At 48.1% G+C, this 1,153,433-nt stretch overlaps 2 protein-coding genes, 2 long non-coding RNA genes, 4 other non-coding genes and 1 pseudogene across 8 annotated transcripts; 5 read left to right on the forward strand and 4 right to left on the reverse strand.

Moving 5' to 3' along the window:
* Positions 1–3,240: 3,240 nt before the first annotated feature.
* On the reverse strand, positions 3,241–946,118 carry LOC144135085 (uncharacterized). Its single transcript, XM_077667844.1, has 10 exons — positions 946,015–946,118; positions 924,384–924,495; positions 877,973–878,097; positions 810,736–810,949; positions 643,891–644,062; positions 485,499–485,605; positions 391,712–391,856; positions 160,835–161,014; positions 109,104–109,223; positions 3,241–3,598 (listed from the first exon to the last, which is right to left on the reverse strand). The coding sequence occupies exons 1-10, from the start codon at positions 946,016–946,018 to the stop codon at positions 3,359–3,361; spliced, it is 1,419 nt and encodes a 472-aa protein (XP_077523970.1). The 5' UTR covers positions 946,019–946,118; the 3' UTR covers positions 3,241–3,358.
* Positions 45,254–79,958, forward strand: LOC144133662 (uncharacterized; annotated as a pseudogene).
* LOC144133663 (uncharacterized) lies at positions 315,025–318,827 on the reverse strand. The gene is made up of 4 exons (XR_013315087.1): positions 318,632–318,827; positions 317,778–317,871; positions 317,172–317,247; positions 315,025–315,111 (listed from the first exon to the last, which is right to left on the reverse strand). It is a non-coding gene; the product is annotated as an uncharacterized LOC144133663 (long non-coding RNA).
* On the forward strand, positions 879,500–879,573 carry TRNAR-GCG (transfer RNA arginine (anticodon GCG)). The gene has a single exon. It is a non-coding gene; the product is annotated as a tRNA-Arg (tRNA).
* A 38,571-nt stretch (positions 946,119–984,689) lies between the features above and the next one.
* On the reverse strand, positions 984,690–1,045,389 carry LOC144135086 (uncharacterized). Its single transcript, XR_013315369.1, has 3 exons — positions 1,045,251–1,045,389; positions 987,530–987,559; positions 984,690–984,710 (listed from the first exon to the last, which is right to left on the reverse strand). It is a non-coding gene; the product is annotated as an uncharacterized LOC144135086 (long non-coding RNA).
* A 10,893-nt stretch (positions 1,045,390–1,056,282) lies between these two features.
* LOC144135087 (uncharacterized) lies at positions 1,056,283–1,063,680 on the reverse strand. The gene is made up of 4 exons (XM_077667845.1): positions 1,063,570–1,063,680; positions 1,061,400–1,061,570; positions 1,059,405–1,059,518; positions 1,056,283–1,056,475 (listed from the first exon to the last, which is right to left on the reverse strand). Exons 1-4 carry the CDS (start codon positions 1,063,678–1,063,680, stop codon positions 1,056,335–1,056,337), a joined length of 537 nt encoding a protein of 178 aa, XP_077523971.1. The 3' UTR covers positions 1,056,283–1,056,334.
* Positions 1,063,681–1,110,928: 47,248 nt separating this feature from the next.
* TRNAS-UGA (transfer RNA serine (anticodon UGA)) lies at positions 1,110,929–1,111,002 on the forward strand. Its single transcript has one exon. It is a non-coding gene; the product is annotated as a tRNA-Ser (tRNA).
* Positions 1,111,003–1,115,167: 4,165 nt separating this feature from the next.
* TRNAS-GGA (transfer RNA serine (anticodon GGA)) lies at positions 1,115,168–1,115,241 on the forward strand. The gene has a single exon. It is a non-coding gene; the product is annotated as a tRNA-Ser (tRNA).
* A 402-nt stretch (positions 1,115,242–1,115,643) lies between these two features.
* On the forward strand, positions 1,115,644–1,115,717 carry TRNAL-CAA (transfer RNA leucine (anticodon CAA)). Its single transcript has one exon. It is a non-coding gene; the product is annotated as a tRNA-Leu (tRNA).
* Positions 1,115,718–1,153,433: the final 37,716 nt, after the last annotated feature.

Consider the following 1,153,433-nt stretch of genomic DNA (forward strand, 5'->3'; position numbering starts at 1 on the left):
ACATCGCAGGGCTTTATCTGAGGTTCTTGCTAGAGCACTGTTGCCTAGAATGTAGGTCGGTATTGCCGTCCAGATCGTACTGAGGACACAATGCATAATATCGAACTATAGACCATACGGTAGTCGCTGTGTAGTATATCCAGCTTCTTACACCAAATATACATACGCGTGCTCCCAGCAAGCCGCGCAATGACATCCCTTCCGAGCTTTCAATGGCATAGCCACTCCGCCGCAAGTCGCCAACTTATGCATCACACCAGGGTAAGAAAAGCAAGAGTATTACCAATGGCGACGCGTGAAGTCGAGAGAATAATCGGTGAACGAATACTAAAATAACCTTTCCAGGCGTTCGCATTATTCCAGGAATTAAAGACCTGAACCGCGCAATGTGTGCGGTCGCGTGGAATTCTTGATTATTGCCTGTGAGGCTATTCTAACGCTGGAAAAACGAGGTTTCAGGCACTTTGATACGTCATGCCTCAGTGGAAAACGAGCGCACAGCACGCGACTATGGTCACATAACACTGGTGCGGCGACATGTGCCGGCAAACCTTCAGTCTCCCTGTTTCCCCACGATTTGTTGTACTTAAATTCCTGAATGAGAAGCCCTAATGTCTATCCTTTTGCTGAAGTTTTCTTTTAATTTCTTGTCATTTTTCTTTCTTTTTGTGCTTCTGATCGAGCCCTCTTACCATGTATTTCTTTACGCCAGCAATAAATGCATACAAGTGCTTCTCAGTGCTCCAGTGTCTCAGATCTTTTCTGTTTCTTTCATTACGAGCTGTATTCCCTCACATTATTCAGTCACCAACTCGTCTAGCGACGTGCCTTAATGGTAGTGAAGCCTTGTGAGTTCAACAGAATAGCCAAAAAGAGCACCAAAAGTATTTTGGAGTCATGGCAATCATGCCGCAAAAGGAGAGTGCACTTTTCTTGGGTGAAGTCACATGGTGCAAAGTACCACTGATTAGATGATGCGGTTTCTATATTTTGACAACCAAGTAGCGATCAGAAAGCCGTTTCGTTTGATGTGCATCACGCCTGGGTACAAAAAGAGTACACTATGCTCGAACATTGTCGCTTGACAGTAATCGCTAGTTATTTGATCATGCGAGCCCGTCATGCTGATAGCCGAACAGAGCTTTAAGACCTGAGTCGTTTGGTATGCAACATGCCTAGATGTAAAAGTAATGCACCGTGCTCGAACGTGGTCACGTGACTATAGTCACTAGTGACTTGGTCATGCGGTCTTCTCAAAGTGATATCCGAGAAGGGCTTCGAAAAACCCTTCATTTGGTATGCATCATGCCTGGGTACAAAAAGAGTTCACTATGCTCGAACATTGTCACGTGAACAAACTTACTAGTGATTTGATCATTCGAGCTCGTCGTGCTGATAGCCAAACAGAGCTTTCAGATCTCAGAAGTGGCAACATGGCCGAATATGCAACATGCCAGAACGTAAAACTAATGTAACGTGCTCGAACGTGGTCACGTGACTAGGGTCAGTAGTGACTTGGTCATACAGTCTTCTCACAGTAACACATAAAAAGGGCTTCGAAAAACCTTTCGTTTGATATGCATCACGCCTGGATGCAAAAAGATTTCACTATGCTCAAACATTGTCACATGACCGCAATTTCTAGTGATTTGATCATGCGAGCTCGTCTTGCTGATAGCCCAGCAGAGCTTTAAGACCTGAGTAGTTTGATATGCAACATGCGCGGATGTAAAACTAAAGCACCGTGCTAGAACGTGGTCACGTAACTATAGTGACTAATGAGTTGGTCATGCGGTTTTCTCATAGTGACGGCTGAGAAGGGCATCGAAAATTCTTTCGTTTGATATGCATCACGCCTGGGTAAAAAAGATTTCACTATGCTCGAACATTCTCACGTGACTGCAATCACTAGTGATTTGCTCATGCGAGCTCGTCATGCTGATAGCCGAATAGAGCTTTAAGACCTGAGTCATTTGATATGTAACATTCCAGGGTAGCAAAATAATTCTCCGTGCTAGAACGTGGTCACGACACTATAGCCACCAGTGACATAGTCATGCGGTCTTCTCATAGCGACATCCGAGAAGGGCTTCGAAAAACCTTTCATTTGATATGCATCATGCGTGGGTGCAAAAACAGTTCACTAAGCTCGAACATTGTCACGTGGCCAAAGTCGTTCACCTTCGTCATCCGCGCAGGCGCCTGGAACTGGGGCTCTACGGCTACAAATGTACGACTACATCGCCGCCTACAAAAGTGGCCGACTGCACGCTGACCTGGACTGTCTTTCGTGGCTGCTCCTAATTGGGACGGAGTCTCGCATTTAAAATTTCGACCGCTGCGTCGCATCGTTTCTGAATTGGCTCTGTTGACAAAGGCCGCGGCGCAGCTCCGTTGGTGGCTTGCCAAGAGTTCCCGGAATGTAAATTGTTCTTGTTTCTGGGCCGACAGAAAATAGATAACGATAGCAGACCACGCTAAATAGAAATAATCTGCCTTGAAGGCGCGGCCGGCCGCAGCGTATGCTAGCATTCAAACTGCGCGCACCTGAAACCGGAAGTTCCCTCACCCAACCGCTTGGTGCGCTACGGACAAATGAGGCGCCAGGCCCAATGGGAGTGTCCGCTCTTTATGAATCCCTTTGTCTATTAATTGGTGCGGAATCCCGCTTCGCCGACATGCCGCCCGAGCGTAAAGCAGCATGTAGAGCCCGGCGGAAGTCAGACGCTGCCGTGCCTTGACTGGTCCGCACTGAGCGGCTGAGTGCCCGCCGAGATATCGAGTCCGGCTTGATCGGCAATGGACAGCTGCCGGCCGCCGGACGGGTTCTACCGGGGCCCGTTCGACAGGTTTTCGCAGGATAATCGCTCTTTCTTGGTAGGACTTTACTCTGTCTGGAAAAACGGTTGTACAGTGGTCGTCTCGGGAGTGTGTGACAAGAGCTTACCTGTACGAGCCACTGCCTTGCCTACGCAGCCTCCGCTTTCGTTGCAAGAATGTCAGACGTTTCAGCCCTTGTATGTTTATTGTAATGCAGTATATATCACGAATTGCATTATTAATATTAATCAAATAAAATTCTCATCCGCCACCATTTCTCTCACGTGGCATTTGGGTACCAAGGGTCCCTTCTGCCCTGGTGACGGCATTTTTTGTTTCAGCTTTTCTCTTACCTGTTTTATCAGAGACTATATTCAAAGTGATAACTTCGCGTTCACCATAGTGATTACATATCCTGGCTATAGTTTATGCAGGTGCTGAAGATACCAAGGACAGAAGGGTGGCTTCGATGATGAGAAGGTTGCAGTTCACGGGTGCCATGGCCGCCTTTTTTAATACTCCATGAGCGAGGCTGTCGCTATGGAATCTGCATGCAGCGATCCAGAAATCCCGGAGGGCGACCGTCGGTGGTGTTTTTCTCCACGTTGAGAAATTCATTGAAGTCTCGCAGGAACTTAAGGTTAACCCAGTTTCCACGATATATTTTTTCTGGTAGCTCCACCTTTTGACATCCACGCCGAATTGTGTCGTCGCCAATAACAGAATAAAGAGCCAAGCCGTAATCCAGGGTGGACGCGTCGTTCCAAGTGTTGCAAACCTGCACGAGAGGCATCAGAATTTTTGGCATCAAAGAGCAAATTGTATTGCTGCAAATGAGAAGAAATATGTTAATGGGCTGAAAGAATCCTTACCACCTGAAACAACGTCTAACAAAGAGTATGTCTGTCCCAGCCCCATTTTCATGATAGTTTCTCAGGACAAAAGTGAAATTCATGATACCAAGGCCCCTTATATATATTTGATCCGGTATTAACTGATGTTTTTAGAGCGACGGCTCAACTCCTTGGGGCACAACTTCCCGTTTCGATTTGGTTGATACAGAAACCTTCAACACCTCGCAAGGTGAAAGCTACCTAAAGTGCTTGGTGGTATGGCCCAAACTATGGTAGTATGACGACGTGATCATATGACTATGATCTTCGGGAACTTGATCTTTACATTATATTTGAGACAGTGGGCACTAGATCGACAACGGCATTCAATGCCTCACAAGGTCAAACTGAACTTAACTGCGTAGAAATATGGCGCAAGCTATGATAGCATGACCACGTGATCTTGTGGCTATGTCCACATTGAGTACCTGACCTTGACCTTTGACCGTAACCCTGCCTTGATCCCTGACATTTGTATTCAGGCAGTGGTGACCATGATTAACAGAGCTTTCGTTCGTATAAGTTCACCCACGTAGAACTCCAGTAATTTTTTTTTTACTTTTCGTTAGCAGACAAAACGACAAAGCTGACGCACGACAAAAATCTATGATGTCAAGGGTCGTGCATATTAATACAGTACTTGTTCCCAATTTTCTGCTCTGAACAAGTTGGGGGCTTCTTAAACTTTCTTTTCCTCGATGTTTAAGGAAGAAAATAGCCACACCTTAGGGCCAACCTGTCAACATTAATTAGTACAGCTCGTCTCCGTTCTCATATCCTCAAGCAAGCACATCAAGGTTGAATGAATATCGTTCCGGGTATGTGAGGCCAGAAGCGGCTAGTTTCTAACATTATTAAGCCTCAAGTGCTGTTAGCTATAGCTTCCATACTGGGCAAATTCAAGTCAAAATAAGTCGAACGTGAAGAACATGCGGCCCAAATTTTTTGAAATATTTAAAAAATATTTCAGAGCGGCAGGCAACAAAAATAAAACTGCGATATACTTCCGCACGTGCGCTGTTAATACAAGTTCCGCACGAACAGCAAAGGTCCTAATTCGACACATTTAGAGCATTCGGTCATATCCGCAGGGTCTGGCGTGTTTTGAGTTGCGTGTTGTTTGTCGTCTCTGGCATCTCTGCCACGTTCGTTCTGCGCTTCCAAATTTCGCTGCCAGGTTGCCGTCTTGTCCGTGCGATGGAGCGACTTTAGATAAGCGTTGGGGTTCCTATGGCGCCAAGGATAGTAGCATGGAACCTCAAATAAAGGTGAGAAGACAGCGAAACGTGTTGCCATGGCAAATGCATAGAGGTTGAGAGCTATGCCGCCGCCGTCTCTATGCGCTGCTTTCAATCATTAGCTTCTGCAGTGTGGTTGCTCTCTGCACCTCTTCCCATTTACCACCCGTGCCGCTTGCCGGCAGACACGCGGACGCTCTATGTTGGCTGAGTGACTGGGCGGCTGCCATGTGGAAGCGTGGCTATAAGATAATCGCTGTAACACACAACAAAAGCTTCGGTTGCACTATATCAAGTGAACCGATCCTAACGTTGCTCACACAGTTTTTGACGCTATGTAATATAGAAATTGCAGTATGCTTGCATTAGTTCGATGTTGGGGGCGTTCGTCGGAAATAAAACATTTTCTTGGAGCAGTTGGGTAAATAGGAATGATGGATCACTGAAAATCTTCATTTATTACAAAATCGATGTACAAATAATTTTCCTGGCAAAACGCGGGCAGAGTAACTGTGCTAACCAGTTGAGAGTATCGAAAATCTGGCAAATACGAGCAACAATAGAATACAAAATTTAAGAAGCTTTCGGCAAGAACATTGTACATTGCAGTGCGCAAATTAAACATTACATTTATTGAGAAGAATAAAATCGGTCGGTCCCATGGTGCGGAGCATATGCCGGCGGCGCGGCGCCGTGGCTGGTCGCGTGGTTCGTCACGCGGTTGGTCACGTGACCAGTCTCGTGGTTGGTCACGTGGTGCGGTTTCCAGAGGATGCGCAGACCGACGAGGCGCACGCGGCAGCTCTGGCGCGCCAGCAGTGCGCCGAGTGACGTCACTGCTACTCGCGCACGCGCAGCACGGCTCTGCAGGAGCCACGCGAAACTGCTCAACCTCGGCCAGTGTAGCTCACGCTACAAAAAGAGCGTAGCGCCTTAGTCTCACCTAGCAAATGAACTGACATTGTCGTTAAGCCTGCCAACAAAGCTGGAGGTATAGTTGTTTTACGCATAGAAGACTACATTGAGAAGGGAAACCGCGAGCTTTACAAGCGAAATTTGTTAACAAACTCTCAACAGATCTCATTACTAAACACAAGAACATCATAACAAAAACTCTGAAGAAGCTTCCCGATCAAGGGGAATTACCACAGCGAGTAAGTGACGCGCTCACGCCAAGACATGCCTCAGCGGGGCGCTTCTACATGCTCCCACAAATACACACAGAGAATCATTCATTCCTCGCACATTATAAATGCCAATATCAGAATCATTTCTGTTACCGGCAGGCTCATAGAACCGATTTCAGATTACATCGATTCTTTGATTAGACATTTAATTTCGAAAGATCCGTCTTGCATACGCGACACTAATCCTTTCCTGAAAGAATTGCCGAATGTAACATTAGCATCCCACGTGACGACGGATATCAGGGCATGGTCGGAGTATATAAGGAATACAAAATACTACCCCCCAGTCCACGTGCCATCTAGACACTTGCCAATTTTATCCCTCAACTTAGCACTTTTGAATTCAAGAACTCAGGTTATCCTCGAACTAGCAGTACAACTATGACCCCAAAAATAGCGCCAAATTGAGCGACCATATTCATGAACATTATTCAAGAAGACTTTTTTCATATCAAACAGAATAAACGTTTTAACAAACGCTTTCTAGATGACATATTCATATTTTGTACAGAAACAGACGACGAAATCATTTGGTTTATGACCTCATTTAACCACATATATCGAAATACCTTTTACATAGACACTTAGGCAATATATTAACTTCCTAGATGTTTTGGTTCGAGTTGAGGGAACTACATTAATCACCAGCGTCTACAAAAAACCCCCAGACAGGCAACAGTATCTTTATTTCAACAGTTACAACCCACGCCACGGCAGAACTTCAATCCCATACAAAGAGGCTATCAGATTTAAACAAGATTGCTCACAATCGGAAGATTTTCACGAAAATGCTAATCGCGTGCGGGACACTCTAAAGAAACATTACCCGCCCTATAGAATCAACGATGCCAGGGTGGGAGCAACTATTCATAATCATGTCTTTGGGGAATCCCGGCCAACATCAAAGCGATGTAACCGCATACTAAGCTTCAAAAACAACCTTCCAAACAGAAACAAAATCGTAATAAACACTTCATTATCATAGAACGTAGCGACCGGCTTTTCAAAATTTTCTCAACGGTCCCCAAGGTAACATACAGAAGACCAAACAATTTACAAAACCATGATGTCCATCCAACAGTGAATATGCCGAGGGCAATGGGTTACACACCATGGGGAAAAATCGATTCCAATTTTGCAAACACATCCACACTACATCAGTGGCTAAAACACAAATTCAAATTTCAAACTCTCCATCCGGGAAGATTTAGACTGCAATTCCAGCAACGCTGTTTACATGCTACATGTTTTCGAAACACCCCTCCGAGAAAGGTCACGAGAATGACAAATTTAAAGTAAAAATATTAGAGTGGCTTGAAAAACAGTTTTGAGCGCGAACAACGACAATCATATTTATTTTTAAATTTAACAGTGTGCAAAGGCGCATTAAAGAAAGCAACGGCACTCTTGTCTCTCTTACAAGGTCAGAGACCTACGAAAATACAGAAAGCACTAATGACTGCGTCATCTAAGGTCATACCTCTTTTTGTATGCTACATTTATGTTGTTATTTCCACCCCCCGTTTGGCTAATCTTCAGGTCTGGCGAACGCACCATAGCTGTCTTTTCTCCTATTTTTCTCTTTTTCTCTGGCCACCGCAGTGACTCAGTGGTTATGGCGCTCAGCTGCTGGCCCGAAAAACGCGGGTCCGATCCCGGCCGTGGCGGTGGAATTTCCATGGAGACAAAATTCTAGAGGCCCGTGTACTGTGCGGTGTCAAAGCACGTAAAGAACCCCAGGTGGTAGAAATTTCCGGAGCTCTTTACTGCGGCGTCTCTCATAGCCTGAGTCGCTTTGGGACGTGCACTGGAGGGGATGCATTGCTTGAATACTTTCGAAAGCGCATGCATTTTCACACGACACAGCCAAATTTTGTCGAGCCACAGCGGCGACGGTAATTGCATTTTGGAAATTTTAAAAACTTATATGGCTATTACCCGCGAGCGGCTACAAATCTCTAATTGCAACTAGGCTCCTAACTCTGCTAGTTAAAAAGGTAATAAAAATCAGTTAACTAGCTTACAACTTAAGACAATTGACCACTTTCCCGTGTCCACCAACATAGGTAATATACTATGCTGCAAAACCATATTTTTAACCCAAAATGCCTATTTTAGACAATTTTTGAAAGTGTTCCTTGAAATACCCAGCATATTGAATGGGAGTTCGTGCACCAGTGAACCCGGTGATACAGTTCACAAAGAGCTGAGTGGCCGGCAGCAAAAGTCTAGTTAGTCCACAATGGCAGCAATATGGAGCCGCGCGCCGGCACTTCGTCTTTAACTTCGTATGCCATGGGGGCACATCAGGCGCGTTTATCATAGTTCACAGCAATGGCCCCGGTAATGAAGAGGAGCCATGCTGTCGACCTAAGGCGATGGCAAGGGGAGTGGGTCGTAATAAGTCTTGAGGCGACAGGCATGGACAAGTTCACGGCCGCAATGACTGAAGTCCAAATAGGGTGTGAGCGGCTCCGCGATATAATTGACAAGGGACACTGACTCAACGACGCGGTAAGTGCGATGATATTCTGTGAGAAATTTCGTAGATTTTCCCGGTGTAGTGGAAGGGACCGAAAGCCAAACTAAAGATCCAGGAGAGATAATGTGCGGGGTTTGATGTGCATCGTGTTCATGGTTTCGGCGATCTTCAGATTCCGAGGTGGAAGAACGGGTCAGTTGGCGACATTCCTCGCCGTGCTTGGCGAGCTCGGAAAGGGGCGTGTATTTGGCGCCGTCCGGAGTGTAAGGCAAGATGGTATCCATCGTGGACGACGGCTCACGCCCACACAACCGGTAGAAAGGGGAAAATTCGGTGGTTGACCGGGCGGCGGTATTGCATGCGTACGTCACAAAAGGAAGGACAGCGTGCCAGTTATACTAATGTGACGAAAGTACAAGATGAGAATATTGGCGAGAGTGCGATTAAAGCGCTCAGACAGCTCGTTAGTTTGAGGGCGGAAGGCAGTGGTGGTCGATGAATGATGCGGCACTCCTTGAGGAGGGCGTCCACCACGTGCGAAAGAAAGACACGACCTCGGCCACTAAGAAACTCGCGCGGCGCACCGTGGCGAAGAACAAAATTGTGCAGAAGGAAGAGAGCGACGTCGCGAGCAGTGGCAGTGGGTAGGGCGGCGGTCTCTGCATATCGGGTTAGGTGGTGGACACCAGCCATTGTAGAGCGGTTCCCACAGAACGTGCAGGAGAGCGGGCCATAGAGGTCGACGCCAACACGATTGAATGGGCAGGCCGGGCACGGTAATGGCTGGAAGGGGTCGCTGTTGGCAGTCGATGCAGGAGCGGACGTATTTGCGAATGTACCCGTCCATTCCCCGCCATTATTAACGTTTAGAGATTTTTTGGAACGTCTTCAACACACCAGCATGTGCGCACTGTGGGTCAACGTTACAAGAAGCACAACTCTCAGAACGTAAAAGGCGAGGAATCGCGAGGAGCCACCGTCGGCCATGTGGAGTGTATTTAGTTGAGGCGGTAGAGCGAAGGGTAGAATGCGGTGCTTGGCGGCGGAGAGGGCGCGAAGGCACAGCGGTGTGGGCGTTGGTCACGACGTCGATGATCGATGCGAGCCGTGGGTCTTTTCGCTGTACCGCAAGCATATCAGAGGCGGTAGAAGGCGGGAGGACGGGATCTGCTACCGATGAGCAAGCAGCGGCGCTGGGAAGAGGGTATCGAGATAGAGCGTCGGCGTCCATGTGGTTGCGGCCAGAGCGAATACAACGCGGATGTCGAACTCCCGAAGGCGGGGAGCCCATCAAGCGAGGCGGTCGGCCGGGTCTTTAAAGGGGCAGTGAAGGTTGTGGCATTTCTGGGATATTAAAGCACTCCATTTCACAATTAGTGTCCAGCAAAAAATTTTTAAATGCGCTTGTAGAAGCTGAGTTATCTGTAGTCAAAATTTGAATTTTAGCGTCTTCGCGCCTTTATCTCTCTTCTCGTCGCTGTTGGCACGCTGGAAGGTAGGCGCTCCTCCGCCCCCCTCCCCCCCCCCCCCTTCCCTTGAAGCGGAGCTTCCCGACCCACCGGAGCTAAGCGGCTTATTGGCCGCGGCCACGCTAGCTGCCTGACGTCTGAAAAAAATCCAACCAAAGGCCACCTCTTACCCTGTATACGCAGGCACGAGCGACGGATGAGGGTGCGAGCATGAAAAAATCGCCGGAAGGGCTCGCCAACTTTCGCGCGTTATTGCGAGTCGTCTGCTGCGTGTAGAAGAGAATTATTTGGCTCTGGTTTTCATGAAAACACAGCGCAGTGATTAAGTGATCTAATGTGCTCTTCTCGAAAGGCGTTTCCGAACCCCTTTAAGAGACGACAAGACAAGCGCGTGATCGTCTGTGACGACATCAAACTGGCGGCTGTACAGATAGGGTTGAAATTTCGTGAGTGCCCACACGATCGCTAAACATTCCTTCTCCGGAACGGAACAGTTGCATTCAGCCTTGCTGAGCACCCGACTCGCGTACGCAACTATGTATTCTTTAAAACCATCCTTCCGCTGAGGCAGGACCGCTCCGAGGGCGACGCCACTTTCATCCGTATGTACCTTGGTAGGGACTTTCGGGTCCTAGTAGCGAAGTTTGGGATGCGCGGTGAGAAGACGGCGCAACGTGGTGAACGCATCTTCTGATTCGGGTGACGAAGCGAACAGGTGGTTTTCTGTTCTAAGCAGTTTCGTGAGTGGCGCAATTATCGACGCAAAATTGTGGTGAAAGCGCCGAAATTAGGAGCACAGACCAATAATGCTCCAAAGCTGCTTGACTGATGTCGGTTTAGGAAAGCTCTGCAACAACGCGAAGTTTGGCCTGAAGAGAGAGAACGCCTTCCTCAGTGACAATGTGACTCAAGATGGTTAGCTGCCGGGTGCCGAAGTGGCACTTCTTCAGATTCAACTGCAGGCCTGCGTCGGTGAGGTAAGTCAGAACCAGCTGCAGGAGCGTGAAATGCGCGGAGAAATTGACCGAAAAGACAATGGTGTTGTCCTAGAAGCATATTCACGCGTGCACACGTGCGCCTTTAGCTTGCGTAAGTCGTTATTCATCATTCTTTTGAATGTGGCTGGAGCAATGCACAGGCCGAATGGCAAAACGGTGAACTCGTAAAGGCCGTCGGGTTTAACGAACGCGGTCTTCTCTCGGTCAGCGGCGGCCAACCTGCCAGTAGCCCGAACGCAAGTCAAGGGAGACGTACTCTGCGCCTTGGAGACAATCAAGAGCGTCGCCGATGCGAGGGAGCGGATAATTGTCTTTGTGGGTAATTCTGTTGAATTGCCGGTAATCGACGCAAAATCTGATAAAAACGTCCTTCTTCTTGGCCAGCACCAGCGGAGCAGACCAAGGGTTGTGATAGGGACAGATGGCGCCACGGTGCAGCATGTCCGCAACTTGCTCACTTATCACTTGACGCTCAGCCGCACACAAGCGATAGGGTCGCTGCCGAAAAGGCGTGCGGGAGCCGGTCTCACTGCGATGAGCCACGGTTGATGTTCGGCCTAAAGGCTGATGGGCTGCATCGAATGCGGTGCAGAACGTGTGGAAAAGGACTGAGAGCTGCTCACGGTAGGTGGACGGAAGATTGTCGTCGATAGCGGCACGGAAAATTTCGTCAGGGTCAAGTTCACTAGCGGGCTCGGAATGCATGGAGTTTACTGAGGGACTGCTGGTATCTCGTGGACACTGAGGCCAGAGAGAAGCCAGGCAGGTTGAATGCATCCAGGGGACTTCCCATGAAACAGGCTAAGGGGACACGGGGACGGATTCTAGAGCAGCATCTTCGTTACAACCTGGCCGACATCGAGGACAGTATCAAGTAGTGGCAGGTTCTTGTGGCATGAAAAGGAAGCAGATGGCGTAAACAGAGTGGTGTCATCCGATGTGGCATGGCACTACAGGGAAACAAGGGCATATGCTTCCCGCGCATCTTCGACGTCTTCAACGACGGTGACCTTGAGTGGCCAGGGGGCAGAGGTTTCAGTAGTAAACTCGTCAGACAAACAAAATATTCAACTTCTGCGCAGGCGCAATCGATGACAACCATGTTGTTTTGTGACAGGAAGTTCCGCCCGGGAATTGCGTACTATGAGCATGATGACACCACCAAGAATTGGAGCGTATAAACCCCGTTGTGTCTCAAGACAGTGCGGGCAGGGCAATTGTTTTTTTTAGCCTGATCTAACCTCTATATAATATATCATCAATGATGACCCACGCTGTGCATGACGCCAGAAGGGCAATGCGCTGTTCACTAGAGGTGCGGAGTGAGATACCAGGGAATGATGTCTTCACTTTGCGCGAACGGCGGCTGTTTTTCGTGACTCACTGATGCCGAGGCACCCGTGTGGATAAGCGCATGTACCGGCAGTCCGTCCACGATGACATCAATGGCGTTGCGTGGGGAGCGCGAAGGCCTTGAACTGTTCTAACAGCTTGCAGTTCTTGCCTCTGGAACTGCGGAACTTACGTTCCCTCTTCAAAAGAGGGAGGGCGACGGCGCATCGGTGACAGTGAGCGGCGACGTGCTGATGGAGAACGTCGGGTTTCATAAGGGCGGTGGCGGTCATTGGTGTGCCCGTCAAGAGGCGAGGAAGGAGGAGGCGAACAAAGCATCTGACATGGATGCAGAGTGATTGAGATGGTTGGCGAGGCCATGCAATGGCGACAGTGGCGGGCGATATGCACTGGGGACCCATTCGAGTAAAATATTGTGCAATTATCCGATGTGCGCCACGGGGTGTAAAGCCGCGGCGGAGACGGAGGAGAAACCGGTGCAGATCGCACCGGCGGGGCTGGGGCGCTGGACGGTTTGACGGTCTGGAATAGCTACGGGCAAGGAGCGTGCCACCATTTCTGCGCAGGTCATCCGGGCGGGTATCGGAGGTGGCTAGTGATACTGAGCCTCGGCGTAGGCTAATGGAGTAACCAAAGGAACTTGATGTGCAGTAAGAAGAGATTCGGCGACTTCATGGCGGATGACCTCCTGCAATGGCGCCACCAGAGGAGATGCACCGTGGTATTGAAGAGCATCAATGAGAGCTGACGTTCGACTTCCTCCCAAACAAAGCGCTTGATCTGCTTTTACAGTGGCGCCGGGTCAGTGTCAGACGCGAGAGCAGCAAGAGATTCCTAAGTAGAACGTTCAGTTGGGCAAGTTGGTGCAGATGCATACTTTGTGTGTGTTTTTTCTTTTATTAGCACGAGACGTTGCTAATAAAACCTTAGTTGAGAGTCAGCGCTCGTCCCGTGTCCGTCTTGTTCTTGTCCGACGTTGTTCGCGCTGTTTTACAGACGAAGAGATTCCTGCTGCGAGAGCAGAGAACAGGTGAGAATACGTCGCTTCGCAAGTTCGTCCTGGCCTCGAGGACGGCCACGGGGTGCGGAGCAAATGCCGGCGGAGCGGCGCTAAGGCTGATCACGTGATCAGTCACGTGGTTGGTCACGTGGGGCGGCTCCCAGAGGATGCGCCCGCCGGCGAGGCACGCGCGGCGGCTTCTTCACACCAGCTGTGCGCCTTGTGACGTCAATGGTCCTCGCGCATGCGCAGCACAGCTCTCCAGGGGCCACGCGAGACTGCTCAACTACAGCCAGTGTAGCTTACGGCAAAAAATTGGCTGTAGTCTAGCTCTGTTTAAACCTGGTAGGTATGGTAGGTAGCGAGAGCTACAGGTCTTGACTACGCTTAGGCTTCGCTGTGGTTAAGCGACGTAAAGTTCCTGATGATTTACTTGCCTAATCTCTGTCTATGCTTGCTTCGTTCCAACGCTGAAGTATGGCTTCCATCAGAGACGCCAAAGTCGCCTCGTCGTCTACAACCGTCGTAGATTCACTGTCGGAGGCTAAGCGAGCTTGTCTAGCCACGTCGTCATTACGACGCTTATCGAGACGTTCGACATGCTCTTTTTCGGTCTCTTTGGCACGCTGTCTCGTCCTTGTTTTGTTTTGACGCCGATGTCTCGTTTCTTTCAGCCTAGCCGACTCATCGTTCTCCATAACGACCGAAGCACTTGGCAGCGTTTCTTGGTCGCCGCGTCAGCATGGGGGCTACTGGCGTCGCCGGAGGCGACAATTCGGCGCTTGGAGCCAGGCGACGCAGAGAGACGCAGATATCTGGCGAACCCAGATCTCAGCGTCGGCGCCGGAAATACCTCGTAGGTGGGGATCGGTCGAGCCAAAAGCCGCGGCTCGTTCTTGCGAATGCAGCAGCGCCCCTTCTGTACCCTTGCTATTGTCCCCTTTGCCCTGCATAAGGTTCTCGTCGCCACTGAATGGGACGATTAGCTACGGACGGGATAATTGAGAGACTTTACCCACGATGTCTCGCCACCCACCTCTGGAGACGCCAGCTCGTATGCCCTCATGTGTTTGGTAGCCCTCAACTAAGGGCTGCGAGAGACGACGCCGGTAGGCGCTACGCTGACGTGACGCCGAACAAACGCTGCGGGTCGCCTAACTCTATGCCGAACCGTATGTATTTGCACACTGCGGCAGTCCCGCTCCCTCTACTACGCATGCGCACAACTGGCGAGGCGAGCAGCGTCTGCGCCACGACGAGCGCAACGGCGGAGTGACGTGATGCCAGCTGGCGCGCCGAGCGGCGCGACCATGCTGAAGAGGCGAAGCGGCTACAGTAATGTATCTCTCGCTACAAAAATGGACAAAAAGGCCGACACGTGGTAATGTCGGCTTCGTGGCTTCGTAACCATAGGTTCGCAACGTACGAACGATGGAATATAACGTTGTTGAGTTTCAGTGCATCATGCCACTTGTTATGGATGCTCACCCGCTCTTAGCATGCCAACCAATCCTCGACGAAATTGTCCCCTGTGCCGCTGAAGAGAGAGGGATCACGCTGGCGCAAAGCTCCAGCCCAGAGAACGGTCGAGGCAGGTGGGGCTGGACTGGGCACGGAGTCGTCAGGCATGGCGGTCGGCGGGAGAATACGGCTGCAAAACTTCAGGACATCAGATGATCGCTGTCTACATCAAATGAAAGGTGGTTCGTGCACCAGTGAACCCGGCGAGACAGTTCACAAACAGCTCGGCGGCCATATATATATATATATATATATATATATATATATATATATATATATATATATATATATATATATATATATATATATATATCGCGTCCAGTGCTCTACCAACTACGGCGGCTGTCCAATCTGCTGCTTTCCTGCGTATTTATGTTTTACGTGTAAGCGAACCTTGAGAGGGTCCACCAGCGCCACCCTTGTCCATGTGTATGAGAACTACATAATTAAACAGCGCCACCCTTGTTCATGTGTATGTAAAATAAATATATTTATTTTACATGCACATGGACAAGGTTGGCGCTATTTAGAAATAAACGTATTTATTTTACATAGACATGGACAAGGGCGGCGCTGGTGAACTCTCTCAAATTTCTGTTTATTGGGTTTTGATTTATGGGGGTTTAATGTCCTAAAGCGACTCAGGCTATGAGAGACGCCTTAGTGAAAGGCTCCAGAAATTTCGACCACCTGGGGTTCTTTAACGTGCAGACATCGCACAGCACACGGGCGTCTAGAATTTTGTCTCAGCGAAATTCGACCCCCACGGCCGGGGTCCAACCCGCGTCTTTTGGTCCAGCAGCCGAGTGGAACAGTCCTACGAGTAGCTGCATCCAAAGCTTGAGATTCTCCATGTGCACAGCAAGAACGCTAGGTTTTTGCACCCGTAAGAATGTCCTCCCGCCCGGAGACTTGGTTTTGTTGGGTGGTGTTCAGCTTTCTTCCGGCCACGGAAGAAGACTGTGCAAGTTGCTCAGAGCGGAATGGCAGCAACGGGTGTGAGTGTACAGGGAGCATCTCAAGCTTCGGATGCAGCAATCCGTAGGGCCGGTCCACTCGATCAACCAATGGCATCAGCTGTCAAGGTGTATCGACCGCACCACAGAGTTCCTTCGGCAGCAAACGCTCTTTCCTGCATTCGTGCGTTGCTGCCGAAGAAGGATGCACCTACCGCACAACAGATCCACACCACTGAGAGCGTCCCGTTTCCTGGGTACGTCAGGAAAGTCCTGAGCTTGGGGCCCAAGTTTGCAGTGAGTGCTCTGTGTTGTGTCCTCTATTCTCTGTCCAGTCTGTCGCGCTGTTACGCATTATTTCTGTGTGCCTTATTTCTTTTTTGGATTCATGTAAACATGCCTTTGCACGTGGTCCCCGTGTGGGAACCTCATCTCGTTTTAGCGGCTCGCTTGTCGCTATGTGGAACCACTTTAGGCAGTTGGAACCTGTGCCTCTTTTGGAGTCGCACGGGGCCAGAAATACGCGGCTAGAGGAGTACTGACACCAACAATTCGGAGACACTTCCCTTCTTTTAAGCCCCCACCATATTTTTTTCTTTCTTGGTTTTTCTATCTCTTTTTTCTGATCGAAGTAGCCGCGTGCCGGGGCACAGCCCGGCCTGCCTCTTTCACCTCGTGGTGTGTGTTTGTGTGCAGTGAGTTCATGCCTACGCGACTCGCCGCCTTGCTTCCCTATCAAGTGGTAGGTGTCTTTGCTGTGTTGCGCTCTCTCTCCCCCTTTTTCATTATTTTTCTTTATTTTTCTTCTTTTCTAAGCCCTCTGTGTGCCAAGTCCTATGCTATAAGAAGATAAGAAGACGTGTCCATGTACTGTATGATCATTCTTGAAAAAGGTCGGTCCTCCGATCGAAACGTAGAGTAAAATAAGTTTCCTTAAACGAAGTGTATATTTTGCTACGCATTATATTAAGCAGTCAAGTACGTCATGTTTTCGCATCTCTCTCTCTCTCTATTAAGGAAGCCAGCAGTCCCCAAAAGCAAGGTGCACAAGAGGATGTATCTATTTATCTTGATTTATTTTTTAATTTCTAGTGCTGATCAATAAGATAATACATATATTAATCCTGCGCTTAAAGAAAATAACTGATAAAGCAATCGAAAAAACAACCATGCCGCCGGTGTGGGATCCGAACCCACGACTTCAAATATCGCGTCCCACCGGCGGCATGGTTGTTTGTTCTGCAGCTTTATAAGTAATATTCCTTAAGCGACAGATTAATTTATGCAAGATTCTCCCATTGATCAGCACTACAAACTAAAATATAGATACAGTCCCTCGTGCACCTTGGTCCTTGATTTGAGTGACTATTAGCTTCTTTAATATGTTTATCAAATGAGCACTTCATTTCCTTATATATATATATATATATATATATATATATATATATATATATATATATATATATATATATATTCAAGGTAATGAAGGACTCGTTTCATAAACTTCTGAAGGGACCCAACAGTCACCGATATCAAGGTGCATAGGGGAGTGTTTTAATTTTTTTAATGTGTAGTACTGATCAATGGGATAATAATACTTCGATTAATATATCGCTTAAAAAATTACTTCTAAAGCACCAGAAAAACCAACCATGCCGCTGGTGGGATCCAAACCCACGACCTCCGAATATCGCGTCCGGTGCTCTACCAACTGAGCTACGGCGACGGCTGTCCAATCTGCTGCTCTCGTGGGTATTTATGTTTATTGAGTGTAAGCGAACGAGGGTGGCGCTGGTGAACACTCTCAAGGTTCGCTTACACCCAATAAAAATAAATACCCAGGAGAGCAGCAGACTGAATAGCCGTTGGCGTAGCTCAGTTGGTTGAGCACCGAACTCGGTATTCGGAGGTCGTGGGTTTGGATCCCGCCAGCGTCATGGTTGTTTTTTCTGCTGCTTTATGTCAATTTATTTAAGCGATAGATAAGTCGAAGTATTATTATCCCACTGATCAGCACTACACCTTAAAAAAATAATTAAAACACTCCCTTATGCACCTTGATTTCGGTGACTGTTCGCTCCCTTTATAAGTTTATCAAACGAGCCCCCTATTTCCTTAACTTTGCCTCCTAATAGCTTAACGAGGGTCTCGGTACTGGCAGTCTTGATGCCATAGGTAGCATAAGAGGGCTCTCGCACAGTGTCCGCCCTCGCCGTTAGATGACGTTCCACGTCACACTCGCGGTAAAACAGGATGTGCTACGTATGCCGCTATGGACGAGGGTGGCGCTGGTGAACACTCTCAAGGTTCGCTTACACCTAATAAACACAAATACCCACGAGAGCAGCAGATTGGACAGCCGTCGCCGTAGCTCAGTTGGTAGAGCACCGGACGCGATATTCGGAGGTTGTGGGTTCGGATCCCACCAGCGGCATGGTTGTTTTTTCTTCTGCTTTGTAAGTAATTTTCTTTAAGCGATAGAATAATCAAAGTAATATTATCCCACTGATCAGCACTACATATTAAAAAAAATTTAGAACACTCCCCTATGCACCTTGATTACGGTGACTGTTTACTTCCTTCATAAGTATATATATATTGTAAGGAAGACGACGAGCATATGCGCGAGCGGCATGGTCATCGCCTTGTGCACGCTCTTGGTTGGACTAGCTGACCTCGGACTGCAGTTTGCCCTGCTTCCGTTAAGAAGTTTTTCAGAAAAAAACCTCACCTTACTTTTTGTGGAGGTGCGGGGTGACATCCTCTCGCCCTGCAACTCCGCAACCGAACGCTACCCCCTACCGCGATGCCTAACCACCAAGCCGTCCGTGAGCCCGGCCGCCGTCGTCTGTGCTGGTTCTCTCCGCCAGCGAGACCAAGCCATCTTCAGTGGCATGGACGACCATGATTTTCAGTATTGGCTCGCAGCGTATGAGTGGGTGAGCGCATAGAACAAGTGGGACGCGGAATGGAAACTGAACAATTTGATTTTATATCTGACGGGCGCTGCGTGTGTTTTTTGCGCGAGACCTGCGCACCGTCAAGGAAGTCGTCACCTTGTGTTAAAGCTTCAAAGAACTACGCAAGCAGAGGGCTCTGACACGCAACCACACCACGAACGTCGATACGCTTGCTGGCCTGAACGATGCAAAAGAGCAGTCATCGCTCCTGCCGCACATCAAGAGCTTCATCCGAGAAGCTGCTCGCCAGCTCTCGCATATTTCGCGCCATCAAGAGCCCTCGCCACACCTAACTCCGAATTTGCGGCACATGATTCAAGAACAAGTCGATGAGGCTCTCCCGCAAGCCCCTCAGCCCACACCTCTTGCGGCCTCACTTACATATGCGGACGTTGTTGCGCGACCTCGTCCACCTACCTTTGCTCCGCCTCCTGGTCCCGTTCGAGAGCCCGCTTCTTGTATTCCGCCGCCGGCTCATCTGCGAACCTCCTGGGGCACGCCTGATAATAATCGACCGCCTGCGCAACTGGTAAACTCCTGGCGCACGCCTGACAAACTCCCGATCTGCTTTGCCGTCGACGCATGAACGTCTCACGAACATCTCCTGAAGTTTCCAGTTACTGGTCCCAGTGTCAGTACTTACCTCCTGCTGAGCCGACCCTACGCCACCCTCTGTCTCCTGAGCGCACCTCCTTCGCTGGACGCCGTTCGCCTTCTCCACGCCGGCGCTCCATCTCTCCGATGCGAAGGCGTCCCTCGACTACTCAAGAGAAAAACTAGGTGCCGCAGTTCCTGAGGCGAGAACTGCGCAGTAGTCGAAATTTGAAAGGCCTCGTCTTTCTGCCGCCAACTTAATTAAGTTTCTGTAGAGGGCATATCGGTGATGGCGCTTGTTGACATCGGTGCTGCTGTTTCTGCCATGGATGCAGCGCTTTGCCGATCTTTGAGGAAAGTGAAGACGCCCCTTTCTGGCCTGTTGTTATGAACTGCAAGTGTGCACCTCATCCAGCCGTTAGCAGCGTGTACTGCTGGAGTATTCATGGAAGACATTCTACATTTGGTTGAGTTCATCGTTCTGCCATCATTTTCGCATTCGATCATCTTGGGCTGGGACTTCCTATCGCTTCATGACGCGGTCATCGTCTGTACTCGGGCTCAAGCAGCGCTCTCCGCGTTGCCGAATCCCGTGCCAGATACTGATATTTGCGGAGCCCCTGTTCCTGCCAAAGCTTTTGTCACCGACAGTACCGATTTTCCTGCGTGCTCTTCCGTGATATTGCATCTCTCCTGTGCTTGTGATGGCGATGCCAGTGTCCTTTTTACGCCGTCCCCTACTTTTCTGCGTCGCCATTCCCTGGCGCTACCTTACGCCCTGCTCACCGTCTCCGCCGGCCTCACCGCACTGTCGGTCTTCAATACGTTTTCAAGCCCCTTCACTTTGCGCCGTGGAGAATGCGTCGGCACCGTGTAGCTCTTTGACACTCTTTTCAGCCATCCCGACGCTGCCGCAGAATCACCGCCGGTATGCCCATGGACGCCCTCAGCTCACATACTCCTGCACCCGCCCGTTTGTTGACCGATGTATTCCTTTGCTCTATCGACGCCACTCTACCTCCAACTCAGCGAACCTAGCTTCTTGCGCTTCTTGAGGAGTTTCACTCCTCCTTCGATTGCCACCAACGCGGTTTGGGGCGCACGTCGACTGTCGAGCATCGCATTTACAGCGGCGCCCATGCCCCTCTGCGACTGCACCCACATCGTGTTGCCGCCACTAAACGACGAGTTATTGAAGAACAGGTAGACACCATGCTTCAGAGCGGCGTTATTCAGCCTTCCACCAGCCCCTGGGTCTCCCCGGTTGTCCTGGTCAAGAAGAAGGATGGCTCCGTTCTGTTTTGCGTCGATTACCGCCGCATTAATAAGATCACCCCCATAGATGTCTGCTCTCTGCCGCGTATTGATGATGCCCTGGACTGTCTACAAGGCGCGGAGTTCTTTTTTTCTCTTGATTTGTGGTCTGGTTATTGGCAGGTCCCAATGTAAGCTGAAGATCTACCAAAACCGCGTTCGTGATCCCTGATTGCCTCTAGGAGTTTACCGTCATGCCTTTCGGTCTGTGTAACGCTCCAGCTACTTTCGAGAGAATGACGGTTATCGTTTTGCGTGGCCTCAAGTTGAAGACGTGCCTGTGCTACCTGGACGATATCGTTATCTTTTCACCCGACTTCGAAACGCATCTATCTCGCCTGCTTGACGTCTTGACATGCCTCACAAACGCAGACCTGCAGCTCATCTAAAAAAAAGCACCTTTGCAGCCCAAGTACTGTCAATTTTAGGTCACGTTGTGTCGAAAGAAGGTGTACGCCCTGACCCAGTGAAACTTCGTTCCGTGGCTGAAGTTCCCAAACATTTCACCACTAAGGAACTTCGAAGCTTCCTGGGGTTCTGCTTTTATTTTAGGGGTCTCATTCGCAGCTTTGCCTCAATTGCTGCCCCTTTGACTCAGCTGCTCGGCGCCAATGTCAATTTTTCGGCTTCGGCACCCACCTACGACGACGCCTACAACACCTTACGTCGTCTCCACACGGCACCTCCTTGCGCCATTTCGACCCGGCGACCCCGACTGAAGTTCACACGTGTGCCAGTGGTATTGGTCTCGGTGCAGTGCTCGCTCAGCGAAAATATGGATACAACGAATATGTCGTTGCCTATGGCAGCCGCACACTCACAAAGGCTGAGTCTCACTACTCTGTGACTGAAAGAGAGTGCCTCGTCATTGTGTGGGCGTTATTCAAGTTTCGTCCTTCCGTGTACGGCAGTCTTTTCGACGTGGTTACGGATCATCACGGACTTTGTTGGCTTTCCTCTTTGAAAGATCTTTCCGGCCGCCTGGCGCGATGGGCTCTGCGTCTTCAAGAATACAACATCCGAGTCGTGTACCGGTCGGACTGCAAGCATCAGGACGCCGACGTATTGTCTCGCTCCCCGCTGAACTTGCCAGCCTCTGCGAAATCGGAGCCGCTGCGCCATCTCCCACCGTCAGTGACATGCCTTCTGAGCAAGGCAAGGAACCCTGGATTCGTGCTCTTCTGGACTTTTTCTCCGACCCATCGGCGGTTAAAACATCCAGCGCGCTGCGCCGTCAAGCTTCCGATTGTGGGATCCGAGATAACCTGCTTTATCGCCGTAATTATCATTCTGATGGACGAAAGTGACTCCTTGTCATTCCTCGCCACCTACGGCCCTATATCTGCTCGTTTTCACACTGAATTGCAATGCGGTCACGCAGGCCTTTTCAAGAATTACACGCGCCTCCGCCTCGGCTACTACTGGCGTGGCATGTACAATTTCGTTTTGAAATACGTACGGTCGTGTCTCGACTGCCAACGCCGCAAGACACCCACTACTCGTACTGCTGGCGAGTTGCAGCCGCTCTCTTGTCTGCCTCACCCTTTACACCGCGTTTGCATTGATTTATATGAGCCCCTCCCGTTACCGCTTCTGACAAATGATGGATCATTGTTGCCGTCGATCACCTCACGCGTTATGCTGAAACCGCCGCGTTCTCTGCTGCCACGGCGCAGGATGTGGCATCCTTTCTTCTGCGTCGGTTTATCCTTCGACACGGTGCCCCTCGAGAACTCCTCAGCGACAGAGGCCGTGTCTTCCTATCTGATGTCATCAAATCTCTGCTCCGTGAATGCAACGTCATCCATCGAACTTCCACCCCTTACCAACCTCAGACCAACGGCCTCACGGAACGCTTTAACCGCACTCTGGGGGACATTCTGGCTGTGTATGTCGGTTCGAACCACACGACCTGAGACCTTATTCTCCCGTATATTACTTTCGCGTACAATACTGCTACGCAGTCTACGACAAGATTTTTTCCTTTCTTCCTCCTTTAAGGCCGCCATCCCTCAGTTCTCATTGATACTGTTCTCCCCTACCACCCTGACGCATCTGTGTGCATCACCGTTTCCGAAGCCGCCAGGCACGCCGAAGACTGGCGCCAGATCGCCCGGTCGCTCACGGCAGCTACCCAGTCCCTTCAAAAAACGCGCCACGATGAACATCAACGTCCCCAGCATTTCTCGTCCGGCTCTCTTGTCTGGCTATGGATACCTCTCAGTACACCAGGCCTCTCCCGGAAACTTCTGGCTAAATATCAAGGGCCCTATTGCATCTTGGGACAAACATCTCCAGTCAACTATATTGTTGAGCCCTTCACGCCGTCACCCGATCTCAGACGCCGCGGTCGTGAGACTGTACATATCTAGCGCCTCAACAGATAATACGACCCCGCGGTCTTGTCCGCCCCTTAAGTCACCAGGATGGCTCTTCGTCTGTCCGGGGGCCATTGTAAGGAAGATTGTATATGCGCAAGCCGCATGGTCATCGCCTGGTGCACGCTCCTGGCAGGATTAGCTGACCTCGGACTGCTGTTGGCCCTGCTTCCGTTAAGAAATTTCTCAGAATAAACCCCACCTTACAATCTCTCTCTCTCTCTCTCTCTCTATATATATATATATATATATATATATATATATATATATATATATATATATATATATATATATATATATATTATGAGACAAAGTTAAGGAAATGAGGGACTCGATTGACAAACTTATGAAGGGAGCCAACAGTCACCGAAACCAAGGTGCACAGGGGAATGTTAATTTTTTTATTGTGTATTGCTGATCAGTGGGATAATAATACTTGGATTAATCTATCGCATAAAAAAATTACTTGTAAAGCAGCAGGAAAAGCAACCTTGCCGTCGGTGGGATCCGAACCCACGACCTCGGAATATATATATATAAATTTAAGAGAAGTGGGCACTTCTACAAAGACACTTTTATTTATCAACGTTTCGACCGCGGTGCGGTCTTCTTCAGGTCTTGACAGTCCTGAAAAAGACCGCACCGCGGTCGAAACGTTGATAAATAAAAGTGTCTTTGTAGAAGTGCCCATTTCTCTTAAATCTTTATTCTGCGGAGCCAACGCAACCTACGTTCGCAACATTATATATATATATATATATATATATATATATATATATATATATATATAGCTCAGTTGGTGGAGCACCGGACGCGATATTTGGAAGTAGTGGGTTCGGATTCCAGCGGGGGCATGGTTGTTTTTTCTGCTGGGATATAAGTCACTTTCTTTAAAACCAATTGATTGGCACCACATATGAATAAACATAGTAACATTCCAATTTGCACCTTGGCTTCGGTGGCTGTTGGTTTCCTTCATATATTTGCCGAACGAGCCCCCATTTCTTTTGCCTTGTCTGCTAATAGCTTAACGAGGGTCTCGGTTCTGGCAGTCTTGATGCCATAGATAGCATTAGAGGGCTCTCGCACAGTTTCCGCCCTCGCGTTAGATGACGTTCTACGTCACGCTCGCGGTATTACAGGACGTGCTACATCCGCCGCTATGGTCGAGGATGGCGCTGGTGAAAACTCTCAAGGCTCGCTTACACCCAGTAAACATAAATACCCACGAGAGGAGCAGATTGGACAGCCGTCGCCGTAGCTCAGTTGGTAAGAGCACCGGACGCGATATTCGGACGTCGTGGGTTCGGATCCCACCGGCGGCATGGTTGTTTTTTCTGCTGCTTTATAAGTAATTTTCTTTAAGCTATTTATTAATCTAAGTATTATTATCCCACTGATAAGCATAACACATTAAAAAAATTAACGTTCCCTTATGCACCTTGGTTACAGTGACTGTTGGCTCCCTTCATAAATTTGTCAAACGGGCCCCTCATTTCCTTTAACTTGTCTATATAAATATATATATATATATATATATATATATATATATAGAATTATCTTACCCTGATGAAGGACGGTCGATCGTTCGAAACCTTTGGTAAATATAAGTTTTCAATCAAGTGTACTTCAACTCTAACACACACACACACACACACACACACACACACACACACACACACACACACACACACACACACACACACACACACACACACACACACACACACACACACACACACACACACACACACACACACACACACACACACACACACACACACACACACACACACACACACACACACACACACACACACACACACACACACACACACACACACACACACACACACACACACACACACACACACACACACACACACACACACACACACACACACACACACACACACACACACACACACACACACACACACACACACACACACACACACACACACACACACACACACACACACACACACACATATACAGGTTAAGTAAAGTGGGCTTTTTCTACAGCCACATATATTGTCAACGTTTCGACCGTGGTGCGGGCTGGTTGAGGACTGCTGCCGTATCGCGTCAGATTGGCGTTCTTATTGACTCGCCGCGGTGGTACGGTGGTTAGAGCGCTTGGCAACTGATCCGGAGATCCCGGTTTCGAACCCGTCCGCGGTGGCTGCGTTTTTATGGATGAAAATTGCTAAGGCGCCCGTGTTCTGCGCGATGTCAGGGCACGTTAAAGATCCCCATGTGGTCGAAATTATTCCGGAAGCCTCGACTACGTGTATCTCTTTATTTTTCGCTCTCTCTTTTACCCCTTCGCTTACGGCGCAGTTCAGGTTTCTAACGACATATGAGACAGATACTGCGCCAATTGTTTTATTCATAATTCAATTATTATGAAGTTTGTGAGCTGCAGAGGACACCAAAAAAGGGATGGAACACGCAAATCGCGGCAACAGATGAAAAAAAAAGAAATAAAAATGGGGGTAAGGGGAGCTGACAAGCACAAGATTGGAGGAGGAAGGAAAAAAGTTTTCAGAAAAAAAACAATAAAGGAAAAACTAGCAAGGAAGGAGTGTTGAAAAAGGGATGGCGAAACAGGAGAAAGGGAGAAGACGTTGCGGGGGACATGGGCAGCGCGGTGGTGACAGGCGTACGAAAGCAAAACACACAAACAAAATAAACAAACAATATACGAAGTTGGGCGCCGCTGTAGATGCGGGGCAAAAGAGGCGCAACTGCGGAAATGACACTGGCTGCGACGAACAGGCCAAACCAGGCGCCTTTTGGGGTTTGGGGGAGGGAGACTAATTTTCCATGAGTCGAAAGTTGGAATTTTAGGGAAGGAATGTCCTAGTTGTCACGAGCACGTGGGTAAGAACGTGCACGAGGGGTCTGAGTTTCAGTGAACAATGTATCCTCGCCGCGGCTCAGGTTTATTTTTCCTGGGCAGCTCGTGGAAACGACTTCGTCGGGAACACCTGTTTGTAGCAGCGGAGGTCAAGGTTGTGTAGAAAGCTTTCGTTATTCTAAGGGATAAAGAAATAAAAAACACCAAGGAAGGAAGGTAAGTTCAATAGTGCACAGCGCAGGATAATGTAAGGAGGGGTATGAAGGCCTGGAATGTATATTAGGAGTTATAAAGGGTATATAAAAGCTATTCAATTAACCAGAATTGTAGGGTCGTTGTGGCTGTATGGCTTGGATAAAAGAAATAGTACTAGGCTTATCCTTAAGACCATCTTGAGTAGTATTAAACTTCAGGATAAAATAGTAATCACGTTGCTCACGTGCTCGCATGTTTTTGAAGCCCCTTGGAGAATTGTTAGTTTTAGTTGATTAAATGAGTTCTTCTGGGTTTACATGCTTGTATAAGGTGGATATTTGGAAGAGACTTGGTGTGTGCACGGTGATTGTTAAATCGAATGCAGAATGCAGTGTCTGTCTGTCATATATATTGCTTGTTACACAGAGTGCATTCAAGAAGACAAATGATGTTTGATGAGGTGCAGTCAAAGTTGCCGTTGATAGAATGCCGGAAACCTGACCTCGTGCTCGTTGCGGAGCACGCAGTCTGCATGCCTTTGGAAACTCTGCAGTGACCTTTACCACAGGGGCGACATTCATATTTGGAGGTTTTGTGTTGCTTAGAGTGGACTAGATAGTTCTGAATGTTTTTACCACGTCTATAAATCATGCGGGCTGCGCATGTATATATATTAGATAGTCGTTGTCTTTCCTGGAGGATATACGGTGCTTACTAAGAATTCTCTTTATGTTCGGTGCGTAACTGTTAAACGTGAGGATGAGATTTGTAGTGTAATATAAGTTAGCTTTTCGGTGCCCCTGGAGTACTTGATTACAGTTGAAATTTGAAGCTCTGCTTATGGTGTAATCTATAAGCAGGGTGGATAGCGCTATGTTAAGAACACTTTTCGCTTGTGTTCGGAGTTGTCATGAAAGTCAAGGTTGTTTGTGCACATTCTTCTAAAACGATGGGCATTGGAAAAGGGGATGCTGGTTTTGCAGTGACAGGGACAGGAGCTTTGAAAATGTAGATATTTTTGGGAGTCGGTTGGCTTTGCTGTAAACTGTTCTGCGAACTGGCCCCTCGTCCACGAGAATGTCAATATCAAGAGAATTGATTTGAATGGTTGAGTGGGTGTGTGTTAACTTGATGTTTGGGTGTACGGAGTTGAAAATGTCAATGAGATGGAGAAGTTGTTCTGTGTTTGTCCATACAAGAAACATAATACAAATAGGGCTTGTAAAAGGAGGACCGAATTCAATAACACGAAAGAAATTTTGGCTTTAAGTGATGTATGAAGATGGCATAATTTGAAGCCATTCTTGTGCCCATGGCAGTGCCACTTATTTGTAGATAATATTGAAGTTGAAATTCGAAGCTATTATATCGTAACACAAGTTTGGCTAATGTTTCTAACACGTTTTGGCTTAGAGATCTATGAGGTCTGTGCTGTTCATTACATTCTAAAAGGGCTGCAATACAGTCGATGTCGGATATGTTTGTCTATAAGGACGTTACATCCATGATCACAAGAAAGGCTCCGTCATGTTATTTCATGTTGTCTATTAGGCCGAGAATGTGGTTTGTATCTTTGATGTAGGATGGATGTGTGGCCGAAATTTTACTAATTATTGTGTCAATATATTTTGGTATTGGTTCTGTGGTGGTGCCGCTTTCTAAAATTATTGGGTGTCTATGAATACCGGCTTAATGTAAATTAGAGAGCATGTAAAAACGCGCAGGAAAAGGATGGGTAGCTGTTGAGTGCCTTGCATATTTTTGGGGAGATTTCATTGCATTTTGTGAGGTGATGGAGGATATCACAAATAGCTTGTGTGCTCTTTGGTGGGGTCGCCACGAATCTGTTTACAAAAATTATTGTGAGAGAGCAGTTGGATGGCTTTTGGTATGTAGTCATCCCGGTTCAAGATAATAAAGCCTCCCCTTATCAGCTGGATTTATGACGATGTCCGTACGGTTGCTCAGTGCCTCTAGAGCAATGCATAATGTGCATAAGGGAACGTTTCTATTTTTTGTAATTTGTATTGCTGATCAGTGGAAGAACATTGATTGGATTAACGAATGTCCCGTGCGGACGTGATATTCGAGTTAAATACCTGCTCACCTCTGAACGTCCAACTTCCTCATGCGTTCCTCATAGAGTATGTTATTCTGAGCTTCCAGGACTCCGAACGATGCTCAGCCCATATCCACTGTACTGCCCCGTTTGTGGTTTTGCATTGGGCACCTAGTGCTAATCTTCCAACAGATGTCTGATCTACTTCTAATCCCGACAGAACTTACGGCCTTAAGCACAGAAATAATAATAATATTAATTGGTTTTTGGGAAAGGAAATGGCGCAGTATGTCTCATATATCGTTGAACACCTGAACCGCGCCATAAGAGAAGGGATAAAGGAGGGAATGAAAGAAGGAAGGAAGAAAGAGGTGCCATAGTGGAGGACTCCGGAATAATTTCATCTACCTGGGGATCTTTAACGTGCACTGACATCGCACAGCACACGGGCGCCTTACCGTTTTTCTTCCATAAAAACGCAGCCGCCGCTTTTTGGTTCCAACCCGGGAACTTAAGGACAGAACCGATTTCCGAAAATAGGCTACGGCACCATTGTTCCTTTCAAAACACCTCTCAATAGTACATACTGTTGTACCCCCCCCAATGCCCTATGATTCATTACCCTGGCATCTCTCTGCCCTTCTGCTTGAAGAGACTGTTCATACTTTTCCGTTTACATCGGACCTTTGTTTACCCATGCCCCGAGATATTTGTATTTTTCCACTCGGGTAATTCATGGCCTTGTATCTAAGCACCTGATAAGTTGTGGCATTGAAAATCACACCTGAATTAGTTGCGCTAAAACTGAAATTAGTCTCCTCCATCTCCGCAGCAATTAATCAAAGTTTGCGAATACTCAGGGCTATCTGCTAACAGTACAATATCTCCCGCATACATTAAACCCGGTAGACGTTGCTCAACATCCTTTTCTCCTGATATGTACGTTAGATCATAACCTAGATAGCTTCCTTGTAGCCTTCTTTCCATACTTATCATATAAAGCATGAACAGAAGCGGTGACAGAGGACAACCTTGCCTTAATCTTTTGTTTACCTCGACAGTTGTCGTACCTTTAATCCCTTCCCACGTTATTTCAACTTTATTTTCCCGATATATTTCTTGTGGAAAATAAATTATGACGTGACCCATACATTTTTCATTTAATATGTTCTACAGCGGTTCTCTATTCACGTGGTCGTATGCACCGCTTATGACCAGGAAGGCTATATACAGATGTCTGTTTTCTGCCTTAGCTATTTATATGCATTTGGTGAGCACGAAGCACGAACTGGCAATCATCTAAGCGCCTACCCCTTCTGAGCCCGTTGTGAAGATCTCCGAATACTCTAATTCTACCCAAGACTGCCTCTTAATTTCACAGCCTGCATCGCCAGACTGTATAGAACGCATTTTATCGTAATCGCTCGGAAGGATTTTATATTCATCTTATCGCCTTTCGCTTTATAAACTAAATTAAATTTACTCTGTTCCCCACTTTGCGGAATTTGCTTATTTGTTATGGCAGCCTCCAATGCTTATATCAACGTTTCCTTGCCACATGGACCATTTTCAATAATGAGTTTGATTGGAATTAGGCCTATCCCCGTGGATGTGCATTGTGGAATATTTTCTTCCATCTTTTTGTCAGTTCTAAGCTTTTTTCTATTGTGCTGTCCTGTGTTGCTGCCCCATTTGGGGAGACTAGCCTATCACCGTTCCTGAATAACTCAGCTATAACTGATGCAATGTACTTCGAATGTCTCCCTCTAAACAGTTTCGCTGGGTATCTTGAATCTGTTCTTGCTTTCTTTGATTCGTTTTACCCAGCGAGATAATATGGGTCCAGAATTTTCTTGGCCCCCCTTTAGTTGCATCGCGAACTTCAGCCAGCCAGAGATCTGAGGACTGCTTCATTTTAGCCTGGATGAGGACCTGCACTTGCTGTTTCTTTTGACGATAACTTTACCATTTTCGGACTATTTCCTCTTCAGATAACTGCTCCCTCTTTGCACCTAGGTGTTACCTTCAAGTCAACCGTCGTTGTTCGATGGCCTCCCTAATTTCCTTATTTAACCAACTTCGTGGCTTCCTTTTTCCCTTCCAGCGGTTTCCTCCTTTTACTTTTTTTATTTTTGTACTAACGAGAAGTTCAAACTGATTATAATCCCACTTTTGCATGGAAAATGTTTTTATTGAGGCCTCTATGCCGGTCACTATTCTATTTGTTCGTAATTTAATTTGGCAATCTCTTTTTGACTTCTCTGGGTTTCTCTTTTGATAAGGGCTGCCAAGTGTAGACTGATGCGCTTATGATCGCTTCCCAGGCTGTACCTCCTCTCTTCGTCGATTTCCGTTATCGCAAGCTTGCAATACTCACCTGCGACATTAAGCGGCCGTCAATGGTCGGCTGCCTGCTACGGGATTCCCACGTGATTTTTCTGCACACTTAGTTTCTCTATTTGCAGTAACTAAGTTGGGTCGCTCACAGAAGTCTAGCTTTAACTCCCCGTTACAGTCTGTGTAAGCATCCAGATCCTCGACGTGGACATTCATAACACCAGCAGAGTAATATCGGCTGCTTCTCCAAACTGCTGTATATCGTCATTGAGACACCTAAGTAGATCCTTGTTTTCTTGGCAGCATTTGTCCCCTGTCCCTAAATAAACTACCCGTAGCCATTTGCTTTTACCGGGATTTTGTACCTGATACCCACACGTGTTCTTTGCAGGTTGACATTATTCTTCGCCAATTTGTTCCTTGATGCCCAGACGTGTTCTTTGCAGATTGATTTATTCTTCGCCAGTTTGTTCCTTGATGTATCAGCCTACACACCCTTCATCCCTTTCTCTCCGCTGTTGTTCTATTGCTCCCTTCCGTGACGTTGCCATCAAAAAACGGTCAATTTTCTTGATTCCTGAGATGCGCATTGCATAGCGCGTATCTTCTCCTAAGTAAGCATGGCACAATCCCCCCACAAGGTTCACCAGATAATCCTAATGAGGTGTTTGCGCGGAGAAAAATAGACGTGAGAATACTGAATCAAGATGAAAATTAGAAAAGTCAAATGAATTAAAGAAAATGAATTACCAGAAATAGAAGCGAACATTTTTGGACATGCGATAAAATTTTTTATACAGCTAACAAGGTAATCGATGAGTTGCACTTATGTAATCATGGAGATAGCCGCAAACACTGCTTAAATGGAATCTCTTTTCGCTTGCACCGAACAAAAAATAACGGGAAGACACAGAGGGAGTTCTAACCTCGGAAGGGGGACCTCCAAATACTGCTTTCTCTGAACTGCGAACCGCTAGGAAGAGAGGAGAAAATGATCTATTGTTTGAACTTGCCTAAATGATACTTAACGGTGTGTAGCAGCGAGACCACATACAAATTTAAGTGAGGAATTCTGCATCGCAGAAGCGTCATAGACACCTCAAAAAGCCTTGATTTACACCACCAGATATTCCATGGGAACTTTAAGCGGTTAAAATCCACGGTATTTAGCAATGGATCACTCAGGCTGGCTGAAATATGTCGGAAGCATTGGAAACGTGAAGTGTCTAGCAGAATGAGAAGAGGGGCGGGATAGATTACGGGAGAGCAAAAAACTGACCTAGCCAATACATCAGCCAACTCGTTAAAATAGACGCCCGAATGCCCAGGTACCCAGACAAAGTGGATCTCACGCACTGTACGCGGAACAAAAATCTAAGCGAACGATTCAATAAAGATTTTCCCAAATTTTGGAGAGAGACTAGAACTGAAAGGCAGTCTGAAAGACTAAAAACCCGTCCTACATGCCTAAGAAGTTTGAGAACAGCCAAACTAGTGGCTAGAAACTCTGTTAAGAATATAGGAGCATAATCTGGGATACGAACGGAATAGCTCCAAGCCAGCTACTGCGAATATATCTCAACTGCCGCCTTCTCACAGCTGCCGGAGGTATCAGTGGAGATAAAATTATGAAGGGGAAAATTCTGTAGGTGTTCAGAAAGGAGACCATTTATGATATTTGGGGGCATATGTTTCTTATGGGACGGAAAAATGTGGTCATAAAAGAAGACGGGGTCAGCCTGCGTATCTGCAACTTCTTGCAAGGAGATCAGATCAAAGTGAAGCAGGACTAACAGATTCTGAGTGAACCTAACTTGCGGAAGCTGATAGCGTGGCCAATGATTAGTGGAAAAGAGGTTTGGTTGGGATAGTAAAATGGGACTACTAACGCCGGGGTCCGGGTCAAAGGACATGAGGAAAGTACGCACTGTTAGAATTTGGAAGCGGGAAAAGTGATCGTGGATACGGGCTTCAGATAAAAGGCAGTGTTTGAAGCTGATTTTAGGAGCCCGAGGCATAGCCGTAGGGCATGCCTTTCCAGTAAAGCTAATGGCTGCAGCTTGTAGTTTGCGCTACCAAAGAACAAGACACAAGCAAATTCCAGGATCGGTCTCATATAAGCCTTATAGAGCAACAGTAACGTGTCACGACGCATGCCAAACTTTTTATTGCCAACTCGTGTCAACCGGCCCAGAGCACGTTCTCCTTTAATAACATTATTCTTAATAAGGTGTCGCCAGTCCAAAGTTTGATCATAAGAAACGCCAAAGTATTTAACCGACTCCATCTGCTGAATTGGAGTGGAGCGGTATACCAGCGAAATGTACAAAGGAGTGTCGGGCGGAAATACCAGCACGCACATTTGCTGACATTAAGTGATAAATTATTTTTGTTCAAACAGACTTCAATAGCATTCAGGTATGCCTGAAAACACTCGTATAGTGCATGAATATCTTTTGCTGATGCGAAAAAAGCTATATCATCTGCGTATACATAAACTGTAATGTTTGGATGAATGGGTATGTCCCGAACCAATATGTTGAAAGGCAGTGGAGACAAAACAGATCCTTGCGGCACACCTCTTGATTGAACGTAGGTATTAGAACAGAAAGATCCTTCTGTACAGAAGAAAAATCTATCTTTTAAAAGCTCACAGGTCCATGAATAGATGCAATGTGGTGGATGTAGCTGAGCAAGATTGTTAATAAGGACCTTGTGTTCAACGCCGTCATAAGCTTTAGCAACATCAAGTGTCACCAAAGCCGCAACTTCTCTTGCCCATTGAGAGCCGTATACGGCTCTCGAGATCCACATGCGCGGACCATATAGAACAACAGCGACGAAAGCCAATCAGTGCGGAGCTGAGGCCGTTAACGTGATGAACATGCTCTGTAAGGCGACCGTTGTTACGTATTCGACGGCTACACGCCGAGGGGGGCAGAACGACCGACCGTCCCCAAGGAACAGACGACCCACGCAGCGCCAGGAAGACAATGACCTTTATTCGTTCGGCGACGCGCTCTTTGAGCGCTAAGCAGCCAATGAGGGAGTGGCAAAAGAAATGAATATATCGTGGCAAGCGGGGCAATCTTATCTGTAGATTACAATGGAGAGTGCGACCAGCACCGCGAATGTTACACCGTGTACTACACTTACTATTAGCTTTACTAAATTTGAGGTTAAAGCTATTGGCCGAATATTGTCTAAATGAAATTCATTCTCTGCATTTTTCAAAAGTAAAATTATTTTCGCAATTTGCCAACTGTAAGCAAACCAAGAGTTTTTCAATGACGCATTTACAATATCCAGAAGGTGAGTCGGAAAGTCTAGCGCTAAAATCGTTAACATGCCCACAGTAACCCCATAAGATCCAGGGGCAGCAGACTGCATAGCGGAAACAATTGGGAGGAGTTCCGACATGTCCACCTCAGGATAGTCCGAGCTGAGGGTGAGAGTGTGTCAAGGTTTCGTTTTCTGCACTTGGAAACGTAAAGCCAGCCCCTGAGCGATATGTTCAAGATGTTGCTTAGCTTCCTGCGGAAACAATACCATTGAATTTATGCGGTAGGAGGCCGGAGAGTTGTTATTCTGCGCCATGAATCTATATAGAGCCTTCTTATTCTGACTTTTAGAGACATACGTGTTTAAATTTCGGTTATAATCCTCCTTTGCTTTGTTAACAGTTCTTTTGAAAGATGGAGAGTAGAATTTATAATTGATCCAATTAGCTGTGCTCTGATTATAGGAAAGGCATTTCCATACTGCTTTTCTAAGGCGATAAGCTTTCTCACACTCATCCGTGCATCAAGGAGAAAGCTATCTAGCAGGGGCAGTAGCGCACAAAGAGAATGTGCAGCTGTCAACAGTACCTTACAGAAAGGAAATTGCCCACTGAGCTCTTTCTGCTCGACCTGAGCAAACTATGGAGGGAAGCGAAACAGATATCAATTGTTTATATGTAATGTGATCTACAAAGTTCATGGTTGCAGCTCCTTTTCTAGTAGGACAGGACAAAATAATAAAGGTTATTGGAAAGTGGTCACTATATGTACCTGAGTCTACTGTTGACCATGCAGATACTCCAACATCACGAGATGCTAATGTCAAATCTATGAACGAGAAACTTCAGGAATAAAGGTTACTGCTCCGGAATTGCAGTAGCGCACTGCATTCATAGATATCCATGACCAGAGAAGCTGGCCGCAGGAGTCAAAGCGACTACCCCAGACACTGTGGTGGGAATTAAAATCCCCTGCGATGAGTGTGTTGTTTGCTCTGCTCAGTAAAGTATCCAAACAGTCTGTCCTGTGAACACCTACATTAATGTAGACGTTAGCAATAGTTACTTTGGCGTACTGTGGAAGGGAGATTTCAAGCGCCAACTCAGTCAGGGAGAATAACTTTCTGCGAGAGTGATCCCCGGTGACATATTTTTGTAGAGGTCATAGTTATTAACCCACCACCCCTGTCAATAATTCGGTCTACCTTGAAAACACGGATTTTTTTCATTGAAAACGATTTAAGTGGAGAGAGCTACGTTTCTTGCAAAATCACAATATCTGGATTATGTTTCTGAAGTATTTCAAGATTCGTGAGAGAAGAAAGTACGGAACGACAATTCCATTGCTGGACTGTTAGACCCGCCATGATTACTGACAGATGGAAGAGGCAGCAACAGCCTCCGTTAGCACATCACTCTGGGGGATTACTTTGGAGGTCCTTTCTTTGCTTTGATTTGCGGAACTGCTGACTTCGAGGGCGAGGAAGAAGCTCGACGCATCTGGGAAGGACAGAGCATTTCAACGTCCGTGTTACAGATATCTGCGCGAGAGACACTGCTAGGAGCGCTGTTGACAGACGGGACTTGGGGTGTGTCAGGAGGGGTCATGGAGTCCCTCTTACTAGCAGCACAATTTGGGAGCGATGCAGGTGTCACCGCCGAAATTGATGATTGAGAAGGCAGATAGAGGCCTGCAACAAGGTGAGATAAAGCCTCGGTGAAGTTGCAGAGGATTCGCTCGACCAGCACAGAAAGAGCCTGTTCTACTGAGGACAATATCGAAGTAGTCAAACTTGACTCTATATTTGCAGCAGAGCTTCGCGCACGGCTAGAATATGTATTATTCTTCCGATCCAGAAGTTCATACGCATCTGCTCTCGAGAATCGCTTCGCTTGAATGATATCTAGCAGGCTTTGTTCGTCAGCTCGCTTCGAGCAGTTGGCATCATCAGCTGAGTGGTAGTTACACTTGCAGACGCAACACTGGGGCTGATCAGAGGAGCAGCTGTCATCCGAATGCCCTTCTCCACAAAAACGGCAGTGGGTCGCCGGTTTACACGCATTACCACTGTGATCGAACCGTCAGCAGTTGGTGCATTGAAGTGGACGAGGTTGCAGAGGATCCACACGATACACTACTGCCTAGACCATGAGCTCAGAAGGACAGGAGGTGCCAGAAAAAGTATTTATAACCGATTCTGTCGCTACACGCACACCATTTAATTCTCTACAGCACCGTTAGACAGAAAGAGCCCCACACCTGCATCCTGAAACTCGTCCAGTATTTCCTGTGGGGAAGATGCTGGGTCCACACCACGAACAATATCTTTGGAGCATGCGAGCTTTTCAGGAATGAATGCTTACACCGCTAATGACTGAAACAGTTTGCACTGGAGCAGGTCTGTGACGCAAGAAATGTCAGAGAACTGAAAACAATGCCTCTACGGCCGAACGATCGCACCTCAGAGATTTGGATGTAGTGGGTAGTCAGAGACCTTAGCTCCTGCTTAAGAACCTTAGAGTATTTCATCTTGATCATTCCTTCACCGATCGGTACGAGCGCCACAGGGATGACAATTCCATTTTTCCTAAAAAGCTCCAGTGGCAAGCTTTGGGTGGGCAAGCTGGTGAACCAGGCTGCCGACCCTCCGCCCGGGGAGGTCAGCGACATACCTGAGCCAAACGCTCCCTCAATTTCGCATTAACCGCGCCTACAAACTTAGCCTTAGACCTGGCCAAATCCGCCAAGCAGAACAGCCTCACCAGAGATTCGCACGCCGGCACCACCAGGAAACCACAGGCACCACAGGAAACACCCGTTCAGAGCCGTTCAGAACACCATTCGCAGTCGCACCGTCCACTGTCCTAGTCATAGCGCGTATACACGAGCTGCTTCTTTGTCGTTTAACCCCTGTTCTATTTTTAGCCATTTCGCTCTGTTTCTGCCGCCATGCATGTTTATGTACCTTACATGGGTGTTAAATTTGCTTTTATCAGTTTTCTTCTCCGACATCTGTGAGGTGCAGACCAAGTCGTTGGGCGATTTTTGAGTGCTTTGCGTTGACAGTAGTGTGTCAACAGCGGAGCGCTGCAAGTGCCAGCCCAGACTTGCGCGTGTGCTCGTGCGAATGGTATTGGCGAGGAGACACCTGTGAAGAGCGTGGCGAGGACGAGGAGCGGAGAGCTGACTTGTCAGAAAACCTAGGTGTGAAGGAAGACACTGGAGATCGTGTCATTTAACCATGGAGGTTGCAGCTGTCGGACGTTGGGTCTGTGCTGCCGTGGACATCCCTTGGATCAGCGACGTGAACCTCCTGCGTTCCTTTCAAGCGTGGAGGTGGCAGCTCATGGACTGAGGGTCCGTGCTGCCGAGAGGCTTCCTTGGATAGCCTATAGTTTGGCCAATGGCATTTTGGTACTCCGTCGATGAGTCTTAGCCACGCTTCTCCTGCTGATGTCAAGTTCTTGGGAACGGGAGTCCACCGGCGTCTTCCGGTGGTCCTTTTCGCTCCTACTACCACCTGGCTCTCTTCCGCCGCTTCCTCCAACGAACCGCCAACGATGCGTCGCAATTCATCCATCGGCGTCTGCCCTGTCTACAAGACATCCCCGCCTAACATGGGATGCTCAATAGCTGGTGAAATCTTTCCTTTAACCAGTAGTCTTGTACGCGTGTTGAGTGTGCGTTATTTCTGTTTGTTTCTTATCGGCTCTTTTCGTTTAAATTATAAATACGGCTTCCTTTTGCTTTCTCTGATCTGTTTCTTCTCTTGCTCGAACCGGCACGCGGTAGTGCTCTCCTATGGCAGTCGGGGACGCGTTAACGATTCGCGACACCCTCCTAGTGGTCATTTTGTAGGGCTCAGCCGCCATTGTTACGCGTTATACCTCGCTTGTACCTACCCCTACGCCCTGTTTCGAACGGCGACAGCCAGTCTTTATTAGCAACGGCGATAGCAAGTCTCGCCTGCTGGCAGCCGACGCTTACGCTTCTACTCGGGGGCTCCGAGTAACTCGATGGTGATCGCTCCCCGGCTTGCCGTCAAGGACCACGCGAACTGGACCGAGGTGTCAGCTGGTTCCTATTAGCAAGCTTCGCCCGGTCGGAGTATGGCATCCGAAAGAGCGGAGGCCTGAAGGACGCCGCCGCAGCGAGCAAGCGGCTGTTATTTTTCCCAATCGCCGTGACTTTATCGGGGAACAAAAGGGGATCATTTCCAGTAGCTCTTCGGCGTTGTACCACCGCGACGGGCTGGCGGGCGTCAGCCCCAATCATCACACGCATCGTACGACAAACAGCTACTTTCGGCCTCTCTTCCCGACCTTGCGTTCTGGCTTTGCGCGTTGGCTGTCATCTGGTGAAGAGCAGGTGTCCTCATCGCGTCCGAGTCCTCATGTGGCCAGATAAAATCACCTTTCGCAGTCGACGTGAACCCGACGGCATCCTCCTCTCTCCAAGGCTCAACATTTGATGGGGGCTTGTTCATACGTGCGGTGGTGTGAGATTGTGCGTAGAAGTGAAAGTTTCAGGCCGCTCCCACCCGGGCGAGGGCGTCCTCAGCCTGGGCAATCTAGGGAAGATGAACATTATAAAACCTGACCGCGTGCATCCGGATAGATCCCCACTTTTGATCCTCGTGCTTGTAAAAATTTAAATAAACCTACTGTAGAGTTTTGATCTTCAAGAGAGTCTGACAACGTCCTTCGGAGACGGGACCAGCGGTCCTGAACGAGTCAGACTACTCAAGGGCCCGTTCGTCTCCAACTCTGGTGGCACCGGTGACGTTGAAGCGCAATCCCCAGCAGGGGTGGCCCGCGGTGGGGCTGAAGCCCCATTCCCAGCAACTGGTGGCACTGATGGGATGAACCGTGTGACATGGTTCTCCATTTACAGGTGAGTGTTTGGTTTTTTCTTTGGATCCTCCATGCTTCAAATTCTGGATTAACAATTTGAACTGCTGGTTGATCGGACGTTTGTATGTAGCACAAGGGTAGTTGCTTAGAATCACCATGAGCTATCAAAGCCAATATTTAAAAGCAGTGATCACAGATCTAATAAAATTGCCAAAGTCGGACTTGCTGTTGTTATGCGAGTAACTGTAAATTATACAGTTGCAGGGCAAAGTAACAAAACTTGAGCTATGTGGGTCCATTTGTAAGCATGTCGAGAATAGTGATCAACTTGAAGCGATAAGAGCGTACACTCGAAGATGAGAAAAGGCGGCTCGCAATGCTGTCACATATATTAAGGAGCCTAAAAAATTTTAAAGGAAAAAGGTGTGAAGAAGACGACGCGAATTAACCGAAGAATAAAGAAGAGGAAGAAGAAGCATTCGTTGAAGTGGAGAGAGATGATTGGTGGAGAAGCATACCGTGACGTGGAGAGAGATGATTGGTGGAGAAGAGAAGACGACGACAAGGCTTACGTGGACTAACACCCAGGCTATAAAAGGGCGAGCGAGAGCGAGGGACAGGGGAAGCAGCAGAGAAGCGGAGGCTCCAGCAGATCAGGGCCACATCGGCTGGAAGAGAGCGACGCCGGCTACTGCTCCGGTGAGCTCGCGTTCTACGACATCGCATCGTGGGCTTTCTGCCGCGCCTGAGCCCGTTCCGAGGAGTCAACGGAAGACGCTGCCACCTGCTACGGCCAGGGGTATCTCCAGCGCTGTTGCCATCCATCCGGGGGGTGCCCCCAACGCCAGCAACACCATCATCACCTCCACGGGCGCTTGGACCTGGAGCTTATACGACGCAGCCAGCGACGCCGCCACCAAAGCCAACAACACCGGCATCACCTCCACGTGCGCTTGGACCGGGAGCTTGTACGACGCAGCCCGCGACGCCAGCGCGACCACGTTGAACACCGCCAGCGACGCCAGCCCAAGCACTGCGAACGCCGCCTCGACGCCGCTTACTGGATCCAAACAACGCCGCATCCACACCGAACGAACCGTGAGCACGAACGCCGTCCGCTAATAGTAGAACACTAGTAGTAGACGCTAGTAGCAGTGTGCCCGGGTCGTGTGTATTTATAGTCTTTATGTTTTGTGTTAGTTTTGTTAGTTTTAATCTAGTGTGTGTGCCACGTAGGGTGTAATAAATGTGCGTTTGTGTGAGTACACCCGTCGCCTAGTCTATTCTTTCAGTCGGAGCGTTCTCCGGAGAGGTTCGTCACAAAGATAAGTGGCGAGCCTGTGCCAGGATACATTTCCTTTTTCTTTTTTGCTTTGTCTCAGATTTTTCCGATCTCTCGACGGCAGAAAGTATGGACTTGGCAAAAACGTTAGAGCTGCCGCTCAAGCTAGGGTTAAGCAAGGAAGAGGCGATTCGTTTCTGTGACGAGGAGAAAGAAGAGGCAACAAGGCAGAGAGAGGAAATGGCGCAGGCACGCGCAGACGCTCGTGAAGCAGAAGAGCGCGAGGCGAAAAGAGCTCGCGAGGCGGAAGAGCGAGAAGAGAAAAGAGCTCGCGAGGCGGAAAAGCGAGAAGAGAAAAGAGCTCGCGAGGCAGAGAGAAGAGCTCGTGAGGCAGAAGAACAGGAGAAAAGAAGGATAGAACGGGAGGAGTTTATTTTGTGGAAACAGGCGCATGTCGGGGGAGGATATGAGGAGATCACGGACAATGATCAGCGTTTCTTAGCGGGTACAGAATCTCCTAGACCAGCCAGAGTTTGCCCAAGGAAGCTGATGGCTTCTTTTGATGACAAGAGAGATGATTTGGATGCATATCTGCAACGATTCGAGCGGACAGCTTTGGGGCAAGGCTGGGAGTGCAGTGAATGGGCCACGGCATTAAGCATGTGTTTAGTTGGAGAGGCGCTGAATGTGTTTGGAAGGATGCCCGCTGCTGATTCCATGGACTACAAGAAAGTAAAAAAGGCACTCCTCCAAAGATTCAGGCTTATGGCAGAGGGTTTTCGTGAGAGATTTCGCTCCACGAAACCTGAGGATTCGGAAATCGTGGAGCAGTTCTCCTGCAGGCTGACCAGCTATTTTGATAGGTGGCTTGATATGTCAAACACAGAAAAGAGTTTTGAAGGTGTGCGTGACAAGCTGGTCACAGAGCAATTTTTAGCGCGTTGCAGCTCAAAGCTGGCGCTATTCCTGAAGGAAAGAAAGTTGTGTTCGATGGAAGAGTTCGCCGACACTGCTGACCAATTCCTCGAGGCTCAAGGGCTAAGAAATTCGAGTAAGGCAAAGGAGGAAACCCAAAAGACCTTAGAGACAGATGCCGCAAAACCAAGATCATATGGCGGTGCGTCTAAGCCGCCAGTAAGGTGTTTTCTCTGCGGCAAGGTGGGACACCGTGCAGCTGACTGTCGGACTAGTAGCGCTGCCCAGAAAACACAGGTTGTGTGTCAAGGTTGAAAGAGGAGGGGTCATACTCTGGATGAGTGCCCTATACAGAACGCAGGACCGAGCTGCATGCGTTGTCGACTCAAGAGTAGAACTTGTCACGCCACCCGAAGTTCTACAGCTGAAAGGAGAGCAAACGCTGCTGGAAAATGAGGCAGTGAGTGAAACACCCAAGTCGAAAGCAGCAATGCCATGGAGGTTGGGCAAATAGGGAACCGTCCTATATTGGTGCTTAGAGACAGCGGAGCTAACACAGTCTTTTTCGTAGAAACCTGGTGAAGGACGAGGATCTTACAGGGAAGCGTCGGCCGTCACTCTTGTAGATAGCACAGTAAGGTACCTTCCTGAAGCCAGGATCCTAGTGTCCACGCCATATTATACTGGGCAGGTAGTGGCAAAATGCGTAGATTAACCCATCTACGATCTCAACTTGGGGAACATTACGGGTGCAAAAAGTGTCGAAGACCCCGATCCCGAGTGGAAGATGCTCGACGTTGAAGAACATCCAAAGGAGGAAAGGCCTGCGACAGCTTAGACGGGTGCAGTCAGTTTCTCGTCGGCAGTGGAGACAAGAGCTCAAGCGACAGCCCGAGCAACGCAGCGTCCGCTCTCTACTCCTGGTGCGATGTGCTTGAGCGTAACACGGGGAGAAATTGCAATTAGGCAAAATGAAGACCCGAGCCTGAAGACCTGCTTCGAAAGAGTCGGGGAAAAAGTGAAAAGAAAGAAGTGTCGTTCGTCATTCGAATATCAATTGGTAAATGGTCTTCTGCACAGGGAATGTATATTTAGTTCAGGAAGGCGTGTCCAACAGCTGGTGTTACCGAGAGATATGAGAGAGACCGTGCTACGCTTAGGACATGACGCCATTATGGCCGGACACCAGGGTGTTCAAAAAACGGTGTCTAGGATCACCGAGAAGTTCTTTTGGCCGGGGGTTGAGAGTGACGTTAAGCGCTTTGTTCGCTCACGTGATGTGTGCCAGCGCACAGTTCCGAAGGGAAGAGTTGGTCCCGTACCTCTCGGAAAGATGCCAACCATCGACCTACCGTTTCAGTGAGTTGCAACTGACATTGTGGGGCCAATCTCTCCAGTATCCGCCAAAGGCAATAGATATGTGCTTACTGTCGTTGACGTGGCCACTCGTTATCCTGACGCTATTCCACTGAGAACTGTTGACAGTATCCAAGTGGCGGAGGGTCTTGTGGAAATGTTTTCACGTTATGGGTTCCCGAGGGAAATTTTGAGTGACCGGGGCTCGAAATTCACATCGGAACTAATGAAGGAGGTTTACCGCTTTTGTCAGTAAGGCAGTTACTGACGACGCCTTACCATCCCATGTGTAATGGGCTTGTAGAGCGTTTCAACGGCACCCTCAAAAATATGATAAAGAAAATGTGCCAGGAGAGACCTACTGATTGGGATAGGTATCTCCCAGCTCTTTTGTTCGCTTACCGCGAAGTACCACAAACGAGTCTTGGTTTCTCACCCTTTGAGATGTTGTAGGGGAGAACCGTTAGAAGTCCACTTGCAATACTCAAGGAAATGTGGGCTAATAAAGAGATTTCTTCAGATATTAAGACAACATACACATACGTGTTGAAGTTGCGGAATAGATTGAAGGAAACATGCAGGCTTGCACATCAAAGGCTGGAAAACGCGCGTGAACGCCACGAGAGATGTTATGAAAAGAAAGCCATTAACAGAAATCTGAATCCGGGCGACAGGGTTCTTGTGTTGCTACCCATGGATCATGATAAGTTCATGATGCATTGGAAGACCCGCACCTTGTGACGCGGAAGAAAAAGGAGATGGATTATGAGGTAGTGATAGATGGCACAAAGAGGGTTTTCTAATGTTAATATGTTGAAGAAATATGGAGAACGAGGTCCCGTACGGCGGTACGCCCCCAGGGCAAGTTCTTCGGTAGTGACTGAGGAGACAGGTGATGCTGCCGAGGTGTCCATGTTCAGTGGGAAGAAAAACGCAGGAGGGGATGAGGTACTGAAGAAGTCCAATTTGAATGCAGACAGAGGATTACAGCCCTACTCCAAATCAAGAAGGAGACGTTGTGGGATGGGCCAAGCCAAATAGAGGTCATATGTCACAAATTAGACTTGTATAGAGATAGAGCTAACTGGTCAGCTTTGGGTGTCTATGGGATATATCATGTTGCTGTGTTAATGTCTCTCTTGGATTTACCTTGTTGTTGTTGCTATTGTTGGTGTTATGTGATCATACAAAGGAGTGTGTTGTGGACACGAACATGTTTATTAAGGACTCTGTACAGACAGCGGCAGTGGTGTGTTAGTGTTCTGAACACGCCATTTGGTGTGCTGTGTTCGTGGTGTGCGTTTTGTGTGTGCTGGACCTCTGCGGTGTACTGTGTGCTGAACCAGAATCGCCACAGAAGATAATCGGCTGGCTGGTTGGCTTGAAGATGAGGATGACTTGAGCAGTTTTTCATGGAAAAACTCTTGAGAGAGGGGGCCCTTGTCACATATATTAAGGAGCCTAAATTAAATTTTAAAGGAAAAAGGTGCGAAGAAGACGACGCGAATTAACCGAAGAATAAAGAAGAGGATGAAGCATTCGTTGAGGTGGAGAGAGATGATTGGTGGAGAAGCATACGGTGACGTGGAGAGAGATGATTGGTGGTGAAGAGAAGACGACAACAAGCCTTACGTGGACTAACACCGAGGCTATAAAAGGGCGAGCGAAAGCGAGACACAGGGGAAACAGCAGAGAAGCGGAGGCTCCAGCAGGTCAGGGTCCCATCGGCTGGAAGAGAGCGACGCCGGCTACTGCTCCGGTGAGCTCGCGCTCTACGACATCGCATCGTGGACTTCCTGCCGTGTCTGAGCCCGTTCCGGGGAGTCAACGGAGGACGCTACCACCTGCTAAGGCCAGGGGTATCTCCAGCGCTGTTGCCATCCATCCGGGGGGTGCCCCCAACGCCAACAACACCGGCATCACCTCCACGGGCGCTTGAACCTGGAGCTTATACGACGCAGTCAGCGACGCCGCCACCAAAGCCAACAACACCGGCATCATCTCCACGGGCGCTTGGACCGGGAGCTTGTACGACGCAGCCAGCGACGCCAGCCCGAGCACGTCGAACACCGCCAGCGACGCCAGCCCAAGCACGGCGAACACCGCCTCGACGCCGCCTACTGGATCCATACAACGCCGCAGCCACACCGAGCGAACCGTGAGCACGAACGCCGTCCGCTAATAGTAGAACACTATTAGTAGACGCTAGTAGCAGTGTGCCCGTGTCGTGCGTAGTTATAGTCTTTGCGTTTTGTGTTAGTTTTGTTAGTTGTACTCTAGTGTGTGTGCCACGTAGGGTGTATTAAATGTGCGTTTGTGTGGGTACACCCGTCACCTAGTCCATTCTTTCAGTCGGAGTGTTCTCCGGAGAGGTCCGCGACAGATGCTCATTGGGTTTAATGCGGACGAAGCAGCGAAAAGGGAGGTTACCTCCATCCAGAGAGAGCCCTCAACGTTCAAGTTCATCGCCGAGTTGGATAGGCATGGCTCCGGAATACAGGATTGCGAAATGGCGCACAACCGGCATGGATGACACACGACAAACCGAGGCCAAAAGGAAGTGGTTACACTGCCGTCAGAGAGTCAGCTAGGTGTGCCTCGGCGACAGCTCATTCAGAAAACGCGAGAAAAGGTCACGGACGGCATCGGACCAAGCCGACCTAAGGAAGAGTGCCCAAAGTAAATAAACAGTTCGTAGTCCAATTAGGTACTCGCAAGCCTGCAATTAAGGGCCTAGAAGTGTAGTCTAGCCGGCACGGACAGGTTAGAAAAAGAGAGCTCTGTACACACGCTGTGCAGTGAAAACAGAAAACGTAGCCGAGTTGGTTAAGCGCGGGAATCCTAGAAAGGGGCCTGTAAAGACGACTAAACCGGCACGGGTGGAAAAGGGACAATGTCCCTAAAGCTAAAGGTTCGAAAAGGGTAACAAAGCGGAGCCCTTTAAGGATCATGAATCGTGGCAACTGCGAGATGGCTACCTCAGCGAAGCTGGCGCACGAAGATTGCGGACCTGTAGGTGTATTGAAATGCAGCATTGAAAGCCACGCTGAGAAAGAGGACAAGAGCCCGATTCTAGACAAGCAGTGCGTTTCTGATGAAAGCACTCGGAGCGATAGGCAGGCTGCGGAAGACTACCTTCAGGGGAGCGAACGGCCCAACTCGGGGGCAGCTGAAGGTCCGTTTGTCAGCTGTGTGGAGCTGACACTCTGCTGCGAAGGCAAAGATGCCAGCTTTGAATTGGATGAAGGTTTCCGAGGTGCGACTGAATACCTAAAGGAAGCGAGTTTTAATCAGGAGACGCGCATGGAACAGTCAAGGCTGGAGAAAAGAAAAAAAGCAAGAACCCAGACGAAGCGGTTGAAATATCAGGCCCTAAATTCAGGTGCGCAGACAGGTCCCCATGTTAGCACAGATGAAAGTGAGAAAGAAGGGAAAGAAAAACCTTCCCGCGTTCAACCTCGTAAATTTGCGGCTAAGGCTACTGGTCCCGCGAAATGCACGGATTCTTCTAAACATGACCGCAGTAACAGAAATTGACGACCGCACCTTGAAATCTGAACAGGAGCCAGGTTTTTTAAAGGGCAATGGCCTGCGGGAAGTCCAAGACCACCTCGAGCTGACAGAAAGGTGGAAAAGAAAAAAAGGAAAGCGGAAAGCAAGATCAGCGGGCGCTAGGTTGCGCGACACTCAGCGCATGGGATCAAAGGGATCGCGCAAAAGATACCACGCATACAGGCGTGTCTGGCGTGTACTTAAGTAGAAGAATGGGCCCTTTACTTTCGGCGCTGTATTCCAGGAAGCGGGCAGGGCGAAAGGGTTGCCGAACTTCGGGCTTGGGGCGAGAACAAAGAGCAGCTTCTCGCGCTGGTCAGAGCACATTACCCAGTGTCGGTTCTCGCCTTTGCATGCGCTACCAAGGCCTTCGGAGGGCGTCGAGGCTATGTGGAGAGGGCAGTAGCGATCAGGGTCCGTATTCCGAGCTTGTGTCATATTAAAAAGCGTCATAATATGCCGTAACGGGCACATCTGATTGGTCGAAACACCGGAAGCGGATGTGGTGGTTCGGATGCAGCGAAAAGGGTCGAAGAAACCGGACGGTGACGTCAAACACATAGCGTAAGCAGCATATGCTCGACAGCCCAACATGGCGGCGCGCTCTGATGTGGAGCCTCTTGCTTCAAAGTGGACTCGTCGATGTTACTGCGTATTTCGGCCCGTGAACTGGATATAAACTGGGTACGGAACTTTCGCTTCGCCTTGTCTTGCCTATAACAAATTAGAGGGACGATTAATTCGGCCTGTTTTCTGTTTCGTTGGATGATTCGGTAGCTCCTAGGCCTAAGGAGCACCGGTTTGTTGCAGAAACTGTTCTCTTCATTCAAACTGGATGGCGCCACTAACAGCGAGTTAGCTCGTCTGCGCATGGTGTATGGTTTATGAGGGTTTAACGTCTCAAAGCGACTCAGGCTATGAGAGATGCCGTAGTGAAGGGCCCGGGAAATTTCGACCACCGGGAGTTTTTTAAAGTGCAGTGACATCGCACAGTACACGGGCCACTAGAATTTCGCCTCCATCGAAATTCGACGGCCGCAGCCATGATCAAACAAGCGTCTTTCGGGCCAGCAGCCGAGCGCCGTAACCACTCAGCCACCGCGGCGGCTCTTCTCCGTATGTTGAATGACGTAACATAAAGCCGAGTGACCCGCAAAATTCGTGTGTTTACTGCGCGCAAACATCCATTTCCTATTCTGGAGCTCTCTATTAGCCCTTGAAGCGTCCTGCATCATGATCGCGTGTAATGTCTGTCCGCGTAAAATCATTCAGGTGCACGGATGGTCCATCGCCAGCGTTTGACAAGCTAGAGGTGATTTCTTGGGGTCCCTTACGGTTTTCGATAGCTGCAGTGGTGGGGCTCTGCATCACTGAGGTCGCGAGTTGTCTTGTAAGTTAGTTTTAAGGCGTCAATAGGCATGCGCGCGCTTCGTACCATGGCGAACCTTTGAAAACTTGGCCTGCGAAGTCTCCCAACGCATATACCATGATAAACAGTAAGGAGATTTTTTTAGCTCATTCCTTTTATTTATTTGCAGTGTCTGCTTAAAATGAATGAAAAAACGTAAATTACCGCCTGCACGTCAGTCCGATCACAGCACCAATTTACATTCAGTAAATAGTGTATATATGACCTCTCCCTATGTCCTTTCTTGCTGTCCCCTCACCTCTTTCATTTCCCTTCTTCATACTGCCTTCTATCCTTTATTTCCGCTGCCCCAGCTCAGGTGCCGCCGATACAGTGATGGCAGATGCCGGGGTGAGCCAAAATCTTTTAACTTCCTTTTTATTATATTTTTGATTAAACACTTACTACTACTACATGTTGCAAACGGCAAGTCGTCATGGCTTCTTGGTTCAGACCGGCACGAAGCGCGCATTGTGCAGCGAGTGAGTGCATGCTACAAATTTTCCTCTCCGTTCCCTTTTCCTCAAAATAAATGTAAAACGCCGTTTTTGCGAACAAGCTAGCTGCCTTTTATTTATCATCAGCGATCGACGGCTGTAGGTGCTGCCTTCTGTCACTGAAAACCATGCGTTGTTGCGTACAATATTTTCTTGTTTAATTACAGCTCCGGCCTTTACGGTGCAGAAGGAGTGCCTTAATTATATTGTTTGTAGATGATGAAGTAAATTAGGTAAAGCTGCTTTGATATTACTCTTTTTTTATGGAATCCTATGCGCAACCAAACTTCTTTCTGAATGTTTCTTCTGTCGCATTGGTCGCGTTCTTTTTCTCGGAAAAGAGAAAAAGCATCGCTGGACGTTTCGCTGCGGCAACCGCACCGCAGTGACATCCTGCCGCCGCTCACGGTCGCAACCGAACCGATATCCACTTCCGGTTTTTTTTACCAATAAGGTGTGGCAGCTACGGCTGATTATGACGCTTTTTATTATGACACAAACTCGGAACGCGGCCCCAGGAATGGTTTTTAAAGCGAAAGCTTTACTAGCCGCGATCTTGCGATTTTGCCGTGGTGGCGCTCCGAGGAGGCACATGACGTCACAACGCGCGCCTCGCCGCGGATATTTTTCTCTCTCTCGCTTTCTAGTCACTACTGCGCATGCGCAACTATTAGCACCAAGCCACAGGTGTTCCACTACTGCGCCGCGCCTTTCCTCAAAGTCCAACTTTCAATATTCAGTTTTCTCTTTCATCACGCGCAGAACCAGGACAAATTTCTTATTCTGTAAATAGTTTGTGTATATTACTTATCCCCTATCCTCTCTTCCGGTCACCTCACCTCTTTCATTTCATTTCTACATCCTGCCTGGTATTCCTTATTTCCCCTGCCCCAGCCCAAGTCCTTCAGTATCCATGACAGATGCCGGGGCTAGCAAAAATCTCTTCTGTATTTTCTATTATTAATTTTAATTAAAACAGCTTACTACTACTACTATTTCTTCTTTTTTCCCTCCTTCTTTTATTCTTTCTTTTACGGCGTGGTTCTGGTGTCCACCGATATATGTGAGACGGTAACTGTGCCATTTCCTCTCCTCAAAAACCAAACAAAACAAACTGAAGAAGTTGGCACGGAACAACGAGGACAAGCGAGGCAAACAAAGACGAGCGCTATTCACAACTGATGATTTATTCCAGACAATGCTCGAATAAATAGAGAAACCAACAATAACAAAAACAAACAAACGTCATGAACACCACATGTTACCCCGTGAATCCCAATGATTTGGTTAGGAACAGATACTCCCTATCAGAGAAGCGGACGGAAGTCTGACTAATGCACATATCGCCGCTGATGCGCATATGTCTGGAATAAACCTAAAACCTTCAGTTGTGAGTAGCGCTCGCCTTTGTTTGTCTCGCTTGTCCTCGTTGTTCCGCGCCAACTTCTTCAGTATGCATATCAACCAACTAGCCCAACTTTCTTCTCTCCAAACAAAACAAGCCAACGGCGTTCATAGAGTTCATTGGCGTTGACAGCTTTGCAAAGGCAGTTCATTTTCACGAAAGGAAACGCGCACAACCGGCTCCATCGGTCAGTGGAGGCCTCAATCTCGCTTTCATGTACAATGGCTTTGTGTCAAAAGCCTGCTTTGATTGCGCTCCGCACACAGGATAGGCATCGCACCCTCCCTGCCACCCTGGTAAGGTGGCATGCAGTTAATGGTTGATCGTGAGAGATTGATCACCAAATGAACGCTGCGGCCTAGCTATTGCTGCATTTTCCCATGTCAACCACAACGCTGTCAGCGCTAATGCATTCAGGCCCCATCTCTCTCTCAACACCGCCATTTGCGCCAAAGCACGAATGAGGAGGCATCCGCATATCTAGGGAGCCAGTTATGCGCCCTTCCTTTCCTCAAAGCAATCGCCGTCTAGAACATTGTCAACGCCAACGACAATGAACACAGTGAACGCCGACATCTTACGCTTTGTATATCCTGGATTAGCTGTGAGCTAATCCACATTACTTTTTTTAGTTGCCTTTTGTCACTAGTTGACAGCAGTAATATCAGTCAGAGCGCAACCCCGGCGGGCTGGTCTGAAAGGTTAATGCTTTTAACGCGAGGGTGTGAGTCCGCTTTCGCCCAGCGTACCCACTTTAAGTCGGTGTTTTTTTTATTCCTATTTTTATATTTTGTGTTGTGTATCCGGAGAAGGAAAGAATACTTTTTCTTAGGCTAACGATTCGGAGTTGATTGAATATGGTAGTCTTTTCTTATAACTTCGATAAAAGTTATTGTGCCAATGACTTAGCAATGAAGAGTGTCAAGTTGGGGTACTACCAAATGACAAGGGCACTCACAAGAATGCAGCTAGAGTCGTGTAGACAAGACGTTGATTCCTTAATTGAAATTGTTCGCTACAGACGGTTTTTATCTGTGCATTTTGGCGCATGTTTGCTTTTGTGCGTTCAGTAGATTCGTGCGTGTCAAACTTGGATGAGATACCAAACATTTGTTGCTACATTAACGACAGTGTAGCTAATGCATTGCAGGCGGAATGAAACTACGTTCATTTGTTCGCATTTGTGCACTCGTGTTTTGCGGCGCGTGGTTAGCTAGCCGTTTGTGTTTTTCGAAGATTAACCGAATGAAGTGAGATTGCAAAATTTGGCGAACAACAGGTGTACCAGCTTTGGGTACAGGTTATGGTGACGAGGTGCAGCATTGACTCAATGAGTTTAACAGAGGCCTTTCGCCAGTACGGGAATGAGTAATAATAGTGATGCGAAGCTGTATATTTGAGAGTTCAACTGGGAGCATTGATTCTCAGTCTCGAGCGTTCAAGCTTTTTTGGGACGAACCTGTAGATTAATCTGAGCTTGGCTCAAATTTTAATCAGACTTTAGATATTCGGGTGGTATAGGGGGATCAGAGCTTTGACACTCCACCTCTCATCGTACAACATGGCAGTCTGTCTTCGGCGATCTCAAATGGGACGCGAACGCTTGCGTTCACCCTAATCTGGAGTAAAATTGAGAGGTCAGTATTCTGTAGCAGGATTTTGTATGGCACTAGAGAGAAGCCTGGTGGGTCCTGATTGAATTTCGTGTGCTTACATTTCGAGAAGTGCTTTGTTTGGAGCGTTCCACCTATGATTTCCTGAATTCGTGGTTTGGTGCTTTGGGTTTGCTTTGGGAGTTGATGGTGCAAGCCAGGAAAAGAACGTGGCGTATGTTCATCTCTTCCTGCCCAGCGGTCGTCAACGCTGGCCAGACGAGATTTTTCGGACCACGGAGGAGCTGATCTAAACGGCGACAGCCAATCTGGGTTAGCAATGGCGGCAGCAAGTCTCGTCTGCTGGCAGCCGACACTTATGCTTACTGGGGGGCTTCGAGGAACTCGATGGTGATCGCTCTCCGGCTTGCCGTCAAGGACCACGCGAACTGGCCCGAGGTGTCAGCTGGTTCCAATTAGCAAGCTTTGCCTGGTAGGAGTATGGAATCCGAAAGAGCGGAGGCCTGAAGGACGCCGCCGCAGCGAGCAAGCGGCCGTTAGCTTCCTCAATCGCAGTGGCTGTGTCGGGGAACAAAAGGGGCTCATTTTCGGTGGCTCTTCGACGTTGTAGTACCACGACGGGCTGGCGAGCGTCGTCCCCAACCATCACACGCATTGTACGACAAACGGCCACTTTTGGTCTCTCTTCCCGACCTTGCGTTCTGGCCTTGCGCGTTCGCTGTCATCTGGTGAAGAACAGGTGTCATCATCGCGTCGGAATCTTCAGCTAGCCAGATAACATCACTTTTCGCAGTAGACGTGAACCCGACGGCATCCTCCTCTCTTCCAGGCTCAACGTGTGATGGGGGCTTGTCCAGACGTGCGGTGGTGTGAGATTGTGCGTACAAGTGAAAGTTTCAGGCCGCTCCCACCCCGGCGAGGGCGTCCTACACCTGGGCACTCTAGGGAAGATGAACGTTATAAAATTCGACCGCGAGTGCATTCGGATATATCCCCACTTTTGATCCTCGTGCTTGTAGAAATGTTAATAAACCTACTGTACAGTTCCCTCTTTAAGAGAGTCTGACAACGTCCTTGGGAGACGGGACCTGCGGTCCTGAACGAGTCAGACTACTCAAGGGCCCGTCCGTCTCCAAGTCTGGTGGCACTAGTGGCGTCGAAGCACAATCCCCAGAAGTGATGTCCTGCGGTGGGCTTGAACCTCCATCTCTAACTGCCCTGAGCCGCAGTGGAACGCCAAAATAGCTACTGCCCGGACTGCCAGGCGCCAGCCGATCTCTCCTCCTAGCTTTCCAATAAAATAGATGGTATTTCATGTATAGCCTCTGCGAAGCCTTCCCAATGCAGTTCCCTGTTTATGACTGCCACTTCAAAGTCCTTCTCTTGGCTTTAATTTTTATCCACGACTAAATGCCAAAACGTCGTTTGCAACTTCTTTGTTCCTGTGTGCACCACTGTGCGCACCGCTGGTGCAAACCACACCAACTGTGCACATCACGATCTGCACTTGCTGTGCTATCGCCCTTATATCGTACTCCGTCCCCTAATGTTTCTACTACTTTAGAGGCTTGACCATGCAGGACATCATTTAGCCCCGTCGCTACCACTACCAAATTGCGCCCTGCCACTTTCTCAGAAAGTTCACTTTTTGTCTCTCTGAGTACAGCGTCCATTGTCCTGCCTGGGAACTCCCCGACTGCTATCTGCTTATCACCCTTCATACGCGCAATTACAGTTCTTTTGCACCTCTTCATGTTTGAGTCACCAGCAATATGCACTAGGGTATTCCCTTCCTCTCTCCGAACTTCCACATTATGTTGCCTCGTATCATTGACTGGGACCTCATGCCTAATGGTTAGCTTGTTCCGCTTTTCTCCATCGCCTCCAGACTTCCTAGCTGCCACCTGTGCGTAGCTGTTGCTCTCTGAACCTCCACAACTTACTTTCCTATTGCTCTTCATGTCAGCGCAGGCCCCATCTATGTGGCTGGCGCTGCAATTTTGCATCCAACAATTGACTAAGCTGTTCTTGAAGTTTGCGCTTCTCTGCCCTCTCTACGTGTAGATCTCTTTCTAGAGCATTCATGGGTATTGCGAGGTTGGCATTCGCTTGGTAAGCCCTGCCCAGGCGTGCGCTTATTACGCAGCATTCGCACATAAAATCCGCGCATACGGTCTCCTCTACCGATTAGAACCGCGCTTCCTTAAAAATCACCGACGTCTCACACTCCTTTCATTTAAAATTCAGTTGTTTGACAATCTTACTAGCACTCGATTACTGCTACCACAAAACGTTAGAATATCTACTTGCTCGAAAAACACTTGCAAGCACGCGCTGAAATAAAATTCTGACTACCGCAAAAGCCGATCACCTACAAAAAGAACAACTACCTCTTGAAACTAATTAACTCACAAAGGAACGCTGCAAATCTATATATAACTGCCGGCTAGAAAAAACCCGGCCGTTAAATCACTGACCCGCTCTTTCGTGAGAACTTCACCCAATTACCCTCAATATAAGAACTACCCTAACTAAAACAAGCTTAAATCTAAGGTCTCAAAATATAAAGGGAAAGAAATCTATTTCACGTAGTCACGGCGCTCTCGAACTCATTAGTGCGTCCGGTCCCTGTTCCCACGCTCAATCCGTCGGTCACTAGAATCAGTGCAAAATTTTAAGAGCACCGCAAAACTGTTTTCTGATGGCAACAGCCGCAGTCAGGCGCCATTTCCCTTTCAGGCCGCCGGACCGTCGCCGTCGGAACTGCGAGAGACCACCGCCGTTGGCTTGCAACAGTAGCCCGGCGCAAAGTGAGAAAGTGTGTTGGTGAAACAGCGAAAATTGCAAGCGCCTACGGTCGCTTATCAATGTTTCGATCGCCTCGACTTCTGCGTGGTATGGTGTTTAGAGTGACTGGATGTGAAAAAACTTGTGAAGCGCCAGAAACCCAGAAATGAAGAAAAGACTTCGAAGCGACAGAGCTCCCTGAAACGATGACTTGCTTTGCATTAGCGACGCTAAGTGAAGCAGAAGGCTCGTGGGAACAGCATAAAGAAGACTAATATACTGCGCAGTAACCACGTTCACAGTGTCATTTAATGTCGTTTGAATCACCATCGCTGCGCAAGGGACGCCGAGTAGGTTGTCTTGACAAAGCGCATTTGTTTGCGTAAACTTCGCCTTCAGTGCTGTCATTACACAAGTAAGAGTATCGCAATACTTGGTGCTCATAAATTTTTAATCAAGTAAGGTGCTTGCAAAGGATGCAAAGTCGCGAACACAAAACAAATATAGTTGGCCAGTTATTCTAGTCAAACACGGCAGCCACCACGCTTTAGGAAATCTGCTAGCAACTGCAAGAGCAGTTAACTAGAAATAAATATTACTTTAATTGTGCACGTAAGTTTCAGGTATCTGCACATTCACAATAAAAACTTAACAAGGAAGCAGAGCGGTCGCACACTCGCGCACAGACTAAATGTGGTGATGATGAATATTGTAAAATTTATGGCGCAAGGGCATCTAAGGCCAAAGAATGCCAAGGCAAAAGGCATACGCACTATATGTATTTTTGTATAACTGAATACAGACGGACCTGTTATCGACTAAATACATAGTTCACTTATTTTGTGGGTAGCTTTTACAAGATCCCACAAGCACAATGAACGCGGAATGTTCCCAATCGCGTGCGCCATACTGCGTTACATTTCAATACCTGTTTAAATTATGTAAACTGTGCGCATTTTGCGTATTTCCTGCCGTTATTTTACGACTAACGAAACAGAATGTGTAACAAATAGATGAACCAATTTAACTCGCAAAAGCGGATGTTCTTTAATGGCACGAAGTTTTCCTGCCCGATTCTATGCAGCCACATTGATCATAGTTGCAGAAAATTTTTTCTCTCAGGAATACAGAAAATCGGTTTTCTCGACTCAGTCCTGTTGCTGCACCCAAAGGTACAGCAGCCAGGCATGATGTCGTGAAATTGATCGCGTTTTCGCGTCCACGAGCAGCTGTAAGAGAGCAACTCCAGCAGAAGACATCTATTCCGCCTGCTCGTTTGGAAGGGTGACCCGCATCAGCCATTCGGCTCGACGGCGGCACGTGGAAAAGGAAGCCGATATACTAAATAACTTCTAGTGACTCTATCGGATGCTAATCGATGGTTAGACGGATGGATGGATGGATGGATGGATGGATGGATGGACGGACGGACGGACGGACGGACGGACGGACGGACGGACGGACGGACGGACGGACGGACGGACGGACGGACGGACGGCCGGATGGATGGATGGATGGATGAATACGACAGAAAGCTTTAAATCGGGCGGTGGCTCAAGCCAGCTAGACATCACTTATGAAATTTTACTCTTGCCTTGATTTTAGCCACCAATCACACAACCTTCGCTTGGTTACTTCTACAAGCTTAAAATCTACTTTCCCTTCACTGTATATAAACCCCAATGCCTTGGATAAATCAACCCCGCTGCTTTCCACTGCAAGGTGAGGCCATTTAAAGAAAAGTATCAAGTATTCAGCCGTTTCCTCCTCTCCGCACGCAACGCACAACGTGTCTATCTCGTGGTACATGACTCTGTCTTCGTCCGCAAAACTCCCGTCCTGACCTCAAACAAACAGCTTCCACTACAGTTATCAAAGATATTCTTTTTGGAAATTTCCTGCTTAAAAATCCTGTATGTTCCCAATGCTTATTTCGTCAGCATCGCCGTTTTCCACAGAGCTCTCTGTGTTTCTTTAACCTTTTCTTATCCGGTAATTGCTGCTTTGCCCCCCTACTGCTGTCAAGATATTTGCTTGTCAATTTTCTAGTTCGATTTCTCCATTTCGTGTCAACATTCCTTATATAGAGGTATCTGAAATCTTTCCTAGCCCACTGCTTTTCCCTCATTTTTCTCAATCGCTCCTCAAATGCTATCTTACTGCTAGCTTCTCTGCTTTCTAACGACGCCCATCCCATATCACCTTGTACCCCCTGATTTGGTGTATTGCCATATGGTCCCAAAGCTAGCCACACTACGCCAAGTTGATTAATTTCTAACCTTCCTTGAACATCTGGTTTCACGCACAGGACCGCATTACCAAAAGTTAGGCTAGGAACAATCGCCCTGTTCCAGATCCCTCTTACTACTTCACACATATTGTAATTCCACCGTGCCCTTTTTTATGACAGCTGTGCTCCTACTAGCTCTATTCATTACATATTTTTCATGCTCTGTCATACACTCAGCACCGTTATTTATCCACACGCCAAGATGCTTGTACTCATTCTCTAGTTCTTAAGTGAACTCCTGTATGCTATGCTCGCCGCCCTGATCATTTAATATCTTGACTGCCGATTTTTTCTTACTAAATTTAAAACCTAATCTATCTCCCTCTGAACCGCATGTCTATCAACTTCTGTAAATCTTCATAGTTGTCGGCCATTAGCACTATACCATCTGTGTAGATTAGTCCCGGTAATGACTGTTCAATCAATTCCTCTTGCTTGAAAAAGAAAAGATGCAGCCTAGTCCGCTCCTCTCTAGCTAGGTCTCCAACCCTTGCAGGTACAACAAGAATAACAAAGGAGACAGAGGAGATCTTTGCCTAAGCCCCCGCTGTATCTCTACAAACTCTGATACGTTTTTCCCCATTTTATAAGCACTCTGTTACCTTCATATATATCTTTTAAATATATTTATATATGAGCCACTTGGTTGGACGGCAACTAGTGGCAAGAGACGGAAATGCGCTGGTGACAATAGGGACTATACAAAATAGATCGCGCCATCTAGTGAAAGCGAATGTGACCAAGTCGGCCATATTGCATAGGCGATGAGCGCAGACGACGGTACCGACGCTACAACGGCACAACATTGTGGCTCGCTCGGCACGCAGGTGTATATTGCAGCTTTTGTTCCCTTTTTGTCGCAAAGATGCCGTTTCACTGCTTGGATGCACTGTGTAAACAGCGTGGAGTCACCACTCGTGGAGTCACAGCAACGGAAACAAGGTATGTACTATCGAGACATAAGTGCCCAGGACGTGGCGCTGACGGCCGGAGCAAGTCGGCCTAAAGTCAGACTCCATCGGTGCGCTCTATTGCGATTTGTCACCTGGTTCGATATAAAGCTTGCGCCCTAGCTTCGACGCTAGCCTCTACTTGCTGGCGCGTTCGCGCGAGTCGCATTTTTTTATTCGGAACATACTGCTAGCCTCTCTCGAGGCTGTTGCTGGAATGGGGACAGATTGGTTTTCTTTTTTAGGTACGTCCCAAAGGAAAAAAATCACGAAGGAGGTTCACAGGACTGAAATAATAGTGTAAAGGGACAATCAGGGGACACAGTTTCAAAATACATGACGCAAGTGAACTCCTGTATGCTATGCTCGCCGCCCTGATCATTTAATATCTTGACTGCCGATTTTTTCTTACTAAATTTAAAACCTAATCTATCTCCCTCTGAACCGCATGTCTATCAACTTCTGTAAATCTTCATAGTTGTCGGCCATTAGCACTATACCATCTGTGTAGATTAGTCCCGGTAATGACTGTTCAATCAATTCCTCTTGCTTGAAAAAGAAAAGATGCAGCCTAGTCCGCTCCTCTCTAGCTAGGTCTCCAACCCTTGCAGGTACAACAAGAATAACAAAGGAGACAGAGGAGATCTTTGCCTAAGCCCCCGCTGTATCTCTACAAACTCTGATACGTTTTTCCCCATTTTATAAGCACTCTGTTACCTTCATATATATCTTTTAAATATATTTATATATGAGCCACTTGGTTGGACGGCAACTAGTGGCAAGAGACGGAAATGCGCTGGTGACAATAGGGACTATACAAAATAGATCGCGCCATCTAGTGAAAGCGAATGTGACCAAGTCGGCCATATTGCATAGGCGATGAGCGCAGACGACGGTACCGACGCTACAACGGCACAACATTGTGGCTCGCTCGGCACGCAGGTGTATATTGCAGCTTTTGTTCCCTTTTTGTCGCAAAGATGCCGTTTCACTGCTTGGATGCACTGTGTAAACAGCGTGGAGTCACCACTCGTGGAGTCACAGCAACGGAAACAAGGTATGTACTATCGAGACATAAGTGCCCAGGACGTGGCGCTGACGGCCGGAGCAAGTCGGCCTAAAGTCAGACTCCATCGGTGCGCTCTATTGCGATTTGTCACCTGGTTCGATATAAAGCTTGCGCCCTAGCTTCGACGCTAGCCTCTACTTGCTGGCGCGTTCGCGCGAGTCGCATTTTTTTATTCGGAACATACTGCTAGCCTCTCTCGAGGCTGTTGCTGGAATGGGGACAGATTGGTTTTCTTTTTTAGGTACGTCCCAAAGGAAAAAAATCACGAAGGAGGTTCACAGGACTGAAATAATAGTGTAAAGGGACAATCAGGGGACACAGTTTCAAAATACATGACGCAAGTGAACTCCTGTATGCTATGCTCGCCGCCCTGATCATTTAATATCTTGACTGCCGATTTTTTCTTACTAAATTTAAAACCTAATCTATCTCCCTCTGAACCGCATGTCTATCAACTTCTGTAAATCTTCATAGTTGTCGGCCATTAGCACTATACCATCTGTGTAGATTAGTCCCGGTAATGACTGTTCAATCAATTCCTCTTGCTTGAAAAAGAAAAGATGCAGCCTAGTCCGCTCCTCTCTAGCTAGGTCTCCAACCCTTGCAGGTACAACAAGAATAACAAAGGAGACAGAGGAGATCTTTGCCTAAGCCCCCGCTGTATCTCTACAAACTCTGATACGTTTTTCCCCATTTTATAAGCACTCTGTTACCTTCATATATATCTTTTAAATATATTTATATATGAGCCACTTGGTTGGACGGCAACTAGTGGCAAGAGACGGAAATGCGCTGGTGACAATAGGGACTATACAAAATAGATCGCGCCATCTAGTGAAAGCGAATGTGACCAAGTCGGCCATATTGCATAGGCGATGAGCGCAGACGACGGTACCGACGCTACAACGGCACAACATTGTGGCTCGCTCGGCACGCAGGTGTATATTGCAGCTTTTGTTCCCTTTTTGTCGCAAAGATGCCGTTTCACTGCTTGGATGCACTGTGTAAACAGCGTGGAGTCACCACTCGTGGAGTCACAGCAACGGAAACAAGGTATGTACTATCGAGACATAAGTGCCCAGGACGTGGCGCTGACGGCCGGAGCAAGTCGGCCTAAAGTCAGACTCCATCGGTGCGCTCTATTGCGATTTGTCACCTGGTTCGATATAAAGCTTGCGCCCTAGCTTCGATGCTAGCCTGTACTTGCTGGCTCGTTCGCGCGAGTCGCTTTTTTTTATTCGGAACATACTGCTACCCTCTCTCGAGGCTGTTGCAGGAATGGGTACAGATTGGTTTTCTCTTCTAGGTACGTCCCAAAGGAAAAAAATCACGAAGGAGGTTCACAGGACTGAAATAATAGTGTAAAGGGACAATCAGGGGACACAGTTTCAAAATACATGACGCAATATTAGGCAACATAATATGAAGCGCAGTGTGGAAAAAGATTTTTTTCAGAAAAAAAAAGCACGTGCAGTGCTAGGCTAAAAATTTTTAATGAACAATTATGCCAGGATACAAAGCAAACTGCTCAGAGATTGAGAGTAAACATTTACAGGGAAAATATTCCTTTCCCTAATCGCTTACTGAAGAAACTGAATAAAGAAAGTTGTGAGCATTAAATTTATATTCCGTCAAGGGCTGTGAGTGTTTCGCTCTGGAATTGTATTTTGTTGAATAAACTAACTGGAGGTCAGAATCTATCTTTAGAGCACCGTTTAGAGGAGAAAGACGAATTTAAGGCACGAGGTCTGTGCACGGTTACTAATAGTGGAGATATTTGCTTCCTTTAAGAGTTCAGTTGGGAGTCGTTACGTTGATATTTGTTAAAGGTAAAGGTTACTGCTTTCCGCTGAGCGTTTTATATCTTATTTTTACATTCTTGTGTGTGCAGGAACCAACACAGGATGTTGTACACGAGCACAGGTAGGACGAGATAACGGTATGCCAGTAGATTGTTGCGGAAAAGGCAGACGGTATTGATCGCTTAGAGAAAGGTGTGCGGAAAGTGTTTTTGACGATATATATTCTACGTGATATCCCATTTTAGGTCAGTGAAGATGACAACACTGAGGAATATATATTTCTGGATTGATATAAAGTGTTATTTTCGACTTCATACGAGAAAACGAGCAGGTGTTTTTTTCTTCATACAGTCATGCACAATGATTTTTCGAGATTCAGTGTCATCTGCCATCCTCGACGCCATTTTACTATTCGACCAATTGCATTGTTTAATGTGACTTGATCGTCGTGTGGCTTAAATTAATGCAACCGACTGTGAACATTCGGACTGTTGCGTTGAGATGGTACGTTAGATCGTTTATGTGAAGCAGAAATAATATGGGTGCTAACACGGTTCCAATAATAATGTTCCATTTCGCCCAGGAGCCTTCCGCGAGATGCCGCTATGTGGCCATTGGCTAATTTCGTGACTTGCTTGGAATCGAGATTTAAATGCAAGGCACATGCGGCATTCTTGGCAGCGTCATTGTTTGCGGTTGCGTGTGGTCGCCACGTGCTCATTCATTTCACTGTTTCGTGCCCGGGTAGCAAAATAGGCGACCGTTGAAGAAAGGCGAAAGCGGGTTTAGGACTGATTCGCCACGAACTATTTTTATTTTGATTCCTCGTTTCTCTGCGCTTACTGGAAACCCACGGAGCCGCTGCTGATGCTTGTGTTCCCTTTGCTTACAAAAGCCATACTATAACTTCAATGGCGTCTGTTATTCTGTAGTGAGGTGTGCTCTTTTCAGCGCTTGTCACGAAGTAGGCAGAACCGGGTGTGGGGAAAAAGTATTCCGTGCCAATAAATGCTTTTTTGACTCGTTTGACGCATTGCCTGCAAGTCACAAACGTAGTGTGTTCGGAAGCCAATTTCGTAACATTTGTAACGATGTTACGTGCTTTGTTTGCTAACCATATATTACCATCGCGATTAGATACAGCAAAAAAAGTCTGCAACTCATGTCTCTTAAACCTTATACAACAGACAATCAGGCGCAAGAAAATTATTTATTCGCCTATAATAAAAAAACAGGCTGTCGTGTTCAGCAAGGCCATGAGTAGTACATTGGCTCTGGTACTAGCTTGTAAACATTCCCTCCAGGGCAATAGCATGCCGCATTCTCCGAGGCATGCGTAAAGTCGGACTACGCATTCAGGATGCTCACGCAGCTTCTCCCACTCTTGGCTGACTGCTCCGCACAAAGTCTGCTGTCATGCGAACGATGTTTTGTGACGCCAAGTTACTTTCAGGGCGCCCCAGATTTTTTCAATGGGGTTCATATTGTTACGTGGTTGAAGGCGGGAACGACGGAAGAACGCCCAGGGCACAGCACATAGCCAGAGAGCACAGGGCCCGCACACTGCACAGAACACTCAAGCCCGCAACACGCGCACATCTGAGACACTTATCTTCACAAAGAATGTCCGTTGTACGACTCACGGTCGCGAAAACATCATCTCGGTGTAGATCAGGGCATGCCAAGGGATGGCGAAATTTAGGGCTTGAGGAGTGAGACGTGGACAACGTCACGCTGAGGTGCACGCAAGGTGGTCTTCGAGAGGCCTGGGCGATCTCGTAGGTGACATCAGTGACCTGGTGGAGCACACGGTATGGGCCAACATACCAGGACAGAAGTTTTTCGCAAAGCCCTACGCGGCGTTATAGCCACCAAAGCTAGAAGAGGGCTCCATGGGAGAAACTTAGTGACCATGATTGGCGGCGGTCATAGTAGTCCTGCGGTGAGGCCTGCGATGATTATAGTCGGGATCGCGCCAGCTGGCCGGCGTGGTCGGCCCGGACAATTGCGTCGTGTGCGTATTCAGAAGGCTGTGAACTAGTTGTCAGAAGCAGAGTGTCCAAAAGTAATTGGGGCTTTCAGCCGTACAAAAGATAGAACTGTGAGTAACCGGCAGGTTCATGACGGGAAGTGTTGAACGCGAAAGTCACGAATAGAAGGACGATATCCCAGTCCAGATGGCCCGGGGAAACGTAAAATAGGAGCATATTCATGAGAGGGCAGTTGAGGCGCTCTGTGAGGCCGTTGGTTTGGTGGTGGTAGCCGGTGGTCAGCTTGTGCTTAGTCCAGCAGGAACGGAGAATGTCGCCGATAACTTTAGGCAGAAAGCAACGGCTCCTGTCGGTGAGAAGTTGGTGGGGTGCATCATGACAGGGGATGAGGTCGTTCGCATAGGAGAATGTCGGCAGCGTCAGTGGCGGTACTGGTGGGTAGGGCCTGCGTGATTGCGTAGCCAGTGGCATAGTCTTTGGCACTGGCAATCATTTGTTTACGGAGGTGGAGTCAGGAAACGGACCCAAAAGATCCAAGCCAACATGATAGAAAGGTTCAGGGGCACATCAACTGCTTGGAGCATACCCGCTGAGAGAGTGGCAAGACGTTTCTGGCGCTGGCAGTGGTCGCAGGCACGAATATAGCGACGTACACGTGCAGCGGTAAAAAAGCAACTCCAGCAGAAGACATGTATTCCGCCTGCTCGTTTGGAAGGGTGACCCGCATCAGTCATTCGGGGCGACGGCGGCACGTGGAAAAGGAAGCCGATACACTAAAAAACTTCTAGTGACTATCGGCCACTAATCGATGGATAGATGGATGGATGGATGGATGGATGGATGGATGGATGGATGGATGGATGGATGGATGGATGGATGGATGGATGGATGGATGGATGAATGGATGGATGGATGGATGGATGGATGGATGGATGGATGGATGGATGGATGGATGGATGGATGGGCGGACGGACGGACGGACGGACGGACGAACGGATGGATGGAAGAATACGACTGAAACCTTTAAATAGGGCGGTGGCTCAAGCCAGTTAGCCATCACTTATGAAATCTTACTTTTGTGTTGATTTTCGCCACCAATCAGACAACCTTCGCTTGGTTACTTCTACCAGCTTAAAATATACTTTCCCTTCACTGTCCTTAAACCCCAATGATTTGGATAAATCAGCCCCGCTGCTTTCCACTGCAAGGTGAAGCCATTTACAGAAAAGTCTCAAGTGTTCAGCCGTTTCCTCCTCTCCGCACGCAACGCACAACGTGTCTATCTCGTGGTACCTGACTCTATATGTCTTATTCCGGAAACCTCCCGTCCTGACTTCAATGAGCTTCTCCTACAAAGATCATAGATAATCTTTTTGGCAATTTCCTGCTTATAAATCCTTTATGTTCCCGGAGCTGATTTCGTCAGCATCCAAGTTTTCCACAGAGCTCTCTTTGTTTCTTTAACGTTTTTCTTATCCGATAATTGCTTGTTTGCCCCCTACTGCTGTCAAGATATTTGCTTGTCAATTTTCTAGTTCGCTTTCTCCATTTCGTTTCAACATTCCTTATATACAGGTATCTGAAAACTTTCCTAGCCCACTGCTTTTCCCCCATTTTTATCAATCGCTCCTCAAATGCTATCTTACTGCTAGCTTCTCTGCTCTCGAATGACGCCTACCCCATATCACCTTGTACCCCCTGGTTTGGTGTATTGCTATGTGCCCACAAAGCTAGCCACCCTACACCAAGTTGTTTAATTTTTAACCTTGCTTGAACATTTGGTCTTATGCACAGGACCGCATTACCAAAAGTCAGGCTAGGAACCATCGCCCCTTTCCAGATCCCTCTTACCACTTCACACATATTGTGATTCCACAATGCCCTACTTTTTATGACAGCTGTATTCCTACTACCTTTATTCATTACATATTTTTCATGCTTTGTCATATACTCAGCAGCGTTATTTATCCACACCCCAAGATACTTGTACTCATTCTCTAGTTCTAACGTGAACTCCGGTATTCTATGCTCGCCGCCCTCATCACTTAATATCATGACTGCAGATTTTTCCTTACTAAACTTAAAACCTAATCTATCTCCCTCTGAACCGCATATGTCTATCAACTTCTGTAAATCTTCCTTGTCCGCCATTAGCACTATACCATCTGTGTAGATAAGTCCCGGTAATGACAGTTTAATCCATTCCTCTTGCTTGAAAAAAGAAAGGTTGAAGCCTAGTCCACTCTTCTTTAGCTAGGTCTCCAACCCTTGCAGATACAAGAAAAACAAAGGAGATAGAGCAGATCTTTGCCTAAGCCCCCGCTGTATCTCTACAAACTCTGATACGTTTTTCCCCATTTTATAAGCACTCTGTTACCTTCATATATATCTTTTAAATATATTTATATATGAGCCACTTGGTTGGACGGCAACTAGTGGCAAGAGACGGAAATGCGCTGGTGACAATAGGGACTATACAAAATAGATCGCGCCATCTAGTGAAAGCGAATGTGACCAAGTCGGCCATATTGCATAGGCGATGAGCGCAGACGACGGTACCGACGCTACAACGGCACAACATTGTGGCTCGCTCGGCACGCAGGTGTATATTGCAGCTTTTGTTCCCTTTTTGTCGCAAAGATGCCGTTTCACTGCTTGGATGCACTGTGTAAACAGCGTGGAGTCACCACTCGTGGAGTCACAGCAACGGAAACAAGGTATGTACTATCGAGACATAAATGCCCAGGACGTGGCGCTGACGGCCGGAGCAAGTCGGCCTAAAGTCAGACTGCATCGGTGCGCTCTATTGCGATTTGTCACCTGGTTCGATATAAAGCTTGCGCCCTATCTTCGACGCTAGCCTGTACTTGCTGGCGCGTTCGCGCGAGTCGCATTTTTTTATTCGGAACATACTGCTAGCCTCTCTCGAGGCTGTTGCAGGAATGGGGACAGATTGGTTTTCTCTTCTAGGTACGTCCCAAAGGAAAAAAATCACGAAGGAGGTTCACAGAACTGAAATAATAGTGTAAAGGGACAATCAGGGGACACAGTTTCAAAATACATGACGCAATATTAAGCAACACAATATGAAAATTAGTGTGGAAAAAGATTTTTTCAGAAAAAAAAAGCACGTGCAGTGCTAGGCTAAAAATTTTTAATGAACAATTATGCCAGGATACAAAGCAAACTGCTCAGAGATTGAGAGTAAACATTTACAGGGAAAATATTCCTTTCCCTAATTGCTTACTGAAGAAACTGAATAAAGAAAGTTGTGAGCATTAAATTTATATTCCGTCAAGGGCTGTGAGTGTTTCGCTCTGGAATTGTATTTTGTTGAATAAACTAACTGGAGGTCAGAATCTATCTTTAGAGCACCGTTTAGAGGAGAAAGACGAATTTAAGGCACGAGGTCTGGGCACGGTTACTAATAGTGGAGAGATTTGCCTCCTTTAAGAGATCAGTTGGGGAGTCGTTACGTTGATATTTGTTAAAGGTAAAGGTTACTGCTTTCCGCTGAGCGTTTTATATCTTATTTTTACATTCTTGTGTGTGCAGGAACCAACACAGGATGTTGTACACGAGCACAGGTAGGACGAGATAACGGTATGCCAGTAGATTGTTGCGGAAAAGGCAGACGGTATTGATCGCTTAGAGAAAATTGTGCGGAAAGTGTTTTTGACGATATATATTCTACGTGATTATCACATTTTAGGTCAGCGAAGATGACAACACTGAGGAATATATATTTCTGGATTGATTTAAAGTGTTATTTTCGACTTCATACGAGAAAACGAGCAGGTGTTTTTTTCTTCATACAGTCATGCACAATGATTTTTCGAGATTCAGTGTCATCTGCCATCCTCGACGCCATTTTACTATTCGACCAATTGCATTGTTTAATGTGACTTGATCGTCGTGTGGCTTAAATTAATGCAACCGACTGTGAACATTCGGACTGTTGCGTTGAGATGGTACGTTAGATCGTTTATGTGAAGCAGAAATAATATGGGTGCTAACACGGTTCCAATAATAATGTTCCTTTTCGCCCAGGAGCCTTCCGCGAGATGCCGCTATGTGGGCATTGGCTAATTTCGTGACTTGCTTGGAATCGAGATTTAAACGCAAGGCATATGCGGCATTCTTGGCAGCGTCATTGTTTGCGGTTGCGTGTGGTCGCCACGTGCTCATTCGTGTCACCCTTTCGTGCCCGGGTAGCAAAATAGGCGACCGTGGAGGAAATGCGAAAGCGAGTTTAGGACTGATTCGCCACGAACTATTTTTATTTTGATTCCACGTTTCTATGCGCTTACTGGAAACCCACAGAGCCGCTGCTGATGCTTGTGTTCCCTTTGCTTACAAAAGCCAAACTATAACTTCAATGGCGTCTGTTATTCTGTAGTGAGGTATGCTCTTTTCAGAGCTTCTCACCAAGTGGGCAGAACCGGGTGTGGAAAAAAATTATTCCGTACCAATAAATGCTTTTTTTTGCCTCGTTTGAGGCATTGCCTGCAAGTCACAAACGTAGTGCGTTTGGAAGCCAATTTCGTAACATTTCTAAAGATGCGACGTGCTTTGTTTGCTAACCATATATTACCATCGCGATTAGATGCAGCCAGAAATGTCTGCAACTCATGTCTCTGAAACCTCATACAACAGAGAATCTGGCGCAAGAAAACTATTTATTCGCCTATAATGAAAAAAACAGGCTGTCGTGTTCAGCAAGGCTATGAATAGTACAGTGGCTCGGTCTAGTAGCTTGTAAACATTCCCTCCAGAGCAATAGCATGCCGCATTCTCCGAGGCATGCGTAAAGTCGGACTACGCATTCAGGATGCTCACGCAGCTTCTCCCACTCTTGGCTGACTGCTCCGCACAAAGTCTGCTGTCGTGCGAACGATGTTTTGTGACGCCAAGTTACTTTCAGTGCGCCCCAAATCTTTTCAATGGGGTTCATATTGTTACGTGGTCGAAGGCGGGAACGATGCAAGAACGCCCAGTGCACAGCACACAGGCAGAGAGCACAGGGTCCGCACAGAGCACAGAACACCCAAGCCCACAACACGCGCACATCCGAGAGACTTACCTTCACCAGGAATATCTGTTGTACGACTCACGGTCGCGAAAACATCATCTCGGTGTAGATCAGGGCATGCCAAGGGATGGCGAAATTTAGGGCTTGAGGAGTGAGACGTGGACAACGTCACGCTGAGGTGCACGCAAGGTGGTCTTCGAGAAGGCCTGGGCGATCTCGTAGGTGACATCGGTGACCTGGTGGAGCACACGGTATGGGCCAACATACCAGGACCGAAGTTTTTCGCAAAGCCCTACGCGGCGTTATAGCCACCAAAGCTAGAAGAGGGCTCCATGGGAGAAACTTAGCGACCATGATTGGCGGCAGTCATAGTAGTCCTGCTGTGAGGCCTGCGATGCTTATAGTCGGGATCGCGCCAGCTGGCGGGCGTGGTCGGCCCGGGCAATTGCGTCATGTGCGTATTCAGAAGGCTGTGAACTAGTTGTCAGAAACAGAGTGTCCAAAAGTAATTGGGGCTTTCAGCCGTACAAAAGATAGAACTGTGAGTAACGGGCAGGATCATGACGGGAAGTGTTGAACGCGAAAGTCACGAATAGAAGGACGATATCCCAGTCCCGATGGTCCGGGGAAACGTAAAATAGGCGCATATTCATTCGTGAGAGTGCAGTTGAGGCGCTCTGTGAGGCCGTTGGTTTGGTGGTGATAGCCGGTGGTCAGCTTGTGCTTAGTCCAGCAGGAACGGAGAATGTCGCCGACAACTTTAGGCAGAAAACAACGGCTGCGTGGGTGAGAAGTTGGTGGGGTGGACCATGACGGCGGATCAAGGCGTTCGCATAGGAGAATGTCGGCAACGTCAGTAGCGGTACTAGTGGGGAGGGCCTGCGTGATTGCGTAGGAAGTGGCATAGTCTTTGGCAAGGAAAATCATTTGTTTACGGCGGTGGACTCAGTAAACGGACCTAAAAGATCCAAGCCAACATGATAGAAAGGTTCAGGGGCACATCAACAGCATACCCGCTGAGAGAGTGGCAAGACGTTTCTGCCGCTTGCAGTGGTCGCAGGCACTACAACGGCGGCGTACAGACTTGTAGAGGTGGTTCCAAAAGGAGCGACGACACACGCGGGCGTTAATACGCGAGACACCCAGATGTCCAGCAGGGGGGAGGGTGTCAGTGAGCGCGTGGAAGACATCGGTGCGCAGGTGCATCGGTACAACCAGCAGGAGGTGGGTCCGCCGTTTTGCGGCTTCTGCAGTATAGAGTGTCATGATGCAGTGCAAAGCGGCGCAGAGCATGGTCAGATCGGGAGGAGCTGAGGCAATCAACAATAGAGTGCAGCTCGATATCCCGGAGATTCTCATCACCAACGTGAGCAATAGCAGAGAGCGAGAACATGTAGGCAGAACAGGCACTGCCAGAATGGTCAGCAGTGTCCATGGGATATCGGTAGAGGCAATCAGCATCGGTGTGTAGCCGACCGGACTTACAAATCACGGCGTAGTCGTAGTCTTGCAGGTGTCAATCCCAGCCACCCGGCTGACCTGCAAGATCTTTCAGTGAGGAGAGCCAGCAGAGCGCATGGTGTCGGTGACAACCGTAAAAGGGCGGCCGTATAAATACAGGAGAAATTTTCCAACGGCCGCCACGAGGGCCAAGCACTCGCGGTCCGGGAAGAAGCAATTGCACTCTGATGTAGAGCGGAGGCGGCTGGCGTAGGCAGTGACACGGTTGGACCCAGAAGGAAAGCGCCGACTCCATGACCGCAGGCGTCAGGGTGGTCTTCAGTGGGAGCGGCCAAATCTAAAAGAGGGGTGTGGCGGTGAGCTTCGGGATCTGAGCGACAAATATGTTTTTATTGCAGGGGACCCCAGGTGAAAATTATGTCCTTTTTTAGCAGATCATTGAGGGGGCGAGCGATGTCAGCAAAGCCGGACACGAATTGGCGGAAGTAGGAGTCCAGCCCCAAGAAGCTGCGTATGTCGTTGCAGGAACGCAGCACTGGTAAGTCTTTCATGGCTCGGATATTGGCTGGATCAGGGTGAACACCTATGGAATCAGAGACATGGCCCAAGATTGTGATCTGCCGACGAGCGAAACGGCATTTGGATTATTCGAGCTGCAGGCCGGCATGACGGAGAAGTGAAAGATTCTTGGAAAGGTCATCGAGGTGAGGGGAAAAGTTGGGGGAGAAGACAATGACGTCGTCGAGATAGCAGAGGCACGTGGGCCATTTGAATCCCAGCAAAAGGGCGTCAATCATACGCACGAAGGTGGCCGGCGCGTTGCGTAAGCCAAAAGGCATAACTTTGAACTGATACAGCCCATCAGGTGTCACTAACGCCATCTTCTCACAGTCCTCGTCTTCTACTGCTGTATGCCAATAGCCAGAGCGAAGTTTTATGGAGGAGAAGAATTTGGCACCAAAAGGTAATCAAGGGCGTCGTCGATGCATGGGAGAGGGTACACGTCATTTTTGGTTAAGCTGCTCAGGTGGCGATAGTCAACACATAAACGCCATGCGCCATCTTTTTTCTTCACAAGGACAACTGGCGAGGCCCTGGGGCTGTAGGAGGGTTCGACAATATTCTTATTAAGCGTCTTCGTAACCTCGACGCTAATGACCTGGAGCCCATAGTGGGAGACTTGGTATGGTCGACGACGGATAGGAAAGGCATCCCCGGTGTCGATGCGGTGCTTCAGAGAGAGCTTGACCCAGCGGGATGTTATTCAGATCAAAAATACCCTAAAAAGAATCGATAAGGGCTCGAATATGTGCAGTTTGGGCGGGACGCAGGTCGGAGGGCATCATGGTCATGAACGCGTCTGTAGAAAGAGAGGTAGGCTGGGGATGGCCTGCGTGATCTTGAGAAGGGGCGGTATCGAGTGTAGCGATTTGGCACAGTGCGAGGGGAGAGATCATAGCAACGCAAATGCCGGATGGAACAACTTGAGGAAAGAAGTCCAAGTTGAGGAATGTCAGAGACACTGTGTTCGCCTTGATCGAGGCGATGGTATAGGGCACAGCAACGTTTCGGGTCAGCAGGAGATCGATACTAGGTGCAACGGGGTAGTCGCCATCGGGAACGGACGGAGAGGGTGTCAGTGCAACGAAGGAGGATGTTTGAGATGGCAGGCGAGCATAATCTGCATTGAACAGGCGGAAAGAGGGATCGGCGTGCTCGGAACGGAGTTGTGCGAGCTCGAGTTGTAGAACACCCTGCGAGCAGTCAATCAGAGCTGAATGGTCTGAGACGAAATCCATGCCGAGAATGAGGTCGGGCGCACAGGTGCGCAAAACGGTCAACTGAACCGGGGCACTGTGGCCGGCAACAGTGATGCGAGCAGTACATAGTCCGTCCACAGCAGGTGTTCCTCCATCTGCCACGTGCCCAAGGGACGTTGCAAGCGTGATCACTTTGCGGAGGCGACGGCGAAGTGCAGAAGTCATCACAGATGCGTGTGAACCGGTGTCAATGAGGGCGCGCAAGGGAAAACTGTCAACTGTGATGTCCGGCAAGTTTCGTCGGATGGTCAGTGCAGGCTTTCTGGTCGGGGTCATTGATGCAGTGTCACTCCCGGGAGCTACAACAACTAGTTTTCCAGAGTGGAGCAGACGTAGGGGGCAGTGACCGAAAGGCGGGGCGTCTGTAGAAAGAGAGGTGCGCTGGGGATGGCCTGCGCGATCTTGAGAAGAGGCGGTATCGAATGAGCGACGGCCTTGGGGCGCCGGAGAGCGGGAATACATTGAGGGAGCAGACTCTCAGGCTGGGAGCGGGGCGAGAAGCGACGCTGAATGTCAGGACGGTAGTTGGAGAAGCCACCGCGAGAAGGCGACGACCAAGGGCTACAGCAATGTCTAGAGATTTGTTGAATGCGGGAGCAGAGAAAGCAGATGGGTCTGTCGTCAGCCGTGCGCCATTCCGCCGAATCGCGGTAACTGGTCGTGGAGTAGCATGCGGGGCGGAAAGCAGTGGAGGGAGGCTGGCGGACGGCTGGGCGGCCAATGAAACACACCTTGGGAGAAATATCCAGGATTGCAATTTCTTGCTTGACAACAGCATGAATAAGCGGCGTGACGGGAGGGGTCCTATCAGGGACGTATGGTGGAGATATGACAGGGGTGAGGGCCTCCATTTCACGTCGGACGATCCGGGAGACCGAATCGATGACGACAGGGGCGTCCGAGGGCGCGCGGGATGGATACCGCTGGTATTCACAAGAAGATGTCGCGGCTTTGTTAGGAAGGCGGAAAAACGACTGCGGAATGCGGCGCCCTTTCACTTGCTCAAATCTACGGCACTCTTTATTGATGCAGTGAATAGCGGCACAGTCTTTACCAACAAGCAAGTTGAAAGCATCGTCTTCAATGCCTTTGAGCACTTAGCCCATCTTGTCGGTCTAACTCATGGCAGCGTGGACCCTGTGGCAGAGAGCCAAGATGTCTTGAATGTAGGCGACGTAGCTTTATTTCGAAGATTGGGCTCAAGACGCTTCTTTAAATCGGTTTTGCTTTCCCAAAAAAATGAGCCGCACGGCAGCAAGAATGTGGCTACATGTTTCACTAGTTCCAGCAGCGATTTGCATGCCGCCTCAGTGACTAAACCACTGTTAAAAATGCCAAAAAGAGCTTGCACGGCCGGCCCATATTTTTCTGTCCCTTGCAAAGATGATGCCGAGTCTGTTATAGAAACTAGAATAAGAGTTTTTAAGTACACGAAATGACGTAACTTATTCATTATACAGCAGCACATCTAATTTCACTTAAAGCCTTTTTGCCTAGGGAATGTTATGAATAAATCATGATTTGATTACTGTAGTGAATGCATATGCACTACATGCATATCTTGCTCTGAAGAATTTATGAAAATTTTGGCTCAACTACAGCTCAGCAGTAGTCATACTCATGTATGACTGGTGTGTGTACTGTAAGTATGCAAATGACAGGAAAGAGCCCATGTAAGCTATGGCGATGCAATGCATTGCTATCACATTTATTACTTAAGCATGCCTCTATCAGTGCACGGGGTACCACACGAGAACGTGTTTATCATCATATAATGTGTATAGCAGGCACAAAGATCATATGTAGAAGGTAACACAAACGTTTCCATGCAGAATGATTACACTGTGAAGTGCGGTGTAAAATTGATCATTTCATGCCTTCAAACCATACAAAAAAATATTGAAAGCAGCACCTCATAGGCAGCGGCCAAGGCGCGAGAATGTCACGCCGGGTTTCGTGTGTAGCTGTGAGCATGGCGCGCCACTAGCCATGGGATTATGCAAGCCCTGTGCTACGCAGCGCTCTGCTCACAACTACTGCATAACCAACAATTATAGTCGCATGTTCTGTTCTAATCGGGAGTGAGCAGTATGTTTTTGTCGGCAGTTTTTTAATCTTGTAAGATACCGCTGACTGTCTACGCTCGCGAGTAGCCCACGCTACATTAAAAAAGCTCGGCAAGTGGCCTCTGCCTAGATGCAGTGTTCGCACAGAATAGTAGAAATCACGCATACGCGCCGTGAGCCATAGGCGTTAGTAGATACCGATAAAGGAGGCGTATACGCTTCGACAGAAAAGGTGTATGACTTCTGCTGCCGACACGACGGCCCTGCTAGGGTGGCTAGCCCTGCCGACGCACATAAGTCTGCTAGTGCATCCTCTGACAAATGCGGAAGGACTTCTATATAGTTTTTCCAGATCTCGTGGTCAGAGTTCAAAACTCGCCGATGTTCCACCGTGTCAACACCGCACGTTACACAAAAAACTTAGGCACGCAATTACTATACGGCCGCTCCGGCTGCATAGAGCATGTACAGTACTCACGGATTGAAATAGGACATTCGGAGCGCTAGCCTTGCAGTGCCACGCAGGCATGTGGTAAGCCACAGGCCGGCTCATTGGCTACTGGAAGGAACAATTCTGCTTTGTAGATGTTCTCCCTCTCGCGCCATACCACAATGCACCACCTTGGTTCCATGAGCGTCTACGGGCGGCGCTCCATGAAGCGACGGCCACGCGCTCCGAATGTCCTATTTCAATCCGTGAGTACTGTACATTGTGCTCCGTGCTTCTCGACGTAACCAGGGTAGCTGCCCAAATTTTACACCCAGGGTTGGCCAACGTCCATGTAATTTTGCATATCCCGTATTGCCTGCTTTAAGCTGTGCGACACTAAATAAATGCCTAACTATTCAAAATATTCTATTCACTTTGAGCTTTGCGGCTTCAAATAGAGGTCTTTCACTTCGTGAACTTTTCTGGAGTCCAAGAGCCCAGCGTGACAATACATGATCAAGGGCTATATATTATAAACAAATTACGGAAAATTAAATAAATTTCTGCATGTCACTAATCTGTATGGAAATATAATATTACATAACGTTCATTTTAACAATACCACCGCAGCGGTGGCCGAGTGCTTGAGCATCCGCCTCGCATGCGGGAGGTGCAGGGTTCGACCCCCATTGTCGTCGGGTGCCCACCGGTGATACAATAGGTACAAGCTTTCCCCTGGTCTGGTGCTCAGCTTATTTAGGGTGAAATCCTTGGGAAGTGGGTCTTTGACCCAACCTCGAGAAATCAAAAATACCTTGTGTCGTGGTGCTCTTTGGCCTCAGCTGTCCTTGCGCCATAAAAATTTATTATCATCATCATATTTCAACTAAACATGAAAAAAGAAACCTGTCACTAATGAGGTTCAATAACGACACGAATATTTCGCACTGGCCACCAACTTTCAAGCAGCCGTTACGACAAATTTTTGGGACATCGGCAGCTTGGTCTGAAGCAGACAAGAAGCTTGATGACAGCACTCCGCGCCCTACTGAGACGTGCACTTCCTACGTTGAGAATGTACGAGCCCTTTGTAGGCGCGTCAATACCACTATGACCAACGCTGACCGTGTTCGCCACGTACTCACGAGTGCCGGCTATTTTGCTTTCAAAGCCCTCGCCGTTCAAAACCTTGCTTCAGTCGATGCCATCGCCAAAACCTGTGAACGCTTCGACCAACTGCTATCCATGCGTTTGCAACCTGACCCGGCTGCCTCCTTTTTCCCGCCGTCTCTGACCTCCGAAGCGGATCGAACACCTTACCGCCGCTGTTCTTTTCTGCTTTGGCCGACTTCTCCGGCGGTGACTTCTGCTCGGAAAACTAGATGGTTCAGTCTTTGGAGGAAAAACTGCACACTTTGGACACAGACAAATTCCTCCACAACACCCATCAAATATGGTTTTAGTGTGGGTTAAAGGTTTACGAATTGAGGCTATGACACGGGCGCTGCTGTTGCTGTAGTTTACATTGACTTAAGTTCTCGCCTAGTGGAGGTGAAAACGGCGCACGATGAACCCACCCTGCGTAGACCTAACACAACCGCACCGTCCACATGACCGAGTGACCCGTCCTCTGATGCTCTCGAGCCATGTCATCGCCTGATTACCGCTGCTGATTTGGTAAGGCCCGCTGGGTGCCAAGGGCTCATCACGCTTACTTCGGATGCCCGTTTTAATGGCGATGTACTCATCACGCCTTCTGATCGGCACCTAACCTGGGGTGTGACCTTCCTCTCCGTTGTCAGGTTGGGAAAAGGGGTGAGCCGTCTTCGCTGCCTGAAAACCTCTCCTGAACTTCTTGCGCTGCCTAAACGGCCCGCTTTTTCATGCGTCTTAGACATTCCACTGATCTCTCTCGTCGCGTTGTAACCTCCTCTCATCGCCTCCTTCAGCGGACGTTTCTGTCTCGGCCCTCTCCTCCACCATAACTTCGGACCTCCCTTCTTCAGAACGCAGAGTTACTAGACTTGCTGCGCAAGCAGCGAGGCTCTTTTAATGTGACTTCTGCTATCCTGGTAATCAAAAAAGCTCAACAGACGGGACAAAGAGAGGACACAACACAGAGCGCAGAATCACAGCTGAAACGTTTATTGGCCGCCAGCCAGTATAAATACGGTCCTGGTGGCCGGGAAGGAAACAAGCACGCTTGACTTGCATGACATTCAAAAATGCCAGTACTTCAGGCACATGTCAGCAGGTGAGAGTCACGTGGGAAATATCACCGATACAGCAGGCACGAAATTTGCATTCACTAGTTAGCATTCACAAACAAGGTAACGGTTTTCCTTATCTGACAGCGCTACAGAGGGAGTACTGATACATTGTTCTGAGGACCTTGCTGTCAGGTGGGCTTCTATTATTTCTCTAGCTAGCGAGTCGCGGTTCTTTGCTATCACAGAGCATTCATTGTAGAGTGGAATACAGGCTTTTGAGTTGTCATCCTCTTCCATGTCTTCGTCATTTTTGCAGTGTCTGCATTGTTTTTCTACGTGGCCTGTGGTGGCGACATGAGAGACATTGTGTTTGTTCTCCTTCAATCTTTCTTTAACACATCGGCCAGTTTGGCTGATGTAACACTTGCCACATGACAAAGGCAGAGAATAAACAACTCCTTCCTGGCAAGGCACGAATTGTTTCGCTTGTCTTATCAAGCAGCTGCCTGGTATCCTTTCGACTGCATTTACTTTTCTGACCAGACTAAACAGTCCCTTAGGCGCCGAGAAGACCACTTCAACGCCAGTATGTCCTTTCTTCTCTGTCCCGTCTGTCGCGCTATTATGGATTATCGTGAGCATTAACTCGCCCAACAAATGGTATTGCTATCCTGGGAAAGACCTCTTTTGCCGAGCACCGCATTGTCACTGAAGGTATCTCTGCTTTTAACCGCCGCCCATATATCCATATTATTCGGCCGTCAGCCAGTGCTTGGTCTTCCCCGGTGCTCTAGGCAAAGAAAGGCGGACCCCTTTTAATTACCCTGCCCCCCACCAAATCACTCCAAAGATGTTTACCTTGTGCCTAGGATTGATAACTCCCTCGACTCTATCCAAAGATATGAATACTTGTCCACTCTAGATCTTCGTTAGGGCAAGTGGCAGATTCCCATGGATAAAGCAGATAAGGCAAAAACTGCATTCGGTACTCCCGACGGGCATTACAATTTCAAAGTTATGAAGTTCAATGCTATGTCAATTGGAGACTGTAATGTTGCCGCTGCTTTTGAATGCGTGATTGCCCATTCCTCCGCAGCCTGAAATGGTAAGCCTGCTTATGCTACCTCGACGACATTGTTATTATCTCTGACTCTTTATGTGCACATACGCCACCTGGATGAAGTGTTCACGTGCTTTGCTTCCACTGGCGCACAGCTGAAAAAGTAGCTATTCGCCACAAAGGAAATCAAAATTCTCGACCACCTCGACAGCCCAGCCAGCATTCGACCCTACCTTGGCCAGTTTTTCGCTGTATTGACCTTTCCTCGTTCTCAGCGGCCTAAAGAACTGCGCAGTTTTCTTGGTCTGTGCTTCTGTATTGCGTCACTTTAAAAGAAATTTCGATAACCTTCCGCGCCACTGCAACAGCTTCTCACCGCTTGCAGTGCTTTTATCTGGTCTAAGCAATATGAAGGTGCTTTTAAAACTCCATACAAGTTCTCCTCTCAGACCCTGTCATTGGCCACTTCCCCGATGCTGCTCCCTCCATTCAACAGACTGTTGCTAGTGGCCATGACCTTGGCGCTGTTGTTCTGCAGCGTGATAGCGCTTGTCGTGAGAAATAAATTATGTTCGCCAGCCGCAGTCTGACACCTTCCGAACATACCTACAACATTAGTGAGCAAGAATGTCTACCATTCTATTGGGAAGTTCATAAATTCCACTCTTACCTTTACGGCCGCCACTTCATGCTCGTCAGAGACCACCATGCTTTATTCTAGTTCTCTGGCCTGAAAAAGTTCACTAGATGCTTTGGCCATTGTCTTCGTCTCCAAGAACACACTTTCGACGACATGTAGAAGTTGCCCCGACGCCGATGGCCTTTCTCGCTGCGCATTTCTGGAACCTTCGTGTCCCTGCTCTTCTGCGCCACCGCTTTCCTGTCACCACGACGTTGCATCGTCGTTAGCTGTTGTGCACATTGGCGCTCTCCCGCCGTCGCCGTCATTTATAACTTGTGTTATTTCGACGCCCTTCCATCACATATGCGTGTCGATGCGTATTGTCGCTCCCTTATATACCACCTCACCGGTGCTTCTAACCTTCCTAATACTAAGCTGCATAGACAGCTTCAAAAGTTCAAGCTTTCGAAAGTTCACACTTTCAAAAGTTCAAACTAGAGAATGCTGTGCTGTGCCGCTGCGTTTACAGCCACGACGGCACCTGCTGCGTTCTTGCGGTGCCACGTTCGCATTGCTGTCGTATTTTGCAGGCCCTGCAGGATCACGCTACGGCCAGTCACTTAGGTTTTCACAAAACCTTTGACCGCGCGACATACAGTTTCTTATGGACTGAATTTTCCTCAAGCGCGCCTAAATACGTCGCCTCTAGGGACCTGGAAAATGCCACTCACCTCCCGCCGAACATTTGCAGTCTCTGCTATGCCCCGCCACGCCGTTCGCCATCGTCGGCATCAAATTGTTTGGCCCGCTTCCTATTTCTACGCGCAGTAATCGTTAGAAGGTCAGTCCCATCGGCCGTCTGAGATGCTACGCTGAGACTGCAGCCTGGCCTGATGGCTCGGCGACCGAAGTTGCCACCTTTCATTTTGGAATCAATCGAACTGCACCATGAACACCTCAACTCATTCTCACTGGCCCCGGCCGGACGGTCTTGTGAACAGCTCACTCCGAAGTTCTTCGCGCTTCCTCTACAGTCGACAAGATCACCTCCATGTACCATCCCCAATCAAAGTCTCATTCCCAGTTAAATGGAGGAAAGCAATGTCAAAACTGAAGTGGAAATGAGAAACTGAAGAGATCTGAGGTGCCACGCCGCACCCAGGCACTCTCTGTCGCAGAACACTAATTGGCGCCTTCCCGCTCCTCTGTGCGAAGGAAGACGTCACTTGACACCGCCACGCCAAATATCCACGGCTCCGCTCGGGCGGGCCAACCTGGCCAGCATTTGCCACCGGCAGCTGGGATTTGAAGCGGGACTGCATTTCTTCTCCTCCGCGCACACCTCTCTCGCCGACCACCAACAGCCGACCGGACAGTGTGCAGAGCTTCGGCCGTCGGGTGACAGCTGCGACCAACCGGGGTCGCATTCACGCTCCGCAGCCGTGGCCTCGTGGTAGAGCACCCGCCTCGGCTTCGGGAGGTGGTGGGTTCGACTCCCGCTGCCGGCCGGGCACCCACCGGTTTCCTCAAAATGGGTACAAGCTGTTACCCGGCCTGGTGCTCGGCTTAGTTGGGTTACATGGCTTGTAAAAGGAGCCTGCGGCTTCAAATCCCGTCGTTGTGAGCTTCGTTCTAATCTAAATAATATTGTCACACTGATAAGCACAACACATTAAAAAAATAATTAACATTCCCCTATGCACTTTGGTTTCGGTGACATTTGGCTCCCTTAATAAGTTTGTCAAACGGGCCCCTCATTTTTCCTTTACCTTGTCTGCTAATAATAGCTTAACGACGGTCTCGGTTCTGGCAGTCTTGATTCCATAAGTAGCATAAGAGGGCTCTAACACAGTTTCCGCACTCGCCGTTAGATTACGTTCTGCGTCACACTCACGGTATTACAGGACGTGCTACTTCCGTCGCTATGGGCGAGGGTGGAGCTGGTGACCGCTCACAAAGTTCGCTTACACCCAGTAAACATAAATCCCCACTAGAGCAGCAGATTGGACAGCCGTCGCCGTAGCTCAGGGATTCCACTTCCGGCCGCCGCAGCGTACGGACGTGTGATGACGGGCTCCGTAGGAGAGGCTATAGCGGCCATGTCTGGCCGCGGAAACAGGTTTTTTGAAACTGACAATGAGTACGAGGTCATCCTACCAAGTCTGCTTACAGGCCGTATAGTTTTTAATACAGTTTTTCTTCACGCTGACGTCCGTGCACGACCGTATCGCGTCGAAGATTTACGTGACGCGTTGGCTCACCTCAAGTTGCTCCCTGACGTAACCGCCTTGGGGGCGTATCGGATGAGTCACGTCTGGGCGGTGACTTTCGACAGTGCTCACGCTGTCAAGAAGATCCTCGCCGCTGGTGAAATGCAAGTGAAGGAACGTCGGTGTTTGACAATTGACCCAGCAAACCAAGATTTCCGAATGAAAATTTATTTCAAAATGTTGAGTGGTCAGACGTGCCTACAAAGTATCTAGGCGTACCAATTCAGCACTACAAGGACACGACACAGTATTGGCGAGAACAAACTGAGCATGTGCGTTCGAAAACAACTAAATGTGGTGGCAGAGATTTTTCCATTTTTGCTCGCGCAACAATGTGTACCCTTTCCTTGTCGCGAAAGTATGGTACGTGCTGCAGGCGATGTTCATGACAAGAATGTGTGTTCGGAAGCTGCGCAGAGTGTTAGCTGTGTATGTGCGGGGATCAACATGGGAGCGCACGAGCCAGACAAACTTGTTTCGCTCAGTACAGAATGGTGGTTTGGGTCTTGTACATTTGTTTTTAAGGCGAGTTGTGTCGAGATTCATTTTCTTGCGAGACCAAAAGGATCCCTTTTTGAGGACAGTGATGCAAGTGCGGCTGCAAAACTTTCTACCCGAATTTCTGGTTTGTAGGCAAGGGTTTCATCGTCGAGGGTGTGCAGGGGTATTTGCGTGAAGTGGTTGGGGCCTTTCAAATTAGAAAGTGCGATTTTCGATGCAGTACCTTGGCGGCGTAAAACGTAGGCGGCTCTATACGGACCTGTCAGATTTGATGTTACCAGTGCCAATTTATGGAATACTGAATGGTGATGGTAAGGGTGGTGATGTTCTTAAAAGAGTGAAGAAGATGGCCGTGCGGCCGTCGGTGAAAACTTTCTTTTTCCACTTACATAGTGGCACACTGCCCGTGAAGCCATGGGTGGAAGAGAAGGGGATATATGTCCCATGGGGCACAAACTGTTTAATATGCCGCAAGCCAGAAACTGTAGACCATATATTCCTGGACTGTTGGGATACAATTTTTCTTTGGGACATCCTGCAAAGGACGCTAAAGAAAGACGTTCCAATAACGCCGTATGGCATCCTTTTTTTCCCTTTGATAACGAAGACGGTGCACCATATGATTTGTTCATGCTGTTGGTACTGCATGGTGTATGGAAGGCAGGAATGGGTGTCCATCATGCAGATCAAAATGTGCGAACCGCTAGAGAGTATTTGTTGAGAGTAATGCTTACATAAGAAATGTGTATAAGGAAAAAGTTGATAAACCAGAATTGTACACTCTGTTGAATGACCTTGTTGCCCTGAAACGATTTTAACCTACGAGTGCTGTCTTTGTTCAGATGTTCAGATAGCACCTTTTAATGGGTTGTATTTGTTTTTCCTGCCTAATCGGCAATAAAGAAAAAGAAAGTCGCCGTAGCTCAGTTGGTAGAGCACCGGACGCGATATTCAGAGGTCGTGGGTTCGTATCCCACCGCAGGCATTCTTTTTTTGTTGCTTTATATGTAATTTTCGTTAAGCGATAGATTAATCTAAATATTATTATCCCACTGATAAGCACAACACATTAAGAAAGAATTACCATTCCCGTATGCACCTTCGTTTTGGTGACTGTTGGCTCACTTAAGAAGTTTGTCAAACGGGCCCCTAATTTTTGCTTTATATATATATATATATATATATATATATATATATATATATATATATATATATATATATATATATATATATAGGAGAGATGCTTTCCAAAGGCATCAGTCCTGTGATTGAAACGTGGAGTGAAATTAAATTATTTCCTCCAGCGAAGCGTTAAGTTCTCTCTGTATATGTGTGAGTGTGGTGTTTGTGTGACGTTACCATTATGAACTGAAGGGCAGGGCAGCACTGAGACACGTGAGACACAGAAAGACCACGATATAGAAAACACAAAACATTAACACGAAAGACCTAGGCGAGATAGATGCACTTGTTCAGTGTCGCATGGCGAAGTTCTCACACAATCCGCAAATCTCCACTCGCGAAATGCAGTCAGACACAAATGCATGGTTCCTCGTAATCGCACACGTTTGGGAAGTCTGAAGAGGCCGGTATGTGCACCGTGTAGTCTGTCGGAGGTGTACATGACACCACGTCAAACACCAAGCTGCTCTCAGCGGTCCATCGCTTCACAACCGCATTGTCGCCCCCGAAGTGATCGGCCGTCGGTAGTACTAGATCACCTTATCGGGGCTGCATCTCGCGGTTGCATCTGCTATATATATATATATATATATATATATATATATATATATATATATATATATATATATATATATATATATATATATATATATATATATATATATATATATATATATATATTAGCAGACAAGGTAAATGGGATGAGGAGCTCGTTCGGCAATTCGACAAACTTATGAAGGGAGCTAGCAGTCACCGAGAGGAAGTTCAATAGGGAAATGTTTAATTTTTCTTTTAATGCGCATTGCTGATCAGTGGGATAACAGTACTTAAATTAATCTATCACTGAAAGAAAATTACTTATGAAGTGCAGAAAAAATCATGTCACCGGTGAGATCCGAACCCACGACCTCCGAATATCGCGTCCGGTGATTTACCAACTGAGCTACGGCGACGGCTGCCCAATCTGCTGCTCTCGTGGGTATTTATGTAATACAGGAAGTTAATACATGACGTGCTACGTCCGCCGCTATGGACGAGTGGGGCGCTGGTGAACACTCTCAAGGTTCGCTTACACCCAATAAACATGAATACCCACGAGAGCAGCAGATTGCAGAGCCGTCGCCGTAGCTCAGTTGGCAAGAGCACCGGAAGCAATATACGGAGGTCGTGGGTTCGGATTCCACCGGTAGCATAGTTGTTTTTTCTGCTGCTTTATATGTAAATTTCTTCAAGCGATAGATTAATTTAAGTATTATTAACCCACTGATCAGCAATACATAATAAAAAAAATTATACATTCCCCTATGCACCTTGGTTTCAGTGACTAAGATCCCTTCACACACACACACACACACACACACACACACACACACACACACACACACACACACACACACACACACACACACACACACACACACACACACACACACACACACACACACACACACACACACACACACACACACACACACACACACACACACACACACACACACACACACATGTATATATATATATATATATATATATATATATATATATATATATATATATATATATATATATATATATATATATGTACTGGTGACTGGCCCGGTGTTTCTAGGAATGTACGAATATATATATATATATATATATATATATATATATAGCAGACAAGTTAAAGGAAATGAGGGGCCCGTTTGACAAATTTATGAAGGGAGCCAGCAGTCACCGAAACCAAGGTGCATAGGGGAACGTTAATTTTTTTTTTTAATGTGTTATGCCTATCAGTGCGAGAATAATACTTAGATTAATAAATTGCTTACAGAAAATTACTTATAAAGCAGCAGAAAAAACAACCATGCCGCCGGTGGGATCCGAACCCACGACCTCCGAATATCGCGTCCGGTGCTCTTACCAACTGAGCTACAGCGACGGCTGTCCAATCTGCTGCTCTCGTGGGTATTTATGTTTACTGGGTGTAAGGGTGGGGGTGGCGCTGGTGAACACTCTCAAGGCTCGCTTACACCCAGTAAACATAAATACCCACGAGAGCAGCAGATTGGACAGCCGTCGCTGTAGCTCAGTTGGTAAGAGCACCGGACGCGATATTCGGAGGTCGTGGGTTCGGATCCCACCGGCGGCATGGTTGTTTTTTCTGCTGCTTTATAAGTAATTTTCTTTAAGCAATTTATTAATCTAAGTATTATTCTCGCACTGATAGGCATAACACATTAAAAAAAAAATTAACGTTCCCCTATGCACCTTGGTTTCGGTGACTGCTGGCTCCCTTCATAAATAAATATATATATATATATATATATATATATATATATATATATATATATATATATGTGTGTGTGTGTGTGTGTGCGTGTGCGTGTGTGTGTGTGTGTTGTATTTAGTAGGATGTCCAATGCGCCAGTTTACTAGTGTAAGTACAGCATTACGACAAACGCGGCTGTTCGTTCTAAAGGTTTATTTTGCCAACAGTCACGGGAATGGTATTCCCATTGTCAGGGCAGGTTTCAGAATGTAGCAGTTTTCTTAATATAAGAACACAGAACGAGCGAGGAAGCATAATCTCCGCTCTCAAAGGAAACTTGAAAATGAGGGAAAGAGACCGTATAATGGACCGCCACAGCTCCTCTCACAGGGGCGTGGCTGAATAAAAAGGGACAAAAAAATGCGCAGAAAAACCGGGAGGTTGAAATAGTAAAGAAGCATTAAAGAGAACGAATTGGAAGAGCAATAGAAAAGGAAAAGAAGCATAAAGAAGGGCTCGAAGTGCACCGGAAGGCGGCACCTCCCTCCCCACCACCGCAAAACGCCACCGGGCAGACGCGCTCGAGAGACACTTGCTAAGCGCAGCAATGGCAACCTGAGGCCGTGTTGAATGCGTATCTTTGCTTTTTTTCTTCGTTAGGCTTTTCTGTCGGGCTTTTCTACCAGAATCCTGGCGCCCTTCTTCCCATAAATATACTAGGCTGTTTCCATCCGTGTCCGGCAGTGCGCATTCCGTCAAATAGTGGCGGCCGTCGGGGAACAAATGAAAAATACTGAGCTAAGTCCGAGCGCGTAATGAGAAGGCAGGAAGGAATCTAGGAGAAAAACCGAAAGGGAGGAAGCGCGAAAAAATTTAACACAAAAAAAACTTTAAAAGAATAAAAATATGAACACACACTCACAAACGCAAATTAAAAGTAGTATTGATAAAATGTGGCATCAAACAATTATGAAATAGTTACAGTAATTAGAAGAATCTTAGTGCAGTGCTTCTGGTTTCAAGACCTGCATGCATGCTCAGGTTTAATCATTGAGATTTTCGTGTTAAGCCGATGTTACTGTAAGTAAACAACAAATGACAACGAATATATAGAAATATGAAAAAGCAAAAATGCGCGGAAGACATATTACACATTACGAAAAAATTATAATGCAAAAATTAAAAATAAGAATGACACACGTGAGCGGAAACCGCGAAAATTCGTCTGCCCGCGGGGCGGCCGCGTGGTTCCAGTGGACTAGGTCAAAGAGAGTATAGAAATTTATTTCAGATAGAACATGGATGCTAGCTGTAGATTGGTCAAAGGAGATTACAGAGAAAATAAAGAGCTAGATTCGATGCCCTTGCTCCATAAAAATTCATAATCAGCAGAATAACTGAGGCAATTTTAAAATCAATGTCGCCGAGCATTCCAGCTCCCGGTCGGCTTAATGTCCTCCCTAAAATACATTAAGATAAACATCCTGGCCATACAATCGTGTCCAGGAATAGGGCTGAGACGGTGAAAATATCTAATTGTATTAATTGTCTCATCGAGCAGATCCCTCTCGGTTTCCCTTCTTACATGAAGGACACAAGCCACTTCCTTCGGGAGCTTTCCAACTGGACCGTCTGCACAGGAGGCCTTCTAGCGACTATGGATGTTTGCTCTCTCTATACAAATATCCCGCACGAAGACCGCATAGCCGCAACGCTAACAGCCTTCGAAAGCTCAATCTCTTCTGTAGATTTGGACAATGGAACTCTTTTCGCCCTTCTTAAACAGGTCCTGAGTTCAAACAATTTTGAGGTTCATGGTGAGCCCTATCTTCAGAGAAGAGCCATGGGACAACCGAGAAGTCGGAGTCGCAACCGAAGATCAAAACTGTTCAGCTCGGAAAGAGAAGACCACAACGAAAGCAGCTCCGACGAAAGATCCAGAAGCAGAAGCAGAAGCAAGGGCCATAGGAAAGAACCAAGGGCGAACCCCGAGGAGAGAAGAGAGATGACTCATATCCACCCCTAGAGAAGCAGCCGGAAAAACAAGGCGCAGCACCACAGCAAAAAAGAACAGCGGAACCAACGTGAGCTGGGAAGCGGGTCCTCCTAAATCACTGTCTCCGCAGGCGAGAAAAGATAGAGAACTAGAAATGATTAACAGGCAGCTACTAAGAGAGATAGAAGGGCTTAGAAGGGAGGTACAGATGCTAAGAGAAGGCAGCACCCCCAAATCACCCCCGGTCCCAGAACATAGACCCCAACAATCCAAAGAACCCAGCATAGCAGAACAGCTAAAGCCGCTAATACAGGCTATGCAGCAATTCAAGCAGATACAAGAACAACAGAGCAAACAAATAGAGCAGCTAATGCTAAAACAGGCAGCTCACGATCAGGATTTACAATACATCAGGAGCTACATAAAAATCAAAACACACAGAAAATAAGAAGTGAAGCCAGGGATAGGCAATAAAACGAAAGAAGATTCAGCACCGAAAACTCAAGCAACACCCCAACGAACTATCCTGGCTGGACAAAGCCAATTAAACGTTTGGCAGTGGAACTGTAGAGGCTTCAAAAAGAAACAAGGACTCCTGTCACAATTCATTTATACACAGGGAACGCCGCCAGATTTAATCCTACTGCAGGAAATAAAAACTACACCGGCACTGAAGGGTTACACATGCCAAGAGAACGGCAGTGTAGCAACCCTCATTAATAAGAAGCTAATTACAATAGATTACAGACAGATTCCGGACACAAAAATCGAACACATGATAACAGAAGTAATACCGAAGCGCAAGCTGAGGGCAAAGGGCACCTTCATCATCAACTTATAGAGCCCCCAAGCCAGAAGGATGGAGATTTCAGCAAACTCTTCAAAGGAATAAGCAAGATGCCTAAGGATAACATCCTCATCATAGCTGGATACTTCAATGCGAGGGATCCAAAGTGGGGGTAAAATTGGAGAAAAGAAAGGTGTAAGAGTAAATGAAGCGGCGGAGCTCATAGGGTGCATCCTCCTCACAGACGAAAATCAACCCACCCGCATCGGAAATAGCGTCAGTGTAGGCACATGCCCAGACTTGACCTTCGTCCGAGGAACGGCGGCTGAGTGGACAAATCTCTTCGAGAACCTGGTCAGCGATCACAACGTAATCAAGACCCCGATAGAGGCCAAGAAATTCAAAAGAAAAATTGGCGCGACAAAAATTACGGATTGGGATAATTTCCGCAAGAAATGTAAAAAGATCAAAGGGGAGGTCATTTCAATCAAGGAATGAACCCAACAGTTAAGTCAAGCGCAAGAGCTGTATACAAAGGAAATAGATAGATCAGAGACTACACCAGAGATAGATTCGAGACTAATTAAGATGTGGGAGGCAAGACGAGGCCTCATGAAAAGATGGATAAAGCAAAAGTGGTATAGGAAGTTAAAGAAGAGGATCACCGAAATTAAAGCAAAGGCGGAGGAATACGCGATGCAGCTAGCAAGAAAAAATTGGACGCAATTCAGCAACTCAAATAAAGGCACGTTGAGCGCGGCTATAACATGAAGGATTCTAAAGAGCCTAATGGATCCCACGAAAACAAACACGGAATGCAGCAAAGCCATTCCCTGGCTTGTCCACCAGCACGACGGAACAGATGAAGAGCTGCCTAAAGCAGTCAGCACCAAGTGTTACGGTCAAGACAAACCCGCGGCCTATCAAGAGAGCTATAATGGCAGAGAAAACCCGGAGCTAGACAGGCCAATCACCAGAGAAGGGGTCTACGCTGCAATTAGGTCCATCAAAAGAAACACGGCAGCTGGAGAAGACAAAGTTAAGAACGCTCTAATCCGCAACCTGGGTGATGAGGCAATCGAGCAGCTCACTACCTACCTAAACAAGCAATGGGTGGCAGGACTGGTGCCCAAGGAATGGAAGCGCTCAATGGTTGTATTTATTCCCAAGCCTGGGAAGAAATTACAAATAGAGAACTTGAGGCACATCTCACTCACATCTTGCCTCGGGAAGCTCTGCGAACGAATTGTGACTAAAAGAATTCAAAACTACCTAGAGGATAACGAGCTGTATCCTCATAGCATGTTTGGGTTCAGGGCAAACCTGTGAACGCAGGACATTCTGCTACAACTGAAACACGAGGTAATTGGCAATGCCCCGCACCAAGGAGAAAATCTAATTATGGCACTCGACATCAAAGGGGCTTTCGAAAATGTCAGCCATGCAGCTATAATGGAAGGCATCAACAACACCAACTGCGGGAAGAGAGTCCACAACTACATAAAATCTTTCTTGACAGGAAGAAGGGCCGCAGTGGGCTTGGGAGATATAAAAAGCGAGACCATAGACACTCCAAATAAAGGCACGCCGCAGGGCTCGGTCATATCGCCAATCCTTTTCAACCTAACCATGATCGGCCTGGCAAGAAAATTGGAAAGCATCCCAGGCATAAGACATGCCATATATGCGGACGACATAACTGTATGGTCGAACCAGGGATCTCTTGGGCAGATGGAACAACAAATGCAAGAAGCAGCGGCTTGTGTTGAGCAATAAATCAAGAAAAAGGGTTTAGCCTGCTCAACTGAAAAATCGGAAATCCTTAGGATAGGAAAGAAGCCGACGGATGCAAGAATAGAGATAAAGCTCGAGGGCAAGATGATCCCGGAAAGGGAGATCATTCGAGTTTTGGGCATGTGGCTGCAGAGCAACGGCGAATGCAACCACACGATTGGCCTCCTTAAAAAGTCAACAGAACAAGTTTGCCGTATGGTAACCAGACTATCATCCAGAAGATACGGCATGAAGGAAGGCGACATTCTAAAGCTGGTGAACAGCCTAGTCATCAGCAGAATTACTTACTCACTTCCATATCACAGCATGCTGAAAAGTGAAGAAAATCAGGCAGAGGTCCTAATCAAAGGAGCCTACAAGACAGATTTGGGCTTACCCAGAAACACGTCGAGCGACAAGCTGGCAGAACTGGGGCTGCACAACACGCTCTTCAAGTTAAGCAGGGCACAAGACATGTCACGGATAGAAACGCTAAGGAACTCGGCAACTGGGAGGGCCCTCCTAAGAAGGCTGAACTATAGATGGGTCCTGGACATAGAGGATAGATCGGCAAAAATCCCAGACAAAATATGTCGAACCTACCAGGTTAGCCCTATACTCAGGAATTTGGATCCAAATCTACACGAAGCCAGAAGACAGGCAAGGGCTGAATATGTAGAGGCAAAGATAGCCACACAAGATCAGGTAGTCTACACTGACGCCACTCTGTACCAGTGGACTCGTAGTCAAAGCATCAAGAAAACGGTATCGGATATCACAACAAAGGAGGGTGGCCTCATCAGCGGTGCATCCATGAGAGATGGGACGATAACCGAGGCAGAGGAGATTGCCGTAGCTCTAGCGGCAGCCGAGGGTTATCGCACCAACAGACCTCTCACAATCATAAATTATTCCCAAGAAGCGTGCAGACGCTTCATGGTAGGAAGAACCAACAAGAAAGCACTAAGGATTCTCTTGAAGACGCAGGGAACCAACGAAAAGATCCAACATAGGATCTACTGGGTACCAGGACACGCCGGAGTCGAAGGCAATCTGAAGGCGGACAAGCTAGATCGCGAGCTTGCTATCAGAGCTGGTGCGTCAAACGCCACGTACGGCCCGGAGATAACGGCAGAGCTCACGTACGCAGCTGTCCTCAACCTCATCAATGGCAGAAGATGCACATATCTCAAGCCACATCCTCTGCTAACACAGTATGAAGCGACATGTTGGAGAAGAGTCCAAACAGGAGCCTTCCACAACCTTCACATTCTACATAAGATGTATCCGGAGCAGTATAGGGATACATGTCCGTGGTGCTGGGCAACCCCCACGCTGTATCATATCACTTGGGAATGCATAACCAATGTAGCTTTCTGAGGTAACAAAGAGCCAAATGCGGAGCCGTGGGAGGACCGGCTAACCAGCAGCCAGCTCAAGGTCCAAAGAGACCTAGTGAGCCACGCATGGCGGATGGCAGGGACATTCGTGCCTTGGACTAGGGGCGCCAATCACGCTCAGCGTGGAAGACCGGCAATCTTCTGGCAAGCAGCAAGACTCCTTTATTATAGCAATAAAGTTTATTTACTCACTCACTCACTCACTCACTCACTCAGATAAGCGGTACTGCGATGGGCACAAAAATGGCACCTAACTACGCTGGAATCTTCATGGCATCACTAGAAATTAAATTCTTGAGGAACAGCCGGAAAAACCTTTCTACAAGCGTTTTCTAGACTTTGTTTTTGTATGGGAACCTAATGAGACAAGCCTGTTGTAACTCACCCCGCAATACCCTGTATTCATCAATCAGGTTTACCCACAGTATCTACAAATCGAGAATTAATTTGCTCGACGAGGAGAAATCGGTAGACGGTAACTGCCTTTCGACTACCCCACACAAAAAGCTCACGGAGAGACAGCATAATCTTCATTTCCAGAGTAGCCACCCGAAACACTGCAAAACAAGCATTCCATGTTCTCAGGCGCACAGACACCGAAGATTATGTTCTACCACAGAGGTGTTTGACCAATATACGGGGACTCTCAAAGCCGCTCTGTCACGACAGAAATACCCCGAGGGAATAGTGGATGACGCGATTGAACGCGCTGGCAACCTAGACCGAACGTCGATCCTGGCAGAGAACAAAGTGAAAGAGGACACTAAAACAAACTTAATCCTTATCTACTCCTCAACGGCTCCCATAGCAAGCAACATACTAAGCTGTCATTTTAATATAAACAGACAGAGTAATAGTTGTCACTAATAATCAAGGAACCGCCCCGAGTACTGTACCGCAGGGACAAGAACTTGAAAGACTTGCTCGTCAATGCGATATCAAAAAACTCTACCCAGATTGATACCGCCCATGCGGAAAACACCGGTTGAAAGTCTGTCTGCATATTTTAGACACCAAACTGGCAAAATCCAAGTTCCATAATTTTGTGTCTCACATAAGCGAAGACGTCGAATGTGACAAAAGCAATTTGATTTGCTAAATTCATAGTGAGGTATGTAGGCAAGAGTATATTGGTCAAACCAAGGGATCACTTCGCTTCTTTTTTGACAACCACAAAGCCTACGTGTCATCCTTAAGCGGCTTACTCCTTTCTTGCTCCGTGCCCGTTTCCAACCACCTACGTCTGCAACACCACAGTTTCGAAATCATGCATGTCATCCTTCCCCAGTCCGGATTCCCTAGAACCTATTACAGGGAACAAAAAGAATCATATTTCATCGCAGGTTTGGCACGCTCTCCCATGCCATGAACGCTACTGCCGGGAGACTATTCTGCTTGAACGAGGCAACGTAGGAAATTTCACCCGTCGTAGGCTTTGGACAGCATTATAAGTGAGTACACACCGGTTGTTCTTGAGAACTTCAAGCACGCTCTGAAATGACTGGAAACCTACGCGTCTCTTTTCTCAGTAATCTGGCTTGTCCAACCTAGAGCCAGCATCCAAGTTCTGTCCAAATGGACACCTATTACCTCGACATCACCTATTCCACTGGGACCACGCGGCAGCCCTGCGGGTCGCAGGCCTTTCGCGATTTCCGCACTCATGTATTATTATTGTATTTACTTTTTAATTTGTGTATTATAAATTTTGTACTGTGTAATATGTCTTCCGCACCTTTTTTCTTTTTCATTTTTCTATATATTTGTTGTCACTTGTTGTTTCCATACACTAACACTAGCTTAACACGATAATCTCAATGATTTAACCTGCGCGTGCATGCAGGCCTCGAAACTACAAGCACTGCACTGAGATTCTTCTAATTACTGTAACCATTTCATAATTGTTTGATGCCACATTTTATCAATACTTTTTATTTGTGTTTGTGAGTGTGTGTTCATATTTTTCTTCTTTGAAAGATTTTTTGTGTTTGTAATTTTTTCTGCTCTTTCTCCCATTCGGTTTTCCTCCCAAGTTCTTTTCTGCTTCTTATTACGCGCTCAGGCTTCGTTCAATATTTTTCCTGTTTTTACCCCATGGCTGCCGCTTTTTCACGGGAAGCGCACTGCCGAACAAGGGTTGAAAAGACGTACTATATTTATGGAAAGAAGGACGCCAGGATGTCTGGTAGAAAGGGTTGTGTTGTGTTGTGTTGAGTTTTATGGCGCATAGGCAACTATAGGGCCATTATGCGCGAAGCTCAAGGTATAGGAGATATTTCTGTATATTTTTATTGAAATTTGAAAATCGTCGGTAGTGCAGCGCGCTTAAATACTTTGAAATACCTCATAATGATGAAGGAAAAAGACTAGAGATGGGTACTATTAAAAACTATTAAAGGGGGTCGGGTAACCTCAGCGGCCATCCTTGTCAGGGCAAGGATCTCGAGGCTCCCAACCAATAAAACAAAGATCTCAACGCAGGACACGTCCACAATTGCATTATTACTCAAGAGCATTGCTGGATGAAAATGGATGCATTGGTTATAAACCGGAGAAAAACACTTATTCCGTAGCTTTTCCAGTTATAACATGAAACTAAGATGTGACTGTAAGTTCATCTCCGCAGGTACAAACTGGTTCGTCTTCTTCCTTTAGCAAAAAGTTGTTTGTAATGTGTCTGTGACCTATCTGGAGACGGCAGATAATGACTTCCTTGAAACGATTCTGGTGCCCACGTGACTTCCAATCACCTAGGACTGGTTTTAGTACCTGTAGTTTGTTATTTATTTCGTTGTTCTAAGTGGACTGCCATTTTTTCTTGCATTTTTATGTGGTAAGTTTGTGCAAAATCTACAGGGCATATTTACGTTTTTAAGTTGCTTGTCGCAAACTTGAGCAGTGCACAAATCTGTTCTTTCATTTCCCTTCATGCCGACATGACTTGGTACCCAGCAGTCTTATGTTTTGTCCTTAAGCTATGGCTTTTGTAATGTTGTGTATCAGGTCGCCAAGCAGCGGGGTTATTGCATTTCTAGAATGAAGGGATGTGAGCACAGTTAGCAAGTATGTGTAAATAATACTATTGGCGAGGTTCCCATTTACTATTTTTTCTGTGGCTACACATATGGCGTAAGATTCCGCGGTGAAGTTGGAAGTGCACTGAGGAAGTCTTACTATTTGATTCCAAACTCACTGTACAAATTCGCTTCCAAAGTATGCATCTGTTTTTGAACCGTAAGTATAAAAAGCTGCGAAAGTACTGTACTTTTACTCAAGTGTGAGGAATTCTTGTACTATATGTTGTTGCGGAATTTGTTGCTTACGGAACTGTGTAAGAGTGAAATCACAGATCACAGAGAAATTGTGCCATGGCGGCAGTGGACCTCGAATTCGGGCAATGTTTCGCAATATGTTTAAAATGCCGAGGTTCCGGCACATCTGTTCAAATCGCAAAAGGACTGGCCGAGTAGCTTGCGGCTTGTTGTTGAAGAGTGTTCTAGACAGGCGCTTTGTAGCGATAGGGTAACATAGATGCTTATGCAATCAACAGATTTTAGAATATACGAGCATGAGAGCATGGCTCTTCTATCTGGAAGCGATGGTTCATTGCTTTCTACACAGAGACTGTTTATGGGCGATGTCCTGCATGCACCAGTGGAGAGACGTAATCTTAAATTATTTATTTGATTTAGCCGTTTAAGGTACGATGATCTCGCTGACCGATATACTATACATCCATAATGCAGGATAGAGCGTACTACAGAGCGGTATATTTGTAAGAGACATGTCCTATCGGCTCCCCAGTGTTTTCTCGACAGCACTTGAGTATTTTCAGAGATCGAGAAGCTTTATTTTTCAACTAATTTATGTTATACCTAAAAAATGTTATACCTACAAATTTTTGTCCTTTTTTCAAGAGTAAGTCTATTTCGTTCAGGTGTAAGGTGGGACCTATCTGCATGCCTCGTCTGAGTGAGAAAAGAATGGCCACCGATTTCTGTGGAGAAAAACAGAAGTCGTTTCGGTCTGTCCATGTTGCCACTTTATTTATTGTCAGCTGTATCTGTCAATCGCATGTTGGTATATTCGAGGATCTGCAAGCTATCTGGAGATCATATACATAGACAATACATACCGGACCTTGGGATTATTTTCCTGATAGAATTCATTTTTACAATAAAAAGTGTTGAGCTCAAAATACATCTTTTAGGTTCTTCGTTTTCTTGGATAAAATTCCTTGAAATGGTCTAGCGTAGGCGGACATGAAAGGTACGAATAGTCAAAATGTCTAAGGCAGTTCAACATCCTGCCGCGGATTCCCAGTTCAGACAGGGCCTGAATAATCTGAAACCTCTACGTTGGGTCATATGCCTTCTCTGAATCGAAGAAGACAGCTAGACAGGGCTGTCTGTGTATAAAAGCCTCCCGAACAGTATTTTCAAGAAGATCCGGGTGGTCAGTGGTAGAGCTAGCCTTTTTAAAACCGCATTGATCGGCATCCAGAAGCTCTTGGTATTCTAACACGAATGATAGTCTGATATTCAATACATTTTCAAAGGATTTCCTTAGACAGCTAGTCACAGCTATGGGCCTATAGCTGCTAGGAAAGGTAGACGGTTTTTTCGGTTTTATTAATGGAACAATAATAGCCATCTTCCAGGCTTCGAGAAGTTTCCCCGATACCCAAAGTTTGTTAAAAAATTTAAACTGCCTCCACAGCCGGTTCAGAGAGATGAGCTAACATTTGATAATGTATTTCATCTGGACCAGGTGCAGTTTGCTTAAGAGCGGACAGTACTTTATTAATTTCTTGAATTGTGAGTTTTTATAGGTTTCAGTTGTAGCGCCACTTCTCGGCAGTCTGTGTATTTCAGTGTGTTTTGTATTTGAGAAATGATTCTGTGTATTGAGATGAACTTGAAATTGCAGACATATATTAACACAAAATATCTACCTGTTCTTCTAAATTTGTATTCAGGAGTTGAGAGAACCGCAACTGTGAATGAGGAGTAGGTGCTATTTATCTTTTTTACCATCTCCCACATTTGTTTTGACGTAATTGAGTTATTTATTGAGTACACGTAACCTTGCCATGAAGTTTTTCTGCATTACGGCGAATATACAGAGTGTCATCCGTAACCGCTTTTTTTTTTTGTGCATTCGACATAATCGTGCTGACGGAAATTTGGCTGCTCAGGTTTGTACGCGACAAAGAGCTTTTTTCATCGCAGAAAAATTACGTGGTATTTCGCTGTGATCAAAGTGATTGCTTGAGGCCGTGAAGGTGGCGTATTATTAGCAGTCTCTGAATGCATAGAACGTTATTCATGTGAATGTTGCCACCTCCTTAGAATTTGTTCGCGTGCAGATAACAATCATGCAATCATCAAAAGTTTATAATCTGCGCCTGCTACTGCGCACCCTCTACACCGATCGGATTTCGTCCTGATCTTCATGACATTTTAAATATTATTTATACCAGATTTCGTAATCTACCAGTGTTTCTGTTCGGTGACATCAGTTTTCCTTATATTGACAGGTCCTGTTCGACTATTAAAAGTAATAGGCCATCTGAGTCGTCAACTTTCGCAATGCTTTGTTCGAATTTTTCGTTCGTCCAAGTAATTACAGAATCAACCAGGGTGACATGTTCCAGCTCCAACATATTGGATCTGTTACCGCGGTTCCTGATCTAGTTTCTTGTACCAGGTATGTGCCTGGAATAAGTGAACGTATATTATTGCACATTACATTGAACCTCCCAGCAGCTACCTAGGGAAACAAAAAGAAGACAATTTGGAACTATTCTGAGGCAAATTTTTTTGCAATTAACAATGCTCTCGAGGTTTTTCTTGCCAATTTTATTGAAAAATTTGAAGAGCGATCAGTTAATGAGAACTGGATTATATTCAAAAATATGCTTCTAGACCTAATAAATTTCAACATTCCTCGTAAAACTATAGTTACTAATCGGCATGCCCCGTGGTACAACCCGACGCTGAAACCTCTCTAAAACAGAAAGGGAAGGCTTTTCTCGAAAAGAAAATATTTCAAAAGACTGAAGCTGTGGTCAGCTCTAAAGACAGCCGTTTGTACTTATAAGAAAGCACTGAAGGAGGCGAAACATAAAAGTGTTAACGTAACACTGCCATCGATTCTATCAAACAATCCCCCAAAAAATTTGGAGCATCATCAAGGAACCACACAACTCGGTAATATCACTTATATCGACTTATATCGGCAATATCGACTTACAGTCCAAAATTGTGTCTGCCAATGAATTCACCAACATTCTAAATGAGACCTTCTATGAAGCCTTTTCTTGCGACACTAATTCCCTTCTTCCCATCTACAACGGCGCTTCTAAAGTTCCGATGAATCCAATACTTGACTATGATGGTTTGTTGAACATAATAGATCGCTTACAATTGTCTTCTTCCTGTGGCCCAGAAATATTAGTTGCAAAGTGCTAAAAAGCACAAAGACATATTCCGGGAACGCATTATCCAAGATAGTTGAACAGCCACTTCTTGGGATGTTGCCTGACGACTGGAGGATTGGCAGCGTCGTTCTGCTTCATAAATATGGTGAAAAACACGTCACAACTATCGACCAATATCTTTAACCAACTTCTATTTCATGAAAATTCATGGAACGCGTCATCTTCTCTCATTTAGCAAGCTTTATAGAATCAACGTCATTCTTCTTTTCCTGTCAACTCGGTTTAAGGAAAGATTTCTCATGCGAAACTCAATTAGTAGCGTTTACTATTAACTATTACTACAAACTACATTATTACAGTATTACTACAAACGGGATTCAATATTTACTTGATAAGGGGTTCGAATTTTATTGTATATAATTGGATTTTCGGTGAGGTTTTGATAAAGTGTCCCACAGACTTCTATATAAATTGAGTAAACTAAATATTGATCAGTATGTACTAGCCTGGATTGAATGCTTTTTAACAAACCGCTCCCAGTTCGTGCGCGCTAATGGTTACATGTCATCGTCACTCCCTGTAACATCAGGTGTCCCACAAGGTCCGTGCTCGGCCTTCTTTTATTTGTAATCTACATTAACGATCTACCAAACAATCTTAAATCCTCAGTCAGACTTTTTGCTCATGATTGGGTTGTCTACCGGGCAATAAGGACTACTAACGATATACTGTGCTTCAAGGTGATCTTAATCTTATTTAGGATTGGTGCTCGACATGGAATAAGACACTTAACACGACAAAATGTGAACTAATGCATTTTTCACGCCGCCGAATTATATGCCCTCCCTCTTACTGCCTTAATCATGAACCACTAACATCAGTAAGGTCTTATTAGTACCTCGGTATTATTCTTTACATTGACACTGACCTAGAATGAACACATTATTTTTATTATCACAAACTCGAACCGGAGGCAAGGCTATAATAAACGCAACGTTTCTATCGCACCGTTATCTGTGAAACTAATTCTTTATTAAAGACTTGTTCGCTCTTAACTCGAATACGCCTCATCAGTATGGGACCCACATAACGACGAAAAAACGAATGCCCTTGAAGCAGTCCAAAATCGCTCCGCACGTTTTATTCTTGGTGACTATGGTCGTCTATCAAGCGTCACACTCATGAAATAAACTTTATCAATAGCACCCTTGTCGATGCGCAGAAAAATTTTTTGTGTGTACCTTTTCCTTAAAATCTACCGCAACAATACAATCCTAAAAAAAATGAACTGATCACGTCATACAAATATGTATTGTCGCGCATCGATAATCCGAGCAAAGTAGGCATCCCCCACTTCCGCACTACATTTTATCAATATTCAATCAATCCTAAAACAGCAACAGAGTGGAATCGTCTGCCTGCCACGCTAGTGCTTAATAACAATATCGAAGTATTAAGGAAAAACCTATTCTTGCATTATAATGCATAGAAGTTTCTTTCTTCTAACTCGTTCAGTTTCATAGTTTTCAGTAATATTGTCGTGCCGTTTATGTAGTTTCTTGTTGTGTTCTACTCTCTTCGTTTTTAACGACAAACATTGACGAGTGTTGCCAATTAGTAGCTATGTTTCCCTTGCGATGTTAGTACTTTTTGTTAACCCGCGTCAACGTGTGCTTTTGAGACGAGATTAATCCCAAGTCCACTCCTGTATTCCAATTTGCCTGTTCCTTTCTTCTTTTTTGTTGCTTTGAACTGTATCGCTCCCTTTTATCATGCCCTCTGGGCCAAGAGGGTAACTGAAATAAATAAATAAATAAATAAATAAATAAATAAATAAATAAATAAATAAATAAATAAATAAATAAATAAATAAATAAATATGAGCTTTTCCTCTTAACTTTTTTAACTTTATGAAATTCTCCAGCATTGGGTACCTACGCGAAATTCCCCAAGCTTGGTTTTGTCTCTCTTTTGCCTCTCGGCATTCTTGTGTATACCATATTTTGTGATTCTGCTTTACTACTTCAGATGACCTAGGCATGCAGCGGCGAGGCGTGCTAGGCATGCTACGGTTAAAATACACTTTGTGATAGCTTCATTGAGTTCGTCTATGCTGAGATCATCTGAAACTACTTTATCTATGCTGGCCCTTTTTCTAAATGCCAAGTCAGCTAACTATAACTTCAACTGCTGTCATGGTTTCGTTGGGGTGACTTGAGGTGGGGATGTTAGGCTTATTAATACATGAAGGTGATCTCTGCCGTATGGGTTATCGATGAAATCGAATATAAAATCACAAAAGCGAGAGGGTGAACTAAATGAATAATCTATGTAACTCATTTTTTCCTTGCTCAGAGAGCAGTATGTATCTTTGTCGGTGTGTAGGAGGCAAACTTTCTCGATGACAATAGCTAACCTCCAGACAGTTTGCTTGCTTGCTCTCGGTCACACCGAAAGGCATAATACTTGTTTAAAATGTTTTTTTTTTGTTTTGTACCTAAGTTGGTCTCCTGTAAGCATAAAGTCACCGGGGATATTGTGTTTAAAAGTTCTTTTAAGTCACTGTAGTTATTCGTAAGTTCTCGGCTGTTCCACTGTATAAGGAACGCGATGTTTGACGAGTGTAGTTAAAACTTAGGATACCTGTTTTGGGGGTGCCAATACTGGGGTCTTAAGGATACCTGTTTTGGGGGTGCCAATACTGGGGTCTTTTTTCTTTTTCGCTCCAGACAGCTGTGCTTCTGCTGGAGAAAAGGCGAGTTCTGTGTTATGTCCATCGCCTCACCAGAGGCTCTGGATTTCCGCAGTGAACCCGCGGGTGTACGGTTTGCGGGCTTCTCCCGACTGCGGGAAGCCATGCGGGCGGCCGACTGAGGGGCCGGCGGGCCCTTCTTCGCAGGGTAGCCTTCGCTGCGTCTGCCGGGGGCGGGGTGGCCCTGCCTTAGGCTTTCCCTGATCAGTGGCCGAAGCCAGGAGTGGTGTGCCGCCCCTGCGCACCACATCGGCGAAATTTGTTTTTGCTGTGAACTGGAAGGCTGAGAGGGTCCTTTCCGTGCTTTTTGATAAGTTATGTTTTCCTTTGTCTTTATTTTTATTTCCTTCTCTCTCTTCCAGGTCAGACGCGACCTCGAGTACGCGGGGTAATCCCCTTCGCAGTTCGCGCATAGTGGTGAAGCATTGCAGTCCACGGATTCATGATTGTTTGAAGAAGATTTGGCACATGTTTGGCGGCCACGACAGCTCTGTGAGCCATGGCCAACCTTTGACATTTGAAACAGCGTCTGGGATATAGGATGTATGGCCTTATATTTATTTTAAGATATCCTACTTCTCCTTTACCCGCCGCGGTGGCTCAGTGGTTAGGGCGCTCGCCTACTGATCCGGAGTACACGGGTTGGAACCCGACCGCGGTGGCTGCGTTTTTATGGAGGAAAAACGCTAAGGCGCCCGTATGCTGTGCGATGTCAGTGCATGTTAAAGATCCCCAGGAGGTCAAAATTATTCCGGAGCCCTCCACTACTGCACCTCTTCTCTCCTTTCTTCTTTCACTCTCTCCTTTATCCCTTCCGTTACGGCGCAGTTCAGGTGTCCAACGATACATGAAACAGATACTGTGCCATTTACTTTCCCAAAAAACGATTATTATTATTATTATTACTTCTTTCACTGCGTTCAGTGATGGATGTGTAGTAATGAATACAGGAATGTCTCCAAAGAACACTATGCTTGGGGGTATGGAGTATTGCACTTTGTCTTGGATTTGGAAGTAGGCCGCCAGTGGCTAGCTTCGTCACCTTGTAGCCAAGGCCCAGGGCATCAGTCAGAGATTTTGATACTATGTATGGGGACATTTTCCTAGCTGGCTGATCTGGATCTTCACTATGTAGGATATGGTGCCCAGGGAAAACTTTTGTTTTTTGTAGGAACTGCGTACTGGCATCGGTCCGACCTCGTTTATAAGGGCGATCCTTTGTTCAAGGAAAGAAATGCATAAAAAAATGTTTTTTTCGGCTGCGGTTGCAGCCGCCCACCACGGAGCCCAACACGGGGACGGGACAGGAAGTTGCAAGCAAGTCCTGCCTGCGTCAGCTGTACTCCGCAACTATAACCGAATATGACGCAACTCAGGGTAGTTCGTCACACAAGGTAATTTCACGCCGACAGGAAAAAAGAAAAGACCAAGAAGCGAGTAGGAGATTAGATAGTTGTGAGAAAGAAGGTGGGAAAGTGAAATATGAAGGGGAGGATAGGCCGGAGGTGCCGTCTACAGGAAGCTGGGGCCACTGTGGTGTGTGCCTCCACCGAGGGGCCTTAAAGGTTCAAACTCTCGGCATCGACTCAACCACTAGGATCCCCTTTTCCTCGGACACGGCGATGCCACGCACGGCTAGGCGTTGGTGCTCGGGCCCGTGGTGATGCAGTGTTCACCATCATCCCCCTGCGGATGCTCGAAAACCCGTGGTGTCGCCACTCACCAACGTCTGCAAGCTGTAGACGGCCCCCTGCGGGGATCTAATATAAAGGCTCAACAGAAGAGCGAAACGAAGAAATGAAACAAAAATACGCATATGGCACGGTCGAAGGTCGTCGTTGCGGCGCTTAACAAGTGTCTCTCGAGCGCGTCTGCAGCAAGTGTTTGTGGATACTAGACACGGGCCGCACAAACGGACCCGGCGGCGTCTTACGGAGGTGTAAGGGGAGGGGAGGGAATTGCGGCCTCCCGGTGCGCCGAGAGCCGCGCTTAACGCTCCTTTCCCTTTTCTATCGCTCAAGATCGTTCCTTTTTGTACTCTAATATTTCCGCCTCCTTGTTTTTCTGTGTTTGTTTTATTCAGCCGTGGCCCCTGTGGGTGCTGTTGTGCAGTGTATTATACGGTAAAGCTGAGATTTGGGCAAGTTGTTAAACATTTATGTGGGTGAACAGCTCAACGAAGGCGGGAAAAAGGCAGGACAACCGCTGACTAGCAACCGAGTTTATTGAATAACGAAAAGTGGTAATATATAGTGAACGTAAAAAATAAAATATAGAAACAGAAAAACGACAAAAGGGAAAACTACTTGTGCCACGTGCAAGTCAACATAGTGAATTTCTTTTTCACTTAAAGTGATCGCTGATGCACTTTTCTCCAAGATTATTGATGTGATATGCTTCCATGATTTCTCACGTCACCTTGTTCGTATGATAGAACAGCACTGATGTCTTCTTGTACTGCGGTTGGCATTTGCATTTTTTGCACCGAAACTTTGTCCCATGAGCAGGGCCATCTTTTTCTGGTTTTCTTTAATGTTCTTTTTCTTTTTCGTGTTTTCCATGTTGCCGCTCATTGCGCTAGGTGCAAGTGCAAATGCAAGTGCTAGGTGCACCAGCGACGGGCCGATATGTCGGCGGTGGCATCTCGCACCGTCACGTGTTGCAACTGGCTGACGCAGACTAGAAACCATTACCAACAAATCGGCCTGCTGCTAGTGCGGGGCCGTCGAGTCAAGGCTGCAGGAAATTTCGTTGGATTAAACCACGTTATAGAACAGCACGATCGTGGCGTTCAAAGGCGGTAGTCACGTGCTTAATTTTTGTATTTCACGGGCTTTCTTTGGAGCTGGGAAAGAAAGACACACGGGAGGGTTTCCTTAGAGTAAATGATAGAATCTGGGTCTCTGAAGATGCTCGACAACTCTTCAAATGCCATTTTTTGTCTAAACTCAAGATTTATTTAGATACTTAAACTTAATAAACTATTAATTGATTGCGAACCAAAAAATTGCATCTGGTGCGCAAGATGGCTGTCACCAATATGCAACTGGTTTCGCTCGGCTGTCTCAAATAATTTATTTTTTAACCCTTGGCTCAAGTTAGCAGGGACACCAGGTTTATATAGTATATATGAAGCTAGCGAGAATATAATATACTTTGCTCCAAAACAAGTGTACTATGCGTTTCAGGAAAGTAGATACTAATATTCAAAAATTGGGTTTTCGATGTGGAGAAAAGCTCCTTGCGGAATACAGGTACCAGTGTCAGCAGATCAAAAAACAGACGAATCATGGTAACTAGTAAAATGACACTCTAAATTCTAATGCTAACCTGTTTAACTATTACCAATAACCACCTGACTTGCAATCAGCCGTTAGTAATAGCCACCTCTGTTTTTGAAATTTCGAAAATCAGATTACCCTTGCATTTTTGGGTCGAGAAAATGTGGCTGCATAGGGCCAAAATACATGAACTTTAAAATAACATGCAGGCAGGGCAACGCCTCCAGTGTACGTAACTAGTCGAAATAGCCAAATTTTTTCGAGTCACCAAACACCAATATGGCTATTGCTAATGGCAGGCTACATATCTCTAGAAATAATCAGCTGCTATTTGTAATAGTTAAAAGTTAATTATTAAAAATTTTAGTATCACTTTACTAGCTAACTTTATTCGGCCTTTTTTGACGTCCGCCAACACTGGCCTTCATATGCAGCAGAGAGGTTATTACCTCAAATACCCTATTTTAAATACTTTGTGTTCACCTCCCCTAGAACACCTGACGTAGCGAAGCTTATGCTAGTTGTCGGAAAAAGTTTTGTTTAACACGACGTTTAGATTGGAGGACCGATCTTTTTCAAGAGTTACGTACTGATCGAAAGGTTAAGTGAGATAAAAATTTTCCTTTACCGAAGCGTACACTTTGCTATATACAGGGTGTCCAGGCTAACTTTAGCCGAGGGTTAAAAAAGAAGATATTTGAGGTAGGCCAGGGAAACCAGTTACGTACACCTACCAATTGGCTTGCGCATCATAGGCAATTTTTTTTGCAAATATTATTAGCAATTAAGATAATTTTTCTAAATGCGTAAATATTGACTTTAGAGAGAAAATGTGAATAGCCAAGTTGGAGAGCACTTTCAGAAACTCTCATTTTATTTATTTGTGATGAAAGAAACCTCACGTGTATCTTTTTCTCTGAGCTCCAAAGGAAGCCCCCGAAATACAAACAAAAAATCACATGACTAGCGCACTTCGCCGCCACAATTTTGCTGCTCTCAATCCTAGCTTGAGTAGAAGAAATCAGCGCAGGCAAGGCGCGACAACCCCGTTGCTCCGTCCGGCCGATATGTCGACAAGCCCGCGCGAGCCAGTCTGCAATCGTGACGGTGCAACCACCGTCTACATATCGGTCCGCATGGGGTCGTCGTGCCATGTCAGCAGTGGATTTCATTCACTAAAGACAGGATTGAGAGCAGACAATCGTGGCGCGCGGATGCACTTGTCACGTGATTTTTTTTTGTATTTTGCGGGCTTTCTTTGGAGCTCGGAAAAAAGATGCACGCGCGGCTTCCTTTATCACAAATAAATAGGAAGGGGTTTCTGAAGGTGCTCTCCAACTTTGCTGTTCACATCTGCTGTCTGAAATCAATATTTACGCATTTAGAAAATTATCTCATTACTACTTTTTTTTAAAGCGAAATTTATTGCCCCAGGGCATCAATGATGGGTGAAGGTGTAATGAATAATGTAGTAGAGATTAAATAAATGCAAAAAAGTTAGGTGATTTGACGATGTCTAGTAGAGAATGATGGTACGGCCCTTGCGTCCAGGCAATGTATGAGGCAGGGTTGCTTGGTGAAAGACCTGCTACCATCAGGTGCCGGATCCTTTTATGCTTGAGAGTTGGGCAGTCACACAGTAAGTGATGAATGTTGGCCTAAATGTCCTCGTCTTACATATTGAACACTCTGGCCGAGGAAACTATTCTCGGTATTGAGGCAACTTTCGAGTGACGGCTGGTGTGAGGGCAACCCACATCCGGATCCTCCTAAGCGCAACCTCCTCTGCACGGGTAAGACAGCGGGGGAGGGTTACCGCACACGAAGGGATGAGAGCACGTGTGCGGCACCGGAGGAGTTCCTTTCTTAATGAAAGGAGGGTAAAATTGTCCAAATGAAGGAGCCGAGGCGGTGATGAGTTTGTACTCGCAAGGCGGGTCGCTAAATCAGCCTGGCATTGATAGGTCAGCAGATCCCGTTGGACCCACTCAATACGTACTGGCTGCAGGATGCGTGCCGCGGGCCGGTGGGTGTCCTGATATATCGTTGGACAATGGCTAATACGTCGTAGGAACCGGACAACTTGAAGGGCGTGAGTGCGGATGATAACGCTGGCCGCCGGGAGCATAGTTATGTCAGCCATGAAGCATAGTGCTTCTTGAATTGCAACAAGCTCAGCACAAAAGGAAGAAGAGGGTTCCGTAAGCTGAAACCAAGAGGTTTGATTCAGAGCAGGTCTGCACGGGCAGTACATAGCTGTTTTTGCTTTGCAGTTTTGTATGCTTGCGTCTACGTAGACAACAATGGATCCTGCAGAAAGGCAAGCATCTTGTTCCTTAGATTTATGGCGAAGCAACGATGCCGAATGAGCATATGTTGGCCGGCGATTACATGTTGGCTCGTTGTCGCTGGGCTGTACAAACTTCCATGGGGGAAGAACTGGCGTTGGTGGCTGAAGAATGGAGTGTGCTTTTGCATAAGTCTTCAGTGCGTGCGTGGAGTGCGATAGACTGGCCTTAAGGCTGCGCGCTTCACGGCGCTGCTGAACCAGCCTATCAATGGTATTGAGCTGCGCATTCTATTGTAAAGCTATGATCGGTGTAATGCGTGGAAGGCCCGTAATGGTCCTCATAGCCTCTCAGTTTACGGCTTCAAGGCGATCCCATCGAGCTCTTGTAAGATGTTGAATGTGGACTTGATAAAAAATACGTGGCTGCAAAACTGCCCTCACCAATTGCCGTGCAACGAACGAGCCTGCGCCACCAGATTTAGGGGCAATTCTTCTAATCAAACCCAAAGCCTGAGTAGCTTGCCTTTTAGCCTGAGAAAGCCATGCAGTCGCTGATCCTGATTGGTGAATCATTGATCCAAGGATTTTTACACTCGAGCTTTCCTGTAGTGGGGCGCCTGATAGAAAAAGACGGATTTGTACTTGCAGGAAGTTTACGGCGTCCCAAGCGCTTGGCGACTGACGTGTATGTTCTTTTATGCACAGATAGCTGAAGTCCAATGGATGATGCGTAATTACAGGTAAACACAAGGCAGATTGAAGGGCAGCCTCCCGAGTACGGAGGTCTTGGTGAGTACTCCACACCGTGATGTCGTCAGCGTACTGAAAAAATTTTGTTACAGATGTCATGTAAGCGCCAAGCCAGCGGGATGAAAGCAATATTTAATAACGTCGGCGACAACACTGATCCCTGGGGCACGCCGCAGAGAGGAACAAAAGAGCCGACCGCTTCACCGCTGAGGCATATTGCAAATTTTCTACCTTCCAAAAATGATTGAACAAAACTATGCACTCTAAGAGGGAGACGAAACATGTCAATGGAGTTCAGAATGTCTGCAAGACTGACGTTTTTATATGGCTTTTGAACATCAATTGCTAAAACATTACGCTCATAGCGGCTGCGGTTAGATGAGAAAACTGCAGATGCTAAGAGAGCAAACCCGACCTCTGTACCAATATATTGACGAAAGCCGATTTCTACTGGGTGATAAAAACCGTGCTGCTATAGCCGCCATGACAATCGTGTGGCTAGCATTTTCTCCGCCAGCTTGCACACCGTAGGAGCTAAGGAGATAGGTCGCAAGTTGGCAAGGTCCGTCGGAGGCTTTCCTGGTTTCGGGATAGGAATCACGACAGCGGATTTCCAGCTCTCGGGCACTACGCCATCCAACCATACTTTGTTTATGGTGTCTAGTAGTTGTGGGAGTGCAGCGTAACTCAAGTTCTTGTACACCTCGTACTGAATATTGTCCGGGCCGGGCGCTGTTTTCCGTTTCGCATCATCTATTGCAGCCAGCATCTCAGACAGAGAATGGACACGAAATTCCATCTACGTTGACATCAGATGGCCTTTGTTATACATGCGCTGCGATGCCTGCCATATTTAAATTAGCGGATGAAGAAGGCACATCATCGTATTTTGAGAAAAAGTTTCGCGCTGCTTCTTTGGCGAAATTATTTGGCGACAAGTTAGCCGCGAAGCATGCGCTGGCCGCTGCGCCAGTCGAACGGCAACCGGGTTCCATTTTACGGAATGTTTGCCAGAGAGAGGCATTCGAGGACTTTGCAGAAAATTGTTCGCGCCACGCATGCCACTGCCGCCGAGAGAGGTCGCGTTAATATTTTCGTGCCTTAGCTGTAAGATAGTACAATCGCGTATGTGCCTGCGACGAAGTAGGGTCTCGTGTAGCAGCCAGCTCGGCTTGACGGCGTGCCGCCCACAAGTTAAAAAGGCCGAGGTCTGGTGCCGGTCGACCAACAACAGTCCAGGTGGTAGTTGTAGCACTGTCGAGCGTTGTTTGTATGCGCTCAGCAAGGATTCGCGAAGAATTTGAGGAGAGATTGTCCATACAGGAGCGAAAACTGTCCCAGTTGATCACAGAAAATTTGTAGCGTAAATGTCGGAAATGTGAGGTGTGAACACCGATGATGAAAGGATGATGATCACTTCCCTAGCAGTCTGGCTCCATGTGCCAGGAGGGAGTACCCGGACGCGACCACCACGTCAAGTCTGGAGCATAGGAAGCACTGCGAGTTTGATGCACTGGCCGTGTTGCTGTCCCAGGATGGTTCAGCAGCACAAATTGGGCATCCGTGAATGCGTCCCGCACACGGTTGCCCCGAGGGGTTGAAGTGGGGTACTCCTAATCCTGGTGAGGGGCGTTAAAGTCGCCTCCGACTAAAATCGAACACCCGGAATACTGCCGACGGGCTATAGTTAACTAGCCAACATTAATACGGCAGGAAGCACCACCAGTTGGTCTAACTTAAAATGAAACGACCAAAACGGTTCCCTTAAATTTCGCAGCCACTGCCACTAACTTTTGATACGACGTGCACCAGTTTTCTAGAGCAAGGCGTACATACGAAAAACGTGACTCCACATACACCGCCGCCTTTCCTGGTGGAGCAGCAGATTTTACACGACGGTCTATCATTGCAGGAGACATGTAGGCACTGAAGCCTGAAATCGATGTCAAGGCGTTTGTTTCCTGTAGCAGCATGGCTCATACCTGGAGCTTGTGAATTTGTAGTCGTGTCTTGAGCTCCCCCACCTTCGTGGAAATTCCTCTGCACTTCCACTGCAGCACACCAGCACGAGTGGAAGTTGCCATTTCTAGTTACTAGCCCAAGCGCTGTAGAATCACGGACGTCTGGTTAGACAACTGGTTGACCATAAACCGGAGTAAAGAAGTCGCAGAGTTGTCCAGTGGCATTGCGGTAATCTGGGAAGAGGCGGCAGGAAAGCGATGTTGCTGCGCCATTGATAAATGTGGCGGATGATTCCGCTGCCCGTCTACGTCGAGCGAGCAGTTCACGGTGTTGCCGGAGCTTGGTGACCTCCGCTAAAAGACGTGCGATTTGTTCGTCGGCAGCGGCCATATCGTCCTACGGTAGTTCAGGCACAATGCACTGCTTTGTTGGCTGTTTTCGGAGGTGTTCTTTTCGCACAGTATCATTAGAGGGCTGCTGAGCTGAAGGATCATGCGAGGTGTGCTCAGGGAGCTCCGGCCACTCGTCGTCATCCCACTGGAGAGCTGCGAACCGATTGATTGTCTGCAATGAAGTTCTACTGCCTTGTATTGGCCAATGCTTAGTCATTCGACGACGAGCCTGTTGTGATGCCTTTTGTTTTGTCGGACAGCTTGGAGATGCTATCTCGTGGTCGTCGGATTTGCAAAGGCCGCATAGATAAGCCACTTTCCCTTCCGATGTACTTTCACCGTCAGCAGTGAAGGGGCAGAATTTGCGCATATGTCCAGTACGGAAGCAGTTATAGCAATATACCGCACTCGGTTTATATGGCCGAGGCCGTAAAATACAGCCATAATAGTACAGAGAGGTTGGTAGTGTCAGAAGGCCTTGCAAGGTGACCATACAAGAGCGCCTCTTTCCCATGCGTCGGGTCTGAATGACACGGTGCGTGTGACAATACAGCTCACGCTGGAGTGCAGTTTGATCCTCAGTGATATCGAAGTAGTGGACGACGCAGCGCTGCAAGTCGCTGCCTTCAACTAAATACGCTTGTACTCACACTGAGATTTCGCTTGTCAGTGAAAGACTGGTGAGTGTTTTCAGCCATTCTACGGAAGTCAGAGTCGGAAGCCATACTGTAATGATGTTTGACTTTGTCTTGGCTGTGAAGCCCCGAAAACATTTGGTTCCGAGGCACGCGTCCAAGTTAGCTTGTAAAATCTTGTTCGGTATATCCGTTAGGCTTTTGTTGGCCAGTGATTTAATGGTCACTTTGTAAGACGATCACGGTGCAGGCTCCACCGAGTTATCGATCGCTGACAAGTGCGCTTACCTAGGCAGCCATCACTTTCCGAAGATGGAATCGGTTGGCCGTCGTTTGAGGGACGCTTGTGAGTTGCGCGAGGGCACTTTTGCACGGGTAGAGAGGTGCCGATAAGTCCATTGGAATGCCCTGTTCATCATGCCATGAGGCTTGAGGCCCATCCGGTGGTATGGAGTTGATGACCATGTGCCCTGGTGGCAGATCACTCACGAGCAGTCCGGAATTTCTGGAAGGCAGGAGGGGGGCTTCTGCCGATGAACCGGGAACACAAAGCTGGACCTGGCGCCGTGGATCAAGTGTCGACTGCGTGGCTGGTGCTGTGGCGAAAGACGCCGGCAGTGCTACCTACGCCAGCGTGGCAGTGGAGGCACTAAGCCTAGCGTCAGTGCCCAGCTCAGCTTGCACTAATGCATGGTTACCAGGAGGCCTCATATGGTGGAAATACGTCCGGAAGTTCTTGAGAAGGCGAGGATGCAGTTCTCTTCAAATAGGGCACGTATTTACGTGGGTGGCAAGGTTTTTCTAAAGACAGATGTGCAGCCACTTTAGCAGGGACACACTTCTTCTTATCTTATTACTACTTAATTAATAGCAAAACAAAAATTGCATAGATGTTCAAGCCGGCTGGTAGCTGTATGTAAGCGGTTTCCTTGGCCAACCTCAAACATCTTCTTTTTTAATCCTTGGCTATGTTTGTGTGCGTGTATCCTAGCACCAACTTTTATATTGCTGCAATAAGACACCAAGAAATCTATGTATAACAGTTCGTAGGCAGACTAGTAGGTGAGTCTGATTATATATCCTGCAAAACACGGTAACGTACAGTAAATGAAAGAAACTTGCAAGAAGCACATAATGCCGAAATAATGAAATCTGTCTATTTCTTTAGACGCCAAATGTTTACGCTGTACTGAGTTTTTGATATTGTATCAATAAGTACATATTACCGGCCAACGTTCAAAGAACATTAGTGGAAACACAAAGCTGTCCTATTCCTGAAGCGTAAAAAAGATTTTGGAAAGAATTAGAAATTACTACGTACAGCATTTTTCAACAACTACGCAACGAATACATGACTTTTAACATGATGATTATGCTTTTTTATGGAGCAAGGGCGTCTATGGTCAAAGAGCGCCATGGAAGAAGGTATTTTTCGAATACTCAAGGTGGGGTCAAAGACCCATTTCCCAAGAATTTCACCAATTACTAGCCGAGCACCAGGCCAGGGGAATACATGAAATTTAGAAGGATCAAAGAGTTGCTACTGACTTCCACCCTTCTTGCATAAAATGTATTTGAGGTAAAACCCGGAATATTTTTCCTCCTTCGAATTGAAAATGAACTCCTTAGTCAAGGCTATGCAGGTCCACATTGCCCTGATTTATTTCCTTTGTGTGTTGGACACTAGCGTTGTAAGGCTTCCTTTGTGTTTTTCGTCTGTTGCTGCTTTACTTTTATTGTAAATGTGCTCAAATCATGTTTCAGACTCGCACTTGTCCTATGGTTCTGATAATGTCTGTGTAATATCTTTAACCAGTACGCCCGTGCTTACCTGTCTACCCGGTAACAAGCACTGAATGCTTATGTGTGAAATAAGTTGTGCGCATGAAAATGAAAAGGATAATAAGGAATATTATCAATAATGTTATAATATTGTTGATCGCGCCGGCAAACATCATATAAACGCGTTATCGTCCGCTAATGATCCCGTATCTGCCCGCTGTTTTTCGCGTTATGCACTACCGAAGTATGAAGAAAAACGAGACAGAGAAAATAAGTGATCACACTGACCTTGTACTGAAGCGTATTCTTATTGTCGAATGTATATATTGCATTCTTCTCTTGAGAAAAGAAGCACGAGTGGTATACTTCATCACAACCCATTATATCTATTTTTCCGGTATGGCAGATCTGGAAATCAATACAAAATATTTAGAGAGAAACATTTACAATCCCAGTATAGACAGCGATGCTCTGTCGCAGTTTAGGGCTCTGTGTTTTTTATGGAGCAGAATGTTAAGTTCGGGCGAGGAAGAACTTCCTAAAGAAAACGGCATATTGGCGCTCGCGAATATCCTCTGCCATTTACTAGCTTATCATTCCTTTCACAACACTGCGAATACGTGAAGATGGGGTAGAAGCAGTTTACCATGAAGCACTTCTCCAACACTTGGTGGGTTGTTTCGAAGACCAGAATTTGTGCGCAAGTTTTGCGAGCTGCTGTTAAGCTTCACAGCCTGTGTATCGCAGAAAGTTGGAGGTTTATCAAACCTTGGGACAGAGGTGGCATTTTTACTGACGGCGTTGTAAAAAATTCTGTGCGTGCCGCTACAGTCAGGGTGAGGTTTTCTGTCGTGCTCACTGTGATAACAAAGTAGCGAGAATGCTTCTGGTCATTGCGCTGTTTTTTGCAATTTGTGTCCCCTTATTAAGGGCTCCCGGCATATTTATAACCAAAAATTTGACGTACACCTATGTGGGAAATTTAAAGTTAGAAAGGAATGGGTTCACGCTGAAGACGGTACCTAAGATAAACAAATTTCGCAGATGTGAAGGCTCTTTCCTGATGTTTGTCGATAAATGTCAATAAGCACACTTTATTTTATTCCAGCATATAGTAGAACCTTACGAATTGCCTTTATTAAAACTTAATGCCATATTTTAGACAAGTGAGTTGGAACAGCTGAAGTCTGAAACGTGGGACACCTGATGCGCCAGTTATTTGGTCTGTGTACTTTCCAGCCTTATTGGCGCCATGTTGCTCCCTGGACTGCTTTTATGCGAAGCATATTATCAGCGTTTCACTTCGGCGCTCGCGACGGTTACAAGCCGGCTTGGACCTTGAGCTATACCACGTGACACCATGACGTCACGACCGAGTAGAGGCAGGCCGCATCTTGCGCCGTCGCGACGGTTGCGCGCCGGGTGACCACGTGACACCATAACGTCACGACCGAGGAGAGGCAGGCCGCATCTTGCGCCGTCGCGACGGTTGCGCGCCGGGCGCAACGTGACACCATGACGTCACGACCGAGGAGAGCCAGAGCCGCATCTTGCGCCGTCGCGACGGTTGCGCGCCGGTTGACCACGTGGTACCACGTGACGCTACGGCGACGGTATATAAGGGAGGCTGCGCTTGCCTCCGATAGACACTCGTTGCGATGGCTCCTGGAGGCGCGGCTCCGCTCCTCCCGCTAGGGCCGCTGCAGCTGAGCACATGGTCTGACGTCACGCCAGCTGAGCAGAGACGGGGCTCAACTCGCGCGGTCGCCGCGCGGCCACGACCACCAAGGCTAACTCCCGCTTCTCCAGGAGATTGCTAAACAACGAAGAGACTAGATTGACTTACGGGCAGGCGATACCGAATCCCTTTAACAAATCTATTATGCTTTGCATCCTAGGCTTCACCTTAGCTAAGCCAGGCCATTTTTTTCACATTGCACTACCAAACGCCATCAGGGTACCGCTTTATTCCTCATTAAGCTGCCGCGCGTTCCTGTCGGAGAGGTGGCGGAATCAGCGCCAGCTTTAAAAAGGAGTGCAGCCAGCAATACGGGGACAAAAAATATCTGCAAGTCGTAACCACGGCGGAAGAATATAGAGGTGTGCCAAGGGCGCCACCTGTCCTGCGCTTGAAACGTTGCAGAATAACTTTCGCAGTTTCGCTCTCAGTCCACAGATGGCGGCCAAAAGAAGCGGGTACGTGCTCTGGTCGTTCGGATAGTTGCCCTTTGCTTGGATTGAACACGTCGTTCAACGTGAGTTGTGGTCGGCACGAACTTTGTGCTGTCTACAGGGTTGTGCTTTTAATAAAACGTCACTTTGTTTTCATTTTGTATGTGTAATGTGCTGTCGCCTGAGCTTTGATGCCTTGACAGTCGCGCGAATTCACTTTGTAGCGCGATTCGAGACAGGTTACATGTCTTGCAAAGAAAAGTGCTCGCTGTTTTTCTGCAACGACGGGCAAAAAACGTCTAAAAGTGAGGTGAGATGCGACCAGTTTTATAAAGAATTACCGCACCTATAAGCAACTGCTTATGTATAAGTTCGACGTTGCTGCAACTTCTTTTGGAGGTTTATCCCGAAAATTCTTTGTCAGTTTTCAATCAAGCACTGTGAAAGCGTGGTGATTCTATACTTCAATGATCGCGGAGCACAATTTTTTTTTGTGGTCGGCGCCACTGAAGTGTTGACTTATTTGCGCGCAGAAGGCAACCTGCCCAGTAAAGAGTTCATCAAAAAACAACTTCAGCTTGCTCATCCATCGCCTACAGTGGTGACCATCACGTGCCATCTAGTCGAGGTACTGGGTGTGGATGTCAGTCGTCCTCAGCCCCTGGCAGCTGCTGAACAAGCCCGAGGAAGCAGGCATTGGTAAAATCACAGAAGCTGTCTAAGCCAACGAGCAACTGCGAAGCAGCTGCTCTCTTCAGAGGTGCCACCTCAACTCGGACTACCGAACCGCAGGCGAATGCAGAACGGCCCTCAATGCCAACATCAACCACAACGAGAAATCGAGCATCCATTGCTTTGCAAAGCCCCGACTGCTACCCATGCTCAATTGTTCAACAGGCGAAGATCTTTTGGTCTGACGAGACCAATTGGCATTTGTCTCCGTATTCAAATATTTTGACGACGAGAAGAATGTAAGGCATGCTTTATTCGTCCTGGAAGACCCAGACAGAATTCGTTATTAAAAAAACCAAAAAGCTTCTCTGGAGCAAGAAAATACTTCAGCATAGAGTTTCACAGGACATTCAGAAGCATCGTCAGTGAAGAGAGCGGCTGCTTCTGCAGTCACGCATCTAGCACCTGAGTGAGACAGCGAATAAATACGCAGAACAAATGAAGCGCCTTTTTCGACGCCCTTATCTTGGTATGAAAGAAGAGAGGGTGGGGCTTTTGATGTGAGGTGCTGAGGAGGAAGTTGTGGCCATTGTGACTGGAAATCCACCGAAGGATGGAGCTCGATTCACTAGAAAAGCGGCCACTATAGGAAACGCCGTGGAAGCACGAGCCCTCCAATGCTCTCGGCCGCTCCAACTGACCTAAGCAGCCTCCTCGGATAGCACAGCACGCCGAGACAACGTGCGAGATCTCTTCCGCGGCATTGTACAGGAAGAGGTGCGTCGCGTGGTATCGTATTCCAACCAGACACAGGCAACGTCGCTCGCACAAATGGTCCACGAAGTGGCGCATGCGCTTGGCTCCTCGTCGTCGGTGCCTTCAGCGGAAGCTCAAGCCATGACCTACCGCGCTGCAGTATGCCTTAATCGATCTCGACGATACCTTCTAAGTCTTCTTTGATGTCAACCAGTTGTTCGAGAACGACGCACTGCATCCCCTGCCCTCCCAGCGTATGAACGACACCGAAGCCCCATGCAATAGGACGCGTGGTGGACTGCCGACAACAGGCCCACCGTGCTTCCATTGCAATGGAACTAGCCATATTCTTCGTCACTGCCTGTACCGACACATCGCCTCCGTCGTTTTACCATGGACGCACCACGACCACGCTCCGGCCAAGGCTCGCAAGAAATCGACTGTCTGCGTCGAGAATAGTAGGTGCCAAATCGCCTTTCTGCTCACCATCGCCGTCAGCCTCGCGTTTCGCATCGCCATGCGGCAACTGCGGAGCTAAGTAGTGAGGATGGAGCAACTAACTTTTAGGAGAAACTAAAGATAGAAAACTTAGGTGGTGAAGCTGCTAACGAGTGAAAGGCCGAAGATCCTGCATTGAGCACGCCGCATGAAGACGCCGCACCCGCGTTGCTCGACGCCATGGTCCCAAACGTCCCTGATCAAGACAAAATCAACGTCGCCTTCTATATTCAACAAGTAGAAAAAGGCTGATGACTTGGGCGGCTGCGCATCAAAGGCCAGCAGCGCACCCACGGCCGTCGCTACAATCTAAGCCGATTCCTCAGGGAGTACTAGCCCGGTGAGCGTTTGTGGGTGTGGACGCCCATTCGCCGCCGCGCACTCTGTGAAAAGCTTTAGCGCCCCTACTTCGGCTCATACAAGGCATTACATCGAAAATTACGAGGGCACTGAAGTCTGTTTCAGTGGAGAAATGCAAAAGCGTTGCATTTGTTACTGCTGCTGCGTGTGACTGCTGCACTACTTCGGATATTACTGGTTACGGCACATTGCGGCACCTAATAATATATGATTTTCTTCGTTATATCTGATTTGTAGTAACATGCTATGAAAAGAAAAAGCGTTACGTCACAATTGTAATACGAAAATGGGTTTTTGGGGAAAGGGAAGGGTGCACCAGCTCTCACATCTCAGCATCTCGCTATATACATGAAAGGCGCCTTAAGGGCACAGGGTAAGGTAAAATTAGAAAAAAAACGTTTTTTTTCTTTTGGATTTTTAGAAGTTCAATTCTTTCTACCCATGTTCCATGATCGTACTTTCCTCAGAAAGCCATATTTATGGGTGAAAAAAAGCGGCCACGCCCCCTTTCAGGATTAACGTCAATTTTTTCAACCAAAAAGTCCACCACCTGATTTCAAAACTTGTTTAAAATCAACTACATATAAAAAATTGTCTGGAAACTATTGTACAGCTCCTCTTTTTTAGCCAAGACAATCCTGAGACGCTTTGCACGTTTTTTCCACGTTTCGGCAACCTTCATGCAGCTGCGTCCGAGTGCTATCCCTTTCGATCAGTATTGTAAATTGTGCCGGTGTTGGTTGCTGCTAATAAGTTGAGATGCCCAGGGCAAAGAAGGCCTTCGTCAGGCGTGAATTTCACGGCAACCGCTACGCTCATCGTGAAAAAGCAAAAGGATGTCCACGACCGAATGAGATCCCGAACGCCGAACGCGCCAGCTCCTCGACATCGAAGCTTTCAAGATTTTCTCTGTGCTTCCAGGAAGAGGATGTGCTACAGAGCAGCAGCCAATATGCCTTAATGGACATGGACGGCATTTGTGCCGCAATTACACAGATTTGTGTGTGCACAGAGTGCGGTGGAAGTGTTGAGTTCATCGAAATTGTGACAAAACGGGTAGCTGTTGCAAGCGTTTACAGTTTGAACTGTGAAGTGTGTAGTGCCGCACAACGATTTGAGACGCCGAAGAAAACTACTTCTGGCCTCTATGAAGCCAACCTCAGGTTAGTGTATGCCTTGAGGTCCATTGGTAAGGGAATGGCTGCAGGAAATATACTCTGTGCTATGCTAAACCTTCCTAAGCCGCCGACAAAGTTTGCGAAATACAATCAAGAGAGTCTAGGTCACATCGAAGCTGCTGCTCAGGAGTCGATGAAAAGGGCAGCTGACGAAGCTGTGCAGCTGAATGAGGGGGATAAAGACATCGCAGTTGCTTTTGATGGAAGCTGGCAGAAGCGAGGCCATACTACCAATAACGGCATAGTCTCTGCGACCAGTGTAGACTCTGGGAAAGTGCTGGATGTGGAGGTTTTGTCTAAACGTTGTCCAAAGTGCAGCATCAAGGGTACAAACAGTGACCCCCTTCATAGAGAGGTGTGCCAAAGCAACTACCAAGGCACCAGCGGTGGAATGGAAGTCGCAGGAGCACTGAAATTTTTCGGCAGGAGTGAGGAGCTTCACGGCGTTCGATACGTCAAATACCTTGGGGATGGTGACAGCAAGGCTTTTATGGCGGTGAAGGCACAAATGCCATATGGTGATTACGTTGAAATATCCAAGGTTGAGTGCATAGGGCACGTGCAAAAAAGGATGGGCACAAGGTTACGAAGGCTAAAAAAAGGAAACAAAGCAGGAAAACTCTCTGATGGAAAGAGCCTCTCGGGCCGAGGCCGACTGACTGATGCAGTAATAGACAAGCTCCAGACGTACTATGGTTTGGCCATCAGAAGAAATGTAGGAAACATGGATGAAATGCGAAAGGCCGTTTGGGCAACCTTATTCCACTTATCGGCCACAGACGATGACCCATGCCATAGACTTTGCCCAAAGGGACCTGATACGTGGTGTGCCTTCAACAGAAGTCAGTCAGAGGGCAAGCCATTTTTCCACAATGAGAGTTTGCCTGCATCTGTCTTGGAGGCTATCAAACCCATTTATAGGGAGCTATCAAAGGCTGAGCTCCTAGAGAAGTGCCTGCATGGGCGAACTCAAAATGCAAATGAGTCGTTCAACCATGTTGTTTGGGAACGGCGCCAAAGAATGTGTTTGTTAGGCTTCGGACCCTACGGATGGCAACACTGGATGCTGTTCTTTCATTTAATGATGGTAGCATCGCACGGGCCAACGTTTTGAAGGCGTGTGGATTGAACCCAGGGAGCAACAAAATCAAGTGGCTGAGAGAAGCTGACCATAAGCGCATGTACTTTGCGGACCGAGCAACACGACAGCTTACAAAAGAGGCCCGACAGTTAAAACGACAAGCCGAAAAGCGAAAAAATGACGGCGACAGTGACTACGAAGCAGGGGGCTATTAAACCAATTACTATGGAGGCGTTTCTGCGAATAAAAAAAGGTTTTTCACATATTTTTTCTCTTTACGCTATATTATCTCAAAACAGTGTTTTTTCTTACAAAGGTACCATTATTTCCAATGCCTTTCAAGACAGACGGCTGATTTTTTTTGCAATCATCTAAATAAGTGTTGCCAACTACTAAACTAGAATTAAGCAATTTCACTGAGCAGTTATTCTGTTATGAATTTTGAAATGCGCAAAGAAAGGCCAGATTTGTGTACTACCGGAAAAAATTTAATTAAAAATCGAATTTTCAACACATTTCAAATATTCTAGTTCAGTAAAAAGAGCACAACATTTGGCAGACAATGATATATGTATTATTAGGCTACTGTTATTAGTTAGTGAGAAACATGTACCTCAACATGGCCTAAAATGCATGGGAAGTATAGGGCTTATCCTGTGCCCTTAAGGGAATGGATGGAGCGAAAAACTTTACTTCTGAGTCAGTCAATCGGAGGGCCGCAGGAATTTGTCCTCTTCCCTCTCACTAAGTGTTGGCCGTAACGCTATGTGACTCGGTGGCGCCCAAACGAAAAATGTAGTCTCAAAAAGCCTGCAATTCAACGTGCATAATTCATTCGTTCGAACCCCTGTCGCAAATATACAAAGAGAAATCCTATGACCCCACCGTGAATTCTGTACGACGAACGGTTGCTCAAAATTTTGCTGAACGTGTTCGGTGACACTGCCACGACATTAAGGCCAACCAGTGATGCCATCGCTGGGATTGCGTCTGTATCTGGGATACCTCTTGCTCAAACCAGCCTCGTCGCTTCGGCGGACGCAGTTTGCCCCGCCGCGCGTCTCTTTCCATCATTTCAACTATCTGCACTTGGTAGCGATTGTGACTCAGCTGGGGTGGGACTTCAAGAGTAGAAATTTTGCAAGTCATTCTGTCACGTGACTTTGCTCCGACGTCATCACTTGGTCATCAATGTTAAACAACTCATCGACCAATCTTTTCATAATTACCAGTAATTATGTTGCTAAATAATAATTATTATTAACACTAACCCCTTAAGGGGCTGGGTCCACATTCCCGTGACTTTGCTCTGACGTCATCACTTAGACATCAATGTGAAACAACTCATCGACTAATCTTTTCATAATTACCACTTATTATGTTGTTAAATAGAATTAATTACCACTAACACCATTAGGCGCTGGGTCCACATACGTGGACCGAGCTATAGCTTTCCTTTTGGCATTCGGCTTCCCGCGTCAGCTCAAATGGCGCCAATCGATCTATCCCAGCAAAATCGCCACTCCTAAAACCATAACAATTTCGCAGTGACACTGCAGGTCTATGCGCAACAAAAAAGCGGATCTGCAGTTACACATTCAATCGCAATCCGAAAAACCTGATGTAATAGCCATCCCAGAACGCAGAATGTCTCGACTAAAACTGTCAGGATACCGTGCAATTCTGCCATGTCACAGCGCAGAAGAGCCTTTAACAACTACGGTGGTAGACAGGAATATTACCGTGGTTAGCCACGAGATTGAAAACGTAGAGCTTCATTGTATATTAATCAAAATTATACCGAGCAACAGAAAATCCTCTTCTCTGTTCATATTCAACGCATACAGCCACCCTAGGGCGCGGGCTGGACCAGCGAAAACCGCTATACTCAAAGCCCCACAAATCGCAGGCCAAAACCCATCCCTAATTGTGGGCAAATTCAACGCTCAACACGTGCAATGAGGACACGCAACAATATCCAGGAAAGGCACGTTCCTATTGAATTTTGTCCAGGAAAGGGGGCTAACCCAATACGAGAACCCCATGCAACCTACCAGGATAGGCAACAGCGTGAACAGGGACACGTGCCCGGACCTCACGATAGGCAAAAATCTCCCAGACTTAAGATGGAGCAACACCAGAGAAAATCTGTGAACTGACCATTATATCAGAGTGAAGAAATTTTGATTAATATACAATCTAGCTTTACATTTTCAGTCTCGTACTTAACCGAGGTAAGGTTTCTATGTACCATCGTAGTGGTTTAAGGCCGTTCTGCGATTTGACATTGGAGAACTGCCCGGTACCCTGGCAGTTTTAGTCTAGACATTCTGGGTTCTTGGATCACTATTACGGCAGGTTGTTTGGATTGCGATTGAATGTGTAATTGCAGATCTGCTTTTTTTGCGCATATACCTGCATTGGCGATCTCAAACCCCAATCCAGAAAAAACAGAATCACCGACTGAAAGCAACTTAGGACGATCCGTGACCAAAATCAGGAGCCGATCACAGACCTAGTCCTATCGAATGCGGTAACTGCCACTGAAGAACTAGTGATCTAGGCGTAAATACGATTGACGGCCGACTTACACATATGTGTGTGGAAGAGCAAAACCTAGAAAAAAGATGACTTAAACAAAAATTCAACAAAAATCTTAAAAACAGCATAGTCACGCCCAAGAATAAACTTCAGAACCACTCAGCAGAACTCGCCAGAGAGCATAGGAACGATATCTATGAAAATGTAAATGGCAATTTAGGCACGAGATTGACGTGGAATCTTCTGCGGCATCTCGTTAATCCGGAATCGAACAAAGCTACGACTCAAAAGCAAATCACCAAAATTTTAAATCTAGACCCAGGCACGGATCAAGATGTTATAAACACGCTCAGCACATATACTTCTGCACAACTCGAGAGACGAAGTCCCTACCTGATTATAAAGGACACAATAAACTCATCCTAGATGCTGACATAACAATGGCGGAAGCAAGAGCAGCCCTCTTTAATATACGCACGCCATCGGCTCCGGGAGAGGACGGCATTAACAATACGACACTCAGAAGCCTGGACGAAGCTTCCATTACAGTACTCAAGGGACTTTGCGAAAGAGTGTTGGAGAGGGAAAAACTCCCAGCGTCTTGGAAACATGCCATCGTTTATTTCATCCCTAACCCGGGAAAAAGCTCGCGCTTGATAACCTCAGACCAATGTCGCTTACTTCTTCCATGCAAAAACTGATAGAGGACGTCATACTAGACAGTCTGCAGTCCCACATGCACAAGGAGATTTTAGGTCCAAACTCTAAGGTCGGTTTTAGACCACATCTCTCAACACAGGATACGGTGCTCAGACTAGCAAACGAAGTCCCATTTCAGGAGCAAGAAAGAAGCACCAGCGCAATCCTGGCTCCAGACTTAACCAAAGCACTTGATAACGTCAAACACAAAGCAATCCTAAATTCTCTTTCACCCTTGAATGTAGGCGAAAGAAAGTTTAACTGCATCAATGACTTTCTCTTCGATGAAACGAATAAAATTCAATTTTCCGAAATCAAATCCGACACCATCAGATTAGGAGACAGAGGAACGCCGCAAAGATCACTCCTCTTCCCCTTCTTATTCAATATAACTCCCGTCAAAATGGCACATTGACTCTCCAGAATCCCAGACCTAGAACACTGTGTACGCGGACGATATCACCCCTTGGACCACCAAAGAGAGTATCGACACGATACAAGATACGCTACAACGAGCGGCAGATGTATTAGTAGAAGAGGCACAAGCCGCGGGACTTGCGTCTTCCCCCAAAAATCTGAAGTCTCCATCCAACACCCAAAGCGTCAAATGAAGATTAAAGCGCCTGAGATCAAAATCTAGGTGGAAGAGGCAGCCATCCCAGAAGTGGAAACACTAAGGTCCTTCGGAATGCTAACACAGTCAAACCAAAAGAACGACACACTGATTAAGAAACTGAGAAACACCGTCAACTAAATCTCAACCCTCATCAGACGCATCACGAATAGGCGAGGAGGAGTTAAAAAAACTAGGAAACTAATTCAAGCTTTCATTCTTAGCAGAGTCATCTACTCTACACAATACGTCACCCTCATAGTCAGAAAGAGACGACCTGGATTCTACAATCCTACAAAATTGCGCTTGACTTCTCTCGTCATACGCCAAATGAAAGACTACTGCAGTTAAGAATTGATATCACCTTAGCGAAAATGATGGGAGCGCGGCTCACCGCACAAAACTGAAAGGCTAGCAGGCACTGAAACGAGACGTTTCATCCTAAGGAAGGCAGGAATACAATATGCCGGAATCTGTTCACACACCTTGTCAATTCCAAGACACGTGCACGAACACTTAATAGTCATCCGCTTCCCAAAAACATGCATCCACACTACGATACGGACAGAAGAAAGGATAGGGTACTAAAACTTCACGAAAGATTTTCAGTTCAGATACACACGGCGCTTGTGGACGTGGCAGAACATGCGGACAGAGACGCCTTTTCCCTGGCAGTTGTCGATCATCGAGGTTCTCTCCTCGCATTGACGAGAATCGATAAAACAAAACTTACGAAGGAGGCCGTCTTAAGAAGCTGCCATAGGTTTAGCCATTACCTCCACCACTGCCAAATACATCATCAGCGACTCCAAAAGCGCAATTTGAAATTTTTCTAAAGGGCCCACTGCGCAAGCATTAAAATTACAAAAATCTCCAATACCCACCAGATCACATTGATCTGGGTACGCTCCCATTCAGGCCATCCTGGAAACAAGGCAGCGCACCAATTTCCTCGAGGATTTGTAGTCAACCTGGAGCTGCGCTATCTCGAGCTCAGGTCGACCAAGGAGCGAGTGACGACCTACAAAAAATCACTGCCCACTTCAAGAAAGAAACGAAACTCTTCCCAGAAACAAATATATCTCTACATAAAACACAAGCCAGTTGGCGGCCGCTCCAAACGTACACTTTCTTTAATCCGTACATGTACTCCATAGGGTTCCCAGTGCAGTAAAGCCCCATCTGTTCTCTCTGTGGGCATCATAAGACAGACACACCACACATCCTATACTCATGTAATCAAGACAAGCCGTCGAACAGTCTGCAGATTAGTACCCAATCGCAGTGGGAGGCCGCGCTCCTCAGCTCGGAGCCGGAGGTTCAACTTCAAGTCACAGAGCGGGCCGACGAGGTCACCGAACGACATCGTCGTTGGGCCACCTGGCGTCCGGCCGAGAAGAGGATCCCACCGCGGGGAGGGGAACGTAACCCCGACCCGCGCCTAAGGCTTACTCCTTACGGGCGTTGAAAACTTTGCTTGTACAATGGGAACGTTGGGCGACTCCAGTGCTGAAGTGTTTTTCATGAAGATAGCCGATGAAGAAGCACTTCCAAAAAGTGCGGCCGATCGAGCAATGAATACCCGCATATGGCAGAAAAGAACCGCCACATAGCTGAGCCGCTGCCGGCAAACACAGCCCGTTATGACTAGTGCTTAACGTCAGAGAGGTCTGGGAAGGTGTTAGGCCCTTACCAATATTTAAAACTCGATCTGAAACCATTTGTGCTAGATTGTAGAACGCATGAATCTGACGGAAGCAACCATTTTCATTGACAGTCAGAACATTTTTTCTTTATCGTTTCAAAAATTTCGCTGCGGTTTTTAGCAAGAATTATTACATTAGGGAGGAAACTCAAGAACTAGAAAAATACAAATTGGCAGCACTACACAAGCGAGGATGAGAAACGGGAACCCGTGCCCTCTGACCATAGTCAGTTCAGAGCTGGTCGCTAAGCTACAAGGCTACAAAACAATAATCAGCACATTCTTAGAGCGAGGGGACGGTTTGCTTCATGTCTCTGACATAAACTGATCAAACAGCGACATTTAAAAATAACTTCTCATTTTTGCAAATTCCATGTGCATAGAAGGCCGCAAGATGTTCTCTCTCTCCCTCTCTACCTGTGCTCAGATCACTCAAGACCTCTTCAATGCAAACAGACTTGAAGCATTACTTATGATCGAAGCAACTATTGGCCCCAGCTTCTGAACACGTAAATTACACAACGGTGCCGATGTGAAGGCTGCACATTGTCATATATATTAAGGAGCCTAAATTAAATTTTAAATGAAAGAGGTGCGAAGAAGACGAAGTGGATTAACCGAAGAATAAAGAAGGGAAGAAGAATTCGGCGAGGTGGAGAGAGATGATTGGTGGAGAAGCATTCGGCGACGTGGAGAGAGATGTTTGGTGGAGAAGAGAAGACGACGACAAGGCTTATATGGACTAACACCGAGGCTGTAAAAGGGCGAGTGAGAGCGAGGCACGGGGGCAACAGCAGAGAAGCCGAGGCTCTGGCGGGTCAGGGACACTTTGGCAGGAAGAGAGCGACGCCGGCTACTGCTCCAGTGAGCTCGCATTCTATGGCTTCGCATCGTGGGCTTCCTGGTGTGCCTGAGGCCGTTCCGGGGAGTCAACGGAGGACGCTACCACCTGCTATGGCCAGGTGTGTCTCCAGCGATGTTGCCACCCACCCGGGTGGTGCCCCCAACGCCAACAACACCGGAATCGGTCACCTCCACGGGAGCTTAGACCGGGAGCTTGTACAACACAGCCAGCCTCGGCGCCAGCAACGCCAGCCCAAGCATGCTGAATGCCGCCTCGACGCCAGATACTGGATTCATACAACGCCGCAGCCGCACCGAACCAACCGTGAGCACGAACGCCGACCACAAATAGTAGAACGCTAGTAGTAGACGCTCGTAGCAGTGTGCCCTGGTCGTGTGTATTTATAGTCTTTGTGTTTTGTGTTCTAGCGTGTGCGTCACGTAGGGTGTATTAAATGTGCATTTGTGTGGGTACACCCGTCGCCTAGTCCATTCTTTCAGTCCGAGTGTTCTCCAGAGAGATCTGTGACAAAGATAAGTGGCGAGGCTGTGCCAGGATTCATTTGCTTTTTTCTTTTTGCTTTGCCTCGGATCTTTCCATTCTCTCGACTTCAGAAAATATGGATTTGGCAAAAACGTTACAACTGGCGGTCAAGCTGGGGTTAAGCAAAGAGGCGATGCGTCTCTATGACGAGGAGGCAAAGATGCAGAGAGAGAGCAGGCAGATAGGCAGAGAGAGGAAAGGACGCCAGCACACGCAGACGCTCGCGAAGCAGAAGAGCGCGAGGCGAAAATAGCTCACGAGGCAGAAGAGCGAGAAGCTAGAAGAGCCCGCGAGGCAGAACAGGAGAAAAATATAGAACGGGAGAAGGAGTTTATATTGTGGAAACAGGCGCATGTCGCGGGGGATATGAGGAGATCACGGACAATGATCAGCGTTCCTTAGCGGTTACAGAATCTCCTAGACCGGCCAGAGCTTGTCCAAGGAAGTTGGCTTGTATTGATGACAAGAGAGATGCTTTGGATGCATATCTGCAACGATTCGAGCGGATAGCTTTGGGGCAAGGCTGGGAGCGCAGTTAATGGGCCACGGCATTGAGCATGTGCTTAGTCGGAGAGGCGTTGAATGTGTTTAGAAGGATGCGTGCTACTGATTTAATGGACTACGAGAAAGTCAAAAAAGCACTTCTCCAAAGATGCTGGCTAAGGGTAGAGAGTTTTCGTGAGAGATTTCGCACCGCGAAACCTGAGGATTCAGAAACCGCTAAGCAGTTTTCCTCCAGGCTGACCAATTATTTTGATAGGTGGCTTGATATGTCAAACACAGAAAAAAGTTTTGAAGGGGTGCGCGACAAGCTGGTCACAGAACAATTTTTAGCATGTTGCAGCTGAAAACTAGCGCAATTCTTGAAAGAAATTTGTGTTCATTAGAAGAGTTCGCCGACACTGCAGACCAAATCCTCGAGGCTCAAGGGCTAATAAATTTGAGTAAGGCAAAGTAGAAAACCCAAAAGACCCTAGAGACAGATGCGGCAAAACCAATAGCATATGGCGGTGATTCTAAGGCCCCAATAAGGTTTCTCTGCGGTAAGGTGGGACACCGTGTAGCTGACTGTCGAACCAGTAGCACTGCCCAAAAAAAACGGGTGTCAAGGTTGTAAGAGGAGAGGCACACTGTGGATGAGTGCCGATGCAGAACGCAGGACTCAAGTCGAAAGCACCCATGCCGGTAGTGGTTGGGCAAATAGGGGATCGACCTATATTGGTGTTAGAGACAGCGGAGCCTACACAATTTTGGTTCGGAGAAGCCTGGTGAAAGACGAGGATCTTACTGGGGAAGCCCGGCGTCACTCTTGCAGATAGCACAGTAAGATACCTTCCTGAAACAAGAATTCTAGTGTCCACGCCATATTATACTGGGCAGGTAGTGGCAATATGCGTAGACCAACCCTTCTACGATCTCATCTTGGGAAACATTACGGGTGCAAGAAGTGTCGAAACACCGATCCCGAGTGGAGGATGCTCGACGTTGAAGAACATCCAAAGGAGGAAAGGCCTGCGACAGGTCAGACGGGTGCAGTCAGTTTCTCATCGGCAGTGGAGACAAGAGCTCAAGCGACAGCCAGAGAAACGCAACGTCCTCTCTCTACTCCTGTTACCATGTGCCTGAGCGTAACACCGGGCGAAATTGCAATTAGGCAAAAAGAAGACCCGAGCTTGAAGGCTTGCTTCGAAAGAGTCGGGGAAAGAGTGAAAAGAAAGAAGAGTCGGACGTCATTCGAGTATCAATTAGTAAATGGTCTTCTGCACAGGGAATGCATATTTAGTTCAGGAAGGCGGATCCAACAGCTGGTGTTACCGAGAGATATGCGAAAGACCGTGCTACGCTTAGGACATGACGCCATTTTGGCCAGACACCAGGGTGTTCAAAAAACGGTGTCTAGGATCGCCGAGGAGTTCTTTTGGACGGGTGTTCAGAATGACGTTAAGCGCTTTGTTCGCTCATGTGACGTGTGCCAGCGCACAGTCCCGAAGGGAAGTGTTGGTCCTGTACCTCTGGGCAAGATTCCAGCCATCGAAACACCGTTTCAAAGTGTGGCTATTGGCATTGGATAAAGAATTTGTTCTTCTCACTGATGTATCAGATAGAGCATTAGGAACCGTACTTTTGCAAGAAGAGAATAAAACAGCTGAAGCTATCTATGCCAATGTATCTTTTTGGTGTTGTTGTTTTGTTGTTGCTGTTATTGGTGTTATGTGATCATAAAAGGGAATGTGTTGTGGACACGAACATGTCTATTAAAGACTGTGCGGACAGCGGCAGTGGTGTGTTAGTGTTCTGAAAACGCAATTTTGTGTGCTGTGTTAGTCGACTACTGATCCGGAGTTCCCGGGTTCAAACCCGACCGCGGCGGCTGCGTTTTTATGGAGGAAAAACGCTAAGGCGCCCGTGTGCTGTGCGATGTCAGTGCACGTTAAAGATTCCCAGGTGGTCGAAATTATTCCGGAGCCCTCCACTACGGACCTATTCGTTCCTATCTTCTTTCACTCCCTCCTTTATCCCTTCCCTTACGGCGCGGTTCAGGTGTCCAACGATATATGAGACAGATACTGCGCCATTTCCATTCCACCAAAAAACCAATTATTATTATGCTGTGTTAGTGTTGTGCGTTCGGTGTGTACTGGACATCTGCGGTTTGGTGTGTGCTGGGTCCAGAATCGCCACAGAAGTTAGTCGGTTGGCTGGATGGCTTGAAAATGAGGATGACGTGAGCAGTTTTTCATGAAAAAACTCTTGAGAGAGGGGGCCCTTGTCACATATATTAGGGAGCCTAAATTAACTTTTAAAGGAAATAGGTGTGAGGAAGACGAAGTGGATTAACCGAAGAATAAAGCGGAGGAAGAAGAATTCGGTGAGGTGGAGAGAGATCATTCTTGGAGAAGAGAAGAAGACGACGACAAAGCTTATGTGAACTAACACTGACGCTATAAAAGGGCCAGTGAGAGCGAGGCACGGGGGAACAGCAGAGAAGCCGAGGCTCCGGCGGGTCGAGGACACTTAGGCTGGAAGAGAGCGACGCCGGCTTCTGCTCCGGTGAGCGCTCATTCTATGGCTTCGCATCGTGTACTCCCTGCCGTGCCTGAGCCCGTTCCTGGGTGTCAGCCGAGGGCGCTACCACCTGCTACGGCCAGGTGTGTCTCCAGCGCTGTTGCCACCCATCCGGGTGGTGCCCCCAACGCCAACAACACCGGCATCGATCACCTCCACGGGCGCCTGGACAGGGAGCTTGTACGACACAGCCAGCGACGCCAGCCCAAGCGCATTGAACGCCGCCAGCAACGCCAGTCCAAGCACGCCGAACGCCCCCTCGACACCGGATACTGGATCTATACAACGCCGCAGCCGCACCGAACCAACCGTGAGCACGAACGCCGACCACAAATAGTAGAACGCTAGTAGTAGACGCTGGTAGCAGTGTGCCCGGGTGGTGTGTATTTATAATCTGTGCTTTGTGTTAGTTTTGTTTTGTGTTCTAGTGTGTGCGTCACGTAGGGTGTATTAAATGGGCGTTTGTTTGGGTACAGCCATCGCCGAGTTCATTCTTTCGGTCCGAGTGGTCTCCGGAGAGATCCATGACACACATCTAAAAGCCACGTTCGCGGCCAGATATACAGAATATTCCTCTGCCTGCTGTCGCAGAATGACTGCTCTTATCTGTTTTACAAGTAATGAACTGCACAATAATTCCTTGAAGGGCATATTTCCAGCGCTAAACATTTTCTTATTCCTAACGATCAGTTAGAAAAGGCAAGCAAATTTAGTAGTGTTTATGTTCATGTATCAGGTTTAAGACGTATGTTCATTAATGTGGACGCGAATAAAATATGCTTAAATATGAATATTCTCGCGTAATTTTTTACTTCTACTTAGTCTACTGATAGTCATTTATTCAAAGAAAGATTTTCCTTTCAGCATATTTAATTGGCGCCAGAAGGAGCTAGTTACTGTATAATTTGAACTCATAGACAATGACTTTTCTGGTGCAACGTCATCGTGCGGACACATTTTACAGACAGGTTTTTCCGACATGACCTTAGCATTGAGCTATATAAATGCTTTCGAATTAATAAGAGAGCTGCGAGATTTTCTCGGATAAAGTTACTGCATTTTTGGGCACTTTGTTCGCTTCATGGTAGCGGCGATGACTACTGGACAACGCCTGAACGCCGTTCTGTTCTTTGCCACAGATTACGACTGATGCAGCGTTACTGACGCCAACATGAGGACACTGCATGTGCCTGCTCTGCTGACCAGTCAACTCAGCTTATGCACCGGCAGAAGCAGCGTATCTAGCTCGCAGAACATCAAGTGGCCTGGATTTCGAAGAGCTTGTCTTATACGGAGCCATTATATGTGGGCCGATCTCACTTGGTAGTGGCGACGACGACTGGAACAAGGCATGATCGCTGTTCTGCCCTTTGCGGCAGGTCGATATCCTGTGCGCAGTTTTCAAATTGCTATATTCTTGTCTTCGCTGCTACCAAGATTGTCCTGCACTTTTGTGTTTTTTGATAGCTCTGCCTTTAACTGTAGTTAAAATTCCAGGCATCTATAACGAGACTTTCGTACTGACTGCGAGGGGCGAAATGAAAATAGAAATCTAGCCCATCGAATGCGCGCATTGCACAACTGAAGACCCGAAAAAGATGTTAAATGCTGAAGTTTCAATAACCACAGTAATGGAAAATGAAAATGAAGCAATTCCTGCAGAGTGATATCATCATGAGTGTAAGAGATCAATATGAGCAGAAAATCGTACTCTAGAACAACACTCCTGGAACGGAAAGATTGAGTAGGAGGAGGATAAACTTTATTTTCTTCGACAAAATTAGCAGATGGTGTGGGGGTTTAGCCCCACCAGGTGTCCATGAGCCTGTGGCACTAGGTGACATCTGGGACTCTTGTAGCAGCCCGGATCTGTGTGTCCGAGTCGGAGCTAAGCAATGCGGCTTCCCACTGGTCTCGATTAGAGATCTGGGAATTTCGAGAACGGGAGTCTGGAGAGGAAGCGCAAATTATGTGAGAGGAGCAACGATGTGGTTACTGTGCATTTGGAGGAGAAGCTGAGCTTTGGCGGCGGTCGTTCGAAGGCTTATGCAAAGCTTGTCGAATATGTGACGTCCCATGAGGATGAGTTGAGAGTTGAGATGAGCTTCAGGGAGGTCCGTCACAGTGTTATGCACCCTAATGCCCGTAGTTTACAGGTGGAAGGGTAAAGAGCCGCCTTGCATGCCTGTCTAATAAGGTAGTCAACATAGTGCCTTCCAAGCATCTAAGATAGAAGTAAGGGAGGGCATACGTAAAGAGACGATAACAAACGCCTGAACAAGACGTCAGGGGTCAGCCTCCCGCATGCCTCTATGTTTGTTAGCATTGCGACAAAGTAGCCGAATGGTGTGGGAGACAGAGACGTTAGGCTTAACTAATGTCGATGTTTTTCTAATTCGTTGGAATGAGAAGCCCCATTACCCTAACGGTGGATACTTCGCCTATGGGTTGGCCACTAGCAGTAACGGAGATGGGAGGATGACCGGAAAGGCCGGGTTGACCTCAGATAAACCCTCGGACCTCGGAGCAGCTGCTCGGACTTCTCAGGGGAGCAAGACAGGTTGGCTTCGGCTACGGGTTGTTCAGTGACATGCACCACTTGTTGAAGTGCTGATTGAAATTCAGCATCGTTGCATGTTGAAAACCAGAGGGTGATGTCGTCCGCGTATAGCGTATCGGATAGCCTGGGAATAGTGTCTTAAGGAGTAGAGTGAGCAAGGCGAAATTGAAAAGATAGGGGAGAGAACAGATCCTTGGGGGGTGCTATTACTGCCGATGGTTACAGGGTCTGACAGGCGAGAGACAAAGCTAAGTTCAGCCGTACAACCAGAGAGGAAAGGGTGTATATACACGTATGAGTGGTGACAATTCAGGGAGAGGTTAGCGAGAATAGCTCCGAAGGAGACGCTGGGAAGGGCTTTCGTTAAATCAACCACTCCGACAGCCTTTTTGCCCGCTGTGGTAGAGGGCAACAATATCTCCCGAGAGAGCTGGAGCATAATGCCTTGCGTGGAGAGATTTCAGCTCAATACAATCATGGTGTGAAGCAGGAGATGGTTATCTTCAACATAAACGTTAAAACGGTTGAGAATGAAATGCTCCATCACTTTCTGTGTACAGGAGGTGAGGGAGATGTGGCCAATGTGCTCTAGAGCTTGTCGTTTGCCGGGCTTCGGTATGAAAGTCACGCGTGCATACTTCCATGCTGCGGGGATTTCACCCTCTGTTCAGCAATCGCTCACAAAGGCGGTGAGGGCGTCAGTGGACGGGTCACCTAAATTACAGAGAATTTTGTTGGAAATGCCGTCCGATCGCGGGGCAGAGTTAGGTCGCAGCATAGTGAGAGTGAATCTTTCCTCAGCTTCCAAAATCTCCGCATCGAGGTCCGGGTTCGTTCCACCCATATAAGTGGGGAGAGGGTCGCAGGTAGCGATACTGACATACTGGACAAGAAATTTATCGAGAACATACTGGTCTGAGCCGGGGTGTTGATGGAGTATGCGGCAAATGCTGTCTCGTTGAGCTGTTTCGCAACCATCCGGTTTAACAGGTAGCGGAGAAGGTATCAGGTGTGGTTTAGCCCGAGCTGGCCACGCAAGTTGTCGCAAACCTGGCGCCACTGCTGAATAGCCAGTGTGAGAGTGTCGCAATCTCTGTCTAACCGAGCTATTCGAATCCTTAGCGTTATATTGTGGCATTGTGTTTTCAAGCAGTTTTACATGCTTTCGCGGGCCTGCCATAGATTTAGGAGAAGGCTGTCTGTATTGGATTAACCTGCCGTGGCAGGTGATTCCTTAGTAGTAGCAGAGAGGTCTGCCGGCAGGGTGGAGATCCATTCCTCCAGGTTATTAATCCAGGTAGGAATGTTCTGAGGACGAAGGGAACGAAACATGACTCAATCCGCGATTAGGACCAGGCGACCTTTCCGACGGTATAGGCACGTAGTGAGGGTAGTTGCGAGGAGATAGTTAAGTTTGTTTAGGGCTTTCAACATCCCAGATCTTCTTAAGCTATGAGGGGCGCAGTAGTAAAGAGCCGGTTCCTGCCGAGGGGATCCCCGCTGTTCAGTCACGGATCGATCCGCACGTTTTTGCAGCATGTTAGATCAGGTGAAGTGTCAACAGAGCCACTGCTTCCTACACGTGTGGGAGTGTCACAATCAGGAAGAGTGGTGAAGCACAAATCTTGTGTTCGTATCCACAGAATTGTTAACCTTTCAGTTTACGGTGTGGACATTTTGGCGGTAAATTCAGCGCGGAGGGACGAAAGACAATGGAAGAGGGACAAAACAAGCGCTGTCTCGCAACTAATTTTATTATGAAGGAGCGCAAACATATGCACACAGACCAACGGCATAGACATAGACCTCTAGCAGGGTGGTAGGAATTGCACTCTCCTGCAATTAGCAGGCCTTAATGGTGCCCTAGCTTGTTGACACGAGAAACAAGACAGGTGAAGTCTCGTATATTGTCTTTTGGGGAACTATACAGATTCAGAATGAGGAGGCTTTAGTCGGCCCTTTTATAAGGGTAGGTACGTAGGTAGAAACACTTGAATGAAACAGGAGAGTTCTGCCTTATTTTTGGCCTGGTATGCTACTCCAGATGAGGGTGAAAGAAGAGAGGATTAGAGAAGCGAAGGTTTAAAGAGAGAGGTAAAGAGATAAAGAAACGGTGAATTGTGAAGTCAGCCATAATGAACACTCAAACACTCAAAAACACGACATGATTGTCAAAAGGTACCCACCAAACTTGTGCCTCTAAGGAAACCTAATAATGCTTTTGTCCCACGCGCGCACCCAAGCCCGCATCTCCCAGGGTCCAAGGACATGCTCCAGGTGCACGGTGCCGTCCTGTCTGAGTCGTAAAGCACATAACAGTGGCTTGCAATGATTTCTAAAGATTTGGCAGCGGCAGATCAAGTGTGGAAGATCCTCGCGCGCACCACATATGGGGCACAGAGGGCGTAGTTGATCCACCAATTTTAGTTAGATTTGATTTAGTGAAGGCAACATCAAGGCGAATTCGGTGGAGGACGCAGTTCTACTCCAATGTTATCTAAGAAGCATTGAACGACCGGCAGGTTTCGTTGAATAGGGATAGCGGTGTTGGGAGTGATGACATGTAGGGGGTGGTATGATATACAGCCAGGCCATTTCAGGCGGCCATAAGTTTCCAGGAGGGCGATGATATCAGGGGGGATGTCCAAATTTTGGACGCACTGCTGCAGGTTTCCTCTCTTGGGGCGGTACCCCTTGCAGTTCCACAGCCACACACTAAGGAGGTGGCGCTGCGCAGTGGTGAAGCATTGCCTCCTGAAGAACATGCCTGAAGAGTCAGGGGTTTTTCCGCCCGCCGTAGAGCGCGCGTGTGCAGTAAGGCGGCGCTGTCAGATGACCCCCTAGCAGACGACAAGCAGGCAGCACAGAGTTTTCTTGTGACAGCCGTTGCAGCAAAAAGTTATATCTTCCGGTGCGGTTTTTCTTATATTGCTTGTGTAGTTTGTTTAGTGTTACCGTTTGACAAGTGCCGCGTCGATGACTGCCGTTTCAGGAGAGAGTAGCGAGTGATACTGAATTTATGTTGCATTCCCGTTTGAATCTCCAGTCAGCGAAACAACAAGCCCGGCGTTTTACTCCATAAAATTCCTGCCGACCTAAAACTCCGGGAAAGATGGCTCAAGGTAATTCAAAGAAAAAACTGGCAACCAAGCACTACATCACATTATTTTGTAGTTAGTAGCTTGCATTTCCACCCAAGGAAATGCTACAGTAGACAGTTTGGCTGCCCACCAAGAAAGGGGTGGACACTTTTAACCGACGCCAGCGCACCTAAAACTGATACAGGGCCTCAAGAAGTTCGTTGATATCATGCTCAGAAACAGAACGCATCATAAAAGGCCACTGGACACATGCTTGCTCTACAGTGTGAATAAAATCGCGGGTTTGCCTATTTTGACCTGTGAGAACAAAGCTAACGGCATATATATATGCAAGAAGCTCATCAAACCGTTGCTAACAAACGATGCACTTGAGATTACAGACAAGAACTCATTTGCGAAGATGTAAAACAAGAAAAAATTTCCCGCAAATTTTGAAACTGCAGTAACAAATGAATTCCGCAGCCTTCATCGCACCGACGCATGTCATTTATCCTTGTAAGTGTGCCCGTTTTTGTTCCTTCAAGCGCAATTTTTGTAATATTCACACGTCGCTCGCCAATTCTGACACACCCTTGTTCAAGTTGTAATTATATCAACGCACGTGCTTGTCATTTGGAGAAATCTGGTAAGTCAGGCCTAGCTGCTGTGTTACTCCTTAAGTCACTGTGCACAAGTTTATCACATAGGAATCTAGTGAGCTGCGTTTCTAGCGAAAAGAAAAGAGAAGAGGGGCATGGGCTTATTTGAAATTGGTCAACGTTATTCAAGGAGGTACCGTTCGGCGAAAGCTCGTCGAAAAAATGACCAAAGACAGCGCAGCTAGGCTGCCCTCCAAGCTCTGCTTCACCCGATCGAAACATCTCTCGCAATACTCCGCAGCAAGGCTGTAACATACGCGCGCTTCGCAAATTTCGAAGAACATTAGATATGAGATTCTCGACGGTATTGTGAGCGCTATCAAAATACGGAAATGAACGAACACACAGAACACCTTTCCGTATTTTGACAGCGCTCACCAATACCTTCAAGAATGCATTTACAACTAGCCCCAGTAGTAGCTCTTTCAATATTAATAATAATAATTGGTTTGGGGGAAAGTAAATGGCGCAATATTTGCCTCATATGTCGTTGGATACTTTAACTGCGCCGTAAGCGAAGGGGTGAAGGAGGGCGTGAAAAAAGAATGGAAGAAAGAGGTGCCGTAGTAGACGGCTCCGGAATAATTTCGAGCACCTGGGGATCTCTGACGTGCACTGACATCGCACAGCACACGGGCGCCTTAGCGTTTTGCCTCCATAAAAACGCAGCCGCCGCGGTCTGGTTCAAATCCGGGAACTCCGGATCAGTAGCCGAGCGCCCTAACCACTGAGCCACCACGGCTTGTCCAGTAGAATTATTGGCTCTTTTGACTTTAGACATGAGATATGTGCCCCTGCGGGCCTGCGACTCCTCAGGCAAGTTGCCGTGACGTCTCCGGCTTCCATCCATTGAGCGCCATGTGCAGTCCTCATTTGCCACGGACCACCTGACTACAGCTGAGAGCTCAGGTAATTCCGGGCTTCCTATTGTCCTTATTCTATTTCATGGAATATTTTTTCCTTTTTGCTTGCCCGAAGCAGTTTTCTTGCCACTGGCAAGAGTAGATTATATGCAACCATGCATCATGCCTGTAAATACTGATTTTGTGGCATTTATAGCCAATTCAAGCACTTGCTGCAATACCGGTGTTTTGAACATGTTCATTTTGTTGTATACCGTCTAAGAATTACTGGTCATGCAGCAGACAAAATGTCCCAACGCTATGCCAGAATTGGGTGCACACAATTTTAGATTTGGAAAACGAAACTGATGATCCTCTTTGAGTTATATGTAGAAAAAAGCTTAGACTTTTTAGATTTTCTGCACTCTAAGACATCCAAAAACATTCTTTTTTCATTAACGGACTAAAAGTTGTTCAAAACCCAGGAAAAGGATGAAACAGCATGAACGGGCGCCGCGCATCACAATCGCCCAGCCATTGAAACCAAAATTGAGGGTAATCTTTAAGCGCCGCCTAGCGGCCACTCTGCGCAATGTCGAGGCGATCTAGGGGCCCATTGAAATTGAGGAGATGCTTCAGCCATGTTCTTGAGAAGGCAATGGGTGAAGTACGGGTGAAGCTAGGGTGGATCTGGGGGTTGGAGCGGGCGGCAAGCGATCGTATTGTTTAACCCTCGTAGTGGGGAGGGCTGCCGTATTGTCCCTCTAACTTCAAGTCCTGTGACGCGTGTTTGGATTTCCTGCGCGAGGGCGTTAAATTGTTGTTAGATTTGCTCCTTCATTTGTTATTACAACTTGTGCATTTCCTGTTTGGTTTGTCGGGAAAACTCAGCAAATTTTGCGTCAAGCTTAGCATAAATTTTAGCCTCTAACTGTTCTTCTAGGTGATCCTGAAATTCCTCGAGATCGACAAAATTATTGTAGCGTTCTCAACGGGAGGTAGCTTTCCGCTTAGAGGGAGAACAAGAGGTAATATTTTTGGGTTTCGGGGGAGTGGACGTGGGCGCCCGAGGTGAGGTAGTGGGAGGACGTCGGGGTGGTAACGTAGGACGTTTTTAGATGATGGTGCAGGTTTTAGGCGTGGACACTCTAAGGAAGCGTTTTATTGTCTATGGTTGGTAGCTTGAAGGGCTGTTATCTCGTAGTGCAGGGCTTGTTGTTCTGAATCGCGAGATTGATAAGCCGAAACTACTAAGCGAAAAGTACTGGCTGCGGTTCCGGCTAGAGAGCCTGTAGGAGGAGGAGGAGCGGCCGTAATTCACTTTGGCCGAGGTGTTGTCAGCTCGGCAACGATGCTAGGTGTAGGCACTGTCTGAGTTCTCAGCGTGTAGTTAGCGTGGTAGGACGACAGGAGGAAGATTGTAGCGGCGCTTGCAGTTGGAGGAACCGGTCCACCTTATTCTTGAAGATGTGGCAGCGCACAGCACTGCCAACATAAACGACTTGGCGGGGCACTTTGGTTCCTGCGAAAGTGATGAAAATAGATTGAGTCTTGCCTAAACGGCAGGCGTAGAGAATGCAGTGTTCTAGATTCTGGGGTACAAAGTACTCCATGATTTCCTCCTGCGTCTCATCGACGTATTGGTGGTGAATGATACCTCGGGCGTATGCGCCTGGTGGGGCCAAACAGGAGGCTACTCGGTAGCTTGCTGGACCCCGAATGATTGCCTGGATCTTCGTACACGTGATGGCACGGTCCTGGCTTGGGGCGAGCGAAATTCAGCCCAAGGTGGTCCGTTGTGGTCTCGGAGTCGGTCAGACCAAGGCTTGAGATGGTGGCTCTGCGAAGAGCATTCTCACCCCAAGCACATAAACTGAGCCCCCCCGCGAGGGCGAATGATGTCTTTAATGTCTTGGATTGGGATACGTGGCAGCAATGGACCGCGGTGAGGTAGCTTGCGTCACGTGGAGGGAGATAGCTTTTGGGACGCGGCGTGCTGTTTAGATGGGGAAGGCGACGCTGTCAACATTGGCTTGTGTATACGTTTCGAAGATTATGAAGTCGTCGAGTCGCCTTCGTAGCAGTGGGCTACGTAGGTCCAGTCAACGGATACATACTCTTCCGGGGATAGATCCTACCCAACCATGGTGACCGCGTTCATTCTTGGTGAAGCACGGGGTCCGGCTTCAAACCGGACTCTATCCCTTGCGGTGGTAGTATAGCAAGGCTGGCGCTGGGCTCGGTGGAAACCAGTGAAAACGAGCTTACAAGAACAAAACGCCGGTCCCGAAAATGATCTGGGTAAGTGCCTGGCACCTTCGTGAACTTCGGGAGAAACAAACAATTCGGCGCAAGGTCAAAAGCCGGTCAAAATAGGATAAATGACCGGAGCCTGTACGCACACGCGTCTGCACAACAGGCCAGGAATGCTGTCCCTCCCGGAAACATCGAATTTCAAGGCATCGAAAGAGAGGAAGATGAGAATGTTCTGGACATCGTTTCCAATGTAGGAAACGCCGCGAAACTCAAAATACACCCGTGTACTGTGCCATGTCAGTGCACGTTAAGGATCCACGTGTGGTCGAAATTATTCCGGCGTTCTCCACTACGGCGACTCCTCTTTCTCTCCCACCTTCCTTCCTTCCCGTATGGCTCGGTTCCGCTGTCAACCAAGATATGTGAGACAATTACTGTGCTAATTATTTTCCTCAAAAACAATTTTCATCAGAATATCAATCACTCCCGCTGAGATTGATGTTTTCCACCTAGTGCGAACTGCCAACCTAGATAAGCCTAACTTACGTGCAACAGTGCATTTGTAAAAACACGCACATGTTTCTACCACCTAGGCTTGAGCTGCAGTGAAACGGCTGTCACAAGTTGTATTTACCTTGAAGAGAAGCGCACGTCATAAAAAGACGCTGGCTGGTCAACGCACTGCTGTCACCTTTCCTTACGCCCTAGACAATGCTATAGGGGCATGCTTTTCTGTACACAGGTGTCACCTTTGTTCGCTCATGTGACGTGTGCCAGCACACAGTCCCGAAGGGAAGTGTTGGTCCTGTGCCTCTGGGCAAGATTGCAGCCATCGAAACACCGTTTCAAAGAGTGGCTATTGGCATTGGATAAAGAATTTGTTCTTCGCACTGATGTATCAGATAGAGCATTAGCAACCGTACTTTTGCAAGAAGAGAATCAAACAGCTGAAGCTATCTATGCCAATGTATCTTTTTGGTGTTGTTGTTTTGTTGTTGCTGTTGTTGGTGTTATGTGATCATAAAAGGGAATGTGTTGTGGACACGAACATGTCTATTAAAGACTGTACGGACAGCGGCAGTGGTGTGTTAGTGTTCTGAAAACGCAATTTTGTGTGCTGTGTTAGTGTTGTGCGTTCGGTGTGTACTGGACATCTGCGGTTTGGTGTGTGCTGGGTCCAGAATCGCCACAGAAGTTAGTCGGTTGGCTGGATGGCTTGAAAATGAGGATGACGTGAGCAGTTTTCCAACTCTTGAAAGAGGGGGCCCTTGTCACATATATTAGGGAGCCTAAATTAAATTTTAAAGGAAAGAGGTGTGAAGCAGACGAAGTGGATTAACCGAAGAATAAAGAAGAGGAAGAAGCATTTGGTGAGGTGGTGAGAAATCATTGGTGAAAAAAGAGAAGACGACGACAAGGCTTAGGTGGATTAACACCAAGACAATAAAAGGGCAAGTGAGAGTGAGGCACGGGGGGAACAGCAGAGAAGCGAAGGCTGCGGTGGGTCAGGGACACTTTGGGTAGTAGAGAGTAACGCCGGCTACTGCTCCGGTGAGCTCGAATTATACGGCTTCGCATCGTGGACTTCCTACCGTGCCTGAGCCCGTTCTGGGGAGTCAACGGAGGCCGCTACCGCCTGCTACGGACAGGGGTGTCTCAAGCGCTGTTGCCATCCATCCGGGTGGTGCCCCCAACGCCAACAACACCGGTATCACCTCCACGGGCGCTTGGACCGGGAGCTTATACGACGCAGCCAGCGACGCCGCCACCGACGCCAGCTCAAGCACGTCGAACGCCGCCTCGACGCCGGCTACGGGATTCATACAGCGCTGCACCCGAAACGAACCAACGGTGAGCACGAACGCTGACCGCTAATAGTAGAACGCTAGTAGTAGACGCTAGCAGTGTGCCCGGGTCGTGTGTATTTATAGTCTGTGTTAGTTTTGTGATCTAGTGTGTGTGTTACGTAGAGTGTAATAAATGTGCGTTTGTGTGGGTACACCCGTCGCCTAGTCCATTCTTTCGGTCCAAGTGTTCTTCGAAGAGATCCGTGACAAAGATAGTGGCGTGTCTGTGCCAGGATTCGTTTCCTTTTCTCTTGTTGTTTTGTCTCTGCTCTTTCCAATCTCTCGATGGCAGAGAATGTGAATATGGCAGGAACGTTAGAACTGGCGCTTAAGCTTGGGTTAAGCAGAAAGAGGAGGCAGATAGGCAGAGAGAGGGAAGGACGCAAGCACACCAAGACGCTCGCGAAGCAGAAGAGCGCGAGGATAAAAGAGCTCGCGAGGCAGAAGAGCGAGAGGATAGAAGTATAGAACGGGAGGAGTTTCTTTTGTGGAAACAGGCAAATGTCGTGGGAGTATATGAGGAGACCACAGACAGTGATCAACGTTCCTTCGCAGGTAGAGGATCTCCTAGACCGGTCAGATTTTGTCCAAGGAAGCTGATGGCTCCCTTCGATGACAAAAGAGGTGATCTGGACGCATATCTGCAACGACTCGAGCGGATAGCTTTGGGGCAAGGCTGAGAGCGCAGTGAATGGGCCACGGCATTGAGCATGTGTTTAGTCGGAGAGGCGCTGATTGTGTTTGGAAGGATGCCCACTGCTGATTCCATGGACTACGAGAAAGACAAAAAGGCACTAATCCTAAGATTCAGGCTTACAGAAGAGGGTTGCCGTGATATTTCGCACCGCGAAACCTGAGGATTCTGAAATCGCTAAGCTGTTTTCCTGCAGGCTGACCAAATATTTTGACAGGTGGCTTGATATGTCAAACACAGAAAAGAGTTTTGAAGGTGTGCGTGACAAGCTGGTCACAGAGCACTTTTTATCGTGTTGCCGCCTAAAGCTGGCGCTATTCCTGAAAGTTGTGTTCGTTGGAAGAGTTCGCCGACACTGCAGACCAATTCCTCGAAGATGAAGGGTTAAGAAATTTGAGTAAGGCAAAGAAGGAAACCCAAAAGACCCTAGAGACCGATGCGGCACAATCAAGAGCTCATGGCGGTGCAACTAAGGCTACAGTAAGGTGTTTTCTCTGCGGCAAGGTGGGACACTGTGCAGCTGACTGTCGAACTAGTAGCGCTGACCGAAAAACTCTGGTTGTGTGTCAAGGTTGTAAGAGGAGGGGTCGTCGTACTCTGGATGAGTGCCGATACAGAACGCACGACCGAGCTGCATGCGTTGTCGACACTAGGGTAGAACTTCTCACGCCACCCGAAGTTCCACAGCTGAAAGGGGAGCAAACGCCGCTGGAAAATGAGGCAGTGTGTGGAACACCCAAGTCGAAAGCAGCAATGCCGGTGGTGGTTGAGCAAATAGGGGACAGTCCTATATTTGTGCTTAAAGAGCGCGGAGCCAACACAGTTTTGGTTCGAAGCCTGGTGAAGTAAAAGAATCTTACAGGGGAAGCGTCGGCGTCACTCTTGTAGATAGCACAGTAAGATACCTTCCTGAAGCAAGAATTCTAGTGTCCACGCTATATTATACTGGGCAGGTAGTGTCAAAATGCGTAGACCAACCCATCTACGATCTCATCTTGGGAAACATTACGGGTGCAAGAAGTGTCGAAGACCCCGATTTCGAGTGGAGGATGCTCGACGGTGAAGAACATCCAAAGGAGGAAAGGCCTACGACAGCTCAGACGGCTGCAGTCAGTTTCTCGTCGGCAGTGGAGACAAGAGCTGAAGCGACATTCCGAGTAACGCAGCGTCCGCTCTCTACTCCTGTTACGATGTGCCTGAGCGTAACACCAGGCGAAAATGCAATTAGACAGAGAGAAGACCCGAGATTGATGGCCTGCCTCGAAACAGTCGGGGAAAAGGTAAAAAGAAATACGAGTCGGACGTCATTCGAGTATCAATTGCTAAATGTTCTTTTGCACAGGGAATACATATTTAGTTAAGGAAGGCGGGTCCAACAGGTCGTGTTACAAAGAGATATGCGAGAGACCATGCTACGGTTAGGACATGACACCATTATGGCTGGACACCAGGGTGTCCGAAAAACGGTGTCTAGGATCGCCGAGGAGTTCTTTTGGCCGGGTGTTCAGAGTGACGTTAAGCGCTTTGTTCGCTCATGTGACGTGTGCCAGTGCACAGTTCCGAAGGGAAGAGTTGGTCCTGTACCTCTGGGCAAGATGCCAGCCATCGACCTACCGTTTCAGCGAGTGGGGATTGACACTATGGGGCCAATCTATCCAGTATTCGCCAAAGGTAATAGATATGTGCTTAATCTGGCTGATGCGGCCACTCGTTATCCTGAAGCTATTCCACTGAGAACTATTGGCGGTATCCAAGTGGCGGAAGGTCTCGTGGAAATGTTTTCGCGTTATGGTTTTCCGAAAGAAGTTTTGAGTGATCGGGGCTCGAACTTCACATCCGAACTAATGAAGGAGGTTAACCGCCTGTTGTGAGTAACGCAGTTACTGACGACGCCTTACCATCTCGCGTGTAATGGGCTTGTAGAGCGGTTCAACGGCGCCCTCAATACTATGATCAAGAAAATGTGCAAAGAGAGTCCTGCTGATTGGGATAGATATCTCCCAGTTCTTTTGTTGGCTTACTGAGAAGTACCACAAACGAGTCTTGGTTTCTCGCCCTTTGAGTTGCTCTATGGTAAAGCCGTTAGAGGTCCACTTACAATACTCAAGGAGCTGTGGGCTAATGAGGAGATTGCATCAGATCTCAAGACAACATACACATACGTTATTGAGTTGCGGGAAAAGTTAGAAGAAACATGAGGGCTTGCACATCAAGGCCTTTAACAGGCGCGCGAACGCTATAAGGGTTACTATGACAAGAAAGACACTGACAGGAATCTTAATCCAGGCGACAAAGTTCTCATCTTGCTACCCACGGATCATAAGTTACTGATGCAGTGGAAGGGCCCTTACCTTGTGACGTGAAGAAAAAGGATATAGGTTATTAATTATTGATAGATGACAATAAGGAGGTTTTTATGTAAATATGCTGAAGAAATACGAAGAAAGAGGTCCCATACGGCGGTACGCCCCCAGGGCCGCTTGCTCAGTAGTGGCCGAGGAGACAGGCGATGTTGCAGGATGCCCACGTGCAGTGGAAAGGAAAAAAATGTAGGAGGGGATGAATTACTAAAGAAGCCAAATTGGAATGAAGACAGAGGATTACAGCTCTACTCCAAATCAAGGGGGAGATGTTTTCGGATGGGCCAGAAAAAGCGGAGGTCATATGTTACAAATTAAACTTGTATAGAGATAGAGCTAACTGAACATCTTCAGGTATCTCTGGGATGTATCTTGTTGTTGTTGCAGTGTTAATGTATCTATGGAATTTATCTTGTTGTTGCTATTCGTGTTATGTGATTATACAAGGGAGTGTGTTGTGGACACGGATATGTTTATTAAATACTTAGTACGGACAGCGGCAGTGGTGCGTTAGTGTTCTAAAAACGCAATTTGGTGTGCTGTGTTAGTGGTGTGCGTTTGGTGTGTGCTGGACCTCTGTGGTGTGTTGTGTGCTGGGGTCAAGAATCGCCACAGAATATAGCCGGTTGGCTGGATGGTTTGAAGATCAGGATGACGTGAGCAGTTTTTTATGGAAAAACTCTGGAGAGAGGGGGCCCTTGCCACATATATAAAGGAGCCTAAATTAAATTTTAAAGGAGAGTGGTGTGAAGAAGAAGTTGATCAACCGAAGAATAAAGAAGAGGAAGAAGCATTCGGTGATGTGGAGAGAGATGAATGGTGGAGAAGCATTCTGTGAGGCGGAGAGAGATGATTAGTGGAGAAGAGAAGACGACGACAAGGCTTGCGTGGACTAACACCGATGCTATAAAAGGGCGAGTGAGAGCGAGGCACGGGGGGAACGGCAGAGAAGCGGATGCTCCAACGGGTCAGGGACACTGTGGCTGGAAGAAAGCGACGCCGGCTACTGGTCCGGTGAGCTCGCATTCTACGGCTTCGCATCGTGGACTTCGTGTCGTGCCTGACCCCGTTCCGGGGAGTCAACGGAGGACGCTACCACCTGCTATGCTCAGGGGTGTCTCCAGCGCGGTTGCCATCCATCCGGTTGGTGCCCCCAACGCCAACAACACCGGCATCACCTCCGCGGGCGCTTCGACCGGGATCTTATACGACGCAGCCAGCGACGCTGACAGCGATGCCATCCCAAGCACGTCGAACGCCGCCTTAACGCCGGCTACGGGATCCATACAACGCCGTACCCGCAAAGAACCAACCGTGAGCACGAACGCCGACCGCTAATAGTAGAACGCTAGTAGTAGACGCTGGTAGAGGTGTGCCCGGGTCGTGTGTATTTATAGTCTTTGTGTTTTGTGTTGTTTTTGTTAGTTTTGTGATCTAGTGTGTGTGTGACGTAGGGTGTATTAAATGTGCGTTTGTGTGGGTACACCCGTCGTCTAGTCCATCTTTTAGTTCCGAGTGTTCTCCGGAGAGATCCGTGACAAAGTGCAGGGTGCTTATTCCCAAGTGTCATGACATGTATGTGCCAACATAACTGTATTGATGTGTGTATCGTCGCATTGGTCGCTCGAATTTGTGAACGCCTGCATGTGCGCGCAAATTTTGTGTTTTGTGCATATTGTTGTTGCACAATATCCTTAAGAAAGGGGCAGTGTCACAAAATTTGGCGCATAAGGAGGATTCGGCACAAGGAGGATTCGAGCCGGCATGCACGTTCGAATAAGACATTCGATAGGTTCCAGGGCACATGCATCAAAATACACAGTCTCACAACAATAGGCGTTGTGAACATACACTTGGTTCCATTCTATAATTTGCCAGTGCGGCCGCAAGACAGTTCAAGCAATGTGCACAGCAGCACTATGGACATGTCTACAACCTGGCCTAGGTTGAAGTTGACAGAAATTCCTGACACCTTCATCTCTTGTGCTGACTTTCTTTCGCTTTCTGCTGCTTCCTTTGGTGCTTGCGCTTCGCTGTCACCACTGCCTGGCCTTTTGTTCGGCTTCTCGCAACTTTCCACATGAGTGCCGCACCTTTCTTGCCAAAAGGTTTTCTCTTCCGCGGAGCGTTCATCCTCGGCACACTTCCGTTCTTCCTTATTAGATGTCTCCCTTAATGCTTAGTTGCTTGATCGAGCATTTTTTTATTGAATAACTTTTATTTCCATCAGAAAACATGCTTCTTCACGCCATCGGTACGCGGGCCTGGGAGACGGGTGGTTGCTCGTCCGTGGTTAGAGGCTGGCTGGCAAACCTTGACTGGTAGCGGCCTCTTCCTCTAGGTGGATCGTGGTGCGCTGAATCTCATGTTTTGGCTTCATAGCAGGGTCTCCCAGGCTCTTTATCAGTATTTTTGCCCACACGGGGAGAACTTTGGCACTCCAAATTATGCGGTCGAAGTTCTCTCTCCACCCACAGTGTGTGCATCGATCATGTGACCTCAGCTGTGGGTACACGTGGTAAGCTCATACCGGGTTCATATTTGTATTGGTTTGTAGCCGCCTCCATGCGACATCTCTTTTATTTAGTTCTGAGTTTGGTGGGGGTACCAGTCTACGTTACGATTTGTTATGGTCAACAATTTACCCGTAATTTTGCAGGCGCTCTTCTTTCCCCAAGTTCTCGGGGGGGGGGGGGGCTCTACGGCTACCCGGAAATAGAAAACTCGGGTAAGCTCGTGAGCCACCTCCCAACCTCGGACGGCGGCGTGTGCGGGCGTCCAAATTAAATGAATTTTCCTACCCAGTGGTTGTTGGCTAAGTATTCTGGCCGCTTCCGGTGAGATCCTGTCTCTTACAAAATTTTGAATGGCAGTTTTACTGTCGTTTACTACGAATTTTGCTTTTGTTCACGCCCAGGCGAGCGCAATAGCAACTTACTCCCCAGTGTTCATGCTGCGCCTCCGGATGGCTGCTCCGGAGACTGCAGCCTCTTGGCCGCTAATGACCGAAGCTATTGCCGCTCCCGTCGAGCCACCCGCCGCATCAGCCTACGCTGCGTTTCTTTTCTCCGTATTACCTAACCTCAGCTCTAGAGCCTCTGCCCTGTTCGGTCTGCGTTCTAGGTTGAACTCCAACTCCGTGTGCATATTTTTGGGACGGTGGAATACCCAGGATTTCCTTCGTTCCCTGTGAATTTCAACTTTCATTTTGATCCTTCCTTAGGGATTTATTCCTACTTTTGCTAGTGTTACCATGCCTGTTGTCGTTGTGCTGAGAAGCAGAAAACAGATTATACGACGGTTCATTTTGGTTTGATTAAAAATAGATATTTGAGATAGTAATTTCAGGGCTGGCGCAAAGACATGTGCTTTGCTCTTTGAAGTAGTCTACTTAAGCAATATGTGTTCAACGTCATGAAAGTTTGCCGTAACGGCTGCAGCACTTCCAAAGTCCAATAAAATACGTGTTGTATTCATCAGTGAAGTTTAACTGTGCTGCCATAGGGGCCCCGCGGTTGTAAACCAAATAACTGAGCGTGAAAGCACTGATCACATGGGCGAGAAAAACAGCGTGCAAGCTAGCTAGATTCAAACTCCTTTCAACTGGCTGGAGTCCAATTTTATTTTTTCGATTCTCTTTTTATTTCGCATTTTAGGGTGCCTTAAGCTTCGAAAATCAAATATTCCTTAGGTTATCTCTGTTCCCCGGTCAAAATAGCGCAAATTTATTTTATATAGTGGCGATCGTTTGAATTAAAGGAAGTTCGGTTCTATATCTGAATTCTCTGGCATGAAACTAAACTTAGATGTTCATTTTTCTTTGCACACATTAAAGGGCCCCAGAAAGAGGCTCTCAATAAAGTGGCGATATGTCAGGGATGCTAATAGATGCCTCTTCATAATTATCCTCCAGCAAGAATTTTTATTGTGTTTTGTGGAAGCCGACTTATATGCAGGCAAAATTTGAACTCCCACGTCTTCGCGCCTTTTCCATCTAAAGTCCCACGCCAAAACGGCGGCGCTGCTCTGCCGGCCCCACACATTCGGCCTTCCTTCCTGCGCTGGATGCGACGCATGCAGAGTGATCGCAGCCGTGGCAGCGCGAGACGTCTGAAAGAATTTGGCGCGTTGAACCAATGACAACAGCTGGCTGCCGACGTCACTTGCACGACGTGTCGTCGTATGCAATGTACTGTGCAAAAACCCGGCACTGCATGTCGCCGCGAGGTGCGAAAGCGGCAATTTAAAAAAAGCGTTGTAAATTTTTCGCTCGCTTTTGAGGTCCGGTACGCGGTATGGACGCTCAGTGGCCTATACTCTACATAGTGCAACCATTTTAAAGCCAATGTCACTCTTTTCTGTGGCCCTTCAACAACATCCTATTTGAAATCAAGGCGAAGAAATAGGCTTGGGTAGGGCATGCAATCCGAAGCCAAGATAATCGCTGGTCCTTAAGGATAACGGAGTGGATTCATGAGAAGGCGATCGTAGCAGGGGCGGCAGAACGTTAGCTAGGCGGATTAGATTAAGAAACTAGCGGGCATATGATGGCCGCAGCTGCCAAAGGGCAGGGTTATTGGAGACATGGGAGAGGCCTTTGACCTCCAGTGGGCTTAATCAGGCTAATGACGATGATGATGATGATGATGATGAATTTTTAAACGGGAGACGATATTAATCGCATTCTACTCTATAAAGCTTTTGAATGGATTGCCATGATCTCTGGCAAAGCAGCGCTATCTATGTTGTAGATATGAAAGTAGTTTCTAATAGCTTTTGCTGAGGCGCGAAGTGGTGTTTCGACCGTGTTCGGTTTCAGTTTGAGAATATGGAGTTTACGTTCTGAATCGTCTCGGAATATGAGGGGCGCCATAATGAAGGACTTCCGTAATTACGATGACCTGGGATTTTTTAACGCGCACTGACTCTGCACAGAAGTTGTGAATTTTGAATTTGGAGAACCGGCAACGAAACCTTTCAAGACGTCAACAGGTTCGAACAAGGAGCCCGGTGTTAACACTGCAGTTTCGCCCCTGTGGGCGGCAGCGTGGGTGTAATCCTTGAGCGACCTCTTCAGGCTTTCGACGGGCAGGCAGCGGTGACCGGACATGTGCGTGTCGTGTTTTGTGCAGGTGTCAGCCATTCTGATGTCATATACTCGGCACCGCCCGAGCGCCTGTGATGTACGCGGCTGAACGCGGCAGCGGCGGTAGGGTTCCAACCTTGGTACTCCGCCTCAGTAGACGAGCGCACTGAACCAATGCAGCGGGTCCTGTTGTGGTCAACGAATGCGACGCCAACGGAGCCGCAGACTTCCATCACGGCCTCTGTTTCCGTCTTTTTTCTTTCACTCTAAACTTCATTCCTTTCCTCATGTCGTGGTTGGTTGATGTGTCCACCGATATGTGAGACAGTTACTGCGCCTGCCCTATCGTCTAAAACTGCAATTACAGCAGCCAGTTCAGGGAGCAGCGTCACTGCAGCCCTGCCCGCTAGCTTTTGTGACCTCTTCAGGCGGTGGATGGGCTGTTTTCAGAGGCCTCCTAGAGACTTTACCTCCCGTCGATGCCACATGCGTTGTGATTTACTGTTTGCTGTCAAAGGCATGACAGTTCATCCCTCCGGGAGCGCTGCACTGTACTCGGTTGTGCTGTTTTGTCGTCGCGCTGTTTTTGTAGCGAGAGCTACACTGGGCTACCAGTCGAGCATTTTCAGCATTTTCAGTACAAGCGAGGGGAAAGTTGTGCGCATGCGCCGTTGCCATGGCAACCGAAGAGGAGCAAAGTGCCGCGTGCGTTTCGCCATCGTCGCGCGCCCGCTTCGCCGTCAAATTCAAGCTTGACGTCACGCGGATGAGCAGTTGCACGCATGCGCCGATACCATGGTAACCAGAGAGACCCACAGCTGCGCTGCGTTCTTCGTTGCCACCTCGCCGCACGCCATTCTCTCCCCCGAACCCCGAGTCGCATGCGCAGGATTGCGCATAAAATGTGCAGATGTAGTGGGCGTGTATATCACAATGTCTGAAATGCATGCAGAGAAGAAGAGTCCAGCCGCTGCTCAACGGCGGCTTAGGCAAGCGAAGATTAACTCTTCCGATTCTGAGGTTGTACCCTGGCAGTTGGCTTGAACCAAATAAAAACGCCGGCGTCTGTGTGTACGTGAAAAAAGCTATCATCGCTGCGCTCTCAGACATCTCCCTTCGATCGCAGTGAATAATGGTGAAGCCAGCAGTGTTCGGCTTCAGGAAAGCGGCATTATCATCCAAGGAGTCTGCGTGGCACTGGGAACATCTGTCAAGCAGACGATTGATGTGGTTGCCATGTGTATACCAGCCTATGGCACGGTTTCAAAGCTGTGTGTCGCTTTGAGAAATTTCAAAAGGAAACAGTACTCTCTCATTCAGTGTATGAAGTAAAAGTTTTACTTTAATTTAGCTTCGGACCCTCACGTCCAGACTACACAATGTGAACTACTATAGAGCTTTTATACCAAAGAGGCTCTACCAAATCGAAATACTGTATTGACCAAATTAAGACCGCTGCATAAAACTTTACAGATCATCGGGCAGTCTTCGTCTCGTCTCTGTCAAGCAAGATGAATAATAGATGTGTATACACATTGTCTCTCACTGCTAAACATACAGTGAACACAAGCTCAGAAAAGAAAACATACTTCTCGCTACGTATATCATGGCGTAGCCTAGCTAAGCCACTGCCATTTCTTTCCCTGCGCTCTTCTTTCGTCGTGCTGTTTTTTCGCTGTGCTGTTTTGTCAGCATGCTGTTTTGTCACCGCGCTGTTATTTTGCTGCGCTGTTTTTTGCCTGTGCGGTTTTGTCGCTGTGTTGTTTTTTTGTGCACTTTTTTGACGTGTGCTGTTCTTTCGAGCCCCCCGTACGCCATCCGCGGCGTTGAACCTCTCGGGGGCCCATGAAGTCAGCGTTAAAGAGCGTCCGTCCGTGTGTTTGCGTGTTTCTTGTCTTGTGTTTTTGCTCCTTCGCTGCCGTTACGAATCAAGAACTGCTGCTTGAGGCATTCCTCGGGTTCCTATCTTCATGGGCCGGAATTTTTCATTCCAAAATCTGACCTAAGCCTCTCCGATTTTGTAAAAAGTTTTTTATATATCTCAATGTTGTCTCGGCGCAATCTGTGGCGTTCAAATTCTTCATTATTTTACTATATTTTACATTTTCAAAAGCCGCCTTCAGATCCCGGGCCAAAATAGCCCTGTCTGCCGGAATCCCGAAGGGGGGGGGTTGCTGATTTCCCTAATTTGGAGCAACACGTCCTGCTCTGACAAATGTGGCTAGAAGCCGAACATGCAGGGCGGCAGTATTTCGCGCTGTTCGAAATATTTGGACAGCCTTTGCCAAACTGCCGCCTCTATGAGCTGGACGCAGGAGATAACAGATATTGGTCTCAACTTTTCTTTGTTTATCTTTCTACAGAGCTTGGCGATAAACGACACTACGGATGTTTTCCAGTTGTTCGGTAAGTCCCCCAAGTTCCAGCATTCGTTGATGTAGTGCGTAAAATCTAGAGCTAGATGTTGCGGTTGGCCAGAAGGCCGACCGTTATCTTCGAATCTTCCGGTTCCGTCCCCAGCCTCATGTTCATAAGTGAGGCTTTGACTTCCTCCATAATAAACTGTGTTGATGCAGACTTTGGTGGCCTTTGTGCCAAATGGGAATCATAAACGCTTGACTAGCAGTGCAGCAGGCCAGTCAGGTTATGTGTAATATTTCATACCATTTCTCTTTGGCTTCTCCACTTGCAGGCGTACCAGAAAATATTCAATTTCTCATTGCAGCGCATTTTGATCATATTTGTATTTCGATTAAAAGCAATAGACGGAGTGACATTGTTTTTGTATGGTTTCCAAGAGTTCCATTTTTCGTATTACCTGCATGCGAAGCGAGGTAGATGACTTGTTTACTCTTTTTCAAAACAAAGGCTTCGTCAGTGTCCTGCGTTCATAGCATTTTGCGAAACTGTGCAAACCGTTTGTGCTAGATGTTTTGACGTCCATAGGGCCGAGATGCTGCCACCTGTGCCGTAACTGTGCTGTAAAAAGAAGCAAAATAGCAGCTCCTGATGTTTCCCGTCGCTCGGCGGTCCTCAGATATTTTTTCTTAATTCCGCTTAATTACTTATTTAGCCAATTTTATTTACGCAGATTGTCTGATATCCATCTGAAATCCACGTGCGGTTCGCTCAATGCAGAGGGGGTCAATAAAGAACCGATCGAGTTTGTTGTAGTAACGCGCCTCCTACGTGGTATTTTTTGCGCGAAACACATTAGAGCGCAAAATGGCACCACGGACGAGTAAGGGAACAGGACGAGTGTCCCGCTTATACAATAAAAATGCAATAGAAGCATTCAAGACGAATTTGAGGTCCGTGAAAACGACGCAATTGAAAAAAGGTGCAGTGTCGTTTTGCGAGCAACTGCAACTGCATAACCTGTCTAGTGCTATCAGGAAGTCTGAAAAGTACAGCCTTTCTGTTTTTTCGCCGCGCAAACACACAAGCGGGATATTCCTTTCCGTACATAGCGAGCGAAAAGAAAGTTGCCAACGGCAAATCATTCAATATTTGCTCAAGCACCTGAAGACTGTGGAAGTAGGAGACCCCTTTGGAACAAAGAACTCTGATGATGTGATAGCCTTCCTTCAGACAAATAAGAATAAAGTATGGTGTTTCAATTGAGGTAGAGGACCTTTTCTTCTCTGTTTCACACCAATATCTTTTTCCGCTGTGCCTGATTGCATAGATAGAAATGGAGCCTTGGCTTTTCAAAACGCTACCGGTTTGAATATAGACAACTTCATGTCATTCTTAGTGTTTTATCTCAAGGCCACTTTTATTGATTTTAAGGACCAAACGTATCTGCAAAAAAATGGAAGTTGCATTGGATCGTGTGTGGCTCCGGTACATTAGTAACAATGCAAACACTTCTATATAAGAAGCGGCACTTCCTCTACCACTGAATCGTAGAATGGTACGGAAGGGTCATTCTTAACACTCAAATACCTATATGCGCCATTGCAGGTGATCAGAAGGATTTGCACTAAGCATACAGGTGCATAGTTCACGGTAAAGAGCTATCACAAAGCATCGTCGAGCACCTTGTTTCATGGTTTTCTGTCGATCATCCTGCATTCACTGAAAGATGAGGGTGCTTGTCAGTAAATTTAAAACAGCAGCAAAATACCAACCTATTTGATGGAGCGGAGTACTGTAACCCATCATAATTCATACTTGGTCTCGATGTATACATGCGGCAGTTTAGATACTGCGTAGGAAACCGGGTCATCATGTCAAAGCGGTGCAATTGTATCGAAACCGTCTTTTATTATTCTCGCAGGTGACCTAAAAAAACTGCAGTAAGCTGATAAGATATTGCGTTGAAGCAAATTTGCATTCAGCTGTAGCCCTCGCAAGACTGATAACAGGTGTTACTGGCCACGACTGCAGCAAGTTTTGATATTGTCCGAAGGCCTCATTATACCAACAATCGAGCTTAACATGCAAGAGCGTGTAATCAGCACGTGATAATTGGCATTTACGGAGAAGGCTGCCTGAAAAATTCTTCTCTTTTGCAAAACAAGCATCAAGAAGAGCTATGCTTGCAACATTACAAATGACCGCCTCATTGAGAGCATGAATAAGGCGATCGGAGAAAAACCTCGTTTCGTGTACTATCTTCGAACTTGAAGCGCGGGAGGCTATCATTTCGCTCTGGGCTATCTGTCAAACTGGTGCAAAACAACGAATTAAATGTCAATGAATCTAGCAGACCCAGGTAATTGGGCACTGTTTCAGGGAGACACTGTGAAACATCAGCGATAAAGACATCCAGCACATCATCAAGTAAATGCATAGCGTAAAAGAAGCCCGAGAGGTCAAGTGCGCCTGTACACAGAATGGCAGCACTTTTCGACGCTAGAACCTGCACTTGGAAAACAGATTTGTGTATCGGCGCCAATTCGCCTTCAACCATTCAGTTAAAAACACCCGCCAAAATATCATCGTACTATCAAAGTGCTATCCGCGAGTAAATATTTCAGCTTTTCTGTCATCATAGTAGCGGTTTAAGTTCTTCTGTGCTGCCCTGTTCCAAGTAGATGTTTCTTTAAAGGGATATACTGCCGTACGAAAGTGGCTTTCCAAATGAACGTCCTATGTCGCCGCCATCGTAAAACACAAATAATGCGTGAATAAAAAGCCCAAATCACTCCCCGCAAGCCACTACATTTAACCAATAATCTGAGTTAACAGATATGATTGTGAAGTGCGGTGCTGCAGAGAGATGCGTGACTGCGTCTAATGTAACAGGGTTGAATAAATATTGTGCAGTCAGCAGCGCTACACTGCTTCATAAAACAACTGTTCACTGCGCGTGCCACAATTGCGGTGGCGCATTTGGCTTCTTTTTTTTCAGAGACGGTAAAATTTGTGGCCCATCAGAAAACTTAGCCTGTGAAAAATTGTTTATGGCTACGAGTTCTTCCTTCCCTCCCACTCGCTTGTAATCATCGATAAAAAAAAATGTTGCTGCTTTAGTAGAAAAGTCCTTTTCGATGAGGAAGGCTCCTTTTTTCTGCGTCTTTCTGGGCGCGAGTTTGCGTAAAGGCGTAAAGAGCCCACGCTTCAGCAACCGTAAAAGAACAAAGCGCTTTAGAGCACATGCCTCCTCCAGAAGGCAAACACCCAGTGGAAAATATTGTTACCTGCTTGGTACGTACGGCGTTTATTTACAGAGGAATTGATCGAAGCATGACCGCGACGAAGTCTACAAGCATCCTTGTCCCTTTCCTCTCCTTTTTCTTGTTGTTGTTGCCATGGTGAAATGGCACATACCCACCAGTAATTTCATAGTAATTTAAAAGAAAAGGAAGAAACAAAATATCGGGAGAGAATATCTGAGAATTAAACAATTGAATATATAAAAATACCCAAACGCTTTCTTTAAACGGGGAAATTTTCGAAACAATTAGCAAGGGAATCTGCCGGTAGCTGTTATATAAATGTGGAGGTATTCGCAAACTTGGTGCAAAGCAAAAACTCTGGTGCTCGCGCCGAAAGAGAGGAGGAGGGGAACCGACATAGTAAGACCCAATTTGTAATGGGAATTTCTAGGTGTGCTCTCCTCTGATGTGCAAACTACCGGCAAGAGAGTAGGAAATGCGCTATTGTCTCGATTTCACCACAAGCCGCACAAAAGTTTGTGGGGCTGAACCCGCATATACATAAGTAAAGATTTAAACGGGGAATATTGCACCACATGAGTGTCATCGCTGCCTCACACTGCCGGGTTTTACACGCACGAGCATTCCATTGGTACATGAGATGTTGGTAGTCAACAGTAGAGAGTAAGGAATCGTTGCACGTGGCGGTTATAAATTGAAAACTGAAATCGAATCATACCGAAAGGAACGCTACAAGCAACAGGTGCATTTCGAACTGGTTTTGTCAAAAACTCTGCTGCTTCATTCTGTAAAATACCGCAGTGACCTGGTATCCAAACGAAGGGGACCTCTTTCACTCATCCAGGAATCAAAAAGTTTAGTGAGCGTCCCAAAAAGCATCTTGTGTGGACTCCATTGCCAGCAAAACTGAGAGACAATCTGAGAGGAAAATCACCTGAGAAACAGTTGTGAGAATTATCAAAATGGCCTGCCCAAGAGCCAGAAAATCTGCTAGAAGTACGGTTGTGTAATCCGGGACTCTAACCGAAAAGCACCACGAGAGAGACTGTGAAAAATACAAACCGCTGCCTTCCGGCTGGCCCCAGACGAATCTGCAGCAATCACAGTATATTGCGGGAAATGGGCAAGTCGTCAAAGAGGAGTCCAGTTAATGTCCTTGCAGGCAGATGGTTCGTATTTGGTGGGAAAATATAATCAAAAGCAATATCTACAAGGGACGCTGCCCAACTAACTGTGCATACAAAATTTAGATCCGCATCAATGTTGGATAAAAGATTTTGAGTAAAAACAACTTGAGGGAGCTGGAATCTAGACCAATGAGGAGTGAGAGAGAGGCCTGGGTGTGAGACGAAAATAGGCGTAGCAACACCGGGAGCCGACTCAAATGCCCGCAAAAACATCCTGCCAGTTAAAAGATGAAAACAGGAGTTAAGGTCGGAAATACGGGCCTCCAGGCACAAAACTGCGGTGGAAACTGATTGAGGAGACCTAGGCAGAGGCACAGTCCGCGCCTTTCTAACAGCAGCAACGGATGAAGCTCATATTTAGGGGAGCCAGAAAAAAAGTATTCAGCCAAATTCTAAAATGGGTCTGACATAGGCTTTGTAGAGCGGTACAAGCATGTCCCGGCGGATGCCAAATTTCCTATTACTTATTCGGAGTAGACTACCTAGTGTACGTTCACATTTCTCAACGTTAGTCTTGATGTGAATCTGCCAATCCATACTGGCATCATAATGAAGCCTAGATACCTCAACGGTTCCACCCGAGGTTAGCTGTCAGAGCGATAGTGTAGCGATATATATAGAGTCATGTTGGTTTTAAAAACTAGCACGCTGCTTTTATGCACATTTAGTGCCAAATTTGATCTATCCAGTAAATCCTCGAGTGCATTGAGGTAATCCTGGAGAGAACGATATAGGGCATGAATGTCTGCTGCAGAAGGAAAGAAGGCTGTCATCTGCATAAACATATACTGTAAGATCAGGGTGTACTGGAATGTCGCACATCAGCAGATAGAAGCGGCGAAAGTACAGAACGTTGTGGCTCGCCTCTGCTCTTGGCCAAAGTGTCGGAGGTGAAGGAACCGTCGGAGCAAAAAAACTGCAGTGCTGTAAAAGTTCGCGGAACCATGCATAAATGTAGTACGGCGGGTGTAATAATGCCGATTTAGAGAGAAGGATCGAATATTCAACGCTGTCTTACGCTTTAGCAATGTCAAGCGTCACTAAAGCTGATACTTCATTCTTGTGCTTAGCAAGGCCGACTCTGGTCTCTAAATGAACATGGGCAGACAAAATGAAGAATCCGCGGCGAAAACCAATCTGGACAGAGCTCAATGCGCTGACTTCTGAAACATGCGCTGGTAGGCGGCTGTGCACAATTCTTTCTATGAGCTCTTCAAAATTTGATGTTAGAGTTATCGGCGGAATGTTATCAATATAGAAGCCTTTCTTTGTATCTTTTAGAGCAACATTATTTTGCCACCTGCCAGGAATGCCGCAATCATGCAGTTTCAAATGATGAATTGACCAGATCGAGGAGGTCTTGAGTGAAGTCTTGCGCTAAGATTTTCGCATACCGATCGTAAGAACATCCCAACCCGGAGTTGAGGATTCCAATAAAAAAACTGCCGTTGTTAACTCTGAATTTTTAACCACAACATAGTCTGAGCAGGGGTATTGGCCGAACAAAGGTAGTCTACGCTGCTCCTGAAAACGTGAAGTAAGCCCTTGAGCAATTCGCTCTAACTCATCTTTCGCCTCATGTGGAGAGAGCCCCACCGAGCTGGTTAACTGCATGGCTAAGGAGTTCACATTCTGTTCCATAAAACAATACAAAGCCTTCCTATTTCTTGGGCTTGACAAATATGTGTTCAAATTTTGATTGTAGTCATTGTTTGCCTTTGCTATGGTTCGTTTAAACGAGGCCGAGAAAAATTTGTAGTTGATCCAATTTTCCGGGCGCTTATTATGCGAAAGGGCTCTCCACGCTGCTTTTATACGACGGAAAGCTGTCTCACACGTGTCATTCCACCATGGGAATGGAGATTTGTTGTAAACAGCAGAGCTCACAGTAAACTGGGAGCCCTCCGTAGCCTTCAAAACTGAAGAAAACACTCGCTGAGCCCTGACGGTTCTAGATGAATAAGGATCAGATCTAAGGGAGGCGAGCAAAGATGATTTCTACGCTGTAAGAGCAACTAATTTTCGGGCAGAACCATGATATCGGAGGGGCTCACCCACATGGTGAAAGTAATTGGCAGGCGGTCACTAGATGGGCGGCAGTCAATCGTAGACCATGTTCCTATATCTACTCTTGATGCCAAGGACAAATCGAGAACTGAGGGCGAGTGTTTGCGAATGAAGGTTATGACCCGAGAATGGCAACGCCCAGCATCATTTGCTGACATCAATGCCCATAACATATGTCCACGCGAATCGATATAGGAACCTCACACGACGTGATGTGAGTTGAAAGCCCCTGCAATGATTGCCCGGCTAGAGTTTGCAAGTACGCTGTCTAGGTGGTCTGTTCTGCATACACCGTTCGGAAAATAGAGTTTTGCGACTGTGACAGTAGCGCATTGCGGCAAAGTGAGATCTATAGCTTGAAGCTCGAAATCAGGATCCATTACTATTTTAGTTATTAGTGCCCGGTGACACAATTTTGTCAAAATCAGGGTCGCCAGCCCGTCGCCCCTACTATTTAGGGGTCTGCACGGAAAACACAAAACCTGTCTAAAGAAAACGATTTAAAAGGAGAGAGCCAATTTTCTTGCAAGAGCACAATATCTAAGTTTTTAGATGATAGATGAATTTGTAAATCAGAAAGAAAAGATGCAAAAGATGCAATAGATGCAAAAGATGCAAAAGTTGCACTTGCAAAAGATGCAATTATATTGGATAACATTTGCACCCGCCATGATGCGTAATTGAGAATAGAGGCTGAAACTGCCTCTTGAAGCATATCTGACTTGGAAGACACTCTAGAAAGCCCGTTTTTTGTCTTGACCTGGGGAACGGAGGTCTAAGAAGGAGAGGTTGAAGCACGACGCTTCTGCGCAGGACAAGCCATTTTTACATCATTAGTGCAAACAGTATGGCGAGAAATACTTACAGGGACGGTGTCGAGAGGCAGCACGTGAGACGGCGCCTTAAGTAATGACGTGGCAACGAAACGTTGAGCACAGGCTTGCTGTGATCTTGATGCTGGTGGAAGTACAAGCTGAGGTTGAGAAACAGCCTAATTTGCAACATCAGACAATGCCTGCGTGAAGCTGCTGAGCATGCGCTCGACCCCAACTGAGAGTGCTTTTTCAACGGTTGACACTATTGAGGCAGACAAGGTGGCCTCGAGGTAAGGAGTAGAGGAACGCGCTAGGCTGACATATGAACGCTCTTGTGGTTAAGGACTGCATAAGCGTCTTTCCGAGAGCAGCGGTTCTGCTCAAATAATTGCAATAAACTTTGCTCCTGTGACCGACTTTCACAAGTGGCATCATGGGCGCTGTGACTGTTACTGCATAGAAAATAGCCTGGATGCTCAGCGGTGCAGCTGTCGGAAGAGTGGCCTTCGCCGCACACCTGGCATCTGGTCGCCGTCTTGCAGGCTCTACCACTATGACCAAATCTCCAACCGTTCGTACATTGCAGAGGTCGTGGATGCAGCGGGTACACGGGGTAGACAATTGGACAAATTATCAACTCCAAAGGGCATGTGCGACCAGCAAATGTTGTTATGACTGACTGAGTTGAAACACGCACTCTATCCATCTCGCGAGAGCAGCGGTATACAGAAATAAATCCCGCCCCGGCTTCCTAGAATTCCTCCAAAATTTCTTGAATTGAAGATGACGGGTCCACTCCACGTACAATGCCCTTAGTGCACGCAAGATACTCAGGAATGAAGGCTTTAACCGGCAGAGAAGTGAAGGTATTACACCGGAGAAGATCCGACACACACTCAATGTTTGCCGACTTACAAACAATGCCACGCCTCCCAAAAGGTCGCACTTCAGAGATGCCGAGATAGTGACTGGTTAGATGCTGTTGATGCTGTATTGCTTTCGGATTCTTCATTTTGAGAATTGCATCTCCTATCGATACAAGCGTCACTAGAATTACACTATAACCATCTTTTAGAAATGGATTCAAAGGCAAGCTTTCGGCTAGCAGGCTGGCAAGCCAGGCTGCCGAGCCTCCTCCCCGGGAGGTGAAAGACATGCCTATACACAGTGCGCCGACAACCTTACATCACCCGAGTCAGCAGAGCTACCTTGAACCCTGGCAATAACCCCAAGAACCTGGAACGGCCTCACCAAAAGAAACGCCCGGCACCAACAGGAAACATAGGAGGCGGGCGGTGACGAAGCAGCAGCAGCCACGAACTAACCGGCGCACACCTTTTTCCTCTACCGATCCGTCCGACCGTTGATACCTCCTTCTTCTTCAGTCGATGTTCAACGAAGGCGCGTGACATTTCTCTCCTCGCAGACGAAGCCCATCGGCCGAGTTAAATAGAGCCCCTCGGATGAAATTGATTGAGGCGGGCTACATGCACCACCTGAGACCAGTGTGACAGTCGACCACTTGCACGTAGGTGTGCTATAACGTAATTCAGGTCCCTTATGCACTCTAACCCAACAAACGGACCAGTGCAGCATGAGATCAGTTTGACAAAGACCATGCATGTGTAGAGGTGTCCACAGCCACACAGTGTCACAACGAACATAAAAACTTGTTGGTGGCGGGCGTCGTAGCGGTTCATGGAACGCTCTTGCGTAGAAAAAATCCGAACGCGGGAAAACTGGCGAGCTTCTTCAGCTCTGCAGAGTGTGATTGTAAGAGAAGGTTCATCATGAATGAAAATGGCATTATGATGTTGAGGCCATAGCGAGGTGAACGAGCATAGAGGAGGCAGAAGGGGCTGTAGCCAGTTGTCTCAAGTTGCGCTGTGTTCTATGCTTGAGTAATGAACGGGAGGGCGCTTTTGCAGTCCTTATGATCTGCAGCGACGTACATAGCCAGCATGGTTGTGAGCATCTGATTAGTGCGGTCTACCACACCTTTCGATTAGGAATGATATCGCGTCGAATGGCGAAAACTGCAGGCGCTGAGGCGGAGATGTTCTTCGACATCTGCTGTGAACTGGCGTCCACGGTCACTAATGAGCACTGCAGGAGGGCCGTGTCAGAGAATGACGAATCAAAGTAGGAAATGAGATACTTACGACACAGCAATGGCTGGTATCGCGGCTGTCTCACAATAACGGATCAAATAATCTACGCACACAAGAATGCATCGGCTTCCTTGAGAGGACACTGGGAAACCTCGAAGAAGGTCAGCGCCAAGTTGCTCAAACGGGGCTGTAGGAGCTGTGACTGGCCGCAGTTTTTCCGGTGGACTTGAAGTCGGCAGGTCCAAACGCAGGTATTGCACACAGCTGGCTTCATAACGCTGTATAATTGAATGCATACTAGGCCAGTAAAATCGTGGCTGTGTGCGGTGAAGTGTTCGGGCCGCTCCCAAGTGCCCAGACGTGCCATCGTTGCGCATGATTTCAAGAACTGTGATGCGTAGGCTTTCTGGCACGACATGAAGCATGCGAGCTCCCCTGAAGCGAAATTCTTCTTATTTATAAGACCACGCGAATGCGAAAAGTATTCCTTACAGAATATTTGGCGGCATCACACAAAGCGGTGAATTGTTGGTCTTTGCGTTGCGCAGTTCGGAAAACATGAAGATCAGTGAAGGCTTGCGAAAGTCAAGCAAAGTATTCATCGAAGTTTTCTGCGTCGTCATCAGTCGTTTGAAGCCGCAAATGCGAAAGAAAATCAGCATAGGAGAGTTTACGGCTGCTTTTGTGCACCATAGAAAAATTAAACTCTTGTAGACTCAAAGCCCACCGAGCGAACCGTCCACAGGGGTCACGAAGACCCACCTGCCAGCAAAGCGACTTGTGGTCGGCCACGACGGTGAAAGCTTTCCCATACAGATAGGTGCGGAAGCGCTGTACATTGAATACAACGGCGAGACTTTCTTGCTCGGTAACCGTGTAATTCCTTTCGCACACACTGAACGAGGGGCTGGCATATGCTACCACGTGCTGATCGTGGCCATGGTGTTGTATAATTACAGCGTCGATACCGATACCACTTGCGTCGGTGTGTACTCCAATTGGTTTAGATGGGCAGAAGTGGCGTTGGATGGGTACGGAGTTCAAAAGAAATTTCAGATGTCGAAAAGCTCCGCCACATTAGCTGGTCCACTTGAATGGTGCATCTTTATGCAGCCGACACGTGAGTGGGTAAGCGATGTCCGCAAACCTTGGCTTAGACTATCGAAAATACTAGCAGAGCCCTAAAAACTCTGCAGTTCTTTTACTCATTGGGGCACCGCAAAACTTTGACAGCTTTAATTTTCTTGGGATTTGGTTGAACACCTTCTTTATCAACTAAGTGACCAAGAACAATTGTTTTACGGTTCCCAAAATGACATTTCTTTCAATTCAGGACAAGACCAGCGCGTTCCATGCAATCAAGCAGGATATACAGACGCCCGTTGTGCTCATTTAATGTTTGCCAAAAATTACAACATCGTCCAGATATCCTAAAAACTTCGCCATTTTAGTCCACGCAGGATTGTATCCGTGAAGCGCTCGAATGCAGCAGGCGCATTACATAATCCAAAACGCGTAACTTTAAATTCATAAGTCCGTCTGGTGTTATGAATACCTTTTTTATCTGCAGTGTGTATGGGGATCTGCCAGTAGCCTGATCTCAAATGAAGAGAAGACAAGTATGAAGCTGAGTGCAGACTGTCAATTGCGTCATCTATACGTGGAAGCTGGCCGACGTCTTTCTTCGTGGCTGTATTTAGGCGACGGTTGTCAACACAAAACCGCCAGGTGCCATCTTTTTCCTCACAAGGATGACTGAAGCTGCCCAAGGAGTAGAAGGTTCTCGAATAATGCCGCGCTTTAGCATCTCTTGAACTTAGCCATTTATTACCTTACGTTCAGTTGCTGAGACTCCATAGGGCTTCTGGAGTATCGGAGGAGCGGACCCGGTGTTGTTCGTGTGATCAATAAGACTTGTAGGCAGCGGTATTGAGTCGTCCTTGGCAAAGTCGAACACGATCATGTGCTTCAAAAATAGTTACACTAGAATGCGACGCTCGGTTGTGGAAGGAGAATTACAAATTATAGCCTTAACTCGGGTCTCCATATCTCGTTGCACGTAGTGATCAATGACAGAGCTGGTTAACGGTTCCACAGAGCCTGACGCGTCTTCCTCAAAACGGGCGACTTCCAGGCCCCGAAGACACACAGCTGGCTCTTCAGAGTGGTTGACTGTCGATAGCTCGGTGCAGCCTCTGACCACGGGAACAACGCAGCCAGGCACGAGGATACTCTTCTTAGAGCAGGCGAGTGTCGTCGGTTCCACTACCGCTTCAAAAGATTCGCACTGATTGCGAATAAAGAAAACCCGCAAGAATGCTGGAGATAAAACTGCTACAGTACTGTCTTCTTCCGCCCCAAATCATCCAAAATCAGGTGTCGAGTCATCCACACGAGCCGTAAGTATTTAGGAATTCAAAGCAATCCATCCCGTATGAGAGTCTAAAGTTGCACTGCACTCTTGCAGAAAATCAGTCCCAAGAATCATTTCATGCGTTGACCGAGGAAGCGCTGTGAATTATGTTTGGAACGTTGGGCCACCAATAACAACATCCGAAACACACACACCAAGTGGAACCAAAGGGTCGCCACCGACACCACGGAATAAGGCTGCACGGTCACCAGTAAACATCCCTTTCCTGCCTATAGGGTTCTTAAACCTCAAACTCATAGCAGATTCTGTAGCTGCAGTGTCTACAAGAGCCATTGTTTTCACACCATCAATAAACACTTCCAATTTGTTCAACATAAACACGGCTAGAGGAATGGACGTCATTGACTCGCCGGCGGCCTCACCTCCATCGGCCGCGCCTCCTAGTTTCCCAGAGGTGGAGGGGAAGCTCGACGTCGAGGGGAAGATGACCGCCGTGGGCGATGAGGTGACGGCGTCACACGGCGGTCAGACGCAGGTGATAAACTCTGCAAATGTGTCGAATGGTACGTGTCCCAAGCGGAGATAGTCGGGGATTGCTGCGGCTCGGTGTGCAGTTGTTCGCGAACATTCGCCGGGGGTTTCTAGACTAGAGCAGTTGGGAAACGGCATAGGCAATATCTAGCGACATGCCCTGCAATGCCACACCGGTAACACAAAGGTTGAGAGCGCCAGTGATCGCCGTAAGAGTCCTTGAGAACAAATTCGCGACGTTGGTTTTAGCCAGGCTCTCGCTGCTACGTGCTGAGTACGCACGGGGTTTATTTACATTGGGGTCGATAGATGCAGGACCGCGACGAAGCCTACAAGGGTCCTTCTCCCCTTCCTCTCCTTTTTCCTCTACCTATCCGTCCGACACTTGACCTTCTTCCCCCGATGTTCTACGAAGGCGCGTGACAATATGCATCTCCTACCTGCAGGACTCCAGCATTCAAAGGCATCCAACCACTAAAAACATTCACCCAACAGAACCTCCTGCCGCAGTGAATGAAAAACGACTTCGAAATCAACAAGTAATGCGAAGTTTATGTTTGTAAAAGTTATGGTTTAAGGGGTTTAACGTCTCAAACTTACTCAATCATTGTGGGACGCCGGAAATTTCGACCCTCTAGGGTTATTTACCGTGCACAGACAACGCACAGTACGCGGGACTCTAGGATTTCTCCTCCATCGCAATTTAACCGCACCGGCCGGCATCGAGCCCGCCTCTTTCGGGTCATTAGCCGAGCACCATAACCACTAAGCCACCGCGGCGGCCCTTCATGAAAGTGTAAACGTGAAAGCGCAGCGTCCAACCAACACCCCTAAGGCACCTTTATCACATCGCATCATAAGAGCACCGGTAAACTTTTTTACACATTGAAGGAGTTAATACGTGGCCTCAGCTCACAACATGCACGCAAGAGCTTTTGTTTAAGGCTTCGAATATTTTGTCTGTAAAAATACTCCTATTTGATTTGTGCTTTAAAGCTGATGTGATATCGGGAGTATTTATTTGGGCATTATAAATTTTTTGTTGGCTGAGACCAACAAGGAAGCGTTGTTATATCTTAACCGTTGCAATGTACGAGCGCTCTATTCTCCAGAGCGCGTTGCGTGCAGGCTGAAAAGAAAAGGGGTCAATTTTCGATAGCTTCCGCGCTGGGAGAAATACGAAGATGCCACTTACACGATAAGGGCTGGCATAATCTAAAACACAACTGTCCACACTCATATCCTGGAACATAATTACGGATGTCGTGGCTTGCTTTTTTGTTTTACATTTCCAAGCTCCATACGCAATTGACAGGAGAAAAGTAGCATTTATTTCATTATTATCGAGGTATTGGGCGGATTCGAGGCCAAACACCTGAAACAAACAGACCTTTTGCAGTACTGTTATGTTGCCGTGGAACAGATCAACGTGCTGATATATGCGGGAAGTGCAGCCAAAAACTGGCCTTAAAACGAGGCAGTGCAGACTATTTACGCGTTAGTATTTCAGGATAAGCGGGTGAGTTTTCATTAGCTGAAAAAAAAGGATAGAAAATACAAGCGCATCGTTTCCCCTGCTTCGCTTGCAGCTTTATCGCGCCTTTCCACATTGTTAACGCAAAGAAACCAAGCGCGCCTGAGCTTTTTGTTGCATTTATTACATGGCAACTACTAAGTAATTTGTCAAACAAAAACACACTACTCGCAACGAGGATCATCTCGGTACAAACACCCGTGCGCTCGAACCGAGTATATGTGCTATAATGACACTTTCAACCATCATTTCTCCCAAATTTCTATTAGTGAATGAAATCGTTTGGACCATTGCTTTACTATTCTTCAATACCTTTCTTATTTAGCGTCACAGGTAAAGCTTTTCTTGGACACAAAGTAGGATGGTTTTATTGAAAACTCTTGAAAAGGTGGTTTTCACAGCTTTCCCAAGTATGTGATTTTTAGTGCGTAGTGAATTTGGTCCTGCCAATGTCGCTGACGTGTTTGGATATATCTTCTTGCCGCGGCCAATTTGTCTCCTTTTTTCTTCCTGTACTTTCGATAATTTGCGCTGGCATTGAAGGATACGCGTGTTTTTTTCTCTACTTCCAATCTAGTAGACGTTTCTTCTATGCTTGCGCAGTAAGACTGGCAATATTGTAAAAAAATTATATTAAACCAAACAATCAATCCTCTCATTCGCAGTTGCGCCATGCCTTTACCTTATTATGTAGCGCTCTTGAGTGCCCTCTAGTTTGAAATCAGTGTTTTTTCTGGTTTGACATTTTATTAGCATTGAGCTTACGGCGATTTTCTGGAACGAAAATGAGCCGGAATCCAACTTTAGCGGAATTTTCGCCCGTTCATGAGAGACAACTACTGTTTCTCTTCGAAGTCAATGTTTGGTCAGCAAAAAGACTACCGAACCGGTGAGGCAGCTCTGTGCAGATTTGACGGGCTAAATGTTTTGCTCCCCGTAATAATGAAACCAACTGAGAGAAGAAACAAAACCTTACAACCCGTTATTCGGTTCCTTCCTGCTGTCTCGATTGCGCTGCAAGGCACTAACATTGTTGTCATATTTTCTGACAGTAGAGACAGTTCGGCCATTCCAGAGATACGCATCGCCCCTGAGCTCCCATTCCCCTCCTCTTTTCTCCTGCAGTCAAACGCTGCCTTCATCTTCTAGCAAAAAATTAAACGAAACGAATGGCATAGGCGATGTGCTATCAGAAACTATAGATGCGTCGCGAGCAAGGTATGAGAATGGTGCAGCACAGAGTTCGCAGCGCTCGTGAAGAGATGTTACTTTTTGTAAAAAGCAAAGAATATAAAATGCGCGTTTTGTTAACCTCATAGGGCGCTCTGCACACAAATGTGTTCAAATTTGAACTCGGAGCTTTCTTGGTGGAATGTTTGGTTCATTATCATACAAAACGTCTGCTGCAATTCGTTTGCTTCAATTTTAGGTAGCGAAAAAATGAAATCAATTTTCACGAAGAGGGGAGTAGCAGAGGGGAGAGCGAACGGGTGACCTGGCATCAGTAGAATGCATCGCTGCCTCAATGTGGGCGCAGCGGAGGCGGTGGCGCGATAGTACGCGAAACCGGTACACGTCTCTGATAGCACGTCTGTGCTGGGCTAAATCTTCCTAGTGTACATGTGCCCTTTTTTGAACGAAGTACGTTTGAGTAAGGAAAGTGTGCAAAAAACAAAATAGGACAAAGTCATTGATGAAAAACGTGATGGAGGCTTATCGCAGTTACACCGAGAAGACATGCGAAAGCATGTATTTAGCCTGGCTGGATCATGGTTTTGTTTTGATAGTTTGTCGGTACGTCTACGAGATTAAGCAAGGTTAAGCTGTGATAGAAGTTAAGGTGATCTGATAAGTTCGCGCCGCAGATGGAAGTTGATGAAGACGACGACATGCAATGCAAAACGTGAGTATGTGCTGCAGTTTAAGACGAGGCATTATCGGTTGCTCGTGCAGTGAGCAGCAAAGCTGATCTCCGCTCCGCCGAAGATTCGAAACCACGTCGCGGCAATTATTATTTGCTTACTTTGCTTCTGCATGAGCCAAGGTCATCCTCAAGGTCAAGCTTCACACAAACTCGAGGAGCCGGTTACAGCTCGTGAATCAGTGTTTTCGCACAAAACGCTTAGCGTTGCTCTCTGAGTGGAAGGCAAAAGCTGCTGCAAGAAATGCTAGTTCGAATGCGAGTGATCAGCAGCTTGGCGTGTAATAAATATGTGACGCTTTTCAGTACATGCGAAGGCGGAGGGCGTCAGTGTGCATAATGACATTTCAAAATTCCTTCCTTTGCTGTAGCTTTACTAGTCGTTCAAGCAGTTCGCCTGACAGAGGCAAGCCTCGAGAAGTGCTTGGCGCAAAATTCTCAGAAAACCGTATTCAGAGGCCAGCAATTGACATTGGCTTGCATGATGCGGACGTAGTTTTATTGGCGTCAGCTCAACGCGTATGGTCGATTTACCGGAGTAAAAGTGAAGAAAACGCCGGAGGCCAGCAATTGACTCTGGCCTGCATAAGGATGACCTCTTTTATTGGCGTCAACTGAACGCGTCTGGCCGATTTACCGGCGTAAAAGGGAAAAAAACTGCCGACATACACTGTAGGTCAAACTGCATATTTTTTTATCGGGCCGACACCATTCAAGGATAGTATGCTAGCAGGAAATGAAGTAAGAACCAATTCGTTCACCGAGTTCTTCCATACCATCGGTTGATGTTGCCCGGATCACCGACAGCATTACCGAGCCGGCCACGAGGCAGTTACGGGCTTTGCACGCAAGCTTTTCTATTTCTCTTGCAAACTGCCTATAGTAGCCCTGAAACGGAACATTTGGCTTCAATAAATTCGGAATTGAAGTGAAACGAAATTGCACAGCAAGACAAGCGCCTAAGTAACCTCAAAATGTTATTGCGCTATAATTACATCACCAATGTGCACTGATTTTATTTATATATGTAATGGACATAATAGAGGAGTGATGCTGATACATCTCGCTCTTCACGCACTTGACGCAAGATGAGGATTGGAATGCTTTTTGGCTATCAAAAAGCAGCGTGAAATATGATGCGGGAGCCTCGGCACAAAGATACCTGAATCTTCGAAAGCTTTTCTGTGATTTTGCACACGCTATGCGCAGTTAACGAGATGAGACCAGTGTGGCTAGACTTCTAAATCTCTGTTCCACATCAACTTTGGGGGTTCCACAAAAGTTCTAGTTGAAGCCTCTGTTCCAATTACTCGAACTGTACCGAGGCGCGGCCCTACTGTTTGGACATTATAAACACTTTAAACATTAAATATTAAGAACACTTTTGTAGCACTGTTTTTTCTCTTTATATGTGGAGGATACGTGCATCACGTTCGCAGAACTAGAACAGCCGTCGCGTCGCTTTTCCTCGCAACTGTTATGTGGAACGTAGGTTCCAGTTACTTGATGACGCGTTCCTGGCCGAACGAGGTCACTGCTCACGACATAAAAAGCAGCAAGGGGAGCCTTGTATTTTCCTCCTCCATCGGGCACGTGACCAGTCGGCGCGTGATATCTGATAGCCACTAGTCTGAAATTTTCGCCGAAAAGCTCACTTCGCCTCAGCCGCCGGCAGCGACCCTGCTTCGTTCACTGTACGTTTTTTGCGCTTAGAAGTTTTGAAGTTCTCAAGTTCCGCGCCCTTTTATACCACCACAAGGAGTGCCTTCAACTTGTTCGTCGTTGCGCTCCGGATACACACCCCGCGCCGTCGACCGCAAGCCACTGTTCCGCATCCGCTTCCATCAAGTCCCAGACGGTTTTGCCGCTGTTCGGTAGCCATCTGCTGATTCCTCTTCACGCCGCTGCTTCTGCAGTAGTCTCCCGAGAACTCTTTGACGCTAGTACGTATCTTCGTCCCTGTGGTGGCCTCCACGTCCTCTAATCGCGCTTCTGTCCTATTTCCCGGCCCTTAATTTAACCAGCGCACCCCTAGGTGAGCGCTTCCCGTCGTAAAGGTTGCCCCGGCAGCGGATCGCTCCCGCCAGGCTTCCTGGGTGGTTGTGGTAAAGGTGGCAGTGGCGTCTGCACAGATTGGCGGTGGTTTCTGAAAGGGCTGCAGCTTCTCCTCGTCCCTCAGAGAATTATAGAACCATAGAGGTAGATGTATTCGTTTCTGCCTGCAGCTGTTAACGGACCTGCCAACTGCTGCTATGTTAGAGCAGCACAGTAAAATAGCTCTTCTACGACGTCAGCAGTAAACTGCCTCCCACAGCCCATGATGATAACACGGGGACACAATGACGAAATGTAATAGATTGCAGCAGCAAAGATGACGCATTACTTTCGTTTGCTGACACAAGTGCTGCAGTTTCCACTTATCTTGTCAAACAGTCGAACACACTATAACCCAGTGGCGTCCTGCTGAAGATATGGGAAAGAGATCAACTTGGTCGACACCATGTTTTCCAAAAGGCAGCAATGGTGGCTTCACCGGCTGTAGAAAGCCTACAGTAAGGGCTGTAATGGTTTTAGAACTTGACATTGGGGACAGCTTGCGACGTGTTGTTTAGTTGTCTGATACAGGTAGGTCCCGAAGAACTGTTGACAGGTCTATGCAGTGTATGAGAGAATCCAATGTAACCCGACGTGATGCCGAGTGCATATCGTGCAGAACATCATTGCTAATATTTTCTGGGGCAGCCAAAGTTGTGGTGGAACAATTAAGCGAGTGGTTCCTCGTGTACAAGATTCCGTCTTCAAGGCTGAACAGCGTAGGCTGTGCTCCCGTGTGAGCCGCAGCAAAAAAGGTTCCAATGCGAGGTCGTTCGATTGATCTCGCTAAACAGATTGTCTTTCTCAGAACTGTTGGGAAAGCTAATACAAATGCCCCTCGAAGTCTTCCTCCCCGCTGGGTGTAGGTGGCAACGTAAGGCGCGACATGCAATCTTCAATAGTGTGGCAGTTATTAGTTTTGTAGGTGAAAGGTATTCGTGCGGGCGCGGAGTCCAACGCGCCAGACGAAGAGACGGAAGTCACAGGCCTATGACCGTGCATAGGGAATGATGATCGGCGACAATCGTAAACGGAGGTTCATAAAGGTAGGGGTGGAAATGGCGGAATTGAAAGACAAGATTTTCGTCGCATTTTAGTTGCTCTCTGACTTTGTTAATGGGCTACTGGTATACGCAATAACTTGTTTGTTTGGCAACGCTCTGAATTTGAACAAGCACCACCCAAGGCCGACACAAATGGCATCAGTATTTATATCTGTGGCAGCGGTAGGATCCAAGTGGCGCAAAAGGGATGCCGAAGGTACAGGAAATATGGGCTGGTGGAAAGACAAATCACATTTGGTGTCCCACAAAACTGCAAGTCCTTTGCAGAAGAGAAGTGAGGGGGTGTGAAAGGTGAGCAGAAACAGGAATAAAGTACCGGAAATAGATGACAGGCCCAGGAAACTCCGAAGACCCTTCAGGGTTAGCTGTTTTCAAAATTTCAAATCTCATAAAGCTTCTACGGATCGGGATGAATGCTTTCCTAATCCAGGAGTCCGTTGCGTTCACGCAACGAGAGCGGACGTGTTTTCCGACTGCTCTGGGACCGCTCGTAGCGAACCTCGACCCGCCGACCCAAGAGGGGCTGCCTTTTGCCGGAAACGCCTAAGGCCTACCTCGCACTGCCGCGGCCGTCTCCTTTACCCGGCGGCTAACGCCGGCTGCGAGCCCCGCACTTCAGTGCCTGTCCTGGTTTTAGCGATGACGACTCCCTCAGTCTGCGCGGCTGGCAGCCGCTGCCTCCTGCTTCACCTCGTTCATCGTTGCCTAAGACCACCTGACCCGACCCCGCCTCCGCATACGACTCCGAAAGGGACATTGACGACGACGATGTTGTGTTCGATTCGGCAGGAGCTCCCTCGTCCGCACCTGACAACCCTAACGCTGTCACTCCACCGGACGGCGGTTGGTTCACCGCCCAGTACGCTGGTTCCCACTTCCGTATAGTACCGAGCACAGCCGCACCCCCTTTCCTACCACCATGACGCCAGCCTTGGCCACCACAACCTCTCCCTCCTTTCCGGCGTCGGATTTTAAAGTGATCTTCGGACCCAGCGACGGCCTGAACCTCGCCCGCCTTGCAGCGCACGAGTTTGCCTGTGACATTACCACCGCTTGCGAGCTACGGATGCCCGAATTTTACTCGCAAGCTGTGTGCCGCTTTCGTCACTGCACCAACACTGCTTTCATCGGCACTCCCTCTGCTCCTCTCGCAGACTGGTTCCACCAGATTACCTCGATTACCTTGGGTCACAAAACCTTCGGCATGACGACATACGTCGCCGTTCCCGACGACTCGTGCAAAGGCGTCATTCACAATGTGCCATCTAACATCCCACCGACCGAACTACTGGAATTCCTCCATTCCCCCGGCTACCAGATCCCGTATGCTCGCTGCATGGGCTCTTCCAACACGGGAATTATAATCTTTTTTGTCCGCTGGGTCCCCTATTACATCTACTGGTACAGCGGCGAAACCCTCTGGCGTGCCTTTAAAACGCTGCACCAAGTATGCACACTGTGCCACCGGCAGGGCCATCGTCGTGACGCGTGCCCGGGCCTAGGCAATGCCGCACGAATGCCCTGCCAGGACCTCCCTGCCAGCCCCGCTGCGCCCTGTGCGACGACGCACACAAGATGGGGAGCGTACCTGCCCCCGCCGCTTTGTTAAACTGTGCTCTCGCTCAGTAACTGCACTAGGACCGCCTTGCCAGCTGCCTACCTCCACCTCGCCAGCTGTTCCTTTGCCCACGACTCAACTTACCCCCAACTCCGGTCCCGCCCAGGAACATAGAGGAGTTTTGCTCCAGCCGGATTTCCCGCAGGACAATCAGCAACCCAGCTCGTCATCCCATCCTACTAAGGTCAGTTAGTCGAATTGTGCAGCGGCCCCATCCCATCCAAACGCGCTCTCACACTCCCGGCAAACACCCAGCGTGGCCCCTCAAGGCGCTCAGACAGCAATTCAAAAGCTAAGCCTCGACATTGTCGATCTTCGGTACCAATTAAACTTGCTTCGCCAACCCCCTCCCACTTCTCTCTCCGCTCCGGTCTCCCCTGTCGCGCCCTCCAACCCCTCCATCATGCACGCCATTCAGACCCTTACCGCTGGCCAACAGGAATAAGCTACTACTGTTGTCCAGCTACCCAAACCCTTCAACACTATGCAGCCATCCCCTGCAGCTTACCACGGCAAAGCTATTCAACTTGAATGCTGTACCTCAGCTGCCGCACGATGTGACCGCAACACATCATCTTCTTCGGTGACCACAGTGCCGCTTCAACCATCTACGCCGGGGCTCTCGCCCCTTGATCTATGGCCTCCGACGCTCCAGTACCCGCATGGCGGCTGTACCCAATAACCATTCCCGTCCAGCCCCCTGCCATGGCCTGAGCCCCTGGTGGTATGGCAATGTAACTGCCGCGGCTATCGCCACAAACGCTTCTCTCTGATGCAGCTTGAAACCTCTGCTCCGTGTCCACTAGCCATCATCGCTCTTCAGGACTCTGGCTGTTCACCTACCCTCCCCTGATATGTGTTGCATGTCGACAGGTGCTGGGCGTTGTACGGTGCTTGTGTCCAATCATCTTGTGCCCGTGACTCCCGCCATCGACGGAACCACCACCGACCATGTCCTGCTAAAACCGCTCCCATCATCTAGACAGACACCTAGTGTGCTTGCGCTCACACTGTACAGCCCTCCCGGTTCTCGCTTTGAACGTTTCTCTTACCTCTTTTGCCACGCCTATCACCCCGCACGTCACCCTGCCCTCTTATTTGCCAGTGACTTTAACGCGGCCCAACCTTCTTGGGTTTATCCCTTGTCCATGGCCAAAGCCACGCGACTCTATACGCTGATGCAATCGCATGGCTTCTCCTTACTTGCTGATCCTTTGTCACTCACCCACCTCGGTAACTCCGACACCCGCGATACCTCCCCGGATCTTACCGTACTTCTCTACGCTCCCCACCACGACTGGTGGAACCTCCTTGAGACCTTTGGTAGCGACCACAATATTATTGACACCGCGATCCACATGGTCCCGCTGCGCGTCGCGCTTGGGCAACACGCTTAGTTTATTGACTAGACCATTCGCACCACCCGGGAGGAATTCGCACCCTCAGACACCAATGCTGATATCGCACTCTTGGTCCGCGCCCTTCATTCTGGCGCGAATCGCTACGCGAAGGCCCTCCAGCTCACAACCTAACACCTTGACGCCGATCCCCACCTTGTCCATCTGTGGGAGGCCCACAGGGGCCTCGCGCGCCGCTGGTGCCGCCAACGCCATAACCGACGCCTTAAGCAACGAATCGCCAGAATCAGAGCAGGCGGAACGCCATGCGGCCCTCTTGGCGCAGCAACAGTGGCACGGTATTTGCGACTCACTAAAAGGTCGCCTGGGTACCGCGCGCACTTAGCACCTCCTACACCATCTCCTAGATCCCGAAAATACCACAGAATCACCTCGTAATCTCTCCGTCGCTTACTCCAGACGTTCCCGGGCTCCGATACTGTACTCCTTGCCCAACTTCGCCATTAAATAGCTCCTCCTACCGCCCCACTTGCTCTCACTCTGACCCCATCAACCGGCCAGCCAAATCCTGACTTAGGCACCCCTGTCACGGTTGAGGATATTTCTGCAATGCATCAATCTCTTGAGCGTAAATGCGCTCCTGGGGCAAGCCGGGTCATGTATACCATATTCCGCAACCTTGATACCTCGTCAATCAACGCCCTTACGGCCTTTTGAGATTCACACTGGTCAGCGGGCACCTGGGCTATCGAATGCCGCCACGCCGACGTTATTTTCATACCGAAACCCGGAAAACCCCTCGACCTGTCCAACCTCCCCCCATCTTCCTTACTTCGTGCCTTGGCAAGTGCGTTGGCTTCCGCACTCATCGCTCCACCCACGATGTCCTCCTCCAACTTCACGATATTCTTGAACACCTCACTCCAGCGTCTAGTAGGGCTTTCCTGCCACTGGATCTCCAAGCTGCCTCTGACAACGTGTCCCACGCCGCTAGTTTGGACGGTCTAGCTTCTACCCACTTCGGTCTCCCTACCTTCGTATGCGTGAGTGCCTTCCTCGCCGACCTCGCCGCTACACTCAGCGTCGGACAACTTAGGTCCTCGCCCTTCCCCCTACCCGCCCGCAGCACCCCACTGGGCTCCGTTTTATCTCCGCTATTCTTCAACATTGCTATGTCCGGTCTCCCTGTGGCCCTCTCCGCCATTTCTGACCTTTGTCGCACGATTTACGCGGATGATGCCACTCTCTAGGTGAATGCCAGTTCGGCAGGCCACATTCAATCCACCCTAGAGGATGGCTTGGATACTGTAACATCCTACGCGACCTCCTGCGGCCAGACCCTTTCCCCATCCAATCCGAACTACTCGTTGTGCGCGGCCGGTCTTGCTCACCTCCCGACCCTGCCACATCTCCAGCTTTGTTCGCCCATGGCACCACTATTCCAACAGTCACTTCGCTTTGAGTCCTCGGTCTACACATCCAAGCCGAGGGGCGGGCCGGTTCCTCTCTAAACAGCCTCTCTACACAGACTGCGCAGCTTCTCGGCTTTTGTCCCGTATCCTACACAGTTGAGGGGGCCTCGCGGAAGCTGATGCTATTCGCTTATTCCAAGAGCCTTCCTAAGCCGCCTCCAACATGTTCCTTATCTTGTTCTTACTCCTTCAGACCACGACCGACTCGATATCCTCATTCGCCGAATCTACAAGACTGTCTTAGTCCTCCCACCATCCACCTCTACCTCGGCACTTCTTGCACTCGACCTTCACAACACTTCGCGAGAGTTGGTTGACGCCCATACCCACGTGCAGCTACAACGCTTGAGTTTGTCACCCTCTGGACTTGCCCTCCTGGCCCGCCTCGACATTCACCCATCATCTGTTCATTCCGTACAACCAACCTATCTCTCTCGGTCAGTCCAAACTTTCTGTAAATTAAGTCCTGTCCCACGCCACGTGCGCCACACTATTCACACTGCGCGCAACTCCGCCCGGACGGACTATCTCCGCCGCCGCTTTGGCTTGTCTTCGTCTGCCCTCTACGTGGACGCAGCGAATTATGTGTCGCTACTGGCCTTCACGGTAATCGTGGTCGACCACACGGGTCGCATTCTCGCGGCTGCCTTGCTTTGAACCCACAATGCTCAGTCGGCAGAGGAGTTGGACATTGCCTTGGCTCTCGCTATCCCAGGCCCTTCCCTATTGCGTGTTGCTATTACCGACTCGGCCTCCGCCTGTCGTGGTTACCGCGACCTGGTTGTTGACCTCACCACCTCCATTCTCTTTCAGCATCTCCCCACTCTCGCTCCACTGACCACTCTCGTCTGTACTCCGGAACACGGCGTGCTCGACGGCAATCAACAGGCACATGCCTGGGCTCGGGCTTTCCCACCGAGCTGATTGGCCGCCGAATTCGCCGGGCCTGCCTCCTACAGCTTTCGTTCCTGTACTCCTTGTGTATCGGGACATCCTCGAACTACTACCGCGCGACTCGTGCTTTTCCCCCGCCTCACCGCCCCTTCTCACGGGCCGAGACGGTCTCTTTCCGAATGCTCCAAAATCAGACTTCCCCTGCATCTCTCGTCTCCACCGTATTCACCCAGGCCGCTACCGTCCTGAATGTCTACTTTGTGGTGCTCTAGAAACTCTACCACACAGTCTGGGCTTGCCAAACTATTCAAGCGGTCCTTCGTATACCAGTGCCAACCGAAGCGGACAGGGAGCGCATTCTCCATGTGCCCGACCTGGAGGACCAGCGCCTGCTCGTGTGCCGGGCCGAAGCAGCCTCGAGGGCTGTTGGGGCCCTGAACTCAGGGCCCCACTCCTACTCCCGCAGCATGTACCTCCGTTTCCTCCACTTCAGTAATACGTGTTTCTGTCTCCCTCTTTTGATCTACGAGAAATCCAAGAACGATTGTTTGCCGCTCTCAGAAGTGCCGCTATTTGGAATTTAAGATGAGTCAAGTCTTGCTGATGTATTTAGAACGATACTGGGGAAATCATTGTACTCTTGAAAGGTATTTGCAAAGATAACGATGTCAACCATATAGCACATGCCTATATCCAATGTTAACTCTTGGAAGACCGCATTCATGATACGCTCGAACGTCGAAAGCGGATTACACAATTACACAAGCCGAACAACAATATATCAGACACAACAAAACGAAACCTTGATTATCTGCACCCTCTGCAAGAGCGCTCAATACGTGCGGTTGGAAAAATTCCAAAAAAAGGAAATTGCTTGCGATACTTTAAATTTTATAGTATACGTGGGATCAGTAAGCTATTGTAATATATTTCTTGAAATCGGGCGTCAGTATATATTACACCGTTCAAATCTTGAGGTGCATTGCCAATAGAAACACTTCACATCTCGTTAGAGAAGATAAAATACAGGTGCCCCGACTATGGAGATGAGAGATTATTTACACAAATGACAAATGTATCCCATCAATATCCAGACATCATTGAATTATTATTAACTTACTCACCACTGCCCAAGATAAAGAAAACACCCAAAAATATATACAAAATGAAGTAAAAAGTGAAACAATTTTTTTTATGTCGTGGATGATATTTCGATGTGTCGCACTGGTGTACTTAGAAAAATTATCCAGGAATCTGCGAACTTTTTCTATATTTGCTCTTTTATTCTCTCTCATATGCAGAGCCATGTACAGAGTTCTCATGATTTCTCTATTTGTTTTGTGTGCTTGCATACATATTGTTATACGATGTATGTATTGCAAATGTGGTCAGATATCCCTATAGTGGTTGCCACTGCTGTCAAGGGTGGAATGGCCTCGTCAGGGAAAAAATTGGTGGGTGGTTTAGCTCTGGTTAAACCTGAAGTGCCGCGATAGCTAGAGCTGCCCGAGTGGAACTTGCTCAAGTGAATTGCAAAGTCTTTCGCCACTACGTTTCGTTGTGCGTTCCTTCTTCGTCTTCGTCCCACTTGACACAGCGCATGCGCACAGCTGTGGCAGCTGGGTTTCGCCAGCGCGTCGCACCGCCTGCAGAAGCAGCTGCTCCGCATCACGTGGCTGGTCACGTGATCAAACAGGTGACAAAAGCATGATCAGCCACGCTGCCGCGCCGCCGGCAGCTGCTACACCCCACGTGACCAACCACGTGACAGCGTTGCGGCGCTGCCAAGTTGTGGCTGCACAGCCACAGGGTGGCGGCGCCGCCACCGCCACGGTACCGCCACATTGAAAGCTCGAAATGCTACCGTAATGTAGCTATCGCTACAAATTGTATTTTGTCTTCTCCCCAAAATAAATTCTTCTACTACTGCATTGAATCCTAAGAGGTCCTCGGGAGTCACGAAGGTGGTTTTTTTAGGTCTGGTGGATATATCGGTATTTGTCAATACTTTGGTCGTATACAGCAGACGAGAAGTATGACGACGAGTGAAGACAGTCTACAACCTCATCAATGCGTGGTAAAGGGTACGCGTTTTCCTTTGTGACCGCATTCAAGGGACGATAATCGACATAAATTCGCCATGAAATATTCGCCACAAGTGATACGGGCGCGGCCCACTGACTGGAAGACTCACAAATGACTCCATCCTGCAACAGCTTTGAGACCTGCTCATGAATGATTTCGCACTCGTGCACAGAAATTCGATTGAAGTTCTGACGAATGAGACTGGCATTCTCCGTGTTTATTTTATGGTGTAGGTGAGCGGCTGGCAGAGTCGAAAGAGATCTCGTCCGGGTGAAGTCGAACACATCACCATGAAGCGCGAGAACGTCCGGCAATGCATGCCGTTAAGGAGAAGGGAGCGTTTGTTGATCTTCTATAGTCACCGACTTGAAAGCAACTGTTCTGATATTGTTCACACTAACAGACACATTGTTCTTCAGCAAGAGACTGAGAAGTATGGGGAAGGTGGCTGTCCGGTGACCTTACCTCCATCTGTCGTACCAGCTAGTTTCCCTGTAGCGGCGGAACATCGACGGGGAACGCCCGGGTCACATTGGGGACAGAATGATGCTTCCCTAGGAGATGAGAGACTCAGCACGTTCGGCAATAGGAGGCTGGGGAACAAAAGCAGACGGCTGTCACGGTGCTCGTCTAGGAAGCGGGAAGGCATCGCTCGGAAGGACGCGCAGATCTACGGCGTGGGCAATAGAGGGATATGTGGCCGCTGCGGTTGTAACTGTACCATACAAGCGGGGCTCTTGTCATAAGAGTAGACAGGAGGCCGCATAGACCAAAAACAACTTGCAGGTGTGCTTTGAGGTGTTTCAAAAGGCATGGTTTCGGGAAGGTCACCGGGTAGTTAAAAGCCAGGGCCATTTCGGGGTTTGGAATAGAGTGCCCGACCACCTATGCAGTAACTGTTGCACGGCTCATTATAGGCGCGTCGAGTCCAAGGAGAGGGCTGTTACATATGTGGCAGAAGCAGGAAGCACGGGTGGCATGTGTTATCGCGAGCGGCACCTAGAAGCTTAGAAGTCAGCACTTCACGCTGATCCGCCGAACCATTGAGGCGATATGCTCGGATTTAAGAAGGTCGATACTCAACACAAGTATGACCTCCGATAGCTGAATAAATTTGGGCACCTGAGGAATCGGACTAGTTCGTGACATTCTTAGGCATACTGGGCGATTTCAGAAACAGGCGAGCAGCAGAGCCACCAGGATGGTAGTGGAGACTGGTGCCGGTGCCAAGCAGTCAGGTAGGTTTGCGCCCGTAAACGAGGAAGAATGGCGATAACCCAGCAGTAGACTGGACGGCGGTGTTATAGGCGTATGTGACAAATGGGAGTACGAGGTCCCAGGTAGAGTGGTCGGGAGTGACATACATCGCGAGCATGTCACCGTGCGTCCGATTAAACCTTTCGGTCAGCCAGTTCGTTTGAGGATGTTATGCCATGTTTGTTCCTCCTCCTATGCGGCATTCTTGTAGGAGCGCCTGGACAACATCGGATAAGAACACGCGGCCGCGGTCGCTAAGAAGATCGTGGGGAGCGCCGTGGCGAAGAACGAGGTGACGAAGAATGAAGAAAGCTTCTTTTCTGGTTGTAGCCGCCGAAGGAGCGGACGTACCGGTATAACGCGTAAGATGGTCGACAGCGACGACAATCGAGCGGTGACCAGAACTAGAAGGCGGCAGAGGCCCATAAAGGACGATGCCCACACAATCAAACGGATGGGAAGGGCAAGGAAAGGATGCAATGGACCGGAAAGGCGCTGCAGTGATGAATTGCGGCGTTGACAGTATCGGCATGAGCGAATGTACTTTCATAGAAATGTGTACATGCCACGCCACTAGTAGCGGTGCCGAAGTCTCATATATGTTTTTAAGAGACCAGCATGAGTTTTTAGGGTTCGGCATGAAAAGATGCGAAGACATCAGTGCATAAGTGGCGAGGTATGACAAGTAGCTATCTTGGACGACGTGGGATATAATTCCGGCGATACAGAAGACCATCTTGCAGAGAGAAGTGGCCGGCTTGACGACGAAGCGAGCGGGAGGGCGATGGCTTAGTTCGGCCGGAACAGAAGCACGTTTGGAGGGCGTAGTGAAGAGTGCATGGGGTCAATGCTCAAGAGATTCGGATCGTCGGCAAGTAGCGGTGACCGGGAGAGGGCGTCGGCGACGAAGTGCTTGCGTCCAGAATGGTATATGACTCGAATTTCGTACACATGAAGTCGCAGAGCCCAACGACCAAGTCCGCTAGATGGATCCCTCAAGGACGACAGCCAGCATAAAACATGGTGGTCGGTGACTGCGTCGAACAGTCGGCCCTAGAGGTATGGTCTAAATTTGGTTATTTCTCACAAAATGGCCAAACATTCTTTTCCAGACACGGAGTAATTTATCTCGGCATTAGACAGCGTGCGGTTGGCATAGGCGACAGCATAATCACGAAATACAGGCTTTCGTTGTGCAAGCACAGCACCAATGCCGGTGCCAGTAGCTTCCGTGTGGATCGCTGTTGGAGCGTTCGGGTGGTAATGGCGAAGTATGGGTGGTGAGAGCTCTCATTATGAGTTCCGCAGTGCTTTCTGTGTGCGTTTCGCGAACTTTTGTCGTTTAACTTCACAGATCGCTGCCGCGTTAATTTTCGTAGCTCAGTAAAAGATGAAACGGTCCAGACAACAGTTGCGTGCCACGGATAATCTTTGCTTGGAACCAATTTTATGGAGCACGGCACACTGAAGACTCGCCTCTCGTGAACAAGATAACTGCTCTCTTGTTCCATAATTCTTTTGCATTAAAAAAGCTGTGAAGCTTCACTTGAACCCGCGTCGAGCATTCGCATCGTATCATCACTACGATACGAAGTATTTAGAGCGATGTTTCGCGGCGAATCGAGAAGGTTTACAGAATCTGAAAGAAAAGTTTTCCTTGAAATGAATTCGTTTCTGCAAAGTGTTTTTCCTCGGAAGGTCGCTATTTTGAAGCAGGTGTGTCAAAATGTGAACTGCAGCTCTGGGGGGCGTGAAATACTTAGCGAGAGCGCTGTTTCTCGGATAAATTGCGATAATTACAAGACAGTCACCTCTCATATAAATACGTAAAGGCATGTTTTCGCTGAATAGTACTTATTAGTAAATTTTGCTCAGGCATATTGCTTCTTTTCTGCAGCTCAAAACGAGAGCTCTTCATTTACATTAAGTGCAGTGAAGGGTGGACCTGGTTTGTGTGATATGGGTTGTAGGTGACTGTCCCGGATCTCTCTGGAGAACACTCGGACTGAAAGAATGGACTAGGCGACGGGTGTACCCACACAAACGCACATTTAATACACCCTACGTGACACACACACTATAACACAAAACTAGCAAAACCAACATAACACTCAAAGGCTATAAATACACATGACCAAGGTACACTATTACCAGCGTCTACTACTAGCGTTCTACTATTCGTGGTTCGGAGTTCGTGCTCACGGGTGGTACGGTGCGGCTGCGGCGCTGTATGGATCCCGTAGCCGGCGTCGAGGCGGCGTTCGGCGTGCTTGGGCTGGCGTTGCTGGCGGCGTCACTGGCTGTGTCGTACAAGCTCCCGGTCCAAGCGCCCATGGAGGTGATACCAGTGTTGTTGGCGTTGGGGCACCACCCGGATGGGTGGCAACAGCGCTGGAGACACCTCTGGCAGAAGCAGTTGGTAGCGTCCTCCGTTGACTCCCCCAAACGGGCTCAGGCACGGCAGGAATCCACGATGCGGAGTCGTTGAACGCGAGCTCACCGAAGCAGCACCGGCGTCGCTCTCTTCCAGCCGATGTGTCCCTGACCTGCTGGAGCCTCCGCTTCTTTGCTGTTCCCCACAGTGCCTCGCTCTCACTTGCCCTTTAATAGCCTCGGTGTTAATCCATGTAAGCCTTGTCGTCGTCTTCATCTCTTCTCCACCAATCATCTCTCTTCACCTCACCGAATGCTTCTCCATCAATCATCTCTCTCCACCTCAACGAATGCTTCTTCTTCCCCTTCTTTATTCTTCGGTTAATTGGCGTCGTCTTCTTCGCACCTTTTTCCTTTAAACTTTAATTTAGGCTCCTTAATATATGTGACAAGGACCCCTTCTCTCAAGTGTTTTTCCATGAAAAACTGCTCACGTCCTCCTCATCTTCAAGCCATCAAGCCAACCGACTATATTCCGTGGCGATTCTGGACCCAGCACACACCACACTGCAGATGTCCAGCACACAACAAACGAACACCACTGACACAGCACACAAAATTGCATTTGCAGAACACTAACACTCCACTGCCGTTGTCCATACAGTCTTAATAATCAAGTTAGTGTCCACAACACGCACTCTTGTCTGATCACATAACACTAACAGCAGCAACAGCAAGATAAATCTCGGAGATACATTATCACAGCAACAACAAGATACATCCCAGAGATACCTAAGAGCTGTTCAGTTGGCTCTACTCATGAAGTCCGCTCCAACGTTATCTCTGCCTTTAATATATTCCACCTGAAATGAGTATTCTTGCAAGGCCAAACTCAATCTCATAACTTTACTATTGTTCATTTTGGCCTTGGTTAAGTATTCAAGCGCTGATGATCTGTTTGAATCTTAAAATATCTCCCACAAAGATAAATGTGAAATTTCTTTACCATCCACACCACCGCCATACATTCCTTTCACTAGTTGCGTTCACTAGCCGATAATCTCCTGCTTGCAAAAAATACCGGATGTAGCACGCGATTCTCTTCTTGCAGGAGTACGGCTCCTAAAGCTCGGTGTTAAGCATCAGTGCGAAGCACAAACTCTTTACTTAGATTCGGAGCAAGCAGAACGGGCGGTTTTCCATATACCCTTTTAACATCACGAAAGCATTTTCATGTTCAGCAGTCCAATTCAGCTTATTGCTTTCCCCCTCTTTAGTGAGTTCGACAAGCGGGTCGGCTATGTGGGCGTAATAGGGAATAAAGTCTCTGTAGTATCCAGTTAACCCCAGGAACGACTCTACCTCCTTCTTGGTCGTCGGTGTCTGGGCCTGCTGTATTTTGCCCAAGATGTCGTCTTTCGTCGCGATGCGGCCCATCCCCAGCTTGTGTCCGAGAAAAGAAATGGCTTCAAAGCCCACCTCAAAGTTTGCCAGTTTTATGGTCAACCTGGGTTGCTGAATTCTATCAAATAGCTTTTCCAGTGTAATTACATGCTCTTCCCACGTATCTGTTGCCACCAGAATGTCATCAATATAGTGTTCAACATTTTGGAGCCCATCCAAAACCTTCCTCATGAGCTTCGTGAATGTTGCAGATGCTGTCTTCAAACCAAAAGGCATGAATTTAAGCTGGAATAAACTAGCCAAGCACAAAAAGGCAGTCTTCTCTTTAGACGAATCTTCCATTGGTATTTGCCAATACTTTTTACCTAAGTCAAATTTAGAAAAACACCTTTTGTGAGCCGCTTTGGCGAACACCATGTTCACTCTTGGTATAGGTTCTGCATCGGGTACTATGATGTCATTTAGCCGACGAAAATCTACACACAGTCGGTTAGTACCAACGGGTTTTTATACAACCACGAGAGACGCATTGTATGCTGACCACGACCTCTCAATCACACCAACCTCCAACATATCCCGCACCTCCTTTGTATTGATTCTTCAGCTGCTAAAGGTAGTGGGTATTGCTTCACACTGATTGGTCTGTTTGTAGAGAGATCTAGTCTGCAACATATGACATTCGTGTTGCCTGGAACATCCGAAAACACATCCCCTTTGCTTTGGAGTAGGGCCTTTATTTGTGAACTTCGGTATTCATTCAAATTGGGGTTTATTAGCACCTTAACCCAACCTACAGTTTTCTTCCCACTGCATGTGGGCATCTTGGCAACATCATCTGTCTCCTCGGCTACTACCGAGCATGCTACCTTGGGGGCGCACTGTACGGCAACTCTTTCTTCGTACTTTTCTAACATGTTTGCATGGAAAACCTTCTTGGTGTTATTTACCAATAACTCACAATCCATGTCATTTTTCTTCTGCATCACAAGGTAAGGGCTCTTCCACTGCATCAGTAACTTATGATCCGTGGGTAGCAAGATGAGAACCTGATCGCCTGGATTCAGATTGCTGTGAGTGGCTTTCTTGTCATAGCAGCCCTTATAGCGTTCGCGCGCCCGTTCCAGACCTTGATGTGCAAGCCTGCATGTTTCTTTCAACTTGTCCCTCAACTCAAGAACGAATGTATGTTCTCTTGAGATCTGATGCAATCTCCTTATTAGCCCTCAGCTCCTTGAGTATTGTAAGTGGACCTCTAACGGTTCTCCCATACAACATCTCAAAGGATGAGAAACCAAGACTCGTTTGTGGTACTTCGCGGTAAGCGAACAAAAGAGCTTCGAGATATCTATCTCAATCAGTAGGTCTCTCCTGGCACATTCTCATGATCATATTTCTGAGGATGCCATTGAACCGCTCTACAAGCCCATAACACATAGGATGGTAAGGCGTTGTCAGTAAGTGCCTCACTGACAAAAGGCGGTTAACCTCCTTCATTAGTTCTGATGTGAAGTTCGAGCCCCGGTCACTCAAAACTTCCCTCGGGAACCTATAACGCGAAAACATTTCCACAAGACCCTCCGCCACTTGGATACTTTCAATAGTTTTCAGTGGAACAGCGTCAGGATAGCGAGTGACCACGTCAACTAGAGTAAGCACATATATATTGCCTTTGACGGCTACTGGAGAGATTGGCCCCACAATGTCAATAGCCACTCGCTGAAACGGTAGGTCGATGGCTGGCATCTTCACCAGAGGTACGGTACCAACTCTTCCCTTCGGAACTGTGCGCTGGCACACATCACATTAGCGAACAAAGAGCTTAACGTCACTCTGAATACCCGGCCAAAAGAACTCCTCTGTGATCCTAGACACTGTTTTTTTAACACCCTGGTGTCCGGCCATAATGGCGTCATGTCCTAAGCGTTGCACAGTCTCTCGCATATCTCTCCGTAGCGCCAGCTGTTGGACACGCCTTCCTGAACTAAATATGCATTCCCTGTGCAGAAGACCATTTACGAATTGATATTCGAAGGACGTGCGACTTCTTACTTTTCACTCTTTCCCTGAGTCTTTCGACGCAGGTCTTCAGGCTTGGGTCCTCTTTTTGCCTAATTGCAATTTTGCCCGGTGTTACGCTCAGGCACATCGCAACAGGACTAGAGAGCGGACGCTGTGTTGCTCGGGCTATCGCTTGAGCTCTTGTCTCCACTGGCGACGAGAAACTGACTGCACCCATCTGAGCTGTCGCGGGCCTTTCCTCCTATGGATGTTCTTCAACGTCGAGCATCCTCCACTCGGGATCGGGGTCTTCGACACTTCTTGCACCCGTAATGTTTCCCAAGATGACATCGTAAATGGTTTGATCTACGCATTTTGCCACTACCTGTCCAGTATAATATGGCGTGGACACTATAATCCTTGCTTCAGGAAGGTACCTCACTTTGCTATCTACAAGAGTGACGGCGGACGCTTCCCCTGTAAGATCCTCGTCCTTCACCAGTCTTCTACGAACCGAGACTGTGTTGGCTCCGCTGTCTCTAAGCACCAATATAGGACGGTCTCCTATTTGCCCAACCACTACTGGCATTGCTGCTTTCGACTGGGTGTTCCACTCACTGCCTCATTTTTCAGCGGCGTTTGCTCTCCTTTCAGCTGTGGAACTTCGGATGGCGTGACAAGTTCTACCCTAGAGTCGACAACGCATGCAGCTCGGTCCTGACTTCTGTATCGGCACTCATCCAGAGTATGACCCGTCCTCTTACAACCGTGACACACAGACTGTATTTTCTGGGCAGCGCTACTATTCCAACAGCCAGCTGCACGGTGTCCCACCTTGCCGCAGAGAAAACACCTTAGTGGCGCCATAGATGCACCGCCATATTCTCTTGGTTTTGCCGCATTATTTTATAGGATTTTTTGAGTTTCCTCCTTTGTCTTGCTCAAATTTCGCAGCCCTTGAGCCTCGAGGAATTGGTCTGCAGTGTCGGCGAACTCTTCCAATGAACACAACTTTCTTTCTTTCATAAATAGCGCTAGCTTTGAGCTGCAGCACGCAAAACATTGCTCTGTGACAAGCTTGTCACGCATACCTTCAAAACTCTTTTCTCTGTTTGACATAGCAAGCCTCTTATCAAAATAGTTGGATAGCCTGCAGGAAAACTGCTTAGCGGTTTCCGAATCCTCCGGTTTCGCGGAGCGAAATCTCTCTCGAAAACCCTCTGCCGTAAGCCGGAATCTTCGGAGGAGTGCCTTTTTGACTTTCTCGTAGTTCATGGAATCAGCAGCAAGCATCCTTCCAAAAGATTCAGCGGCTCTTCGACTAAACATATGGGCAATGCCGTGGCCCATTCGCTGCGCTCCCAGCCTTGCCCCAAAGCTATCCGCTCGAATCGTTGCTGATATGAATCCAAATCATCTCTCTTGTCATCAAAAGGAACCATCAGCTTCCTTGGGCAAACTCTGGCCGGTCTAAGAGATCCTTTTCCCGTTAAGGAACGCTGATCATTGTCCGTGATCTCCTCATATCCTCCCGCGACATGCGCCTGTTTCCACAAAATAAACTACTTTTCCCCTTCTTTCCTTCTTTCCTCCTGTTCTTATGCCTCGCGAGCTCTTCTCTCTGCCTCGCGAGCTCTTTTCTCTTCTCCCTCTTCCGCCTCGCGAGCTCTTTTCGCCTCGCGTTCTTCTGCTTCACGAGCGTCTGCGCGTGCTTGCGCCCTTTCCTCTCTCTGCCTTTTTGCCTCTTCTTTCTCCTGGTCACAGAGACGCATCGCCTCTTCCTTGCTTAACCCTAGCTTGAGCGCCAGCTCTAACATTTTTGCCAAGTCCATACTTTCTGCCGCCGTGAGATCGGAAAAATCTGAGACAAAGCAAAAAGAAAAAGGAAATGTATCCTGGCACAGGCTCGCCACTTATCTTTGTCACGGATCTCTCTGGAGAACACTCGGACTGAAAGAATGAACTAGGCGACGGGTGTACCCCCACAAACGCACAATTATTACACCCTACGTGACACACACACTATAACACAAAACCAACAAAACCAACACAACACACAAAGGCTATAAATACACACGACGTGAGCCCACTACTACCAGCGTCTACTACTAACGTTCTAGTATTCGCGGTCGGCGTTCGTGCTCACGGTTGGCTCGGTGCACCTGCGGCGTTGTATGGATCCCGTGGCCGGCGTCCAGGCGGCGTTCGGCGTGCTTGGGCTGGCATCGCTGGCGGCGTCGCTGGCTGTGCCGTACAAGCTCCCGGTCCAAGCGCCCGTCGAGGTGATGCCGGTGTTGTTGGCGTTGGGGGCACCACCCGGATGGGCGGCAACAGTGCCGGAGATACACCTGGCCGTAGCAGGTGGTAGCGTCCTCCGTTGACTCCCCGGAACGGGCTCAGGCACGGCAGGTAGTCCACGATACGAAACCAATAAATGCGAACTCACCGGAGCAGTAGCCGGCGTCGCTCTCTTTCAGCCGATGTGTCACTGACCTGCCGGAGCCGCCGCTTTTCTGCTGCTCCCCCAGTGCCTCGCTCTCAATCGCCCTTTTATAGCCTTGGTGTTAGTCCACGTAAGCCTTGCCGTCATTTATTTCTCTTCTCCACCAATCATCTCTCTCCACCTTACCGAATGCCTCTCCACCAATCATCTCTCTCCGCCACAGCGAATGCTTCTTCTTCCTCTTCTTTATTCGTCGGTCAATTCGTGTCGTCTTCTTCACCCCTTTTTCCTTTAAAATTTAATTTAGGCTCCTTAATATATGTGACAGTGACTATATTGCTCTGCTGCGTTACAAAACCGAAACAAAAAAACATCGCCCAACTGCTCCTGGCCGTAGATAGAGTACAGTAGGAGTTGTGCTCTTTGCCGAAGGAGGCGTTTCACTCCTTAGACAATTTGGAAGAGTAGAATTCTGGTATAGATAGTATAATAGCCGGTATACACTACCATAGAGAGTACCGGTTATTTGAGTGAAATGTAATTGTGCATACAATAGGTATTTTACAGGTGCTGGCTGGGCGAGCTATGGGAAATAGAGCAGGCCGCCAAGCGAAAGTTTTTCGCGTGGATTTAGCTTCGTGTACTTTTCACACGATGGCCGCGTGGCTTCGTTCCCTACCAACGTGGCGGCTGCGTGGAACATGATAAGATTGTTACGCCAACTTGAAGGGCAGTGCAAAGATGACGGACTCTCTGGGCTCGAGACTTCGCTGTGGGGCCCTCATAACACTTACCGTTCCCCCACATCCCGAATTCCGACTTGTAAATAAACCTGTTCCATTCCTCGCATCTTTCACTTGTTGGAGATAGGGTTTTCACGTCCTGAACCATCCCTTTGTTCGCAGTATCCGACACACGCGGCGCTCCCCCAAATTTCACATTATGCTCACCTGGGGCGGCAATAATCAGCCTTCCACCACGTCTGAGACGGGTCCTCCACCCAGCCGGGACAGCTCCGATCAGTTCAGGTTCTGGTCGCCTCAGCACGATCAGTGCATATTTTCTTCCGCGGCGGACGATGGCGTGGAGGAGTGGCTCAAACTCTACCAGCGAGTGAGCAAATATAACTCTAGGACGAGGCGATGCACCGCATGAACGTTGTTTTCCTGCTGCACGCGCTTACTACCTGGGACATTTTTGTGGAGGAACTCAGACGGTCCTTCGCTGACGCAATGTAGAAAAAACAGGCTGAGCAGACATCTGCTTAATGAGCGGAGCGACTTAATGAGACTTGCACAATGTACGGGGATGGAAAGAAACGTGAACAGAGAGGAGTCTACGCCCTCCTCTGCTTGCTTTTCTTTTCATCATAGATTTACCTTGGACAGTAGAAAAAAGGACGCTAGAGTCATGCTTGATGCGTTTTAGACGGTAACGTCTTCTTGTCACTCCCCAGGTCTCCCAGATCAAAGCGAGCTCAAAAAAAATTCGAGCATCGCAGTGCGTAGGCGCCGCGTTGTTCGCGTTTCTTTCCATCGCGGTAGTACACTGAAGAAGTGCTAAATCTGTGCTCCAAGACGACAAAGTCGGCAATCTGCTAAAGGGACTCGCCGCAGATGTGTAACATTTCTTGATCACTAAGGAGAACCTGGACGCTTCATCTGACGTCATCTGTTTTGCCGTATATTTGAGGCACTAAAGACCCACCGCGTTTGCCCCAAGTTTGGCCGCATTTGCAACGAACGCATTGTCGGCAGTGTGGACTTTGCTGGCAGCGACCACCTTGCCTCCTCCGTGCATCGCCCGCGAAGAGCTGTCCCGGTAATTTCAGCGCCGCACCGATGCTCCCGTCTACCAAGAATGCTAGATCCAGGTTCCGCTCCCAGAACCAAACGTCTCCTGGGTCAAACAGGCTCAACTTGGCCCAGGCACTCGTTCTGGTCTCTGACCTTCCGGCGCACCGGTGATCCCATCGGAGCTAAAATGGCTCGATTTCATGGTTACGACAATTTTACTGTCCGATTCGTGTCTAATTGCGAGCATTCTAGTCGAGCCACAGAGTTCTCTGTCAGTTTCAATCGCATGATCAGCAAGTCGCTTCCGTCTTCCAAACGGCTGGCATTGCAAACTGGTCTTGCCCACTATATGTCGGTGTTAGAATTCGCTCAGCCAGTCACTCCCCCTCGCTGCCTGTTTCGCGCACGCAACACAAGTTTGACACTGTTACCGCTCCAGCGATCAGACAGAAGCCTGATCGCATGTTCCTGCCCTAAAGGAAGGTGATCAACGCGCAAGTGCAAGATATGTTACAGAAAGGCATGATACGGGAGTCGTCGAGTCTGTGGGCTCCTCTTGTGCTGGCGCGGAAGAAGGATAACTCCTGGCGTCTTTGCACAGGTTGCCGTAGGTTAAATGCTGCCACGAATAAGGACTTCTAAACACTCCTGCGTATTGATAATGCCGTCGACTGTCTCTAATCTGCGTCGTACCTCTCATCCGCTGAACTTCGTACAGAATATTGGCATATTACCAAACACCAATCGGCCCGGGCGAAGACAGGCTTGTTACGCCCGATGGACTGTATGAATTTAGTGTCATGCCCTTTGGGTTATGATATTGCCCTGCTAGATTCGAGCGATTCATGCACAATGTATAGGGTGGCCTAAGTGGGAATATGTATGTTACCTAGATGATGTGACTACTTGTGGAAAGACCTTTCGCCAGCATAACGAAAGTCTGGGCATGGTGCTTGCCTGCGGCGCACCAGCTGGACTGGTCTAGAACTCCAAGATATGCCACTTTAGGGAACGGCGAGACTTGTCCTTGGGGTACTGCTGACAAGGACGGTATCCGGCTCGGCCAGAGAAGACAGCTGCCGTATAGAAGTTTCTACTACCACGCTCTTTGAAACACCTTAGAAGAATATTAGCCCACGGCTCCTATTAATGACGCTTCATCCAAAGCTCCCGCCAACTCTATCATTCCGTGGCCTATAGCTACTTCATAAAATCTCCCCGTTTTCATGGTCGTGAGCATAGGAGTCTGCTTTCCAGCAGCATAAAGCTTTGAAGTCGAGAGTTGGACGAAAACTCGTCTGCTAGGGGATGATCATAGTAAAACCTAAAAGGAGGACGCCGAACAAAAGTAAAAAACAAAAACAACAAAATGACGTTTCTGCTCCCGTATTTGTTGTTTTTGTTTTTTACTTTTGGTCGGCGTCCTCCTTTTAAGTTTTATTTTTAGCATAAGGCTTTGTTTACCTTTAGACCTGTTTTCTGCCACTTTGTGCCGGCGCCGACTGAAACCTACGCCGACACCAGCGACGCTTGTGTGGGCGCGGTGCTTATCCAACTGGACAAAGGCGCCCAACACTTGGTCGCATGCTCAAGTCGCACATTCAACATAGAAGCATCGTGCCAAAATATAAGCGCTTTCGAGAGGAATGCATGCAAAGCAACCTTTCCAGTGCATGTGATTAAGCCAAATTTTGTCGAGGCATAGCGCCAAGGGCAATAGCGTTTGCTTCATTCTAAAAAAAAGGATGTGGCTATTACTAACAATCAGCGACATATCTCTAATTGTAACTGGCAGCTAACTCTAATAGTCAGAAAGCTGCTATTAAAAATTAGTTAAATAGCTTGCTATTTAAAACAATTCATGGGTTTTCTGTTTTCCCACAAAATATTATAGGATGCTGTAAAAGTTATATTTTTACCTCAATATAATTGATTTTTGGGGAAAGGAAATGGCGCAGTATCTGTCTCATATATCGTTGGACACCAGAAACGCACCGTAAAAGATTGGATAAAGGAGGGAGTGAAAGAAGAAACGAAGAGAGAGGTGCCATAGTGGACGGCTGCAGAATAATTTTGAACACCTGGGATCTTCAACGTGCACTGACATCGCTCAGCACACAGACGCCTCAGCGTTTTGCCTCCATAAAAACGCAGCCGCCGTGGTCGAGTTCGAAACCGGGAACTCCGGATCAGTAGCCGAGCGCCCTAACCACTGAGCCACCACGCTTATTTTTACCTGAAGAAAGCTATTTTGGAGATTTACTTAGACCTTCCTGAAACACCTGGGGTAAGTGTCACCGACATTCAATATATACAACGTCATGTGAAGGAACGTGCCAGTTAAATAGGGAGGGTTTGAAATGGAACAGAAACGCCCCGATACATAATATGGAAGACATTCTCCAGACAAACAGCTCGTGAGTCTCGCTGTAATTGATGGCTTCACTGCCAGACGTCGCTGCATGGTAAGGACGAGCAACCCAGCTGGCTGTCCGGCTTCCTCGCGGCGTGTTTTGGACACTGTACACTCATTCGAGGGCATGTTATGCATCAATAAACTGCATCACAACAAGCATATGCACGAAATGCACATTACTGTGAATGAGATTACATGGCTATAGATATTCTGAGCAAAGGCAGTGGTCAAAGATAATGCTGTTTTATGACATGGTACTGTAGCTTTTACATGATCATAACCTGCTCTCATTTGCATAGAGTGTTACCTGTGATTTATGTTGGGAGGAAATCCATTTGTCCCTTCATCTATTAGTGCAGTGAAGCACTAACGGCAACCAAAGGAAAGAACTATAAGGGTTAGATGAATCACCATATGATATAATCAGCATTTTACTGTTTATCAGTGGTATAGAAAAGTTAGATCCCAGAAAAGTAAGGCAACGTTCGGGAAAAATTGCTTTGAATGGTTTATCCTTCAGGCAATACTTGCCTAAAACGTCTGCTAAAATTATGGTCGCTCGTGAGCAGCGTGAGTGGCTGAAGGGGCACTGAAATCAACGGTGGAGCCAAGAATAAACCAGCTATACGAGTGTTTTTTCAGTAATCTGTTTTTGAAATCGTTCTTCGACCGAAGGAACCTTTTTGTATTCCCAGACGGTCCACAAGATACGGAAAGCGAGTAAGAGATTATTACGATCCCTTTTACTTTAACAGGTTACCTAAATGTTCGCCGGGCAAAAACTAAATATAAACTGAAAAGATGCTGCGATACACTAATTAGTGGTTTTAGTCGTTGTAGATATGCATTACCACCTGTCAAGTAAATCATAATTTCACTTGCAACTGCTGTATTTTTTGTATGAATTTCAGTTATTTTATGCCATTTTGGTTTCCTGTCTATTTTTATTTTGCCTCTGTACTGATTTGATATTCCCTAATATTTAATGTGCCTTTATGCCTGTGGGTATGTTTGCGCGGCTCCGCTGCCTGTCCGGTTCTGCCACTCAAGCCCTATGAGGCTTTGGCAGGCCGAATTTTCTGTACTTTTTTAAACATTTGGCACAATAAAGTGTTGTAAAGTGCTATAAAATATGCACAAAACGTTCTTATGGCATCATAGGTATACACCGTGCCGCTCCGTTTTATCTCCGGTTACTTTTGCGATGTGAGTGTACATCAGTGGATATCGCGTTAAAAGTGCAAGTACATACAATAACAGAAGGAGGCTGACTAGTCTTGATTTCTATTTGCCGAAGAGCGCCAAAAATTGTTCAGCGGAACTGACTAATACTTGTTGCGGGGCAAGGGGGTGCATGTTTCCAGAAAAGGGTTATAGTGCGGCGCTACAATCCTTTTCTGGGTTCAGCGGAAAGTTGAGCAAAAGCTCACTCGGATCGTCGTCAAGTATTAAATGTAGAGACCGTGACGTGACCAGGAATCCAAGAGCGAAAAAATAATTCAAATACAATAGCTTCGCCCCACGAGCATACCGAGCATACCCTGAAGAATCCAATGTGGTTCAACAGATCCAATATGTTTTGTAAATTATCAACTGTCTTTTTCTCTACCCTGTAATTGTGCTTAGTCACACTCCGATATGAAGAACTCCACAGAAGGGAGTGTCGAGGTGTGCATGTAACATGAGTCTATTGTTGCACTGAAACTTTATTCTGTTTGTTCATTTCTCAAAGCTGCCGGCACTCGGCTTTATCTCTGTTTGAAGACGCGACAAGATTTATATAGGGTGATCAGCCCTATGTGGAGCTGATTCTACGTTGATCCAGAATATGTTGGTAACTGCAAGCCACATCTCGAAAGTCGGCTTTCAGTTAAAAATTGAGCACGGCCGCGGGCGGAGGGCATTCTCTTGGACGACTGCCGCACACACTTATCGCTGCGCCGCCAGCGAGTCACTAATGTCTTCTCGGGCGCAAGTTAGCGCAAATAACCATATCACCATCTCACTTTTGGCCAAAGCCATTTAAAGCAACCTAACGAGAATCAATGTACCCTTCTATATTTTGGAAGAGCGAGTGACCTAGAATTGTCTAAAGCCATCTTGAATGACCAGATGAAACAAGAAGCAATGCATCTTTTCCCCCTGGTTCTTTCAGGAGGGCGACTATTTCCGCTTTGGCCGAAGCCATTCAAAACAACTTTACGAAAATCAATGTAATCTCAACCCCTAGATCTTTCGGAAGGGTGAGTCTCCTAGAACTGTTCAACCACATAAGAAATCACCAGATCAAATTATAACCAATGCATATTTTCAACCTTGTTCTTTCGGAAAGCGACTATCTCCCTTTTGGCCGAAGCTGTTCAAACCATCCAAACGAGAAACAATATAATTTCCTACCCTCGATCTTTTGGAAGGGCGAGTCTCCAAAAACTGTCCTAGGTCATATGAAACAAATAGATCAAACGAGAAGCAATGCATCTTTTCCCCGCAGTTTTTTCGGAAGAGCGACCATCTCACTTTTGGTCGAAGCCTTAGAAAGCAACGTAAAGAGGATCAATGTAATCTCCCCCTCAACACCCCCCCCCCCGCAATCTTTTAGACAGGTGAATATCATAGAACTGTCCATAACCATCTGAAATAAAGAGACCAAACGAGGAGCAATGCATCCTTTCCCCCTTGTTTTCTCAGAAGGACGACCATCTCAATTTTGGCCGAAGCCCTTGAAAGTAACGTACATGGAATCACTGTAATCTCTCCCCCGCGATGTTTCGGAAGGGGAGACTTCTAGTCTCCTAGAACGGTCAAAAGCCATCAGGAATAACCAGACAAAATGAGACACAATGCATTCTTTCCCCCTGGTTATTTCGGAGGGGCGAACATATCACTTTTGGCCGATCCATTAAAAACAATGTAACAAGACTCAATTTAATCTCCCTCCGCCCCCCGCGATCTTTCGGTAGGTCGAGCCGTCACCAACTGCCCAAAGCCATCTGAAATAACCCGATCAAACGAGAAGCAATGCGTCCGTTCAACATGGTTCTTTCCGAAGGGTGACCAACTCACTTTTGGCCCAAGCCATTCAAAACAACGCGACGGAAATCAATGTAATGTCTACCCATCGATTTTTTGGAAGGAGAGTCCTCGAACTGCGCAAAGCCATCTTAAATAAACAGATCAAACGAGAAGCGAAGCATTCTTTACCCTGTTCCTTTCAGAAAGGCGACCATTAGGATTATGGCCGACGGTATTGAAACAACTTAAAAAAAGTAACAACCCTCCGCCCACTGCGACATTTCGGTAGGGCGAGTCTCCTCGAACGGTCCAAAGTCATCTGAATTATTCAGATAAAATGAGAAGCAATGCATGCTTTCGCACAGCGCATTCCGGGTAGCGACCATCTCACTTTTGGCCGAAGTCATTTGAAACAAACTAACTGGAATCAATGTTATCTCCTCCCGCCCCCGTGTTCTTTTGGTAGGGCGAGTCTCATAGAACTGTCCAAAAAACCAGATCAAACGAGAAGCAATGCATCCTTTCCGCATGGTTCTTTCGGACGGGCGACCATCACGCATTTGGGCGAAGCCATTCAAATCAATGTGACGAAAATCAATGTAATCTCCACCCCCGGTCTTTCGGTAGGGCGAGTCTCCTGGAACTGTCTGAGCCATATGAAATAACGAGATGAACCGAGAACCAATGCATCCTTTCGCCATGGGTTTTCCGGGAGAGCGAACATCACACTATTGTCCGCGGCAATTGAAAATATCGTAAAGAAAATCAATGTTATCTCTCTCCGCCCCCCGCGAACTTTCCGTAGGGCGAGTCTTCTAGAACTGTCCGAATAACCAGATCAAACGAGAAGCAATGCATCCTCTCCTCCTGGTTCTTTCGGAAAGGCGACCATGTGACATTTGGTCGAAGCCATTGAAACAAACTTAATGAGAAACAGTTATCTCTTCCCCCCCCCCCCCGCGCTCTTACGAAAGGACCAGTCTCCTAGAACAGCCCAGAGTCATCTGAAATAACCAGCTCAAAACGAGAAGCAATGCATCCTTTCCCCCCGGTTCTTTCGGAAATGCGGCCATCTCACTTTTGGCCGAAGCCATTGAAAACAACCTAACGAGAATCAATGTTATCTCCTGCCTGACTCCCGCGCAATCTTAGGGAAGGGTATGTCTCCCAGGACTGTCCAAAGTCATCTGAAATAACCAGATGAAACGAGAAGCGATACATCCTTTCCCCCAACGTATTTCGCGAGAGCGACCATCTCACTTTTGGCCGATGTCATTCAAAACAACCTAAAGATAATGTTACCCCCCCCCCCGCCCGCCGTGATCTTTCGGTAAGGAGAGTCCCCTAGAACTGTCCAAAGTCCTCTTAAATAACCGGATCAAACAAGGATCAGTGCATCTCTTCCATATGGCTCTTTGGAAGGGCGACCTTCTCACTTTTGGCCGAAGCCATTGAAAACAACGTGACGAAAATCAATGTAATATCCAGCCCTTGATTTTTGGAAGGGCGAGTCTCCTCGAACTGTCCGAGCCATCTTAGATAACAAGATCAAACGAGAATCAATGCATCTTTTCTATACGATTTCTTTGGAAGGGCGACAATTTCACTTTTGGCCGAATTCATTGAAAACAACCTAACGAGTATTAATGTAATATCTCTTGTCCATGTTTCGGTAGGGCAAGTCTCCTTGAACTGTCCAAACTGTCTGAATTAACCAGATAAAAAGAGAAGCGATGCATCTTTTCCACGTGGTTCTTTCGAACGGGTGACGATCTCACTTTTGGCAAAAGCTTTTCAAAACAACCTGATGAAAATCAATAGAAACTCTACCCAGCGATATGTCGGAAAGGGACTCTCCTCGAACTGCCTAAACCATTTGATATAATCAGATAAACGAGAAGAGATGCATCCTTTCCACTGCTGTTTTGGAAGGGCGACCGCCTCACGTTTGGCCGAAGCCATTGAAAACAACGTGACGAAAGTCAATGTAATCTCCAACCCTCGTTCTTTCGGAACGGCGAGTCTCCTCGAAGAGTTCGAAGCCATATAAATTATCCGGATCAAATGAGAAGCAATCCATCCTTTCCCCTTGGTTCTTTCAGAAGGGCGACCATCTCACTTTTTGCCGACGCTATTAGGAACAACTCAACTTAAATCAATGTAATCACCCTCTGCCTCTGCGATCTTTCGATAGGGCGAGTCTCTTTGAACTGTCTAAAGCCACCTGATATAACCAGATTAAACGAGAAGCAACGCATCCTTTCAAAATTGTTCTTTCGGAAGGGCGACCATCTCATATTTGGCCGAAGCCATTTAACACAACGTGACGAAAACCAATGTAATCTCCACCTCCCGGTCTTTCGGTAGGGTGTCTCCTAGAAATGTCCAAAGCCATCTGAAATAACCAGATGGTACGAGAAGCAATCCATCCTTCCCCTAGCGTATTCCAGGAGAGCGACCATCTCACTTTTGGCCGAGGCCATTGAAAACAACCTAAAGAGAATCAACGTTATCTCCTACCGCCTCCGCGATCTTTCGGCAGGGCGAGTCTCCTAGCACTGTCCACACAACCAGATCAAACGACAAGGAATGCATCCCTTCCCCTTGAATCTGTCGGAATGGCGATCATCTTAATTTTAGCTGAAGCTATTAAAACAACCTATCAAGGGTCAAAGAAATCTCCAACCTTCCTCCGCGATCTTTCAGTAGGGCGAGTCTCCTAGAACTGTCCAAAGCCATATAAATAACAAGATAAAACGAGAATCAATGCATCTTTTCCATATGGTTCTTTTGGAAGAGCTACCATCTCATTTTTGGCCGAATTCGTTGAAAACAACCTAACGAGTATCAATGTAATCTCTCCATCTTTCGGTAGGGCGAGTCTCCTAGAACTGTCCAAACCCTCTGAACTAACTGGATGAAACGAAAAGCGATGCATCCTTTCCACATTGTTCTTTCTGAAGGGTGAGGATCTCACGTTTGGCACAAGCCATTGAAAACAATCTGAAGAAAATCAATACAATCCCCGCACCTCGACTTGTTGGAAAGGAAATCTCCTCGAACTGTCAAAAAAATTTGATATAAACACATCAAACGGGAAAGGATGCCTCTTCTTTGCACTCCTCTTTCGGAAGGGCGACCGTATAACTTTTTGCCGAAGCAATGTAATCTCCACACCTCGATCTTTCGAAAGGGCGAGTTCCTCGAACTGTCCGAAGCCATCTGAATTATCCAGATCAAATGAGAAGCAATGTATCCTTTCTCTTTTTTCACAATGGCGACCCTCTCACTTTTGGCCGACGCTATTACGAACAACTCAACTTAAATCATAAAGTTGAATGGCGCAAGAGAACCAACACAGGAAAACACAGATACAGAAATAGCGCCTAACACCAACTAAGTTGGTAGTAGGCGCTCCTAACGAGAATCAATTATCTCTTCACACCACCCGCAATATTTCGAAAGTTCCAGTCTCCTAGAACAGTCCAAATTTCGCAGTATTAACCAGATCAAACGAGCAGCAATGCATCCTTTTCCACTGATTCTTTCTTAAGTGCGACCATCTCACTTTTGGCCGACGCAAATTAAAACAACCTAACAATATCCAATGTAATTTCCCTCCACCCCCCGCGAACTTATGGTAGGGCGAGTCTTTTAGAACTGACCGAACCGTCTCAAATAACCAGATTAAACAAAAAGCAATGCATTCTTTCCCCATGGTTCTTTCGGGAGGGCGGCCATCTAACATTCTGTAGAAGCCATTGAAAGCAACCTAACGAAAATCAATTATCGCTTCACGCCACCCGCGACCATACGGAAGGTCCAGTCTGCTAGAACAGTTCAAAGCCCACTGAAATAACCAGATCAAACGAGAAGCAATGCATACTTTCTTCCTGGTTCTTTCGTAAGTGCGACCAACTAAGTTTTGGTCGACGCTATTAAAAACTACCTAAAAATATTCAATACAATCTTTCTCCGCAATCCGCGATCTTTCGATAGGGCGAGTCGCCTCCAACTGTACAAAGCCATCGGAAATAACCAGATCAAACGAGAAGCAATGCATCCGTTCCACATAGTTCTTTCGAAAGGGTGACCATCTCACTTTTGTCCCAAGCCATTCAAAACGACGTGACAAAAATAAATGCAATCTCCACGACCTAAGATTCTGGGAAGAGGAGTCTCCTGGAACTGTCCAAAGCCATGTGAAATAACCAGATCAAACGAGACGCAATGCATGTTTTCTCCCTCGTTCATTCGGACGGGCGACCATCTCACTTCTGGCCACAGCCATTGAAAGCAACCTAACTAGTATCATTGTTACCTGCCCCCCGTCATCCTCCCCGCGGCCTTTTGGAAGGGCAAGTCTCTTAGAACTGTCCAAAAAGTTCTGAAATAACCAGATGAAACGAGGAGCAATGCATCCTTCCTCCTGGGTCTTTCGGGGAGGGGGGGGGCGGCTTTCTCACATTCGCTCTCCTCACGGCGCCCGCGATATTACGGAACGGCCGGTCTCCTGGAAGAGTCAAAAGACCACTGAAAAAACCAGTGAAACGAGAAGCAATGTATCCTTTCTCCAGGTTTTTTTTCGGAAGGGCAACGATCTCACTTTTGGCCGAAGCCATAGAAAACAACCTAAAAAGAACCGATGTAATCTCCACCCTCGATATTTCGGAAGGGGAGTTTCCACGAACGGTCCAAAGCCATCTGAAAAACAGATAAATCGAGAAGCGATGCACCCTTTCCCCTTTGTTTTTTCATAAGGGCGACCATCTCACTTTTGGCCGACGCTATTAAAAACAACATGAATCAATCTAATCGTGCTCCGCCCTCCGCAATCTTTCGGTAGGGCGACTCTCCTTAAACTGTCCAAAGCCATCTGATACAACCAAATCAAGCGAGAAGCAATGCATCCGTTTAACATAGTGTGAAGACGAAGAAGGACATCATTCTATATTTATTGAGGAAAAGTTGAAGAAGAAGAGGTAGGCGCACTGCCATCGCTCAGACCGAGCGCCTGCTGAACTCAACAGACGTGGGACTCGGTCGCCACCGTGGTTTCGCCGCCGCCTCAGCATTAACTTATGCCCCCGTTTCATTTAGTGGAGGTTCGATTTTGCATCCTCGTACCACTCTGGACCTGCGCAACCGCACCCTACCTACCCCCGCTATGCCTGCTATGCCTGAAGCCGCCCACCACCAAGCCGTGCAGGTTGGCTCACCAGTCCTCTGTTCCGGCTCCCTTCGGCAGCGGGACCCGGTACTTTTCAGGGGTAATGACGATCATGACGCTGAAGACTGGCTCACATCATACGAGCGGGTGAGCACATTAAACAAATGGGACGATACCACCAAGTTCAACAATGTCATCTTTTATTTGACCCGCGTTGCCAACCTGTGGTTTAGAAACCACGAAGCAGACTTCTCCACGTGAACTGCTTTTAAGGCAAACCTCACAGTAGTGTTCGGACGTCCTGCTGTGCGCAAGCTACGCGCCGAACATCGCTTGCGCGAGCGATCTCAGCAGTCGGGTCAGATGTTCATCAGCTAGATTGAAGATGTGGTCAAGCTATGCTCACGCGTCAACGCCCAGATGTCCGAGGCGGACAAGATCAAGCATATTCTGAATGTCATCAAGGATGATGCCTTTCAGATGCTGCTGTCGCGAGATCTCCGCACCGTTGCCGATGTCGTCAGTCTGTGCCAGAGGTATGACGAGCTGCGCAAGCAGAGGGTCATTACTCGATAGCACATAGCAGCGCCTGTCGAGTCGCTTGCCATCCTGTCGGCTGCACCCGACCAATCGCAACTGTTGGCGCACATCAAAGATTTTGTGCGTGAGGAAGTTGCTCGTCAGCTGTCACTTCTGCCATCCCCCTCCGTGCAATCTGCATTCCTGGCGCCCGACCTTCGAACTGCCCTCAGCGAACAAGTGGCTGGGGCCCTTCCACCGGTCCCTCCACCTAAACCAGCACAGCCGCCCGCACCTGTCGCTGCACACCTGACCTACGCTGCTGCCGTCGCACGGCCGTGGCCGCCTAACTACCGCCCAACCTACTCTCCACCTCAAGCGTCTGTGCCTCAAGTTCCTCACGCTCCGACGCCTTTTTTGCGACTGCTTCGACAATTCGGCAATCCCTGGCGTATTAGTGACAATCCGCCTCTTTGTTGCTATTGCGGGCTGCCTGGTCATGTGGCCAGGCTTTGCTGTCGTCGTGCGCCAATCTCCTCAGTTGCCGGTTACTGGCCTCCTCCCAGTTCTACCCACCGCTAGCCGAGCCGCCACAGAGTCGCCCGCTTTCCCCTGATCGCACCACCTTCTCCACCCGGCGCTCACCTTCTCCTCGTCGCCGCTCCCTTTCTTCCATGCGTCGGCACCCGAATCTTTCGCAAGAGGAAAATTAGACGCCGCAGTTTCGGAGGCGAGAACTGCGCCACAAGCGAAAAGTCCGAGGCCTCAGTTATGTCTCACCAGTCTGATCGCTGTTTCCGTAGTGGGTGTTTCTGTTCTGGCGCTTGTCGACACCGGTGCTGCTGTTTCTACCGTGGCCTCCTCCTTTTGCCTCACCTTGCGAAAAGTGACGACCCCACTTTCTGGATTCTCACTGCGCACCGCAAGCGCGCAGGCTATTGCGCCGTTAGCAGCGTGTACGGCTCACGTCGTTATTCAGGAAATCCCCTACGTGAATGAATTCGTCACTTTAGCAACCTGTTCTCATGAGATCATCTTGGGTTGGGACTTCGTGTCGCGCCGTAATGCAGTCATCGATTGTGCTCGTGCTGAACGTGAGTTCTTTGCGCTCAGCGGTTCCCCGCCTCCCGATGCCCCTTCTGCTGCTCCTGCCAAAACCGTCGTTGCCGAAGACAGTGAACTGCCTTCCTGTTCTTCTGTTCTTGTACCCCTCACTTCTGACCTTATTCGCGATGGCAACGTACTTTTTACACCATCGCCCCTCTTTCTGTGCCGCAAGTACCTCTCCATACCTTACGCGGTCCTCACTCTGTCAGCTGGCCTGAGCGCGCTGTTCGTGACGAATCCGTTTACATATGCTTCCGCTGTGCGTTGCGGTAAGTGCCTTGGTACCATGCAAATAACTGACATCATTCCCTACCGCGATGAAAATGACAATTCCCCGTCCCTTGACGTCGATGCCCTCAGCCCGCCGGTTCCTGCACTCGACACTTCGTCTCCAGACGTTTTCTTTTCCTCCATCGACGCCTCTCTTCCTGCACCTCAATGAACTCAACTTCTCGCTCTGCTTCATAAATTTCGTTCCTCCTTCGATTGACACCAACCCGCTTTGACCCGCACGTCGACTGTCGCCCACCATATCGACACCGGTGACCACGCCCCTTTGCGTCAGCGCCCATATCGTGTCTCAGCCAGTGAGCGCCAAGTTATTCAAGACCATGTTGATACCATGCTTCGGAGCGGAGTGATCCAGGCTTCACACAGTACTTGGGCTTCGCCCGTGGTCCTCGTGAAAAAGAAAGATGGCTCTATTAGTTTCTGCGTTGATTACCGCCGCCTGAATAAGGTCACACGAAAGGATGCTTACCCGCTTCCGCGCATTGATCATGCTCTGGACAGCCTTCAAGGAGCGGAACTCTTCTCTTCTCTCGACTTACGCTTTGGGTACTGGCAGGTCCCCATGGCAGCCGACGACCGCCCTAAAACAGCATTTGTGACTCCTTATGGCCTGCATGAATTTACCGTCATGCCTTTTGGCCTCTGTAATGCTCCGGCTACTTTTGAGCGCATGCTGGACAGCATTCTGCGTGGCCTGAATTGGAAGTCGTGGCTGTGTTATCTCGACGACATCGTGATAATTTCACCCGACTTTGCCACTCATCTATCCCTATCCCGGCTGAAGCACGTATAACTTTCTTAAGTTCAGTTGAAGGCCAGCGTCCTTGCGGACGCCGGCCTTCAACTGAACTTCAAAAAGTGTCGATTTGCTGCTCGTGAGCTGACAATTTTAGGCCACGTTGTGTCTAAAGAGGGCGTCCGCCCCGACACCACCGAACTTCGTGCTGTGACTGTGTTTCCAAAATCTACTTGCAATAAGGAACTGCGCAGCTTCCTAGGCCTCTGTTCCTATTTTCAACGTTTTATTCGCTACTTTGCGGCCATTGCTGCCCCTTTAACTCAGCTTCTTGGCAGCAATGGAGTTTTTCGAGTTGGTCGCCTGCCTGCGACGACGCCTACAACACCTTGCGCAGTCTTCTGACGGCACCACCCATCTTGCGTCCCTTCGACCCGCAAGCTCCAACTGAAGTACACACGGACGCCAGTGGCATTGGCCTCAGGGCTGTGCTCGCTCAACGCATGTCTGGATTCGAGGAATATGTGGTTGCTTACGCCAGCAGCACTCTCACGAAATCTGAATACAACTACTCCTTGACAAAAAAAGAGTGCTTGGTCATTGTCCGGGGCCTTGGAAAGTTTGGATCTTATCTCTATAGCCGTCCGTTTGACGTGGTCATCGACCACCATGTCCTATGTCGGCTTTCTTCGCTCAAAGATCCGTCCGGTCGCCTGGCTCGATGGGCTCTCCTTCTCCAAGAGTAAAATATACGTGTCTTATATCAGGACGCTGATGCCCTGTCCCGCTCACCGATACCGGCCGAGCTTGCCAGCCTCTACGCCATCGAATCCTCAGCGCCTTCGCTCACCACCTGCGGCATGCCTTTTGAGCAGCGTAAAGATGAATGGATTGCCTCTCTTCTTGAAATTCTCTCCGACCCATCTAAGCATCCAGCATCCCGCGCCCTTCCCGCGCAACTATACGTCTGACGGACAGAAATGGCTTCTCGTCATCCCCCGACATCTCCGGTCCCACATCTACACCTGTTTCCACGCTGACCCGCAATGCGGCCACGCTGGAGTCTTCAAGACAAACAATCGCATCTGTCTCCGGTGCTACTGGAGAGGCATGTGTAATTTCAACCTCAAGTACGTCCGCTCCTGCCCGTCCTGCCAACGCCGTAAGCAACTGCCTCATCACTCTGCTGGACAGTTGCAGCCACTGAAGTGTCCTCCTCTCCCCTTCGACCGTGTTGGCATCGATATATACGGCCCTCTGCCATACACCGCTGCTGGCAACCACTGGGTCATTGTTGTCATTGATCACCTGACCCGGTATGCACAAACCACCGCGCTCCCAGCTGCTACAGCTCGTGAAGTGGCGTTCTTCATTTTACAGCGCTTTATACTTCGCCACGGTGCTCCTCGTTAACTCTTCAGTGACAGAGGACGCGTATTATCTGATGTAGTTAAAGCTCTACTCGCCGAGTGCAATGTCATTCATCGGATTTGTACAGCCTACCATCCGCAAACAAACGGTCTCACTGAACGATTTAATTGCACTCTGAGCGAAATGCTGGCGATGTAAGTTGCTGCCAACCACACGAACTGGGACGTCGTTCTACACTATATTACGTACGCCTACAACACTGCTACTCAGTCCCCCACCGGATTCTCCCCATTTTTTCTGCTCTACGGCCGACATCCATCCGGTCCCATCAACACAGTTCTGCCATACCTCCCTGCCTCATCTGAGTGTACAACTATTTCTGAAGCTGCCCAGCACACCAAAGACTGCGGCCAGATTGCACGGTCGCTCACGGCAGACTCTCAGGGGCGCCAGAAACACCGCCATGACGACGGTCAGCTTGATCCGGATTTCCCATCTGGTTGACTTGTCTGGCCGTGGATTCCTTCCACTGCTCCCGGCTTCTCAAAGAAACTTCTTTCGTTACACCATGGCCCTTACCGCGTCCTCGAGCGCACATCCTCCATGAACTACCTTGTTCAGCCCCTCACACCGTCTTCCGATCTTCACCGACGTGGTCGCGAGACTGTGCATGTGCAACCACTCAAGCCATACCATTGCCCGGTTGATTGTCGGCACCCTGAGTCGCCAGGATGGCTCCTTTTCTCCCCGGGGCCATTGTGAAGAAGAAGAAAGGAATCATTCTATATTTACTGAGGAAAAGAAGAAGATGTAGCCGCACTGCCATCGCTCAGACCGAGCGCCTGCTGACCTGAACAGACGCAATACTCGGTCGCCGCAGTGGTTTCGCCGCCGCCTCAGCTTTAACCTAAGCCCCCGTTACATCCGGAAGGGCGACCGTCTCACATTTGGCCGAAGTCATTGAAAACAACGTCATGAAAATCAATGTAATTTCCACCTCTCAATCTTTCGGAAAGGATGTCTCCTAAAACAGTTCAAATGCACATAAATTATCCTGATCAACTGAGAAGCAATGCACCATTTCCACATGATACTTTCAGAAGTGCGACCATCTCACTTTTGCCGAAGTCATTCAAAACAACGTGATGAAAATCAATGTAATCTAAACCACTCAATTTTTTTGGAAGGGCGTGTCTCCTAAAACTGTCCAAAGCCAGCTGAAATAACTAGATGAAACGAGCAGCAATGCATCCTTTCCCCAGCGTATTCCGGGAGAGCGGCGATCTTTACTTTTGGCCGAAGCCATTGAAAACAACCTAACGAGAATCAATGTTATCTCCCTCGCCCCCCGCGATCTTTCGGTAGGACCAGTCTTCAAGAACTCCAAATAACCAAATCAAACGAGAAGCAATGCATCCTTTCCCCCTTGTCCTTTCGAAATGGCGACCACCTCATGTTTGGACGAGGCTAATAAAACAACCTAACATGAATCAATGTAATCTCCCTCTGCCCTCCTCGATTTTTTGATAAGGCGAGTCTTCTAAAACGACCCAAAGCCATCTGAAATTATTAGATAAACGAGAAGCAATGGATCCTTTAAACCTGGGGCTTTCTGAAGAGCGAAGATCTCTTTTTTGGCCAAATTCATTGAAAACAACGTAACGAGTATCAATGTATTCTCTTTTCTAGGACACTCGGTAGGGCAAGTGTCTTAGCACAGTCCAAACCGTCTGAAATAAGCAGATCGAACGAAAAGCAATACGTCCCTTTCCAATGGTTCTTTCGGAAAGGCGACCTTCTCACTTTTGGTTCAAGCCATTCAAAACGACGTGACGAAAATCAATGTACTCTCCACCCCTCGATTTTCCGGAACGAGAGTCTCCTCAAACTGTGTAAAGCCATCTGAAATAAACTGATCAATCGGGAAGCGATGCATCCTTTCCACATGGCTCTTTCGGAAGGGTGACCGTCTAATTTTCGGCCTAATCCATTCAAAACAACGCGACGAAAATCATTCACCACTCGACCGTTAGGAAGGGCGAGTCTCCTGGAACTGTCCAAAGCCGTATGAAATAACGAGATGAAATGAAAAGCTATGCATCCTTTCCTCATGGGTTTTCCGGGAGAGCGACCATCACACATTTGGCCGAAGCCATTGAAAATATGCTAAGTAGAAGCAATGCTATCTCTCACCGCCCTCCGTCATCTTTCGGTAGGGCGAGTCACTTGGAAATAATCAGATCAAAAGAGAAGCAACGCATCTTTACTCTTGGTTCTATCGGGTGGGCGACCCTCTCAATTTTGGCCGAATAAATTAAAAATAACCTAACAAGAATCAATGTATATTTCTTTGACCTCAAGATTTATTGGTAGGGCGGGTCTCCTAGAACTGTCGAAACCCATCTGAAATAACCAGATGAAACGAAAAGTAATGCAGCCTTTCCCCTCAGGTTTTCCGGGAGAGAGACCGTCTCACTTCTGGAACAAGCCATTGTAAATTTTTTAAAGAGAATCACTGTTATGTCCCCCCGCCCCCGCGATCTTTCGGTAGGGCGAGTCTCCTAGCACTGTCCAAACAACGAGATCAAACGACAAGGAATGCATCCCTTCTCCATGTGTCTGTCGGAAGGGTGACCATCTCATTTTTGGCCGAAGCTAGTGAAAACGACCTATTAGGAATCAATGTCGTCTCCCTCCGCCCTCCGCGACCTTTCGGTAGGGCGAGTCCCCTAAAACTGTTCATAGCCATCTGAAATAATCAGGTCCAACTAGAAGCAATGCATCCTTTCCACATGGTTCTTTCGGAAGGGCTACCACCTCACTTCTGGCCCAAGCCATTCAAACCAACGTGACGAAAATCAACGTAATCTCCACAAATCAATTTTTCGGAAGTGGAGTCTCCTCGAGCTGTTCAAAGCTATCTGAAATAACCAGACGAAACGAGAAGCAATGCATCATTCTCCCTAGGTTTCCAGGGGAGTGACCATCTCACTTTTGGCCGAAGCCATTGAAAATAACCTAACGAGAATCAATGTTATCTCCCCACGCTCCCTGAATCTTTCGGTAAGGCGAATCTTTTGGAACAGTACAAACAAGCAGATCAAACGAGAAACGCAATGCATCCTTTTTTCTTGGTTCTTTCAGAAGGAGAGCATCTCACTTTTGGCTGAAGCCATTGAAAACTACCTAACGAGAATCAATGTTACCTGCCCCCGCCTCCCCCCGTGATCATTCAGTAACGCGACTCTTTTCGAACTGTCCAAAGCCACCTTATATAACCAGATCAAATGAGAAGCTATGCATCCTTTCCATATGGTTCTTTCGGAAAGGGGACCATCTCACTTTTGGCTGAAGACATTCAGAAACCCCTAACCAGAACCAACGTAATCTCAACTCGCTATATGTGAAGGGCGTGGCTCCTAAAACCATCCAAGACCACCTCAAATAACTTGATCGAACAAGAAGCAATGCATGCCTTCCTCGTAGATCGTTCGGAAGGGTGACCATCTCACGTTTGGCCGAGTTCATTGAAAACAACCTAACGCGAATCAATGTAGTCTCCCCTGTCGATCTTTCAAAAACCGAATCTCATAGAACTGTGCTAATCAAGGTGAAATAACCAGATCAAACGAGAAGCAACGCATCCTATGCCTCTGGTTCTTTCGGGAGAGCGACCATCTCACTTTTTGCGGAAGTCAATTAGCACAACCTAACGAGAGTCAATGTTATCTCCCCCCGCCCCCTTGCGCAATCTCACGGAAGGGCATTTCTCCTAGGACTGTCCAAAGCCATTCGAAATAACCAGAAGAAAGGATAAGCATTGCATCCTTTCTACGTGGTTCTTTTGGGAGGGAGACCTCTCATTTTCGATCGAAGCCATTGAAAGCAACCTAACTAGAATCAATTATCTCATCCCCCTCTCGCGATCTTTTGGAAGGGTGTCTCCTAGAACTGTCCAAACCATGTAAAATACCCAGATGAAGCAAGAAGCGATGCATCCTTTCCCCCTTGTTCTTTCCGAAGTGCGACTTTGCCACTTTTGGCCGACGCTTTAAAAACAACCTAAAAACTACCGATACAATTTCCCTCCGCCCCCCGCAATCTTTCCGTACGGCGAGTCTCCTAGAACTATTAAAACCGTCTGAAATAACCAGATCAAATGAGAAGCCATTCACCCTTTCCACATGGTTCCTTCAGAAGGGAGATCATCTGAATTTTGGCCCAAGCCATTCAAAACAACGTGGCGAAAATCAACGTAATCTCCACCCCTAAAGTTTTCGGAAGGGGAGTCTCCTCGAACTGTCCAGAGCCACCTGAAACAAAGAGCGAGAAGCGATGCATCCTTTCCCCCTAGTTCTTACAGACAACTTAACATAAATCAATGTAATCTCGCTCCGCCCCCCTCCCCGATCTTTCGATAGGGCGACTCTCCTCAAACTGTCAGAAGGGCGACCATCTCATTTTTGGCAAATGTTCAAAACAACGTGACGAAAATCAATGTAATCTCCACCGCTCGATTTTCTGGAACTAGAGTCTCCACAAACTGTCCAAACCCACCTGAAATAACCAGATCAAACGAGAAGCAATGTATCCTTTCTACATGGTTCTTTCGGAAGGGCGACCGTCTTAATTTTGGCTCAAAGCATTCAAATTAACGTGACGAAAATGAACCTAATCTCCACCTCTCGATCGTTAGAAAGGGCGAGTCTCCTGGAACTGTCCAACGCCATATGAAATAACGAGATGAAACGAGAAGCAATGCATTCTTTCCCCCTGGGTTCTTTCGGATGGGCGACCATCTCACTTTTGGACCAAACCATTCAAAACAACGTGACGAAAATCAATGTAATCTCCACCTCTCGATCGTTAGAAAGGGCGAGTCTCCAGGAACTGTCCAAATTCATATGAAATAAGGAGATTAAACGAGAAGCAATGCATTCTTTCCCCCTGGGTTTTCCGGGAGAACGACCATCAACTTTTTGCCGAAGCCATTGGAAGTAACCTAACGGGAATCAGTTTTATCTGCCCCCACCCCCCGCAATCTTTCGGTAGGGAGAGTATACTGGACTGTCCTAAGAAGCGGATCAAACGAGAAGCAAAGCATCCTTTCCCCGTGTGTTTTTTCGTATGGGTGACCAGCTCACTTTTGGCCGTATATATTAAAAACATCCTAAAGAGAATCAATGTAACCTCCCTCCAGCCCCCGCAATTTTTCGGTAGGAAGGGCCTCCTAGAACTGTCCAAAGTCTTATGAATTAACCAGATCAAATGAGAAGTGCATCCTTCCCACGTGGTTCTTTCGGAAGGGCGACTATGTCCCTTTTGGTCAAAGCCATACAAAACAACGCGTCGAAAAGGAATGTAACCTCCACCACTCCATTTTTCGGAGAAGCGAGTATCCTAGAACTGTCCAAAGCCATCTGAAATAACTAGATGAAACGAGAAGCAATGCATGCTTTTCATATGGTTCTTTCGGAAGGACGACCATCTCAATTTTGGCTGAAGCCATTCACACGCCTCTTACCAGAATCAATTTAGCCTCACCTCCTCGATAGTTCTGAAGGGCATGTCTCCTAAAACCATCTTAGCGCATCTGAAATCACCATATCAAACGAGAACTAGTGGATCCCTTCCACCTGGTTCTTTCGGAAGGGCGACGATCTCACTTTTGGCCGAATTCATTGAAAACAACCTCACAAGTATCAATGTAATCTTTCTTGTCGATCTTTCGTTAGCGCGAGTCTTCAGGAACTGTCCAAACCGTCTGAAATAACCAGATCTAACGAGAAGCATTGCATCCTGTCAACATGGTTCTTTCGGACGGGCGACCCTCTCACATTTGGCCAAAGCCATTGAAAACAATGTGACGAAAATCAATAATTTCCAGCCTTCGATCTTTCGGAAAGGTAGTCTGGAACTGTCCAAAGCCTTCTGAATTAACCAGATCTAATGAGAAGCAATGCATCCTTCCCACACGATTCTTTCGGAAGGGCAACCATCTCACTGTTGGCCGAAGCATTTCAAAACAACGTGACGAAAATGAATGCAGTCTCCACCATACGATTTTTCGGAAGGGCGTTTCCTAGAATTGTCCAAAGCCAACTGAAATAACCAGTTAAAACGAGAAACAATGCGTCCTTTCTATATGGTGCTTTTGGAAGGGCGACGCTCTCATGTATGGCCTAAGCCATTCAAAACAACACGACGAAAACCTATGTAGTCTAAACCCCTCGATTTTTCGGAAAGGAATTCTCTTTTAACTGTACAAAGGCATCTCAAATAAACCAATCAAACGAGAAGCGTCGCATCCTTTCCTCATGGCTGTTTCGGAAGGGCGACCGTCTCACTTTTGGCCGAAGCCATTGAAAATAACTAAAGAGAATCTATGGAATCTCTCCAGCGGAATCTTTAGGAAGGGTGAGTCTCCTACAACTGTCCAAAGCCATCTGAAATCACCAGTAAAACGAGAAGCAATGCATCCTTTCTCCCTGGTTCTTTCGGGAGTGCGACCATTTCAATTTTGGCCGAAGCCATTGAAAACAACCTAACGAGAATCAATGTTATCTCACCCTTCCCCTCTTCGCGATCTTTCGGAAGGCCCAGTCACTAAGAACAGTCCAAAGCGAACTGAAATAACCAGCTCAAACGAGAAATTCATCCGCTCCCCCTGATTCTTTCGGAAGTGCGACCATCTAACTTTTGGCCGATGCTATTTAAAACTACTAACAAAAAAGATGGAAATTTCTCTTGCCCCCCGCAATCTTTCGGTAAGGTGAGTCGCCTAGAACTGACCGAACCGCCTGAAATATCCAGATCAAACGAAGAGCAATGCATCCTTTCAATATGAGTCTTTCGTAAGGGCGAACATCTCATATTTGGCCGAAGCCATTCAAATCAACGTGACGAAAATCAATTTTTCCCCCCCCCTTACTTTTCGGAAGAGGAGTCTCCTAGAACTGTACAAAGCCGTCTGAAATTAACAGATAAAGCTAGAAGCGATGTATCCTGTCCCCCTGGTTCTTTCAGAAGGGCGACAATCTCACATTTGGCCGACGCTATTAAAAACAACATGAATCAATCTCATCTCTCTCCGGCCTCCGCGATTTTTGAGCAGGGTGAGTCTCCTCGAACTGTCCAAATCCATCTGATACAACCTGATCCGGTTAGAAGCGAGAAGCAATGCACCGTTTATCATGGTTCTTTCGGAAGGGCGACCATCTCAAATTTGGCTGAAATCATACAAAACAACGTGACAAAAATCAGCGTAATCTCCCGCCCTCGAACTTTCGGTAAGGTAGTCTCCTCGAACTGTTCGAAGCGTTATGAATTAACGAGATCAAGTGAGAAGCAATGCATCCTTCCCACGCTGTTTTTTCGGAAGGGCGGCCATCTCGCTTTTGACCAAAGCCATTCAAAATAGCAAGAAGAATAGGAATGTGATCTCCACCACTCGATTTTTCGGATGGGCGAGTATCCTATAACTTTCCAAAGCCATCTGAAATAACTAGATGAAACGAGAAGCAATGCATGCTTTTCATATGGTTCTTTCGGAAGGACGACCATCTCAATTTTGGCTGAAGCCATTCACACGCCTCTTACCAGAATCAATTTCAGAAGAATCAGATGAAGTGAGAAGCAATGAACCATTTTCATATGGTTCTTTCGAAAGGGTGACCATCTCACTTTTGGTCTAAGCCATTGAAAACAATGTGACGAAAATCAATGCAATGTCCACCCCCCGGTCTTTCCGTAGGGCGAATCTCCTAGAACTGTCCAAATACATCCGAAATAACCAGATGAAACGAGAAGTAAAGTATACTTTCCCCCAGCGTATTCCGGGAGAGGGATTAACTCACTTTTCGCATAAAACATTCAAAAGCCCCTAACAAGAATGAATGTAATCTCACCTCCTCAATATTTCTGAAGGGCGTGTCTCTTAAAATCATCAAACGAAAACTAATGAATTCCTTCCACCTGGTTCTTTCGGAAAAACAGCCATCTCACTTTTGGGAGAATTGATTGAAAACAACTTAATGAGTATCAATGTAATATCTCTGCTCCATCTTTCGGTAAGGCGAATCTCCTAAAACTGTCCAAACCGTCTGAAATAACCAGATCAAACGAGAAGCAATGCATTCTTTCCACAAAGTTCTTTCGGAAGGGCGACCACCTCAGTTTTGGCCCAAGCCATTCAAAACAACGTGACGAAAATCAATGTAGTCTCCACCCATCGATTTCTCGGAAGGGGAGTCTCCTCAATCTGTCTCAAATGCATCCGAAATAAACAGATCAAACGACAAGCGATGCATCCTTTCCACGTGGCTCTTTCGGAAGGGCGACCGTCTCCCTTTTGACCGAAGCCATTGAAAACAACCTAAAGAGAATGAATGGAATCCCTCCAGCGGGATCCTTCGTAATGGCGAGTCTCCTAGACCTGTCAAAAGCCATCTAAATTTACCACTTGAAACGATAAGCAATGTATTCTTCCCTCTGGTTTTTTCGGGAGGGCGACCATCTCACTTATGGCTGAAGCACTTGGAAACGACCTAACAAGAATCGGTGTTATCTTCCCTTCCCCCTGCGGTCTTTCGGAATGGCGAGTTTCCTAGAACAGTCCAAAAATATCTGAAATAACCAGATCAAGTGAGAAGCAGTGTGTGCTTTCCGCCTGGCACTTTCGGAAGGGCGACCATATCACTTTTGGCCGAATTCATTCAAAAGCAGCCTAACCACTGGGCATGGTAGCATCGACAGAATGCGGAGCACTAATCCGTTTATCTTCCTTGTGCAGCTATGTGGCCTTCTTGGATATTTCATCGTTGGCTGTCCGGACATCAGCGTGCTAAACCTCTTTGCGCATGTCCATCTTTCAACGCATCAAGACATCGATCAAGAAATACGCCCACCAGCATTGGAATCTTGGCATCCGTATCATCATTCTTCGGCAACACGTTCTGATCGCCAGGAACCTGGACTGCAGGGGGCATCACTGTACACTCAAGCTATAAAAGGGACTCACGCTCATTTTGCAACCACTGGGCATGGTAGCATCGACAGAATGCGGAGCACTAATCCGTTTGTCTTCCTTGTGCAGCTATGTGGCCTTCTTGGATATTTCATCGTTGGCTCTCCGGACATCAGCGTGCTGAACCTCTCTGCGCATGTCCATCTTTCAACGCATCAAGACATCGATCAAGAAATACGCCCACCAGCATTGGAATCTTGGCATCCGTATCATCATTCTTCGGCAACACGTTCTGATTGCCAGGAACCTGGACTGCAGGGGGCATCACTGTGCACTCAAGCTATAAAAGGGACTCACGCTCGTTTTTCAACCACTGGGCATGGTAGCATCGACAGAATGCGGAGCACTAATCCGTTTGTCTTCCTTGTGCAGGTGAGCAAAAAGTATGGAAAATGTTTTCGTTCTAATGACCTATTCCTGTTGGTGCTGCCGTGCCCTCGGCTTTGTTGCTTCCTACAGGTTTTCACATTTTGTCTGAGGAAATTATTATTGTTAGCCGGTGACATTAATTCGAACCCAGGCCCTGACATGACCCGAATTTTACAACAGCTTAATGATATTGCAGTTGACATAAAATACATGAAAGAGAACAGATTAGTGAACATAGAGAACAAATTAGATGCCCTGTCCAGGCTTGAGAACCGAGTAATGTCCTGCCATGAACAGGTTAGTTGTATGAGTGCAACGATTGAAACGCTTGAAGCAAGACTTGAGCAGCTTGAAAATTATAGCAGGAGGTCAAATTTGATCATATATGGCATCCCAGAAACTGAAGAGGAAACAAATGAAACGCTTGAAGAAACCGTAAGCAAAGATATTTTTCATGATATTTTAGGACTCGACCCTATCCCTATTGAGCGGATACATAGGTTAGGTAAACCGGCAATTGACAAAACACGTCCTGTAATCCTAAAACTTTTAGACAGTAGGCATAAAACTGTGATACTCAAGAACGGAAAGAAACAAAAGTGAAAAGATTATTCAATTGGCGAAGACTATTCAAAGAACGTTCGTGAACTAAGAAAGAAACTATGGGATAGCGCGAAGCCGAACCGAGATAAAAAAGAAAGGGTTTCCTTGGTGTTTGATAAGTTATATATCAATAATATTCCTTACGTTTGGGACTACGAAAAAAATGATAAAGTGAAGGTTCAAAAAAACGACGGTATCGGCGCAAGTCGGCCCGTGACGCGAAGTTGTACGCAGTTGCGAAACCGCTCACCGATAAAGTGAGTGGTTCATATACCTCAGCTTCTTTCTTCACTAAGACAGATAGCTTGTCTTGCCATAGTAACACGGGCCAATCTAGTATAAAAAGCTTGAGAATAGTTAACATTAACGCACGCAGCGTTGCAAACAAGAAAGGCTCGCTTGAACTTAAACTGCTGGAGTTCGACCCACACATATCAGTCCTGACGGAAACTTGGTTACATGACGACTTAGCAGATGACCTGGTATTTCCTCCTCATTATAAAGTCGTTCGCAAGGACAGGACCTCAAGGGGTGGCGGCGTAGCCATTCTCTTAAAAGACTCTGTAGAATGCGACCTTGTATATGAAGTTCCAGACCTTGAATGCCTTTGCATAAAAATTTCTTGCTGGGGTAATTCTTTCATCCTGTATGCTTGCTACAGGCCACCAGATGCCACACCCGACTATCTTATTAAGCTACAACATCACCTGTCTCATTTCCAAAAAAAGAAAATACTGTTAATAGGTGACTTCAATCTGCCAGATGTGTGCTGGGACCGCTTACAAGGCGGTGCTAAATCTGGGAGCAGTGCAGACGTTCTGTTTGATGTCATGCTTACTCATGATTTAGCTCAAATTGTAAATCAACCTACTCGTGTACAAGGTACATCTTCCTCTATACTAGACCTAGTTTTTGCTAACCGTCAATACTCTATGCATACTGTATCGGTCGAAACAGGCATTTCAGACCATCACCTCGTAAGCGTATCGATAGATTTAGTTAAGTCCCCATACCACAACAAAAAAGCCAGTCACGTACGATGTTTCAAGGATTATTCTAGGGCTGATGATGCCGCAGTGATTGAACATATGGAAACTTGTTTATCGAGCTTCGATGATAATGATGATGTCTGCAAGCTGTGGGAGCGATTCGTCGAAATGTGTCAATATTGTCTAAATGCCTTCGTTTCAAATAAACGCAAAAAATTTCACAAACTCACACCTTGGATGACGTGGAAGATTATTCAACTGAAGCGAAAACTAAAAAGATCTAAGAAAAAAACACCAGTTAAGTCAGATTGAAAAGCTTAAAAATAATCTTGAACGTGCGGTTCGTGAGTCAAAAGACTTGTACTTTAACACAACGTTACCCAGTTTTGTTAAAAATGACCCAAGTAAATATTGGAACTTCCTGAGTGACAGCAAAAAACATATCTCAAAAATAACAGCGGAGGGAGAGACATTGACTGATCCGATTGACATTGCACGCCATTTTAATTCTTTTTTTCACAGCGTATTCTCTGAAGCAGGTGTTCAAACTGTACAAAGCGCGTCATATTTTTCTGTATCGGAGGTTGACTTTGTTAGCCTCCCTGGTGTATTTGCTTTGCTTTTAGAACTGAAACCTAAAACTTCTTCTGGTCCCGATAATTTACCAAAAGTATTTTTGCGACGCTATGCCGAAATAATTGCGAAGTTTCTTTTTGTGTTGTTTAAAAAATCTCTGCTGTCATTAAAACTTCCGGTTGAATGGAAGACTGCTCGAGTTATTCCCATCTTTAAAAAAAGAGACTGCACATTACTACAAAATTACCGTCCTATTTCTTTAACTACCGCATGCTGTAAAATGCTCGAACATATTATTGCTAAACATATTAACAAATTTCTTGAAGAACACTCCATATTAAGCGACTTTCAGCATTGGTTTAGAAATGGCTAATCTACAATAACACAATTAGTTACAATAGTACACACTTTTGCTAACACACTGGATATGAATGGTCAAATAGACACCATATTTATGGATTTTGGCAAAGCATTTGATAAAGTTCACCACGGAAAACTCATTCAAAAACTAAAAAAACATTATTCTTCCAGACATTTTAATATCCTGGATTCAAGATTACCTCACGAATAGAGTGCAATTTGTTTCAGTCGATGGGTGCAGCTCCAGTTGTCTCCCAGTCACCTCTGGGGTGCCCCAAGGAAGCGTCTTGGGGCCTTTGCTTTTTCAGATTTACATCAATGATATTGTTAATGTGGTTACTCCAGGAACTCATATTCGCTTGTTTGCTGATGATTGTGTCGTTTTCCGTCAAATTACGTGTACTAACGATCAAAACGAACTTGACCAGTGTCTTCGAAATGTTCTTGATTGGTGCAGTGAGTTTTCCATGGTTCTTAGCACTGAAAAAACAGTTTCGATGCAAATAACACATAAAAAGAACCCAATTAACCACGTGTATACACTCGGATCATCAACACTAAAGCAGGTTAATAGCTACAAATATCTAGGTGTAACAATCACAAGCAGTCTTTCCTGGAACTCACATATAGATAACATATGCTCCTCTGCATTTAAAAAGCTTTGTTTTCTGAGGCATAAACTAAGAAATTCACCTTCTCACGTAAACCTGCTAACGTATAACGCTTACATCAGGCCAAAGCTTGAGTATGCTTCGGTTGTTTGAGACCCATTCACTAAACTTAACATATATAAATTAGAAAGGGTTCAAAGAAAAGCTGTTAGGTTTATCTATTCCAAATTTAAAATCACCGACTCCCCCACTGACCTCAAGGCGGCTAACAATATTAAAATACTTGAAACGCGAAGAGGAAAATATCGCCTTGAGTTTCTTTATTCTTTACTTAACCATTAGTTTGCTTTGGATCCTTCACAGTACATATCCCCCTTAACCACACGTTATACCCGACATCATCACATTCACTCATTGACACCGTATTTTGCGAAAACTGACTGTTTTAAATATTCGTTTTTTCCGCGGACAATATCCGATTGGAACCATGTTATGACATCGTAATATTTTGCAAAATTTGTCTCCTCATTTTTATGTATATTTCTTTTCATTGTGTTCTGTATCTTTTGAGTTTTAAGAATATATGCCTGTCCTGCTTGGACCCTGAAAAGGGTCTGCAGTATGTACTAAATAAATAAATAAATAAATCCAATCTCTTCCCCTCGATCTTTCGGAAGGGCGATTCTCCTAAAACCATCCAAGGCCATCTGAAATAACCAGATCAAGCAAAAAGCAATGCATATTTTCTGCCAGGTTCTTACAGAAAGGCGATCATTATACTTTTGGCTGAAGCCATTCAACACAACCTAACGAGAATCAATGTAATCTCCCCCTCTACATTTTGGAAGGGCAAGCCTCCTAGAACTGTCGAAAGTCTTCTGAATAACCGGATCATACAATAAGCAAAGCATCTTTTCCCCCTGGTTCTTTCGAGAGGGCGACCATCTCACATGCGGTCAAAGCCTTTGAAAACAACCTGACGTGTATCAGTTATATCCCCGCCCCACGCAATCTTTCGGATTGGGAAGTCTCCTAGAACTGTCTAAAGCCATCTGAAATAACTAGATGAAACGAGAAGTCCTCCATCCTTCCCGTGGTTCTTTCGGGAGGGCGACCATCTCACCTGTGGTCGAAGCTATTGAAAACAACCTAACGAGAATCAGTGTTATCTCCACCTCCCTCCTGCATCTTTCAGAATGAAAAGTCACCTAGAAGTGTCTAAAGCCATAAGAAATAAGTAGATGAAAAGAAAAGCACCCTCACCCTTCCCATGCTTCTTTCGGAGAAGCGACTATCTCACTTTTGGTTGAAGTCATTGAAAACAACCTAAAGAAAATCAGCGCTACCTTCCCCAGTTCACCGCGATCTTTCGGATGGGTGATTCTCCTAGAACTGTCTAAACCCATAATAAATAACCAGATCAAACAACACGCGTGTTGTGTTCGGTTTTACGGCACATATGCGGGTAAGGCCCTCATGCGCTAAACGCAAGGTATAGAAATTTGTCTTGTGCCGGATTTTATATGACAAAAATGAAACGGTGGTGTAAAGGACCTAATGTTATTTCATACCATCTAGTGAAGGTAAAAGGCAGAATTATTCAGAATGGCTAATGATAAAAGCTTTAACAGAGGTGAGGTAACCTAAGTGGCTTTGCTTAGCATAGGAAGGATGTAGAGGCCGTTAACCACTGAAGTAGACACCTTAACTTTCTTTTCAGGGATGAAAAAGTGGCCGATGTGTATCAATAAAAAGCGAGGCGTTCACAGTTTCTTAAGATAGCCAGCCTCTCGTAAAAATATGAAAACATTAGAAATGTCAACAATTGCATTATCGCTCAAGAGTGGCGCTCGATGAAATAGAATACATTGATTAAAAAATTGACTAAACTGATTTTTGCTTAGCTTTGCTAGGTTTGAACATGTGAATAAGATATGGTTTAGTGTGAGCTGGCATCGGCATCTTTCACAAACAGGCTTGTCTTCTTTTGTAAGTAGTTAGGTGTCAGGAGTGTGTGTCCTATGGAAGGACGTCATAAGATGACTTCAGTGAAACGTTCCTGCCCAAGCAGCACAGGTCATCGGCCCAATATTGCCACAGGATGGTCCCATCCTGGTCCATTGTAGGGCCAGGTTTGCCAATACAGTTCCAATGTTGGGCCAATTACTTTTGCTGCTTGGGTGGTGACTTCTAGACCTCCAAGGTGGACTTTATTTAGTGTAGTTTGTTGAGTTCATTATCTTTCTGCCGTTTGTTCTATAAATCTGTAATCTTTTCCTCCTGGTTCTTTCGGAAAGCGAAAGTCTCAATAATGGCCAAAGCCATTTAAAGCAACCTATAAGATTGAGTGTAATCTCTCCTCGGCGATCATTTGGCAGGGCGATCTCCTTGTACTGTGCAAAGATATCTGACATAAAGAGATCAAATAAGAAGCAATGCATCCTTTCCCTGTTGTTTTTTTAAGGGCGACCATCTCACTTTTGGCCGAAGCCATTTAAAACAGCCTAACGAGAATCAATGTAATCTCCCCCTCTATATTTTGGAAAGGCGGGTCTTCTAGAACTGTTGAAAGTCATCTGAAATAACCAGATCATAGAATACGCAACGCATCTTTTACCCCTGGTTCTTTCGGAGGGATGACCACCTCACTTTTGACCGAAGCTATTCAAAACAACCTATCGAGAATCAACGTAATCTCTCTGCAGCGATCTTTCGGAAGGACGAGTCGCATAGAAATGACCAAAGCTATCTAAAATAACAAGATGAAACGAGAAAAAACGTATCCTTTCCCCATTGTTCTTGCGCTAGAGTGACCATCAAGCTTTTGGCTGAAGCCATTGAAAACAACCTAACAAAAATCAGTGTTACCTCCCCCGCCCCCAGCGATCTTTCGGAAGGGGTGACCCTTAGAACTGTCCAAAGCCATCTGAAATAACCAGATCAAACGAGAAGCAATGCATCCATTCCCCCTGGTTCTTTCGGAAAGGCTACAATGTCACTTCTCGCCGAAGCTATTCAAAACAACATATTTAGAACTAATGCAATCGCCCCCTCAATCTTTCGAAAGAGCGAGTGTCCTAAAACCATGCAAAGCCATCTGAAATAACCAGAACAAACGAGAAGCACTGCAAACGTTCCCCCTGGTTATTTGGAAGGGCGACAATCTCGCTTTTGGTGAAAGCCATTCAAAAGAACCTAACTAGAATCAATGTAATATCTCTCCGCGATCATTCCGAAGGGCGAGTGTCCCAGAACTGCCCAAAGACTACTAAAGTAACGATATGAAACGAGAAGCAATGGATTAATTACACGTGGTTCTTGCGGAAGGGTGATCATATCACTTTTAGTAGAAGCCTTTCAAGAAAACCTAACCAGATCCAAAGTAATCTCCCCCTCTATCTTTCGGAAGGGCGAGTCTTAAGAACTGTCCAAAGGTATACAAAATATCGAGGTCAAATAAACGCTTTGATTCCTCTCCCCATCGTATATTCAGAAGTGCGACCGTCTTATCACTGGCCGAAGTGATTGGAAAAAACCTAACGAGAATCAACGTCATCTCTCCCCCGCGATCTTTTCGAAGGGCAAGTCTCCTAGAACTGCAGAAATCCATCTGAAATAACCAAATAAAACGAGACGCAATGCATTCTTTCGCCCTGCTTCTTTCGGAAGGGAGGCCATCTCACTTTTGGCCGAAGCTATTAAAAACAACTTGACAAGAATGAATCTAATCTCCCTCCGCCCCCCGGGATCTTTCGGTAGGGCGAGTCTCCTAGGCTCTCCAAATCCGTCTAAAATAAACAGATCAATGGAGAAGCAATTCATCATTTCTCGCTGGTTTTTTCGCCAGGGCGAACATCTCACTTTTGGCCGAAGCCATTGAAAAACCCCTCAGTAGAATTTATGAAATCTCCTCCCGCGATCTTTCGGAAGGTTCACTCCCCTAGAACTGTCCAAAGCGATCAGGAATAGCCAGATTAAGTGAGAAACAATGCAACCATTCCCCCTGTTTTTTTTTTAGTGTGACGAACACACTTTTGATCGAAGCCATTGAATACAATCTAACGAGAATCAATGTAATCTCCCCCTCTATTTTTTGGAAGGGCGAGTCAGCTAGAACTGTCGAAATCCATCTGAAATAACGAGATCAAACAATACGCAATGCATCCTTTTCCTTTGGTTCTTTCGGAGGGTTGACTACCTCACTTTTGAGCGAAGCTACCCAAATAACCTATCGAGAATCAAGTAATCCCTCTGCAGCGATCTTTCGAAAGGGCGAGTCGACTAGAAATGACGAAAGCCATCTGAAATAACAAGATGAAATGAGACGCAATACATGAACAGAAAGGGTATAAACTGCGCGAACAAGACAGGACGAGAGGCACACAAATTGATAGACAAAACGCAGCCTCTCGTCCCGTCTTGTTCGTGCAGTTTATACCCTTTCTGTTTATCATGAAGCAACTAGCCCGCCAGAACGCCCTTCTACGCAATGCATCCTTTCCCTTTGGGTCATTCCGGAGAGTGACCATTTCACTTTTGGCCGAAGCCGTTGAAAACAACCTTATTAGTTATTGTTATCTTCCCCCGTCGCCCGCAATTTTCTGGAAGGGCGAGTCACCTAGAACTCTTCAAAGCCATCTGAATTAAATAGATCAAACGAGAAGGAATGCATCCTTTCCCCATAGTTTTTTCTTATGGGCAACAATCTCACTTCCTGTAGAAGCCATTTAAAACAACCTAACGAGAATCAATGTAATCTCTCTACAGCGACCTTTCTGAAGTGCGAGTCTCCTAGAAATGACCAGTCATCTGATATAACCAGATCAAAGGAGAAGCAATGCACCTTTACCCTCTGGTTCTTTCGGAAGGGCGACCATCTCACTTTTGGCCAAAGCCATTCAAAAGAGCGTGACGAAAATCAATGTAATCTCGAACCCTCAATCTTTAGTAACGGCGAGTCCTCCATAACTGTCCAAAGCCATCTGAAATATTCACATGAAACGATAAGCAATGCATTCTTTCCTGCGGTTCTTTCGGCAGGACGGCAATCTCACTTACGGCCGAAGCCTTTGAAAAAGACCTAACCAGAAGTTGTGTTATCTCCCCAGCCCTCCACGAGTTTCCGGAATGGCGAGTCTCCTAGATCTGTCCAAATCTATTCGAAATAACCAGATCAGGTGAGAAGCAAAGTGTTCTTTTCCCCTTGCCCTTTTGGTAGGGCGACCATATCACTTTAGGCCGAATCTATTCAAAACAGCCTTACCAGAATCAATGTAATCTCTTCCCCTCGATCTTCCTTAAGGGCGATTCTCCTAAAACTATCCAAGGCCATCTGAAATAACCAGCTCAAGCAAAATGCAATGTATCTTTTCCGCCAGGTTCTTACAGAAAAGCGACCATTTCCGTTTTGGCTGAAGCCATTCAACACAACCTAACGAGAATCAATGTAATCTCGCCCTCTATATTGAAGCGGGAAGACGACGACGAGACTGAGCGAGTGAACGGGTGGACGAAGACGAAGACGACAACGAAGTTCTGAGTGTGTTCCGAGTGCCGCTCGTAGCTGTTCCTTCGCTGGTGTACATAGCTGTAAATATATTCTTTCCCGCAACATATTTGGTGGAGGTGCTCCTTTCCCCTACGTATACCAACGACGGAGCTCCGCAGCGGCCGACAGCTGCCTTCGCTCATCATGACCCTGGACGCCTGCCAGCAAACATCACCATCGGCCATGCCATCACTCGTTCTTCCTGCTCCTCGTGACCCTGGGACATTTTCTGGCACCGACAACGTTGACGTGTACGACTGAATCCAGATGTATGAACGCGTGAGTACATACAACCGCTGGGATCCAACCCTTATGCTTGCCAATGTCATTTTCTACCTAAAAGACACCGCCCGAGTTTGGTACGAGACTCACGACGATGACTTGACCAGCTGGGACGTCTGCAAGCAGAAACTGCCCGACCTGTTTGGACGGCCGCTCGGCCGAACACTCGCCGCTAAGAGGGACCTTGCATCCCGTGCTCAAACTTCTACGGAATCCTATGTTTCGTACATTCAGGACGTGTCGGCCTTCTGCAACAAAGTTGACAATTACATGCCCGAATCTGAAAAAGTGGGTCACGTGTTGAACGGGATCGGCGACGATGCCTTCAACCTGCTCGTCTACAAGAATTGCACTACAGTCGACGACATTATTAAGGAATGTTGCCGCTTCGAGGAAGCTAAAAGCAGGCGTGTTAGCCAGCCGTACACACGCCTCCCTAACACGGCTGCACTTCCTCATGTGAAGACCTGCTGCACCGGCAAACTCCTGCGCCTCCAGAAAATGCGACCCGCATCATTCGACGCGAACTCGAAGCCATGTCTACTGCCTCCCTGCACCTACGTGATGGCGACAACACCTTTCCCACCATCGCTATGGTACAAGCCGTCGTCCGTCAAGACCTTGCAAATCTTGGCCTCCAACCCGTCAGCCCCGTTACGTCCTTCATCCCCAGCCGACATCACTGCGATTGCTCCTGACCGACTTTCCTACTTCGCTCCACGTCTACATAACCCTAACGACTGGCGGACACCCGACGACAAGCCCATTTGTTTCCTCTGCCACCGTACTGGACACATCTCCCGTCACTGTCGCAATTATTGGTGCCGTCGTAGCGCATAGAATCCTCTAAGCTCTCAACGCAACGACGAACAGCCAGCCACTTCACGCCCCCTCCAGCCCGGCAGAGTGCGACAGTCGACGGCCAGTTTTCCCGCCCTAGTCACTCCCCGTCCCCCCTGCGTCGGAAGTCTCGTTCGCCCCTACGCCGTCGCTCCTCTCCTGGCCCCTACGTACGCTCGCAAGCGGAAAACTAGACACTGCAGTGTCTGGAGGTGATGCTGCAGGACAGCCCCAGTCCCAACATCCTCGCTTAGCCCTCCGCGCACACCAAAATTTGCTCGCTATTCATGTCGATGGAGTCCCTGCGAGAGCCCTGATCGATACGGGCGCGCACGTGTCGGTCATGAGTTCAACCCTTCGACGCCGCCTCTGAAAAGTACTGACCCCTGCACCCACAGCCGTTCTCCGCGTTGCTGACGGCAGAACGCCTCCTGTGGTTGAACCATGCGCAGCCCGTGTGACCATTTCCGGCCGCCATTCATCCATTCAATTCTCTGTTCTAGACCAGTGCCCTCATGACGTCATTCTTGGCCTCGACTTCCTGTCTGAGCATTCAGCCCTCATCACTGCGCCACCAGTGTTATCCAGCTTGACCTTCCCCTTTCTGCTGAGTCACCGTCCCCAGTTGTACCTCGCCTCTGTGCTGTCGACTTTGTCCGTCTAACACCTAAAGCCGCCACTTACATTTCTTTCTTATCTGTTCCTCCTGTCCCTGATGGTCCATACGTAGTCACTTCGGACCTTGACGTCGCCCTCTCGCGAAGTATTGCGCTTGCGCACACTGTCTGTACAATGTCGGCAAACCGAGCGTACCTTCCGGTTCTGAACTTTGGCTCGTCTATCCAGCTGCCCCCGCAAGGCATGTCAACCGCCACGCTCTGCCCGGCTGCCGAATGTGTCATATCAGTCGTGGACACCTCCTTACCTTCTACTCATCAAAGCCTGTTGCCTGCGGCCACATTCACTCAGAAACCAACGGACGACTACGCCGACATGATCTCTTCTGACATACCGCCGATACAAGCTCACGATCTTAGGTGCCTCTTATCATCTTTTCGCGACATCTTCGACTTTGATGCCCATGTTTTGACTCGTACCTCTGTGGTGACGCATCGGATAAACACCGGTGATGCCGCTCCTCTCCACAGACGTCCGTACCGCGTGTCCAGCGCTGAACGCACCCTCATAAATTAAGAGGTCGATAAGATGCTCGCAAAAGACATCATCGAGCCCTCGTCAAGCCCTTGGGCTTCTCCAGTTGTCCTGGTAAAAAAGAAGGACGGCAGCTGGCGCTTCTGCGTTGATTACCGGCACCTAAACCGCATCACAAAAAAAGACATATATACTCTCCCGAGGATCGATGATGCATTAGATTGCCTCCACGGCGCCAAATATTTCTCTTCAATTGATCTTCGATCGGGGTACTGGCAAATTGCCGTAGATGAAAAGGACCGCGAAAAGACCGCCTTCGTCACGCCTGATGGCTTATGCCAATTTAAAGTCATGCCATTCGGACTCTGTAACGCGCCGGCTACCTTTGAACGAATGATGGACTCCCTTCTTCGCGGCTTTAAATGGTCGACCTGCCTCTGCTACCTTGACGATGTTGTGGTTTTCTCGCCTACTTTTTCCACGCACCTGCAACGCCTCTCCAGTATTCTGAGTGTTCCGTAACGCCGGACTCCAGCTGAACTCATTGAAGGGCAAATTCGGACGCCTCCAACTCACTTTTCTCGGACGCCTGGTTGATGATTCTGGTGTCTGCCCATCCAGTCAAAATTCAAGCCGTCAAGGACTTTCCTCTTCTTAGGTCGTCAAAAGATATGCGCAGCTTTGTCGGCTTGTGCTCGTATTTTCGCCGTTTATCAAAGATTTCTCCGGCATCGCTCGCCCGCTCAACGACCTTCTTAAGAACGACACCCCGTTTAACTGGGGCCCTGCTCAAGAGCACTCATTTTCTTCCCTCGTTCAATTGTTAACCTCTCCGCCCATCTGAGCCCATTTTGACTCGTCTCCCACAGAGGTTCGCACAGACGCCTCCGGATATGAGATCGGTGCCGTGCTAGCCCAACGTCAACAGGGACAAGATCGCGTCATCGCTTATGCCAGCCGCCTACTTTCTGTCGCAGAGCAAAATTACTCTATTACTGAGCGCGAGTGTCTCGCCCGTGTCTGGGCTGTAGCGAAATTCCGCCCGTACCTGTTCGACCGCTCATTCGCTGTTGTCACTGATCACCACGCTCTCTGTTGGCTGTCTGCACTAAAAAATACCACCGGTCGCCTTGGTCGCCGGGATTTGCGCCTCCAAGTATATTCATACTCTGTAGTGTACAAGTCCGGTCGTCGCCACCAGGACGCTGACTGTTTATCCCGGTACCCTGTGGAGTCACCTGACCTAGAAGACGCTGAGACCCGGCCCTTCCTCTTAGCTATCACTGCTCTCACTGAAATCGCCAACGAACAGCGCCTCTACTCATCTTTACGCCCTTTCTTTGATGGCCTCCGCTCTGCAAATCGATCTCCGTCTCTGCAACTTTATGTCCTCCAGAATGGTATTCTATATTGCCGCAATCTACGCTCCGATGGTCCTCCATTGCTCCTCGTCATACCCCAACATCTACGCTCTTCTGTCCTTGAAGAATTGCACGATCTGCCGACAGCCGGCCACCTTGGCGTGCTCGCACGTACGCTCGAGTGCTGCACAGCTGTTGGCCTGGCCTGTATCGTTCTGTCAAGCATTAGGTTGCCGCTTGCGACCTGTGTCAACGTCGGAAAAGGCCCTCTACTTTGCCTGCCGGACTCCTACAACCCATCGATGTACCTCCGGAACCTTTTCACCGTGTTGGCTTCGACCTTCTTGGCCCTTTTCCCTCGTCCCTCTCCGGCAACCAGTGGATCGCTGTCGCAACTGATTATACGACTCGGTACGCCATCACGCGTGCTTTGCCTACCAGCCGCGCTACCGATGTCGCCGATTTTCTTCTCCAAAACATCATTCTTCACCATGGCGCCCCTCGTCAACTGCTCACTGACCGTGGGCGTTATTTTCTGTCCCGAGTGATCACTGACATTCTTCGTTCGTGTGCCACGCAGCACCCGCTCACGGCACCTTACCATCCACAAACCAACGGGCTTACGGAACGGGTGAACCGCACACTCACCGGCATGTTAGCAATGTACGTCTCGCCAGACCACCGAGATTTGCACGCTGCCTTGCCTTATGTGACTTTTGCATATAACTCTTCACGGCATGACACAACCGGCTATTCCCCTTTATACCTTTTGTTTGGTCGGCACCCCATCTTGCCTTTGGACACACTCATGCAGTCTTCTTCAGTCGCCACCGCTGCTTACGCTCAGGACGCCATCGCCCAGGCCTCGATGGCGCACCAAATAGCCTGTAGTCGGCTCCGTGCCTCACAAGCTTCCCAGAAGTCTGCCTACGACCGCCATCACCGGGCGGTCGAATATGAACCCGGATCACTCGTCCTTCTCTGGATGCCGTCACGCAGCGTCGGTCTCTCCGAGAAGCTCCTTTCTCACTACCGGGGCCTTTGCCTTGTGGTGCGCCGTGTCACCGACGTGAACTATGAAATTGCACCCCTTGCGTGCTCGCCATCGTCCTCCGGCCCCTCCACCAACGTCGTCTATGTCTGCCGCCTAAAACCTGATCACGACGTTCAGACGCCGCCATTCTAATGCCGAGACGGCGTCTCATCACCCGGGGGTCCTGTAGCGGAAAGACGACGACTAGACTGAGCGAATGAACGGGTGGACGAAGACGGAGACGACAACGAAGTTCTGACTGTGTTCTGAGTGCCGCTCGTATCTGTTCCTTCGCTGATGTACATAGCTGTAAATATATTCTTTCCCGCAAATATATTTCGGAAGGGCAAGTATTCTTGAACTGTCGAAAGTGAACTGAAATAAACAGATCATACATTAAGCAAAGCATCTTTTCCCCTGGTTCTTTCGGAGGGGTGACCACCTCGCTTTTGACCAAGGCTATTTAAAACAACCTATCAAGAATCAATGTAATCTCTCTGCAGCAAACTTTCGGAAAAGCGAGTTGCCTAGAAATAACTAAAGCCATCTGTAATAACAAGATGAAACGAGAATAAATGCGTCCTTTCCCCCTGGTTCTTGCGGGAGACTTACCGACTCACTTTTGGCCGAAGCCGTTGAAAACAACCTAACGAGAATCAATGTTATCTCCCCCGCCCTCCGCGATGTTTCGGAAGGGGAAGTCTCCTAGAGATGTCCTAAGCCATCTGAAAAAACCAGATCAAACGACAAGCAATGCATCCTTTCCCTATGGTTATTTCGGAAGGGCGACCATCTCACTTTTGGCCGAAGCCGTTAGAAAACTCCTAAGGAGAATCAATATGATCTCCCCCCGCAATCTTTCAGATGGGCGAGTTTTCTTGAACTGTCCAAATCCATCAGGAATAACCACATGAAATGAGAAGCAATGCATTCTTTCCCCCTGGTACTTATGGAAGGCCAACCGAGTCACTTTTGGCTGAAGCGATTGAAAACAATGTAACGAGAATCACTGTTATCTCCCCGCCCCCCGCGTTCTTTCGTAAAAGGGGGTCCCGTAGAAGTGTTCAATGCCATCTGAAATAACCAGATTCGACTAGAAGAATGCAGCCTTTTCACCTGGTTATTTCGAAAGGGCGACCATCTCTCTTTTGGTGAAAGCCATTCAAAAGAACCTAAGGAGAATCAATGTAATCTTTCCCCGGCAATCATTCCGAAGAGCGAGTGTCTCAGAACTGTACAAAGGCTAATAAATAACGAGATCAAACGAGAAGCAATAGATTAATTCCCCGTAGATCTTTCGAAAGGGTTATCATGTCACTTTTAGAAGAAGCCTTTGAAGACAACCTAACCAGAACTAAAGTAATCTCCCCCTCGATATTTCATAAAGGCGAGTCTCCAAAAACTGCCCAAAGCTATCCAAATAACCATTTAAAAGTAGAAGCATTGATTTCTCTCCCCCTGATACTTCACGAAATGCGACCGTCTTACCACAGGGGGAAGCGATCGAAAACAACCTATCGAGAATCAACGCGATCTCTCCCCAGCGAACTTTCGGAAGGGCAAGTCTTGAAATGTCTCAGAAAAAAACATGAAACGAAAAGTACTGCAACCTTCCCGGTGGTTATTTCGGAAGAGCGACCGCCTCATTTTTGGCCGAAGCCATTGCAAACAATCTAAGGAGAATCGATGTAATCTCTCCCCAGCGATCATTTGGAAGAGCGAGTCTGATAGAACTGTCCAAAAGTCATCTGAAATAACCGGAACAAATCAGAAGCAATGCATACTTTCTGCCTGGTTCTTTTGGAAGGGATCATATTCACTTTTTCCGAAGCCATTAAAAAATACCCATTGAGAATCAATATAATATATCTCTCTCCATCTTTACGAAGGGCGAGTGTCCTAAAACTGTCCAAACCCATATGAAATAACCAGATCAAATGAGAAGTGATGAATCTCTTCCCCAGGTTCTTTCGGAAAGCAAAAATCTCACTATTGGTCGAAGCCATTTAAAACAACCTAATGGGATTCAGTGTAATCTCCTCGGCGATCATTCGAAAGGGCGAGTCTCCTAGATCTGTTCAAAGCCCTCTGAAATAGCCAGATCAAACGAGAAGCAGTGCATCCTTCCCCTGCTTCTTTCAGAAGGGCGACTATTTCACTTTTGGCGGAAGCTGTAAAAACAACATAACAGTAATCACTGTAATCACCCTCCGCCCCGTGGGATCTTTCTGTAGGTCGAGTCTCCTACAACTCTCAAAATCCATCTGAAATAAACAGAACAAATGAGAAGCAATGCACCCTTTCTCCCTGGTTCTTTCGCATGGGCGACCATCTCACTTTTGGCCGAAGCCATTGAAAACAACCTAAGAAGAATCTATGTAATCTCCTCCCGCGATCTTTGGGAAGGGCGAGTTCCCTAAAACTGTCCAAAGTCATCAGGAATAACATGCTGAAATGAGAAACAATGCATCCTTTCCCCTTCTTTTTTTTTGGAGAACGACTATCTCACATATGGCCGAAGCCATTGAAAACAAAATATTATAAATCAATGTTATCTTCCCCCGCCCCGACGCGATCTTTCGAAAGGGCAAGTGTCATTGACTTGTCTAAAACCATCTGAAATAACCAGATCAAAGGAGAAGCAATGCATCCTTTCCACATGGTTCTTCTGGGAGGGCGACCATCTCGCTTTCGATCGAAGTCATTGAAAACAACTTAACGAGAATCAATTCTCTCCCCCGCGATCTTAACGAAGGGCCAGTCTTCCAGAGTAGTCAAAAGCCATCTTGAATTACGAGATCAAACCATAAGCAATGCATTTTTTTCTCTGGTACTTTCTTAAGGGCGACCATCTCATTTTTTGGCTGAAGCCATTGAAAACAACCTAAAGAGAATCCATGTTATCTCCCCCTGCACCCCTGGATATTTCGGAAGGGCGACCATCTCAATTTTAGCCAAATCCATTCAAAATACCCTAATCAGAATCAATGTATTCTCTCCCCCTCGATCTTTCGGGAGAGCCAATCATTTAAAACCGTCTTAGGCCGTTTGAAATAACTAGATCAAGCAAGAAGCAATGCATCCTTTCCGCCAGGGTCTTACAGAAGTCGACCATCTCACTTTTGGCTGAAGCTATTCGACACAACCTAACGGCGATCAATATAATCTCCCCGTTGTCGATCTTTCTGACGGGCGAGTACCCTGGAACTGTTCATACATATATGAAATACGAGACGAAGCGTGAAGCATTACATCTTTTCCCCCCTGTTCCTTTGCAAGGGCGGCCATCTCAGTTTTGGCCGCAGCCAATCAAAGGAACGTGAACAAAATTAATATAACTCCCCTTCTATCTTTCGGAAGGGCGAGTCTCCTAGAACTGTCAAAAGCCATCTGAAATAACCTCATGAAACTATAAGCAATGCATTCTTTCCCTCTGGCTCCTTCTGGATGGCGACCACCTCACGTATGGCATAAGCCATCGAAAACAACCTAAAGAGATTCATTGTTATCTGCCTCGCCCACCGCGATCATTCAGAATGGCGAGCCTCCTAGAACTGTCCAAAGCCATCTGAAATAATCAGATCAAGCGAGAAGCAAAGAATCGTTTCCACCTGGTTCTTTCGGAAGGGCGACCATCTGATATTTAGCCGAAGCCATTGAAAACAACCTAAAGAGAATCAACGTTATCTCCCTTCACCCACCGCGATCTTTTGGAGGAGCGAGGGTTATAGAACTGTCCAGAAATGTCTGAAATAACATAAAACGAGAATCAATGCTTCCATTACACCTGGTACTTTGGGAAGGGCGACCATCTCAGTTTTAGCCGAAGCCTTAAAAACAACCCAACGAGAATTAATGTAATCTCTTCTCAATCTTTCAGAAGGGCGACTCTCCTTGAACTGTCCAAACACATATGATATAACCAGGTCAAATGAGAAGCAATAAATATTTACTCCCTGGTTCTTTCGTAAACGAAAATCTCACTATTGGTCGAAGTCATTTAAAACAACCTAACGAGAATGGGTGTAATATCTCCGCGGCGGTCATCCGAAAGGGCGAGTCTCCTCGAACTGTCCAAAGATATATGAAGTAAAGGGATCAAATGAGAAGCAATGCATCCTTCCCCCTTGTTGTTTTCAAAGGGCGACCATCTCAGTTATGGCCGATGCTGGTAAATACAACCAAGCAAGAATCAATGTAATTTCCCTCCGCCGGCAGCGATCTTTCAGTAATGCGAGTCTATTAGAACTGTCCGAGCTATCTAAAGTAAATAGATCACACAAGAAGCAAAGCATCTTTTCCGCCAGGTTCTTACAAAAGGGCGACCATCTCATTCTTGGCTGAAGCCATTCAACAAAACCCAACGAGGACCAATGTAATCTTCCCCCGCTATCTTTCTTACGGGCGAGTATCCTAGGATTGTCCATAGCCACCTGAAACAACGAGACCAAACGAGAAGCAATGCACATGTTCCCCTTGTTTTTTCGGCAGAGCGACCATCTCAATTTTGGCCGAAGGCATTCATAGAACGTGACGAAAATTAAAGAAATCTTCACCCCTCGATCTTTAGGAAGGGGGATTCTCTGTGAACTGTCGAAAGTCATCTGAAAGAACCAGATCAAGCGAGAAGCAATTCATCCTTTACCCTGGTTCTTTTGCAAGGGCGACCATCTGATGTATAGCCGAAGCCATCTGAAATAACGAGATCAAAAGAGAAGCAATGCATCCTTTCCCATGGTTCTTTCGCAAGGGCGACCACCTGATATTTAGTGAAGCCATTGAAAACAACACAAATAAAATCAATGTAATCTCTCCACCCCCCTCGCGATCTTTTGGAATGGCAAGTCTCCTAGAACTGTCTAAAGCCATCTGAAATAACTAGATGAAACGAGAAGTACTGCATCCTTCCCATGCTTATTTCGGAGGAATTACTATCTCACTTTTGGTCGAGGTGATTGAAAACAACCTAACGAGAATCAAAGTTATCTGCCCCAGCCCACCGCGATCTTTCGGAAGTGCGAGCCTCCTAGAACTGTCCAAACTCGTTGTGAATGAATTTTAGTTTGCGTAATAGTTTAGGGTGAATGATTGTGTCATAAGCTTTTGAGAAATCGATGAATATGGCGTCGAGTTCGTTTCCGGCAGTTATGCTGAGAAGAATATCATGTGCAAATTCGGTTAACTCAGTCACTGTACTAAATCTCTTCCGAAACCCGTGCTGAGCCCTTGATAGTAGATTAAGTGCTTCAAGAAATTTCATAATTTGTTTATAAATATAGTGCTCCAGTATGTTACATGAATGTGCAGTTAAAGAGATCGGCTTATAGTTAGAAAGAAGCTGTTTGTTGCCGAATTTATAGAGCGGGAGTACACTGGCAAGTTTCCATGAGGAACGGACGACCCCAGTAGAAAGAGATTTTTGAACAATAACTTAGATTTCGACATGACCAAAGTGAATAACGTGCAAGGAATGTGTTTGGGATACTGTCCCCTCCAGCGCATTTTTTTGAGTCATGGTGCAAGATAAAGATTTAAAATGCCCTGAGTGCTAACTGTGATATCAGAGATCGAACGATGATGATTTGGAAGACTGAAAGATGAAATCAAGTTATTATCACGCGCAAAGAGAGAATGAAAGTAAACATTAAATGCGTCCGATATTTGAGCAGGGTAAATGATAATTCCATCATTAATAACGAATAAGGTGGATAAATTGCCGGAGCATAGAACAGAGCGCAAAAATTTACGAGGGTTATCTCTAAGCAGCCCTTGGAGCTGAAAGCGAAAATAGAAATCTTTAGCAGAGTGCATTTTATTACGAAGTTCATTTTTCGCAGCTTGATGAAATCGAGCAAGAGCATCAGGGTTATTGTTACGTGTCATGTGCCTCAGCCGAGACACTCGACGTGACATCTGCAAAACATCGTGGTTAATCCAAGGAAGAGTAGGATTTCTTTCTTCGTTTTGATGGGAGCAAACAGTTTAATTCACAGTCTAACAATCTTTTCAAAATATTTAACAAGGTCATTAGTATCACCGTCACGGCTGAGCGCGCAGGAGTCGAAGCACTCGGCCAGTTTGTCGATTACGGCGTTTTCGTCAGCATGACGGATAACCAGAAATGACGTGAACGTGCACTGTGGGTTAATAGTGAAGCGGACTAGGTAACAAGAACTGCTTTATGGTCGGAAACACAATCGACAACCGTACACTGAAGGCCGGTCTCTATCAGATTGGGGCTTAGGAAGATTATGTCTAGCAGCGAAATTAGTCTGGTAGGAAACAACCTTTTTTGCCCGTACTAAGGCTTTCAAATACAGCTTTTGTCCGCGTACAGTGGAGAGCTGGAACTCCGCATGGCAATATTCGTGCCTTACCATTATCAGATTTTGCGTCGGCAATTGAAACGGAGCATTGTGTGGTGTTGTGTTTAGTGCTTATATTTGTAAATTCTTGTCGTGTACCCTTTTATGCGTGGAGTTGTACCACATCATATGTAACCACTTCTGATATAGCCCCTAGAAGAGGGCTGCAGTATTTTCAATTAATAAATAATAAATAACCAGATTAAACAAGACGCAGTGAATGTTCTCCCCATTGCTCTTTCGGAAAGCGAAAATTTCACTATTGGCCGAAGCCATTTAAAAGAACCTAACGAGATTAAGTGCAATTTCTACTCGGCGATCATTCGGAAGAGCGACTTTCCTAGAACTGTCCAAAGATATCTGAAATAAAGAGATGAAATGAAAAGCAATGAATCCTTTCCTGTTGATTTTTTTGAGGGAAATCATCTCACTTTTGGCCGACGCCATTCAAAACAACCTAACGAGAATCAATGTAATCTCCTCCCTCTATATTTTGGAAGGGCGAGTCACCTAGAACGGTCGAAAGACATCTGAAATAACCAGATCAAACAATAAGCAATGCGTCCTTTCCCCTGGTTCTTTCGGAGGGCCGGCCACCTCACTTTTGACCGAAGCTACCCAAACAACCTATCGAGAATCAAAGTAGTCTTCCTGCAGCGATCTTTCAGAAGGGCGATTCACCTAGAAATAACCAAAGCCATCTGAAATATCGAGATGAAAATAGGCGCAAAGCATCCTTTCCCCTTGGTTCTTTCGGGAGAGTGACCATATCACTTTTGACAGAAGCCATTGAAAACAACCTAACGAGAATCAATGTTATCTCCCGTCGTCCCCGGTGGTGTTCAGGATCGGCGAGTCTCCTAGAACTGTTCAAAGCAGTCTGAAATAATGAGGTCGAACGAGAAACAATGCATCCTTTTCACCTTTAAAACAGCCTAACAAGAATCAATGTAATCTCCCCCTCGATATTTTGGAATGATGATCCTCCTAGAGCTGTCGAAAGCCATCTGAAATAGCGAGATCAAACAATAGGCAATGCATACTTGCCCCTGTTTTTTTTGGAAGGGCGACCATCTCACTTTTGACCAAAGCTATTCAAAACAACATAAGAATAATCAGTGCAATCTCTTCGCAGCGATCTTTTGGAAGGTCGAGTCTTCTAGAACTGACCAAAGCTATCTGAAATAACTAGAAGAAAAGAGAAGCAATGCATCTTTTCTCTCCGGTTCTATCGGAAGGGCGACCATCTAACTTTTTTTCGAAGGCATTCAGAACAATTTAAGAATAATAAATGTAATCTCTACGCAGTGATCATTCGGAAGGGCGAGCCTCCTAGAACTGACCAAAGCCATCTGAAATAACCAGATGAAACGAGAAGCGACGCGCCCTTTTCCCCTGGTTCTTTCGGAAGGGCGACTATATCACTTTTGGTTGAAGTCATTCAAAAGAACGTGACGGAAATTAATGTAAACCCAACACTCGATTTTTCGGAAGGCCAAGTCTCCCAGAACTGTCCAAAGCCATCTGTAAAAACAACACGAAACGATAAGCAATGCATTATTTCCTCTGGCCCTTTCGGGAGGGCGACCACCTCACTTTTGTCCGAAGCCATTGAAAACGTACTAACGTGGATTGGTGCTATGTCCCCCGCCTCCGCGATCTTTCGGAATGGCGAGTGTCCTAGAACTGTCCAAATCTATCTTAAATAACCCGGTCAAGTGAGAAGGAGTGTTTACTTTCCTGCTGGCATTTTCGGAAGGGCGACCATCTCACTTTTGGCCTAATACATTCAAAGTAGCCTAAACAGGATCAATGTAATCTCCTTCCCTCGATCTTTCGGAAGAGCGATTCTCCTAAAATTGTCCAAGGCCATCTGAAATAACCAGAAAAAAGCAAGAAGCAATGCATCTTTTCCGCCAGGTTTTCACAAAAAGGCGACCATTTCACTTTTGGTTGAAGTCATTCAACACAACCTATGGAGAATCAATGTAACCTGTTCCTCTATAATTTGGAAGGGCAAGTTTTCTTGAACTGTCGAAAATCATCTGAAATATTCAAATCATACATTAATCAAAGCATCTTTTCCCCCTGGTTCTTTCGGAGGGGCGACCACCTCAGTTTTGACCAAAGCTATTCAAAACAACCTATCGAGAATCAATGTAATCTCTCTGCAGCGATCTTTCGGAAGGCGAGTCACTTAGAGATGACCAAAGCGATTTGAAATAAGCACATGAAACGATATGCAATGCATTTTTACCCCCTGGTTTTTTCGGGAGGGCGACCATCTCACCTATGGTCAAAGCCATTGAAAACAACCTAACGAGAATCAACGTTATCTTCCCCAACCGACCGCGATCATTCAGATGGGCGAGTCTCCTAGAGCTGTGTAAACCCATATAAAATAATCAGATCAAACACGACGCGTGTTGTGTTGGGTGTTAAGGCACATATGCGGCTAAGTCCCTCATGCGCCAAACGCAATGTATAGGAAATTGTCTTGTGCCGGATTTTATATGACAAAAATAGAATGGTGGTGTAAAGGACCCAATATGTTATTTCATACCATCTAGTGAAGGTGAAATGCAGAATTGTTCTAAATGGCTAATGGTAACAGATTTAAAAGAGGCCAGTTAACTTCAGCGGCTATCCTTTGCATAGGAAGGATGTCGAGGCCCTTAACCGATGAACTAGACATCTAAGCTTTCTTCTCAGAAGTGAGAAATTGGCTTAAGTGTATCAAAGAAAAGTGAGGCTTTCAAAGTTTTTTGAGACAGCCAGGCTTTCTTAAAAATTTGAAAATATCAGGAATAACAACAATTGCATTATCACTCAAGACTAGCGCTGGGTGAAAAAGAATACATTGATTATGAAATTTACTAAAATACATTTTGCTTAGTTTGCCTACGTTTGAACAAATGAATAAGATGTGGATTAGTGTGCGCTCGTCTCCGCATCTTTCACAAACAGGCTTGTCTTCTTTGTAAGTAGTTAAGTGTCAGGTGTGTTTGTCCTATGCGAAGACGAAATTACTTCAGTGAAACATTCCTTGTGTCTGCATGACTTCCGTACCTCGAAGGTGGGCTTTATGAAGTGTAGATTGTTGTTGAGTTCATTTTTCCATTCTTTCTGCCACTTGTTCTTTAATTTCTTAATCTTTTCACCGGTTCTTTCGGAAAGCGAAAACCTCACTATTGGCCGAAACCATTTAAAACAACCTAACGAGATTCAGTGTAATCTCTCCTCGGAGAACATTCGGAAGGGCTATATCCTTGAACTGTGCAAAGATATCTGAAATAAAGAGATCAAATAAGAAGCAATGCACACTTTCTCCGTGGTTTTTTTAAGAGCGACCATGTCACTTTTGGCTGAAGGTATTTAAAATAACCTAACGAGAATCAATGTAATCTCCCCCTCTATCTTTTCAAAGGGCGAGCCTCCTAGAACTGTCAAAAGCCATCTGAAATAATGAGGTCATACAATAAGCAAACCATCCTTTTCCTCCGATTCTTTCGGAGGGGCGACCAATTCACTTTAGACCGAAGGTATTCAAAACAACCTGTCGGGAATCAATGTAATCGCTCTGCAGCGATCTTTCGGAAGGGCGAGTCGCTAAAAATGACCAACTCCATTTGAAATAACAAGATGAAAAGTGAAGCAATGCATCCTTTCCCCCTGCTTCTTGCGGGAGAGTGACCATCTGACTTTTGGCCGAAGCAATTGAAAACAACCTAACGAGAATCAGTGTTATCTCCACCGCCCCCGCGATCTTTCGGAAAAAGGGAGTCCCGTAAAACCATCTAAAGCCACCTGAAATAACTAAATCAAATAAGAAGCAATGCATCCCTTTCCCCTGGATCTTTCGGAAAGGTGACCATGTAACTTTTGGTCGAAGCTATTCAGAACAGCCTAACCACAATGAATATAATCGCCTCCTCCATGTATCAGAAGAGCGAGTGCCCTAAAACCCTCCTAACGATGTTCAAAGTAATCTCTACCCCGCGATCATTCCAAAGGACGAGTGTCCCAGAACTGACCAAAGAGAATTAAAATAACGAGATTGAACGATAAGCAATGAAGTAATTCTCCGTGGGTCTTTCGGAAGGGTGATATCACTTTTTGACGAAGCTTTTAAAGACATCCTAACCAGTACCAAGGTAATCTTCCGCTCGATCTTTCGAAAGGGCGAGTCTCCAAAAACAGTCCAAAACTATTCGAAATAACTAGATCAATCTAGAAGCATTAATTCGTTTCCTCCTCGAACTTTCGGAAGTGCGACTGTCTTACCACTGGCCGAAGCGATTGAAAACGGCCTAACGAGAATCAACGTCATCTCCTCCCCGCGATCTTTCAGAAGGGCAAGTCTCCTAGATCTGTCTAAAGCCATCAGAAATAACGAGATGAAACGAAAAGCACTGCATCCTTTCCCGTGGTACTTTCGGAATAGCGATTGACTCACTTTTGGCCGAAGCCAATGAAAACAACCTAGCGAGAAGTAACGTAATCTCTCTCCCGCGATCATTCAAAAGGGCTTGTCTCCCAGAACTGTCGAAAACATCTGAAATAACCAGATAAACCGAAAAACAATGCAACCTTTCCACCTGGTCCTTTCAAAAGGGCGACCATCTCACTCCTGGCCGAAGCCATTGAAAACAAACAAACAAGAATCAATGTAATCTCACCCACGATCTTTCTGTAGGGTGACTCTCCTAGAACTGTACGAGGCCATCTGAAATGACCAGATCAGACGAGAAGCAATGCGTCCTTTCCCCCTGGTTATTTCGGGTGCGCGGCCATCTAACGTTTCGCCAAAAGCCATAACAGTCAAAAGGAAATCAATGTAATCACTCTCACTCGATATTTCGGAAGGGCGAGTCTGCTAGAACTGTCCAAATCCATCTGAAATAACCAGAACAAAAGAAAAGTAATGCATCCTGTCCACCTGGTTCTTTTGGAAGGGCGACCATGTGGCTATTGGCAGAAGCCATTGAATACAATCTAGCAAGCCAACGAGAATCAATATAATCTCTCTCTCTCGTGATTTTTCGGAAGTCGGAGCGTCCTAAAACTGTCCAAAAACATCTTAAATAACCAGACCAAAAATGTAAGCTGTCCATTTTCTTCTTTTTGGAGGGTGATCTGGATGGCTCTTTCGATGCTGTTAAGATGTGCTGTGAAATTAAGTAGAGCACCCTTATTGATAATTAAAAAGAGGTCACCGACGTACAGCACAAAAATCTTTAATTGTCTGATGAATGAATCTAGTGCGCGGTTCTCCAGCCATCATTGTTAGGTTTGCGGCCGTAACAGAAACAAAAGCACCCATGGCTCTTTAGTGAACCTGTCCGTGAACTGTGAACCTGGTCAAAAGCAAAAAAGGTGTTACTCAGGCAGAAATGTAGGAGTCGCCTGAGATTTGACAAACTGATAGGCGACATGCCAGGCAAAGTGCATTAAGATTCCAAGGCTGCCGCGCAAACCTCCCCTGGTAACGCTCGTAAAGAGCGACTTGACATCAAAAGAGACCATGTCGCAGTCGCCAAGACACACGCTTCGAACTTTTCCTATAAAATAAGCAGAATGACGCCTATTGGTAGGGGTTCTGACGAGCGGAGCCAGTACGCGGTGAAGGAAGCCAGAGAGCTTGTAGGGGCGGCAATGGGTGAAATCTAGAATAGGTCTCATTGGAACAACGGTTTTGCGTAGCTGAGAAAGGCCATACAGGGCCAGTGCTGGGCCATTGCGACATCGTAGCTCGAAGTATAGGGACTTGTGCTGGGGTGGCTTCATGCAAAGACGTCCGATAGAAGCTTTTGCATCTGTGTCTGTATCTTTGTCGTTATGTCAAATGCTTCGTCAAATGCACTGGCCGAACATTCTGAAAGCAGGCAGCATGGCATAGGTTGGAGCAACGCGCTCATATTAAATTCAGAAAAAATTTCAAAGCCATTTAAATCTAGATTCTTAATCATTCAGACAACTGAACACACTCTTAATCGCACAGACGGGACACTTTCTAGCGAATACGCCCGCTCCCTAGTGCAAAAGTTCAAGCTAACATAGCCAGCCTTTCACGTCTAGAACTATGAACAAGGCTCCCGTGTGGGAGCCGAAACGTCATTTAAGTGTTCATTTTATTTTGGTCGGTGTTCTGCCTGCTTCTTCATATAGCGAGAATCAATGTTATCTCTTGGCAATCCTTCGGAAGGGCGAGCCTTCTAGAACTGTCCCAATCCATTTGAAATAACCAGATCAAACGAGAAGCAATGAATCCTTTCCACGTGGTTCTTTAGAAGGGGCAATCATCTCGCTTTTGCCAGAAGCCATTGAAAAACATAACGAGAACAAGTATAATCCCGCCCCTCGGTTTTTCAGAAGGGCTAGTGTCTTAGAATTGTCCGAAACTACCTACAATAAACAGATTAAACACGAAACCGTGGCCCCTCTCGGCCACATACTTTCGGAAGCGCGACCGTCTTACCACTGGCCAAAGACACTGAAAAAAACCTAACGACAATTCATTCATTCATTTATTCTTTCATTCATTCACTCATTCATCTTTATTCGACATCTGTGCAGAGGTCTGGAACACTTACAAAAATATTTAGAAGACAGCTTGATGGGGTCTGTGCCCCTTTACAATTCATGTTTGTACGGACATGTATAATGATAGTTGGCAACGTCAGTTGCAAATTTGTAATTGAGAAAATAAAGAGTCATGACTGAAAACTAAATGAACAGGTCTCTTATTATTATCTGCGGACAAACAATTCACAGTATACTAGTAAAAAACATTCTGGGTAATGATACAAGGTAGACACAAGGATAATAGCTGAGTAAAACAAAGGACGACAGCAAGGAAGCACAGAAAGACAACAATCGGAACGTCAGGAAAAACAGTTGAAGTTGACACGTTGATGAAAGTTGTAAAAATTGTAGGAAAAGACATAGTCTTTTTTCAATCTTTTCTTTTTGCTTCAAGATTTTTTTCATGGATTACGAATATTTAGTAGGGACGGTAATCTCACGCGTAATAACCGAGTCCCGTAGTTGGTGCGCAATGATGGAATATGCGATATTTCATGCTGACGTGTTTGATAAACATTATCATTTCTCACCATGTTCGATAAAGTTGCAATGATATTATTTCCTTGGTTTCTTGATTTAAAGTATCGCTTCAGTAATGTGTCATTGTACAGAAAGCGGACTGGACGGATTTTCAGTTTCTCAAAGGGGGTTTGTATGAGCATCTTATGAGGAGTCGGAAATGATGCGCACTGCCTTTTTCTGCAGTAAAAGAAATTGTTTATGTTAGAGGCAGTGGTATTCAGATGACAGTAGCTAATGTTCGAAAGAATGAGTGAGTTATAAATAACTAATTTTATTTTGGTCGGTAAAAACGAACGTAATTTGGTTATTACTCCAACTATTTTGGCAATTTTGTTAGCCACCATGTCGACATGTGAGTTCCAAGACAAACGTTCCTCGAATATGACCCCAAGATTTTTGCAAGAAGGGACTATGTCAATGACTGAAGTTCCGTTCATTAGATTGTCAGTAAGGGACACGTCGTGATTTTTTGCCCTGAAGAGAATGGCTTTAGTTTTAGTAGTGTCGATTTTTAATGAGTTTACAGAGCTTCATTTGTACATTTTTGACAATGTAAGGTTTGCCCGGTCGAAAAAATCTACTGGTGTAGGTGAAGTAAAAATATGGTAGTATCATCGGCGTAAATAAGGACTGTAGCTGAATGATCAATAGATGTTACGTCGTTAATATAAATATTAAACAGCAATGGGCCGAGGATACTTCCTTGAGGCACCTCGCTGTTAATTTGCCGGAATTAAGATATGAGTATTAATGTGCACTCTTTGTTGACGGTACTAGAGATAAGATTTCACTAAACTTAGGAATACCCCTCGAAATATGTAGAGTGCAAGTTTATTTAGTAATGCAGCATTATTTATGTGGTCGAAGGCCTTCGAGAAATCAATAAATACGCCTAGAGTTAGTATTTCGTTTTCTATTGCATGCAATATGAGTTATTTTTGAGTTAGAAGTGCTTCAGTTGAAAATTCCTTTCTAAATCCGAATTGAGATTTAGCTAGTATGTTATGCTTTTTACAAAATTCAGTCCTCCTGTTGTTAATTAACATTTATATTACCTTTGAAAAAACTGGACGAATAGAAATCGGTCTGTAATTGGTTAGGCTATGTTTATCGCCGCCATTGAAAAGAACGCTGCAAGATTCACTTTAGTGTGTAGTGGTTTGTGTGAAGTTCTACTGGCGGTTAACATAACCAAATCTAGTTTTTGCAGCAACGTCTCCTATGTGGTAGTTTCTTCAGGCCCTTAATGTCCGCAAATTATAAAACAATCACGTGACTGTTCTCATGCGCTACCATAATGAAAAAAGGGGGCGTAATGTTAACAAACTCCACGTTCGCTTGAACCGTGCCCCAGTGTGCGGCCGCTGCTCAGTTCGCCGGGCTGAAAAATGACGAAAATATAGAAGGTGACTACATTGAAATATGCGACTTTACTGCTATCTTTACATTGTTGTTTTCTCTGCGATATTGCATATCGCAGATCACTGCACGAGCTTTTTATGTTCAGGAAGATTGTGCTAACGCTCTTTGAAGACTTTGAGACAATGAGCGCGCAAGCATCTTTCGATCACAACGTGCTTTATAGTGCTAAAATACAGTAACAAGGTAAGTAATCACGTGTTTTTTTCATAATTCGCGGGCTGTAAATGCTGGAAAAAGGAAGACGTCGAAGATACCTTGCTACAAAAACCGGATCGGCTCTTTCGTGACGCAGGTGTTCGTAAAGCGAATATTCAGTTTTTCATAATTAATATTAGCTAATCTATTAAGTGGAATTTAAAAATTTCTCTAAGGAGTGCCACACGATGGATTTTTAATCGTAAGGAGAGAGAGAGAGAGGGTTTATTGAATGGAAAGGCAGAGAGGTTGGCCTGAAAAATAAGTATCTGGCCTGCCACTCTTCACTGGGGAACGGGAAGAGAAGAAAAAAGAGGGTTAGGTTGAGGGATGATGATGATGGAAGGAAGCAGATGAAAAATAACTTTAAAAAATTTTAAAAACAAGGCACACTTTCTAACATACAAACGCGAGGCAAGGCCCGTGTCGCTTAAGGAGCGTGAGAACGCTCGCGTTGACTGTACAGTTCTTAAACTATCTGGCCGAGCGCCGAGGATCATATCCTACGAGAGGGGCCTTGTGTCCATAGATTTCAAATGAGATGTGAGCACGAGTCGTTCACGTGCTCCTGCGGGACTCGCCACTAAAACATGTGGTACAGTCCGGGGAGTCCGCTTGTCCTGTTAAGTGTAAGTATTTGCGCGTGAAGGCAACGTTTAAAGGTAATTTATCGATAATGCATGCAATAGGGCGTGGTATTCCGCGAGGAAGTCAAGGTCATTGCCGAATCTAGCCGTCTAAGGCGGATGTGTCGAGTGTCTGGCAGGGCCCAGTACATAGCTGTCGCACTCCTCATTGATTCCGAAAGGCGACAAGTGGTATCCGGTCAAGAGAACGGCACAGCTCTACGCAGGCCACTGCTGAAGGCGCTCGTTGCTTTAACGTCGGTGGTCTCATTTTCATTGAGTCCGCAGCGTCCAGGGATCCACTCGAACACTATACGGTGGCCTTTTATGCGAAGCATAATAGGGACACTACTTAACTCAACCATAGCCCAGCCTGGCGCGGCCGCGACCACCAAGGCTAACTCCTGCTCCTCCCGCTAAGGGCCCTGCAGCCGAGCACGTGGTCTGACGTCACGACAGATGAGGAGAGACGGGGCTCAACTCGCGCGGTCCCCGCGCTGCCGCGACCACCAAGGCTAACTCCCGCTCCTCCCGCTAGGGGCGCTGCAGCCGAGCACGTGCAGCATAGACACTTTGTGCATTGCGTGCGGAGAGGAGGAGGAAACAGCTGAACACTTGATACTTTTCTGTAAAGGGCTTCACCCTACAGTGGAAGGCAGCGGGGCTGACTTACCCAAGGCATTGGGGTTTAGGGATAGTGAAGGGAAAGTGGATTTTAAGAGGTTAGAAGTAACCAAGCGAAGGTTATCTGATTGGTGGCTAAAAGCAAGACAGGAGTAAAATTTCACAAGACATGGCTAGGTGGCTTGAGCCACCGCCCGATGTAAAGGGTTCAGCCGTATCCATCCATGGTCTGACGTCACGCCAGCTGTGGAGAAACGGGGCCAACTCGCGCGGTAGCGGCGCGGCCGCGACCACCAAGGCTAACTCCCGCTCCTCCCGCTAGGGGCGCTGCAGCCGAGCACGTGGTCTGACGTCACGCCAGCTGAGGAGAGACGGGGCTCAACTCGCGCGGTCGCCGCGCGGCCACGACCACCAAGGCTAACTCCCGCTCCTCCAGGAGACTGCTAAACAACGAAGAGACTAGCCTGACTTACGGGCAGGCGATACCGAATCCCTTTCACAAATCTATTATGCTTCGCGTCCTAGGCTTAATCTTAGCTAAGCCAGGCCATTTTTTTTTCCTGAGTAAATGAGAAGAGACTAATGATATCAAGAGCGGGAGCTTGATAGGCAGTGTGGCGTAGGAGGCATTCCAAAATTTGTAGCGGAGGCTTACAGTGAGTGAAAATGCACCAGTCCTGAGGCAGATGTTGCGAATCCTCTGATGTGGTGAATCGCTTTCCGAAGGCCCGCCAGCTCCGCAGCAGTTGAAGTAGACTTGTATCCTAATATAAATCTATGGGTCGTCTGCTGAGCGGGGATTACGAAAGCTGCTGTTGATGCTTTTGGTGACGCAGATCTATTCGTATATACGTGCACACAGTTTTGGTATTCTGACCACATGTAGGCAAGAGCAAGTTGCTTCAGTCCGCTAACCGGCATCACAGATTTCAGGATTATGCCAGGGACATGCAAAGATACTGAATGCTGAACCGTCACCCATGGTGGCAGCGAGAGATGATACGGCAGGGCTTAGTCTGATGGCAGTTCTAATCGATGGAAGGGCAGTGCACGTGCAACACTGCCGAACGGTCGCTCATCAAAGATCTTCGTCAGTGGGTGACAGCGGTGCCGTGTAAGCGCGAAAATATATACAAAGTGGTTCGTGTGACAGGTAGATCGTTATTGGGCACGCACATCTGCCAACGCAATGTGAAACACCCATTTCGATAAAATCGGCTTTGTAATTAAAGTGAGATGGAGGTTTTATCGCAACTGAACAAAAGTGGACAGGATCACTTGCTGTTCATAGGCTGCGGGAAGAAGCAGGTTACGAGAATGAAAAGAGGTGCAGCCTAGATTTAAAAAAAGAAAAAAACTCATTTGCCTTCTCATTTCGTTGAGCTGAAGTGGCTAGGTTTTTTTTGTGGTTGTAATTTTGTTGTCATTTTACCGTGCATTCGAGTACTTTGTGCTTTGGATTTTGCATACGTTTTTTCTTGTAATCTTCGACTTTATTTTATAAAAGTTTTGGAGGCTGTTACCAGCCGCAATTGCACTCGTTTTCTTTTTTCTTGGCTACCTCTCACACACGTGGTTAGGCCGCATGACGATTGCTGAGGCCGACCTGTCTACCTTGTGCATATACGTTCAGGATTCTTTGTGCTGCTAGCCAATTATTGTATTTATTAATTTAGTTGCTTGGACATGTGTTATCCTTTTTTGTTTTCGTAATGTGTCATATATGAAACAATCCAACACACACTGTGCATGCTATTTTTCGTTATTCTTGCACATATTAGTGTTTTCATAGCAACGCTGTTATCCCGTCTTGAACCAATGAGGCTAGAGCACAAGAACACAAGCCTTACGCTAGTATTAGGAGCTTTTATATGTGAAATCGATGAACAAGCTCAAAGTTTTCTGCGTCAAAAATTTCCGCAGCCGAATATGAGGCTCGTTCTTCATTCTTGCTTTTCCTTTTGCACTTGGGCAGTAGCAGACACCTTTGCGTCGTCTTTCCTTTCTTTTTATCGCCTTGTCAACTGCCTATGACGCATCCTACAAGCATTCCGGAATCGTGATGATCGTTTCACCCCCGCCCCATTCCTCCAAGTCTCATATAGTCGGCTTTTGTCTCGACCGACCACTTTTCTCGGAAGAGCGCTGGTCCCTACTGCGCTAAGTGCTATTCATTGTGGTTTTGGGTACTCACAACCTGTTTTCCCCTCACGCGCATCTACACGCGGCACCGCGCATTAGCCCTGTCTGGAATTTCCGCTTGCCATTTTTCAGCTGCCGTTTCTCTTACTACAGCAAAATAAAAAAAAACAATAAGAGAATGAGCCTTTCCCCTCGCTGTCTCCTCGTCGCCCTGGCACTCGCTATGGCTAGCGCCATCCACTGCAATGCCGCAGCTTCGACTAGACGTGCTTGGCCTGTGGATGGCATCGCGGCGAATAGCCACACAACCAGTGCGCTGAGAAAGAATCTACAGTACACTCCCGGTGACGCCGTTTCACTCTGCGCAAGTCCACCCTTTATGAGAACTCTGACGTAATTCAGTAGCCTTGTCTGAAGATCCTATTTGCGAGTAGCACTGTCCTTTCATCTTTAAATGCGTTCGAAAATGAATGTTTCTGGGCGTAATTGCTGCTTCGAGTACACACCGAGTTTTTTTCCGGCAGGAAAAAAATATACTGCAAAGCGCTAGGACGACTTATAGATGCGCGCTAACTCTGCGAAATGTCTAGCTTGACGGCGTGCGCAAAGGAATGCAACCGCAATGGTGAGAACTATTTTCATCTTTTGTGGAATGAATTCACGAACATTGAGCGCCTTTTAATTAAGCGGGATGGGGTGTCATATGTGTCCCGGCACATGCTGCGTTCATGAAGACGTTTGTCGTCTGTCGTTAGTGCATGATGGGCATAAGACGCGCTTCTTCTTTCACATCAGCAGGCCAGTCAGAATATGTGTAACAGCTCCATACTATTTCTCTGTCGCTCGCCCACTGGAAGGTGTTCCAGAAAATACTGATATCCTGCTTCCAGCTGATTTTGCCCAAGTTGCCTCTGAATTAAACAGCCATGAACTCTCAGAAAAGTGTTATGTATTTTCAAGTAAGAGTTCTGTCTTCCATGTTACATGCACGCGAAGCGACATAAACTGGTTACATTTTTTTCGAATCAAAGGTGCCCTCAGTCTCCGGCGTTCAACGAATATCGCTGAACTGTGCAAGTCGTTTTTGCATGGAATAAAAAATCCTATAGAGACAAAAATATTCGTTCAAATTTGTTGTTTTACATCCATTGATGGGAGATGTTCCCACCTGTGGCATAGCATTGCTAGAATAAAAAAGAACAAAAATAGCTCGGTATTTAATGATACGTAAATATAATAATACAGATAAATATACGTTTATTTGTATTCAGTGATATCTTCTTTTTGAATTTTATTCTGTATTTGGAGTGTGAAGTGGAACAGTAAATGACTTTAGACACCTAATTTTATTGCGCATTTCATTCTGCCAAACGACGCTTTAGACATTATAATACATAGACTGCCAGGTGGTATTAGCGTACAATCGCTAAATAATGAATAATTGAATTCTTCTCTCGTGCTGTTATGGTTTCGAGTACATCAATGAACCAGCCAATGACTGTGACGCCAAATGATTGTTTTGGTCACGTGATCCACTAGAAAACTAATATACTCGCTGATATGTATATTTAATTCACTACTACATTTATTCTAGCCCCTTCCAACACTAGGAATGAAAAGTGATTTTTCAGTGATCAGTGTTTCTAGTAGATAACGAGGCCAAAACAACTTGACGTCACAGTCTTCGTTCAAATGATTAAAAGAAAACAGCATAAAGCAGAAATTCAAGTATAAATTATTTAACGGTTGTATACGAATTCCGCAGGGTGCTTCATGTCTACAAATGTCCAACGCATCATTTGAAAGAAGAAAACATGCAACCAAAAATTTGTTGCCTTTTTTCATTTAGGGCTAAAAATCGGCGATTCAGTGCAAGACAAATATGATAACTTCGATCACACATTTTGCAATTATTGCGGCGATAGTTCGTGAGCATATTTGACGAGTGCCTTTTTTCGTACTGTGCGCCGCAAAAATTGATGTGTAAATAATACTCGCCTTTTCCTGCTAGGGCATACTTATGCTGATAATTACAACGCACATCTTTTACATAGACGTATTTCGAGGTCATCGTGCAAAATCTAGACGAGGAATTTGTTTCGAGGCATTGCAAAAGTTATCTTGCAATACAAGTGTCATGGGTAGTGCCGATACGAATAGACAGTGCACTGGAGGATAGCGCCACGAATCATTTTATTGATCTCTTACCTATGCCACATCAGCTTGCCAAGCTACGTACTTCAGCCTGAATAATCAGAACGGCACTAAGCTAGATAATAAATTGTGGTTCAATAAAATATGACTGTTAAAATTTCGTGCATCAGTTAATTTGTGTCGAGTGATACATTGCATCAATACAGAATGCAGTATTACTTGAAGGTCTCATAAGTTACAATAAATCACACATTACATTGAAAACAATCTCACGCTATTAAATAGCACAACGGGGACCTCTAATTGCATGCGATAATTCTCCGCTGGTGTTTCTGGAAATGACAACTGTTTGCCATGTTTGTAATGCCTGCCGGCAGCCACGCTATGCAAGACTGGAAAGCCACTATCATTGCATACTAGGCTCTACAATGGCAGTTATCTAAGGGCCATTGTTGGCAGTGAGAGTAGCTGAACAGCAGCCCCTTGTTGGCGGAAACGACGGGTCATGCACGGAAAGGGCTGCAATTTGTCTAAACGTCAATGGAGAACCCATGTTCACTCCATTTTTCTCCAAAGATATACCACCGGAGGGCTTTTATTGGCCTGCTGCTGTGGTCTTCCTCTCTATTTTTCAGAATGATCCGTCTCCAGGAACTATCGGAAGCCATTTGATATAACCAGATCAAAGGAAAAGAAATAGATCCTCTTCCCTCGTTCTTTCGGAAGGCCGACAGTTTTACCAGTGGCCGAGGCCATTGAAAACAACATAACGAGAATCACTGAAATCCCCCGTCTCAATGTTTTTGAGGGGTGAGCCTTCTAGAATTGTCCAAAGCCACATGAAATAAGCAGATGAAAAGAAAAGCAACGGATCCTCTCCCATCGTTCATCGGCAAGGGCGAGCCCCTACTACTGATAGAAACCGTTTAAGAAACCCTAACAGGAATCACTGTTGTCTCTCTCTCTCTCGATCTCTTGGAAGGGTGACCCTCCTAGAATTCTACAAAGCCATTTGAAATAGCCAGATCAAACGAACTGCAGTGGATCTTCTTGCCTTCGTTATTTGGGAATGGCGACCAGCTTACTACTGGCCAAAGGCATTAAAAACCACCTAAAAAAATCAATCCAATCTCTCCCCTCAGTTTTTCGGCATTGTCCTAACATTGTGAATCACCATAAGAAATAACCAGATAAAACGAGAAGGAATGGATACCCTCCCACTTGTACTTTAGGAAGGGCGACCTTCTTACCACTGACCGAAGCCTTTCAGAGCTACCTAACGAGAATCAATGCAGTTCCCCCTTGCTGTTTTTACAGAAAGTCGAGCCACCTAGAATTGTCCAAAAGCACCCGAAATATCCAGAATCAAACGAAAAGCAATGAACAATCTCCCACGTGTTCTTTCACATCGATGACCATGTCACTACTGGCCGAAAGCATTGAAAATCCAGCGCAAATCAAGGCAATCTCTCCCCCTCAATTTTTCGGAAGGACGAACCTCCTAGAATTGTCCAGAACCGCCTTAAATAACCAAATAAAACAAAAAGCAATGGATCCTTTCCCCCTCGTTCCTCCGGAAGGGCGAGCCCCTAGATTTGTCCGAAGCAGTTGAAATAAGCAGATCAAACGGGAACCAATTTACCCACCGCAGTAGCTCAGTTGTCAGGGCGCTCGGCTACTGATACTCGGTACCGGGGTGGGAACCCGACTGCGGCGATAGCGTTTTCATGGAGGCGAAACGCAAAGGCGCCTGTGTGCTGTGCAATGTCAGTGTACGCTAAACATCCCCAGGTGGTCAAAATTATTCCGCAGCCCTCTAGTACGGGCACCTATTCCTTTCTTTTCACAGTTCCTCCTTTATTTCTTCCCTTACGGCGCGGTTCAGGTGTCCGGCTATATGTGCGACAGATAATAACGTTTCCCCAAAAACCAATTTTGAATTTTTCTAGCAACTGATTCTCGCCCCCTCATCCTTCCAGAAAAGCGAGCCTACTAGAATTCTCCAAGGGCAACTGAAGTAAACAGATCAAAAGGGAACCAACGGATCCTCTCATCCTCGTTCTTTCGGAAAGGCACACATCTTTGTATTGGCTGACGCCACCCAAACCAACCTAACGAGAATCAATGCAATCTCTCCTCTTAGAGCCGCCGCGGTGGCTTAGTGGTTATGGCGCTCGGCTGCTGACCCGAAAGACGCGGGTTCGATCCCGGCGGCGGCGGTCGAATTTCGATTGAGGAGAAATTCTAGAGGTCCTGGTACTGTGCGATGTCAGTGCACGTTAAAGAACCCCAGGCGGTCGAAATTATTCCAGAGCCCTTCACTACGGCGTCCCTCATAGCCTGAGTCGCTTTGGGACGTTAAACACCCATAAACCATAAACAAAACAAATCTCACCCTCTCGATCTCTGGGAAGGACGAGTATGCTAGAATGTCCAAAGCCATTTTAAATAACTAGATCAAACGAGACGCAAGTGATTCTTTTCCCCTCGTTCATCCGGAAGGGCGGCCATAAAACTACTTGCTGAAGCCATTCAAGAAACCCTGAAGAGAATCAGTGCATTCTCTCCCTCCGATGTTTAAAAATGCGAGCCTACCACAATTGTCAAATGCCATCTGAAAGAACGTGATGAAACGAGAAGCAATATATCGTCTTCCCCTCATGCTTTCGAAGGGCGACAATCTTACCACTCGCCGAAGCCATTCAAAACAACCTGACGCGATTCAGTGCCATTCTCCTCTGAGGTCTTTTGAAAGGGCGACGCTCCTAGAATGGTCAAAAGCCATTCGAAATAACTACGTCAAGAGAGAAGCAATCTCTCCGTTCCTCCTCTATCATTCAGAACGGTGACCACCTCAATTCAGACCGAAAATATTTAAAATAAGTTAAGAAGGATCAATGCATCATCTTTCACTCGATCGTTCGCAAGGGCCACCCTTCCTGAAAGATCGAAAGCCATCTGAAAGAACGAGATTAATTGAGGAGCAATGAATCGCGCCCCTCTCGCTCTTTCGCTAGGGCCACTATCTTAGTTCTCGCCGAAGCTATTTTAAGCAGCATAACAAGAATCAAAGCAAATCTCCTCCCCTTGATCTGTCGGAAGGGCGAGCTCCTAGATTTATACCAATGCCTTCTTAAAGAACCAGATGAAACAAAAAGCAATTAACCCTCTTCCACTCGTTCTTTCGGAAGGGCGATCATCTTACTACTGGCGGAAGTCATTCAAAACAACCAAACGAGAATCAAAGCATTGTCCCCCCTCGATCTTTCGGAAGGGTGAGCTTATGTGCGTCTCTGGGCGTCGTGCGGGGACGGTGAATCGTTAGATAATTTTATCCTCTCCTGCCAGTGTCTGCATGGCAGAGAATAAAGTTTGTGTGAATTCTCGCTCATTTCGGGCTGCCGTCTACTCTTCCCGTCATCCTCTCCTTCGGTGCGACCGTCAAAGGGCATGCCATTAGGTGGGTGCGTGAGCCTCTTCACAGGTAATTTATCGACACCGGGATATTTTTATGTTAAGTTTTGCGTGCCTGTAATTTTCAGTCAAATAATTTTTTGATGAATATTTCTTTAAAATTTATTTTTTTCAACCTTGAGCACTTTGTTTCCTAGATTTTGATTCTGATTTCTTCAAGATCTCACAGAATGCGTTATTTGTTTTCGCGGATTTATATTTACGAGGCGCTTGAGATAAACCTGGAGGAATTTTCTCCTGTTTGGATATGTACCACACCCTGGATAAATCCCCACTGTGGGTATGTGCCAGCACTTTTGAGGCAAGTACAAAAGTTTGGCCTCGGCCGGACGCTGCCGCCACCTGCGGTCCCCTCTGCTGCAGCTCTCTAATAAATGTGGTCGCGGTCGCCTTACTGGGCGACCTCCACATTGTGGTGACCCGTGGAGGCACACATTCTCCCTCAGCTGCGGTCCTGGATAATCGGCTGGCAAGACCCAGCCTTCGACCATATTTTTCGGCGCTCCCGCTTCAAGGCGTCGGCGGGTGGTTCGCTACGTTCAAGGCTGCGCTGTACTTGAATAGCATCACCATCCAGCCATTCAAACCCGCAGTCTTCTGCGATATCCTCCTGTCCGACCTTCTGCGGCGACTCGTCTGCCCTGCCTCGGGCTGCGGGTGGTACGGTGAGCTACGCGCAGCCGTCTTGGTGCACTTCGGCGCCTGCTACGTCCCGCTGCCGCTCCACGACGCTCCAGACCAGCTTTTGCTATCGACAGCATCTGGCCCCGCACCGCCCTCGCTCTATCCACCGCAGCCTTTGTCAGAGCTCTGCCAGCCTCGGCAGCCCCTGGCCGCCTCCACGGCACTCTGTCCAGCATTTCCAGCCCGGCCGTACCTCTCAACGTCACACCAGGTAGACTCAACAAGAGCTTGGCCGCACGACCTGCTCCCACCACTTCCATCTGCTTTTTTCAGCCCGGAACCCTGTCGAATAATTCTCCTGCTACGCATCACTGCAATATTTCCCACCCACAGACAAATTCTGCCCAGTCCCCACCACATCGCCCCACACTGATGTAGTCTCCACAGCGTCCTGCCAACAAGGAGCCCTCTGCTGCAGAATACGTGTCGCGGTTTTCGGCATACCAGTCTTGCTCGTCACAGCAGCCAACATCTCAACAGACCTCTGCAGAGACGTTGATGCCGTGGCCATGGAGCTGACGCTAATGACCTCTTGGCAAAGCACAAGCCTGTTAGCCACACTCCGAGCCCCGGGAAAGGTCCGCAACATACTAAGCGTCACACGAAGCAGGTTGAGAAGGCCAAGCTGGTGAGAGTGGTACCAAGCATAGCGATTGTCACCCGCTCTTCTTTACCTGACAAGGCCCCGGAACCAGTGGCTTCGCCTGTATTCAAGCCAAACTAGGCCATTGATGTCGGCCCTTCTTGCTCCTCACTGAAATTCGAATTTTTCAAAGAAGCCCGACGCCAGTGACTCGGCCGCCGCCAAACGCAGGTTCAACGGGAGCCCACTGCACGCAAATTCTCCCCCAGAGCAGATTCCGGTTCCAACAAGGCATCACCCTCATCAGTCGGTGTCTGGCAAGATGCCTAGGCTGACCAGGCCCCTGGCCGTGCCTCCTGTTGCTACCACGGTGCAGAGGCTGCCTCTGATTGCCGGGACCTCGCTGCACCTCCCGTAGCCGCGTCCTTTTGTACCGGGTAGCTTGGCCCGGCAGTAGTTGCACTAATCTCGCGACCTTAAGACACCGAGGTCTCTCTGCTGCGCCGCCCATCAAGCGCCAGCCGATAATTGCAGCACCTGAAATACCGGCACCCGGTCCATGCACATGGTAGGCCGACCCACACCCCTAACTTGCCACTACGCGTCCCTCTACGCACACCGAAAGCTCGGCCGCAACGCCACAGCCAGAGTCGCCCGCCTGAGCATCGTCTTAAGACCCCGCACCCACTGCATGCCAGCGTCTTCAGATACCAGAGTCTCGTACTGACTTATCGTCTTACGGTCTAGGGGGCGAGCCCTGTAGCGACCCGCGCGAGCCACAGTGACGAGGAAGACGAAGACGTTGTTCGATCTCCTGTCGCTTCAGCTCTGTTGATTTAACTAATTTCCCTAATTTACCTAGTTTTGTTTGAATATTCGAGGACGGCAGCATCTTCAAGGCAGTATTGTCCCTTTGGGAAGAGTACAGCTGCTCCGGCGCCGGCAAGTCTAAAGGGACCACCCCATTCAAACGAGGCTGGCTCAGAAGAGGCGGCCATGGCTTCCAAGGCTGTGGAGCGACCAAAACATGGACATGACCACCCGTCCAGCGAGACCTCATCGCTAACTGGGGATGAGTCAACAATCGTGGACGGTGACGAGTCGGCCGATATGGCTGACGTGGACAACGAGGGCTTCAAGTTGGTGAGTCATCGCATGCAACGAACGGTAGGGATCCCGGTAGTTTTTGAGCCCACAGGAAAGGGGGTTGATTTAAGAGAGAAGAATCCCATCTTACTTTTCGCGGCCATTCAATCCCTGCTGGGTTCAGCTCCAATTCGAATTCGGTTCACCACGCACGGGGCTCTTCAGCTGGATGTCTCGACGGGAGAGCAGGTTGACAAGCTCCTGCAGAGCTCTCAGATTTTTGGCATCAAATTCAACGTGCGGTTGCCTCATTCCTAAATGAAGAACACCTGTGTTATTAACGGTGTACCAAAGTGGTATTCAGAACGCGACCTACTTGATTATCTGAAACCACAAGGTCTACTGCACGTGAAACGACTTGTGTGTAGTGTGGAGTCTCCAGGAATAGAATGGACTGCTTAACCTACCAACTCTATCGTGTTGACATTCGCTCCCAACTCAGAGCACCCCGAAAAAATCGATCTGTAAACACGCAGTTGCAGGTTTCACTGAAGCTCGATCCTCCACGGTGTTTTAGATGCCAACGGTTTTGGCACGTGGCCAACGTTTCACCAAGGATCGATGCTGTAAGCGGTGCGCAGGCGACCACAACTTCAAAATCTGCAAGGCAGATTTGGCTTGCGCCAATTGCAGTGGTGATCATCCAGCGAGTTTTGGAGGCTGCAATTTCCGTGTAAGCGCTCTACACCATCGGATATCCTTTATTGCTGGTCCAAAGACCCCACCGACTGAGACGCCTGTCCCAGGATTAGACGAGTTCCCAGTGTTGGAGTCTGATGTTGTTGCGTTGTCCAACAATGTCCCTAAGAGGCCTGAGGCCAGCAGGACGCCATGTCCCAGTGCGCGCGTGTCGGCTGTTGGGCCTCCAGCAAAAAGTGTCCATGTTCCTGAGTGGCCGGATCACAGCCAAACTCCACAGCCAGGGTACCCTCATATGCACAAGTGACAAAAAACCAGCTACTGCAGCCAAGAGTGTGTTGCGTTGTCCAACAATGTCCCTAAGAGGCCTGAGGCCAGCAAGACGCCATGTCCCAGTGCGCGCGTGTCGGCTGTTGGGCCTCCAGCAAAAAGTGTCCATGTTCCTGAGTGGCCGGATCACAGCCAAACTCCACGGCCAGGGCACCCTCATATGCACAAGTGACAAAAAACCAGCTACTGCAGCCAAGAGTGTGTTCCCGTCAGCATCTTTTGTCGATGTTGTAAGTGAGTGCGTTGCGCAAAATAAGGAGCTCAAAAATCAAGGTATGTCTGACCTTCTTCATGTTTTGTTCTGGGCCCTGCGTTCACATGTTCCAGCGATGGCGCCTGGTAACCTGAAGAACTCTCTACAGATGGTGCTTTCATTTGAGTCCCTAATTACCACCTTCGCAGCAAACTTCCTTGCGAACTAAAATGGATAGGGTTAAACCTCGTGGATCTCATATGCACCGAAAAGTTCCGTTTATATTTCAGTGGAACTGCGCTGGGATTTTAAGTCGGTTAGCTGAACTAAAACTATTCTTGAAAGAGACTTGTGTTCCAGCATTTTTTTTTAGCATTGGCCCCGTCAGGAGCTGGCCTTCCAAGCGGGAGATGCTTGACTGGATATGTCGCCCATAAAAACTGCAACATGAAGTCATTTCCTGCAGGAAGTGCTGCGCATTACATAAGAAGGAAAATTCCACATGCTTCTCTAAGCGTTGCCGATCTTTGCACGGATGACATTGAGGTAGCGGCTGTGAGAATACAGCTCGGCTCTCGAGCCCTTTCTATTGCAGCCGTGTACGTGCCTCCGCGGAAGAAGGTAGCATTGGATTTGTTTCTACACCACCTATGCGACCACTGCCCAGCTCCTAGAATCCTCTGAGGTGATTTCAACGCCCATCATGCCGTTTGGGGTGAGAGGAACACGGATTCTCGTTGGCGCAAACTCGTAGATGTTATTGACAGTTTGCACCTGTGTGTTGCAAATGACAGAAGCCCCACTTTCTTCCGGCCTTCAGCCTCAGCGACAGCTATAGACCTGACACTGCATTCACCTGACGTCCGCGCGAGTTGGTCAAAAGCGCCTGACCGCATGGGAAGTGATCAATATCCGATTTTTGTGTTTGCTGCCGACTTTCGTATGCATGATCCTAAAACTAGCAATGTTGTGAACTGGGACAAGAACAGAGAGTACCTAGAACGTGTTTCTGGTGATGTTGACAAAATGACTTTTAGTAAGCTAGCAGCAACTACGGCGGTCAAGTTACCTGATTATTTTCTAGCCCAGGATTTAAAACTCAGGAACCTTTGCGCAGCGAGAAGAAGGGCGGAGTGCCAACTCGTGCGGAAGAAGGACGACAGGCAACTGAAGATGATCTTCAGTAGGCTGAATTCTGCTATTAGACGGCACACGAACAAGCTGTACAGGTCGCAATGGGCCTCATTCTGCGATAGTTTGACTTTGTTCTCACCGATGACGAGAATATGGCGAGTTATTGGCAGCCTTGCTGGAGAATCTCGCCTATCGAAGCCTTTTTGAAGCTCCTGCAATATGCAAGAAAAAACCTTTTGCGTGCTTGGCAGATAAATTTGCAGACGCACTCGTACGCGCTGATTCTGTAAGGTCAATCATGGATGTCCAGTTAACGCTTCGTGAGCTTCAGACTGCGCTCAGTGGCCTGCGGCGCCATCGTGCACCAGGTCCCGACAGCATCACCAATCAAATGCTGAATAATCTGCCCTTGCAACTGAGAAAGAAGCTCCTCAACTTCATCAATCGAGTTTGGGAGACTGGCGATGTTCCTCAGTCATGGAAGGTGGCACATGTAGTTTCAGTACTGAAGCCTAGCAAAGACATGACAGACATTGCCTCGTATCGCCCTGTGTCATTGACCTCCTGTGTAGCTAAGTTGATGGAGAAGCTGGTAAATGAACGCTTATCGTGGTGGCTTGAAGACCGAAAGGCACTGCCAACATGTATGACAGGATTCCGCAGAGGTCTTAGTGCCGAAGATAGCGTCTTAGACTTGGTCAGTCACATTGAACATCAGAAAGCTTTCGGCCTCTTCACCTTAGCCATTTTCCTCTACGTTGCAAAAGCTCAGGACAGCGTGCTTCAGAGCTCAATTCTAAACAGTTTGCAAGGCATGGGCATACAGGGCCATATGTTTAGATTCTTTTAGAAGTTTATAAAAGATCGCGCGGTTCGTGTACGGTTAGGGAGTACGTTAAGCACCGAAAGTGTTCTATCACGAGGTGTGCCTCAAGGAAGTGTTCTTTCCGCCACTCTCTTTAACGCCGTAATGGCTGGCCTTCCCGATACGTTGAAAAAAAGTCGCAGGCAAGCGCGTATGTCGCTTTATGCTGACGACATTTTTATTTGGATTACTGGCTACCAACAGAAGCGATTAGCCCTGATAGCTCGACAGGCTCTACGTTCGGCACACGCTAACCTTCAAGGTGTAGGGTTGTCTCTGTCAGTTAAAAAATTCGGCTTTGTTCCGTTGCCAGGCGTAAGAAGACGTCCAGCGCGGTTGAAGATAGACTTCGGTCACTCTTGCATCCGTCAATTCAACCTGGGCGTTTCCTGGGCGTCTTTATTGACGCGATTGTTTCAACTATATCTTCTCGTCTCAATGTGATCCGTAGAATTGCACGTGAGCAATGGGAAAACCATCCTTCTTCAATGGTCAAACTTCATGAAGCGCTGGTGGTCAGTCGCATAATGTATCAATTACCTTTAATTTACCCCTCGGCATCACAACTTCAATGTCTCGAAGTTGTCCACAGAAAGAGCCTAAGAAGAGCCATTGGAGTTCCCAAGTCGGCTGCGAATAAGGCAGTACTTCATGAGTTCTATCGAAACCTCTTAGCCTTATCGCTTCTCAGAGACTACTAATGCATCTTGACCGCCTAGGAGAGACGGTAGCTGGGCGATCCCTTCTCCAGCGGCTCTGCAAGAGAAATGAGTCGAAGGCTTACTTGGCACTCAATACTCTTAATTCTTTAGGCATTATTGTCCGAAGTCAAAGGAAACGGTTGAAACACCGCCCCTGGTCTTTTCCGACCCTCGACTGTAAGGTCACAATTCCCCATGTGAGCGCAAACGAAGCTCTCCTTTGGAAGCAACGCGTTCGCTTGTACTCGAACACTTGGAAGCAGAGTATGCCTGCCATCTCCAAATTTTCACGGATGGTTCTGTGGACTAGGTCAAACAAGCTAGCGCGGCGGGTTTTTATATTCCTTCTTTAAACTGTAAGTGGTCAGTACCCTGTACTGCTGTCGTATCCTCCACAACGGCTGAAAGTGTTGCTATTGAGGCGGCGTTACGGAAGTTAGGGTCTTGTTCGGCTCAACCTGTTGTCATCCTAACTGATTCAAAATCTGCCCTTCAGAGGTTAGAGCGCGGATTCCCTACTAACGCCTTATCTATAAGCTCTCGGCGCATGGTCAGAATCTTCACAGCAGAGGCTTTACTCCACATTTCTAATGAGTGCCCTCTCACATAGGAGTCAACGGTAATGAGGTGGCACCAATCTCGCCCATAAAGCTCTGTCAAGGAATCCATCAAAAAAAGTACCTCAAGATGAAAAAGTCTCTGCACGAAAACGGTGCTCGATCACTTCAGTACCCTGTGGAGTGCGTCCCACAAGCCATGTACGACCAAGGGACTGAGAAGATCTCAGGCGACCCTTCTACGTCGAATTCGCACGGCCTCTGCTCGCACTACTGCATGGATGCATAAGACCGACATAGCAGCGTCTCTGCTCTGCTCTTTATATGGTCTGTGCAGGGATATCGAACATTAAATTATGTACTGCCCAGAGTACAACGCGGAAAGGCATGTGATGTTCGCTTCCTTCAAGAAGACAGGAACCCGACACAGCACACTTCAGGACATTGTCTACCCGAGTGGAAACCAGACATGCAGAAGGGAGGCTGAACGCCTTCTTTTAACATTTCAGCAGGAACGGCCTATGGCCTACTGTGATTGAATGTGGGCGTAGATGGTGTCTTCCAGATTGATCTACGTTATACTGAGAGTGAATGTGTGTATGGATTGTGGCACTACAATGGCCTATGTTTTATTGTGACTGAATATTTGCATAGATGGTGACTTCTGGAGTGGAGTGTGATGTGGACTGTGTGGATTGATTGTGTCCATAGATGGTTACTGCGGGAGAGAATGTGTGCTATTATAAGAGACTGTGCGCATAGCGGGGTAGATGCGACATGCTTTAGGACATTGTTAATATAGAAGGGACGCTACGGTAGAGCAATTTCCGGCAGATAAACCAAGGCTAACCCCACCTTTAGCATTCAACACCTTAACTCACTCAACGGCAGTGGAATCATGCTGAGGGTGACAAACTGTCGCTAGCACGCGCTGGATAGAACGCTTGAAACCTTGGCCTCGGCCAGACGCGGCCACCGCCGCCCCGCTGTTGCCTCTATTCCGGCAATAAATGTGGCGGCGGTCGACCTGGTGGGCGACGTTCATGCATATATAAGTGCATTCGTCATTGCTTAATTTACATACATACAACCCTGGGAGCCTTCGTACCACTACCTGAGCAGTGGTGGAACAGTTTAGCGCTGTGCCAGAAACAACAATAAAATTATATGGTTTAAGTATTACTGTTTTCTAGTTGGGGTGGGAAGGCATGATGTGCGAAATCCAGCTTTCTTCATGAGTAAAAGCACTTGCCGGCAAAAGGAGTTATGCTGGACCTGCTCCCTTCCTGGCGAAGATTCCGCCTTCTTGAAGCGTACAAACAACGTCGTCTTGAGTGCCCCTAATTAGTCTACACTCAGGGCATTTAACCTCGCTTTTCATCGCTAGAAAATTATCTGGGGTGTTGCAAACCAACTGGAAGGAGGCACTTCGTCGTAAACACTTTGCCATTCTATGCCCGCACTCACTGATTTTAAGTACAGCTTTCTCGCTCATATCACTGAAGCATGGAAATTCTGAGCTGGCAACAGCCGTTCTTTGCCATTCGAAGAATTCTTATACGCATTTTTTTAAGGTTGTATGTTTGCTTACTTTGTTTCTTTGTATTGTAGGCCACTTCTTTAACAGGCTCGCCGAGGCTGCATATTGCATGAGAATAAAAAAATGGCTGCCGCTTAGCGCGGCTAAGCACAGGTATGAAAGCGAAAGCTAATTTATGTGTGATTGTGCTGTGCTGCTAAAGCAGGTTAGACTCAACCTCTTCATGACCGAAACCGAAATCGTGGCGGAGGCACAAGCAGTAGCGGCAGGCTCAAAATCCAATCGCTGCCACCTCCCCCCCCCCCCTTTCGACCACCGTTGAGCCAGTCAGCGCACCATTTGTTCGCCGGTGGCTCCCGCTAGCTTAGCTCGTTTATTCCCTACCTCCAGCTAAATCTTTTGCATTATTGGCAACTTCAGCCAGATGAACAAACTCAGCCCATCGTTTTTTGTGACCCCCCCGACGGCTTACACGGTCCCAGACGATTTGGTTCATCCACATCGAGAAACTGTGACAGCGGCGGCGTCTCCCTTTCAAGCGAACGGGCCACATGCTCAGTAACGTGGACAGAGCTGGAAAGGAGGTGGTCGGCGCGGCGGCGGCGAGTCACGTGGTAATTCACGTGGCTGACACACCACTCATTCACTTTAAGGTCAAATTTACCCCTCCGATGACCTTGGCTCCAGGAGGCTAGTAAAGGTTTCACTTTAAATGGACGATGCCAGCCCGACGCCCTACAAGGGTTGAAGAGACACGCCTCCACACTGTGGTCAGAAAAGAAAGTGTGGGTGTGGCTTCCCTTGGCTTGGAGAAAAAAACTAACAAATACTTGCTCGGCCCTGTGTAATCTTCGAAGAACGAGCAAAGCCACGTTTTTAGCCTCCCATAACTTTTTTTAATCTCCTCAGTAAAAATGGTTCAGTTTTTTGCTCTAGAGACCCATTAAAAATGTTTTCAGTTTTTTGCTCTAGAGACGTTCTCTTTAGCTCTTTGGTATTTTTGAGCATTTTGAGTATTTTTGATATTCTTAAGCATAGTTAAAATACAAGATGCTTAATGAATTTATTTCTGACACTGACTCATTGATGCTTTTGTTTTTGCCACGCGACCCCTGATTCAGGTACACAACATGTATCGAAAGATAGCATCGAAGATACCTGTATTGCCTATCTCCCATGCCTGGGTGCGCCGGTAATTTTCTGTTTTTTTTTTTACAGGAGAAGAGCATTCTTTCATCTCCCCATATATGTTTCTGGAAGTTAGCTTTTACCAGAGACACAGCAAATCATTATATTTACACATGAAGTTCCTACTGAAATAGACTGCACTTATTACATTTACAAATCATTGCCATGAAAGATCAAGTATGCTACATTTACATTTCCAGCACCAGGAAGGAATTGCTGTGGTTAAGCTGCGCGCTTTGCCTCCAGGCTTGCCTCAGAAATTCATGTTTGTCCAAAATAAGTGCTGATATACTGCTGGTCACACTGAAACCAGTTCGATATCCTAATTTTGTACCAAAGGCCAGTGTATGGCATCACCATGTCGCACAAAATCAGAAAATTGCTTTTTGAGAACAGAAAAAGGCGCAGTAACTGTCTCAATTATCGCGCTGGACACCCAAACCGCGCTGTAAGGAAGAGATAAAGATTTAAGTAAAAGAAAAAAGGAAGGAAGAGGTGCAACACAGGGCTCCGGAATAATTTGGAAATTACATTTGCCAAGTATGGGTTAACACGACACAGGCCGGGGATTAAAACGATTCTAAATGTAAAAATTAAGGTGAAAGGGTACTCGTGATCACACAATTTGGGAATGCGCTGATTCCCTGGGCCCCCGCTTAAACATAAGCAGTAAAAAAGCTTTCGAAGTTTCGAAGCCGAGTGAGTGTCACAAAATTCAGCGCATGCTCGAAAAAACGGGGCAGTGCGGAAGCAACCGTGCCGGCGCACAGCGTAAATAAAACTAAAACAGGGAAGAAAGAACCCTGCAGAGCGCGTAACGTTGCGTGTGCCGATGCCCTTTCCACACTGATCGCCGGCGCGGCGCCGAACGGAACATGGCCAAATGCACCGTCGAATGTTCAAGAACATCAGAGTGATTTCTACTCATTGTCGACGGTGAGGGCGCAGCTTTGACCGTTCTAAGTGATGCCCTCTCTCCTTTGCTCTCACGTCAGCGGCTTCGCATCGCCAGAAGAATCCAGATTGTCCTGGAGCCCGGTTGCTGCACTTGACCAATGGTGTCGCGCACGCAGCGCAAGAGAAGGAAATTGCGCAGTTGATACTGCGTATATGTGCGCGCCTGACTTGGTTCGGAGAACCATGAGACGCGGACCGTGCCTATAAACGAGGGGCGTCGACCGCTGGCTGTCAGCCCGAGCCGCCGTTTAAGTTCCAGAGAAGCGCGCCCGCTCGATTCCCGGGGGCAGGGGGGGGGGACACTACTCGACCAGCCACGGACCAGCGAAGGCAACGTGCACTAACCTGTGGTACGGCTCCGTCGTGCTCCTCGAGTCGTTGGACTGTCGCAGTGCCCGGTGAACAAATTGTGTTTTGTTTCTCTCTGTCTTTATTAGTGCACTTTAGGTACAATGATTTTGTTGTATTGTAATCTGTTTCTTAAGTGTTACTTTGCACGCATTTCATCGTATTGTAAATCACTTTGTATGGGCTCTTACGAGTGTTTGTGAAATCCTCTGCACCATCTCTTGTCTGTATAAACTTTGTTTTGTGTGTGAACCTTTGGCTCCAACCCATTCTCTGGCTTGCTATCGGCGAATTCATTGCACCAAACGAAAACCCCTCTTGTCACTTGGTAGCTGGTCTCCCGCTGAGCTAGCCACGCCAAGTCGACGGCTCCTTTTTATGACGGACACCGCTACCTCCGCACGCTCTAAGGGAGTCTGGGAGTGCACGCCAGAGTGCGCGAAAGGGTGACAGCGAGGACCCCACCATCCAACAGCAAGCCACCCGCCTGGAGGGTAAGGCCGTGAAGAAAAGTGTGCTTTCACTCGTCCTTAGTCTGCGGTGTATCCCCTACCCGCGTCCCAGACCTGCGTGCCGGGACCGGGGATTTAGGGGCTCCTTCTCGGGGGAAAAAAAAGTTTCCATTCATTCATTCATTCATTCATTCATTCATTCATTCATTCATTCATTCATTCATTCATTCATCCATTCATTCAGTCATTCCTGAATAATTTCGACCGCCTGGGGATATTTAACTTGCAGAGATATCGCGCAGCACCGGGAGAATTTTTGCGTTTCAATTCTACCGAAACGAGCCCGCTGCGGTGGGGTTGGAAGGCGTGTAGGCGAAATTTATTTTGGCTGTGAATGATAATGTGGTTGTGTGGAGGTGAATTTTGCTCGTGCATGTTTGATCAGAGAAATTGCGTATGTGCTTTGGCCACTGTGCTAGCCTACCTAAAAAGACTGCAACGATGGGAACCTAAAGAGGAAGTCCTGCACTCACGATCTCTTTAATAGTGACGAAATAAGGCTTAACGAAGGGCGATTAGCCACAAAAGATTAACCAAAAAGTCACGAAAAAAGTGAAGGAGGGCGCAGAAAAGAGTTAAAGCGGACAAACAAGAAAGGGAAATGAGGCATGAAGACAACCACATGAATAAATTAAGAGCACACGTTAACCCGTCGTAAGGCAGATTAAACGACGCCTGTTAAGGTGCCTCCATTTCGCGATATCATCATGCAAATACTTTTACAACATGTATATATGTGGAGTTATTACATCCACACATACTGAACCTCTTTCCTAGTCTGCCGCTGTAATGCGTCGCCGCCGCTAAGCCTATCCTAGGATGGCGCGTTTAGCTACAGGCGCCGTGGCAAGAGCCTCATATATACCTCTGGTGTCGCCATACTTCCACGCCCCCCCAAAGCAGTAAACACCATCCGGGTTCTTCCGGAACCAACCACACTATTGTTGCATATTCCCTCTATTGCCGTAACCTCCTCTGGATAGGTGACATGGCGCCCTTCCACCATTGACGCATACCATCACACTTGCCAAATTCACGCTCCAAGGTAAACCCTCCTCTCCCTTCTTGCATATTAACCGCCCTGGAAGTGATTGTCAAAGCAACTGCCCTCTAGTCACACGATTACCCGACCTCACCTTACCCTCCTCGTACCTTGACAACACTTCTCAGCATCATTCTAGGTTAACCACACTCCAGAAATATTTGTTATGGGCCAAGGCGCTAAAGTCGCGGCCGCATCTGTTCTAGGAGAACGCCGCTAATCAAGGATAGTTGCCAGCTGCGACTGCAATGCAGAAAATTGCAGAGCGTTCTGAGACCTACGAGGAGCGCAGGCTCTGTGTCATCGCCAATGCATGTACCAGGAGCGCCACGCGGGTCACTGCACGTAGTCAGCCCTCAGTGGCATTGTCTGCTAATGCCCCGTATGTTTAACTACACGCGTTGAAGATACACAAAAGCAGGGGCACAGAAGCCGATGGTGACAAGCGGATCCTAAACAGTCAAGTTCGGCAGGGAGGTGTTGGATGTAGAAAAAGTCTCCGAAGGCTGAGGCGGGCTGTGCGGTTTTGGACAAGGACAAGCCATCGGCGGCGAGGCAAAGGGAGCGCTCAGTGCTCTGTAGCACATATAGCCCACTCAAGCGAAAGAGCCGAGGGAAACGGTGGCAGTGCATGTGCTGTCGGCGCGGGGGGAGGGGGGGAGGCGTCAGTGCATGATCTGGTTTCAGACGCTAAGGATCTCGGCTTGCGCCTTCCTGGGCATGAGCACCTCCCTGGATACCGTAGTGCGAGACACAAGGAAGAGAGGTACGATAACTTAGCGGTAGCTTTCTTCGTTGCGGGAATAGATCAAGAAGCATGGTTCAAATTAACGAGAGGGCTGTGGGCGATTTTATTGACGAAGGTCAGTTAGCTTTTCCGACCTGAGGTCATCTGAGCTAGCTAGAAAGTCTTCAGTAGGCTGTATTCGGGCAACCTTCAGTAGCCAGTGGCTTGTGTTGAGAGCGAATCCACTAATGGTTGTATGCGGAAGGCCTCTTGCACTGTAGTTGAACTTCTGAAGCACGCAATTATTTGTAGTAAGAGACCGGAAAGAATGCCTTGAGCCCAAACGGGAATAGGCACACAGACATTACCGTAATTCGGGTCTCATGTGGAAGGTCGTCATTGCAGGGCAAGACATTCTTTTCGGTGCTACAGAATTCCAAGTCGTGACGCGATATACACAGCTAGGCAGAGCGATATTCGCTCAAGTGGGAGACTGCGGCGGGCCAGACATCTCAGTGAGCGGGACAGAGAATGGCAGCTCACCTGGGGCTCGAGACCGTGCGCAAGGGCTAGGAGGCCGCGGGCATTAAGAATAAGCTGGGAGTGACGCCGAGACGTCGAAGATGACTTCGGGAAGCGGATGATACATAACTTTGAAGTGACCAAGCGTAGCCACTAGTCATAGGGGCGAGTACCAGGCTACGCAGGACCGAGGCATTGCCGGTCTGGAGGAAGAGAATAGTAGGTTTTTGTACTTGAGTTATTTAATTGTTCGGTAGCTCAGTGTCAGTGTAGCCTTGAAATGGCACAAAGCTAGATTGTGGCCAGCGGCGAATTGGAATACGGTTTTTCCGAGAAGGCAATTGTTACGCAGGGCCGGGGAAACGTGTGGATGTACCAGTCATCAGATTATACAGCCAGCCAAGTGAGAATCGTCGCGGCCACATTTATTGTACACGAAAACCCCGGCGACGAAGTAGCGTTGACGGCTGCGGTTGCATTGCTGAAACTGCAAGAGAATTTTGAAACGCAGGAGACCATTCGCTGCTCTTCCGTCGTCGACGCCCGTACCAGGAACACCATGCTCTCGACAACATACCTGTCTGTACAAGGTGACTTTTTCCGCATCCTTCCATGGCAACCACGTTGTGACCACGCGAGATGGTTGCCACTACATAACTCTGTGCACGCTCGTAAATGCACAGAAGGTATGCAGGCTGGCTGGTCTTTATCCCAGCGTTATCATATTCACAATCTAAACCCTCAGTCGAATTTGAGGAAAGTAAAGACGCATAATCGCTGACTGTATCAGTGGATAGCCCAATCACGCTTTAAGGTGGCACTTGTGTCCACCTACATATTGAGACAATTGTGCGGCTGTCCTTTTTCAAAGTCGGCTGTAGTCAAACGACTAACGAAAATTCTGAAGCAGGGTGACGACGTGATCACGTTGGGTAGGAGAAAGGTAACCCTCGATGGCCGTCGAATACAGTGTATGGTAGTCAGGGGCAGGCGTAGGATATCTAGGGCTGATGGTGTAGACGTGAAACGAATGTGTCGTCGGTAACCAGATAAGTAAAGACGGGGTCGAATGATACAATACGGGCAAGATATTCATCATGGAGTACGGAACACAGGCAAGAAAACGGGTTTGACACGTAAATCGCTATACAGCAACTAAGGATTTTCAGAACTGCAAACAGAAGCAGTAGGCTCTTGCGATGCATTTCAAGTTTCATCAGATTGAAGAGAGAGGTGCCATCATGAGTAGCAGAAAATCGGCACGAGAGCATAAGACAACAGAGGAATTTCGACTTCGGCAGGGACGAACAGTTTGGCTGAGCGCAGGAGGACGTCGAAGAGGTTAAGAGGGTGATTCACAGAGTGGATACAAAAGGATGGAAGCACAGACTCAGTCTAGCACTGCCTGGTGGGTCGAATGCAAGTCGCAGTCTAAAATGGCATCGTGAGAAACTGCGGAAGAGTGGTAAACGCAGTAAGGTATAAATTATTGTGAGCAGTCACTGAAGCAGTGCATGCGGAGATGGGTCAAAGCGGTGCGAAGTTTCGGTGCGGAGAGAAAAGCTGGTGACGGGCACAGTTACCATCGGAAGCCCGCGACGGTGCTTCGCTTAGATTCGACACGAGAGCTCCGATGTCAACGACTGCAAAAACGGCGATACCTTCGACTTGAGCAGACCGCATATTGCCAGGGGAAAACGAAGGACTTTTAAAGTTCAGCGAAAGCGCAGTGCTTGTCTCCGGCACTGCGGCTCTGTTTTCGTCAGCAGCTGGCGGGGGACGACTGATCAAGGGAGAAAGTGATCGGCGGCGAAACGAATGTGACCGGCCGGTTGCGTAAGCCTAGACTCGAGGACAGAAACGCTGGAGGAAGGTCAGAGAAAACTGGCGCAGGTGTATCGTAGCCATATGGTCGTGCAGGACTCCAAAATTAAGGCGTCGGCAGCCACTAGCGATAGAGCCCGGCCACGTGTCCGGGCAGACCACATGCGTAGCAGTTAGGGCAGTTATCCGATCTGCGACACGGGTTAAGAGTGAGACAGCGGAACAGAGGCAACAGTCGAGCAGATGGCGGCGGTAGTGCAGTTAAGGCTGAGGAACGAGAAGAATAGGATTTCACAGAAGCGTAGGCAACAGGGACGGTAGGGCCACGTGGTTGTGCCAGAACTTTAGCGTACGTGAGCGGCGCGCTCACCTGCGTGACAGGTGAAGAAGAGGGAATCGTGTCAGTGATCTGCTCCTAGATGACTCGACGCATTGGCGAAGCGACCGGAGGTGAGGTATTGGAGAGGCAATATTTCATGGAAGCTCGAAGAACATTAGGTAAGGAATGATGACCGAGACAGGGAGCAAGGTGTGATGACCGCCATAATGCGCAGGTCCACACGGGACGGAGAGGCAAAGAGACACCGTATGGCTCAGTTTAAACAAACAGGTATATTCAATAATTACACATGATGAAGATTATACATCAGAGGCTGGGGCGTCCGAGCTTACGTGCCGACGACTTCATGGGGGCGATGGAGTGGCTCCGGAGTTGGGCTCGAGCGGTTGCTGGCAGAAGCTGCACGCCGTCGGGGCTTCGGCGCTGAAGGCCCTCTTGGCGAATGATGTCGTCCTGAGCGTGTATGCAGTAGAATTTCAATAGTCGTCCGTTTCTTCGAGGATGGTTCCCAAACCCTTCCTCTAGTGTCGTTCGGCTTGGAAGATGAACAGGAGGCGAGCTTGTAGATGATGACAGCAGAGCATAATTTTACAACAGAACAAACTTTGCACTACTTTACTCATCGACCGGGCAGGTTAGTGCCTAAGTAGCATCACATTTCATACTAAGCATGGAGCCCCAGCTCAGACTGAACTGCATCCGTTTACATGCGCTTTTAAGCACTTGATTAACAAAGGACTAAGGGCGGTCATTTCCAGTGGCCCGCCCAAAGCATCAATTCTCCAATCCAAAATAACATGCGAGATGGGGACCACCCCTTGGGCTGGGCTTAGCCTCGACCCCAGAGTCTGTTAACAATACAAACTAAATAAACAACAAAAACGCCACCACTCTCTCTCAAGTGAGAGTATACACAGGCTCTCTCTTCGGAGCTAATTCACTAGCGCCTGTCTTTCCACATTCTTGGCGAGTACTGCCTGTCCGCCATGACAGGTGTCCGTCGCGGCCCTTCTGGGAAGCTGTGGGTGCCTTCCCGGCGATAGCCCACGACAAAGGGGGGGAGGGAAAGAATGTCGTCCTCGCGGTTTCGCATAGCGTCGGCTGTGGTACGGCGCGCTCTGGCCCGCTGACAGCTCCCCTGTCCTGGAATGCAACCGGAAATTGGGGAGGACAAAGCCTGTTTCCCCGGGGCGGCGGCGGGACCGGTTTTTCCGGTCGTCACTCAAAGAGCATGGCTGGGCAATTGATGATGCCGCTGTCACGGTTCCCCGTCTACGCCGCGCCGTCGAACGTGGATCCTCGTATCACACACGGAATGTCACACTCGCTCACCCTCCAGAAGAATGTTCTCCGAACATTTGAGTCCACGCAGCTCCCCTTGTCTTTCTGAATCGCCTCGCACAGTGCGTCCGACAAAACACTTTTCGCTGCACTCAACACCACTGCACAACACCATATGCCTCCGCTGTCAATACTGGCGTCTCCAGGGGCAGCACTGATCTTCTTTTACAGATAAACATAAAACTCAGCACCCAAGCCTCTCCTTTCTAGTCCAAACTGGACGAAAATAAATTTACCACAGTTACAAAGGAGCTCCCACTTCTAGCACGATCACGGCACAGACAAAAATATAGATAACGAAAGGAAGTAGGGCAGGTTCTGCATGCGCTCCGCATGCTCTCCTGTGCAGGTGTTACTTAATGACAGAAAGGTTTAACTACCAACTCCGATAACTTAACACATAAGCACATAGCAATGTTATGAGCTGCGGCATTACACAATTCTAACCAGTTCACAACTCCGCTCTGTTTACGCCATTAGTCCGACTTAGCTTTCCGATTTCGCAGCGGATATCGGCCTTCATGAGTCATACTAAATAAGTCTGTGCCCCTTTGTCTGCTTTGGGACTTGCGAGGGCTCGTGGCAGGAGCCTCTCCTGGCGTTATCTGCGCGGCAACCTCGCGCGCTTCTTCTTCTAGCAATGCATGAAGTAAATCCGGTGGCATTCCGGCCGTCATCTCGGGCGCCTGCCGAACAAATGCAGGAGAGGGCGTTTCTTGCGAACTATCTGCGCGCTCCGCTTCACTTCTGTCCCCATCAAAATCCGCGCTTTCCCTTTCCTCATTTCGTGAATACTGAACCGGTGCCGACTTGAGGCGATTTGCGTGTATCCTTATCAAACGCCGGTTCACGTCTCGGACTCTGAAGTTTACCGGAGAAAGCTTCTCGACAACCTCGCACGGTCCTCTCCACTTCGTCTGGAACTTACGAGCTAGCCCAATCTGCCTTTGGCAGTTTTCAATGTACACGCTGTCCCCCACATCAAACGGCGCGTCTCTAGCACTGCGATCGTGCACCTCCTTCCTGCGCTTCGCCGCTTTCTTTAAGGACTCCTTTGCGATGTCCCTCGCCACTTGCAAGCGCGATTCTAGCTCAACCTTATAGTCGTCCAGTGAAGCGTATGGGACACGACGGGGGCCCTCTGGCACTTCACTAGGCTGGTCCGGGTCTCGGCCGTAGAGAAGAAAGAATGGCGATTCGCCCGTGCTCTCGTGTGCTGCGGAATTGTAGGCAAACATTGCATACGGGAGCCACAAGTCCCAGTCCCGCTGGTCGCGCGAAACAAAATGCGACAGGAACCCGGCCACGGTTTGGTTCAGTCGCTCCACCGCGCCGTTGCAAGCCGGATGGTACGGTGTTGTCTGCTTCTTAGCGATCTTAAGCAGCTCGCAAACTCTCCTCATTAGCTGCGACACGAAGTTCGTTCCCCGATCTGTCAAGAGTTGCCTCGGGGGTCCATGTCGGAGCACGATCTGTTCGACAAATGCTCTTGCAACCGTGTCTGCCTTCTGATCTGGGAGTGCTACCGCTTCCGCGTATTTTGAAAGGTGGTCGACAAATACTAAAATGTACTTGTTTCCGGAAGTGGTCGTGGGCAATGGGCCCATTATGTCCATACCTGTCCGCTCGAAGGGAGCCGAAACCTCAGGGAACGGCTGAATTGGAGCTGGTCTTCGTCCCTTGGGTGTTTTTCTTTCGAGACAGGAATGACACTTCGCACAGTAGTCTCTAACATCCTGTCGCATGCCACTCCAAAAGTACAAACGCTCCACACGCCTGCGTGTCTTCGCTACGCCAAAATGACCGGCGCATGGCGCATCGTGAAACGCGCGAAGAACCCTTTCTGTCCACGACCGAGGTATGACGACTCTCTCCCAAGCGGTTTTCTCTGGTCTCCCTTTCCTGGTTGGCCTCGTGCGCCGACACAGGGTGCCGTCTTTGTCAATGAAATAACCTAGCTGTTCGGGATGAGACGGTGCGCCCTCTAAGCTTTCGATTATTCGCTTCAGGTCAGGATCTTTGCACTGCTCTGTGCGTAATTCGGCGGGGTCGACTACGGGGACAAACTCTTCTATAGCTGCCACGGCAGCTGTGCGGCTGAGTGCATCAGCGTTCAGATGTGTCTTTCCTGACTTGTGCTCAACTTCAAAGCAGTATTCCTGCAGGTGTAGATTCCATCTAGCGAGTCGCGAGCTAGTGTCCCTGACACTCATCACCCATTTCAGAGGATGGCAGTCTGTGACTAGCTTGAATTTGCGGCCGTAAAGGTAGCATCTGAAGTGCTTTACTGCCCAGACAACGGCGAGGCACTCCCTTTCCGTAGCTCCGTACTTTTGCTCTGTGGGGCTCAACTGTCGGCTAGCAAAAGCAACGGGATGTTCTTTGCCCTCGATAACCTGAGATAGCACGGCACCCACTGCGAACTTTGACGCATCTGTGGCCATAACGAAGGGCAAACTAAAATCCGGGTGGCGTAACAGCGGTGCACTCATTAGCTTCCTTTTCAGGGCCCCAAAAGCATTCTCCGCGTTTTCGTCCCAACGAAAGGCGACATTTTTGGCTGTTAAGGCGGTGAGCGGCTTAGCGAGCTTGGCGAACTCCTCTATGTGCCTTCGGTAGTAACCGATCAGGCCGAGAAACTGCCGGACCTGGCGGACGCTAGTCGGGGATGGAAAATCCGAGACACACCTTAGTTTCTCAGGGTCCGGTCGCACGCCGTCAGCTGAAACAACGTGCCCGAGGTATTTCACCTCGTTTTTGAGGAATTGGCACTTAGAGGGCTTCAGTTTGAGACCCGCTGCTCTTAGTCGCACCAAAACCTGCTCAATATCGCGCAAATGGTTATCAAAACTGCCACTGTATATGATAATGTCATCCATATACACGAAGCACAGCCTCCCCAGAAGACCTGCCAGGATAACATCAGCGGTTCTCTGCCAGACAGCAGGGCTGTTGGCCAGACCCATCGGCATTCTTTTCCATTCGTAGTGCCCTGAGGGCGTGTTGAATGCCGTTTTCTCGGCATCTGCCGGATCCATTGCTATCTGCCAGAATCCCGCCGCCATGTCCACTACCGTGAAGTACCTGGCAGAGCCCAGCTGAGAAAGCGTCTCCTGTATATTGGGGATGGGGTATGGATCGATGCGAGTTACGGCATTTAGTTTGCGGTAGTCCACTACCAATCGATACGAGCCATCTGGCTTTTCCACCAATAGTGCTGGTGCTCCCCAGGGTGACTTTGAGTGTTCGACAATGCCGCGATCAATCAGGTCCTGCACCTGCCGCTCCATCTCCTCACGTTGGGAGTAAGGAATCCTGTACGCACGCTGGTAAACGGGCGATGAAGTGCCGGTTTCTATCCTGTGCTTTATAACGCCACAGCAGCCCAAATCCAGGTTGGACGCGGCGAATACCTCCGAGTAGTCGTTCAGCAAACCAGCCAGAGCCTCCCTCTCCCTGGATTTTACGTGAGAAAGATCGAACGACACCTTTGGAGCAGCCGAAGGACTAGCATGCTCTACAGTTGCGAGTACAGTATCGGTGGGCTCACGTTGCTCTATCGCAGAGGTGAAGAAAGCCAATGTTTTGTTCTTGGGAAGGCTCAGTGGCTGCTGGCTACAGTTAACCACCCGTAGGGGCACTCTGTGGGCGTCATTAACTGTCACGAGGCACGCGGCTGCCTTCAGGCCATTGCTGAGAGAGTCGACCGGCTCAAGCACTCCCACGGCGCCGCTCTCTACATCTGAAGGCACAAACGCGTACAAAATGTGCTCCGACCAAGGAAGGACGACCGCCTCCTCGACCAGCCGGACGGCAACCCGCGAATATACCTTCTCCAATGATCCCACTGTTTGACGGGTGTCAATATCGGTAATGCGAATCTCAGCCCCTCTCCTGTTCAAAAACGGAACTTTTGAGCCGCCCGCATTAACCTCTTCCTCAGAGAATGAGACTACTACCTTCCCTTTTCTCAAAAAATCCTGCCCTAATATACCTGACACTCCGTTTGGCAGAGACACCGTGTCCGGGCATACGTAGCAGGGGTGCTCCAATGCAATTCCGCCGAGAGAGAAGTGTAACCGGTAGAGTCCACTTATGCCAAGAGGATCCCCCGTTATGCCTACAAATTTGGTTGCCATACCACCAGACGCTTCCAACACCTCGCGGTCCCCCTTCCTTCGAAGCGTGTTAAAACTGCTCTCCTTAAGCAATGTCACCTTTGACCCCGTATCTATCAACAATTCCATGCAACAACCATTTAACTTGCAACGCACAACAGGGCATGCCTCGTCGGCCACACAAACTACCACCACCTCATCATCTACTGCTCCCTCCCCACGCTCCTCAGGCTGGGGAGGACTAACTAGTTTTTTGACTCGGTATCTGGAGCCCCGCTGTAGGCTTGCTTAGGGCATGTCTCGCCTGCTTCTCTTTGTGGCTCCCCACGGCGCACGTTTTGGCAGAACCTGGCGATGTGTCCGCGACCCTGGCAAGCGAAGCATACGATTTCTTCAAAATCTCGCATACCGCGCCTGTAGCTTTGTGGCGGTCTCCGGTTTCCAGCGAATGAGCGCTGTTGAGCGCGCGCTTCAACCTGGTGTTCTACCTGCTGAGATAGCAGCTGTTCTAAGCGATCTAATCGCTCTGTCAAGAGAGCAACCTCAGGGTTGAGCACCGCTCTCTCTATGACGCGTACTCTCGCTGCGGCTGTCGTTAACGCCTCATTTCGTTCCTCATCCAATGCGGCCTCCACGGCTTGGTCGAAATTGCTCGGCTTGCGCGAGAGCACGAACCGGCACACGGGGTCTTGCAGACCAGCCACGAACAAAGCGGTCATTTCCTCTTTAAGTAGTTCCTCCGCGTATTTCTTCCTTAGCTGGTCTCCTTCCTCCTCCCTGCTTAACGTATCGCGTGCTAGGCGCTGAAGCCGCGACGCAAATGTTCGCACGTCCTCCCCTACCTTCTGTTCGGCGTCACGGAACCTCTGTACCCGCACGTGACGTGGTTCAGTGTCGAAATGCTCAAACGCGAGCTTCTTAAATTCCGCAAATGATTTTGTGGATTTTACTTTTTCGTCTCGCCATGCAAAATCATGAGCAGCTCCTGCCATCTTACACCTCGCCATTCCCAGCATTTGAGCATCGGACCATCCCCCCATTTTCCCAATCTCTTCTAGCATGGAAAAGAAATCGCAGATTGGAACCCCTGTCTTATCTCCCGTAAACGTCGGAATGACGCTTCCTAATGCCAGCATGCTTGCTCCGAGCGACGGCTGTGCGAAATCGCAGATTGGAACCCCTGTCTTATCTCCCGTAAACGTCGGAATGACGCTTCCTAATGCCAGCATGCTTGCTCCGAGCGACGGCTGTGGAGTGGGAGCTCCCTCAGATACAGTCATTTTTTTTTTCAAGCCCTCCAGTGCCTCAAGCCTCTCAAATGGGGGTAAAAGTCCCACAATCAGTCCCGTGATTCCATTTTGATTACAATTTTGAAGTCATGAATGTCACAGCATTCAGAGGACATTTGCTTTTGAGACCCCACTTCTGACACCAGTGTGATGACCCCCATAATGCGCAGGTCCACACGGGACGGAGAGGCAAAGAGACACCGTATGGCTCAGTTTAAACAAACAGGTATATTCAATAATTACACATGATGAAGAATATACATCAGAGGCTGGGGCGTCCGAGCTTACGTGCCGACGACTTCATGGGGGCGATGGAGTGGCTCCGGAGTTGGGCTCGAGCGGTTGCTGGCAGAAGCTGCACGCCGTCGGGGCTTCGGCGCTGAAGGCCCTCTTGGCGAATGATGTCGTCCTGAGCGTGTATGCAGTAGAATTTCAATAGTCGTCCGTTTCTTCGAGGATGGTTCCCAAACCCTTCCTCTAGTGTCGTTCGGCTTGGAAGATGAACAGGAGGCGAGCTTGTAGATGATGACAGCAGAGCATAATTTTACAACAGAACAAACTTTGCACTACTTTACTCATCGACCGGGCAGGTTAGTGCCTAAGTAGCATCACATTTCATACTAAGCATGGAGCCCCAGCTCAGACTGAACTGCATCCGTTTACATGCGCTTTTAAGCACTTGATTAACAAAGGACTAAGGGCGGTCATTTCCAGTGGCCCGCCCAAAGCATCAATTCTCCAATCCAAAATAACATGCGAGATGGGGACCACCCCTTGGGCTGGGCTTAGCCTCGACCCCAGAGTCTGTTAACAATACAAACTAAATAAACAACAAAAACGCCACCACTCTCTCTCAAGTGAGAGTATACACAGGCTCTCTCTTCGGAGCTAATTCACTAGCGCCTGTCTTTCCACATTCTTGGCGAGTACTGCCTGTCCGCCATGACAGGTGTCCGTCGCGGCCCTTCTGGGAAGCTGTGGGTGCCTTCCCGGCGATAGCCCACGACAAAGGGGGGGAGGGAAAGAATGTCGTCTTCGCGGTTTCGCATAGCGTCGGCTGTGGTACGGCGCGCTCTGGCCCGCTGACAGCTCCCCTGTCCTGGAATGCAACCGGAAATTGGGGAGGACAAAGCCTGTTTCCCCGGGGCGGCGGCGGGACCGGTTTTTCCGGTCGTCACTCAAAGAGCATGGCTGGGCAATTGATGATGCCGCTGTCACGGTTCCCCGTCTACGCCGCGCCGTCGAACGTGGATCCTCGTATCACACACGGAATGTCACAAAGGAACGTCGGCTTTCAACTGCTTATTCCGCTGAAGATGTCAGGCATATGTACAAATACGAAGAGCCAGCGGAAAAGAAAAAGAAGTTGAGAAAAACGAAAGAAAGGATTACCACCAACAAGTATGGCACATGGTGATAGCACCAGAGTCCTAATAACCAGACATCGATAAACCTTGCCTCTTTTGTGGCCAATGTAAGTGATGGCGTGCTTACATACCCCTCTCACGCACAAGCAATCTTAAGCGCCTCGATTATCTCTCTGACATGCCGATCTTGGCGCCAAGCAAAAATCCCGCTTCTCTTTAACGCAGATACGCATGGCTTGGCACGACGACGCGAATATTCCTCCCACATTTATGGCAGTGCAAGCTGAGTTGGCCCTGGTTACTATCCTTTACATCATTGTGTGCTTTGAGTCTGGTGTTTATGCATCTGCCTGTCTCGCCAATATATTCGCGCCAGGAAGACAACGGCACGCCACATACAAAACCCTTATCGTAGGTGACAAATTGATTTTGGTGTGTAATCGTGCGCATTTTTTCTCTTTGCTTTTGCACGTTTTTTTAAGAGTTGATAATTTTAGTTGGAGCATAAACTACATCAATTCCTACAAGATTTCTAATCTTCTTCAGATTATGGGAAGCCTGATGGATGTATGGAATAACAGCTAATTTCTTGCGTGCATTCTGACCTGTTGAATCTTAAATCTTAGATTGCCGGACTTTCGTAATTTTTTTAAAACAAGCTCTCGGTCACAGAAATCACAGGAGTGTCCGGGTATCCCACTTCAGACAGCAGTCTACTTCGCAGTGCTTGATATTCTTGGAGCATGTTTTCGCAGGATTTTGTTAGTGTTTTTTTCTTAAACAGTACCTGTGGATGCTTTGATTCACGAGCTTAGAATGAGCAGGTCCAGCGGTTAATAAACCTTTTTTCGCTCGGGTTTCATAACCTCAGCATATCTGATCACTGAATAATTGAAGTCTTAGCTGATAGATATAATTGAAGTCTTAGCTGCTTAGATAAAAAAACACCTTTTTTACTCCTTACCGCAAGATTCTCTGCTATCATGTGTTGAACAGGACATTGACAGATTGGGGGCCATTTCCTTTCGGAACAGTTGTGGAATGCCCGTTCATGATTTTTTGGAATTGCCTGCTGTGTACCTGAGATGCACCTTTCCCACCTGAAACAAACGCATTTGCCTGCAAAAACGCGAACTTTTCATAAGGTCAAGCATTGTTCCTGCACTTAGTGACCTCTTTTTAGCCGCGCATGACAGGAAGATAAACAAATGTCCTGAAGGAAAAAGGGTAGCAAATGTGTTTAGGTTTGCAGAAGACAACCATAAATGACAAACCTACGCGGAAATTCATCAAACAGCTGATGATGTGCTTCACATATTCATGCGAAGTTTGGCACCATTAACATTGACCCATGAAATGTTTGAGAAGAACTTTATTAGGATTTAGAGCTGAGGCCTATTTTTTAATGATCACGCATGCTGGTATTACGAACCCCGAGCGAAAAAAAGCATTATTACCCGCTGTATCAACCCATTCCAATCTCTTGAACCGAAACGTCATTCAGTACTGTTAAACAAACGCTCTAACAAAATCCTGCTGACACAAGCTCCAAGAAAGTCTAGTAGGCGACTGTCTAAGGCAGGATACCAAGAACCTCTTGTGGTTTCTACGGCCGAACGCTTGTTTCTAAAAATATAAAGATGTTCTGCAATCGAAGATAACCGCATCTGGAAGGCGTCGTCCTCGATGCACTTCGTGATGCTGTGAATTTTGTATGCTTCGGACATCGACGGGTTGAGGCGCTGGCGAAGGTCTACAACGTCTCCACGTAGCGAATGAATGTCTCTCCGGTTTGCTGGATGCGGCTACGGAGCCGTTGTTCAGTGCGAAGCGTGTGAACGGGAGGCCAGACGAATCCGTCCGCAAAGGCAGTCTCAAATGCTGATCAAGTCGGGAAGACCGCTTCATGGTTCCTTACCCACTGCTGCCCAACATCCACCAGGTAGAAGACGACAGTAGGCAGTTTAACGTTGTCGTCCCAGTTATTATAGCGGCTCACTGGCTCATACATGGAAAGCAAATCGTCGACGTCTTCATCGGAGTGGCCGCGGAAGAGAGGGGGATCGCGTTGCTGAGAGGTACTGGAACATTGATGGTAGCGGGGAGGACGAGTGGCATGTGGGCGGGTTCGCCGAGCATAGCAAACGCCAGCGAAAAGATTCTAATACGAAGTTCCAGAATGGGAATCCAGTCACCTACACCAGTTGTAAAGGGGGGGGTAAGGAGTTCTGGGCGAAGAATAGAAGAGAGCGGCAAGGAAGCGATCAAGGCGGCGTCTGCGCGGCGTCAAATTAGCTCAAAAAGGCGGTTCGGCAGGCAGGCCCTGTGCATTGGCGACCACCGCCTTTATATTCTTCGGCGGTTGCCTGCACAGGGCCCGCGCTGGCCTGCTACATTACAGTATCAAGAAAAAACTGCAATCAATGCATTTGACGGATTGAAAAATAACTTGAATATCGATGCAAATAACAAAACACCAAGGACGTGAAACATAATGGCTCTAGCCAATGAAGAAACGAACAAATGTCAATTACCAATTGTTGAAACAAGATAAAGCCTAACAGCGCGCTTGAATAAAAGAACCGTTCTAAATAATTGAGAGAAGGTGTAGATGATAGGCACTATTGTCAGGACAGTATATGGGACGTTTTGGAATGTCTCACGTTTTTCTTCTACGTAGTTACCAATTTTCTTTCCGCTATAAATTATTTACATTTATAATATTCCGTTGATGACACCAAAGAATTGAGAAGAACATTTCGTTATGCTTTTCTTGGTTTCGGTGACTGTTGGTGTTATAAATATATACACAGATGCCCAGGGACGCCGGAAGTATATTTTCAGTGGGGGCGGGGGGGGGGGGGGGGGGCGAACAAGTTTTTCTCACTCCTTTCTTGGTTATGTACCTAGGTTTTTCAGATATTACAATCCAAGTTCGATTCGAGAGAAAACAGTTAACTTCGTCAACAAGAAAAGTGTTCCTTATGCACTGTTTCTTTGATCGCTACATAGTGCACATTATACAAGCATTAACAAGAAAAACATTACAAAATGAATTTTCAGTACGTGCATATTTATTGACATTTGACAAATTTACATAATTAGGCATTCAGGCATGAACAAAATCATAACATAAAACAACAGTTAATTACCACAATACAAGCAAACGCGCTACGGTACATAATGTTACCAATAATGCACGCAAGTAGCAGACAATTCGGACTGTGCTGCTCTTTCTAGGTGCTTAGGCGGGACCAAAGGTTGCTGCTCGCTTGGCTGTTCGGTTCACAAACTTCCTCATGTGTGGAGAACCTGTTTGCCCCCTCCAATTCGACGCGGCCCACCTTCACCACCGTGCGCCAGGACAGCTTCGGCTGGGCGAGGAGGGAAGTCTCCCTCATGGGGGAAGAGGAAACAGCGATGGGAGCGCCACCTCATAGGTTACGCGAAATTCTGCGGAACTGGACAGAGTCTCGTCAGGATCCGGCAGCGTCGCGAGCGGTTGGAGCCGCACGCTCTCGTCACCTTCCGCGGCAGGCGCACGGGGATCCGTTGTGCCTTGCCGCTGGACTTCTGGTTCCAGGCAGCGAAGCGAGTGCAGCAAACGCGCGCTCTGGTCGCCTTCCCCCGCAAATGCTAGGGAGTGGCTCTGCCCCAAGAATGTGGCGCGCATGGGAAAACCCGGCGGCTATTGTCGGCGCATACAAACGTTCACCGCCGATACTTCCGAAGTCGCGCCCCTGCCCTAGCTGGTAAGTCTGAAGTCCTTCTTACGTAGCCTTCTATTTACGAGGAATGCCACGTTGATATTTTGTAGCTAGCTGGCCCGCTCTGTGCATTAATTGCAAGTGTAATAAATAGCATATGAGTGTTCATGCTGTGTCGTCCTTTCCCTTTGTCCCCCGAGCACGAACCCTATCCGCGGTTAGCGAGCGGGAACGCTGCATCCGCGGAGTGGGAGTGCGGGCGGGGCGAAAGGCTTTGTCACCGATATTTCCACAATAGCGTCCCAACGTGTGGCAAGCTCTTGGGACGAGGGACGTCAGTCAGTTCGGTTCGTGGAATGCCCGCCCGGATTTGGAAAAGCGTTAGGCCTTACCCGAATTTGGAGTTGCTAGCAAAGGCTAAGATGCTTTCTTGACAGCGAGATTAGCGTAATAGCAGCAGGGGAGAATTGCCGTGCATGCTACGCTTCTGATGAGCACTTCACTGGTACACCTTTTGAAGGTGAACCAACGAGGCCGCACATGGAGAGCGAGACCGAGCCGTCCGCGGAGAACAGCAAGCCAGAAGCGAGTGACTGCGGAAGCTTGAAGGGTGGTCCGATTTTTCTTGTACATAGTTGTAAATATTCTCTGTTCTGTCTCTTTGACTCTGGGAGCCGGGTGCCGTAGTCAGCTGATTTGGACTGCAGTAGTGATTACAGGAAAAGCACCAGGGCGCTGCGACACCGCGAGAAGCAGTAGGCGCCGTTCGCGTTAGGGTCACCTTGGCAGAAACGTATCTCCTCGTGGCGTTGTGTTCTAGCTGTTGTCCTTGGCCCTTTGTTGGCACCAGCAAGTGTCAGAGCGAGTAGGCCTAAGGCTCTTCGGGAGCTGCCTTTCGCTTTTGGGAGGACACAGTCATACCGTGGCACAAGCACGCGCAAACGGGTTTGCTTGTTTTATATTTAACCTCGCTAGAGCCAAGAGGTCTCGCTCAACTACAGAAAGCTGACTTTGTTCGATCAAACTTAGTATTTTTTTGGGCTGCGAAGCGAGTTTTTAAATTCGCGGAACCCGAGACGCTAACGCAGCTCAAGTGAGCTTAACGTCACCATGCCGGAAAGCGAACCGCGAATGTGCTTCGACCGAAGAGAGCCAGCTGCGTTCAAATGAACCGAGTGTTTGGGCGGTGCCGGATAGGATTGTTTGGCACTTGCATTGCTCCGCATTTTACCAAATGGTGAGCTTGCGCGGTCTCCATTGTTTTTGATTCCAACTTTTGGAGATCCTAGGAGCGATATGCAGAGTTCAAGAGAAGCTGCCCCGGCATGCTGTTCATTGTATGGGTCCCTGCCTGCTGCCTTGCGGCCATGAGTCATCGAGGTGCAGAGTCTCCGGCGAGCAGTTTGCAGCGGCTACGAGAGCGGGGGGGGGGGGGGGGGCAGCCCCCCTACCTTCCAACAAAGGCGCGTCGACGTGAACAACACCCTCTCGACACGCTAATTTTGGATGCCTGCCGCGGCACAAGGACGGGTGCCCTGTGACCTTGCTGCTCGTCGGATGACCCCGGCACCCCGCCTGTATGAGTTGTCTTGCAGTCATCACCGCAACGCTCGTGGCCCCTTCGTCGTTGGCCTCCATGGATGAGTTCAACCGTAGGCCAACATTTAAGGAGAGAGGGGTGTGGAGAACCTGTTTGCCCCTTCCAATTCGACGCGGCCCATCTTCACCACCGTGCGTCAGGACAGCATCGGCTGGGCGAGGAGGGAAGTCTCCGTCTTGGGGGAAGAGGAATTAGCGACGGGAGCGCCACCTCGTAGGTTACGCGCAATTCGGCTTCGGCCAGCGGGATTCGGAATCTTCGGGATTCGGCCAGCGTCACGAGCGGTTGGAGCCGTACGCTCTCGGCACCTTCCGCGGCAGGCGCACGGTGATCCGTTGTGCCTTGCCGCTGGACTTCTGGTTCCAGGCAGCGAAGCGAGCGCAGCAAACGCGTGCTCTGGTCGCCTTCCCACGCAAATGCTAGGGAGTGACTCTGCCCCAATATTGCGGCGCGCATGGGAAAACCCTGCCGCCATTGTCGGCGCATACAAATGTTTGGCGCCGATACTTCCGAAGTCGCGCTCCTGCCCCAGCCGGTAAGTCGGCCGAGGAATACCTCGTTGATGTTTTGTAGCTAGCTGGCCCGCTCTGTGCATTAATTGCAAGTGTAATAAATACGATATGAGTGTTCACGCTGTGTCGTCTCTTCCCTTTGTCCCTCGAGCATGAACCCCATCCGCGGAGTGGGAGTGCGGGCGGGGCGAAAGGCTTTGTCCCCGATATTTCCACAGATGACATAGTCTAAACTTAGAAGCACCGTTCTTTCTTTGTGCATATGCAGAATCAAAAGATGCGATAACCTCTTTTGAGTCGCAAGGTTGCGCAAATATGTTTTGATTCTGCGCAGAGCACTAAAAGAGCGTTCCCCAGAAGGGACAGACGCTGTTATGGAAAGCAGAACCTGAACATACTTCACAACCTGATCTATCAACTCGCGAATGTTTTGCGATTCCCTTCGTAGGATCTCCAAAATGCCCAGAATTGTGGTAGAATCAGCACCGTTTAGAAGAGTTGATGATAGCATAAAGTGCGCCGAGAGTCGCCACAGGTCAAAATCAGCTGCATGCACTCCCAAAGCCGCCTCTAGTTAATATGCTGTATACCAACTACCTCCAGCGGCGCTGGTTAAGATGTCTGAGTTTTACGAGTTGTTCCATGCCAGGCTGCTCAAAGCGCTTTGTTTCAGTTATGATTCGATCGGCAGTAGCGAAATACTCTTTGCGCAGTGCGGCCTTAGCGTGAAGTGCAACTGGCTGGACAGGTCTATCAGTCATCTCATACCTCGCTGGAGGTTTTGTCGGCCTTGACATACGAGGTTCCTTCATACCTAGGCGCACTGCTGTAGTGCTCGTTTGCTGCCACAGCGTCTCAAACGCAGTTTCGGAGCAGAACTGGGAGATCGCCTCGCAGAGAGCCTCTGCTGCCTTTTTTGCACCTGCGGCGCAATATTTTGGGCTCTGGAGAGCCCTTGCTAATTATTCAGAAGGCCTAAAGAAGGCTACGGAAATGTGCATACCTATCAAGGTTTCAATTTTCTGCAAAAGCCGATCGTAACCTCTAAAAATAGCCTTGCTGCTTTCGGTCACGAAACCTTGTGTCTGCAAGAGCTCCTTGACTGTATCCTGGAATCCGGCGTAATTCGGAATGAATATTTGCATCGACTTAACTCTAACGGTTCATCACGTCGGGCAAAACGGAAGTAAGGTATTTCAGAATCAGAATCAGAATAATGTTTATTTAACATCATGACGATGTCGGGTGCGCCGACAAAAAGCCATTAGGAAAGCTTGACGAGGCCGACGCACCCCACAAAAACATTGCAGTGGTACACAACATGATAGCACTTCCAGAAAAAGATGAACAAAAATGAACAAAAATATAACAAAACTTGGCATTAGCTGCACGTTATCTCGGACTCCTCACTGAATTGATGAGGGAGAGTGTTGCTCAACATTTGATAACCATAATTTGTTCGCAACCTACGCACATACCATTTGGGTGTCGCTCGTGTAGGGTACTTTGGCTCTTTGCATCGTAATTCTGACAGCTTTAGTATATTGCAATTTTTGTGATTAACACTGGCTTTATACTGCTGTAGAAGTAAAGCTTCGTACAGCTGTGGCAAGCGGAGGATTCGAAGTTCGTTGAAAATTGGTTCAGTGTGTCCTAGTCGAGGAGAATTCATAATATTTCGAACAGCTTTCTTTTGAAGAAGATACAAGCGGTAAATATTTGTAAAAGACGTGGTACCCCGCACCAAAAAGTAATAATTTACAACAGAGTAAAACAGTGCACTACACAGCATTTCCTTGACACTCTTCGGCATGAAATATGTCAGTCAGCACAATATATCGACAACCTTTGACAGCTTGTTCATCACCACGTCGACGTGATCACTCCAATTAAAATGCTCATTAAAAATAACACCTAAACTTTTTACCGCAGGAACCGTTTAGATGAGTGACGTACCGATCCTTAAACAGAGTGGTGGCCTATTTGTCAACTTGTTATGAGGCATGAAAAGCACGGCCTTCGTTTTTGCAGCGTTTATGTTTAATAAATTATTTTGAGACCATTCTTGGAGTAACTGTAAACATTTTGTGGCTTGTTTCTTGAGATCTGGCCGCTGTGCAGCTCTAAACAATAAAGTGGTGTCGTCAGCGTAAATCACAAAGTTTGGAAGATTACTAATACAGAAGATGTCATTAACATGAAGAAGAAACTGCAATGGTCCCAAGATGCTGCCTTGCGGAAAACTGAAGCGATGTGTCTAATATGAGATAAATCATTGTTCATTTTTACCTGTTGCGATCGAGAATATAAGGAAGACTGAATTATGTCAAGAAACTGTCCGCAGAAGCCGTAATGCTCGTGCTTAGTTAACATTATTTTGTGGTTAATGCGGTCAAACGCTTTTGAAAAATCGATGAATATGCCAAGAGTGAGAAGTTTCGGCTCGAAGGACTCTGGAATTAGCTCTTTTTGTGTCAGCAGCGCGGTTTCTGTCGAAAGGTTCTTCCTAAACACATGCTCACTGGGCGTTATTATGTCATATTAATCACGAAAACTTGGTATCTGTTTGAACAAGATCTTATCAAAACACTTTGAAAAAACAGGTAGAATAGACATTGGACAATAATTGGACAGACTGTATTTGTCTCCACCTTTGTGAATAACTGTGACTTTGGCAAACTGAATTTTCGTAGGGAACACTGCGTGGTCAATACAGCTATTGAAAACTTCTAACACAAGACTCATTACATCAGCGACATATTTTACTGGTGAAATTTTGAGGTCATCAATGTCACACGACTTGCTGTTACGCAAAGCTAGGAGACAATTTTTGATTTCGTTCGCATCAGTTGGAGACAAGAAAGCACTGCCAATAACCCGCGAGTCAAGACACTTCATATTCATAAAATTGTAGCACACGTGTGCCTGTGACACAAAATAAATATTGAAATCATCTCCTAGTCATTTCCCACTCTCTATTTTATTGTTGACTAGAATTTCAAGAGCACTGGGTACAGTTGTACCTCGATTTAAAATTTGGTTAATGTTTTGCAATACAAGATCGCTCCTTTTTAATAAGTCTTGGTTGAAGAGATTTTCCATGTACTCTTTTTTCGCCTGTCGAAGAACAGACGTAACTTTGTTCCGGTATGTTTTAAATTGTTTAAGGTTATCTAGTGACCGGGTTTGGATAAAACGGTTGTAAAGGTCTGTTTTTGTTTTTAGCATTTTGAGGCGTTCGGCGGTTATCCACGGTTTGCGAGCTTTGCGGGTTTCTTTGAAGTTACAAGAGGAAAGCTTTGTTCATATATGGATTTAAATATGGTAATAAAAACATTGTAAGCATCTTCTGGGTCCTTATTTTGCACAACACTCCAGTCAAAATTTGATATGGTTGCCCTAAAGTGATTCAATGTGTCATGATTAATGCGTCGGTGTGTAATACTTGGAAGCATACAATCTTTAGGAGAGGGGGACTCTCGATAACCAGGTATATTGAAAGAGGGTCACTTATGTGGCTATTAATTACTCCAGAGTTCAGGCAATTTGTTGGGGAGTTAGTAAAAAAAGACGTTGATTGCTGTCACTGCTTGTAATCGTATGGGGACATTTATAACGTTAATAATGCCATTGCATTGAAATATCGACTCAACCTCTAACTTATAAGAAGATCTAAGAAGATCTAAATTTATGATGAGTTTTTGATTGAAGATCTAAGCTTATGTGACCCCCTAAAACAAGGTTAAGGTTGTTCTCTGTGACCCATTGGAGGTATTCATCAAGGAAGCAGGCTAAATTCGATAAGCTGGTTTTTGGAGGTCGGTAAAATACAGAAAAGACGTTTCTACCACTTTTTAAGGAGAGTATTTCTTAGTCACCATGAGTTAACGTGTAATCGTCAAGAAGGTTGCATTTAAATTTGTTTTCTACCGCTATCATCACGACCCCACCTTGTTTATCAATACGATTTTGCACATATGTGTTGTAGTTTGGCAAGAGTAAGTCTTCACCGCTATTTTGGTACCACGTTTCAGTAACCATTATCATGTTGAAGTGGAAATTAGGTGAAAAGGAAAGATTCGAACTCGTCACCTTTATTGTGCAGGGACTGTGAGTTGACGTGAAAAAAAGAAATGCGGCTCTTTTTCAGAGAAGACGCAGTGTTTAGAGCAGATGGCAGGAAGAACTGAGACTTTGTTTGGTTTAAAAGGGGAGGCGCCATGTCTATTAGGGGTGCGAAAGGTGCATTTCTGAGCAAGGGCCTAGCCCCTAGAGCAGTTCATCAAGAGTACGTTCCTTTGAAATGACAATTGCTGACATGCCATCAGATTTCCTCACCAGTAGTTTTCCATTTGTGTGCCAGACATATATGAAGCCCTGTTGTTTTCCCATTCCTTCTTTTTTTCAGCAGTTCACGGCACTTTTTTGTCAGGTTCTCAAGCACGTGCACTTTTCTATATTCATTTGTTATTTTTTCCTGTTTGCCCTCCACAGGTCCCAGGTTGTGTGTCTTGTAAACCGGCAACAAGGAAATTATCTGAGGCATTTCATATTCACAAAAACTCCGACATGTGCGGCAGCACACCATCTGTTGTCATCCACGATTGTGAAATTCGGTATCTTAATTCAACACAGTGATTCGTTTTGTCATTCTGAGGGTAGGCGCATGCGCTGCTGGCTGCCTTGTGTGAGCTATATAACCTTACGTGTTTTTTCCAATAAACTTCAGTTGATAGTAGCGCTTGTCCTTCGTTTTCTTTCTCTTGGTGTCCCGTAGCCGCGCTTCCGAAAGTTTTAAAACCGGCTGGAATCTTATCTGATTTCGAGGGCAGCCGATGTATGGCGTCCACGTAATCAGAGGATAGTTCTTGGAGCTCAATCATAGCAGCGATGGCATTAATTTTTGCCAACAAGTCTTCCTTTTCAGATTGAGGTATTCCATGAAACTGGGTTTGCTCGCCTATTCCGCCATTCCAACTCGTCAAGCTGAGTTATGAGGAATTCAGTAGGTTTTCTTCCTCCTAGTTTTTCAACTCTCTTTCTGATTTCCATTATATCTTCGTCGTTATTTTTTTATACGCGGTCAACTAAACCAGCCAGTTGATCAGACATAAATTGCACAGCGGTTTCCATATCGTCAACGGTACGTTTCAGCGGCAATAACACTTCAAGTTTTTTGTCAATGGCTTGCAGCATGTACCATACGTTCTGTATGTTTGGCTCTACTGCAGCTTTTTCAGGTGCACACGCACTGCCTTTTGAACCTCTGCATTTAGGACACCTCCAGGTTTTCCGATAGCATTTTTTGGATTTCAGCGTCGCTTCAGACACACCTGCACATTTGGCTACGTGGAACCTAGTGTGGCATACACTGCAAGACACGCTATTTTGATCTTCTACCACTGACTGACACTCCTGATATTCTTTATCATCACTAGCAATTGTAACCCAAGCAGCACAGGTCATCGGCGCAATATTACAACAGGATGGTCAAATACTGGTCCTTTGTAGGGCCAGCTTTGCCAATACAGTTCCAATGATCGGCCTATTACTTGTGCTGCTCGGGAACACACTTGCCAGCAGCAGCAGTCAGGCAGCTGACTAAGAAATAGGTATGCAACGAAAAATAAAAGGGGCGCACCAACCTGCAACAGTAGAGGAAAAATGTATTAAACCGATGTCAGCGTGACAACCGCTGCTGCCAATGTGTCCCGAGATACAACCGCGAAGCTTTTTATCCCAGGTCTGTCGATATCGATGGTAACGCCGCCAAACGGGTCACTGATTTCTGGCCGTATTGAACAAGTTTGGGCGTTGTGATGGGCACGTGCACCGGGTATTTTTCGTCCCAGATGGTGATGCACCTTGCGTCGGCCGAATTCAGCGTGGCATGGGCACGCACACTTCAAGGCTCTTTTCTTTCGTAGACAATTCAGTATCTTGCCTCGGCGGAATTCTGCAATAGTACAGGAAAAATGTAATAAACAGATGTCGCCGTGACCACCGTTGCTGCCAATGTGTCCCGAGATGCAACAGCGGCGCTTTTTATCCCAGGTCTGTCGATGTCGATGGTAACGCCGCCAAACGGGTCACTGATTTCTGGCCGTAATGAACAAGTTGGGGCGTGTGATGCGCACGTGCACCGGCTCTTTTTCGTCACAGACGGTGATGCACCTTGCGCTGGACGAAATCAGCGTGGCATGGGCACGCACACTTCAAGGCTCTCTTCATTCGTAGACGAATCAGTAAGTTGCTTCGGTGGAATTCTGCAATAGTACAGGAAACAAGTATTAAACAGATGTCGCCGTGACCACCGCTCCTGCCAATGTGTCCCGAGATAAAACAGCGCAGCTTTTTATCCCAGGTCTGTCGATGGTAACGCCGCCAAACGGGTCACTGATTTCTGGCCCTAATGAACAAGTTGGGGCGTGTGATGGGCACGTGCACCAGCTCTTTTTCGTCGCAGACGGTGATGGACCTCGCGTCGGCCGTAATCAGCTTAACACGGGCACGCACACTTCAAGGCTCTCTTCATTCGTAGACAATTCAGTAACTTGCTTCGGTGGAATTCTGCGATAGTATAGGAAAAATGAAATAAACCGATGTCGCCGTGACCACCGCTGCTGCCAATGTGTCGCGAGATGCAACAGCCCCGCTTTTTATCCCAGGTCTGTCGATGGTAACGCCACCATACGGGTCACTGATTTCTGGCCGTAATGAACAAGTTGGGGCGTTGTGATGGGCACGTGCGCAATTCTTTTTCGTCACAGACGGTGATGCACCTTGCGTCGGACGAAATCAGCGTGGCATGGGCACGCACACTTCAAGGCTCTTTTCTTCCGTAGACGTTTCAGTAACTTGCTTCGGCGGAATTCTGCGATAGTACAGGAAAAATGTATTAAAGAGATGTCGTCGTGACCACCGCTGATGCCAATGTGTCCGGAGATACAACCGCGCAACTTTTTATTCCACGTCTGTCGATGGTAACGCCGCCAAACGGGTCACTGATTTCTGGCCCTAATGAACAAGTTGGGGCGTTGTGATGGGCACGTGCACCCGCTCTTTTTCGGCGCAGACAGTGATGGACCTCGCGTCGGCCGTAATCAGCGTAACATGGGCACGCACACTTCAAGGCTCTTTTCTTCCGTAGACGTTTCAGTAACTTGCTTCGGCGGAATTCTGCGATAGTACAGGAAAAATGTATTAAACAGATGTCGCCGTGACCACCGCTGCTGCCAATGTGTCCCGAGATACAACAGCGCAGCTTTTTATCCCAGGTCTGTCGATTTTAACGCCGCCAAACGGATCACTGATTTTTGGCCGTAATGAACAAGTTGGGGCGTTGTGATGGGCACGTGCACCGGCTCTTTTTCGTCGCAGACAGTGATGGACCTCGCGTCAGCCGTAATCAGCGTAACATGGGCACGCACACTTCAAGGCTCGCTTCATTCGTAGACGATTCAGTAACATGCTTCAGTGGAATTCTGCAATAGTACAGGAAAAATGTATTAAACAGATGTCGCCGTGACCACCGCTCCTGCCAATGTGTCCCGAGATACAACAGCGCAGCTTTTTATCCCAGGTCTGTCGATGGTAACGCCGCCAAACGGGTCACTGATTTCTGGCCCTAATGAACAAGTTGGGGCGTGTGATGGGCACGTGCACCAGATCTTTTTCGTCGCAGACGGTGATGGACCTCGCGTCGGCCGTAATCAGCTTAACACGGGCACGCACACTTCAAGGCTCTCTTCATTCGTAGACAATTCAGTAACTTGCTTCGGTGGAATTCTGCGATAGTATAGGAAAAATGAAATAAACCGATGTCGCCGTGACCACCGCTGCTGCCAATGTGTCCCGAGATGCAACAGCCCCGCTTTTTATCCCAGGTCTGTCGATGGTAACGCCACCATACGGGTCACTGATTTCTGGCCGTAATGAACAAGTTGGGGCGTTGTGATGGGCACGTGCGCAATTCTTTTTCGTCACAGACGGTGATGCACCTTGCGTCGGACGAAATCAGCGTGGCATGGGCACGCACACTTCAAGGCTCTTTTCTTCCGTAGACGTTTCAGTAACTTGCTTCGGCGGAATTCTGCGATAGTACAGGAAAAATGTATTAAAGAGATGTCGTCGTGACCACCGCTGATGCCAATGTGTCCGGAGATACAACCGCGCAACTTTTTATTCCACGTCTGTCGATGGTAACGCCGCCAAACGGGTCACTGATTTCTGGCCCTAATGAACAAGTTGGGGCGTTGTGATGGGCACGTGCACCCGCTCTTTTTCGGCGCAGACAGTGATGGACCTCGCGTCGGCCGTAATCAGCGTAACATGGGCACGCACACTTCAAGGCTCTTTTCTTCCGTAGACGTTTCAGTAACTTGCTTCGGCGGAATTCTGCGATAGTACAGGAAAAATGTATTAAACAGATGTCGCCGTGACCACCGCTGCTGCCAATGTGTCCCGAAATACAACAGCGCAGCTTTTTATCCCAGGTCTGTCGATTTTAACGCCGCCAAACGGATCACTGATTTTTGGCCGTAATGAACAAGTTGGGGCGTTGTGATGGGCACGTGCACCGGCTCTTTTTCGTCGCTGACAGTGATGGACCTCGCGTCAGCCGTAATCAGCGTAACATGGGCACGCACACTTCAAGGCTCGCTTCATTCGTAGACGATTCAGTAACATGCTTCAGTGGAATTCTGCAAGAGTACAGGAAAAATGTATTAAACAGATGTCGCCGTGACCACCGCTGCTGCCAATGTGTCCGGAGATACAACAGCGCAACTTTTTATTCCACGTCGATGGTAACGCCGCGAAACGGGTCACTGATTTCTGGCCCTAATGAACAAGTTGGGGCGTTGTGATGCGCACGTGCACCGGCTCTTTTTCGGCGCAGACGGTGATGCACCTTGCGCTGGACGAAATCAGCGTGGCATGGGCACGCACACATCAAGGCTCTCTTCATTAGTAGACGATTCAGTAACTTGCTTCGGTGATACTGCAATAGTACAGGAAATATATTAAACAGATGTCGCCGTGACCACCGCTGATGCCAATGTGTCCCGAGATACAACAGCGCAGCTTTTTATCCCAGGTCTGTCGATCGTATCACCGCCAAACGGGTCACTGATTTCTGGCCGTAATGAACAAGTTGGGGCGTTGTGATGCGCACGTGCGCCGGCTCTTTTTCGTCACAGACGGTGATGCACCTTGCGCTGGACGAAATCAGCGTGGCATGGGCACGCACACATCAAGGCTCTCTTCATTAGTAGACGATTCAGTAACTTGCTTCGGTGATACTGCAATAGTACAGGAAATATATTAAACAGATGTCGCCGTGACCACCGCTGATGCCAATGTGTCCCGAGATACAACAGCGCAGCTTTTTATCCCAGGTCTGTCGATCGTAACACCGCCAAACGGGTCACTGATTTCTGGCCGTAATGAACAAGTTGGGGCGTTGTGATGCGCACGTGCGCCGGCTCTTTTTCGTCACAGACGGTGACGCACCTTGCGTCGGACGAAATCAGCGTGGCATGGGCACGCACACTTCAAGGCTCTTTTCTTCCGTAGACGTTTCAGTAACTTGATTCGGCGGAATTATGCGATAGTATAGGAAAAATGAAATAAACCGATGTCGCCGTGACCACCGCTGCTGCCAATGTGTCCCGATATGCAACAGCCCCGTGTTTTATCCCAGGTCTGTCGATGTTAACGCCGCCTAACGGGTCACTGATTTCTGGCGGTAATGAACAAGTTGGGGCGTTGTGCTAGGCACGTGCGCCGACTCTTTTTCGTCACAGACGGTGATGCACCTTGCGTCGGACGAAATCAGCGTGGCATGGGCACGCACACTTCAAGGCTCTTTTCTTCCGTAGACGTTTCAGTAACTTGCTTCGGCGGAATTCTGCGATAGTACAGGAAAAATGTATTAAAGAGATGTCGTCGTGACCACCGCTGATGCCAATGTGTCCGGAGATACAACCGCGCAACTTTTTATTCCACGTCTGTCGATGGTAACGCCGCCAAACGGGTCACTGATTTCTGGCCCTAATGAACAAGTTTGGGCGTTGTGATGGGAACGTGCACCCGCTCTTTTACGGCGCAGACAGTGATGGACCTCGCGTCGGCCGTAATCAGCGTAACATGGGCACGCACACTTCAAGGCTCGCTTCATTCGTAGGCGATTCAGTAACATGCTTCAGTGGAATTCTGCAATAGTACAGGAAAAATGTATTAAACAGATGCCGCCGTGACCACCGCTGCTGCCAATGTGTCCCGAGATACAACAGCGCAGCTTTTTATCCCAGGTATGTCGATGGTAACGCCGCCAAACGGGTCACTGATTTCTGGCCCTAATGAACAAGTTGGGGCGTGTGATGAGCACGTGCACCAGCTCTTTTTCGTCGCAGACGGTGATGGACCTCGCGTCGGCCGTAATCAGCGTAACACCGGCACGCACACTTCAAGGCTCTCTTCATTCGTAGACAATTCAGTAACTTGCTTCGGTGGAATTCTGCGATAGTATAGGAAAAATGAAATAAACCGATGTCGCCGTGACCACCGCTGCTGCCAATGTGTCCCGAGATGCAACAGCCCCGCTTTTTATCCCAGGTCTGTCGATGGTAACGCCACCATACGGGTCACTGATTTCTGGCCGTAATGAACAAGTTGGGGCGTTGTGATGGGCACGTGCGCCGGCTCTTTTTCGTCACAGACGGTGATGCACCTTGCGTCGGACGAAATCAGCGTGGCATGGGCACGCACACTTCAAGGCTCTTTTCTTCCGTAGACGTTTCAGTAACTTTCTTCGGCGGAATTCTGCGATTGTACAGGAAAAATGTATTAAAGAGATGTCGTCGTGACCACCGCTGATGCCAATGTGTCCGGAGATACAACAGCGCAACTTTTTATTCCACGTCGATGGTAACGCCGCCAAACGGGTCACTGATTTCTGGCCCTAATGAACAAGTTGGGGCGTTGTGATGGGCACGTGCACCCGCTCTTTTTCGGCGCAGACAGTGATGGACCTCGCGTCGGCCGTAATCAGCGTAACATGGGCACGCACACTTCAAGGCTCGCTTCATTCGTAGACGATTCAGTAACATGCTTCAGTGGAATTCTGCAATAGTACAGGAAAAATGTATTAAACAGATGTCGCCGTGACCACCGCTGCTGCCAATGTGTCCGGAGATACAACAGCGCAACTTTTTATTCCACGTCGATGGTAACGCCGCCAAACGGGTCACTGATTTCTGGCCCTAATGAACAAGTTGGGGCGTGTGATGAGCACGTGCACCAGCTCTTTTTCGTCGCAGACGGTGATGGACCTCGCGTCGGCCGTAATCAGCGTAACACCGGCACGAACACTTCAAGGCTCTCTTCATTCGTAGACAATTCAGTAACTTGCTTCGGTGGAATTCTGCGATAGTATAGGAAAAATGAAATAAACCGATGTCGCCCTGACCACCGCTGCTGCCAATGTGTCCCGAGATGCAACAGCCCCGCTTTTTATCCCAGGTCTGTCGATGGTAACGCCACCATACGGGTCACTGATTTCTGGCCGTAATGAACAAGTTGGGGCGTTGTGATGGGCACGTGCGCCGGCTCTTTTTCGTCACAGACGGTGACGCACCTTGCGTCGGACGAAATCAGCGTGTCATGGGCACGCACACTTCAAGGCTCTTTTCTTCCGTAGACGTTTCAGTTATTTGCTTCGGCGGAATTCTGCGATAGTACAGGAAAAATGTATTAAAGAGATGTCGTCGTGACCACCGCTGATGCCAATGTGTCCGGAGATACAACCGCGCAACTTTTTATTCCACGTCTGTCGATGGTAACGCCGCCAAACGGGTCACTGATTTCTGGCCGTAATGAAAAAGTTGGGGCGTTGTGATGGGCACGTGCGCCGGCTCTTTTTCTTCACAGATGGTGATGCACATTGCGTCGGCCGAAATCAGCGTGGCATGGGCACGCACACTTCAAGGCTCTCTTCATTCGTAGACGATTCAGTAACTTGCTTCGGTGGAATTCTGCAATAGTACAGGAAAAATGTATTAAACAGATGTCGCCGTGACCACCGCTGCTGCCAATGTGTCCCGAGATACAACAGCGCAGCTTTTTATCCCAGGCCTGTCGATGGTAACGCCACCATACGGGTCACTAATTTCTGGCCGTAATGAACAATTTGGGGCGTTGTGATGGGCTCTTGCACCAGCTCTTTTTCGTCGCAGACAGTGATGCACCTTGCGTCGGCCGAAATCAGCGTGGCATGGGCACGCACACTTCAAGGCTCTTTTCTTTCGTAGACGATTCAGTAACTTGCTTCAGTGGAATTCTGCAATAGTACAGGAAAAATGTATTAAACAGATGTCGCCGTGACCACCGCTGCTGCCAATGTGTCCGGAGATACAACCGCGCAACTTTTTATTCCACGTCTGTCGATGGTAACGCCGCCAAACGGGTCACTGATTTCTGGCCCTAATGAACAAGTTGGGGCGTTGTGATGGGCACGTGCACCCGCTCTTTTTCGGCGCAGACAGTGATGGACCTCGCGTCGGCCGTAATCAGCGTAACATGGGCACGCACACTTCAAGGCTGTCTTCATTCGTAGACGATTCAGTAACTTGCTTCGGTGGAATTCTGCAATAGTACAGGAAAAATGTATTAAACAGATGTATCCGTGACCACCGCTGCTGCCAATGTGTCCCGAGATGCAACAGCCCCGCTTTTTATCCCAGGTCTGTCGATGGTAACGCCACCAAACGGGTCACATTGATTTGTGGCCGTAATGAACAAGTTGGGGCGTTGTGATGGGCACGTGCGCCGGCTCTTTTTCGTCACAGACGGTGACGCACCTTGCGTCGGCCGAAATCAGCGTGGCATGGGCACGCACACTTCAAGGCTCTCTTCATTCGTAGACGATTCAGTAACTTGCTTCGGTGGAATTCTGCAATAGTACAGGAAAATTGTATTAAACAGATGTCGCCGTGACCACCGCTGCTGCCAATGTGTCCGGAGATACAACCGCGCAACTTTTTATTTCACGTCTGTCGATGGTAACGCCGCCAAACGGGTCACTGATTTCTGGCCCTAATGAACAAGTTGGGGCGTTGTGATGGGCACGTGCACCCGCTCTTTTTCGGCGCAGACAGTGATGGACCTCGCGTCGCCCGTAATCAGCGTAACATGGGCACGCACACTTCAAGGCTGTCTTCATTCGTAGACGATTCAGTAACTTGCTTCGGTGGAATTCTGCAATAGTACTACAAAAATGTAACAAACAGATGTCGCCGTGACCACCGCCGCTGCCAATGTGTCCCGAGATGCAACAGCCCCGCTTTTTATCCCAGGTCTGTCGATGGTAACGCCACCATACGGGTCACTGATTTCTGGCCGTAATGAAAAAGTTGGGGCGTTGTGATGGGCACGTGCGCCGGCTCTTTTTCTTCACAGACGGTGATGCACATTGCGTCGGCCGAAATCAGCGTGGCATGGGCACGCACACTTCAAGGCTCTTTTCTTTCGTAGACGATTCAGTAACTTGCTTCGGCGGAATTCTACAATAGTACAGGAAAAATTTATTAAAAAGATGTCGCCGTGACCACCGCTGCTGCCAATGTGTCCCGAGATACAACAGCGCAGCTTTTTATCCCAGGTCTGTCGATGGTAACGCCACCATACGGGCCACTAATTTCTGGCCGTAATGAACAATTTGGGGCGTTGTGATGGGCTCTTGCACCAGCTCTTTTTCGTCGCAGACAGTGATGCACCTTGCGTCGGCCGAAATCAGCGTGGCATGGGCACGCACACTTCAAGGCTCTTTTCTTTCGTAGACGATTCAGTAACTTGCTTCGGCGGAATACTACAATAGTACAGGAAAAATTTATTAAAAAGATGTCGCCGTGACCACCGCTGATGCCAATGTGTCCGGAGATACAACCGCGCAACTTTTTATTCCACGTCTGTCGATGGTAACGCCGCCAAACGGGTCACTAATTTCTGGCCCTAATGAACAAGTTGGGGCGTTGTGATGGGCACGTGCACCCGCTCTTTTTCGGCGCAGACAGTGATGGACCTCGCGTCGGCCGTAATCAGCGTAACATGGGCACGCACACTTCAAGGCTGTCTTCATTCGTAGACGATTCAGTAACTTGCTTCGGTGGAATTCTGCAATAGTACTACAAAAATGTAATAAACAGATGTCGCCGTGACCACCGCCGCTGCCAATGTGTCCCGAGATGCAACAGCCCCGCTTTTTATCCCAGGTCTGTCGATGGTAACGCCACCATACGGGTCACTGATTTCTGGCCGTAATGAAAAAGTTGGGGCGTTGTGATGGGCACGTGCGCCGGCTCTTTTTCTTCACAGACGGTGATGCACATTGCGTCGGCCGAAATCAGCGTGGCATGGGCACGCACACTTCAAGGCTCTCTTCATTCGTAGACGATTCAGTAACTTGCTTCGGTGGAATTCTGCAATAGTACAGGAAAAATGTATTAAACAGATGTCGCCGTGGCCACCGCTGCTGCCAATGTGTCCCGAGATACAACAGCGCAGCTTTTTTTCCCAGGTCTGTCGATGGTAACGCCACCATACGGGTCACTAATTTCTGGCCGTAATGAACAATTTGGGGCGTTGTGATGGGCTCTTGCACCAGCTCTTTTTCGTCGCAGACAGTGATGCACCTTGCGTCGGCCGAAATCAGCGTGGCATGGGCACGCACACTTCAAGGCTCTTTTCTTTCGTAGACGATTCAGTAACTTGCTTCAGTGGAATTCTGCAATAGTACAGGAAAAATGTATTAAACAGATGTCGCCATGACCACCGCTGCTGCCAATGTGTCCGGAGATACAACCGCGCAACTTTTTATTCCACGTCTGTCGATGGTAACGCCGCCAAACGGGTCACTGATTTCTGGCCCTAATGAACAAGTTGGGGCGTTGTGATGGGCACGTGCACCCGCTCTTTTTCGGCGCAGACAGTGATGGACCTCGCGTCGGCCGTAATCAGCGTAACATGGGCACGCACACTTCAAGGCTGTCTTCATTCGTAGACGATTCAGTAACTTGCTTCGGTGGAATTCTGCAATAGTACAGGAAAAATGTATTAAACAGATGTATCCGTGACCACCGCTGCTGCCAATGTGTCCCGAGATGCAACAGCCCCGCTTTTTATCCCAGGTCTGTCGATGGTAACGCCACCAAACAGGTCACTGATTTCTGGCCGTAATGAACAAGTTGGGGCGTTGTGATGGGCACGTGCGCCGGCTCTTTTTCATCACAGACGGTGACGCACCTTGCGTCGGCCGAAATCAGCGTGGCATGGGCACGCACACTTCAAGGCTCTCTTCATTCGTAGACGATTCAGTAACTTGCTTCGGTGGAATTCTGCAATAGTACAGGAAAATTGTATTAAACAGATGTCGCCGTGACCACCGCTGCTGCCAATGTGTCCGGAGATACAACCGCGCAACTTTTTATTTCACGTCTGTCGATGGTAACGCCGCCAAACGGGTCACTGATTTCTGGCCCTAATGAACAAGTTGGGGCGTTGTGATGGGCACGTGCACCCGCTCTTTTTCGGCGCAGACAGTGATGGACCTCGCGTCGCCCGTAATCAGCGTAACATGGGCACGCACACTTCAAGGCTGTCTTCATTCGTAGACGATTCAGTAACTTGCTTCGGAGGAATTCTGCAATAGTACTACAAAAATGTAATAAACAGATGTCGCCGTGACCACCGCCGCTGCCAATGTGTCCCGAGATGCAACAGCCCCGCTTTTTATCCCAGGTCTGTCGATGGTAACGCCACCATACGGGTCACTGATTTCTGGCCGTAATGAAAAAGTTTGGGCGTTGTGATGGGCACGTGCGCCGGCTCTTTTTCTTCACAGACGGTGATGCACATTGCGTCGGCCGAAATCAGCGTGGCATGGGCACGCACACTTCAAGGCTCTTTTCTTTCGTAGACGATTCAGTAACTTGCTTCGGCGGAATTCTACAATAGTACAGGAAAAATTTATTAAAAAGATGTCGCCGTGACCACCGCTGCTGCCAATGTGTCCCGAGATACAACAGCGCAGCTTTTTATCCCAGGTCTGTCGATGGTAACGCCACCTTACGGGCCACTAATTTCTGGCCGTAATGAACAATTTGGGGCGTTGTGATGGGCTCTTGCACCAGCTCTTTTTCGTCGCAGACAGTGATGCACCTTGCGTCGGCCGAAATCAGCGTGGCATGGGCACGCACACTTCAAGGCTCTTTTCTTTCGTAGACGATTCAGTAACTTGCTTCGGCGGAATTCTACAATAGTACAGGAAAAATTTATTAAAAAGATGTCGCCGTGACCACCGCTGCTGCCAATGTGTCCCGAGATACAACAGCGCAGCTTTTTATCCCAGGTCTGTCGATTGTAACGCCGCCAAACGGTTCACTGATTTTTGGCCGTAATGAACAAGTTGGGGCGTTGTGATGGGCACGTGCACCCGCTCTTTTTTGTCGCAGACAGGGATGGACCTCGCGTGGGCCGTAATCAGCGTAACATGGGCACGCACACTTCAAGGCTCTTTTCTTTCGAAGACGATTCAGTAACTTGCTTCGGCGGAATTCTACAATAGTACCGTAAAAATTTATTAAAAAGATGTCGCCGTGACCACCGCTGCTGCCAATGTGTCCCGAGATGCAACAGCCCCGCTTTTTATCCCAGGTCTGTCGATGGTAACGCCGCCAAACGGGTCACTGATTTCTGGCCGTAATGAACAATTTGGGGCGTTGTTATGGGCTCTTGCACCAGCTCTTTTTCGTCGCAGACAGTGATGCACCTTGCGTCGGCCGAAATCAGCGTGGCATGGGCACGCACACTTCAACGCTCTCTTCATTCGTAGACGATTCAGTAACATGCTTCGGCGGAATTCTGCAATAGTACAGGAAAAATGTAGTAAACAGATGTCGCCGTGACAACCGCCGCTGCCAATGCGTCTCGAGATACAACAGCACAGCTTTTTATCCCAGGTCTGTCGATGGTAACGCCGCCAAACGGGTCACTGATTTCTGGCCCTAATGAACAAGTTGGGGCGTGTGATGGGCACGTACACCGGCTCTTTTTCGTCGCAGACAGTGATCAACCTCGCGTCGGCCGTAATCAGAGTAACACGGGCACGCACACATCAAGGCTCTCTTCATTCGTAGACAATTCAGTAACTTGCTTCGGTGGAATTCTTGCGATAGTATAGGAAAAATGAAATAAACCGATGTCGCCGTGACCACCGCTGCTGCCAATGTGTCCCGAGATGCAACAGCCCCGCTTTTTATCCCAGGTCTGTCGATGGTAACGCCACCATACGGGTCACTGATTTCTGGCCGTAATGAAAAAGTTGGGGCGTTGTGATGGGCACGTGCGCCGGCTCTTTTTCGTCACAGACGGTGATGCACATTGCGTCGGCCGAAATCAGCGTGGCATGGGCACGCACACTTCAAGGCTCTTTTCTTTCGTAGACGATTCAGTAACTTGCTTCGGCGGAATTCTACAATAGTACAGGAAAAATTTATTAAAAAGATGTCGCCGTGACCACCGCTGCTGCCAATGTGTCCCGAGATACAACAGCGCAGCTTTTTATCCCACGTCTCTCGATGGTAAGGCTGCCAAACAGGTCGCTGATTTCTGGCCCTAATGAACAAGTTGGGGCGTTGTGATGGGCACGTGCACCCGCTCTTTTTCGTCGCAGACAGTGATGGACCTCGCGTCGGCCGTAATCAGCGTAACATGAGCGCGCACACTTCAAGCCTCTCTTCATTCGTAGACAATTCAGTAACTTGCTTCGGTGGAATTCTTGCGATAGTATAGGAAAAATGAAATAAACCGATGTCGCCGTGACCACGGCTGCGCCAATGTGTCTCGAGATGCAACAGCCCCGCTTTTTATCCCAGGTCTGTCGATGGTAACGCCACCATACGTGTCACTGATTTCTGGCCGTAATGAACAAGTTGGGGCGTTGTGATGGGCACGTGCACCCGCTCTTTTTCGGCGCAGACAGTGATGCACCTTGCGTCGGCCGAAATCAGCGTGGCATGGGCACGCACACTTCAAGGCTCTCTTCATTCGTAGACGATTCAGTAACATGCTTCGGCGGAAATCTGCAATAGAACAGGAAACATGTAGTAAATAGATGTCTCCGTGACAACCGCCGCTGCCAATGTGTCTCGAGATACAACAGCACAGCTTTTTATCCCAGGTCTGTCGATGGTAACGCCGCCAAACGGGTCACTGATTTCTGGCCGTAATGAACAAGTTGGGGCGTTGTGATGGGCACGTGCGCCGGCTCTTTTTCGTCACAGACGGTGATGCACCCTGCGTCGGACTAAATCAGCGTGGCATGGGCACGCACACTTCAAGGCTCTTTTCTTTCGTAGACGATTCAGTAACATGCTTCGGCGGAATTCTGCAATAGTACAGGAAAAATGTAGTAAACAGATGTCTCCGTGACCACCGCTGATGCCAATGTGTCCCGAGATGCAACAGCCCCGCTTTTTATCCCAGGTCTGTCGATGGTAACGCCGCCAAACGGGTCACTGATTTCTGGCCGTAATGAACAAGTTGGGGCGTTGTGATGGGCACGTGCGCCGGCTCTTTTTCGTCACAGACGGTGATGCACCTTGCGTCGGACGAAATCAGCGTGGCATGGGCACGCACACTTCAAGGCTCTTTTCTTCCGTAGGCGTTTCAGTAACTTGCTTCGGCGGAATTCTGCGATAGTATAGGAAAAATGAAATAAACCGATGTCGCCGTGACCACCGCTGCTGCCAATGTGTCCCTATATGCAACAGCCCCGCGTTTTATCCCAGGTCTGTCGATGTTAACGCCGCCTAACGGGTCACTGATTTCTGGCGGTAATGAACAAGTTGGGGCGTTGTGCTAGGCACGTGCGCCGACTCTTTTTCGTCACAGACGGTGATGCACCTTGCGTCGGACGAAATCAGCGTGGCATGGGCACGCACACTTCAAGGCTCTTTTCTTCCGTAGACGTTTCAGTAACTTGCTTCGGCGGAATTCTGCGATAGTACAGGAAAAATGTATTAAACAGATGTCGCCGTGACCACCGCTGCTGCCAATGTGTCCCGAGATACAACAGCGCAGCTTTTTATCCCAGGTCTGTCGATTTTAACGCCGCCAAACGGATCACTGGTTTTTGGCCGTAATGAACAAGTTGGGGCGTTGTGATGGGCACGTGCACCGGCTCTTTTTCGTCGCAGACAGTGATGGACCTCGCGTCAGCCGTAATCAGCGTAACATGGGCACGCACACTTCAAGGCTCGCTTCATTCGTAGACGATTCAGTAACATGCTTCAGTGGAATTCTGCAATAGTACAGGAAAAATGTATTAAACAGATGTCGCCTTGACCACCGCTGCTGCCAATGTGTCCGGAGATACAACAGCGCGACTTTTTATTTCACGTCGATGGTAACGCCGCCAAACGGGTCACTGATTTCTGGCCCTAATGAACAAGTTGGGGCGTTGTGATGGGCACGTGCACCCGCTCTTTTTCGGCGCAGACAGTGATGGACCTCGCGTCGGCCGAAATCAGCGTAACATGGGCACGCACACTTCAAGGCTCTCTTCATTCGTAGACGAATCAGTAAGTTGCTTCGGTGGAATTCTGCAATAGTACAGGAAAAAAGTATTAAACAGATGTCGCCGTGACCACCGCTCCTGCCAATGTGTCCCGAGATACAACAGCGCAGCTTTTTATCCCAGGTCTGTCGATGGTAACGCCGCCAAACGGGTCACTGATTTCTGGCCCTAATGAACAAGTTGGGGCGTGTGATGGGCACGTGCACCAGCTCTTTTTCGTCGCAGACGGCGATGGACCTCGCGTCGGCCGTAATCAGCGTAACACGGGCACGCACACTTCAAGCCTCTCTTCATTCGTAGACAATTCAGTAACTTGCTTCGGTGGAATTCTTGCGATAGTATAGGAAAAATGAAATAAACCGATGTCGCCGTGACCACCGCTGCTGCCAATGTGTCCCGAGATGCAACAGCCCCGCTTTTTATCCCAGGTCTGTCGATGTAACGCCACCATACGGGTCACTGATTTCTGGCCGTAATGAACAATTTGGGGCGTTGTGATGGGCTTCTCACCAGCTCTTTTTCGTCGCAGACAGTGATGCACCTTGCGTCGGCCGAAATCAGCGTGGCATGGGCACGCACACTTCAAGGCTCTCTTCATTCGTAGACGATTCAGTAACATGCTTCGGCGGAATTCTGCAATAGTACAGGAAAAATGTAGTAAACAGATGTCGCCGTGACAACCGCCGCTGCCAATGTGTGTCGAGATACAACAGCACAGCTTTTTATCCCAGGTCTGTCGATGGTAACGCCGCCAAACGGGTCAATGATTTCGGGCCCTAATGAAGAAGTTGGGGCGTGTGATGGGCACGTACACCGGCTCTTTTTCGTCGCAGACGGTGATTGACCTCGCGTCGGCCGTAATCAGCGTAACACGGGCACGCACACTTCAAGGCTCTCTTCATTCGTAGACAATTCAGTAACTTGCTTCGGTGGAATTCTGCGATAGTGTAAGAAAAATGAAATAAACCGATGTCGCCGTGACCACCGCTGCCGCCAATGTGTCTCGAGATACAACAGCACAGCTTTTTATCCCAGGTCTGTCGATGGTAACGCCGCCAAACGGGTCACTGATTTCTGGCCGTAATGAACAAGTTGGGGCGTTGTGCTAAGCACGTGCGCCGGCTCTTTTTCTTCACAGATGGTGATGCACCTTGCATCGGAAGAAATCAGCGTGGCATGGGCACGCACACTTCAAGGCTCTTTTCTTCTTTTGACGTTTCAGTAACTTGCTTCGGCAGAATTCTACAATAGTACAGGACAAATGTATTAAACAGATGTCGCAGTGACCCCCGCTGCTGCCAATGTGTCCGGAGATACAACCGCGCAACTTTTTATTCCACGTCTGTCGATGGTAACGCCGCCAAACGGGTCACTGATTTCTGGCCCTAATGAACAAGTTTGGGCGTTGTGATGGGCACGTGCACTCGCTCTTTTTCGGCGCAGACAGTGATGGACCTCGCGTCGGCCGTAATCAGCGTAACATGGGCACGCACACTTCAAGGCTCTCTTCATTCGTAGACGATTCAGTAACTTGCTTCGGTGGAATTCTGCAATAGTACAGGAAAAATGTATTAAACAGATGTCGCCGTGACCCCCGCTGCTGCCAATGTGTCACGAGATACAACAGCACAGCTTTTTATCCCAGGTCTGTCGATGGTAACGCCACCATACGGGTCACTGATTTCTGGCCCTAATGAACAAGTTGTTGCGTGTGATGGGCACGTACACCGGCTCTTTTTCGTCGCAGACAGTGATCAACCTCGCGTCGGCCGAAATCAGCGTGGCATGGGCACGCACACTTCAAGGCGCTCTTCATTCGTAGACGATTCAGTAACTTGCTTCGGTGGTATTCTGCAACAGTACAGAAAAAATGTATTAAACAGATGTCGCCGTGACCACCGCTGCTGCCAATGTGTCCCGAGATACAACAGCGCAGCTTTTTATCTCTGGTCTGTCGATGGTAACGCCGCCAAACGGGTCACCGATTTCAGGCCGTAATGAATAAGTTGGGGCGTGTGATGGGCACGTGCACCGGCTTTTTCGTCGCAGACAGTGATGCACCTTGCGTCAGCCGAAATCAGCGTGGCATGGGCACGCACACTTCAAGGCTCTTTTCTTTCGTAGACAATTCAGTAACTTGCTTCGGTGGAATTCTGCAATAGTACAGGAAAAATGTATTAAACAGACGTCGCCGTGACCACCGCTGATGCCAATGTGTCCGGAGATACAACAGCGCAGCTTTTTATTACAGGTCTCCCGATCGTAACACCGCCAAACGGGTCACTGATTTCTGGCCGTAATGAACAAGTTGGGGCATGTGATGGGCACGTGCACCGGTTTTTTTTTTTCGCAGAGAGTGATCAACCTCGCGTCGGCCGAAATCAGCGTGGCATGGGCACGCACGCTTCAAGGCTCTCTTCTTTCGTAGACAATTCAGTAACTTGCTTCGGCGGAATTCTACAATAGTACAGGAAAAATGTATTAAACAGATGTCGCCGTGACCACCGCTGCTGCCAATGTGTCCCGAGATACAACAACGCAGCATTTTATCCGAGGTCTGTCGATGGTAACTCCGCCAAACGGGTCACTGATTTCTGGCCCTAATGAATAAGTTGGGGCGTGTGATGGGCATGTGCACCGGCTCTTTTTCTTCGCAGACAGTGATGCACCTTGCGTCAGCCGAAATCAGCGTGGCATGGGCACGCACGCTTCAAGGCTCTCTTCTTTCGTAAACATCGGGAAGGCAGGTACGTGGCACTTGCTTCGGCATCTTCTAGATCCGGACAAGTCCAAACTGGAGGCCAGGCAACAACTTCACCGGCTAGTACATACATTTGACGGGACCACGGATACGCTCATATCCCAAGTCCGGGACCGGTACTTGAGCTGCGCGACGGGTACAGCTGAACCGCTGCCAGATTACGGGGGGCAGGAAAACCCGGACTTAGATAAACCGATAACGGTTGCCGAAGTCCGGGCAGAAATAAACAGATTGAGGACCAGGACTGCCGTGGGTCCGGACAAGGTCAGCAACCGAATTCTAAGAAATTTGGACGACACGTCGATCCGACATCTCGCTGCCTTTATGCAGGAGTGTTGGGAAGCCGGTCGACTGCCGACAGCATGGAAGGACGCGAACCTTGTGTTCCTCCCGAAGTCGGGAAAACAGCCGGGTTTCGAGCACCTGCGTCCCATTTCGCTCACGTCGTGCGTGGGCAAACTGATGGAACATGTGATTCAGACCCGGCTGAACCGATTTTTTGAGGACAAGTGTTTATATCCAAATACCATGATTGGATTTAGACCGCATTTGTCGGCATGTGATGTCATGCTGCAGCTAAAAGAACAGATAATAGAAAATCCAACGCTAGACACCAGGGTGATCGTTGGTCTAGACGTGTCGAAAGCTTTCGACAACGTAAAGCACTCGGCCATTCTGGAGGGTCTGGCTGCGTTAGACGTGGGTGTTCGTACCTACAACTACATACGCGATTTCCTTACAAACAGAACGGCATCTATAAGCATGGGGGGTAACATACTGACGGGTATTCAACTGGGCAACAAGGGCACACCGCAGGGATCGGTGTTGTCCCCGACCCTGTTTAATATCGCCATGCTTGGCCTCCCCGCACAACTGGACAAAATTCCGGGGCTGAACCATACGTTGTACGCAGATGACCTGACTCTGTGGATGTGCAGGGGCAGTGATAGCCAAATTGAACTGACGCTTCAAAGAGCTATAGATGTAACAGAAAAATACTTAGAACCAATCGGTCTCAGGTGCTCGGCCGAGAAATCGGAAGCGCTATTTCTCGCGCCCATGCGGTCGCCACAGCGTCGGCGCATAAAGCAGGACGGACCGTATAACGCGGGAATCACACTCAGGGTCAACGGTAATGTAATTCCAGCGGTGGAAAGCATTAGGGTTCTAGGATTACGAATTCAGGCGAACGGCAGGAACTCGGAAACGATTCAGAGACTAGAGGCTAGCACCAGTCAAACTTGCCGACTCCTAAAACGAATCGCTAACAAACATGCGGGTATGAAAGAAGCTAACCTCCTTAGGCTAGTGCAATCTTTTATAATCAGCAGGATAGTCTACGTGGCACCTTATTTGCGGCTTTACCAGGCGGAAAAGGACAAACTGGATGTTTTAATCCGTAAAGGGATAAAAACAGCACTAGGTTTACCACCCTGTGCGCCAACAAAAAAGATTTTGAGTCTAGGGGTTTCGAATACCCTCGAAGAGCTCATTGAGGCTGCAAGGACCTCGCAGTATCAGAGACTTTTACGCAGTCGTACTGGTCGCAGCATTCTGGAGAAGCTGGGGCACGAGCCTCGAGCGTGCTCGAGACGTACGGACCTGGTTCCTAGACAGGTTAGGGACAAATTAAAGATACCCCCACTCCCCAAAAACATGCATCCCATCTACCATGAGAGCCGGAGGAAGGAAAGAGCAGTAGCGTTGCAAGCCCGCTTTCAGGGCAGACAGGACGTCTTGTATACGGATGCCGCACAATGCACAAACAGTTCGGGGCACATTTCGGTAGCCACTAGGGAAAACGGAGGCCCGGTAGCGTGCTGCAGCACCAGACACTCGACAGTAACGGAGGCGGAAGAGTTGGCCATTGCGCTGGCTCTAACTCAACAACAGGTTAAAATTATCGTGAGTGACTCAAAATCAGCAATTAGAAACTTTGACGCGGGCTGCATTTCAGCTACAGCAGCACGAGTGTTGGCCGGCAGTCCACCACCGGCAGAACTGGTAGCGCTCATCTGGACACCCGCGCACCAAGGGTTGAGGGGAAACGAGAAAGCGCACGCACTGGCCCTAGGATTAGTTACTTTCCGGGATCCCAGTGGCGTCTTGTGCACAACCCCTTCCCCCTCGCGCGATGAGGAGCTCCTACAGTTCGAAGACGACCTTAACACGTATCAGGAAATCCTAAACCATTACAAATTAGGCCGAGCGGTACTTCCAAAAGCAAGTAATCAGCTAACCAAAAACGAAGAGGTTGCGTGGCGCAAGCTCCAAACCGGAGTATTCCCTAACCCTCAGCTTTATAGCAAGTGGCACCCTGAGATTTTCAGCCCCAGGTGCAAACGTTGCGACGGCATAGCGGACATGATCCATATGGTATGGACATGTCCGAGCTTTGGACAACTTGACCGAACAGATGAGTCCTGGGAGGCACTGCTTCACAACGAGGACGAAACTAAACAACGTGAAGTCATCCGTCTCGCCCTTGCCGCTGCTGAGATCCAAGAGATCCCGGTCGACGGCTGAGGGGGAGGACATGGCTGGGACCGAGCGGCGCCTCGGATACCCATCATCCTTTTGACGGGTGCTAATAAATGTTATTTCTCTCTCTCTCTCTCTTTCGTACACAATTCAGTAACTTGCTTCGGCGGAATTCTACAATAGTACAGGAAAAATGTATTAAACAGATGTCTCCGTGACCACCGCTGATGCCAATGTGTCCGGAGATACAACAGCGCAGCTTTTTATTACAGGTCTCCCGATCGTAACACCGCCAAACGGGTCACTGATTTCTGGCCGTAATGAACAAGTTGGGGCATGTGATGGGCACGTGCACCGGCTCTTTTTCGTCGCAGAAAGTGATGCACCTTGCGTCGGCCGAAATCAGCGTGGCATGGGCACGCACGCTTCAAGGCTCTCTTCTTTCGTAGACAATTCAGTAACTTGCTTCGGCGGAATTCTACAATAGTACAGGAAAAATGTATTAAACAGATGTCTCCGTGACCACCGCTGCTGCCAATGTGTCCCGTGCAACAGCCCCGCTTTTTATCCCAGGTCTGTCGATGGTAACGCCGCCAAACGGGTCACTGATTTCTGGCCGTAATGAACAAGTTGGGGCGTTGTGCTAGGCACGTGCGCCGGCTCTTTTTCGTCGCAAACACTGATGGACCGCGCTTCGGCCGAAATCAGCGTGGCATGGGCACGCACACTTCAAGGCTCTTATCTTTCGTAGACGATTCAGTAACTTGCTTCGGTGGAGTTGTGCAATAGAACATGAAAAATGTATTAAACAGATGTCGCCGTGACCACCGCCGCTGCCAATGTGTCTCGAGATACAACAGCACAGCTTTTTATCCCAGGTCTGTCGATGGTAACGCCGCCAAACAGTTCACTGATTTTTGGCCGTTATGAACAAGTTGGGGCGTTGTGATGGGCACGTGCACCGGCTCTTTTTCGTCGCAGACAGTGATCAACCTCGCGTCGGCCAAAATCAGCGGGGCATGGGCACGCACACTTCTAGGCTCTCTTCATTCGTAGACGATTCAGTAACTTGCTTCGGCGGAATTCTACAATAGTACAGGACAAATGTATTAAACAGATGTCGCCGTGACCACCGCTGCTGCCAATGTGTCCCGAGATACAACAACGCAGCTTTTTATTACAGGTCTCCCGATCGTAACACCGCCAAACGGGTCACTGATTTCTGGCCGTAATGAACAAGTTGGGGCATGTGATGGGCACGTGGACCGGCTCTTTTTGTCGCAGACAGTGATGCACCTTGCGTCGGCCGAAATCAGCGTGGCATGGGCACGCACGCTTCAAGGCTCTCTTCTTTCGTACACAATTCAGTAACTTGCTTCTGCGGAATTCTACAATAGTACAGGAAAAATGTATTAAACAGATGTCGCCGTGACCACCGCTGCTGCCAATGTGTCCCGAGATACAACAACGCAGCTTTTTATCCGAGGTCTGTCGATGGTAACTCCGCCAAACGGGTCACTGATTTCTGGCCCTAATGAATAAGTTGGGGCGTGTGATGGGCATGTGCACCGGCTCTTTTTCTTCGCAGAGAGTGATGCACCTTGCGTCAGCCGAAATCAGCGTGGCATGGGCACGCACGCTTCAAGGCTCTCTTCTTTCGTAGACAATTCAGTAACTTGCTTCGGCGGAATTCTACAATAGTACAGGAAAAATGTATTAATCAGATGTCTCTGTGACCACCGCTGATGCCAATGTGTCCGGAGATACAACAGCGCAGCTTTTTATTACAGGTCTCCCGATCGTAACACCGCCAAACGGGTCACTGATTTCTGGCCGTAATGAACAAGTTGGGGCATGTGATGGGCACGTGCACCGGCTCTTTTTCGTCGCAGACAGTGATGCACCTTGCGTCGGCCGAAATCAGCGTGGCATGGGCACGCACGCTTCAAGGCTCTCTTCTTTCGTAGACAATTCAGTAACTTGCTTCGGCGGAATTCTACAATAGTACAGGAAAAATGTATTAAACAGATGTCTCCGTGACCACCACTGCTGCCAATGTGTCCCGTGCAACAGCCCCGCTTTTTATCCCAGGTCTGTCGATGGTAACGCCGTAAACGGGTCACTGATTTCTGGCCGTAATGAACAAGTTGGGGCGTTGTGCTAGGCACGTGCGCCGGCTCTTTTTCTTCACAGATGGTGATGCACCTTGCATCGGAAGAAATCAGCGTGGCATGGGCACGCACACTTCAAGGCTCTTTTCTTCTTTTGACGTTTCAGTAACTTGCTTCGGCGGAATTCTACAATAGTACAGGACAAATGTATTAAACAGATGTCGCAGTGACCCCCGCTGCTGCCAATGTGTCCGGAGATACAACCGCGCAACTTTTTATTCCACGTCTGTCGATGGTAACGCCGCCAAACGGGTCACTGATTTCAGGCCCTAATGAACAAGTTTGGGCGTTGTGATGGGCACGTACACCGGCTCTTTTTCGTCGCAGACAGTGATCAACCGCGCGTCGGCCGAAATCAGCGTGGCATGGGCACGCACACTTCAAGGCGCTCTTCATTCGTAGACAATTCTGTAACTTGCTTCGGTGGAATTCTGCAATAGTACAGGAAATATGTATTAAACAGATGTCGCCGTGACCACCGCTGCTGCCAATGTGTCACGAGATCCAACAGCACAACTTTTTATCCCAGGTCTGTCGATGGTAACGCCACCATACGGGTCACTGATTTCTGGCCCTAATGAACAAGTTGGGGCGTGTGATGGGCACGTGCACCGGCTCTTTTTTTATCGCAGACAGTGATCAACCTCGCGTGGGGCCGTAATCAGCGTAACTTGGGCACGTACACTTCATGGTTCTCTTCATTCGTAGACGATTCAGTAAATTGCTTCGGTGGAATTCTGCAATAGTACAGAAAAAATGTATTAAACAGACGTCGCCGTGACCACCGCTGATGCCAATGTGTCCCGAGATACAACAACGCAGCTTTTTATCCGAGGTCTGTCGATGGTAACTCCGCCAAACGGGTCACTGATTTCTGGCCCTAATGAATAAGTTGGGGCGTGTGATGGGCATGTGCACCGGCTCTTTTTCTTCGCAGACAGTGATGCACCTTGCGTCAGCCGAAATCAGCGTGGCATGGGCACGCACGCTTCAAGGCTCTCTTCTTTCGTAGACAATTCAGTAACTTGCTTCGGCGGAATTCTACAATAGTACAGGAAAAATGTATTAAACAGATGTCTCCGTGACCACCGCTGATGCCAATGTGTCCGGAGATACAACAGCGCAGCTTTTTATTACAGGTCTCCCGATCGTAACACCGCCAAACGGGTCACTGATTTCTGGCCGTAATGAACAAGTTGGGGCATGTGATGGGCACGTGCACCGGCTCTTTTTCGTCGCAGAAAGTGATGCACCTTGCGTCGGCCGAAATCAGCGTGGCATGGGCACGCACGCTTCAAGGCTCTCTTCTTTCGTAGACAATTCAGTAACTTGCTTCGGCGGAATTCTACAATAGTACAGGAAAAATGTATTAAACAGATGTCTCCGTGACCACCGCTGCTGCCAATGTGTCCCGTGCAACAGCCCCGCTTTTTATCCCAGGTCTGTCGATGGTAACGCCGCCAAACGGGTCACTGATTTCTGGCCGTAATGAACAAGTTGGGGCGTTGTGCTAGGCACGTGCGCCGGCTCTTTTTCGTCGCAGACACAGATGGACCTCGCGTCGGCCGAAATCAGCGTGGCATGGGCACGCACACTTCAAGGCTCTTATCTTTCGTAGACGATTCAGTAACTTGCTTCGGTGGAGTTGTGCAATAGAACATGAAAAATGTATTAAACAGATGTCGCCGTGACCACCGCCGCTGCCAATGTGTCTCGAGATACAACAGCACAGCTTTTTATCCCAGGTCTGTCGATGGTAACGCCGCCAAACAGTTCACTGATTTTTGGCCGTTATGAACAAGTTGGGGCGTTGTGATGGGCACGTGCACCGGCTCTTTTTCGTCGCAGACAGTGATCAACCTCGCGTCGGCCGAAATCAGCGGGGCATGGGCACGCACACTTCTAGGCTCTCTTCATTCGTAGACGATTCAGTAACTTGCTTCGGTAGAATTCTTCAATAGTACAGGAAAAATGTATTAAACAGATGTCGCCGTGACCACCGCTGCTGGCAATGTGTCCCGAGATACAACCGCGCAGCTTTTTATCCCAGGCCTGTCGATGGTAACGCCGCCAAACAGGTTACTGATTTTTGGCCGTAATGAACAAGTTGGGGCATTGTGATGGGCACGTGCACCGGCTCTTTTTGTCGCAGACAGTGATGCACCTTGCGTCGGCCGAAATCAGCGTGGCATGGGCACGCACGCTTCAAGGCTCTCTTCTTTCGTAGACAATTCAGTAACTTGCTTCGGCGGAATTCTACAATAGTACAGGAAAAATGTATTAAACAGATGTCGCCGTGACCACCGCTGCTGCCAATGTGTCCCGAGATACAACAACGCAGCTTTTTATTACAGGTCTCCCGATCGTAACACCGCCAAACGGGTCACTGATTTCTGGCCGTAATGAACAAGTTGGGGCATGTGATGGGCACGTGCACCGGCTCTTTTTGCCGCAGACAGTGATGCACCTTGCGTCGGCCGAAATCAGCGTGGCATGGGCACGCACGCTTCAAGGCTCTCTTCTTTCGTAGACAATTCAGTAACTTGCTTCTGCGGAATTCTACAATAGTACAGGAAAAATGTATTAAACAGATGTCGCCGTGACCACCGCTGCTGCCAATGTGTCCCGAGATACAACAACGCAGCTTTTTATCCGAGGTCTGTCGATGGTAACTCCGCCAAACGGGTCACTGATTTCTGGCCCTAATGAATAAGTTGGGGCGTGTGATGGGCATGTGCACCGGCTATTTTTCTTCGCAGACAGTGATGCACCTTGCGTCAGCCGAAATCAGCGTGGCATGGGCACGCACGCTTCAAGGCTCTCTTCTTTCGTAGACAATTCAGTAACTTGCTTCGGCGGAATTCTACAATAGTACAGGAAAAATGTATTAAACAGATGTCTCCGTGACCACCGCTGATGCCAATGTGTCCGGAGATACAACAGCGCAGCTTTTTATTACAGGTCTCCCGATCGTAACACCGCCAAACGGGTCACTGATTTCTGGCCGTAATGAACAAGTTGGGGCATGTGATGGGCACGTGCACCGGCTCTTTTTCGTCGCAGACAGTGATGCACCTTGCGTCGGCCGAAATCAGCGTGGCATGGGCACGCACGCTTCAAGGCTCTCTTCTTTCGTAGACAATTCAGTAACTTGCTTCGGCGGAATTCTACAATAGTACAGGAAAAATGTATTAATCAGATGTCTCCGTGACCACCACTGCTGCCAATGTGTCCCGTGCAACAGCCCCGCTTTTTATCCCAGGTCTGTCGATGGTAACGCCGCCAAATGGGTCACTGATTTCTGGCCGTAGTGAACAAGTTGGGGCGTTGTGCTAGGCACGTGCGCCGGCTCTTTTTCGTCGCAGACACTGATGGACCTCGCGTCGGCCGAAATCAGCGTGGCATGGGCACGCACACTTCAAGGCTCTTATCTTTCGTAGACGATTCAGTAACTTGCTTCGGTGGAGTTGTGCAATAGAACATGAAAAATGTATTAAACAGATGTCGCCGTGACCACCGCCGCTGCCAATGTGTCTCGAGATACAACAGCACAGTTTTTATTCCAGGTCTGTCGATGGTAACGCCGCCAAACAGTTCACTGATGTTTGGCCGTTATGAACAAGTTGGGGCGTTGTGATGGGCACGTGCACCGGCTCTTTTTCGTCGCAGACAGTGATCAACCTCGCGTCGGCCGAAATCAACGGGGCATGGGCACGCACCCTTCTAGGCTCTCTTCATTCGTAGACGATTCAGTAACTTTCTTCGGTAGAATTCTTCAATAGTACAGGAAAAATGTATTAAACAGATGTCGCCGTGACCACCGCTGCTGGCAATGTGTCCCGACATACAACCGCGCAGCTTTTTATCCCAGGTCTGTCGATGGTAACGCCGCCAAACAGGTTACTGATTTTGGCCGTAATGAACAAGTTGGGGCATTGTGATGGGCACGCGCACCGGCTCTTTTTCGTCTCAGACAGTGATGGACCTCGCGTCGGCCGAAATAAGCGTGGCATTGGCACGCACACTTCAAGGCTCTTATCTTTCGCAGACGATTCAGTAACTTGCTTGGGCGGAATTCTGCAATAGTACAGGAAAAATGTATTAAACAGATGTCGCCGTTACCACCACCGCTGCCAATGTGTCTCGAGATACAACAGCACAGATTTTTATCCCAGGTCTGTCGATGGTAACGCCGCCAAACGGGTCACTGATTTCTGGCTCTAATGAACAAGTTGGGGCGTGTGATGGGCACGTGCACCGGCTCTTTTTCGTCGCAGACAGTGATCAACCTCGCGTCGGCCGTAATCAGCGTAACATGGGCACGTACACTTCAAGGCTCTCTTCATTCGTAGACGATTCAGTAACTTGCTTCGGTGGAATTCTGCAATAGTACAGAAAAAATGTATTAAACAGATCTCGCCGTGACCACCGCCGCTGACAATGTGTCTCGAGATACAACAGCACAGCTTTTTATCCCAGCTCTGTCGATGGTAACGCCGCCAAACGGGTCGCTGAATTCTGGCCCTAATGAACAAGTTGGGGCGTGTGATGGGCACGTGCACCGGCTCTTTTTTTATCGCAGACAGTGATCAACCTCGCGTGGGGCCGTAATCAGCGTAACTTGGGCACGTACACTTCATGGTTCTCTTCATTCGTAGACGATTCAGTAAATTGCTTCGGTGGAATTCTGCAATAGTACAGAAAAAATGTATTAAACAGATCTCGCCGTGACCACCGCAGCTGCCAATGTGTCCCGAGATACAACCGCGCAGCTTTTTATCCCAGGTCTGTCGATGGTAACGCCGCCAAACGGGTCACTGATTTCTTGCCCTAATGAACAAGTTGGGGCGTGTGATGGGCACGTCCACCGGCTCTTTTTCGTCGCAGACAGTGATCAACCTCGCGTCGGCCGAAATCAGCGTGGCATGGGCACGCACACTTCAAGGCTCTCTTCTTTCGTAGACGATTCAGTAACTTGCTTCGGTGGAATTCTGCAATAGTAGAGGAAAAATGTATGAAAGAGACGTCGCCTGACCACCGCTGATGCCAATGTGTCCGGAGATACAACAGCGCAGCTTTTTATTACAGGTGTCCCGATCGTAACACCGCCAAACGGGTCACTGATTTCTGGCCGTAATGAACAAGTTGGGGCATGTGATGGGCACGTGCACCGGCTCTTTTTCGTCGCAGACAGTGATGCACCTTGCGTCGGCCGAAATCAGCGTGGCATGGGCACGCACGCTTCAAGGCTCTCTTCTTTCGTAGACAATTCAGTAACTTGCTTCGGCGGAATTCTACAATAGTACAGGAAAAATGTATTAAACAGATGTCGCCGTGACCACCGCTGCTGCCAATGTGTCCCGAGATACAACAACGCAGCTTTTTATCCGAGGTCTGTCGATGGTAACTCCGCCAACCAGGTCACTGATTTCTGGCCCTAATGAACAAGTTGGGGCGTGTGATGGGCACGTGAACCGGTTTTTTTTTTCGCAGAGAGTGATCAACCTCGCGTCGGCCGAAATCAGCGTGGCATGGGCACGCACACTTCAAGGCGCTCTTCATTCGTAGACGATTCAGAAACTTGCTTCGGTGGAATTCTGCAATAGTACAGGAAAAATGTATTAAACAGATGTCTCCGTGACCACCGCTGCTGCCAATGTGTCCCGAGATGCAACAGCCCCGCTTTTTATCCCAGGTCTGTCGATGGTAACGCCGCCAAACGGGTCACTGATTTCTGGCCGTAATGAACAAGTTGGGGCGTTGGGCTAGGCACGTGCGCCGGCTCTTTTTCGTCGCAGACACTGATGGACCTCGCGTCGGCCGAAATCAGCGTGGCATGGGCACGCACACTTCAAGGCTCTTATCTTTCGTAGACGATTCAGTAACTTGCTTCGGTGGAATTGTGCAATAGAACATGAAAAATGTATTAAACAGATGTCGCCATGACCACCGCCGCTGCCAATGTGTCTCGAGATACAACAGCACAGCTTTTTATCCCAGGTCTGTCGATGGTAACGCCGCCAAACAGTTCACTGATTTTTGGCCGTTATGGACAAGTTGGGGCGTTGTGATGGGCACGTGCACCGGCTCTTTTTCGTCGCAGACAGTGATCAACCTCGCGTCGGCCGAAATCAGCGTGGCATGGGCACGCACACTTCTAGGCTCTCTTCATTCGTAGACGATTCAGTAACTTGCTTCGGTAGAATTCTTCAATAGTACAGGAAAAATGTATTAAACAGATGTCGCCGTGACCACCGCTGCTGGCAATGTGTCCCGAGATACAACCGCGCAGCTTTTTATCCCAGGTCTGTCGATGGTAACGCCGCCAAACAGGTTACTGATTTTTGGCCGTAATGAACAAGTTGGGGCGTTGTGATGGGCACGCGCACCGGCTCTTTTTCGTCTCAGACAGTGATGGACCTCGCGTCGGCCGAAATCAGCGCGGCATTGGCACGCACACTTCAAGGCTCTTATCTTTCATAGACGATTCAGTAACTTGCTTGGGCGGAATTCTGCAATAGTACAGGAAAAATGTATTAAACAGATGTCGCCGTTACCACCACCGCTGCCAATGTGTCTCGAGATACAACAGCACCGATTTTTATCCCAGGTCTGTCGATGGTAACGCCGCCAAACGGGTCACTGATTTCTGGTCCTAATGAACAAGTTGGGGCGTGTGATGGGCACGTGCACCGGCTCTTTTTCGTCGCAGACGGTGATCAACCTCGCGTCGGCCGAAATCAGCGTGGCATGGGCACGCACACTTCAAGCCTCCCCAGTCAAAACACACTACAGGATTCGAAGACAGAAAATTTATGTAGTCTGTAGTCTTGTCGTATTTTGGGCATGTCTTTTGTAGTCTGTCCTGTCTTCTGTAGTCCGTCTTGTCTTTTATAGTGTGTGTTCTGTAGTTTGTTCTCTCTTTTGTAGTCTGTCTTGACTTCTGCAGTCTATCTTGTCTTCTGTAGTTGGCTTGTCTTCTGTAGTGTGTCTTGTGTAGTGCTCATACTCTGTGTAACAGTCGTTACTGTGTCTTCTGTCAATTAACACAGGATTTGTGTTCTGGAGTAGGCAATGCACAAAAATGCACAGCTTGTTAATGGTCGCCTGTCAATTAACACAAGCTCTGTGCATTCCAGAGTAATTCGTGCACAAAACCACTAGAATTGAAATGAGAATGATCAATATTTATTTACTGTTTAGTGCTTTTTTTTTTAGCTTGCTGATGCATGCTGTCCAGCGTTGTCCTGGCCGCAGGTTCCTAGATACATCGCCCATGAGCCAAGAAAAATGGTTTTTGTCTTGGCTGAAAAAAAGAAAAAAATAGAGATCACCACTGCTACCTGCCGAAAAAAAATGTGAAAGCGTTGACGCCTCCTCGACACTGGTCGCCTTCCAAATTTGGTGCCATGGTTGTTTTCTCGTTGACTTGGTTGGTTATCAATTAACTCTTATTTTACCCTCATTTCATCCGAGCAACGATTTCGAGTTTTCAAATTTTCTTCCATGGATCGTTCCTGCCCACTCACTGAATACCCGCCCAGTCTAATCACCCGTTCATTCCCTTTTGCTTCTCAATAATTACCTAATTGCATCTAATTTATCATTCTTTTTCCTATCTCCTGGTTAAGTATAGGACACTTATCACTGGTCACGTGATTGCTCATTTCGAGTTTTCAAACTTGGCGCCATGCTTTGGCTTTCTCCATACTTCCAGTTTTTCAAACTTGGCACTACGCTGTAGCTCCACCTACTTTCAGCGTTTTCAAATTTCGCAGCACATTTTCTCTAGCCCAGCCACTTTGTGGACATTTTTGGCTGTAAATAATTATCCGATTATGAAATTTTTTTCGAGCAGCATGTTCACATCATCCTCTGCCAATTACACAACCAATCGTATGACGCTATCTCTTCTGAGTTGCCCACCACTGCTGCGGACACGATCCCCGGCAACATAACCCAGTAAACTTCTCACTTTATTCAAAATGTTGTAATACTGAACAAGGCTTATGACTGGCCGAGTTGGTACTGACTCACCTTAAAACCATCCAGAAGACAGAACACACAAGACATGAGCTCAAGAGGCGGGACTAACAAAATTTTAATTGAAGATTTTGATTATTTGATTTGATTTGTGAGGGTTTAACGTCCCAAAGCAACTCAGGCTATGAGGGACGCCGTAGTGGAGGGCTCCAGAAATTTCGACCACCTGGGGTTATTTAGCGTGCACTGACAACGCACAGTACACGGGCCTCTAAAAATTTGCCTCCATTGAAATTTGACTGGTGCGGCCAGGATCGAACCTGCGTCTTTTGGGACAGCAGTCGAGCGCCATAACCACTGAGCCACCGCGGCGGCATCATTGAAGGAAAGCCGCAAAGACCCGCGAAAAGATATGGGCGCACAATAACCCAAAGCAGTGAAAGGGCGAAGTGCAATCAAAGGTCACTGCCATGCTAATGAATCATCTAAAAAAGGAAATTCATTATGGTGAAGGTTTACCGACGGCTTAGCCACACGTGTCCTTATCCTTACCGATGTAGTAAGCCTCAACTATCTATCGACAGATTTATCCCTTCCATAAACCAATGATGTGTCGTGGAAATTAGGCGTGCAAAGAGACAGGTCATCCTCAGATTTGCATTCACAAGATTGAGCATGCAGTGCCAGATTAGAACTTGCCTTCCCCCTATAGAGTGAAAGTGCTCAGTCAGGTGCAAATTCATTTATCTGCCTGTCTGCCCATATTAGTTGCAGCCATAAGGCAGCGGAACGCAATAAACTCCATTACTTTTGCAAGTGGTGAACCTTTTTTTGTGACACTGTCCATTGTGGACAAGTACCCACTTTTATCATGCCTTTTTAATTGCGGCGCAAAGGCCTCCTGTCTTGCACTTCGCTGTTGAGACAACAGCAGCATTAAGCTTTCCCGCGACTTTCTTGACACTGTGAAATACTGTGGAGGTAAGGTGTATCAGCATCATCGGAGTATGTGTTCCTTACCCTCGAGCGAGTGAAAACATACTATGACAGGTTGTTGAGATGGACAAGTGGGAACCCAGCTGCTTGGAAACCTGCTACAAGAATGCGTCCTCAGCAGTGATGGCATGACTTATGTAAAGCTGATGTCATGCATAGATTGCACACCCATCAAGTGTTTCCATCTTTACTGACCTTAACCAGCGCCAAATACACCTCTTCACCATCCTTCCTCAGCAACGAGTGGTCCAACTCGTAGCTAAAAAGAGCCTTCCCCGATTTTTAGCTGTAGCCCCGACAAACATATTCGTCCGCAAAGCGCAGGTCTGCATCAAGAAACGGCTAACGGTTCTGCTTAGACAATTCTGATGTAAAAGACAGGCCTTGACCACATGCCTTAAAGACTCCTAAAACATCTTGTGCCAACTTATTTGAGCCTTCTATGTCCAGAAAAATTAGATAGTCATGAACATAACGAAATGCTACTATGCCAAGGTCTTCCAAACAGGGCTCTAATGCCTTATCGACATTAGACAAAAAAAATGTTGCTGAGCAAAGCTACGACCTGTGTGTAAATACCGCCCTGCCAACTGACAAATGCGGATTTGCAGTAAAAGGACAACAGCGCCATGAAGCCAGCAATGAAAATAACGCAATCATCTGTAAAAGCATGTTCATTGTTCACCCTGATGCAGTTTGCACATGCCTCAGAGGTCTATCATGTGACAATGAATAGTGCAGGCCCTCCATGTCGATGCTCACTGCAGAGCACCTTCCCAGGTTGGTGTTCACAAGAAAGTAGAACTCCACAGAACTGCACTTTTGTGAGTTGGCAAGGCGGTATTTACATTAGAAATCAGGCATATGCAGAGGGTCCCAGGTTGCGCTGTTCCTCCGCGACATTCTTCTCTCCAGAGTCGATACCGCATCAAAGCCCTGTTTGGAAGACCTCAGCATAGTAGCATTTCGTTATCTTAATAGCTACCATATTTTTTTGCAAAAGGAAGGCTCAGATAAGTTGGCACAAGACATTTTAGAAACCTTTAGGCATGTGATCAAAGCCTATCTTTTATGTCTGAATTTCACTAAGCATAATCGTTTGTAGCTTCTTGACTTAGACCTGCGCTTTGCAGACGACCACATATGTTGGCACCACAGCCCAAGATCAGGAAGCCTCTTAGCTACGAGTTGAACCACTCGAGGCTGGTGAAGGACAGGTTGGCAATCGAATGCATCACTACCGCTTTATGGAAGTCATGCCATCACAGTGTTAAGAATGCATTCTCGGAGCACGTTTCCAAGCCAATGGCACCTGGGTTACCACTTGCCCATCTCGCGCACCTGTCAGAGTGTGTTTTTACTCTCTTGAGGGAATAGAACACCATTCGCATGATGCTGACGTAGTTGAGCAGCACAAAAAGGCGGGCTCTATACCTTACCTCTACGCCATTTCGCACCGTCCCAAGAAAGTCGCACCAAAGTATGATGTTGCTGTTGTCTTGACCGCTAAAAGTAAGGTAGGAGCCCTTTGCTTCTTCGTTCAAACTAGGCTTGATACAACTACGGGTAATCGTCCGCAATGCACAGTGGCAGATAAAAAATGTTCCCCACTTGCAAAAGTAAACGGTTTTTTTGCATTCCACTGCCTCGTAGCTGAAACTACTATGGGCAGACAAGCAGATATCTGAATGTGCGCCTGGCTGAGAGCACTTTCACTGTATAGAGAGGAAGGCGAATTTTCACCTGACACTGCACGTTCAATCTCGTGAATGCAATCGGAGGATGACCTTTCTCTTTGCACGCCTGATTTCCGCGGCACATCAGTGGTTTAGGGAAGTGATAAATCTGTCCTGATATAGTTGAGGATTACTACATCAGTAAGGCTAAAAACAAGTGCCTGGCTAAACCGTTGTGAACCTTCACTGTAAGGAATTAGTTTTTTAGATGGTTTACTAGTACGTCAGTGCCTTTCGATTGTTTTTTGCCCTCTCACTGCTTTGGGGTTTTGCGTGCTTGAATCTCTTGGCAGGTCTTCTTTGGCTACTTTCCTTCAATAAAATTTCAGTTGATAGACCAGACTCAACTTGTGGTCATCTCTTCTCCTGTTTTGTGTCTTCCGGCTGGTTTTAAGTTGTAATACTGAATGCCGGAAGACAGCCATTTTAGAGTCAAGTGCACTTATAATATCCACAGCTATAATGAATGTTCATTTATTACAAAAAATAGCGGTTACTTCATTATTTTTATGCATGAAGTATATGACACTGGATCAAAATAAAAAAAGGACTAAGCCTGTAACCCTCATGGCCAAACTGCAGTTATAGCAAACAAAAGGACACCATAAACATGCCCCACATGCAAAAGCTTGCACTTCAGGCCAATGCAGAAATAAGATCAGATTACTTCCCAAACTGCATGACACTGCCATGCAAAGTAAAGATTGTGACAGGCAATAAAGGACCAACAAAAAAGCGAACTGTAGGTAGCAGCCAATCTCATGCAGACAAGCTACAAGGTCAGGCCAACATAGACGTGGAAGAAATTTGAAAAAAAAAGCCACAACAAGCACATAATAATTTTAAGGTTTTCACAGCCCTTTAAATGGCAAATACTTTTCTGAAAAAACATAACAGAAACAGCAATTTTTTTCGGAAATCAATTTTTTTCATGTACTTCATTATTCTTGAAGCAAGGCCGGGCATAGAGTAGTCAGATTAGTGCATGCGTTCCTAAGCAATGCCATGCCAAAAACTGTACTTACAGAAAAAGCTTGCCTTACTGAGTGAATGCCACTGGTCATCCACTAACTTCCCAGCCTGTCCAGGTCCCTGATAAAAATCACACGCAACTTGGTGGCTTGCACAACTTCCATCCAACTCTTGGTCTTTAGCTGGAAAAAAATTGAGGGATCAGTGAGATATCAAATTTTACATGCATTGCTTTGTTTCAATGACCGACTAAGAAAAAAACAGCGGTTTCTGTGAGCGCAAATATTTTTTCACACTAACTTTATACAGTAAACCACGTTTATCGCGACCTAATTCACAGTGATTTGCTGCACGGCCCCAGCACTACTGTGTATAGCTCTATGGTTTTAAATGCTTGTTAGCTCTGAGCCCTTGGGCTTGCACTCGTTATTGCAGAAAACCTCGGAAAGGGCAACCAGAGGTTAGAGCTTTAAGCCATAGGTATTCAGAAGCTCAGTGGTCTGTGGGAGAACTTTTGGCTGGGTGACACTGTAGAAAATGCTGCTCCAGCTACTTTCACCCCATTGCAAAAAACTCGCACAGCAGAGACCTCTCCTCCATTTTGCATTGGAGAAACAATCACTGAAATTCAAAGCACGCATACTAAATGCACACCTACCTTTCAACACAGCTTCATAAAAATGGGTATAATTATTGGAATGAAATACCAGTCAGTACATGTAGTTTTCAGTTTATCCAAAAATTATAAGCAACCGACAAACAACAAACATTAAAAGGGAAATAAAATAACCAGAATTGTTTAAAAAATCTGTCAGAAGAATTGTGACATCCACTACACTCCAGCAATTCTTTGCCTTTGTGCACCTTCAAACCACACTTTCTTACAGGCACATTTGCACAGAAATTGCGTTGAACCTGATCTTTAAGAATCTTTATTGGTGCAAAAGTAGGGAGAAACCAGGTTTTACTCAAAAACGAAGGGCCCTACACATTGCATCACAAGCCCAGATGGTGCACTTGAGGCGCCTCTTATGCTTATGCAAGAAACAGGAACAGAGATATCTTGACTAAATCAAAAAAAGAGGAAGTGCATTGCATGTGGAATGCAGAAAAGATATAAGCAATACCACACTAAAACACTGGTAGGATTCTAAGAGTAGGTGAATGCATGAATGGGTGGCAATCAGATGGATAAATGAGATAAGTAAATTTGAAGAAAAAGGGTGGTAGCCTGTGGTGCAGGACACAGTTAAATAAAATGAACTGGAGAACCATTGTTCTGCACTAATTTTAACAGCACATTCACACGGCAGACAAAATCACTAACTCCAGGAACGGACTGCGCATCATGCGACTCAATGTCAATCACCATTGCAAATGGCACCAGCACCGCAGACTGCACATGACGAAAAGTAGACATATTTTTGCTCTAAACTTTGAGCAGCAGTCAGCTGCGCTTTTAAGAGCAAAGCTCTAAAGTACGGCAACATTGGCACTTTGTTTTACTGACATGAGGGTGCTTGTGAGCGTGCAAGTCCCATGTTTGTTTTGAACCAAATGTGTTAATTGTGAGGTATGTCTAACTAAAGAGGGGCATCTAACATGGGCATCAGCTCTTCATTACTTCCCTTCTATATCCCTCCCTTATATCACGGTTCAAGTGTCCACCAAAATGTGAGACAGTTACTGTTACATTTCCTTGCATTTTCCTTCAACTAATTTTAAATTTTTAAAGTATACAGCTTTAAGAAGGTAGAGGTACAAACTGTGCAGTATAACCATATGCTATGGCAATAAACCAGCAATAAATCTGCGCTGACAGCAGCTTGCCCAGTGCATTGCAAGGATGCTATGCCATACAAAGATTGGTGTCACCGTGCAATGTTACATTACTGACTGACAATTTGGTCTCTGTATCAGAAATACTGGTAAACCATCATTGTAGAGCAAAATGTTTTTAAAGGGATAAATAAACATATAGGTCCTTTTCTAGGACACATATGCATACCAGGCAACAGGTGTGCAATGTCAAAGCACGTTTATGTTAACAGCAGCTGCGTCAAGAGCTACATCAGCGACTATATTTTGTACAAGTCTACAGTTCCGGTAATTATAAGCTGAGGTACTGCTGCGAAGTGCATGTAGAGTTTCATGCATTTCTAAACCTAGCTGCAAGCCTATATGGAAAATATTTTTTCCAAATAGGCAGCTAAGATATGCATCACTGAAAAAGAATAACTACCATGAACGGATCAGGAGGGATGACACAGCCGAAGGCAGGAAGCACGCATGGCCCAATAGATGCTAGCCGCTGGCAACTGCAAATAAATACATCCAGAGCAACAGCTAACAGTGGCTGTAGCCATGTCATGAATGAAAAGAGATAAAATCGTCTACTGCTTTAAAAACTAAACTTAGACGTAATATAAGTAAATAAAAACCAATGAGCTAGCCCATGACAAAACAAATGAAAAGATTTTATGTAATGCACCCATACACATTCTTTGAGAAGTCACAATAACTGTTATAACCACACTGAAAGATGAGCTGGCTGAAATACTGCCCACCAATTTGAATATAGGATTTGCAGGTTTTCATTAATTCCTATCATGCTGCCTTGCACCAATGTCTAGGTATTAAATTGGAAGTTGCAACCAGACTGCCTTGGTTAAAGGAGAAGAGAGAATGGAAAAAAGCATGCCTTCACTAGCAAGACGCTTGATATCTCACAGCACAGCTTAGCATCATAGAAAAATTGCTAGCGCATTTAACAAATCTGCATACATTTAAAAGCTGCACAAATTTGTCGACTGGCAATGCAAGTAAGGGCAAGAGAAACAAAAAATACCAAAGAACACTCGTGAGTGCGGCGAAGGGAGGTCTGTGGGTAGGATCCCGTGCCTGGGAAGAGTTCCGAGCTCGGACAATCGCCGGCACCACAGCTGATGGCACGCAACCAAGAATAAATAACAAAGCGAAAATAAGTAACAAAAAAAAACACCGGCAATGGCGAACGACTTGAATGCGGGCCGCAAAAGCGAGGGATATAGCAAAACGGTAGAAATCCTAAATAATTGTGCAGTTGCATCTCCGACAGCTCGCAGTGCTCAGGAGAGGAAGCATCAACGTTTGCAGCTTAGGAGACGCAAGATTGATCTAACTTTGACATAACACTGCTTCAAACCCTGTTTCACTGGGGAAGCACAGACAAGTTTACAAATGACAAGGGGATGAATTTGAACTAGCCTTTCGCATGCGATCACTGTCTCAGAATTTAGTATGACGCATATTAGGGCACAAGCACTAATCCGATGAGTACTAACTCTGAGCAAAATAGTGCGGTGTCTGATTGTAGCTGGCCAAGCACAAGCACTCCGCCGCGCTGCACTTCTCGCTCACCGACTTCTACGGAGTGCATGTCCATGCTTTTTCACCGAGTGTCGAAGCGCTAGCAAGCGAAAGCGTAACTCTGTAGCGATATCTGGTGCCATTTTTATTTACCACGGCACGCGAGTACTGAATGCACATAAAGACAATGAGAACAACATTTGTCATGCAGGATATAGGCCCTGATTTTTTGGCGCCGCATTATAGCTGCGGCAACCGCAGGCGGATTGCCTCCACTCACATCCCTATATAGCCGCATACAAATAACGCGTGTGAATACAGATCATTAGCAAAGAAACGCAGAGCGGGACTCACCGGCCATGCGATTCATCCAGGCTTAGTAAAACGGCGCAGGAGCCTTCGTTCCCTTTACAGATGACAAGACGTCCCAGCACTGTCTTTCTTCATGGCTTACCCGTTGAAACTCGCCAATGTTGACAGGCCGAAATCCTGGTCGTTGGCTTCCAAAACAAACTCCTGCTCACCTTCCTATTGAATGAGTTCTTCACACATGTCCGCCGTACAAGTACTCAAGCAATGCCTTAAAGAGGCAAATAATACAAAACACGACCCGTGGGTTGCGCTGCAATGGCGCCGATGGCTGCGCTTTCGTGTCGGTGAAAAATTGCAACGACGAAAATATTTGTTTTCTAAACCATGAATATTTATATTATCTTTACAACAAAGACACTGCATTGATTTTAAATTATTTTGAGATTATTTAAGAATACTAAAGCGCTTTCAGTTACTTTTTCTGGCATGTCGTTTGTAGAAGCTGCGATCCTGTGATCCCCTGAAGTGACCCGGATACCCTAGCAGACGACGGAGCAGACGACGGCGTTGACAGAATGCAATTTCGTTTGCTGCCAGATAAAATCACTAAGTTGCGACAAAAACAGCGAAGAAAAGCGCCGTATCTCAAGCTGGCGAATATCGTAAATAAGTTGAACGCAATTGGCACGATAGAGAGTAGCTCCGATGCATTAATTTGCGCGACACTGGCATGCTCACCGGAGGTCATGAAACTTAGCAGCTTAATCGGTGACCAATACAAGCGGATTGCTTTGATATCAACTGCGTTACGAAACTACGTCGATACTTGCGTCTCACTTTAGCTAATATGAAACAGCGGCTAGCACTCGCCGCATCCTGATCGCGTGTAGTTTAACAAGCAAGAGCCCACTAGCGCATCGAAGCAGACGTGTTTTCGAGTTCGTATCGTTACGATAAATACGAGCTGTTCCGGCACGTGCTGGAATTGAAGTTCTCAGCCTCTGCGTCACGGACGGTGATGATGGCGTCACGGACGATCTTAACTAAGACTCGCCGCAACACAGCAGATAACCCAAGCATGTGGGCGTTAAAGGTTGTTCACCAGTACTGCAAACGTGGGCATAAAGTATCGCTCAGTCGGAGCGCCAGTCGCTCGCTTTTCGATTTTCCAGCCTTCCGAGTGAAGGTCGCAAGCTGTTGAGCCAATCAGTGAGCCAGCCGGAGTGAGCGAGGCGAGTTTTTGTACCCCTGGCTGCCCTAGTCGTCGCTAAGCTTAGCCGGTTTCACATCGATGCAGCAGCTGAGTGCACTTCGAAACTGGCTACCGCTGAGGTGCTGCTCTCGTCATCGTTTTACTGTGAACCTCGTCTCATAGTAAAACAAAGATATGCTCGGTTTCCGCGACACCTTCAGGAGCGGAGCCAGCTGAGGCCAAGAGAGCCGCGATTGAGCAGCAGCAATTCAAGGCGCCGTGGGGAGACATTTGTTTGTATTTCTGTTATCGCTTCTACCAACGACTCGATATTGGCCAACGATACTCCAACCGACGGCTTAGTATTGGCTTGAACAAACATTACTGTCACATTTTTCTGACGCTGGTGGCCGGTATTCAGGCTGGCTTGCCGCGCCTGTACGTGATCATGTCGCTCAACTGTATGGCCGTGATGCACATCAAAACCCCCAGACATCTTCCATTTCGCTCAGATTGTCATAGCACATAGTCACACTGGGACCAGAGTAGTTTAGAGGACCGAGCGCGGGTGCACAGGAGCTAGACTGTGTCAAAGCAGGCGAAACTCTTTAAAGCGCGCGGTTGACGACAGTCCCAAGACTTTATTCTCATTTCAACCGAGAATCAAATCGGTTCAAACTTGCCGGCTGCCACATTTCACCTTCGGCTGCGTACGCTGCTGTCTATATTTAGCGACATTTTCGTGTCATGGTCATGAAATTTTCGGTGCAGGCAATGAACGACGTTGTAAAGTATTTTTGTTTGCTATTTTATGATAAGCACCACGTCACTGCCGCTAAAAAAATTCTCCGCCAACACTACATCAGCGTTGGACTTAAGAGCCTTAGCTACGAGAGCTTACAGTTTTTAGATCGGGGTGCTCAGCAAACGTGGAGAAGACAAAATACAAACATCTGAGGGCGTTTCGTTTCGGAAACATTCGTTCTAAGAAACAAGCAGCGTCATCTACTTTGCACTACTATTGCACTACTATTGCGATTTACAGCCACCTTCGCTATATCCGGTATGTTTCCTCCTTAAATATCAGTTAACGAATTTTATAAACGTGTGCATTACAACAAGACGAATTGTTTGACCGCATCCGGAACCCTCTGCGACAAACGATTAGGACATATGGCTGTCTGGAAGTCCCAGGAACGCACGGTTTGGGGTCGAAAAGATCGTTGGTGCGAATCCCACACATATCTTGGGCTTCATCTAAATATTTATTTTATGCTCAGGAACATTACAAGTCAAATGACACCACTTTGATCGTTATGCGTCAAACGGGCGGCCCAAAAATTTGATGCAAATGGGGGTCCCCGGGGTTCCACTTCGATAGCCGCTATACTGGCATATGTAAAACGGATCGAAGGTATCTGTGACAACTGAGGCTCTACGCGCCCGCTGTTGCTATGTGATATAGTGTGGTAACTGTCTTGGCCAATTTGACCTTCCCTGCAGAGAGACGTGTCCTTGACAAACGTAAGTAGTAAGAGCTGACGCTCTTAAAACTGAAACGCGGAAAAATGATATCGGGGTTGCTTCGAACATCTATACAGAGAACAGCGTGCATGTACACACATGCTGCCTTTGTGTAGCCGGATGGTTATGGCGAGTAATTTTCCCTGATTGACGATTAATGACATTCTTTTCCGCGACGCAAAGAAGTGTCCTTGGCCTTTTCTGCGCATGTAGTAGTAGCGGTACATTATGTTACATAGCTTGAACATGACACAGAAGCCAAGAGGACACTGACTTTCAGTAGCGCCATTCGACTTGCGCAAACCGATTGGTGTGCAGGCGCTGTCGTGGCTGCGGCTACATGCCACCCCCGCAAGCGCGTGCGGATACGCAGGCACCGCTGGCTTCGTCGCTTGTGCATTACAGCTTTTTGGGCTTTCAAAGCCGCATTATACCCTTGAGCATGCACTACTTTCGTCACATTGTCACGTGGGAACAGAAGAGAATTAGGTGAGGGCTCGAGCAGTGCCTCTCCTCTAAGCCAATTCTCGTTCGGTGAGGGAGCCAGGTCGCGGAAAGCGAGTTGAAAACTCGATTCGCCAATGTGAATGAGCACTTCATTTCGCTCGGTGCCCGTCACCAACAGACCAGAGCACCTCGCATCCTCTTCGCGACTCGCCACAGTGAACGCGCTTTAAAGCTTCTTTGGTCAATTTGATCCTATCGCTGTCACACGACCGCACGACAGTATTTCTAGAATTCTGCAGTAAAACAATTACCCTCACCAGGAATCTGTCGTATGACACATCCCACGATAGGTATCTATTGCGCGGCACAATCCACGACAGGTATCTGTCGCCCGACTCATCCCACGACAGGTATCTGTAGCGCGGCATATCCCACGACAAGCTGTTGTGTCGCGCGACAGGCCGCGCGACAGGGAGCACGACAGGTACTTTTGTCGCGTGAAAAGAGGCACGATAGAAGTCTGTCGCGCGACTGAACCCACGACAGGCAACTTTGCTGAGGCACGCAATCTCTATCGCGCGGCACGACACCCTCTGTCGCGCGACAGTACCTGCGACAGAAACCTGTCGCGCGACAAATGCTGCGACAGGGACCTTCTTCGCACGACAAAATGCAGGAACGATGTTTGCCTTGCGGCAGAACCCACTACAAAAACTTTGTCGCGCGAAAGAACCCACGACACGAAGCTTGTCGCACGACACAAGGCACGACAAGACAGCTTGTCTTGCGACACAAAATTGTGTCGCGCGACAGATGTGCGGCAAAAAATTCTGTCGTGCGTTTTTATCGGGATCTCTTCATTCGTAGACGATTCAGTGACTTGCTTCGGTGGAATTCTGCAATAGTACAGGAAAAATATATTAAACAGATGTCGCCGTGACCACCGCTGCTGCCAATGTGTCCCGAGATACAACCGCGCTGCTTTTTATCCCAGGTATGTCGATGGTAACGCCGCCAAACGGGTCACTGATTTCTGGCCCTAATGAACAAGTTGGGGCGTGTGATGGGCACGTGCACAGGCTCTTTTTTGTCGCAGACAGTGATGCACCTTGCGTCGGCCGAAATCAGCGTGGCATGGGCACGCACACTTCAAGGCTCTCTTCATTCGTAGACGATTCAGTAACTTGCTTCGGTGGAATTCTGCAATAGTACAGGACAAATGTATTAAACAGATGTCGCCGTGACCACCGCCGCTGCCAATCTGTATCGAGATACAACAGCGCAGCCTTTTATCCCAGGTCTGCCGATGGTAACGCCGCCAAACGGGTCACTGATTTCTGGCCCTAATGAACAAGTTGGGGCGTGTGATGGGCACGTGCACCGGCTCTTTTCCGTCGCAGACAGTGATCAACCTCGCGTCGGCCGAAATCAGCGTGGCATGGGCACGCACACTTCAAGGCTCTCTTCATTCGTAGACGATTCAGTAACTTGCTTCGGGTAGAATTCTGCAATAGTACCGGAAAAATGTATTAAACAGATGTCGCCGTGACCACCACCGCTGCCAATGTGTCTCAAGATATAAAAGTACAGGTTTTTATCCCAGGTCTGTCGATGGTAACACCGCCAAACGGGTCACTGATTTCTGGCCCTAATGAACAAGTTGGGGCGTGTGATGGGCACGTGCACCGGCTCTTGTTCGTCGCAGACAGTGATGCGCGTCGCGTCGGCTGAAATCAGCTTGGCATGGTCACGCACACCTAAAGGCGCTTTTCTTTCGAAGCCGATTCAGTAACTTGCTTCGGTGGAATTCTGCAATAGTACAGGAAAAATGTATTCAACAGATGTCGCCGTGACCACCGCTGCAGCCAATATGTCCCGAGATACAGCAGCGCAGCTTTTTTTCCCAGGTCTGTCGATGGTAACGCCGCCAAACGGGTCACTGATTTCTGGCCGTAATGAACAAGTTGGGGCGTGTGATGGGCACGTGCACCGGCTCTTGTTCGTCGCAGACAATGATGCGCGTCGCGCAGCTGAAATCAGCTTGGCATGGTCACGCACACTTAAGGGCGCTTTTCTTTCGTAGCCGATTCAGTAACTTGCTTCGGTGGAATTCTGCAATAGTACAGGAAAAATGTATTAAACAGATGTCGCCGTGACCACGGACGCTGCCAATGTGTCTCGAGATACAACAGCATAGCCTTTTATCCCAGGTCTGTCGATGGTAACGCCGCCAAACGGGTCACTAATTTCTGGCCCTAATGAACAAGTCAGGGCGTTGTGATGGGCACGTGCACCGGCTCTTTTTCTTCGCAGACAGTGATCAACCTCGCGTCGGCCGAGATCAGCGTGGCATAGGCACGCACACTTCAAGGCTCTCTTCATTCGTAGACGATTCAGTAACTTGCTTCGGTGGAAATCTGCAATAGTAAAGGAAAAATGTATTAAACAGAAGTCGCCGTGACCACCGCCGCTGCCAATGTGTCTCGAGATACAACAGCGCAGCCTTTTATCCCAGGTCTGTCGATGGTAACACCGCCAAATGGGTCACTGATTTCTGGCCCTAATGAACAAGTTGGGGCGTGTGATGGGCACGTGCACCGGCTCTTTTTTGTCGCAGACAGTGATGCACCTTGCGTCGGCCGAGATCAGCGTGGCATGGGCACGCACACTTCAAGGCTCTCTTCATTCGTAGACGATTCAGTAACTTGCTTCGGTGGAATTCTGCAATAGTACAGGAAAAATGTATTAAACAGATGTCGCCGTGACCACCGCTGCTGCCAATATCTCCCGAGATACAGCAGCGCAGCTTTTTTTCCCAGGTCTGTCGATGGTAACGCCGCCAAACGGGTCACTGATTTCTGGCCCTAATGAACAAGTTGGGGCGTGTGATGGGCACGTGCACCGGCTCTTTTTTGTCGCAGACAGTGATGCACCTTGCGTCGGCCGAGATCAGCGTAGCATGGGCGCGCACATTTCAAGGCTCTCTTCATTCGTAGACGATTCATTAACTTGCTTCGGTGGAATTCTGCAATAGTACAGAAAAAATGTATTAAACAGATGTCGCCGTGACCACCGCTGCTGCCAATGTGTCCCGAGATACAACAGCGCAGCTTTTTATCCCAGGTCTGTCGATGGTAACGCCAAGGCGGATTTAAAGTGGTGGCGAAGGCTGGGCCGAGAAGTGGTTTACCGCGACTGCAGCACAACCAGAGGATGGGGGCAAAACACTCATATAAAGAAATGATAAAGCTACAAAATTGGAATGTAATCTGCCAATAGAAAAGAAAAAATATATTAGCACCTTGTTTTATGAAAGAGGTAAGTCATTTTATTAAAACCTGGCAAAATTTGTATTTTTGCAACACTCTTGACCTGCCCCTTATTCATGAGTGTGCGGTGCATTACAGCGCGTCTTTGCAGGCCCTGTTTCGATACCCGGCTAACCCGGCCACAGTGGCGGGAGCTTACGAAGCGATTTCCTACATGCTTCGCCAGTGTCTGGAAGTGTTGCTGCCTTTCTCTGCTGCCCCTCCTTTACCAGTCACTTTCATTGCGTTCCCAATTGCACATTAACAAGGCCATAACAAGCAGGAACTCGAGCACATTTGACTGGCAAAGGTTGGGGCGCGCTGAAAGGCAGCAACCTTCGAGAGGTACGGGCTCGAAAACGCGGATTCTACAGAAAGACCGCTTTATAATTCGCGCCAAAAGCATACGTATGCGTAACGTCATTCTACGTCACGTTTGCGTAGTTTGCCGCCAAAAATCCAGGGGGCGCTGGAGTGCCCACGAGCCGCCATATTTTGGACCAATGGGCGTCTATGGAGCTTTCTCTACCAGTGTACATCTACCTTGGTAACGCCGCCAAACGGGTCACTGATATCTGGCCGTAATATAGAAGTTGGGGCGTGTGATGGGCACGTGCACCGGCTCTTTTTCGTCGCAGACAATGATATTCCTTACGTCGGCTGAAATCAGCGTGACATGGGCACGCACACTTCAAGGCTCTCTTCATTCGTAGACGATTCAGTAACTTGCTTCGGTGGAATTCTGCAATAGTACAGGAAAAATGTATTAAACAGATGTCGCAGTGACCACAATGCTGCCAATGTGTCCCGAGATACAGCATCGCAGCTTTTTATCCCAGGTCGGTCGATGGTAACGCCGCCAAACGGGTCACTGATTTCTGGCCGTAATGAACAAGTTAGGGCGTGTGATGGGCACGTGCACCGGCTCTTTTTCGTCGCAGACAGTGATCAACCTCGCGTCGGCCGAAATCAGCGTGGCATGGGCACGCACACTTCAAGGCTCTCTTCATTCGTAGACGATTCAGTAACTTGCTTCTTTGGAATTCTGCAATAGTACAGGAAAATATATTAAACAGATGTCGCTTTGACCACCGCTGCTGCCAATGTGTCCCGATATACAACAGCGCAGCTTTTTATCCCAGGTCTGTCGATGGTAACGCCACAAATCGGGTCACTGATTTCTCGCCCTAATGAACATGTTGGGGCGTGTGATGGGCACGTGCACTGGCTCTTGTTCGGCGCAGACAGTGATGCACCTTGCGTCGGCCGAAATCAGCTTGGCATGGTCACGCACACTTAAAGGCGCTTTTCTTTCGTAGCCGATTCAGTAACTTGCTTCGGTGGAATTCTGCAATAGTACAGAAAAAATGTATTAAACGTATGTCGCCGTGACCACCGCTGCTGCCAATTTGTCCCGAGAAACAATAGCGCAGCTTTTTATCCCAGGTCTGTCGATGGTAACGCCGCCAAACGGGTCACTGATATCTGGCCGTAATATAGAAGTTGGGGCGTGTGATGGGCACGTGCACCGGCTCTTTTTCGTCGCAGAAAATGATATTCCTTACGTCGGCTGAAATCAGCGTGACATGGGCACGCACACTTAAAGGCGCTTTTCTTTCGTAGCCGATTCAGTAACTTGCTTCGGTGGAATTCTGCAATAGTACAGAAAAAATGTATTAAACGGATGTCGCCGTGACCACCGCTGCTGCCAATTTGTCCCGAGAAACAATAGCGCAGCTTTTTATCCCAGGTCTGTCGATGGTAACGCCGCCAAATGGGTCACTGATTTCTGGCCGTAATGAACCAGTTGGGGCGTGTGATGGGCACGTGCGCCGGCTCTTTTTTTTCGCAGACAGTGATCAACCTCGCGTCGGCCGAAATCAGCGTGGCATGGGCACGGACACTTCAAGGCTCTCCTCATTCGAAGACGACTCAGTAACTTGCTTCGGTAGAATTCTGCAATAGTACAGGAAAAATATATTAAACAGATGTCGCCGTAACCACCGCTGCTGCCAATTTGTCCCGAGATACAACAGCGCAGCTTTTTATCCCAGGTCTGTCGATGGTAACGCCGCCAAACGGGTCACTGATTTCTGGCCGTAATGAACAAGTTGGGGCGTGTGATGGGCACGTGCACCGGCTCTTGTTCGTCGCAGACAGTGATGCGCGTCGCGTCGGCCGAAATCAGCTTGGCATGGTCACGCACACTTAAAGGCGCTTTTCTTTCGTAGCCGATTCAGTAACTTGCTTCGATGGAATTCTGCAATAGTACAGGAAAAATGTATTAAACAGATGTCACCGTGACCACCGCTGCTGCCAGTTTGTCCCGCGATACAACAGCGCAGCTTTTTATCTCAGTTCTGTCGATGGTAACGCCGCCAAACGGGTCCCTGATTTCTGGCCGTAATGAAGAAGTTGGCGCGTGTGATGGGCACGTGCACCGGCTCTGTTTCGTCGCAGACAGTGATCAACCTCGCGTCGGCCGAAATCAGCGTGGCATGGGCACGCACACTTCAAGGCTATCTTCATTCGTAGACGATTAAGAAAATTGCTTCGGTGGAATTCTGCAATAGTACAGGAAACATGTACTAATGTCGCCGTGACCACCGCTGCTGCCAATGTGTCCCGAGATACAACAGCGCAGCTTTTTATCCCAGGTCTGTCGATGGTAACGCCGCCAAACGGGTCACTGATTTCTGGCCGTAATGAACAAGTTGGGGCGTGTGATGGGCACGTGCACCGGCTCTTTTTCGTCGCAGACAGTGATCAACCTCGCGTCGGCCGAAATCAGCGTGACATGGGCACGCACACTTCAAGGCTCTCTTCATTCGTAGACGATTCAGTAACTTGCTTCGGTGGAATTCTGCAATAGTACAGGAAAAATGTATTAAACAGATGTCGCCGTGACCATCGCTGCTGCCAATGTGTTCCGAGATACAACAGCGCAGATTTTATCCCAGGTTTGTCGATGGTAACGCCGCCAAACGGGTCACTGATTTCTGGCCGTAATGAAAAAGTTGGGGCGTGTGATGGGCACGTGCACCGGCTCTTTTTCGTCGCAGACAGTGATCAACCTCGCGTCGGCCGAAATCAGCGTGGCATGGGCACGCACTCTTCAAGGCTCTCTTCATTCGTAGACGATTCAGTAAATTGCTTCGGTGGAATTCTGCAATAGTACAGCAAACATATATTAAACAGATGTCGCCGTGACCACCGCTGCTGCCAATGTGTCCCGAGATACAACGGCGCCACTTTTTATCCCAGGTCCGTCGATGGCAGCACCGCCAAACGGGTCACTGATTTCTGGCCGTAATGAACAAGTTGGGGCGTGTGATGGGCACGTGCACCGGCTCTTTTTCGTCTCAGACAGTGATCAACCTCGCGTCGGCCGAAATCATCGTGGCATGGGCACGGACACTTCAAGACTCTCTTCATTCGAAGTAACTTGCTTCGGTAGAATTCTGCAATAGTACAGGAAAAATGTATTAAACAGATGTCGCCGTGACAACCGCTGCTGCCAATTTGTCCCCGAGATACAACAGCGCAGCTTTTTATCCCAGGTCTGTCGATGGTAACGCCGCCAAACGGGTCACTGGTTTCTGGCCGTAATGAACAAGTTGGGGCGTGTGATGGGCACGTGCACCGGCTCTTTTTCGTCGCAGACAGTGATCAACGTCGCGTCGGCCGAAATCAGCGTGGCCGGGGCACGCACACTTCAAGGCTCTCTTCATTCGTAGACGATTCAGCAACTTGCTTCGGTAGAACTCTGCAATAGTACAGGAAAAATGTATTAAACAGATGTCGCCGTGACCACCGCTGCTGCCAATGTGTCCCAAGATACAACAGCGCAGCTTTTTATCCCAGGTCTGTCGGTGGTAACGCCGCCAAACTGGTCACTGATTTCTGGCCGTAATGAACAAGTTGGGGCGTGTGATGGGCACGTGCACCGGCTCTTTTTCGTCGCAGACAGTGATGCACCTTGCGTCGGCCGAAATCAGCGTGGCATGGGCACGCACACTTCAAGGCTCTCTTCATTCGTAGACGATTCAGTAACTTGCTTCTTTGGAATTCTGCAATAGTACAGGAAAATATATTAAACAGATGCCGCTTTGACCACCGCTGCTGCCAATGTGTCCCTATATACAACAGCGCAGCTTTTTATCCCAAGTCTGTCGATGGTAACGCCACAAATCGGGTCACTGATTTCTCGCCCTAATGAACATGTTGGGGCGTGTGATGGGCACGTGCACTGGCTCTTGTTCGGCGCAGACAGTGATGCACCTTGCGTCGGCCGAAATCAGCTTGGCATGGTCACGCACACTTAAAGGCGCTTTTCTTTCGTAGCCGATTCAGTAACTTGCTTCGGTGGAATTCTGCAATAGTACAGGAAAAATGTATTAAACAGATGTCACCGTGACCACCGCTGCTGCCAGTTTGTCCCGCGATACAACAGCGCAGCTTTTTATCTCAGTTCTGTCGATGGTAACGCCGCCAAACGGGTCCCTGATTTCTGGCCGTAATGAAGAAGTTGGCGCGTGTGATGGGCACGTGCACCGGCTCTGTTTCGTCGCAGACAGTGATCAACCTCGCGTCGGCCGAAATCAGCGTGGCATGGGCACGCACACTTCAAGGCTATCTTCATTCGTAGACGATTAAGAAAATTGCTTCGGTGGAATTCTGCAATAGTACAGGAAACATGTACTAATGTCGCCATGACCACCGCTGCTGCCAATGTGTCCCGAGATACAACAGCGCAGCTTTTTATCCCAGGTCTGTCGATGGTAACGCCGCCAAACGGGTCACTGATTTCTGGCCGTAATGAACAAGTTGGGGCGTGTGATGGGCACGTGCACCGGCTCTTTTTCGTCGCAGACAGTGATCAACCTCGCGTCGGCCGAAATCAGCGTGACATGGGCACGCACACTTCAAGGCTCTCTTCATTCGTAGACGATTCAGTAACTTGCTTCGGTGGAATTCTGCAATAGTACAGGAAAAATGTATTAAACAGATGTCGCCGTGACCACCGCTGCTGCCAATGTGTTCCGAGATACAACAGCGCAGATTTTATCCCAGGTTTGTCGATGGTAACGCCGCCAAACGGGTCACTGATTTCTGGCCGTAATGAAAAAGTTGGGGCGTGTGATGGGCACGTGCACCGGCTCTTTTTCGTCGCAGACAGTGATCAACCTCGCGTCGGCCGAAATCAGCGTGGCATGGGCACGCACTCTTCAAGGCTCTCTTCATTCGTAGACGATTCAGTAAATTGCTTCGGTGGAATTCTGCAATAGTACAGCAAACATATATTAAACAGATGTCGCCGTGACCACCGCTGCTGCCAATGTGTCCCGAGATACAACGGCGCCACTTTTTATCCCAGGTCCGTCGATGGTAACGCCACAAATCGGGTCACTGATTTCTCGCCCTAATGAACATGTTGGGGCGTGTGATGGGCACGTGCACTGGCTCTTGTTCGGCGCAGACAGTGATGCACCTTGCGTCGGCCGAAATCAGCTTGGCATGGTCACGCACACTTAAAGGCGCTTTTCTTTCGTAGCCGATTCAGTAACTTGCTTCGGTGGAATTCTGCAATAGTACAGCAAACATATATTAAACAGATGTCGCCGTGACCACCGCTGCTGCCAATGTGTCCCGAGATACAACAGCGCAGCTTTTTATCCCAGGTCTGTCGATGGTAACGCCGCCAAACGGGTCACTGATTTCTGGCCGTAATGAACAAGTTGGGGCGTGTGATGGGCACGTGCACCGGCTCTTTTTCGTCGCAGACAGTGATCAACCTCGCGTCGGCCGAAATCAGCGTGACATGGGCACGCACACTTCAAGGCTCTCTTCATTCGTAGACGATTCAGTAACTTGCTTCGGTGGAATTCTGCAATAGTACAGGAAAAATGTATTAAACAGATGTCGCCGTGACCACCGCTGCTGCCAATGTGTTCCGAGATACAACAGCGCAGATTTTATCCCAGGTTTGTCGATGGTAACGCCGCCAAACGGGTCACTGATTTCTGGCCGTAATGAACAAGTTGGGGCGTGTGATGGGCACGTGCACCGGCTCTTTTTCGTCGCAAGCAGTGATCAACCTCGCGTCGGCCGATATCAGCGTGGTATGGGCACGCACACTTCAAGGCTCTCTTCATTCGTAGACGATTCAGTAACTTGCGTAGGTGGAATTCTGCAATAGTACCGAAAAAATTTATTAAACAGATCAAGCCGTGACCACCGCTGCTGCCAGCGTGTCCCGAGATTCAACAGCGCCGCTTTTTGTCCCAGGTCTGTTGAAGGTAACGCCGCCAAACGGGTCACTGATTTCTGGCCCAAATGAACAAGTTAGGGCGTGTGATGGGCACGTGCACCGGCTCTTTTTCTTCGCAGACAGTGATCAACCTCGCGTCGGCCGAAATCAGCGTTGCATGGGCACGCACACTTGAAGGCTCTCTTCATTCGTAGACGATTCAGTAACTTGCTTCGGTGGAATTCTGCAATAGTACAGGAAAAATGTATTAAACAGATGTCGCCGTGACCACCGCTGCTGCCAATTTGTCCCGAGATATAACAGCGCAGCCTTCTATCCCAGGTCTGTCGATGGTAACGCCGCTAAACGGGTCACTGATTTCTGGCCGTAATCAACCAGTTTGGGTGTGTGATGGGCACGTGTGCCGGCTCTTTTTCTTCGCAGACAGTGATCAACCTCGCGTCGGCCGAAATCATCGTGGCATGGGCACGGACACTTCAAGACTCTCTTCATTCGAAGTAACTTGCTTCGGTAGAATTCTGCAATAGTACAGGAAAAATGTATTAAACAGATGTCGCCGTGACAACCGCTGCTGCCAATTTGTCCCCGAGATACAACAGCGCAGCTTTTTATCCCAGGTCTGTCGATGGTAACGCCGCCAAACGGGTCACTGGTTTCTGGCCGTAATGAACAAGTTGGGGCGTGTGATGGGCACGTGCACCGGCTCTTTTTCGTCGCAGACAGTGATCAACGTCGCGTCGGCCGAAATCAGCGTGGCAGGGGCACGCACACTTCAAGGCTCTCTTCATTCGTAGACGATTCAGCAACTTGCTTCGGTAGAACTCTGCAATAGTACAGGAAAAATGTATTAAACAGATGTCGCCGTGACCACCGCTGCTGCCAATGTGTCCCAAGATACAACAGCGCAGCTTTTTATCCCAGGTCTGTCGGTGGTAACGCCGCCAAACTGGTCACTGATTTCTGGCCGTAATGAACAAGTTGGGGCGTGTGATGGGCACGTGCACCGGCTCTTTTTCGTCGCAGACAGTGATGCACCTTGCGTCGGCCGAAATCAGCGTGGCATGGGCACGCACACTTCAAGGCTCTCTTCATTCGTAGACGATTCAGTAACTTGCTTCTTTGGAATTCTGCAATAGTACAGGAAAATATATTAAACAGATGTCGCTTTGACCACCGCTGCTGCCAATGTGTCCCGATATACAACAGCGCAGCTTTTTATCCCAGGTCTGTCGATGGTAACGCCACAAATCGGGTCACTGATTTCTCGCCCTAATGAACATGTTGGGGCGTGTGATGGGCACGTGCACTGGCTCTTGTTCGGCGCAGACAGTGATGCACCTTGCGTCGGCCGAAATCAGCTTGGCATGGTCACGCACACTTAAAGGCGCTTTTCTTTCGTAGCCGATTCAGTAACTTGCTTCGGTAGAATTCTGCAATAGTACAGAAAAAATGTATTAAACGGATGTCGCCGTGACCACCGCTGCTGCCAATTTGTCCCGAGAAACAATAGCGCAGCTTTTTATCCCAGGTCTGTCGATGGTAACGCCGCCAAACGGGTCACTGATATCTGGCCGTAATATAGAAGTTGGGGCGTGTGATGGGCACGTGCACCGGCTCTTTTTCGTCGCAGACAATGATATTCCTTACGTCGGCTGAAATCAGCGTGACATGGGCACGCACACTTAAAGGCGCTTTTCTTTCGTAGCCGATTCAGTAACTTGCTTCGGTGGAATTCTGCAATAGTACAGAAAAAATGTATTAAACGGATGTCGCCGTGACCACCGCTGCTGCCAATTTGTCCCGAGATACAACAGCGCAGCCTTTTATCCCAGGTCTGTCGATGGTAGCACCGCCAAATGGGTCACTGATTTCTGGCCCTAATGAACAAGTTGGGGCGTGTGATGGGCACGTGCACCGGCTCTTTTTCGTCGCAGACAGTGATCAACCTCGCGTCGGCCGAAATCAGCGTGGCATGGGCACGCACACTTCAAGGCTCTCTTCATTCGTAGACGATTCAGTAACTTGCTTCGGTAGAATTCTGCAATAGTACAGGAAAAATGTATTAAACAGATGTCGCCGTGACCACCGCTGCTGTCAGTTTGTCCCGAGATACAACAGCGCAGCTTTTTATCCCAGTTCTGTCGATGGTAACGCCGCCAAACGGGTCCCTGATTTCTGGCCGTAATGAACAAGTTGGCACGTTGATGGGGACGTGCACCGGCTCTGTTTCGTCGCAGACAGTGATCAACCTCGCGTCGGCCGAAATCAGCGTGGCATGGGCACGCACATTTCAAGGCTATCTTCATTCGTAGATGATTCAGAAAATTGCTTCGGTGGAATTCTGCAATAGTACAGGAAACATGTATTAAACAGATGTCGCCGTGACCACCGCCGCTGCCAATGTGTCCCGAGATACAACAGCGCAGCTTTTTATCCCAGGTCTGTCGATGGTAACGCCGCCAAACGGGTCACTGCTTTCTGGCCGTAATGAACAAGTTGGTGCGTGTGATGGGCACGTGCACCGGCTCTTTTTCGTCGCAGACAGTGATCAACCTCGCGTCGGCCGAACTCAGCGTGGCATGGGCACGCACACTTCAAGGCTCTCTTCATTCGTAGACGATTCAGTAACTTGCTTCGGTGGAATTCTGCAATAGTACAGGAAAAATGTATTAAACAGATTTCGCCGTGACCACCGCTGCTGCCAATGTGTTCCGAGATACAACAGCGCAGCTTTTTATCCCAAGTCTGTCGATGGCAACACCTCCAAACGGGTCACTGATTTCTGGCCGTAATGAACAAGTTGTTGTTGTTGTTAGCCTATCAAAACATTGGGGCGTGTGATGGGCACGTGCACCGGCTCTTTTTCGTCGCAGGCAGTGATCAACCTCGCGTCGGCCGATATCAGCGTGGCATGCGCACGCACACTTCAAGGCTCTCTTCATTCGTAGACGATTCAGTAACTTGCGTTGGTGGAATTCTGCAATAGTACCGAAAAAATGTATTAAACAGATGTCGCCGTGACCACCGCTGCTGCCAATGTGTTCCGAGATACAACAGCGCAGCTTTTTATCCCAGGTCTGTCGATGGCAACACCGCCAAACGGGTCACTGATTTCTGGCCGTAATGAACAAGTTGTTGTTGTTAGCCTTTCAAAACATTGGGGCGTGTGATGGGCACGTGCACCGGCTCTTTTTCGTCGCAGGCAGTGATTAACCTCGCGTCGGCCGATATCAGCGTGACATGGGCACGCACACTTCAAGGCTCTCTTCATTCGTAGACGATTCAGTAACTTGCGTCGGTGGAATTCTGCAATAGTACCGAAAAAATGTATTAAACAGATCTAGCCGTGACCACCGCTGCTGCCAACGTGTCCCGAGATACAGCAGCGCCGCTTTTTATCCCAGGTCTGTCGATGGTAACACCGCCAAACGGGTCACTGATTTCTTGCCGTAATGAACAAGTTGGGGCGTTGTGATGGGCACGTGCACCGGCTCTTGTTCGTCGCAGACAGTGGTGCACCTCGCGTCGGCCGAAATCAGCGTGGCATTTGCACGCACACTTCAAGGCGCTTTTCTTTCGTAGCCGATTCAGTAACTTCCTTCGGCGGAATTCTGCGATAGTGCAAGAAAAATATATTCAGCCCATGGTCGCCGTGACCACCGCTGCTGCCAATGTGTCCCGAGATGCAAGAGCGCCGCTTTTTATCCCAGGTCTGTCGATGCCGATGGTAACGCCGCCAAACGGGTCACTGATTTCTGGCCGTAATGAACAAGTTGAGTCGTTGTGATGGGCACGTGCACCGGCTATTTTTCTTCGCAGACAGTGATGCACCTTGCGTCGTCGGAAATCAGCTTGGCATGGGCACGCACACTTCAAGGTTCTTTTCTTTTGTAGACGATTCAGTAACTTTCTTCGGCGGAGTTCTGCGATGATAAAGGAAAATTTTATTCAGCCGATGTCGCCATGACCACCACTGCTGCCAATGTCCACTCTTGATCCACCCTCCACAGATTACTCGCGTTCTGTAGGAAGAACTATGTTCGCATAAATACTTTTGCGCTTCTTTGAGCGGAGGGCTGCATTTGAAAAGTCCTTAACAGTATTAACAGCGTTTCTATTTATGTCGCAAGTCCTGCTAGCCTCTTACAGTAACAGATCAAAACAGTGACTACTGCAATCAACATACAATGACCGTGGCTCACGATCACTAAATCGTTTTTTGCACACCCTAAAACGAGCGGTCATATTCGCTGCCCCATCAAAGCAATGACCTCGTACACAGTGAAACTGGAGGCCGATGCTCAAAATCATGTCCTTGATGGCCGAGTATAGGGTCTCAGATCTACTGTCAAACGGGTTATACAGGCTGAGATACTCTTCCCGAGCTTCAAGATTATCGCTCTGCACCCACCGCATGCAAAAAGTGAAGTTCTCATAATCATTTACATCGGTTATTCCGTCATAAATTATTCCAAAAACTGGTCTAGACTTCACGCCGCCTACAACTTCTCGTTGAACACTATGGTTCATAATCTCTATAACCTTATTCTGCATATCACCGCTCACCCACTTCTTTCTCTGAGTCATCCACATCTTATGAACAAGGACATCCTCCGACCTCTTGCCGAGGAAACTGAGGAAATTTCTATCAAATTTACCTCATTCTTGACGACCTTGATCTGTGCGGCAGAGTAGCGCACAGAGCTATGACACGAAGTGCTGCCCTTGCCTCCTTCCCCGGTTGGTTGTATTGCTGCGAAAGGAGACGCAAAACACTAATGCCTGTCTCGCATGACAAGTTTCTGGTCACGGAGGCCAAGAGAAATTTGCTCTTTTCATGCGACAGGAACTTCTCAATAGCATTTCCCAATTGATAAAACCAACCTTAAAAAAACCTGGTTCCATACTTCCAGCACTGTCTCCTCTTTCATGGAAATGTCACGGCACTCATGACACAATACAACGTTGCTCTTGCTTTCATAAAAACAGCCAAAGAAATCGCAAAAATCAATCACATTGTCACGAGCTGCCGCGCCGGTACAGCGCTGCCTACTCCTCCCCCGATCTGTTTCTTGAATTCGTGAAGGCAAGCGAATGCACATTGCTTGTTTCATCAGAGTTGGTTCCTCCTGCCATTCGACATGAAGGCCCCGGTGTTGGAGCTTCTACAAATGATATCAAAGACGTACGGTCATATTTTACTTTTCACATCGGGCTCCTTCTCCAATTTTCAGTGAATGGGTTTAAAACATCCGAAATCAAGTTTCCTCACCACATTCCAAAATCAATGGTTAACAATGTATTATCATTAGCATAGCAGATAGGCGACATTTCGTTTGGTTGGAAACACTGAAATTGCTTACCCGCGAAGCATTCTGCGGATGGTAGGGGCAGCTCGGAATGATGGGTAGAGTCATCGCCGATTGGTTGATCTCGATGGCGTTCGTGCTGTCGGAACGGGCTGGTCTGATTTGTGCAGTAGAAGCGCCATCTGGTAGCGACCAGGAAAAGCGAAGAAGCGAAAAGTGTAGTCGAAGGGTTGCATTGACACAAATGGAAGTCGGAATGAAGTACTAAAAACTGTAAGATATTGTAACTTGAGATTCTCCTCTTCTTAGGCATGTACGTTTTGGAGCCGGTATGAAGAATCTGTTTATCTTTTTTGGGAGCCAGACATTACGTGCAAGGCTGGAATTAATACACTAGCGAATACAAGTGGCAATAAAAACCGCTTCAATGCACCATGCATTCAATGCATTCACGGAACTTCGCGAAAGCATACCACCAATACGACGCTGACATGCTACCTACACGTGCATCTGTCTGGCACTGCTTGCCATATGGCCTGACTACATCGTGACGAGAAGGATGGTGACGAGAAAGATGGTGACGAGAAGAAATATACCAGAGGCCCGTGAGACATCAAATTCAGATATAATTGGAAGAAATTAGAGGGCGTTGCTAAATTATGTATTGATACCATCAAAGACGAGGTTGCCAGTGAAAGTAGTGAGGGCGGGGCCCCGAACGTAGTGTTGGGTCGAAAGGAAGTTTCCGGAAAAGGTAGGGAAAGTACAGCTTTAGGCGTTGGTTCCATGAGGTTCACCAAAGAAATGTTAGACGCAGAGGAAAGAGACGATGAGTCTTTGAAGGCATGTGGGGTGAAAGTAGGGAAGGTATTCTATGGCAAGCACGCCACTTCGCACTCGTATTCGTTTGAAAAGGTTTTGCTGTACTGCCTTTATAATATCACCTCTGTCAGAGAGATTTGACAGGTAGTACTTTCCAAGTCTTGTCGATCACAGGTAGTCTGTTGGCGATAGCCACGATAGCCCGTTGGCGGGGCATCAGGGCACTAAGAAGTCTGCAGATCGAGTTCTGGAAGTATTCTATCGGCCAGGTGTGCAGGAGAGATTAAGAGGTATGTAAAGTCGTGTGACTCCTGTAAAAGTACCTGCCCTAAAAGCGAAGTAGAAAAAGCTCCATTTGGACGCATACCTCTTATCGACACTTCATTTGATCGGGTTGCTGTCGATATTTTCGGTCCACTGTCGCCCACATTGGTTAAAAGGAATAGATATGTTCTCACTGTCGTCGATTTTGCCACGCGGTATCCAGACGCCGTGGCTCTGCCAAAGACAGATTCAGCGACCGTGGCAGAGGGTTTGGTGGAGAGTTTTTCGAGAATAGGTTTTTCGAGAGAGATCCTTTTTGACCAGGGCTCTTGTTTCACTTCCGAAAATGATGGGAGAGCTCCATGATCTCTTGGCAGTGAAACATCTGAGCACAATCACTTACCATTTATTGTGCAATGAGATGGTGGAGAAATTTAACGGCACACCCAAGCAGATGCTGTGGAAGCTCAATCAGGAGCAGCCCAAAACATGGGGTCATTATATCACTCCGCTTATATTCGCATACAGAGAAGCGTCTCTAGCGTGTCTGGGGTTTCCTTCGTTTGAGTTGATATTTGGACGACATGTGCAAGGATCACTCGCAGTCGTCACAGAGCTCTGGACAAGAGAATTCGAGCTGAGAGAAGTCACGAAGACGACATATGGCAACGTTCCGAATCTAAGAGAACGTCTCGTGCAAACTGTGAGAGCGGCACATCAAAATATGTTGCGCGCCTAACAGTCTCAGAAGAGATACTATGACAGGAATAGCAAAAAGCGGCAGTTAAGGGTTGGAGATCATACCTTGATTCTTTTGCCAAGTAGCCACAATAAACTCTTGATTCAGTGGAAAGGTCCATTCGTGGTTGTTGGCAAAAAAGAACAACGTGGATTTTTGGATCGACTTGGGCCAAACTGATAAGCTATTCAATATCAATATGCCCAAACGGTACGTAGAGCGTGCGTCCCAAGAGACCGTGCAGGCGTCATCATTTGTAGTAATCTAAGAAGGTGACTCAGAACAACTGCCTACCCTTAGCACGAGCCGCGGTAAAGGAATTGAAGCCGTGCAGATCTCGACTAAGCTCGATGGTAAGAAACAGCAGGATATTTAGAGCCTACTTGATACGTGTGCAGGCATCTTTTCCGAGATTACCGGGAATAATATAATGGATTGTAAACTCAGGCTCTCGACTTCTGAAGTTGTGAATACCCCGCAATACCCATTGCCTTTTGCCATGAAGGACGTGGTGGAAAAGGAAATAGACGAGATGATCAAATTAGGGGTTATTGAGCATTCCAAATCTCCACACTACTCCACTCTTCTCATTAAAACAAAGATAACACCTATCGGATTTGCACAGACTTTCGACGCATCAATGATGTTGTTCTATCTGATGCAGAGCCCATTCTTAGGACAGATGTAATATTTACCGAGGTTGTAACCAAGGTGTACATTTTAGAGTTTGACATTGCTAAAGGCTACTGGCAAGTGCCCTTGGAGGAAGCTTCGAGACCGAAAACAGTGTTCTCTACCCAATCCGGTTGCTATCATTTCGTCTAAATGCCGTTCGGCATTAAGACAGCTTCGACTATCCTTATGCGCCTGATGCGTATTCTACTACAAGGCATAAACAATGTCGTTCATTACATCGACGACGTTCTTGTAGCGACCCCTAACTGTAAATAATATCTTTGTAGTTTAAACCGGCCATTTAGCAGGGTTCGCGAGCCCGGCATCACGATTAAGCCACAGAAGAGTGAGATCGGAGCCACTACCATCTCTTTTCTTGGACACCAGCTTGGAGAAGGGACGATCCGACCGTTGGAAACGTTGGTGGAAAACCTTGTCAGCGTACCGCTTCGAAAGACCAAGAAGCAAGTGCGTTCCTTCTTAAGGCTTGCCGGATACTATCGCGATTTCATGCCTTGTTATGAAGAAAAGTCCAACCGCCCGTAGAGTTGGCACGTAAAAATGAACGCAACCTTTTTCTCTTTGACACCACAGCTTCAAGCCGCTTTTGAAGAGCTCAAGAACTCGTTAACTTTCAGGCCTGTAGTAAGAGCTCCAATTCTCAGCAAGCAGTTCGTGCTTCACACGGATGCTTCCGGGCTCAGCATTGGCGCCGTTCTCTTTCAGGAGCATGATGAAATCTTCCACCGTTCACGTTATTCATCATTCAGGCTGACCACCAACCCTAGCAATATTTAAAAAAGGCAACGCACTTGAACAGCAGGGTACTGCGTTGGAGCCTAACATTAAAAGAGTATACCTTTCGTGTAGAATACATCCAGGGCTCCGAAAACTTACGCACCGATTGCATGAGGCATTTGTAAATTATAGGAGGGTTATGCCTTATGTGCAGCGCTATTATCGGGTATGTTTGCAATGGTGACCTGTGCAAACGCATGCGGTAGTGTTTGTGGGTTGTTTTCTTCCTCTTTCATCTTTATGACACAGATGTGTTTAGTTTGTCTGAGGTTTTATATGGTTTTAATTTTTCATTTTTCTAGATGTATAATGTTTGACCCCAAGTTTTCTCTGTGCGTTTTTTCATGTGCCTCCATGTGTCGCTGTGTTAAGTACCTTCGGTGACTTCGGCAGCGTTTAACTTGTCTGCTTACCAGATGGACATAAGTGTTGTGCGCACCAGCGGCAGTTTTTCTAAGTGAAAAAAACTTTTTCGAAGGGGGCATATGTGAGGTGCACAAAAGATCCTCGGAGAGTTTGTGAACGCGGTGCGTCGACAGTGCCGCGTCGGACAGCGAAGCGCTACGCGTGTCAGCCCATCGTTGCGCGTGTGCGCGTGCGAATTGTGTGTGCGAGGCCATGGCGACAAATAGCGTGGCGAGCACGAGAAGCGGAGAGCGGACTTGTCAGAAACCCAAGGTGTGAAGGGAGACAGCGCAGCGGAGATCGTGTCATTCAAGCGTGGATGTGGCAGCCGTCGGATGATGGGTCGTGCTCCCACGGGCCTCCCTTGAATCACCTACGCAAGCCTCGATCCTGCGTTCCTTTCAATCGTGGAGGTGGCAGCCGATGGACTAAGCGTCCGTGCTGCCGAAAGACACTATTGGATAGCCTGCTTTGAGCCTCCGGAGTGTCGGGCCGCCGTCGACGGAACCTGGCTACGATTTTTGTACTGCTGCCAAGTTCTTCAGGTGGTTGACGGAGACCACCGGCATCTCCCTGTGTTCATCTGCGCTCCTACTTGCACCTACTTGGCTAACGAGCACCGCTTCCGTCGACGAAACGTCAGCGATATGTCGCAGGTTATCAACCCGGGTTCCGCCCTGTCTACAAGGCACCCCCGCTTCATCTGGGACGCTCAGTACCGGGTCAACACTTTTTTTCTGTAGTGTTGTACGCGTGTTGAGTGTGTTTTTTACTTGTTTTCTGTTTCCTTGTTGGCTTCATTTCTTTAAAATATAAATACCCCGATCAAGACGCACGACAGAATTTCTTGTCGCGCATCTGTCGCGCGACACAATTTTGTGTCGCAGGACAAGCTGTCTTGTCGTGCCTTCTGTCGTGCGACAAGCTTCGTGTTGTGGGTTCTTTCGCGCGACAAAGTTGTCTGTAATAGGTTCTGCCGCACAACAGACATCTTTCCTGCATTTTGTCGTGCGAAGAAGGTCCCTGTCGCAGCATTTGTCGCGCGACAGGTTTCTGTCGCAGGTACTGTCGCGCGAAAGAGATGGCGTGCCTCAGCAAAGTTGCCTGTCGTGGGTTCAGTCGCGCGACCGACTTCTATCGCGCCTCTTTTCACGCGACAAAAGTACCTGTCGTGCGGCCTGTCGCGCGACACAACAGCTTGTCATGGGATGTGCCGCGCGACAGATACCTATCGTGGGATGTGTCATACGACAGATTCCTGGTGAGGGTAATTGTTTTACTGCAGAATTCTAGAAATACTGTCGTGCTGTCGTATGACAGCGATAGGATCAAACTGACTAAAGATGCTTCAAAGCGCGTTCACTGTGGCGAGTCGCGAAGAGGATGCGAGGTGCTCTGGCCTGTTGGTGCCGGGCACCGAGCGAAATGAAATGTTCATTCATATTGGCGTATCGAGTTTTCAACTCGCTTCCCGCGACCTGGCTCTCTCACCGAACGAGAATTGGCTTAGAGGAGAGGCACTGCTCGAGCACTCACCTAATTCCCTTCTGTTCACACATGACAATGTGACGAAAGTAGTGCATGCTCAAGTGTATAATGCGGCTTTGAAAGCCCAAAGAGCTGTAATGCACAAGCGACGAAGCCAGCGGTGCCTGCGTATCCGCACGCGCTTGCGCTGGCGGCATGTAGCTGCAGCCACGACAGCGCCTGCACACCAATCGGTGTGCGCAAGTCGAATGGCGCTACTGAAAGTCAGTGTCCTCTTGGCTTCTGTGACATGTTCAAGCCATGTAACATAATGTACCGCTACTGCTACATGCGCAGAAAAGGCCAAGGACACTTCTATGTGTCGCGGAAAAGAATGTCGTTAATCGTCAATCAGGGAAAATTACTCGCCATGACCATCCGGCTACACAAAGGCAGCATGTGTGTACATGCACGCAGTTCTGTGTATAAATGTTCAAAGCAACCCCGATATCATTTTTCCGCGTTTCAGTTTTAAGAGCGTCAGCTCTTACTACTTACGTTTGTCAAGGACACGTCTGTCTGCAGCGAAGGTCAAATTGGCCAAGACAGTTACCACACTATATCACAAAGCAACAGCGGGCGCGTAGAGCCTCAGTTTTCACAGATACCGTCGATCCGTTTTACATATGCCAGTTTAGCGGCTATCGAAGTGGAACCCGGGGACGCCCATTTGCATCAAATTTGGGGGCCGCCCGTTTGACGCATAACGATCGAAGTGGTGTCATTTGACTTGTCGTTTTCCTGAGGATAAAATAAATATTTAGATCAAGCCCAAAATATGTGTGGGATTCGCACCGACGACCTTTTCGCCCCCAAACCGTGCATTCCGGGGACTTCCAAACAGCTATAAGGCCTAATCGTCGGTCGCAGAGGGTTCCGGAGGCGGTCAAACAATTAGTCTTGTTGTAATGCACATGTTTATGAAATTCGTTAACTGATATATAAGGAGGAAACATACCGGATATAGCGAAGGTGGCTGTAAATCGCAATAGTAGTGCAAAACCTTTGAAGTATATGACGCTGCTTGTATCTTAGAACGAATGTTTCCGAAACTAAACGCCCTCAGGTGTTTGTATTTTGTCTTCTCCACGTTTGCTGAGCACCCCGATCTAAACACTTGAAGCTCTCGTAGCTAACGCTCTTAAGTCGAACGCTGATGCAGTGTTGGCGGAGAATTTTTTTAGCGGCAGTGACGTGATGCTTGTCATAAAATAGCAAAAAAAAAATACTTAACGACGTCGTTCATTGCCTTCACTGAAAATTTCATGACGGTGACGCGAAAATGTCTCTAAATATAGACAGCAGCGTATGCAGCCGAAGGTGAAATGCGGCGGCCGGCGAGTTTGAACCAATTTGATTCTCGGTCCAAATGAGAATAGTCTTGGGACTGACGTCAACCGCGCGCTTTAAAGAGTTTCGCCTGCTTTGACACAGTCTAGCTCCTGTGCACCCGCGCTCGGTCCTCTAAACTACTCTGGTCCCAGTGTGACTGTGTGCTATGACAATCTGAGCGAAAAGGAGGATGTCTGGGGGTTTTTATGCGCACCACGGCCATACAGTTGAGCGACATGATAACGTACGGGCGCTGCATGCCAGCCTGAATACCGGCTGCCAGCGTCAGAAAAATGCGACAGTAATGTTTGTTCAAGTCTATACTAAGCCGTCGGATGGAGTATCGTTGTCCAATATCGTGTCGTTGGTAGAAGCGATAACAGGAATACAAATAAATGTCTCCCCACGGCGCCTTTAATTGCTGCTGCTCAATCGCGGCTCTTTTGGCCTCAGCTGGCTCTGCTCCTGAAGGTGTCACGGAAACCGAGCATATCTTTGTTTTACTATGAGACGAGGATCACAGTAAAACGATGACGAAAGCAGCACCTCAGCGCTAGCCAGTTTCGAAGTGCACTCAGCTGCTGCATCGATGTGAAACCGCCTAGGCTTAGCGACGACTAGGGCTGCCAGGGGGTAGCGCGTAGTTCATTGCCCGGCGCGCCCGCGGGCGGCGTTGTTCCCGAAAGCTCGCCTCGCCTCGCTAACTCCGGCTGGCTCACTGATTGGCTCAACAGCTTGCGACCTTCACTCGGAAGGCTGGAAAATCGAGAAGCGAGCGACTGGCGCTGCGACTGAGCGATACTTTATGCCCTCGTTTGCAGTACTGGTGAACAACCTTTAACGCCCATATGCTTGGGTTATCGGCTGCGTTGCGGTGAGTCTTAGTTAAGATCGTCCGCGACGCCATCGTCACCGTCCGTGACATACCGGCTGAGAACTTCAAGTACGTGCCGAAACAGCTCGTATTTATCGTAACGATACGAACTCGAAAACACGGCTGCTTCGATGCGCTAGTGGGCTCTTGCTTGTTAAACTACACGCGATCAGGATGCGGCGAGTGCTAGCCGCTGTTGCATATTAGCTAAAGTGAGACGAAAGTATCGACGTAGTTTCGTAACGCCGTTTATATCAAAGCAATCCGCTTGTACTGGTCACTGATTCAGCTGCTAAGTTTCATGATCTCCGGTGAGCGTGCCAGTGTCGCGCAAATTAATGCATCGCAGCTAGTCTCCATCGTGCAAATTGCGTTCAACTTATCCACGATATTCGCCAGCTTGAGATACGGCGCTTTTCTTCGCTGTTTTTGTCGCAACTTAGTGATTTTATCTGGCATCAAACGAAATTGCATTCTGTCAACGCCGTCGTCTGCTCCGTCGTCTGCTCCGTCCTCTGCTAGGGCATCCGGGTCACTTCAGGGGATCACAGGATCGCAGCTTCTACAAACGACATGCCAGAAAAAGTAACTGAAAGCGCTTTAGTATTCTTAAATAATCTAAAGATAATTTAAAATAAATGCAGTGTCTTTGTTTTGAAGATAAAATAAATATTCAAGGTTTAGAAACAAAATTTTTTGTCGGCTTCAATTTTTCACCGACACGAAAGCGCAGCCGTCGGCGCCATTGCAGCGCAACCGACGCGTCGTGTTTTGTATTATTTGCCTCTTTGAGGCATTGCTTGAGTACTTGTACGGCGGACACGTGTGAAGAACTCATTCAATAGGAAGGTGAGCAGGAGTTTGTTTTGGAAGCCAACGACCAGGATTTCGGCCTGTCAACATTGGCGAGTTTCAACGGGTAAGCCATGAAGAAAGACAGTGCTGGGACGTCTTGTCATCTGTAAAGGGAACGAAGGCTCCTGCGCCGTTTTACTAAGCCTGGATGAATCGCATGGCCGCTAAGTCCCGCTCTAAGTTTCTTTGCTAATGATCTGTATTCGCACGCGCTGTTTGTATGCGGCTATATAGGGATGTGAGTGGAGGCAATCCGCCTGCGGTTGCCGCAGCTATAATGCGGCGCCAAAAAATCAGGGCCTATATCCTGCATGACAAATGTTGTTCTCATTGTCTTTATGTGCATTCAGTACTCGCGTGCCGTGGTAAATAAAAATGGCACCAGATATCGCTACAGAGTTACGCTTTCGCTTGCTAGCGCTTCGACACTCGGTGAAAAAGCATGGACATGCACTCCGTAGAAGTCGGTGAGCGAGAAGTGCAGCGCGGCGGAGTGCTTGTGCTTGGCCAGCTACGATCAGACACCGCACTATTTTGCTCAGAGTTAGTACTCATCGGATTAGTGCTTGTGCCTTAATATGCGTCATACTAAATTCTGAGACAGTGATCGCATGCGAAAGGCTAGTTCAAATTCATCGCCTTGTCATTTGTAAACTTGTCTGTGCTTCCCCAGTGGAACAGGGTTTGAGGCAGTGTTATGTCAAAGTTAGATCAATCTTGCGTCTCCTGAGCTGTAAACGTTGATGCTTCCTCTCCTGAGTACTGCGAGCTGTCGGAGATGCAAATGCACAATTATTTAGGATTTCTACCGTTTTGCTATAGCCCTCGCTTTTGCGGCCCGCATTCAAGTCGTTCGCCATTGTCGATGTTTTTTTTCGTTACTTATTTTCGCTTTGTTATTTATTCTTGGTTGCGTGCCATCAGCTGTGGTGCCGGCGATTCTCCTAGCTCGGAACTCTTCCCAGGCACGGGATCCTACCCACAGACCTCCCTTCGACGCACTCACGAGTGTTCTTTAGTATTTTTTGTTTCTCTTGCCCTTACTTGCATTGCCAGTCGACAAATTTGTGCAGCTTTTAATTGTATTCAGATTTGTTAAATGCGCTAGCAATTTTTCTATGATGCTAAGCTGTGCTGTGAGATATCAAGCGTCTTGCTAGTGAAGGCATGCTTTTTTCCATTCTCTCTTCTCATTTAACCAAGGCAGACTGGTTGCAACTTTTAATTTAATACCTAGACATTGGTGCAAGGCAGCATGATAGGAATTAATGAAAACCTGCACATCCTATATTCAAATTGGTGTGCAGTATTTAAGCCAGCTCATCTTTCAGTGTGGTTATAACAGTTATTGTGACTCTTCTCAAAGAATGTATATAGGTGCATTACATAAAATCTGTTCATTTGTTTTGTCATGGGCTAGCTCATTGGTTTTTTATTTACTTATATTACGTCTAAGTTTAGTTTTTAAAGCAGTAGACGATTTTCTCTCTTGTCATTCATGACATGGCTACAGCCACTGACAGCTGTTGCTCTGGATGTATTTATTTGCAGTTGCCAGCGGCTAGCATCTATTGGGCCATGCGTGCTTCCTGCCTTCGGCTGTGTCATCCCTCCTGATCCGTTCATGGTAGTTATTCTTTTTCAGTGATGCATATCTTAGCTGCCTATTTGGAAAAATATTTTCCATATAGGCTTGCAGCTAGGTTTAGAAATGCATGAAACTCTACATGCACTTCACAGCAGTACCTCAGCTTATAATTACCGGAACTGTAGACTTGTTCAAAATATAGTCGCTGATGTAGCTCTTGACGCAGCTGCTGTTAGCATAAACGTGTTTTGACATTGCACACCTGTTGCCTGGTATGCATATGTGTCCTAGAAAAGGACCTATATGTTCATTTATCCCTTTAAAAACATTGTGCTCTACAATGATGGTTTACCAGTATTTCTGATACAGAGACCAAATTGTCAGTCAGTAATGTAACATTGCACGGTGACACCAATCTTTGTATGGCATAGCACCCTTGCAATGCACTGGGCAAGCTGCTGTCAGCGCAGATTTATTGCTGGTTTATTGCCATAGCATATGGTTATACTGCAGAGTTTGTACCTCTACCTTCTTAAAGCTGTATACTTTAAAAATTTAAAATTAGTTGAAGGAAAATGCAAGGAAATGTAACAGTAACTGTCTCACATTTTGGTGGACAATTGAACCGTGATATAAGGGAGGGATATAGAAGGGAAGTAATGAAGAGCTGATGCCCAAGTTAGATGCCCATCTTTAGTTAAACATACCTCGCAATTAACACATTTGGTGCCAAACAAACATGAGACTTGCACGCTCACAAGCACCCTCATGTCAGTAAAACAATGTGCCAATGTTGCCGTACATTAGAGCTTTGCTCTTAATGCGCAGCTGACTGCTGCTCAAAGTTTAGAGCAAAAATATGTCTACTTTCCTCATGTGCAGTCTGCGGTGCTGGTGCCATTTCCGATGGTGATTGACATTGAGTTGCATGATGCGCAGTCCGTTCCTGGAGTTAGTGATTTTGTCTGTCGTGGGAATGTGCTGTTAAAATTAGTGCAGAACAATGGTTCTCTGGTTTATTTTAGGTAACTGTGTCCTGTGCCACATGCTACCACCCTTTTTGCTCAAATTTCCTAATCTCATTTAGCATTCTGATTGCCACCCATTCATGCATTCACCTACTCTTGGAATCCTCCCAGTGTTTTAGTGTGGTATTACTTATATCTTCTCTGCATTACACATGCATTGCACTTCCTCTTTTTTATTTAGTCAAGATATCTCTGTTCCTGTTTCTTGCATAAGCATAAGAGGCCACCCAAGTGCACCATCTAGGCTTGTGATGCAATGTGTAGGGCCCTTCGTTTTGAGTAAAACCTGGTTTCTCCCTACTGTTGCACCAATAAAGATTCTTAAAGATTAGGTTTAATGCAATTTGTGTGCAAATGTGCCTGTAAGAAAGTGTGGTTTTTAGGTGCACAAAGCCGAAGAACTGCTGGAGTGTAGTGGATGTCACAATTCTTCTCACAAGCACCCTCATGTCAGTTAAACAAAGTGCCAATGTTGCCGTACATTAGAGCTTTGCTCTTAATGCGCAGCTGACTGCTGCTCAAAGTTTAGAGCAAAAATATGTCTACTTTTCCTCATGTGCATGTCGGTTGCATATAATTTTTGGATAAACTGAAAACTACATGTACTGTCTGGTATGTCATTCCAATAATTATACCCATTATTATGAAGCTGTGTTGGAAGGTAGGTGTGCATTTAGTACGCGTGCTTTGAATTTCAGTGATTGTTTCTGCAATGCAAAATGGAGGACAGGTCTCTGCTGTGCGAGTTTTTTGCAATGGAGTGAAAGTAGCTGGAGCAGCATTTGCTAATGTGTCACCCAGCCAAAAGTTCTCCCACAGACCACTGAGCTTCTGAATACCTATGGCGCAAAGCTCGAAGCTCTGGTTGCCCTTTCCGAGGTTTTCTGCAATAACGAGTGCAAGCCCAAGGGCTCAGAGCTAACAAGCATTTGAAGCCATAGAGTAGTAGTGCTGGGGCCATGCAGAAAGTGAGTGCGAAATAGGTCGGGATAAACGTGGTTTACTGTAGAAAGCTAGTGTGAAAAAATAGTTGCGCTCACAGAAACCGCTGTTTTTTCTTAGTCTGTCATTGAAACAAAGCAATGCATGTAAAATTTGATATCTCACTGATCCCTCAATTTTTTTCCAGCTAAAGACCAAGAGTTGCATGGAAGTTGTGCAAGCCACCAAGTTGCGTGTGATTTTTGCCAGGGACCTGGAGCAGGCTGGGCAATTAGTGGATGGCCAGTGGTATTCACTCAGTAAGGCAAGCTTTTTCTGCAAGTACAGTTGTTGGCATCGCATTGCTTAGGAATGCATGCACTAATCTGACTACTCTCTGCCCGCCCATGCTTCAAGAATAATGAAGTACATAAAAAAAATTGATTGCCGAAAAAAAATTATGTGCTTGTTGTGGCTTTTTTTTTCAAATTTCTTCCACGTCTATGTTGGCCTGACCATGTAGCTTGTCTGCATGAGATTGGCTGCTACCTACAGTTCGCTTTTTTGTTCTCCTTTATTACCTGTCACAATATTTACTTTGCGTGGCAGTGTCATGCAGTTTGGGAAGTAATCTGATCTTATTTCTGCAGTGGCCTGGAGTGCAAGCTTTTGCATGTGGGGCAGGTTTATGGTGTCCTTTTGTTTGCTGTGACTGCAGTTTGGCCATGATGGTTAGAGGTTTAGCCCTTTTTTATTTTGATGCAGTGTCATATACTTCACGCAGAAATTAATGAAGTAAGCACTATTTTTTTATTAAATGAACATTTATTATAGCTGTGGCCATTATAAGTGCACTTGACTCTAACATGGCTGTCTTCCGGCATTCAGTATTACATCTCAAAACTAGCCGGAAGACACAAAACAGGAGAAGAGATGAGCACAAGATGAGGCTGGTCTAACAACTGAAATATAATTGAAGGAAAGTGGCAAAAGAAGACCTGCAAAGAGATTCAAGCACGCAAAACCCCAAAGCAGTGAGAGGGCAAAAAACAATCGAAAGGCGCTGACGTACTAGTAAACCATCTAAAAAACTAATTCCTTACAGTGAAGGTTCACCGACGGTTTAGCCAGGCACTTCTTTTTAGCCTTACTGATGTAGTGAGCCTCGACTATATCAGGACAGATTTATCACTTCCCTAAACCACTGATGCGCCGCAGAAATCAGGCGTGCAAAGAGAAAGGTCGTCCTCCGACTGCATTCACGAGATTGAATGTGCAGTGTCAGGTGAAATCTCGCCTTCCTCTCTACAGAGTGAGAGTGCTCTCAGCCAGGCGAACATTCAGATATCTGCTTGTCTGCCCATAGTAGTTTCAGCTACGAGGCAGTGGAATGCAAAAAACCCGTTTACTTTTGCAAGCGGCGAACATTTTTTATCTGCCACTGTGCATAGCGGACGATTACCCGTAGTTGTATCAAGCATAGTTTGAATGAAGAAGCAAAGGGCTCCTACCTTACTTTTAGCGGTCAAGACAACAGCAACATCATACTTTGGTGCAACTTTCTTGGGACGGTGAGAAATGGCATGGAGGTAAGGTATAGAGCCCGTCTTTTTGAGCTGCTAAACTACGTCAGCATCATGTGAATGGTGTTCCGTTCCCTCGAGAGACTAAAAACACACTCTGACAGGTGCGCGAGATGGGCAAGTGGGAACCCAGGTGCCATTGGCTTGGAAACCTGCTCCGAGAATGCATTCTTAACACTGTGATGGCATGACTTCCATAAAGCGGTAGTGATGCATGCGATTGCCAACCTGTCCTTCACCAGCCTCGAGTGGTTCAACTCGTAGCTAAGAGGCTTCCTGATCTTGGGCTGTGGTGCCAACATATGTGGTCGTCCGCAAAGCGCAGGTCTAAGTCAAGAAGCTACAAACGATTATGCTTAGTGAAATTCAGACATAAAAGATAGGCTTTGACCACATGCCTAAAGGTTTCTAAAATGTCTTGTGCCAACTTATCTGAGCCCTCCTTGTGCAAAAAAATTAGGTAGCTATCAACATAACGAAATGCTACTATGCCGAGGTCTTCCAAACAGGGCATTGATGTGGTATCGACTCTGGACAGAAGAATGTCGCGGAGGAACAGTGCAACCTGGGACCCTCTGCATATGCCTGATTTCTGAATTAAATACCGCCTTGAAAACTCACAAAAGTGGAGTTCTGTGGAGTTCTAGTTTCTTGTGGACAGCAATCTGGGCAGGTGCACTGCAGTGAGCATCGACATAGAGGGCCTGCACTATTCATTGTCACATGATAGACCTCTGAGGCATGTGCAAATTGCATCAGGGTAAACAATGAACAAGCTTTTACAGATCATTGCGTGATTTCGGTTGCTGGCTTCATGGGGCTGTTGTCCTTTTACTGCAAATCTGCATTTATCAGTTCGCAGGTTGGTATTTACATGCAGGTCGTACCTTTGCTCAGCAACATTTTTTTGTCTAAAGTCAATAAGGCATTAGAGCCCTGTTTGGAAGACCTTGGAATTGTAGCATTTCGTTATGTTCACGACTATCTAATTTTTCTGGACATAGAAGGGTCAGATAAGTTGGCACAAGATGTTTTAGGAGTCTTTAAGGCATGCGGTCAAGGCCTGTCTTTTAAATCAGAATTGTCTAAGCAGAACCGTTAGCAGTTTCTTGATGCAGACCTGCGCTTTGTGGATGAATATGTTTGTCGGGGCTAGAGCTAAAGATCGGAGAAGGCTCTTTTTAGCTACGATTCGGACCACTCGTTGCTAGGGAAGGATGGTGAAGAGGTGTATTTGTCGCTGGTTAAGGTCAGTAAAGATGGAAACACTTGATGGGTGTGCAATCTATGCATGACATCAGCTTTACATAAGTCATGCCATCACTGCTGAGGTCGCATTCTTGTAGCAGGTTTCCAAGCAGCTGGGTTCCCACTTACCCATCTCAACAACCTGTCACAGTATGTTTTCACTCGCTCGAGGGTAAGGAGCACATACTCCGATGATGCTGATACACCTTACCTCCACAGTATTTCACAGTGTCAAGAAAGTCGCGGGAAAGCTTAATGCTGCTGTTGTCTCAACAGCGAAGTGCAAGACAGGAGGCATTTGCGCCGCCATTAAAAAGGCTTTATAAAACTGGGTACTTGTTCACAATGGAGAGTGTCACAAAAAAAGGTTCACCACTTGCAAAAGTAATGGAGCTTATTGCGTTCCACTGCCTTATGGCTGCAACAAATATGGGCAGACAGGCAGATATCTGAATTCGCACCTGACTGAGCAATTGCACTCTATAGGGGGAAGGCAAATTCTAATCTGGCACATCATGCTCAATCTTGTGAATGCAAATCTGAGGATGACCTGTCTCTTTGCACGCCTAATTTCCACGACACATCAGTGGTTTATGGAAGGGATAAATCTGTCGGTAGATAGTTGAGGCTAAAGACATCGGTAAAGCTAAGGACACGTGTGGCTAAGCCATCGGTAAACATTCACCTTAAGGACTTTGCTTTTTTAGATGATTCATTAGTATGCCTGTGACCTTTGATTGCACTTCGCTCTTTCACTGCTTTGGGTTATTGTGCGCTTGGATCTCCTCGCGGGTCTTCTTTTGCGGCTTTCCTTCAATGATGCCGCCGCGGTGGGTCAGTGGTTACGGCGCTCGGCTGCTGTCCCAAAAGACGCAGGTTTGATCCTGGCCGCACCAGTCAAATTTCAATGAAGGCGAATTTTTAGAGGCCCGTGTACTGTGCGTTGTCAGTGCACGCTGAAGAACCCCAGGTGGTCGAAATTTCTGCAGCCCTACACTACGGCGTCCCTCATAGCCTGAGTCGCTTTGGGACGTTAAACCTCACAAATCAAATAATCAAAATCTTCAATTAAAATTTTGTTAGTCCCGCCTCTTGAGCTCATGTCTTCTTGTGTGTTCTGGCTGGTTTTAAGGTTAGTCAGTACCAACTCGGCCAGTCATAAGCCTTGTTCAGTATTACAACATTTTGAATAAAGTGAATTTTACTAGGCTATGTTGCCGGGGATCGTGTCCGCAGCAGTTGTGGGCAACTCAGAAGAGATAGCGTCATACGGTCAGTTGTGTAATTGGCAGAGGATGATGTGAGGATGCTGCTCGAAAAAAAATTTTATAATCTGATAATTAGTTACAGCCAAAAATGTCCAAAAAGTGGCTGGGCCAGAGAAAAAGTTCCGCGAAATTTGAAAACGCTGAAAGTAGGTGGAGCTACAGCGTAGTGCCAACTTTGAAAAACTGGAAGTATGGACAAAGCCAAGGCTTGGCGCCAGATTTGAAAACTCGAAATGAGCAATCACGTGACCAGTGATAAATGTCCTATACTTAACCAGGAGATTTAAAAAAGAATGATAAATTAGAGGCAATTAGGTAATTATTGAGAAGCGAAAGGTAATGAACGGGTGATCAGACTGGGCGGGTATTCAGTGAGTGGGCAGGAACGATCAATGGAGGAAAATTTGAAAACTCGAAATCGCTGCTGGGATGAAATGAGGGTAAAATAAGAGTTAATTGACAACCAATCAAGTCAACGAGAAAACAACCATGGCGCCAATTTTGAAAGGCGACCAGTGTAGAGGAGGCGTCAACGCTTTCGCATTCTTTTTGCGCAGGTAGCAGCGGTGATCTCTATTTTTTCTTTTTTTCAGCCAAGACAAAATCCAATTTTCTTTGCTCATGGGCGATGTATCTAGGAACCTGCGGCCAGGACAACGCTGGACAGCATGCATCAGCAAGCTCGCAAAAAAAGCACGAAACAGTAAGTAAATCTTGATCATTTTCATTTCAATTCTAGTGGTTTTGTGCACGAATTACTCTGGAATGCACAAAGCTTGTGTTAATTGACAGGCGACCATTAAGCTGTGCATTTTTGTGCATTGCCTACTCCAGAACACAAATTCTGTGTTAATTGACAGGTGACACAGTAACGACTGTTACACAGTGTACGAGCACTACACAAGACACACTACAGAAGAGAAGGCAAACTACAGAAGACAAGACAGACTACAGATGTCAAGGCAGACTACAAAAGAGAGGAGAAACTACAGAAGACAGACTATAAAAAGCAAGACAGACTACAGAAGACAGGACTACAAAAGATAAGACAGAATACAGAAGACAAGACAGACTACACAAGACATGCCCAAAATACGACAAGACTACAGACTACAGAAATTTTCTGTCTTAGAATCCTGTAGTGCGTTTTGACTGGGACGCCTTCGTTTTCTTTTGTTTGATCTCTTTGTTCTCTTGTTTGAACCTGCACGCGATAGCGCTCCCTTTCGGAAACTCGGGACGCGCTACCAATTCGCGACAATGATGCTGTCTCCTGAGTAAGTTACTAACTTGTAGAGAGAAAACATTCCTGCGCTTTTAATAGCTGGGAGTAAGATGATGGGTATTGGAGTAGTACACCAAATTACAAATTTGCCTTCTAGTTGCCCACTGCTAATTTGCTGGCACATAACCAATTAGACACAGTCGAAATGAAATACTGCAAGCAAAAAGAACCAAGTTAAAGAATCCAGTGTTTTATGCATTGCTTTTGCAATGCATTTGGTCACCGCGTGGAGTACATCAAGGGCTCTGAAAACTTAGGCGCTGATTGCATGAGTCATTTGTAAATTACCGGAGGGTTATGCTCAATGTACTGCGCTATTACAAGGAGCATAAAGTTCCTGAACTTTGAATTTCTTTTCATGAACTAAACGCAGGCCCATATGCTTTGCGCACAATGACACAGTGACACAACACATCACGAAGTAACAGTGTCAAAAATTAAATTAAGCCCTCGTAAGCAATATCCTACATGCTCATTAAACAAGTGTGGCAGGCTTCTCAATTTCAGCGATAAGCCGTAGGATACGTGGCGGCAGCGGTGGGCAGGTCAGCCCACAGAACTGCTGAAAGAGTGAAAACAACTTTTTATTAAAATTGTAAGGAAGACAAAAAGCATATGCGCGAACCGCATGGTCATCGCCTTGTGCACGCTCTTGGCTGGACTAGCTGACCTCGGACTGCTGTGAGCCCTGCTCCCGTTAAGAAGCTTCTCAGAATAAACCCCACCTTACATTTGGTGCAGGTGCCGGGTAATATCCTCTCGCCCTGGAACTTCGCAACCGAACGCTGCCCCCTACCGCGGTGCCTAATCACCAAGCCGTACAACTGAGCCCGGCCGCAGTCGTCTGTGCTGGTTGTCTCCGCCAACGAAACACCGCTATCTTCAGTGGCACGGACGACCATGATGTCGAGGATTGGCTCACATCGTATGAGCGGGTGAGCGCATACAACAAGTGGGACGCGGAAACCAAACTGATCAATGTGATTTTTTATCTCACGGGCGTGGCGAACATGTGGTATCGGAACGACGAGGCGTACATTACATCATGGTTTGCTTTCAAAGCAAAGTTCTCAGAGGTATTCGGCCGCCCGGCATTCAGAAAACTCCGTGCCGAAAAGCGCTTGCGTGCGTGGTCGCAGCAGGTAGGCGACAACTTCACGAGTCACATCGGGATGTCGTCGAACTGTACAAAAGGGTGAACGCGCAGATGACCGAAGCTGACCAGATCAGGCAAATTCTCAAGGGCGTTGATGACGATGCCTTTCAGATGTTGTTGGCGCGAGACCTGCGCACCGTCGCGGAAGTCGTCACCCTGTGTCACCTTCGACGAACTACGTAAGCATAGGGCTCTGACACGCGAACGCACCACGAATGTTGACTCGCTTGCTGGCCTGAACGATGCAAGATACCAGTCATCGCTCCTACCGCAAATCAAGAGCTTCATCCGAGAAGTTGCTCGCCAGCTCTCGCTTATTTCACGCCATCAAGAGCCATCACCACACAAAGCTCCGAATTTGCGGCATATCATTAAAGAATAGGTCGACGAGGCTCTCCCGCAAGCACCTCTACCCATACATCTCGCGGTCCCACTGACATATGCGGATGTTGTTGCGCGACCATGGCCACCTGCCTATGCTCCGCCTCTTGGACACATTCGAGAGCCCGCTGCTTTTATTCCGCCGCATGCTCATCAGCGAACCTCCTGGGGCAGGCCTGATAGTAATCCACCACCTGCTCAACTGGGAAACTCCTGGCGCACGCCTGACAAGCGCCCGATCTGCTACTTCTGAGGCTTGCCAGGTCATGTGGCGCGGCTTTGCCGTCGACGTATGACCGTCTCCCGAACACCTCCTGAAGTTTCCGGTTACTGGTCCTTCATGCTATTTGTGAGCGCTACCAAAATACAGAAAGGGACGAACACACAGGACAAAGCGCTTTCTAACAACTGTTTATTCTCTGAAGAAGCATGACTATATATACATATTAAAGTCAAATCCTACACAGAAGAGAGAAGAGCGCATGGCGCTGAGAAGAGCGATATTAAAAAAATTATGCACATAAACACACGGTCAACACATGCCTTTACAACCGCCGAAGATTACTGTTCTTGAGGTAGTTTAAGTTCTCCCAAACATCACCGAAGGGCAGTTGACGCATTGCTTATCTGGACCCACATGCATAGCGAAAGTTTCGGTAATTTCGTGTTCCCGCCTGTTTCTGGCCCGACCTATTACCTTGGAGTTTTTTAGCATCGGGGTGCACATGCAGTGCGAGCAATGTGGTGCCAGATTCCCGGATTTTGCTACTTGTTCGCATAGCCTTTCGTGCCCTCTGAGCCTCTTTTTCTGGCATATACCCGTTTGTCCTACGTAGGTTCATTTACAGCTAAGCGTAATACTTTAAATGGCGTTTTCTTCACACCGTACATAGGTGATGTCGAGTTTGACGTTGCACCCAGGTTTGTTTTTGTGGTCTTCATTCTCGTTTAGCTTTCTGCACATTCCAATGGGCTTATTGGGAGCTGAAAAACCACCTCAACTCCGTACTTGTTAGCTGTCCTTCTTATTCTGTGGGAGATGTTATGAATATACGGCATCACAACGGGGTGTTCCTAATATCTCGGTTTCTTAGTTTTATCGGACCCAGTAACTTCTCTTAGTAAGCATTCTGCAATGCCGCGAAGTAACTGCTCCGGATAGCCACTAGCCCTCAATCGGGAAACTTGTTGAACAATGCTCTGAGTAATCGAGTGGGGGCATGATTTTTTTATAGCTAGTTTCGGGCATGAAGTTGCTACAGCTCCTTTTACAATTTTAGAATGACCAGAATCAAATCGCTACAGCGGTTTTTCTGCCCTGCGCTTGTAAGCCCAGCAAGTGTGGTTGTCGCTGCAAGTTACGAGCAGGTCTAGGAATCTAGTCTGACAGCCCTATGGGGTTTCAGATGTGAACTCAAGGCCAGGAAAAGCATTTTAACGTTCTTTAAGAATGAACACATTTCTTTGGCACAGGGTAATTGGAAGATACTGAGCGTACTAAATACCCATAATATTTTAGCTTGCTTTAGGTACGTTGATGATTACCTACTTTGCCTTCCCTACAGCCCAACTGACTCAATAAACGTGGAGGGTGTTCTTAATGAATAGAAGAGTGCTTTTCCTGGCCTTGAGTTCACATCCGAAACCTCAAAGAGCTGTCAGATTAGATTCCTAGACCTACTGGTGGCTTGCGATTTGATTCTGGTTGTTCTAAAATTTTAAAACGAGCTGTAGCATCTCCTTGCCTGAAACTAGCTATAACAAATCATGCCCCGACTAGATTACTCACAGCATTGATCAACAGGTTTCCCGTTTGAGGGCTAGTGGCTATCCGGAGCACTTACTTGGCGGCATTGCAGAATACTTACTAAGGGAAGTTACTGGGTCCGATAAGTCTATGAAACCGAGATATGAGGGACACCCCGTTGTGATGCCGTACATTGATAACATCTCCCACAGATTAAGGCAGACAGCTAAAAAGTACGGAGTTGAGGTGGTTGTTTCAGATCCCAATAAGCACATTGGAATGTGCAGAAAGGTCAACGAGAATGAAGACCACAAAAAGAAACCTGGGTGCAATGTCAAACACGATATCACCTATGTACAGTGTGAAGAAAACGTCATTTACAGTATTCCGCTTCGTTGTCAACGAACCTACGTAGGACAAACGGGTAGATGCCTGAATGAGAGGCTCAGAGAGAACGAAAGACTATGCGAACAAGTAGCAAAATCCGGGAATCTTGCACCACATTTCGCGCACTGCAAGTGCACCCCGATGCTAAAAAACTCCAAGATAATAGGTCGGCCCAGAAACAGGCGGGAACGCGAAATTATCGAAACTTTTGCTATGCATGTGGCTCCAGATAAGCAATGCGTCAGCTTCCCTTCGGGGATGTTAGGGAGAACTGAATTAAACTACCTCAAGATTAGTACTCTTCGGCTTTGGTAAAGGCATGTGTTGATCGTGTTTGTATGCATATATTTTTTCTTTCATATCGCTCTTGTCACAGCCGTGCGCTGTTCCCTCTTCTGTGTATGATTTGACGTTAATATGTATATAAAGTCATGCTTCTTCAGAGAATAAACAGTTGTTAGAAAGCGCTTTGTCCTGTGTGTTCGTCTCTTTTCGTATTTTGGTAGCGCTCACCAATACCTTGAAGGATCCATTTCCCACTAGCCCCAGTTGTAGCTCGTTTGACGGTTACTGGTCCCAGCGTCAGTACTCAGCTCCTGCTGAGCCGCCCCTAAGCCTCTCTCTGTCACCTGAGCGCACCTCCTTCTCTGGGCGCCGTTCGCCTTCTCCACGTCGGCGCTCCATCTCTACGATGTTACTGCGTCCCTCGAGCACTCGAGAGGAAGTCTAGGTGCCGCAGTTCCTGAGGCGACAACTACGCAGTCATCGAAATTTGAAAGGCCTCGTTTGTCAGCGGCCAATGTAATTTAAGTTTTTGTAGAGGGCGTATCCGTGATGGCGCTTGTCGACACCGGTGCTGCGGTTTCTGTAATGGACGCCGCGCTTTTGCCGATCTTTGAGGAAAGTGAAGCCGCCCCTTTCTGGCCTGTCGATATGAACTGAAAGTGCGCACCTCATCAAGCCGTTGGCAGCGTGTACTGCTCGAGTATTCATAGAAGGCATTGTATTGTTGGCTGAGATTATCGTTCTGCAGTCATGTTCACATTCGATTATCATGGGCCGCGACTTCCTATCGCTTCATGACGCGGTCATCGACTGCGCTTGGGCTCAAGTAGCGCTTTCTATGTTGCCTAATCCTGTGCGAGCGACTGAAATTTGCGGTGCTCGTGTTCCTGCCAAAGCTTTTGTCGCCAACAGTACGGATATTCCTGCGTGCTCTTCCTTGATTTTACCTATCTCCTGTGCTTGTGTTCGTGATGCCAGTGTCCTCTTCACGCCATCTCCTACTTTTCTGCGTCGACAGTGCCTGCCGCTGCCTTATGCCCTGCTCATTTTCTCCGCCCGCCTCACCCCACTGTGAGCCTTCATCCCGTTTTCAATCCCCTTCACTTTGCGCCGTGGAGAATGCGTCGGCACTGTGCAGCTATTTGATTCTGTTTTCAACCATCCCGACGCTGCCGCAGTATTACCGCCGGTCGCCATGGACGCCCTCAGCTCACCTACTCCTGCGCTCGCCCCGTTGTTGACCGACCTACTCCTTCGCTCTATCAACGCCACTCTACCTCCAACTCAGCGAACCCAGCTTCTTGCGCTTCTCGAGGAGTTTCACTCCTCCTTCGATTGCCACCAACGCGTTTTGGGGCGCACGTCGACTGTCGAGCATCGCATTGACACCGACACCCATTCCCCTCTGCGACAGCGCCCATATCGTGTTTCCGCCACTGAGCGACGAGTTATTGAAGAGCAGGTGGACACCATGCTTCAGGGCAGCATTATTCAGCCTTCCGCCAGCCCCTGGGCCTCCTCGGTTGTCCTCGTCAAGAAGAAGGATCGCTCCGTTCGGTTTTGCGCCGATTACCGCCGCATTAATAAGGTAACACGCAAAGGCGTCTAACCTCTGGCCTGTATTGATGACGCTCTGGACTGTGTACAAGGCGTGGAGCTCTTTTCTTGCGTTGATTTGCGCTCCGGTTATTGACAGATCCAAATGGCAGCTGCAGATCTTGCCAAAACCGCGTTCGTGACTCCTGACGGCCTCTACGAGTTTACCGTCATGCCTTTCGTCCTATGTAACGCTCCTGCAACTTTCGAGCGAATGATGGATACCGTTTTGCGTGCCCTCATGTGGAAGACGTGCCTGTGCTACCTGGACGATATCGTTTTCTTTTCACCCGACTTTCAAACGCATCTATCTCGCCTGCGGGACGTCTTGACATCAAGGAGAGGGCTGAGTCGGGCTGGTTGGTTCATGTTGAAATGGTAGGCAAAACAGCGCTGACGGACGAGACGGAAGAAGGCGAGACAGACACATGCGCTGAACTAACAACCGAATGGTTTATTGCGAAAGAGGGGGCAATATAAAGCATAGAAGAGAAGAAGAAATGCGGTGCAAAACATGATATGGCATACATTCGGGATATCATCACAGGAGATCGCTTTTCTTAATCAGTGATGATATCCCGAATGTATGCCATATTATGTTTTGCCCCGCATTTCTTCTTCCCTTCTATGCTTTATATTGCCCCCTCTTTCGCAATAATCCATTTGGTTGTTAGTTCAGCGCATGTGTCTGTCTCGCCTTCTTCCGTCCCCTCCGTCAGCGCTGTTTTGCCTACCATTTCAACGTCTTGACATGCGTCACAAACACAGACCTGCAGCTAAGCTAAAAAAAATGCACCTTTGCAGCCCATAAACTTACAATTCTAGGTCACGTTGTGTCGAAAGTCGGTGTACACCCTGACCCCGCGAAATTTCGTGCCGTGAATAAATTTCCCGAACTTTCTACCACAAAGAAACTTCGATGCTTCCTAGGGCTCTGCTCTTAATTTAGGCGTTTCATTCGCAGCTTTGCCTCAATTGCTGCCCCTTTGACTCAGCTCATCGGCGCCAATGTCAATTTTTCGGCTTGGTCACCCGCCTGCGACGACGCCTGCAACACCTTACGTCGTCTCCTCACGGCACCTCCCATCTTGCGTCATTTCGACCCGGCGGCCCGGACTGAAGTTCACACGGATGCCAGTGGTATTGGTCTCGGTGCAGTGCTCGCACAGCGCAAATATGGATACGACGAATATGTCGTTGCCTATGCCAGCCGCACACTTACAAAGGCTGAGTCTCACTACTCTGTGACTGAAAAAGAGGGCATAGCCATTGTGTGGGCCTTAGGCAAGTTTCGCCCTTATGTATACGGCCGTCCTTTCGACGTCGTTACGGATCACCACGCCCTTTGCTGGCTTTCTTCTTTGTAAGATCCTTCCGGCTGCCTGGCGTGATGGGCGCTGCGTCTTCAAGAACATAACGTCCGAGTCGTATACCGGTCGGGCCGCAAATATCAAGACGCCGACGCCTTGTCTCGCTCCCCGCTCCCCGCCGAACTTGCCAGCCTCTGCGAAATCGGAGCCCCTACGCCGTCTCCTACCGTCAGTGACATGCCATCTGAACAGCGCAAGGATCCCTGGATTCGTGCTCTTCTGGACTTTCTCTCCGACCCATCGGCGGTTACACCATCCCGCACGCGGTGCCGTCAAGCTTCCCATTTTGAGATCCGAGATAACCTGCTTTCTCGCCGTAATTACCATTCTGATGGACGAAATTGGCTTCTCCTCATTCCTCGCCACCTACGGTCCTATAACTGCTCATGTTTTCACACTGACGTTTCAAGACTTACACGCGCCTCCGCCTCCGCTACTACTGGCGTGGCTTGTACAATTTCGTTTTGAAATACGTACACTCGTGCCTTTAATGCCAACGCCGCAATACACCCACTACCCGTACTTCTGGCGAGTTGCAGCCGTCATCTTGCCCGCCTCACCCTTTCGACCGTGTTGGCGGTGATTTATATGGGACGCTTCCGTATACTGCTTCTGGCAAACGATGGATCATTGTTGCCGTCGATCACCTCACGTGGTATGCTGAAACCGTCGTGCTCTCTGCTGCCATGGAACAGGATGTGGCATCCTTTCCTCTCCGTCGGTTCATACTTCGACACGGTGCCCCTCGAAAACTCCTCAGCGACAGAGGCCGTGTCTTCCTATCTGATGTCATCAAAGCTCTGCTCCGTGAGTGCAACGTCATTCACCGGATTTCTACCGCTTACCACCCTCAGACCAACGGCCTCACTGAACGCTTTAAGCGCACTGTGGGGGACATGCTGGCTATGAACGTCGGTTCGAACCACATGACCTGGGACCTTATTCTCTCGTATATTACGTTTGCGTACAGTACTGCTACGCAATCTACGGCAGAATTTTCTCTTTTATTCGTCCTTTATGGTCGCCATCCCTCTGTTCCCATTGATACTGTTCTCCCCTACCACCCTTACGCATCCGAGTGCACCACCGTTTCCGAAGCCACCAGGCGCGTCGAAGACTGCTGCCAGATCGCCCGGTCGCTCACGACAGCTACCCAGTCCCTTCAAAAAAACGCGCCACGATGAAGATCAACGTCCCCAGCATTTCTCGCCCGGCTTTCTTGTCTGGCTATGGATACGTCTCAGTACTCCGGGCCTCTCCCGGAAACTGCTGGCTAAATATCAAGGGCCATATCGCATCTTGGAACAAATATCTCCAGTCAACTATATTGTTGAGCCCTTCACGCCTTCACCCGATGTCAGATGCCGCGGCCATGAGACTGTACATATGCAGCACCTCAAGAGATACTACGACCCCGCTGTCTTGTCCGCCACTTAAGTCGCCAAGATTGCTCCTCTTCTGTTCGGGGGCCATTGTAAGGAAGACGACAAGCATATGCGTGAGCCGCATGGTCATCGCCTTGTGCACGCTCCTGGCTGGACTAGCTGACCTCGGACTGTTCTTGGCCCTGCTCTCGTTAAGAAGCTTCTTACAATAAACCTCACCTTACAAAAACATACTGTATAATAAACATCCAGTATATCACAGATACTTGTGAAACCCACTATAATGCCAGATAACATTGATCTTCAGGCTTTCGAACACGACGCTAATATCTGTAGACTCATGCAGCTTGCCTTCTTTAATTATCAATGAAGGGTATTCATCCTGTAAGCAAAAATTAAAGTCAGAGAATGCCAACCAAAACGAGCCCATAAAGCATACTCTTACCGGCCCGTTCAGGAAGAATGATTTTCTACTAATATTGGTCATAACCGGAGAACACCAACTGCATATCGTTCTGCGAATGAAAAGAATGCTATCAGAACAACAACTAGTATACTTAGTATAGTCTTCAGACACTTGAGAAACAAACAGACAAGCTCTTGGCCAGATACATTCTTTTGGTCACCTTCAAGTCCTTCTAGGTCTTCGGAAAACTCATGATGAACTTCCTTCGCACACAGGTACGACTTCAAAAATGAATGCACTGTATCCCATGCTTTCCTTTTAAGTTGAGCAGCTTCAATTCAGAATTGGCACCAGTTAATGCAGTGAACTTCTTGCGCAGCTGCAATTAATCGCAAAGTTTGCCATCACTAATCATGAGGTTCAATTCAGCTGTGACAATTTAAGGGAATCCAAACGAAAAAAAAAACCTGAACTTACCTGATAGGCTAATCGTTTGCTATATTTGCGTACCTTATAAGATTCAATTTACTGCATTTGTACGAACCCCAGAAGGTTTGTACAAAGGTGTATAGTGTTTCCGGGGTAAAGAAAAAGACTGGTACAGAGTATGTTATTGAAATAACTTGCATTTTGCTGGAAGTCATGCTCCGTCCTTATTGCTGACGACTCTAATTTAAACCAGCTGTGGTTCTTTAACATCGACTGATATTGCACAGAAACAAAGCTGTTTCCATTTTGCTTTTGTCGAAATGCAGCTGCTATACCCTAGATTGCACCTTGCGAGCTTGGACGCAGCAGAACACTATTGCCACCAAGTCATGCACCAAAAAATGCAGCTGAACAAAATAAAATTAATTTATTAAAAGGAAAAAGTATACGACTTCAAGTCAAAGCACTGGAAAGAGCAAAAACAATAGCTTGTTGGACAATCTTAGAAGCGCACCATTAATTTTTAAAAATGGAATTTTTATGGTATGAAGAGGGCTTCTGCGGTAGAATAATACTCCTGTTGGCAGACATCACAAAACAGTTGAATAATATCGAATAGCTACCGATTAAATAATTTTCGCTTTAACTTTAACTATTACAGTTAGGTATGTTGTTGCAATTAAATTTGTAGCCAGTCGTTAATAATATCCATGTAATTCTTTCAAATTCTGAAAACACGGTTACCCTTGCGCTACAAAATATTCACATCACACAAAATAACATGCGCTTCTCTAAAGCTTGCAGTGAAAGAAACCCCTCAGTACAGAGAATTTACTAAAATAACCAAAATTTGTTCAGCCACAGCACTGAGGATAAACGAGTTTTCGAGAATCTGAAGCTTATATGGCTATTGCAAACAACCGGCTGCAAATCTGTAACTGCAACTAGATGCCTAGCTGTAATAGTTATAAAGTTATTCATCTGAATTTCGGCAACCAGCTAGCTGGCTGAAATTATTCGCCTTTGTTGCGATGTTCGTCGACTCCTGTACTACTGCGAGGCGAAAGCCTACTTCGTGCCCTTAACGCCTACTTTCAAATATAAATGACAGGCTTTCTTCATATACTTGGCATAAAGAATGCGTGAAATATCTATTAGGAGGCATCATAATAATGTTGAAACTAATACCAATGATGGAGTAAAATTTGTGCGGACAAGCCCATGATAAAAATAAGGGGGGTGCTTAATGCTCAATATATGACAATGCGTTAGCCACTACTCAGCGCTCACTCAGCAGTGTGCTAACCAGTCAACCTTAACTCTTGAAGCAAGGAAAGAAACTAATGTTAATGCATTGTCGTCTCATAATATTAAGCACCCTGTAAAATTTTTGCTCAATCATTCTTAATCTTTCACATCTTCCTCCTCTCCCCTACAAGCGAAAGGGGCATCCCTCGTCATTTTGCAACCTGCCAGCGTTCTTTAGTTAACTTGCAATTTCTCCGTCATAGCCCCCAGAAGTGGAGGGGGATTCCCTCTCCCTACTTCGCCACCTGCCAACAGTGGCACGTGGCTCCTTCGTATATGCAACACTGCGCCGAACACCCCCTTTTCTTCGATGGAATTTCTAAATCTAAGCCATATTAATAAAGCACACACAGCCTGGTACCCTTTGAATTCAGAAAAATTCAGGAGGGCACTTCGTTGGCCACAAGTTCGGTGAGGCGAACGCCTTTAGCGCAGTGTTGATGCTTGCATCACTCATGTGTGGTTAAGATATTAGGTACACTATTGTTTCTGATTCTTAAATGCTGGAGACACTGGAGGACGTTTCGGAGGCATCTTGGTGAAAAAACAGCGCACAAGCAGACACAGACAGAAAGAAGGGACAAGCGCTGTCCCTTCTTTCTGTCTGTGTCTGCTTGTGCGCTGTTTTTTCACCAAGATGCAAAACCAACTAGCCCATTCAGCTGCTTTTCTGGAAACACTCTCCACCGTCCTAGACAAGGAGAACGACAAATTCGTTGCCAAGAAGTGGCGTGGGCGTTCGCACGCTCGGCTGCGGAACCGAAGGATGGTGGTTCAAATCCCGTCATGCACAGAGATTTTTTTCTTGTATAGTTGAAGAGCGTAATAGAGCGACAAGGTCGCGAGCATGAATCATTACAGGTTTTGCCTTAAATGCACCTCTGTTCAACCTCTTCACTCCTTATAAGGAGTGTTCAGGCAAGTCACCTGGTTTTTGTTAAATTAACCTACCAGTGAAGAGCACGGTGTAACTATATTTAAGGTGTTGAGAGTGCACGCCCGCCGCGGTGGAGAGCGCGCACAGATCATGTTCGACCTCTAGTACATGCGACGGCCGCAGCGTTGCGGGCGCGCTGCGGGGAAGGGTCTATTCGCTTGCGGAGCGGTGGACGCGGCTGCGCGGTTTGCGCTGCTTTCGGTGCCGTTTAGGCTGAGTTTTTCGGTGTTTTGCGCAGCCAAAGTGCATCAAAACGTGTAGACGTGAGGTTCTTGGCTTCCACGTTGTGTTAGGCACTGTGCACGAACAAAGATGTTAGAACCAGCTTTTTGTGTCACTGTTTGGGACCAGCCGCAGTGATGTTTGTGCAGTCGCACATGGTGGCGCGAGCCGATGACATGCACGGTTGTTGGGGCCAATGTATGTACGTACGTAGTGGCTGTAATGTTTTGGTTGTTGCGGTGGCACACCTGAGGGATCCAGCCGGTTCCAGAAGCAGATTAGAAGCGATAATGGGTAAGAAATGCTTTTTAGCCAACTGCAGATCGGTGTACCAGAGTTGTTCGCACAAAGCGTCACTTTCTAAAGCTCCGTCGGAGCCTGCTCCCCTAGAACTTTGGTGCCAGGCAATCAACGGAGCAGATAGAATATTGCAACCAAGCGACCACGTCTGCGCGAAGCACTTTCCCGAGCTAACGATATAAAATCACACTGCGCCTACTTGAATAGCAAGACTTTTTTAAACGCACGCAAGAAGCCGGTGCTCTATTCGAATGCTGTGCCCAGTATTTTTCCCGGGTGTCCCAAATTTCTGACAAAAGAGGCAAGTTTAAGAAAGGCTCATAGAGAATGACAGTCTACAGCCACGTGTGCCAAGTATGCAAGCAGGTAGGCAAACGGTCCGCACCTGCCGCTGCGGCACTGCCCTCGGGTCCGGCCTTTGAGAAAAAAGACACTGATCCATCATGGAGCCGTCAAAGGACACTGCGCAAGACTGAAGCTCAAAATTGAAAATTGGAGTGTTCGTTGGTGTCTGGCCGTTTGAGTGTGTCTGGGAGGGAAGACTCTTCAGGTCTTCTCTTCAGAAAATCTCCGAAGGTCGACCGACGTGGACTCCCCTCTTCCTTCTTCTGTGAGGCCGTTCCACGTGTTGGGGTATTGGCCAGGTATTTTTTTTTCTGTACCGATAGTTAGAAGCAATGTCCCCTTAGGACTAGTGCAATGTCTTTAGCTTCCCAAGGTGGGGGTCCGGCTCCTTGGTTCGCCAGCCTGACTGCCCGAAGTTTGCCCTTAGATTCTTTCGGTCGAAATAGTGTCAGTGACATACCAGTGGCACTTGTACCCTTTGGTGACGGGGTCCTAAAATTGAAAACTTCTAAAATTATCTAGAAGCAGCTGAAGGCTGTTACCAGCAGCCACCTGGAAATCTCTGAACTGCGCCCTTTCGGCCGTAGGGGCATTTTATGCCGATCCTCGGATGTGCAGTGCGTGTCGGAGTTGCTGCGTTGCACATCCTTAGCTTCATTTCCTGTAAAGCCTTTAATTCCAGAGCAACTCGCCTGTTCAAAAGGAATCATTCGCGGCGTGGAACCATCGGCTACTCCTCAGGAACTACTTGACGAATTTCAGAACTGCGGTGTTGGCGTGTTATCAGTTTACCGCTGCACCAGTGATGCTAATGGCTCACGTGTGCCGAGAGAGTCTGTGATTGCAACATTTGCAGGATCTTCATGCCCGTCTGAGCTAAAGGTTTTTCCCATAGTGTACCGAGTCGACCTGCTACATTCTCATCTGTTGCAATGCAGGAATTGCTGGCGCTTCGGTCATAGCAGCAAAGCTTCCAAATCTGCGACGCGTTGCCGACTATGTGCAAAGAATCATTCCACAGACCTCTGCACACCTGAGGGTCCCATTTGCAGTCTTGTGGCGGCATTCATCCGGCTGATGCTGCTGGCTGTCCCAAACGTTCAGAAGAGCAGAATGTTCTGGACACCATTCAGCAGAGAAGGTGCTGTAGAGCTGTTGCTTATTCACAATTAGACCTGAAGAAGCAATCTTATACGGGTCTTGCAAGGTAATCTGGTTCTGAGGCAGAGGCGTTGCTGACAAAGTCTGTGGTGTCAGCTGTGTCGAGAAGGCGCTTGCAGGTGTTGTGCACCGTATGCTGATTACATTCAGTGAAGCTCTATCCCAGGTCATTTCAAGTCAGGTTGCTCATTCAACTGTTGACCCTCCCGTTCTATCAACTAGTCCTTCCCATAGCCTCTCTGGTGGTGTGTCTCCCCTGGCTTCTATTCCTGCTGCGTCCTCGTCTGTGACACTACATGGTGCCGGGGATACGAGCCTTTACCGTTTGTACTACGGACGTCGAGATGGGGAATCCTTCCCAGAAGCGTCGAGCTGCTTCCTCTACGTCGAAGACTGCCCTCCCAAGCAAGAAAACCAAGAAAAGTTCCCCCAGTATTCCACATAAAACTGATGTTTTAAAGGAGGCTATCACAGCCTCTCTGCTTTTACAGTTCCAATGGCGGGGTTAAAAGTACTGTAGTGGAATTGCCGTTCAGTCGTATCAGAATCTTACAGAATCTTACAGAATTACAGAATCTTGTCTCAAAATTCGACCCAGACATAATTTTACTTCAAGAAACTTGGCTTACCCCTATTAGGTCATTCTCTCTCAAAACTCCGCGTATTCCGAGCCGATCGCAATGGCGGCTAGGGTGGTGGCTTGTTAGCGTTAATTTCTTCTAAATTTGTTCATGAGGCGCATGTGTCACACCAAATTCAAAGACCTGACTGCGAACTGTTGGCTATTGATATCGCAGTTCCACAGTGTGCTTCCCTTACCGTTGCTATTGTTTACTTTCCTTCTGGTGTCCACAGCCCAGGTCATTTAAATGTTATTTTGCGGTGTAACAATAGAGTGGTGATTGCTGCTGATTTCAATTCTCATCACGTAATTTGGGGTTTCCGTAGTGATGCATGTTGGCAGCTTCTTTGGTCATATATGTCGGCAAAGAACGTGCGTTGCTGCAACAGTCCGGGAGTTACTTTCTTGCGTTCCGACTCTCAGTCTCTCAATGACTTAAAATTGGCTGTGAACGGGGTGCAGGTTTCTTCGCGGTCTACAGTAGATTGTGTTACTTCCAGTGACAACTTTCAGATATCTTTCACAATAGCACCTTCTCCTCTGAGGGCGACTGCTACTCCACAAAAATTCCTAAATCACACACTTTTCAAAAAACTTGTGCAATCCTCTTTCTCCTCTATTGCATCATCTGATAGCTCGAATCGCGCTAACCAAGTTCCCTATTCCGTGTTTTTGGCCTCTGAGCGTTCCATGTTCACGGTGCAGTCTACGGTCAGAAACAAGCAAGCCTCGCTGTGGTTAAATGATTGCTGTGAGAGAGCATATCGTCTTAAAAAAGCTGCCTGGAAAACTCTATCTCATAACCACTGCCCACGGAATTGGATAAATTGCAAACTTTTCACGGCTTCATTTAAAGGGACCATTCGTAAGGCGAAGGAGGAGTACAATGAGAATTTGAACAGTTACCTATCAAGACCTAATAACCACAAAGCTTTGTACCGATTCATGGAACGCAACCATAAAACACCGTCCTCTCATGTTACGCAGTCGGTGGTGTTAACACCTGAGGATGAAAAAAAAACAACTTGACCATATAGCGCAAAGCTTTGCTCTGCGCTTTCAAGCGTGGTTGGTGGTTCCACTCGTACTAACCCCTCCGCGCGTAGACGTCACTGTCCTTACACCCTCTGAATTATTTTGCATTGTTACTGTCCTGAAACCTGCAGCTCCCGGATGCGATGGGATCTCTATCCGTATGTTGAAGTCTTTTGTGAAAGAGTTTACCTCGGATGTATTGCATGTGGTTAATGTGTCCCTGGAGACAGCTTGGCTCCCTCCTGAATGGAAAATTGAGAAAATAATCTTACTTCTCAACGATCCAAAAACGGGTTTTGTAACTGATAACATTCGGCCGATTTCTCTCTTGTCTATTTTAGTTAAAATTATTTAATGCATTGTTCAGAGCCGTTTTGCAGATCACATTCTTTCAATACAAGCCTTCAGTGCTTCTCAGGTAGGGTTTCGTGGGGGTGGTCGATTTTGACCGCACATTTAGATTTGGAAAGCAGAATTAGGATTGCAATGGAGAAAAAAGACGTCTCGGTTTAAGTCACTTTGGATATTGCTAAAGCATATGACAGCGTAGAGCATTCATTACTATTGAACAAGCTTGACGATATTCTGCTGCATCTTTACATTCTTACATGGGTTCAGGAACTCCTAAAAGATAGGCGTTTGTTCAGTTCTGATGGTCCCCTTACTTCCGAGACATTTTAACAGGTTAGAGGTGTGCCTCAGGGTTCGGTACTGTCTCCTTTTATTTTTAATATACTTATGCGAGACATACCAATTCAGTGTGAAGTCAAATTGTATGTGTATGTGGGCGACATCGTCTTTTTTGCTTCTGCTAGAGACATTCACTCACAATACCAACTTTTGCAGGCCTACCTCAATGCATTGGAAGGATGGCTGGGCAAGTTTAATGTACATTAAATTCTCAACGGGAACAAATCTTCCGTTCTCATTTTTCCTCCAGCTTCCCCTACTTATATCTGTCTACAGTATTGTGGCGCCCAAATCCCGCAAGTTGAGTCCTTAAAGCACCTAGGTGTAATTTACGACCCTTATCTAGATTGGCGACGTCATATCAGAAGTATAGTCCTCAAAGTTGAGCGAGCTTTCGGTCGCCTGATGCGAATCAGCAATAAGAAATTCGGTATTCGCAGAGACACTCTTATTTCTCTATAAGACTTACGCAAGACCAATTTTGGAGTTCGGTTGCGTTCTGTTCTCCGGCTGTCCTAGATATAAAATGCAACCTCTGGTTCTTTTGCAGAGGCGCGCTCTACGGCTTTGCATGGGTTTACCAAAATCAGTGGCGAATCGTGTCCTCTTTCTCGAAGGTCGCATACGGCACTTGAACTCAAGCTTCCAGCTTCTCACAGTGCGCACCTTCTTACGTGGACTTCAACCAATGCCTGCAGTGGCTCCTCTAATTTTTTTTACTAACCCAGCTTTGTTTCTAGATAAGCATTGGCCGCTTTACAAACTGCCTCAGTTTGTGTCTACTGAGCACAATTTGTATAAACTTGCAGCCTCGCTTAGGTCTGTGGAATGCGCCAGAAGTTTGCGGGCTCCACCAGCTGTTTACTTCGACCATGTGCTGCCGCTATATGCAAAGCATTTATTTGCCAACGTGCTAAACGGTCTCCTGGAGGAATATCTGTTTCAGTATTCGAGACATGCTGCAATTTTCACAGATTCTTCTCATGAAGACGAAAAGGCAGCAGTAGGTGTTTATTCCCACACACTAGATTGGAGTTATTCTCTCCGGGTCCTTGATTATACAGCAATGTTCGCTGCAGAATTTCTCGCTATTGGTTTCGCCCTTCAAAACGTTCCCAGCAATATTTCTCAGGTTATTCTCTCGGACTGCCGCTCAGTATTGGCTGCACTAGAAAGTTCGCAAACTAGTCTCCTGTACCGAATTCCTAATGTACTGTGTGCCAAGTCATATCCTAGATGTGCGCTTTCAGTGGATCCCAGGGCAGTGTGGCAGTACTTAAAATTTGATGGCCGATTTCTTAGCGAAATGAGCCATCAATGACCCTGAAGCCTATACCGTTCAGAACATTACCCTTGCGACCACGTCCCGTTATGAACGTTACCAAATACTCCATTACATGAGCCATGAGCTCATCCTTATTACAGCGAATTTTGAACATTTGAAATTCCCATGGAACATACGTTCTTGCGCATCAAGACGTAGAGAGGTTTCCATGACGCTGTTGCGCTGTAGGATTCCTCGCCTTAAGCTATATTTATGCTGTTCTGAACGCCGTAGAATCTATGTGCGTCATGCCGGGACGTTGAAACGATAGATCATTTCATCCTCTACTGCCGGCGGTTTGCACGGCAGAGTTCAGTTTTTGGAAAACCTCTCGCTCAATTAGGGCTGCCGTTTGCTCTTTCCGTCCTCTTCTCCTTCGGTGCAACCGTCAAAGGGCATGCCATTAGGCAGGTGTGTGAGCTTCTTCACAAGTATATCATTGAAGCCGGGAAATATTTGTATTAAATCCTCGATGCCTTTACATTCCTCTCAAAAAATATTTTCTGATTAATGCCTAAAACTTAGTTATTCTACTTGCACCACCTTGTTTCCTTGATTTTCGTTCTGATTTCCTGAAGGCTTCTCAAAATTCATGATTTTATTTTTCTCACAGACTGCTTTCAATTTATGAGCCGCTTGAGATAACGCCGGATGAGATTTTTCCTGTTTGTATGTGCACCAAACCCTGGCCAATCCCCCACCGCGGGTATGTGCAATCGTATTTGAGGCAACAACAACAATCAACTGCGCACAGGGAGCTGGAGTCCATCATTCGTGTCAGCTGATCAAGGAACATGCCCTTCTTCTATCATGAAACTTCTATCATGAGGCGCCTTAGCACTTTAGCTTATGCTCCTTCTTCTTCGGGATTCTTGGTGCTAAGGTTTGTTCTCTTGAGCACAGGTCCAGGCGCTTAACATTCCACTGGTGCTGAACGTTACCGGGACATATCATGGCAGCGGAGCAATTAATTTCGGTCGGCGCTCTCGTGGACAGTTTTCACACACTGTATTTTGCTGTAACAAGGCATAATGGTATGAAAGGCAGAAAGCGTGCCGGTAAGATTTATAACAAACATGCAGCTGCATAATTTGCCGGGCCCTAGAATGCTAGATGGAGAATTTCATGGCCCAACATTATTGTGGTCAACAAGTCGCTTTACAATGCCAATTGCAGTTATTCTAACCTGACATGTGCCAGTCCCAGTTTAGAGTCGCGTAGGTATTTCACATCTGCGCGTGCACGCCAGTCTTTCCATGAGGGAGACAACAGCTCCACATCGTCGGTGTCGGCGTAAAAGATTAGCTCACCAGGAGAAATGCCAGGGGAATTTTCACTATTTTCGCGTCACGTAGCTAAAAGTGCACTACACTAGCCACTAAACCGTTCCAAATGTATACTTGCTTTAGTTTCGGTCCCTGTGTTCTTTAGTTTCGGTCCCTGTGTTCGTTCGTATGTAGAGGCGCTCGGCAACGCAGAACAATTAAGAGCGCGGGTTCTATTCTTGGCTGCTAAGGCAATTATTTGGTGTAGGCGAAGCGCGGCAAGGCCTTGAGGTTTCTCTGCACATTCAAGAACCGCAGTTGGCAGACGTTCACCATGTTCTCTACGCGCCAGGAATCAGCTGGCAGCGTCGGCGCATTACACTGCCCAAGCCCTTTTTGAATGTACGTGTAGGCTCTTAAAAGCTTTATCTGTTACTCATCACGTTTCGAAATTTTGTGGGGTCTGCTACCACCTTTGATCACAGCGCCATCTGTGGCTGTAACTAGAAAACAACGCATCTCACATTGAGACTTGCAGCGCCATCTACAATAGCATTGCAGAAACAACCACCTGCCGCGTTCCAGTGATGATGTCACGGTCCAATATGGCGGATAGAGGTGGAACTATGTGAGTATGTCGTCAGGGGACAAAATAGCGGCATAGTTTCAGTTTCTCGAATCAAAGATGGCGTTCATTAAAATTGGTTGCGCCTTCTCATCCCTCCCTCGCCTCACAGACAAGAAAATATCCTAAAGTGGTTAGAAAAACTGTCCCGTTATATGACCGCTATACGTGAATACATTCGTTCCGCTATATATTCTCGGACAACAACGGGCACTCATTCGGGACATTTGTATCCCGAGTTTGGTAGGCAAATAAAACCCTATGGGTTGTGGTATAGAAGTAAAGCCACAAATAAATACTAGGTAAACATTGTATACATGCAATTACTAAATTAGGCGTTACTATACCGCGACGCAAGCCGAAATCTAGGCCCACCTTGACCACCCAAACGAAGCAACTTTCATATGGGACGTATCTTGAGGGGGTGCAACTCGACAATGGGGAGACGTGCATCGTAATTTCTCTGATAGATGGCGCTAGGCGGCGATCATTCCGCTAGGCGGCGTGCGTGCATGCGTAGCCCAGCATGGTGGCAATCCACCCCGTTTCAAAGGGTGTTACATTTCCTTTCTCTCTTCCTTCATCTAGTAAACCAAAAAGTAACGCTCCTTACTTCGTCTTTCGGACGGTGGCAGGTTTTTTTCCCAAAATCTTGAAACATGCGCTTTGCGGCCGACATTTTATATTTAGGGGCCGCTACAGTTAACTATAATCTCGGCATTCGTGCGGATGAACGAAAAAACTTTGCACTGAACGCATTTCCATAAATAGCCCGGTAGAATCGCAGGTCAGCATCCTCGCTGCTTTAAGGCGCATTCGCGTATTCCCAGCAAGTAAAACACGAAGTCGACCAAAATTATTCACTGTCGACAGTGGTTTCAACCCTTCTGTTCCTTGCCGCACTTAACAACGCACGTAAGCGCAAGCCGCGGCACTGAAGGATCGCGCAGCACCTGCACTGCGGCCGCCGCAGATCGCGGCTAAACAAGCCCTCCCCCACCGTTTGGCGCCATCTCCCTGCGTTCGAGTGAAGCACAAGGAGCAGAGAACATGATCTGGTCTCGCTGGGCGCAGTGTCAGCACCTAAATGTATTCTTACACCGAGGTTTAGAAATAGTTTATTCAGTTACTGCCTTTCAGTAAAACTTAATTATCTGCCTGTTTCTGCCTATGCTGACGTTTTCCCAGCAGCGAAACATGCATCTCTAGCTAAGGAAAGTGGCTTTAAAAATTTTGCCTGCGTCGAGATGCAGTCATGATGTCCTTACCAAAATAGACAGGTTGCCATGTTTTTGAAGTGAATGGCGGTATAGACAAGCCTTTGAAATCCGGGCCCAATATTGTTGTTTACGCATGTATTTTAACCTACAAATCGACCGATGATGCAGCACCTATTTCTTGTTTCCTTTTTTTAACTTATAAATGTACTGGTTTGGTAAGGGTTCTCTTTTTCTTGCTGAACCCTATTTTCCTGCTTTATTTATTGTGAAGTAGGCAAGGCCAACCTTTTTGCCCTCTCCGTCCCTTTAAATAGAAAATGTTGCAATTGTAAATTCAATGAACAGAATGAGGTATCCTGTGCAGTTTTATTATGTTATTAAGTGCTCCTTAATAAAGATGGCCAGAATTCTGAGTGTGGCAATATACAGTGTAAAACATAAGAAACACAATAAAAAAAACAAAATTTCACAGTCCTAAAGCATAGCCATAACTAGAAAATGCTTCTTGACAAGCACTGTAAACTGTAAGACTGCACAAATCTACTCGGCTCGTCTCACTGCGCTTCAACAATTGCGGATCGCTCCGGGATTAGTCGTCACTCACATTGAAAATTCTCGAAAAATTGAAATTGTTAACCCGCTGGGACCAAAACGCGGCGTCCACAAATTGCTTGTACATTTCAGTGTGCCCAGGATCCATGTAAGATACCGGTGCAAGCTTTGTACTGTGCAGGTAGCCCAGAAAGGCTACCGCAGCCACATTTATTGACGGCTGCCAGAGAAGAGGTAGCAGCGTAGCGGCGACGGCAGCGTCCGGACATGGCCAAGGTCCTGAATGTTCACCAGCGCGTGCTGGGAAAACTTCGCCCTATTGGGCATTTCGCTAGAACCGGCCGCGTGGGTCGCTACAGGGCTCCCCCACCCTAGGCGAGTTGTCGGTACGTGTCAAAAGGTCCGTGCAGGGCATCCGAGGTCCGAAGACCAGGCTCAGGTGGACGAACCTGGCTGTGGCGTTGCGACCGAACTTTCGGACGGCATCGAGGGACGCTTAGAGGCAGGTGAAGAAGGTTAGACAATCTGCTAAGTGGACCCAGCACCAGAGGTTCTGGTGCAGCAGCTGGCCACTAGCGCATGAGGTACGGCGCAGCAGAGATTGCCAGGTGTGTCGGGGGTCCCTAGAACCGTGCAGCTGTTGCCGGTCCGAGCCGGCTGGAGATCAGACGGGCGGCTCCGGAAGGCGCAGCGAGGTGCGAGGCTGAGAAATAGCTGGGCTGGAAGGCATGAGAGTTTGTGTGCGGTGGACTCCCGTTGAATCTCGTTTGGTGGCGGCTGAGCCACTAGTGTCAGGCTTCTTGGAAGATGCGAACACTCGTTGGGAGCAAGAAGGGCCCACATCATTGACCTCGTTTGGCGGGAGGGAGGGTGCAGGCATCGTTTCAGAGTCCTTTGCAGGCAAACGAGGGCGATTGACAATCGCCGTGCTGGTTATTGCTGTCACCGGTTTGCCCGTCATAACCTGCGTCGGTAGACATTTAGTGCGTTTGAGACCTTTGGAGGGGCTGGTGGTGTGGCTAGGAAGCTCGGGATTTGCCGAGAGCACTTTAGCATCAGCGTAACACGGCGTCAACGTCGCCACGGACGCCTGTTGAGCTGTTGGCTGCTGCGACGAGTCAGACGATGATGCCGAAAAACACGACAGGCATGCCGCTGCAGAGCGTTCCTTGTCGTCAGGAGGCAGAGTGGGCTGCGCCGGAGGCAGGGACGGAGGTGCCGAATAACTGTGCGTGGAAAGCGACGGGAATCCACAGGTCGAAGAACCAGACGAAGAGATGGGGCGCTCGGCGAGTGGAACCTCATTCGGTAAAAGTGCGACAGTGCTCACTGAAATATGCTATCAAGGCTGAGCTGGAGCCGCTGTCTGACGGGAGCTTTCAGCTGTATGGGCTTCCGGTGCCGCACTAGGTGGCGGATTACTGGGAGCGGGTTGGTGGAGTGGAGCGCCGTAACAACCGAAAAACGCTTCTTTCAGTCCATCTAAAGGGTGGTCGTCCGGCGGCGGAAGGTCAAGCTGATCAAAGTAGCTGGCGGGCAGCTTCCACTTGACGGGGAGAAACTGTCAAATCTCGAACGACATGCCGTCGACGTATAGCTGGGCCTCCACTTGCGCGAACCATGCATTGGTGCTGGGCGGGCGCAATGACAACAGCTCTACACGGGACGGGTCCTGGGGCGCGATCGGGTGCCACTCAGCTTGCGGTAGGTCCTTCGCGAGGCAGGACCTCGAAGGTACAGCTGCGGTGCCCCGGTTGTGAGAGCGTTCGGGCTGTCCTAGGTCAGCCCAATGTGGAGGTCGGCCAGTAAGGCGACAGTGGCCACGTTTATTGAAGGCTGCCGGAGAAGAGATAGCAGCGGAGCGGCGGCGGTAGCGTTCGGCCCTGGCCATGGAAGGAAGGAAGGAAGGAAGGAAGGAAGGAAGGAAGGAAGGAAGGAAGGAAGGAAGGAAGGAAGGAAGGAAGGAAGGAAGGAAGGAAGGAAGGCCTCAGACGTTGCTGCACATAACCACTACGGGGGAGTGGCCAAGACACAGGCGGTTAATTGCTGAATACAGGAACATTTTGACGGGAAAAGGAGTGGTAATGGTCCCGAGCGTTCTTCAGCGCGTGCTGAGGAAACTTCGGCCACTTCTGCATTTCGCAAGAAACGGCCGCATGGGTTGCTACACCACTATACATGTAGCGTTTATAACAAAGTACAAGCTATCTGCAAAGCATGGAATTGTTTCAATTTTGAAACCACTACTGGCTGAAGTGTAAGCTTTGCGCACAGTTGGTTTTACTGTGCAGAAATGTGCCGCTGTTCTGAAGGTCAGAGCTCTTTTCATGGCATTCTGTGGGGACAACCTCTCAATGAACAGGCTAGGAGCATTCGCTTGTTTTAAAAGAGGGCACCCGCGTTGTTTTTGTACCGTGTCATTCCTAAAACCTTCGGAATGGCACGGTACTGCTGATATGTCTTCCATGAGAAAGATGTGCAAACCAGAAGTGGGAGTCTGCACAAAACCCTTGTGGAAGATGCAGATGTCAACCGCCCCCTAAGCCCTGCAGTTTTCAGGGTCATAACTCAGTCGCCTTTGTTAAGAATCGAATACTTGGACGTTACTCTACAACTCTCTCCTGACCTTATGCACGGCTTGCTTGAGGGATCCATGCCTCACGTCATCAAACAGGTTCTGCAAGACCTCACATTTTCAGCCCTGTTAAACTACTCCGACCTAGAAAGAGCTACAACATTTATTATCGGACCACTGGATAGAAAGAACAAACCCAAAGTCCCCTAGAACTTTGTGAAAGGTGAAGGCTCTTAAAAGAGCATGGCATCGCAGAAATGGTGTTTCTTGAGGTTTTTTGGACTCATGCTTGGTGACATTGTGCAAGAGCACTGTGAGCGCTGGGATGCTGGGAAATATTGTCATGTTGGCGTTGGCGTAGAGTCAGCAACGGCGTTAAGCGACCGAGAGTCAGTAGCGGCGTATGCCTGGACGAGAGAGCTTCCTCAATACTTCATTCTCTTCTTGATCGGCGTGTTCGTCTTCCCGAGCGCTGGCGTCATTAGCCCCCTCCTCCGAAAGCATCGACCCTATGCTGAAAAGAAATAGGGGGTCTCGAGAAGAGCTAGGGTGGTGTCCTTGCGTAGTAGGGCTTCAGGCGAACCACGTGGACCACGTCGGGCCGGTGGTGGCGTCGACATTGTTGTCTCATGAGGGACGACTTAATAGTTGAGGGATCCAAGACGTCACACAATTCGGTAAGGACCGATGTTGCGGCGCAAGAGCTTTTCGCTCAGTCCGCGTCGTCGGATCGAACACCAAACCCAGATAAGGTCACCTGGGTGGTATTCCACATGGCGCCTCTGTAGCTTTTAGCGTTGTGCGTCCTGGCCCTGTTGGTCCTGAATTCGAACCCGTGCGAGTTGGCGGGCAGCTTCGGTGCGTTGTAAGAAAGACGAAACGTCGTCATTTGGATGATCGTCGACATGAGGCAGCATGGTATCGAGTGTTGTCTTGACCTGACGTCAATAAACTAGGCCAAATGGTGTCATGTTGGTTGTTTCCTGCATGGCTGTATTGTATGCGAACGTGACGTAGGGTAGGACGTTGTCCCAGGTTTTATGTTCCACGTCCACGTACATTGAAAGCATGTCCGTAAGCGTCTTGTTTAGACGTTCCGTCAGTCCATTAGATTGGGGATGATAAGAAGTCGTTAGACGGTGACTGGTGTGCCTGAAAATTAGAATATGGTGCAGGAGCTCGGAGGTAAAGGCAGCCCCTCTGTCCGTAAGTGAAACTTGTGGAGCACCGTGATGTAAGACGATTTGAGTAACAAAGAACTGGGCTACTTCGCTGGCGGTGCTACTTTGAAGAGATGCTGTCTCCGCATAACATGTGAGGTAATCAGTGGCTACTGTTATCCACCTCTTTCTGGAGTCTGATGTAGAAAAGGGCCCTAGCAAGTCCATGCCGACTTTTTGAAACACTTGCGAAGGCGGCTCAATTGGCTTGAAGAATCTGGCTGGCTTCACGGGCGGAACTTTGCGGCGCTGGCAATCCCGGCAAGTGCGGATGTAATGCGCAACGTCAGATCCCAGGCGAGGCCAGTAGTACTTGTCTTGAATCCTAGCTTGTGTTCTATCAACACCAAGGTGGCTGCAAGCTGGTTCGTCATGGCAGGCGTGAAGAATTTCGTCGCGTAGGTTCACAGGGACGACAAGAAAGTATTGCCTACTGTTCGCAGCAAAATTCTTCTCGAAGAGAACACCGTTTCGTATGCAGAGAGACAAAAAAGCTCGACTGAAGGCTTTAAGAACTCTCCTGCTGGTACCTTCAAGATAACGAATGATGTCGTGGAGGTCGGGGTCGGCGCGTTGACGCTCGGCGAAATTATTGGCATGTATTGCATTCAAGAAGACTTCATCGTCATCAGCAGCGTCGTCCGGAGCGGCTTGCACGGCAGCACGAGATAAGCAGTCGGCGTCTGCGTGTGTGTGTGACCGGATTTGTAAATTACGGTAATATCGAACTCTTGGAGTCGAAGGCTCCATCGTGTGAGGCGCCCGGAGGGATCCTTGACGTTGGTAAGCCAGCATAGTGCGTGATGATTGGTCACTACTTTGAAAGAGCGGCCATAAAGGTATGGCCTGAACTTCGAAACTGCCCACACGCTGGCAAGGCATTCTTTTTCAGAGGCAGAGTAGTTGTCTTCTGTCTTTGATAGTGCGCGGCTCGCATAGGCGATGACAGGTGGTTGGCCCCGCCGAACTTGAACGAGGACAGCGCTCAAACCAACGTTGCTTGCATTGATGTGGACTCTAGTGTCTGCAAGTTCATCAATGCGCGCCAGCACAGGGGGTGTCTGCAAGGGGCGTTGAAGCTCTTGAAATGCCATCTACTGTGGTGGTTCCCACCTGAACGGCACATGTGCCTTTGTCAGATCATTAAGGGGTGAGGCAATGTTAGAGAAATTCTCCACGAAGCGGCGGTAATATGCGCATGGTCCGACGAATTGACGAACTTCCTTCTGATCACGCGGCGGCGTAAAATTAGGAATGGCGGATGTTTTCTTGAGATCTGGAACGACTCCTTCGTAGTTCATGACATGGCCTTAAAACTTTAACTCTTCTTATGAAAATGGCATTTTTCGGCTTTTAGAGTAAGACCTGACGACGTTATGTCCTGCAATACTTCCTCGGGGCGACGCAGGTGCCCCTCGAAATACGGGGCAAACACGATGACGTCGTCTAGGTAGACCAGACAAGTTTGCCACTTCAAAGCCGCAAGAACGGTATCCATGAGTCTTCGGAATGTCGCGGGTGCCGAACAAAGACCAAATGGCATCACCTGGAACTGGTACAGGCCGTCTGGTGTGATGAATGCTGTTTTTTCGCGGTCCCTCCCGTCTACCTCAATTTGCCAATATCAGCCTTCAGGTACATGGAGGAGAAATATCTGCTGTTGCATAAGCGATCCAAGGTATCGTCAATTCTGGGTAGCGGGTACACATCATTTTTGGTGATGCTGTTTATCCGACGGTAGTCAACACAGAATCGTAAGGTGCCGTCCTTCTTCTTCACAAGCACGACAGGTGCCGCCCACGGGCTCCAAGAAGGTGGAATAACGTCGTTCGCGAGATTTTCTTTCCATTGTATGCTGATAGCCTCAAGTTCTTTATTGCACACTTGATAAGGTGACTGCCGGAGTGGTGGAACATTTTCATCGTTAATTATGCGATGTTTAGCAAGATGCGTCCGCCGAGGCGTGACGACGACTCGAAGGCACCACGGTAGCGATCGAGCAGTTTGCGCACTTTGTCGCGCTGCTTGAGCGGCAGGGTAGGGTTAATGGCGTACTGAACATCAGTAGGTATATCAGGCTCAGTCGCTGAAGCAGTCGTTAAACTGTGCACGCACCTAGTTTCACTAAGAGCGTCAATGTATGCCACAGTCGTCCCCTTGTTAAAGTGCTGGTATTCGTTGCTGAAATTTGTGAGAAGAACGTTCACCTTGTTATCTTCGAGGAAGACAGCCGCCCTGGCGACGGAAAGTCCTCTGTCCAGAAGCAACAATTGCTTGCTTTCCTCGACACCCTCAATTTGCTATATGTTCTTTGAGCCGACGGTTACCATTACAATGGAACGTGGAGGCACGGTCACGTGTTCGTCTAGAATGTGCAGCGCCGCTGGGAGAACACTATCGACGGATATGGCCTTCTCGGTCAAGAACTTGACGGACTGCGATTGCAGATCAATGACGGCACCGTTTTCAGTGAGAAATTCTTTTCCGAGTATGACGTCCCGAGAGCACTCGGCTAGCACTACGAACGTTGCCAGAAATGTTTGGCCTTGCACGGTTACCCGCGACGTGCATGTTCCCGTTGGCGTGATCAAGTGGCCCCCTGCAGTACGCATCTGTGGGCCGTCCCAAGTGGTTGTGAGCTTTTTCAGTTCCGCCGCAAATTTTCCACTGAGCACAGAAAAATCGGCGTCAGTATCCGCAAGCGCGGTTACATCGGCGCCATCGACCGAAATCTCTAAGTCGGCTGTTGCTAGGGTCTTACTTTGGGGATGTCGAGGCATTCGGTCTCGGCTGCAGTGCGTCGAAGGAGTCCGGAATTAAGGAATGGCGTCTTGGCCACGGAGGGGTACGTGAGGACATCGGCTTGTCTTGAGGCACTTTGCCTGATGAGTCGTCGGTACGGCTAGGGCATTCGGCGTTGTGTGTGAACAGGAACTGTCTTGCGGCGATGGACGATCTTGCACATTTTGTCGTTGAGCAGCCGCACCTCCGGAAGCTGCTGCATCTAGTTACCCTTACGGGAACTCCGTGACTGGTCTCGTCTTGGAGAACTGTAGCGAAGAGGAGATGGTGATCGAGAGAAGCGACGCTGTGCTGAGCCCGCTTGCGAGATGTAGTCCGCGATCTCCTGCGGTCGTTCTCCACACGTCGGACGAGGACAGCCGACGGGGAATTTTCGAATACCCATCTCCTTGTATCGGCAGCGTCGCCAAATATGTCCAGCCTCACCGCAATGGTAGCACAGCGGCTGATTGTCTGGTGCTCTCCAGATATCCGTTCTGCGTCGTCCTAGGCGCTGTGGAGAATTCGTCTGGAGAGGTTGACACCGCATAGCGGCGGAGGCAGGTGCATCGTAACGTGGGTTCGGCCGGGACGAAATAAAACGACGTGTGACGGCGGCGTAGCTGAGATCAGGGTGCAGCGGCTGTACCGGGTCTGGGAGAGGTAGTGGTGTGCTCGTGCTGAAAGCTTCTTGCACCTCCTCGCGAACAACATCAGCAAGTTTGGCAACCTGGGGCTATACCTTAGCCGGTAAGAGCTTCGCCAGTTCTTCGCGCACAATGGATCGAATTATCTCATGTAGAGATTCTGCCGAGTTCATCGTGCCTCCCTCCAGTGGCCGTGTGCTTCGATGCTGTCGGGCGGTCGTACTGTCGGCCCCTCATGTCAAGAGACTTCTGGATGGAGCTCGCCTGCTTTATGAAGTCAGTTACAGTCCCTGGAGGACTTCGAACCAGGCCGGCGAACAGCTAGTCTTTAACCCCTTTCATCGGGAAGCTTACCTTCCTCTCCTCCGACATGCTTGGGTCCGCACGTCGGAAGAGTTGCTTCATTTCTTCGACGTACACAGTCACACTCTCGTTTGGGAACTGATGTTGGGCAAGGAAAAGCAGGTCAGCCTTCTCCTTGCGTAATGTGCTGTCCTTGAACACTTGGAGAAACTCGGATTTGAACTTATCCCACGTTCGAAGGCCAGATTCGTTGTTGATAAGCCAGGTCCTAGCGTAGTGTTCGAGGGCGAAATAAACATGAAACATCTTGCAGTCCGCCCCAGCCATTGTAGATGGCCATCCTGTCGTACTGGCCCAGCCAGTCTTCGGCGTCCTTGTGGGGTTGGCCGTGGAAATTCGGTGGCTCACGCTGGTGGTGGAGCAGGACCGGCGGAACTGTAGCTGGGTTGGTATTCATTGTGGGAGCCTTTCGGGGTGGATTCGAAGGGAGTAGTCCAAATTCGGGAGATAGGCCTTGCAATCGGCGACTGCCCTGGTGGATTGGCGTGTCTACCTTAGGTATTTTTCCGGGACTTGAACTGCGGCTTGAAGGTGGCGTACGGTACATGAACAACGTACCCAGCACCTTCACCAGATGCCACGTTGGCATTGGCGTAGAGTCAGCAATGGCGTTAAGCGACCGAGAGTCTTTAGCTGCGTAGCCCTGGACGAGAGCGCTTTCTCAACACTTCGTTCTCTTGATCGGCGCGTTCGTCTTCCCGAGCGCTGGCGTCAGTATACCTTCTGCGGAGAATTGCAGACTTGATATATGCAGAAGAAATTCCAAATGACTACCTTGCATGACTGCAAGACGACAATGGGTATTTTTTTCTGTTTTTGCTTTGCGCACGCTAAATGAATCCCAAGGTCTATTTGATGGCACATTATCCAAGTCTGATTAACCAATTAGGTCCGCTAAAGCAGTTTTGGTGCACGCGATATGAGGCAAAACACTGGTATGTCAAAGCAATAGCGTCACGGAATCGATACTTCAAGAACATCTGTAAGTCCTTAGCAGAACGGCACCAGTTGCTTGAGAGATTTCAGCTGTCGAGCCTAGTTTCGGAAAGTTTTATCCGAACAACAAAACCTAAACATGTGAAGTGTGAAGACTTTGCCCCCTGCATGCTCGAGGTATTTTCAGTCCGTGTGCTGGTGCGGGAGGTTTCTTTCGCCACTCTGAACAATTCCACATATGCAATGCTGGATATCATTGTCCTTGAAATACACCGCCTCTCTCTTTAGGGACAGATTGCCGGCATGTATATGTACTGCGGTTCTTTTTTTATTCTTTTGACTGTTTTCAAAACTAACGTTTCAGTCACGCCACTGGTCTTATGAGGTCTGCAACACTTTATAGCAAATAACTATGAAGCCCACTCAACTTCAGTCGTCCCAGGTGCTTGACCTGTACTTTGAATCGGAATTAGTTTCGAGGTCTCAAATAATGTGTGGTGATTGAGATTACAGACCTCACTTTTGGCCGTCCTTTGTTTTTTTAGATGCACACATATAGCTACAAATGTTGAATAAACATTCATTTTGAAGTCATGTTTTTGTCATATGAATTGATCAACGCTTCTGAAGCTGTCCTAATGACAGCCGACTAAATTAGCTGTCTATTTAACAGAATGTAGTGCGTGTGCGCTGCTAACTAATATTACTGATAAGGTGCGCTGTTAATATTTCTCTTAAACAAGGACCCTATGATTTTTTGGTTACTACCATTTTCGAAAGATGCGGGGCATAGAGCATACAATATACTTTATATAAGGCAGGCAGGTCATGAAATTATGGGTTCTGAATTTTACATATTTTCGCCCAGTAGCTCCTGCACATAATTTTTATTCAACTAATAAGCGCTGCTTCATTAACATTTCATAGTAATGGCTGCAGTTACTACGTGCACTCCGTTTCCGGTAGTAAACAATTAGTAGCAACCTAGTAACTGTCAAAGAGAGGTGTTGACGACAGTTGTTACTAGTGTTCTTAGTAACTCGCGAGAGTTTTTTTAAGACTGTACGTTTGCATATGAGCATACCGCTCCCTCACCATTACCTATTTTTGTCTGTAAAGTCGTGGACCAGACCATGCATGCTCGAACTGTCGTGGCTCAGCGAAAGTGCTTTTGCTAGAGAAAAATGGGATTGTACAAAAAGCTCCTACACTCTTTATATATTTATGAATCGAGTCCTCGTTGAGCAAAGCATTGCTCTAGAATGTGCGTTCTGTTATGCACTTGCTCCTAAGACTGTCACTAGCGTAACATTAAATAAGTGGTAAGAACACCTGAAACGAAACTAAGTAAACAGAATGAGCTTCGCTGCAATAATTAACTTGTAGTTACAGACGGCTTTCAAAAGTGCTGGGCTGGAATCCACCACTGGTTTAAAACTTGTGTGTTGGAACCACTTGGGTCGCTACGAGCAACATTCCTCACTACGAGATGGGCGCACCTCTTCATTGTTGTTCCTTTTAACACTGCTTCCATCCTGACTCCTTCACCCGTGCAGGTGACTCTAAAAATGTAAAATTTAGGTTTGTTTTTTCAGGAACGGAAATGGGCAGTATATGTTTCACTCTCGGTGGGCACACAAACAACGCCGTAAGGGAAGAGAGGAAGGTGGGAGTGAATGATGAAGGGCAGAAAGAGGTGGCGTAGTGGAGGTCTCCGGAATACTTTCGCTCACCTGGACAAATCGTCGAGAATTGAAGTAAGGTTCCCTGGGACGGTGACACCAGAAAACCACACTATGAGAAAGAGCTGGCCTACGGGGGAGTAAAGACAACCTTGATCGTTAAACCCCCCTTAGACACTACGATTGCACACGGTACTCCCCCTGCCACAAATTCATGCCGTGCTCAAGCTAAACGAAGTAACTGATGAGAAAGAGTGTAAAGGGGTATGAAATTAGAATCCCGCGGGGACAAGCATGGCACCAAATTTTCGTTTCGTCTCAGTTGGCCTATAAGAAAATATATGAGTGTTCTGGTTAGTGTGCTCGGCTACCGAGCCGGAGTACCCGAATTCGATCCCGACGTCGGCGGCCGCGTTTCGATGGTGGTGAAACGCGAAGGCGCCCGTGTGCTGTGCGATGTCAGTGCGCGTTAAAGATCCCCGGGTGGTCTAAATTATTCCGCAGCTCTCCACTACGGAACCTCTTTTGTTGTGAGGGCAGCACTACGCCAGCCGCTTCGCCTCCTCGCGTGATCCTTTATTAAGCCGTTTTCGCACTTGGCCTTGAGCCGTTGCCTAGCAGCCGCCAGGCACCTCCGCTCGGCGCCGCGCCGCTCACCTCAACAGCTCTGCGCATGCGCATGACGTCAGAGCAGAGACGCTCTCACGCTGTGAACCGAGTAGCAGCAGCTGTGCGCATGCGCCGTAGAAGGAGAGGTGTATATATGTACGGTCTACCGGAGCCACCGTCGCCTGCTGATAGGGGAGGCTAGAAGTGGGCTAAGCTGATGGAAGCCAGGCTTCGACGTCGGAATGAAACAAGGAGGAGGCAGCGAGCCGAAGAGACCGAAAAGGGAGCGTGCAGAACGTCTCGACAAGCGTCGTAATGACGACGTGGCTAGACGGGCCCTTTATATAGCTTGCGATAGCAAATCCACAACGGTCGAGGATAATGCGTCGAGTTCGGCTTCTCTGAAGGAAGCCCTGGATAGAAGATGTAATGAAACCATGTTGAAACCATTGCGTAAACAAGTGTCTTTCTCTAAGCATACACAGAGATAAACCAAGTAAATCCATCACCATAACAACCTTAACCACACGCGAATCCTAAGCGTAGCCATGGCCTTTAGCTCTCTCTACTTACCTGTTTAACCAGAGCTAAACCACAGCCATTTTTTCTCGTCTTATTTCACTCTTACTTTCCTCCCTTACCTTAAGGCGCGATTCGGGTGTCCACTGAGATAAGTGACACAATTACTGCATAATTTTCTTTCCTCAAAAACCAATGTTTAATTTTGAATTTGATAACTTTGCTTAATTTTTCATTTACGGTAATGATTCTGCCGCTTGAGGACCTAAAACAGGGTTTTGTTTGTTGCCAAAAACTGTTCCCGTCCTAACAAACAGATGGCGCCTCTAGGCTGCGCTCATCGTTGCCTTTCTGTTCGCGCGCGTTGAACTAAATGTGAAAATGCGAGGAGTAGAGTAATATTGCTGGAAATCCCTGCGTTTAGCGTACGTAAGCGAACATGCGCTCATTACGTAGACAGCGTAGATTTGTAATATTTTCTAACCATTTCAGTGCACGTCATGAGCGACGACATGATGGCCGTGAAGTGCGAACGAGACAGCATATCGGAGGCGGTGCATTTCGCTTGCTCTCGCCGCCGAATGCACAACTGTGAACCAGCCATAAGGCCAGCGAGAGCACCGCCGCTGTCCGCGCCAAAGCGAATTCGTTTTGATTGAGAAAAGTGATTCGTGGCACCGAAGCGACTAACAGCTGAGAAAGTGCAAAAACAAGTACCACAACATTGAGTACATGTTGAATTCGACTTGAAAGGCTTTGCGTTAGGAAAGGGTATATAGCTTCATTTCTTTTGTTTAAAAAAAGTGATGTGTTTCATTTCAATTCCCCTTCAGTTCAACAGTCGATTCAACAGTCAATTTTCCGCCGCCACTGACCACCAGTAACAAAAAAGAATACTACGAAGCGAACACGGCCTTCTATATTTGTTTTCAAGAGGCCGCAATGTGCAGCTGCCAGCTACTACATGTAAGACAACCTTTTTCGGAAAAAACGAAAATGAAACAAAAGTTTGAGGTTGTGAAGTAGAGGCTTTAAGGTACACACGACTGGGCATTTCTTTTTTGTCCGAAAACGAGATTTCCAGGTTTAGCGTAGCCTGTCGCTAAAATATTTCAAAGCAGAATCAACATCCTTTGCTCCTAACATAAAAACGTTTCTTAAGACACGGAGCGGTACTCAAGCAATGTGTGCTTCCTATATAATTCTTCTATTTCCTGTTCCGGACAGTCTGCTGTGGTGCCCTGGTCATATCCGTGCGCGATTCCTATTCAGTTGTGGGCTCAAATGCTGGTATTTTCATGAGCGTTTATATTTGTTTCCTCTCTTGTTACATATATCAAGTGCTGTCGCAAACTATAAAGCTCTAAAGTAGTGTAGAAATTTCACTCCACTTGCATTTTTTCTTTCAACCGCTGCTCCGGGGACTAATTGCTGCACTCCTTTCTGGCAGCACGAAGAGACACTTGGCAGTTAGTCCCGAAAAGCACTAATTGTTGTGGGAAATCCGTCTCCAAAAAACACTAACCTTGCGACCCCTTTTAATCTTTTTTTTCTTAGAGTGCACTTCAAGTAGGGTCACAAAAACTTATGTGCCCTCTAGCCGCAGCACCTTTTTCCGCTCTGTAGCCTGTTATTCTACTACTGTCGGGAAGCGACACATTGTGGTGGTTGACCTAGTGCGTGCCATTCAATATCCCTCCGATAATATATGTGCCTAATAAGCTGGTCTTAATAAACGATTTCTTGCGCAATTTGATTAAAATCAATATATTTGCCGGAACATACTAAATATGAAAATCCTGCAAATAACTGAAACTGAGCAATTTTTATCGTCACCTGTTCTCAAGCAGTTGATGGGAAAGAAGACGTTTGCCTGTTGTAGCTTGTGTAAATAGTAGTGTTTCTGGTTTAGTTACCGGTTTGACGGCTACATCACCAAGAAAATCGCCCGAATAAGGCTCGCACACATGCACATGCATGTGTACATACATGTACACATGTATGTAACATTAAGAGACCGGGAGCGGGCAGACTGGGTGATGGAACAAATGCGGGTTAATGACATCCTGCTCGAAATAAAGAGGGATAAATGGGCACGGGCAGGGCATGTTATGCGAAGGCAAGATAACCGCTGGTCATTAAGGGTAACGGAGGGATTCCAAGAGAAGGCAAGCGCAGCAGGGGGCGGCAGAAGGTTATGTGGTCGGACAAAATTAAGAAGTTTGCAAGCATAGGCTGGGTGCCGCTTACAAAGGACATGGTTAATTGTATAGACATGGGAGAGGCCTTTAACATGCAGGGGATGTAATCAGGCTGATGATGATGATGACATGTATATGAAGAAAATGGTACTGTGGCGTTCAGGATTATATACAATACGATGTTTCTTCCTTTCGGAAGCACTGACGGCCGTTTGTCTCTGGAACGAAGCTTGGCAAGCGGAAAAGTAACTCTGGGATAAGGCAGCCAAGTCTATATTTCTGAGACTAATCGTAAAGAAATAGAGAAGAACGGAGGGCTGAAGGTGATTTTTCGTCCCCGCTAGGATACTCAGCTCCGCTATAAGTTACATATCTGCTGCATAATAAATGGCGACCTTTTAAAATTAACCTGCACGAAATACGCAAAAATAATAAAAAAAGGCAGTGAACGTAGTAAATGCTAACGCCCGCTGTGCAGGCCTGGAATTCTTCCAGAAAATTTCGAAGTAGCTGGTCATCCGTAATAACGGAAAAGCTAGCAAGGAGAAACCGACCAAGGTACGGATAGAGATCCAAGGCAAGGAAATTCCGAGAATATATATAATACGGGTGTTTGGGATATTTGTGCAGACCAATATATCTAAGAAAGTAACTCTGTGCAAGCTAACGGTTTTGATCAAACAGACCATCCGACTCGTCAGGGGCGTGGCGACTAAGCGACAGGAAATGAAAGAACGGGACGCATGTCGGCTCGTTCAAGCATTTTTAATCATTCGTGTTGCATACGCTACCCCCTATCTGGTCGTGAAGAAGGCCGGGAAGGAGAAGCTTGAATTGCCTCATTAAGCAAGCGTACAATGCGTCTCTCGGCCTCCACAGGAACACGTCCACAGCAAGACTGTTCTTTCTTAGAGTGCACAACACAATGGAAGAACTCATGGATGCACTACTCATGGCACAAGAACAGCGGCTCAGACTCAGACGTGACTCCGTCTCTTATGCGACCTGTGGATATGGGGGAAGGACCTCTCAGAACAAGCGGCCCTTCCGATCGAGAAGCGCAAGTGCATACGAGTTAAACTCCTACCTAAAACAAACATTCATCCGGGACGTCATGGAGGCCGGACGAGGGCCAGGGCGAGTGTGCTGGGGAAGAACTACGAAAGAGAGGAAAGTTCCGTATATGTCGGTGCCACCGAATATCCACTCGACAACAAGACCGCCTCGGCTGTAGGCGTGGCCAGCATCTCCGGCGAGGTTGCAGCCACGGCGGTAACGGACAAAGTAGTTGAGGCTGAGAAGGCCTAGTAGTCGTTCAGGAAATGGCAAAAAATATTCAGAGCGATTCCAAGACGGCCCTTTGCAATTTTGCGAGGGAACGCGTCTGCGCCACAGCCTGCAAATGTCTAAAAACGTTACCAAATGTCAAGAGCGAAGCTGACCTGATCTGGGTCCCGGCCCACGTGGGCGACCCATTTAATGGAGCCGCCCACCGCTATGATCGAGATTTTGTCAGCCGAGCAGATGAGGAGGCTTCTGACACGGGGGTGCCCCGATGTTAGGCCCCGGGCTCGTCTTAGGCCATGAAATAATGCTACAGAGAGCTGCGAGTGCGCACGCCTCATCCACACGATTCTCTTAGCATAGAACAGGCTACCACGTGGCGATGGCTGCAGATGCTGTCGCAGCGGAACCCATGCGCATACTCTAACATATTGCCCGATCTGGTAAACCCGTTCTGTCAATTGTGTGGCGAGCCTGCCAGTTTGAACCACATAATATCGGATAGCTCGTAGGAGCCGCATCCAGTAGATCTGGTTACATCTCCCTCTCCTGAAAAATAGGGAGCTGTTCGAACACCGGTGTTCAGACCAGGGCGAAGAAGAGACCGTTAGAGGTCGCCGACAGACTACAAGTTATAGCCACCTTGAGCAGCTGGATTACCCCAGTAGACCAGCCATTTGATTTGCTCACAAATTAAGTTGTTTATCGCTCTCATGAGCAAGAGCATAATCATACCCGTGCGCAGGCGCATGTTGTGAGTTCTGCTCCAGCCTGTGCTTAGTGGCGCCGGAGGTGTCGGCAGATGAGAATGCGGCGGTATGTACAGTATAAGTTTTGAAATGTGTAAGAGGTCACGTAAGTGGAGTGGTGCACGGAAAGAATATATGTAATTGCGTTGTGTTGCGTGGCGTATGTAAACAGCTTCATGCTGTTCGGCAGCGAAGCGACCGATCATCGTCGCGGCGCCATGCATTCGTAGGCGCCGTGCGCAGCGAGTACAGTTCTCTAGCGCCGCGCTTTTCAGAAAGACACTATACGCTCGTGGCGGCAGCGCTGAGGAAAGGTGATCGCGCCAACAAGCCGCCGAGAGGCAGCGAACTAAGCTTAGTATGATAACGGCACTGATTCAACACACGCAGCTGGATCACCATTCTTGCGCGAAGAAAGCAGTTATAAGCGGGTATTCATCGATTTTAGGCTGAACAAAACCTGTGGAATCGGATGATAAACATCAGCACATATTCTGAATATTACCTTAAACGTGCTATAAATCGTCACTTGTCTACTTACCTACTGCATGCTACATTACTATATAACTCATGTTTGAGGTAGGCTGCAGCAGTTCTAGCGGTGGTCCGGTGAAAAGCGCCTCCGGCTCTCAACGTACGAGGCAATGGTTCGAAATCGATCACAGGCGCGCATTTTTCAGAGAGAATGCGACCAAAGCTGTGAAAGCCGGACCAGCGCAGAAGCCTTAATCATGAACTTAAATAAATAAGAAAAATAACTATTGTCGCCGCTTGGATTCGAACCCACTTCGCTGGCCATTTTCATGAGAGCACTATGCTACCTCCACTTTTTTTATTGTACTGTGCTATCTCCGCAGCTGATCACGCCTCGTGTTAAACTGCAACACATTCTCGCGCTCTGCATTGCACATCATAATCTTCCACAAATACATCTGTAGAGCGAGCAGGTCAAATATGCATCACCTCGATCACAGCTCAACGCGAGAAAAATATCGTCGCATGGAATGCCGACGACCCAGAAAAGCGAAACTATGAGTCAGTCAGGATAAGCACACGTTTTCGCATGCCTGCTCTGGCTGACTACGTTAAAGCCCTACCATTTTTTCTTCTTTTAGAGACGGCTCTCTTCAGACGAACGGTTGGACCGCAAACTTCCTTCCTCTGGATGAACATTTCAGCCCTGGGATGATCCATGGCAAGACGAAGGTTACCCCAACTATATTTAGCCTCGACATGGATTAATTATTGTGGTAACGCAGCTCATCTGCGAAAGGACTAATTTCTGCACCAAAAGGATAAAAAAGTGCTCGGGAGTGTTTCGGTTGAAATATATGTAAATTTAACGATATTTTATTATTTTTACATTCGTGCCACTATATGCCAACTGCCTGTTAGTGAGGGGCTGGCTAATGGGGCTGATTCTTTGCTCTGGATTGAAGCTGCTGCCTCTCTAGGCACTCTGGCCTATGACGCGTTTCGTATGGTGCCAGAAATTATTCTTTGTTACTGCACAAAAAATACTATCGCATGCAATAGGCTGCTTACCAGAGGATGTCCGTATATGGCACCTCTTTTCTTGGGGTCCACGTAGTTGTTCAATGGCACAAGTACTCCAGAGTAATTGACATAAGAGGCTCTTAAATTGAATTGCTGCACCGTGATAATAATAAAGTGAGGCGTGAATGTGCTTCTGGAAGCCAAGAGAGAAAGAACGTTAAACAATCATCAGCATCAGCCAGACTAGGCCCACTGCAGGAAAAATTCCTCTTCCATATCTCCACCCTATCTCTGCAAACTTCCTAACCTCAGCGGCCCACCTAACACTGTGCTGGTCCCTGTCATGCTTCCCATCTTTTGAAATCTAGTCCGTCACTCATACGTACCACCTCTTATCTTGCCTTCACATTACATATGCCCTGCCCAAGCCCATTATTTCCTCTTCATTTCTAGCAGGATGTCACTAACCTGCGTTTGATCCGTAACCCACTCTGCCCTCTACCTGTCTCTTAATGTTACACCTATGATTTTTGGTTTCCATAGCTCGCTGTGCTTGCAGAAACTTATGATGAATCATTTTCATTATCCTCCATGTTCTTCACATTTCTATAAATTTCTGCAGGAAACTTTTCTTATACACTGAGCATGGTGCATGATTCACTAAGTTGCCTATGTGCAATAGGGCCCAACACAGCGCAACACTAAAGAGATGATGCAGGCGAAATACGACTCGTTATGACATGTACAAAGTGATCCACAAAACAATTTCATGCTTGCGAAGTAACATTACAGAGAGGCAACAGTACGACGAAAGATCTTGCCCCTAATGTGCACTAACACACGAAGGAGGCAAAAAACAGAACAAAATTTGTTTACCGAGCACAACGACAGTTCGACGACCGGGGATACCAACGGGCCGTACCTAAGACTGGCGCACGCTATCTCGCTGTTTCTTGGTTGGGCGAGTGGTATCGAGCCTGGAGTCATGTGGGAGCGCTTTTCGGAAGCTTAAACAATGGAACGGGCTGACAGACAGCACTAAATGTCCTTCCTGTATAGGGCGTGCCACGTCTGTTCGTAGCTTCGCACCAAGACAGGCACACACATGCACCCAGTATTGACTGTATATCTCACTCAGCCTCCCGCCGAGGCTCACATTGCAATTGGCCAGACGAGGAATGAGCTTCCCAGAGGTTCGAGTTACTTCGCTTCGACCCGACGTCGCCGCGCGCTAGCGAAGTGGAGAGTACATCACACAGCATCCTCCAGATTACGGGGTCACCGTCTGCTATGAGTAAAAATTTCCTCAAGGTTGTCATTCGTGTATAGAGCGCGCGGGCGAGATTCCTTCTGCGCCGCACCGCGTTTCGAAATGTGCGCCAATTCTTGTGACACCGGATGGATCACAGACTTGGTTGGGCAGTTGTATTTTAGGGCTCGGACATCGAGGATAATTCATGTAATGAAGGCTTCTTGAGTGAACTGGTAAATATAATTGGGGGTATCCGAACAAGGCTACAAAACTGATGGTCCTTGCCGCTTCGCATCAATAGCTTTAATTTTCCTCCCCCATATCAGGATACGCCTAGGGAAATGTGTTTCTTTTCCGGAGTGTTCATTGTGACAGACTTATTTGGCTATTGGTTGCGTGAGTCCAAACGTACCTTGATTTTCTCCTTTCTTATCACACTGGCGAATGTTTCATGAACGCCCTACTGAACAGATCCTACGTAACCAAGGATGTTTCGTGGTTTCCGTGCCACATTTTAGCACAGCCGCCAAAGGTAAAGAAAACATCATAAGCAGCACGCCAAGCCGCCGCGGTGATCGGTGGTTATGGCGTTCGGCTGGTGACCCGAAAGACGCGGGATCGATCCTGGTCGCGGCGGTCGAATTTCGATGGAGGCGAAATTCTAGAGGCCCGTGTACTGCGTTATGTCAGTGCCCGTTAAAGAACCCCAGGTGGTCGCAATTTCCGGAGCCCTTCTCTACGGCGTCCCTCATAGCTTGAGTCGCTTTGGGACTTTAAACCCACATAAACCAAACCAAACCAAGCAGCTCGCCAAGATTGACCACCGATGGGATAAGAGTGGCGAAAATTGGCGCCAAATTTGGTCCTTCACTGGCATTTGGGCAAAATACTATATTTTCTAAGCAAGGCCCATCGTTCGCGCCAGAAATGGGCAAATGTTCACCCACTCTGCCAACAATGGCCCTAAGATAACTGCCACTGCACGGCCCAAGATGCACAAATAGTGGCTTTTCAGTTATTAGCATAGAGTGGCTGTCTACAGGCATTTCTAGCATGGGGAAACCGCTGGCTTCCCCAACAATACCAGTGAGGAATTATTGCATGAAAATTTCACATATTCCGATGTGGAATTTGTTGGAACTCTTGAATCTTTCAAGTAATACTGGAATCTGTGTTAATGAAGTGTATCAATTGACAACAATTAAGTGATAGAAACAATTTTATCGGACATATTTTATTGAAGCACCATTCATTATCAAGTTTGCTGCTGTTCTGTTTATTCCCGTCGAGCAACGCAGCTTGGCAAGCAGATTTGATATAGCTAAGAGACCCATAAAATGATTCGTGGCGTTGTCCTCTAGTGAATTCATGAGTGGTATCTTAACTACTCATGGCGCTAGTATTGCAAGGTAACTTTTGCAGATTCTTGAAACAAATTCCTCGTCCAGCTTTTGAATGATGACCTCGCAATACGTCAAAGCTGTAAAGAGATACACGTTGTAATTATCAGGATCAGTAGGACCATAGCAGGATGAAGCTATCATTAGTAACGTGTCGAGAAGATACTCGCAAAACATTCCTATATAATAATTTGTAATTATATGCTAAAGCACTATCGCCATACCCATTGCAGAATGTGCAATCCAATATGCCATACTTGCCTTGCATGAATGGCCGATTTCTAATGATTGCGCCGTTTCAGGCCTGGAAATAAACATTAAAATCTACAAAGAAGGTAAATTTAGCACTGAATATAAATGAGCGTATATTTAGCTATTTTTAAAAACTTGCAGATGAAAAGATAACGAGCTGGTTTTTTCCCTCTTTATTCGAGCAATGTTTTGCAACTGGTAGGAGCATCTGCCCTCAATTGACGTGTAAACAACTTTGAACGAAGCTTTTTTTCTGTGTGGACTTAATTATTGCAAGCAAAGACAGCTTGCACAGTTTGGCGGAATTCGCTGTACGCCGGTGACTGAGGGCATTTTTGTTTTGAAAAAAAAAGCAAGCAGTTTACGTCGTTTCACGTGCATGTAATATGGGAGACAAAACTATTACTTGAAAATTACTCAACAGTTCTCTGAGAGTCCATGGCTTTTTAATTTAGAGGGATCTTGGGCAAAATCAGGTGCAATGTAGCAGGTGTCGGGCCACATATGACACCCCATCTCGCTAAATGAAAAGGTCGTCAACCTTCGGTGAAGGCTATCCACAAAAGACGAAAAGTAGTTCTCACCATTGCGGTTGCATTCCTTTGCGCACGCCGTCAAACTAGACACTTCGCAGAGTTTGCACACAGCTAGAAGTCGTCCTAGTGCTTTGTCGCTTTCCCTTTTCCTGCCCCCCAAAAAAGCCGGCGCGCAAGCAAAGCAGCAATTACACTGAGAAACATATTCATCTTCGCAAGCATTTAAAGATGAAATGATGATGGTAGTTAATAATAGGATCTTGCAGGCCAGGCTACTTAACTACGTCGGAGCTGTCGTAACGCGTTAAATGTGGATTTCCGCTTGCGCAGAGTAAGAACGGCGTCACCTCGAGTGTACTGTAAATGCTTTCTCGGCACACCGGTTGTGTGGTTATTCACCACCGTGCCAGCCACAGGCCAAGCGCGTCTAGGCGAAGCTGCGACATTGCAATGGATCGCGCTACGCCATAGCGAGTGCCGGGGAGACACGAGGAGGCAACGTGGGGATAGGCTCATTCTCTTTTTTAGAATTTTGTTTCAGCAAGAGAAACGGCAGCTGAATGTGGCGAGAGGGAAATCCAGAGAGGGTGAATGTGCGGTGCCGCGCGTAGCTGGGCGTGAACGGAAAACAGACTGTGAGTACGTAAAATCACAAAGAATAAATAGCGCCCAGCGCAGAAGGGACTAGCCCTCTTTTGTGAAAACGGTTCGATCGGTAAAAAAGGCGAGTATATTAGACCTGAAGGAGCGGGGAGGAAGTCAAACCTGCGACATGATTCCGGAATGCTTGAGGAATGCGTCATAGGCAGTTGACAAAACAAAAAGAGGAAGGGAAGGGGCGACGCGAAGGTGTCAGACTAATTCCTCAGTGCAAACGAAAAAACAAAAATGAAGAACGAGCCTCATGTTCTGCGCCGGAAACTTTTAAAGCAAGAACTTGGAACTTGGTCATCGATTTCACCAAGAATATACTCCAAATACTAGCGAAATCTTTGCGCTCGTGTGCTATAGCCTCTTTTGGTTCAAGAAGGGATAAAAGTGTTGCTATGAAAATACAAAAATATGGAACAATCACTGAAAATATATGCACAAAATGTGCTCGAGTGTTTGATATATGACACATGAGACGAACAAAGGAGGATAACACACATCGAAGCAACACAGTTTATCGATACAATGATTCGGTGGGAAATCGAAGAATCCTGTGCGATTTATGCAAAGAAGGGTAGACAGGACGGCATCAGGAATGGTTATGGGGCTTGCCAGTGCGTGTTGGAGGTGGCAAAAAGAAACGAGTGCAGTTGCGACTGGTAACAACTTCCAATGCTTGTAACGAATAAAGGCGATGCTTATAAGGAAAAACGTATGGCACAGCCATAAGTGCAATATATTCGAAAGCAGAGTAAAATGACAAAAACAATTTACTTACGTTAGCATCGCGGCTTAGGAAGGCAGATGCGGTTTGTGTTTTTTGCTTTTGTAGCGATAGCTACATTACGGTAGCATTTCGAGCCTTTAGCTTAGCAGCGCCGTGGCGGTGGCGTCGCAGCCACGTGGTCACGTGTTTGGTCACGGGGTGCGGATCAGCTGCCGGCGGCGCGGTGCCGTGGTTGGTCAAGTTGTGCGGAGCAGCTTCTGCTGCCGGTGGCACTGTGCTCGGGCGAAACGGAGCTGCAATAGCCGTGCGCATGCGCCATATCAAGTGGGACGAAGATGAGGAAAGCACGCCCGGAGAAACAGAGCGGCGAAAGACTGACTTTGGAATTCAACTGAGCAAGTTCCACTCGACCAGCTGTAGCTATCGCGTCACACAAGGTTTAACCAGAGCTAAACCACCCACCAACATCGATTTGTTGTAGCTATTTATAGCCTAAAGGAACAGAGCTATTGCAGTGTCTATTTTTACGATCGCTCGTGAATTGCAGCATTTATGTCTTGCTTGCGTAGAGCTCACTACACTCGAGTTCTTTTATAGCGATAGCTACATTACGGTAACATTTCGAGCCTTCAGCCATTACCACATCCAACCAGCGTTTGTTGGACCTGGCGGTGGTCAACGCCTATCGGGAACTGCGAGACGCCCATCTCGTCAACCAATATACGCGCCAATCACAAACGCCATCCGGTCGCCGCAATCTTGACCGCCTTCACATCCAACACACCATCACCTTTGAGGAACGGGTACGAGCGCCAGAACCCTGGAGACGCGCCCTCAGGGTCCGACCCATTCCCCGCAACATGTCATACTCTGACCACAATGGCCGTCGCCAGGCGCGTGCGGAAGCACTGGAGCGACATTATGGTCGACAACAACACGTGTACTACGTGGACATTGCCGGTCCCCACCGTGGGGGGTGGTTCACCGCAGCAGTTGTCCACGACAACACCACAGTGGCAGGACTCACTTTCCGCGCCTACAGCGCAACACACGCGGAGGAAATCGCGATTGCGCTCGCACTCTCCCTCCCACAAGGGAAACACATTACCGACTCGAAGGGGGCCTGTCGGAACTATGAGCGGGGTTGGATACCTCCTCTCGCCTGGCGCATTCTACAAAATTGCTGTCGGTCCAGCGACCCTCCGAACTGTAACCTCATCTGGGCTCCCGGCCACCAGGGACTCCAGGGCAATGAGTTAGCCGATCAGGCGGCCCGCGCGCTCTCTCCCCGGGCACTCACACTTGCTCAGGAAGCCTACTACGAGCCTACCCAATATCTAATTACATTCAAAGACATCACTGCATATTATAATGACAGTCATCGTCGCTTTCCGGAACCCTGTAAGGGTCTTCGGAGAGCAGATGAACGGCTTTTTCTCAAAATTTTTACAAATACAATGCTGTGCCCGGCAGTATTGAAACACTTCAATTCAGAATTTTGATGGTGGCTGCAGGCTGTGCGGAGCGACGTTCTCGGACGTTTTCCATATGGTCTCGGCCTGCCCTTCCAATCCCCACCCTTCCCAATCCTTCATCTCCCACCCTTCTAGGGAGGCCTGGGAGGCGGCGCTGCTCAGCTGCCATGACCTGCAGTCCCAACGGACCTTGGTCGCCAGGGCGCGAGCGGCACTAGACGCCATTGGGGCTCCGGAATAGGAGCTCTACCTATATTTGTGAGGACCTGGGCCATAGGGCCTGGGCCCAAACACCTGCTTGTAAAAAATAAATATTTACCACCACCACCACCGGCACCGACTCATGGTCACGTGGTTTGTGACGTAATGAGGAGCAGCTGCCGGCCGCGCAGCGCCGTGGCTGTTCACGTGGTTGGTCACGTGACCAGATACGTGGATGGTCACGTGGTGCGGAGCTGCTGCGGCTGTCGGCGGCGTGGCGCGCCGGCCAAACCGAGCTGCAACAGCTGTCCGCATGAGCAGTGTCAAGTGGGACGAAGCTAAAGGAAAGCCCAGAGAAACGCAACGGCGAAGAATAAGTTTGCAATTCTACTGATCAAGTTCCACTCTGCCAGCTGTAGCTATCGCTTCACTCCAGGTTTAGCCGGAAGTAAACCTTCGCAAAATTTTATAAATATAAGCTATACCCCTTTGCTTCGCTCAAGTGTCTCTTCAGGCAGTTTATGTACAGCAAGTGGTCACGACCGCTGTTATCCATTTACGACAAAACCTCACTAACGCTTCAATCACACCGCCTATTCTATCGAAACGGGTGTTTCACATTTCATTAACAGAGGATTAAAATATATGCAGTAGCGTAGCTAGGTGAAACCAACGGCATATCTTTTCCGTCGTGTGGCAGTCGTCAAAGAACTTTTAAAAGTGCACTTAAATAATCAGCCAACAATTATTAAGAAAAGCTCTTAATATTCATTTAAAAGACACGTACGTTTTGTTACGCTGTAGAGGGGATCACGGAAGAAGCGATCAGGTTTTGGAGCGATAGGTACATTACGGTAGCATTTCGAGCCTTCAGCGAGGCGGCGCCGTGGCCACCGTGGAGGCGCCACCACGGTCACGTGGCTGGTGACGTGGTTGGTTACGTGGTAAAAAGCGGCTGCCAGCGGTGCGGCCCCGTGGTTCTTCACGTGGTTGGTCACGTGACTAGCCACGTGGTTGGTCACATGGCGCGGAGCAGCTGCTGCGTCGGCGGCGCGGCGCGCCGTCGAAACCGAGTTCAACAGCTGTGCTCATGTGCCGTGTCAAGTAGGACGAAGATGAAGAAGGGGCCTATTCTCGACAGTTTGACATTTTGTTCAAATTGTGACGTACGCTTGACGCGTACATCAAGGCGGTGCCAGGACACGTAAGCGCAGAAAGCTATTACGAAATGTACACAATAAAGCAAAGAAAAAAACTATAAACACAAACAATGTCGTCTGCTACTGTTGGCGCCAAGTACGAAAAAGAACGACGTTCCGGGAGTGTTATTATAGTCACTCTGCTGCCAGGCCATCTTAAATAGCACTTACTGTGGACCAGCTGAAAAAGGATCAAGCGGTGCATGCACACAGACCATACCGGCCTCGGTGAGAACACGCACATGCATGCGCGCACTTTCACTGGCAGAGTAATGCTTGCCCTTGGCGACTGTGCCCTGCAAAGTGTCATGGTCGAAAAATGAAAAGAGCACTTTAAGTAACGTCTCGGCAGCTGCAAGCGATGTTCGCTCCATCGCCCCAGCATCGCACCGTTGTATATAAGTGGTTGTGGTGACAAAAGATGTCGTCAATTTGAAATATTCGTGATGCGCTAAAAATTTAAGCTCATCCAACACAGAGAAGCGTTTCGCAGTCAGCAATAAAATAAACGCAACTGAATTTTTTTGTAAAGTTGCTACTGCACTGACAGGAGGGCTGTGATTGAACTCGAAAGCAGTGGGTTCGTTTTGGTAGAGTAGGTAGGGGCGTCGCAATTTCATGCTAAGAAAGAAAATTAAATTCATTAAACATCACGCAGCCTGTAATGTATATAAGATGTAATACGTGACAAAGCATGCTCTTTAAAGTAGTAACTTATATTTTCGGCCAGTGAAAAAAGTTTCGTGCTCTCGCCCACGCGGTTATGCTGTAATAGTCTCGTGATCTCGCCCACGTGGTATATATGCTGTCGTCTAGTATACTACGGAGGTCCAGTGACAAGCATGGAGCCTACGTGTGCGAGCGTGGCCAACAGTGCACAGCGCGGTGTTTATACGCCGCGCTGCAGTGAAGAGCACCTTGAGGCCATGCTCTGTTACATGGAGCAGCATACCGGTCTGGGCTGTGGGGCCGGCGTAGCGATGCCGGCAGAAACACGCCAGCGCCTGGGGGTGCGGCTTGCGGCCGCCGAGTTGAACGGGCTGGGGCCGGCAACGCGCTCGCCGGAAAGCTGGAAGCGCTTTTGGCAGTTGCGGGTGAGGCAAGCGTGAACTGCAGGCTCGCTGGTCAGTGCCGAACACAGGTGAGCTAATGTGCTTTAGGAGCGCGGCATGGCATGGTTACACTTTCACTATGGCGTGTCTGCTCTTCGGTCCCCGCAAATTTGCCCGTCCGTCCAGTTAGGAGCGCCTGTGCAAAGGCCAGTGTACTGCCATGCACCTGTGCTTACCCTCTGCATGTGTGCAGACGCGCCGAACGTAGTCACACGCTCTGGCGGCTTCTAAGCAGCTAGTGCTGCAGTACATGGCTTTCAGCACTAGGCCTGTTAAGAGACACACAGTAGAAAACTGGACATATGGAATACCTTACTCGGTGTAATCCAGCAGGACAACAGAGATATTTGGCATATTAGACTGCAAGCTTTTTGTTCTAGCTTTTGTAAAGGAATAGTTTGGCCTCTTGGAATGCTCTCAACTCTCCCACCTCACTTCCCCTTTAGGTATGAGGGCCCTATCATGTTATTCATGCAGAACTACAGGCGGGGGGCTGCCGAACCCGGAGACAGTGCTGAGCCCGACTGACGCCCGAATTCTGGGAATCGTTGAAGAAGACTGCTCCGTGTGGTGCATGTCGCCGGCCGTATTCGGCATGGCACCAGTGGCTGTAGTTTCACCGGTGGGTAACTATGAAAGAAATTTCCCAGCATGGAATAAGAAAGGTCAGCACCTTTACACAGCAAGTGGTGGCTGCTAACAGGAGGAGCTGAAATCGCAAGGGAACTCTGAGAGCGCATTACAGTATGACGCAAGCATGAATGCTGGCCTTTCATAAAACGACAAAGCTTTTGTTCCCATAGGACAATGGTACATTCGTAACATTGCTCAGCAAACCTGCCACAGCAAAAGGTGTCTCAAAAGGAATGAAGCTGGAATCGCAATTACAATTTTTATTCAAAATTAAATATAGCATGACACAACGTCGAAAGCATGATCAGAAATCAATGCTTGTGTTGCCGTTGAAGTATGACAGAACTGTGAGTATTCATCTTATGCACTCGAAGGCACCCAGCCCATTGCTACAGGCGTCGCAAGGCATCAACGAGCATGACTATTGCTCAGTGCAATGTTTGTCAGGTATTTCAATAGACAACAGCTTTCTAAGCATGGTGCAGATGACAGTTACAAGCATGGTGAGACAGCGTTTTGAGCATTGCTGCAGGAAATGTGATCATAACAATCACACTATCAGTTGGCTAATATAGCTGCTGATTTACATTGAACAAACTTGTTTTTTAGTAAAACACCTTTGTTTTTGCAGTCATAACATTACCTTTATGCATTTATGGCCTAATTGTGTTCATTTATGGCCCAATGTATGGCCAAATTACCACATTTCAATGCATGCTACCTGAAATGAAAAAAGGTTTACGACCCAAAAATGCCCCTGCAGTGAAGTGAGGAATAAGGCAATGCAGCAGAAATGTTACGCCTGTTCAAAAGCAGAGGTGTCCAGTGATTTCACCAAAGGAAAACACACTTAAATTATGCGTATGCAGAGAACGAGGATCGGCCAAGTGCGCGAGCTGCACCGCCACCAACACAACCGCCTGCACCGCACCAGCAAGGTGGCCCAATCAGGCTGCCGCGTGCACTTCAACCTCGCCAGAAAGACCCCGCAGCCAGTGTCCAACAAAGGCACATTGCGATCGCCGCCCTATAGAACAACAAGGGTGCCTGGCCATAACACAGGACCAGCAGCTCCGGCAGATGACGACAGACCTGGTACTGATTAGGGCCCACCTGGCAGGGGTAAAGTATTAAACAATATGTTTGTTCAGTATTTCCCGCAAGACGGTGCTAAAGAACGCTTGTCTTTGCAATAAAAATTGAAAGCCTGTAGGTCCGAAAGGTCAACGCCATCGAGCAGCTGGTGCAGGCGCTGCGCCACATTAACAGCACCCTGCAGGACCGGAACCAGGCGCCCCGTGAGAATGGTCGCGATCCATGAGGTGAGTTCAGAGGAACAGAACAGGGCACGACCTTGGCAGTCAGAGCAGTGTAGTGAGAAAATGCATGATGGGCCGTGCAGGCTACTGAAAGGAGAGGCATTTTTGACTGCTCAGCTCTAGCACTCAGGTTAAATACCGCCCACGGCGGCCGCGTTTCGATGGAGGAAAATGGCGAAGATACTCTTGAGCTGTATAATATCAGTGCATGATCAGGAGCACTAGGCAGTCAAAATTATTACAGAGACCTCTGATATTGTGCCTCTTTCTCTCTTCCTGCTTTCAATTTCTCCTTCATTCCGTTGCCCACAGCACTGTTGAGGTGACGTCCCAGAAGTGGAATAGTTACTGTGTCTTTCCTTTCTATAAAAATTAAGTTTCAAAGCTAGAGGTGTTAAAAATTTAATTCGTGCCGTATGTGACAGGAGACAGTCCTCAAAGAATAACAATGAATGGTCTGAAGTGGAAAAAGAAAAAGAGAGTGCAGTGGCACGTTAAGACGCTATATCAACCGTTGCAATGATTTGAAATTTATATAACATGCTGAGCATGCATGCTGATAAAGACAGTCAGGTGGCAACTCAATCTACAGTACAATGTGTAGCAGAGGTGTTGCCAATGCGAAAATGTTCCCTTAGGCTATAACCACGATCTGAATGGTGACACTACGGTGTCATACAGAGGTGATACATGTCGCCATCAGAAATAAAAAAATTCAGATTAACATAGAAGTAAAATGCAGGCAACGCCTCAATACAGCAAGAGAAGTTTGTATATTTCAACCAAGGCACTCTAACCGCTCAAAACAGGCAATGAAAGTGTTTAGAAACAGAGCAAAGCTGGCAAACCAGAATGCAATTTGAATATAAAGGCCACTATGACTGCTTTGAGCGACAATGTGTTCATCGTGTGCTCATCAAAACACCTATGCCCTTAACAACATTTCCTTCAATGAACAAGTAATTCTGTATACATGTCTTTCCGAAGTCATACTGCACCTGTAATGCCATTCGACGGTAGAGCACAGGCTGGTAACTCTTTAGAACTCTTTACTTCTCTGATGTAACGTGTCTTGCCCGTGACAGTGATGAGGAAGCGGAATGAGATGTAAGGCTGCTCATTAGAATGTGTAAAAACTACGATTCTCATGCGAAGCACATCTGACAAAGTTCTTAGCATCTAGCCTTGGGAAATGAAACAAGTTGCAGTATGGCATAGGTGACCTCTGTTGCTAGACTGCGCTGAATTATTGTGCACTCAAGCAATTGGCACAATCAGCTATTGTCATTACAATAAGGACAACATGTTAACAATAGCAGGCAAAAGAAGTCGCAGAACACCGTTACTAAGTGCAGCAAAATAAAGCAGTGTGCTATGCTGGTGGCTAGAGCGCTTCACATGTTGGAGCTAGAAAGAAAGGTGAGTGGCAGCATTGTCGGGGTGATAACAAAGCTTTGTGTGCGACACAAAAAAAGCAACAAGGACTTGGCTTCACGATAAACAGCTTGTTGGCAAATTATTGCATCCCCACTGGGTACAAGCTTACTTGTCATAGAAAGCAATGCATCATAGCTAACGGTGCGCCCCCTAATCTGTTGATTCTAGACTGGGTTGTCACAAGGATTGGTTTAAGGAGCGCTGTGTTTATTATACTTTGTTAAGACTCTTACCGAAGGGACCTCGTCTAATATATGCCATTATGCCGACGTCAGTGATACTCAGAAGTATCCGCAGTTCACGCGATGTTGATATTTCGCAAAATGATTTGGATTCTATGGCATCACCCTCCGAAAAATAGGAAATACGCCTGAACACAAAGAAGTACTGTTATGTGCGCTTCAAGTGAAAGCGGCATTTTCTGCTGCAGTACTCTATTATTGCCTATTTCCTTCACTGTGTTGATTATTTTAAGCAATATTACGCTTATATTTCTCATTTGTTAAGTATTTAGACTTATATTTCTCATCCAGTTAACCCTGTCCTTTGCCGGATACGGTGCCACAGCTGGCAAAAGACAGGATTAATTAGAGAAACACGAGAGAGGCATCTGTCCTGCATGGAACAAACATATATACCACTCAACTAACATGCTATATTGAATTCCTTAATATGAAGCTTCACAACTGCTTCCCGAACTCTCAAAGAGGCGTTTCACCTCCCAAATGTATGCCTATAGGCATACATTCTAAAAGTATACATTTAGAATATACATGTCCAAACTGAGACGCACATATGCACAACTGAATTAAGAAACTAGAATGCAACCAGAACTGCAGCGCGCGTTTTGTCACTGTCTACTGTAATTTAGACTCAAACATAACTATTAAAACTAAGCATGGATGGCAAACCCTTGGGAAATGTGGCTATAGCTATATGGAGAAAGTAGCTATATGCATGGATAGATGAATGAATGATAGAAGGCTGCAATAAACGCTACAGATAAATGTTATACAAAGTTCGTGGCAAGATAAAAGCACAGCGCACATTCATTTTCCTCCCTTGCGCCCAAACTTCTCTACCGAATGATTTTGCTCTCTCGGCAAGATACCGTTTGCAATAGATTGCGCACTTTGTGATCTGCAGCGATGCTTAAGGCCAGAGAGGTAACATGATGCTCCAGTGCTTGCCAAAGAACGGTAGCCAAAACACAACAGACACGACACAGGCTCATACTGGAAGCACTGAGGACTGGGAAAAAGTGATCGTCTTTTGCAGATGGATGGCGAATGCACAGACTGTTCTCTTGGCATGCTGCATGCATACTGACTCTACACTGTAGCTCCATACAAACAAGTCTTCAAGATACCATCAACATACAGCCCACATTTCACGGATGGCATCATCAATCCTCCAAAACAATTCAGCTTCACAGGACCAAGCGAGTGGTCTTTTCAACATGCAAGCGGCCTCAAACCAAGATTTGCTGATCTGGATGTTGCAGACCGTGTGAGAGCTTACAGAATCTAACACATGCAGCTCAGTCGTTCCAAGCAGTTCACGAGGAGTCGAATGGCTTAGAGAAGGTTGCGGCTGGGGAACAGGATGTAGGAGTCGGCCACACAGCGTAGGATAGGCGTGATGCATAGTCACACACATGGCCACAGTTTGCTCCAATGGTGGATGATGCCCACCTCATTTAACATTGCAATTTTGACAGGTGCAGAGGCGACCACGACTACTGCCGCAATGTCGACTATGACAAGACTTTGCAAAATGCTGCACATGCCATAGTAAGAACACTGTGTACAGTAGCAACTTTTCACAACACTGCACCACCACCCATAACCATCACACATGAAGCACACAGCTTGAAGCAGCATGCCGTAGACTGCGTTTGTACAGCACCACTAAAGCTGAATTCGTAGCGGGGCACATCCTCTTGATGAAGACAATGCTGTGCAGTGAGTAGTAAGCGGAGGCTTTCTGCCTCAGGAAAAATACTGCAAAGATAGCGTTTTTTGCTCACAGACACAGCGAAGTATGATGGAACAGAGCACATTCTGTAACAAGGTAACCATGTGAGCTAGTTGGTGTATTTCATACAAATCTTCACCAGCGAAAGTCCGAGAAACCAGGAGAAGAACACAGAACAAGGCTCTCCGGTGTTCTTGTGTTGTCCATTGTTCTCCTAGTGCCTCGTGCTTCCGCTGGGGAAGATATGTCTGAGAGCACTTGCTGTGGCAAGAATATATTCAATAAATAGCTGGAACTGTGTTTTCACTTTACACAAAAACATAAAAATAAACAATGCAGCATACTTGTCAAATGATACAAAGTACGCAATAATGCCAATCCTTGCTTGCAAGGTGGCTGGTGCAGGCGAGGTGGCTGGTGCTGGTGCGGTGTGCAGTGCAGCCGAGGCGGCTGCTGGATGGACATGCAACGTGTCTACAGGCGAGGCTGGCGCACAAATGTCTGCAGCAGCTGGTCATGCTTATGTCTACCTGCCTGGTAAAGAGCAGGAAACGCACCGTTGTAATCACAGAGGCCTGTGTCACCATCAGGGTCATCGTTGTCAGAGGGGTAAACTTGAGGCAGTCGTGAATATATGCACATATTGTGTAACACTGCACAAGCTGCAACAATCTCAGCTGCGACTTTCGGTTCGTAGTGCAGTGCGCGGTACCGTTGTAGACCCCTGAACCGGCTCTTCAGGACAGCAATCGCGCGCTCGACAGCAGACCTTAGTAATGAATATGCACTGTTGATCCTGGCAGCAGGACTGCCAAGAGCGTGGCTTTCTGGAATAGGTGTGACCAACCACGGCTGCAGCGCGTAGGCTCCATCACCGGCTGGCCAATGAAGACTGACATTTTTTAAAATGCTTGCACTAATAATGCAACATCTGCAATTTGGGTGCATGAATTTTTCAGTCCACTATTTATTTCATCATTTATTACTTTTCTCCCCTCATTAAAAAGGCCTCTATTTATGATACAATAATTATCGCCATCAGTGTGATCAGCCATGATACAGGCAATTTGCAAGCCTGTAGGTTTGCTGTATAGAAATGGTGACGTACCTGTAGACACGTCGGTTTTGAAGGAGAGCCTCAGCTGGATCTGACCTCACATTTTCTGAGTGAGAGAATAAAGAAATATTTCTTATTTTCCCACCCACTCGATTTATAAGTAAAAACAAATCTACGTGTTGTGATATTTATGTTTTGACATAGCTGCGATACTACTTCATATTGAATTGCTCACCCTTGAAGGAACATGAACAAATATCTTATTTTTTACTCACTTGATATGCAGGAATAAGGAAATCTGCGTCTTGTGGTATTTATGTTGTTTACGTTATTATGTATCTACGTTATGTTAAAATGACCGCAAAGGAAAGCCTCAACTCTTCCTGACCTCCGAGTTTCTTAGCGATAGTAGTTTCAATAATGCAACACCTTCGTTGACACCACTGCTGAAATGTAGAAACCATGGATTTGCATTAATTTGAAAGGAAATTGCCTCAACAATGTGTTCACTGTACACTTGCTTAGCCAGCTAAATGCAACTGATGTCTGAGGACTACTGACTGGATTTAGATTTGTTCAGTGCAACTATTTTGCCCTTGTGTCAAATTCACATACCTAGTAGATATTCCCCACATTGGAGAAAACTGTGATTGCACAGTGCATGCAGTACCGTTGATGACCGCCACACGCCGAAACCATGCACAGACCCGGCGAATGTGCGTAAAGTGCCCTGAAGCGAAGATAGGCATCACACACCTGTGAAGAAAAATGAACAAATATCAGTTATTCTTTTACCTGCCCAATTTGCAATTTTAAGCTAATCTTCGTACTGTGATATTTATGGTGTGGCGTAGGTGTATATTTTGTTTTGCAAATAAACTTAGGCCGCCATCTGAAGTTGTTAGCAGATGTTTTTTTTCCTTATGCCATAGTTGTTGCTAGCAAAGACATGCACCAACACACTGACTTTCCTCCATTGCATTATCAACTGCACACTGGTACAGTATGTTGCACAGCAGCAGACAGCATACGAAAATAATTAAACCAAACTGATTGATTGTCAGATACGAAAAAAGAGGCTCCAACACTCACTGGACTGAGCTCTCTGAATCTAATCTCACCGTGAAGTGGGAACAAGCGCACCAACCACCACAAACTGTCATAAAACAATGAAGATAGCATAGCACATGACATGAACTGTGCAAACAAGCGCATATTCTGTAATACTTGTCCAAGAGCACCTTGCTTGTGCAACTCTCACTACTCCAGCAATGAACACTGTTCTGTCAGTAATGTGTAGTTACATGGCTGGCAGGAACAAATACATGGGCATGCAATGAGCTATGTGTGCAAGTGCCAGTCTACTACCCCTTTTGTTTCTCTCTTTCAGTGTCACATTTCCAGAGGCTATGAACCCAGACGCAGCAAAATGCAGATAATCACAAAAGGCTGTACTCGAGTCAGTTTGCCGGCTCATGCATTGTATGTTTCTCTTTCAGAAGACACGATTGTGTTTCATTTTTTTCTGGTTTCCCATACATGCACAAATTTTGACCCGCTTTCTCCAGCAGACCGTTCTCTCTTTAGTCTAATAAAACATACCGGCAAGCAGACCGCAAACGATTGCCGATGACGGCATGTTTCTGGCTACAGGAGACCAAAGGTCATGCACTGAAGAGCACCGCTACAAAGCTGATTGTTGTAGTACTTACAACCATGACTTTCAAGGCCTAGTACCCCTTGCGGCAGAAGTACGCCGGTCTGCTGACCTCGTCAGAGGGTGCGGCTATGCAGACAAGTTCCCCATCGATGGCGCCAACACATCCCGGGAATCTGCTGTCCAGCAGCTCGAAGCCTTCGCGAGCGGTCGCGAGTTCAGCCGGAGAGCATAGGAAGGGGATCCACTCGTGCCCCAGGCAGTTCAGAATTGTGTCGGTGACTGTGTGGACGCAGCGACTCACACTCGGCTGACTAACTGCTAAGTGTTCGTCGCTTGCGACCATGCCCTGAAAACTTCCAGTGGCGTAAAAGCGGAGCGCACACAGCACCTGCTCCTCCACGATGAGCAAGCACAGTTGCCGTGTTGGCGCGCTGCCTCTCCAGATCTTCCCCTAGCCTGTCGCACAACGACCTCACCAAGTCCTTTGTCACACGAAAATGCGGCCTGAGCAAGTCGTCGAGCATCTCGAAAGCGTCTCGATGCTCACAATAATTCCTCTCCGACAGCACTCCCAGCAAGTCCAATACGACGGGTAATGCCGGAAACAAAGCCATCGTCGGAACTTCTAGCGAACTTCTAGCTATTCCGATAGTCGTTGTTGTTGCCTCAAATACGATGGCACATACCGTCGCACGTGGCCTCAGCGTCTTCGTCGTCGTGGAAGGGACGGTGGACTAATGATGCCGTAGTAAGGTCTGCAATGTGTTTGTGTTTAACGTGACATTCCTCCGACCAATCACATCATTCTAAGACGCAACCCTTCACAGTAAGAAATTTCTTTTCTCAAATTTGCTAAAACGAGCCAAGTACCCTTCTCTCTGCCACGTCTAACTTCGTATCTTCTCCACAATCACTCGCATTTGCCATCCAGGAACTTAGAATACTTCAGCGCAAAAGTCACTTCTCAAGGGCACGTCATTTTGATGTCAGCGCAGAAAACAAATTCCAAACCTTACGATTTTGTGCTACAAGTTTGAAATACGTAAGTAGCACTTGACTAATCTGGGCACCAATCAGAAAGAAAATATGGCGCCGAACGGCGGCCATGCTTGTCGAGAATAGGCCCACAGGTTTAACCGGAGCTAAACCACAACCAATTTTTTCTAGCAAGGTGTCTTTAACGTGGTCAGGGTTTTTCAGAATTTAAAGAAAGCCCGCGAAATATGAAAAAAAAAACACGTGATTAAGCACTCAGGCTACCCCATTGTAACACTGCTCAAGCGCTTTCTGAATAAACGATGCGTGCGCTCTCACCGTATGAAAGTGGCGGCGCCGCTTTCATATAGTCTTGAAAGTGCGTTAGAACATTCTCCACTTATCGCGGTTCCGCGATGAGTGATATAAGTTTTTTAACGAGTGCTGACATTGTACACTACACTTAAAGGCCTCTATAGCATTTTCTTCCCATCAGAATGCATCTGCAGCGGCAGAGATCGAACCCGCGCTTCTCGGGGTCAGCAGCCGAGCCCCATAAGCACCGAGCCACTGCAACGGCCACATCTTGAATCTGTTTCGATATGGCACAGGCAATAGATATGAACCGGAGAATTGGTGCATCGTAACTCGTTTCTTGGAAAAGCACAACGAAATTTGTGTCGTGTCAACAAAATTCATTTGTTGGTCTATTGCAGTAGATTTTAGGTTTGGTTTATGGGGGTTTAACGTGCCAAAGCGACTCAGGCTATGAGAGACGCAGTAGTGAAGGACTCCGGAAATTTCGACCACCTGGGATTCTTTAACGTGCACTGACATCGCACAGTACACGGGCCTCTAGAATTTCGCCTCCATTGAAATTCGACCTCCGCCGTCGGGATTGAACCCGCGTCTTTCGGGCCAGCAGCCGAGCGCCATAACCACTCAGCCACCGCGGCAGGTCCAGCAGCTTTTAAAATTGGCGAGGCCTACGATGGAAGAACTGGGGTCAATGTGGGCCTATGTGGTCAGTTACCAAACTCAGCGAGTTCTACAATGGAAGAACGGTGGTCAATGTGGGCCAACGTGGCCAGTTTTTATAGTCGGCGAGGCTTCCGATGGATGAACTAAGTTCAACATGGGCGAATATGGTCAGCTTAAAAACTCAGCGAGGCCTGCCTTGGATGAACAGGCATAATCGTAGGCTAATGTCAACAGTTTTAGAAATCGGTTAGGCTTACGTTGGATGAACCAAAGACAACGCGGGCCAATGGACGAAGGTTTTCTATATGGCCTCACCGTTGTTGGGCGAATGTGGGGAATCTTGGGCCTATGTCGAGAAAGCGGTTAACTGGCTTAACCTCTGTTCGCATGCCGCGGGAAAGTCTGGTAACATGTAGGGCCACTCTGAGCCAATGACTTCCCAATAATGAACCACTGTTCGATGCTGCATAGGATTTCACAGCTTCATAACATCCTCGAAGCTGTTGACTGTTGCTATATGCTCGAATTGGTCGGGCCATTCCTTAGGGTCTTCACCAGAGGAACCATTGATAATGGACCACAAGTGTGGCTGATGTAGGATGAACGGGGCCGATGCTGTTGGCTGCTTTATAATCGTCGTCGATTCTTCTTTCCGCTGCCGTGTACGCTCCGGCACTGTCACGAACTATGGTAGCTTCAATTACAGACGTCAGCTGACTCGATCGACTAGTGACAGGGCCGCCTGTGAAAAATGAAGTGGGCTGGCGTCACGGCTTGCAAGGGGTGTCCGCTACATAGACTGCACTGAGCGCCAGCACCAGATTCCACGTGGTTGTAACGGCAGTCCGGCAGCCGGGAAGAGAAGAGAAAGGGCTTTCAAAAGAGTGTTCATTGGGTGGATTCGCGCCCAGAAAGAACTGCATAACTCAGCGCCGATTTTAGCAACAAGCTTGCTCGACGGTCGACGAGCAGAATGCGTGCCGCTCTCGGCCGTGCTCAATGTAGAGCTGGCGAGAAACAACGTGCACCGAGTTGCGCGAGGCTACGATCATTTGAGATAAGTCTCGTCGCATGTCTCGGGACAGAAAAAAGGATGAAGCCGAGTGACGGTGGCTTTGACCGTAGACCAACAAGCAGCACAAAAATTCCTGGAAATTTATGGCCCTTAACCTATCAAAAGTATCCCGTCTTGCCCTTAACGCGCAGCTTAAGTGTCATCTCAACTGCTTTATACAAGTCTGTTTGCAATAACATGTTTTGCGAGACTCTCTCGTATTGGTGCACAGAAATAAAAAAAGAAAATTTCACTCAAAACAAGGAATGCCCTATCGGGATGCGCTCGTGAAACAATGCACTCTCGTTCCTTGTTCTTAGGTCTGCTGAGTCAGGCCGGTTGGAGAAGCAGAGAACCAACCCCAAGTAGCGAAATCGCTCAGTGATTCATCGCTGCCAAAAACTTGTGACAGATCAGCTACCAATATAAACTCTGGAGCTTCAAAATTACCACCGATATAATGCCACTTGGCTGTATCACTCTGCCCATCTTGCGCAGGCAACAGCAACGCTACACTGGACAACAGATTGCAGTCATATGCAGGAGACAACTATTTGGCAAGGCGGCGCTTTTCAGGTGGAGTTCATTACCAATGTGTAATTGTTTCTCGTGGAGGTTAAAAAACGCTGTCATGTTTATATTTCCTCAGGTAACCAATTGTTTTTGATGCTGCCGGGCCTTTGACTTTTGTCTTTGTTTGAAGTGACAGGAAAATCGCAGAAATTATTTTTCCTGGAAGCTTATACCGAAGCCAAACTGCGGTCGGATTTAATGGGATCGCTAAGCAAATTAAGAAAAATGCTATATATATAAAAGAAAAATGAATAGTGCATATATAAAGGCGCCCCACTGTACCTTTTGTCGAATATTAAGTATATGTATTTGAAAATATTTTTCTTCCCTTATTCTTCAACTACAGCCCTTCGCGCATATAAACATCGTGTACAACGGCGAAAACGCCTAATCTGAGAATCAGCACTCTTAGTTTGTATTCGTCAATTTTCGCCCTCGTGTTATTTTTGGGGTGTATTAATAAGTACATGTACAATATGTACAAACACACGCGGCCTACTCCATCCATGCTAGTTTAAAAAGTGCACTGAAGACTTAACTTGTCTAGCAGCGAGCTAGGCTCGCGACCTTTTCAAATATAGGAAACAAGGTGGGCGTAAATTTTTACAACGAAATCTAGCTATATGGAGCTCACTCGTGAAGGAAATTTCAGCATCCAGAATTGCACAGCTGAAACGCAGCACAGTTTCTCCTTATGCTTCCATGGCCAATTCATCCTTGAGGCTCGTGAGGAGGTAACGTGTTGTTACGCTTTGAATGACCTGTTTACAGGAAGGTTACTGAGCAACACGAAGTAAAATTGACGGGGACCTGCCCGCTCTGCTTTCTTTGCGTCTAAGAACGGTGGTCTCAATGGGCGAACAGCTCCGGGCTTTGTGGCAGACACGTGACTCTCGGATAACCCACTGTAAGCTTTCAAGATCCTGCGCGTTCATCATCGGTCAGCTGGAGGTGGACCCCATATACTAGCTCACTTAGTAAAAAGTGCTTTCCGTTGCCTGTATGAGAAAAAGAATGCGTTTTCAGTCCACTTAGAAACGGCAGTTTTCAGTGCATTGCAAAAATTTAGAGATGATCACTTTTTACTGATGCGCAGCAAATGCGACCACGTCTTCTTTCACCGTAGCTAGTTCAGAAATATTAGAATACGAATGGAGGAGCGGTGTTGGGAGAACTGGGAATAGAATTAGGCGGAGAAAATAGGGGACGCAGAAATAGAGAGAAGAAGGTGTCAGGCGGGATCCTCAGAATATCGAGACTGTCACAAACTTAACAGTGTCCCCATCAGTGATGGAACTTCGGTGTTTTTAGGACTTAGGTGCAATTTGCGCATGCTGCATTCACAGGCTACTTTCGCATAAGCATCTGATAGCTTATTCCAGTCGAGTCATTCTTTCGGCAATAAGAACTCAAGTACACATTTAACAAAACAGGAGTGCCTCGCAGTTCTCGCAGTGCAGGGCTATAATCGTTCTTACCTATATAGAAATGTTTCCCATCGTTCGAGCTCATCAGTCGCTCTGTTGGCTCGTGAATCTCTGCCACGTCGACGGCTTTGTCGCACGATGGGCTTTGCGCCAACAAGAGTTATCGCACTGTTGTGTTCAAACGTGGTCGTGAATACGCCGACGCTGACTGTCGCTCGCGCTAGCCGCTTAGATGACCGGTTTTCTTCACATTTTTTTCAATCTGCCAGCCACCTTTTGGTGGCCAAGGCAGAAGTGGGGATAGAATTGCACAGTGCTTTGACGACAACAAAAAAAGGGGAAAAATAGGCCTGCAGGCAGGCAGCAATATTTCTGCGATCAAATTAAATAATGAACGAGTAACAAACAATCTACTTTAAAATTAAAAACAAACCGCGACAACGGCACAACTCTTGAATAGAACCAAGCACCCTAACTTGACCGGCTGGGGTTGATTGCAGATTGGAATGTTTCGGCTGAAGATAAGGTTTCCCCTTCTCGAGGTAACGCATTCCAATCGGCGGTCGTTCTTGGGAAGAACGACAGCTTGTATGCAGTGGTTCTGCATTTGGACACTACAATTGTTTTACCGTGTTTTATCGTTCCTTATTACCGTTTTATGGATTTTTATGCGCTGTAAACCAATGCAGGTTTGGTCTTTTAACGCCTCCAAAATTTCTCCTTCAGGCAGTGTTGGGAAATAGTGTTCAGCGATTGCACCTTTAAGAGCATTGAATGATTTGTGGGCGCTGATAAAGACAGGGATGTCTCCAAATATCACTATATTTTAGAGTTTGGAACATTGTACAATACCTTTCATCTCAAGGAGCAGGTCGCCATTGGCTAGCTTCGTTGCGTTGTAGCGAAGGTATAGGGCATCGGTAAGACTTTAAGACACAACGAATGGTAAAGGTATTCAATTTGGCTTTTCTCTTGTCCCACTATGTACCACTTGGTACATCGAGGAAACCTATTTTTCAATTAACTGGGTATTAAATTTGGTCCGCACCTTTCCTTGAGGGCGACCATGTGTTGCATGTGAAGCCGTGAATATTGCTTGTTTTCCGGCAAGGGCGCCAGCATCCCACCATGGAGCCGTGTGAGCGAACGGAACAGGAATTGGCACGAAAATCTTGCCCACGCCAGCTGACACCCAATACGACCTAACGCAGCGTAGTTTGCTGAACATGGCTAAAATTAACCTCCATTGAAAAAAGAAAACCTATGAACACAGGAGGCGATAGGGCTGTTGTGAGGAAGAGGGTAGAAAAGTCGGTCAGCCGACCAGTCAGGCCAGAAGTGCTGTCTACGGAATTCTGGGACCAAAGCGGTGTGTTCCCTCAGCGGAGAGGCCTTAAATGTCGAAACTCGCGTTATCGCTTCAACCACCAGGATTCCCCTTTCCCGAGAAACGGTTGAGCCATGCACGCCCAAGCATGGATGCTTGGGTCCATGGTGGCGCGCTGCTCACTATCATCCCCCTGCGGGGAATCTCCCTGTGGATGCTCGATGAACGTGCTGTCGCAACTCATCATCACCTGCAGGTTGCAGATGCCCCTGCAGGGCAAAAGGAAGTGGATGAATCAACGGAACATAAAACGCTAAACAGCAAAAATATAACGTCACACTAAATAATCATTAATATTCACGACTGCAGAGCAAGATATCAAAGTAGGAAATCAGCAGCAGCAACCAAAGGAAGCAGTAAATCTGTTCAAAAACAAAAATCAATGAACTGCAGCAGAAATACCTGTTAACGATTGCAGGAAAAAAGTTAGTGAACGGTGTGCGAAAATGACACCCGCACTTTCAGTAATATCTATGTAATATCTATGAACAAAGTAGACATTATTTTTAAAGCTCCGTTAGAAGAGGCAATGGCAGAGAGGATTCCCTGGCAATTACGCTCACAGACGGGCATCCTCAAGAGCGCATCCTCACCCTCACCTCAGGACGATTTCATTCGGTGAGGTGAGGGTAGGAGAGGATGGGCGCATAAAAATTCGTGAGGGTGAGGGATAGAAGACATGTTTAGGTGAGGGCGAGTAAGAGAAGACATGATGAGATGAGGGTGAGGGAGGAAAGATATGAAGTCAGGGTGAGGGAGGGCGAGTTGCACTGTGTGAGGGGGATGGTGATGGCCCGAACAGTACTCCGGGCTAACGTTTTTTGTCTGTGGAGACCGTTATGAATTCCCACTTTAAAGTAATAGTACTTAGGGTGAAGGTTTACGCGGAAGACGTAGTTTCTGCGATCTGGAGTACACGAGCGAAGACGACAAGCGGGGAGCCGAACTCCTCCGTCAACACGATATACTAACCGGCTTACAGTGCAATGCCAAAATCAAAAGGCAATTTTTTTAAAAGTGTGAAATCTTAAGGTGAAACACCCTAATCAGTGCTCTAGCAAGGCGGCACTGGCCAGCCCGTGCGGTTGACCGCCGGTCCAACGGGAATCGTGGTACTACAGTCAACATTTTCATTACCAGCCCCGAGTCTGTCAGATGATCAGTCCACAGTAAAGCATGTAGAAATTATGCCTAGTAACGCTGTTGTACTGCCAAGTTTTAAGCCTTCTTTCCCAGAACGAAGTCCAATTTCACCTCAGTGAGGTTTCAAAGAACTGGCTGCGGCGCAAAATCTGCTTCGACTAAATTCCGTTTTTAAATTCAAGCCAGTTGGCGGTGTTGGTGTGAATTTTTTCATTCACACCGAGTTCTTCAAGGCAGTCGAAAATTGTTTCCATTCTCTATCTTCGCTAGAATTGCAGTGTAGGAAAGAGGTCCAGCGATGTGGTGGGCATAGCCAAACACTGTAGTCTTATCATGCAAATAAAGCAGCAGCTTAAACATCTTGGTCTGAATCACCACTCGTTCTGCCTTGCATTGTATGATGTGATAAAAAAGAAAAAAAGTTGTAGTGCTCTACAAATAACACGAACGCATCTCTTGGTTTATTTTTGTCCCTGGTGAGACCTGTGGCACGTAATTGCGCTCCTTATTTTATGAACCAAATTTCTTCTAGGCGTGGTAGCGAATTGACACTGCGTTTGGATGATACGTATACGTGGAAGCAAAACATGACTGTGGTTCAGCTCTGATTAAACATGGAGTGACGCGATAGCTACATCTGGCCGAATGGAACTCGCTCAGTTGAATTGCAAAGTTAGTCATTCGCCACTCCGTTTCGCTGGGCGTTCCTTGTTAATCTTCGTCCCACTTGACATGGCGCATGCGCACGGCTGTTGCAGCTCGGTTTCGATAGCGCGGCACGCCGCCGCCAGCATCAGCCGCTCCGTACCACATAAACAATCACGTGCCTGGTCAACGTGACTGACCACGTGACCAAGAGTGGCCACGGTGGGTACAGGGTGGTCACGCTGAAGGCTCGAAGAGGTGGCGTAATGAAGCTATCACTACAAAAAGCACAGACGGTTTAGCTTGAGATTAACCACGAATTATCGTGCTCTAGCACCATTCGCCCTGGGTTTGCATGGTTTACTTAACTTTCTATTATTTTGCTTGGCCTGATCTGCCTTACTTTGGTCGACATATTGTGATGTCTGTTTCCGCGATATTTCATCATTTCACACTTGTACTGCGGTAAAATTGGTCGTTCTGTACATTCACAGATCCCTAGGAGTACTGATTCCACTCCTAGTGCAGAGGTGCACCTGTTGAGCTACGCGTCACAGCCTCAGATGGCAGCTGCTGCCATCAGCAGGGCTTGCGAGAACCATATTGTTCCTGAGGAATCTTTCGGGACTAATCATTATTAGCAGTGCCACGATCGGCGGTTTGCTCGCAATCCGGTGGGCGGCTTGTAATGATGCCACAACGTCACGTGATCAAGGTCATCCACGTGCTAGAAGCAGGCTTCGGACAGCCAGATAACCGCTTTTCGGCGGAGTGGAAACTCTAGGGTAATAAAATGGCAGCCACAGGTATCGTTCACTCCCGACTCGGGAAATTGATTACCATTATTCCGCCCAAATGCTACATTTTAGCAACCAGTTTTATTTTCAAGTGGCCTGAGTAATGCTTTATTTTAAGCGACAGCATAAGATTCTAACTGCTGTGGATAGCCGGCATTGCACTGGAGGAAAACATTAAAGAATTAAAAAACTACATAGCTGGGGCAGCAGGATCAGAACCCGTGGCGGCGCTAAAAAATCCGTTCCGCTGGCCGCTGCTTCTGACCAGTACGCCATCGCCACAGCTTTCCTTTTTTTTAAGCATGGTATTTATTACATTAGAAATATTGTCACCGAAAGCCGGCAGAAAGGGCAGAAAGGGCAAAAGGGCAAACCAGGACTAGCAAAGCAGACACACTGAGCGAACCAACGCACGAACCGGGGAAGACAACGAAGACCAGCGGGTGCTCTCACACAGCATGGCGGTGCCAGTAAATGGCTAACACTGTGGCATTGCCCCTCCTCTTGGAAAGGGCATGGCCCTGATGCCGCGGAAACACGGGAAGCTGGAATAAACTCTGTGGCGCAGGACGTGGTAGAATAAGTCCTAGCGGGCGTGGTAGGGCTTCATCTTGACAACGTGGACGATTTCAAATGCCGCCTGCCGCCTGGAGGAGCGAACAGACTCTTGTCGGGAGCACTTCGTAGTTAATGTCACTAAGTTTGAGCAGTACCTCGTAAGGGCCGAAGTGAAGTATCGGCGCAGAAGTTTCTCGGAGCGACCCCGCAGACGGATTGGGGTGCGAACCGAAACTTGATCGCCAGGGTGGTAAAGCACCGCCCGGTGATGAAGGTTTTAACGTTGAGCATCGCTTTCCTGCTGGGTACGGGTTCGCTGTCTAGCTAGCGGGCGGGCGGCGTCTGCGTGCCGAACGAACTCTTCAGCGCCAGCGACGGATGGACGTACAACATCCAGTAGCCAGTTAATGGCTAACAGTTTGGTAATATGTTCTGTTTACAGTAACTAAATTATTTAGAAAGCACTTAGGAAATGCCGAGAAAATCATCGCAAAAAGACAGCATCAAAGCACTAGACGCGAGGTAAAGCTGAGCACACAACGTAGAGGGACTGCCGCTCGGGTTTATAGTAAGTCGGTTCATACACTTCCCTCAGATTCATTAAGGCTGCGAACTGGGCGAGTTGGTACTGATTCATATTTGAACAGCGCAATAAAACAGCGAAACACAACGAAGAATAGACACCACAAGTGCTGTTTTTTTCTGTTTTTCCCGCGAAAGGCATCTTAAATATTAAGTACACCAAACACAAACGAAAGGAAAAACAAAAGAAAACGACAAAAAAGCAAATAATCTTGCCCACAACGGTGACAATCGGCACGTGCGCAAAACTTCACATCTTGGCCGGATGAGAACATCATCTCTTTATCAGTTAGTGTGGCAGAAGGATCACTAATGCGACTGTCTGATTTCAAGTGGACGTGATAAGGCTCCAAAATCTCACGCGTTAGGCTGTCATTATGTTTACCTAGGATGACGGTGGTAAAAAACAGAGGGGTGCAAGTACCTTCTCTCCAGTGACAGGCAAGATTACAAGATAACCCATTACCTCGGGAGCTGTGGTGCTCACTTAGACGAGCGTTAACGCAACGTCCAGTCTGGCCAATATAAGTCACCCCGCAAGTGCACGGTATCCTGTAGATAACCCCCACATTACAGGGCACAAAAGGGCTCTTATGGTTTGTCTGATAGCCCCAACTCTTTTTCTTCGCGGTTACTGACTTAGCCTTCTATTCCACCTGCCTGCAAACCCCTATAAGATTTCTAAGCGCTGAAAAAATCTCATCAACATCGTATCTCCCCCGAAACATTCTTTAAACCATGCCCCACACTATGTGTGTTATTGCATCAAAACAAACTTCTTTTTTCTTGTTTTGGCTTATTCCCTCTCTTGATCCATCTTAGATGCTTATCGGATTCCCTGGAAATCACATGAGAAGGGTAACCGCTAGATTTTAATCGGCCAACTTGAAGCAAAATGCTTTTGTTGATTCTTTCAAGACATGACTTGTTCATGGCAGATTTCAGGCTAGAAAAAACAATGCCATTTTTACCAATTTTTATGGCCTGATTGGTAATTTAGGAAAGACATGGTAGAGCGAGGGAAGTATTCCCAACCCACATGACGCTCTTCCAAGAACTGTCCTAAATCCAGACATTGAAGTACATCTTCTTTAGGAAGTTCAGACGCGAAAGTTAGGCCCATAGCACATTCTTTGAAAACCTTCAGTACATATACCACGCTACGTGTCAAGTTCCTCTTCTTAACAAAAAAATATAATCATCGACATACCGAAACATCCTCGTAGCCAACCCGTCACATCTGCTGTCTACGGATCTGTCCACCCCGGCAAGGAACATATTAGTTAACACGTACAGGTGCTACTTTAGATCCTATGCACAGTCCATCATTCTGCACTAACGATTTCCCTTTTCATGAGGTCATCATGCGGTCGAGAATAATATAGGTCTCGCACATCAATGCTGAAAGCACAATCATTACCGGGTTATTGGATTTTAGAAAGTCAACCATAGCATCGGAATTAGAGATGTGGAAAGGATCCTCAATTATCAGCACGAAAAAGCTTTTGAAGACAGCTAGACACGAAGAACTGCCAAGTGCTATACTCAGACACGATAGATCTGAAGAGAACATTGTCCTTATGCGTCATCGCAGAAAGAAAACCTGAAGGAGCGATCCTTTTGCGCTCTTAATAGAAGCCGCTAGGCGTTTCAAGTTGTTCTGCTCCAAAAGACGAAGGGCACTTGCCTTGACTTTGTTAGCTCCGAAAGTTACAGATATGAAGTTCTTCGTTAAGGCTTGATGCGCTTTTTCTTCAAAGGTTCCAGCAGTGAGAACGACGAAGCACTCTTCCTTGTCGGCGACCATTAACCTGAGGCCACTAGATGCTGCAAAGTCAACGACCTTCCTCATGCAGAAGTAATTCTTAATGCGGTAGCGCTTGTGGTGTACGTTCATCGTTGTGTTCCGTTGTTTTATTGCGCTGTTCAAATATGATTCCCTCAGAAGAACAGTCAGTTGGGAGAAATGTCAACGTCCTGCCTGTACAAACTGAAAACCCGCCAAGCTGTCTTGAAATCCGCTCGTCTTCTTGACATACTCGCGCTCACGCCGGTTAAACAGCAGGTCTCTGAAGCTGTAGTTTAAAAATGTGGTCTTCATTATCTTCCGTCCGTGCGCGTGGAAGCGTCATCAGACGAGCAAGCAGCAAGCCGCGCAAAATGGAGGAAGATGAGGACCAGTGAGATTCAGAAGACCCATTGCTATCGCAATATGATTGGATAAAGGTTCTTAAATGACCTACAAACTTTCCTTGTTCGGAGTCTTAATGTGCTTGGCACTTATTCTAATTTTCGCGGTAAATGCTACTGCATTGTTTGGCACTTATTGTAATTGTCGTGGTAAATGATACTGCAGTGTTTGGTATATATTCTTCGTGTACATTAGTTTTTGTGCACACACACAACACGCTGACTCATTTCAGGAGTGAATATAAAAAACAATGAAATGTTATAAGTGCACGGCGCATGTATGCGTGCAGTGCGTGATAAAATTAAAGGCAGAGTGATATTTCGGGGCTCAGCTCGTAACTGTCTCGGGTTTGTTTCCCGTATTAGCTCAAACAACACACACAAGTGCACGCACAAGAATAAAAGCACCTAGCATCTCATCCCACAGTTCCTGGAGGGCTTGTCTTGTGTGTTTATTACTCAGTAAAATCTCCCGAAGTTGCAGACTACAAAAATAACTCGAGTTTCAAAATGACCGCTAGTGAGGTTGATTGTGAGGGAGGGCCGGAGATTTGAGGTCGAAAGCGAAGGAGGGCCAGAAAATTTTTGTAAGTGAGGATGAGGGTGAGGGAGGATAGGACAGATTTTCAAAATGAGGGCGAGGGAGGGAAATGGATGGAGAATTGGGGATGAGGAAGGAAAAGTGAAAATGAGGGCATTTGCCCACCACTGACTCACGCTGGAATTGAAATGATGGGCAGTGATGAGTGAAACGATTCCCGAGTACCAGTAAGAGACATCGTATTCTGGTCTTGAACAAACAAAAGTTTTGTAAACAATTTTTGGTGGGCTAGAACAACGCAAAAAGATTTTTCTAATGTAGCCAAGTGTATTACTATCAATATTACTACGTGTTGGGCATGTAGTTTTTATTACAAGTTACTAGTCGTGTGAATGCCTAAATATTTGTAAGAACCAACACATTCAACATCAGCCTATGATCACACTAGTTAATCTTGAGATTCTCATTCTGACGCTGCCACCATTCGAAAATGCTGTTAATATCGAATCTTGGTCATAAGATAGAGAAGTCACATTCGTTCTTAATTTTATGACAGATAACAAGATCATTCTACCTGAGCTATGGCAGCAGAAAAAAGGGGTGGCAGGCAAAATGGAGAAATGAAAGACGGCGAGGGGACAAGAGACAGGGGAGAGGAAATATACACGAAAACTATTTACACAACAATAAAAATATAAAACCTGAGTTTCAAACAAGATTGCTTTTGCCAAACTATGCTGAAAATGACTAAAAAATTATCCTCCTAAAATTTGCAGGTTGAGAGAAGACGACGTGTTTTGTCTTACGTGGAATTCTGGTGAGCGACATTAGACGATATTTATTAGGAGATGTTTGTCATCAGACTCCTTCAGAGGAATTGCTCTGAGAACCTTCCACTCGTCGGGCACACAGCTTTTACAAAGCGACTGCTGAAAAAGTTTATCTAGGGTTATAAGAGAGTGGAACTTGTTTTTAACAAAATTTTCGAATTTATTTTGTAAATTACACATTATGGGCGCACCATAAGCCTTTCAATTTGTGTACATTACCTATTGTGTTAAATGATTAGATCCATCAAAGGAAACTCTTTGGTGGGAAAATCAGGAAACATTTTAGCGATTGGATTGACCGGAAAGGGCGAAGAAAATGCGGAATTTAACAGAGAGGCATATTCATCCGCTGAAAGAGGTGCACCATCTGGTGATCTGAGGACAGCAGAAGACTTCATTGCAAAACTGTTTTACTTTATTTAGCCCTATCGATGGTAGAGTGTGGCTAAAAAAGGGGTTCTTAGCATTGTGTACGGCTTTTCTGTACGCTACTGTGACACTAAATTACGGCTCCCATTGATGCTCAAAATTCGATCCCTTAGCAGAACGAAATACACGTTCTTCTTGCTAGCAAGTCCTTTTATCGTCCTCGTAAACCTTGCTAAGTGCTTAAAGGGCCCCAGAAAGGGGCTCTCTATAATGTTGCGATACGTCTGAGATGTTAAAAGACGTCGCTTCATATTTATCCTCCAAGAAGAATTATTTTAATGCGTTTTGTGGAAGCTGAGTTATATGCAGACAAAATTTGAACTTCCGCGTCCTCGCGCCTTTCCCTCTGCTCTCACACGCCAAAAAGTCGGCGCTCTTCCGCCAGCCACAACCAATCAGCCCCTCTCCCGACCTCCGCCGACAGCGGTGTGCGCGGAGTGGCCGCATCTGTTGTAGCGCGGAACGTCTGAAAGAATTTGGCTGTGTGAACCAAAAATTACCACCGGCTGCTGACATCATTTGTACGGCTTGCCGTCGATGCCAGGTTTCTTACGAAAGCACGGCCCCGCGCTTCGCAGCGAGCTGCGACAGGGGAATTTTCAAAAATGTATTGTAGATATCCCGCTCACTTTTGAAGCATCATATGCGGCATTGAAGCTCGGTGGCGTGTACTCTGCATCGTGCAAGAATTTTAAAGCGAAGCTCAAACACCCCTTTCTGTGGCCCTCTAAAATTATCAAAATTCTTAGCGGTACGAATGTGTTATTGAGCGAAACAATCTAACTAGATGCCGGTTGGCGTTGACCGAGAGTTCAGAAAACCCTAGTAAGAAGGCATTTAGGAAATTGGACCTGTTGGGTAATAGTGATGCATTTTACTTCCTTTTTGAGTGTACGAAAACAAATATTTGGTTCAAATGAAGCAACAAATGATCGCTTGACCCGCGGAGGTAGAAGAGTCGTCTGGCAAGTTGGTTAACACTAGATATAACACAATCTCTCCAATGCTATTCACCGCCTGCTTACAGGAGGTGTTCTCACACATGGATTGGGAAAGTGGGGGGTGACAGTTAATGGAGCATACCTAAGTAAGCTGCGATTTGCTGATGAGATTGCCTTCCTGAGTCACTCAGGCGATGAGCAGCAAGCATGATCAATGAGTTAGACAGGCAGAGCAGCAGAGTAGGTCTTAAAGTTAACATGCAGGAAACGAAAATAATGTTTCATCAGTCTCGCGAGGGAACAGCGTTCGCAGTTTGTGGCGAGGTGCTCGAAGTTGTAAGGGAATATGTATACGTAGGGCAGGGAGTGGCAGCTCATCCTGATGACGAGATAGAAATAACTAGAAAAATAGGACAGGGGTGGAGGATGTATGGCAGGCTCTCTCAGATCACGGATGGCAGATTAACAATATCCTTCAAGAGAAGGGTATACAACGACTGCATCATAGCAGTACACACCTATCGGGCAGAAACGTGAAATCTAACGAAAAAAGTTCACCTTAAGTTAATTACTATGCTGCAAGCTATGGAAAATGAAGTGATGGGTGTAACGTTAGGAGACCTGAGGCGGCCGGGCAGAGTGTGTGAGGGAACAAACGCGGGTTAATGACACCCTAGTTGAAATCAGGAGGAAGAAATGGAGTTGGTCAGGGCATTTACTGCAGAGGGCGGATAACTGCTTTTCCAGAATGGTAACGGATTGAACTCCAAGAAAAAGCAAGCGTCGCAGGAGGTGGCAGAACGTTAGGTGGGCGGATGAGATAAAGAAGGTTTGCGGAGATACGGTGGCCCTGGCTTGCTAAAGACAGGGTCAATTCGAGAGACATGGAAACGGCCTTTTTCCTGCAGTGGGCCTAATTCGGCTGGTGTGGGCCTAATTAGGCTGGTGATGATGATAACAAGATATAACATGCTCGATGATGACACTTTGCAGGTAGGTTCATTGGTAAGTTATGATGGATTAAATATGGCTCATATCTGAAGAAAGTCGCTGCATTCCGTTGAGAAAGAGCTAGGATAAGCGGCCGAATTTGACCACACTTAAGATGGGAAGTTGGAATTGCCGAATAAAAGAACGGAAACATCCGGAAACCACGCAATAATCCAATTGTAGCGTCAAGAATATATATACAAGTATTTAGTGGGAGAAAGATACCTCCGGCCGGCATAGCACGGAGAGATCTCCGTCGTCGTGTGGCCCGTCTTCAATTGAGGCTGATGTGCATACTTTTCTTCGTTGTCTACCTAATAAATGGCCCCGGGTGGCAGAAGCGCCGTCCCGGCTTTGGGGTGCCGACGTGTGATAGACGCGGCACGGTTTAAGGCATCGGACATGGCCGCCATTGGAATCTGAACCTGGCAACGTTTAACGCTTCAACTTTAGCTAGTGAGGCTAGCCTAGCAGTGCTGTTTGAGGAACTAGCGGGAATTAAATGGGATGTGATAGGGCTTAGCGAAGTTAGGAGGACAGGTGAGGCGTATGCAGCACTAAAAGACGGACACATACTGTGCTATCGCGGGTTAGAGGATAGACGAAAACTAGGTGTGGGATTCCTCATTAATAATGATATAGCTGGCAACGTAGAGGAGTTCTACAGTATTACCGAGAGGGTAGCAGCTATAGTAATTTGGCTGAATAGGAGGTAAAAGCTGAAAGCGGTGCAGGCCTACGCATCCACATCCAGCCATGATGACCAGACCGTTGAAAGTTTCTATGAGGACGTAGAATCGGCAATGAATAAAGTAAAATCGCAGTACACTGTACTGATGGGCGACTTCAATGCGAAGGTGGGCAAGAAGCAGGCTGACGACCACGCGGTAGGTGACTATGGGATAGGCTCTAGAAAGAGCAGGGGAGAGTTATTAGTCGAATTCGCGGATAGAAATAATTTGCGGTGCATGAATACCTTCTTCCGCAAACGAGAAAACAGGAAGTGGACCTGGAAGAGCCCCAATGGTGAGATTAAAAATGAAATCGACTTCATACTATGCGCTAAACCTGGCATCATTCAGGATGTGGCCGTCCTCGTAAAGGTGCGTTGTAGCGACAACAGAATGGTAAGGTCTAAAATTAGCTTAGACTTCAAGAGGGATCGGAAGAAGCTAGTCAAGACGAAGACCATTAACGAGTTAGCCGTAAGAGGGAAAGCACAGGAGTTTAGGATAGCGCTGCAAAACAGATATTCGGCTTTAACTGAGGAAGATGATCTTGATGTTAATTCAATGCACGATGACAACAATAATTACGGAGTGCGCAGTAGAAGTAGGCGGTAGGACAGTTCGAAAGGATACCGGGAAGCTATCTCAGGTGACGAAAGATCTTATTAAGAAGCGCCAAAACATGTAGGCATCTAACCCTAGCGATAGAATAGAACTAACGGAGCTATCAAAGTTAATAAATAAGCTCAAGGTAGCCGACATAAGGAAGTTTAATATGGAGAAAATCGAGCATGCTATAAAGAACGGGTGTAGCCTAAAAACAGTAAAGAGAAAACTAGGCATAGGTAAAAACCAGATGTATGCATTAAGAGACAAGCAGGGCAATGTCATTAGCATTATGGATACGATAGTTAACGTAGCCGAAGAGTTCTACACAGACCTGTACAGTAGCCAATGTAATCAGAGCGTTAATGAGAAAGAGAGTAGTGTACAGCAATGCGTCATCCCGCCAGTAACGAAAGATGAAGTAAAGAAAGCCTTAGAAGCAATGAAAAGGGGAAAAGCAGCTGGGGAGGATCAGGTAACAGCAGATCTGTTGAAGGATGGAGGGGACATCGTGCTAGAAAAACTAGCCACCCCTGTTTACGCAAAGCCTTATGACCTCGACTGTACCAGAAGCTTGGAAGAATGCAAACATTATCTTAATTCATAAGAAGGGAGACGCCAAGGACTTGAAAAATTACAGGCCGATCAGCTTACTATCCTTTGCCTACAAGGTATTTACTAAGGTAATCGCTATTAGAGTGAGGGCAACGTTAGACGTAAACAAATGATCAGGCAGGCTTTCGAAAAGGATATTCCACAATAGATCATATTCACACTATCAATCAGGTGATAGAGAAATGCGCAGAATATAATGGACCTCTATATATAGCTTTCATTGATTACGAGAAAGCATTCGACTCAGTGGAAACCTCAGCAGTCATACAGGCATTGCGTAATCAAGGGGTAGAAGAGCCTTATGTCAAAATACTGGAAGATATATATAGCAACTGCACAGCTACTATAGTCCTGCATAAAGTCAGCAATAAAATTCCAATAAGGAAGGGCGTCAGGCAAGGAGACAAGATCTCGCCAATGCTGTTCACCGCATGTTTACAGGAGGTATTTCGAGGCCTGAATTGGGAACAGTTGGGAATAAGAATAAATGGAGAATACCTAAATAATCTGCGATTTGGTGATGACATTGCCTTGCTGAGTCACTCATGAGGTGAACTGCAAATCATGATAAATGAGTTAGATATGCAGAGCAGATCGATGGGTCTAAAAATTAACATGCAGAAAACCAAGCTAATGTTCAACAGCCTAGCAAGGAAACAACAGTTCACAATCGGCAGCGAGAGCCTAGAAATTGTGACGCAATACATCTACTTAGGGCAGGTAGTGACAGCTGATCCGGATCATGAGAGGGAATTAACTAGAAGGATAAGAATGGGGTAGAGCGCATATGGCAAATTCTCGCAGATCATGAGTGGCAGTTTACCAATTTCCCTCAAGAGGAAAGTGTACAACAGCATAACCTTACCGGTACTCACCTACGGGGCAGAAACGTGGAGGCTAACGAAAAGAGTTCAGCTTAAGTTAAGGACAACGCAGCGAGCCATGGAAAGAAAAATGATAGGTGTAACGTTAAGAGATCGGAAGCGGGCAGAGTGGGTGAGGGATCAAACAGGGGTTAATGACATCCTAGTCGAAATCAAGAGAAAGAAATGGGCTTGGGCAGGGAATGTAATGCGAAGGCAAGATAACCGCTGGTCCTTAAGGGTAACGGAGTGGATTCCAAGAGAAAGTAAGCGGAGCAGGGGGCGGCAGAAGGTTAGGTGGGCGGATGAGATTAAGAAGTTTGCAGGCAAAGGGTGGATGCAGCTGCCAAAGGATATGGTTAATTGGAGAGACATGGCAGAGGCCTTTGCCCTGCAGTGGGTGTAGTAAGGCTGATGATGATGATGATGATGACATGGCCGATGTTCAGTGACTGGGCGAGTAAGGCTCATTGTAGAGGAAAAAAAGATTCTCGGAGAGAGCGACGCCACGAGAAGGCGATTACAGAAGGGCGAGTTACCCGGATTCGTAGTCGAGGTAATGATGTCGGCGATCGTAGACGGACTTTTAAGTCGCTTGATAGGATTAGAGCAGACGGTGGCTTGAGCGAAAGCGTCACGGTCGTAAGCGTTGATGGGGACGGGAGAATGCTGGATGAGATTGTCCAAGGGTATGGTTGCGTGCATACCAAGAAAATGTAGAAAGGAGGAATGGACGGTGGTGTCGTGCTGTGAAGAGTATTACGCAGAGGTCACGTAAGGCAGACGCAGTCCCGACCTCAAGTGATATGGGGAGACATACATAGAAAACATGTTTGTCAAAGTTCGCTTGTGCCGCTCTGCAAGCCGACTGGTTTGTAGGTGGTATGGTGTTGCGAGCTTGTGCTGCGTGAAACATGAGCGAAGGATGCCGGCAAAGACTGAACAAAATTTCTGTGGCAACTCATCCAAGCCAGGCTGCATGAAGAGAAAGCTCGGTTAAACTTGCTAGGAACTTTTAGGCCTGTGTTCATCTTTGTTGTCATGAACTACGGACGCTCCGGCCCGTCGTTCTGCCTTGTGTTGTCTGTTTTTGCGCCCGTAACCAAAGATGCACGGCATCGGGAGTTTTTTATGCAATTACGCATTCTTCTGCACAACTTCCTTGTTGCCTTATTCAGGTGTCACTTGCGTCGTAAAAACTTCAGTCTATATATACAAGTGTATTAAGGCACTGCGTCGCGAACACCTAGCGGTACAGACCGGAGGCAGCGGTGAGTCTAGAGCGCGCACGATCGAAGGAAGGAAGGAAGGAAGGCCTCAGACGCTGCTGGCACGTACCCACCACGGGGGAGTGGCCAAGACACAGGCGGTTACTTGTAGATCCAGGAAAGTTTTGATGGGAAAAGGAGTAGTAATAGGATGTAGTCTGATAAATTGGAAGACGCAAGGACAGGGGTCCTGTTAACTTGGAGATCGAAGACGGGACAATGGCTTAATCTGCATAATTGTTTACAATGCCTTAATGTTTCAATGTCGTACTGGCTGAGAGCGGGAAGAAGAAATTAGAATGGGAGGCGCTGCGTTTCTTGAAAATTTTGCACAGCAGAGCGCACACTACTGTCGCTTCGTCCAAGCAAAGAAGCGCCAATGGAAAGAACAACCGCGGAGGACACAGGCAAGCCCAGTTGATGAAATGGAATTTGCAAAAGGCGCTTCCTCAAATGAGAGAAGCGGCGGCAGAAGAGCAGGAAGTGATCTATTGTCTCAGGTTCGGCACAAAAAGGGCACAGTGAGGAAGCCTCCAGGCCACATCTGTGAAAGTAGAAATTTAGAAGGGGAACCCGGCAACGCAAGCGCGTGAAAGAAACCTCTAGTCTGCCTGAGCGCCAGTCTTTGCTACTCCAAGGATGCAGAAGATGCTGATATTCGGGAGATGATGTAAGAGCCGAAGCAGAAAATTTCTGAAATATTGTGCAGCTGCGAAACTTCACGGCAGCTTTGTATGCACACGTTGGCAGGACAGCAACAATTGGGCCGCAGAGAGAGGCTCTTGCTAAGGAATCTGCAACCTTATTTAAGTGAAAACCCATGTGACCTGGTACCCAAAGCAACCTTACCGAATTTAGATGGAGCGGAATCAGCAACTTAAAGAGGCGTAACGGCCGAGACTCGGTGGGTGAGGATAAGGAAGAGCAAATGGACAATTAGTCTGTCATAACCACGACCTACGATTACTGCTAATAATTCAGCCTGAAAAATGGGAGCGAAATCAGGAAGACGGAGAGAAAAACACCAATCTAGTAAAGGCGAAAAAATTCCCACACGTGCCTTCTCGCGATCCTCCGAGGCATCGGTAGCAATAAGAACATGAGATGGAAAGGATCTTAGGTGGTCCTGCAACAGACCCTGAATAAGAGGGAAGGGCTGCAGCTTTGCATTCTATGGGAAAATGTCATCGAATTCAATCTGTACAGATGATGAGTTGTTATTCAATTGGCGGATATCTGTGAAATGAATATTTATGGGATCGAGGAGGGACTGCACGTAACATATCTGCGGGGTATGAAAACGAGACCAGGCAGCACTAAAAAGGCGGAGGGTTGACTAAGAAATATTATACTGGAAGCGTGAAGAGGCGAGTCGCACAATTTTTAAAATGTTTGAACAGTTAAAAGGCGAAACCTAGCTAATAACGATGGCATTCGCGCCTCAAGGTGCAGAACAGCATTGGCGACATATTTTGGAAGCCCAAGACAAAGGCGCAACGCCTCACGCTCCAACAGCACAAGAGGGCGAAGTTTATAGGCAGGAGCTCCTGAGAATAAAACACATCCGAACTCCAAAATTGGGCGGACGTACATTTTATAAAGCATCAGAAGTGTATGCCTTCAAGTTCCTGAGCAAGCACTACAAAGCCTGCGCAGTATGCCAATGGCCCGAACTCCTTTTGCAGAAACTTGCTCAATGTGTGGCTGCCAGAAATGAGTACAGTCGAATATTGCTCCGAGATGCTTCACGGTCTGAACTTGACGTATTATGTTATTTCTATAGACCAGGCAGATATTTACAGGAACAGAAACTGGAAATACTAACAATGCGCATTTCTTCAAATTAAGGGACAGATGAATTCTTCCTAACCAGTTGTCAAGAACATTGAGGTAATTTTGCAGGGTTCGATAAAGAGTGTTAATGTCACCTGCTGATGCAAAAAAATGCAATATCGTCGACGTACACAACAGTTTTCACATTCTGAATGCATGAAATTGTGCTTAGAAAAATGTTAAAAAGAACAGGTGAGAGAACTGATCCTTGCGGTACACCTCTTGTCTGTGTAAATCTCCTTGAGGAAACACCATTTTGGCAGCAGTAAAATTCTCTATTTTCCAAAAAAACAGAAATCCAAGCCACAAATTTGCATGGGAAGTTCATTTCCTGTCATCTCAGTAATAGAGTCGAGTGCTCAACGCTGTCGTATGCTTTACTGACATCCAAGGTGCCAAGCGCAGCAAACTGTTTTCTATTGCAAGTTAATTTAATTCGAATCTCTAGGTCAGTATGACCACACCAAATTGAACAACCTGGCTTGAAACCAATTTGACATGGATTCAATATAGCATTTTCTGAAATGAATGACATGACACGGCTGAGAAGGACACTTTGAATCAATTTCACTAGGTTCGATGTTAAGGAAATAGGGCGTATATTTTCTAAAGTTAAGCCCTCCCCTTGCTTTATAAGCAGTGGAACTATGTCAGTAAGACGCCACTCATGTGCGGTATTTAAGGACCTTTAAAAGAATGGTTAACTAGAGCCAACAGGTCTGCAGAAAATTCATTGAACAAAATTTTGATCATAGATGAAGTAACCTTATCGGGACCAGGAGCCGCTGGGGATAAGCGCAGAACAATCTGCGACAGCTCAGGCACAAAGACCTGAGTTAAATCACTTGAGGTGGACGTGAATGTAGTAAGAGAAGGTAAGGCAGATGTAAAGCGAAGCTCTAGGCCACACGCAATATCCTCTAAGGCCTTTGCGATATCAGCAGGGGACAGAACGAGGGATTCAATGTTAGCATCCGGTGAAATCACCTTGTTGTGCCTCATGAAATTAAACAAAGCTCGTTAATTTCCTGATTGTGAAAAAAATCGTAATGATTTGTATTATACTCCTCCTTTGCACGGGCGACGGTGCGCTTAAATGTTGCTGCAACATACTTAAAATCCAACCAATTTTTGGGGCATTGATTGATGAGAAGTTTCTTTCAAGCTGCTTTCCATCGTTAATATGCACGCGTGCACTCAGCATTCCACAAACTGTTCGCGATTGCACCCTTGGTTCTCTTAACCAAAAATTCAGACTTTTGCCTGGCATGGTCCAGTACTGAACATAGATGTGCAGCCTTGCTTTCGGCACTTCTCTGAGCGCGTGTCTGAAGTGATTTTGAGGGCCGATTTTATCGTGTCTTTTAAACAACTGAAATTTATTAACGTGCGCTGATGTCGCGCAGGAAGATTTAATTTACACGCAAACTTGAAACTAATCGGTAGATGATCACTGTTTGTTGCATAGTCAACAGGCGCCCAAGACATAAGAGAGACTCCTGGGGAAGAAAATGTTAAATCCAAGGCAGAGCGGCATTGGCTCCGAACAAACGTAGGCAATCCGGAATTGTTGCAGATCAAGATTTTGTCAGAAGCCCAATAAAAAAGTCTAGAACCAAAGCTGTCTGTTTTAAACCCCCACGTCACATGGTACGAATTGAAGTCTCCAAGTAATAGAACCTGAGATCGTCTACTAGACATGAGTGAGTCAAGGGGCCGATTGTCACGCACACCAGACGGGAAATATGCATTAGCTACCGAAAAGGGCTGTTGGCCTGGGACGCTGAGGTCAACCGCAAGGATTTCACATTCATTGTCCGCATATTGGAAAGAAATATATGCTCTGTGGCAAAACTTTGTAGAGGTGAGCACTAAGAACCCTCCCCCTCGTGATGACCGGTCAAGCTGGAACGGACGGTAACTTTTGAGATGATAATTGAATTTTGAAGTTCGCCGTGTTTTCTATAAAGCAACTAAATCTGGTAGAAGCTGATTGCATAAGCAATTTATATCTGTTGAAGCTTAGAATAAAGATTGACAATTCCACTGTAGTACACTAAGAACCAAATCTTGGGGGGAGTGCCGCAGCAGCGACTGCCTTTTCTAGAATCCTGCTCTTAGCATTTTGACTTGCGTTACTATTCTTTGTCTTAAGCTGTGGGCAAGATGGGCCTCCAATATTCAGAGGAGACCCACTTCGTTTCTGGGCGCGGAGATCAGACTCCATATCCATACAGTCCATAAAGGATGCGTCCATAACGCTGGCCGAAGGAGAGGCCTGAGAGGTCTTTTGTTGCTCACATTGTTTTTGGCCCTGTGGAGCGGAATCGATTACTACAGAAGGAGGGGTAGCTTCCGTAGCCAAAGAAAACATGAGCGGAGCGGTGGACGCCTGCAGAAGATTAGTCATCTGAGCAGCTATGACCTGCGAAATGCACGTGGACACGGTTTCGATAATGCGATCCATTGCATTTGCCACAGATTTCTCAACTGCCGCTGTAATAGCCTGGGACCAACTAGAATCTATTATGGGCGGGCATTTGGCGGCCACACTAGAGTAGCCTGAAGCTCTCCCCTTGATTGCGGCAAAAGCCTTTCTCCGCGTACATCTGCGCTTGTCTATAATCTCGAGCACCTGAACTTATTGTGCTCGTGCAGGACAGTAAGGTGAATAAGCAGGGTGAGCACCGCTACACAAACAACATTTCTCTTGCTGTTCAGGACATTCCTCTCTGCAATGACGTTGCCCACAGGCACAGCAGCGTAAGGCCGATTTGCAGGCTTTGCCACTGTGGCCAAATCGCCACTAGTTTTGACACCGAAGGGGCTGAGAGTTAAAGGCATCTACTCAAAAAACCAATGGCCACACCTTAATCTCTGAAGGGCAAAATATTCCTGCAAATGTGGCAATGACGGACTCCGAAGGATTTTTTACTCCGTCAACCATCCTGCTGCATCGATGGACAGCAATCACTCCTGCAGGCGAGAGGTTCTCAAGAGTTTCCGCAGGGCTCAATCGAGAGTCGACCCCTCAGACCAAGCCCTTGGAACATGCTAGATGAGGCGGAATGAATGCGCTCACCGGGTGGTTGGCGAAGGTCGTACACTTTAGCAGGTCTTCAATACAGTCTTTATCCGGCGACCTGCACAACATACCACCCCTGCCGAACTGCCGGACATCGGTAATGTGCATAAAGTGCTTTGATGTGGACTGAAGGGCCACCTGCACTGCCTCCGGGTTGTTCAGTCGAATACGCCTCCATCTGAAGGCACTAAAACGACTGGAATGCTCGAACCACCACTGCGGAAAAATAGATCAATTGGGAGCTGGTCTTGAGGAAGAGATGTCGACCAAGGGGAAAACCCCTGGCCGGGAGAACAAGCAGACATTAAGCTCTCGTCCCACGCCCGATCACCCCAGAACAGGAGCAAGCAGGCACAGACAAAAAGAAGGAGAATTTAGGAAGCTAGCGCAACACCGCCAGGTATTTAGCCGCTGCCCAGAAGCCTGGGTTGCTGGGCCACGTCACACACACAGAGAGAGACGAACCGAATAGACGTTCGAAACTAGGAGCGATCGGCGTTTATCGTTATCTTCTTTAAGTGCCAGCTTCTGAAGATGCTGGGGCTGAAGGCCAGTTTTACAAGTTCCCCGGGTGAAAAGGCACCATCCTGGAGGCCTAGGGCGATTTGACGATGGCGGGGTCGTAGTATGGTTTGAGGCGGGCCGCGTTGACATTTTCACGGGCTCGGTGACGATGTTCAGTGGACGGCGTAACGGGTTCGATGAGGTAATTGAGGGGGATGTCTGCTTAATAATGCGCTAGGGTTCCTGGTACTTGCTAACAAGTTTGTAGGAAAGGCCGCGACCTGAAGACTGTACCCACAGTCAGACCAAGGAATCAGGAAAGTAAGCGAGAGGAAGTGCAGGGGGATGACGGGTGTTTTTCTTCGGCTGCTGGATGTGAGAAGTGAAGGAACGGGCAAGCGGTCGGCATTTTTCTGCATAAATTGCGGCTTAAGAACATGTCGTAAATTCAGAAGCATCAGGGCGGTAGAGTAGAGTGGTGTCTATTGTGCATTGTATTGTATTGTGTTCGGCTTTATGGCGCACAAGCTACTCACGGTATGATACGCCAAACACATGGTATAATTTATTTCAGAAATTGGGTGTCCTCAGCTAAAGTCCTTGTCCGGACAAGAACTCCGAGGAGCCCAACATATCAAATGTAAACCTCCATCTTCTTCTCAGGCCCGAGAAAGTGGATGCGGTGCATCACAAAATGCGCCAAAGCACAGGGTAAGAAGTTTTAGAATGAGTGATTTTGTGAAATTATACTTTATTTGAGATCCCCGTTTCTATCAGGAAACTAAAAACAGATGAAGCACCTATGAGTGGATTATCTCCTAAAAGCGAATTGGGGTGGAAGGGAAAGCATTAATTGTAAAATAGAGTAAAATATTTTTCCTTAGCCGTTCGAGTTCTGTGCACGAGAATAGGATGCGATTTACTGTGAGCTCATCTCCACATTTCTCAAATAAAGGTCAGTCTTGCTTGTCAGTAGAAAGGACGTGTGTGTGTCCGATGCACAGGCGGAATAAAATTACCTCTTAAACGTCCTGATGCCTGCATAATCTCCATTCTCCCAGAATAGGCTTTAGTAAACGCAGTTTGTTATTTTCTTCATTATTCCATGTAGACTGCCATTTCTCTTCACGTTTATTTTTACTAACTTTATGCAATCTGTAAAGGGTATATTTAAAGCCCTGATTTCCTTATGGTGAGCTTGAGCAGCGCACGCATCAGCTCTCTCGTTGCCACTAATTTCGAGATGACTTGGTATCGAAGAGAGCTTAATTTCATGACCTTGTGTGTCAGCAGTTAATGTGTTAGGTATTATATTTCCTATTAAACGTCCCCTTAAATGCCTCCGAAATGGCATATCATTCGGCTGAGAAAATTGACGCGCACTGAGGCAACCTAAGTACCTTTTTCCATTTACGTTGTACTACAGCACTTCCGACGTATAATGCTGTTTAGAACCATATTTATAAAATGCTGTGTATTCTTTGTATTTTTCGTATAGCGCCAAAAATTCTAGTAATATATGTTCACGTGGAGTGCGCTTTTTAAAAAATTGTGTCAGTGTGTAGTCACCTACACCGTGAAGGGTGTACCAAGGTAGCAGTGGTTCGGGTCTCTGGGCAACATCAAGTAATGTGTCCAGAAAACCTAATTACCGGCAAATGTCTTCAAAACGGAGGATAAGGGGTCTTGTTGTATTGGATTTGTTACTAAAAAGCTGCTTAGACGGGAGCTTCCTAAATACGGAGGAGCAGAGATATTTTGGTAGTGAAGGGGTTTTTAGGACTTATGCAGATGTGAGCATGGCTCTTCTATCTGCAAGGGCTGGTTCGTTACATTCTACATATAGACTGTTTATGGGTGATGTCCTGTATGCTCCACTTGCCAGGCGCAGACCATAGTTACGTACTGGATCTAATTGCTTCAGATAGGACGGTTGAGCTGAATTCTACGTCATGCGCCCATAATCTAGGCAAAAGCGAACTATGCTGTGGTAGACGTGTAAAAGGCAGGTCCTATCAGACCCCCAGCATTTACGTGAAAGCATCTTTAAGATATTTAATGACCGTGAAGCTTTCTTGTTCAGGTTCGTATTGTGCGGCAAGACGGGCAGTTTTTTGTCAAATTATCTTTTGTCAAAGTCTAGGATCTGTCTGTAGGCCACGTTAAATTGAGAAGAGAATGACTACTGTTTTCTGCGGCAAGAACGGGAAACCATTTCTGTCAGCCCATGTTGAAAGCCATTTATTGTTGACTGCACTTGTCTTTCGCATGTTGACATGTTTGGGACGTGCTAGCTATCTGAAGATCGTCGACATAGACTGAATACATAATGAACATTGGAATTATTTTATTAATAAAATTCATTTTAACAACAAAGAGGGTCATGCTTAAAACACACCCTTTAGGCACTCCATTTTCCTGAACGAAAATTCTCGAGAGGGTTGAACCGAGGCGTACATGGAATGAATGGTTTGACAGGAAGTTTTTTAGACAGATCAACATTCTTCCATGAATGCCATGTTCAGCCAAGTCGTGAAGAATCCCGTACCTCCAGGTTGTAAAATATGCTTTCTCTAATTAAAAAACCGCAAGACATTGTTGTTTTTGTACAAAAGCTTCACGGACAGTATTTACAAGACGAACCAGATGGTGTGTTCTGGAGCATGCCTTTTTGAAACCGCACTGATGGATACCATGAAGCTCACGGGCTTCTAGCACGAAGGTTAATCTAATGTTCACGATACTTTAAATTAATTTTGCAAGGCAGCTGGTGAGGGCTATGTGCCTATAATTACTGGGAGAGGTTTGTGGTTTTTCGCGTTTAAAAATAGAACGATGATGGCCTTCTTCCAGGCTTCGGGTAGTTTACCTGATACGCTCTACGGTAGGTTGAGAGAGGTGGAACAGCATGTGATAGCGTATTCCGTCAGGGCCGAACGCAGTCTGTTTGCCAGCGGAGAAGACCGAGTTGTGTTCTTGAACTGTATAAAAATGTTATATGGTTCATTTGAATATCCACTTTTAGATAGTCTGTTTCTGGGCTGTGTTTTTGTACTTTAGAAAGGATTCTGTGTAATGTGATGAGCTGGAAACTGCCAAAAAATATCCGCCTAAAATATCTGCCTGTTCTTTGATGTTTGTCGCTATAACAGGGGCTTTATGAAGGGAAGGTGTGAATGGGGAGTATCTACCATTCAATTTTCGTACCTTCTCCCACACTTCCTTTAATCTGGTGGAGCTATATGGGGATTGCACGTAACTTTCTAATGAAGTCTTTTCGGCACTAAGGCGGATATATCGAGCTCCTGCTCTTGCCGTTATAAAGTTTAAGATTTTTCTGCGTGGGATACCCCGGAAAGTTTCTGCATGCTTCGGTTTGTTTCGTCTTTGCTACTTTACATGTTTTTTATGCCAGGTTTGTGGTTTTGTTTCACCGCCTAAGAATATTGAGTTATACCGTGGCGCTGCACCGGAAATAATGCAGTTCGTGACCATTTCATTAAGTTCATCTCTACTAAAGTTATTTGCATGTATATTTTCTAAACTGGCATTTTCTTGAAACAGCGCCCAGTCAGCCAAATGGAGCTTCCAACGTCGTGGTTTTGTCGGAATAATTTTCGGAGAAGATGTTAGGTTGATAAGACCGGGTAGATGATCGCTACCTTACGGGTCATCCAAGACATACCATTTAGAAGCAGTAAAAACAGAAGGCGATGTATGAGACAAATCTATGCAGCTACCTTTTCCTGAGCTTGGAGAGCAGTATATCTGTGTTTGTACTCGTAGAGCAGGCATATAATATTGCACAGAACAAAATCTATAATACGGCCTCTAGTGTCCGTTTGTTCGCTTCCCCGCAAATTGGAGCGAGCTTTAAAATCGCCGACTAACCAATATGGCTCTGGTAAATATTTTAAAAGGTATTTTAAGTCATAGAGTGTTGATGTAAGGTGTGGTTGGAGATGCACGGAAGCCGTGCGGCCTGCCGGCTCAGGGACCAGCGGGCCTTTCTTTTGAGATGGCAGGGCAGCCGGGGCTGCAGCTCTCAGAGATGTGGATGGCCCTGCCTCAGCAGTTGCATGACGTGCTGGTGGTGTATCACCACTCCCAATAATCTTGGTTGTGCCAGAGGCCGCCGTCAGGTGCACCTCTGGGATGTCAACCGTGCCAACATCGGAGTGTCGTTCTGGTGAGGGAAGGGGCAGGCAAGCATCAACAGTGGTTTACTGTGTGCTCACTGTCACCAGACGCCGCTCGGCACCCCGGCGCACAGCGTGAACATATGACCTGGATGTCTCTTCACTGAACTTTTTTGTTGCCTCAGGGTAAGATATATTTTCTCGTACATTCAGATTGATTATGTTTTTCTTTTTTTAATGCATCAAAGGTTCGCTAGAAGGTTGCATGTGTACTTTTGCAATATGCACATTTTGTTTTAGTTGCTTGGCAGTTGTCTCCTCGTGTTCGGTTTCGGGACCTCTACCACAGGTCTTCTTGTCTCTACATGTCTTGCTGCCATGGCCAAACCTTTGGCATTTGAAGCACCTCCTAGGGTTCGGGATGTATGGGCGCAGTGGGCACCTGATGAATGCAACTCGAACAGACTCGGGCAAACGAGTGCTGCCTAATGTTAGTACGATATGTGAAAATGTTTTTTCCTCGCTTTAACCCCTTACAGTGATGCGGTGAAGGGCCGGTACTCCTTGGTCACGCAAATTTTCAAAGAGCTTGTTTGGTTCTCTGTCATTAGCAGCCGCTCAGAAATTACTGCCTGAACGCTGTCCAGGCTTCTGTGAGGTGCTACAGTAAAGTCAAGGTAAGCAAGTTTCTCATGTTTGAGTAATGCATCACTCTGCTTTTTGGACTTGACATGTACAAGCAGATCTCCTCAGGATGGTTTTGTTGCTTCGTATTCCTGGTTTATTTTAGCCACTTGCCACTTTCGTATTGAAATTGCGCTGCCACTGGAGCGTTTTGCTCGACAGCGTGGACTATGAGGAACTGTGGGAAATTTTCAGCAAATTTCCGAGCTGGAAATTTGAATTCTTTTCTGAGTTACCGTTTCCGGGTCCGATCGCTTTTTTTTAGAGGTGGAAATTGAGAATCCATGCGGCATGTATGCATTATAGGTTCCTATTTTGTCACTTGTGCTTCACCCTTATAACACAAGGTCCCGCAGCACACCACCTAGTGTAAAATGGGGAGCCCGTCGGCAAGGGCTTGACCATGGCCCCGACCGCCATCGTTAATGGTTTCTGCCCTTCACCTTACAACCTAACGCCACGGGGCGGATAACAGTTTCAATATGGGGGCTAAGGGGAAGTGGTGGCGCCAAGCACCATCACCTTGAGACTGAAGGTGCCCTTGCGGGAGTGTCCATTGTGCAAGGAGGCTCACTGCAGTACAGGAGAAAGTACGGAGAAAATCTTGTGGTGGCTTGTGCTGTGGAGTTATAAGCGTAGGTGACAAAAGGGAGAACGCGGTCCCAGTTACAGTGATCGGAAGCAACATACATGGCCAGCTTGTCGCCGAGGGTGCGGTTAAAGCGCTCAACCCTGCCATTTGTCTGCGGATGTTAGGCGGAGGCGGTACGGTGGACGATGTTGCCTTCGTGAAGGAGTCTACAACTTCCGAGAGGAAGGTCAGAAACTTATGATTGCGCAACTTTTTGGGAGCACTATGACGGAGAATGATACGATGGAGGATGAAGGATGCAATGTTGTAGGCTGTAGCAGATGGTAAAGGCGACTTTTCGGCGTAGCGTGTAAGGTGACCGATGGCAACGATGATCCAGCTTTTTCCAGTTGATGTGCTGGAAAGAGGGCTGTAGAGGTCAATGTCAATACGCTCGAAGGCTGCACTGGGGAAGGCAGCGGCCGCATAGGAGCGCCGGGTCGGCGAGGCGGATGTTTTCGTCGCTGGCATGCGGTGCAGGACTGAACGAACTGGCGGACATAAGGGGCCATCCCCCGCCAGTAGTACCGATGTCGTAGACGGGTGAAGGCCTTCAAGTATCCGCCATGGGCACACTGGGGATCATCGTGGTAGGAAAAGCAAATGAAGGACGCAGATATGTCGGAATGACGACGAGCCACTTGCGACCATCCGGGATGTAGTAGCGGTGGTAAAGAAGCTCGTCTCAGATGGCCATATGGTGGGATGGACGACGGAGAGCAATAAAAATCCAAGAGGCAAGTGATCCGTGTCTCTTTGCGGTGCTCGGAAGCTATATCAGCGGACTCAAACGTCACAGAAGGCAGGGCGGATATACAAGGCACTGCCTCAGATGGTACAGGGGAACATGAGAAGGCATCAGCATCGCATGTTTGCAGCCGGAACGATAGATAACACGGATTTCGTACTCTGAGTCGCAGAGCCCAGAGCGCGAGTCGACTAGAGGGATCTTTTAAAGAGGACAACCAGCAGAGGGCGTGGTGATCGGTCACAACGTAAAAAGGCGCTCGTACCGCTAGGGTCGAAATTGGACGATCGCCCAAAGGACGGCTAAACACTCGTCGGTGACAGAATAGTTGGCTTCAGCTTTTTTGAGTGTCCGGCTAGCGTAAGCGACAACGTATTCGTCAAAGCCTTGCTTGCACTGAGAGAGTACTGCACCGAGGCCGACGCCGCTGGCATCGGTGTGGAGTTCCGTCGGAGAACGAGGGTCGAAATGACGCAGAATTGGTGGAGTGATCATGATGTGATGGAGATTCGTAAAGGCTTCATCCCAGGCTGGCGACCAGGCAGAAAGGTCGTGGTCTGAGGAAAGCTTGGTCGGGGGTCGATGATAGTGGTGAAAGAGCGGACAAAGCGCCGGAAGTAGGAGCAGAGTCCGGTGAAGCTGTGGAGGCCTTATGTCGGTCGCCTGTTCGTCAATGATGCAGCGCTCAGCGGCTGACACGCGGTATGGACTTTAGCGTAAAGGGGCATGCGTGCCAGTGTCAATACAGTGCGTAACGGTAGCTGCGTGGCCCAAGGAATGTTGGTGACACTCAAACAAAGCTTCGAAATGAAGCAGGACGGCGACAAGTTGGGCTCGTTGGGTAGACGTCAGGGCGGCGTTGACGGAACGCTGAAAAATACCGAGAGAAGACGGATTGGCGATGGGAAAAGCCGCAATGGCGCTGACGTGAAGGTCGGCCGTGCTATCGGCGAGGGGGTGTATGCTCAGGAGGGATAGAGCAAGGCAACATTATCAAGCGATTGGACATGGAGTAAAGTGGTAGGGCAGGCGAACGTGTTGGCCACATGAATAGCGCTTGAGCCTCTAATAATTGTCTGCACGGCATAAGGCAGCAAACAGATTTCTGGTCGGCGCATTGCAAAGAGGGCGTAGAAGTGACAGCTGCGTAAGTGAAAGAAGCACAAGAAAGAGGCCCCAGTACTGAAGAGAAAGGCGGAACGTCTGTGCCCTCTGAGATGATCACAGTGGCGGCAGCAGCACTGGGTGCGTCCAAGGAATTGTCACTGAAAGGCGATAACTCATGCTGAGCACTGGCGCAGTCAATAACGGCGTGATGTGTGGAGAGGAACTCCCAACCTAGGACGACGTCGTGAGATGAGCGGGCGAGGACGATGAACTCTATTTTGTAGGGAACGCCCTAGATAAGCACGTGGGTGGTGCAGGCGTAACGGTCGAATGTCCTCAGCGCTGGCGATGTGGAGAGAAACGACAAGAGGCGTCGTCATTTATTTGAATCTGCGACAGAGCGTGTGACTGAGAACGGAAACGGCTGCGCGAGTGTCAACAAGGGCGTCCACGGCCGCTCTCTAAACTACACAAACACGTCTTGAGTGAGTCGATGGTGACGCAGTTCTTGCCTCCGGAACTGCGGCTGTTAGTTTTCCGCGTGGACGGCGGGTTGGCGGCCTGAGCATAATAGAGCGGGAACGTCTGCCATGATAGGGCGAGCAGTGGGAGCGGAGATGGTAACTAGAAGAATCCGGAGGCGGCTCATGTGACGCAGGCGAGGTCGACGCCGGATGGTAGTATGCGGGATCACGCCTATAATCGTACGTACGGTGGTTACGACTGCGACACAAACGAACCACGTGGTCAGCGACGCCATAGGCGTAGCAAATAGGGCGGTTGTCTTGCGGCTGTGATCGGGGGCGGGCAACCGGGCTATAAGGTGGGGTCGCAGGTCGCTAGGGTTCTAACAGTCAGTAAGGTTGCTTGTAGACAGAGGCAGCAGGAGAGGGCCATAATCGCACCACGGCATTGGAGTACGTTAGACGATCCGCGATTAGGGATGACTGAGGAGGAGGAGACAGGACTTCAGCGACCTGCTCCTCGGTGACACACTGTAGGTTGGGAGTGAGCGATGGCGTTGGCGTAGGCGGGCAGGTAGACAAGCACAGCTGGTGTGCGACTTCCTCACGAACAAATTGCTGGGTGCGCTGGAGGAGTGCCTGTTGGTCCAGAACAGCGTCCCCTGGGAGAGCCAAGCTTAAAAGTGTGGCCTCCTGAAAGCCAGCATGCCTGGTGGAAAGGCGCTGTTTGCGCAGCTCATCGAAGCTTTTGCAGTAGCCGATGACACCGGAGACAGTCTGGGGATCCTTGCCGACGACCATCTGGAAGGCATCATCCTCACTGCCTTGCATAATATGTCTTATCTTGTCGCGCGCGCTCATAGAATAGATGATACGCTTGCAGTGGTCGACGACATCTTCTATATAACTGGTGAAGTTTTCACCGGTTTGCTGGGCCCGACATCGCAAGGGTTGCCTGGCGCGAAGCTTACGCAATGCGGGACGGCCAAAATCTTCTTTCAGACTGGTTTTGAGAGCTTCCCAGCTTGTGATGTCAGCCTCGTGGTTTCGAAACCAGAGATAGGCTATGTCGCTCAATTAAAATTTAACATTGGTGAGCTTGACGCTGTCGTCCCACTTATTGCATCACTACGCGTTTATAGGCGGACAACCAATTCTACACAACCGTGTTATCTGTGCCGCTGAAGATGGCCGCGTCACGTTGCCGCGCGGCGCCGGACCAAAAGACAGCCGACGGAAGCCGTGACGGAGTTTGGGTGACGGTCTCAGGCATTGAAGAGGTGGTTGGCAAAGTGCGGTTGCGAAGCTCCAGGCGAAGGGGTTGTCGTCACCTCCACCACTTCTAATAAGGAACGCCTTGCAAAGCACTGCGTCACAAACAACTAGCGGCAAAGACTAGAGGCAGCGGTTATTCCAGCGCGCGCACGAGGATTAGAGCACTCGGCGCTTGTCTCCTTCTTTAAGCGCCAGCCTCTGAAGATTCCGCAGCCGAAAACCATGGTTACACAAGGATTAAAACTCTACAAATGCGCTTGTAGCGTGGAGCAAGTAAAAGATTTCTTTGAATTAAAAGCGATTCTGAGTTTTCTATATGGCATAACCAAGCAGAGGTTTTGCCTAATAATTTACAATCACTAGTACAGTGGCTCATCTGGTCATTTTGCAACTTATTCTGCGCCCGCTGACCGCGGCAAGACGATGGCGAGGGGCGAAAAAATTTGCCGGGCCAGAGAAACACCTGCTGAGCGCTTTGCTCGCACCCTGTCTAGGAGTACGTTTCATGTGACAGCGCACCCCGAATTAATCTCGTCGCTCCTCGCTCTCACCGCTGCATATTGTGTTTATGGTTATGAAGAGCAATACAGCCAGAAAGTTGATATTGATGCCCACAAGGAAAAGAAGCACTGTTTCGAGCTGCGAAAGCACTTTTTCAGTTGAATTCAGAGCTGGAGTGGCTCAATATGCCACTTCTATTACCTATTCTAGATGGAAATGATGATTTTGTAGATGCAGCTAGGTGGGGAAAAAATTTGGCTACAACGCGCCGAAATACGCGCGCTTTCGAGAAGCTTACAGGCAAAGCAACTTCTGCGGTTAAAATAGAAAAAAAAACAGAAAAATGTTGGGGCCACTGCGCCGAGGGTAACCACGTTTTCGAAATTATAAAAACTGATTTAGATATTACTTACGATGGGTTAGTGCCTCTAAGTAATTAAGAAGAAAAGCAATAACAGCAAAAGGTTAACTATTCTATAATTGTTAACCAACCTGATAGTTGGCTCATCTTAGCTGTGTTGTGATGTAGTGCATTACTGAAAATGCTATGCCAGAAAAAGCGCTCTTGTGGCGGCTGAAAGTCCTACGTGAGCTAACTCACAACGGCGTTTATTCTGCAGATGGCGGGTCGCGAGTTATGGTACGTGCGAAGCAAAACCTACAATTAAAACAAATATAGAAGAAATCTACTCACGTGTCAACCAGGTCGCCCCAAATCTTCGGTGATAGTTATGAAAAAAATAACTACAGAAGGTAAAATTCAGGTCCGAAGGCTGTGCTTCTTCAGTCAACCGAAGTTGATGTTGCAGTAGCTGCTTGGCAAGCCGTGAGAAACAAGCATATGATGGAAAGAAAACAGAAGCCTAAGAAGTTCGCAAGGTCAAGAGAAGAGAATTTCGTTCTCGGCGACGGTGGGGGAAATGGGGGATGAGGCGCGGGGGCATTAACCTCTCTCTGACGAGGCGCCGCATTGGAGGGGGGTGGAATTGAGACTGATGTAAAGGGTCCCTCGTGTGCCAGGAAGGAAGGGAAAAGGACAAGAGGTAAAGGCGCGTGCGTTTCCTCGCGCCGTGTCCGGATAAGAAGGTTGTTGCAGTGCAAGCTAGGCAAGTCTTCGAAAAAAAACGGTGAGGCCGTTGAAATAGGGTGCCTTGAAGCGCGCAACCCCGCTCATGGGGAGGACATCTGCGTCGTCTGCTACGGCGGCCGTCATTCTCGCTCCTGCTGCATGCAGGTTCGGTTCTCGTGGGGGGAGGGCTGGTGGTGGTGGTGATAGTGGTTTTAATCAAAATAATAGTAAAAAGGAAGGAAAAGATTTTTGCTAGCCCCGGCATCTGCCATCGATACTGAAGCACCTGAGCTGGGGCAGCGGATATAAAGGATAGCAGGCAGAATGGAGAAATGAAATGAAAGAGGTGAGGGGACAGGTCGAGAGGATAGGGGGAGAAGTAATATGTACAAACTATTTACACAATAAGAGGGGGGGGAGGGATGCTCGATTCGCGCTTGCCGCGGGCGCTTAAAATAAGAAAAATAAGTAGTCTTGCGGTGCGCTTCTGTTTGACATGAGAATAGAATAGTTAATTTTCTTGGAGAGCCTTCTGCTTTTAAAAATGGGACAAGCAGCCAACTTCAAGGCGTCGACGGTAACAAGGAAAGCGGGTACGCAAGATATGCGCCATTATGCCAGTGAATCTTCTCTCGGATCTATCGCTATAGTTCAAAACCTATCTCTAATTATGCACTCACCCTGTTGGTGCGTCTAAACAGCACTCGACCCCAACATAAATTTGCGTCGTCAGCTAGCTTTCTCGCGTCAAGCTACCATCCTCCTAAAGAAGAAGAGGCGAAAATTCCTGAAAAGTTTATTTACCGAGTTTTGCGATAGATTACGATGAAGGGAACCGTTGCTAAGCAGAGCAGCATGGAATAAAGGGTTTTGAGCCGCTCTAAAAAGGAGTTAGATCTCCATGACGGTTATGTCAAGGCATATTCTGGATACAACCGCGGGTATTGGCAAGACCTATTGGTGCTTTCCTTCCTACCCATGTTTAATCTCCGGGCGAACAGAACGCTTCAAAACTGACACAAACCGCTGCGTGGAGGGGGGAGTGTAAAAATTTATTTTAGAGCACACCTCCTTCAAATGAAATTATTTAATTCTGCTAACTTCTTTCGTAGTTAATTTCAAACTAACAAGTTTAATAGATTGTGAAACGCAACGGGTGATTTCTGTCGAAGCTTGTTTGGAGTTCTTTTTTAAATTTTAGCTATAAATATCCCAATACAGGTGAGTGCAATGGATGGGTAAGAAACTAAGCAGAGGCGGTCAATGACACAGCGTCTTGGTTTCGCACGTTTTGAAGAAACAACGATATTCAGCAACGGTAATAAAATATAAGCACTTGCCTGTTCATCTCGGTATACCTGGATGAACACAAGCTGTTACCCAAGCAAACATGAAATCATTCATTCAGATGTTATGAAAAGACAAAACGTTACCATTGTTTCTGTCAATGGGAACGTGAACATTATTAGCCTTTTTCAAAGCAGACATCCGTGTTAAATAGATGACTGTAATTGACAAAACAGTTGCGCCTACATATATACATATATGCAGAGTTCAGGCTTCGAACCCAATCTTTCGCGGAACTTCATATTCTGGCTCGGTTACACAAGGCTTCCTCCAGCACAAGCTTTGCTTTCGTGGCAACTAGAACGATGACTCAGAATTTGGCGAAGATGAGTTCGGAGCCTCACTCTGGCAACGCAGCAGTCAACATTTTTCTTTTTCGCTATTTGTGAGTCATGCAAGTCTTCACAGAGGGCTTGACTACCTCTTCAAGATATGCGACCAAAGAACGAAGTGGCGACTTCATGGTGAAAAATGTGCGGGTACACCATGAATTCACGGCTGTAAAACGCTCTTATTGTTTTTCAGTGTTTTAATTACATTCCTGCTGGGATATATGAAGTTTTGTCCATCCCTGACGTATTCCTTGAGTGCAGTGAGGGAAGCATACTCATCGTCAGGGTTGCCAAGGAGAGCAGCCTTGCATAGTGCAGAAGTTATAAATTTTAGAATTCCTTTCAAAATAAAACCGCGAAGTTAAAACAAGATACGGCACTCGGTTGACGTGAGCTCTTCAATGAAGAGAAATTCCGAAACATTGATTTCATCGCCTTCGTTTTCTGTACCTTACTTCTCGTCGTGTGCAAGCAGATCGACAAGGTATTCACGGTATTCAAGTTCGTAACTTGTCGACCTGGGAGTATGAAGAAAGTGGCTGACGCTGATGAGTTGAAGTGCACAGTTCAAGTCGTACGCAGTAGGCACTGGCTTCATGAGCCGCACCACAAAAAAAATGTTTTCTAGGCAGTCTTGCAACAGCCTGCTCGTCAGAAGGAATTCATACCTTTCACTGCCAAGAAGCACTTCTTGAAGGCGGGCAGCCGTTGTTGCAATTAGGACCCCTGCTTATGATGGCTTCCACTGAGATCCAGTGCCCATTCTCAGTTCTCTGATCGTGTCTGTTGCCACACGCAGTGTGCCAAGGCGGCATGATATTTAGCCATGCTTCTGTGGCTTAGCGCCATAGTGCAATGACGCGATGACATAAGGGCGTACCACCTAAAAACGAGGTCCATAAACCACTATGTTGTTTCGGCCTCTGGTTCAATCACTCCTTTTATTACGAACCGAATAGCTGGCGGGGCTTCAGCGGGGCTTCAGAAAGAGCTGGACAGCGGCTCCGACGTTGATCTTGGTGATGCGTCCACCACTAATGGATTTCTGAGAAATTTGATGCTACCTTAAGTTCACTAGCAGCGTCATAGACCAAGAGGGCCTCTACATGCTCTAGTTTCACCTTCGAGGAAGTCAATCCGTCCTTGCTCACTGTATCATCACTGAGCGTGAAAACTTTAGAGCTGAGAAGCTGTCCTTTCCGGTTCCTAAGGACATGTGCTGGGTCAGAGATGAAAAAAGTTCCTTCCCGTCTAAGGTTGGGTGGGGTATTGAGCCCGAAGTTGTCGAATAGCGGTGACTCTAAAAGCCAAATTTTCTCCACTTAGCGCGATTTGCTGCACCCATGTCACATGTGACTGCCCGTACTTTTAGAGAAATCCGGCTGCATATCTGGACTATTTCCAGGACATATGTCTTGAGTACAGAGCTGTCCACGTATCTACCAGTAAGTTCATAGGCTGTCACGGATCTCCGAGGAGAACACTCGGACCGAAAGAATGCACTAGGCGACAGGTGTACCCACACAGACGAACATTTGATACACCCTACGTGACACACACACTAGAACACAAAACTAACAAAACTACCACAAAACACAAAGAATAAAAATACACACGACCCGGGCTCACTGCTACCAGCGTCTACTACTAGCTTTCAACTTTTAGTCGCCGGCGTTCGCGCTCACGGTTGGTTCGGTGCGGCTGCGGCGTTGTATGGATCCCGTTGCCGGCGTCGAGGCGGCGTTCGATGTGCTTGGGCTGGCATCGCTGGCGGTGTCGCTGGCTGCGTCGTACAAGCTCCCGGTTCAAGCGCCCGTGGAGGTGATGCCGGTGTTGTTGGTGTTGGGGCACCACCCGGATGGGTGGCAACAGCGCTGGAGACACCCCTGGCCGTAGCAGGTGGTAGCGTCCTCCGCTGACTCCCCAGAACGGGCTCAGGCACGGCAGAAAGTCCACAATGCGAAGCCGTAGAACGCGAGCTCACCGGAGCAGCACCGGCGTGGCTCTCTTCCAGCCGATGCGTCCCTGACCCGCCCGAGCCTCCGTTTCTCTGTTCTTTCCCCCATGCCTCGCTCTCCCTCGCCCTTTTATAGCCTTGGCGTTAGTTCACGTAAGCCTTGCCGTTGTCTTCTCCTTCTTCTCTTCTCCACATATCATCTCTGTCCACCTCACCAAATCCTTCTCCACCAATAATCTCTCTCCACCTCACCGAATGCTTCTTATGCTTTATTCTTCGGTTAATCCACGTCTTCTTCACACCTCTTTCTTTCATAATTTTATTTTGGACTGCTTATTATCTGAGACAAGGGCCCCCTCTCTCAAGACTTTTTTCATGAAAAAGTGCTCATGTCATACTCATCTTCAAGACATCTAACCAACCGACTATCTTCTGTGGCGAGTCTGGACCCAGCAAACAACACACCGCAGATGGCCAGCACACACCAAGAGCACACCACTGACATAGCACATCAAACGGCGTTTTCAGGACACTAACACACCACTGCCGTTGTCCGTACAGAGTCCTTAATAAACATATTGGTGTCCACAACACACTGTATTGTGTAATCACATAATTCCAACAACAGCAACAACAACAGGAAGATAAATCCCAGAGATACATTAGCACAGCAACAACAAGATACATCCCAGAGATACCTAGAGCTGTTCAGTTAGCTCTATCTCTATAGAAGTCTAATTTGTAACATATGACCTCCGCTTTGTCTAGCCTATTCAAAAACCAACTCCCCCTTGATTTCGAGTAGAGCTGTGATCGTCTCTTTATTCACATTGGGCTTCATTAGTACCTCTTCCACTCCTGCATTTTCCTTCCCACTGCACGTGGGAACCTCAGCAACATCGCCTGTCTCCTCGGCCACTACCGCACATGCTACCTGGGGGCGTACCGTAAGGGACCCCTTTATTCGTACTTCAACATATTTACATGGAAAACCTCCTTAGTGTCATCTTTCAATAATTCGTAATCCATATCCTTTTTCTTCCGCGTCACAAGATACGGGCCCATCCATTGCAACAGTAACTTATTATGATCCGTGGGAAGCAGTACAAGAACCCTGTCGCCCGGATTCAGATTCCTGTGAATGGCTTTCTTTTCATTATATCCCTTATGGCGTTCACGCGCCTTTTCCAGGCATTGATGTGCAAGCCTGAATGTTTCTTTCAACCTGTCCCGCAACTCAGGAACGTACGTGCATGTTGTCTTGAGATCTGTTGCCGTCTTTAATTAGCCCACAGCTCCTTCAGTATTGCATGTGGACCTCTTACGGTTTTCCATATAACATCTCGAAAGGCGAGAAACCAAGACTCGTTTGCGGTACTTCGCGGTTAGCGAACAAAAGAGCTGAGAGATATCTGTCCCAATCAGTAGGTCTCTCCGGGCACATTTTCTTGATAACTATTTTGAGGGCGCCATTGAACCGCTCTGCAAGCCCATTACACATGGGATTGTAAGGCGTTGTCAGTATCTGCCTTACTGAAAAAAGGCGGTTAACCTCCTTCATTAGTTCTGATGTGGAGTTCGAGCCGCAGTGACTGAAAACTTCCCTCAGGAATCTATAACGCGAAAACGTTTTCACAAGATCCTCCGCCACTTGGATACTGTAAATATTTCTCAGTGGAATAGCATCAGGATAACGAGTGAAGCACATATCTGTTGCCTTTTGCGGATACTGGAGAGATTGGCCCCACAATGTCAATAGCCACTCGCTGAAAGGGTAGGTCGATGGCTGGCATCTTGCCCAGAGGTACGGGACCAACTCTTCCCTTCGGAACCGTGCCTTGAGCGAACAAAGCGCTTAACGTCACTCTGAACAACCGGCCAAAATAACTCCTCGGTGATCCTAGACACCGTTTTTTGAACACCCTGGTGTCCGGCCATAATGGCGTCATGTCCTAAGCGTAGCAGACGACCATTTACCAATTGATATTCGAATGACGTACGACTCTTCTTTCACGTATTTTTCTTCACCCTCTTTTCTTCATGATTCCATTTTGGCCTCCTTATTATCTGTGACACTTTTGCGTGCTTGTGTCGTCGTTAATCATCACCAGCCCGACTACGTCCACAGCATGACCAGGGCCTCTCCCATATATCTCCAATTAACCCCGCCCTGTGCCAGCTGCGGCAACGGTATCCCCACAAAATGCTTCACCTCATCCACGCACCTAACTTTCTGCCAGACCCTGCTATGCTTCCCTTCCCTTGCCAAATGACAGCATATTCCTATAAATGGCCCTGCGGCATGGTATACGAATATTTTAGTTTTTGACAGCGACCGCTCTCCGCGGCGAAGAGCGTCCACACATCATGTTGGCCATCTAGTACATGCGCTGACCGCCACGGCGCGGGGACGCTGCAGAGCAGTAACCAATTGCTTGCAGAGTGGCGACCGCGGCTAAGCGGTTTTGAGCGGTTTTCGGTTTGTTTTAGGCGGTCTTTTTCGGTGTTGTGCGATGACGCAGCGCATGACAAGGTGTGGACGTTACATTCTCGGCTTTCACGTTGCGGTAGACACCTTGGAGGAACTAAGTTTGCTAGAATCACCTTTATGTGTCGCGTTTTGGGAACCGGCGCAGTGATCGTTGTGCAAACACACGTGATTTTGCGGGCTGACGCCGTGGATTGTCGTCATGGCCTGTATACATAGTGGCAGTGATGTGTTGGAAGTCGCGGTGGCCAACCTGAGGGTCCAGCAGGGTCCAGAAGCCAGTCAGACGCGCTTAGCAGTAAGAACTACTTCGTAACCAACTGCAGATCGCATACCACAGTTGTCCGGAAGAAGGGTCACTTTTTAAAGCCCCGCCGGAACCTGCTCGCTCAAAACTTTGGCACCAGACAATCCCTAGAGCTGACAGAATGTTGCAACCGAGCGACGACGTCTGCGCGAACCATTTTCTCGAACATGCTATATAAAATCGTACTATGCCGACATCAATGGCAAACACGTTTAAATACACTCAAGAAACTGGTGCTCTCTTCGAATGCTGTGCCCAGTATCTTTCCCAAGTGTTCCTAATATTGGACAAAACAGGCAAGTTCAAAAAAGCCACCTAGAAAAGGACAATTTACAGCCCCCTCACCAAGCAGGAAATAAAGTGGTCCGCACCCGTCGCTGCCGCACTGCCCGTGGGGACGGCCTGTGAAAAACAAATAGACACCGATCCATCGTGAATCCCTCAAAAGAAACTGCTCACAGCTGGCTGGAGTACATCATGTGTGTCAGATGATTAAGGAACATGCGCGTCTTTCATCATGAAACATCGAGGCGCCTCCTCACTTAGTGCAAGCTCCGGCTTCATCGGCATTCATTGCAAGGTTTGCTATGTACACTGCTTTGGGTAATTAACATTTTAGGTGCTCAGCGTTTCCTGTGCATGCGGTGGCAGGGTAGGAATTAATTTTAGTTGGCGATATCGTAGCCAATTTCTACTTATTGTACATTTGGGTGCCACAAAAGACTGCGTGCAAAATCCAGAAAGCATACCGGTAACGTTTACTACAAATATGCAGCTGTATATTTTGCGATACCCTAGATCTAACATTTGATCGAAAATTTCGTGGCCTAACTTTACTGAGGTCAACAAGTCATTTTACCATGCCGACTGCAATTATTCTCAACTGACATCCTCCAACCCCAGTTTAGAGTCGCGTAAGTATTTCCCCTCTGCGCGTGAACGCAGTCTTTCCTTGAGGGTGGCAACAGCTCAGCATAGTCGGTGTCGGCGTAAAAGATAAGCTTGGCAGGAGGAATGCCAGCGGAATTTGCACGAACTATTTTCGCGTCGTGTAGCTAAAACCACTGTGCACTAGCCATTAACACGTAGCAAAAGCACAATGCGTTTCCTTTCGCTCCCTGACCTCGTTCGTATAGAGCTGAAGGCGTTCCGCTGATCAGCACAACAGCGCGCGTTGCATTCTTGACTGCAGAGGCAATGCTTCTGATGAAGGCGAAATGAAGAAATCCTCTTGATGTTTGTCTGCACGTTAAACTGTCCCAGTTGGCCGAAGTAAACCGTGTGCTCTACATGGCGGGCGCCATCTCACAGGGTCGGAGCTTTAAACTGGGACTCAAGCAATGCCCGAATGTACGCGCAGGCGTTTTGTCCCAAATAAGGGAGCATGCGTATTGCGGCCGACCTTTTATATTTAAGAGTCGGTATAGTTAACTCTGCGCTCAGCATTAATGCGGATGAAGGACAAAAAATTTCATTGAACGGATTTCCATAACGAGCTCAGACGGATTGCAGGGCCCCGTCCTGACTGCTTTTCCACCCATCCATGCTGTCGCAGCAATAATACAATACACGAAGTCACCCAGAATTATTTCGTGTCGACAGCAGTTTCAGCCCTTCGGTGCCTTGCCGCACTTAACCAAGCCGGCGTACACGCAGCGGCACCGAACGATAGCGCAACACCTGCATTAAGGCCGCCACACATCGGCAACTAGAGAAGCCGCCATCGTGTGGCGCCATCTGTCCGTGTTCGAGAGAAGCGTAAGGAGCTGCGAACAAGACCTGGTCGCGCCGCCGGGTGCAGTTTCTGCACCTAAATATATTCTTACACCGTGCTCTGCGGTGACAAAGTATTTCCTCTGGTACTTGTTCTTGCAGCGTTGTTTCTTATTCATTTTTTTACAATCTTATTTCGGGTTAAAAAATGCATACTAACGCTTATTCTGCTTGCAGTCTCTTTATTTATTTATTTTGCCACCACCAATCGCTGTAGGCATTGTTGTAGGAGGGATGTCAGAGAAAGTAAAAACGCCAACAGTGGTCAAATGAGCAAAAGGTCATTGCAACTAAAGCTTAAAAACGCAACAAGAACGAGATTTATACAACAAGCAGCAGAGAATAAGTTTAAGAGACAAGCAAAGAAATTTCTCACGCAGGAAAATGCGAAATAAGAATAAAATGTGGAATGCATTTTAAAGTCACAGTAAATTTCTATGCACTGTCATAAACATATCGCCTTTACGCATTCCCAAATCACTCATTACATGCTGATACCACGGACTGAGGCAATTTCATTCATTAATGCTGCGAGGAAAGAAAGACGACTGGTATATTTTGTCCGGCAGGAGATTTCGCCCACTTTTCTGTTATGGTCATGTCTTTGTGGCACGACACTAGGTGGTTTTAAGAAAACGTAGCGGTTGATGGCGGTACGATTCCGGTCAATTTACCTTAATGGGGAACATCCAGCTACGGTGCGACGGATTACAAGCGAGTCCCAGTTGAGCATGTTCTTCAGGGTGGAGATTACAAATCATGCTGCACTATTGTGGATTGCTTCCAACCAATTGGCGTGGGTTAGAGATTCAGTGTCCCAGACTGCGGCTGCAACATATTGCAAAAACTTGTCTCCACATAAGTTGCGAGCAGTATTTTGCTTGGGGTGTCAGTCATGCTTAGCGTGCACAAGCTTCAGGTTTCACAATGTCCAAGCGAAGTATACCAATCTTTGACAATTTTTACGGAAATTTGGCAATGATTGGCATCTCTCTTTGGACTGTGAAGCTTAGGTGCTCTGAGTGTACACCTGACGTGAACAATGCAGCTTTCATGCATGGTTTTGCTATCCCAGACTTGATGATTTCAAGTGAGCCTTCTGAAAGGGCAAAACGACCTCCGGGCTGGTGCGAAGTGCCAGTACGTATAGTTTCAAGAAATAAAAAATTTCTTTTGTTGGTGAACTCGCCTAGTTCTTTGCTGGGCATGTTGAAAATCTGACGAGCAGCGCGCTCAGCATTGCCCTTGCTGTAAAAAATATAAAAAGTTTTCATGTGTTCTACATTTGTTCCTGTTCTTAATGGCAAGTTGATGGCCTGTCACGACAGGCGTCTTCTAGCCAGACTCAATGAAAAGACCACTGCTAAAGTTATATGTCATGTTGATGGCAGAATAGTTGTTTACCACAAAAGCAATGGTTGAAAACTGCTTTCAGATTTTTGACACGTTCCGTTCATGACTTAGTGACTTAGAATTGATAACAGGGATCCCTGCTAACAGCACGTTCAGGTTTTCACATCTGGAACATTTGTTTTGAGACCGGTAAATTTCTTTTGTGACTGCTCGACTTATTAGCCAGTCATGGAAGAGCCTGTTGCCTCTTTAGTGTGGTCAGTTAAAATTAATCAAGAAAAATATCAAGAGTGTGCATGAATACCATATTGTTCAGGTCATGTGTACATTTAGTACACATCAGTTTTGTCGCCCAAGAGATGAGGCCATCCACTGTAGGTATACCGTTCATAATGCCATGTGTAGGGGAATATTTTCTTAAAATTTTGTAAGGAAGCACGTGTGCGTCAACACTAAAAAGCCAATCAAGCAAAACACTTCTTGCATTCAGTGTGCACACAATTTTGTGAAGTCGAATCAATAGTGCTAAGCAGAGTGGGTGAGCTTTTTTCAGCTTGGAACAAACTATGGGGGGCTGTGCAAAACAAAGAAAGCAAGGCTGCAATAAGAACCACCAGAGGTATATTGATTGCCACTGCAGCGTCATTCAAAGGAGTTCGCTGTCACGTGGGAAATCTTACACTTTTAGCAATCTTTCAGGATTTTTGTATGTTAGATTTGCATTTATTTCTTTATATGTTCACGCAGCTTCTTCGTTTGCCATCTCCGCTGGCCAATTTCGTAGCACTATTTCCTGCCTTTCTACTGAAGAGGAACCAATCAACACGAGTTATCCCTCTTGTGTTTAGGTTTCGTAACTCTGTTTCTTGTTCCTTCGTGCTGCCTTTTTACCATGAAGTCGTCGCTTATCGGTGATTATCGTGAAAAGGAGTTGTTTGTAAGCTGGTGTGACTTCTAGAAACTGGCACATATGCGTTGCGGCGATAACGGATAACTTAAACACCTGACTTGCTTCCAGTTGTACACGGAAGAGGCGTAAATTCAAAACTCATTGGAAGTTATGTATTTTACTTTCGGCATGATGTGGGCAGTGGACAGACAAAATTACATCGACACAGTGACCGAAAGATATAGAAGGTAATTGGATTCCTGCTGTAGGTCGCAGAATCAGCTGTGCCACTGCTAGTTTTGCGGAAACGATTTCTTCAAAACTTGATTTTTTAAAAGTAACACTAATTCCTTTTAACACAAATTCGATTGTTTTGGCACACTGTGGTAGCGCGCATGCTCTTTTTGTTGCACATTTTTCAGATATTTTTGCAAAAATTACCACAGGGTGGATTATATTTTGAAGCCTAGTAGATTAACAGTAATTATACTACTCTAATATTATTGTTCAGCAAGTAACTGACTGCTCCATGTTTATTGTGCACGCTGCTGCTTTGCAAAGGCTCATGAAATCTAGATGTTCTGCACTGTGTCATTCGCATGGCGGACTGTGGACTCGATGTACATTCAGTCCTGCTGTGTAGCAGCTCTCAAGTTAGCATCAGCGCTTTTTACTTGTTTTGAGTGCTTTCTAAATGTGCACATGGCATGAGTGAGTATAAAGTAAGCTTTCAGAAGTCATTGCTGCTTTCGAATATACATAAACTACTTATTCTGTCACATTCTGATCATCAGAGAAAGAGCATATACGACAGTGTAGCTGATACACTGACTGAGACTTGGTTCGGTGTGTTTATGAAAGGTGAGGGGCAGTTGGAGGAGATTTAAACTCAGAGAATGGCCAACTGTTTTACACGAAAAAATGGCAACGCCATCCTCTACACATCACTCCCAGGTGTCCTTGGCACATGACCTTCTCAGCCCACCTCGGCTTGAGCAGCAAACAACGGCGAGCATTGCGGTGCGGGTGGACAGAAATTGCTACGTGCACTTGCACCACGTAGGGACGCACAGGGCGGTGTGCGCGATTACCAAGCAGCGGCAGGCATGGTGACGTGGATTGGACAGATGTGACTTCATGGCACGTGCTCCACAAAGCGTTGTGTATAGATGGGGGTCGCTGTGTGCGCATCGCCAGTATGGAGTTCGCGAGTTGCATGTGAAGGCTAACTTATTTTTCAGCCACAGCTCTGAAGGTTATCTTGTTTTCAAAGTTCTAAAACTGAGATAGGTGCTACTAATGGGCAGCTACAATCTCGAATTGCACAGAGGCTCCCATCTGTAATAGGCAAAAAGTTAACCATTAGAACTTAGTTTGTGGGCTTACTGCAGTCCAACACAAGTCAAGAATGAAGTGGCAGATGCCTGTCTGAGGAGGCCCTTTAGCCAATGTTATCGAAGGATTGTAATGACGTCGCAGTTAACCCCTATCACGGTAGTGTCAGAGGGGATTAAACTAAAGCGCCTTGCGAATAATCATGAATGTACTTTTATATTATGAGAATTGGTCGAAGCCATTGGCTGGAGGGCCTTCTTTGAGGATATCTACCACTTCATTCTCAAGATATCGACTGTAGTTACCATTATGTACCTGTATTTTGTCCGCTAACACTAATATTACAATGCTGCAAAAATTGCGGCTACCTCAGGCTGTTTTTTAGTACTAGTAGCAGGCTTTCATGAAAAGGCTGGTGTATTGCTAGGGCAACTTGAACCAGTTACGAAGGAAAGGAGTAGTTACTCACTAGCATTCGCCCAAGCGCTGGCATGCGGCCAGAAAAGAAATTGCTCTTCAGTCATATTTTATATGGTGTACCCTAACAATGAATATTTATGTTTTACATTTCTCCTTGGAAATAGAAGAGTAGGTGCCGTGAACTTAATTCTAAAGAAGACGATCCTCTTGGGTCTGCTCAATAAATTTTGCAGAAATTTTTCTTGACTATTGTGGAAATAATCAACACTGCCAACTTTATTGCGGAGTAAGCAGTTTCTCTTGCAGATTCTGATATTGTGCTCACTTTTTCAACCGGATTATTTAATTTATTGTACATAAAGTTAGAACTTCATGCACTCCTTGCATTTCCCTAATGCCTTTCCCAGGGCTACCGTGATCATGGCGCATCGAGGAATGGCACAAAAGCATGAAGTTGGTGAGCATCTAAACAGTGTTGAACAATTGAATCACATTCATATGCTGTCCGGCTCGTCAGCATCTTAAGAGTTTTCATGACTTTGGGTAATAAATTTAAAACACTGGAAAACGTGACAGCAAGGCTACTTATTAGTAGCCAGTGGCACGTATTTCGGCACAGAGTGGAATTGCTGCATTTTTAGTGAAGGTTAAACTTTTGATTTGCGCTATCACATATCTTTCTGCTGCACCTAATGAAAACTTAGTCCACAACCTATATTAGTCAATGATATCATGCATATGACATGAAACTTCTCTCTTTCTGCATTTTAAAAACTCAACACTGCCCATTTCAGGTGTACATATAAACTTCTACCATGCAGACACATCTGCGTATCATGCGGTTTCTGGATACCTGTATACTGCGGGGACCGTATGTCCATACCACGTTGATGTTCATATGGCTTCCGTATTGTACGGAAATCCACAAGTTTTCACATTATATGGAGCTCCATATAGATCCCATATAAAAATGGCAGTGGCATAGCTCGGCTATGCCAGGATATATGTAGCGAAATTAAGTGTGAAACTCCCCGGTTGGTCTTGTTCACATATTCCACAACGTATGAAGCTCAGGCAGAAACGTCCAGTATGACCTGTAGGTCCATGTTTGATTTCTGCACCGAGGCTATCCAAGGATTGAAGGGGTCGCGTCACTCTTACCCCTATTCTCTAGGCTAACGGCACGTTGTTTTTCGGTTTCTTCAGCCTACCGCTGAAGTCTCTTCGTCGCATTCCATAGTTCATCACGGGCCGTATTCAGTGAATCAGGACTCAGGTCTCTCCTCCGGCTGCTGTCGCTGCTGCTAGCAGTCGAGACGCCGGACATTAAACGTGCTTGTCTCGCGGCGGCATTTTCACGGCGGTCTTTAGCTTGTCGTTCGGAGCGCTGTTCGTCTGTTTCCTGGGCGATTCGTTTCCTATTCACCTCGTTCCGCTGTCGATTCCAGGCCTCCTCCAGCTTATGAGAATTTCCGCCGTCCATACTGTCGCCTGAACTGCGGTTGCGGCTCAAGTGAGCTCTCCTTTTCAATCCTGCGACACCTTATCACGCATGCGACGCAGCTGTCGTTGCGAGCGCAGGTGAGCGCAACGACGAAGAACGCGGCGTCACGTCCTACTAAGCGGTGGCGGCGGCCAGCGGCGCAGTGTGACGTCATGCCAGATGGCACGGCAAACACGCAAAGCATAAAGTCACTGGAACGGGAAAAGTACCGCAACCAGCCGCCATATTTGGTCCAGCGCCGCTTGCTGTGCACACTTATCTCTGCCCATAAGAGCAAGTGCTACGTAATGCTCCGGATTATCTGTGTTCCGGCGGCCGCGAGAAAGAAGCGAGTGGCCATTTATGGCGGCGAATGACCGCGTCACCGCGAAGAACGAATCGGGAACGCGCGCGCTCTGGACGGCCGGCGCGCGGCGAGAGAAAACGAACGCGGTACTTTTCCCGTTCCAGTGACTTTAGCGAAGCACACTAACCTTCCGCGGCGAGGCACGCGTTGTGGCGTCACGTGCCTGCATGGAGTACGGCCACGGCAAAATCGCGCGTTTGCGGCCAATAAATCTTTCGCTTTAATATGCAGTCCGCATTCCCATAAGCGCGCATAACCGGAACATGCGGAGTCCGTATATGCGTTTCTTTTTCCAGTTGGGCGGTTTCCCAAAAATCAGGAGGCTAAGTATGGTTGCGAGACAAGCAGTGTGTCTTGATGGAGAGGGGCTCACTTGTACACAACACTGTACAGATAATCTTGGAGGAGCAGAGCCCAACTAACAAGGTGGCTGGTGGAGTCCTTTGGTGGAGCCAGCAATTAGCTTGGTAGGCCACGACGAAAGAAAGCACGGGCAACGAGGCAGAGCAAAAATTTGACAAGTGTACACACAAGAGCGAGACATCTGCTCAGTAGAGTAGTTTTTCTCGGCAATGGAAAGAAGTCGGCTGACAAAAACCATGACGCGGTAGTGACCGTGGTCACTTAGGGCGAGCTTGGTGCCAATCCATTGTCCAGAAGCGTCGGTAAGCTTCTGCTGGAGCTGACGGATTGAAATGGCCTAAGATGGGCGACGTGGGGCACAGGTGGATGAGAGAAGAAGTGCGTTCTCTGTAGCAGGGCCCTAAATGAGTGGACGTGGAATTCCAGCTAAATATTTGATGAAACGGTAGACGTACGAGCACAGGCTGACAAATGTGCGCTCACCTTTAGACGGCCGTAGCAGAGGATCATCTCACGGCTCGAATTTTAGCGGGATCTGGGCGTACACTTATGGTGTCGAGCAGATGACCGACAGTTGTCAGTTGTCAGCGACCAAATTTACATTTCGAGGAGTTGAGCAGCTCCACCTGTGTGAACAACCCTGCTTGAATATGCGAGAGCCGATTGAGGTGCAGGCAAAGGAAGCCGAGGAAACCGCAACGTCATGTAGATGACAAAAACAGGAATACCCCTTAAAGCTGAAAAGAGTGCATAATGCGTTCGAGGGTAGTCTGCGCGTTGCACAAGCCGAACGCAATGACTAAGCTGGTATAAGCCGTCAGGCGTCCCGATGCCGGAATTGTCACGTTCCGTGTCATCGACGACGACTTGCCAGCACCCACACTGGAGATCGATGAAAGAAAAGTACTTGGCGCCGTGCAGCCAATTCAATGCGTGATCAATTCTAAGGCGGAGGAGAGATGTCATTCTGCATGCAGTTGAAGTGCCGGTAATCTAAGCAGACACGCACTCCCATCCTTCCTCTTAACAAGGACGACAGGTGCGGCCCAAGCGTCCGACAATGGTTCGATGATGTCTTTAGTAGGCCTGTTCTGCACATCCTGCTGTAAGATGTGGCGTTTTGCATTGAACACTGGATATGAACGTCTGTGTAGAGGAACAGCATCACCATTGTTTCTGCGATGCTTCGCAAAAGAGGCTCTAAAAAAGGGGCGATAATCAAAGTGGTAGATGTTACGTAAAGAGGATAGTAGATATCGCAGGTCGTGAGCTTCTTATGGTGAGAGATATGAAGCTGTTTTTTCGACGTACTTGTCGATTGGTGTGACCGTAGGCATGGGGCAGTGAGTAGAGAGCGAGACGCAGTTGGCTAGAGCCGATGTAACATATTCGGAGGCAGGGTAGAGCGTGGCGAGCATTATGCCTTGCAGGAGCGGCTGGACATAACGCACAAAAATTGAGGTCCTGAAAATACGCTTTGTTTGCAGACATTGTGACGAAGGTATTGGCGAGCGCAGTGGTGTGAGCCACAGGCATGCCAATGGCCGGAGAGGCGATAGAATCACCGCCGAGGACAGGTGGGACACCGTAAGAGGCGGCGTCGGGGGGAAGACTGACAAACTTGGCTGAAGAAAAAGGGGCCCAAGTGGTGGGCGGCGACTCTGCAGAAAGAGGAATATCAAGTTCAACGATACCTGTGGCGCAGCTGATGAGGGCGGAATGATCAGCAAAAGAAGACAAGGACAAGCATTGCGTCGTGAGGGCACTGATTCAGAACGTCGAACACCTGCTTGCAACTGCTCGTCAATTCTTCCTCTGCGACATCAGTGAAACATGTTACAGTTTTGACGACACTAGCCTCTCCTGAATATTCGCGATGCTGATGTTTATTGCCTCCTATTCTGAGTTTTCCTAATTTCATTAGCAGGACTGCTTATTTGAGGATGTTTCTTTTCAATGTTTTTTTATTTCATAAGTTGAAGCCTTAAAACCGCAAAAACAATTCACTGAGCTGCTTTTGCAGGGCATTACCGGTACCTTCTCGGTCTTGTGACCACGTATAGATAAGAGAAGAGGGTTTCTCAACATTCCCGCCGAGCAACAGCATTTGTCTAAGGGCGTTAAACGCGCCTAGATTAAACTGCCTAGCTCATGTTCGGGGGTAGCAGTGCTAACTTTTGCCTGGAACCTTACTCACTGTCCGCAGGCTATTATAAAAAAGATTTATACAAAATCAGTTTAGAGCGCCACATCAGTGTGGGGATGCTTTTAATCGGCGTTAATTTCTTTGAGAGGGATGCTGCATGCTTTTCAAAAGAATACAAATAACAAAATTGCACCAAGAATAAATCTGTGAATTAAAGCACATCAGCTGGTTTCTAATTTGACCGCTCTCAGATCAGGTGGTCAGTGTTGAGGGTTCCTCTCGGCACACGGCGGGCAGAACGTCCGACCACATCTGGTGTCTAGGTCATGCGATCCTATCCGCCCGGCATCTGATCGACAATCAGCCTACTTGCGTCCAACGACATCCATTGGACAACTCGTCGCCCATCGACACCGATGCGTCGCATGCCACTCTCACCGATAAAAATCCCTGCGCAGACTCGCCTGAGTGGTGTACTGCTAGCGGTGAGTTCTCCTATCAAGAAATTTATTTTTAAACCCCTGGTTGGCAAGATGGCTGCTTTTACTCTAATCGTTTTGTCTCTTAACACCCTCACGCTGAATGTTCAAGGTTTTCGCAACCCGGACAAGCAACGTGAGGTTGCTCCCTTTTGGCCGATGTCAGAAATTGACCTTTTTCCGCAGAAGTGCAATTTTCGAAACTGCCGTGATGTACACGAGTTTAGTGACCGGTTTTCTATTAAACGTTCTTTTCGTTTAGTTCTCGAAGTCAGACGAGGGATGGGCCGTGTTTCAGCGAAGCCTGTAGCTTGGTCTTCGCTGTGTCTACGACACAGAAGGTAGGGTCATTGCGCTGGACCTCTTTTACGGCCAGCGTAGGATCCGTGTTATCAATGTATACGTTCCTGGGGACCACTCGCAGACTAACGAATTCCTTGGCTCACCTTCGCCTTTACTTTTAGAAAGTCACCCATTTTTGCTCAGCAGAGATTTTAATTGCGTTCTTTGATTCCAACAGAGATGTGCGCTCGCTCGTCGAAGTGCGACATTCAACGACGCCCACTGTCTAGTTGCGGCACATTATCTTGCAGTTTAGACTGCGTGACGCATTGTTTCATTCGCTTTGAGACTCTTTTGAATACACTATCGCGTGTCAAAGAGTATGGCTTCCTCCTTCCGCGGCATAGCGACGGAGGCACTGCATCCCTCATGCGTCCAATCACAGCCGCCGAGGTGTTATTCGTCCTGCGCGGCATGTATGCACGCGCTTCTCCGGGCACTGACGGCATACCTGTGGAGTTTTACCGCACATGCTGGCTGCAAATGCTTCCTATGCTACTTAACACTCACAACAGCACTCTTGTTTGAGAATGCGTTATAGGCTCGTTTGGGAGATGTTAGAACGTGTGGTCCCCAAAGCCGAACATAGACTGTGGTGGGCAAAGCCACCTAGCTAGAGAACTATTGCGCTAATAAACACAGAATACAAATTATTGCAGCTCTTCTTGTTAAACGCATTACCACCTCCTCCCCAAACTTATTAGTCCCCAGCAAGCTTGCTGTCTTCCTGGGCGTAGTATCTGTAGCACACTAACCTTAGTTAGGGACCTCAATAAATGCACGAATACGCGTGGGGCCAGCGGCATCATGGTCACCGTGGATCAAAAGAAAGCGTACGATCGCTTAGAACACTCGTACCTGGAACGGATCCTTAGCTGCTACAACTTCCCGAGAACCTTCAGTGAGCTCTTTTGACTGCTGTACAGTAACACGACTTCCAACGCTCTCTTAAATGAGCTTGCTACGCCGTCCTTTGTGGTGACATGAGGAGTCAAGCAGGGTTGTACCCTTTCGGCGGTGCTCTTCATGCTCGCGATAGATCCTTTCCTGCAACGCGTGGAGGTCACGGCTTCAGTTCGTGGCTAGGCGAAGGTTACTGCATAAGCGGATGACGTCACCTTGCTCTTGCGTGATGCAGACAGCCTGGGGAGCTTTTCCCGTGTGCACAGCGAGTATGCCTCTCTCTCCAGTGGCAAGTTGAAGGAAAGTGAATGTCAGGCGCTCTGCTTGGGGAGTACGGCTGGCATGCTCCTGAGCGTACTTGCCAGCACGGAACACGTCACAATTTTGGGAGTCACGTTTTGGGTGAGTAGCGTCTCTCCACGCATGTGGCAGAGGATTGTTAGAGCAGTACAGAAGGAATTAGCTGCTGTCGCAACATTCCGCTAAGAAAGAGGGCGTACTTTTTGAAAAACGTATTTTGCAGCAACCCATGGTTTGCTGTACGCGTCGCACTGCGTTCTTCTTCAGTTGTGCGTGAACTACAGACATTGATGTTTGGCTGGTTCTGGGAGGGCCGAACCGAACTAGTTTTGTGAGCACGCCTCCACCTCGTCCGCAGCATCGGAGGATGGAGCATGCCATACATGGTAACGTTCTGCAGAGTTTTATTCGCCAAATGGACCATGCACCTTGTGGATCAGGCATAATATGTAGGTAGATCCCTGCTCGTGTTCTGGGTAGGAAGCCACCGTCGTTCTCTGGGGCCCCGTGTCCTTTGCAATAGCGCGCCCGCCGCAGTGACCCCTTTGTCGTACTAGGCTGCAGCAGCGCGCATGCACATACAGCTTGAGGAAGGGCTCCCAGAAGGGGCTTCGAGTGACATGACAGCATCGCGACTGTGCGAGACGCTTTGTCTTGCTGCGCTGCCACAGGACGCAGATCGAGTATAATCGCCAGACTCAAAGTTGCTGGACGTCTATTGCCCCACTTACACAATGCAGTCAGGGATTTCCGCTGGCGTGTCGAGTGGAGGGTACTGCTTACTAAATATAGGCTCCTACTGTTGGAAATCTTACCAGACGACAGGTGAGTTAATTGCGGTCACCTAGAAACTCAAGAGCATGCACTGGATGACTCCGTTGTGGCACGCACTTTCCGCCCGTTAGCTACGAGGCCATTCTCTGTACTGTCCTCCCGCACGGCGAGACCACGCTGGTGCTTTCGAGTGCTTGGTTGTGAGGTCAGTCGACTTCATTTTGTGGAAGAACAGAAATGTGGCCGTTTACACTCGGCGGCCGCTCCGACAAATATACCCCCTCCTTACACGACTGACAGTCTTGCTGTGAAGCTTCCTAGACTCCGAGCTGCTTACTCTGGGCGAGCAGGCTTTCCTGCTGAAATAGTCCACCCGCCACGTATACACGTCCATCACGGGAGGGTGGTGCTTGAAGCCGCACTTTAGAAGCGACATGCGTGTTATAGAGGACTTAGAATTATTTCCTTGCCCATTTGCATTATTTCTCACCCTTCCATTTTTCCCCTCTCCCTTTTTTCTTCATTTTATTTTTGCTCTCTCATTCGTATGAAGCGATTGTGACTAATACATTGTCAGAGGCCAGTGGACCACCCGCCATTCGGCTTTCCGTAGGCTGCTTGGCCGGAGCTCCACTGCAATCTGTATGTGAAGACTGGGATGCCATTTAATTTTTTGTCTTCGTGAATTTCAAACTCTCAGGCCTACAAAGTGCCTTAATTGAGTATAAATGTTTACATGTCCCAGTCACTCGATCAGGAAGCAGAGATCTTTAACTATCAGTTTGAAATTCAGTGTTGCTTAGTTTCTGGTCGCGCTGGAGAGCGGGTTCTTTGTTGTACCACGAGCATTGGATCTGCAAAACTCGTTTCAAGAGATATCTACCTCTTCTCTTGTACCTTAGTTGCTTGTATATGTTGAGTTCTAAAAACAATTTGCTGCTACGCAGCCACTGAGTGATACAGTTGATTATGGGCGCAAGGCAGCCCAAATAAAGAGTTGTGTTTAGTCTCATTTTCAGCTGTCTTTCTGCTCTGCGAACCACAGTCACCACTTCGTGACATCTCGTGGAGGTGCTCGGTGGCCGTCCATGTACTTTACAAAATCTTCAAGCCGCGGCACCAGCCCCCTGCGCTTCGCACCCGAGGACGAGGCAGCACTTAACCGACCCAGCTGACGTCTCCAGAGAGAGCAGCCTGACTTCTGGTCTCTGCCGATGCGCACCCAGCAACGCAAAGACCACCGCCGTGTCTTTTCGTTGCTCTTGTCACAGACGTCGACCCCGGTCGTCCTGCAGCAGCCGCGAATGCTGCCAACGTTCAGTGGCTCTCTAGGCGAAGACCCCGTGGAATGGTTCGACTAATATGAGCACGTTGCATCGTTCAACAGTTGGGATTATGCGACGAATTTAGGGCACGTCATTTTCTCAATGAAAGGCTTAGCATGAATGTGGTAGGAAAACCACCAGTCTTCGCTAAGGACATAGGGGCTATTAAAGAGAGAATATTTGAGGACAATCACCAGTGTAGTGAGGAAACAAAGAGCCAAACGACTCGTCGAGTCCAGGATTCAGCTTCTGAGCGACCCCATACACGGTTACGTAAAATAAATAAAGCGCATCTTTCGCCGCGCTGATTACATCAAGACTGAGGAAAAGAAAGTTCAGTTTTAATGAGCGGCCTCAAGGAACAACTCTTTACCAGCCTGATCCGCCAACCGCCGAATACATTCAGGAATTCATGAAAGAAGCCTTAACTATCAAGAAGAGCCTCGATGTCCAGACTATGGAGTTCAACTGCCCTGCTTATGCCCCTGCAATTCGTCCGGACACGATGACCACCACCAGGGAAAGCTTGCGGCAATTCATCCGTAAAATTGTTCGCGGGGAGCTACGACGACTGCGACAGTCCTCTGCACAGCTTCAAGCAACGATTCTCATGGATCTGGTGCGGGAAAAAGTGCAACAAGCACTTTGCATCCTGGCGGCCAAAGAACACCATGCCATAACCCACGCCGCTGCAGTACCCACTCCTCAGCCCCAACGACACCCGCTACGTACACTTCGAGATAAACGACTTGTTCCAGAACGCCACCTCCCTGCCCCCGCCAGCACAGCCTACGAACGAAGCTCAAGCGCCAGGAAATGCAACGCCTCGAGGTTTTTTTGACAACCGGCCGTTGTGCTTTCATTGCAGAAAGGCTGGTCATATTCTTCGTCACTGACCGTACCAAAATATTGCTCTTTGTCTATTTGCCGTTGACGCATCACGATCATGCTTCGGCCAACGCCCGCAAGAAATTTATGACTACCTGTGTCGAGAGGAGTATGCCCCGAACCACCTTTCGTGCTAACCATCGCAGTCAATCTCGCGGTTTGCGTCGCCACGCCGCAGCTACGCAGCCACGGTACGAGGAAGGTAACTCTGCCAACGTAGAGGAAACTAAATACAGAAACCTCTGGAGATGAGGTTGCTCAGGAACGAAACGCCGGAGATCCTCCAACGGCATTGCCAAACGAAGACGCTGCCCCCAAAAAGTCTACGCCGCATACAATGACAATCTCGACTACGGCGCGAATCTCCTTCAAGACAACGCTTACACTGAGAAAAGCTTCGACTACACGCCCTACCCAGGATTACTATACCCGACAAAGTTGGGACTCGACACCCAGTGCGACGTGCAACGTAAAAACCAGGACATCCGACATCGACGTGGTTATCGATGGCCGGGAAGTTACCACTCTAGATGGCACAGGAGCCGATTACTCGGTGATGAATGGGACATTCGCGGCGTAGCTTAGGAAAGTCAAGACCGCTTGGAGTGACTCAAAAAATCGTCCTTAAGGCGCCACCTCATTGCGCCATCAGGACGATGCACAGTGCGAGTGACTTTCAAAGGGCATACCTATCCTGCGACCTTCAATGAGCTGCGGCAATGTTGCCGTGATGTGATGTTGGGCATGGATTTCCTTAATGAGCATCAGGCGATCATCGACCAGCGAACCAAACTGATCACGCTTTCGACAGACGAGGCCATTCTTTCGATAAGAACTCAACAAAATCACGTTTCCCTCAGTGTGCGTCCGACCCTGTTAAAGCGTAATCGTCACCGTAGGCACCAAGAAAGCCAACAACACTGAAGCCATCATAGTGAGGAATAAGCAGTTGGTTTTAGACCAGCAGCGCAAGAGGCATCGCACACTTACGCAATGGCCATGATGATTTACTGTTGACTAAGTTCAGCGAATAATACTTCCGCATTAACAGAGTAACGATGACTGCTTTCTTCGATGAAATATCTAACGTACGAGACTCCTTCGCTCTCTGACCTATCCCCAGAAGATTCGCCTGACCAAGAGAAGTCGCCCACTTTCGACATCAGCCCTGACATCAACAAACAAGACCAAGTTCGCAATCTCCTTCAAAGCTACAGCGAGTGTTTTTCGTCTTTGCCGAAGTCCCGCAAGCGCCGATTGCCAACCATCGCATTAAAACCTACCAGCACGCCCGACCACCTCGCCGAAGCCCCTTACCGTGTGCCGGCGCGTGAACACGCCATCCCGGACCAAGTGAAAGAAATGCTTCGCGACGACGTCCACCCGCCATCATAGATCTCATGGGTGGAACCGTGTGTTCTAGTGAGATAGAACAACGGCGCACTTCGATTCTGCGTTGATTGCCGCCGCTTGAACAACATAACATACCCTTCACCCGCATCGACGACACACTGGACTTGCTCTGCAACGCCAAGAATTTCTCATCGATGACTTTCAAGAGCGACAAGTGGAAAATTGACGTCGTTTAAAGAGACCGAGAGAAGACCACATTCATCACCCCGGATGGCTTTTCGACTTGAGGATGATGCCAACTGGTCCCTGTTCCGCACGATCAAAGTTTTAGCGAGTAATGGATACAGTGCTAGCAGGCCTGAAGTGGCAAATCTCTCCGGTATATTTATATGACATGGCTGTCTTCGCCTCGAACTATGACGAGCACCTGGAAAGGTTTCCAACTGTGCTAGATGCCATAAAGTTGTCCGGTCTTACCTTGAAAGCAGAGAAGTACCAATTAAACTTGAAGAGCTGCTGTTTCTAGGCCACATGGGTTAGCAACGAGGGGGTATGCCCAGAACCGAAGAAAACATCTGCGTTCGAAGTATCCATCGCCGGCTGATAAGAAAGCTGTGCGCTGATAGCTCATGCTGTGCGCGTATTACCCACGATTTGTCCTGAAGTTTTTTCATATCACTGAGACTCTGACCAACCGCACAAAAGAAGAAGTGCCATTTAAATAGGAATGGCTCCAACTGGAAGCCTTCAAGGAACTTCAGCGTCGTTTTCAGTCCCCACCAATCCTCGCACACTTAGATGAACAAACCGGGACTGAAATTCATACAGACGCAAGCAGCGCCGACCTAGGCGCCGTCCTCGTTCAGAAAACTGATTGGCAGGAGAATGTAGTCTTATAAGCTAGCCGTTCGCTTTCTAAGGCCGAGGAGAACTATTAGCCAATTGAGAAGGAGTGCCTTGCCATCATCTGGGCAACGTCGAAATTCCGCCACTACTTGTACGGACGATCTTTAAATGTGGTCAGCTACCACAACGTACTGCGTTGGCTAGCCAGTTCCAAGCACCCCTCCGTCCACCTCGCTCGATGGTGCCTGAAACTCCTGTAGTTTGACGTCACCGTCGTTTACAAGTCCAGACGCAAGCACTCTGACGCTGACTGCCTGTCACGAGCCCCTGTAGACGCACCGCCGCCAGTGACGATGAGGACGCCTTCCAGGGACCCATCAGCCCCCGCTTTTTTGCACAGCAGCAATGCTTGGACCCAGACCTAAAACGCATAATCATGCACTTGGAAAGTGAGCTTGCTTCTACTACTACCTGGTCTAAGCAAGGATTGTCTTAGTTCTGTGTACAGAATAACTTGCTCGTTAAGAAGAACTTCGCAGTGAGGGGCCTACCTCTTTGTTGTACCTGCATGTGTGCTTAAAGAAATTCTTCAGGCTTCACACGACGAGCCGACAGCTGGAGATCTCGGGTTTTCTTGCACCTTCTACCGAATTCAAGACAAGTATTACTACCTCTGACTGTCTGCCGATGTAACACATGTGAAAACCCGCCGAGGTGGTCATGGACGAAAGACCCGTCTCACCCGACCAGCAGGATTTCTGACCCCAATTGAACCCCAACCAAAGCGTTTTCAGCAGATCGGCATGGACATGCTTGGCTCTTTCCCTGAGTGGACATCAGGAAGTATGTTAATCATCATAGCGACCGACTACCTGACAAGTTACACCGATGCAAAAGTCCTACCGAGCGACAAGCAGAAGTCGCTAAAATTTCCGCAGGGTGCATTTTTATGTGGCACGGCGCTCACGAAGTGCTCATCACGGACAGAGGTAGAGCATTCACGTCGGAACTGCCGCAAGCCACCCTGCGATACATCCAAACCAGCCACCGGAGGTCAACTGCATACCATCCGCAGATTAACGGACTGATCGAGCGCCTGATCACAGCGATCGCAGATATGCTCGCAGTGTATGTAGATGCCGAACATAAGAACTGGGACGCCATTCTCTCTTTCGTCGTCTTCGCCTACAACACTGCGGTGCAGGAGACCACCCGGATGACGCCTTTAAGGTTCGTCCATGGCAGGGAGGCCACGACCACGCTAGACGCCATGCTACCCAACGTTAGCAAACAAGAGAACTTCGACGTCGCCGCCTACCTCCAATGCGGAGAACAACGAAGACTGGCCCGATAACGGATAAAAGACCAGCAGCAGACCGGCACCAGACGCTACAACCTACGAAGACGCAACGCGAACTACAAGCAAACAGACAATCTGGGTTTTTAGGTGCCCATTCGCCGACGAGGATTTAGTGAAAAGCTTTCGCATCGCTATTTCGGCCCGTAAAAGTTTCTTCCTCGGCTACGGAAACCGGACTACGCAGTCGTCGTACTTGACAAAAGTACTGCATCCCAGCGACGCCTTGTACACACTAGAAGTTGTCTATGCCATCCGTTTAAAACCCTATTACGAGCGTTAAAAATTAAGGACGCTGTATTTCAACATACCGTGTTTATTTGGCACAATCCGTTTTGTTTCTAATCGCCTTATGTTTAAAGCATCGGCTCGATGCTTCTTTGAGAGGGAAAAACTGCTGCGAACCATTGCAGTGTTTTGATAGCGTTGTTTATTGCCTTTGGGCATAAGGGATGTTAGGAAGAAAAGAGAAAAAAAAGTAATGAAAAGAGTGGGTTGGTGTTAAAGGATTAAATATGTGTCGATCTAATGAAGGCGACGAGGGAGCGGTGACGTGGCCCCTGCGTCCTTTGTAATTCTTGTTCGTTCTTCTATGCTGCCGCCACACCGCTTTATTACTTTGTGCATGCACGACGCGGCTACATTTACCTCGATTGTTCGCATCCAGGCGGAGCCGATTCTGCCTTCTTCCAGAGTCTTCTAGTAACTTTGCGCGCTTTATCTCAAAAATTTGCTATCAGGAATAAATTGAGTACGGCCGCGAGCAGCAGGCATTCTGTCCGATGACCACCGAGCGTGCTTGTTGCTACGCCACCGCTGAGTGATTCCACCCATTATAAGCGCAAGTGAACACAAATAAAGAGTTTTACTTAAACGCCATTATAGCTGTCTTACTGCTCTCCAGATCGCAGTAAGCACTTCCTGACATTATTCTAGTCCAGACAGGATGAGCGACTTCAGGCGAGTAATTTCAGGTGCGGTTATTTGTGACGTACGCGGCATTTCAGAAATCCAAGAGATCGGCTGTCTGATATGACGTCACTGATATGCGCCAGGAAAGATCACTGCTTAAGGATACGCCATGATATTTATAACATTGTATAAGTTCAATAGCAGCACTGAGAATACCGTAGTTGAAAACATGGGGCTGTTGGCGGCGACGAATGGAGACAAGTTTGCATTTGTTACTATATAACTTCATGAGCCATTGGTCTCAGCATCGATGAACGCGATTAAAACAATTTTGAAGAGCTGCTTGATGGGACATGTTAGTAAAGTTATTGTGCGACAGATGACGGAATCGTAGGCAAACATGCGAATGTTATATGTTAGATGCGCTAAGAAGTCGTTATTATAGAGGACAAACAGCAGTGGACCAAGCACAGAGCCTTGTGGGACGCCTGATGTTAAAGAGAGGAAGGTAGAAGTTTGGTTTTTAAGGACAAAAAACTGGGAGCGGTTTGTCAGAAATTCCTTGATCGCAGCAAGAATGTTAGGATGTAAATTTAGCTGCCCTAGCTTTAGTGAAAAAATGCGTCAGGTACGGAATCAGAGGCTTTTGAAAAATCTAGGAAAATGGCATCAGTTTGGATAGTGCGATCAAGATTAGTGTGCGAGCATGAACGAAAACTGTGAGATTAATCCATCTCACAATCGCAAGAAAAGCCCTTACAGAAACTATGCTGAGAAGGATAAGAATAGCTTGTTACTACCCTGATGGTTCATAATTTTCGAGTAAATGATATGTTCTATAATTTTACAGGGGCACTGGTTACAAAAAATGTGGCTGATAAGAGGAAATTGCTTGTCACATGATTTGTGCACTAGAATGACATTGCCCACTTTCCAGTGATCAGGTAGGATACCTCCAGTAAGGGACTGTGTGAACAACAGTGACAGGTATTCCACAGTGTTTTACTCAGTCTGTTTAAAATTCGAATTGATTTCGTAGATGCCAACTGATGAGAGCTTTATGTTATCTATTAGTGTCAATATACCATCATAAGAAAAGGACGGACAAGGTAAGGAGGGGAGTACTGTAGTAGGCGTTGAAGGCGGTAACGCGCCAGCTTCGACACGAAAAAAGAAGCATTAAAACTTCTGCACGCTTCAGCAAGATTTGTGCGCTGGAACGACATTCCTCACTTTCCAGTCAACCGGTAGGCTTCCTGCAGCATGGGATTGCGTGGGCAACAATGGCAGGTATTCAACAGTGATGTACCTAGTCTTTTTAAAAGTTTCTAATTGATTTCTTCGATGCCAATTGATGACGAGAGCTTCATGGTATCTATTCGAGTCAAAACATCATAATAAGAGAACGACAGACATGGTAAAGTTGGGAGTACTGTAGTAGGTGGTAACGCGCCAGCTTCGGCCGTAAAAAAAGTAGCATTAAAAAAGTTCAGCACGATTCAGCAAAACTTGTGCACTGGAAAGAGATTCCCCACTTTCCAGTCAACCGGTACGATTCCTGCAGCAAGGGATGCCGACTGATGATGAAAGCTTCATGTTTTCTATTAGAGTCAGAATACCATCATAAAAAAGGACCGACATGATAAAGAGGGCTGTACTCAAGTAGAAGGTAACGTGCCAGCTTCGTCAGGAAAAATGGAGCATTAAATGTTCAGCACGATTCAGCAAGATTTGTGCAATGGAACGAAATTCCAGATTTTCCAGTCCACCGGTACCATTGCTGCCGCATGGAATTGTGTGAGCATCAATGAGAGGTATTCAACAGTGACGCAATTTGTCTTTTTAGAGTTTCAATTTGATTCTTTCGATCCCAACAGATGACGAGAGCTTTATGTTTTGTGTTAGCGTCAAAATTTTATCATAAGAGAACGACAGATATGGTTAAGGGGGAATACTGTAATATACGGTTATGGCGGTAACGCGACTACTTCGTCAGGAAGAAAAGAAGCATAATTAGGTTCAGCACCATTCAGCAACATTTGTGTACTAGAACGACATTCCCCACTTTCCACCCAACCGCTAGGCTTTCTGAAGCCAGGGATTGTGTGAGCAACAATGAAAGGTATTCAACAGTAATGTACTTAGTCTTTTTAGCAGTTTCTAATTGTTTCTCTCGGGGCGAACTGATGACGAGAACCTCAAGTTTTCTATTAGACTCAAAATATCATAATAAGAGGAAAGACATCGTAAAGGTGGGAGTACAGTAGTAGGCGGCGAAGGCGGTATCGCGCCAGCTTTGTCAGGAAAAAGCATTAAAAGTTCAGAACAATTCATCAAGATTCAACAAGATTTGGGCACTGCAGCGACATTCCCCACTTTTCGGTCAACGGGTAGGCTTCCTGCAGCAAGGGATAGTGTGAGCAACAATGACAGATATTCTACAGTGATGTACTTTGTCTTTTTAGCAGTTCTGAATTGATTTCGTCGATGCCAACTGATGCCGAGAGCTTCGAGTTTGCTATTAGAGTCAGTATACAATCATAAGAAAAGGACAGACATGTTGAAGAGTGGCGTGCAGTAGTAGGCGGTTAAGGCGGCAAGGTGCCAGCTTCGTCAGAAAAAAAGAATCTTCAAGAAGTTCAGCACGATTCAGAAAGTTGTCTGAACTGGAAGGACATTCCCCACTTTCCAGTCAACCGGTAAGCTTCCTGCAGCAAGGGGTTGTCTGAGCAACAATATCATGCATTCAACAGTGATGTACTTAGACATTTAAACAGTTTCAAAGTGATTTCTTCGATGCCAACTAATGACGAGAGGTTCATGCATTCTTTTAGATTCAAAAGACCGTCATTAGAGAAGAACAGACATAGTAAAGAAGGGAGTACAGTAGTATGTGGTGAAGGCGCAATAAGCCAGATTCATCAGGAGAAAAAGAAGCATTAAAAAGTTCAGCACGATTCATCAAGATTTGAGCACTGGAACGACGTTCCCCACTTTCCAGTCAGCCGGTAGGCTTCCTGCCGCAAGGGATTGTGTGAGCAACAATGAAAAGTATATAACAGCGATGTACCTTGTCTCTTTAACAGCTTCGAATAGATTTTCTTCAATGCCAACTGATGACGAGAGCTGCATGTTTTCTCTGAGATTCAAAATACCATCATAAGAGAAGCACAGACATGGTAAAGAGGAGAGTAAAGTAGTAGACAGTGGAGGCGGCAACGCGCCCGCTTCGTCAGGAAAAAAGAAGCATTAAAAACTTCAGCACAATTCAGAAAGATTTGTGCACTGGAACGCCATTGCCCACTTTCCAGTCAACCGGTAGGCTTCCTGCTGCAATGGATTGTGTGAGCGACAATGACAGGTATTAAACAGTGATGCACTTAGTTTTTTAGCGCCTGCGAATTTTTTTCTATGATTGCAACAGATGACGAGAGGTTCGCGTTTTCTAATAAAGTCAAACTAACATCATAAGAGGACAGACATGGCACAGAGGTGGGTACAGTAGTAGGCCGCAACGCGCCAACTTCGTCAGGAAAAAAAGAAGGATTAAAAAGTTCAGCAAGATTCAGCACAAATAAACAAGATTTGTGCATTGGAACGACACTCCTTACTTTCCACTCAACAGGTAGGCTTCCTGCAGCAATTCGTTGTGTGAGCAACAATGTCAGATGTTTAAAAGAGATGTACTTAGCCTTCTAAACATTTTCAAAGTGATTTCTTTGATGCCAAGTGATGACGAGGACTTCATGTTTTATATTAGAGTCAAAATGCTATCATAAGAGAAGGACGGACATGGTAACGGGTGGTAAAGTAGCATGCAGTGAAGGCGCTAAAGCGCCAGGTTCGCCAGGAAAAAGAGAAGCGTTAAAATGTCCTGCACGATTCAGCACAATTCAGCAAGACCTGTGCACTGAAACAAAATTCCCCATTTTGCAGTCAGCCGATATGCTTCCTGCAGCAAGGAATTATCTATGCAACAATGTCAAATATTCAACAGTAATGTACTAAGCCTTTTAACAGTTTCGTATTGATTTCTTCGATGCCAACTGATGACGAGGACTTCATGTTTTCTATTAATGTCAAAATGCCATCATATGAGGACAGACTGGGTACAGAGGAGAGTACAGTAGTAGGCGGTGAAGGCGGTATCGCGCCAGCTTCGTCAGAAAAAAATCATAAAAAGTTCAGTACAAGTCACCACGATTTGTGCACTGAACGACTTTCTCCAATTACCAGTCAACCAGTGGGCTTCCTGCAGCAAGGAGTTTTCTGAGCAAAAATGACAGGTATTCAACAGTGATGCGCTTAGTTTTTTTAAAAGTTTCGAATTGATTTCCTTAACGCCAGCAAATGACGAGAGCTTCATGTTTTCTATTAGTGTCAAAAATCCATCACAAGAGAAGGACAGACAAGGTAAAGGGAGTTTAGAGTATTAGGCGGTGAGGGCGGTAATGCGATAGCTTCGTCAGGAAATATAAGCATTAAACAGTTCTGCACAATTCAGCAAGTTTTGTGCACTAGGACGACATTCCCCACTCTCCATTTAACCGGCAGGCTACCTGCAGCAAGGGATTGTGAGCAACTATGTCAGGCATTCAACAGTGATGTACTCAGTCTTCTTAGTAGTTTCGATGTGATTTCTTCCATGCCAACTCACGGCGAGAGCTTCATGCTTTCTAATTGGGACAAAATACCATCATATGAGAAGGACAGACATGGTGAAGAGGGAAGTACTGTAGTAGCCGGTGAAGGTGGCAATGCACTAGCTTCGTCAGGAAAAAAAGAAGCATTAAGAATCTCAGCACGATTCAGCAAGATTCATGAAGATTTGTGCACTGGAACGACGTTCCCCACTTTCCAGTCAACCGGTAGGCTTTCTACAGCAGGGAATTATGTGAGCAACAATGACAGGCATTCAAGAGTGATGCACTTAGTTTTTTAACAGTTTATAATTGATTTACTTGATGGTAACTAATGACGAGAGCTTCATGCTTTCTATTAGAGTCAAAATATTATCATAAGGGAAGGACAGATATGGTGAAGAGGGGGGAGTACAGTAGTAGGCGATGAAGGCGGCAACGCGCCAGCTTCGTCAAGAAAAAAGAAGCATTAAATGTTCAGCACAATTCAGCAAGGTTTGTGAACTAGAACGACATTCCCCGCTCTGCAGTCAACCGGTAGGCTTTCAGCAGCAAGGGGTTGTGCCAGCAAAAATTTCAGGTGTTAAAAAGTGATGTACTTAGACCTTTATACAGTTTCGAAGTGATTTCTTCGATATCTATTGATGACGAGAGCTTCATGTTTTCTATTAGATTCAAAATACCATCATAAGAGGACAGACAAGGTATAAGGGAGATTACAGTATTAGGCGGTGAAGGCGGTAACGCGCCAGATTCGTCAGGAAAAAATGAAGCATTAGAAAGTTCAGCACGATACTGCACGCTTCAGCAAGATTTGTCCACTGGATCGACTGTCCTCACTGTCAATTCAGCCGGCAGGCTTCCTGCACCAAGCAATTCTGTGAGCAACAATGACAGGGATTCAACAGTGATTCATTTAGTTTTTTAACAGTTTCGATTTGATTTCCTAGATGCCAACTGATGACGAGAGCTTCATGTTTTCTATTAGAGTAAAATACCTGCATAAGAGGAGAGACATGGTAAAGAGGAGAGTACAGCAGTAGGCGGTGAAGGCTCAACGCGCGAGCTTCGTCAGGAAAAAAAGAAAGATAAAAAGTTCAGCACGACTCAGCACGATATAGCAAGATTTGTGCACTTGAACGACATTCCCCACATTCTAGTTATCAAGGTAGGCTTCCTTCAGCAAGGGATTGTGTGAGAAACCACGACCGGTATTCAACGATGATGCACTTAGTTTTTTAGCATTCTCGAATTGAGTTACTTGATGCCAACTGACCGCGAGAGCTTCATGTTTTCTATTAGAGTAATAATACCATCATAAGAGCACAGACATGGTAAAGAGGAGAGTACAGTAGTAGACGGTGTTTGCGCAATGCTCCAGCTTCGTCAGGAAAAACACAAGCATTAAAAAGTTCAGCACGATTACGCATGATTAAGCAAGAATTGTGCACTGGAACCACATTCCTCACATTCCAGTCAACCATGAGGATTCCTGCAGCTAGGGATTGCTTGAACCACAATGTCAGGTATTAAAAAGTGATGTACTTAGAACTTTAAACAGTTTCGAAGTGATTTCTACGATGCCAACTAATGATGAGAGCTTCATGTTATCTATTAGATTCTAAATAGCATCATAAGCGAAGAACAGACAAGGTAATGAGAGTACAGTAGTCGGCGGGGATGAAGACAATGCGCAGCTTCGTCAGGAAAAAAGCATTAAATGTTGAGCACGATTCAGCACGATTCATCTAAATTTGTGCAATAGAACGACATTCCCCACATTCCAGTCAGCAGGTAGGCTTCCTGCATCAATGAATTGTCTGAACAACAATGACAGGTATTCAACAGGTATGGACTTTAATAGTTTCGAAGCACTTTTTAAATACCAATTCACGTCGAGAGGTTCATGCTTTCTACGAGAGTCACAATACCATTATAAGAGGACAGACATAGTAAAGAGGGGAGTACAGTAGTAGGCGGTGAAGGCGGCAGCTTCATCAGGAAAAAAGAATCATTAAATCTTCAGCACGACTCAGCAAGGTTTTTGCACTGGTGCGACATTCCTTACTTTCCTAAGAACCGGCAGGCTTCCTGCAGCAAGGCATTGTGCGAACAATGACAGGTATTCAGCAGTGATGTACTAAGTCTTCTTAGCAGTTTATAATTGTTTCCGTCGGTGCCAATTGATGACGAGAACTTCATGTTTTCCATTAGACTCAAAACACCATAATAATTGGACAGACATAGTAAAGGTGGGAATACAGTAGTAGGCGGCGAAGGCGGTATTGCGCCAGCTTCGTAAGGAAAAAACATTGAAACGTTTACCACAATTCGTCACGATTTGTGCAATGGAACGACTTTCCCCACTTTCCAGTCAACCGATAGGATTCATGCAGCAAGGGACTGTGTAAGCAACAATGTCAGATATTCAACAGTGACGTACTTAGTCTTTTTAATAGTTTCGAAGTGATTTCGTCGATGCCAGCTCACGGCGAGAGCCTCATGGTTTCTAGTAAAGCAAAAATACCATCGTAAGAGAACGACCGACACGGTAAAGAGGTGAGTACAGTAGTAGGCGGCAACGCGCCAGCTTCGCCAGGAAAAAAAGCATTAAATAATTTCAGCACAATTCAGCAAGAGTTCTGCACTAGAACGACTTTCCGCACTGTCCAGTCAACCGGTAGGATTCCTGCATCAAGGAATTGTGTGAGAAACCATGTCAGGTATTCAAAATTGATGTACTTAGACTTTTAAACAGTTTTGAAATGATTTCGTCGAAGCCAGATGACGACGAGAGCTTCGTGTTTTCTATGAGATTCAAAATAACATAAGAGAAGAACAGAAATGTAAAGAGGGGAGTACAGTAGTAGAGAGTGAAGGCGGCAACGCACCAGCTTTGTAAGGAATAAGAGAAGCATTTAAAAATTCAGCACGATTCAGCAGGATTTGTGCACTGGGACGACATTACACACTTTCAAGTCTACCGGTAGGCTTCCTAATGCTAGAGAATGTGTGAGCAACAATCACAGGTATTCAACAGTGATGCACATAGATTTTAACAGTTTTAAATTGATTTCTTCGATGCAAACTAATGACGAGATCTTCATGTTTTCTATTAGACTCAACATACCATCAAAAGAGAAGAACATAAATGATAAAGAAGGGAGTACAGTAGTACGCGGTGAAGGCGGCAATGCGCCAGCTTCGTCAGGATAAAAAGCATTAAAAGTTCAGCACGATTCAGTGCGATTAAACAAGATTTGTGCACTGGAATGACGTTCCCCACTTTCCAGTCAACCGGTAGGATTTCTGCAGCAAGGTATTGTGTGAACAACATTGACTGGTATTCAACAGTGTTGTACTTAGCCTTTTTATCAATTTTGAATTGATTTCCTAGATGCCAACTGATGACGAGAGCTTCATGTTTTCTATTAGAGTAAAGATACCATCATAACAGAACGACCTACATAGTGAAAATGTGGGCGCAGTAGGAGGCGGTGAAGGCGGCAATTCGCCAGCCTATTCAGAACAAAAAGAACCATTAAATATTTCAGAATGATTCAACACGATTCAGCAAGGTTTGAGCAGTAGAACAGTCCCCACTATCCAGTCAAACCGTACGCTTCCTGCAGCAAGGGATTGTGTGAGCAAAAAAGACTGGTATTCAACAGTGATGCGCTTAGCATCTTTAGCAGTTTCGAATTGTTTCCGTCGTTGCCAACTGATGACAACTTCATGTTTCCTATTAGATTTAAATATCATCATAAGAGATGACACATGGTAAAAAGGGGAGTACAGTAGTTGGCGCTGAAGGCGCCAATGCGCAAGCTTCTTCAGGAAAAAAAAGCATTTAAAAGTTCAGAATGATTGAGCACCATTAGACAAGATTTGTGTACTGGAACGACAATCGACACTTTCAATTCAATCGGTAGGTTTCCTGCAGCCAGGGATTGTGTGAGCAACAATGAATGGTATTCAGCAGTTAAGCGCTTAGTCTATTTAGCAGTTTCAAATTATTTCAGCCGGTGCCAACTGATGAGTCAAAATGCCATCATAACAGGACAGACACGGTAAACAGGAGAGTACAGTAGTAGGTGGAGAAGGCGGCAACGCAGCAGCTTCGTCAGGAAAAAAGGAAGCAATAAAAGTTCAGCACAATTCACCAAGATTTGTACACTGGAATGACATTGCCCACTTTCCAGTAAGCCGGTAGGCTTCCTGCAGCAAGGTATTGCGTGAGCAACAATGACAGGTAATAAGCAGTGATGTACTTAGTCTTTTAAGTTGTTTCCAAGTGATTTCGTCGATGCCAACTCACGCCGAGAGCCTAATGCTTTGTATTAGGGTCAAAACGCCATCAAAAGAGGACAGACATGGTGAAGAGGAGAGTACAGTAGTGGGTGGTGAAGGCCGAAAAAAGCAGCTTCGTCAGGACAAATATAACCATTAAAAAATTCAGCAGGAATCGGCAAGGTTTGTGCACTGGAACGACATTCCCCACTTTCGTGTCAAACGGTAGGCTTCCTGCAGCAAGGCATTGTGTGAGCAACAATGACTGGTATTGAAAAGTGGTGTACTTAGTCTATTTAGCAGTTTCGAATTGTTTCCTTTGGTGTCGACTGATGACGGAAACTTTTCAGTCAACGATCATAAGAGGACAGACATGGTAAAGAGAGTACAGTCGTAGGCGGAGAAGACGGCAACTCAGCAGCTTCGTCTCAAAAAAAATAAGCATTAAACGTTCAGCACGAATCAGCAAGATTTGTGCACTCAAACGACATTCCCCACTTTCCTGTCAACCGGCAGGCTACCTGCAGCGGGGGATAGTGTGAGCAACAATGACAGGTATTCAATATTGATGCACTTAGTCTTTTTAGAGTTTCGATGCGATTTCTTTGATGCCAACTCACAGCGAGAGCTTCATGCTTTCTATTAGATTCAAAATACCAGCATATGAGGACAGACATGGTGAAGAGGGAAGCACAGTAGTAGCCGGTGAAGGCGGCAACGCGCCAGCTTTGTAGGGAAAAAAGAAGCATTAAAAGTTTAGCACGATTCAGCAAGATTTTTGAACTAGAACGACTTTCCCCGCGCTACAGTAAACCGGTAAGCTTCCAGCAGCAAGAGAGCGAGAGCTTCATGTTTTGTATTAGATGCAGAATGCCATCATAAGAGAAGGACAGACAAGGTAAAAGAGGGATTACGGTATTAGGCAGTGACGGCGGTAACGCGCCAGATTCGTCAGGAAGAAGAACCATTAAAACGTTCTGCACGATTCAACACGATTCAGCAAGATTTGTGCACTGGAACGACTTTCCACACTTACCATTCAACTGGTAGGCTTCATGCAGCTAGGGATTGTGTGAGCATCAATGACAGATATTCAACAATGATGTACTTAGTCTTTTTACAAGTTCCGAATTGCTTCCTTCGGTGCAAACTGATGACGACACCTTCATGTTGTCTATTAGTGTCAAATTACCATCATAAGCGAAGAACAGACATGGTGAAGAGGGGAGTTCAATAGTAGGCGGTAAATGTGGTAAGTCTTCAGCTTCGTCAGGAGAAAAGGAATCATTAAAAAGTTCAGCACGATTCAGCAAGATTTGTGAACTGGAAGGACATTTCCCACTTTTCAGTCAGCCGGTAAGCTTCCTGCAGCAAGCGGTTGTGTGAGCAACAATGTCAGGTATTCAACAGTGATGTACTTAGACTTTTAAACTGTTTCGAAGTACTTTCTTCGATGCCAACTGATGACGAGAGCTTCATGTTTTCGATGAGAGTCAAAATAGCATCATAAGAGAAGAACAGACATGGTAAAGAGGAGAGTGTAGTAGTAGACAGTGAAGGCGGCTACGCGCCCGCTTTGTCAGGAAAAAGAAGCACTAAAAAGTTCAGCACCATTCAGCAAGATTTGTGCGCTGGAACGACATTGCCCACTTTCCAGTCAACCGGTACGCTTCCTGCTGCAAGGAATTGTGTGAGCAGCAATCACAGGTGATGCACAATCAAAGTGATGCACTTAATTTTTTAATAGCTGCGATTTGATTTCTTTTATTGCAACTGATGACGAGAGCTTCATGTTTTCTATTAGAGTCAAAATACCATAATAATAGGACAGACATGGTACAAAGGTGGGTTTAGTAGTAGGCCGCAACGCGCCGGCTTCGTCAGGGAAAAAAGAAGCCTTAAAACTTTCAGCTAGGTTCAGCACGATTCAGCAAGATTTGTGCACTGGAACGGCACTCCATACTTTCCACTCAACAGGTAGGCTTTCTGCAGCAAGGGATGGTGTGAGCAACAATGTCAGGTATTCACCAGTGATGTAACAAGTCTTAAAAGTATTTAATTGTTTTATTCGATGCCCACTGATGAGGAGAGCTTGTTGTTTTCTATTGCAGTCAAAATACCATCATAAGAGAAGGACAGACATGATAAAGAGGGGAGTACAGTAGTAGGCGGTGAAGGCGGCAACGCGCCAGCTTCTTCAGAAAGAAAAGAAGCATTCAAACATTTCAGCTCTTTTAGCGCCACTGACCTGTTCGCCCGCTGTGTTTGTAAATGTAAAAGCAAAGGTGCGCGGTGGGTTTATTATTTGGCAGAATTTTTTGGGTCGTTGTTAATGATATGGGGAAATTCGAGATTAAAGAATGATTTTTTAATGCCTCCATGGCCTCCTCGGCTGCGTAATATTTGTGACAAGCGCAGGTGCTTTGGTCTCATTTCGCGCTCGAATTAGCACTTTTTCTTCCTTTCTAACCGTTTCCATCTGTTTTTAGCCAAGGTTTCTGGTGAACCTCAGGGATTGTCAGAAGAGGTATATATGTGTTAGCTCGGTGGACCTGTTGGCAGATATAAAGCAATTATCATTATCACAACGACTGTGCAGTCCAGACTGAAACTGCAACAGAGAGTCTTCCAGCTGATTGTCGATTCCATCATATTTGCCTGGATCGTAGTCTCACAGTTTTTTATGCGTCTGGCGCTTCTCAAAAGCAAAATGAAAATGGCATGAATAACTTTGTGGTCACTAATTTCGCTTAAGTTGATTATGAATGATAAACTTTCAGGATCAGTTGCTAGAACGGATCTAAGATGTGTCAGACTTCGTGGGCTTCTCATACACAGTCTCAGAAGCACTCTTTAGGTACCTTTCGTTTTCCCATCAGATGTCGGGGTAACTAAAATCTCGGAAAAAAAAATTTCGGCATTTAAATAGTTTGACTTGAGGTGGATCAATATGATAATAAGTTCGCAAGTAAACTGGATTATTTTTTGGAGGTGTGTAACATACACTTGCGAGATGGTTTTCTGTGCGGCACAAAACTCCTAGCAATTGCAGTCCTCAATTGATGTTGATACGTGAGCATAACGGTTGTTCAACAGCAACACGAACGCCTCCGTCTCGTGTACCCGTACGGTCAATGCGAAAACCATTGAAATTCGGTTGGTCCAAGAAAACTTCAGCGTCAGTGACGTATTCCATAAGCCAGGTTTTGGCTCGGCTTTAGTACCCTTCTCTTGGATGATAGCAGAATACTAGACAAGGCGGCACAGCCGCGGAGCCCCCTGCAGAGTTCACTGAAGAAAATGACACAAAAGTTCAACAATTCAATTCAAATTTTAATCTTCCCGCGAATATGTTGATTGTCGAACTTTACACTTACGCTATTAAAACTACAGAACGATAAGGATGCATATTATTTAAAGACAAAAAAAGCTGAAATGTTTTTTGTTTGGTAGTATTCAGGACAAAGATATGGTACCATTGTGCACCACAGTATGTTTACCGGCACTTCAAGCAGGTATGGAAACATGTGTCTCGCTTTACTGCATAGGTTTAAAGATTTAGGAGTGGCAGGAGCGTAATTCATGTGCGTTACCGCGTCTCGAAATTACCTGTCGCACCAGAAAAGTGTCTGCTGATATTGCACCCAAGCTGACTCTCGGCACAGACTACTACGCGCAGTTTATCTCAGTACTCCTGCCAATCGAACTACAAATGCGTCGGGCAATACCAAAATAATAATTATGCACGCAGAGAACGACCTCACTAAAAAGGCACTCATGCTTGCTCGCTAAGAAATACTATCCAGAAACTGACTATTCTGCAGGCGAAATGGCTCTCTATATCGCCCCAATTTCTGTACACGTTCCAGCAATCTCTCGTTTAGTACGTCAGAGAAATATTTGCATAACAGCCTCTGCGTTTCAAAGAAAAAGTTTTCTCTCTCATTGTGTCCCGAAGCCTCTCATTATCACAACTGCCCGACATTGCTTCCTGAATAATAAGTGTTCTCTAATCAGTGCTATCTGTAGAATTAACGAACTTGATTTTATAATTGTCCCCTAACCATCTCTTTTAGCTATCTTCCCTGTTCGAATTGTTTTCTGAAGGACAGAGGAAAAAATATTCTTAAAAGATTTGCTTTGCAGATTATTCCCTTCTGAAACGCTCGTAGATAAGCCTGGACTAGTTGAAAACTATCTAGTTTTGCTGCCGAGAGGCTCAATTGCGCGAACAATTTGTAGCTCCCCTAGTAGGAAGAAAACATGACACAGATGCCTTGCCGTGAGCGCGAGTTGGACTTCCTCCATTCTCTTTGAGGATGCTTATTTAACGTGCTGCATTTTCTAACGTTAATTTCACTTTCTGTTGCCAGTTTGACATACACCATGTTCGCGATTTGTAAGCGAGCTGGCGAAAGACATTTCTTGCCGGCTATCAGCCGTGAAGAAACAGGCTGCCGCTGCCAGCGATAAAAATGTTTAAGGGAATGTAAACTAGTTTAGAAGTTATCTCGAACGTCTTTTCAGAATATTGAAATAGGAGAAACGTGTTTTTTCAAGGATACATTTCACCACGGCCACGAGTGCATGCTCAGACACACTCAGAAAATCATCAACTAAAGACCCTCGCTCTCTCCATCACTTGAACTCATTTTCGATTCGCTGCCTATGAGACTTGCAATGATTTACAACTTCTGCGGCCTGAACCACTTACTAGGACTCACGAATGATCCATGCTGAAACGCTCTTGTAGAGACACGATCATGTAGCCTCTGGGCCTGTTCACTCTTTTCAGCTCTCGGTACATGATGTTCACTCATGCATTTAGACCAACGACATGGTTTTGTGCCGCAGGATTGTGGATTTTATAATCTCCAGAACGTTAATAATTATAGGATTGCAGCCCAATGGACAAACAAGCATCTAAAGAACAGCGAAGTCGGAGGCTCCACTGTCTATGAAAGTGACTTGTCGGCTTCTAGAGTTCGAAAATGGAGGAGCCTGCTGCGCAGAGGGTGTTTCGAGCATCCGCGATCGATCCGCTCTTAGTTGAGGCCACAATGAACGCTCTCTGAAATATTAACTTCTATGCCCTTGGGTAACCGACGAGAGAAGCGCCTATTTTCCTTTATGATATCTTATTACTTTTTGTGAGAACTCCACATTCCGGCCAGATGGTAGAAAAATGAATTTATCACAGAAAATGGACCTATCAACTCTAGTCTTGTTGCCGTTATTAAACATTTTCAACATGTTCATTCAAGACGTAATAAAGAAGGCATTATCAGTTCTATTACTGATAACTTTTGTTAAACTCATCGCTCGTTTATCTCTTCCCTGCTTATATGGAAAGGAATGTACTTGCTTACTTCCAATATGTTTGTTTTGAATAATAACTCTGCTCACTCTCGTTTCCGTATGAACTTCAGCACTTCTACTCTCCTATCTTGATTTTTGCTTTTAACCACCTGCCTTCACTTGGCTGACATTGGATACAACTTTCAGAGGACAAAATATTACACGCCTTTATTGTGGCACAGAACTCGAGCACTAGCAGTTTTCTTCCACCACTTTTCACTGCTATTTTTTAGGAAACCTCACTGCTAAGGTTTCGTGAATTTTTAAATAGTTATGATTAAAAAATCGGCTGGTAATCAGTTCCATTACGACCCAGGTCGATCGCAACAACTTATTTCACACAAGGCGCAGAGGAAAGGTATGTGTTTACATCCAAAATCCTCTCTTTCGATACTTGGCTCCCGCGCATGCGTACACTTTTCGGAAACAATGAGCTTAAAATATGAAATACACTTACTTTAGCAGATTGACAACCTCGTCCCGATAAAGAGCGCTTGGAAAATACGCTGTCCAAAATTTGTACAATGTCGTTTGTGTCATTTGCTTTTGAACGCTGTGAAGTTCCTGCATGGTAGAAATGTTGTGAGTACAAATATATTCGCATCAAAAACAGTACGCAGCACGGGTGTTAATCTTGCTATAGGTAGTTTCTGCGATATCAGAGCCACAGCAATTCTTCCGTAGAAATTACGAAAAGCTTAATAGTTCATATTCATCATACGTCACAAACTACACGGCGTTATCGTCTGAGTACCAAAGTTGAACTCCCTCTGAAGGAATTCTGTTGAATGACTGACGAAAAAACTATTCACCCTGCTATGCATGCGTTCAAGCTACAACCCTTGTGTGTAAAGTTTCAAGACTGATTTATTTTCTTCTCTGGAAATGACTCCCCAGAACAAAAGTTGGTGCGTATGTCTAGTGCCATTTTTCCGTTCTAACCTGAGCTATTTATGTTAATTGCTGTGTCAGCCGCTAGATCACACTACATGTAGAAAAATAAGTTGTCACTAGTCTGCGCATTCTACTGTGAGTGAAAGTGAAGAGATGGACGTCCACCTCGAACAGCGTGTAAACATAAAATTCTGTGCGAAGCTTGGCAAGACAGCCACACAGACGCATGGGCTCCGTGACGCTTACGGCAACGAGAAATTACCGCGGGCTCCAGTTTTCTAGTGGCACAAGAGGTTCCAATATTGGGAGAATCCCGGTGAAAACGACACAACGCAGATGCGCCCTACAACCTCATGAAGTAAAAACAAAGTGATTCGGGTCAGGGAAATCGTCAGCAGGACCGCACCATTACAGTCCACATGCTATCAGATGCTCTCGACATTAATAAGACAACATGTGCCATCAAATGTTTCGTGAAAACTTGGGGAAACGAAAGCTTAGTGCGAGACTGTGCCTCACTGCCTCACACAGAAGCAGAAAGACACGCGGGCATCAGTGAGCGCTGGTTTGCTCTCCGAGGCAGAGAAGGATGCTGTATTCGTCGACATTATTATTGCTGAATACGAAACATGGTGTTTTCAATACGATCCTCAAACAAGGAGGCAGAGCGCCGAATGGCGGTCCAGAAGCTATCCGGCGTCAAGAAATGTGTGGCTACAGAAGATCATAACAAAGACGTTGCTGATAGTTTTTTTCAATGTCAGAGGTGTCATACACCCCGAGTTCGCCCCACAAAGGCAGATGGTGAATCAGGAATTTTATATCTGCGTGCTCCAACACATGCGTGATGCACAGGGACGCCATCGCCCTGACTTATGGGCATCCGAACAATGGAGCCTATTACATGATAACGCAAGGCCGCACACTGCTCTGAGCGTGACAAAAGTTTTTGCCAAGGACAGCATTAGTGTGCTTCTCCATCCACCATACTCGCCTTACCTCTCCCCATGCGATGTTTTTGTGTTTCCTCGTGTGAAGATCCTAAAAAGTCGCTGGATGGGAAGCGTTGAGGCCATTCAAGACGCCACGGCAAAGGAGCTTACAGCCCTGCCAAATGAAGCGTTTTCCAGCTGTTTTCAAGACCTCAAGAAGCGTCCAAAGTTATGTGTAAGCAGCAAGAGGATCTATATCGAAGGGGTGCTGGGGAAATGATCTCGATGTTAAACGAATTGTTTTTAATGGACTAAGTCTCGGAATCTTACGGACAAAGGTCGTGTTAAAAGTACAATATCTTTTGTCGATAATTACGGGGTGTTATATAGATAGTAAAAAGTTGACGCAGTATTGTGCAGCTTATTTTATGAATTACAATCTGTCCCCTTGACTGAGATCATCCACCAGAACTAGAGCAGCCGTAAAAAAGCATGCTACCCTAGAAAACGTTAGGATTGTCTCTTCTAACGACTAAAACATGAGAGCCACATGTTCAGTCGTAGATTACGTCACACGCTGATAATAATAGCAATCGCACCTGACTTCCATCGACAAGCACACCTTGACCGGATACTCGTGCTTGTAGATTTGTGCCTGCGCGTGCTCATTTTATAACGTTTCTCTATAAATGTGCTTTGGCAGGGTGTCTAAATCTATCAAAGCGTACATCTATTGCTCAGCCTGCTTATGTCGATGGCATATACTGTATGGGTTCAGCATCTGTGGAAAGCTCGAAGAGAGGAGATTCTGATAGTATTCTCTGTAAGGCTAAAGAAGAAGATGCGTCTGATGATTTGAAAAGACGAAGACGAGGTGACAGTGTTCTCGAGAGTTTTTGCCAGCGCTACGCTTGTGTGTCTTTGGCCGATCGGATCCCAGACTGCTGCCGTTGCCGTTCCCGTCGCCCCAGTACCTCGTAACAAACCCCCCGTTACATTTGGTGGAGGTGCTGGGTAAAAACATCGGCCCTGGAGCTCCGTAGTCGTGCTCTCCCGGCGCGCACGATGCCTGAGGACGTCCAACACCAGGCCGTACAAGTGGGCCAGGCTGTCATCTGTGCCGGCTCTCTTCGTCAACGGGACCCGACCATTTTCAGCGGGACTGACGAGAACGATGTGGAAGATTGGCTCACATCGTACGAGCGGGTGAGCGTATACAACAAATGGGACGATGTGACGAAGCTAAACAACGTAATCTTTTATCTCGCCGGTGTGGCTAACCTCTGGTATCGCAACCATCAGGCAGATATTCAAACCTGGTCCATTTTTAAGACTAAATTTGCAGACGTATTTGGTCGACCGGCTGTCAGGCAACTCCGAGCCGAACAGCGATTGCGTGAACGATCTCAGCAGGCTAGTGAAAGCTTCACTAGCTACATTGAAGATGTCGTCGACTTGTGCAAGCGGGTCAACGCTCGTATGTCGGAAGCCGACAAGATCCAACACATCTTGAAAGGCATCGATGACGACGCTTTTCAGATGCGTCTAGCGCGCGACTTGCGTACCGTTGCTGAAGTCGTCACGCTGTGTCAAAGCTTTGAGCAGTTGCGCAAGCAGCGGATTCTGACACGCCAGCGGCCACAGCAGGTTGAGTCGCTCGCTGGGCTCACGCCTGCTCCTGGCCCCTCGCTGCTACAGCAGAATAAAGACTTCTTGCGGGAAGAAGTGGCACGTCAACTTTCCTTTCTGCCGAGCGCTCACGACCGACCATCATATCTGACTCCAGCGCTCCGACATACAATTCAAGAGCAAGTTGCTGAGGCTCTTCCACCGGCTCATCCGTCACCACCTGTCACGGTTCCGCTGACATACGCTGACGTTGTCGCCAGACCACAACCTGTGGCGGCTCCGCTCACATATGCCGAAGCCGTCGCGAGACCGCCTCCTGTCGCGGCTCCAGTGACATATGCCGATGTCGTAGCAAGACCGCAGCCGCCAATCTATAGTGCGCCTCCGGCGCATTTGCGAGGGCCAGTGGCTTACCGACGACCTACTCCAAGGGTCAGCGATTCCTGGCGCACAACGGACAATCGGCCGATTTGCTTCTTTTGTGGTCTCCCAGGTCATGTAGCTCGGCATTGCCGCCGTCGTCTCCCGGACGCGGAAATTCCTCCCCAAGCTCCTGGGTACTGGCCCCCACCGAGTCAGTACTCTGTACCAGCTGCGCCGCCGCAAAGTCGTACTTCCTCGCCGGACCGTTCTACCCTCTCCAGCCGCCGGCCCTCTTCTCCACGACGCCGGTCTATTTCGCCTATGCGACGTCGCCCCACCGCTAACCAGGAGGAAAACTAGGCGCCGCAGTTCCTGAGGCGAGAACTGCGTCCACAACGAACTTCGAAAGGCCTCATCCGTCAGCCGCTTACCTCATTGAAATTTCCGTCGACGGCGTTTCTGTCATGGCGCTTGTCGACACTGGTGCTGCCGTTTCCGTCATGGACGCAAAGCTGTGTATTTCTTTAAGAAAAGTAAGGACGCCAATTGCTGGACTCTCACTGCGCACCGCCAGCGCTCAGAACATCCAGCCGTCAGCAGCGTGTACCGCTCGCGTTGTAATCCAGGGGACCATTTATGCCGTCGAATTCGTCGTACTGCCCTGCTGTTCTCATGCTGTTATCCTGGGCTGGGATTTCCTATCGCGCCATGCTGCTATCATCGATTGTGCTCGAGCTGAAGTCGAGTTCTCTCACCTGCCCGAAGCTGTCTTGGACACTGCCCCTCCTGGTGCCTGTGTTAAGGCCCTAGTTGCCGAAGACATTGACCTGCCTCCCTGCTCTTCAGTCCTCGTACCCCTCTCTTGCGGCCCTCTTCGCGACGACACTGTCCTCTTCACTCCGTCCCCTATCTTTCTGCACCGCAAGTGTCTGCCTCTGCCATACGCTGTACTGACTATATCCGCTGGCCTCTCCGTACTGTTCGTGTCTAACCCATTCTCGTTCCCCAACGCCTTGCGCCTAGGTGAATGTCTCGGCACGGTACAACCATTCGCGTCTCTGCTCATCCGCGAAGAGACGGACGACGCGCCGCACCTCTCCATAGCCGCACTCAGCCCACCTACTGCTGCGCCCGATCCCTCCTCCACCGAAGCATTCCTTCGCTCCATCGACGACAACCTTCCAGCGCCGCAAAGGGCACAGCTTCTCACTTTACTTAATCAGTTTCGCTCATCATTTGACTCACATCAAAGTTCCTTGGGCCAAACTTCCACTGTCACCCATGCCATCGACACAGGTGACCACGCACCGCTGCGACAACGTCCCTATCGTGTGTCTGTCGCCGAGCGCCAAGTTATTGAAGACCAAGTCGACAAGATGCTCCAGAGCGGCGTCATTCAGCCCTCAAGCAGCCCATGGGCGTCGCCTGTGGTGCTCGTCAAAAAGAAGGATGGCTCCATACGCTTCTGTGTAGATTACCGCCGCCTTAATAAGATTACGCGCAAAGATGTCTATCCCCTCCCGCGCATAGACGACGCTCTGGACTCTTTGCAAGGGGCCGAACTCTTTTCATCTCTTGATTTGCGTTCCGGGTACTGGCAAGTTCCTATGAAAGAAGCCGATCGCCCCAAACCGCCTTTGTGACACCGGATGGCTTGTATGAATTTACGGTGATGCCCTTCGGGCTTTGTAACGCCCCCGCGACTTTTGAGAGGATGATGGACACCATTTTGCGCGGACTTAAGTGGAAGACATGCCTTTGCTACCTCGACGACATTGTGGTCTTTTCCCCGGACTTTGACACCCACCTCTCCCGTTTGAAGCACGTCTTGACCTGCCTCTCTGACGCCGGCCTGCAGCTGAACTTAAAAAAATGCCGTTTTGCCGCTCGTCAATTAACCATCTTAGGTCATGTTGTCTCTAAGCAGGGCGTCAGTCCCGACCCAGCGAAACTTCGTGCTGTGGTTAACTTTCCCAAACCTACCTCCATCAAAGACCTGCGCAGCTTCCTGGGTTTGTGCTCATATTTCCGCCGGTTTAGTCGCAACTTTGCGTCCATTGCTGCGCCTTTGACTCAACTGCTGTCTGGAAGTGCGGATTTATCACTGTGGTCTCCAGCGTGCGACGACGCATACACCACCTTGCGCCGTCTCCTCACGGCGCCGCCCATTCTGCGCCATTTCGACTCGGCCGCTCCTACCGAAGTTCACACGGACGCCAGCGGTGTTGGCCTCGGCGCTGTCCTCGTCCAACGAAAACCTGGCTTTGACGAATACGTCGTTGCTTATGCTAGCCGCACACTCACACCAGCAGAACGCAACTACTCCGTAACTGAAAAAGAGTGTTTGGTGATTGTATGGGCCCTCGCGAAGTTTCGACCGTACATTTATGGGCGCCCTTTTGACGTTGTGACCGACCACCATGCGCTCTGTTGGCTTTGCAACCTGAAAGACCCCTCCGTCCGCCTCGCTAGGTGGGCCCTTCGCTTGCAAGAATATGATATCCGCGTCGTGTATCGCACCGGCCGCAAGCATCAAGACGCCGATGCACTGTCACGCTGCCCCCTTTCAGCCGAGATCGCCAGCCTTTCCACCTCCGACGCTTCTCTGCCCTTGCTTCGCCTCAGCGACATGCCTTCAGCGCAACGCATGGATCCCTGGATCGCTTCCCTTCTCGACTTTCTCGCCAACCCGACGGCTGCTTCACCGTCACGTGCGCTCCGCCGCCAAGCTGCCGATTTTGCGATCCGTGACACCCTACTTTATCGCCGTAACTACAACTCCGAAGGTCGCAAGTGGCTGCTCGTTATTCCACGTCACTTACGCTCGGAGATATGCGCATACTTCCATGCTGCCCCCCACAGCGGTCACGCGGGCGTTTTCAAGACCTACACCCGCATACGGCTGCGCTACTACCGGCGCGGAATGTACACCTTTATCATGAAGTACGTGCGCGCATGCATTCCCTGCCAACGTCGCAAGCCACCTCCCCATCGTTCTGCTGCTGAGCTGCAGCCGTTACCATGCCCTCCACGCCCGTTCGACCACGTTGGCATTGATTTATACGGTCCGCTTCCATACACTGCAGACGGCAACCGTTGGGCTATAGTAGCGGTGGATCACCTTACACGATATGCCGAAACTGCTGCCCTTCCGGCTGCCACAGCGACGGACGTCGCCTCCTTCATTTTGCACCGATTCATCCTTCGCCACGGTGCACCTCGTGAACTGCTCAGTGACCGAGGCCGCGTGTTCTTATCTGAGGTGGTGAAGGCGCTTCTCAAAGAGTGCAACACGATTCACCGAACTACCACCGCCTATCATCCGCAGACCAATGGCCTCACTGAGCGATTTAACCGCACACTCGGAGACATGCTCTCCAAGTACGTCGCTTCTGACCACACGAATTGGGATCTCGTCCTTCCGTACGTTACTTATGCGTACAATACCGCTACGCAGTCTACCACCGGATTCTCTCCTTTCTTCCTACTTTACGGCCGCCAACCCTCTGCTACTATCGACACTATCCTCCCTTACCGCCCTGATGAATCCGAATATCGGCCTGTTTCCGACGCCGCGCAACACGCCGAAGCCTGCCGCCAAATTGCCCGGTCACTCACCACTGACACCCAGCATCGCCAGCGCTCCCGCCTCGACCAAGACCAAACCCCACCGAACTACACTTCTGGTGCACTTGTGTGGCTCTGGATCCCTTCAGGAACTCCCGGTCTCTCCTCAAAATTTCTTGCGAAGTACCATGGTCCCTACCGTGTGCTGGAGCGCACCTCTCCGGTTAATTATATCGTGGAACCCCTCACGCCGTCTCCTGATCTCCGCCGCCGAGGACGGGAGACCGTTCATGTCCAGCGCCTCAAGACCTACTACGACCCCGCCGTCTTGCCATCATCCTAAGTCGCCAGGATGGCTCCTCTTGTCCCCGGGGTGATTCTAAGGCTAAAGAAGAAGATGCGTCTGATGATTTGAAAAGACGAAGACGAGGTGACAGTGTTCTCGAGAGTTTTTGCCAGCGCTACGCTTGTGTGTCTTTGGCCGATCTGATCCCAGACTGCTGCCGTTGCCGTTCCCGTCGCCCCAGTACCTCGTAACAAACCCCCCGTTACATCTGAATCTTGTTGCAGCTTAGATAAGTGGCTTTACGTTGTTGGTTTGAACATGTTCAGCAGAACTGTGCAGCTTCCTGAGAGGCAACTGCACAAGTGCGAGGAGTCCACAAGAGCTTGTCGTCTGGTGTAGTTGCACAAGTGCGAGGAGTCCACAAGAGCTTGTCGTCTGGTGTAAAATTGAGAACCGGTGTCCCTACAGCGTCTTGAGATGCATCTAGAAAGCGAAGTAGAGAATGTAGCACTTTTCTGTCTTGAAGTTTTTTCATTTAATAAAACATGAAAATTCACTAATACAGATGACTTAAATATAAAAGGAAGACGGACAGCCGTGATAAAGACGAAGATGAACACGCGCTCCAGCAGCATCGCTTTAGCAGTGGGTGCTCGACCGCGATGATCTCTCACTGTTTTCGCCGCTGGTCCCATCGTCCCAGATCCTTTATATTAACGCCCGCCTTACATTTGGTGGAGGTGTCGGCTGACAGCTCTGGATCTCTGCAGCTATGCTCTGCCGACCCCTGCGATGCCGGGGACGTACAACGTCAGATTGTGCAAGTGAGCCCAGCTGTTTTCTGTGCCGGCTCCCTGCGCCATGGGAGCAGGCCTTCTTGAGCGGTACCAATGAGCAGGATGTAGAAGATTGGTTCACGTCTAGCGAACGAGTGAGGCTCTACAACTATTAAAACGATGCCGCAAAAATAAACAATGCGATGTTTTATCACATCGGTGTTGCTGACTTGCGGTATCGGATCGACGAGGTGGGCATCCGAATTTTGTGTGCCTTCAAGACGAACTTCTCTGAAGTGCTCGGACGTCCTGCTTTCAGAAAACTCCGCCAAACAACCCTTGAGCGAACGGTCTCAACAGGTTAGCGAATGTCACAACTTACATTGAAAATGTCTACGACTTATGCCAGCAATCAAAACTTCATATGACGGAAGCTGACAAGATTAAACTCACCTTTAAGGGTATCGACGACGACGCCTTTCAGATGCTAATAGTGCGCGACTTGCGCGCCTGCCAAAGCTTCTAGGAGCTTCGCAGGCAGCGGACACTGACCCGTCTGTACCCCAGGCAGAAGAACAAAATCAGACTGTTCGTCATCAAGGGGCGCGCCAGCTATATTCTGCCGAGCCCTCCTGAGTTGCCGCCAATATTTTTTCTAGCTCTTCGAAATGCCATCCAATAGCAGGTTGATGAGGCTACCCGCCCGCACATCCACCGCCACCTGTGAGCGCTTCACTGAAATACGCCGACGTCGTCGCCAGACTTCGGCCGCCCACCTAACTCTCGCCTCCAGTACCTCTGCGAGCACCAGCACCGTACTTTCAACCGGCGCCACGAGTCACCAATCCCTGGCTTACTACCGACAACCAACCTATTTTCTACATTTGCGGATTGCCAGGCCATGAGAACGGCTTTGCCGTCGTCGTCTCCATGTCTCAGTACTATCTCCTCAAGTTCCCAGATACTGGCCTGCTAGTCAAGTACTCCAGGCCTGCTGAGCTGTCATCAACTAATCCTTTTTCTCCTCGCTATTCCGGCCTCACCAGCCGCCGTTCCCCATCGCCACGCAGCCGCTCCTTCTCTCCTCTAAGACAGCGCCCCAACACTACTTAAGACAACAATTAGGCGCCGCAATTCCTGAGGCAGGTGCTACTTCGCCTCCGTCGCACTTTCAAAGGCCCCCTAAATCATCTGCTAATCTTAATGAAGTTTTTTTGTTCAGGACGTTTGTGTCATAGCGCTTGTGGACACCGGTTCAGCGACTTCAGTAAAGGACGAAAAGCTTCGTCGCTCCTTAAGAAAGGTAAAGACTTCAATTGCTGAACTGTCGCTGCGCACGGCCAGCGCTCATCACATCAAGCCGCCTGCAGCGCGCACCAATAGGTTTAATACAGAACTTGCTTCATATAGCCGAGTTCCTTGCGCTGCTTTATTTTGCCCATCCTTTTACTCGGGTTTGGGACTCGCTGTTGCGCCGCCATACTTTTGACTGTGTTCGAGCTGAACATATCTTCTCCGGTCCGCTCAATCCTTTCCCGGGTGCTAGCTACTCCTCCTCTATTCTGTGTTAAAGGTATCGGTGCCGATGAACTCGACCTTCCTCCATGTTCATCCGTCCTTGTACAGCTCTCTTGCGAGTCTGTTAGCGACGGCTTGTATGAATTTACTGTGATGACAACGCAAGTGTCTTCCTCTTCAATACGCTGACTTTCTCCGCTGACCTATAACTGATTTTGGTCTCTAACCCATTTTCCCCCTACCGCTGTGCGCCAAGGTTCATGTCTTGAGAGTTTACAGCCCATCGCGCCTCTGCTCCCCCGCGAGGAGACACGTTGCACCGCCCCTCGCTATGAGCGCGGTTAGCCCGCCTTCTGCGCCCGATCCTATGTCTACCGGTGTTTCTTCGCTTCACTGACGCCAATGTTCCTTTGTCGCAATAGACGCTGCTTTCCAACCTCCACCAAATCCGCTATTCGTTCGACTCTTACCAACGTTCTTTGGGCCGAACTTCCACTGTCACCCATCCCATCCACAATGGTGCTTATAGCCCGCTGCGGCAACACCGGTATCGCGTGTCTGCAACCGAGGGCCATTCCGTTGAAGAGCAAATCGATGAAATGCTTCAAAACGGCGTCATTCAGCTTTCAAGCTGCCTTTGTGTATTACCTGGCGTGTTTTTGAAAAAGGAAAACGGCTCCTTTCAATACTGCCTAAATGATATCACGCACAAGGACGTCTATGTCCTCCCGTGCATACACGACGCCATGGACTGTTTGCGAGAGGCAGAACTCTTCTCTCGATTTACGTTCTGAACACTGTCAGGTTTCCATGGAAGCAGCCGATCGTCCCAAAACACAACTTTTCCTACCCCCACGGCTTGTATAAGTTTACTGTGAAGTCTTTCCGCATTTGTAATGCGCCTGGGAACTTGCAGGGAATGATAGGTACACTTTTACGTTGACTTGTGCCTGTGCTGCCTTGGGGACTGTTATTTTTTCCCCACCTTCGACACCCATCTCTCCAGCCTGAGGCACTTTTCAGCTGCTCCTCTTAGGCCGGCCTGCAGCTCAACTCGAAAAAACGTCAGTTCACCATTTCATGCCACATGGTCTCCAAAGAATGTGTTTCTCCTGACCCGGCAAAACTTCATGCTGTGGCTGCCTTTCCAAAGCCTACGCCCAACAAACAGCGGCGCAGTTTACTAGCTAGGTCTGCGCTCTTACTTTTGCATGTTTATTCGCAACTTTGCTTTTATTGCTGCGCCCCTAACACAACGTCTGTCCTGCAGTTCCGATTGATCGCTGTGGTCTGCAGCTTGCGATGACGCCTACCACACCTTGCTCGTTATTCTCACAGTGGCATCCATACTGCGCCATTTCGAAACGACCGCTCCTACAGAGGTCGACACGGACGCCAGTTATGTTAACCTCGGTGCCGTACTCGTCGAGCACTTCTGTGTATTTGATGAACACGTCGTTTCCTATGAAAGCTGCACAGTCACGATGGCTGAATCCAATTACTCGGTGATTGAAATAGAGTGCTTTGCCACCGTATAGGCTCTTTCCAGATTCAACTCGAATTGGGTTTTCCTTTACGCGAATTTTCGTACAGTACTGGTACGCAGACCACTGCAGGATTCTCTCCTTTTTTCTAACAGCCGTCACCCGTCTGCTACAATAGATAACTTTATCTCTTACCAGTCTGATGTCTCAACAATACACCACCAATAAAGCCATTCAACACGTAGAAGACTGCTGCCTAATCGCTCACTCACACACTGCCGATACCCAATATGTCCAGGCATCCCGCCACGACACCGATCATGCCACAGCGCACGTACTTCTCTCCTGGCAGCCTTCAGTGGCCCTGTTTACCGTCAAGTGCCCCTGAATGATTGGTTTTTAATAATTGTTTTTTTTTGAGGGGAAAGGAAATGGCGCAGTATCTGTCTCATATATCGTTGGACACCTGAACCGCGCCGTAAGAGAAGGGAGGTGCCGCAGTGGAGGGCTCCGGAAGAATTTCGACCACCTGGGGATCTTTAATGTGCACTGACATCAGTGCACTTTAAAGAGCAGTGATCGAAATTTCTTGCCAAGTATCACTGCCCCTACCGCACTGTGGAGAGAAACTCCTTTTTACTACGTCGCCGAATCCCTCACGCACTCTACAATTTCTGCCGAAGCGGACGCAAGGCATTTCATGTCCATCGCCTCAAGCCTTACTACAACCCCGCCGTCATACCGTCGCTGCAAGTCGCCAGGATGGCTCCTCGTCACCACGGAGGCGATTGTAACCAAGGCGACGAACATACGTGACAGAGACAAAGATGAAAACGCGGTTCACCATCATCGCTATCGCCGTGTGGGTCGGTGCTCGACCTGAAAGATCTGGAGCCGTTTTCCTGCTACCCCCGTTCTAATTCCACTAAACAAGCCCCGCCTTGCAGAATAAACAAAAAAATTAGTGTGCAAGACGCTTCAGAAAGTAACTCAAGTTGCAGCTCTGCATGGCGTCCACGAGAGGGGAGAAATGCAAAAACACACACTATCGAGTTAGCTAGCTTTTGTAATTCAAAAAACAAAATGCACATTTCTTCTCATTATACAGGCATTGAATGAATTCATATTGGGATGTAATATATGCTGCAAATGAAGCACCAGGAAATTTTTGACCATAAACATGTCTTTAGCGCAACTAGATGAGGCTGTCTTTTTACCACAGCTGAGCGAGGAAATCACGAGGCAGTGGTGACATGCAAGACCGTCCTAACAAAGCTATGAAGAAGGAACACCCAGCGAAACGAAGCAGCGAAAAACTTACTTTGCAATTCAACTGAGGAAGTTCCACTCGGGAAGGTGTAGCTATCGTGTCACACCGGGTTTAACCACCACAAATGTTTTGATAAATAGGCATTTTCACTAGCAACCTACACTACTGCGCAAAGCATTACAGCTAAGCGTGCAGCACACAGCTGCAGAGCACTAAGAAATAAACAGTCTGCCGTCGTGTGCCACATGGTCGCCCATTGCTAATGAGCGAAAGCTTTGGTTTTTTCAAAGCTAGGTGCAGAATTTTCCGGAGGCTCCTTGAGGGTGGGGACGACAAAGCAAACCGTTGACCGGCATATCCACCAGATGTCACGTTATGGTGAAAGTTGTGGGATACACTGGTATCCCCTCCTCGTCCCCCGCGCCAGCGGCGACCGCGACTTACACGGGCGCGCTGGCCACCAGGAATGTGGAGAGAAGGCACCCCCGCGACTCTGCGCATTTCCGCCCCAGCACTGACGTGACGTCACGGCAGCGCGCTGCCTTCTGCGGAGTGAGTAGCACGCTTAAGCTTGACGGCAACGATTGCTGCCAGGGAGGCAATGCCGGAAGGGATAAAAGGGGGGAACGCGCGGCGGGAAGGGACTCTCGCTGACGGACCTTACCTAAAGGCCCCACGGACCCCTTTCGCTGCCCGCCGGCCCCCGAACACAAGCGCCGTTCGACCTTAACGACTTGGTGAGCTACTGAACATCTTTTTTACGGATAGAACATTCTTCCGCACTGTGCTTTACCTCGCGTTAGGATAGTTAGGATAGTAAACTTTTTCCTAGCGTGCCCTGCCGTTGCCTATTTCGTCCGGACCTGCCGTGGCTGCGACTCTGCGCCACGGGTTGGGGAAACGTGTTGCGTACTTGAATAACGCCTGCGTGTAGCTTGCACGGAAGCTCGCCTTCCCGGCCGGCTGGACGCAGAGTGACCCCATATCTTGGCGGCCGAACGTGGGGCGAACTAGGCAATCGAGCAGTGACCTTTTTTGGAGCGAACGACTACCGTCGCCCTAACAAAGGATGGCAGCCGACAGGAGTGACTTGCAGTCTATGTTTATGCTGTCAGAGCCAGCGGCACATAACCAGGGCTCCGTACTTGACGCGCCGTTGGAAGGGATTGAATTTGTGAATCTTGGGCGTTCCACGCGGAATAGCCGAGGAACATCCCCTGACGCGTTGGTAGGACTTAGGCCTGGCATGGGGGGCTCCACATCGGGCGCCTCGCCGCTCTGCGGCGCGAACAATGAGGCACCTAGGCCTCATCATTCGACGCCGTCAGCGGCTGCGCCCAACTCCGGGGGCGTTAGTCCGCAATCATCCGAGGTGCTCTTGCAGAACGCAATGCAGGTTATGCAGAGTCTAGCGGGTATTTTGCAAAACAATTTGCAAGCCCCGGCCCAGTCACCACGTGTTAGGATAGACTTGTGTACCTACACGGGGTACCACGACACTACGGGAGCAAATGAGTACCTCGACCGTCTGCTCCATTATCAACAAGTGACAGGAATCGCAGACGCCGATATGCTCGCGCGTGTTGTGCCTGTTTCTTTGACGGAGCAAGCGGCCCGCTGGCACCGACTAGCCGGCAACCGAGCGAGGACAATGGAGGAGTTTTGCGCAAGCTTCCGCGACGAATTCCTTCCCGCAAATTATGAGTGGCGTTTGAGGAGAGAGCTGGAGCTCCGAACCCAGCACCCCGACGAGTCTCTGTTAGAGTACGTCCGAGCGATGGGTGAACTTTATCGCCTCGCTGACAATCGCGAAACGAACACGGAGAAAGTTGAGCGTGTCACGAGACAAGCGCACCCGACTTTCACGGCCTACCTGAGGGGAGTCAGGTTCGGAGATTTGGATTAGCTGGCACCTGAGGCGAAGCGCATTCAGGGAGACATCCTCTCTGCGCGAGCGTATCGGCCGCCGCCAACCGCATCGCTGTGACTTGAGCCGCGCTGCGCGTGGAATGGCAGCTCAGCGCGCAGTCCATCTAGAGCTGAAGCGTCAGCACAGTTTGCTGACGAGCGTGTCCCAAGAGGTTGAGAGTTGTCCGACCGTGCTTTGGACCCATTCAGCTACGCGTTGCGAACAGCACACGCTGCCGCAGAGCGGAACGAACCGTTGCGAGATCGCGAGGCCGACGCGCGGCACCTACCATCCGCGCCGCGAGTTCGAGACGACCGACCGGAACGGGGCGACCAGCGCCTAGCCCGTCGGGGCCCGGGCAACCGTTGGTACTGGTGCGACCAGCCGGGGCACTTCGCCCGCGAGTGTGGCCGCCCTCCCGCCCGTTACCAAACACGGTCGGGAAACGGCCAAAGCCGCCGGTGATCGACCTTCGATCCCGCGCGGCGTACACAGAAAACCCCGGTTTGCTAGCGCCTTTGGCATGTTGCATAGGAAGTTCTGTTGACCTGTCAGCGCCGTTCATTGAGCTAACGATTGCTCGAAAGAAATTCACCGCGTTGCTAGATACAGGAGCAAGCGCTTCTTTGTTTGGTGACGAGGTGTTAAACCATCTCCGCGAGAACAAAATCCAGCTGAGAGAGTGCGATACCACTTTTCGCCTCGTGAGCGGCACAGCGCAATCAAGCGGTGCAGCTAGGATAGTGGTTCGCTGGGAAAGACGCGTGCGGCGACAACGCCTCGTTCATCTTCCCTGTTTATCCGTTCCTGTAATTCTTGGACGAGACTTCCTAACCAAGACAGGTATTGTGATAGACATCAGCAGCGGAGGCTACAGGGAGCGCACGTCAGGCGTCTTGAAGCCTTTCGCGAAAGCGCCCGCGGCGTCGCAGACCATTCAGACTCCGTACGCGGCGCGAGCGGGGGGAAACCGTGAAAAATCCACCCCGCCAGCCCGAGATCCAGGAGGCGAGTGGACCATCGCCGCTGAGGGAGAGGGAAGGGAGAAGGTTGCCACGGTAGAAAGCTGCTCTGCCGCGCAGGGAAGGTCAGCGCACCCCTTGTTGTCGGAAGTGAACAGAGTGACGGAGAGGGAGAAGGCACGTTTCTCATCGCTCCTCTAGGAGTACAACGCAACATTCACTGACCGCCCGGGCCTCACTACCCTAGTCAGGCACCGAATAGACACAGGTGACGCACTGCCTTGGAAGTGCAATCCTAGACCAATTAGCTTGGCCAAGAGAAAAGCACTGGACAGCGCCTTAGACGAACTTATCGACACTGGCGTTATTGAGAGGTCTAACAGCCCTTCCCGGTAGCCTTGGTTCCAAAGAAAGACGATCCATATCGACTTTGCGTGGACTACCGCAAAATGAATGAGGTTACGAGGAAAGACGCGTACCCTCTACCAACCATTTCTTCCCTAGTGTCCAACCTAGGTGGGGCGAAGTACTTCTCAGAACTCGATGCTAGCCGCGGATACTTTCAGGTTGAAATGAATGAGCGGGACAAGGAGAAAACTGCTTTCGCTTGTCACAGAGGCCTTTTCCAGTTCAAGAGAATGTCTTTTGGCTTGCTAGGAGCACTCGCTACTTATCAGCGCCAAATGGACCGTGTTCTGCGAGATGCGAAGTGGCAACATGCGCTCGCGTACCTAGACGACATCGTGGTGTACTCGAAAATGTTCGAGGAACACCTGCGCCACTTGAGGGACGTCCAAGAGAGGCTGAGTTCCGCGGGAATCACTTTTAACCCGAAGAAGGCACAGATCGCCACGACCCGAATAACGCTGTTGGGGTTCATGATCAACAGAGCCCCGCTTTCTGCCGTGCGACGATAAGCTTGAGGCTTTGCTTAAGTTTCCGTCGCCTACAGATATAGCAGGTCTCAGGCACCTCCTGGGAATGGTGACCTTTCATCGCCAGCTCATCCCAGATTGCGCAGCGCTGCAGGCGCCTTTGACAAAGCTTTTGAAGAAAGGCGAGCGCTGGAGTTAGGGTCACGAGCAAGAGGATGCACTGCGCAACCTCACCAAAGTGCTCGCTGACACGGCTGAGTTGAAGCTACCCGACCTAAACAGGGAGTTTGTGACTCAAACCGACGCAAGCGACCTGGGCTTAGGAGCAGGGTTGCTTCAGGAGCATGAAGGCGTTCTCCGTCCGGTAGCTTTCGCGAGCCGTTCGTTGACGCCGGCAGAAAGAAACTACTCGGTGACAGAGAAGGAATGTCTCGCGATAGTTTTTGCTCTGCGTAACTTCGACTACTATACTACGTCGATGGGGTGGCCTTTGTGATCGAGACGGATCACATGGCGCTCACCTGGCTGAGACGACTCAGCGAGCCGAGCGGTCGCCTAGCGCGTTGGTCCCTGTTGCTGCAGCGTTACGACTTCACCGTGCGCTACAGCAAAGGGAAAAACAACGCTGTGGCTGACGCACTCTCGCGAGCGCCTGTCCAGTGCGAGGAAGGTCACGCGACCGACCGCCCGACAGCCGGAGAGAGAGAGGGACTGACCAGAGTCGTAGCCCATGTAAGGAACGCGGACCAACCGTGGGGATCGTGTTCCGTGGGGATCGTGTTCAGCAGAAAGGAGCTGCTCGAAGCTCAGCAGAAGGATCCGTTTTGTCGAAAGGTGTTCGACGGGCTCCGGGAGCCGGGCGGCAGGGCCATCGCGCACACGGAGACAGCTGGTTTTGCTGTCGGTGCGGAGCGCTCGGAAACAGCTGGTAGTGCTGTGAGCGCGATGGATTCGTATCTGCTGGATTCCGACGGCGCCCTGCTGAGGTATATCCCCTCCGAGAACGACACAAACGAGGCGTTCAAGGTGGCGATACCGCGAGTATTGAGAGCAGCACTGTTACGCTACTCTCACGACTCGTGCATCGCTGGGCATGCAAGCGGCCCCAAGACTTACACTATGTTGTGTCGCTTTGCTACCTAACTTGGCATGAAAAGGGACGTAATACGCTACGCCCGCTCGTGCCGTGTGTGCCAAAGCGTGAAGCCCCGAGGCGGACGACCACCCGGCCTCATGCACCCGATAAACAGCCAGACTCCCTGGCAAATCGCGGCGTGTGACATCATGAGACCGTATCCTATGACACCTAGTAGGAACAAGTTCTTGCTGGTGGTCACGGATCACTGCAGCAAGTGGGTCGAACTTTTCCGCCTTAGAAAGCTGACGGCACTAGTGATCATGTAGAAGCTGATGGACGTATTCACCAGGTCCGGTTTCCCAGAGCAGCTGATAACGGACAACGCGTCCTACTTCACTGCGAATGTGTTCGTTGATTCGTGCGCTGCACTCGGCATTAAGCACAAGGAAACGACCGCCCATCATGCTCAGTCGAACCCCACGGAACGAGTCAATCGCAACGTTTTGCACTTGCTTGTCGCATACTCTGAGAGGCACAAAGATTGGGACTCCTATCTGACGGAGATCGCGTTTGCTTTGCGTTCGACCGTTAACCGCTCGACTGGGTATGCGCCGTCTTCTCTCAATCTGGGTAGAGAGCTGCAAAATCCGATGGACCGGATTCTATCGCACAGCAGGAAGACGCCAGTCGCTTCGTCAGCACGAGCTGAGTACGCGACGCAGCTGCGCGTTAAGATGACAGAGGCCTTACGCAAGGCTCGCCGCAACCTGAACACCGCTAGGGCGCAGCAGAAAGCACAGTACGACCGCTCGCACCGGGATGTTCACTACGAAGTGGGCGATCTGGTGCTTCGACGCCAGCACGTTCTCAGCGACGCTAGCAAACAGTTTGCGGCCTCGTTGGCGCCGAAATGGATCGGGCCGTTCCGCGTGCGAGAGAAACTTTCCTCGCTCGTTTACAGGCTCAAGGACTTGCGGTCGAAACCGACAGGCGGACTGGTGCACGTATGTGACCTGAGACGCTACGTGCAGCGAGATGAGTGGGTAGAGGACACAGCCCGACCCGCGCCGCAGTCGGATAACGAGCGCTGCGATCAGCCGGCGAACCCCGCGTCCCGCTATACCTTGCGCCCTAAGCTGAAACAGAATCTGCCTGCGCAGCCTAGAGGGAGGGCGCGAGCCGGCAGGCAGTCTCGTTAGATGCATGAACGTACGGGCCACTCATGCCGATCAGTCACGCAAGACTGATTGGCGTTAACCTGCATGACTATCGTGAGGATCGAACAGCCACGCAGCACGCGCTGCGGGAGGTGGCTGCATCTGTGTGGACCTTTTCAGCGCAGATGGAAAAAATCAGGGCACATCAGAACGACACCATTCCACTACCAACTACCAGCCACCATCCAGCATCGGCAACGCGCCGCGCCCAAGGCTCGACGCTACATCCCGCCCGCAACCTGCACTCGCCACCCTGGCCACCCCTGCTACCTGTCACATCGCATCGGAGCTGCCCACCCGCCGACTGTGCGCCACCGCCTTCAGGGCCCCATTACCACCGCAACCCTGGGTCCTCGCCTGCTGACCAGGTATGCCAGGGCAGCCCAACCGCGTCCTCAACCATAAAGCGCCGCAGCCCTGGCCCCTGAAGCCACCTGCCCCAGTACCTCTGGCCTCCAAGCCATCGCAGCCGGCGCCAAGGAGGCGGTCGACCGAATTCACCGGAACGGTGCAGCCGCGCGCACTCGGAAGACCGTGACAGGGAGCAAGATGCCAAGCGTCATCGTGCGGGATGCCAAGCCCTCGGAGCGAAGCAGCTCATCGGCGGGGGCGGGGCGCGGCCGTCAACCGATGCACCTGCGGGAGCTGAAGAACTTCGAACCTCGATCCCAGGATGGCGGAGATCAAGTAATGTTGCCCCTGTTTCTGTGTTCGGGAGGCTTCTTAAGGAGGGGAGGATGTGAGATACACTGGTATCCCCGGCTCGTCTCCCGCGCCAGCGGTGACCGTGACTTACACGGGCGCGCTGGCCACCAGGAATGTGGAGAGAAGGCACCCCCGCGACTCTGCGCATTTCCGCCCCAGCACTGAAGTGACGTCACGGCAGCGCGCTGCCTTCTGCGCAGTGGGTAGCACGCCTAAGCTTGACGGCAACGATTTGCTGCCAGGGAGGCAATGCCGGAAGAGATAAAAGGGGGGAACGCGCACCGGGAAGGGACTCTCGCTGCAGCACCTTACCTATTTGCCCCACGGACCTCTTTCGCTGCCCGCCGGCCCCCGAACACCAGCGCCGGTCGACGTCAACGACTTGGTGAGCTACTGAACATTTTTTTTACGAATAGAACATCCTTCCGCACTGTGCTTTACCTCGCGTTAGGATAATAAACTATTTCCTAGCGTGCCCTGCCGTTGCCTATTTCGTCCGGACCTGCCGTGGCTGCGACTCTGCGCCACGGGTTGGGGAAACGTGTTGCGTACTTGAATAACACCTGCGTGTAGCTTGCACGGAAGCTCGCCTTCGCGGCCGGCTGGACGCAGAGTGACCCCATAAAGTAGTCCAGCACTCAGCTCAAAAGAAAGACTCATCTACGCTCACATTAGAAAGGAACTAGAGACGTCGATAGCAAAAAGCGTGGTCGGTAGTCATCGAAGTACAGAATTTCGAGCTCTCATGGTCGTGCACAATTTAAAGATAAGGCTAAGTAATCGGCTACAACATTCTCGAACAATGAAAAACCAATTGTGCCCAGCAACAAACAAGCCATATAAACTTGGTACCATCGCTCTTCTCCACTAAAACGATAAACCCACGTTCTCAGTACTTTGAGTTTGAACAAATAAACATGAGTAACATTTGCGGCAAGACTACATTTTAGCAATTGGTCCCTTGATGAATCACCCTGCCAGCCCTTCGTTGTTGTTTAACCGTATACCCCAAACACAGTTGGGATCGGGTATTGATGGACACACCGCAGACCATTCTTCTATAGAGTCTATGCCTACATCGCCTTGTTTTGATTCTTTTCATTTTATACTCATCGTTCCGTTTCTCTTCCTTTGCAGGCTAACGTCGCATTGCCCTGTTGCTAAATAAGTTTTTATTATTCTCCTGATATTGCCAGGGCCTTTTTTGTTGGCCTTGCCGTCCATGATTACACCTTCTTCGCTGCCACCTAACACAACGCGGAATGTTCGTGAAGCGCCTTTTAAAAACTAGTGCGCGGCAGCAAGCCGCAGCCTATCTATCCCCTGATGATTATAAAATATCAATCTTGTCTCGTTCAAACATATTCCCAGTGCTGGTACGCGCTATGGCTGCTTAGGTCGGCAACTTCAAAGCTCTTCTCATGTCATGATTTCCAGCCCTATCGATACCAAGATACCATTTATTCTCCGTTTCTCTGCACATTCCTCGTACCTGATATATCGTCAATACCACACTCCCCTGAGATAATATTGTATGCTGACGACACTAATATCACTAATATTTTCTTCACTGGCGCCACAAAAGAGGTCATAGAATCATAAGCCAACAGTTACCTCTTCCACCTCTCCAGGTGGCTTAAAACCAACCGGCTGAGTTTAAACACATGCAAAAACCACATATATAATTTTTAAGCCAGCAAATAAAAGAGATCGCTACTGTGTTCTACTGAAATTTGATGACACGTTACTAGAATTGACAGAGCAAAAGTTATTGGGCGTATGGCTCACAGAGGACCTTACATGGAATCCTCACGTTAACAAATTAAAAATTGAGCGACCTCTAGTTACTGGCTGCATGTATAGAATACGAAATATTGCCGCCAGATATCCCCGGGCAACGCTTTGAGGACAAAGAAGTGAGACGCGCAAGCTCTTTGCAGCTGGGACACTGCTAAATTCCTTGCGGCCTGTGCCTAGCCTTTTTGATTCCGCCATTCATTTGTGACATTGTGCAGTAGAGTGCGCTGGGTAAATCGCTCTGGAATATGTCGCACACCCCTCCGAACACCGAGTTCTCCAGAGCTCTCCATGTCGACACGCCATTGCACCGGGTCAGCAGCCGAAATCTTGGACTGTCCCAGGGCATTGGCTATTCGAGACAACCTCGCCGCCTGGCCGACTGCTTCCTGTGCTCAGGCCATTCGACTCTCCCTCGGCGCCTACCCGTCAACCGGTAATGCAAGGCGCCGCTTACTACACCCTCCAGAACCCAGGACTACCAAAGTTCTTTCACGGGACTCAACTGGAGGACGTGGAAGATTGGCTCGTCCAGTTTGAACGTGTCGCCGCATTTAACCAATGGGATGACGCCGCCAAGCTGAGGAACAATTTCTTCAGTTTGGAGGGTGGTGCTCGTACATGGTACGAAAACTTTAGAGGACACACTTTCATCGTGGCCTGAGTTCCGACGTCAACTGCTCGCCGCGTATGTCAGCGCTGATCGTCAGGAGCGAGCTGAACGAGCCTTGCAGTCTCGTATGCAAATGCCCAACGAAACGGTTACCATGTACGTCGAAGACATGACGCTGCTCTTCCGACGGGCTGACCCAGCCATGTGGGAAGCCAAAAATCTGCGCCACCTTTTCGCCGGCCTCGTGCTGAGCCCCCCTCCACTCCAGCATTGTTGACGAGTTTCTAGTGGAGGCAGTCACGATGGAGCTGGTCCTCCAGCAGCGTTCCATCGCGTGCGACCGTCCAGTCCTTGCTGCTTCTGTTACGGAGTACCTCCCGGTTTTCAACAGCAATACCGACTTTCTCCGCGACATACTCCGCGCTGTTGTCCGTGATGAGCTAGAGAAGATTTGTGGTACGTCGCAGCCAGCGGCCAGCTCTCTTATTAGCGTGATCCGCGAAGAGGTGCAGCAAGCTATCAGGCCTCCGTTACTACACACCGAACCACAGCCTACCCAGACTTCTGCCGCCCGACATACGCTAAAGCTCTGCGACGCCCTGCCCTGTATCCACCGACATTTCCACTGCCCAACCAGAAAGACTACTGCTGCCTGACCTGTGCTGACGCGCTGCGAAGCCCTGTCTCAAATCTAGCGGCAGTTTTTCCCAACCATCACGACGTCCTGCTACCCTCCGTGCAGCCAGGACAGCTCCGCATCCCGAGTGATCGGAATCCCTGCGCAGAGCGGACGTTTGGCGTGGCCCTGGCCACCGGCGTTTGTGATTCCACTGTGGGGAGCCTCGTCACCTGTTCCGTCGGTGCCCATATTGAGAGGTTGGCCTGCAGGGTTTTTCATCCGATAAGCCAAGTTCCCGGTTTGGCCAACGGCCCCGTGAGATTGAAGAGTACCTGACCCAGAAACCTCAGTGCTCCATGGCGCGCCGTCTGTCCCGATTACCGTCACCTCGCCGTCCATCGTTTTCACCGAATGTGCAGAACTCTTCGCAAGCGACGGCGGACCGCTCGCCCAGCCCTCGCCGGGAAAACTGAGGGCAGCGACCTCCGGGTGCGTGGTCCGTGGATATCGACCCTGTAAAGACCGCCTGACGATGCAGACGACGAAGACATCCGATGATAGAGCTTTGACGACGTCGACGACAGCAGCTGAACTAAAGGACCGCTTCTCCTTCGACATACCCGTGCTTCTCGATAGTCACAGCATTAGCGCGTTGGTGGACACAGGAGTGGAGTTTTCAATTATCAGTTGAAACTTGGCAGTGCTTCTAAAGAAAGCTACAACTCCTTGCTCTGGCGTGCAGATCCAGAGGGCGGGGGGGGGGTGTAGGGAGGGCGTATCATTACACCGCTTGGACAGTGCACGGCTAGGGTCCAGATCAGCGACTCGACGTTCATAGTTTGCTGGCTGGTGTCCGCGACTGTTCTCGTGACCTGATTTTGGGCGTAGATCTCCGTGAGAATGGTGCTAATATTGACCTGCGGCACAGAATCGTTACGTTTTCGATTGCGAAAGCCGACGACACCTCCGACGTTCGGCAACGCTGCTCCGCCCTTCGTATTTCTACTGAAAGGGTCTTGATTCCGCCGCGCTCCAGTGTTTTTGCAAGCGTCGAATGCGACGTTTGGCTAAGTGATGGACCTGCAGTCGCGGAGGGCAACCTTTCCATGCTGCTGACACATGGCATTTGTGCGGCCCGAAGTATTGTCCTCCTCCGTAACGGTCGGTCGGAACTCCTTGTTACTAATTTTAAGATCAAACCTCATCTTTTCCGAGCTACTGCCATCGCGTGAGCCGAACAATTGGCCGATGTCACAGAGCGCTTTGGGTTCGATGCCACAGACCGTCCTGACACGTCCCTGGATCGTATCGATATTAGCTCCTGGCTCTCAGCGACTCAACAGCGCGACCTCCGCGCCCTACTCTTCTAGTGCAAAACCTGCTTCGCATCCTTCTCGAAATTTCAGCAAACGACGATCACGAAGCATCGGATCATCACTTCCGATGACGCTCGCCCCATACCACAGCAGCCATAGCGCGTTTCCCCGAAGGAAGGTGACGCTATCCAAACGCAGGTGAAGGAGATGCTTACAGACGACATTATTCATCCCTCTATGAGCCCGTGGTTGTCGCCCGTCGTGCTTGCTAAGAAGAAGGATGGGACACTCGCTTTTGTGTGGATTACAATAAGCTGAATGCCATAACGAAAAAGGATGTCTTCCCGCTGCCCCGCATCGACGACTCGCTCGGGAGACTTCGCCACGCCAATTATTTTTCGTCGATCGACCTAAGGACCGGATATTGGCAGTTTGAGGTTGATGAACGTGACCGCGTAAAAACGGCCTTCATCACACTCGACGGTCTATATGAATTTAAAGTGATGCCCTTCGGCCTTTGCTCTGCGCCAGCGACGTTTCAGCGCAAGATGGATACTGTCCTGGCTGGCCTCAAAAGGCAAACCTGTTAGCTTACTGTGGTGGTGTTCTCAGAAACCTTTGACCAACACCTTGAACGCCTGTGGACCGTGTTCGATGCCTTGCGGGTGGCCGACTTGACGCTCAAACCCGAGAAATGCCACTTTGGGTACGAAGAGCTCAGGTATTTCGGCCATGTTGTCAGCGCCTATGGCATACGACCCGATCCCGAGAAAACTGCCGCCGTAGCCAAGTATCTCCGCCTTACTACAAAGAAAACGCTCAAGCGCTTCTTGGGTTTGTGCGCCTTCTACCACCGTTTTATCGCCAAGTTCTCCAAGATCGCTGAACCCCTCACCCGTTTAACACGTAAGGATACGCCGTTCGTCTGGACTGCCGAGCAACAGGCTGCTTTCACAGCGCTGCACACTACCCATGTGCTGGCTAACTTCGATGAGGAGGGCGCTACCGAGATACACATCAACGCTAGCAACATCGGGCTTGGTGCCGTCCTCGTTCAGCATCAAGAAGGCGTGGAACGTGTGATCGCGTATGCAAGTCGCACACCCTCGCGCACCGAAATCAACTACTCCACCGCGGAAAAGGAGTGCCTCGCTGTTGTCTGGGCGGCGATGAAATTCAGGCCTTATATCTATGGTCGTCATGTTAAAGTGGTCACTGACCACTATTCCTTGTGCTGGCTTACCAATCTACGGGACCCATCAGGCCGCCTAGCACGCTGGAGCCTTCGCCTTCAAGAATTTGATTACACAATTGTCTATAAGTCCGGACGTAAACACGAAGACGCCGACACGGTCTCACGCGCACCCGTCGAGCAAGCTCAAGACAACGCCGAGGATGACAATCGTTTCCTACGTTTGATCAGCAGTTCGGACTTAGTGGCAAAGCAGCGTGCTGACGCTGACCTGCGGTCTGTCATGGATCACCTGGAGGGCCATGCTTCCAATGTACTTCGCCACTTTTCCCGGCAGTTGTCTTCTTTTTGCATTCGCAATGGCGTACTCTTCAAGAAAAACTCCAGCAACGGTGACCGTCCTTACCTCCTAGTCGTGCCATCAGACATCCGTGACGACATCCTTTCAGCGTTTCATGATGAGCCCACCTCTGGCCACTTGGGATTTGCACGCACGCTCGTTCGAGTGCGTCCGGACTACTATTGACCTAAACTTGAAGAGACCATCCACCGCTACGTCAGAGGTTGCCGTGAGTGCCAGCGTCGTACCTCACCACCGCTCTAGCCCGCAGGTTTGCTCCAATCAATTGCGCCACCTCGCACACCTTTTGACCACGTCGGCATTGATCTTCTGGGGCCATTCCCTGTGTCGTTTTCTGGCAATAAGTGGATTATAGTTGCGACTGATTATTTGACGCGCTATGCGGAGACCCAGGCGGTGCCGCGCAGTACATGCTCTGAAATCGCGCGCTTCTTCATACACCACATTGTTCTACGACATGGCGCCCCACCCTCCGTCATCACCGATAGGGGCACCGCGTTTACAGCGCAGCTCATGCACGCGGTGTTCCAGCTGAGTTACACGAACCACCGCAAGACTACTGCATACCACCTGCAGTCAAACGGGCTCACAGAGCGCCACAACAAAACCTTTGCAGACATGTTCGCAATGTAAGTCGACGTACAGCAAAAGCCTTGAGACGAGATCCTCTCATATGTGACGTTTGCCTACAACATGACGATTCAAGAAACGACTCGATTTACGCCGTTTTACGGGCGTAAGGGCGTTACGGGCGTGATTATCAAACAATGCTCGACGCCATGCTTCCGCGCCCCCTGACGACCAGGCGCTCACGCCAGACGCCGAGGATTTTGCCCGGCACGCAGAGGCAGCCCGTCAACTGGCCCGCATGCACATCCGCCGGCAGCAGGCGTCGGATGCAGAATGCTACATCCAACGCATCGCCACGTCTAGTACCACCTTGACGACAATGTGCGTGTATGGACCCCGGTACGTCGCCCCGGCTTGTCGGAGAAGCTTCTGAGCCGCTACTTTGGACCCTACACAGTGCTGCGCCGCATCACGGATGTGACGCATGAAGTCCTCTCCGATGGCATTCTGCCCAGTTCGCGCCGTCAACCGCAGCCTGATGTCGTGCATGTACCGTGTATGAAGCCGTACTTCACGCAGTAACAGCACCTCGTTCGCTGCAGGTGCGCCCACGTTTTCGCTGTCTTTTTTTAGATGGGGAGGAGGAATAATGCCGTCAGATGTCCCCGGGCGGCGCTTTGAGAACAAGGAAGTGAGACGCGCGTGCTCTTAGCATCTGGGACACTGCTTGATTCCTTGCGGCCTGTGCCTAGCATTTTTGATTCAGCAACCCATTTGTGGCAATATACTACCCACCTGGTTGAAAGAAGCATTATACTACTCACTTTTCTATTCAAAACTCAGTTATGGCATTCTAGTATGGGGAATTACGACAACTTGAAACAGCAACAAAATAACCATTGTACAAAAGAAAATATTGAGAATGTGCGAAAACTATGAGGGTGACAAACGGGGACTCTGAACAAAACCGCTCTTAATTAAATATAGCATGCTTACTCCAGTGGATTTATATAAATAGGCTGCACACAATACCTGCCACAGTTGCACTTCATACCCAATGCGTAGACCACACAATCTAAAGCCCACAGCAAAAATAACGGAAGGCAAGCATTGAGTTTTTAAACGATTAATATATTAAACAGTGATCACTTTAACGTTCAGTACACACAATCCTTCCACAAATTCAAAAAGGACTTTAAATAGCTATTAGTTGGCATTGACATTGCATTTTCATTTTATGTAACTTGCGCACGTCCCTGATAACATATGTAATCTCAGTTATGTTGCATTATGTTGTGCTATATTTGTGCTTTTAATTGTTATATTTTATATTATGTTGTTATTTCTGTCAGCGCTTCTAAATATATTTGCCATTGTTTCAGCATTTACACTGCACATCAGCCTAAACCTTGTTCTTTTCTGAAATGTTTCTATGTACTGATCTACTTACTACATATGCTATTTATTTTTCGACCAGCAAACTCTATGGCTTCCTTGTCTTTGTTGACTTGTGATGTAAGCCAATTTTATTGTTACATAAGACTTAATGTTTATGTATCTTCTGCATTTCCAAAATCTGCCATGTTCAAGAAGAAGTAATACTTTGAAGACATGCGTTCTGAATAATTGAATTTTTTGTTGCTGTCTTCTGTGTGTTAGAGATAACTTTGGCAAATATGTATGCGAGTGATACGTCATGCTGCCTTGACTCTAGGGGCGCAGAGGCTCTGTCATGCATTTTGCCTCTACCTCTGCCCCCTACACGGAGAGAATCCGTCAAGCAATAAACATTCAAATAGTCTTCTACCTCCGGTACCGCACAGACTATATGACATTGCTGGGCTGCTCTTTCGCATATCATTTTTACAGGGAAAGCTTGTATACCTTGTTTTAGCTACGTACTGCCATGCATTCTACCGTGGAGTATGCATCGTCAGCCGCAATCTGCTGTTTATTAAGGGAGTGAAGTGAAATAATAATAATTGCAATTGCAGAGTGACTACCAAGGAAAGAACCCAGAGGGCGGCTACTGTGAAAGGAGGTTATGATGAGGGCTGAGAAATACACTGTTTTAGGTGCGTTCCACTGCAGAATGCAGGGCTATGTTGCTAAACCAAAGCTATAACATATTTAGCAGATTAAATCGCTAAGCGAGTAAGCTATCTCTACAGTTTAGTCGTTATTGATTTATACTCCCTTGCAAAACAGTGGTTAGCAGTTGCGAAAACATACCTAGAGTACCTTTCGACCCTCATACGGGCAGCAGGACAGCGAAGCATTGCACGCAATAAACAGTTCAATAAAATCTCCAGGAATCTCCTGTTAGAGGAATTTTAGCAAGAGTTAATTTAAAGTATTATTTACAGATAAGTGCAGAGACCACATAATATACCACTTCAATTCAAATAATGTTCTTTCGACCATTGGCTATTGATATTCAAATGACTCGTGTTCAGAGAATATCAATATTGTCGCGAACTTTTGTAGTGTTTGTTTAGTTTAGTCTTGAAAGCTGCCGCCACGCCGCATTATCACTTTGTGGATGCAAGAGGCGAACAATTTATATCGATTGATCGCATCCAGGTGGAGCCGATTCTACCTCGTTTGAGAATTTCCTAGCAGCTTCAACTTTGGCAAGGCCGAGAGTGGCGGGCATTCTGTTCGACAACCGCCGATCACGCTTATCGCTACGCTGCCGCCGAGTGATTCAGTCGATTGTGGGCGCAAATCAACCCAAGTAAAGAGTTTTGCTCAGACGCTATGATTCCTGTCTCTCCGCTCTCCAGAGTGCAGTCACCACCATGTGACATCTGGTGGAGGTGCGGGTTTCGTCCATGTACCGGAAACCCTCTTTGTCTTGAAGCCAGCCCTCAGCGCTTCGCACCGCAGGACGACCCACTAGTTATCCAAGCCACCCGATGACTCGAGGGACAGCAGCCTGAGTTCGGCATCTTGGCAGACCGCAGCCGACAGAGAAAAGACGCTGCTACGAGTACCACAACCTCGGCAAAGAAGTCGACCCCAATCGTACTGCAGCAGCCGCGGGTGCCGCCAACTTTCAGTCAACCCCTAGGCGAAGGCCCCGAAGAATGGTTAGACCAGTTTGAGCTAGTGGCATCATTCAGAAATTGTGATGATGCCGAAAAACTCGGCATGCTTTTCTTTCTCACTGTAGGGCTCAGCACTTTAGTGTTACGGAAACAAGTCGTCCCTTATGATCTCCAGGTATTCACCAGTGTCGTGAAGAAAGAGCTGAACGGCTCCTCGAGCCCAGGGCCAAACTAACCAACAATACCGTCTACGGTTACGTCAAAGAGATGAAGCGCCTCTTTCGCCGCGCTGACCCCGAGAGAACTCTTTGCCATTCTCGTCTGGCAGCTGCCAAAATCCGTCGAATTCATGCACGAAGCCTGCAAGACCGAGAATACCCTCGACGTCCGAGCTCGGCAGTACAACCGTCCTTCTTACGTCTGTGCAATTCGTCTGGACATGACGACCACCACCAGCGACAACTCGCGGGAAGTGATCCGCGAAATCGTCGGCGAGCAGCAACGACGATTACTGCCATCCTCCGCGCAGCCCTAAGCACACTATTATGGATGCGGTGCGGGAAGAAGCGCAACAGGCACTCGGCACCCCGGCAGCCATAGAACCCCAAGCCTTGACCTATTCCGCTGCAGTACGCACTCCTAAGCCCCAGCGACACCCCCTGAGTCTTTTGCCCGAGGAACCAGTTGCTCCAGTACGCCGCCTCACTGCCCCCGCCCGCACAGCCTACGATTGACGCTCAAGCCCCAGCTAATGCGATGCTTGGCGGACTTACGAAAACTGCCCGTTTAGCTTCCTTTGGGGTGAGGCCGGCCATAATCTTGTCACTGCTCGTACCGACGTATCGGCGTTCGTGGATTTGCCGTCGACGCACCATGACCATGCTACGGCCATGTCCACAAGAAATGGACGAGTACCTGCATCTAGAGGAGTACGAGCCGAACTACTTTTCGCGTTCACCATCGCCGTGAGACTCGCGCTTTGCGCCGCCATGCCGCTGCTACGCAGCCGCGGTGTAAGGTCTCCCAGCCCAAGTAGGACATACTAAAGGCTGCAATGTCTGGAGGAGGGTTGCTTACCAGCGAAACGCCGAAGCTCCTCCAACGACCATGCCGCATGAAGACGCCAGCCCCTTCATGCCTACGCCGCATACAATGACAATCTCGACCACCACAAGAATCGACGCCGCCACCGAGAAGACATTCGGCGAACACGCCCTACCCACAATCCCCGTACCCAACGAAACCATGACAAGACGGCCAGGACGACGTGCAGCTCAAAAGACTGGACGTCTGACTTAGAAGCGGCCGGAAAGTTACCGCTCTAGTCGACACAGGAGCCGATTACTCTGTGATGAATGATACATTCGCTGCGGAGCTGAGGACAGTCACGACCACTCTGGACAGCCCACAAAATCGCACCGCAGGTGGCCACTTCATTACGCCATCAAGATGACGCACAGCGCGAGTGAGAACATACCTATTCTGCGACGTTTGTTCTGCTACGGCAACCTTCCCGCGAAGTGATTATGGGCATTAATTTCCTAATTGAGCATCAGGCGATCATCGACCAGCGATCCAAGCTGATCATGCTTTCGGCGTACAAGGCCATCTCATCGATAAGAACCCTGGAAAATCGTGTGCCTTGAGTTTCCAAGAGCAAGGAGTGAGCGTCCCACCCCGTTCAAGCGTCATCGTCGCTGTAGGCGCCACGAAAGCCAGTAACACTAAAGCCATCAATAACACTAAAGGTGCAGGGTATCTTCATCGTACCAGTCCCGCAGCTTTGGACCATCCTCTCCACCGAGGTCTTCTATAAAGTACTCGTAAATTGGCGCCTGCCAGCACTTCCTCAGTCTGGCAGGTATGCCCCGAAGCCACAGCTCTCCTCTCCCACCCCAAATCACGACCAAAGACACGACGACACGACGACCGCTGCCACTGAGGTGAGACCCCACTAACCGCCCCCACATGAGAATCGACGGTTTACAACCCCACTGAATGGAGACCGCCGCTGATGACCAGAGACCCCACTGACCACTCACAGAGAGCCCTTCATCATCTCTGTTCCTCCCTACTGCAACACCCATTGCCACTGCTTACCTTTAATCCTCACTGCATACGTCTATTTCGCACGATCGTCACCAATGCTCGGACATTGGTGTGGATCTCAATTTTTGTATGCAGACTTGGTTGGGCAGCGTCCCCTCTGGATATTACTTTTGATTATATTTTTCCACCTAATGTGAAGTATTTGCCTGCAAACACATTAACTGGACTGCTCTTTGATCACTTTGCCCATTTCCCGCACCATACTTTGATTGCTACAGATGCGTCTGGGGCCGGCCAGAAGGCAGTGGTTGGTATTTTTCGGAGTCTGTATTGTGGAGCTTTTCGGTTAGAGTCCCGGATCACACAACCATATTTCGAGCAGAGTTTATGGCCCTTGGACTGGTCGCTCTGAAAATTCTCACAACTATTTCTCGGGTGATATCCCTCTCAGACTGTTTCTGTTTTGTTGGTGCTGGAGTCCACACGAAACGCTTTTCTGAGACGCTCACTAATGTTTTTTTTTCGTAGATAGATGAAAGCGGTGCGCTTCTTTTGGATTTCAGGTACCTGTGGTATTTCACAAAATTAGGCAGCAGGCTATTTGGCAAAATCTGTTCTAAATGCACCTGTTTCCTGTAGTGTCCCTAATCTTGTCCTTTTCGGAATGACTCTATTTGAGCGTTTTCAGTTTATAACCGCCAGGTTCAATGATCCGCTACTCTCTACTGTTGACTACCAGCATCTCATGTACCCGTGGAAGGCTCGTGCATGTAAAACCCGACAGTGTGAGGTAGCGATGACACTCATGCGGTGCAGGGTTCCCCGTTAAATCTTTACTTATGTAGATGCGGGTTCAGTCCCACAAACTTTTGTGTGGCTTGTGGTGAAGTCGAAACATTGGAGCATTTCCTACTTTCTTGCCGGAGGTTTGCGCATCAAAGGAGAGCACACCTAGAAATTCCCATTACAAAGTTAGTACTCACGTTTTCGGTTCCCCTCCTCCTCTTTTCTTTAGGCGCGAGCGTCAGGGGTTTTGCATTGCATCAAGTTTGCGAATACCTCGACAATTACTTAACAGCTTGCGGCAGATTCTCTGGCTAATTGTTTCCAAAACTCCAGCATTTAAGTGTTTTGGTATTCCCCGACCGCGGCGGCTGCGTTTTTATGGAGGAAAAAGGCTAAGGCGCCCGTGTGCTGTGCGATGTCAGTGCACGTTAAAGATCCGCACGTGGTCGAAATTATTCCGGAGCCCTCCACTACGGCACCTCTTCTTCCTTTCGTCTTTCACTCCCTCCTTTATGCCTTCCCTTACGGCGCGGTTCAGGTGTCCAACGATATATGAGACAGATACTGCGCCATTTTCTTTCCCCCATAACCAATTATTATTATTATTATTTTCATATATTTATTTGTCATGTTCAAGAAAATGTAATACTTTGAAGCTCTGGAAATTCACCAAAGGCACAATCAGCTCGGCACCAGTTTGCCGTATTCTATGGGGTCTCTCCACTGAACCATGGTCAATACCCCGTCATGGATATGTGCCATGCCACGAATGCGAAAACGACATAGAGAGCTCGAGCTAAGCCCACCACCAGTAATCATTTCATAGCCATCTGTCATGTAGATGTCTCTTCATCGGCTTGCTGTCACGTTAAAATGAAGGGCACACATGCTACTACCGGCACAACAGTGCAAAGGGTAAGCGGTGTGGCCCAGCCGTAGCAGAAGATTGTTTCAAGTAGAGCCACCGCTGAAGGTTATGAAGCCTACGTTGCTCTTACTGATCTCCCGCAGGCTTTATTTTTGCACAGATTGATCAGGGTGGTATATATCCGTCGACCACAAATCTGATGTATAGTGCCAAGGCCAATAGGTGGCAGTAGGGATGAATTTATTTGAAATAATTACATTTCCACCGGCCATCTCGGGCACATTGCCCTCGACTCAGTGGACAGGTTGCCTCCTGCACTCCAGGCGGGCGATCTACGTTTTCGTGGGGACGACCACCGATTTTCTCGAGAGCGGGACGTTTAATGCTATGGCATTCAGACCACAGTGAAGTTTAAGCCTAGTTTCTGATTTCACTATTTTGTGTAGCTACGTTCTTAGGGACACGCTTCACCACCCAGTGTATTGCAATAAATAGTAAGCGAGCTATCACGCATAAGTTACCCCTTATTCATAACGTGCCCCATATGGTTTCAATCAGAAATAAGTGCCTGAAAGACGCCCTTAGCTAAGCCAAGATTATGATTTCTGTGTAGCGGAAACTTCTCTCCAGCTCTATGTTGCTTAAAATGCGACACTGAAGTTAAATATTAGATGTGGTGGAGGAAAACACTTAAAAGAGCTTTCATTGTTTGCTGTTTAGTCACCCTTGTTTGATGTTGAGAGAGATAGTAAATGACAGCGTTTTCCAACACGTTTCTTTGCTTAAGCAGGAGCTGCTGATTGGCAACCTGCAAAATTCCTCCCTTCAGGCTTTCACGCAAAAGGTCCAAGTGAGCGATGCCTGTATTTGCCAAGGAAGTGTGCTTACCCAACTCTCAATGATTACCATTACGTGCCGTTTTGATTAGTATTGCATCGAAATAGCCTACCGCACAGATATTTAGTCATTAATTTTTCCTAAATGTGATTCCTCTATAATTGAATGTCAAATTACTTCATTGGTTGATTCAGAGACCTGTACACAAGCCGGAGACAGATTTGGCTCTGAAAAGCAGTAGCACAAAGGCATTTCATTATTATCTCGCAGTTTTTGATTGTCAGAAAGATGGTCGGAGAAATTAACTCGGGCTAGCTATTTATTCTATTTATTCCCTTGCATACAATTCAGCACTATTTGGAGCTACAGGAAGTGTTTGAGATAAAATCAAGTAACAAACAGTACGGATCTGATCAAGCATGTCCAGAATGGTAGAGTCACACTCTCTGAAGTGAACAAAAATTTTTAAGAGGGTAAGCCTCACAGACAAAGCTTGTACTCAAGCGAAGTCGCTGAGGCCTCTAAGCGATAAGCGTGCAATCAACATGCTCCTCAGAGGGCAGCTGTGTTAATATTTCATGTCATTTTCCCTATAGTGCACCACTCTACTACTCTGAGAACGCTTGTGTGCGCATCAATCAGAAAGAGAAAGTAAAGATTTTTAAACCAAATGCGTTCCAAAGAAGAAAAAGTTCAGTGATCAATTACTCAAATTATAATTTAGTTTTATTTTACTAAGTGCACAAAAAATGCCACATAGAAGTCGTAAGCGGCGGAAAAGGTTCCTTATCCTCTAATGTCTCGCTGCTTCTTGCATCCCCGCCACCGCCTCCACATGAAAACTGTCCGAATTCTAGACCTCAGACACGGAACTGTGGTTCCTCATCGTTGGATTCCTAGTTTCACCTACGTGGCATCTCGTCTTAGAAGGACATGTACTATCATGTCATTCATGCTGTCCCGCCTGTGACCGCTACGGAAATCAGAGATATTTTGCGCCACGCCTCCCAATCACCTTTACGACCATCTACGAGCGGCGCTCATGCGGCGCACTTGTCCATGTTAGCAACGTCGCCTGCAATACTTGCCTGAAAAGGACGCAATCGGCACCCACAATCCCACGGAAGTCTTGCGTCGTATGATGCAGCTGGCTGATAAGCATGCTCCGCCTCTGGACGCATCGCTGCGGCGGGAACTGTTCCTGCAACGTCTGACTGAACATGTGCGCGCGATTCTTAGTGTGTCGACATCGGATATCGCCGCACTGGCCGCAATGACTGACCAGCGCATGGACATCTTGCCTACGGCTCAGTGTTCCTCCGTTCCCATTTCGTCCGCTCAGTCAGCCACCGGCGACGGCTTAGATCGGGTACGCGCCTCCCCCGCTGCGCTCTGCCGTGAGAACGACAAGCTGCCTTCCAAAACTTCTGCCTTAAAAACACATCGCGCCGTCGCCTCATTCCAGTCTCGGCACTATGAGGCCCTCCACATGTAAGACGTTTCTCCTGGGCTCATCGCCGCTGCTCGTCCCCCGGCGCACTACGATTCCCACGCTCGCCACTGCTGTCAACCTTGCAATTTCTCCAGCACGCACCGTGTTTGTGATGTGCCACTGCCCGCTGCCCAGGGCCCAGGATGAGCTCTTTATGGCCAGCACAGCAGCATGCCAGAAGTCTCCCACTGCTCCAACCTCTCTGCGTTTCTGATGCCGATCTGGGCCGCACTGTGCCCACACCTCCGGAACCTACTCAGTCACTCCTGCCTGGTGCCTTCTCTCCATACTATGCCCTGCCACCGATTGCGACGCGTACGCATTCCGTCGTTCCTACTGTTGCAGCGCCACACAACCCGACTACTTATGCTTTGAGCACCTGTGCCGACGCACATGCAACTGTTTATTTTCGCTCAACTCCTGAAGAGAATTTTCACACCGCCCTTGAGCCGTCCGTCCGTCCCGACTTCGTGGCGGGGACATCCTTGTCTTCTCGTCCACTCTGCATTATCGGCTCACAAATGGCTACGAGACTACGAGGCGATGTAACAAAAGCGCAGCGACATGCAGAGACGCCGCGACGAGAGGCCGCATCAATGGACCAGGAGCGAGAGCAAGACCCACGTATCCGGAATTAATAGGCCGAGGGGATGTATAAGGCCACTAGCAAACAAAACAGGTGCAACAGGGTTCGAGGTGGAAAGACAAAAGTGGTAGCAAGAACCAGAAACGCGGCGGCGAGTCGACGACGCGAAGTAACAAATGCTCAGCGATATGCACAGATGCCGCGACGAGAGGCTGCAGCAATGGGACAGGGGGAGAGCAAGACGCACGTATGCGGAATTAATAGGCCGAAGGGATGCTGTCAGGGCACTAGGAAACTCTATTGGCGGAACTGTGTTCGAGGCGATAAGACAAAAGTGGTAGCAAGAAGCCGAAATGCGACTACGGGGAGACGAAGCGATGTAACAAAAGCTCAGCGATATGCAGAGATGCTGCGACGAGAGGCCGCACCAATTGGACAGGAGCGAGAGCAAGGCGCACGTATGCGGAATTGATAGACCAAGGGGATGCTATAAGGGCACTAGCAAACTCTACAGGTGCAACAGGGTTCGAGGCGATAAGACAAAAGTTGTTGCAAGAAGCCGAAAGGCGGCTACGGGGAGACGACGCGATGTAAAAAACGCTCAGCAATATGCAGAGATGCTGCGACGAGAGGCCGCAGCAATGGGACAGGGGCGAGAGCAAGACGCACGTATGCGGAATTGATAGGCCGAGGGGATGATATAAGGGCAATAGCTAACTCCACGGGTGCAGCAGGGTTCGAGGCCATAGGACAAAAGTGGTAGCAAGAAGCGGAAATGCGGCTACGAGACGACGACGCGATGTAACAAAAGGGCAGCGATATGCAGAGGCCGCTGCAATGGGACCGCAACGAGAGCAAGGCGCACATATGCGTAATTGATTCGACGAGGGGATGCTAGAAAGGCACTGGCAAGCTCTACAAGTGCAAAATGATTCGAGGCGACAAGACAAAATTGGGAGCAAGAAGCGGACATGCGGCCATGAGACGACGATGCGATACAACAAAAGCGCAGCGATATGCAGAGATGCCACGACGAGAGGCCGCAGCAATGGGACAGGAGCGAGAGCAAGAGAGTTCGAGGCGATAAGCGAAAAGTGGCAGCAAGAAACGGAAATGCGACTACGAGTCGATGACGCGATGTAATAAAGCGCCGCGATACGCAGAGATGCCGTCTGGAGAGGCCGCAGCAATGGGACAGGAGCGAGGGCAAGACGCACGTATGCGGAATTGATAGGCCGAGAGCATGCTACAAAGGCACTAGAAAACTCAACAGGTGCAACAGGGTTCGAGGCGATAAGACAAAATGGTAGCAAGAAGCCGAAATGCGGCTACGAGACGACGACGCGATGTAACAATAGCGCAGCAATATATAGAGACGCCGCGACGAGACGTTGCAGCAATGGGATAGGAGCGAGAGCAAGGCGGACGTTTGCGGAATTGATAGACAGAGAGGATGCTCTAAGAGCACTAGCAAGCTCCACGGGTGCAGCAGGGTTCGAGGCCATAGGACGAAAGTGGTAGCAAGAAGCGGAAATGTGGGTACGAGACGACGACGCGATGTAACAAAAGCTCAGCGATATGCACAGATGCTGCGACGAGAGGCCGCAGCAATGGGACAGGAGCGAGAGCAAGACGCACGTATGCGGAATTGATAGGCCGAGGGGATGATATAAGGGCACTAGCTATCTCCACTGGTGCAGCAGGGTTCGAGGCCATAGGACAAAAGTGGTAGCAAGATGCGGAAATGCGGCTACGAGACGACGACGCGATGTAACAAAAGGGCAGCAATATGCAGAGACGCCGCGATGAGAGGCCGCTGCAATGGGACAGCAACGAGAGCAAGGCCCACATATGCATAATGGATTCGACGAGGGGATGCTAGAAAGGCACTGGCAAAGTCTACAAGTGCAAAATGATTCGAGGCGACAAGAGAAAATTGGGAGCAAGAAGCGGACATGCGGCTGTGAGGCGACGATGCGATACAACAAAAGCGCAGCGATATGCAGAGATGCCGCGACGAGAGGCCGCAGCAATGGGACAGGAGCGAGAGCAACAGGGTTCGAGGCGATAAGCGAAAAGTGGCAGCAAGTAACGGAAATGCGACTACGAGTCGACGACGCGATGTTATAAAGCGCCGCGATACGCAGAGATGCCGCCAGAAGAGGCCGCAGCAAAGGGACAGGAGCGAGAGCAAGACGCACGTATGCGGAATTGATAGGCCGAGGGGATGCTATAAAGGCACTAGCAAACTCTACAGGTGCAACAGGGTTCGAGGCGATAAGACAAAAGAGGTTGCAAGAAGCCGAAATGCGGCTACGGGGAGACGACACGATGTAACAAAATCTCAGCGATATGCAGAGATGCTGCGACGAGAGGCCGCAGCAATGGGACAGGAGCGAGAGCAAGACGCACGTATGCGGAATTGATAGGCCGAGGGGATGATATAAGGGCACTGGCAAACTCCACAGGTGCAACAGCTTTCGAGGCGATAAGACAAAAGTGGTAGCAAGAAGCTGAAATGCTGCTACGAGACGACGACGCGATGTAAGAAAAGCTCAGCGATATGCAGACAGGCCGCGACGATACGCTGCAGCAATGGGATAGGAGCGAGAGCAAGGCGCACGTATGCAGAATTGATAGACCGAGGGGATGCTATAAGGGCACTAGCAAACTCTACAAGTGCAACAGGGTTCGAGGCGATAAGACAAAAGTGGTTGCAAGAAGCCGAAATGCGGCTACGGGGATACGACGCGATGTAACAAAACCTCAGCGATATGCAGAGATGCTGCGACGAGAGGCCACAGCAATGAGACAGGAGCGAGAGCAAGACGCACGTATGCGGAATTGATAGGCCGATGGGATGCTGTAAGGGCACTAGCAAACTCCGCGGGTGCAGCCGGGTTCGAGGGCATAGGACAAAAGTGGTAGCAAGAAGCGGAAATGCGGCTAAGAGACGACGGTGCAATGTAAGAAAAGCGTAGCGATATGCAGATATGCCGCGACGAAAGGCCGCAGCAATTGGATAGGAGCGAGATCAAGACGCACGTATGCGGAATTGATAGGCCGAGAGGTTGCTATAAGGGCACTAGCAAACTCTACAGGTGCAACTGGGTTCGAGGCGATAAGACAAATGTGGTTACAAAAACCGGAAATGCAGATACCGGACGACGACGCGATATAACAAAAGCGCAGCGATATGCAGAGATGCCGCGAGGAAAGGCCGAACCTATGGGACAGGAGCGCGAGCAAGACGTACGTATGCGGTATTGATAGACAGAAGGGATGCTATAAGGGCACTAGCAACCTCTACAAGTACAAAAGGTTTCGAGGCGACAAGACAAAAGTGGTAGCAAGAAGCTGAAATGCGGCTACGAGACAACGACGCGATGTAACAAAAGGGCAGCGAGATGCAGAGACGCCGCGACGAGAGCCCGCTGCAATGGGACAACAACGACAGCAAGAGGCACATATGCGGAATTGATAGGACGAGGGGATGCTATAAAGGCACTGCCAAACTCTACAGGTGCAACAGGGTTTGAGGCGATAAGACAAAAGCGGTAGCAAGAAGCGGAAATGCGGCTACGAGACGATGGCGCAATGTAACAAAAGTGCAGCGATAGGCATATATGCCGCGACGAAAGGCGTAACGATAAGATAGAAGCGAGAGCCAGACGTACGTATGCGGAATTGATAGGCCGAGAGGTTGCTATAAGACCTCTAGCAAACTCTACAGGTGCAACTGGGTTCGAGGCGATAAGACAAAAGGGTAAAAAGAAATGGAAAAGCGGCTACGACACGACGACGCGTTGTGACAAAAGCCCAGTGATACGTAGAGATGCCGCGACGAGAGTCCGCAGCAAAGGGACAGGAGAGCGAGCAAGACACACATATGCGGAATCGATAGGCAGAGGGGAGGCAATAAGGGCACTAGGAAACTCTACAGGTGCAACTGGGTTCGAGGCGATAAGACAAATGTGGTTACAAAAACCGGAAATGCAGATACCGGACGACGACGCGATATAACAAAAGCGCAGCGATATGCAGAGATGCCGCGAGGAAAGGCCGAACCTATGGGACAGGAGCGCGAGCAAGACGTACGTATGCGGTATTGATAGACAGAAGGGATGCTATAAGGGCACTAGCAACCTCTACAAGTACAAAAGGTTTCGAGGCGACAAGACAAAATTGGGAGCAAGAAGCGGAAATGCCGCTACGAGACGACGACGCAATGTAACAAAAGGGCAGCGATATGCAGAGACGCCGCGAAGAGAGGCCGCAGCAATGGGACAGGAACGAGAGCAAGACGCACGTATGCGGAATTGATAGGCCGAGAGGATGCTATAAGGGCACTAGCAAACTCTTCAAGTACAAAAGGGTTCGAGGCGACAAGACAAAATTGGGAGCAAGAAGCGGAAATGCGGCTTCGAGACGACGACGCGATATAACAAAAGCGCAGCGATATGCAGAGATGCCGCCAGGAGAGACCGCAGCAATGGGACAGGAGCGAGAGAAAGACGCACGTATGCGGAATTGTATAGGCCGAGGGGATGCTATAGGGCCAGTAGCAAACTACACAGGTGCAGTAAGGTTGGAGACAATAAGACAAAAGTGGTAGCAAGAAGCGGAAATGCGGCTACGAGACGATGGCGCAATGTAACAAAAACGCAGAGATATGCAGGTATGCCGCGACCAAAGGCCGCAGCAATGGGACAGGAGCGGGAGCAAAACGCACGTATGCGGAGTTGAAAGGCCGAGGGGATGCTATAAGGGCACTAGCAAACTCCACAGCTGCAACAGGGTTCGAGGCGATCAGACAAAAGTGGTAGCAAGAAGCGGAAATGCGGCTACGAGACGATGGCGCAATGTAACAAAAGCGCAGAGATATGCAGGTATGACGCGACAAAAGGCCGCAGCAATGGGACAGGAGCGGGAGCAAAACGCACGTATGCGGAATTGAAAGGCCGAGGGGATGCTATAAGGGCACTAGGAAACTACAGCTGCAACTGAGTTCGAGGCGATAAGACAAAAGTGGTAGCAAGGACCGGAAATGCGGCTACGAGACGACGACGCGATGTAACAAAATCGCAGCAATATGTAGAGACGCCGTGAAGAGAGGCCGTGCCTTTGGGAAAGAAGCAAGAGCAAGACGCACATATGCGGAATTGATAGACCGAGGTGATGCTATAAGGGAACTAGCAAACTCTACAAGTGCAACGGGGTTCGAGGCGATAAGACAAAAGTGGTAGCAATAAGCGGAAATGCGGCTACGACACGACGACGCGATGTAACAAAAGCGCAGCGATATGCAGACATGCCGCGACGAGACGCTGCAGCAATGGGATAGGAGCGAGAGCAAGGCGCACGTATGCAGAATTGATAGACCGAGGGGATGCTATAAGGGCACTAGGAAACTCTACAGGTGCAACAGGGCTCGAGGCGATAAGACAAAAGTGGTAGGAAGAAGCGGAAATGCGGCTACGAGACGATGGCGCAATGTAACAAATGCACAGAGATATGCAGGTATGCCGCGACGAAAGGCCGTAGCGATGGGACAGGAGCGAGAGCAAGACGCACGTATGCGGAATTGAAATTCCGAGCGGATGCTATAAGGGCACTAGCCAACTCCACAGCTGCAACAGGGTTCGAGGCGATCAGACAAAAGTGGTAGCAAGAAGCGGAAATGCGGCTGCGAGACGATTACGCGATGTAAAAGAACTGCCGCGAAATGCAGAGATGCCGCCACCAGAGGCCGCAGCATTGGGACCGCAGCGAGAGCATGACGCACGTATGCGGAGCTGATAGGTCAAGGGATACAATACGGGCACTAGAAAACTACAGCTGCAACTGGGTTCGAGGCGATAAGGCAAAAGTGGTAGAAAGAACCAGAAATCGGGATACGGGACGACGACGCGATATAGCAAAACCGCCGCGATATGCAGAGATACCGCGACGAGTTGCCGCAGCAATGGGATAGGAGCGAGAGCAAGCGCACGTATGCCAAATTGATAGGCCGAGGGGATGCTATAGGGGAAGTAGCAAACTACACAGGTGCAGCAAGGTTGGAGACAATAAGACAAAAGTGGTAGCAAGAAGCGGAAATGCGGCTACGAGACGATGGCGCAATGTAACAAAAGCGCAGAGATATGCAGGTATGCCGCAGCGATGGGACAGGAGCGAGAGCAAGACGCAAGTATGCGGAATGGAAATTCCGAGGGGATGCTATAAGGGCACTAGCAAACTCCACAGGGGCAATAGGGTTCGAGGATATAAGACAAAAGTACTAGCAAGAAGCGGAAATGCGGCTACGAGACGAAGACGCGATGTAAGAAAATCTCAGCGATATGCAGACATGCCGCGACGAGACGCTGCAGCAATGGGATAGGAGCGAGAGCAAGGCGCACGTATGCAGAATTGATAGACCGAGGGGATGCTATAAGGGCACTAGGAAACTCTACAGGTGCAACAGGGTTCGAGGCGATAAGACAAAAGAGGTTGCAAGAAGCGGAAATGGGGCTACCAGACGACGGTGCAATGTAACAAAAGCGCTGTGATATGCGGATATGCCGCGACGAAAGGCCGCAGTAATTGGACAGGAGCGAGAGCAAGACGCAGGTATGCGGAATTGATAGACCGGGAGATGCTATAAGGGCACTAGCAAACTCCAGAGGTGCAACATTGTTCGAGGTGATCAGACAAAATGGTAACAAGTGCAAATGCGGCTATGAGACGACGACGCGATGTAACAAAAGCGCAGCGATATGCAAACACGCCGCGACGAGAGGCCGAACCTATGCGACAGGAGCGCGAGCAAGACGCACGCATGCGCAATTGATAGGCCGAGGGGATGCTATAAGGGTACTAGCAAACTCTAGAAGTACAAAAAGGTTCGAGGCGACAAGGCAAAATTGGTAGCAAGAAGCGGAAATGCGGCTTCGAGACGACGATGCGATATAACAAAAGCGCAGCGATATGCAGAGATGCCGCGACGAGAGGCCGCAGGAATGGATAGGCCGAGGGGATTCTATAGGGGCAGTAGCAAACTACACAGGTGCAGCAAGGTTGGAGACAATAAGACAAAAGTGGTAGCAAGAAGCGGAAATGCGGCTACGAGACGATGGCGCAATGAAACAAAAGCGCAGAGATATGCAGGTATGCCGCGACGAAAGGTCGCAGCGATGGGACAGGAGCGAGAGCAAGACGCACGTATGCGGAATTGACATTCCGAACGGATGCTATAAGGGCACTAGCAAACTCCATAGCTGCAACAGGGTTCGAGGCGATCAGACAAAAGTGGTACCAAGAAGCGGAAATGCGGCTACGAGACGATGGCGCACTGTAACAAAAGCGCAGAGATATGCAGGTATGCCGCGACGAAAGGTCGCAGCGATGGGACAGGAGCGAGAACAAGACGCACGTATGCGGAATTGACATTCCGAACGGATGCTATAAGGGCACTAGCAAACTCCATAGCTGCAACAGGGTTCGAGGCGATCAGACAAAAGTGGTACCAAGAAGCGGAAATGCGGCTACGAGACGATGGCGCAATGTAACAAAAGCGCAGAGATATGCAGGTATGCCGCGACGAAAGGTCGCAGCGATGGGACAGGAGCGAGAACAAGACGCACGTATGCGGAATTGACATTCCGAACGGATGCTATAAGGGCACTAGCAAACTCCATAGCTGCAACAGGGTTCGAGGCGATCAGACAAAAGTGGTACCAAGAAGCGGAAATGCGGCTACGAGACGATGGCGCAATGTAACAAAAGCGCAGAGATATGCAGGTATGCCGCGACGAAAGGTCGCAGCGATGGGACAGGAGCGAGAACAAGACGCACGTATGCGGAATTGACATTCCGAACGGATGCTATAAGGGCACTAGCAAACTCCATAGCTGCAACAGGGTTCGAGGCGATCAGACAAAAGTGGTACCAAGAAGCGGAAATGCGGCTACGAGACGATGGCGCACTGTAACAAAAGCGCAGAGATATGCAGGTATGCCGCGACGAAAGGTCGCAGCGATGGGACAGGAGCGAGAACAAGACGCACGTATGCGGAATTGACATTCCGAACGGATGCTATAAGGGCACTAGCAAACTCCATAGCTGCAACAGGGTTCGAGGCGATCAGACAAAAGTGGTACCAAGAAGCGGAAATGCGGCTACGAGACGATGGCGCACTGTAACAAAAGCGCAGAGATATGCAGGTATGCCGCGACGAAAGGTCGCAGCGATGGGACAGGAGCGAGAACAAGACGCACGTATGCGGAATTGACATTCCGAACGGATGCTATAAGGGCACTAGCAAACTCCATAGCTGCAACAGGGTTCGAGGCGATCAGACAAAAGTGGTACCAAGAAGCGGAAATGCGGCTACGAGACGATGGCGCAATGTAACAAAAGCGCAGAGATATGCAGGTATGCCGCGACGAGACGCTGCAGCAATAGAATAGGAGCGAGAGCAAGGCGCACGTATGTGGAATTGATAGACCGAGAAGATGCTATAAGGGCACTAGCAATCTACACAGGTGCAACAGGGTTCGAGGCGATAAAACAAAAGTGGTAACAAGAAGCTGAAATGCGGCTACGGGACAACGACGCGATGTAACAAAAGGGCAGCGATATGCAGAGACGCCGCGAAGAGAGGCCGCTGCAATGGGACAACAACGAGAGCAAGACGCACATATGCGGAATTGATAGGACGAGGGGATGCTATAAAGGCACTGGCAAACTCTACAAGTGCAAAATGGTTCGAGGTGACAAGACAAAATTGGAAGCAAGAAGCAGAAATGCGGCTATCAGACGAACCCGCCGCGGTGGGTCAGTGGTTAGGGCGCTCGACTACTGATCCGGAGTTCCCGGGTTCGAACCCGACCGCGGCGGCTGCGTTTTTATGGAGTTAAAACGCTAAGGCGCCCGTGTGTTGTGCGCTGTCAGTGCACGTTAAATATCCACAGGTGGTCGAAATTATTCCGGAGTCCTCCACTACAGCCTTCTTCCTTTCTTCTTTCACTCCCTCCTTTATCCCTTTCCTTACGGCTTGGTTCAGGTGTCCAACGATATATGAGACATATACTGCGCCATTTCCTTTCCCCAAAAACCAATTATTATTATTATTATGAGACGACGATGCGATATAACAAAATATCGCAGCAATATGCAGAGATGCCGCGACGAGAGGCCGCAACAATGGGACAGGAGCGAGACGCATGTATGCGGAATTGATAGCCGAGGGGATGCTATAAGGGCACTAGCAAACTCAGCAGGTGCAACAGGGTTCGCTGCGATAAGACAAAAGTTGTAGCAAGAAGCGGAAACGCGGCTACGAGACGACGACGTGATGTAACAAAAGGGCAGCGATATGCAGAGATGCCGCCAGGAGAGGCCGCAGCAATGGGACAGGAGGGAGAGCAAGACGCACGCATGCGGATTTGATAGTTCGAGGGGATGCTATAAAGGCACTAGCAATCTCAACAGTGCAACAGGGTTCGAGGCGATAAGACAAAAGTGGTAGCAAGAAGCCGAAATGCGGCTACGGGGAGACGACGCGATGTAACAAAAGCGCAGCAATATGTAGAGACGCCGCGAAGAGAGGCCGTACCTATGGGAAAGGAGCAGGAGCAAGGCGTACATATGCGGAATTGGCATGCCTAGGGGATCCTATAAGGGAGCTAGCAAACTCCACAGGTGTAACAGGGTTCGAGGCGATAAGACCAAAGAGGTAGCAAGAAGCCGAAATGCGGCTACGAGACGACGACGTGATGCAAGAAAAGCTCAGCGTTATGCAGACATGCCGCGACGAGACGCTGCAGCAATGGGATGGGATCGAGAGCAAGGCGCACGTATGCGGAATTTATAGACCGAGGGGATGCTACAAGGGCACTGGCAAACTCTACAGGTGCAACAGGGTTCGAGGCGATAAGACAAAAGAGGTTGCAAGAAGCCGAAATGCGGCTACGGGGAGACGACACGATGTAACAAAATCTCAGCGATATGCAGAGATGCTGCGACGAGAGGCCGCAGCAATGGGACAGGAGCGAGAGCAAGACGCACGTATGCGGAATTGATAGGCCGAGGGGATGATATAAGGGCACTAGCAAACTCCACAGGTGCAACAGCTTTCGAGGCGATAAGACAAAAGTGGTAGCAAGAAGCTGAAATGCTGCTACGAGACAACGACGCGATTTAACAAAAGGACAGCGATATGCAGAGACGCCGCGACGAGAGGCCGCTGCAATGGGATAACAACGAGAGCAAGACGCACATATGCGGAATTGATAGGACGAGGGGGTGCTCTAAAGGCACTGGCAAACTGTACAAGTGCAAAATAGTTCGAGGCGACAAGAAAAAATTGGGAGCAAGAAGAGGGCATGCGGCTATGAGACGACGATGCGATATAACAACAGCGCAGCAATGTGCAGAGATGCCGCGACGAGAAGCCGCAGCAATTGGACCGGAGGGAGAGCAAGACGCATGTATGCGGAATTGATAGGCCGAGAGGTTGCTATAAGGTCACTAGCAAACTCTACAGGTGCAACTGGGTTCGAGGCGATAAGACAAAAAGTGGTTACAAAAACCGGAAATTCAGATACCGGACGACGACGCGATATAACAAAATTGCTGCGATATGCAGAGATGCCGCGACGAAAGGCCGCAGCAATGGGACAGGAGCGAGAGGAAGACGCACGTATGCGGAATTGATAGACGGAGGGGATGCTATAAGGGCACTAGCAAACTCCAGAGGTGCAACAGGGCTCGCGGTGATCAGAAAAAAGTGGTAACAAGAAGTGGAAATGCGGCTATGATACGACGACGCGATGTAACCAAAGCGCAGCGATATGCAGAGACGCCGCGACCAGAGGCCGCAGCAATGGGACAGGAGCGAGAGCAAGACGCACGTATGCGGAAGTGATAGGCCAAGGGTATGCAATACGGGAACTAGGAAACTACAGCTGCAACTGAGTTCGAGGCGATAAGACAAAAGTGGTAGCAAGAACCGAAAATGCGGATACGGGACGACGACGCGATATAACAAAAGCGCAGCGATATGCAGAGATGCCGCGACGAAAGGCCGCAGGAATGGATCAGGAGAGAAAGCAAGACGCACGTATGCAGAATTGATAGGCCCAGGGCGTGCTAAAAGGGCACTAGCAAACTCCACAGGTGAAATAGGGTTCGAGGATATAAGACAAAAGTGGTAGCAAGAAGCGGGAATGCGGCTATGACAAGACGACGCGGTGTAACAAAAGAGCAGCGATATGCAGAGATGCTGCGACGAGTGGCCGCAGCAATGGGATAGGAGCGAGAGCAAGACGCACGTAGGCCGAATTGATAGGCCGAAGGGATGCTATAAGGGCACTAGCAAACTCCACAGGTGCAATTGAGTTCGAGGCGATAAGACAAAAGTGGTAGCAAGAAGCGGAAATGCGGCAACAAGACGACGACGCGATGTAACAAAATCACAGCAATATGTAGACCGCCGCGAAGAGAGGCCGTACCTATGAGAAAGGAGCAAGAGCAAGACGCACACATGCGGAATTGATATGCCGAGGGGATGCTATAAGGGTGCTAGCAAACTCCACAGGTGTAACAGGGTTCGAGGCGATAAGACCAAAGTGGTAGCAAGAAGCCGAAATGCGGCTACGAGACGACGACGCGATGTAAGAAAAGCTCAGCGATATGCAGACAGGCCGCGACGATACGCTGCAGCAATGGGATAGGAGCGAGAGCAAGGCGCACGTATGCAGAATTGATAGACCGAGGGGATGCTATAAGGGCACTAGCAATCTCTACAAGTGCAACAGGGTTCGAGGCGATAAGACAAAAGTGGTTGCAAGAAGCCGAAATGCGCTACGGGGATACGACGCGATGTAAAAAAATCTCAGCGATATGCAGAGATGCTGCGACGAGAGGCCGCAGCAATGAGACAGGAGCGAGAGCAAGACGCACGTATGCGGAATTGATAGGCCGATGGGATGCTGTAAGGGCACTAGCAAACTCCGCGGGTGCAGCCGGGTTCGAGGGCATAGGACAAAAGTGGTAGCAAGAAGCGGAAATGCGGCTAAGAGACGACGGTGCAATGTAAGAAAAGCGTAGCGATATGCAGATATGCCGCGACGAAAGGCCGCAGCAATTGGACAGGAGCGAGATCAAGACGCACGTATGCGGAATTGATAGGCCGAGAGGTTGCTATAAGGGCACTAGCAAACTCTACAGGTGCAACTGGGTTCGAGGCGATAAGACAAAAGTGGTAGCAAGAAGCGGAAATGCGGCTACGAGACGATGGCGCAATGTAACTAAAGCGCAGAGATATGCAGGTATGCCCCAGCGATGGGACAGGAGCGAGAGCAAGACGCACGTATGCGGAATTGAAATTCCGAGGGGATGCTATAAGGGCACTAGCAAACTCCACAGGGGCAATAGGGTTCGAGGATATAAGACAAAAGTGGTAGCAAGAAGCGGAAATGCGGCTACGACAAGACGACGCGATGTAACAAAAGAGCAGCTATACGCAGAGATGCTGTGACGAGTGGCCGCAGCAATGGGATAGGAACGAGATCAAGACGCACGTATGCCGAATCGATAGGCCGAGGGGATGCATTAAGGGCACTAGCAAACTCCACAGGTGCAACTTAGTTCGAGGCGATAAGACAAAAGTGGTAGCAAGAAGCGGAAATGCGGCTTCGAGACGACGACGCGATGTAACAAAAGCGCAGCGATAGTTAAAAATGCCGCGACGAGAGGCCGCAGCAATGGGACAGGGCGGAGAGCAAGACGCACATATGCGGAATTGATAGTCCGAGGGGATGCTATAAGGGCACTAGTAAACTCCGCAGGTCCAACAGGGTTCGAGTCGATAAGACAAAAGTGGTAGCAAGAAGCGGAAATGCGGCTACGAGACGATGGCGCATTGTAACAAAAGCGCAGCGATAGGCAGATATTCCGCGACGAGAGTCCGCAGCAATGGGACAGGAGCGAGAGCAAGGCGCACGTATGCGGAGTTGATAGACTGAGGGGATGCTATAAGGGCACTAGCAAACTCTACAGGTGCAACTGGGCTCGAGGCGATAAGACAAAAGTGGTAGCAATAAGCGGAAATGCGGCTACGACACGACGACGCGATGTAACAAAAGCGCAGCGATATGCAGAGATGCCGCGACGAGAGACCGCCGCAATGGGATAGGAGCGAGAGCAAGACGGACGTATGCCGAATTGATAGACCGAGGGGATGCTATAAGGGCACTAGCAAACTCCACAGGTGCAGCAGGGCTCGAGGCGATAAGACAAAATGGTAGCAAGAAGCGGAAATGCGGCTATGAGAAAACGATGCGATGTAACAAAAGGGCAGCGATATGCAGAGACGCCGCGACGAGAGCCCGCTGCAATGGGACAATAACGAGAGCAAGACGCAGATATGCGGAATTGATAGGACGAGGGGATGCTATAAAGGCACCGGCCAACTCTACAATTGAAAATGGTTCGAGGCGACAAGACAAAATTGGGAGCAAGAAGCGGACATGCGGCTATGAGACGACGATGCGACATAACAAAAGCGTAGCGATATTCAGAGATGCCGCGACGAGAGGCCGCAGCAATGGGACAGGAGCGAGAGCAAGACGCATGTATACGGAATTGATAGGCCGAGGGGATGCTATAAAGGCACTAGCAAACTCAACAGGTGCAACAGGGTTCGAGGCGATAAGACAAAAGTGGTAGCAAGAAGCCGAAATGCGGCTACGGGGAGACAACGCGATGTAACAAAAGCTCAGCGATATGCACAGATGCTGCGACGAGAGGCCGCGGCAATGGGACAGGAGGGAGAGCAAATCGCACGTATGCGGAATTGACAGGCCGAGGGGATGTTATAAGCGAACTAGCAAATACCACAGGTGCAACAGGGTTCGAGGCGAAAAGACAAAAGTAGTAGCAAGAAGCGGAAATGCGGCTACGAGACGACGACGCGATGTAACAAAAGAGCCGCGATATGCAGAGATGCCGCCAGGATAGGACGCAGCAATAGAACAGGAGCGAGAGCAAGATGCACGTATGCGGAATTGATAGGCCGAGGGGATGCTATAAGGGCACTAGTAAACTCCGCAGGTCCAACAGGGTTCGAGTCGATAAGACAAAAGTGGTAGCAAGAAGCGGAAATGCGGCTACGAGACGATGGCGCATTGTAACAAAAGCGCAGCGATAGGCAGATATTCCGCGACGAGAGTCCGCAGCAATGGGACAGGAGAGCGAGCAAGACGCACATATGCGGAATTGATAGGCCGAGGGGATGCAATACGGGCACTAGGAAACTCTACAGGTGCAACTGGGTTCGATTCGATAAGACAAAAGTGGCTACAGGAACCGGAAATGCAGATACGCGACGACGACGCGATGTAACAAAAGGGCAGCGATATGCAGAGAACGCCGCGAAGAGAGGCCACAGCAATGGGACAGGTACGAGAGCAAGACGCACGTATGCGGAATTGATAGGCCGAGGGGATGCTGTAAGGGCACTAGCAAACTCTACAAGTGCAACAGGGTTCGAGGCGATAAGACAAAAGTGGTTGCTAGAAGCGGTAATGCGGATACGGGAAGATGACGCGATATAACAAAAGCGCAGCGATATGCAGAGATGCCGCGAAACTGGTCGAACCAATGGAAGAGGAGCAAGTGCAAGACGCACGTATTCGGAATTGATCGGCCGGGAGTATGCTATAAGGGCACTAGCAAACTCCACAGGTGCAACGGGGTTCGAGGCGATAAGACAAAAGTGGTAGCAAGAAGCAGAAATGCGGCTACGAGACGACGAAGCGATGTAAGAAAATCGCAGCAATATGTAGAGACGCCGCGAAGAGAGGCCGTACCTATGGGGAAGGAGCAAGATCAAGACGCACATATGCGGAATTGATATGCCGAGGGGATTCTATAAGGGTGCTACCAAACTCCACAGGTGTAACAGGGTTCGAGGCGATAAGACCAAAGTGGTAGCAAGAAGCCGAAATGCGGCTACGAGACGAAGACGCGATGTAAGAAAATCTCTGCGATATGCAGACATGCCGCGACGAGACGCTGCAGCAATAGGATAGGAGCGCGAGCAAGGCGCACGTATGCAGAATTGATAGACCGAGGGGATGCTATAAGGGCACTAGCAAACTCTACAGGTGCAACAGGGTTCGAGGCGATAAGACAAAAGAGGTTGCAAGAAGCGGAAATGGGGCTACGAGACGACGGTGCAATGTAACAAAAGCGCTGCGATATGCGGATATGCCGCGACGAAAGGCCGCAGTAATTGGACAGGAGCGAGAGCAAGACGCAGGTATGCGGAATTGATAGACCGGGGGATGCTATAAGGGCACTAGCAAACTCCAGAGGTGCAACATTGTTCGAGGTGATCAGACAAAATGGTAACAAGTGCAAATGCGGCTATGAGACGACGACGCGATGTAACAAAAGCGCAGCGATATGCAAACACGCCGCGACGAGAGGCCGAACCTATGCGACAGGAGCGCGAGCAAGACGCACGCATGCGCAATTGATAGGCCGAGGGGATGCTATAAGGGTACTAGCAAACTCTAGTACAAAAGGGTTCGAGGCGACAAGACAAAATTGGGAGCAAGAAGCGGAAATGCGGCTTCGAGACGACGATGCGATATAACAAAAGCGCAGCGATATGCAGAGATGACGCGACGAGAGGCCGCAGGAATGGATAGGCCGAGGGATTCTATAGGGGCAGTAGCAAAACTACACAGGTGCAGCAAGGTTGGAGACAATAAGACAAAAGTGGTAGCAAGAAGCGAAACGCGGCTACGAGACGACGACGTGATGTAACAAAAGGGCAGCGATATGCAGAGATGCCGCCAGGAGAGGCCGCAGCAATGGGACAGGAGGTGAGAGCAAGACGCACGCATGCGGATTTGATAGTTCGAGGGGATGCTATAAAGGCACTAGCAATCTCAACAGTGCAACAGGGTTTCGAGGCGATAAGACAAAAGTGGTAGCAAGAAGCGAAATGCGGCTACGGGGAGACGACGCGATGCAACAAAAGCGCAGCAATATGTAGAGACGCCGCGAAAGAGAGGCCGTACCTATGGGAAAGGAGCAGGAGCAAGGCGTACATATGCGGAATTGGCATGCCTAGGGGATCCTATAAGGGAGCTAGCAAACTCCACAGGTGTAACAGGGTTCTAGGCGATAAGACCAAAGAGGTAGCAAGAAGCCGAAATGCGGCTACGAGACGACGACGTGATGCAAGAAAAGCTCAGCGTTATGCAGACATGCCGCGACGAGACGCTGCAGCAATGGGATGGGATCGAGAGCAAGGCGCACGTATGCGGAATTTATAGACCGAGGGGATGCTACAAGGGCACTAGCAAACTCTACAGGTGCAACAGGGTTCGAGGCGATAAGACAAAAGAGGTTGCAAGAAGCCGAAATGCGGCTACGGGGAGACGACACGATGTAACAAAATCTCAGCGATATGCAGAGATGCTGCGACGAGAGGCCGCAGCAATGGGACAGGGAGCGAGAGCAAGACGCACGTATGCGGAATTGATAGGCCGAGGGATGATATAAGGGCACTAGCAAACTCCACAGGTGCAACAGCTTTCGAGGCGATAAGACAAAAGTGGTAGCAAGAAGCTGAAATGCTGCTACGAGACAACGACGCGATTTAACAAAAGGGCAGCGATATGCAGAGACGCCGCGACGAGAGGCCGCTGCAATAGGATAACAACGAGAGCAAGACGCACATATGCGGAATTGATAGGACGAGGGGGTGCTATAAAGGCACTGGCAAACTGTACAAGTGCAAAATAGTTCGAGGCGACAAGACAAAATTGGGAGCAAGAAGAGGGCATGCGGCTATGAGACGACGATGCGATATAACAACAGCGCAGCAATGTGCAGAGATGCCGCGACGAATTAGGCCGCAGCAATTGGACCGGAGCGAGAGCAAGACGCATGTATGCGGAATTGATAGGCCGAGAGGTTGCTATAAGGGCACTAGCAAACTCTACAGGTGCAACTGGGTTCGAGGCGATAAGACAAAAGTTGGTAGCAAGAAGCGGAAATGCGGCTACGAGACGATGGCGCAATGTAACTAAAGCGCAGAGATATGCAGGTATGCCCAGCGATGGGACAGGGAGCGAGAGCAAGACGCACGTATGCGGAATTGAAATTCCGAGGGATGCTATAAGGGCACTAGCAAACTCCACAGGGGGCAATAGGGTTCGAGGATATAAGACAAAAGTGGTCAGCAAGAAGCGGAAATGCGGCTACGACAAGACGACGCGATGTAACAAAAGAGCAGCTATACGCAGAGATGCTGTGACGAGTGGCCGCAGCAATGGGATAGGAACGAGATCAAGACGCACGTATGCCCGAATCGATAGGCCGAGGGGATGCATTAAGGGCACTAGCAAACTCCACAGGTGCAACTTAGTTCGAGGCGATAAGACAAAAGTGGTAGCAAGAAGCGGAAATGCGGCTTCGAGACGACGACGCGATGTAACAAAAGCGCAGCGATAGTTAATAATGCCGCGACGAGAGGCCGCAGCAATGGGACAGGGCGGAGAGCAAGACGAACATATGCGGAATTGATAGTCCGAGGGGATGCTATAAGGGCACTAGGAATCTCTTCATGTGCAACAGGGTTTGAGGCGATAAGACAAAAGTGGTAGCAAGAAGCGGAAATGCGGATACGGGACGACGACGCGATATAACAAAAGCGCAGCAATATGCAGAGATGCCGCGAAGAGAGGCCGTACCTATCGGAAAGGAGCAAGAGCAAGACGTACGTATGCGGAATTGATATGCCGAGGGGATGCTATAAGGGTGCTAGCAAACTCCGCAGGTGTTCAGGGTTCGAGGCGATAAGACCAAAGTGACAGCAAGAAGCCGAAATGCGGCTACGAGACGACGACGCGATGTAAGAAAAGCTCAGCGATATGCAGAGACGCCGCGACGAGAGCCCGCTGCAATGGGACAATAACGAGAGCAAGACGCAGATATGCGGAATTGATAGGACGAGGGGATGCTATAAAGGCACCGGCCAACTCTACAATTGAAAATGGTTCGAGGCGACAAGACAAAATTGGGAGCAAGAAGCGGACATGCGGCTATGAGACGACGATGCGACATAACAAAAGCGTAGCGATATTCAGAGATGGCCGCGATGAGAGGCCGCAGCAATGGGACAGGAGCGAGAGCAAGACGCATGTATACGGAATTGATAGGCCGAGGGGATGCTATAAAGGCACTAGCAAACTCAACAGGTGCAACAGGGTTCGAGGCGATAAGACAAAAGTGGTAGCAAGAAGCCGAAATGCGGCTACGGGGAGACAACGCGATGTAACAAAAGCTCAGCGATATGCACAGATGCTGCGACGAGAGGCCGCGGCAATGGGACAGGAGGGAGAGCAAGTCGCACGTATGCGGAATTGACAGGCCGAGGGGATGTTATAAGCGAACTAGCAAATACCACAGGTGCAACAGGGTTCGAGGCGAAAAGACAAAAGTAGTAGCAAGAAGCGGAAATGCGGCTACGAGACGACGACGCGATGTAACAAAAGAGCCGCGATATGCAGAGATGCCGCCAGGATAGGACGCAGCAATAGAACAGGAGCGAGAGCAAGATGCACGTATGCGGAATTGATAGGCCGAGGGGATGCTATAAGGGCACTAGTAAACTCCGCAGGTCCAACAGGGTTCGAGTCGATAAGACAAAAGTGGTAGCAAGAAGCGGAAATGCGGCTACGAGACGATGGCGCATTGTAACAAAAGCGCAGCGATAGGCAGATATTCCGCGACGAGAGTCCGCAGCAATGGGACAGGAGAGCGAGCAAGACGCACATATGCGGAATTGATAGGCCGAGGGGATGCAATACGGGCACTAGGAAACTCTACAGGTGCAACTGGGTTCGATTCGATAAGACAAAAGTGGCTACAGGAACCGGAAATGCAGATACGCGACGACGACGCGATGTAACAAAAGGGCAGCGATATGCAGAGAACGCCGCGAAGAGAGGCCACAGCAATGGGACAGGTACGAGAGCAAGACGCACGTATGCGGAATTGATAGGCCGAGGGGATGCTGTAAGGGCACTAGCAAACTCTACAAGTGCAACAGGGTTCGAGGCGATAAGACAAAAGTGGTTGCTAGAAGCGGTAATGCGGATACGGGAAGATGACGCGATATGCAGAGATGCCGCGAAACTGGTCGAACCAATGGAAGAGGAGCAAGTGCAAGACGCACGTATTCGGAATTGATCGGCCGGGAGTATGCTATAAGGGCACTAGCAAACTCCACAGGTGCAACGGGGTTCGAGGAGATAAGACAAAAGTGGTAGCAAGAAGCAGAAATGCGGCTACGAGACGACGAAGCGATGTAAGAAAATCGCAGCAATATGTAGAGACGCCGCGAAGAGAGGCCGTACCTATGGAGAAGGAGCAAGATCAAGACGCACATATGCGGAATTGATATGCCGAGGGGATTCTATAAGGGTGCTACCAAACTCCACAGGTGTAACAGGGTTCGAGGCGATAAGACCAAAGTGGTAGCAAGAAGCCGAAATGCGGCTACGAGACGAAGACGCGATGTAAGAAAATCTCAGCGATATGCAGACATGCCGCGACGAGACGCTGCAGCAATGGGATAGGAGCGCGAGCAAGGCGCACGTATGCAGAATTGATAGACCGAGGGGATGCTATAAGGGCACTAGCAAACTCTACAGGTGCAACAGGGTTCGAGGCGATAAGACAAAAGAGGTTGCAAGAAGCGGAAATGGGGCTACGAGACGACGGTGCAATGTAACAAAAGCGCTGCGATATGCGGATATGCCGCGACGAAAGGCCGCAGTAATTGGACAGGAGCGAGAGCAAGACGCAGGTATGCGGAATTGATAGACCGGGGGATGCTATAAGGGCACTAGCAAACTCCAGAGGTGCAACATTGTTCGAGGTGATCAGACAAAATGGTAACAAGTGCAAATGCGGCTATGAGACGACGACGCGATGTAACAAAAGCGCAGCGATATGCAAACACGCCGCGTCGAGAGGCCGAACCTATGCGACAGGAGCGCGAGCAAGACGCACGCATGCGCAATTGATAGGCCGAGGGGATGCTATAAGGGTACTAGCAAACTCTAGAAGTACAAAAGGGTTCGAGGCGACAAGACAAAATTGGGAGCAAGAAGCGGAAATGCGGCTTCGAGACGAAAATGCGATATAACAAAAGCGCAGCGATATGCAGAGATGACGCGACGAGAGGCCGCAGGAATGGATAGGCCGAGGGGATTCTATAGGGGCAGTAGCAAACTACACAGGTGCAGCAAGGTTGGAGACAATAAGACAAAAGTGGTAGCAAGAAGCGGAAATGCGGCTACGAGACGATGGCGCAATGAAACAAAAGCGCAGGGTTATGCAGGTATGCCGCGACGAAAGGTTGCAGCGATGGGACAGGAGCGAGAGCAAGACGCACGTATGCGGAATTGACATTCCGAACGGATGCTATAAGGGCACTAGCAAACTCCATAGCTGCAACAGGGTTCGAGGCGATCAGACAAAAGTGGTACCAAGAAGCGGAAATGCGGCTACGAGACGATGGCGCAATGTAACAAAAGCGCAGAGATATGCAGGTATGCCGCGACGAGACGCTGCAGCAATAGGATAGGAGCGAGAGCAAGGCGCACGTATGTGGAATTGATAGACCGAGAAGATGCTATAAGGGCACTAGCAAACTCTACAGGTGCAACAGGGTTCGAGGCTATAAGACAAAAGTGGTAGCAAGAAGCGGAAATGCGGCTACGACACGACGACGCGATGTAACAAAAGCGCAGCGATATGCAGAGATGCCGCGACGAGAGGCCGCAGCAATCGGATAGAAGCGAGAGCAAGACGGACGTATGCCGAATTGATAGGCCGAGGGGATGCTATAAGCGCACTAGCAATCTACACAGGTGCAACAGGGTTCGAGGCGATAAAACAAAAGTGGTAACAAGAAGCTGAAATGCGGCTACGGGACAACGACGCGATGTAACAAAAGGGCAGCGATATGGAGAGACGCCGCGACGAGAGGCCGCTGCAATGGGACAACGAGAGCAAGACGCACATATGCGGAATTGATAGGACGAGGGGATGCTATAAAGGCACTGGCAAACTCTAAAAGTGCAAAATGGTTCGAGGTGACAAGACAAAATTGGAAGCAAGAAGCGGAAATGCGGCTATCAGACGAACCCGCCGCGGTGGCTCAGTGGTTAGGGCGCTCGACTACTGATCCGGAGTTCCCGGGTTCGAACCCGACCGCGGCGGCTGCGTTTTTATGGAGTTATAACGCTAAGGCGCCCGTGTGTTGTGCGATGTCAGTGCACGTTAAATATCCACAGGTGGTCGAAATTATTCCGGAGTCCTCCACTACAGCCTTCTTCCTTTCTTCTTTCACTCCCTCCTTTATCCCTTCCCTTACGGCTTGGTTCAGGTGTCCAACGATATATGAGACATATACTGCGCCATTTCCTTTCCCCAAAAACCAATTATTATTATTATTATGAGACGACGATGCGATATAACAAAATATCGCAGCAATATGCAGAGATGCCGCGACGAGAGGCCGCAACAATGGGACAGGAGCGAGACGCATGTATGCGGAATTGATAGCCGAGGGGATGCTATAAGGGCACTAGCAAACTCAGCAGGTGCAACAGGGTTCGCTGCGATAAGACAAAAGTTGTAGCAAGAAGCGGAAACGCGGCTACGAGACGACGTGATGTAACAAAAGGGCAGCGATATGCAGAGATGCCGCCAGGAGAGGCCGCAACAATGGGACAGGAGGGAGAGCAAGACGCACGCATGCGGATTTGATAGGCCGAGGGGATGCTATAAAGGCACTAGCAAACTCAACAGTGCAACAGGGTTCGAGGCGATAAGACAAAAGTGGTAGCAAGAAGCCGAAATACGGCTACAAGACGATCAAGCGATGTAACAAAAGCGCCGCGATATGGAGAGATGCTGCCAGGAGAGGCCGCAGCATAGGGACAGGAGCGAGAAAAAGATGCACGTATGCCGAATTCATAGGCCGAAGGGATGCTATAAGGGTACTAGCAAACTCCACAGCTGCAACAGGGTTCGAGGCGATAAGACAAAAGTGGTAGCAAGAAGCCGAAATGCGGCTACGAGACGACGACGCGATGTAAGAAAAGCGCAGCGATATGCAGAGATGCCGCGACGAGAGGCCGCCGCAATGGGATAGGAGCGAGAGCAAGACGGACGAATGCCGAATTGATAGGCCGAGGGGATGCTATAAAGGCACTAGCAAACTCAACAGATGCAACAGGGTTCAAGGCGATCAGACAAAAGTGGTAGCAAGAAGCCGAAATGCGGCTACGGGGAGACGACGCGATGTAACAAAAGCTCAGCGATATGCACAGATGCTGCGACGAGAGGCCGCGGCAATGGGACAGGAGGGAGAGCAAGTCGCACGTATGCGGAATTGACAGGCCGAGGGGATGCTATAAGGAAACTAGCAAACTCCACAGGTGCAACAGGGTTCGAGGCGATAAGACAAAAGTAGTAGCAAGAAGCGGAAATGCGGCTACGAGACGACGACGCGATGTAACAAAAGCGCCGCGATATGCAGAGATGCCGCCACGATAGGCCGCAGCAATAGGACAGGAGCGAAAACAAGATGCACGTATGCGGAATTGATAGGCCGAGGGGATGCTATAAGGACATTAGTAAACTCCGCAGGTCCAACAGGGTACGAGTCGATAAGACAAAAGTTGTAGCAAGATGCGGAAATGCGGCTACGAGACGATGGCGCAATGTTACAAAAGCGCAGCGATAGGCAGATATTCCGCGACGAGAGTCCGCAGCAATGGGACAGGAGAGCGAGCAAGACGCACATATGCGGAATTGATAGGCCGAGGGGATGCAATACGGGCATTAGGAAACTCTACAGGTGCAACTGGGTTCGAGGCGATAAGACAAAAGCTGTTACAAGAACCGGAAATGCAGATACGTGACGACGACGCGATGTAACAAAAGGGCAGCGATATGCAGAGAACGCCGCGAAGAGAGGCCACAGCAATGGGACAGGAACGAGAGCAAGACGCACGTATGCGGAATTGAAAGGCCGAGGGGATGCTATAAGGGCACTAGCAAACTCCATAGGTGCAACAGGGTTCGAGGCGATCAGACAAAAGTGGTAGCAAGAAGCGGAAATGCGGCTATGAGACGACGACGCAATGTAACAAAAGCGCAGCCATATGCAGAGACGCCGCGACGAGAGGCCGCAGCAATGGGACAGGGCAGAGAGCAAGACGCACATATGCGGAATTGATAGGCTGAGGGGATGCTATAAGGGCACTAGGAATCTCCACATGTGCAAATGGGTTCGAGGCGACAAGACAAAATTGGTAGCAAGAAGCGGAAATGCGGCTACGAGACGACGACGCGATGTAACAAAACCGCCGCGATATGCATAGATGCCGGCAGTTTAGGCCGCAGCAATAGGACAGGAGCGAGAGCAAGATGCACGTATGCGGAATTGATAGGCCGAGGGGATGCTATAAGGGCACTAGTAAACTCCGCAGGTCCAACAGGGTACGAGTCGATAAGACAAAAGTTGTAGCAAGATGCGGAAATGCGGCTACGAGACGATGGCGCAATGTAACAAAAGCGCAGCGATAGGCAGATATTCCGCGACGAGAGTCCGCAGCAATAGGGCAGGAGAGCGAGCAAGACGCACATATGCGGAATTGATAGGCCGAGGGGATGCAATACGGGCACTAGGATACTCTACAGGTGCAACTGGGTTCGAGGCAATAAGACAAAAGTGGTTACAGGAACCGGAAATGCAGATACGCGACGACGACGCGATGTAACAAAAGGGCAGCGATATGCAGAGAACGCCGCGAAGAGAGGCCACAGCAATGGGACAGGAACGAGAGGGAAGACGCACGTATGCGGAATTGATAGGCCGAGGGGATGCTGTAAGGGCACTAGAAAACTCTACAAGTGCAACTGGGTTCGAGGCGATAAGACAAAAGTGGTTGCAAGAAGCGGTAATGCGGATACGGGAAGATGACGCGATATAACAAAAGCGCAGCGATATGCAGCGATGCCGCGAAACTGGCCGAACAAATGGAAGAGGAGCAAGAGCAAGACGCACGTATTCGGAATTGATAGGCCGAGGAGATGCTATAAGGGCCCTAGCAAACTCCACAGGGGCAACGGTGTTCGAGGCGATGAGACAAAAGTGGTAGCAAGAAGCTGAAATGGGGCTACGAGATGGCGACGCGATGTAACAAAAGGGCAGCGATATGCAGAGATGCCGCCAGGATAGGCCGCAGCATTAGGACAGGAGCGAGAGCAAGACGCACATATGCGGAATTGATATGCCGAGGGGATGCAATAAGGGTGCTAGCAAACTCCGCAGGTGTAACAGGGTTCGAGGCGATAAGACCAAAGTGGTAGCAAGAAGCCGAAATGCGGCTACGAGACGACGACGCGATGTAAGAAAAGCTCAGCGATATGCAGACATGCCACGACGAGATGCTGCAGCAATGGGATAGGAGCGAGAGCAAGGCGCACGTATGCAGAATTGATAGACCGAGGGGATGCTATAAGGGCACTAGCAAGCTCCACAGGTGCAATAGGCTTCGACGCTATAAGACAAATGTGGTAGCAAGAAGCCGAAATGCGGCTACGAGACGAAGACGCGATGTAAGAAAATCTCAGCGATATGCAGACATGCCGCGACGAGACGCTGCAGCAATGGGATAGGAGCGAGAGCAAGGCGCACGTATGCAGAATTGATAGACCGAGGCGATGCTATAAGGGCACTAGCAAACTTTACAGGTGCAACAGGGTTCGAGGCGATAAGACAAAAGTGGTTGCAAGAAGCGGAAATGGGGCTACGAGTCGACGGTGCAATATAACAAAAGCGCAGCGATATGCGGATATGCCGCGACGAAAGGCCCCAGCAATTGGACAGGAGCGAGAGCAAGACGCACGTATGCGGAATTGATAGACCGGGGGATGCTATAAGGGCACTAGCAAACTCCAGAGGTGCAACATTGTTCGAGGTGATCAGACAAAATGGTAACAAGAAGTGCAAATGCGGCTATGAGACGACGACGCGATGTAACCAAAGCGCAGCGATATGCAAACACGCCACGACGAGAGGCCGAACCTATGGGACAGGAGCGCGAGCAAGACGCACGCATGCGCAATTGATAGGCCGAGGGGATGCTATAAGGGTACTAGCAAACTCTACAAGTACAAAAGCGTTCGAGGCGACAAGACAAAATTGGGAGCAAGAAGCGGAAATGCGGCTACGAGACGACGACGCGATATAACAAAATCGCTGCGATATGCAGAGATGCCGCGACGAGAGGCCGCAGGAATGGATAGGCCGAGGGGATGCTATAGAGGCAGTAACAAACTACACACGTGCAGCAAGGTTGCAGACAATGAGGCAAAAGTGGTAGCAAGAAGCGGAAATGCGGCTACGAGACGATGGCGCAATGAAACAAAAGCGCAGAGATATGCAGGTAAGCCGCGACGAGACGCTGCAGCAATAGGATAGGAGCGAGAGCAAGGCGCACGTATATGGAATTGATAAACCGAGGGGATGCTATAAGGGCACTAGCAAACTCTACAGGTGCAACAGGGTTCGAGGCGATAAGACAAAAGTGGTAGCAAGAAGCGGAAATGCGGCTACGACACGACGACGCTATGTAACAAAAGCGCAGCGATATGCAGAGATGCCGCGACGAGAGGCCGCAGCAATCGGATAGGAGCGAGAGCAAGACGGACGTATGCCGAATTGATAGGCCGAGGGGATGCTATAAGGGCACTAGCAAACTCAACGAATGCAGCAGGGTTAGAGGGCATAGTACAAAAGTGGTAGCGAGAAGCGGAAATGCGGCTACGACAAGACGACGCGATGTAACAAAAGCGCAGCGATATGCAGAGATGCCGCTACGAAATGCCGCAGCAATTGGAAAGGAGCGAGAGCAAGACGCACGTATGCGGAATTGATAGGCCGAGAGGTTGCTATAAGGGCACTAGCAAACTCTACAGGTGCCACTGGGTTCGAGGCGATAAGACAAAAGTGGTAGAAAGAAGCGGAAATGCGGCTACGACACGACGACGCGATGTAACAAAAGCGCAGCGATATGCAGAGATACCGCGACGAGAGGCCGCAGCAATGGGATAGGAGCGAGAGCAAGACGGACGTATTCCGAATTGATAGGCTGAGTGGATGCTATAAGTGAACTAGCAAACTCTACAGGTGCAACAGGGTTCGAGGAGATAAGACAAAAGTTGTAGCAAGAAGCGGAATTGCGGCTACGAGACGACGACGCGATGTAACAAAAGGGCAGCGACATGCAAAGACGCCGCTAACTTAGGCCGCAGCAATGAGACAGGAGCGAGAGCAAGACGCACGTATGCGGAATTGATAGGCCGAGAGGTTGCTATAAGGGCACTAGCAAACTCTACTGGTGCAACTGGGTTCGAGGCGATAAGACAAAAGTGGTAGAAAGAAATGCAAAAGCGGCTACGACGCGACGACGCGTTGTGACAAAAGCGCAGTGATACGTAGAGATGCCGCGACGAGAGTCCGCAGCAATGGGACAGGAGAGCGAGCAAGACGCACAAATGCGGAAATGATAGGCAGAGGGGGTGCATTAAGGGCACTAGCAAACTCTACTGGTGCAACTGGGTTCGAGGCGATAAGACAAAAGTGGTAGAAAGAAATGCAAAAGCGGCTACGACGCGACGACGCGTTGTGACAAAAGCGCAGTGATACGTAGAGATGCCGCGACGAGAGTCCGCAGCAATGGGACAGGAGAGCGAGCAAGACGCACAAATGCGGAAATGATAGGCAGAGGGGATGCAATACGGGCACTAGGAAACTCTACAGGTGCAACTGGGTTCGAGGCAATAAGACAAAGGTTGTTACAAGAGCCGGAATTGCGGATACGGGACGACGACGCGATATGCAGATACGCCGCGAAGAGAGGCCGTAGCAATGGGACAGGAACGAGAGCAAGACGCACGTATGCGGAATTGATAGGCCGAGGGGATACTATAGGGGCACTAGCAAACTACCCAGGTGCAGCAAGGTTGGAGACAATAAGACAAAAGTGGTAGCAAGAAGCGGAAATGCGGCTACGAGACGATGGCGCAATGTAACTAAAGCGCAGAGATATGCAGGTATGCCGCAGCGATGGGACAGGAGCGAGAGCAAGACGCACGTATGCGGAATTGAAATTCCGAGGGGATGCTATAAGGGCACTAGCAAACTCCACAGGGGCAATAGGGTTCGAGGATATAAGACAAAAGTGGTAGCAAGAAGCGGAAATGCGGCTACGACAAGACGACGCGATGTAACAAAAGAGCAGCTATACGCAGAGATGCTGTGACGAGTGGCCGCAGCAATGGGATAGGAACGAGATCAAGACGCACGTATGCCGAATTGATAGGCCGAGGGGATGCATTAAGGGCACTAGCAAACTCCACAGGTGCAACTGAGTTCGAGGCGATAAGACAAAAGTGGTAGCAAGAAGCGGAAATGCGGCTTCGAGACGACGACGCGATGTAACAAAAGCGCAGCGATATGCAGAGATGCCGCCACGATAGGCCGCAGCAATAGGACAGGAGCGAAAACAAGATGCACGTATGCGGAATTGATAGGCCGAGGGGATGCTATAAGGACACTAGTAAACTCCGCAGGTCCAACAGGGTACGAGTCGATAAGACAAAAGTTGTAGCAAGATGCGGAAATGCGGCTACGAGACGATGGCGCAATGTTACAAAAGCGCAGCGATAGGCAGATATTCCGCGACGAGAGTCCGCAGCAATGGGACAGGAGAGCGAGCAAGACGCACATATGCGGAATTGATAGGCCGAGGGGATGCAATACGGGCATTAGGAAACTCTACAGGTGCAACTGGGTTCGAGGCGATAAGACAAAAGCTGTTACAAGAACCGGAAATGCAGATACGTGACGACGACGCGATGTAACAAAAGGGCAGCGATATGCAGAGAACGCCGCGAAGAGAGGCCACAGCAATGGGACAGGAACGAGAGCAAGACGCACGTATGCGGAATTGAAAGGACGAGGGGATGCTATAAGGGCACTAGCAAACTCCATAGGTGCAACAGGGTTCGAGGCGATCAGACAAAAGTGGTAGCAAGAAGCGGAAATGCGGCTATGAGACGACGACGCAATGTAACAAAAGCGCAGCCATATGCAGAGACGCCGCGACGAGAGGCCGCAGCAATGGGACAGGGCAGAGATCAAGACGCACATATGCGGAATTGATAGGCTGAGGGGATGCTATAAGGGCACTAGGAATCTCCACATGTGCAAATGGGTTCGAGGCGACAAGACAAAATTGGTAGCAAGAAGCGGAAATGCGGCTACGAGACGACGACGCGATGTAACAAAACCGCCGCGATATGCATAGATGCCGGCAGTTTAGGCCGCAGCAATAGGACAGGAGCGAGAGCAAGATGCACGTATGCGGAATTGATAGGCCGAGGGGATGCTATAAGGGCACTAGTAAACTCCGCAGGTCCAACAGGGTACGAGTCGATAAGACAAAAGTTGTAGCAAGATGCGGAAATGCGGCTACGAGACGATGGCGCAATGTAACAAAAGCGCAGCGATAGGCAGATATTCCGCGACGAGAGTCCGCAGCAATAGGGCAGGAGAGCGAGCAAGACGCACATATGCGGAATTGATAGGCCGAGGGGATGCAATACGGGCACTAGGATACTCTACAGGTGCAACTGGGTTCGAGGCAATAAGACAAAAGTGGTTACAGGAACCGGAAATGCAGATACGCGACGACGACGCGATGTAACAAAAGGGCAGCGATATGCAGAGAACGCCGCGAAGAGAGGCCACAGCAATGGGACAGGAACGAGAGGGAAGACGCACGTATGCGGAATTGATAGGCCGAGGGGATGCTGTAAGGGCACTAGAAAACTCTACAAGTGCAACTGGGTTCGAGGCGATAAGACAAAAGTGGTTGCAAGAAGCGGTAATGCGGATACGGGAAGATGACGCGATATAACAAAAGCGCAGCGATATGCAGCGATGCCGCGAAACTGGCCGAACAAATGGAAGAGGAGCAAGAGCAAGACGCACGTATTCGGAATTGATAGGCCGAGGAGATGCTATAAGGGCACTAGCAAACTCCACAGGGGCAACGGTGTTCGAGGCGATGAGACAAAAGTGGTAGCAAGAAGCTGAAATGGGGCTACGAGATGGCGACGCGATGTAACAAAAGGGCAGCGATATGCAGAGATGCCGCCAGGATAGGCCGCAGCATTAGGACAGGAGCGAGAGCAAGACGCACATATGCGGAATTGATATGCCGAGGGGATGCAATAAGGGTGCTAGCAAACTCCGCAGGTGTAACAGGGTTCGAGGCGATAAGACCAAAGTGGTAGCAAGAAGCCGAAATGCGGCTACGAGACGACGACGCGATGTAAGAAAAGCTCAGCGATATGCAGACATGCCACGACGAGATGCTGCAGCAATGGGATAGGAGCGAGAGCAAGGCGCACGTATGCAGAATTGATAGACCGAGGGGATGCTATAAGGGCACTAGCAAGCTCCACAGGTGCAATAGGCTTCGACGCTATAAGACAAATGTGGTAGCAAGAAGCCGAAATGCGGCTACGAGACGAAGACGCGATGTAAGAAAATCTCAGCGATATGCAGACATGCCGCGACGAGACGCTGCAGCAATGGGATAGGAGCGAGAGCAAGGCGCACGTATGCAGAATTGATAGACCGAGGCGATGCTATAAGGGCACTAGCAAACTTTACAGGTGCAACAGGGTTCGAGGCGATAAGACAAAAGTGGTTGCAAGAAGCGGAAATGGGGCTACGAGTCGACGGTGCAATATAACAAAAGCGCAGCGATATGCGGATATGCCGCGACGAAAGGCCCCAGCAATTGGACAGGAGCGAGAGCAAGACGCACGTATGCGGAATTGATAGACCGGGGGATGCTATAAGGGCACTAGCAAACTCCAGAGGTGCAACATTGTTCGAGGTGATCAGACAAAATGGTAACAAGAAGTGCAAATGCGGCTATGAGACGACGACGCGATGTAACCAAAGCGCAGCGATATGCAAACACGCCACGACGAGAGGCCGAACCTATGGGACAGGAGCGCGAGCAAGACGCACGCATGCGCAATTGATAGGCCGAGGGGATGCTATAAGGGTACTAGCAAACTCTACAAGTACAAAAGCGTTCGAGGCGACAAGACAAAATTGGGAGCAAGAAGCGGAAATGCGGCTACGAGACGACGACGCGATATAACAAAATCGCTGCGATATGCAGAGATGCCGCGACGAGAGGCCGCAGGAATGGATAGGCCGAGGGGATGCTATAGAGGCAGTAACAAACTACACACGTGCAGCAAGGTTGCAGACAATGAGGCAAAAGTGGTAGCAAGAAGCGGAAATGCGGCTACGAGACGATGGCGCAATGAAACAAAAGCGCAGAGATATGCAGGTAAGCCGCGACGAGACGCTGCAGCAATAGGATAGGAGCGAGAGCAAGGCGCACGTATATGGAATTGATAAACCGAGGGGATGCTATAAGGGCACTAGCAAACTCTACAGGTGCAACAGGGTTCGAGGCGATAAGACAAAAGTGGTAGCAAGAAGCGGAAATGCGGCTACGACACGACGACGCTATGTAACAAAAGCGCAGCGATATGCAGAGATGCCGCGACGAGAGGCCGCAGCAATCGGATAGGAGCGAGAGCAAGACGGACGTATGCCGAATTGATAGGCCGAGGGGATGCTATAAGGGCACTAGCAAACTCAACGAATGCAGCAGGGTTAGAGGGCATAGTACAAAAGTGGTAGCGAGAAGCGGAAATGCGGCTACGACAAGACGACGCGATGTAACAAAAGCGCAGCGATATGCAGAGATGCCGCTACGAAATGCCGCAGCAATTGGAAAGGAGCGAGAGCAAGACGCACGTATGCGGAATTGATAGGCCGAGAGGTTGCTATAAGGGCACTAGCAAACTCTACAGGTGCCACTGGGTTCGAGGCGATAAGACAAAAGTGGTAGAAAGAAGCGGAAATGCGGCTACGACACGACGACGCGATGTAACAAAAGCGCAGCGATATGCAGAGATACCGCGACGAGAGGCCGCAGCAATGGGATAGGAGCGAGAGCAAGACGGACGTATTCCGAATTGATAGGCTGAGTGGATGCTATAAGTGAACTAGCAAACTCTACAGGTGCAACAGGGTTCGAGGAGATAAGACAAAAGTTGTAGCAAGAAGCGGAATTGCGGCTACGAGACGACGACGCGATGTAACAAAAGGGCAGCGACATGCAAAGACGCCGCTAACTTAGGCCGCAGCAATGAGACAGGAGCGAGAGCAAGACGCACGTATGCGGAATTGATAGGCCGAGAGGTTGCTATAAGGGCACTAGCAAACTCTACTGGTGCAACTGGGTTCGAGGCGATAAGACAAAAGTGGAAGAAAGAAATGCAAAAGCGGCTACGACGCGACGACGCGTTGTGACAAAAGCGCAGTGATACGTAGAGATGCCGCGACGAGAGTCCGCAGCAATGGGACAGGAGAGCGAGCAAGACGCACAAATGCGGAAATGATAGGCAGAGGGGGTGCATTAAGGGCACTAGCAAACTCTACTGGTGCAACTGGGTTCGAGGCGATAAGACAAAAGTGGTAGAAAGAAATGCAAAAGCGGCTACGACGCGACGACGCGTTGTGACAAAAGCGCAGTGATACGTAGAGATGCCGCGACGAGAGTCCGCAGCAATGGGACAGGAGAGCGAGCAAGACGCACAAATGCGGAAATGATAGGCAGAGGGGATGCAATACGGGCACTAGGAAACTCTACAGGTGCAACTGGGTTCGAGGCAATAAGACAAAGGTTGTTACAAGAGCCGGAATTGCGGATACGGGACGACGACGCGATATGCAGATACGCCGCGAAGAGAGGCCGTAGCAATGGGACAGGAACGAGAGCAAGACGCACGTATGCGGAATTGATAGGCCGAGGGGATACTATAGGGGCACTAGCAAACTACCCAGGTGCAGCAAGGTTGGAGACAATAAGACAAAAGTGGTAGCAAGAAGCGGAAATGCGGCTACGAGACGATGGCGCAATGTAACTAAAGCGCAGAGATATGCAGGTATGCCGCAGCGATGGGACAGGAGCGAGAGCAAGACGCACGTATGCGGAATTGAAATTCCGAGGGGATGCTATAAGGGCACTAGCAAACTCCACAGGGGCAATAGGGTTCGAGGATATAAGACAAAAGTGGTAGCAAGAAGCGGAAATGCGGCTACGACAAGACGACGCGATGTAACAAAAGAGCAGCTATACGCAGAGATGCTGTGACGAGTGGCCGCAGCAATGGGATAGGAACGAGATCAAGACGCACGTATGCCGAATTGATAGGCCGAGGGGATGCATTAAGGGCACTAGCAAACTCCACAGGTGCAACTGAGTTCGAGGCGATAAGACAAAAGTGGTAGCAAGATCCATAATACAACATTTTGGGCGAGTTGGTTACCTACATTCATTATTACAGCGCAAAGACGGCACAGAACAAGAAGGGGACACAACAGCGCTGACTGTCAACAAAGTTTTATTCGAGACCAGTAGGGTTTTTTATACCACCTGGTGATCAAAACAGGAAAAAAACATACAAGAATAGCTGTAGGCATGCGCAAGGGTACAAGAACGGCGGTTATTCGGCACGTGTTAGATTTCACATTCTAGATATTTCATCTCTTTCTGGGACAATGCCACTGATGGTGCGCTTATGCACTCGTCCTGCAGTCTTATAATCATAGCAGCTTCTATTATTTCTCTTGTTAGTGTGTCTCGGTGTTTCCCTATGACACTGCATTGCCTGTACATCGGTTCACATTTATCCTCGCTGTCATCTGCGCTGCAGTCCCTGCAATGTTTGGCTACGTGGCCTGAAGTAGCCACACGTGCGACATTGTCACTGTGCTCTTTTAGCCTTTTGTTGAGACAGCGGCCAGTCTGCCCGATATATTTTTTCCCACAGGACATGGGCAGTGAATACACCACACCTTCTTTACAATTACTTTGTGTTAGTACAGAATGACAACCTCAGTTTTGAGCAGCAGTTCTTAAATATTCATTCAGCATTCACAGAGTGTCTTAAACCACTGGTTTTAACACATGAAACCCCACTTAATGATTCTATCAGGTTCTTAGATCTCGCCCTTCATTTCACTCCGTCCCATGTGTGTTGGTCGTACGAGCCTCGGGCAAAAAAACCCATCCTGCCATATGCATCAGCCCATTCGAAACTTGTAAAAAGGGCCATTATTCATTCTGTTTTTAATAATGTTTTAAAGAAGTGTTGCCAGCATAGTATGGAACTAAGCTTTGCGAAACAAGTTGATCGCCTTACGATGGCTGGTTATCCGTCCGATGTACTAGTGTCAGTGGCAGAAAAGCAGCTAAAAAACCTGAGACCTCGCCACACTAGCGAACCGGTTAGGCAAAGGGAAATAAGAAAGGTTGTTGTTTTGCCTTATCTCCATCAGGTGTCGCACAACCTCCGAAAAATTGGAAGTAGGGCAGGCGTTGACGTAGTATTTTCAGCGCCGGAAAAGCTTTCCAGCTTGTGCAAAAAAGTTAACTGCACGACTAACGAAACGCGCAGGTGTAAAGTTAAGCACGGGGATCATTTTGTCCCTTGTAAAGAAGGTGTGGTGTATTCACTGCCCATGTCCTGTGGGAAAAAATATATCGGGCAGACTGGCCGCTGTCTCAACAAAAGGCTAAAAGAGCACAGTGACAATGTCGCACGTGTGGCTACTTCAGGCCACGTAGCCAAACATTGCAGGGACTGCAGCGCAGATGACAGCGAGGATAAATGTGAACCGATGTACAGGCAATGCAGTGTCATAGGGAAACACCGAGACACACTAACAAGAGAAATAATAGAAGCTGCTATGATTATAAGACTGCAGGACGAGTGCATAAGCGCACCATCAGTGGCATTGTCCCAGAAAGAGATGAAATATCTAGAATGTGAAATCTAACACGTGCCGAATAACCGCCGTTCTTGTACCCTTGCGCATGCCTACAGCTATTCTTGTATGTTTTTTTCCTGTTTTGATCACCAGGTGGTATAAAAAACCCTACTGGTCTCGAATAAAACTTTGTTGACAGTCAGCGCTGTTGTGTCCCCTTCTTGTTCTGTGCCGTCTTTGCGCTGTAATAATGAATGAAGAATGGTAGCAAGAAGCGGAAATGCGGCTTCGAGACGACGACGCGATGTAACAAAAGCGCAGCGATAGTTAAAAATGCCGCGACGAGAGGCCGCAGCAATGGGACAGGGCGGAGAGCAAGACGCACATATGCGCAATTGATAGTCCGAGGGGATGCTATAAGGGCACTAGAAATCTCTTCATGTGCAACATAGTTTGAGGCGATAAGACAAAAGTGGTATTAAGAAGCGGAAATGCGGATACGGGACGACGACGCGATATAACAAAAGCGCAGCAATATGCAGAGATGCCGCGAAACTGGCCGAACCAAAGGAAGAGGAGCAAGTGCAAGAAGCACGTATTTGGAATTGATAGGCCGAGGAGATGCTATAAGGGCACTAGCAAACCCCACAGGGGCAACTGGGTTCGAGGCGATAAGACAAAAGTGGTAGCAAGAAGCCGAAATGCGGCTACGAGACGACGACGCGATGTAAGAAAAGCTCAGCGATATGCAGACATGCCGCGACGAGACGCTGCAGCATTGGGATAGGAGCGAGAGCAAGGCGCACGTATGCGGAGTTGAAAGACCGAGGGGATGCTATAAGGGCATTAGCAAACTCTACAGGTGCAACTGGGCTCGAGGCGATAAGACAAAAGTGGTAGCAAGAAGCGGAAATGCGGCTACGACACGACGACGCGATGTAACAAAAGCGCAGCGATATGCAGAGATGCCGCGACGAGAGGCCGCCGCAATGGGATAGGAGCGAGAGCAAGACGGACGTATGCCGAATTGATAGGCCGAGGGGATGCTATAAAGGCACTAGCAAACTCAACAGATGCAACAGGGTTCAAGGCGATCAGACAAAAGTGGTAGCAAGAAGCCGAAATGCGGCTACGGGGAGACGACGCGATGTAACAAAAGCTCAGCGATATGCACAGATGCTGCGACGAGAGGCCGCGGCAATGGGACAGGAGGGAGAGCAAGTCGCACGTATGCGGAATTGACAGGCCGAGGGGATGCTATAAGGAAACTAGCAAACTCCACAGGTGCAACAGGGTTCGAGGCGATAAGACAAAAGTAGTAGCAAGAAGCGGAAATGCGGCTACGAGACGACGACGCGATGTAACAAAAGCGCCGCGATATGCAGAGATGCCGCCACGATAGGCCGCAGCAATAGGACAGGAGCGAAAACAAGATGCACGTATGCGGAATTTATAGGCCGAGGGGATGCTATAAGGACACTAGTAAACTCCGCAGGTCCAACAGGGTACGAGTCGATAAGACAAAAGTTGTAGCAAGATGCGGAAATGCGGCTACGAGACGATGGCGCAATGTTACAAAAGCGCAGCGATAGGCAGATATTCCGCGACGAGAGTCCGCAGCAATGGGACAGGAGAGCGAGCAAGACGCACATATGCGGAATTGATAGGCCGAGGGGATGCAATACGGGCATTAGGAAACTCTACAGGTGCAACTGGGTTCGAGGCGATAAGACAAAAGCTGTTACAAGAACCGGAAATGCAGATACGTGACGACGACGCGATGTAACAAAAGGGCAGCGATATGCAGAGAACGCCGCGAAGAGAGGCCACAGCAATGGGACAGGAACGAGAGCAAGACGCACGTATGCGGAATTGAAAGGCCGAGGGGATGCTATAAGGGCACTAGCAAACTCCATAGGTGCAACAGGGTTCGAGGCGATCAGACAAAAGTGGTAGCAAGAAGCGGAAATGCGGCTATGAGACGACGACGCAATGTAACAAAAGCGCAGCCATATGCAGAGACGCCGCGACGAGAGGCCGCAGCAATGGGACAGGGCAGAGAGCAAGACGCACATATGCGGAATTGATAGGCTGAGGGGATGCTATAAGGGCACTAGGAATCTCTACATGTGCAAATGGGTTCGAGGCGACAAGACAAAATTGGTAGCAAGAAGCGGAAATGCGGCTACGAGACGACGACGCGATGTAACAAAACCGCCGCGATATGCATAGATGCCGGCAGTTTAGGCCGCAGCAATAGGACAGGAGCGAGAGCAAGATGCACGTATGCGGAATTGATAGGCCGAGGGGATGCTATAAGGGCACTAGTAAACTCCGCAGGTCCAACAGGGTACGAGTCGATAAGGCAAAAGTTGTAGCAAGATGCGGAAATGCGGCTACGAGACGATGGCGCAATGTAACAAAAGCGCAGCGATAGGCAGATATTCCGCGACGAGAGTCCGCAGCAATAGGGCAGGAGAGCGAGCAAGACGCACATATGCGGAATTGATAGGCCGAGGGGATGCAATACGGGCACTAGGATACTCTACAGGTGCAACTGGGTTCGAGGCAATAAGACAAAAGTGGTTACAGGAACCGGAAATGCAGATACGCGACGACGACGCGATGTAACAAAAGGGCAGCGATATGCAGAGAACGCCGCGAAGAGAGGCCACAGCAATGGGACAGGAACGAGAGGGAAGACGCACGTATGCGGAATTGATAGGCCGAGGGGATGCTGTAAGGGCACTAGAAAACTCTACAAGTGCAACTGGGTTCGAGGCGATAAGACAAAAGTGGTTGCAAGAAGCGGTAATGCGGATACGGGAAGATGACGCGATATAACAAAAGCGCAGCGATATGCAGCGATGCCGCGAAACTGGCCGAACAAATGGAAGAGGAGCAAGAGCAAGACGCACGTATTCGGAATTGATAGGCCGAGGAGATGCTATAAGGGCACTAGCAAACTCCACAGGGGCAACGGTGTTCGAGGCGATGAGACAAAAGTGGTAGCAAGAAGCTGAAATGGGGCTACGAGATGGCGACGCGATGTAACAAAAGGGCAGCGATATGCAGAGATGCCGCCAGGATAGGCCGCAGCATTAGGACAGGAGCGAGAGCAAGACGCACATATGCGGAATTGATATGCCGAGGGGATGCAATAAGGGTGCTAGCAAACTCCGCAGGTGTAACAGGGTTCGAGGCGATAAGACCAAAGTGGTAGCAAGAAGCCGAAATGCGGCTGCGAGACGACGACGCGATGTAAGAAAAGCTCAGCGATATGCAGACATGCCACGACGAGATGCTGCAGCAATGGGATAGGAGCGAGAGCAAGGCGCACGTATGCAGAATTGATAGACCGAGGGGATGCTATAAGGGCACTAGCAAGCTCCACAGGTGCAATAGGCTTCGACGCTATAAGACAAATGTGGTAGCAAGAAGCCGAAATGCGGCTACGAGACGAAGACGCGATGTAAGAAAATCTCAGCGATATGCAGACATGCCGCGACGAGACGCTGCAGCAATGGGATAGGAGCGAGAGCAAGGCGCACGTATGCAGAATTGATAGACCGAGGCGATGCTATAAGGGCACTAGCAAACTTTACAGGTGCAACAGGGTTCGAGGCGATAAGACAAAAGTGGTTGCAAGAAGCGGAAATGGGGCTACGAGTCGACGGTGCAATATAACAAAAGCGCAGCGATATGCGGATATGCCGCGACGAAAGGCCCCAGCAATTGGACAGGAGCGAGAGCAAGACGCACGTATGCGGAATTGATAGACCGGGGGATGCTATAAGGGCACTAGCAAACTCCAGAGGTGCAACATTGTTCGAGGTGATCAGACAAAATGGTAACAAGAAGTGCAAATGCGGCTATGAGACGACGACGCGATGTAACCAAAGCGCAGCGATATGCAAACACGCCACGACGAGAGGCCGAACCTATGGGACAGGAGCGCGAGCAAGACGCACGCATGCGCAATTGATAGGCCGAGGGGATGCTATAAGGGTACTAGCAAACTCTACAAGTACAAAAGGGTTCGAGGCGACAAGACAAAATTGGGAGCAAGAAGCGGAAATGCGGCTACGAGACGACGACGCGATATAACAAAATCGCTGCGATATGCAGAGATGCCGCGACGAGAGGCCGCAGGAATGGATAGGCCGAGGGGATGCTATAGAGGCAGTAACAAACTACACAGGTGCAGCAAGGTTGCAGACAATGAGGCAAAAGTGGTAGCAAGAAGCGGAAATGCGGCTACGAGACGATGGCGCAATGAAACAAAAGCGCAGAGATATGCAGGTAAGCCGCGACGAGACGCTGCAGCAATAGGATAGGAGCGAGAGCAAGGCGCACGTATATGGAATTGATAAACCGAGGGGATGCTATAAGGGCACTAGCAAACTCTACAGGTGCAACAGGGTTCGAGGCGATAAGACAAAAGTGGTAGCAAGAAGCGGAAATGCGGCTACGACACGACGACGCTATGTAACAAAAGCGCAGCGATATGCAGAGATGCCGCGACGAGAGGCCGCAGCAATCGGATAGGAGCGAGAGCAAGACGGACGTATGCCGAATTGATAGGCCGAGGGGATGCTATAAGGGCACTAGCAAACTCAACGAATGCAGCAGGGTTAGAGGGCATAGTACAAAAGTGGTAGCGAGAAGCGGAAATGCGGCTACGACAAGACGACGCGATGTAACAAAAGCGCAGCGATATGCAGAGATGCCGCTACGAAAGGCCGCAGCAATTGGAAAGGGGCGAGAGCAAGACGCACGTATGCGGAATTGATAGGCTGAGTGGATGCTATAAGTGAACTAGCAAACTCTACAGGTGCAACAGGGTTCGAGGAGATAAGACAAAAGTTGTAGCAAGAAGCGGAATTGCGGCTACGAGACGACGACGCGATGTAACAAAAGGGCAGCGACATGCAAAGACGCCGCTAACTTAGGCCGCAGCAATGAGACAGGAGCGAGAGCAAGACGCACGTATGCGGAATTGATAGGCCGAGAGGTTGCTATAAGGGCACTAGCAAACTCTACTGGTGCAACTGGGTTCGAGGCGATAAGACAAAAGTGGTAGAAAGAAATGCAAAAGCGGCTACGACGCGACGACGCGTTGTGACAAAAGCGCAGTGATACGTAGAGATGCCGCGACGAGAGTCCGCAGCAATGGGACAGGAGAGCGAGCAAGACGCACAAATGCGGAAATGATAGGCAGAGGGGATGCATTAAGGGCACTAGCAAACTCTACTGGTGCAACTGGGTTCGAGGCGATAAGACAAAAGTGGTAGAAAGAAATGCAAAAGCGGCTACGACGCGACGACGCGTTGTGACAAAAGCGCAGTGATACGTAGAGATGCCGTGACGAGAGTCCGCAGCAATGGGACAGGAGAGCGAGCAAGACGCACAAATGCGGAAATGATAGGCAGAGGGGATGCAATACGGGCACTAGGAAACTCTACAGGTGCAACTGGGTTCGAGGCAATAAGACAAAGGTGGTTACAAGAGCCGGAATTGCGGATACGGGACGACGACGCGATATAACAAAAACGCAGCGATATGCAGATACGCCGCGAAGAGAGGCCGTAGCAATGGGACAGGAACGAGAGCAAGACGCACGTATGCGGAATTGATAGGCCGAGGGGATGCTATAGGGGCACTAGCAAACTACCCAGGTGCAGCAAGGTTGGAGACAATAAGACAAAAGTGGTAGCAAGAAGCGGAAATGCGGCTACGAGACGATGGCGCAATGTAACTAAAGCGCAGAGATATGCAGGTATGCCGCAGCGATGGGACAGGAGCGAGAGCAAGACGCACGTATGCGGAATTGAAATTCCGAGGGGATGCTATAAGGGCACTTGCAAACTCCACAGGGGCAATAGGGTTCGAGGATATAAGACAAAAAGTGGTAGCAAGAAGTGGAAATGCGGCTACGACAAGACGACGCGATGTAACAAAAGAGCAGCTATACGCAGAGATGCTGTGACGAGTGGCCGCAGCAATGGGATAGGAACGAGATCAAGACGCACGTATGCCGAATTGATAGGCCGAGGGGATGCATTAAGGGCACTAGCAAACTCCACAGGTGCAACTGAGTTCGAGGCGATAAGACAAAAGTGGTAGCAAGAAGCGGAAATGCGGCTTCGAGACGACGACGCGATGTAACAAATGCGCAGCGATAGTTAAAAATGCCGCGACGAGAGGCCGCAGCAATGGGACAGGGCGGAGAGCAAGACGCACATATGCGCAATTGATAGTCCGAGGGGATGCTATAAGGGCACTAGAAATCTCTTCATGTGCAACAGGGTTTGAGGCGATAAGACAAAAGTGGTAGCAAGAAGCGGAAATGCGGATACGGGACGACGACGCGATATAACAAAAGCGCAGCAATATGCAGAGATGCCGCGAAACTGGCCGAACCAAAGGAAGAGGAGCAAGTGCAAGAAGCACGTATTTGGAATTGATAGGCCGAGGAGATGCTATAAGGGCACTAGCAAACCCCACAGGGGCAACTGGGTTCGAGGCGATAAGACAAAAGTGGTAGCAAGAAGCCGAAATGCGGCTACGAGACGACGACGCGATGTAAGAAAAGCTCAGCGATATGCAGACATGCCGCGACGAGACGCTGCAGCATTGGGATAGGAGCGAGAGCAAGGCGCACGTATGCGGAGTTGATAGACCGAGGGGATGCTATAAGGGCATTAGCAAACTCTACAGGTGCAACTGGGCTCGAGGCGATAAGACAAAAGTGGTAGCAAGAAGCGGAAAAGCGGCTACGACACGACGACGCGATGTAACAAAAGCGCAGCGATATGCAGAGATGCCGCGACGAGAGGCCGCCGCAATGGGATAGGAGCGAGAGCAAGACGGACGTATGCCGAATTGATAGGCCGAGGGGATGCTATAAAGGCACTAGCAAACTCAACAGATGCAACAGGGTTCAAGGCGATCAGACAAAAGTGGTAGCAAGAAGCCGAAATGCGGCTACGGGGAGACGACGCGATGTAACAAAAGCTCAGCGATATGCACAGATGCTGCGACGAGAGGCCGCGGCAATGGGACAGGAGGGAGAGCAAGTCGCACGTATGCGGAATTGACAGGCCGAGGGGATGCTATAAGGAAACTAGCAAACTCCACAGGTGCAACAGGGTTCGAGGCGATAAGACAAAAGTAGTAGCAAGAAGCGGAAATGCGGCTACGAGACGACGACGCGATGTAACAAAAGCGCCGCGATATGCAGAGATGCCGCGAAACTGGCCGAACAAATGGAAGAGGAGCAAGAGCAAGACGCACGTATTCGGAATTGATAGGCCGAGGAGATGCTATAAGGGCACTAGCAAACTCCACAGGGGCAACGGTGTTCGAGGCGATGAGACAAAAGTGGTAGCAAGAAGCTGAAATGGGGCTACGAGATGGCGACGCGATGTAACAAAAGGGCAGCGATATGCAGAGATGCCGCCAGGATAGGCCGCAGCATTAGGACAGGAGCGAGAGCAAGACGCACATATGCGGAATTGATATGCCGAGGGGATGCAATAAGGGTGCTAGCAAACTCCGCAGGTGTAACAGGGTTCGAGGCGATAAGACCAAAGTGGTAGCAAGAAGCCGAAATGCGGCTGCGAGACGACGACGCGATGTAAGAAAAGCTCAGCGATATGCAGACATGCCACGACGAGATGCTGCAGCAATGGGATAGGAGCGAGAGCAAGGCGCACGTATGCAGAATTGATAGACCGAGGGGATGCTATAAGGGCACTAGCAAGCTCCACAGGTGCAATAGGCTTCGACGCTATAAGACAAATGTGGTAGCAAGAAGCCGAAATGCGGCTACGAGACGAAGACGCGATGTAAGAAAATCTCAGCGATATGCAGACATGCCGCGACGAGACGCTGCAGCAATGGGATAGGAGCGAGAGCAAGGCGCACGTATGCAGAATTGATAGACCGAGGCGATGCTATAAGGGCACTAGCAAACTTTACAGGTGCAACAGGGTTCGAGGCGATAAGACAAAAGTGGTTGCAAGAAGCGGAAATGGGGCTACGAGTCGACGGTGCAATATAACAAAAGCGCAGCGATATGCGGATATGCCGCGACGAAAGGCCCCAGCAATTGGACAGGAGCGAGAGCAAGACGCACGTATGCGGAATTGATAGACCGGGGGATGCTATAAGGGCACTAGCAAACTCCAGAGGTGCAACATTGTTCGAGGTGATCAGACAAAATGGTAACAAGAAGTGCAAATGCGGCTATGAGACGACGACGCGATGTAACCAAAGCGCAGCGATATGCAAACACGCCACGACGAGAGGCCGAACCTATGGGACAGGAGCGCGAGCAAGACGCACGCATGCGCAATTGATAGGCCGAGGGGATGCTATAAGGGTACTAGCAAACTCTACAAGTACAAAAGGGTTCGAGGCGACAAGACAAAATTGGGAGCAAGAAGCGGAAATGCGGCTACGAGACGACGACGCGATATAACAAAATCGCTGCGATATGCAGAGATGCCGCGACGAGAGGCCGCAGGAATGGATAGGCCGAGGGGATGCTATAGAGGCAGTAACAAACTACACAGGTGCAGCAAGGTTGCAGACAATGAGGCAAAAGTGGTAGCAAGAAGCGGAAATGCGGCTACGAGACGATGGCGCAATGAAACAAAAGCGCAGAGATATGCAGGTAAGCCGCGACGAGACGCTGCAGCAATAGGATAGGAGCGAGAGCAAGGCGCACGTATATGGAATTGATAAACCGAGGGGATGCTATAAGGGCACTAGCAAACTCTACAGGTGCAACAGGGTTCGAGGCGATAAGACAAAAGTGGTAGCAAGAAGCGGAAATGCGGCTACGACACGACGACGCTATGTAACAAAAGCGCAGCGATATGCAGAGATGCCGCGACGAGAGGCCGCAGCAATCGGATAGGAGCGAGAGCAAGACGGACGTATGCCGAATTGATAGGCCGAGGGGATGCTATAAGGGCACTAGCAAACTCAACGAATGCAGCAGGGTTAGAGGGCATAGTACAAAAGTGGTAGCGAGAAGCGGAAATGCGGCTACGACAAGACGACGCGATGTAACAAAAGCGCAGCGATATGCAGAGATGCCGCTACGAAAGGCCGCAGCAATTGGAAAGGGGCGAGAGCAAGACGCACGTATGCGGAATTGATAGGCTGAGTGGATGCTATAAGTGAACTAGCAAACTCTACAGGTGCAACAGGGTTCGAGGAGATAAGACAAAAGTTGTAGCAAGAAGCGGAATTGCGGCTACGAGACGACGACGCGATGTAACAAAAGGGCAGCGACATGCAAAGACGCCGCTAACTTAGGCCGCAGCAATGAGACAGGAGCGAGAGCAAGACGCACGTATGCGGAATTGATAGGCCGAGAGGTTGCTATAAGGGCACTAGCAAACTCTACTGGTGCAACTGGGTTCGAGGCGATAAGACAAAAGTGGTAGAAAGAAATGCAAAAGCGGCTACGACGCGACGACGCGTTGTGACAAAAGCGCAGTGATACGTAGAGATGCCGCGACGAGAGTCCGCAGCAATGGGACAGGAGAGCGAGCAAGACGCACAAATGCGGAAATGATAGGCAGAGGGGATGCATTAAGGGCACTAGCAAACTCTACTGGTGCAACTGGGTTCGAGGCGATAAGACAAAAGTGGTAGAAAGAAATGCAAAAGCGGCTACGACGCGACGACGCGTTGTGACAAAAGCGCAGTGATACGTAGAGATGCCGTGACGAGAGTCCGCAGCAATGGGACAGGAGAGCGAGCAAGACGCACAAATGCGGAAATGATAGGCAGAGGGGATGCAATACGGGCACTAGGAAACTCTACAGGTGCAACTGGGTTCGAGGCAATAAGACAAAGGTGGTTACAAGAGCCGGAATTGCGGATACGGGACGACGACGCGATATAACAAAAACGCAGCGATATGCAGATACGCCGCGAAGAGAGGCCGTAGCAATGGGACAGGAACGAGAGCAAGACGCACGTATGCGGAATTGATTGGCCGAGGGGATGCTATAGGGGCACTAGCAAACTACCCAGGTGCAGCAAGGTTGGAGACAATAAGACAAAAGTGGTAGCAAGAAGCGGAAATGCGGCTACGAGACGATGGCGCAATGTAACTAAAGCGCAGAGATATGCAGGTATGCCGCAGCGATGGGACAGGAGCGAGAGCAAGACGCACGTATGCGGAATTGAAATTCCGAGGGGATGCTATAAGGGCACTTGCAAACTCCACAGGGGCAATAGGGTTCGAGGATATAAGACAAAAAGTGGTAGCAAGAAGTGGAAATGCGGCTACGACAAGACGACGCGATGTAACAAAAGAGCAGCTATACGCAGAGATGCTGTGACGAGTGGCCGCAGCAATGGGATAGGAACGAGATCAAGACGCACGTATGCCGAATTGATAGGCCGAGGGGATGCATTAAGGGCACTAGCAAACTCCACAGGTGCAACTGAGTTCGAGGCGATAAGACAAAAGTGGTAGCAAGAAGCGGAAATGCGGCTTCGAGACGACGACGCGATGTAACAAATGCGCAGCGATAGTTAAAAATGCCGCGACGAGAGGCCGCAGCAATGGGACAGGGCGGAGAGCAAGACGCACATATGCGCAATTGATAGTCCGAGGGGATGCTATAAGGGCACTAGAAATCTCTTCATGTGCAACAGGGTTTGAGGCGATAAGACAAAAGTGGTAGCAAGAAGCGGAAATGCGGATACGGGACGACGACGCGATATAACAAAAGCGCAGCAATATGCAGAGATGCCGCGAAACTGGCCGAACCAAAGGAAGAGGAGCAAGTGCAAGAAGCACGTATTTGGAATTGATAGGCCGAGGAGATGCTATAAGGGCACTAGCAAACCCCACAGGGGCAACTGGGTTCGAGGCGATAAGACAAAAGTGGTAGCAAGAAGCCGAAATGCGGCTACGAGACGACGACGCGATGTAAGAAAAGCTCAGCGATATGCAGACATGCCGCGACGAGACGCTGCAGCATTGGGATAGGAGCGAGAGCAAGGCGCACGTATGCGGAGTTGATAGACCGAGGGGATGCTATAAGGGCATTAGCAAACTCTACAGGTGCAACTGGGCTCGAGGCGATAAGACAAAAGTGGTAGCAAGAAGCGGAAAAGCGGCTACGACACGACGACGCGATGTAACAAAAGCGCAGCGATATGCAGAGATGCCGCGACGAGAGGCCGCCGCAATGGGATAGGAGCGAGAGCAAGACGGACGTATGCCGAATTGATAGGCCGAGGGGATGCTATAAAGGCACTAGCAAACTCAACAGATGCAACAGGGTTCAAGGCGATCAGACAAAAGTGGTAGCAAGAAGCCGAAATGCGGCTACGGGGAGACGACGCGATGTAACAAAAGCTCAGCGATATGCACAGATGCTGCGACGAGAGGCCGCGGCAATGGGACAGGAGGGAGAGCAAGTCGCACGTATGCGGAATTGACAGGCCGAGGGGATGCTATAAGGAAACTAGCAAACTCCACAGGTGCAACAGGGTTCGAGGCGATAAGACAAAAGTAGTAGCAAGAAGCGGAAATGCGGCTACGAGACGACGACGCGATGTAACAAAAGCGCCGCGATATGCAGAGATGCCGCCACGATAGGCCGCAGCAATAGGACAGGAGCGAAAACAAGATGCACGTATGCGGAATTGATAGGCCGAGGGGATGCTATAAGGACACTAGTAAACTCCGCAGGTCCAACAGGGTACGAGTCGATAAGACAAAAGTTGTAGCAAGATGCGGAAATGCGGCTACGAGACGATGGCGCAATGTTACAAAAGCGCAGCCATATGCAGAGACGCCGCGACGAGAGGCCGCAGCAATGGGACAGGGCAGAGAGCAAGACGCACATATGCGGAATTGATAGGCTGAGGGGATGCTATAAGGGCACTAGGAATCTCTACATGTGCAAATGGGTTCGAGGCGACAAGACAAAATTGGTAGCAAGAAGCGGAAATGCGGCTACGAGACGACGACGCGATGTAACAAAACCGCCGCGATATGCATAGATGCCGGCAGTTTAGGCCGCAGCAATAGGACAGGAGCGAGAGCAAGATGCACGTATGCGGAATTGATAGGCCGAGGGGATGCTATAAGGGCACTAGTAAACTCCGCAGGTCCAACAGGGTACGAGTCGATAAGACAAAAGTTGTAGCAAGATGCGGAAATGCGGCTACGAGACGATGGCGCAATGTAACAAAAGCGCAGCGATAGGCAGATATTCCGCGACGAGAGTCCGCAGCAATAGGGCAGGAGAGCGAGCAAGACGCACATATGCGGAATTGATAGGCCGAGGGGATGCAATACGGGCACTAGGATACTCTACAGGTGCAACTGGGTTCGAGGCAATAAGACAAAAGTGGTTACAGGAACCGGAAATGCAGATACGCGACGACGACGCGATGTAACAAAAGGGCAGCGATATGCAGAGAACGCCGCGAAGAGAGGCCACAGCAATGGGACAGGAACGAGAGGGAAGACGCACGTATGCGGAATTGATAGGCCGAGGGGATGCTGTAAGGGCACTAGAAAACTCTACAAGTGCAACTGGGTTCGAGGCGATAAGACAAAAGTGGTTGCAAGAAGCGGTAATGCGGATACGGGAAGATGACGCGATATAACAAAAGCGCAGCGATATGCAGCGATGCCGCGAAACTGGCCGAACAAATGGAAGAGGAGCAAGAGCAAGACGCACGTATTCGGAATTGATAGGCCGAGGAGATGCTATAAGGGCACTAGCAAACTCCACAGGGGCAACGGTGTTCGAGGCGATGAGACAAAAGTGGTAGCAAGAAGCTGAAATGGGGCTACGAGATGGCGACGCGATGTAACAAAAGGGCAGCGATATGCAGAGATGCCGCCAGGATAGGCCGCAGCATTAGGACAGGAGCGAGAGCAAGACGCACGTATGCGGAATTGATATGCCGAGGGGATGCAATAAGGGTGCTAGCAAACTCCGCAGGTGTAACAGGGTTCGAGGCGATAAGACCAAAGTGGTGGCAAGAAGCCGAAATGCGGCTACGAGACGACGACGCGATGTAAGAAAAGCTCAGCGATATGCAGACATGCCACGACGAGATGCTGCAGCAATGGGATAGGAGCGAGAGCAAGGCGCACGTATGCAGAATTGATAGACCGAGGGGATGCTATAAGGGCACTAGCAAGCTCCACAGGTGCAATAGGCTTCGACGCTATAAGACAAATGTGGTAGCAAGAAGCCGAAATGCGGCTACGAGACGAAGACGCGATGTAAAAAAATCTCAGCGATATGCAGACATGCCGCGACGAGACGCTGCAGCAATGGGATAGGAGCGAGAGCAAGGCGCACGTATGCAGAATTGATAGACCGAGGCGATGTTATAAGGGCACTAGCAAACTTTACAGGTGCAACAGGGTTCGAGGCGATAAGACAAAAGTGGTTGCAAGAAGCGGAAATGGGGCTACGAGTCGACGGTGCAATATAACAAAAGCGCAGCGATATGCGGATATGCCGCGACGAAAGGCCCCAGCAATTGGACAGGAGCGAGAGCAAGACGCACGTATGCGGAATTGATAGACCGGGGGATGCTATAAGGGCACTAGCAAACTCCAGAGGTGCAACATTGTTCGAGGTGATCAGACAAAATGGTAACAAGAAGTGCAAATGCGGCTATGAGACGACGACGCGATGTAACCAAAGCGCAGCGATATGCAAACACGCCACGACGAGAGGCCGAACCTATGGGACAGGAGCGCGAGCAAGACGCACGTATGCCGAATTGATAGGCCGAGGGGATGCTTTAAGGGCACTAGGAATCTCTTCATGTGCAACAGGGTTTGAGGCGATAAGACAAAAGTGGTAGCAAGAATCGGAAATGCGGATACGGGACGACGACGCGATATAACAAAAGCGCAGCAATATGCAGACATGCCGCGAAACTGGCCGAACCAATGGAAGAGGAGCAAGAGCAAGACGCACGTATTCGCAATTGATGGCCGAGGAGATGCTTTAAGGGCACTTGCAAACTCCACAGGTGCAACAGGATACGTGGCGATAAGACAATAGTGGTAGCAAGAAGCGGGAATGCGGCTGCGAGACGACGACGCGATGTAACAAAAGCGCCGCGATATGCAGAGATGCCGCCAGGAGAGCCTGCAGCTATGGGGTAGGAGCGAGAGCAAGATGCACATATGCGGAATTGATAGGCCGAGGGGATGCTATAAGGGCACTAGCAAACTCCAGAGGTGCAACAGGGCTCGCGGTGATCAGAAAAAAGTGGTAACAAGAAGTGTAAATGCGGATATGAGACGACGACGCGATGTAACCAAAGGGCAGCGAGATGCAGAGACGCCGCGACCAGAGGCCGCAGCAATGGGACAGGGCGGAGAGCAAGACGCACATATGCGGCATTGATAGGCCGAGGATATGCTATAAGGGCACTAGGAATCTCTTCATGTGCAACAGGGTTTGAGGCGATAAGACAAAAATGGTAGCAAGAAGCAGAAATGCGGCTACGAGACAACGACGCGATGTAACAAAACCGCAGTAATATGTAAAGACGCCGCGAAGAGAGGCCGTACCTATAGGAAAAAAGCAAGAGCAAGACGCACGTATGCGGGATTCATAGGCTGAGGGGATGCTATAAGGGCACTAGCAAACTCCGCAGGTGCAACAGGGTTCGAGGCGATAAGACAAATGTGGTAGCAAGAAGCGGAAATGCGGCTACGAGACGATGGCGCAATGTAACAAAAGGGCAGCGATCTGCAAAGACGCCGCGACCAGAGGCCGCAGCAATGGGCACGAGCGAGAGCAAGACGCACGTATGCAGAATTGATAGGCCGAGGGGATGCTATAAAGGCACTAGCAAACTCAACTGGTGCAACAGGGTTCGAGGCGATAAGACAAAAGTGGTAGCAAGAAGCCGAAATGCGGCTGCGAGACGACGACGCGATGTAACAAAAGCGCCGCGATATGCAGAGATGCCGCCAGAAGAGCCTGCAGCTAAGGGGCAGGAGCGAGAGCAAGATGCACATATGCGGAATTGATAGGCCGAGGGGATGCTATAAGGGCACTAGCAAACTCCACAGGTGCAGCAGGGCTCGAGGCGATAAGACAAAATGGTAGCAAGAAGCGGAAATGCGGCTACGAGACAACGACGCGATGTAACAAAAGGGCAGCGATATGCAGAGATGCCGCCAGGATAGGCCGCAGCAATAGGACAGGAGCGAGAGCAAGATGCACGTATGCGGAATTGATGGGCCGAGGGGATGCTATAAAGGCACTAGCAAACTCAACAGTTGCAACAGGGTTCGAGGCGATAAGACAAAAGTGGTAGCAAGAAGCCGAAATGCGGCTACGGATGACGACGCGATGTAACAAAAGATCAGCGATATGCAGAGATGCTGCGACGAGAGGCCGCAGCAATGGGACAGGAGCGAGAGTAAGATGCACGTATGCTGAATTGATAGGCCGAGGGGATGCTATAAGGGCACTAGCAAACTCCGCAGGTCCAACAGGGTTCAAGTCGATAAGAGAAAAGTGGTAGCAAGATGCGGAAATGTGGCTAAAAGACGATGGCGCAATGTAACAAAAGCGCAGCGATAGGCAGATATCCCGCGACGAGAGTCCGCAGCAATGGGACAGGAGAGCGAGCAAGACGCACATATGCGGAATTGATAGGCCGAGGGGATGCAATACGGGCACTAGGAAACTACAGGTGCAACTGGGTTCGAGGCGATAAGACAAAACTGGTTACAAGAACCGGAAATGCAGAAACGCGGCGACGACACGATGTAACAAAAGAGCAGCGATATGCAGAGATGCAGTGACGAGAGGCCGCAGCAATTGGACAGGAGCGAAAGCAAGTCGCACGTATGCAGAATTGATAGGCCGAGGGGATGCTTTAAGGGCACTAGGAAACTCCACAGGTGCAACAGGATTCGAGGCGATAAGACAAAAGTGGTAGCTAGAAGCGGAAATGCGGCTGCGAGACGACGACGCGATGTAACAAAAGCGCAGCGATATGCAGAGATGCCGCGACGAGAGGCCGCCGCAATGGGATAGGAGCGAGAGCAAGACGGACGTATGCCGAATTGATAGGCCGAGGGGATGCTATAAGGGCACTACCAAACTCCACAGGTGCAGCAGGGCTCGAGGCGATAAGACAAAATGGTAGCAAGAAGCGGAAATGCGGCTACGAGACAACGACGCGATGTAACAAAAGGGCAGCGATATGCAGAGATGCCGCCAGGATAGGCCGCAGCAATAGGACAGGAGCGAGAGCAAGACGCACATATGCGGAATTTATATGCCGAGGGGATGCTATAAGGGTGCTAACAAACTCCACAGGTGTAACAGGGTTCGAGGCGATAAGACCAAAGTAGTAGCAAGAAGCCGAAATGTGGCTACGAGACGACGACGCGATGTAAGAAAAGCTCAGCGATATGCAGACATGCCACGACGAGATGCTGCAGCAATGGGATAGGAGCGAGAGCAAGGCGCACGTACGCGGAATTGATAGACCGAGCTGATGCTATAAGGGCACTAGCAAGCTCCACAGGTGCAGTAGGGTTCGAGGCTATAAGACAAATGTGGTTTCAAGAAGCCGAAATGCGGCTACGGGGAGACGACGCGATGTAACAAAAGCGCCGCGATATGCACAGATGTCGCCAGGAGAGGCCGCAGAAATGGAACAGGAGCGTGAACCAGGCGCACGTATGCGGAATGGATAGGCCAAGAGGTTGCTATAAGGGCACTAGCAATCTCCACAGGTGCAACAGGTTTCGAGGCGATCAGACAAAAGTGGTAGCAAGAAGCGGAAATGCGGCTATGAGACGACGACGCGATGTAACAAAAGCGCAGCGATCTGCAAAGACGTCGCGACCAGAGGCCGCAGCAATGGGCACGAGTGAGAGCAAGACTCACGTATGCGGAATTGATAGGTCGAGGGGATGCTATAAGGGCTCTAGCAAACACTACAAGTACAAAAGGGTTCGAGGCGACAAGACAAAATTGGGAGCAAGAAGCGGAAATGGCGCTACGAGACGACGACGCGATGTAACAAAAGGGCAGCGATATGCAGAGACGCCGCGACGAGAGGCCGCAGCAATGGGACAGGGCGGAGAGCAAGACGCACATATGCGGCATTGATATGCCGAGGGGATTCTATAAGGGCACTAGGAATCTCTTCATGTGCAACAGTGTTTGAGGCGATAAGACAAAAGTGGTAGCAAGAAGCAGAAATGCGGCTACGAGACGACGACGCGATGTAACAAAAGCGCAGTAATATGTATAGACGCCGCGAAGAGAGGCCGTACCTATAGGAAAAAAGCAAGAGCAAGACGCACGTATGCGAAATTCACAGGCCGAGGGGATGCTATAAGGGAACTAGCAAACTCCGCAGGTGCAACAGGGTTCGAGGCGATAAGACAAATGTGGTAGCATGAAGCGGAAATGCGGCTACGAGACGATGGCGCAATGTAACAAAAGGGCAGCGATCTGCAAAGACGCCGCGACCAGAGGCCGCAGCAATGGGCACGAGCGAGAGCAAGACGCACGTATGCGGAATTGATAGGCCGAGGGGTTGCTATAAAGGCACTAGCAAACTCAACAGTTGCAACAGGGTTCGAGGCGATAAGACAAAAGTGGTAGCAAGAAGCGGAAATGCGGCTACGAGACAACGACGCGATGTAACAAAAGGGCAGCGATATGCAGAGATGCCGCCAGGATAGGCCGCAGCAATAGGACAGGAGCGAGAGCAAGATGCACGTATGCGGAATTGATGGGCCGAGGGGATGCTATAAAGGCACTAGCAAACTCAACAGTTGCAACAGGGTTCGAGGCGATAAGACAAAAGTGGTAGCAAGAAGCCGAAATGCGGCTACGGAAGACGACGCGATGTAACAAAAGATCAGCGATATGCAGAGATGCTGCGACGAGAGGCCGCAGCAATGAGACAGGAGCGAGAGAAAGATGCACGTATGCTGAATTGATAGGCCGAGGGGATGCTATAAGGGCACTAGCAAACTCCGCAGGTCCAACAGGGTTCGAGTCGATAAGACAAACGTGGTAGCAAGATGCGGAAATGTGGCTAAGAGACGATGGCGCATTGTAACAAAAGCGCAGCGATAGGCAGATATTCCGCGACGAGAGTCCGCAGCAATGGGACAGGAGAGCGAGCAAGACGCACATATGCGGAATTGATAGGCCAAGGGGATGCAATACGGGCACTAGGAAACTACAGGTGCAACTGGGTTCGAGGCAATAAGACAAAAGTGGTTACAAGAACCGGAAATGCAGAAACGCGGCGACGACACGATGTAACAAAAGAGCAGCGATATGCAGAGATGCAGTGACGAGAGGCCGCAGCAATTGGACAGGAGCGAAAGCAAGTCGCACGTATGCAGAATTGATAGGCCGAGGGGATGCTTTAAGGGCACTAGGAAACTCCACAGGTGCAACAGGATCCGAGGCGATAAGACAAAAGTGGTAGCTAGAAGCGGAAATGCGGCTGCGAGACGACGACGCGATGTAACAAAAGCGCAGCGATATGCAGAGATGCCGCGACGAGAGGCCGCCGCAATGGGATAGGAGCGAGAGCAAGACGGACGTATGCCGAATTGATAGGCCGAGGGGATGCTATAAGGGCACTAGCAAACTCCACAGGTGCAGCAGGGCTCGAGGCGATAAGACAAAATGGTAGCAAGAAGCGGAAATGCGGCTACGAGACAACGACGCGATGTAACAAAAGGGCAGCGATATGCAGAGATGCCGCCAGGATAGGCCGCAGCAATAGGACAGGAGCGAGAGCAAGATGCACGTATGCGGAATTGATGGGCCGAGGGGATGCTATAAAGGCACTAGCAAACTCAACAGTTGCAACAGGGTTCGAGGCGATAAGACAAAAGTGGTAGCAAGAAGCCGAAATGCGGCTACGGATGACGACGCGATGTAACAAAAGATCAGCGATATGCAGAGATGCTGCGACGAGAGGCCACAGCAATGGGACAGGAGCGAGAGTAAGATGCACGTATGCTGAATTGATAGGCCGAGGGGATGCTATAAGGGCACTAGCAAACTCCGCCGGTCCAAGAGGGTTCAAGTCGATAAGACAAAAGTGGTAGCAAGATGCGGAAATGTGGCTAAAAGACGATGGCGCAATGTAACAAAAGCGCAGCGATAGGCAGATATTCCGCGACGAGAGTCCGCAGCAATGGGACAGGAGAGCGAGCAAGACGCACATATGCGGAATTGATAGGCCGAGGGGATGCAATACGGGCACTAGGAAACTCTACAGGTGCAACTGGGTTCGAGGCGATAAGACAAAAGTGGTTACAAGAACCGGAAATGCAGAAACGCGACGACGACGCGATGTAACGAAAGGGCAGCGATATGCAGAGAACGCCGCGAAGAGAAGCCACAGCAATGGGACAGGAACGAGAGCAAGACGCACGTATGCGGAATTGATAGGCCGAGGGGATGCTATAAGGGCACTAGCAAGCTCTACAAGTGCAACAGGTTTCGAGGCGATGAGACCAAAGTGGTAGCAAGAAGCCGAAATGCGGCTACGAGACGACGACGCGATGTAAGAAAAGCTCAGCGATATGCAGACATGCCACGACGAGGTGCTGCAGCAATGGGATAGGAGCGAGAGCAAGGCGCACGTACGCGGAATTGATAGACCGAGCTGATGCTATAAGGGCACTAGCAAGCTCCACAGGTGCAATAGGGTTCGAGGCTATAAGACAAATGTGGTTTCAAGAAGCCGAAATGCGGCTACGGGGAGACGACGCGATGTAACAAAAGCGCCGCGATATGCAGAGATGTCGCCAGGAGAGGCCGCAGAAATGGAACAGGAGCGTGAACAAGGCGCACGCATGCGGAATTGATAGGCCAAGAGGTTGCTATAAGGGCATTAGCAATCTCCACAGGTGCAACAGGGTTCGAGGTGATCAGACAAAAGTGGTAGCAAGAAGCGGAAATGTGGCTATGAGACGACGACGCGATGTAACAAAAGCGCAGCGATATTTAGAGATGCCACGACGAGAGGCCGCAGCAATGGGACAGGGCAGAGAGCAAGACGCACATATGCGGAATTGATAGGCCGAGTGGAATGTATAAGTGAACTAGCAAACTCTACAGGTGCAACAGGGTTCGCGGCGATAAGACAAATGTGGTAGCAAGAAGCGGAAATGCGGCTACGAGACGATGGCGCAATGTAACAAAAGGGCAGCGATCTGCAAAGACGCCGCGACCAGAGGCCGCTGCAATTGGCACGAGCGAGAGCAAGACGCACGTATGCGGAATTGATAGGCCGAGGGGATGCTATAAAGGCACTAGCAAACTCAACAGTTGCAACAGGGTTCGAGGCGATAAGACAAAAGTGGTAGCAAGAAGCCGAAATGCGGCTACGGATGACGACGCGATGTAACAAAAGATCAGCGATATGCAGAGATGCTGCGACGAGAGACCGAAGCAATTGAATAGGAGCGAGAGCAAGTCGCACGTATGCGGAATTGATAGGCCGAGGGGATGCTATAAGGGCGCTAGCAAACTCCACAGGTGCAACAGGGTTCGAGGCGATAAGACAAATGTGGTAGCAAGAAGCGGAAATACGGCTACGAGACGATGGCGCAATGTAACAAAAGGGCAGCGATCTGCAAAGACGGCGTGACCAGAGGCCGCAGCAATGGGCACGAGTGAGAGCAAGACGCACGTATGCGGAATTGATAGGCCGAGTGGATGCTATAAAGGCACTAGCAAACTCAACTGGTGCAACAGGGTTCGACGCGATAAGACAAAAGTGGTAGCAAGAAGCCGAAATGCGTATACAGGGAGAGGACGCGATGTAACAAAAGCTAAGCGATATGCAGAGATGCTGTGACGAGAGGCCGCAGCAATTGGACAGGAGCGAAAGCAAGTCGCACGTACGCGGAATTGATAGGCCGAGGGGATGCTTTAAGGGCACTAGCAAACTCCACAGGTGCAACAGGATTCGAGGCGATAAGACAAAAGTGGTAGTAAGAAGCGGAAATGCGGCTGCGAGACGATGACGCGATGTAACAAAAGCGCCGCGATATGCAGAGATGCCGCCAAGAAAGCCTGCAGCTAAGGGGCAGGAGCGAGAGCAAGATGCACATATGCGGAATTGATAGGCCGAGGGGATGCTGTAAGGGCACTAGCAAACTCCGCAGGTGCAACAGGGTTCGCGGCGATAAGACAAAAGTTGTTGCAAGAAGCGGAAATGCGGCTACGAGACGACGAGGCGATGTAAAAAAAGGGCAGCGATATGCAGAGACACCGCGAAGAGAGGCCGCAACAATGGGACAGGAACGAGAGCAAGACGCACGTATGCGGAATTTTATAGGCAGAGGGGATGCTATAAAGGCACTAGCAAACTCAACAGGTGCAACAGGGTTCGAGGCGATAAGACAAAATGGTAGCAAGAAGCGGAAATGCGGCTACGAGACAACGACGCGATGTAACAAAAGGGCAGCGATATGCAGAGATGCCGCCAGGATAGGCCGCAGCAATAGGACCGGAGCGAGAGCAAGATGCACGTATACGGAATTGATAGGCCGAGGGGATGCTATTAAGGCACTAGCAAACTCAACAGTTGCAACAGGGTTCGAGGCGATAAGACAAAAGTTGTAAGCAAGAAGCCGAAATGCGGCTACGGATGACGACGCGATGTAACAAAAGATCAGCGTTATGCAGAGATGCTGCGACGAGAGACCGAAGCAATTGAACAGGAGCGAGAGCAAGTCGCACGTATGCGGAATTGATAGGCCGAGGGGATGCTATAAGGGCGCTAGCAAACTCCACAGGTGCAACAGGGTTCGAGGCGATAAGACAAAATGGTAGCAAGAAGCGGAAATGCGGCTGCGAGACGACGACGCGATGTAACAAAAGCGCAGCAATATACAGAGATGCCGCGACGAGAGGCCGCCGCAATGGGATAGGAGCGAGAGCAAGATGCACGTATGCGGAATTGATAGGCCGAGGGGATGCTATAAAGGCACTAGCAAACTCAGCAGTTGCAACAGGGTTCGAGGCGATAAGACAAAAGTGGTAGCAAGAAGCCGAAATGCGGCTACGGATGACGACGCGATGTAACAAAAGATCAGCGATATGCAGAGATGCTGCGACGAGAGGCCGCAGCAATGGGGCAGGAGCGAGAGCAAGATGCACATATGCGGAATTGATAGGCCGAGGGGATGCTGTAAGGGCACTAGCAAACTCCGCAGGTGCAAGAGGGTTCGAGGCGATAAGACAAAAGCGGTAGCAAGAAGCGGAAATGCGGCTTCGAGACCATGGCGCAATGCAACAAAAGTGCAGCGATAGGCAGAAATGCCGCCAGGAGAGCATGCAACAATGGGACAGGAGCGAGAGCAAGATGCACGTATGCGGAATTGATTGGCCGAGGGGATGCTGTAAGGGTACTAGCAAACTCCGCAGGTGCAACCGGGTTCGATGCGATAAGATAAAAGCGGTAGCAAGAAGCGGAAATGCGGCTACGAGAGGATGGCGCAATGTAACAAAAGTGCAGCGATAGGCAGATATGCCGCGACGAAAGGCCGCAGCAATAAGACAGAAGCGAGAGCAAGACGCACGTATGCGGAATTGATAGGCCGAGTGGAATGTATAAGTGAACTAGCAAACTCTACAGGTGCAACAGGGTTCGAGGTGATAAGACAAAAGTTGTAGCAAGAAGCGGAAATGCGGCTACGAGACGACGACGCGATGTAACAAAAGGGCAGCGATATGCAAAGACGCCGCGACCAGAGGCCGCAGCAATGGGACAGGAGCGAGAGCAAGATGCACATATGCGGAATTGATAGGCCGAGGGGATGCTATAAGGGCTCTAGCAAACACTACAAGTACAAAAGGGTTCGTGGCGACAAGACAAAAGTGGGAGCAAGAAGCGGAAATGCCGCTACGAGACGACGACGCGATGTAACAAAAGGGCAGCGATATGCAGAGACACCGCGGAGAGGCCGCAACAATGGGACAGGAGCGAGAGCAAGATGCACATATGCGGAATTGATAGGCCGAGGGGATGCTATAAGGGCTCTAGCAAACACTACAAGTACAAAAGGGTTCGTGGCGACAAGACAAAAGTGGGAGCAAGAAGCGGAAATGCCGCTACGAGACGACGACGCGATGTAACAAAAGGGCACCGATATGCAGAGACACCGCGGAGAGGCCGCAACAATGGGACAGGAGCGAGAGCAAGATGCACGTATGCGGAATTGATAGGCCGAGGGGATGCTATAAGGGCTCTAGCAAACACTACAAGTACAAAAGGGTTCGTGGCGACAAGACAAAAGTGGGAGCAAGAAGCGGAAATGCCGCTACGAGACGACGACGCGATGTAACAAAAGGGCAGCGATATGCAGAGACACCGCGGAGAGGCCGCAACAATGGGACAGGAGCGAGAGCAAGGTGCACGTATGCGGAATTGATAGGCCGAGGGGATGCTATAAGGGCTCTAGCAAACACTACAAGTACAAAAGGGTTCGTGGCGACAAGACAAAAGTGGGAGCAAGAAGCGGAAATGCCGCTACGAGACGACGACGCGATGTAACAAAAGGGCAGCGATATGCAGAGACACCGCGGAGAGGCCGCAACAATGGGACAGGAGCGAGAGCAAGATGCACATATGCGGAATTGATAGGCCGAGGGGATGCTATAAAGGCACTAGCAAACTCAACAGTTGCAACAGGGTTCGAGGCGATAAGACAAAAGTGGTAGCAAGAAGCCGAAATGCGGCTACGGATGACGACGCGATGTAACAAAAGATCAGCGATATGCAGAGATGCTGCGACGAGAGACCGAAGCAATTGAATAGGAGCGAGAGCAAGTCGCACGTATGCGGAATTGATAGGCCGAGGGGATGCTATAAGGGCGCTAGCAAACTCCACAGGTGCAACAGGGTTCGAGGCGATAAGACAAAAGTGGTAGCAAGAAGCGGAAATGCGGCTACAAGACGACGTTGCGATGTAACAAAAGCGCCGCGATATGCAGAGATGCTGCCAGGAGAGGCCGCAGCAATGGGACAGGAGCGAGAACAAGATGCACGTATGCGGAATTCATAGGCCGAGGAGATGCTATAAGGGCACTAGCAAACTCCGCAGGTGCAACAGGGTTCGAGGCGATAAGACAAATGTGGTAGCAAGAAGCGGAAATACGGCTACGAGACGATGGCGCAATGTAACAAAAGGGCAGCGATCTGCAAAGACGCCGCGACCAGAGGCCGCAGCAATGGGCACGAGTGAGAGCAAGACGCACGTATGCGGAATTGATAGGCCGAGTGGATGCTATAAAGGCACTAGCAAACTCAACTGGTGCAACAGGGTTCGACGCGATAAGACAAAAGTGGTAGCAAGAAGCCGAAATGCGTATACAGGGAGAGGACGCGATGTAACAAAAGCTAAGCGATATGCAGAGATGCTGTGACGAGAGGCCGCAGCAATTGGACAGGAGCGAAAGCAAGTCGCACGTACGCGGAATTGATAGGCCGAGGGGATGCTTTAAGGGCACTAGCAAACTCCACAGGTGCAACAGGATTCGAGGCGATAAGACAAAAGTGGTAGTAAGAAGCGGAAATGCGGCTGCGAGACGACGACGCGATGTAACAAAAGCGCCGCGATATGCAGAGATGCCGCCAAGAAAGCCTGCAGCTAAGGGGCAGGAGCGAGAGCAAGATGCACATATGCGGAATTGATAGGCCGAGGGGATGCTGTAAGGGCACTAGCAAACTCCGCAGGTGCAACAGGGTTCGCGGAGATAAGACAAATGTGGTAGCAAGAAGCCGAAATGCGGCTACGGATGACGACGCGATGTAACAAAAGATCAGCGATATGCAGAGATGCTGCGACGAGAGGCCGCAGCAATAGGGCAGGAGCGAGAGCAAGATGCACATATGCGGAATTGATAGGCCGAGGGGATGCTGTAAGGGCACTAGCAAACTCCGCAGGTGCAACAGGGTTCGAGGCGATAAGACAAAAGTTGTTTCAAGAAGCGGAAATGCGGCTACGAGACGACGACGCGATGTAACAAAAGGGCAGCGATATGCAAAGACGCCGCGACCAGAGGCTGCAGCAATGGGACAGGAGCGAGAAAGACGCACGTATGCGGAATTGATAGGCCGAGGGGATGCTATAAGGGCTCTAGCAAACACTACAAGTACAAAAGGGTTCGAGGCGACAAGACAAAATTGGGAGCAAGAAGCGGAAATGCCGCTACGAGACGACGACGCGATGTAAAAAAAGGGCAGCGATATGCAGAGACACCGCGAAGAGAGGCCGCAACAATGGGACAGGAACGAGAGCAAGACGCACGTATGCGGAATTTTATAGGCCGAGGGGATGCTATAAAGGCACTAGCAAACTCAACAGGTGCAACAGGGTTCGAGGCGATAAGACAAAATGGTAGCAAGAAGCGGAAATGCGGCTACGAGACAACGACGCGATGTAACAAAAGGGCAGCGATATGCAGAGATGCCGCCAGGATAGGCCGCAGCAATAGGACCGGAGCGAGAGCAAGATGCACGTATGCGGAATTGATAGGCCGAGGGGATGCTATAAAGGCACTAGCAAACTCAACAGTTGCAACAGGGTTCGAGGCGATAAGACAAAAGTTGTAAGCAAGAAGCCGAAATGCGGCTACGGATGACGACGCGATGTAACAAAAGATCAGCGTTATGCAGAGATGCTGCGACGAGAGACCGAAGCAATTGAACAGGAGCGAGAGCAAGTCGCACGTATGCGGAATTGATAGGCCGAGGGGATGCTATAAGGGCGCTAGCAAACTCCACAGGTGCAACAGGGTTCGAGGCGATAAGACAAAAGTGGTAGCAAGAAGCGGAAATGCGGCTACAAGTCGACGTTGCGATGTAACAAAAGCGCCGCGATATGCAGAGATGCTGCCAGGAGAGGCCGCAGCAATGGCACAGGAGCGAGAACAAGATGCACGTATGCGGAATTCATTGGCCGAGGGGATGCTATAAGGGCACTAACAAACTCCGCAGGTGCAACAGGGTTCGAGGCGATAAGACAAATGTGGTGGCAAGAAGCGGAAATGCGGCTACGAGACGATGGCGCAATGTAACAAAAGGGCGGCGATCTGCAAAGACGCCGCGACCAGAGGCCGCTGCAATGGGCACGAGTGAAAGCAAGACGCACGTATGCGGAATTGATAGGCCGAGGGGATGCTATAAAGGCACTAGCAAACTCAACTGGTGCAACAGGGCTCGAGGCGATAAGACAAAAGTGGTAGCAAGAAGCAGATATGCGTATACAGGGAGAGGACGCGATGTAACAAATGCTAAGCGATAAGCAGAGATGCTGTGACGAGAGGCCGCAGCAATTGGACCGGAGCGAAAGCAAGTCGCACGTATGCGGAATTGATAGGCCGAGGGGATGCTTTAAGGGCACTAGCAAACTCCACAGGTGCAACAGGATTGGAGGCGATAAGACAAAAGTGGTAGTAAGAAGCGGAAATGCGGCTGCGAGACGACGACGCGATGTAACAAAAGCGCCGCGATATGCAGAGATGCCGCCAGGAGAGCCTGCAGCTAAGGGGCAGGAGCGAGAGCAAGATGCACATATGCGGAATTGATAGGCCGAGGGGATGCTGTAAGGACACTAGCAAACTCCGCAGGTGCAACAGGGTTCGCGGAGATAAGACAAATGTGGTAGCAAGAAGCGGAAATGCGGCTACGAGACGATGGCGCAATGTAACAAAAGGGCAGCGATCTGCAAAGACGCCGCGACCAGAGACCGCTGCAATGGGCACGAGCGAGAGCAAGACGCACGTATGCGGAATTGATAGGCCGAGGGGATGCTATAAAGGCACTAGCAAACTCAACAGTTGCAACAGGGTTCGAGGCGATAAGACAAAAGTGGTTGCAAGAAGCCGAAATGCGGCTACGGATGACGACGCGATGTAACAAAAGATCAGCGATATGCAGAGATGCTGCGACGAGAGACCGAAGCAATTGAATAGGAGCGAGAGCAAGTCGCACGTATGCGGAATTGATAGGCCGAGGGGATGCTATAAGGGCGCTAGCAAAATCCACAGGTGCAACAGGGTTCGAGGCGATAAGACAAAAGTGGAAGCAAGAAGCGGAAATGCGGCTACAAGACGACGTTGCGATGTAACAAAAGCGCCGCGATATGCAGAGATGCTGCCAGGAGAGGCCGCAGCAATGGGACAGAAGCGAGAACAAGATGCACGTATGCGGAATTCATAGGCCGAGGGGATGCTATAAGGGCACTAGCAAACTCCGCAGGTGCAACAGGGTTCGAGGCGATAAGACAAATGTGGTAGCAAGAAGCGGAAATACGGCTACGAGACGATGGCGCAATGTAACAAAAGGGCAGCGATCTGCAAAGACGCCGCGACCAGAGGCCGCAGCAATGGGCACGAGTGAGAGCAAGACGCACGTATGCGGAATTGATAGGCCGAGTGGATGCTATAAAGGCACTAGCAAACTCAACTGGTGCAACAGGGTTCGACGCGATAAGACAAAAGTGGTAGCAAGAAGCCGAAATGCGTATACAGGGAGAGGACGCGATGTAACAAAAGCTAAGCGATATGCAGAGATGCTGTGACGAGAGGCCGCAGCAATTGGACAGGAACGAAAGCAAGTCGCACGTACGCGGAATTGATAGGCCGAGGGGATGCTTTAAGGGCACTAGCAAACTCCACAGGTGCAACAGGATTCGAGGCGATAAGACAAAAGTGGTAGTAAGAAGCGGAAATGCGGCTGCGAGACGACGACGCGATGTAACAAAAGCGCCGCGATATGCAGAGATGCCGCCAAGAAAGCCTGCAGCTAAGGGGCAGGAGCGAGAGCAAGATGCACATATGCGGAATTGATAGGCCGAGGGGATGCTGTAAGGGCACTAGCAAACTCCGCAGGTGCAACAGGGTTCGCGGCGATAAGACAAATGTGGTAGCAAGAAGCCGAAATGCGGCTACGGATGACGACGCGATGTAACAAAAGATCAGCGATATGCAGAGATGCTGCGACGAGAGGCCGCAGCAATAGGGCAGGAGCGAGAGCAAGATGCACATATGCGGAATTGATAGGCCGAGGGGATGCTGTAAGGGCACTAGCAAACTCCGCAGGTGCAACAGGGTTCGAGGCGATAGGACAAAAGTTGTTGCAAGAAGCGGAAATGCGGCTACGAGACGACGACGCGATGTAACAAAAGAGCAGCGATATGCAAAGACGCCGCGACCAGAGGCTGCAGCAATGGGACAGGAGCGAGAAAGACGCACGTATGCGGAATTGATAGGCCGAGGGGATGCTATAAGGGCTCTAGCAAACACTACAAGTACAAAAGGGTTCGAGGCGACAAGACAAAATTGGGAGCAAGAAGCGGAAATGCCGCTACGAGACGACGACGCGATGTAAAAAAAGGGCAGCGATATGCAGAGACACCGCGAAGAGAGGCCGCAACAATGGGACAGGAACGAGAGCAAGACGCACGTATGCGGAATTTTATAGGCCGAGGGGATGCTATAAAGGCACTAGCAAACTCAACAGGTGCAACAGGGTTCGAGGCGATAAGACAAAATGGTAGCAAGAAGCGGAAATGCGGCTACGAGACAACGACGCGATGTAACAAAAGGGCAGCGATATGCAGAGATGCCGCCAGGATAGGCCGCAGCAATAGGACCGGAGCGAGAGCAAGATGCACGTATGCGGAATTGATAGGCCGAGGGGATGCTATAAAGGCACTAGCAAACTCAACAGTTGCAACAGGGTTCGAGGCGATAAGACAAAAGTTGTAAGCAAGAAGCCGAAATGCGGCTACGGATGACGACGCGATGTAACAAAAGATCAGCGTTATGCAGAGATGCTGCGACGAGAGACCGAAGCAATTGAACAGGAGCGAGAGCAAGTCGCACGTATGCGGAATTGATAGGCCGAGGGGATGCTATAAGGGCGCTAGCAAACTCCACAGGTGCAACAGGGTTCGAGGCGATAAGACAAAAGTGGTAGCAAGAAGCGGAAATGCGGCTACAAGTCGACGTTGCGATGTAACAAAAGCGCCGCGATATGCAGAGATGCTGCCAGGAGAGGCCGCAGCAATGGCACAGGAGCGAGAACAAGATGCACGTATGCGGAATTCATAGGCCGAGGGGATGCTATAAGGGCACTAACAAACTCCGCAGGTGCAACAGGGTTCGAGGCGATAAGACAAATGTGGTAGCAAGAAGCGGAAATGCGGCTACGAGACGATGGCGCAATGTAACAAAAGGGCGGCGATCTGCAAAGACGCCGCGACCAGAGGCCGCTGCAATGGGCACGAGTGAAAGCAAGACGCACGTATGCGGAATTGATAGGCCGAGGGGATGCTATAAAGGCACTAGCAAACTCAACTGGTGCAACAGGGCTCGAGGCGATAAGACAAAAGTGGTAGCAAGAAGCCGATATGCGTATACAGGGAGAGGACGCGATGTAACAAATGCTAAGCGATAAGCAGAGATGCTGTGACGAGAGGCCGCAGCAATTGGACCGGAGCGAAAGCAAGTCGCACGTATGCGGAATTGATAGGCCGAGGGGATGCTTTAAGGGCACTAGCAAACTCCACAGGTGCAACAGGATTGGAGGCGATAAGACAAAAGTGGTAGTAAGAAGCGGAAATGCGGCTGCGAGACGACGACGCGATGTAACAAAAGCGCCGCGATATGCAGAGATGCCGGCAGGAGAGCCTGCAGCTAAGGGGCAGGAGCGAGAGCAAGATGCACATATGCGGAATTGATAGGCCGAGGGGATGCTGTAAGGACACTAGCAAACTCCGCAGGTGCAACAGGGTTCGCGGAGATAAGACAAATGTGGTAGCAAGAAGCGGAAATGCGGCTACGAGACGATGGCGCAATGTAACAAAAGGGCAGCGATCTGCAAAGACGCCGCGACCAGAGACCGCTGCAATGGGCACGAGCGAGAGCAAGACGCACGTATGCGGAATTGATAGGCCGAGGGGATGCTATAAAGGCACTAGCAAACTCAACAGTTGCAACAGGGTTCGAGGCGATAAGACAAAAGTGGTAGCAAGAAGCCGAAATGCGGCTACGGATGACGACGCGATGTAACAAAAGATCAGCGATATGCAGAGATGCTGCGACGAGAGACCGAAGCAATTGAATAGGAGCGAGAGCAAGTCGCACGTATGCGGAATTGATAGGCCGAGGGGATGCTATAAGGGCGCTAGCAAAATCCACAGGTGCAACAGGGTTCGAGGCGATAAGACAAAAGTGGAAGCAAGAAGCGGAAATGCGGCTACAAGACGACGTTGCGATGTAACAAAAGCGCCGCGATATGCAGAGATGCTGCCAGGAGAGGCCGCAGCAATGGGACAGAAGCGAGAACAAGATGCACGTATGCGGAATTCATAGGCCGAGGGGATGCTATAAGGGCACTAGCAAACTCCGCAGGTGCAACAGGGTTCGAGGCGATAAGACAAATGTGGTAGCAAGAAGCGGAAATACGGCTACGAGACGATGGCGCAATGTAACAAAAGGGCAGCGATCTGCAAAGACGCCGCGACCAGAGGCCGCAGCAATGGGCACGAGTGAGAGCAAGACGCACGTATGCGGAATTGATAGGCCGAGTGGATGCTATAAAGGCACTAGCAAACTCAACTGGTGCAACAGGGTTCGACGCGATAAGACAAAAGTGGTAGCAAGAAGCCGAAATGCGTATACAGGGAGAGGACGCGATGTAACAAAAGCTAAGCGATATGCAGAGATGCTGTGACGAGAGGCCGCAGCAATTGGACAGGAACGAAAGCAAGTCGCACGTACGCGGAATTGATAGGCCGAGGGGATGCTTTAAGGGCACTAGCAAACTCCACAGGTGCAACAGGATTCGAGGCGATAAGACAAAAGTGGTAGTAAGAAGCGGAAATGCGGCTGCGAGACGACGACGCGATGTAACAAAAGCGCCGCGATATGCAGAGATGCCGCCAAGAAAGCCTGCAGCTAAGGATCAGGAGCGAGAGCAAGATGCACATATGCGGAATTGATAGGCCGAGGGGATGCTGTAAGGGCACTAGCAAACTCCGCAGGTGCAACAGGGTTCGCGGCGATAAGACAAATGTGGTAGCAAGAAGCCGAAATGCGGCTACGGATGACGACGCGATGTAACAAAAGATCAGCGATATGCAGAGATGCTGCGACGAGAGGCCGCAGCAATAGGGCAGGAGTGAGAGCAAGATGCACATATGCGGAATTGATAGGCCGAGGGGATGCTGTAAGGGCACTAGCAAACTCCGCAGGTGCAACAGGGTTCGAGGCGATAAGACAAAAGTTGTTGCAAGAAGCGGAAATGCGGCTACGAGACGACGACGCGATGTAACAAAAGGGCAGCGATATGCAAAGACGCCGCGACCAGAGGCTGCAGCAATGGGACAGGAGCGAGAAAGACGCACGTATGCGGAATTGATAGGCCGAGGGGATGCTATAAGGGCTCTAGCAAACACTACAAGTACAAAAGGGTTCGAGGCGACAAGACAAAATTGGGAGCAAGAAGCGGAAATGCCGCTACGAGACGACGACGCGATGTAAAAAAAGGGCAGCGATATGCAGAGACACCGCGAAGAGAGGCCGCAACAATGGGACAGGAACGAGAGCAAGACGCACGTATGCGGAATTTTATAGGCCGAGGGGATGCTATAAAGGCACTAGCAAACTCAACAGGTGCAACAGGGTTCGAGGCGATAAGACAAAATGGTAGCAAGAAGCGGAAATGCGGCTACGAGACAACGACGCGATGTAACAAAAGGGCAGCGATATGCAGAGATGCCGCCAGGATAGGCCGCAGCAATAGGACCGGAGCGAGAGCAAGATGCACGTATGCGGAATTGATAGGCCGAGGGGATGCTATAAAGGCACTAGCAAACTCAACAGTTGCAACAGGGTTCGAGGCGATAAGACAAAAGTTGTAAGCAAGAAGCCGAAATGCGGCTACGGATGACGACGCGATGTAACAAAAGATCAGCGTTATGCAGAGATGCTGCGACGAGAGACCGAAGCAATTGAACAGGAGCGAGAGCAAGTCGCACGTATGCGGAATTGATAGGCCGAGGGGATGCTATAAGGGCGCTAGCAAACTCCACAGGTGCAACAGGGTTCGAGGCGATAAGACAAAAGTGGTAGCAAGAAGCGGAAATGCGGCTACAAGTCGACGTTGCGATGTAACAAAAGCGCCGCGATATGCAGAGATGCTGCCAGGAGAGGCCGCAGCAATGGCACAGGAGCGAGAACAAGATGCACGTATGCGGAATTCATAGGCCGAGGGGATGCTATAAGGGCACTAGCAAACTCCGCAGGTGCAACAGGGTTCGAGGCGATAAGACAAATGTGGTAGCAAGAAGCGGAAATGCGGCTACGAGACGATGGCGCAATGTAACAAAAGGGCGGCGATCTGCAAAGACGCCGCGACCAGAGGCCGCTGCAATGGGCACGAGTGAAAGCAAGACGCACGTATGCGGAATTGATAGGCCGAGGGGATGCTATAAAGGCACTAGCAAACTCAACTGGTGCAACAGGGCTCGAGGCGATAAGACAAAAGTGGTAGCAAGAAGCCGATATGCGTATACAGGGAGAGGACGCGATGTAACAAATGCTAAGCGATAAGCAGAGATGCTGTGACGAGAGGCCGCAGCAATTGGACCGGAGCGAAAGCAAGTCGCACGTATGCGGAATTGATAGGCCGAGGGGATGCTTTAAGGGCACTAGCAAACTCCACAGGTGCAACAGGATTGGAGGCGATAAGACAAAAGTGGTAGTAAGAAGCGGAAATGCGGCTGCGAGACGACGACGCGATGTAACAAAAGCGGCGCGATATGCAGAGATGCCGCCAGGAGAGCCTGCAGCTAAGGGGCAGGAGCGAGAGCAAGATGCACATATGCGGAATTGATAGGCCGAGGGGATGCTGTAAGGACACTAGCAAACTCCGCAGGTGCAACAGGGTTCGCGGAGATAAGACAAATGTGGTAGCAAGAAGCGGAAATGCGGCTACGAGACGATGGCGCAATGTAACAAAAGGGCAGCGATCTGCAAAGACGCCGCGACCAGAGGCCGCTGCAATGGGCACGAGCGAGAGCAAGACGCACGTATGCGGAATTGATAGGCCGAGGGGATGCTATAAAGGCACTAGCAAACTCAACAGTTGCAACAGGGTTCGAGGCGATAAGACAAAAGTGGTAGCAAGAAGCCGAAATGCGGCTACGGATGACGACGCGATGTAACAAAAGATCAGCGATATGCAGAGATGCTGCGACGAGAGACCGAAGCAATTGAATAGGAGCGAGAGCAAGTCGCACGTATGCGGAATTGATAGGCCGAGGGGATGCTATAAGGGCGCTAGCAAAATCCACAGGTGCAACAGGGTTCGAGGCGATAAGACAAAAGTGGAAGCAAGAAGCGGAAATGCGGCTACAAGAGGACGTTGCGATGTAACAAAAGCGCCGCGATATGCAGAGATGCTGCCAGGAGAGGCCGCAGCAATGGGACCGGAGCGAGAACAAGATGCACGTATGCGGAATTCATAGGCCGAGGGGATGCTATAAGGGCACTAGCAAACTCCGCAGGTGCAACAGGGTTCGAGGCGATAAGACAAATGTGGTAGCAAGAAGCGGAAATGCGGCTACGAGACGATGGCGTAATGTAACAAAAGGGCAGCGATCTGCAAAGACGCCGCGACCAGAGGCCGCAGCAATGGGCACGAGTGAGAGCAAGACGCACGTATGCGGAATTGATAGGCCGAGTGGATGCTATAAAGGCACTAGCAAACTCAACTGGTGCAACAGGGTTCGACGCGATAAGACAAAAGTGGTAGCAAGAAGCCGAAATGCGGCTACGGATGACGACGCGATGTAACAAAAGATCAGCGATATTCAGATATGCTGCGACGAGAGATCGAAGCAATTGAATAGGAGCGAGAGTAAGTCGCACGTATGCGGAATTGATAGGCCGAGGGGATGCTATAAGGGCGCTAGCAAACTCCACAGGTGCAACAGGGTTCGAGGCGATAAGACAAAAGTGGTAGCAAGAAGCGGAAATGCGGCTACAAGACGACGTTGCGATGTAACAAAAGCGCCGCGATATGTAGAGATGCCGCCAGGAGAGCCTGCAGCTAAGGGACAGGAGCGAGAGCAAGATGCACATATGCGGAATTGATAGGCCGAGGGGATGCTGTAAGGGCACTAGCAAACTCCGCAGGTGCAACAGGGTTCGAGGCGATAAGACAAAAGCGGTAGCAAGAAGCGGAAATGCGGCTAGGAGACGACGACGCGATGTAACAAAAACGCCGCGATATGAAAAGACGCCGCTACCAGAGGCCTCAGCAATGGGCACGAGCGAGAGGAAGACGCACGTATGCAGAATTGATAGGCCGAGGGGATGCTATAAAGGCACTAGCAAACTCAACAGGTGCAACAGGGTTGGAGGCGATAAGACAAAAGTGGTAGCAAGAAGCCGAAATGCGGCTACAGGGAGATGACGCGATGTAACAAAATCTAAGCGATATGCAGAGATCCTGTGACGAGAGGCCGCAACAATTGGACAGGAGCGAAAGCAAGTCGCACGTATGCGAAATTGATAGGCCCAGGGGATGCTTTAAGGGCCCTAGCAAACTCCACAGGTTCAACAGGGTTCGAGGCGATAAAACAAAACTGGTAGCAAGAAGCGGAAATGCGGCTGCGAGACGACGACGCGATGTAACAAAAGCGCCGCGATATGCAGAGATGCCGCCAGGAGAGCCAGCAGCCATGGGGCAGGAGCGAGAGCAAGATGCACATATGCGGAATTGATAGGCCGAGGGGATGCTGTAAGGGCACTACCAAACTCCGCAGGTGCAACAGGGTTCGAGGCGATAAGACAAAAGTGGTAGCTAGAAGCAGGAATGCGGCTGCGAGACGACGACGCGATGTAACAAAAGCGCAGCGATATGCAGAGATGCCGCGACGAGAGGCCACCGCAATGAGATAGGAGTGAGAGCAAGACGGACGTATGCCGAATTGATAGGCCGAGGGGATGCTATATGGGCACTAGCAAACTCCACAGGTGCAGCAGGACTCGAGGCGATAAGACAAAAGTGGTAGCAAGAAGCCGAAATGCTGGTACAGGGAGAGGACGCGATGTAACAAAAGCTAAGCGATATGCAGAGATGCAGTGACGAGAGGCTGCAGCAATTGGACAGGAGCGAAAGCAAGTCGCACGTATGCGGAATTGATAGGCCGAGGGGATGCTATAAAGGCACTAGCAAACTCAGCAGTTGCAACAGGGTTCGAGGCGATAAGACAAAAGTGGTAGCAAGAAGCCGAAATGCGGTTACGGATGACGACGCGATGTAACAAAAGATCAGCGATATGCAGAGATGCTGCGACGAGAGGCCGCAGCAATAGGGCAGGAGCGAGAGCAAGATGCACATATGCGAAATTGATAGGCCGAGGGGATGCTGTAAGGGCACTAGCAAACTCCGCAGGTGCAACCGGGTTCGATGCGATAAGATAAAAGCGGTAGCAAGAAGCGGAAATGCGGCTACGAGAGGATGGCGCAATGTAACAAAAGTGCAGCGATAGGCAGATATGCTGCGACGAAAGGCCGCAGCAATAAGACAGAAGCGAGAGAGAGACGCACGTATGCGGAATTGATAGGCCGAGTGGAATGTATAAGTTAACTAGCAAACTCTACAGGTGCAACAGGGTTCGAGGTGATAAGACAAAAGTTGTAGCAAGAAGCGGAAATGCGGCTACGAGACGACGACGCGATGTAACAAAAGGGCAGCGATATGCAAAGACGCCGCGACCAGAGGCCGCAGCAATGGGACAGGAGCGAGAAAGACGCACGTATGCGGAATTTATAGGCCGAGGGGATGCTATAAGGGCTCTAGCAAACACTACAAGTAAAAAAGGGTTCGTGGCGACAAGACAAAATTGGGAGCAAGAAGCGGAAATGCCGCTACGAGACGACGACGCGATGTAACAAAAGGGCAAAGATATGCAGAGACACCGCGAAGAGAGGCCGCAACAATGGGACAGGAACGAGAGCAAGACGCACGTATGCGGAATTTTATAGGCAGAGGGGATGCTATAAAGGCACTAGCAAACTCAACAGGTGCAAAAGGGTTCGAGGCGATAAGACAAAATGGTAGCAAGAAGCGGAAATGCGGCTACGAGACAACGACGCGATGTAACAAAAGGGCAGCGATATGCAGAGATGCCGCCAGGAGAGGCCGCAGCAATGGGACAGGAGCGAGAACAAGATGCACGTATGCGGAATTGATAGGCCGAGGGGATGCTATAAAGGCACTAGCAAACTCAACTGGTGCAACAGGGTTCGAGGCGATAAGACAAAAGTGGTAGCTAGAAGCCGAAATGCGTATACAGGGAGAGGACGCGATGTAACAAAAGCTAAGCGATATGCAGAGATGCTGTGACGAGAGGCCGCAGCAATTAGACAGGAGCGAAAGCAAGTCGCACGTATGCGGAATTGATAGGCCGAGGGGATGCTTTAAGCGCACTAGCAAACTCCACAGGTGCAACAGGATTCGAGGCGATAAGACAAAAGTGGTAGTAAGAAGCGGAAATGCGGCTGCGAGACGACGACGCGATGTAACAAAAGCGCCGCGATATGAAAAGACGCCGCTACCAGAGGCCGCAGCAATGGGCACGAGCGAGAGCAAGACGCATGTATGGAGAATTGATAGGCCGAGGGGATGCTATAAAGGCACTAGCAAACTCAACAGGTGCAAAAGGGTTGGAGGCGATAAGACAAAAGTGGTAGCAAGAAGCCGAAATGCGGCTACAGGGAGAGGACGCGATGTAACAAAATCTAAGCGATATGCAGAGATGCTGTGACGAGAGGCCGCAGCAATTGGACAGGAGCGAAAGCAAGTCGCACGTATGCGAAATTGATAGGCTGAGGGGATGCTTTAAGGGCCCTAGCAAACTCCACAGGTTCAACAGGGTTCGAGGCGATAAGACAAAACTGGTAGCAAGAAGCGGAAATGCGGCTGCGAGACGACGACGCGATGTAACAAAAGCGCCGCGATATGCAGAGATGCCGCCAGGAGAGCCTGCAGCTATGGGGCAGGAGCGAGAGCAAGATGCACATATGCGGAATTGATAGGCCGAGGGGATGCTGTAAGGGCACTAGCAAACTCCGCAGGTGCAACAGGGTTCGAGGCGATAAGACAAAAGTGTTAGCTAGAAGGGGAAATGCGGCTGCGAGACGACGACGCGATGTAAAAAAAAGCGCAGCGATATGCAGAGATGCCGCGACGAGAGGCCGCCGCAATGGGATAGGAGCGAGAGCAAGACTGACGTATGCCGAATTGATAGGCCGAGGGGATGCTATAAGGGCACTAGCAAACTCCACAGGTGCAGCAGGGCTCGAGGCGATAAGACAAAATGGTAGCAAGAAGCGGAAATGCGCCTACGAGACAACGACGCGATGTAACAAAAGGGCACCGATATGCAGAGATGCAGCCAGGATAGGCCGCAGCATTAGGACAGGAGCGAGACAAAGATGCACGTATGCGGAATTGATAGGCCGAGTTGATGCTATAAAGGCACTAGCAAACTCAACAGTTGCAACAGGGTTCGAGGCGATAAGACAAAAGTGGTAGCAAGAAGCCGAAATGCGGCTACGGATGACGACGCGATGTAACAAAAGATCAGCGATATGCAGAGATGCTGCGAAGAGAGGCCGCAGCAATGGGGCAGGAGCGAGAGCAAGATGCACATATGCGGAATTGATAGGCCGAGGGGATGCTGTAAGGGCACTAGCAAACTCCGCAGGTGCAACAGGGTTCGAGGCGATAAGACAAAATTTGTAGCAAGAAGCGGAAATGCGGCTACGAGACGACGACGCGATGTAACAAATGGGCAGCGATATGCAAAGACGCCGCGACCAGAGGCCGCAGCAATGGGACAGGAGCGAGAAAGACGCACGTATGCGGAATTGATAGGCCGAGGGGATGCTATAAGGGCTCTAGCAAACACTACAAGTACAAAAGGGTTCGAGGCGACAAGACAAAATTGGGAGCAAGAAGCGGAAATGCCGCTACGAGACGACGACGCGATGTAAAAAAAGGGCAGCGATATGCAGAGACACCGCGGAGAGGCCGCAACAATGGGACAGGAACGAGAGCAAGACGCACGTATGCGGAATTTTATAGGCCGAGGGGATGCTATAAAGGCACTAGCAAACTCAAGAGTTGCAACGGGGCTCGAGGCGATAAGACAAAAGTGGTAGCAAGAAGCCGAAATGCAGCTACGGATGACGACGCGATGTAACAAAAGATCAGCGATATGCAGAGATGCTGCGACGAGAGACCGAAGCAATTGAACAGGAGCGAGAGCAAGTCGCACGTATGCGGAATTGATAGGCCGAGGGGATGCTATAAGGGCACTAGCAAACTCAACTGGTGCAACAGGGCTCGAGGCGATAAGACAAAAGTGGTAGCAAGAAGCCGAAATGCGTATACAGGGAGAGGACGCGATGTAACAAAAGCGCAGCGATATGCGGAGATGCCGCGACGAGAGGCCGCCGCAATGGGATAGGAGCGAGAGCAAGACGGACGTATGCCGAATTGATAGGCCGAGGGGATGCTATAAGGACACTAGCAAACTCCACAGGTGCAGCAGGGCTCGAGGCGATAAGACAAAAGTGGTAGCAAGAAGCCGAAATGCGGCTACCGATGACGACGCGATGTAACAAAAGATCAGCGATATGCAGAGATGCTGCGACGAGAGGCCGCAGCAATGGGGCAGGAGCGAGAGCAAGGTGCACATATGCGGAATTGATAGGCCGAGGGGATGCTGTAAGGGCACTAGCAAACTCTACAGGTACAACAGGGTTCGAGGTGATAAGACAAAAGTTGTAGCAAGAAGCGGAAATGCGGCTACGAGACGACGACGCGATGTAACAAAAGGGCAGCGATATGCAGAGAAGCCGCCAGGATAGGCCGCAGCAATAGGACCGGAGCGAGAGCATGATGCACGTATGCGGAACTGATATGCCGAGGGGATGCTATAAAGGCACTAGCAAACTCAACAGTTGCAACAGGGTTCGAGGCGATAAGACGAAAGTGGTAGCAAGAAGCCTGAATGCGGCTACGGATGACGACGCGATGTAACAAATGATCAGCGATATGCAGAGATGCTGCGACGAGAGTCCGAAGCAATTGAACAGGAGCGAGAGCAAGTCGCACGTATGCGGAGTTGATAGGCCGAGGGGATGCTATAATGGCGCTAGCAAACTCTACAGGTGCAACAGGGTTCGAGGCGATAAGACAAAAGTGGTAGCAAGAAGCGGAAATGCGGCTACAAGACGACGTTGCGATGTAACAAAAGCGCCGCGATATGCAGAGATGCTGCCAGGAGAGGCCGCAGCAATGGGACAGGAGCGAGAGCGAGATGCACGTATGGGGAATTCATAGGCAGAGGGGATGCTATCAAACTCCGCAGGTGCAACAGGGTTGGAGGAGATAAGACAAATGTGGTAGCAAGAAGCGGAAATGCGGCTAGGAGACGACGACGCGATGTAACAAAAACGCCGCGATATGAAAAGACGCCGCTACCAGAGGCCGCAGCAATGGGCACGAGCGAGAGCAAGACGCACGTATGCAGAATTGATAGGGCGAGGGGATGCTATAAAGGCACTAGCAAACTCAACAGGTGCAACAGGGTTCGAGGCGATAAGACAAAAGTGGTAGCAAGAAGCCGAAATGCGGCTACAGGGAGAGGACGCGATGTAACAAAATCTAAGCGATATGCAGAGATGCTGTGACAAGAGGCCGCAGCAATTGGACAGGAGCGAAAGCAAGTCGCACGTATGCGAAATTGATAGGCCGAGGGGATGCTTTAAGGGCCCTAGCAAACTCCACAGGTTCAACAGGGTTCGAGGCGATAAGATAAAAGCGGTAGCAAGAAGCGGAAATGCGGGTACGAGAGGATGGCGCAATGTAACAAAAGTGCAGCGATAGGCAGATATACCGCGGCGAAAGGCCGCAGCAATAAGACAGAAGCGAGAGCAAGACGCACGTATGCGGAATTGATAGGCCGAGTGGAATGTATAAGTGAACTAGCAAACTCTACAGGTTCAACAGGGTTCGAGGTGATAAGACAAAAGTTGTAGCAAGAAGCGGAAATGCGGCTACGAGACGACGACGCGATGTAACAAAAGGGCAGCGATATGCAAAGACGCCGCGACCAGAGGCCGCAGCAATGGGACAGGAGCCAGAAAGACGCACGTATGCGGAATTGATAGGCCGAGGGGATGCTATAAGGCCTCTATCAAACACTACAAGTACAAAAGGGTTCGAGGCGACAAGACAAAATTGGGAGCAAGAAGCGGAAATGCCGCTACGAGACGACGACGCGATGTAACAAAAGGGCAGAGATATGCAAAGACACCGCGAAGAGAGGCCGCAACAATGGGACAGGAACGAGAGCAAGACGCACGTATGCGGATTTTTATAGGCCGAGGGGATGCTATAAAGGCACTAGCAAACTCAAGAGTTGCAACAGGGTTCGAGGCGATAAGACAAAAGTGGTAGCAAGAAGCCGAAATACGGTTTCGGATGACGACGCGATGTAACAAAAGATCAGCGATATGCAGAGATGCTGCGACGAGAGGCCGCAGCAATGGGACAGGAGCGAGAGTAAGATGCACGTATGCGGAATTGATAGGCCGAGGGGATGCTATAAGGGCACTAGCAAACTCCGCAGATTCAACAGGGTTCGAGTCGATAAGACAAAGTGGTAGCAAGAAGCGGAAATGCGGCTCCGAGACGACGGCGCAATGTAACAAAAGCGCAGCCATATGCAGAGATGCTGCCAGGAGAGGCCGCAGCAATGGGACAGGAGCGAGAACAAGATGCACGTATGCGGAATTCATAGGCCAAGGGGATGCAATACGGGAACTAGGAAACTACAGCTGCAACAGAGTTCGAGGCGATAAGACAAAAGTGGTTGCAAGAAGCGGTAATGCGGATACGGGAAGATGACGCGATATAACAAAAGCGCAGCGATATGCAGAGATGCCGCGAAACTGGCCGAACAAATGGAAAGGGAGCAAGAGCAAGACGCACGTATGCGGAATTTATAGGCCGAGGAGATGCTATAAAGTCGCTAGCAAACTCAACAGGCGCAACAGGGTTCGAGGCGATAAGACAAAAGTGGTAGCAAGAAGCCGAAATGCGGCTACGGGGAGACGACGCGATGTAACAGAAGCTTAGCGATATGCAGACATGCTGCGACGAGAGGCCGCAGCAATGAAACAGGAGGGAGAGCACGTCGCACGTATGCGGAATTGATAGGCCGAGGGGATGCTATAAGGGCGCTAGCAAACTCCACAGGTGCAACAGGGTTCGAGGCGATAAGACAAATGAGGTAGCAAGAAGCGGAAATGCGGCTACAAGACGACGTTGCGATGTAACAAAAGCGCCGCGATATGCAGAGATGCTGCCAGGAGAGGCCGCAGCAATGGGACAGGAGCGAGAGCAAGATGCACGTATGCGGAATTCATAGGTCGAGGGGATGCTATAAGGGCACTAGCAAACTCCGCAGGTGCAACAGGGTTCGAGGCGATAAGACAAATGTTGTAGCAAGAAGCGGAAATGCGGCTACGAGACGATGGCGCAATGTAACAAAAGGGCAGCGGTCTGCAAAGTCGCCGCGACCAGAGGCCGCAGCAATGGGCACGAGCGAGAGCAAGCCGCACGTATGCGGAATTGATAGGCCGAGGGGATGCTATAAAGACACTAGCAAACTCAACAGGTGCAACAGGGTTCGAGGCGATAAGACAAAAGTGGTAGCAAGAAGCCGAAATGCGGATACAGGGAGAGGACGCGATGTAACAAAAGCTAAGCGATATGCAGAGATGCTGTGACGAGAGGCCGCAGCAATGGGCACGAGCGAGAGCAAGTCGCACGTATGCGAAATTGATAGGCTGAGGGGATGCTTTAAGGGCCCTAGCAAACTCCACAGGTTCAACAAGGTTCGAGGGGATAAGACAAAACTGGTAGCAAGAAGCGGAAATGCGGCTGCGAGACGACGACGCGATGTAACAAAAGCGCCGCGATATGCAGAGATGCCGCCAGGAGAGCCTGCAGCTATGGGGCAGGAGCGAGAGCAAGATGCACATATGCGGAATTGATAGGCCGAGGGGATGCTGTAAGGGCACTAGCAAACTCCGCAGGTGCAACAGGGTTCGAGGCGATAAGACAAAAGTGGTAGCTAGAAGGGGAAATGCGGATGCGAGACGACGACGCGATGTAACAAAAGCGCCGCGATATGCAGAGATGCCGCCAGGAGAGCCTGCAGCTAAGGGGCAGGAGCGAGAGCAAGATGCACATATGCGGAATTGATAGGCCGAGGGGATGCTGTAAGGGCACTAGCAAACTCCGCAGGTGCAACAGGGTTCGAGGCGATAAGACAAAAGCGGTAGCAAGAAGCGGAAATGCGGCTAGGAGACGACGACGCGATGTAACAAAAACGCCGCGATATGAAAAGACGCCGCTACCAGAGGCCGCAGCAATGGGCACGAGCGAGAGCAAGATGCACATATGCGGAATTGATAGGCTGAGGGGATGCTGTAAGGGCACTAGCAAACTCCGCAGGTGCAACAGGGTTCGAGGCGATAAGACAAAAGCGGTAGCAAGAAGCGGAAATGCGGCTAGGAGACGAGGACGCGATGTAACAAAAACGCCGCGATATGAAAAGACGCCGCTACCAGAGGCCGCAGCAATGGGCACGAGCGAGAGCAAGACGCATGTATGGAGAATTGAAAGGCCGAGGGGATGCTATAAAGGCACTAGCAAACTTAACAGGTGCAAAAGGGTTGGAGGCGATAAGACAAAAGTGGTAGCAAGAAGCCGAAATGCGGCTACAGGGAGAGGACGCGATGTAACAAAATCTAAGCGATATGCAAAGATGCTGTGACGAGAGGCCGCAGCAATTGGACAGGAGCGAAAGCAAGTCGCACGTATGCGAAATTGATAGGCTGAGGGGATGTTTTAAGGGCCCTAGCAAACTCCACAGGTTCAACAAGGTTCGAGGGGATAAGACAAAACTGGTAGCAAGAAGCGGAAATGCGGCTGCGAGACGATGACGCGATGTAACAAAAGCGCCGCGATATGCAGAGATGCCGCCAGGAGAGCCTGCAGCTATGGGGCAGGAGCGAGAGCAAGATGCACATATGCGGAATTGATAGGCCGAGGGGATGCTGTAAGGGCACTAGCAAACTCCGCAGGTGCAACAGGGTTCGAGGCGATAAGACAAAAGTGGTAGCTAGAAGGGGAAATGCGGCTGCGAGACGACGACGCGATGTAACAAAAGATCAGCGATATGCAGAGATGCTGCGACGAGAGGCCGCAGCAATAGGGCAGGAGCGAGAGCAAGATGCACATATGCGAAATTGATAGGCCGAGGGGATGCTGTAAGGGCACTAGCAAACTCCGCAGGTGCAACCGGGTTCGATGCGATAAGAAAAAAGCGGTAGCAAGAAGCGGAAATGCGGCTACGAGAGGATGGCGCAATGTAACAAAAGTGCAGCGATAGGCAGATATGCTGCGACGAAAGGCCGCAGCAATAAGACAGAAGCGAGAGAGAGACGCACGTATGCGGAATTGATAGGCCGAGTGGAATGTATAAGTTAACTAGCAAACTCTACAGGTGCAACAGGGTTCGAGGTGATAAGACAAAAGTTGTAGCAAGAAGCGGAAATGCGGCTACGAGACGACGACGCGATGTAACAAAAGGGCAGCGATATGCAAAGACGCCGCGACCAGAGGCCGCAGCAATGGGACAGGAGCGAGAAAGACGCACGTATGCGGAATTTATAGGCCGAGGGGATGCTATAAGGGCTCTAGCAAACACTACAAGTAAAAAAGGGTTCGTGGCGACAAGACAAAATTGGGAGCAAGAAGCGGAAATGCCGCTACGAGACGACGACGCGATGTAACAAAAGGGCAAAGATATGCAGAGACACCGCGAAGAGAGGCCGCAACAATGGGACAGGAACGAGAGCAAGACGCACGTATGCGGAATTTTATAGGCAGAGGGGATGCTATAAAGGCACTAGCAAACTCAACAGGTGCAAAAGGGTTCGAGGCGATAAGACAAAATGGTAGCAAGAAGCGGAAATGCGGCTACGAGACAACGACGCGATGTAACAAAAGGGCAGCGATATGCAGAGATGCCGCCAGGAGAGGCCGCAGCAATGGGCTAGGAGCGAGAACAAGATGCACGTATGCGGAATTGATAGGCCGAGGGGATGCTATAAAGGCACTAGCAAACTCAACTGGTGCAACAGGGTTCGAGGCGATAAGACAAAAGTGGTAGCTAGAAGCCGAAATGCGTATACAGGGAGAGGACGCGATGTAACAAAAGCTAAGCGATATGCAGAGATGCTGTGACGAGAGGCCGCAGCAATTGGACAGGAGCGAAAGCAAGTCGCACGTATGCGGAATTGATAGGCCGAGGGGATGCTTTAAGCGCACTAGCAAACTCCACAGGTGCAACAGGATTCGAGGCGATAAGACAAAAGTGGTAGTAAGAAGCGGAAATGCGGCTGCGAGACGACGACGCGATGTAACAAAAGCGCCGCGATATGAAAAGACGCCGCTACCAGAGGCCGCAGCAATGGGCACGAGCGAGAGCAAGACGCATGTATGGAGAATTGATAGGCCGAGGGGATGCTATAAAGGCACTAGCAAACTCAACAGGTGCAAAAGGGTTGGAGGCGATAAGACAAAAGTGGTAGCAAGAAGCCGAAATGCGGCTACAGGGAGAGGACGCGATGTAACAAAATCTAAGCGATATGCAGAGATGCTGTGACGAGAGGCCGCAGCAATTGGACAGGAGCGAAAGCAAGTCGCACGTATGCGAAATTGATAGGCTGAGGGGATGCTTTAAGGGCCCTAGCAAACTCCACAGGTTCAACAGGGTTCGAGGCGATTTTTTTGGCAGCGGCGGCATCAACCCTCGTGCACGGCATCTGAGCCTCTCCTCTGTGTATTTACAGTTTTCCCCGACCCGGTGTTCTGGAACCTGAAGGACAGCAATTTGCGGCAACGCACTGATTCCACCGACTTCACACTTTCACACGCGGCCACATCGGCCTGAAATTGCTGTGGACATATTCGAGACGGCTCGGCAAACCCGGGAATACCCATCGCCATTGCACCAGCGCCGACAGCGACAACCGGCAACAAGTCCCGCGAGGGGCGTCGTTCGTCATTTGGCAGCGGCGGCATCAACCCTCGTGCACGGCATCTGAGCCTCTCCTCTGTGTATTTACAGTTTTCCCCGACCCGGTGTTCTGGAACCTGAAGGACAGCAATTTGCGGCAACGCACTGATTCCACCGACTTCACACTTTCACACGCGGCCACATCGGCCTGAAATTGCTGTGGACATATTCGAGACGGCTCGGCAAACCCGGGAATACCCATCGCCATTGCACCAGCGCCGACAGCGACAACCGGCAACAAGTCCCGCGAGGGGCGTCGTTCGTCATTTGGCAGCGGCGGCATCAACCCTCGTGCACGGCATCTGAGCCTCTCCTCTGTGTATTTACAGGTTGGTTGATATTATTCTGTACTGCTTTTTTCTTTTTGTTGTTTTATCACCGCCTATGCCGCTGCTGCCAAAGACCTCTTGTTATTTTTTTCTGCTTTGCCACGGTTTTAACCATGTCGCGTTGTTGTGCGTGCCGATCGCGGGTTCCCGACAATGGGCCGCATATGACCTGTTCAGAATGCCAATTTACTTTTCATCTGGGTGCATGTTCTGGTATAAGTGACGAAACATGGAATTCCAAACGCGGTTCTTTCAAGAAATCTTGGAAGTGTGACCGGTGTAGCAAGGGTTCACGAAGCGATGACTCGGAGAGCCCCAACTTAGACAGCGACTTAGCAGCGCACTTGCTAGCAATTCAGACCAAACTCGATACTCTTCTAGCTCTCCCTAAACTGGTAGACGCACTTGACTCCAGCGTGAAGTTCCTGTCAGACAAGTTCGATGAATTTCAGGATCGTCTTCAAATTCAAGAGCAAGCGACAAAAAAACTAGCCGAACGCATGGATCAGTAGAAAAGGCCGACTCTTCCAGTGAACTGCAACAGATAATGCAAGATGTAGATAACCTGGAGTGGCGTAGCCGTCGCAACAACATTGAATTTCACGGCATTCCTGAAACTGAAAACGAGAACTTGCTCGAAAAAATAAATGAATTAGCCCCTAGACTGGATATTCAGCCACTAACTAAGCAAGATATCACCGCACTACATCGGCTTCCTGCGAAACAAGGCAAAACACGGGGCATCATTGCTCGCTTCGTCAGTCATGAACATCGTGACGCCTGGCTGGCAAAGCGACAGACACTAAGGAATGAACCTGGTGAGATGTTTATGTGCGAAAACATGACAAGGCTTTCCCGTAGTCTTCTGACAAAAACGAAGGAGTGGGCGAAGAACGCAGGCTACGCTTTCGTATGGCACACGAACGGAAAAGTGCTAGTCCGGAAGAAGAGCGGAGATAATGCTGTGGTGATTCGCACGGTTCAGGATCTTGATGATCTGCAGTGATTATTCTTGGCAAGTTTGTTTTTCTTTGAAATTTTCTTCCACAATGAAAAACCTGCCCACACTTTCAGTTTTTCATCTTAATGCCAGGAGTTTACGCAACAAGTATGATGAAGTAATTTCTTTTTTGTCGGAACCTAATCATTCCTATGACATCATTTGTTTTACAGAGACTTGGTTCTCATGTGATGACGAGTGCTTTTCACTTTCCGGATATGATGTTGTATCTGCATGTCGCTGTAGGAGGCGTGGTGGTGGTATCGCTGTATACATCCGATCAAAGCTTAATTATAAGGTACTTCCGGAGTTCAAGATAATTGGCGATAATTATGAATGCATAGTTATACAGTGTCGTGGTATGATTTTCTCTGTCATGTACCGTCCTCCATCAGGCGTTCTCCGTGACTTTATGCAGTTTACTGAAAAGATACTTGAACTCAGTGTTCAGCTGAAGTCTGAAAGCGTTCTTGTGGGTGATTTCAACCTGAATGCTTCCCTTGACAATCAAGCCTACTTACAATTCAAAGAGTTATACGAGTCTTATGGTTGCTCCAACGTAATCACCACACCGACAAGAATTACACCAAGTTCCCAAAGTATTCTTGATCTGTGCGTTACAAGTTTCCCTCGTGAGAATGTAAAATCAGGCACCCTGGTCTGCAGTTTAAGCGATCATTTGCCAATATATTGTGTGTTACCCTGCAAACACACAGTCGCCCCCGAACACAAAGTATTAATTAGAGATTACTCCGAGTACAATGTTAACAAGTTTAGGGACATGCTGACAAATGTTGACTGGAACATAATTTTGGAGCTCTCGAACCCCGATGCCGCTTACGACGCTTTCCTTTCATGCTTTGTATCTGCTTATAACACATGTTTTCCCCTCAAGCCCCGAAAAAAGAACAAAAAAGTACGAAAGCCCTGGATTTCTCGTGAATTGTTTCAAAGAATCAAACAGAAAAACCGACTTTTCCAAACATTCTTGCAAACAAAAGATGAAAGAGACTTTCATGCATTCAAGAAAGTACGAAATCTGCTAAATTCAGACTTAAAAAAAGCAAAGCTCAAATACTACACACATAAATTTACACAGGTGAACGGTAATACACGACTGGTATGGCAAACCATGAGAGAGTTAATCTATAAGAATGCAGAAACAAAAAAAGTGAAATTTCGGAATGCCGATCTGTCTGAAGCAGAGGTTTCAAACCTGTTTAATGAGCATTTTCTCGCTGCTGGTGCTCCTTTAGCCGACGCAACAAATGTCCCTTCTTCTACACCTTGGGAAAATTATGTCACTGCAAGTAATCCGAATACAATATTTTTGTCCCCCACTGATTTCAGCGAGGTGCAAGATATAATTATGTCTCTAAAAGACGGTTGTGCATCTGGCACTGATGAGATCAGACCAAAACCACTGAAGGCTGTGAGTCAAATAGTTAGTACTCCTATTGCACACATCTGCAATCTTATAATGGAAAAGGGAGTTTTCCCAGCCAAAATGAAACTTGCTCGTGTGACGGCTATACACAAGGGAGGCTCTTTCGATGACGTGAACAATTACAGGCCGATCTCTGTGCTTTCTGTATTTTCGAAAATAGCTGAGCATATTATAAACAAAAGGCTTGTTGGATTTCTAACCTCGCAAAATATTATCGTAAGGCAACAGTTCGGCTTCCAGAAAAACAAATCTCCAGAAACAGCACTACTTGGAATAAAAGATGAAATTCTGCACAATATCGAAAACAAGGCATTAACTCTGGGTATATTCCTCGATTTTAGAAAAGCGTTCGACAGTGTCCAACATGATATACTTATAAAAAAGCTTCAGCATTACGGTGTCAGGGGTATAGCTGGTACTCTCCTCATGAGTTATTTAACTTCACGTGAGCAGTATACTGTCATCAATGGTGAATGTTCACAGACAAACACTCTGTTGTATGGTGTACCACAAGGGTCCATCCTAGGGCCAGTCTTATTTCTCATCTATATTAATGATATTGTAAATATACCGGGTGCCTCGAATTTGGTTTTATATGCGGACGACACCAATGTGTTCTTTTCGGGTAGGGATTTAGATGCGCTGTTCAGAAAGGCGAACAATTGGATGTTGGGCTTAACCTCATGGCTGGGAAGTAACCGGCTCGCATTAAACATAAACAAAACAAAGTATGTACTCTTTCGTTCCAAAGGTACAGAAATGTATACAATTCCGTGTTTAAAATTTAATGGCCTGGACATACAACAGTCTTCTACTACCAGATTTCTAGGTGTGACATTCCACGAAAATCTCTTATGGAATGCTCACATCCACACACTTAGAACTGATCTCTCTCGTGCCTTAGGCATCCTAAACAGACTGAGGTGTTACCTGCCAGCTTCTATCAAACGACTAGTGTACTACTCCCTTATACATTCACGTTTTAGCTATTGTTCTCTTGTGTGGCAAACCACAACGAAAACAAATTTAGATTCCTTACTATCAATACAAAAAAGAGCAATACGCGCTATCAGTAACTTAGAGCTGTCCTCTAGTTGTGCGCCCTACTATAGATCGCATAGAATACTCCAAATGCCTCAGTTCTACAAATACAGACTAAGCCTGGAAGTTTACCGCCAATACCGGTTGGATAAATCTACCTTTGAAACAAAATACCAAGAAAAAAGAAGTGTGTACGATTTAAGAAAAAGCATCATAGTCAAGCCCCGAGCTCGAACAAACTATGGACATCAAAGATTAAGCTGTCAGATAGCAGATTTATTAAACAACTATCCCGTCATTCCCGACCTATTAACTGAAAATCTTTCATTAAGCAGGTTTAAGAAAACACTCAAGAGATTATTCTTAACGGAAGACTAGTGTGTTATGTTTTCATTGTTTTTCTTCTTGTTTTCAATTTTATGTTCCATGTGCTTCAAGTTCGATAGTTTACATGTATTTTATGTTTGGAAGTATTTTGTTAACATGTATTGCTAGCAGAAGTTGCTGCACTTATTCTTGTACTCTGTTTCCTGTACATATTCTTGCACTGTAAAAAAAAATATATATATATAATAAGGGGGTTGGGGGATACAGTTTCATCTAAGACATTTCTCTGCATGTAAACTCTGTTGAAACTCTGCATGAGTGTCAAACCGCTGCTTGCCACAGGGTGGCGTGACCTCGTCAGGCACTTTTCCGCCTTTTGTCACGTCCCCCAAGACAATAGTCTTGTATTATTGTCTTGAATAAAAAATGATTGATTGAGTGATTGATTGATAAGTCAAAACTGGTAGCAAGAAGCGGAAATGCGGCTGCGAGACGACGACGCGATGTAACAAAAGCGCCGCGATATGCAGAGATGCCGCCAGGAGAGCCTGCAGCTATGGGGCAGGAGCGAGAGCAAGATGCACATATGCGGAATTGATAGGCCGAGGGGATGCTGTAAGGGCACTAGCAAACTCCGCAGGTGCAACAGGGTTCGAGGCGATAAGACAAAAGTGGTAGCTAGAAGGGGAAATGCGGCTGCGAGACGACGACGCGATGTAAAAAAAAGCGCAGCGATATGCAGAGATGCCGCGACGAGAGGCCGCCGCAATGGGATAGGAGCGAGAGCAAGACTGACGTATGCCGAATTGATAGGCCGAGGGGATGCTATAAGGTCACTAGCAAACTCCACAGGTGCAGCAGGGCTCGAGGCGATAAGACAAAATGGTAGCAAGAAGCGGAAATGCGGCTACGAGACAACGACGCGATGTAACAAAAGGGCACCGATATGCAGAGATGCAGCCAGGATAGGCCGCAGCATTAGGACAGGAGCGAGACAAAGATGCACGTATGCGGAATTGATAGGCCGAGTTGATGCTATAAAGGCACTAGCAAACTCAACAGTTGCAACAGGGTTCGAGGCGATAAGACAAAAGTGGTAGCAAGAAGCCGAAATGCGGCTACGGATGACGACGCGATGTAACAAAAGATCAGCGATATGCAGAGATGCTGCGAAGAGAGGCCGCAGCAATGGGGCAGGAGCGAGAGCAAGATGCACATATGCGGAATTGATAGGCCGAGGGGATGCTGTAAGGGCACTAGCAAACTCCGCAGGTGCAACAGGGTTCGAGGCGATAAGACAAAATTTGTAGCAAGAAGCGGAAATGCGGCTACGAGACGACGACGCGATGTAACAAATGGGCAGCGATATGCAAAGACGCCGCGACCAGAGGCCGCAGCAATGGGACAGGAGCGAGAAAGACGCACGTATGCGGAATTGATAGGCCGAGGGGATGCTATAAGGGCTCTAGCAAACACTACAAGTACAAAAGGGTTCGAGGCGACAAGACAAAATTGGGAGCAAGAAGCGGAAATGCCGCTACGAGACGACGACGCGATGTAAAAAAGGGGCAGCGATATGCAGAGACACCGCGGAGAGGCCGCAACAATGGGACAGGAACGAGAGCAAGACGCACGTATGCGGAATTTTATAGGCCGAGGGGATGCTATAAAGGCACTAGCAAACTCAAGAGTTGCAACAGGGCTCGAGGCGATAAGACAAAAGTGGTAGCAAGAAGCCGAAATGCAGCTACGGATGACGACGCGATGTAACAAAAGATCAGCGATATGCAGAGATGCTGCGACGAGAGACCGAAGCAATTGAACAGGAGCGAGAGCAAGTCGCACGTATGCGGAATTGATAGGCCGAGGGGATGCTATAAGGGCACTAGCAAACTCAACTGGTGCAACAGGGCTCGAGGCGATAAGACAAAAGTGGTAGCAAGAAGCCGAAATGCGTATACAGGGAGAGGACGCGATGTAACAAAACCGCAGCGATATGCGGAGATGCCGCGACGAGAGGCCGCCGCAATGGGATAGGAGCGAGAGCAAGACGGACGTATGCCGAATTGATAGGCCGAGGGGATGCTATAAGGACACTAGCAAACTCCACAGGTGCAACAGGGCTCGAGGCGATAAGACAAAAGTGGTAGCAAGAAGCCGAAATGCGGCTACGGATGACGACGCGATGTAACAAAAGATCAGCGATATGCAGAGATGCTGCGACGAGAGGCCGCAGCAATGGGGCAGGAGCGAGAGCAAGGTGCACATATGCGGAATTGATAGGCCGAGGGGATGCTGTAAGGGCACTAGCAAACTCTACAGGTACAACAGGGTTCGAGGTGATAAGACAAAAGTTGTAGCAAGAAGCGGAAATGCGGCTACGAGACGACGACGCGATGTAACAAAAGGGCAGCGATATGCAGAGAAGCCGCCAGGATAGGCCGCAGCAGTAGGACCGGAGCGAGAGCATGATGCACGTATGCGGAACTGATATGCCGAGGGGATGCTATAAAGGCACTAGCAAACTCAACAGTTGCAACAGGGTTCGAGGCGATAAGACAAAAGTGGTAGCAAGAAGCCTGAATGCGGCTACGGATGACGACGCGATGTAACAAATGATCAGCGATATGCAGAGATGCTGCGACGAGAGTCCGAAGCAATTGAACAGGAGCGAGAGCAAGTCGCACGTATGCGGAGTTGATAGGCCGAGGGGATGCTATAATGGCGCTAGCAAACTCCACAGGTGCAACAGGGTTCGAGGCGATAAGACAAAAGTGGTAGAAAGAAGCGGAAATGCGGCTACAAGACGACGTTGCGATGTAACAAAAGCGCCGCGATATGCAGAGATGCTGCCAGGAGAGGCCACAGCAATGGGACAGGAGCGAGAGCGAGATGCACGTATGGGGAATTCATAGGCAGAGGGGATGCTATCAAACTCCGCCGGTGCAACAGGGTTGGAGGAGATAAGACAAATGTGGTAGCAAGAAGCGGAAATGCGGCTAGGAGACGACGACGCGATGTAACAAAAACGCCGCGATATGAAAAGACGCCGCTACCAGAGGCCGCAGCAATGGGCACGAGCGAGAGCAAGACGCACGTATGCAGAATTGATAGGCCGAGGGGATGCTATAAAGGCACTAGCAAACTCAACAGGTGCAACAGGGTTCGAGGCGATAAGACAAAAGTGGTAGCAAGAAGCCGAAATGCGGCTACAGGGAGAGGACGCGATGTAACAAAATCTAAGCGATATGCAGAGATGCTGTGACAAGAGGCCGCAGCAATTGGACAGGAGCGAAAGCAAGTCGCACGTATGCGAAATTGATAGGCCGAGGGGATGCTTTAAGGGCCCTAGCAAACTCCACAGGTTCAACAGGGTTCGAGGCGATAAGATAAAAGCGGTAGCAAGAAGCGGAAATGCGGGTACGAGAGGATGGCGCAATGTAACAAAAGTGCAGCGATAGGCAGATATACCGCGGCGAAAGGCCGCAGCAATAAGACAGAAGCGAGAGCAAGACGCACGTATGCGGAATTGATAGGCCGAGTGGAATGTATAAGTGAACTAGCAAACTCTACAGGTTCAACAGGGTTCGAGGTGATAAGACAAAAGTTGTAGCAAGAAGCGGAAATGCGGCTACGAGACGACGACGCGATGTAACAAAAGGTCAGCGATATGCAAAGACGCCGCGACCAGAGGCCGCAGCAATGGGACAGGAGCCAGAAAGACGCACTTATGCGGAATTGATAGGCCGAGGGGATGCTGTAAGGGCACTAGCAAACTCCGCAGGTGCAACAGGGTTCGAGGCGATAAGACAAAAGCGGTAGCAAGAAGCGGAAATGCGGCTAGGAGACGACGACGCGATGTAACAAAAACGCCGCGATATGAAAAGACGCCGCTACCAGAGGCCGCAGCAATGGGCACGAGCGAGAGCAAGACGCATGTATGGAGAATTGAAAGGCCGAGGGGATGCTATAAAGGCACTAGCAAACTTAACAGGTGCAAAAGGGTTGGAGGCGATAAGACAAAAGTGGTAGCAAGAAGCCGAAATGCGGCTACAGGGAGAGGACGCGATGTAACAAAAGCTAAGCGATATGCAGAGATGCTGTGACGAGAGGCCGCAGCAATTGGACAGGAGCGAAAGCAAGTCGCACGTATGCGAAATTGATAGGCTGAGGGGATGCTTTAAGGGCCCTAGCAAACTCCACAGGTTCAACAAGGTTCGAGGCGATAAGACAAAACTGGTAGCAAGAAGCGGAAATGCGGCTGCGAGACGACGACGCGATGTAACAAAAGCGCCGCGATATGCAGAGATGCCGCCAGGAGAGCCTGCAGCTATGGGGCAGGAGCGAGAGCAAGATGCACATATGCGGAATTGATAGGCCGAGGGGATGCTGTAAGGGCACTAGCAAACTCCGCAGGTGCAACAGGGTTCGAGGCGATAAGACAAAAGTGGTAGCTAGAAGGGGAAATGCGGCTGCGAGACGACGACGCGATGTAACAAAAGCGCAGCGATATGCAGGGATGCCGCGACGAGAGGCCGCCGCAATGGGATAGGAGCGAGAGCAAGACTGACGTATGCCGAATTGATAGGCCGAGGGGATGCTATAAGGGCACTAGCAAACTCCACAGGTGCAGCAGGGCTCGGGGCGATAAGACAAAATGGTAGCAAGAAGCGGAAATGCGGCTACGAGACAACGACGCGATGTAACAAAAGGGCAGCGGTCTGCAAAGACGCCGCGACCAGAGGCCGCAGCAATGGGCACGAGCGAGAGCAAGACGCACGTATGCGGAATTGATAGGCCGAGGGGATGCTATAAAGGCACTAGCAAACTCAACAGTTGCAACAGGGTTCGAGGCGATAAGACAAAAGTGGTAGCAAGAAGCCGAAATGCGGCTACGGATGACGACGCGATGTAACAAAAGATCAGCGATATGCAGAGATGCTGCGACGAGAGGCCGCAGCAATGGGGCAGGAGCGAGAGCAAGATGCACATATGCGGAATTGATAGGCCGAGGGGATGCTGTAAGGGCACTAGCAAACTCCGCAGGTGCAACAGGGTTCGAGGCGATAAGACAAAAGTGGTAGCTAGAAGGGGAAATGCGGCTGCGAGACGACGACGCGATGTAAAAAAAAGCGCAGCGATATGCAGAGATGCCGCGACGAGAGGCCGCCGCAATGGGATAGGAGCGAGAGCAAGACTGACGTATGCCGAATTGATAGGCCGAGGGGATGCTATAAGGTCACTAGCAAACTCCACAGGTGCAGCAGGGCTCGAGGCGATAAGACAAAATGGTAGCAAGAAGCGGAAATGCGGCTACGAGACAACGACGCGATGTAACAAAAGGGCACCGATATGCAGAGATGCAGCCAGGATAGGCCGCAGCATTAGGACAGGAGCGAGACAAAGATGCACGTATGCGGAATTGATAGGCCGAGTTGATGCTATAAAGGCACTAGCAAACTCAACAGTTGCAACAGGGTTCGAGGTGATAAGACAAAAGTGGTAGCAAGAAGCCGAAATGCGGCTACGGATGACGACGCGATGTAACAAAAGATCAGCGATATGCAGAGATGGTGCGAAGAGAGGCCGCAGCAATGGGGCAGGAGCGAGAGCAAGATGCACATATGCGGAATTGATAGGCCGAGGGGATGCTGTAAGGGCACTAGCAAACTCCGCAGGTGCAACAGGGTTCGAGGCGATAAGACAAAATTTGTAGCAAGAAGCGGAAATGCGGCTACGAGACGACGACGCGATGTAACAAATGGGCAGCGATATGCAAAGACGCCGCGACCAGAGGCCGCAGCAATGGGACAGGAGCGAGAAAGACGCACGTATGCGGAATTGATAGGCCGAGGGGATGCTATAAGGGCTCTAGCAAACACTACAAGTACAAAAGGGTTCGAGGCGACAAGACAAAATTGGGAGCAAGAAGCGGAAATGCCGCTACGAGACGACGACGCGATGTAAAAAAGGGGCAGCGATATGCAGAGACACCGCGGAGAGGCCGCAACAATGGGACAGGAACGAGAGCAAGACGCACGTATGCGGAATTTTATAGGCCGAGGGGATGCTATAAAGGCACTAGCAAACTCAAGAGTTGCAACAGGGCTCGAGGCGATAAGACAAAAGTGGTAGCAAGAAGCCGAAATGCAGCTACGGATGACGACGCGATGTAACAAAAGATCAGCGATATGCAGAGATGCTGCGACGAGAGACCGAAGCAATTGAACAGGAGCGAGAGCAAGTCGCACGTATGCGGAATTGATAGGCCGAGGGGATGCTATAAGGGCACTAGCAAACTCAACTGGTGCAACAGGGCTCGAGGCGATAAGACAAAAGTGGTAGCAAGAAGCCGAAATGCGTATACAGGGAGAGGACGCGATGTAACAAAAGCGCAGCGATATGCGGAGATGCCGCGACGAGAGGCCGCCGCAATGGGATAGGAGCGAGAGCAAGACGGACGTATGCCGAATTGATAGGCCGAGGGGATGCTATAAGGACACTAGCAAACTCCACAGGTGCAGCAGGGCTCGAGGCGATAAGACAAAAGTGGTAGCAAGAAGCCGAAATGCGGCTACGGATGACGACGCGATGTAACAAAAGATCAGCGATATGCAGAGATGCTGCGACGAGAGGCCGCAGCAATGGGGCAGGAGCGAGAGCAAGGTGCACATATGCGGAATTGATAGGCCGAGGGGATGCTGTAAGGGCACTAGCAAACTCTACAGGTACAACAGGGTTCGAGGTGATAAGACAAAAGTTGTAGCAAGAAGCGGAAATGCGGCTACGAGACGACGACGCGATGTAACAAAAGGGCAGCGATATGCAGAGAAGCCGCCAGGATAGGCCGCAGCAGTAGGACCGGAGCGAGAGCATGATGCACGTATGCGGAACTGATATGCCGAGGGGATGCTATAAAGGCACTAGCAAACTCAACAGTTGCAACAGGGTTCGAGGCGATAAGACAAAAGTGGTAGCAAGAAGCCTGAATGCGGCTACGGATGACGACGCGATGTAACAAATGATCAGCGATATGCAGAGATGCTGCGACGAGAGTCCGAAGCAATTGAACAGGAGCGAGAGCAAGTCGCACGTATGCGGAGTTGATAGGCCGAGGGGATGCTATAATGGCGCTAGCAAACTCCACAGGTGCAACAGGGTTCGAGGCGATAAGACAAAAGTGGTAGCAAGAAGCGGAAATGCGGCTACAAGACGACGTTGCGATGTAACAAAAGCGCCGCGATATGCAGAGATGCTGCCAGGAGAGGCCACAGCAATGGGACAGGAGCGAGAGCGAGATGCACGTATGGGGAATTCATAGGCAGAGGGGATGCTATCAAACTCCGCCGGTGCAACAGGGTTGGAGGAGATAAGACAAATGTGGTAGCAAGAAGCGGAAATGCGGCTAGGAGACGACGACGCGATGTAACAAAAACGCCGCGATATGAAAAGACGCCGCTACCAGAGGCCGCAGCAATGGGCACGAGCGAGAGCAAGACGCACGTATGCAGAATTGATAGGCCGAGGGGATGCTATAAAGGCACTAGCAAACTCAACAGGTGCAACAGGGTTCGAGGCGATAAGACAAAAGTGGTAGCAAGAAGCCGAAATGCGGCTACAGGGAGAGGACGCGATGTAACAAAATCTAAGCGATATGCAGAGATGCTGTGACAAGAGGCCGCAGCAATTGGACAGGAGCGAAAGCAAGTCGCACGTATGCGAAATTGATAGGCCGAGGGGATGCTTTAAGGGCCCTAGCAAACTCCACAGGTTCAACAGGGTTCGAGGCGATAAGATAAAAGCGGTAGCAAGAAGCGGAAATGCGGGTACGAGAGGATGGCGCAATGTAACAAAAGTGCAGCGATAGGCAGATATACCGCGGCGAAAGGCCGCAGCAATAAGACAGAAGCGAGAGCAAGACGCACGTATGCGGAATTGATAGGCCGAGTGGAATGTATAAGTGAACTAGCAAACTCTACAGGTTCAACAGGGTTCGAGGTGATAAGACAAAAGTTGTAGCAAGAAGCGGAAATGCGGCTACGAGACGACGACGCGATGTAACAAAAGGGCAGCGATATGCAAAGACGCCGCGACCAGAGGCCGCAGCAATGGGACAGGAGCCAGAAAGACGCACTTATGCGGAATTGATAGGCCGAGGGGATGCTGTAAGGGCACTAGCAAACTCCGCAGGTGCAACAGGGTTCGAGGCGATAAGACAAAAGCGGTAGCAAGAAGCGGAAATGCGGCTAGGAGACGACGACGCGATGTAACAAAAACGCCGCGATATGAAAAGACGCCGCTACCAGAGGCCGCAGCAATGGGCACGAGCGAGAGCAAGACGCATGTATGGAGAATTGAAAGGCCGAGGGGATGCTATAAAGGCACTAGCAAACTTAACAGGTGCAAAAGGGTTGGAGGCGATAAGACAAAAGTGGTAGCAAGAAGCCGAAATGCGGCTACAGGGAGAGGACGCGATGTAACAAAAGCTAAGCGATATGCAGAGATGCTGTGACGAGAGGCCGCAGCAATTGGACAGGAGCGAAAGCAAGTCGCACGTATGCGAAATTGATAGGCTGAGGGGATGCTTTAAGGGCCCTAGCAAACTCCACAGGTTCAACAAGGTTCGAGGCGATAAGACAAAACTGGTAGCAAGAAGCGGAAATGCGGCTGCGAGACGACGACGCGATGTAACAAAAGCGCCGCGATATGCAGAGATGCCGCCAGGAGAGCCTGCAGCTATGGGGCAGGAGCGAGAGCAAGATGCACATATGCGGAATTGATAGGCCGAGGGGATGCTGTAAGGGCACTAGCAAACTCCGCAGGTGCAACAGGGTTCGAGGCGATAAGACAAAAGTGGTAGCTAGAAGGGGAAATGCGGCTGCGAGACGACGACGCGATGTAACAAAAGCGCAGCGATATGCAGGGATGCCGCGACGAGAGGCCGCCGCAATGGGATAGGAGCGAGAGCAAGACTGACGTATGCCGAATTGATAGGCCGAGGGGATGCTATAAGGGCACTAGCAAACTCCACAGGTGCAGCAGGGCTCGGGGCGATAAGACAAAATGGTAGCAAGAAGCGGAAATGCGGCTACGAGACAACGACGCGATGTAACAAAAGGGCAGCGGTCTGCAAAGACGCCGCGACCAGAGGCCGCAGCAATGGGCACGAGCGAGAGCAAGACGCACGTATGCGGAATTGATAGGCCGAGGGGATGCTATAAAGGCACTAGCAAACTCAACAGTTGCAACAGGGTTCGAGGCGATAAGACAAAAGTGGTAGCAAGAAGCCGAAATGCGGCTACGGATGACGACGCGATGTAACAAAAGATCAGCGATATGCAGAGATGCTGCGACGAGAGGCCGCAGCAATGGGGCAGGAGCGAGAGCAAGATGCACATATGCGGAATTGATAGGCCGAGGGGATGCTGTAAGGGCACTAGCAAACTCCGCAGGTGCAACAGGGTTCGAGGCGATAAGACAAAAGTTGTAGCAAGAAGCGGAAATGCGGCTACGAGACGACGACGCGATGTAACAAATGGGCAGCGATATGCAAAGACGCCGCGACCAGAGGCCGCAGCAATGGGACAGGAGCGAGAAAGACGCACGTATGCGGAATTGATAGGCCGAGGGGATGCTATAAGGGCTCTAGCAAACACTACAAGTACAAAAGGGTTCGAGGCGACAAGACAAAATTGGGAGCAAGAAGCGGAAATGCCGCTACGAGACGACGACGCGATGTAAAAAAAGGGCAGCGATATGCAGAGACACCGCAGAGAGGCCGCAACAATGGGACAGGAACGAGAGCAAGACGCACGTATGCGGAATTTTATAGGCCGAGGGGATGCTATAAAGGCACTAGCAAACTCAAGAGTTGCAACAGGGCTCGAGGCGATAAGACAAAAGTGGTAGCAAGAAGCCGAAATGCGGCTACGGATGACGACGCGATGTAACAAAAGATCAGCGATATGCAGAGATGCTGCGACGAGAGACCGAAGCAATTGAACAGGAGCGAGAGCAAGTCGCACGTATGCGGAATTGATAGGCCGAGGGGATGCTATAAGGGCACTAGCAAACTCAACTGGTGCAACAGGGCTCGAGGCGATAAGACAAAAGTGGTAGCAAGAAGCCGAAATGCGTATACAGGGAGAGGACGCGATGTAACAAAAGCGCAGCGATATGCGGAGATGCCGCGACGAGAGGCCGCCGCAATGGGATAGGAGCGAGAGCAAGACGGACGTATGCCGAATTGATAGGCCGAGGGGATGCTATAAGGACACTAGCAAACTCCACAGGTGCAGCAGGGCTCGAGGCGATAAGACAAAAGTGGTAGCAAGAAGCCGAAATGCGGCTACGGATGACGACGCGATGTAACAAAAGATCAGCGATATGCAGAGATGCTGCGACGAGAGGCCGCAGCAATGGGGCAGGAGCGAGAGCAAGGTGCACATATGCGGAATTGATAGGCCGAGGGGATGCTGTAAGGGCACTAGCAAACTCTACAGGTACAACAGGGTTCGAGGTGATAAGACAAAAGTTGTAGCAAGAAGCGGAAATGCGGCTACGAGACGACGACGCGATGTAACAAAAGGGCAGCGATATGCAGAGAAGCCGCCAGGATAGGCCGCAGCAATAGGACCGGAGCGAGAGCATGATGCACGTATGCGGAACTGATATGCCGAGGGGATGCTATAAAGGCACTAGCAAAGTCAACAGTTGCAACAGGGTTCGAGGCGATAAGACAAAAGTGGTAGCAAGAAGCCTGAATGCGGCTACGGATGACGACGCGATGTAACAAATGATCAGCGATATGCAGAGATGCTGCGACGAGAGTCCGAAGCAATTGAACAGGAGCGAGAGCAAGTCGCACGTATGCGGAATTGATAGGCCGAGGGGATGCTATAATGGCGCTAGCAAACTCCACAGGTGCAACAGGGTTCGAGGCGATAAGACAAAAGTGGTAGCAAGAAGCGGAAATGCGGCTACAAGACGACGTTGCGATGTAACAAAAGCGCCGCGATATGCAGAGATGCTGCCAGGAGAGGCCGCAGCAATGGGACAGGAGCGAGAGCGAGATGCACGTATGGGGAATTCATAGGCAGAGGGGATGCTATAAGGGCACTAGCAAACTCCGCAGATTCAACAGGGTTCGAGTCGATAAGACAAAGTGGTAGCAAGAAGCGGAAATGCGGCTCCGAGACGACGGCGCAATGTAACAAAAGCGCAGCGACAGGCAGATATTCCGCGACGAGAGTCCGTAGCAATGGGACAGGAGAGCGAGCAAGACGCACATATGCGTAAGTGATAGGCCAAGGGGATGCAATACGGGAACTAGGAAACTACAGCTACAACAGAGTTCGAGGCGATAAGACAAAAGTGGTTGCAAGAAGCGGTAATGCGGATACGGGACGATGACGCGATATAACAAAAGCGCAGCGATATGCAGAGATGCCGCGAAACTGGCCGAACAAATGGAAGGGGAGCAAGAGCAAGACGCACATATGCGGAATTGATAGGCTGAGGGGATGCTATAAGGGTACTAGGAATCTCTACATGTGCAAATGGGTTTGAGGCGATAAGACAAAAGTGAGAGCAAGAAGCGGAAATGCGGATACGTGACGACGGCGCAATGTAACAAAAGCGCAGCGATATGCAGAGATGCCGCGACGAGGCCGCAGCAATGAGATAGGAGCGAGAGCAATACGGACGTATGCCGAATTGATAGGCCGAGGGGATGCTATAAGGGCACTAGCAAACTACACAGGTGCAACAGGGTTCGAGGCGATAAGACAAAAATGGTAGCAAGAAGCTGAATTGTGGCTACGAGACGATGGCGCAATGTAACAAAAGCGCAGAGATATGCAGGTTGGCCGCGACGAAAGGCCGCAGCAATGGGACAGGAGCGAGAGCAAGACGCACGTATGCGGAATTGATAGGCCGAGGGGATGCTATAAGGGCTCTAGCAAACACTACAAGTACAAAAGGGTTCGAGGCGACAAGACAAAATTGGGAGCAAGAAGCGGAAATGCGGCTTCGAGACGACGACGCGATATAACAAAAGCGCAGCGATATGCAGAGATGCCGCGACGAGAGGCCGCAGGAATGGATCAGGAGAGAGAGCAAGACGCACGTATGCGGAATTCATTGGCCGAGGGGATGCTGTAAGGGCACTAGCAAACTCCGCAGGTGCAACCGGGTTCGAGGCGATGACAAATGCGGTAGCAAGAAGCGGAAATGCGGCTACGAGACGATGGCGCAATGTAACAAAAGCTTAGAGATATGCAGGTATGCCGCGACAAAATGCCGCAGCAATGGGACAGGAGCGAGAGCAAGACGCACGTATGCGGAATTGAAAGGCCGAGGGGATGCTATACGAGCACAAGCAAACTCCACAGCTGCAACAGGGTTCGAGGCGATCAGACAAAAGTGGTAGCAAGAAGCGGAAATGCGGCTACGAGACGATGGCGCATTGTAACAAAAGCGCAGAGATATGCAGGTATGCCGCGACGAACGGCCGCAGCAATGGGACAGGAGCGAGAGCAAGACGCACGTATGTGGAATTGAAAGGCCGAGGGGATGCTATAAGGGCACTAGCAAACTCCACAGCTGCAACAGGGTTCGAGGCGATCAGACAAAAGTGGTAGCAAGAAGATCAAATGCGGCTAGGAGACGATGGCGCAATGTAAGAAAAGCGCAGAGATATGCAGGTATGCCGCGACGAGAGGCCGTACCTATGGGAAAAGAGCAAGAGCAAGACGCACATATGCGGAATTGATATGCCCAGGGGATGCTATAAGGGTGCTAGCAAACTCCACAGGTGTAACAGGGTTGGAGGCGATAAGACCAAAGTGGTAGCAAGAAGCTGAAATGCGGCTACGAGACGACAACGCGATGTAAGAAAAGCTCAGCGATATGCAGACATGCTTGACGAGACGCTGCAGCAATAGGATTGGAGCGAGAGCAAGGCGCACGTATGCGGAATTGATAGACCGAGGGGATGCTATAAAGGCACTAGCAAACTCTACAGGTGCAACTGGGTTCGAGGCGACAAGACAAAAGTGGTAGCAAGAAGCTGAAATGCGGCTACGGGACAACGACGCGATGTAACAAAAGGGCAGCGATATGCAGAGACGCCGCGACGAGAGGCCGCTGCAATGGGGTAACAACGAGAGCAAGACGCACATATGCGGAATTGATAGGACGAGGGGATGCTATAAAGGCACTGGCAAACTCTAGAAGTGCAAATGGTTCGAGGCGACAAGACAAAATTGGGAGCAAGAAGCGGAAATGCGGCTATGAGACGAACCCGCCACGGTGGCTCAGTGGTTACGGCGCTCGACTACTGATCCGGCGTTACCGGGTTCGAACCCGACCGCGGCGGCTGCGTTTTTATGGAGTTAAAACGCTAAGGCGCCCGTGTGTTTTGCGATGTCAGTGCACGTTAAATATCCCCAGGTGGCCGAAATTATTGCGGAGCCCTCCACTACGGCCTTCTTCCTTTCTTTCACTCCCTCCTTTATCTCTTCCCTTACGGCTTGGTTCAGGTGTCCAACGATATATGAGACAGATACTGCGCCTTTTCCTTTCCCCAAAAACCAATTATTATTATTATTGTGAGACGATGATGCGATATAACAAATGAGGCTACGGGGAGACGACGCGACGTAACAAAAGTGCCGCGATATGCCGAGATGCTGCCAGGAGAGGCCGCGGCAATGGGACATGAGCGAGAGCAAGATGCACGTATGCGGAATTCATAGGCCGAGGGGATGCCATAAGGGCACTAGCAAACTCCGCAGGTGCAACAGGGTTCGCGGCGATAAGACAAAAGTGGTAGCAACAAGCGGAAATGCGGCTACGAGACGATGGCGCAATGTAACAAAAGTGCAGCGATAGGCAGATATGCAGCGACGCCGCTACCTTATGCCGCAGCAATGAGACAGGAGCGAGAGCAAGATGCACGTATGCGGAATTGATAGGCCGAGAGGTTGCTATAAGGGCACTAGCAAACTCTACGGGTGCAACTGGGTTCGAGGCGATAAGACAAAAGTGGTAGAAAGAAATTCAAAAGCGGCTACGACACGACGACGCGTTGTGACAAAAGCGCAGTGATACGTAGAGATACCGCGACGAGAGTCCACAGCAATGGGACAGGAGAGCGAGCAAGACGCACGTATGCGGAAATGATAGGCAGAGGGGATGCAATACGGGCACTAGGAAACTCTACAGGTGCAACTGGGTTCGAGGCGATAAGACAAAGGTGGTTACAAAAACCGGAAATGCAGATACGGGACGACGACGCGATATAACAAAAGCGCAGCGATATGCAGAGACGCCACGAAGAGAAGCCGTAGCAATGGGACCGGAACGAGAGCAAGACGCACGTATGCGGAATTGATAGGCCGAGGGGATGCTATAGGGGAAGTAGCAAACTACACAGGTGCAGCAAGGTTGGAGACAATAAGACAAAAGTGGTAGCAAGAAGCGGAAATGCGGCTACGAGACGATGGCGCAATGTAACAAAAGCGCAGAGATATGCAGGTATGCCGCAGCGATGGGACAGGAGCGAGAGCAAGACGCAAGTATGCGGAATGGAAATTCCGAGGGGATGCTATAAGGGCACTAGCAAACTCCACAGGGGCAATAGGGTTCGAGGATATAAGACAAAAGTACTAGCAAGAAGCGGAAATGCGGCTACGACAAGACGACGCGATGTAACAAATGAGCAGCGATACGCAGAGATGCTGTGACGAGTGGCCGCAGCAATGGGATAGGAAAGAGATCAAGACGCGCGTATGCCGAATTGATAGGCCGAGGGGATGCTTTAAGGGCACTAGCAAACTCCACAGGTGCAACTGAGTTCGAGGCGATAGGACAAAAGGGGTAGCAAGAAGCGGAAATGTGGCTACGTGACTACGAGGAGATGTAACAAAACGCTTCGATATGCAGAGATGCCGCGAAAAGAGTCCGCACAAGTGCGACAGGAGGGAGACCAAGACGCACATATTAGAAAATGATAGGCGAGCGGTTGCTATAAGGGCAGCAGCAAACTCCAGAGGTGCGAAAGAAGTCGAGGCAATAAGACAAGAGTGCTAGCAAGAAGCGGACATTTAGCGACGATAAGACGAGACGATGTAACAAAAGCAGAGCGATATGCAGAGATGCTGCAACGAGAGGCCGAAACAATGTGACAGGAGCGAGAGCAAGACGCACATATTAGGAAGTGATAGGCCGAGGGGATGCTATAAGGGAACCAGAAAACTCCAGAGGTGAGGCAGAGGTAGAGGCAATAAGAAAAAAGTGCTAGAAGGAAGCGGAAATGTGGCTACGAGACGACGAGGAGGTCTAAAAAAAGCACAGCGATATGCAGAGACGCCGTGACGACAGGCCGCAGCAATGCGACAGGAGTGTAGAGCAAGACAAACATATGCGGAAATGATAGGTCGAAGAGATTCTATAAGGAACCTAGCCAACTCCAGAGATGTGGCAGAGCTCGAGGCGGTAAGACAAAAGTTCTAGCAAGACAAAGAAATGTGGCTACGAGGCGAAGAGGCGATGTAAGAAAAGCACGGCGATACGAAGAGATGCTGCAACGAGAGGCCGAAGCAATGCGACAGGATCCAGAGCAAGATGCACACATGATGAAATCATAGGTCGAGTAGATGCGACAAAAGACTAGCAAGGTCAAGAGATGCGCCAGAGGTCGAGGCGATAAGACAAAAGTTCTAGTAAGAAGCGGAAACGCGCCTACGAGTCGACGAGGCGGTGTAACAGAAGCGCAGCGATAATCACAGATGCCGCAAAAGAGTCCGAAGCATTGCGACAGGAGCGAGATTAAGACGCACACATGGGGAAATGATAGGCCGAGGAGATCATATAACGGCACTGGCAAACTCCAGAGGTGCGGCAGAGGTTGAGGCGTTAAGACAAATGTGCTAGCAAGAAGCGGAAATGCGGCTACGAGACAACGAGGCGATATAAAAAAGCGGTGTGATATGCAGAGATACCGCGACGAGAGGGCGAAGCAATGACAGGAGCGACAGCACGACGCACATATGCGGAAATGATAGCCCTAGGAGATGCTATAAGGGCACTAGCAAACTCCACAGGTGCAACAGGGGTCGAGGCTATAAAACAAAAATGCTATCAAGAAGCGCAAATGCGGCTACGAGACGACGAGGCGAAGTAAAAAAAATCGGAGCGATATGCAGAGATCTCGCGACGAGAGGCCGAAGCTATTCGACAGCAGCGAGAGCAAGACGCACTTATGCGGAAATGATAGGCCGATGAGATACTATAAGTGCACTAAAAAGCTACAGATGTGCGGCAGAGGTCGAGGCGACAAGACAAAAGTGCTAGCACGAAGCGGAAATGTGGCTAAGAGACGACGGAGCGAGGTAACAAAAGCGCAGATGCTGTGAGAAGATGACGATACAATGCGGCAGGACGAGAGCAGGACGCACGTATGCCTAAATATATAGGCCAAGGAGATTCTGTAAGGGCACTATCATACTCCAGAGCTTCGGCAGAGGTCGAGGCGATGTAACAAAAGCGCAGCGATATGCAGAGATGCCGCGACGAGTGGCCGAAGCAATGCGACAGCAACGCGGGCTAGACGCACATATGCGCAAATGATAGGCCTAGGAAATGCTATAAGGGCAATAGCATACTCCAGAGGTGCGGCAGAGGTCGAGGCGATAAAAAAAGTGTGCTATCAAGAAACGGAAATGTGGGTACGAGACGACGGGACCGATGTAACAAAAGCGCAGATGCCGCGAGGAGAGGACAAAATAATGCGACTGGACTAGAGCAGGACGCACATGTGTAAATGATAGGCCAAGGAGATTCTATAAGGGAACTAGCATATTCCAGAGGTTTGGCAAAGGTCGAGGCGATGTAACAAAAGCACAGCGATATGCAGAGATTCCGCGACGGATACCGCGACGGACGCGGTAGGAGCGTCAGCAAGACGAACATATGCGGGAAGTATAGGCCAAGGAGATGCTGTAATGCACTAGCAAACTCCACAGGTGCAACAGGGTTCGAGGCGATAAGACAAAAATGCTATTAGAAGCGGAAATGCGGCTACGAGACGACGAGGCGATATAACAAAAGCGCAGTGATATGCAGAGATACCGCGACGAGAGTCCACAGCAATGCGACAGGAGCGAGAGCAAGACGCACATATGCGGAAATTATAGGCCAAGGGGATGCTAAAATGGTGCTAGCAAACTGCACAGGTGCAACAGGAATCGAAGCGATAAGACAAAAGTGCTAGCAAGATGCGAAAATGTGGCTACGAGACGACGAGGAGATGCAACAAAAGCGCAGCGATATTCACGGATGCCGCGAAAGAGGCCGAAGCAATGCTACAGGAGCGAGAGCAAGACGCACATATGCAGAACTGATAGGCCTAGGAGATGCTATAAGGGCACTAGCCTGCTCCAGAGGTGAGGCAGAGGTCGAGGTAATAAGACAAAAGTGCTAGCAAGAAGCGGAAATGCGGCTACGAGACGACGAGGCGATGTAACAAAAGCGCAGTGATATGCAGAGATACCGCGACGAGAGGCCACAGCAATGCTACAGGAGCGAGACCAAGACGCACATATGTGGAAATTATAGGCCAAGGGGATGCTAAAAGGGCACTAGCAAACTCTATTGGAGGAACTGTGTTCGAGGCGATAAGACAAAAGTGGTAGCAAGAAGCCGAAATGCGGCTACGGGGAGACGAAGCGATGTAACAAAAGCTCAGCGATATGCAGAGATGCTGCGACGAGAGGCCGCAGCAATTGGACAGGAGCGAGAGCAAGAAGCACATATAAGGAAATCATAGGCCGAGAAGATGCTATAAGGGCACTAGCAAACTCCACAGGTGCAAAAGAGGTTGATTGGATAAGAGAAAAGTGCTAGCAAGAAGCGGAAATGCGTCTACGAGACGACGAGGCGATGAAACAAAAGCGCAGAGATATGCAGTGATGCCGTGACGAGAGGCCGAAGTAATGAGACAGCAGCGAGAGCAAGACGGATATATGCGGAATTGATAAGCCGAAGAGATGTTATTGTGACGAAGACGACGACGAACTGTGCAGTGGCGCGGGCAGGAGCGCTCTCGCTAAGCCAGCAGCCATTAAGTCATCTCATTTACATCGATAATCGTGTCTCTTTTTTTGAAGCAATGTTTATTGCCTCAGGGTATAAAAGCTATGAAGTTAAAGATGAGTAAGATGCTTAAATAAATGAAAAAAGTTGAGCTGATCTCACGAAATCAAGAACTGAACGATGATATGGACCCTGTGTCCATGCAATATATGAATCCGGATTGTCCAGTTTGAGTCCCACTAACGCCAGGTGCCGAATTCTCGTCGGCTTCAGCGCCGGGAAGTCCTACAACAGGTGGTGGATGTCCGCCTCACAGTGTCTGTTCTGGCCGACTGGAAACCCGGGGCTGGGATATAAATCTTTGAATTCGGCCACTTGCGTGTAACAGCTGGAGTTTGGGCTACCCCGACCCGTATCCTCCGAAGCGTAACCTTCTCTGCACGGGTAAGACCACGGGGGAGCGTTAGCGCACACGGAGGGATTAGAGCACGTGTGCGGCGCCGGAGGTGTTCGTTTCTTTTTAAAAGGAGGGTGCTGTCATCCAGAGCGAGGACTCGAGGCAAAGACGAGGCGGGTCGCAGTATCTGCGCGGCTTTATGCGCTCAGGAGGTCATGCGTGACCCATTCAATACGGATTTGTTGCGAGATGTGTGCCGCTAGACGATGGATGTCTTGGCAGATTTCTGGGGTGCGACTTGTCGTAGTAGGCGTTGTGACATTCCGTGTGTGCTACGAGGATCCACGTTCGACGGCGCGGCGTAGACGGAGACCCGTGACAGCGGCATCATCAATTACCCAGCCATGCTCTTTGAGTGACGACCAGAACAACCGGACCCGCCGCCGCCCCGGGGAAACAGGCTTTATCCTCCGCAATTTCCGGGCACATTCCAGGACAAGGGAGCTGTCAGCGGGCCAGAGCGCGCCGTACCACAGCCGACGCTATGCGCTACCGCGAAGACAACATTCTTTCCCTCCCCACCCTTTGTCGTGGGCTATCGCCGGGAAGGCACCCACAGCTTCCCAGAAGGGCCGTGACGGACACCTGTCATGGCGGACAGGCAGTACTCGCCAAGAATGTGGAAAGACAGGCGCTAGTGAATTAGCTCCGAAGAGAGAGCCTGTGTATACTCTCACTTGAGAGAGAGTGGTGGCGTTTTTGTTGTTTATTTAGTTTGTATTGTTAACAGACTCTGGGTTCGAGGCTAAGCCCAACCCAAGGGGTGGTCCCCATCTCGCATGTTATTTTGGATTGGAGAATTGATGCTTTGGGCGGGCCACTGGAAATGACCGCCCTTAGTCCTTTGTTAATCAAGTGCTTAAAAGCGCATGTAAACGGATGCAGTCGAGTCTGAGCTGGGGCTCCATGCTTAGCATGTAATGTGATGCTACTTAGGCACTAACCTGCCCGGTCGATGAGTGAAGTAGTGCAAAGTTTGTTCTTTTGTAAATTCAGTTCTGCTTTTTTCCAGTTTAACTCTCTGTATATGTATGTTACAAAATTATGCTCTGCTGTCATCATCTACAAGCTCGCCTCCTGTTCATCTTCCAAGCCGAACGACACTAGAGGAAGGGTTTGTGAACCATCCTCGAAGAAACGGACGACTATTGAAATTCTACTGCAAGCACGCTCAGGACGACATCGTTCGCCAAGAGGGCCTTCAGCGCCGAAGCCCGTCGGCGTGCAGCTTCTGCCAGCAACCGCTCGAGCCCAACTCCGGAGCCACTCCATCGCCCCCATGAAGTCGTCGGCACGTAAGCTCGGACGCCCCAGCCTCTGATGTATAACCTTAATCATGTGTAATTATTGAATATACCTGTTTGTTTAAACTGAGCCATACGGTGTCTCTTTGTCTCTCCGTCCCGTGTGGACCTGCGCATTATGGGGGTCATCACAGCGTGTTACGTGAAGGGCGTCGTTGCGAATGACAATGCGGGCCGTGAGTAGCATGGGAACGGCGGCCACAGAGCAAAGTGCCTCTTGAACCGCAAGCATCTCCGCACAGAAGGAGGAAGAAGGTTCTGAGAGACGAAACCTGGACGTTTTGTTCAGAGCAGGCTTGCAAGGACAGTAAATTTCTGTTGTTGTTTCGCAGGCCTCAGTTCTTGCGCCAAGGCACATAACGATGAAGCCATGCGGCAGATTGGCGTCTTGCTCTATAATTCGGTCGCGAAACGGGGTCTTAAAAGCAAATGTCCTCTGAATGCGGTGACACTCATGACTTCAAAATTGTAATCAAAAGGGAATCACGGGACTGATTGTGGGACTTTTACCCCCATTTGAGAGGCTTGAGGCACTGGAGGGCTTGAAAAAAAAATGACTGTATCTGAGGGAGCTCCCACTCCACAGCCGTCGCTCGGAGCAAGCATGCTGGCATTAGGAAGCGTCATTCCGACGTTTACGTGAGATAAGACAGGGGTTCCAATCTGCGATTTCTTTTCCATGCTAGAAGAGATTGGGAAAATGGGGGGATGGTCCGATGCTCAAATGCTGGGAATGGCGAGGTGTAAGATGGCAGGAGCTGCTCATGATTTTGCATGGCGAGACGAAAAAGTAAAATCCACAAAATCATTTGCGGAATTTAAGAAGCTCGCGTTTGAGCATTTTGACACTGAACCACGTCACGTGCGAGTACAGAGGTTCCGTGATGCCGGACAGATGGTAGGGGAGGACGTGCGAACGTTTGCGTCGCGGCTTCAGCGCTTAGCGCGCGATACGTTAAGCAGGGAGGAGGAAGGAGACCAGCTTAAGAAGAAATACGCGGAGGATATACTTAGGATATACTTAAAGAGGAAATGACCGCTTTGTTCGTGGCTGGTCTGCAAGACCCCGTGCGCCGGTTCGTGCTCTCGCGCAAGCCGAGCAATTTCGACCAAGCCGTGGAGGCCGCATTGGATGAGGAACAAAATGAGGCGTTAACGACAGCCGCAGCGAGAGTACGCGTCATAGAGAGAGCGGTGCTCAACCCTGAGGTTGCTCTCTTGACAGAGCGGTTAGATCGCTTAGAACAGCTGCTATCTCAGCAGGTAGAGTGCCAGGTTGAAGCGCGCGCTCAACAGCGCCCATTCGCTGGAAACCGGAGACCGCCACAAAGCTACAGGCGCGGTATGCGAGATTTTGAAGAAATCGTATGCTTCGCTTGCCAGGGTCGCGGACACATCGCCAGGTTCTGCCAAAACGTGCGCCGTGGGGAGCCACAAAGAGAAGCAGGCGAGACACGCCCTAAGCAAGCCTACAGCGGGGCTCCAGATACCGAGTCAAAAAACTAGTTAGTCCTCCCCAGCCTGAGGAGCGTGGGGAGGGAGCAGTAGATGATGAGGTGGTGGTAGTTTGTGTGGCCGACGAGGCATGCCCTGTTGTGCGTTGCAAGTTAAATGGTTGTTGTATGGAATTGTTGATAGATACGGGGTCAAAGGTGACATTGCTTAAGGAGAGCAGTTTTAACACGCTTCGAAGGAAGGGGGACCGCGAGGTGTTGGAAGCGTCTGGTGGTATGGCAACCAAATTTGTAGGCATAACGGGGGATCCTCTTGGCATAAGTGGACTCTACCGGTTACACTTCTCTCTCGGCGGAATTGCATTGGAGCACCCCTGCTACGTATGCCCGGACACGGTGTCTCTGCCAAACGGAGTGTCAGGTATATTAGGGCAGGATGTTTTGAGAAAAGGGAAGGTAGTAGTCTCATTCTCTCAGGAAGAGGTTAATGCGGGCGGCTCAAAAGTTCCGTTTTTGAACAGGAGAGGGGCTGAGATTCGCATTACCGATATTGACACCCGTCAAACAGTGGGATCATTGGAGAAGGTATATTCGCGGGTTGCCGTCCGGCTGGTCGAGGAGGCGGTCGTCCTTCCTTGGTCGGAGCACATTTTGTACGCGTTTGTGCCTTCAGATGTAGAGAGCGGCGCCGTGGGAGTGCTTGAGCCGGTCGACTCTCTCAGCAATGGCCTGAAGGCAGCCGCGTGCCTCGTGACAGTTAATGACGCCCACAGAGTGCCCCTACGGGTGGTTAACTGTAGCCAGCAGCCACTGAGCCTTCCCAAGAACAAAACATTGGCTTTCTTCACCTCTGCGATAGAGCAACGTGAGCCCACCGATACGGTACTCGCAACTGTAGAGCATGCTAGTCCTTCGGCTGCTCCAAAGGTGTCGTTCGATCTTTCTCACGTAAAATCCAGGGAGAGGGAGGCTCTGGCTGGTTTGCTGAACGACTACTCGGAGGTATTCGCCGCGTCCAACCTGGATTTGGGCTGCTGTGGCGTTATAAAGCACAGGATAGAAACCGGCACTTCATCGCCCGTTTACCAGCGTGCGTACAGGATTCCTTACTCCCAACGTGAGGAGATGGAGCGGCAGGTGCAGGACCTGATTGATCGCGGCATTGTCGAACACTCAAAGTCACCCTGGGGAGCACCAGCACTATTGGTGGAAAAGCCAGATGGCTCGTATCGATTGGTAGTGGACTACCGCAAACTAAATGCCGTAACTCGCATCGATCCATACCCCATCCCCAATATACAGGAGACGCTTTCTCAGCTGGGCTCTGCCAGGTACTTCACGGTAGTGGACATGGCGGCGGGATTCTGGCAGATAGCAATGGATCCGGCAGATGCCGAGAAAACGGCATTCAACACGCCCTCAGGGCACTATGAATGGAAAAGAATGCCGATGGGTCTGGCCAACAGCCCTGCTGTCTGGCAGAGAACCGCTGATGTTATCCTGGCAGGTCTTCTGGGGAGGCTGTGCTTCGTGTATATGGATGACATTATCATATACAGTGACAGTTTTGAGAACCATTTGCGCGATATTGAGCAGGTTTTGGTGCGACTAAGAGGAGCGGGTCTCAAGCTGAAGCCCTCTAAGTGCCAATTCCTCAAAAACGAGGTGAAATACCTCGGGCACGTTGTTTCAGCTGACGGCGTGCGACCGGACCCTGAGAAACTAAGGTGTGTCTCGGATTTTCCATCCCCGACTAGCGTCCGCCAGGTCCGGCAGTTTCTCGGCCTGATCGGGTACTACCGAAGGCACATAGAGGAGTTCGCCAAGCTCGCTAAGCCGCTCACCGCCTTAACAGCCAAAAATGTCGCCTTTCGCTGGGACGAAAACGCGGAGAATGCTTTTAGGGCCCTGAAAAGGAAGCTAATGAGTGCACCGCTGTTGCGCCACCCGGATTTTAATTTGCCCTTCGTTATGGCCACAGATGCGTCAAAGTTCGCAGTGGGTGCCGTGCTATCTCAGGTTATCGAGGGCAAAGAACATCCCGTTGCTTTTGCTAGCCGACAGCTGAGCCCCACAGAGCAAAAGTACGGAGCTACGGAAAGGGAGTGCCTCGCCGTTGTCTGGGCAGTAAAGCACTTCAGATGCTACCTTTACGGCCGCAAATTCAAGCTAGTCACAGACTGCCATCCTCTGAAATGGGTGATGAGTGTCAGGGACCCTACCTCGCGACTCGCTAGATGGAATCTACACCTGCAGGAATACTGCTTTGAAGTTGAGCACAAGTCAGGAAAGACACATCTGAATGCTGATGCACTCAGTCGCACAGCTGCCGTGGCAGCTATAGATGAGTTTGTCCCCGTAGTCGACCCCGCCGAATTACGCACAGAGCAGTGCAAAGATCCTGACCTGAAGCGAATAATCGAAAGCTTAGAGGGCGCACCGTCTCACCCCGAACAGCTAGGTTATTTCATTGACAAAGACGGCACCCTGTGTCGGCGCACGAGGCCAACCAGGAAAGGGAGACCAGAGAAAACCGCTTGGGAGAGAGTCGTCATACCTCGGTCGTGGACAGAAAGGGTTCTTCGCGCGTTTCACGATGCGCCATGCGCCGGTCATTTTGGCGTAGCGAAGACACGCAGGCGTGTGGAGCGTTTGTACTTTTGGAGTGGCATGCGACAGGATGTTAGAGACTACTGTGCGAAGTGTCATTCCTGTCTCGAAAGAAAAACACCCAAGGGACGAAGACCAGCTCCAATTCAGCCGTTCCCTGAGGTTTCGGCTCCCTTCGAGCGGACAGGTATGGACATAATGGGCCCATTGCCCACGACCACTTCCGGAAACAAGTACATTTTAGTATTTGTCGATCACCTTTCAAAATACGCGGAAGCGGTAGCACTCCCAGATCAGAAGGCAGACACGGTTGCAAGAGCATTTGTCGAACAGATCGTGCTCCGACATGGACCCCCGAGGCAACTCTTGACAGATCGGGGAACGAACTTCGTGTCGCAGCTAATGAGGAGAGTTTGCGAACTGCTTAAGATCGCTAAGAAGCAGACAACACCGTACCATCCGGCTTGCAACGGCGCGGCGGAGCGACTGAACCAAACCGTGGCCGGGTTCCTGTCGCATTTTGTTTCGCGCGACCAGCGGGACTGGGACTTGTGGCTCCCGTATGCAATGTTTGCCTACAATTCCGCAGCACACGAGAGCACGGGCGAATCGCCATTCTTTCTTCTCTACGGCCGAGACCCGGACCAGCCTAGTGAAGTGCCAGAGGGCCCCCGTCGTGTCCCATACGCTTCACTGGACGACTATAAGGTTGAGCTAGAATCGCGCTTGCAAGTGGCGAGGGACATCGCAAAGGAGTCCTTAAAGAAAGCGGCGAAGCGCAGGAAGGAGGTGCACGATCGCAGTGCTAGAGACGCGCCGTTTGATGTGGGGGACAGCGTGTACATTGAAAACTGCCAAAGGCAGATTGGGCTAGCTCGTAAGTTCCAGACGAAGTGGAGAGGACCGTGCGAGGTTGTCGAGAAGCTTTCTCCGGTAAACTTCAGAGTCCGAGACGTGAACCGGCGTTTGATAAGGATACACGCAAATCGCCTCAAGTCGGCACCGGTTCAGTATTCACGAAATGAGGAAAGGGAAAGCGCGGATTTTGATGGGGACAGAAGTGAAGCGGAGCGCGCAGATAGTTCGCAAGAAACGCCCTCTCCTGCATTTGTTCGGCAGGCGCCCGAGGTGACGGCCGGAATGCCACCGGATTTACTTCATGCATTGCTAGAAGAAGAAGCGCGCGAGGTTGCCGCGCAGATAACGCCAGGAGAGGCTCCTGCCACGAGCCCTCGCGAGTCCCAAAGCAGACAAAGGGGCACAGACTTACTTAGTATGACTCATGAAGGCCGATATCCGCTGCGAAATCGGAAAGCTAAGTCGGACTAATGGCGTAAACAGAGCGGAGTTGTGAACTGGTTAGAATTGTGTAATGCCGCAGCTCATAACATTGCTATATGCGTATGTGTTAAGTTATCGGAGTTAATAGTTAAACCTTTCTGTCATTAAGTAACACCTTCACAGGAGAGCATGCGGAGCGCATGCAGAACCTGCCCTACTTCCTTTCGTTATCTATATTTTTGTCTGTGCCGTGATCGTGCTAGAAGTGGGAGCTCCTTTGTAACTGTGGTAAATTTATTTCGTCCAGTTTGGACTAGAAAGGAGAGGCTTGGGTGCTGAGTTTCATGTTTATCTGTAAAAGAAGATCAGTGCTGCCCCTGGAGACGCCAGTATTGACAGCGGAGGCATATGGTGTTGTGCAGTGGTGTTGAGTGCAGCGAAAAGTGTTTTGTCGGACGCACTGTGCGAGGCGATTCAGAAAGACAAGGGGAGCTGCGTGGACTCAAATGTTCGGAGAACATTCTTCTGGAGGGTGAGCGAGTGTGACATTCCGTGTGTGCTACGAGGATCCACGTTCGACGGCGCGGCGTAGACGGAGACCCGTGACAGCGGCATCATCAATTACCCAGCCATGCTCTTTGAGTGACGACCAGAACAACCGGACCCGCCGCCGCCCCGGGGAAACAGGCTTTATCCTCCCCAATTTCCGGGCACATTCCAGGACAAGGGAGCTGTCAGCGGGCCAGAGCGCGCCGTACCACAGCCGACGCTATGCGCTACCGCGAAGACAACATTCTTTCCCTCCCCGCCCTTTGTCGTGGGCTATCGCCGGGAAGGCACCCACAGCTTCCCAGAAGGGCCGTGACGGACACCTGTCATGGCGGACAGGCAGTACTCGCCAAGAATGTGGAAAGACAGGCGCTAGTGAATTAGCTCCGAAGAGAGAGCCTGTGTATACTCTCACTTGAGAGAGAGTGGTGGCGTTTTTGTTGTTTATTTAGTTTGTATTGTTAACAGACTCTGGGTTCGAGGCTAAGCCCAACCCAAGGGGTGGTCCCCATCTCGCATGTTATTTTGGATTGGAGAATTGATGCTTTGGGCGGGCCACTGGAAATGACCGCCCTTAGTCCTTTGTTAATCAAGTGCTTAAAAGCGCATGTAAACGGATGCAGTCGAGTCTGAGCTGGGGCTCCATGCTTAGCATGTAATGTGATGCTACTTAGGCACTAACCTGCCCGGTCGATGAGTGAAGTAGTGCAAAGTTTGTTCTTTTGTAAATTCAGTTCTGCTTTTTTCCAGTTTAACTCTCTGTATATGTATGTTACAAAATTATGCTCTGCTGTCATCATCTACAAGCTCGCCTCCTGTTCATCTTCCAAGCCGAACGACACTAGAGGAAGGGTTTGTGAACCATCCTCGAAGAAACGGACGACTATTGAAATTCTACTGCAAGCACGCTCAGGACGACATCGTTCGCCAAGAGGGCCTTCAGCGCCGAAGCCCGTCGGCGTGCAGCTTCTGCCAGCAACCGCTCGAGCCCAACTCCGGAGCCACTCCATCGCCCCCATGAATTCGTCGGCACGTAAGCTCGGACGCCCCAGCCTCTGATGTATAACCTTAATCATGTGTAATTATTGAATATACCTGTTTGTTTAAACTGAGCCATGCGGTGTCTCTTTGCCTCTCCGTCCCGTGTGGACCTGCGCATTATGGGGGTCATCACAGCGTGTTACGTGAAGGGCGTCGTTGCGAATGACAATGCGGGCCGTGAGTAGCATGGGAACGGCGGCCACAGAGCAAAGTGCCTCTTGAACCGCAAGCATCTCCGCACAGAAGGAGGAAGAAGGTTCTGAGAGACGAAACCTGGACGTTTTGTTCAGAGCAGGCTTGCAAGGACAGTAAATTTCTGTTGTTGTTTCGCAGGCCTCAGTTCTTGCGCCAAGGCACATAACGATGAAGCCATGCGGCAGATTGGCGTCTTGCTCTATAATTCGGTCGCGAAACGACGATGCCACTCGAGTAGATGATGGCCCACGTAGATCAGTTGGCTTGTTGTCACTTAGCTGCGCAAAACGCCAGGGAGGATGAACTGGCGGGGTCGGCCGTAGGATGGAGTGCGATGAAGCATATGCCGTGAGTTCGCACGTGGTGTGTGTAAAACTTGACTCTATGCGGCGATCATCGCGTCGTTGATGCACCAGCTCATCTAGTGCATTCATCTGCGCATGTTCTTGGAGCACCACGATCGGGGTAATGCGGAGAAGGCAAGTGAAGAACCTCATTTCCTCTCGATTAACAGCTTCTAGACGATCCAATTGAGCCCTCGTCAAATACTGGAATTGGGCTTGGTAAACGAAGCGCGGTTGCACAACCACCCGCACCAACTGTCGTGCAACATGAGAGTGGGCTCCGCCTGTTTTAGGAGCAATGCGTCTAATCAGACCCAAAGCCAGAATTGCTTGCTTTTTAGCCCGAGAAACCCAAGCCGTACCTTTTCCTGACTCGCGTATTGTCAAGCCCAATATTTTTACGGTCGAACTTTCTTGAAGTGGAGTTTCGGATAGATGGAGACAAATTGGTGACGCAGCCAGTTTACGGCGCCCCCAGCGCTTGGCGACTGACAAGAACATGGTTTTGCTCACTGAAAGCTGCCAACCAATTGAAGAAGCAAAAGTCGACGTAATGTCTATGGATGATTGTAGGCCTGCTGCTTGAGTCATCAGGTCGTTGTGAGTGCTCCACACTGTTATGTCCTCAGCATACAATAAGAAATTAATCTCGGAGACATCATGCAAGCGCCAAGCAAGGGGGATAAAAGCATTAATTAATAACGTTGCCGATAAAACCGATCGCAGAGGAATGCCGCGAAGAGGCACAAATGATCCGATGGCCTCACCACTGAGGCGTATGTGTCACATATATTAGCGAGCCAACATAATTTTTAAAGGAAAAAGGTGTGAAGAAGACGACGCGAATTAACCGAACAATAAAGAGGAAGAAGAAGCATTCGTTGAGGTGGACAGAGATGATTGGTGGAGAAGCATTCGGTGAGGTGGAGAGAGATGATTGGTGGAGAAGAGAAGACGACAAGGCTAACGTGGACTAACACCAAGGCTATAAAAGGGCGAGTGAGAGCGAGACACAGGGGGGAACAGCAGAGAAGCGGAGGATCCGGCGGGTCAGGGAAACATCGGCTGGAAGAGAGCGACGCCGGCTACTGCTCCGGTGAGCTCGCGGTTTAAGACATCGCATCGTGGACTTTCTGCCGTGCCTGAGCCCGTTCCGGGGACTCAACAGAGGACGCTACCACCTGCTACGGCCAGGGGTGTCTCCAGCGCTGTTGCCACCCATCCGGGTGGTGCCCCCAACGCCAACAACACCGGCATCACCTCCACCGGCGCTTGGACCGGGAGCTTGTACGACGCAGCCAGCGACGGCAGCCCAAGCACGTAGAACACCGTCAGCAACGCCAGGCCAAGCACGCCGAAAGCCGCCTCGACGCCGGCTACGGGATCCATACAACGCCGCACCCGAACGGAACTAACCGTGAGCACGAACGCCGACCACGAATAGTAGAACGCTTGTAGTAGATGCTGGTAGTAGTGTGCCCGGGTCGTGTGTATTTATAGCCTTTGTGTGTTGTGTTAGTTTTGTTAGTTCTGTGTTCTAGTGTGTGCGTCAAACAGGCTGTATTAGATGTGCGTTTGTGTGGGTACACCCGTCGCCTAGTTCGTTCTTTCTGTCCGAGTGATCTCCGGAGAGATCCGTGACAAAGGTAAGTGGTGAGCCTGTGCCAGGATTCATTGCCTTTTTGCTTTGTCTTGGATCTTTTCGATCTCTCGACGGCAGAAAGTAGGGATTTGGCAAAAACGTTAGAACTGGCGCTCAACCTGGTGTTAAGCAAAGAAGAGGCGATGCGTCTCTATGACGAGGAGGCAAAGAGGCAGGGAGAGGAGGCAAATAATCAGAGAGAAGAAAGGGCGCAAGCACGCGCAGACGCTCGTGAAGCAGAAGAGCGTGAGGCGAAAAGAGCTCGCGAGGCAGAAGAGCGAGAAGCTATAAGAACCCGCTTGGCAGAAGAACAGGAGAAAAGAAGGATAAAACGGGAGGAGTTTATTTTGTGGGAAAAGGCGCATGTCGCGGGAGGATATGACGATATCAAGGACAAATGTCAGCGTTCCTTAGCAGGTAGAGAATTTCCTTGACCGGCCAGAATTTGTCCAAGGAAGCTGATGGCTCCCTTCGATGACAAAAGAGATCATCTGGACGCATATCTGCAACGATTCGAGCGGATAGCTTTGGGGCAAGGCTGGGCGCATAGTGAATGGGCCACGGCATTGAGCATGTGTTTAATTGCAGAGGCGCTGAATGTATTTGGAAGGATGTCTGCTGCTGATTCCATGGACCACGAGAAAGTGAAAAAGGCACTCCTCCAAAGATTCAGGCTTACGGCGGAGGGTTTTCGTGAGAGATTTTGTACCGCGAAACCTGAGGATTCGGAAACCACTAAGCAGTTTTCCTGCAGGATATCCAACTATTTTGATAGGTGGCTTGATATGTCAACACACAAAAGAGTTTTGATGGGGTGCGTGACAAGGAGACACTGCTGACGAATTCCTCGAGGCTCTAGGGTTAAGAAATTTGAGTAAGGCAAAAGAGGAAACCCAAAAAACCCTAGAGACAGATGCGGCGAAACAAAGAGCATATAGCGGTGCATCTAAGGCGCCAGTAAGGTGTTTTCTCTGCGGCAATGTGGGACACCGTGCAGCTGACTGTCGAACAAGTAGCGCTGCCCAAAAAACACAGGTTGTGTGTCAAGGGCTTAAGAGGAGAGGTCATGCTCTAGATGAGTGCCGATACAGATAAAAGGACCGAGCTGCATGCGTTGTCGACTCTAGGGTAGAACTTGTCACGCCACCCGAAGTTCCACAGGTAAAAGGAGAGCAAACGCCGCTGGAAAATGAGGCAATGAGTGGAACACCAAAGTCGAAAGCAGCAATGCCAGTGGTGGTTGGGGATATAGTGGACCGTCCTATATTGGTGCTTAGGGACAGCGCAGCCAACACATTCTTGGTTCGGAGAAGCCTCGTGAAGGACGAGGATCTTACAGGGGAAGCATAGGTCGTCACTCTGGTAGACAGTACAGTAAGGTACCTTCCTGAAGCCAGGATTCTACTGTACACACCATATTATACTGGGCAGACCAACCGATCTACGATCTCATCTTGGGGAACATTACGGGTGCAAGAAGTGTCGAAGACCCCGATCCCGAGTGGAAGATGCTCGACGTTGAATAACATCCAAAGGAGGAAAGCCTGCGACAGCTCAGACGGGTGCAGTCAGTTTCTCGTCGGCAGTGGAGAAAAGGCTCAAGCGACAGCCCGAGAAAAGCAGCATCCGCTCTCCACTCCTATTACGATGTGCCTGAGCGTAACACCGAGTGATATTGCAATTAGGCAAAAAGAAGACCCGAGCCTGAAGGCCTGCTTCGAAAGACTCGGGAAAAAAGTGAAAAGAAAAAAGTCGCTCGTCATTCGAATATCAATTGGCAAACGGTCTTCCGCACAGGGAGTGCATATTTAGTTACGGAAGGCGGGTACAACAGATGGTGTTACCGAGAGATATGCGAGAGACCATGCTGCGCTTAGGAAATGACGCCGTTATGGCCGGACACCAGGATGTTCTAAAAACGGTGTCTAGGATCACCGAGGAGTTCTTCTGGCCAGGTGTCCAGAGTGTCGTTAAAAGGTTTGTTCGGTCGTGTTACGTGCGCTAGCGCACAGTTCCAAACGGAAGAGCTGGTCCCGTAGCTCTGGGCAAGACGCCAGCCATCGACCTACCGCTTCAAAGATTGGCTATTCTCATTAAATAAAGAATTTTTTCATCGCAGTGAAGTACCAGAGAGAGTATTAGGAACCGTACTTTCGCAAGAAGACAATCAAACAGCTCTAGCTATCTCTGGAATGTATCTTTTTCGTGTTGTTGATTTGTTGTTGTTGTTGTGTTAATGTATCTCTGGAATTTATCTTCTTGTTGCTGTCGCTGTTGTTGGTATTTTGTGATTATGTAAGCGATGAGTTGTGGACATTGACATATTTTTAAGGACTCTCTACGGACCACGGCAGTGGTGTGTTAGTGTTCTGAACACGCAGTTTGGTGTGCTATGTTAGTGGTGTGCTCTTGGTGTGTGCTGGACATCTGCGGTGTGGTGTGTGCTGGGTCCAGAATCGCCACAGAAGATAGTCGATTGGCTAGATGGCTTGGAGATGAGGGTGACGTGAACAGTTTTTCATGGAAAAACTCTTGAGAGAGGGGGCCCTTGTCAAGTATACTAAGGAGCCAAAATAAATTTTAAAGAAAAAAGGTGTCAAGAAGACGACGCGAATTAACCGAAGAATAAAGAAGAAGAAGAAGAAGCATTCGTTGAGGTGGAGAGAGTTGATTGGTGGAGAAGCATTCTGTGAGGTGGAGAGAGATGATTGGTGGAGAAGAGAAGAAGACGACGACAAGGCTTACGTGGACTAACACCGAGGCTATAAAAGGGCGAGTGAGAGCGAGGAACAGTGGCAACAGCAGAGAAACGGAGGCTCCGGCGGGTCAGGGACACTTCGGCTGGAAGAGAGCGACGCCGGCTACTGCTCCAGTGAGCGCGCGTTCTACGACATCGCATCGTGGCATTCCTGCCGCGCCTGAGCACGTTCCGGGGAGTCAACCGAGGACGCTACCACCTGCTACGGCCAGGGGTGCCTCCAGCGCTGTTGCCACCCATCCGGATGGTGATCCGCAACGCCAACAACAACGGCATCACCTCCATGGGCTCTTGGACCGGGACCTTATACGACGCAGCCAGCGACGCCAGCCCAAGCACGTCGAACGCCGCCAGCAACGCCAGCCCAAGCACGTCGAACGCCGCCTCGACGGCGGCTGCGGGATCCATACAACGCCGCAGCCGCACCGAACTAACTGTGAGCACGAACGCCGACAACGAATAGTAGAACGCTAGCAGTAGACGCTGGTATTAGTGTGCCCGGGTGGTGGGTATTTATAGCCTTTGTGTGTTGTGTTAGTCTTGTTAGTTTTGTGTTCTAGTGTGTGTGTCCCGTAGGCTGTATTAAATGTGCGTTCGTGTGGGTACACCCGTCGCCTAGTCCGTTTCTCCGGAGAGATCCGTGACATAGATTCGTATGGCAAAGTGTCGGCCTTCAAGGAATGATGTAACAAAATTGCGCACTCTAAAGGGGAAATGCAGCATGTCAAGCGATTCCAGGATGGCAGCATGACTGATATTATTGCACGCCTTTTCAAAGTCCACGTCCAGTAGAGTACGTACATTGTGGCTGTGAGTTGAGGCCAGAACTGCTGACGCCAAGACAGCCAGTCCGTCTTCTGTGCCTATGGAAGTACGAAAACCAGTTTGGGCGGGATGGTAGAAACCATGGAGCTCAAGCCGCCACGACAGTCGTGTGGCAAGCATTTTTTCAGCAAGCTTGCGTAATGTTTGCGTAGGCGATATAGGCCGGAAATTCCGAGGTCTGTCGGCGGCTTCCCCGGCTTTGGTATGGGGATCACAATAGCCGATTTCCAAGTTTCTGGTACGACGCCTTCAATCCATAACTTGTTAATGGTGGTGAGGAGTTGAGGCAGTACAGCGGAACTTAAGTTCTTGTAAACCTCGTACGGAATGGAGTCCAGACCGGGCACAGTCTTCCGACGGGCCACGTCTTTCCTGCAAGCAACTCGAGCATTGAAAACGGGCTTGCAATTCCCTCGGCGCCGGCTGTAGATGTGAGCTTATCGACACATGCTGGAATGGTAGCCAAGGGGGCTCTTATGACCCTTGGTGGCAACACATCAAAATTGAGGAAATACTTCCGCGTTGCCTCTCTGGCGAATTCATCCGGAGCTAAGTTAGCTGCGAAGCATGCTGTGGACGCTGCGTCAGGACGACGGAAACCTTGTTCCATTTCACGAAACGTTCGCCAAAGAGCAGCATTCGATGCCTGCTATCACCACACATGCCACTGCCGTCGCGAGAGATCGCGTTCATATCTGCGAGCCTTGGCAGTAAGGCAATTCAGCCTTGTCCGTGCTTGCGCAGAAGTCGGGTCTCGGGAAGCTGCCATCTCCGCTTGTCAACGAGCAGCCCACAGGTTAAGCAGACCAACATCCGGCGCCGGGCGATTCACGTCCGTCCAAGTGACAGTAGTAGCCTTATCAGCGCAGTTTGTACGCAGTCCACAAGTAGTGTAGATGATTGCAGAGAGATCTTTGACGGTGGTGCGAAACTTGTCCCAATTGAACACAGAACACTTACGGCGTAATCGGCGAGCCCTTGATGGATGGAGACGAATGATGATAGGATGACCCCAGCAGTCTGGCTCCAGGTGCCGCAATGGAGTCCCGGGTGCTGACCACCACAACATCCTAGTCCGGGGAGCTTCGGCGTCTTACGTCAGCCGTGGTCATCAGCAGTGAGTCCTTGGCGTGCGCCGCTCGGCCGTTCCCCAGCCCTTCACACACGTACCGACCTCGCCGTTGTTCTCCCACCCTCCACCCCGTACCCCGCCCAGACCACGGAACACAACGAACTGAACCCGACGCAACGACCTGACCTATCGACCCACCAACCTCAGACGCCGTTTACATCTGAAGACATCGTTCCTCAGCCCAGGCCGTTCGGCGCGCTCTGGGGCCTCAACCGTCTGCTCTTGGCGACCTGCGGCCCGGGAGCTTCAAGACCAGGAATCATTCAGCCATCTCATTCATCGTGGCGGCCAGCACCTCACTACTTTCTCGTTCCTCTCCAACCATCCTCTTAAGCCGGTAACCACTTCGCTCGTATCTTTGTCACCGATCGGGACGATCGCTCTGTGGCTCCGGGTAGGGTGACGAAGAACACGACGAACTGTGCAATGGCGCGGGAAGGAGCGCTCGCGCTAGGCCAGCAGCCATTAAATCATCTCATTGCCATCGATCATCGTGTCTCTTTATTCGGCTGGCCACCACGTAACACTATAAAAGCACTAGCAAACTCTAGAGGTGCGGCAGATGTCGAGACGGTACGAAATAAGTGCTAGCAAGACGCGGAACTGCGGCTACGAGACGACGCGGCGATTTAACAAAAGCGCAGCGATATGCAGAGATGCTGCAACGAGAGGCCGAAGCAGTGCGATTGGAGCGAGAGCAAGACGCACATATGCAGAAATGGTAAGCCGAGGCGATGCTATAAGGGCACTAGTAAACTCCAGAGGTGCGGAGGAGATCGAGACGATTAGACAAAAGTGCCAGCAAGACACAAAAATGCGGCTACGAGACGAAGAGGCGAAGTAACAAAAGCACAGCGATATGCAGAGATGTCGCAACGAGAGGCTGAAGCAAAGCTACAGGAGCGAGAGCAAGACGCGCATATATGAGAAAATCATACTCCTAGCAGATGCGATAAAGGCACTAGCAAATACCAGAGATGCGGCAGAGGTCTAGGCGATAAGACAAAACTGCACAAGAACGTACTGCCCCTCTTCGCGGCCGTTCGCCACGCACCCTTGCCGAAATTGCGAAAGCTACAAACACGTTCGTCAGCGCTAGATAGCCAACATAGAAAAGAAGGTTACGATCTTGGAAAATCGGCGAGGGTAAGTGCACAACATTGCCACATGAACAAGCTCTTCGGACACTGAGACCGTCAATTCGTGGCTTAATTTGCTGTGCAGTTGCGCCTGCGTGTGTAGCGAGACCCCATTGCTCGTAAGTTAAGGTGAGCGGCAATTATTGTAACATCAGCGCCCGAGGCAGAATTAGGTACTGAAAAAAAGGAGGACTTACGCTCATACATGCCACTACTAAAGATTTTGCGACCGGAAAACACATTACCGTCCCGATATTGTACTCTGTCTAGGTGCTACTGTTGAAATTCGCTCAAAGTAGAGCGTTTTTTGTGGACCATACTCGGCACAAAGCATTTGCATTGCGGCTGCAGTGCGTGGCTGTCACTTTCTCGCGTTCCATGCGAGACAGTCACCAAAACTGACTCTGCTGGCCAGCGCTCAGAGTGAAGCTGATTACTTACCACCAACGAGACCTCGAGCCTTTTCATGTCCGAATATCGAGTGTGGAGCGTACCACAAACCACGATTCAGGCTGACATAATTATTAACTTCGTATAGTGCGAACGCGTTGCCGTACGTGCGTTATAACAATTATATCGCGGAATCCTTTGAAATGATCGCACGCCAGCTCGTGAAGGGTGCTTGGTGCATGGCACTGCTACCATGGTAGTTAATATTTGTGTGTCTAATTATTTATGTCGCCTTTCTGTGTTTAAAACACCAGTAGAATTTTTTGGTTTTCTAAGCACCGTAAACAGGTTGCAAACAAATGCATACGATGTTAATGTGAGAGTTTTAGATCGTTGTCTCTATGTATGTACACAATACTACAACGACCTGCGCAGCCCCAGGAGCATTAAACTTTGCCGTTTTAGATAATAACAATAAAAAACATTCAGCAAAGCCGCCCGCGGATGCAAAGACAAGCATGAGGCGATCCATTCGTTTGCTGGCTCCGCGAAATGAAGCCCGACACCGTTTTCACGCCTCAAGTCAAAAAATTGGGGTGCTCTCATGTCCTTCGAATCTTTGGACAAACCCTATTGTCGTCTTCCCACTCTTTTACAACCGTATCATCAGACGCGGCAGCCGTCGCTTTGAGGCGCGCACCGAGCAGTCAGGAGGCGTGTAATGGCGGCGGGCTCACGTCATCAAAGATGGCAGCCCCCACGATACAGCGCTGTAAAGCCTGTATACAGCGGCGTAACGCGCACGCACGCGCTGCACGGCGAAGTCACATCGGCCAAAGCGAGACCCTCTACACTCCAACTGCGCTTGACCGCCAACGTGTTCAGCGGCTTCGGCGCACTCGGACCGCACTGGCGAAAACTTGGAGCATGTCTCTATTTTGCGCCGAGTTTGCCAGCCGCCGCCGGCCCGCCCAGACTGATTCGGCTCCGCGGCGAGGTGCGCGTTGTGAAGTAATTCAATAGCTTCGGCAGTTGGGCGGAGCTGTTCTTTTCGAGCTCTCGGCTAATTTAATCCATTCACAGTACGCATCTGAAGCCACATGCAAGTGGACAGGAGAGTCCAATCCAGTGGACCCGTTGGATCTACCGGAAGCCGTTGAAGCATCGTGCGCCGGCTTTAGTTCCAAGCCGACAATTATAACGTGACTGCCATTGAGCCCCCACGCGTTTTTTCTCGCAAAAAATTAACTTGGGCTTTGCGCGCCGTTCAAGGATTCAAAATCCATTGGCCCAAAGCCCCGGCCAGCCTCCGATGGGTGAAACGCGCCGACCTTTTCCTGGCCCCTCTCGACTCCCCGCACAGGGGTTATGTTATTTAGTTGGCAACGGCTGCTCACTGAGGAAGGGGAAAACGACCCGCCGGCGCCTAACCTAACCGTGCTCCCTCAAAAGCATCGCATGCTCTGCGGGGCTCAGGTCGCTGAAATGCAGGCAGGGGTTTTTGCGAGAACTACGTCGTCGTGTTCGGGAACTTGGTTCATCGTAACGCTGGCAAGGCGCCGGTGCAAACGTAAACGAAGCGACGGCACCGACCCCCGATAGATGCACTCAACGTGCGGCGGTGGTAGCTTTCATTTCGGCAGCTGCTAGACCGCACCGCTATCCACCAGAAATCACGGAGTCTGTGTTTACGTCACGTTTCACATCACTCCGTCGTATGACGTCATAAGAGTTCTCCGTGGCGTCATAAGAGTTTTCGAGTTTGAATCGGAGCAGCGGGAAAAACTTTTTCAACTTCGAATCCAAATTTCTTTGAAATAAATGCATCTTTCGCTCTCGGAAAAGCGGCAACAAAGCCATGAAATGCCGAACTTTCAGATTTTGCTAACGAAAAAATCCGATAGAGTTCTCCGCAGTGTCCCTTTAACAGGCTCCTTCAAAGGTTAACTAGCACTTCAAGCGGCACTTGAAGTTCCTCTGGCGTTCGGCGTTTGTAAATCGAGGTGCGTCAAAAACGAAATCACGGGGCACGCAAAGCTTATAGAGGCGAAGCGCCATAACAAATCGAAACTCTCCTGGCCGTCTGTGGCGCCACCAAGCATCGGTTTTCTTTTGTTCCAACATTAAGGTTGTCTTTTGTCTGTCTTCTTTGTATGATAAAAATGCACAATTGGTTTTAAAATAATCTTGCTTCAATGTTGAACCGCGCAACCTTCCTTTGTCAGCCTTAGAGTTTCGCGACCTCCATATAGGAAAGAAAAATCCTCCAAAGTGGCGTCTCTTGGCCTATGTCGTCATCAAGCTTGTACTTGCGAGATTGGCCTCTGGTGGCGATACCTGTATTTTGGTTCTTGCTACTTTCTACCTTACAAGATCTTTGTTTAAATTAAGAGCGGCGCTTTTGAGATCAGTAGCTGGTATTCTATCGTTAAAAGTCAACTTCAATTTCTCCTCATTGTCATTTTAAGATATCTAATTAGCAACGGCTGCTCACCGGGGAAGGAGGAAATGACCCGCCGGCCCCTAACCTAACCGTGCTCTCTCAAAAGTATCGCACGCTCTGTGGGGCTGCGGTAGCTGAAATGCAGGCCGGAGTTTTCACGAGAACTTCGTAGGCGGGTTCGGGATCGGAATCCATCGTAAGACGCCGGTGCAATTGACGTAAACGAAGCGACGGTAGCGACCCCCGATAGAGGGCTTCAACGCGCGGTAGCGGTAGCTTTAATTTCGGCTGCTGATAGACCGCCCCGCTGTAGGTCAGAAATCACGAAGTCTGCGTTTAAGTCACGTTCACAGCACTATGTACTGGGACATCATAAGAATCGCCGTGACGTCATAAGAGTGCGCCGAGTTTGAATCCGAGGGCGGAAAAACTTTTTCAACTTTGAATCCAAAAATGCATTTTTCGCTCCCGGACAAGCTGCAACAAAGCCATGAAATGACGAACTATCAGATTTTGCTCACAAAAAAAATTGATAGAGTTATCCTGAATATGAACTTATGAGATTCCTACACTTCCGTATACGTCGTGCTTTGTGATCGTGTCTTAATATCACAATCATTTGCTTTTGTCGCATTGAATATGTTTACTGGAGGTGCGACACAGCGCCCAATATTAAATATCACAGATTAGGTAAAAGGGAAATTTAGTAAGTTCAATTCCATTTTGTGCAAATAAGGCGGTGTTAGTTTTTGAGCATAAATTACAAAATATCCTCTGAAATGTTTGGCGAGTTTCTTCAGGCGGACTGTGCCTATTCAGTGTTACGTAATCATTTTTGTTTTTGTCCTGTGACGGCCGTAATAAGGCTCATCATGACATCATGCATCTCACTGCAGGCTCGACGCATCGTGAGGTCATTGTGGAAGAGCTGGACGAGGAATTCGTTTGAATGCACCTCAACAATTAGTTCCGATATGACTCATCAATTGACTGGAGTACAGCTCCGTTAAGCGCTTTACTGTTGCCTTAACCGTGCTACAGCAGCTTGCCGAGCTGTGTTATCCAACCTGAACCAACGGCACGCAGCAAACCTGAAAATAAATAATTTTCTCATAGCCTCTGGCGTTGTGCTTTTGGGCCCTCATTTCCCAAGATGACTGGTAGTGGCGCAAGACATCCTCGCGCGCTCGAAACAGGATCCTTGTATCTCGATGCAATAAACAGGTATTTTTCCCGAATTATTTACAACGCCCACGTATGAATATTTCCTGGGTAGATTGATACATCCGCAGTGCTGGTCACTGGCGAGTGGGTTATTTTGCATGTGCTAAATTTCGAAAGTAGGATACCAATATTTAGAAGCCGGGTAGCAATCTTTTAATTTTGGATATGTCAGTTTTCGAAAGCTGGATACCAATGTTCAAAACGTCGATACCAATGTTCTAAAGCTGGATGCCAGTGCTCAAAAGCTAGAAAGCCAATCCCAGGCTTTTACTGGCCCGAGTCGCGGAGCGACCGTTAGGCCTGCGTTAGCAGCTCGATCGGCCTAATATTGGCTCAAAACTAGCCTGAAAGTCTTGTCAATGTGTCAAAATGGTAGCGCTCTGCCTGAATGCTAATGTAGGACCAACGTTCATGCCAGTATTTGGCAAAGATCGCCCGGTGTTCACGCCATGCTGTTGTGTTGCCTGTGAAAGCATTCAGGGTGGTGTCATACGCGTGCGTGTGTGCGTCGGTGGTATGCGTGTAAGTGGATTTCTTTGCAGCGAGGTAGTTGCCTCGCATTCTCACACGTAAGCGGTCTTAAATGTCCTTGCCGAGCATTAGAGGAAAAATACAACTTTCCTTATTTACAATTACAAATTATCCTCTGAAATGTTTTGCGAGTGTCTTCAGGCAGACTGTGCTCCATAAAATTCAGTGTTATTTAATCATTCTTGTTTTCGTCCTGTGGCGACCATAATAAGGCTCATGATGACATCATGCATCTCACTACAGGCTCGACGCATTGTGAGGTCATTGTACAAGAGCTGTACAAGGAATTTCTTCGAGTGCAGTGCAGCAATTAGTTTCGACAATTTAAACCATTCCATGCTCACCATCGCTGTGCCATACCAACCTTTAGGAAATCCAGCTGTATCCTGGCAGCCAACATGCTCATATTCGAGTACGCCCTTCCATCTCCATTAGAAAAGGCCCAGTCGTAAACATTGACGTCGTGTAATCTTTGCAGGCGTGAGGCCATGGCAGGGGTATGCACTATATTTAAGTAGTTTCTCGGGGTCCAGCTACTGCAAAAAAAATTATACTCAGTAAATGAATATGCCATCTTTGGGTGTGTATAGCTTTGAGCCAGTGCTACAGCTTGAGATGTTCTTTGGTCTTGAATGTCACAAATGTGCTTAACTCATGCCAGTGTGGGACTTTAATCAGTTTTTTCTTCCAAGCTATACAAATGCGTATTTACATAGGCACGGTAGCATGAATTACAGACGGTAGTTTGAGAACGCATCGAAAAGATGTGGTCTCTCCGCAAAAATAATGTATCCGTAGTGTAGAGAAGGTACATATTTTTGTATGAGAAAAAACTATATAACACCACGAGTTAAGGAAGCACGTTGTATTCCGCAATAATATACTGTGAAGGCTTGGGAAAAAGGTAAAAAGAAGTGAAACAAGTGAACATGTACACCAGCGACCAAGTAGCCAACGGAACGTTCTCAGCTCACGGACGTTTACTGAAGGACCAAATATTTGTTCTTTCCGTCTCGCCGTTTTTTTAAAGGTAGTTGATTACATGATCATTTCAGAAGGATAGAAACTTGGGCAAGTTGGTATTGCGTCATGGTGAATCAACCGGCGCAAAATACAGGGACGTGAAAGGGGACAAAGCAAGCGCTTCCCTGCAACTGGTGTTTATTGAAGCCAACAAGGAATATATAGACAAGCTATGCAAAACAGAAAACCGCATAATCAGCGAACAGCATACAGCATAACATGAGTCTTACATTTCCCTGAACAATTTCCTGGCCTTGATTGCCCATCTCACTGCATGATAACATGATGAACAGCACACCTTCATGCTCCCCGTCTCTTTCGCCAACGGCTTTGTTGGCGGTTAATTCACTGCAGGGTAACCGATAGATTATAGAGGCTAGTAAAATCATACGAATAGGGGATAAATGTCTCAGTGTTACGTCCATCGCGATAACATACATTGAGTTAATTGGGCGATCTAAATAAGGAAAAGGTACAGGACAATGTATGTCTGGCGTTATGCTGCACGATTTTCGGTGATTGTGTGGTTTGCTGTGCCGCTTGGCTCGTCTATATATTCCCTGTTCAGTTTCAAAAACTTCAACTTAGAATCAGAGCTTGTTTTGTCTTCTTTCACTTCCCTGTATTTTGCGCTGGTTGGCTCATTATGAAATGTTCGTTTTCTTTTCTCTTTTCGAGGAATAGGCATCTTGTGGCACCTGGGAAGAATTAAGGTTTTTAAATCGAGCTGTTATTCCTAATTGTAAGATTGTCTTCACTTTATCCTAATGTTGTAATGTTTTGATTTTTGCAAATTGTAAATTGTGGCTTTTCAGTTGAATATATTTTTAAGAGTTTTACCAGTTTGTTTCCATATACCTGTTATTATACGTGACTGTAAATAGCGATATGTGGTGTGTGGTGGCTGAGTAATTGAAGATATGTTCCTCGCATTTGATACATTTATGTGTACCAATATTTTCCATCGATTTGACAAACAGGGTTCCAACTATCCAAAGTTTCTCTAAGTTAATTTTACATAACTGGATTTTTGGTTAGGACCTGATTTCTTTTGCTGTTTATTGCTTCATCAGCTCTGTAGACTCCTGTTTCCGCTATGTTCTTTGACATATGCAAGTGTCATTTTATAATCGTTTGCTTTTGATAAAATTCTTTATAGTTCCTGCGACTTAGGATTATGCAGGTTTGGATTTTTATTGTCATTAACGCTTACAAACCGTCAGTCTTGAACAGATTACAGAAAATAGTCACTGGTTAGAATAAAAATTTCATCTCTAATGTAGCTCATTACAGTGGTGGATTGCGGCAGCAGAAAAGAAACTGAACAATTAGAGAAAAATTATTGATTACTATTGCGTTTTGCCTTCCAACATTTATTGCAATAAGAGAAATTTTCTCGCCCTACAGTGAACTACTGGCTTGATTGATATTTTACAAAACAATGTTAATTTTCAAGGATATTGATTGTCAAAGTTTTGCAACTCTTTTATTTCCAACACGTTTCCTCGTGAGAGAACAGCAGATGGACTGTAGGCTCTTCATGTACGCGCTGCAAGTAAGTGCGGCATTTCCACACCCGCCGTGGTGGCTGAGTCGTACAGGCACTCGTGTACTGAGCAAGAGTACCCGGGTTCGAACCCGACCGCGGCGGTCAAGTTTCGATGGAGGCGAAGCACAAAATGGTGCCCGAGTGCTTTGCGTTGTGAATGCACGTTAAAGATCCGCTGGAGGTCTAAATTATTCCGAAGACCTCCACTACACCCTATGGCGCAGTTCGGGTGCCAACCGGTATATGTGAGACAGTTACTGCGCCATCTATTTCCTCAAAAGCAATTTTCATTCATTTTCCTTTTACTTAACATATGAACCACAAGTATGTAAGCATTGCGCAGTGCTTCGATGCTGGCGTCAAAGTTATCTGTGAATTTCGACGTTGCGTTTTCGATGCAAGCTTTGTGTGGCAGCCTTAGAGTTGGTTGCATTGGTAGGTAGATAAGCAGACGCAAATAAACGCAGCACGTGATTCATTTTTAAGTACGGTCATGCCTTTCCTATCGAAAATAAAGAAACAGTGATTGTTGATGGGAAAGCGGTCTAGCGTCTCCTTTAATCATGTATGCACCATAGCTGGGAATCACTTGTGAAACGCATCAAGGAATGTCAGAAGGCAATAGTTTGCTCCGTTTACTTTTGTGCGCGCCTGTAAGCTGCGACGCCATCTGAAAGGACGGGGGCTTCCTACAGAGCGGGGACATATTTCTCTGGACAAGAGTTGCCGTGGGAGGGTACGCTGACCCGGTTATAGTCCGTATAGTTCTCACGATTGGCTATAGGAAAAGCAGGCGCAATAGTCTCTGCGAGTTTCTTAGAGCATTTCATCTACCATGGGAATGCCGGGTAGATTATGTTTCTAATTCTGCTTGGCTACTCTTTGTCCGAAAACATTAATTCTGTCTCTGGATTTGCAGCTCCTTCATGACGCTCTGCTTTGGCACAGATGAAGTTATTTGGCACAGATGAAGGTGAAGACGAAGGGCGTTTTCACTTAAATTCTACGCAAGTGTTAGGGTCGCATGCAAGCTTGCATGCATTTCTTTGAGGTTTTCATCAATAAGAGTTATTTTTACTGCTCAATATGCGCTCCATGACCAACAATAGCCAAGCCTAATACGGAGGCTCATCTTCCCTCTATTCCTGCGCCTATCCATGGTGGATGAAGTGCAGAGCTGCTAGTTCTCCTCTAGGTAATGCTGAGAAACTATGGTGGTCTGAGCGTGATCACGCGCGACTGATTATCTGCGGCCTGTTCTTGTACACAAACCACAAATATATCCAGATGGGTGTTTTTGGCTTGTCCTCTAGCGTTTTCCCTAATACAGGTTCGAAATACGCAGTTGGATTTTGTATATATTTCCACATCCAAAAATACGAAGCGCTTTCGGTTGGCAATGGGAGCAGATTTGGTGTAGATTTTCACACCAAAAAATGCAAAGCCCTTGTGGTTAGCAAATGGGAGATTTGAACCGCAGCGATACGCTGAGCGGTGGCTGCATTTAATCAAGCGCCAAGATTTCTCCACGGCGGAATCCAGGAGGAGGAAGTGATGACAGCGGTCCGTTTTCGTATATTGCTGCGAATCTTTGCAGTGTTCGTTTGACTCCTTCTTAAAAGCTGCCGGCACGCCGCTTTATCGCTTTGTTTGTGATGCAAGATGCGACTATATTTATCTCGATTGATCGCAGCCAGGGTGAGGTGATTCTACGTTGTTCCAGAGTGTTCTGGTAACTTTACACGCTTTATCTCGAAAATTAGCTATCAGCTTTAAATTGAGCAGGGCGGACAGCGGCGGGCATTCTGTTCGACGACCGCCGAGCATGCTTGTTGTTACGCCACCGCCGAGTGATAGTCCATTCTGGGTGCAAGTCAGCCCAAATAAAGAGTTATGTTTATACAGTTTTCGCAGCCTTTCTTCTCTTTGGTCTGCAGTCACCACTTCGTGACAATATTGCAGTTTTGCTCTGTTTTACAATGCTACTATAACTGCTAACGATATAGTCGGAACAGTGCTAGTTCGTTAATCACACTAATTGTGTTCGAATGCGCTTTGTAATCAAGAACAAAGCCCAATCGAACCTCAATGGTGAGTTATACCAACTAGCACCGTACCGTCTATACCGTTATGCAGTAGTAATATAAGGAAAAGGGCAAAAACGCTGAATAGAAAGTGCATCGGACCGCCCGTGTAGCACGATCGTGGCGCCATGCATACACACGACGTCTCAGTCATGCCGCAGCGTATCGCCGTACACCACGGAAACAAAACGAGACCAGCCGCAAAGGCAAGGAAACTTCTTTATTCTCACTCCGCTGCGTATACGGCACTTCTGTAAAAAAATACACGAACCACGGCTCCGGAGCTAGCCGAACGAATTTTGGCGGGGTGATCCGCAATGGGCAAGAAAAGCGGAGTTGGGGAGTGGGCAGGGAATGAAAGCGAAAATGAGACCATCGTAACGGATCTATGTTCCACATTCCTGCTACACATTCTTATTTTCTTCTTGTCGTAAAAGTTTAGTCTCTTCATTGTGGTCCAAAAACCGAATCCTTAAGTTAAACATCCTGAATGGTGGACAAGGAAGCCACTTGCGGGCCGATCTCAATTGAGCAAAAAGTTTTGCTATCTCTCTGCCCTTAGAAGTTACTCAAAGGAATACTTTTTTATACTATTAGCTTAAAATTCGTTCTTTACTGTCACTTACTTCTGCAGTCGTTAATAGAGCTTTTTAAAGAAAACTTGAATGCCGTGCTCCACTAAAGCATTGAAAATATTTTTTGAGAACCATTTTCATCCAGCCTATGAGTCCTCAAAGTTGCAATATAGAAGGAAAAGGAATGGCAGTAAGGATCACACGAAAACATATCATATAGCTTCTACTCTTTGGTTTTATTTTCTAACAAAAATAAAGTTCATGGTTTTTACCTTCATAGTACAAGACAGCAGTTTAACTTTGTAAGACACTTTTTCTTTGAGACTGCAGTTTTAGCATTTTACAAAAACACTCTACTAGCACTTCCCCCCAAAAAATGTTAAAAATTTCACTTTCTTATGCGACGTATGTTCATTTCATCGGATGTTCGAATACACTGAGTTACACAGACCACTGTTAGAAATAGCACTAGATTATAACAAATGTCAGTTCCTAAGCTACACACATAACAGAAATATTAACACCAGCAGCATTAAAAGGCTGCTTAACTGTAGCATGTCAGGCTTATTGAATTGAAAAGAAATTGAAAAGCCTGCTTAAAGTAAACAAATTTCCAAGAATACCTGTAGATCGCAATTCACATTTCATTAAAACAGAGGACAATAAACAACATTTGCAACCACAATTTTTGGACAGGTATTAGAGATGGGGACGAACTTAAACTCGGCGCCTAAAATTAATCAAAACAATATAATAGGAAATTGTGAAAAATCATGAACAGACGATTTTAGCATTGTTTTTTTACACTTCAGGCTAACTGGTGCACTCAGTTAAGATTCGCTTTAAAAAAATCATGCACCAGAAAATATGATTTTCTTAAAATCAGCGTCTAATTCTCAGTGGCTAACTTCAAGACGAAGACCTAAAAACTACAGTAAAATAAATACCGAACAGATATCCTAAGCAGCCCACTTAATGTACAGTAAACTAGCACAGGCATCCAACGTCTAACTTTAGTGTTTGTTCTTAGAAACACAAGCCACGAACGTTATCTTAAAAAACGTATAAAATACATTCATTTTAACACTGATTCATATAAAAACATCATAAAACTAAACTTTACACTCAATATATAGAGGCCTATGGTCTAGAGAAAATTTCTGAGCCAAGAAACATATGTTAGCCACCGATTTAAAGGATCCTGTCGCTAATATATCAGCAGCTTCATAACTTCTACGGAAAAAAATTACAATACAAAGGAATAAAAATTAGACAAAACTCATCCAAATATGCGCACCTGCATTTCAACCTAACAAGTAATGACCAATGCTCAAACACAAGGAAATAGTCAACCTGATATTACCTTGACTGGCGGCACTGCAAGCAACAAAAAAACATGGCCATAGGTCAAAGCAGTATGGGTACAGGCATTCTGTTTGATCGGGAGAAAGGCATTCATCACCATCACTTTATGACCAAGTGAAGTAAAATTCCAGAAAAGTTCCCATGGGAACTGATCACACTAAATAATTATTAACTTCGTGAATAATTAAATAAGTGAATTTCTGAAGACCTGTGTCTAAGAGCATTTTTGCTTCAAAACTGCAGTTTTCACCAAATATATAACCACTATGAAATATTTTGCTAACGGCAGGACATGTATAAATGCTAGCAACTGTGTCATGTGGCAGAACGGTAAAACTATTAACAACAAAAAAACGACAAATTGCCGAGAGTGCTGCTACGAAGCTGTCCGGGCTAGATGCAAAAAGATAAAAAAAACAATATTAGCCCCGGCAGGGACAAGAAACACGGGGTGATGATTCTTACGGTCAACGAGATGTTGGTGTTCCTAAGCAACGTGAAAATTCGGGCTTGTTGGTTCATATATCGTGGCAAAAGCGCAAGCAGGACAAGGGACGAACACGAGTAGACACACACAGCGCTGACTTCCAACAACTTTATCGTGAAAAAAACACACAAATTCTGCCCCATCCAGACGACCGGTCAAGCAGGTTCGAACCTTCCTCATGGAGAGTGGCCTCACGGTGTTTCCCGCCGATAAAGAAGGTGGATTTGCAATTTTATCCTCAGAACTCTTTAAGTCAAAAGCTGATAGTGCTGTGTCTTCTGTGTTAGCTTGCCATGAGGGCATTAAGGTAGCTAAAGTTAAGAGGCAAGCGTTACAATTGTGTAACAAGTTCAGCTTGTGTAGCCTCTCTAAGAGCATTTCAGACGCAAAACAAGACTTCCTTTATGTTTTTTTCAGTGCAAAAGCCCATCAGCCTGAGAGGCCTTTTAGACCAATTGTGTCTGAACAAGGCACGTGACAAATACAGGTGTCTCGTTTCTTGCAATGTAAGGAACAGCCTGCTAGAAACAGAGGATCCGTTTTTAGTAAAAAATTCTAGTGAAGTTCTTGATTTTATGCAATCGGGTATATGTGCTTACCATCGCCCTTTTCCTGTCGACATCAAATACCTGTACTATTCACTGCCGCCTGGTAAGATACTAAAATGTGTTGAAGAGTGTATTGACCAGCTTGGAATCGTTGCTTTTCAAACCTCAGCAGGTATTAGCGCTAGCAGCTTTTTAGAATTTTATCCTTTTATCTGAGGTCCACCTTTATCCTGTGGAATGATAAGCTCCATCTTCAAAAAGAAGGAATTTGTATTGGCTTCTGTATAGCTCCGATTTTAAGTGACCTCTTTTTAGCCGAACTTGACAAAGCCGTCAAAGACAGATTAGACAATATGCAGGTTGCCAAAGTTTATAGATACGTTGATGATTTCTTGATTTTTATTGACAGTGACCATGACTCCTTTGAATCCAAGGCCCTTAACACTCTAACTATGCTCATACAAAGTTTTAAACCGCTTCTTCTAACTTTTGAACTGCCCTCTAATGACAAGCTAAGATTCCTTGATATTAGCATCATCTTTCACCCTGGTCATACCTGCTGGGCTTATGAACCCCGCAATAGCAAGCCTCTCCTGCCCTTCAAATCTGCCCATTCTAAACAGGTAAAAAGAGCGATAGCGAACCTGTGCTTTAAAAATGCCCTCCAAAAATCCCGTCCGCATTTCATGTATATAAGTTTGCAACAACAGTGCAGTAGGCTATCGCATGCTGGCTATCCTGGTCTTCTTCAGATTTCAGTAGCGGAAAGTTTGCTCTGAAAACTTAACACCGAGCTGCAACCTGGTGCGCATGTGCCCTTGGAGAGACAGAGAAAAACAATGTCCGTTATTCCATACTTGCATACCATCTCTCACAATCTTAAGCGCATTGCTAATCGTATCGATGTGTCAGTTGTTTTTCTGCCCCTGAAAAGCTAAACAGCCTATGCAACGTTAACAAATGTGCTCGTCCTGTGTCCAATCAATGCGCGAAGAAGTATCAAATTCCATTTGTTGATTGCAAGGTTGGGGTAGTGTACCAGATTCCACTCTCTTGTGGGCGCCAATATGTAGGTCAAACTGGTCGCTGCCTTAACGATCGCCTTCGTGAGCATAATCGCAATGTACGCAACAAAAACGAAAATGACGGAGAGCTAGTCAAACATTGCAACGCATGTGATAAGTGAAGGCCGTTACTAGACAAGTATTTTTTAGTAGGAAAAAGTAAGGACAAGCGCACTCGTGAGATTATAGAAGCAGAAAAGATAGCTAGATTAGGAAGTTCTTGTGTTAGCACTCCTTCAGTCAATCTATCGAAAAAAGAACTGGCCTACCTACGTTCACACTGAGTTTTGCGCATGCATTGTGATGACACGGCAATAAGTGCATGTATAAATTGATGTTTTTTTTCAATAAAGTTGTTGGAAGTCAGCGCTGTGTGTGTCTACTCGTCTTGGTCCCCTGTCTTGTTTGCGCTTGGTGTTCCTGTTTGTCATGTCTTTCCACGCTGCCCCATAATGCAAGTACAGCGTTTGGCAACGTTTCGGGAGCCCAAGGAATTCGCTTCTGAGCCTTGTTGTGAATCGCTAGGATTCCAGATCTCTTGAAGGTAAAGAAAAACTCGCCCTGACCAACGTGAATGTTGGACGTCCATGGATGCTCACAGGCCCTACTACATGGCTTAGAAGCCATACCCGTTGGCTCTTTTCATTTGGCAATGTCTATACATCTGTTTTCTCACAGATTCATGCAGACACTGTTTTCCTTTTTCGGCACACTGGCCAGTTGTATCATGTAACACATTAATATTGATAAAATATAGCAGCACAGCGTGTGTTCGACTACCAGTGTTCCAAACAATACTGAACAACTACATATGTATAACCGTACTGGAGGATAGAAGACGCAGCTGTGAAAGAAAGATGAAGTGGTTTTTAAAACTGATGAGCTCAAAATCATCGAAGCATGGCTTATTTTAAGCCAAGCCTGTAAAAGCACGCTCAAGAAAGCTCAGGCGAGTGCCTTCTTTAGATTTTCCAAATGGAACACCCAGAAGGTAGTGAACAGCAAAAACCTCACAGAAGCCATGTGCTTTTCGCTACAAGATGCTGGCCAATGAACACGAAAACTGCGCTTTGATAGGTGAGGAAGCATGCTGTACCTGGTCCTGCGACATTAAAAACAAAATATCACCGACATTAGTAACACTTGTATAAGAGCAAAGAAATCACCTTTCACTATCATGCACATTAAGACTGCATTATAATTAGAGTGAATTCATGTAGGAGTGGTCTCCACTCCCCACGCAATAAATTTTATGGAGAATAATCATGCTTAACCCAATTTTTTTTTAAATATTATAAAAAATTACACGGTTCAAACATGCCGATGAATGAAGATAATACCAGGCTAATGTATTTGACGCTATCAACAATGTCCAACACTGTCTAGCTTCCTCTTCATTGCCCACCACAATGTGTAGGAGACCTTGGCCGCAGGTTTTGTATCCGAATTTTTCTTTCATGATTAGTTTTTATAGATGAATCACTTTACGACAATTTTGCTCGTAAACCAAAGCGTCCATATTACAGACGCATGACTTTACATATGATATATCCATCAGAGGCATGATTACATTTAGTGAGCCAACACAACTATCCAAAAATTAAAGAATATGCCCCGATGGCCTCCCTAGCGAAGAGTTGAAAACCATAATCTAGCTGCAAGGACGGAACATGTATCAACAATACATTAGGCTCAAATGTCCCTAAATGTAAAGGTGCCCTTATACTAGTCAATAAATTTGGCTTAAAATAACAAAACAAACAGCACGTTTTCGCCAATTTTACAAGGTAGTATGACAAACATTACAGAGGCTCAAAAAGAAAAATTACAGAAATGGAATTATAAAATTGCAAATTGAAGCCGAACTGCAGTCCAGCGCTCGTGTACCTTGTCTCGTCGTTTGACCGTGTCTTGAATGCGCTGTTGGAATATCAAATATAGCCCCCTAGCGTACCCTTTGCTTATTGCGCATTTCAAGGTTGATGGTAACATTCTCAAGCAAGCTGGCAATTCTTATGCACTATAAGCACTGTATTTAGTTTCAAACTGGCAGCTCAACTCTAATGACCTGCCTAGCAGTGATGTACGCAACAGCTGCAATACAACAAGCTACTAACAGGCAACAATCTCCATGAAGTATAAGGCTTCAAATTTAGTAATTAATTGCTCACAGGCTCTCACTGTGCGAACGCGGAAAAAATGAATAAAAACTCCAATGGACTATTCCCCAAACACAGTTGCAACCATTTCTGAAGTCTACAAATGTACCATTTGCTAACTGAACTCTCTGGTCCGATTTATTGAACTCATTTGTGTGGTCCCCTCCCATGGGACAACAGCCAGCCTTCGGTGCTCAGGCTAGTTTTGAGGCACCTGATATGGAAATAATTAAATAATACCAAATCCTTACACACATACATATTTTCACTATCTACAAATAGAAATCATGTAGACAAGCACCCTCGCTCGGCCAATTAACAACCACAGCTAGCCTAAGCCGTGCATGCATTGCAAAGCGCCAAATTTTTGAAAAATAAGAGACGTCGACCAGTGAAGAAAGGTTCGTTATTAACGTTTCGGCTTCCACACGGAAGCCTTGTTCACAATGAATTCATCACCAAACAAGGGTCGTTTAAATATGGTTGAATAATCGGCGCAAGGAGCATGCGAATATCAAGTTTAGATTGCCGTCGCTCCGGTTTAACGTGTGTGACGAGGTTTGTATGATTAGGGATTCCAAATGAAGTCGTGATGATGCTACTTTTTCGGTTCCCATGATCCTTGCCTTGTCAGTCAATTTTGTGGCCATTCACAAAGACGTGCTACGCTAAGGCGTTGTTGCGAATGTTTTCATTTTTTTACGTCCCGAGCATGCTGCTGTAATCGCTTGCGGTAGTTTCCAGTTTCCCCGATATATAAACCGTTGCAGTCTGCGCAGGGGATTTCATAGACAACTCCGGGGAATCTTTCCTTTCGCAGTGTGTCCTTCACCTTTACAAGCTGATGGCGCATCTTTCTGGCCGGGACATGTGCCACCTGCAAGTCATATTGCCGTAGGACACGTGCCAGGCATTCACCTGTACCCGAGACATACGGCACAGAAGCCAGTTTCTTGAGCGGAGGGCGGGCGTCCGGATGTCCTTGTTTTGACAGCTGACGTGCTACCGCGTTGACGAAGCGCCTAAGGTATCCACAGTTTCTGAGGTCATCCCGTACCTTTTTCGCGTCCAGGGTCGCATCCTCGGGCCTTGTGCACAACCTTTTCGTACGCTGCAGTAACGTGCTAACAACGGCCTTCTTATGACTGGCAGGGTGCCCTGAGTTTAAATATAGGTAGCGGCCAGTGTGCGTCTCCTTTCTGTATACGCTGAGAGAAAGACCCTGGCCTTCCCGTTAAACAAGGACGTCACGGAATGGTAGTTTGCCGTCCAATTCTTCTTCTATAGTGAACTGAATGGCTCTTTCCAGGCTGTTAAGATGGGCCAGAAACTTGCTCACCACGCCTTTTTGGATGATGCAGAAGCAGTCGTCGATGTAGCGGAAAAATGCCTTCGGGGAAGGGACAAAGGAGGCCAACGCCCGCTGTTCCAGCTCTTCAATGTGGAGATTGGCAGCCGTAACCGAAACTGAGGCGCCCATGGGGGTCCCGTGCGCCCGGTTGTAATTGCTCATGAAAACGAAGTATGTGTTCTTTAGGCAGAAGTCTAGAAGCCTGCGCAGGTCTGGTCCGTCTGTCGGTGATCGTCCCGGCAAAGTTACATCAGCCTCGAGGGAAGTAGTGCAAACGCTGACAGCAAGTCTATCGGGGCGCTCGTGAACAGGGACTTACACCATCACCTCACCTTCATCGATTGAGGTGTGGTTCTTCTCGACAAAGTCGAACGAATTGCGGACGTGTCTGCGACTCTGACCAACGAGCGGAGAAAGGACCTTTTGCAACTACTTCGAGAGGTTATGCAAGGGTGAGCGAGTGTAAACCACGATGGGACGCAAAAGAACGTCTGGGTTTGTGGATTTTGGGCAGTCTATAAAAACCAGGTGCGGATCCATTGTAGCTAAGCAGTTTGTGGTAGAGAGCTTTATGGTTCGGAAGAACGGCCAGAAAAACGTCGGACAGCAGCTTTTGGAATTCTGTTTCCAGCTTTACTGTCGGATAATTCTTGAGGCGGACGCAGGTTTTACTGTCTTCCAGAACAGATAGCATCTTTTTTTCATAGTTGGCCTTGTCCAGGAGAACAGTCGCATTGCCTTTATCTGCTGGTAGAATCAATGTGTTCATTTTCACGGAGACTCTTTATAGCGTCTCGCTCTACACGTAACAACGCAGAGCGGGAAGGTCCGCGATGAACGGCGTTTAGTACACCCACCACTCGGGTGCGGGCCTCTTCGCGGCGAGAGGTTTCGACATGGCTGACAACATATTCCACCGCGCACACTAGTTTCTTCTTGTCCGGTGCGGATCCTATGTTGACATTCAAACCAAGATTCAGCACATTCTTTTCAGCTTGGCTCGGTCTGTACGACGGTAAACTTTGCACTGTGGTTCTTGAAGTCACCTTAGTGTTGACTGATTGCTCGGAAAGAAAACTTGGTCGTTCCAGTTTAACGTGTGTGACGTAGTTTGAATGATTAGTAATTCCAAATGAAATCGTGATGCTGCTACTTTTTCGGCTGCGATGATCCTCTTCTTGTCACAGTCAATTTTGTGGCCATTCCCGACGGCGTTGGTCAGAGTCCCAGTCACGTCTGCAATTCATTCGATTGTGCCGAGAAGAACCGCAGCACCTCAATCGATGAAGATGAGGTGATGGTGTCGTTATACGTTAAGTCCCGGTTCACGAGCACCTCTATAGACCTTGCTGTCAGTGTTTGCACTACTGCCCTCGAGGCTGATATAACTTTGCCGGAACGATCACCGAAAGACGTACCACACCTGCTCAGGCTTCTAGACTTCTGCCTGAAGAACACGTACTTCGTTTTCATGGTCAATTTTTACAAACAGGTGCACGGGACCCCCATGGGCGCCTCAGTTTCGGTTACGGCTGTCAATCTCACCACTGAAAAGCTGGAACAGCGGTCGTTGGCCTCCTTTGTACCTTCCCCGAAGGTATTTTTTCCGCTACATCGACGACTGCTTCTACATCATCAAAAAGGCGTCGTGAGCAAGTTTCTGGCCCATCTTAACAGCCTGGAAAGAGCCATTCAGTTCACTATAGAAGAAGAATTAGACGGCGAACTACCATTCCGTGACGTTCATGTTTCACGGGAAGGCCAGGGTCTATCTTTCAGCGTATACAGAAAGGAGACGCACACTGGCCGCTGCCTATATTTCAAGGCCGTTGTTAGCACGTTACTGCAGCGTGCGAAAAGGTTGTGCACAAGGCCCGAGGATGCGACCCTGGACGCGAAGAAGGTACGGGATGACCTCAGAAACTGTGGATACCCTAGGCGCTTCGTCGACGCAGAAGAACGTCAGCTGTCAAAACAAGGACATCCGGACGCCCGCCCTCCGCTCAAGAAACTGGCTTCTGTGCCGTATGTCCCGGGTACAAGTGAATGCCTGCCACGTGTCCTACGGGAATATGACGTGCAGGTGGCACAGGTTCCGGCCAGAAAGATGTGCCATCAGCTTGCAAGGTGAAGGACACACTGCGAATGGAAAGATTCCCCTGGAGTTGTCTACGAAATCCCCTGCGCAGACTGCCACGGTGTGTATATCGGGGAAACTGGAAACTACCGCAAGCGATTACAGCAGCACGCTCAGGACGTAAAAAATGAAAACATTCGCAACAACGCCTTAGCTTAGCATGTCGTCGTGAATGGCCACAAAATTGACTGTGACAAGGCAAGGATCATGGCAACCGAAAAAGTAGCAGCATCACGACTTCATTTGGAATCCGTAATCATACAAACTACTTCACACACGTTAAACCGGAGCGACGGCAATCTAAACCCAATATACGCACGCTACTTGCGCCGATTATTCAACCATATTTAAACGACCCTTGTTTGGTGATGAATTCATTGTGAACAAGGCTTCCGTGTGGAAGCCGAAACGTCAAGAACGAAGCTTTATTCACTAGTCGACGTCTCTTATTTCTCAATTTTACGCTCCCGGCCAGACGGGATTCCGTCACACGCTCAACTTCAAAGCGCCAAATGTGCAAGCATGGTTCGCCAGCTTTGATTAACGTTAGCAATAGCCTCTACCATAATTTGGTATAATATGCTACACTTTTAAACAAGTTAATCTCCACCATGCAGGTCGCCAGAGTCATTGTTATATCAAAAGCTTCCATAATTGAGCTCAAATTAGTATCTATATTTCTTTAGAAGCCTGACAGAACCATGGTCTCCACAAGCAAACAGCACTGTGTACAGAAAAATGTACACAATCCATGTGTACAGGTTCGCAGTCACAGGCACACTAGCTTTTTACTAGATTGATAAGTGTCTTCCAATAATATTGCGGTATTCTATTACGACTCCAGCAATGAGTATAATGCATAGCCTTCAGAGTTTGCTCAGCTGCAGCTGTTGTCGACAGAAAAATACTTCTGCCCATGCTACCGAACATGTCAGAAATTCCACAGACACAGGAGAAAGCATGAGAATGCAGTGTGTTTCAGTTAACACTGGGCTACATAATCATCACCATCATGAGTCCAGCTACATCAACTGTAAAACAGCCACTGCGGTGGCTCAGCGGTTATGGCGCTCGGCTGCTCACCCGAAAGAAGCGGGTTCGATCCCGTCCGCGGCAGTCAATTTTCGATGGAGCCGAAGTTCTAGAGGCCCGTGTGCTGTGAGATGTTAGTGCACTTTAAATAACGCCAGCTGGTCGAAATTTTCAGATACCTTCACTATGGCGTCCCTCATAGCCTCAGCGGCTTTGGGACAAACATCCACAAACCATAAACTGTATGACAAAGCTACTAATACTCTCTAATACCCCTTTCCTCAACCAGCAGCACCCACCCTATCTCTATCTCAACAAATTACCTAATATCAACCTATTTGAAATGGAGCATCCTTTTATCGTGCTCCTGACAGCACATTTCCTTTCTAGTAGATACAGGGCAAGTGCTTTTTTTGCTTCCACTTGAATAAGGCACTAAGGAAATCCCCCCAAATGAGATCTCGGCCATAAGTGTTTGGTACATAGTTCCACATAAATATATTTTATATAGTGCCGAACAGTGGTGTCCATCACTAGCGCTTCGACAGTACGCTCAACGAAGGATGAATTCATGCAGAGACTTGCATTTTCTTTTTTGAGATCGCCCCGCCGTGGTGGCTCAGTGGTTAGGGCGCTCGACTACTGATCCGGAGTTCCCGGGTTCGAACCCGACCGCGGCGGCTGCGTTTTTATGGAGGAAAAACGCTAAGGCGCCCGTGTGCTGTGCGATGTCAGTGCACGTTAAAGATCCCCAGGTGGTCGAAATTATTCCGGAGCCCTCCACTACGGCACCTCTCTCTTCGTTTCTTCTTTAACTCCCTCCTTTATCCCTTCTCTTACGGCGCGGTTCAGGTGTCCAACGATATATGAGACAGATACTGCGCCATTTCCTTTCCCCCAAAACCAATTATTATTATTATTATTTTTTGAGATCGGTACTACGAATTAACTGCACCTTGTGAGAAGCGCTTTGACGTTCTTGTAATACTCCTGTTAGAGGCTGCTTATGTCTGTAGAATAACATGCTACCCACCGTGTGTTATCAGGTCAGATTTTCCTTCGTCTGATAGAGACCCTGTCAGCAGGAGTTGGGATTTGAAAACTGTTACAAGCAAAACAGATAAGACATCACAAACACTAAAAAAATGCGTATATGGTGCTCTTGAAGTCTGTAGTACATAAATAGAGTTACAAATTCTTCATTTTCTTACAATACTTGATACTTATGTCTTGCATGTTACCTCAAAAACAAAAAAGAGAAAATTTGTTTTCATGCATACAATGCCGCGACTCTTTAGTAGTTACATGTTGGCAAACTCAGAAAGGCACAATGTATTGCGTAGTGCCAAAAATGATCCATGGCATCACTTGCAAAGAAACCTGACCCCACCAGACTTGCTTAACGCATACAAAAATTCCCAAAAGATGGCGATTCTGCTCCAAATGCACATTTCTCTTGCACCTGCTAAATTTTAATTTTAATGCCACCGCAAGTAGCCCCTATTTATTACTGCTACAAATACTTTGCAGTGCCTTCAGGTGCCACTTCTATTTGTAACAACTGATTGCAGTACTGAATGAAGAAAACTGAGCTGCTTAGTCTCTTAATTGCAACTTGTGCACCAACAGCCTAACTGTAATCGAATTAGAGGATAAAGTAACAACGGTGAGCCAAAGTTCATGAGAGAGCGTGATAAAAATTGCGTATTCGAAAGGTAGAGCTGCACACGAAAAAGTTACCACTCTTGCTTTTCCGTAACATTTGATCCATATGGCAACTACAGGAATATTTGCTGAGCATCGAAGAAGAAAATGTTCTCAATGGAACCACATTTAGAGCACCTATAACAGCATGAGAATCAACAATCGCTACTCCCTAGGAATAATATTTGCGTGTGTATAATAAAGATCTAAATGCGAAATTGGTATCGTGGCTCAAAGTGTGCATCGTCATTATACACAGCTTGTGAACCCGCACCTCACAAAGATTGGTTGCTATCAAAGACTTCAACACGAGGCATATTTTTCAACTGATAATTACCAAACACCTGCACCATATGCAGACCTGATTACCATTTATCAATAAAATGTAAAAACCACAGTCGCAAAAAGCAAATCATGATGACTGCCTCTCCATATTTGCGTGCAAGTCTAAACAAACGAAATTGGTCTTAACATTGGGTTATTTTTGATATGAAACGACGGGTACTAAACGACCTGCTAAACTTTAAGTTTAATGCCACCGCAAGTAGCCCCTATTCATTACTGCTACAAATACTTTGCTGTCCCTTCAGATGCCACTTCTATTTGTTACCGCTGATTGCAGTACTTATTGAAGAAAACTGCTTTTCCATATTTGTGTGCAAGTCTAAACAAACGATATTCGTATTAACATTGGGTTATTTTTTATTTGAATCTAGGGGTGGTGAACACGCATGGAAGAGAGACAGCAGCAATGCAAATCACGAAATAGCAGCGCGTGAGTATGCTGTATCTAGATTAGCCATGAGAGTACTCTATTTTAAGAACTTTGCATAGTTGAAACAATTATAATGACTCATTATTCCTAATATTGTATTTTTTTAATTTGACAAGTAAGTACGCGCCTAAATTTTAAAAAATCCCTTCGGAGCCAGCCACTCCTTAATGTCACTGCATTCCGCCTCTCCTTGCAAGATAACGAAAACCCCACGACTTCGTGCCAGCCCAGTTTTTAAATAATTAATCCATCAACAAAACCCGAAATTTGCAAAAGCTCGTGACATCAATGCTTCGAGTATATACTACCCCTAAGCTGTAGCAATCAGATGTTCAGATAAATATTGAGCTGCTATTTTCGCACAAAACTTCAGTTCCAGCCTACGCCCACAAACCATGTTGCAGAAAAATAGCTACACATGTTGCAGGGGGCAACTTTTATTGTGACTTAACCCTGAACTTCTGGCACTCCTTGTAGATTAAACTGATTCAACATTGAAGTTCTTCATAGCTTAGAACCTCTACAGAGCAATGTCCAGCCAGGTTTGATACCAAACAAATCACTATGAACCAAATGTATGATGTTCAAATTATTGACTCCAATAGTGATAGCTGAAGAAGGCAATGAAGTATGTGATGCTTTGAAATGAAAGCAGCTGGTATATTTTCACATGTAGTGACAGCACGTTTATGCTGCACCTATCGTAGTTATGGCGCAAGGAACCACAGACATAAGGCAAGAGCTGACAGCCTTTTATTTTTCTATATGTGGCGGCCAGATCTATGGCGGAAGACTACAAGAACGCAGATCAGATGCTTTGGGCACATTCATTTGTCGCGACGCACGTGGTAAGCAAAATTATATTTTTGGCGTGGAAACATGGCATTCTTGAAAAAGCGATCTGACTTTTTTATGTCCACAGCGATTCCGCATACCTCGCTCCGCGACCATGCATGAAAATAAAAGTGGCCAAAAATGCTGCGCATATCCAAACTAAAATGAGACAAACGCTTCGGGGAGCGCTAAAATAAAAAAAATGGCGGTGGTTTAGCTTTCTTTAAACCTGGAGTGACGCGATAGCCACAGCTGGCCGAGTGAAACTTGCTCACGTGTCAATCACGTGACAAACCACGTGATCAGCCACAGCACCGCTTCGCCGGCAGCTACTCCGCACCACGTGACCGCGTGGCGGCGCAGCCACAGGGTGGCAGCGTCGCCACGCTGAAGGCTCGAAATGCTGCCGTATTGTAGCCATCGCTACAAAATGCCAAAAAGCTACATCCACTTGCAAGGTGTAACTCAGTGTAGACGTAAGCAAACTTATACAGAGCGCTCGTGCGGGCTTTGCGGAATGAAGGCGAACATACAACGCTGCGAATGGGATTTACTGACAACGCACGTGCTGGAGCGCTGGTCATATAAAGCAACCCATAGAATACCAACGCATTCTTAATATAACTTCGCTAATATTTTGTTCCATTCCGCACTAAAGTGCTCCAGCACCCCAGGCAAGCCTGCTCACGTCTTTGTCGTACAACTATGTTTAAGGCGCAAAATCACTTACCATGACGGCGAGACGGATGTGCGACGGCAGGTATTCAAGAATATCCTTCCGGGCAGCAGTATCGAGGTACAAACGTCTCTCCCGCTGGCCAAGGGAGCGGCAAAGACAGGGCTTGTCAGGATTCGCTCACAATGGCGTCATACCGCCATTCGCAAACCAGAGCAAGGCGCAAGCTCAGCCGTCGTTTACGGTATCCACTTCAGTGAACTCGGTTAAGTAGATCCTTTCTCCGTCGCACATGGAGAAGCAGCAGAAGCAATCGCGAAGTCGCCGCTCACGATATCTGCTTAAAGAGAGGCTCCAGACAACCCTCCGTGTTTCGTTCTGCGACGCAAGCCGAGATAGCCCCGCTTGCGCTGCTAGGCCTAGCGCCATGCCCTGTCGCAGCGTGCGCACTGACGGCTCTCTCGTCGCCTGCTGTCATTGCATCGCCATTGAAACCCAAACTTGGGGCTTTGTTCGGCAACTAAGCAAAATAGATAAAAGAAGAGTACACAGCTGCCACTGGCCCGTTCTTTTGAACAGCAGCAGCAGTTCGACCTCACTCCGTCTCAGTTGCCGTACGGTGTTTTTCTTTTTCTACACCGTTCGGAATTCCAGATAACCACTCCGTTAGAGACAGTTGATGAACAATTGCGGACTTCGTTACCCCACCGTCATTTCGTAGCTAGTGTGACTTTGGTGTTTATGCTAACATGTGCTCGGTTTTATCGGCGTTCGCGTCTGGACATGCGTAGTTTTATAGCGGAACACCAATAATCCTCCCATCTCGTGTCATTCGTGTTCAGTGTGTGGTAGCACCTTCACAAAGAAACACCCCACTTTCTGCGACACGTCGACGTTCTCAAAGCTCTACCTTGATCACAGCTTGTTTTTAGAAAATGTATCAGTGGAAAAAAATGAAAGAAAAATGTCATTGATTTACCTGGAACATAATCGTTTAAAATTAAAATCAATTAAACATTACCGTAAAATTTGTTATGAAGTAATTAAGTACTTAAAACTCAATATGCGCAACTCTTTCAATTAAAATAAATCAGATTTATTCCGCAACAAAAAAAATTACGAGGACAGGTAAAACCTGTGAGAAGCAGCTTGAGGAGTCGTAACCCTCTAGCACACGGGACAGCATAGAAGCGTGCTGCTAAGGAAGTACAATACACTTGTACATAACATATACATGAGTTAAGCAAAATCGCTCGAACAGGAAAGCACCGGGCAAAAAAGTCACTGTATGACTCATTATAAAAACATTTCACGAAGTCCTTAAACATCTCTCATCCTTTATATGTACGATCGACATCATCTAATTTGAGCCATTGTTCCAGCTTCAAAATTGCTTCAGTTTTTTATTATAGTTCTTGTAACCGAATACAAAAGCAGCACCTATTCTGTCTTCTGCTTTCGATACATTCGGGACTGCGTTCATCTTTGGCCCTTGACCAAGCTTCTTGGCTTCACACTAACTTATGGCGGGTGAGACTAATCAACCTGCCCTAGCCCATTTCTAACAATCTGTATATGCGGGATCAGGCTCCCACGCCAATGGCCACTTTCATGCTTTCCCAATGGCCGCACGAACACTCCCTTGTGATTGCAAGCGCGAGCTGCTTCCTATCTGCCTCCTAGTGCAACTATTCAGTCACTGAGTGCCTCAAACTTATTTGTTCGCTGATGATTTCAGTCTTTTTTAGGTCGTTCTGCAGTAATTACAGGCCGTAATTCTTTGCGTTGGCTGTCTTTTCTAAAATACCCTACAGGCTGTCTGGGTCGCCGGGGCTTGTGTTTGCCGGAGTGCACTTTTGATGTTGTCGAAAAGTCTGGCCGATCTCACCACGTAACTGCATGCTCGTTCGACTATTCTTTCGATCCTCAAGAGTCCCACATTCCTGCGGCCGACGACTGACTTTTGTCCATACCAGGACATTATCTCTATCGGCAATCAGTAGTGTGGTGACTCATCTCTGTGGCCCATTATCAACCGCCTCTGCAGCGACCACTCCATGTCTCCCTCCTCACGATCGTGCTGCATCACGATAAGTTTTACCGATGCAGTTTCCCCCAGAGAGCCCTGCTCCCTTGCTCACTGTCCTGGAGCATCTTCGCTCCTATGTCCTCGCGCAACCTCATAATGCCCGAACCGCTTGCCACCTCGGCCTGTCAGTCACTTACTGTACTGTGCAAAGACTGTTGTTGGTTCCTGGTATTTATCGCTCTGTCCGCTGATACGTTCGTGCTTACGAGCTGTATCTGCGGAGGAAAATTTCCCCTCTTATACCTGGCAGCCACATTCAGAGAGGCTTTCGAAACAAATGGTTGGCAGTCGCGAGCGACTGCGCCATCCAGTACGTAGTCGATCACACTTGTCTCGAGCGCTTGAGAGGTGTCATCGTGGAGAAATAAAGCGCAATTATAAAGCAGGTACCGACTTTCACTGATAATGGTTGCGCTGGAGAGCAGCAGAATAGACACGTGAACCACACAGGCACCAGCGCCTTACTGCTAGCAAAGCAGCTTCGAAACATTTCACTTCATTTGCTCCGCAGCACACCGCCCGAGTGCTCTAGACAAGCGTGATCGACTCTGTTCGCTATAAGGCGAGCTGTTCTGACAATCTGAGCTGCGCACATTTTTCTCTATTGCATAATTCTCCACCGAGCCATTCTCCGTCAACTACTTCGGGATCGTGGCCACTGCTTTATTCATTAGGGGGCTTACGGCTTTCTTCGCTCTTGCTCTTTTCGCTACAAGTTCACGCCGTCCTACATTCTCAAATGAAACGCATTTTTGAGCGTGTTACCGCGTACTGACGACTAAATTGTCTATGTAATTTTCCGACCATCATCGAGAGTTGACACGAGTTTACCTTTCGCGACTTTCGTTGACATATCACGCCCCGATATCGCTGCGTACTGTGCCTTTTATAATTTAGCAAACTTTAGCAACTATTTTACCAAGGCGCGAGACGACGTAGTTCAGACCGCTCACGTGCACCAGCAAAAGGAAACAAAAACAAAAGGGCCACTGTAGTCTAATAGCATCTTCTGAAGAAAACCACACTTGGTGAGCAGCTTCCAGAGCTAAAATACAGCCAGCGATATTACAGATGGGGTGGCATGGGTTGTCGTAGCGGTGGTTAGCGCGCTTCTGTGAGTCCAGAATGCGAACTCGTGCAAGTCGACGTGTTTCCGCAGTTCGCCGAAAAGAGGCAGCGATTTAAGGGTCGTCGTGGAGAGAAAAAGGAGAAATGGGGTGGAGAAAGCTGCAAGGCAGGCGAGCATACAGAAGGTTAAATGGTTTTGTTTCGTTTACGGAGGTGTAACGTCCTAAAGCAACTCAGGAACGCCATAGCGAACGGCTGCGGAAATTTCGACCATCTGGAGTACTTTACTGGGCCCTGACATTGCACATTACACAGGCCTCTAGAGTTTCGCCTGCATCAAAATTTGCCCGCCGCTGCAGGGATAGAACCCACGTTTTTCGGAACAGCAGCGTATAGCGCCTTAGCCACCTATCCACCGCGGTGGCTTGAAGGTAAAATGGGCTGTAGCCAGTTGTCCCGTGCTGTGCAGTATTGTACGCTTATGTAATGAAAGGGAGGACGTCATCCCAGTTATTATTAGAATCGATGGGCAGGTGTGTGGCAGGGCTTGACTGGCTGGTCAGACACGAGGTAGGGAGCTTAAAACGCTGGCATTGTACACAACTGCCTCCGTAGTCTTGAATTGTTTTACGCATTTTGGCCAGTAAAATTGTTCTTCTGTGCGGCGAATGGTCTGAGCAGCTCTCGAACGGCCAGACGTGGAGTCATCGTGCATTAGTTAAAGAACAGGGATGCGAAGGTTCTCCGGAATGACGAGAAGAAACCATCCACTTCCGGGCGTGATATTCTTCTTGTGAAGTAAACTTAGTGAAACAGAATATTTTTGTAGGGAAATGGCGTGTGGCACCAAAGAGCAACGTTAATGTCCTGTCCATGTGTTTCTCAGTCTTGAGAGGTGAAAATCGGGATACTTGGATGATATTAAGGCGATATAGTTGTCGAAGTTGTCATCGCAACCGGTCCTCAGGAGCTGCAAGTGTTTACGGTAAACGCGAACTGGCTTTTATTGTTGAAAATTCAAACTGTCATCTTACCGCCATCACCTGTATCAGCTGTTCCAACCACTAGTTCACAGCAATCGTACAAATTCACTTGCAGAACATTATCAGCCTTATTAAAGCCCCTTCTACAAATTGCATATCAGTCTCCAACAGAAGCGTGCACATAACACTGGTGAACATCCGCGCACAGTAAAACCTCAAATGAGTGAATTACAGAGCAGCAACACAATTACATTATTCATGTGAATCCTTGCAGACCTACAGTGTACACGCATCAACTTGCTTGAAAGCACTAAGCTTAATATGCAAAAGAGATGTAAAATGTGGGTGGCAATAAGATGATATGGGCTTTCATAAGTTATGAAACCAAAACAAACCCACCAAATACAGACCAGGGTGGACATGAGGTTCTAGAAAATGTTTAACTGATAAACAGCATTTGTTCTGGTGGTATTTCACTGCATTCTGTGCAAATTTAGCTTCTAAATTAACTATAACCCTGAATTGCGATTTCTGCAGAGTATCTTAGGGCAATTTTATGGAGCGTTTGTTAGTGGGGATGCACACTATACAAAGCTGCAGGATGATGAGTTACGATTTAATATTTTCTGAACTCCCTGTACGAAAGTCAGTATCAACTTGGAATGCCCAACACCTTACTTTTTATAGGAAATGTGACATGACTTGTGCCATGTAAATTTCATCAATCGTCTTTCAATGCCTGAAAAGCAGCATCCTCATAATGCACACAAATACAGCAAAAGTAATCTTGACTGCAAAAGCCGATGTGGCTTGTTTTTTATGGTGTTAAGTTGAGCTACGTCACCTGCCAGCCGTTCAAGTCATACTTCATAATTTTTAAAGATGTCATCTCCCTCTCCCTACGTGGCTTACATGAGAAACGGACACTGCCATCATTAAAGCACCCAATCGAAGGGGACTGGTTTGAAGCGGTACATGTCTTGCACGTTGCAAGTGCTTGGCTCTATTCCTTGCCATGTGTGCATGAAACAGATACACTGTCATCTTTCGTAGTTCAAGTAACAATGGGTAGGGAGCAGATAGGTTTGCTTTTCAGGAGTTGAGTAAGGAATAAACAAATGTGTCATGTGAAATTTGCATACGGACTGTTTTCACAGAATACAGATGTATATGCAAAACCTGCAGTGAAGGGGCCATTTAGATATCTGAGCCGCACTGAGAATGTTGCATGTTACAGGCTCTATTTGCCTTTTACACTCTTTGTGTGATATATATTGCACATACATGCTTCAGGATGTCTTCCAGCCTTCTGCATTAGCTCTAGGCGCCTCCAATGAAGTAGTTGAGCATGGCTGACATGCCTTTGCGGCTGCACTGTGGGAGAAAAACCATTAGTATAGTGAAAACTGTGAGCTGTAAACGAAAGAACACTCGTGTCGGCAGAAATTTCATTAAAAAATTTATGGGTGAAGACAGCCTCGGCAAAAGTATCAGGCAGTGTAACCTGTCTTTTTAATGATTAATAAATTTAAAGTGCATACAAATCCGACAGCTGCACAAAGGGATTGGCAGAAGAAATCGCTGGGAAAATTATATAATTTCATCTTACTAATATGTGAAGTTTAAGAAAAGTAAAACAAAAGACTATGACTACGCGACCCATCATGAAGAAAATGGACTTCTGCTTGTCTAAGCTTCTCTCGGCATGTATTTCGACGCATGTCGTTCGAGTAGCATGCAAAGAAATGTTCACTGGCGGGCTTCTGAGCAGAATGTCATCGTAAGCGACAGCTCCCGAGGCCCTCGCTCGGGAATGATTTTATTGTGTCCGACAGATGTGATGGATAAAAACGAGAAAAAAGGCTACGCAGCACGCGGAATTTCGTCAAGTGTAACCTATCACGTACGCGTTGTCATGGTATACGCCCCACGTACACGATCTAGGCTTTGACTTCCGCCACCTCCGCTTTCTCAACTGTCTCTGCAGGGTTATCACTTCGGATTTAGCGTTAGCACAGGCCAAATAATGCAACCGAATGAGGCAATGGAAAGGATCGATCACGCAAATATTTTGCCGGACTACTTCGGCGAAAATGCGCTGTAAACGCACTATCCATGCAGGAGACCGAATCTCTTCGAATGCATATTTATTTTTGTTCGATCACGTTGCACACTCACATCCCGACTTATTTTGCTGCCGTTCTCGGCATAGATAGCCTCATATTACAAACTGAGAACACAACATACGGTCCACTCGACGTATTCATTGCTGATAGTTACCAAGAAGTTAGTGGCCAGAAACGAGGCGGATAAAAAGCGCGACTACCGGAGTTACCTCCGGCAAGCGCGGCGTTTCCGTCCCGCTAAGTAATAACAAATACGCCAAGGTACTTACCTGCATAATGAATAAACACGGCGCCAACACGTTTTTGCTTTCGCAGACACCGGTGACACAAGAACGGTTCGCCTTCTACACGGTCGATCACCCAAAGTCGTTCGTCTCTTAGCGCGATTTTTCCAGTGTCGAAGGCATGTGGTCGCCCCAGATCCGAACTGATAGTCTCTTGTGCCCTCATAGTATGTTAAAATTAAGTCGTTAGGGTAGCAATAAGCCCAACAAAACAGCTAAAAATTCGGCCCAAGCAAGCAATGCAAACACATTCATAAGCGACGAGCCTTGCGCGGACATCCACTCATGCTATAATGCCAGACTTTGCAGCGCCCCCTGAAATTGAGCGCTGGCCATCGAGGCTCCTTATTCGCTAGTGAACTCACCTGCAATGTGGCAGCGCGCCTTATCGAAGAGCAAACTGCGCCTGCCGTGTGGAATTCAGAAATTTGTTATTCTACCAAGACACAGGGGTACCAGAGACCGTTTAAACTGTGAATCAGAGTTAGTTGCTCTAAATTATGCTATATTTAGCAGCTAATCTCCCGAGAAAGTCGGCGCCTTATGAACAGTCGGTGCACTCATGAGTGTTGGTTCTGTTCTGTCTAGTTCCTTTTGCGCTGTGGTTCTTCATAACAGCAGACGTACAACGTGCGTAACATATTCCAGTGAAATCCCGTGACCCGGATACTGTACATTTCGATTACTTTTCCAACCATCAGCATTACTGATCTTTAGCTGCAGTTGCATAGTCATCAAAGACATCCATTGAAAGCTTCTAGTTCACCATGAAATCAATGCGAGAAGGCGCCTTTTGCGGCTTCTAATTTCAATAATTATTGGGTTAAAAATTTTTGCGTTATACCTCCGTCGCCAGCAGAAACTGTTCTGGAAAGCAAGCGTGTCCTCCCGATTGGTTTGACCGGTGATGGCCACTTTTTTCTGCTCGCACTGCCGCCAGCAAAGCGAAAAAGTCAGTGCCCTTTAGTAGTGCGGGCCGAACACCCAGGAACAGCAGGTCATATCTTAATCTCTTACTGCTGTATCTCACACACAACAGCAGCTTACTTCAAGGAACGGGTCATGGCCCGATGGGCGAAACTGCCTGCTTTTTTTCTCTATTTTGCCAGTTTCTAGCCTTCTCCGCCGTATTCTGCCGATTGCAGGCGCTTCTTTGCCGGCATGCGTCGCGGCTTTTCTCCTTCCGAAAACAGCCGCCTCGGTACACATCGCACCTTCTGCACGACGCTACCAGAATTCGCTTCTTTTATCCACCAGACGAGAAGCACTTGCGCCGATGACGTAGGCTAGGAAAGCTAAAAGGCGAGTGTATAAACCTGCCTGGCCATATTAAAGTTTGCCGAGCGGTTTATTCACAACTTGATCACGACGACCTTTCCCAAAAATGCAGCTGTACTATTTAGGCGCTCTTGCGGGTACGCGAGCATGTGAAGCTCGCGTCACAGCGTTTTGTTCAGTTTATTATTTGTTTTACATTTGTTTGTTTATAAAACGAAGGCATTATAACCCCTCCCTTCTCTCTGCACGCTTCTTTAGCCAGCTCACTATGATATCCTGGCGCCAAACCACTTTTGTCAATCACTAAGGAAGGAAGTGGTAGCTGCGTGACCCCTCCGAGAGGCAGTTTTTTCTCCAGTAATGATTGATTTCCTGGGAAACAATGCCCTATAGATTTTTCTGCGTCTCTAGATGACAGCAGCACTTACAAAAATGGTTTATATACTTTCTATAGACTTTATACCCATCCTTTTTTCCCTTTTCTTTATAAACAGTCGGTGCTCCTTCTTCTTCGTCAGACTAAAGTCTAAAATCACCTTAAATACCTTTTGTCTATAGACGGTCTATAGACGATCTATATACTTGTAGCACCCTCTCTTGGGCGGCGCCGACAACCCGACTAGCGCGCGCCACCCTGCGAAAAGAATAAAGTCGGCACCTGGTCGTGGCTCGTGCAGCCACGGCTGGCAGTTCTGTTCTGGTGTAGGCTCGTAGCAGTGGTCTTCTTTCCTTCGTTCCTGAGGCGTTAAGCCTACATTGGTGACCTAGGATGAGCAATGACCGATCCCGCAACATCCACGCAGCAGGATTCGCGTCCGCAGGACGTCTCGTCGCTGCCGGTTCGCCTTCCACCTTTCTGGCCCCAATACCCGCAAGTTTGGTTCCACCAGGTTGAGGAGCATATTTGCCTAGCCCGCATCACGTCGGAGACGACACGCTAGTACCATGTGGCCTCAAGCTTGCCTCCTGACGTTGCCGGTGAGCTCTCCGACCTTCTCTCCGCCCCCATGGGTGCTACACCATATCGGCACCTGAAACCCAAGGTGCTGGAGAGATTTAGGCCCTCGGACCGCACCCGCCTCCAGCAGCTCCGTACCGGGGAAGACCTTGGCTACCGGCGCCCGTCCCAGTTTCTGCGCCGCATGCAACAGCTTCTCGGGGAGCACGACATCCCCACCACTCAGCGTTGCTTCGAGAGCTTTTCCTACAACGCCTTCCCCAGCCCATCCGCCTCGTCCTTGGGGCGGCCGGTGACGTCACCCTCAACCGCCTGGCTGAGCTCGCAGATAACGTTCATGAGGCCACCTCCGCGTCCGTAACTGCTGTTTTGCCGTCAAGAGACCCAGCGATTTCACGCCTTGAGGCCCGTCTCGAGGAGCTTGCCTCCTCAGTCGCTGCACTCCGGAGCCGACCTCTGGAGACCCGTCCGTCTAGTCTTGATCATCGCGCTCTTTCGCGCTCACGTCAAGCTCGGAGTCCCAGCCCTACATCTCTCTGCTGGTACCACAGGCGTTTTCGCCACCGGGTCAGGAAGTGTACACCGCCCTGTTCGTGGCCGGGAAACGCCCGCCGGGATCACTAACGGCGGCGTGTGGTTCCCGCAGTCATTCGAGCCGCCTGTTCATGGTCACTAACAAGTTCTCCGGCACCCGTTTTCTTATCGACATGGGCGCGGAAATCAGTGTGGTTCCACCGACTAAGGCAGATCGTTCCAAGCCATCAGGACTGTCGCTCCGTGCTGCCAACGCCTCGTCTATACCCACGTATGGGATACGATCTCTCACCCTCGACTTCGGCCTACGCCGCACTTTTCGATGGGTCTTCGTCATCGCAGACGTGGTTCGCCCGATCGTCGGCTCAGACTTCCTCTCCTACTTCGCCTTGGACGTCAGCGTGCGGCATCATCGCCTTACCGACGGTCTGACTCATCTCTCCATCGCGGGAGTCTCGTCCGACCTTGCTCCCATGGGCATTCGCGCGCTGATACCTTCCTCTCAGTTCGAAAAAGTATTGGCGGATTTCCCGGAGCTCACTAAGCCATGCAACCTCACTCAGGCGCCTCAACATACTGTTACACACCACGTCGTCAACCGGGGTCCACCCGCAACTGCTCGGTCGCGCCGCTTCTTTGGAGACCGTCTAGCTATCGCCAAACGTGAGTTTGACCACATGCTGGAGCTCGGCATTATACGCCCGTCGTCCAGCGCGTGAGCGTCTCCGCTGCATCTAGTGCCCAAGCGTGATCCCGGTGACTGGCGTCCCTGCGGCGACTATCGGGCGTTGAATGCCAACACTGTCCACGACAGCTATCCGCAGCCCCACATCCAGGACTTTACATCGCGCCTCGCCGGCTGCGCCATTTTTAGCAAAGTTGACCTGGTTAAGGAATATCACCAAATTCCCATTGAACCCGCCGACATACCTAAGACCGCCATCACGACGCCCTTTGGTTTGTTTGAGTACGTCCGGATGCATTTTGGACTACGCAATTCGGCCCAAACCTTCCAGCGGTTCATGGCTGAGGTCACGCGGGGCCTACCGAGTGTATTCGCGTACCTTGACGATGTCCTCATCGCCAGCCCTAAAGCTCATGATCATGAGCAAGACCTACGTGCTTTGTTCAAGCGTCTACAGCACTACGGCCTGGTTGTGAATGCCTCCAAGTGTGTTTTCGGTGCTTCTGAGCTCGAGTTTTTGGCTCATCACATATCCTCAGTGGGTATCCGCCCTCTCGCGTCCCACGTCCAGACCATCGAGAATTTTCGCCTGCCCACAACCCTGCGCCTCCTGCGACAATTCCTGGCGCTGGTGAATTTCTGCCGCCGCTTTATCCCGCCCTGTGCAGAGCTACTTCGCCCGCTCACCGACCTCCTCCGGTCAACCGCTGGCCCGTCCTCCGCAATTTCTTGGTCATCAGAAGCCCAGGCCACCTTTACTGCCGCGAAGCAAGCAGTCGCTAACGCCGTGCTTCTAGTCCATCCGCGCAACGACGCCCCTACGAGATTGATGGTGGATGCCTCCAGCGTGGCCATCGGAGCCGTCTTACAGCAGTACATTAACTCCGAGTGGAGACCATTCTCTTCTTACTCTCGGAAGCTACTTCCTGCTGAGACCCGCTACAGCGTCTTCTGTCGAGAGCTCCTAGCCATCTACTCCGCTATTGAGCATTTTCGGAATTTTCTAGAAGGATACAAGTTTCACGTGCTAACCGATCATAAACCGCTGGCATATGTGTTCCGGACCAACTAATCGAATTACGTGTCACGTGAACTCCGTCAGCTCGCTTATATCTCGGAGTTTACTACCGAAATCCGGCATGTGAAAGGTGCAGCCGACACCGCCGCTGACGCCCTCTCTCGTATAGTCGCGGTAGATGCTCCATCTTCCACCGTCGACTGGGCCGCATTCTCTTCTGCCCAGCAGAAGGACGATGAGCTCGCCGCTTTTTGAGCGAACCCTCGTTCTCTCCGATTACGGCTTGTGCCCCATCCTTGCTCGCCTGAGCCCTTGTGGTGCGATGTTTCAACGGACTTTCCTCGCCCTTTTGTTCCGGCTTCACTACGTCGCGCTATCTTCCATTCTCTCCATGACATATGCCATCCAGGCATTCGGGCTACTCAGCGCCTTCTCACCCAGCGCTATGTTTGGCCCGGAATCGACGCTGATGTGCGTGCTTGGACGTGCCGGTGGCTACCCTGTCAGTCGACCAAGATCTGTCGACATACCAAGACACCTTCCCAAGCCTTTCTACCCCCTGGCCGTCGTTTCGACCATGTTCATCTCGACATCATGGGCCCTCTACCCATCTCTCGAGGCTACCGCTATATCTTGACCATATTCGACCGCTTCATTCGCTGTGCGGAGGCAGTCCCCATTCCTGACATCACCGCAGAGACTGTTTCGCGCGCCTTCATTTCTGAGTGGGTATCTCGATTTGGTGGTACTGGCACTGTGACAACCGACCGTGGACGCCAGTTTGAGTCCTCCCTGTTTGCTTCCCTTAATATTCTCGGCGCCAGGCATTGCCGTACCACTGCATATCAGCCGTGTGCTAACGACATGGTGGGACGCCTTCACCGCCAATTGAAGGCCGCCCTCGCTGCCCGCCTCAATTGCGCCTCCTGGGTCGACTCCTTGCCCCTTGTGCTGCTTGGTCTAAGGGCCGTCATCCGAGAAGACTTACAGTGCTCAGCTGCAGAGCTCGTGTATGGAAGTGCTTTGCGTCTTCCAGGCGACTTTACATCCCAGCAACTTCCAGTTCAGCCCCAAGAATTCCTCCAACGCCTGCTGGACTGCGTTAAAGACCTCCGGCCTACTCCCCCACGTCCGTCCCGCCACCATACCATTTTCGTACACCCCGACCTGGCCACTTCGACCCACGTTTTTGTGCGCCGCGACGCTGTCCGAGCTCCACTCACACCGGCTTACGACGGACCATGCCGCGTTCTCCACCGCACCCCGAAAACCGCCACCATCCTCCAAAACGGCCGCGAAGAGACCGTCAGTCTAGACCGCCTTAAACCGCCTTACATGGAGACAGCCCTGGAACGACTCCCAGCGCCGCCTGACCTAGTGCTCGAGTGCCATCGCCGGCCCTCCGTTCGTTTCGACTTCCAGTCTAGGCGGGGGGCCCTGTAGCACCCTCTCTTGGGCGGCGCCGACAACCCGGCTAGCGCGCGCCACCCTGCGAAGAGAATAAAGTCGGCACCTGGTCGTGGCTCGTGCAGCCACGGCTGGCAGTTCTGTTTTGGTGTCGGCTCGTAGCAGTGGTCTCGTTTCCTTCGCTCCTGAGGCGTTAAGCCTACAGATAAAGTCAAAAGCCACCTTAATTTTCTTCTGTTTGTAAACTATCTATAGACTAAAGTCTATAACAGCCATAAGTTTCTTTTGTCTATAGACAGCCTATAGACACACTATCTATAGACTTAAGTCTATAACCGCCTTAATTTTCTTTTGCTAAAGACTTTCTAGAGCCTTCTAATTTCCTTTTGTCTACAGGCAGCCTATAGGCTATTTGTAGGCTAAAGTATGTCTATAACAGCCTTAATTGTGCGCCATCTACAGACCGTCTGTAGACTATCTTTAGGCTCATGTCTAGAAGAGGCTGAAATTTCTTTTTGCCTACAGGTGGTGTATAGACTATCTATAGACTAAAGTCTAGCAGCCTTAACTTCCTCTCGTTTATAGACAGACTATACGCTCTAGACGAAAGTCTATGGCCACCTTAATTTCTTCTCGTCTATAGGCAGTCTATAAACCATCTATAGATTAAAGTTATAACTGCCTTAACTTTATTTTGTCTATAAGAAGCCTACACACTACCTATAGAGTAGTCTCAAACCGCCGTATCTACTTTTGCTTATAGGCAGTCTATAGAACATCTGAAGACTAAAGGCTATAACCACCTTATTTTTTTCGTTCTAAACCGTCTATAGACTGCCTATAGACAAGTCTATTTACCTTATTTTTTTTTGGTATAGACCATTTATGGACAATCTATAGACTAAAGTGTATAAGCGCAAAATTTCCTTTTTTCTTTAGGCTATCTTAAGGCAAAAGTGTATAAAAGGTTCAAATTTCATTTTTTCAATAGATGGTCTATAGACGATTTATAGTCTTGTCTAACCACGTTATCTTCCATTGGTATATAGACCAAAGACTATTTATAGACCAACGTCTATAGCCATCTTAAGTTCCTCTCGCCTACAGACAGTCTATACACCGTATATAGACTATGGATAGTCTATTGTCTAGCTATAAACCATTCTATAGCAATCCCAACTTAGTCTGACAATTTATACACTGCCTTTTTACTGTGTCCAGAACAATGTTAATTTCTTTCTGGACTGCATCCTGAGAACTGCATCGGGCCGCCGCGGTAGTTCAGTGGTTATGGCGCTCGGCTGTCATTCTGAAGATGCGGGTGGGATACCGGCCGCGGGGGTAGAATTTCTATGGAGGCGAAATTCTAGAGGCCAGTGTACTGTGCGATGTCAGTGCACGCTGAAAAACTTCGGGAGGTGTAAATCCTGGACCACTTGGCTATGGTGTCTGTCAGAGCCTCAGTTCCTTTGGGAGGTTCAGCCCCCAGAAACCACAATTCAAACCTCATGGGTGACAGCAACTACAGCTAAAGTCCTGCACCTCCTTCGCTATTTCGTGAATTAAAAAAAAATCAATTCGTGAGGACAATGCAACGCTCTCCTGTACATTTATTTCGATGCATTGAAAAGCTGTTTTTCGTTAAACCACGACGCATGTTCCGAATTCATTACGATAATTGTTAATGCTAACCGGTACAGCGAGGAAAGGCATCTATTCCTGAAATAATGCTGCCCGCTAAACCGCTTTGCAACAATAAAAGACGCTCTCAAATAAAATAATCGCTCGACACAATACCGTTCGATCTTCCTTTCGTTACTGTCCAACACACTTCATTAAGAAGCATTCCATAAGTGATTCGACATTTCTCTTTAAAACGTCGAATTCATAAAGAGGGAAGGAGGGGTGTGAGAAATAAAGGATGTGGCCATTTCTTAGAAACACCTTTAGAAGAATCTCAAAGAGCATAGTTCTCTGCGTGAATAACAACTACTTTAATACCTTTGCACTTTGCGTTAACGTGAAGAAGTGCTGCGACGCAACAGTCAAGCCCAGTATTTTTTTTTGTTCTTCCGCATACACTTCTGGTTCGGAGGCGATTACACACTGTTGTTGTCCACACCAATTTTCTAAACACGAACACACAAGAAAAGACGTTATGCTATTCAACTTTTTAAATAATTAAAAAAGTGAGCCACAAACTATTCGATGGGAGATGCGGCGCGTATGGAAAAAACAGTAAGGTTTCGGTTTTATTTTCGAGAAAACAATAATGTTTTTAAAGCGCGAATGGAGCGCTGAAGCTTTAAACGAATTGACCTCTGTGGTCTTGGATGTCAGATCAATCTACAATCGGCAAAAGTCCAAGCGGTAGAGATAAAACCGTGAAATGGGTTTCTGTTTCCTGTTTTACCTATTTTACCGCGAGACTGCAGAAAATCATTCGGGTTGCAAACAGGTGTGTTTTCATTAAAATCCAACTTAACCGCCCACTTACGGTAAGTTAACACGATTACTTTTTATTCGTTTGGAGGATTTGTAACCACTCTAAGCAGAGCTGTGTTCGCAGAACACATTACGTGCGGAGCTACAAACTTCATATCCTCGTTTGTAAGCGCCGTTATAAGCAGCGGAACCAACCAGCTTATGTCTGTGCTGCAGTCTTTCATAACACGCAGTAAGGCAGTCCGTGCGAAACCACTGACTGTAAGCCGCTCCTCGCGAGCTCTACACTGGCTTTTTCGTATTGCAAGAGAGATGCGCGGCCAGAAATATCCCCTAGCCCGTGATTGACGGCCGAAGTGAAACTATGCGTTAGTATGCGCACTGTGAGCTGGAGTTACTTGGCATCCCCGCAAACGCACGTTCATATTCTGAGGTGGATCACATTTATTGTTTTAACTTTGTGTCGTCACATGTCCGGACCATGGAGTGCGGTTCATTGAGCGGTGTGCATTGCTTGTTAAGAGTAGACGCTCGCTCGGCGCGCGTTATCGACAGAGACGCTTCACCAAAGAGGATTTGTAACCCTATAGGCTGGAGCACAGGATGTTTGTCACAGTTGTAGTCAAGCGGCGCTGGAAGAATGCTAATAGTGTGATAGTTGAGTAAACGTGGTTACCGGTGCGAATGGCCAGCATGTACAAACACCGCGAAGAACCTACGAGCTACACCCCGTCTCTCCTTTCGTTGCACATGTTGGATTCGTCCATTTATGCGATCCGAACACCGCGAAGAACCTACGAGCTGAATCCCGTCTCTCCTTTCGTTGCATACGTATGGATTCGTCGGTCCCTGTAATCCGAGCCGTTGGCCATCACCGCTCACCAGCAGGCACTACATTTTGAAAGCTGAGTAAAGGTCGCCTCGACAAGAGATGGCTTACCTTTCGTCCCGAGAAGACCGTTCGTGTGCCCAGCTCGCGCGTGCACAAATTTCTTCAATAGCATTTTTGCGAGAGGCGAAGTATGCGTTTCTGACCTCATACTGCTACATTACGAGAACGCCAAAGTAATTTGGTGCTTATTTGCGCTACGAATGCAATTCAGTTCACGCTGTGTTATTATGACTGCGCCTTTTCATGAACACATTAAAGTTTTCAATGAAATAGTTCTTTTGAGCGTGTTCCTTGCTGTTGATGATTTTTCTAGCAGCGTTAGGTTCTGTTCGGGTTGCACTTGAAGGAAAAGCTAAGTGAATTTGAGACGGAATTTTCTCTCTACAGTAATCAGTATGATGTCTCAAGCTCACGTATTCTTTTGAAACAGCGCAGTTGCAGCCATTATATAATAATAATAATATATGGTTTTTTGGAGGAAGGAAATCGCGCAGTATCTGTCTCATGTCGTTGGACACCTGAGCCGCTCCGTAAGGGAAGGGAAAAGAAGGGAGTGAAAGAAGAAAGGAAAAAAAGAGGTGCAGTAGTGTAGGGCTCTGGAATAATTTCGACCACCTGGGGATCTTTAACGTGCACTGATATAGCACAGCACACGGGTGCCTTAGCGTTTTTCCTTCATAAAAACGCAACCGCCGCTGCGTTTTCATCAGCCACTATATGCTGTTCAGTTTTTCTGGACAATGAGCGCGGCATGCAAGCGCTGCAAGCCGCTTGCTTACAAGAGCACGCGCTGATGCATAAGGATGCTGTTTCGTCTTCATGCTTCAGGTTGTGGGCGCAAAACTGTGCTGAACTGGTTCGCAGTCTGCCGCCTGGTAGGTTTTGCATGGTTAGTGCTCGTTTAAGTATCGCCGTGCGTACAAGGATTCATGCAAGGCATTTTGAAGCGCTTCTTCAGTATTGGGTACACAAACAAGCTCAAAATGGGAAACACAGGAACACACTAACTGAGCATTGATACATTGACCACTATGTACAGTACTTACAGCATGAGCGCACTTCAGAATTTCATACCCGGCTCAAATAGTCGTCACCGACGTTTGAGGACCCTTTCATATGTTCAATGTGAAATGCTGTCACATATATTAAGGAGCCTAAATGAAATTTTAAAGAAAAAAAGGTTTGAAGAAGACGACGCAAATAAACCGAAGAATAAAGAAGAGGAAGAAGCATTCCTTGAGGTGGAGAGAGACGATTGGTGGAGAAGCATTCGTTGAGGTGGAGAGAGATGACTGGTGGAGAAGAGAAGAAGACGATGACAAGGCTTACGTGGACTAGCACAGAGGCTATAAAAGGGCGAGTGAGAGCGAGGCACAGGGGGGAACACCAGAGAAGTGTAGGCTCTGGCAGGTCAGGGACACATCGGCTGGAAGAGAGCGACGCTGGCTACTGCTCCGGTGAGCTCGCGTTCTACGACATCGCATCGTGAATTACCTGCTGTGCCTGAGCCCGTTCCGGGGAGTCAACAGAGGACGCTATCACCTGCTACGGCCAGGGGTGTCTCCATCGCTGTTGCCACCCATCCGGGTGATGCCCACCAACGCCTACAACATCGGAATCATCTCCACGGGCGCTTGTACCGGGAGCTTATAAGACGCTGCCAGCGACGCCGTCAGCAACGCCAGCCCAAGCACGCCGAACGCCGCCTCGACGCCGGCTACGGGATCCATACAACGCCGCAGCCGCACCGAGCCAACCGTGAGCACGAACGCCGACCACGAATAGTAGAACGCTAGTAGTAGACGCCGGTAGTAGTGTGCCCGGGTTGTGTGTATTTATAGCCTTTGTGTGTTGTGTTAGTTTTGTTAGTTTTGTGTTCTAGTGTGAGTGCCACGTAGGGTGTATTAAATGTGCGTTTGTGTGGGTACACCGGTCGCCTCGTCCATCCTTTCAGTCCAAGTGTTCTCCGGAGAGATCCGTGACAAAGATAACTGGCGAGCCTGCCAGGATTCTTTTTCTTTTTTTTCTTTTTGCTTTGTCTGGGATCTTTCCGATCTCTCGACGGCAGAAAGGATGAATTCGGCAAGAACGTTAGAACTGGCGCTCAAGCCAGGGTTAAGCAAGGAAGAGGCGATGCATCTTTATGAGGAGGAGGGAAATAGGCAGAGAGAGGAAGGGGCGCAAGCACGCGCAGATGCTCGCGAAGCAGAAGAGCGAGAAGAGAAAAGAGCTCGTGATGCAGTAGAGCGCGAGGCGAAAAGAGCTCGCGAGGCAGAAGAGCGAGAAGTCAGAAGAGCACGCGAGGCAGAAGAACACGAGAAAAGAAGGATAGAACGGGAGAAGGAGTATATTTTGTGGAAACAGGCGCATGTCGCGGGAGGATATGACGATATTACCGACAATGATCAGCGTTCCTTAGCGGGTAAAGAATCTCCTAGACCGCCCAGAGTTTGTGCAAGAAAGCTGATGGCTCTTTTCGATGACGAGAGATGATTTGGGTGCATATCTGCAACGATTCGAGCGGATAGCTTTGGGGCAAGGCTGGGAGCGCAGTGAATGGGCCACGGCATTGAGCATGTGTTTAGTCGGAGAGGCGCTGAATGTGTTTGGAAGGAAGCCTGCTGCTGATTCCATGGACTACGAGGAAGTCAAAAAGGCACTCCTCTAAACATTCAAGCTTACGGCAGAGGGTTTTCGTGAAGGATTTCGCACCGCAAAACCTGAGGATTCGGAAACCGGTAAGCAGTTTTCCTACAGGCTGTTCAACTATTTTCATAGGTGGCTTGGTATGTGAAACACAGGATAGAGCTTTGAAGGTGCGCATGACAAGCTGGTCACAGAGCAATTTTTATCGTGTTGCAGCTCAAAGCTGACACTATTCCTGAAGGAAAGAAAGTTGTGTTCGTTGAAAGAGTTCGCCGACAGTACTGACCAATTCCTCGAAGCTGAAGTGCTAAGGAATTTGAGTAAGGCAAGAGAGAAAACCCAAAAGACCCTAGAGACAGATGCGGAAAAACCAAGAGCATATGGCAGTGCGTCTAAGGCGCCAGTAAGGTATTTTCTCTGCGGCAAGGTGGGACAACGTGCAGCTGACTGTCGGACTAGTAGTGCTGCCCAAAAAACACAGGTTGCGTGTCAAGGTTGTAAGAAGAGGGGTCATACTCTGGATGAGTGCCGATACACAACGCAGGACCGAGCTGCATGCGTTGTCGACTCTAGGGTCGAACTTCTCACGCCACCCAAAGTTCCGCAGCTGAAAGGAGAGCAAACGCCGCTGGAAGATGTGGCAGTGAGTAGAACACCCAAGTCGAAAGTGGCAATGCCAGTGGTGGTTGGGCAAATAGGGGACCGTCCTATACTGGCGCTTAGAGACAGCGGAGCCAACACAGTCTTGGTTCGGAGAAGCCTGGTAAAAGACGAGGATCTTACAGTGGAAGCACCAGCCATCGACCTATCGTTTCAAAGAGGGGCTATTGACATTGTGCGGGTGAGATAAGGTACTAGTAAACCCCAATTACAATGAAGACAGAAGATAACGCTGGAGCGGACTTCATCAGTAGAGCCAACTGAACAGCTCTAGGTATCTCTGGCATGTATCTTGTTGTTGTGTTAATGTATCTCTGGGATTTATCTTGTTGCTGTTGTTGGTGTTATGTTATTATACAAGGAAGTGAGTTGTCGACACGAGCATGTTTATTAAGGGCTCTGTGCGGAGAGCGCCAGTGGTGTGTTAGTGTTCTGAAAACGCAATTTGGCATGCTGTGTTAGTGGTGTGCGTTTGGTGTGTGCTGGACATCTGCGGTGTGGTGTGTGCTGGGTCCAGAATCGCCACAGGAGATAGTCGGTTGGCTGGATGGCTTGAAGATGAGTGAGCAGTTTGTCATGGAAAAACTCTTGAGAGAGAGGGCCTTTGTCACATATATTAAGGAGCCTAAATTAAACTTTAAAGAAAAAAAGGTTTGAAGAAGACGACGGAAATTAACCGAAGAATAAAGAAGAGGAACAGGAAGCATTCGTTGAGGTGGAGAGAGATGATTGGTGGAGAAGCATTCGGTGAGGTAGAGAGAGATGATTGATGGAGAAGAGAAGACGACGACAAGGCTTACGTGCACTAACACCGAGGCTAGAAAAGGGCGAGTGAGAGTGAGGTACAGGGGGAACAGCAGAGAAGCGGAGGCTCCGGCATGTCAGGGACACATCGGGTCGAAGTGAGCGACGCCGTCTACTGCTCCGGTGAGCTCGCGTTGTACGACATCGCATCGTGGCCTTCCTGCCGTGCCTGAGCCTGTTCCGGGGAGTCAACAGAGGACTCTACCACCTGCTACGCCCAGGGGTGTCTCCAGCGCTGTTGCCTCCCATCCGGGTGGTGCCCCCCAACGCCAACACCGGCATCATCTCCACGGGCGCTTGGACCGGGAGCTTATACGACGCAGCCAGCGACGCCGCCATCAACGCCAGCCCAAGCACGCTGAACGCCGTCTCGACGCCGGCTACGGGATCCATACAACGCCGCAGCTGCACCGAACCAGCCGTGAGCACGAACGCCGACCACGAATAGTAGAACGCTAGTAGTCGATGCTGATAGTAGTGTGCCTGGGTCGTGTGTATTTATAGCCTTTGTGTTTTGTGTTCTAGTGTGTCTGCCACGCAGGGTGTATTAAATGTGCGCTTGTGTGGGTACACCCGTCGCCTGGTCCATTCTTTCAGTCCGAGTGTTCTCTGGAGAGATCTGCCAAAGGCAATAGATAAGTGCTTACTCTAGTTGACGTAGCCACTCGTTATCCTGACGCTATTCCACTGAGAACTATTGAGAGTATCCAAGTGGCGGAGGGTCTTGTGGAAATGTTTTCGCATTATGGGTTCCCGATGGTAGTTTTGAGTGAACGGGGCTCGAATTTCACATCAAACTAATGAAGGAGGTTAACCGCCTTTTGTCAGTAAGCCAATTACTGACAACGCCTTACCATCTCAGGTGTAATGGGCTTGTAGAACGGTTCAACGGCACCCTCAAAATAAGATCAAGAAAATGTGCCAGGAGAGACCTACTCATTGGGATAGATATCTCCCAGTTCTTTTGTTCGCTTACCGCGAGGTACCCCAACCCAGTCTCGGTTTCTCGCCTTTAGAGATGTTATATAAGAGAATCGTTAGGAGTCCACTTACAGTACTCAAGGAGCTGTGGGCTAATAAGGAGATTGCATCCAATCTCAAGACAACATACACATACGTTCTTGAGTTGCGGGACAAGTTGGAAGAAACATGCAGGCTTGCACATCAAGGCCTAGAAAGGGCGCGCGAACGCTATAAGGGCTACTATGACAAGAAAGCCACCCACAGGAGTTTGAATCCGGGAGACAAGGTTCTCATCCTGCTACCCATGGGTCATAATAAGTTAAAGATGCAGTGGAAGGGCCCTTACCTTGTGACGCAGAAGAAAAATGACATGGATTATGAGTTATTGATAAATAACACCAAGAAGGTTTTCCATGAAAACATGTTAAAAAAGTACGAAGAAAGAGTTCCCATCCAGTGCGCCCCCAAGGTAGTATGCTCGGTAGTAGCAGATGAGACCGATGCTGTTGTCGAGATGCCCACATGCAGTGGGAGAAAACCCCAATTTGAATGAAGCCCGAAGCGCACAGATAACGGCCCTACTCCAAAGAGAAGGGGATGTGTTTCCGGATGTGCCGGGCAAAACGAATGTCATATGTTGCAGACTAGATCTCTCTACAGACAGACCAATCAGCGTAAAGCAATACCCACTACCTTTAGCAGTTCAAGAATCAATAGAAAATGAAATGCGGGTTATGTTGGAGCTAGGTGTGATTGAGAGGTCGTGGTAAGCATACAATGAGCCTCTCGTGGTTGTCAAAAACCTGATGGTACTAACCGACTGTGTGTAGATTTTCGTCGGCTAAATGACATCATAGTACCTGATGCAGAACCCATACCAAGAGCGGATGTGGTGTTAGCTAAGGTGGCTCACAAAAGGTTTTTTCTAAATTTGACTCAGCTAAAGGGTATTGGAAATACCAATGGAAGATTCGTCTAAAGAGAAGACTGCCTTTTCGTTCTCGGCTGGTTTATTCCAGTTTAAATTCATGCCATTTGGTTTGAAGCCAGCATCTGCAATATTCACGAAGCTTATGAGGAAGGTTTTGGATGGGCTGGAAAATGTAGAACACTATATTGATGACATCCTGGCAGGCTCGCCAGTTATCTTTGTCACGGATCTCTCCGGAGAACACTCGGACTGAAAGAATGGACCAGGCGGCGGGTGCACCCAAACAAACGCTCATTTAATACACCCTACGTGGCACACACACTGGAACACAAAACTAACAAAACTAACACAACAAACAGAGGCTATAAATACACACGACCCGGGCACACTACTACCAGCGTCTGCTACTAGCGTTCTACTAATCGTGGTCGGCGTTCGTGTTCACGGTTGGTTCGGTTCGGCTGCGGCGTTGTATGGATTCCGTAGCTGGCGTCGAGGCGGCGTTCGGCGTGCTTGGGCTGGTGTTGCTGGCGGCGTCGCTGGCTGCGTTGTATAAGCTCCCGGTCCAAGCGCCCGTGGAGATGATGTTGGCGTTGGGGGGCACCACCAGGATGTGTGGCAACAGCGCTGGAGACACCCCTGGCCGTCGCAGGTGGTAGAGTCCTCTGTCGACTCCCCGGAACGGGCTCAAGCACTGCAGGAAGGCCACGACGCGATGTCGTAGAACGCGAGCTCACCGGAGCAGAAGCCAGCGTCGCTCTCTTCCAGCCGATGTGTCCGTGACCTGCCGGAGCCTCCGCTTCTCTGCTGTTCCCCCCTGTACCTCGCCCTCACTCGCCCTTTTATAGCCTCAGTGTTAGTCCACGTAAGCCTTGTCGTCTTCTTCTCTTCTCCACCAATCATTCCTCTCCACCTCACCTATGCTTCTCCACCAATCATCTCTCTCCACCTCAACGAATGCTTCTTCTTCCTCTTCTTTATTCTTCGGTTAATTTGCATCGTCTTCTTCAAACCTTTTTTTCTTTAAAATTTAATTCAGGGTCCTAAATATATGTGATAAGCTTCCACTTCGGCACAAGAATAAATTATGTGATATTCTCCTGCGCAGATCCCTCTCTTAGGAGCGTTCAATGTACATTTTATGGGTTGGCATTCTTAACAGCTCGTAACGAGTCAATCCTGATACGTGGCACAATTGTTCGAAGTCTTCTGTACCAAATAATGTAAAGGGAATGCCATACAGAGAACAGTACTGGCAGTATTTATTCAGTGTAGAGGTAGAGTCCTCCAGGGATTATGGGTGTTAGTAGGGTCAGTGGTTATCGCGTTCTTCTGGTGACCTGAAAGATGTAGGCCCGATCCTGGCCTAGGCGATCACATGCTGACAGAGGCAACGTGTTACCATGTAATGTCACATAGCAACCCCATGTGATGTCAGTACCATCTCATGTCTGTGCACGGTAAAAACCGCAGGTGGCCGAAATTATTCCGCAGCCTTTAACTATAACCTCTCTCTCATAGCCTGAGTCACCTTGGTTTTTGAACCCTACAAAACCAAACCAAAAGATCAAGTTTAGCTTTCTAGCGAGGGATAGCCAGGATATCTCCGGCGTTCTGAAAGGACATGTATAGTAGGAATTTTATTTTCAGTTGGTCATATATTTGTTTCGTTTGTTCTGTACAGGTCAACATGACCGGATGACTGACTACGCACAACAGGTCTCAAGTGTGCTTGTGAGAAATCAAGTGAGACCGTTATTTTCAACCTTTCTTTTAATGTTGGGCATTCTTATCGTGCATGTATTGCTTATTAGTGGCCTGGACAGGTTGAAAATAAACAAAATTTGAAGGTATATTGATCGTCCTTGATTTGTGAAGACGCTGTGGTGAACATTTTACACGTTTATAAACTGTCTACAGACAGGCTGGAGACAATGGTCTACTTAAGGTTTAGTAGACAGAGAGAGGCCTCTTGATTGTTTATAGAAAAGGTTTATAGCACTGCCTGGCCACATACCTATGGAATGTCTAAATACAGTCTCACTACGAAATCCCAGTGCCAAACCTGTCTTTTGTGCGTCACTAAGCAATGAAGTCGTGGCTGCGTGACGCCAACGAGAGGCGGCTTTTGTAGCGTGAGCTACACTGGCCGAGGTTGAGCAGTTTCGCGTGGCTCCTGCAGAGCAATGCTGCGCATGCGCGAGAAGCAGTGACGTCACACGACGCACTGCTGGCGTGCCTGGGCGGTCTGCGCTTTCCAGAGTAGTGCCGTCATAGCCGCGGTAGACTCACTGGCGCCAGCGCGTGCCCAGCTGTGCGCCTCCGTTGCGCAACAGCTATGTCTGACCCTGCGCCGGAGCCGATTGATAGCGCTTTTCATTTTGTGCGGATGCGCAGATTTCAGTGGGGGCATACATATTGCGGGGCGTTTTCTAGTGTGGTATTGCCAAGGAGAAGGAGAGCGAAATTTCTTCTCAGCGGCAATTGATGCTAAGCGGCTCAGCGTAGCTCATGCTACGTATATCCTGGCATAGTTGAGCTAAGCCACTGCAATTTTTTTATACAGCACCGATATATTTACATTTCTTTTCGTTTCGTTTTTAAAGAAACCACAACTTGGGAAAAAATTCTTTTCATTCCCGTCACGCAGCCAGATCATTAAAATCGTGAATCTGGGCAGCCATGTCCTATAGATTTTTTTTCGCCTCTTTCAATGACAACAGCACGGATGGGAGCTTGTCCGTCATGCTAACTAGCCTGCGTCTTATTGAGCGCTTTACCTCAAACATGGTTTTCAATCTAGCCCCGACCCATTTCTCAATGACATCTATCGCCCTGCCCGACTGGTATCGATTGAGGCAGCAAGAAAGCGTCTCTTTGCAACTGGAGCGGACGGCTCCGCAGCAGCAAGTAAGGCGGCCTGTGTTGCTCCGGCTCCTGTCAATTTAGCCTGGCGGCGGAAATGGGTTCCAAATTAGGTAATTTGTTGGGAAGTCTCTTTGTGTATCAGTCGCTTTTAATGATTTTCCTTGATATGTTGAAACAAAAAATGAATTGTTAAATCTGTCCTCGAATAAAACGATTTAGTTTCAACGAATTAGGAAAACATCGTCCCATCTCATCAAAAGCCTATGTGTAGTCAACACAATCCAAAGGGAAATGAAACAATCCGAATTATTTTGTTGCTGTACATGCTACTACGGGAAGCAGTACAGAAAATATGCATATTTGGTTTCAGACTTGTCCACAGCTCATAACTCCAGAGCTTTGAGACGACGGACCACTTGGAAGAGAATTTTGACATTACTACGAAGAATTTTTCCCATACGCGTAGGAACAAGGCAAAGGCATTTCAGACAAGTTTGAAAAAAAGCAGTATTATTCTATAGAATTCGGTAACCGTAATATAGTCCATATTATCACTATCAAGGAAGACCAAATGAACGCTGTCCTTTTTCAGTACAGTCATTGACTTGGAAACACTTCAGTCCGTCATAACTTTTTGATTGTCGTGTGGTTAGAGCAAGTGCATCATACATTGTGGGGATTGAATGGGGAGATAAGTACGTTCTCCCCACTCAATCGCTGCGGACACGGTTCAAAGCCACTCGGACCCCACCCCGTGATCGCGTACGCTACCGAGCGCTCGCCGATCACGGCGGGCCTTGCTCTGAGGGAACAAAGGAACGACACATTGGCTGACACAAACGGGCATTTATTGCTACAGAAACAATAACGCCAGCTAGCAACAAGGTATGCTAATGAATCGACGTCGTCCGACTCACCAGCAAGGTTCCGAGGGAATGTTCGCCCGCGCTAGGGCAAGGGATATATACTCCGAAGGCCGGACGGACGAGTACGGGAGCCTGTATCCCCGTCGCTTCCTCGCCCCACCGGCGAAGAGCGGAGCCGCGAGCGACACGTCCGCTTGGGCCGACGATCCCAGCCTATGCCCCCTCTCCCTCGCGCGGGCTTTGGCAGTCTCGCGCGCTGCGATGCTGGCGCCCTCTCTTGCCAGTTAATGTAACTGACAAGGAAATGCGCTCAGCCTCGAGGTGAGACTGCCGCTGCACGGTGCCTCGCGGGAGAGCAAACTCAGGGGGCTGCAGGGCAGGTCCCCACATCCCCCAACCTTAAATAGACCCACGCGCCTGAAAGTACATGCTATGGAGGAGTTTCCTGGTCTTCATGTCTTTGAGGCACGTTTTGCAGCGGAGGTCACGCCGACAGTGTCCATGCAGTCTTCCGCGGTATTCCGAAGGCGGCGTGAAGGTCTCCGCTGGGACGACTCGCATGGCCCGCGGACTACCGTGTCCGCAGGCCCGCGAATCGAAGGCCGGTGGGAAAACTGCAGGCCAGGATCCTGCAGTAGTCGCCAGGGCAGCAGCAGCCGGAGGTGACTGCTGACTGGTCTCGCCACAGCTGCCCCGAATGGATGCGGCGAACAGGATACAGGCCGCTCCGTCGCAGCAGGTGGCAGCGAGACGATGTGCACCAGACAGCAAGGCTGCGTGGCTCCACCGAATCTGCAAAATGGACGAAACGCTCTCGGCGTGCCTTTAACGTAGGTCACGGGAGGGAAAACGGCATCCGCAAGGGCCTAGTAGCAAAATGCCTAACTTGCTAGCAAAACGTGTCGGCGGCTGTGAAAACGCAATGTTCGAGTGAACAAAGCCCTTTCTTGAGTTGAACGAGACTGCTCAGTTCGTGCGAGGTTACAAGCAAAAAAGCGGACGGGCAGCAAAGTGCGCCCCCTCTCAACGACACGGTCCGGTGGTCGCGTTTCTTTTAACGTGGTGCAGGCCGCTCAGAAAGCCTCAGGCATAACTACAACTCCGACAACGACCGTGACCACAACAAAGAGCCGAAACGGGTTATGTGCGCGCAGCCGCGAGGAGACGTCAGCTTTGTGGGGTGGTCCTACCCTGCTCACTGCACAAAGCAGCTTCTGAGCGGTCGGCGCCCACTGTATCGGACGGTGTCGGAGCGCCCGGTGCCGAGCTGCAATACCAGTGAGCTCGTAGCGGCACCCGTGGCCCCAGGACACCCGGCTCCCGGAGCCGCGACTCCAAGAGTCGAGAAAGAGAAAGTGGAGAAAATATATACAGAAACGCGGACCACCCACGCGGCTTCCGTACTCACTCGCCTCGGGCTCGGCGACTTCGCGGGCGCTAGGCCTCGCGCTCCCTCGATGCGGACCAAGTGATTCTCACGAAGAAACTCCAGGGAAAAAAATGTGCTGAGCATGTCGAAAAGTTCAAACATGCTACAGCGCAATACACCTCGCACTCAAGAAAGCATGCCGCAGGTCCTAGCGATCAAAATTCACTCTAGGCCTAGCACTTGTCAAGTCCGGACAAAGAGCGTTCCTCGAACCGAACCGACAGTCGTCCAATGTTCCAAGAGCAGGCCCCACGTTGGGCGCCAGATGTGGGGGTTGAACGGGGAGGTAAGTACGTTCTCCCCACTCAATCGCGGCTGACACGGTTCAAAGCCGCCGGGACCCCACCCAGTGATCGCGTACGCTACCGAGCGCTCACCGACCACGCCGGGCCTTGCTCTGAGGGAACAAACAAACGACACATTGGCTGACACAAACAGGCATTTATTGCTACAGAAACAATAACGCCAGCTAGCAACAAGGTACGCTAATGAATCGAGGTCGTCCGACTCACCAGCAAGGTTCTGAGCGAATGTTCGCCCGCGCTAGGGCAAGGGATATATACTCCGAAGGCCGAACGGGACGAGTAGAGGAGCCTGTCTCCCCGTCGCTTCCTCGCCCCGCCGGCGAAGAGCGGAGCCGCGAGCGACACGTCCGCTCGGGCCGATGATCCCAGCCTATGCCCCCTCTCCCGCGCGCGGGCTTTGGCAGTCTCGCGCGCAGCGATGCTGGCGCCCTCTCTTGCCAGTTAATGTAACTGACAAGGGAATGCGCTCAGCCTCGAGGTGAGACTGCCGCTGAACGGTGCCTCGCGGGAAAGCAAACTCAGGGGGCTGCAGGGCAGGTCCCCACAGCATAAAATGAACTATTAAGTGCCAGAGCCCTACAGCCACGTGTGAAACAACTGTGTAATGTTCAGTTGCATTATTATAGTCGCCACGCAGCCGCACGCCAACCGTACCACACGCACTGCGCGCAGTGCAGGACCGGCCCGTGGGACCCAACATGCCACCGCGAATGGGGACACGGCGGCGCGGGGGGGGGGGGGCAAGCAAAAAAGGTGTCCTCACCCTAAAAGCAGAGAAAAGTGGGCAGCCAGGTACCCTAGCCGGGTAGAGATAGCCGCTTTAGATCCTTCCAACTGGGTAGGGGCGAGCCAGCCCCCCTGCCCCCCTGTAGTTGGCTTGGCCAAGCTCGACTCGTCGGTCCCTTAGCTCGACTTCCTTGCATATAGACCTCCTGCATGTTTACAAGCAAACGAATTGAGGCTGGAGTCGCTAAGCGGGCTCGCAGTAGGAAAGAGACCCGGGAGAGAGCGTCACGGGCAGGTCCTGAGCGCGGATTTAAAAGGCTCGTAGGCGCGTTTGCAGTTTTTTCGGCTCACAAATATGTTCCCGCATTGAACACGGTAATTTAACTCGAACTAAACGGGCTCACGTTGACCACGTACGCCGTGAGGGAAAGAGATCAGCCCCAAGCAATGTGTATCTGCTTGGCGGTAAACAAAGAGTTGCTGCCATTAATTTCTACTGATATATTGAAAAAATAACCAATATTTCACAACCTGAACAAGACAGCAGGTTCTTACAGCAGGACAGTAGTGAGAGGAAGCTTTGCCTTGTTCTGGGCCGAGCGGATGAGCGCTCACCGTCCGTTGACACACCTGCTGTGCAATGTGTGTGAATTAAAAACAGTCCCACGTAACCATTCAATGCAATGAGCGCTCCCTCATAACTTCGTATAACCGCGCTGCATTGAACAGGTTAATCCCTTGTATATTGTTGCAGTGTTTCACCCGACAGTTTGTTTGCTTACCCTCTTAACGAATCGGTTGCTGAGCACCTCGGGGGCTTGACAGACGCAGCGGACGTGTGTTGGACGTATTTAGGCGCGCTCGCAGTTGTTACCAAGTGCTGTATGATATCCTTTGCCGGCCATTGTCATGACATAAACGAAGACCAAAGCACGCTGCAACTCAGGCAATTTCTGTCCGCGGCTGTTTTGTTGCAAACACGCTTCGCGAGCACGCGCAACCTCATAAACCACATTATGATATATCATTGCAATGAAACGAGTTACCCGGGCTTACGTGGCTTTTCGATCATGCTAATCTCCGCTGTTCTATACGTACCGACGTGACTGTGAAACAGCGCCACAATTTTTAATACCTGTCTACATGAATCGAATATAATTATGTCTTTCGTATTAACAAGAGTGCCACGTAACCGTCCAATGCAATGAGCGCTCCCTTATATGTTCATCTAACTACCACGCTCGTTAAAATATGCTGTGAAATCAACAAGAAAGCATTCATCAGGATTGGTCATCCGGAGCCCCGTGCTCACCAAAACAACTCCAGATGACGAAAATGCGCGCAGTTAAATACGAGCTCGTTTTTTCCTTTACCTCTTTTAAGCGTGTACTGTGCTATTGTACAGGACAGTGAGAGTAACATCTTCCCCGCAACGCAACCTTTCGCGCGCACACTGACTGGCAGCGTCTATCGATGCCCACACTAAACATTATACCGCAACCTATTGCTATATTAATCTGCGAGGCTGTTTTAATCTTCTTTTTTATGCTGCTGCGCGGATCCCACAGCAACGCAGCTGGTCAATACATGATCATTCTGCAGTGGGCAGGCAAAACAGCCGCGCTCTGCTGCCGGCAGCTTCGGCATCTACTCTCGACATGGGCGGGCGGAACCTGTTTTGCCTACAATGCGGAAGTCAGTACTGACATAAGCGTCACCGCATGTTCATGACGTCGCGGCAAGAAGGAAGTCTATACCTGAGCCATACAACTGGTTTTCAGCCGAACATCGGCCAGCCTATAAATCCAGAATTCTTTCGGGGACCCCCAATATAGTGAGCCTCAGGCGCCTGCGTCAGCGGCTACAGAAGCTGCGTTGGTGTCTTCGTTCATTGCAGCAGCTTTCTTAACATCCGCTAGCCGCCACTTGTAGCGACGCGTCGACAAAAAATTATTTGCTTTTGTGCAGGCATTCATTCTGCTACGTCATCGCCATGTGATCGGCCATGTGCAACGCCACTTGTTTAAGTGCAGATAACATGCCCTCTTTAAATGGACGCACCCTTCAGCATGAATTGAAAGAGATACTAATCAAATTGACGAACGAGAACGGGCTGCCTGGATGGCGCCTGCAACTTGAGGTGTAAGGAGCGACGCATTGGCTTAGCGAAGAGATACAGCATGCGAGAGAACAAAACAAAGTAAAAAAACTTCCAGAGGAACGTCATGCCTGTGGCGCATCTGCACACAAGTTATGTTTTTCAAGCTTTTTTCGTTCGCTACTTTACAGCCTTCTCTGCTTTTCCTGGGTCAGTTCACGAAAAAAGAAACAGCTAACCCCCAGTTTTTCAGTCGGCCTTTGTTCCTCTGACAAGGGCCACTCCTTACTTCTCTGTGGTCCCTCCCAGCCAACTTCCCTGAAACAGCAAGGAGGTACTCACTCTGGAATCCACTACCAAACATTTTATGCTCTCCCCTCCCACTCGCCGCTTCCATGATGTCGCAAGGAGGCTCTGACCCTACTACTTGTTCATTGTGTCGGGTCACTGCACGCTGACGTCATGCATATGTACTCCCCTGCCTTTCCTGCGTCGCCTTAGGAAAGGTGTTTGTTACTCTCCGGCGGTTGGGTTAATCTTAGGTGAAGAAAGGAGCCGCGAAAACTGTCAGACACTCGCTCGTCCAAGTCGATTTTTGTCATAGTTTTCCGCCTTTCCTCTTTTCTTGATCAGTCCATGGTCGAAGATGACAACGCCAACCTACGCGCACGTCGAGTGCAAGGATCATGGAACGCAATTCTGCCTGTCTCAGCGATGAAAGATTTTGCTCTGAAAGCCATGAGTTGTGAATAATACCATTCACAGACGTTTGGGCTGCGGAGGCCATGACATGGAAAAAGGATTCTTTTGACAGCAACGTCGTGGGGCTAAGACCAGTGCGCATTTGAAAATACTGCTCTCTAACAACTGGCTCAACCTCGATTATATGGTTTATGGTTTATGGGGGATCTAACGTCCCAAAGCGACTCAGGCTATGAGGGGCGACGTAATGAAGGGCTTCGGAAATTTCTACCGCCTGGGGTTCTTTTACGCGCACTGACATTGCACAGCACACGGGCCTCTAGAATTTAGCCTCCATCGAAATTCGACCGCCGCGGCCGCGATCGAACCCGCGTTTTTCATGACGGCAGCCGAGCGCATTAACCCCTCAGCCACCGCGGCGACTCCTCGGTTATATGCTAGCCATCAACGGAAAATTTCTAACAGCTCAGCGCCTTTTTTTAACCAGCCATTTGCAGTTTGCACAGCGGAAGAGGGGTTTGAGCGTCCCAGAGTGACAAAATATCGCAAACTCTTCTTTCAGTTGCACACCAAGATTTCTTGAGCTGCACAGTAACATGGCTGTAATTAGTTTCATGGTTTGTATTCTGTTTTACATAGGCATATAGTGTAATGACCTGCAAAACGCCATCGTTGATCAGATCTACTCATCGTCATTCAGATCGTCCATAGAAGAAATGTACTGCTGAAATTCCACCCCCTTAAGTAATATCCCTTCAATGGGGCCTTTGAGGTACTAATAGATAATAATAAGTGCGAGAGTAATCAGCGAGAAGCGTTCTGATGGGGAGCGGTTCAAGACCCTAAACGAACATGTCGCACTGATGCTGCGGGGTGTGTCGTATACAAAGGAGGATGACCGCACAAACATTGCAATCTTCTCAGCTAAAATTAATGGCATCAACCTCTTTACACCTCAGTGGCGGGACAGTGCTAACATGTTTATTTGCGAAACATTGATTCAAACAACAAAAGGGTGAGGTACATTCACATTATTGAGGATTGCACATGCATCTCACAAGGCGTCATGTGACTTTCAGCATCCGCTCGTTGAGGTTCGCACCAGAACCGTAATATTGGTGAACCCTGTGCAGCGAAAGCCAGTGCGCATGCCTAATCCGCCTATTGCAACCTGCAAAGGTGTAGGTCAGAGGCAGAAAAGAGTTATTATACACGCGCATGGCCTTTCTTCGTGCGCAGGCCAGACGTGGACCTCACAAAAAAGAAGAAAGTGCGACGTCACATTACACCTGCTACATACGGACCGACGGTACGTCATGTGTGCACTTGAGTGGTCATTCCAGCAGTAAATCATGGGTATACGTGTCTACAACAGCTCATAACTTGCAGCTCAGCAATATTACCTGATTTACTTTTGTGACGTGCGAATATGCAATCATGTATACATCTCACATGTGTCGTACTCTTCACGTTGGTCCACGATCTCCTTCGCGTATGGTCATGTAGTTTTAACATCTCGTACGTGTACGCATCAATAATCTAGTGCGGAAGTTTCGTACATTTATCTTGCATATTTTTAAAATATGGTTGTCTATACAAGCGCTTAATTTAATATATATGCGCTCCAAAATATAAAAACATACAGGTACTCGAATACCGGCTGCTCAAGCAAAATTAGGAGGATGCTTAAGCTTCGCTTTCAGAGTAGACGCGATAGCACCTTCTGCTCCTTCCCCCCTCCTTTTTTTTACATACTCATTTCTCACAAATTACCAATCCTCCATCACATTACTGATCACGACCATTGATTACAATCAGATCACAAATCACAATTTTTCGCTACTTATCACTATATAGGTTGCAGTGCATGACATACTACGTTGGAAAAATGTTTAGGAAAAATATACAAGGTTGAGTAGATTTGTAGTAAGGAAGTAATTACTCATTGGCATCCAGCCAAGCGCAACCATACGGCTACAACGGAAAGCTTTACAGCATTCTCAGAAACTTCGCAGTTTTTAGAACGTTTGTTTGGGGCTCTGGATTGGTGCAAACGCATAGCCTTCCAAGCCTGACTTTAGGCCCCGGCTTAATTTGAGGGTAGCGTCTCGAGAGCATTTGCTTTAACAAATTTATCGAGACAACATCGAGGGTCCCCTTAAATCAGTTTTTCGTAAGTAACGATTGCAACCGTTTTTTTTGGCATGCTAGGATTATGGTAGGGCGAGAGTGAAGTGATCCGTAACTTGAAGTGGGAACAATTTTGAACAAGTGTTTAGGAAAAGCCCCAAGGGGAAGTAGATGTTGGTCAAAGAATAGAGACCCCAAATTCTTTCTGGCCCGGTGTTCGAAGCCGGGACCACCGCTTAACCGGAGCAGTCGCTCTACCAACTGAGCTAACCTGGACGGTAAGCTTGAGGTAGGGCGAGAGCTTATTGATCTTTAACTCGAAGTTGGAACAATCGAGAGTTTCAATTTCACGTACATAGAGGCTTCACGTACGAAGAGCTCTTGCGGGTGACCAGTGCGCATGCGCAGAACGCAAAGGGTATGCGCGAATCTCAGGTACGTACGTGAGATTCGAATTTTTACGTTGCTGTCTTTTCGTTGCTGCGCACGTAGCGACAACATGGCGGCGCCCTGCCAGCCCGCTTCATAGCGATGGCAGCCTCGTCGCTAATCTCTCGACGCGATATCGTGTTCTAAACTGCTGTATACACCTTAAATTTGCCCATTCATACCCTCGCGTAAAGTTTCAAGCGACAAATAGCTTTTGTTTATCAGATATAAGGGCGATTTCCCAGCTCTTAAGCCTAACGAAGCAGCGCTCCGACGCAGTCCGACTGACTTGGCTTTGACTCGTCTTGTCTTAGAGTCATCTCTCGCCATCTGTCAGTAGATGGCGCTAGGAAGCACGCGCGGCGTCTGTCGCGTACGTGCAACTAAAAGGGTTTCAAAAGACATGCACGTTACCCGCCGCGGTGGCTAAGTGGTTAGGGCGCTTGACTACTGATCCGGAGATCCCTAGTTTGAATCAGACCGCGGCGGCTGCGTTTTTATGTAAGAAAAACGCTAAGGCGCCCGTGTGCTGTGCGATGTCAGTGCACGTTAAAGATCTACAGGTGGTCGAAATTATCCCGGAGCCCTTCACTACAGCACCTCTTTCTTTCTTCTTCCACTCCCTCATTTCTTCTTCTCTTATGGCGCGGTTCACGTGTCCAGTGATATATGAGACAGATACTGCGCCATTTTTGTTCCCCAAAAAACCAATTATTATTAATGACATGCACGAGAGCTACGTAGACATCTCACGTTTGCGTACGTGAACTCTGTACGTACAAGAAACTAAAACTCTCTAATGTGGACAAATGTTTAGGAAAAACCCCCAAAGGACAGAAGATGTTGGTCGAAGAAGGTATATACTCCAACATTTGACCGACATTGTTCCCGGTTCGAGATATAGATCAATCCGCTCTCGCCTTACCATAATCATACCGTCCCGGTTAGCTCAGTTGGTAGAGCGACTGCTTCGTTGAAGCGGTGGTCCCGGGTTCGAACCCCACGCCAGGACGAATTTTTCTTTAAATGTGATGTTTCTGAGAAAGCTCCATAGATTTCCTTTGTAGCCGTATGGCTGCGCTTGGGTGGATGCCAGTAAGTAGGTAATTACTCCCTTATCTGGACATACTGCCCCACTACATACACATGCACATTATTTAAGTACAATGAAGCATCATACCGCTGCCTTTTCATTCCACGCAATTTCTGACGCATAATTGTGATATAAATATTTCATTACTGTATGATCTCACCGTTCACCAGGTTCCCCTTAAACATGCATCATTCAAAAGTTCTTTCAGGCCTACACGTTGATTGTCCGTCTGGCACGCAGTGTGCCTGGGCTCGAACCCAACTGCCGGTGATTTGGATTTCCTATGTTCTGATCTAAGGAATGGTGAGATTTTTTCTTGACTGAGGACGCGCGACGCTTGGTTTTCAGCAGAAGGAGCTCCTTACACTACCGCATATTACCTGAGGCTGTCTAATAGACCTCTCCCGCCCTGCATGAGAGCTCGTGTTTCTGGTCCGATGGGAAAAAGGTGTTGCGCACCGCTGAGCTACAAGCGCTGGAAAAATAGTGACGACGAGTAACGATTGACGTCTCTATTCGGGAGAAGTGGAGCCGGGTAGCGATTGCGGTTTACGGTTTATGGGGTTTAACACCCCAAAGCGACTCAGGCTATGAGGGACGCCGAGGAGTGAAGGGCGCTGGAAGTTTCACCCACCTGGGGTTCTTTAACGTGCACTGACATCGCACAGTACGTCGGCCTCTAGGATTTCGGCTCCATCGAAATTGAACCACTGCGGACGGGATCGAGCATGCGTCCTTCGGGTCAGCAGCCGAGCGCGATAACAACTGAGCCACCGCTGCGGCTAGTAGTGATTGCCACAACCAAAAGTGGTTTAGAAGCTAAAGTGGATGCTTTTGGCTGTGAGGCCGTCATGGGTTAGCCGTAGCAGTCACTGGACAAGCTCAAGTGGGTCCAGCATGCCCCAGAGACCAATGCCCGCAGCACAGCCACCTTAGGCCCCCTTCAGGTCTCCTCTGAGAAGCCTACTATTGTCATTCTCGGTAAAATAAGGAAACGAGGAAAGCTCCCGATCAAAAAGCACGACAGAATTTTGTCGCGCACTTGTAGCCCTCACAATTTTGTGTCTCAAGACAAACTGTCTTGTCGTGCATTGTGTCGTGCGACCGGTTCACGTGTCGTGGGTTCTTTCGCGAGACAAAGTTGGTTGCGATGGGTTCTGTCGCACGACAGACGTCTTTCCTGTATTTTGTCGTGCGAAGAAGGTGCCTGTCGCAAGATTTGTCGCAAGACAGCTTTCTGTCGCACGTACTGTCGTGCGGCAGAGAGTCGTGTCACACGACAGGAACTGCGTGCCTCGACAAAGTTACGTGTTGTGAGTTCCGGCGCGCGACAGACTTCTAGCACACCTATTTTCACGCGACAAAAGTGTCTGTCGTGAGATCTGTCGCGCGACACAACAGCCTGTCGTGGGTTACGTCGCGCAATAGATTCCTGTCGAGGGATGTGTCGTGCGACAGATTGCTGACGAGGGTAATTGTGTTTTACGACAGAATTCTTGAATGACTGTCGCGCCGTAGTGTGACAGCGATTGACTCAATTTCACCAACGGCGCGTTAAATCGTTTCTTTCTTACTATCGCTCCACCGTTCTTTGTCTCTCCCTGTCCCACTAGTCGCAGCTCAGGTGCTGAATATGTCTATGGGAGATGCCGCAGCTAGCTGCATCTTTATCTTCCATTGTTATTTTATTAATAAATATATCCACTAACAATAACAAATCGCGTTCTCTCTGGCGAGCCGCGAAGGCGATGCGAGTTGTTCCAGTCTATTGGCAGTGGCCGCCGAGCTAGTATTTATTCACACGCGCGAGTCGAGTTTGCAACTCGCTTCCCGAGACCTAGAGCTCTCCGAACGAGAATTGGGGAGGAGGTGAGGCGCCGCGCGCGCGCCCTCTTCGCTTCAGTTTGCGATTGAAGGTGTGAGCGAAAGAAGATTATGCTCAAGAGTAATGCGGCTCTGAAAGCCCAGAAAGCTGTCATCCACAAACGACGAAGCCAGCGGCGCCTACGGTGGCGGCAAGTTGCCAGCCACTTGAGCGTCTGCATTGCATTCGGCGTGAGTACGATGAATGGCGCTACCGAAATTCAGTGTCTTCCGGGCTGCTGCAACATGTTCGTCATGACTAATAACATACTGTACCTCTCCTGCCGCTACCACTTGCCGAAAAAAGGTCAAGGACACGTATATGCGTCGCCTACGACACGTGGTGACAGCAGCCTAAATGCGCGAAGCAGGAAAATTACTCGCAGCGATCGTCCCGCTATCACATGGCAGTATGTATATATATGCACGCATGAGTTATTGTCTGTATGAATGTTCATGGCAACTCCGATATCATGTTTCACCGTTTCAGTTTTTGTAGCCGCACAGTGAGGTGCTGCTGATCATTAAATATGAAAAATAACTTTACGACTTCGTTGATTGCCTTCGCTGAAAATTTAGTGACAGTGACAGGAACATATCGCTAAATAAGGGAACAGCGAACGCCGCTTGAGGCACAATACAGCCGCCAGCGGGTTTGAACAAGGACGCCCATAAAGGGCGCCCGTGCGCTTGGGCCGCTGCCTCGCGCTTTCGATTTATTTCCCGGCGGAACAAGAACACAGATATCTGTCAGTTTACATGGCGTTATACCCCGCGACGCCACGGATTGGGTAAGGATTTCTGCGACATGAAATCGCGCCGCAAGAATTCGGTCAGCGAGTTACTTCTTAAATAGCTTTACTTGTTTTGGGGTCCCCCTCCGTGACCAATTGGATTAATTAGCTCGCGCGAACTCCGCAAGTCGCTACTGTGGACAGGCCTTTAATACCCATTGAGGCTTGCAAATCGCAAATGGGGTTGCGAACAGCAGTCGATTGCGATCAGGCAGCTGCAGTTCCAGAACACCGTTGCTCACACCTGGAAGGGCGACCTGCGGGTGGCCTTCTCGTTTGGTTCTCTCATGAAATGAGAAGACTTGGGAATGACGGTAATCGCGCGCTTTCGAGAGCTTAGTCTCTTTTGGCCCAGTCTCCTGGGCCCTTGCGCTCGGTCCTCAAAAGTTTTCTGGTCCCTCGCCGTTAAAAGTGTGCTACAACAACCTGATCGAAGAGGAGGATGTCGTAGAGGTTTTGGTGTGGAGCACGGCCATAAGCGCAAGGCCGCGCTTTTCGAGGCCGGCCGGCCTGCCACACTGGGTTCCGGCCGCCGGCGTCAGAAAAATGCACGTATTGTCATTTCACATCCATACTAAGCTCTGGGATAGAGTATTGTTGGCCAGTATCGAGCTGTTGGTAGAAGCGATAACAGCAATACAAATTTGTACGAAGTTCTTCCCATTCCGTTTGCTGTTGCATGCTCCATTGCAGCTCGCCTGTCCTCTGCTAGCTCCGCTCCTGAAGGAGTCAAGAGTAGCACCTCAGTGCTAGCTATTTTCAAAGCGCACTAACCTGCGACATTGATGTGAAACCGTCTATGCATAGCAACGACTGGGGCGGTTACAGACTAAACACAAATCAACCCAGATGTGTGTTTTTGGCTTGTCCTCAAGCGTCCTCCCAAATCGAGGTTCGATATACACCGTTAGACTTGGGGTAGATTTCAACACCAAAAATACGAAGGTCTTACGGTTGGCGAAGGGAGCAGATTGGGTGTAGATTTTTACACCAAACAATACGAAGCACTTGCGGTTGACAATGGGAGTATATTTGGTGTAAATTTTTACACCAAAAAATACGATGCACTTCCGGTTAGCAATGGGAGGCTTCAACAGCGGCGATACGCTGAGCGGTGGCTGCGGTGCCGTGTTTATGCAGGCGCCAAGATTTCACAACGCCGGCATCTAGGAGGAGGAGGTGATGACAGCGCTCCGTTTTTCTATATTGCATTTTTGCTCTTTCTTACAAGGCTACTAGAACTGCTAAATATATAGGCGGAACGATGCTAGTTCGTTAATCACAATAATCAGGTTCGAATGCGCTTTGTAATCATGAACAAAGCCCAATCGAACTTCAATATTGAGATATAACAACCAGCCCCGTTATGTCCATGCCGTTAGGAAGTAGTACTGTAAAGAAGAGGGCATGAACGCTGGATACAAAGTGCATCGAAAAGCTGACTTCAGCTCCTCCTGGATGCCTGCGTTGCACGATCATGGCGCCATGCATACACACTACGTCGCAGCGTACTGCCGTTACCGTACATCACGGAAACAAAACGAGACCAGCGGCAGCGGCAAGGAAACGTCTTTAATCTGACTCCGCTGTGTATGCGGCACTTCTGTGAAAAATACACAAACCATGGCTCCGGCGCTAGCCGTAAGTATCTTGACGGGGTGGTTCGCAATGAGCAAGAAAGGCAAAGTTGGGGAGACGACAGTCAATGAAACTGAAAACGACCGTGGTAACGGATCTACGTGCCAAATTCCTGCAACACATTTTTCTTCTCGTAAATGTATACCATCTCTTCACTGGGGTCCAAAAACCGAATCCCTGAAGTTAAAGAACCTGAATGGTGCACAAGCCACTTGCGAGCAGCTCCACATTGGACAAATAATGTGCCATCTCTCTGCCTTTAGAAGTTTTAAAAAAAGAATGCATTTGTATATCGTATCCCTAAAATCCGTTCATTACTGTCATTTATTTTTGCAGTCCATAATGGACCTTTTTAAAGAAAATTTTGAATTCCGTGCTCCACTCGCGCATTGAATATATTTTTCGAGAAATATATTCATCCAGTCTATACGTCCTCAAAGTCGATAAAAGCAGGATTCGCCGTAAGGATTACACAAAAATATTGCATATAGCTTGTGCTCCGTGGTTTTATTTTCGACAAAAATATATTTCTTGGATTTTACTTTCATAGTGCAAGGTAGCTGTGTAAGTTTGTTAGACATTTTTTTTCCGAGACTGCAGTTTTAAGCACTTTACAGAACATTGTTACTAGCACGTCCTCAAAACACTGTTCGCAATTTAACTTGTGCATGTGACTTATTCATTCCATTGGATGTTCGAAAATACTGAATTACACAGACCACCGCTAGAAATAGCACTGGATTATCACAAATGTCAGTTACTAACCTACACACATATCTGAAATATTAAAACCAGCAGCATTAAAAGGCTGCTTAACATGTCAAGCTTATTCAATTGAAAAGAAATTGAAGAGCCTGCGTAAAGTAAAGAAAAGGTCACAAAGACCTGTAGATTACAATTTTATTTTTTTAAATGGAGGACAATAAACAACATTTGAAACCACAATTCTTGGACAGGTATTAGAGATAGGGACTAATTTGAAATCAGCACCTAAAAGTAATCAAAACGATACAATAGGAAATCTTAAAAACAATGCAGAGTTGACCTGAAAACTTCGCTAAACTTCAGGCTAACTAGTGCTGTCAGATAAGATTAGCTAAAAAAAATATTATGCACCAGACAATTCCCAGTGGCTAATTCCAAGTGGCTAACTTCAAGATGCAGATTACAAACTACAGTAAAAGAAATACTAAACAGACATCCTAAAGCAGCCCATTCAGTCTACAGTAAAATATCACAGGTATCCACCCTCTGTTTGTGTTTGTTCTTGAGAAACACATAAGATGAACATAACCTTAGAAAACGTATACAATACATTCAATTTAACACACAATCACATAAAAAGAACACAAAACAAAACTTTACACTCAACATATGGAGGCCTATGCTCTAGAGAATGTTTATGGGCCCCGAAAGATATGTTAGCCACCCATTTGAAGGAGCCTGTCGCAAATAAAATGCAACACTCATAGCTTATATGGAAAAAATTAGAATACAGAAACACATGCACACATGCTTTTCAATCTAGCTAACAAGTAATGACTAATGCTGAAACACAAAGAATTAGTCAACCTGGTATTACGTGACTGTGCGCACTACAAGCAAAGCAAAAACACATGGGCTAAGGTCAAAGCGCTAAGGACACATGCATTCTGTTTGATCGGGAGAAAGGCATTCATCACCTTCACTTTAGGAGGAAGTGAAGAAAAATTCCAGAAAAGTTCTCATGGCAACTGATCAGACTAAGGACTAGTAACATTTTGATTAAATAAGTAATTGAATTTCTGAAGATCTGTGTATAAGCACAGATTTGCTTGAAAACCTAATTGTTCAGCAAATCCAATATCAACATTATTTTTTTTCTAATTAGAGAATATGTATAAATGCTAGTAAATGTGTCATGTGGCAGAACGGGAAGTCTATTAAAAAACATGAAAAAGAACGGCCGTGGCTTAGCTTGGTTAAGCCTGGTGATTGCGAAGCAATAGTGTGTTATTCTCGGATCAGCTGGTAGTATGGCTGGTGCTAGTCTTGGGTTATGCTAGTGTTACGGCTTACAGTGAATCATCTAAGAGGATTGGATTGGAAGTCATCCGTCGAATCCGTGTATGACGACAAACATTTCCCTCACCAGCGTGCCCATTACAAAATCTTCCAGTATCGATTGGCCGACGGTGCGGTACACTCCATTTTCTCCGCGTCGTAAGATATGCCCACTCCGTAGCTCGCTGATGCTTCCTCTTTGCATTCTGCCGAGCTGCCTTGTTCGTAGGCACCATCGTAACATCTGGCTGTATGACTGCCTTGGCGAGAGGAGCGGAGCTGTTTTATATAGCTGGTGTGACGTCACTCTGACCGTAGCTTCCCTGGTGAGAGGAGAGGGAGTTAGGCCGCCGTTGGTGGCTATCGCTTCGCCTCGCGACGGCGTGAGATGGGGCCCGTTTTTACACAGCTGGTGTGACGTCACACCGACCGTAGCGCCCCTGGTGAGAGGAGCGGGAGTTAGGCCGCCGTTGGTGGCTACCGCCTCGCCTCGCGACGGCGTGAGATGGAGCCCCGTTTTTACACAGCTGGTGTGACGTCACTCTAGGTCACGTGGTGTGACGTCACGCAGCGAGGTGACGCTAAAGGTCAATGGTACCTACCGCCGCCTCGCCACGGAACGGGCTGAAGTGCGACCTAAAGTAGTATTGCTTCGCAATAAAACTACAAAATGCTAACAGTGTTTCCAGGAAGCTGTCCGAGCTAGATGCAAAAAGATAAAAACCATGCTCAGCCAATGCAGGGACAAGAAACCAGTGGGGTGATGATTCTTAGGGTGGACGAAATGTTGCGGTTCCTGTTTGTCATGTATTTCCATGCTGTCACATAATGCGAGAACAGCATTTGTCGACGTTCAGAGCCCAAGGAATTCGCTTCTGAGCCTTATTGTGCATGGCTAGCATTCGAGATGTCTTGAAAGTACAGAAAATCTTGCCCTGACCACCGTGAATGTTGGACATCCATGGAAGCTCAGAGGCCTTATTACATGGCTTAGAAGCCAAACCCTTTGCCTCTGTAGTTTTTTACAAAGGCTATACATCAGTTTTCTCACAGATTCATGCTATTAGTTTCCTTTTTCTTCGCTCTGGCCAGCTGTATCATGTTAACATTGATAAGTTATAGCAGCACAGTTTGTGTTCCACTACCAGTATTCCAAACAGTACTAAAAAACTAGACATGTAAAACATTTACAGGCAGATAGAAGAGGCAGCTGTGAAGGAAAGACAAAGTGGCTTTTAAAAACTGATGATCTCAAAACCATCGAAGCGTGGTTTATTTTAAGCCAAGTATCTAAAAGCACTCTCAAGAAAGGTCAGCAGACAGAGTGCCTTCTTTAGATTTTCCAAACGGAACACCCGGAAGGCTGCAAACAGCAGAATCCCCACAAAAGCGATGAGGTTTTCATTTCAGGGTGAAGCCAATGAACAGCAAAACTGCGCCTTGATAGGTGAGGAGGCATGCTGTAAGTGCTTGGTCCTGCAAAATTAAAAACGAAATATCACTGACATTTCTAACACTTGTAGAAGAGCAAAAAAATACTGTCGCATTTCAGTATAATACACATTATGACTACACTATCCTAGGGATGAATTCATGAGGGGTTGGTCTTTTCTCCTCAAAGTGAGACATTTTACATAGAAAAACCATGCTCAACCCAATTTTTTTCAAGAAAAAAGTCAAAGAAAAGCGAGGTTCAAACATGTCACTGACCTATTTTTAAAGATAATGGTAACCAGGCTAATGTACTTGGAGCTATCAACACTGTCTAGCTTCAACTTCATTGCCCACCAATATGTGCAGGAGACCTTGGTGACAAGTTTTGTATCAAACCTTTTTCATTATTGATTCGTTAGTATGGATGAATCACTTTGTAAGAATTTTGCTAAAAAAAGTGTCCATATTACAGAGGTGCGACTGTATATATGATTTGTCTATTAGAGCCATGATCACATTTAGTGCGCCACCACAACTATGCAGAAGTTAAAGAAAATGCTGCAATGGCCTCCCTGGCAAAGATTTTAAAACCATATTCTAGCTATAAGACAACTGAGCTGCTCAATCTAATTTAATTGCAACCAGTGCAGCAACAACCTAACCATAATCGAACTAGAGGCTAAAAAATCAATGGTGAGCCACTGCTCATAAGGGAGCGTGATACAAAGTGCGTACTCAAAAGGTACAGCTGCACACAAAAGCTACCACTCTTGCTTTATCATTGACATTTGATACATATGGCGACTACAAGAATTTTTGCTGAGCATCGAAAAAGCAAATGTTCTCTAGGGAATCACATTTTGAGCACCTATAGCAGCCCAGGGAGCAACAATCAGTACTCCCCATGAATGATATTTGCGTGTGTATAATGAAGACCTAAAAATACAAAACTGATATGATGTTGTTCAAAGTGTATATTGCCATTATACACAGCTTGTGAAGTAGCACTCCACAATAACTGGATGCCAGCGAAGACTATAACACAAAACACTCTTTTCCAACTGAAAATAAAAATAGTTGCACCGTATCCAGATCTCATTACCATTTGTCAATAAAACGAAAAAACCACAGTCGCAAAAGCAAATAAAGGTGATCGCCTCTCCATAGTTTCGTGCAAGTCTAAAGAAACCACAGCCATTACAACGTGTATTATTGGTTATTTGAAAAGAGTGGTAGTGAACACGCGTGAAAATGAGACAGTAGCAATGCAAATCACAAAATAGCAGCGTGTCAGTACGCTGTATCTGGTTTAGTCATGAATTAAAGACTATTTTCCGAACTGAGCTTAGTTGCAGCAGTTACACTGGCTCCTTATTCCTACTATTGTCTTTTCTTTAATTGCAAAAGTAAATATGCCTGAATTTTAAAGGAAATCCCTTGGGGGTCAGCAGCTCCTTACTCTCACTGTTTGCATCCCGCCTCTTTGCCGGATAACACAAGGGCTTTGTGTCAGCCCCATTCTAAAAAAATCACAAAACCTAAGCTTTGCTAAGGCTCGTGACTTCAATGCCTAAATTTGACAAAATTCTGTGCCCGAAAGGTAGTCATCAGTTGCTATATTCGGTAGTTGAGTTGCTATATTCGTACAAAAATTTCCGTTCCTGCCAGTGTCTACCAATAATTTGCACAAAAATACCTACAAGTGTTGCAGGAGGCATCTTTGCGACTTAACTCGGAACTGTTTGGTACTGCTTGTAGATTAAACTGATGCAACCTTGGAGTTCTTCATAGATTCGAACCTGTATAGAACAATGTCCAGTCAGGTTTGATACCAAACAAATCATTATGAATAAAATGTATGTCGTTCGAATTACTGACTCCAATGATGATAGGTGAGCAAGGCAATGAAGTATGTGATGCTTTGAAATTGAAGCTACTGTTATATTTTCACAAATAGTGACAGCACGTTTATACTGCACCCATTGATGCCGCAACGAACCGCAGAACATAAGGCATGAACTGACAGCCGTTGCGTTTCCGCTTTCACTCGTGTTCCAGTGACAGATTGCGCCATTGACTGAAAGCAACAAATAATCAAATTGGAATTCTAAATGTGGCGGCCGAATCTATGACGGCAGAATACAAATATGCACTTCAGAAGCTTTGAGCACATTCATTTGCTGCGACGCGCACGACAATAATAATAATAATAATTGGTTTTTAGGGAAAGGAAATGGCGCAGTATTTGTCTCATATATTGTTGTACACCTGAACCACGCCGTAAGGGAAGGGATAAAGGAGGGAGTGAAAGAAGAAAGGAAGAAGGGGTGCCGTAATGGAGGGCTCCGGAATAATTTCGACCACCTGGGGATCTTTAACGTGCACTGACATCGCACAGCACACGGGCGCCTGAGCGTTTTTCCTCCATAAAAACGCAGCCGCCGCGGTCGGGTTCGAACCCGGGAACTCCGGATCAGTAGTCGAGCGCCCTAACCACTGAGCCACCGCGGCGGGACGCGCACGATAAGCAAAATTGTTTTTTTGGGGGGAACCATCGCATTTTAGAAAAAGAAACCTGATTTTTTTTATGTTAATAGCGATGCCGCATACCTCGTTCTGCGAACATGCATGAAATTAAGAGTGTCCAAAATGCCGCACATATCCAAACTAAAATTACACAAATGCTTCGGAGGGCACTAAAATAAAAATGCCGACAACCTACAGCCGCTTGCAAGGAGTAATACAGTGCAGACGCAAGCAGACTTCTACAGAGCGTTCGTGCGGTGCTTTGCGGAACGAAGGCGAACTTACAACGCAGACAGTGGGATTGACTGAAAATGCAGGTGCTCAAGCGCTGGTGCATAGTCATATAAAACAACCTATACACTGGCAGCGTGTCGTTAAGAAAACTGCGCTTATGTTTTGCTCCATTCCGCAGCACAGTGCTTGAGCACCCCACACAAGCCTGCTCACGTCTTTATCGTACAACGATATTTAAGACGCAAAATCACTTACCATGGCGGCGAGACGGATGTGAGACGGCAGGGATTCAAAAATATCCTTCCGGGCAGCAGTGTCGAGGTAGAAATTTCTCTCCCGCTGGCCAAGGGCGCGGCAAAGCCAACGCTTGTCTCAATTCGCTCACAACGGCGCCATAGCGCCATTCGCAAACCAGAGCGAGGGGCAAGCTCAGCCGTCGTTTACGATATCAACTTCAGTGAACTCGGTTAAGCATCCCACTTTCCTTTCCCCGTCGCGCATCGAAAAGCAGCAGTGTCAAGCGCGAAGTCGCCGCTCATGATATCCGTTCTAAAAGAGGCTGCAGACAACCCGCCGTGCTCAATTCTGCGACGTAATCCGAGACGGCCCCGCTGGCGCTGCTAGGCCTAGCGCCTACGTCGCTCACAGTCTCAGCGTCCGCACTCACGACTCTCTCGCCGTCTTCTGATCCTTTGCGCCGCCTGCTGTCGATTGCATCTCGACCGAAACCAAAACTTGCACTTCGTTCCCGAACTAAGCGAAACAGATAAAAGTACACAGTTTCACTGGCGCGTTATTTTGAACAGCAGCAGGAATTCGACCTCGCTCCGTTTCAGTTGCCGTATGGCGTTTTTTTTCTACACCGTTCGGAAGGTACCGAATGGCGACAACCACTCCGTTAGAGACGGCTGATGAACGATTGCGGACCTCGTTAGCACACATCAGTTCTAGCTGGTGTTGCTTCGGTGGTTATTATGTCATGTGCACCGTTTTACCGGTGTTCTCGTCTGGCGATGCTGTGTTTTAAAGCGGACGAACTGTGATAAACCTCCCATCTCGTCCATTCGTGTTTAGTGTGTAGCAGCAGCGCGCAGTTCGTCGCCCGGCGCGCCCGCCGGCGGCATCGTTGACGAAAGCTCGGCTCGCTCACTGATTGACTCAGCATATCGCAACTTCTCTTTGCCAGGGTGGAAAATTGCGAAGCGATCGAGCAACTGGCCTGCGACTGAGCGAGACTTTACGCTCGCGTTCACCGTATATAGGTGAACAATTAACTTTAAGCGCCCATATATGCATAGGTTAGCGGATGCGTTGCGACGATTCTTAAGCTCGTCCTCAATGCCATCGTCACCGTTCATGCGGAAACCGAGCATATTTTTCTTCGCTATGAGACAAGGTTCACAGTAAAACAGTGAAGACATTAGGACCTCAGCGCTAGCCAGCTTCGAAGCGTACTCAGCTGCGGCATCGATGAGAAAGCCGCTAGGCTTATCGACAACTAGGGCAGCAAGGAGGCAGCGCGCAGTTCGTCGCCCGGCACGCCCGCGGGTGGTGTTTTTGGCGAAAGCTCAGCTCGCTTAGTGATTAGCTACGCATCTTGCGTCTTGAACTCGCGAGGCTGGAAAATCTAGCAGCGAGCGACTGGCCTGCGACTAAGCGAGACCTAATGCCCACATTTGCAGTACAAGTGAATAAGTTTTAGTGCAGCGCACAATATGCTTGGGATATCGGCTGAGTACGGCGATACCTAAGCTCGCCCTCGACGCCATCGTCACCGTTCGTACTACACAGAGAACAAGCTGCTCTTATTTCTCCGAACGATCTGAACTCGAAAACCTCTTCCATGTGTGTTCTTGCTTGTTAAAGTACGCGCGAAGAGGATGCGCCTAATGCGAGCCTTTGTTGCATACATAGTAAACATTTACGCATGTATCGACGTAGTTTTGTAACGCAGTTGATATCAAAGCAATCCGCTTGTAAGGGCCACAGTTTAAGCTCTCAGTTTTATGTAGATATTCAGTGAGTATGCCAGTTTCGCGCAAATTAATGCATTGCAGCTACTCTCCGTCGTATCACTCGTTGGATCCAACATATCTTTGATGTATGCCAGCTTTAAATACGGTGCATTTCTTCGCTTTTTGCCGGAATAAAGTGACTTTAGCATGCATCAAACGAGATTTCTATCCTTCATTCCATCAACAGCGTCCTCTGCACCATCGTCGGCACCGCCGTCTGCTAGGACATTCGGAGCACCTATCTCAAGATCGCAGCTTCTACAAACGACTCGCCAGCAAAATTAGCTAAAAGCGCTTTGAATATTCAAAAATGGTGGAGTAATAAACTTACAATGTTTGCATCGTTTTTGTTGTGAACATAATTAGAATAATGGTGAACCAAAAAAATGAGCGTTTGTGGGTTGCAGTTTTTCAACGGCGCAAAAGCAGCAAAAGCGCAGCTTTCGGCGCCATGACAGCGCAAATGACGCATCAAGTTTTGTATTGTTTGGCTCTTCGTGGCGTAGTTTGAGGGATTGTGCGGCGGACATGTCAGAAGAACAGGTGTGTGTTTAGGAAGCCAATGACAAGATTTACGCCCTGTCAACACTGGCGAGCTTGAACGGGTAAAACCATGAAGGCAGCGCTGCGTCATATTTTCATCTGGAAGGGCAATGAATACTCCTGCGTGGTTTTACTAAGCCTGGGTGAATCGCATGACCGTTAAGTCCCGTTTAACGTTTCTCTACTACTGATTTTTATTCACACGCGTTATTAGTATGCGGCTCTATAGGGATGGGAGTGGAGGCCGTCTTTGTGCTCTTGCGTCAACTAAAATGCGTTACAAAAAAAAAGAACTGGCATATAGCGTGCGTGACAAGTGTTGCTCTCATAGTCTCCATTTGCGTTTAGTACTCAGGTGCCGTGGTAAAGAAAATGCCACCAGCGTTACGCTGTCTCTTGCTAGCGCTTTGAAAAAGTACAGAGGATGTCTATTGCATTTGAGTCAGTGCGAAAGCATGGATTTTTTGCGTAAAACACGACGATGAGCAAGCAGTGCCTCGCGACAGAGTGCTCGCGCTAGACCAGTAGACAACAGACAAGGGACGATTTTGCTTGGGGTTGGTACTCGTTGCTTTAGTGCTTACGCCTTAATGTTCGTCGTATTAAATTTTTAGGAGACAGTGATCGCATGTTGAACGCTGCTGTATATTCCACGCATAGTCATTTGTAAGCTTATCAGTTGCTTCCCCATTGGAACACAATTTGAGATAGTATTGTGTCAAAGTTAAGGCGTTCCTCAGTCTTCCCTGATCTGCAGGCATCAATGCCTCCTCTCCTCCTGGGCACTGCGGACTGTCGGGAAAGCAACTGAACATTCAGTATTTCAAGGCTTTTGTCATATGCCTCGCTTGTGCGCCCGCTTTCAAGTCATTCGCCATTTGCGATAATTTGTTATTATTTTCACTTTGTTATTTATTCTTGGTTGCCTGCCACCAGCTGTGCTGCCGGCGATTCTCCGAGCTCGGAACTCTTCGCAGGCACGGGACCCTACCCACAGATCTCTCTGCACCACACTAACCAGAGTTATTTGGCATTTTTGTAACGAGAGCTACACTGGGCTACGAGTCGAGCATTTCGCGGTACACGGGAGAGGACAGCTGCGTGCATGAGCCGTTACCATGGCAACCTGAGGAGGAGCAAAGTGCGGCGTGCGCTTCGCCGTCGACGCGGCGGCGCGCCCGCTCCACCGTCAAAGCCGAGCGTGACGTCACGCGGATAAGCAGTTGTGCGCATGCGCCCATATTATGGTAACCAGAGAGACCCCACAGCTGCGCCGCGTTTTTCGTCGCCATCTCCCCGCACGCCCCTCTATCACCCGAATCCCCGCGTCGCATGCGCAGGATTGTGTATAAAAAGCGGACATGTGGTGGGCGTCGGTATCATAACGTTTGACATGCATTCAGAGAAGAGAGCCCAGCCGCTGCTAAACGGCGGTAAAGACAAGAGAAGATCCTCTTCCGATCCTGAGGTTGTCGCCTGGCAGTTGGCTTGAACCAAATAACGCTGGAGTCTGTGTGTACGTGAAACAAGGTATGACCACTGTCAGACATCTCCCTTCGATCGCGGTGAATAATAGTGATGCCTGCTGTGTTCGGCTTCTAGAAAGCGGCATTGTCACCCAAGAAGTCTACATGGCACCGGGAACATCTGTCAAGCAAACGATTGATGTGGTTGCCACGTGTATGCCAGCCTACAGCATGGTTTCACAGATGAGTGTGACTTTGGGTGAATTCAACAGGTAACAGTACTGTCTTAGTGCATGAAAGAAAAGTTTGACATTAATTTAGGTTCGGACCCTCACGTCCAGACTACACAATGGGAACTACTATAGAGCTTGTAGACTAAAGAGGCTCTACCAAACCGAAATACTGTATCGACCATATTGAGACCGCTGCATGCTACTAGATCATCGGGCAGTCTTCATCTCTGTCAAGCAAAATGAATAAAATTGTATATACCCAATGTCTCTCGTTCGTAATATAGGGTGATAACAACAAGCTCCGCCAGGTAAACGTACCTTTCGCTACGTATATCCTGCCAAAGCCGAGCTAAGCCACTCCCTATTTTTTTTTGTTTCTATTGCCCCTACTTGCTTTACCACCCGAGAAGTTTTTTGCAGCTTTTAATTGTATGCAGATTTGTTAAATGCGCTACAAATTTTCGCATGATGCTAAGCTGTGACATGAGATATCAGGATTCTTGTTAATGAAGGCACGCCTTTTTCTTTTCTCTCTTTGTCTGATTTATGCAAGAGAGACTGGTCACCGCGTTCAGTTTAATAAGCCTTATACGCTGCTGCAAGTCACCCTGATGGCAATTAATGAAAATCTGTGCATCCTATGTTTGAATAGTTATGCTCTTTTCATCCCGCACAAAAATACAGTGGTATTCTAGTCAGCTCATCTTTCAGTGTGGTTATGACAGTCATTAGTGGCTCTCATCAAAGAGTGTAGACAGGTGCATTACATACAGTCTCATTTGTTTTGTCATGGGCCAGCCCATCGACTTCTATGTTCCTTCATTCACACATAATTTTAGTTTCTAAACCAGTAGACGATTTCTTCTCCCGTTATTCATGACATTGTTCGTGTCGCTGACAATAGTTGCTCCGGATGCATTTATTTGCAGTTGCCAGCTGCCAGCATCTGCCAGGCCATGCGTGCTTCGTGCCGTTGCCTGTGCCATCTCTCCTTAGCTGTTCATGGTAATTATTATTTTTTAGTGATGCTTACCTTACCTCCCTATTTTGAAAAGTATTTTCCACATAGACTCGGTGGCAGGTTTAGAAATGCATGCACAACTCTGCGTGCACATCAGAGCTGTACCTCTGCTTATAATTAAATCAACTGTAGATTTGAATGAAATATAGTCGCTCACATAGCTCTTGACACAGCAGCTGCCAACATAAAGGAGCCCAATTTACGTGCAGTGGCTATTTCACACTGTTGCCTGTTTGTATATAGGTCCTCAAAGGTCCAAGATGCTGATTCAACTCTTTAAAACCATAGTGTTCTACAACGATTCTTTACCGGTATTTCTGGTGAACAGGTCAAAATGTAACTTGGTAATGTACCATTTCATGGTTGCACCAATCCTTGTATGTTATAACATCATTGCAGTGCACTCGGTAAGGTGCTGTTAGCATAGATGTATTGCTGGTTTATTGCCACGACATATGGTTATGCTGCAGAGTGTACCTCCACCTTCTTAACACTCTATCATTGAAAAATTGATAATTGGTGTTTGATTAAAGGAAACGGCGCAGTAACTGTCAAACATCTTGGGGGACACCTGAAAAATGATGTAAGGGAATGGATGAAGGAGGGAGTGAAAGAAAAAAGGGGCGGTAGTGGAGCACGGTAATTATTTTGACCACCTGGCGATCTTCAACCTGCACTGACATTGCACAGCACACGGTTTAGCCAGTGTTCTGTTGGGTCGATAACCCCCATAAATAAACAAGGAAACCTTCTTTCAACTAACGTTTCATTGCGGCAGCTAGTGTCAATGTGCATTCCAATCGGTTCTTAAGTTGTCAGATTGTGCTGATAGGTCAACACAATGATAATAGATTTCCTCGCTCTGAAGCTACAAAGCTACAATGCTGTATATTGTACATGTTTTAGGTATAAAGAGAAGATTTATTTCGCGTTAGTGCTGTCTAAAATGCTTTCTTAGATTGTCATGACAGCTATACAAGAATAACTTTTTAATATTCACTTATTTTTTGCATCACATATGTGTGCCTTTTCTGTTGCATGACGCACTAAGCAACATACCTGACAGATCACAGATAATGCACTCGCCGACGGCCAGAGTGTTTACAAGGCTGCGCATCGTAGCCTGTCAGGGAGGTACCACGGTGTCAGACACTGCAGTCAGGGCAGTATATGGTATTTTCAGGATGTCTTACACTTTTGCTTCTACTTTGTTATCAATTTTCCTTCAGCCATCAAACATTACACTAATTTCCCTGTGATAACGTCAAAAAATAAAAAGAAACTAATACATATATACAGCATTTTTTCTTGGTCTGCTTTTAAATAAATAAGCATAAATATAAAAAAATGAAATGTGCTATGGCCAGCCGTAAGCATAGAACCTTTGTAAGTATACGTCCACTGCTTCTTAATTGCTGGTTTGAGACCATTATATGGCTATTGAAGCCACTTAATATATTCTTATCTAGATGTGCATAGGTTTGCACTTTTTTCTTTATAAGTGTGCTTTCATATTTTGTGTCAGAATGATTCAAAGAGGGACCAGACTCCGTACATGAAAACTGTTCTTCATTTCATACATAGCAGGCAACGCTGCCAAAGCCAGCGTGTCTGTTCGCGCAGGCTAAGTCCGCACCCAAAAAGTAGTTCGCATTACAACAAAGGTGGATACAAATATACTCGTTGTGACAGTTCTTAAGTCCGCTAATGGTGCTAAGTCCGCACCCAAAAAGTAGTTCGCATTACAACAAAGATGGATACAAATATACTCGTTGTGACAGTTCTTAAGTCCGTGAATGGTGATCTCCTCGACTTCATTTCACCTCTCGCCACATTTGCGCCCTCCAACTCACTGATTCTTCGAGAAATTAGAATGTCCTTTGCGTGCTGATACGCCGCTCGTAGGGTGAATCAACCTTACTCCATCCGCAGCTAAAAAGAAGTTCCCACTTAGTGAAAATCAGAGCCAGAGGTTCCGAGTGCCGAGTGCGTTGCAGCTTTAAACGTAATTTTCAGTGCTTTTACTTTGTTTTATACCGCACTTTGTTTTATTTTAAAAACTATCCTAGGTTTCGAGAAAGGCCACTTGTACGTGGCGGAGTAGTATGATTTCACAGAGGCACTATATCCGCAGCCTCAGCAGCGTTGCCTGCTATGTATGAAACGGAGTATAGTTGGCAGTATGGGCAACTAAAACCTTGTGAGCCTTAAAATAAAATTGAAATTGTGTCTTGGGGAAAAGAAATTGCGCAGTATCAGTCTCACATATTAGCGGACGCCTGAAACGTGCCGTAAAGGAAGAAATAAAGGAGGGACTGAGAGAAGAAAGGAAGAAAAAGGAGCCGTAGTGGAGGGCTCCGGAATAATTCGATAACCTCGGGATCTGCAACGTGCACTGACATCGCACAGCCCACGGGCGCCTTTGTGTTTCATCTCCATCGAAATGCTGCCACCATGGTATCGTTGGAAACCGGGTACTCTGGAGCAGTGGCCGAGCGCCCTAACCACTGAGCCACCGTGGCGGTTATGTGAACGTTGTCCACAAACAGTTTTGTCAAGTTTACCAATGTATTTGGTGTGTGCTAGTTGTATGCCGTTTTTAAGGACAGTACTTTTTTGCCGGAAACTAGTCACTGAATTTTTTAAGTTTATTAATACCAGTTTGTAACCACTTTGTCACAACGTTTCCCTGTTATTGCATTGAAATAGAGATATAACCTGACGGCGAAATTTGAATATGACTTTTTAAGGCTTCTGGAGTGATTGGGGTGTGTTCGGAGTATATGAAAGTGGTAGTGTTTTCAAACGATGTGTTTCTTTAAGCTGGGATTTATTAATGGCCTACCTGAAACGTAACCCGGTGGCTACGCAAACGTGCAGTGAACCTCAGGTCCGCATCTAGTGGTATTTATGATTAAATGTAAAAGTGACTGCGTCACGTGCAGTGTAAGCATGTACGTGAGTTGAGTAGGCACAAATAATGGAGAGCCCTCTACAAAGCTGTACCATAAAGCATCTGAAGGTTTCGCTCTGAAAATACAGCGTTTGCATAATCATGTTAATTTGTACTTTGTGGTGCTCTCTATGCTGTATATTTAGCCCTGACATAATTGGCCGTAAATCCTTGCAGCCACCGTTGTAGCTAAGCGGTTATGGTTCTCAGCTGCTGTCCAGAAATAACCGGATTTGATCCTGGCCAGGACGGTTGCATTTCAATGGAGCCAAAATCTTAGATGCCTATAGATTGTACGGTGCAGTGCCTGTGCATGTTAAAGAACCTTAGGTGATGGCAATTATCCAGAGCCCTCCACTAAAGCGTTCCTCATAGCCTGAATCACTCTAGAACATTAAGCCGCATAAAACCAACCATAAATCTTTGGCATTGCTGGAAACTTCAGGAATCAAACAAGCTGAATGAAGCAGTTTCTATGAGCAGGTTGTGGTCCATGAAATTTTTTTGCCTCAGTGGAGTGCTGCGGCATTATTTCAAGCACATAGGGCTCTGTAACGTGCACTGACTTTTTACAGTAAGGGCGACTTGCATTTCGCCTCTGACGAAACCTAGAAGCCGCAACCAGCATCTAACCTCCGTCTTAAAGCCGCAATATTTTGTGAAAGTTCACCTAATTAAATTACCGATAGTGGTGGGGTAAAAGTATGCTGTTTTCATATTTGTTAAACATGCTATACTACATTGTACAGGTTTAATGGCTGCAAGGAAATAATGGCAATTTTAGATGCCCGGGACCTTTTTAGGTAAACATAGCTTGCAACTAACACATTTGGTGCAAAAGAAAAGTGGGACTTGAACCTTCATGAGGATCCTCATGTCAGTAAAACAAAAGGTCCCAGTGTTGCCGTACTTAAGAGATTTGCTCTATAAAAGCGCAACAAAGTGCTGCTCAAAGTTTTGAGCAAAAATGTCTTTTTTCCCCATGCGCAGTCTGCAGTGCTGGTGCCATTTTGTTTGTCGTATGTATGTTCCGTTGAAATCAGTGCAGAAAAATGCTTACCCAATTGATCGGCAGTTAACCCTGTCCTTTACTAGCTGCTACCACCTTTCTCCTCAGATACCCTAATTTCATTTGGCCACCTCACTGTGGCCCATTGATACATTCACCTACTCTTGGAATCCACCCAGATTTCAGTGTGATATTGTTCTTCTTTGCATCTACTGTTTGTCTCTTCTCAGCCTAAGCAGCTCCGCTCTCGCTGTTGTCTAAAGGAGTAGAGGCACAAAATTTTAAGCACTAACAATTTTAATTTTTTACTGAGCATAACCAGATACGTTGTAGCAAGTTTCAGTCACAGGTGCTGAGTGAAACAATAATTTTAAATATTGGCTTAGGAGCCGCTTCAAACTTTCACCCATATTAAGTGATGGCAAACTAATCCAAATCACCTGTGAAGTGAATGCTTGCTGGCAATGCGGATGGGGCCGATGGGCTAGTTGGCACAATCTGTAAGCATTGCACGTATTCGTCACACTCGGAAAACCTTTGTGGTTACTCTAGACTTATACAGCAGCAATAACGTTAGCGAGGTATTTAGTGATGTCAAAGGCTTTCTAACGAGCGACACTGACGAGACTTGGAAAGTCACCCAGCCGGGCCTTGGCACATCAGCTGGTGAGAAAAAAGTTGTCATCGATCACACAAGAAATCGAGTGTCCTGTCTTCTTTATCCGTATGTCGAGAAAAATGTGTAATGCACAGAACTGCATGTCTTCACTCATCGACACTGATAAGGGATGAACACCACTTCCTTAAAGTGTAGACGACGCCAGCCTCCTTCCGTGAAGACAAAGTCATGTGCGTAGGTTTGTGTGATGTCGATGATTGTATAAAGTTAATTCTTAAGTCGATGGTGATAATGGTGTTAGGTTTTTATGGCACAAGGGTAACTGAGGCCAAAGAGCGCCTAACACGAGGTTTTTCACCGACTCGGGCTAAAATGTGTACAGATGATAGCATTAAACCCAGTTGCATAGGGCCTAAGAGTAGTGAGTATGAGCATGATTATAGAGTCTAAACAGGATGCCTAAATATCTGGTGGAATGGCTTAAAATGTTGTACAATGCCTAAGACTTCTTCCAAAAGGAGTTATATGTGAACGGCGAAGCCAGGTAGCCTCAACCACAGTCCTTTGCTTGAGCATGAGGGGCGAGGCGTCTCGCAGCTATGGGTAAGCTCAGCACTCTCCTCAGCGATGAGGTGGTGCTGAGGTTACTTTGAATATGAAATCTCTCTTAAAAACCTACATCAGTTAAAGTTTTAAAATGTTATCTAATGAGAACATGCGCAGGTCACCTAAAAGTAATTAAGGGTGCACTGGTATTTTAAACGTGTAAAGTTAGGAAAGTGCTGTCGTCTTTGCATATCCAGTATGGGGCATATGATTAATGTATGAACAACTGAGATGTAGACTCCACATCTTTCGCATTGTGCTGCCGGAGTATCCTGTAAAAGTTGCGAGTGTGTGATGTATGTATCGGTGATCACATAAAAATAATGAAGGGTTCATTTGTATTTTAAACGTGTAAATTTCAAGAAAGTGCTGTCGTCTTTGCATATCCAATATGGGGCATATGATTAATATGTAGACAACTGAGATGTGGACTCCACATCTCGCGCATTGTGCTGCCGGAGTACCCTGTAAAAGATGCGAGTGTGTGACTTGTGTATTTACTATCATGAGTCTGCAGAGAGCAACTTCTTTGATTCTATTTCGTTTTTCTGTGGCATACCTCAAAATGCGTGGATTACCGTGTGCAATTTAACAGAGTATACTGAGGGGACAGTTGGTCAGACATATTATGAACAAAAACCGTCCTGTCTTCGTCCTTCTTTGTCCCGTCCATATGCTACGTTTTTGTTTACTACGTGCAGTTTGTTGTCTGTTCATCCCAATCCTGCTGCCATTCTTTGCGAAGTGCAGTCCTACTATACAGCCTGAGGTCTCGGTATGTAAGTTGTTTTATATTCATCCAAGTCAGTTAGGCACCTGATGCTGCGATCCTATCAGCTTCTTCATTTCCATCTAATCCACAGTGACCGGGTACCCAGCATACTGTGTTTTAAGGTTCAATATGCGTGCAGAAATAAAGCATTTCAAGAGGGAATTCATTACAGGGATTTTGCACGGTTTCCTTGAAGACAGGGCCATAATCCCCCTTAAGGAATCAGAGTATATAACAGAGCTTGGGACTCTCATTTTCAGGATGAATCGAACAGCCAAAAGAATACCATGGCATTCCGAATTAAATATGCTTGTGTATCTATTCATTGTTTTTGTTTCCGAAAAGAGACAACTGTGCACTGCACGTGAAACTGAAGATGTCTTTGAGGCATCAGAGTAAAATTTGTGCACTGATATTTTGCTTGTAGGGACAAGAAATGCTGTTTTATTCAATCGATGACCCATTCTTACCAACCTCATGAAAAGATGTGTCGCAGTCAATTAAATACACTTGCCAGGGAGAAATTATGTCTTTAGGAGGTTACTAAAATGTTGGAGACCGGCATGTCTATATCTTGGACAAGTGTGGCGACTCTAATGGTTAAAGGTGGGGTTTCAGACGGTCGGTTTGAAAAGAGCAGTTTACTGGTTGGGTTTCGCAAAAGCACATTTTATGGATGGTCAGCATGAGATACCTTCGTAGCGTACGTTATACTTCTGTATTTTCGTCGTCGTTCAAGTGATCATCGGTCCGCCTTAAAGTACAAACTTGCAATTGGGCTTGCACGGAAAGCACCAGTAGCCAACCTCAGACCAAGTTGGTACACAGCGTCGAGCATTTTTAAGGTGCTTTTTTGTGCTGACTCGTACACTACTGAGCTGTAGTCTATACGTGATAAAGTACACTATTTGGAAGACTCAGCAGGCAGTCTCGATCTGTACCCCAAGACTGGTGGGACACGGTTTTTGAAAGGCTCATTGATTTTTATGCACTTAAGTCTAAGGTGCATAAAATGTTCGATGAATGTAAGGTTTTGGTCGACTATGATGCCAAGAAATTTGTGCTCTTTTTGCACAGCAATACTCTGCCCGTTAAGTGTGATCTCAGGTTTAGGTCTAATACCGCGTTTTTTTTGTGAAGAGTACGCTTACAGTCTTTGATGAACTGAGTTTAAATCCGTTTTGGTCTGCCCACTTTGCTACTTTGTTTTCTCATAGTTGAATTTGCCGCTGACAGATTCACAGATGGCCAAAAAACATGGTTTATAACATATTTGTACATCGTCGACATAAACGGAGTAGGATATAGTTCTAGGCAGGACACTTTTTAATCAATTCATTTTCACTATAAGAAAGTGCAGCTAAGAACGCCGCCTTCAGGGACACCATTATCTAGTATAAATTGCTTGGATAACGAGTTCTCTGCACGGACCTTGAATGTTTGTTCAGACAGATTATTTTGAATGGTGGACAGCATATTTCTCCTGATACCAAAAATGAACAGGTCACGGATGATACCATAGTGCCATGTGGTATCGTAAGCTTTTTCTAAAACAAAGAAAACAGAAAAACAGTGCTGTTTATGCACAAAGGCGTCTCTTACGTAAGATTCGAAGGCAACGAGCTGGTCAGTGGTTGACCGGGTAGCTTTAAATCCAGCTTGGTGCTGGTCAAGAAGACAATTGATTTATAGAAAATGCACACGGCGACGATTTACCATTTTTTCAGAGCTTACATATGCAGCTGATTAGCGCAGTTCGCCGATAACTGGCCGCAAGAATGGCTTCTTTGTCTTGCTTTAGTACTTGGATAATAATCAATTTTTCCTGGCTTTTGAAGGACGTCGAGCAGCCCATATCTAAGTAAACAGGCACAGGATAGGTTCAAGGGTTCCTTCATGCAAGTGCCTGAGCATTCCCTCTGTAACCCTGTCAGGGCCTGCTGCTGTTGAGTGCCCACAAGTGCCTAAGGCAACTTTAAACTCTTGTAAAGTAAATGGGCTATTTTATCCTCCAACTGATGTTTTATTATTGCGAACAGGTTTGCGCTCCTCAGCTAGCTTGTATCTCAAGAAGGAATCTTTATAATGTGCTGAGCAAAAAGTGTATTCGAAGTGTTTGCCTAGTGCATCTGCTTGATGCTCCAATGTATCACCAGCAGTGCTTACAGGAGGAATTAGATGTGAACTATGCCCATTAATTGCTTTTAGTCGACTGTACACTTTATGTTTATCTGTGTAAGATTTTACAGAGGAGAGAAACGATTGTCAACTTTCCCGTTTGGATATACGGCGAGTACGTCTGCCATTTGCTTTAGCTCGCTTAAAGTTCATCAAGTTATGAATCATAGGATAACGGCAAAATTTTGATCATGCGTTATTTTTGTCCTGACGAGCTTTCTTGCACGCATTCCAGCATAGTCTTCGTTGGTTTTCTGTTTTACCTGATATCTGTGGGATAGATGTCTCTCAGCGTCTATTATATGCAATGTTATCAGGGATTGAGATTCATCTGTACCTAGTTCTGTAATAGATGAACAAGGCAATGCTGATAGTTCCTGGAACATCTTCCAATCAGCAATCTGTTCTTTAAACTTCCTAGGGTTATTTACCCTCGGGTTGATATTTTCTGTATATTTTAAAGAAATGGGAAAGTGATCACCTCCACACTGATTTTTAATAACAGCCCACTCAGTAGCTGTCAAGAGCAATGGAGAGCCAATAGCCAGGTCTATTACTGTGTACGAGTTGTGTGTTGAATTGAAGTATGTTGATTCTTTTCTATTCAAGATGCATGGGACAGATGAGAAGAGGAATTTTTCGATTAGCGCTCCTCGAAAATTTGTTCTGGTACCTCTCCATAATGGGTGGTGAGCGTTAAAATCTCCAACAAACAGGATTGGCTCGGGAAGCTGAACAATAAGTTTTCGAGTTGATCACTCGACAGCCGATGATCTGGTGGGATACATGAGAACATGTGGTTATTACTCTGCCAAGAATTAGGGCTCGTATTGCCACTGCTTCTAAACCAGTCGCCGGTGGAAGACATTGCGGGGCAATTGAGTTCTGCACCACAATAGCAACGCCACCTGATGAGTGCACACTGCCTTGCCTGTCCTTGCGGTATGATGCGTACTTTAGAATGTTTGTGTGTGTTCTGTTTAAGTGCGTTTCTTGTAGGCAAAGTATGCTTGGTTGATATTCCGCGAGTATTTCAAATATGTCATCCAGATTTTTAGGTAGACCTCGGCAGTTTCATTGATTAATGCTTTCTAAAGCCATAGCTCTTGGTGAGGAAGCGAAGATTAGTGGGAGTCATTTAGATGCCGCCCCCTTTATTAGGCGGCTTTACTGGCGGATGTCTTTTTAGTTTCGGGCGGTCTAGAAGACTCCGCCTTTCTATAGGGGCCTCCTTAAGCGCCTCCGACAATGAGGGTCCCGGTGTCATATCCTTTGCTTCCGGTAGAGACACGGAAGCAGACGTGGAGTTTTCAAGAGGGAGAGACTCCCTCTCATTTGCTGTGTTTTCCTAGAGGTTTGCGAAATGTTGACCTCTGGGACATGGATGTCTTGTGCAACCGGAGGCTGCTCGGTGAGGGGCCGTAGTGGACGCGCATCAGCGATGCTGAATTGCGTGCCCACTGATACCAGACGCCGCCCCGCGGCCTGGCGTGCTGCATCAGCATAGGATCTTATAGAGAGAAGCGAGAGCTTCTTTTGGGGCTCTCGAGACTGTGATGTTTTCTGTTACTTTCAGGTGAATTATTTTTTTCTCGTTTTAAAATTACTGGCATGATTGCGAGTAGGCGTCATGTGGCCGGTGGCAGTTTGGACACTACTTGAGCGGCACTGCAGTTGTCGGTTGGGTGCTCATGGGCACCGCACTTCGCACATGGAGTTTTCCCCGGCACGTTTTTGATCCGTGTTCTACTTTTGGCAATTGAAACATCATCTCGGGTTGGGGATATATGGATGGACTTTGCAGTGGATGAACTCTGCATTTACAGCGTATGGAAGACGGGACCGTTCAAAACTCAAGACGATGTGGGGTGTCACCAGCTGTTCCTCGTTCCGCCTTCTGGTGATGCGATGAAGGACAATGACACCTTGATCTCGGAAGCCTTCCAGGGGGTCAGCTTCTGTTTCTTGTCTCAGATCACGTTCTGATATGACACCGTGCACAGTGTTTAGATTCTGGCGGGGAGTGGTCACCAGTAGTTGAGCAAACTGCGTTTGCCTCAAAACGATGTCAGAGTGGTCTTTCTTTGCCACTTAAATAAGAAGGTCACCAGATGAGAGTTTCTTTGCTTTGTACATTTTCCCAATCAGTTTCTCAAGGGCTCGAGCGATAACGAAAACAGACATAGCTGCAACGGGGTCTCTATCTATCAGGGAGTGTATCACTAAGAAGTGAGGAAAGTCGTGAATGTCAGGTCGGGTACTGGTGAATGTTTCATCGGTGCGGTTCCTTTTCAGGGACCGACCAGGTTTTTTTGAAGAGGTACTAATGCGCTATGGATATACTGATGGTTCCTAAATGTCGCCGGTGGTTCACACCTTATTCACAGGCGGATCTCGGAGCCCCCGCTTGGTAAACAGACGGGGAGTCCGTCGGACGGGGCTTGACAAATTCCCCCGACCGCCGCCGTTCATGGTTTCTACCCTTCACCTTAGAACCTAGCGCCACGGTGCGGATGCCAGCTTCGGTATGCGGGTCTAAGGGTCCGTGGTGACGCCAAGCAGGATCACCTTGAAATTCAATGAGCCCTCGCGGGAATTCTTAAATCCTAGTGTATGAAACTAGTCAAAGTGAGTTTGGAAGCAGTGACCTGAAATCAACAGTTGGTTACTTTGCGGAACGCACATACATGAATCAGATGTGACGGTCCTAGATGAGACGACGCTGTCTGACAGAGTTGGCTTGTGAAACGCGAAGACTTACGGAGAACAGCTTACTTACATTTGATTTCGTTTTATTGCCGTAGTATGAGCTGCGAGAAATTGCTGTTCATGACTCAGGACATAAAATCTTAGTGCAGCAATGAAGAGACCTAAAGGAACATTCAACTTCTGGAAAGGGAATAACTTTTTTACGACAGGCAGTGAGGTACTGGAAGTGGTAACAGAGTACATCTAGGCCAGGTCATGAACAGATGTAGACCATTTGAGAGAAATGGTTGGGAGAATAAGAATGGAATTTAATCCCTTAGGTAGGCATGCAGAAGTTATTAGCAGCAGCTTGCCGTATGCTCAAAAAGAGGAAAATTAGACTGCCTTGCCTTTGGAAAGCAATCGCGCATAGTTTTGTGCACTCCAAAAGGCTTAAAATTGAGAATAGTGCAGTGAAGTATTTAAAGAAACATCGTAAGCTTAATGCTATGAGATGTTGAGAGCGCTGCATGTGTTGCTAATAAGTGTGAGTTAAAATTGAGCTGAAATCATGAATGTACATAGGCAGGATATGCGTTTTTAAAAGAAGCTGACTGTATTTTTGGGTAAGCCTGTTCTACGTAGTGGCACAGGCAGGAGCTTATTGGCTTACGTTTTTCTATGGCAGCTCCACCATACTTTTTGTATTTTTCGGTACTGCAGTGGTTGCTGACAGAAGGGAATTGCGCTCATGCCTTCATTTTATGGACATATTCCTTTGTGTTTTAGGTACCCTGCTATCGGCAGCATCTACTGGTAATGAATTTTTATATCAAATTATATGGCATTGGTAGACTAAACAAGCTCTAAAACCTCCTCATCAAGGCACACTCTCACTGAAGTGAATTTTGTCAACCCCGTTAGTCACCACTTTGATGCATGTCACCCAAAATGGAGCGATTGCAGTGGCTGAGTAGTCATGGTGCTCGGCTGCTCACCGGTTTTGATTCCCGGCTTGACCGAAGTTCGATAGAGATGAAATGATAGAGGCCCCGGTACTGTGTGGTGTAGCACAATTAAAGAATCTCAGGGGGTTGAATTATCCAGAGTCCTCAACTATGATGTCCTGCATTGCCTGCGCGGATTTGTAATATTATGCCCCACAAAACCAAGCAAAATTAATGGCTGCATCATTTCTGAAAAATGTTTAATATTATAATTAATTTTTAAACCCTAACAGTTCAATATATATTCTGCACCTCTTTCCCTTCGTATTTCCCTCTCTTGTTTCCTAACACACACTAAGTAGTAGGTCAGTGTTTCTAAATAGCGGTGTAGCACACTTATAGAATCTCGGGGGGTTGAAATTATCCAGGTTCCTCAACTATGGCGTCCTGCATTGCCTTTGCTGCTTTGTGATATTAGATCCCATAAAACCAAGGAAAATTAAGGCTGTATCATTTCTGAAAATTTGTTTAAATTTTTAATTAATTTCTAAACCCTAACAATTAACAATTTTCAGTACATCTTTTCCTTCGTCTTTCCCTCTCTTGTTTCCTAGCCCGCACTCTGTAGTAGGTGAGTGTTTTTAATGCAAGTAAAATATTCAGTTTTTCATTTCATTAAAGAACTTTGTAATGATTCGCTTCTTGTATTTGCCGTATAGTATTATCCACAAATATGAATCTTAGATCCGAGAACTATGGCCTGGAGAGTTAATTTTATATTCAACCGCACTGACACTACTCATTGACCTATCTATGCAGACTCCTTTTGTAATGTGCTACCTGGCACAGCAGAAATGTGACCTCCAGCGGTAAATTTCTTTTCAAGACAAATTTCTCTGTTATGTGCATATATTGGGCGAGCTCGTGCGCTTTTGAAGCTCAAGCTTGCATTTAGTTCCACAACCTCCTGTATGAGGCACTGATTGAATGCAATACCCTGCAAATCTGCAATTATTTTTGCCTAATCTAGTCAGATACTTATTTACTCTTGTTTGGCTTAAGAAAAAGTCCACCGTGCTCTGTGCTCAAATGAGTGCAAGGCAGCTTGTCTTTATCAACAAAAGTATTTGTAGATTTATGGATTTTGTTAGCTGGCAAAGACAAAGCAAGAACGGCAGTTTTTTTAACGTCCACATGGCATTCTTGCCAAAATAAGTATGCATGTAATTTTCTTATTATGGAGCATAAAACGTCCTCTTTTCACGCTTAAGTTTGAACATGTCACCACTCTAAAAATGAAAGCCATTGTGCAGCTCCGAGAAATGATATCTGGCTGCAGCAGTATTTGTGGCGTGGAAAATTCATTAGGCTATATTTACGCCTTTTCGTCATGCTACAAGTCACTTGCGTGCCACAGAAACTTTTTAAAATATAGCATCTAGCAGGTTTACCGTGGATAGTGTAGTGCTAAAGCACATAATTCAAGCAACAGTTGATAATCTACCAGAGTAACAAGATTCCAAGTGTTTAAGGAGGACAGTGGGAGGCCAAGCTACGTGCAATAGTGAAATTTGATGAGTAGCGGACAGAGATCCTGTAGTTTGTGGAGGACAGGCATGTAGACTTATGGAGGATGCTGTAGTCTTTAAGTGCACCCTTCAGGGCTTGTGATGTAATCTATAGTGGCATTTGTATTCGGGTAAAACTTGGTTTTTCCCACTTGCTGCACCCCAACAAGATTCTTACAGATCAGGCTAAACCTTATTTTTGCATGCAAATCTGTCTGAAAGAAAGTATATTGCTGGTGCACAAAGCTAAAGAACCACTGGAGAGTAGTGGATGTCTCATAATTCTTGAGGTATACAACCTTTGTCCATAAAGCTTCGAGAGTGATTTATTTTCTTCTCTAGAAATGATTCCCCAAAACAAATGTTAGTGCGTATGCGTAGCGCCATCCTTACGGGCTAACCTGAGCTATTTATGTTCATTAATGTGTCAGGCGCTAGATGGCACTACATGTAGAAAATACATTGTCACTAGTCATCTGCGCATTCTGTTCTGAGTGAATGTGGACAGATGGACACCCATCTCGAACAGCATGTAAACATAAAATTGTGTGTGAAGCTTGGCAAGACAGCCACACAGGCGTTTGATCTCTTTCGTGATGCTTACGGTAAACGAGACATCACTGGCGCGAGTTTTCGAGTGGCACAAAAAGTTCGTTTCGGGGAGAACCTCGGTGGAAGATGACACAACGCAGGGGCGCCCTTCAACCTCACGGAACAAAACAATGTGACTCGGATCATCGGATCAGAGAAATCGTACAGCAAGACCGCACAATTACAGTCAGCATGCTATCAATGCTCTAGACATTAGTAAGACAACATGCCACCAAACTTTGCGTGTGAACTTGGGGAAACGAACGCTTAATGTCAGACTTTTGCCGCACTCCACTCACAAAGGACCACATGGACACGCGGGCATCGGTGAGCGCTGATTTGCTCTCCGAGGCAGAGAAGGATGCTGCATTCATCCACAGTATCATTGCTGAAGAAGAAACAGGGTGTTTTCAATACGATCCTCAAAGAGGCAGAGCGCCGAATGGCGGTGCACAAGCTCTCCGGCGTCATGAAAGGTACGGCGACAGAAGACCAAAACAAAGTGAATTCTGATAGTTTTTATCGATGCCAGAGGTGGCATAGCCCACGATTTCGTTCCGCAAGGGCAGACGGTGAATTAGGAGTTTTATATCGACGTGCTCGAACCCACGCGTGATGCACTGCTACGCCGTCGCCCTGACTTATGGGCATCGGGACAATGGAGCCTTCTCCACGACAACGCAAGGCCGCACACTGCTCTCAGCTTGAGAAAATTTCTCGTCAAGCACAGCATTACTATACTTTTTCACCCCCCATACTCGCCTGACCCCTCTCCATGCAATTTTTTTCTGATTCCTTCTGTGAAGAGAGCCCTAAAAAGGTGCTAGATGGGAAGTGTGGAGGCCATTCAAGACGTCAAGACAAAGGAGCTGACAGTCCTGCCAAAAGAAGCGTTGTTTCGTTTGAAGCTGTGTATAGACTGCAAGGGAGACTATTTCGAAGGGATGCTGCACAAATTATTTCAGTGTTAAACGCACTTTTTTAACCAGTTAGCTTAATTCTACTTTATGCTTGTTATTGTTCGTTTAGGTGCTACTATTTGAGGTTACATTGAAACTACAGGTACTGACTGCTATTTCATTCCAATAATTATACCCATAATTATGAAGCTCTCTTCGAAGGTATGTGCGCATTTAGCATTGGTGCTTTGAAGTTTAGTTCTTGCTTTCACACTGCAAAATGATGGACGAGTCTCTACTCTGCGAGTTTTTTTGCTATGGAGCACAAGCAACTGGAGCGGATTTTTTGTTCCTGTATCGCCCAGCCAGTAGTTTTCCCACTGGACCATCAATCTTCTTAATACCTCTGGCGCAAAGCTTGGAGTTGCAATTGCCCTTTTCGAGGTTGTCGCTTTGACTGGTGTAAGGCCAACAGCTCGGAGCTAACAACCATTTGACACCATAGAACTATATGCAGTAGTACTCGGTCTGTGCAGCTAGTCAGTGTTGAGGTCGTGATAAATTATGTTTACTGTAGAAAGCTAGTGTGAAATAAGAATGAGTGTGGTTACTGAAAATGGTCTTTTTTCTTAGTTTGTTATTGAAACAGATCAAAATTTGTTACGTCTCGCTGATGCCTGAATTTTATTCAGTTGCAAGGGACCAAGAGTTGCGTGGGAGTTTTGCAAGACACCAAGTTGCGTGCGATCTGTGTCAGCGACCAGGAGCAAGCTCGTAATTCTGTGAATAAAGCAATCTATTACTGTAGGTGTTTTTCGCATGGCATTGCTTTGAGATGCATGCATTGCACTTCCTGCTCTGCAGCTACCCATGGTATGCAACGAAATGGCTTCGAGAATAATCCGCCTTGTTTATTTCTAGAGGTTTTCCACCAACGAAGTGTTCTGAGGAGAGGTGTGTTCACGAAGAGGGCGTGGAATTTTTCCTGTTAATGTTTGCAACCATAAGCCGTCGGTCCTCTTCCTCCGCAGAAAAGCGATGCAGCTGAAAAAACTTGCAGCCACAGCGCCGGCAGTTCTGCCATGAGCTTTCGGTAGTTGTTGCATCCGAAAACTACGCAATTGTTCCCAGCGGATGAGTTCGTTGAGATTGGGCAGTACGGTGGCGGTGCGCACCTTGAACACGCACCTAATCTTTCTGCTCTTGCTGTTTCTGGGACGTGCATCTGGAACCATGCTTCTGCTGCGAACAGGGTCTTCTTCAAACAAGATTAAGTCACTCATATCGCCGAAAGGACAGCCTCATCTTCATGACTGCGACGCAACTGGCTCCCGAAAGGTTGAACAGAGGCACCAGTCGGCTGCATGAACTCGCACATCGGAGCGGACAGGAGCAGTTCGGCGGCGGTGCACCTGACACTCGCACCTCATCTTTCTGCTCTTGCAGTTTCTGACGAGCGGGTCTGCTACCAAGGCTTCTGCCGGGAGCAGAGGGTCTTCGTCAAGCAATATTACGTCACTGATATCGCCGTAAAGACAGCGTCATCTTCAAAACTGCTACGCAACTGGCTCTCGCAAGGAAGACACAGAGGCACCAGCCGGCTACATAAGCTCGCACATCGGAGGAGCGGACAGGTGCAGTTCGGCGGCGGTGCATCTGACACCCGCACCTCATCTTTCTGCTCTTGCAGTTTCTGACGCGTGGGCCTGCTACCGTACTTCTGCCTGGAACAAAGGGTCTGCGTCATGCAAAATTACGTCACTGATATCGCCGAAAAGACAGCGCCATCTTCAAGACTACGACGCAACTAGCTCCCACAAGAACGGAACAGAGGCACCAGTCGGCGACATAAGCTCGCACATTGGAGTGGACACTTGCAGTTCGGCGGTGGTGCACCTGAACAACACACCTAATATTTATGCTCTTGGTGGTGAGATCTGCTATATATCATAAGTAATTAAGTTGATATAGTGTTCACTGCTGCCGATCCAGACTGCACGCATCGATTGTTGTTGTACTTTGTTGATTGTCTGCAATTAAAGATTTGAGTAACGAACTGAAAGACGAACTCGGAGAGGTAAAGAAAATGCTAGAGGAGATTAAATACTTTAGGAAGAGCATTGGTGACTTCAAGTTTTGAAGAGAAGAGCTTCAAGCAGTACTACACGAAAACAGTAACTTGAGATCACAAAGCAAGAAACTGACTTTGAAGACCTGGAAGAGTACCAGCACTCTAACAATATTGTGAATAAAGATATACCATATGATGATGACAAACTGGAAGCAGTGAAGAAGGTAGGCCTGCATATCGACGAAGTGGTGGATAATGATGACATTGATGCACGTCACAAAGTACCTACTCCTAATCACCACCCGTTCAACATAGTAGTTCGCTTTGTGCGATGTAGCAAGCGAACTGACTTTCTGGCAAGAGAAAAAAACTGAAATCGATATCAAAACCCTAGCTTGCATGAGACAGACGCGCAACAGTGTACGTGAATGAGAATTTGACTAGGCAAAACCAACAGCTTCTTCGAGCGACTATAAAGAGCGGAACTTGACGGGAAATTTACATGGACTGCTGGGGGCAGTCTTCGCTAAAGAAAGAGGAAACGTCACCAGCTCTTCGTATAACCGGTACTGATGACATTGAAGAAATTAGAAACTAGACGTGAACTCGAGGGCACATAATTATATGGTACAGCTATACAATGACTGCTACAAGCAATGGTAGCACCACAACTTACGAATATAGTTGTTTTAACAACAAATTTTCCAGTCATCGTCTAAATAAGTACCCATCAGTTTTTCATTTACAATGTAAACAGCGTTCGCTACAAATTAGATTCAGTTCATGGGTCATTGGTAGGCATCTGTATAAACTTTGATTTATTACTTTTTACCTAAACCTGGCTAACAACGAATGATAATCCACCTCGAATCAAGGACCGCAAATACCACGGTTGGACTCGACAATCTACTCGTAGTGGAGGCGTAGCCGTCTATGTGAAGACAGAACTTGTTCGTGATGTCTTGCCAGAATGCACTCTTTTTATGATGATATTGAATGTCTGTGTTTGCCTAAAAATGTATGTAGTGTTTGTTGCGTATCGACCCCCTTCTGGAAATAAGAATAGATTTCATTGATTCATCATATATTATATAACTTGCACAAACATGGCCATAGGGTTTGTAATAATGGATGATATTAATATTGTGAAGAAGAAGGGCATCATCCTGTATTTACTGAGGCAAAGAAGAAGTAGCCGCACCGCCATCGCTCAGACCGAGCGCCTGCTGACCTGAACAGACGAGAGAGTCGGTCGCCGCCGCCTGAACGTTAACCTAAGCCCCCGTTACATTTGGTGGTGGTGCGCTTTAACTTCCTCGTACCGCCCGGGACCTGCGCAACCGCACGCTGCCGACCCCCGCTAAGCCCACTATACCCGAAGCCGCCCAACCCAAAGCCGTGCAGGTTGGCTGACCAGTCCTCTGTTCCGGCTCCCTCCGGCATCGGGACTCCGAACTCTTCAGCGGTACTGACGATCATGACGCTGAAGATTGGCGCACATCATACGAGCGGGTGAGCACATATAACATGTGGCACGATACCACCAAGTTGAACAATGTCATCTGGGCAGCTGCAGCGGCACAGAAAAGGCGCATCTCTGACTGCTTGTGTACTTACAGATCGCACTTCTTGACCGGATTGTGATAACTGGGCTTTCCTGCTGCTTCCATCACACCCGGCTTACCTGGACCTGCGCACATCGGCCACCGCCGCAGTTCTGCGCTTCGCCTCTGCTGCTATATAAGAAGCTACCATCGTCTTTCCTCGGCACATGGGCAGCTACAGCGGCACAGAAAAGGCGCATCTCTGACTGCTCGTGTACTTACAGGTCTGTCACTGAACACTTGAACCTATCGTACATATGTTACCCTGTACGGCTGCAGCACTGTCTGTAGCTTGTCAAGATGGGTAGTGAGCAGGACGATAGATGCTTTGAGTGTGGCAAATCTGTTGAACCTTATGATGACTGCATGGTGTGTAATGAGTGCTTTTGCTCGTATCATTTGGGTTCTTGTTCAGGCATCTCAGAAAGAACGTACAAATCAAAGGGGGAACTGCTCGAAAACAATCGCGTTGCCCAACCTGTCGAGGGGTTAAAATTGCTGTGATTGCAGAACTTCAGGAAAAAGTAAAGTCGCTCAAAGAGACTGTTGTTTCTATGGAAGAAAGCGTTCAGGTGATGTCTGCAAAGTTTGAGAAAGCACTAGCTGAGCTTAGCCAACATGGCCATAGCCAGGCTGATATGAAAGAGCGGATTGAACAGTTTGAGACTAATCAAAGCAATGGACAGATTGAAGAGATCAAGAAAGAAATCAACGAACTAGACAGACATTACAGGAAGTTAAATATAGAAATTCACGGCATACAAAAGACAGATCACGAAGATCTTGTCAAAGTAAACGCCTGTGCTACTTCTCTGAAGCTTCCGCAGCTTACAACTAGTGACGTCACAGCAATTCACCGATTGCCATGCAAACCCGATAAGACACCTGGAATCATTGTTCGCTCCGCTCGGCAGGCTGTTCGTGATGACTGGTTCAAAAACCGAAAGAAACTGAAGGATGCATATGAAGATGAAAATGTGTACATCCAAGATAATCTGACTAAACAAACCCAAGCACTTCTCTGGGAGGCAAAGCAATGGACACGTGACAAGAACTATCGCTTCGTTTGGCAGAGTGGCGACAAAGTTCTCGTTAGACAGAAAGAAGGTGACACAGTCATTGCTATTAAGTCTAAAAATCTATTTATGACGCTTTCATAAGTGTTTCTACAAGTGTCGCGACCTATTTGTGCATATTACTCCTGACAAACTAAAGTCGCATCTTGGTAGTAGTCGTCTCAAAAGTTTACAGGATTTTCATTCGAATATTCAGTCTGCCAGAAATAAACATCACTATTTAGATTTGTTTTTTGATAGTATTGGCTTTTCTTTTGATGTCATGATGCTCTCAGAAACCGGGTATACTAGTAGTGACGATGTTTTTTCAATACCCGGATATGAGGTGTTCTACGTGAATCGCCCTTTACGCCGTGGTGGCGATGTTGCCTTGTTAGCGAAAGAAAATCTCAGATGTGACCTTTTGCCTGATTTCACCTCTTCGAAATCTGAAAGCGAAATGTTAAAAATAGCAATGTGTAACCATGTCTTTTCTGTCCTGTATCTACCCCCTAATGGTGATCACGCTACATTCCGTGCTTCCGTAGAAACTCTGTTTCAATACTGCATAACTAATAAGCTTGACTAATAACATTGACTTTACTTCTAATACTCGTGAGTCAAAAGAAATGATATGGTTATACGAGAGCTATGACCTAAATAATGTTATTTCTTCTCCAACTAGAATTACTAGTACGTCTTCGACGCTAATAGATTTCTTTCTCCTCAGCTCCTCCATCAAATATTTTGCATCTGGTGTCATAGCTTGCGATCTTAGCGATCACTTACCGGTATATGTAGTCATCCCACATCATGAAAAAGAAACTAGCCTTCTGATTGTTTCTAGAAATGTTTCATCCAGAAACTTGGAAAATTTCCGCGAAAAAATATCAACTGTAACTTGGGAGAACGTGCTTTCTTCGTCTGATGCAAACATATCTTTTGATCTTTTTTAACTTGTTAAAAACTGCTTATGAAACAAGCTTTCCATTTTTGAATTCTTCCAAATCGAAAAAGAACAGAAAACCATGGATTACTCTAGATTTACGTGCTAAAATAAAAACAAAGTATACAATGTACCAACCATTTCTTAAGCAACGGGATCGAGAACTGCTTAAATCATTGAAGTATCGTAATAAATTAAACAAGGAACTTAAGCATGCCATAGATAAATACTTCAATAATCTTTTTTTAGGATCACCCAAAAACGCGGCCGTGACGTGGAAAAAACTAAACTCAATATTTCAAAACGTGCAGGCATCAAAAGAAATTAGTGAAATGGTTGTGAATGGCATAACGATTTCAGGAACTGATCTAGTTAATGTTTTCAATGACTACCTAGTAAACTTGAAGTGTCCTGCACTGTCAGGAGACTGCACCCAATACTTGACTGGCAGTTGTCTCGAGACAATTTATTTCAGTCAGGTTTCAGAAACGGAGGTAATCTCTAATATTATGAAATTAAAAAATACTAGCTCCAGTGATATCTTTGACATTCAAGTCCAACCGATTAAATTCATTGCTGACATTATTGCGTTCCCACTTTCCCATATATTCAATCTTTGTCAAGTGGAGTATTTCCAGCACAGCTACAGTGCGCAAAGGTTTCTGTTCTACACAAAAAAGGGGACAAAAGGAATTAAATTACAGACCAATTTCTATTTTACCAATTTTCTCCAGTGCTTGAAAACGCCATCCATTCACGTCTGGTTTTATGTACAGATAAACATAACATCCTTACTGACTGTCAATACGGTTTAAGGAAACATTGTTCCACCGAACTTCTCCTGCTTCATCAAAAAGAGTTCATTCTAAATAAAACCAACAAAAACAAAAACAATACATACTGGGAGATATTATAGACATTACAAAGGCATTTTATTCTCTTTACCGGGGTATTTTTTCTGAGAAAATTAGAATTCTATGGAATTCGTGGTGTTGCCTTGAAGTTAAAGGAATCATACCTTAGTACTCGTAAGCAGTCTGTTTCAGTAAACAACAGCACCTCCACATTCAAATGTACTTCGTTTGGTGTCCCTCAGGACAGAATTTTGGTCCTTATTTATTTTATATATACATAAACGATGTTGTTAACATTGATTATGATACGAAATTCCTGATCAACGCAGATGACACCAGCCTGTTTCTCGAAGGTGACGATTACGAAAAACTTGTTAATCATAGAAACAACACTTTAAGCAAACTTCATGATTGGTGTTCTTGCAACAGCTTGGTTATTAAAACCCAAAAAACTAAAGCAGTCATTTTTCGAGCGAAGGGCAGAGACATTGTTCCAAATAATAATCTTCAAATACAGTGTCAGCCGATAGAAATTGTGACAGAATTTAAAACTCTAGGCGTACTTTTTTCAGAGCACATGCTGTGGGACTCGCACACTAATCATGTTGTCACGACCATAGCTCTATGGTCGTGACATAGAGCTATGGTCGAGTCCCACAGTGTGCGAGTCCCACAGCTCGCACTATAGGATTAATCTACAGGCATCGAAACCTATTTCCTGTAAGCACAAGACTTCTAATTTATCATTCACTGTTTTTATCGCGCATAAATTACTGATTTTAGTGTGGGGCAAGACAACCTCAACAAATATCAGGAAACTGGTGATAATGCAAAATAGAGTAATCCGGATTATTTCAGATTCTTCACCAGACTACTCAGTAGATAGCTTGCTTAGAAAGTTTATACTAATTAAATAGAGAACTTGTATAGCTATCATCTTTGTGAAAAGTTAAGGGATGAAAAGAAACAAGGCATTAATCTCATAACTAATCTGGCAAACTTGCGAATGAATACCAATTATTATACAACTAGACATCCTGAAGTTCATCGTCACCACACTAATTATGGTAAAGAAACGCTACGACACAATACTAAATGCATTAAATTATTCTTTTCGCAAAGAAATCGATGTGATGAGCATTTCGAAAACATAATTCAGAAATTTATTTCTTTAGTTGTTTAGAAATAGTGTTGAGAAAAGGGTAATTACTTTTTCTTTTTTACTTTCTCAAATGCTACAATTGTACTACCTATGCACTACCTTTTATCGTGTTTTTTTTCTCAGGTTTGATCTATATGCTCTGTGTACCTGTTAATCCTTCAGTTTAGTTTTATAACTGCTGTTCTTTCAAATCTTTAAAATATTTATCAATCATGCATACTTGCGCTGCATTTCGTAGCTATACATTTCACGGAAATTGTTTTTTACCAATTTTAGTGATGTATAAAATATCCGTCATAACGCGTTTGTGTGTGTGTGTGTGTGTGTGTGTGTGTGTGTGTGTGTGTGTGTGTGTGTGTGTGTGTGTGTGTGTGTGTGTGTGTGTGTGTGTGTGTGTGTGTGTGTGTGTGTGTGTGTGTGTGTGTGTGTGTGTGTGTGTGTGTGTGTGTGTGTGTGTGTGTGTGTGTGTGTGTGTGTGTGTGTGTGTGTGTGTGTGTGTGTGTGTGTGTGTGTGTGTGTGTGTGTGTGTGTGTGTGTGTGTGTGTGTGTGTGTGTGTGTGTGTGTGTGTGTGTGTGTGTGTGTGTGTGTGTGTGTGTGTGTGTGTGTGTGTGTGTGTGTGTGTGTGTGTGTGTGTGTGTGTGTGTGTGTGTGTGTGTGTGTGTGTGTGTGTGTGTGTGTGTGTGTGTGTGTGTGTGTGTGTGTGTGTGTGTGTGTGTGTGTGTGTGTGTGTGTGTGTGTGTGTGTGTGTGTGTGTGTGTGTGTGTGTGTGTGTGTGTGTGTGTGTGTGTGTGTGTGTGTGTGTGTGTGTGTGTGTGTGTGTGTGTGTGTGTGTGTGTGTGTGTGTGTGTGTGTGTGTGTGTGTGTGTGTGTGTGTGTGTGTGTGTGTGTGTGTGTGTGTGTGTGTGTGTGTGTGTGTGTGTGTGTGTGTGTGTGTGTGTGTGTGTGTGTGTGTGTGTGTGTGTGTGTGTGTGTGTGTGTGTGTGTGTGTGTGTGTGTGTGTGTGTGTGTGTGTGTGTGTGTGTGTGTGTGTGTGTGTGTGTGTGTGTGTGTGTGTGTGTGTGTGTGTGTGTGTGTGTGTGTGTGTGTGTGTGTGTGTGTGTGTGTGTGTGTGTGTGTGTGTGTGTGTGTGTGTGTGTGTGTGTGTGTGTGTGTGTGTGTGTGTGTGTGTGTGTGTGTGTGTGTGTGTGTGTGTGTGTGTGTGTGTGTGTGTGTGTGTGTGTGTGTGTGTGTGTGTGTGTGTGTGTGTGTGTGTGTGTGTGTGTGTGTGTGTGTGTGTGTGTGTGTGTGTGTGTGCTGATATGTATATGTATATTGTATGAGCTGCTGTTCTCTATGTAAACAAGGGGGTGGGAGCTGTCAAGTTGCTGTTCAGCAGCTTTTTCTTCCATCTCCCCATGTTTTGTACAAACATGAAAATAAACCGTATTCGTATTCGTATCTTTTATTTGACTGGCGTCGCCAACCTGTGGTTTCAAAACCACGAAGCAGACTTCTCCACATCTACGGCTTTCATGGCGAACCTCACCGAAGTGTTCGGATGTCCTGCTATGCGCAAGTTACGCGCCAAACACCACTTATGCAAGCACTCTCAGCAGTCGGGTGAGACGTTCACCAGCTACACTGAACACGTGGTCAACCTGTGCTCGCGCGTCAACGCCCAGATGCCCGAGGCGAACAAGATCGTGCATATTCTGAAGGACATCTAGGATGACGCCTTTCAGATGCTGCTGTCGCGAGATCTCCGTACCGTTGCCGAAGTAGTCAGTCTCTGCAAGAGCTACAACGAGCTGCGCAAGCAGAGGCTTATCACTCGCCAGCACGCAGCAGCGCCTGTCGAGTCGCTTGTCGGCCTGTCAGCGGCACCCGACCACTCGCAACATTTGGCGCACATCAAAGATTTTGTGCGTGAGGAATTTGCACGTCAGCTTTTCCTTCTCCCTTCCCCCTCCGTGCAATCTCCATACCTGGCGCCCGACCTTCGCACTGCCATCAGCGAACAAGTGGCTGATGTCTTTCCAACGATCCCTCCGCTCGCACCTGCACAACCGCCCACACCTGTCGCTGCACCCCTCACCTATGCTGCCGGCGTCGGACGGCCGCGGCCGCCTAACTATCGCCAAACTTACGCTCTACCTCAAGAGTCTGTGCCTCAAGTTCCTGACGCTCCGATGCCTTTCTTCGACCACTTCGACAATTCGGCAATCCCTGGCACACTAGTGACAATCGGCCTATTTGTTACTGTTCTGGACTGCCTTGTCATGTGGCCCGGCTTTACCGTCGTCGTGCGCCAATCTCTCCAGTGGCCGGTTACTGGCCTCTTCCCAGTGACTACCCACCGCCAGCCGAGCCGCCACACAGTCGCTCGCTTTCACCTGATCGCACCACCTTCTCCACCAGGCGCTCACCTTCTCGTCGCCGCTTCCTTTCTCCCATGCGTCGGCGCCCGAACCTTTCGCAAGAGGAAAACTAGACGCCGCAGTTCCTGAGTCGAGAACTGCGCCTCCAGGGAAATGTCGAAGGCCTCAGTTATGTCCCGCCAATCTGATCGCCGTTTCCGTAAAGGGTGTTTCTGTTCTGGCGCTTGTCGACACCGGTGCTGCTGTTTCTGCTATGGCCGCCTTCTTTTGCCGCTCCTTGCGAAAAGTGACGACCTCACTTTCTGGATTCTAGCTGCACACCGCAAGCGCGCAGGCTATTGCGAAGTTAGCGACGTGTACGGCTCGCGTCGTTATAAAGAAAATCCTCTACGTGATTGAATTCGTCATTTTACCAACCTTTTCTCGTGAGATCATCCTGGATTACGACTTCCTGTCGCGCCTAAACGCAGTCACCGATTGTGCTCGTGCTGAACTCGAGTTCCTTGCGGTCAGCGGTTCCTCGCCGACCGATGCCCCTTCTGCTGCTCCTGCCGAAGCCGTCGTTGCCGAAGACATTGAACTGCCTGCCTGTTCTGTTCTTGTGCCCCTCACTTCTCACCTTGTTCGCGACGACAACAAACTTTTTACACCATCGCCCCTCTTTCTGTGCCGCAAGTACCTGCCATACCTAACGCCGTCCTCACTCTGTCAGCTGGCCTTAGTGCTTTACTCGTGACCAATCCGTTTACTTAAGCTTCCGCTGTGCATCGCGGCGAGTGCCTCGGTATCATGCAAATCATTGACTTCATTCTCTATCGCGATGAAATTGACGATTCGCCGTCCCTGACGTCGATGCCCTTAGCCCGCCGGTTCCTCCACTCGACACTTCGTCTCCATACGTTTTGCTTCCCTCCATCGACGCCTCTTTTCCTGCACCTCAACGCACTCAACTCTGCTCTGCTTCACCAGTTTCGTTCCTCCTTCGGTTGACACCAATCCACTTTGACCCACACGTCGACTGTTGCCCACCATATCGACACCGGTGACCACGCCCCTCTGCGTCAGCGCCCGTATCGTGTCTCCGCCAGTGAGCGCCAAGTTATTCAAGACCAAGTTGACACCATGCTTCAGAGCGGCGTGATCCAGGCCTCACACGGTCAATGGGTTTCGGACGTGGTCCTCGTGAAGAAAGATGGCTCTATTCTTCTCTGCGTTGATTACTGCCGCATGAAAAAGGTCACACGAAAGGTTGTTTGATAATGCTCTGGACTGCCTTCAAGGATCGGAGCTCTTCTATTCTCTTGACTTCAGCACTGGGTACTGGCAGGTCCCCATGGCAGCCGACGATCGCCCTAAAACCGCATTTTTGACCCCTGATGGTCTGTATGGATTCACCGTCATGCCTTTTGGCCCCTTTTATGCTCCGGCAACTTTTTAGCGCATGATGAACAGCATTCTGCGTGTCCTGAATTGGAAGTCGTGCCTGTGTTATGACGACGACATCGTGATCTTTTCGTCCGACTTTGCCACTCATCTGTCCCGGCTGAAGCACGTCTTAACAAGCCTTGCGGACGCCGGTCTTCAACTGAACTTAAACAAGTGTCGACTTGCTGCTCACGAGCTGACAATTTTAGGCCACATTGTGTCAAAAGAAGGCGTTCGCCCCGACACCGCCAAACTTCGTGCTGTGACTGCGCTTCCAAAACCTGCTTGCATTAAGAAACTGCGCAGCTTCCTAGGCCTGTGTTCCTATTTTCGACGTTTTATTCGCAACTTTACGGCCATTGCTACCCCTTTAACTAAGCTTCTCGGCAGCAATGTGGATTTTTAGAGTTGGTCGCCTGTCTGCGATGACGCCTACTTGCGCAGTATCTTGCTTAATCTCCTCATGGCACCACCCATCTTGCGTCACTTCGACCTTCAAAGCCGAACTGAAGTACACATGGACGCCAGTGGCATTGGCCTCGGGGCTTTGCTCGCTCAACGCAAGTCTGGATTCGAGGAATATGTGGTTGTTTACGCCAGCCGCACTCTCGCGAAAGCTGAATCCAACTACTCCGTGACAAAAAAAAGAGTGCTTGGCCATTGTCGGGGCCCTTGGCAAGTTTAGACCTTATCTCTATGGCCGTCCGTTTGACGTGGTCGCCGACCACCATGGCCTATGTTGGCTTTCTTCACTAAAAGATCCCGCCGGTCGCCTCGCTCGATGGGCTCTCCGTCTCCAAGAGTATAACATACGTGTCGTATATCGGTCGGGCAGCAAACATCAGTATGCTGATGCCCTCTCCCGCTCCCCGATACCGGCCGAGCTTGCCAGCCTCTCCGCCCTCGAATCCTCTGCGCCTTCGCTCACCACCTGCGACATGCCTTCTGAGCAGCGTAAACGTGAATGAATAGCCTCTCTTCTTGACTTTCTCTCCGACCCATCTAAGCCTCCACCATCCCGCGCCCTTCGTCACCAAGCTTCACATTTTACAATTCGCGGTGATCTACTCTATCGGGGCAACTATAGCTCTGACGGACGGAAATGGCTTCTCGTCATTCCACGACATCTCCGGTCCCAAATCTGCACCTTTTTCCACGCTGACCCGCAATACGGCCACGCGGGAGTCTTCAAGACGTACACTCGCATCCGTTTCCGGTACTACTGGCGAGGCATGTATAACTTCATCCTGAAGTACGTCCGCTTCTGCACGTCCTGCCAACGCTGTAAGCAGTTGCCTCATCACTCTGCTGGACAGTTGCAGCCACTGCATTGTCCTCACCGCCCCTTCGACCGTGTTGGCATCGATATATACGGCCCTCTGCTGTATACCGCTGCTGGCAACCGCAGGGTCATTGTTGCCGTTGACCACCTAACCCGGTATGCAGAAATCGCCGAAATCCCGGCTGCTACAGCTCCTGAAGTGGCGTCCTTCATTTTGCACGCGCTTTATACTTCTGCACTGTCCTACTCTTGGACTCTTCAGTGATAGAGGACGCGTATTTTTGACTGATGTCGTTAAAGCTCTACTCGCCGAGAGCAATATCATTCGTCGAACTTGTGCAGCCTACCATCCGCAAAAAAATGGTCTAACAACAATTTAATCGCACTCTGGGCAATATGCTGGCGATGTACGTTGGTGCCAACCACACGAACTGGGACCTCGTTTTACCCTATATTACGCACGCCTACAAAACTGCTACCCAGTCCACCACCGGTTTCTCCCCATTTTTTCTGCTCTACAGCCGGCATCCATCCGCTCCCATCGATACAGTTCTCCTTAACCGCCCTGCCTCATCTTAGTGTACAACTGTTTCTGAAGCTGCCCAGTACACAGAAGACTGCCGCCAGATTGCACTGTCGCTCACGGCAGACACTCAGGGGCGCGAAAAATGCCGCCATGACGACGGTCATCTTGATCCGAATTTCCCACCCGGTTCACTCGTCTGGCTGTGGATCTCTTCCACTGCTCCCGGCCTCTCCAAGAAGCTTCGTTCGAACTCCATTGCCTCTACCGTGTATTAGAGCCCACATCCTCCATGAAATACTCTATTGAGCCCCTAACACCGTCTTCCGATCTCCGCCGACGTGGTCGCGAGACTGTGCATGTCCAACGACTGAAGCCATTTTAAGACCCGGTTGTGTGGTCAGCACCCTGAGTCGCCAGGATGGCTCCTTTTCTCCCCGGGGCCATTGTGAAGAAGAGGAGCATCATCCTATATTTACTGAGGCAAAGAAGAAGTAGCCGCACTGCCATCGCTCAGACCGAGCGCCTCCTGACCTGAACAGACGAGAGACTCGGTCGTCGCCGTGGTTTCACCGCCACCTGAGCGTTAACCTAAGCCCCCGGTACATTATTATTACGTTTGTGAATTATTCTCATGCAAAATAATTGAATAATGTTATGAGTCGCTATTCATGCCTTAATCTTGTCACAAGCCCTACTCGCATTAGAACTCATAGTGCGGCGTTATTGATGCATCACAAACGACCATGATAATTCATTTGCCAGCCTTCAAAAAGCGGAGGTTAGTGAACATCTTCCTATATTCCGTTTTCTACCTTTTGTTGGGCATAACCGCAACATTAATCCTGTGTCTATATGATATCGAGAAATTAATATGTGTTTAGATTTCTTTTGGTCTCGCGTAATTGATATAAACTAGGAGTTTTATTAATTGCAACATGGCAAGAACGCTTTTACCTTATTTTGAAGCAAATTTATTAACTGCTATTAAAGATGCTTTGTGCACAGATTTTCGGAGAAACATATGATAAGGAAACCTTAGGTTACGAAAGTTCTCTACAGAAAAATTGAGAAAGAACACAACGTTTCACACAGTTTTGTATAGCCGCGACAACCAAAAGCTTCTTGAGTTCAAGAAGTTTTGAAATCAATAGTGAACTGAAGAAAGCAAAGGTAGAATATTGCAAAAATTGCTTGCTCGTATTCGCAATGACCTTAGAAAAATTTGGCAACAAGTTTACACCTTAGACGCAAACCTGCTCGCAATCCTAATACCACTATAAACCCAGCTAATACAAGTATGTCGCAACCTTTCACAGCAGCAGAACTAAATAGGCATTTTGTATGTTTTCTAACGTATACCTCATCATAATACCATGTGCCAGACAGTGTGCTATGACTGGAAAAACCAAGCATTCCGATCTCTATAGTCATGGCTTTGGTGGCAGAAACAGATATAGAACACAGAATTAAAAATCTGAAGAACGAAACTGCCGCTGATTTTGATGATATTAATGCACATCCCTTAAAGCATGCAGCTGACATTTTAAGCCTACCTTTAACCTACATTATTAATCGCATGTTGGAAACTAGTATATTTTCCGGTGACCTTGAGATTGCCCTTGAGTGCCCCGTTAGCAAAGAATGCGGTGAGGCCGCTATATATAACAACAGGCCGAATTTTGTGCTCCCAGTTTTCCCCAATTTTTTGAGATTGTTATAAGAAAGTATCTAACAAGTTTCTTTGAGAACTATAACATTATATCTGAAAAACAATCGCAGAAACAAGTATACCGAGGAAACTTTATTAAATACTAAACATGAAATACTGAAAATATGAATATAAGTATTGAAAATAAATTGTTCACAATCGGACTTATTCATGACCTACGTAAAGGTTTGGATTCCGTCAACCACGAAATATTAATAATTAAACTTAGTAAATATGTCATACGTGGTGGTGCACTAGATTTTGTGCGCAAATATCTCACTAATAGGTACCAGTACGTATAATCCAACACTGATGTATCGCCCAAACTAAAAATAATCAGTGTTGTCCCGCAAAGGTCTGTACTTGGTCCAATTTTATTTAATACCTGACTCCCCTTGCCCTTTTATGTACACAGAAGATGCTTATGTATTTTTTGCGTCTACTTCGCTTGCAAATTTAGAATGTACAGTTAATGAATATTTGAATAAGCTTTCAGCATGGTACCATATGTACAGGCTACAAGTAAATATAATTAAGCCAAATAAAGAATTTTTGCTCCAGTAATTAAGATGTTGAAACAACCGCTATTATAATAATGAATAATATTGAAATAGAATAGCAACGCAGAAAATTTTCGGAGTGTGGTTTGAAACTAATCTATCTTAGAGCACACAAGTAGATAAGCTGTATTCAGAAATAAGTCGTTGGCTGCCTTTGTAGGTTAGCTAACTTGACACTTATCTGGTTGAAGCAAACATTGTGCTAAACTTTATTTTATTCCCGACTATCATAATGCAGCCTAGTATGGGGTACTACGAGTAAGAAAATGACACCCCGTTGCTATATTACAGAAAATATTTTAAGAATGTTTGAACGCTCAGAGGTAGACCTCAAGATTTACCAACTAAACCCATCACCTAAAACAAAATCCATAAACTTAGCGAGATATACATTATAATCTTGAACAATTCATAAAAAATATAGTAAATGATAAAGCCGAACCTAAGACACCAAGGCAATACTGCTTACGAAAAGAAGCACTTAGGACATCATGCATACGTACAAACTATGGCACGTAACACGGAAACTACCAACCCGGTATTTTTAAATAACCTTGGAAACAGGATTGATTTAAGGACACGTATTTCAAACAAGTCACTAAGAAGATTCCTGCTGGAGAGTGAAATAATAAATACTTAACTTTGTACTTCTCCTTATGTTGCTTTAAAAGAATACGAAAAGTTTACTTTCGGTTTGAGCGTGTGCTATGTGTATTAGATGTATCTTATATGCATGTTAGTGTGTTCGCAGTTTTTTTTCTGTTCAGTTTCAGTTTGTTGTCTGTACGAGATATCTGATATATACTTGCTACTTTTGCCTGAAATTGCATCCTGTCTGCCGTTATTCCTCCTGGATAAGGCAGGAGCACCTGTCAAGGTACGCCTTTAACTCCTGCTTTATTGCGAGTTTGTCACCTCTCTGACGAAGCAACGAATAAAGAAACCTGTAAGATAAATGCACGGAAGAGGAAAAACTTGACAAAAATGAATTAAGCGCAAAGCAAATACACTGAAAACATGGCGTGGGCACCGCCGATCGCAGAGGCCACAGAGAAGGAAGGCAGTCTGTGCGCTGCCGACGAAATGAGTGCGAGGCTAGGACGGAAAATGGTGTATACGTCGCCCCAAACGCAATATGTATGGACCACAGAGGCAGTATTGTAATGGCAAGAGACTGACTTTCTGCCCTTTAGTATTTCTTCCTAACTCAATTGAAGGTACCATGAGCGAAGAGGTTGCTTAGGGCCTTCTTCAAAAAGCTATGCTTCCGTTGGCATGCAAGAATCTGTCATTTAGGTATGTGTTTCAACAGAAACACGAGCAGAAGAATTCTACGCTTGTCGCAAATTTTACAAAAAGGTGAGTTGCCCTTATGGAGTGACCACGCCAGCCTGCTGAGATTGTTTCTATCGAATATATTTGAATAAGCAACGCGCATGGTTCCAGGAACAAAAGTCAAGCAGCGCCGAGCAAACATACGAGAAGCTGCAATAAAAGAGCAGGCGTTATCAAAGAATAAACATTCAATGACAGCTTCTTGGACTCGATGCTTCAGTGGAGTCGAGCAGTGGCCGTTAAAAACGGCTTACCTGTAATGTACTGACGCATCAGGCTATTATGAAAAGGCGGTACAGAAATTGCTGGCTGATCCAGTAATAAAAACGTGATCACCGATACCTTCACTTAGAGTAACAAGCAGTCGTTGAATGCTTCAGAAACAGATTGTGTCTTAATATGATTGTATATATTGGTTGCTATTGCATAAAAGTTGGTCATGGTGGTCCCAATAACTTCGTGCGCAAGTTTCATTGCGATAATAAAACTTAACTTCGAAAAACTAAAATGTATCTTTCTGTTCACAATTGTGACCAATGAGCGAGATCTGCCTGGTGGACCGCTGCTCGATTTAACTCGACGTCGTGCTGCCGCTGTCTTGGCCGCTGCTCTCAGGTCTTAGCGCGTGCTTCCTAGCCCACTTATATTTGGCAGAGTTGCGACTGGATCCCCACCCCGGAACTTCGCAGCAGCACATTGCCGCCGGCTGCCGCTGTGCCCGACGAACCGAGCCAGACCTGCCCCTCGCATCGCGATACTGTCATCTTCTCTGGTACCACTCCGCAAAGCGAACCCCTTCTTTTCAACCGCCACGACGACGGAGACTTCGACGAACCTGCCCGATGTTACTCTTCAAGTGTCCCGGAAGCACGAAGCGATTCTCCCGGGTTGGTCGTCGTTCCAATCTATTTTCCGGAAAAGTTTGTTCCGCCTGCCGCCAAACAAAGCGGCAAGACATAATTACGTTACACTAATGACTTTGTGGACTTGTCCAATGTACTCAATCCGTCGATGCGGGAAGCCAACCAAATTCCCCAAATCATCAAAGGCATCCAGGAATACGCCATCAAGATGCTGCTCGCGAAACAATCCTTTGCCGCAGCGATTACGAACTTGCAGCCGCGGAAAGCACTTTCACCCGCCTTTTTTCCAACCCTGTGGAGTCCCTCACTTCTTTGTCGCTCGTTCGTCTCGACCAGCCGTCATTACTGACTGAGCTCAAGGATTTCACGCGCGAAAAGTTTACCAGCCAGTTATCCCTCTTTTTCTCCATCTCCTAGCTCTCATATCCGGGTGTTTCGTCACTTCGACGTGCCTTACAAAAGCAGATCACTAAGTCACACCTACCTCGCCGGTGACGCAAGAGAGCGCGACGCTTACGTACACCCTAGCTGTGGTCCAGCCATCGCGCCCTCCCGTTCCTGCCTCAACTTCGTCACCGCCGCCACCTCTTTGGCCGAAAACAAAGCTTCGCTCACCCGCCCTTAGCCCATCGCGCAAACCGGATAACCCATCCACATGCTGCACATGTCTGCTGGGAAATGTTCCAAGGCTCTTTCGCCAGCCGATGCTTACGACTTACTCTCTCGCACCTGCACGATCATATTGCTGGGATGCAGCCGCTAGCCTCCTCTTGACATCCTCCGGAATTCCTTTCCTTGCATCGTTACTCATTCGCCACCCTCCGGTCACCATTGCCTCACCTCCGATAACTTTCTTCCATGGTCCGTTGACCCCCTGAATTTGCTGAGGAAAACAAAGAGCCGCAAAAGCAGGAGGCAAGCACTGCTATTTAATTCTTAACTCTGAAAGTCCTCCTCCGTTTACCCCTGTCCCATTTCTGCCTATGCATGAAGAAGATATCGCCATTTTAATGCGATAGGTTTAAACGCCTCGTTCCCAAGAAATTTTGATGTCGGCTTTGACCGAAAAATCACGAGCATGCCTTAGGGTATTGGTGAGCGCTCAGAAAAAAAAGGAAAGCAATGAACACACTGGAACAAACGCTTTTCAAGATCCTTTTATTGTCTGAAAAAAACATGAGTATATACAATTATCAACGTAATATCATGCGCAGTTGTCGCTCTTTTGTCACGGGCATGACTGGCAGGTGGCGCCACAAGACCAACATAGGAGGAAGGTGGACCACCTAGGTCATGTGGTGATGCCACTCACCATAATCTGGCCACCGTGCCAGATGGCAGTCAGATCAGTGTTGGCGGTAACGCGTAACAAGTAACGGCGTTACCGTTAACGCATTCCTTTTTTCTGTAACTTAGTAACGTGCACGCTACCATTTCAGAACTGTAACAGATAACGTACTTATTTTTACATTTTTCGGTAACGTGAGGTGTCACGTTACTAGCTAGTTTTTGTTCAAGTTGTCCCCACTCCGCCCCTTTTTTTCTAAAGAAAAGCGCAGAGCACCTCAATTGATATCGCAAACTAACAAGCAGGTGCGCTCGACGACCTGTTCCGCACGCATGCATGCCACAAAACACCTGCTCTTGACGACGCACGAAACTAAAAAAAGACAGAATGGCCATACAACACCAAACACGTGCACTAACCCGTATTCACACACTTGCCATCACCTACCTCTACTTCCCGAACCACTCGCACACACAGCTCTCTAGAAAGTGGAAGCATGCCGAGCATTTTTGAACATGACATTTTTCAGAATTACTGTAAATTTGTTGAAATTTCAGCGATGTTTTCTTTGTTAAGTTAAAATTGATGATGAAGTGTCATTTTTTGGAATGTCACATTTAGAAAGTGGCTTCACCATGTGCCGCAGAGTTAGAATCCGTCACATGTAAGTCCACTGGAAACTTTAGGCCAATACAACATTGCTAAGCTCCTGGAGATTTGTGCAAAGTATTCTCGTTAAATCAGGATTTCGCGTAAAATCGTTCTTTGACTAGAATTTTTTGTGAAATAAAAGCTTTATGAAATTTTTATCATGAGTTCTTAAGGCGAAGACGAACTAATTAAAATTTATGATCCTGAAGTAACGGCAATGTAATTTGCGGTACTTTTTCTTGGTAACGGTAACGCGTTACTTTCTTTGCAGGTAACGTAGAGCGGCAACGCGTTCCTTTTTTCTTAGCTTAAAGAGTAACGTATTTAGTTACTTTTTTTCGGTAACGCCTACTACACAGAGTCAGATTAATGACTGGTCGCACGCGAAGAACAACCTGGGTTCCAAAAGGCCCACCGCTGTGAGCCCCCAGCCATCGTGTTGCACTTGCGCTTCCCTAACCGTCGCACCATTGCGCCAGAAGGGGTATAAGGGTACCCAGAAATCTATGAATGTAGAGCAGAGAATTAAATTCTACATATGTGGGCATTAACCCACTACGCTACCGCGCAGTACCCTTAAGGCAGAGATTAAAGAGCCACCTACCATGTTCTCGACATTTCAAACCAACGAGGCCAGTGCTTCGATTTTTCCGATTCCTTTCGGAGAGCCAAACCTTCTCATTTTCTGCGCTGGCCCTTCAAGCTTGGATATGACGTAAAAACAAGTACGGCATCCATTGGTCGGTCTCTCTGACTGACGGGTGAAGTATGGGCGTAGACTATCATTGTGTTAGCCGCGCCTTTTTTACTTGCCCCTTGCTCACATCGACAGTGCCTGTTCCACAAGACTCCTCAAGAATGCGCAGGAGGAGGAAGGAGAATGTGGCCAAATATAAACCAATCTCTCTCCATCCTGTACTGTCCAAGCGCTTCGTAGTAGTCGTACCAAAATTTATTTTCTGACGAATATAAGATGGGCTTGAGGCCAATAGCCTAGACGCCGGCCTAGAATCCGTGGACCAGGGCGGCGTGTTCGGCCAATCGGATGGTTCTAAGCTGTCTCAGAGTCTGAGCTGCGCATTAGTCTCCCAAAATTCATGTCTTAATTTACGTTTGCGTATCGTATGTTTCTGGACAGGTCCACATAAAGTGTAGGAAATCTTCCCTACCCAGACGCAGCCGGCATCTATCGGAGCACCTATCTCAAGGGTGGAAATTGTTAGGATCCTGGGCATGTGGCTACAGGAGAACGGACGCCATGGCAAAACAATACGGAAACTCGAGAGCTTCGGTCAACAATGCCCCTAATTAGACGCATTGCTCATCGCAAGTCGGTGATAAAAGAAGCCAGCCTCCTAATACTAGTACAGGCTTTCGTCGTCAGCAGGGTCGCAAGGGGAAGGAGATGATTGACGCCATCTTCCAAGGGCTTAGAAAAAATTATATACAGTATTGTTCGTTTTTATCGTGAAGACTCAAATACTTCCCCGTCTCAACCGCTGGCTCATTTGCGGTGAAACTGTACACAGAGCTTCTGAATTATGGTAAATTTTATATCATAGCAAGTTTGACAACAGTACTTACCTGGTTTAACCGTCCATGATGGAAAACGAAATCGTCTACGTGGCATCGAGGAACAAAATCCCACAAACGACGTTTTTTTCTCTGAAGGGTGGCAGTGACGCCATCTGTTTTCGGCAGTGGAGAGCGTCACAAGGCGCCAAGGAGAGCGTTGTAAAGAATATTCTTTGAAAAATATTGCCTCGTTAAATCACTTGTTCTGATATTTTTCCCCTTAATTAGGCGAAAATGTTGTAAGCGCTCCAGTTGAAGCAGACGAATCGGCCGGAATGGCATATTCAAAAGGCCCGCACTTCTTGCAACGCTCGACCATTACCCCCTGAACAGCTTTCAGGCCTGCGCCAAAAATTTTGACGTCACATCCGGCAGACTGACACTTCCAGAAGCCGCATCGCCAGCGACATGATTTCAGTTCCTGCTGTTCTTTCTTTCACGCTTCCTGCGCCGCGCGGGCCGATTGGTTGCAGCTGTGTGGTCGCGTTTGTAGTCTCTCGTCGTTGTTTTGCGGCAATTTTGTTTCCGTGTGCGATGTGCAGTGGATACTAAAATGCCGAACAAGTGTTGTGTGCTGGGGTGCACCGGAAATTACGATATGGGCAGGAAGATACAAGTGTTTTCTTTCCCAAAAGACGACGACACTTTCAAGTAATGGTTAGCGTCATTCCAAGGAAGGACTTCGTGCCCACACCGTACACAAAGGTAAGTAATATTTATGGTACTGTTATGTGCTACAGGTTGCCTTGAAATATTTAGCACGTTTTTTGTGATACTCTCGAAGCCCAGATAGATTGATTGTGACCACATTTATGTGCTGCAAACACGCTTAAAGACAAAGGGGCTAGCATTAGGCTATTTAAGCAAGTGGATTCTGAGATGTTTACGAAACATTCGTACGTTTGTGCAGGATTGCGCCGGTCATTTCGACACTTCATGCATCGAGACGACGACATCGTACACGGATCAAAGAACAGGAAATGTTCTTACAGTTCGATTGCCAGTACCGCGGTTGCGCCGTGGATCGGTGCCTACCGTATTTCCCAACTGCCCTTCGTACCTTTCAGCACCAGATAGCCGCAAGAGAGAAGCACCTTATGCTAAGAGGAGCCGACTAGAAGCTTCCAAACTCGGCCGTGTGGTCAAAGGATCACTGGCGTCATATGAAGCGGAGCAGGAGAGAGACCATTTTTCGTCACTCGAAGTACTAAAGGCGCGCATGCAAGTGGCCTCAGTGTCAGTGCAGTAGACTGTGATTCATAAAGAAAAGTGTACGATGTTTTTGAACATCACCAACGATCGTGAACCTTGGTTGAAGGCGTCATTGACAGTGTTTGAAAACCTGCAAGTCTAAGCCTACGACCAAGGATCCGCGATCAAGAATCTTGGTAGCGCTGTTGTACCAGACTCGGTTTTCAAAGTAAGCTCCTTGTTAGAAATTTTGAACAACCTGTGCATGCTGTCTGAGGAGTCTGGCGAGCGTTGTAGTTCTCGCCAACTGTCGCTTGCAGTAAATTCTCTTCGAGACAAATTGGGAGCAAGCATTATTGAAAACAAGAAAGGGGCTGTGAAATTTTTAAAGGAACAGCTAACACTGCTCTCTGCAGAGCGTATTCAGTACAGCACACAGGTAATGGTGTTTGGATGCATTCTCCACACAATATCGCCGCATGCCTAAAAGTATTTGAGAAAAACAAGTACACTAGCCTTGCCCTATCCGAGAACTCTTAGGATTGTGTGCTCATCTGTACAAATATGGCCAGAAATTGATTCTTGTGATGCAAATTTTCTTCAGTATGTTTCCCTGAGGTTTACATATCTGCAGCCACATGAAAAGACAGTGACGTTGATGCTTGACGAAATTCATATCAAGCTTTGTTTTGATTATAAGGGGACAGCATATGTGCTGCTGCAGTGAATTCCAGCGAGGCAGCCGCATCTGTACGCGTGTTTATGATACAAATTCTGCTGGGCTCATTCAAGGAGGTAGCACACATTCTTTCTGTAGATACCATAAAGGGCGACCAACTTCATGCCATACTGAAGAAGGTGAATATACGCTTAGAAGAGAGTGGGTACAGGGTCATAGGCGTTGTTTGTGATAATAACTCTCTAAACAGAAAGGTAATGAAGATGTTTCTGCCAAAGCCAATGCTTCATGTTTATCCACATCCGGCATATCCAGATCGGCCATTATTTTATGTGGTAGTTGCTGTACATCTCTTGAAGTGCATCAGAAACAATTGGCTGAATTAGAAAAGTGCGGGGACTTTGTTTTTCTACCAATGTTTTGAGCTTTCAAACAATGATGTTCGTCCTGAATGGAAAATGACTGCCTCATTTAAGAATTTGAGTGATTTACATAAAAAGTAGTCATCTCTACTGATAAAGTCTGGGTATGGCTTGACATCCAAGGCACTTAATCCGAGCAACTTGGAACGGCAAAATGTGAAGCTGGTACTGCAGGTTTTTAATCCGCACGTTGCCACAGCCTTGGCAGCTCGCAGTCGTGAAGCTGATTTTCAACATGCGGCAGCAACAGCCGATTTCATCAAAATCATTCTTCGCTGGTGGAGTATTGTTAACGTAAGAACGCCAAATAAAGGCTTCCATCATCGTACTGTTTACGAAGAACCCATGTATTGCAGTACAGATGACCCAAAAGTAACTTTTCTGAATGGTTTCATTACCTGGCTTCATGTCTGGTAATTTTATGGGCATGGCACTGGGGTCCTTACGCAGGACACATGGAGCGCCCTAAGGCTATCTGCTCAATCCTTACTGGCATTGGCAAAGTACTGCACAAGCGGACTTCATTTTAAGTACGTCCTTCTGGAGGAAGTTCAAACGGATCCTCTCGATAGTCGTTTTGGACAGTACCTACAAATGGCTGGTTCCCAGTACCACATATCTGCTCGACAGCTTTGTTAGACAGGGCAGGATTCGCCTTCAAAATGCCCTGCCAAAGATGAGCACTGATGACTTCAGAAACATCGAAGAGACAGTGTCAGAGAATGAATTCCAGTTAATGGTTTTGTTGGCGGGTATTGTACGCATGATACAATGAATGTTTTAAAGTGTGAAAGTTGCCGAGGACACTTGGTTGTTACCGGAAGTAAGACGGAAATGAAAGAAGACACCCATTCCTTAATCGCACAACTATACCGTGGTGAACTCAAGTTTCCCTCCGCCCATGTGATTACAATATTCATGTACACGGAGGTTGTAGTTACAAAGCTTGTGACACAATGTGCCTGCACACAATTTCTCCATGGGCCCAACCAAAGGAATGTCGTTCGGTAACTGACGCTCACCTCGCTTGAGGACGTAGATGCTTGTGAAAATGGGCATGCCTACGAGCTCCTTGTCCCACTTGTTGCAAACTGTGCAGCAAGCGTAATGCATAACAACTTATGCAAACAAAGGAATGATCAACTTCATAATATAAAAGAACAGAAGGTAAAAAAACATGAATCTTTCTTGAAAAGTAATTTTCCATACCCTGTATACCGCACATTTAATTAGTTTAAATTGCACTGCAGGTATTTTATTGCAGTGTCCTCATGTTATTTCTTTGGCGAACTTCTGCCTGTCGTAGTGCAATGAGCCTTCTTTTGTTCGCGTCATGCATGCTTTCTAGCCCAGAATGTAAATTACAGTTCTTTGTTTTTAATGTGAAATTTTTAAGTATTTTGGTAATGAAGTGTAATGTTGTTTTTTTACTGAGCTGCACCTCAGACAGTGCCTGCTGCGGTACGTGAATGACTTATTTCTCCACCTTTTTCTGTATGTGCTCTTCTTGTGCAGTGTCTATTATTGTACTATTGTTGCAGTGTCTATTATGTATTATTGTATTAGTGTCTATATTATTGTGCAATGCAGTTGGTGCCGTGGATTCCTTGTGCATTCCTGTGCCTGCAGCTGTGAAATAAGTGGTTCTTTGTGTCACTTATTTATTATAACCTAGTTTAATGTTCTGTGGTTTCTTTGCATGTCTTCGAATCTACAAAGTAATATGTTTTGTTGTATGCAATTGAAGGGCGGCCGCCTACTCTGAAAAATGGATGAAATAATACTTTCTTCCTACCTACAGTTAAGATGTGAGTATGGTTATTGTTTTCTTCCTCTTGGCACTTTAATGCGCTATGTGCTGCTTCCTCTCACCCATCTGAAACTCGTACCGTGCCACAGGGCCTACTTTAATATACAGATTGGTATTGTAACTGTGTGTATCTCTTATCGGGACAACAACTTGTTTCGGCTGTCAGTTGTTTACTATTTTATAGCACTCAGTATAAAAGGCAACATCCGTCTACATTACAGCGCAATATCGTTTTCTGTCTGTCATGTATTTTGGCCGCGAACGATGTATAGTCGTAACTATAGGTAAATATGCATACAGACTGTCTGCTGCGATGTATAAATATATAAAATTCTGTTAGTAATTATTTGTATTTGCCCTGATAAATAGCGCTGACCTGGCGGTCAACGAGCCTGTCTGCGGCATCAGTTCCCGCGAGGCGAGCGCGCGGCAATCGCTCGCGGCCCTCAGCCGGCGCGCAGTGATGTCGTTGACGTCGCGTCACGTGACGCGCTGGCCTGAAAGCTGTTCAGGGGGTAATGGCTCGCCTCGGCGGCCTTGGCGTGCTGTTTTCTACTGCAAAAACAGATGGCGCCACAGCCGAACTTCAGCAAAAAAACGTCGTTTGCGGGTTCTGGTTCGCCGATCTCTACGTAGACGATTATGTTTTCGCATCATGCACGGCTCAACTAAGCAAGTACCGCTGTGAAACTTGCTACGATACAAAAGTTACCATAATACGCAAGCTCTGTGTGCAGTTTCACCGCAATGAGCCAGCGGTTGAAGCGGGGAAAGTTTCTAAACTTTTCACGATAAAAACGCACAGTACTGTATACTAGAATAAATGCATTCTTAATAAAACACTACACGTATCCGACTGTCAGTATGGCTTCAGCAAAAGAGGTGGACAGAGACTGCATTAAGAAAAAAGTCGTAATCATAAATGCTTTTGCACAAATACAAATCGTTCTTGGAATTTATATTCATTTTTCCAAAGCTTTTCATATAATCAACCAACGTAGGCTATTACACCAACAAAGCCATTAAGAAATTGGAAGAAAATCCCTGTCATGAATATAATTGTATCTCAAACACCGTAAGCCGATGGTAGTGATTATTTATAGCTGATCTAGCTTACAGCGTATTTTGTCTGATGTTCCAGAGGCTAGCCTTTTGGCCAATTATTGTTCAGTATCAACACTAATGACATTTTTATCAACTCTTGCCTGTCACTTTAAAAGATTATGCAGACGATCTCGTGATGCTACTGGCCGGTAAAAGTGAACGTTATTTATTGACGCGAGGAAACCAGTTTCTTCAATATTTACGCAAATGACCAGATAAGAATTGTGTCAAAGCAAATGCTATGAAAACCAGTCCTATAATTTTCTGTCTAAAGAACAAAACTATCCATGTGAACTTGAACCTAATGTTTGGCAGAAATATGATTGAAATCGTGCTGTTAAATGACTCGGTGCGGATTTCACCGAAACGCTAAACTGAGACTACGTGCCAAGAAAAATGTACAGAGTTGACGGTGTCCTATGCTGTCATAGATACGCACTGCCAATGAAGGTAAAGGTCCTTATATTGAACCGAAAAGCTTCACTGCGCTAGGTAAAGCATTGGTCGCGTACGCCGGAGGATGACCTTGAACGGCCTTCAGCCCAACCACGTTTACCCGTTCCATACGGCGCGATTAGGGTGTCCACCGATATATGTTAGACAGTTACTGACATTTCCTTCCCTCAAAACAAATTTTCAAAACTAATCTTGAATGATGATTAGAAAATATTTTGTGTTACATGTGTACACAAGCCAAGGTTATCGGATACATTGACCTTCACAAGTAGACATGACGCTAAGCATGTAAAGCAAGCTAATTAACGTGGTAGCATAAGCATCTTTGAGCAACTAACAGGAACTGCGTGCGAGCGATGCAAAACGGGATAGCTTATATATTGAGAGAAAAGTGAAACAGCAATAATCTGACACGGAAAAAAGACGTCAGCGCCAGTTTACTCTTAAGACCAGAACAGACGATCCTTGTTAACAGAAATGAATGGGAACGACCAATGCCGAAGAAACTATTCCTCTACCAAGAAAAACCGCTCCTCGATCCGACAAGAAACTGATCAGCTCCTTCCGAAGACGGCCAAACATTGGCCACACAGCGCGACGTCGAAAGCCACCAGCGACCGCGGTGCATCGACTGCGTCATAAACTAGAAAGACCCTCAACAATTAACAGGCGAGCAAAACGACCGCTGGTGAAGCGGCCGCGGGAGACAAAGCTCGAAATGCCCTGCGCACGGAATCCCGCATGAACCGCGCGCCAAAAGACACGCGCTACCACGCAGATCACTGCAGTGTGGCGATTAGATTCCCGAAGCGGGCAATTTGGACAGGTTCTGGGTTGTAAAACACCCCACCTCTCTAGCCGATCACAAGTAGGTAGCACTGCTCAGCCTTGTTTCCGAGCAAAGTCACGTAGATGGTCTGGGAGAGGTGTCGACGTTTTGCACGCCCACTCTACGCGACACATCGGTGAGCGGCGAGCCGCCGGCACAACAAGATTAACAGTGGCCGAGGAATTCAAAAAGCAGCAAGAAGGATACGCAAAATTCACTTGAAAGCTAACAACGAGGACATGATGGACAGAGTTGGAAAGGCAAAACCGCTTCTCTCCCGTGGTTGTCCAAGAACAGCACGAGCCGCAAGCTTAGTTACGCCCGACCAAGAAAAGATAAACAATGTAGCCTACACCGGCCTTATGACGCGCAGGGGTGGCATAACAATGTCGCAAAGGCACCAGAAGGCACCCAGCATGACCGATTGAACCAGGTAGTGCCTCTCAAGCAGAGGCAGGTCAAACGTCTGCGCCCTAAGCACACGCGCTGTAATGCGATCTAAGACCGAAGACAATATAGCGTCCCATATTACAGCACAGTCGCAGGTCATGCCTAAAGTGCGCATCTGCGCGTACCACTGCAAAAGTATACCACATGTAATACGTCTCTGAGGAGAGCCCACAAAAAAGTAACGACTCTTCGAATAATTAAGAGCAGCCCCCGACAAGGAGGCGTACTCACGAAAAACGATTAAAGCTTCGAGCAGGCTGCGTTCATCAGCTAAGTAGATGTCATCTGCATAAGCGGTTACGCGTACTGCCGCAGTGCCTGGCACAGCCAGGCTTCTAATTAGAGAGTGAAGATTGACTGCTTGAAATATCTCTTTACATCCCTTTATTGAGAAGCACGAAAGAAGGTGAGAAACCGGAAGCATCCAGTGTATCGTAAATATACTCATGCTCTAAAAAATCGAACGCCTTCTCCTGGTCGAGGGAAACAAAAAGACCCAGTGCGCGCTGCTTATAGTATACACTAGGATATCTTGCTTTACGGAAGATAAACTATGTATTTCACGACCCGGGATGGAGCAACTTGATGGGAGGAAATGAGGAACGGGAGGCGAGTCCGTAGACGGTGAACGATTAAGTTTGCTAAAACTTTGTAGTCTGAATTTAGTAGTGTGATAGGGCGCCAATCAGCCGGACACATCGAGAAAGGAGACTTCTTAGGAATAAGGACAATGCGGCGTCTTTTAAACGAATTAGGAAAGGCATGCCAAGTGAACCAGATTTTTAACACATCTGAGAAAACGGAGCCTACAATGAGCCATAATGGTAAACAGAACTCCACAGGAAGACCATCTAACCTAGGCACTGAGCCTCGTTTTATGAAATCGCACGCCTCCTTGATTTCACCTGTTGTTGCCGGAGCCATCAAGGTCGTCATGAAGTTAAGCGCCAGCCTTCGGCAAGCCTGCAAAAAATAGGTGTGCGGAAACGACATTGCGATCACCAGAAGAAGCAATTGAGCAGTATCCCAGAAATGGACGAAAAACGCACTGAAATTCCTGCCAACTGGCTGGACCACAGCCCTGGCGGAAGATGTAGAAGCAGGGGCACTTTGAGGGCACAACACTTCCAGGCACGCAAATCGAAGCACTTCAGAATCAGCAGACTCGACCAGAAGGAGCGCACTGGTGACGTCACTGGTCCTTTAGACGGTCCCTGTCACCAGACACGGCTCTGACAACCGAAACACACAAGTCCTGAGTTATCCCTTCTCTCATGCTAGCATCGTGAAAAATGCGCACATCCAAACGCCATGATCTGTGAGGAGACACTGCAGGCACCGAAACCCCGAGTGACAGAAGAAAGGGGCGATGGTCTCATATGTATAGCGACAAGGATGGCAGCGTCATTACGCTAGCTGCATACACTGCCCTCGAAAGGCCCGTCGGTACATACGCCCTGCCTAACCTGCTGGACGATAATCCGCGCCGCCAAGCCCACAGAAAGACGCCGCCATACAGGAGCTCATAAGCGTCTGCGAGCATAAATTGGTTGACTAGGTGGCGCAACTCACGTGCATTCTAGCCTGGCCTGCCCCTACCAGGGCCCTGCATATCAGCGACCGTATCGAGAACGCTGTTGAAATCGCCCAACATGACAACGTTACGTCCTCCAAGAAAATACGCGTCTAGATCTTTAAAGAATGCGTTTACCAAATTAGAATGCGCAGGTGCATAGATGCAAAGAATTCTCAAGCGTAGTGCGCTAAACGTGCAGTCGAAGGCAACCACGCGTCCAAACGCATCGTAGGTAACGTGATGGCCTCGCAGGAGTATGCGGCTCAAAACAAGAAACCCAACGCCGTTAGAACGCGTGCTGGCGTACAAAAAGAAAGCATCGATGCCAAACCTACGCTTAAATTCCAACACGTCACTGCGGCGAAAAAAAATGATTTCTTGCAGGCAGAGGATATCGCATCCCGATGAACGAGCGAAAGCGACCACCTCGGCCTGTTTCATAACCTTGCGGAACCCCTGCACGGGCCTGTTTTATAACCTTGCGGAACCCCTGCACGTTAAGACGATGATGTTAAGAGCAATCATTTTGAAAATGAAAAATAAAACGAGGAGCTGTGATGTTTAGGCAATACGAACGCACCGCGAACGAGCCAAACCGCCTAACTTTTTTCGTAGGGTCGGACCAGAGCAGGCAGTAGGCCTCCTTGGCCGACCAGCAGAAATGTCCGAGTCCGTAGTCGACGGACCATCTCAACATCCGAAGAGAGAGTACCAAGTGCTGGCGCTAATTCTCAAGGTAGAAGAGGACGGCGACTGCTCAGGTTCCGCGTCAGGAGATGGCCTTGGCTCCTGCCCAGGCGAAATATCTGTGCCGACACCAAACCTCGATGATGAAGGAGACGCCGACGGCGGCCTCGGCTCCTGCCCAGACACACTGACAGTCTCGTCAATGACTTGCTTGACTGAAGAAAATGAGGACCACAATCTGCTCTCGTCACCATCGGCCTCGGATATGTTGGCGTTGTTGCTCAAAGCCGCAACGCTTCCCGCGGGCTGCCGCGCGTGCTCCTAGAGCGGCTTGTCCCCAGCATCAGAGACTCGCAGGGGAATAATGAGCTCGGCTTCCGCAGCGACAGGTACACTAGGAGAGGCTGAGGCTGACAGAGCAGGCACATTACTGCCGGCTTGCTTGGTGCATCACTGGACACATCAGCCGCAGTCGCCAGTTCTTCCACACAGACACACTGAGACGCAGAGGAACCACCCGTAACAGCATCGGTGTCTGAAACGCCGGGCTCCTTGATGGCTTCAACGGCTGCCTGCGCGGCAGGCGGAGGTGAAGGTCGGGCCGCAGCCTCGCAGTACGAGGGCTTGATCGCGCATGCCTCGGTTGCGTGCGGATCACCACAACGTCGACACCGCAGCACACAACCTTGGCTTTGGTGCCCGACGACCCCGCAGCGGGCGCAGAACGGAACCGTGCACTGTGCTTTCAAGTGTGCAGTCGACCCACAACGCCGACAAACATGCTGCATGCCTTTGTAATCGCATTATGTAGTTAGGTACGGGCGCCAACGGCTTCATTTCAATTCGGACGTACTGCGTCCCGGTGGTCACAGTAAGACGCCACCCCATGATGCCGCGACTTATGTGCAGCACCTTTCCATAAAGGGAAAGAACCTCGGGGAGGCCATCGCTTGGTACGTTGGTGGGCTGAAAAAGAACAGTCACCTGAGTGACCTGCGGGCTCAGGGCGACGATGACGACGCGTTCGTTGCCGATGATGATGCAGGACGCGTCAACGATTGCTGCCATGGCGGCATCACTCTTCCCGGTTACTTGGTAACTGTGTCCACCGAAGTGCTGGACACAGTAAACTTCTTCCAATTCAAGTACGGAGGCTGTCGCATCGACGACATCCTCCGGACAAGCCGCCTCAGGGACGACGACCTCGAAGTCAAGAGCCTTTGTATGTGGCTGGCTCACCACATTAAGGCGCCCGCAAGCTGAAGGACACCCGAACAACAGAGCACGACCGGAGGTCGAACGCCAGCCTCCGACGCCAGCCGGCGGCCGGAACACACACAGGAACAAAATTCAGGAGAATCCCAACACGTGCACCACTGCGGGTGCGATCCTAAGCCCCACAGGAGGAATAGGGCACTTGGGTCCAAATTTGACCCGTAGCGGATATTACATCATCCCCAAAATTAAATCAATTCTCTCAATCTTCAATTCAATCTGCAATTCTCTACGCAAGCGAAGGAAAGGCGCATAACTGTCCCCTGAGACAGCGGGTACCTCAGTCGCGCTTTAACCTACGTGGCGGTAGTGACAGATCTGCGCTGCATGCGTTGGCATTCACAACGTTGCAGGAGAAAAGCGACACTGAATCTATAGGCCGCGGCATTCATTAAGTGAACAACCTCTTGCGATCAACCATTAATTGAACTGCCACTTGCCAGGGTGCAGGGTGGGCGCACTGCCTATCCTTGTAAACAATGCACTCAACGTTGCTGTGATGGTGCGGCTTGTGTACTGTGGGTTTCGGGCAGACAAAAAAAAAGTGCGGCGACGTGCAGGGCGAGCCGGTGCGCGTTCACGATCGAACGTTCCAGCTCGGCTTCGAGGCACTCGTGGCAGTGGATGGCTGAGTCGCGGGACGTTCTTTGCAGCTCGGCGTTCCCAAGACCAGCTCACCTGCGCCGGCCGGGCATCGATGTCAGGGGTACGCCTGCCCGCGCAGCACCACGCTACCCTTTCCGCTGACTCCAGACTCCCGGTGGTCAGGCGGGTTACCGACGAGCAGCCGCCTGCTGACTCCAGCCTCCCGGTATTCAGGCGGGCTGCCGACTTGCGCCTGCTTGCTGGCACCGGCCTGCGGGTGTCGGGGACATCACCGCGAATTGGTTATCTGCTGATGATTCCCCAGTGACCGGGCTGTACCTGCATCGCCTTGTGCTCAGGCGCCGACAAGGACTGTCGCACCAGAACCCATAATCAGACACAGGTGTTTATCTTTTCATCTCTAGGTTGTAAGTGCCCCGTAGTGTATGTGTGTGTGTGTTAGAGTGTAAGCGGGCGTGGGTGCTGAATACTATACTCGTAGCTCAAGAAAGAAAGCGCCCTGATGCTAAATGCGGCCTGCCAGGATCCTGCCTGCCAGGATCCACCTCCCTGCCATGATCCATCTGCCTGCCAGGATCCGTCAGCGAGAAGGCCGATTAGCAGGCCCGTATTCACGCCGAGAGCTAATCTTGAGCGACGATGGACCTCGAGCGTCTAGCCACATTGGAAGTGCAACTGTGTGTCTCGGGTGCGAAGCTAGGGGAGCGGGGGTAGAAAATGAACGCGCAGCGCGGAGGGCGGAACGGGCTGCAGAAAGACCGGAAAGTCGGGCAGCCGCCTCAATAAAGAGAGAGAGAGAGATTCTAGAGTATAAACTCAGCGAGGAAAGTCAGGAAGCCTGCGAGAGAGAGATTCTGGAATTGCAGGATGCAGTAATGCTGTCAGGAGTAACGAGCCCGCTTATGTCAAATTCTCTCAGCGTCGAACCATGGCTTTTCTGTCAATCAGCAACAACTATTACCGTTGTACGACGAACGGCGCTATGATTTACATGAAAATTTGCAGCCTTTGAGCACGTCGCATTGGGATAGAAGTGTACTCAAGACAAATGGGCTTTGGCCGTCAGCATGTGACTCACAGGCGAGGGATTAAGTCCGATTGACCGCATGGCTGCCGCAGGGTCGTTAGATTATCAAAAAGTATAGAAGGATTTCCTGCAGAAATTTAGATTTACTGCTCAGTGTTACGCCGGCAAATTTCGGAGGGCTCGAGCCAAGAATAGCGAGACAGGGAAACAGCAGCCAGGTTTTCTGGTTACTTCGAACATTGGATTGAAATGGCAAATGTTGACATGAGATTTGAAGACCTGCGCGACCGTATGATCGCCGAGCTGTTCCTCCGATGCTGCCATCTGAAGCTCGTTGCCTTCTTGAAGGAAGGGGAATGCAAGACACTTGATGGGCGGGCCGACACAGCTGATCGCTTCCTGGAAGCCTAGAATTTTTCTAATCTCAGAAAAGTGCCTGGTGTAGCGAAAGAACCCAGTAAGGTTTCTGTTCACCCACCGAAGAAGGCACAATATAGGTGCATGTTGCGCAATCGTCCGGCGCATCAGGCGTCCGATTGTCGCAGCTATACTAAAGAGGCGCCCAGGTCCAGTTCTTGCGGCAAGATCGGACACAGGGTGGAGAATTGCAGAAGTCGGCACCCGGAGAAACAGCAGAGTGCCGCCTGCCATGTTACTCGTCTTCTCTCATCTGCCACACCTGCCAGCACTACACAGACAAAACGTGTAAAACAAAAAGTCTCCGGTCCTAGTGGTCATGACCAAAGCATAGGGAATGCGCTGAAGCCTACAACTGGACGGATGCCAGTTGCGGAAGGAATAGCGGCGGGAAAACTCGTTCGTGTTCTTTGAGACACGGGCAGTAGTGCTGTCGTTATCCACCGGAGTTTGATGACAAAGAAATGCTTGACAGGACGCACAGGGACACGATATCTTCTTGGAGGTACCGTCAATCGATGAGCCGAAGCAAGAGTGCAATCGCATACAGCATACTTCTCAGGCGAGGTGACAGCACTTTGCATGAATCGCCCCTTGTACGACCTCGTGCTCTGGAAGATGCCAGGTTTCAGGGAACTGCACGACCCGAACACATACTGGATGAACGCACGCCCGTGTTAGCGAGCATGACACGGGACCAGTTCCCAAAGAAAACCTCCCGCCCGGAAAATCGAAGTGCTGTGTTACCGCGATGGCCAAGACACAAGATGACAAGTTATCCTCGCTGCATGTGCCCCTAATCCAGTGCTGTGACGTCAAAAAAGACCAGTTAGCTGAAAAGCACTGGAAAGATGCAACACTTAAAAGGCTGTTCTCTAAAATCAATAAACATTATATATCCGGCAAGGGTCATAAATACTTGTTCCGTGAAGAAAAAATATTCTCCACTGACATTACACCATGTCGACTGGCAGAAACATCTAACAGGTTGTTGTACCCACAGCGTTCAAATTCTACAGATTGCCCATGAAAGCATCATGGTCGGGCACCAAGGAATACGACGCACGACCGATCGTATACTAAAGAATTTTATTGGCCTGACTTACACGGAGGTGTCACCTGATTCGTTAAGTCGTGTGGTAAATACCAAAGAACAACACCAAAGGGCAAGTTTGGCATTGTACCACTTGGCAACATGTCACTGATCACTACTCCTTTCGAACGGGTTGCATGTCAACATCGTCGGGCCTTCATCACCCAAGTCCTATAAAGGCAACCGATTCGTGCTGATGCTGATGGACTTCGCGACACGATCTCCTGACGCCGTTGCACTAATGCCATTGACGCTGCGCATGTTGCGGAAGCGCTAGTCGAAATGTTTTTCCGCATATGTAAGCGAAAAGAAATTTTGACCGACCGGGGGCCACATTTACCTCCGGGCTCACAAAGAAAGTCGGCCGTCTCCAATCCATCAAGCTCCTCAAGACGTCACCTTCCCACGCGATGGCGCATGGCCGGTTGGAGAAATTTAATGAAAGTCTTAAGACAATGCTTAAGACATTGTGCCAGGAAAAGCCTTGGTCTACGGATAGGTATCTGGCCCCATTACTCTTCGCTTACCGTGAAGTTCCACTGCCAAGTCTTGGGTTTTCCCTGTTCCAGTTGATCTATGAGCGTCATGTACGAGGGCCGCTCACAGTACTCAAGAAGCTCTGGGCAAAACAGAGTACCGAGGACGAGATTCGCTCAACGTACTCCTACATCATCGACCTCAGAAACCGCCTGGAAGACACGTGCAAACTTGCTTACGATCAACTGAAGAAAGCATGTCAGAAGCAGAAAACACTATGACTGTAAGAGTCGCCCAAGAAGGTTAAGTCCGGGCGACAAGGTTCTGAATTTCTGCCGACACACAGATTCTAACAAGCTGCTCATGCAGTTGAAAGGTCCATACGATGTCCTTGGATGCAAAAATTATGCGGATTACCTTATGGAGCTAGGCCATAAGAGCAAAGATTTTCGCATCAATATGCTTAAGTACGAAGAGCGCAAGCCTGTGGTGGCGCAAACAAATATCGGCCGCAGCTGAGACCTACCAACTCCCATTGAACCTTGAAGCACTTGATGGCGAGTGCCCGGTAGAACTGCCTGTTGTGAGTCTGCATCGAACACAGTGCTCTGCCGACGTCAAGTTGGCTTCAAGCCTGTCAGAGGCACAGATTAAAGAAATGCGGTGCTTGTTCCATAAATTCGGGAAGTTCCTTCTTGCAAGAATACACTTCCACTATCGACTACATAAAAGGAAGCGAAAAAGATGGTGCTGATAATCTTCGCCGCATTCGACTGACCAAAATGATCTTGACATGTGGAGTTTTTGTTACTGAAGAGTTTAGCTGTAATGCTAAAAGAAATAACAGTGACCTTTCCTTTGTCTGTCAATTGTGTGTAAGAACAATTGTGTGTCCTCAAACAATCATTTGAGAACACTTCCTCGCGTGGGACTCTCCCACACTATTCCCTCCACGTGGTTCCAGAACAGTGGCCAACCACTATCTTAAACTGGGGGAGGTTGTGATGAAGTGGATTTTGCCACTATGGGTTCCAGGCGGACAAAGAAAAAGTGTGACCGCGTGCAGGGCGAGCCGGTTCGAGTGGAGGATCGAACGTTGGAGCTCGGCTTCGAGACAGTCGTGGCAGTGGTTGGTCGTGTGGCGGGCGTTCTTTTGAGCTCGGCGATCCCCTAGGCCAGCTAGCTTGCAGCGGCTGGGCGTCGAGGTCCAGGATCTGGCTGCCCGCGCAGCACCAAGCTAACCTGCCCGCTGACTCCAGCCTCCCGGTGGCCAGGCGGCTTACCGACGAGCTCCTGCCCTCTGAATCCAGCCTTCCGGTAGCATGGCGGATTACCGACGAGCACTCACCTGGTGATTCCAGCCTCACGGTGGCCAGCCGGCCTACTGACAAGCACCCTTCTGCAGATTCCAGCCTGCCGGTAGCCTGGCGGCCTACCGACGAGCACCCGCCTGCTGACTCCAGCCTCCTGGCAGCCAGGCAGTCTACCGACGAGAGTACCCGCCTACTGACTCCAGCACCCCCCCCCCCCGGTAGCTTCGCGGCCTACCGACGAGCACCCGCCTACTGACTGCAGCCTCCCGATAGCCAGGTGGCCTACCGACGAGTACCCGCCTGCTGACTCCAGCCTCCAGGCAGCCAGGCGGCCTACCAGCGCGCACCCGCCTGCTGACTCCAGCCTCCCGGTAGCCTGGCGGCATACAAAATTGCACCTCCATGCAGGTTCCAGTCTCCCGGTAGCTAGGCGGCCTACCGATGCGTTCCTACCTGCCAGTACCAGCGTCAGGGTATTTCGGACATCATCGCAAACCGATTTTCTGCTGATACTTCTGGGGCAGCAGGCTGCATCTAAGCCGCCATGTGTTCAGCGCCGATAAGGACTTTCCCACCGGAATGCATATTTGGACAATGGTGTCAATGTTGCCATCTCATGGTTGTAGGTGCCCCGTTGTGAATATGTGTGCGTTTGAGTGCAAGCAGGCGAGCTATGCTGAATGCTATCTTCGTCGATGAAGAAAAACAACGTCGTGATGCTGAATGCGGGGTGTTTATTGCCAGGAGCTCCTTAACGGACCTGGGCCCATTAACTACATCACAGTTACAGGCGCCAAGCCGCGTCTAGTTGCCCGATACACCACAGATTTATCTAACCTGGTTTAGAATTAGTGTAACCGCAGCTGATTTAATAACCTTTATTTAAGCCGCAATATTAGTTACTGCCTACCTATGTAGAGAACAAGAATAAAACAAAATACGCAGAATGTATTAGATGCACAGAAACGAGCACTCAGATTAATTTACCGAATCTGCCAAGGAATTATCATGCGCACCCGTACTTTAAGCAGTTCTGTTTTCTTAATATTAATGCCTGGTATCCATTAAGAACATTTTGTATGCACCAAGAAGCAATAACCTGTGCCAATTGTTTACATCACAGTTACAGGCGCGAAGCCGCATCTAGTTGCCCGATAGACATCAGATTTCTCTAATCACATTTAGCAGTAGTATAACCGCAGCTAATTTTATAATCTTTATTTAACACGGATGATTAGTTACTCCCTAACTACGTGGAAAACAACAAAACAGAATGCGCATAAGTTTTTAGTTGCACAGAAATGAGCAATCAGATTAACTGCGAATCTGCCAAGGAATTCCTATGCGCACCCGTACTGTAAGCAGTTCCGGTTTCTTAATATTAATATCTTCAATCCGTTAAGATTATTGTGTATGTACAAAAAAGCAGCTGTAAAGAAAACCAACCTATACTAGCAGCTTTTAATTTCCAGAATTGCACACCTACATTAAATGAGCGACACCACTTGCCCTTATGTCTACCTTTTTGCTGCATGTTATACCGAAAGCATATAATGTAGCTGGTTATTTCAACAGATTTGCAGACAACGATACATGTATAGAAGAGATATCCAGAAATAAACTTTTACACATGCTATGGTTTTTGGAGAATACATTGCCACAACATTGTGAATAGGAATGATTTATTGTAATCAGTTGTTTATGCTGCTATTCTGTATACAGTTTTTTAATGATATATGTATACTTTGTGTTGCAACCCTACTGTTGTTACTGTGTATCTTGGGAAACAGGCGCTACTTCAAGCTGCCTTTAGTAGCTTTTTGCGCTGTGTCCCCTTTTCCCTGTACTGTACTGTATGCTTTATTAGGACGATGATGAAGATTGTAGATTTTTATGGTGAAAAGGCATCTATAGCCAAAGAGCGCCATTAGGAGCTTTTGCACCTGTTGGTTGCTTAGCTTCAACATAACTGCAGGGCGAAAAAAGAAAAACACATGACAAGGACAACACTCACGTGTTGTGTTTTCCCACTGCTGTTATGTCGAAGATACTGCGCGAAGGAAAATAAATTCCTATTTCCGGTATTGTCGGCCTTTGTAGGCCAGGCAGGACAGTGGAAAACCTTCAAGAATGAACGAAAGGCGGTGAACAAAAGAAAATTGCTTAATTAGGGTGGCTGTAACTGCGCTATTAATTAGACTTTTCACAAAATGCTCCCGCCCCGCGTTCCAGGGTTGCGGCCTCACAATCACCGAGGTTGAAAATATTTTCGACCAGAGGGTGGTCTGTGGCTCTTTAAGTACCCAGTCCATTTTTTTGCCCTAGGGGACACCAAAGCTGTGGTGTCGGTACTCAGCTGAGCATTGTGTCGCAAGCTTAACAAGGTCACTGCACCCGTCTCTAACGACTCCGTCCACACCACAACTTCTCATCGCAGTGACCCCATCGCCGCGTGCACTGCCCGAGTGGCTACTCACGGAATTTTATATGTTATTACCTTAGTCCTGCGTGCTGCTCTTACGACTTCATTTTAGGCTGTCACGTTCTTTCAACCTACCAGGCAGTTATGGACTGCGTCCGTGCTACCATCGCCCTGTCTCCACTTTGCACCCACACACGTGTACCGTCACACTACGCTCCGCCATATTGCTCGTCGCTGAAAACTCTGAAGTTCGTCAGTTCTCTTCCCCCTTCGTGCTGCTCTCTTCTTCTTCTAGTTATGAAGGTACTCTGATATTAAATCCGATGGAGCCTGGAGTGAATCGCAGGAACCTACGGTTTCCGTTCTTTTGCAGATCTGAAGATCATCAGTGGCTGCACACCAATTTACGTTTCCAACATTCTTTGTTGCACGTCTCCCATACTCCATGGCGGACGCCTCCGCCACTATCAAATTTTTTACCTTGCATGTACTTATGCGTTTCTGAGGGAACACATCGTCTTCAACTCAACGCCATCAGCTCTAGTGCTCCTACACCTGCCCCTGATTCCTGTGCTGTTTTCGACCGCCATTGACTGCAACCTTTCTCCTGCCTAACCTGATCAGGTCGCTGGACTTCTTCGCTGATTTCATGCGTTTGACTTCCCGACAGACGACCTTGGACCGCACGTCTGCCATCGTCCGCCACACTGACACCGGTATGCATGCCCCATTACGCCAGCGCCCTTACAGCGTTTCGTCTGCGCAGCGCGAAGTTGTCGACACCCATGGCACCGACATGCTTGATAGCAACAACATGAACTGGTGGGCGAGTTGGTCAGACATGGTTCTTGTAAACCAGCGCAACGGCACGAAGCCAAACATGGAAGGGACAAAACACAGCACTGAACTAACAACAGAATGGTTTTATTCAGGACACCACTGCTTAAATACACGCTGGTATCGCAGAAAAACAGAAAAATAGAAAAAACATCAGGTTTCACAGGCTAATCATTCTGAGCGTGCGAAAGCTTTGCCGATGCACGTAATTCTCAGGCTCATCATTCTGAGCGTGCGAAAGCTTTGCCGATGCACGTAATTCACAGGCTAATGATTCTGAGCGTGCGAAAGCTTTGCCGATGCACGTAATTACGTGCATCGGCAAAGCTTTCGCAGGCTCAGAATCATTAGCCTGTGAAACTCGATGTTTTCTCGATTTTTCTGTTTTTCTGCGATACCAGTGTGTATTTAAGCCCTGATGTTCTGAATAAAACCATTCTGTTGTTAGTTCATCGTTGTGTTTTGTCCCTTCTCTTCTTGGATTCCGAATCGTTGCGCTGGGTTACAAGAAGCTTGATAGCAGTCTCATACAGGCTTCTGACAACCAGTGAGCTTCCCCAGTAACCGGCGAAAAAAGAAAGATGGCTCCACCAGGTTTTTCGCAGACTATCGCAGTCTAAACAAGATTGCTCGCATTGACGACTACCCGCTTCCACGAACGGGCGACGCTCTGGACTGCCTGCAGGGAGCAGAGTTCTCGTCCTTGGTCTTATGATCTGGTTTTTGGCAAGTTCCAATGGCGGAACTTGACAGCACGAAAACAGCATTTGTCAAAATCGTCGGCTTATATTGAAATCGCCGCCATGCCGTATGTATTATAGAATGCACGGGCTACAGTCGAGTGGATGATACATTATCTTGAATGCAATAATGTTCCACTAATGCCTGTGTTACAGTGACGTTATTGTTGTGTTCTCCAAGGACTTTGCCACCCATCTCTGACACCTACTGTGTGCCTTGTCATGCCCGACTCCTGCTTGCACTCACCTAAATTTGAGGGCTGCTTCTCCATTAGTGAGCTCAATATACTGGGCCATGTAATGCCAAAAGCGGGTGTTCTTTCTAATCTCGCAAAACTTCATGCCGTTGCTGATTTCCCAAAACTATGCATTTCTTAATGAACTGCGCAGCTTCGTTGGTTTATGCTCTCATTTCTGGCGCTTTGTTCGGATCTTTGCTGCTATAATCGCCCTGTAGACAAGCCTCTTGGCTAATAGCGACACTCTTACAACGGGGACCCGAGCCTGCGATTAGGCTCGCAGGCCTAACCACCCTGCATCGCCTTCTCGTCTCGCCCCGATTCTACATCATTTTGACCCTGCCATACCAAGTCGAACGCAGGGACCCACTGTTTGGTGACTGAAATAGAACGCTTGGCGATAATCTCGCCGATTGGAAAGTTTCGGCCTTACTGCTATGGTCGGCCGCTTTAAGTGTTGTTGGTTCATCACGCCTTTACTTGGCTACAATCTCTGAATGATCCATCTGGCCGTCTTTCCCGTTGGGACCTCTGAAGCAACCGTTCAGAACAATCTACTATAATATTTTATTCACTTCAATTCACAAGTACATGCTCCAGCCCGCGTAAGCGTTATCGCTTGTGTGCGTGGCTGGGCAGCCGGGGTGTGAAGTACATGACTCAGCAGTGAACAAAATAGAAAAACAAAAAAGAGCTCGAACAAGACAGACTCAGAAATTGCTTCCGCGATGCAATAAAATAGAAACACGAAAACACAAAAGAGCTCGAACCAGACAGACTCAGAAATTGCTTCCGCGATGCGAGGCGAAAACTTGTACAAAAAACGTGAAGTATAAGAAAGCATTCCACCGTTGTCACTTTCATACACGAAATGGCAACGCTGAGAACATGGAAAAAAAGATTAAAATTTTGTCACTCAGTCTTAGTATTCAACCACGATCGAAGAAACTTGTTATTTTAATCCATTAATGATCGGGGCGGTTTGCATCTTATTGAAGTAATAAGAAACATAATGACCGCGTTTTTTTTCAATAATTAGTGTAAATCCGTAGTATGACGTATTTTTCCGACTGATGGAGAGACCGTACTTTAATGCTATTGATTTTAAAGATGCTGTGGAAGAAATGTTTGTACAATATGTCAAAAATAAATTGCTTGTGTACAGGTAGCAACACAATGTTCCATACTAGCTATTACTGCTTTATCATGACAGCTGGTTCCGTAGGCGAGATTAGATGCAATTCTGTGCAGTATGCACCTTAGTATGTTTAGTTTATATAATGATGCGGTTCCGTAAATTGTTATTTCATATCGCAATATGGATTCTCCTAACCCTTTATAAATAATTTTTCTAACCAACACATCGCAGAGAGATCGTAGGGCATAGATATAAGCACACACCAGGCGCAAACGTTTGGCTAGCTCTTGAATATAAAGATTCCATGACGACAGAGTTGCGTCAAATGTCATGGCAAGATACTTGAAGCTCGATTGAAGTTCCAAAGGTGGGCATGAACAGCATGTAAAATTCGTATCATGAAAATATATATTAGAGCATGTTCGAAGTTTTTTGTAAGGACTATGAAAACAACGAAGGCAGGTTTTTGAGATTTTAGTATAAATCTGATTAGCGTTGAACCGTTCTCTCAAAAATGAACATCCCGTTGCATCCTGCCGCATGCTTCAACATAAGTTTCACTTGGTATCACCAGAGAAGTGCCATCTGCATATAAAAAAATCTGAGAGCTTAAAGGAAGATCGGTCATGTCATTGACGTAAATATTGATAATAAGGATCCTAAAACTGAGCCCTGAGGAACACAAGTAGAAACGTGTAACATTGTACTATATAATTCGCCTATTCGAACACATTGTTCTCGATCAGTAAAATAGCTCTTAAAAAAGGCATGTAAGGACCTCTCAAAACCAATATGATCGAGTTTAGCTAATAGTAAATTATGGCTAATAGTATCAAACGCTTTTTGCAAATCAATAAAAAGTGTAAGGGCAATGTTATTTTAATCTATTTCTTTACAGATTAAATCATGAAAATCTTCTAGTAGGCTTATGGTACTTTCACTTTTGCGGAAACCATACTGGGCGGCATTTAGTAGATGGTACTTATCACAAAAGGACGTCATGCAGGCATGTACAATTTTCTCCATGATACAAGCGATGGCGGACAATATCGTAATTGGCCTGTAATTTTGCGGAAACCATACTGGGCGGCATTTAGTAGATGGTACTTATCACAAAAGGACGTCATGCAGGCATGTACAATTTTCTCCATGATATGAGCGATGGCGGACAAGATCGCAATTGGCCTGTAATTGTTAACATCACTTTTAGAGCCTTTTTTGCGCAAAGGTCTTATTAATCTTATTTTCATGTACCTATGATTGTGTCCAGTTGTGAAAGTTTTGTTGATAATATAAAGTAATATGGTTTTATATCTGTCAAAATGCACTATGGGATCCCTCATCCTAACACCATCATACCCTGGCGCTTTTGTGACTGACATTGTTTTCAATACATCCCGTTATTCTAGCTCAGTAAAAGTCGGCATGTAAGCTGAATGGATGTGCGAAATAGTAGTAGTAGTTTTCCTTATTGACGTTCCCTGTTTACACAAGAAGGAAACGGATTCTACAAAACGCTTATTGAATTCGGTGGCCAAGTCTACGCTGTTTTCATCTAGAAACGTTTGTTCTAAGACGTCATCAATGCTTTTCTTGTGTGGTTTTCCTATAGTGTTCTGCACTAAGTTCTATGTCTGTTTTACATCCTTACTGCATGCCGAAAATTGATTTAGTTGGTACTGTTTTTTCGCCAGTCGTATTTTCGCTGTGATTTTATTCATGAGCCGCCTGAATTCTTCTCTCGGTGCAATGCCATGTGGGTGGTCATTGCACCTTCTTAAAAGTTTACTTTTAATATAGGATAATTCAATGATTTCTTTGTTTACCCAAGGTTGCCTTATTTCTACCTTTCATCCGGACCATAGTTTTTGAGGCGTTAAAAATAGATTTTAATTGCTCAACAAGGAGTTCATAAGCATTTAAGTGATTCTGCTGTAAGAGCGAATTCTAGTCGAACGACTTAGTTTACCTACTTTGCCATTATTAATTACAAGCCTATCCACAGGTTGCTGCTGCGCCTCTATTTTACTCTCTTTTAGCACCGTAAGAGAAATAAAATAATGATCAGCAACATTTCCTTTGATAATACAGCCCAAAGTCTCCTGCTCAATCACGGTTGTACTCATATGGTGAATGCATGTCTGTGTTAATCAATTGCCAAGACATTCTTCTCGCGTGTAGCCTTGAATTTTATTCTCGAAACCAAAACTAGCCAACAACGTTAAGTATTCGCTTACGCCAACTTTGTGAGTTATTGGAATGTTAATATTGAAATCTCCAGTAAAAATCACACGTTTGTTTACTCCATATCATTTAAGGAAACTAGCCAGTTCCTCTAAAAAAACAGATATTTTTGCTAGGAGGTCTGTAGATAGCACAAACTAACCATTCCTCATCACAGTTTGTAATATTAAGAGCTATAACTTCTGCTTCATCAAAATCAACTTTCAAGCGTTCACAAAACCAAGAGTTTTTAGCAAAAACTAACACTCCCCTACCACGTTTGCCCTCCCTGCACAATGCATATGAATGATAGTCGTGTATATTGTACAGATGTGATTCAAAATCACCGATATTGATCTCAGTAAATGCTATGACATCCAGAACAACTAAATAATTCTCAAGGTACATTTGCAACATGTCCCAATGTTTGTGAAGGCTTGTCACATTTGCACGGATAACATCAAAACTTATGCAGGGTTGAATGATACAAATTCCCGGTGTATGTCCATCCATTCACAAAACGAACGCACACTCGCAGCCATCACGTTATCTTGCTCAAATCCGCTTCGTTTTCAAGAAGAATAACAGGGGCACCTTCAATTTTTCTTACAAATATACGATCGTTTCGCACCCAAACATATTTGTACAGTTTTTCAGTTGCAAGACGCTTTGCCATCCATCGAAGCTTCTTAGTTAGGTATGTTAGATTTTCATTGATGTAAATGTTCTCATCCTTGAATGTGGTTCGTTTTGCAAGCCACTTTTCTCTTTTTTCCCTCCTAGTGAAAGGTACTAATATGGGAGCCTCAGCAGCTGCTTTGCCGTTCATCCTGTGCACTGTTTCGATTTTCTCATTACTGGGTATGGGGAGTTCGTCTACCTGCAATTGAACTTATTAGTGTTTTCAAGTTTTCGATCTCGTGGTACTTGAAACCTTGTCCTTGACACCTTGTACTCCGCCGGACTGCACACGTTGACAAGCTGCGGTGGCTTTTTAAGCTTCTTTGCCCGGTGTCGTCGGCCTGGATTGGTTGCCTCCTGGATGACGCACTTCTGCCGTAGCCATGTAGGCATGAGCGCTCACATGAAATCTTGTTCCATGCTATGATGATAACGGCGTCGATGATGGAAGCATCCGAAGCAAGGAAACACCACGAAGCAGGAGACGGCAATCTGGTCCTACACAAGCGAAAAAACAGCGTTATTCCGCGCTCACGTACTCCGCAGGACTTCACTCGTTGACAAGCTGCGGTGGCTTTTTAAGCTTCTTTGCTCGGTGTCGTCGGCCTGGATTGGTAGCCTCCTGGATGACGCACTTGTGCCGTAGCCCGTGTAGCCATGAGCGCTCACATGAAATATTGATCCATGCTATGATGATAACGGCGTCGATGATGGAAGCACCCGAAGCAGGGAAACACCCACGAAGCAGGGAGACGGCAATCTGGTCTCTACACAAGCCAAGAAACCGCGTTAATCCGCGCTCACGTACTCCGCCGGAATGTCTAAACTTCGTAAACTCTTCGTAAACACTTGTGTCAGGGACGAAAATGCTGCTCGTTATTTCCCACTACCTGCGCTCTCACATCTGCGACGGTTTCCATGCTCACCCAGAGTGTGCTCATGTCGGTGTGCTGAAAACATTCACTCTTGCGTCTGCGGAACTACTGGTGAAGCATGCAGCACTTTGTGCGACAATATGTTCGCTCCTGCCCAGCTTGTCAACGCCAGAAAACAGCACCTCGCCTTTCCACGTCACCGATGTAGTCACTCCATTTTCCTGCCCTCTCGTTCAACCACGTCGGGGTCAATTCTTGCCGTACCCTTTCAACGATACCTGCAGGCAATCGTTATGTCAGCGTCTCCATCGGTAAACACACCTGTCAAGCAAAATCTGCGCCGTTGCTGTCCGCTTCCGTAAGTGATGTGGCATCCTTCACCTCATCTTTCAAAATGACGCTGCGAAACCTTTCTCAGGGGCCGCTGCTGCGTCATTTTTTCGGATGCAGTCGAGGCAGTACTCAAGCAAATTCCGCATTACTCATCACTTTACCTCTGTTTACCGCCACGAAACCAACGGCTTGGTTGAGCTTTTCACACATACAGGAAAAAAACAGCGCACTGATTGCAAGATATTGGCTCACTATATTCACTGTTACAATAGTGGCATCACGAGAACACATTTTTTCAATTATTTTTACGCAACCTGCTAATACAAAGGCTCATGAGCATAACGACTGTGAACTGGAAGATTTTAAGTTAATGATTAAAAGACGTAGTTGTTGCGAGGTTAGTACACACCACGCATCTGGGTTACGTATGTTATATGCGAAAACTGCTTTTTCCGATGTGGAAATGGGACAGAAACCATAGTTTTTTACAGCTGCGCAGTGTGATATAGTAAGCCGACAGTAATAAAATAGGGTAACCTTAAGAACTCTAAATCATTGAAAGAGTTCTTGTGTGTGAGAATCCAACGCCACGTTAGGTATTGCTTTTTTTGTAATATAGTAATTTTTTAAGTTTGCTTCGATAGCGGCACCTCATTCCAAATAGGCAGAGGTGATTTGAAAGATCAGTGAGATGTACAGAAACGGCTTAACCTTCTTAGGTAATAAATTTCTACATTTGTTTATTTTGCAGATAGCTCTGCAAACTTACTTGCAAGTTTTATTGTGTTTTACATAACTTAGGGCGCTGGAGAAATGAAAGCCGAGAACCTTCACGCTCCCTACTACTTCAATCGGGCTTTCACCCCGCGCATACTTAGGTCAGAAATTGCATCTGGTTTTTGTCCGGAATAAGGCTGACTTTGTTTTTGCCGTATTTAGAAGTCGTATATTTTGTATTGTCTATGTGGCGAACGGACAGAGTTATTCATCGGATACTTTTTATGCCCTGGATTCTTTTGCTGCCCTTAGTAAGCTCGTGTCGTCGGCATAACAAATCAAAGAAACCTGTGGGTTTGGAGAGAAACACTGCAAATCGTTGATATACAAACGGAATAGCTCTGACCCTAGTATATTTTTCTGATCTTAGTTTAATAAGCAGCTTTTCATTCCGTAAAGAATCAAACGCTTTAAAAAGTGAATAGGCTCTCCTACTGTTAAATCACTGTCTAAAAAAGCTTTACAATGTTATTTCCTTTGGCATCATTAGCGCTGTTTTTATAGAACGATGCTTGCATAAACCATGCTCGAAATTTTGCCGCACTGAATATTGAGTCAGGTAATCGTATAATCCCGAATGAATGAGCTCGTCAATTTGCTTACAGAAAATAGGCAAAACCGAGATAGGCCAGTAATTTTTCATTATATTTCAGTCTGCACCTTCGAAGATAGGAATTACCTTTGCAGTTTTCATTGACTGAAAAAACACTGTTAAGAAGGCCAAGTTAGATACCTGCGCTAATGAGGCCTTTATAATTCCAACTATTTACTTAACAGGATTCATTTATACTTTGTCAGCATCGCACATGCTACTGTTATTCAAGTTCATTATTGTGGAAGCGACTTGCCTTCATGAATTGGACTCAAATATATCGCACATTCGTTTGATAAAATATCCAGCGGTTCTATAGGGGCGTCTGCAGCTGTAGATCTTGGTAAGTTGCAACATCACGGTTTCCTGAGCATCCGCAGGGACAAGCCCGCTAGTTTATGATGGTGAATAGTGCGTTACCACGGGCCCGAGCACCCACGCTTCGCCGTGCGAATCGCCACATCTGGGGATAAGACGATCCAGGAGGTTTAGCTGATGCCGAGCGCTCGCAACTTAAGGGCCCTGGACAGAGGCAACAAAACACTTTGGCTCCAGCTTCCTGCAAACCGTATCTACGGCCTGACCCGACTGGAGCTAATCGGCAGCCACCTTTTCCTGTCTTCCCCTCCATCTTTCACTTTCTCATCTTTTATTGCAAAAGCAATAATAAACCAGGTCTAACCGCTCGTTGCGTATGCCGTGCCCCCCCCCCCCCCCTCCCGAGACGGCGCTGCGCTTAGCAGGTAGTGTGACGTCAGCTCTCTCCGTTGCTATGACGACGCGTGACGCCAGCTTGCTCCCCGCCGCAGCTAGAAGGGAGCCGCTCGTCGCGTGGGCTGTGGCCCCCGAGCCGGCGCCGCGCCTAACAGGTGGTCTCTCCGTTTACATCACGACCTCTTCGCCTTGCGCTCACTCCGTGGCGGCTTCACTGGGATATATAACGGTGCGCTACGCGTCGGTTGATCAGTATCGCCATGGAAGTTACCGACGAAGAGTCTATATCTGGATCTAGTTGCTCTACTGCTTCGGAACAGTTGAATTCTAAGGCGAAAGCTAGGCAAGCTAGGAAGAATGAGAGAAAGAGGTTGCAACGTGCCCAGCAAACAAGAGGAACAACGATAAGAGCGATTGCGGTAACGACGAGAAGCCCAAGCAGCTAAGCGAGCTTTCACAATTCAACCAGGTTTAACCAGAGCTAAACCAGAGACATTTTTTCTCACAACTCTCCTGTCTTGTGTACAGTTCTTGGTTTTTCCTTCTATTCTGGTGGCAAAGTTAACACTGTGTGGCCAACTACCTGAGTTGCTTCATGTTGGGTTTTGGGTGTTTGGGTGTACAGCTGGCGTGGGCAGGCCTTACTTGCCCCTAGGTAGCATATGACAGTGGGCCAATATCAGAATTCCTTTGGCAAAGCATAGCCCTAACCCATTCAGCACAATAGCATTGTCGAACGTTGGGCTATCATTGGCAAAAATTGGCACGTACATCTGTCCTACACTGGCATTTACGCTGAGCGCTACCATTTTGACACATTGGCCCTACTTTCATGCAAATTTAGGGCCAACGTACGGCCGATCAAGGTGCCAATGTAGGCCTGGCGTTCGTTCTGAGACATGGGTCAGTAACGATCTCAGATTGGCATCCAGCTTTCGAACATCGGCATCCAGTATTCCAACATTTGCTTCCAGCCTTTCAAACATTGGTATCCAGCCGTCGAACATTGGTATCCAGCTTTCGAACAATGACATCCAGCTTTCTGCAATATGGGCCAGTAAAGGTCTCGGACTGGCATCCAACTTTCAAACATTGGTACTCAGCTTTAGAATAAAGGTAACCAGCTTTCGAACCATGGCATCCAGTTTTTGATGAATGGTATACAGCTTTCGAACACCGGCACATGCAATCCCGGCTGCTGGTTACTGACCAGCATTTTCGATTTAGTCTACGAAAGTAACCAGCCTACATGGCTGGCTTCTTGCTTGGAGTGACAGATATGTGTAGGGTAAGAACCCTAGGATGTCCTCACAATCCAACGCTCGTCTTTAGGGAAAGGCTGCCCTATACAACGGAGATGCGAACCTTGCACCCTGGTTACTTTTCGCAAATATTGTACAATTCCACCTACCAGCCCGCAGTAGGGAAAGCAAGAATAGAGCCAACCAAAATTATTTTAAAAAAAGATCTATATTCAAAGCAGCTGCGTGGCGCTTGAGGTGGTGTGCCTATATTCCGGGCTCGGGCAGGGGTCAGGACCTGGAGTGGGGTGCCAGGCTTGTGGTGGGGCCCTGGGCAGGACTTGTGGTGGGGTGCTGGGCAAAACTTGGTGTGGGGTACAGTTATATTCATTTTAGTTGCGTACCGATGATTCAGGTTAGACAACACAGCTCGGCAAACTGCTGTAGCACGGCTATGAGATCCACAAAGTGCTTAACGAAGCAGTCCTCCTGTGAACTGATCAGGCATATCTGAAGTAATCGTTGCACTTCTCTTGCAAAAGGACTTTTCCACTGCACTCAAATTCCTTGTCCAGCTCTTGCTCGATGACCCCAGAATGCGTCGAGCCTGCAAAGAGAGGCATGAGGTCTTGATGAACCTAAATATGGCTGTCACAGGACAAAAACCGAATTGATGAAATAACACTGACTTTTGTGACGCACAGTCGGCGTGAAAACGCTCGACACACATTTTACAGGAAAATCTGTAACAACTAGCACCGCATTTTTCGCACAAAATGAAATTTAATTTGCCTTGTCCCAAATTGGTGATTTTAGGTAATTGCGCCGTTTAGCACCTCCAGTAAGATATTCAATGTGTAAAAAAACTAAGTAATGTAATATTGAAAGGAATTAAATGTTTTACCTTGTTTTATTATCATAACTACGTATCTTTAAATTGAGAGCGCATGTTTTATTCAGGAAAAGATGCACAGGTTGTACCATCTCCTCAATATTGACGTCGAATCAGCAGTTTTGAACAAAGCTTGTTTGTTTGGATGGGGTTAAACATAAATACGCGAAAAAAAATCAGAACACCTTTGTTTTTTTTAAATCCAACAGTTTATCTTAGTCGCTTCCAATGCATGTAATACAGATTCGAAACTGACTTGAAAACAACACAAAACACCCGTCTGACAGTCCAGAGTAATATATTTTTTTTTCATTGAGAGATAACTTGGCAAAAGCTTTTGCCTTAAATTGCGGATTTTCCATTGCCTCTGCAAGTGTGCTAACCACAGAGAAAGAGCGCAGAAGTAGCACACATATCCTTACCGACTGGTCTGTAGTGGAACACAGAACAGTTCCGATTCCTATCCTGCATAAGCTGTACATGACAAAGGTATTCCTGAATGAATTGGACGAAAGGTCAGAATAATTCAAACCCGCTGTTTGACAAAGTAGTGAATATTTGGTGAAATCATTGCACCAAACACTAAAAATAAAATTCTTACCATTCGGGCAGATCTGCACAGCGCATGACGTCAGGCCTGACATTTGGCAATGAGAGTAGATACATAGAAGTCGTCCTCGCCCTTTGTATCGTTCTCTTTTCCTGCCGGAAAAAATAAAGCCTCATGTAGCCAGAGCAACAGTTACTCCCAAAATCACATTGATTTCCGAACGTATCTCATGATAAAATATTTGTAGTACTTACAAGTAACGTATTGCAGGCCAGGGTAGTGAACCGCGTCGGAGATCTCAGAGTATCGGAAGTGGGTTTTCGCTTGCGCAGGCTACGAACAGAGCCAGCTGGAGTGTGCATGCTCTTTCGTCGCGTTGTTTGTGCGGTTGGTCGCCGCCGTGCCAGGCAAACGAAGACTCGTCCGGTCAAGATTGTGCCGTGGCGATGCATCGCGCTGTGACGATTGGCAGGGGAGACGAGGGTGATGGGAGGGAGGGGCAGCAAGTAGGGGAGTCGTTCTCTTTTACACAGCTTTTGTGGTCCAAAAAAAAAAGTTTCGAGCTGAAAGGTAGAAAAAAGAAAATCCTGGGGGGGGGCAACGAGCGGGGCAGCGCGCACCTGCCCATGGGAGAAACAGCTAGGAGAAAGTGAGTAAAAAAAAGCACTTGGGGGGGTGGGGGGGGGAAACGTGCTGCCTTGAAAAGGGCATGTCCGGGAGATGAGTTGGGGAGATCGGAGACTTCAAAAGAGAAAGGGGAGGGGGGCCGAAACATGTGAAAGAGGTTTGGGATTCTCCGATAATGAGTCATAAGAAGTTTTTAAGTTAAGGGTGTCGAAAACGTGGAGCGTGAAAGTATTCTTGCAAAGCCGCTGGAGAAGCATCATGTCATGCGACCGAAAAGTTTGAAGCGAAAAATGTGGAGCTCGAGATGGACTTCGCCAAAACGACTTCAGACACTCGCGCATTCTGTGGGGCCGTGTGTTAGTTCAGGATGGCTTAAATGATAACATGAAATAAGAAAAAAGTAAAAAATAAATTAAATATTATGCAAGCAAATTCGCACTCTCATAGTATTACATACGGGACTTGTGGCAAACAAGCTAGGTTAGCATGCGTCTAGCACCATTTGTCAGTAGATTTATTCGCTGGTCGCCAAAGAATCCTCCAACGTTTTGTGGTGTGGAAATTTCACACAAAAAGCTAAAAGAAACAAAATCGTGTTGAACTTCGGCTCGCAACTATTTCCGATGCTTTTCATCAATAAAAGTAATATTCGAAAGAAAAAAAATTTGCGAGCAAATAAGTAAAAACGTCTGCAAGAGCTATAGCCCTCAATGAAAATTACGCAGCTAAACAATATGTACAAAAACGACATTTTGAAACATTACGATGTGCACAAAAGGAACAAATACCAAATCGGAAAACACAGGGGAAGGCGCGATCACAGGGAACGACGTCGGGAAGCGTAGGAATCTTTTACCGCGTGTTGAAGCGGCGGCCTTATGTTTCGCGCGTGCGCAACTTATAATTGTAAAGTAGGAGGCCACTGCTTGGTTTCTGGACGTTGCACTTGCACTATGTTATTACGTTTAATTTAGTATATCTATTAAGCAGACACCCACTGCGCAGTGTGGCAGTGAATTCTCTATAGCGAATCAAAAAAGCGCTTTTCTCATTAGAAAAATCATGAAATCAAAGTCATTTGATTTTTTTAGAAGGAAGCCCTTTTAGGGTGGTTTTCAGATACTCGCGCAAGCTGAGCGTGCCAAAACGCTTTATAATACATAAAGTTCATACAAATAGGCGGGTTATTATGCCCAGGAATCGTACAAAGGCAACAACGTGAGCTCTGCCTGTGCACTTCTCAAAAAAGTATTTTTTTTATTAGCGGCTTGGCTATGCCATATATAGTTACACGAATCACAACTGCGTCATTTTAGCGCATATTCGTTAAATACTAAATTTATCAGAACTTTTCAAAGGAATTTTAGCCGTTAGCTGCAGCCGCTTCTAGTTCCCACAATTAACAATAGAATTCTACAGATCCGCAGTTGTCTGTCTGGATGGTGTCGTCGTCGGCCTTAGGCCCGTTTCACATGCATGTGATTTTCGCCTGCGACACTCCGAACTATGTCGGTCTGCGAGAGGGGAGGGCCGCCGGTCTAGTCGCAGACGGCTTGCGATCGAGTTCCGTACGGTTGGTATTCAGTCGCAGCTTTGGTGTGTTCGCTCAGCGACTGAACAATAGAGAGCGCCGAAACTGCGTGCAACATGCGGCCACGTGAGAGCTGTTGCCGTGGTGGACGCAGAACTGCCACAGGATGGCGAAGACTGCAAACGGGCTCCTTCCCAAACTTATACATATTAAACAAGATGTACCCACACAGTATAGCGCCAACTGTCCGTGGTGCGGAGCAAAGCCAACACTATATCATGTCACATGGGAGTGCGGAAGAAATCAAGCATTCCACAAACACAAAACACCAAGTGCGGAGCAATGGGGGAGCCGGCTCATCAGCTGCGAGCTAGGGGTCCAAAGGGCCCTCATAGCACAAGCAAGCTAGGTGGCCCGACTCAGTGGAGCCCTGGACTAGGGGCCCACCCACGGCCAAGGAGGACCAAAGCTTCAAGACGAAGACTTCGTCCTCTACCGCTACTACTTCCTAAAAGAACCAATAAAGTTTACCATTCATTCATTCATTCTAATCAAAACATCGAAATAATGCCCCACATCTAAAAATACACTCGTCGTAACATCATCAACACATTCGTGTAGCGTTTCTGTCGCGTTTATTCATGGATTGCCTTTGCAAACATCAAGAAACCTTGACTGTCCCTTTGACAGAATTCGCTGCGGAAATCACACTGCGGCGTCACCGGCTAGGCCGACTGTTTTCGTTCTAGTTTCAGCATGTGAAACGGGCCTTATGCGACAGAGCGGTTCCTCTGTGGCGGAATATGCACATTCGACTGACCACCACCGAAGTGGCCGTCACGTCGTTGCACAACTCAAAATCAGCGATCGGACCGAACAAAAGTCGCTGGCTGCAGCACACAGCGAGCGAGTGCGTTTCGAATGCTTCGGAATGCGTTTGGAAATTGTTTGGAAACACCTTAGAACACAATTCATCAACGGCGGAGCCCAAGGCAGATGTCGCCGGCGACACGCTCCTCCTTTAGTTTCTCCTGTGCGAGAGCTCCCTCTGGCCGGCGCGATCTGCTGAGAGCTTAATTCGGTTTCATTGAGTTTTTTCGTCGTAACTATGCCTCTATCTCCGACTGCGCAGTCGGAAAATATTCAATGTTTATCCAACTCCACACATATACCGCGAAAGTGTTCGGTAAGAAAAAGATTAAGAAAACTTCAAATTCTTTAACTCACCCAAGCGCAGCCCAGGAGCTCAAACGAGTTTTTGCGCGATCGAAAATTATGAACTATTATAAAAAATAAATTATAAAATCAATCCTCAACCCAGTGTAATGAATGGTCCAATGTTCACTAACACCTGCAAGTATACTTTTAACACTGGATAAGGGGAGGCAAGCAAAGGCCAATATAACCAGGTTTCGAAAATGGATTAGTCAATTCTGGCAAAGAGTGGGATAACTCTGGCTAACATGGCCCATGATAGCCAGGATTCGAAAATCGCTTAGCCAATTCGGGCAATGAGTGGGAGAACTCTGGCTAACAGTGCCCATGATAGCCACGCTTTGAAAATGGCTTAGCCAATTCTGGCAAAGAATGGGAGAACTCCGGCTAACATAGCCCATCATAGCCATGGTTTTTTGATGGCACAGCCAATATCAGATCCTGATTGGCATCTCTGGGCCTACTTAGGGCCACGCTTTGCCAGTGGCTTTATAATATTGGCCCGCTGTCATGTGCTACCTGGGTAAGTTGGCCCAGAGGTCCGAGTGAAATTCTGATATTGACTCAACCACTCATTCATACATCCAATGATGGCTCTGGTTTTCCGTCGATTTTCTAGTATTATCAGTGCCGTCATCAGAAAACGGCTATCATAGGCCAGGTTAGCCAGAATTCTTCCTCTCCTTACCATTGCTCGCTGTGCCATCTTCTAATCATGGATATCAGCAATGTTAGCCAGAGTTCCCCCACTGTTTTCCAAAATTGGCTATGCCATTCTAGAAAGCTGTCCATAATGACATAGCTTTGCCATCGCTCATCCAGTGCAAAATGGATACTGGCAAATACTAGTAACCTTGTGCCATCTGCTAATACAAAACGGCAACGTTCAATATTACTACAACAGAGAGAGGCAGTTTATTATTCCTTGAGCTCGCAAAAACTGACTTGAGATCTCTTTAAAAGGTGGGAGACCTGTATAGGCCTGTATAGGCCTGTTCCATCTCAGTTTAACTATAACTGCCAGGTATTCGTTGCCACAGTAGATGTTTTACGTTGATCTTTGAGATCAATACTCACGCTCTTGGAGCACATTATAGAATTCGAGCAGTACAACACTAGTACCGCTGTGCTATTACTCTACTACTACTACCGCAATTCTATCGTAATAACCGTGCTACGCGGACTTTCATGTGGCATTTGAGCCGAATGGTATTTGACACTTCGATAGGCATTCGGATCCAACGGAGTGCTGCGGTGCTTCACAACAATTTCCAAACGCATTCTGAGGCATTCCAAACGCATTCGCTCTGCCGTCGAGTTTTGCTTTTGCCGTTCGATGGTTTTAGTGTAATACAACGACGTGACGACGACTTCGTTGCTGGTCAGTGGACTGTGCATATTCGGCCACAGCGGAACCGGTCTGTCGCATAAGACCGATGGTGACACCATCTAGGCCAAAGACCACAGTTCTAAAGAGTAATATTGTTAACACTGAGCACCAAGAAGCGGCTGCAGCTAATCATTATTATTTATCTTAAAAGGTGGCGTAAATTGAGTAATAACGAATGCTCGCCGGCGTGACTAAGTGGTAATGATACGTTTAATGATATATACCTCAGCAAAGCGACTAATGTACAAAATGTATTTACTGTTTCAGAAGTGCACAGACAGACCTCCCACTTTTGCCTTTCTTTTATTTCTAGGGAAAAAAACGCGATTTTTTTTCATAAAATTTATGCATTTGACAGCGTTTTTGCACGCTATGCTAGCACGAGTACCTGGAAACCAGCGCAGAGGCGCTTCCTTCTAAAATAACTTAGATAACTTTCGTTTCAGTAATGTTTTAATTAAAAAAGCAGTTTTTTTTTTCTGTTACTGTAGAGAATTCGCTGCCACTATACGCAGCGGGTGTCTGCTTAATGGAGATCCTGAATCGAACGTAATAGCTAAGCACAAATGTATTCACTAAGCCGACTTTGTGCGCCGTTTTAGCAACGTCCAAAAACGAAGTAGTGGCCTGATAATTTACTATTAAAGGTAGCGCACTCGCAGAAATATTAGGCCGGTGCTTCATAAACTCACACTGTCACGTTACAAGAGATAGCTACGCTTCCATAAATCTTTCCCGGTGATCGCGATTTTCCTCGTGTTTTTCACTTTGCTTTTTCGTTCCTTTTCTGAAAATCGTAACGTTGCAAATTTTTGTTTTTGAGCATTTTATTGCTATGTTGCGTAATTTGCAATGAGGGCTATAGCTCTTGCTCACGTCTTTACTTATTTACTTCCAAATTATTTTCCTTGCTTTCAAAACAAGTTTAATAAATGAAAATCATCGGAAAGAGTTGCGAATCACAATTTAAATCAGTTTTCGTCGTTTTTGCTCTTTTTTAATGAAACCTCAGCACCAACAAATTTTTGGATTCTTCGACGACCAGCCAAAAAATCTACTGACAACTGAAGTTGCGCGCATGCTATTCTAGCTTGTTTGCCACATATACGGTATATATATACAACTGTGAAAGCGTTCGCATTCTGCGTTCATAAATTTTATTTATTGTTTTATTTACTTATTCATTCATGGTAACATTTTAAGCCATGCTGAACTACCAGAAGCGACATCAGATGGCCCCACAAAATACTCGAGTGTCTGAAGTCGTTTAGGTGAAATCCAGCTTGAAGCTTCACGTTTCTCGCTTCAAAGTTTTCGGCGGCGAACATGCTTCTCAGCGACATTGCAACAATATTGTGACACTTCCCTGTTTGCCATTCTCTTGGCTCTTATATTTTCTGCCTTCTGAGTTTGTAATGACACTTTCTCTGAGAATTGCAAACCCCATTCACATGTTTCGGCTCCCGTCCCCTCTCACAAGTCCCATGATACCCCACCTCTGGTCCTGCCTCGGCATTTTACAGGTAGCGCCCTAACTCCCCTCCCCGCGAAGCGCTATTTTTCCTTTGTGATTTCGCTCACTTTCTCTAAGCTGTTTTCCTCCTCTTCTCTCTTTCCCTTAATTCTCAGGATGGCTCGTGTTAGCGGTTAATGTAATCGTACATGCACAGTGCCAGTCATTAACCAGTGGGTTGTCGCATGTGTGATTTTTTAACGCAGGATACCAGTGTTTGAAACCTGGACACAGATGATTTAAATCTGGATATGCCACTGTTCGAAAGATAGATGCCAATGTTTGAAAGCTGGATGTCAGTGTTCGCAAGCTTGAAAGCCTGTTCGGTGCCTTTACTGGCCCATGTCGCGGAACGAACGACAGGCCTGCGTTGGCCGCTCGATCGGCCAAGCGTTGGCCTAAAACATGCCTGAAAGTCCGGCCAATGTGTGGAAGTGGTAGCACTTTGCCTAAATGCCAGTGTAGGACCGCCATGCCAGTTTTTGCCAATGATCGTCCGGTGTTCATCCAATGCTGTTGTACTGCTTGGGCCAGTTTCTGTCTCGTCCCCTGGTTGGGCTCCATGGAGGTTAGCTAGCACCGTGACCGAAAAGCAATATTCAATGGCTCTCCCTTTTTCCTAACATTGTCGCTCTCTAAAAAGATGGTGGACCGATGCCGGAGGCGTTTTGCAAGAGAGGAAGATAACATTTCCCAAATTTTAGGAAGTTCATACTGAAGCAGGGGAAAAACAAGCGAGTATTATTTCTCCATTCTAGGTGTGAAATTGTTTGGCGGATGCCTTGGACATTGTCTACAAAATATCCAAAATGGCCAGCGGCGATTTACGTTGTCAACTGCGCGACTTCGTACTATACACAAAACTTGCAACCATTGTATCGATTGGTGACATTCCTGTCCCCTTCACTCCACACCGAGCTCTCAATAGTGTGCAAGGCCTCATTTACGAAATCGATTTTGTCAACCTCAATGAGAAAAAAATGCTTGAAAGACATACTGACAAAGATTTAATAGATGCGCACCGGGTCAAGATACGGAGTGATGACAACGAATTAGACAAAAAAATCTGATCCTGACAGTCACCACCAGCACAATTTCCAAAAACAATGAAGTGGACTACAAGAAAATAAATTCAAGAGCTAATCGCAACCCTCGCAGATGGTTCAATTGCTTGAGATTCGGCCACGTCTCAGAGTTGCCGCGGTCGGGAAACATTCTGCGAAATGTGCTTCTAAGCATCACCATTCTGATGAAGGTGAGAGTGCCCCACGCTGCGCGAACTGTGAAGGAGACCCTGTCGCCTACTCAGGGCGTGTCTGTCTTGGAAGAAAGAAATCATTTAAAAATGATTTGCGATTGCGAAATCAAATTAAGCGTGTTAACTAAGTTCTTTTCACCTATGCTTTTGACAAATTCGGATACCAATGTGTACATCACGAAACGGCGATTTGTTTGGTGCACCCGCATCGCTCTGCGACCACTAGTCCGCCCGCCACGGCCTTCCAAAGGTCGCTTCCCATTACGGTTTCCAGGACCAATCGTAGCTGGCACGAATCTCTCACACATACGGGGCTTCAAGTCGACTAACACGCTACTTTCTGTGCACAACTGTCCCAATTAGTTAGCCACCACTTCGAACCACCTACGCCAAACAGGTGGGCCACAATTTTGTCTCCAATGGCGACACCAAGCGGCACCAGCCTCAGCATTAGCTCAGACGTTACATATATACTGGAAAACCAGATACCCATCCCATTTGAAATTGACGCCCGAATTAAAAAAAAAATTCATTGGGTTTCTTCACATGTTCCCAATATTTCCAGAAGAAAGCCATCTGTACTGGATTTACCAAGTTAGAAGAAAAAGTTTGTCTTACCGTGTGTTTCTCACAATTCCAAATTAGTCGAGAAGGGTACTTCTAAGCCTCGCTTAAAAAATGCTGTGAACAATGTTGCTGCCACACTGTGTGACTCTGTCACAACGCATACCCATCACTTGATATATGCAGGCTTTCCTTCAGGAATGACAAGGACGGTAGCAGAGTCAGTACTAAAGAAGAAGAGGAGCGGTGCTAACAAGGAAGAGAGATATTAGTGACTACAGGAAGATAATCGAAGTTGTGTCGTACTTGCGCATAGTGGCGCGCAATATAAATAAGTCAAGCGATAAGACGTGACCGTGGTTTTTCTGCTACAGCAAAACTTTCTCCCGCAGCGGAGGCCAAGTGATTGGCCAACCGCCTCGCATGAGGGAGGTGCGGGGTTCGGTCCCCAGTCCCGCCGGTTACCCATCGGTAATACAAGATTCCCCTTTGCCTAGTGCTCGTCCTTAGGATGAAATTTTGGGAAATGGGTCTTTCACCCAGCCTTAAGAAATCGAAAAATACCTTGTGCAATGGCACTGTTTGGCCTTAGATGCCCTTGCGCTATAAAAGAAAAACTATAATCATCATCATCAAAACTTTCTCGTCTTTGCGCACGAACTACCCCGATGGAAATAAGCAATCGATTCACTACCAAATATGAAATATGTGGAAACCTGTGGAAACTTAATACAGGACAGAAGGGTGACTGTGTTAATGAACGGTTGCACGATCAGCAAACAAATGTTGGTGCTGGAGTGTACGGCTGCCGTGCATGGCATTGTAGCAATGTCCCTTGAAATCATCCCCAAATTTTCGGGATGTATCGATTCTAGATCATAGAAAAACACCAAAGGCGCGTGAAATTTTTGAGGTCTACCAGATCACAAAACAAAGATATTCATACTTGACAGCGCAAAAACGAGGACAAAAGCGAACGAGGAGACACAACACAAGCGCAGACTATCAACTGAACTTTTATTCACTGAAAGGAAGCTTTATAGGCGTGATAAAACACAAAAAAACAACAAAAGGAACCGCCACAACCGATGTACAAAGAAATCAATGACATTTCATTCCTGCGTGATAAGGAACACCACAGCAACAGGAAAACCAAATTCAATCACATCAGGCCAACTCCCCGTACTGTCTACTTGCCCCCAAGAAACTGCGCAGAAAAGGAACTTCCTTATCCTGCAGGCTGACCGACGGTGATGCGGCACACGCTTCACTCTCTTTCTTAATCAAGTAAGCTTCTATCAACTCCCGGCATACCCTATCTTTGTGCCTGAACAAGATTCTTGTCCTGTCAAGGCGAGGAAAGCAATCTTTGCAATCCCTGCAGTGCAAAGCGAGCCCAACTTTCTGTTCTTATTAACAAAGTTATGCATGTGTAAGTTCCCTGTCATTGGAGCTCGCATCTAAAGAATTTGATTTTTGTATGACACTGTAGAATGACAGTCCTGGCTTGGCGCATGTGCGGCTGTTTCTAAGCTGCCTGTGTTCAAGAATGTTTGACTTGTTAATCGAGCCCTCATCCTGCGTGGTTCTCCCTTGTCCAGATGTTCTTTTTGGGCGGCGAAAAGTCGTTTCTACCCATTCGCTCAGTTGCAAATTTCCTTTCTACGCCATATAATTCTTTTCTAACACTACCCACTTTACAAAAGGTACGCCCTTGGTTACCATGCAAGCGTGGACTTTGGTTTTAGTGAATGCACAGCGGAACTTGGAGCGTATCTTTAGTAACCGGTTTCCAGCGCTAAAATTGAAAAAAAATTTCCATTTGACCAGGGGCTTTTCAAGCCAGAAGGGTTAGGGTTTGGGCAAGTGGTAATCGACAAGAGTTTCCATAGCGCACGACATGCGCTCTTATTGAGCTCTTGCTGTGCCCTTTTCTTGTTGTGCGCTAAGTAACCTCGCGTCAATTTTCAAGCCAGCTGTCCTAATAAGTGCACGTAGGATTCGTTCACCCTCATGCAAGACTACTCAACGCGAGACATATTTCTGACCTTCGTAGCGAGCGGCAAAATAATGGGCCTTTTCGGTTATCTGCCTCTGGCTGCCCACGGGCTCCCTGTTTTCGGGCTGCTCCGCGCACTTCCTGGCTGCCTAGAGTGGGTGCGTTTTTCTCTGGCCGGGCGGTTTCGGGCTGCCGGCGTGCAGCCAGACCCGCCCGGATGATTTTGTGCTGCCAACGCTCGGGCAACTAGCGCGCAACGGAGATCTATGGTAGCGGGAAGCGCGCGCGGCTATTTTTAATGGTCTAGAAGGACCGTTCTTCTTCATGCGATGTTTTGCGCGATGCAGGCGCTTGTTTAGATTAGACCACAGTGCACATCGTCTGCGTCGCCAGCAATGGTGCCTTTTGCGATAGCTCTCGCCATTTATTTGATTTCCGCACTTGTGTGTGATAGCGATTCGATCTTCTCACCACCTCGCAAGCACAAATGCTTGTTTCCAATTACAATAGCATGATTCATCAAATTTTTCGGCTGTTAATTTCGTGCGCCCATTTGAAATTGCGTTCGAGGACTTGCATTAGAGCGGCCACAGATTCCAGCTTCGAGTACGCGCTCGGCGCGCAATATGCATGTGCTGAACGTGTTTGGAGAGGTGTTAGTTGAGCGCGAAACGAGAGCGCATTATCTTCATTTCGTTCAGAGCAGTGATAAGCCCCATATGCTTTGAGAAATATTTGATTGATCGAAAAAAAATTAAATGCCCTCGCGAGCGCATTGCTCGATGCATCTGTGCAGGCATATATGTGGCCAGACAGTTGTCACTCACGGTAGACGAGGCTAGTGCAGATTTGGTCGTCCCCGATTGCCGTACAGCTTGATGCACGGGCCTTCTGCTACTTAAAATTTCTGAGGTACTGTACGCAAGCATCTCCTCACATTTGGCTCATTAAAGGGAAAGAGAATAATTTGCCAGGCCGGATATCATGCAAGAACACGCAAAACCGACCCGCAAGGCACGATGGTAGCGCCTTTGATTCGAGTTCTAGCTTCCTAGGGCAAACCTGTAGCATTACAGATTTGACACGCTGCTAAATTTGTACACTACACCCGCTTGCTCCGGATGAGCGCTCAACCAGCTGATATGCACTTATGCCGAGATTGTGCGTGTATTGTCTGCCGGCAGCAAAAGCCGGCGACCGACAGGCTACAGTTGAACCGAAGACATCCAGATTGTTTTCCGATTACAGCCCATAGGAAGTAGTTCGCGAACGTAGAAATCGCAACGACCACAGCAGAGTCGTCATATGATGGGCCGATCGCCTGCGGCCTTACCATTCATACTTACTGCGTAGTAAACAAACACATGATGATCCGAGTGTACGGCATATCATTTGATGAGCAACCCACGGGGAATTTTTCCTTCCAAAGTGATGCCGTCTGAAACACGTTAGAGTGCGATTGCTCAGCTCATGATTTGGAACATTTACTCAAAGCTTACGCAGCACGGTGCACGAAGGTACACACTCGCGTTGTCGTCCTCGATGTATACGGGTGCGAGCGCGATCAGCTGTTTATTCTGCAGTCTGCGGCAGTCTTCAATAACTTGAAGTAGTCTTATCCTAGTAGCTACGAGACGAAGCAGAACGCGAAGCTCTGGAGCCTCCGTGATCCGTGTGAGGCTTGCTGCCGTGATTGCCCGCAGTCTGGTTCCGGTGGACGCCAGCCCATGGAGCCATGATGCAATTTCCGATCATGGGCGAACTTTTTGGCAGCAAGCGGGCAGCCCGAGCGCGGTAAGTCGCATGGACACGATCATATACGTTTTTTCAGCCACATATGTTTTCACCACTCGCGCCTATTGACATTCAACAACCTCGCATTGCGCACATCTCCAGCACTGCAGTCGCAGAAGAACCTATTCCAAATTACCTGGGCCAGCACTGGCGAGTGCTGTCCTACGACGTTCAAAGCCGCGCTCTAATGTTTTTCTAAATATGTGGCGCTACAGCTGCATCTGGTATGATCCTTTGATGATGTGGACACAAGTGAACTTTCAGTAACTGATGGCTTGCACCATGTAACCTATGAAAATATGCTAATTCTGAGCACGCCTGCACGGGTAATTCTTTTGTCAACACGTGTGTAGATGCATGCGCCTAAGTTACCGCAATCGCTGCACTTCTACTTCCGCCTTTTTCCGCCGAATGAGCCTTGCCCCTTTCTGGGGTATCTCTATTCAGTCATCACGGCGTTGGTTGCGCCTTTATTTATTTGTTGGAACACTGTGGGTTGCTTTGCTGTGAATTTGCTATTAAGCGATATTTTGCAGGTGCCTTGAAATGTAAAATTAAATCAAATAGTTTGCTTCCATGGAGGAGATGGAAGGGGCTGCAAGAAAAAGCTGCCCGAAGGAACGGCAGCTTGACCAAAGCCCACAGCGCCCTCTTAGAAGGCGACAGTAAGTGAAGAAATCCCATGCTCAGTACATTACTGACAGCTTCTGAATCACGCACGCACACAATTTTTCGGTATTTACATCTGCAATAAGAAATATGGCCTAGGATTAAAACAATAATAAATATGCAAACCTACAGAGAAATGTACCCATGCAAAGAAAACAAAAAGTCAATGAGATAGTTCTGACAAGAGTTTACCGTACTAGCGTATTTCTTGTTTAGGTTTTTTCAAAAGGTCAATACCAGATCTAATGTACTGAATAAAGTAGTGTTGCCAGGGTGAGCGAAAATTTTTTCATAAGGTAATTAGTGCGAGGTGTTATAACAATCCATCTTTCTTTGTGATGAGTAGTGTCTGCTGCAACGCTTTTTTATAACAATGATAATTCTTGTAGGAACATTCAATTTTCTGTTATTGCTCGTTTGAAAGCGACAGTTAATTATAGAAGTTTGCACTGGCATTATTTCAGCTTCTTGGAAAAAATTTGTGTATGGCTGTTAAATGGCAAATCATAAAGGATCCTGAGAAAGCTTTTGTGAAGAATAAATATCTTTTGCAAATTTGTATTTGTAGGCATTCCCGAAACCAGAATGCATTCAATCAGATAGGAATAATGAAAAATACAATTACAAAGAGTTATAACTTGAAATGGCAAACATGTTCTAAGCCGTGGTATGATTCTCAATAAACGAGCTAACCCTGTTAAAACAAAATTAACATGGTTATCCCACAACCTGTTTTAGAAAAAGTTCCTCCCAGGAGTTTGAGCTTGTCGACTATTTGTAGTTCTTCGTTTCGGTAGTTTAAAGTTATAGGAATGTATACTTGTTTTGATTTTGGTCTAAATACAATAACTTTCGATTTATTGACGTTAATTTTTAAGTTGTTTGCTACAAAGCATATTCGAAGGTTTGTAAGGAAGGAGTCTGTTTCGATTACGAATGTATTGGAATCTCGAGCGGCTAAAAAGTTACTGATTTTATCCACATATAGAACATATTTTGGCTTAATAGAAATGCTAGTATTATTATAGATATCTAATAATAGTGGATCCAAAATATCGCCCTGCGGAATACCTCTTTTTATTAGTCTCAACTCAGATATGATTCAATTTTGACGAATTGCTGTCTGTAATTAAGCTATGACTGAATCACTTTCAAAAGATATCCCGGATTCTATAGATATTAAGTTTTGAATAATGTGCCGTGATTAATGCAGCCAAAACCTTTTTTAAAAATCTACATATATTCAATGAATAGACAATTTTGTTCAAATTGATAAAATTTTTTTGCTGAAGTAAGGCCAATTTCGCACATTTTTCCTAAGTTAAACTGCGTAGGTGAGATTAATTTTTGTCTGTCAAAAAAACTGGAGATTTTTACATGGACGATTTTTTCTAACCGTTTGAAAATTATATGGAGTACAGACCAGGTCGATAATTATTCATTACATTAACGTGACCCTTTTTGAGCAGGACAGTTAGTTTGGTAATTTGCACTCTTTTCGTAAATAAGGCGCTCGATAAACACAGGCTAAAAATGAAAAGTTACATAAGGAAACAATGTCGAGGAAAAATTTAGCGCAGCGAATTTCCATGTATTCAGTGTCACAACTGAAGCTGTTTTTAAGGAAAGAAAAACTGACAGCACTTCAGTCTCTGTTACGGGTTTAAAAAAATTCGGATGGACATAAAGTCGACGAACTCATTATGCACGCCACAATCATTGTACTGAAGGAAATATTTGTGAAAGAAGTTTGCAAGTTCATGGTCGGATATTTCCATGCCATTTGAAGACAGTGTTCTTATTCCTGGTTGCATATTTTTGGGTTTTAAAATCATATTTATTTTTTCCAGAGTAGATCATTTTGTGTAAGAAACTCTCAAACTCAGAGCAAAGATGATAATACCTGCATCTTTTATACTCTCTGTATAATTTATTTCGATATATTTTATATTTCTAAGAGAATTGGGATACTTTGTGTACAAAAAGTTATGGTAGAGCTTGGTCTTTATATTTTTTATATAGCTCAGGCGTTATTCATGTTATGTGGATTTTTTTTAGCGAGGGTCAAGGTTTTCAGCGGAAATGTTTCTCGTATACCGATAGGATTTTGTTCATAAATATGTCATTTGCGTCATCCGCATTTTCAATATTTAGAAACCACCTAAAGTCAGATTGCAGATACTGATTTCAGAAACTGTCCAGATTTGCCTTAGTGATAGAAAGGTATGCAACGGACTGGAAGGTTTTCTGGGTTTCCAAGCTTCGCTTATTTACCTTGAGAAAAAAATAGACGTAAGATTGCCAAGATCACACGGTATGACTTCTGACCTGATTTTTTCTATTGTCAAAATCTGTTATAAAAATGTCTAGTAAGGTTTCACTGTCTTGTGCCACTCTTGTCGGTAACGTAATTCATTATTGCACGCATTCAAGTCAAGAAGCAGTTTCAAAGTTTTTTGTAGAATTGTATTTTCAAGCATGCTTATCTTCAAGTCTCCTCCAGGGATTATTAAATAGCTATTGATAGAAATTAATTGTAGGAATTCATCAAAAAACGAAAAATAAACACAGAGTGACGCGATGGCTACAGCTGGCCGAATGGAACTCGCTCAGTCGATTTGCAAAGTCAGACTTTCGCCGCAGCGTTTGTAGTTGTTGTTAGCCTATCAAAAGATGGCACATACCCACACTAGGGGATCGGCAAAGAATCGAGTGGCTATTCACCTGAACGCAGTTAATAAAAAGGAAAAGCACATGGGAGCGCAACACCGGTGAATTCTTCCTCATGAACAGAAAAGGGATGAGAATATTGATTTCAAAATTATAAGAATAATAATAAAGAGAGGGATTATATAATAATGATTAAGACAAATGTAATAATGGATAGAAAAGAAAACTTTGGAACACTTAGCAAGGCAGTCGGTGAGATTCTATTAGGAAATTTAGAACAGCGGTACAAACAGATCTGTGGCTGAACCCAAATGTGGTGGCGACAAATGATAGCAAGAGTGGGCTGCTCCTTCCTGATCTTCATCCCTGGACGTGGACACAGCGTGGTGCCTATGCACCATGCTGCGGCGCTATTCAAGTGAAAGCTCTGCACAGCTTTATGCAGAATCACAGCGTGTTTCTCCAAGCGGCCGATCCTAGTATATTGGCCAAGGAATGGCGGCCGCTGTGGATGCAGCTGGCAAAGGACAGGTTTTATTGTAGAGAAATGGGAGAGGCCTTTGACCAGCAATGGGCGTAGTCAGGCTGATGATGATGATTACAGGTCGTTTGATCGAAGATAACACCACAATACAGAAGGTGAAACAAAATTTGCCACATATAACCCAGTGATTCGCTTGCTTTAAGGCAACCGTTTTGCACTTGCGGCAGCAACAGGGAGCTCTTTTTAAGGCAGCAACATTCCTTTTAGGGAGAAAAGTTTAATGTCTGCAAAGGTGAAGATTCACCTGAAAAAAAAAGTCTTCACATATAGTACTCAACCTTGGGCAACGGGACGAATATAGAGGTGGAGAGTGAAGGTGGCGGGTGATGCCACATTACAAACAGCTTCATGCAGTGTGCAAGACAATTGCTTTATTCGCTTCATGCAAGTTATCTTAATGTGCTCATACACACGCAATATCTTGTGCACGTGGCATATTAAACATCAATATGACTCAGGATGAGGCGAAGGAACCAAAGGAGAATAAAAGCAACTGTGAAGTTGCAGGCACTACAGTTAAGAAGAAAGAACAGCAACACGACGAGAAAAGCAAAAACATGCACAGCAGCAAGGTAACACACAAAGGAGGCTAGAATTGCAAGGCTAACGGGGCCCTCAGCACAATAATTGAGGGAGGCAGCATCACAAACAGGCAGTGATATATTGGCAAAAGGTTCATTAAAGCTGCATGATAACAATGGATATGTAAGGTTTTGGCAAGCGCGGTGCACTCCACGAGGAATCTACCACAGGCTTCCGAAATGTTTGTTGCCTGATGTGCAAGTGTATAACTTTCCCTATGTACACTCCTCATCACATATATATTAGGCTCATTGTTGGTTCTTTTCATGCGGGTCGTCCAGCATGCCCGTGGCACATTCGAAAATCACAAGCCTCACGACCCACCACAAACGGGCTGAACTGGTGTAGTGTAGAGAAGGGCTTAACCCCGGGTCGACACTTGGCGAACGTCACGATGCGTTAAACCGTCAGTTGCCGGCATTTTAATAAATTTACTCCTATCCTATCACAATACTGTTAGGCAACATCTACACCATACACTGATGCAATGAAGACCCCGTGATGGCACTAATGTGCATTGAGAGAGTAATGCTCAATGAATTGCATTCACATTCAAATTAGTTTACTCTGTGTAAGGTCGCCGCTCTTTTCCAGCTGCGTCGCTTTGAAGGAAGTCGGCACACGCGGAAGCGGATTCCCATTACAAGCGGGAGCCCCAGAAAGCAAAGTGCATACGGGAAATGGTTAGTTCGTTTGATGCACGGTCGTCGTCTTCACGAGACCCCCTTACACCGCCGCCTATCGTCGGAAAGGCACCCCATGTCCCACAGAGGCCCGCAGTGCCGCGTGACCAAACAAAGGCGTCTTTAGAGGATGGCAATGACGAACACCTGTTAAAGCAATTATCTCGTACCCACCCAATGCGTGAGAAAACAGGACCGTTCCTTATCAGGTTCCCCGAGGCGCCAAAGAGCACTAAAAAGGGCAATTACGGCGTATTTTTGGCAATGAGCGGCAAGTAAGCACATTCCTCATTCTTGTCAGCCGAGCGTCCCGTCGTCTGTGGTGTGGAGGCTTCGTGACTCTTTGTCTCCGCATTTTGTTGCTTACAGGTGACACGCACTGATGACGTGTGGCGGCGTATCAGTGTCAAGAACTTGCCTAGCAACACAAGCGGAAATGAGGGTGGCGGTGTGCCTGAGGATAGTCGGAAGAAAAACTCCGAAGGGAGAGCGTGTGGATACACTATTTGACAAGGAGGGGTGTCGTATTTATTTTTGATTGGATATCTTGTTGGGGAGGCCCTCGGTTCCAGGCTAAGCCCAACCGACGGGGTATTCCCCATCTCGCATGTTATTTTTGATTGGAGAATTGATGCTTAGGGTGGGCCACTGAAAATGACCGCCCCTAATTTTTTGTTAATTAAGGGTTTAAAAGCGCAAGTGAACGGAGGTAGTGCAGTCCAGTCTGAGCTGGGGCTCCAAGATTAGCATGTAACGCGGTTCTACTAAGGCTCTAACCCGTCAGGTCGATGAGTAAAGTGGCGCAAAGTTTGTTACTTAGTAAATTCATTTATGTTTCTCCCAGTTTTACTTCCTATATACGTATGCTGTAAATATATCAACAAGCACGCCTCCTATTTATCTTCCACGCCGAACTACACTAGACGAAGGTTTCGTAAACTTTCCTAGAAGAAACGAACGACCCAAAATTCTGCTCTGTGCATTAAAATAACCAACCGAAACCCTCACCGCACACTAAAAACGTGACGTCTTCAGTTCAATGAAGGCCACCGTATCATCTGTAGGCGCTGCAGTGTTGGCAAAAGTCTGAAAGGACACTGAGGACAAGTCGAAGTTGCCCTGTAACAATACATTACCACATTCCAACAAAAAAAGGGCCAGCCTGTAATGAGAACGGAGCTCGTGTAGAGATCATAGATTATTTGTTCAAAAAAGAATCTTGCGCACATCGCGCAAGATTACTGTAATGAACTGCATTGGCAAGAAGGCTTTACAGTCCTTGACTACATGAAAGAAAAAAATGAAACACTTAAGAAGCACCGTGGTGTCTATGCATGGGGGGTAATTTGTGTTTTTGAGCACGATTAAGGCACTTTGAAATATGGTGAATATGTCTGACTCTTAATTTCCAAGAGGCATGAAGAGAAAGTATTCATCACCAATGTAATGGTAGAGCAGGTTGCAAAATTATAAAATTGGAGTCACTGAAAGTGCTTGTGCATCAAAATTAAACCTCCCTGAAAAATTACCTTCTTGTACAGCTTTACTTCCTATTTTCTCTTCAAGTTCAAGCAACTGTTTGAAACCAAACCTAGTAGGTGGAAATAAGCTGCTATTTGATTTTGGACTGTCCAAAAATTTTTTTTTGTGATTACTGACAGGTAATATCTTTACTGCTGCAGGGCATGGGATGAAATCGTAATTAATGTTAAGATGTTATTGGGTGCTATGTGCAACAAAAAATAAAGGTATAGAAGGTCTGCACACGCCACTGTGAAGAAGAGGCTTATAACACGATATTAAGTCTGCCATTCTGCAAAAAACACAGCGTTTTCCCGCTGGCATGGTGTCTAAAAACCACGTCACACGTGCATATCTGCAATAAAAAGTCACTCAAAACAGTATTTGTAATTTAAATAACATGTCAGCGCATGTTAGAAACTACTCCACCTCATAAAGTAATGAATTTTACTTCCAAAAATTCTGATTATATTTCAGTCTGGCTTCAAAGAACTTTCGGTCACCAAACAGGCACAAGCTACCAACTAGACCCTGCAGGCACATTTACTGTACTGAGGTTCAAAGGGGAAGGGTGGTGATGTATGTACTCTGTTGGCTGCAATTGAAGCTTAGTAATTTAATTGCTGCCGCGAAATAGACATGTGCCAATCAGTGAGAAACCTGTTACAAGTAATATTATGTAGGTGAACTGAAGTGTGCAAGAGTTCAAAGACAAGAATGTGGAACCTGTGCTGAGATAATCGTGATACATGCGCGAACATGAATCAACAGCAGTGACTGTATGTTTAAAGAGAAACCATTGCAGGGAGCCGATAACACTCCCGCATAATAACCTTGAATGCTAAGCTTAAGAGTCATCCTACTATATTGAGGAGCGAAACAAGTTGCTATGCATCTTAGGTGTTGCAACTCGTCTAAGAGGAGGGAGGTGCGCCTTTCATGTAGTACAGTGAAAAGGTAGTGGAAGCCTGCATTGCCAAATGATTAATTTCATCACTGTCCCTCATGCACCCTAGAATTCATTATGCAGCCTAATTGCGAATCATTACCTAGTGCAACATTACATAATAAACAATATGTCTCGTGTACAGATATAAGAATTTTCTGGAGAGACCCGCCTTTCATAAGCTTTTAACAGGGGCGTACGCGCCTATTATTGTTGCCTAATTTGCAAAGAGCAGTACCCAGCAGCCACCTTTGCTGAACAAAAAAGGGGCAGGAGGAACAATGACGGTCCAGTCGCACTAAGAGTTTAGTAGGCAGACAGGTTGTCTGGGATTTTTCTTAAAGCCACAGAACACCATCCCCAATTAACATTAAGCAAAGTGCAAATGGCCGGGTCAATGAAAACGGTATCTAACACAGTTTGGCTGGGTGGTTAGTAGCCAAGCACAGAAAATTATCCCGGACCCCGAATCCCCGAAAGAGAAAAAGACCACAGACCTTGGAAGACTGCCTGAGTAACCCAGAAACATCAATAAAGTTTACTACTATCACTGTTATTATCAATTTCCAAATGAATTATTGAACTGGATCATACCCTTAGAGCTGCAAAATATCATCTGGAGCTTTAATATTGGCATTAAGACAAGCTGCATAATTTATACTTCCAGTTTACTTCAACTGAAATAATGTAGAATTTGTAGCATTTCCTCAGCATTTCCTCAGGGGTAGAAATTTCAGTTAGGAGATGGCAATCGCCAGAATGACAAAACACTGCCCACGCTTTGCATTTTCATCTCGAAGACAATGGGCACGAAACAATCGCCTTACTTTTCCATCAAGAAAAACAGTTAATTGCTGTATAACTACATGCAGCAAATGAAAGCAGCAGTCGAAAGAAAGTACACAGAGGCAACCAAATGTCATTAGACAACGCATGTTGGCAATTTTATCGCACAAACGGTGCCACACAAGGTGTGTTGCGCCCTGAAGAGATGCTGTGAATGCCAGCAGACGCAGCGACCATGCTGTATGTTGAGCATGATATGGACTGCTGACTCTCCACAAACACAAAGCAAACATAAAAGCACTGGTGAAAGCATGTCCATTCAACACTATAATGCTAGAAGGAAAACATTTCGGTGCCTTCCTGTCTTTCACTAAAGCACCAAATAAAATGTGCATTGTGTACAGGCAGAACACGTAAGGAGGCCATACGCAAAAGAACGCCATTTTATAAAAATCACCAAAGCATGTGTTTAAGCACACACTCAGCAAGTTGGCCGACGGTAGGCGGAAAGCACTTGGGGCACTTGCTGACTCACGAAAAAAGTTCAGGAGGGCACTTTGTTCATCTAAATTGCGTTGAGGCGAAAGCCTTTAGCGCAGTGTTGCTGCTTTTGTCGTTGATGTGTGGCGAAGATGTTGATTGAAAACTACACAATTGTTCGCCTCACGACACTTTCGCTGACGTTCATCAGCACGTGTACGCATGGTTGCTGAAGACACAGGAGAGTGTTTAGGCGGCATCCTTCCGGATCGGCATTCAGGAGGCGTCTGTAAAGATTGCCTGCAGAGCGCTCCCCTCGCACGACGGTGGCGCCCCTCGGTTACGTCGCACGGATGCGCAGTAGGTTGAAGCGCAGGTATTAGGCACGATAATTGCTAATTAACTAATTACTATTTAACTGTGAGGACACCTGTCTGCTTACGTAGAGGAATTTGAAAGCATGCGTTTTGAGGAAAGGAAAGGTTTTTGAGGGTAGGACGCAGTAGCTCTCATCTCGAAACCTCGGTGGACACCTCAACCACTTTTGATCGATAGCTATAGTGTGACAATTTTCAGCGAGCATCCCCGCTGGCGAGTCATGAGCTTATAAAAGTTTCGTCTTGGAACTAATCTCTGCCGTAATACCACTAATAAATTGAAAGCCAAAGATATGGTCATATTTATAGCAGAGAACCAAAATGTATTAAACTTCACTGGCTTTTTAGCAGTATGCTGTCAAACTTGAAAGAGAGAAAATGCACATTAATTGCTCGTGTCATAGGTACATGTGAAAACAACGGCAATGAACGCAATTCCCACACACAGCTGATCATACACTTACTGTGTGTCAGGTAGAAATGAAATGGTGCTGTGTCCTCCTCCTTGTAGATCTTGATGATCCTGCTATTATCACCACCCGCCAATGGTGTCATGGTCCTGCAGCTGATTATGGATGAATGCGCTCTGTTACACAATGCAAGCTGTGCTGATTTTCGAAGAGAACTCATGACCATGCCGTGCAGCACTTGATATCTTTGCAGACACCTGATGTAATCATTCAGGTGCCTGACATGGCCACCCAGCCAGGCAACCAGTCCAGCGGATACATGAGCGAAGATGGATCTGGTATCAGGGCTTTCGAGCACAATATCTCATTGTGAGAGCGTTTCGCCACCTGCAAGTTAATGTTGTACATTAAATCTTCGAAAAAGCTATACATTGGGTTTCCAAGTGTGTGAAATTGTTGAAGCTCCAATTTCAACTGCAGTCTAGTTTCACGTATTATTGTAAAATATGCTTAGTGAAAATCAACATTAGTACTAAAATGAACTGTTTCCATAATAGCTACAGGTACTTGATTGCAGATTTTCCAAATTGATGGCTACAAATAATTTCATACTTAAGTGTTTCATGCTCAGTAAACGAAACCATTACAAAATATATTGCAGGGAAAGACACAAGTTCAGTTGTTTATGACTGCCCTCAGTTTTTGGTATACGCATGCTTTTGCATTTTGCACCGATCAAAACGAGGCTGCCGTGATATTGTGGTCAGTAAGAGAAATCCAAAGCCACAGAACACTGCGTGTCACCCAAACCTATCTCTGCAGCCATCTGAAAACTGTAGTTGTTTCATTTACATTATTTTCATATCTTTCCTTGCTCAATCATCTATGTATGCATGCAATCAGATATACCTAGCTGTATGCAATCTTACTCCAGGTAAACACGTTAACCCTTCATGCCTGCCACAGCAGACTAAGCACGTGCTCACCAGTTTGACGATTTCCATGTGGGCAGTACACGATAATGAAGATATATTCCACACAAATTGGTCATGGATGTATCCTAAACAGACTTCTTGTGTGCTGGTACCTTCACCGGCAGGAACTGCACACCTGTAAAATAATGTACAAGACACATTTTCGTTTTTCGCGTCTCTTACAGAAACAATTACATTAATAATATTCTCGCCCTCCTGCGGTGATTTCCAAGTTACTGCTGTAAAACTGATGCTGTAACACTGCTAAGAAAATTTCAGCAAGAGTAGCGACATCAACTTTATGTGCTTCATTAGTAATGCTTAAGCACGTTTGTATTATTCTTTTAAGCTTTCAGGCAAAATTTTTCCACACTTAAGGAAACTACAGGGTGCTGCACACTCATTTGCCTGCTTTGAAGTCGTTTTCAGCCTGCATGCGAAAGGAATGAGCATGATACTACACAAACTGTCACCGCTAAAGTTTTTTGTTTTTCTTACCTCAATGATGCTAGATGCGTCACGTTGTATCTTTCCCGACCGAAGTTTACGCTGTCTTGCTGACACCGCTATGGTCAGATAGTGCGCGAGTGCACATAGATGTCTCGTCAAGAAGCCCGACACATTCCTAGAGTTTGTTGCTCGGCCGCGCGAACACCTGTCGTGTTATTCACTCATCACGCGCGCAGAGCCTATCCGTTCAGCGACGTTTTACTGCTGGCGATCGCACCTCACAGCTCGACAGTTCGTCACTGCCTCTCACCGCAATTCATCCTTGCATAGCCATCACATCATACGCCTCGTCAGATGATTGCACAAATAAGCTGTCTAGTCAGAGACAACTAGAAAGCATCGTGGCGCTATCGAAAGTCGCCCATCTCTCACAGTTCTAGGGTTTAACATAAGGCGAATAATGCAACGATCAGCAAAACTCACCAAAACGCATCGCCGGAGCCGCCACTACCACGCTACATTAACCGCACGGACCCATGATTTCTCGGTGCGAGCGAAGGGTTTGCCACGGGAGAGCTGTTAGCGCCCCTATGCAGCTGCACATTTAAGCTCTGGCTAATAACGCTCTGATCTCTTCCTGATATCAGAAGTGCCCTTATGACGCAGTTGCATCGCCCTGTGCAAACAGAACAAGATTTTCATAAGCTGAGTTATGGCTTCAAAAGAATCGTTTTCAACTGCAGCGACCTAACGTCGTATAAATCAGTGGTGCATTCACTCATTTGCATATTTTGGGCACCTGTGGCCGGGCGAAAATATGGCTGCGAATTGCAGCCATTTTTATCAATGGCAGCACAATGTAAAAATGATTAATCGTCAATTTGACATTACTCTATAATGCGTGCGTATCACGCGTTAAACGTGACATTGTTCCAGCCAATCAGATTTCAGGAAGCGGCCATTTTCACTACGCATCTATTTTCTCTAAATTGGCAAGTCGAGCACATGCGTTCTCATACGCACCACCTGTACCTTCTTTTGCACATCACAATCACATATATTTATCAGCCGGGCACCATGAATGGCGCTGCTGAAAATGTTTTTTCAATGCCACGTCAATTTGACGTCAGCACGAAAAGTGCGTCTGCAACAGACGATGATTGACACCCACCTTTCCCTGCCTTGTCACTTACTGACACTTCTGAGAGTCAAACAGAGAGGCAACATGGCGCCAGCAGGTGAATGTGAATATCGAAAATAGCTCACTAGCGGAGTGCTCTGTCACTCCGTGCATGCGCACAACTGACGAAGCGGGCGACGTCTGCTTCGCCGTCGGCGCAGCTGTACAGTATTCTAGTTCATTGTAGCAGGGTACAGCAGCTGCTAGGCGCATGGCGCGCACACCAGCTGTGGGCTATGACGTCACTACACGCATGCGCACAGCTGGCGGAGCGGTAGTGCCACGGCTGAGGGCGCAGCCACGCGGTCCTCGCGAAGTGACTCTACAAAAAGTTGCAGCATTTCTGCCTGGAGGTCGATAAGAAACCGAAAATAACTGTATATTTCCTCGAGCTGTGAGTATTTAACAATCATCAAAAATAACACAAAATGAAGGACCAAGTTCACAAGTGACTCCAGGCTTTATCAGGAACGTAACGCCACCTCCACGGCGAGTAGGATCTGTTCAAAAAAACGATTGGTACGAAGGAGAGGCGCGGTCACTCTGCCAATCTTTACAGCAAGTATCCGTTAGCATGATAGCATCAAAGAGAAAAAGAAAACTAGAAATAAAATTTTGAATCTCTGCTTATTTTGTAACACAACGAGCGAATGTTCGAATGAAGATATTTGAAAGTTGCTGCAACTGCTCTGTTTACCTGGCCCGGAATAAGGTAACTTTGATTAGCCATGGCAAAAAAAGTGAACCTTTCGAGAACTGGGTGGAAAACCCAGGAAGAACTACGTGCAAAGATCACACAGACTACGCGTAAATATGACTGAGTCACCATCCCAAGATTTTTATATTTTGGTGCCACATTAAAGCGCATTTGTGTGGCCCAGTCTTTTTTGTTGTGGTAGCTGTGGGTTGCGATGTTATTTTTCAGGAACTGAAATATTGCTATTGCTTGCCTTCAACTTGTGCCTCTTTTGGCGCCACTGGTCTCCGACTGCTTGTCTGGCATACCCAAAAATTACTCCGGGAATATTAGTGACACTAGTCAATAGCCGGTCAATGGCATCAATGTCCTTATCTTCAAGCACAGAGACGCCAATCAGGTAGGCCACTGAATTAACTGTTTTTACAAATCATCTTCGCAAGCCTGCATCTCGTGAAATTCGAGGTTTAATATTTGACAGTTCCTTAACTTCATTTCGAAGTTTTTCACTTTCTGCTTCTGTCTGCTGAGCTTTTGGTTCAGGTGTTTCTAGTCTCGTGCGAATTTCTTTTGCGTCCTTTTCGTGCGAGGCCAGTCACTTCAGTACCTCATCATATTTGTATGACATGAGTTGGACAGACCATTTTATGTTAGACACAATCTCTTTCAATGGCATTAGCTCGTATAGTTTTTCATTTCTGGTAACCAGGGCATTTCTTATAACTGCAATAACCTTTTGCAGATTTGCGTGTTAGGCATACCCATTTCTGTTCGCCAATTCAAATTTCTTTTGTATTGTTTTTTTCTGTTAAGCCGGCCTAGTCTTTTAATTCTAGGGGTTATTATAGTCGCCACATACCACAAACCTTCACCTGATGCAAACTTCCCGTTGCAAGAAAGGCAAGTGTCTTCTGGCATTGCACACACTGCTTACAATATCAACCTAGAGTAATAGGAGAAAGGAACAGCAAAACAACAGGGCGGCAGAAACACTACGGCGGCGGCAGCAGCATAAAGGAACACATACCTAAGCAACAAAGTACTCGAAAAGTACCAAGCTTGGAAAAAGCAGATTCGCATTTAGCGTGGCTCCCCTGTGCTGCCATCGCCGCCAAATGACGCGGTCCGTGCGGTCAGTTTCTTATCTAGTTTATCCTTGGCCTCAAGCGCCACGGGTATTTTCAAGCTGTTCGATTATTTTACTGACGTTGCGCAGTCGGCTCCTTGGTCCTTCGTAGGCAGCTCCAGATAGCGCAGACTGCTTTAGTAAAAGCAGCAATGTTGCGATGTTGGCGAAAGTGCAAAAAAGTCCAGCTGCGTTTAGCCTCGCTCCCCTGTGCTGCCAATGCCATCAAATATTAATGCCGATTTAGTTGAAAACATGGCTACTTGTGTTCCTTCATTAATCATGCTTTCTTAAAGCATGGCTCGAAAAAATCCTGCCGAAAGCCTCGAAAAGTTTACATTCGACCTAGGAGATTCCACTCGACTGAATCTTCTACACTCTATTGATGAGACTGAACTCAACGGTAAAACCTGTACCTTTCAGCGGTTACTGATATTTCTGCTCTGAAGTGGCTCATTACATTACTTGGAATTCTGCTGTCGTGAACTCCGCGGGAAGCATTGTAACTACGAAGCTCTTCAGAACTTCACAAACTTCTCCGCCTAATGCTGTTATGGAAACTGAGAGTTACTTTTCTGCAGTAATATCACTGGCATTGCGAGACTGCTCCGAGCGTTCCGAGCAGCAGTGTTCTTAAGTTTGTTCTGCTCGTCGAATCTGCCAAGATGCGACATGCATTTCGTGAGCTGAACTTATGCACTTGCACAACCTTGATTGGTGTTCGTAGAAAAGAATGTAAGCGGCCAGCACTTATAGTCTCCTGTAAGGTCACCTTTCATCAACGCCTCGATAAGTTCTTAATTACTTTAACTTGAGTTCTAGGAGCGCCTCCTGACTACGCGGAGAGTACTAGGAACTCTCCGTCCGCGTGTTCTCCACAAACAAGCACAAATTCGCTGGTCATTGTCGAGTTACACCACCACTACGATGGCCGAGAAGTATTCGCATTGTTTAGCACGGGCACCCGCCGGATGACACCTTTTCGCTCACATTAACATGCACTCCCAGACACCCTTAAAGCGTGTGGGGGTAACGGTCTCTGTCTCAAAGGAGATGCCCTCGACTCAGTGTGCAAGGTCAGCCAAAAACCAGCTATCACTTGACAAGAGAGTGGTCGTTTCGCGCCCAGTTTTTGCCGGTAGCAAGCCAGAGAATGGGTCGGAGCCAAAGGAAAACAAACAAAACGAAGTTTATAGAGTAAAGAGACGATACAGAGGATTTCATAGTCGCTAGTACGAGCAGATACGAAGTTGTTTAAAACACAAAGCAACTCGTGCAAAGTAACACGCGAAAGAAATTACAGTACAGCAAAAGCTTTGTACCTAAAATGCACAAACACAGGAGAGGTAGGCAAACAAAACACAATTTGTCACCGGGAACATGGTCAGTCCGACGACCGGAGGATCGCGACAGAGCCGTCCCGCAGGCTGGCGCACGCTGCCTCGGTGGTCCGTAGCTAGGGAAGTGGTCTCGACCCAGGAGTACGTCGTGCGGGCGTGCTTCTCTGAAGCTTTGACGGCGGCTCAGGCTGACTGACCGCGGTCAGTGCCCTTTACTTATAGACAAGCATCATGTTTGTAAAAACAAAAGTGGCGCTCCGGTCGGCAGCGACGTGGGATGTAGGCACAACGCAGAACGCCTACACTGCGCCAAGCGATGCTGCCTTCGAAACCAACTGGTGTATACGAATATTTCAAAACGTGCCTGTCGCTTGTGGTTAGAAAAATTTTTTTGATGCTCGGAGAGTAGTTCTGCACTTTTTCAGCCCGTTAGCCAGACGGAACTAGTAGGCGGAGCACTTCATCAGGTGCTTCTCCGCTCCTAGTTGGCGACAAGTAACAGCGCAGTGCTATGGCGGGTGAAAGCTTAAGGTATGGGGAGGAACTAATCGTCCACAGTTCTCAACTTATGGGCCGATAAAGCATATTCGTTTGCTAGTGCTAGATAGGACGGCATGATGCGCGACGCGAATTAGCTTTCTCCCACGACGTACCTTGTAATGTGCTTCCTATTTTCACCGAGCCGCTTCACTCCGGAGATCTTGGAATTTAATTAACACTCTAGCTCCTATGAAAAAGGCAAATGCTATCCGAGAGCTCCGCGAGCGCATGCATAGACGTTTTCCTCGAGCTCAAAACGAAATTCACGCTCACTCCGCTAAGGCAAAGAATTTTGGTTCTTATTTTAATTTATTCTTGTGTCCGCAATCTGCTTGATCGGAGTGGCTTTTGACGTGGAATTTGCTGTGTTCGCCAGGTTATGATCGATTGTAGGCCTACAATGAGAAAATTTAATTAAATTAGAAAATAACACTGCGCGAGTTTGTTCAAATCCTAGCGTCGTTAGACCGGTGTTGAAACGACACACTTGTTGAAATTCGCGAAAATGAAAACAGAGCAAAAACCGTCGTGCGTGCTACAACCAGAGTCCGGTACTTCTTCAAGCGCGGCCCAGTGTTAACGCTGAAGGCGACTCGCGGAAGTTTTTTTCAGTTTTTTCTTTCGCTCGCGCGAAGCGATGCTCGGGACGTTGTCCGGGTGAAAAGCGTCTGAAAATGGCCCCCTGCGTTGAACTTACGATCGCAAGCGCAGGGAACATTGCGCCTAAATTTATACTGAGACGACGACAGAATAATAACGAGTTGCAAGCGTTTCCTAATTATTGCACTGTTCAACGCGCGACCGAACCGCAACGATGCTTATTAGATTTTAATGCAACCAAATTATTACATTTGAAAGCAGAAACACTATGCAATAGGCCAAAGGGTGAAACCAGCTCGGCTGAAATAATTAGCCGCGAAGCCTATTCCTCGCCGCACCTGTCTTGCTCCTCGGCCCCTGCCCGTCGCATTCGCGCCTGACTGCAATAAACTAGCGGAAACTTATGCCGCTTCTTTTCTTCTGCATTGCGGGTCAACCAACCGCACCACAATTTGTCGGCACACTGTGAATTCCGCCCAGAAACACGCAAGCGTGGTGTACCCAATGCGGAAAGTCCCGCATTTTGCCTACACAACGAAAGTCACTGCTTACGCCAGCGCCGCCGCATCTCTTAGACAGCACGGCCTGACGCTTGTCTATAGGTGCGCTCTGAGTCTGATCGTTCTTCGCGCCAAGACAGGCGCATGCAAACACACAGCACCAACTGTACAATATCGCTCTGATGGTCTCACGCTCGCGCGCCAGGCGCGCGTCTCTATTGGTCAGGCGCGGAAAGCGGTTTCTAGAACCTTCGAGATCTTTCTCGCGATGAGCCGCCGCCGACGCGCGAAAGAAAGGTAGAGGGCACCACTCAGCATGCTCAAGGCTACGCCCTCTCCGTTGACAGTGAGTACATTTCGCGCGGATGTGTTTCCTTTGGTGGCGTGCCGGCGAACAAAGTGGAAAGGGCAGCGACACGCAGAATGTTAGGTGCTCTCCGCGGTTTCTTTCTCCACTGTTCTAGAATTCTTCATGGCGCGCGCTGCCTAAATTGCTTCCGCGCTGCGGCGATTTTCTGAACATGCAGCAAATTTTCTTCGGAAAACCGGCGCAGCGCAGAAGCAATATCGCCAGCGCACGCCGTAGAGAATTTTAGAACAGTGGAGGAAGGAACCGCGGAGAGCGCCTAACTTTCTGAATATGCGCCGAAATTTGTCACCCGCAGCGGTGCTTCAGTGGTTAAGGCGCTGGTCTACTGAGGCGGAGTACCCGGGTTTGAACCCAACCGCGGCGGCCGCGTTTCGAAAAGGCGCCCGTGTGCTGAGCGACGTCAGCGCACGCTAAAGATCATCAAGTGGTCGAAATTATTCCGCAGACCTCGACTACGGCACCTCTTTCTCTCTTTCTTCTTTCTCTCCCACCTTCCTCTCTTCCCTCTCTTCCCTTTCTCTTCCCTTCCGTACCACATTCGCGGAAATATGCAAATCTGCGATTAGTTTCGCGAGGGGCCCTTTTGTTTGCAGGCATTCTTGGCAGCACCGAGGCGTCGCGGGGCTCGTTTCCTGCCTCCTCCATCGGACACTTAAACGATTAGCGAGCAAGTAACTCGCCCAGTCTGTTGGAGAGAATTTATCCTTCGAGAAGTATTTGAAAGAAAACATCTTCGAAGGAAGTCCGCCTGGTTGGGTTCTTGAGATGGTTGAGAGAAAACTGAGGCTAACCGATATTTTATTTTTGTCCAACGGTGTGGAACCAACTCGGTCACTTCCTCAGGGGTGACTAAAGTGGATGCCAGCAGCAACGGGGAGCTGCCTTCGGTCTCCCTTTGTGCACGTGGCGCAGTCTGTGCCACGTGCTAACGTGGAGTGTATAACTGTGACGTGTGCTGCTAGTAAGCAATTACTGCATGGAGAAATGTAGGTTTATTCCTTGATTATGTGATAAGTGTTGAGCATGGGCGATGGTTGTGTCTATAAAATGTGTCCCTTTGAACCTAAATGAATCACCTAGTAGTCAGCACCCTGTTCTGTACGCGTTCTTTCCCTTCGCCAACGCCATCTTTGCGCTGTTCTAAGCTATAAAGCAAAAACCTGATTTTTTATTACAAACAATTAACAAGGCACGACGTATCGCAAAAAGCATCCATAGATGGTGCCAGCTACACCAGGGACGAATACCGCGGAAATCTCAACACGTCAGGTAGCCATGCGCGCCTTCGTGCGCAATTGCAACGTCACGGACGCTTTGCCCCGGTAGCTTGTTTTGGAAAGGAGTAATTGATTACCGGTAATCGATTACAGAAGTAAATAATTGAAGTACCCTAAGCGTTAACGCCTGTATAAAGTAATCAGTTGCAGTAATAGATCACAAATAATCGCTTACGTACAACTCTGGTGAAATGCCTACGACCAGCGATGACGGCTCTCCAGCCAACAAAACAGTTTATTTCTATGCGTTGTGTGTTCTTGAAGCCAAATGAGTGAGGAAAATAGTGTTTCCAGGGTAGTTTATAATATGCAGGTGATGGTGGTAACAACAAAACGCTCGCTAGGCACGCGAGATATAACAATTTACGTTCAATTTCGGAAACGGTGAAACATACTTTATCTAATATTTCCCTCTCTCTGGCGTAGAGGAAAAAAGTGATGGATTTAGAACACCCCTGGAATAGACAAGCTGAATATTCAAAGAGTTGTTAGGTTTTGCTCTGTGCATGGAGGTGTTTAGAAAACGTTCTTTAGCTGTGTGCTCAGAACAATTTGCAGTTTTAGGATAAATGCGCATAGCGTATTGCCAGGCACTGTTAAGGATGTGTTTTTGGCAGGTCTCTAGGCCAGCAAATGATAAAAAGACAAGAGAAACGGCGCCAAGGCGATTTCGATTCCTGTCCCCTGAAATTGTGCCTTGAAAGAAGGTGCATGCACACTATATTGTTCAAAAATTCCCGTGTTCATTTAAGCCAATGGAGGAAACGGAACAAAGTGAAAAAAAAATCATACAAGATTTATTGCTTTAGCGTTCACTGTAGAGGTGAGCGAAATGATTGATATCGATGTTTTGTGTCAGACCGTCCAACCATACAAGATAACAAGTCAATAAAATGAACCTGTTCTCATGACAATACCAGTGCGCAATGAAGGCAACGCATGTTTTACTTGAGCAAGCATTAAAATTGTAGGCTCACATAGGCTGCAGTTCTACCTTTGCAGTACGCACAGAAATATAAGTAAATTGCGACTGAAGAATGTACTGCTGCGCTAAGTTGTAATACTTTTCCAGAAGTAGAAATCTAAAGCAATAAAATCTTTTTTCAGTACCTCTAATATGCTAAACGGGATATCGCGCAGCAAAAGCGCAGCTGCATATTTCACAGCTCTTAACGGTCATCGGTGCATGCAAGTCATCAAACTTGACTAAAGATATTCAGCACTGTAGTCAAACGCACCCCACTTACTTTTCAACAAGTGACATGGCAAGCCTCGTTGTCGATGCTACGCTCCTAGTTATGTTAAGTAAAAGTTTAAATATTTCGAAAGCCCAGATCGTTGCATTGATTAAATTGTCTGTCAGACTTGTGCTTGTGAGCAACAGGTGGTCACACAGATGTTCCGGTGGTATAATGACCCAACCATAAAGCTTTCTCTCACACACTAATGGCGTACGATGAACTGCAAGAGTTGGCAATATAACAGACACTGTTGAAAAGTCGTTAGTCTTCTTACGCTTGCTTATTAATATAGGTTAGGCAAAGCGGTACACTAACACTTCCAAAACATCACAGTTTAAATTTACACGAATACAAAACACCATTCACCCCTTTAATACGTTATGCGTTATGTTAATATTATCCTGTAAATATTCTTTTTGGATGTACTAGTGCTTTGAGCATCCGCCTCGCATGCGGGAGATGCGGGGTTCGTTCCCCCGCGCCGCCGGGTACCCACCGGTAATACAATGGGCGCAAGCTTCCCCTGACCTGGTGCTCGGCTTCTTTAGGGTAAAATGCTTGGGAACTGGGTGAGCCATTTCCAGAGCGTTTCCCAAGCAAAGTGATAGGGCTGCGTCACAGCCCTATCACTTTTTATGCGGCAGCACACCCGGCTAAATGAGCTGTTCGTTTGATGGGCAGAACGTTTGAGAGCACTGCTATCGCGGCGCGCAAGCAGACATGTCACCTGGTATTTTTTTGCGTTTCGCAGGCATCTGCACTTAGCGAAAAAAATGTTATAGGTAATAGGTGGAAACTAAACAACAGTTTAGGCTGACGTTTTCCAGGCAGTTCTACAGCTTTCTCATTGGAATTTTTCGCCTATTTTCGTTGCTAGCGAAGTTGATTATTTAATCGCCACTAATTACACAATTGAGCCGAATATCAAAATATTATCAGTTTCTTCATGCAAAAGGCCGCAACATCACTGTTTTAGAGTGCCACGACATATTTTTAAACCTTGGCAAAAGTTAGCTGGCACACCCCGTATATTTCGCCTGGTTTCTTGAAATTCCGGCAAAAAGGAGCAGTAAGCAGGCATGTTGCTTACAAAAACAGGAGTAGTGGTTCCTGTGCCCCTTCTATACTTAAAAAAATGGCACGTTGCTTAGAGTAAATACGAAACGTTTTTCGAAATTCGTGTTAGTAAATGACTAATTAAACTGAACCTAAAAAACTTTGGAGCACTAGCGGCGGCCAAGAACACGCCGTTAGTGTCTGCGAGCCGCACCTCCCCGCTTTTTTAAAAATATCTGCCTCAAGTATTGTGAAACACGGCATATGTAGGTGTTGGGTGTGGGCGCTGAACGACGGTAATTGATGTCCGATCACCTTTTTGGTTTTAAAATTAATTTTTAAATGTTATAGGCAATTGTGTTTACACAAGCATGCATGTGCCTTTGTCTTGGGTTGTAAACGCTGTAATTGTTTAGGATAAAAATCATGTGCGACAAGGGGTGAAAAACAACACCACGCGGTTTTGCACAGTCACAAAATTGAATCGCAGTCTATAATTTTGAGCGAACAAAATACTTTTTCAGTATTTATAATACGGATATTTCGCCTGGAAGCAATGTAAAATTATTATTAGCTGTTGAAATTTCGCAACAAAAACAACTTATTCTTTGACAGTAGCGCATTGCAGCAGTATAGATTCTAGAACGATAGTGGGGCAGGAAGGAATGAAAACTTCAGGCCACAACTTGTTCGGGTTATATTCGCTATCTAAAAGTACTCGGCTACAAAACGCACATTTCAGGACCAGTCACATTGTATATTTTAGTTGTAATCATGTGAAGTTCAAAAATTTTCGAAAACAGAAAACTGACTCAGATTAAAAACAATTTTTTTAAAATTTGTTCAGAATCGTTCTACGCGCTACAGTTAGATCAAGAAAAGGTGGTGTAGTATAATGTTCTAAAATATAACAAATTCCTCCTACATCCAATTTGCGGCCAAGTATCAATACTGCGCTTTGTCCGCAATCATGAGTAACGATGAATTCCAGCTTGGTGCGTGCGCTTTGACACATTAACGTAATATTTCAAAACCTGTTTTTGTTCTAGACTTCACTTATGTAAAAAAAAAAAGAATTATTTTGCTTTTGGCATGGCTTCAATCAGTAGGCAGAATTATTGTTAAATTTCTGCCCTTGCAATATTTCAAGCCAATTTTGCGCGGGATCAGGTTCATCAGACGCTCAACTCAAACGTTTGCAGCCCTTTTGATTAGCGTACGCTGTTTATAATACTTACACCATAACTGAACGAAACGCTATGGTTGCGTCTCATGCCACTGGTTCTTAAAAAGAACAAGGAAAGCCACTTAATGCCAAAAATATGAATCTTCACTGCCTATCTGCTCAAACTAATGCCTCCTGCGCACTCGGTACGGGCAAGCGTTGTCGAAATTATGCACTTCTGCCACAAAATAATATAGATACGTGTATAAGCTTAAAACCGATAATGGCAATGTCGAATGAGATGTGTATGTTAAGTACAAGTATAGGTGGTTAAGTTTCCACAAGTATACATAACCTAATACAGCAGGATTTGTGCGAGGAGGAAGGTAGAACTATTGGAAACAATTGTTTTCTATTTTCACTCTGTCTACTATTGCGCCGCGGTGCTGGCTGAGTGGTTGCGACACTCGGCTGCTAATCCAAAAGACGCGGGTCCGATCCTGGCAGCTGCGGTCGAATTTCGATGGAGGCGAAACGCTATATAGTCCCGTGTACAGTGCAATGTCAGTGCACGTTAAAGATCCCCAGGGTGTCGAAGTTATCTGGAGCCATTTACTACGGCGTCACTCATAGCCTGAGTCGCTCTGGGACGTTAAAACACCCAAAAACCGAAGCCATACTCGGTCTGCTATTCGACGGTTGCCTTTTCAAATGAACTTAAAGCGTACCATTATTAAAAAAAATGGCTATCTTAGCTTCAGAAAGGTTCCCTTTTGAACTGACTACGCAGAAAGCCACATTAGTGGTCGTTTGTATTACTAGCCACATATGTTCAAAAGCTTTTTCTGGTGTACTCAGTAGTGATATTAGCGATCATTTACCCGTATGCTGCTTACTGCCTGTTAAACGAAACGCACATTCTAGAAATAGAGCCGGCTACAGATGTAGAGAAATTCATTACGTAACACCATCCAAACTTAAAAGCACTGACAGTGCTGGGACGACCTATACGAAATTGAGGATGTAAATAGGGCTTATGCTGATTTTATCAAGAGCTTTCTAAAATGCTATAATGAAGCCTTCCGTTTCCATAAAAAAAACAATTTAGGAAACCGTGGAAGACAAAGCCTTCTAAGAACGTATCCGGAAAAAAAATTACCTTGAATTTCTCTTAACCCATGATTGTGTAACACAGTTTAATGAATTCAAGGCTTTTATAAACAAGCTAAACAGCAATCTTAAGTACACCAAAACCAATTACTATGTCCAGCGTTTCTCCAAAATACGCGATAATTACAGGAAAGTCTGGAAGGAACTCGGCTACTTACTTGACAACAGCGTGCCGTGTAATATTGGTGAAATAACCACGCCCAATGGAAAACTTACTGGGTTTGGCTTAGCAACAGCCAAGAATGATTTTTTGTGAACGTAGCCGATTCGATTGTTGATGAACCTGACCATTATACCACCCATCAAAACCTCATCACGCCCATACTGAATTCCTCAACGCTTACCCAACGACGTCTATTGAGGTGACCATATTAATACATAACATTAAAAGCAACCTATCAGCTGCATGGATACGATGGCATAAAACCCATCTCCTTAAAGTATGTGTCCGCGTCTGTACCGGAATTAAGTTCTAGCTCATATCAAAGATTTCATGTTCACAACCGGTGTATTTCCGGACGACCTAAAGGTTGCTAGAGTTTGTTTTATCTACAAAGGTGGCAACAGAAATTAAATTACTAATTAAAGTCCAATCTCTCTACTGCCTATTTCATCAAAAATATTTGAAAGCGCCATCAGCCGCAGACTACAAAATTTCTTGCCAGATAAAACAAATTATTCCCTCAACTTCCGGAGACCATCTTTAACCGTTGGGGTAGCTCTTTCGACGGCCCCATTAGATTGCGGTTGGGAGCGGGCGGTCCTAACCTGCGACATATTGTTGTTCTCGACAGATGTTTCAAATTCAGGACTAGTGAATTGTGTTCCGTTATCGGAAACTCTCGTTCTGTACGCCAAACCGGCTGAATATGCCCCGCAAACAATGAATTGTAGCTGCCGTGGTAGCTTGCTTCAGAGTAAGCGCTTCTACCATTTGGTGTGCTAATCGATTAGCAAGCACCATCTTGCCTTCTATAGGTCCGTCAAAATCCACATGGATGCGCGAACACTTCTCAAACGTTTGTCGCCAGCTTGCGGGTGGAGCGGCTGGCGGCATGGGCAAATTGTCGAAGCAATTCTTGCACTAAGCCGACATTTCCTAAATCTCTCGGTCTAGGCCTGGCCACCAAAACAACGATCGTGCAATGGATTTCATCGGCGAACACCCTTGGTGGCTTTCACGCAGCAGCTGCAGCAATCCTTTTCGCGCACCGTCAGGTATATAACAATTCGATGGCCCCAATAAAATAACATATGTGCTAGGGACAACTCAAGTCGACCGTCAAAAAATGCCGCTAAGCACGGCTCAAGGCCATAAGAGCTTCTAGGCCACCCATGTAGCATGTAATGCTTGACGCGTTCTAGTGCCGAGTCGACGGCTGTAAGGTCCTTCAGCTCTCGCATTGTGACTGTGCCTTCCTCTAGGCTTTCCAAAGAAAAAAGATACTCTTGCGGCTCTTGAGGCTCGAAACTAGGAGCGGTGATTGCAGCGGAAGCCTGCTGAGAGCGTCCAAGTTCAGCATACTGAAGATTTTAACAATATCCACCGAGATAGAGTGCCCAACGCTGAATGCGGGCTGCAGCCATAGAGGATGTCGGGCGGTCGGGACTCAGCAATCCGAGGAGTTGCTGGTGGTCTGTAACCAAGGTGAATTCACAGCCCAACAGACAGTCTCAGAATCTCGTGACCCCAAAAACTAGTGCCAGCGCCTCACGCTCCACCTCCGAGCAATTCCGTTCGGCTTTCGTGAGAATCCTTGAATGGAATCCGATCTGTCTGTGGACGCTGCCTACTGTATGAAACAGTACTGCGCAAATGCCGTGTGGAAAAGCGTCGCACTCTAGTTTCAACTTCGTAAACAGGTCAAAATGGCAAAGCACTCCGGCATCCTTCAGACACTCCTTGGCTTTGACGAACGCAGTTTTGTGGTAGTGGTTCCACTCCAATCGCGCATTCTTTTCTAGTAACTGATATAACAGAGACAACACGGTTGACATGCTCGGTAGAAACCTTGAATAAAATGTTCGAATTCCGACAAAAGAATGCAGCTCGGTCACGTTACGAGGGCTCGGTGCTTTCATGATAGCTTCCACGTTATTTTCCGTCGGGTGAAGACCGAGACGATCGATACGATGTCTTAGATAAGTAACCGATAGCTGTCTGAAATTGCATTTGCAGTGTCGTAGCTTCACGCCGTGCTCTCTAAAACACTATAACACTGTTTTCAGCCGAGCTCCGTTGTCTGCCACCTTTTCAGACACAATTGCACGTCATCTAAGTATGCCTGAACTCCAGGCAGGCCCGCTAGAATGGTATCCATCTTCCTTTGAAATATAGCGGGAGCAGAGGAAATGCCAAACGGCAGCCTGTTGTAACAGAAGAGCCCTTGGTGCGTATTAATCACGCACAGCTTGCGTGAAGCTTTGTCTGGTGGCACCTGGCTACAGGCATCTTTCTGGTCGAGTGTACTAAACCCTTCACCACCGCTGAACGACGTGAACATGTCTTCAATCAACGGAAGGGGATACTGCTCAAGTGCACAAGCCTTATTCAAGGTGGCCTTAAAATCCCCGCAAATGCGGTCTGTGCCATCTTTTTTAAGCACTGGTACTATGGGGGTCGCCAAGTCCGAACGTTTTATGGGCGAAATTATGCCTAGCGACACTAGGCGATCCAACTCTTTTGCCACTTTGTCGCGGAGCGCGTACGAAGAGCTCTCGCCCTGCAAAACTTGCTAAAAGCACCGTCCCTCACCACCAAACTTGCTAGGGGTTTCTTCATCAGGCCCAATTCCTCCGAGAAAACATGCTCGTAGTTACTGCCTAAGGCGTTGATGTGGTTGATGTCTTCTCCCGCCACCGACACTTCTTTTTTACTGACTTGCAGTACCGGAACTGCAGCCCTATACAGCAGGGTTAACAAGTCTCGCCCGCACAGGCTTGTTCCGGTGCAGTCCAGTAATATGAGTGTACATTCAACTGACACTTCTTGGTGCGCAACAGCTAGCTTAAGCTCGCCCAACACAGACAGCCGTTTAGCGTAGCACGACAGTTTTAGATGTGAAGGCTTCTAATTTGGCCAGTGTTTGCAATGCTTATCAAAAACCTGTCGCGCTATGACGCATACTGGTGATCCTGTCCACTTCCATTGTCAGATCTACACCGCCCCAATTAAATGTGCGGCGAATTGGCGACTCGAGACACCTTGTTCGGGCCGACAGCTAAGTCCAGATATGAGCAATTTCGTAGCAATTTTCCGATGTGGTTTCTTGAACTGTTAATGTTTGGCCATGAGGCGCAGGCTCAGCAGCCCCGAGTTGCTTGTCGCGGCGATTGGGACATATTTTTGCGAGATGTCCACGTTGACCACAGTGATAACAGTGCTATTTGGCCCAGCTGCAGCTGTTAGCGTCATGTTTCAAGCTTCTTCATCTGCCGCATTACCGACACGCTGCACGCTTTCTCTAGATATTGGCTGGCATCGCGCTTCCATTTTCAATAGCGGTGTTACTTCTGACGAAATTTCTTGCGCATCATTTTCAGCGGCTTCACCAGCTATTGCTATCGCTTCGGCTTCTTCTAGCGTTAGATCTTTCTTTGCCAGGAGTTGCTTCCGTACTACACTTAAGCGTGCACCGCAGACAATCCTATCTGGGATCATCCTGTCGAGGCAACTGCCGAAGTTTCAGTTGTCTCCGATGCGGCGGATCTCGACGAGGAAAACCCGAATAGATTCTCCTTCTAGCTGGCAACGACTGAAAACTTTGTAGCTCTCCGAAATTTCGTTCCGTTTAGGGTAATAGTATTCATTCAAAGCTTTGATAACTTCGTCATAACCCAAAGCGTTTGTCGCGCGGGGAGCCATCCTTCCGGCAAGGATTTAATTAGTCTGCGTGCTCAGTGCAGCCACAAGAAATCCTCTCTTCTTACTTCACTCAGAGATGCCATATGCTTCGAAATACACCTCCACTTTGATCAAGTACGGCTTCGTCTTATCTGTGCTTTCGTGGAAACTCGGAAGCATCTGGAAGGCGATGGAAGTTGCTGGTAGGGCTGTCTCCAGAGCCGGAGTCTCTGGCTTTGCCTTGACGGCGTGAGTGTCGTTTCGACTCGTCGCCACTGTAGCATAGCCGCGGCCGATAGGCCACGGCAGGAACGGAAGGAGTGTACACGCCTGTGAACGAGACAGGTAACAACCCCCGTTTTTTGTAAACCGAGGGTAGTTATTTAGCAATAGGAGGGATAGGAAATGGAAAGGGGACCTGGCGAGATAGGGAGAAGACTTCGGGATTGCGCAGTGTGTAGCCCGCACTATGACACAGCGGCCGACACAACACAGTCACAAATTTCTTAGTGTTTGGTTCAGCGAGACACTGTCTTGGAAAAAACATAATTTGAAACTTGCTTCCAGTCTCAGCACAACAGTTGGCTGCCTTTACCGACTGGCTGACAACACACTTACGTGGCTCAAGATATCCATATATTAGGCAATTTTTTGCTTCAAAATTGGCTACTACATTTTCGTCTGGTGAACTACAACTTCCAGCAATTATGAAAAATTAATTACGATGCAAACAAAAGCACTGAGAGCAATTGAAGGATAGGACGGCCGACTACAAACATTGGCTGTGGTTTAGCTCTTGTGAAACCTCAAGTGAAGCGATAGCTACAGTTGGCCGAGTGGAACTCGCACAGTCGAATTGCAACGTCAGTCTTTCGCCGGTCCGTTTCGCTGGGCGTTCCTTCATCTTCATCGTCGTCTCTGGACGTAGATTCACTAATGGCGGCTATGCGCGCTGCGCCGCCGGCACCTGCTCCGCGCCACGTCACAAACCACGTGACCAGCCATGGCACCGCCACGGAGCTCAAGGGGTGCCACGCTGAAGGCTCGAAATGCTAGCTCAATGTAGCTGTCACTACAAACCCTCCGAACAATGCCACTGCTCATCAAACACAGCATTCTGAAAAAAGATCAGATATGCTTCTTCCGACTATTACAACGTATTCGCAAAAACAGACTATACGCCTCCATTCATGACAATTGTTCCTTAACGTATCACTTCAGAACGCAAAGAAAACTGCTTCCTAAAATCCGGTTTAATTACAGTAAACACCCACCACGCTGTCAAGTTCCTACAGCTACGAATAATTTACAGCCACCTCTTGACTTGAATTCTTCCAAATTTCCACAATATTTCAGTCAAGATTTCTTCACAGTTGCTGTGCGTATTCTATGAATAATGCTACTTTGTTTGACGATTATGTATTCTCCTGGGTAAATCTTGGTTGTGCTGCCTGTTCTGTGAACTTTATGTAGAAAAGTCTGCGTTGCAAATTGTTTCTTGTGGTATATTGTATTACAATAGGCATATATGGCCCCTTTTTTCCTACCTTGTATTACAAATAATTTTTTTTTCAAATGTTTTTTTTCAGCTGCATTGCCAACTGTATAGGGGTTCTGAGGCAAGTCAGCATTTTGACTCAGCTTCCGCTTTCCATGGAAAGATAATAAAATGAACTGAATGGGATTGAAAATGTGGACAGAAAGATTCACAGTGCATTTCTGACCAGCAGGCATATGCATGGCCTATTTTCTCAAAATCAAGGCAGATAGCCAATGTAACGAGTCCATATATATGAGTGCGAAGCTTTTTCATATGACAGGACTCCACCGCAATAATTAAAATCACTACTGTGGCGTTTCCTGTCACCGCGCACAGCAACAGTACTTGAAACGACGATTGTGGGCTAGTTATAAAGCGCTCGGCAACTTTCCGTGGATTGCAAATACGGGCAAAGAAATAGCCTGTGGTTTTGTAGGCATACTGAAATGATAGCTACCCTCATAGCCTGAGTCGCTTTGGGATGGTGAACCCCGGTGAATAAAACTGAAATCATAGTTAAATTATTTAACCAATCAGGGCCTTCAGCACTGACAGTTTACTCGTTTTAAGGGCACGATAGAAAAGAGGAAAACAGAGAACTGCGCGGTAACACCATCAAATAGGTTTTTAAAATAGATAAGGTGCTTTAGGCAATGTTTACCTGCCATTAGCACCGATTCGGATTGGAATCAGTTTCGGAGTAGTTCAGGGTTTTGTGCAGGGCCATTCGTTGTGATATTAGCGATATAAACAGTTATCGTTCATTTCTGAAAACATTTTGCGGAAACAGTCGGGCGCCTGAAAAAAGCTTTTGACTTCGAGATATTTGAGTCTCTTCTAAGACTGTGAATATTAAGATATAACTTCAGTGCAGGCACATTTTTTTCACAAATTTCGACTTTTAGAAATTATCTAAAAACACTATAAGCGCGCAAGCGCTGATATGCTCATCAACAACGACCAAAAATGTCATCTTTGGATCTTGAGTCGTTGCCTAGCAATTGCGACGCCACATTAAGGAAGTTAAAAAAGAAATCGAATAAATATCCGTGACTCGAAACCCAACCCGCGGCGGCGTGAACAGGTCAGTTTTGCAGGCAACTGCGTAAGAGCACTAGGTCATGGCGGCAGCCCAACATGCTTGTGTTAAACAGCAGCACATTCTCGCGCTGTGCATTGCACATCGTCGCCTTCACCAGCTTCATTGTGCGGCATGAACCGATCAAATAAGCTTAACCTCGATCAGAGTTTAACCTGCGTCAAATATCGTCGCCAGATGTGCCAAAGACCCAGCAAAGCAAAACCATGAGCCAATCAGGATAATCGCAGATTTTCCCACGTCTCCATGGTTTTACTACCGACTTTGTGTACATCTGAAACGACAGTGTTAGCGCGCTAATTTGTCCTGCAAAAGAATTGTCTCAAGGAACTGCATGATGAAATCTTCACCCGCACCGGCTTGTACATCAGCCGAAATTAATTAATTAATAAATATGCCTTTTTACATTGATATACGATCATTCATATTCAAAGCACACGTCATCGTGTAACCCCTAAAAAGTTATTTTTTCGCGATAGCGTTCAAGGCCCCGTTGTCCAAAAATTCCGGCACGGGCGCTGTAAGCGAAAAACCACGAGCATGACACTAGCATATGGGGTCCAAAAAACAACCTAGCAGGCAGCTGGGCCACTAAGGTCACGTGAACTTCCGGTGTACCTAGTCACAACCTGTCCGTCGGATAGTGAGCAAACTACCTGTTCTTTAAGGCGGCAATTAAGGATTGGTAGCTCGGAAAGAGCAACCTGGGTCGCACAAGGCCACCGCTGGGGAGCACTTTCCACAAGAGGGCAGTGGTAGTGGCAGGTGCTCCGTCTGCTCTTTTCCGATATCCCTTCTTCTGTTTCAGTGCTTAAAGGCAAAATTTGTGTGCCATAGGCGTGGTAAATGGTAGGCGTGCCTACGCAGCCCTCGCTTATAAAGATTAAACTGTGGGATCAGCAGGAACGTTTAAATTCAATGAAACCTCAACGTTTTTTTGGCGTGAGTGGCGAGCGTTGCGTCGTCTGGGAATGTGTAATCTAGAAGTTGAATTTAAAGCGTAGTTTTAGTTATCCCTTGCTCTACCGAGGATGTCCATTTTAGGAATATAATTTCAGAAGTGTGTGGAACAAGAGTCGACTTTGCAAGTGGCGAGGTCTATTTCGAGCGCACGAGTTGTTCCCAGCCTCTTGGAAAGTTCATGTGATTAAGTAACGATGTTTTTGTATATCCCAAGATACTGTCGAGCCATCGCCGACTGCACTGTGTGTCCCCAGAGTTTGCTGCACCTGCCATCTGTGAAAAGTTCGAAGCTCTAGTAAAAACGCAATGTTATTTTGCCGCACTGTTTGATATATACGTTAGCAGCAACATGTGGTTGTGGACAATTATTGCATCTTTTTCAACCCGACATTTTACCGAGCGGATTAAAAACTCGCTTTGTGGAAACCCGATGCACCTCCTTCTGTGGCGTCAGTCACAGCTGCCCCGGCTGAACCTGTCTAAGAGTGCAGCACTGAAAGCAAAGTTTTTATTCCGCCCGCTTGCTATTATGCGTTCTGCTGCCACTACACGGCTGTCGGTCGACTTCTTCCCAGCCCAGTTGACACCCTCCATTCCTACGTCTCGCACCCGTCATACTATCGACAACGTTTCGTCTCGCCCAATCCGTCAATAGCCTTATACTGTGTCGCCATCAGAGCGCAGAGTAATCCACGAGCAAGTCCAAGAGATGTTGAGGAGAGGAAATTAAGGAGTCGTCAAGCCCTTGGGCTGCTCCCGTAATTCTTGTCAATGGTTTTGTGCAGAGTACCACCGTTTAAATGCCGTCACCAACTAGGATGTATGCCCGTTGAATCTTCTTGATTACAACCTCGCAGGCGCTTCTAGCTTTTCATGCGCAGTTCTTGGATGAGGTTACTGGCAGATTCCTTTGCAACCGGCAAGGAAAGGAAAAAACGGTGTTTGTAAACACCGGATGGCCTCTGAGTTTGATGCGATGCCTTTGGACTTAACAAAACCCCCTGCAAACGTTTTTAGGCATTTAGGGGAGAACTGCATTGCGCGGCATGCAATGACACATCTGTGTGTGCTATCTTGGTGACGTTTTCAATTTTTGGTAAAAACGTTTGAGGAGCATAACGACCGCTTGGCTCGGGTGTTGGACTGCTTCGATAATCACAGGTCTGCTCCTCAATTCGCAAAGTGGCCGCTTTGGCGAAAGTCAAGCGTTGGTGCTCAACTATGTCGTTGATGAACAGGTCCTGAGATCAGAACCTCCGAAAACGGCGGCTGTCCAGCCATTTCAAGCACCACGGACAGTCAAAACGGGTTCGCAGATTCTTCGGGTTGTGTTCCTATTGGCCAGCATTTCATTCAGCGCTTTGGCCGACAATGTCTAATCCGCTGACTTGCCTTCTCTGCAAAAGAGTTTCGTTTGAACGGACTGCCGATTGCGATGCCTTCCTTCCGCCAGCTGAAGTTTCTCTTGACATGACATCCAGTGCTCCCGGCATTTCGAAGCCTCCGCGCCAAAAGAAGTTTATACTGATGTTAGTGTTGTTGGTATCGGCGCTCTCCTAGTTCAACGCCACGATGATCAGGAACACGTATTGCATACTCGAGCCGCTCAGTCAGCAAGCTAAAGCGCAACTACAGTGCTACCGCGCAATAATGCCTTGCTGTGATCTTCGCCATGCAGAGTTTCTGATCGTACTTGTATGGCCGCCCATTCAGCACTGTGATTGATGATCACTCTCTTCCGCTGGCTCGTCAATCTCCGAGATCCATGCGGTCGCCTCGCGCGCCGCGCCCTTAGTGGAAGAGCGGGTGGCGGCACGCCGGCGCAGATTGTCCTTCACGAATGCGGCCTTGGTCAAGCAAGTGTCACAGTGCCAATTACAAACATTACATCTCAGCATCGCTCCAGAGTTGCCTGCGCCGGGAGCAAAGGCCACGAACTAGCGAAGACGAAGCTGTAGGAGAAAGAGATTGGTGAAATTTGTGCCGATGTTAGTGGAAAGACCGCAGGGCTAAATTTGCCACGCGTTAAAAGGTAAAACAAATAAATGAGGCGGCATGCAGAGCAAAAATAACTCTAATTTATGTCATGAGAGGAAGTGAAGCAACAAAAAACAAGAACGGGAAAACAAAAAACACTCGCGAAAGGTAAAGGAGAGAGAGAGCTTTAAAGAAAGACGAAAGGTCAACTCAACATTTTCGTGTTACAGTGATGAGCCTGGTCGGTAGTTGGTTCCTCGAGCGAGGAGATGTGGCGCAGAGAAAGCACAGCCTGTGCGCTCCGGTCGATGCTCTGAAGGAGACGTAGCGGGGACGGCAGTCCCCAAGGCAGGCATAAGCGTCACAGCGTTGGCGTACGTTGACGGCACAGTCCAAGGCCGACCTCAACGCTGCCGCATGAAGCCGTCCCACCTGTGGGAACCAAGCGCGGCCCCAACTTAAGGTAGCCCAGGTAAGCAGTGGTGGCGACGGAGGCGGCCCGTGTTCAGAGGCTGCCGGACAGGGAGGGAGCAGCGGCGCCCGAGTCTGGTGTCTGAGGCTCTCGACGACTGGCTGTACAGTTCTGCTATCCCGGAAGTCTGCGGCTGAGGCCCAAGCTTGAGAACTCGGGGAGCCAGCAGATAACGTACACGTCGGTCGCCGACTGGTTTCGTCCTGTTGTCTCCCGGCATGCACTCTACGCAACGTTCCACTTCCACTTTTTCAATGTGTGTGAACACGTGCACCTTTTCTAGCCGCAGTGTGGCACTGTGTGGCACTGTGGTCGCAGTGGAGCAGCAGTGCGGCACTGACCCCTTACAAAAGCCCCCTGTCAGAGTTTTTCACATCGGGAAAAATTACAACATGGGGCAGCGGCACACAAGGCAGAAACTGAAGACGCGAGCAGACGACGCTGGACACCGTTGTGCACACACCGCATCGCCACACGGGACCACGGGTTTCCAGAGGCCCAGTTCGCACCAAAAAGCACCGAACACACGACAGTCAACCATACAGCAGGGAACAGAATGGAACGCAAAAGGGGAAACAGAGGAACACACTAACTGAGCATTGATACATTGACCTCTATGTACAGTACTTACAGCATGAGCGCACTTCAGAATTTCATGCCCGGCTCAAATAGTCGTCACCGACGTTTGAGGACCCTTTCATATGTTCAACGTGAAATGCTGTCACATATATTAAGGAGCCTAAATTAAATTTTAAAGGAAAAAGGTGTGAAGAAGACGCCGCAAATTAACCGAAGAATACAGAAGACGAAGAAGAAGCATTCGTTGAGGTAGAGAGAGATGACTGGTGGAGAAGCATTCGGTGAGGTGGAGAGAGATGATTGGTGGAAAAGAGAAGACGAACACAAGGCTTACGTGGACTAACACCGAGTCTCTAAAAGGGCGAGTGAGAGCGAGGCACAGGGGGGGTGAGGGAACATCAGAGAAGTGGAGGCTCCGGCAGGTCAGGGACACATCGGCTGGAAGAAAGTGACGCCGGTTACTGCTCCGGTGAGCTCGCGTTCTACATCACATCGTGTACTCCCTGCCGTGCCTGAGCCCGTTCCGGAGAGTCAACCGAGGACGCCACCACCTGCTACGACCAGGGGTGTCTCCAGCGCTGTTGCCACCCATCCGGGTGGTGCCTCCCAACGCCAACATCCACGGGCGCTTTGACCGGGAGCTTGTACGACGCAGCCAGCGACGCCGTCAGCGACGCCAGCCCAAGCACGTCGAACGCCGGATACTGGATCCATACAACGCTGTAACCGCACCGAACCAACCGTGAGCTCGAACGCCGACCACGAATAGTAGAACGCTAGTAGTAGACGCTGGTAGCAGTGTGCCCGGGTCGTGTGTATTAATAGTCTGTGTTTTGTGTTAGTTTTGTTAGTTTTGTGTTCTAGTGTGTGTGCCATATATGGTGTATTAAATGTACGTTTGTGTGGGTACACCCGCCGCCTTGTCCATTTTTTCAGTCCTAGTGTTCTCCGGAGAGATCCGTGATAAAGATAAGTGGCGAGGCGGTGCCAGGATGCATTTCCTTTTTCCTTTTTGCTTTGTCCCGGATCTTTCCGAACTCTCGACGGCCGAAAGGATGCATTTGGCAAAAACGTTATAACTGGCGCTCAAGCTAGGGTGAAGCAAGGAAGAGGCGATGCGTCTCTATGACGAGGAGGGAAAGAGGAAGAAAGAGGAGGCAAAGAGGCAGAGAGAAGAGGCAGATAGGCAAAGGGGGGAAGGGCCAAAGCACGCGCAAACGCTCGCGAGGCAGAAGAGCGCGAATCTAGAAGTGCCCGCGAGGAAGAAGAACAGGACAAAAGAAGGGTAGAACGGGGGAACGCGTTTATTTTGTGAAAACAGGCGCATGTCGCGGGAGGATATGAGGAGATCACGGACAATGATCAGCGTTCCTTAAGGGGTACAGAATCTCCTAGACCGGCCAGAGTTTGTCGAAGAAAGTTGATGGCTGCTTTCGATGACAAGAGAGATGATTTGGATGCATATCTGCAACGATTCCAGCGGATTGCTTTGGGGCAAGGCTGGGAGTGCAGTGAATGAGCCGCTGCATTAAGCATATGTGTAGTCGGAGAGGCGCTGAATGTGTTTGGAAGGATGCCTGCTGCTGATTCCATGGACTACGAGAAAATAAAAAAAGCACTCCTCCAAAGATTCAGGCTTACGGCAGAGGGCTTTCGTGAGAGATTTCGCACCGCGAAACCTGGGGATTCGGAAACCGCGAAGCAGTTTTCTTGCACGATGACCAACTATTTTCATAGGTGACTTGATATGTCAAACACAGAAAAGAGTTTTGAAGGGGTGCGTGACAAGCTGGTCACAGAGCAATTTGTATCGTGCTGCAGCTCAAAGCTAGCGCTATTCCTGAAAGAAAGTTGTGTTCATTGGAAGAGTTCGCCAACACTGCAGACCGATTCCTCGAGGCTCACGTGCTAAGAACTTTGAATTAGGCAAAGCAGGAAACCCAAAAGACCTTACAGACAGATGCAGCAAAACCAAGATCATATGGCGGTGCATCTAAGGCGCCAGTAAGCTGTTTTCTCTGCGGCAAGGTGAGACACCGTGCAGCCGACTGTCGAAAAAATAGCGCTGCCTAAAAAACACAGGTTGTGTGTCGAGGTTGTAAGAGGAGAGGTCATACTCTGGATGAGTGCCGATACAGAACGCAGGACCGAGCTGCACGCGTTGTCGACTCTAGGGGAGAACTTGTCACGCCGCCCGAAGTTCCACAGGTAAAAGGAGAGCAAACGCCGCTGGAAATTAAGGCAATGAGTGGAACACCAAAGTCGAAAGCAGCAGTGCCAGTGGTGGTTGGGAAATAGGGGACCGTCCTATATTGGTGCTCAGGGACCGCGGAGCCAACGCAGTCTTGGTCCGAAGAAGCCTGGTGAAGGACAAGGATCTTACAGGGGAAGCGTCGGTCGTCACTCTGGTAGACAGCACAGTAAGGTACCTTCCTGAAGCAAGGATTCTAGTGTCCACACCATATTATACTGGCCAGGTAGTGGCAAAATGCTTAGATCAACCCACCTACGATCTCATCTTGGGGAACATTACGGGTGCAAGAGGTGTCGAAGACCCCGATCCCGAGTGGAGGATACTCGACGTTGAATAACATCCAAAGGAGGAAAGGCCCGCGACAGCTCAGACGGGTGCAGTCAGGTTCTCGTCGGCAGTGGAGACAAGAGCTGAAGCGACAGCCCGAGCAACGCAGCGACCGCTCTCCACTCCTGTTACGATGCGCCTGAGCGTAACGCCAGGCGAAATTGCAATCAGGCAGAAAGAAGACCCGAGCCTGAAGACCTGCGTCCAAAGAGTCGGGGAAAAGGCGAAAAGAAAGAAGAATCGGACGTCATTCGAGTATCAATTGGTAAATGGTCTTTTGCACAGGGACTTCCTATTTCGTTCAGGAAGGCGGGTCCAACAGCTGGTGTTACCAAGAGATATGCAAGAGACCGTGCTACGCTTAGGACATGACGCCATTATGGCCGGACACCAGGGTGTTCAAAAAACGGTGTCTAGGATCACCGAGGAGTTCTTTTGGCCGGGTGTTCAGAGTGACGTTAAGTGCTTTGTTCGCTCATATGATGTGTGCCAGCGTACAGTTCCGAAGGGAAGAGTTGGTCCCGTACCTCTGAGCAAGATACCAGCCATCGACCTACCGTTTCAGCGAGTGGCTATTGACATTGTGGGGCCAATCTCTCCAGTATACGCCACAGGCAGATATGTGCTTACTCTAGTTGACGTGGCCACTCGTTATCCTGACGCTATTCCTCTGAGAACTATTGACAGTATCCAAGTGGCGGAGGGTCTTGTGGAAATGTTTTCGCGTTATGAGTTCCCGAGAGAAATTTTGAGCGAACGGGGCTCGAACTTCAGATCGGAGCTAATGAAGGAGGTTAACCAGCTTTTGTCAGTAAGGCAATTACTGACGACGCCTTACCATCCCATGTGTAATGGTCTTGTAGAGCGGTTCATCGGCACCCTCAAAAATATGATCAAGAAAATGTGCCAGGAGATACCTAACGATTGGGATAGATATCTCCCAGCTCTTTTGTTCGCCTACCGCGAAGTACCACAAACGAGTCATTTTTTCTCGCCTTTCGAGATGGTATATGGGAGAACCGTTAGAATTCCACTTGCAATACTCAAGGAGCTGTGGACTAATAGAGAGTGCATCAGATTTCAAGACAACATACACGTATGTTCTTGAGTTGCGGGACAGGTTTAAGGAAACATGCAGGCTTGCACATCAAGGCCTGGAAAAGGCGCGTGAATGCCGTAAGGGATATTATGAAAAGAAAGCCATTCACAGGAATCTGAATCCGGGCGAAAGTGCTCTCGTCCTGCTACCCACGGATCATAATAAGTTACTGATGCAATGGAAGGGCCCGTACCTTTTGACGCGGAAGAAAAGGGACATGGATAATTAGTTACTGATAGTTGGCACTAAGAAGGTTTTCTATGGAAATATGTTGAAGAAATATAAAGAATGAGGTCCCGTACGGTGGTACGCCCCCAGGGTAGCTTGATAGGTAGTGGCCGAGGAGACAGGCGATGCTTCCGAGGTGCCCACGTGCAGTGAGAAGAAAATGCAGGAGGGGACAAGATACTAATGAAACCCAATGTGAATGAAGACAGGGGATAACAACTCAACTCGAAATCAAGGGGGAGACGTTTTGCGATGGGCCAAACAAATCTGAGGTCATATGTTACAAATTAGACTTGTATACAGATAGAGCTAACTCAACAGCTCTAGGTACATCTGGGATGTATTTTGTTGTTGTTGCGTTAATGTATCTCCGGGATTTATCTTGTTGTTGCTGCTGCTGTTGGTGTTATGTGATTATACAAGGGAGTGTGTTGTGGACACGAACATGTTTATTATGGACTCTGTACGGACAGCGGCAGTGGTGTGTTAGTGTTCTGAAAACGCAGTTTTGTGTGCTGTGTTAGTAGGGTGCGTTTGGTGTGTGCTGGACTTCTGCGGTGTGGTGTGTGCTGGGTTCAGAATCGCAACAGAAGATATTCGGTTGGCTGGATAGCTTGAAGATGAGTATGATGTGAGCAGTTTTTCATGGAAAAACTCTTGAAAGAGGAGGCCCTTGTCACATATATTAAGGAGCCTAAATTAAATTTTAAAGGAAAAAGACGAAGAAGCATTCGTTGAGGTGGAGAGAGATGGTTGGTGGAGAAGCATTCAGTAAGGTGGAGAGAGATGATTGGTGGAAAAGAGAAGAAGACGAAGACAAGGCTTACGCGGACTAACACCGAGTCTCTAAAAGGGCGAGTGAGAGCGAGGCACAGGGGGAGTGAGGGAACATCAGAGAAGTGGAGGCTCCGGGAGGTCAGGGACACATCGGCTGGAAGAGAGCGACGCCGGCTACTGCTCCAGTGAGCTCGCGTTCTACGACATCGCATCGTGGACTTCCTGCCGTGCCTGAGTCCGTTCCGGGGAGTCAACCGAGGACGCTACCACCTGCTACGGCCAGGGGTGTCTCCAGCGCTGTTGCCTCCCATCCGGGTGGTGCCCCCCAACGCCAACAACACCGGTATCACCTCCACGGGCGCTTGGACCGGGAGCTTGTGCAACGCAGCCAGCGACGCCGTCAGCGACGCCAGCCCAAGCACGTCGAACGCCGGATACTGGATCCATACAACGCCGCAGCTGCACCGAACCAAATGTGAGCACGAACGCTGACCACGAATAGTAGAACGCTAGTAGTAGACGCTGGTAGCAGTGTGGCCGGGTCGTGTGTATTTGTAGTCTGTGTTTTGTGTTAGTTTTGTCAGTTTTGTGTTCTAGTGTGTGTGCCACATAGGGTGTATTAAATGTGCGTTTGTGTGGGTACACCTGTCGGCTAGTCCATTCTTTCGGTCCGAGTGTTATTCGGGGAGATCCGTGACAAATGCACTCTTGAAATACAAGGCTCCATCGCAACACACGGATGTTTAGATGACTGGCAGGAACGAGTATTCCAAGGGATGATTAGTTTGAATAGTAAAGGAGCAACCATAATGGAAGATGTGAAACGTTTCTTCCACCCACACAAGTGCAAGACACTACCGCCCTATAGCTGAGGAGCGCGTCTCTGGGGGAAGGAGCTGTCGACTAGCATATGATACGGGGTGAAAGGTGCCGACGTAGTCGAGCAGAAGCACTGCACCGAGACCAGTGCCAGCAGCGTCAGTGCGTATAATGAATTGTTTGGCGAGGTCAGGCGCCCGGACATTGGGCTTGAATGTCAGAGCCGGTTTAAGCCTGTCAAATGCTTGTCTCGCTCTGGTGTCAACCAAACACGGTTGCCTTCCGCCTTGCGCGTTAGCTCGACTGAAGGCTGAGAGCCAGTTGAGCATAACGTGGAGGGGAACTGCGGCCAACCGGCTGCGCAGCGAAGGTCGGTATAGGTTGCTCCGACTCATCCTCTTCCACGACGAAGAATGACCACGCTCGGAGAGCCGCTACAGGCCGGCGCCCATGGTTCATTTTTAGCATATCGTTCCGAAAGAGCTTCTCCGTGTGGCCGACCTCGAGCCAATAATAAACGTCGTTCTTCTCGCCCGTCAAAACAAAGGGCCCTTTCCAATGCATAAGCAATTTGTTTTGCGACGCAAGCAATAGAGCCAGCCAGCGTGCTATCTTCGACGCGCAGCTGCCTGCGAACGGTACGCCTGTCATAATATTGCCGTGAATCTTTGCAGTGTTTGTTTGTTCAGTCTTCAATGCTGCGGGGACGCCGCTTTATCGCTTTGTTTGCGATGCAAGACGTCACCAGAATTATCTCGGTTGATCGCACGCAGGCAGAGCTGATTCCACGTTCTTGCATAATGTTCTAGCAACTTTGTATGTTTTATCTCGAAAGTTCCCTGTCGGCTTTAAATACAGCACGGAAATCAGCGGCGGGCATTCTGTTTGACTACCTCCGAGCGTGCATGTTGATTTCGCCGCCGCCGAGCGATTCCGTCCATTTTGGGCGCAAGTCAGCCCCAGTAAAGAGTTTTGTTTAGGCACCTTTTTCGCAGCCTTTCAGCTCTCTGCACTGCAGTCACGAGCCATCAGCTCACCGAGCCAGCCGAAGTCTCTAGGGAGAGCAGCCTGAGTTCGGGAACCTGCTGACCGCGCCAGACAGCGAAAAGACGCTGCTACGAGTGTCCCAACCTCGCCAAAGATTTCGACGAAGATCATGCTGCTGCAGCCGCGGTGCCAACTCTCAGTAGATCCCTAGGTGAAGACCAAGAAGTATGGTCTGGTCAGGTTGAGTGCGTGGCAGCATTCAACAAGTGGGATGATGCGGCAAAAAATGGACACGTATCTTTCTCAGTGGAAGGGCTCAGCACGTACGTGATAGGAAAACCACGAGTCGTCCCTAACGACATAAGAGCTCTTCAAGAAAGAATTTTTGAAGGTATTCACCAGTGTCGTGAGGAAAGAAAGAGCCGAACGACTCCTCAAGTCCAGGATTCAGCTTCAGATTGAGCCCGTCTGCAGATACGTCGAACAGGTGAAGTGCCTCTTTCTCCACATCGCCATCCAGATGACCGAGGAAAAGAAAGTTCAGTTTCTAAAGCGTGGCGTAAAAGAACAACTCTTTGCAGCCTCGTCCGCAAGGCGCCTAAAACAGTCGAGGAATTCATGCAAGAAGCCTGCACGATTGAGAAGACCCTCGACGTCCGAGCTCGGAAGTACAACCACCCTTCCTCTGTCTGTGCAATCTGTCCGGACACGACGAACACCACCAGCGAAAACTTGCGGAAAGTTATCCGAGAAATCGTCCGCGACGAGCTAGGCCGATTAATGCTGTCCTCCGCACAGACGCAAGCTGCGACTCTCATGGATGTGATATGGGAAGACGTGCAACAGGCTCTTGGACCCCCGACGGCCACAGTACCCCAGGCCACGACTTACGCCACTGCAGTACGCGCTCTTCAACTCCAACGATAACCTATACGGCCTCTCCGATATGAACAATTTGCTCCCAAACGACGCATCTCTGCCCCCGAACGCCCATCTTATGAGCGACACTGAAGCCCCAGAAAATGCGACACCTTGAAAACTTCCGACAACCGGCCGTTGTGCTTCCATAGCAGAGAGGCTGGCCATATTGTTCTTCACTGCCCGTACAGACGTATCGGTCTTCGCAGATTCGCCATTGAAGCACCACGATCACGCTTCGGCCAACGTCCGCAAGAAAGCGATAAGTACCTGCATCGAGACTATTGCTCAGCGAGCTTCCTTTCGATCTCACCATCACCGTCTGTCTCGGGCTTTGCGTCGCCCAGCAGCAGCTACGCAGCTATGGTACAAGGCAGGTGTCCCAGCCCACGTAGAGGCAACCACAAACAGCAACCTTTGGAGGTGAGGTTGCTCCCGAGCGAAACACCGAAGATCCTCCAACAACCATGCGGCAAAAAACGCCATCCCCGACACGACGCGAGTCGCCTTCAAATCAACGCCGCTACCGAGAAAACTTCGACGACACGGCCTACCCACGATTCTCATACACGGCGAAGCCGTGACCTGACCCCAGGACGATGTGCAACGCAAGAGCCAGGACCTCCCACTTAGTATTTATCGACGGCAGGAAAGCTAGCGCTCTAGTCGACACAGGAGCAGATTACTCGGTGATGAAGCAACATTCGCTGCGCAGCTGAGGAAAATCACGACCACTTGGGACGGCCCATAAGTTCCCACAGCAGGGGGCTACTTCATTACGGCACCAGGACGATGCACACCGCGAGTTACTGCCGAAGTACACACCTATCTTGCAACCTTCGTTGTGCTACTTCAATGTTCCCGCAAAGTGATCTTGGGCATGGATTTCCTTAATGAGCATCAGGCGATCATCGGCCGACGGGTCAAGCTGATCATGCTTTTGATGCACGAGGCAATCCCTTCGATGAGAACTATAGAAAATCACGTGGTCCTGAGTGTCCTGGAGGCAGATGTGAGAGCCCCACCATGTGTAAGCGTTATACGGATCGTAGACGGCACGGAAGTGTTTAACGCCTACGCCATCATTGAGGAGAACATGCAGTTGCTTCTAGACCAAGGAATCCGCATCGCAAGAGGTGTCGCACATTTCCGCAAAATCAAGGTGGAAGTACTGCTAACTTCAGCGAAGAGTACCATACTGGCATATCAGCAGAGGAACGACGATTGCTTTATACGACGAAATATCCGACGTACGAGACTCATTAGCCCTATCTGAACCAACCATAGAAGATTCTCCTGACCAATAGAACTGTGAAAGCCCCTTCCGTTTGTCGCCGCGAGAACGACAAGCCATCCGGGGCTAACTGTAAGAAATGCTTCGCGACGACGTCATATATCCTTCAAACAGCCCATGGACAACGCCGATTGTTCTGGTGTGAAAGAAAGACGGCAGACTACGATTCTGCATAGATTGCCACCCCTTCAACAACATAGAAAAGAATGACGTCTACCCCCCCCCCCCCCCAATCGATGATACACTGGACTGCCTCTGCAGCCCCAAGTATTCCTTGTCGATGGACCTCAAGATCGGCTACTTGCAAACTGAGGTCGATGAAAGAGATCGCGAGCAGACCGCATTCATATATCTGGATGGCCTCATCGACTTCAAGGTGATGCCATGTGGTCTGTGTTCCGCACCTCTGACCTATGACGTCGTTGCCTTCGCCTCGAACTTCGAAAGCACCTCAAAAGACTTTCAACAGCGCTAGACACCATAATGTCGACTGGCCTAACCTTGAAAGCAGAGTAGTGCCACTTTGCTCATGAAGAGCTGCTGCTTCTAGGCCACATCGTTAGCAAAGACGGAGTTCGCCCCGACCCGCAGAAAGCAGCTGCTATTGCACAGTTTCCACCGCCGGCCGACAAGAAAGCCGCGCGCAGATTCATCCGAGTGTGCACATATCACCGGCGATTTGTGAAAAACTTTTCGCGCATCGCCGAGCCCCTGAGCCAACCGACAAAGGCAGAAGTGCCACTTAAATGGGAAGCGCCGCAAGCAGTAGCCTTCAAAGAACCTCAGCGTCACTTGCAGTTCCTACCGTACCTCGACGAATTTTGTTGAAAACGCCGGTACTGAAGTTCATACCGACGCAAGCAGCGTAGGCCTAGCCGCCGTCCTCGTTCAGAAAAGCGACGGGCTGGAGAAAGTAATCGCATACGCTAGCCGTTCCCTTCCAAGGCCAAGGCTAACTATTCGACAACTGAGGAGTACCCTGTCATATTCTCTACGTCTAAAGTTTGCCCCTACTTGTAAGGATGACCGTTGAAGGGGCTCAGTGATCACCATGCCGCTGTGCTGGCTTGCCAATTTGAAGGACACCTCTGGCCGCCACGCTCGATGGTGTCTGTGCCTCCAGAAGTTTGATGTCACCGTTGTTTACAAGTCCGGGCGCTAGCACTCTGATGCCGATTGCCTCGCACGAGCCCCTGTAGATGCACCGCCGCTGGACGACGATGAGGATGCCTTCATGAGACACATCAGCCCCAGCTCAATTGCACAGCAGCAACGCTCGGACCCCTGCCTAATAAGCATCATCGAGTACTTGGAAGGAAAGGTTTCTTCACCCCCCGCCTGATTCAAGCGAAGACTCCTTCTGTGTACAGAATGACGTACTCGTGAATAATTGCCCAACGAACAAAACAGTCTACTTCCTTTTCGTACCTGCTAGTTCTACAGGCTTCACACGTCAATGCGACAGTTTGACATCTTGGGTTTTCTCGCACCCCCCGCCGCACTTGACAAGTATTACTGGCCCCGACTGTCTGCCGATGTCGCACATTATGTGAAAACCTGCCGAGGTTGTCAGCGACTAAAGGCCACTTCCACCCTTCCAGCAGGATTTCTGAACCCCACTGAACCCCTTCAAGTCCATTTCAGCAAATCGGCATAGACTTGCTTCTCCCTTTCCCAATGTCAACGTGTAGAAATAAGCGTATCATCATAGCGACCGACGACCTGATCCGCTACGCAGAGGCAAAAGCCCTACCGAACGAAACAGCAGCTGATGTCGCTAAATTTTTCGTGGAGTCCATTCTTCTGGACACGGCCCCCTGCTGTGCTAATCACGGACAGAGAAGCAGCATTCAAGGCGTAAGTAACGCAAGCCATCCTGCTTTACAGCCAAACCAGCCACCGGAGGGCAACTGCATACCATCCGCAGACCAACGGACTGACCGAGCGCCTGAGTAAAACAATCGTCGATTTGCCCACCATGTATGTCGATGCCGAACACATCACCTGGAACGTCATACTGCCTTACGTCATCTTCGCCTACAACACCGCACTGCACAAGACCACCCAAATGACGCCTTTTAGACTCGTCCATGGAAGGCAGGTCACGGCCAAGGTGGACGTCACGCTGCCCAACGTTACCGAAGAAGAGAACGTCAAAGTCGCCACCTACCTTCAGCGCCCGGAAAAATGAAGATATGCCCGATTAAGCATCAAAGAGCAGCAGCGGACCGACGCCGAGCTACAACCTACGAAGACGCAACGCCGAATACAAGCAAGAAGACCGAGTCTGTGTTTAGACGCCCATTCGCCGCCGTGAATTGAGTGAAAATATTACGCCGCTATCTCGGCCTGTACAAGGTTTTTTTGTCGGAGAGGGGAACTGGATTATGAATTCATTCCTGACTCAATGACTGAATTCCAGCGACGCCCACTATGACCAGAAGTTGTCCATGTCGTCCGTCTAAAACCGCATTGTAAGCGCTAAAAGAGGCTGTGTTTCCACACTGTGTTTATTTTCGCAAGATCTATTTTATTTTTTTGAAGCCGCCTTATTTCTTTTAATGTAAGAGTCGATGCTTCTTTGAAAGGGGAGTAATGCCGCGTAACTTTGCAGTGCTTGTTTGTTGATTCCTTAAAGCTACCAGGCACGCTACTTTGTCGCTTTGTTTGCGATGCAAGACGCGACCAGATTTATCTTGATTTATCGCATCCAGGCAGAGCTGATTTTACGTTGTTCGGGAATGTTCTTGTAACTTTGCACGCTTTATCTCAGAATTTCGCTATCAGCTTTAAATTGAGCATGGCCGACAGCGACGGCCATCCTGTTCGAAGACCACCGAACACCCTTGTTAATTTCGCAGCCACCGAGTGATTCAGTCCATTGTGGGCGCAAGTCAGCTTAAACAAAGAGATCTGTTTCGAAACCATTTTCGCTGTCTTTCTGCTCTACAGTCTGCAGTGAGCACCTCGTGACGGTATAGTTTTTGCGCCTTCTGTGCCGTCGCCAATTTGTCATGTGCGAGTCTAAATGTCTCCTCCAGCTTCCCCATTAAATCAAGCACATAGCCACATGTGGTTCTCTGGTTCTAACGGATTCGCTTAGTTGACCCGCGGTCCAGGGCTCCTTGAGTATCGTCAACAAATCTCGGACTTGTCGGTCGTAGAGTATTTCAAACACAGAAAAGCCCAAGCTAGCCTGCGGTGCCTCTCGGTACGCGAAGGGCAGAGGTGCAAGGTATCGGTCCCAAGCTTTCTGCTGTTCTTGAGTCAACTTACGAAGCATGCTCTTCAACGTCCCGCTAAATCGCTCCACCAGGCCATTGCATATGGGATGGTACAACGTTGAAGATAGGTGCTTGATCGCGAGCATTTCATAAACGTCTCTCATTAACTCCGATGAGAAGCTTGAGGCTCGATCACACGAGACCTCCCTTGGAACTCCAATCCGTGAAAATACTTTATTTTAAGAATTCCTTCAGCGACAGCGGCAGGGTCGATCGCAACTAAAGGTATAGCGTCGGGATGTCGTGTTTCATAGTGTATCAGCCAAAGAGTATAGCTATTTGCTTTGGATGAAGTAGGTTGCATTGGTCAGATCAGGTCTACAGCTACTCGCTCAAACGGTGAATCAATGGGCGGTAGACAGCCCAGTAGGGCTGTCGCTACCTTCCTTTTGGGTAGCTTCCGCTATTATACGTCGCAAGACTACAAATCTCTTGATATCCGCCTATATTCCTAGCCAATAAAACTCGCGAGCACCCTCTCAGTGGACTAGCGGACGCCTTGATGGCCGCAGAAGGCATTTCTTGCGGATGTGTAAAGACTTGGTAGCGCAGGCTTTTCGGTACTATGGCCTGCTGTGTAGTCTTTCTTGGATACCACTGGAACGATTGAAATCGAACTGCAACTTCGAAGTGGAACATACAGGCTTTGTTTTTCTTGCCAGGAGAACTGTTTTTCTTGCCAGACACACAGCCAATGTTGCGTCCCCCTCTTGTTTCCTTAGGAACGTGGTTATCGACACCTCCAATATGTTGATGGACATGTCTCTGCACGCCGTAAGAACCTTCGCCGTCCCTTCGCAAAATTCAGATGTCTCGGCGGCACCATCCAGTTGATTTTGCGCGTATGACTTTGTCAACGAGACGTTCCTTGACAGCCTTTGCCATATGCTCGATAAATTCCTCTCAAATGGTTTTTATTAATACGATGGGTGACTTTTTCCTTTGTTCCCCTAGCGTATGATGTGCTCCTTTAGAAAGGGATCAAACTTGGGAATGGCCTCAGGCACTCCCATATAATTGTCTTTTCTCGGTGAAACAAAAATCTTCTCACTGCCCCTAAACGCTAGGTTGCGCTCAGCTAGAAGCTTAACTACAACAGCTACGCGCTTCAGCACCTCTGTCCAGTAAGCGGTCTCAGTGAAAAGATGCTTAATCAGCTCCTTGTCAATTGTGCTGCTCGAGTTAGATCGGGCGAGCCATTCTGCCACGCAGTTGCGGTGCTCGACTCTATTTTCATGCGTGAAAACCTTCTCTTCTGCTCTTTTCTAATCAGAAAAGCCGTGCGTGGTGAAAGCACTCTGGTTGCTTGAAATCGAAAATAGTTTGCACATGAAAAAGTAAACGGAACCTTTGGGCTCCGAGTACATTACCCATTGTCGCTCGTACGCCTCCCCATTTACAGCCTTTCGTACGAAAACATGAGGCGCCATATAGCGCTTCTGAGTTGTGTATTGCCTTTCGGAAGACGGAAAATTTTCTGCGCGATTTCGAAAATGCAATGGCCCTTTCTCAAGGCATACACTCCGAAAGCTGTCAGAAATAACGTCCTGCTACTTAGCAGGGTCACTTCAGAGAATCTCGCAACGTACCACCTGCTGCAGAGATGTCTGTATTTCTCTTTTGCCGTAACAAGAAACCGTCTCACTCGTCCTCTCGAGGCGCACGTTGTCGGTGGGAACATGATTATTTGAAGCCAGACCAACAGAAAACAAGTCAGTCGGCTCGTGGAGTGTTGTTTCCTGGCGCTCGTCAGTGGAAGGAGGCTCATCGCGGAGGTTTGGCACCTGTTAATCAGCAGTAGTAGAAATCGGGCGTGGTGGACCGGACACCTGGAGCTCTGTGGCAGGGGCCCGGGCGAGTAGCATAGACGTTACTGACTCAGGAACAAGATAGGTCTCGGTTAGCGTCGGTTGCTCAGAAATATGAATGACCGACAATGGCACCGTTTTCATAAGATCCAGACAACGATGATTCAAACCTTGCTTCTTGCCAGGAAACCGTGGTGATTGAGTTGGTAAGTCCTCCACAGAAGCATAGTCGGCACTGTTGGGAGTTTGACACGAACTCTGGGTAGAGCGATCACGCTGCTCCGTGGAAGCTGCATTCAGTAGGCACTTTGGCATGTTTGGTTGCTTCTTTTCATGCTCTTCACTTTCTAACTTCGCCTTTCGTTCAGACGTACCACTTTGATGCTTGCGACCAAATATTTAGCATAAATGAATGCTAATTGTTCACCACACCGAGCACTTCGTGAATCCGACGCGACCGCAGGTGTCCAACGATGGCCGTCCCGATGACTGGAGCACGCTGCCTGGATGGTCCGTGGCTAGTCGAAAGTGGTGTGTCCCTCTGGAGCTCCTCAGCGGGCGGGCTTATGCAAGCTAAACCGGCGACTCGGGGCTTAATCGCCGCCTGCGATCAACTTCCTTTCATGGAAGCGCGTGGCGTCTGTCTGTTACTGGCGCCAAAGCAGGCGTTCAGATACGAAGAGTTCCTTGTACAAATTCTTTCCTTCTGCGTACAAACTCACTCCTTCTCCCGTTCCGGTGTCGTATTCTTATAAGATAAGACAAACTGGGAGGTTCTCGATTTTGCTTTCGTCCCATCGTCGGCGAGAGCGAAAACAAAGGGGAGAGGCCGACTCCAAGCGCGGGCGAAGTTACGCGCCCTCTGTCGCCTCTGAGTCATATTTTTCTACTTCTTTCTGGAAAGTTCTGCAGCCAGTCTGACCTACTTTTTCCGTCGAGCGCGTGCGAGGGTGCGCAGCCACTAGGCATGAATGGGCCTTGGAGACAGGTCTTTGTGTCCAGCTTTCCAACCTCCCCTTTCACTCTTCTACAACCCTAGACCGAACAGTGAACATTCCATGCCTCACTGCACGCGGACAAAAGAAGATGTGACGTCTTCTTTTCTTTCCTGCCTAGACTCTGCCGTAAGAGTCATCATCATCTGCTATCGGGCTCATCCTCCCTCGCCCAAATTACCATCACGTTAAAGAAAAGTCAGATAGGAGACACTGCTGGGCCCTTCACTACATGCTTTCTATGAAGAAGACAGCGGCGGAACTATTTGAGAGGTGGAGGGTGGCGTGGCGGTGACGAGGGGCAAGGAAGGGTTAGGTCCTCATCCCACATTACATGTTTTAGGTGTTTCCTCTTGCCCCTCCTCTCCAGACAGCACTACACAGACGGACTGACAGGAAACCACGAAAACTCTTCCCAGCAAACGCACTCCCTTCGTCAGATAGACGGCCCCGCTAGTGTGGCAGGGGATTCCTGTTTTTGCAGCTCGACGAGCGCTCCCGAAAGTGATCAGGCTAAACGTATGTGGTTGCATTAGGTGAGGAGCCTCGTCTGCTCATTCTGGTTTTCTGGCTTCATACATGTCGCTAAAAGTTCCGTTGCCCATGGTTTCATATACTAAGTAGGTTAGAATAACTGTGCCCCCTTCTCCTACTGTCTGAGGTGAGGCTCTGGGCTGCTGCCCCTTTACCCCCCCCGCCCCTTTATCCAGCGCTGGCCGCGGGGAAGCAAACCGAACGGGACCAGTCTTCACCCTACCGACCGACTCAACCCGGTCTATGTCGCCGCTCTTGCACCCGTGGTCCTTCCAGTCACTCGTGGTCTTCGACCATGCCATCCTTCTCATCCTTCTGGGCGGTCTCACCCGAACGCGTCCAAGGGCTGGCTCCTGTTGCTTCCGTTCTACGGGAGCCGCGCTCTGTCCGTGGGCCACAACTCGCTCCCCGTTCGACGCCCGTCAATGAAGTTTGCACTAGGCCTCACAGTGCGTGCGGCGCAATAAAAGATCAGTTCCAAACCAGACGCTGTCTTGGGCCGCTTCTTCGTCTCCTCCACTCCGACAATGCCACTAGCCCTATTTGGACAACGTTGTTTCGCTTTCTGAAAACAGAAAAAGAAGTTATACAGATAAAGCTGTTAAACTTCCCTTGCTGCATTGCGCGTCGTAGTCGTAGTATGTCGTAGTGGTCAGTATTAGCGGTGGGCGCATTGCATGGGAAACAGTCGGAGGGTGGTTGCCGTGCAAGAAGGTAGGCATAACGTGAGCGGAGGAGTGCGTATCCGGTGGGTGCTTACCACAGGAACCATCCGGAGAGTAGTTACGAGACACCGTTAGCCTACCGTGTACAGTGTTACCCCTACCGTTGTCTGAGCACCGGGGGTACCGCGAGCTTTGAGTACGCTTGCGTAGATCACCTTGAGGGCGCCAGGTACCCGGCAGCCGCGTACGCGCCTGCCGTATCGGGACCAATCAGCGCGTGCTCAATGACAGTTGACGGGATCCCGGTAATCCGGTAACGATATCGGAAACACGGTACACGGTATGCTACGGTTGTCTACTGAGGACCGAAGGAGGTATCGGCGTAGCGGAAGAACCGCAGCCGCAGGACGGGTACTGTTGAAGGAGGAGGGCATGGCGAGAGCGCAATAAGGCACGGCCGTTCGGTGGTGGCGAGTGAAACCATCTGGGGGGCGGTTACCATGGAAGCACGGAGAGAGTCACCATAGGAACAAGTTTTATGGCAACAGCATAGGAATCGTAACCTGAGGGTGGCACCTAGAGAACAGACCGGACAATGGTTTCTGTGGAATGAGAAGTTATTGCAAGAGCGCGCAAGAAGGTGTTAACCGCTAGGAAGAGGGCGGAAGGAAGACATTGCAGCGAGCGTCAAGGAATCGCGTACAGGAGGCTGGTTAGCATGAAAAAGGGAGGGTACATTGAGAACCACAGAAGGCGTGGCCTGTCCCTGGTTGCCAGAGAAACTAAACTGAGGGTAGTCGCATTAGGAAGAGGAGGGCTACTGTGGAAGGAGGACAGTATGACAAGAGTGTAGGAAGGCGTACTATACGGTCGCCATAAGGAGCGTGGTTACCGTGGAAGCAGAAAGGAGGCTATGTGGAGAGCGAAGGAACATAGCGTGGTTTACCTGCTCAAGCAGCTGAAAACACGCCAACCGAATAAATTATCACTGGCGGTGGTGCGCTTCTACAGCGGTTGGCTGAAGCGGAGAATAAACAAATTAAAACTGCGTGGAAAAGTATGAAAAGCGGCCTGAAACTACATCAATGTCAGATCGCGCCCTCACATGATTTACCACAACGTATCGTAAACTGTAAATACCTTAACAGCTGTGATTGAAGTTCTAATTTCAGAATGCTAACCGGCGCATCAAATTTTTGTGCAAGATTTTGCGAGGAATGATGATTTTTCACGCCACGGTGTCTCGAATCGTTCTAGAAGTCATGCTTTTTCAGCGTCAAATTATTACCAAAAAAAACCATCACGCTTTGTAATCCTCGTCCATCATAATGCCGTGTTTGCGATCTGGAGAGCGTAAAGATTTCGTTAAGCTGGCAAAATTTTCAGTGTAACCATCTTTCAGAGCGTAGTTGTTAGGTGTCCGTTCCGCGCTGATGGCAATGCCTTGACCTCGGTGTAACCGAAGCAAATGGTGGTATCGCTGGATAATAGGTCGAACGCAGAACGCAGCGGAGGAGGAATGGCGATAGCGAAGAGAGCGCGAGCCTCTGCGCTCGCGCAGAGCCCCGCCACGACCCGCGGCAAATAAATTGAATGCTTCTTGAATGCCAAATAAAATGAAGAGTGTGAGCGCAGTTGTTTTCAACGATGGTTCTGACGATGCTATACATTATTAACAACGGTAATTATTACCCTGTACCTTCGTTTTATCGGAATTTCATTCCCCGATATAACGTATGTTTTGTATTCTGCTTAATTGCATAATTAACCAAGTTTGCCAGCAGTGAAGACAGGCAAAAAATTTCAGTAAGAGAGTTGTTGAACACCCAGACAAACATCCGAATCAGTAGTTTATAATTCCCCGTCTATTATGTGTGACCATTTTTTCGCTTTTTGCAGATGCCAGCGAAATAGAACAAAATATCATGTGACACGCCCGCTTCCTCGCCGCAATTGCAGTGCTCTCAAACGTTCTGCATAGAAACTAACGAACAATTTGTCCGGGTTTGCTACATCTTGGAAGGATACGGAGCAGCGACGTAGCAGCAGGCTGTGTAAGCCAGAGGTGTGCTTTCCTTGCGGCGGTTCATGATAGCGGTAAGCAAACAGGACACATATCGCTTGCGTTCGCTTAAATCGCACAGGCAGCAACAGTGCCCCAGCCCTGTCACCTTTTAAGCGGCAGCACAGCCGGTTAGATGAGCGGTTCGTTGGTTGGGCGGAACGTTTGAGCGCACTGCAATAGCGGCGAGAATGCGAACACTTTTGCAGGCAATTTTTTGTATTTCGCGCACACATTTACTTCTGCCATCAGTCCATACGCACATGCCACACAATCACAAACTTCCCAGCGTAGTCTTAGAACATGTCGGTCTCACCGAGGCACATGTCAGCTGCCTCGCTCAAGCGCTGGCCCTGAAAAAAATCCTATACTACATTCTTACAGGCACACAACAAGAGAAACTAATCCGGGCCCTCAATAATCTATACAAAGCAACACTAGGGCTCCCCCGTAAGACTTCTGCAGACCCCCTGTACCGAACAGGTGTTTTCTACCTCCTTCATGCCCACCTTAATCTACACCGGGCGAGACAAATCATCCGCCTGTCCAAGTACTAAACACTACACGTTCACGGCTACCCAACAGCGTCGTTGTGGTTCAGCGGTTCAGGCGCTCGTCTGCTGAGCCGGAGTATCTGAGTTTGAATCCTACCGCGGCGGCCGTCTTTTGATGCCGGCGAAAAGGAAAAGGCGCCTGTGTGTTGTGCGATGTTAGTGCACGCGTCCAACTGCTTGAAATCGAGTCCCAGATGGCTCTCGTTCAAAGCGCGTGGGCCATGGCTACCGCTTAAGTTGTTCATGAATAAGGACTACAACCCATGCAAGGGAGCTGTGAAACCCTCCACCCTCGTCGAAAACCCGCCCCAGTGCATTAAATAAGGTTTTACCACAACCGCTACCATCAACCAACTGGTCGAAATTATCCTGGAGGCTTCCACTAAAGCACCTTTGTTCCTTCTTTCACTCCCTCTTTTATTCCTTCCATCACGGCGCGGTTAGGGTGTCTATCGAGATAAGCGAGGCAGTTACTACGTCATTTCTTTTCCTCAAAAACCAATTTTCAATTTCATTTCCGCCTGTCCAGTTCCCCAGCAGGGCAGTGGATACTATCCCAGACCACCTACGCACCCATCTCTTTCCCAGACCCACCGCAATCTTTGATCAAAAGACTATATGGAGCAACTCCATTCCAGATCGTTTCCTTCGCCGGCCTATCTCGCACTGATACCTCCCGGGTAAATACAAGCCCGAATGCTCGCTTTGTGGGGCCCTGAAAGCAAACTTCCTCTTCATATTCCCAGATCCGAACCTCGAAGACCTCGTGGTTGGGAGATCGCGGTATCTAGCTCAAAGCCTCCGACGAGGAGGCCGCTATCGCCCTCGTCATCACCTCAACAGAAGCTGAATATATTCCCAGCGATTTCAAGACGGCCGTACGAAATTTTCCGGAAGGCAGAGTCCAAGCTGCCACCATGTCTATTCTTGAGAGTCAGTCCAATTTAGCACCTAGCAATCAAATTCAAATTACATGCGCACTCTTCTCACCCGGGGAGTGAAGCAGCCCACAATTTTCCCCGAGGATTTGTCAACCGGGCTGTGGCCTGCCCAAACCTCAGGTCGGCCAGGGAGCGCATGGTCACGTATCACGAAATAACTATGCACTATCGCAATAACAGGCTTAAATACCCACCCTCCGATAAGTCTTTGACCAAACCTCAGCAGGTGGCCTGGAAAAAACTCTAGACAATCACTTTCTCCAACCCCTATAAATCTTCATTGTGTATCCGTGAGTATTCTCGCCCTAGTATATTCTATGTGGTCTAGATAGGGCCGACTTAGCTCATATACTGCATGAATGTCCACCGGACATACCGCCGATGGACCTGCTGCTCTTGAACCGAGAAGAGTGGGAGGTTGCAGTGCTCAGCTCCAACCCGAAGACCCAATTCCGAGCCGTGAGTCGAGCTTTTGAAGTTGCCGAGCGCCAAAGGCTCCTGGCCGCGTCACGCGACCAGCAGTGAAGAAAAGCGCAATGGAGACCTCACTCCATCTACGAAAGAGCACCTTTGAATGAATTTTGACGAAAATAAAGTTTTACCACCATCACCACCAGCTTAGAACCGGCCTCACAGAAGAGGCTGGTGGAATGGGCGGAGTAGGTCACCAGAAGTCACGGACTTAAGTCTGCCAACCGGGATTAAGAAACAAGCCAACCAAACCTCCCCTAACGCCTTCCTTTGGTTCATCAGTCAGTAATGTTTTTGCCTACCTACCTCCGATTAACCCTCCTAATCTCCACCTCGCACTCATTCCACAGAACATGTCCGTACACACACGCGCAGGCTGCCTATTGACACTTTTGATCACCCGTTAGCATTAGTCGCTCTCCAGGCACCTGGGGCTTCGGTGAGGCTGCCGGTTTAAAACACTTTCCAACGGGACGCGTTCACTTGTTTTCTTGTCCACAAACGGCTCTACCGCGCAAGAGGTCGATCTCGATCTTAATCTATCCTAGCCGTACGTGACAGTGACAGTCCTTCCCTGCGTAGCGTAGAGCCACCCGTACACATCTTATATATATATATATATATATATATATATTTATATATATATATATATATATATATATATATATATATATATATATATATATATATATATATACTGACCCCTAAACTTAAGATTATTACATTATCTGACATCTTTAGCAAGGTGCTAAATATAGCAGGTCACGACCCCTATACTGATTTTGGGTCATTTAGGTACCCGCAGTCTGTTGTGCGGATATCGCAGGGAAGAGTCGCGTGGCAGGAAGCTTGCAGAAATAATCTCCGTGCTGGGCATTACTTTATATACCGACCCCGTTCATCCAGCAAGTGTGGGTAACTCCGTAACTAGGGGCACCTGCCCAGATCTTACCGTCACCCGCAACATAAGACACGCAGACTGGATCGACACCGAGGATAACTTTGGTAGGGACCACTCCATCAGCACTATCATTTGCACTCGCGCCCTACAATGCCCCATAGCGCAGGCACACCTACCAGACAGGACGGCTTTCCGTCAATCCCTGCACTCGAAAAGTCTGCTTTAAAACAACTACTCTTCCTGGGCACACACCATTTTCTAAACACTACACAAACATTAGAAGCAAATATAACTCACAAATAAGGTGACGGATGTGCACACTTGTTTCCAACTTTTGGAAGCGCAGCGCAGCCGCAATTAAATATGGCGGGTCAGAAACCTAACAAGAAACTCCGCTTACGGATTTGTCAAATATAAGGTGAGGAAGAACCAGCTCCGAGCGCGCTGAGGTTTGAACAGTTTATTTGCGCTGCTCACATTGCGGCGGCCTTGCCCAACTTCCTCTTTCTTGTGCTGCGCGTCGTGCCATGGCCTGCGAGCCGAGCGTGGCGCGAGGGGCGCTACAGGGCTGCCCCCAAGTAGGGCCAAGCCACATGATTCGCCCAGCGTATGTGCTTCGAGGCAGCTGCGCACAATGGTGGCGCAGTCGAAGCGAGAGCGAGTGTAGGGACGACAGGCAGAGGAATTGCAATGTAGGCTGGTTTGAGGCGCTCAACAACCACGACGTCTTCATGGCCGTTGACGTCTAACGGGAAGGTCTTCTGCGCGCGATGAAGGACGCCGAACGGTCCATCGTAGGCCGGTATTAGGGGTGGACGGACGTGGTCACGGTTGATAAAGACATGGGCGCAGGAGGCTCGGTCCTGGCTGACGAACACGGACTGAGGGTGAAGGGCTGCAGGGGTGACAGGAGTAATGTGGTGAAATGTGTTGTGTAGGTCTCGGATGTAGGTGGAAGAGTCATGGATTAACGCAGGAGAGGAAGGAGAGATTTCCGCAGGGAGACGCAGGGGAACGCCGTAGACTATCTCAGCGGAAAAGCTCCCAAGGTCAGCCTTCAGTGCCGAGCGAATGCCCCAGAGGACGAGGGGATTGTGGTCGGACCAGTGCTCTCTTGGCTGATAAGTGGTAAGGGCAGCCTTCAGTTGTCGATGCAGACGTTCCACCGTGCCATTGGCCGAAGGATGGTAGGTGGTCGTATTGGTGTGCCGAACTCCCAGAATATTGGCAAGCGCAGCAAACAGGCCCGATTGAAACTGGCGGCCGCGATCGATGGTGATGACAGACGAGCAGCCGAAACGAGAGACACAGCCGGCCATAAATACCGAAGCAACAGTCTCGGCTGTAGGTCAGCAATGGGCAACGCCACGGGCCAACGGGTGAAACGGTCTACACAGGTGAGCAGTAAGAGGCCCCACGTGATAACTGAAGTGGTCCAACGCTGTCTGTGTGAACGTGGGAAAGCCGTTCGTCAGGCGGCCGAAAAGGAGAGGCAGGCGTGACAGTATGCCGGCTAACTTTGACGCGCGCTGGCAGTGAAGGCAGGTTCGTGCCCAGTGGCGGAGGTCGGCATTGATGCTTGGCCAAAGAAAACGAGATGTGATCAGCTTCTGCCTAGCACGAATACCAGGGTGGCTCAGGCGGCGAAGTTTTCCAAAAGTGGTGCGACTGAAGGCAAACGTCGCGGAGCGAGACACCAGTGGATACCTCGCACGTAATGGACTGGGAGGAAAACAGCAGTAGACATTCGACAAAGAACAGGGACGTGAATGAGAAGCGAAGACGATGCCGCTCTAGATCATTGCACTGTGGAGCCGCTAGCCCCTCCATGTCAACTAGTGATTCAGACGCCATGGTACTAACAAGAGAAAAACCGCTGATGTGGCTGAGTTGTGATGGCGCTCGGCTGCTGGCCCGAAATGCGCGGGTTCGATCCCGGCCGTGGCGGTCGAATTTCGAGGAGCAGAAATTATAGAGGCCCGTGTACTATGCGATGTCAGTGCTCGTTAAAAAACCCCAGGTGGTCGAAATTCTCGGAGTCCTTCACTACGGCGTCTCTCATAGCCTGTTCCGCTTTGGGAGGTCAAACCCCATAAACCGAACCAAACTTAAACGAGAAAGCGCATCGCCAGCAGCATTCTCCAGGCCATGGACGTGACGGAGATCCACTGTAAACTCGGAGATAAAACACTGTTGGTGGATCTTGCGTGTGCTGTAGGTGCTGTGGTTCCTTTGGAAGGCAAACGTCAAGGGCTTATGGTCCGTGATGATGTGGAAGTCGCGGCCCTCTAGCAAGTGGAGAAAGTGCTTAGTGGCGAGGTACACAGGAAGATATTCTCGACCAAAGGTGCTGTATTTAGTCTCAGGTGGTTTCAGCTTTTGCGAGAAAAAAGCGAAGGGCTGCAAACTAGAAACCTACTGCTCGTGAACTGCGCCGACGGCAGTGCTCGAGGCGTCGGTGATCAGGCGCAGTGGAGCATCAGAAACTGGATGTATGAGCAAAGTGGCATCTGCGAGCGCCTTGTTGGCAGCAGCAAATGCAGTGGCAGCGTCCTCCGCCCACTCAGGTGGTGCAGCAGAATCTTTCTTCGTAGCTAAAAGATCAGTCAGAGGCTTCAGAAAAGAGGCGCACTTCGGTAGAAAGCCGCGATGAAAGTTCAGGAGGCCCAAGAATTCCTTGAGCTTTTTAAGTGACATAGGGCGGGAAAATCTTGAACGTCTTCGACTTTGCTGTCGAAAGGCTGAATGCTCTGTGGAGTGACAACGTGTCCGAGGAACTCTACTGTAGCTACGCCAAAGGGACACTTGTTCGGGTTGATAACAAGCCCATATTCATCCAGTCGGTGGAAGAGGGCGCGCAAATGAGCTTCATGCTCAGCACTGGATGAACTTGCTACCCGGAGATTATCGATGTAAGCGAACACAAAGTCGATGTCTCACGTAACCTCGTTGATAGCTCGCTGAAAAGTCTATGCGGTGTTGCGCAAGCCAAAAGGCATCCGCACGTACTGAAAGAGGCCGAACGGTGCAGTAATGGCCGTCTTCGGAATATCAGCGGGCTTCACAGGAATTTGTTGATAATTTCATAGAATATCATGCAGCCAGCCAGACTTGATGAGAAGTCCTGTATGTGAGGACTTGGATACCGGCTGGTGAAGTGTGAGCGTTGAGGGCGCGGTAATCTCCACATGGTCTCCAATCGCCCGGATCTTTTTTTTGGCACTATGTCAAGTGGCCATGCCCAGTTGCTGGTGGAAGGTCGTACTATGCCCAGTTCAAGCATATGTTGGAACTCACGGCGAGCTATAGCGAGGCATTCTCCCGATAATCAGCGAGGGCGAGCAAACACCGGAGGTCCCGAAAACACAATGTGGTGAGTGATCGAGTGCTTCACCTGTGACTCTCTTGGATGCGGCTTTGTGAGGTTGGTAAAATAAGCCAGCACTTTCGCATACGGTGACACAGGGACGAGAGGGCGAAGCCCGTCGCCGCAATGGTGGAGAGTATGCCATTGACAAAGAGGTGCGTGCTGAGGTCTATGAGGTGATGAGCTTGCATGTCGACAGCTAGGTTGAAGAAACTGAGGAAGTCCACGCCAATAATAGTTTGCGAGACGTCAGCAATAATGAATATCCAGCGAAACGTGCGGCGCAATACGAGGTTAAGCGTCAGGGACCGTTGACCGTACGTGCGAATGAGGGAGTTGTTGATCGCTTGGAGAGGGGAGGTCTGTTCGCTGCGACGGCGATCTGCCCAAAAGTCCGCTATGAGCTTAATTGTGCTCCCGTGTCGACCAGGAAACGAGTGCCAGTAATCTTGTCCGAGACGTAATAGAGGCGGCATGGCCATTCACCAGCACCACTTGCCGCCGTCAGTGGCCGGTCGTAGCATTTCCCAACCAGGACCACGAGTGTGTGCGCTTGCGGGCAGAGCTGCCGAAAATACGATGGTACCCGCAGACAGCAGAGGGCGAGGTGGATAGCCGCACGTCGGATGGTTGGGATTCCGGGGAGCGGCGCCGTGGCCACAACCTCGGCGGAGAACGGCGCGGCAAAAGCACGATGACATCGAGCCGCCTGGCAAGGCCACTGAGTCGACATTCGATGCTGGAAAGCTGGGAGTCTGCAGCAGTAGTTCGAAATGGACTGGTCACAGAGCTGACGTTGGGGAGCCGTGAGTAGTCCGAAACATGGTCCGCGAGTTCAGCGAGCATGTCTAATGAAACATTACCACCAACTGCGAGATGAGAACAATGTTGAGGAAGACACTGAAGGAACAAGTCACGCAGAAGTGGGTCGCGCTGAGCTGCGGAGTCTGCCAGAAGCTGGCGCATGAGACGGAGGAGCTGTGAAGGGTGGCTGTCATCAAGCTCTGTAGCGCTCAAGAGCTGCTGGAGTTTGCTGCGTTCGGACGCTTACTTGCGGTCGATTCAACCGGTCGAAGGGTCGAGCCGAGCCCGGCAAGCTGGTGGCATGCGCTTAATCTTCGGCGACGTCAGGAGGCAATGACGACACGAGGTGGAAGAACTTGGTCTCCTGGCTGGTGTTAAGTCGCAGCTGGAAATGCGCCTCAGCCTGCCGAAATGACAGCAGGCTGGCTAGCTCGAACGCAGCCGCTGAAGCACAGAGACGCTGAGCGTTCTGGGGCCGGTCGTCGCCAGTAGGAAGGGCGGAAGAGCCAGGTGAATCCATGTAGGATGATGGGGTTGCGTCTTCGAAGCCGGGTCGCCAAATCTCTCGGAGCTAAGGCGAGGAAAAACCAGCTCCGACAGCGTTGAGGTTCGAACTTGTTGTTTTTAGCCTATCAAAGTATGGCACATACCTACACTGGGGGATCGGCCAAGAATCGATTGACTATTCACCTGTATTCAGGTAATTCAAATGAAAAGCACGCGGGAAAGAACACCGGACGATTCTTCCTTACAACAAAAAAGGGATGAAATTGTTGATCTCAAATTTAGTAATAAAATAATAATAAAGAAAAGGACTGGAAATATGTATTGAGTCAAAATGTGCTAATTGATAGGAAAGAAAATTTTGTAACCTTTAGCATGGCAGTCAATGAGGTTCTAACAGGAAATTTAGAACAGAGGCAAGAACAGTTCTGTGGCAGAACTTAAATATGGTGGCGCCAAATGATAGCAAGAGTGGGCTGCTTAGACTAAGACCAAGGGGTCGCAAGGGCTCCTCCAGCAACCTTCTTCTCAAAGAGGTGTATCGGCGACAATAGACCAAAGAATGCTCAATGGATTCAAGCTCACAGAAAATGCACAAAGGGGAGGGAGCGCCAAACCCGAGCTGTGTAAATAGAAATTGGGAGGAGATATACGGCACCGCAGCCTCGTCAGAGATACTTTAAGCTGCCGAGATCGACAAACTTGCCTATTCCATGAATATCTGAGGTGCTGATAATCCGCCGATGTTACAAGTGTTGTGTCTTGAGTGCTTAAAAACGCACGTCGCTGAAACCTAGATGCTGTAATATAGGCTGCAGCCGGGATGATAGGCAACATGAGGCCGCTTAGGCAAGCCTTTGTGAGCGTATCGGCAATCTCATTAACTGTCACACTGCTGTGACCGGGAACCCATGCTAAATGAACAAGACTCAAATGCGGAGGAAGCAGGGACAAGAATGTGCTGAAAATGGGACCGTCAACATGCGAGGGACCCGCCGCGGGTGCTCAGTGGTTAGGGCGCTCGACTACTGATCCGGAGTTCCCGGGTTCGAACCCGACCGCGGCGGCTGCGTTTTTATGGAGGAAAAACGCTAAGGCGCCCGTGTGCTGTGCGATGTCAGTGCACGTTAAAGATCCCCAGGTGGTCGAAATTATTCCGGAGCCCTCCACTACGGCACCTCTTCTTCCTTTCTTCTTTCACTCCCTCCTTTATCCCTTCCCTTACGGCGCGTTCCAGGTGTCCAACGATATATGAGACAGATACTGCGCCATTTCTTTTCCCCAAAAACCAATTATTATTATTATTATTAACATGCGCGGCGAGGAACGAACAACGAGATAAAGAATCGGTAATTACTGCCACTACGGTAATAGAGGGATCTTGCTTGCGAAGAGCAAGTACTACTGCCAGAAACCCTGCTTGAAAAATAGGGGTGAAATCTGGAAGCCGCAGTGAAAAAGACCAGTCTAAAAGCGAAGAGAATATTCCCACACCTATCTTTTTATTGCACTGCGATGCGTCGGTTGTTATTGCAAATTTTGTAGGTAGGGTCCCTAGATGATCGTCCAGGAAACCATTTAGAATACAAGGTGGCAAAAGTGTTTATTAGCACTACTCGCGCTGCCGCGGCCAAGCCCAACTTCCTCTTTCTTGTCCGGCTCCGCGTGACATGGCCTAAGAGGGGCGCTACAAGTTCACGAGCTCACATAAAAGGCGGCTGAGTATGATCGGCTGCTAGACAAATGTCTAGTCGCAATACTTAGAGGCTATTCCGTAGTCTTGCAGATCCAACTCAGGCCCGCACCGAAACTTCTGCGACGAGCAATTCATGACTTCGAGGGTAATGCGGACCAGCTTGCACAGACTGAACGGGATCAGTATCTGCGTCAATTCCAAGACCCCCGTAGAAGGAATATCTCTATGCAGGCAGAAATAATCCGGATCTCGATCACCCGTTCCAACTCCACGATCTGCGGGAGGCTTTTACTAAAAGATGATGTGATACCACACGGCCAGGAAAAGGTTACGGTCAAGTTTCTGGCCAACCTTCCTGACCCGACATATGAGACCCTGGTAGAATATATCAACGCAATCTGGAAAGGAGATGTATCCCACCCCTTAGATTGGAAAACGTCGCGTGTCATCTTCATCCCCAACACAGGTACGCCCATCAATACCGGTCACCTCCGACCCATCCGTTAAACGTCCTGAGCGGACAAGCTTACGGTAACCATGGTTCGAGATCGCCTGTCAGAATATCTGGAGACCCGTAATGCGTTCGCAGACACTATTTTCGGATTTCATCCTCACAAGTCGGCACAGGACCTTTTGCTTCAAATCAGCCAAGAGGTTGTCACGGATCTCTCCGGAGAACACTCGCACTGAGATAATGGACTAGGCGACGGGTGTACCGACACAAACGCACATTTAACACACGCTACGTGGCACACACACTAGAACACAAAACAAACAAAACTAACACAAAACACAAAGACTATAAATACACGCGACCCGAGCACACTGCTACTAGTATCTACTACTAGTTTTCTTCTATTAGCGGTCGGCGTTCGTGCTCACGTTTGCTTCGGTGTGGCTGCGGCGTTGTATGGATCCAGTAGGCGGCGTCGAGGCGGCGTTCGCCGTGCTTGGGCTGGCATCGCAGGCGGGGTTCGACGCGCTTGGGCTGGCGTCGCTGGTTGCGTCGTACAAGCTCCAGGTCCAAGCGCCCGTGGAGGTGATGCCGGTGTTGTTGGCGTGGGTGGCAACAGCGCTGGAGACACCCCTGGCCGTAGCAGGTAGTAGCGTCCTCTGTTGAGTCCCCGGAACGGGCTCAGGCACGGCAGGCAGTCCACGATGCGTTGCCGTAGAACGCGAGCTCACCGAAGCAGTAGCCGGCGTCGCTCTCTACCAGCCAAAGTGTCCCTGACCCGCCGGAGCCTCTGCTTCTCTGCTGTTCCCTTCCGGGCCTCGCTCTCACTCGCCTTTTTATAGCCTCGGTTTTAGTCCACGTATGCCTTGTCGTCGTCTTCTTCTCTTCTCCACCAATCATCTCTCTCCACCTCACCAAATGCTTCTCCACCAATCATCTCCCTCCACCTCACCGAATGCTTCTTCCTCTTCTTTATCCTTCGGTTAAATCGCGTCGTCTTCTTCACACTTTTTTTCCTTTAAAGTTTAATTTAGGCTCCTTAATATATGTGACAGAGGTACACACGCCTGTCGAACACCCTCACAATGACAAGGTGGTTCTCACCTTGGATTTGAAGGGCGCCTTCGAAAACGTGAAACAGAGCGCCATCCTCGCTCACCTCAACGAGACACACTACTGACACACTGATAGTTACATCAAACATTTCTTAATGAACCATGAAGCCTTTATCCACATTCAAGATAAGAGCAACGTCCTTACACTTTGGGTACGCGGGGCAATGTTGTCCCTACTGCTCTTTAATATGCCAATGCTCCATTTTCCTGCCCAACTGGCTCGAGTTGAAGGTGTACCGCATGCACTGTATGCTAACGACATCACCAATTGGGGGAACAGAACATACGCATAACACGCATAACACGCATAACAGATCGCCATGCTGCGTACTGTGGTTTCCAATGCTCTCCTCAAAAATCAAAATTTGTGCATCTCCGACCCTTGCCAAAATGCAAGACCCCAATACTTCTCTTTCTGAATAGTGGACCCATACCCGGAGCCAATGAGATCAGAATCCTCGGCCTCTTAATTCACCAAAATTGTCGCCCTAACACAACCCTAACCAAGCTTCGCAAGATTGGCGCCCAAGTGGGCCGCGTGTTTCGCCGCGTCTCCAACATGCGTGGGGGCCTCAGAAGTAAGGATGCGATGCGACTCGCCCATTCTTTTGTGACGAGTCGAATTCTTTATTCGACTCATTACCTGCGCTTCCGCAAGCGTGATTAAGACACCTTGGAGGTTACTGTCTGCAAGATGATGAAGAGGGCACTTTACCTATCGATCTCTACCTCGAATGCGAGGCTCCTTGCAAAGAGGCTGGTGAACACTATTGGAAGCTGCGCTAGGACCTGACCGAGCAGTACACTTGTCTTGCCCGGTCTGTGAACAGTCGTCGCCTTTTGGATCGGCTATATATTGAATATGACCATCACATTTAAGAAAGGGTACCAGTGCCAGAACTATGGAGAGGCACCCTCCGTGTTCGACCCCTTCCTACCAAAATAGTCAGAGAAGACTACAATAGACGGCGCCAGGCGCGGGCGAATGCCGTGCACCGCTTTTATGGCTCCAAACACAGTTCGACTACTGATCCGGAGTTCCCGGGTTCGAACCCGACGGCGGCGGCTGCGTTTTTATGGAGGAAAAACGCTAAGGCGCCCGTGTGCTGTGCGATGTCTGTGCACGTTAAAGATCCCCAGGTGCTCGAAATTATTCCGGAGCCCTCCACTACAGCACCTCTTCTTTCTTCCTTCTTTCACTCCCCCTTTATTCTTTTCCTTAGGGCGCGGTTCAGGTGTCCAACGATATATATGAGACAGATACTGCGCCATTTCCTTTCCCCCAAAACCAATTATTAACACAGAGTTTTCTAGGCAGACTTTGCAGGCCCACACCCTTCCAGGGAGAATGATAAACGGCCGCAGTCATTCACGAGGAAAGAAAGGCGGACGGCCTCTCGTTTAAGGCCCGTAGCGCAACCCACGCGGCGTAGAGAGCTATCGTCCTGGCTGCCTCCCACCTTTAATCTAAATTCATCTAATCCGATCCACTTGGGGCCTGCTAAAGTTATGACGTGAGCTGGGTAAAGCCTACCGCACAAGGAATACTTCGAAGAGGAGCTCGGGATCAGGACCCGAAGATGCGATTTCTTATTTGGACTCCAGGCCACCAGGGCTTACCAGGGAATGAGGCCACCAACTCGGCCGCCCGCGCACTCAATAACCGGGCTCCGGAAGAATACCCTACTGACATGGACCAGGACATCTGTCCTCTTTTAACATTCAAAGATATCTCCGCTCATTACAGGGACCCACACTGCCCGTGTCCCTAAAGGGGCTAGGGAGAACGTACGAAAGAATATTTCTTAGGCTTTTGCTAACACTCTACTGTGCACGGCTCTTCAAATATTTCTATCCTTCCTTCTCTATCTTCTGTTCTTTCTGTGGGGAGATGGCTGATGCCTTGCACGTGGTTTGGGCATGCCAGCAAAATCCTCATCTTCCACCCCTAACCCATTCACCTATTCCAGAGGACTGGGAGGCGGCCCTGCTGGGCTGCCTGGTCCAACGGCCCAACAAGCCTTGGTTCAGCGAGCTCGATTGGCAGTTCAGACCAATAGGGTCACTGAATAAAGGACATCACCTGTTACTGTAAGGGGAGTGGCTCATTAGAGGCTGCTTCCGTGTCAACCACTTTGTAAATATTATTAGAAACTTTTCACCGCCACCACCATCAAGCATACGCATACAACCACAAGCCACGATGGCAGTGGCCTACGCAGGCGCCTCCCTCGTCGAAACCGTATGATCCACAGAAGCCTACTTCCTCCACTCTTCCCTCTATAAGCAGCATTAACACAACCGGTTCATACACCTCCACACCCTCCACTCTCACCCTAGAAATACGCAGTATCGCCGATGCCATCACACACTTCGCTACCCTACCCGCCGCACCCGCATACATAGTCAATACGGACTCGAAGGTAGGTTTGCGTGCCTTCCCTTAAAGAGCCCTCCCCTTCCCTACCCGATCAGCCGTATATGCCGTCCTCACAGCATTGAGCATACGACCGGTGACCATTCGGTCGATTCTTAGTGATATGGGCAGTCCCGGCAATAAGCTGGCTCAGCAGCAAAAATGAGATTTAGATGATTTACCGCTGCCACGCAGCCTTATAGATCCGTGAGGCTCGCATTCTTCGCCGAATACAATTTAATCTTCTTCAAACACCAGTCAAACTTTTTTTCTATGGGTACACTTCCACGCCTCACTGGTCAAACTGTCCACAGACATATGCAGATATACAACACTGCCTTACACAGTGCCTCTCAACCTTCCTGTCTCCCATCTATTCTTCCCCCCCCCACCCCCACCGTGGCCCATCTGGCTCACCTCCCGGGACCTGAACCTGCACGCTCTCTCGTCACCTTGGCCCAGGACATGTTAAACGCCTAATATAAGTGCTGTTTCAATAAACGTGTTACACCACCCCACCACCCCTCCGCAGATTCTTCGCAGTGTGCGTCGTGTCGCGTTTTACACTGAATCGACCTTCAACCACGTGACAGCTAATGCGTCACTCAGCCACCACCGCCGAACGAGCGCTCACCTCCATTTCTACCCGCAGTGGTGGATCAGTGATTAGTGCTCTCGGCTACTCATCCGAAGTACCCGGGTTCGAACCCGACCGCGGCCGCCGCGTTTAAATGGAGGCGAACCGCCAAGGCGTTCATGTGCAGAGGGATATCACTGCAAGTTAGATTTCCAGCTGGTCGAAACGATTAATGTGAATGCATTAGTAGCCTATGCCGGCGAAAGCGTGTCCGCAATATGTGGAAAATTGAAATTGTTTTTTGGGGAAAGGAAATGACCCAGTATCTGCCTCACATCTCGGTGGACACTTGAACCAAGCCGTAAGAGAAGGGATAAAGGTGGAACTAAGAAGAAAGGAAGAAAGAGGTGCCGTAGTGGAGGCCTCTGGAATAATTTCGACCACCTGGGGATCATTAACGTGCGCTGACATCGCACAGCCCAGGGGTGCCTTACCGTTTTCGCTTCATTGAAAGGCGGGCGCCGCGGCCCGGTTCGAACGCGCGTAATCAGCATCAGTAGCCGAGCCCGCTAACCACTGAGCCTCCGGGGCAGGTAACAAATTGTGATACCAAAATGTAAAGGCGGGTTTGAGGTTTACACCGAGATGTCGAGATCTGAGAGTTACTTCTTTCTTTCCTTTCGCCAAAACGTTTGTTTTCTTTAAAGCACATCCTCCTTTTGCGGGGGGGGGGGGGGTCCACCGTTACGTATAGATCTGAGAGTTACTGCTCCCTTTCCTTTCGTTCAAAAAGTTTCTTTTCCTCAAAACACATCCTTTTGCGGGGGGAGGGGGGGGGGAGTGTCGACACGCATAGATCTGAGAGTTACTGCTCCCTTTCCTTTCGTCAAAAACGTTTCCTTTCCTCAAAACACGTGCTTTCGCATTCCTTCACGTAAGCAGCTTAAGTTTGAGCGAGTAATAATTTTATTGAGTGTCTGTCAGAGTTTAGCGTCACCCGGCCAGGGTCTCCTATGTGGGGACGTCGAGATCTGGTCTCTTCGCCACCTCGTGAGCCTGCTGGACGGCCCAGAGTTTGTCTTTGAGGCTGGAGCTGCGCAAAGTGGCGGGCCACCTCGACGGGAAGGCTTTGCGATTATAGTGTTCTTCGAATATTATGTTCTGCGGAAAATTTAATGATTTCCTCTGAGAGTGCCAAAAAACCAGCTGAAAAATATTAACCGGCAATGATTTCAATATTCCGTCTATTGAGTGGGAGAGCGAATTTCCTGAACCACTGTCCAAATCTGGCCCGCCGCGGTAACTCAGTGGTTAGAACGCTCGGCTACTGATCCGGAGTACCCGGGTTGGAAACCACCGCGGCGGCCGCGTTTCTATAAATATGAAACGCAAAGGCGCCCGTGTGCTGTGTGATGTCAGTTTACGTTAAAGAACCCCAGGTGGTGGAAATTATTCTGGAGCCGTCCACTATGGCACCTCTCTTTCTCTCAGCACCTCCTTTATCCCTTCCCTTAAGGCGCGCTTCAGGTGTCCTCCGAGATGTGGGACAGATCCTGTGCCAGTTCCTTTCCCCAACATCCAGTTTTCTTTTTTTTCAGTTCTGCAGAGCCCTTCTTTGACATACTTCTTTTTGATCATTTAACTCAGCTTGTAATGCAACCCACACGCATTCAGAACGGCTAATCATTCATTTTGTATTTATTTCTTATATCTGGTTTACGCCTTCCTCGTGGCCCAAAACTGCGAATTGTTGAAAGCATATCTGACCGTAATATGATATGCTTTGCCTTAAAACTCACCATTGTTTCTAAATGCAGGAATCATAAACGTGTATTTACAAATTTTTTACGTGCCCATGACGTTGCCATTTGGACGCGTTAGACGTCTGCGTTTTCAACATTCTCTCTCTTTCCGACACATGTCTTGTCGACCGCTAATTGCTTGGTCTCCAAGAATTTGGTCTTAAATTGTATAAAAGCTTTCGTGCCATGTACTCAAAATAATTGTTCATAACACAACTGCCTGGATGTCCAAAGAGATTGCGCGCTCTAAGCCGAAAGCAAGAAACTTCGAAATCAAATCTGGCAGTTCTTTTCTGCTTCTATTATACTCAAGGTTTCAGCCGCCGCGGTTGCGGTGTGGTTACGGCGCTCCACTGCTGGCCCAAAAGACGCGGGTTCAATACCGGCCGCTGCGGTTGAATTTCCTTGGAGGCGAAAATTCTAGTCCCGTGTACTGTGCGATGTCAGCACTTTCAGTTGACTGGAAGTTTGCGAAAATTATGCCCATTCCGAAAGCGGAAAACAAATCGCTCCCAGCATAATACAGACCAATTTCTCTCTTGAGCACAAGCGGCAAAATAATGGAACATATTTTCAAACATATACCTTTTTTCCTTGATGAGCACAAATTAATTGATTCCCGGCAGCACGGCTTCCGCGGGGGCTTATCTACGGTCATGAAACTTATTACAAAGGGAGTGCACGATTTTGCTGCAGCAATCGATAAACAAAGCCAGACAAATTTTTTAGATTTTGAATAAGCTTTCCACTGCGTGTCCCATCCAAAGCTCCTATTAAAATTTCTGCCCATAATTAAGAACGACGCATTCCTTCCGTGGATTGCGGCTTGTCTCTCCTCTGGAGGTCAATGTGGGGGATTTGATGAAGTGTGCTCCAGCTATATGCTCGTCCAGTAGGGGGTTACACAGGGATCTGTTGTTGTGCCCGTGAAAACAACTCTTTCAGATGATTGTATTATTTACCAAGAAATTAAAAACTCGAATGACCAATCTCTACTAAATTCTTCGTTGGCCAAAATAGAAAATAGGTGCTCGACGGGCGAAATGAAAATAACCAGGAAAAAAGTAACAATGAGAATAATACGCAAAAGAAAACCCCTCATCTTCCCCAGTTCCGTCAATGGACGCCCTTTATCTTCCGTTAAAACCTGTAAATACTTACGTAAAATCCTCACGTCAGATCTCGAATAGAATGAACATGTTTCATGCATTATAAAAAAATCTATGCAGAAACTAGGTTCCATGACAAGAACCCTACAGAACTCTACTCAAGTGCTAAAACTCCTTGCCTACAAAACATTTTCTGACCCGTTCTTGAATATGCTTCTGCTGTCGGATCCGTACACGCAATTAGACATTGCCAAGCTCGAAAGCATAAAAAAAGCAGCTCGATTCATCTATAGTTCATATAACCGGAGTGCGCGAGTAACTGCACTCGTGGAGAAAGCTAACTTAGAACCATGTCAATTGCGGCAGTATTATGAACGAATGAAATGCATGAATCTAATCTACTATAGAAAGCTTAGTATAGAGGGTAGCATTTATATCGAACCTGTTATACGGCGATGTGCCCCTTCAAACCATTCCAAAAGTTAGAAGAATATATGTGACGAACGAAGGCCTTTCAAAATTCTCTTTTTTTCAAGAACCTTACGTCAGTGGAACGCTCTGCCTTCTGACGCTGTGGAATGCCTGACTGCCGAACCTTTCTTAGCAAAACTGAAGTGCATACGTTAGCTCAACCTTAGCGTTTTGGATCGCGCTAGGCTTCGGCTGTTATTACTTATAAATCTTTGTGGTTGGAATCTTGTGTTTGCTGACGGAACTGCAGATGTATTCTTTTAGTGTTTATCTGCCAAAGCAAGCTGATGTCCTTGTTCTCGTGTTATATGTCCGTCTTTTTTCTGTATACTTCTGCAGCGTAGGCTAGTACAGAGCCTTCTTTTCTGTCTTTCTCAGTGTTTATCTGCTGCACTGGAGGTATTGGTGAGCGCTATTAAAATGAGGAAACGGACGACCACACTGGCTTCCTTCCCATCCTGTTCGTCTCTTTCTGTGTTTCACCAATACCTTCAAGGATGAATTTCCAACTAGCCCCAGTAGTATCCCCTTTGATTATCTGCTCCAGCAGGCGGATGACACCACTGTTTCCAGTATCAAGTCTTGTTGCGCTTTTGCATGTTTTGTCGTACTCTATCAACCTAAGCGTTTTGGTTCGCGCTATGCTTCAGGTGTTATTACTTTACTTATCAATCTGCGAAGGCTGGCAGTACATCTGAATTAAATAAACAGCACCGGTTAAGCATGCCGTACACTCCGAGAATACGTGTTAAAAGTGTGGCTACGTCTGTCTTGCATCATTGCACGTGTGGATGTTTATATTTCGGATTAATCCTGTTGTATTGTAGACTTAAGGACCCCAGAATTTTCCGTTGCTCTCTACTACGTCCCCTCTTTCTTCTCTCAGTCCCACCTTTTTTCATTCACTTACGACACAGTACAAGTGTCCGCCGAGATGCGAGACATACTGCGCCATTTCCTTTCCATAAGTAGTATATAACTTTATTTTCTGACAGATATAGGATGGGCTTGATCCCAACCGCCTAGACAACGGCCTTGAATCGTGGACCCGTGAGGCGTGTACGGCCAGTCGGATGGTTCTAAGCACAGTCTCAGAGTCTGACCTGCGCATTAGACTCTCCCAAAGTTAATCTGTCTTAGTTTCCTTTGCGCGTCGTATGTTTCAGGGCAGGTACAAATAAGGTGTAGGAAATCTGCCCTACCCTGACGCCGCCAGCATGTAGCTGAAAATTGACTCAGGTACCACTGGCTAAGGCTAGCCGGGATCGGATTGTCCTCGTCTGTAAGCCCGTCCAGATGTTTTCTCGATTCTTAATTATTTCTTATCCGCCGGTGTACATTCTACCCTGCCGAGTCGATAGTGCTGCGTAATTTCCCTATAGCTGATTAATCTTTCTCCACAGACGGTGTACTTACGGCTGGAGCACGCCTGGAAAGTAAGACCGCGGGCAAGCTCGTGAGCTCCCTCGTTACCGTGGAGGTGAAAATGAGCTGGCACCAGAATTATTGAATTTTTTGTCGTCTATACTATTATCCACACTGGTTTTTCCCTTGAAAGAGAGTCTGCTCTTAAGATGGTTTCCTATCCCTGTTTTCGAATCGCTTATGATTGTTGTGGCTGTTAGCTCCGCCATCGCGAGAGCAATGGCAACTTCCTAGGCCGTTGTGGCTACTCCGTTTGAACTGAGGCGCACACTGCTAGGTTTTGCTGGTCGTGAGCGACTAGAGCAACCAATAAATATCTGTCTTCATACTCGGTGGGGTCCACATAGAGCATGTCCTCTCTTGCTTTATATCTCTTCTGGAGCGTTTCTGCTCTTTTCTGCCGCATTTTTAATGCAATTCTGTATGTGTATTCTTCGGCAGCGGGGAATGTAGTCTTTTTCTTAACCGCTGTCAGGACGACGACCTTGGGTTCTTCTTGACTCTCGTAGATTCTGCCTAGTCTTAGGAGTAGGCTTCGTCTCGCTGAGGACATGGACAGTCTTTGATATTGGGAGAGTCGGTTGGTCTCAACAACTTCTGCCAACGTGTACTCCCAATTTATTCAGCCGATGAGTAGACGTGCTGATGGGGAGGCCTAGGGCTGGCTTTTGCGCTTTTCCGGATGATGGCGTCGATCTTCTCCTTGTAACATTTGGTTAGGTTCAGGTACAAGACAAAATAAACGATCGCGATGATGACAAAAGCCTGTACAAACTTTGGGAGGTTGGCTTCGCTCATCCCAGACTTGCGATGAGCAATGCGCATCGTTTGTTGAGCGATGCTGTCGAGTTTTCGTATTGTTTCGCCATGACGTCTGTTTTCTTGCCGCCACATGCCCAGGATCCTAATCGTGTTCACCCTTGGTATAGGTGCTCTGTCGTCTTTTAGCTCTATCCTCGGCTCACCCCTGTCTGATATGCTACACGGTGGCCGATACAGGAGCATTTCGATTTTCGTGACCGCACTTGAGGCCTCTCGGAGTCAGGAATTCTTCAATGGTCTTCACGGCCGTCCGAAGGGCTTCTTCGATTTGCCCATCACTGCCTCCCGCGGATCATAACGTACTGTCGTCCGCGTAGAAGTTGTGATTAAGGCCTGGTATGCATTGCTGTTTTGCGAGCAACTTATTCATGGCCAAAGTGAAGAGCAGAGGAGAAAAGACCGAACCTTGGAGTCACGATATTGATTTTCCCTCTCTCTCTTGTGCGATGTTGTTGCATCCAGACGTTAACGTGGAGTGGTAGAGGGCGGGTCTCGTGAGTAAGCCGGGGGACGTAGTTCGCGACTGGTGAGTTTGAGATAGGCGTGCAGGTCTTCCGACGTTGGCACTTAGAAAGGCTTTCCTCAAAATTACTTATTTATCACAATATTTACAGCTTATTTACATATGCCGACAGATTTCGGCCTCTCCACATTAACTAAAAAAAAGACAAAACTCCACACTCTCGCGACTCCGGACCACCGTCGGCCACCACACGGCCAACCCGCCCGGCCGCCGCTCAAGCAACTCGCTTCTCCAACTCTGCGACCCCGGGACCACCACTGGCCGCACACGACCGATCTGTCCGGCTGCCACCAACCAACCTCCCGCGCTCTCCTTAGCGCGCACCCATCTCCTTGTCCTCCCGCCAAAACTACACCCTCAGCAATAGGTGACTTTCCCGCCACATTTCGGACGCAACATATCACAACACAAAAGAAAAGCACACAATATAAAACACACGGCTTGCAACACAAAAGAAAAGCACAAAATATCGAACACACGGCTCGCTGCAAGCTGCCCTGGTTAACTAGAAACATGCCACAACGAGGGGGGGGAGAAACCATTTGTGACACATGCGTCCTGTTAGCCGCTCTGGCCTAGGGTGCCCGGATGCCCGCTCGCCTCCGGCGCTGGCCCATCGAGCAAGCTTCCGTGGTTAACGGGAAACATGCCACAACGAGCGGAAGAAAAACCATTTACGACACATGCGTCCTGTTAGCCGCTCTGGCATAGGCTGCCCGGATGCCCGCTCGTCTCCGGCGCTGGCCCATCGAGCAAGCGGCCGTGACTAACTAGAAACATGCCACAACGAGCGGAGAGAAACCCTTTACGACACATGCGTCTGATCGGACCATTCCCCCTCTCTTAGGCAGAGGCTCCCGACACTAGCGCGCGACGCCGCCCTGAGAGCCTCTCCCTTTTGTCGGCGCGTTCCCCTGCTCCCCTTCGGCGGCCCTCCTCACGCCTCACCATGACGTTCGCCAGCTGCGTCGTGAGCCTCCCCTCTTCTTCTCCATTCTTTCCCCCCCATTTTTTTTTGTTCGAAAAAAAAACAAGATTTCCCCCTAGGCTGGCTCAGGACGCGACAACTCTCTCCAGTGCGAGAATGCGCTAAATTTTCCCCCCCTCGAGATTCACTCCGAAAAGAATACAGGCATGCGAGTGCATGAAAGCAAGGTACACTGCTACACACCACACTGCACGCCACATGATCGCATATTTCAAGTGAAGGCAGAGTATACAAGAAGCATGCATAAAAATAAACAGGAAATCAACAACAGTCCACCAAGGCGAGCCTCGAACATCGCTGCTCTCATGCTCCGTGCTCAGGGGTTGCTTCTGCTTGACCAGTTCGTTATAGTCCTTCACTGTTAACAAGCAGTCAATTTCGCTCACCAACTCCTCTGTCACTGCGCACAAGATAGCAACATGTGGGCTCCCCCATCGATCCTTAGCGGCACATGCGCGAGCTCAGGCTCAATATGATGTCCGAAGGCCCCCTTCAATGCTACCTTCCCTCGTGAATCTACCCTTTCCTCCGGCAGCAGTGACCTCCTGACCACCGTGATATCCGTGCCCGAATCCAATCGCGCCAAGATTTCTGATTCGCCCGAACACAGAGGAACATCGCCTACATGTGTCCCCGCCAACTGAGTGCTCGCTTTTGGCTCCTGACCCTGGCACCGAATTTCAGCGCTGCGAGGGGCTACTTCTATCACTCTGGCGGTAATCTTCCTAGCCTCTGTCTCTAGGCATTCTCGAGCCATATGCCCTAAACGGCCACAGCGGTAGCAAGGGGGTGACGCAGCCTTCTTTCCTCTTTCCTGCTCCCATTCCCTGCCGGCAGGATGCCCCTCCGTGGCGCCGTAACGAACACTTACACCTCTGATTTCTATTTCTTCTTCAGTTTCTTGACACTCCCTAGCCATGTGACCTGGTCGGCCACAACGGTAACACTGGCGCATCGTCGTATGTGCTTTAAATGGCGCGTTCTTCATCGCTATCGGTTCTTGCCCGTGGAGTGGCGATGCCTCAGCCATCTCCTCTCTTCTACGTCCTTCATCACTGGCCATACCCATGCGTGGAACGCTAGCTCCCGATGGTTTCCCCCGGCTGCTCTCCACAGCCTCGACTACTTCTGTAAGTCCGTCTATTTTCAGCCAGCTTTTGTTCTCCTGAAGTGCTATCTGTCGCAGCGCGTCATTGGGCAGGACCTCTTTCAGTTTATCCACCACTACCAGCTCCATGAGCTCCTCCATTTCGGTCACTTTTCTACTGCTGGTGTAATATGAGTAGTAAGTGCGAAGCCGTAGCCGAACTGGCGCCACGATTCCTGTGGTCCTTTCTTAGCCGTGTCAAACACTCTTTTAAACTCTGCCGGGCTTAGTCTCAGTTCCCTCAAAATTACTTGTTTTAGCTGTTTGTATTCAAGAATTTCTTTTGTCCCATTTTGCATGGCCATTGATCGCATGCGGTCAGTGAGGTAAGGAATCAGGATGATGGATTGCACGCTTTACGGTACACTGAAGGAGTGGAACAGCATCTCCACGGAATCAAACCACCCCGGAATAAGTGACTCCTCTTTCGGCATTCGGGGCAGTATGCTGCTCAGCATTTTGGAGTATTTTACTGCTTCTTTCCCTTCTGATACATCAGCTGTGCCTTGTCTGCGTAATTTCTCTGTCCCGAATTCAATTTTCGCCCTCTCTAGCCTCATCTTCTCAATTTCCATTTGGATTTGCATATTGCGCACAGGTTCACCCCTTTGCGTGCTTGCCTCGCTCACTCCCCCAGTCGTGCTATCATCCATCTCTGGCGACAGTAGCTTACTCTTTCCCCTCGTGAGCATAAAGCAACAAAAGCTGAGAACAGCACTGTTCGCTCACCGTTTTCTTTCGTCGTCTTGTCTTCAAGGATCGTCGATCAGTCCAAGTTCCAGGGTTCTCTCACAATCACTTTCGTTTTAACATGCCACCAGTCCTGGTACGAATCGCCGCCACACTGTCAAGTCCCGCTGCAATTGAGTCCGTCTTCCCTTGCTCTGTTCGGGTCCACGATTGTTCTCCACACCTACATCGGTGTCGAAGTTGCGAAGATCGGTGAAGATCCGCCTGCTGTCTCTTGTTCTTGTGCTGGCGTTCTTCTTTCTTGCTGTTCGTTTTTCCACTCTTCGCCACCCAAGGGCAAACGTTGCTGGTGAGCTGACTAGCTCGACGTCTTCTGAATTTGCGTTGCCTCTGTCTTCCTCGTTCACGTCGCAAAGCAGCGGTCCCTTCATCCTGTCGGGTGCGCCAGTCACGATATTGTTTTTTCCTCTCCCTCTTGTGCGATGTTGTTGCATCCAGAGGTTAACGTGGAGTGGTAGAGGGCGGGTCTCGTGAGTAACCCGGGGGACGTACTTCGCGACTGGTGAGTTTGAGACAGGCGTGCAGGTCTTCCGACGTTGGCACTTGAAAAGGCTTTCCTCAAAATTACTTATTTATTACAATATTTACAACTTATTTACATATGCCGACAGATTTCGGCCTCTCCACTTTAACTAAAAAAAAGACAAAACTCCACACTCTCGCGACTCCGGACCACCGTCGGCCACCACACGGCCAACCCGCCCGGCCGCCGCTCAAGCAACTCGCTTCTCCAACTCTGCGACCCCGGGACCACCACCGGCCGCACACGACCGATCTCTCCGGCTGCCACCAACCATTCTCCCACGCTCTCCTTAGCGCGCACCCATCTCCTTGTCCTCCCGCCAAAACTACACCCTCAGCCAATAGGCGACTTTCCCGCCACATTTCGGACGCAACATATCACAACACAAAAGAAAAGCACAATATAAAACACACGCCTTGCAACACAAACGAAAAGCACAAAATATCGAACACACGGCTCGCTGCAAGCTGCCCTGGTTAACTAGAAACATGCCAAAACGAGGGGGGGTGGGGGAGAAACCATTTATGACACATGCGTCCTGTTAGCCGCTCTGGCCTAGGGTGCCCGGATGCCCGCTCGCCTCCGGCGCTGGCCCATCGAGCAAGCTTCCGTGGTTAACGGGAAACATGTCACAACGAGCGGAAGAAAAACCTTTTACGACACATGCGTCCTGATGGCTGCTGTGGCCTAGGCTGCCCGGATGCCCGCTCGTCTCCGGCGCTGGCCCATCGAGCAAGCGGCCGTGACTAACTAGAAACATGCCACAACGAGCGGAGAGAAACCCTTTACGACACATGCGTCTGATCGGGCGATTCCCCCTCGCTTAGGCCGAGGCTCCCGACACTCGCGCGCGACGCCGCCCTGAGAGGATCTCCCTTTTGTCGGCGCATTCCCCTGCTCCCCTTCGGCGGCCCTCCTCACGCCTTACCACGACGTACGCCAGCTGCGTCGTGACACTTGGGCTGTTCTCCCGTTGCCCAACTTGATCTTGTCTGATTTGCACTTGCCAATTTGGATACTCGCCTTTCTATTGGATTTGAAGTCTTTCACATAATCATAGGTAATTTCGCCTACTCCAAGATCTTGGAGGTTCTGCAAAATAGCCTTATGTTTGACATTATCAAAGACGTTTGCCAGATTTAAGCCCAGGACAACTGTTGTCTTTGGTTTGTGCATCAATGACCTGGTGCTGGTTCTGAAGCATGAAGTGCGCCCTCGGCAGTCCAGGTCTCAAGCCAATCTTTTAGTCAAGGTGAAGTCCGTTTTCTTCCTAAACTTGTTTAATCTAGTGTGAATAATGCGCTCCACGTGCTTTCCTACACATGACGTCAGAGAGAGGGGTGTCACATTTTCAAGCTGTAGTTTTTTTTTCAAGGTTTTGGGATCATGACGATCTGCGCCGTCCTCCAGATGGTAGGGAGTTGTCCCCGTGGTCAACACTCTTGTATGTGGTAGACTAGTGCGGCGATGAAATTGTGATCGAGATTTTGGACAATTTCTTTTGCTTAATCCGTCTGGTCCTGTCGCTACTATTGTTTTTAGACGGGAGGTTTCAGACCTCACTTCCCCTTCCTCGATGGGTTGGCACATTTCCGGGTTTGGCGGTCCCCGACTCTCCGGGAGGGTCTGTGGAACGGAATTCCCGATGTATCATGATAAGTTTCCTGGAAGGTTCTCTGCAGTCTGCAGGTATGAGTGGACGAGGTTTTCAAGATATTGCCTCTCCGCCGACTTGCGCCGCTCAGGCTCCAAGGGGTAGCATATAAGCTGCCAGGACGTTTCAAGACCTTTGGTTTTATGCATGGTGTTGCAGGTGGATTCCCATTTTTGTCGTCATAGTGCGAGGGAATATTTCTGAACCACCTCATTGGGTCGGCCCAGGCGGCGGCGCACCGTCCTGTTTTAATTTAGTTGCTTAAGTTCCCATCATCGGTCGCCAGCGGTGCAGTAGACGGCTGTCTACCTCCTCTAAAACAGCGTCTTGGGGTACTTCTGTGGTTGCTTCCTTCACGTTCCCTTTGAGCGTTGTCGCCCTTTCTTCTATGTTTGATTTCTCTTCCGTCTAATTTGGCTCTCATTTCAGGGAAGGTGTCCTACCGCACTGGATGCGATATTTTACTAGCGTTGAAATACGTCGGTCCTGTGTGTCTCTGCTCTCTGTCCTTTGTGTTCTATTACACAACGGTGGCCTTCCCACATTTAGCTCTTCGTGGTACTGCCACAGTCTCGATGACAGTGATCACATCCTATGTTCTCTTCAGTGTTACACCATGTGGCATTCTTAACCCGACCGAGAAAATTCAAGTCCTGAGAGGTGTCGTTGTACACGCTGTTCCCAGCTCGCGTGGGGCACTGTAGATCCGTTAAGAGCGTCAAGCCCGCCTGTTGCGCATCCTGCCACAGATTTCAGCCCTTGATACATTTTGTATCCCCATGCTGTTGTCAACCGTTAAAGTCGCCGAAAATCACCAGCACTTGCTTGTTGGCTATTTTGGATGTCATTTCGGCCGAAGGACAAATCCCAACATAAAAATAAAAAGAGGGTTCTTTCGATTGCCGATGTCAGCGGAGGAGCATACCGACGCTACGCTCATCTCGATAGCGGAAGCTGGACTGGCACTCTTCCCAGCCGGGAAGCCTGTTTCTGTAGCCGCCGTCGGTGACGCATGCCTCGGGTGACGCATCGGTGGCGCTGGCTTTTACCGGGAACGTGGTCCACCTTGCGGCCGTCTTACGCTGGGCCGGATAACAAGGTAAAAGCTGCGCGGAAATGTGCGCAGACTGTCGCCACATAACCCCCCACCCCGCGGAGTCCATGGAAGAGCTCTCAAGGCTTGTAAAAATCTGTGCGGCGTACCCGACGTCCACAGCGCGTAGTGACCGAAGCAGGCTGCGATGAAGGGGGTCGTGAGTGGACGCCTGTGGGTGCACTTGTATTCTATGGCTGGTCGAAGTCGATGTAGGCTGGCTTAAGCCGGTCGATAGAGACGCGCATGTCGTTCCCGTTAACGCGCAGGGTGAAGGCTGAAGGGCGATGGAGAACTTGGTAGGGGCCGCTGTAAGGTGGCTGGAAAGACCTGCGGACGGTGCTGTCGGGGAGAAAACTGTACTTGCACGTTGCCAGGTCCTTTAAGACGAAAGGGCCAGTGTTACAGTGGTGCGCTGCAGGTGACGGGCGGAGGGCAGCGATGGTGCGTCGGAGCCGGCCGACAAAATCGGTGTGATCTGACGTCGCAGTGGTGGGTGGCGGTGCAGCAAGAAATTCGCATGGGAGACAGAGTGGCTTTCTTTAGACGAGCTCTGCGGTGTAGCCTGAATGTCCAGCTTGAAGGTGGCGCGAAGACCTAAGGCGACGGCTGGGACGGCTTCGAGCCAGGTTGAGTGCTAGTGGCACATGACGGCTGCTTTGCACTGACGGTGGAAACGCTCGATCATCCTGTTGGCGCACGGGTGGTAGCTGGTGGTCCTCCAGCGCTCGACCCCGATGGTCAGCCCGAGGAGCCTGAAAAGCTGCGATTCGAACTGTCGTCCCTGGTCTGTGGTGACGCGGCGAGGGGGCCCAAAGCGAGCAATCCAGCCGGCCAATAAGGCCGAGGAGACGTCTTCCGCGGCGATTCCCTCGAGAGGTCAGGCCTCAGGCCATGTAGTATACTGATCGATGGCGGTGAGGCAGTAGTGATAGCGTCCAGTTGGGGGAAAAGGGCCCTGTGATGTCGAGGTGTACGTGCTGAAACCCCCCAGAGGGCCTGGGTAATTCTCTGAATGATGAAGTTACATGCCTGGTGACTTTACCACGCTGGCATTGAAGGCAGGAGCGCGCTCAGGTGCGGCAATCCGGCTGCATGGAGGTCCAGACATAGCGGTAGGCCACGAGGCATGTAGCGGAGCGTATGCCGGGATGGCTGAGATTATGCAGCTGGATGAAGAGGCCACGGCGATGGCAAAGGCGCACGTAAGGCCTGCTTCGTGCTCTTGACATGTTGCAGTAGGTAGTCGTTTTCTATCCAGGTATGGGGACTTGTTGAAGCTGTAGTTAGGTCCCACCCTTAAGAAGTTCTTACAGTTGATGTCCGTAGTCTGAGCCTCGGCGAGTACGTCAGCAGTTATCGGCGAAGAGCTGATAGCTGCCACACTTGAAAGTGCGGCGGCGACCACGTTGTCCTTCCCGCTGACACGTTGGATCTCGGTGGTAAACTGGGCGATAAACGAGAGCTGGTTCTGCTGGATCGGCGGAAGTTTGTCACGGCGTTGAGAGAAGGCGTAAGTCAGAGGTTTATGGTCGGTGTAGACAGTGCAATGCTGTGCTTCGAGAATGTGGCGAAAGTGTTGAACTGCTTCGCATATTGCCAGACGTTCTCTGTAGTAAGCTGGTGAACTCGATAGGGCGGGGGTCGCGGTTTCGTTGGTGCGACTCGCCGTCGTTTTCCGGCTGAGAGTTTCTGGGAGAAGAACGCCAAGGGATGCCAGGTGTTGTCTACGCGTTGCATAAGGGTGGCGCCAACGGCAAGGTTAGAGGCATCTGTGAAAACCCCCAAGTGAGCGTCTGGCACTGGATGCGAGAGAAGTGTGGCGTTGTAGAGAGCAGCTTTGTATTATTCGAAGAGTTGCGTTAACGCCGGCGTCCATGTGACGGGTTGGTTGCCTCGTAGTCAAGCCAAGGCATCATGGAGGTGAGCCGGGTAGTCGGCTGCGTGTGGCAAGAAACGCCTGTAAATGTTCAGCATGTCGAGGAAACGGTTAGGGTTTTTAGAGGTGGTGGTTTGGGGTAATAATGAAGGTCTAAGACGCGCTGAGGCGAACGTCGTGTTCCCTCTGATGAAACTTCATGACCGAGGAATTTGACGACTGAAACGCCGAGCGTGCTCTGTAGGGTATTGACGAGTAGGCCGTGGTCATCGAGGCGTTGGAAAAGTGGACGAAGGTGCGTGTGGTGTTCGTCGGCGTTACAGCAAAACACCAGTATGTTGTCAAGATAAACGAAGCAGAAGTCGAGGCCTCGGACGACTTCGTCGATGAAGCGTTGAAAGGTTTTTCCAGCGTTCCTCAGGCCAAAGCTCATGAAGGGAAACTCGAACAAGCCGAAAGGGGTAATGAACGCAATTGTCGGGACGCCGTCCGGATTGACGGATATCTGCGCGTAGGGCTTCACCAAGTCCAGCACGGAGAAAACATGGCAGCCATAAATGCAAAGGGTGAAGTCCTCTATGCGCTGAATGGGGCACCTGTCTGGAATGGTGCGGGCGTTGAGGGTACGGTAGTCTCCACAGGGCCGCCAGCCTTCAGTCTTCTTCGAGACAAGGTGAAGTGGCGAGGCCCAACGGCCGTCGGAGCGGCGGGCGATTCCCTCACGGAGCATATGGCTTCGAATTCTGCTTTGGCTATGCGCATACGATCCGGGGCAAGGCGACGGGCACACACAAAACCGGGAGGTCTGGTGTGGTTGGGAAGTAGTGAACAGTGGTGTTCTGCACATCACGTGGCAACCCGCTAGGGTGCGTCAAACCCGGAAATTCGGCGAGGATTGCGTGGTACGGCGAATGATTTTCAACACCGAGTACGTTGATCCTCGAATGGAAGGTAGCGGTTCGCTGTCCTGGCGAATAATGTCCCGTCGTCGCGTCGATGAGGCGGTCGTGGCGGCAGTCCAGAAGGAGGTTGTAGTGCGCCAAAAAGTCTGAGCAGATGATTGGCTCGTTGACGTCGGCGATGACAAAATTCCAATGAAGGCCAATGTGTTGGTTTTTAAACTGGACGTGCAGACGGAGTGAGCCGTAATTCTTGATTGTGGACCAGTTTGCCGCGTTTAGCTCGAAGGACGCAGGAGGACGGGGACCTTGAATGTGGGCTCCTGGGTAGCAGCAGATGTCGGAACCGCTGTCGACAAGGAACCGCTGCTATGTAATTTGGTCGGCGACGAAGATGCGACGGCCTCCAGGTTGGCAACTCGCGGCCGTGTCTACGAGCTACCGTTGTCGGTTCCTTTATGTCCAGCGGAGCAGGGTGATCGACACTATCGTGCTCTGTCCCCGAAGCGTCGATGGTAGTAGCACCGGTCGTCGTCACCAGGCTGCTGCGACGGGGTGGTGTTACGGTCACGGTTTTGCGGGTGGCGCGTCGCGAAATGTTAATCGAGGCGCCGTTTAATGGAGCTGAACAGTCGATCGATGTCATCGATACGGCGCGCAAGCTCTGTGGTGTTCTGCGCCGCGGCGACAACCTGGACGAAGGGCGACAACTGCAGCAAACAGACCTCGATCACGCGATCAGCGATCTCGGCAAGTTGGCAGAGATGTAGCGCAAAAAGCTGTGCCCACAGAATTGACTGCACGTGGGGTGGAAGACGTCGAAGCCAAAGTGCTTGCAGAAAGGAATCCTGGATTTGCATGTTTGCCGCGAGAGCACGCATGTGGCGGAGGAGCTGCGAAGGCTTGCGCTCGGCAAGTTCTGCGGACTATAGTTGTCGCGCCTTCTGGTCTTCCGAGAGTGACAGGCGGCGGATGAGTTCAGTCATGAGGTGTTCGTGGAGGTTGGCCGTTGGTGGGTTGGCAAGGATATCCCGGACCTCGTTGACGTAGTGGGAATAGAGTTGGGCGATGGCATAATCTTAGCGGGTCCTGTCTTGCTTGAGGCGCGCGAGGTAGAACTGGTCCTCTCGACTTGGGCGGATCACACCTCGGACCATTCGGCCGAAAACATCGGAAGGTTCAGAACGACACGCCAGACGTCGTGCGGGGCAGCACGCGGGATGCCGTCTGCCGGGGTTCTGATGTCCTCGGCGGAGGCGGCAGGGTGTTGCTGCACGGAAGCATTAAGTAGGCCGTGACGTACTTCCTGGAGCTGTTGGTCTTGTTTCTCCATGGCGATGCGTTCTTGTTTGTTGTCCGGGTCAGCAGATGTGGGATGTCATTTCTGCCGAAGGACGAATCCCAGCATAAAAACGAAACTAGCGTTTATTCGATTACCGAAGCAGCAGACGAGCATACCGACGCTACCAAAGAGAATTTATTTGTACACTAGACAATATTTATACACGAGTAGTACATAAGGTAATCTCGAAAACAGGAGCAAAAAAATGGTCAAAACAGTCCCCAATTTGGACAGAAAAAAAAACATCTACCGAACAGGCCAAAAATCTATGTACAGTATGTACCATGGCACGGTCCCTTTCTAAATCCAACATACATTTCAGTACGCGGTACTAAGGCATACCGACGCTACACTAGTCTTGGTAGCGGAAGGTAGACTGGCAATCTTCCCAGCCGGGCAGCCTCTTTTTGTAGCCACCGTCGGTGACGCATGCCTCGGTTGACGCAGCAGTGGCGCTCAGTTTTATCGGGAACGCGGTCCAAAGTGTGGCCGTGCTACGCTGGCCGGATGATATCAACATAAAGGCTGCGCGGAAATGTGCGCAGAGAGTGTCGTCACATCTATCTTCATAGTTCTACGGATGAGTGCGCCAAATTGAGCTCTCCTTTTTTTGCGAGGCGCTGTATACATTAGGTATGAACACGCTCTTCACCATTTTGTTGCTTGTGATGAGTTCGACTAGTACGTGGTCAACGTTTTCGACCGCCGTTTCGTGCCTAATTGGCCTCTGTACAGAAAGCTCGATAACCCCTTAGCTTCACCTACATTCCTACTTCTTGCAATGCTTTTGCGTCCGGATTGCCTTTATTTCTAAGGAGTTGGTGCTGAACCGGTTTTTTATTTTTTATGGCGGAGCCCGCAACAGTTCCACTGCCAAACAGTGTGCCGATAATTTTTGACCACCAAAATGATTTAAAATTAGGGTTCTTGGTATCATCTTCGCTTCTAACGCGGTAACGCGTGCGTCTGTCTCATTTAACTTTAGGGTTATTGCGCTTAGTGACTGATTGCCTTGAACTCTGCACCTATCTTCTCGATGAAGGTGTCAATATTCTGTTCTAGTTTCGCTACTTTCTTGCCTATTCTTTCGTCAAGCAGCGGTGTGACTCCTTCGATCGTTACATTTTGGTTCCTCAGTTCTGCATTCAGTTCCGGGGGCGGTCACACGTATTTCCTTTGCTGGCTTAGGACTCGGTCCTGCTTTTATTTCTACATCAAGACAGGTTTCCCGCAGTGCTTTAGTGTTCTTTAGCGCTGTAACTTCCTCTTAAGGGCGTCATTTTCTTTTACGAGTTTTTCTACCTGCTGTCTAAGCTTGGTTAGCTCCTCTCTATGTTGATTGACTTTTACGAGACACTTTCTGCCCAGCTCACCTATTTGGTCTCCTCGGATGTCTTCCAGCACCTCGAGCCGGTTCTTGATTGGGAACTGCTCGTCCTTATTCTCGGAAAGGAGGTCGAGCGGGAACGGCTCCCACTGAGCACCCACGTTCTCGATGTGTCCTGCCAGATCTCTACAGTCATTCGCGTCTTTTTCTTGATTCTTCTTCCTCGGCACAAGGTTCCGCCTCCCATTGTCGTTTTTTTTCAATGTAAGGAGTTCGATACCGTTTCTTACACTTGTCACCAGTCAAATCCTCCTTGCCGCAGAGCTGACATTTAGGGACGCACTGATGGTCTTGAGAGGTTCTGGACGCCATATCCTCGACTCTTGGGTCGGTCGGGTTTGTACACACGTCGGCTCGGTGGCTCAAGCTTGCGTAGATGCGGCACACTTCATACTTCTTGTATAGTGCGCAGCGGTACTGCACGCACGAGTATATCACGTACCGTGGCACCTTCTTCGTCGGAAATAGCACAATTACCGATTTCGTCTTCCCAAAGAGTCTGGCGCCCAGATTCTCCGGGTTTCTGTCATGTTGAAGGCGTATTAGTTTCTTCCTGGCCATGATCTAACGGAACGCCATGAATAACACCTTTTCCGGTATTCTCAGGAGCCGTGCGATCAGGTGACACCTCGTAGCTACTACCGTCCGTCTTAATTTTTTTGAGCCTCAGGTAGCGGTCTGCTCGTTCCCTACTTTGTGTACTGACTAAGATGGTATTCTGCTTTTCACTCTTGCAGACGGTGTCCACCTTTATGTCTTCTGCGCTGAGCGCCGCGGCACTCCAGATTGCTTCTTGACGTTGTGCTCCTCGCAGGAGCCCCACATTTAGTGCCCCTTAGGGGGAACGACGATTTTAAAATCCTTCGCAGGCAGGCACCGCCGCTGCGATGTCACCGAGCCTTCCGCCATATTCCTCTCCACTCGGAGCGCCATCCCAGCTTCCTCGCCTCCTGCCTTGCCGCCATCTTGGCTACCTTGGTTGTGCCTGCTGCCGCGTCGGTTCTTCCCGTCTCTTCGTTTTCCGAGGGCTCGCACCCACCCATGCTGCTTTCCTAGTTCGCTGGGCGAGATACGCTTGCTTTCGACCTTGACGATATACATCACGGAGTGAGACTCGGCCGGGCGGGGTCCAGTATAACCGCAGTCCTCCACCAGCCTAGGCTGTGGCCGCGGCCGGCTCCGTTAGCGTTAGCGCTTCCGCGGCATGGTCAATGCAAAATTGCCGAAAAGCACTGCAAATTTGGGTCCCCTTCTCGTATTTTGGTGTCCACGAAGCCCTGTAGCTTTCGCTGTTATGATATGTTGTAAGTCGTTTGCTGCCGAAATATCGCATCAATCCTTGTTTTTCCAGGGAGCCCATGTGAGTAGCGTCCGCACTACGATTTCAGCCCTTGTGGTCACCGAACAAACAATTTTTAAAACGAACAGCTTTCCTAAGCTAGGTAAAGCTCTCTTCGGGTAGACATCACAACAGCCTTGAACGACTTTCAGCCCAAAAAGATAGCCGTGTAAGACCATATGTGCTACAGTTAGGGTGCGGAACCCTTCACCCCTGGCGACCCATGACTTTTAGTTGACCTTTGACCTCCGACTTAGGGTGACCTTCGGGTTGCAATTTGACCTTAAGAACATCCGTTGGGATATGTGACGCCGCGTGATGAACAGCGATTGGGGTGTCGTCAGCTCAGCTTATGAATACAGCTTTTCGATGATTTTTAGGGTTAGCCAAGTTAAACCACTGCCCATTTTTTCCCTGTTTCTATAGGCTGTAGGCGTTCATTGTGTCGATTGGCGTTGATAACGTCCTAGACTCCGATGATTTTGAGCAAAGGAAGGGCGCATAGCTCGCTCTCTGGGTCAGTGGAATCACGCTTTAGGGTACGTGGCGGCCGTGAGACAGATATGAGGGCTCATTGCATTAGCGCTGACAAAGTTGTTGCAGACACGCACCACTGCTGCAATAGGCCGCAGCGTTCAATGGGTGACCAACCACTCGTGATCAGCCGTTGATTTACTGCCGCTTGTCAGGGTGGCAGGGTGCGCGCTTTGCCTATTCAGTGTGTGGAACTCACTCAACTTTGCAGGCGCCAAGCCGCGTCTACTCGCCCGATGCACCGCAGCTTTCGCTCTCTAACCAGGTTGAGCAGAAGTTAAACCGTGTCCCCACGGCTTAGAATAATGTGCTACCGCCGGCAGTATGTGGCGACCGCCTCTCACCTATTCCCCCACATCTGTCTCAATAAACTGTTTAGCGAAATTACCTTGTTGAAGGGCAGCTGCCCCAGTCATTTGCAGTGGTGTCTTGCAGCGCTCTTAGCATGTGCAGAGTACATTCCGTTTGTGCCCGTTTGTATCAACCAGTGATATTTGTGGTAAATAGTGTACCGTAAGAGCAAATAATATGGTGAAATATCGTGTGTCACGCTAGCGGCTGCGCATGCGACTGAAGAGCAATCATTCCGAATTTAAGGAATCTGAAGGAGAAAAGGGAAGACAGCGAATAGGCCACGGAGTGCGCTGCAGAGCCCACTGAATTGGAAGACAATCTATAGTGCTCAGTCAGGCAGCGAATTTAACTCCATTTCCGACAAATTACCGTAGTCTGTGTTGACATCTTTCCTATGTCATCACCTGTCTAAGGCTTTGTTGCCATTTGCAAATGTTTCCAGTAAAATTCGCTAAAGTGCAGGTTCCGCAATAAGCTCAGTGGCAGTCGTTTGCTCAGCGCGTTGCTGAAGCCCAAACCAAGATGTGCCTGCGTTCGTCCCTGCGTGTTTTCTCTGCTCTCTGCTGCGGTCAAAATACCGCACTAGCTTCACTAATAAATCGCATTACCTAAATGCGTAATCGTCGCCCATTTATTTTACTGCCGTTCAGAACACAATATTGGAACGGAAATCCCGCCAAGGAAAGTTATTTTTGTCGTTGCATAGGTCATTTTATATTAGAGGCATTCGTTCTAGATGGGCTTCAATTTCATGCAAAACTTCATTTTGTTTTGAGTAACATTTGGAGATGAATTTTTGCCTGACTGATTTTGCTTTGTTTATCAGGGCATATATGCCGGTATTTCTTACAAAATCCATCTCAATTTGTACAATTACTAGTTTGTCCTTAAAACTTATGCTGTAATGAATCAATTTGTTTTATAAGCAGTTGGCAACACTATCCAATGAAAGACATTACGAAACCAATAATTCTGTAATACCTTTCAATTACCTCTCAGAAAAAGCTATTTCCCAAAATATCAAAGGCATTCTTAGGCAGTCAACACATGTATATTAGCTGCAACAGAAACTTTCACGTCATCTAGGTAATTAAGGTTCAAAAATTTTGTTTAGCACACATAATTCCTTGCTCTCTTTTCTGAACACAGGTATAGAAGCCTCTCCGTTGTCACCATAGCTTTAATCATCACCAACTTATTAATAAATTAAAGTACTTTTATAAAACAAAGAATAATAAAAATTTGTTTTTGTACATTACATGCGACTACCTTTTAGAATTGTCATTCCAAGAAGGTTACGATTTGAATTGATTTTATATATTTCACAGTGTTCTCACACTACTTATTGCTTTCTACTCTAATTAATAACATATAAGAGTGCGGTTCATCTTCGCGCTAGCAAAACAATTGAAATGGAATCCCTCCAACCTCTCTCAAAAACAAAACATCATGAAGAGAAATATATGTATAATAAAAAGCATCTCACATGGTTTCCTTGTTGTTGTAGTGATTGTTGTAGGTTCAATCGTGGGCTCTGCCGTTGTGTCTTCTTCCTTAGTGTTCCTTGTCGTGAAAATAGTCGCGGTCCGTGGTGTTGTTTTTTCGTGATCCCTGTTGATTCAAAAAGTAGCACGACTTACTGAATTGCTTAGCTCAGGACACATTATGCTACCTGAAGACCGCTCTGCCCCCCCCCCTCTTGGCCTCTGCAAGCAGCACTCAATTAAACAGGATGGAAAGACACCGTTATCTAAATCCTCATTAGCGTGGCAGACGAGACGGCAAGTAGCGCCGCCCTACCGGAAAATAAAACGCTTATATCTGCAGCTTGCAGGAGTTGCAGAAACGTTTTACACGGCGTGGCCAGGACCCCCTCTCGGCGGTCGAGTTTAGTGCACAGAGTGTGTACCTTTTGTTGTCAGCTGGTGCGGGAGCAGCGGCTTGAAAAGACTCGCAAGCCCACCCGGTGCTATAAAAGGCATGATACCTGCCACAAGACTGGGCATTCCCGAGGTTATGGTGATCGATGTATTATAAATGCTTTAATGTGAGTTGGCGTAGGCTTACTGCAATAGGACTTGAAGTGGCTATATATATATATATATATATATATATATATATATATATTAGCAGACAAGTTAAAGGAAATGAGGGGCCCGTTTGACAAATTTATGAAGTGAGCCAACAGTCACCGAAACCAAGGTGCATAGGGGAACGTTTTTTTTTTTTTTTTTAATGTGTTATGCTTATTAGTGGGATAATAATACTTAGATTAATAAATCGCTTAAAGAAAATTACTTATAAAGCAGCAGAAAAAACAACCATGCCGCCGGTGGGATCCGAACCCACGACCTCCGAATATCGCGTCCGGTGCTCTTACCAACTGAGCTACGGCGACGGCTGTCCAATCTGCTGCTCTCGTGGATATTTATGTTTACTGGTTGTAAGCGAGCCTTGAGAGTGTTCACCAGCGCCACCCAAATAAACATAAATACCCACGAGAGTGGCAGATTGGACAGCCGTCGCCGTAGCTCAGTTGGTAAGAGCACCGGACGCGATATTCGGAGGTCGTGGGTTCGGATCCCAACGGCGGCATGGTTGTTTTTTCTGCTGCTTTATAAGTAAATTTCTTTATGCGATTTATTAATCTAGGTAATATTATCCCACTGATAAGCACAACACATAAAAAATAACGTTCCCCTATGCACCATGGTTTCGGTGACTGTTGGCTCCCTTCATGAGTTTGTCAAACGGGCCCCTCATTTACTTTACCTTGTCTGCTAATAGCTTAACGAGGGTCTCGGTTCGGGCAGTCTTGATGCCATAGGTAGCATAAGAGGGCTCTCGCACAGTTTCCGCCCTCGCCGTTATATGACGCTCCACGTCACGCTCGCGGTATTACTGTACGTGCTACGTCCGCCCCTATGGTCAAGGGTGGCGCTGGTGAACACTCTCAATATTCGCGTACACCAAATAAGCATAAATACCCACGAGAGCAGCAGATTGGACAGCCGTCGCCGTAGCTCAGTTGGTAAGAGCACCATTCGCGATATTCGGAGGTCGTGGGTTCGGATCCCACCGGCGGCATGGTTGCTTTTTCTGCTGTTTTATAAGTAATTTTCTTTAAGCGATTTATTAATCTAAGTAATATCCCATTGATAAGCACGACACATAAAAAATAACGTTCCCCTATGCACCTTGGTTTCGGTGACTGTTCGCATGTATATATATATATATATATATATATATATATATATATATATATATATTTATATATATATATATATATATATATATATATATATATATATATATATATATATATATATATATATGTGTGTGTGTGTGTGTGTGTGTGTGTGTGTGTGTGTGTGTGTGTGTGTGTGTGTGTGTGTGTGTGTGTGTGTGTGTGTGTGTGTGTGTGTGTGTGTGTGTGTGTGTGTGTGTGTGTGTGTGTGTGTGTGTGTGTGTGTGTGTGTGTGTGTGTGTGTGTGTGTGTGTGTGTGTGTGTGTGTGTGTGTGTGTGTGTGTGTGCATATATATATATAGTTGCGAAAATATGAGGTACTTGATTGCTTAATAAAGTATACATCAAAGTATCCGCTTCGTTTAAGGAAACATTTTTTATTTTACTGGACGTTTCGATCTGAGGACCGATATTTTTCAAGGATGGTCATACAGTGCATGGGTGCGTGTTCTTATTGCATGAGACTTGACACACAGAAGGCTTAAAAGGAAGACAAATTAAGAAAAAAAGAAAAGAAAAAAGGGGCCTGCAGAACAGAGCAAGCACCTATGGCATATTAGGGAGGCAAAGACGGCGCGTCGCGTACCTGTTAACTCACTGCACACAGACACACACGCACACACACGAGATGAAAGAGGGAGGCCGGGCTGGGTGCGCACGCGGCTACTGCGAAAAGATAAAAGAAACAAAGAGAGAGAGAGAGAGAAACACAAGCAAAGAAAATGGGAAAAGCAAAGAAAAAGAAACGTGGTGGAGGCTTAACAAAAGAAGGGAAGTGTCCGCCAATTGTGGGCGTCTGTATACCTCTGGCCGCGTATGTGTGTCCCCGTGCGACGGGGAAAGATGGCCCGGACGAGGCGGAAAAGGTTTACACTGCCCAAAGTAGCTCCACATGGTGACACGCGAGCCGCTAAAACGAGACGAGCTTCCCTTAGGAGGACCAGATGGAAAGGCTTGTTGACAGGAATGCAAAAAGAAATAATGCACAGAGAATTTAAAAAAAATATAATGACAAGAAAAGAAGAAAGACAAGAGGACATGTGGCCCTCGCGAGACCAAAAAATGAATGCAGCGGCATATAGGAACAACTAGCCGAAACTGACAAGCGACAGGGCTATAACCTCAGACGACTCAGTCAGTGGTGGTACTTTGTCTATTAGGGTTGGAATTTTCTTTGGTTTCGGCTATCGAAAGAGACGATAGGGTGCCATGATTTTCGTTGATGCCCTTTTTCACTGTGTTAAATTTGACAATAAAGTAATATTCGCTTTTTTCACGCTCCGGAGTGTTTTTAAAGCTACTCTGCAATATCTTTACTTTAAGTTTATCAAACTCATGGCCTTTTTTGCAGAGGTGTCTCGAAAGTGGGAGGCCAGGGAGAGATTTAGTGTGTGAGTAGTGGTTATTGAATCTTAATCGGAAGGAACTGTCGGTTTGGCCAATGTATTGCATTTGGCATTTGCCCCACTCGAGCATGTAAACAACATTACTAGAATCGCAGTTTAAATCCTCTCGGATAACATGTTTGAAATCTGAATAGGTACTTTTAGCCGGTGCTGTGGTTTGCATGTGTTTGCAAACTTGGCATCTGTTCTTTCCGCACGGTGTGCAACTCACCGGCCTCGGTTTATTAACTGTTGACTGCACAAGGTGGTTTTGTAAATTTTTTGCCCTTCTGTATATTACCTGGGTAATCATTTGAAAAATTTTTGAGAGCTCTCACTTTATTTTATTATATTGAAGTGTTTTTTCAGGATTTTCCTAATATTCGGTAGGCTGTCTGTGAATATCAGCACCAGATTAGAGGGATTCTGCCGGGATGTGATCATGATTAGTAACTTCTGCCGTTTTAATGGCATCGCTGATGGTAGAAGACGGGTAGCGCTGTTTCTTTAGAACTTCACCCATGTGTTTAGCATGCTTTTGAAAATCTTCTGATCGAGAGCAAATGCGTTTGAATCGGATAGCCTGTGAGTATGGAATTGAAGTTTTGCAATTGTGTGTGTGGCAACTGTTGAAGTGAAGATACTGTTGTCTGCCTGTGGGTTTTTTTATAAACGCTAGAGATTAATGCAACCCGTTAAACACGAACCAGCACATCAAGGAAGTCAATGCTATTAGTTGAGTAGGTGTGTGTGAAAGATATATTTGGATGTATGTTGCTGAATGAGGCGATAAAATGAATTATTTCTCCCTCGGTTTCTGTCCAAATTATGAATATATCATCAAGAAAACATTTGTAAAAAGACGGTTTGGTTGTATATGAGGAAAAAATTGATTGCATTTTGCTCATAGATATGTTGGCGTAATTTGGTGCCATTTTTGTGCCCATACCCGTGCCACTCGTTTGAAGATAATATCAGTTGTTGAATTCTAAAGTGTCAAGTTTAAGAATAAAATTTGCAAGCGTGTCGATGGCACTTAGACTAGGAGAGTCTAGGATTTTGTGTTCTATATAGGCTCTGACCATAGCCTGGATTCTATCGCCATGTGGGATGTTAGTGTAAACTGACACCACGTCCAGGGTAACTAGGAAAGCGCCATGAGAGAAGGTGACATCGGATAATTCTCTCAGGAAATCGTTAGTATCTCGTAAATAAGATTAATGTTTCGTAGGTATATATTTGATGAGAGAATCGATGTAATCGGAGATCGGCTCTGTCAGTGTTCCAACGCCAGAAACAAAAGGTCGCCCCGGATATTTTTTGGAGTGCGCGCCATATTTATTCACCATGGTAATTCACCTTCATCGCTTAGTGTGTTCAGACTTTGTGCTATAATCTTCTGGTTTTCAGAGGTGGGTTCTGATGATAGTTTCTTATAGAATTTTCAGTCGTTGAGCTGGCGGTTGTCCTCTTGAATAATAATCTTTGTCAAAAATAACTATACCTCCACCCTTGTCGGCGGGCTTAATGAAGTTGTCCGTTCGTTTCCCGAGAGAGTCTAAGGCGTTACGTTGCTTTTTTGAGGTTGGGTGGGCCAGATTTTCGTATCCCGAAGGCCTGATGTACGTCCTTTGTACCGCTTTAATATATAGATCTAGATATTGATCCCTGCCAGTTTCGTGTATCCGCTGTTCCTGAGGCCTCGGGCACCAAGCATTATTTTGGCTTGGCTTGTCTAAAAAATATTGCCGTAGTTTAAGTGTTCAGGAAAAGTTAACAAGATCCTTGAGTAATTGTTACTCATTATACTGCCCATTATTAGGGAAGAATTTTAGTCTGCGTGATAAAAGGGACTTTTCATCGGGAGTGATTTGTGAGCTTGATAGGTTGATTATATTTTCCGGAAGGTGTGGCTCTCCAGGTGTTCGGTCTAATGTGGTTGTATGTTCGTTTACAGTTTCGTTGTTATTGTCGGGTGAGGATATGTGCATTGCTAGTTGTAATACCATTCTGCGCTCCATACCTGTCTCAACAACAATGCCATCAGCGAAAATTTTTAAGTTTCTTTGTCCAAATTGGCTTAATTTTGCTCAACTGAAACACCTCAATCTCATCTGTCTCGGTTGCTGAGAGTACCATGTTGTGACGCGCCCGCTTCGCCTCGAGTGCTATTGATGCTAACGTCTTTTCAAAGCGCTCAGTTGATATTTTCAGGAGGTTTAAAGAAGCCTTAAATAGTTCTTTGCTCCTTGTTTTTCGATGGGATTCTGAAAGGTTACTCATTGATAGGGATAGGGATACGAAATGTCCCTTCGGTAAGTTTCTGATTTAAGATATATTTCAAGAAAATCTATGTGCAGCTCCTGCCTGATTATTTAGTCAATATTTTTTCTTAATTTTAAAAAACTCCTAGACTGTGTTACATTAGCAGAAGGAGAAATGTTGGGCGCGTGAGCCTTCTCGGCCTGTCAGTTTTGCATTAACTTCAGGCGTTGGGCTGAGCCAGAGCATCGTCTGAGGTCTTTATTTCTCTTGTTTTTAAGCCTTCTGTGTGTGAAGTCCCATGCTATAAGAACACACGCCCATGCTCTGTATCATCATTCTTAAAAAAAATCGGTCCTGCGATCGAAACCTTCAGTAAAATAAAAATGTTTCCTTAAACGAAGCGTATACTTCCGTGTGTATATATATATATATATATATATATATATATATATATATATATATATATATATATATATATATATATATATATATATATATATATAGAGAGAGAGAGAGAGAGAGAGGGAGAGACAGACAGAGAGAGAGACCTGGGTTCGATCCCGGCCGCGGCGGTTCAACTTCAATGGAGGCAAAATTCTAGAAGCCCGTGTACTGTGCGATGTCGGTGCACGTTAAAGAAACCCAGGTGGTAGAAATTTCTGGAGACTTTTGCTACGGCGTCCCTCATAGCCTAAGTCACTTTGGAACGTTAAATCGCCATAAACCAAACCATATATATATATATATATATATATATATATATATATAGTACTCGTTTTGACAAACTTATGAAGGGAGCCAACAGTCACCGAAATCCTTATGCGCCTTGGTTGCGGTGACTGTTCGCTCCCTTCATAATTATATATATATATATATATATATATATATATATATATATATATATATATATATATATATATATATATATATATATATATATATGTATATATATATATATATATATATATATATACATTTGTCAGGAAGTGTTGGCTACAGTGAGGCTCCGAATTATATATATATATGTTACGAACGTAGGTTGCGTTGGCTCCGCAGAATAAAGATTTAAGAGAAGTGGGCACTTCTACAAAGACACTTTTATTTATCAACGTTTCGACCGCGGTGCGGTCTTCTTCAGGACTGTAGTGGTCTCGCGTCAGATGGACGTCCATCTGAGGCTCCGAAAATGGCGTCTCAACAAACCTATTTGGGCTCACTTGAGCCCACAATGGACTAAATCACTCGGCGACGGCGTAGCAGCAAGAGTGCTTGGTGGTTGTCGAACAGAATGCCCGCCGCTGTCGGCCATGCTCTCTTTAAAGCTGATGGCGAAACTTCGAGATAAAGCGTGCAAAGTTACTACAACATTCTGGAACAACGTAGAATCCACTCTGCCTGGATGCGATCAATAGAGATGAATCTGCTCGCGTCTTACATCGCAAACAAAGCGATAAAACAGCCAGCTGGCATTTTTGTACAATGAACAAACGAACACTGGAAATATTCGCGGCATTACTCCCCTCTCACAGAAACATCGACACGATTATTTAAAACTAATAAGGCGACCAGCAGCAAATAAACTGGATTGTGCGAATACAAACACAGAGTGTGGCAACATCTGCAGCGTCATTTAGCGCGCATAATATGGCTTTAGACGGACGACATGGACAACTTTTGGTCGTACGCGGCGACGCTGCGATGCAGTCATTGTGTCAGAGATGACTTCATAATCCACTTCACCTAGCTGACGAAGAACTTTGTACGTGCCGAAATAGCGGCGCAAAAGCTTTTCACTCAATCCACGGCGGCGAATGAGAGTCCAAACACAGGTCTCCCGGCTAGTATTCCGCGTTGCGTCTTCGTAGGCTGTAGCGTCGGCGTCGGTCCGCTGCTGGTCTTTCATCCTTAATCGAGCAAATCTTCGGGCTTCTGCGCATTAAAGGTAGGTGGCGACATCTAAGTTCTCTTCGGTAACGTTGGGAAGCATGACGTCGAGCGTGCTCATAGCCTCCATTTCATAGACGAGCCTAACAAGCGTCATATGGGTGGTCTGCTGCACTGCGGTGTTGTAGGCGAAGACGACGCAAGGCAGGATGACGTCCCATGTCTTGTGTTCGGAAGCGACATATATTGTGAGCATATCAGCGATGGTTTTGTTCATGCGCTCGGTCAGACCGTTGGTCTGCGTATGGTGTGCAGTTGTCCTCCGGTGGGTGGTTTCGCTGTAACGCAGGATGGCTTGTGCTAGTTCCGGCCATGAATGCTGTTCCTCTGTTCGTGACGAGCACATCAGGGATGCCGTGTTGCAGAAGAATGCACTCTGCGAAAAATTTGAAGAATTTTGCAGCTGTTCCGTTAGGTAGGGGTTTTGCCTCGGCGTGGCGGTTCAAGTAGTCGGTCGCTACGATGATCCGCGTATTAGCAGAAGTTGACTTTGGGAAACGGCCAAGAAAGTCCATGCTGCTCTGCTTAACGGGCCTTGAGGGGGTTTCAATGGGGTTCAGAAATCCTGCTGGTCGGGTGGCAGGAGTCTTTCTTCGCTGACAATCTCGGCAGGTTTTCACATAATAAGCGATATTGCGAGAGAGTCGGGGCCAGTATTACTTTTCTTGAAGGCGGCGGAGGGTGCGAGAAAATCATAGATGTCCTGCTGTCGGCACGTCGTGTGAAGCCTGTAGAACTTCTTCGCGCAGACAAGCACGTACAACAGGGATGTTGGCTGTTTTGTTCGCTGCAAATTTATTCTTCACGAGTGCATCTTTCTGTACACAGAAGGGAGACAGTCCTCGCTTGAATGACGTGGGGGTGAAGAAGCCTTCCTTTTCAAGTACTCGATGAGGTGTTCTTGGTCGGCGTCCGAGCGTTCCTGCTGTGCAAAAGAGATGAGGCTGATGTATTCCTGAAACGCGTCTTCATCATCGTCCGTCGACGGTGCATCTACAGGGTCTCGTGAGAGGAAATCGGCGTCAGAGTGCTTGCGTCTGGACTTGTAAACTACGGTGACGTCAAACTCCTGGAGGCGCAGACTCCATCGAGCGAGGTGGTCAGAAGGGTCATTCAAATTGGCAAGCGAGCACAGCGTGTGGAGATCGCTGGCCACCATGAACGGTCATCCGTACAGATAGGAGCGAAATTTCGTCGTAGCCATATGATGGCAAGGCACTGCTTCCGAGTTTCCGAATAGTCAGCCTCAGCCTTGTAAAGGGAACTGCTAGTGTATGCGCCGACTTTCTCCAGCCCGTCGCTTTTTGACGGAGGACAGCGCCTAGGCCTACGCTGCTTGCGTCTCCATGAACTTCACTTCTGCTGTTTTCATCAAATTTCGCGAGGATCGGCTAGGACTGAAAAGGACACTGAACTTTCTTGAAGGCTTCTCTTTTAGCGCTTCCAATTTAAAAGCACATCTGCCTTCGTCAGTTGGGTCAGGGGCTCGGCGATGCGCGAAAAGTGTTTCACAAATTTTTGGTAACATGCGCACAGTCGGAGGAATCTGCGCACTGCTTTCTTATTGGCCGGCGGTGTAAACTGTGCGATAGCAGCTGTTTTCTTCTGGTATGGGCTTACACCCTCCTTGCTAACGATGTTGCCTAGAAACAGCAGCTTTTAATAGCCAAAGGGGCACTTCTCTGCTTTCAATGTAGGCAAGACGACTTGATGGCGTCGAGTCCTGTTCAAATTTTTTTGAGGTACTCTTCAAAGTTCGAGGCGAAATAACACGTTATCTAACTATACCAGACAGATCTCCAACTTCAGGCCGGAAAGCACCGTATCCAATACTCGCTATAACGTTGCTGGTGCGGAACACAGACCAATTATTATCACCTTCAACTCAAAGAGGCCATCCGGAGTGATGAATGCGGTCTTCTTCCAATCACATTCGTCGACCTCAGTTCGCCAGTAGCCACACTTGAGGTCCGTTCATTAGGAATACTTGACGTTGCAGAGCCGTGGGAAGGGTTACACGTACTTCTTTGCTATTTTCAAGCGGCGGTAATCACCGCAGAATCGATGTGCGCCGTCGTCCTCACTATAGAACAACCGGTGCTGCCCGTGGGCTGTTTGAAGGCGGGATGATGTCCTCGCTACTCATTTCTTCCACTTCGTCCCGCATGGTTTGTCGTTCTCGAGGCGACGCACGGTTGGGGCTTTAACGGAGAGTTCTAGAATTCTCGTCGGTTATAATGCGATGCTTGGCAATTGGCCTTTGTCGGACCTTCGGCGATGTCGAAAAACACTCGCTGTATCTTTTAAGCTGGTTGCGGATCTGGTCTTGTCTCTTCCGGGGCAGGGCTGGGTTGATGCCGAAAGTGGGCGAGTTCTCTTGGTCAGGCCAATCATCTGCGTATGGGTCGTAGAGGGCGAAGGAGTCTCGTACTTCGGATATTTCGTCGCAGAAAGCAATCTTCGTTCCTCTGTTTATGTGTCGGTATTTTTCGCTGAAGTTAGTCAGCAGTACTTCGATGCGCGATGCCTCTTAAGGTGCTTCGTGTTCCCCTCGATGATGGCTTCAGCGTTAATGGCTTTTGTGGTGCCTACGGTCAGGATAACGCTTGAACGGGGTGGGACGCTCGCTCATTTTTCCAGGACACTCAGGGCAACGTGATTTTCCCGAGTTTTCATCGAAGCGATGGTTTCGTTTGTGGAAAGCGCGATCAGCTTGGATCGGCGGTCGATGATCGCTTGATGGTCATTAAAAAAATTAATGTCCAAGATCACTTCGTGCGAACATTGCCGTAGCGCAACAAACGTCGCACGATAGTTGTGTCCTTTGACAGTCACTCGCGCTGTACATCGTCCTGATGGCGTAATGAGCGAATGTTCCATTCATCACGGAATAGTCGGCTCTTGTGTCGACTAGAGCGGTAACTTTTCGGACGTCGATAACTACCTCTAAGTCGGACGTCCTTGCTCTTCCGTTGCACCTCATCCTGGGCGTCGGGTCACGCCTTCGTCGGGTATGGGAATCGTCGGTAGAACGTGTCGTCGAAGCTTTTCTCGGTAGCGGCGTCATTAAGTAGGCGGTTCGCGTCGTGTAGAGGTTGTCTTTGTATGCGGCATCGGCGTGTCGGGGCGGCGTCTTCTTGCGGCATGGTCATTGGAGGGTCTTCGTTGTGTTGCTCGGGGGCAACCTCACCTCCAGAGGTGGCTGTCTTTAGTTCCCCCTACGTGGGCTGGGAGACCGTCGTACCGAGGCTGCGTAGCTGCCGCGTGGCGACGCAAAGCGCGAGGCTGACGGCGATGGTGAGCGCGAAAGGCGATTCGGCGAGTAGTCCTTTCGACGCAGGTATTCTTCGATTTCTTGCGGACGTTTGCCGAAGCTAGTCGCGGTGCGTCAAAGGCAGATCTACGAAAATCGAAACATCCGTACGGGACGTGACGAAGAATATGGCCGGCCCCACCGCAATAAAGTAGAACGGTCGGTTGTTTGAAGTCCTCCAGGCAACGCATTTCTTGAGGATTGAGCGTCGTTCGTAGGCTTGGTGGGCGGGAGTAGAGAAGCGGCGCTCAGGAACAAGTGGCTCATCTCTGGCAGGACGCAGGGGGTTGGAGATGCGGAGCGCGTACTGCAACGGCTTAGGTCATGACCTCGTGTTCTGTGGCCGTCGGGATGCCAAGTGCCTGTGACACTTCTTCCCGCAACACAGTCATGAGAGTCGCTGCTAGGGGCTGTGCTGAAGATGGCAGTAAACGGCGTAGCTCTTCGCGAATGGTTTCGGGGATAACTTCCCGCAAGTTGTCGCTGGTAGTGGTTGTGTCCGTACGGATTGCGCAGACAGAAGAAGGGCGGTTGTACTGCCAAGCCTAGACGTCGAGGGTGATCTTGATGGTGCAGGATTATTTCATGAATTGCTTGAATGTTCTTGGCGGCTGGCAGACGAGGCTGGCAAAGGGTGTTTCTACGCCACGTATTAAAAACTGAACTTTCTGTTCCTAGGCCATCATTAAGCCACACAACCAGCGCGTCGAGGAAGGATGCATGCTCTCACTGACGCCGTTCGTAGTCTCCGCATGCGGAAATCTACATCGTGTAGAGAATATACATACGTGAGAACTTTTATCCCTAAATGCGTTTGGAAAAGAGTGACGTTCTTGGACGCTGCTCTCACACAGCGCCGACCTTTTTTTCTCTGGCAGGAAAACCGAAATCGACAAAGCACTGGGGCGACTTCTGTGTGCCAGTTCTGATTGCAAAATGCCTAGCTTGATGTCGTGGGCAAAAGAATAGCTATAACGGTGAAAACTTTACTTTTTTCGTGAAATGAATTTACTGAACGCTGACTACCTTTTCAGTAAGCGAGGTGGAGTGACGATGGCCAAACTCACGTTGCACTCATGAAGAGACTCGTCGTCTATCCTTGTGCAAGACGAGTATCACAAGCGCTTATTCTTCCACTGCAGCAAGCCTGTCAGGGTATGTGTAATATTTCTGTGCCCTCTCCCTTTATCTTCGGCACTTTCAGGCGTACTAGAAAACACAAAACTTTTAACCTATGTTGTCCATGCATTAACCAACCGTAGACTATCATAAAAGTGCTTTGGAGTGGTTTTCAAATATCCGTAGATCCGTATCGGATTTTACATGCTTGGGAAGCGACATAGGTGATCTGCTACTTTTTGAAAATAAATTATGTACTCATTATCCTGCGTTCAGCACATTTCGCAAACCTGTGCAAGCCACTTTTGCATGAAATATTTAATTGCATAGACCAAAACTTCGTTAAAAGTTGTATTGAGGTTTATAGCGAGGAGATGCTACCACCTGTGTGATAAAAAGACAAAAAACAGACACCAAACCAGCTCTTAATTGCAGACGCAATTTTGGTGTAAATCTAAAATTGGTTCATTTTTATCAAACTCTGTATTTACCTCCTTTAGTGATTTAATGTTGCTACGTGACGGCAAGCAGGTGAAAGCACGACTACATGACAGATGGCGATGGAATGATTTAATGGCGGTGGGCCTAGCGCGAGCGCTCCGTGCCGCGCCACTGCCCACTTTGTTGTCTTCTAGCCCGTGACACTACCCAGGGCCGCCGAGCGATCGTCCCGATCGCGCGAACTATAAAGGCGGTGAACACGAAACGTAGGACGTGACGATGGGCGTGACAGGAGGGATGGACACAGAAGAGAAGAAGACGCAGGGCTTGCCATTACGATGAAAGAGATGAGCAAATCATGATTAGATGAGCGCTGCTCCAGGAAGCTTCCGGACCATGCGTAGGTCACCTTGCGCCGACGGCCGAAACCCATGAACACACCGAACGGCATGGGTAGGGGCTGTGTTTGAATATGTTGGCGGCTTATGGGGTCGGTGGGGTCATAGCTTCCATTCACGGCGGCGTCGTCATGTCGTCGTGTCTTCTGGTCTGGGCGGGGGACGGGGCTTGGGTGCATGGCGTGGTCGGTTCTGGTCTTGTAGGCTGGGGCACAGCAGGACAGTGCGGAGAGGAACATACGACCGAGAACCGTGGCACAAGCAGTACGCCGAAGCTCCAGAACCAGGATAGAGATGAACTCCGCACCTCACACCAAATGTTACGTGACGGCAAGAGATGAAAGCACGACTACTTGACAGATGGCGATGGAATGATTTAATGGCGGTGGGCCTAGCGCGAGCGCTCCGTGCCGCGCCACTGCACACTTTGTCTTCTAGTCCGTGACAATATGTAGTTCAGGGCGTGAGACGGCAATTTAGGATTGGAAATTATCTATTCGGTAGAAGGAAAATTTCGTAAATTTTATGCCATATTTTTTATTGAAAGCGGCGGTAGTTATTAAGCATCATTTAGAAAATATTCTATGAAAGTGTTTTGCGAGTATGTTCTCGCAAACTGCTCGCCACAATATTCACTCTGTTATTTATTTTTTGTTTTTTCCTGAGATAGTCGTGCGTACGCTGATGATCAAATTGGGCCTCTTTGCAGCTTCGACCTGCAGTGAGGTCATCGTGCCAGAGCTTGGCAAAGAATGTGTTTCAAGTCTGCGCAAGCTCTCTTACAATAGAAGTGCATCGAGAGTGCTGATATGATTCATCAGTTCAGTGGCTCTAGGCACCGTGCATCTTGTTATGTGTGCTGGCAGTGCAGATGCAATAAATGTTGTTCCTTGAACACGTATTCTCCTTATTTTTGTGTTTCCGCTGGTTTCCTATGTGCAGAAGGTTACATATGCATGCTCTGGCTGGTAGAAAAGCAGAATAATTCTGCATTGTTGTTGTCAAGTCCACATGTATAAAAAGGCTGCTTCCAGTCATGCATGATACCTTGGCTCTTGTGGACAAAAATAAATTGCACAATAGACACCAAGCGGTGTGTAACAAAACTAGCGGGACCCCCATCGCAAACACTTTCAAATTGCATCCACTTAGCAATGCATTATGAATGAATATTGGACTAGGGTGGAAAAACTGTCAAGTGGTCTTGTCCTGCCGCGAGCTTAGGGCCATAAATAATAGATTAACTGAACATGGGCGCGATTTATAAATCATTTGAATGAGGACATAGTGTCGGTGCGAATGTCCGGTCATTAATTGGAGACTGCCTGAGGGTGAATAGCGGGCCATTGTTGACAGACTGGCTGAACACATGCGCAACTCTACAATGGACGATAGGCCACTGCCGATGGTTAGAATGGCTGAGCATATGCCCTGTCATGGCATCAAAAACGTGTGATTCTTGGAAATTCTTTATCTCCCGAAAGAGGATCTAGGACCAATATTCGTGCCAATGTTTGTGCTGTGCTCCTTGGGTAGTGTTCCACTCTTGTTTCGGCTCTTTCGTTATTTATATTGAGGGCTATAACCCTGTCTTAAATCTCTCCTTTTTATTTACGCAGATTTTTTTCTTTTCAAACATCTCCTTTCTTTTGAAGAAAAATATTGGAAGTAGTTAGGAATAGCAGTTCAACACGTTACGCGAATGCTTGAGGTTGTTTTGGCGACATTTATCTCCAAGCTCGAAGTTTTTCGCTTCAAGCGTTTGGGGCGCCAACATGAGGGTCTTAACTCTTCATTTTATTCTGGCATTTCAACCATATAGTGACCAATAAGACGAAGCTGGCAGTGGCGCGGGCCAGAGCACTCGCGCAAGGCCAGCGGTCATTAAAGTCGGCTCTCTGTTATCACTCATACACCTCGTTCTTCGGCTGGCCGCCACGTAACAATATTTGCCTCCATCGCGTTTTCCATTCTCTTGTCAGTTATTGGCATCGCCTTTTCTACTACCTCCAAACCCATTTCACACGTATCGCACACCCTTCGCATTCACTCTCAGGTTCCAATCTCCCCACTTCATTTTGCCGCCGCGCCCTTTTTAATATAGGGTGCTAACCAGGGAGCCCCTACCCTGCCCAAGGCTGTTTAATCTTTGAGATTTTTCGTATTCATTTCGCCTCACCTGTTTTCCTCGGCACGCAGCTAAGCACTTCCCCACTCATGCACCCTCGCTCGGTCTCCATTTTTCCGCCTTTCAAAGCACCTTTCCTTGTACCCACTGAATCTCTGGAAAAGATAATCACCCCTCCTCCCCATTCGTCGTCTCCCTGGAACTCGCCTTCGGGCAGCGCGATGCATCAACTTGCCACAGATTTGGCTCGACGGGTCTTGTCTGTGGTAGGTTGGCACAGCAGCGCGTAGCTACACGACGAGTGCGACGAGGAAGCATGCACCCTCGAGCTGGCATTGTGCCTGTTCTGCGCAAGCGAAAAGCCCCACCTCATGCGTTATGAGAGCTGTGACGCCGTTCAGTATGTTGCACTGCATGATTTTTTTTTTGTAAGTGCTACCTTTCTTTTATCCTGAGATACGTTCAGAAATGAATGCGGCTTTGAGAGTAATTGTTGCTTTCATTACGTGCCAAAAAATGTTTTTCCGGCAGGACAAGAAAAAAGAGACCAAACAAGGGGACGACATCTGTGTACTTAATCTGATTGCAGTATGAATGGCTTATGTCGTTCGCACTTTAATTGTGCAGGAATAGCAAGAACTTTAATTTTTGTATTTGATGAATTCAACAAACATTGACCAGCTTGTCTACTAGCGGGTTGGAATGTGATATGAGCAGACATTTGATGTGTTCGAGAAGACATTTTTAACCTACCGCTTATGCACAAAAAGAATTAGAACCCCTTGTTCTCCCGTCCAGGCCAGTTAGTAAGGATTTTTGATACTTTCTTATTTTTCTCTGGTTTTTAATCTTCCAGTCGTTGTAAAGATGCGAACCTTTTGCTTGCTGCTTTTTCTCAATCTCTCATTGAAAAATATTTATAACTCTGGACCCACAGAGGTGTGGTTTTATGTATTTTTCAAGTCATAATTTTGCTTCTCCACTTTAATTCAGCCCAAATAGCAAAAACTTTAATTTTTGTGTTTGATGAATTCACCAAACATTTACCAGCGTGTGTACGAATGTAAGCAGACTCTTTTTTGAAATACAAGTATCCACTAAATATTCCAGCGTTGAGCTTAACTCACAAAAATGGGCAAGCCGTATGTTGAAAGCCAAAAAATTTGTTCAAAAATTTTTTTACGTCCATATGGAGCAATGCTAGAACCTGGCATAAAGTTCACTTGAAAAAAAAATTCCAGGATGCTTAAGCATTGGCTTTAAGAGTGTAACGCGACAGCGTGTTGAAGCGCCACCAGGGAGTCACGGAATACCATTATGCGCTCGGCGTGACGCCTCGCCCGTTGGACAAATCGCATACTCACATTCACTGATGTACACCCCGCCAAATCCTTAACAGGACCGCACATTTTCTACCAAACTGCTTGCTAGCGCCTCATCACGGGGTGGAGCGCCGACGCCTGTCAGAATAACCATATGCGCACAAGTTTTCACACCACAATTGTCATCTGCTAGGGGCTTCCCACTACCGCGACCCCACCCCGGCTGTGTTCTCCGCCCCGGCTGATGACGCGGCGTCATATGCAGGGAAAAGAGCAGCAAACGACAGGGTGAACAAATCTTTGTTTAGTTATCTCACTAGCTTTTACTCGGCCGAAACATTCACTACATAGGCATCATTAGTGACAACGTAAAATGGTTGTGTGTAAACTGCGGTCGCCTCGCTGAGTTTTTTTTTTTTTTCGATAGCTGGTAAGGAGCAAGAATGCCCCCCACGCATACAGGAAGAAACGAGGCTGCGTATTGTGGCATTGGGGACAGTGAAAAACTCTCAAAGGGAGACAGCTAGAGAATGTTACGTCAAAAAACCAAGTTCTGATTACTCAGGCCTTCCGTGATGAAGGCCTTGGCAGCAGCGGCTGTGCCGACTGGTTCACTAAATCTGTACATCTTATACAGAGGGTTGTGATATCATTTGTGGCTAGTTTTTAACTTTTTACCTGCCGCTGCTGCCAAGCTCTTGTACAAGTGTTTGCTCAACTGCTAATTTAAAATGCCTTCTGAAGTGACAAAACTGTTGACATATTTTAAACAAGAAATGCGGGATATGCGCAGCGCGCTAGAGAAAGAACTTCGAAAGGAATATAAAGTCCTGGAAGAATCCGTAGATGCGTTTATTGAACAGTTTGATGCTATGGCTGTGCGCAGTGCAAAATTAGAAAACGAAAACTCAGCGCTAAAGAAAGAAAATGCCGCACTATCACAGGAATGCAAAGGACTGAAACAACAGCTATCTGACCTTGAAGACCGGGTAACCAACCAAGAACGGCACTCAAAGAATAGGAACAATGAGATTAAGGGCGTTCCGGTAAGCGACGCCGGGAAACTACCTTCGATCTTGAGCAAACTAAGAGACGTCATAAGTGAACCCATTTCTGATCCTGATGTAGACCTATGCCATCGTGTGACAAGGAAAGACAAAGGAAGCCCTATCATTATCGTGCCGTTCCGCTCTCGTGATAAACGGGTAGTGGTGATTGAAAAGGCCGGGGAAAAATGAATTTCAACCTGTGATTTCGGTTACCGGACAGCTAGCGGTTCCAGTTCTCCCCCGATATTTATTAAGGAACACCTTTCCCCCCCCCCCCCCCCCCCTGAAGAGCCTTCTTGGACAAGTTGTTGAGCGAAAGAAGGAAAAATAATGGAAGTATGCGTGGACAAACGCCGGCAATATTTTCGCGCGCGAAACAGACACTTCGAATGTACTGCGCATATCGGGCGCTGCGGAGATCGATAAAACTAAATTAGGATCTGGGAATCCGAGCATTCTGCCAACCACCATTCACATCGATAGCTGGTAAATCGCTGAACCCTGCCGATGCAACTATATTTATCCTAAAAAGCCGTGTGCATCTTTCTTCCTGTGAAACACTCAGTCAGAGCGCAAAGTCTGATGAACTGTGTGCCTTGGTTTCGTGTTATGGCTTTCCATTTGATGTTATTATGCTTTGTGAAACATGGTACCGACACGAACACGAAGTAATACAGATCCCGGGGTAAATAAGACACTGCTTAGACCGCTCAGTCAAGAACGGTGGACGAGTGCTTTTCATGGCCAGTGAAAGTTTTCAGTGTGACAAAATCGGGGACTTTACGGCGGTTACACCAGACTTTGAAATAGTGACTTTCATTCATAACAAAAGCATATTTTCTGCTTTATATCGCCCTCCAGGCGGGAACGTGGCAAAGTTTTTTACATATATGGAAAACTTCTTATCCTTGGTAACTGAAAACTGTTTTGAACTCGTCTTGGGCGGCAATATAAACATTAACATGTTGAACGAAACACAGCTACCTACTGATGTCCCTCGACTATTAGAAGCTAATGCATGTTTTAACACAATTACTGCTCCAACTCCCATTACCAACGCCTGTGAAAATTTGCTTGATGATTTCATTACACACATTTAATCTCGAATTATTAACTCCGGAGTAATCAGGGCTCATATTTGCGATCATTTGCCAGTATTCTTCTCTTGGAATCGAATATCTCTGGTGAAGAGCCGGAGAAGTGTCCCCCATTTACTATTTAAGCTATTAATCCTGCTACACTTGAGGAGTTCCGCACAAAAATATTAAAAATAAATTCGCTCGACGTGTACAATCAGTCTGACGTAGATGCCGCGTACGTGTCATTTCTGCGTATTTTCAAACGCTTACTCTGGATCTTTTCACCCTAATGCACTGAAGCTTAAAAAAGCTAGAAAACCTTCGATAACCAATGCAATTCTTAAAGTAATCAAACAAAAGATGCTGTATTCAAACGTTTTTTTGTACACAAGAAACACGTGCCATCTATTCGAATTTAAGAAATTTCAAAATAAGTTACCTGCTACTCTCAGACAAGCCGAGAAAGATTACCTTCATACGTTGTTTAATCCTGAAGCTACAAAGCGAACGGATATTATGTGGAGACACCTCAGCACAGTGCATAACATTAGACGTCAGCATTCGGAAAGCGTAGGAGAATTGACAATTAATGGGGAACGTTCATCAGGCGCGCATTAAGTAAACGCTTTTAATATTTATTTTGTGTCCCTTGTGAATAGTTTGCACGATCCACGATCCGCAGAGTACCTCAATTCCAGATATTGATATAGTGCTTTTCTGCATCTAACTAGCGCCGAAGAAATTTATTTCACGTTCTCCGCTCTGCGAAACAGTAAAAGCTGCAATAATGATGACCTACAAATGCGCCCAGTAAAACACGGTTTAGATCTGATATGCCCAGTTCTTGAGCATGTATATCATTTGTGCTTTGTGAACGGTATATTTCCTAAGCGCATGCAGCAAGCAAGGGTTACAATGTTCTTCAAAGCCGGTGATAAAAACAAACTAACTACAGACGAATATATATTAGGCCCGTATTTTCAAAATGCCTAGAAAATTTAATAACACTGAGAATGACCGCTTCCTGCCAAAAGCACAATATTATTACTAACTGTCAGTTCGGTTTCCAAAAGGGTCGCTCCACAGTTAGCTCTACTAACACAAAAGGAACTAATACTACGAGCATTTCAGCCACAGTAGGCGTTTTCATCGATTTTTCAAAGGCCTTCGACACAATTAACCACACCACTTTGCTAACAAAACTTGAAATTTACGGTTTCAGGGGCCCATTCCTTGGCTTAATCAAAAGCTATCTGCAGTTCAAGGGTCAGAGGATTTCAATAAATAACTGCATTTCAGATAACTTACCCATTCATTCTGGTGTACCTCAAGGAAGCATTCTGGGACCTTTGTTATTTATGTTTGCGTTAACGACCTAATAAATATTGACACCTCGGCCCAATTCATCATATACGCTGATAACACGTCTGTTTTTTACATCTTGCTGTGCAAGAGATCTGTTGGCTCTTGCTAACGCTGTTTTAAGTGAGCTTAATCAATGGAGTTCACTGAATTCACTGTCTATAAATAAGAACAAGACAAAGGCTGTACTTTTCCAACATAAAAACAAAAATGTCCGCATTGACTGCGATTTGCAAATAGGTGCCTCGATTATCAACTTTGTGCGATCTATTGAATGCCTCGGGGTAGTATTTCAAGAGACCTTACTTTGGAATCTTTATACAGACTCAGTTGTTAACAAAATCGTTCGTGTTGTAGAAATACTAAACTTCATTTTTTCTTCCTGCCCAATCTTAATTACTGTCATTTAGTCTCGGTAACCAAATTGGTGTCTAACATCACAAAACTTTTTTTATTGCAGAAGAAAGCAGTGCACTCTATCGCGAATTCTTCTTGACGCTCATACGCAGCCTCTTTTTAGCGCCCTAAACTTATAACCGTTCACCTCCATATATTGTGGAATTTACTCAAGCGTTTCACTACTGCGAAAAAAACAACATGAAATTTTTCAAGCATTTATCTATATTGAAAATAAGCTCGAACATTTACAACACACGTCACAGAGAAATATAGTGCGTTCCTAAAGCTCAATAGCCGCCTACCAATCCTTTAAATGGGCTCATTGTCGATACTTGTTTTTTGGTTTGCATTGATAAACACTTACGCCATGAATTTTTAACCATTTTTGTGTCTGTAAATAACAAATTATTTATACATATCAATTTCAAGCTGTATTATTTTTGTCATTTTTATACTATACGCTTTCCGTAATTTCTCTACTGCATTCTATCGTTGATTTTTTTACCCGTATGTATTTCTGTTACACAATGTTCACTAATGCATTTTTGTTGATCCATTATTGTATGTTTGTGTTCTCTTTATTGCGTATAGTGCCATTTTTGTGCGGGATACAGACCCCGTCAAGCCGAATTCATTTGGTTTTTTGTTTGTACTGCCGTCATCTGCACATGCATAGATGCAAAAAAACATGAATTTAAAAAAGGCCGCATTGGAGACGCACCCAGATGTGTAAAGCACAAGAGAACACCATAGCCCGATATGGCCATTGTTGCTGTAGCTGCTGGAGATCCCTTCATGACTGTGAGCCAGGATATTGTTGGCCGAACCGAGATCGCAAGGGCAGGTGTATCTACACTGCATTTTTAACAGAATTTATCGCATGATTGCGTATGCTGCGGGAAAGGATGAGCAAAACGAGCAGAAGAGAACAAATTCTGCCTTTTACGAAAAAGAAGAGATGCCTCGTCGGATGGTGATGCACAGTGAGGCACTGTTTATTGAGGCACGTTCTAGACCTCCATGTGAGGGTGTTTGCGGGTGTTCCAGCACACCTGCATGCATTTGGGCAGTCGTACGCAGCCAGTAAAGCTAGAAATTTCAGTCTGACTGAACAACCGCAGCAATGCGTCGAGTTAGTGGTCAGGGGCTCGGCGATGCGCGAAAAGTGTTTCACAAATTTTTGGTAACATGCGCACAGTCGGAGGAATCTGCGCACTGCTTTCTTATTGGCCGGCGGTGTAAACTGTGCGATAGCAGCTGTTTTCTTCTGGTATGGGCTTACACCCTCCTTGCTAACGATGTTGCCTAGAAACAGCAGCTTTTAATAGCCAAAGGGGCACTTCTCTGCTTTCAATGTAGGCAAGACGACTTGATGGCGTCGAGTCCTGTTCAAATTTTTTTGAGGTACTCTTCAAAGTTCGAGGCGAAATAACACGTTATCTAACTATACCAGACAGATCTCCAACTTCAGGCCGGAAAGCACCGTATCCAATACTCGCTATAACGTTGCTGGTGCGGAACACAGACCAATTATTATCACCTTCAACTCAAAGAGGCCATCCGGAGTGATGAATGCGGTCTTCTTCCAATCACATTCGTCGACCTCAGTTCGCCAGTAGCCACACTTGAGGTCCGTTCATTAGGAATACTTGACGTTGCAGAGCCGTGGGAAGGGTTACACGTACTTCTTTGCTATTTTCAAGCGGCGGTAATCACCGCAGAAACGATGTGCGCCGTCGTCCTCACTATAGAACAACCGGTGCCGCCCGTGGGCTGTTTGAAGGCGGGATGATGTCCTCGCTACTCATTTCTTCCACTTCGTCCCGCATGGTTTGTCGTTCTCGAGGCGACACACGGTTGGGGCTTTAACGGAGAGTTCTAGAATTCTCGTCGGTTATAATGCGATGCTTGGCAATTGGCCTTTGTCGGACCTTCGGCGATGTCGAAAAACACTCGCTGTATCTTTTAAGCTGGTTGCGGATCTGGTCTTGTCTCTTCCGGGGCAGGGCTGGGTTGATGCCGAAAGTGGGCGAGTTCTCTTGGTCAGGCCAATCATCTGCGTATGGGTCGTAGAGGGCGAAGGAGTCTCGTACTTCGGATATTTCGTCGCAGAAAGCAATCGTCGTTCCTCTGTTTATGTGTCGGTATTTTTCGCTGAAGTTAGTCAGCAGTACTTCGATGCGCGATGCCTCTTAAGGTGCTTCGTGTTCCCCTCGATGATGGCTTCAGCGTTAATGGCTTTTGTGGTGCCTACGGTCAGGATAACGCTTGAACGGGGTGGGACGCTCGCTCATTTTTCCAGGACACTCAGGGCAACGTGATTTTCCCGAGTTTTCATCGAAGCGATGGTTTCGTTTGTGGCAAGCGCGATCAGCTTGGATCGGCGGTCGAATATCGCTTGATGGTCATTAAAAAAATTAATGTCCAAGATCACTTCGTGCGAACATTGCCGTAGCGCAACAAACGTCGCACGATAGTTGTGTCCTTTGACAGTCACTCGCGCTGTACATCGTCCTGATGGCGTAATGAGCGAATGTTCCATTCATCACGGAATAGTCGGCTCTTGTGTCGACTAGAGCGGTAACTTTTCGGACGTCGATAACTACCTCTAAGTCGGACGTCCTTGCTCTTCCGTTGCACCTCATCCTGGGCGTCGGGTCACGCCTTCGTCGGGTATGGGAATCGTCGGTAGAACGTGTCGTCGAAGCTTTTCTCGGTAGCGGCGTCATTAAGTAGGCGGTTCGCGTCGTGTAGAGGTTGTCTTTGTATGCGGCATCGGCGTGTCGGGGCGGCGTCTTCTTGCGGCATGGTCATTGGAGGGTCTTCGTTGTGTTGCTCGGGGGCAACCTCACCTCCAGAGGTGGCTGTCTTTAGTTCCCCCTACGTGGGCTGGGAGACCGTCGTACCGAGGCTGCGTAGCTGCCGCGTGGCGACGCAAAGCGCGAGGCTGACGGCGATGGTGAGCGCGAAAGGCGATTCGGCGAGTAGTCCTTTCGACGCAGGTATTCTTCGATTTCTTGCGGACGTTTGCCGAAGCTAGTCGCGGTGCGTCAAAGGCAGATCTACGAAAATCGAAACATCCGTACGGGACGTGACGAAGAATATGGCCGGCCCCACCGCAATAAAGTAGAACGGTCGGTTGTTTGAAGTCCTCCAGGCAACGCATTTCTTGAGGATTGAGCGTCGTTCGTAGGCTTGGTGGGCGGGAGTAGAGAAGCGGCGCTCAGGAACAAGTGGCTCATCTCTGGCAGGACGCAGGGGGTTGGAGATGCGGAGCGCGTACTGCAACGGCTTAGGTCATGACCTCGTGTTCTGTGGCCGTCGGGATGCCAAGTGCCTGTGACACTTCTTCCCGCAACACAGTCATGAGAGTCGCTGCTAGGGGCTGTGCTGAAGATGGCAGTAAACGGCGTAGCTCTTCGCGAATGGTTTCGGGGATAACTTCCCGCAAGTTGTCGCTGGTAGTGGTTGTGTCCGTACGGATTGCGCAGACAGAAGAAGGGCGGTTGTACTGCCAAGCCTAGACGTCGAGGGTGATCTTGATGGTGCAGGATTATTTCATGAATTGCTTGAATGTTCTTGGCGGCTGGCAGACGAGGCTGGCAAAGGGTGTTTCTACGCCACGTATTAAAAACTGAACTTTCTGTTCCTAGGCCATCATTAAGCCACACAACCAGCGCGTCGAGGAAGGATGCATGCTCTCACTGACGCCGTTCGTAGTCTCCGCATGCGGAAATCTACATCGTGTAGAGAATATACATACGTGAGAACTTTTATCCCTAAATGCGTTTGGAAAAGAGTGACGTTCTTGGACGCTGCTCTCACACAGCGCCGACCTTTTTTTCTCTGGCAGGAAAACCGAAATCGACAAAGCACTGGGGCGACTTCTGTGTGCCAGTTCTGATTGCAAAATGCCTAGCTTGATGTCGTGGGCAAAAGAATAGCTATAACGGTGAAAACTTTACTTTTTTCGTGAAATGAATTTACTGAACGCTGACTACCTTTTCAGTAAGCGAGGTGGAGTGACGATGGCCAAACTCACGTTGCACTCATGAAGAGACTCGTCGTCTATCCTTGTGCAAGACGAGTATCACAAGCGCTTATTCTTCCACTGCAGCAAGCCTGTCAGGGTATGTGTAATATTTCTGTGCCCTCTCCCTTTATCTTCGGCACTTTCAGGCGTACTAGAAAACACAAAACTTTTAACCTATGTTGTCCATGCATTAACCAACCGTAGACAATCATAAAAGTGCCTTGGAGTGGTTTTCAAATATCCGTAGATCCGTATCGGATTTTACATGCTTGGGAAGCGACATAGGTGATCTGCTACTTTTTGAAAATAAATTATGTACTCATTATCCTGCGTTCAGCACATTTCGCAAACCTGTGCAAGCCACTTTTGCATGAAATATTTAATTGCATAAACCAAAACTTCGTTAAAAGTTGTATTGAGGTTTATAGCGAGGAGATGATACCACCTGTGTGATAAAAAGACAAAAAACAGACATCAAACCAGCTCTTAATTGCAGACTCAATTTTGGTGTAAATCTAAAATTGGTTCATTTTTATCAAACTCTGTATTTACCTCCTTTAGTGACTTAATGTTGCTACGTGACGGCAAGCAGGTGAAAGCACGACTACATGACAGATGGCGATGGAATGATTTAATGGCGGTGGGCCTAGCGCGACCGCTCCGTGCCGCGCCACTGCCCACTTTGTCGTCTTCTAGCCCGTGACGTAACCGATCGCGCGAACTATAAAGGCGGTGAACACGAAACGTAGGACGTGACGATGGGCGTGACAGGAGGGATGGACACAGAAGAGAAGAAGACGCAGGGCTTGCCATTACGATGAAAGAGATGAGCAAATCATGATTAGATGAGCGCTGCTCCAGGAAGCTTCCGGACCATGCGTAGGTCACCTTGCGCCGACGGCCGAAACCCATGAACACACCGAACGGCATGGGTAGGGGCTGTGTTTGAATATGTTGGCGGCTTATGGGGTCGGTGGGGTCATAGCTTCCATTCACGGCGGCGTCGTCATGTCGTCGTGTCTTCTGGTCTGGGCGGGGGACGGGGCTTGGGTGCATGGCGTGGTCGGTTCTGGTCTTGTAGGCTGGGGCACAGCAGGACAGTGCGGAGAGGAACATACGACCGAGAACCGTGGCACAAGCAGTACGCCGAAGCTCCAGAACCAGGATAGAGATGAACTCCGCACCTCACACCAAATGTTACGTGACGGCAAGAGATGAAAGCACGACTACTTGACAGATGGCGATGGAATGATTTAATGGCGGTGGGCCTAGCGCGAGCGCTCCGTGCCGCGCCACTGCACACTTTGTTGTCTTCTAGTCCGTGACAATATGTAGTTCAGGGCGTGAGACGGCAAATTAGGATTGGAAATTATCTATTCGGTAGAAGGCAAATTTCGTAAATTTTATGCCATATTTTTTATTGAAAGCGGCGGTAGTTATTAAGCATCATTTAGAAAATATTCTATGAAAGTGTTTTGCGAGTATGTTCTCGCAAACTGCTCGCCACAATATTCACTCTGTTATTTATTTTTTGTTTTTTCCTGAGATAGTCGTGCGTACGCTGATGATCAAATTGGGCCTCTTTGCAGCTTCGACCTGCAGTGAGGTCATCGTGCCAGAGCTTGGCAAAGAATGTGTTTCAAGTCTGCGCAAGCTCTCTTACAATAGAAGTGCATCGAGAGTGCTGATATGATTCATCAGTTCAGTGGCTCTAGGCACCGTGCATCTTGTTATGTGTGCTGGCAGTGCAGATGCAATAAATGTTGTTCCTTGAACACGTATTCTCCTTATTTTTGTGTTTCCGCTGGTTTCCTATGTGCAGAAGGTTACATATGCATGATCTGGCTGGTAGAAAAGCAGAATAATTCTGCATTGTTGTTGTCAAGTACACATGTATAAAAAGGCTGCTTCCAGTCTTGCATGATACCTTGGCTCTTGTGGACAAAAATAAATTGCACAATAGACACCAAGCGGTGCGTAACAAAACTAGCGGGACCCCCATCGCAAACACTTTCAAATTGCATCCACTTAGCAATGCATTATGAATGAATATTGGACTAGGGTGGAAAAACTGTCAAGTGGTCTTGTCCTGCCGCGAGCTTAGGGCCATAAATAATAGATTAACTGAACATGGGCGCGATTTATAAATCATTTGAATGAGGACATAGTGTCGGTGCGAATGTCCGGTCATTAATTGGAGACTGCCTGAATATGGGCATAGTCTTAGGGTGAATAGCGGGCCATTGTTGACAGACTGGCTGAACACATGCGCAACTCTACAATGGACGATAGGCCACTGCCGATGGTTAGAATGGCTGAGCATATGCCCTGTCATGGCATCAAAAACGGGTGATTCTTGGAAATTCTTTATCTCCCGAAAGCGGATCTAGGACCAATATTCGTGCCAATGTTTGTGCTGTGCTCCTTGGGTAGTGTTCCACTCTTGTTTCGGCTCTTTCGTTATTTATATTGAGGGCTATAACCCTTTCTTAAATCTCTCCTTTTTATTTACGCAGATTTTTTTCTTTTCAAACATCTCCTTTCTTTTGAAGAAAAATATTGGAAGTAGTTAGGAATAACAGTTCAACACGTTACGCGAATCCTTGAGGTTGTTTTGGCGACATTTATCTCCAAGCTCGAAGTTTTTCGCTTCAAGCGTTTGGGGCGCCAACATGAGGGTCTTAACTCTTCATTTTATTCTGGCATTTCAACCATATAGTGACCAATAAGACGAAGCTGGCAGTGGCGCGGGCCAGAGCACTCGCGCAAGGCCAGCGGTCATTAAAGTCGGCTCTCTGTTATCACTCATACACCTCGTTCTTCGGCTGGCCGCCACGTAACAATATTTGCCTCCATCGCGTTTTCCATTCTCTTGTCAGTTATTGGCATCGCCTTTTCTACTACCTCCAAACCCATTTCACACGTATCGCACACCCTTCGCATTCACTCTCAGGTTCCAATCTCCCCACTTCATTTTGCCGCCGCGCCCTTTTTAATATAGGGTGCTAACCAGGGAGCCCCTACCCTGCCAAAGGCTGTTTAATCTTTGAGATTTTTCGTATTCATTTCGCCTCACCTGTTTTCCTCGGCACGCAGCTAAGCACTTCCCCACTCATGCACCCTCGCTCGGTCTCCCTTTTTCCGCCTTTCAAAGCACCTTTCCTTGTACCCACTGAATCTCTGGAAAAGATAATCACCCCTCCTCCCCATTCGTCGTCTCCCTGGAACTCGCCTTCGGGCAGCGCGATGCATCAACTTGCCACAGATTTGGCTCGACGGGTCTTGTCTGTGGTAGGTTGGCACAGCAGCGCGTAGCTACACGACGAGTGCGACGAGGAAGCATGCACCCTCGAGCTGGCATTGTGCCTGTTCTGCGCAAGCGAAAAGCCCCACCTCATGCGTTATGAGAGCTGTGACGCCGTTCAGTATGTTGCACTGCATGATTTTTTTTTTTGTAAGTGCTACCTTTCTTTTATCCTGAGATACGTTCAGAAATGAATGCGGCTTTGAGAGGAATTGTTGCTTTCATTACGTGCCAAAAAATGTTTTTCCGGCAGGACAAGAAAAAAGAGACCAAACAAGGGGACGACATCTGTGTACTTAATCTGATTGCAGTATGAATGGCTTATGTCGTTCGCACTTTAATTGTGCAAGAATAGCAAGAACTTTAATTTTTGTATTTGATGAATTCAACAAACATTGACCAGCTTGTCTACTAGCGGGTTGGAATGTGATATGAGCAGACATTTGATGTGTTCGAGAAGACATTTTTAACCTACCGCTTATGCACAAAAAGAATTAGAACCCCTTGTTCTCCCGTCCAGGCCAGTTAGTAAGGATTTTTGATACTTTCTTATTTTTCTCTGGTTTTTAATCTTCCAGTCGTTGTAAAGATGCGAACCTTTTGCTTGCTGCTTTTTCTCAATCTCTCATTGAAAAATATTTATAACTCTGGACCCACAGAGGTGTGCTTTTATGTATTTTTCAAGTCATAATTTTGCTTCTCCACTTTAATTCAACCCAAATAGCAAAAACGTTAATTTTTGTGTTTGATGAATTCACCAAACATTTACCAGCTTGTGTACGAATGTAAGCAGACTCTTTTTTGAAATACAAGTATCCACTAAATATTCCAGCGTTGAGCTTAACTCACAAAAATGGGCAAGCCGTATGTTGAAAGCCAAAAAATTTGTTCAAAAATTTTTTTACGTCCATATGGAGCAATGCTAGAACCTGGCATAAAGTTCACTTGAAAAAAAAAATTCGAGGATGCTTAAGCATTGGCTTTAAGAGTGTAACGCGACAGCGTGTTGAAGCGCCACCAGGGAGTCACGGAATACCATTATGCGCTCGGCGTGACGCCTGGCCCGTTGGACAAATCGCATACTCACATTCACTGATGTACACCCCGCCAAATCCTTACCGGGACCGCACATTTTCTACCAAACTGCTTGCTAGCGCCTCATCACGGGGTGGAGCGCCGACGCCTGTCAGAATAACCATATGCGCACAAGTTTTCACACCACAATTGTCATCTGCTAGGGGCTTCCCACTACCGCGACCCCACCCCGGCTGTGTTCTCCGCCCCGGCTGATGACGCGGCGTCATATGCAGGGAAAAGAGCAGCAAACGACAGGGTGAACAAATCTTTGTTTAGTTATCTCACTAGCTTTTACTCGGCCGAAACATTCACTACATAGGCATCATTAGTGACAACGTAAAATGGTTGTGTGTAAACTGCGGTCGCCTCGCTGAGTTTTTTTTTTTTTTCACTAGCTGGTAAGGAGCAAGAATGCCCCCCACGCATACAGGAAGAAACGAGGCTGCGTATTGTGGCATTGGGGACAGTGAAAAACTCTCAAAGGGAGACCGCTAGAGAATGTTACGTCAAAAAACCAAGTTCTGATTACTCAGGCCTTCCGTGATGAAGGCCTTGGCAGCAGCGGCTGTGCCGACTGGTTCACTAAATCTGTACATCTTATACAGAGGGTTGTGATATCATTTGTGGCTAGTTTTTAACTTTTTACCTGCCGCTGCTGCCAAGCTCTTGTACAAGTGTTTGCTCAACTGCTAATTTAAAATGCCTTCTGAAGTGACAAAACTGTTGACATATTTTAAACAAGAAATGCGGGATATGCGCAGCGCACTGGAGAAAGAACTTCGAAAGGAATATAAAGTCCTGGAAGAATCCGTAGATGCGTTTATTGAACAGTTTGATGCTATGGCTGTGCGCAGTGCAAAATTAGAAAACGAAAACTCAGCGCTAAAGAAAGAAAATGCCGCACTATCACAGGAATGCAAAGGACTGAAACAACAGCTATCTGACCTTGAAGACCGGGTAACCAACCAAGAACGGCACTCAAAGAATAGGAACAATGAGATTAAGGGCGTTCCGGTAAGCGACGCCGGGAAACTACCTTCGATCTTGAGCAAACTAAGAGACGTCATAAGTGAACCCATTTCTGATCCTGATGTAGACCTATGCCATCGTGTGACAAGGAAAGACAAAGGAAGCCCTATCATTATCGTGACGTTCCGCTCTCGTGATAAACGGGTAGTGGTGATTGAAAAGGCCGGGGAAAATTGAATTTCAACCTGTGATTTCGGTTACCGGACAGCTAGCGGTTCCAGTTCTCCCCCGATATTTATTAAGGAACACCTTTCCCCCCCCCCCCCCCCCCTGAAGAGCCTTCTTGGACAAGTTGTTGAGCGAAAGAAGGAAAAATAATGGAAGTATGCGTGGACAAACGCCGGCAATATTTTCGCGCGCGAAACAGACACTTCGAATGTACTGCGCATATCGGGCGCTGCGGAGATCGATAAAACGAAATTAGGATCTGGGAATCCGAGCATTCTGCCAACCACCATTCACATCGATAGCTGGTAAATCGCTGAACCCTGCCGATGCAACTATATTTATCCCAAAAAGCCGTGTGCATCTTTCTTCCTGTGAAACACTCAGTCAGAGCGCAATGTCTGATGAACTGTGTGCCTTGGTTTCGTGTTATGGCTTTCCATTTGATGTTATTATGCTTTGTGAAACATGGTACCGACACGAACACGAAGTAATACAGATCCCGGGTTAAATAAGAAACTGCTTAGACCGCTCAGTCAAGAACGGTGGACGAGTGCTTTTCATGGCCAGTGAAAGTTTTCAGTGTGACAAAATCGGGGACTTTACGGCGGTTACACCAGACTTTGAAATAGTGACTTTCATTCATAACAAAAGCATATTTTCTGTTTTATATCGCCCTCCAGGCGGGAACGTGGCAAAGTTTTTTACATATATGGAAAACTTCTTATCCTTGGTAACTGAAAACTGTTTTGAACTCGTCTTGGGCGGCAATATAAACATTAACATGTTGAACGAAACACAGCTACCTACTGATGTCCCTCGACTATTAGAAGCTAATGCATGTTTTAACACAATTACTGCTCCAACTCCCATTACCAACGCCTGTGAAAATTTGCTTGATGATTTCATTACACACATTTAATCTCGAATTATTAACTCCGGAGTAATCAGGGCTCATATTTGCGATCATTTGCCAGTATTCTTCTCTTGGAATCGAATGTCTCTGGTGAAGAGCCGGAGAAGTGTCCCCCATTTACTATTTAAGCTATTAATCCGGCTACACTTGAGGAGTTCCGCACAAAAATATTAAAAATAAATTCGCTCGACGTGTACAATCAGTCTGACGTAGATGCCGCGTACGTGTCATTTCTGCGTATTTTCAAAAGCTTACTCTGGATCTTTTCACCCTAATGCACTGAAGCTTAAAAAAGCTAGAAAACCTTCGATTACCAATGCAATTCTTAAAGTAATCAAACAAAAGATGCTGTATTCAAACGTTTTTTTTGTACACAAGAAACACGTGCCATCTATTCGAATTTAAGAAATTTCAAAATAAGTTACCTGCTACTCTCAGACAAGGCGAGAAAGATTACCTTCATACGTTGTTTAATCCTGAAGCTACAAAGCGAACGGATATTATGTGGAGACACCTCAGCACAGTGCATAACATTAGACGTCAGCATTCGGAAAGCGTAGGAGAATTGACAATTAATGGGGAACGTTCATCAGGCGCGCATTAAGTAAACGCTTTTAATATTTATTTTGTGTCCCTTGTGAATAGTTGGCACGATCCACGATCCGCAGAGTACCTCAATTCCAGATATTGATATAGTGCTTTTCTGCATCTAACTAGCGCCGAAGAAATTTATTTCACGTTCTCCGCTCTGCGAAACAGTAAAAGCTGCAATAATGATGACCTACAAATGCGCCCAGTAAAACACGGTTTAGATCTGATATGCCCAGTTCTTGAGCATGTATATCATTTGTGCTTTGTGAACGGTATATTTCCTAAGCGCATGCAGCAAGCAAGGGTTACAATGTTCTTCAAAGCCGGTGATAAAAACAAACTAACTACAGACGAATATATATTAAGCCCGTATTTTCAAAATGCCTAGAAAATTTATTAACACTGAGAATGACCGCTTCCTGCCAAAAGCACAATATTATTACTAACTGTCAGTTCGGTTTCCAAAAGGGTCGCTCCACAGTTAGCTCTACTAACACAAAAGGAACTAATACTACGAGCATTTCAGCCACAGTAGGCGTTTTCATCAATTTTTCAAAGGCCTTCGACACAATTAACCACACCACTTTGCTAACAAAACTTGAAATTTACGGTTTCAGGGGCCCATTCCTTGGCTTAATCAAAAGCTATCTGCAGTTCAAGTGTCAGAGGATTTCAATAAATAACTGCATTTCAGATAACTTACCCATTCATTCTGGTGTACCTCAAGGAAGCATTCTGGGACCTTTGTTATTTATGTTTGCGTTAACGACCTAATAAATATTGACACCTCGGCGCAATTCATCATATACGCTGATAACACGTCTGTTTTTTACATCTTGCTGTGCAAGAGAACTGTTGGCTCTTGCTAACGCTGTTTTAAGTGAGCTTAATCGATGGAGTTCACTGAATTCACTGTCTATAAATAAGAACAAGACAAAGGCTGTACTTTTCCAACATAAAAACAAAAATGTCCGCATTGACTGCGATTTGCAAATAGGTGCCTCGATTATCAACTTTGTGCGATCTATTGAATGCCTCGGGGTAGTATTTCAAGAGACCTTACTTTGGAATCTTTATACAGACTCAGTTGTTAACAAAATCGTTCGTGTTGTAGAAATACTAAACTTCATTTTTTCTTCCTGCCCAATCTTAATTACTGTCATTTAGTCTCGGTAACCAAATTGGTGTCTAACATCACAAAACTTTTTTTATTGCAGAAGAAAGCAGTGCACTCTATCGCGAATTCTTCTTGACGCTCATACGCAGCCTCTTTTTAGCGCCCTAAACTTATAACCGTTCACCTCCATATATTGTGGAATTTACTCAAGCGTTTCACTACTGCGAAAAAAACAACATGAAATTTTTCAAGCATTTATCTATATTGAAAATAAGCTCGAACATTTACAACACACGTCACAGAGAAATATAGTGCGTTCCTAAAGCTCAATAGCCGCCTACCAATCCTTTAAATGGGCTCATTGTCGATACTTGTTTTTTGGTTTGCATTGATAAACACTTACGCCATGAATTATTAACCATTTTTGTGTCTGTAAATAACAAATTATTTATACATATCAATTTCAAGCTGTATTATTTGTGTCATTTTTATACTATACGCTTTCCGTAATTTCTCTACTGCATTCTATCGTTGATTTTTTTACCCGTATGTATTTCTGTTACACAATGTTCACTAATGCATTTTTGTTGATCCATTATTGTATGTTTGTGTTCTCTTTATTGCGTATAGTGCCATTTTTGTGCGGGATACAGACCCCGTCAAGCCGAATTCATTTGGTTTTTTGTTTGTACTGCCGTCATCTGCACATGCATAGATGCAAAAAAACATGAATTTAAAAAAGGCCGCATTGGAGACGCACCCAGATGTGTAAAGCGCAAGAGAACACCATAGCCCGATATGGCCATTGTTGCTGTAGCTGCTGGAGATCCCTTCATGACTGTGAGCCAGGATATTGTTGGCCGAACCGAGATCGCAAGGGCAGGTGTATCTACACTGCATTTTTAACAGAATTTATCGCATGATTGCGTATGCTGCGGGAAAGGATGAGCAAAACGAGCAGAAGAGAAGAAATTCTGCCTTTTACGAAAAAGAAGAGATGCCTCGTCGGATGGTGATGCACAGTGAGGCACTGTTTATTGAGGCACGTTCTAGACCTCCATGTGAGGGTGTTTGCGGGTGTTCCAGCACACCTGCATGCATTTGGGCAGTCGTACGCAGCCAGTAAAGCTAGAAATTTCAGTCTGACTGAACAACCGCAGCCATGCGTCGAGTTAGTGGCCCTTTTAGAGCTGGCACGAGGTCCGGGTCGGCTTTATGCCATTCTCTCGCCCCTTTGACGGGTTCCTAGAGTTTGTCGCATCTCACATGGTGCAAAGCCTTTCATGATAGGTTTCTCTTCATTATTCCCCACACTTATTGAGGTTGTTTCATTGCGGTGGTCATGGCAGTGCCATGACACCGATTTGCTCTAGATGAGCCTTCACAGATAGGGATTCATGGACAGGGGAAAGGTCTTGTTGAAGATAATAGAAACCGTCTTTGAAAGGGCCATCAGGCAAGTGGACAAGGAGCTTGTCATCAATACTTTTTGTGTACGCGTGCGTCCAGAAACGACCGGAATCCGATAGATGGGTCCGAGTCCCTCCTTGGCGAAGACTCCCCCCACATTGACACTACTGCGAACGCTTCATTTTACGGCCTGGGTGTAGCAAGGGTCATACCTACAAAAATGAAAAAAGCCACTTTTTATTTTTTAATGTATTACCATATTTTTACAGTTAGCCAAAAAACATGACGGGGCGACCGCATTTTAAACACAACCGTAGCTGCGTTGTCACCAGTGGCGCCTTCGCAGTGAATTTTGCGGCCGAGTAAAAGGTAGTGACATGCCTAAAACATTATCAAAGATTTGGTCACCCTGTCGTTCGCTGCTCTTTTTCTTCCCCATGACGCCACTCTCATCAGCCGGGGGAGAGGAGAAGAACACGGCCCGGGTTTTGTCGCGATAGTGAGAAGAGTCTAGCAGATGGCAATCGCTCTGAGGGCAAACTTGTGCGCACGCGATTATTTTCGCTGGCTTGGCCACTCCAGCTAGTATGGTCGACGCTCGCGCGGCACTTTTAAACATATTGGCCTGGTATACGCGTCAGTAAACAAAGTCGGAGACAACAAATCAACTCGAAGACAGAAGTCAAACACCCCAACGCATTCTCTTGGTCCTTTCTTTATCAGTTCAAACCAACGAGCCTTCGAAGCATGTCGTTAGGATTTATTTTCAGATTCGCGCGTTAAAACCCAGACAACGTCAACAACTCCGACGCTGATTCTTCTGAAACACGCGCTCCTTAACGGTATTGTTTTAAAAAGCCGAAGAATGGGATCGCAATTAAGCATCATAGTCATGATATAAAACAAGATTATATTTTATTTTTGTTATAACTACTGCATTATTTGCATTTGTCATATTTTATACCTTTATTGGGAAGGTCGGCACGGAGCATCAATTTAGAAATAGACGATTTACTACAAGGGGAATTGAGTAAATTATATTCCACTATTTAGAGCAATGTTCTGTTAGTTTTTTAAGCATAAATTAAAATTTATGCAGCAAGATGTGCTCCGGGCATCTTCACCCACACTGTGGCTCATCGAATTCAATGTCATATAATCGTTTATGCGTTTGTGCTGCGCCGGCCTAACCTAGCTGGTCATCCCGATCAACATCATGCTTCTGTTTAGAGGTTCAACGTATCATGAAGTCGCCGAATCGTGAGGACGAGAAATGTGTCTGAATACAGTGAAACAGTCCGCTTGCAAAAGGAGTGCAATAATTAGTTCCAATATAAGTGGAGGATAGATCCATTTAACACATTATGGATGTCTTAGCCATGGCACAGCAGCTTTCCAACCTGCCTTATTCATCATGATTCACCAGAACGGCATCAAACATGAAAGCTTATGATTTTCCCACAAGTGCTTCCACCTTGCACTTCGGCCGTTCACTGTCGCTGCTCGCAAACCCATTCATTTCGCCCTTCTATTTAGACCCTGCACTTCACACCCAGCCGCCTCTCTGGCCCTCTGAAGCTCTTTTGCAATGCTGCCCACTCGTCATGTCCTTGTGGTACATACAAGCTCCTATTAAGACTTCTTGGAAAATTTTTCGTTTCCCTCATTTAAATACATGCTTTTTTGGGGGGCTCCTTACGTAGAGAGGGACATCCAAGATGCTATTGTAGTTGATTGCAATAAATATCCATTAAGGGTGAAGTGAAATTATTTTGCATTCCTAAACGTGGCTTAGCATTGTTATAATCAGTGCTGCGTGTGCTAATAGCGTTGAATGCCAGCATATGATCTGCAAAGCCGGTGCTTCGCTTTTGATAGCTGAACAAAGCCAGTGTTCGGTTGGCGCCAATTTTCGCCGACGTTAGGCCGGGCTTTGTGCAGTGTTTGTGTGCTGCCTGGGATGCGGTGCTACGAAATTCATGAATGAAGTCTGAAGTGCGGCTAGTGATAGAACTGCTGCAGTGCAGACCTTGACCAGTGTGCGAGGCAAACCACGTGAATTGAGTCCTCCAGACATCGTTGCCCCGGTGCCTGTACAGTGTGACCGCGATGTGGTACGCCCATCGCGTTTCTCTCGAGGAGATCCCGAGCTACTTATCAAGCCGCCATCGCCAGATGGCGAAAGTCGCCGTTCCAACTCCGCTGAGTTCCTGCTCTCGAAACGATGCCCGGTGGTACAGCTCCAACAGCGCCCGCCGATGCAGCAAAAGTACTTTGCCAGTTGGTCTATAATCATGCAAGATGTAGTTCGGAGGATGCGGGACGAAAACGCTGGCGAAGCGGGCCCAGTCCAGGCTCATATTTCAGAGCCCGTAAATACTGACCATCACCGAAAGCACGGCTGTCCTCGAAGCATAGGTGCAAATCTAGTAGCACCGCATCGGTAACGGGTGAGTTCACTCGCATATCACCGGTCGGTTCCCGAGCTAGCGGACAGCGTTCGACAGGAGAGTGGGAATGTGCTACCGCGAATGCGCTGTCACGAGCGCCGATTACTGGCACCTAACCGATAGGAGTAAAAACTTGTAGCGAGGAACGACCCGTCTGCGAATCATCGAGAACACGTGCACTTTGTTGAAGCGGGATCGCCGTGGAGGCCATTCAGCAGACAAGAGCTTCTCCAGGTAAAGTAGGACGACTGATTTTCTTACGACCGGACGGGGTTTCTTACTGAAGAGACAGACCCTCCGACAAGTCAAGCCAATTGTGCTGTGAAGCCATTTCTAGTGTGGTTGGCGCTAACTCTAGTGTCGCTGTTATTGTGGCGAGTTTAATAGGATTACTGGTACCATGAATGAGCTTTGCTGAAATACATGCCACGTTAAACGGTCGTCACATGAGTGCTTCAAAGCCGTTATTGCGCTCAAATGATCGGGCGCCAAATTCAACATAACAACCCCATTCTCGGCGCATTTGGGACAACGCATTTTGACTGCAATCCACATGCAAACCAAATGCAGGAAGTCCTTAAAAGGATTAATATAATGCTCCTGGCCAAAAAGTTTGCTTAAGAATCGGAAAATGATGCGCATTTGAAACAACATACACGGCTACTACGAGGGCATCGCTGCGTTCCGCGTAAAAGGGGCGTAAAATGAGTGCTCCAGAGCCGTTATTCTGCGCAAGTGATCCGGCGGCGAAATCGATGTAACCGCTCCTAGGTGCATGTGCGAGATCTAATAGTAACGAGATCGCATGATCGCAGGTCGCTCTGTATGACCGCCTCCAGTACCGACGCAACTATACGCCAAACGGCCATGAGTGGCTGCTTGTCCCTCCTCGTCACCTACGTAGTGCTCTCTGCGCAATTTACCATAACGATTCCGAGTGCGGCCATGTCACACTCTATTCCTACATTGGCGCGGCAAGAATGCATTCGCCAATGCATGGACCGATTGAAGCGCCTGTGGTCCGGTGGACTGTGTGACAATAATTTAGCATCGATTCAAGTACTACAGATGAGGAAGTGCCCCTATCGTTGAGAAGCTCACGCGTACTGCCGTGCCGCAAAATGAAATAGCTTAAAAGAATGGACGTGATATCGGTTGAGGTGGCGGTCGGAAGTGATGCGGTTTGTGCGTAGTGAGTGAGGAGATCGGCAGCCACGATTATCCAACGATTCCTCACTGATGTGTGTGGCACAGTCTCATACAGATCGGTGCCATCGCGGTAAAACAATCGGTGTCGGCAAAGAAGAGACTGTTGTGAGACAGGTGGCTGTGTGGCAGGACGCGTGCAACGCTGGCAATCGGCACACGTGTGAACATACCTATTGCCAATGTATTCTTGCCGCGCCATTACCAGGCCACACTGGGGGTCGTAATGGTAAGAAGCGTAGAAAGCACCACCGAGGTGGCTACGTACGAAAAGCAGCCACTTGCGGTCCTTTGGCGTAAATTTGCGTCGGCAGAGGAAACGGCCACAAAGAGCGACCTGCTGCGCCTGGCGATAGGGGCGAAGTGCATGGCTTTGAAAGCTGGAAAAAAGGAGGCCAAGGGAAGTTGCATCAGTGTGGAAATGATCAGCAAAGAAAGTGCTTAGCTGAGGAAAACAGGATCGGCGAAATGACCGCGTAAAATAACCAATATTAAATAGCCGTTCGCAGGCAAGGGGCCACCCGATTAGCACCCTATCTTGAAAAGGGCGTGGCCGGGAAAGGAGGTGGGGATATTGGAACATGAATGAGAAAGGGATTCGTTCGTGTGAAAGGCTCTCAAACTCTCGGAGAATGCTTCTTGGGTAGTTCAGAAAGGCAATGAAAATAATAGACAAGGCAATGAAAAACGCGAGGGCGACAAATATGTTTGCAATGCCAGGGGAAAGGCAAGAGTTAACTGCGAGCCTGATGTTCGCCGCCTTTCACGCTTCAAGCGAAAAATATGAATCTTGCAGATGGACTTTTGCAAAACGGCTTCAACCATTCGCATAATGGGTTGAATTGTGTTTGCAAACTGCTTCCGATGCTTTTGGACAATAAAGGCGGTTTTTGAAGGCAAAAAAAGATGCACGTAAGTAAGCAAAGACTTAAGAAACAGCTACGGTCCTGAGTATAAACTACGCAAGAGCACAATAAGACGCACAAAAACAAGAATTTAGAACATTACGATTGCCAGGAAAGGAACGAAAAGAAAATCTGAGCACACGGGAAAATGCGTCGCGACATGCGGAATCCTAAGCATCTCTTGCCACGTGGCCGCGTCCCTTTATGACGCCGCACAAATATTTCGCACGAAAGCAATGTAGTATTTCAAATTGCGAGGTCATTGCTTTTCTTCTGCACATTTTTCAAAAGTGCGCCTTTGAGCTGGTTAGAGGAATGAGAGATGTGTATGAGGCAGTCTTTAAAGTGGCACTTGGTAGTGCTGTGTATGAAGCAGGTGTGAGTGCGCTGGTGCACCTGCGATCGCTCCCGCTTTGAGAGCGCAGCATCAAAGGAAAGCAGAGCGATGACCATCTTCAGTCCTTACGTATGTGCGTAGAGAATCTTCGTTGGGATCAATATTGTCCCGAAAAGGTCACTGCAATCCGGAGAGCGAAAAGACAGCCAAGATGGCGTCAAAACAAAAATATTATTTGGCCTGACTTGCGCCCACAATCGACTGAATGACTCAGAGGCGGCTTAGCAACAAGTGTGTTCGGCGTTCGTTGAACATAATTCCCGCCGCTCTCAGCCCTGCTCAATTCAAAGCTGATAGCGAACTTTCTAGATTAAGCGTGCGAAGTTACTACAGCATTCTGGAGCAACATAGAAAAGGCTCCGCCTGGATGCGATCTATCAAGATATATCTGGTCGCGCCTTGCCTCGCAAAGCGACAAAACCGCGTACCGGTAGATTTGAAAAATGAACGAACATTACGAAGATTGGCAGCAATATCTAGCCCGAGAAGATTGTGCGCGTGTGTGCAGCCGCAGTGTGAAAATTTAATGTGTTTAATATAATGACCACACCATATTGTCCGAATAAGAATCTCAGGTTGTCGCAGAAGATTTTCAGTACAACGGTTTCAGTATTCGGTTGAGGTAGATTGCCCACTTCATGGAAGCTTCATTCACCAGCTGAGCACGACAGTTTATCATAGCCAAGAGTTCATACCTTTCACCCAAAATGGCACAGTGTTGGGTATGCAATTCATGAATGTCATGTGATGCTGTACAGATTCCTAGTCCAGCAACTGTTGATTTTTTAGGGTTTGCATATGTCTGATGTTTTGGAAAGCCGGGGACATGTTGCTGGCTACTCTGTGCCTGAACGCTTTCATGGCTATACAGAGTACGTGCTGTGCGATGGCCTCGCGCCGGGCCTATCTGCGAATGCCACTCGTGGAATGCATGAAAATGGTGGGCATCTACTTGCCTCGGATCACCTGCGGGAACGAGAACTCCGAGAGTTTCTTTCCTTCACCTGGCACAATCAGAGGAAATCTCTCTTCTCCCCAAATAAGTGTGCTGAGGCAATTTCATGACTGCGGCCAGCTGAATGAGATTATTGAGGTCCTGCTCGTTCGCTTCTACGATGTCATCTGAACGAGCCAAGTCGAATTTGACGTTATAGTGCCAGTAGAGTTCGATAGCTTAGAGCACAGTGAGCCAAGGGAGCAAATCACATTTCCTCAGTGCTCCGACCGAGTGCGTCGTCTTCACACGAAAAAACGGCACACGTCAAAACAGCGCACAAAAATGCAAAGCACAAAATAGCACAGGGGAAAAACGACACAGCGACAAAACGGCACAGGGAAAAAATACCATGGCGACAAAACAGCAGAGGGAAAAGACATCACGCGTCAGAACAGCACACCAGACAAAACGCAACAGCGGTAAAAAAGGAAAATGAAAAAAAAACGGCATAACGGCAGAAGAGCGCGAGGAAAAACTGCGCGACGACCAAGCAGCGCATCGGAGTTAGCGAATGCTCGTTTTGCTGGTTCATTAAAATTAGGGCAGGCTCATTCATTGAGCAACAGTGTTGCTTATTTATTTATTTATTTGTGACGGGTGAGTTGTGGGCACTGGTGGAGAACAGCGTTGCTTGAGCGGTGCATTTGGCAGAAGTAGTGGTTAAGTGGTCCTTGCTTACTTGGCTTCTACGATCTAGTTTCTTTCTGTATTATATGTAAGACAAATCTGGGAAACAAAGATAAAATGGCTCGGGCATCCGCTCTGCGGTCAAGTGCCCCGGGTAGTTTACCTTTGTGCACTTGCTGTTGCCACGAGGTTTCATGACGCTGGCTGTATATTGATTGCCGATAATGAGTTTAGAGAAGTTTTCGCACATTCGATGAAAGAATATCGAACGTCGTAGCTATCATTTAAACACATAACGGCATTATAGCAAGAAGTGGTTGGTTTCTATAGTATTTTATACGATGATGTCAGTAACGTCTCAGGTCAGTATTTTAGTTCGGGCGGCTTTTTTTATTCGTAGTTTTTAAATACCCTGAAAGGAAGCACTGCGGTTGGCGGCCCTTTTGACGAGTATCTACCAGATATATGCTCAGCATGTAACTCTTGGCTGAATAAATGTCTTATATTATTACTACTACTATCAGAGCTGGAGCCATCCCAGCGGTATTATTATGTACAGCTTTCGTTGCTGTTTATGATGAAGCAAACCATAGCATATCACCAATACTTTATTCTTGTTATTATTTCTGCTAGACGCTCCCAATCTTCAATCCCGATTTGGCAATAAACACCCTGTGAAACGACATTCCCTGCGTTCATTCCACAACTCTGCTTCAGTAGACTTCCACCTGTGTTTGTCAGGTTAGGTGTTCCTTGTGGTTCCTGTGCAAAAGTGCCAAATTTTAAGATAATTGATGTCTTAATAAGATTGGCTTCCAAACGAAAAAGTAGCTTTGGTCAAATATGGCGGAAATTATGTTTCGAGATTATTCTCTTCGAAGTGAAAAAAGGGCCTCAGTATAAAATTACACTCAACAATGTCGCGCTGATGCATGAATTTTCTGGTCAGCAGTGTAGCCCATTTCGCAAAGTAAAGTAACCACCGGTCAGCCTTATACAACAAGTGGGCAGCGTACTGGTTAAAAACCAAACAACCTGGAAATGTCGGCTCGGGCAATCCTGCTTTCTTTAGAGATAAGCATCACATACTGGATATTGTGTGTTTACGAAGGCCCGGTAGCTCGCTCCAAACAAAATCGCAGGATTCAATGAGAACTTCTGGTACACCCAGTGCTCTGTGCCGGTGTCACATATATTAAGGAGACTAAATTAAATTTTAAAAGAGGTGTGAAGAAGACAACGTGGATTAACCGAAGAATAAAGATGAAGGAGAAGCATTCGGTGAGGAGGAGAGAGATGATTGGTGGAGAAGAATTCAGTGAGGTGGAAAGAGATGATTGGTGGAGAAGAGAAGAAGACGACGGCAAGGTTTACGTGTACTAATGCGAAGCTATAAAAGGGCGTGTGAGATTGAGGCACCCGGGGAACAGCAGAGAAGCCGAGGCTCTGGCGGGTCAGGGACACATCGGTTGGAAGAGAGCGACGCCGGCTACTGCTTCGGTGAGCTCGCGTACTACGACTTCGCATCGTGGACTTCCTGCCGTGCCTCAGCCCATTCCGGGGAGTTAACGGAGGACGCTACCACCTGCTACGGCCAGGGATGTCTCCAGCGCTGTTGCCACCCATCCGGGTGGTGCCCCCAGCGCCAACACCGGCATCACCTACACGGGCGCTTGGACAGGGAGCTTGTATACTACGCAGCCAGCGACGCCGCCAGCGACGTCAGCCCAAGCGCGTCGAACGCCTCCAGCGACGCCAGCCCAAGCACGTCGAACGCCGCCTCGACGCCGTCTACTGGATGCATACAACGTCGCAGCCACACCGAAACAACCGTGAGCACGAACGCCGAACGCTAATAGTAGAACGCTAGTAGTAGACGCTGGTAGCAGTGTGCCCGGGTCGTGTTTATTTATAGTGTTTGTGTTCTGTGTTAGTTTTGTTAGTTTTTGTTCTAGTGTGTGTGTCACATAGGGTGTAAGAAATGTGCGTTTGTGTGGGTACACCTGTCGTCTAGTCCATTCTTTCGGTCCGAGTGTTCTCCGGAGAGATCCGTGACAGTCGGGCGTTTTTGCCATAATTCAGCACCAAGGTCGTCAACCCGCAGAATCCATGCTTCCAGAACAACTTTTTCAGTGTTATTCTATCCATTATGCGCCATGAAAAAGCCAATATTTTAGATCGCGATTATTACCCTACCGTATTCCTTATCGATTCTGTGAAACGAGCACTTGGTAACTCCGGAGGCCGCGGCCGCATGTGTTGTGATTAACCGTTTCCGGTTACGGCTATGATAGCTCACCTCTCCAGCAGTGCTGCACCCTACCCCGACGTGCTGTTTTGTCGTCGTGCTACTTTTTCTCCTTGCACTTCGGTCGTCGTGCTGACTTTTCGCTGCACTGTTTTATCGCAGTGTCATTTTGTCCGGTGGGCTATTTTGACGCGTGCTATTTTTTCACTGTGCTGTTCTATCGCCATGCTGTTCTTTGCCTCTGCCATTCTCTCGCTGTGCCGTTTTTCCCAAGTGCTGTTTTGCCACTCTGCTGTTTTGTGTTCGCTGTTTTGACGCATGCTGTTTTATCGCGTGCTTTCTTTCATGGCACCATCAATCGCCTCTTTAGATAGCCATTTAGGGCACTGGTTTGTGCGATGGATTGGGGAAATGATGCTACCATCTCTTCCCCAGCAAAGCAAATGTTATTACATATTACGGGCTCCTTATGCCGTATTGGCCTCTACCGTGCAACAGCCATCACACTTTCATGAACGAGATTCGAAGAGATATGAGTCGCTCACTTACCCCTTTCTGAAGAGGCAGGTTAGCCGGCTTGGCGGTATATTTGCATCCATTTACTCAGCGAGAATTTCGGAATAATTCGCCTGCGTACAAACTGTACGCAGGTTGAACACAGTCTGAATTGAGGTAGCTACGAGTTGGTAAATGGTCGCTGCAGGATTTTGTCGCATTCGTCCGGTAGGGGTTGAAAGTTGTTTTGGAACCAAAGCCGGTCACTCTTTGAACACACCCTACGTAACGGATTGTCTCTAAACACCCGTATAAAATTCCTTGTTCCACCATTAAACTTTGCGAGCCTCTCTTTTCGTGTCGCTGCGGCCTGCGCAGCGCTAACGGTAAGCTCTTCTAGACGGCGGCTTGATGCTTCATCTTCGGCGGTGCGTATTCCCGGGTCTTCTCGTCGGTCACGCTTCACTTCCGTCTCAGCAGCACGCACTGTGGGCCTCCACGGCAATGGCGTTGAGCTGCTGGCAGGCAGTGTTTAGCTCACCTACTACCAGGCAAAGGTGGCGTTGAGGTTCTGCTCGGGCGGCTTATTTAGCGGAATCGACAAACAAAGCACTTGCACCCATTTCGTCGCTCATTGTTAACGAAGAATATAAGGCCGTTTTGGCGCTCGAGCTTCCTCGTCTTCTGGCAGGTGGTTTTTCACTCTTCCACTAACTGGAATGACTGCCAGGTGCCGTGCTACACTACTAGCCATCATCCGTGGCAGGCACCTTCCTGGTGGCATTTTGCCCTGCTACTTGGAGAACCGACAACGCCGACGTGGAATACTCGGACGACGAGGGCTACGACGTATATTACAGGAACTGGCGCCTGAAAGCTGCGCTGTAAAAAGCATGATCGCTTGCGCATTTTTTGCAGGCGTGACTATTTGTAGCTTGACTGGGATTTCTAACATGTCGCCATGTATCACAAAAAATATGTACCGTCGCGTGGAACCCGACCATCTCCGCAGCGGGGTATGAGGCCACGAGCGCTATTCTACATCAGAGGTTCATGGAGCTTGCACGTGCGGTGTTGTCAACATCGGTGACCCTGATACCCGAAGGAACGACTCCATCGCTAAGTTCATCTAGCAAGCAAGCGACATCTTTTCGTAACAGGATGTGAGATGCGATTCAATTTCTGTTCAAGCTCCGAATACTGGCGGCAATTCAAAGGGCGGCCTTGCACAGTGTGGCGTGCGGTGTTGGCAGATGGGAAAGTCGCCCGGAATGCCTATACGATCATGGAAGAAATAAACTGCGGAGAGACGTGCGCTTAACGACAGTATTGTCACGAAGTGGGGACAGCAATCCGGAGTGTAGAAAGAAAGGGAAAGTGGCGTGTAAACAAAATTCTTTATACGGACTGACTTGCCTCCACAATGTACTGAATCAATCTGCGGCGTGGCGCAGCAACAAGCGAGCTGGCGGGTATAGAGCAAAATGCCTGCTTCTCTCGCTCGTGCTCAATTTAAAGCTAATAGCCAACTTTCCAGATAAATCGTGCAAAGACTCACAACACTCTGGAGCAATGTAGAATCGGCTCAGCCCAGACGAGATTAATCAAGGTAAATCTTGTCGCATCTTGCATCGCAAAGAAAGCGTAAAACGACCTACCGGCAGTTTTGAAGAATGAACAAACACCCAAAGATTGGCAGCATAACTACCCTCTCAAAGAAGCATGGAGGGACGGACGGATGGACGGATGGACGAATGAATGAATGAATGAATGAATGAATGAATGAATGAATGAATGAATGAATGAATGAATGAGTGAGTGGGTGGGTGGGTGGGTGGGTGGGTGGGTGGGTGGGTGGGTGGGTGGATGGATGGATGGATGGATGGATGGATGGATGGATGGATGGATGGATGGATGGATGGATGGATGGATGGATGGATGGATGGATGGATGGAATAACGAATTGAATTGTGCGTTGGTACAGAAGAATTTCATTGCCAAAAACAGGACTGCATGTGAAAATTGAACAAGACTTGAATTTAGACGCTCGTAGCTAAAAATGAGAAGTGTTTAAAACTTGCTGGAACATGTTAAATAATTCCTATTTTGTTGGCTGCTATATGTGAAAAAAAAATCAACCTTCTGCCTTGTATATTATTCTTGCTACAAAAAAACTCAAAAACCCAACAATTGGAAAGAGCAGCGCGGCCGCCTGTGCTTCTCACTGGTTTCCGTCATCGCATATCTCAGAGCGGAATCCCTATTAAAGGGCAGTAACTTCGGATTCGCTGCTGCTCGGGGCATCGATAAAATCAATCGCACACAAAGCGCTGTCCTTACATTTGCAGTGTTTTAGAGCGCCCGTTGCGCATGCGGACACTGGCAAGCGACTTAAACGCTAGCGCGTCTTGAGAGCTCATTCAAAAACTGCCGCCTTTCGAGAAAAAAATAATTACATCGAAAACGAAATTTTGTTTGCTCAATTACAAGCCAAATGACGCAGCGTGCCCGTAAGCAGCGCTGGAGGCTTCGAAGTAGAGCGGCGAAGTCGTCTTTAGCGCGCAATGAGCATGGTATCGCGTCTTCGCAATTTTTTCAGCGCGTTAAAAGAAACGCCGCCTCGCGGAAAAATCTTGAAGAGATATCAGAAAAAAAACTCGTTTTTCGACGGCTAGCTACAAATGCGCGGCGTGGTCGTAAGCAAAACGGTAGGCTCAGTAATCAGAGCGTAAAATCACCGTTACCGGGCTAACTATCCTCCATGGGCGCTTTAAGGAAAGAGTCAATAGCTTAGGCGCTTCCGTTTCAAGCAATCTGCCCTTAGGCAATATTAGGACGCCGCCTCGCGGAAAAATCTTGAAGAGATATCAGAAAAAAAACTTGTTTTTCGACAGCTAGCTACAAATGCGCGGCGTGGTCGTAAGCAAAACGGTAGGCTCAGTAATCAGAGCGTAAAATCACCGTTACCGGGCTAACTATCCTCCATGGGCGCTTTAAGGAAAGAGTCAATAGCTTAGGCGCTTCCGTTTCAAGCAATCTGCCCTTAGGCAATATTAGGCACGTGTTTTTCCATGATTTTATTTATATCAATATCTGTGATTGTATTTCATTTTTTTTACTCTGCAACAACACATAATCTATCTCGCTTCACATTTTTCGGCATTAAATTTACGGCACGCAACATTTTCAGCCGTGTCTAATTGTTGACATGTTCGTAGTCAACAATTATTTTTGTGCAGAGCTCGTACGAGTTACACTATGGTTTAATTGTGAACGTTCTCCATGTGTCCATTACACAAGAAGGGTTCGATTACGCTCCTGTCTGCTCTGCTGCTTTCTAATATTCAATGTTTTAGCGAATGACAGAGGTACTGAAAGTGGTCTTTCAGCCCTTTTTCCCAACCTATGTTTCATGTTGCATGTACTAAGCTTTAGTTGATGGGGAGGGCTGTATACTTTTAGATGGACTGCCCACTTACCCACCGCCAGGTGGAGAGGGTGTGCCTCTCGATGGGCCGCCTCCGTAGGAAGAGCTTCCCCCATTCCCTTCGCTACCACCTCCGTTGCCACCGGAGTCTTCATCCGAGTCACCTTCAAAAAAGTTACGATGCAGACGTTAAAATCTAAGCATAACAGACTATTTTTAGGCTTGGGAAAAGCAGCACAAGTATGCAGAAATGAACAAGAGAAATAAAGTGCGTAGAGACAATATTTTTTGTCACGTACTCATTTTTTTCCCACCTTAGTGACAGACCAAGCAGAAACTTGTTCGACTCTTAGCTACCCTTAACTGTGCGCTAAAATAACATTACAGATACCTTCTGAGCATGTACTCCTTCACTTTATTTTAACTTACACTAAACGAGCGCTTTTCAGTGGTTTAAAAGTAGTGCCCAGGGCTCGCGATCCAAAGGATATCGGTTAGATTCCCGCCCGAGCACTGTTTTCTTTGTTAGACTATTTTAAGACGTGTCATGTTCATAGATTGCATTCACAGACCACTAGTGCCGCATTGCTGCAGTGGCGATACGATGCGCCAAAGCCGCAGAATGAGGCGGATTGAACCACAGGCACCAGTTGAACTAAACAGACAGAGGTCGCTTTTCCCGAGCTCCCATAGGCCTACTTTTGCACATAACGTTGTGAGAGAGCCTGGCTAAATCGCACGTGACCTCTTAAGACCTTACGGCGAAATCGCAAGTGACCTCTCTACCTATACTTATTTTAATCGCCAACTGCCACGGTGGGCAGGTTTCCCGCAACCTGGTCAGCAAGCTGCAACCTGCCCACCATGGTACAGATGCCGCGCCTGGTTTTTCGTGATACTGACGGACGAACGCCGAATCTCCTTGAAGAGCGGGACCACTGATGCGATTGCATTTTTACGTGTTACGACACTGCCTGTCATTTAAAACGAACAATAACGGCCGCATCACTCCTTTATATCAAACTTGGAGGTGGCGTTACACTGGCCCCCGCAGCCGAAAACGCACGCAAGCTTCTCGCAAGCGTGGTGACCGACGAACACTACCTAGCACGCGTGATCCCCACAAAGAAACAAAACTTTGCCATTGAAACTGCAGTCACCCCCCTGCCAAGCCTGCCCTGACAAGCTACAAGATCAGTGCGTGCGTGCGTGTGCACCGGCTGTGCAAAGCGTCCTAAATGGTAGTACTAGCGTGACAAACACAAAAGGATGCCGGATTTGAAATTAGTGTGCACGGCCAGTAATCAACCAAAGGCTGCAATTTTAAATGTTTGAATTCATGCCTTTATATGAGCTTTTGGCCCACCCGACTATGTAGCGCGCGTCGCGTGCCCGATCTAGAGTTACTGTATACTACCAGAGTTCATACTTGAACAGCGCAATAAAACAACGGGACACAACAAACCGCTCATCCTAGGAAACCATAAACCGTTCAACAACCGTCATCGTAGAAAAACATAATGACAGCCTAACGCGGGAAATTTTGGAGGCTTTTCACATCCGCTTGGAACCTGATAGCTGTATTAGTGATCCTTCTGTCACACTAACTGATAAAGAAATGATGTTTTTATCCGGCCAAGATGTGTAGTCTCGCGCTCGTGCTGATTGTCACCTTTGTGGGCATGATTAGCAGCTTTGTGTCGTTTTTCTTTTGGTTTTCCCTCTTGTTTGTGTTTGGCGTTCTTAGTATTTAAGATGCTTTGACGTGAATTAAAAATCTAGTTGCGAGTCAGCGCTTGTGGTGTCCTTTCTTCGTTGTGTCCCGTTGTTTTATTGCGCTGTTCAAATATGAATCAATACCAACTCGCCCAGTTCGCAGCTTTAATGAATGTAACTACCAGAGTTGCGCGTCTGTACGCCATATCGCTCTCCCAGGCATCCATATTATGAGGTAAATCCGCAACTCTTGCATACAGGAGGAGGACTTGGTGGAGTGGTTAGGGGAAGTCCAGGCTGAGTCCGCTTGATTCTCGTTGCCGAACTTGCTACATTTTAGGAAGATCGTTGTTGCATTGATTGACCCGACTTGCTAATAATGCGCTGGTGCACAAAGTCCTACATCAATGAGTTACGAAAATACTCGCCATGTGTGCAACGGTGGCGCCCACTGTTCTAAACGCCACAAATCACGAAAGTTTTACTTTTAATATTCGGCGAATACTTGTGATAAGATTGCGTATTATTGATAAGAAAACATCGTTTTCAGAGAACATGTACAATCGGGCAAAAAAATGGCGCACAGGACGACAACAATAGGTGTACGAATGGACTGCCAGCAACCGTCTAGTGTTAAACGATGCGACTAAGTTGTCCTCTCCCCAATGCATGGATGATTTGCAACCATGTGACCGGGTTTAGCCAAAAGAGGAGCGAGCGGCGCAGGGAAAACAAACCTTCAACTCTGGCTACTTATACAGTAACTCTAGCCCAAACATATCTTCGCTGTCTGTGCTACTAGTGCGCGACGTACGCAATACGAAGACGGCAGACCGACGTTTTTCAGGCACATTTGATGTCTCAGCTTTGTCGCTGCCTCCTTACACCTTTGTCGAGGATCGAATAGTAAGTTACGGATCTACCGCCAGTGGCCGTGGCCGCCTCAGTGGAAATCAGTATAATCTCGTGTCTGAAGCGGCTCGTCCGCCTCAAGGGCACTGGCTAGGAGCGCACTGAGCTGGAAAGCTTAGAAAACGCCTTAATAGTGTCTGTTCTTTAGAAACAGACGTAAGCCACGGATGTTTCAATGTGATCGACGCCACTATTGCCTGAAGAGTTTCCAGAAAGCATCGGATACATTCAAAGGCAGTCGGCGCGACCGTCAAGTCCGTTACAAGTGAACGCGACTGTAGTCGCTTCCAGCCCGACTTCCAGGAATTAGTGAGGTGCATGAACGTCCGGACGTTAGTAGGGTTATGTATGCATGTGCAAGTGGTCAAAGCATTTTCTCTGCCGATCTTTCAGGAAGTCAAATTTTTGCTACAAAAATGATAGGGAAAGTGAAGGCAGGACGTTCTGATGCTGAAGTAAATTATATCCGTGTATGCATTTAACGCCTACATTTTCGCAGAACTTTGTTCGAAAAATGTTCATTCTTCCACACTTCTATCAAAGGCTTAAAAATTTCTACAGCACTGAATCTACCCTTAATAGTGTCAGGCCATAGCATTAGAAACGCCTCGTCTCAGTATTGTTTCGCGATTTTCCAGGTGCTGCCTGCAAGCCCATCTATGCGAAATTGGACTTTCTATAGAAGGGTCGCAAGACAGACATCCACAAGTATCCTTAAAAATATTTTTGAAGAGCCGCACTATAAAGGGAAGTGGCCATTTATTTTTTATTTAACTTCCTGTCTGGAAAGAGGAGCTAAGTATCGGTGATGCAGCAGAAGTGGCGACATCTATGAAAGGCGGCATCAGTTTGCAATCGCTGGAATGGCTGGACAATAAAAGCTAACATCAAGAAACTATGAGCTGCGCAGGCATCATGTCACGCATTCTTCGTAGGGTGGCGCCACCAGGCAACAGCTGTCTATGTACGCCTCCATTCTGGATAGTAAAGGAAGGTGTCTTCAGAGGCAGAAATGTGGGGAGCGCAGCAGAAATTCCAGAGAGTCACGAGCAGCACTAGGACCCACGATGAACCGCATGCGGCTCGAGAGTAGGATTTTGTCTACCCCTGTTCTGTCCATCACTTTGCCAGCTCCGATCGCTAGAAGTTTCCCACGCGACGCGGCCGCGTTATCCCTCTTAATGAATCATTAACTGCCACGTGCCAAGCTGGGCAAGTTGCTCGCAATCCGCTTGATAAGTTACCACCTGTCATAGTTTGCAGCATATGTTGATGACACAATGCCACGTGACCTTTCACGGACAGTATGCGATTTTTCGCCCGGATATCGGCGTGGTTTTAATGTGACTGCAACTCGAAGCCTACCGCATTAAAATAAGCAGCCTTAGCAACCCGCGTAAAGGTGTCTCCCCGCCCTCATGCACATCGTTGGACCAGCCCTTCATTGGAACAGCACCGGAGTTGAGCTCTGCCACAAGAGAACAGAATTATCAGTGTCAGCAGCGCCATCACTTATAAATTGCCTCTTCTCAAGCACGCGCGCCATTGAGCATTGGAGAGCGGCAAGCATGCATACGCTGCTTCATCCATTCTTTTTCATTACCCAGGTTAGTCTATCTTCTTATTCCCTTTATTCAAAACCCCCAAAAAATCTGTGCTTGCTGCTCATCCCACGCTCACATGTTTTGTCGTTTATGATTGTTTGCGTGGATGTCATGATGTTGCTTTTCATGTCGGGAGACGTTGAGATCAACCCTGACCCTGGGGAAATTGACGTTGACATCACCAACATCAAAGTAATGGCGGCAATAAAAGGACTCGCAAGTACAGTGAAATCGCATCCTGCAGAGGTAACGTCGACCCTTAATGAGGTGAAAGCTATTCAAAAGCTCTCCAGTAACGTGTGTCTGATATCGCCGTGACACTGGAAGCGGTTGACACCAGAGTAGACAAGCTTTAAGGGATCCATGACGCTGCTGAACAACCGAATTATCAGTGCTAGGAGCGTCATCACTTATACATACAAACGAACTGAAAAAAAGTTGCAATCTTAGGTAAAGGATTCAAACTCAAAACTACTGACTATTCAATTGGTGAAGACTTCTATAAAAGAATACCAGAGATATGGAAAAACTTTGGGATAGTGCAAAATCAGACTGCGAAAAAAGAAGGAAGAGTGTCCTTGCGTTATCACAAGCTTTACATCAACAAAATCGCATATATTTCGGATGAAGAAAAGAACGGCAAAATACTGATGCAAAGAAGCGACACAGAAACAAGCCGCCGAAGAACGCGTCAAACCGCACAAGCCGCACTATTAAAAAATTGAGATTGATAAATGTAAATGCCTGCAGTGTCCTAAATAAAACAAGACAGCCTTCTAGTCGACTACGATTCCAATATTGTGGTCATCCCGGAAACATGGCTCTCACGCGCTATATTGGACCACGAGATTGCCCTGCCAAACTACACAATCATCCGGAAAGACCGCCCATCACGAGGTGGAGGCATTGCCTTACAAAAAATTCTCTTCACTTTGTCCTGCCCGAGGCGGACAACGCTGAAGCAGTTTTCTGCAAACTATAGTGCGACGGGACGTCGGTTATAACCGGTTGCGTTTACTAAAGCCCTTCCTCTGGCAGTGCATGTCTTTCAGCAATTAAAGAATATATGTAGAGTCATGTCCATCAATCAAGGATTATTCTTGCAGGAGACTTTAACCTTGCTGAAATAGACTGGCCCTCAATGCACCACACGCCAGAAGCTTCAGAAGCGCTAATATACATTATGCTAAATTTTAAGCTTCATCAACTTGTCCCTAGTCCTACTCGCATTCAAGGATTAGGAAAAAATATCCTCTACTTCATATTTTTTAGTGACAATTTCTCTAAAACTGAAGCAAAAATGAAAATTGCTGAACGGATAGCTGACCACAGTATCCCTATGTGCACACTCCAGCTAGATCATTGCATTACTAGCCTGTCTACAGCAAAAAGTTTGTTTTTTTTAACTTTCATAGAGCAGATGACGCCAGCATACTAACTCATATGTCTCATGAATTGAATTCCATCTTGGAAAAAGCTTTTGAAGAATCTACTAACGTTAATACTTTATGGCTACATTTTAAGCGCATCGTCCTGCACTGTGTAACAAATTTTCTCTGAATTATAACCACACTAGTGTGGTTATTAGCCGAAGATTTCTGCTCAAGAATAACAGGCGCTCCGAATCCAGGCGCAAAGCTGCACTGCAACAATGTTCCACCCACACGGGATTCTCGGATGGATGTACTATTCTCTCATGGAAGAACTTGATGCTGCGCTGGCTTGTTGTAGAATGTCATCATCACCAGAGCCCGATGGTGTGACGTACTCCGCGCTTGCCAACCTTGGCCAAGAAGCTCGACGGACTCTTTTGGACACTTATAACAAGTCATGGACTGCTGGTATAGTTCCTCATGATTGGAAGACCAGTCGTCTGGTTCCACTTCTTAAACCGGGGAAATCACCGCTCGTCCTTTGATAATACTGTCCAATTGCACTCGCCAGCTGCTTCGTCGGCAAAGTCGAAGAAAGAATGCTGCTCACACGCGTAGAATGGTACTTGGAGCAATACCAGATTTATCCAACATTCATGTCTGGGTTCCGACGGGGCCGCTCCTCTATCGACAACGTGGTGGACCTCGTAACGTCGGTGCAACACAGCAAAAGTTTGAAAAGATTGACCGTGGCATTGTTTTTGGATATCAAGGGCGCGTACGACAACGTAACGCATCAGGCCATTTTGGACGGAATGGAAGCTTCTGAGATCGGAGGCCGCACCTTCAGCTGGATACTCAGCTATTTATCAGAGAGGTCGTTTTTTGTCCTGACTGTGGACGGACCAACGTCCTTACACCGAAATTCGCGCGGAGTCCCTCAGGGTGGAGTAGTGAGTCCAGTTCTCTTCAACCTTGCTCTCATCGGCCTGGTCGACGTATTGCCACAGTCTGCTCAGATCTCTGTATATGCAGATGATATCTGTATTTGGGCTTCAGGGGTAACCCGTCATCATGTTCGTGCAAGACTTCTAAAGGCGGCATCGATATTGACGTCTTATCTTAGCTTGCAGGGCCTGAAAATTTTGGCCGAAAAGTGTTCACTTGTGGCGTTCACACGCAAAATAATGTCACGTTACACCATTCGCATCAATGGCAAAGCCATTCTCTATGAGAGAAGCCACAGATTCCTTGGTGTTCTCACCGACAGGAACCTCTCGTGGAGTCCACATATCTACTACATGAGAAAGATACTAATGGCAATTGTCCACGTCCTCTCCTTCCTCGGGGGAAAGTCCTGGAGCGCATCAGTGCGCTCGATGCTACAACTGTACCGTTCCCTATTTCTGGGCTACATGCGGTACAGTATTCCGATATTCAGTTCCATTAGGAAAACAAATATCAAGACTCTTCAAAGTGTGCAAGCGCAAGCTCTCCGGATCCACCTTGGACTGCCTAAATGTGCATCAACAGCAGCAACTGTTCTTGTTGCCCGGGAACATCCTGTTACTACATACATTGCTGTTGACACCATGAGAACACATATTCGACCCCTCACACGGGTTTTCTGTAATCTCCTCGCAACACTCCCAATAATTAGGCTGCGTACTGCACTCGCCAAAGTCATTGAAGCCCATCGCGCATATCTTCCATCGGAGTTCAGCCCTGCGTCAAGACCGGGCTCACGCTTAAGGAGTCTTCATGAACATTGGGTTCACCTCTGTATACCTGGCATTACGAAGAAAGCAGGTGTACCACTGTCCGCTCTCAAATAACTATCATTGAATCACCTGCATTCTTACCACAATCACCGCATACATGTTTACACAGATGGATCAGTTCACTCGACCAGTTCTGTGGGGTCGGAGGTGATTCCGGCCAGATCCATCTTCATGAAAGTGAAGACGACCTATCCAACATCTTCAACTGGTGCGGAACTCGCAGCCTTACGGGCTGCGGTAGAGTTCCTCAGTCAAGAACCTCTTCATGACTGGACGGTTTTCACCGACTCTAAAGCAGCCCTTCAAGCCCTGCAAGCTGCGCTCTCGCCACGGATCGCAGGAACAAATTGTTGCTGAGATCTGTCTGCTGTACCACGGCACCGTATCCAAAGGTCATGACACCATTTTTCAATGGCTACCAGGACACTGTGGTATTAACTGTAATCACCAGGCCGATGCAGCTGAGCGTTCTGCTCACAACGACGGACTTCCAGTGAGGATCCCAATATCAAGACCTGAAGCTGCGTGTGGGCTTCGCCATTTGACGCTGGAGCTCACACTTTCAGCGTGGAACATGGGAGAGTTTTGCAACCTCCGCCTCAAGGCACTGGACCCTGGACTGCGCCTTCGGCTTCCACGTAACTTAGGACGTCGCGAAGGAACATTGTTATGCCATTTATGGATCGGTGTTGCTTTTACCAACGACTATGCTTTACGGATGGGGATGGCCGACAGTCCTACCTTTCAAGTCATGCCTTTCAAAGCTGTGGTTGTCACGACCCTATCGCTCATCATCTCTGTGAGTGCCCTGCATTTGCAAGTGCAAGACATACACTGCGTTGTGTCCTGGACCGCCTCGATTCTCGCCCATTAACAGAGCAAAAGATCCTCGGTCCGTGGCCACAGCAGCCGACTGCCCTCAAGGCATACAAGGCACTCTTTGCCTACTTGAGATCGACTGAATTGAGTGACGAATTGTGACAGCGTTGTGCTTGTGTGTGCGTTATGCCTTTTTCCTCTCTCTTCCTACTTTTAGTCAACTAATTCCTCTTCCCCATTGCAGGGTAGCCAACCGGAACTCCTTTCCGGTTAACGTCCCTGCCTTTCTCTCCTCCTCTCTATCTATCTCTCAATGATAAAGAAAAATCAGCAGCTTAAGTATACATGGATCCCACGTGAAGTCATCCATGCAAAACGGCGCGTAAAACGGCTTCGTATGGTTAACAAGAGTAGCCCGAAATTAACCACTACCTTGAAGTTATGGTCTGCGATAATGCAGTTCAAGCAAAAACTAAAGGATTAGAAACAATGCTACTATACTGTCACTTTACCTAGGTTCCTGAAGAACAGCCCACAAAGATTCTGAAAACATCTGCGCAGTGCCCAGCCAACGACGACCAAACTAGCCGAAGACGAGAAAAGTACAATGGCTAATCAATACAATTTCTTCCAGTCAGTCTTCACGAAAGACAACGATTCACTTCCCCCTCCCTCGCCACTCCCTGCCTCGGTGCTTGATCCGTTAACAATAATAGACGCCGCAATCCAGAATCTCCTCCTCAACATTGACCCTAAAAAACCAAATGGTCCTGACGAAATTTCAAATGAATTCCTAAAAAAATACGCTGAGTGGTGCAGTAGATATCTAGGACAGGTTTTTCTCAAGCTACTACAAACTGCTATTCTGCCATACGATTTCAAAAAGGCTTGAAAAGTACATATCCACAAGACAGGAGACGAAAATAATGTTGCTAATTTCAGACCAATATCACCCAGCAGCACTTCATGCAAAACACTGGAGCATATTATTTTAAAACAGATATCAGTCTTTCTAGAACGAGAAAATATACTCTCGCCCCACCAGCATGGTTTTCGATCGGCCTCATCAACCATCACTCAAATAACAGAGGTAGTTTATGGCCTTGCTTTTGTGGTTAATAATCTTTCTCAAATTGACGTCATTTTACTTGATTTCTCTAAAGCTTTTGATTGCGTGAGTCACACCAAGCGCATTGTAAATCTAGATAAAACTATTTGGAAGGGAGAAGTTTCCGCTTGGATAACCGACTTTTTAACAAACCGCTCAGAGTTTTTGTTCGATCATACGCCATGTGGTATCGTACCTGTCATGTCTGCAGAACCACAAGGCTCAGCTCACGGGCCACGGCTATTTTATATTTTTATTAAAGATATAACCGACTATATAGGGCGCAAAATTAAACTCTTCGCTGATGATTGAGTGATATATATCGAAATTAATAGCCATAACGACCATCTTCTTTCTGGTTTTCTTAACACGCTAGCCGAGTGGTGCTCCAAGTGGCAAATGTTTATTAACGTAACTAATTCACTGTCAATGACGATTACATGACAAAGACAGCCATCTCACTTCACCAATGCCGTTAAAAACGTGCGTCTTTTGAAGGCCGATCAACCTAAATACTTAGGCACAACGTTTACGTCAAACCGGAAATAGGAAACGCACATAACTGATATTACAACAACTGCACTGCGAAAGCTATTTTGTCTATAAACACGCCTAAAGCTCGCTCCAATGAATATTAAGCTTCTGGCATAGAAAACATTTGTGAGACCTATTTTAGAATACGCTAACACAGTTTTCTTTCCTTGCACCGTTAGCTAAACTTGAAGGCGTACAAAGAAAGGCCGCAAGGTTCATTCACAGGAAGTGTCGTCCTACTGACTGACCCTCACGTCCCTTAGCCTGTTCAGGCCTTAACACACTATCGACGAGAGCAAAACAAGGACGACTTAAGTTCCTTTATCAAAACCTGGATCGTTAGTATAACAAGGATACCGCGCAGTACATTTCATATTTGCAAGCTAGAAAAACAAGGCATAAACCCGAGCATACGCTGACTGAGTATTCATTTTCTAACGGCACATTCAGGTAATCATTTTTGCTCACGTAATCACAGAATCGAATGCACTTGGCTCATCATTAACTACGACAAATTCGTTATCCAGGTTCGTTTCACAGAGATTGCCACAAAAGAATATTAAGGTCATCTAATATCTCTTCCCGATTCTCTTCTAAGTAGCACTCTCAATAAGTAGAATTGAAATGCAGTTGTTTCTTTAAAATTTCCCGTTTTTGCTTATGTCTTTGAGTTGCACCGCTGTTGTTCACTATATTCAACGAAGTTTTCTCTTGTATCTTTGTATTACCTTATCGCTTGTATTTTTATGAATTTTGTCGTTTCTTCGTTATTTGTGTCACTCACATGGATACTTGTACGCAAACAAGAAATTGTTCATTCCCTTCTGCTAGGCTCTTGGCTGAGAGCGGCAGTATTGTAAAATAATTAAATAAATAAATATTACTTATGAAAGCTCTTTCCAGTGCAATGGAATCGCGTCATGCAGAAGTAATGTCGACCTTAATGAGGTGAAAGCTAACCAAAAGATCTTAGAGTAACGTGTGCATGATATCACAAAGAGACTGGCAGCGATTGAGACCCTTTTACCTTTTTATTGGTCCTCTCAGAAAAAATACAAAAACATAAATGAAAAAGAGAGGGAGCCCGGACCAGCAACGCATACCGGGCTTAAAGCCAATAAAAAAAAGAAAAGAAGCTAAACGCTCAAAAAACTTAATTTAAAGAGAAAAGCAGGACAATAGAAACAACAAACAAACAAAAAGAAAATCAAACCCCAAATGCACAGAACAGACAGAAGCACAGATAATGTCACAGAGAATGTCAGCACAGTTGAAGTCACAGGCACAGTTGGTCCAAACAGCACAGACAGTCAGAAGCACAGATAAAGTCACAGGCACAGTTGGTCCAGACACCACAGACAGTCATAGGCACAGATTGAGTCACAGAAAATGTCAGCACCGATAAAGTCACAGGCACAGTTGGTCCAAACACAGTGTCATACCACCGAGATGCGTCCTTGTCCAGCAAAAGAACACAGAGCACTTCTCTGCACAGAGCTTATGCAGGAAAAATGATAGTGACGAAGGTACTCACCGGGAATGTGTGGGAATTGTGCTGCTGATGAGATTAACCATTTGAATTAGAACAGCATAAGCAGCAGGGTTATTCAAAAGAGAGGGGTAAGTAGACAGTGTAATGTTAGATGAGCAGAGAGACTTTAAACGGGAAACTAAACGAGTAGTAAGGGAGCAATTCTGGAAGTAATGACTGACATCTTCGCTCAAAATTCCGCATGAGCAAATTGAAGAAGATAAGCCAATTTTTTTAAAGTAGAAAGGGAATCGACCATGCCCAGTGAGTAAAGTAATAAGAGGACTCCTAGGTAGACGGATGGAAGGAATATTGTGCGTATCGGGGATGCAGTTAAATAATCCTGTGCCGCCATTATTTTCTTTCCAATAAGTTCGCCATAAAAGAAGTGAAGAATGGTGTAAACGGGAACGCACGCAACTGCGTGAAAGGGCAGAAGTGTGCAAATGGCCATATTGCCCATAAGTCTATAAACTGCCATATTGCCAGACCAGCAGCCCGGTCGGCTAACTCATTTCCAAAAATTCCGGAGTGACCCCGGATACGAAATAAAAGAAATGAGGCAAGGGAAGAAAAACGATAGATATCTTTTTTAATTGAAATAATTGTCGGGCTAAATGAAGTAACAGAAGACAGGGCAGAAAGCAGAGATAGAGAATCAGTGTATATGAACTGGCATAGAAGGAGGTTTATTAATAGCAAACACAACAGCAGAATGGAATGCTACAAGCTCAGCAGCATAGGCACTTGAAAGTGGTTCTAAGGATATGCGATGAACGCATAAAATATTTTCTGTGGCGCTAAGAACAACACAAGCAGCACCAGCACTGTGGTGAGTAAATGAACCGTCCGTGTAAATATGCAATGCGCGTTGACACGAAAAAGCCAAGTCGTCCTCATAACTAAGTTGAGCAAAAAAAAATTTATATTTCAATGAGGGATGGTCAAACCAGATATTAACTACAAGCTGAATTATAAACGGGTTATAAAATGTTTTGCCGTAGACAACGGGTTTCCGTAATGTAAAAAGCATAAACTCTGCACATTTGTCCAGATAAATAGGCAATGGAAGGACATTGGCAAGGGCATGAAGAGCAACAGTTCTCGTAGTGCAGCAGGCACCAGTAAGAGCACGAAGCGGAATGCGTTGCAACGGTAAGACACGAACTCTAAGTCTGGAAGGAGGACAGTGGAACCACCAAGCTGGGACGGCATAGGTGATTGTATGAAGAATAACCTAATGATACATTAGGCGCAAATGCGAAGGAGAAACACGAAAATGGAAACTGAACCAATTAAGGAGCTTGGTCGTAGAGGCAATAATTTTCTCTTGCAAATAATTAACATGAGGAATAAAGCTTAGTTGGGAGTCAAAAACAACTCCTAATAATTTAACATTGGGATCACACTTGAGACTTTAATTGTCTAGGCGTATAGTTCGCTTACATTTGCGCAACGCCGGGACTCCATAAAAAAATAAAACATAAGAACACTTTTGAGGGTTTAAGTGAACAACATACTTGCCACACCAGTTTTGGATTAATGTTAAAACATTTGAACCCAATGTTGACAACTCGTGGCTTGTCTTTCCAGGGACAAGGATAATAGTGTCGTTAGCATATGCCTGAATGTGGATAGGTGAGGGGACAGGGAGATTTAAGAGGTCATAAATTAAAATGTTCCAAAGTAAAGGTGAAAGAGGCGAACCTTGCGGACCACCGAAAGAATAAGCCACATAAATAGCACAAGAAGGAGATTCATAGGTCAAATATCGGTTATCTAGGAAAGAGGCCAAGAGCGAATATAAATTTCCTGGACATCGATGTTGTCTTAAAAAATTTAAAACCAAAGGGTGCCAAACACTATCAAATGCACCTCTGAAGTTCAGAGAAATGAGAACCACAGGAAGTTTTTGTTGCTGATGTGTAAATATTTACTCCCGCAAACGATAGAGATCCTGAACAGAACTACGGCCAGGCGTGAGACCATACTGATTTTTGTGCAGTAGATTATTCTGCAACAGGAAATAGTACAGCCTACCATACAACAAACGTTCGAGCACTTTTCCAAAAGAATTAATGCAGATAGGCCAGTAAAAATTGGGAAGGTGCGCTGGTCTATTTGGTTTGGGAATAAAAATAATCCTTCCAACTCTCCAAGTCTGAGGAAAGTAACCCAAATGCAAAGTAGAATTAAAAATAGAGAGGAAAAACAGGAGATGAGCATTTAACAAAGCGCGAACAATACGAGGAGAGATTAGATCAGGGCCAGGAGAAGACGTCACAGCAATCGAATTGATTACAGCTTCAATCTCTGCAGCAGTGAAGGGTAAATCCTGAACTGAGCTATTGTAAGGCTGTGCTGTAATGTCACGAACGTGATTATGGTATGGAAGATCGTGGGAATAAGTATCTGTAGCGATGTGAGTACGAAGCAGCAACTTTACAGTTTCAGGAAGTGTTTCAGTATACGTGCCATCAGAGTTCAGAAGAGGAGGAATTACAGAAGGGCACCTGAGCTTGCGAAAAGCATGTTTGTATGGCTTGCCAAACAGGAATTTGCGCGTAGCAGTGGAGCAGATCTTTAAATAATTATCATGGGTGTTTCGAATATTATATCGATACGTTGCAAGAGCCCTATAATAAAGTGGAAAATTCTTAACTGAGGGTCTGAAATGTGCTGGAAACGGTGGCGAAGAGCGCGCACACGGGACTGCTCCATGCTCAAATCAGCCGTCCACCAAATGGAACCCTCGGGAAATTTGGGTTTTACCAAACGCAAGTTTTTGTTATATAGTGTCATAAAAGTGTCGTTAAATTTAGCAAGCACCTGATCAAGAGCGGACGCTGAATGGAACTGATGATTATAAAAATATTGAAACCAAGGCAGAGAAGATAACTGGTAAATTAAACGACCTGAGCTGGCTCTGGTGAGCCGCTTAAACAGAGACACAAGTTGGGAGGAGAACGAATATTTAATAAATCTGTGCTCGGAAAGTGATGCATCATCACTTACTTGCCAAGAATAGCCCTGTGTTAGCAAATTTGGTGACGCGAAGCTAAGGTCAATCCAACTTGAAGCATATGGAGTTTCGTAGGTTGGTAAAGAGTCTGGATTATTAAGAACGACCAGGGCATTGGAGGCCGCAAAAGCTTGAACATGAGTTCCTCTAATGTCAGTGATCTGTCCGCCCCATAAAACGTTTTTTGCGTTAAAATCTCCGCAAATGATTATTTTATCAGTGGGCGAAGTTTGTATACAAGTAGTAAGCAAAGCAAGAGCCGCTTCATTATCTGCACAAGGCGGGATGTATACACCAATAAAAAAATGCTCTGTCGGTGTGGAACATAAGATAGCAACAACTTCAGAAGAAATAAAAGTTGGAAAAATATCAAAAGTAGGATTATGAAGCAATATGACACACCTGGGTCCTGAGGAGCGCAGATTTTGTGAAAAGTAGAGGGAAGTCCTACAAATTCATTATTCGTGGAGATGTATGGGTCGCTCAAAGCGGTTACTGTAATATTGTTGGCCTGAATAAATTTAACCATCGGGGAAGTCGCAACGAGTGTGATCTAAATTAAATTGGAGAAACAAAATGTGACCGGGCAAGGGACGCTGGGTAACACGAGGACTAAGGCCATTAATGAGTGCGGGCGCGGATCCTATCCGCACGTTCACGCAAAAGGGAACAAGACACATGCCCCGCAGGATGACCGGACGGGAGACCAGCAGCCACGCAAGGGGCACACTTGCTTCTGAGGTCCTGGACACTGATCGGGCAAGCCGCCAAAGTGTGCGAACCCGCACAGCGGGCGCAGCAAGCCTTCGAAGGATCATTTTGCAGCTTACATGCCTTCAAAGCGTGGCCATATTGAGCACAGTAAGTGCAGAGTGGGACATGCAAATCTTCGCGGACCTCGGCAGAAGTTCATTCAATAGTTACGCGAAGTGCCGCACATAGACGAGCGAAGACAGGGGGGGTCAACCTCGAGTATATGCACAATTTGTCCAGATTTGTGGGCAAAAAATAACCTAACCTTGCAGGAGGATGGGTCGAGATGGTGGTTTGGGTTCCGGCGGTTATGTGTGATTACTAGATCCTGCGATGGCACGTCGGGGTCGACCCCGCGGCAAGGCGAATATGCGGATTCCTCTGCTGGGGACACGGACATTGATCAAAGTACAAGTGGCCTCGATCCTGCATATAGCGGCCTTGAGACGGTCCAGGTCCGCAGGGTCTTTGGAGGCAACCATGAGGGCACGACGAGAAGATTGGAGGGTAACAGATCCGATTCCCTCGACCTCGGGGTAGATGTTTGCCTTAATCAAAGCCGCCACCTCACAACCGACGTCCGCCGAGGCCACGACAGACGTTAGTAACAACTTATGCGGCAGTTGATCCGATTGGGAGCCTCCCCCAGGAGAAGCCCCTGGAGGACCAGAGGACACATCTAAGGCTGCATTTGCAGCATCATCCTGTAGCAGAACAGCCGGAGCACCACGCAGAGCGTCAGCAAAAGTACGGGGGACCAGTGCCTCCTGCCTCACATGGCGAAGTTCTGCCTCAGACACAGTGACTTTGGCAGACATCTCTGTGAGCTGTGTAATGAGAATATGCAGTTCGCGCTCTCGCGCATCCAAAGAGGTCCGGAGCGTCCGTGAATAGTTTGTCTCGGCAACCACACAAGCAAAGAAATGTGCTGTTTGGCGGTATAAGTCACAAACGAGAGGCAGAACACCGCGGGCTGCAGGACCTATCTTGTTCTCCTTGTACAAAATTGCAGTGACATTCTCCTCATGAACTTTCATGGCATCGGCATCCGTGCCCAACTCAAAGCGGGTGGTTTTCGGTGACTCCAGAACCACCAACGGCTTCAGCGAGACGGCACCCAAAGAGTGATAGGCAGGGTCGGGGTCCAAAGGCGTACGAGAAGGTGGAAGGTTGTCCGAGGACTGTTCCGAGACGATGACTGGATTCACTCCGCACGAGGAGGAGCCGCCCGGCTGTGACTGGCCATCTGAATTAGCCTGGTCGGCCATAGTCAAACTGGCAGCTGGTAGGCCAGCCGCCAGAGACCAAATCACGGCAAAACTTCGAAAATTGAGACACAGACTTCAAAGACGGGGGTCACTCGGAGGGTGCCTGAGGTCTTATTGCCAGGCCCCTCCGAAACAGGATGTGCTAGAAGGTCCTAACACTGCAAAAAGGTGAAATTAGCAGTAGTGAGATGAACCACCGCCTCAATGAGTATGAGGATAGGTCACGCAGAGACAATTTAGTATTCTTTGGACTTGAAGATGAAGCAAATGAGTCTTGTGTCCGACGGGGCATGGACCTCGTCAGGCAACCATGCCTTTAGTCTGTGCCACCCGCAGGACGATGTGATTTTCCTGCAAATAAAAACTGACTGACTAACTGACTGAAACCGAGAAAAAAGTACGATCTTTCTTAACAGATTCCCTCTCGTTGCAACTAAGTGATGTTCGCTTTGTGCCTAAAACGTCAATTTGCAGTTCTTAAAACTTGTACTTTGTTTCGTCTTTCTCGCCTGAATATTATCATCGACTTTCTTGATATCACGGTGGTGCTGTGAATTTTACTCCTTGTGGCAAAAAATATACAATACAACCAAACCTGAGCTTAATTGTAACTTACTGAGTCCGTTTGGATTGAGAAGGACCACTCTGTATTTGGTATAGATAATAGGATTGCTGTTTGTTTTGGTTGTATATTCAGGTCACCCAGTTCTGATGTTCCTGGCTTCCGCGTCGCTAGAGACCTTGCACTTGATGTCGTCTCTAAAAATATGTCTAGTTTTAATGAGGGATGTAACTATATATTTTGTTGACATTAATACCCACAACCACCAGCATACTAACTGCTTGTAGGGATACGGTCCTGATTCATAATTATTCGACGTTCAAAGTCTGCATTTCAATCAAATCCGCGTCCCTCATTGACCATCCTTTAACCAACCATCTCTATATCCTGACGCTGCGGAGCACCAGCCCACTCTACTTCACGTAAGCAAGGGAAGCAGGTTCCACTACAGCATCGCAGGCAGCGCGTATAGCGCTCGACGAGATAGCTGGGACGAAGAAGCCGGACGTAGCTGGATCGACGGTATCTTCGGAGACAGAAAACGCTTTGGTATTCCGCGGCGAGTCTTCGATGAGGGCAGACAGAAGACTAAGGCTTAATTATGTCCCGCCACTGCTGAAGCCTACAGTTACCCCGCACTGTTGTGAAACGTCAATACCCCAGGTAACGACGTGCGTGGAGCGAGGGGGCACCGCCAATTCAGTTCGGAACACGTGGCCATCGATCACTAAATTTACATAAGAAATACAAAGCGCAACCAGTGATTCGCCCCTACGCCACGAAATATGACAGCACTAGCTCAACCGAACATTATTTTACGACCAAGGCGGTTCTTGACATCTAAGCTCTTCAACGACGCCGTGGCACAAGTATCCACTAAAGCAATAACGCAAACAATGTCTACTAGCACTTCTACGCGGTTCTTGTTTACATAAAGACGAGCAAAGGAAGTGGCAATATCGACGACCTGACGACCGCACCTCCATCGGCCACACCCGCTAGTTTCCGGGTGGCGGGAAAGGGCGGCGGATAGAAGGCGATCGGCGGGAGTCGGGCTCCGGTCAGAGGCAGATGAGTCGTTCCGGTGTGGTGCGTAGCGGTACAAGCCCTGAGGAGGCGGTAAGATCGGGTCGTGAACGTCCGCATTGAAACCTGGCCGACGATTCGGCCTTGGGCTCTGACAGCGTGAAGTCTAGCCTAGGCGGCGGCAGAATATAGGTATGTGTCCGAGCATACCGCAGCGGTAAAACAGTGGTGGCTTGCGAGGACGCTCAGGGTAACAGTCGTCGTAGACACGATCGAAGCAGCCATCAAAGTCTACTGCGTTGCGGAGGAGGAGGTGCGCTGGAGTAGGAACGTGTGAGCAGAGCAGGCTCACGGGAGTCATTGCGAGGCCCACGGCAAGCGGTGTCATTCGTACAACTACAAAAAGAGGAGTGCTGGACCGGAGCTGCCTGCAGGGAATAGCTGTCATTTGGGGCTTCACAGCGGCGCACAAGATCTTGATGCCGAGAGAGTTGATCACGAACAATTTGTCGAAGCTAGTCGGGCAGGTTTGAGCGGCTCATGGGAATGCATGCTAGCAACAGTTGTGACATAGGCTACCAGACGAACTTGGGGGTAACGCGACGGAGCTTAAGCGCTTGAAATGTGCGGGAATGTTTGATGACATCCGTAGCAGAGTCGATGTTACTCCGCGATGCCTTTGAGTAGATGGCCAACTCGGTCTTCCTCGGACATCTGTGAATGAACCACCTTGCATGGCTTCAGCACTTGTTCAATGTACGTCGTGCACGTCTCAACAGGCGCTGGCGCTCACTGCAGCGAAGTCTGCTCAGCACATTTCCCTTTTGCAGAGGTATCAGTTGCGGATCTTTTCCACGAAGTGTTCCCAGCTCGTTAAGGATGCTTCGTGGTTCTCGAACCATGTCAAAGTGGCACCGTCCAAAAAGAAAACAGCATTGCCCACCTTAACGATGACTGCTCACCCAATGATAATTGGTGAGTCACTCGTGCATGTCTTCCCCACCCTTTCCAGGAAAGGTCCGCGCTGCCAAGTGGGTGGTGCCGCTGCTCGTGGCTGCCGTGAGTCTTCCTGTGTCATTCCGGCGATTCTTCGCCTCCAGCGATGTCGGGAAGGGTCTACCAGACTGTTGCGGATTTCATTACAGGGGTGAATCGACCTGATAGCGAGCTTCTTCCAGGCCTCTTCACCTCTTCGTCGTCGCTTGAGCGTTTGCGTGACAATATTGCCGCTAATATTTGCAATGTGTTCGTTTTTAAAATCTGCCGCCACATCACTTCATCGCTTTGTTTGCTACGCAAGACGCCACTAGATTTATCTCGATTGATCGCAGCCAGGCACAGCTGATTCTACGTTGTTCCGTAATGTTCTAGTAACTTTGCGCTCTTTATCTCGAAAGTTCTCTGTCAGCTTTAAATTGAGCACGGCCGACAGCGGCGGCCATTCTGTTCGACGACCGCCGAGCTGGCTTGCCGCTTCGCCGCTGCGAGTGATTCAGTCCATTTTTGGTGCAAGTCAGCCCAATAAACGGTTCTTTTAGAAGACCCTTTCGTTCGTCTTCATCGCTGCTTCGACTGCCGTCACCACTACGTGACATCTGGTGGAGGTGCTGGGTAGTCCTTACTGCAGCGGTGTAGGTCATGACGTGGGGTTCTGTTGCCGTCGGGGTGCCAAGTGTCTGTTGCACTTCTTCCCTAACCCCGTCCATCAGAGTCGCTGCTTGGGGCTATGGGGAGGATGGCAGTAATCGGCGTAGCTCCTCGCGGACGATTCTGCGGATAACTTCCCGCAAGCTGTCGCTGGTGGTGGCCGGCGTGTCCGAACGGATTGCACAGGCAGAGGAAGGGCGGTTGTACGGCCGATCTCGGATGTCGAGGGTCTTCTTAATCGTGCAGGCTTCTTTCATGAATTCCTCGAATTTTGTTGGCGGCTGGCGGACGAGGCTGCCAAAGAGTTGTTCTTTTACGCGGACTTTTCCAGGAAAGGTCCGCGCTGCCAAGTGGGTGGTGCCGCTGCTCGTGGCTGCCGTGAGTCTTCCTGTGTCATTCCGGCGATTCTTCGCCTCCAGCGATGTCGGGAAGGATCTACCACACTGTTGCGGATATCATTACAGGGGTGAATCGACCTGATGGCGAGCTTCTTCCAGGCCTCTTCACCTCTTCGTCGTCGCTTAGGCGTTTGTGTGACAATATTAAACGCGTGATTATAGTGCGCTTAAAATCCACGCAAAATCACTTTTATAATAAAAAAGCCATGCTTATTCTCTCGCGTTCTTTAAGTAAATCTGGGAAATTCGATTTTCCGAAACTTAGTCAAGTGCAATTCAGTCAAGAAAAACGCAGTAATCTAAACGTTTTGTGTTATTTAATAGTGAATGTAAGAAACTTTTTCACACGTGTGTATTCCTTGATGATTTCAAACTTCCATTTTATTTCAGGCTTGCAACTCCAATTTTAGAATACTTACAAATACCAATTTCTCAAAGACATCCTTGAGCCAATAAATATTAAGAACAACGTGCAAGTTTTTTGTCTGAGCATGCTCAAAGAGCCTTTCTTTTGTGCAATCCAGCTATTAGCGCTTTTCTTAGGTAGCTTCCACTGACAAATAAAAGTTGGCTATCGTGAATATTCAGAAGAAAAAGTTTTTACAAAAATAACATTCAAAGCCAATCGCACATGTAAATAGCAACATCGAAAACTTCTTTGCACTCGTCAATGCCTGAAGACTCATCCACCAATTAAAAAAGAATTAAGAATTTTACTGTCATTCAATATGAAATGGCAGGGGACGAGCGATGACAATCGCAGAAAGAAGTGAAAGTTAAAAAATAAAACTTTTTTCTCCTGTGTGCCTCATTTACCACCTCGTATGCTTTGGTCAGAACAATGCGATTTTACAGGTTCATCAATATAATAAAATGATAGTACTCGGCCTTAACATAATCCGCCGGATTCGGGATTCACTAGACCATCACAAGTGCTATTGGGTCATGATTGTCATCGACGACGGATATAAAAATGTTTATACCACATATTTCGCTTCATTTATTCGTTACGAGGCAAATGAATATGAAGGTTAAGAAATTTTAAATTCAGGAGGCTAAAATTGCATCCAAATCTAATTTTACTTACTGCGTCCCACCTCGAGGCGCCGACAAAGCTCCCTGATTTCCACTTCCAACCCCCACCTCACCGCACACACACAAAAAAATACAATTCGTTTACAGTAATGGGGCATGACGCGAACATCGGCAGGAAGGAGATTTTGTAATTAATCATAGCATTAGTGTGCTACTTGCCGCTTAAGTTCATGCAATTAGGTTGCAGTTGCGGTGGGGTTACTCTAAACCTTTATGCAATCAACAATACTGTGGCCCTACGCCATACAACAATTAAACTGGGATTCCAAGAATATCTTTTCTAGCTTAATATCAGACACAGAACGATGGGTTAAATCGCTTGCCTTGTGCTCGGCTTTTGCGGTGTGAAATGGTTATCCCACTTTGATTAATGCGAAATAACTAGTGCCAATGCGCTGTGTCACCAAGCTGACCCAAGCGCATTAAAAATAGTCATGTTCATGATTATTTAGTCGATTGTCACAATGCAGGTGTTTAAACATAATATCAGCTTACGTTCGACCGATTTTGAAAGAAAGCAAACGTAGTACTCACTCATATCAAGAATTGATGACGCTGAAAGTAAGAGCCCGGAGGTCAGGACTAGGAGAATCGCACAGCAGATTCCCGCCAGGATAAAGATGGTCGAGCGACCATCCGGACTGCAAATGCAGGAAAAATAAGATTGCAGATTGCAGGAGTGCATCTGCGTTTTCCTTAACGTGTAATTGGTAGCCCCGCTATGCGGTCATGGTTTTACGTGAGGCGGAGCAGCAAATCGGGTTAGCTGCTCGCACGGGAAAACACTTGCGGGACAGGTTGCCTACATAGTATCAGGCACAGAGGTGGGAGGGGGGTTCTGCTGACATTGAAATTTCTGTAAAAAGCTGCAGATTTCAGACACAGCCTGTGCAATATTGTGAACGAAAAAGGCCTCAATAAACGCAAAGCGCGTCATGCAACTTAATTTGCAACCTTCTGAGCAGGGTTTAATGCACCAAAGTTACTCATTTTAAGACATATGTTACGCACGTAAAAACAGTGGTACCACTCCGCCTTTTTTCTTCTTCAAACAACCCTAAACTCATTTCCTTGCTCCTGCATCTACAGTTGATATAGGAATGTTTGCATATTTGTTTAGAAAGAAGGAGCTTAGTCACATGGTGACAGTTCAATGAAAGGTATTGCTGTGAGTGATCTCTCAATTTTCTGGTGTTGTCTCGACCTTGTATTAGGACACGTCCCAGAGTGCCCGAAGTGGTACTTTTGGCCGAAAGTAGTATATGCTCGAGTATTTCTTGTACAAAAAACATCCAAGATAGGCAATTTCACACGCGCATCTTTCAATCTTGTTTCCTACTGTACCTGGCGCACAAACCTATTAGACGCTCGAAGACTGCTCTGAACTGCCCGCCTTTTTAGCAATATTGCAATATTTCGTCAACGCCTAAAGTTACCCACCCGCAGTAAAGGGCATACTAAAATATGCAATAAATATTAACACAGGGGACACAGTAGTGGCACGTACCTTGGCTTATTTTACGTTTTATGCAGTACAGAAGTTTGAAAAGTGGGCTATATTTTGGCTGCCTGTCATATTGAATATAGAAGCCAGGAAGTAAATGCTAGACGCTGCGCTGCTCAATGTACGGAATATGTTTGGTTGCTTTAAGGTAACAGGGCTACCTCAATACATACCAAGGTCGCGCCCGGAGACAGAGCTAGGGTGTATCGCCCTGTGTACGACCGCGCAATCTAAAGCCTAAAATGTCTACCTAAAACTAAGCCTTAGCATGCTTTTGATATTTTTCCTAAGCCTACATCTTTGCGACACTTCATGGACCACTCTTGCCGTTACTGAACAGTCATTGACGCGGGCACACGATTCTCTACAGGCCAAAAAAATTGTTCGGCTAGAAGAAATAAGGAATTGCAGCTTATCCACCGTTTTTGTTTATCTTCTAGCCTTCAGTAAGAAAACAATGCAATAAACAACGGAAGCTGCAGAGAACGCCCTTTGGAAATGTTTTAGGTCAGTTCAAGTTACAGGAACTTAGTTCTGGTTACATGACGTGACTTTTAAAGTACCTTGCTACTTTTCAGGCTTTGAAAAAAACGCCACGAAATAAATCACTGCAGCACAAATGTTATCATAATGCTGTAACATTCATTCTAAAACAGCGCGAAAAGGATACGACAAAGAAGCAAATGTACAACACCATACGTCTGTGTCCTGTTCGCACTGTATTACAATGAGTGCCTACCCACTCGTCCAGGCAGTGTTATAAAATTGTTCGTTGCTTTCCAGCAACGTTACGTGCTGCCCTGTAAAGTTATGCTTACATAATAGTTAAACACGTGAGTTCACGCCGCATATTAAGGTTCTTCGAACTTTCCATTTAAACTGAGTATTCGTGATATCTTGTTGTTCAAATACTAGCGACGCCAGCAAAAATTGCGTCTATTACAGATGCTGTTCCGCACAAATTTTGGCACCCTTTTCGCGGCAATCATTTTTCTTGGCAGAGTTCTGGTAATCGAAGGCAGCGGACAAAAGGTACCACTTGGATTGCATCAGCAGGCTACCGAGATATATGTGGATGCATAAATGCGAACATGCGAAGGAAAACGATGACAAAATAAACTACCAGCGCCAATTTCCAACTGAGTTCATTTTGCGGAAGAAGCCACTTGTTTCCACACGAACTATACACGCAGCATTTAAGCATAGGGAAGGATGCAAAGATTTCAGCACTGGCACTGCAGAAATAAGCTGCATGATGCAGTAGCCTCATTCAGGCTTCGTCATACAAATGTCATACAATTTGTGTTATATTGTATGACATCTGTATGAGAAATATGATTTTTTAAAAATTATTGTCATTTATGATGATTTTGTATGATTTGCATAACATTTGTATCACAAAATGTATGAGTTTATGGCATCAGACAACTTTTTCAACACTTGAGAAAAATTTTTAATGAATCTAAACACAAACTGAGAAAAATGCCGAAGTTTCTTACAAACAAAACTGTAGCGCTATCAAAGCAGTTATGTGGCATCCTTCTCATGTAAATTGGAAGAATATTACACCACGATGTTACATAATGAAGCAAATAATCTGAGCAGTATCAGCGCGCAAACGTTGCGCGTCATTCTTTTTTATGTGCATTCCCGGATTTGTTTTAGTTTTAAACTTCCGCAGTTTTGGCCCAGTTTTGCCCCAGTTTCGCCCCAGTTTAACCCTGGACAGTCCTTTTTCAGGCAGTGGTCAAGGGCTGCCTGATGCCACACGGCGGACTGAGAGATTCTCCGTTTCTACAGGTTCTATATGAATCTAAGTCCTAACCTATTGTAAGACATACAATTGGGGTTTGCTGCTCCAGCGGCTAGTGCCGCCGAAGGAGAGAAAGCTGAAGAAGACGAAGCTTACGCAGTTCAGTTGGCGAAGAAGACGAAGCTGACGCTGTCGCACTCTTGGCTTGGAGCTACGCTGTGTCGACAAAGCTTTTGCCTGTCCACATTTCTTGTGCGTCTGATTTGCGTGCTTACATTTGGTGGAGGTGCTGCCTGCTCCCACCTTGGAGCTACAGACCTTACGGATCTACGGACCTGAAGATCTACACCCCTTACCAGCCTCTATCACGATGACTGACAGCCAGCTCCAGCCTGGCTCCACTGTTCCCGCCGCCGCCGTCTGTTCCGGTACCGTGCGTCAGCGCGACCCTGCGATCTTCAGCGGCACGGACGACACCGACGTCGAAGACTGGCTCGCCTCCTATGAACGCGTCAGCGCCTATAATAAGTGGGACGACAGCGTCAAGCTGACAAACGCCATCTTTTATCTGACCGACGTCGCCAACTTGTGGTTTCGCAACCACGAAGCCGATTTTTCTACCTGGGCGGCCCTCAAAACCAGCCTTACCGATGTCTTCGGCCGCCCCGGTGTCCGAAAAATTCATGCCGAACAATGGTTGCGCAGTCGGGCCCAGCAGAGCGGAGAGAATTTCACAACCTATATCGAGGATGTTGTTGATTTATGCAAGCATCTGAATCCATCCATGAGCGACGCGGACAAAATCATACACATTCTTCAAGGGATTGAGGACGACGCATTTCAGATGTTAGTGTCCAAAAATCCTCAAACCATCTCCGACGTCATTTCTTTGTGTCAGAGATATGACGAGCTCCGGAAACAGCGTCTTGTCACCCTCCGTACCATTTTTCCGGACGGCACCCTTTCGAGCTTGGCTGTCGGCGGTCCTGGTCACGATCAGTCGACCCTTCTTCAGCAGATCCAGCAGTTTGTGCGGGAGGAGGTTGCCCGCCCGCTATCGCTGGTTACCTGCCAACCCGCTCCAACGCCAACGCTGTCGCCTTCCATTCAGCGTGTCATCCAGGAGCAGGTTGCAGAGGTCCTGCTGCCCGCTAATCCACATCCTGTAGTCACTGCACCGCTGACCTACGCTGAAGCTGTCGTCCGGCCACGACCTCTGCCGGTTGTTCCTGCCTATGCGCCACCTTGCACCGTCTTTCCTGACCCGCCGCTCGCTCCTACAATGCCTCACCCTCACCGGCCTTTCCTCGCACCGCTCCACGCCCTCTGAATCCGTGGCGCACGCAAGATAACTGCCCGATTTGCTATACTTCCGGCCTCGCTGGTCATGTGGCCCGTTGGTGCCGCACACACGGATCTCGTCCTCACGACTACCAGCGAGCGCCTACGTACGACGTTCCCGTGCCCTCCGCACCTGACTCTTCTCATTTGCCCCAGCATCCCTCTATCTATAGCTCCGACTCCTACCAGCGAACCCCCCGACCGCCGTCTCCTCGCCGCCGTTCGGTCTCTCCTATGCGCCGCCGGTAGCCACCCCTCCAAGCGGAAAACTAGGCGCCGCAGTTCCGCAGGCAAGAACTGCGCGGTCAGCGACCGTCTCAATCCCTATTGCCGCTCCTGTGAACATTCTTGAAGTGCTGGTTGAAGGTGTTCCTGTTCATGCGCTCATTGACACTTGTGCTGCCGTGTCCATCGTTAGCAGCAACTTGTGTCGCAAACTAAAAAAAGTGACGACGTCGCTTTCTGAAATTTCCCTTCGAACCGCCAGCGCTAACCCGTTCGACCTCTCGCAGCGTGCATCGCTCGCCTCATCATCCAAGTCCTCTCCTACACCATTGAGTTCTTTGTTCTTTCCCGCTCCTCTCACATCATCCTCGGTTGGGACTCTGTCCGCGCATCACGCAATCGACTGTGCACGTGCTCAAATTGATTTGTCGCCGCTGTGTGATACTCTTGTGGACGCCTCCCCTGCTACTGCCGCGCATATTCTCGCCAGTGACGACACCAACGTGCCGGCTTTCTCTGCTGGTCTTGTGCCCCTTACTTGTGCTGCACTCTCTGACGCATCTGTCTTTTTTTCACCCCCACCCCTTTGTGCGCACCGCAAATCTCTCATGCTCCCTCATGCTGTGCTCACAATTTCTGGTGGTTGTAGCGCCCTGTACGTTGCGAACGCGTTGCCTATCCCGACCACTTTATTTCGGGGAGAATCGCTTGGCAGGGTTGATGTCATCAATCTCGACGACGCTTCACCTGTTGCGGATGATCCTCCCGCGTATGATATCAATGCCCTCACTCCTTCCATCGTCGCAACTGATCAGACCTCACCCGACCGGCTTGCCGATTCCGTCGTTGCTGCTCTGCCACCTCTCCAACGCGCCCAGCTTGTCGCCTTGCCTCAGCGCTTCCACGCGTCCTTCGATTCTCATCAAGACACCTTCGGTCGTGCAACAGCGGTTCGCCACCATATCGACACTGGAACACATAGACCTTTGCGCCAGCGCCCTTACCGCGTCTCCTCCGCTGAGCGCCGCATAATTCATGATCAGGTGAGCGACATGCTACAACGTGGAGTGATCCAGCCCTCTCACAGCCCGTGCACTTCTCCCGTTGTACTCGTCAAGAAAAAGAACAGTTCCATTAGATTCTGCGTCGACTACCGCCGGCTTAACAAAATTACTCAAAGACGTTTACCCCCTGCCTCGTATAGATGACGCGCTTGACTGCCTGCAGGGGGCAGAGTGCTTTTCTTCCTTAGATCTGCGCTCTGGATACTGGCAGATGCCGATGGCCGAAGCTGATCGCCCGAAAACAGCTTTCGTCACACTTGATGGGCTGTATGAATTTCATGTGATGCCCTTCGGTCTCTGCAATGCGCCTGCAGCTTTCCAGCGCATGATGGACAACATCCTACTCGGGCTGAAATCGCAAACATGCCTCTGCTACATGGACGATGTTGTCTTATTCTCCCCTCATTTTCCGTCTCATCTTCTTCGTCTTGAGAGTGTCCTTCAGTGTCTCAGTGGCGCTGTCCTGCCGCCTTATTTGAAGAAGTGTCACTTTGGCGCCCGACAGCTATCTTAGGCCACGTCGTGTCCAAGGATTGTGTCTTCCAGAGCCTTGCCAAGCTACGAGCAGTTGCTGATTTCCCGAAGCCCACCTCCCTGAAAGAACTTAGAAGTTTTATTGGACTTTGCTCGTACTTTCGTCGGTTCGTCAAGAATTTTGCTGCAATTATCGCCCCACTGACACAACTCGCCGGCGGCCACGACTTACCGGCCTGGTCCACTGCATGCGACGAAGCTTTTGCCATGCTTCGCCATCTTCTCACCGCCCCTCCGATCTTGCGCCATTTCGACCCTTCCGCCCCTACAGAACTCCACACGGACGCCAGCGGCATCGGTCTAGGTGCCATTCTTGCTCAGCGGAAACCTGGCTTCAATGAGTACCTCGCTGCTTATGCAAGCCGTGCACTCACAGAAGCGGAGACTAATTATTCCGTCACGAAAAAAGAATGTTTGGCAATTATTTGGGCGATCACAAAATTTCGCCCTTACTTATATGGGCGCCCGTTCGCTGTCATCACAGATCACCATGCACTTTGCTGGCTTTCGTCGCTCAAGAGTCCTTTCGGCCGGCTCGCTCGTTGGGCTCTCCGATTACAAGACTACGACATTGAGGTCATTTACCGCTCCGGACGCAAACACTCCGATGCTGACGCCCTCTCACGCTGCCCTGTGTCCTCTGAACTCGACCAACCCTCTATTTCCAGCCTCAAGCCTTCTTTCAATACCATTGATATGGCTTCTGAACAGCGCAAGGATCCTTGGATAGCTTCTATTCTCGATATCTTAGCCAACCGCTCTGCTTTTTCGTGCGTGAAAAGCTGCTGTACCATCGCAACTACCTACCAGATTGTCGCAAATGGCTGCTCGTGATTCCCCGGAATCTCCGCTCCGCTATTTGTGCCAGTTATCATGACGACCCGCAATGCGCTCATGCTGGTCTGCTGAAAACTTTTACCCACCTACGTCTTCGGTATTATTGGCGAGGCATCCACCGTTCTGTCCATCGGTACGTCCGCTCTTGCTTCGAATGTCAGCGGCACAAGGATCCACCACAGCACTCACCGGCTCCTCTGCAACCTTTACCTTGTCCTGCCCGCCGTTTAGATCGTGTTGGAATCGACGTATATGACACTCTTCGTAGCACTTCTGCTCGGCACCGTTGGATCATTGTCGCCATAGGTCATCTCACGCGCTATGCGGAAACATCCCCGTTACCAGCTGCAACGGCCTCCGACGTCACCGGTTTCAGACTTCAAAACATCATTCTTCGCCACGGTGCGCCTCAGGAATTGCTCAGCGACCGAGGCCGCGTCTTTTTGTCCGGCATCCTGGAGGTCCTTCTTCGGGAGTGGCACATCGTCCATCGTAAAACTTCATCTTATCATCCCCGGACGAACGACATGACCGAGCGCTTTAACCGGACCCTCGGCGACATGATGGCCAAGTACATTTCATCCGATCACTCCAACTGGGACCGCATTCTACCATTCGTTACCTATGCTTACAATTCTGCAATGCAAGCAACTACTAGCTTTCCCCGCACTTTTTTCTCTACGGCCGGGAGCCATCTTCAATTATGGACACCATACTCCCTTACCGCCAAAATTCCTCCGAATTTACAACCGTCTCTCAAGTCGCTGTCATGCCGAAGAATGCCGTGAACTCGCCCGTTTCTTTACTGCCAACGATCAGTACCGTCAGAAAAGTGCCCGCACCACTACTACCTGTCTGCCGCCGGATTACCTTCCTGACTCTTTAGTTTGACTTTTGGTGATTTCCTCCAGCCCGGGCCTGTCGACAAAACTGCTAAGCAAATACCACGGCCCCTATCGCGTAGTTCAGCAGACATCTCCAGTTGACTACCTCGTCGAGCCCCTCACGCCTTCGCCTGATCATCGACGCCGCGGCCGCGAAATCGTCCACTTCGACCGCCTGAAACCCTACTACGACCCCGCTATTACCTTGTGCCCTTAGGCCGCCAGGATGGCGCAGTTTTCACCCCGGGGGTATTGTAAGACAAAAAATTGGGGTTTGCTGCTCCAGCGGTCAGTGCCGCCGAAGGCGAGAAAGCTGAAGAAGACGAAGCTTACGCAGTTCAGTTGGCGAAGAAGACGAAGCTGACGCTCTTGAACTCTTGGCTTGGAGCTACGCTGTGTCGACAAAGATTTTGCCTGTCCACATTTTTTGTGCGTCTGAATTGCGTCTATAGACTATAGATAACTGAAGCAAACAGTCACCGACACTAAGGAGCGTAGGGCGTTGTTGGAACTCTCGAGGTTCGGTTACACTACACATATATACCCCTGAAAGCAGCAGGTTGGACAGCCGTCACCTTAGCTCAGTTGGTGGAGCACCAGACACAGAGCGCGGAGGCGGTTGATTCGGATCCCACTGGCGACATTTGGTTTTTCTTCTGCTTCTTTCCAATTGTTGCGCACACGACGAGACGAACACAGGAAAGAATAGCACGACTTTCGCTATAAAGAAATTGCACTCAATAATCTCCAATAGGTTTACACCACAAATTGAAAAAAATCTCCTCTATGCTCTTTGGTTTCGGTAAGTATTTCCTTCCGTCGTGTACTTCTTAACGAGCAAACTTTTTTCCTTCACTTTTCTGCTTCCTGATCTTTGTCCTTTTCTTTTTACTCTATGTTTGTTGCAGTGTGCAGGTTCCATAGTAAGCCAGCATACTCAGGAGTGGCTCCAAAAATAAATTTGTACACTTGAAGTTTAAGCGCATTGGTTGAATTGCTTTATCTTTGTTTTAAAAACCTAGCTTTTTCTTCGAAGAGGAGCAGATGTTGCAGATATGAGTTCACCATTAAAGATCCGAAGTTAAGTTCACCCGCAGATACTGATATTCATATACTTAACTAACTAGGTTGTCCCTAATGCTACACGTAAGGTGCACTTTTTTATGCTGCTCGTAGCACATACAGTTTTGTCGTAATTCAGATACATCGAGAAAAACACAGGAAGCACAGAATAAATTGTTGGCATCGACCCGTTGAAAAAGTTATATATATATACATATATATATATTAGTGAAAGAGACGGCTTGCTTCCGTCCGGCAGCAAGCTTCCATCATAGCCTTTGCAACTTTCGCAATATGCGGCAATGAGGCTGCCATAGCCGTTTTTTACCCATCTCATGATCCTGTCAGTGTCATTAAAACACTGGCCTCTCTAATCCGTGTATTCGCGGACGAAGCTTAAAGGCACCGCGTACACGACATTACCTGTGCACTCACGAAAGAGAATCTGATGATTCTTGCTGCATTAAGTGATACGCATTTGTTCAAGGTTCCTTGGCGCGACAAACTGCACACAGAAGGTTGCACAACCTTTATTTTATGCCTATTGGCCACGTTCTTATGTGACAGACGGTGTGTGTACTAAATAGACAACTGGCCAGCTGACCAGTCTTCAAAGTTGGCTTCAGCATCTATGAATGTGCTCGAAGATTGTAGTAACGAAGTGTTGTGGGCACCCAGCTTAGCGAAAGCGTTGGTTTTGCAAATCAAACCCAAAGACATAAAGGCGCGGGTTCTAACCCAGCCGCGGCGGTCGAATTTCGATAGAGCGATGTTCAAGAGGGCCGGGAACTGCACGATGTCAGTGCGCGTTAAACAACCCCAGGTCGACTAAATTTCCGAACCCCTTCTCTACGGTGTCCCTCGCAGCATCACTCACTTTGGAACGTTAAACCCAATGAAGCCCAAACTAAAACAGTCAAAGTGGTTTGCGACAACTTCGGTCATCGAATACAGTTCTTAAAAGCTTAACAGTTTCATGCGTCAGATGTATGAGCGCGCTCAGAACGCCGTCGACAAAGCTGCCTTAGCATCCGAAACTCACGCAAAACTGGCAAGCACATTGGGTGCAAAGAGGCAAAGTGAGTTCAGAGTCTTCATGGCTGCTGGGTACTGCCGCCAACTCGAACATGTTGCCTGTGACTTCATGAGGAAAACGCAAATTTTTAAATCATGTTTTCTCATACATACAAAATTATTTCAGACTTTTTTGAAATAAATGATAATAGGAAGTGCTTTGCAGTACAAGAAACAGTATTAACTAAAGTTGGGCTCATTTTCGTATGTTTTCAATTACCGTGAAGCAAAAACCGATAGTGTAAAAAGTTTAATTGTCCCTAAAGATAAATCAATGCACACCAAACACCAATATAATAATTACTAAATATGCATGACACACGTTTATTTAATTTATGCTATTCCGGATTAGGTGAGCACATTATTGCGTTTTGTTTAAGGAGTAACGAGATTTATTTCTCTTGCTAACCTAAAGCTATGTTATGTCTGCCGACACGGTACTTCCGTTCCTTCTTCAGAACAACTGCTAATTTATAAAGCTAAAGTGCATACACAACTCAGCTTGAGTGAGCTACCATAGGGAGAATTTAGCTCTCACATCCCCACCAAATCACATGAGTCTTCAAAAAATTTTGGTTTTACTTATATCCTTAAAACCACACGATCCTTATAACATATACTCCTCCCTTGATGTTTTATCTTTCCTCATTTCATAAAACACTTTTGCAGCCTCACTGTGTTTCATTAAAAATTCTTCCAACATTGTGCGTCAAATTATCGCTATGAAGCAAGCGTGCATTCATGTCGAACAAAAGTTTGATTCCCACCATTTACGCTACAGACATCGGCAGACTGGAGCGAATTTTCTGGCCCTACAGGAAATATTCAAGCTCACTACCAGTTCCGCTATGTGCTACCTAACCCTCTATAAACAGCATCTTGTTTTACAAATATGGAACTGTGAATTATTACAGCACCTTTCTGTCGCTTAGCATTATTGCGTCGCGCAAAGCTATTGTATGATTGTATAGCAATGTACTCTTAACATTCCTGCAAGTTAATTTTACTGCGCCGCAATTTCGCCTCCTGCCCTGGTAACTCCTCAAGACTTAAAAAATACCTATTCTTACGACAAAGAGGCAGTGGAAGACGAAGCCGCCTTTCGCTGGAAAGGACGAACGAAGAAGAGGAGGTGAATGCAGCTCCCTGTTCGTGTTGGTGCTCCCTGCTGGGAACTCTTTATTCTAACCCCCAATACTTGTAAATAAATGTAAATAGTATTTCCCCGTAACATCCTTGGTGGAGGTGCTGGGAGGACGGAACTACGTAGCGGACGATACCTACCACGGCCGACAATGACGGAAGCATCCCCCAAGATTCGGCAGCATCGGTGTCCTCCGTCGTCCTCATTAACCCTCGTGATCCTGGACCCTTCTCTGGGGATGATGACACTGACGTCGAGACTTGGCTTCGCAGGTATGAACGGTGCAGCGCTAACAAAAGCTGGGACCAAACTTTCAGCTTGCGAACGTGGTTTTTGTCTTAAGGGCACGGCGTTCAACTGGTATGATACCAACGAAGAGACACTGACCAGTTGGGATGACTGTAAGCAGAAGCTTATCGACTTTTTGGGCAAACCACTCGGCCGGCAGCTTGCCGCTAAACGAGATCTTGCCAGTCGCGCCCAGTCATTCATGGCGTCCTATGTCTCTTATATTCAAGATGTGTTGTCTTGGTGCTACACAGTGGATACAAAGATGAGCGAGGCTGACAAAGTCGGACATGTGCTCAAGGGCATCGCAGACGACGCCTTCAATCTCCTCATCTAAAAAACTGCGAGAAGATCGCCGACATCATAAAAGAACGCCGCTGCTTCGAGGACGCCAAAAGCCGACGGATCGCCCAGCATATCGCACGCCTGCCCAACATGGCTGCGTCCTCCTGCTGACAAGATCTTTTCTGAGAACTGAGAACGTGACCCGTATTGTGCGCCGTGAGCTTCAAGCAATTGGTTCGGCTCCCTTAGCAACTAGTGTGGCCGACCAGCCGTTGACCCTTCCACTTATACAAGCCGTCGTGCTACAGGGAATTGCTAACATGGGTTTTAACTCAGTCGCCGCTTTTCAACCCCCCCAATGTACCCGAAGTCCCTCCCCTTTATCCTGTCCGGCCTGTTTACGTCACTCCTCGACCACGCGACCCCTCCGAGTGGCATACACCTGACGACAGGCCCATATGTTTCAATTTTTTCCGTGTAGACCACATCGCCCGTCATTGCCATAGTCGATGGTGCTGCTCCAGTCGTAACTGTTCCTCGACTCTGCCTTATCGCTCCGACGCTGCCCGCTCAAGCTGTTTCTCGCGATCCTTGGACCCACCAAGCCCCACCACCACGTCTCGCCGCCCCGCTTCAGCCGCTCACCATCCCCACAGCGCCGCCAGTCGCGTTCGCCGCAACGACCACGCGTTTCCTCTCCTAGCTCGTACTGACGATCACAGGAGTAAAACTAGCTTCTGCAGCGTCTAGAGGTGATGCTGAAGTGACGACGCGGCACGAAAATCTTCGTTTAGTTCTTCGTGCCCCGCGGAATTTAAAGACCAGACAAGTCGATGGAGTTGCCGTCTCTGCTCTGGTTGACACGGGCGCCCACATTTTTGTGATGAGTTCCGACCTACGTCGCCGCCTCCGCAAAGTACTGACGCCTGCTCCTACAGCCGTTGCTGGAGTTGCCGATGGCACAACGTCCCCAGTCCTCGGCCTGTGTGCTGCTCGTGGGACGATTTCTGATGACCAGACCACCGTGCTCTTTACCGTTCTCAATCACTGCCCTCAGGAAATCATACTCGGCCTTGATTTCCTTAGTGAGCACGCAGTCTTTATTGACTGAGCGACAAGTGTTGTTGAGGTGGACCTCCCGTTCCTCTTAGAACCACCTGCCCAAGTTGTGCACCGTCTCTGTACTGCCGAGTTCACCCGCTTACCACCTGCAGCTGCTAGTTACGTTTTGTTTATATCTTTTCTACCTCTTCCAAACGGCCAGTATGTCATCAATCCTGACCTTTATTTGCCCGTCAAAAAGAATGCCGCCCTTGCACACACAGTTGTCACTGTATCGGCAAACAGCGTATGTCTACGTGTTCTCAACTTCAGTACGGACGTCCAGACGCTTTCTCAAGGCATGTACCTCGGTACGCTGTCCCCGACCGACAAATACGTGACCTCCGCAGTTACAAACTGTGTATCGCCCTCTTCGGACGGTTATTTCACAGCTATTTTGAGTCCCAGCCACTATGCCAATATAATCGCTTCCGATCTCTTCACAGACCAAGCACAGGAGCTTTCAGGACATCTTTCAGGACATATTTGATTTCAATGACAACCCATTGTCTCGTACGACTGTTGTGCAGCATCGTATCAACACCGGTTCCGCCGCTCCTCTGCACCACCGGCCTTACAGGGTGTCCAGTTCCGAACGCCAAGTGCTAGAAAAGGAAGTCGAAAAGATGCTCGCTAAGGACATCATCGAACCGTCCTCCAGTCCTTGGGCCTCTCCTGTCGTCCTTGTTAAAACAAAGACGGCAATAGGCGTTTATGCGTTGATTATCGCCACCTGAACCGCATCACGAGAAGAGACGTGTACCCACTCCCAAGGTTCGATGACGCTCTCGACTGCCTCCACGTATCTCAACACTTTTCTTTCATTTATCTTCGTTCCGGTTATTGGCAGATTGCCGTTGATCAGCAGGAGCGCGACAAAACAGCTTTCGTCACACCTGACGGCTTATACCACTTCAAAGCCATGCCGTTCGGACTTTGTAGTGCACCAGCTACCTGCGAAAGGATGATGGACTCGCTCCTTCGCAGATTTAAGTGGACTACATGTATGTGCTACCTCGACGACGTTGTTTTCTTCTTGCGCACCTTTGCCTCGCACCTTGAACTTCTCATGAGTATCGTGACTGTATTTCGTACGGCTGGGTTACAGCTCAACTCGTCCAAATGACAATTCGGCCGCCGGCAACCCACCTTTCTAGGACATCTCGTCGACGCCTCCAGCATACGTCCTGCTCCCACTAAAATTGAAGCTGCGCAACACTTTCCTCGTCCACAGTCCCAGAAGGACGTGCGCAGTTTTTTTGGGTTGTGCTCTTACTTTCATCGCTTTATTCAAGATCTTGACCGACAGCGACTTTACCTGGGGCCCTGATCAAAAAAAATGCGTTTTCCACGCTTGTCCGCCTGCTCACGTCATCGCTGATTCTGGCACATTTTGATTCCGCGGCCCCTACTGAACTCCGCACCGACGCCTGCGGCTATGGGATCGGAGCAGTGCTCGCACAACGCTCCCGCGGTCCAGACCGCGTCGTTGCGTATACTAGCCGCCTGCTTTCACATGCAAAGCGAAATTACTCGATTACCGAACGGGAGTGCCTCGCCCTGGTTTGGGCTGTAGCTAAATACCGGCTATACTTGTTCGGACGTGCTTTTTCTGTTGTCACGGACCACCATGCCTTTTGCTGACTATCCTCGCTGACAGACACTTCCGGCCGTCTTGGCCGCTGGGCGCTACGCCTTCAGGAGTGTTCGTACACTGCTTTGTACTGTTGTGTACAAGTCTGGACGTCTTCATCAAGAAGCTGACTGCCTGTCTCGGTACCTTGGCAAGCCACCTGATCTCAGTGACACTAACGATATCCTTTCCCTGTTTGGCATTTCTGATCAACACAACATCGCCGAGGAGCAGCGCAAGGACCCATACTTGCAAACCATCATCGAGGGCCACAGCTCTGGAAGCTCAATGCACTCCCTGCAGCTCTTCGACACCAAAAATGGCATCTTCTATTGCCGCAACTTCCGTCCTGACGGGCCCTCCCTCTTTCTAGTCATTCCCCAGCAGCTGCGCTCTTCTATATTCGCATAACTCTATGACCTGCCTGCAGCTGGACACATTGGTGTGGCAAGAACCTACGACCGGATACGACGCCGCTTCTGTTCGCCTCGCTTATACCGTACAGTTCAGCGTTACGTCACCACTTACGACCTCTGGCAACGCAGGAAGAAGCCTTCGGCACCACCTCCTGGTCTTCTGCACAGTATAGACGTGCCCGTGGAGCCGTTCCATTGTCTGGGGCTCGACCTCCATGGACCATTCCCGACCGGAAATAAGTGGGTCGCAGTAGCCACCGACTATGCCACTTGGTACACTATTACCCGTGCATTGCCTACGCGGTGCGCGACCGATGTCGTTGGCTTCCTTTTGCACAATCTTATTCTGCAACACGGTGCCCCTCGTCTACTCACGGACCACGGACGCTATTTCATGTCTGGAGTTGTTGACGACATCCTGCGCTCATGTTGAACCATGTACAAGATCGACACAGCATACCGCCCGCAGGCGAACGGGCTAACCGAGCGTTTGAACAGGACCTTAACAAACATGTTTTCTATGTACGTCTCCCCCACCCCGAAAACTGGGATCTCGCCTTGCCCTATGGGACGTTCGCTTACAACACCTCCCGGCATGACACAACTGGTTACTCTGCGTTCTTTCCCTTATATCGGAGACACGCCGTCCGATCTTTAGACACACTTGTCCCATCCGCTGACCGTCCCGTCACCGCCTACGCCCATGACGCCATTTTTCAAGCTGCAGACGCTCGCCAAATCGCCCGTACTCGGCTCCAAGCGTCCCAGCAAGCACAGAAGTCTCTGTACGACAATCGCCATCGCCACGTCACCTGCGAACCGGGGTCGCTCGTTCTTCTGTGGTCTCCCGCCGCGTCGGTCTCTCTGAGAAACTTTTGTCCCCCTACCATTGCCCTTATCGTGTTGTGCGTCAGCTCACCGACGTCCCGTATGACGTTGCTCCTCATACGCCTGGATCCTCATCATGTATACCACCCCCCGATATTGTTCTCGTCATGCGCCTCAAGCCCTACCACGTCGTTTCTCGATCACCGGCGTATCGCCGAGACGACGCTCGTGCCGCCGGGAGTCATGTTACGACGAAGTGGCCGAGGAAGAAGAAGTGGCCTCTCACGTGAAAGGACGAACGAAGAAGAGATTGATGCAGCCCCCTGTTCGTGTTGGTGCTACCTGCTAGGAACTCTTTATTCTAACCCCCAACACTTGTAAATAAATGCAAATAGTATTTCCCCGGAACAATATAATAAATGAAAATGAAATAAAAGGTTTACTTTATACCTTTTACCCTGTCGATGATTTCTGAGGGCTGTTATGCCTGAGCACGCATTCCGCTCTCCTCCGTGGAAGCCAGCGCAGTGTTCCCACCGTTGCGCAAATCAAGTCCGGACTCTCGGACATGTCGCAGCATGCAGCATGATTCATCCAGGCTCGCCCGGTAGAATTCTCTTCCCCTCCCGACTCGCAAGCGCCGGTTCGGGTCGCAACCGACACTTTGCTGGCAGCCATTTCCCGGCTGCTAACTTAGAACTGCCAAGCTCCTCTCGTCCATGCGTCAAATTCGAACTGTCACCAGTGCAGTCACCTGATTGGACGGTTTGAACGGCTGGCAACGGGAACGGACACCGGGGGCTATAAATGTCGAGCCGTACCGGACGGGCGCAGCAGACGAGCAGATGCAGACATCAAGCGAGAGAGACGCTCTCCCAGCGCATCGCCGTGTCCCTTTGTGTGAGCCCGTTGCGCTCACACAACGCCCTTGATTATACTGTACATAAATGTTACTTTAACTGCCCGTCGCATTTCATTTTCGTCGCTCACCTCTGCGCAACAGTGGAAGCATGCTGGAAGCCCCAGTCCTAACAGTGGTGGCAGTGGTGGGATGCCCAATCCTCCTTGAACACTATATTAGGTTGTACAGCAGAGCAGAAACATTTATTGGGAAATTAAATATTAAAGCGGCAGTCGTCTGCTGCGGGTGGTGTCATTATCTGGTGACCCCTAAGTCCATGGCTGTTTCTCTTGCCTAGGACACCATGCTAGTCTGCATCGTCAGGCGAGACCAAGACAGAGCGGCCTCCCACCGCTCCTTTGCATCCTTCCTGTAGCCCCACGTGACGTGCTGTTGTGAGGCTCTTGTCGTGCCGCGGGTATGCGACTTTGTAGTGTTCAGGAAATATTGTGGTGTATTTATATACGTCTGGAAATATGATGCTTTGAGGTTTCGTCCAGTCCCTAGCCTCCTGTGCCCTCAGTCTTTTGTGTGCTGGGGGAGGAGTTGACGCATTGACCGAAAGGGCGTATTGTAATCTAGTGTTGAAGGCCGTAGGCATTGGTATCGTGCCTAGTTGGGCGGCATAAATGTGTGTCGCCAGGTAGGTTTGTACGCCCTCTAGCTATGCTATCCCCGGCTTCGCTGCCCTCGAGTCTTGAGTGTACGGATATCCATGTGACTTAGTGTTTGAGTTATAGATGAGCTGCTGTAGTTTATTCTTGCAGACACTTGTGTATTCCTCCTGCTACTCGGAGCCGACATAATGCTTGGTCTTCCGGCTGGCTTTAAGATGAAACTGAGAGCTGCCCAGGCTCGTTGCGCAGATGGTAGTACGTGTGTAGATCATGAACTACGCGGCAGCGTGAAGTCGTTTGAGCCCTTCCCAGGCCTAGCAGGGACGATCGAGGCCAAGCAAGTTGTGAATAAACTCCGCGAGGATTAGGCGCGTGCTCACATGTACAAAATGCCGGAATATTTGTCCTCGTTTTCAGAGCTCTGGTCTCGGGTTTGTTACCCCTCACTCTTATCGAAGGCCGAAAGATGTTATTACGTGTTGTTTACGCCTTTCAGGAAAAGTCGCACATTTCCTTTTCAGTTTACCCCTCACTCTTATCGAAGGCCGAAAGATGTTATTACGTGTTGTTTACTCCTTTGAGGAAAAGTCGCACATTTGCTTTTCAGTTTTTTTCGGGAGTCACCAACAAATTGCGCGAATGTTTACTATAGTTTTGCAAAAGCGTCAGGAAAGCGGTTGTCTGCAATTAGGCGCTGATGTGCTGATAAAAAAGCCTATAACTTCGAAACAGCTAGTGCTTCTGAACAGAAAGTACTGAGGATTGTGATTCCAGCAAGTGGTCAGGACATTGCCGCGAAACTTCATCAAGCAGGTGTACTTACTTGTTTCCACCTGAAATTGAAGACAAATTGTTACCGTGTTTAATATGCTTGTACAACAGCGTTTTCACTTTTGCAACGTTCTAGTGAAACACAATAAGTCCGTAGGTTCAGATAACATCGCCTTTAGCTATGTGGAACTAATCAAAGCGTATAGCCTTACCCAAAAAGTCTAGAGAAAAGTCGTTTTCAGAGGGAAAATTTTTAGGAATGCATTTTTTTAGGATTTTGGAATATATAATAATAACAATGAATGTATGCGCATATATCCTGTTGGCAGGCTTGCATTTTTATGCTATCATGGCATTGTTAAGTGCTCGATACATGCGATAGAGACATTAAAATTTTAAACAAAGATTTTGCTACGCACTGGATTAGTAGAATATAATTACCATTTTTATTTTGATAACAGTACTGTACATTATTCCAGTATTCAAATTTTTTATCCAAGAGTGCTAGAAACATTAGTTTGATCCTTCATGCAATTAAGTTTTACTTATTTACACATTGATTAGCTGCCATCAGAACGGAAGCTAACGCAGAATAGAGAAGCGTTGCGTCTCCAAAACAACACAGGATGAATGGATTTGTTCAGAAGTTCACCACTCAAAGCAAAAAGCAATGACTAAATGGGAAATCTGTAAATAACAACTCAGAATGCGAGGTCATACGCACGTCTCTCGCTCTGAATTAAGCAACAACTGAAATCGAAGGAATCAAACATTGTACCCCAGGCAAGGGAGAATGGCATTGAGCCGGCAGCTAAATGCGCCTCTTTTGAGCATGACGTTCATTATATTGGGTGGCTGGCCACCCAATATAATGAGCTATAAGAGCGGCCGCCCAGTGAGCGCTCATGCTCCAACCTATTAGGCATCACGCACCGTGAAAAATACGACGTCACTGCTCTGTAGGTACTACCTTCCCTGATAGAGGGTTCTACAACTTGCCTTCCTTGGTGGCTTCTACTTTAAGCGCGGGATCGGCAAGAACAGCTCAAGAAGGCATGCAAAGCAAGCGCCCCTTGGACACCAGTGCTTCCATTTGAATTCTTTGTATTTTCTATTGCACTTGTGTATTTTTCGGAAATAACGGCAGCGCAAGAGAAGTGAGAACCTTTCAGAACCTTTCAGAGATGCTGCACGCTATTTTCTTTGTCGACTTTCTTGCTTGTTATTTTCCGGTGTGCGCAAATCGAAATGTCGCCTTGTCAAAGGGGGTCTGCCGAAAAATTATATATTTACTTATTAGCTTTCACTCCAATACCAGGTTGAATATCACAGAACAAAATATTTATTTCGCTTCCATGTAGTTATTTTGTATCCATATGTGACACACATGTTGGCAGTCATTTAACGACCCTTTACAATACTAATTATGCAGCACGAGATACAAACGGTCGCACCGCCCTTCCGTGAACTCTGCCTTATATTTAATATAATGCTCCTACTTCTTTTATAAGTTTCAAAATCTCTATGGTAGTTGCTTCTGTTCAGTGCGCAGGTCTATTGTGAGTTAAGCTTTGATTGTCGTTGCCATCGTGACTAATAGGAATCCACGCGCGCTCGTATCCACATTTGCATAAGAGCGCAGTCATAAAACCGTAAGGAGTATCTGGGAATTTATTTCCACAAGGCAAGTTAGCACCCAGAAAGCAAATGATACCCATGCAGAAGAATATGTTGATGAACTGCCTTATTTACAGATATATGCGTGTTCGGGGTAACCGAGAAGGAAACAGATGCGGTTCAGCGAACAGCTGGAACCTCTGCAGCGTTCAAGTCTTGTTCGTAGTAGGTTCCCATCAAGTTAAGGCTGCAAGCATTATTCCGGTAACCATAAGTGCACAAAATGTCAACTAGTTTTGTAACGTTATATTATCGCAAATCCAAAACAGGGAGCAAGCACCGAACAAGAACATTTAAATGTGAAAATTGTTAGTTTTTGAACGCGTTCATCATGCGCTGCAATTATTTACGTTTGTTTGTTAGCATAAGTGCTTTTTGTCCTGAGATCGTGATCAATCAGCGCTTTCGCAAGAGATTGAAATGAAACCAGTGATAAAAAACTTGTTTGGTTTGGTTCTGAAATCCACTCAGGCTGTGAGGGATGCCGAAGTGAAGGGCTCCGGAAATTTCGGCCAACTGAGAGCTCTGTATACCGGGAACTGACATCGCACAGCACTAGGGCCTATAGAATTTCGCCTCTATCGAAATTCGACCGCCGCCGCCGGGATCCAACCCGCGTCTTTCGGGTCAGCAGCCGAGCACCAAACCACTGAGCCATCGCGTCTGCTAGAAGCTTTCGTGCATTCAGTATGTATCTTTTTAACATGAGTACTACAGGTCAGGCTAGATGATGTAGTTACGCAAAGCTACATGCAATGGCGGGAATTGTCTACGGTGTACCATTGATCTATAAGAAAAGGAAAATGGTTTGTTGTTGCGCTTTTTAATTTGGACGCATTTGGCCAGCGAAGCCTTGTTAGCTATTTAGGGACGACAACAATACTTTAAGGAGACAGTTATTTAGCTGATTTTTATTAGCTGGAATCTGGCGTTTCATAACAATTACAGACCATCTACAAGCTCACTGCTTTGAACTAAGGAATTATTACGTTATCGCAAACAAGCAGCAACAAGAAGAAATGGTGTGGCAACGCTGCAGGCTGCTACAATAAGCTACAACAGATAGCGTAATTAGCAGGGGTCTCCACGCGGCCCCCGTGGTATATTAAGTAGCTGTCGCGTTCAAGACCGATCGCAGTGCTGCCAGAAACAGTGGTTTTACCTATATCATTGTAAGGCCATGGGCTGCTCAATCGCAAAAGAACTATTTCGCCTCTTTAACCGCAGCGGTGGCCGAGTGGTTGAGCATCCGCTTCGCATGCCGGAGGTGCGGGGCTCGATCCCCAGTGCCGCCGGGAAACCATTGGTGATACAATGGGCACAAGCTTCCCCTAGCCTGGTGCCGGGCTTATCAGGGGAGAAATGCTTGGAAAATGGGCCTTTGACCCTCAACTTGAGTAATGGAAAATATTTTGTGCCATTGTGCTCTTTGGCCATAGATGCCCTTGCGCCACAAAAATCCGTAAGCGTTATCATTATTCTGCCTTTTTATATGCCAGGAACGCGACGTAACTGCGGTTACTAATTCAGCTCGCAGACGAGCAGTTCAAACCCGTTCAAGTATGAGGCGATTCCAGCGCCGCCGATTCGGACGCTAGTGTAGGGGCGGACTCAAGCGTCCGAATGCTAGTTCTTGTCGCACGCAGCCCTAATTCTCCCAACATTCTTAAACGTTACATTTCGGAAAACCACACGCATTATACTCTATGTGACCCCTGACGTTAGATACGATCGGCAAAGTTAGCTTATAGTCATGGCACTATAATAGTGCTGTTTGAAAGGCAATTTACGGTGTGCACCAAAAATCAGTTCAGGCACATGGCTGAAAGCTGTACGGTGAGCTTATAAATATTAAATCGGCTAACCGATGTTTTTATAACATTCGGTCTGCATACGAATACTATGCAGCAGTGCCGTTAGCCAGAAGAGGCTCGACTTAAGCAATGCAGTCGTTGCAAAATAATGCATTCTTCTCCATGAAGTTCAATAAGCCATTAAAATTAGCATATTAAAAAAGCCGAGGGCAACTTTATCAGTTTTCTTCTAGTAAACATGGATTCTCCGGAGTTTCTGGGTATGTTACGCTTGTCTGGTAACGAATGACGCCGTCATTGCCGATAACGTTGGGTTTGAAATTATCCGCGTCACTTGAATAGAAAACGTGATCTCACATCTAGGAGGATAGTTGAAGCCATTTTGAAGTACATGGTGGTGCAACATAGCCCTTAAAACCAGCACACAATCAGTTTACTTAGAAATATACCAGTGATGGCGGCATCTGTATTTCGTTTCTCGGTCTTTACTAGACTGTGAAAGTTATTTTTATGTGATAGTTGTCTCTTTTTATTACAACGTAGCAGCCTATTAATAGCGGCAAACGATATTTCTCTTTGGTTGCCCTCGAGCCCTGGCAAAAAAGGCACAATACAAAGGCCTGGTTATCTCGTTCGGCTGATAAGCACACGTTTAAGTGCTCCAACCTGGCTACGGCGGTGGCATTTCAATGGATCCGAAATGCGAAACACCAGCCGCATACGCCTGTTGGTAGGGGATGAACATTTCAATGTGGTTGAAATTATTCCATCACCCCCCAGTACAGCCAAGGTCATCGCACGTGTGGAGCTTCCTTGAAAATTTACAGATACGCCGTCTTAGTGTGGAGAAGCGCTCAGTGACTAGCTTTTCCCCTATACAAGGTGTTTCACCTAGGACTTCACACATTTCTTCAAAGTAGCCTTTTAGTATTAGGAGAGCGCTCTTCTACATTTTCAGAGGTGTAGCACATCAAAAAAAAATAGCAGTGCTCACTAGCCAGCTGCTCAACTAATATTGAACAGTTAACCTCTTAACTATTATTTTAGGCGCTTTTTTCTGGGAGGCGTATAGCCCATTGTAATTAACACCATAACAATTTTTAGAATTTCGAAAACGCGGTAACCCTTGGTGCTGTGGGCTGACAAATTTCAGCTATTTTGACGGCATATGTGTCCTGGAGAGGTTGCTTTGCCTCCAAGCTTCTATAAACCGCATTTATTTTGGCGCGATATATCCAGATTTTATTAGGCCACAGCGCCTAGCGTAATCACGTTTCCAAAATTTTAAAAACTCGAATAAATATTACTTACTGCGGACTACACGCCTCTCAATATTTAAAGAGCCTAAGAAGGATAGTTAAACAGTCAACTAATCAATATCGGTTAATCAACCGGCTAGTTAGCATTTCCTCGATGTATTCTGATGTATTAGACCCCAGTCAATTTTATCCAAAATGCTCGTCTAACTCATTTTTAGAAATTGTGTAAAGTCTTAGGTGAAACATGCTGCTAAGCTAGCAGCACATTACAGTATGTCTTTTCAAGAACGGGGACGTTTATATGTAAATTAAATCACACCCTTTTCAATTAGCTCACAGGCGGGTGCGTATACACTGACACTAACGCTCTTAATAATGCGTGCTTATGCGGGGAATTCTACGCAAATTATGTTGCTTAACATCCGTATAAATACAGCGCAAGCGGCGCGTTTTTGTCATTACCCACACTTCATTTAGGGAACTCAGGGTGTATATTTTGCAGTAGCACTGAATCTCCAACTCTACGACATTCTGTCCAACGCAAAGGCAAGAGAAACACACGTGCATTTATTTTCTACGTTCACACCAGAACAAAAACGGCGCTTTAAATGGACACCCGCCGCGGTCGCTCAGTGGTCAGGCCGCCGCTCGGCTACTGATCCGGAGTACCCGAATTTCAACCCAACCGCTGCGGCAATGTTTTTATGGAGGAGAAACGCAAAGGGGCCCGTGTGCTGCGCGATCTCAGTGCGATCCCCAGATGGTAACCTCTACAGTCCACCGCTCTACCAACTCAGCTATCGAAGGAATCGCACACCTTCGGCATACACTCTATGCTGACGATATCATTCTATGGACCACCCATGGTAGTGATGCAGAAAGTGAAAACTCTGCAGTAGGCAGCTACCCTCACCCTAACACTTGCGTGGTGTATCGGACTCTCATGCTCTCTGGAGATGTCGGAGCTCCTCTTACTCCGCCCACAACCCCAAACTGCCTTACAGCCCCCATAACCATGACCCTGTAAAACCGGTACATTTCGGAGGTACACTCTCTCAGGGTAGTTGGCCTCCACATCCAGAGCAACGGGAAAAACACGCTCACCATCTGGAAACTCGACCAGACGGCGGTGTCAATATTCCACCTAATATGCCAAGTTTCTGGACGCCAGCGGGGCATGAAGGAGAATGACCTATGCCGTCTCATTCATGCATTCGTCCTCAGCCGCTTTCTCTTCATGCTCCCCTCCCTGAAACTCCAGGGCAGAGAAATCTCCACCCTGGATTTCATGATCGGAGCGTCATTTAATACAGCACTACACCTAGCCCTAAATACCTCAACCGGTAAACTCCTACAACGAGGTCTACACAACACGATAGGGGAGCTTGTCGAGGCCCACCGACATACACAATACATACGTCTCGCGTGAACTACCATCGGCAAACACATCCTACACACCCTTGGTATCAGGACACCAGCCACGGATCCCACATACCTCCAGGTCCCCAACAACATTCACCGCGAACTACTTATTAAACCTCTCCCCAAAAACATGCACCCCATTTACCACGAACCCCACCGCAGAGCTCGCCCGCGGGCGCTCCGCAAACACTATGCACGGAACCGTATGCCGTGTGGGTGGATGCCGCAAGCACAGGCGATGACAAGGTTGCAGCCATCATGAACCCCTCCCTCCAAACGATTTCCACCTTCCAGATATATCCCACCGCCACTTCTGAGGAGGCTGAAGAAGCCGCCTTTGCCCTAGATAACACATGCTCAGAGGCCCGGTGTGTACTGTCAGACTCTAAAACTCACACTAAATTTTTTTTCGCGAGAGAGTCCACGTCCCTGCATTTCGCATACTGACCTCCATCGCCGCACACCCGCCCCCACCACATAGAGCTGATGTGGGTGCCTGTCCACTCCGGGAATCCCGGATACAAGACTGCCAACGCTTTAGAGCCCGAGGTTCTCTCAACCGGCACTGGCGGCCTCCGATCTAGGGCTCTCACGAGAGCGCATGCATTCTTTCAGTGAAATGACGCAGGCCTGTAAAGTAGAGCGTCGCCTCTAACTCCACACCCTATCGCTTCCTCGACAATGATCACCAGACACTCTGGAGGCGACTCGACCATATCATTTTCCTCTGCCCGGCGGATCCTCCCCCCCGCGGGGCCTGGAGCGCCTTACCACTTGGGAGGCTTGGGAGACCTTACTGCGCTCCGAGGACCCGGCCAAGCAAGCCATCGCCGTAGGTCGGGCTGCCAGCGTTATGAACCTCCGGGACATGAACTTTTCAGTGCAGTGGGGCCGCGCGGTGCCCCAAGGACCTATATGTCCTAAACTCTTCAGGTGGTCGGAACAATTCCGAAGCCCTCCGCTGCGGCGCCTCTTTCCTTTTGTGTCTCAGTCCCTCTTTTATCCCTTCCCTTACGGCGCGGTTCAGGTGTCTGCATAGAACTGAAGGAAAATGCGCCATTTCCTCCCCCCCCCCCAAGAAAAAAGAAATATTAAATGGCAAACGGACACTCACAGCTGAAAACCTACAAACTGGGAATTTCTGGATAGTTCAAATTTGACTCATTCGCTCATGTTAACACTTAGCAACGCTTGAATGCTGATGCCCGTATGTTTACTTGAGTTTCTTCAGTTTTAAGCATGATAATATAGAAACACGTAATGTAGTAAACGTAGCTAGTTTGAAGGGGGCTAACCATACCGTTCGTTAGATATTGATTGCCATGGAGAATCTCGAGCCCAGTTCTGTGTTTGCTTTGCAATTAAGAATTTCTTCTCCAGATTGCCGTAATTTGCGTTATGCTCTATTTGGCTCGGGGAAACTAGATCCTCTGGTGACTTGTTATAGTGTCAAAAGCAGGAAGGTGCCTCAATTATCTGAATAAAAAGAAAAGATCTGAACATACTTATCGAATCGCAAAATGACCAAAACTCTAAATATTTTCGAACGTATGCAATAGAAAGACGAGTACGTATCTGTTTTTGGCCGCAGGATTATCTTTCCGTAAATGCATACCAATATTGTAACACTACGTAAAAACTGGAACGTTGCAAGGTCATCTTTAAAATGCCGTTAACTGAAATCCACATAACACAATACGAGTTTTGACAAACGTCCTTCGATATTTTTATTTATTTTGCATCTCCAAAGAAACAAAAAAGGCCGAGCTGTGCTGGTATACATAGCCCATAGTTGGACCTGTGGCCAATTCAAACTTACGTTTATGGAGGCAGAGATGGTAGATGAACTGGCAACGTCAGGCAAAAAGACAATTTTCTATCTGTTGTGTATCGACCTCCAAACACGACCTATCTCAGCGGACACCTGAACTGCGCTCTAAGGGAAAGAATAAAGGAGGAGGTGAAAGAAGAAAGGAAGAAAGAGCAACCGTAGTGGAGGTCTCTGGACTGATTTCGTTCACGTGGGGATCTTTAACGTGCAATGATATCACAAAGCACACGGGTGCCTTTTGCGTTTCGCCTCCATTAGAAACGCAGCCGCCTCCGTCGGGCAGCTGAATCAGGTTTTTGCGTACCTCATAATTAACAGTCCTGGTATGCTTACCAAACAAAGAATCAGACGATTGTCTCGATGTATTCATAGCGTACTTTAATCACACAGATGTGTTATAAGAAAGCGTGGTTGTGGAGGCATCAACATAAAACCGCGATAACGGATAATTAAATGCCGTTTAGCGATAAGGAAATGACTTATTCCCACATATCAATGATCCAGAGTGCATATGCGCTACATGCAAATTGGCGGCGGCACGCGCTGCTCTACAGTGAAGAGGCAGTTGATCAGTATCTACCGTTGAAACTGGTTCCGAACTTAAAAGAAAATGTTCACCTCACCTCAAAATAAATTTGCTCTAATTAAACTATCTAGATTATAATCATTGAAATTGGTGCGTATAACGAGCAATCTCACCTTTATTTTTAAAAATGGCTTTGATTACAATTGCAGAATTTTTTATGATTTTAATAAAACGTACTTCGTTTAACAATATAAACTATTTTAGCATAAACTACAGCAACTGAAGGATGTAAAAATTATTGTGGCTAAAACATTAACTGCGTTTATGTAAAAGGTTCACAGATTTCTTGTTTTTTATTGAACCAAGAAGTGCAAAAATTTTGCATGGTTCCATTAATATAGTCCCATGAAGAAAAATGCAAGCCAAATATTCCAAAATATGATATGCCTTTGCAACCGGTTCCACGTTCGATATAAATTTTTTTCAGTCCAAGAAACTCTTGTTTCTTCGATGAAACATCATAGAGTGCTCGCATAAGCAAATAAAAATTTGGAGAGAAAAAAACGGTTGAAACTGCAACCAATGAATCGCTGATTGCTATTTTTTTTTTAAATAATCCTTGTGGTCGCTTTTCAGGTTTGGCCCGTTTCGCGCGAGATGACCCATGTAACTTATAGGTTGTGCTCATTTACATTACATGTGCTCATTGAGAAACGTATCTTCAGCTAGGTACGGTCTATTTCGTTAAAGACACACCTCTTCTCGTACCACTAGGCTGCAAGATAGAACCGGTGCAATTTGTGTGTGCGTGATAGTATGAACACTGAGGAGACAAGAACAGTAGAGCTGGGCTTACCGCGGAACCAGCTCAGGTTGCGCCGCTTTGCTTATGAAACGATTGGCAGGAGGCAACAAATTGAATTCAATGAAACTATATTATACATTTAAATCTAATAGAATTAAACTATACTAATTCAGAAAGTAATTAGTCCTTACGGGCTTTCATTGTCGAATTCACACCTACATGGCCACACAAAAACTCTAACAGATTTCACTGCAAAAAACAATGAATAGTGCTCCCTAGGGTAGTAATCACCACTCATCAGGCATCCAGTGTTTACAGAACAAGCTAATACTGGGGGTTGTAAAACACGATGTTAAATAGTCAAGCTTGACCCGAATGAGGTGCCGTCTTATGTGAGCACGCCTGGGCTTTTGTGTCCTCTATAACTCATCTTGAACTGGGCGAAAACAGTTGCTAGGGAGAGTGCCAGCACTGTCGGCACTGTGTTGTGCATACGCCACGTGTCTATACCATAAGGCATGCGTGTCGTTTCGGCACCGTCCTGAGCTCTTTTAAAGTGCTACAAGCAAATTTCCCCGCATCTGCACCGAGTGACTCAACCGTTAACATCGACCGCCCATGACCACAAGACTACCCAATCCACTTAGCTCGTGACTTCGCCTCACGAAAACTTGTCCTCAGTCGGTGTGTTGAGCTGCAACAAGATGCCATCAAAACGCTGTGAAGCGCCTCAAAATAGATCATCCTCAAAGCAGTGGACTGCATCTTTTGCTGCGATGCGGCGCAGTACCCGCTGTTATAAAGCAGCTGGCAGCGACGTTGCTCAAGAGACGCCTTATGCGAATGCAGTTTTAACACCACAGCTTTAAGGCGCGCGTTCTTCATAAATTCCGCCATCGTCGTCGCCAGCAGCATCTGCGGCGTTGACGTTGGCGTTGTGAGCGCAAAATAGGCTGGGGCCGAGCAGCGTTATGGCGTCTGTACAACCTGGCCACCGGATTATGAGGAAACTGCTCTCAGTGGAGGTGACCGTTAATGATTTGTCGCGAGAGGGTGCTTGGGAACAGCAAACAGGGTACAATGGCCTGTAGGCTGGATGTTTTCGCGCCGGACAAAGTAAGCACTGATGCCACATGAATCAAGTCGGGCTAAGCTCGTCGAAAGGAACGCAGCGTTTGGACGCAGTCTGTATGCAATGAAGTAGATCTGGAGCCGAAATATGGAAATATCACAACCTGAAAATTGTCGCCAAACGGACAGAATGCCCCACTCCTGTTGATTCGCAGGCACTGGCAGACATATTGACCAACAGGAGCGATGATAATTTATCCGTCTGGGATGACTTTGTGATTTGTTCGTTACGTAATTCGGCTGCTACTGCCATCTCATAGCATGTATACTGATACAGCCGGCCGAGACATTTCTCGCAGACTATTTTTCTTTCTCCATTATCACGGCCATTGCTGAAGTCAGGTTGCCGAAAGTGAAGGCTCCTGCGTGAAGGCTCCTGCAGGCCAGGAGCCGCCAACATCACTGCGAGTGAAGATGCGGCGGGCAGTGCTACGAGGTGCCGAGCGGCAAAATTTATCCTAGAATGAGCCCGGCCATGGAAAGAAAATGTCTTGCAAATCCCAAAGCGTAGCATGATGGATGCGTTGCCAGCGAGGCGCCTGGTTCTTCGACTTCATCCCAGGAGCAGAAGTGGTGGCACTGCAGTGGCACTAGAGTGATCACAACCAGCGCGAACGAAGAGTTTGTGCAAAAACCACAGAGGCGATGGATAAAACTATTGAAAAATTCACAGATGATTACGATAGTCGGTAATGCGAAATTTTAGCGCAGCGCTTCACACGCCACCTGCCACCGCTGGCAGGTGCAGTGTTGTGCTGATAGCCACCCTCTTGGATCTTCCTATGGCAGCCACCTTCCGGTTGTCCATTCCTTCGCTCTCACGGTGTCAGGTGACTTTTCGGTCTGCTACTACCTACCAACACGACACCTGTCACACGCCGTAACAAGCCACTTGTTTTGTAGTGCGCTACTTTAACTTTGTCCACGACGACGTGGAACAGACGCCTAACAGCTGTGCTCTATAGGTACGGTATGTACAAGTCTACACGCTGATAACATTCAGGGCACAGAATCCATCAGGGCCATCGGGCAGGTGAAACAAGTTCATGGATTGGGGAGGAAAGGGAGGGGGGAAGCACATGGTAAAGTTGCCCAGGGAACTCTTCTGGAATTGTGCCATACCGCTCGCTGTACGTCTGACGTGGTAATTCATGCCTGTGCTACGGCAGACCGGCAGCCCTTTGTTTTCCGCTCGGCATCGAAACACCCCCATGCGTTGCATTCACCGCAGCCAGTCCCGTCTGCACCGTTCACCACAGCTGATTGTGACCATGCCGTCCCAGATTTCAGCTTTGCCTCCACTGACAAAGCAGCGGTTAGCACAACGTCGGCTCTCCTCACTGTGGTGCTGGTGGAGACAAAGTGACCAAGTATGTTATGTCGCCCAAGGAAGCCAGCTTGGTAAGTCTGCAGTCTAATAGTGCGGATTCGGTCTGAGCTAGTCACGGCTTCAATACAGTGCCGCAGCCAGAGGAGTCCAAATGCAGCCGCGGAAAGTCCTGCATACACTGAAGTGCTTGGTATAGGACGGTGAATTTGCAATTCGGCTCGCAGCCGGGTGTAAACATGTGCGAGCTGGCTGCGGTGTGCGCGACGCCACATCAACTTGCACGTCGCTGGGCTAGCTCCTTGCCGCTAATCTCACAGGCTGTCAGGCCGGCCACAGTGAGGAGAGCCGACGCTGTGCTAACCGCAGCACTGTCAGTGAAGGCATAGCAGGATTCGGGGACGGCATGGTCACAATCGGCTGTGGTGGATGGTGCAGACGCCACTGGCTGCAGTGAATGCGACGCAAGGGGGTATTTCGATGCCGAGCGGAAAACAAAGGACTGCCGGCTTCCCGTAGCACAAGTAAGAATACCGCTTCAGACGTATAGCAAGCGGTATGGCACAATTGAAGAAGTGTGTCCTGGGCAACTTTATCGTGTTTAGTACGAGCTTAGCTGATGGCACTAAAAGTGTGGGCTTCACTGGAGAGGAGGATAGAGGCCGACTAACTGTGCACGTATCGCTATGGTGGCCCACAATTCGGATAGCCAATCGAAAACACTGCGCATTCTTGGACTAGAACCTCAGCCGGTGTTAGCGCGACAGTACACACGGGGTATTGCGAGAAACGTTGAGCTAGAGCCACTGTCGAACAAGTTCTTGCATGCGCACAGGCGTCTTTTGTCAAATTATGAGACGTAGTGCTGGCAGCGGGACGGTGAGAGGCGCAGAAAAGCCGGAGAAATGCTTCTGTTTAGCCATCCATCACACGGTCATCGCGTGCGCGAAGGTATAGCTGGTCTAAGCTGTTGAAGAGCAGGTTCACTTGACGTAGAGGAATCGCTAAACCTGCTATACAATGTTAACGTACAGCCGGACATCAACTTATGCGAAACGCGTGATGTGGTTATGCGGCCGGAATGACCGCAGCCGCACGCGGGACGCGTCCAGGGGCTTTGACGGGTGCGTGCCGCGTGCGGCTGCACTGTTTTCCCATATCGGCAATCTCAGTTTACAGCACTTCCAACAATGTACTCCGCTGTTGTCCCGTGGAGAACCTGTTTTCTCCCTCCGTTTTGACGGCCGACCACCGTCATCAGGACAGCACCGGCTTGGCGCAGAGGGAAGTCTCCCTCACGGGGGAAGCGAGAGCAGCGACAGGAGCTCCCCCTCTAAGGCTGCGCGGAACTCTGCGGAATCGCTTAGATCTTCTTCGGAATCCGGCCAGTGTCACGGGCGGTTTCAGCCGGACGCTCTTGTCACCTTCCGCAGCAGGCGCACGGAGATTCGTTGTGCCTTGCCGTTAGATTTCTGATTCCAGGCAGCGAAGCGAGCGCAGCAAACGCGCGCTCTCGGCACCTTCCCCAGCAAATGATCGCGGATGGCTTTGCCAAAAGAATGCAGCGCGCACAGGAAAACCCGGCCGCCATCATCGGCGCATACAAAACGTTCGCCGCCGATAACTACGATTCCGCGCCCCTACCCCAGACGGTAAGTCGGGAGTCCATCTTACGTAGCCCTCTATTTTCGAGGAATGCCTCGTTGATGTTTTGTACCTAGCTGGTATGCTCTGTGCATTAATTGCAAATATAATAAATAGCATATTAGTGCTCACGCTTTGTCGTCTCTTCCCTTTGTTCTCTCGAGCACGAACCCCTCCGCGGTTAGCGAGCGGAAACGCTGCATCCACGGTGTTGGAGTGCGGGGAGCCGTAAGGCTGTCCCCCCCATATTTCCACAATTGCAGCCCAACGTGTGGCAAGCTCTGGGACGATGGACGACAGTTAGTTCGTTTCGTTGAATGTCCGCCCGGATTTGGAACTGCATTAGGCCTGACCCGAATTCAGAGTGCTAGCAAGACTAAGATACTCTCGACAGCGAAATGAGCGTAATAGCAGCATGAGACAATTGCCGTGCAGGCTACGCTTTTGATGAGCTCTTAACAGGTACACCTTTGGAAGGTGAACCCAGGAGGTCCACAAATGGAGAGTGAAATCAAGCTGTCCACGGAGAACCGCTAGCCAGAAGCGAGTGAATGCGGAAGCCTGAAGGGTGGCGCGATCTTTTTTTGTATATAGTTGTAAATATTAGCTGTTCTGTCTCTTTGGGCCTGGGAACCGGGTGCCGTAATCAACTGATTTGCACTGTAGCCGTGATTGCAAGAAAAGCACCGGGGCGCTCCTACACTGCGGGAAGCGGTGGGAGTCGTTTCGCTCTGAAGTTGCTGGTATAGCAGCGAACGAGTAGGGTATCTTGGCAGAAACGTATCTCCTCGTGGGGTTGCGTTCTATTGGCTTTGGCCTTTTGTTCGCACCGGCAAGTGCCTGAGCGAGTTGGCCTAAGGCTCTTAGGGAGCTGTCTGTCGCTTTTGGGAGGACATAGTCGTACCGTGCCACAAGCACGCACACACGGGTTTGCTTGTTTTATATTTAACCTCGCTAGAGCCGAGAGGTCTCGCTTAACTACAGAAAACTGACTTGGCTTGAATGAACTTTATTTTTTTTCGGCTGCGAAGCGAATTGATAATTCGCGGAACCAGAAACGCTAACACAGTTAAAGTGAGCTTAACATCACCGTGCCAGAAAGCGAACCGCGAATGTGCTTCGACCGAAGAGAGCCAGCTACGTTCAAATGAACCGAGCGTTTGGGCGATGCCGGATAGGATTGTTTGGCACTCGCATTGCTCCGCATTTTACCAAGTGGTCAGTTTGCTTGGTCTCCATTGTTTTTTATTCAAACTTTTGGAGATCATAGGAGCGATATGCTTCAGCAGATTGGAGAGCTGGGCGACCCTTTACATGATTTCACAAAAAAAAAACCAGCCCAAAGGACGGAGACAGAGAGAGAGCGATATGCAGAGTTCTAGAGAAGCCACCCCGGCCTTCTGTCCATTGTATGGGTCCCTGCCTCCTGCCTTGCGGCCGTAGGTCGTCGTAAGCTGCGGAGAGCCTGGCGAGCTGTTTGCAGAGGCTACGAGAGGGGAGGGGGGCAACCTCCTTACCTTAGAACAAAGGCGCGTCGGTGCGAACAACGCCCTCCAGGCAAGCTAATTTTGGTGCCTGCCGCGGGACAAGGACAGGTTGCCGGTGACCTTGCTGCTCACGGAATGACCGGCAGAGAATTAAGGGGGCGGAAACGAAGGCAGGCTAACATGCGTTAGCACTATATTTAACCGCGTTCACATGAATACGACGTTGACGCGTCGCAATTCCTTGGGTATCTCGTTGCGGCTACACAAGTGTTTACATGTACCGCTTCAAGTCAAGTAAGAAAGTGCTTCTCGCCCGGAGCCGGGGTCGCCGCCCCCATCCTAGTTTGTTGGTTTTCCGTCTGAAGGGGTATTGTGCAGCCACCCCTGACAGGAGGAGGGGCGTGCCCCAAACGTGTTTTAAATTCACCGCGGAAGCCGACTTGGCGTTATCGATGTACCCCTGCCTTGCGGATAGGGCCAGGAGCTCTCCTGGGGATATTCCTTGTTTAAACAGGATACGCTGTTGACACATTTATGTACACGCGGCTTCTTAGGCGCCTCGTATGGTGTGCACTTTCGTTCTTTCTGCTCAATAATGCTCCCACCCTCAAATACTGACAAATAAATGCAGCAGAATTCTGAACTTTTAGATCTATATGTAATTATGCGTAACGAAAAATCACAGTCAACTTCGCAGCGATGATATTTTTCGACTCAATTGTCTGGATTAGAAATTTGTGCGCAAAAACCAAACGCTGCCAAAAGAAACAGTGCTCACTACGTTGTCTCGTCCCAGCCTTAAATATATAGTCATAAAATATGATAGCATGCGTGTTACGACCTGGAGCCAACCATGGTTCATTTTAAAGTTTCAAGTTGCTGTCGGCGCCCCATACCGCAGCTTATGGATTAATTTTCTGTTCCCACATTGCTAACTTATTCGCGCTTACTTATTCACAGCCTGAGAAGATATGAAATATGCTTTTAGCTCCCACTCTCGGCAAAGACAGAGACGAACATTGTCGCGATGAAGTGCCTCACCCATACAATCTCACTCTGTAAAAAAAGAAACAAACAAGCTATTTCTACGTTACTGAACTTTAACTAGGTCACAAACATATGCATGGCGCATTTGGATGGTAGAGACGATGTGATTAAAGCGGAATTTAGATTTTATTGCAAATAAACAACAGCAGAAGTGAAAACATTCAGGGGGGCACTTTGTTGACCTAAATTGCGGTGAGGCAAAAGCCTTTAGCGCGGTTTTGCTGCTTCTGTGACTGATGTGTGGTTAAGGTGTTAATTAAGCACACAATTGTTTGTGAATCTAAATGCTGGAGACAACGGAGAGCGTTTGGGAGGCATCCGTCCAATTCGACGCCTTTCCGCAAACATTCTTCATTGTCCTAGACAAGGAGAACTGGATATACGTTGGTAAAAAGTAACTTACGCGTTAGCACGCTCGGCTGCGGAACGGAAAGATGGTGGTTCGAATTCGAACGTGCACAAAGAATTGTTTTCTTATCGTGTTGCTGAAGAGTGTGACAACGGACGGACAGGCTCCTGGCCGCGAGTGTGAGTCGTTAAATGATTCCACCTTAAAACTTGCTCCTCATTTACTGGTCGGAAGCAGGAAACGAGAGAATAAAGATATATATCTGATATTAAAGAAGAATAAAAAGAAAATTCTAGCTTTCTTAATTCTGTAAAAGTCTATTTTACTCTAATCTATTTTATTTTCAAAATCTATTTTAATGTGTTTTTCGGTATTCTTTACAGATGACTCGAGCATAGGCTTTTCATTACAAAAATCGCCTTCATTAAAGAAAATATTGGAAGTTGTTACTAATACCAATACTACTTTTTCTTTGATTTGTTTTGGGAGCGAAGCTTTAAAACCGATGAGTCCGAATTGGCACAATTCTTTGTAGCCCGTCGCGTCATTTTGAGCTAGCCCAGACACGCACGGGCGGGCCACATGACCATGGTTCAGTACGACCTGTCAACCTTATTACGTATAAAAGCTACAGCGTCTTTCACCCTATCAGCGAATGAATATATTGATTAATGGTGTTGCTTTGACGTGCATTATTCAACTTTGGTTGGCGGATTTATCATTACGAAACACTCGAAGAGCACTTATTGTGCATGCTAAGTTCAGTTATTTTTTTGCATTTATCATATTTTCCTAGTAACACTTTCACCTTAGCTTGAATCAAAAAAGGCGCACGGCCGCGCAAGTTACTCTACTTGGCGAAACCAATAAAAAAGCTACACGTCTTCTGCTTCCAAGGTGCGTGGCGCCGAACATAAGGCCGCTGTTCACTCTTGCATTTACTGTTGCACTCAGGCAACAGTTACATCTTAGCGACATCGTTTCTTAGCCTCTTATAGCCTTGCCAACTGCCTACGACGCATTCTCTAAGCATTCCGGTGTCCTGTCACTCGTTTTACCCCTCTCCGTCTCCAAGCCACCTTTCTGTCCCGGCCGAGCCCTTATCTCGCAACAGCGCTGGGCGCTATTTTTTTTCTTTGTGATATTACCTACTAAGCTTCTCCAATGTATTTTCTTCTCAAGCCCCCCTTCGCGTCGCTCTACTCAAACAGCCTCTCTGGATTTTCCTCTCGCCCTTTTTTCAGGTCCTTTCTCTTGCTAAACAAACTCTCCGAAAAATATAGTGAACCTGTCCCCTCGTTTTCTCCTCCGCTCTCTCACACTCCCTCAAAGGGTAGGGCCGGGATGGCCTTTGGCTGGCAAGGTGGCCAAAAGCAACACAATCAGCGCCCGGAGGAAGCGTGCACGGTCATGCTGACGTCGTTCGTCGTCTGCGCATGCGAAAATCCACATCAAATGCGTTATGAGAGCTCTCATGTAATTCAGTACGATTTATTCCAGTCTTTGATATGCTCTGCTTTCCCTTACTTCGAAGCAGCACGGAATCGCTATTATTCGCAAAGGTGTGTGCAGTTCGGTGACGCGTGACTTCTCATTGATCAAAATACGTGCGCTATGGTCGGGTCACCGTGCGCGTAGTAAATTACGTTTTCTTAGAAGCAACCGACTGCATCAAAATCGGACTTCTTAAGTCTTTTTAACGCGTAATTGAAGCGTTCAGCAGAGTTACACATCGTGTTTCTTTAGATACTGTGCACCTCCAATTTTCAGGAACCATTCCACACGTTTTTAAGCAACCATCAATGAGACCGTGACGGATTTATTATGCAAGACAAAACTACTGGAAATATGCGATAAAAATACTGCGCTCGTAATGTTCAATTTCATCAGAGTTTTTACCAAGGTTTTCTGTGAATATTCTCGGGGGCTTTATACCATATTGCCGCGCCTTTAAGATGTGATGACAAGGAAGTAATTATCGGCATTGCGAGCTGGATTTATTGATTGCTAGTGAAGATTGATAGCGAGGACGCTTTTCGAATTCTAGAAATTACTTCTCTGGTCTGCCGTTACCACCCACAATCTAGCGCACGTAATGAGCATGCGTCACAATTATTTCAATATACAGGTAAAGCCATGTTTCACTTTACTACAAGTTCGAAAAAGAGCAGTTCTTCCGGTAGAGAACGCTCCACTAAAATTTAACAGTTATTATGCTCTGGTCTGCGTAGCGAAGTGCAAAACACAGAACACTCACCTTGAGTCGTGCTACCTGTGGAAGGAAAAAGGGGATGCGCTTTTAGTGCAATCGGTAATATAAAAATTCAAAAAAGTCCCTTATTAGAATCGCAGTTGCGGTCAGCCTATACCACGAGCCCTGTGCCATCATTTTTTATGCTTGCATTTGGACTGCTTGTAAAATTGTGCACCTGCCGTCGTGCAATGCAAATTCAAGTTTTCTTTTTTCTTTTTTTATTCAAGACAACAGTACATCATTGTCTTTTGGAACGTGACTAAATACAGGAAACTGCCTGACGCGGTCATACCGCCCTGTGGCAATCAGCGGTTGACACTTAAGTGCAGGTAAAGAAGAAAAAAAAAGCGACACTGTTTGCAAACGAATGCGAAACAAAATAAACATGTTTTACAGAGCACTCCCGAAGGAAAACGAAATATAAAGCCGCTTTTTTCACATATCTGAAGTCTCTACAGGTTTAAATACGAAAAAGTTTAATTATATAGTTCTACTAGCCACGCATGGTTGAAAAAATTAATCCATTATACACAAAACATAAACATAAAAGGCACAAAATACTTAAACATGACAAACTGTCGACTTGAAAAAAAAATGTTAAAAGAGGTTCAGAACGCTACTCTTCCTTCAAAAACATATTCTTCAGTATTTTCTTAACTTGGTTTAGAGAACTAACATTTGTTAATACATCTCTAGTCATTGGATAGTGGTTTATCAGGCCTGGTATCCGGCAGCTTAATCTTTGTAGCCGTAGTTCGCGCTCGGGGCTTGATTATAACATCCTTGCTTAAGTCGTATAAACTCCTCTTTTCAAGATACCTTGATTCAAATGTCTTTTCATCGGACCGGTATTGATGAAAAACTTCAAGTGTTAATTTGTAATTGTGGTGCCTGCGTATTTCAAGAATCGCGTACGATTTGAAAAAAGGTGCGCAACTATCCGTCAGCTCTAAGTTATATACCTATAGCTCGTATTGCTCTTTTTTGAATTGATATTAGGGAATCTAAATTTGTTTTAATTTTTTAATTGTCTTTGTCACACGAGTGAGTAATAGCAAAGGCGTGAGTGCATAAAAGAATAGTATATCTGCCGTTTGATGCTAACTGGAAGATAACACCTTACTCAATTTGAGATTCCGAGAGCGCGAGAGAGATCAATTCTAAGTGCGTCAATATGCGCGTTCCATAAGATATATTGCTGGAAAATAATACCTAGGAATCTGGTAGTCGAAGACTGATTTATGTCCATACCTTTAAACTTTAAAGATGGAAATGTATGCATTGTAGTGCCTTTAGAGTGCTATAGTGGTTCTTATAGTAAATCTTCATTCCGCCGTCATGCAATTTTGTAGCTAACTTTTCGACGATCAGTGACCGCTTGTAGCCTGAAAGTTTTAGCCGTGGTAGAAACAAAAGACATCTGTACTTTTTGAAAGTAAACTGTTCAAATTTAATATTATTTTCCTGCCCTTGGTGCCCTGACAGTATGATCACTGCTGGAAACGATCTTAAATATGATGCGGCCTCATCACTGCGCACTGCTAGCTAGAGCAATAATGCACATGAAACCAGAATGCATCGTGTCGATGGCAGCTTAAGTTGCCTCCGTCTTTCGGAAACTTCGTCTGATTTGTCACCGTGAAATTCTTACTATCAGGCAGTTTCATTTCGGTCGACCTTATTTCACCAACTAGATTGTCTTCTCTCACTGCAGTGCTTGCTGTGGATTAAAATCGTGTCGTTTATTTTCAGCAGGCAAAATTTTGGATCCCTTTTTATCAGCAGTGCAACGAAGCTCGAACTACAAGTGGCAGCTATCAAGCATAATGGCGAAAAAGCATATTCCTGGGAACGCCCCGAGTGCACAATACCTACGACACTTGGACAAAGGCAGGTACGTTTCCTTACTTGAGCCACAAGGAAACGGCGGCCGTACCCAGTGCCATCCGTGGCGCAATCCCGATGCGACTAAGGGGCAGCAGTTTCGAGCTGGTCATTTAACTAAACTTCAAGCAACCGCAGAATGTAGGTGTGGTTTCGGGTAGCAAAACAGAGATAGCCAAGCGCAATCGCGCCTTTCTAAACAGCAGTGATAAACTATGATATATCATTGAGAAAATGGACCAATGATAACTACCAGCATGCAGAAGAAAAAACTAGTTTCAGAGTGGCAACGCTTGTGTCCTTTTAAAAGCTAATATTGTGATCAGTTTACTTCTGTATGCCCCTGTAGCGTGGACATTTTATGAATAGCGTGCTGAACACAACTTAGCCACGCATTTGTCTCCAGCTGGAGTTTTTATCGCAATCACACTCAGAGGAGCCTCGTACACCGGAGAGCTACTGAAAGTTGCCCGTGAGTAGAGAACTTGCTTACCTCCTGCGACATTGTCCACTGGAACAAAGAAGAAAACATATGAATGAATTACTGAAAAGACCAAAAACTTTCTTCGGCACAAGAAGCATTGTCTACTACAAGCGAAAATTCATTCAGTGACCCAAATTAAAAGTTTCAACTTAAGCGGCAACGTTCTACAGAGAGCTTCCGCGTCGCCAGGCTATCAGGCTTCCATACTTGTAGCTGTTCGTAGCAATTCGTCAAACTAGATATGTTTCAGTATACGCAAAAACTGCTTATTTGACTCTTATAAGCCGAGAGCAATTCGTCATTTGCAGGCAGTCTGTTTTATTGCCCTGAGCCCTCGCTTCCCTCTTGCCTCGGTTCAGTTGGGGGGCGGGGGTGCATGTGTTTAGGGATGTGTAGGACTATTTAGGCGAATCTGATGTCGTCCTTTCTGATTATTCTTGTTGCTGTCAGGATAAACTAGACGGTTGAGTAAAACCCTGCCCGTAGTCGCATGTGGAAGTAGTTTTTTATCCGCAATTTGAACTGTTTCCTAATGCTCTAGGTATAAATTGGAGACTCCAAGGTGCATTAATTTACGCATAGATGTTCTCAGAGGTAGACCCAGCGCCGCCTTACGCGCCTTCTGCATCATAGCCTCTACCTGCTCCACCTCTTGAGATGTAGGCTGTACGCGGCTCTACTGAAAACTAGAGCTCGTATTTTTCTCCAAAACACAAGTAAATTTTGTCACTTGTTTGAATAACTCGACTCAATAAAATATAAAATACACTGACTGAATATAGGCAGTAGTCAACAAATTTGTTGAAGCTGAATGCACTTCTTGCGCCCCCCAAAATTTTTTTCACCACAGCTAAAGTTAGCTCCGCACCTGCCAAAACAAACCGCGTATGGCCTAAATACTGGTTATCATTATATTAAGGGTGATATTTTATGCGATTAAAGGCATACTTTGGCCTAGTTGTGAACTATTATGCATGAACAAAACGACAGCACATGCCATCTTTGCGCTGCTAACCCGCAATGAATGCCCGAAGTGAAGCACCGGCTGCTAAAGCAGGGGAGGTGCTGCACCTAGGATTGTCTGCGGTGTACTGCCTTCCGAAGTCTGGTGCTAAATTCTTAAATCAAAATCTGGGGGCGATGTCTTAGCAAATCAATTTTTGAAGAGCCACCTCCACTTCTTTGTTCCTGCAAGGTACTTTTTCCCTGCTATTCAGATAACTAGGATATATTGAAGGCCGCAAATATCAATAAAATATGCCACTGCGTAGGCCATTTTTTGATAGCCTGCTTGATCTTGCCATCACAGCACGTATTCGTGTGGCGTGATTGGCGAATTTTTAGTTTCGTATCCTTTTCTCTTGCATTCTTTCACTCAGGGCAGGCACAGAAGTACGCGCAATGGTTCCGCTCATTCTCCATTATAGATATGCTTTTCTCGTATTTTTTTTTACAGAAAGCGCTCAAACTGAACGCTCTTGATGTCTTACGAGTTCTCCATGTCTATTTTCATAACATAAATGTGAACGAGACGCCTGTCATTGGTCTTTTACTAAAGGCTGCCCACTGAGCATCTTAGGTCTAATGCAGACGCGTCGTTTTCTCCGAGACAATTTCAGCAGGATAGCAAGACGGGCGAGTTGGTGACACATATTTAAAAATAACAGCGCGGAAAACGGGGACTAGAGGGTAGAAAATCACAGAACAAGCGCTCATCCTGTGTTTTTCTGCCCTCTAGTCTCCGTTTTCCGCGCTGATATTTTTTTTATATTTCAGCAGTCCCTGGAGGCATTGCATCAATAGCACGACACGAGTAACATTTTCGCAGCTGTCCATAATGCCTCTGGATTGCAAAACCACTCAAAATAAAACATAAATACGGATACAAAGCACCCTTCTCTATCAATATTACTATGCGTTTTCTGTTAAGCACTTTTACAATCCTGTAATCGCAACCAGATAGCCCAAACTGTGCTGCTGCCGAGGTGCGCCCAGAAAAGAGCTGCTTGTGATTTGTGCATTGCACTCTTCTAGTTCCCTCATTTGTATTTAGCGTAGTATACTATGGCAAACGACACACCTTGTGATCTTTAATCTGAAAAGGCTGACTAGCGTCTACAGGTGGTCCCAGGCCAAATATCTTCTGTTTGGACTGGTTCATGCGTCAAATTTCCACCTGGTTATATGCCTGAGCATCATCATGCGTCTTGAGTGAAAAGCAGTGCACTAAGAGAAGTTCTGACAGTCGACAGTCAGCCCCCAACAGTGACAGGAAAATATCCTCTATTCACTTTTCCTTATTTCATCTTGAAATCTCTCAATCAGGGTAATGCACCAGGCTCCATGGATACTTTTTTTTCAGGCCTCCTCTGCGGACACAGTTCTCTCTCAAAACAGCTATCGCATAGTTGTGAAATTATGACCGGATTAAACATATTTCTGCTTCCATAACTCGAAAAAGAGTGCTTCGAAAATTTGCACTAGGAGACTGTTCCCTCCGCAATGCGCCATCATTGCGCAGTCATGTTGTGTTCCTCTGGGGCCAAGCTCTAAATTTCTTGCACTCGGATTGCCACTGAGTAAGCTATATTTCAGCCTGTTTGTAACTTAGTTGTGAGCGTTCTTTTATGATTGCAAACCAAGCAGCACAGCTAATCGGCCCAATATTGGGAACGTATCGGCAGAGGCGGGTCCTACAAAGAACCAGAGTGATATCATTCAGTTACAATGCTCCGCCGATTACCTGTACTGCTTGGGAAGAGAATGTGCATCTAAAGCTCAAATTTTACCAGCTGGATGTAAACAAGTTATCGTTCGCAAATCAAATGGACACCCTGAGCACTTACTGGTGGACATTTCCGACATCTGACTCATTTCTGAAAAAAAAATGAAGAACATAATCAGCACTCATACGAAATGTTCACGGGTACCAATACTCCTAATGCAATATTGGTGATGGGCACAGTTTACAATACAAGTGAACCTTGGAGCAGTATTCCCTTGTAGTTTCTTCACGCGTTTGCTAGTTTTAAAGGTTAATTTTTGAGTGTGATCTTTCAACGCATTTTTGATGTTTACGTCTGCACAGCCTGCCCGCTTCAGTTCGCCGAAATAAAACGCACTTTACGAACTCGGCCGATATCGCTTTCATGCACTTTCTGAAACAAATCTAACAATACATATCAGATGGCACTGTTGTAAACCTGTTCGCGAGGAAAATTAAAGGGTTTTCGGGCACGACGCACTTATAGTTGTTGCATGGTTCCCAGCTGCTCCAGTGCCCTTACGTATTTCCCGTGACGTTTCACGCTACGACCAAGGGAGCATGCAATATTTATCAATGCTGCAATGCACCTTTTTTTTTTGTTTGGGTAACCTGCGCACTTTTCCGAAATGTTTTCGTGTACGCACTCGGAATAATCTATGCATCTTTCGCATACATTTAGTACCAACAAGCAAAAGATGCAGACATCACGCATTGTTGTCACTGCAACATCACCTCATTGGAATACCCTTAGAGGAAAATACTTCAGAGCTCAGCAGCACAGAACCAAGATATACAGTTCGACTCTGTTTTCCTACAGTTAGAGGTAGCAGCATCCATCGTGAAAATTTTATCTGCACAATTCCAGCAAATGCAAAATGGTCAAGCATGCAGCCAAAGAAATAGGGAAAAATTAATCTGTAGGGGCTTCAGCTAAGTTGTGCGAAGCGTTCAAAAACGGCAACACGCTTTACACAGATGCCAATGACGCTTGGTCAGTAAGAGCTCAATCTGACCGGTCAGCGTATATCATTTTGCATGGGCTTTGATATTTACTGAGAAAAATTTCCAAAAATTTTATATCTTAACTTCAAAATTGATTAATCAATTTCCATTTATAAAAAGTCCACGTATTTTGAATTCCGGATGTTTTCTCCGAAACACATTTAGCATGGTTACTGTTTCGAACAGAAAATAAATCCTGCAAGATTTAAAAATTGTCAAGACTACATAACTCACATCGCAGATCTCAGATATATCTAGATTAGGCAAACTGATTTTCAAAAGCCGTAATGAGTAAACCGGCCAGTTTTCACAGATATTATGTGGCGATGGACAAGGGGGCCTCTATTGATGAAGTAATCATGCAATAAATTGGGCGCGAATACATGTTGAGACAATCCTTGCAGTGGCGTAGATGGCGACGGCACTGTCACGCTCTTTGTGTAGCACAACGATTCTAGCCACAGGAAATGGCAGCGCTTTTTACGGCGTCATTAGATGAAAATTGTTTTACTGAAGTTGCCTGATACAAAGTTATATAACTCGTCCTGAATAAGTTTCAAGCAGCCAGCATTGCAAAACATTGTTTGTCTGCTTAAGAGGACCGCCCACAACTCTGTATAGTGCGTTTGGGTTTATGGGAGCTTAGCGTTCAAAAGCGACTCAGGCTATGAGGGACGCCGTAGTGAAGAGCTCCGGAAATTTCGACCGCCTGGGGTTCTTTTACGTGCACTGCCATCGCACAGTACACGGGCCTTTAGAATCGCGCCTCCATCGAAATGGCTGCGGCACGGGTCATTATATTTTTATTGCTTTGGACAGGCTAGCTGAAAAACTAGTTATATAACCGTCATGCCGTTATAGAACCCTAACGTGATTCTTAACGTTGTTAGGCTGCACCAGTGCTACGATAGACTCATGAGTAGAGGACTCTGCATTATTGCGAGTTGCACAAAAGATCCTCGCAGTATTTATGAACACGGTGCGTCCACAGTGGTGCGTCGGACAGTGGAGCGCTGAGCGTGCCAGCCCAGCGTTCCATGTGTGCGTGTGCGAAGGGTGTGTGCAAGGCGACGGCGACAAAGAGCATGGCGAGAACGAGGAGCGGAGAGATGGCGTATCCGAAAACCGAGTTGTAAAGGAAGGCAGCGCAGCAGAGCTCGGGTCATTCAAGCGTGGAGGTGGCAGCCGTCGGACGTTGGGTCCGTTCTGCCGTGACCTTCTTTGGATCACCGACGAAAGCCTACTGCGCCCCTTGCAAGTGTGGAGGTGGCAGGCGATGGACTGAGGGTCGGTGCTGTTGAAAGTCATTCTTGGACAGCTTGATTTAAGCTTCCGGCGTTTCGTGACGCTGTCGACGGGACTTGGCTACGTTTTCCCTGCCGCTGCCAAGTTCTTCGGGCTCTTCACGAGAGACTACCGGCGTCTCCCTGTGATCCTCGCGACTCCTAATACCACCTGGCTCACTTCCTTCGCTTCCTTCGACGCAGCACCAGCGAAGCGTCGCACTACAACCACCTGCGTTCCGTCCGGTCTACAAGGCATCCCCCGCTTCACCTGGGACTCACAGTACCTGGTGAAAATTTTCCTTTTATTCTGTAGAGTTGTAGGCGTGTTGAGTGTGTGTTTTTTTTTCGTTTCTTATTGGCCTCTTTTGCTTTAAATTATAAATACAGCTTCGTTTTGTTCCCTCTGAATTCTTTGCTCTCTTTTTCTAACCAGTACGCGATAACGTTCCCTTCGGGAACTCGGGGACGCGCAACCAATTCGCGACAATTGGCGTCCGCGCGACAGGATGAAGCCGTGGTCTTTTTTCCCCTTTCATGGGTCCGTAAAAAGAAACGATGAGCATGCTAAAGGAACTAATTGAATTAGGTAAAGAGTTTGGCTAAAAGACGACCAGCTGCGCACGTGGGTGCCTGCCGAAGAAGAGAAGGAACGCGCAGCACGTGCAGCCGAACGCGAGGCTCAACGCGAGCATGAGGAGCGCAGAGCACAAGCCGAACGCGAGCTTGCCAAGGCCCAAGCAGAGGCCGAACGCAAGCATGCCAAGGCCCAAGCATAAGCCGAACGCGAGCATGTAAAGTCGCTAGCAGAGGCTGAGGAGCGTAGACTGCTGCTTCAATTAAGGATCGTTGAAGCTGGTGGGGGTAATTGAGAACCCGCACCGGGCCCTCAGTTACGGGTTAGCCCACACAAACTGATCCCGCCTTTCGACGATCGCAGGGATGACTTAGATGCACACCTCAAAAGTTTTGAGCGTATCGCAGAAGGGCACAGCTGCCTGAATGTAAAATGGGCTACAGCTCTCAGTATGACTTTGGAAAGGCTCTACGTGTGTTCCGTGGATTTTCTCCAACAGATTCAATAGATTATGATAAGGCAAAACTAGCCCTGCTCCAAAATTTTTTGTTCTCAGCAGAGCGTTACCGCGAACGGTTTCGTGAAAGTAAGCCGCTTGATAGAGAAACAGGCAAGCAATACGCAGCATGCTCGCTAAGTCTTTTTGATCGATGGGTCGAGATGTCGGGAACGGCCACAACGTACAATCATTTGCGTGACTTGGTGGTGGCCGAACAGACCATGAGGAACTGTCATAGCCGTCCGGCGAATTTTCTTCGAGAAAGAGAGTGCAAGACGCTGAACAAAATGGCTGAAGCAGCAGACAACTTTCTAGATGCCCAGCGGCAAAGAAGCTTGTTGTCGTTGAAAGAAGCGTTCAAGGTGGGCATTCCGAGAGAGTAGGACGTACCATCGAGTAGACAGTCAGGAAGATGCCTCATTTGTTACCAACCTGGACATAAGGCTGCCGACTCTCGCTCTAAGCCAAAACAGCTTCATGCGTTTATTGTCGGAAAACAGGGCATGATGAAAGTTCCTGCTCAAGAAAGCATGAAAACCAGAAGCAGTCGTCCGTTTCTGTTCAGACAGAGTGTGTTGCGCCTGAAACGGTGTCGACAACAGCAGATAGGCATGAACCAGCTGAAGATAAGGTGGTGGTCGGACTTGTCCGAAAAAAGCATGCAGGCGCCCAACATGCCTGTACTAGAGGGAGAGCTCCGAGGCCTGCCCGTACGTGTTTCACGGGGCACGAGGGAGCAATACAGTGGTTGTGCGGAAAGCCCTAGTTCCTGACTCAGCTCTCACTGCCTCGACATCTAAGGTGTTTCCTATTGAGCACAGTAGTCTGGAAGTTCCCGAGGCAGAATTCTATATCTCTTCTCCTTATTTCACTGCCACGGCCATGGTGAAGTGCATGGAGGCACCGTTGTACAATGTCATAATTGAAACTATACCGGAGGCCCTTGGGCCGTCAAATCCAGACATTAATTGGAAGAAATCGGAGGGCGTTGCTAAACTATTGCCAGACCTAATCAATGACGAGCTCGCCAGTGAAAATGGCTAAGGAAAGGGCCCAAAAGTGGTGTTGGTCGGAAAGGAAATTTCTGAATGAAGGAGGGAAGATACTGCTTTAAGCGTTGGTCCCAAGACATTCACCAAGGAAACGCTAGAAAAAGAGCAAAGAGACGATGAGTCATTGAAGGCGTGTTGGGTGAGAGTAGGAAAGGTGGTCCATAGCAAGCACGGTACTTTGCACTCGTATTCTGTCGAAAAGTTTTAGCGGTACCCCCTCTATCATCTCGCCTCTGCTAGATACGTTCGACAGGCAGTACTTCTAAACTCTTGTAGATCACAGGTGTTAAGGCTTGCCCACGACCGCCCGTTGGCAGGGCATCAGGGCATTAAGAAGAGTACAGGCAGAGTTCTGGAGGGATTTCTAATAATAGGCAAACATATCTCTGTCCCCAGACTAACGAATGAACTCTTTTCTTCCATAAACGATGTAAACATAACGTTACCGTAATATAGGTCTTTAGCGCGGATCACAAAACATTTTTTCGAGTTGGCAATGCGAACATCCCGGACTCGTCCATTTCGTCCCTTGAGCGCACGGCAGCTTTTGTGCTGTCATTTCACGCAGATATCAGAAAAAATAGTTCATAACTGTAGTGTTTCTCTAGAGCACTGAAAGCGATTTACTGCGCCTTAGCGTTTCGCCTCCATAAAAACGCAACCGCGGCGGCTGCGTTTTTATGGAGGCAAAACGCTAAGGCGCCCGTGTGCTGGGCGATGTCAGTGCACGTTAAAGATCCCCAGGTGGTCGAAATTGTTCCGGAGCCCTCCACTACGGTACCTCTTAATTCCTTTATTCTTTTACTTCCTCTTTTGTCCCTTCCCTTAAGGCGCGGTTCGAGTGTCCAACGATATATGAGAAAGATAGCGCGCCATTTTTTCCTCACAAACCAATTTTTATTATTAATAATAATATTGTCAGCGCAGAATGAACTACGACTACGTATTGACGCAGCAAAAACAACAACGTATATGAAGCTGCAATAACATGGATCAATCCGTGTAAACTTTCTAACTTCAAAACAGGCAGACTGCACCACGTGCGAATAGTATTTTACCTTCCTCTTAAAAGCTATGCCTTGGAACTATAAACATTGAGAGCAAGAAGGGCTGCACAGGCGCTCTAACATTACGGACGCAGTAATGTTCAATTACATTTCGCAAAACGCAAATGACTAAGTTTGCACAATGCATGCTACAATACTCTTTATTTTACTTGGCACCATTAGTTAACACGCATAAAATATAAAAATTATTTGTTGATTGCCATAATAGAATGCAAAACAATAGTTTATTATTTTACAGATTTAGCGTGTGGCGACCCACAACCTAACCGTGCTTCATTTTAGCAAGTTTTACCATCTTTTGCCATGTTTACCATGAAGCTGAGAGTTCGTTATTGGCAGCATTCGAGTGGTGAGGAAGTTGTTTGGGGACACAAGAATACAGTACTGTACTACCTGAAAACAAAGGTGCCGGTGCGTCGCTGTATCAGCCCGCTGGCTTTCATGCCTTCAACGTATCTTTCAGTCTGGCAGTTTGCTGCTGGATGGCGGTTAGTAGACGCGTCTGCCGCGATGCCGTTTAAGTTCAAAAACTCACTGATCTCGGCCGACATAAAGCCAGCGCAGCTAACAGAGACCGTGTTCCATGGTATTCTAAACGTAGCGTATAATGCTCTAAGAGCCTTAATGAGGGCAGCTGACACTGTCTAGCCCATCTGCTGGACCTCGAGCCATTTTATGTAGGCGTTAAAAAAAAAGAAAATGTGCATCCTTCCATCAAGCGCGCAAAAAAGGACAACGTTGTGCCAAGACTCGCAGGCCTTGTCCGACTGCAGAGCTGAGCCCTTTGAGGACCTTTGTGGTTGCTGTGGAGAGGTTTGCATTTATGAGTTTTTCCTTCAGTACCACTGTCGATTCTAGGCCAGCACATAAAACTTCTACAGCCAAGCATCACCTCTATATGGCCTCTGCTAACTGCATGAAGCAGCGGCATGCCTTGTGCGCGTAGTGCTGGTGGAATCAAAACACCAGACCCGCAGTTGTTGCAACCAGAGTGCATGCTGAGCCTATGTTGAATTTGTCGCCTTTCAATTCGCAAATGTCTTCTTGGGCAGCTTTCAAGACTTCTGCTAAAACGGGGTTCTTGCGACGATCAGCAACTTTTTTCTATGGTCCTTACGAGCAGCACTCAAGGTCGTAGTCTTGGCAAAAGTCTGATGCATCTTCGTGTCACGCGGAGTCACAGCATTTGCGGCAGCAGCTGCTGTGATAAAAAATTCTTAAGAGCAGGCAGTGGTCTTATCAATGTTACATTTTTGATCACCAATGTACTGCCGCAAGAGTTGAGCAGTGAAAACGACAAGACTCTCACTACTTAATAGAAAGTAGTTGCTTTGCTTCTGATAGTTTGCGTGAAGAAAAACCAATTGGTGCGTCGCTTCCTAGACTGACTGTCAGCTTGTGAAAGAGCCGTACCTACGCCGTACGGCGCTGCGTCGCAGGCTGTCACCACCGGCTGGCTGTGATCGCAATGTCTGATGGCTGTGCATTGGAGAACTCATTCTTTTCGCAAACAACTTGCACAGGTCATTGGCCACAGTTTTCAATCTTCTAGGAACCGCCCGTATAACGTTAAAATACACGATTCCAGCTACTGATGTTAAGTGGCGCTCTGTTAAGGCTCGTAATTTATCAACAATGGTATGAATGCCTTGAGCTCCAGTTAAGCAACGAAGAAATTTCACCCTTGGCACCGCAGAACAGCCCATCTCCTTTGATTGTTCACAAGTCTGGGTTGGCCAGCGTTTGGAACACTTATTGCAATCGTGCGGAGAGCTACTCGTGTATTTCTCAAATGATTATCACGTTAATCGGATATGCGCATGATCTTGTGTATCCGCAAAGTACTTTCTGTGTAAATTTCTAAAATTTATATCTCGGGCTGCTGCTAAGCGAAATGTCCTTCGTTTGACTCAGTAGAAGCCCTTCATCGTACTAATGGTAAGCAACTTACACGTTCCTTTGATTTATTTTTGTTTCTGGGTAAAAACATTACTTAAGGGTTGGATGAATACAAAGATACTGATTAACACAGCAGAAATACAAAAGTCTAGAGTCTGACGGAAACCCGTCTGGTCGGGATGGTACATGACGAAAGAAGAAGGCGCCGACCAAAAGAAAAGATGGGATGACGTTTCGGCTCCCCCACGGGAGCCTTGTTCACAATGAGGCATAACGTAGCTTCGTCCTTTATTTATACACGGCGCAGGAGCGACCCCAGACACCTGGCGTAGATTGGGGGCAAGTTCCCGTCATTTCGATTGAGCGTGTGCGCTGTCGTCTTAATAATCAGTGATTCCAGATAGAGCCGTGACTTGCTGTCCCTTTCTTTTGCAATCACACGTTCCTCGGCCCAGTCTATGTTGTGTGCGGCGGAAACCGAGTGCTCGGCAAGCGCATTTTAACCTGCGCGCCGGTTTCTGACGTCACTCTGGTGATCCCGTATTCTTCGTTCAAAGTTACCCGACTCGCCGATATACACAGATGGGCAGTCCGCACAGGGTACCGAATACTTGACCTTTGGGAACTTCTCTTTCTTTAGCTTGTCTTTGACGTGCACAAGCTGACTCCTCAGTTTTCGAGCTGGCAGATGCGCGGTCCTAACTACGTAGGACCGTAATATGCGCGCCAAAGGTTCGCTGATGCCAGGAACATAGGGAATAGCGGCTCGTTTCTGGGTAGCGGGACTAGCTTGCAGCCTAGGACATTCCACTTGGCGCTGTACGAAGTTCATGACGTGTACAGGATAGCCACATGTGGACAAGTCACGCCGCACACGCACATCTTCAGCAATCTGGTCTTCTCCTCTGGAGCACATTTCTTTTCGTCGGAGGAGCGATGACTCCACAGAACGTTTCTGGCAATCAGGGTGAACGGACTTAAAATGTAGGTACCGGCCGGTGTGCGTGGGGTTTCTGTAAATGGTGAAATTTAGACGTGAGGACTGTCTCGAAACGCGTATATCTGAAAATGGGAGGCAAGCGTTGATTTCCTCTTCAACGGTGAACTGTATGCTAGGCTCCAAACTGTGAGGTGAGTAGTAAAGTCATGCAATGCTTCCTTCTTCATGATGCAAAAGCAGTCGTCCACGTACCTCAGGAATACTTTTGGGGCAGGCGTGAAGGACGCAAGAGCACGGCCTTTGATTTCTTCTATGGTCAAGTTCGCAACTGTCCCCGAAATTGATGCACCCATGGCGGCTCCGTGAATCTGCCTGAACGGGACATCCTCAAAAGTGAAGTACATGTTTGACAGGCAAAATCTCAGAAGGCGGGTCAGGTCATGCACATCTATCGGGGTTCTTTCTGGCAGTGATGGGTCTGATTCAAGGGCAGCGGTGCATGCTTCCACGGCAAGGTCAACCGCCACACTTGTGAAGAGTGACTTTACGTCGAATGAAACCATGACTTTTCCGGCGTTGATTTTAAGGTTTTGAACCTTTTCGATGAAGTGCTGGGTGTTGCACAGGTGCGTAGGGCTCCTGCCAACGAGTGGAGAGATAACTCTGCGCAGAAACTTGGACAGATTCTGAAGTGGCGAGCGCGTCCCTCTGCGCCCTATAGTGGATTTTACGCGCTCGCCGCTTCAGAATCTGTCCAAGTTTCTGCACAGAGTTATCTCTCCTCTCATCGGCAGGAGCCCTACGCACCTGCGCAACACCCAGCACCTCATCGAAAAGGGTCAAAACCTTAAAATCAACGTCGGAGAAGTCATGGTTTCGTTCGACGTAAAGTCACTCTTCACAAGTGTGCCGATTGACCTTGCCTTAGAATCATGCACCGCTGCCCTAGAATCAGACCCATCACTGCCAGAAAGAACCCCGATAGATGTGCATGACCTGACCCGCCTTCTGAGATTTTGCCTGTCAAACACGTACTTCACTTTTGAGGATGTCCCGTTCAGGCAGATTCACGGAGCCGCCATGGGTGCATCGATTTCGGGGACAGTTGCGAACTTGACCATGGAAGAAATCGAAGGTCGTGCTCTTGCGTCCTTCACGCCTGCCCCAAAAGTATTCCTGAGGTACGTGGACGACTGCTTTTGCATCCTGAAGAAAGAAGTATTGCATGACTTTACTACTCACCTCAGCAGTTTGGAGCCTAGCATACAGTTCACCGTTGAAGAGGAAATCAACGCTTGCCTCCCATTTTCAGATATACTCGTTTCCAGACAGTCCTCACGTCTAAATTTCACCATTTACAGAAAACCCACGCACACCGGCCGGTACCTATATTTTAAGTCCGTTCACCCTGATTGCCAGAAACGTTCTGTGGTGTCATCGCTCCTCCGACGAAAAGAAATGTGTTCCAGAGGAGAAGACCAGATTGCTGAAGATGTGCGTGTACAGCGTGACTTTTCCGCATGTGGCTATCCTGTACACGTCATGAACTTCGTACAGCGCCAAATGGAACGTCCTAGGCTACAAGGTAGTCCCGCTACCCAGAAACGAGCTGCGATTGCCTATGTTCCTGGCATCAGCGAACCTTTGGCGCGCATATTACGGTCCTACGAAGTTAAGACCGCGCATGTGCCAGCTCGAAAACTGAGGAGTCAACTTGTGCACGTCAAAGACAAGCTAAAGAAAGAGAAGTTCCCAAGTGTCGTGTATTCAATACCCTGTGCGGACTGCCCATCTGTGTATATCGGCGAGTGGGGTAACTTTGAACGAAGAATACGGGATCACCAGAGTGACGTCAGGAACCGGCGCGCAAGTCAAAAATGCGCTTGCCGAGCACTCGGGTTCCGCCGCACACAACATAGACTGGGCCGAGGCACGTGTGATTGCAAAATAAAGGGACAAAAAGTAACGGCTTTATCAGGAATCATTATTCAGACGACAGCGCACACGCTCAATCGAAATGACGGGAACTTGCTCCCAATCTACGCCAGGTGTCTGGGGTCGCTTCTGCGCCGTGTATAAATAAAGGACGAAGCTTTGTTATGCCTCATTGTGAACGAGGCTTCCGTGGGAGAGCCGAAACGTCATCCCATCTTTTCTTTTGGCCGGCGCCTTCTTCTTTCGTCAGAAATGCAATGAATACTAACATTCACGCTCACCTTGAGCTGCAGGTATGCTTTTGGTAGGTTCATGCTGGTGAAAACTTTTTCTCTGCGAAGCGCACGTTAAATATCATCGCTCATTAGCAGAGGGTTGGAGACGAGCAGTACTATTTCAAGCACTACTTCTGTAATCACGGCACAATCGCAGAATGTAATTCTTCAAACCTACAGTTGGTGTCTTCCAGACGAAGTGTTAGATCCATGATGCCTTCTTCTTGTAATCCGCAAGTTCCGCTTCAGCTGCAGGTCTCAGTGCAGAGTACTAGCCTTCCTGTCAAGATATTCGACCCAGTACAGTTTAGCAGCTGAAGGTGGACGGGAGGTCTCTTGCGAGCTGTTACCTCGCCCGAGAACTAGCTCTTATTTTCCTCCAAGGGGTTCCGCCATCGTCTTGTTTATGGCCTAGTGGAAGCGGCCAATTCAGCTCCCGAGTTGGTTAAAACAGTTCCTTCTTAATAGGCTGGATCCACCGTTTTAACCACCAGTCTTTGCAGCTTACACTTATTTTTAAGGTAGAAAACACCGACGCCGGTGCTAGCTACCAGCGACAGGCTCTGACCAGGCCAGGTCTTGAGGTGTGTGTCCTATTGTGCTTAACCTTGGCGATAAGCCCTCGCTGATTATCGTGCTCAAATGTTTCGAAGTCGAACTCGAGCTGAATCAACTGATAGGTGAATATAAAGTGAGACGTTATTTTTGTTGCGTAAATAAGTTGGAAATGTTGCTTGCCTAGCACAGCACTGAAGAAGGGGGATGAGCCAGTTTTGTCTAGCCTTTCTCGCAACTTGCGTACCGTCAACGCTATGACTGTGTAGTTGGCCTGCTTTACGCTGCTTCATTTTTGTAACGTTGCACGCATGCTCACACCAAAACTCGAGCTTCTGGTCATCAGACACAAACCAAGAGGTCTCGGTGCCAGGAGACAAGCGCCCCCACCACCCTTAACGTGTGCGTGGGGAACTTCTTATCAAGAATGTGCAGTCGATAATAATCTTGGTGCTATCTGCAGACTAACAGGAAATTGAATTCAAAATTGGTTTTTTAGGGAAAGGAAATGGCACAGTATCTCACACGTCGCCCGACACCTGAACCGCGCCATAAGAGAAGGGACCAAGGAGGTTGTGAAAGAACAAAGAAGAGGCGCCATAGTGGAGGGCTCCATAATTTCGACCACCTGGGGATCTTTAACGGGCACTGATGCCCATGTGGTCCAATATATTCTATGGCACCTCTTTCTTCCTTTCTAGCAGAAAAAAAAAGAAATTAGAAAAGTTGAAACATGAGTTACTATGTCAATTAGTCCAATTAGAAGAATCGCCAACCGCAGGAGAGGTGCCAAAAAAGTTCTATGCAGGATATTGCTGGAGTTTGTCCAGAGCAGGATGGTGTATGCACTGCCACACCTCAAGCTAGATGCTGCGGAGGAAGGCAAAGCCTCTGCATATTTAGGCAAGCATGCATGGCGGCCTTGGGGATACCGAACTTCTCGTCGACAGAAAAACTCCTGACGACTCCAGAAAAGCTCCTTGGGCTGAGAATACATTACACACTTAATGAGCTCAAGAAGGCTCACTCAGGCTGCTAATGAAACGACTTTAGCGCACAAAATGAAGGCAGAGCCATACTATCGTGCCCAGGGATAGCCATGGAACCGCCATCCTCGCACACAAAAACGCAACACAGATACCCAAGCACAAACTACTGCCAAAGAATATTCACCCTTCACACCACGAAGGAAGGAGGGCACTTAGGGCAATAGTAGCTCTACACGACAAATACACAACGCACGAAGAAGCTGTCTATACAGGCGCGGCAGAATACACATAAGCGGAGCGTTCGCGCTGGTGATGATGGACGTGCGCGGGCGGCTACGCGCCTCGGGGTCGGCAGTGACAAAATCTCCACGAACAGTGGAAAAGGCAGGTGTGGCACAAGCCATAGATAGCACTCATGGCTGTATATTTTACTCCAATTCCAAATTGGTAGTCCGTAGCTTTGCGGAGAGAGAACATCGACTACGGCACAACAGACTCTGAAGCTAACCAGGCAACCTTACAAAAAAACTAGTTGATTGTTTATGGTGGTTTAAGGCCCAAAACGACTCAGGCTATGAGGAACGCCGTAGTGGAGGGCTCCGGCAATTTCGACCACCTGGGGTTCTTTTTCGTGCACTGACATCGCACAGTATATACGCGTGCCTCTAGCATTTCGCCTCTATCGAAATTCGACCACCGCGGCCGGGATCGAACCCGTGTCTTTGGGGACAGCAGACGAGCACGGTAACCATTGAGCCACCGCCGCGGCGCTACAAAGAAAATGAGATATGTTGCACCTGCTTCCACGAGAAATCTGGGAAACGAGGCGGCCCACAACATGGCTCCAGGTTTCGTCAACCGAGTCGGTGGATCGTCCCTATCCATAGAATACTCCGAAGAGGAGCTCGCATCTTTCCACGATATAAAAAGCCATAAGAAATTCGAAAGGCACAATTTTCCACCACATCAAAGAAACGTAGGATAAGGCAAAAGAGATCGACTACAAATGAGTCCAAACTCCAAACGAGGTCCTTTCTTATGCCCTAACTTTTGGCAACAATGTACCCGGATGACTTTCACCTCGAGTGCAGGCTCTGTGGCTTAACAGCCACGCATGATCACATACTATGGCAATGTAAAGAACCTTCACCAGGGGATCTAGTGCAAATACCTTTTATTCAGCAATGGCAGGTTGTTCTGGTCGGCCCGGACCGACATTGGAGGTAGCGCTATAGGAACTTCTTGGCGGCCATGGCAGACATCGGGCGTTCTTTACAAGTTTTAGGTCTTAAGCTCTTCTGGCAGTACTCCCCAGCTTTCAGCAATGCGCGTCTTTGAAGTTCAGCCAAGCCAAACCGAGGAAGAATGCCAGCATCGCAACGTGTGAAGAGAGAACGGTAACGTGTTCGAAGCGCTGCAGGCACCGACAAAGAACTCTAGCAGCGGACACCTCAGTGCCGCTCTGAGTATGATTATGATTATGAATTTTTATAGCTCAATAGCATCTATGGCCAAAGAGCGTTAAGGCACAAGGTATTTTCTTCTACACAAGGTGGGGTCAAAGACCCATTTCCCAAGCATTTCACCCTAAATAAGCCGAGCACCATACCAGAGGAAAGCTTGTACCCATTGTATCACCGGTGGGTACCGGCAGCACTGGGGATCGAGACCCGCACCTCCCGCATGCGAAGCGGATGCTCAGCCACTCGGCTACCACTGCGGGTGCCGCTCTGAGTATGCGGCAGCTTCCACCTACAAACTGAGGCAGTTATCCGCTTTTCGGTTTTCTTAAACTACCTGACGTTATGAATTTGAGTTAGCTTTAAGGGAAAGGAATTAGCACACTATCTATCTCACTTCTCTGCGGACACCTAAACCACGCCGTAAGAAAAGGGCTAAAGAGGGACTGAGAAAGCAAAGGAAGAAAGAGGTGCCGTAGTGGAGGTCTCCGGAATAATTTTGACCACCTGGGTATCTCCAACATGCGGACATCCCACAGCGCACGGGCGCCATTGCTTTTCGCCTACATCGAAACGCGGCCGCCACGATCTGATTCGAACCCGGGTACTGATCCGGAGAACCCGGGTCCGAACCCAATTGCAGCGGCCGCGTTTAAATGCAGGTGAAACAAAAACAATCTGCTGATTTTAAACCGAAAGCTTGTAAGGGCCAGTGCGGGTGGTGCCATCAGGGGACACACAGGGACGGCTGACAACACTGGAGTGAGAGGGGAGGCGATGTTGACTATGGCGGGCATGTGCGCGTGAGTGCGCGGGCAGCACGGGAGTGACCCAATTGGCGTGGTCGAAGTCGGCTCAAGTGTGAGCTCGGTGCGCGTTGCATACGGTGCGCGAACTGCGGATGACTAATTGGGGACGCTGGCACGGGGGACTCTGTGAGTGTGTAATAAATCATCCCTTGACAAGTGGGGGCTCGTCCGACGGAATCAACATGGAGAGCAATGCCGGAACGTCCGCATGTGATGAAAGCTCTGTCACAGCCACGGTCCCGGCGACCCTGGTGCAGCAACTCCTGGCTACTACGACGAAAGGTACGCTGCTCGAGCTGGAGCAACTGGCAGCGCAAGTGCGCGAGATTCTGCTCACAACATTGATCGACACCAGCAGTACGACAGCGGAGCAGGTCAGTGAAGCTAAGCCTAGCGCGTCGCGGGCTTTGACAATGAGGGAGGCACCAGGGCCGTTACCGAAATTCATCGTATATGAACACCGTTAACGCCCGCAAACATTCTTGGATCGGTTTGTCGAGTACTGTGATTTGGGAGGCATCCCGAACGATCGCCGCCTTCAACTTATCCCTACGGCGTTGGAAGGCTCTGCGAAACAGTGGTGGCAGTTCATCGGTGGCCACTCAGAATGGGCTTCCTTCGCCGAGGACTTCAAGGGCGAGTACGCAGCCGTCGACTACAGGGAGAAATTGAGGGGAGAGCTGGCCGAGCGCACTCAGCACTCTGCCGATAATCTAAAGCAGTTCATACACGTCATAGCGGAGTACTATGACCGTATTAGAGAGCCTGTCACCGACACGGAAAAAGTTGATCGGGTGAGGCAGCAAATGCATCCGACCTTTCAGGACCTGACGAATAACATGGAATTCGCGAACGTGCGCGACGTGGCAAAGGCAGTGGGCCTTATTATGCAGCGTGCGTGGCACCGCCTCCGTTACGTGCCACCGCCACTGCGAAGCACGCAGGCCGCGCCCGACCTCGCCTTTGTTGACGCCGGCGCTCCACATCGTCACTTCCCTGTCGCGGCGGCCTCAACCGATGCTTCGTCACGACATGACTGTTCGCTTCGGCCTGCGGCGGTGCTCGCGTCCCGACACGAGGTGCGTCCTTCGGGCTCGACGCTGCGAGCTGAAGCCCCTTTGTGGGCGCCGCCGGATGCCCGTGCACAGTACCAGTCGCCGGCTTCAACGAACGAAAGCGGCCGCTCCGCACCGAGCATCGCATGGCCCATGCCTCCACCTGACGCTGACTACCGGTGCGGTGGTAGAAGTCATCGAGTGCGCGCATGCCCTACAGGCAGGTCACGAAGCAGGCCGCGCTGGTTCCGTTGTGATCAGGTCGGTCACCTCCAAGCAAACTGTCCGGGAAACGGCCGAGCGTAGCAGTTGTGCCGGCCAACGGCTACGCACCTTCCTTGCAAGTTCTAGCGACGATCGGTGGGAAAGAACCTCTGTTCGAGGTATTAATCGGCGACAGTGTATTTTACGCCCTCCTGGACACTGGCGCCAGCGTTAGCGTGATGAACGCGCGAGCCTTCGAGGCGTCGAAACTAAGTGGCGCCAGCACCAGAGAAGAAAGACGTACTCTCCGGCTTGCAGAGGAATGGTCGGAGACAACACTCTCTGTACGTTTCCGCATCCGATGGCAGGGTAGCAGCCGGAAACAGCGCTTCTTCTTGTTGGAGAAGCTTTGCCACGACATAGTTCTGGGACGAGACTTCCTTGTAACAGCGAGCTTTTCTGTACATATAGGCCTCGGCGGATGGACACTCGAGATGGATCCCCAGCCATTGGTGAGGTTCAGCAAGGCACCCTCTAGCCAGCACACAGCGGCTGCTGGCCATGCTCAAGACAGCTCCACACAAGTTGCACAGCAGCATCGTGTCATGGAAGACTGAAATGAGGACTGAGCTACCTCCTTGCAGCAGCTGTTTGCCCTGGAAGAGCATGGTCCACCTGACGCCAACTGCAGCCAAGCGGCGGCTGACAGCAGGGCCTGTCCAGACAGCGATCGACTGGAAGCCATCCTCAGTCAATATGAACATGTTTTCCAAAATACCCCGGCTGCACATCTCCCATTACGCATTGAATAGACACAGGCGACCACTGTCCAGTCCGTTGCAGACTGCGCCCAGTAAACGCAAAAAAGCGGGAAGTAATGAACCAATGTATACAAGAACTGCTGGAGCAAGAACTTATCAAACCATGTACCAGCTCATGGGCCAGTGCTCCAGTCCTGGTGCAGAAAAAGAATGGTGGGTACCGCCTAGCAGTTGACTACAGACCTTTAAATGCCAGGACAAATGCACCAAGGTACCCAATGCCTCGTACCGACTGGGTCCTTGCACAGTTGGGGTGTGGCAAACGGTTCTCGAGTCTGTACCTTACACAAGGGTTTTTCTAAATGCCCGTAGCACCGGAGGACGTTCAAAAGACTGCGTTCATATGCCACAAGGGCATGTTTCAGTTTAAGAGGATGCCATTTGGAGTGGCTGGAGGGCCAGCAACGTTTCAGGCTTTAATGGACAAACTGCTAGAGGGAATAAAACATACCTACTGCAGGGCTTTCTTGGATGATATTCTTATCTACTCCGACACGTTGGCAGAACAGCTGGACCACATTGCAGAGGTGTTGCATAGGATTGACAGGGCCCGCCTCTCAGTCAACCCGGCAGAGGTTTCCTTCTGCAAACAGACTATTAAATTCCTAGAACACATAATTACTCCTGGCGAGTGTAGACCGGACCCAGGCAAGGTGCAAGCTGTCTCTCAGTTTCCCCCACCCCGTACTCTCAAACAACTCCAAATGTTCTTGGGCCTAGTTGGCTACTACAGGAATTTTATACCCTCATTCTCCAAGGCGAAACCTCTGACACTACTGTTGAGAAAAGGTACAGAATTGTTGTGGGGGGGGGGGAGGCTGAGCAGCATTTGAGCTGCTGAAGACTACACTGGTAGACGATGTGGCTGTCACCCTACCGGATCTGAACAGACCATTCGTCACTGGGACGGATGCTAGTGGCACAGGCATTGCGGCGGTTCTACTTGAGGAGGTGGATGGCTTGCTTCGGCCAGTCTCGTTTGTTAGCAGAACCCTAACCGCAGCAGAGCAAAACTGCACAGTGCAAGAATGGGAATGTTTGGCAGTCGTTTGGGCTGTGGAAACATTCAGGCCAAAAATTGATTTTACTTCTGTTGAGGTTCATTTTTATCATGCACCGCTGTCATGGATGCTCAACATTGAACACACGTCCGGTCGGGTGCGACGCTGGGTTTTACGATTGCAAGGCCTGAGGTGCACGGCTAGGCATCGCCGAGGCCGAGCTAACATCCCAGCCGATACTCTGAGTAGATTTCCAACTGGTCATCCAGAACCAAAGCCTTCAAGCTTGGCAGAAGAATGGTTTCCGATAGAACTCGAGGAACCACAGCTCACCATTCGCTTCGCTGATGTTGCCTCGGCGGACCTTGTTGAGACCTCACCCTTAAACGACTGTGCAAAACTGAAGCACGAGCAACAGAAAGACCCGTTGCCGGAGCAGCTGCTGCAGTACCTTGAGGCGGCGATCCTACCAGACGACCCCAAGAAGGCAAAAATGGTCTCCGGCTTAGCCAAGGAGAGCCATATAGCACCTGATGGGGTTCTTGGACACGTGGAGGCAAAGCGGTGCCGTGGCTCCCTCTCCATCTACGGGAATTGGTGCTTAAACCGGAGCACGACCATCCGCTCAGTGGACATGCCGTCTTCTTCAAAATCTCAAGGCGCGTCGAGAGCCGCTTCACTTAGTTGGGGGTGCGCTCCGACACGTCTCGCTATGTACGAGGGTGTCAGCAGTGCCAGGTCTTCAAGCCCCGTCGCCAGAAGCCGAAGGGACTTATGGACAGCACTTGGGCATCCTCACCGATGCAGCACCTCAGTGTGGACCTAATAGGCCCATTGCCCAGAACTCCGCGGCAACACAAGTATGTCCTTGTAGTTCTGGACACATTCATTAAGGTTATCGAGCTTTTTCTCCTGCGGGCCCCAACTTCAAACGCCATCGTTGAAAGGATGGTAGAAGTTTTCTGCCGGCACGGTGCGCCTCTTTCCATCTGCAGCGATAACGGTAAACCATTCGTCAGCAAGATATGGAAGTGAGTGCTGCAACATTGGGGACTACAAGAGCGGCACACAGTCCCCTACTGACCTACTGGACAGCCTGTAGAACGTCACAACGCTACAGTCAAGCAGACCATTGTCAACTACTGCTCCTCCTTCTGCGATTGGGACAAGCGACTCCCTGAGGTGGCCTTCGCAATGCGGACATCAAAGAGTATGGTCACAGGGTTTACGCCCGCATTTTTGTGCTATGGCCGGGAACTTCGAACACCTTGGGATGATAGGCAGCAAATTAGTGCTGAAATTTCTGCATTGGCACCCCTTGATCTCGCTGCAGAGCTAAACGTTTACCTGCAGGATGCATTGGCCATGGCCAGGCAACACCAAGAATCAGCGAAGGCCGAACAGGTCAGACATTACAACAAGCATCGTCAACCAAACACCTACAAAGTTGGCGACCTTGTGCTCCGCAACAAGCACACTCTAAGTAATGCAAGTACAGGCTTTACTGCTAAACTGGCCCCTCGCCGCTCCGGGCCCTACCTAATCACTACCCGTGTGGGTCAGAACAACTTTAAACTCAAAGACCCTGCCTAAATAAAGTATATGGGTGTGGCCAATGCAGACCACCTGATGCCATACCATCCACCGTGGAGGCCTGCTTGCACGAATTAAGGGGGGGAGGATGTAAGGGCCAGAGTGGGTGGCGCCATCAGGAGACACACAGGGATGGCTGACAACACTGGAGGGAGAGGGGAGGCGATGTTGACTATGGCGGACATGTGCGCGTGAGTGCGCGGGCAGCGCGGGCGTGACCCAATTGGCGTGGTCGAAGTGGGCTCAAGTGTGAGATCGGTGCGCGAGCTGAAGATTACTAATTGGGGACTCCGGCACGGGGGACTCCGTGAGTGTGTATAATAAATCACCCCTTGACAAGCTTCACTATTCCCGTCCGTAGCTTGTCCAACGTGTTTTTCATATGGCCTTGAACCAAGAAGAATCATGTGACGTCGCTGAGGCACAGCTGTGCCGAAATCGATCAAGAGCGGCAGCTTCAAAAGGAAAGCAAAGGCTCATAACTCATAACTGGCCGCTACAGCGTGCACCCTACTACCTCCACTGGCCAGAGTTCTTTCGTTTCCATATGTCGAGAGATGCTCAGAGCACAGCCTCCTGGATGCTCCCAAGGACGATACATCATATGGAGCCATCATGGAACTTGATCTCACTAAGACTTTTGACAATGCTGAACACAGCGCGGTTCGCGAAGGCCGAAGCTCTTATGGATTGGGATGCAAGTGGTTCAACTACGTCAAAGATTGTCTCACGTGCAAGAAAAATGAGGTTAACTTCGTGGGACTCAGATCCGAGCCCATCAGTACCGGGGGCAGACGGACACCCCAGGGATCTGTCCTCGCTCCGCTACTTTTTAATTTTGCAATGAACGATCTCTCGTCCCAGCTGAATACCATAGAAGGCACCAAACAGCATCTATAAAGACGACATCACAGTTTGCACCAAAGGAGGCTCCAGCGCCGATATTTCGCGTACGCTGCTGGAGGCGGCGTCTATAGTTGAGAACTACGCCCTAGATAGGGGACTATCTTGCTCTCCTCAGAAATCTGAACTGTTCTCAATGTGTGGGAAAACTACAACTAACCCAAGAATCCTGCCTATCGCACACGTGGGAGGGAATAAGGTACCGAGATTAAGCACCAATACGATCCTGGGGGTATTCCCTACAGCAGAATAGGAAAAACACCACCATCCTTAAAAAGTCTCGCGCATACATCGACCAGGTAACGGGGATATTGAGGCGAATCTGCCTCAAGAACAGAAGCCTCAGAGAACACTGCCTAATAAAGCTGACTCGTGCCTTCATGGTACCCTCTTTCTCAATCTCAATCCTGGCGAAGCGTAGAAGTTCGAGAAAAGGGTCAGAACGTCATTCAGAAGGGCTTTAGGCATCCCCCCAACTCATCGACAGAGGTATTTCTAGCTTGTGGAATGCGTAATACCTGACAAGAGATTGCCAAAGCGGTCAGGGGGGCGCAGATAGGTGGCTCAACTTCACTGTAGCGGAACGAAAAATACTACAACTACGGTTTTCGTCAGGAGAGCCAGCCTATGTTGCTGAACCCCCTGGAGCTTGAGACGCGGAAACTATTGAAAACTGCACACATTCATAGAATACGCACCCGAACCACGACAAGGAGCGAAGGGGGCATTGAGAAAAAATTGTTCAAAGTAAACTAATTAAAAGCCCTCCTGAGCAATCAATCAATGGCGATGCTACCTGCGGGCTAGAAGGGGCCGTGGTCATAAGCAGTGGTTAATGGGAACCACTCCAAGAAGCTTTTTGGATCAGTTAATGCGCGTAACGCTTTACAAGCTGAACAGGCTGCGATAGCGCTCGCCTGTATCGGTACTAGAGCCAAAACTATTCTCTCAGGCAATAAGGCGGCTTTTAGGAACTTCGGCAAAGCCCTAAGTTCCAAGCAGGCGGACAGTCTAGACAGAAAAAGCACCCACTAAACCGGTAGTTTCAGTCAAAATAAAATTCAGTTATACACTTGAAGAAATTTTAGGGAATTGTTTAACAAAAAGCGGTGTTGACAACTTCAGTACAAAATTGTGTAAAGGAAGTTCTTTTGGGTGGGTAATGAAGGAAAAGTGCCGGACCATTATATTGCGGCCTTGGCAGTTTTGGGAGACGACCAATCCAGCCAACAGTTTCAGAAGTTAATTTTGAAAAATGCTTATATCGATTAACAAATAAGGTCCTTTCACTGGGACAGGCTCATATGTGCTGATCATTTGCAATGCTATGAATTATTGGTACAGAGGTTTGCTGATATATACCTCTACTTCCAAAGGAAATGTAAGCTAAAACGAACAAACCCCCGCCGTCCATGCATTGACCAAGAAATTCTCGAACTTTGCTAATTTAAATGTAAACTTCAAAAAAGCTCCAGAAAAAGCCAGTTGACAAGATTAGAAAAGAGTAATTTCAGAAAATTAGAAATAAAATAAATTCAAAATTAAAAGTAGCTAAAGAACGTTATCTCCTACACAAATTCTCCGCTTCTCACTAAGATTCCGACAAAAAACTGGAATATAGTAAACTCGATTCTAGAAAGATCACCTCGGCGTACAATAGATGATACAATAAAACGAGCTTTCCTGAATGTTGAAAGCAAGAAACATGCTGAAGATTTTAACCAACATTTCATTGACTCTGGAACAAAAATTACTTGCGCATAATACTTTGTGTGGTGCTCCCAACGCAGCAAATAGCCCAAATGTTCATTCTTCTTACCTGCAACCTATCTCAGAAAGTGAACTTTGGAACATAGTAAAAACATTGAAAATTATGAAATCGCCTGGCTACGATCACATTAGAATAAGAAATATACTTGTTAATTTCGATGAACTAAAAGCAGTGTTGCTTCACGTCATCAATAAAATCTTAAAAACAGGATTTTTCATAACTGAAAACCTGCGTAGTAAGGCCCCCTTTAAAAGAATGATCACGAAGTGTTTACTATAACTACAGACCAATAACTATTCTCTCATCTAGTGCCTGTATCATTGAAAACCTTGTGCATGTTAATATGGTGTCATTCTGTCTAATGTTTAATTACAAAGCCAAGCTCAACACGGCTTTCGACCAGGATGCAACAGGACTCGCCTTTTAGTAAACTTTATTGATTTAATCTGCCCTGAAATTAACCAGAACCATATTGCTCTAACACTTTATCTTGACCCCAGTACCACAAGGTGGCGGGCCCATGCGGGCCCGAAATGGGCAATGGGGACAGGTGGCTGCCCGCAATAAACCTACATGGGTCCCTCATGGGCGCAGTGCTTGCGAAAAACGTTTGGGCTGCCCATTTTATGCCTGAGTGGGCCCCTCGTCAGCTATTCATAGGCTTAAAAAGAGCGGGCAGCCCACCTGGGTTCCACCACAGATACATGCGGGCAACAGTTCTGGCTCTGTCATGAAGTGTGGGCAGCCCCTCTTGGGGCTGCCCGTACTGAATTTTGAGGGAGCCACGGTGGCTTTGCGTGGGCAAAGAGATAGTATTCCCATCTTTGGCACACATGAGTCCTATGTGGAAAATACAGGGGCTATACCTTGGGCTTCATAGAGCCGAAGCGTAGTAGGCATGCAGTTTGGGCTGTGTGAGCAACATCTACGTTGGTCCCGCATGGGCTAGGCCTGGGCGCATTTGCCATTCCCGCATCTTCCCCGCCTGCATCCTAAATAGAGTATAAAAGGGCTAAGCATGGGCTGCATGCAGTTTGCGTGCATAAAAGATGGGGTTACATGATGGTGAAGTGCTGGCAACCCCAATAGGGGCAGCCCCTGCAGCCCCCTCAAGGATCCAAGGAGGCTAGCGGCGTGTGGCAAACATCCAATATTCCTGCATACAGCCTGCAAGTGTACTGCGTAGAAAATACGTGGGCGGCGCATGGGCACATATCTGCCATTCCCACATCTGCGCCTGCATATCTGGTAGAAAATGGCTAAGTGTCAACTATGCAGTGGCGAAATGTATGTGCATGAACCTGGTTTATACGACGGTGATTTGCGGGCAACCCGTATGGGGGCTTCCCGTCCATCACTCTGAAGACACAGTGTGTGGAAACAGGTAGTATATTTCTGCCTGTAGCCTTTGTAAATCCTGCGTCGATTATTCTGGAGTTTGCAGCGCAGAAACATCACGCGTAATTTTAACGATCGTTGCCCGGCGACACCTATGGGCATGTAGTCTCACATTAGCCTGGCTGCATATCCTACATCACATGTAAAGGGGCTGCATGGGTGCCACAGCGATAGAGCATGGGCGCATGTGTGAAGTGCGGGCATATATATGCTCAGTTTGTGGACTTCCCACTCCGCACGTTGATAGAGCCAGACGGATGTGGCCAAATAGCTTGCATTCCCGCGTTAAGTCTAAATGTATCCTGCATATATTATGCAATTAAGTATGTAATTTAAGTTATAGGCGCTTCAGAATGACAAAGCATATAGGTGGACGAATTCCGACTGCCAGCAATAATTGAGACGATCCCCTCTTCCGACCTATACTCTGTTACAAGTGGTTCTTGATAGCTTTGTTGGGGGTCATTTGAAAATCTGAATTTTTTGTGGTCCCTTGATGTTCAATTTAATGAACTTTGGCAGTAGCACACATTTTGTTGAAAGCTACAATAAAACCTTTCAGATTAACTTTTTTTGAAGTTGAGTAAAGCAGACTTGTTCTGCAGATCATATCTTTGTATCGTAAGCCGAAATGCGGTTTAAGAGATACTTGGTGCTGTGCTAAAAAATATGCAGTGAAAGCTCGTTAATCTGGTTTGCAAAAAACCAGAAAGAAAACAAAAAAAGACAAGAAAATAATTTGTAAAGTTTTTCTGCAAGGAGCTGAAATAGAGTGCGTGCAATTTGCGACCGCGAAAATATACGAGCGACCGCAAAGTAGAGAAGAAGCGGAAGGGACGATGCTCTGTCAGCTCTGTCCTGTTCGTTTCCCTTCGGCATTGCGCGTGAGTCGCTGGTTGTTTCCGCGGCAGCAAAGTGCATTCCACATCGAATCATCAACCTGCTGGTCTGTCAGTGTTTACAGTGTATGCGTTGCGACGCGAGCGCCGAGGTGTAAGCATAGATGCGTTTGTTGAGTGGCAGGCCCGCGTAGGAGTCCTAAATGTAAATGTGGCAATTGTATACCGGCCAGCAAGGCGCGTGACTATGTTTTCGGCTTTCGTTAAGGTGGTTGCCCGACTTCCTGTTCACTATTCGACGTGGGACATAATCGTGCACTGCCTGCACGCGTGTTTTTGACGCCAGTATCGGCCCGTTGCGGACTGCCGATAGCGTGCGCCGCTCGGTCTGTTCAGCGTTGTGTTATTCGCTACGCATATGTGCGGCTTTATAATGATCTGATGTGGCTTCTTCAGGTTAGTTCACACCCCTACGAGCCGATTATACCAGCTGTCAAGCTCAGAGCGGGAGGGGTGATACGCGTCAAGGCATGCAAGCGACTGAGTGAATTGAGCGACGCGTCACTGCGATACCCCAACAAACCGGGAGCTGCCTGCTCGATCACTTTTGTAACATTGGTAACGTTACCTGCAGCGGTAAAGTTCCTTTAGATGCAGGCGGCCGTGAATAGAAATCATTGCTAAGTGTTGACGAAGAAGTATCCCTAGAAAAAGAGCGCTTTGTAGCCCTTTCAAATTAAGGGGCTTTGAATAACCTAAGTAGTACAGAGCTTATCATAAAAACTAGTGTAAGCAAGTGGCGTTATGTATTTGAAGTTTGGCTGTTTGTACATTTTTTTGTGGTTCTGTAAATGCCAACAATGCAAATAATTTTCAGGAAGTGCCAGACGTTGTGGGTGCAAAATACACAGCTGGAAATTATGATATTATGCAGGTAAAGTGCCTTCTCTTAAGCAGCGAAGAGGTCCGAAAAGACATTCATCGGAGAGGATGTCTCCACTGTCCAGATTTGGGGCTGTTCTTGTCTGTGCCCATCCAGCGTACATTGCAGAGCACAAGTATGTATCGAGTTTTCTAAGATCTGTTTTTTTCACTTCTGTGTTGTGATCAGTGTGTTGCAATGTCTGCTTTGGACTAGAACGTTGATGGCATGTATTGTGTTGATGGAATGTATTGATGGCATTCCCTTATTCAAAATAACATGTCTGTCTCTTCTCAATAGGTCATCATCAGATAGTGCCAGTTTCATGCTCAGAAAGAAGCAGTGCTTAAATACAGGGGGGTCTCGACTGGCCTCAGAACCCTTACAAAACTAATGAGGAATCTGAAACTCCCCGTACTAGAGTGTAGGGAGTGTATGAATCCGAAGCAAGCAACCAATTTTCTTTTTCTTGTTAGTGGTGGTTGGAATATTTATATGCACAAACGTCATGTACAAACATCTTGTCCACCTTTCCTATGATTTTCCCTATTTTGCGCTAACGTTTGTACATAGAACTATGCAACAACTAGCCCAGCAACAAGTGTTAATTGGAACATTTCTCCTGCCATATCTACAATTTCGTGGTGATTTTTAGCAAGAATCATTGACACGTTTTCTTATAGCCGAGACGCAAAAAATGCAAAGTTGACAGCACAACACACAGGGTAGAAGAAAAAGGGAAACCCGCACCCTCATACCAGGATTGAGTCCAGAGCTGGCTGCTCAGCTCCAAGGCTACACAGCAACAACGAGCACACTGGCATAGCCTCAGCTCAGCCACTTTCTCTCTCTCCCTCTCTAGTTCCCTCTTGACCTGTTCTCGAGTCACTAGAGACCCCTTTCAATGCAGTCAGGCTTTAAAAAACATCAATATGAAGTAATGAGCTACAGGTCAGCATTCTAAGGTGATATTACAGCATGAGAGCAATGCTTTTATCCTTTTTTCCTCTAGTACCCATCTCATGTGGCACCCCTCATAGACAATCAGAGTGGAAGGATAATCATTTCAAGCTTCTGCAGTAATGCTGGTGTCACATGGCACTCCTCAGAGACTCCTCCAGCAAAGACATCTTATTTCACTTGGTGAAAAGAATATGAATGGTGTTATATAGTGCAGAAATTAATGCGCCTCAAAGATAAAAAATTAATTGGACTTGACAGCTTCTCTTGTAAGCTTCTCTTCTGTGGCCTCTCGCTGTATAACAAAAGTAAAAACAGCGCTAATTTTTACGCAAACAACAGAGAAAGGACAGACAGAACAGCGCCCATCCTGTCTGTTCTTTCAGTGCTGTCTGTGTAAAAACTAGATCTGTTTTTATTTTTGTTTCACAACGTTACACCAACTAGCCCAGCAAGAGGTACTGTTAAACGAACCTCTCACTGTAGTTGCAATATATTTACTGCCTCTAGATCTGAGTGAAAAATAAGCACCGTCTACTGCAAACTACTTCAGGATCTGTTCAATTATAGCCTCTGCGCAATAAAAGCTAGAAGTGATAACTGAAAAAAGGTGAATGTTCACCATAAATTGTTACCACGGTTATTATCGTGGTGAGTTTTGATTTTTTGCCATTTCACTTGCTTGCTGATGACACTGTGCAAGTTCAGTGAATATTCTTGCTCTAATGCACTTACAAGAAATTAGGAGCTTGTAGTGACCAGTTTGACTCAGCCTTTCGCCATGCTACCTGATATCATAGTTAAACAAAGCTTGAAAGAAAATGTATATACAATGGACACGAGATGTTTGCTTGCGTCTTCTTTCAAATGATGCCTTAGACAATAATGTACATGAACCACCCAGTGATATTCGCTCTACTGCTGGTAAATAATTTATAATTGTCTTTCTCCTGGTTGTTTCAGTATTATAAACCGAACGAAGGCTGCGACGTGTAGTTGGTTTCCAGGTCATGTCAAAAGCAAGAATAATAGTAATATAACTGCTGATATCGCATTTGTTGTCATTCCAGCTTTTGAAACAGGCTGTTTTAGGGGCTGTAGTGAAATAAAACTCCATATCAACGTTTATATTATAGCCTTTTCTATGCCTCAGCAGACCTAAAGGCCAACTAGGCATCAAAGCCATCATTCGGCTGATCAAGCCTAAACAACATGAGGGAAGGAAATGGAATTATAAATTATTTAATGGTAGGCAAATACCACTTGGAAATTCATGTAATATAATGTCTAATGTAGCATTTAAAATTATATGTGAGCAAAATTATGTCTTTATAGTCCTTGAAAATATTTTTTAGGTGTTGCATATTTCACTTTTCTCAATTTACAGAGGTAACAGTGTTTAGTACTGCTTGCCCTCTTTTTATTGTTCTCTTTTCATTCATTGGTTGTGTCCTGTTTTCTGTGTTATTTTGTGTTGTGCCTTCGCGTAGTACAACCCTTCATTTTTGTTTGTGCATCACATCTCTTCAGTGTTTTTTTGTCGCAGGCCTCTTGACAGCTGGCAGCTTTCCTTTCATTTTTGCCTTCTCTAACGGTGCTCATAGGACTAGACAAAATGTATTTTACTGAAAGGCTGAATTCTAAATTGTACAGCATCATTTAGGTGCCCTCTTCCTTTTCAGCATATGCCTTTAATGGTGATGGCTACTGTTGCCAAGAATCTTGCATTGACACAAATTTGTTTCGCATGTGCAGTGCATGCTTTGCTCTTAGGTAGAGTTTGTGCATTTACAGTGTATAGTTTTTACATAGTCTCTTAGTTGGTGACTGGCACAGTGGCCTCGTTGGCTGACTTTTGTATTATTGTGAGGGGTTAGAATTTGCTATTCTCTTTGCTGATGAGCTTTACGGCAGCTTATTATGCCTTCTTCAGCAGTCATGTCTTTTTGTTGCTTTAGTTAGGATGCTGAGGCTCAAATGAACGAGCATCTGGGGCTGCCGTTTGTCAGCTTTCGTTATGATGTGCATAACTGTGCAAGTAGGGAATCCTTCATTTGCTTTTGCTTTTCAGCCTTTATGCCAGATGTCAGATTTTTGAGGATAGTTTGTCAACGCTTTCATTATTGAAGCAGGTAGAACAATTTACCACCCGTGAGAATTGGTACTTTTAAATAAGCACCCCACCCCCACTTTATGAGCACTCCAAAGCTATGATCTGAAGAAAAAGTTTATTAGTATTAACACCTAAAGTTGTCTTTTTAGAAGCATAATGTTACGGGCTACTTTAAGATTTCCTTAAGCTATTGGGTTCAAATCGTGTTTTTGCTTGCTGTCCAACTCGCTCGACGGGACTTTCATTGTGGAAATAAGTATAACACTTGGAAAAGGCAGCAAGGCCTTTTATAGAATGTGAATGGTGCACATTGGGATTCTTCTCCTGCAGCAAATCATGTGGGTCATATGAGAGGTTGTGTTAAAAGGTATTAAAGCATGGAAATGAAAATAATGATACACACTTATTACCATTTTGTGGTCCTTGACCAATTTATGTCTTTTAAAGACACTGTACTAAAAAGAAACTAAAGTACACTGGAGGCGCTGGAAACCTTTTGTGTGAAGAAAAGGCCTACTGGCTCTGCTAATGACGATTTGAGGATTGTGCAAAATTTCAAAATGACGATTTTACAACTTCTTTATGAACATGTACTCCCTAGTGTCACATAAGGTGTAATGACAGAACTCTAGTTTTGTTTCTTTTTATGTTTTGTATTTCTAAGCATGAACACCACAGGGCATGCATTCCTGTATTACTTTGTATAAGGAAACAGCGGCAAGTCAAGCGCCTCTGCGTATGGGCCTCGCGTTGAACACTATTCCAAGGCACTAAGTTGTTTGCATTGGACTATATCAATACCTTACGAGCTTCTAGCTCAAAAAATGTTAAGTATTGTTTCATTCAGTTTTGACTACAAGAAAATTGCTAAATAGGAAGCATGTTGAGGACACATTAGCTTTACAGCAGGTCAACCGGCATTAGTGCCTTGTTTAACAGGGACATGGCCAAGAACTGTGATTAGAAAATTGCTCTTACCAGTCACTGCGTATTGATTTAAACACTGGCAGTGCTCCTACTATTTTTACTTTCAGTATTTGCTACCACACATACCAATCTGCAATTTTCAGCGATGAAGTCGGTTTTTTCAAAAACTGTGCGTTAAAGTGGAAAATTTTAAAAGGCAAAGCAAGCAGTTGCTTTTTGTACTTCACACTGCTATCAGAACTCACCACTCCTGAGTGGCACCTTCAACGTCAAGGTGTAGGTCTTGTGTTGGTAATAAACGGAATGATTTCTTACTTTCTTCAACATGCGTTAAAGCATACTGCCGCTGTGTAGTGTACCAATAGAAATATTATATTCCTGGCCGCGAATATGGCTAAGAATGTTTATACGCGTGTTCTTATTCCTGTTGGTGGTCTGCATTCAAGGTAGAGAAGGCAATGTATGACACCATGAAGTGAACCACAAAGGATGGAGTATTTTACAAGAGGACTGCCAATACCACCTGGTCCACAGAAGCAGCTGTACAATGCAGTTCAAGTGGCAAGTGCTCATGGGGTTGATAGCGGAAGGCAAGAAAAAGGTTCCCCAAAAGGCTAAGCATAGAGGGCTGGGATAGTTGGTTGTGGGCAAATTTATGAGACCATTTTAGGGCACAAAAATATGTCCGGTTTCCGTGGTGTCTATTCTCTTCGTTCTTGTGCTTTGTGCGATGAATTGATGTCTTATAATTCACTGAAGTGACAAAGGAATGCCCTGAGAGGTAATTGCTAGGTTTACCTGGATTTATCTCCGAGACATATACTCACTTCATATGTGTATGTGAGAATAACAACTCAGGTTTGTTAGGGGTTAATAATATGAAAGCGGCAAACAAAGGATAATGAAAAACATACAAGTCATGACCAAATAATTGTAGATATTGTCTTCATGTGAAAGTTTATTTACAGAAGGTTAATTGATGGGTGCAATTAGCTTGTGTGAGGATAAAAGCAGCTTAAAGGCAGTCACATATGATCAAGAGTTCACAATAAAATTATGAAGGAAAGAGGTGTGAAGAAGACGACGTGGATTAACCGAAGAATAAAGCAGATGAAGAAGAAGCATTCGGTGAGGTGGAGAGAGAGGATTGGTGGAGAAGAGAAGAAGGAGAAGACGACGACAAGGCTTATGTGGACTAACGCCAAGGCGATAAAAGGGCATGGGAGAGCAAGGCACGGGGGAAAGAACAGAGAAGCGGAGGCTCCGGCGGGTCAGGGACGCTTCGGCTGGAAGAGAGCGATGCCGGCTGCTGCTCCGGTGAGCTCGCGTTCCATGGCTTCGCATCGTGGACTTCCTCCCGTTTCTGAGCCCGTTCTGGGGAGTCAACGAGGACGCTACCACCTGCTACGGCCAGGGGAGTCTCCAGCGCTGCTGTCACACATCCGGGTGGAGCCCCCAACGCCCGCAACACCGGCACCACCTCTAGGGGCGCTTGGACCGGGATCTTATACGACGCAGCCAGCGACGCCGCCAGCGACGCCAGCCTAATCACGTCGAACACCACCTCGACGCCGGCTACTAGATCCATACAACGCCGCTGCCACACCGAACCAACCGTGAGCACGAAGGCCGACCACTAACAGTAGCACGCTAGTAGTAGTCGCTTGTAGCAGTGTTCTCGGGTCGTGTGTATCTATAGTCCTTGTGTTTTATGTTAATTTTCTTAGTGTTGTGTTCTAGTGTGTTTCACGTAGGGTTCAATAAATGTGTGTTTGTGTGAATATACCTCTCGCCTAGTTCATTCTTTCGCTTCGAGAGCTATTCGGGGAGATCCGTGACAAAGATAAATAGCAAGCGTTATCTTGCCACTTGTTTTTTGTGCCAACTAGTTTTTAGTGCCAACTTATTGTGCCAACTAGTTTTTCTAGTTGGATCTTGAGACCAAAACATCAACTTGACGACAGTCGCTGTTCGGTCAATGAAACCAAAACAGCATGAGAGAAGAAAATTACAAATTATTTAGCGGTTGTAGGCAAATACCACCAGAAATTTCATGTATTTTATTATCTAATGCATCGTTTGAAAGAAAACACACAATGAAATAAATTTAGGCGTTTATAGTCATTTATTAGCTCATGCACCTTTCGGTTATTCTTATGATTGATATTTATGCTTATTATGGTTATGGATATTATTTACAAAATAATGTGCTGATATTTCATGTAATGCACGTTGTAGCATCGCATACGCTTATGCAGCATTTCCTGGAAAATGTGACTAATACTGCGCAATGTGAATTTTATCCACCATACTGATTATCAATTTGATATGTGTGTTTATTTTTTCACTTTTACAGATGCTGTGCAGCGCAGTGTTCCAACAGCCACCATGGAAGGTATTAACAACAGAGTGGCTGCGTTCCTGCGGGGGGCAAGAGACAGGGATGGCGGTCGAAAAGCTCGAATGAATGGGGTGGACCCGTCACCCTAGTAATTCGGGCTTCGTGAACAAAAATGCCCAAAAATTGACTCCGAATGTCTTCGAAAAACAAATAAATAAATAATAAGCATTCTTACTTGCATTTTAATGTCAGATATTTGGAATGTAATTTCAGTAGTAACATGTCCACAAAAATAGTGATGTGAAGAAAGCCTCTCTTGGTTGGCAAAGTGGGCCTTAAGTTCATTTGGGTCGGTGAACCTAAAGACATGCAGCTATGTGTTCTATATTGGTTACCGTTGTTGACTTCCAACAACTGTCCCCTAAGAAGCCCACTGGGCTGTTCTGGTAGACCTTGTGGGGACTGCATAGATGGACCATGCACGGGTAGCCGAAGCGGGACCCGAAAAGGGTAGCCCAAATGGGACCATAACGGGCTAGGCCAAAAGGGATCCGCAATGGGCTAGAACAAGAATATCCTGCGCGTAGCTACGTGGTGCTATGTAGTCAGCCCACTGGGCTGCCCTTGTTGCCCCCCCCCCCCCCCGATGCCGAGTTGCAAATCCAGCACATATCTCACGTCGGTCCCCTATGGGGGGGCCCGTGCCGGACCCACAAGGGCCCGCAATTCACAGCCCCATTTGTGCTCCTGGGGGACATTCACAATCAATTTGATACAGTTACTCATCAACTTCTGCTACATAAAATGGATAATTTTTGTTTCAGGGGGCCCTACCAGTCATTCTTCTGCATTTATTTCAAAGATCGACATTAGTGGGTAAAAATTGCTGACTTTTCGAGTACATTTTTGGGTACTGAATCAGGAGTACCTCAAAGGTTGTCCTAGGACACCTATTATTCAGTATATACATTATTCAAATTGCCAGTTTACCGCTGCAATTCAAGCTGTATTTGTATGAAGATGACACGGCTTTTGTACTAGCAGGAACTTCTCATAACGAACTTTACGAAGGTCCACTTCAAACAGATATAGAGCGCTCGCTCGCCTGGTTTTCAATCAATGCAATAGTTCCTAACGAAGCCAAAACAAACGAAATGTTTCCGCAACCCACATAAAGTCGTAACAAATACCAAGTCAAAGTACAACTCTCGTTCCGATCAATGTTCATCTGTCCCAGTACAACTGATAGCACAAAATACTTGGAAATGACATTCGCCAGCACACTATCTTGCAATATTCATATCGCGGAAGTTGCACAAAAAATAAGAATGGTATGTGTTTTAATATGGTATTCATAGAAAAAGAGTTTTTATTACATATTTTATACAAACATTATTTCTCATGCTCCTTCAATGTGGAAAACATCAAATCACGACCTTTACGCCACATAGAAAAATTTAGTGTTCTACGTGCGTACGCTAGTTACGGAAAGCGAACCCGCGCATTTTATGTACATTCATGTTTCAACAAATTTAAAACGGATAACACCTTCACCTTTGTTAGAAAAATTAAGGTATTTATGCGGTCATTTCTGCTGTCAAATGATTGACACCATGTCATTTTCATAAGCTGCCCTTATTTGAAAATTCTTTTGGAACAATGCTCTTGCTTTATATGAAGAGCAGAAAAGATTATTCAGCCGAAAAAAAATACCTGTTTGGTTTTTTTATGGGTATTGATGAAAATACTATCTTGTTCGTATACTATGCCAGTACTAAAACTTTGCTTTCAGCGTCGCTACTTTGCGATATTCATGTGTTGTTTAATTATTTTGGACGCTTATGCGCTTTCAATATTATGTCTTCTTTTTGTTTTTGTGCAAAGCTTTGTCTTCAGGCAGTCATGCTGCACTGCACAGCCATGCTCACCAGCATCAATGCTTAAGCGGGCTGGATACTATCATGTACAATTGCCAGAAAATAAACTATAATTGTTATTATTATTATCATTATTATTATCTGGATTCCAGCTCATGATGGTCTACCAGGAAATGAGGCTGCCTATCGTCTCGCTCGAGTTGTATACATCTTAGCGGCCGTAGAGACCAGGCTATCCGGACCCCGCTACGAAGACTCCCTCATCACCTACAGCAGACTAAGCCGAAGGATCTATCCACCGGCAGATAGGTCTTTAACACCCTGAGAATGTAGGGCCTGGCGAAAAATTCAGGCCAATCGCTTTTTTTCTTATGTTACCCTGTATTATAAGCTTACAGGGGCCCCAGAGACTTGTAATCTCTGCAACCTACCTCTGAGTCAAAATTATCTCATCTGGCAATGAACCGAATCTCCGGAAGCTAAACAGACCGATCCCCTTGATCAAATTTCCTGGAAGTCCTACAGCAGCAGCCCGAATGAGGATGTAAAAAAGACCGTCCTACGCCTAACGGCAGAGGCTTAGTCCAGGACCTCCTCTGCGGTCATGGCGCAGGAGGGCCGCCAAGACTGAGACCCTCCCTCTGGCTCAGCACCTGCTGCGAGATCCATGCCGCGGTAAATAAAGGCTTCTCTCTTTCTCTCTCTCTCTGTCCGGCCCCTATGACATTGGACACCACAGCAGCACTTTAAGTGACGTGGCGGTACTTACAGATGCGCGGTATATGTGATGGCATTTACAAAGTTGCAAAAGAAACGCGGCACTGACGCAGCCCTCCACTAAAAAAATCAAAATTCGTTTCTGAGTAAAAAAAAAATAGTGCAGTATCTGTCTCAAATCGCAGCGGTCACACGAACGGCGCCGTAAAGGTAGGGATAATGGGGGGACTAAGATACGAAAGGAAGAGGTGCTGTAGTGTACCGCACCGTAAGAGGAGGGATAGGGGCAGCTCTAAATAAAGACGTGCTGCACTAGAGGGCTCCGGAATAATGCAGACGACCTGGGGATCTTTAACGTGTACTGATAACGCACAGCACACGGGCACGTTAGCGTTACGCCACCATTGAAGCCCGGCCGCCGTGGCTGTTTTCGAACCCGGGTATTCCGGATCAACACCCGAGCGCCCTAACCACTGAGCCACTGCGGCGGGCTCTTTATCGATTTCGGCACAGCTGTGGCTTTTTATACGGGTGGGAATAAAGGCCGTAGCCGCTCCTCTCAAAAGCGGAAGAGCATACAATAATTTGCTGCGCCCGGCAGTTCTCGAACACGTCCACTCTCAAACAATTCCTGTCCGCACTGTGCAGACAAGTCTTCGGACAGCTACCACGTGGTGTCGGTAGGGTGGAGGAGCCCGCACCGCCAATTCTGCTATCCTCCCTCACCCCAATCCCACCCGGAAGGACTGGGAAGAGACTCTGCTTGGCTGCTTTGACCTACAGAACCAAGTGGCCCTGGTTGAGGCGCCTGGGCAGCAGAAGATGCCACTGGAGTTTCATACTAGGGACCCCGCTTAGCGTTTTTAGGGCTGGCGTCTTTAAGTAGATCCAATCATTCCTCCCTGCATGTACTCTTTTCAAGGACATAGAAGTCTTTCACCACCGTCACCAGCCGTGGCTCGGTGACGTCACGTGGTTCTCCTCGATTCAAGGTCATGTGAAACACGCTGAACAAGCCTGTGGAAAGTAGTAGCCAAGATATCACTTTAAAATGAGGTGAAAGGAGCGCGCCACACCGAAGTGATCTAAACGGCTGCGTGGCGCAAGAAATCCACCCTCTAATCTCAGTGCTTTCTGTAAGGCATCTTTCCAGCTCCCTAGTCCACACACCAGATTGGAGACCTAATCAAATAATTCCCTTCTTTCCTCTCTAGTCCTTCATCAACCCACAAAGAATTAAAGGCTGGTCGAGTGTTCGTCAGTCGCCAGGGAAGTGTGGTTACTGCTGCAGGCGGGCATCGCACCCATTGATTTGCCCCGTCAAGTGCCAGCTCCACCTATCCACTCCAACCTACAAATCTCGCCCATCCCTCACAACATGCAGCCTGCACTTCAAGACGGCCGCTGGCAAGCCCAGGCTGCTAAGCACAACTCGCCCTTCTAAACTCACACTGCGCCATATGCCGATACCTGTTCTGGTAAGGATTTAGGTACCGTAGCTTAAGTCGTATACTCTCCGAACATACCACATCCCATAACATTTCTTGTGCGCCTTTTTTCATACCTTTGAACTCGTTGCCACCCCCAGGGCGGACCGACGCCGACTTCGCGAATATAACCCAGTCAACCCGGCAAACGTACCACCTGGGCTTCCCCGGGGCGCACTATTCATCCACAGGGCGCGCGCCGGAGTAGCCTACACTGCCGACAATATTGCTAATTAGACAGGCCGCACTGCCAAGAGCGGGATACTGGTGCGCATCATGACGTATCGAAATTAGCGCGTTCCCTGTTCTTCGTGATACACAGCCGCGACCCCTATCATATTTCACAGTTCCGGGAAATGTCGAAATAGACCGAATCCGCGCAGAGCACATTACCCCGGATAGCTGCTGCCTACAGGACCGGATAATTCTCTTGTCTATTCTGGCGCCAAAGGCACACTCCGATCTTTATGGGCATTTGTGCCCGCTACTATCGTCCGCCGCCGCATAAGACTTCCTTTCCAACTTCTCCTAATCACTAGGCCACTGAGCCATCTTACTTAAAATAAAGGTTTCCATCAGTCTATCTCCACCCTCTAGATAACCCGCATCGCCCACGCCATACAGCCCTTTGCACAACTACCACGCACACGTAACGATATAATTTATTCAGACTCGCACACGTAACGATATAATTTATTCAGACTCAGTTTTCATTTCATTTCCTTTTTATTTTTTAAAGACCCCCTGTAGGCGGTTTTACACAAGGGGTGGGGTTAACATGAGAAGGCAAAACATTTTTTTCATGATGGCAGATGGGATGTAACTTTTTCTTGGAATGTTGATGTACAGGTGATGCCTGCAATTTCATGGGGAAGGTCGTTCAAGTAGCTTGCTGTTCGGAGGAAAAATTAGAAAATGTAGTCGTACGGGCACGTTGGCGTGAAACTTTCAGCGGATGACCAATTCGGTGAGACGTGCGTGACGGCGGTGGGCAAGTGTATGGCTGCTGTTTGAGCTGCGAGTAATAAAATTTGTGAAATAGGCACAGGCCAGAAATACGGCGACGGAGGGAAAGTTTGGATAATTGAGACTGTAGCTTGAGAAATGAAAGTATGAGTGGTGAATGAAACGAAGGGCTCTATTTTGCACAGCTTCTAATGAATCAATGAGGTATGCTTGATGTGGGCTCCTGATGGCGGATGCATACTTGAGTTTTAGCGTGATCAATGATTTATAAGAAAGTAGCTTTAGAATTTCAGGGGCGTCGTGATGACGACGTTTATGAAAGCCTACTTTTTATTAGCAGATATTAGCTTTGTTACGTGCTCGCGTCTTGATAAGTGAATGCCGATAGTGATGCCGAGGTAAGTATAGGACGGGACAAGTTCGACAAGAGAATAAGAAATCTTATGAGCAAATAAATGCGGGTTTCGACAGTCTTCTCTTTCATTCAAATCGCACCGCAGCTCTGGCTAAGTGCTTGTGTATCCGCCTCACATGCGGGAGGTGCGGGGTTTCATCTCCACTACCGCCGAGTACCAACCGGTCATGCAATCCCTGATATGGGGTTCGCCTTGTATAGAGTGGAATGCTTCGGAAATGTGGATTTCATCCTTCTCTGTGGAGTCGAAAAACACCTTGTGCCATGGCGCTCTTTTGCCATAAGTCGTATTGAGCGACAAAAATCCATAATCATCCTCTTTATTTAAATCCCACTGTCCACTTGCCCTCCGCTGTGATCTCTAAGATGCCGTTTTAAAGATAGACATCGTGATGGTAACTCTGTGTTATACACTTATTTATTTTGGGACTAGGCGGTAAGAACTGGTTGATGAAGTTGTCCGCCATTTCCACAACCAGGCTCTGCCAATTCCCTGTGTCTGCCATCCAAATAATGACAATGCTTTTGAAAATATGAAAGACCTAATACCATCTACAGGCAGCTTCGAACTGAACACACCATTCTTCCAGCATCACATCCCTCCCTCTCTTGTCACAGAATCCCATGTCTTATGGAGAGTGCAAACTCATCTCCTGACGACTACGGCGCGCCTCTACCTGTGCCACTTCCGTCTAGATCAGTCTTGTCCCAAAGGTCCTTGCTCTATGCTAACCTGGAACGCTGCCTTTTTTGTCCTATCGCCATTTTGTCACCCGATTAGCCTGATCTTACCCCTCTTTTCAGCGCGGCTTGCTGGAATCATTTACTCCAAAATATCAACTCGCTCTAGTCTGACAAGCCGCCAACCTCGTTCTAAGTATTTTTCAGCTAATTAAAGTTTTTTTACTAATACCATACCGCGCAGGCCACGCGAAAGTATTAGGGCAATTTCGATGATGAGGTGAGAGCGAAGACATTATACTCTAGTGAATTATATAACTACGCCTTCGAAGCAGGAGAGCAGCGCCGGTAGACAAAAAATGGAGCCAATGATATGCACGTAGCATTGCGGCTGCACGATCACCTTCGATAGCTGCTAGCGTGAAAGGAAGCAAAACCCTGACAATGTCCTTGTACACTGCACCGCGAAGGATGCTTCAGCAAAGAACGAGGCTTCGCTTCAGGCGAATGACAGGTGGCCACTGCAGCGTATAAACGTCTGTCGCGTCGGCTTCAGAATTTTCCAGTCTTTTGTGTGGTTTTTCAAAGACACATGACTTGAAAGCTGCTAAAAAAGGTTCGTAAAGCTGTTCAGCATCGTTTTCAACCACAACTTTGGACCTTCGATCCCGAATTTTGCGTGCAATTTTCTAGTATTGCTCTGGACGCGGGGCGGACGCCTTGCTTGGCCTCGTGCCAGGCATAGCTCCACCGCGCATGCCTTGGCCTAGCCTATGCCTAACCTTCCTACTCGTGCACCTCTTTAGGCTCTCTCGACACCGAGCCTGCCTGCACCAGCATGGCTTGCCAAGTTGAAGGGGAAGACACCACGCCCGAAGAGTTAGCTACCGATCCAAGATGGACCCGGGAATTTACGGCCCGCAAGCTAGCGCTCTTCTTTCACGCCCAAGCAAACCGTCTCTGCCACGTGCTTCCTGCCCAAGTCATCGCCACCAGCCGACCTCGCCCCAACAGCGCAGCCCAAAAAGGCATGTCGTCTTCGCCCGCTCTACCTTAACTCAAGCGCCAGGCTCCGCTGCCAGAATTGTCCACCCTAGACCTGAAAACTATTTTTCGACCTAATTCAGGCCTAGACCTTCGGAAGCACGACGCTGTCTTCCTCCTCTTCCTTCTAAGCTCATACTGAAACTTCTCTCGTGGAAGCGATATGTCAACAGGACATCATCTGTATAATCACCCGCAACAACTCGTTCACTGTCAGTATGCCCTCAGCAGAGCGCGCCGCGCGCTGCGTGCAGATCACCTCCCTATTCGTCGGAGAGCCTACATCGCCCAACCCAACACCATACGAGGCGTACTCTGCAACGCCATATATGACCAGAAGGCATAAGGAATCGTCTGCGACCTCCAAACTTGCAACTAGAGCGATTCCGGCACCACTTCTGACGCGAGGCAACTGGGCAGGACGAAGTAGATGCTCGTCACTTTCATCAACACGGAGAATGTACCCAAGCAACTCAAATTCTATGGGCAATCTACAAATGCTTCCCATTCTTGACGAAAGCCAAAGCGTGCTTCAACTGCCGGAAGCCCGGACATCGGAGCGACGTGTTTACGGCTCCTCGCCAAACTCTGCCGCAGATGTGGAGAGAATCATCCACCGGCCGGCCCACTCACGTTCGAAGTCAAAAGCATCCTGTGCAACGGGTCGCACTTTACGGGTCTTATGGAATGCAAGGTTCGCTTCAACCGCTCGGGAAACAAGCAACTAGGCACCACCACCAACTCTACCAAAGAAGAAACGGAGGGGATGCAGTCGCCGTCCCACCGAGAGTCACGTAGTCCGCAGTGGCCAAACTCCAGAGGCCTCGCCAAATCCCGCTCCAAATCCAAGTCCGCAGCGAGGAAGAGATCTATCCAACCGAAAGGAACAAGGAGCAGATCACAGTCTTTTCTCCCCTGAGCACTCGAGGCCAAGCCACGTCCAAAGAAAGGTGAGCTGTGGCCCGTGATCTCCACCCTTTGTCCGGGAGAATAACCAGCTAGAGACACAGCTAGAAAAGCAGAGAAAACAAATCCAGAAACAAAGCCAACAAATTGAAAACTTTAGCAAACATATTCTACTGCTAATGCAAAAATCAACCACCCCAGAAAAGATGGATATCCCCAGGGATACCCCTAGCCCTACATCAGTAGCCAGCCCACCAAGCTCCCCCACACTAGGCCTAACCGTGAAACGTAAGGCCAAGGAAGCGAACTCGAGCAAAGGATGGATGAATGGAGAAGGTTCTATCATCGCCCATCATCAGTGTAGCCCAGACAAACTCTCCTCCACCCAAACCAAGATCGACCCACTCTCCACCGCTAGGCTAATCCATGATGGAAGCAACCCGCAAGGGGCTTATTGGGGCAGTCGAACTGCAGAGGTTACAGCTCTAAACGCAGTAACCTGCAGCTCCCCATGCAATATCTCCATGACGCTGAGATCAAAGTGGTCATCGCGTTGGAGGAGACGCAAACCCCTTGCCAAACTCCTCAACTACACCTCTCACAAACCAAACCCATCCACCACCACTGCCACTTGATAGAGCTCCTTCTCAAAACTAGAAGAAACCGTAGCTCATCCTCAACACGTGCAGCGCCCCAAAATGCTGCGGAGACCCCCTTCCTTCATTCATTAAAAAAGCGCTAAAAATCAGCGCGAAAAACACGCTACTACCCCTAAGCGATTTTAACGCGAGGCACACAAGCTAGGGCTACAAGCGCAACTCCAGAAAGAAATCAGAACTCTGGAAATTAATGCAAAACGATGGCCTAACCTTCGTTAACGATACGCATCGGCTCAGACGCATAGGAACCTGCGTGCAGCTAAACACTACCCCCGATCTCACGATCACTAAAAACATCGCACATTGTAAGTGGATCAACAAGCAGACCTACGTAGTCAGCGGCAACTACAGCATTCAAGCAACCTTTGCACTGAAGTCAGTCACCCTCACTGTAAAAGGCAAGTAATAATCACAGACTAAGAGGAAGTTAGGAATCTCCGAAGGAATCCCCTGCTGAGATAGGACACCTTTCAAACGGTGAATACGCTCACGAAAGAGGTCAGAAGTGCGACATCCAAACTACCGAGTAATCACAAAACGGAAATCGTGGACAACAGATTTCTGCTTTTGTGGGAAGCACACTACAGCATGCAAAAAAGTTGGCTCAAAAACAAACACAGCATTCGTTTTAAACTTAGGATAGGAGCCTTATCAAAAATGATCGAAACACACGCAGCACACCTAATTCGTCAACAGTGGGGCCAGATTTTCAACCACATGAAAGAAAATCTGGGACTGAAAGACATATGGAAACTTCTACTTTGCCTCTTGGAGCCAGAAAACACTAAATACTTCCAACAGCATAACCCACTTCGTCTACAAATGAGATGTCGACAACAGCATCCTTAACCGAAACTTGAAGACAGGTATCTCACAACCACAGCTAAGACCCCTTTCCCTCAATACTAAGACCCTCCGAGCCCCGAGTTCAAGGAACACATATCGACGTGGGAAGTGAGAGCAGCCATTCACAAACTGCGCACCACGTCGGCGCCGGGCGGGCATCAAATCACCAACAAAACATTACAGAACCTGGATGAAAATTCGATCCAAGCCGTAACCAAACTGTTCATTAAACACTGGAGGGAGGGCAACCTCCCCTCAGAATGGACCCACGCTGAGGTCACCTATATTCCAAAGCCAGGAAACCACTTCATTTGGCAAACCTCCGTTTTCTCTCTCACCTCATGCCTAGGAAAACTCTTCGAAGTTATTCTCGGCCGTCTCCAAACTCATTTGCCCGAGCATGACCTCTTCCCCCTACAGTGCTGGTATTTATAAGCAACCTGTCCACGAAGGACGAGATGCTTCAAATCTCGGAAGAAATTCTACACCTACGTGAATAGCAATTCTACGTGATTAGCAGAATGGTATACTCAATGCCCTACCTTCACCTAACAAAGATAAAAGCGAATAGAGTAAGCGCGGTAATAAGACAGGCCAAAAATTCGGCCCTAAATCTCCTACAAGAGACCCCAAACTACAGACTCCTCTGCAGGGAGGTCCACAACACTCTACAAGAACTGACTGAAGCCCACCGCAGAGCAGAGTTGGACAGACTATCCTCCACAAACAAGGTAAGGCACATTCTAGCCGCATTAAAGATTCAACCAACGGGTTGCCCTCCGCAGAACACCCACAACATTCCTAAAGAAATAAAGGAAAAGAAAATCCTCCACCCACCCCCCAAGAATGTACACCCAACCCTCAAAAGGGAAAGACGCGATGCACGCGCCAAAGCTCTGTATAAAAAACAGGCGGACAACGATGACGCAGTCTACGTAGACGCGACACAATATCTATGCAACCCAGCCTACACCATAAGCTTGGTGTCACACGACCTCAAACACAAGGCCTTGGGCTCGAAAAGGGCAACCACCTCCGTCGATGCGGCCATAGCACTCGCGGCCGTGGCATAGGGGAGGCCATAGCACTCGCCATGACATCTTCCACTGCCACATTCATAATGAGCGACTCCAAAACCGCAATCAGGAAGTTTGCAAAAGAACCGATCAATTCTGCCACTTACAAAATTCTCCTATCAAACCCCCACAACAGCCCACCAATTCAACTGGTTTGGGTACCAGCCTACGCAGGCGGCCCCGGGAACTAAGAGGCGCACTCTATTGCTAAAGCGTACGGCAACCTAGCAGGCCAAACACTCTAGAGGGATTGCGCGAGGGACAGACTAATCACCTACAATGAAATCACGCTACACTAAAGAGAGGAAAGGTTCAGATATCTGCCACCACACAACATCCCCACGAAGGAACAACGAACTATATGGAGACCACTCCAGTCCAGAAGATTTCCTTCACCGGCCTATCCAGCACTAACTCACCCGGGTCAATAAAAGCCCAAATGCTCTCTTTGTGGGGCTTCGAGAGCAAACCTTGAACACATACTATTCATATGCCGAGAACTCCAACCACCAGCTCGCTGGAACCTCACAGATCTGTAAAATGATTGCAGATTGTGATCTCTAGCTCAAAGCTCAAAGAGGCTGGTGAAATTGGCGGAGAAGGTAGCCAGAAGTCATGGACTGATGGCCGCCAACCGGGATTAAGAACCAAGCCAACCAAGCTTCCCCTAACGCCTCTCTTACTTGGTTCATCAATGAAGTTTTTACCTAACTGCCTACGTTCGTTTCAGGCTGGCAATAATGATTTCGTCGCCATTCTGGCTGACGACATTAAAAACAATACTAATGAAACGGGTGCATAAAGGTTTCTCTACTGACAACCTCCTCGGATGTGTAAGTATGGAAGCAGGATCACTTTTTATTTGTGTATTTGTTGTTGTGAGGTCTTTTCCTCCATTTCACGACCTGAAGAGCCGAAGCATGGACCCGGGGATATTTCGTCATGACTTACAGAGAAAGCCCAATACATGCACGTGTTGCTATATGTTTTATGTTTTAAAGCTGAAAGAGTATGAAGACCCATGACAAATTGGAGAGCAGAATGAGGCCGAGGGGAGAGGACGAAATAGAGAGCGAAAAAAGCAGGCAGGGAGGATAAAACGACTGGTTAAATCTGCGCTTAACAGAGAGCAGAGAAGTAGACGCGAAGAAAACCATGTCATATGAAGTCAGATGAAGTTTGGTGAGGTCACCAAATCTGAAATGACGACGGGAAGTGACATCAGCAACCGGATTTTATAATCCTAAGTAACGGCAAACGCCTCGATGGGCTCCTTGCGCTATTGTAAAACCCAGGCGGGGCACTGTCTACGTGTCTGCGGCGGCAGTTAGTGCCCCATGTACAGCCGGCATCTCAAAACGTATCTGTCTCAGACGTGAAGGATCGTGCGCAAGAACTATGGCTCTGTCTGAGTACCAAATGAATATATAAAGGCTTTGTGGACAAAGGAACCTTGCGCGTTTCATGAAATCACACCGCGCTTATCCAGTGCCTTTGGATCAAACCTTTCACTACCACATTATCCGGTACGTTAAGTGTGCCTTTTAAGACCGTGGCTGTCAAATGCGCTGAAAAAAACAGGGAACAGGGAGCGATCAGTGCAGACCAGAGCGATGGGCGAGAATATTGGACTCGCGGAGAGGTCGAGTGTTCGAATGCGCAAACAAAATGAGCGAAACTGTCAGCATGCAATATTACGCCTACATTAAGACTCCTATTCTGCGGAAACCGAGGCGTAGACCATCAGCGTTGCATTCAAAAGCTCCCGTTTGCTAAATATTGAAAATTGGTTGTATAGTAAGTAAATGGACCCGCCGCGGTGGCTCAGTAGTTAGGGCGCTCGACTACTGATCCGGAGTTCCCAGGTTCGAACCCGACCGCGGCGGCTGCGTTTTTATGGAGGAAAAACGCAAAGCCGCCCGTGTGCTGTGCGATGTCAGTGCACGTTAAGGATCCCCAGGTGGTCGAAATTATTCCAGAGCCCTCCACTACGGCACCTCTTCTTCCTTTCTTCTTTCAATCCCTCCTTTATCCCTTCCCTTACGGCACGGTTCAGGTGTCCAACGATATATGAGACAGATACTGCGTCATTTCCTTTTCCCAAAAACCAATTGTTATTATTAATTATTATTATTAGGTAAATGGCGCAGTATATGTCTCATATCTCGACGGACTCCTGAACCGCGCCGTAAGGGAAGGAATAAAAGAAGGAATGAATGAAGAAAGGAAGAAAGATGCCGTAGTGCATAATTTAGACCACCTGGAGATCTTTGACGTGTACTGACATCGCACAGCACACGGGCGCTTTTCCGTTTCGCCGCCGCGGTTAGTTTCGAACCTGGGTACTTCGGATCAGCAGCCGAGCACGCTAACCCCTGAGCCACCGCGACGGCTGGTAGATATTGGCCAAACGGGAGATACTGGATACAACGCCGACGCACTACGCCTCGGTTTCTGCTAAGCGGGATCCCTTAAAATTGCCGTAATTATACGCTTTGACTGTTTCGCTCTTTTTGATTGCGCATCAGAACACTCGACCTTTTCGCAAGCCAAATATTCTCGCTCATCGATCTGGTCTGCAATGATCGTTTCCTGTTTTCTCAGCGCATTTGATAGCCACGCTATTTGTCCGCAAACTTCCATGTGGTAATTAAATTTGTTCCGCCGAGGTGGCTCAAGTGCTTATGACCCTCGGCTACTGATCCGAAGTACGCGGGTTTGAACTATACCAAGGCGCCCGCGTTTAGATGGAGGCGAAACGCAAGGGCGCCCGTGTGATATGCGACGTCAATGCTCGTTGAAGATCCCCAGGTGGTCGAAATTTCTCAGGAGCCCTCCAGTATGCCACTTCATTTGTTCTCTAAGTCTCTGCCTTATATCTTCCCTTCCGACGTGGTTAAGCTGTCCGCCGAGTTGTGGTAGAGATACTGCACCATTTTCTTTCATAATAAGCAATCAAAATTGGTTAAATTGGTTGTTGGGGAAAGGAAATGCCGCCGTATCTGTCTCACATGTCGGTGGACACCTGAACCGCGCCGTGAGGAAAGAGATAAAGGAGGGACTGGGAGAAGACAGGAAGAAAGAAGTGCTGTAGTGGAGGGCTCCAGAATAATTTCGACCACCTGGGGAACGTGCACTGACATCGCACAGCACACGGGCGCATTAGCGTTACGCCTCCATCGAAACGCGACCGCCGTTGTCGGGTCGAGCCCAGACACTCCGGATCAGTGGCCGGGCGCCTTAACGACTGAGCCACCGCAGCGGGTACTAGCCAATTTTGAAAACTGGGTTTTCGGGAAAGGAAATGGCGCAGTATCTGTCTCATATATTGTTGGACACCTGAACCGCGCCGTAAGGGAGGGGATAAAGGAAGGACTAAGAGAAGAAATGAAGGAAGAGGTGCCGTTGAAGGGCTCCTAAATAATTTCGACCACCTCGGGTGAGGCAAAAGAAAATGCGAACAAGCGAGTCCACGCTAACTGGGCCACTTTTTGTAAAGAACTCAAGGGTACGTTAAGCACTAAACGTACGTGGTCCCTCCTATGTGTTCTCTTAGATCAAAACACCAATATATCTCAGAAACAAGTACACACAACGTTTATACAACCAGAGCGCCAAAAGGGCGCCGGCGTAATTGGCCAACTAAGCGACACCTAGATATCCAAATTCCTTCAGTCAGCAGATCAGCCACTATACCTCCACATAACCCGGACGGCGTAACGTACAAGGCACTACTCAGTCGGGACGAAGTCTCCCTCCAGGAACTCGCGGAGTTCTTTAACCACTGGCACGCTCTGACGTTCCCATCAGCCTGGACCCATGCCAGCATGCGATTTATATGCCTCACCGGCCAAAGCCCTCACCCTGCGAATTTGCGTCCCATCTCCTTAAGAGCTGTGTCGGGAAGCTCTTCGAGGATGTCATTTTCAATCGGCTGCAACCGTTCCCAGAAACCACAGGTTTTCCTCTCCAAAGTTCAATTTGGCTTCCGTCCAAACATATCGGCGCAAGGCGTACTTTTCGCCCTTAAAGAGTCTCTCTCTTACACTCAATGCCGTACATCTGCTACACTAGCCATACTGGCCCTGGATATTTATGAGGTTTTCGACACAATAAGCGATGACCATATCTGACCAAATTATCCACCGCAAGCTGTGGCACCCGCATATGGCAATATATTCAGGCAGTTTTTCAGGGACGCACGGCAGAACTTCACCTTGGGGTATAGCCTCCCAGCATTTCCCCCACAGGGGAACCCAACACCCTAGACCACTGGGGAACCCCACAAGGGGCGGTCATATCACTGTTACTTTTTAACATTGCCCTAGCACCACTGGCTAAGGTACTTGCTGTTATCCCAGGGCTCCACACAGCCATATACGAAGATAATAGGACCCTCTGCACAACGGGAGAATCCCTTGGAACAGCCCAGGATATTCTGCAATCTGCCGTAAACATCCCCACCCATTTAGCAAACACAGGCCTCTGTTGCTCTCCAACTAAATCGGAACTTTTGCAGCTGAGGCCCCCTCCCCAGTGACCCTCCTATTGAACTGCACATGTATGGGAATCCAGTATCCATTGTGTCTCAATAAAGGTTCTCTGCCTGCTCATTAACAACAGACTCGATGCAAACGGCACCCTTTGGCCCTTGCAAAGATAGACCAAACAGGTCGTTGCCCTAATCAGCCGAGTGGCAGTCATTAGCTGTCTGAAAATAAGACCCTCAATATGAGCAATGCGTTATGCAATGCAATATGACAACACCTCGACTACGGCTACCGAGCTGGCTGCTCTGCAAGCAGCATTTACATTCTCCTAACAACAACCAACAGCGCTGGTTATTTTCAGTGACTCACGTGCTGCATTACAATCTTTACTGTCATCAGGAAGCCTTCAGGAGCCGATCGTCGATGACTTAGACTCCACTCCGAGGCCTATGAGTTCGCTCACTGTGTTATGCTGCAGTGGTTACCCGCTAAGTGTGGCCTTGCAGGCAACGTTCACATTGACGGTGCAGCGAAGTCGGCGCATGGCGACGCCTCCTTGCTCCTACCTATACAATTTTCTCGCAGTGATAGAGCGAGATTTCTAGCTACAAAAGCCTGACAGACGCAACGCTCTTTGTGGTCTGATCCGAAGCGTCAATATAGACACCTTCTACGTATCGATCCCACTTGTGACTTCCTCATGCTATGCAGTGTAGATAGACGTGATCGAAATTGCCTCCACCGACTTCGCCTGATCGCAATTGCCTTCGCTAAATCCTATTTACATACAATTTGTGCATCAAGAAGCCCTCTGTGCCCTACATGTGCTGTGCTCGATCTTCCACATTTTATTTACGCTGCCAACTCTTGAACAATCATCACAAACCAAATTTAAGTGCTGCAGAACCCCGACAGGATGGCCCGTCCACCTAGAGCATTTCCTTGGACCCAGGAAGGATGCAGCTTCGGGTGCGCGCGGGACAAGAGCATTTTTAGTGTTCCTAAGAGACACTGGTTTAGTGCACATTCTTTGACAATGTGTGTGTGTGTGTTGTGTATTTGTGAGTGCTTGAGGGTGCTTGATTTTGCCATTCACCCTTCCTTTTTCATATTCCTCTCTTTTTCGCTATCTCTTTCTCTAACCTCTTATTTCACCCTCACGTAAAGTAGCATGCCAGGCCGACAACCAGGCAGACTGCCCTGTTTCATTAAAGTCTCTCCTCCTCCTGCTTCTCCATTAGACGCATTACATACCACCTCCCATACCACATACTCACCCAGCGCCAAACACAACAGGCAGAAGTCCTAATACGCATGACTGCCACCTCCGCCCTACGTCTTCCACAGGCAGTTAGCACGAAACGTCTCCTGGACGCTGGTACCCACAATACCGTGATCGAATTAATAGAGGCTCAACGCACCAACCAGTTAGTCCACCAGCGTCGCATGGGAACAAGACAATGCCTACATGTTACATGATTTCGCTGTGCACGCCGGATGATATATAACAGACACCCCAGAGCACAATATAAGCGCTAGCCTCCATCAGGGTAGGCGGCAGGCTTGAGCGAGCTACTACACCGAACAAAAAATACAGCAACCGCTCCGATATCCTTTAGGTCGATGCGGCAGAAAATTCTGAAGTAGGGTTTTTCACGGCAGCCACAGCCTATGACCTAGTGGGGGCCGCCTTTCGCTTTGTATATCCTGGATTAGCTGAGCTAATACACAATAATTTTTGGCTAAAACGCTGTCAATGCTAATTCATGAAGCCCTACCACCACGCCGGTTAAATCTCAACTGTCTCAGGGGGGAAAGTTATGCGCCGTCTTTCTGCTTTCGAAGAAAATTGGACATTGGTTTAGAACATTGGTTTTGAGGAAAGGAAAGAAGCAGTAACTGTCTCACACCCGAACCGCGCCATAAGAATGGGATAAATTTGGTTGGGCTGAACATCATTCAAGGTCATTTTCCAGCCTACGCGACGAATGCTTTACCTAGCATTGTGAAACTTTTCGCTTAAAAAAATGTCGATTAGCTCAGCTAATCCAGGATATACAAAACGAAAGCTGTCGGCGATCATTGTGTTAATTGGCATTGGCCTTGAGAGAGGGAAAAAATCTTATTCGCGCCAAAAATTGGTCGATTCAGCGTGACCCGGGTGTCTTCATGCTGAAGTTCCGAGTCCTCCAGGGGAGGTGCCCTTATTCCAGGGCCCCACTGAGTCTTGCTACCTCATACGCATGCTGGACCAGTCCTTTTTGGTCCGCCAGCACGCTGCTGGTGATCAGGCACTCCCACTGTTAATAATAATAATAATTGGTTTTGGGGGAAAGGAAATGGCGCAGTATTTGTCTCATATATCGTTGGACACCTGAACCGCGCCGTAAGGGAAGGGAGAAAGGAGGGAGTGAAAGAAGAGAGGAAGTGAGAGGTGCCGTAGTGGAGGGCTCCGGAATAATTTCGACTACCTGGGGATCTTTACCGTGCACTGACATCGCACAGCACACGGCCGCCTTAGCGTTTTTCCTCCATAAAAACGCAGCCGCCGCGGTCGGCTTCGAACCCGGGAACTCCGGATCAGTAGCCGAGCGCCCTAACCACTGAGCCACCGCGGTGGGTCCACTGTTCCGCAATGGGCTCTTTTAGTTTATGGAATGAATAATTGTTTTTACACTCCCATGTGATATGGTATAAAGTATATGGTATAAAGACACACCACTTGCATGTGTCCGCGTACTGGTTCGGAAACATTTTGTGAAGTATGTGTAAGTTATGAAAGCTTCCTGTTTGCAGTCTACGCCAACGGACTGCCTCATATTGCGTTAATAGCTGGTGTGGTGGAGGATACTATATCCTCTGTCCTCTGTAGTGATTTAGGACTTCCGCGTATGATTGGGCTTGAAAACGTTCTAGACGCAGATGATTGTGATGAAAGGAAGGGCGCACGCGCTCTGCTCTTAGCGGTTGTTGCGCTCGTTGCGATGCGCATATTTTCTTTCAATATTTCCTCTCCTATCTTCCGACTCTCCTACTATCTTCACGAGGTAGCGATTTTTGGCTCAGCCTGAGCCAGTGGAAGGCCCGTGAACTTTCTATTCTTCCTGCAGTCGGAACAACACTCGCCTTGGAAGAAGACGCACTGGAAGAAGCGACTGGTGGCCGCTTGTATAGCAAGCGGCATCTTGAGCGCCTATGGGAAGCTTCTTCAACCGACCCCGAAGTCATTGCATGGTGTGGGGGTCGTCTACGTAAGAATGAAGTACGGAGAGCTAACCGCGTGTCAGAGACGCCCGGGGTACATCAACCACGTTTCGCCAAGCGTCTTCACCTTGCACCAGCCGCGTCTCCTTCTTCCATTGCGCTTTCTCCCAAGGCAAGCGGCCGCTCCGCGGCTTCTATACACCACCGTGGCGCAGCCGCTGAGGATAGCGCATGCGCAGGAAGGCGCATAGCTAATTTGTGACGTCATTCGCGGCGCTGCGCGGAGAACGGCGAGGCGACGGCATAATAATTTCGACCATGTGGGGGCCTTCAACGTGCGCTGACATCGCACAGCACACGGGCGCCTTTTACAGCGAAAGCTTTACTACCTCCCGTAGCATGTTCGGCGTGTTTCACAACCACGTGACGTCGGCGAGCCGCGCGTTGTGCCGGATCCCATAAGGAGCAGAAGCTTCGAAAGCGAATGAAAGTCACATAACCGGCCCCTGGAACAGTGGACACCTCAGTCGCGGTTTAAATTACGTGTCTGCAGTTACAGATGTGCGGAGCATACGTTGGCACTGACAACGTTGGGGCAGAAACACGGCACTGGAGCCATATGCCTTCGGCGTTCATGGCGTTTATTGGTTTGGCATTGACAAAGTTCTAGACTTCGATGATTTTGAGGAAAGGAGTGCCGCATAACTGGCTCCCTCGGTGAATGCACGGTAGTGGTGGTATAAACTTCATTACATGCAGAGGAGTTTAGGACGCACAGGTCCTTAGGCCCTCGCACGGCCCCACTGCACTCAAATTTTCGTGTCTCGGAGGCAGATGACGCTGGCAGCGCGGCCTGTGGCGACGTCTTGCTTGGCCGGGTCCTCATTGCGCAGTAGGGTCTCCCAAGCCTCCCAACTGGTAAGCTGCTCCAGGCCCCGCGTGTGAGAATCTGCCGGGCAGAGGAAACGGATATGATCGAGAGTGGTTTGAAGTGGTGGCAGAGGGTACAAGAGGGGTTTGTGTGGACTTTGTGATAGCGCGAGCATATATAAGGACACGGTAAGGTGCGTGTTTGGAGCCGCCTCCAAAGTGTCTGATGATAATTGTCGAGGGAGGCATGTGGAGGGGGGTACAGCCGACGCTCGGCTTTTCAGGCTTGCGTCAGTTCACTGAAAGAATGCATGCGCTCCCGTGAGAACCCCAGATCGGAGGCCGCCGGTGCCCGGTTGAGATTGAGAGAACCTCGGGCTAAAGCATTGGCAGCCTCGTTTCCGGGATTCCCGGAGTGGGCAGGCACCCATATGAGCTCCATGTGACGGGGCGGGTGTGCGGCGAGGGAGTTCAATATGCGAAGTGCAGGGACGGGAACTCTCCCTCGGGCGAAATTTAGTATGGCAGTTTTAGAGTCCGATAGTATATACCGGGCCTCCGTGCGCGTGATGGATAGGGCAATACGGCCTCTTCAGCCTCTTCCGAAGTGGCAGTGAGGGATATGTGAACGGTAGCAATCGGTTGTAGGGAGGGGTTCGTGATGGCTACAACCGCGTCCTTGCCTATGCATGCGGCATCCACCCAAACGGCATCCGGTTCCATGCCATAGTTTTTGTGGAGCACCCATGCGCGAGCTCTGCGGCGGGGTTCGTGGTAGGTGGGGTGCATGTTTTTAGGGAGATGTTTAATAAGTAGTTCGCGGTCAATGTGGGGGGACCGGGAGCTCTGAAGAATCCGTGGCTGGTATCCTGATGCCGAGGGTATGTAGGATGTGTCTGCCTGTGGTGGTTCTCGCGAGACGTATGTCTTGTGTCGGTCGGTGGGCATCGATAAGCTCACCTATCGTATTGTGTAGGCATAGCTGGAGAAGTTTTTTGGTTGAGGTATTTAGGGGTAGGTGTAGTGCTGTCTTACATGCTGTTCGGATCATGGCATCCAGGGTGGAGATGTCTGTGGCCTGGAGTTTCAGGTAGGGGAGCGTGAAGAAAAAGCGGCTGAGGACAAAGGCATGAATGAGACGACATAGGGCATGCTCCTTCATGCCCAGTTGGTGTCCAGAAACTCGGCGGATTAGGTGCGATATCGACATCGCCGTCCGCTTGAGTTTCTGGATGGTGAGAGTGTTTTTCCCGTTGTTCTGGATGTGGAGGCCGAGTACCCGGAGAGTGTGTACCTCCGGGAAGTACCGGTTTTTCAGTTTCACGGTTATGGGGGCTGTGGGGCAGTTTTGGGCTTTGGGGCAGAGTGTGAGGAGCTCCGACTTCTCCGGAGAGCTTGAGAGTCCGGTACTCCGCGCATGTGTTTGGGTGAGGGTCGCTGCCGACTGCAGAGTATTCTCTATGTATCCATCACTGCCATGGGTGGTCTATAGAGTGATATCATCAGCATAGAGTGTATGCCGAAGGTGAGGGATAGTTTGTAGTTTGCGGGCAGGGGGGATGAGTGTGACATTGAAGAGCAAAGGGCAGAGGACAGATCCCTGGGGTGGGCCAACCCACTAAGGGTGTATGTATGGGATGTGTGGGAACCGAAGTGAATTTCGGCCGTGCGGTTAGTAAGGAATTCTTGAATATAGGTGTACATATGTTCACCTATGTTCAAAGAAGAGAGCGCCGCCATGATCGCTTTATGGTCTAGGCGATCAAAGGCCTTGGAGACTACCAAGCCGAGGACAGCTTTTGTGTGGCCCGGTATGAGGAGTAAAAAATATCCTGTGTGAGCTGGAGCATGGCGTCCTGGGCCGATAGATGAGGACGGAAGCCCACAATGCTGTGCGGATAGGTGTCTTGCTCCGTCATGTGTTGGGTGATTCGGGCAAGTGCGACATGCTCCAAAAGCTTGCCCAGACATGCAGTTAGTGAGATGGGACGAAGATTTGCAGGTGTAAGAGGTTTGTGGGGCTTCGGTATGAATAAGATTTTGGGGTGACGCCAGGATTGTGGAAGGGTGCCATCCTGCCAGCATGTCTTGAACTACCCCGTGAGCTGGGCAATCACCTGATCGTCCAAATTGCGGAGCATGCTATATGAGATACAATAAACTCCTGGAGTGGAGTTGGAGCGGAGAGTCAGGAGGGCCGCTCTGACATCTGCTTTCGTAATCTGCGCGTCGAGATTGGCATTCGGGAGGCCGGCATAGGGGGGCAGGGGGTTTGAGGTAGCGGGAGTTGTGTGTGTGTTCCTATGTATATCGATGAGTGCGTCGGGAGAAAGGTTGGGTTTGTGTATAAGGCGTGTGACGTGGTGTTGTGTGGCTGTTTTTGATTGCGTGGGATCATTTAAGTGACGGAGGAGTTGCCAATTGCGTTTGGAGGACAGATTGCCAGCCATACTGTCGCAAATCTGTCCCCACTTGGATCGGCAGAGCTCCTCAGACTGCTCAGTATTTTGTGTTTTCAGTGCGGCTAGCCGCTTTTTAAGGGTCCGATTGAGCTTTTGCCCTTTCCAGCGCTCTAGGATGCTATGGTGGGCCTCCGCTAGGTGGGCCAGGCAAGTGTTAAGGGTGGACGTATCTGGTGTGGTGTCAAGCGTTCGAGTATGTGCAGAGACATCGTTCGTAGTGATGCCACCCAATGGTCGATGTCTGTAATGGGGCGTCAGGAAGGGCCGCCCGTGCGGCGCGGATCGCATCCCAGTTGGTGAGTTTGTGTGTTAGGTGAAGGGTCGTTCTTTGTTTTTACGGTACTGTAACGGAGAGGATGTAATGATCTCTCCCTAATCTGTGATGTGTTGTGTTCCACGTAATACCCGCAAGGTTGCGACTGAGTGTCAAGTCCGGGCTGGTGTCACCGCTTACACTGTTGCCAATTCTCGTGGGAGTGTTAAAGTTGTGTACTGTGAAGCGGAGCTGTTGTACCAAGGACCAGAGTCGCCTTCCTCGACCCGTGGTGGTGCGGTAGCCCCAGTCAGTATGCAGAATGTTGAAGTCCCTTCCGATAATCAACGGATGCTTGCCTGCAATACGACGGAGATCGTGCAGCAGCGTTTCCAATGAAGCCATCGAATGAGACGATGTGTCCTATATATTTGCAATAAAAATAAATGGTATGGAGTGTGCATCTGGTGTGATTTCTGTCATCACGCAGGGCATCTCGGAGGTGATCTGATGCGTTTGGTTTGTAATGGAGCGATGTATGAGTGTGGAAGCCCTGGGTGTATTCGTTGAGTCCGAGTGAGCGCATGTGTAGCTCGGAAGTGTTGCAGGGGCATGTGTGTCCTGAAGGAGGACGATGTAGGACGTGGAAAGTGTGGGGAGAAGGAGTTGGAGGGCTGCGCATTTGCCCCGGAAGCGGCGGCAGTTCCATTGCAGAATTGATAAGGAATTAGGTGGTCGCCCCGCCACACTCTAGCTTGGGTGGAGTGAGGGTAGGTGGGTTGAGTGGGGGGTTCTCTGGCGTAGGTGGGCAGGATTGATGGGGGATTGGATAGGTGCAGCGAGGGAAGAACCTGCTCAATTGTTTGGAGGCGGGTGTCGTACCGTGCGAGTATCATTTCAAGGGTATGCACCATGCGCGTAAATGCCGCTTCAATTTGTTGCTCGAAGCGTTGGGATAGGTGGTCGACGAGGTGATTAAATTTTGCCTCTAGACGCGCGCTCATTTCGGCGAGTTTAGCGTCCATGAGGGCCTCAAGGACTTGAAGGTCAGTTTGGGTGACGGGTGGTTGCTCTGTTGTGCGTTTTTTCTAGGGCGGGGTGACGTGGGGGTTTGGGAGCTCGATTGTTCATGTTTTCAGTGGATGTTTGAGGTAGCAGCGTGGGTTGCGTGGGAGGGACATTTAACGGAAGCGGTAGAGGGGTAGAGGTGGGGGTCTTGATCAGAGAGGTAAGACGACTCACCTCCTCTCGCAGGGCCTGTAGCTCCCGGTCACGGGATCCACCTGTGTGGGCGGGAGGGTTGAGGGTTTGCTGGTAGCTTTGAGCCTGTTGCCTGCTACTCTGTCTGCCCAGGAAAGTTGTGGGGGCTGTTTGTCCTGGCGGCGACGACACGATGAGCGAGACTTGCTAGAGCGACGAACGCTGGCGCGGTCCGCGTCTCGCTCCGGTGTGCGGGAAGTGTGCGCTTTCGGTGAGCGCCATTCGTTCGCTTTGCAACCGTTAGTACCCGTCATGTGGGCGCCTCCACAGAGTATGCAGGCTGGGGTGCATGTCGGAGTGCCTTCTCGGGGGTGCGGGATACCGCATCTTGAACAGTTGTGCGTACGCTGAAGGGTACACACATCCGCGCGATGCCCTTATTTTCTACAGTTTGTGCAAGCATCCAGGTGTCCTCTATATAAAGTGCAATTGTGGAGTCCGCCTTCGTAGGAGATGGTTCGGGGCACCAGACCCGCCCGGAAGGTCATGAGGATCGAACGGGTCTGTCCCATGCGTCGTGCATCAATGATGGGAACGCCAGGGCCCGTGATGAGGTCTTCAAGAATCTGTGCTGGGGTTTCTTCCCAGTAGGCGTTAGTGATTACTCTTATTACTGCATCATCCGGGGGGGGGGGGGCGATGTAGGCGGTGATGGTGTTGACTTCGGTTCGAATGGAGATTTGTTTGATGGCGACCAGGCGTAACGCGTCGGCTTGATGCGGGGTGCTCATCGTCCAGGTGTTGTTTAGGGGGCGGATACGCAAGCTGGTGGCGTCCGGGACTTGGAGGCCCTTGGCTGCAGTTATCAGGGCCAGGCGAAGCTGGCGCGGTGTAAGGTCGTTTATATTAGGTCCCCCATTAGACCGAAACACTATCTTGTAGGCATCCAGGGCAACCGCGGCTGGCGTTGCGACCTTGGCGCCGCGAGACGCGTCGCGCGCAGCTGGGATGCTTGGTGTACTGCATCTTCAGGTCGTGAGCCGGTGGTGGCGTTCGCCTGGTCCTGGATTTTCGATGCTCCTTTCTGACGGGCGGGTAAGCTAAGGATACGGTTCCAGTCCCCGGGATCGCAGTCCTTCGGGTTGATTGTCTCTCCGATCACGTGGGCCTCCATACTGTCCATGTTGGGGAGGTCGAGCGGCTTAGGCTTAGCGCACAGTGGCACGAGGCCTAATGCGGCAGCTGATCGCCAAAGGGCGGTTTCCGGCCCCTGGGCCCACTTAGGGGGACCGACGGCCACAAAATTTGAATATATGGTAGCGCTCACCTTTCCGAACGGTGCAGTGAAGAGGTGGGCACTGCGTGGGTTGAAATCCGGATGAAATCGCCGTGCTTGTACAGAGGCGATGCGAAGCGTGTTCGCACTCACCGGCCCCCTTGCGGTCTCTAGCCTGAGTGAACGGATGTCTATATAGTGCTTTGAGGTACGTGGCGGTGCTGAGAAGGATGTGGGCTGCATCAATTAACGCGGACAACGTTGTGGCAGACACGCGGAACTACAACAATAGGCCACCCGCCCCGGTGGCTGTTTGAAGCGCTCGTCTACTGAGCCGGCATACACCGGTTCAAACCCGACCGCGGCGGCAGCGTCTCGATGGAGGCGAAACGCAAAGGCGGTCGTGCGCTGTGCGATGTCAGCGCACGCTAAAGATCTTCAGGTAGTGGAAATTATTCCGGCGAACTCCACAACGGTACCCCTTTCTTCCTTTCTCATTTCACTCCCTCCTTCAACCCTTATCTTGCGATGCGGTTCGGGTGTCCACCATTATGTCAGACAATTACAGCAGAATCTCCGCTCCTCAAAAATCAAAACCAATAGTCTGCAGCGTTTATTGGGTGACGAACCCCTCGCTATCAACCACTAATGTAACTGCCACCTGCCGGCAGAGTGGGCGCGCTGCCTATCCAGCGTGCGGAATGCACTCAACGTTACAGACACCAAGGCTCGTCTAGTCCGATACACAGGGTCATGTGTAGTTAAACCGCAGAATTTGCCTACTTGTTGGCTCACTGATTATGGCTCTTGTCTGCTCAGCCGAAAGACGCGGGTGCTATCCAAGGCGCGCCGGTTGAATTTCGATGGAGGCGAATTCCGAACCCTACCGTGGCGGCACCGACTCGATGGAGGCGAAACGCAAAGGCGCCCTTGTGCTGTGCGATGTCAGTGCACGTTTCAGATCCCCATGTGGTCGAAATAATTCCGGAGCGAGCCACTACGGCATCTCTTTATTGCTTTCTTTTATCACTCCCTCCTATATCCGTTTTCTTACGGCGCGGTTCAGGCGTCAGCCGAGATGTGAGGCAGATACTGCTACATTTCGTTTAGCAAAAAGCAATTTTCAATTTCTTCTTTCAGTCTCTCCTTTATCCCATCCCTTACGACGCGGTTCAGGTGTCCGGCATGATGTGAGCCATACTGCAGTAAATTCTTTAAACTAAATAACAATATTAATAATAATTGGTTTTTGGGGAAAGGAAATGGCGCAGTATGTCTCATAAATCGTTGGACACCTCAACCGCGCCGTAAGGGAAGGAATAAAGGAGGGGTGAAAGAAGAAAGGAAGGAAGAGTTGGCGTAGTGGAGGGCTCCGCAATAATTTCGACCACCTGGGGATCTTTAACGTGCACTGACATCGCACAGCACATGGGCGCCTTAGCGTTTCGTCTTTATAAAAACGCGGCCACCGCGGTCGGGTTCGAATCCGGGAACTCTAGATCAGTAGCTGAGCGTGAAAGAGCACGTGAAGAAATTCTCCTCATTTTCCGCATTTCTTACAGCAGGAGGAACTGTGTGGGATAGCGGGCATGAAGGAGAGTTGGAAAGGGATCAGTACGGGTCAAGAGTAAGCGCCAGTGCAAGGTCTGGGTAAGGGCAAGGGAGGGAGCCGGCGGCCCTGCACTACGGCACCACTCTTATTTTGTTCCCGCCTTCATCTCTCCCCTTACAGCGCGGTTCGTGTGTACTATGAGTTGTGGGACAATGACTGCGCCATTTTCTTTCCTTACAAAAGCAATTTCATTTCAGGGAGCCGATGTTGAGTGAAAGCGCCGGGTATCTCGATAGTGGGTATGGATATATCTCTGAAGGTGAGCAGACGTTCCTGGGATTGCGGAGGGGGTCCAACTCCGGCCCGGAAAGTGAAACCTCTGGCGTGGGAGTCCGCCTTCCCGTTAGCCGGGAGGCTTGCGTGTGCGGGGGTCCAGATAAGGGTTAGGGGCGGGTTGGCTGCCGCAAAGCGAGAAGCCGAACCACGGTGCAGGATACTAGGCCACTGGCAAAGTTGGATAGGGCAGAGTTTGAGTCTGATATATTTTAGGTAGCAAAAGGTGGGCCAAGGTCATCGTAAGCAGCGAAGTGCTGCCGCTGCGGACCAGACGCTCTTGCTACCCGACTCACCACCCATGGCTTATCTCTTCTGCTTGCGAAGCTTCTGGGGATGAGCTCCGGTTGTCCTTCAGAGGGACTTGTGTGAGCAGAAGACGAGAGCACAAAGCGTCCAGCTGAGAGACACCAAGAGCGATGGCGAACCAAAGTCAAAGCACGAGCTTCCTTTCACTTCGTCGCCCTCCGTTGGGATGCCGGTAGAGACAACGCTTTCAGGGCATGATGTTAGATAATTGGCGAAGCTCTTGAACTCAATTATGCTGCCGTTTTAATCCTGCATTTCAATACCAAGAACGGTGAAGAGAGAGATGAAAATATTCACGTAAAGCCGAAAAAACAACTAAATTGCATACACTCGCAAATTATATTGCCTTATATATTATTTTAGTGGCTTTAGTTAAAAGTAAATGGCGCAGTAACTGTCCGTTTTTGGTAGACACCTCAACCGCAACGTGAGAGAAGGAAGGTGGGAGTAAGAGAAGAAAAAGAGGAAGAGCCCTTACCTCTCAGCCCAAGGTATTAGCACAAAACTTTAACCAGGAGACCCTACACATTGTCAGTTGACTGGATTCCACTAGATTGCAAAACAGGGAAAATAGTTTTACTCTTAAAAGGCCCGGGAAAGGGATTTTATATCCACAATATTGAGGCCTATTTATCTAATTTCAAATTTGGTGAAACTTGTTGAGCGGGTGGTACACAGCCGCCTCACGAAAGATGTATCGACTCTACGTTGCTACATTGATGCTCACATAGGCTTTTGCCGTGTTTCTTTTCACAATTCAGTCCGCTCACATCAAATTGAAGAGCCAATTTAAGTTTGCAGTGAAGCAGAAGGAGGTCTCATTCTAGTGGCGTTAGTTGTTGCAAAGGCGTACTACAGCGTTGAGCGCAGTACTTTGCTTTATAAATTAGCTGACTTCAAACCTGCCCCGTACCCCTTTGCGTGTGTTAGAGAGTTCTTGAACGATAGGCGTTAGTTTAAGCACAGATTGTCGGTACATTTCCAGGGCATACGCAAAGTCGAGGGATGTGCCTCATGGTTCAGTGCTCTTGCCGTTAGTGTTTAGTATACTCACGCGAGATGTTCCCCTCCACCCGGCTATCAAGTTCTATGTGTATGCGGTTGAGATTGCATTTTTCGCTCCTGCCAAGGATTTCCATCCGCTATATCTGCAGTTGCAATTGTACCCCAACGCAAAATATGTGGTTATTATTTGCGATGCACAGTTAAACTGCAGGCTACAAATTCAAAAAAATACGCTTAAAGGTGAGTGCGTCCTTGGTAGGTTGGCAAGAATCATCCATCAAAAATTGGGCATGCTTCCTAACACTTCTCTCTTGTTTTTAAAGGCTATGTAAGGCCGCTACTTGAATTTGATTGCGTTCTGTTTTCTGACTGTCCAAAGTACAAGCTTCAACATTTGGTTCGTTTCGAGAGACGTGCTCTGCGCCTATGCCTTGGACAGACAAGAACTGTGCCAAATGCTGTATTGCTCATGTAGGCGCGGATACCTGATTTAAACTCATCGTTTCAGCTTCTAGCTGTGAACTTTCCTTGGAGGTTTAGAACGTATTCCAGGATTGGCTAGCCCATATTTACGACAAACTACGTTCCGTTCATCGGTAGTATTTGGCCTTGTAATGGGCTCCCAGACTGTGTTCACAAATTTCCAGCTCTCAAAAATGCCACAATCCGTCTTTTAGTAAAGGTTCACAACTTGCAGACCGATGCTGCTATTCACTTTGGCAACACTCACCCAAGAAATGAAAAAATAGGCCCGCAAATGTTTTAAGCGTGCTTAAAGAAGAGTATCTGGATAAATATTCAACATATACGGCAGTTTTCTCAAATACCTGTCAGCAAAAAAAAATGTAGCTATCGGCCTTTATTCCAGGGCTCTTGATTGGATTTATCACTTTCGAGCCCCTCATTATACGCCTATATTCGTAGCTGAATTTCAAGCGATTCAAATGGACTTATAAAGAGCCCCTCTCTACGTTAATGAAGTCATCATACTTGCTAATAGCCATTTTTTCTTCACTGCACTTCAAGGTCCGAGGTACAACTTTCCGGGCCGTTCACTAAGATATTTCTTTCTACCACATAAGAAAGAAGTACGTTTTTATTGGATACCTGGACACCGCGGTATTGATGCTGATGTGATGTCTGATATATTAGCGAAGTCTGCAGTTTGAGGACCTATGGCACTTTTCATCCCAAACACAGAGCATTTGACAACCATTCGCTTTCAACGGTTCCTGCAGCGGCATTCCTTGAGCCATAAGCCTGTCCTTGCTACAGCGAATTTTCAGCATTTGGCTTCCCTTGGATAGTGCATTCATGTAGCTCACGGCAATGCGAGGTGTCTATAACCCACTTGCGTTGCAGAATATCACAACTAAACCTTTATTTGTGCTGATCGAGGTTATCTATGACAAACCTCTGTGAACCATGCGGCGAGATCGAAACACTTATCACTTTCTTTTCTCCTCTCGGCGGTTTGGTTCTCTGCGAGAAGCTCATCCGCAAATTCCGCTTGCTTCATTAGGCGTCGCCTTTATATTCTTCGGGGAGCCAGGCGACCTAAAACAAGTGTGTGATTATCTGAATAATTTCGTCATTGCGTCCAGGAGACTTTCTTGTTAATTATAACTTTCAAAATTATTTTTAAAACAATATTAAAACTTGAATAACTTAAATGAGACAATGTTTGGCAACTGTTTGACTGCTGAAAGCACCCTGGGCAATCCCTTACTTTTTTATCTGCCATTCCAATAGAGGACAACAGCATTAATGCATTAATGATACTGGTTAGTGGTGAAACTAAAGAATTCGTTATCATCATTATCAGCATCAAGGTGTCCAGTGGGGACGCAGGTATAACAACCCAAGCATTAAATCATTATTAATAGACTTTAGGCTTTAGAATAACGAATACATTTCACCATCATTATTAGAATCATGCGTCTAATGGGAGACAGTAGTTTTTGCCATATCGCCTAATTTATTATGCCAGTTTCTTTAATTCGTGAACAGTGCCATGAGACAGAAGTAGAGCAAAGAGCAATGCAATGGAGGAGATAGAAAGTCAAAAGAGGACTGAAGTCCAGCTTGGCTAAGGTAGTCGCACAGGTTGCCATTGCATGATTGTCCATTGTCCACTCGCCATAATTGCATTCGCAGTTCCACCGCAGGTCCACCTCCCTGAGGAGCTCTTTTCAGACAATAGCCATTGCAGGGCACGTCCACAAGTGTCGCAAATCAGAAATGCCTGGTGGAGCGCAACAGTGACGGCACCTGTCAGATGCTGGCATATCTATTTCGCGCCACCGATGATGGATAGATGTGGTACCAGCCACCCTTGCCTGAATCTGGCGCACGGATAAATCCTTCTGCTGACTAACACTACGGTGGAGAGGGTGCGTAAAGAGGATACAAATAGTATGAATGCGTTGGCTGTTGCCTAACGCCCCGCCGCCGCCTAGCGACTATCATATTTGTGTCCCGACTAGGCAGTTATGTTACGCAGATTTATGTTATGTGCTCGTTATTACTGTGTTTACGACGATGTCTGCTAGCAGCACCTCGTATTTACACATGTCCTTCTGATCGAGCCAAATAAACTTGTTGGAAACATAGCTAAGGTGCCCGATAAGACGTGATCTGTCACGACGCCTTCTTGCATCCCGCTACAGGAAGGAATTTCTGCTCTAACGCTCTCTGTATTACTGGCACAGAGAAATAGTGAAGTTGCGAAGTCAGCTTAAACATTTCAGAGACAATGTACATTATTGAAAATATGGCGGAAGATTTAGCGCGGTAAGGCGATACGCTGTTCAGATGCTCTAGCGCTTCGTTTCCACCTCGCCTTGTTTCGATTCGAGGCTCGGTTTTTCTAGGTCGAGCATGGTTCAGGTAATATCGGCTAAATCGGTAAGTGTGTACTATAGGAGACGACAGGTAACTTGCGCCATAATGGTAAGATGAAAGATTTAAGGGGTGAAGAAAAAATACAGGCTTTTGATCAGACGAAATGGCGCAGTAACTGTCCCAATTCTGGATGGGCATCTTAAGCGCGCCGTAAGCGAAAGAAGGAAGGTGCGAGTGAAAGACGAAAGAGAGAAATGGGTGGCGTAGTGGAGGGCTTCGAAATAATTTCGATACCCGGGGGTCTTTAAACAGCACAGATATCGCAGAGTACACGTGCCTCTAGAATTTTGCCTGCATCGAAATTATACCACCGCGGCCGTGAACGAGCCCCCGTCTTTCGGGTCAGCAGCCGAGCACCATAACCGGTGAGCCACCGCGGCGGCTCTATTGTGCTTCGCCTTCCTCGAAACATGGCCGCCGCGGCCGAGTTAGAATGGGCAGGCAATGTGTAGGTTCGGTGCAGGGGACAGTGCCAAGTAGGTGATATTGCCCACAGTGCCTACGCACCAGATGCTGAAAGGGAGGCATTCGTCTTCGCTATGGGCTGAGAATCTGGGGTTGTACAGTGGTGTTATTCTGGAGTTCACCTCAGTGCGGCGCTCACACCCCACAGCATTGACGGGAAAAGCGGCGAAGCGAAGATGGAAGCGAAGAAGGAAAGAACATGGCATTTGGAGACAACGGGAGCAAGATGACTACGAAGTGCGCTCGCCCACTCCAAGAACCAGCGGCCTAGCCGGGAGGCCGAGACGTGAGACATTTTCCGGCGTTATTGTATTTCAATAACCTTTATATTCGAAGAAAAATATCTTAGACGCGAAGATTGGATGTATAAATGAAAGTTCCAATGGGCTTTGTAAAGAATGCCGAGAGGTAAAGGAAATCATCGGCGTTACTAAGTAAGAGACAAGTAGAGAATGGAGCGCAGAATTTTTGCTCTCAGTTGAGGCAACAAAGATATGGCTCACCTACTTCTCTGTGACACCGGCGCACAGCTGGAAGAAGCGTAGCATGTCGTGGGTAACTGATTAGATTGCGTGACTAGCCACATGCAAACAATTTTAGTGAACGTGTTCCTGAATATGGAGGCCCAAAACACTACGGTAGCCTCCCCTAGGTATAAGGAAGACGCCGATAATAAGCACAAGAAAGGGAAGTGAGCAACGACTTTTGGCAGCGATTAGAGGCAAGCGGTCGCGCGATGGGAGGCGGTAATATCCAAGACCACTTGCAGCGTGGCATCTACTTCTCCACCCGGGCTGTAGATGAATTGGGCAAGTATTCGCTTCCCTCCCTATGAAATCGCACCGCTCGTTTGAGGCTTGATATGGACCTTCCTCCCACTGACCACCTACCCTCTTTAACATGGGCATGACGACACTGGACGACCAGCTTAAAGCCATCGCTCACCTCTTGCATATTTTGCACGCTGTTGACCTCACCTTCAGGTGCATAATTCTTAACACAAAACGAATAAGACCGTTCCTAGAAGCCACGTGCCTGTTTGTGCTTGGAAAGTACCTGACATGCGCATGGATCTTTAATGAATGACCCGGCTCACGCATGACACGCCGAGAAGATGACACGCGATTCGTTGGTCACGCTTCTGTCTAGTCATTCACTTGATTTATTATATTCGCACAGGTCGCACGCCCGGGTACCTCCGCTCCAAGCACCATCAAACCATGTGACCACAATAGGTGCATTAGCAAGAGCAACCACTCGTCGGTTCACAACTCACCTATAGCTCGTGACTAAGTCCATCAAGATAACATTCCCCTTCGAGAGCAGACGACTGACGGAATTTTATTTACAATTCTGTCCACGTGCACTGGCGTTGTTAACTTGCTGGAAACTTTCTCATGCCGCTCAGGAAAATGAACGGAGTAATACTGCAGCTGTTTCACCGCATTCAAAACAATGGGACTCACGTAATAGATGTCCGAAAGCTCTCTTCTCTGTTAAAGGCTGTCCATGAGCTTCGTGACTAAGAGTACACCTTATAATGGACTGGATGCCGACAGCAACGAAAACTAATTAGGAAGCAGACAAAGGCAACTGCAATAAAATGCCTCACTTATGGCACCAACTGCGGAAGTCGAATGCCCAGCCGGGCATTCGTTACTAGATTGGTAGTGAGCACTTCGAAACAAGGCTAGTTGTCCTCCTCAATGAGTCAGTGGCACGTATTCGGTCCAGGTGATTGACCAGGACAGCCGGTGACTGACAGATGGTCAGAAACGTTTTTCAAACAAGTAAAAACGAAGTGAGGCCGGTTCTGTGATTGCAGTTGAGAAATGTGATCGCAGTGCTTAGGATGCGTTCATTACTGATGAAATTGAAAATAGCAGTCAGAAGATAGAATTCAGAGAGATTTTAGGATGGCAGCTTTTTCGTATCTAAAACCAAAATTAGAATGGCGGCAGGCACATTTCTGTTCGTATACTCAATGGTAGAAGGGCCTAAGGCGTCAAATAGTTCTTGTCGTCTTCTAATGAAAAATAGCACATTTTAGTAACGCAGGTGATGACCAAACAACAAATGCCGTCCATGAATAGTAAGACTCACCAGTCAGCCTAAATTTCGAGGCTGTTTCCGCTCTTTTTCCTCATCTATTTGCAAAACGTACCTGTTGTGCACGGGACAATAGCGCCGTAAGCGCCACCACCAGCAGCACGCAGGCCGCACACAATAAAACCAATAAAGAAACTATCTTCCCTGGCATTTCCCCTGCTTTGGGTATGTAGTACAAAAAATCATAAACAAGAACAACAAGCAGTCTTTATACAAACTCTGCCAGTGTTCATGACAGCTAGATTGAAATTTTTGTCTAAAAAGTTACTTTTTTAATAAACCTTTTCCTCTGCTAATACAAGAGGCTATGTATAAACCTATGGTCTAAGTGGTAGTGGTGGTGAAAAGCATTTATTTGGCCATATATACAAAGAAGTGCTCGGGGAGAGGCCCGTAGTGGGTCTCGCTCTTTCCAATACAAAGCGAAGTCCCTCCTTCCGACCCCCCCTTGGTCCAGACCGTTGTGCAGGTCCGGCGAACCAGGGCCGGTTGGGCCGATATTTCCTGGCAGCCGAGAGGAGCCGGCTCCTAGTCTTCTCGGCTAGAGGAAGGGGTGATGTGGGGGAGAAGAGAAGTGTTTTGCCTGTATGCCCAAACCATATGAAAGGTGTAAGCCTCCTCCCCACAAAATGAGCAGCGACCGCCAAAAGAAGAGTCAAAGTGCATGAGAAGCGCCGAGCACTGAAGGGTGCTTGTAAAGAGCCTAAGGAGAGTTCGTTCGCCAGCTTTACCTAGTTCCTTCATAGGAACCGGGTAGCGCCAGTGTTCAGCACGATTGTGCTCAGTAGTATCTTTAGAATAAAGAAGAGGGCTGTGATCTGGGTTCAGGTGATCTGGGTTCAGAAAGTGAGTGCGCTTACTGCCTCATGGGCGGCTTCGTTACCTGGAATGCCTTGGTGGCAGGGGACTAAGGCGCAACAGTTTTGATGCATCTGTCTTGTTTGAACAAAGCATTAAAAAGCTCATTTAGTTCATTGGTGTGATTGGTAACGGATGTGATAAAACATGTTTCGGGCTGTGGCAAACAAAAAGGCCAAATCTTTGCAAACTTGCACTTGCTCTTGACTGTTCTTCCTGGCCCTTAATGAAAGATTAAGTGGCACACTTTGCTCAGCGTTCGTGCAGCTTAAGTAGTGCATATTATTGACAACATGAATCATTCTCAAAACTGTTAAGAATATTTCACCAGTTAAATACTACGTGTTGTGCGTACTGACGTGTTTTACTGCAGTGCCTCTCAAATGCCAAGGTTAGTTGACTTATACCAATAAAAGACAATACTCTTCCAGTAAAGACCACTGCCAGGCACGCCGTTATTATGAATAGGACCGAGAAAACGGATCAACCTCGTTTATATACAGTCAAATAAGCTCAGTATCGAGGCAAGCATTTTTTGTTTTTGAAAACTAAACCACAAACATAAATGCACGTCCAAATAAGCGTACTTTAGACGTAGTTTTTAAGAAATACCTGTTTGTAAACCTGCTTCAGTATCTTCGGGTGCGAACTTTACAGTCAAACGCAAAGTGCATGAAGCTCCGCCCACCACAGCTACAGTCCTGAAACCGTGGCGTTAGCTGTTCCGTTCGGTGCGGGTGCACCCATCTCGAAGGGGCCACGGAACCTAGGCTCGTCGGAGTGATCGCCATCCAAGAGGTACGCGGCGCCCACGGCAACGGCGAAGAGGACGCCGACCAGGAAGACCGCGCCTAACATACGCTGGTGTACCCGCGACCACGGCGTGAAGCGCGACCTTCTGCGATGCCAGCTAGCCGGGGCGCCGTCCCCCTCCACGATGTGCCTGTCGGCGTCGAAGGCGTCGCCACCGCGTTCGCTTCGCCGAGCGCCGGCGTGGGCGGATTTATGTTTAATGGTCGAGTCGAACGCGATCGCATCACTGCTGCCGTCAATCGCGTCGAGATCGATGAATGCAAGGTTCGACGTCATGCCGGGCTCTCCAGACGCGTACATTACAAGGGTGAAAACTGCGTTGCAAAGGGTGAGAAGAGCGCCGATACATAGGTCGGGATAGAGCTGGTAGCGACAAGTAGTTGTTGCGAAGCGCATGTCGAGCAAAAGACAATCCAGAGGTAGGTAGGTAGGCCTCAAACAATGCTGGCACATACCCACTTCGGGAGAGTGGCCAAGATACAGGCGGTTAATTGCTGGATACAGGAACGTTTTGACGGGAAAATGAGTGGTAATAGCATGTAGGCCGATAGACTGGAAGACGCAAGATCAGGTGTCCTGTTAACTTGGAGATCGAAGACGGGACAATGGCCCAATGTGTATAATAGTATACAATGCCTGTAATGTTTCAATGTCAATCAAGAGAGACCACTACACAGGAAGGAAAACGCTGCTCTCTTCTTCGTCGCTTCTCGTATCGTGGCCTCTTTCACGTTGTGCAGGCATGTTAAGCTGCTATCATCACAGCCAGAGCCCTGTCCTGTCTTGATATTCTCATGATTTGTACTAGCTCTAAACCTTATGTGAAGTTCTCAAGAGTATTATGAATACAGTTAGATGTTCTTGAGATCAAACTTACGTTTAGGAGACGGTAGACGATCTGTAATGCGAAACCACAAGTTGAGGCTCTGTGCCTTTCAGGGAACGGAAGTACGCATGTTTTGGCATGGCCTATATGCATGCATTAGCATGTCTAGGTGGCTGGGTGATGGGTGGAGTCTAGAGAGTAGGAAGTACTTTTGGGCGGCTGGGGACACACTCACCGATGGGTGCTTCCGCAAAGTCAAGGCAGCAAACACACAAACGCAGACCACCGATTTTGGGGAGTAAGTGGACTATACCCATGAGCACGTGATGAATAAAAGGAACGTGCCCTCGTACAAGAACGCCAGGGCGCTTATCCCGCAGCGAATAGGTATTCAGACGCCAAAAATCGTGTCTTCATTAACCTCAGCACAACATAAGGACAGGGCAGCTATTAGCGTGCTTGAGAAGCCTTGATGCAGATTGTTTAGCTTTTCAACTCCTGATCAGTATACCCATTCCTCAAACTGATCCTGGGTGTCTTGTAACAACTACCTAGCTGGTATCCTGGTGCATAGTGCAATGGTGTATTACACCCGTTTGAAAACCTTTATAGAAAAAAAAATCAGTATTAAGCATACCAATGGTGACAGTCTCTCATATGTGGCGCCATTACAGATTATGATTTCGAAACTGATATTGACCATCGTCACTAAGCACAAACAGACTACCTTCGCTTCTGCCATGGAATCCTTAATGCGTTTTATAGTTTATCAACCCAAACACATTTGGCATATGTGCTACAAGTATGCATCAACATCAAACCGTTATCCAAAATTGTTTCGCAACAATTTTTTCCAAGCCCGATATTTATGGAAAATTTGGTGTCGAGAAGGAAGCATTATTCAGAAGGTGTCGAAAACGGATGCTGCCTAATTCACACAAGCATTCCACTAGCTCTTTCCTTCAGTCGCACTTTCATAGGATCACGTGCAAAATATCAAGGTCATCATAGATAAGATGCGCAGCAACAATTTTTCAAACGACTTCTTTCTTTTTGCTATACCACATAAGCTGACTTCGATTGCCTTATCTATCCCAGTCTGCATCCGAATGTCTTTTGTGGCGGAGGCATTACGGACAAACACGGTTCAAGAGGGGAACTGGCCGCGTGCACGCCCAACTTCGCTCAAGTTCTCCGTTCAAGGCATTCGCTTCTTTAGAGTGAAAACCAGCTGTTCGGAACATGCTTTCAGCAGCCATGAGTTCCTCGTCCCTTCGTAGAGAGGATGTTTGAGAAATCTTTCTTTGAAGGTAGCCTGTGAGCTGATGCAATGCATACATACTAGGGTTAGTGAGACCACCGCGTATTTCTATAAACATTCGAGTACCGCGCAATACTCGAGGCATCCGCATCACTATACAGTGCCGTCTTCACCTCACCCCTCTCGCAAGATTTTGACACCTACCGTTCAGAACTTCCATTTCGATCTTCCGTAATGTTTTGCTAAAATGCTTAAAACTTGGATCACATCAGCTAGGGCGACTTCTCAGTACTCAGAACATTTTCTGCAAGAACGGGCAGCCTCTATAACCTCTGATATTTTGTACTGAATACTTGTGATTCAGCTTCGCTCCGTATGGCACCTGGTGGAGCGATCTGTCGTGTTCGTCATTTTAAAGAGGTGCCCGTGGATTTTATTTCCCCTTTTAGGAATCCTGCGGATGTGCAAGCACTCTTTCCAACGCAGTTCGGAAAGAAACGCATCCGCGGAAATAAATGGTAAGTGGCTACAAAAGAAAAACGGGACATTAAATAGGGTGGACGATAAGAAGCGTATATTCAGGGTCGAGCTATGCAAGCGGCTGCCAGCTGAATTCTAAACGCTGTTCAAGTTGCCGTTCAGTTAGCTGTTGACCCTTAAGAAGACATATGTAGTCATAATGATGTATTCGGCCATCTCTTTACAGAATTTCTCGGCAATAAAAGGAGACAGAAATGATTCAACATAACTATTGTCTTCATAGACTGTTTCATGACGGCGCCAGAAATTCTATCAGCTTTTTAAGCCATACAGCCGACCGCTAGATACGGTTAAACCGCAAGCCCATGCTTGATCGCCTTGAGGAGAGGACACCGCCCCTTTCCGCAGCTGGCTTTGTAGTCATCCATCTCCACGTTGTACACCACCACGCCGGTGAAGTTCTTCGGCATCACGCGGAGCGTGGCCTTTGTCTGCAGAAGACAAGTGCGCAAAGAATAAAATTGAAACAAAAACAATACAATTAGGGCAACATCATTCAGCTGATTACAGCAATTGTAACAGGTGCGGTGGTTTCACGTTTTTGTGCAGCGGGCTGCGAGACAGCTCGGAGATGATTGAGTCTTTAGCCAAAAAATGCCTCATTATCATACTCGTGTTTCATAAGCCACGCTGCGTCCATGGCCTCAAGAAGGCCTCTGCCAGTGGCGAGACTTGGCTAAGTTGCTTTGGTGAGTTAAGATGTTAAGTTAAAGGTCGCAGGCTCGAATCTTAAACTCAGCTGCAGTGTTTCTCTGCAGGCGGAACGCGAAACGTACGTGTGGCATGTGATGCCAGCGCACGTCAAGGACCCCACGTAATTAGCACCAATCCAGAGTCCTCCACTACGGCGTCCCCAACTAGCCGCCATGCAACTTCACGGACGTTAACCTCTAGACCGTACCTATGCTGGTAATCTTCACGTACTTTTCGTATCATTTGGTAGTGCTGCTCTGACCACGTTTGTTTTCCCTCGGTATCCAGCCTGGCACTCTGACAGACTATTGTTATATGCTCTACACATGGTATGCCGTGCGCACGTCACCGTTTTTGTGTTAAGAAATCTGTTTTGAGGTAACTAGGTATAATGGAAATATTTATGCAATATGCCATTTATTTGAACATCCTCGGACAACAAGTGCGATCGAACACACATGGAGCAGAAAAAAATGACGGAAGTGTGATGTTAAAAGCGGTTCCTGCCGCCGCGATGGCTAAGTGGTTATGGCGCTCGGCTGCTGACCCGAAAGACGCGGGTTCGATCCCGGCTGCGGCGGTCGAATTTCGATGGAGGCAAAATTCTAGAGGCCCGTGTACAGTGCGATGTCAGTGCACGTTAAAGAACCCCAGGTGGCCGAAATTTCCGGAGCCCTTCACTACGGCGTCCCTCATAGCCTGAGTTGCTTTGGGACGTTAAACCCCACAAAACCAAAAGCGGTTGCTATGACCTCGGCCATATTGCTGCAGAATTTAGTGCACAGCCTCTGGTGTACTCTATTCCCGTTCCCGTGCTCCTACAGCGCGTATTGGCTACTCGAGTATGTAATCGGATGCGAGGCATTACACTGCAATCTGTTATGCGCGGTCCAGCCTGCAACTGCTCTTAACAGTGCTCACAGCGCTTGAAATAGCTGGTGAGCAGATTATTAATTTATTCGAATTACATACTCATTTATAAAAGCCCTTGTCCTAATCAGTGAGGCATAGAAACCATGGCATCGACAGTTGCTGAGAGAGACTAAGAGTTTGTGCCACTTGTGTAGCAGTTGTCTCAAGAAGCATTTGAGGCGCTCACGCAGGCACTCAGCAGTAGCTAAGTTCTTTGTACAGTATCTACTGTGATCGGCGGAAGAAGGGCATATATATACTATTTTAAATTCTAAAAGTTATTTCTAAATTTTGGTCATACGAGGTTGATAAACTCATAGTAGTAAATATCTTCTATCGTATTTAGTTATAATCCGCTCAGAATACGTGCGGGAAAATTGAAAGACTTTTCGTAAAGGTGTCACAAGCGGTGTCTCCAGCAGAGCGTCACAACATCCATTTCAAAGCGCACTGGGGTGACAAGAAGGAATATGAGTTCATTTTCACCTTTTCTGGACTGTTCAGGCATGCTGTGAAGACTGCAGCAGGAACGTGTTAAAAATCAAACAAAACTTTTATAATTCCAGTCATGCAAACCGTAATTAGCAGGCACAACGATATTATGACTCTGATAAATGTAAGCGCATCACGCGCCCTTTGAAGACGAAATTCTAGCCTTTTCTATTCATAACACCTCAGTTTTATTATAGGATGCGCAGCTTATCTTTAGTGTTGGGCATTTTTAACCGTGTTCCAGAGAACGAAGAAAACCTGTCGACAGGTCAGAAACAGAAGATGTGAAAGACTGCGTTGAATTGCTATTTATAAGACTGAAATGAAAAACGAAGATTGTTACTGTTCAACAAAGGCAATTAACATACTAAAAAACGCCCACGGCAAAAAATATCATCTGTTAGAATTTGTAACTCATTTTTCTGAATGTGCATTTTTGGTCCAAACTTCTTATTTAGGAAAAATACGGCTCCTAGACTGCACAGCCGATTACGTTGGCGGTGCTTTCTCAAGAAACGCTTTCAAAAGAACAAAATAAATTACTGATCGTACTCGTTTGGCAGGTCTCCATGGCAAAAAAAAGACAGATTTTAAACTAACGGTGTCAGTGAAAAAGCCACATCTGCGTTTAATTTGTGCCGTTTTTTGAATGATTTGCCACAGAACAACAATCGACCCCCTTCTTCCTGGTGGAGAGGCAGTCCTTGAGTCGTGAATACCAAAAAATTTATTGAAGTACAAGAACGTTTAAGGTGATTGTTTTAAACTGACACGCTCGCTAGCTCGTTTTCATGGCAACAACTGTTTTCACACTTGGGATAAAAGAAAGCAATTCTGTTTGTGCCTTAACTGCATCAGAATAAATCATTCCTGAAAATTTCATCAACAAAAAGGCAAACGGTTCAGACGTTGCCCATTCAGCACCTAATCCTTATTTAAAGGTTGTTAAAGAATTGCGTAGTTCTCGTGAAATGACCTCATTGTCATATCACCACATTCAGTGAACTTGTCATGGGCAATATGGCCGACAGGTCGCAAGAACACCTTTGGTTCCATTTTTCAATTGTTTCATTCATCAAAGACACTGGCGCACATTAAACTCTTCATACTTTCCGTTTACCGTCAACACAAGACCGAAATTCAAGCTCCATTATGTGAAAGACTATTTACATTTCGACCTGGATGCAATAACCTCGGTATGCATTTCCTCTGATAATTGTGTTGGCTACTCTGTAAACCTTGAGCAAGGCGCCCGTGGCTTACCTTCGCTTTCAACGTTGCTGGCGTATCGAAGAGCGCCAGGAACTTTTTGTGCTGGTTGGCGGCGTACATCGTCCCGGCATCCGAGCTGTCGTTTCCGGCCTTCATCTTGCAAACCTTCAAGTGAGAAAGCCGTTGCAAAATATTAACATCAACAGAACTTTCGGGCTAAACGGAGACCTTCGACTGACATCTTCCTCAAACGTGGCTTTGGCGTCTGCTGCCTTCAGTATCGACATCATCATCATCATCATCAGCTACGCAAAGCATACCGCAGAAACTAGTCCATTCCTATTTATGTCTAATTACAATCCCTTGGCTCTACGAGCTGCTGCCACCGTGTCTTAACGCATTCACGTTCCCTAATTTTATTTCCTGATATACCTTTCTGCTCCTCCTACCTTTTCTGTACTGGTTCTCTTTCTTCCCTTATCATACATTATTTTCCCTTACATGTCACCAGGGGCCTGTTCATCTGACTACGCATTTTGCCGAGGTTCATCTGACCATCATTTCAGCTAGACGTCAATAGTTCTCGCCGTCCACTTAGCCACGCTTTTCTGCTGAAGTCCATCTTACTCAGCACGCAGAGGCCGCCATTCTAGCGGTAAGTCGCTCAGCGCAGTACGCCTGTGCAATACGCCTTCGCTTAGTAACCAAATGTAACAACTTTTGCTACACACGACACTGTGAACTGAGGCCGGCCGTTCGTGAACTAAGGAAGAACACGCCCTCTCCCTGAACGAAGATGTGAAAATAAATCCTGAACCGCGCCACACACCTTTTGCTCATGCGTTCATTGGCTTCAGGGAGCATCTGCAAAACATGAGTATTGGACGAAAGTGTTTGAGAGCGACAACATTTCTGCCTGAATATCTCGTATGGATCAAGCACGTAGCGCCCACTTAGCTGCTATCATATCCCTTACAGGCGCCCCCTCTCATCTTGCACTTGTATATTATGGGAATGAGAATTTTGCTTTATAAGAGATATATTCCGTAGGGGACAATGCACTCTTTCCCGTACTGAACATCCTAATCCGTACTCTGATTCACAATCTTGCCCGTAAAGGAGAGATAGATAACTCCTATAGAACATGTCCCTTAAGGGGATCGGCACTGTGAGCCTGCGCCATACATGATAATTGGACGGGCGGATAAGCACATCCTAGCAAGTCGCACCTGTGCCCACGTACTCCAAGTGACCCGACAGTCCGTGCTGGACAGGCACTGTGACCACTTGTCTGAGGGGAAGGATGTAGCTCGAACTAGAACTGAAGATTGCTGCACGGCACTGACTTTGGTCACGTAGGTGAACAAGGGAGCGTCTTCAATATACCGCCGCCAGTTTATGCGACTACCTGAATTGTATGCACGCGGAAAGTGAATTAATATTGTCACAACCTAAGGGAGTCATTCAGGTACGCGTAGGGAGAACCTAAGAAGGAGGTCGGTTCTTTTAAATCCCATAGCCAGGTCTAGCCCGAGCGCGCCTCTTGAGCTAACCGCCGCCTCGTCCACGTTCCGACTAAGCGCGGAGGCCACGAGCTGCTAGTAGGCACGTGTAAATATATTTTAAAAAAACAAGAATTTCAGTGGATAAGGACAGTTCCCAGAGTGTTGCGGAATATTTTTATTGAGGTAGCACACAATGTGCGAGCAGGCCAGAACGTACATTATACAATAACAAGTATGGAATTATGAATATTCAGAACGGAAATAAGGCGGATTCAGCAAATTATAAAAACATCATCTGGAAACTGAATGCAATATCATATGAATGCTCTTTACTGTATTAAAAATAATCAATACGTTCCAGCTCCTTCAAGAAGGCACAACCCTTAATTTTTTTACGGTTGAATATGCACTTTACGTTTTAGTAATTAAATACTTTATTTTACCAATTGTCTTTGTTCTGCTGCTTTCCTCTTTTAGCTAAATCAGTGACGAATCGCGTTGAAGGCCTTGGTTCGGAGCAGTTGTACATCCGCGCACTCACCGCTTCGTAGTCCATGTTGTGGCTGCTCTCCGACACTTCGCGGACAGAACCTTCGCTCCATGACGCCTTCATGCGGTACGTTCTTGCGTACATGGCGAACGAAAGCATCGCGTATCGTCCATGTCTCGCAATGTCCAGGAGCTGTTTCTTCACCTCGTCCTTGATACTGGCCTAGAGAGTGAGAATTTGGGCGAGAAAATCGGGACGTGCTGAACTAAGTGAAGCCGACGACATTCATTGTAAGACTATAAATTATCAGCATGCCCAACGTTCTCCGACCAAAATTTTGAAAATTGCATGAGTTTAAGAAACTGTCTGGCATAAAACTCTCATAAAAAAACAATGAGGAACGCTTTTGACCACAGCAAAAACGTTATTAGAGAAAATCCAGCACTTCCGTCGGGTGATCGGCGGATATATTGATTGTTATAGTGACATCTTACATTATACCGAAAAATTGCGTTCATCTGAGGATTCTTGCTTAAACATGCCTTTGTCCACGATTGTTTGGTATTGACTAGCAACACCGCACAGGCGTCAAGTGCGGCAAAGACATTTATTTGGCATTACAGCTTCCACGCCTAATGAGTTCATTGCCTTACTGCCTGCCACGATGGCCTACGTCTTTCACCCAGGCATTGATGTAATTTTCGCCTTGGTATCGGGAACATTAAGAAAGCCGTCTGATGCTCACAGTAGATTGTAAATTTCAGGAAAATAATTCGTTGCTCAATATTTATTTCAGAATAAGTGTTGCGCATAACACCTAGTTCAGCTGTCAGAAGTCTATATTAAAAATTGTCACCAGCAAGCGGTTGAACTACTTCCACGCGCTGGGACGCTCCAGGCCGCAAGGAGTTCGAGAGAAGACCCTACTAGCTACTCGCATGCCCAAGGCTTGCCAGGTGGTGGGTAATATAGTTAGGGCGCGTGTGTGCACCAGTAGCGAGGTTTGTATTGTTGCAGTATATTGTCTATTATTGCATCCCGGCTTAAAAGAAGCAACGTGATATTACTCTTCAAAAAAAAAATGAGGCGGGAGGAAAAGATTGCCACGGGCCATAATACTTGTCTACAATATGAGCACCTAACCTGCGGTCGGCGGTAATAAAAGAAATAGGAGAGAAGAGAAAGACGCAAAGCAAAATAGAAGAGGAGAGAAACAGGAAAGGACGAGGGAGATCACTCGGACGCCAAAACGGACCCGTCGCTGGATAATAGACTTTTTACCTTTCTCATTCCTACCGAGAGGCATCTACCGAGAGGTAAGAACTTGGAGCCCACCGTTAGTGCTAGCGATAACAGTTTTTAGCGTTTCGAAAGCGCCATTACTGTCGGCTCTATCTTGCGACAAAATTTCTGTTTCGTGTAGTTACATTCACTGGAGGAGCTTCGTTGCCCGCAAGCTTTCTGACGAGAAGCACATGTATATTCTGAGAGCACATGTATTTTGGCACGATAGAGCCAAATTTGCTTGAGCCACAGCGGCGAGGGTAATCTCGTATTCGAAATTCTAAAAACTGATATGGCTATTCCTAACTGCAGGCTGCATACCCCTATTTGCAATCAGGTGCCTCTCGCTAAAAGTTAAAAGGTAACAATTAGAATTTAGTTAAGCACTTAAGCAGTTTACATGATTTGTCTGTTTTCTGCCGTCCGCCAACGCTGACAATATTGCGCCGCAAGAAGGTTCTCTATCCCTCTAAAATCATCGTCTTAGAAATGAGTGATCAGATTCTCTGAAACACCTGGTACATCTAGAAGGTAGCGATGAAGACACAAAGTCAGGTGACAGGTAGGTGATAAACAGTGCGCATTAATAGCACGCAGCGCAAGTGCACCTAAATCTTAGTCGAACTAGGCAATACACAGCGGATTATTTTTTCCTCACCGAGCTGTTAGCAGGAAACGTCTGGAGCAAAAAAGTTACCGCACCTTTTCTACCTTAATAATCGCTTGTTCTGCAGACTTGCAGGCGCATGCCAGCGGGTTCTGGTCAGCGGCTACGCTTTAGAGAAGCGAAGTACTGCAATGTTCATTGAAGTGATGAGCAGCCTGTTGTAAGCGGGAGATGCCGAGTACTGCGAAACACCGTGACAATAGACGGGCGCACATGTTGGCGGCGAGCACAGCTATGTGAAAACAATTCCAGGCAAGCGTTATCACTCACCAGGGAGAGCGCGTTGTGGTCCGTCAGGTCCACGCCGTCCGGATTGGCCGCCACGGGCCAGTGGTCCCCGCCGTTGTCGACGTTCTCGGTATCCAGCTTGACGACGATCATCGTGAGGCCCGGGAAGTCACTGGCCGTAAAAGGAAGGCAGTGACACTCCTCAACGAAGAAAGCCACCTGATGCTTGGCTATATTTAAATTATGCAGATCTGCATGGCGAACGCAATACTGCATTACACCTCAGGCGACCATAGTGACTTTCCAGCTTCACTCAAGGCAGAAATAAGCACCAAAAGTATACGAGATGCAAAATGGGGAAAAGACAAAAATATCTCCTTGTTGTTTGAAAAATGAACATTGGTTAAAAGTAGTTTTTCAAGAACGAAAACGGCGCTGTGGAATGGAATGTGCAGTGTTCATTATCATGAAGTGATCATGATATGGGTCATGTTAGCAACTGTCTGGGATATCTGTCGACGCCCGAGTCATGCCGTAATGGAAGGGATAAAGGATGGAGTGAGAGAAGAAAGAAATAAAGAGGTGCCGTAGTGGGGGGCTCCGGAATAATTTCGACTACCTTGGGATTTTTAGCTTGCACTGACGTCGCACAATACACGGGCGCCTTTCGTGTAACGTTACTTCCCTAGCTAGTAAACTGACAGTCATTCCAATGGATGAAGCACACTTGTCCTCTTTTGCTTCCCCCGCCTTATGCCTTATGCTTACGCATCACCCCGCACAGTTTCACCCCTGACTCCACGACAAGAGATCTCGGTCCAACGCAAACGCCGACGTCATTTACGAAGTGGTGAAAATGTTGCTGGGCAACCAACTTTATTAACGAACATTTCCCTGCCTTTACATTTCATTTCGGCCGTGCTTAGTTGTCGGTTATTCGTTCCTTGGGTGTGCACCCTCCTGCTTTAATGCACTGTAGTTACGCGCAGAAATACTTTTCTTCATCTGTTTCTCGTGCATTTCAAGTCTTCTCGCTCACTATCATGACGTTTTACTTGACAGTTTCTTTGCCATATGTGGAGGCTCTCTTCATAGCTTTATTTCCAGCACCTCTGTTAGCCAGAGAGTCTTCGTTGATAATATTGTGAATAGCTAGAATGCACCCGTTGTATATGCGTCATCTTTAAAATATAATGACAAAATTCGCGTTATTAACTTCACAGTAGCTGCAAGAAGCAACGAACTCGATTCTTATTGCATTCAAATATTTCTCGTGATCATGGTCTCCCGAGGAGCTTGGGACTGAATCAAAAGGCGCCATCCCTGCTTCCAGTAATCCTTTAGAATTGACTGAGCTGTGGCAGTTTCTTCAGGATTCCAGGAGAAAACGCAACCTCCCTCCTATCATAAATTGTTTTTAACTCACACCATAAAATTACATTCTAACATCCTTTCCAAGGGTTGCTGCCCTGCTTTCCCTGTTTGGCTATGGAATCATCCGCTGCCATCTATCTCGTGAGCTAAGACAAAGACCTAATGGGGGAAACTGAGCCTCCGGCGTCTTTCCCGCTTATGCTCGCACCCATATGTGACCCGTGTTCCGGAAAAAACTTCCCCAGAAATAACGTCCCCATTTTAGAAGTAGGAAAAAACGGTACCTAACCGGTGCCATTAAATGTTCCCTAACAGCCTGTTATTTAAGCATCCGCATCGCTTTCAAGAGGGGAGGTTTTATCCCTAGCGCAGCTGGGTATCTGCCGGTTTTCTAAAGGGTTCAACCTTCCCCCTGGCCTAATGTTCAGCTTATCTTACTTTACGTGCAGTACTGGTATGCAATGCGCTCTGAACTAGACAAAATGTTCCCGCTGGTTATGCACTAAACGTTATGGCTGCAGAGGTGTTTTAATTGTAGACCGTTCCCCAGGACACTACTGCCAGAAGCTTCCCAATAAATACTAGAATGCTTTGATACATGGTATACTTCCGGAACGTAAACGCGGGTTAACAGAGCGAAAACGTGCTAACTTTCCGTCGAACGCCTCCCACTAATCCCTTAGCGATGTGAAGCATCCACTAGGCCACTCTTAATGGAGGAGACAGGACAAACGATGCAACATTGTACCCACAGCGAATTCACCTATCGGCATGGAATTGACTGCCCAACGAATAGACTGCCGGCATTCAGGCATTCAAAATACATCATGCTTACACTACTTCTCAATAGTTAAAGAAGAGTCTGAAAAGAAAGCAAGTTTTTTCAAGTGGGTACCCGAAGAATTGATATTGAGATAATTTCGTATTTTGGACGTTCCCTCCTACTTTTCACTTTCTGAGGGAATTTTTCCGAAGATGTATCTTCAAGGGACATTTTTTCCTGCACACATGCAGCCCATCTAGGGCTCTGCGTACTTTCTGCAGGCATGAGTCGAATTGTGTCTCTCTCTCCAGACTCTGCCTTTGACTGCCATTTCGTGTCTATTTTTGTTTATGTGTAACCAGTGTGTGTCTCTTCAGATTATCTTGAATATTTACGTATTCTTCCCTAAATCTTTTGAATACGTCGTACCATTGTGCTAACTCGCGGTTTCGCTGAGGAAAGGTTCTCCATAACTCCTGGGAGCCTTCGGCGCGCCTTGCAATACGGAGACTTTTTCTTGGCTCACTCATGCCTGAGTTTGGCCCATACCTCTTATCAGTTAAGTTTGTGAATTTTTCCGGCATGAATGGCGGCACAGACGTAGCCTAAAGTGGCCGTAAGCAAAAGGCAGGTTAGAGAATTAGCGCTGCTTATCGAAGATGCATGTTTGCAGAGAGCCACAGCGACAAGGCTGTCAAGCCGCCCATGAGCAAGCAACATAAAGGCAGGTATTATGCTACAGCGGTAGGTCTTAGGAATCAAAATCAAAATTACTGTCACATTGTCACTGTCACATTACTGCCACATTGTCATCTAGTCCTCGGACTGTACTGCGATCTCTTGAAATAGTAACAACTTTGCGTAGATAGCATGTCAGGCAGCATTCATAAATAAAGTTTTGAAAAAATTCGAGCATGCCATAAACATTGACTCGTTGACTACGATTAAAAAACAACCAAATATTGAAAGAATATACGCACTTCTACATGGCAAGTGCACGCTGTGTTCGGTCGCTCTAACAGCAAAGTAAGTACATTAGGCATTTAAAAAGCGTCTAAGCACAGCCCTATAAACGCATCACTCCCGTACGCTTTTCACTGTTTAGACATGATACGACTCATCAAAAGCCATCCCATCCTCCTTAACCTGGGTTCACGACATGTAAAAAAAATTCTCTGGTGAGTTTTGAATTCGCTTAAAGATTTATAAATCTACCGTTAACTAGTGTTGCGCTATACATATTGATTTGGCCAGGCCGCCTCCTTTCGAGACTTTCTTTCGGGAGAGTATTCGCTTACCGAGGGGCTAGCTTGGCCACTTCAAGATTTTTGCCTTCCTTTGAAGCGTCCCGGAGCAATATACCCAAAGCGTTGTGGTAGCGCCGGTGCGGCACCTTTGTCTTCAAGAAATCAGCGACAACCTAGATGGCGGACGTGCATGAGAACATTAGGAAAACGTTTACCTCCCGTTTCAACTATAGGTGTTATAGCCACCTAGTATTAAAACTTTATCCCCCGATTTAAAGCAAAAGGTTTTATAGCCGCCGAATCTTGACAACCTGTTCCCATTCCTCCCCTTTTTGAATGTAAGGGCTTTAGCCGCCTATTATTAAAAGGTTTTCCTCCGATTTGAAAAGTAGGTGTTACAGTCACCTAATATATCACGTTTATGCTCACATTTGAACTGTAGGTGTAATAGCCGCCTGGTATTGAAATTTTAAACTCTCATTTTGAGGTGGTATAGCCGCCTAATCTATAAGGTTTATCCTCACATTTGAACCCAGGGCAGTCTTGATCCCCGGCTGTTCAGCGTCGACTGCCTAGCGCGCACTTATCACCGGCGCTGAACTTGAGGTTCCATGCGGGTACCAGATCGGCTAAAAAGGTGTTTCCGGATTTGGAGCAAGTCGCCCTACTTTCTTCGGAATTGCCACCCGCACGACACAATAGTTCGTACACGAAGCATAAGCCGAAGCCATCTCTCACTTTTTTTTCACGCAGAGGCATCGGGCTAATTTGCACTAGGAAAAAGTTCAAGGGATACTTAAGCTTCGTCTTTCAGAGTGCGACACATTAGAATCGCTGCGTCCCTCATCAGCTTTCGATCCTTAGCGCATACTCACAAAGCGATCGGTATCTCATCGCACGACGCTTTGCTCCCCAAAATCATCAGCTGCTTTTCTGCTGCCTGTATATGCTAAGTAGGTCATTCTCTGTTTTAAAATCATAGATCGCGGGAAATCTTCATACCACTCCTGGCGTAATGGAGCAGCGGTTAAGCGATACCCCACGCACCAGTGAAATGGCTACTTCAAACCCAGCCTCCGGTAGGGGTTGTTAGGCCCAGCTTGATCTTCTTCAGTAACATCGCGACCAATCATCATTTCTTTAGTTCTACCTGCCACGGTGGCAGCTGGCAGCACACACGCCATTTTTCGCTCACCACGACAGCCACAACGACACCGACGACGCCTGATTTCCCGCACAAAGGGAGTCTTAACACTTTCGCGCCAAGATGAAAAGGAAACAGGGCAGTTTAGTTTCTCTTCCATTTCGTCGGAAGTCAGTTGCTTGCACGAAAATCGGAGAAACGCTGACGCTGTGCTATGAGACAACCTTGGGAGTAAAGCTGAAGCCATATCTTTTTTTAAGCAAAGTCGTAGCCTTAACCAACACTACCCACAATTTCACCGCACTTTTCACATACCAGCTGAGGCGATGATAGTTGCCCGCTCACCTTCAGATACTTCAGGTCTGTGTCCTTCAAAGTGTCGTAGTTCTCGATGTTTTCGACGCGTTGAGCATTCCAAAGTGCAACAGTCGGGCTTTGAAGATTTGATCCATCGACGCCTTCAGCGCGTCCGCCTTGTCAATGACGGCGTCGGCGATGGCTCTGAGAAAACTTGAGTGCATTAGGTGCGGGCTGAGGCCTGTCACCGTCAACAGAAAAGCACAGAACGTCGAGGAACGTCACCCGCTTTACACTCGCAGCGCCGGGGAGCAGCGGTCAGCGCCTAATATAGCAGCGCCGTCAGCTCGGCTGCAAGCCGGCATCGGCCTCCGGCATGGCTGCTGGGTTACTTTTGGCAATGCTGGCACGTGCATGCAGAAGCAGAAGGAAGTAGTATTTAGGGAGCATAAAGAAACGCGGCTGTCCTGAACCGTACATGAAAAATGTGGCAATGGTTTAGCTCTGGTTAAACCTGGAGTGGCGTGATAACTACAGCTAGCCCCGTGGAAGTTGCTGAGTTGAATTGCAAAGTCAGTCTTTCGCCGCTCCGCTTTCTCTGGGCGTTCCTTCTTATCTTCCTCCCACTTGACACGGCGCATGCGCACAGCTGTGGCAGCTCTGTTGCGCCGGCTCCCCGCACCGCCAGCAGCTGCTCCGCACCACGTGACAGAGTGGCGACGCAGCCGCCATGCTGAAGGCTCCAATTGCTCTCGTAATGTAGATATCGCTACAAAAATGCAGTGGTTCTCTGAAACCTTCTTGTCCATCTCGAAAATGACCTAAATGATAACCATTACAAGGAAAATGGGTCGACATGCCGGCTTTAAACGCGCACGGTGGTACGACTAATATATATTGAATTCACGCCATATTTACCGCCAATGCTTCCGATTATCATTGAATCGCTTCAGTGGTATGGAGTCGCCCCAAAAAAGCACATGCTCTGCGACACGCCGTTTTAAAGGCTTGTGGATTACTTCGACAATCAGGGGTTCCTTAACTTGCAATCACCCTGAACAGAAGGGCGAATTTTGCATTTCTCCTCTGCCGAAATACTGCCGCCGTGGCTGGAACTTCGGTGCCTTGGGTAAGGCTTCTGTTAGAGCTACATTAAACCAAAGCCAGCAAAGAAAATCTGTACCGATCTGTCGAGTGTCCTATGCATCCGGCTTCTGAAAAGTGCCTCATATTTGTACCGTTAGATATGAGTGGCCAATAATAGAGCTGAAATTACAGGAGACCTCTTCGCCAAGCGATGTCATTTCGCCCCCTCTTTGTTCCCACCTCCAATTCATCCATCCACCTGCAGAACCCGGTCATTTGCAGGCCCTTCAAAGCCTTTAAATAAGGGTTAGAACATGCAATTTTGGTTGCGAGTTTTGTTTGCAATTCAGATTGTCAAGTGGAACCAAGTTGAAGTCATTCGTACAAAAACTGCTATATCCTTTCTGCTTCGCTATTTGAATTCACTGCAAGTAACGCCAGCAATACCCAAATGCAGGCAGGACACAAAGCGCACAAGCCACTAAAGCATCGCAATTTTTTCACCTCTCACGCTACATCCGGCTTACCTCAACTCTCCGCTAACACCATAGCCACTGTTCGGCTCTTGTAACAAGCGAATTGCGGGAAAAATTTCCGCACAAATTATTTGCTCGTTTCTCGTGAATTTCACATAGTAGTCCACGCTCACTAAAACCCCCTTGTTACTTCCACTCCTCCTCCACCTTCTCGGTTTGCACTCGGACTACAGTTATTTCAATATTTCCGATAAAAAAATATGCTCAAGTGTTCCAAAATTACGCAGACTTTCATAACACAAAAAATGCCGTCTGCTTGTAGGTACAAAAAATTTAGACATGCGAAAGCATGCGTTTAGCCTTATTGTCTCATAGTTTTCCTTTTCTTTGTTGTCGGCACGCCAGGAGACGATATTAGACTTAGCTTAAGGTCTGATCGGTGATAATCTTGTCTAATCTGGTCGCGGCGCAATGCAGAGCGCGAGTGTTTGCAGCAGTTTAATACGAGACATGATCGGCTGCTGCGCTGTCACAGCTCTCTCGTGCAGTGGCCATCGAAGCTGATCTGCTCGCGCCGCCGCAGCTTTGAAACCCAGTCGCGGCAGTATTTATTTTATTTACGCATGTGTGGTTGCTATGCTAGGTTTTGCAAAGGCCAACTCAGTCAATTTTTTGTTCCTTCTTTATTTCTTCCTTTTCTTTTTCCACCTTTCTTACCTTGTTTCTTCCAAGCCCTCTTATTTTGCTCCTTTCTTCTTTTCCTTGTTTCTTTCTTCATTGCTTCCTTTCCCTACTCCGTTCTTCTATCCTTTGTTGCGCCATTTCGGCATTCCTTTTTCTCGCAGTCTTTCTTCCTTTTTATTTCTTTCCGTGTTTCTTCCTTTGCTTCTTTCTACCCTTCGTTCCCCTTTTGTGCCCTTCTTTCGGTGTATCTTTCTTCCTTCCATTTTAGAGCGCGTCCGTTCCGTCGCCGTCGCCGTTACTGTCTCCGGTGTAACCGCGCCCTCGCTCATTGATGGCGCCACAGTGGTGCGTGCCGTCGCCCAGCACCACTGCACAAGCGAAAGTAGGCTGGCTAGGGAACGGGAGGCCTGCGACCGTACACGCCCACGTGCACCCACATGCTGCCTCGTCGCAGTCGCGCCACTCACAGTTTCGTTTAAGAATGGGCGCCGCACTCGGTGGAAATCCTTTACCTGCCCCTGTTGCTAAGCGAGCTGCCCCGGCAGAGAGGCTCGGTGCCGCCTGCACCGGAACCCGGCGGTGCACACCGCCCAAGCACCAGCTAAGCGCCGCCGCCGAGAGAACACTGCCCTTCGCGCCACCGAAGCAGACAGAGCCGCGCTGTCACTTCCCTTATTCCTTTCTTTCTGCCTCTCATTTTAAACCAAATCGTTTACTACTCGCCTCCGTAGCTTCTTAGCCCTTTGCGCGAGTTTGACCTTGAACCGAGGAGCAACCCCGTGACAGCTATCACCTCACTCAGCCGCCGCCCCGATGATTTTGAGGAAAGGAAGGGAGCATAACTGGCTCGCCGGGTCAGTGGATGCCTCAATCGCGCTTCCAGACACGTGGCGACGGGGAGCGAGAGATCTGGGCTGCGTGCTTTAGCGCTGACCACGTTGTGGCAGACAAGCGGCACTGCGGCAATAGGCCGCAGCGTTCATTGGCTGACCAACCTGTCGCGATCAAAAATTAAACTGTCACCTGCCAGGGTGGCAGGGCGGCCGCGCTGCATATCCAACGTGCGGAACGCACTCAACGTTACAGACGCCAAGCCGCGTCTACATCACCGATAAACCAAAGTTTTTGCTCTTTAACCAGGTCCAGTACTAGTTAAACCGCAGCTTTTTTTTCATTTTATTCATTGTTCTTTTTTAATTTTGTGGTTTCTTCCTTTCTTTCGCTTTGCCTTTCGTTATTTGTCCTTTCTTGCTATTCTGCTGCCGTGGTTCCTTGTCCATAATTCAGTGCGAAAGCAGTTCTTCACGTTGTCTAACAAAGTTTGTGTGAAATTTGACTTTGAGGCGACCTTGGCGAAACCTAGCATAGCAATAGCCCGTGCCAGAATGAAGTATTGCCGCGACTGGGTTTCCGGTCACGCCTCATGTTAAGCTGCAGTAGACTCTTGCGCTGTGCATTGCACGTCGTCGGCTTCATCTACTTTCATCGGCGGTGCGACCAAGTCAGATCGGCTGACCTTGATCACAGCTTACCCTCAGTCTATTATCGTCGCTAGACGCACCGAAGACCCAGCAAGGCAAGACCATGCACCAACCAGGCTAAAGTTATGCTTGCGAACGTCTACTCGGTTTAGCTAAGCTAAACCACTATGTTTTCATCGCGCGATTCCCTTCCATAGCACGCCATGCAGGTTGAGCTTGCTATTGCATACAAAGTTTGACTTCGTAATTTCCTGTTCTGCCAGGGAGAATTGCTTTCCTAACAAGCCCCTACGACCGCCACGCTCCGAAACAACGTGCATTCCAGCAATCAGGGGAAAAAACCTCATTTGAGGATAGCATAAACGAAAAATACTGCGACTTTCTAGTAGGTGGTCTTGGACACGATACGATGCCTTCGTTGGCCACAAGATTTCCTTGGGATCCTGCTTTAGAGCCGCACGAAACTTTGGGCTGAAGATGTATACAGCCGGCCCAGCCTTAAGGTATCGTGCTCGCAGGCTGTCTTTACGTTGCTGCTGCGCCTTATGGCAGAGCAGGCTTGAAATAACATCAAATGTGAGCTCGAGCTCACCAAGTCCATGCCTAATACAGAGCTCCCCGCAAGTATGCTTCCTAGTCAAGTGCAGGAGCCCCGAAACGAAGGCAGCATTCGCGCACATTAGCTAAATAGTTGGCCGTCCGGCTATACTTTGTTTCCTCTCTACCTAGCAGCAGGCTTTGTTAAAGTAGGGATTTACCACAAGGAGTACACAGAAAACCAAGATGCCGAAGAGACAAGCACAGAAGTAACTGAAAGGGCAACTGAAGAGGTTGTAGAATTCGATGAGTTTAAGCGAGCCGAATGTGCGAAACAGGCACGTAGAACATGCGAAATCTTTTAGCGCTAGCATTTGAAATGACGACGTAATCGCTGACTAAACCAGCGTCGGCGACCAGGCTTTTCTGCGGTGCACATCGACACGCAGAGGCTCCAATGACGACGTCAGGTACGGCGGCACTCAGTTTCCAGCGAAGAAGTGGCCGTTTCAAGGAAGAAAACGAATGCCGCCGCACGCACAGCGTCATGTAGACAAAGCCAGTAGATATCTTAAATTTCGGCAGCAATGACGTCACCACGGGTTTTGCCGCACTCCTCTTACAGAGTGAAGAGAAGTGTGAAAATCGTCGCGGATTTACTCAGTGATTACTGCACTGTATTAAACACTAGCGGAAAACTAGATCGCAGGCTTTACCTAGACGCTTCATAGATTCGAATTCTTGAATGACGTCGAATTCTCAAAAAGCCGTTTCACCTTCCATTTAACAAAACTCCACCTGCAAGGCACTCGTGTTTCACATATCCTGATTCCCTTGCAGGGCTCTTCATATTTTAGTGGACCAACCGACCAGGCTCACTCCCACTCTGCGTTAGGCGACGCTCACCCTGTCGACATTGAGGTGCCGAAGGTGGTCTTAGTGTACTTCTTCGCTGCAGACTGGAGCACTCCGAAAGCTGGGCCTTCATTGGTCGGAACGATGGCGTCTTTGTCGTTGTCGTATTCGACGTCCGCGAAGAAGACGATATCGCATATCCCATCGGGAGGTACCATGGAGCTCCTAACGCCGAACTGACCGAAAGTGCACAGGAGCACCTAGGGCTTGCCTGTTCCTGCAAAGGCGGCAGCGTAGCGAGAGCACTGCAGTCTGCTGCATTGTAGAAATGCGAAAGCATTTGCGAATGGACATCAGCAACTTTTTCTTGCAAGTCATCGCTGTCACGCGACACTTATCGCGTGGCCCATGGATGATGTAAGCAACAATTTTAGCAAGTCATCGTTGCCTAACATCAGTATACATCCCCAGTACACTTTAGCGTCTTGCACACCACACCATCTTCACTTCGTGCCTCTCTAACACACTTCAACCAACGAAACAGAAAATAAAGAAAAACACTCTTCGTGGCGTATGTGCCCGCCTGCTACGCAGAGGGTGTAGGATGAAAGCCCTATTACGGCTGATTTGTTTTTTGAATGAGGTCACGTGAGAGGCACCAATTACTTTGGACACATTGTTCGGAAAACCTCCGGTGTCGAATTTTCTTTCGCATGAGGCATAAAATGCGTTCTCATAAACACGTAGTGAAGGGAACATGTGAAAGCAAATAAACCTCGTTCTCGTTGGGAAGGAAACTTAACCGTCATTCCTTGGTGTTGTGTTTTCCGGCGCATTAGTGCCTGAAGCTGCCATGCGCCATGCACTACACTACAATGTGTATATTGTCACCAAGGGGTGACCGCAATCCGCGGAGCAGAACGACAGCGAAAATGGCGTCTAAACAAAGCTCACCCCCACAATGGACTGAATCACTCTGCGGCGGCGTAGCAACAAGCGTGCTCGGCGGTCGTCAAACAAAATGCTCGCCGCTCTCGGCCGTACTCAATGAAACGCCGAACTCACCGAAAGTGCACACGAGCACTTTGGGCTTGCATGTGCCTGCTAATGCGGCAGCGTGGCGAGGAGTCTAAGGTTGGGTAAACTTGGAGGGCACTGCAGTCTGCCGCAGTGGTGAAATGCCAAAGAATTTGCGTTTGAACGTCAGCAACTTTTTTGCAGTTCATCGTAGAAGGTAGGCGGCGACGTAGGCGTTATCTTCTTCGATAACACGGGCCGCATGGCGTCTAGCGTGGTGGTGGCCTCCCTGCCATGAACGAGCCTGACTGGGAGGTCTCCTGCAATGCGGTGTTCTATGCGAAGACTATGTAAGGCCGGATGACGTACCAGGCAATCTGCTCGGTATCGACATACAAGCCGAGCATATCGGCGATAGTTTTGTTCAGGCGCTCGGTAAGTCCTTTGCTCTGCGGATGGTATGCAGTTGGCCTCCGGTGGCTGGTTTGCCTGTAAAGCAGGATAGCTCGTGTCAGTTCCGCCGTGAATGCTGTTCCTCTGTCCGTCATGACCACATAGGGAGCGCCGTGCCGCAGAAGAATGCATTCCACGAAAATTTGGAGACTTCTGCAGCTGCTCTCTTCGGTGGGGCTTTTGCCTCGGCGTAGCGGGTCAGGTAGTTGGTCGCTATGATGATCCATTTATTTCCAGGCGTTTACTTTGGGACAGGGCCAAGCAAGCCCATGCCGATCTGCTGAAAGATCTCTAAAGGGGTTTCAATGGGGTTCAGGAATCCTGCTGGTCGCGAGGCAAGGGTGTTTCGTCGCTGACAATCTCGGCAGGTTTTCACGTAATGAGCGGCACCGGAAGAGTCGGGACCAGTAATACTTGCCTTGAATGAGTGGAGCGCACGAGAAAACCCAAAATAGCCCACTGTTGGCCCGTCGTGTGCAGCCTGAAGTCCTTCGCGCACACTTGCAGGTACAAGAAGGTAGGCTGTTTTGTTCGTTGGTATGTTTTTCTTCACGAGGACATCATTCTGTACACAGAACTGAGACAGTCCTCGCTTGAACGAGGCAGGGGGTGAAGAAACCTTGCTTTCTAAGTACTCAATGAGGCGTTTTAAGTCATGGTCCGAACGTTGATGCTGTGCAAAAAAGAGCTAGAGCTGATTGGCCCCAGTAAGGTGTCCTCATCGTCGTCCGGCGGTGCTGCAGCTACTGGGGCTTGAGACAGGCAGTCGGCGTCGGAGGGCTTGCGTTAGTACTTGTAAACGACGGTGACGTCAAACTCCTGGAAGCGCAGACTCCGTCAAGTGAGGCGGCCAGAGGTGTGCTTGAAATTGGCAAGCCAGCAAAGCGCGTGGTGATCGCTGACCACCTTGAACGGTCGTCCCTACAGGCAGGGGCGGAATTTCGATGTAGCGCAGATGACAGCAAGGCACTCCTTGTGAGTTGTCGAATAGCTAGCCTCGGCCTCGGACAGGGAACGGCTAGCGTATGCGAATACTTTCTCTAGTACATTAGTTTTCTGAACGAGGATGGCGCCTGGACCCACGCTGCTTGCGCCGGTTTGGATTTCAGTCTCGGCGTTTTTATCAAAATGCACGATGATCGGTGGGGACAGTAAACGACACAGAATTCCTTGAAGGCTCCTGCTTGCGCCGCTACCCATTTAAATGGCAAGCCAAAGCCGCTACGGTGGCTAAGTGATTATTATGCTCGGATACTGACCCAAAAACGCGGATTCGATCCCGGCCGCGGCGGTCGAACTTCCTGAGGCTCGTGTACCGTGCGATGTCAGTGCGCGGTAAAGAACCCCAGGTGGTTGAAATTTCCGCAGCCCTTCACTACGGCCTCCCTCATAGCCTCTGTCGCTTTGGGACGTTAAACCGACATAAACAAAACCCAAATGGCAAGTCCGGCTTTGTGAGTTCGGTCAGAGGCTCCGCGATGCGCTAATATTTTTACAAATCGTCGGTAATACGCTCACAGTTTTAGGAGTCTGTAAACCGCTTTCTTATCGGCCGGCGTTGGAAACAGCGCGATAGCAGCTGTGCTCTGCGGGTCTGGGTGTTCTGCCTACTTGCTAACGATGCGCCCTTGAAAAGCAGCTCTTCAGAGGCAAAGGGGCACTTTTCTGCTTTCAAGGTTAGGCCAGACGACTTGATTGCGTCTTGTACTGTTCGAAGCCTCTCAAGGTGCTCTTCAAAGTTCAAGGCTAAAACAACGACTTCATTTAAATATACCAGACAAATCTACCACTTCAGGCCTGCAAGTACAGTATCCATTACTCGCTGAAACGTCGCTGGTGCGAAACAGAGACTAAATGGCATCATGAGCCCATGGTCACGGTAGGTGCCACGGATGCAAAGAACTTAGAAGCTCTCATTTAAGAGAACACGGCGTTGCTTCTAGAGCGGGCAATCGGCTTTAGAAGAGTCATCGCACATTTACACAATGGTCAGGCCGAAGTACTGCTGACCCACTTCAGCGAAGAATACCGGCACATTAACAGAGGAACGACAATGGCTATCTGCGGCGTTACCCGGCTTTCACCCATTCGGAGTGAGGAATGCAGTCTTCTCGCGATCTTTCATCGACCTTAATTTGCTAGTAGCAGCTTTTGAAATCCATCGATGAGAAATACTTGGCGTTGCAGAGCCGGCAAAGTGTGTCGTCGCTGCGGGGGAGGGGATACACGTCCTTTTTTATGTTCGATAATCAACGCAAAATCTATGCTCCCCGTCTTTCTTCCTCACTATAGAACGACCGGTGCCGCCCAGGGGCTCTTTGAAGGCTGGTTGACATCGTTGCCAAGCATTTCTTCCACTTGGTCCCGCATGCCTTGTCGTTCTAGCGGCGACAGACAGTACGGGCTTTGCCTGGGAGGTCGGTCGTGCTGGTCGGTTATAATGCCATGCTTGGCAATCGGCGTCCGTCGGACCTTCGGCCATGACGAAAAACACTCGCGGTAGCTTCGAAGCAGATTGCAGATCTGATCTTGTCTGTTCAAGGGGAGGGCTGGGTTGATACCGAAAGCGGTGAGATGTCTTGTTCAGGCGAATCTTCTGCAGATGGATCGGAGAGGGCGAAGGATTCCCGTACGTCGGATATTTCGCCGACAATAGCCATCGTCGTTCCTCTGTTAATGTGCCAGTATTCTCCGCTGAAGTTAGTCAGCAGTACTTCGGCTTCACTATTGAGGAAACCTGCGATGCCGATTCCTCGCTCTAGCAGCAACGCCGTGATCCTCTCAATGAGAGCTTCAATGTTCTTGGCATCCGTGGCACCTACGGTGACTATGACGATTGATCGAGGTTGGACGCCCACTTGCTCATCAAGGACACATAGAGCAACATGCTGCTCCATGGTCCTCATTGAAGGGATGGCTTCGTCCGTCGAAATCGTGATGAGCTCGGAACGCAGGTCCATAATCGCCTGATGCTCATTAAGGAAATTGATTGCGAGTATCACATCGCAGGAACATTGCTGTAGAGCTACGAAGGTCGCAGGATAGGTGTGTCCCTTGACTGTCACTCGCGCTGTGCATCGCCCCGACGGTGTAATGAGGTGGCCTCCGCCGGTGCGAATTTGAGGATCGCCCAGGGGTCGATCATTCTTCACAGAATAATCGGCGCCCGTGTTGGCTAGTGCCGTAACTTTCCGGCCGTTGATAGTCTCTTATAAGTTGGATGTCCTGGCTCTTGCATTGCACCTAGGCCTCGGCGTCGGGTCACGGCTAACCTCGCCTATGTGAATCGCGGGGGAGGGGGATGAATGAGGGGAGGGTGGGGCGTGTCGTCAAAGCTTCTCTGAGTGGCAGCGTCGTTTTGAAGGCAGTTCGCGTCGTGGTCGGTGTTGTCAGTCGGTGCAGCGAGTGTAGCGTCTTTATGCCGCATAGTGGGTGCAGCGTCTTCATGAGGCGTGGTCGGTGGAGGATCTTAGGCGTTTCGATCATGAGCAACATCACCTCTAGAGGTTGCTGTCGTTAGTTTACCCTACGGGGGCTGGGAGAGCTTCCTCGTACCGCGGCTGCGTAGCTGCGACGTGGCGACGCAAAGCGCGAGGTTGACAGCGATGGTGAGCGCGGAAATAGTTTCGGCGTGTACTCCTCTCGACGCAGGTACTCGTCGATTTCCTGCTGGCGTTGTCCGAAGCGTGGTCGTGGGGCGTTAACGGCAAATCCTCGAAGACCGACAAATCGGTACGGCCAGTGACGAAGAATATGGCCGGCCTCAGCGCATTGGAAGCACAACGGCCGGTTCTCGGAAGTCCTCCACGCGTCGCATTATTTGGGGCTTAATTGAGCGTCCCTCATATGCTGGGCGGACGGAGGCTGGAAGGCGCCGTTAGGGAACAAGTTGTTCGTGTCGGAGAGGACGTAGGGGGTGCCTTTGGGGCTGGGAACTGCGTAATGCAGCGGCGTAAGTCATGGTCTGGGGTTCTGTGGTCGTCGGGGTTGCAAGTGCCTGTTGCACTACTTCTCGTAACACATTCAAGAGAATCCCTGCTTGCCGCTGTGGGGAGGATTGCTGCAATCGGCGAAGCTCCTCGCGGACGATTTCGCGGATAACATAGCGCAAGTTGTCCCTGGTGGCGGTCGTCGTCTCCGGTCGAATTGCACAGGCATAAGAAGAGCGGTTGTACTGCAGAACAAGGACGGACTAGTCTGGCAAAGAGTTGTTCTTTTACGCCGCGCATTAGAGACTGAACTTTCTTTTCCTCGGCCATATCAGGGTCAGCGCGGCGAAACGGACGTTTCACCTCTTTGACGAAACCGCGGACGGGCTCATTCGCAAGCTGGATCCTGGACTCGAGGAGTCGTTTGGCTCTTTCCTCACGGCACTGGTGAATACCTTCAAAAGTTCCTTCTTGAATAGCTCCCATGTCGTTTTGGACGTCTCGTGGTTTTCGTACAACGTACGTGCTGAGCCTGAAAGTGAGAAGAATGCGTGTCTCATTTTTGCCGCGCATAATTTTACTTGTTAAGTGATGTCACGCGCTCAATTTTGCCCAGCCATTCTTCGGGATCCATTGAAAGTAGGAGCCACCCGCGGCTGTTGAAGTATGATCCTTGTCGACATTTTTGGCGAGGTTGTGGTGCTCGTAGCAGCCTCTTTCTTTGTCGCGCGTGGTCCGGCAGGGTCTCGAACTCAGGCTGCTCTCCCTGGAGACGTCGGCTGGCTCGGTGAACTAGGGGATCGTCCTCCGATGCGAAGCACAGAGCGCTGGCGTCACGGCTTGAAGGGGGCGTCCGGAACGTGGAAGGCAACCCCTCACCTCATCCAGATGCCATGATGTGGTGACTGCAATCCGGAGAGCAGAACGGTAGCGAAAATGGCGTCTAAGCAAAACTTTATTTGGGCTGACATGCGCCCACAATGGACTCAATCACTCGGTGGTGGCGTAGCAACAAGCGAGCTCGGCGGCCGTCGAACAGAATGCCCGCCGCTGTCGGCCGTGCTCAATTTAAAGCTGATAGAGAACTTTCTAGATACGGCGTGCAAAGCTACTACAACATTCTGGAACAACCTAGATTCGGCTCCGCCTGGGTGCGAACAATCGAGAAATATCTGGTCTCGTCTTGCATCGCAAACAAAAGCGATAAAGTGGCGTGTCGGCACCTTTTAATAAAGAACAAATACTACAAAGATTCGCGGCAATACGTTGGTTTAAAAAGCGCAGACACTTGTAAATATTTTGTTCTTTACAGGCAAAACAGGTGGCAAGAGCAACTCAAAGTGTAAGGGAATGTAGTTGTGTTTCCAGAAGAATAAACTGCTTTTTTTCAGTCTTTCAGGCTTTTTAAAACATGTGCCAGTTGGGGCAAATGCAACAGGCCTCTTCTTTAAAGTTCCAGTCCGTGCTACTCTGTGTGAGGGCGCCACCTGGCAAAACACTTCTGCAGTAGAGTCCGGTGCAGTGGGCCCGTTTCTACACCAGAAGTGTTTTTGCAGGTGGCACACCCGAACGAAGGGGCACAGACCAAAACTTGAAAGGACAGGTCTGTTATTTTTGCTCCCGATAGTACATAAAACGTCGTTCACTGGGCCCTTGTCTCCGCATGCTTGGCGTAGTGTTTTTGTATTCATTCGCGAGAATCACATTTTGTATAAATGTGTAATCAAGGGAAAGAAGGCATACACAGAACAACACTCTATGATTTGTTGAGCGCACAGATTGTGGGATATAAGTAAAGAAAAGACGAAGGTAAAAAATAACTGACAGACACTCAGATGCAGTGCAGTGCGTAATCAAAAATTTTTGATGATGATGCTCTCCCGATTGAAGCTTTTCCCTTTTACTGTATCCACTGCCTGGAAATGGCGCCAATTATTTCGTTTAATTTTTTATACATTGACATTTGGCGGAATATACAAATTTCACTTCCCTTGGTCCGTCATTTTGGACCAGCTGGTGAGGTGAAATCGTCGGCGTGGTTCCCTAACGTGTGCTCGCTTCCCCGGGAGCTTCCCCACCGCCACTGAGCACACGCTGATTGGTCCCTATGCGGCAGACTTGCCGGCAGCTGCCGGGGGCCTGGCACCATCTAGCGCCTTCAAGCCGTGCGCATGCATACAGTCGGGTCTCCGGCTCCTGGTACTCCGGTATCGGTAGCACTACATTGTATACTGTCACAAATGGCTTGCAGAATCAAGAGGCTAGGCACAGGCCACAAGGGATCGAGCAGTGTCCAGCTGCAAAGAGCACGCGTGACTCACTTCCTCTTTGTCCTCAAGGCGCCGCCCGTGGACACCTGGCGGCATTATTCTCCCTCCCCATCCAAAAAAAGGAAGCAAATACGTGGGCGCACTTGGAGCTAACGAGGTGCCCGTTACTGCGTAAAGTACGGCTTCATACGCGTCACTGATCTCTCCGGAGAACACTCGGACCGAAAGAATGGACTAGGTGACGGGTGTACCCACACAAACGCACATTTATTACACCCTACGTGGCACACACAGTAGAACACAAAACTAACACAAAACACCAATACTATAAATACACACGACCCGGGCACACTGCTACCAGCGTCTACTACTAGCGTTCTACTATTAGCGGTCGGCGTTCGTGCTCACGGTTGGTTCGGTTTGGCTGTGGCGTTGTATGGATCTCGTAGGCGACGTCGGGGCGGCGTTCGGCGTGCTTGGGCTGACGTTCGACGTGCTTGGGCTGGCGTCGCTGGTTTTGTCGTACAAGCTCCCGGTGCAAGCCACCGTGGAGGTGATGCCGGTGTTGTTGACGTTGGGGGCACCACCCGGATGGGTGGCAACAGCGCTGGAGACACCCCTGGCCGAAGCAGGTGGTAGCGTCCTCCGTTGAGTCCCCGGAACGTGCCCAGGCACGGCAGGAAGTCCACGATGCGATGCCGTAGAACGCGAGCTCACCGGAGCAGTAGCCGGCGTCGCTCTCTTCCAGCTGATGTGTCCCTGACCCGCCGGAGCCTCCGCTTCTCTGCTGTCCCCCCATGCTTCGCTCTCACTGGCCCTTTTATAGCCTCGGTGTTAGTCCACGTAAGCCTTGTCGTCGTCTTCTCTCCTCCACCAAACATCGCTCTCCACCTCACCGAATGCTTCTCCACCAATTATCTCTCTCCACCTCACCGAGTGCTTCTTCTTCCTCTTCTTTATTCTTCGGTTAATTTGCGTCGTTTTCTTCACACTTCTTTTCTTTAAAATTTAATTTAGGCTCCTTATTATACGTGACAACGCAGTACGTGCACGACCTCAGGCTGCGGTCGATGGCGCGAACTGGGCAGAGTGCCATCGGGGAAGACTTCATACGTCACATCCGCGATGCGGCGCAGCACCGTGTAGGGTCCAAAGTAGCGGCTCAGGAGCTTCTCCGACAGGCCAGCGTGACGTATCGGGGTCCATACCCACACTTTGTCGTCGGGGTGGTACTCGACGTGGCGATGTCGTTGGTTGTAGCGATCTGTATCCGTTGCCTGCTGCTGACGGATCTGTATACGGGCCAGTTGGCGGGATTTCTCTGCGTGCCGGGTAAATTCCTCGGCGTCTGGCGTGAGCGCCTGGTCGTCAGGGGGAGGGAAGCATGGCGTCGAGCATCGTTTGGACATCACGACTGTAGACGCGGCGAAACGGCGTAAATCGAGTCGCTTCCTAAATCGCCGTGTTGTAGGCAAGCGTCACATATGAGAGGATCTCGTCGCAAGTCTTGTGCTGTACATCGACGCACATTACGAGCATGTCTGCTAAGGTTTTGTTGAGGGGCTCCGTGAGCCCGTTTGACTACGGGTGGTATGCAGTAGTCTTGCGGTGGTTCGTGTGACTCAGCTGGAACACCTCGAGGATGAGCTGCGCTGTAAACGCGGTGCCCCTATCGGTGATGACGGAGGACGGGGCGCCATGTCGTAAAACAATGTGGTGTATGAAGAAGCGCGCAATTTCAGAAGATGTACTGCGCGGCACCGCCTGGGTTTCCGCATAGCGCGTCACATAATCAGTTGAAACTATAATCTACTAATTGCCAGAAGAAGACACAGGGAATGTGCCCAGAAGATCAATGCCGACTTAGTCAAAAGGTGTGCGAGGTGGCACAATTGGTTGGAGCAAACCTGCGGGCTTGAGCGGTAGTGAATTACAATGCTGGCACTCACGGCAACCTCTGACGTAGCGGTGGATAGTCTTTGCAAGTTTAGGCCAATAATAGCCCTGACGCACTCGAGCGAGCGTGCCTGCAAATGCGAAATGGCCAGAGGTTGGCTCGTTATGACACGCCGAAAGGATGCCGTCGCGAAGGTCTGGTCTGAAGGCACGACTTGGAGGTAGGGCCGGTCACCGTTGCTGGAGTTCTTGTTGAACAGTAAGCCGTTGCGAATGCAAAAAGAGGACAAGTGGCGGGAAAAGTGTCGAGGTACGTTGGAGCATGGCCCTCCAGGTGATCCGTGAGAGACCGCAGGTCAGCGTCAGCACGCTGCTTTGCCACTAAGTCCGAACTGCTGATCGCACCTAGGAAACGATTGTCATCCTCTGCGCTGTCATCAGCTTGTTCGACAGGTGCGCGTGAGAGCCTGTCGGCGTCTTCATGTTTACGTCCAGACTTATAGGCAACTGAGTAATCAAATTCTTGGAGGCGAAGGCTCCAGCGTGCTAGGCGGCCTGATGGGTCCGGAGATTGGTAAGCCAGCACAAGGAATGGTGGTCGCTGACCACTTTGAAATGACGGCCATAGATATAAGGCCGAAATTTCATCGTGGCCCAGACGACAGCGAGGCACTCCTTTTCCGACGTGAGCCAGCACAGGGGTAGTGTGCAGCCGTTGGCGCAGCTCTGTGAAAGCAGCCTGTTGCTCGACCGTCCAGATGAACGGTGTATCGTCACTTGCTAATTGGGGGCGGCGTTCAGCGATATTGGAGAAGTCGGCGATGAAACGACGGTAGTATTCGCACAAAGCCAAGAAGAGCTTGAGCGTTTTCTTTGTAGTAGGACGGGGAAACTTGGCTACGGCGGCAGTTTTCTCGGGATTGGGTCGTATGCCATCGGCGCTCACAACGTGGCGGAGATACTTGAGCTCTATGTAGCCAAAGTGGCATTCCTCGGGTTTAAGTGTCAAGTCGGCCAAACGCAGGGCATCCAACAGGGTCCGCAGGCGTTCAAGGTGTTGGTCGAACGTTTCTGAGAACCCCACCACGTCATCTAGGTAAACTAAACAGGTTTCCCATTTGAGGCCAGCCAGAACAGTATCCATCATGCGCTGAAACGTCGCTGGCGCAGAGCAAAGGCAGAAGGGCAACACCTTAAATATATATAGGCCGTCGGGTGTGATCAAGGCCGTTTTTTCGAGGTCACGTTCATCAACCTCATATCGCAATATCCGGTCTTTAGGTCGATCGACGAAAAATACTTAGCGCGGCAAAGTCTGTCGAGCGAGTCGTCGATGCGGGGCAGCGGGTAGACGTCCTTCTTCGTTATGGCGTTGAGCTTACAGTAATCCACGCAAAAGCGCAGTGTCCCATCCTTCTTAACAAGCACGACGGGCGACGACCACGGGCTCTTAGAGGGCCTAATAATGCCGTCTGTACGCATCTCCTTCACCTGCGCTTGGATAGCGTCGCGTTCCTTCGGGGAAATGCGCTACGGCTGCTGTCGTATGGGGCGAGCGTCATCGGAAGTGATGATCCGATACTTCGTGACCGTCGTTTGCCGCACGTTCAAGGAGGATGCGAAGCAGGATTTGTACCGGAGCAGTAGGGCGCGGAGGTCGCGCTGTTGAGTCGCTGTGAGCCCGGAGCTAATATCGATGCGATCCAGGGACGTGTCCGGATGGTCCATGGACTCGGACGCAAAGCACTCAGTAACATCGGCCAATTGGTCGGCCCACGCGACGGCAGTAGCTCGGTGAAGGTGACGAGGCTCGCTCGTAAAATTATTAATCAGGAGTTCCATCCGACCGTCACGGAGGTGGACGACACTTCGCGCCGCGCAATCGCCACGTGTCAGCAGCAAGGAAAGGTGGCCCTCGGCGACTGCACGTCCATCACGTAGCCCATCATCGCATTCGACGCTTGCAAGAACACTGGAGCGCGGCGGAATCAAGACGCTTTAAGTGGAAATACGAAGGGATGAGCTGCGTTGCCGAACGTCGGAGGTGTCATCGGCTTCCGCTGTCGAGAACGTAACGGTTTGTGCCGCAGGTCAATAACAGCACCATTCTCAAGGAGAAAATCTACGCCCAAAATCAGGTCACAAGAACAGCCGCGGAGCACCAGGCAGCTAACTATGAACGTCGAGTCGCTGATCTGGACCCTAGCCGTGCACTGTCCAAGCGGAGTAATGATATGGCCCCCCGCCGTCCGGATCTGCACGCCAGAGCAAGGGGTTGTAACTTTATTTAGAAGCGCTGCAAATTTGCAACCGATAATTGAAAACTTCGCACCTGTGTCCAACAACACGCTAATGTTGTGACCATCGAGAAGCACGAGTATGTCAAGAACGAAGCGGTCCTTTAGTTTAGCTGCAGTCGTCGACGTCGTCAAAGCTCTATCAACGGATGTCTGCGTCGTCTGCATCGTCAGGGGGTCTTTACAGCGTAGATATCCAGCGACCACGCCCCCGGAGGTCGCTGCACTCAGTTTTCCCGGCAAGGGCTGGGCGAGCGGTCCGCTGTCGCTTGCGAAGAGTTCTGCACATTCGGTGAAAACGATGGACGGCGAGGTGACGGTAATCAGTACTGACGGCGCGCCATGGACCACTGAGGTTGCTGGGTCAGGTTCTCTTCAATCTCAGGGGGCCGTTGGCCAAACTGGAGCCTTGGAGCATCGGAGGGAAAACCCTGCAGGCCAAGCTCTTGATACGGGCACCGGCTGAACAGGTGACCGGGCTCCTCACAGTGGAATCTCAAACGCCGGCGGTCAGGGCCACGCCAGACGTCCCCTCTGCGCAAGGATTCTCGATCACTCGGGATGCGGTGCTGCCCTGGATGCACGGAGGGTAGCAGGACGTCGTGATGGTTGGGAAAAACTGCCGCTGAATTTGGGACAGGGCTTCGCAGCCCGTCAGCGCAGGTCAAACAGCAGTAGTCTTTCTGGTTGGGCAGTGGATATGTCAGTGGATATAGGGCAGGGCGTCGCAGAGCTTCAGCGCATTTCGGGCGGCAGTAGTCTGTCTGGGCAGGCTGTGGTTCGGCGGGTAGTAACGGCCTGATAGCTTGCTGCACCTCTTCGCGGATAACGCTCATAAGGGAGCTGGCCCCTGGCTGCGACGTACCACAAATCTTCTCTAGCTTCTCACGGACAACAGCGCGGATCATGTCGCGGAGAAAGTCGGTATTGCTGTTGAAAACCAGAAGGGACTCCGTAACCGAGGCAGCAAGGACTCGCCGGTCGTACGTGGTGGAACGCTGCCGGAGGACCTGCTCTATCGTGACTGCCTCCGCTAGAAACTCGGCAACAGTGTTGGGGGGGGGGGGGGCTGCGCACAAGGCTGCCGAAAATCTGTTTAACACCGCGCATTAGGTGGCGCAGCTTTTTGGCTTCCGACATGGCTGTGTCAGCCCGTTGGAGGAGCCCAGTCATGAATTCGACGTACATGGTAACAGTTTCGTTGGGCATTTGCATGCGGGACTGCAAGGCTCGTTCAGCTCGCTCCCGACTATCAGCGCTGACATACGCGGCGAGCAGTTGACGTCGGAACTAAGGCCATGATGAAAGAGTGTCCTCATGGTTTTCGTACCACGTACGAGCACCGTCCTCCAAGCTGAAGAAAGCATTCCTCACCTTGGCGGCGTCATTCCATTGGTTAAATTCGGCGACACGTTCAAACTGGAAGAGCCAATCTTCCACGCCTTCCAGTTGAGTCCCGTGAAAGGACTTTGGTAGCCGTGGGTTCTGGAGGGTTTAGTACGCGGCGCCTTGAAGACCGGTTGAATAGTAGGCGCCGAGGGAGAGTCGAATAGTCTGAGCACAGGAGGCAGTCGGCCAGGCGGTGAGGTTGTCTCCAATAGCCCATGCTCAGGCGACAGTCCAAGATTTTGGCTGCTGACCCGGTGCCCTCGCGTGTCGAGGTCTGGTGTCCTCGGCGTTCGGAGGGGTGTGCGACATATTCCGGAGCGATTTATCCAGCGCACTACACCACAATTTGTTACAAATTGGTTGCAGAATCAAGAGGCTAGGCACAGGCCGCAAGGTATCAAGCAGTTTCCAGCTGCAAAGAGCACGCGCGACTCAATTCTTTCTCATCAAGGCGCCGCCCGGGGACACCAGGCGCCAATACTAAATGTATCTACTACTCTGCCAACCACGTGTTACGCCCCGCCTTGCGAGGAGATTTGTTATGCTTTCAAACAGAGTTTAGAGCACAGTACTAATGTGCAGTTGTTCACACATCCGTGTACCTCACGTATATTTGTTTCTCAAGGAGTATTCGCGGAAGTAGCTAATATTAGTAAATATTTTCTTTCTGTAGTCTCTTCCTTCTGTAACTATTGCATTCGTACTCGATTCTGTTTTAGCAGTACTTCGTGTTGACTGAATGAAGGAGCTACACAATTCATATCTGATTCAGTTTTGAAAACTCACTATTTATAAACAGGCCCTTGCACGATAGAGGTATCCCAGTCAGTAGAGAGCTTTCATAGAAGATTAAATTACGGCTTTTTATATTTGAATGCTTTGCAAGGCATGTACTTTCAGGGAGAACCTTCAGTTTATCAGGCATAGATTTGCTACAACGCATTAAAACAATGTATTGCAGAACACAGCATATTGTGCTTTAATGTACTGCCTACTACACTCGTTCACATTGTTAGGGAATCCCAAACTAGGTAGCGAAGAATTGTTTTAGTCGAACATAACAAAAATGACTCGATCTTTACATGAGACTCAGTTTCCATAGAAGATTCATAAACGACAAGCCAGAAAATAAAACTCGTGGTAAAAGATAGAGGACGTACTTCAGAATTACTTCAGTACTTTACTATTACGTTGAATAGCAGCATACGCATGCGAGATGAGGTAAGTGTAAAACAAAACTTTTCGTGGCTTCATTTATTTTTTTAGAATCACCCACTATACAACATCAAATAAATAACGTTTAGCCTTTGGGATTTCTAGTTTTCCCATTCTTGAATGTGTAAACCTTGTCAGTGATTTCTACATCGTGTAAATCTTAATAAAACTCCAAACAAACCGTACGGCTCATTCTTTATACGCTACAGCAGGTGTTCGTCTCACTGCTAGCCTGAAAGGATGGCTGGGCGAAATCTGCGCAAAAAGTGTCATAGAAAGTTAGATTTCATATTTTAAAGCATAAATGCATGTCTATTTCTAGAAGCTTATTCCTATAGACTCAGTTTCTCATTGCTGGTATTATTTTAGTAACAATGCATCTGTATTTTTAATTAATATTGCGAGCATGAAATAAATGTTTTTTACCAATGCATGGTACCTCAAAATTAATATACATAACTTATACAACTAACCCAACAACCTTTTGGGGCATTTGTTTTTTTTTACTTCATATCTTCACCGTTCTTGTAAAGTAACAATCGCAACCGTATTTGTGCCCGCAGCGGTGTCTTAGTAGTTTTGGTGTTCAGCTACTGCTCAAAGGTCGTGGGTTCAATCACGGCCGCGGCGGTTGTGTGGCGATGGAGGCGAGATATAGCTAAACAACACAAGGTGGTCTAAATTCTCATCACTCTGCTACAGCATCCTTCATCGTCCATCTGTCACTTCGGGACGTTAATCCGGGGAGTTACTTTGAACACTATTATTAATGCGAAAGCACTAGATGGCTCACTTGTATGTTATCTGTCCGCAAAGGCTGTCCGCAATATATGTACACACAAATGGTTCTTATTATAGCATAAAAATAAGAAAATAATATTGTTGTCTAGGTGCGAACTGAATCCGGGCCTCCGATTGGCCCACTTGGCCGCGTCACTTCGACCTCTGACGCTGAATAAAGACGCGTCTGCTAAATGCGAAGTTCTTAAAAACGTATCTTCAAAATATGTAGTGAGGCCTACATTATTATTAGCATGTTAATTACATATGCTTTAATAGAGCGAGCACCAAATTCCCTCCGTTTCCGGTAAATTTTCTCCGTGCTTGGCGTGCAGCCGTAGCCGCATCAGGCGGAACCCACTGAAACACCCCACTCGTAGTGTACTGGGCTGGCCGAGCAGATGGTGCAAGTGGCGGACGGCACACAGCTTTCGCATTTCCGCACGTAAGGAGGCTTAAGTATACTTCATAATTTATTAATCTGCCTCAACCTCTTTATAATCGTAAGAACTATTGTATATATAATGTTAAAGAAAATAACCAAAGTGTTTGTGTATCGCTGTAAACGAAAGCAGCACATCGCTTTCTGAATCACCATGCATTTGAAAAAATTAAAAGGACCTTCCTTCCCTGTGAACTTCCTACTGGTTTTAAGTACCCACAGTGTTTAAACTCTGCAGCAGCAAACTGCTTGGTGTACGCAGCAACTTCTGTTTTTTAAGTGTATACAACTCCATTATAAAAACTTCCCGTCCACAACAGAAGCTTACGCGGACCTGTTGTAGAACCGATATCTGGAGAAACACTGTCCTGAAAAGTGGTTTCTTTTTTTTTGCCACGCTGGCTCTCAACCTAGTTCTCCAAGCTTCGCGTTCTTGCCGTCCCGGCGGCAACGCACGTAAAGACGTATGAAAGAGAGGAGGATCAGAACGCAAAAGCGTGGAGAGGATGCGAAGCTGCGTTGTGAAGAGCATGGTTAAGTCTGGGATGAAATCGAACGTAATGCACGCGCCTGCGAGTCGGGCGAACAACAGGCCCGCACATGACCAGCCGAACCAGCGTGATCCGGCACTCGGCAACGTAAAGTATTCTTCATTAGAATTATAATCTACTCCTACCCCTCCTATAACGTCCGCCGGAGGAACGAGGAAGCTGTGAACAGCACTATACGTTAAGCATGAAAAGCAGCACTATGGCTGCCCTAGTATGGCAGCACACAGCATCCCCTCCGACTCCGCATCTACAGCACGCTCGTAGCACTCAGCGGAACACAAGACCGCTCGAATCCACGACATAATCCGCATCAAACACGCCCGGGACACATATGACCGCCTCAACATCAACCCCATACGCGACGTTCACACCACGGCCCCCATTCCGATAGTCCATAGCCGCCCTGTCATCAAACCAACACCCAAAAACATGCTATCTGGCAGCCATGATACACGGCGCCAGTTCAAAGCCAGAGCACTAGATGCCACATACCTTGCTGACGAGCACGAAATGCACGTTGATGCTGCACAACTAAGTGAAACCACTTACGTAGCTTGTGCAACCATGCCACAATCCACGCTCGTCACCACCGCAACAGTACGAGACCACTCTCCCACCAAAGCGGATGAATCCGCCATCATCGACTCACGTAAACGCAGTCCTAAGAGACTCCAAAAAAGTGACACAAAATTACCTGGCAGGTTTTATATGCCACCCCGCTGCGCGCATCCTTCGCGGCCGCACTCCCGACCATAAGATCAATCTACACTGGGTACCCGCCCACGCGGGAACTCTGGAAGCAAACGGGTCGCCCGACTAGCCCGAGGCCTAACCAACTGGGCGACCGGCCCGACACACCCGGAAGCTCTTGCCCAGGCTTTCCTGACCTTTGCCTAATTCATCAACATCCAAACAGAAACGAGAGACCACTCCCCGCCACCCCACCACGGCTTTAATCGAGCGCAAGCCACCATGCTTCGCAGGTTGCAGACACTCGATCCTTCTCTATTCTAGACTATTACACATTACAGACGGGGCATACGACCGCGCATGCCAAAACTGTAACCAGATAAATATTGTCCCTAAACTCTTTGTTTCCCTCTCCATGTCATTTTATTATACCCGCTAGCCACTGCTCAGGTGCTTCAGGTTTTGGTGGCTGATGCCACGGCTTGCAACATCTTTTCTTTCCATTCTTCATTTATTAATAAATAGCCACTGACAACCACAACAAATCGCCAACCAGGCACATATCTTCTGGGCTTGCGTGGGACACCCACCCCGACGAAACTTACAGCCAGCCCTGTCGGAGGAAAGATGGAACCAACTCCTCAGAAGGCCAGACAAGACCATCCACGGTCGCTTCAATGTAGGCGGGGAGTGGCTCTATTAGAATTCTGCTTCCCTCTGCGGGGATCACTGTTCAGAGGTGGGGGTAGGGGGTGGGGGGTGGAAGGGGGGCGGTCGGAAAATGGCAGCACGGCGCAAACCAGGCGGGCGTCTTGGGAGCTTGGCGGGCAGGACTTCAATGATGAGAGCGGGAGGTAGAGATGACACGAGAAGGTTCATGGCACTCACTTCGTGGGCTCAGGAGCTCGCCACCACCAGGAGGCCACACCAAGCCCACCTGCCCTAAATCCCGACATTCTGTGGCAATTAAGTTGTTTCTCTCGCCAGCGTCGCCGACGAGTTTTTAGCTCATTTTCTATTTTTCGCCGATCGCGCAAGGCAGCGCTTTCCTCAGATATTGCACCTTCGAGAATCCACAACATACGGCGTGTCGGACGTACTGCGCACTGAGTCACTGGATTGGATTAGAAAAAAAATTGTATGTGGTCAAGGAGAGCTCGGTGATTGGAGGACTGTGTTAGGTGGCCGTTAGTCCATAACCGTTGGCGACCTGGTCGGCCCACCCGACAGCCCGGACTTGCATCTTCGGGTCTGAGCTGGCCAGCACAAACTCCCACCGCTCGAGTGAAGGGATTTGTACTTGCTCCGCCGGAGGCGGTTCTTCTTTACAATCCCATAAGATGTGGTCGTAATTCGCACGTTCGCCACAGCGGAAAAAAATGTGGTTCGTAATGCGAGTGGTACATGAGTGACAGTTGCGCGGGATTCGTGAGGGAGCGCGTTTGAATCCGTCTCCATGGGGTTTCTTGTGCTTTGGACAACGTTCTAGCCGGCGGGGGATAAACTCGACAGCCCAAGGTGTGATGGTGGCTAATGTCACTAAAAGAGGTCATGCCGTTCTCGTAAACTCCGGACAAATAGGCCAACTCCCTGTCCAGGTGACGAAACCTCGGGTTTTATTGTAAGCTGCCTCGTTCCCCGGACTGTCTGAGTGGGACGGCACCCAAATCAGTTCGATCTCCCTGGCAGGTAGGGCTGCTTTTTTTAAGAATGCTAAGGGTGATGGGAGCTGTTCGGCCCCACCGCAAAGTTGAGAACGGCGAATTTTCAGTCGGTTAAAATATCAGCGGTGGTATTAGCTATAGCTAAATCTATTGTCGCCTCCTACGCTATCTCGGAGGAGCTTGTTAGTGGCGGCTGCGAGCAGTCCGTCGGGCCCATCCACCGCCACCAATGCGTAGGCTTTGTTGTGTGAGTACTCCGCAGCATGCACGTGCACCACTCCCGAGTGCTGTCTGTACTTTTCTTGCAGATCGCGTGCTCTGGCTCGACGAGAGCCCTCGTGATGCACGGGATGCATGTTCTTGGGGAGTGGTTTTATGAGTAGGTTCTTCCGAATATGTTTCGGTAGCCGAGTTTTCGCTTCTCCTCTCGGACTTACGTTGCCCATTCCTAGACGGGAGAGAACGGCTTTTTCCGCACTGGTACCGAGTGAGTCTTTTCGCTTGTATCGTGAGGTGTGCTTCGCAGAGTTCATCTAGCGTATTGTGCATGCCGAGCCCTAAGAGCCTCTCTAATGACGTGTGACGCGATAGAACGAGGGCACTCTTGTGTGCCTGTATGATGACACATTCGATTTTATTCTTCTCCGCTGCATATAGGTGGAGGTAGGGGAGCGGGTATACGACTGTTTAGAACGAAGGCCTGAACCAGACGCCAAATATTTTTTTCCTTGACGCCCTGTCTGCGGTTGGATATTCGGGTTTGACCCATTCAGGGGCAAACCTCCTACGCATACATTTAAGGGATGCGAGGGAACGTAATTTTTTAGGTGTACGCCTCTGGGCTTGTTTCTGAGTACAAAGAGTTCAGATTTTTGTTGCGAGCTCAAGAGGCCCGCCGCTACGGCGTATGTTTCGATCGTGTTTACCGCTTGCTGCAGTGAACTCTCCACTTGGCCGTCACTCCCAGTATTTACCCACAGAGTTATGTCGTCCGCGTGGAAAGTATGATGCAAGCCGGGTATGGCGGCGAGTTTTGAAGGAAGTTTGATGAGGGACAGATTGAAGAGAAAATGGGGGAGGACTGAACCTTGAGGTGTTCCTCTGCCCCATAGGCATATGGGGTCGGACTCGATCACACCCACTGCAAGCTCCGCGGTCCTCTGAGAGGAAGTAGCGGATATATGTGAATACCCGCAACCTGGGATTAATGTCAGATAGGTTCGTGAGGATAGGCTCGTGCGAGACGTTGTCGAATGCCTTGTTCAGGTCTAGCCCGAGCACTGCCTTCGTACCCGTCCCTTGCACGGGATCAATGATGTCGGACTTCAAGTGAAGCATCACATCTTTTGTAGATAGATGCGCTCTGAAGCCAATCATGCTGGGAGGAAGTAGGTCGCTGTCTTCCCCAAACACTTGTAGGTGGTTAAGGATTACGTGTTCCATGAATTTGCCTATGCAGGAAGTGAGTGATATGGATCTCAGATTCTCTATAGAAAGTTTCTTGCCATTTTGGGAATGAAGATGACTTTAGCATGCCTTCAGTACTCTACGATTTTTCCTTCGCGCCAGCCACGACCGAGCCGGGGTTGAGGTTCCTAAGCATTTTGTTTGTAACTCCATCCAGACAGGCCGCGACGGGGGTGCGGAGTTGACTGAGAGCCTACCACACCTCGGCATTCACGATGTCTGAGTCTAAGTCATCGTTGGGGTTCCCCTGGTAATCCGGCAGTGGATTACCCGGGGTAGTATTTGGGTATCACCTCCGTAGGTCCTCGAGGAGGTCTTTGTTAGTTCCCGTGTAGTGGTGTACCATTTGTCAGCTGACTACTTTGCGCAGACTTGGTCTGGGTGGGGCCTGATATGTGGCGTAGTAGCTGCCATGTCTATTTACGGGCCACCTGCCCGTTCATTGTATCAAAAACTTGGCCCCACTGCTTGTCTTGGAGTTCTAGGTTGTACTCTTCTATCTTTCGCTCGAGTTCCGCAACTCGTTTGGGCATAGATTTGTTGCGATTTGCTTTTTCTACCGCTCCTGCAGGCTTAGGTGTGCCTCTCACATGCGCAGTAGTCTAGAGTCAGAAATCTGACTGTTCATCAGCCGGTTGCTCGAAGGTGGCAGGTTTTGTGTTTCTTGAAGGAACCGACCCATTTCACAGCTTCTGCAGGCTGAGTTGAGGTGGGCGTGGTGTGAAACGATGTAGATATTATGTAGTGATCACTACCTAATTCGTTGCCTGTGTTGGACCACTTTTCGCCTTTTATGTTTCCGGTTAACGTCAGATCCGGGGAGGTATCCACGCTGACACTATTGTCTATGCGTGTGCATTTCAGGGGGTAATTCAGAATGAATAGCCATAGATTCTGTATTGTTCCCCACAGCTTATTTCTTTTGGGTTCAGCTTTCCTACAAACCCATGCCTGGTGTACATCTAAATTACAGATGTACGTTACCTGCAAATATCCTCCGTGCTTGAAGCGCCGTCGTAGCGCTTTGATGGGGCACTCACTAAAAATCAACCTCGCAATGTACCGCGCTTGTCTAGCAGATGGCGGACACGCATGAGGAGGTAGGACGCGCAGTAAGAGAAATCCTTTCGCATTACTGCATCTAAGCAGACTTGCTTTTAGTACGAGTGATCAGGCTTTTTCTGCCCAGGCCGCCTCCCAACAGGACAGTTTTGTCAAAATATTGACATGAAACAAAATTACTGTAGCATTGCGCATGTAGCCAAAATTGAGTAAATCCGCTCGCGAACACGATACAGTTCCATATTTTGTTTTTGTTTTTTATTGGTATTTTTGATCATGGGTTCAGAAAGAGAATGAGCTTTTCGGAGAGGGGGCACAGCACAAGCTCGGTTGTTTTCGTACCAGATCCAGGCTTGAGGTTCTGGTTTCCTTAACGAACGCGTCGCTGCACCGCCCGTTGGGGCCGACTGCTACCGCTGCCACCCACGTTGACCGGCACCTTCAGTGGGGATGGGATATTGAAGTATCAAAGCCTCTGGTTGTCCGTAAGGCTGTACACTGAAATCCACTCGTACTGGTCCCAGGTGGTGCTGTCGCTCAGGGATGCTTCGAGGTCCTTTCTTTGATATTTTCCAAGAGGTCCCCTGCAGAAACAGTGCGCCAGCCACTGTAAGCCGAGTTTAAAGCACAGGCGAAGAACAAGCAGAAGTAGATAAGGCAGCTCAAAAAAAGAGAGCAGATATACCAGCTTTCCAGCCGCGCCTGTTTCCGCTCTCTGCTGCAGTGCCTTGGGGTGGTGGCTACACTGCCCTCGTCCCCGAAGCCCCGTAACAGCGCAAATCCAGAATGCACGGGACCGTTAGAACAGAAAGGCGGATTACATAAAATGAATGTACACAGTGCGGCTAACTCGAGGTGTTAGTAGCCATGTGCGTCGTCTCCTTGTCTGTTGCCCGTGTCTATAGCGCTAACAGTTCGGCAAACTGTGCACCAGCTAGCTTGAAAGACTGCTGTCAGAAGGGACAGCGCGGTTACGCATCCTCATGTTGACACAGCACATACTGTCGATACCAGCAATGTACCCACTCAGCCTTTTCGCCCGGCCCATGTTAATAGAGGTTTAGTGATCATTATTGTCGAGTCTCGTATTCGAGGACATCTTAAACTATATACATAAAATAGCCCAAACAGGACTGTAAATGGCTGACGTTCCCTCTTAAACTCGTTATCACAAGTTGACTCTCCCCACCCCCCTCACACACACACAAAAGTCAAAGAGTAAAATATAGCATTCACGTGATATACTTTTCCGAACGGTCGGCATGAACACTTCTTCGCGCCTTTAATAATAATAATAATAATTATTAATATATTATTATTATATTATTATTATTATTATTATTATTATTATTATTATTATTATTATTATTATTATTATTATTATTATTATTATTATTATTATTATTATTATTATTATTATTATTATTATTATTATTATTATTATTATTATTATTATTATTATTATTATTATTATTATTATTATTATTATTATTATTATTATTTTGGGGGGGAAAGGAAATGGCGCAGTATCTGTCTCATATATCGTTGGACATCTGAACCATCAAAATAGTTTCTAAGCGTGTGCCCGCCGAGCTAAAAGATCACACAACACTCGCTTCCTCGTCGCTGCTGACTCGCTTGTTGTCTCTGCTCTTGCTGCTTCACGCAAGTTTGCCATGACACAAGACACCAGAAAATCGCCGCCTTGCGCACCAATGTGCAGCGCAGATCGTGGAGCAGCCAACGAGTTCGCGGAACGCCTCGTGTTGCTCCGCCAGCGCTGCCAGCCCGCGAGAGGACTATAGCTTAGTCGTACTAACATGGAGGCAGCATTGGTGGTAACACGTTACAAGTAACGGCGCTATCGGTAACGCGATACTTTTTTTCAGCGACTTAGTAACGCAGTCGTTACGATCTCGGAACTGTTACGGTCAACGTACTTGCGTTAACAATTTTCGGTAACGTGAGGTGTCAGGTTATTAGATACTTTTTATTCCAACTGCCCCCCCATCCGGCCTGCTTTTAAAAAAAAGCGCAGATCACCTAAAGTGATGTTGCATGTAAACGAAATATACCGGTGCTCTCGAGGACCGTTGTTGCGGATCGCTTGCATGCCAGAAAACACCTGCCCTTGATGACGCACCCAAATAAAGAAATTAGACAGAACACCCATAAAGCACGAAAGAGGTGTACGAACACGAATTCATGCACTTCCCTTCTCCCAGCTTCCTTTCCCAAACCACTCACTCGCACAACTCTAAACAGTGGAAGCATGCCAAGCATTTTGAGACATCACAATTTTCAGAATCACTGTAAATTTGTTGAGAGTTCAGCTACGTTTCCTTTGTAAAGTTAGAATTGATGATGAAGTGTTATGTGTTTAATGTGACATAAAACATCTTCACGATGTGCCAGAGCTAGAACGCATCACATGTAACTCAATAGGCAACCTTGAAGCACCATAAAATTGCTACTCTCCTGCACATTTGTGCAAAGCATTATCGTTAAATGAAGATTTCGGGATAAAGCATTGTTTGGGCTATAAATTTTATGTAAAATGAGATTTATAAACCTTTTATCATGAATTCTTGCAACGAAGACGCGCTGATTAAAATTGATGGCCATGGAGTAACGGCAGAGCAACGTGCGGTACCTTTTTTTCGGTCACGGTAACGCTTATCCTTTCTTTGTAGCTAACTTAGGAACGCGTTCCTTTTTTCTTCCAGGGAAGTTGGAATGATGCAAATTTGTAAAACCTGATTGGGCTACTTTCCTGCAGTATATTAGAAGCGTGAACAGCAGTGCCAAACATTTATATCTATATACGGCAACGCTAAACTAGAGCAAATGACTGCAGCACTAATATAGCCAGAGAACGCAGACGACCCCTATTTTTTCAAAGATGGTTTTGGTCTATACTTACGTGAGCTGTTTGCCATTTGGACCCGAGATCTCTCCTTTTCCGACTAAGATTTTAGTGTCTGTCCCATGCAAGAGACAAAGTTAAATTTGCCTGCTGTCAGTTGAGCAATTATTAATAAGAAAACGAAAACTAGATGTATGTATGTATGCTTTCAATTAAAACGCTCGTTGTCGAAGGTGGAGGAACACACACCGCGCTCAAACGAGAAGTAGCATGTTAACTGTCTTTCTGGTATGAAAGATACTTTGGATACTCAAGGTCTGTAACAAAGCAATCTGCAGCACCATGACTTAAGTATAAAATTGATTAAGCTGATGTCATTTAGCAGCATAGCAGCAATTAGGCAGCAATTTAATTTAAAAAATTTGATTGCCGCCAGAAAATTGCATACATACTAGAAGGTGTATATCTTGATGTTGAATTTTTTTTTATGGCGCAACAGCATCTGTGGCCAAGGAGCGCTATGTAACAAGGTTTTTTTCCTTCTACTCAAGGTTAGGTCAACGACCAATTCCCCAAGCATTGCACCCTAAAGAAGCCGAGCACCCGGCAGGGGAAAGCTTGTACACATTACATCACCGGCGGGTGCCCGGCGGCACTGGGAATTGAACTCCGCACCTCCCACATGCGAGGCGGATGCTTAAATGACTAGGCCAATGCTGTGGTCTTAAGATATACAATATTTCACATCTGGTAGGCTCTTGGCACTCAATCGAAACATGAATCCTTTTGAGAACAATTTATTGCACCTGACTAAAGATATATATTTTATCCAGAAATAGTTTATTCTGAACAGCATTCATGACTCGAATGAGTGCCAAGAGCCCACAATGTGTGAGGAAGTCTGAATTTGACAGAACCTCAGCTCTTTAGTTGTATTATAGAAATGTCCCTGCTTTATACCACTTTTCGCATGCTCAGTTGAAATCTCAATTCCATTAAAGAGTTAACAACTCCAGCTACTGCTTACAAGGCACCTGAAAAAGGCTATCAGGGACTGCGACAGCAACTGCGACGATGTTGACCGAAAGAAAAAGCTTTCCTCCGAAAATGACTGGAGTACCACTTCATTTAAAAATATTTGTAGCGCTGCGTCAACAAAATATGCGAGGCACAGTTCCAGCTAAAATTTTGAAAATACTGTTCAACATCTTTTAGGAACGCGTAAATCACCGTTGCAGTTACCGGAACATTTTGCTGAAATAATTCTAGGGATGCTTACGGCGCTCACTAATACGAAATTTGAGCGCAGCTCCGTAGGTGTTTTATTTTGCCATATATTGAGGCAAAGAACTGAGGGATACACGCATGTATGTACTCTTTCAGTAACACTCCTTTACCAGTCTTTGATTGTCATGAAGGTGGCTTTGTGGCCGGAGAAATGGATGGAGATACGTTCTGCCTGTGCACCCGGTAAGGAGGTCGACACAAGTGTTTCGCGAGGTCGTCAGTGTAGCGGAGAGGAACAGGACATTCTCACGCATTTAAGCAGACGGTTCATACTAGCAAACAATGCAGTGAATGGCGCGACCGACGCGCACAATTTGTCGCATGCAGCACTTTTCAAGGAAGCGCGCGCCAGCGGAGCGGAGCGTGGCGCGACAGCGAGGAGGCCTGCGCATACAGACCACTCCTCCCCTAACCTCCGTACCTCCGCTCTTGCAGTGGTGATGGCGTGCGCGGCGCGCCTGATGGATGGATGGAAAGTAGCAGCGTCCTCTTTGATACGGGGTGATGGCACTTGCCACCATGCCGATCTTTTTACTTCATTAGAACTCGCCATTTTCCTGAAATATGTCTTCCAGCACTTGTAACGTTCTGTCACCTCTCTACTTTTGAGCTTTTTGCTCATTATCACCGCAGATTTATTTACATGACTGTTCTTACCTTTAAACCCTAGAGCGTTAGGAAGACATCCTGATCTACCTTCAAAGAGTAGGGCAAAGCCTCTTGAGCTATAATAAAACGCTTCCTTTTTGACATGCCTTTTCCAGTATCGATTTACACTATGCTTCTTTTCCATTAAGTTGCTCCAATTTTTACCTTCAGCATTTTTAACCTGTCGATTAATGCTCTTTCTCCGTCCTCGTGTCTGGCATACTTACTGGTTAGCTCCCTAGTAATTTTCCGCCAATATGAGTCAATGCTCTTCATGTATAGGTAGTTACATACCTAAGCTTCCCACCTGTTATCGTCCAAATTCCCCGTGGGTTCTTTATATAGAATTTTACTCTGTGCTTGCCGGGCTTCGAACGATGCCCAGCCCATATTCCCCTGTACTGCCTCGTTTCTGATTTTCCCGTAGGCGCCCAGTGTTAATCTTCGAACAGCCCTCTGATTTACTTCTAACCTCGACTGAACTCCTGCCTTTAAGTAAAGAACCGCATTCCCGAAAGTAAGCCCCGGCATCATTGTTCCTTACGAAATAACTCAGTACTCTATATTTGTTGTACCCCCGTAATGCCCTATGTTTCATTATCGCAGCATCTCTTCACAATTTTGCTCTAAGTGACTGTTCGTGATTTCAGCGTACATATTCCCTTTGTTTATCTATACCCCGAGATATTTGTATTCGGCCACTCGTCGTATTTCATGGTCTTTTATTGCAAGCAGCTATCAGTTGTATCATTAAAAATCATCACACTCGACTTAGTTGATTTGAAACTGAAACCTAGAGTGCCTCCATCGTCTCCTCAGTAATTAACCTGTGTCGGGAAATCCTTCTGGCTATCTGGTGACAGTACAATATTGTCCGCGTACATTAACTCCTGCAGTCGCTGCTCGGCAACCTTTACGCCTAATCTATACGACATATAACCTAGCATGCTTCCTTGTAGCCTTCTTTCCATATTTATCATACAAATCATGAACAGCAGCGGTGATAGAGGACAAGCTTGCCTTAATCCTTCGTGTACCTCAACCAGTTGTCGTACTCGTAATCCCCTGTTATGTTATTTCAGATTTATTTTCTTAATATATTGTCTGCAGAAATATATCGTGGCGGCGCACACCACTCTAGCGCCATCTATGCGCAAGCGGCGGTAACCTCTTTCGCTCGGTTACACCGGCGGTGGCAACGCGGTTCTACCAACGAACAGGCGCTTAAGAGTTGCGCACTAAGTGTATCCTTAGGTGGAACCAGATTAAGAATGTAGCATCAAGTGCGGTTCCTACTGCACATGCGCGGCACGTGACTAAGTGCGATCACCGAGTCTATCGCATTACGCTGCACAAAGAGTTTATCGCATTACGGTGCGAACTCTGCACTTTGTTCCTTTTGATATAATCTTGTTATGTTGTTCGTTGTCTACCAGGCATACATAAGCCGTCCGAGGCTTATGTAGGCCTCATTCTTTTTGTATGTCAATTGACACAAATATAGGTACCATCCATCTATCTATCTATCTATCTATCTCTCTATCCATCCATCTGCCCATCCATCTTTCTATCTATCTCTTTATCTATATCTCTATTCATTATCTGCCCATCCATCTTTATATATATGGGTCAACTTGCGAAGAATAGAGACATATCCCTACGGTTATCTAAAGCCCTCACCGCACCATACCCGTCGCCGGGCCGATTCTACATGTTACCGAAAATACACAAAAAGAATAATCCTGGCCGCCCTATAGTATCCGGCATCGGCAAGATTACAGAACCAATTTCCAGTTACATTGACGCACTAATTAAACTTATTCCAAGGACACACGCATCATGCATACGCGACACAAACCATTTCCTTCGCACAATAGCAGGTCTCAAGCTCCCGGAAGGAGCCTTCCTGGCAACACTAGATGTAGTCTCTCTCTACACAAACATTCCTCATTCCGATGGCATTGAATCTCTGATCGAAGCGTATGAACAAAACAGAAAGGAGGAAACTCCTACCCCACGTGTTTTAGAAATACTGGCAAAAATCGTACTCGAATATAACTTCGAATTTAACAATGAACACTATTCGCAAATTAATGGCAGAGCCATGGGTACAAGGATGGCACCCACCTACGCCAGTATCTTCATGCATAGTATTGAATCCAAATTTCTGAAAGATTGCCCCATTAAGCCCACCCTATACAAACGCTACTTGGATGACATCTTTTTAATATGGACTGACACAGAGCAAGAACTCATACGTTTTATTGAAAACTTCAACCTCGTCCACTCCAACATATATTTCACTTACACGTACTCCAACACCACAATTAACTTTTTAGATGTTGAGATTTCGGTAAACGAAGGCTGACTTACCACCGGTGTATATAGAAAACCGACGGACCGCCAACAATACCTACACTTCCAAAGCTGCCATCCTCGTCACTCTAAAACAAGCATCCCATACTCTCAGGCACATCGATTTAAAAGAATATGTTCCGAAGACGAGGACTTCGTAAAAAATTCCAAACGCATGCGAGAAGTCCCCATTAAGCAACAATACCCCCCGCCATTGTCGACGATACCATTGAAATGGCATTTAAACTCAACCGAGAGCAAATACTGGAGGGATGTCGCTACAACAAGGAAACAGACCACCGGGCAAATCTCGTACTTACATTCACCAGTAACCCGCCTAACGTAAACAAAATCCTCAGAAAACATTTCAACATCCTCGAACAAAGCGAGCGCCTCACCAAAATTTTCACTGCTCCCCCTCACGTGGTCTACAGACGAACAAAAAACATTAAAAATATTCTAGTACACTCAAAAACAAATAGTCAGCCGGTTTTAGGGTGCCGGCCCTGTGGAAAAAGTAGATACCAGGTCTGCAAACACAAACAAACATCAAACAGTGCACTAAGCACAGCTTCAGTCTTCAAATAGGAAATTAATGGCAACTTTGTAATTCCTGCAACGTAATATACCTCCTAGAATGCAGTGTGTGCAGTATGCAGTACATTGGACAGACCGTCAACCCTCTACGAATTCACTTTAATAACCACCGCGCGTATATCTTATCCCTACGCAACCTTCCCATGTCAAAACACATTAATGAGCGAAACCACCGATTTGATGCAATTAAGTTAACAGTCCTACAGGGTGTGTTCCATCCGCCCCTTGCAGAACCGTTGCTGACATTACAAGAGCCAGCTTGACATACCTCGGTCGTTTCCTGCCAGCGACATCTTTTTCAAGCTCACACAAATTTCTTCATTCCCTTCCCCATCCCGCCCCTATCTTCCCAGTTCGATTACCTTGCCGACGGGGTGCAATTGAAGAACCCTTGCCTAAGTGCGCACGCCATTCACATTTACCTCCCACACTACACTTGCACGAACTCGGATGTTTTTCCACTTTTTTTCTTTTGTGGGTGTTTTCAGGCACAGTGCACGAGTGTGTAGTTAAGCTCACGGCGCCGCTGATTCTACCTTGACACGGGCTGCCGAAATGGTTCCAGATGACGGAAGTCTCCTGTCCTGTCTGCATTTTATCTGTTCCTGTGCACCTTACATGCCGCCGCTCTGTTGCCTTGATGAGTAGCCATTATCCCCTCCCGCTCCGTGTTTTCCCCTTTTTTCTTCCTCGTCCGGGGTCGGCTCCCCGCGTCTGCGGGGTGGGCGGCGGGGGACAGCAAGTTTTTCGTTTTTATTTGTTCCGCTTTTTTCTCTTTCTATCTAGCTTTTCTAGTATTCTTTGCCTCCGTTTGTTTCTTTTGTTCATGTGTCGTACATGTGTGCCAGTGCCAACTCCTTAAAAAGAGGAAGAAGACCCCTCTAACCGCAGTCTTGAGAAAGGACAGGCTCTGTCCGAAACGTCGACTCAAAATAAATCTATGGCTAAATGAAGCGTTCTCAACTTTGAATTTTTTCCTCTAGCAACCAAATAAGTTTATCTTTATATATATATATATATATATATATATATATATATATATATATATATATATATATATATATATAATATATATATATATATATATATATATATATATATATATATATATATAGCAGACAAGGTAAAAGAAATGAGCGGCTCGTTTGACAAACATATTAAGGAAGCCAACAGTCACCGAAACCAAGGGGCATAGGGGATTGTTTTTAATCTTTTTTTTATTTGTAGTGCCAATCAATCGGTTTAAAGAAAATTACTTATAAAGCAGCAGAAAAAACAAAGATGCCGTCTGTGGGATCCGAACCCACGACCTCCGAATATTGCTACCTGTGCTCTTACCAACTCAGCTACGGCGACGGCTGTCCAATCTGCTGCTTTCGTGGGTATTTATGTTTTGCTGCGTGTAAGCGATCTTTAAAGTGTTCACCAGCGCCACCCTCGACCATAGCGGTGGGCGTAGCACGTCCTGTAATACCGCGTGTGTGACGTAGAACGTCATCTAACGGCGAGGGCGGAAGCTATGCGAGAGCCCTCTTATTCTATCTATGGCAACAAGACTGCCAGAACCGAGACCACCGTTAAGCTTTTAACAGACAAGGTAAAGGAAATGAGGGACTCGTTTGACATATTAAGGAAGCCAACAGTCACCGAAACCAAGAGACATAGGGGAATGTTTTTAATCTTTTTTTTATTTGTAGTGCCAATCAATCGGTTTAAAGAAAATAACTTATAAAGCAGCAGAAAAAATAACCATACCGCCGGTGGTATCCGAACCCACGACCTCCGAATACCGCGTCCGGCGCTCTTACCAACTGAGCTACGGCGACTTTTTTCTTTATTGCCTGGCTTTGACACAGAAAATTGCACGGCTGTCCAATTTGCTGCTTTCGTGGGTATTTATGTTTTACTGCGTGTAAGCGATCCTTGAGAGTGTTCAAGAGTGCCACGCTCGACCATAGCGGTGGGCGTAGCACGTCCTGTAATACCGCGAGTGTGTCGTAGAACTTCATCTAATGGCTAGGGCGGAAGCTGTGCGAGAGCCCTCTTATGCTACCTATGGCAAGAAGACTGCCAGAACCGAGACCCTCGCTAAGCTTTTAGCAGACAAGGTAAAGGAAATGAGGGGCTCGTTTGACAAACATATTAAGGAAGCCAACAGTCACCGAAACCAAGGGGCATAGGGGAGTGTTTTTAATCTTTTTTTTATTTGTAGTGTCAATCAATCGGTTTAAAGAAAATTGCTTATAAAGCAGCAGGAAAAACAACCATGCCGCCGGTGGGACCCGAACCCACCACCTCCGAATATCGCGTCCTGTGCTCTTACCAACTGAGCTACGGCGACGGCTGTCCAATGTGCTGCTTTCGTGGGTATTTATGTTTTACTGCATGTAAGCGATCCTTGAGAGTATTCACCAGCGCCACCCTCGACCATAGCGGTGGGCGTAGCACGTCCTGTAATACCGCGAGTGTGACGTAGAACTTCATCTAATGGCGAGGGCGGAAGCTGTGCGAGAGCCCTCTTATGCTACCTATGGCAAGAAGACTGCCAGAACCGAGACCCTCGCTAAGCTTTTAGCAGACAAGGTAAAGGAAATGAGGGGCTCGTTTGACAAACATATTAAGGAAGCCAACAGTCACCGAAACCAAGGGGCATAGGGGAATGTTTTTAATCTTTTTTTTATTTGTAGTGTCAATCAATCGGTTTAAAGAAAATTGCTTATAAAGCAGCAGAAAAAACAACCATGCCGCCGGTGGGACCCGAACCCACGACCTCCGAATATCGCGTCCTGTGCTCTTACCAACTGAGCTACGGCGACGGCTGTCCAATGTGCTGCTTTCGTGGGTATTTATGTTTTACTGCATGTAAGCGATCCTTGAGAGTATTCACCAGCGCCACCCTCGACCATAGCGGTGGGCGTAGCACGTCCTGCAATACCGCGAGTGTGACGTAGAACGTCACCTGACTGCGAGAGCGGAAGCTGTGCGAGAGCCCTCTTATGCTACCTATGGCAACAAGACTGCCAGAACCGAGACCCCCGTTAAGCTTTTAGCAGACAAGGTAAAGGAAATGAGGGGCTCGTTTGACAAACATATTAAGGAAGCCAACAGTCACCGAAACCAAGGGGCGTAGGGGAATGTTTTTAATCTTTTTTCGGTGACTGTTAGCTTTTTGAATATGTTTGTCAAACGAGCCCCTCATTTCCTTTACCTTGTATGCTAAAAGCTTAACGGGGGTCTCGGTTCTGGCAGTCTTGTTGCCATACGTAGCATAAGAGGGCTCTCGCATAGCTTGCGCCCTCGCCGTTAGATGACGTTCTACGTCACACTCGCGGTATTACAGGACGTACTACGCCCACCGCTATGGTCGAGGGTGGCGCTGGTGAACACTCTCAAGGATCGCTCACACGCAGTAAAACATAAATACCCACGAAAGCTGCAGATTGGACAGCCGTCGCCGTAGCTCAGTTGGTAAGAGCACCGGACGCGATATTCGGAGGTCGTGGGTTCGGATCCCACCGGCGGCATGGTTGTTTTTCTGCAGCTTTATAACTACTTTTCTTTAAACCGATTGATTGGTACTACAAATAAAAAAAGGATTAAAAACATTCCCCTATGCCCCTTGGTATCGGTAACTGTTGGCTTCCTTAATATGTTTGTCAAACGAGCCCCTCATTTCCTTTACCTTGTCTGCTAAAAGCCTAACGGTGGTCTCGGTTCTGGCAGTCTTGTTGCCATAGGTAGCATAAGAGGGCTCTCGCACAGCTTCCGCCCTCGCCGTTAGGTGACGTTCTACGTCACACTCGCGGTAGTACAGGACGTGCTACGCCCACCGCTATGGTCGAGGGTTGCGCTGGTGAACAATCTCAAGGATCGCTTACACGCAGTAAAACAAATACCCACGAAAGCAGCAGATTGGACAGCCGTCGCCGTAGCTCAGTTGGTAAGAGCACCGGACGCGATATTCGGAGGTCATGGGTTCCGATCTCACCGGCGGCATGGTTGTTTTTTCTGCTGCTTTAAAAGTAATTTCCTTTAAATCGTTTGATTGGCACTACAAATAAAAAAAAAGATTAAAAACATTCCCTTATGCCCCTTGGTTTCGCTCACTGTTGGCTTCATTAATATGTTTGTCAAACGAGCCCCTCATTTCCTTTACCTTGTCTGCTAAAAGCTTAACGGGGGTCTCGGCTCTGGCAGTCTTGTTGCCATAGGAAGCATAAGAGGGCCCTCGCCGTTAGAGGTCGTTCTACGTCACAATCGCGGTATTACAGGACGTGCTACGCCCACCGCTATTGTCGAGAGTGGCGCTGTTGAACACTCTGAAGGATCGCTTACACGCAGTAAAACATAAATACCCACGAAATCAGCAGATTAGACAGCCGTCGCTGTAGCTCATTTGGTAAGAGCACCGGACGCGATATTCGGAGGTCGTGGGTTCGCATCCCACCGGAAGCATGGTTGTTTTTCTGCTGCTTTATAAGTAATTTCCTTTAAACCGATTGACTGGCACTACAAATAAAATAAAAGATTAAAAACATTCCCATATGCCCCTTGGTTTCGGTGACTATTGGCTTCCTTAATATGTTTGTCAAACGAGCCCCTCATTTCCTTTACCTTGTCTGCTAAAAGCTTAACGGGGGTCTCGGCTCTGGCAGTCTTGTTGCCATAGGAAGCATAAGAGGGCTCTCGCACAGCTTCCGCCCTCGCCGTTAGATGAAGTTCTACATCACACTCGCGTTATTACAGGACGTGCTGCGCCCACCGCTATGAACGAGGGTGGCGCTGGTGAACACTCTCAAGGATCGCTTACACGCAGTAAAACATAAATACCCACGAATGCAGCAAATTGGACAGCCGTCGCCGTAGCTTAGTTGGTAAGAGCACAGGACGCGATATTCAGAGGTCGTGGGTTCGGATCCCACCGGCGGCATGGTTGTTTTTTCTGCTGCTTTATAAGTAATTTTCTTTAAACCGATTGATTGGCACTACACACAAAAAATGATTAAAAACATTCTCCTATGCCCCTTGGTTTCAGTGACTGTCGGCTTCCTTAATATGTTTGCAAACGAGCCCCTCATTTCCTTTACCTTGTCTGCAAAAAGCTTAACGGGAATCTCGGTTCTGGCAGTCTTGTTGCCATAGGTAGCATAAGAGGGCCCTCGCCGTTAGAGGTCGTTCTACGTCACACTCGCGGTATTACAGGACGTGCTACGCCCACCGCTATTGTCAAGAGTGGCGCTGTTGAACACTCTCAAGGATCGCTTACACGCAGTAAAACATAAATACCCACGAAATCAGCAGATTAGACAGCCGTCGCTGTAGCTCATTTGGTAAGAGCACCGGACGCGATATTCGGAGGTCGTGGGTTCGCATCCCACCGGAAGCATGGTTGTTTTTCTGCTGCTTTATAAGTAATTTCCTTTAAACCGATTGACTGGCACTACAAATAAAATAAAAGATTAAAAACATTCCCATATGCCCCTTGGTTTCGGTGACTATTGGCTTCCTTAATATGTTTGTCAAACGAGCCCCTCATTTCCTTTACCTTGTCTGCTAAAAGCTTAACGGGGGTCTTGGCTCTGGCAGTCTTGTTGCCATAGGTAGCATAAGAGGGCTCTCGCACAGCTTCCGCCCTCGCCGTTAGATGACGTTCTACATCACACTCGCGTTATTACAGGACGTGCTGCGCCCACCGCTATGGACGAGGGTGGCGCTGGTGAACACTCTCAAGGATCGCTTACACGCAGTAAAACATAAATACCCACGAATGCAGCAAATTGGACAGCCGTCGCCGTAGCTTAGTTGGTAAGAGCACAGGACGCGATATTCGGAGGTCGTGGGTTCGGATCCCACCGGCGGCATGGTTGTTTTTTCTGCTGCTTTATAAGTAATTTTCTTTAAACCGATTGATTGGCACTACACACAAAAAATGATTAAAAACATTCTCCTATGCCCCTTGGTTTCAGTGACTGTCGGCTTCCTTAATATGTTTGCAAACGAGCCCCTCATTTCCTTTACCTTGTCTGCAAAAAGCTTAACGGGGGTCTCGGTTCTGGCACTCTTGTTGCCATAGGTAGCATAAGAGGGCGCTCGCACAGCTTCCGCCCTCGCCGTTAGATGACGTTCTACGTCAAACTCGCGGTATTACAGGACGTGCTACGCCCACCGCTATGGTCGACGGTGGCGCTGGTGAACACTCTCAAGGATCGCTCACACGCAGTAAAACATAAATACCCACGAAAGCTGCAGATTTGACAGCCGTCGCCGTAGCTCAGTTTGTAAGAGCACCGGTCGCGATATTCGGAGGTCGTGGGTTCGGATCCCACCGGCGGCATGAATGTTTTTTCTGCTGCTTTATAAGTAATTTCCTTTAAACAGTTTGATTGGCACTACAAATAAAAAAAAGAATAAAAACATTCCCCTATGCCCCTTGGTTTCGCTCACTGTTGGCTTCCTTAATATGTTTGTCAAACGAGCCCCTCATTTCCTTTACCTTGTCTGCTAAAAGCTTAACGGGAATCTCGGTTCTGGCAGTCTTGTTGCCATAGGTAGCATAAGAGGGCCCTCGCCGTTAGATGACGTTCTACATCACACTCGCGTTATTACAGGACGTGCTGCGCCCACCGCTATGAACGAGGGTGGCGCTGGTGAACACTCTCAAGGATCGCTTACACGCAGTAAAACATAAATACCCACGAATGCAGCAAATTGGACAGCCGTCGCCGTAGCTTAGTTGGTAAGAGCACAGGACGCGATATTCAGAGGTCGTGGGTTCGGATCCCACCGGCGGCATGGTTGTTTTTTCTGCTGCTTTATAAGTAATTTTCTTTAAACCGATTGATTGGCACTACACACAAAAAATGATTAAAAACATTCTCCTATGCCCCTTGGTTTCAGTGACTGTCGGCTTCCTTAATATGTTTGCAAACGAGCCCCTCATTTCCTTTACCTTGTCTGCAAAAAGCTTAACGGGGGTCTCGGTTCTGGCACTCTTGTTGCCATAGGTAGCATAAGAGGGCTCTCGCACAGCTTCCGCCCTCGCCGTTAGATGACGTTCTACGTCAAACTCGCGGTATTACAGGACGTGCTACGCCCACCGCTATGGTCGACGGTGGCGCTGGTGAACACTCTCAAGGATCGCTCACACGCAGTAAAACATAAATACCCACGAAAGCTGCAGATTTGACAGCCGTCGCCGTAGCTCAGTTTGTAAGAGCACCGGTCGCGATATTCAGAGGTCGTCGGTTCGGATCCCACCGGCGGCATGGCTGTTTTTTCTGCAGCTTTATGAGTAATTTTCTTTAAACCGATTGATTGGCACTACAAATAAAAAAAAAAGATTAAAAACATTCCCCTATGCCCCTTGGTTTCGGTGACTGTTGGCTTCCTTAATATGTTTGGCAAACGAGCCTCTCATTTCCTTTACCTTGTCTGCTAAAAGCTTAACGGGGGTCTCGGTTCTGGCAGTCTTGTTGCCATAGGTAGCATAAGAGGGCCCTCGCCGTTAGATGACGTTTTACGTCACACTCGCGGTATTACAGGACGTGCTACGCCCACAGCTATGGTCGAGAGTGGCGCTGCTGAACACTCTCAAGGATCGCTTACACGCAGTAAAACATAAATACCCACTAAAGCAGCAGATTGGACAGCCGTAGCTGTAGCTCAGTTGGTAAGAGCACCGGATGCGATATTCGGAGGTCGTGGGTTCGGATCCCACCGACGGCATGAATGTTTTTTCTGCTGCTTTATAAGTAATTTCCTTTAAACAGTTTGATTGGCACTACAAATAAAAAAAAGAATAAAAACATTCCCCTATGCCCCTTGGTTTCGCTCACTGTTGGCTTCCTTAATATGTTTGTCAAACGAGCCCCTCATTTCCTTTACCTTGTCTGCTAAAAGCTTAACGGGAATCTCGGTTCTGGCAGTCTTGTTGCCATAGGTAGCATAAGAGGGCCCTCGCCGTTAGATGACGTTTTACGTCACACTCGCGGTATTACAGGACGTGCTACGCCCACAGCTATGGTCGAGAGTGGCGCTGCTGAACACTCTCAAGGATCGCTTACACGCAGTAAAACATAAATACCCACTAAAGCAGCAGATTGGACAGCCGTAGCTGTAGCTCAGTTGGTAAGAGCACCGGATGCGATATTCGGAGGTCGTGGGTTCGGATCCCACCGGCGGCATGGTTGTTTTTTAAGCTGCTTTATAAGTAATTTCCTTTAAACCGATTGATTGGCACTACAAATAAAAAAAAGATTAAAAACATTCCCCTATGCCCCTTGGTTTCGGTCACTGTTGGCTTCCTTAATATGTTTGTCAAACGAGCCACTCATTTCCTTTAGCTTGTCTGCTAAAAGCTTAACGGGGGTCTCGGTTCTGGCAGTCTTGTTGCCATAGGTAGCATAAGAGGGCTCGCACAGCTTCCGCCCTCGCCGGTAGATGACGTTCTACGTCACACTCGCGGTATTACAGGACGTGCTATGCCCACCGCTATGGTCGAGCGTGGCGCTGGTGAACACTCTCAAGGATCGCTTACACGCAGTAAAACATAAATACCCACGAATGCAGCAGATTGAACAGCCGTCGCCGTAGCTCAGTTGGTAAGAGCACCGGACGTGATATTCGGAGGTCGTGGGTTCGGACCCCACCGGCGGCATGGTTGTTTTTTCTGCTGCTTTATAAATTATTTTCTTTAAACCGATTGATCGGCACTACAAATAAAAAAGATTGAAAACATTCCCCTATGCCCCTTGGTTTCGGTGATTGTTGGCTTCCTGAATATGTTTGTCAAACGATCCCCTCATTTCCTTTACCTTGTCTGCTAAAAGCTTAACGGGGGTCTCGGTTATGGCAGTCTTGTTGCCATAGGTAGCATAAGAGGGCTCTCGCACAGCTTGCGCCCTCGCTGTTAGATGACGTTCTACGTCACACTCGCGGTATTACAGGACGTGCTACGCCCACCGCTATGGTCGAGGGTTGTGCTGGTGAAAAATCTCAAGGATCGCTTACACGCAGTAAAACAAATACCCACGAAAGCAGCACATTGGACAGCCCTCGCCGTAGCTCATTTGGTAATAGCACCGGACGCGATATTCGGAGGTGGTGGGTGCGGATCCCACCGGCGGCATGGTTGTTTTTTCTGCTGCTTTAAAAGTTTTTTCCTTTAAACCGTTTGATTGGCACTACAAATAAAATAAACATTAAGGACATTCCCCTATGCCCCTTGGTTTCGGTGACAGTTGACTTCCTTAATATGTTTGTCAAACGAGCCCCTCATTTCCTTTACCTTGTTTGCTAAAAGCCTAACGGGGGTCTCGGTTCTGGCAGTCTTGTTGCCATAGGTAGCATAAGAGGGCTCTCGCACAGCTTGCGCCCTCGCCGTTAGATGACGTTCTACGTCACACTCGCGGTATTACAGGATGTACTACGCCCACCGCTATGGTCGAGGGTGGCGCTGGGGAACACTCTCAAGGATCGCTCACACGCAGTAAAACATAAATACCCACGAAAGCTGCAGATTGGACAGCAGTCGCCGTAGCTCAGTTGGTAAGAGCACCGGACGCGATATTCGGAGGTCGTGGGTTCGGATCCCACCGGCGGCATAGTTGTTTTTTCTGCTGCTTTATAAGTAATTTTCTTTAAACCGATTGATTGGCACTACCAATAAAAAAAAGATTAAAAACATTCCCCTATGCCCCTTGGTTTCGGTCACTGTTGGCTTCCTTAATATGTTTGTCAAACGAGCCACTCATTTCCTTTAGCTTGTCTGCTAAAAGCTTAACGGGGGTCTCGGTTCTGGCAGTCTTGTTGCCATAGGTAGCATAAGAGGGCTCGCACAGCTTTCGCCCTCGCCGGTAGATGACGTTCTACGTCACACTCGCGGTATTACAGGACGTGCTACGCCCACCGCTATGGTCGAGGGTTGTGCTGGTGAAAAATCTCAAGGATCGCTTACACGCAGTAAAACAAATACCCACGAAAGCAGCACATTGGACAGCCCTCGCCGTAGCTCATTTGGTAATAGCACCGGACGCGATATTCGGAGGTGGTGGGTGCGGATCCCACCGGCGGCATGGTTGTTTTTTCTGCTGCTTTAAAAGTTTTTTCCTTTAAACCGTTTGATTGGCACTACAAATAAAATAAACATTAAGGACATTCCCCTATGCCCCTTGGTTTCGGTGACAGTTGACTTCCTTAATATGTTTGTCAAACGAGCCCCTCATTTCCTTTACCTTGTTTGCTAAAAGCCTAACGGGGGTCTCGGTTCTGGCAGTCTTGTTGCCATAGGTAGCATAAGAGGGCTCTCGCACAGCTTGCGCCCTCGCCGTTAGATGACGTTCTACGTCACACTCGCGGTATTACAGGACGTACTACGCCCACCGCTATGGTCGAGGGTGGCGCTGGGGAACACTCTCAAGGATCGCTCACACGCAGTAAAACATAAATACCCACGAAAGCTGCAGATTGGACAGCAGTCGCCGTAGCTCAGTTGGTAAGAGCACCGGACGCGATATTCGGAGGTCGTGGGTTCGGATCCCACCGGCGGCATGGTTGTTTTTTCTGCTGCTTTATAAGTAATTTTCTTTAAACCGATTGATTGGCACTGCAAATAAAGAAAAGATTAAAAACATTCCCCTATGCCCCTTGGTTTCGGTGACAGTTGGCTTCCTTAATATGTTTGTCAAACGAGCCCCTCATTTCCTTTACCTTGTTTTCTAAAAGCCTAACGGGGGTCTCGTTTCTGGCAGTCTTGTTGCAATAGGTAGCATAAGAGGGCTCTCGCACAGCTTCCGCCCTCGCCGTTAGATGACGTTCTACGTCACACTCGCGGTATTACAGGACGTGCTACGCCCACCGCTATGGTCGAGTGGCGCTGTTGAACGCTCTCAAGGATCGCTTACACGCATTGAAACATAAATACCCACGAAAGCAGCAGATTGGACAGCCGTAGCTGTAGCTCAGTTGGTAAGAGCACAGGACGCGATATTCGGAGGTCGTGGGTTCGGATCCCACCGGCGGCATGGTTGTTTTTTCTGCTGCTTTATAAGTAATTTCCTTTAAACCGATTGATTGGCACTACAAATAAAAAAATGATTAATAACATTCCCCTATGCCCCTTGGTTTCGGTCACTGTTGGCTTCCTTAATATGTTTGTCAAACGAGCCCCTCATTTTTCCTTTACCTTGTCTGCTAAAAGCTTAACGGGGGTCTCGGTTCTGGCAGTCTTGTTGCCATAGGTAGCATAAGAGGGCTCTCGCACCGCTTCCGCCCTCGCCGTTAGATGACGTTCTACGTCACACTCGCGGTATTATAGGACGTGCTACGCCCACCGCTTGGTCGAGGGTGGCGCTGGTGAACACTCTCAAGGATCGCTTACACGCAGTAAAACATAAATACCCACGAAAGCAGCAGATTAGACAGCCGTCGCCGTAGCTCAGTTGGTAAGAGCACCTGACGCGATATTCGGAGGTCGTGGGCTCGGATCCCACCGACGGCATGGTTGCTTTTTCTGCTGCTTTATAAGTAATTTCCTTTAAACAGTTTGATTGGCACTACAAATAAAAAAAAGATTAAATACATTCCCCTATGCCCCTTGGTTTCGCTCACTGTTGGCTTCCTTAATATGTTTGTCAAACGAGCCCCTCATTTCCTTTACCTTGTCTGCTAAAAGCTTAACGGGAATCTCGGTTCTGACAGTCTTGTTGCCATAGGTAGCATAAGAGGGCCCTCGCCGTTAGATGACGTTCTACGTCACACTCGCGGTATTACAGGACGTGCTACGCCCACAGCTATGGTCGAGAGTGGCGCTGCTGAACACTCTCAAAGATCGCTTACACGCAGTAAAACATAAATACCCACTAAAGCAGCATGTTGGACAGCCGTAGCTGTAGCTCAGTTGGTAAGAGCACCGGATGCGATATTCGGAGGTCCTGGGTTCGGATCCCACCGGCGGCATGGTTGTTTTTTCTGCTGCTTTATAAGTAATTTCCTTTAAACCGATTGATTGGCACTACAAAAAAAAATAAAAACATTCCCCTATGCCCCTTGGTTTCGGTCACTCTTGGCTTTCTTAATATGTTTGTCAAACGAGCCACTCATCTCCTTTACCTTGTCTGCTAAACGTTTAACGGGGGTCTCAGTTCTGGCAGTCTTGTTGCCATAGGCAGAATAAGAGGGCTCGCACAGCTTTCGCCCTCGCCGGTAGATGACGTTCTACGTCACACTCGCGGTATTACAGGACGTGCTACGCCCACCGCTATGGTCGAGGGTTGTGCTGGTGAAAAATCTCAAGGATCGCTTACACGCAGTAAAACAAATACCCACGAAAGCAGCACATTGGACAGCCCTCGCCGTAGCTCATTTGGTAATAGCACCGGACGCGATATTCGGAGGTGGTGGGTGCGGATCCCACCGGCGGCATGGTTGTTTTTTCTGCTGCTTTAAAAGTTTTTTCCTTTAAACCGTTTGATTGGCACTACAAATAAAATAAACATTAAGAACATTCCCCTATGCCCCTTGGTTTCGGTGACAGTTGACTTCCTTAATATGTTTGTCAAACGAGCCCCTCATTTCCTTTACCTTGTTTGCTAAAAGCCTAACGGGGGTCTCGGTTCTGGCAGTCTTGTTGCCATAGGTAGCATAAGAGGGCTCTCGCACAGCTTGCGCCCTCGCCGGTAGATGACGTTCTACGTCACACTCGCGGTATTACAGGACGTGCTACGCCCACCGCTATGGTCGAGGTTTGCGCTGGTGAACACTCTCAAGGATCGCTTACACGCAGTAAAACATAAATACCCACGAAAGCTGCAGATTGGACAGCAGTCGCCGTAGCTCAGTTGGTAAGAGCACCGGACGGGATATTCAGAGGTCGTGGGTTCGGGTCCCACCGGCGGCATGGTTGTTTTTTCTGCTGCTTTATAAGTAATTTTCTTTAAACCGATTGACTGGCACTACAAGTAAAATAAAAGACTAAAAACATTCCCCTATGCCCCTTGGTTACGGTGACTGTTGGCTTCCATAATATGTTTGTCAAATGGGCCCCTCATTTCCTTTACCTTGTCTGCTAAAATCTCAACGGGGGTCTCGGTTCTGGCAGTCTTGTTGCCATAGGTAGCATAAGAGGGCTCTCGCACAGCTTCCGCCCTCGCCGTTAGATGACATTATACGTCACACTCGCGATATTACAGGACGTGCTACGCCCACCGCTATGGCCGGGGGTGGCGCTGGTGAACACTCTCAAGGATCGCTTACACGCAGTAAAACATCAATACCCACGAAAGCAGCAGATTGGACAGCCGTCGCCGTAGCTCAGTTGGTAAGAGCACCGGACGCAATATTCGGAGGTCGTGGGTTCAGATCCCACCGGCGGCATGGTTTTTTTTCTGCTGCTTTATAAGTAATTTTCTTTAAACCGATTTATTGGCACTACAAATAAAAAAAGATTAAAAACACTCCCCTATGCCCCTTGGTTTCGGTGACTGTTTGCTTCCTTAATATGTTTGTCAACGAACCCCTCATTTCCTTTACCTTGTCTGCTAAAAGCTTAACGGGGGTCTCGGTTCTGGCAGTCTTGTTGCCATAGGTTGCATAAAAGGGCCCTCGCAGTTAGTTGACGTTCTACGTCATACTCGCGGTATTACAGGACGTGCTACGCCCACCGCTATGGTCGAGGGTGGCGCTGGTGAACACTCTCAAGGATCGCTTACACGCAGTAAAACATAAATACCAACGAAAGCAGCAGATTGGACAGCCGTCACCGTAGCTCAGTTGGTAAGTGCACCGGACGGGATATTCAGAGGTCGTGGGTTCGGGTCCCACCGGCGGCATGGTTGTTTTTTCTGCTGCTTTATAAGTAATTTTCTTCAAACCGATTGACTGGCACTACAAGTAAAATAAAAGACTAAAAACATTCCCCTATGCCCCTTGGTTACGGTGACTGTTGGCTTCCATAATATATTTGTCAAATGGGCCCCTCATTTCCTTTACCTTGTCTGCTAAAATCTCAACGGGGGTCTCGGTTCTGGCAGTCTTGTTGCCATAGGCAGAATAAGAGGGCTCTCGCACAGCTTCCGCCCTCGCCGTTAGATGACGTTCTACGTCACACTCGCGGTATAACAGGACGTGCTACGCCCACCGCTATGGTCGAGGTTTGCGCTGGTGAACACTCTCAAGGATCACTTACACGCAGTAAAACATAAATACCCACGAAAGCAGCAGATTGGACAGCCGTCGCCGTAGCTCAGTTGGTAAGAGCACCGGACGCGATATTCGGAGGTCGTGGGTTCGGATCCCACCGGCGGCATGGTTATTTTTTCAGCTCCTTTATAAGTAATTTTCTTTAAACCGATTGATTGGCACTACAAATAAAAAACAGGTTAAAAACATTCCCCTATGCCCCTTGGTTTCGCTGACTGTTGGCTTCCTTAATATGTTTGTCAAACGAGCCCCTCATTTCCTATACCTTGTCTGCTAAAAGCCTAACGGCGGTCTCGGTTCTGGCAGTCTTGTTGCCATAGGCAGAATAAGAGGGCTCTCGCACAGCTTCCGCCCTCGCCGTTAGATGACGTTCTACGTCACACTCGCGATATAACAGGACGTGCTACGCACACCGCTATGGTCGAGGGTGGCACTGGTGAACACTCTCAAGGATCACTTACAAGCAGTAAAACATAAATACCCGCGAAAGCAGCAGATCGGACTGCCGTCACCGTAGCTCAGTTGGTAAGTGCACCGGACGGGATATTCAGAGGTCGTGGGTTCGGGTCCCACCGGCGGCATGGTTGTTTTTTCTGCTGCTTTATAAGTAATTTTCTTTAAACCGGTTGACTGGCACTACAAGTAAAATAAAAGACTAAAAACATTCCCCTATGCCCCTTGGTTACGGTGACTGTTGGCTTCCATAATATGTTTGTCAATTGGGCCCCTCATTTCCTTTACCTTGTCTGCTAAAATCTCAACGGGGGTCTCGGTTCTGGCAGTCTTGTTGCCATAGGTAGCATAAGAGGGCTCTCGCACAGCTTCCGCCCTCGCCGTTAGATGACATTATACGTCACACTCGCGATATTACTCGACGTGCTACGCCCACCGCTATGGTCGGGGGTGGCGCTGGTGAACACTCTCAAGGATCGCTTACACGCAGTAAAACATCAATACCCACGAAAGCAGCAGATTGGACAGCCGTCGCCGTAGCTCAGTTGGTAAGAGCACCGGACGCGATATTCAGAGGTCGTGGGTTCAGATCCCACCGGCGGCATGGTTTTTTTTTTCTGCTGCTTTATAAGTAATTTTCTTTACACCGATTGATTGGCACTACAAATAAAAAAAGATAAAAAACATTCCCCTATGCCCCTTGGTTTCGGTGACTGTTTGCTTCCTTAATATGTTTGTCAAACGAGCCCCTCATTTCCTTTACCTTGTCTGCTAAAAGCTTAACGGGGGTCTCGGTTCTGGCAGTCTTGTTGCCATAGGTAGCATAAGAGGGCCCTCGCCGTTAGTTGACGTTCTACGTCACACTCGCGGTATTACAGGACGTGCTACGCCCACCGCTATGGTCGAGGGTGGCGCTGGTGAACACTCTCAAGGATCGCTTACACGCAGTAAAACATAAATACCAACGAAAGCAGCAGATTGGACAGCCGTCGCCATAGCTCATTTGGTAAGAGCACCGGACGCGATATTCAGAGGTCGTGGGTTCGGATCCCACCGGCGGCATGGTTGTTTTTTCTGCTGCTTTATAAGTAATTTCCTTTAAACAGTTTGATTGGCACTACAAATAAAAAAAAGATTAAAAACATTCCCCTATGCCCCTTGGTTTCGCTCACTGTTGGCTTCCTTAATATGTTTGTCAAACGAGCCCCTCATTTCCTTTACCTTGTCTGCTAAAAGCTTAAGGGCACAGGGTAAGCCCTATACTTCCCATGCATTTTAGGCCATGTTGAGGTACATGTTTCTCACTAACTAATAACAGTAGCCTAATAATACATATTATTGTTTGCCAAATTTTGTGCTCTTTTTACTGAACTAGAATATTTGAAATGAATGTTTTCCGGTAGTACACAAATCTGGCCTTTCTTTGCGCATTTCAAAATTCATAACAAAATAGCTGCTCAGTGAAATTGCTTAATTCTAGTTCAGTAGTTGGCAACACTTATGTAGATGATTGCAAAAAAAATCAGCCGTCTGTCTTGAAAGGCATTGGAAATAATGGTACCTTTGTAAGAAACAACACTGTTTTGAGATAATAGGGCGTAAAGAGAAAAAAGATGTGAAAAACCATTTTTTATTCGCAGAAACGCCTCCATAGTAATTGGTTTAATAGCCCCCTGCTTCGTAGTCACTGTCGCCGTCATTTTTTTGCTTTTCGGCTTGTCGTTTTGACTGTGGGCCTCTTTTGTAAGCTGTCGTGTTGCTCGGTCCGCAAAGTACATGCGCTTATGGTCAGCTTCCCTCAGCCACTTGATGGTGTTGCTCCCTGGGTTCAAACCACACGCCTTCAAAACGTTGGCCCGTGCGATGCTACCATCATTAAATGAAAGAACAGCATCCAGTGTTGCCATCCGTAGGGTCCGAAGCCCAACAAACACATTCTTTGGCGCGCGTTCCCAAACAACATGGTTGAACGACTCATTTGCATTTTGAGTTCGCCCATGCAGGCACTTCTCTAGGAGCTCAGCCATCGATAGCTCCCTATAAATGGGTTTATAGCCTCCAAGACAGATGCAGGCAAACTCTCCTGGTGGAAAAATGGCTTGCCCTCTGACTGACTTTTGTTGAAGGCACACCACGTATCAGGTCCCTCTGGGCAAAGTCCATGGCATGGGTCATCGTCTGTGGCCGATAAGTGGAAGAAGGTTGCCCAAACGGCCTTTCGCATTTCATCCAGGTTTCCTACATTTCTTCTGATGGCCAAACCATAGTACGTCTGGAGCTTGTCTATTACTGTATCAGTCAGTCGGCCTCGGCCCGAGAGGCTCTTTCCATCAAAGAGTTTTCCTGCTTTGTTTCCTTTTTTTAGCCTTCGTAACCTTGTGCCCATCCTTTTTTGCACGTGCCCTATGCACTCAACCTTGGATATTTCAACGGAATCACCATATGGCATTTGTGCCTTCACAGCCATAAAAGCCTTGCTGTCACCATCCCCAAGGTATTTGACGTATCGAACGTCGTGAAGCTTCTCACTCCTGCCGAAAATTTTCAGTGTTCCTGCGACTTCCATTCCACCGCTGGTGCCTTGGTAGTTGCTCTGGCACACCTCTCTATGAAGGGGGTCACTGTTTGTTCCCTTGATGCTGCACTTTGGACAACGTTTAGACAAAACCTCCACATCCACCACTTTCCCAGAGTCTACACTGGTCGCAGAGACTATGCCGTTATTGGAAGTATGGCCTCGCTTCTGCAAGCTTCCATCAAGAGCAACTGCGATGTCTTTATCCCCCTCATTCAGCTGCACAGCTTCGTCAGCTGCCCTTTTCATCGACTCCTGAGCAGCAGCTTCGATGTGACCTAGAAGCTCTTGATTGTATTTCGCAAACTTTGTCGGCGGCTTAGGCAGGTTTAGCATAGCACAGAGTATATTTCCTGCAGCCATTCCCTTACCAATATACCTCAAGGCATACACTAACCTGAGGTTGGCTTCAAAGAGGCCAGAAGTAGTTTTCTTCGACGTCTCAAATCGTTGTGTGGCACTACACACTTCACAGTTCAAACTGTAAACGCTTGCAACACCTACCCGTTTTGTCACAATTTCGATGAGCTCAACACTTCCACCGCACTCTCTGCACACACAAATCTGTGTAATTGCGGCACAAATGGCTTCCATGTCCATTAAGGCATATTGGCGGCTGCTCTGTAGCACATCCTCTTCCTGAAAGCACAGAGAAAATCTTGAAAGCTTCGATGTCGAGGAGCTGGCGCGTTCGGCGTTCGGGATCTCATTCGGTCGTGGACATCCTTTTGCTTTTTCACAATGAGCGTAGCGGTTGCCGTGAAATTCACGCCTGACGAAGGCCTTCTTTGGCCTGGGCATCTCAACTTATCAGCAGCAACCAACACCGGCACAATTTACAATACTGATCGAAAGGGATAGCACTCGGACGCAGCTGCATGAAGGTTGCAGAAACGTAGAAAAAACGTGCAAAGCGTCTCAGGATTGTCCTGGCTAAAAAAGAGGAGCTGTACAATAGTTGCCAGACAATTTTTTATATGTAGCTGATTTTAGACAAGTTTTGAAATCAGGTGGTGGACTTTTTGGTTGAAAAAATTGACGTTAATCCTGAAAGGGGGCGTGGCCGCTCACTACTTGGTTTCGGAAAAAGCGTTTTTCAGCCGTAAATATGGCTTTCTGAAGAAAGTGCGATCATGGAACATGTGTAGAAAGAATTGAACTTCTAAAATTCCAAAAGAAAAAAAAAACGATTTTTTTCTAATTTAACCTTACCCTGTGCCCTTAAAGATCCCCAGGTGGTCTAAATTATTCTGTAGACCTTCACTAGAGCGCATTTTTCTTTCATTCACTCCTTTATTCCTTCTCTTACTGAGTGGTTCGGGTGCCCGGCGATATTTGATAGTTACTGCGTCAGTTCCTGTGTTTGAACCCGTCCGCGGCGGCAGCGTTTTGATGGAGGCGAAACGCAAAAGGTGCGCGTGTGTTGTGCGATGTCAGCGCACGTTAAAGATCCCCAGGTGGTCTAAATTATTCTGGAGCGCTCCACTATGACAACTTTTTCTTCCTTTCTTCTCTCAGACCCTCCTTTATCCTTTTTCTACGGTGGGTTCAGGTGTCTGCACAGATGTGAGACAGGTACTGCGCCAGTTCCTTTTGCAAAAATCCAATTTTCATTTTTTCGCTTCGCTCAAAATTTAATTTTGATTTTAATGGCAAAAAAATGAAAACCGGTTTTTTGGGGGGAAAGTAAATGCCGCAGTATCTGTCTCACACATCGGCAGACATTTGAACCGTGCAGTAAGGGAACGAATAAAGGGGGAGTGAAAGAAAGGAAGAAAGGGGTGCGGTAGTGGAGGGCTCCGGAATAATTTCTACCACATGGGTATCATTAGAGACTTTTAGTATAGCGTACGCAGACATACGCAAAGGCATAGCGTACGCTATAAAATAGCGTGCTTCGTACTGCGCATGCGCTAAACGCTATTCCAAACCGAGGTTTAGCGTACGTGCGCGTTACGTACGCTATTTCTCGAATTTAGCGTGCGTGCTCTTGCGTACACTAGGAAAAATAGCATTGTCAAGATGGCGGCGCCCACGTCCGCCGCTTCGGTGAGAATTCGTCAATGTTATTGGGTTTTTAGGCATATTCATTGCTTTAAATGGCACACGTGATATTCGCTTTGCCTCGCCTCGCCAACAGCATAAAGAAAGAGAAATACACTTGCCCAATTTTCGATTCTGTGTAACGATTCCGCAGCTCTTAACCCTAACAAGACAGAACCGACTGTGGATTGCCTTGATTAGGATTCTTAAGGAAAGCTCAGCAGGCCGCGCCTGGATGCATAGAGTCTGCGTTGCTGTTCACGCTCGCGCATCATCACGGCTTCGATGTCGTCCCAGCATAAAAACGCTAGGCAGTAGGGGTCCGAAAGGATGCTAGTACGCACCATGACGTTATTAAGAACCTCACTCGGTTCGGTTACCTAAAAAAAGTCGGGCCCTACCTCCACTGTGCAGAGCACGAACCATTTGGCCACGCAACCGGCTATCTGCGTGATGCGACTTGGATAACCTTGGCCATGCCTTGGCTAAATAGAAAAAACTTTGTCGCAACATATTTTCACAAATATACACCAGATGGCGCCACTGCAACCTACGCTATCATTGCGTTCAGGTTGGCATACGATAAACTAAAAGTGGTCGTGCGACCTCCTCTGTTACCTCCCGCTAAATGCTTGCGTATAGCGTACTCAAGCGCTCATACGCTATACTAAAAGTATCTATTAACATGCACTGACATCGCACAGCACGCGGGTGCCTTAGCGTTTCGCCTCTATCGAAACGCAGCCGCCCCGTTCGGGTTAATGCAAAGAAAAAATTGGTTTTTGAGGCAAGAGAATGGCGCAGTATCTTTCCCACATCTCGGCTGTTTCTTTCTATCTTCTCTTATCCCCTCATTTATTCCTTTACGACGCGGTTCAGGTGTCAGCCGAGATGCTAGACAGATACTACGCCATTTCCATTCTCCACAAAGCGATTTTCAATTTTCAATCGACCTCCCGCTCTCCACTTCTAACGCGCGACTACTCTCGTTGCGGGTGGTGAACACATATCGGGAACTTCGTGAGGCGCATGTCGCTAACGAATACACACGTCTCACCCAGACCGTGTCCGGTCGCCGCTTCTTTGACTGGTTTCATATCAAAAATGACCACCATACGATGGAACGGGTTCGAGTACCTGAAATGTGAAGACGCGCCCTGTACGTTTGACCTCTTCTGGCTCAGATGAACGAGGGGGACCATATTGGACGATGCTAAGCGCGAGCGGTTGCTCTGCGCTGCCACTATGGCTCAAAGAAACACTTCTACGTCGACATTGCAGGTCTCTACCGCTCCATGGGGGAATAGTACACGGATTCTTATGACAGCCTCACGGTCATGACTCACGGTCTTCGCACACCAAACCATCAGGCTAAACAATCATTCTCAGACTCTCGCGGAGCCTGTCGTTCAGTTCAGTTGGATCACTCAACTTGCCCACCATATTCTTCACCACAGAACTCGCGACTGCGATCCAACTCATCGCTCAATGATTTCGGTCCGCGGCCGCCAAGGCATGCCAGGTAACTAAGCCGCCCACGGAAACCAGGCGTCCCTTGAGAGGACCTTAGTCTAGATCACAGCCCTCGTCTTTCTTTTAAAGGTATCGGCACTATCGTGCCGAAACCAGGCGCTACCCTGTTCTTCTGATGGGACTGGGTAAAGCTGGCTAACGAACCCCTTAGGCTCTTTACAAACACCCTGTTGTGCCCGGCGGTTCTCAAGCTCTGATCCTTATTTTGACAGCCTCACGGTCATGACTCACGGTCATGACACATGAAATCATCAGGCTGATCAAAAGAATAGCAAACAAGCACCGAGGCATGCGAGAGCACGACCTCAGGCGGTTAGTGCCCCCATTCGTGATTAGCAGAATGGTACACTACTGTTGGGATTGGGTAGCGTGGTCGGGCCGGAGAAGGGACGAGGAGCATCGGTGACGTGGTTAGGAAGGAAAAGCAAGGCAAGGAAAATTTATACAAGAACTATTTACATAATGTACAAGTAGGGCAACTGAGAATGCTTCTCAGTTAAGAGAGCTTCTTAGCAGTCAGGAGTCTCTGGTATCTATCAGAGGGGGGCTCGCCCGCGCGCTCTCTCTCCGGGCGTTTCCCTCGGGACCCGACGATGACCAGGACTCCGATTTCAATCCCGTTTACACTTTTAAGGAAATATGCGATTACTACAAATCCACCCACCAAACTCTTCCCACTCCTTGCAAAGGGCTGGGGAAGGCCAACGAGCGGGTACTCCTGCGCCTGCTCACTAACACGATGCTATGCCCGGCAACTCTAAAGCATTTCAATCCTCAATTCGACGGGCGGTGCTCACACTGTGGGGAGGTGTCGGACACCTACCACATGGTGTGGGCCTGCCAGCAGAACCCATCCCTACCCCCTATCCCAAACCCCACCCGAGAGGACTGGGAGGCGACCCTGTCCGGCTACTGCACCCTCCAGGCCCAAAGGGCCTTAACGCAGCGTGCCCGGGCTGTAAGTGGTTGTAAGTGGTTGTAAGGGCGTGACCCTTAAGGTCACGGACCCCAACACGTCTCTCTATAATTAATAAATGTTTTTACCACCACCACCACCTCTCCTGGCATCAAACCAGCAGCTCGTTAAATACTCTTCGTATTCCCCAGATCCCTAGCTGGGGAATACAGTTCGAAGAATGATGTCCAATCACACGATGGCACTGATGGTACCACCCACGGCAGGGTCGTCCTGATGTTTCTTCGCAGATCGGTCGAGGTAAAGGGAACAGGACCTGGTCACGTTGTCGTCCCCGCGGCTTCCAGATGGCCGCGCGCGTGCGTCCGGACCGCGCACAAGTTGACCCGGAGAGCACCTGCATGACACAGGAATGCAGGCTGTCTCCCAGCAGGTGACAAAAAAGCTTGTACTGGTGACCGGAACGCGGAAACTCTGTCGAAGGTGCGGCACTCGGGCAATTGTTCAAATCCAGCGTGACTGAAGGGGACCACACTGATACCGCACCTGGTCGTGGTGAGGACGTGAACGAATAAACTTATGGTCGTCACTGGCATTCCTGTTGAACACGTGGGGACGCTATTGTCGTCGTTGCCTCTGGCAGTCCTGCAGTCACGTCTCCCCCAGAGGACTCATTCACCTTCGCGGTGGTTTTCAGGGAATTCCGGGTCGGGGAGTCCGCGTTTTTATGAAAATGTGCTGGAAGGCACGCCAGGCATAACAGCACCCCCGCCACCAGACAATGCGTCGGGAAGACGAGCTGCTCCTACGCAGCTCGGCTGACAGGACGTGCAAGAATGGGTTCTCGTTCTGTTGTTCTCCAGGACTCTCCCGCTCTACCAGGGAAGTCCAGCTCCGTGATCTCTGCGAGGCGAACCAAACGAGACAACAAACGCCAAGCCGCACACAACAAAATCGAGCGCCGCTTGAAACCCATCCGTCCCGCCAGACCAACACCAAAACAGATTACACTTGAGAAATCCCTCTATGCTAAACTTTAAATTAAACCAAAATTTTGCTGAACGAACACGAAGCGTGAACACAATGCAAGGTTCAGGTGTTCGGACATTTTGTAAAAGACGTTGTCACACATAACACTCAAGATAGAAGGAAAAGGAGAATTGGTGTACAATCGGTCGGAAGGGTTGAAACGTTCTCGGATGTCACCCGGGTAGGGATGAATCAATCGAGATGTTAGACGGAGGCTTGTAATTTTGGCCCAAGCTATTCCCTATTCCTAACTAGCACAATAGACCATAGGGTCTTCCTTTCGTTCTGCATGGCAGCAGACACGACCTAAATGTGCAAAGCTTGCACAACCAACAGTGCCGAAGCAACATACTGCACAACTTCATGTGGCAAAACCAAGTAGCATCCTTACGAGCTCTCGCGAGCTACCTAATGTACAAAGGCCGAAAGAGGCTTCGCTCGTGGTTCTTTGTCTGCAGACACTAGCACGTAAGAAGTGCTGAAAGTCATATTTCTTGAAAAACCGCAAAACCGACCAGTCATCTCGAGGCACCCACACTCGAGACTACGCCTATTAGGCCCGAGAATGACCTCGCTGCATTTGCGCTCGTTAGCGGACACTCAATGCGCCGCTAAAGCTACGCACAACAATCATCATCAAACTTAAAAGCTTAAGTGACGCCGTGAAAGAAAAACAAAACCTACATCATCTCGCTGGTAAGACTGCATCTTCAAGCTGATTGTTGCTACAGCGTTAGTTTGCGCTACACTTAACTGTACAACGCTTACGTTACATAGAAAGGTAAGCCTTGTAACAGCTAAATCATTACGGAATACCACAACAAAGAACGCAGTAAGGCATAAAAGCTCAAAACTTGGTATGCGCTCTTCTACAGCAGAGCTAAAAAAAGAGAAAAGCAAACAATGAAAACAAGAGAACTTATTCCTGTAATCCGCGTGGAAACAGTCTTTAGATTCTCGGAATCCACGGTTTTCGTTTTTCGTTTAAATGTGGTCTAACGTCCCAAAGCGACTCAGGCTATGAGAGACGCCGTGTGAAGGGCTCCGGAAATTTCGACCACCTGGGGTTCTTTAACGTGCACTGACATCGCACAGTACACAGGCCTCTAGTATTTCGCCTCCATCGAAATTCAACCGCAGCGGCCGGGATCGAACCCGCGTCTTTCGGGCCAGCAGCCGAGCGCCATAACCACTCAACCACCGCGGCGGCTGGAATCCACGGTTCCTTCAGCCGCGCCCTGCGCGGACGCGGTCGGACGGCCGCTCTACCAGCCAAGGCATACCCTCCTATGGCCAAGGCATCCCAAAAGTTGAGAGGCTGATTAGCTACGCCCTGTATCAATACCCTCCAGAGATTTTCCTTTGTGCGGCATGCGTCGAAATCTCGGGTGGCTCTTGCAAAACTTACAGGGCAAGGGTGTTGGGCAGGGCCACTTCCTCCTATCTCCCTTCCTTGCATGGTGTGTCCCCCTCCGACACCCGCGCGTTCTGTGGCGCCCTTTTGTGTGGCGGCCGCACGCCCTTCTGTGTTGCGCGCCGCACGTGTCCTGTTTCCGGGGACAACAGTCCCACAGTGGGACAGGTGGCTTCAGCCCTGCATGCGCACGCATAGTCGGTTGGTTTTGCCCGCAACGCCTTTCGGATTTCCTGTGCCGCGGCGAAGATGTCGGGCCGCTACACTGCTGATTAGCGTTAACACTGTCGGTGTTTTTGACCAACTCATCTTTCTTCGCGTGCAGCTGCCCTCGGGAAACGGTGCCAGTTTCTCGATTACTTCTTAAGGTGTCGTCAGGTGCTAAGATGGCGGACCTCGCCTCAGCATCGAGAGTTGACGCATCAATCTCCGAACGCTCGTTGCGTTCGCGATGTTTCTTGCATAGCAGCATCACTTGCGCTTGGCTCTCCGTGCTAGGCGACGGTTCACCTGACGAACCGTTCGCTGCCATTTCTTCTGTGCACGATAGCTACATTTCCTGCGGTCTATCACTAGCCGCTGCGATTTCCTCATCACTGAGCTGCTCTTTCTTTCGATGCAGCGCTGAGCCGCATTCTGCGCTTACAGTGGAGCTGTCAGTGGGCGCTATCCGTGGGCCACTGCCCGCTGGAAACTCAAAACAATCTGCCTGCTTTAGAACGTCTGCAGAGCATAGCAGCGTACCGGGTAACAACAATCTGAGCGCCATCGCCCTTTTCAGCGAACGCTGTGCTCTGACTTGGCGCTTCGACGTTGCTGTCAAGAGACTCTACGTGACGCTCTTTCCCGGAAAGCTGTCTTTCGGTGCCGTAGCACACAAGCTCTTTCTGGCGCGGAACCTCTGCCCTACCTGCCAACGTGGCGTCTTTGTCAGGGCTAGAACCGACCCTTTCTCTGCTCTTCTGAGCAACAACTGTGTCCATAGCTGACTAAGCGGGGTACGTGGGCTGGTCGCTGACACCCTGATGGAAGCGCTTCCCGCTGCCATCACTACAATATTTTGAGTCCGCCTCTGTACGTATACCGAAGAAGCGGAAGAGGGCTCTTTTAGCTATTTCGTAGTTGTCGGCATCCTCGTCAAATAGGCGCGTTAATTCAGCGCCGACATCACAAGGGAGGATAGCCACCAACATAATTGCCCATTCGCCCTGGTCTACCTCCTCTTCCGAACAGATCCGCTCGAAATTTTCCAGATACGTTCTGAAGATCTCGCCTCTCTGGAAAGTCCGCAAACGATCTCGAGCTCTATGCCATTGAACAAGACGCGTAAGCTCCTGCAGTTCTCGTCTGCGTTGTTCCTATAGCTCGGCCGCTAGCTGCGCCCGTTGCTTACACCTAGCCTCCCAATCTCTTTCTGTTTCCACATGAAGCCTTCGTCTTTCTTGTTGCTCAAGAAGATATTACTTCTCTTGCTCATCGCGGAGCCTTCGCCTTTCCTGTTGTTTAAGAAGATAATGCTCCTCTTTCTCTTGGCCAAGCGTTCCTCTTTCTTGCTTTTCTTTTCCTTCGCTGAGCCTTCGTTTTTCTACCGCAGCTTTTCGTTCCAGAATTGTCTCCCACGCCTCGTCTGCCTCCTCGACTGTCACCTCCTCCGCCCGTATAACATCCAAAATCGCCTCTCGTGTTTCAGTGGGGTCTACCAAAATGACCAGTTCTTCCAAAAATTCAAGGAGGTCCTTTACCTTGAATTTTTTCATCGCGGAACACGCGCTTCGTGCCGCTAATCCCCACTAAAAAACAAGCTTCAGCTTCAAGCAAACAAAACACAAAAATTCCAAAATTTCATTCCCAAAATTTACAAAATCCCACTACTAACATCTGCCTGTGCTAGTGCGGTCTGCGAATTGAATGAAAAACATCGGGCACTCACCCTGCCGAGATATCGCTGACGCCGTCAGTCCCGTAGCTACCGGGGTCAGTTGGAGCTGGTGACCTTACTTGTCGATCTCTCGGTCTGCAGAAGCGTAGCTAATGCCATCAGTCAATCACGCAGCTGCCTGGGTCCATTGGAGCTGGTGACTTGACGCGGGCATCTCTGTCTTCAGTGGCGCGCCCAGGCTTCGGATCCCACCGCAGCCACCAGTTGTTGGGATGGGGTAGCATGGTCGGGCCGGAGAAGGGGCGAGGAGCATCGGAGACGTGGTTACGAAGGAAAAACAAGGCAAGGAAAACTTTATACAAAGACTATATACCTAATGTACAAGTAGGGCAACTGAGAATGCTTCTCAGTTAAGAGAGCTTCTTAGCAGTCGGGAGTCTCTGGTATCTCTCAGAGGGGGGCTCTCTCCTGGCATCAAACCAGCAGCTCCTTAAATACTCTTCGTATTCCTCAGATCCCTAGCTGGGGAATACAGTTCGAAGAATGATGTCCCATCACATGATGTCACCGATGGTACCACCCACGGCAGGGCGGTCCTGATGCTTCTTCGCAGCTCGGTCGAGGGAAAGGAAACAGGACCCGGTCACGTTTTCGTCCCCGCGGCTTCCAGGTGGCCGCGCACGTGCGTCCGGACCGCGCACAAGTTGACCCGGAGAGCATCTGCATGACACAGGAATGCAGGCTGTCTCCCAGCAGGTGTCAAAAGAGCTTGTACTGATGACCGGAACGCGGAATCTCTGTCGAAGGTGCGGCACTCGGGCAATTGTTCAAATCCAGCGTGACTGAAGGGGACCACACTGATACCGCACCCCGTCGTGGCGAGAACAGGAACGAATACGCTTATGGTCGTCGCTGGCATTCCCGTTGAACACGTGGGGACGCTATTGTCGTCGCAGCTTCCGGCTTTCCTGTTCGAACGTGTGGGGACGCTATTGTCGTCGTTGCCTCTGGCAGTCCTGCAGTCACGTCTCCCCCAGAGTGCTCATTCACCTTCGCTGTGGTTTTCAGGGAATTCCGGGTCGGGGAGTCCACGTTTTTATGAAAATGGGCTGGAAGGCACGCCAGGCAAAACAATACTCACTCCCATATCTTCACCTCACAAAAACAGAATCAGAAACAGTAAACGTGCTAATAATGCAGGCCTCCAAATAGGTCCTAAATCTCCAAGGGACCTCAGACAAGACTCTTCTGCATGGGGGTCCACAACACTCTACAAGAACTGACTGAAGCCCACCGCACAGCACAGTTGTGCAGACTATCTTCCACAAACACGGGCAGACACAATCTAGCCGCATTAAAGAATAAACCAACAGATCCCCCTCCGGACAACACCCACAACATTCCTCAACAAATAACAGAAAACTTAGTCATTCACCCACAACCCAACAACCCAACAACGCACGCCCAGCTCACAACCATGAAAGACGCTAGGCATGCGCCAAGGCTCTGTATAAAAAACACGCGGACAAGAAGACGCAGTCTACGTAGACGCGGCAGAATATCCATGCGCTAAGCGTGGAGTCACATGGCCTCAAAGACTAGGCCTCGGGCTCGATAAGTGCAATCACCTCCTTTGAAGTGGAACAGGCGATCATAGCACTGGCCTTAGCATCTTCCACTGCCACATTCGTAATGAGCGACTCCAAAACCACAAGCATGAATTTTGCAAAAGGACAGATCTATTCTGCCACCTACAAAATTCTCCAATCAAGCCCACACGACCCCAGACATATTTATTTAGTTTGAGTGTAAACCTTCGCAGGCAACCCCGGAAACGAGGAGGCGCACTCTATTGCTCGAGCGTGCGTGAACCTAACAGGACAAACAGGGGAGAGGGATTGCTCGAGGGAAAGACTAATCACCTACAATGAAATCACGCTACAATATATAGAGGAAAGGCTCACATATCCGCCACCACGCGACACCCTCACAAGGAACAAGACTATAAGGAAGCAACTCCAGTCCAGAAAGTTTAGTTGGAGATTGCGGACAGCCGGCTTCTTCACCTATGGGAGGCAAAGAGAGGACTCGAGAATCGACTCAAACGACAGCGGTGGAACCGCAATCTGCGCAGAAGAATAGCTAGGCTAAACAAGGAGATCGAGGATCATGCAGCTAAACTTACTCAACAAAACTGGGATGACATATGCAACCAAATGGATCGCAATATGGGAGTCTCTAGGACTTGGCACTTGCTCCGTCATCTACTTGACCCTACAGGTAGCAGAACCACCCAGAGGCAGAACCTGCAGAAGCTTGTGCATGAGTATGCCGGCCCACCAGAGGACCTTTTCCTTGAACTTAAAGATAGATATATTGGCAATGCTCCTATCCAAGCCTTCCCAGATTATGCTGGTCCGGAAAACACGCAGCTCGACTCCCCCATTACTGTGGATGAGGTTAGGGCAGAGATTGCCAGGCTAAACTGTAAATCCGCCACTGGCCCAGATGCAGTATCGAACAAGATCCTCCGCAACCTGGATGAAGTGTCGCTACAATTACTGAGTGTATGCAGAAATGCTGGTCGGAGGGCTCCATCCCACAAATATGGAAAACGGCAGAGATCATTCTCATCCCAAAGCCAGGGAAGGCACTCAGCCTTGAGAACCTCAGGCCGATTTCGCTCACGTCTTGTGTAGGTAAGCTCATGGAGCACGTAATTCATACCCGCCTCAACCGGTTTATGGAGGAGAACGAGCTGTACCCTCCAACCATGATTGGATTTCGACCAAAACTTTCTACGCAGGATGTAATGCTTCAGCTCAAACATCAGATTATTGAGGCAAAAACACGGGACACCAGAATAATTCTTGGACTTGACCTGGAAAAGGCATTTGACAATGTCAGACATGATGCGATCTTGGAGAACCTGCATGATCTCGGGGTGGGAGCCCGCACCTTCAACTATATCCGCGACTTTCTCTCAGGTAGAAAGGCGCATTTTCAAGTAGGAGGCCTCCACTCGCATGACTTCCCCCTCGGCAACAAGGGCACCCCGCAGGAATCGGTCCTATCACCATTTCTCTTCAACGTTGCAATGTTGAAACTTCCACACCAATTAGCGCAGGTTCCGCAACTCCACCACAGCCTCTATGCTGACGATATCACCTTGTGGACCGCCGAGGGCAATGATGCCGAAATCGAGGAGAGACTACAGCATGCAATAGATATCATGGGGAACTATGTAGACCCTAGGGGGCTGCGGCGCTCTCTAGCCAAATCTGAATTTCTCATATTCCGCAACATCAGATCCCTTGCGCAAACCCCACCGGCCATCGAACTCAGTATTCGCGGAGTACCCATTCCTCGAGTGCCCAAAATTAAAATCTTGGGCCTAATTCTACAAGAACACGGCTTCAATGGTGACGTAATTCGGAAGCTTCAGGGAACCTCGCAGCAAATTATGCGACTCATTCGCCGCATTAGTAACCGCCACTCGGGCTTGAAGGAAAGCAATACTCTCCGTTTAGTACAAGCCTTTGTGATAAGCCGCATAGCTTACGTATGCCCTTACCTACATCTCAAGTCAGCTGAAAAAGAAAAAGTGAAGGCCATAATCAGAACATGCGTCAAACAGGCAGTTCGGCTACCCATGCACACAGCGACTGAGAAAGTGTTAGGTCTCGGTCTTCATTAACACCCTAAGCGAGATTATTGAAGCGGTAACCGTCTCGCAGTACGAACGACTATCGGCCACACCAACTGGCAGACACATTCTGTCCACACTAGGCATAACATACGAACGACAATGCGGGCCCACAACTGACCTTCCCAAACATATACGACAGCTTCTGGTCATTCCTCCACTACCTCGGAACATGCACCCCGGTTTCCACGCTGAACGTCGTACAGAGAGAGCCAAATCATTAGGCAAACGCTTTATTAATGATACCTCTGTGGTATATGTAGATGCGGCAGATTCTTCGGCTGACAAGATGGTAGCTGTGGTCACCACGGAACGTGGTACACTCATAACTGGGGGCACTATACGCACTCAGCACACAAATGTTGGAGAAGAAACAGCCATCGCTCTAGCCATTGTGGGATCCTCGGCAGAAACCATTGTCAGAGACTCAAAATTGGCTATACGTAACTACACGTTTGGAAGAATCTCCCCACAAGCAGCACGGATTCTGCTAAAGTATCAGCCCACGCGGCGCATTCGCCTAATCTGGACGCCTGCTCATGCTTCCCTTGCTGGTAATGAGGCGGCTCATAACCTAGCTCGAGAACTGTCCCGCCGAGCTGGGTCGTGCAGCCCACCCGCCCTATACTCTGGCAAGGACAGGTTGTTTTCTTACAGAGAAATCCTGCAGCACTACAGGCTTGCAAGACTCAGATTCCCCCCAGCAGATAGAACGCTCTCCAAGCAACAGGCCAAAGCCTGGCGTAGACTTCAAACTAACACCTATCCAAATCCCCAATTGTGTAGCTTCTATTCGGAAGGACTCTACTCAAACAAATGCAAAAATTGTGATGCGAAAGCCGATATAAATCATATGATCTGGAACTGCACGCAGTCCCTACCCGCGAGTCACTTCATTACCGACTCTGCTCATTGGGAGGCTCTATTGCTCAGCCCCGACCCGGGGATACAGATCAAGCTCCTCCAGCTGGCTGAAGACGCCGCCGCTGCCCAACGGATAGCGGCCGCCGTTTAAGCGGGGGGCGACTTCGTGTCGCTCCTCTATATCCGCTGGAAATAAAGTTTCACAACCAACCAATCACCGCCCTATCTGGCACTAATACACCCAGGTTAATAAAAGCCCGAATGCTCTTTGTGGGGAGCCGAGAGCAAGCTTCGAACGCATACTATTCATATGCCAAGAACTCCAACCACCATCTCGATGGAACCTCACAAACTTAGAAGGTTGGGAGGACGAAGTCTCTACCTCAGACCCAGCCACACAGAAGAGGCTGGTGGAATGGGTGGAGAAGGTCGCCAGAAGTCATGGACTAATGGCCGCCAACCAGATTAAGAACCAAGCCAACCAAATCAGGTTTTTACCTTCTACCTACCTTCCTCTTCTGACGGCCGCTGCTCATTCTGTGGGGAGGTGGCTGACACCTTTCACATGGTTTGGGCACACAGGCAAAATCCTCTGCCACCACATTCCTTCCACTACCCGAGAGGACCGGGAGGCGGCCCTGCTCTGCTGCCAGGAGCTGTCGGCCCTACAGGCCCTTGTTGGCGGACCTGCGCGGCGGTCAAAACCAACGGGATTCAGAATAACGGACTCCACGTTGTAAGGCGCGAGATCCACTAGGGGCATCTTCCCGCGCACCTCTCCGTAAATTAATGCTTTTCATCACCACCCCCTATAGAAGCAGATGAGACCGCTCGGTTTCGGCATCGGCGGCTGAGCGACGTCAACTGTCACGTGGTTCAAAGTCGGCTAAAAATCAAAAGAGCACACGACGCACGCGGCGGAGGCTACGGATGGTAGTAAAGGGTTCACTTGACAAAGAAAGGGAATGAAGTGAAGTCTCGTATTTGTCAAGCTGCCTCCGCCGTGGCTCAGTGGTTAAGGCGCTCGTCTACTGTGGCAGAGTAGCCGGATTCGAACCCGACCGGGGCGGCGAAACGCAAAAGGCGCACATGTGCTGTGCGTGTCTATAGATCCCCAGGTGGTCGAAGTTATTCCGTAGTCCTCTACTACAGCACCTTATTCTGCCTTCATTCACTTCCTGCTTTACCTTTCCCATATGGAGCTGTTCCGGTGTACGCCGAGGTATCAAAGACAGTTACTGCTCCGTTTCCTTTCCACAAAAACCAAAAGCCAATGCGCAACGCACACTAGATAGGAGTCTGCTTGCCCGCTGCAACTACTGATCCGGTGTTCCCGGGTTCGAACCCGACCGCGGCGGCTGCGTTTTTACGGAGGAAAAATGCTAAGGCGCCCGTGTGCTGTGCGATGTCAGTGCACGTTAAAGTTCCCCAGGTGGTCGAAATTATTCTGGAGCCCTCCACTACGGCACCTCTTTCTTCATTTCTTCTTTCACTCTCTCGTTTGTCCCTTCCCTTACGGCGAGGTTCAGGTGTTCAACGATATATGAGACAGATACTGCGCCATTTCTTTTCCCCAAACAACCAATTATTATTATTATTATTTTTGCCCGATACACCACAGATTTCGCTCTTTAGCGAGATTCCGCTTTTTTCCGGAGAGCTATACTACGACACCTCTTTCTTCGTTTCTTCTTTCACTCCCCTCTACACCCTTCCCTTAACCGCCAATGAACAGATGTCCAATGAGCATGTCATATCTTTTAACCGATTGCAAATTTACGCGGAACGCCGCGACCTACTTTTTCCCACAATGATTGGCTTTAGGGCTAGCTTGTCCACGCAGGACGTGATGCTCCAACTTAAGAACGGCGTGCTGGACCCTCCACGTGGAACCGGCATGAAAGCAGTGATCGGGCTAGACATAAACAAGGCCTTCGACAACGTCTCGCATGAGGCCATCCTCACGAACCTCTCTAATATACACCCGGGAGAACGGACATTCAATTACGTCCGATCATTCCTATCCGAGCGGACCGCAGAGCTTTCATTACGTGGCCTGAAATTGAAGCCCGTTCTTATGGAAAGCTCAGGCACGCCACTATGCTCGGTGCTGTCGCCTTTCACCTATAACCTGGCACTCATTGCACTACCCCCCAAACTCGCCGCCTTGCCGGGGCTGCAGCACACCTTATACGCGGACGGCATCACCCTGTCGGTAACCACTAAAAATGGCGGCAAAATAGAAGATACCCTGCTGCAGGCAGTTGACATAATTGAAACTCACGCGTCGGGAGCGGGCCTTGAATGCGCGTACGCGAAATCAGAACTGCTGGTTTTAGGGCCAAGCCACGCGGTAGAAACGCAAACCAGACTCTGCCGACCCGTCTGACTGCATATGTGCCGTACATCCGGTCTAGAAGGTCCAAACCATACTCATACTGGACATGTACATACAGAACAATCGCAAGAACACCGAAAGAATCAACTCAAGGCCACGATAAATCAGACTGTGCGGCTAATCAGACGGATCTCCAGCAAAAGACAAGGCATGAAAGAGAAAAGTCTATGTCGACTTGTGCAGGCTTTCGTGCTGAGCAGGATCGTCTCCCTCCATTAGCAGCAACTGCAGCTCGCGGAATGGAACAGGGTCGAAGCTACAATCCAGCAAGCCTAAAAGGCGGCCCTTGGGTTCACGCACAGTACTACCTCGATGAAAAGAAATGCGAACAACCTGGTTCCAACACTCCCCACTGTTTGAATTTATTTTCTTCGCGATATTACCTGCGTGGTACGAAAAAGACGTTAGTCGTCCCAGAATGCATCATGGACGAGTCTAGGGCCCTTTGCTATCACCGAAGAAAAAGCGCGGTGAAAAGAAATTGAAACAGCGGAGCGTGTTGGCGCCTGGTTCGCGTTTTTTTTCCATCGAGGTAGTACTTCCACGGAGAGGTTGCTGACCCTTGGGGTTCACAACACACTGTCGGAGCTGTGTGAGGCGCACCTCGTTTCCCAGCTCGGATGACTCACTTGTGTACGAGCGCGGGAAAGGCCATCTTATACACACTATAGATGTGCGAACAGCTCCCAGGGAGGTACGCGAAAACGCAGTTACCCACGCACATCAGGAAAGCTCTTTCGACTAAACGCCTGTCCAAGAACATGCACCTCGCACACCATGAAAACCAAAGTACAGCGAGGGCTCGCGCCCTCGCTGTGGCGTACGTGTACGCAGCGGAAGATCGACAAGCCCCGAAAAAAGCATTTACACTGGTCGCGGTGAATGGGAAAGGCGCCCCGCTCGCAGCCGCGTCGATAGAAGACACCTCCTCCGAGACGGCGGAGGAAGCGGCAATAGCCTTAGCTATAGCGAACACGCATGCTGATATTATATTCTGCGACTCCAAGACAGCCATTCGCAATTTCGCGAGGGGCCGTATCACATCTACCTCACTCCGCATCCTTCAAAACACCCCCTTCTGATTAGAGAAGTGATCTGGGTCCCGGCCAACTCGTCTAATCAAGAGAACGAGGCGGCTCACGCGCAAGACCGAGGTTTCGTCGACCGGGCAGAGAGCGCGCCCTCCGACCCGAATTTCACGACGGACGAGTTGATCTCATTTCATGACATCACCCACGACTTTAGGCTGGAGAGGCGCGCATATGCCCCTCCCCACAAATCGCTAACAAACTGAAACTGGGGAGTGCTATAATCAAGACAAGGGGACAACACCACATAAGAACACCACAAGACACGAGCGCAAACTTTTAACTGAGTTTATTTTCGACATGGTGCATGTTTATACGCATCTAATCATGGGACACACAAACATAAAAGCGTTAGAGCCAGCCAAGATATCAACCACCTACACAATGCGAGATATAAGCTATTCTCGCAAGTCATGCATTTCACAAATGACCGGCTATAAACAATTCTTTTTTGTTAACACCACGGACGGGTCGCTAACGAACCAAGCACCTTACTTTCCCGAAGCCTTGCAAAATGCTTCCCACAATTTCCTTGTGGTCTTCTCCTTTGATTTTAGAACAGTCGTTTTAGCCAGTAGAGGTTCGCACTTGTGCTCAGCGCAGTGTGCTGCGAGGTTGCCAGGGGCACTGATCACAGAGTTGTTGTAATTGTGCACCCGCAACCTCTCATTTAAGCACCTTCCTGTCTGGCCGACATAGGCCTTGCTGCAAAACAGCGGTATCTTATACACCACGCCCTCAACACATGCCACAAACGAGTTCTTGTGCCTCACGCCACAAGACCATGCGTCGTTCTCTTCTTCTTGGCCGGAATTGATTTTTGCACACATGCTTTTGAGTTCTGAGGCGCGGAAAATACAACGGGAACTCCACACTTTTTGCCACTTTTATGTACAACCAACTAGCCCAATTCAAAGCTTTACTGACGCTAACAAAAGCGCAGGAAGTTACTTGGCGCCGACTGCAAACACGCTCTCTTCTGACTGCGGCAGTACTAGTCCTCATGTACCCTGGCCAGTACGACCCAAACTGCCATATATGAGGTGAAAAGGCACCATACGACCGCATTCTGTTTAACTGTGCGAATAATCCGCATCCGGCGGAGTTTATACAGCTCCCTTCTCCCGAGCGGTGGGGAGCCGTGCTGTTCAGCTCGGGCCCCAAGATTCAAGTACGGGCAATCGAGCGGGCCAATGAGGTCGCTGCCAGCCATAAGCTAGCGGCCATCTAGTATGTGTCTCCTGCAACCTGCTCTCAACGCATTGTTTTACAACCCAAACCAATGAACACAATCAACGCCGACGGCCTATAGAAACAAAGGCAAGCGCGCGGTTCGGTTGTACAGAGAGCCCCCTCGGGCATTTCTAAGTGGCCAACGCGCTGTTGTGACGTCATGCCACTGTTGGGAACGAGCAGAGTGGCAGGTGTGTCTTCTCTCCACAGTCCGGGTGTCGCGCTCACGTGTTCTCGTGACTGCGCCGTTATCGGCGCTCGCGCTCGGAACCAGCGGATACCACTGTGTCCCACAAAGCGCAAACTTAGTTAAGGTACTTCGCAGCAGGGATTTCAACAGGTAACCTATTAGGTGTGTTATTGTTCGATATGCGATCGCAGCGTCAGCGTCGGCAGCATAAACGTACTCAAGTTAGTCTACCTCGCGGCAGGGATTTGAACCGGTGAACTATTAGGTGTGTTAACGCTCGATATGCAATCGGTGCGTCAGCGTCGGCTCATTTTTCTTCTTTCACTCGTACCTTCCGTTCTCTTACGGCTCAGTTTGGGTGTCCACCGAGGTGCTTGACAATTACTGCGCCATATCCATTTCCTCAGTAACCAATTATCAATTTTTAACCATTTTGAAATTTCTTTTCATGTCTCTAGGAGTTCATAGGCACTTCTTGAACAGTAATTCAGCGGTCAAGGCATGCGCCATTGCCTGCGATGGCAGGTGGTACCACATTTGGTTCTTGTGCGACCAACGTTGCTCTTCCCGAGCAACCTTTCACAATCAATAATTTAACTGCCATATGCCAGCGTGGTTAGTTTGCTCACAATTCTGTGGGCAGGTTTTATTACGCCACAAGCTCATGCGACCTATTTAGCCAACCTAGGTTGCTACTCCGGGGCTAGCTGCCTGAGCCACCCTATTTATCGCTCACAGCACCGACGGCGACGCCGTATTTTCGTAACTTGAGCCTTAACGCTGTCGCGTTAAATGTTTTCGAAGCAGTTTTCTGATTTCACAGCGCACCTATGATGTATTCCATTTGTGAGAAAGAACAAAGTTCTTCCTAGGACAGAATCTGGCAGTTTTAAGTTATTTCGCAGACATGGTATATATAAAACTTATCGTTACGGGCGTGGGGGTAATTCCCGGCGGGGGGAATGGACACGCGGCCCATTAAAATGCAAGAAATAATTCCTGAAAAAAAATTATCATTTCACAGAGTACCTTTGCAGGCGGTGGTTTTTTAATAGTTTGCATGTGCTTTAAAGCTGTAGAATGTAAGAGTATGCTGAGTCATTTTGTAGCTCTGTTTTTAAACGACACGACTAGGCATTCGATTGTAAAACATTCGCTGGCAGAAAGTGGCCTAAGGTGAGGCCTTGGTCGAGCTAGATGACTGTCAGCTCGTGGCTTACGCAACTTCGTTGGCTCGCTCCCCTGCGCGGATTTGGGTGTGCGGTTCGGAGCTGAGCAGCACAGCCTCCTACTACGCCGAAGTAAGGAGCTGAATTAGATCCGAGGGAGGCAGATTCTCCGGACAGTTCCACAGGATATGGTCTAGTGTGGCCCTGTCGCCGAGCTTGTTACATTGGAGAGGTTGTTGCCCGGAGTACATGAGCGAAAGTGCCGCCTGGTTGGGGTGAGAATGGCGTTTCAAGCGACGCCAGGTGGTCTCCTGGGACCCGGGTCAGAGGAGCCCACTGCCCGGCCGACGAATCCTCGGGCGTAATTGTGGGCTGCCTCGTTCCCCGGGCTGTTCGAATGGGCCGGAACCCCTAACAGCTCGATCTCCCTTGCGGGGGTGCGGTGGGTGCTTCAGGGGATTTGGAGGGAGATGGGACAGACGCGGCCCCTTGCAAAGATGCGTACGGCTGCTTTTGAATCGCAGAATGTAAGCTGAGGTGTTGTCTATGGCTAATGCAATTGTCGCTTCATCCACCGTCTCGGAGGAGGTGATGTATATCGTGGCGGCTGTCAGGGGCGGACCGGTCCCGGTCACTGCGCCTATCGCGTACGCTTTGTGCGGTGTTAGATATTCGCCGCGTCGACGTAAGCGGCCGCGGGGTAGTCCTTGTATTTCGCGTGCATGGCGCGGGCTCTCGACTTGCACCTTCCCTCGTTGTGTGTAAGGTGCATGTTCTTGTGTACGGGTTTGACAGTGAGCATTCTGTGTACTTCGGGGAGGAGTTTTTCTTAGTCTTCGTTTAGGGGTTCGGCGTTGATCTTTATACGGTCCAGGGTGGCCCTACCTGCTTGGATCACGTGAGACGTGCGCATTGGGAGGTGAGGTGGGCCTCGTACAGTAAGGGTAGTGTGTTGTGCATGCCGATGGCTAGCAATCTGTCGATAGGCATGTTGAGCTGAAGGCTGAGCGCTGTCTTGTAAACTTGACAGATGAGACATTCTATCTGGAGCTTCTCCGCTTAAAAGAGGTGAAGGTAAGGTAGAGTGTACACGAGCCTACTTAGAATGAAGGCCTGGATCAGTCGGCAGAGGTCGTTCTTCCTCATGCCGCGTCTCTTATTGGCTATTCGTCGTATGAGCCAGGTGGCTTGATTGACCGTGGCTGTCAGTTTGTGTATTGTTTCATTATTCTTGCAGTTGCTCTCGATGAGCATCCCGAGAATTCCTATGGTGGTTACTTCCTTGGTAGTGTGTCCTCCTAGAGTTTTGTGTAGTGGACGTGGGGGTGCCCGGCCTCTGAGGATGTCTTTCGATCTCTCTCTGAGCACCAACAATTTCGATTTGGGACGCGAGCATTCGAGCCCCGCGCCCGAGGCATGCGACTCGATTACATTCACTGCCTTCTGCAGCGTCTCCTCTATTTGGCCATCACTGCCCGTGAACATCTACAGGGTGATGTAGTCCACGTATGAGCTGTGTTGTAGACCCTCGATTGCGCCCAGGTTTGGAGGTAGCGTAATTAGGTAGAAGTTGAGTAAGAAGGGCGAGAGCACCGAGCCTTGCAGCGTGCCTCTACTTCTTGGAGGGTTGCGATCCGAGGTGAGACCTCTGAACGACAGAAATAAAATTAGATTTAGAGGAAAGGAAAACGCTCAGTTTCTGTCTCTCATCTCGGCGGACACCTGAACCGCGCCGTAAAGGAATGAATAAAGAAGGGAGTGAAATAAGAAAGGAAGCACGAGAGGCCGTAGCGGAGGTCTCCGGAATAATTTCTACCACCTGGGGATTCTTGACGTGCGCTGACATCGCACAGCGCACGGGCGCCTTAGCGTTTTGCCTCCATAAAAACGCAGCCGCCGCGGTCGGGATCGAACCCGGATACTCCGGATCAGTAGCCGAGCTCCCTAAGCATTGAGCCACCGCGGCGGGTGGGCGTTTTCTCCGAGAGGAAAGAGCGAACGTAACTGACCGTTCTCTCCCCTGGGTCGACTCGCGAGAGCTTCGTGGGAATGGCTTCGTGCGAAACGTTGTCGAAGACCTTTTTTAGGTCAAACCCAAGATGGCCTGCGTGCCGTTCCTGTATGCGGGGTCTAGGACGTCCCTCCAGAGCTGGAGTATGACGTCTTGCATGGAAAAGTTCGCTGTGAATCCTACCATCCTAGCTTTGTAGCCTGTTGAGATGCTCCGTGAATTTTCCCACACACAACATTAATGATATGGGGTGGAGATTGTGTATATTGACTTTTGCTTAATTTTGGGATAAATGTGACCCTGGCGTGTCTCCAAACAGCGAAATCTCGCCTGCGCTCTGATAAGATTTGATCAAGATTGTCAGTGCTGCCCCTGATGTCGGGTCTAGGTTTCTGAGCCTTCTTGGTTACTCCATCCGGCACTGACGCTGAAGTGGTGCGGAGTGTGCCGAGTGCGAACTACACTTCGCCGTCTATGATGTCCGCGTCTAGTGCATCGTTGGGGAGTCCCTCCTACGTACCACATCAACGTACCACATCATCGAATGTAAATCGTACCACATCTACGGAGAAGCTGCTGGCCCACGGACTTCACAACTCGTTCGAGGAACTCAAAGAAGCGCAACTAGAGTCACAACGAGACAGGCTCCAGCAGACGACCACTGGCAGAGCGCTCCTCACAATACTGGGGCGTCAAGCAACGCTAAGAGCAGAGCAGAGAACAGCGAGACTGCCTGATTATTTCCGCAGCACCATCAAAATAGGCTCGCTCCTCAAAAATATGGATCCATACTTATACGCAGCTAGGCGAAACGCCCGAGCGAAATATGTAGTGTAATGGGACCGACTGGAAGGAGTTCAAGCAGCGCAGAGAAGAGGTAGACGAAGTGCAGCTGTGATTCTCGAGTGACGCCTGTGTGTGTGTCCGTCGTGCTGCCCTACAACCAATGCCTACCGACCTGCGGTTCGAATAAACACCTTTACACTTGGTGGAGGTGTCTCCCGCAACCATGCCAGGAGGTCCGCGCGAAGCATCGAAGCCCATCCCTACCACCGTCCTCTGTTCCGTGGTGCAGCGCCAGCGTGACCCTTCTCCATTTAGTGGCACCTACGACCAGGACGTCGACAATTGGCTAGCCTCCTATGAGCGTGTCAGCACTTACAATCGGTGGGACGATTCCGTTAAACTTAGCAACGTCCTCTTCTACCTAGCGGATGTTGCGAACCTCTGGTTTCGCAACCATGACGCCAATCTTCCCACATGGTCCTCCTTTAAAACGAGCTTCGCCGACGTTTTTGGCCGCCCCGCCGTCCGGAAACTACGCACCGAGCAACACCTTCGAGCACGAGCTCGGCTCCCTGCCTAGACATTAACTAGTTACATTGAAGATGTCGTTGACTTGTGCAAGCGTGTCAACCCGTCCATGACCGAAGCTGATAAGGTCAACCACATCCTTAAAGGGATCGCCGATGACGCTTTCCAGATGCTCCTGGCGAAGAATCCCAGCTCCGTCGCTACCGTCATTTAGTTGTGCCAAAGTTACGACGAACTCCGAAAGCAACGTGCAACTAAGCGGCAGTCCGGCGTGCCTGCAGAGGGTCTCGCTGGCTTGGCCCTTGGTGGCTCATCTTCTGAGCAGTCCCTGTTCATGCAGCAGGTGAAAGACTTCGTCCGCGAAGAAGTCGCTCGCCAGCTTTCTCTGCTGCATCACATTCCCGACCCCGTCTGCCCTCCGCCCGACTTGGCGCCATCCCTCGCGCCCACTATCCGCCGTGCTATTCAAGAGCAGGTTGCTGCAGTTCTGCCACCCAGCCCCCACCTCCCCCTGTGGCAGCCCCGCTCACCTATGCAGAAGCGGTCGCCAGTCCACGGCGCTCGCCCACCTCTGCCGCCTACCATAGCAGCACGGCCTTCTATGCTCCGCCGCCGTCCGTGCCACCGTCGCCAGCCCCGTATCGTCGACCCCGCCGACACCCTACGAACCCTTGGCGTACCGACGACAATCGACCAATATGCTACTCTTGCGGTCTCCCGGGCCACATCGCACGTCTTTGCCGTCAGCGATCCCCTCGTTCTGGGGATGCCGTGCGCACGTTCCTCTACGATTCCGAGCCGCCCTTGCATAATCTCTCTTCTGGCTCATCTACGCTTCGCTCTCAGTACCCTACTCGCCGCTCACCTTCACCTCGACGACGTTCCATCTCTACGATGCTCCTCCGCCTGGACCCCCTCCGAGAGGAAACCTGAATGCCGCAGTTCCGGAGGCAAGAACTGCGTGTTTTGCGAACTCGATAAGTCATCCGTTTCCTCCTGCTAAAGTCATTGAGGTGTCTGTTGAAGGCGTCCCCGTTCTCGCACTCGTCGACACGGGTGCTGCCATGTCAGTATTTAGTGATGCCCTTCGCCGCAAACTTAGTAAAGTGACAACGCCGCTGTCTGACTTTTCACTGCGTATTGCCATATCTCGGCGCATCCACCCCATCGCAGCCTGCACGGTCCGCGTTTCTGTTAACGACGTCGCCTATACCATTGAGTATGTTGTGCTCGGTGCCTGCTCTCACGATGTCATCCTCGGCTGCGACTTCTTCTCGACCCACCGCGGAGTGATTGATTGTGCCCGTGCTGAACTTGAGATCTCTCCCGTGTGTAATGTGTCATTGTGTGACGTGCCTGTACGCTCCGCTAAGCTTCTAGTAGCCGCCGACACCGACATACCCCTTCTGTTCTGCCCTCGTTCCACTCCGCCCTGACTCTTCCCTCAGCAGCCCTGTTCCTTTCACACCCACCGCAACCGCCACCCGCCATCAGCACCTTCTGATTCCATTCGCCGTTCTCACGATTTCCGACGGCCACTGCGCCATCTATGTCACCAACCCATTTTCTGGCCCGTTGTCTCTTCTTTGTGGCGAATGCCTAGGCTTTATTGAAGAACGGAATCCTGCTCTTGCGTCCGAGTTATCCGATAACCATGCCTGCTCCCCAATTACTGCCTTAGGCCGGTGTGCGACTGCGCCCAATCCGCTTCTCTCCGACGTCTTTCATCGTGCCATCGCTCCCGACCTTCCGTCCGCTTACCGTGACCAGATCTTGCATCTTCTCTACCGCTTTCGGAACTGTTTCTTCTTTCTCAGCCCTGCTTGGGGAGCGCTTTGGTCGTCTCTCACGCAATTGACACTGGTACGCACGCCCCCTTGCGCCAGCGACCGTACCGCGTCTCGCCGGCTGAGCGCCGCGTCATCCGTGACAATTTTGACGACATGCTCCAGCGCGGAATTATACAGCCCTCTCACAGCCCTTGGGCCTCTCCTGTTGTCTTAGTGATGGAAAACGATGTGTCAATCAGGTTCTGTGTGGACTACCGCCGTTTCAACAAAATCGGTCGCAAGGATGTTTATCCTCTACCCCGAATCGACGACGCACTGGATTGCTTGCAGGGAGCGGAATATTTTTCATCTCTCGACTTACGCTTCGGCGACTGGCAAGTGCCGATGGCTGCCGCTGACCGGCCGAAAACCGCTTTCGTCACCCCAGATGGCTTGTATGAATTCAATGTGATGCCATTCGGCCTCTGCAATGCTCTAGCTACATTCGAGAGAATGATGGATAATATTCTCAGCGGCCTCAAATGGGAAACTTGTCTATGTTACCTAGATGACATTGTCGTTTTTTCCAAACATTTTCCTTCCCATCCGCAGCGCCTCCAGCGCGTACTCACGTGCCTTACTGACGCCGCGCTACAGCTCAACTCTAAGAAATATTACTTCGGTGCTGCGCAGCTGACAATATTAGGCCCTGTCATCTCCAAGGACGGCGTTCTTCCTGACCCTGCCAAACTTCGCGCCGTCGCTCACTTCCCCAAACCGACCACCGTAAAAGAACTTCGCAGTTTTATAGGCTTTTGCTCCTATTTTCGCCACTTCATCCGCAATTTCGCCTCTATCATTGCCCCTTTAATGCAGCTTCTTGCCGGCAGCCCGAACCTCTCGTCTTGGTTACTAGCCTGCGATACAGGTTTCAGCACTTTACGTCGCCTGCTGGTCTCCCCCCCCCCCTCCTTCGCCATTTTGATCCCGCCTGTCCGACAGAAATTCACACTGATGCGAGCGGTGTGGGCTTGGGCGCAGATCCTGCCCAGCGAAAGCCTGGGTATCCGGAATATGTTGTCGCTTACGCCAGCCGCGCCCTCACTAAGGCGGAATCGAACTATTCTGTCACCGAAAAAAGAATGTCTTGCCATCATTTGGGCGATTGCGAAGTTCCGACCTTACATTTACGGCCGCCCCTTCTATGTCGTCACAGACCATCATGCCCTCTGCTGGCTATCCTCCCTCAAAGATCCTTCTGGCCGCCTCGCCCTCTAGGCTTTACGTCTTCAAGAGTTTGATATTCATGTCATTTATCGCTCTGGCCGGAAGCACTCGGACGCAGACGCCCTTTCTCGTTCACTGCTACCATGCGATTAAGCCTCTGCCCTCGTCTTCTTCTTCACCCCAGGTATATGACACATACCCACGCGGGGGGATTGGCCAAGGTGTAGTTGAATAAACAAACAAGTTTCATGGAAGATGACGACAAAATTGTAGCACCAATCGTGAATTTTGAAAAATCAATGAATAAAAACAAGAGACCAATATTGACAGTTAAATAACAGTCACCATTTTGTTTAAAAAAGAAGAGCTCGTAGAAGTTTAAAAGAATTAGCACATCAACCTACCGGTTTGAATTATGTAATCGTGGAGAAACCCACAAATAGAACCCAATGCAAATACATTGGCGTTCGCCCCAAACGATAATAATACTGGCAAAGATAAAGGCAGCCCTAACCTGTAGAGAGGGACCTCCAGGTAAATCTTTCTCTGATGTGCGAACTTTGGGCAGAAGAGGAGAAAATGGTCTAAAGATTCAGCTTTCCCACATGCGTAACATAGGTTCGTCGGTGTCAACCCACACCTGCATAGATATAAATTCAAACTTGGAATACTGCACCGCAACTGTGTCATTGTTACCTCACACAGCCTGGATTTACACGAACGGACGTTCCAATTATATGCTAAGTGCTGATAGTCAGTGGTATTTAGTAAGGGATCTCGTAACCTGGATAATATATGTAGGAACCGCTGAAACCAGGAAATCGCCAGCAGCCTGAAATTCGGGATGGGATGTGTCACTGACCCATCAAGAGCCGACCTTGCTAAGTAATCAGCCACCTCATTTGAATGAACACCTGCATGGCCAGGGACCCAGACAAAACGGACCACCTTCAAAGTGCATGGGGCAAAAAATCGCAGGATACGGCTCAAAAAATCTTCTTGTGAAGTGTCAAGGGAGATTAACACTGACAAACAATCAGCGAGAATAATAACATGACACATGGCATGGAAGTTTGTGAAGGGCCATTCCAAGAGCCAAAAATTCCGCAAAGAATATAGGAATATAATCAGGGATGCGGATGGAATAGCTCCATGCCAAATCCTGCGAAAAGATGCCAACTGCAGCTTTTTGGCAGTTGACGGAGGCATCGGTAGCAAGCAGCGTATAATGGGGGTATTTCTCTATGCGATCCGAGAGCGTACCGTTTAAAATGTTTGCTGGCATGTGTTTCGCATGATATGGCAAGATGTGGTCGAAATGGAATTCCACTACTGCCGGCATCTCATCAACCGACTGCAAAGAACTGAGATCAACACCAAAAAAGGTTCTGCTTTAACATAATTTGTGGCATTTGATACCGTGGCCAATGATGAGAGAAGAATAAGGCCGGCTGAGACACAAAAATAGGAGTACTGACATCAGTCACTGGGTCCATCGACCTGAGGAAAGTTCGCACCGTGAGTATTTGAAAACGGGAAGTTAGATCAGGGATACGGGTTTCCAGATAAAGCAGGGCGTTTGAAGCTGATTTTGGGAGACCACGGCAGAGGCGGAGAGCGCGCCTTTCCAGTAAGATTAAGGGTTGAACCTTGTAGCTTGCGCTACCAGAGAACAGAATGCAACCAAATTCAAGTATAGGTCTCACGTAGGCTTTGTATAGTAACAATAACGTGTCGCGGCGCATCCCAAACTTTTTACTGACGATTCTTGTCAGCCGGCCTAGAGCGCGTTCTCCTTTAAACGCATTGTTCTTTATATGAAGGCTCAAATCTAATGCTGGATGATAAGTAACACCCAGATATTTTACGGATTCCACTTGTGGAATCTGGAGAGCGAGACTAATGAAATGTGCAAAGGCCTGTCTGGAGGAAATACCAAAACTCCGCATTTCTCTACATTCAGGGATAAATTAATACCCTGCAACCATACTCCAAGAGCATCCAAATATCCCTGCAGAATGTGGTAAAGGGAGTGGATATCCCTGGCCGAGGCGAAAAAAGCTATGTCATCTGCATATACAAACACTGTTATATCAGGACGAATGGGGATGCCACTGACCAAAATATTAAAAAGCAGAGGGGATAGCACCGACCCTTGCGGCACACCTCTTGATTGATAATATGTATTTGAACATAGGGTTCTCTCGGCGCAGTAAAAGAATTTGTCCTTCAGAAATTCAGATATCCACGCATAAATGTAGGTTGGAGAATGTAACTGAACAAGTCTGTTAAGTAAAATAGTATGCTCTACACTGTCATAGGCCTTTGCTACATCAAAAGTGACCAAAGCTGAAACTTCTCTTCTGCATAGCGCGAGCCGGATTCTGCTCTCCAGGTCCACAGGCGCGGACCATATAGAGCATCCACGACGAAAGCCAATCTGGGGTGAGCTGAGACCGTTGATGTCATGAACATGTTTTGTGAGGCGACTGTGCGCTATTCTTTCTATTAATTTGACTAAATTTGAAGTCAGTGCAATTGGTCGAATATTGCCTAAGACGTATCCTTTTCCTCCATCTTTCATTATTAAAATAATTTTCGCCGTCTTCCAAATGCTTGGAATCCATGCATTTTCCAGAGAAGCATTGACCATATCTAAGAGGGCGCTTGTAAACTCCTGGGCTAAAATTTTAATGATACCAACAGTGACACCATCTGGTCCAGGAGCTGCAGGATGCAACATTGCCAGGACTGAGAGGAGCTCTGATGCGTCAACCTCGGTATAATCCGAAGAGGGTGAAATTGTGCACAAAGGGACGTTTCTCTGCGTCTGGAAGCGTAACGCCAATCCCTGAGCAATACACTCCAGGCTCTCCTGAGCGTTTTGTGGTGATAACACTGTTGAACTAGTGAGAAGAGGGACGACAGAACTCTTGTTACGTTCCATGAATCTATACAGGGCTTTCCGATGACGGGGATTTGAAATATATGTGTTTAAATTTTGATTATACTCCTCCTTGGCTTTTGCAAGTGTTCGTTTGAAAGATGCAGACAAGAATTTGTAATTTAACAAATTAGCGGGACTCTGGTTGCAGGACAGCCTCTTCCAGGCAGGATTTCTGCGACGATAGGCCTTCTCACATTCTTCTGTCCACCAAGGAGACGGCTGTTTAGTAGAGGCTGCTGCGGGCACAGCGAATATTTAGTGGTCTATTGCATTTTGCAAAAATGAACCCGTCTGCTGAGCTCTGTCATCCCGGCTTGTATTGACTATAGAGGCATGTGAGGCGAACATCAGATTTTTATAAATTTTGAGCTTGACAAATTTATGGGTTACACAACAAGTTTTAAGAGGAGATAACCGGATAGTGAAAGTTATAGGAAAGTGATCACTAGACGTACCCGAATCCGCTGTCGACCAATCAGTCACATCTAGCCCACCTGCTGATAATGTTAAGTCAATGGCTGAGCGAGCGAGCAACCCCTCGCATAAAGGTTATTTCTCTAGAATTGCTGCAGCGTACAGCATTTGCAGACAGCCACGACCAGAGAAGCTGGCCGCAAGAATCAGTACGACTTCCCCAGTCACTATGGTGAGAATTAAAATCTCCTGCGATGACTGCACTGTTTGTGCCAGTCACCAAGCTGTCTAAACAGTCTGTCCCGTGTACACCTAAAGGAAAATACACATTATCAATTGTAAGATAAGCACAATGTTAAAATGAAGTTTTGATCGCTAAAAGCTCATAGTCAGGGAGAATGTTTTTAGAGATAGATGCCTGATGACATACATTATTAGATAGCATGGTTATCAAGCCACCACCCCTCATTGAAAATAATTTATACGGTGATAACCACGTTTCTTGTAAAAGTACAATATCAGGCTTATGCTTCTTATTCTGAATAAGTGTGTCTAGATCTGGAAGAGAAGACAAGACGGAACGGCAATTCCATTGTAACACTTTGATACCTGCCATGATTATTGACCAATTGAAGAGGCCGAAACCGCCTCTTTAAGAATATCAACATGGGGAGGAAGTTTTGGTGGTCCCTTTTTAGCTTTCATCTGTGGAGAACTAGAATTAGATGGTGATGAGGAAGCACGGCGCTTCTGCGCAGGGCACGACATTTCCACATCTGTTGTGCAGATGTCACTGCGACATTCTCTGCTGGGACAGAGATGTTGGGTGGGACCTGAGGAGCATCAGAAGGTGATCCAGAGCGGCTAGAACTAGCTGCAGAAGCTGAAACAGATGCAGACGTTGCTGCCAGGATGGGTGTTGATGGTGATGCAGACTGAACTGCAGCAAACTGAGCCAACGCCTCAGAGAAAGTGTTTAGCATTCGCTCAACCACATTATTAAGAGCTTTTTCTACTGTGGTCACAATTGAGGCAGTCAAGTTGGACTCAATGTCCCCAACAGAAGCGCGCACATGACTAGCATATGAACTTCTTTTCCTGTTAAGAACAGCGTAAGCATCGGCTCTTGAGCACCGCTTCTCTTTGATAATGTCCAACAAGCTACGCTCTTCACTACGTTTTGCGCAGTGGCATCATCAGCTGAGTGAATGTTGCTGCAGAGGCAACAATGAGGCTGCTCTGAGGTGCAGTTATCAGCAGAATGACCTTTTCCACATAAACGGCAGCGGGTCTCCGACTTGCATGCTTTGCCGCTGTGCCCGAACCGCCAACAGTTGTTGCATTGAAGAGGGCGGGGTTCTAGAGGGTCCACACGGTATACAATCGGCCAGATTTTTAGTTCAGCAGGGCAGGAAGAGCCAGCAAAAGTTGTTATTACAGACTCAGTAGCAACACGCGAGCCGTTTACCTCTCTACTGCAGCGGTAGACTGAAAGGACCCCAACGCCTGCATCCTGAAATTCCTGTAGAATTTCTTGCTGTGATGATGCTGGGTCCACGCCTCTGACGATACCCTTGACACATGCAAGCTGTTCGGGAATGAATGCTTTCACCGGCAGCGAGCGGAAATTTTGGCACTTAAGCAAGTCTGCAACACAAGCGATGTCTGAGGACTTGTACACAATTCCTCGACGGCCAAATGGCCGCACTTCAGAGATCTGCAGGTATTGGGCAGTCAATGATCTTAGCTCCTGTTGAATTAATTTGGGGGTTTTCATTTTGATCGCACCCTCACCGATTAGGACGATAGCCAGGGGAACCGCACCAATGCCATTTTTGTGGAAGGACTCAAGTGGCAGGCTTTGGGCTGGCAAGCTGGCAAACCAAGCTGCCGAACCTCCCCCTGGGGAGGTCAACGACATCTCTCGGCAAAACGCACTCTCAGGTTCACATGATCTGCGTCTTAAACTACGCCTTGGCCAAAACCCCCCAACGTTGTACGGGCTCACCAAGGATTAACAAGCCGGAACCACCAGAAGATGAAGAAAACAGCAGCGGCTAGCAAGAACACGTCAGCACGTCCGTCTTCTTCACGTTCCCATCAACATCTGGCGAAGGCCAACTTGGGCGAAACTACTGTTTATCAGCTCCGCAGCCCCCCCCCCCCCAATGTACCTTTCGTCTGTGCCTACGATTTCTCGCCGTTCGACATCCATGATATGCTCTCCGAACAACTTAAGGATCCTTGGATCACCTCGCTGCTCACCTTCCTGAACAATTCCTCGCCGCATTCTTCGTCCCGGACTCTTCGCCGCCAAGCCCACCACTTCGCCGTTCGTGATGGCCTCTTATACCGCCGTAACTACCTCTCCGACTGGCGGAAGTGGCTGTTGGTGATCCCTCGACACCTCCGTGCTGCCATCTGCGCCTGTTTCCATGCCCCTCCACAATGCGGCCACGTTGGTGTACTGAGAACATAAGCTCGCCTTCGTCTGCGATATTACTGGCGAGGTATGTACCGCTACATACGTCAGTATATTCGGTCGTGCACCGCTTGCCAACGTCGCAAGAAACCTCCTCACCCTACCGCACCTCCTTTGAAGCCGTTACCTTGCCCTGGCCGTCCCTTTGACCGCGTCGGCATTGATCTTTATGGCCCGCTTCCAACTACATCCGCTAACAATCGCTAGGTCATCGTGGCCGTTGACCACCTAACACGTTAGGTCGAAACGTCGGCTCTCAAATCTGCTACCGCAAACGGTGTCGCTCACTTCATTCTACACAGTCATGGCGCCCCTAAAGAACTGCTAAGTGACCGCGGCCGTGTTTTTCTCTCGGACGCCGTCGAGGCCCTGCTATAGCAATGCCAAATCGTTCATCGCTGCACCAGCGCCTATCACCCCCAGACCAACGGCATGACTGAGCGGTTCAATCGCACACTCAGTGACATGCTCGCCATGTACGTTGACACCGCCCACTCCAACTGGGACCAAGTGCCACCTTTCGTCACGTACGCGTATAACACGGCTACGCAGACAACAACGGGGTTTTTTCCTTTCTTTCTCTCATATGGCCGGGAGCCTACATCTGCCATGGACACCATCCTTCCTTATCGCCCTGAGCCTTCCGAGACCACATCACTTTCCGAAGCTCACCTGTATGCCGAAGAATGCCGGCAACTTGCCCGCTCTTTCACTACGCAGCTCCGATGGCATCAGAAGCACCATCGGGATTCCTCGGACCCTCCCGTGTCGTACCCATCTGGTGCCCTTGTTTGGCTCTGGGTGCCTTCCTCCACTCCCTGCCTCGCCACAAACCGCTTTCTCACTATCACGGATCTTACCGCGTGGTGCAACAAACTCCTCCCGTGAATTACAACGTTGAGCCGCTCACTCCCTCTACGGACCACCATCGCCGGGGGCGCGAAACTGTGCACGTCGAGCGCTTCAAGCCGTACTATGACCGCCCATGCTTTCCTCCCCGTAAGTCGCCAAGATGGTTCCTTTTTGGCGAGGAAGTAACTGTAATGGGACCGACTGGCAGGAGTTCAAGCAGCGCAGAGAAGAGGGAGGCGAAGTGTAGCTGTGATTCTCAAGTGACGCCTGTGTATGTCCGTCGTGCCGCCCTCCGACCAACGCCTAACGACCTGAGGTTCGAATAAACACCTTTACAGTAGAGGAATACTTGTCAGTCAAGGCGAACACGGTCTACACGGAGGCCGCGATATACCCCTGGAGAGGGGAACAAAGGAGCATGAAGTCGTCGTGACAGTAATAGACTCGGACTATAATGAGATCGCTTGCGCGTCGGCACGGGACTGCACGGTAACCGAGGGAAAGGAAATGGCTGTTGCTCTAGCGGCCGCGCATGGTTATCGCGCAAATAAGTCCTTAACAATCCTCACAGATTCGAAAGAGGCATACCGTAACCACATTAACGGCAGAATAGGTCATAAAGAGCTCCAAATCCTCCTCCGCGCAGGCATACCCAAAGATCACATTAGACACGCCATTTTCTGAATACCGGGACACACCAAGATAGAAGGCATCGAAAGGGTCGATTGAGTCGCTCGCGAGTACACTAACCGAGCACTCTTAAACGAAGACCCGGAGGACTTCTTGAGGGTAATCCCGTCGTAATCCGACATTTTAAATAATTACAGAGGGACGAGACTAAAGTATCTTCCTCCCCACAACAAATTAAATCAACAAGAAGCAGTTTACTGGAGGAAGCTGCAAACCGGAACTTTCCCCAATTTACACATCCTTAGCAAAATGTTCCTGAACCAATACAGAGACATCTGCCCATGGTGCGGTGCAACACTCACCCTATACCATATTACTTGGGAATGTGACAGAAATAAAGCATACCATGGCTCAGAAAATCCGCGTGCGGAGCAATGGGAGAGTGTGCTCTCCAGCGGCAACTCGATCCTCTAAAGAGGATTGGTCATCCATGCCCAGCGAGCGGCCAAACTCAGCGGTGCCCTGTAATAGGGGCACCGACCTCTGCAAGACGGAGGGAGACATCTGCTTGAAGTGAAGACCACTGTCTGACCGAAAGACTTTGTTAGAGCAATAAGGTGTATCCTATCCTATCCCTCGTACGCGGGAAGCGGTCTGTGTGCGACGTGTTAAGGTATCCGTTGCGCAGGTCTGCAAGCAGCTCTGCGTTCGTGCCGTAGCTAGTATACGAGGTGTACGAGCTGTGCAAGTTGATT

This window comes from Amblyomma americanum, chromosome 5 (assembly GCF_052857255.1).
Source record: "Amblyomma americanum isolate KBUSLIRL-KWMA chromosome 5, ASM5285725v1, whole genome shotgun sequence".
NCBI lineage: Eukaryota > Metazoa > Arthropoda > Arachnida > Ixodida > Ixodidae > Amblyomma > Amblyomma americanum.

Coding starts and splice junctions, on each gene's coding strand:
- LOC144135085 (XM_077667844.1), bottom strand. Junction 644,063..810,735: donor GCCATGTCACTTGTTGAAAA/GTAAGTGGGGTG, acceptor TTTTTTTTGCAG/TAGCTGGACCCCGAGAAACT. Junction 109,224..160,834: donor ATTATGCCAGCCCTTATCGT/GTAAGTGGCATC, acceptor ATTGATTTCCAG/ATCTGCCATACCGGAAAAAT.
- LOC144135087 (XM_077667845.1), bottom strand. CDS start 1,063,680: ATGATCGTCGTCAAGCTGGATACCGAGAACGTCGACAACGGCGGGGAC. Junction 1,059,519..1,061,399: donor ACAACATGGACTACGAAGCG/GTGAGTGCGCGG, acceptor TCTCACTTGAAG/GTTTGCAAGATGAAGGCCGG. Junction 1,056,476..1,059,404: donor CAGCAACGTTGAAAGCGAAG/GTAAGCCACGGG, acceptor TGTCTTCTGCAG/ACAAAGGCCACGCTCCGCGT.